The following is a 1,153,433-nucleotide window of genomic DNA, read 5'->3' as shown; positions in this document are numbered from 1 at the left end:
GCAACAAAAGGTACCTAACAACTGGAAAAAAGCGCAGGTCATTCTCATTTTTAAGACAGGGCGCAAGACAGATCCACACAATTACAGATCTATATCATTGACATTAATCTATTGTAGAATTATGGAACATGTTTTATGCTCAAGAATTATGACATTCTTGAAAAATGAACATCTCCTCTACAAAAATCAACATGGATTCCGCAAACAGAGATCCTGCGAAACTCAGCTCGCTCTATTCCTCCATGAGATCCACAGCGCACTGGACAACAGGGCTCAGGTTGATGCCATGTTCCTTGTTTTCAGTAAGGCATTTGACACTGTCCTGCATTGCTGTTTAATGAAAAAAATATGAGCTTACAGAGTATCAGAGCAGACCTGTGATTAGATTCAAGACTTTCTTGCAGACAGAACTCAACATGTGATTCTTGAGTTTCTCCCGGCATATTTGATAATCAAAATATCCACGGGTGTACCGCCGGTCTACAGTGTCCAACGGGCACAATATTTCGGCGATCATACATGTCGCCATCATCAGGTGAACTGATGGACTGAGCTCCTGTGAACGTGCCGGTACGGAGATCCGTACGCTGTGACTGCTCAGGGGGTACTGGCTTCGTTCACAGGAGCTCAGTCCGTCAGTTCACCTGATGATGGCGACATGTATGATCGCTGAAATATTGTGCCCATTGGACATTGTAGACTGGCAGTACACCCGTGGATATTTTGATTATCAAATACGCCGGGAGAAACTCAAGAATCACATCATACACCGTTACGGGGAGGAGATGTACTGCAGCATGAAGAAATTTGAAAAGTTGCGCCACCGTAGATGTCATTTGCTAAGTGCTCTTGCCTTTCTAAAGAGATGTCATTCCGAGAATGTTGTTCCAAATTTTGCTAAGGTTATGCATCACATCGATTCTGCAGCAGCTAAGAGAATCAAGAAATGAGCCAGCCTCGCATTGGTGCGCGAGAGAGTGCAATTCATCCGCCAGAGCCTTGAGTTTATCTCACAGGAATTACTCAAACTACATTTGCAACTAGCTAGAAATTTCACTTCTTTTTCATGGGATTGGATTGATAGTGTCACCTGGGTTGCAGCTGATTCCGCCCATAAGAAGGCAACGGGACGTCAAACAGCTAGGTTCTCACGTCTCCTTGACAAACCATCTCTGCAGGTTCCATGCAAGACTGTCATCAATTTGAGTGGCATGGTGTTGAGTGATGATGCGGTCTCAGTTTTGCAGAAAGGTCTCAACTTCGCTCCAACCCCCAAGTTCACTCCGGTCGCAGAAATTGTTAGTGCTGTTGAACAGGTTGCAGCTCGACTTCCGCCTGAATCGGCTGAGGAAATACTTCATGAAACTTGTTGTGCGTTGACGAAATCCAAGTTGATGAAGTCAAATATCACCAGTAAAGAGAGGGCGGCCATTCGTGATCTGAGGGAGCACTCTGAAATTGTTGTCTTACCGGCTGACAAAAGCAATGCTACAGTTGTTGTCTCCCATAAGGACTACACTGATAAGATGCAGAGCCTGCTAAATGACGATTCCTACCGGAAGATCAGCGTTGACCCTACAAAGAAGGTGGAGAACAAGACGAGGGCGCTTCTCAAGGACGCAGATTTACCGGAGAGTGACGCTAAGAAATTGTTACCGCAAGGTCCGGTACTGCCTACACTATATGGGCTCCCGAAGGCTCAGAAAGAGGGGGTACCATTATGCCCCATTGTCAGCAACATCAGGGCACCTACATATTTGTTGGCCAAATACGTGACGGGAATATTAAGTCCTTATGTGGGTAAATGCCCTCATCACATCTGTAATTCCGTGGATTTTGTTAAATGCCTTGATAGCTTCAGGTTGGATGAGTCAGATATCGTGGTGAGTTTTGACATTGTTTCCTTATTTACGAGGGTTCCCCTGCGAGAGTCACTAGAACTGATTAGTCAGAAGTTTGACGAGAAGACCACTGAACTTTTTAGGCAAGTCTTGACCTCCACATATTTTCTTTTTAATCGAGAATACTACGAACAAACGGAGGGAGTCGCCATGGGTAGCCCACTCTCACTGATGGTAGCGAATTTGTACATGGAGAACTTCGAGGAGGAAGCCCTGTCGTCATCCCAATGGAAACCTACTTGCTTTTTCCATTACGTGGACGACACGTTCGTCACCTGGCCACATGGTATGAATAAACTCCTTGACTTCCTTACACATCTAAACTCCATACACCCCAACATCAAATTCACTATGGAGACTGAAACGGATGGCTGACGGCACCCTACGTCATGGGGTGTATCGGAAGACAACGCACACTGATCTGTATTTGCACGCAGATAGCTGCCACCACCCTTCACAGAGGAATGGGGTACTTAAAACTCTAGTATATAGGGCGCGCACTATTTCTGACACAGAGTGTCTACCCCAGGAATTGGAACATCTGAGAACTGTATTTCGAAAAAATGGGTACTCAGAGTGGCAGATTCAACGTGCTCTCCGCCCAACCACTACAGCACAACCTGTGGAGATGGATGAAATCACGAGGGAGGAGGTAGGCACTGCGTTTATTCCATATACAGGCACACTCTCAGGGAAAATTGCCCGCATTTTGAAGAAACACCGGGTCGGAACTGTGTTTTGTCCTCCGAATAAAACTCGTGCACTGGTGGAGAGCGCCAAGGATGACCTCGGTCTGAGGGAGGCCAGCGTGTACCAGATTCCGTGTCAATGTGGCAAGTTGTATATTGGTCAGACGATGCGTACCGTCGAGGATCGATGCCGTGAACACCAGAGGCACACTCGACTGATGTATCCGAGCAAGTGGGCGGTCGCTGAACACTGTTTGTCGGAAAATCACACTATGGAGTATGAATGCACGAGGATTCTGGTACAGACGTCGAGATACTGGGACAGTGTTGTTAGAGAGGCCATCGAAATTCGCACCAATGACGACCTGATAAACCGTGACTGTGGCTATAATCTTAGCAAGGCTTGGGAACCAGCGATTGGGTTAATCAAGAATAAATTGAGCAAACGTATAGTTGTGACGACCACGGCAGACAGAGCCATCACACCGATGTCATCTCAGACACCATCGCAATCTGTTTCACCGCGTGACCGTGGCGCGGGGCGCGGACAGCGGAGGGAGTGAGCCGCGGGCAGAGGGTATTTAAATCAGCCGCCGCCGCGACTGAAGCCAGTTCCTGCTGAGCAGCCATAGCGTACGGATCTCCGTACTGGCACATTCACAGGAGCTCAGTCTGTCAGTTCACCTGATGATGGCGACATGTATGATCGCCGAAATATTGTGCCCGTTGGACACTGTAGACCGGCAGCAGACCCGTGGATATTTTGATTAGAACTCAACACGTCACTCTTAACGGAACTAAGTCAACAGATGTAAAGGTAATATCTGGAGTACCACAGGGAAGTGTGATAGGACCGCTGCTGTTCACAATATATATAAATGATGTAGTTGTATGTATCGGATGCTCTTTAAGGCTATTCGCGGATGATACAGTTGTTTATACCAAAGTAGCAACACCAGAAGATAGTAATAATTTCCAGAACGACTAGCAGAGAGTTGATGAATGGTGCAGACTCTGGCAGTTGACCCTAACATAAATAAATGTAACATACTGTGCATAGATAAGAACAGAAATCCACTACTATACAGCTACACTATTGATGACAAACAGCTGGAGACAGTGTCTGCTATAAAATATCTAGGTACAACTATCCAGAGTGACCTTAAGTGGAATGACCATATAAAACAGGTAGTGGAAAAAGCAGACATCAGACTCAGGTTCATCAGAATCATTGGAAGAATCTTAAGGAAATGTAACTCATCCATGAAAGAAGTGGCTTATAAGGCACTTGTTCACCTAATTCTTGAGTATTGTTCATCTATTAGAGCCAATACAGATGCTTACCAACAATCATTCTTTCCATGCACTATTCATGAGTGGAACGGGGTTGGAGGGATCAGATAGTGATACCGAAAGTACCCTCCTCCACACATCATTAGGTGGCTTACAGAGTATGATGTAGATGTAGATGTTAACCACATCTATAATGGCAGACTGCATTGTGTCTTTTTGAGTGATCTGGATGTGTTTGTACAGTTAACTGAAGGATTTTTTTGTATTTAAGTTAGAGATACATAACTGCAATGTCTCCATAGTAGAGATAAACAAAGTGTAGAATCAACCACAACAGAGGGGAATTTGTGGAGAGGCCAGACAAGCTTGTGGTTATTGAAGAAGGGCAGCAGCCTTTCCAGTAGCTGAAGGGGCAACAGTTTGGGTGATTGACTGGTCTAGCCTTGTAATGTGTCATTAAGTTTTATTTCACAGCTTTACTGCATTACCATTTACGCTGTCCTGTCTCATTATTATCACTGTTGTGTGTAGTTTCTAATTAATTCTGTTCTTTACATGTTACAAATTGTGCTTACTATTGTTAATGAATTTGTTTTCTCTTTTGCATAGTAGTGTTACATATATATGAAGAAAGAGTAATCACTGCAATGTGGTAATAAATAAAATAAGCACATCTCAATATGTTCTCATAATCTGCTAAATACGTGTAGATCTACCCGCCCCCCCCCCCCCCAATGAACCATGGACTTTGCCGTTGGTGGGGAGGCTTGCGTGCCTCAGCGATACAGATAGCCGTACCGTAGGTACAACCACAACGGAGGGGTATCTGTTGAGAGGCCAGACAAACGTGTGGCTCCTGAAGAGGGGCAGCAGCCTTTTCAGTAGTTGCAAGGGCAACAGTCTGGATGATTGACTGATCTGGCCCTGTAACACTAACCAAAACGGCCTTGCTGTTTTGGTACTGCGAACGGCTGAAAGCAAGGGGAAACTACAGCCGTAATTTTTCCCAAGGCCATGCTGCTTTACTGTATGATCAAATGATGATGGCGTCCTCTTGGGTAAAATATTCCAGAGGTAAAATAGTCCCCCATTTGGATCTCCGGGCGGGGACTACTCAAGAGGATGTCGTTATCAGGAGAAAGAAAACTGGCGTTCTACGGATCGGAGCGTGGAATGTCAGATCCCTTAATGGGGCAGGTAGGTTAGAAAATTTAAAAAGGGAAATGGATAGGTTAAAGTTAGATATAGCTGGAATTAGTGAAGTTCGGTGGCAGGAGGAACAAGACTTCTGGTCAGGTGACTACAGGGTTATAAACACAAAATCAAATAGGGGTAATGCAGGAGTAGGTTTAATAATGAATAGGAAAATAGGAATGCGGGTAAGCTACTACAAACAGCATAGTGAACGCATTATTGTGGCCAAGATAGATACGAAGCCCACACCTACTACAGTAGTACAAGTTTATATGCCAACTAGCTCTGCAGATGACGAAAAAATTGAAGAAATGTATGATGAAATAAAAGAAATTATTCAGATAGTGAAGGGAGACGAAAATTTAATACTCATGGGTGACTGGAATTCGAGTGTAGGAAAAGGGAGAGAAGAAAAAGTAGTAGGTGAATATGGATTGGGGCTAAGAAATGAAAGAGGAAGCCGCCTGGTAGAATTTTGCACAGAGCACAACTTAATCATAATAACACTTGGTTTAAAAATCATGAAAGAAGGTTGTATACATGGAAGAACCCTGGAGATACTAAAAGGTATCAGATAGATTATATAATGGTAAGACAGAGACTTAGGAACCAGGTTTTAAATTATGAGACATTTCCAGGGGAAGATGTGGACTCTGACCACGACCTATTGGTTATGAACTGTAGATTAAAACTGAAGAAACTGCAAAAAGGTGGGAATTTAACGAGATGGGACCTGGATAAACTGAAAGAACCAGAGGTTGTACAGAGTTTCAGGGAGAGCATAAGGGAACAATTGACAGGAATAGGGGAAAGAAATACAGTAGAAGAAGAATGGGTAGCTTTGAGGGATGAAATAGTGAAGGCAGCAGAGGATCAAGTAGGTAAAAAGAAGAGGGCTAGTAGAAATCCTTGGGTAACAGAAGAAACATTGAATTTAATTGATGAAAGGAGAAAATATAAAAGAGCAGTAAATGAAGTAGGCAAAAAGGAATACATACGCCTCAAAAATGAGATTGACAGGAAGTGCAAAATGGCTAAGCAGGGATGGCTAGAGGACAAATGTAAGGATGTAGAGGCTTATCTCACTAGGGGTAAGATAGATACTGCCTACACGAAAATTAAAGAGACCTTTGGAGATAAGAGAACCACTTGTATGAACATCAAGAGCTCAGATGGAAACCCAATTCTAAGCAAAGAAGGGAAAGCAGAAAGGTGGAAGGAGTATATAGAGGGTCTATAAAAGGGCGATGTACTTGAGGACAATATTATGGAAATGGAAGAGGATGTAGATGAAGATGAAATGGGAGATGCGATACTGCGTGAAGAGTTTGACAGCGCACTGAAAGACCTGAGTCGAAACAAGGCCCCCGGAGTAGACAACATTCCATTAGAACTACTGACAGCCTTGGGAGAGCCAGTCCTGACAAAACTCTACCATCTGGTGAGCAAGATGTATGAGACAGGCGAAATTCCCTCAGACTTCAAGAAGAATGTAACAATTCCAATCCCAAAGAAAGCAGGTGTTGACAGATGTGAAAATTACCGAACTATCAGTTTAATATGTCACAGCTGCAAAACACTAACGCAAATTCTTTACAGACGAATGGAAAAACTGGTAGAAGCCGACCTCGGGGAAGATCAGTTTGGATTCCGTAGAGATACTGGAACACATGAGGCAATACTGACCTTACAACTTATCTTAGAAGAAAGATTAAGGAAAGGCAAACCTACGTTTCCAGCATTTGTAGACTTAGAGAAAGCTTTTGACAATGTTGACTGGAATGCTCTCTTTCAAATTCTAAAAGTGGCAGGGGTAAAATACAGGGAGCGAAAGGCTATTTACAATTTGTACAGAAACCAGATGGCAGTTATAAGAGTCGAGCGACATGAAAGGGAAGCAGTGGTTGGGAAGGGAGTAAGACAGGGTTGTAGCCTATCCCCGATGTTATTCAATCTGTATATTGAGCAAGCATTAAAGGAAACAAAAGAAAAATTCGGAGTAGGTATTAAAATCCATGGAGAAGAAATAAAAACTTTGAGGTTCGCCAATGACATTGTAATTCTGTCAGAGACAGCAAAGGACTTGGAAGAGCAGTTGAACGGAATCGACAGTGTCTTGAAAGGAGGATATAAGATGAACATCAACAAAAGCAAAACGAGGATAATGGAATGTAGTGAATTAAGTCAGGTGATGCTGAGGGAATTAGATTAGGAAATGAGACACTTAAAGTAGTAAATAAGTTTTGCTATTTGGGGAGCAAAATAACTGATGATGGTCGAAGTAGAGAGGATATAAAATGTAGACTGGCAATGGCAAGGAAAGCGTTTCTGAAGAAGAGAAGTTTGTTAACATCAAGTATAGATTTAAGTGTCAGGAAGTCATTTCTGAAAGTATTTGTATGGAGTGTAGCCATGTATGGAAGTGAAACATGGACGATAAATAGTTTGGACAAGAAGAGAATAGAAGCTTTTGAAATGTGGTGCTACAGAAGAATGCTGAAGATTAGATGGGTAGATCACATAACTAATGAGGAAGTATTGAATAGGATTGGGGAGAAGAGAAGTTTGTGGCACAACTTGACCAGAAGAAGGGATCGGTTGGTAGGACATGTTCTGAGGCATCAAGGGGTCACCAATTTAGTATTGGAGGGCAGCGTGGAGGGTAAAAATCGTAGAGGGAGTCCAAGAGATGAATACACTAAGCAGATTCAGAAGGATGTAGGTTGCAGTAGGTACTGGGAGACGAAGAAGCTTGCACAGGATAGAGTAGCATGGAGAGCTGCATCCAACCAGTGTCAGGACTGAAGACCACAACAATAACAACAACATGTAGATCTAAGTATCTGATCTCTTCCATTACTAAAGTTAAAAAGTTGATGTCTTTGTAAAGATTGCATTTATATATGGAACTGAGTTGGTGCTTTGTAATATTTTTGGAAAAAAATATTAATAACAGAAAAGAATATTAATGAATAAAACAGTAGTCAAAATAGCAAGCTGTTGAAAGAGTTATAAGAAGGAAATTCTACAACAGGGAGTTTGGTTTGGTTTGGTCTGGGGGATAAGACCAAACAGCAAGGTCATCAGTCCTATAAGATTAAGGAAAGATGGGAGAGGAAGTCATCCGTGCCCTTTCAAAGAAACCATTCTGGCATTTGTCTGAAGTGATTTAGGGAAATCATGGAAAACCTAAATCAAGATGGCAGGACGTGGGTTTGAACCATTGTCCTCCCGAATACGAGTCCAGTGTGCTAACCACTGCGCCACCTCACTCAGTCAAATGAAAGAAGTTCTTGTAACAGCGCTCTCTGCACTGACATGTCATTTTTCTCTATGTCTTGTAGTTTTCATGCAGGTTACTTCAGATGTACAAGAGTGTGCTTAAAAGTATTGCCTGTCTACATATTTTTGTCTCACCGTAGCCATCCCTGCGATGAACACATTTCTCCCAATGAGAGACACCCATAAATATATATATATATAGCAAAGACAATATAAAATTCATATCTAAGACATGTGCAGAATTTTCTTTCCTCAGTCAAATTCACCTGATAAATTAAACAATGGAAAATCCAGGATGGAATAACGACTATACGATGAAGAGGATAGATTGCTATCCACCAAACAGACGAGACGTTGAGTTGCAGACAGGCACAACAAAAAGACTGCTAAACATGTGAACTTTCAGCTAAAAGGCCTTCTTCTAAAGGAGACAACACACATGCTACATTCACAACTCACACGACCACTACCTCTGGAGACAGTGGCCTCAGCGGCCAGAAATAGTGGTCATGTATGTTAGAGTTGTGCTTGCATGAATGTGTGTGTGTTGTCTACTTTATGAATAAGGGGTTTTGGCTGACAGTTCAAATGTTTAGCAGTCTTTTTGTTATGCCTGCGTGCAACTCAACACCTCTATTCTGATAAACTGTTAGAGGTGTAGCTAAAGAGTTATTATTTTACTTTCGTTTTGAATATTTGCCTGCTTTCAATTTATTATCTGTTATCCACCAGTGACATGTAATAGTCTTTTGTATTAGAATATGAAATTTCATTCTGAGCCATCGAAAGGGATGCATTGTCTTTATGAAAATTACTTTTACTTCTAGACGAATGGTTGTGAATCGGTAAGTTCATTCTAAATTCACTGTTGTTATTAACCACAAATATGTATATGTAGTATACGTATTGACACATAAGTGTAAACATTCCTACTCCCCTGAACAGACTCTTGTAAGATGTTCAGTTACAAACTTCACCGAATATTCTTATTATATGCTTCCACAGAATAAACACTGTTTTCACCATAGATGCATTTCCCCAGAGGGTTATACCATCAGACAGTACTGTTGGGAAATATGCCAAGTAGGCTATGCTAGGCATTTTGCCTGCAGGTCAATCAATGAGAGATATTTCTAGAAGGAAATCAGATTGCACTGAGCTTTTTGGTTAACTTGTTTATATGTTTGTGCCACCTCTGTTTATTATTCATCTGGATGCCAGGAAAACTGACGTTGATCCCCAATCCCGTGCATGCCCATAGATCTCTACTTACAGTAGGTCAACCTGCAAGTCATCTTTATTAGTTTATAATTGCCTAACATGAGATTTTGTAAGATGTGTGAACCAGTTTTAAACCTGTACCATTACTCTCTTGGGTGTGCCTGCTAAGGATCTATTTGGACCCTTCATGAATATAGTTGTGTAATAAGAGTTGTGTAATAAGAGTCTTTCAATGTCCTGGATAAATAATTTATGTAGAACAATAACAGGAGCAGGCCAATCACAGTATCAGTATCAGTACCATATTTAAGGTTTCCCCCACTCAGAATTTAATTTTATTTTTGTCATGTCATTTTCTTATGTGATCCTCTGTTTTCTATCATTAAGATAAGAATCTATCAATGCAAAGGTAAGTTCTTTAATGCTGCGTCATTTTCTGATCTACACAATTAAAGGCCCCATAGCCTTAAAATCTGATGCTGGCCTTGTAAGTTGAAAACTGTTTAATGAAATAAATTAATACTATAAGCATCCATAACTTTGTGCTTTTCTTTTACAACAGTCAAAGGCCTTGGCAGGACCACAGAAAATGCCAATCAGGCAGTTTTTTGTGTAGTTCTACCAGAATTGAGTTCATGAGATCAAATGTGGCTTTTTCAGTACAGAAGCCTTTATGGAAGTCAAACTGAACTCTTGTTAAAAGGTTATTTGATCAGCATGACGATTCAATATTCTGTTGTAAGCTACGTCTCAAAAAGTGTTGGAAACACAGGAAGGAGAGAGATGAATCTATAATTAAAGGTCAGTTGTTTGTCTCCACTTTTTACAAATTGGTGTTACTACTACATACTTCAGCCATTCAGATAATACATCTCGACTAATTGATTGTTTAGAGAGATAAAGGAAATTAAGGAGATGGGTCCTGGATAAACTGTAGGAACCAGATGTTGTAAAGAGTTTCAAAGGGAGCATTAGGGAATGACTGACATGAACAGGAGAAAGGAATACAGTAGGGAAAGAATGGGTAGCTATGAGAGATGAAATAGTGAAGGCAGCAGAGGACCAAGTAGGTAAAAAGACAAGGGCTCGTAGAAATCCTTGGGTAACACAAGAGGTTCTGAATTTAATCAATGAAAGGAGAAAATATAAAAATGCAATAAATGACGCAGGCAAAAGGGAATACAAACGTCTAAAATGTGAGATCAACAGGAAGCGCAAAATGGCTAAGTAGGGATGGCCACAGGAAAAATGTAAGGATGTAGAAGCATATATCACTAGTGGTAAGATAGATGCTCCATTCAGGAAAATTAGAGAGACCTTTGGAGAAAAGAGAACCACCCATATGAATATCAAGAGTGCAGATGGAAAACCACTCCTAAATAAAGAAGGGAAAGCAGAATGGTGGAAGGAGTATATAGAGGGTCTATACAGGGGAGATGTCATTCGGCAACAATATGAAAATGGAAGAGGATTAGATGAAGATGAGAAGGGAGATACAATACTGTGTGAAGAACTTGACAAAGCACTGACAGGCTTAAGTCGAAACAAGGCCTCGGGAGTAGACAACATTCTGTTAGAGCTACTAAGAGGCTTGGGGGAGCCAGCCACGATAAAACTCTTCCATCTGGTGAGCAAGATGTATGAGACAGGTAAAATACCAGCAGACTTCAAGAAGATTATAGTAATTCCAAATCCAAAGAAAGCATTTGCTGACAGGTGTGAAAATTACCGAACTATCAGTTTTATAACCCACAGTTACAAAATACTAACATGAATCCTTTACAGAAGAATGGAAAAGCTGAGCGGTTCTAGGCGCTACAGTCTGGCACCGCGTGACCAATACGGTCGCAGGTTCGAATCCTACCTCGGACATGGATGTATGTGATGTTCTTAGGTTAGTTAGGTTTAAGTAGTTCTAAGTTCAAGGGGACTGATGACCTCAGCAGTTAAGTCCCATAGTGCTCAGAGCCATTTGAACCATTTTTTTGGAAAAGCTGGTAGAAGCCAACCTCGGGATGATCAGTTTGGATTCTGGACAAATGTAGGTACAGGTGAGGAAATATTGACCCTACAACTTCTCATAGAAGACAGGTTAAGGAAAGATAAACCTACGTTTATAGCATTGTAGACTTAAAGAAAGCTTTTGACAAGGTTGACTGGAATAATCTCTTTCAAATTCTAAAGGTGGTAGGGGTGAACTACAGGGACTGAAAGACTATTTACAATTTGTACAGAAACCAGATGGCAATTATAAGAATCAAGGGACACAAAACGGAAGCAGTGGTCAAGAAGGGTGTGAGGCACAGTTGGGCCTATCCCCGATGTTATTCAATCTGTATATTGAGCAAGCAGTAAAGGAAACAAAAGAAAAATTTGGAGTAGGGATTAAAGTTCAGGGAGCAGAAATAATAACTTTGACTTTTCTTGATGACATAGTAATTCTGTCAGGCACAGCAAAGGACTTGGAAGAGCAGTTGAATGGAATGGACAATGTCTTGGGGGGGAGGGGGGGGGGGGGGTAAAAAAAAAAAGCAAGGATGCTGAAATGTAGTCTAATTAAATCACACTTAAAGCAGTAGATGAGTTTTGCTATTACAGAAGCAAAATAACTGATGATGGTTGAAGTAGAGAGGATATAGAATGTAGACTGGCAACAGCAAGAAAAATGTTTACGAAGAAAAGAAATTTGTTAACACTGAGCATAGATTTAAATGTCAGTAACTCCTTTCTGAAAGTATTTGTAAGGAGCGTAGCAATATATGGAAATGAACAATGGATGATAAACAATTTAGACAAAAAGAAAATAGAATCTTTTGAGGTGTGGTGCTACAAAAGAATACTAAAGGATAGATGGGCAGATCATCTAACTAATGAGGGGGTACTGAGTAGGATTGAGGAGAAGAGAAATTTGTGGTACAACCTGACTAAAAGAAGGGATCAGCTGGTAGGACACATTCTGAGACATCAGGGGATTTCCAATTTAGTACTGGAGGGAAGTATGGGAGGTAAAAGTCATAGAGGGAGACAAAGAGATGATTACAGAAAGCAGATTCAGAAAGATGTAGGTTGCAGTAGTTACTTGAAGTTGAAGAGGCTTGCACAGTATAGAATTGCATGGAGAGCTGCATCAAACCAGTCTTTGGACTGAAGACCACAACAACAACAGAGATAAATCAGGTTAACAGACAATTTTAGAACTTTGGCTGAGATATCATCATAAGCCAGAAGAGTTACTCCTTCCCTGTGTAACAATAAAGGTTTTTTGATCTCTCTGATGATTCGACAAAACAGATGTCTTGTCATGGGGTATGTAATACCTGTCTAATTGTAAGTAAACCTAAAAGATACACTTTTTTTGCCCCCATGTTTTCAGCTACTGTAGGAAGAATTCACTGAATTTTGTGGCCAATCATCTGAACTTCATGTCATTCACCTCACTACTTGTCTTCTGAGAGCTGAACATCAATTGTGTTATGAAGTTTATTTGTTTTGTCCCCAATAATACTGCTAATTGTCCTTCCCTTGTTCCTGCAATTTTGATTTTTCTGTGCAAAGTACACGGTTTTTGCCTTTTTGAAGACACGCTAATGAGTTTTGCAATACTGCTTTGGTAACATTTTTAGGTCTTGATTAGAACTAGTCCTTTGCATTAAATAAAGCTCTCCCTTCCTACTGTAAAATATTTTGATCCAAGATGTTAGCTAACCTTTTTTCAGCTTCCACTGTAAATGTCCCTGACCTGCTGTAAATGAAAACTGGATTCACAATGCTATAATAATATTTGTAGGAAATAATTTATTGTGTACTGTGTGTCCTTGGTGAACTCAATCAGTTTTTTTTATTTGTAAATTCTCACTGAACTGTGTAACTGAATCAAATTTACAATTATGTGAAATTTTCCTTTTTTAGTTAATCCTGATTGATGGGTTTACTTTACTGCTGCCATTTGACCATCATAACCAGATAAACCACTTATAATGGGACTTACATCTATTTCTTGAAATATAGTTGGATTTAGAAATATATTACCCATTGCTATTGCACTATGTCCTTCTGTTCTTGATGGCAACATTACTGTGGCTGTTAAACAAGTGCTGGGCATCAGTAAGTCAAGGTTCCCTGATCAGAACTATTCCAAGATGATATCTATATCAAAATGTCCACATACAATTGCTTCTCAATTATTTCTAATAAGTTTTATAAGTATTCTCTTTAAATGTTTAAAACCACTTCCTGTTAGGGGCCTACAAACTGTCGGAACTGCTATCTTGTACACAGGGACTTCAAAAAGCAAGTCACACATGCCATTCCACGTTAAGACCAGTGCTCAACAAGAGTGGTGTATTGCCGGAAGAGAGTGCATGTTCCCAGTCTCCTGCAAACACAGTTCTGCAATGGTATGGATAATAGGTGCATCATAGTGTGCAATTGAAAAGAAATGGCAACTGGAAACATATTTCAAAGTTGAAGTAAGCAGGACAGTACAATTTTTGTTAGCAAACATCTAAATCATGCACAATTTCACCACGAAATTCTGGTATTATATGGAAAAAATGCAATGCTGCATTCAACTGTAATGTAACAATGCCAACAAATTGACCAATGCAGCACAGACACGGATGATACTGATTGGGAAGTCCATACCTTCCACCACATGATTTCCAACTTTTTGACAAAAAGAAGGAACATCTGGGGGAAAGAAATTTTCCAGTGAAGAGGATGTACACATAGTAGTTCTTGAATGGCTTCTTGGCTGAGAAGTGGATTTCAATCAATGATGAACTGAATGACTGGTAGAATATTCTAATTATTATTTACAGAGACTTTGTGACTATGTTAAAACACAAAAAGCAGTGTCCAGTATCTGTGTCACTTTGATGTATAGTGCAGCATTCAATAAAAGTTCCTTGACATAACATAATAATGTGTATTGGTATTCCAGGAACTTACTTTAAGAAGTCATCTCATATGTTTCCAAATCTGTTACTGGAATATATCTGTAAAATTCAGTATTTACTGAGGTCTATGAACTGAGACTTTATTTCACTTTTGTATATATAGGTACTACCTGTTTGTTCATATTACACCTACAGTAATATGATACTAGCTTGTATTTATCTAAGTGCATCTCTTCAGTTTCTGTGACTCCGAGTGATGATCTGTTATGTAATGCACATCTGTAGAAATACCTTCAAATTTTTCAGTGTGACCTGTATTGATGTGAGAAGCTCATCTTTCTTAACTTACTGAACAGGCTTCTTCTAGTTTGATCGTCAAGTCCAAATGTATTATGACTGCCTTCCTTTGATTGGCCATCCTGCCATTTATTTATCCTCCATTGACTATTGCAACTGCAGCTATAGTTATTCTGTGGAAACAAAAACTTAAAAAGCATGTTAATTTTGTAAATCACAGGGAATGGGTAGACAAGGCACTGAGTACTTCTGGAAATTTGTTGAGCAAGTAACTTCTTACCAGACACATTCATATGCTGACCACATTGTGTGTCTTGCAACAGTGTGTGTGGGTGACACAACAGTCACACTTCTGTATGATTGCTCCATTCTGCTGAGAGACTCTTGAAGCTCTGCATTTACATATTCAAAAATCGCTCAGAGATTAACATAATTTTCATATTTCTATGAGAAGCATTCCCAGTGATTTACCTGATGTGAGCCTCAATTGTGCAGTTGTAGTTATGGTCCAAACTCCTTTTGGCACTCCCAATAATCATTACATAATTTTTTATTAAAATCACTCCTGAGGCAGCCTAAATCGTACCTGACATCACTGAGCCCTGTATTTAGCTTAAAATATGAGTTACTAGTCAGGGAGTTCTGTACTTTTTGAGAAATCCCCTTCCCATGACTACTCCCTATCAGATGAACATTTTTGGTCTTTTTAAACCTCTGACTACTATTACCAGTAATATTAGATAGCCCTTTCTTCCCTCTCTTTATCAGTGTGTTCCTGGACTTCTTGTCTGCATACTCTTCTCACCACAGGTTACAGAACAATGATCCCGTTGGAGACATGTGGGCCCTTGTATAATCTGGCAGCATCAACCACAGTCATCTATTTGGTACCCTCTTCCTGACTTTACTGCTACCAACTACTCTAATTCTGCTTGTGATGCTGCCAGACTAGCTTTGAGATTTACGATGGGCAGTATAATTGTGGAGTGATAAGCACAACTATCACAATGCCAAATGGGTATCCAAGCTGACTGATTCACAGCATCCAATATGAAAAAAGTGTCGGCAGTCTTCACAATGTCAACTATTTCTCAGTACTCTTGGCAGTGTCCATCGTTGACTACTGTCATGATAGTTCTTTTGGACTGGACAGATTTTACATCTGTGGCAACCATCAACCGCCAGTAACTGCCACCTGCAAAGTAAACGGTCTTTGGGACTCGTTGTTCTTTGGAGTGGTCTTGGGGATGATGTTAAAGTTGTGATTTACTGTATTGTTTTCCTTGTGTCTTGTGTAATTATACGAGTTTTAATAAAAGTGCCTGATCATAATAAGTTGGATTTTTCTGTGCGCAGTCAGTTACTATAGCTATAAAACCCATACAGTAATAACTGTTCAATAGCTGCAGTTCTATGAAATCAAAAAGACTCACTTATGATACCCATATGTAATTTATGGTAGAAATACATGTATTTGTAGGGTTACCATATTTTAATGATCAAAAACTGGGGAAATTCAGACAATGTGATTTATTTCACATATTTTTCATTTCCTTGAACCCGTTTTAGGAAATATATTTTTGAGATAATTCTGTTGTAGCACTTAACACGTTACATTTTTCACGTTGTACAGTACAATCAACTGTTTGACATTTTCAACAGTACGCTTATTCTGCTCATCCGTCTACTCAACATTTATCAGAGAAAATATTCTCTCAACAGCTGCATTATGTGCAGGTATAGCAAAATAGCACTATACCACTTTCAACAATCCAGTCTTGTAATAAACTTTAAATTTGCACTTACAGTTATCTTTCGGCAATGTGATTCCTATAACAATACACTGTATGTCTTATAATACCATAGTTGTTCCACACTCTTAGAATATGTAGGTCCACTAAAAACATTACTGTGAGGATTCTCTTGTTTACTATATCTTCACAATGTGAAAGGAAAACAAAGAGTAGAGAGATGTAGTGTTGTAAACTTTAAGCAGAGTTAAGCAAAGACACACTAGAGAGCAAACAAATCATAACAAAATACATCTACAAAACAATTGCTAATGAATGGCTGTTGCCAGGGCCAGGATTCAAAATAAACTGCCGTGATAAATAAGTAATATATGTTCATTGTATGCTACAAAACGGGTGGTTTTCCAAAAAGATTCCAAAACTGTGTGGGGGATCGGGTAAGTCAACAAAAACAGGTGGCCCCTGGTGAATATGAGATATACGATAATCTTATGTATATGACACATAAACGTCACTGAATCATCGCAATGTTAGGTTACTAAATATGTTTCTTGAGTGCGATTTAACTGTCAGCAGAGATTGTAATCAGATTACGTTACGCTCCCTACACAATTATAAATTGAACAAACTTTTTAGTAAAATATAGCAATGCAATTTGTTATTTTTATCATCTGAATTGGTGCTTGGCTCATAACTGTTCTACATAAACAGAGCTTTAGAAAATATTGACGGTATTGTTTGCAACAAGTCATACTACGAGGGCGTGCTGAAAAGTAATGTCCCCAATTTTCGATATGAAAACTCTCAAAGATTTATACACACAACAGACTTTATTAACATTTTACACCTTTATTCTTCATGTCTACATTCATCTTTCTCAATACACGTCACCCTATCGACGAACACATTTCTCCCAGCGGGAGACCAATTTTGATGCTGTCACTGTAGAATGATCGACTTTCTTGGTGGAGCGAAACCTCATCTCTGCTTACACCGCGTCATCAGTATCATATTCAAGTCCTAGAAGGCGTCCTTAAATTTCGGAAACATGAAAATCGGTTGAGGCCATGTCGAGAATGTATAGAGCATGATCGATGACAGGAAACCCAAAGCCCCACGCTGTTGGAGATACCGCAGCGCCCCTATGTGGTCTGTTATTGCCATGCTGAAGGAGAGAAGGCTTCATGTGTGGAAAAACTGTTCAAATTCGTAATACGATCATATCACACTGTTTGTCATGCACAGACTCAGTTACGTTACACACCGCCATGTTACACTTTAAAACTCGGCCCTTCCAGCAGCAGTCGGCTGCAAATACGTAGACATGAAGAACAAAGATGTAGAATGACAACAAAATGTTTTATTTAAAAAGATTTAAGCGTTTTCACATAAAAAAGTTCGTAGGCATTGATTGCTTCTCAGTACGCTCTCGTATTATCACTGTTCCACAGTTAGTTATTGTAAATACATGGATGCTAACACTTCTGCTGCTGCACTAAAACTAAACTTCTAATTAACTATTATCAACAATTCTTAATCAATACAACGTATAATTTAGCAGCACTTGCAACTTTTCGCAGTGTTCTTAGCGTCAGTGACACCAACGAACTCCAATGACCCGTCAACGAAGACAGAGATTCTTGTATTCAGAGCCAAGAAACGGTTGGTATGGTATCCAGTCGAAAATCTTGTTTCATTTGAAATGGGGTACCAAAGTGCTGAACATTTTAACGAAAATGACCAGCGTTGTCAATAGAGGCAATCTAAACATACGATGGTGAGCGCGATTAACAGGATCCTGCAATCGTCAGAAAAATAAGAGCGACCAGGTTTGTGAGTCGCACGATTGGCAAAAGTGATATAGGAGCAGCATCAATTTTCTTGAGATGCAATGACTAGGAGAAGAACTGCCACCAGTGTTGCCAACTCGAAGTTGAAGAAATAGGCAAGTTCATCGATCAAAATAAGCTAAATAGAAACTGAAAAAAGCTAGAAAGAAAGGCAACAATTTACCTATTATTGTTTAGTATGCCCTAAAACAAAACATAAATTGGTGTCAACCATTAACTACCTCTAGTACATTTACCTCTGTGTTGGTAACAAATGGTATCACTACGGTTACCTGATTTAGATGCAGAGCTGCTTTCTTCTGGCTCATTGGTGTCGACTTTTTGGTCTTCAGGGAATAGAAGTGAAGAAATTCCATGTTTCACTGGTATTTGCGATGACGTATGTTACGAAGTGCTTGGCCTGTTGTCATTAGATCCCTCACAGGCCTTGCTATATGCAGCCAGTGTCCCTACCTCAGTCCACACTTTTGGGGGAGGGGGCAACTGATTATTTTTGCAACACTTCCCCATCCGACGAAGTCCTGACCTTCTCGCTGTAACAGCATTTAACATCTGTATTCCCATTCTAGTAATTAGTTTGGTTTTTATGATATCTATCATTCTACGAACTCTCTCGACCTCAGTATGAAACCATGGTAGAACTAGCAAACAAACTGCAACCTCAGCTAACTCTTGAAAGGGATTAACATCTGATGCATATTTATAATTTCCCAATTCACGAAAGAAGCGCAATGTTTCTGAAGTTTCTTTCCAATTTATAGATGTTAAATTCTGCCGCTGATACTCTGTTATTTCTCAGCAGGATCTTCAAATGTGCAATTATTGGATTTAGAGACTCCTTCATCACCCCCAAGGAATTTTCGACTGACAAGATCGATACTTTCCGTAGAATTATGACGTTATCTGGAAGCCTTGCCTTAAGTTCACAATGCCGTTTCAACAGGAAACAAAACAGATGTTCCAATTTCTGGTTTGATCAGCACAATGGCTATTTCTCTTCACTTGAACATAAGAAGTAGTCAGTTTCATGCTCATTCTAATATTTCTGCTTCTCCTTCCCCGCTCAATAACTCATCCAGTCCATATTAGTTGAATATTTTGAAAACAAGACGTAGCCCGACAATCCAGGCACGGTTCAAAAACGGTTGTGCGCTTACACGGGAGCGAAAATCGATTGTGGAAGTGGAAAACCTACAGCTAGAAACGGATCTCCAGAATCGATTTTGGAGTGTTTACATGACCACCCAGCAACGGTATTGTGGAAGTCGTTTACGAAATCCGTTTTTGGGAGCTCCACGTAAATATAGCATATGTTCTACACGTTCTGCCGCCAGATGGGAACTGCGTTAGACCTCCTTTGTTCGTGGTAGATGACATTACACTCGCTTAACGTGTACATGCATGACAGACAAAGAGAAAGTTTGTTGATGAACAAGTTTAATGCAACTTACCTTAGCGATACTTAATTTGGAAACGAAACATTAACTGCAATTACTATTTAAGAAATACTTTCACTGCAGTCCTCGATATTGCAGTAAAATAGCGCAAATGAAGTTTATACCACTAAATAACTCACTAATGAACAACAAAAGTACTTCTCTGTTCCTAACGTTGTTTATAACTTGTGAGTTATATGTCATTCGACTAACGCTACCAGTCGAACCACTTTGAGGTCGCTTCGGGAGTAGGAGTCACTCCAGCGGTCTAGTACTCGCCGATGTTGTGCGAGAGTGGCGAGGTGAGTGTGGGCGGCGGAGGCGTTAGCGCGTGCGCTGCCCCTCGGACTCTGCGGTGTCGCTGTAGTCGTCGTCGCTGGTGGTGCTGGTGGTGGTGGTGGTGGCAGTGGTGGTGATGGCGGCGCGGCCCGTGCTGCTGCGCAGCGAGGAGCCCGTTCGCGTGGGCGGCGGAGCGTGCGACAGCGAGACTGTGACGCTGGTGGGCGGCTGACGCGCCAGCGACAGCGGGCTTGAGCGGAAGCGCGCCACCGTCGTGGGCTCAACGTCCGGCAGAGTGGCCAGCGGCGGCACCTGCCACACCCACACTCTCTCTCCTGGTGTCACACATTCCTGACACGGCTCCGCTGTACGAGACTATCCTACAGCCGTCGGTACATGGACCATACGCTCGAACGTTTAGCGTTGAACGTGCCGAGTTTCTGACGTCATAGTGTGGAAAAAGCAAGTTGTACAGTCCTTCCGAACGTGTACAGAAGTTAGACAATCTGAATGTGCGTTTGAAAATACGGCATATACCTTACATCACACTCTCTTTATTCTGAACAGAGTCGCGGGGCGTCATATTGCCTTTCAGTTGAAGCCCATTTGTATATAGTTACATTGACGGAAAAAAATCGCAGCAACAAAATACAGGGTGGTCCATTGATCTTGACCGGACCAAATATCTCATGAAATAAGCATCATACGAAAAAACGACAAAGAACGAAACTCGTCTAGCTTGAAGGGGGAAACCAGATGGAACTATGGTTGGCCCGCTAGATGGCGCTGCCATAGCTCAAACGGATATCAACTGCGTTTTTTAAAATAGGAACCTCCATTTTTTATAACATATTCGTGTAGTACGTAAAGAAATATGAGTGTTTTAGTTGGACCGCTTTTTTCGCTTTGTGATACATGCCGCTGTAATGGTCCCAAACGTATAAGTACGTGGTATCACGTAACATTCCGCCATTGCGGACGGTATTTGCTTCGTGATACATTACCCGTGTTAAAATGGACCGTTTACCAATTGCGGAAAAGGTCGATATTGTGTTGATGTATGGCTATTGTGATCAAAATGCCCAACTGGCGTGTGTTATGTATGCTGCTCGGTATCCTGGACGACATCATCCAAGTGTCCGGACTGTTCGCCGGATAGTTACGTTATTTAAGGAAACAGGAAGTGTTCAGCCGGATGTGGAACGTCAACCACGACCTGCAACAAATGATGATGCCCAAGTAGGTGTTTTAGCTGCTGTCGCGGCTAATCCGCACATTAGTAGCAGACAAATTGCGCGGGAATCGGGAATCTAAAAAACGGCGGTGTTCAGAATGCTACATCAACATCGATTACACCCGTACCATATTTCTATGCACCAGGAATTGAATGGCGACGACTTTGAACGTCGTGTACAGTTGTGCCACTGGGCACAAGAGAAATTACGGGACGATGACAGATTTTTTGCACGCTTTCTATTTAGCGACGAAGCTTCATTCACCAGCAGCGGTAACGTAAACCGGCATAATATGCACTATTGGCCAACGGAAAATCCACGATGGCTGCGACAAGTGGAGCATCAGCGACCTTGGCGTGTTAATGTATGGTGCGGCATTATGGGAGGAAGGATAATTTTATCGATGGCAATCTAAATGGTGCAATGTATGCTGATTTCCTACGTAATGTTCTACCGATGTTACTAAAAGATTTTTCACTGCATCACAGAATGGCGTTGTACTTCCAACATGATGGATGTCCGGCACATAGCTCGCGTGCGGTTGAAGCGGTATTGAATACCATATTTCATGACAGGTGGATTTGTCGTCGAAGCACCATACCATGGCCCGCACGTTCACTGGATCAGACGTCCCCGGATTTCTTTCTGTGGGGAAAGTTGAAGGATATTTGCTATCGTGATCCACCGACAACACCTGACAACATGCGTTGGCGCATTGTCAATGCATGTGCGAACATTACGGAAGGCGAACTACTCGCTGTTGATAGGAATGTCGTTACGCGTATTGCCAAATGCGTTGAGGTTGACGGACATCATTTTGAGCATTTATTGCATTAATGTAGTATTTACAGGTAATCACGCTGTAACAGCATGCGTTCTCAGAAATGATAAGTTCACAAAGGTACATGTATCACATTGGAACAACCGAAACAAAATGTTCAAACGTACCTACGTTCTGTATTTTAATTTAAAAAACCTACCTGTTAACAACTGTTCGTCTAAAATTGTGAGTCATATGTTTGTGACTATTACAGCGCCATCTATCACAAAGCGAAAACAGTGGTCCAACTAAAACATTCATATTTCTTTACGTACTACACGAATATGTAATAAAAAATGGGGGTTCCTATTTTAAAAAACGCAGTTGATATCCGTTTGTCCTATGGCAGCGCCATCTAGCGGGCCAACCGTAGCGCCATCTGGTTTCCCCTTCAAGCTAGACGAGTTTCGTTCTTTGTAGTTTTTTCGTTTGACGCTTATTTCGTGAGATATTTGGCCCGGTCACGATCAATGGACCACCCTGCATAATTAATGCAGAGAAATGAAAATGCAAGACTACATTTGTCTGGGTAACCTTGCAAGATCACAGGTTAATGTAAGTGCAAATGTGAAATGCTGATACATTAGTAACCTGTGTACCCGCCGAAACATGCAAACGTGCACGGAGCGCACCGAGCGGGGTGGCGCAGTGGTTAGACACTGGACTCGCATTCGGGAGGACGACGGTTCAATCCCGCGTCCGGCCATCCTGATTTAGGTTTTCCGTGATTTCCCTAAATCACTCCAGGCAAATGCCGGGATGGTTCCTCTGAAAGGGCACGGCCGACTTCCTTCCCAATCCTTCCCTAATCTGATGAGACCGATGACCACGCTGTCTGGTCTCCTTCCCCGAACCAACCAACCAACCCGCGCACGGAGCGTGTTTTACAGGAGCTGGATGTCTACTTGAGGGATGGAATTCTATGCCTGTTGAACTTGGTCAGTCAATACAAGGACAGTTAATGCTGTTTGTGGATTAAACCCGACCTGTCGTCCGATGATGTCCCACATGTGCTCGACTGGAGACAGATCTGGTGATGACGCACGCCAAGGCAACATGTCGACACTCTGCGCAGGATATTGTGTTACAACAGCGGTGTGTGGGCGACCGTTACCTGTTAGAAAACACCGCGTCGATTTCCGACCATGAACGGCAGCACATTAGATCGCATCATTAGATTTACAAACAAATTTGCGGTTGGGGTGCATGGGATGACCACGAGAGTGCTCTTGCTGCATACGAAATCGCACCCCAGACAATAACTCCATGGGTAGGGCCAACGTATCTAGCAAGCAGCCAGGTTGGTTGCAGGCCCTCAACTGACCTCCTAACCAACGGACGGCTATCTCTGGCACCGACGCACAACCTGCTTTCATGTGAAAACACAATACTTTCACCACACCCTCCAATGAGCTCTCGCTTGACGACATCGAAGTCTCAGATAGCAGTGGTCTAGTGGAATGCACGCCACAGGACGTCTGGCTCGGAGCTGTCCTTAAAGTAACTAATTTCTAACACTGAATTTTTTCGTTTTGAGAAGACAGAAGGAGCGATCTGTTTTACTTGCTAAAAACTTTCTGGGGTCAAGATCGTGGTTTCGACATACTTTACTGTCATCTTCAGGTCTCAAAAAATCTTTTTGTTCACAGCAAAAAGATTTTTAAGGCCTGACGATGACAGCAAAATGTCTGTCGAAACAGGTCGTTTTAAATAAAGAAATATTCATGTGACCTTGGCTTTAGAAGGTTTTTAGCGATTTGTGATAGTTCGTTGTGTCACTGTGGTGCCAGCTGCTGCTCAGATTGCTGCTGCAGATGCAGTACGATGCGCCAGAGCCATACGCCGAACACGATGGTATCCCTTCTCGGCAATGTCACGTGGCCGTTCGGAGCCCGAGGAAGTCGTTTCTGAAAGTATTTGTACGGAGTGTAGCCATGTATGGAAGTGAAACGTGGACTATAAATAGTTTAGACAAGAAGAGAATAGAAGCTTTCGAAATGTGGTGCTACAGAAGAATGCTGAAGATTAGATGGGTAGATCACATAACTAATGAGGAGGTACTGAACAGAATTGGAGAGAAGAGAAATTTGTGGCACAACTTGACTAGAAGAAGGCATCGGTTGGTAGGGCGTATTCTGAGGCATCAAGGGATCACCAATTTAGCATTGGAGGGCAGCGTGGAGGGTAAAAATCGTAGAGGGAGACCAAGAGATGAATACACTAAGCAGATTCAGAAGGATGTAGGTTGCAGTAGGTACTGGGAGATGAAGAAGCTTGCACAGGATAGAGTAACAGGGAGAGCTGCATCAAACCAGTCTCAGGACTGAAGACCACAACAACAACGTTCTTGTGACCACCGCTACCAGAAATAATGTGCAGTGGCGACATTCCTGCCAAGTCTTACTGCAGTATCGCGAAAGGAGCATCGAACTTCTCGTAGCCCTTTTACACGATCTCGTTCAAACTCAGTGAGGTGTTTATAATGGCGTCTTTCTTGCCTTAAAAACATTCGTGGATAACGCCAACTCACCAAATCCAGTATCAAAGGTAACTAACGCTCACGACCTTTACAGTGTGTATTTAAATCAAGAATGCTGAGTAAACCTGATTTGCGTTCTCATAGTGACGATACTAGGGCCACCCAGATGCGGCTGCCGTGAAACTTTAATAGATAGATGTAGAAACGTGCCTACCAAATTTGGTTGATGTCACACAACTCCTTCTTGGTGCTGCGATTTTTTTCAGTTAGAGCACGTGCCGTTTCTAAGCACCAGCAAATTGACGATCTCTTGAAAACCAGTCTTTAATAAATATTTGTTCTAATAAAATGACGGGTGACGGGGAACGTCATATTTGTGATTAAAAAATTGTTGTAACTTGCATGTTACGAAAGTATGCCGTTTCAAGGCAATGCCACATTCAGTATCCATCAAAAACGCATTGTTCTCGGTACGTTTTGTTATAATTGAGTGCCAGTCAGTAACACATCTACGATTAAAGCTTTCAGGAGGCGATAAGATGGAAAGAAAAGTCGAAAATCATTCATGACTGATGCAGCGTGGTAAACAGAGATGAAGAATTGTATACTAAAAGGTGATTAGTTGATGGTTTGCTTCTCACTGGATTCCAAACTTTTTTTTACTAACCTACACATTTTCTAACAGGTTCTCGTAGTTTCTTATTAGTCTAAGAGAAAAACATTCTATAATATTCCATGTCATGTAAATACAAGTGCGCTCTTTCTGTACAGTGAACTTGGTCTGTTGGCTTTATCTACAAGAAAGTTTGCACTACTGCCAGTGAAAAATTTTGCACTCCCTTGTGTATTTCACAGTTTGTAAAGATTCTGCTTCTGAATAGGAACTGTGATCAAATATGAATGAGCTTAGGGTTTTACTAAAAAGTGTGAATGATGAAATAATTTTTATCTTACGGGGAGAACGACAGTAAATTTGTACTACACAATTTGCAAAGGAACTTTAATACGCCGATGACATCGAATGGACACTGTTCTTCCTTTTTGCCTTATAACATGCTGATAGATATTGAAGTTTTTGTTTATGAGTACTACAGACAGAACAACATGAACAGCTTATGGATAAGAGAGGAAATCAGCGTCTTTATAGAGGTAATGTAGGAATTTTACGTCCGTCTGTTTCGTACACAGTACGATTTGCAAGCCAGATATAGCTGTCAACTCCCGCTGGAGAGCGCTGCGATCAAGTATACCACATTGGCGCGTATGTTTTGTTTGCACCAGCTTCATCAGTTCTGAGCATTCAGCACCACGTTTAATTCGGCACGCTCAATGTTGAGGTTCGAAAGCACGGTCCGGGTACCGACGGCTTAATACTCGAGGAGGATGATCAGACCGACATCTACGTCAAAATGGACTTGTACAGTTATATGGGGTCATATCTTTGCACCTCCGGGACTTCGGAAGACAGCTGCGCGTACAGATGAATGACACGTATCAGTGGATACAGCATCTCTCCTTGTCTTAAACCCTCATTCCAAGTGCTCATTGTGAGCATAGCGTGTGACGTAGCGCAAGAAAAGCAGCCCAATTCGAAAATCTGTTTATTGCGTTGGTTATTTGGAGGTGCGAACTAATTCGATGTGATAAAATAAGAATCGTATGAATTGTCTACATGTTCTGACACACCTATCCCCTAGTGGTGAACTCTGTGTTGAAGTATTACGAATCGAAACATTCAGAGATGCACTATCCACTGAAGTGTGTCATTTTGTTGTTTGTATTGTACGTTTTGCACGTTCGTCTCACGAAACCCCAGAGATACTTCTGAATAACCCTGTGTTCACTGACGAGCCAAAACATTGTGATCACCTGCTTAATAATATGTCAGTCCACCTTTGGAATGCAGTGAAGCAGCGGTTCTGCATGACATGGATTGGACAAGTCCTTGGTAGATTTTTGGAGGTATGCGACCCAGATGTAGATGCATAGGTCCTGCAGTTCCCATGTTGCCCAATTGCAGTAGCCAAAACCTTCCCCTGCGACCACGGCTACCCGCATTACAGACGTGATCGGCAAGTTGCCTGTGCTTATGCACTACAGGGGACACTACCTTGGCAGGCCTGCATGTCAACAGTACTGCAAGCACTACGTATCGACCGCAACAAGCTGGATTGTGTTCGAAATACGCCAGTCTGTTTTGAAGCTGAACTCCGGTACAATGTAAACAATCGACATTCGCCTCTTCACGAGGGGCGCGACGCTACCCTGATAACAGTGCCACACTCGGGAGCACTGTTTCGCATCCGCAAATCACGTGCTATCCAAGCATCAAGCAGGTCTTACTACGCTGGTCATGTACTTAGGACGGCACCTGGATGCACATTGCCAGTTCAGTTCAAGCAGTTCTGACGCAGAGCGACCACCACCTCGTGGTTCCAAATCTGGAATAAACCTCAATGCATCTGCTGTGAGCAACCATGTGTAGGCCAGGGAACTTCGCCTCCTGTGGGAACAGTGTTCCGAAGCTGGTAGTCTTGTGTGGAACTGTGCCTTCATTACATAATCGAACAGACTTTGACTTCTCATCGATAAGAGCGAGTTGTAAATGAACTCAAGATTTACCACACGAATCGTAAACGAGTTCAGTGACTCCTATCATCGTGATTCCTTCTGCATTTGTACATGGGTGGAGACCAAATAAGTTTATCGTTTATCAATAATTAACTCGTGCTAAATTTTGTCTTCACTTGAGTGACACAGTTAGTCAAGAAGGACGATTTAGTTCTATCTTGTGTTTTCGGAGTGGAACGAAAATAAATGTTAGTCGCATACAACCTGCGACTGTCGTTTGTTGAACGTGTGCTACCACGTGGGACGCATCACCAACAGCATCCCAGACGTGTTCCATCAAGTTAAGATAAGGTGAATTTGGTGGGAAAGATGTCAATATGAGTTCACTATCACATGGCACGGTTCTGCCCTTATGACAGAAATTTATCCTGCTGAAAGAAGCAATCGCCCTTGCGGATGAAACCAAGCATGAAAGGATGCAGGTGGTAAGCAATAAAGTTCCCACAGTCCGCAGTAGCCACCCTACCTTCGGTTACCACCACACGCCCCATGTACACTACTGGCCATTAAAATTGCTACACCACGAAGATGACGTGCTACAGACGCGAAATTTAACCGACAGGAAGAAGATGCTGTGATATGCAAATGATTAGCTTTTCAGAACATTCACGTAAGGCCGGCGTCGGTAGCGACACCTACAACGTGCCGACTTGAGGAAAGTTTCCAGCCGATTTCTCATACACAAACAGCAGTTGACCGGCGTTGCCTGGTGAAACGTTGTTGTGATGCCTCGTGTAAGGAGCAGAAATGCTTACCATCACGTTTCCGACTTTGTTAAAGGTCGGATTGTAGCCTATCGCGATTGCGGTTTATCGTATCACCCGGCGTGATGGTATGGGGTGCCACGTCTCGGTCACCTGTTGTTCGCATTGACGGCACTTTTACATTTCAAATGTGTTACGACCCGTGGCTCTACCCTTCATTCGATCCCTGCGAAACCCTACATTTCAGCAGGATAATGCACGACCACATGTTGCAGGTCCTGTACGGACCTTTCTGGATACAGAAAATGTTCGACTGCTGCCCTGGCCAGCACACTCTCCACATCTCTCAATAATTGAAAACGTCTGGTCAATGGTGGCCGAGCAACTGGCTCGTCACAATACGCCACACTTGATGAGCTGTGGTATCGTGTTGAAGCTGCGTGGGCAGCTGCACCTGTACACGCTGTCCAAGCTCTGTATGACTCAATGCCCAGGCGTATCAAGGCCGTTGTTACGGCCAGAGGTGGTTTTTCTGGGTACTGATTTCTCAGGATCTATGCACCCAAATTGCGTGAAAATGTAATCACATGTCAGTTCTAGTATAATATATTTGTCCAATGAATACCCGTTTATCATCTGCATTTCGAATTGGTGTAGCAATTTTAATGGACAGTAGTGCAATCTCTTGTGAATGTACACCACAGAATAACAGCGCTGCCAATTGTCTGTGCTCGTTTTGACCTGAAGTTTGCCTGGATGACGATGCCTGCAGACACGACTGTCAACATGGTGTAACAAGAACATGATTCATCCAAACAGGTGACACGTTTCCACTGATCAACACATTTATCCGCAGACCAATATCAATGATCCTGCGACCAACAGAGTCGTAATCGATGATGTCGTTGCGTCAACACGGGAACTTGTAGGGGTCATGTGCGGCGGTGGCTTATGTTGAACAATGTGTACTGAACGGTGTGCCTCGAATCACTTGTGCTTGCAACAGCATTCTACACAGTCATCATATCTGCCACAAATTACCAGCTATCCTGCTTTACACAGTGGGCGAGCATCCAACCTCCAGGTTCTGTGCTGAGGCGACACTTTGTCGACTACTCACTGATACACCATTCTTTGTTTCCATAGAAACTCATGACAGTAGCATGCAAACATCCGACCAACTTCGTCTCCGAGATGCTCGTCCCCAAATACTGGGTCATAATGACCTGCCTTTCGGCAAAGTCGCTTTTGTCAGTGTATTTTCCCACATGAGACCTGTCTCAGCGCTACAACGATTGTCCATTCCTCTGTGCTTCACTTACATACTTTCCTTACCGCGTCATATGCACACATCTCCACCAGGCAGCATTCGATCTTGTGGTGGGCAGTGATTATAATGTTTTGGCTCATCAGTCTATGTACTGGGTGGTTATAATTAAAGTTCAGCTGCCCAAGGCGGTCCAGTGTAGGCTTTAATTATCTTATGACAGCCAAACTTTGTAGATACGGTAATGTGTTAATGCAGAACCTATTTATGATGGAAAAAAATAGGTTACAGTTTTGAGCACCAGGTGCAAATCTTGCTCTGTTGATCACGTCGTTTTACAGATGCAGCATCTCGTCGACCTCTCCGGTGCTCACATTGAACAAATTGTGTAAGCGGCAGTTAATAATAAAATCAACACTGTGCCTTTCTCACTTGCTTGACCCTATCTGCCCACATCCCGTTCCTAACCCATTGCATACGGAAACATTTCTGTGCGTCTTCCTTGCATTCACAGCTCCATATTTGCACCTGTCGGCCATAAATGAAACTAATTTTTTCCATTCGGCTCACCATTAACACATTAAAATATCTATCAACTTTCGCTGGAATAAGATAATTACAGCCCACACTGGACCTCTGTGAATAGCAGCACTTTAATTACAACCACACGGTATTTATACAGAAAGCATCAGGTTACTGCAGAGACGAGACTCTATGAATAACCAGAGACGTGGATAATCCAAAATATGCAGGTTTTACCGAAGACTGCTGTTTACCGGGAAATCACGCTGCATTAAATTTCCGCAACTCGGCGAAAACTGACGACTGATTTACAAAATTACAGTCAAAAGAAACTGCTTCTGTTTCTTCTCATTTTCTGGAGAGTCAAAACATCGTTATAGTCAAACTGCAATGAAACTTGAGTGTACTCCGAATGAAAATATTGGGTCTAATTATATCATGATATTTTAGGCGTAGTTGTTGATATTTTCAGAAATCATCAAACAATGCATGGATAATTCGCAAACTGGATAATCTGGATTCGGATATTAACGGCAGTCATCATATCAACGAGAACTTTGCTTTTCCACCTACTAACACGAGTTGTATTGAGTTCCGTGAACAGTGGGATTACAACAGAATTAAAACTTTTTGGGCGGGATGTGGGTCGCACCTGCTAGCTCAATTGGTAAGAGCAGTTCCTGAGAAAGACATAATTTCTGGGTACTGTGTACACACCAGAGCGAGGTGGTGCAGAGATCAGCACACTCGACTCACATTCAAGAGGATGATGGTTTAAATCTCTGACCATCCAGATTTATGTTTTCCGTGATTTCTCTAAGTCGCTTAAGGGAAGTGTGGAAACGATTCCTTTGAGAATCCGACTTCGTACTCCGTCTCTAATGATCTCCTTGTGGACGGGACGTTAAAAACTCATTTTCCTTCCTTCCTGTAGCGCACATAGTTTTAGCATGTCAGGATACTTCAATTCACAGCTTTCCCGACTGGGAAAGTAGTGCACATAAGTTCACATTCCACATGGAAGCTTCCATGTCCATTGCAGACGGCTCACAAATTCCTGTTGCTACGCCTTTCTAGAATTTTCTGATGGATGGGCAGACTAAAACAGGCCTTGAAAATATTCCATTTGCCTTAAAATAGGCAGCTCAACTTACATGATCTGTACTTGTTATGGATGATGTAACTTGGATTACCTTTCTCAAGCTGCGTTTTTCGGGGCCTGGGGTGACAAAAGTCAAGGATACTTCATAATGTCGCCTCTTTTCGACATGCGTGATGGACCAGCTCCACGTGGCTCGGACTCAGCAAGTCGTTGGACTTCCCACACAGAAATATTGAGCCATGTAGGCTCCATAGCAACCCATAATTTCCAAAGTGATATCGGTGCAGGATTTTGTGCACGAACTCACCTTTCGATTATGTCCCATAAATGTTGGATAGGATTCATGTTGGGCGATCTGGGTGGCCAAACCATTCGCTCGAAATGTCCAGAATGTTCTTCAAATCAACTACGAGCAACAGTGGCCCAGTGACAAAGCGCATTGTCATTCATAAAAATTCCATCGATGTTTGGGAACATGACATCCATGATTGGTTACAAATGGTTTCCAATTAGCCGAACATAATCATCTCCACTAAGTTATCGGTTCAGTTTGACCATACGACCCAGTCCGTTCCATGTAAAACAGCCCACCAGCTTGCACATTGAGTGGTTGATAACTTGGGTCCATGGGTTCGTGGGGTCTCTGCCACACTCGAATCCTACCATCAGCTCTTACCAACTGAAAACAGGACTCATCTGACCAGGTCAAGTGTTCCCAGTCGTCTAGGGTCCAACCGACATGGTCACAAAGCCAGGAGAGGCGCTGCAGAAATGTCGTCCTGTTAGCAAAGGCACTCGCATCGGTCGTCTGCTCCCACAGCCCATTAACGCCCGGTTTCGTCTCACTTTCCTAACGGATACATTCATCGTACATCCGAAATTGTTTTCTGCGGTTTTTTCATGCAGTGTTTTTTGTCTATTAGCACTGACAACTCAACGCAAACACCGCTGCTCTCGGTCGTTAAGTGAAGGCCATCGGCTGTTGTGTTGTCCGTTGTGAATGGTAATGCCTGAAAATTGACATTATCGGCACACTCTAGACACTGTGGATTTCGGAATATTGAATTCCCTAACGATTTCCGAAATGGGATATCTAGCTCCACCTACCATTCCGCGTTCAAAGTCTGTTGATTCTCGTCGGAAACCTTTTCACATGAATCACCTGAGTACAAATGACAGCTCCGCCAATGCACTGCCCTTTTAAATGTTGTGTACGCGATATTACCGCCGTCTGTATATGTGCATAGCGCCATGCCAAAGTCAGTGTATTTCGTCCAATGCTCAGAACAGTGATCGGCAACCTGCGGGCCGCAGAACCATGACAGGGAACAAAACCATCGTCGTTATCAAACAGAAAATATGTTTCTGAACAGCCAGTAAGAACAGGAGGAGACAGTTCCAATGCAGACAGTGTGTTTCACAAGGGACTTCACATACTGGCCTGGCCATCTTCGGTTTTCTTCAGAATTATATATGTTGAAAGTCAGTGCGCGGACATAAAATTCTTAAAGCAGTACAGCGCGAAACTAACAAAAAACGTCATCTTTGAAGATTAGAAGACTACCGAGAGTATTAATTACAAAACATGTCTAGCTTATGAAAGTATTCATCGGTAGCTAAGTGAGCCAGCACGCTAACTTAGCGTCTTCGAAAAAATGGTTCAAATGGCTCTGAGCACTATGGGACTCAACTGCTGAGGTCATTAGTCCCCTAGAACTTAGAACTAGTTAAACCTAACTAACCTAAGGACATCACAAACATCCATGCCCGAGGCAGGATTCGAACCTGCGACCGTAGCGGTCTTGCGGTTCCAGACTGCAGCGCCTTTAACCGCACGGCCACTTCGGCCGGCTTAGCGTCTTCGGTCAGGCGATTGGTCACAATCTGTAATTAAAAAAAAAAGAAGTATTCGTCAGTGGAATTTGAGAAATGTCAAACGACTCCTGCACAGAACTGCTGAAGAAAGACGAAAAAAATGCGTAGCACAATCGGCTTAGAATCGTTAAGTTGCTGGTTCGAACCTTGCTAGTAAATTTTTTTTACTTTTATTTAAACTCTCTATTTTTCAACAAACATAAATTTTAATTTACAAATATTGAATCTTTTTCTCGTTTTAGTTACTGATTGTACTAAAATACAATTTATATTGCCTTCTTGGTAAATTAAAAATTATATAGATCAATAATACTATTCTATCTCTAGAAATGAAAAAGTATATTATATTGTTTGAGATTTCACATTTTTGTACCAAAATTTAGTTTACTGTGAATTCTTGCATTTTGATTTGGACAATAGTAATAATAATAAGCCTTGCCGCTCTGGCCACAGACGGGCAAATCGGAACCGCCGTCCGCCGTGTCACCCCTGCAGATGACGTCATTTGGACGAGGTATGGAGGCTTGCGGATCAGCACACCGTACTCCCGGCCGCTGTCAGTTTCCGTGACCTGGAGCCGCTATTACGCGGTTAAATAGTTCATCAAGTGGCATCACGAGGCTGAGTACACCCCGATCCAGCACTCTCACGAAGGAAAAATCGCTGGCAGTACTAGAAATCGAATCCTGGTCTCCCAAATTGCAGTTAGCCACGCTGACAACTCGGCTATGTGAGTTGGCATGTGAATGACAATTAAAAATAAAGGGATGTTGTTTCTATTAAAAATTATGATTCAATATTTCTTAAGTCATGTTTCCATTTATTCTCGCTATGTTTGCTGTAATGAATTCTCATCTGAACACACTGCGGCCTATTAGTAACAGATTTTTAATACCTAATGAATACGTATTCTGAGAGAAGTGTAGACTCAGTATTTGAGAACAACCTACTGCAACCTTTCTTTTATACACCACTGGCCATTAAAATTGCTACACCGCGGAGATGACGTTGAAAGGTGGCTACACTGAGCCACAGCGCCAGAGATTGCGCCAAAGAGTATTATTCAGCCGCCTCCACTGGCAGTGCTTGGGGAGAACTCGTAGTAGTCAGTGCTTGTTCAGAACTCGTAGTAGTCAGTGCTTGTTGAGATGTGATAGTGAAAAGTGCTTGTTGAGAACTCGTGGTAGTAAGTGCTTGCTGAGATGTCGTAGTGGCGAGTCGGTGTGGAGAGATTGTAATGTTTAGAGTGCTTTTCATCAATATAAACGAAGGTAAAAAAAAAAAATTTCTTTTCTCTCTCATTATTTCAGCGTCCTGAATAATGCGTCATTACAGGTTCAGTCAACAAAGCATCTGGCGTGTGTTCTTGTATTAGAGTGTAATTCTGGGTTTCTTGCGCAATTATAGTATTTCCAATTTTTTTCTATCATGTCAGTATAAATGGTATTTGAAATTTCTTGTCTTGTTGAAGAAGAACCGTGCCAGATGAGTACGTTGAGTCACACTCCCACACACAGAACAATTACACTTGTGCTTTGGTTTCGTAGGTTTTATAGTTGCTGGGGACTTAATTAATTAATTGTGTTAACAGGAAATTTTCATTTCATTCTTTGTTGTTGTTCTATGCAGTCAGATTGCGTACTAAAACTAGTCAGGGCCAACCGTTTACGAGACACAGCGTAATCAGACATACAGCGACGAAAAATAAAAAAATGATTTTCAAATTTAATAATAATTAAGCCCCCATACACGTGGCGACCCTGCCAGGATCGTCCCTTGGAATTCTTCTGATTGTGAAAATAGTAGACAGTAGTATTGTTGTAGTAATTTGTAGTTTAGTAATTGTAGTCTATTTTGCATGTGTAGATTTGGTAATTGTCATTCTTCTAATGGTATTTTTTTCTCAGAATTTGATTTGTTGTCTTGTATACGCGTTTGACAATTTAGTGCAATTATTTCAATTGTTCGTTAATTGTGTTTGAGGGAAACATTTCGTGTGAATGGTATTGTTGGAGATAAAGTGTCATTGTGTGCAATTTTCATATAGTGACGAGTTTTGTATATTTTGTAAATGATTACGCGATCAATGAAAAAGGCAAAAATGATGAATAGTGAGAATGACGAAATTGTTAACATGGCGAACTCGCCAACACAGGAGAACAGTGTGATGGATAATGAAGTGGAAAACAATTTAATAAGTCGGGAAAATAGTCCGGAACCATTTCAAAATTTCTCTCAATCAGAAAATTCACAGAATACGAGATTAACAATAGAAGATTCTGAAATAGTATCGAACACAGATAGCCTTACAGCTATGACGAAGGAAGCTGGTTTTGTGGGAAATGTTAGGGGCGAAAGGAATTTTGAACTAGTTCATACGGAGCAGTTGATGAGTGCAATATTAAATTTGGGAACACAGTTAGACTCACTGGGATCACAAATAGGAACAATTAAAACTGAGATGGGAACAATTAAAACTGATATAGGAACAATGGAAACACAGTTAGGATCTGAATTTAAAACATAGATCGGAACAATTAAAACAGAGATGGGAACTTTGGAAACACGGTTAGACTCACGAATAGGGACATGTTTCAAAAATATGAAAGATGAATTAAAGAAAGAAATCAGAGAAGAAGTACAACCGATTTTGAATTCTCACAATAATAGATTAATTGCAGTAGAGATTAGACAAAGGGAACAGGATAGAGAACAGGAAGAAAGAGATCACGTGATAGTACAGAAATTTTCAGAGTTAAATTTACAACGTGCAAAAGATAAGGAAGAAATATTTGAGAGAATCGAGGAATCCGTACCAAATGTCAGATTAAAAAACCTAACACAACAGTATGAACAGTTAACTACTAAATGTGTTAATACTGAAACCCGAGTCGCGACACTTACGGAAGACGTAAATAAACAGAAAGAACAAATAGGTGATTTATCGGAAAGAGTTGAGGAGATTTCAGACAAATTGACAAATCTTAGTTTAAATGGGGACAGAGATTCAGATGATACAGCTCCATCACCATTTGCAGAAACCGAAGAGTACCAGAACATAAATAAGCATGTTGAAAATCAAGGAAAATTTAATGAACGCGAGAAAAGGGAATTTGAGGCATTAAAAAAGCAAGTCGAACAAATTGAAGGCGAAATCGTAGGAAAAGACGGCAAAAGAAATTTAGAATCGCAGATACCAGAGGGGTTTGAAGAAAATAATTTGTTTCATTTACGGGATGCAACAAGAGAGCGCCAGGCGCGTGAATTTAACAATAATCGACATTGTGACTGGGACAGACGCGGTAGGTGTTTGTCGCCACGAGGCGAAAACTTTGACTATAAACATTTTTTGACTGTTCGGAAATTTAAGATCTTCCGCAATTCTAAGAATGACATACATCCATGTTCATGGTTAGATCAATTTATGTACGCACTCCCACCAAATTTGCCACTAAGTCACAAACTGGAAATTATGTGCGGCTATTAAAGTCCTCAGGGGATTCACTACTCTAAGTGAATATGTGCCGTAGCGTGCATAAGGCCCCGAGCTGTAGTGGTGCTATTTCCCTTTTAGTTTTCTGCACCGTTGCCTACTCTTTTACTATTCTTTGCATCTGTCAAAACAACTCTTCGACTATCAATCTATTTAGAGAGTAAGTAAACAATAACCGGATATGACGATTTTACCCAAAAGAGATTTCGGAAATTACCGTTTGGCCTTACTGTATCTTCAGCAGCATTCATTCGTAGCTTAAATGAAATTTTACCTGTTTATCTTCGTGACAATATTACTTCATATGTTGACGACATTCTTATTGCTAAACGTTCTTGGAGTGAGCACAACAAAATTTTGGATTCATTATTACGTATCCTTGCAAGAGTTGGCATTACAGTGAACTTAGAAAAATCTGAATTTGGTCGTTCTCAGGTGAAATTTCTCGGTCACATTCTTTCTACAGAAGGTATTCTTCCTGATCCAGAGAAACTAGATGCTATTCAGTTCGCAATGACATTCTTTTTAAACGAAAATCGGTCGACAACTCTGTTTGGTTAGTTTGTATTCCTGATGAGTGGGTCAATAAATTGATTTGGTACACACATTTCAATTATGCACACTTTGGTCCCAGAAAATGCTTTCATAAATTACAGGAAAATTGCTACTTCAGTAATATGGAAAAACGTATTCGATCTGTTCTGGCCAAATGCAAATTATGTCAAAAGGCTAAGCCGCCAACAATTTCTCACAGAGCACCGTTGTTTCCTATCATTCCAGCGAAATTAAAGGAGATGGCTGCAGTTGATTTGTTCGGTCCAGTGGTTCGTTCTACTAGTGGTTTTGCGTACATTTTCGTAGCAGTGGAGTTGACATTAAAATATGTGTGTTTTACACCTTTACGCAAAGCAACAGCTCGTTCAGTATCTAACGCTTTCATCAAACATTTTCTTAAAGAAGTTGGTCATGTTGATAAGGTTAGATCAGATAATGGATCACAGTTTCGTTCTAAAATTTGGCTTCGTACTCTACGGCGTCGTAAAATTAAACCAATTTTCATTTCACTTTTTCACCCTCAATCTAACGCTTCAGAGAGATGGATGAAGGAAATCAATAAATTGTGTCATCTTTATTGTCATCAGAATCACAGAACGTGGGATCAGTATCTTCATATTTTTCAAAACATTCTGAATGAACTTTCTAATGACTCAACTTCTTTACCGCCAATACTGATATTAAAAACCAAAGCACCGACAAATCGCATATCTGAAATCGTTCCTTTTCCGCCTACACGGAAACTGCGGCATTCTGAAGTTGTCAACCTGGCTCTACAAAATATTGCATCTGCGGCTGCTAGAAGAGAGAAATCATCTAAACGTCCTGGTCGTTTAAAAACCTTGTCAGTTGGTCAAAAAGTGTTAAGTCTCATCGTTTGTCTCACAAAGGAAAAGGCTTGTGTCGCAAATTTTTTCTGCTTTATAACGGTCCATATAGAATTCGCAAAATTATTCATGATAACACTGTTGAAGTAGAAACTCTTAAATCTCAACGCTCTAAGGGAATACATCATACATCTAACGTTAAAATTTTTGTGGAATGATATACTTTTGAAAAATTTTTGTGGAATGACATACTTGTGAGAAACTAACAGCTACATGTAAACACGCAGAGAGTACAAGGATACCGCCCTGTGTTTTGGCGGCGGCATATACTCAAAGCAACAGTGAAGTCTGCGCGCCGCACAAGGCAGTCGTTGACCGCACACAATTACTTCATACGTCACGCGCCTACAGCTGATCGAGCGCTCAGTGCGAAGGCACTGACAGTCGTAAACAAATACACAGTCTAATTTCTCCGATTAAATTCAGTATAAAGCTATAGTGACTTGATGAATTATGTTATTAACATTCAGTATTTTTCAGGATACGGTTCTATAAAATATTTAAGAACTTCAGGTAAATTCTGTGTGTCTCCGACGTTAAGAGGACTTGCTATCGAGAAAATTTCAGAAAGAATGTAATTTCGAAGAAAAAAGTAATAAACTAAAAAAGATAACTATTAATTGAGTTCATTTTTCAGGTAACATATTTCCACTTAAGTACGTACTTTAGACGTAATTTGCTGCTCGCGATTACGTGATTCAGACTTTGTGCTAAATTTCATGTTCTATGAATTTACTTGTGAAGCGACGTACTTGCGTACATTTGCTGAATTTGACAATGTTTCATTAATGAACAGGGTTGTTATTTGTATATATTATGCATCGCTTGGCTGCAATGCTTTTTCACTGATGTCATATTTTTTTTATTATGTGCCTGCAGTGCTTATTTATTTAAATTATAATTGTCACCTGATTAATTGTGCTGACTGTGATTATGTATGTAAGTTATACTTTGTGATTTATCTGCTTGCGCCTTCATGTTTACTTATTAAGATTACATATGAACATTTATTTGCTTATGCTGATATGATGCTAATGACCTGTTTATTATGTTGGATAACATATTTGCTGCCTTGCTTATGGATTGCATATTTACACATTTCTGTTTGTTGTCATAACTACTCTTTAATTTGGTATGTAGAAATGCTGATATACTGTGTATGAACATAGAGTTTAGGTCACATTATTGTATTAATTATAGATTGTTCGCTTGGCAGAGCCTCGTTGTAAAAATTGTGCTGCATCCACTTGTTGACATTCTGTTCTCTACTGGTATATTTACTCGCTATTGCATGTTTTGCTTACGCTCAGTGCCTTATATTTTTAAGATAAGAAAATGAACTGCTATAATTCGACGAACGACATTAGTACAAGAAACTTCATAGAAGTCACATGAGCTGAGGTTTTATGGAAGCTGTATAAATTTATGCTAATAGGAAGGAAGCTAACGACATGACATACCAAAACTAGGTTTAGACCATTGACAGTTATTACACTGCATTTTTCGTGAGCAATTGAAATAGGAAGTGACACTTGACACAAAAAATACTCCACATGTTTGCTTCTGCCATAATTCTTGAAGTGGTGTACACATGGTGAAATATTATGATCATTCACACTCTGTAATCGTACTTAATTACTGAGAGTTATTCGAACTAAGTCTGTTAGAGGCCATGTATGCATTTCTTTTGTTTATAATTCATAATGAGTAGAAGATTTGGCTCAGATGGATTACACAGAGGTTGTGTGTTGACAGTGTGTCTTCGGATTGTATGGGATGATGAGGTTTGCATTAGGATTTTATCTGTACTTGTTCGAGGAGACTGACTAGAGGAAAGAGTTGTTATGGAAGTGAAATGATATTGGTAATAAGGTTTATATGTATCGACGTATTGAAGAGGTATTATTGAGGTATTATTGAGATTATGTGAAGTTGATGATTATTGGAGTTTTGGTGGACAAGAGGTAAGGTAAATGCTGTTAATGATAAGATTTATATGTATCGACGTAAGAGGTATTATTGAAGTATTGAGATAATGTGATGATTATTGGAGTTTTGGTGTATAAGAGGTAAAGTAAGTGAGGTATATATTTTTTTGTTGGTCTATATGGAACAAGGAGGATGAAGATAGCAGACTAGAACACTCAAGTAGAAGGAAGATTGTCTACACACACTTGTTAAATCAATAAGCGGTATATATTTTTTTTTTGGAGAGAGGAAGTATTTGCATATCTTGGCTCACTGACAGTTGTTAAGCAACCGTACATTTTGATTTGGCTTGGCAAACATTGGTCTTGACATGATGACTATGAAGTTGACTAACTATTATTGACTGTTATACATTGCTGCCACTACTACTTGATACACATGATGAACATGAAATTTGACAGAATTGCATTTACACAGTTAACACTATTCAATTACACAGTAGTGCTTAATGTGGATGAAAGATGAGTGAGTGTGTTTTGTGTGTTTTCCTTTCCTAATCCTACCCACCTATCTCCTAAATATTATTTTATTTGTTTGTAGTGGCTTGCACTGACACCCATAAATATTATAGGTTTACTGATATTTGTGTATTTGTAATAGTTAATATGACAATTATCTGACATCATTTGTGTGTTTGTTATGATTTGTGTGTTTAGTGTAAAAGCATTTGTATGTGGATTCAAACTATTGTTCATGCCTGAACTGTCTGATTAGTGATGGTGAATATTATGAACTGTTACCTGCACTTGTTCAACATTGATGTGTGACACTTAGAAATGTTTAATTTCTGCTGATGAACTGTGTGATCAGTGATAGTAAATATTATGGACTGTTACTTGTACTTTTTCTACATGATTGGTGCCACTAGGACATGTTTAATTTCTGCTTATAAACTCTGATGAACAGTGTGATCAGTGATAGGGAATATTATGGACTGCTCTCTGGACCTGCTCATCTTTGCTGGGTGCCACTGATGAACTGCTTCTACTGAAATAATGTGACTTGTTGCTGTGTGTACCTGTTCAACATTGCTGGGTGCAACTGATGGAACTGCTTTTATTGAAATAATGTCACTTGTTGGTGTCTGCACCTGCTCAACATTGCTGGGTGCCACTAATGGAACTGCTTCTGCTGAGAAATGTGACTTGTTGCTGTGTGTACCTGTTCAACATTACTGGGTGCCACTGATGAACTGGTTCTACTGAAATAATATCACTTGTTGCTGTCTGCACCTGCTCAACATTACTGGGTGCCACTGATGGACTGCTTCTACTGAAATGATGTCACTTGTTGCTGTCTGCACCTGCTCAACATTGCTGGGTGCCACTGATGGACTGCTTGTACTGAAATAATGTCACTTGTTGGTTTCTTCACCTGTTCAACATTGCTGGGTGCCACTGATGGAATTGCTTCAACTGAGAAGATGTCACTTGTTGGTGTCTGCACCTGTTGACCATTGCTGGGTGCTACTGCTGGAACTAATCATTGAAAGCATTTTATGTGAACATTTGTATAAACTGATTTTTTGTGTATTGTGTGAACTATTATGTAAAGTCACATGTATGAAAGAATTTGTATTGCTTACTGTATTTTATATATTAGGTTATTGAAAGGTCAGTGCAAAGCCAAAATTTTAACTAATTATGTGATATTTGGGTATTAATATTATCTTTTATTTTTGTCTTTATTTTTGTGGACGAATTTGGTGGTATTTTCACCACCAATGCTGGCAAAAATACCATCAAATTCTGGCCCGTGGAGGAGGGGCATATGAAAGGTGGCTACACTGAGCCACAGCGCCAGAGATTGCGCCAAAGAGTATTATTCAGCCGCCTCCACTGGCAGTGCTTGGGGAGAACTCGTAGTAGTCAGTGCTTGTTCAGAACTCGTAGTAGTCAGTGCTTGTTGAGATGTGCTAGTGAAAAGTGCTTGTTGAGAACTCGTGGTAGTAAGTGCTTGCTGAGATGTCGTAGTGGCGAGTCGGTGTGGAGAGATTGTAACGTTTAGAGTGCTTTTCATCAATATAAACGAAGGTAAAAAAAAAAAAAAAAAATTTCTTTTCTCTCTCATTATTTCAGCGTCCTGAATAATGCGTCATTACAGGTTCAGTCAACAAAGCATCTGGCGTGTGTTCTTGTATTAGAGTGTAATTCTGGGTTTCTTGCGCAATTATAGTATTTCCAATTTTTTTCTATCACGTCAGTATAAATGGTATTTGAAATTTCTTGTCTTGTTGAAGAAGAACCGTGCCAGATGTGTACGTTGAGTCACACTCCCACACACAGAACAATTACACTTGTGCTTTGGTTTCGTAGGTTTTATAGCTGCTGGGGACTTAATTAATCAATTGTGTTAACAGGAAATTTTCATTTCATTCTTTGTTGTTGTTCTATGCAGTCAGATAGCGTACTAAAACTAGTCAGGGCCAACCGTTTACGAGACACAGCGTAATCGGACATACAGCGACGAAAAATAAAAAAAATGATTTTCAAATTTAATAATAATTAAGCCCCCATGCAACGTGCTACAGACGCGAAATTTAACCGAGAGGACGAAGATGCTGTGATATGCAAATGATTAGCTTTTCAGAGCATTCACACAAGGTCGGCGCCGGTGGCGACACCTACAACGTGCTGACATGAGGAAAGTTTCCAACCAATTTCTCATACACAAACAGCAGTTGACCGGCGTTGCCTGGTGCAACGTTGTTGTGTGACTCGTGTAAGGAGGAGAAATGCGTACCATCACGTTTCCGACTTTGTTAAAGGTCGGATTGTAGCCTATAGCGATTGCGGTTTATCGTATTGCGACATTGCTGCTCCGTTGGTCGAGATCCAATGACTGTTAGCAGCATATGGAATCGCTGGGTTCAGGAGAGTAATACGGAACGCCGTGCTGGATCCCAACGCCCTCGTATCACTAGCAGTCGAGATGACAGGCATATTATCCGCATGGCTGTAACGGATCGTGCAGCCACGTCTCGATTCCTGAGTCAACAGATAGGGACGTTTGCAAGACAACAACATCTGCACGTGCATCCGACGTGTGCAGCAGCATGGACTATCAGCTCGGAGACCATGGCTGCGGTTACCCTTGACACTGCATCACAGACAGGAGCGCCTGCGATGGTGTACACAATGACGAACCTGGGTGCACAAATGGCAAAACGTCATTTTTTTCGGATGAATCCAGGTTCTGTTTACAGCATCATGATGGTCGCATCCGTGTTTGGCGACATCGCGGTGAACGCACATTGGAAGCGTATGTTCGTCATCGCCATACTGGCGTATCACCTGGCGTGATGTTATGGGGTGCCATTGGTTACACGTCTCATTCACCTCTTGTTCGCATTGACGGCACTTTGAACAGTGGACCTTACATTTCAGATGTGTTACGACCCGTGGCTCTACCCTTCATTCGATCCCTGCGAAACCCTACATTTCAGCAGGATAATGCACGACCGCATGTTGCAGATCCTGTACGGGCCTTTCTGGATACATAAAATGTTCGACTGCTGGTCTATGGTGGCCGAGCAACTGGCTCGTCACCATATGCCAGTCACTACTCTTGATAAACTGTGGTATCGTGTGGAAGCTGCATGGGTAGCTGTACCTGTACACGCTATTCAAGCTCTGTTTGACTCAATGCCCAGGCGTATCAAGGCCGTTATTACGGCTAGAGGTGGTTGTTCTGGCTACTGATTTCTCAGGATCTATGCATCCAAATTGCGTGCAAAAGTAATCACATGTCAGTTCTAGTATAATATATTTGTCCAATGAATGTCCGTTTATCATCTGCATTTCTTCTTGGTGTAGCAATTTTAATGGCCAGTAGTGTACATCTTCACCTTGATCCAGACATGTAAAATTATTTAAGGTCATCATATCTAAATACAGTATAATTGCTTCATTTTTAATACTCCATCCACACCTAACTGCTTATGGCATGTGCGAAAATAGAAAGTGAAGCTGATGTTGCATCAAAGTTTTGGATTATAAATTAGAATTTATTTGCTCTGTATTCTAAAAAACTACAACGCAACTACAACTACAACGCAAAACGAGACGAATATTGACTTGCTAAAGGAAGAATAATTGTGGAATGATAAAACGAGATGCCATAGTGATCAGTGAAAAAGCTTTAAGTGAAAGAAAAGAAGAACGTCTGAGCCGCGGTTCACCTGCTGATTCCGTCTCGGCAGATGAGGAATTTGGTCTTTCACGCAATGATCCACTTGCCATTGATGATTCTGTTTCATTATCCGTGTCTTTTGGTCCTGAGAATAAATTTTCTTGCTTTGTGTGTCATTTTGAACTTGTCACGCATACCTATTCAAGGAAACAGGTCATATGTGTGTAGTCGTAAAATAATGCATTCATTAAAGTTTTTGGAGGACACAATGAGGAAATTACATCAGTAGAAGATTCGCAACAGTATTCAAAAGTTTTTTTCATAGGTCAAAGAAGTCATTTAAGATGACAAAGGTAGCTTAAAAATGTCAGGACTGGACTAAAGATGTAAAACGAAATTGGGAACGCAGCAATACATATCTATATATTACAAAGTGAACAATAAGTCGATAACAGTTCAATGATCTACACATCAGTGTGATAGTGAGATGAGACCCAGTCTATCGCCTCTCAGTAACTGACATTTCAACATAGGTATAACTTAAATGTTCACAGATACTCGTTTTAAGTAACTGTTTTTAAAAGATGCAGAGTGAAAGAACACTATTTAGACGCGTTTACGGCATCGATTTGGAGTAGATGTACGTCTGGGTACTAAAATACATAGTCATAGTAGATCACTGAGGTAAATATCCGCGTTGTATTGCCAACGATATGACAAATAAGTTATGTGAATCGCGCAAAGCAGTCAATAAACCTCTCCGCAATCTATAATCAGATTAAACATAGTGAAAGAATGTGGCACTGGGAACATGAAGACGCAATCAGAAACGAGTAGTGTGTAAAAATTTTTCGTGGGTTTTTTTTTTTCTTCGAAAAATAAGCGAGAATCTATGAAACTGTTCAACATAACGATTTATTTCTTACACCAATTTTACAGCATCAAGAATCTGACACTGATTACAGTAACTGTGAAATTCACAGATGAATTAACATCAACATTTCAGCACGAACGAGTGATGTTTCATCAAGTGTTGTTTATCAAGCCATTTTAGGAAATTTGTGAAAGCTATTAAAGAAATGGAACAGTTATGAAAGCAGTAAAGAGCTGTGGAACAGATTGGAACAGTATTAACAAGAGGGCAAATGAAAATAGGGATAGCAAGAAAGAAGGTGTACAAGAGAACATAATATCCGTACTTTACGTGCTGTTGATTGATTTTATGTTCTTATGAAGGCAACGGGCTAAGGGACTGGCTGAGTTTAGGTGATATGTTGTATTACTATGAATTATTTCTGGAGTAGTTGAACGATGCCTGACACTACAATCAGTATAATTTAAAGGTATGTCTTATGGTGAAAAGAAGATAACATACTTTAAATTTTACATCAAAGCAGTGGAAAGATTTGGATGGGAACTTACAAGAGTGAGGAATAGCGTTGCAACAAATGACAAGAGTGATAAGAAGAGGGAAACGATTATGAAAGTCATATGGAGGCAATTCCGCAAGGGCAAACATGACTAGCGCTTCACCTGCTGTCGATGTAATATGAAGCCGATGAACTGAGACACTGATTGCGTGTAGGCGATTCATAGCAGTGTTACAAACTATTTATGGTATAGCTTCGCACAGTATAGTCAGTCATCTGGGAAATACGTATGCTCAAAATAAATGTAATAGAGAAACAGACTGCAAATAAACCACTTATAAGTTGGTAAAACAAAACTGATTTGTTCATAAATTCTTCTTTTGCTCTTTCTTAATTCTTGTCCCCTTGTAGTGGATAATACAAATAGTATTTTAAAAAACTGACAAAATATACACTGCAGGGTTTCATAGTACACTGGGAATGGAATCCGACTTTTTTTTTGGATGAATGGGAGATAACATCGTAGAGGTCTCAAGTCTCACAAAAGACTTGTTTCGCGTACAGCTTTATAGAAATATTCAAGGCACTCGACAGGAAAGAGGCAGATGCAGGAGAAGTGAAGATCTACTGAAAGGATTACAGCATTAATAAGGAGAAGGCGAACGCAAATCGGAAGAATGAGAAGAAAGCTATGCGGCAGAACAGTCAAGCACTGTTTCACCTGCTGCATTTAATGAGTAGGAGGCAATAAGGTGATAGCTTGTCCATTTTAGACGCAGTAAGTAGGAAATCTACTATCATCACAATTATAGGACGCGAACATCCGCTGCAAGTAGGCAAAGAAGTCCGAACTGCTCATTCAAGGCGTAATAAAAGTATAATAATCTTCGTTGCGCGTGAATTAATTTTATATGCACGGCAACCTGCTCGAAAGAGCATATCCCTCTACCCCGCTCATGCTAGTATCAACCAACGGGCTCCTCAACCACGACTTACTGCAACCTAAGGTAGGAAGTGAAGAGACTGTGCAATCTAAAAGTTCTTTGGTACGCTAGTTTCACGACATCATCACTCTGACACTGGGCAGCTGTTGATTTTTTTATTAATGGTGTCTGCAGATTACAGAAGAAGGAAAATATAGTGAAAATTACTCACATCATATGGTGGCTTATTACTTGTATATCTATGGAGACTGTTGAACGCAGTGGAAAGAAAAGAGACAGCTGCGAGAGAGGTATCTACTATCAGCACAATTATAGGATCATCCGCTGCAAGTAGGCAAAGAATTCCGAACTGCTCGTTCAAGGCGTAACAAAAGTATAATAATCTTCGTTGCGCGTGAATTAATTTTATATGCACGGCAACCTGCTCGAAAGAGCATATCCCTCTACCCCGCTCATGCTAGTACCAACCAATACCCTCCTCAACGGCAACTTACTGCAACCTAAGCTAGGAAGTGAAGAGACTGTGCAATCTTAAAGTTCTTTGGTACACTAGTTTGACATCATTACTCTGTCACTGGGCAGATGTTTCTTTTTTTATTAATGGTCTCTGCAGATTACAAAAGAAGGAAAATATAGTGAAAATTACTCACGTCATATGATGTCTTATTACTTGTACGTCTATGGAGACTGTTGAACGCAGTGGCAAGAAAAGAGACAGCTACGAGATAGGTACCTACTATCAGCACAATTAAAGAGCATATCCCTCTACCCCGCTCATGCTAGTACCAACCAATACCCTCCTCAACCGCAACTTACTGCAACCTAAGGTAGGAAGTGAAGAGATTGTGTAATCTTAAAGTTCTTTGGTACACTAGTTTGACATCATTACTCTGACACTGGGCAGCTGTTTCTTTTTTTATTAATGGTCTCCCAGATTACAGAAGAAGGAAAATATAGTGAAAATTACGTCATATGATGGCTTATTACTTGTATATCTATGGAGACTGTTGAACGCAGTGGAAAGAAAAGAGACAGCTACGAGAGAGGTGAAGGACTATCGAGCGGATTACAACAGTGACGAGGAGAGGGCAAAGGAAGATGGGAATAGTGAGAAGGAAGCTGTGCAGTAGGTCGTAGGAATGGCGCTTCACCTGCTGGTGACTGGGTTCCGGCCTGATCTCTGCCGAGGGCGTGGGGCTGAGCGTGTTCTTGAGCGTGTAGTAGATGCTGACGAAGACGTTGTAGAAGAAGCCGGCGCGCGGGTCTGCGTGGCGGCGGCAGCAGCTACTGCAGCACCAGCAGCACAGCAGGCAGAGCGTGGCCAGCAGCCACAGCAGGCTGGCCGTGGCCACGGACAGCAGCACCACGTCCTGCGCCAGCGGCGGCGGCGGCACGGCGGCGGGCGCGCCGCGCATCACGTCGAACTGCCCGACCACCACCCCGCTGGCGTTCTCGTCCACCGCGGCCTCCTCGACCTGCGGCCGGTAGTAGTCGATGTCGAACGCCCCGGGCCGCGACAGCACGGACAGGTGCGCCGGCAGCACGTAGGCGCCGTCCCGCTTCTCGCCCACGCCCGCCTGCACCAGCGTCTCGAGCACGCGCATCACGGCGCCGAACGCCGCGTACAGCTTCTCGTCCGACAGGTGCGGCACCACCTCGTTCACCAGCCGCGCGTACACGTGCTCGTTGAAGGCCTTCACCTCCTCCTCGGGCGCCTTGTTGGACTGCAGGCACTTGATGGCCGCCACGTAGTACTTGGCGATCACCGCCGTCGAGTAGGGCGCCTCCAGCTTGTACAGCGAGACCGGCCGCAGCGGCAGCGCGATAGACGCCGGTTCGTATCTGAAAACGTAGACTAGGATGAGATCGCAAACGGGCAGATGGGACTTTAGGGCACAAGGTATATAGGAAAGACACACACACCGATCGTTACCAACATAAGGATTCGAATCAGCATCCTAGGCAGAAGAGAGGAGTCATAAAAACTTTAGTGGACAGGGCTAATAATATCTGTGAGCCAATTTATTTGCAAGATCAATTACGCCATTTGCGAACGAATTTCAAGAGAAATGCGTACACTGACAATGAGACCGTGTTCATCAGAGGTGAGGGTATCATCTGGAGTGCCCCAGGGAAGTCTGGTAGGTGCGCTGTTGTTTTCTATCTACATAAATGATCTTTTGGATAGGGTGGATGGCAATGTGCGGCTGTTTGCTGATGATGCTGTGGTGTACGGGAAGATGTCGTCGTTGACTGACTAGAGGAGGATACAAGATGACTTGGACAGGATTTGTGATCTGTGTAAAGAATGGCAGCTAACTCTAAATATAGATAAATGTAAATTAATGCAGATGAATAGGAAAAATAATCCCGAAATGTTTGAATACTCCATTAGTAGTGTTGCTCTTGACACAGTCACTTCGATTAAATATTTGGGCGTAGCATTGCAGGGCGATATGAAGTGGGACAAGCATGTAATGGCAGTTGTGGGGAAGGCGGATAGTCGTCTTCGGTTCATTGGTAGAATTTTGGGAAGATGTGGTTCATCTGTAAAGGAGAGCGCTTATAAAACACTAATACGACCTATTCTTGAGTACTGCTCGAGCGTTTGGGATGCCTATCAGGTCGGATTGAGGGAGGACATAGAAGCAATTCAGAGGCGGGCTGCTAGATTTGTTACTGGTAGGTTTGATCATCACACGAGTGTTACGGAAATGCTTCAGGAACTCGGGTGGGAGTCTCTGGAGGAAAGGAGGCGTTCTTTTCGTGAATCGCTACTGAGAAAATTTAGAGAAACAGCATTTGAGACTGACTGCAGTACAATTTTACTGCCGCTAACTTATATTTCGCTGAAAGACCACAAAGATAAGATAAGAGAGATTAGGGCTCGTACAGAGGCATATAGGCAGTCATTTTTCCCTCGTTCTGTTTGGGAGTCGAACAGGGAGAGAAGATGCTAGTTGTGGTACGAGGTACCCTCCGCCACGCACCGTATGGTGGATTGTGGAGAGTGTATGTAGATGCAGATGTAGATAGATCGAGAACTCCACCCTAGAAGAAAAGTGTCCGAAAATACACGACAATAACAACCGTCGGCTGGAAAAGTTTTTCTTCCATTTATTCATAACATCACGGACCGTATTGGGAAAGTTTTGGCCAAGTTTCAAGTGGAGACAATCTTTCGACCTACCAAGAAAATTAGTGAAAGTTTAAGATCGATGAAAGACGCACGACACCCCTTAGCTATCCCAGGTGTGTATAAAATTCCGTGAAGCTGTGGTATGGTTTATATTGGAACAACTAAAAGGAGTGTTAATACCCGCCTAACGGAACACAAAAGGAACTGTAGATTGGGACAAATTGACAAATCAGCTGTAGCGGAACACGAAATAAAATTTAGTGGGACAAACGTGATAGGTAGGGCCTCACATTATTACACCCGCATGTATAGAGAAGCTATAGAGATCTACAAGCACGAAAATAATTTTCATAAAACAGAAGAAGGATTAAAACTAGACAAGATATGGCGGTCGATTTTGTACCATCGAAGTGACAATCGATTACCTGTAATCGAGAGAGATGGCACTAGCCAGAGATAGTTATAAAGTCGCAAGCACGTGATGAGTGGTGGCCCCATCTAAGCGCTCTATATAAGCGGGACCTCCAGCGCCTAGCAGCCAGTCGCCGACTCACCTCGGCAGGATTCGAACCTGCGACCGTAGCGGTCACGCGGTTCCAGACTGAAGCGCCTTTAACCGCACGGCCACACCGGCCGGCGTCGTCTAACCGATTCACGATTGATTCGTAACTCACTAGCATGACGGCTAGCTGACTGTCCTGGGCTTCTGACTGACGCTTGCCTTACCCTTTCAACATTTTCTGGTGTCGTTACTCTGCGTCTCGGGCCAGGATGCTTCTTATCCAGTATGTTTCCAGTTAATCTGAAGTTTTCCACCCGTCTGAGGATTGTGTTACGGCTCGGAAAAGCTCCATGTCGACCGACATTAAACTGTGCAATAAACAATCGCTGCGTAGCAATAGTAGACCCACCACTTTTCACGAAACTGTCATAGACAAACACTCGACGTTGCAAGTCCCACTGAGTAAATGAAATGGCTTCTTGTTTGGATCAGAACTATCCCCACCATAACCACCGCTCACCACCACGCCCTCAGTACTATGCAGTTCAAAACCGCCCGTCTCCCGTGTGTCACCCTGTAATTCGCGACTGTTCACAACCACTCGCTTCGATCCGTTAAGAAGCACTTTGAAAGTGCGGAACAACCCGCGCAGTAAGTTAGAACTCCTCTTCAATAAGAATACCTCGCAGTTTGTGTAGCAGACATGCGTTGACACACACCATCTACGTCGACAGTACAAAGACCTTCACGCCACCAACACAGGGTTGTCGGAACTATGGACCTCATTGACCATATCGCAAGGGACTCATCGTTTCATCGCCAATACCAGAAAAATTTGGAAGGTCTACATCTACATCTGCATCTACATCTGAATGACTACTCTGGAATTCACACTTAAGTACGTGGCAGAGGGTTCTTCGAATCATTTTGAGACTACTTCTCTACCTTCCCACTCTCAACAGCAACTGGGAAAAACGAACACATTAGTCTTTCTGCAAGAGCTCTGATTTCTCTTATTTTATTATGATGATCATTTCTCCCTACGCAGGTTGGCGGCAGAAAATTACTTTCACATTCAGAAGAGAAAGTTCGTGACTGAAGTTTCGTGAATGATCTCGCCGCAACGAAAAACGGATTTGTTTTAGTGATTGCCATCCCAACCTGCTTATCATCTCAGAGACAATCTCTCTCCTGTTTCTCGATAACGAAATCGAGATGCTCTTCTTTCAAGTTTTTCGATGGCCACCGTCAATCGTATCCGATAAGGATCCCATCAAAGATTTTTTTCCTGTTGGGGACTGGGTGTTGTGTTGTCGTTACGTTCGTGCCAGCATAACTGACATTCCACACGTGAGACGGCAGTATGGGGCCGTACCTGAAACCAATATATTTCAAAAAAGTATCCCACGCAGTACAGCAATACTCGAGAAGTGGGCGAACACGTGGAGTGCAGGCATTCTCGTTAGTAGACATGTGCCATCTTCTACGTGTTCTGCCAATAAAACGCAGTCTTTGGTTTGTCTTCCCCACAACACTACCTATGTGATCGTTCCAAGTTAAACTGTTCGTAATTTTAATTCCTAGGTATTTAGTCGAATTGACAGCCTTTAAATTTGTGTGTTTTATCATGTAACTGAAATGTAACATATTTGTTTTAGTGCTCATATGGATGACTTCACACTTTTCATTATTCAGAGTCAAAAAATGGTTCAAATGGCTCTAAGCACTATGGAACTTAACATCTGAGGTCATCAGTCCTCTAGACTTAGAACTACTTAAACCTAACTAACCTAAGGACATCACACACGTCCATGCCCGAGGCAGGATTCGAACCTGCGACCTTAGCAGCAGCGCAGTTCCGGACTGACGCGCCTAGAACCGCTCGGTCACAGCGGCCGGCTATTTAGAGTCAATTGACACTCTTGTCACCATACAGATATCTTGTCTAAATCATTTTGCAATTGGTTTTGATCATCTAATGACTTGACTAGACGATAAATAACAGCACCATCTGCAAACTAACTAATAGAGCTGCTCAGGTAGTCTTCTAAATCGTTTAAGAAGATTAGGAACAGCAGAGGTCCTATAACACTTCCTTGGTGAAAGCCGGATATCGCTTCTGTTTCACTCGATAATTTTCGTCGATTTCATTGCACCACGGCCGTCATGGTTGATAGGGATAGGAGAGAATGGTGGAGACCGTTAAGCGATGCTTATGAAAAATGTTGGGGGATCAAGATTAACTGCAGAACAACTCTACACCATGAAACTTCCTGGCAGATTAAAACTCGAGTCTCGGTCCGGCACACAGTTTTAATCTTCCAGGAAGTTTCATATCAGCGCACACTCTGCTGCAGAGTGAAAATCTCATTCTGCAACTCTACACCACCTTGGTCACTGTCGAAGCTGCAGTAAAGTCGAGGCCTCTGTATCCAGGAGATAACGCAAAATCTCTGACACCGGCACAGTTTCTGGTCGAAAAAGGACTACTGAGTGTCATCACTAGACCCGAACCTACAATCGCACATAATGCGAACAAATGATTTAAATTACGTCAAAAATTAGCCATCGACTTATGGAAAAGATGGACGAAAGAATGTTTCATAGCCCTTAGGAGGTTTCACGAAGTTAGAGGCACGTCTCCAACATGTGTTTATTTCCGACCTGATGACTTGGCTTTTATTCATGCGGATTGTCACCCAGGTCATGTCTGGAGGAAATGTAAAATAAAAAGACGTGTACAGGGAAGAGGCAATAAACTAAGGACGATAACACTGCGCACGTCATCACGACAGCAGATAAGATGTCCGGTTCAGCTAACCCCCCCCCCCCCCCCCCCCGGAGGTTTCCTCGCTTATTCTTCATCATTAGTCGATTAACGAAATTTTGGACAGTATCAGGGATGAGGACCTCGTTCTGTGTAAGATACTGGTCTGGAAGGGGATATTCCGTTGCACTGTAAACCTGCGATCTAATGTCTCTTTCTTCAAAGGTTAAGCTTTCACAGTCTTGACATTAAGATGGTAGACAAATGAACATACGCGGAACCTTGCAGCATGTCTAGCTATGGAGATACGCAGTGACAAAGACGTACTTCTTATCGTAAATATAGAAATATTATAATTTACATTGTATTAACTCCACATAAGCTGAGCAACGGCTCAAAAGAAAACATTTCAACGTCGAACACTAATACAATATCAAAAACTGCCAGTTCATGTTGATTTGGATGTTATTTGGAGTTCTTTATTTTTTGTACGTAATATTAGTAAAAAAATATCGTAAACGTAAATTGCAAATAAGAATGCCACTGCAAACTGAGGAAGTAAATTTTATGAAAATTCAAAGGAGGTGCCACAACCTACGGGGCAACTCAATCTGACTCGAAAAATCAGCATTGAGTAATATCAGAAACGTGATCACAGCTGCGATCGCCCCAAAGGTAGCACCCGTTCGCGGTAAATTCAGTAAGGGATTACTGGTCCCCAGGGGCTCGTTACAGACTATCTGCATTTCACTTGATGTCTTATCCCCATTTGTCTTTGCATCTCTGTTTTACTGAAAATATTGTATGTGCACAATAGTGGAAATGTTGATAGTATGTCTTGTTTGCAAAAACCCTTGTTCCATTCATTCGCGGTGCTTGCTGTTGACAACATTAATGCCTACTTTACTCTTCACTCTGAAGTCTGCGTTCGGTTGTGCTAGGTTTGACTCAGGTTTCTTCCTCTGGCAGCATAAGTTGTACGTTAACAAAGATATACGGAAATATCGATATACAGGGGTTGAGCAGAAATATGGAAATACAACAAATACTGCATATTACTATGCCTAATATGGTGTAGGAGAGCCGCTGGCGTTCAAATACAGGTCCAGTATTTCCAGAATGAAATTTTCACTCTGCAGCGGAGTGTGCGCTTGTATGAAACTTCCTGGCAGATAAAAACTGTGTACTCGGTCCCTTTGCCTTTCGCGGGCAAGTGCTCTACCGATTTTTTTGAAAATCTTTGTGCATCTGCACTAGAGATTGCTATCGAGGCGAATCAATTATACGAATGTGTGGTGATCATGTCCGAAAGAACAGACACCTCGCATTCATATAACTGATTCGCCTCACTAGGCAGTGAATCCACAACCTTCAGTGCAGATGCGCAATGACGTTCGACCTCCAGTAGGTTTGTCCGCAGCTCGTGGTCTCGCGGTCGCATTCTCGCTTCCCGAGCAAGGGGTCCCGGGTTCGATTCCCGGCGGGGTCAGGGAATTTCACCTGTCTCGAGATGACTGGGTGTTTGTGTTGTCTTCATCATTTCATCTTCATTCATGCAAGTAGCGAGTTTGGACTGAGAAAAGGTTGCGGATTTCTACGGGCGCTGATAACCGCGCAGTTGAGCCCCCACAAACCAAACATCATCATCATCATCCAGAAGGTTTGTAAAATTAGTGGACATGGAGAGAGACTGCGGACAAGTGGCGATCGGTGGGAGTGTGGGTCGGCCAGGGAGCGTACCAAGACAGTCTGCGCATTTGCGATAACCAGTGTGCGGGTGGCACAGTGGTTAATGTAGTAGTTAACACAACTGCATAGTAAGTGGAACGTTGTGGATTCGCGTCCCAGTCCTGTACACATTTTCCACTCGTCCCAAAGTACCTGATATCATTAGTCCCTTCCGTTTCCTTTCCTTCTTCCCCCTCTACCTCCAATTGTAAATCACAACTGACAAACGTTATCATTAGATAGCGCTACAGGTACACTATTGGCCATTAAAACTGTTACACCAAGAAGAATTGCAGCTGATAAACGGGTATTCATTGGACAGATATATTATACTAGAACTGACATGTGATTACATTTTCACGCAATTTGCGTGCATAGACCCCGAGAAATCAGTACCCACAACAACCACCTCTGGCCATAATAACTGCCTTGATACGCCTGGGCATTGAGTCAAACAGAGCTTGGAAGGCGTGTACAGGTACAGATGCCCATGCAGCTCCAACACGATACCGCAGTTCATCAAGAGTAGTGACTGGCGTATTGTGACGAGCCATTGCTCGGCCATCATTACCCAGACGTTTTGAATTGGTGAGAGATCTGGAGAATGTGCTGGCCAGGGCAGCAGTCGAACATTTTCTGTATCCAGAAAGGGCCGTACATGACCTGCAACATGCGGTCGTGCATTATCCTGCTGAAATGTAGGGTTTCGCAGGGATCGAATGAAGGGTAGAGCCACGGGTCGTAACAAATCCAAAATGTAACGTGCACTGTTCAAAGTGCCGTCAATGCGAACAAGAGGTGACCGAGACGTGTAACAAATAACACCCCATACTATCACGCCGGGTGATACACCAGTATGGCGATGACGAATACACGCTTCCAATGTGCGTTCACCGCGATGTCGCCATACACGGATGCGACCATCATGATGCTGTGAACAGAACCTGGATTCATCCGAAAAAATGACGTTTTGCCATTCGTGCACCCAGTATCGTCGTTGAGTACACCATTGCAGGCGCTCCTGTCTGTGATGTAGCGTCAAGGGTAACGGCAGCCATGGTCTCCGAGCTGGTAGTCCATGCTGCTGCAAACGTCGTCGAACTGTTCGTGCAGGTGGTTGTTGTCTTGCAAACGTCCCCATCTGTTGACTCAGAGATCGAGACGTGGCTGCTCGATCCGCTACAGCCATGCGGATAAGATGCCTGTTATCTCGACTGCTAGTGGTACGAGGCCGTTGGGATCCAGCATGGCGTTCCGTATTACCCTCCTGAACCCACAGATTCCATATTCTGCTGACAGTCATTGGACCTCGACCAGCGCGAGCAGCAATGTCACGATGCGATAAACCGCAATCGCGATAGACCACAATCCGAGCTTTATCAAAGTAGGAAACGTGATGGTATGCATTTCTCCTCCTTACACGCGGCACCATAACAACGTTTCACCAGGAGGAGGAGGAAATTAGTGTTTAACGTCCCGTCGACAACGAGGTCAATAGAGACGGAGCACAAGCTCCTATTAGGGAAGGATGGGGAAGGAAATCTGCCGTGCCCTTTCAAAGGAACCATCCCGGCATTTGCCTGACGTGATATAGGGAAATCACGGAAAACCTAAATCAGGATTGCCGGACGTGCTTTTCACCAGGTAACGCCGGTCAACTGCTGTTTGTGTATGAGAAATCGGTTGGAATCTTTCCTCATGTCAGCACGTTGTAGGTGTCGCCACCGGCGCCAACCTGGTGTGAATGCTCTGAAAAGCTACTCATTTGCATATCACAGCATCTTCTTCCTGTTGCTTAAATTTCGCTTCTGCAGCACGTTATTTTCGTGGTGTAGCAATTTTAATGGCCAGTAGTGTATTCTGATAGGGTCAGATGGTCGGGCGGTCGGGGAATGTGAACACTTGTTAAGGACCTGACAAGAGATATGGAAAGCGGCACAACTGCACACGCTCTGACGATGCTTCTGACCAGGACAAATCGGCCATATCGCCTGACCAAAACTGTAGCCAGTTTGAGTGTGAGAGATGGGCAAACACGCCTACCTGTCGTCCAGGAAGGGCATGGGGATGACGAAGGAGCCGCGGGCGCCGCCAGTGGTCCTGGGGTAGGTCACGAGGCCGGGACACGCGTGCCAGGCGCAGGGCTGCCGCCGGCGGCGCAACGACCCGGGCGTAGGAGTGTGCGCAGGGGCGGAAGTGCTCGTGGTTGGGCCGAGCTGCAAAGTCTGCGGCGTGTCCTCCGCGGCCGACGTCGCTTCCGGAGGCCGCCAGTGGCTGCCGTCCGTGTGGAGCAGCCGCCGCAGCGTCTTCTCCAGCTCGTGCAGCGCCGACACGTCACTGCACACCCACAGGTCCACTCGCACAGTATCTTAAAAAACTCATCCCCGTGACTTCTACAATAGTTCGGATGTTACCTCCCAGAAATGCCCATCACAATTTAACCCTGTCAGGATTGGTGTGACCGAGCGGTTCTAGGCGCTTCAGTCTGGAACCGCGCGACCGCTACGGTCGCAGGTTCGAATCCTGCCTCGGGCATGGATGTGTGCGATGTCCTTAGGTTAGTTAGGTTTAAGTAGTTCTAAGTTCTAGGGGACTGATGACCTCAGAAGTTAAGTCCCATAGTGCTCAGAGCCATTTGAACTTTGAGAGAAGAGGTGTTATCTTGTACTGTATCAAGTGCTACGTTGGTGTTCAGTGACAGTAACAAATACACGTAACATTCCTGTGACAATGTGTTGTTTCAAAGTTAAATATTTCACTTTGTTCAAGTTGTAATAAAGTTATCTAACATTTTGTGCTTGTTTCAGTATCCACTTGGCCTACTCCAGAAGTAAATGTGAGGACCTACCACGCCGCCGACGAGTGTTATTCGTCCTGCACAACACAAACAACAATAATAGCAGGTAAAATAATAATATCGCAACTGTAAGAAACGAAAACAAACAAGATTCCAGGGCACATTGAACAATCCTTCATACAACAAGCCGCATGAGGCTACAGTATACATTATCTGATCAAAAGTATCAGGACACCCTTATCCAATGCTGAACTGACCAATACATATCACGAGAGTCGAACCCGCAGGTATAAAAGGAGATGAGGAGTTCTGTGTGTCAGTAGGGAAGCAGTAATAGCAGAATGCTTGCACAAGATCCCAGCAGAGATGTCGAACCATAGGTCGTTTAGAGGAAATATGACGATGCCTAACAACCCAGCCCAGAGCAGAATGGTTTGGTCATGAAAGCTCAGAGACTTCGAACGTGAGATAGTCATTGGATGTCAGCTGAGCAACAAATCCGTCAGGGACATTTTAACGGTTCTAAAGTTGCCCAAGCTGACCGGTGGTGCTGCGACTGTGGAACAAAAACACGAAGGAACAAATAGAGCTAAACCAAAACCAGGCAGACCTCGTGTACTGAATGACATGAACCGTCGAGCATTGCAGACGGTAGTTGTAACAAGTCGCATGAAATCAGCAGAAGGAATCATTCGTGAGTTCCAGTTAGGAGAAAGACTGTGCGTAGGGAGTTAAAAGGAAGGGCGTACAGTTGTCCAACAGCTTCTCACGCTCCACACATTTCTATAGTTCCTGCTAGGCGACAGTTGAGGTGGTCTAAAAAGCGACGTCGCTAGACGTAACGAGTGACAGACCACGATATACCCCGTGACAATCCGGTGGAAGGATTTGGGTTTGGCGAATACCGGGAGAACGTTAGATACCACCATGTATAGTGCCGACAGTGAAGTACACCGACGAGTTGGTACGGTATGGGGAGGTTCTTTGTGGTTAGGGTGTGGTCCCCTTATTGTACTTACAGGGTGTTTCAAAAATGACCGGTATATTTGAAACGGCAATAAAAACTAAACGAGCAGCGATAGAAATACACCGTTTGTTGCAATATGCTTGAGACAACAGTACATTTTCAGGCAGACAAACTTTCGAAATTACAGTAGTTACAATTTTCAACAACAGATGGCGCTGCGGTCTGGGAAACTCTATAGTACGATATTTTCCACATATCCACCATGCGTAGCAATAATATGGCGTAGTCTCTGAATGAAATTACCCGAAACCTTTGACAACGTGTCTGGCGGAATGGCTTCACATGCAGATGAGATGTACTGCTTCAGCTGTTCAATTGTTTCTGGATTCTGGCGGTACACCTGGTCTTTCAAGTGTCCCCACAGAAAGAAGTCACAGGGGTTCATGTCTGGCGAATAGGGAGGCCAATCCACGCCGCCTCCTGTATGTTTCGGATAGCCCAAAGCAATCACACGATCATCGAAATATTCATTCAGGAAATTAAAGACGTCGGCCGTGCGATGTGGCCGGGCACCATCTTGCATAAACCACGAGGTGTTCGCAGTGTCGTCTAAGGCAGTTTGTACCGCCACAAATTCACGAAGAATGTCCAGATAGCGTGATGCAGTAATCGTTTCGGATCTGAAAAATGGGCCAATGATTCCTTTGGAAGAAATGGCGGCCCAGACCAGTACTTTTTGAGGATGCAGGGACGATGGGACTGCAACATGGGGCTTTTCGGTTCCCCATATGCACCAGTTCTGTTTATTGACGAAGCCGTCCAGCTAAAAATAAGCTTCGTCAGTAAACCAAATGCTGCCCACATGCATATCGCCGTCATCAATGGTTCAAATGGCTCTGAGCACTATGGGACTCAACTGCTGAGGTCATTAGTCCCCTAGAACTTAGAACTAGTTAAACCTAACTAACCTAAGAACATCACAAACATCCATGCCCGAGGCAGGATTCGAACCTGCGACCGTAGCGGTCTTGCGGTTCCAGACTGCAGCGCCTTTAACCGCACGGCCACTTCGGCCGGCTCGCCGTCATCAATCCTGTGCACTATATCGTTAGCGAATGTCTCTCGTGCAGCAATGGTAGCGGCGCTGAGGGGTTGCCGCATTTGAATTTTGTATGGATAGAGGTGTAAACTCTGGTGCATGAGACGATACGTGGACGTTGGCGTTATTTGGACCGCAGCTGCAACACGGCGAACGGAAACCCGAGGCCGCTGTTGGATCACCTGCTGCACTAGCTGCGCGTTGCCCTCTGTGGTTGCCGTACGCGGTCGCCCTACCTTTCCAGCACGTTCATCCGTCACGTTCCCAGTCTGCTGAAATTTTTCAAACAGATCCTTTATTGTATCGCTTTTCGGTACTTTGGTGACATTAAACTCCGTTGAAAACTTCGTCTTGTTGCAACAACACTGTGTTCTAGGCGGTGGAATTCCAACACCAGAAAAATCCTCTGTCCTAAGGAATAAACCATGTTGTCTACCACACTGGACTCGCGTTCGGGAGGACGACGGTTCAATCCCGTCTCCGGCCATCCTGATTTAGGTTTTCCGTGATTTCCCTAAATCGTTTCAGCCGAATGCCGAGATGGTTCCTTTGAAAGGGCACGGCCGATTTCCTTCCCAATCCTTCCCTAACCCGAGCTTGCGCTCCGTCTCTAATGACCTCGTTGTCGACGGGACGTTAAACACTAACCACCACCACCATGTTGTCTACAGCACACTTGTACGTTGTGAACAGCACACGCTTACAGCAGAAAGACGACGTACAGAATGGCGCACCCACAGACTGCGTTGTCTTCTATATCTTTCACATCACTTGCAGCGCCATCTGTTGTTGAAAATTGTAACTACTGTAATTTCGAAAGTTTGTCCGCCTGAAAATGTACTGTTGTCCCAAGCATATTGCAACAAACGGTGTATTTCTATCGCTGCTCGTTTAGTTTTTATTGCCGTTTCAAATATACCGGTCATTTTTGAAACACCCTGTAAGAAAGCACTGTGTAGCTAACAGAATACTGGCACCTGTACGCCTTTGAAAGAAGTCGGCACGGATAGCAGACGCGTTTCATTTTACAATTTTACTGTCAACGGAAAGCCAATTCAAGAAGGTAAAAAATATGTTTGTAACGATCTGATGTCGGTGGGATGAGCATATTCTCGACTGTCACGGTGAGCATAGTAATGGCGGCTTCTATTAACTGTGGATATGGACTGTGACGTGGGAAGTATTGGAATATGGAAATAAGCGTACGGGATTGTGGGCCGGGAATACCCCATTCGGGGAAGTTCGGCCGCCAGGAGCAAGTACTTATTGCATACGCCACATTGGGCGACTTAAGCGTCAGAAATGGGGATGAAATGATGATGAGGACAACATAACACTCAGTCCCTGAGCGGAGAAAAGCTCCTGCCCCAACAGGGAAACGAACCCGGGCCCCTTAGCGTGCCATTCCGCCGCACTGACCACTCAGCTAACGGGGGTGGACGGAAGTTCGAATGGAGCTAAGGACTATGGGACTTAACATCTGAGGTCATCAGTCCCCTACACTAGAGAACTACTTAACCCTAACTAACTTCTGAACACCACACACATCCAAGCCCGAGGCATGATTCGAACCTGCGACTTTAGAAACAGCGCGGTTCCGCACTGAAGCGCCTAGAACTGCTCGGCCACCGCGGCCATCGTCCTGCAGTCATCAAGGGTACACGAGTGGGTCTTCGGCTCCGAAAGCCCATATCGATGATATTTCGTTGAATGGTTCGCATGCTGACACTTGTTGATGGCCCAGCAATGAAATCTGAGTCAATTTGCGGAAGGGTTGCATTTCTGTCACGTTGAAAGATTCTCTCCAGTCGTCGTTGGTCCCGTTCTTGCAAGATATTTTTCCGGCCGCAGCGATGTCGGAGATATGACGTTTTACTGGATTCCTGATATTCACGATACATTCGTGGAATGGTCGTATGAGAAAATCCCCACTTCATCGCTACCTCGGAGATGCTGTGTCGATCGCTCGTGCCCCAACTGTAACACCACGTCCAAACTCACTTCAGTCTTGATAACCTGTCATTGTAGCAGCAGTAACTGATGTAACAACTACACCAGACACTTGTATTATTTAGGTGTTGCCGACCGCAGCGCCGTATTCGGCCGGTATGCATATGTCTGTACTTGAATACACGTGTCTATACTAGTTTCTTTGGCGCTCCAGTGTAAATGATCTGTGGACAACCTCACACTGATGTCCACCATTAGGTGTCTATATACCTTTTATCAGACAGTGTAGTTACAGTGGTAGAGGTGAAGGTGTGGCCATCGCAGGTGTTTGCTGCAGTTTCAGCTCTCGTGAAACTGGCTGAACGCGAGATGTGCTTTCCTGACGACACCCCCCCCCCCCCCCCTGCTCCCTACGAAGCTGTCAGTCCTAATGTAGACTACTGGCCATTAAAATTGCTACACCAAGAACAAATGCAGATGATAAACGGGAATTCATTGGACAGATATATTATACTACAACTGACATGTGATTACATTTTCACGCAATTTCGGTGCATAGATCCTGAGAAATCAGTACCCAGAATAACCACCTCTGGCCGTAATAACGGCCATGATACGCCAGGGCATTGAGTCAAACAGAGCTTGGATGGCGTGTACAGGTACAGCTGCCCATGCAGCTTCAACACGGTACCGCAGTTCATCAAGAGTAGTGACTGGAGTATTGTGACGAGCCAGTTGCTCGGCCACCATTGACCAGACTTTTTCAATTGGTGAGAGATCTGGAGAATATGCTGGCCAGGGCAGCGGTCGAACATTTTCTGTATGCAGAAAGGCCCGTACAGGACCTGTAACATGCGGTCGTGCATTATCCTGCTGAAGAGTAGTGACGAGTATTGTGACGAGCCAGTTGCTCGGCCACCATTGACCAGACGTTTTCAATTGGTGAGAGATCTGGAGAATATGCTGGCCAGGGCAGCGGTCGAACATTTTCTGTATCCAGAAAGGCCCGTACAGGACCTGCAACAAGCGGTCGTGCATTATCCTGCTGAAATGTAGGGTTTCGCAGGGATCGAATGAAGGGTAGAGCCACGGGTCGTAACACATCTGAAATGTAACGTCCACTGTTCAAAGTGCCGTCAGTGCGAACAAGAGGTGACCCAGACGTGTAACCAATAGCACCCCATACCATCACGACGGGTGATACGCCAGTATGGCGATGACGAAAACACGCTTCCAATGTGCGTTCACCGCGATGTCGCCATACACGGATGCGACCATCATGATGCTGTAAACAGAACCTGGATTCATCCGAAAAAACGACGTTTGCCATTCGTGCACGCAGGTTCGTCGTTGAGTACCCCATCGCAGGCGCTCCTGTCTGTGATGCCGCGTCAAGCGTAACCACAGCCATGGTATACGAGCTGATAGTCCACGCTGCTGCAAACGTCGTCGAACTGTTCGTGCAGATGGTTGTTGTCTTGCAAACGTCCCCATTTGTTGACTCAGGCATCGAGACGCGGCTGCACAATCCGTTACAGCCATGCGGATAAGATGCCTGTCATCTCGACTGCTAGTGATACGAGGCCGTTGGGCTCCAGCACGGCGTTCCGTATTACCCTTCTGAAACCACCGATTCCATATTCTGCTAACAGTCATTGGATCTCGACCAACGCGAGCAGCAATGTCGCGATATGATAAACCGCAATCGCGATAGGCTACAATCCGATCTTTATCAAAGTGGGAAACGTGATGGTACGCATTTCTCCTCCTTACACGAGGCATCACAACAACGTTTCACCAGACACCGCCGGTCAACTGCTGTTTGTGTATGAGAAATCTGTTGGAAACTTTCCTCAAGTCAGCACGTTGTAGGTGTTGCCACCGGCGCCAACCTTGTGTGAATGGTCTGAAAAGCTGATCATTTGCATATGACAGCATCTTCTTACTCAAGTTTAAATTTCGCGTCTGTAGTACGTCATCTTGGTGGTGTAGCAATTTTAATGGCCAGTAGTGTAATTTTGAAGAGAGTGTATAGCTGTGGCAGCGACTCGGCACGGACCTGTAGCCGATGCAGCCGGCGTAGAAGGCGCGCCTGGCCCGGGGCAGCAGCCGCGAGTGCAGGAAGCCTCCCAGCGCGTCCGCCGCCGCCATGGTGAGCAGCAGCTTCCTCGGGTAGCCGCCGCCACCGCCGCCGTTTCCGCCGCTCGCGTCCCCCACGGAGGCCGCCTCGTCCAGGCACGCGTGCACGTACTCAATGAACGCTGTCACGTACTCGACCGTCACTTTCGACGGGTCCACCGGTACCAGGTCCTGCACACTCGAGAGCGGGTGTTCCCTCGCTGCACAGCATCGTAACCAGAACAGGTTTCCTCATCTACAGGGTGGCCACAATTAAACTTCCAGTTTCAAAACGCTGTAGAAAGAGGACCACCACTCAGAATGACGGCAAATCTGAACAGTGTACTATTGACGCAGGGCGAAACGCCATGGAAAAAAAAAATGAGACTTTGAACATAGCTGCTAAGGTTCAGTGACCGTGTCAGAATTATATTAGAACAAATAAGCCCTCGTTCACAAATATTAAATCAAAATTGACGAGGTTTCGACGCTACTACGAGCGTCGTCTTCAGAATTAAACTAACTGTTTTAAAACATAATACGTATATAAGTCATTAATAAACTAAACTGTGTACTGAGTGGAAAGAGATGCAGTACTTACAAGTCACAGTCTAAAAAAATCTAAGCCGGAAAGGCGAGGTCATGAAATGTTGTAAATAAGATAAGATGGCGAGCCGCTAAGGGCTGTTCGTACCTGAGTGAACACAGGTTGAAACAAAACTGAGGTGCCCACGTTAGATAGTGTGGGCAAGTAAACATGGTGTTGACAAACTGCGTATTGGCTTCTGTCTCGGGTTCTTCGGCCGACGTTCATCTAATGATTTTTCTGACGTTTCGCCAGCACGAGTGGCTGGCATTGTCAAAGCTTCACCGTCCATTGCCGGTGGTGAACTGGAGCCGAGCTCGCGGCCGCAGACTATATGTACCTGGCGCGCCAACGTCCGAGGGCTTCTCCGCGGTCATTTCCGGTGCGGTTCTCCTCTTGCTACCTGCGACGGTCGTTCGCTGCAGTACGGGAAGCCAGGATCCGTTTACCTTAAGGCTTTCCTCTTTCTTGTTCAAACTGTTCGCGTGTTTTTGTATTTCTACAGCTTCTCTGAACTAGCGCGTGTGATAGTGCTTCTCTACAGCCAGAACTTCCGTGTCGGCGAATTTTATTACGTGGTCGGTCTCATTCAGTGCGTGCTCTGCCACAGCCGATTTCTCCACCTGCCACAACCTGCAATGTCGCTTATGCTCTTTGATCCTGGTGTTAATGGATCGTCCAGTCATTCCGACATAAACTTTTCCGCATGTGCATGGTATACGGTATATTCCCGACATTGCAAGTAGGTCTCTTTTCTCCTTCGCCGATCTAAGACGCTCTTTGATCTTCCTTTTCGGTTTGAAAATCGTCTTTACGCCGTGTTTGCGCAATATACGGCGGTTTCTGTCCGTCACTCTGGGAATGTATGGCAGAAAGGCCGTACCCGACATTTCTTTTTCTGGTTCCTTACTTCGCCGAGTTTTTGGCTCTGTTACACTTCTAATATGATTTGTGGAGAATCCATTGGTCCTCATGACAGTTTCCAGGTGTTGTATTTCTCGTTTGAAGTGTTGCGAATCACATATTCGTCCTGCTCTCGTTACGAGCGTACTAATCATGCCTCTTTTCTGGCTCGGGTGGTGGATTGACAGTTTGTGCAGGTATCGGTCCGTGTGTGTCGGTTTTCGATACACGCTGTGTCCCGGGTTTTCGCCGTCCCTTGTGACCAGCACATCTAGAAATGGCGGTTTCTAGTCCTTTTCTACTTCCATGGTAAATGTTATGTTGGCATGGAGGCTGTTCAAGTGTCTTAGGAAGTCAGCACGGCTCCACACAACGAAAGTATCATCGACGTACCTGTACCACACCTTTGGTTTGCAAGTCGCCGAGTCCAGTGCCTGTGCTTGGAATTGTTCCATGAAGAAGTTGGCCACCACTGGACTGAGAGGACTACCCATGGCGACGCCCTCCAGCTGTTCGTAGAAATCGCCATTCCACGTGAAATAGCTCGTGGTGAGACATGCAGTCCAGTGGTGGCCAACTTCTTCATGGAACAATTCGAAGCACAGGCACTGGACTCGGCGACTTGCAAACCAAAGGTGTGGTACAGGTACGTCGATGATACTTTCGTGGTGTGGAGCTATGGTGAAGAACAGCTCGGTGACTTCCTAAGACACTTGAACAGCCTCCATGCCAACATAACATTTATCATGGAAGTAGTTTTTTAATTCCTTTCGTAGGACCCATTTCCTATCAGATTCAGAGCATGCTTCGCAACAAATACAACTGCAATGTTGTCTTCTCTACTAATAACAATCTGAAGAGAAACTTCATTCATAATTTGAAATCCATTCGCTCCCCTACAGAAAGTTCTGGCGTTTATAAGATCATCTGTGATACCTGCTCCTCCTATTATTTAGGGCAAACTGGACGTGCTTTCACCATCAGATATAAAGAACATCTTTTGAGAAAAAACGGCACCAGTCCCCTAAATTCATCCTTGGCCGATAATCTCTTAATTACTGGACACGTGTCTAAAGCCATTGGCGATAGCAATATTCTGCATACCGAAAAGAAGGGACGTAGGTTAGATGTTTTAGAGGAATTGGAGATTTTCAAACATCTATCTCGTCATGATGGCCTCATTCTCAACGAACAGCTGGAGCTGCGAAATAAAAAACTTTTTCGACTGTATAAAGCAGTTGCTTGATCTTTGATTCAGATTTCCTCATGCAGTTTGCCGAAATGTTATTTTCCTCTTACGTCTTTGCTGTTTTCTTGTATGTCATAACTGACGTTTTTTTACGTTACAAAATGTATTTCTGCTTAAAGCAGATAAATATGTAACTTCATCTAATTATTATTAGTGCTTACGTTATGGCTGAATCAGCTTCATTACAATTTCATGTGTCTAATTTTGAATGTACAGTAGCCTAGTTGTTTCTGCGGCTACTAGATGGCGCTCGTAGTAACACCATGTTTACTTACCAACACTTTCTAACGTGGGCACCTCAGTTTTGTTTCAACCCGTGTTCACTCAGGTACGAGCAGCCCTTAGCGGCTCACCATCTTATCTTATTTACAACTTTTCATGACGTCGCCTTTCCGGCTTAGATTTTTTAGAATGTGACTTGTAAGTACTGCATCTCTTTCCATTCAGTACACACTTTAGTTTATTAATGACTTATATACCTATTATGTTTTAGAACAGTTAGTTTAATTCTGAAGACGACGCTCATAGTAGCGTCAAAACCTGGTCAATTTTGACTTAATATTTGTGACCGAGGCTTATTTGTTCCAATATAAAAAAATCAATTAAAATTTTACCAATAGATGGGGTGTAAGTGTTAAAACATTCACAGAAATAGACGCGCAGCACGCGGCAGTTCCTTTGTTTTCGAGACGCCCAACCTGAATATCTCCATGAAGGATCGCGCGCTGCCGGTAAATCCCTTTTACAAAAAGAGTGACTGTGCGCCAGGAGCTATTCAGAACTTCCAGACAATCAAAGGTGTGAAAAAAAGTCACTGGTCCGATGTCTGCTAAAGGTCTGGAGAAAATGATAAAAAAATTCGAAAATGCACCTTCTTCTGGAGTGCCATGTGGCGGAGGCAGGAGAGCATTTGATCCGTCGTCTGTCGAAGGTGTGACCATAGCATTACAGGAGGGGTCGAGCGGTGGTGTGCAAACTTGCAGTGCACAGGGTATTGTCCCAAAGTTGGACATGCCTGCCAGCACGGTGCATAAAATCCTACGAAACATCCTGCATTGCTATCCATACAAAATCACCCATGTTCAGGTTTTACATCCTAATGACCTGCCAGCAAGACAAAGGTTCGTTCTGCAATTTCTTGCTCGCGCGGAAGTGGAAAATGAATGGCCATGGGCCATTCTGTGGACAGACCAGCTACGTTTACTACTGCAAGGACACGGCAATACGCAGAATTGCAACGGAAATCCGCATGCACACTGACCAGTACCATTTCATTCTCCGAAGGTGACCGTGTGGTGTCGGTTGACGGCATCGTTAATAGTAGGGCCGTATTTTTCCAAGGAGATGAGTCCTGCGGTTCGTGTTACCTGTAGCGTCATTGGCAAACGCTATGAGAGTCTTTAGCGCACCGACATCGTTCGAACCCATTAACAGCGTGGATATGTGGGTAGGATCATTTTTATGCAACACCGGGGCTCCTCTGCACATTGCACAGCCAATGAAGCAATGCTAGAATTATCAGCTCGTCATTTCCTTACAGCCTACTCTTCCAGATCACCCGATCACAATCCGTCTGACTTCCGGCTTTGTAGTTATTTGAAAGATGTGTTCACTGCTCCAATTACGAACATAGCTGAATTGAAGGCACTCATTCCGCAACACATTCTGAACGTGACAGCCGAGACACTCCGATCTGTTGTCGAACACGCTACTTATCGAGTTAAACACGTGGAAGAAAACGGTGGACAGCTTACCGAACAATCTCACGACAGTTAGAAACCGATGTCATTTTGCATTTTATGCAGTTTTTGCCACGAGGACAATTGAAAACTGACGTCATTTTTCTCTTTGTGCAGGTTTTGGTACGGGACAATTAAAAAACGCCAGTTTGCTTTGTATGTGATTTTTCGGGACAGTTAAAACCTGTTTTTTTCCATCGAATGTGCTAGGACCTTGCGGTGGTGGATGAGCTCACCTAACTGAGAGATCCACAACTGTTGACTGCCGAACTTGGGTAGTTGCACACATTGAACAGTATGGATGGTATAATGTGTAACACAAACCATAGACGTCGTATTGCGATTCATCTGTCATTTGCAGCCGACCATTTTCACTGCCTTTTTTTTTTTGTCCATGATGTTTCTTACCGTGTTACTTATGCGTCGTTCTGAGCGTAGTTCTCTTTCTAAGGTGTTTTGAGACTGGAACTTTAATTATGGACACCTTGTATATTAACGAACGTATAAAACGGCCAGCAGGACCCAAGTGCAACTTGCCAGTCTAACGGGTTCCAGGGCCAACAAGAAACTAAATTTCAGTGTCGATACGTACTATAAAAGTGAGTGATGTATCGAAACCTCCCCTTAGAAAAATTAATAAATTACTGTGCTGATAAACCCCTTACGTTATTTGATTTTCAAACAGCTGAGCAAAACTGAACGTACTCAGACATTTCTCTCTTTACTTATTCTGATCATCACTAAACTGACACACAATATTTTTAGCGCAACGCAATCTGACTTTCAATAATCCCTACAAAAGAATGGCCCTAACTAACAATAACCTATACCTTTCATGAATCACTTACCTCACAAAAATCTTCGTTAATCGAACTACTGCAATACAGCGAGCGCCAATACTGCCAGCTCAATAAAGGATTCTAACTACTGAAGGCACTAACTACTGGTGGGCGTAGTTAGCAAATGAAAGATTTTGATAGAGAACAAACAATGTATTTACCTTAATAGTGTTCAAAAGTCGTAATATATATATATATATATATCAGTTCATGACATCCAGTCTTACAAATTTCGTTTTTCTGACGGACACACGTCCAGATCGTCCGCTCTCAAAACTCTGCCATCTCTCTTCCCACATCCACCACTGCTGACGGCTCACCTCCAACTGCGCAACGCTATGCGCTGTTCACATCCAACTGCCCAACACTACAATAGCGAATATTCCAACAATGCGAACCAGCCACAGACTGCACACAGCACAGTCAGCGCTATGTGACGTTACCAACATAAAAACCTAAACAGCCTACTTACAGAATGTTTCCCACTTCTTCCTAAACCAGTGGATCGATTCCAGCTAAATTAGTACACATATCAGTTACTTTCTGGAGAGAATCATTGTGGGGTAAGGACCACCTTCCTCTCAAAGGGGTGGGCATGAGGATAAAGAAGTATAGTAGCTAACAACGTGCCAATAGCCAGACTATATTCATCCAATATTTGAGTATGAGAGTACTTAGTGAGTTCCAACAAACTTTACGCACAAGTTCAGACCTCTACGAGACTTATCCGACACTTCTTCTTGCTGGCATCCAGCACAAAATGATGAAAGGAGAAGAGTATAGCGCTTATTAAGTTTTCGCTGTTCGTGTAATAATACCGCCACATAAGGCATCACGCTTTAATTTACACTACTGGCCATTAAAATTGCTACACCACGAAGATGACGTGCTACAGATGAGAAATTTAACCGACAGGAAGAAGATGCTGTGATATGTAAATGATTAGCTTTTCAGAACATTCACACAAGGTTGGCGCCCGTGGCAACACCTACAACGTGCTGACATGAGGAATGTTTACAACCGATTTCTCATACACAAACAGCAGTTGACCGGTGCTGCCTGGTGAAACGTTGTTGTGATGCCTCGTGTAAGGAAGAGAAATGCGTACCATCACGTTTCCGACTTTGATAAAGATCGGATTGTAGCCTGTCGCGATTGCGGTTATCGTCATCGCGACATTGCTGCTCGCGTCGGTCGAGATCCAATGACTGTTAGCAGAATATGGAATGGGTGGGTTCAGGAGGGTAATACGGAATGCCGTGCTGGATCCCAACGGCCTCGTATCACTAGCAGTCGATATGACACACATCTTATCCGCATGGCTGTAACGGATCGTGTAGCCACGTCTTGATCCCTGAGTCAACAGATGGGGACCTTTGCAAGACAACAACCATCTGTACGAACAGTTCGACGACGTTTGCAGTAGCATGGACTATCAGCTCGGAGACCATGGCTGCGGTTACCCTTGACGCTGCATCGCAGACAGGACCGCCTGCGATGGTGTACTCAATGACGAACCTGGGTGCACGAATGGCAAGATGTCATTTTTTCGGATGAATCCAGGTTCTGTTTACAGCATCATGATGGTCGTATCCGTGTTTGGCGACATCGCGGTGAACGCACATTGGAAGCGTGTATTCGTCATCGCCATACTGGCGTATCACCCGGCGTGATAGTAAGGGGTGCCATTGATTACACGTCTCGGTCACCTCTTGTTCGCATTGACGGCACTTTGAACAGTGGACGTTCCACTTCAGATGTGTTACGACCCGTGGCTCTACCCTTCATTCGATCCCTGCGAAACCCTACATTTCAGCAGGATAATGCACGACCGCATGTTGCAGGTCATGTACGGGCCTTCCTGGATACAGAAAATGTTCGACTGCTGCCCTGGCCAGCACATTCTCTAGATCTCTCACCAAGTGAAACCGTCTGGTCAACGGTGGCCGAGCAACTGGCTCGTCACAATACGCCAGTCACTACTCTTGATGAACTGTGGTATCGTGTTGAAGCTGCATGGGCAGCTGTACCTGTACACGCCATCCAAGCTCTGTTTGACTCAATGCCCAGGCCATCAAGGCCGTTATTACGGCCAGAGGTGGTTGGTTCAAATGGCTCTGAGCACTATGGGACTTAACATCTATGGTCATCAGTCCCCTAGAACTTAGAACTACTTAAACCTAACTAACCTAAGGACAGCACACAACACCCAGCCATCACGAGGCAGAGAAAATCCCTGACCCCGCCGGGAATCGAACCCGGGAACCCGGGCGTGGGAAGCGAGAACGCTACCACACGACCACGAGATGCGGGCAGAGGTGGTTGTTCTGGGTACTGATTTCTCAGGATCTATGCACCGAAATTTCGTGAAAATGTAATCACATGTCAGTTCTAGTATAATATATTTGTCCAATGAATACCCGTTTATCATCTGCTTTTGTTCTTGGTGTAGGAATTTTAATGGCCAGTAGTGTACTTCTTCCTTACCAATAACTGTTCATAAAAAGGGCTCTGAGCACTATGGGACTTAACAGCTGAGGTCACCAGTCCCCTAGAACTTAGAACTACTTAAATCTAACTAACCTAAGGATATCACAAACATCCATGCCCGAGGCAGGATTCGAACTTGCGACCGTAGCGGTGGCGCGGTTCCAGACTGAAGCGCCTAGAACCGCTCGGCCACCCATTAACTGTATTCGCAATACATTTTGCAGACAGTATTCACATATACCAGTAAATGTGCCTGCAGAAATTTGTGATTGTACGACACATAGTTCAGGAGGTACTATGTCATTAGCGTTGAGCGGCGTGAAATCTGAACTGCAGGGCGAAATTCGCTAGAGATACAGGTAAAATACGTGTACAAATATGAGTGAAATATGTTAAATATAGAATTTCGTGTTTTCATACAGTTTTTCCCGCCGCTAGATAGTACCTGGAAGGCGCGCCGGTATTTGAGCAGGTCCAGCTGGTCGGCGGACCAGCACTTCCTGTCCAGGTCCTGGACCCGGAACAGGGTCGTCCCCACGTGCGGAGGAGACGACTCCTTGCCGCACCCCGCCAGCGCCGGGCCGATCGCGGCTGCTATCAGCAAAGTCGGCAGCCACACGGTCATCTGCAACGACATCGATACACAGTCGCCTCAGTGCGATACCTGACTGCTCCAACTGACTGTCTACCTGAGAATTAAAACACTACAGTTCCAACAATGAAAGGAGGAGCTGCGTGGCGTTGTTGTCTCGCAAACCCTCAGGATAGCTCCTGCCTCCTGACATGAAAGGGATTTCTGCCTCCACACTCCATGGCCCCTTTCCTCCTGGTGTATAAGAGTTCTGCCTTGAGTGTGAAAGTTGGACGCTGTAAGAGGTCCATGATTAAGGAATTTGTTGCTTGCGCACTCGAGCAGATGTAATTTCGATGGATTGCTCATGCGCTGCCTGCGATATGTACGGTATAAGAGAATCTCAGACCAGAGAGCAGTGTTGTATACAGTAGGAACTGTGTAGCAGTTGGAGTAAGTAGTTGCTAGTGAGCAGTCGTGTGTGTGGAGTTGGCTGGGCCGGTTGTGGGAGCGATGGCGGTGCCTGAGCGGTATAATATAAGGTAAAAGCAGCCTCGCGCATATGTAGTATTGTTATATCAAGTCCCATGTAAATGTGTCTAAAGAATCTCTTAATAATAATCTTTCTCATAAAAAGTAACTTTTGACAGTCATTCATTTCAATTTAAAGATTTTACTAATTTCTCCAATCCTTGGTCATCCTGATTATTGTAAAGAAAAATCAGTTGTTTCTTTTTATACATGACAAATCTATTGGCCAGCACTGCACTGAGCTGTGCCAGAAAAATTTCTTATAGGAACAGATATATACGCGTTATCCGGCGACCTAATTGAGGTAAGATTTTTCAATTTATTCAGAATGAATTTTCAGGGCCATGACGCAGCACTGCTGACGTCCAAAATTTACCAGTTTAAATTCACAGTCAATTATTGAAAGGTTATTTAAGTGAGTCGCAATTTAATTGAGAGGTTAGTCACATTGTATTATTGGTAGGTTACGGAAGGTATCTGTTGGGCAATTACACTGACTGAAATAAATAATTATATTGTTTTTACTGTTGGGAGGTTACGGAAACTATTTTGTGGAGGTTACACTAAATGTGAATATTATTAATATTATTTTATTGTGGAGAGGTTACAACGATTTTTTTCATTTCAGAAAGTTGAATACTGATTCTACTGAAACTTCCTGGCAGATTAAAACTGTATGTCAGACCGACACTCGAACTCGGGACCTTTGCCTTTAGCGGGCAAGTGCCCTACCGGTAGAGGACTTGCCCGCGAAAGACAAAGGTCGCGAGTTCGAGTCTCGGTGTGGTACACAGTTTTAATCTGCCAGGAAGTTTCATGTCAGCGCACACTCCGCTGCAGAGTGAAAATCTCATTCTCACTGATTCTACTGTTTGCGTGCATACACAATCCCTGAGACTGAGATATTATCGTGAGTGGTAGCGAGCGAACAGTTGTTGCTAGTAGTCGGACGCCGAGTGGCACTGAGAGAAGCCGTATCGGGAGAGGTCGCAACCTGTCCTGACCGTGGTAGTACCGCCAGAGGAGATTTTGGTATTAATCGAGGATTCCTGGTTATTTGCTTTTTCTGGATTCAACTGTCGCTTGCTTGCACACAGGAGCTATTTTGTTAGATGCATACACTGAAAGTAATATTCAGATCTTTCTTGTGGCCAGATGCGTGATTGTTGATAACAGACGTTGTGGAATAATTAAAGTTTTTGCTAATCAAATTGTCCAAGGAAAAGAAAGGTCTGAGTTAAGTTCGTCAGTGTATGAATCTTCAATTTTCAGAATATAGTAAATTACAAGTGTTTATCGATTCCTTTTATTTTTTACATCACTTACGGCTTACTGACTAAACCCCTCATGATCATGTAATTTATAAATAAGTGAAACAAAGAAATAGCTTCACCAGTAGTTATGACCACGCACTGCACTCTGCATTGATTGTAGTATTTCTTTTGAATCATTTCAGCACGTTCCTGGATACAATATATGTATGCAGTTGCAGCGGCAAGACGAGGTAAGTTGTCTGTTTCGTGCAGGACATTGCATTATAATTGTTAGGAGACGTTGCAGAATATTTTTAAAAATCGCAGTCAGATATTAGAGAATTGAGTTTTCATCATTTATAGGAAGAGTACTTATTTTCTGTTTTTGTTCTCTATCAGGATACGGACGCGTCTGATAGTGGGAGGTTCCAAAAAATATTTGAATACTGACATGTCGGAATAAGCGTTTTCATAATACAAGTTTTACGGCTACATATCGGATTTTATGATAACGGCAATAAAGTTTCACTAGACTGCCTTGCATTTTTTGTAGAAAAAGTATAGGTAACGATAATATTGTCAGAGGCAGAGCTTTATAAACTTCCGCACGTCTTTCACCTGGCCAGTAACAATTACAGTTTGTGATAGAAAAACTATCACCTCACAACTCTTGACAGCAAAACTATCAAGCGTATGTGCTGAATGTAACGGAACATATGACGCAGAACGACTAGATAAGAAGAGAGAGAAAAATACTGAGAATAATACTAACCCATAAAAGAAGTGGTGAGAGATGGATGTAGAGATCCAAGGAAGATCTCTGCCAGAGCAACCGGACAATATTAAGAGAAATGAAACTGAAAAGGGTAAAGATTGCCGGGTATATGATGAATATGGCTAGGAAGACGGAAAGAGTATGGGAAACAACAGAGAGGACAAGAGGAGAGACAGGAACCAAGTGTATTATTTAACTACGGAAGGACTGGTCGGAATTTGCGATCAACGTGGACGGAAAGGAAAATTGGAGAAGCAAGTACACGCTGACCAATATGCCATAAGTCGACGACAGAGAAGGATACAGGAAAACGTTAGAGAGTCACCAGTGCAGCAGACATGCGGAGAGGGTACTAAAGGTCTCGGAAGAAGAACGGGAGAGAAGAAAAGAAAGGATGAAGAAGTTCTAGGAAGAGAAGAGGAAAATGCAATGAAAGGGCTACCGTGGCGCTATATAGGCCGTAACGCAAGTAGAAGAAGGAGAAGAATGGATATGTAGATGATAATGATGATGATGGCGTGGTGGTGAGGGCACACGACAGCATGGTGTTTAGCGCCCCTACTAAAACCTAGTGAGATGAGTGTGAATGCGGTTGTACAATTATTAAAATGGGAACTGAAAATAAAAACATAAAGAACATCCTAAAAACTTCCGTACACCCGGACATTGGCACAAAGACTAGTGATCAGGAACTTTAGTCTACCACCTCGCCTCCTCTTGCTAACTACTAGTGGTGAAATGATGAAATTTTCTCGGACTCACAGCCGTTTCCAGGGTATTGAAATCCACGAACTTCCACCCGAGTTCTCCTCGCCCATTGTCAAGTGGTGACTGTCGAATGAATGCTGCTGCCGTCCTTATATGGCTGCGCTGTCTTCAGTGATGACACTGGTGCTCGCGTCAGTGCCATATATGGTAAAGTTTTCATTGCGCACTTGTCGTGCCCGTTTCAACTTTCCCATGGCCGAAGTCCAAACTGTGCTTAGCTGCAGCCCGCCGTCTTTATTGAGGGTGTTGTCAGAAACACTGTCCCAAAAACTTGTAGTCCACGTAATAACAAATGTCTCGGCAAATGCAATACGGTGTCCGTTTTCTAAAGCATGTTCCAGCACCACTGGTTTCTCAGGATACCGTAAGAGAAAACATCTCTCGTGTTCCACATGGCACTATTCAATAGTACGTAATGCTGACAGACATGAACTGGCTTGAAGACAGACGTAAACTATCTCTCTATAGTCCACTTACAAATTTTCATTAACCAGTATTAAGCGCGTAAGTATATACTACATCCTTGTAGGAACTGGAAGACAAAATTAGACTAACTATAGTGAGCACATAGGCATTTAAGCGTTTCTCCTGAGCTACATGCGCGAATGAAATGGGAAGTGACCCATATACGTAGTACAAAGCGAAGTAACATCCTCGAAGCACTTTCCGGTAGTTTTCAGAGTGTACATGTAGATGCAGACAAGTATTGTTCAAAAAAGTCTGCTAACGCGTCGCAACATTGTTTTTAACTTTTGGACAAAACCTAAATGCGTACACCGTTGCCAATTCTAAATTATGGATGGCAAGAGCTACAGATGAAGTGAACGCACGGTGCATCTAGCGCGAGAAATTACAGGTTTTACTTAGCGCTGATGTCTAAAGAAAAAAACTTCGTGGACGATGTCGGTAGATCGTGTAACGTACAAGCGCTCGATCCAGAAACAACTGGTTCAAAAATCTGCGGTGAAATAATTTGTCTCCTGGAAATGTGGAAGGCTTTAGAAAGTGATGTAATAGCGTACAGTTCCTAACCAACGGACGAAGCGTAGTTGTTCTTGGTTAAATTCCTAAGCTCCTGAAAATATGGAAGGCTTTAGAAACTGAGGTTGTGGCGTACAGTTCCTAACCAACAGACGAAACACAGTTGTCCTTGGTTGAATTCCAGATCTCATTACATTAGTGTACAAAATAAAGTCACACGACACCGATGAAGTGGACTAAGATGACTACGTTAGTTGTATCAGTTAGTTCAGACAAGTAGCCTACACAAAGGACTAACTAACTAGACACGACCATAACTGTCATTTACATTCAGCAATTACAGCTAGAGACAAATCTGAAGAAAAGTTCAAATGGATGTGGCTTAACGAGTTCTTTGCAATTTGAGCTGCTCTGCTCTTAATGGTCTCAGTCAACAGTGATATGAGGCTTCATTCTATTTTTCCATATCGATTACTTTCGCTGACAACGGATTCTGTTGCCTACATTACACGCGTAAATGCTGAATTTCCCTCTCATGTTCATTATGGTACATTGTCCGTATTACTTAATTCTACTTCTTGATCATCTCCTGCTCCAGCACTTACTGCGAAAACTGGGAAAGGGCAGGCTCATTGTCTGACTACTGTCACCTTTCTGATAATAGAAGCTAGGATTTTTAAGCAGAAAAGCTCATAAGTACTAGTGCTGTGAATACTCACTAGTAAGACGCTTTCTTTAGCTTAATACGAATAATACGTTGTCAACTTTCCAGGCGCCGTTGACAACATTATTTTTAACTTTTGGCTTCTGTTGGTATCAATTACGCGTTGTCTTCATATGTTGAAGCTCGTGACTGGCATCTGGAACAAAGACATTATATAATCAGCTTCAATGTTACAATTAAAAACTAAGTTTTGTACCTCGCTGTGGAATACCCGGCGAATTTTAACATCACCTTTGTGACTCCACTGCAAGCAGTGAACGAAAAATACTGTAATAAATAGCAACATATTGTCAAAAGTCAAAAGGAAGTTCTGTTGAAATTTTTGTAATAAGAAACGCATTTTAGGTCCATTTCATGAACTGCCATGGCAATGCGTCATTGCCTGCATGAAACTGTTAGTCTATTTTGGTGTGTCCTATATTCCTTCAAGCTCTTCTTACGCATGTAAATAAAACCAGAGGCAAGCAATATTATACCGTTTTTACCACAAGACAAAGATAGCAGTAGCCGCCAAAGATATTATTACAATTCTCCTGTGAAAGTCGAGTACTTCACCATCACTAAGTTTACATGTCACACTCCTTCAGAAAGACGAAATCCGAATTTCGTAAACCTGTTTTTGCTGTCTTTTTAGATATAGTCTAGTGTCCGATTCCACTCATCGGCTTTGAATTATGACGTCATACCGAAGGCAAAGTTGCTACGTACAGGCAATCTGTGAAAGCAACGGAACATATTCCCATACCAACAAATGTAGCATACGATAAAATTGCAATCACATCCACGCAGTTATTTACTTAGTCATGAATTATATCGAGACGAACTGAAGGTAACTAAAATAATGAAAAACAATAATTAAAAACAAACTTTCATGTTTGGTAAGAAGTATTCTGTAATTTATGCGACTAGAATACACAGAGAACCTTTAAATTCTAATGCAGTAAAGCTCATCGTGAGGTCATAGTGTTATAAAATAGCGTTAATTTTATATTAATTATTGGATCTAATGGAAGAAGCCCAGGAAAGTGGGGGTTTTGGGTGGGTAAAAACTGAAATGTATCAGAAAAACTAAAAATAAAATGAATGACAACAAATACGAAAGAGTAGAATAACATACTAAATTCTAAAAGAAAAGCCAGTAATGACAAACGAATACCTACAAAAAATAAAGAATATTGGAATCAATAACTAGAATTAACCTATGTAGGTAAATTCCAGTGACAGATTCCAGCCGCTTTTGCAGTTATATGCACTGAAATGTAATACCATTTCTACATTTGTAATTTCTCTCTAAAATTACTGCAGCATATAACAAAAACTGGAATAGATAACTAGAACCGACATTCTATGCAGGTCAATTCTAGTCACCGATTCCAATTTTAGTAACTTTTTTGCAGTAGTTCAGAGAGCAATTACAAATGCAGAAATTATATTAGCCTACATTTTAGCACACGCACGTGCTGAAAAAACGATCTAATTAATGAATCATCGAATGGCTGTAATCAGTCACAGGAATTGACCTATATACGAGGTCAATACTAGTCACCGATTCCAACTTTTCGATGGTTCATAATTTTGGACTTTTTGCACTAAATCTGTGGACTATGTTTTTGTAGCATTTCTAGATTTCTTGATGATCTCAGAGCTACTATAAAAATTAATAAATATCGTAGGCACAGCTGCCTAATTTTTCTCTTTTTCATAGTAATGAAGATAGTAATACCATATGTAGAAATTGTGTAAAACTTTAGTGCACACTTGTTGTTAACACGATCTAAATAACGAACCGTGGAATGGTTGCAATGGGTAACTAGAATAACCTATGTAAGTCAGTACCAGTTACCGATTTCAATATTTGTTAGACCCTACTTTTTATCAGTTTTCGTTACTTGTCCCGTTAGATTTAACAATTAGTATTTAAAGTTAACGCTGATTTATAATATTACGACTTCGTCATGCGCTGTAATGTACTGGATTTAAAGGTTCTCTGTGCTTTTCTTACTCGCATAAATTACGATAATAATTTATTTCAGACATATATACTGTTCTTTTGCTATTCTTATTTATTTCCGTTACCTTTAATTCTTGTCGGTAGAATTTGTGGCTAAGTAATAAATCACGTGAACTGTGTTTGTAATTTTATCGTACGCTACATTCGTTTGTTTACGACTCCGACCAGTCGCTTTCAAAGATTGCCTCCATGTAGCTTCTCTACCTCCGGTACGACGACATTGCTCAAAGCCGACGTGTGGAATCGGACGCTAGAATTGACCCGTCTTTTTTATATGTTAATGTCTGAAGCGGATGTGCCAGCCCTCGTTAAATATGGCGTCTAGGTAACGGATGTTACGGTTTCTGAATTAGTCAACACAATCGTTATTTCTCTTCACCTGAATGTTAGTGGTAGACAGTTTCGTGCTCAGTCTAATATTTCTACCTTTCTTTCACTGGGCATTTAGTCTGTGTTAGTCGCATATTTTGAAAACAAGACCTAACCTGACAATGCAAGCACGTTTCAAAAACGGTTCTGCGTTTAAATGGGAGCGAAAATCGTTCGTGGAAGTGGAAAACCGGGGACTAAAAAAAAAATATTTCTAGAATCGAATTTGGAGTGCTTACATGACTAAACAGAAACGATATTGTGGAATCGGCATACGAAATCTGGTTTTGAGAGCCTCATGTAAACAGCGTGAGTCTAACACATATAGTCACAAAACTCCTAATTTTTGTTATACACTGCGACAGCAGCTCTCCAAGCGAACGGAATGTTACACTCCTGAATATGATATCGGATAAATAGTACCGTTTACAATTAAAATCGCTCAAAAGAGTAAAGGCCGCTGGACCTGATGGGATATCAGTTCAATTTTACACAGAGTACGCGAAGGAACTTGCCTCTCTCTTGCAGCGGTGTACCGTAGGTCTCTAGAAGAGCGTAGCGTTCCAAAAGATTGGAAAAGGGCACAGGTCATCCCCGTTTTCAAGAAGGAACGTAGAACAGATGTGCAGAACTATAGACCTATATCTCTAACGTCGATCAGTTGTAGAGTTTTGGAACACGTATTGTGTTCGAGTATAATGACTTTTCTGGAGACTAGAAATCTGCTCTGTGGGAATGAGCATGGGTTTCGAAAAAGACGATCGTGTGAAATCCAGCTCGCGCTATTCGTCCACGAGACTCAGAGGGCCATAGCCACGGGTTCTCAGGTAGATGCCGTGTTTCTTGACGTCCGCAAGGCGTATGATACAGTTCCCCACATTCGTTTAATGAACAAAGTAAGAGCATAGGGACTATCGGACCAATTGTGTGATTGGATTGAAGAGTTCCTAGATAACAGAAGTAAGAGTGATTTCAGGTGTGCCGCAGGGGAGTGTCGTAGGACCGTTGCTATTCACAATATATATAAATGAGCTTGTGGATAACATTGGAAGTTCATTGAGGCTGTTGTGTATCGAGAGGTTGTAACAATGGAAAATTGTACTGAAATGCAAGAGGATCTGCAACGAATTGACGCGTGGTGCAGGGAATGACATTTGAATCTCAATGTAGACAAGTGTAATGTGCTGCGAATACATAGAAAGAAATATCCTTTATCATTTAGCTACAATATTGCAGGTCAGCAACTGGAAGCAATTAATTCCATAAATTATCCGGGAATAGGCATTAGGAGTGATTTAAAATGGAATGAGCAATAAAATTAATCGTCGGTAAAGCAGATGCCAGACTGATATTCATTGGAAGAATCCTAAGGAAATGCAGTCCGAAAACAAAGGAAGTAGGTAACAGTACACTTGTTCGCCCACTGCTTGAATACTGCTCACCGGTGTGGGATCCGTACCAGATAGGGTTGATAGAAAAGACAGAGAAAATCCAACGGGGAGCAGCGCGCTTCTTTACAGGATCATTTAGTAATCGCGAAAGCGTTACAGAGATGATAGATTAACTCCAGTGGAAGACTCTGCAAGAGAGACGCTCAGTAGCTCAGTACGGGCTTTTGTTGAAGTTTCGAGAACACACCTTCACCGAGGAGTCAAGCAGTATATTGGTCCCTCCTACGTATATCTCGCGAAGAGACCATGAGGATAAAATCAGAGAGATTAGAGCCCACACAGAGGCATACCGACAACCTTGCCTTCCACGAACAATACGAGACTGGAATAGAAGGGAGAACCGATAGAGGTACTCGGTACTCTAGGTACCCTCCGCCACACACCGCCAGATGGCTTGCGGAGTATGGATGTAGATGTAGATTTGTAATATAGTTCTACAAAAGAGAGCACATGTAGTTCCGTAAAAAGAGGCAATAAGTAAAAAAGATTGGCCAAGTGCGTGTGGGACTCTGGCACTGAGGGTTCCATACAACCATAGAGTTCATTCAAGCTCGGAATCGAGAATCTCAACCATTTTTGCCTGTTAGCGATATCGATACTGGCAAGGTATCGTTCCCTGGAATACCAAAACGGTATCAAAATCTCTACAGTGGTTCCTCAGGCTGGCCCGGACATCCAAAGAGAAGCGAGCAGGGGACTTCACTTTATCTGTGCAGAGAAAGAAGATTTAATAAAACTTTTCTTAACTTACTTACTAAAACATGACTCCAATTTGCATATTATGTTCGCATGCAGTAATTTTTTGCTGTTATACTTCTGACGGGTGACGAACGCAAAAGATTTTTTTATGTTAAATATTTACAGTCTAACAGTTTTCGAATTTTTTCCTTCGCTTATACTGTGAACATTACTTTTTGCCAATTTTCATGATTCTAGGTCAACGGAAAGTACCCTACAGGTTTTGATGAGTGAGTTTGAAAGTATAAAAATATGCGACATAAATCTTACAATTGCATTGACTTAGAAGCTTGAATTTTTTACGCCGCCAACGAACCATAGACGTTAGTATGTGAGATAAATTTGAACTTGTTACACTTAACTGTTCCAGAGAAAAAAGTCTTAAAAAGACGTACAGACAGATAAATTGATAAAAAATATATATTTTTGTGTGATATAACTACAAATTAGCAATTTTCGGATTTTTTCTTTGCTTGTACTGTGGAACCTTACCTATTCCCAAATTTCATGATTCTAAGTCAACGGAAAACACTTAATAAGTTTTGATGAGTGAGTTTGCGAGTATCCAGATACGTTACATAAATGGTCTTATATTGAAGTGACTTAGAAGCTTAAAATATATACAGGTCCAAGGAACTATGGACCTTAATGTATTACAAAAATTTGGACTTGATACGTCTAACCATTCCTGAGAAAAACCGTTCTTAACAGTCGGAGAGAGAGACAGACAGACGAAAGGAAAACAAGACGATGCCATAAGGGTTCCGTTTTTACAGACTGAGCCACGAAACCGTAAAATTGTACCACTACTGTCTTTCTTTAGTTTCCTAAGGACTCTGGAAGATATGAAACAGTACGTTACAGGATACTTTTTATGATTCTTTTGTAACCAACTGAAGAATGTCGTTTGCTTCTAAGTACAACTAAACGACTAGTAAACAGCAGAAGGCATCACCTTTTGCAGACAGACTTGGCTTATCTACTCAACAATGTGAAGAATTTATTCATTACACTTCCAGCCAAATCAGTGAATCTGAAACGTAAGAAATTTGTACGGAATGTAGTACGTACATTATTTAACGTACCAAATTACCCACCACGACAGTAGCTGAAAGAAGAAATCACACAGATGTGATAATACAATGTCAAAAGCTATGAAACCGTTTCCTAACACAGAAGAAACCAATACCTTCATCTGAGCCACAGACGGAAAGAACCTTCAATAGAATCGGTCTTGAATGAAAAGTAATTAATTACATTTACAAATATATTTGTGTATTAGAAAGTCGAGTGAAGTGTAAGAATCTGCAAACCATTAGACTAAATACAAAATTTTTACGTTCATAAGAAGAACAAACAAAAATAGGAATTTAAGCTTCTCACGCCTGATTTTTTTTTAACATTTTCTTGTTTTCATAGGAGCAAACTGCAGTTATACACATAATCGAAAATGTTTCTTCATGAATAAGATGGAGCTAATTTCACCGAATCAATGAGATTCCGCTGTTTTTACATTTACTTTACGGTCATACATGTTCTGGTTTATTCACTAATGCATGAAACGCAAAACTACAATAATCATTACGTCAAGTACGCAGAAACATAATTACAAACAAATATTAATCTTACGGATAGCTTTCTCGCCGCGAGAAAAAAAAGTTCAAATGTGTGCGAAATCTTATGGGACTTAACTGCTAAAGTCATCAGTCCCTAAGCTTACACACTACTTAACCTAAAATATCCTAAGGACAAATACACACACCCATGCCCGAGGGAGGACTTGAACCTCCGCCTGGATCAGCCGCACAGCCCGTGACTGCAGCGCCTAAGACCACTCGGCTAATCCCGCGCCGCTCGCCGCGAGAGGTGCTATTGTTTGAACTGTCAAATTGTAACAACTCTCATGCAGTGGCTAGCTGTGTATGTTAGACTGTAATTACTTGCAGTCAGTGAATTTATAGAATTCATATGGATTAAATCTTATTCCGGTTTTAAATACAATGACAAAGCAGATCAACTAACGAGAGACGCAGTTAGCCGCGGAAGACAGATGAACATAAAATTTCCGTTCACAGATTACCTCCTAAAAATAAAACAACAATCGTTTGTCTCGTGGCGTGAAAATGAAAAAAAAAAGAAACATGACATAAAGCCGCGCGGGGATGCCGCGCGATCTCAGACGTATTGTTACTGCATGTGCGGCTCGCCCCGTGGGAGGTTAAGAGTCCTTCCTGGGGCTTGGGTGTGTGTGTTGTCCATAGCGTAAGTTAGCTTAAGTTAGATTAAATAGTGTGTAAGCTTAGGGACCGATGACCTACGCAGTTTGGTCCCATAAGATCTTACACAAATTTACAATTTACATGAAATAAAAGCTATGTACGGATACAGTCATTCATATCACGACAGCCACTGTTTATAACGTTCAGAAAATGTAGAAAAGTAATAGCGCCTATTATGGGAACGCGTCTCAGTCATGGATCTTTCTGCGACCACTTATCTAAAATGGGCATGTTAATGTCACTGGGATCACATAACATCTGATGATGAATATCACATCGCATTCCAGTGCAAGCGCTATGAGAAAAACAGAAATCAATTTTTCGAAGCAGCTCTCGAGATTTTGTCATTTCCTGCCGCTTCGGACTACCTCAGTTCTTGGAGATACAACCAGAAGTGCATATGACGACAATGCCAGATTTATAGTACAAGGAGATATACAAAATACATAAGAAGATTTACAAGAAGATATAAAAAATATATAAAAAGTAAAAAGCGATGGATGCTGATATTAACTAAAGAAGTGAGTTGATTATTTTAATACAAATGAGTGGTTAGCCAGAGACGGTGTCGCCAAACGTGTTTTCTAAAACAGAACAAGAACTCGGTAGAAAAACTGGACATAGGACGGTAATAAGGATCAAATCTGAGCCTAGGCTCGTGCGCTATCATCGACGCTATGAGAACAACTGATATTAGTTTTATCTGGGGAGCCGCTTGAATTTGTGCGCGCAATGGCCTGTTTGGCTAACTTCAATGCTAATTAACTCAGAAACGGTGCAAAGTATAGAATTTATTTCTCAGCACATCCTACCCTGCAACACTCACAAGTTTTTCAGGCTGTTTCTATTCTGTATGCAAAAATTTCAGTCTGCAGGCAAATTTAAGATTATGTGGCCAAAAAAGGACGTATGAAGTTGGTCAGATATTTGCGTCGTGGTCTACTTGTAACTCACTTAATTGTTATGGCTATAAAGTACATATTTTAGAAGTCAAAGATAAATTAATATAAAACATACATTCAGTAATCTCTGGTTGCGTTATACACTCAGCGAAAGACATTTAGAGGAGGAAAGTTAATCTTTGTTTAAGGATAGCTTCCAGAGTAACTATGCACCTAGGATAGACGATAACATATGTAATGCGTACAAAACTTCATTCTGATTCGTTATTGCACAGTGCACATAGACGGGCCCCTAAGAGCATAAATTATTTTCAATGAATCTAGCAGCTTGTGTTAGTTCACTAGTGTAACCGTTTTTGCTTTCATGCCAGTAAGTAAGCTGTGTTTTAGTTTCTCAGACCTGTGTTCCATTATTTACTCACGAGTCTCTTCCGCAGCAAACTCAGACTGAGGCGAGCGTCTCCTCTGTTACCCGGGATACCCAGTTACCTAAGACTTCCGATCGTAGGCCAGCAACCTGAGTAGGAAAAGCTACATTTCCAGAGCAGAATATGTTATAGTTGAATTGCTCTCTATATTGTCACTTGATAAGACGCAAGGCTCCGGGAGTAGACAACATTCCATTAGAATTACTGATAGCCTTGGCAGAGCCAGTCCTGACAAAACTCTACCATCTGGTGAGCAAGATGTATGAGACAGGCGAAATAGCCTCAGACTTCAATAAGAATATAATAATCCCAATCCCAAATAAAGCAGGTGTTGACAAATGTGAAAATTACCGAACTATCAGTTTAATAAGCCACGGCTGCAAAATACTAACACGAATTCTTTACAGACGAATGGAAAAACTGGTAGAAGCCGACCTCGGGGAAGATCAGTTTGGATTCCGTAGAAATGTTGGAACACTTGAGGCAATACTGATCCTATGACTTATCTTAGAAGAAAGATTAAGGAAAGGAAAACCTACGTTTCTAGCATTTGTAGACTTAGAGAAAGTTTTTGACAATGTTGACTGGAATACTCTCTTTCAAATTCTGAAGGTGGCAGGGGTAAAATACAGGGAGCGAAAGGCTATTTACAATTTGTACAGAAACCAGATGGCGGTTATAGGAGTCGAGGGGCATTAAAGGGAAGCAGTGGTTGGGAAGGGAGTGAGACAGGGTTGTAGCCTATCCCAGATGTTATTCAATCTGTATATTCAGCAAGCAGTAAAGGAAACAAAAGAAAAATTTGGACGAGGAATGAAAATCCATGGAGAAGAAATAAAAACTTTGAAGTTCGCTGATGACATTACAATTCTGTCAGAGACAGCAAAGGACCTGAAAGAGCAGCTGAACGGAATGGACAGTGTCTTGAAAGGACATCAACAAAAGCAAAACGAGGATAATGGAATGTAGTCAAATTAAATCGGGTGATGCTGAGGGTATTAGATTAGGAAATGAGACGCTTAAAGTAGTAAATACGTTTTGCTATTTGGGGAACAAAATAACTGATGATGGTCGAAGTAGAGAGGATATAAAATGTAGATTGGCAATGGCAAGGAAAGCATTTCTGAAGAAGAGAAATTTGTTAACATCGAGTATAGATTTAAGTGTCGGGAAGACGTTTCTGAACGTGTATGTATGGAGTGTAGCCATGTATGGAAGTGAAACATGGTCGATAAATAGTTTAGACAAGATGAGAATAGAAACTTTCGAAATGTGGTGCTGCAGAAGAATGCTGAAGATTAGATGGGTAGATCACATAACTAATGAGGAGGTATTGAATAGAATTGGGGAGAGGAGGAGTTTGTGGCACAACTTGACTAGAAGAAGGGATCAGTTAGTAGGACATGTTCTGAGGCATCAAGGGATCACCAATTTAGTACTGGAGGGCAGTGTGTAGGGTAAAAATCGTAGAGGGAGACCGAGAGATGAATACACTAAGCAGATTCGGAAGGATGTAGGTTGCAGTAGTTCCTGGGAGATGAAGAAGCCTACACAGAATAGAGTAGCATGGAGAGCTGCATCAAACCAATCTCTGGACTGAAGACCACAACAACAACAACAAGACTCAGTTGCATGAAGTCGTGGTTATGAATAAGGACGTTTACTCAACGGAACAGGTGGAGAATGTTGTCCTGTGACCTGAAGTCGAATTTCGCAGCACGCATTTCCTCCCGCTGGCCTCGCCGATCGTGTCTGTGTGGGTCTGACCCTCAACCCCTACCAGTGTCGGGTGAGGCAGCGCATGGGCAGACACAGCGCCACTCCGAACATACCTGCCACGGCGCGAGTCAGTGGAAGAAATCTACGCTGTGGAGGGGGCGCTACAACATTATCTTGAAGCCAGCGCCTGGCTGTTTTGGAAACAGCTGACAATCCTGCGGCGTGTCGCTCGGAGACAGACATCAGCGCGACGGCCTGGGTTGCCCGTATTGGGTGTTTGTGTAGGATGTTTCTGAGGCAGAAGAAGATTTTACATTACCTAGTCAAGGCGACATCGATTTGTGGCAGCCGTGGTGGTCGCTGTGGAAGCGGCTGACAAGATATGGCCTGTCCCTGGGGAGTCTCGTATGGTTCGTTGGACGCGCTTATGTTCTAGTAAACGTAAGTCTCTCTTTCAGTTATGGAGTGTGGGACTGCGGCAGGTAGATGAATTTTTAAAAAAATGATATTCCAACAGTCGTTATTTTTATAGCTTTTCATTTAGGCTAACAGTTTCGACTCCTCAATATGGTCATATCCAGACCCTACACAGTAAAAATTGCAAAGAATCAAACAAATACGTGATGAAATGTCGCACAGTATTGTATAAACGAAACAAAGGATATATATTAACATCCATAAGTAAAAGAAAACCAGTAATGAAGTACTACGTTCAGGGTGCCATCAAGGATGTACTGTGAACATAGCATGACATGGTTTGCACACACAGCAGAAGACACCAGTTACCTACCAGAAATAACTTAGAAAAACAGCAGTGCTATTGAAATACAAACGTTCATCCTATACGTTCATTGTTGAAAAATATAAGCGACAAGGATCGAAGCTTTTTTTTGGAATGAAATAAAATGGAGAACAACATCAGATAACTAACGTAAAATTGTAAGAAACAATGAAGGGCTCAAGCGACCAAGGATCTAATTTTTTTAATGAAATAACATGGAGAACAGCAGCAGATAACTAACATAAAATTTTAAGGAACGATGAAAGTGTAAAAAACAACGTAAAATAATAAAGAGTCGTAGTGGCGAAATAACCTTGATAATAATCCGACGAATGTCGTGAGGCAAAGGTGTCAGTAGCATATAATACGAATTATTCAATAAAATAGACATTTTTGTTATTTACCACTATTATAATGGTTAAAACATTCAATAAAATAGGTATTAGTACTATTCTGGTGGTTAATAACAGTGATGCCTATTTTATTTAATTATTTATGATATGTGCTACTGGCAGTTCTGCCTCAAGACTTCAGTAGGATAATCATCATGGTTATTTACACTTTTATCATTTCTTACAATTTTACGTTAGTTACCCCTACATTTCATTCCGTTAAAAAGGGTCTATGTCTCTTATACCCTTACATATTTTTGAACAGCGAAGTATAGGATTACCATTTGCATTGCAATAACACTGCTGTTTTTATAAGTTATTTCTGATAGGTGACTTGTGTCTGCACGCTATGTTATGTATTGATAGTATATACCTGATTGTACCCTGAATGTATTACTTAAGTACTGGTTTCCTTTTACTTACATGCATCAATAGGTTTCCTTTGTTTAGTTTATATAAATATTTGTGGTAAGGTCTTATGGGACCAAACTGCTGAGGTTATCGGGTCCTAATCTTACACACTATTTAATCTGACTTAAACTAACTTACGCTAAGGACGACACACACACACACACACACACACACACACACACACACACACACACACGAACCTCCGAGGGGGGGAGCCGCGCGGACCATGACAAGACGCCCTAGACCGAGCGGCTACAACCCGCGGCGTTTATATAATACAAAGCACGTCAGCTTACTATGTATTTGTCTGACGTCTTGAAATTTTTACTGTATATGGTCTGGAACTTTGTTGAGGAGTCGAAACTGGTAGCCTAAATAAAAAGCTACAAAAATAACAGTTGTTGGAGTAATATTTTACAACACTTGAGTTTTATCAGCCTGGATGACCAAGGAGTAACCATAGGACGCAGACCGCAATAAAGTGTGAAGAGGCCAAGTTCCTCTTGTGCCAGCTCTGGAGGCCAGAGGACCAGTCTTGGTTTGGCCTCGGGTCCTTTATAAAATCAACCGCAAGCCTCACAGACTTTACAGTAATTTCAGCCAAGCACTCTACAAAGACATTTTCCATGGTCAGAGCTCCAGAGAATCAAACTGAATTAACTCTAATAGAATTTAGCTTTTTACACATTTCTGAGCGATCTTGTCTGTCTGTCTGTCTTCTGTCTTCCTCTGAGCTGGATCTGTTTTAAGATATCGGGCCGTAGGGCAAGATTTCCGCCATTATAAGCAGACTATTTAATATTACATATACAGAGTATTTAAAACCCGCCAGGATAGCGGAGAGCGCTAACGCGCTGCTTCCTGGACTCGGCTAGGCGCGCCGGCCCCGGATCGAATCCGCCCGCCGGATTAACGACGAGGGCCGGTGTGCCGGCCAGCCTGGATGTGGTTTTTAAGCGGTTTTGCACATCCCTCTAGGTGAATACCGGGCTGGTCCCCACGTCCCACCTCAGTTATACGACTCATAGACATATGAAACACATCCGCACTTTTCCATGATTTCCACTGGACGCAGACAGATGGGGTAGTCTGATTCCGTCCTAGGGGGTACGGGGTGGCGGCAGGAAGGGCATCCGGCCACCCCTTCTACTTAACATGCCAAATCCGATTTAACCACGCCAACCCCGCGCAAAATGCGGGACAAAGGCGCAAGCGATAGATAAATAGATACAGAGTATTCAAAAATTCAGTGCCCAAACTAACAGGGACGATGACAGAGCTATAAACGAATGTATTTCGTAAAGCAACCATATATAGGAAACGCATATTGCTGTAATACTGAATATGCAGGAGGTTATTGTTTGTGATCGAGAATGAAACGGTGTTAAATGTTTTTCATTGCTCTATTTCTCTGATCACTAGTCTGTTACATTACGATAAATGTTCAAAATGAGCACCATAAACCTCAGCGCAGAGCCGGTATCGACGCAGCAGTGTCACCTGTTTGCTGGAAAACGCGTGATGTGTTCTGCCGTTGCGTGGCTGCTGCAAGAATTATTGCAACCAGTTCCGCCTCCGCGGCCTCATGCAGGCCTACAGAAAGAAGTCTGATGGGGTGAGATCGGGGGATCTTGCAGACCAATGTACAGGTCCTCATCGGCCGGTCCACCGATTGCCAATAGCACTGGTTAATACAGCTCGGACTTGTTCTGTAAAGTGCGCTGAGACACTGTCATGCTGAAACCACATCCTCCTTCTGATATCTAACTCCTCCCCATAACGTCGGGTGGTGAACTTCCAAGAACATTCTGTACATTGGGTGGTTGGTTGGTTTGGGGAAGGAGACGAGACAGCGAGGTCATCGGTCTCATCGAATTAGGGAAGGACGGGGAAGGAAGTCGGCCGTGCCCTTTCAAAGGAACCATCCCGGCATTTGCCTGGAGCGATATAGGGAAATCACGGAAAACCTAAATCAGGATGGCCGGACGCGGGATTGAACCGTCGTCCTCCCGAATGCGAGTCCAGTGTCTAACCACTGCGCCACCCCGCTCGGTTTCTGTACATTGGCCACCTGAGTCGAGTAGGAGGCTTGTAAGACCCAAGTAAATAGTCGCCTGCGATACCGGCGCACATGTTTATTATAAAACGTCTCTGACGACGTCATACAACTGTAACTCGAGGGTTTTCACCCGACTATCTACAGGGTGGTCCATTGATAGTGACCAGGCCAAATATCTCACGAAATAAGCGTCAGACGAAAGAACTACAAAGAACGAAACTTGTCTAACTTGAAGAGGGAAACCAGATGGCGCTATGGTTGGCCCGCTAGATGGCGCTGCCATAGGTCAAACGGATATCAACTACGTTTTTTTAAATAGGAACTCCCATTTTTATTACATATTCGTGTAGTACGTAAAGAAATATAAATGTTTTAGTTGGACCACTTTTTTCGCTTTATCATAGATGGCGCTGAAATAGTCACAAACGTATAAGTACGTTGTATCAAGTAACATTCCGCCAGTGTGGACGGTATTTGCTTCATGATACGTTACCCGTGTTAAAATGGACCGTTTACCAATTGCGGAAAAGGTCGATATGTAATAAAAATGGGGGTTCCTATTTAAAAAAAAGTAGTTGATATCCGTTTGACGTATGGTAGCGCCATCTAGCGGGCCAACCATAGCGCCATCTGGTTTCCCCCTTCAAGCTAGACGAGTTTCGTTCTTTGTAGTTTTATCGTTTGACGCTTATTTCGTGAGATATTTGGCCCGGTCACCATCAATGGACCACCCTGTATATATGAATTGTGACTATTGTAACTGTCTTTCAGGGTAAATCTCTAACATCAGAAAAACTAGGTTGTTCATTATCCTGTTGCAGGAACCAGCGTACGTACTCCAGAAGAGATTTATAATCACGTGGTCCCATGGCCTGTGCTCCCCTAGGACAATAAGGATGAAGCAGCAGTTCAAACAAATCATCCCATACTAAACTACGCTGAATACCGAAAGATTCAGCAATTTCTCGTATACTTCTCTCTGGATCGTTCTCAAAATGTAAAGCACGTCTTCCTCAACGTAAGCTCTACGCACCGTCCGTGGTCTGCCTGCATTAGTTCTGCCTGCCATCAGTGTGCCGGTATTTCCCAGTCGAGCGAGGATTACAGTAAATGTGTGATAATGCGGACATCTGAGTGCAGGGAAACCTTCGCGGGTCTTTCCCTGGTCTCTTGGCTATTGCCTTCAGCCACACCGTAAACAGAGTGTATGTTTCGCAGTTCTCTTCATGTGTAGCTCTCCATGTTGGCAATGGAACTGTCATGCAAAAAGTAGTGCTATCCGCTGTTTGCTGTCTCACTGTCGAAGAGCATGACATCACAACATACTACGTATCTCAAACTGAATTTGGTGTAACAATTGTAACGCCGGAAATGCATATCCTCCTATTTCCATCTATTGTACTATAATTTGTTTTCCTTATTTTTGTTACCTGAATATATGACATTTCTGTGTCTTTACATATTGTAATTGTTTTACTATTTGTATATATATATTTATGCATTTATGTCGATGTATAATAGGTTTGTTTCGTAAATATTATTTGTATTTTTACGCTGGGTCTTGCCTAGGGAAAACTGCTATCGAACGATTACATCGATAGGTCGTGTGAAGACTCAAAGTGTGTAGGATCTTTGGTAGTGTTAACTACAGGCGTCTAAAGCTAGCGAAATGAGGGATGCTCAACTACCGGACCTACCGATAGATGGCTCTAGCGCGTGCCGGCAAGAGATTATATCATCGAGTGTCCGTCGTATCTGAATTTGGCAAAAAAACGAAGTGTCAAAACACGGATGAAAATGTTTTTCGTTCTGCGCCCTCATAAGTATTTTATACTGGATGTTCTAGATATCTACACATCAACATAATGAAGTGTTTCTAATCTAGCGAGAAAAAACAGTGACAGTTCTGCTATGAAATTCCTAAATTCGAGAGTGTTTTGAAAGTTTGACAAGCTGACCTATAAATTGTTTACTATTTTATGAGTGCTTTACTTATTTGCCCGTTTTAAAACACTATTTAAGATTCAATGGAGGTCAACAAATTACCTTACTTGCCGAAGCTTTTAAGTACTGGTATAATTCGGAAAATCAAGTGTGGACAACAGTGAAGACGTCTCTTGAAAAAAAGTTGACATCCTATGCTTAGGAGTATCTTTACTGACAACAGAAATTATAACTGAACTATTAAAGTATTATTTACGTATAAACAGAAAAAATCGTTATTTTTTCTTTATCTGAAGTGACGCATTACCGATCTGCATATATGATGACACTGTAATTGCAACATGCACTTACGAATTTGGCACTCTCTTTGATCAGTAATTTAAATGCCATGATTTTATTAACGCCTGTACATGACACGGTGTATTTAAACCGAGTGATATGGTAGAAGCACCAGTTTTTAACAGTGCTACAGTCTTTGATACGAGACAAGAAATACATTTAAATGAGATAAGCACAAAGCCCAACGTTAAGGCTCCTCTTAAATGCTTGACTTATATCATTTGGAAGTTAAGTCTAGTAATAATATTACATTGGACTGATCCATGATGATGTAGGAAGTGAAGGAACTTGTTGAAAATAACCTCGATCACAGATGTTAATTTTAAGGTTGGGGTGTCTTAAAACTGTAATTTTCCAGTCTGACACTCAAACAATTATAAAATTAAATTCAAAACATGTCAGTGAGCAAAATTAATTACACTTTGAATTACAACCATAGAATTCTATTTCTGTGAATCTTGGTTCCAGTCTTTGACATGGTGTCAATCACTGGAATGACTGGTTGTCAGTATACGGCCCAAGCAAAAAACAAACCTGAAAGTGAAAGCTGCAGAAGCTGGCCAGACAGACACCTCAATGGCTGCTACAATGTGTGTGAGACAAGGGTGACATCACATTGCAAATTTAGTGTAAAAAGTTCCATATTGTCTGAATTTGTCCTATACTGACAGGACAATCTAGTCCAGTCGATTTTCTTATCCGCAAAAGTACACTAGCCAATACCAGTGGCACAAAGGTAGTGCCACATTACAAACTATCTGGTAATAACAGAAGTATTGTCGGACAATGTACAGTAAATAATATGTAATAACCTGAGAAATTCAAAATTGGTTTGAAGAAATAGGACAGTATTTGGAAAGAGAGTAACATTTTGAAAGTAACAAATGACGCAAGTAGAGTTTTCAGTTATGAAAGCTCACTTAAATCCCCCCCCCCCCTCTCTCTCTCTCTCTCTCTCTCTTTTCGATTATCAAGGGAAAAAATGTGATAACATAAAAGTGCAAGAAAGTTGTGTACAATGTTGGAAATGATGAAAAAGAAAATCTCACTATGCTTCCTCCTCCATGTGAAGAGTATTCCTGTAATAATAGCTAATAGCATACCAAGAACATAAGGGTGTCACAGTGGAGATTTGTTTTCTGGTACAGACATCTGATACAACTATTCCACAACAAAACTTACTTTCAATAGGTGTGGTACCAGTACACTCCCATGGGATAACAGAATATTATGTCCTCCAGGAATCACATTGGGTACACCACATACAGCATAAACTGTACAGCAACTACAATGCTTTGTGAGCAAGTAATAACATTCAGTATCTTTAATTTTAACATAACTCTTGACTCCCATAATTATCTGCTTATACGTGTGCTTGTACTACAGGTTATTGGTAAAGCAAATACTAATTGAATACGTCTTCACACTTTTAATACTTAGCAGAAATTCTGAAAAAAGTAAATTGTTTTATTACTGTATCACCTCTATGGTGAATTAAGAGGTACTGACTGGTTTCTTTGAACATTTAATAGAAGCCTTCTTTTTTACCTGCTATTGATAAAGAGCCATTCCAAGTTCTGTACAGAACAATCTCTCGCATTTTTCATGAGGTTTGTTATTCTGTACACTAATATTTCTTCTTCTAAATGGTAAATAATGCATTCAGACAGTGCTGGTATTAAAGTTAATTCATGAAACAAATTATATTTAAACCAGAAAATTAAAGGTTCCACATGGCACATGAAAAGTACCTTGCTACACACATGTATGTACAGATTCCAAAATGTCTGTGAATTTGAGTTACAAACTTTTTAAATAGAAATATGAAGATCACAATACTTTGGGTCTGCAATAACTCAAACGTAAAATACTTTAGTTCCCTATGAGAAACTTTGTTCTTTACGTGACTCATGCAACTGCTTTCACTCTTAATGGAAAACTAAATGGTTTATGTTAAAGTTAACTAGCAAAAAGTGTAACCATTGTTACATAATTTCTGTGAAGTAAGATTCCTTAATGTTATTTCCTTCCTTTGGCATCATAACTTGATAATTTCAGTTCCGTATGGGACATATGAACTAACAAAATGAAATGCTTTTATTACTATGACCAAACAAAATCTTTTTAACATGTAGTACACAGTTCAAATCAGCAAAAAGTGTAACCGTATAATTAAGGTAAATGTTAATGAAAATTAGGCATGTAACATGAATACTGAAATTTCCGAGATTTCCACGTGTACCTGTAATCACTGTATTCTGCACTTTGTAGTGCTAGAAAGATAATTCTATATGATTATTTGCATTCTCTTCTCCCCCCCCCCTCGACACAGGAAAATATAAGAAAGACATCCTAGCAAAATAAAGACAAAATTCAGAAAATTAGGTTTTGCCTGACACAGGTCCCCTTATTCTAGAATGATTATAAAGTAATAACAATGCTTATGATCAACTGGAACATTGTGTTCATTATAGGAAGTATTAAAACAAGAATTAACAGAGTAACAATTTTATTGCTCTTATGTTGCAGAGTATCCACAAACATTACTGTTTGAAACATAGGGTCACTGCATACTTCATTAGATCACACCCATCCTGTGATTAAACTGTTTTCTTAAAGTGAAAAATTCAAGGTAACATAGTTATTGAGGGACATATTTTCTCACACTGAAAGCCATCTGTCAAATAAGTCTCAGAACATTTTTTTTTCATTAATTTCACACAAATCACCCGTTTTTAATGCAAGTGCATATTTTGTAACACCAAACATCTTAAAATAAGTTTATATAATAAACAATTATAATTTTGTTCCAATATCTACACTGGATGTAAAGACTTAATTTTACTTCAATGTGATTCATCTTTTGAAGTTTATCATTACACAACAACAAATCTATGGACAAAATAGTTTTAAAAAATCTGTCATAATGTCGCACCCATCTGCATGGAATGTCCCATTACATAATTTTTCCAATTTGAGCACTATACATGATTAAACAATGTGAGTTTATTTAACTTCTGCCTTATACTTGATTTGTTGTTTAAAATTTTCTCAGCAGGCTTTTTTCCCACATGTTTTTAAGCGTATGCAGGAGTATAGGGATGCAATCTTACAAACAAGTTGAGTCTGATGTAAGTCCTCAATCCTAATTTCATAACGGTAATCATGACCAAGAGCAGGAAATGGGTAATCTACAAATTTATTTTTAACACAATGCAAAATCTTGGCCTGTATATATTTGTGTCACATATCCCCAGCAGTCACAAACATCTAAAACAGTTTCTGAGTATTCTACAACAGAGTACACGCAGTCACTTGTTTTAACCAGTTTTCCCCAGTTAACAACATTTACATATGCATTTTTATTGGCCATATTGGGAAATGCATAGTGAGAATCACATTCTAATGCAGATTTAACTACTGGTGGCTTCAGTATGTGAAGACAGTCTTTGCATGTGATCTGCCTTGAAAGGCGCAATGACACATACCCTGCAATATAATAGAGTATGTTTTACTTGTGAAATGAGAACTTAATCTTATCATCAAGAAGTGCACACCACTCCTCTACTTCATTTTCTGCAGCACTTTCATCACTTTCTACTACATGCTTTCTTGCATGAAAATCATAATCAGGTGGCAAACAACACACATTAAAATTTGAGCAATTCCCATTCATTGCAGTGACACTGTTACCCAAGAGCAATTTTCTCATGACACATTTGAACTGGTATGCATTTGGATTGTTGTTCCAACCACATCTGCACCGAATGCGGGGGAAAAAAAGCTCTATGTGGTCTTGTGACAGTTTATATGTTAGCAAATGCTTCAAAGGAGATTCAACACGAAGCATACTTGTCAGAGCTATGTGCCTTATTGATTGCATATTGAAAATTATCCCAAAAGCAAAAGTATTTCTTGCATGGAGCAGCAATGGAACACCAATGATTTTTAAGCTTTTGATATAATTTTCAGTGTGTGTGAAAATACCAACGTGTTGACTGGGTGTTGTGTGATGTCCTTAGGTTAGTTAGGTTTAAGTAGTTCTAAGTTCTAGGGGACTGATGATCATAGATGCTAAGTTCCATAGTGCTCAGAGCCATTTGAACCATTTTTTTTAATTTAATTTTTTTTTAAATACCAAGCCAATAAGATTTCTTGTCAAGTCTCAGGGGGCTCTTATACCCTTTACCTAATGGATTTCTGGAGTTCAGAATATCAAAAATCCTATCAATATTATACAAAAATTCTACTGTTGCTTCACTTCCTTTAATATTTGGATCACCAACCCTCCTCAAAAACTCTATACTATCTGCCACACTAGAACTCAAAGTCTGTGGAGCTAATGAAACATTCATTTTTCTATTTACATAACTTATATGTTGTCCTGATAGTTTGTTGGCAAATGTCATACCTTCTTCTTGTTGTACCTTGTTCAATTGCTCAATGAAATGCCATCTAATAATGCCAGTTGGAGACTCAATAGCAGATACTTCTGCTGGAGCATTCCTGGCAAACTTCATCATATGACATGTCCAACGTACAATAAACATTGTAGCTCTTAAAATCACCCTTGGAAAAATTTAAAGTACAGCCAAGTGTACGTAAAGTGCTTATATTTACCTTGCAGCCATCACATGTAACACACCAAACCCTAATGCCAGAACTATGCAGCCTCTCTAAAGCGGATTTCATCAGTGTGGCCTGATTATTTGCCTGTACACCGTTGATAAAGAAATATGCAATCGGGCATATAAATTTGCCTTTAATAGAGACAAGCATGAAAACCAGAGCCTCAGATGCCTCCATTACTTCTTTTGACTGAGGCACTTCCCCACCAAACTCTAAAAAATCTGTGTATTGCTTAGTTCCTTGGTCCCAAACTACTTGCTTCCTAAGTGCCACACTGTCTACAATTAGACATGAATCGCTGAACTGGTCCCTTACGATTGGGTTCGAATCAACGTACTTAAAAACATCTTTTAAGAAGCCAGTTTCACAGTCGACACTTGCCACCCATTTGGAAATCAATGATTTATGGGTCTGAGGCATTAATTTTTGCAGGTATTCATATGCTGCTGGTGAATAAAAGCACACAGTCATCGCAAACATTTTCACATTAGTTGTGTATCTATTACCCTTTGACGAGAGTTGTCCACTAAATTGCACACTAATTCCACTTGTGTTCCTTTCTGATGATTGAGGAAGTTATGTAACTTCTCAGGAAGATGCCCCTTCTCCTTCAATGAACTTATGATGTCATCCATGGAAAACACTTTCTTCTCTCTTCTTCGAAGTTTTTCACGGACACACTTCAGTTTACGTTTTAATTCGTGCACAATGTCTGAGAAAAAATTGCATGTTTTGGTCGCCTTGTCTTCTATTTCTACTTTCGACTGTATACCACAATCAATTACTTGAGAACCAACTGCACTCTGAAATCAAGAAATAATTTCGTTATATATGATTGAAATAACTCAAGGCTTGATGAAAAAATATTATAAGAAAACTTTGGGGGTGTGAAAACATCCTTATACTAACGATTTCGACACAATTCGCAGCTTCTGCATTGGATAAATGGGACATGCTTTCCACGGAAGAATTCTCATTGACAACATTCTCCACGCAATCAGTAGCTTCTGCAGAGGGCAAATCAAGCACGGTTTCCAGGACAAAACGCTAAAAACAAAAATATGGAACTGTATTACAACATTGTTTAGACCTATGCAGCCCATTAGTGTCCGTACGAAATAAATTCACAAAAGTCAAAACCACACACATAGCAAGGAAATTAATTAGCTACCTCAAATGGAGAAGCATCGTTGTCACTCAAAATCCTAACATGTCGTCGAGGCTGTTTATTTGGTGGCATCAAATGTGTCGGAAAGTCAAAAAATGATGGCACTGCTTCGGGTCAGACGTTTCTTCCACGTTCCAGGGCTCACTACGTAATCATCTTGCCGGAAAAGGTTTCCGCAAAGAAAACTGCAAGACGTAGGTTTAAAATCTTTCCGCTTCACGGAAGTAATCCACTTCTTTAGCAGCTCTGGGTGCTTTAGAGGAAACCTGTTCAAAAACATCGAATTCGCAAACGCACTAAGTCTGTATTGTTGTCGTATTGTACAGGTAGTCCTATTACCTGTGAAATGGTAAGTCACTTTCCTTACTCCATCGCTTCGTACACTTGAGAGCGGAACAAGAAATCACCATTTCGATAATCCTTAATTCCTTATACACCGTACAGACCGAGAGAAACTTCTTGGCAAATTCAAATATGGCGGTCAATACAGACGACAGTAATCAGCTGGTAGAACCATCTATCGGTACGTCCGGTAGTTGAGCATCCCTCATTTCGCTAGCTTTAGACGCCTGTGTGTTAACTCTGCCGCGTGGAGCGCGGGCAGAGCTGTCAGAGTCTGGCTGGAGTAGCGAGTGGAGCAGGTGTGTTGTGTGCCGCTCCCGCGAGTTGCCGCGCTTTCGGGGTTTGGCAGCATGTAATTGCGCTCGACTCGCGATGATAGTTTCTGACATGGTGTCGCGGACGGGAAGCATTAGCTGGCGCACATCAAGAGCCCGTTTCGCCTGGTGACCGTGTCGAGAAGAAGGCGCGCCAACATCCAGCTTCTGCAACAGCGACGGCCGACAATGAGTGACTGTCGCCACCTCCTCGATCGACGGCTTCAAACCTTCAATCAACCAACAAGGAAGACTAAAAGCACGTAAAGTTTCAGAACTGTATGGCAGATCTCAGCTTTTCAAATTGTTCCATTTGCCTCGCAAAATTACAGCAACTTAGCATGAACCTTTGTTGCTCATTGTCCCAATTGCATTGCCAAGCAGGGTCCCTTCCTTTTCCGAAATGAACCCGAGTGTCGTTGAAATTCAAACGCCAGCATAATTCCATTTCACGGCTTTATTTTCAAAGCTCAATTTAAGTATTCATAGCTGGCTACAATAGTTAGATTACACAAGCACAAATTAAGAGTGCGAGTTTTGTTACCGTATTTTAGCTTCCCTGTGACTGCAGCTCAGCTTGGTACGTACTAAATTTTACTACTGTTAATTGTTCAGAATCGTTTAATTCAAGTTCAAAGTTAAATCTCTTCTTTCTAAATTGCGTAGATTCAAGTAGCTTTAGAAATGATTGTTGAGATAGTCCAAGACTAACTGTATTTCGATGTGCTTCAGAAAGAAAGCTCACTATTAACTTCAGTCACTAAATTAACTTTCGATTTTCCGGTTTCATTAATTCTTTTGCTAAATTAAGTGTAGCGAAATTTATTACTTCTGACAAACTTTCAGTTTTCACACTACACGTGTCAACCTTCAGTTGCCACGCTTCTAGTGCTAATTATATGTGTAATAACCTTTCTTTTTCAGTTATTATAGTAATTGTCCATAGGACTGGCGACCGTAATTTCCCCAAATCTCAAATATCTAATTACCGCTAGTTGATTGTTAACGTAACGGCCGCACATTTAGTTTCATTATTAACTTTATCCCTATTTCAAAATTAATTTCCACCAGTTTCACTTGCATTTTTCCTTTCATTTAGATGTAACCCTTTCCTCCCTCTTTACCGACAGGTTAACTTCGGTGACGATTACTTTTCCAAAATTCCCATTAGGTACACGCGGTTTCATTTTTCACTGTCATTAAGGTCGATAAGTGAGGGGGAGGTTACACAATGTTAGACACAACGGCTCTTATGTGCTACATTCGTGTAATAACTACGCATGCTCGGTTTTCGACACATGGTTGGTTTACGAAATTCTCCTGTATCATCAGTATTAGTTGGGACACTGAATTTTTGAGCATCCTGTATAATTGCTGGAACAGGAGCACGCAAATAAAGAAAAAAATACGTGAAAAAGATAAAACTTACTTTTTTCTTGGGGATTCTTATTTGTACTTAGCAACCTATTTCCATTCTGTTATTAATATTAAAATTATGTATGTTTAAGAGAAAATTCCTATATTTGAAAAATATAACAGGTTGAACGTCGGTGAATATTGATTCCAGAGGGACGTAAACTGTTTTACACAATTACTATTTGCATCCACACACAGAAAACTACACACATCAAAAAAAGTTTTGCATCACTCCGGTTCCCAGAACTCCTGAAGATAGACGTTGACTGTGGATATTGCATCATAGACGTAGTCCCTTTGACTGTTCTGAGATGTCACTAAACCCGCCCAAAGATGCAAACAACCATGCATGAGCAGCGCCTATTAGACGGAGGGAGTCCGACAGCCGATCAGTTTCAGTCATTCCACCAGGAAGGTGGTACACGGCTCGAGTGTCTGAAGATCAACCATGCCTAGACGATCAATACCGCGGTTCGATCGCGTCCGCACTGTTACTTCGTGTCAGGAAGAGCTCTCAACAATGGAAGTGTTCAGGCGTCTCGAATGAACCAAAGCGATGTTGTTCGGACATGGAGGAGATTCAGAGAGATAGGAACTGTCGGTTACATGCCTCGCTCAGGCCGCCCAAGATCTACTACTGCAGTGGATGACCGCTACCTACGGATTATGGCTCGGAGGAACCCTAACAGCAAAGCCACCATGTTGAATAATGCTTTTCGTGCAGCCACAGGACGTCGTGTTACGACTCAGACTGTGCGCAATAGGCCGCACGATGCGCAGCTTCACTTCCGACGTCCGTGGCGAGGTCCATCTTTGCAACCACGACACTATGCAACGCTGTACAGATGGGCCTAACAACATTCCGATGGACCGCTCAGGACTGGCGTCACGTTCTCTTCACCGATGAGTGTCGCATATGCCTTCGACCAGACAATCGTCGGAGACGTGTTTGGAGGCTCCCCGGTCAGGCTGAACGCCTTAGACACACTGTCCAGCGAGTGCAACAACGAGGTGGTTCCCTGCTGTTTTGGAGTGGCATTATGTGGGCCGACGTACGCCGCTGATGGTCACGGAAGGCGACGTAACGTATGTACGATACGTGAATGCAACCCTATCGGCAGCATATTGGCGAGGCATTCGTCTCCATGGATGACAATTCGCTCCCCCATCGTGCACGTCTTGTGAATGACTTCCTTCAGGATAACGACATCGCTCGACTAGAGTGGCCAGCATGTTCTCCAGACATGAACCCTATCGCACCTGCCTGGGATAGATTGAAAAGTGCTGGTTATGGACGACGTGACCCACCGACCACTCTGAGAGATCTACGCCGAATCGCCGTTGAGGAGCAGGACAATCTGGACCAACAGTGCCTTGATGCACTTGTGGGTAGTATGCCACGACGAATACAGGCATGCATCAGTGCAAGAGGACGTGCTACTGGGTGTTAGAGCTAGCGGTGTGTACAGCAATCTGGACCACCACGTCTGTAGGTCTCACTGTATGGTGGTACAACATGCAATGTGTGGTTTTCATGAGCAATAAAAAGGACGGAAATGATGTTTAAGTTGATCTCTGTTCCAATTTTCTGTACAGGATCCGGAACTCTCTGAATTGAGGTGATGCTAAACTTTTTTTTGATGTGTGTATGTATGAGAGAGAACCTGTGCTTCGGAGTTTTGTTGTTCAATAATTAATTTTAAATAAGTAACGTTCTCTTGATATTTTAGGTAAAAAAGTCCATACAAAAAATTGTTATTATAAATAATACTAATATTATGTGTAAAATATAAAAATTGTTTTCTTGGACGCACACCATATTGATGCGCTGCGTGGATCTGTTTGTTACTGAGGGTCTAAGCAACGGGCTGGCCACAGCCATCCACGGAAGGTGCCACAGGCTTGTTGCAGTGAGACAGTTCGTTGATGGGCAACAAGCAAGAGACTCTGGAGCAAAGAGCACTGGTGGAGCCGGGAATCATGCTGTGCAAATTCGCAACAGTTAACGTGGGTAATAGCCAGCTGTTCGCGAACTTTGTCTACTTGGAGTGGGGTAAAGCTGTCTGTTATCATTTCACAACTTCCATGTATCATGTTTTACGCGTCTGTTTCTCGCGAGCAATCTTTGCTGTGATATATATGAGCACCAGTCGATTATCCATTAGTCAATCCTGCTTGTGTTGCACTGGTTTCTCTTTATTAACATCTTTGAGGGGACCAAGGGCTCGACCAATGAGAATTGAAGTCTTGGTTACTGTGCACATGGCCTGCAAGTTCGAAGGGGACAAATCTTCCTTTGGTTTATTCCATTCAACCCCATTCTGGGGAATAGTATTACGCACTTTGTTTGTGTTTCTTACAGTGCTGTAATAAGGATGGATGCTATGAATTATACTGATAAGCAAAGAATGATGTATGGACGCAGCCTTGGGTTTGTGTGTATGAGATAATGTTGACAAATGTGTAGCCCACAACATTTCTCTGTGTGTCTGCTCTAGGAGACAAGATAATATTTTTCTATAATTACGACCTCCACGAGTCATATTGGAAAAAGGAATTTCCATTGGGCAGTGAAACAATATGAACAGCAGAGTGAGACTAGCGGTAACAATTAATGTGAGACATCTTCTGTTCTCGTTACATGGTGTGTTTGATTCTCAACCGAATCGAGCAAAGAGGTATGTCATTCACCAAAGGAATTTCACAGTTATTCAATAGATAACCAATTGTAGCACCTATAAAGTAACTATTAAAACGTAACTATTCTTGGGTTAAGCATTTATATATTAGGGTTTTTGTGTACTCATCCTTTCTGCAGATCTGTCGCAGCTGAAGTCCTAAGTTCTCAGTAACTGTAAAGAATTTTAACTTCGGAAAAGTTAAAATTAAAAATCATCTTGTATCATGTCATTTTAAAACACATTTATTGTACCTTAAAACAAAATTAAAGTATTATTACAATGGCAAACAATACTTACAATACAAAAGGAGCAGCTAGATGCTCACTGCTCAAAAACTAATACCAGATTGACTATCCCTGCCAACATGGCAGCCACCCTTTATACTTTCTTAACAATCCTTGGCATTGTTTAAGATGATCATTTGATTAATCAACAATTAAAATTCATACAAAAAATGAAAATACATGTATAAACGCATGTCTGCTCAGAACAGCAAGAACACTACGATATTAGTACATGCCTGTTATTTCCTTCAAGAATAAACTCTCAAATAAGAAATTACAATAATACATTTATATTTTCTGTTAATTACTGGAGACTCCCTTCACACGAATCATTCTCTTCACTTACAGAGCTTCTACACTGAACTGAAATAGATTAAACAGTTATTTTCTCAGCTATAAGTTTTTCTAGACGATTTACATATTTTGTTTACATGTGCGATCCTGAATTAGACTGGGAAATATTCATTTTAAATAGGCCTCAATGGGCTGTTACGTTTCACATCTAACTAAACTGTGGAGCGAACGACTTTCCTTGGAACACTTTTATTTTTAAAATAATGAAAGAGAAATTATATTTAGTGTGTGTGTGTGTGTGTGAGTGTGTGTGTGTGTGGGTGGGTGGGTGGGTGGGTGGGCGGGTGAAAGGCGGGCAGGCGGGCGGGGGGGGGGAATCAGAATGAACGATGAAGGAATTCGTGGAGCATCGCAAGTGCTACCTACAACTCCTTCCTAGATAAGAAAGCTAACTATCTACAGTGAGGGTAGACACTTATTACAAAACATTCTTCCCCTGCATTACTTACTCCCCTCCATTGCAGCACTTGCTTGACCTGCACACTGAAACTTCATTTAAAATCAAACAAGTTAAAATGTGTGCACTATACTTACTGCTCGAAAATCACTTGATTGCTACACTCCTTGCTTCTGAACTGGCAGCAATTGGACGACTTAAGGCTGTAAATACTTTGTGTCTAACCACTCTAATAATAACAGTAATAAAACAGTGCACAGCACTATAGTATTACTTAAGTAGTTACTGCTTTGTTGTGTTGTCAATTAATTCATTTACCCGTTTTGAAGCGAGTAATAAAGCAATTTCCGGACTACTGTAATACTATCAACAAATTGGAAAACATATTTTCTTGGGATATTTGGCATTTGCTACATATACGTCTCACTTTTACCATCAGCGATGTATGAGGCAAAGCCCTACATATATGTGTAGTGCTTGGACTATGTGAGGAATCTGTAACCTCCATTGCATTAATGCTGCTAATTGAGAAAAGGTAATTATTGATAACTGACACAACCAATATTAGAGTTTTACAAAATTGTGTGTTTTGAAAACAATTGAGTTTCTTGACTGAAACAGAATCGAATGGTTCAGTTTTTTCCCCTCAGAAAATTTCATTTTGCCCTTCGGAGGGTAATTACCCCCAGGTGGGAACCACTGTTGTAGACGAAGTATTTGTCTAACTGAAGCCAGGGGTGCCAAGCAGCTTTTACGATATTAACGATGATGTCGTTTGTAAAAGTCTTTGTACCTTATGGATTTAACTGATCGGCAGATACTGCAAAATGTCCTGGATTTTATTTACACGCCGCTTCTTCATCAAATTAAGTACAAACATATATATTTTTATAAATTTTCCTTTGAAATACATGAGGCTAGGTGCACTTCTATCGTCCAGTAAAGGAAATAAATTTCGATCTTGTGCCATCAGCACGAACGTTATTTTCATAATAATTATTTCATAGCACAAAGTTTTTTAAAGAACGAATGGGGAATGCAAACATTTTAGTAGGCTTACTTCGGATTCCAGGCGGTAAATTTACGTTGAGAACTTCGGATCAGCAGCGGTGGCATTATGTTTCATGTAATGCTTGCAAAAACCTTGGAGGTCCAAGTTTTAGCTTCTGTGATAGGGAATTTGTGCAGTTTTTAGCTATAAATAATTTCAGACCCCTAATTAACGGTTGGATTATTCTTGAAGTTAGATTGCGTTGTACTAGCTTCGGATAAAAATGAATGACAATACTGCCGTAACATGAAGGATGTGTGTCAAATGGCATGTGCATTGTCTGTTGATTGAAGTAGTGCTGTGTTTGAGTTAGCTGCAGTGTGTACTGTCAGCAAGTGTGGAAAGCCAATTCAAGCGTCCTAACAGACAGTCACTGCAGCTTACTACTGCAGTTTCTTGCGACATCACCTTCGTCCCGCACTAACATAAGAAGAAAGCGACTACACCTTCTGGTACTGCGTCATTCTTCATGGCAATGCGCGGTGCCACACTGTGAACCCCGTGCTCCTGCATCTGTGGGGGCAGGAGTTACTGGAAAATCCCCCATATTCACCCGAAATGAGCCCGTGCGATTACGACCTGTTCGCCAAAATGAAGGAACCTCTTCAGAGCACGCGCTAGAAAAAAGGGAAGATATCTTCCGCGCCAGAGGGTGATCCTCGCGAGACATCGACATAGATAGACGCACTGACTTCACACGACGCCTTCCATCTGTGTGGGGGAAGGTGAGCGAGATGCAGGGCGATTGTAGTAAAGGCATGTAAGTAGCAGTGTTGCCACTACTTTTTTCCAGGCCATGTAAAAGATTTTTATGGGCCAAAATACTTGGAGGAAATGAAGCATTTTCGTCAGCGTAAGTTTCTGTTTAGATCTCCGTGTCCACTCATTACAAAACGACAGGTAGCTAACTGGGGGACAGTGTCTTCTGCCGGCGTCCAGAAGACGGCAGCCAACACCCAGGGACAAGGAATGGTGGACAGCTGAGTCATTGCAAAATCGTGTAGAGCACCTTGTGTTGTGCTTTTGTGGACCACGTTGGTTAGTGAGAAGCTGACAATTTGTGGTAGAGTAAAATAATAATGGTGTGGTGTGCGCCGAGAGAGGTGAAATAGACTTGTGCCTGTTACGGTAGTTCTGATGTACGGCGAAGCTACTACGAATTGTGTCAAGTGAATTACAGCGTGCGACCGTGGTGTTGGTTGGTTGGTTGGTTGGTTTCGGGAAGGAGACCAGACAGCGTGGTCATCGGTCTCATCGGATTAGGGAAGGATGGGGAAGGAAGGCGGCCGTGCCCTTTCAGAGGAACCATCCCGGCATTTGCCTGGAGTGATTTAGGGAAATCACGGAAAACCTAAATCAGGATGGCCGGACGCGGGATTGAACCGTCGTCCTCCCGAATGCGAGTCCAGTGTCTAACCACTGCGCCACCCCGCTCGGTGACCGTGGTGTATAAAAGCGTTTTTTTATTATATTGTCATCACAGAGCTCATGGAGAGATTGTGATTTCACTATTGTGTAATAGTCGTTATTCTGTGTCGAGCTACATTTGTTTGTCTATGTGGTAGTTAGCTGAGTGTAGTTGTGATCTCCGTTAGAACTGGTTTGGTAGATGGTGAAGGTCGATGGCAGTGTACGGTAGATCTTTCAGCACACTTGATTGGCTCAGTTGTTCGATGTGAATCCGTCTGCCTGTTTGTAAAGTTATTATGGGCTGATATTGGTTCTCTGTTGTTCATAACCACTTGTTAAATCACATGAGCTGAGTTAATTATTTCCTAATAAATACTGGGATGTATTTAGAATAAGTTTCATTATTATATTATTGTGCCCATTTAAGGTAAGAATTTTACTATATCTATATCTGAGCGATATACTGTTTATTTGTGGTATTATCAGTTTGAAAATATTTTTGCTGTCAGGCGCAAGGGCTATAGTTTCTATACACTTGCATGTTATGATACATGATTGTTAATATAAGGTCAAGTAAAATAAGCCCACGCTTGCACAACCCCCAGACACAACCCCACGCCGCCGAAATCTTGAGCTATAGTCCCTTCTAAAATATTGTTGGACTGTGGACGAAAACAAACAAGAAAAGATCGAATAATAATGTAGTTCCTCAATTCTGGCCCTAAGAAATACTGAAAAGAAAAATAATAACAAAAATTACGACTTATAACAGCGGGTTCATTTAAAAAACAGTCCGTTGGACAAGCTACAACAGCGCTCAGAAGACTACTGTGCCAAGGAAAACTATTAGAGCAAGACCCAGAAATATCTTGGGAAATAAGATAGTCAGAGACATTGGTAAAAGATGCATAGATGTTCTACAAAGTGAACCCGAAACACAGAGACAAAATTTCTAGGATTGTTCAGATATATTTTCTGAGTGTTTTGGTACAAGGAACCTGAGGTTTACGGTGGATAGTTACAGAGTAGTAAAGCAATTATGATTTATTCGGTTTGTTATCCTATTTACTCCCGTTTCTGTGAAAATGTTTCCACAATAGTGACAAGTCTGTGATATGCAATTGTCGTTCATGTAAGATTGCCGAACAGCCAACGACCCGATTACTTGTGGCACAATGGTCACCTGTCGCTTGTAAAACATTTTCTTTCCAGTTGGGTGTTCTGGCAGAGCTAGCACGGCCAGTATCTACTATTCTAACACACAAGAACTGAGTTTCTCGTGGGCGCTCACATCCAGATGAAAAGGAGTGCGACGCGGTTGCCGTTGCTTCGGAAACGGTCAGAATAGCTAAGTAATGTCCCCCTTCCAACACATAAAGTGAAACCATAGATGAGGCGCAAATTGGCCAACTCTACATCAGGTTAGCTGTTCAGACTGCAGTGTGTCACTGTAACGCACAAGCATTGTCGGAAAAGCATACCAAAGGCAGAGACTGCGAAGAAACCAGAACCTTCTAAATCATCCATCTACTTTGACCAATGACGTCACTATAAGTCAAGAAATGAAACACAGACATGATTTCGAAATTACAGCCATGATACACCCGTTTCCATGAAGAGAAAATATAAAAGTCAGTTACGGAACCGCACAACTTCTTAATAATAAATATTAAACTTAAGGTGACAACCGGTGAAAATTGAGGACTTTTTGGAGGGGTGCGGAGGGGAGGGGGGAGAGGAAAAACAAAACTCTAAAATAACGAGGGCAAAGTCACGAAAATAATGAGATAAGCAAAGCGAAAACCACAGAATGCCTAACATTGAAGAAAACTACAGGAAACCCAAAATTAAGGGAGCTCCCTACAGAAAACATCATTTGACCCACATAGCTCTACTTTAATGGTAGGCAGCTACTAAGAAAACGTGGAGCAGAAAAAACCACTTGAACTATGTTGCTGAACTGAATATCCCGGTACAAATACAGAACGCCAAAATCGCGGAACATAATGTCACTTGATATGTGAGGTGTTTTGTCTCTCTGTTGTCCACCTTCCCTCTTTCCTTCCCCCCACAACCCGCTCCCAGTCTCAGCTAATTCTGGCACACCTTGGTCCAGTGGGTTGGTTGGGTTGTGTGGGGGAAGAGACCAAACAGCGAGGTCATCGGTCTCATCGAATTAGGGAAGCATGGGGAAGGAAGCCGGCCGTGCACTTTACAAAGGAGCCATCCCGGAATTTGCCTGGAGCGATTTAGCGAAATCACGGAAAACCTAAATCAGGATGGCCGGACGCGGGATTGGACCCTCGTCCTCCCGAATACGAGTCCAGTGTGCTAAACTTTGGTCCATGACTTTCATTTATTGATATCGCTTTCTTAACATACCGTTAGAGGATACACTGTCAGTCTGCATTTGCAGTTAAACTTCAGCAGACTTACATATTTCATAATTGTTGAAGTACGTCCTTTTCTTATTTCAGTGATATTAATACCATTATTCACTGAATAGTATTTCATTACGTCGCATATTCGGTCCCATTTGAGAAAAATGTCAAAAAGATGACATACTCATAAGAAAATTCAAGTTCACAAAAATGTAATAACTGTTTATTTTCGTAACTAGAACATCCAGAGATAATGTCTGAGCGCTGATTCGTTAGGCATGTAATATCGTTGTCTTTTGTTCAAGTAGATAAACGTAAAGATTTAATAACGTACTCACACCATAAAAACTCGCAACGCCTCCCACAAACCCAATTACAAAATTCAGACACTGCATTAGCTGACCCTACTAACGCCCGCAATCAAAAGAAACCAACGCTCCGCACACATATGACGTCACATGTCACAATACCACGTCACGGTTCAAAGCCGGCGTGCGGTATCGAACGGTCAAGCTGAGCCGAACCAGCAACACTCTTAAAACAAGAATGAGTGCGAAGAGTAAAGTAGTTATAATCGTTGCCAGCGGTAAATACCGTGAATGAGCGGAAAAATTTTGTTTCCGAACAAAACATATAGCTCATATTGTCGATATTTGCACTGTCGTGCAGATATTTTGGGTGCGGTAAAGATACAAAGATAAACTGAGATGACAAAACGAAATAAATGCAATTAATCTGTAACGAGGCACCAGAGAACACGGGTCCCTTACATCAAAATACTCACAAAGTATACCTGAAAAAACTCCGAAATTTTGTCGATGGAGTTCGGGTTCACACTATATACAAACAACACTGGAAGGATAAAAAACATGGAATTGCACTTGCCGTGTACGAGCTATGAACAGATAACAATGATGACGATAACAGACGAATTTCTTGCAGCGTCACTCTAGTGTAACTTTATGATTGTCGCAGCACCAGGTACATCTCGTCATAAGCGGACACGCGTGTGCCGTCAGCTTCAGAGCCAGCACGGGCCAGCGTGGTGTGCGGGTTTCACATCATTTGTCTAACAAGTGGCTTTCGCCGGCACAGGGCGGCATTGTCGGGCGTTTCCTGCGGCCCACCGCGTCCGTTGCGACAGTCAGTGCTATGGCCTGGTTTCGCACGCGTGGCGGGAAAACTGCGCTCTGGAAACAGTGTGCATTTGATGTAGCCGTCTTCACGACTCGAGGAACCCTTGTTTAATAACACAGTGATGGCGCCTCTAAATTCTATCTCTACAGGGTCATATTTCAAAAACTGTGATGTTTTATGTGTGCTCGATTACTGTTTTAAATTGCAGAAGGAAGTGGGAGATATGCGAGTGGCATTAAATAAGTAATGGCTCTGAACACTATGGGACTCAACAACTGAGGTCATCAGTTTCTTAGAACTTAGAACTACTTAAACCTAACTAACCTAAGGACATCACACACATCCATGCCCGAGTCAGGATTCGAACCTGCGACCGTAGCGGTCGCGCGGTACCATACTGAATCGCCTAGAACCGCTCGGCCACACCGGCCTGCTTAAATAAGTAATACTACACTTTTTTTCTGAAAGCAAGTTTGTTTTATTCAGGGTACCAGTACACCACATAATTCCCCACTCTTTTGGCTACAAAACCCTGTTTCTCAACATAATCTCCAATCAATGCGACGACCTTATGCCACCTACTGGTCGACGTCGGAGCGAACGTCTTGCTGCGTCAATAACCTCCCCACCATCCACATACTGCTTCCCGCAGAGTGCATCCTTCATTGGGCCAAACGGAAGTCGGAAGGCACGAGATGTGGGCCGTAGTGTAGATGAGTAAGAACAGCCCATTGAAGTTTTGTGAGCTCCTCTTGGTTTAGCAGACTTGTGTGAAGTCTCGCGTTGTCATAGAGAAGGAAGAGTCCGTTTGAGTGGAGACGAACATGCTGAAGTCGTTCCTTCAATTTCCTGAAGGTAGTACATACCTTTGAGTACCTCAACTGGTGGACGAGTGTGTCAGCGCTACCAACAGAACCGTCCAGTTGTGTAGCGAGGTGTTTGATTGTGATTCGTCGATCACCTCGAATGAGAGTGTCCGCCCGCTTCAACATTGCAGGAGACACAGCTGTTTGTGGCCTGCCGGCAACAGACGCTTCGCCCAATGATTCACTGTGCTTTTGTTCACTGCCAGATCTCCGCAGACACTCTGCAAGCGCCTATGCATGTCTGCAATGCTCTGGTTCCCCGCCCAAAGAAACTCAATGACTGCTCTCTGCTTGGACTGCACCTCCGTTACAGACGCCATTTTGAAGGCTACGTATAGCGCCGCCACCTATTGGAACTTCATGAAACTGTAGGGGCAGAAGCGAGAACATTCCACGATCTTCCAGAATAAATTTCGCATTTTTTCAACAGAAATTGGCCAAGAAAAAAAGTTTGTTGCATTACCCATTGAACGCCCAACGTAAAATACACTAATCGGTTACAGCCCTGAAGTACCACCAGGATTAGGACATAAAGACTGGACTTAAATGCCACAAAAGAACAGAATTCACGTACGACATGGTTGTATCGATTAGTGGGTTGTGGTCCTTTGCGATCTTCACCAGATACTAATCCCCATCGATGCACCGTGTCACGACTACGCATTGAATGCTACAAGTCTTGATGGGTTGGTGAACTGCGACAAAGAGTGGAGCGAGCACGATGGAGCGCCCCCTGAAGACCCACCGTACACCTGGTCACCATCTGGCTGCAGTCTCAGGCGGTACAATTTTTGTGCAGAGGCAATTTGGTAACACGAGAGATGCGAGAACTGCTTGAACCTGAACGTTAATTATGGAGCAATACAAAGGTGTGATTTAAAATTTCTTCTAATAAACGTGCTTTAATTATTCCTGTGCTCCAGTTAATAGCCTACTGGATGGTGGTGTCTTTGAATTCAATAGCAAATGAGCGCCGCTCTAAATGAAGACTGCAGGACTTGCGTTGGTCGACGAGAGCCTTAGAGATGTACAACAAGCTCCATTTGCTGAAGACAGTCGACCGTGTCGGTATTAAAGGAACCAGCCTGCCTACTTCGACATACAATGGAAGAACAAAATCCTTAGGCCGCATGAGAAGTTGAAATGTGAGTCCAAAGAGGTACCAATGCGTCACCTCATCTATAAAGCGTCAATGATCTCATCTTTGTAGACCTCTCCTGTCTGTTTCATGCGGGGCGAAATGGGAGTCCACATAAAAATCTATCACCTACATTCTGGTACTACTCCAGACAAGGCATTCCGCGTTTTTTTTTTTTTTTTTTTTTTGAGTGTATCAAGAGCAGTACAAACACACTAATTTGACTGAAGTGATAGCGCATTATTTTGGTCTTATTATATGATGCATGACTTAACATAAAGATGATATAATAGGATGGATGGATTGATGTGGTTAAAGGGATCAAACCACGAGGTCGTCAGTCCCTTACACTGATGTGACAGAAGTCGTGGGACAGCGATATACACAATGTAGGTGGCGGTAGTATCGCACATACGAGATATAAAAGGGTATTGCATTGGCGGAGCTGCCATTTGTACTCAGGCGATTCATGTCAAAAGGTTTCCGACGTGATTATGCTCTCACGACGAGAATTAACAGACTTTGAATGCGGAATGGTAGTTGGAGCTAGATGCATGGGACATTCCATTTCGGAAATCGTTAGGGAATTCAGTATTCCGAGACCCACAGTGTCAAGAGTGTCTCGAGAGTACCTAATTTCAGCTCACACCATGGTCAACGCAGTGGCTGCTGGCTTTCACTTAACGACCGAAAGCATTGGCGTTTGCGTAGTCAGTGCTAACAGACAAGCTACCCCGCGTGCAATAACCGCGAAAACCAATGTGGGACATACGACGAACGTGTCCGTTAAGACAGTGCGGCGAATTTGGCGTTAATGGGCTGCGACAGCAGACGACCGACGCTAGTGCCTTTGTTAACAGCACGACATTGCATGCAGCACTTCTCTTGGGCTCGTGACCGTATCGTTTGGACCCTAGACGACTGGAAAACCGTACCCTGGTCGGATGAATCCAGATTTCAGTTGGTAAGAGCTGATGGCAGGGTTCGAGTGTGACGAAGACCACACGAAACCATAGACTCAAGCGGTCAACAAGCCATGTGCAAGCTGGTGGTGGCTCCATTATGGTGTGGGCTATGTCTACAAGGAATTGACTGGCTCTTCTGATCCAAGTGGACCGATCAATGACTGCAAGTGGATATGTTCGGGTACTTGGAGACGATTTGCAGCCATTCACAGACTTCATATTCCCAAACAGTGACGGAATTTTTATGGGTGATAATGCGCCATTAATTTGAAGAACGAAATGGACAATTCGAACGAATGATTTCTCCACCCAGATCGTCCGACATGAATCCCATCGAGCATTTATGGGAGATATGGAGAAGTCTGTTCGTGCACAAAATCCTGCACCGGCAAACTTTTACGGTAGTATATAGGGCTGTAACGGCAGCATGACTTAATATTTCTTCAGGGGACTTCCAACGACTTTTTGAGCCCACGCTATGTCGAGTTACTGGACTACGCTGGGAAAAAGGAGATCCCACACGATGTTAGGAGGTATCCCATGGCTTTTGTCAATTCAGCGTAATCCTTTTGTTTGGTAAACCGGCCATAGGCGCCAGAGAGGAAGCGCAAAAAGGCAAAAAAATACAAATCCCAGTGAACCCAGTTCCATCCAGAAACCAATACAACCAAGAGACAGAAGCAAGTAGAAAAGAGAGACGCTGTTCTCTATGTACATAAATGATTTGGCTGGCAGGGTGGTCGGTAATCTGTGGTTGTTTGCTGATGATGCCATGGTGTACGATAAGGAGTCGAAGTTGAGTGACTGTAGGAAGACCTAAGACGAACTAGATAAAATTTCCGGTTTGTATGATGAATGGCAGCTGGCCCTAAATGTGGAAAATACACTACTGGCCATTGAAATTGCTACACCACGAAGATGACGTGCTGCAGACGCGAAATTTAACCGACAGGAAGAAGATGCTGCTATGTGCAAATGATTAGCTTTTCAGAGCATTCACACAAGGTTGGCGCCGGCGGCGACACCTACAACATGCTGAAATGAGGAAAGTTTCCAACAGATTTCTCATAGACTAACAGCAGTTGACCGGCGTTGCCTGGTGAAACGTTATTGTGATGCCTCGTGTAAGGAGGCGACATGCGTACCATCACGTTTCCGACTTTGATAAAGGTCGGATTGTAGCCTATCGCGATTGCGGTTTATCGTATCGCGACATTGATGCTCGCGTTGCTCGAGATCCAATGACTGTTAGCAGAATATGGAATCGGTGGGTTCAGGAGGGTAATACGGAACGCCGTGCTGGATCCCAACGGCCTCGTATTACTAGCAGTCTAGATGACAGGCATCTTATCCGCATGGCTGTAACGGATCGTGCACCCACGTCTCGATCCCTGAGTCATCAGATGGGGACGTTTGCAAGACAACAACCATCTGCACGCACAGTTCGACGGCGTTTGCAGCAGCATGGACTATCAGCTCGGAGACCGTGGCTGCGGTTACCCTTGACCCTGCATCACAGACAGGAGCGCCTGCGATGGTGTACTCAACGACCAACCTGGGTGCACGAATGACAAAAAGTCATTTTTTCGGATGAATCCAGGTTCTGTTTACAACATCATGATGGTCGCATCCGTGTTTGGCGACATCGCGGTGAACGCACATTGGGAACGTGTATTCGTCATCGCCATACTGGCGTATCACCCAGCATGACGGTATGCGGTGTCACTGGTTACACGTCTCGGTCACCTCTTGTTCGCATCGACGGCACTTTGAACAGTGGACGTTACATTTCAGATGTGTTACGACCCGTGGCTCTACCCTTCATTCGATCCCTGCGAAACCCTACACCAACTGAAAACGTCTGGTGGCCGAGCAACTGGCTCGTCACAATACGCCAGTCACTACTCTTGATGAACTGTGGTATCGTGTTGAAGCTGCATGGGCAGCTGTACCTGTACACGCCATCCAAGCTCTGTTTGACTCAATGCCCAGGCGTATCAAGGCCGTTATTACGGGCAGTGGTATTTGTTCTGGGTACTGATTTCTCAGGATCTATGCACCGAAATTGCGTGAAAATGTCATCATATGTCAGTTCTAGTATAATATATTTGTGCAATGAATACCCGTTTATCATCTGCATTTCTTCTTGGTGTAGCAATTTTAATGGCCAGTAGTGTACATGGGGGCAGCGGACCACCAAATAGAATATCTGCAACCAACCGCTTCAGGCACAGGTAACAGCATCTAAATGACCACATTGTCAGACACGGATTTGTTAATACAGCTGCTATGTAACAATTTACAATCTTTCTTAATTTTTTGTGAATGGAGTTAAGTTAGCCTTAGTTACTGAAAAAGTTTCTGCTTGACTGCATTTGAATTTAGTTGGCTAGAATTTCTAGAACCGAACCGACTCAGAACATGACCTCTAAACTGCCTCTTTAAGATTCCTTGTGATGATTGTTATCTACATTAAAGTTTTGAAACTTTGTGCAGCTGTATTATTTCATCAGTGAACCGAATGCTGTAAGTTGAACTTTCTGTAACAAACACCGTCAGGTGGCTTGCGGAGTATGGACGTAGATGTAGATGTAGAAAGAAACGATACTTAATCTATTATCAATAGAGACGTCCGCCCTGGTAGCTGAGTGGTCTTCCAGCCGCATCGACCGTATTTACGTCTCGCGCTCCATAGCTGTGGGAGCGAGAGCTGCCGAAGTTTGGCCCACAGCGTTTTCTGACCACGAGGCCTATATCTGCGCCATTACCCTCGACCGCCAAATGGTATGGCACAGCCGTGCTCCTTGGAAGCTGAACGTCGCCCACCTAGCCTCTCAGGATTGCCGCCGCCTTATAGAGAACACGTGGGACTCTTGTAGCCGCTGGCGTGGCACCTACCGGTCTACACTGTCGTGGTGGTTATTCTGCGCCGAACCAGCCCTCCGGAAGACCTTGAAAGGCTACGGACGAGATGTTGCAGCATGGAAGAGACATACCACGGACTTTTACTACAGCATCTTAAGTGAATCTACAACATTGCCGTACTCACCTGCAAGGCAGGTGACGGTGAACCGTGCCAAGGCACAGATCATCAGATTAACACGTTGCCACCTTGAGGGTGCGATCGTCAGAGCGCGCACTCACGACAGAGTGGCCCAGGAGGAGCCGTCTATGTACCACATCATTGCAGAACGACGGCGCCGACGCAGGACACTGATCCAAGCTATCACGACGGAAGAAGGACGACGCCTTGATACCCAGCGCGACATAGGAAACGCCCTTCATGCTCACTACACTAGGCTGTACTCAGAACACCGACGTCCCCCAGAGGCGACTGCCGAAGTCTCTCAACTCACTTATGGCACGATCTCTCCGACAGCGGCGGCAGATTTGACTGCAGATGTAACGGAAGAGGAAATCATTGAAGCAATACAGGCGGGGGCTGCTCATAAGTCCCCCGGACCTGATGGCCTTCCTCTGGAATTTTACCGTACGTATCAACAATTTCTGGCACCACCATGGACTGATATTTGCCGCGATCTTATGTCTCCCACGACGCAGATCCCTGGGGCGTTCCTAGAAGGACTGATTGTGCCCATGCACAACCCACGAGGCGGATCCAGGATCAGTGATTATCGCCCCTTGACCTTACTCAACAGTGGCTTGAAGATTTTCACCCGGCTTCTGGCATCACGCCTAAAGCAATCGGTACAATGTGTTGTGTCGCAGGACCAGGCATCGTTAGGTGGTGACCATAATATTCGCACTGTACTGTGCCGATATAGAGATATGATTGCGCTAACCAAAGCTCGCCAACTGCCAGGAGTTTTGGCCTTACTCGACTTTAGCTCAGCCTTTCACAGAGTCGACCACACATTTTTGATGGCGGTACTGCGACGCATGGGGTATCCGGACATCATAGTTAAGGCACTGATGCGTCTCCTACGCGGCGCGACGTCCAAGGTGTTATACAGGGTGAGTCACCTAAAGTTACCGCTGGATATATTTCGTAAACCACATCAAATACTGGCGAACCGATTCCACAGACCGAACGTGAGGAGAGGGGCTAGTGTAATTGTTTAATACAAACCATACAAAAATGTACAGAAGTATGTTGTTTAACACAAACCTACGTTTTTTAAAATGGAACCACGTTAGATTTGTTACCACATCTGAACATATAAGCAAATACGTAATCAGTGCCGTTTGTTGCATTGTAAAATGTTAATTACATCCGGAGGTATTGTAACCTAAAGTTGGCGCTTGAAACCTCCGACGTTCAGTTGCGTGTTGTAACAAACACGGGCCACGGTCGGCGAGCAGCATCTACAGGGACATGTTTACGATGAGGACCGTGTTTACGAGTGTGGCTGTAATGCACTGTTGTGGTTTGGTCTAGCTGTCGCAGTGTCCGCAACTAGCGCTTGCTGCTATTGTTATTCTGCATTCGTCTCCGCACGCAGACCAACTGTAGTACACCGTGTTACCAGACGTCTGTGATAGTGTAGTGTTGTAGGAACTGTGACCATGGCGTATTCGAACTCTGAAAAGGCGGAGATAATACTCATCTATGGCGAGTGTCGACGAAATGCAGCTGAAGCCTGCAGGGTGTATGCAGAACGGTACCCGGACAGAGAGCATCCAACGTGCCGCACATTGCAAAACATCTACCGCCAGCTGCATGCTACAGGTATGGTCGTAGCACGCAAACGGGTCCGTAACAGGCCCGTCACAGGAGAAGCGGGTGCAGTTGGTGTGTTAGCTGCTGTTGCCATGAACCCACACATGAGTACACGGGACATTGCGAGAGCCGGTGGACTGAGTCAAAGTAGTGTCATGCGCATACTGCATCGTCATCGCTTTCACACGTTTCATGTGTAGCTACATCAGCAATTACATGGTGATGCTTTTAATCATCGAGTGCGACTCTGTCAATGGGCATTAACAGAGAATGCGTTGCAGTTCTACCTGTTTACCGATGAAGCGGGTTTCACAAACCACGGGGAAGTGAATCTACGGAACATGCATTACTGGTCCGTGGAAAATCCTCGCTGGTTCAGACAGGTAGAGCGACAGCGACCGTGGACTGTGAATGTATGGTGCGGAATCATTGGCGACCACCTCATTGGTCCTCACTTCATTGCAGGGGCCCAAACAGCTGCAACATACATCGCGTTTCTACAGAATGATCTGCCAACGTTGCTCGAAAATGTCCCACTGGAAACGCGTCGACGTATGTGGTAGCAGCATGATGGTGCACCTGCACATTCCGCAATTAACACTAGGCTGACCCTAGACAGGATGTTCGACGGGCGTTTCATAGGACATGGAGGACGCATAAACTGGCCAGCCCGTTCTCCTGATCTTACACCTCTGGACTTCTTTCTGTGGGGTACGTTAAAGGAGAATGTGTACCGTGATGTGCCTACAACCCCAGAGGATATGAAACAACGTATTGTGGCAGCCTGCGGCGACATTACACCAGATGTACTGCGGCGTGTACGACATTCATTACGCCAGAGATTGCAATTGTGTGCAGCAAATGATGGCCACCACATTGAACATCTATCGGCCTGACATGTCGGAATACACGCTATTCCACTCCGTAATTGAAAACGGAAACCACGTGTGTACGTGTACCTCACCTCTCATGGTAATGTACATGTGCGTCAGTGAAAAAAGACCAATAAAAAGGTGTTAGCATGTGGACGTAATGTGCTGTTCCAGTCTCTTCTGTACCTAAGGTCCATCACCGTTCCCTTTGGATCCCTACGTAATTCGGTGCTCTCCGATACACACGATCGAACAGCGGAGGAGTGGTACTCAAACGTCAACTTTAGGTTACGATATCTCCGGATGTAATTAACATTTTACAATGCAACAAACGGCACTGATTACGTATTTGTTTATATGTTCAGATGTGCTAACAAAAATAACGGAGTTCCAGTTAAAAAACGTAGGTTTGTGTTAAAAAACATACTTCCGTGCATTTTTTTATGGTTTGTATTAACCAATTACACTAGCCCCTCTCCTCACGTTCGGTCGGTGGAATCGACTCGTCAGTATTTGATGTGGTTTACGAAATACATCCAGCGGCAATGTTAGGTGACTCACCCTGTATAATGGCCGTCTCACGCCGCCGATACAGATCCAGCGATCGGTGCGACAAGGCTGCCCTCTTTTGGCGATAGTGTACGCCCTCGTCTTGGAACCACTCCTCTGCGGCCTCCGACAACGCCTGACTGGGATGTCCGTTGGTGGACACACATTTTGCTGCACTGCCTTTGCGGATGATCTGGTACTCCTTCTTCGCAGTAATGACGATGTTCGGGCAGCACTGGCATGGGTAGCGACTTGCGGCGCGGCATCGGGGAGCAATCTCAATCTCCACAAGTCGCACGCCCTGTCTATAAGCAGAGGTCCACCCGACGAGAGCGTCGCACCTCTACGAATCAGTGACACAATCCGCTGTCTTGGCATTGAATTCACATCTGACATGAAGCGTTCAACAGCCCTTAACTACAGGCGTTTTTTGAATAAGACGAGAGCAGAAATCAGTGACCACCGTCTTAGACATCTAGACCTCCTGCAACGGACGCGATATGCTGACGTCTATTTGGCGTCACGTATCCCCCATTTTGCACAGATACTCCCGATACCACCTAATCTGGCTCACTTCATGTTGGCGGTTTTTGGATCCTCTGTTAATACGGGCATGTTATTTAAGATTCGTTACGAGTTCCTAACCCTCCCGAGGAGCAGAGGGGGTCTAGGCCTTTGTCATGTTCACAACAGAGCGAAGGCCCTGTTCGTCAGCTGTTACCTGCAACTGTGGCGACGAAGCCGACGTGCTTCACAAGTATCTTACTGGAGGCCTTACGACCAACCTCACTCGCACCCCTGTGATGACATCGGACATCCCAGCACCTTTCTTCTACATTAGCCAATTCTTCCTTGAATTAAGCTACATCCGTACCGCACTACTACCCACACGCTTGATGATGACGAGGGCGGTATATGCTGCCATGCAAATGAACAGGACGCCGAATGTGACTGAAAGCAAACACCCCACCACAAAGTGGCGTGCTGTGTGGCAGGCAGTGAATGCCACTACCCTTGATACTGACGTGCAATCTGCATGGTACGTAACTGTTAATGGGAAACAGTTGTGCCAGTCCCGCCTACATCACATCCATCTTGCCGATTCACCCTTGTGTGCCACATGCCAAGTGATGGACACGGATGAACATCTTTTCGAATGCGGGTCGACAAAGGACGTTTGGTATTTGGTGCGCCAGATATTGGCTTTTCTCACACCCACGACTCCCGACAGGATAACTACCGGATCACTTCTTTTCCCCGATGAGATTTATTTCCCGAGAGCAAAAACGAACTCTGTGACGTGGATTAGCGGCCACGCTGTTCAATACCTATTCGGTAATGGCGAAAAGACAGAACCCGATTTTTGGTATTATCTCAACGAACGACATTGTGCGATCGTCAAGAACCCTAAATATAGGCAATATTTTTCTAATTTTCTTTGGAGCGCATTTCATAATCCGCCTCGCAGCTGGATTATCGATGAAATGAGAAGATAACCATAGCACCTCTTTCCAGTTCCTTTCTTTATGAGATAGGGACGACTTCCTATTATTCTGTTTATGCACCCGAAGAGGAACGGCTTTCCTTTATGCATATGTATAAAAATAAAATAAAATAAAAAAAACAAAAAAACAAACCTTCAAAATCCTTTTTCCTTTTTTCATTTTTGTAAAAAAAAAAGTTGTCAGCGCGACATAATGTCAATCGCAAGGGGCCGGGTTCGATTCCCTGCTGGGTCGGAGACTTTCTCCGCTCAGGGACTGGATTTTGTGTTGTGCTAATCATCATCATTTCATCCCCACTGACGCGCAAGTCGCCGACGTGGCGTCGAATCGAAAGACTTGCACCTTGCGAACGGTCTACCCGACGGAAGGCCATAGTCACACAACATTTACATTTATCAATAGGGACATTTGCGTTCCAAATTTAGCTTCTAGTCACTAACTTGAAAACTAATAAAGGTAGCTTACTGATGTTACATATGTCGTGGTTTTATGCTAAACTGAGGCTACATACGAATTTTCATCTTTCTGAGTCTAATATTTAGCGCCTTCAAATTTTTGACTAAACTATTGCTCCGATCAAGTAGAGACTTGTAACTTTTGATTGGCATATATCTGCACATTCTGAACAATTTCTAGCTTTATAGATTCTTTAATTAGCGTCACTTTTTTTCTTATAATAATATATTTACCGAAACATATTAATAGATCATTCTGAGACTTCACAATGTTAACATTAATATGCTGAAGCATACAGTGACAAAGTATGGAAAATATATTTTCGTTTTTAATTTCACTCATAGACCATGCAATACTTTGTATGCTACGCACAGGCACGTTATGATGACGTGTCGCCATTAGTAGTGAACTGGGGTAGGTCCAAGCATACCCGCTCGCCCCTGCATCTCTCACAATGGTACAGCTCTTGTTTTGCTATATCACCCTCTATTCGTTTTTGTTCAAGTGGTTCAAATGGCTCTGAGCACTATGGGACTTAACTTCTGAGGTCATCAGCCCCCTAGAGCTTAGAACTACTTAAACCTAACTAACCTAAACACAGGCCGGCCGGAGTGGTTTAGCGGTTCTAGGCGCTTCAGTCTGGAACCGCGCGACCGCTACGGTCGCTGGTTCGAATCCTGCTTCGGGCATGGATGTGTGTGATGTCCTTAAGTTAGTTAGGTTTAAGTAGTTCTAAGTTCTAGGGGACTGATGACCTCAGATGTTGAGTCCCATAGTGCTCAGAGCCACTTGAACCATTTTTTTAAACTAAACACATCACACACATCCATGCCCGAGGCAGGATTCGAACCTGCGACCGTAGCGGTCGCGCGGTTCCAGACTGTAGCGCCTAGAACCGCTCGGCCACCACGGCCGGCTATTCGTTTTTGTGAAAAAACTTAACTATAAGGAACAAGTGCTGATACTGTAGCTGACCTCTTTTAAATGTAAGTGATTTTAGTTAATTTTTTCTTAACACCACACACACAAAATTAACCATATATATACAGGGTGAGTCACTAACTATTGCCACCTAGAATAACTCCGAAAGTATGATAGGCCACAATATGACTTTGGTTATTTGCTGATAGGTAGAGTCGCGTCGGAGATATGATTTTTTTTTAATGGGATGCTATAGTTTGGTACCTATTTTCTGATAGCGGCCATCGAGACGAATCCAGTGATGTGTAACAGTAAGGTCTTTGAAGGTCAACACAGGTCACAAAGGTGGCATGAACGTCGTCCAGTTACAGAAGGTGTTCGAAGTGATGACTATTGGTATCAGTGCAATGCTGCAATCTTCTTATCATGGATTAAGTGATATTTCTTATCACTTCGGCACTTATCGAAGCTCATATTCTCACAATTCTCTCTCGTATATTGTGCAAATAGTAAATATTCGCCGAATACGGCGTATCCATCTAACGTGCCATTGACATGTAAACACCATTCGAAGGTTTCGCAATGCAACACTAATAGGAACGGTAACACTAGTATCGACGAATCAAGCGAATGTGAATGATGTATTCCTTCGAAGAACAAGTCGACATGCATCTCATTTACAGAGAATGCCAACGAAATTTAGTGAGAGCTAAATACTTATACGCTGAGAGATATCCTCAACGTACTCACCCTACTCGTCGTACATTTAAATATGTGTATGAAAAAGTGAGAACAACTGGATCTTTAACGCATGGGAAACATATCTGGCAAAGGAAAGTTACTAATGAGGAAACGGAAATTGGTACTCTTGCCGCTGTGGTTCGAGATCCTTCTGTCAGTTCGCGTCAAATCGCAAGGCAATCTGGCATGAGCCAACGTAGTGTTGTTCGTGTTCTGCATCACCATAAATATCATCCTTACCATATCGGTCTCCACCAAGAATTAACTGGTATGGATTGTATGCGTCGCATCGAATTCTGCCGATGGGCTCAACTTCAGACTCCGAGGGATGACATTTATTAATTTGATTTTATTTACTGACGCGGCTACATTCAAGAACCGTGTGAATGTTAATTTGCATAACATTCATTGTTGGGCAACTGGAAATCCATGTTGGCTGCCGCAAGTTGCACACCAAAAACCGTGGTCGGTGAATGTATGGTGTGGGATTCTGGAGCACAATATTATAGGCCCCTATTTCATCGAAGGAAATCTTAATGGTAGGAAGTACACCACATTCCTGCAAGAAACATTGGTCTGTTATTGGAAGAAATACCTTTAGCAACAAGGAACAGAATGTGGTATCAACACGATGGGTGTCCAGCACATTTTTTGCTAATAGCTAGAAATGAGTTGCAGAGACAATTCCCAAATCGTTCGCCAGTTTTACGCCTCTGGATTTTTTCTTGTGGGGATTCATAAAAGACATTGTTTATAAAGACGTTCCGACTACACCTGAAGATATGCGAGAGAGACTTGTCATAGCATGTGCTTCGGTGAAAAGGAATACCACTCAATCCATGATAAGAAGATTGCAGCATTGTATTGATATCAAAAGTCATCACTTCGAACACCTTCTGTAAATGGACGTTCATGCTACCTTTGTGACCTGAGTTGGCCTTCAAAGACCTTACTGTTACACATAATTGGATTTGTCTCGATGGCCGCTGTCAGAAAATAAGTACCAAACTATAGCACCCCATTTATAAAGCAACGCTGACCTTCATATCTCTGAAGCGACCCCACCTAGCGAGAAAAAACTTTTCAGCTTCTATCATACTTTCGGAGTTATTCCTGATAGTAACAGTTAGTGACTCACCCTCTATATATGTAGTGGATTTTTACAAATCATGTACATAAATAACAAAGAAACATAGAATAAAATTTTCAATTATTACAAAATTACTTTTGTGATTTAGTTTTTCAGTCTTTATCTGAAAGAGAAATACACTAAAACATTTCACTTTTCAGTACTCACTCATTTAATCACAACCATAGGCACTGTTGTGTATGTCCGTACGAGCCTTCACTACAACATTTAAGGTAGAGGGGGAAGGTATTACTATATATGGCCTCTTCAGAATACTCTGTTACCAAACGGGAAAGGGGAGGGAGTAGTCACTGATGTACGTGCCCTTCTCAGTTCCTTCTACAATACAGCTTGTAGCTGCCTTTCATGATGCCTCCATGTCCCTGAGAAACGATAGCATAGCCTAAGCTTCTGTTCTCAACTTACATCTAAGGAAAGACAAAATAGTTCTAAATTCCAAATTCCTTCCGTAATATAAATAAACAATTGAGAAGTTACCAGTAAAAAAATTTCTTTTCAAAATTTTATTGTTTGGAAAACTATTATTAACTTTTTCAAAATGGTTATTGGCAATATGGCACTTGAAAAAATCATGATATTTTACTTCATTATTGATCTTAAATCACGAACGTTGCAATTCTCTTTTAACCCTAGCTATTAAGCTCTGAAAGTCAATATATATTTTAAAATAGTCACTTTTTGCGCTGGTTTGCAATTTACTTTATTACTTTAGATGTTGCTTTACTTATAAAATCGAGAAACTTCTGTAAATTCTATCTTCATATGGCTCATTTATCGTACGGATTAGTATTCTAAAGAAGTCATTTGTTAGACAGCAGTTGCTTTGCCCTTTGTTAGAAACACCATTAAAAGGCTGTTTTATTATAACATACGAATAATCTACAATCTGCATTTCTTAACACACTCGTTTATCTATATTGTCGCCCATAAGTGTTAATATTTATCTGTTAAATGGCCATCTGCCTTAAGCACGAATACGCGTTTCTCAACTCTCTTTACTGTCTGTGAGGAAACTCACACCAATTTTCCACCATTTTACCATCTACTGACTTCATTTCTCCTGTTTCTCCCTATTTTCACTTATCCAAATATTTCGACGCTTCTTTCTCCTTTCTTTCTTCGTCAGCCACCTCACCTCATTATTTACATACATTTTTGGTGTGATCCTCCCACGACTTTCACATATCTCCTTTAATTAATATCAAAATGTTTTGACTTGTCTCTAGTAGCACCATTTTATTACCCTCTATAGCCTACAGACCACCTTACTACCAACATTAAAATTATTAATTTATGCAGACATTATCACTTCAGATTTTAGGAATTTCCAGCTTCAATCACTTCTCTTAACGCAACTTATCTGTATTTTACTGTTACTAATCCTTCCTGTGGATCTTACTTATTATTTATTTACTTCAACCACTATTTTTCTAAAGCCGGCAAGGGTGGCCGAGCGGTTCTAGGCACTACAGTCTGGAACCGCGCGATCGCTACGGTCGCAGGTTCGAATCCTGCTTCGGGCATGGGTGTGTGTGATGTCCTTAGGTTAGTTAGGTTTAAGTAGTTCTAAGTTCTAGGGGACTGATGACCTCAGAAGTTAAGTCCCATAGCGCTCAGAGCCATTTGAACCATTTTTGAACTATTTTTCTATCATTGGTGCTCAGAAGCTACCCACTGTTATTTTAACACTTAGAATTTACTATTGCAAACTAACTCTCATATTCTCTCATAAGTCATCATTCAGGTACAGTCATTTTAGGAAATTATTCATGTTTAATCGGAAATTTTTATAAAGTAATAGCATATGTGCATTCCACAGATAGAACAGAAGAAGATAATGAAGCTTGCAAGGGACCGCACAATACGCCCAACCGTGTGTCCACCAAAGTGTGCCATACTCCCTACAGCACCTAAATACCGCTGGTTTTGAAAGGTTTGAGGTCTACGATGACCTAGTCTTCGTTGGTCTAGTTCTTTCTTATTTTTCGGGTATTTCAAATGGTATGCGCTTGCATGAAGCTTACCAATTATCCTGAATGCTCCTTGATAAACATCCATAAACGTTTTTGTTTCCATTGAACTTTTTAAATATTTTTCTTTAGTTTACCACTGTTAAAATTAATGAGGGTAGATTTTGGGTCATGTAGTCTTTTTCTGTCCATAGCTCTTTTATCGGAAATTTGATGTATTTACTGTACCTTAGCCTCTATTTCTTCGAGGACAGGGTCCTTTCCCGCATTAGCATCTTGCACATTATTCCCAAATTCTGTATCTTCCTTCAAGTATCGCTCATTCCTTCTTAGCCTAATAGGCAGTTTCAACCTAATTTGTTAGGTATTCTACTCGTTATTTGTTTAAAAATACTGTGGGAATAAGATCCCCACTACCACCACAGGTGTGTGTGTGTGGATGAGAAGGGGATACAATGAGATAGTGGTGTGCACATTTGCAGATGGTGCTCATATCCCGTACACAAGGTATAAAAGAGCAGTGCATTGGCGGAACTGCCATTTCTACTCAGGCGATGCATGTGAAGCGGTTTCCAATGTGGTTATGGCAGCACGACGCGAATTAACAGACCTTGAACCAGAAATAATAGTTGGAGCTAGAAGCATGGGAGATTCAGTTTCGGAAATCGTTAGCTAATTCAATATTCCGCGCACAGAAGTGTGCCGAGAATGCTAAATTTCTTGCATTACTTCCTCCCATCGCAGTGGTCGACATCCTTTCCTTAACGGCCGACAGCAGCTGTGTTGGGGTAGAGTTGTCAGTGCTAAAAGACAAGTAACACAACATGAAATAACCGCAGAAATTAATAACGGACATACGACGAACGTATTGGTTAGGACAGGGCGGCGAAATTTGGCGTTAATGGACTATGGCAGCAGATGGGTGATGCGAGTGCCTTTGCGAACAACACATCTCCTACAACGCCTTTCCTGTGCTCGTGACCATATCGGTTGGACCCTAGACTACTGAGAAACCGTGTCCTGGGTGCCTATTCTGTATCTTTGCGCCATTTGCCGATCGTTTCGGTACTCAAAAGCACCGAACGGTCTAGTACTCGAATTAGAGCGCCTGCATTATTCTGTATGCATTTCGGAAGCGATGCCGTTCGGGTCTAGACAACCGAAGCGCTGTTGTCGGTTCGCGTCGCACAAGCCAATCAAAAGCAAGCGGCCGCAGATCCGCGCATGCGCACTGCAGCTCGCACAGCGTCACGAACACAAAGCGGCTAGCAGATGACACAGGCGCGCTATTCTTCCAAGTACCGAAAATTGCGTTTACGTTGCCATAACGCATGACACCGCATTCCATCGAGCTGAAGTGCCCACCTCTATCACTCTTGCCTCCTCCTTAACAGTATCAGGCGCAGTATATCCATTTCCATGATTCTCAGCTGAAATGCATAGAAATTTTTACAGTTTCCCTGACCACATGTTTCCATGCTTGCATAATAACGATAGCGTATTTGACTGTATTCTGCAGATTGTCGTAAATGCCGCATTATGTCATGTTATTCTCATTCACACTGACATCGTGTTTTGGATTTTAAGTTTCGGAAAATGAGTTAGGAATAGTGTGTAGTACCACATTGTACTAATACATCTATAAAAACACCCGAAAAATTGATTCTGAGAGTTTCAAAGAATAAGAAGATAAACAGAATGTGGTTATAACTTGCTCCTAGAGATCCAAATGATTCAGTAGCCCACTTCCCTATATGATATGTCAACGATTTGGGCCTTAAAAACAAAATTGAAAAAACGCATTTTCGAGAGCTCCTGCAGTTTGTCGAAGTTTATAACATGTACAGGATGTTTCAAAAATGACCGGTATATTTGAAACGGCAATAAAAACTAAACGAGCAGCGATAGAAATACACCGTTTGTTGCAATATGCTTGGGACAACAGTACATTTTCAGGCAGACAAACTTTCGAAATTACAGTAGTTACAATTTTCAACAACAGATGGCGCTGCGGTCTGGGAAACTCTATAGTACGATATTTTCCACATATCCACCATGCGTAGCAATAATATGGCGTAGTCTCTGAATGAAATTACCCGAAACCTTTGACAACGTGTCTGGCGGAATGGCTTCACATGCAGATGAGATGTACTGCTTCAGCTGTTCAATTGTTTCTGGATTCTGGCGCTACACCTGGTCTTTCAAGTGTCCCCACAGAAAGAAGTCACAGGGGTTCATGTCTGGCGAATAGGGAGGCCAATCCACGCCGCCTCCTGTATGTTTCGGATAGCCCAAAGCAATCACACGATCATCGAAATATTCATTCAGGAAATTAAAGACGTCGGCCGTGCGATGTGGCCGGGCACCATCTTGCATAAACCACGAGGTGTTCGCACTGTCGTCTAAGGCAGTTTGTACCGCCACAAATTCATGAAGAATGTCCAGATAGCGTGATGCAGTAATCGTTTCGGATCTGAAAAATGGGCCAATGATTCCTTTGGAAGAAATGGCGGCCCAGACCAGTACTTTTTGAGGATGCAGGGACGATGGGACTGCAACATGCGGCTTTTCGGTTCCCCATATGCGCCAGTTCTGTTTATTGACGAAGCCGTCCAGGTAAAAATAAACTTCGTCAGTAAACCAAATGCTGCCCACATGCATATCGCCGTCATCAATCCTGTGCACTATATCGTTAGCGAATGTCTCTCGTGCAGCAATGGTAGCAGCGCTGAGGGGTTGCCGCGTTTGAATTTTGTATGGATAGAGGTGTAAACTCTGGCGCATGAGACGATACGTGGACGTTGGCGTCATTTGGACCGCAGCTGCAACACGGCGAACGGAAACCCGAGGCCGCTGTTGGATCACCTGCTGCAGTAGCTGCGCGTTGCCCTCTGTGGTTGCCGTACGCGGTCGCACTACCTTTCCAGCACGTTCATCCGTCACGTTCCCAGTCCGTTGAAATTTTTCAAACTGATCCTTTATTGTATCGCTTTTCGTTCCTTTGGTTACATTAAACCTCCGTTGAAAACTTCGTCTTGTTGCAACAACACTGTGCTCTAGGCGGTGGAATTCCAACACCAGAAAAATCCTCTGTTCTAAGGAATAAACCATGTTGTCTACAGCACACTTGCACGTTGTGAACAGCACACGCTTACAGCAGAAAGACGACGTACAGAATGGCGCACCCACAGACTGCGTTGTCTTCTATATCTTTCACACCACTTGCAGCGCCATCTGTTGTTGAAAATTGTAACTACTGTAATCTCGAAATTTTGTCCGCCTGAAAATGCACTGTTGTCCCAAGCATATTGCAACAAACGGTGTATTTCTATCGCTGCTCGTTTAGTTTTTATTGCCGTTTCAAATATACCGGTCATTTCTGAAACACCCTGTATCTCATGAATGAAAATGTTTCGTGTATGGTGCTACAGTCTAAAAATATTACGGCGGAGGTCTTTCATCTTTGTCTACTGTTGTTGACGATTCGATCGCAGATATATAGTTGTGACATGTAAGATTATGAAGTGACTGCTGCTAGTTACATTCCCAGTAATTTAAGTTGTGCTCTTAGGTTCCTGTACAACCGCATACTCGTAAATCGCTACATATTCGGAAAAAATTGTGAATTGTTTCTGACAAGAAAAAATATAAAGGTAACTGTCGGTTGTTTCACTCACAGCAATTTCGTCTCGAGTAATTTCATATTTCGTTTTTTAAGCACACAGAAATCACGAAAGCATTACTGAGGAAGTGCGCTCTTACGTGTAAGTAATAACGGACATGGCAGAAAAATCTTAACTTACAGGAATAAGAGTGTCTCAGAACGTGTTGAATATATGAAGAGAAAAAAACAATTTTTTTAAAACCCATCCGTGCACAAACACATGTCTGCGCTAACCACTTGGCCACGCCAAACAACTGAAACACAGTGCTCAATTCTCATACTATTGGTTAGAGGAACGTAGGCTGACTTCGTTGCCAAACGGTGCTGCGTAAATCATAAATGCGTGATAGTTTGGAAGTTTCCAATATCAGGCTTCACATAATTGCTTTCCATTGTTACTTGAAAGCTGTAAACACGTTTCGATAGTTACTAACTAAACCATTTGTGGGAAAAAGTACACAAAGTCACTAGTAACGTCAGTTCACACTCATGTAATATACATAAGCAGAGCTGATGTCTTGATATTTAATGATCTTTAAACTCTTATTTACATAAAAATAACACGTATTTTGCGAGAATATTGACCGAAAAGGTTTTTTTATGTAATCATTCACAGTAATAACCTAACCTAAAAATATTTCTAACAAAGGCAAATATTCTATTATGAACTCACTTTCCAGCCGAATGGGTCCTCTGGTGATTCTTTAATAATGCAATCACTAAATACAAAGCTAAAACCACTAAATATGTTTAAAATAACAAATTATAGGTGTACATAGACCACAGGTCACCGATCGACAGGGCGACACCGAAATCCAAAACCTCTCGGTACAACTGTCGTAAAATCGGTGGGAGGACCGTTCGGTGACAGGTCTCAGTAGCTTACTGAATAGGATATTTCGATAAAAAACCGAAAATGACGCCACTACCGAGACTAATGTTGTGTCTAGACAAGACAGCCTAGACACAATGAGAGGAAGCCGAAAAGCACGCGCTTAAATTCACGCAGGCTGGCGTGAGGTCTGAAACAGGATACGTAATGAATGCTATAAAGAAAAGTACGTAGCTTCTGGAATACTTAACTTTAATCCATAATTGTAGAACATCGCTCTTGATGATACATGCTTCATATAATAAATATCAATTGAATACGGCGCCTTGCTAGGTCGTAGCAAATAACTTAGCTGAAGGCTATGCTAACTATTGTCTCGGCAAATGAGATCTTATTTGTCAGTGAACTGTGGCTAGCTACGTCGGCTATACAACTGGGGCGAGTGCTAGTAAGTCTCTCTAGACCTGCCGTGTGGTGGCGCTCGGTCTGCTATCACTGACAGTGGCGACACGCGGGTCCGACGTATACTAACGGACCGCGGCCGATTTAAAGGCTACCACCTAGCAAGTGTGGTGTCTGGCGGTGACACCACAACTAACCTAATACACCGATCGGTATGAACGATACAGTACAGGGCCCCTGGTTAGATGTGTCCGGATTTCAGTCGAAAAGAGCTGATGGCAAGCGTCAGTGTGGCGCAGGCCCCACGAAGCCACGGATCTAGGTCGTCAACAAGGCACTGTTCAAACTGGTGGTGGCCCCATAATGGTGTGGACTGTGTTCACATGGAATGGACTGGGTCCTCTGGTCAAACTGAACTGGTCATTCACTGGAAGTGGTTATGTTTGGCTACGTTAGGCTTGGAGACCATTTGCTGCCATTCATGGATTTCATGTTCCCAAACATGTCATCGGACCACAATTGTTCACGGCTGGTTTGAAGAACATTCTGGACAATACGAGCCATCCAGATCGGCCGACATGAATCCCAGCGAAAATTTGTGGGACATAATCGAGGGGTCTGTTCGTGTCCACAATTCTTCACCGAGGACACTTTCGCAATTATGGACGGCTGTAGAGGCAGCAAGGGTCAATATTTCTGCAGGGGACTTCCAGCGACTTGTGTAGTCCATGCCACGTCGATATGCTGCAATACGAGGTGTGGCTAGAAAAAAACCGGACTAGTACTGGTGAAACAATAAAACGAATGCAATAAGGCTGAAAGTCGCGTGGCCTGTCACGTGACTCTCGCTCCGCCTACTGCTCGAGTTTCATCTGCCTCCTGCACTCAGTCTGCCCGTGGCGTCTGTTTTAAGTAGTTGACGTTTTGTCTGTGCGTCGAAAAATGTTGAGTGTGCAGAAAGAACAGCGTGTTAACATCAAATTTTGTTTCAAACTAGGAAAATCTGCAAGTGAAACGTTTGTAATGTTACAACAAGTGTACGGCGATGATTGTTTATCGCGAACACAAGTGTTTGAGTGGTTTAAACGATTTAAAGGTGGCCGCGAAGACACCAGTGATGACACTCGCACTGGCAGACCATTGTCAGCAAAAACTGATGCAAACATTGAAAAAATCGGTAAACTTGTTCGACAAGATCGCCGTTTAACAATCAGAGCAGTGTCTGAGTTAACAGGAGTTGACAAGGAAAGTGTTAGGCAGATTCTTCATGAAAGTTTCAACATGAACAAAGTGTGTTCAAAAATGGTTCCAAAGTGTCTCACAACTGAACAGAAGGAACGCCGAAGAATGATTTGTTCTGACATCCTGGAAAACATTGAAAGTGATCCCACCATCTTACAAAATGTTATTACTTGCGATGAATCGTGGTTTTTTACTTACGATCCCGAAACTAAACGCCAATCGATGCATTGGAAAACTCCTGGTTCTCCACGACAAAAAAAAGCACGAATGTCAAAATCGAAATTCAAGGCAATGATGATTGTTTTTTTTGACATCAAAGGGATTGTGCACATTGATTGGGTACCAGAGCGACAAACAGTGAATCAGCATTACTACATTAGCGTCCTGGCTACCCTACGTGAGCGAGTACGGAGAAAACGGAACGATTTGTGGAGAAAAAAGTCATGGATCCTTCACCAATACAATGCCCCAGCTCACAGTGCGTTGTCAGTGAAGACGTTTTTGGCAAAACACAACATTCCCATCTTAGATCATCCACCCTACTCACCTGATTTGGCCCCCTGTGACTTTTTTCTTTTCCCTAAAGTCAAGTCAGCTTTGAAAGGAACTAGATTTGAGACTGTTGAAGCAGTAAAAGAAAAAGCGACGGAAGTAATGTATGGACTTACCGAAAATGATCTGCAGCATTGCTCTGAACAGTGGAAAATTCGTATGGAGCGGTGTAGAGACCGAGGAGGAGAGTACATTGAAGGAGATAACATGAAATTGTAAATAATTGTAAATAAATGTTTTTTCCAGCATCAGTCCGGTTTTTTTCTAGCCGCACCTCGTATGTCGGGCAAAAGGTGGTCCGACACGATATTAGGAGGTAATCCATGACTTCTGTCACCTCAGTGTACATGTGTTGCAATGATATAATCTTGCAGGTACACTCGGTGTTACACTCCTGGAAATGGAAAAAAGAACGCATTGACACCGGTGTGTCAGACCCACATTACTTGCTTCGGACACTGCGAGAGGGCTGTACAAGCAATGATCACACGCACGTCACAGCGGACACACCAGGAACCGCGGTGTTGGCCGTCGAATGGCGCTAGCTGCGCAGCATTTGTGCACCGCCGCCGTCAGTGTCAGCCAGTTTGCCATTGCATACGGAGCTCCATCGCAGTCTTTAACACTGGTAGCATGCTGCGACAGCGTGGACGTGAACCGTATGTGCAGTTGACGGACTTTGAGCGAGGGCGTATAGTGGGCATGCGGGAGGCCGGGTGGACGTACCGCCGAATTGCTCAACACGTGGGGAGTGAGGTCTCCACAGAACATCGATGTTGTCGCCAGTGGTCGGCGGAAGGTGCACGTGCCCGTCGACCTGGGACCGGACCGCAGCGACGCACGGATGCACGCCAAGACCGTAGGATCCTACGCAGTGCCGTAGGGGACCGCACCGCCACTTCCCAGCAAATTAGGGACACTGTTGCTCCTGGGGTATCGGCGAGGACCATTAGCAACCGTCTCCATGAAGCCGGGCTACGGTCCCGCACACCGTTAGGCCGTCTTCCGCTCACGCCCCAACATCGTGCAGCCCGCCTCCAGTGGTGTCGCGACAGGCGAGAATGGAAGGACGAATGGTGACGTGTCGTCTTCAGCGATGAGAGTCGCTTCTGCCTTGGTGCCAATGATGGTCGTATGCGTGTTTGGCGCCGTGCAGGTGAGCGCCACAATCAGGACTGCCTACGACCGAGGCACACAGGGCCAACACCCGGCATCGTGGTGTGGGGAGCGATCTCCTACACTGGCCGTACACCACTGGTGATCGTCGAGGGGACACTGAATAGTGCACGGTACATCCAAACCGTCATCGAACCCATCGTTCTACCATTCCTAGACCGGCAAGGGAACTTGCTGTTCCAACAGGACAATGCACGTCCGCATGTATCCCGTGCCACCCAACGTGCTCTAGAAGGTGTAAGTCAACTACCCTGGCCAGCAAGATCTCCGGAACTGTCCCCCATTGAGCATGTTTGGGACTGGATGAAGCGTCGTCTCACGCGGTCTGCACGTCCAGCACGAACGCTGGTCCAACTGAGGCGCCAGGTGGAAATGGCATGGCAAGCCGTTCCACAGGACTACATGCAGCATCTCTACGATCGTCTCCATGGTAGAATAGCAGCCTGCATTGCTGCGAAAGGTGGATATACACTGTACTAGTGCCGACATTGTGCATGCTCTGTTGCCTGTGTCTATGTGCCTGTGGTTCTGTCAGTGTGATCATGTGATGTATCTGACCCCAGGAATGTGTCAATAAAGTTTCCCCTTCCTCGGACAATGAATTCACGGTGTTCTTATTTCAATTTCCAGGAGTGTATATAGGGTATTGTCCGAAAAATGTTTTTCGAATAAACTTAGCAGTAAGTAAGTAATAAACTGAAATGTCATGCCGTATGCTACACTTCTGTCGGTTGAACAGCGAAAATGTAGTAAGACACTAACTTTTTTCCTTGGATAGTTTTGTGTGAGCAGTCAGGTAGAAAAAGTTTCGTAAAGATTTTAAACTGCCAGTAAAACTTGTTGCTAGTCGCTAAGTGCTCTCGTTCTGAAATACTGGGTGAATATAGTCTGGGTATTTCCGCCCGATGCGTTACGCTTATTTTTCACCCCCATCTCGTCCGGCCATCGAAATTTAGTTACCGCTTGGTGTCCCTAAATCGCCTAAGGCAAATACCAAGGCTGTGCGTTCGAAAAAGGATACAATCGAGTTCCTTCTCCATGCTTATCTAGTCCGAGCTTATGTTCAGTCTGAACTTATCGTCAGCAAGAAGCTAAACTGTGTTTCCTTCTTTAATTTATGGATTTTGGCTTCAACCTTTATTTTCACTAAATTGTACTTCTAGCTTCAAATTCCATTTGCCTGTCGTCTTCAGTTGCGCATAATATTATCTTGACTATTGTTGGTTAGATCCGTCTGTGTTCAACTGAATAAAACCATTGTGTTGCGCAAAGACGGATCTAATCTCAAAGCTGTCATCATAATAGTCTTCTACCAGATCGCTGAAACAAAAATAATTTCATTTATTTATTTCCATAGTCTTGTTTCATCATTTGAAACATACCCTTAGAAAAATTTATAAATTACAGCGCTGGTAAACCTCTACGTTATTTAATTTTTAAACAGCTGAGCAAAACTGAACGTAATCAGACATTTCTCTCTTTACTTATTCTGATAACGCTTAACTGGCACACAATATTTTTAGCGCAACTGACTTTCAATAATCCCTACAAAGGAATGGCCGTGACTAAAAATAACCTATACCTTTCATGAATCACTTACCTCACAAAAATCTTCGTTACTCGAACTACTACAATACAACGAGCGCCAATACTGCCAGCTAAATAAAAGATTCTAACTACTGAAGGCACTAACTACTGATAGGAATAATTAGCAAATGAAATATTTTGGTGGAGAACAATGTATTTACCTTAATAGTGTTCAAAAGTCATAATATATATATATCAGTTCATGACATCCAGTCTTACAAATTTCGTTTTTCTGACGGACACGCGTCCAGATCATCCGCTCTCAAAACTCTGCCATCTCTCTTCCCATACCCACCACTGCTGGTGGCTCACCTCCAACTGCGCAACGCTACGCGCTGTTCACACCCAACTGCCCAACACTACAATAGCAAATATTCCAACAATGCAAATCAGCCACAGACTGCACACAGCACAGTCAGTGATTTTCATACAGAGCGCTACGTGGCGTTACCAACATAAAAACCTAAACAAACCTACTTACATATTTCAGTTCTCATAAATTTTACTGACGTTCCTGGTTGACCTAAATTGAACATCACTGTCTTACATTTTTTTTATTTATAGATTGAAAGTATTCATGAAACTGCAAAATGTGGACCCGAAGACGAACTTCGCCGCAAGACATACTACGCTTTGCATTCAGATAGAGAATTTACACTGTGCCCATAGATACTTTAATTAATAAGTGAATGATCATCAACTCTGCCGATTATTAAAGCGAATGTTAGCCTAAGGAAGGGAAACGTGAATCAGTAAGGAATTTGAAGACGAAAGACGAATCCACTAATTTTGCTACCGTTAGTCGTATGAGCAGAGCTTAAATTTTGCTCGCATCATATTACGAAACTTTGTCCGTCAAATGAGCTGCACGCTTTCTACGTTCCTCGCGACATATTACGAATCTTTATTCGTCAAATGAGCTGCACGCCTTCTCCGGGTCTACTCTTTTATGAGCGACACCCTTCCGGTCTTAGTACAGAACACGCTAAACAAGGGGGAGTGTCGAAGAGAGAACCCTATTTAAATCGGTGAGATCGTCGGCTAGCGGAGGTGTGACATTTTCATGAAGCAACGCGTGTGTGATTCAGGAACGTCGTGTCGCGGAAGTGAACCTTCCAGAGTGGAGATTAAGCCACTGGCGTTGTAACTACCGTTCAGTTGTTTCCCACTGAAACAAAGACATTGCAGCCACACTGCAGAAGCCGCTGCATACAATGGGAGGTGCTCGTACGTCCGGCAAGTCTGATGTCCAAGTTCAGATACCAGCGCATAAATTAAGGGGAGGAGGTAGTTTCTAAATACTGCGAGACAGTTTAATACGGTTGAAATTAACGTTGGATAACGTGGTTGGAAAAGTCCATTTATAAAACTTGAAGAGGAGTTTCGAAAAGGCCGACATGGAGTGATATTGGAATAGAATCTGAGTTCCACACGATCTATGTCAGTAATGATTTCATTGCAATAGGGTCCTACCACGTTAGTTTATCAACTTTCGAGACAGGTTACTAAAAAAAATAGAAAATATAAGATGGTGGTTTTAATGCTTCAGGTATTCTATACAGTTTCCCATCACTTGAGTACAACACACGTAACGTTCTTTCAACCGTGTGAAACTGTCACAGTAGTCCTTCTCTGGGATGTTGTTCAACTCGTGCGTCATGTTGACTTGGATGTCGGTTATGAAGTCAAAATATTGACCCATCATTTGAATTTCTGCACATTGTCGTTTTGTCGTCAGTTCGTGTTTGTAACATCATGTGTTGTCAACCGTTATGATTTCTCGGAGAAAAGAATTGTCCGTGTTTTTCATTTCACTTGATGATGATGATGATGATTTACGGCTGAGGGCGCTAGGTCATCAGCGATTTTCACTTCAGTCAAGTAGTGGCAAGCATCCACGCGTCATCATTTCCGTACGGGACAACAATGCACACATTTCTCTCTTCTTCAAAGCATTGTGGAGACTCTCTTCAACATTTGATCTAGAGGTGTTCAGTTTGTCGCTCCATTGTGATTTGTGATGCAACAACGTTGACACACTACGGCCGCGCATCCACTACTTAACACTGTCTGAATGGTTGAACATCCAAAAGTTGTTTAAAGTTGTTAGCTCAAGTTGCCAACGTAGTTACTACGGTGATGTTGCCTGTGCATCAAGAATAAAATCAGTGTCGGAACTTCATGGTCGGACGGTGGATAACGTAACGGTTAGAATATTTAACGTAATCAGTTGAATCTGGTACCATATCGCACGTGCAAAAATCTTAATAAGAGAGAAAGCTTTGAACTGATAAGTAGTTTTAAATACCTTCGTTATAAATTTTTAGCCAGTGACATTTACTCTAAAATTAAATCATTCTTTAGCTTGTGCAGTACAATTAAAAGAACTTTAGATGGCATACTCATTGTAAGACAATTAAGAAAGAAAAGAGCGTGGCACATTAGAAAGGAAGATGTAAGACTAAGTGTTAAGATGCTAAAAGTTGTACGGTTCTCGTAAGTTTTCTGCTGTAGTGGATAAATCACTTTTATTGTACGGGTAGAAAAATGAATGAGCACACAGCATGAGCAGTGAATCAGCTCCTTGATTCTGTGTTTAGTTTTATGTGTCATTGACTTGGCTGTGAGTCGGTTGTGCAGCGCAGGGGCATTCTTATTTGAGGTTTTGTAGCGAGCCGTTGAGTTTTTCGGAGAATGAGATCTGCCTTTTGTGAATCTGGGAGAAGCCGTCTGGATAGTTTATTATGGAGATGAAAACTCATTTATAATATTTTCTCGTTCCTTATATTAGTGGAGAAGATTTTAGATGAATTTTAAAGGTAGCAAGGGCATGCGCAAGAATGAAATGTTTCTTGATCAGAACTAGATGCTAATTGAAGAAAATCTTTGTTCCTCAGTAAACTAATAACGTTTAAGGTTAGTGTTAATTTGATCTCTTTGTTTTCATTAAGTCACATATTACGCAATTGGTTGAAATGTTTGTAGTCTTCTCCGTAATGAGAGGATTTTGTAATTGTTAGAGTCTGTTTATGTTATGCAATCTTTTTGTCAATAATCGGCGTTTGATTTTTCCAGAACGATTTTCTTTAAAGTAAAACTCACCTCCATGATTCTTAGTGAAGTTTTGAATATTTTGTTGCGAGTGTAATGCTCCTTATGCCATAGGCAGCAACGGATTGTTTCTCAAAAAATAAAAAAAATAAAAAATAAGAAAACTGCTGCATCTGCTGGTTTGTATTTGTTTTCGAGAACGTCAGTATTCCACACACAAAAACAGCAAGCTGAGCAAGAAGGAAGTTACTTTTATTTCAGAGCAGATTTCACCTTGTGTTCTTGTAGTCGGGATTGTCAGATGCATGCCAGCAAGCAGATTAATTTTCAGTGAGTGGTATTGATAATTTCAACCAGTTATTTTCTTCCGATAAGAGCAGTAATTTATTTTTGTGGATATTGCAATTCACATCACGGAACGTTCATAAGTAGTGCATCGGTATTGAGAGTTAGTTACATAGCTTTCAATGAGCACACTGATTCTTTTGGTATTTAATTAGATCGATTTTCTTTGTTTGAGATTTTGTATTTCATGAAGTTTAAAGTTTTATTTCCTGACACTGCTCACATCCGCAGCACAGGGCCAACAAACAGTCAGTTTTGCTAAGCACTTGAGTAAGATACCGAAAGTAAACGTTACATGAGGAGAAAGTTTTTGAGATCAATATATTCCGTTTTTTCCACAAAGAGGCAGTTTTTTTACAGAAAGCTTACACATGGCGAGCCTGTTCACTTAGGACAGTCTTCGGGTTTTCCTGTGATTATATAGACTGCAACACAAGTTCTCGAAAACATATCAGTGCTACAGATATGTGTAGTAACATTCGTATTTTCTCCTTCAGCTATTGTAATTTCATTGCCATTTTTGTGTGTGATTTCTGCGAATTTTTTTCCATTCTTGCAAACAATATTGAGTGTGAAGATCATTGTTGCGTAGGCAGACAATAGTACAAACATGTGAATTATTTCGGGGTTACTTAGATTTTTCGCAGATATTTTTGTTGCGTAAAAAAATTTATTACTTTCTGTTATTTAACTACAAACAGTGATTTTGTTTGATAATTCAGTTTTCATACTTCAGCATTATGAACAGCAACAGAGTATCTCATCGCGCTACTAGACCGCAAACCGCAAAACATGTCACACAGTAATGACTCAATTATTAATGAAACAGACCAAGCACAACAGTCCATACACATAATTAATTTATTACAAATTTCAGAGAATGGAAATAACTCTCCAACAGTGATGTGTTCTTTACTAGGAAGTGCAACAGAACAGATTTCCAGCTGTGAATAAGCATTTTCAGAAGACGAATTGACAGGCGAAAAATCGCTTCAGCTATGCGAAATATAGCAACAACCAATTACTGAGACAGCTTCCATTTCTTTCAGTCAAACAGTACACGAGCCAATATCTCTTACTGACAATACGCACTCAGGTGTTGCAAACCCAGTAAACTTGAATGCTGAAATTAATAATTCAGCTTGTTAGAAATGGATAAAACACTTGAACAAAATACAGAACAAAATTCAAAATCACAAGAAGAAATAAGCAGAGATATCAAAAGCACGGAAAATGAACTCACATCTCACCTTCCAAACTTGAGAAAAACAGCAAAATTTTTCTGTAGAAATTCGACAAGTGATTAAAAATTACGAGGCTAGAGGCCACGATACGCACTTTGTAACTGAACAAAATAATTTAAAAACTACACAACAGAACGACAAAGCGGAGCTACTAGCAAAAATGAATACCACTGTAACTAGCGCTGTAGTCTCACAGCTGATGGAACATCACGACCAATCTCAGTATCACTCTTAAACAACTAGTGAACAGGTAAACGCATTAAAACTGAACTCGGGCGAACAAAAAGCGCAACTTGTACGTTAACATAGAATGTTGTTCTGACTACGAAGATGGCAAACTAGTCTACAAATACCGACAATGATTCTGATGTTACCCATCGTGTGCCATTCTCAGACGCAACAGAATATCAGGCACGTTAGAATTTTAAAAAAAGATTAAACTGAATCAACAACAGAAAAATGACAAGAACTAAATAATAACGACATCTGTGACGTCACGCGTTCACACTCACATCCAGTATCTGAAACCTTTGATGAAACTAACAGTTCGTGGCGTCTTTGTGACTTTTCCAGAGAACAATATTTTTCACCAAGACATAATGGTGAGCTGCCCGTCAGGCACGATGGAGAACATTCCGGCTCTCACCGAAACCACAATTTCGATTACAAGCAAATTCAAAATTTTTCGAAACTTTGGCAACGATATACACCCCAAGCCTGGTTGGACCAATGTTTTCTCATTACCACCAAACTGGCCTTTAGGCCATAAACTGAAATTCATGTGTGGGTATCTCGAAAGCGAGCCTGCCATGCGAATGCGGTCTGTAATCAGAGATTGTCAAAGTGAAGCTGATTTTCATCACGCTTTCCGCAAGCTACCCAGGTTTGAGTTAAGCACAGTATAATAATGATTACAAAAGTTGATCAATCCGATTTTTCTAGCCCAATCAGATATTTTGAGGAGATGCTGCTAGGGACCAATGTCTCACAAACCCGTACAGTTCATCTGAGTTGATACGCATTTGCTTAACAAAATTGCCTTCACATTTGCGTCACGTAATATTAGCAGGAAGATGCAAGACGACCTAGATGATTCCCAGGGTTTGCTACAAGAAATAACACTATGGAACTAGACTCTGACAACCGTACCACTAGAAAGTATTACGAGAGGCATCGTGACTCGCATCATTCATTTCCATCCACCGAACTATCATAGAAATGACGAACGCCCTCGTAAAGCTCATTACCATAGGAATAATTGCAGACGACAAAACAGGCATAATCCGTATGATGCACACTGGGAAAACCAAAATAATTATCGTGACAGAAGCCATTTTCGTAGTGACACTCATGGCCATGGTAATCGACAGAACAGACGCTATGAAAACAAGTACAGTATCACATAATCACAACAACTGCAGAGACAACTCATATTCTAATGGATACAATTCTGATAGATCGCACCCAGAGAACTCATGGCAGAACAGAAATTACAGAGACAGTTATTGAAATGGGGATCATTATCAAAACAAAAACAGATAACAACACAGTCAACATTGGCAAAATGCAGGTAGATCAAGCCCGGCGCGACACGTGGAGACAGTTGAGTGAGACCGCCTGAACGGCGTGGAAATAACACACAGTAATGACTCACAGTGCCGGCAGCTGAGGCCATTATAGACAGGACTGAAAACGTCGTTGCCGAAACGGTAAGTTTCGCACGTATTTATGAAAAAAGAGGTATTTTATTTCAAGAATTAGATAATACACCGTATGCTATGGCAGATCTAGTGATACATGTTTCTTTACATAACACCACTTTGTCTGCTGTTATTGACTCACGTGGCCCCATATCTGTGGCTAGTGAAATTGCATTCAACAGATGTACAAAGACGACAGTGTGTCCCACTTACCTTTACGCAAAATCAAACTTCATGGTGTTATTTTAGGCAAAAGTGTTGATTTATGAAATCAAACTTGCTTGGATTTCGCATGTAAAGGCCAAACATTTGCAATGAGTTCCTTAATTGTACTGCTTTTGTCGACGGAACTAATATTGGGAGTGGACTTTTTAAACAAACATACAGCAATTTTAAACTTCAGTAATGCTGAGATAATCATAGAAGCTGAAGGTAAGTCAGTTACTCTGAAATTTGAAGATTGGATCTCAAGACAAAAGCTGAGGAGGTTATGCTTTTTGTCAGACCAAACAACACAGTTTCCTCCTCAATTCTTTTATGATAACAGAAATTGTTTTCTTGCCTCTTGTGGTGACTCTGATAAGAAAATAGATATATACAGTTTGATCCTAGAGAACATAGCCGAAATTGAGCACTGCAATGATGCAGATGGGAGGATTTTGAATAGTTTTTAGATACATCGATTGGAGAACGATGCCTCCCTGAGCTGGATGTTAACTGCTTTTCAGTTTCTTGTCGTGCAAAATGATGGTCAGGTCTTGCAGAAAGTATCATCGCTTCTGTCTCTATGCTGTTCATTTTTGGAACACAACCTACGACCAGCTTAGAGACAGAAGTGATGACACTTTCTGAAGGACCTGACCATCATTTTGTAGGACAATGCTCAAGCAGGTACACTGCAAGCTGTTACTGGTTTGTTTGACTGATGGGGCTGAAAGTGCTATACTCCCCTGACTTAAGCCCTCGTAAGATCAACTCCATTTCTAAACTGAAGGGAACACTTCACGGCATTCGCTTCAGAACTGCTACATATTCGTCGGGCAATAGACCGCGCCGCTCGAACTGTCAACACAACTGGCAGTGCTAAGAGTATCCTATGACTTCCACATCGCTGGCAACGGGTTATACGCAGATTTTTTCATGTTGAAGCAGAAGATTAAAACTTAAAACTTCTAGCAAGTGGCGAGAAATGGGTACACAGGTTGAAGTACTTAATCGAGAATCACCTTACGACGCAATCACAAATCGACTAATATTTTTATGGCATTATGTTTACAAATGCCTAAGCTTATTGTATTACACCTATGACCAACCACCTGTACCCCACTTGCCGCTACTCCCGTCTACTGCAAAACGGCGGAAGCAAGATTGCAGACCTAATACAATATAAAATTTCTAATTCTACACAAATCTACAGCAAATACAAATTTTCTTGCATACTTGAGTTACTGTTTGCAAGACACTACCACGCGGTACGAACCATGAATATTGGCAAACAACACGACACACGAAAGCAAGAGACATTTTCAGAAGTCCTTACCTTCGTTTTTATTGTCGGCTTTATTCTTATTCACATCTGTTGTATGTTCCAGGTCCTCCGTTTCTCGTTACATGGAAAATAATAATCCTCGTAAAAATGAAACAGATTACATATACAAGCATTAATTTTCTTATGTTAATAATATATCCTTTCCACATACATAAATTTTCCGGAACATTGAGTCCCACGTTGGGCGCCAGTTATCGCGTAACGAATAATTAAATTTTTAATTGAATACTTCATACAACGATAACACTGCCGTTAGTCATGAAATGGTTTTGAAAAACAGAATTAATGAATCTTTTCTCTTTTATGTTTGTTAAAAGCCTCGGCTAATTTTTCTCAGGGCGCTATCATCAACAATAGCATACATATCCCAACGTGAAGACATCAGTCTTACTTACGATGACTGAAGATCCTCTTTTAATATTACGCGATAATACATTTAAACAAAGCTTAGTTATTTTTTCTGTGGGGTTGAATGCTCCAAGATAGCTGCCTATGTGCAATGGCAGCGTAAGCATTCATTGATATCATTATTAATAAAAAAAACTGTACCTCTGGCCTAATATCAATTGAAAAATACTAGCCGGCCGAAGTGGCCGTGCGGTTAAAGGCGCTGCAGTCTGGAACCGCAAGACCGCTACGGTCGCAGGTTCGAATCCTGCCTCGGGCATGGATGTTTGTGATGTCCTTAGGTTAGTTAGGTTTAACTAGTTCTAAGTTCTTGGGGACTAATAACCGCAGCAGTTGAGTCCCATAGTGCTCAGAGCCATTTGAAGCAACATTTAATTATTACGCAGTGAATCACATACAGGATAGGTACTCGCCACTGACAAAAACACGCTCTACAGTTATTAATCTCATACATATATTCACCACAATTATATTTCTAATACAAGTAATTGTATCAGTTACAGACCGTGAACAATTAACGTCCGTCTGCGAGAACAGCAGAATCGATAAGATAATGAAACAAAAAACACTCATTCTTCCTCTACAAAAGAACACAGATCAAAATGTTTGTAATTTTGATAGCACAGATAACGCTTCTCCATTCTTATGTCTCTGGAATTTTTTCTACTATTTTTTCTACCGGAGGCAATGCTATAAGACGTATTTTGCAGTAAAATAACTATTTCCAAGAACAGCTTGCTACTAAATCATAATGTTTTTTCTCTTTGCTTTTTAGCACTTATTAATTAATTTCCTATACGTGATTTAGGTTAGTTTTAGAAACGTATTTATTTTTGTTGCAGAATATTGGCATTTTCTGATGACACCAGTTATCTTGCACTTTTGTGATAAGATGCTTTGCTTCAGTTACTGCATTGCTTTTGTGATGAAGCTTTTTTGAAAGGTTCGTCTTAGACTAAGCATGTGCTATTCATTTTGTTTACTGATTACCATAATTATTTTTTGCTGCCTGTGCGTAGGATAAGATATTTTGCTGCTTTTGTTTTCTGAGGAAATATTTGTCATTTTTGTATGTATATGATAATGAATTTGGCTGCATTGCTTTTCTGATGTACTATTTTTGTGAATATATGTATATCAAGGCACCTATAGTTTTATGAGAGCTCACATAGGATAAGCATCTCCTGTTATCTCCTATAAATGAGGTAAATATCATGACATGACAGAATTACGAAAAATGGGTATAGGAAGAGAGTGAGTTGAAAATGTAGCAGAGGCATCTAGAAATGAGAAAAAAATGTGTGGTAAAAAGAAAAATGTGTGAGTAGACAGGTCGAATTAAATTGGATACGTGGTATGGTTGAAGAAAGATGTTGATTGTAACATGCAAATGTAAACGAGTGTAGGCTGGTTCAATAGTGATCATATTATTTGGTCATGATGACATGATAACGAAATATTTGTAAGAAAATTGAGTGTGATGTTTTTGGCAGGTAAATTCTCGTGAAATGCAGTCTTATGTGAATATGATGTCTGGGCAAGTAAATTAAGATAAAAGATATTACGAGAAAGATATGAAGTTTTAGTGAAAATATAGCATGTATACAGTATAGAAGCTAGGAACCTGATCAGTACGCTAGAGGAGCATGTGATACTAGGATAAAATATCACACAGACTGACTGAGACTTTGAAGTACACATAATTTCCTTTCCTTTTCCTTTACGTGAACCATGATACATTTATTTGATTGTCCTTCATTTTCGGTCTCTATACCTTCTTCCTCTTATGTTGTGTATTCGTTTTTCATGTATGTATTTTTATTATCACTGTTCCTATGTTTTACATATTAGTTGTTAATTCTGAGAAAATAAACATTTTCTGTAACGAAAGATCTATTATTGTGTGCACGTTTTGTCATCATTAGAAGATAATGATGTTTTGTCAGTTGCTGTTCACGTTAACTTCACTTTGTATCTAGCACAGAACATTGCATAAATCTTTCTGTATGTAGATGTTTTTTGATCACACTGATTATTGTAATCTACAAATATTCATATTTTGTTCAGAAACTTAATTTTACATTTTTGAGCAATACTCTTGAAATATTTCACATATTTACTGCGAATAAGGTCATTTCTTAGAGAGACAATACTCTGTGTGAAGTTCTTACATTCGTAATCTATTGTATATTCCAAATTCAGTGAAGTTGACAGGGATTTAACTAAGTTTTGCTCACACTTAGAGCAAATAGCATTACTGAATTCAAAGTTATCTACGAGAACTTCAACTGGACATTTGAGTCGTCAGTGAAAAACGGCTTCATTCATTTAATTAATTTAAAATTTTGCATTTCATGAAGTTTAAAGTTTTATTTCACGACATTATGGACATGGGCAGCCAGGGCCAACCAACAGCCCGTTTTGCTCGGCGGTTGAATGCAATATCTGAAGTACACATTACATGAGGAGGAAGTTTTTGAAATTAGTATATTCTGTTTTCTCATATACAGGCAATTTTTTATAGAAAGCTCAGAAAAATCAATGGGAAAAACTGAAACAAACCAGATGCTTGTTTTACTTAGCATAAACTCCATCTAGTACGGCGTCTGCTGTATTCAAGGACCTGACAACTTTATTTAACTCTGCGGCCTGAGACCCTTCCTCTCGTCGCAGTTGTCAGTTACCCAATAGGGGAAAGTCCTGTGCATCGCCTGTCTGTGTGCTCTGTGTTTTATTTTATTTTAACTGTATTGCATACAGGTGGAATTTGGTGACCAGCTCAGCGTATACACTAGCGTGCGAAACCGCATAAAATCCACACTCAGGCTGGCCGGTGCATCAGCCACATTCGTTAATCCTTCAGACGGTCTACGTCACCTTCTTCCCTCACAAGCTAGTGTGCTGCACATTGTACGAGCAGGTCTTGAAACATGTAAGATAAATGATTAAATCATGTTGAAAGAATGGCCAAAAACAGATATTCAAAATATAGAAAGCTCTAGAAAACCACAATAGAGGAAGACCCCAGAGTAAATGGAAAAAACAATTTTGAAATGTGAGAAGACGGCTCAGTGTTAACAAGACTAATTCTTCATGATAATAATGATCAAAATAATCACAGGGTATGTGCCAGTATTGATTTTTTGATAACAGGAACTTGCAAAACGACGTTCAGGACATGTAACGGAAACGAGCAACCCTACTGCCTTACCTACTGTGCTAGACCTAATTGAACTACTATCATTACACATCATGTTATAATTTAGTCCGCAGCTCGTGGTCTCGCGGTCACGTTCTCGCTTCCCGAGCACGGAGTCCCGGGTTCGACTCCCGGCGGTGTCAGGGATTTTCATCGGTCTCGAGATGACTGGGTGTTTGTATTGTCCTCATCATTTCATCGTCATTCATCAAATTAGCGAGACTCAGATGAGCGAAGTTTGGAAATTTGTACGGGCGCTGATAACCGCGCAGTTGAGCGCCCCACAAACCGAACATGATCATCATCATCATCATGTTATAATTTCTAATCGGTTAACTACTTCAATGGTAAATAGTGCTTGGATGTGTTATGAACAGATGGAAACTGTCACAAATTTAGACATTGGATTCAGTGAGTTGAAACGAGTTCCTGGATCAATGAGATCTGTACTTTCAGATGACGAAGAAAAGTTCATAATTACAGACATTAATTCAGGTGCCTCCTAACAAATAGTTATAGAACACAAATTACATATATGAGAACCGTCTGCTGAAACAAAATTAATGACATAAACAATTAGGTTAATCCAGAATTTATCCTCCTCTCTGTGCTGTTTTGAAACATCTTGTCAGTGCACCCGCCGCTGCAGACAGAAGTCTTTCATTCTGGAATCAATTGTAGACAATCCCCTAAGTTACGGTATAGGGGATAACCAAGCCAATCTTTCCCCTCCCCTCCCTCCCTCGCCACAATCTGCGCTCGCTGAGTGCTAGACCCGAAAGATGCCACTATGGGAAACTTTCTGTGAATTTTGGGACGTAGACAAGAGATTTCAACAATTAAACTAAACTAGTGCTGCATCAGGGGGCCGTTGCGTTGTCGAAAAGAAGAATGTTTTTAGCTTCTGGACGCCATCCGTGCAGCCAGATTTTCTGTCGAAAATAATGATGTGAAAGCACATCCATCGTTCCTTTACAAAGGAATTTGTGATCCACTCGCCTACCTACTGACCTGTGCAGTCCTTGAATACATCTGGCAAGCCTTAGGTACTTCTGGCAAGCTTGCTGCACATCTGGAATGCCTTGAGTATCTCTGGGAAGCCTTGTGTACCTTGGGCAATCCTTGATTATTCCTGGCAAGCCTTGGATACCTCTGGCAAACCCTGGGTACATCTGGAAAGCCTTGGGTACCTCTGGATGCCTGTGGCAAGCCTTAGGTACTTCTGGCGAGCTTTGGTTACCTTTGACAAGCTTTGGTACCTCTCTCAAACCTTGAATACCCCTGACAAGGCTTGAGGTACCTCTGTCCAGCCTTGGGTACATCTGTCCAGCCTCGAGTACCTCTGTCAAGCCTTGGATACCTCTGGCAGGCCTCAGGAAACTTTAGCAAGCCTCAGGTACATCTGAGAAGCCTTAGGTACCTCTCTCAAATCTTGACTACCTCTGGCAAACCTTGAGTACGTCTGGCAACGCACCCAAAGAGTGAAGAGCAAGCGATCTGGCTTGTGGCGTGGCATGGGCTCGCATCTAGCCTGCCACTTCAGGTGGAACAAACACAGTCCGGTAGTGTAGCGCCAACTGGACAGCTGCGACGTAAACAGTCGTGTAGTATGCCACGTCATTACCAAACGAACGTGGCGTGTACCACTTTTGCTACGTGCTGCTTTTGTTCTAATGACTCTTTACGAAAATTCCTGCTCTGGTTGTGCTACTGTCTCTGTGCCTTGGAATAAAAAAGAGACAATCTGAGTGCGATATTCATTTTGTTGGTCTTGTGCAGAAAAATTCATGTATTTACGACAGCAGCAGTTCTAAATACAGCAAAAGGAACGCTGTAGATATGAAAGTGAGAAAGGACTGCTAATGAAATATCAGACGCAGTTACAAAAACTGAAATCGTTTACCTTTTTTGTAAAAAAGAAAGAAGATATAGAACATGGATTTCCATAAAACATATCTCCCTTTTTTTCCTTATATGCTGAACGTGGTGCAATATCAAATCCTTTCTGTAGGTAGCTACATATATACTTTGTTCTGCCAAGACAACGATGCGTGCCGGCTAAGGGAGAAAGTACAGAGCCGATTTGTCAACTCCATAGCGTTGTTTATAGGACTTTTGGTTTAATGTGAGTTCTCAATATGCTGGCCTACATCGCAGTGTACAGGTGCTTAGAATATACACCATCATGAATCATTATGAAATTAACAAATAGCTTGAACTATCGCATCGATTGTCTTCACGTCACAGTAAGATCGAACACTGAAGATTTTGACACTAAAAGACCAAAAGACCGTTCTACAGAAATGCTACCGCTAAATAATATGTAATTAAATATGCATCTTTCATTAGTCTCATATTCAAGCCATATGCACGTGAGATGCCTTTGGTTCAGATTAGAAAGTAGTGAAAACTGAAGTGAGTGCATTAGTGTGTATTTGCATATGTATTTATATATTTATTTTGGAAGGGATATACATATATATTCATCTGTGTTAGTGTTTGAAATTGTAATTATGTCGAATTGAATCCACTATGGGTAAAGCACCTGTACAGGACGAGCGAAATTTGCACGACATGGAAAGTGAAAATCATACTCAGAATGTAAACGAATCCCATGCCACCGCCTCGGAAAACATACATTCTGAGGCAGGGTGCGAGGATCTGTGGACGTCGAAGGACGCTCCACTGCAGAATGACAATGAAATATTAATGACTCCTTTGCCTGTGCAGGGGGACAAACCAAACGTAAGACTAGGTGGGGCACCTGTGTGCTCGCCTATCGCAGATACTTACGCAGAATTTTTGGGACGGCTTGAGGAAGGAGAGAGAAAAAAGGAAAGACTTTTAGAACAGAAATAGCGAGAAAAGGATCAAAAATTAGCTCAAATGCTCAGTGAGCGAGAGCAAAAATTAGCTATGAGCCTGAGCAACGAAGAGATAGAGACCAAAAATTAGCTTAAATGCTCAGTGAGCGAGAGCAACGTATAGAATCAAAACTAAATGGTATACAGAATGAACTTGTTGAGACGTGGGAGATACCCGATATTGTACAAAGTTGTTCTAGTGAGATGCAGAAATTGCACGTATCTCATACTAGTCTCAAAGACGATGTTCAGAACCTAACAAATCGTGAAGACAATGTGGAGCTTGAGGCACGTAAAAACATTGATGAGTATTTAGAAGCCGAAGCACACAAAGCAGAGAAGGAGCTTGACGAATGGCTAGAGATTAAAAATCGCGAAATCTCATCAAAGATAGAGAGCGATGTTGTCAGCTGTTGAACAAGAGACAGCGGCTATGGGTATAAACACTGACGCCAGCGCTGCCTCAATACAAGTCGAACTAGCGCAGATAAAGTCACGTGTGCCGGCAGAGTTACCAATTTGGCAAAGAGATGTCGCACGAAGGCTTTCTGAGCTAGAGAACCATGTAAAACAGCGGAGGACCGACAGTCAGACTCCGCGTACAGACCGTTTACGACAACATAAACAGAGTGCAAAGCGCTTACGGGCAGACACAACCAGCTGTCAATAACAGACATGAACATTATGTAATGCCATGTAGTTCACAACATAAATTAAGAAACGAAACGAACAGTAGCAATCCACTATACTGGAAGGAGGACAATGTGATCAAACATCGAACACTTCAGCCTTAGAATAGTGAGAAGCGTAATGTCCACCCAGTTGTTTTTAGCAAGAGTTTCGTAATGTTTTTCCCAGGGGTTGGACATAAAGGCAACGCATACAGTTCGTAATCTCTTTTATACAAGTTGACGCGGCACTAAGATGTACAATTCGAAATTAGGAACTTTGCGCAAGTACTTTGAAAAATACATAAATAAGACTACGTATTGGGACGAACCCATGTCTGATCGTGATGTGATCAGATTGATACAGATGAAATTACCAAGTGATATTAAGAAATATTTCATCAACGTACCCGAGTACGACATTGAACAGTTCATGGACATAGTTGACTCCGTGGATCTGTTAATCGAGGATATGAAAAGTGAAAATAAGTGGAATCATGCAGGTTGTAACCGGCAGAAAGCTAATTACAACTGCAGTAATAATAACCCAACAACAAACGGTAATGGGAGCAGACAAGAATATAGGCAACCGAATGGGGGGGGGGAGGGGAGGCAAACAATAGTAACGGTTATACTAATCAAAACAGAAAAAGAGTCATGACGGGCGCATAAATAATGTTTACAATGGTAACGGTAATCCGCAGTGGCGGAATAATCGGAACCAGTGGCGCGGATATAACGAACCACCAGCACAGTGACAATGAAATGCAGCGCCACAGTGGAATTCAAATTCAGGTCCACAACAGAACATGGCTGGAGGCTATAACAGCCCGCCACATAATCAGAACAATGCGACGTATCAAACTGCACCATCGGGGAGGCAGGACAGCCAACCCAACCATAGTAGCAACAATCAAAATCATAGTGTGAGGATAGTGGAAGTGACACATAACTGTCAACCCACTGTCACTCACCCGCCAAACTAAAGACAGCAGCAATCCGCTCTCCGTTGTTGGCTGTGAGATGATGCAGTGAGGGCACATTCTATAATAACAATAACAATCTCTGTATGCTGAGGTATAATGACGGGGTGAAAATAGAGGAGGAATTAGTAAATGTACCCCAAAAATGTAAACAAACAGATAAAGGTGTTGTGCAAGCGGTATTACAAGCTGAAACATACGGTGCACATATTCAGATAATACTAGACACAGGTACGCCAAAACGCTCACATACCTGTATTGCCAGTAAAAAATTGTAGAGTGACAGGTGCAATTGGTGCACAATCCCAAATCATAAAGCACCAGGTGCAAGTTGAATTTGTGATGGGAAATGTTGCAATAACAAGCTCGTTCCTTGTCGTTAGGGGATTGATGGTCGCTTGCATTCTGAGAATAGAATTTTTACGGCAGAGGGACGCAAAAACCGACCTGTTGTGCGGTGAATTGAGCATCATGAACAAGTGTAAGCGTGTGACATTGCAGATGTTACGAACACGAGAAATTCACAGAAAATATTGCCTTAGCTTTCAGGTTAGATTTGAGGATCTACAGGTTATGAACTTGTACTCATACTTATGTGGAAGAAAAGAATATTATAATGAATCTATTACCGAAGACAGTGAAGAGAAAAGAAATCTGATAAACATGAAGGTCGTGGAATCAGAATATTTGTCAGTGGCACAACAGAATGAATTAACTCAGCTGCTCGTAAGTTATGAGAATGTGCTCTGAGAGAAACCAGGTACTACAAAAGGCTACACTTATAACATTGAGGTAGTGCCTCATGATACATTTTGCCATGCCAACTACATCGTCCCATGGTCCAAAAAGGAAGCAGTAGGGAAAGAGAAATAAGCAATGGTACCTGGTATACGCCGGACCTTATAAAATAACAGACACAGCTCACGGGTGTAGTTATTTGTTGGGCGATGTCCAATCAGAGGAAGTAAAATGACTATATCCGTATAAAGATCTGAAAAGATTTGATCAATAGAGCAGTGTTCAACTTTGTAGATAGTAGATTAAGTTTGTAGTATATTTTTCATATGTAAATGTTATATATTTAAATGTAGTATGTAAGAAAAGATATGCACAAAGAGTTGTGTCATATAATTCATTTCTGTAGAGGTTAAAAATACCATTACCATGAAAATAATTTCAATTTTGAAGGAATAGGAAAAGTAGGTTAAAGAATGTTTTAAAATCTTACTGAAGGATGTGCAATAGCATACAAAGCTGAATGAATTTCTATTAGTGGGTATAAAATGTTGTAATTGTAATAGTAATGGGGCTTGTAGAAGCAAATGTTGTATATTTTGTTGCCAGTATCTATGTGTGTTCCGAACTTGAGACACCAATTGATCATAGTCTGCTATAGAACATGAGTGCAAGATGTGTATAACACCAAAGTTACCTCATGTGTTGAGGACAAAAAATGACATATAATTAGTAAACGCGAGTAATGCTAGGCCCTGCTAAGGTATAACTTTCCTGTGAAGGCAGAGACATTTTCACGAGTTTATTGAGTAATTTCAATTCATAATCAACTGACAGCCTATAAACTTGCACGTTAGGCCTAGGTTGCAAAATGAATAAATAATAATTTAGGCAAAGTTTTTGTAAAGTCGAGCCTGGCTCTGGAGGGCAAGTAGGCAATCTATAGGCATACATGACATGGGACGTATCTCAGATCAGACGCAAATACAATGGTATTGTCAAAAATCTAATGGAACGTATGAATATGTAAATGAAAGCTTTAATTGTGTATTTGGTGAAAGAAAATGGTAGAACACTGTATGAACTAAAATCCAGTTTGAATTGAGCGAAGTGTGTTAGTGCTTGTTAGCTAGCCGAGACAGGTACTTTTGAACTAGCTAGCCGAGACAAGTACTTTAGAATAGTGTAAAACAGTGAAAGTGAAACTTTGATAACGGACAGTAAGGTGCAGATATTGAACTTTCAATAGTTGTGCACACGCTGAACGACGATATTGTACACAAGAAACTGTGAGTGTTATTATAAATGTGTAAATTTGTAACGCAAAATGAATCCACAATCCATGTTTTTCAGACAGACTGCGTTTCAATTAAGTCTAACAATGTGGGGTCGGTATGCTATGCGCGGACTGTCCTAAACACAGCGAACGCAGAAACAACGAATTTTTGTGCGGAGGGTATTCGTATTTGGACGCTCAAAAGTGCCTGCGGGTGCAACGGTGAAGTTACAGTGACCTTAACAGAACCAAAGTCTGCCGTGTAACCAAAACTGTGTCACGTATAAACTGCATTCTAAGAAATAGAGCCATCTCGTTTTTCTGCTAAACAATGTTGACTTAATTCTCCAAAACTGGTGAAAACTTTACATCAGCTGCCGAACTACACTACTGGCCATTAAAATTGCTACACCACGAAGATGATGTGCTACAGACGCGACATTTAACCGACAGGAAGAAGATGCTGTGATATGCAAATGATTAGCTTTTCAGAGCATTCACACAAGGTTGGCGCCACCTACAACGTGCTGACATGAGGAAAGTTTCCAACCGATTTCTCATACAAAAACAGCAGTTGACCGGCGTTGACTGGTCAAACGTTGTTGTGATGCCTCGTATAAGGAGGAGAAATGCGTACCATCACGTTTCCGACTTTGATAAAGGTCCGATTGTAGCCTATCGCGATTGCAGTTTATCGTATCGCGACATTCCTGCTCGCTTTGGTCGAGATCCAATGACTGTTTGCAGAATATGGAATCTGTGGGTTCAGGAGGGTAATACGGAACGCCGTGCTGGATCCCAACGGCCTCGTATCACTAGCAGTCGAGATGACAGGCATCTTATCCGCATGGCTGTAACGGATCGTGCAGCGACGTCTCGATCCCTGAGTCAACAGGTGGGGACGTTTGCAAGACAACAACATCTGCACAAACAGTTCGACGACGTTTGCAGCAGCATGGGCTATCAGCTCGGAGACCTTGGCTGCGGTTACCCTTGACGCTGCATCACAGACAGGAACGCCTGCGATGGTGTACTCAACGACGAACCGTGGTTCCAAACGACGAACCTGGGTGCACGAATGGCAAAACATTTTTTCGGATGAATCCAGGTTCTGTTTACAGCATCACGATGGTCAAATCCGTGTTTGGCCACATCGCGGTGAACGCACATTGGAAGCGTGTATTCGTCATCGCCATACTGGCGTATCACCCGGCGTGATGGTATAGGGTGCCATTGGTTACACGTCTGGGTCACCTCTTGTTCGCATTGACGGCACTTTGAACGGTGGACGTTACATTTCGGATGTGTTCCGACCCGTGGCTCTACCCTTCATTCGATCTCTGCGAAACCCTACATTTCAGCAGGATGATGCAATACCGCATGTTGCAGGTCCTGTACGGGCCTTTCTGGATACAGAAAATGTGCGACTGCTGCCCTGGCCAGCACATTCTCCAGATCTCTCACCAATTGGAAACGTCTGGTCAATGGCGGCCGAGCAACTGGCTCGTCACAATACGCCAGTCACTACTCTTGATGAATTGTGGTATCCTGTTGAAGCTGCATGGGCAGCTGTACCTGTACGCGCCATCCAAGCTGTTTGACTCAATGCCCAGGTTTATCAAGGCCGTTATTACGGCCAGAGGTGGTTGTTCCGGGTACTGATTTCTCAGGATCTATGGACCCAAATTGTGTGAAAATATAATCACATGTCAGTTCTAGTATAATATATTTGTCCAATGAATACCCGTTTATCATCTGCACTTCTTCTTGGTGTAGCAATTTTAATGGCCAGTAGTGTAATAAACTTTCCTTTCCCACTAGCTATAACATCTGCAGCGGGAAGGGAATATTACGTTGTGCGTGCGTGTCGTTTCATGTTCTTGTGTACAATGCCGGAGACGCGTTGCTGTGTAGAATCTTGTCAACGAGCGGTCGGGTGGGGGGGGGGGGGGGGAGGTAGTCCTCATCCCACACCGACCCACCCCCGGCTGCGCTGACAAACGCGCATCGCCAATTGTTCGGTGGATCAGCTGATTGCCACGCGAGCGTCGACCTCCCCGCCGCCACAGCGGACGCAGGCCACCCCTACCAAAGGAATCGGGAGTTGAGCGTCGCGACGTCGAACAACAACAATCACCACCACAACAAGTGACAACCGAACTGATAACCTAACGAGCAATAGCAACATAAACTGTAATAAATCTGCGCAAACACTGTTACGATTTACCAACTGTCATTCTAACATACAACTCTCTTGCATGTTTTAACAAGCAATCACTAATTAACATACACATTTCATTATTTTACCGAGGTCGTACCATGAGTAATTAATTGAAGGATAGTAAAAGTGGGTTGTTCCATCGCTCCGTCTGTTTCTCCCGCGGTTTCCCTCAGGCCTTGCCGAATGGGGAGCTAACAGCCAATATCCCTGGGACTTCATAAATTTTAGACTAACCCACTGAGTTCCTAAGAGCACCACACAAGCTGCAACAGTCAAAAGCAAGCAGCCAAAGCTACAGTATGTCCTCTAGATAACAATACAGCCTACAAAGTGTTTTAAGCTCCGTGTTATAAAATGTCAGTTCAATAGTATACTATTTCCTTTTGTTCATAACTCCATTTGTATTGTATGTTGAGCGACAACAACTTAGCTTAATTCGTTTTAGCAAAAATGTTGTAACCTCCCCACAACAAAAATTCCGTAACCTACCAATAATAAAATGTGACTAATCTCTCAATAAAAAATGTCGCTCAATTATAACCTTTCAATAATGACTGTGAATTTAAACTGGTAAATTTAGGACGTTAGCAGTGCTGCGTCATGGTCCTGAAAATTCATTCTGAATAAATTGAAAAATCTGACCTCAACTAGGTCGCCGGATAACGCGTATATATCCGCTCCTATAAGAAATTTTTCTGGCGCAGCTCTGTGCAATGCTGCCCGATAGATCTGTCATGCATAAAAAGAAACAACTGATTTTTCCTTTCAATAACCGGGATTACCAAGGATTGGAGAAATTAGTAAATTCTTTAAACTGAAATGAATGATTGCCAAAAGTTACTTTTTATGGGAAAGATTATTATTAAGAGATTTTTTTAAACATTTACATGGGACTTGATATAACAATACTACATATGCGCGAGGCTGCTTTTACCTTATACTACAACGCTCAGGCTCCGCCATCGCTCCACCACGACCGGTCCAGCCAACACGATACACCAGACTGCTCGCTAGCAACTACTTACTCCAACTGCTACACAGTTCCTACTGCAGTCAACACTGCTCTTTGGTCTCAGATTCTCTTATAGCTTACATATCGCAGGCAGCACGTGAGCAATCCATCGAAATTACATCAGCTCGAGTGTGCTAGCAACAAATTCTTTAATCATGGACCTCTTACAATGTGACTTGTGTAAAGTGGGAAAAACTGCGTGTGCGAATACTGTGGACGCTCGGATTGAAATGTTATATATATTCTGCCATGAACATATGGTGGGGGGGGGGGGGGCGGGCGTTGTGGCGACCCCGGTGAAATTACTGAAAAAAGACCTTGAACGCAAATTTTAAAAAGCATTAATACGAACGAGAGCTTTTATCTCGATGCGAAATGTTATAATGAGTGCGATTCTGGCCGCAAAGGCGAAAAATATTTCTCTCTTTTGTATTATTATTATATAAAATGTTAATTTCAGTTTTCGATGAAAAAGATTACTAATTATGTACAAGACAACCAATGTAAGTTTAATGTGAAGAAGAACGGAGTTCAATTGTTCTTCTACTATCCTTTCTCTCTCTCTCTCTCTCTCTCTCTCTCTCTTGTCTGATGTGGTAGAGGTCGGACATGTCTGTTAATTGCTGCTGAATGTAAGCCCATTTGTGATATTAATGTAATAATGTAATAGTTTAAAGTTATTGTTCACTTTTATTTGTAGAAGGTGAGCCGTGTGTCATATCTGCTTCCTTTTTAAATTCAGTATTCTAAGTAATTTTCAGCGCAACAGTTGCAGCCGCCGTTGCAGCAACAGACACCATTACGTGGCAATTTTAATTCACGAATTTAGCGGAAGCGAAGAGATCACCCGCTCATAATATAACAAATATTTTTTTCCACAGCCGCCTGACGCAGCGGAAGAAAACATGATTTTTAAGATTTTTATTTTCAGTGACTCGACGAGATCCATAGCTACGACTCGGCCTTCAATCATTTGTTAACGGTGGTAAGAACAATTCTGTCGTATGTGTGGGCAGTTGCAAATTATAACAAAGAACTCATGCTTGTAAAAAAAATACTAGTCGAGGCAAAATACAAAAATATTGTTTCAGTTTTCAAATTAAATGCAATGTGTTTCTAGACTGGCTCATATCACAGTAACTAACGTGAACAAAAAGTTTGCTCATATTAATCTTTATTAATCAGCCAGTAATTAAAAGCATAAACTCAAAAATAATTTCCATTTAATTCAGCGTTACATCAAATCTCAATAATTCAAAAAGTCTTACGCGCCCATACTACATATTTTTGTTATTGTCCAGCGAGAAAAGGCACATTTCTCGATGCAAGTGTAACTAGAAACATGTTACGTGTTTTTGCTTTAGTCCTATACGTAAGCCTAGATACATACACCACAGTCCGTCTTGTCTGAAAATCCGGTAGTGTTTAAATAACTCAAGTATATTTTAAGGGGTTTAATTAGTGTAGTATTAACAGACTATTTCAGTGATTTGCTTTTAACCAGTTTTGGATCAACTTCGGCTCTTTTTCGAACTGTGTAGTCGTTCTGAAAGTGCTCCTATAAGCAGAAGGTTCTATTTGTGGTCGATAACAAGTGTCTTTATTTATCTGAGCGTTATTACGGATACTATAGTCTGCTTTAAACGTGAGTATATGTAAAATGATGTTCTTCTCGTAACAAGTTTCTACAATGTAAGTTCAAAAATGGCTCTGAGCACTATGGGACTTAACATTGGAGGTCATCAGTCCCCTAGAACCTAACTAACCTAAGGACATCACACACATCCATGCCCGAGGCAGGATTCGAACATGCGACCGTAGCAATCGCGCGGTTCCGGACTGAAACGCCTAGAACCGCTCGGCCACCGCGGCCTGCCTACAATGTAAATGTTTAATTCAACTGTGCGCGAATATTTACTCAGTTGTAACCTGATATTCTTCTTATAACACGATTCTACAATGTATGTGTTAAATTCAACTAGTGCGCAAATATTTACTCAACTGCAGAACTTAGACCAACGCGTAAAGTTTACGACGTCACTTCGTTTCAGAAAATCGTGGCAGTACCATCCACAAACTTCCTGAGGTCGCCATCTTACTTCACCAGACATCAGGCTTCAGTAAAAGATGAGTCTTTGCCTATCAAGTAATGTATGTCTGTGCTCGAGGTCCTATTTGTTACCCACTGCGACAGCAGCGCGCCAAGCGTCCAGGAAGTGACACTTCCGAGTACGATAGCGGGTAAGTGCAAATACTATTCTTTATATTGACTTGTAACATAGCTTTTACAATAGAGAGACCTGGATAAACTGACAGAACTGACCCCCCGAGTTATCTTAGAACATAGATTAAGGAAAGGCAAACCTACGTTTCTAGCATTTGTAGACTTAGAGAAAGCTTTTGACAATGTTGACTGGAGTACTCTCTTTCAAATTCTGAAGGTGGCAGGGGTAAAACGCATGGAACGAAAGGCTATTTACAATTTGTACAGAGACCAGATGGCAGTTATAAGAGTCGAGGGGCATGAAAGGGAAGCAGTGGTTGGGAAGGGAGTGAGACAGGGTTGTAGCCTATTCCCGATGTTATTCAATCTGTATATTGAGCAAGCAGTAAAGGTAACAAAAGAAAAATTCGGAGTAGGATTTAAAATCCATGGAGAAGAAATAAAAACATTGAGGTTGACACTGTAATTCTGTCGGGGACAGCAAAGTACCTGAAAGAGAAGTTAAACGGAATGGACAGTGTCTTGAAAGGAGGATATAAGATAAACATCAACAAAAGCAAAACGAGGATAATGGAATGCAGTCGAATTAAATCGGGTGATGCTGAGGGCATTAGATTAGGAAATGAGACACTTAAAGTAGTAAAGGAGTTTTGCTATTTGGGGAGCAAAATAACCGATGATGGTCAAAGTAGAGAGGATATAAAATGTAGACTGGCAATGGCAAGGAAAGCGTTTCTGAAGAAGAGAAATTTGTTAACATCGAGTATAGATTTAAGTGTCAGGAAGTCGTTTCTGAAAGTATTTGTATGGAGTGTAGTGAATGGAAGTGAAACGTGGACGATAAATAGTTTAGACAAGAAGAGAATAGAAGCTTTCGAAATGTGGTGCTACAGAAGTATGCTGAAGATTAGATGGGTAGATCACATAACTAATAAGGAAGTACTGAACAGAATTGGGGAGAAGAGAAATTTGTGGCACAACTTGACTAGAAGAAGGGATCGGTTGGTAGGACATATTCTGAGGCATAAAGGGTTCACCAATTTAGTATTGGAGGGCAGAGTGGAGGGTAAAAATCGTAGAGGGAGACCAAGAGATGAATACACTAAACAGATTCAGAAGCATGTAGGTTGCAATAGGTACTGGGAGATGAAGAAGCTTGGACAGGATAGAGTAGTCTCTGGACTAAAGACCACAACAACTACAATCCGAAAAGTAAATAAAATATAATTTATCCTTCGACACATGTCACTGTCTGCTCTCTCACTGCTTGGAGCGCTAGAGTAGCCCCAGTAATCAAACGGTAACAACTTTCACAGCAGAGAGTGTTACGACTGTATTTATTAGACTGTGGACACAGCTATGTCAAAACAGTATAGGGCACAGATCTGCTACTGGTAGGCCAAAGCTTTGACTGGAGCCAGTTAGTGCTAGGTGCGCATTAATCGTTTAGTTTCATAACCAGTAAACCCCCAAATCCGGTTATTTGAATAATTGTACCCCTATACATAAAACAGTTTCACACATCTGATAACTTTCAAAACGAGTTAACGCGTTAAACATTTTTCGTTAAGTATATAAGGGGAAAAAAGTTTGGAAACGGTTTGAAATTGTAATTATAGTTTGCTGGAAGTCGCTAAGTGTTCTCATTATCAAACATTGGATGAGTGTTGTCTGGGTAAGTAAAAGATGGTTTTTCATGCATCTCGAAGTTTGTGATGGCATATCTCCTGAGCTACGAGTCGTACAATGATACAATTTTTCAAGTAAATTCAGCGGTATATGCGGATACTGCCTGCAAAATGAGTTTCGAACAGAGTTTGTAGTAAAGAAGTGATAAATTAAAACCTCGTGCCCAATGTTGAAGTTTTACTGCAAGAATAATGAAAATGCAGTAAGCGCTCAACTTTCTTTTTGTTCATGCGTTTTTAGAGGAGTGTCAGCAAGAAAAATTTTCTTAAAGGTTTGAAATTATGTGTGAAGTAGTTGTATGGCGTTAAGTGCACTCGTTCTCAAATGCAGAAATGTGTATAGTGTGGGTAATTTGCACGCTGTGAGGTATGCTGCCTAAAATACAGAGAGCGATGAAAGCGTTTCCGTTCGAGGACGTTGCTGCAGGGTATGTGCTACGTAGAGCGATTTCAGTGGCAGTATATAATCACCGACATATAAATAGGGGATTAGTGTGGCATTCGCGGCTTTCCGACGTGCGTGCGTTAAATTAACTATAGCGAAGTTATTAACATATGCGTCGGAACAGGACCAACGTGCTGTTATTCTTTTCTCGGCTGTCAACGGACAAACGCATGTAGACATCCATCGGAGCGTGAGAATGTGTATGGACCACCATGTCCGGGAAAGCTGCGGCAAGAGGTACAGCTGGTTCGTGATAATGCGTGTCCATAAGCAAATGTCTTAACGTAGAGTTAACGCCAACTCAAGTGGGAGACACTCGATAACCGCCCTATTGTCCTGATCTCTCCCTACGCTATTAATACATCTTCGATTACTTAAAAAAAGGTCTCGAAGGGTGAACAATTCCTGTCGGAAGAGGATGTGCAGTAGGCAGTTATGGACTTCACACGCAGCGAGATACGGTGTTCTGTGTTTTACCAACTGGGTACCGTCAAGTTGGTGCGTCCGTAGGGCTATTGTCTCAGTGCTCACAGCGATTTTGACTGAATGGCATACCGATTCTGTACTGTAAGGCCTTCGAACAGAAATCCTTTGATCGCCCCTTACACATAATATACACAGTTTCCCACTGTAGTACTTAGCTTATGATGTTACACCTTTAGGGTAAGGTTACACCGCTCAATGAGTAGAATTTGACAGTGCTTTGAATTTTTAAATTCGGTCGTTAATTTTATGAAATACTGGCAATTGAATTCTTGTTGCGCCTGAGAAAAGTTATATACGCAACTTGCAACTGGAACCGTGCACCATGAACCATCAACCGGCTTACCGTTTAGTAATATAGATGCTTTGAAACACAAAGGCACTCTCGGCGCGTCCTTTACCATGGTCACCACACTTTGTCAGTAGTTCTCGAACAACGGTCCTGATTCGATATTGGCGCACTGGATCGGCCACATTCGGCGTAATGGTGATATTATAGCAACCAGAAGAGCATTTTAACTACATACATACGACTGGTGACCGTAATAACATTCAAGTCACGTAAATTTGTGTCTTTTCCGCCTTGTCTTCCCTCTGAATAGCCGCCACACGGAATAAAGCAACCTTCTCACAGAGAACTAACATTCAAATGCAAATGATAAATCTTCTACGAGATCATTCTTTATATACACGGTCCAATCACATTAATGTGACCACCGCCTATGTTCGACGTCATCGTGCAATAACCACTCACAGACGGAAGATGGCAGCACTGCAGCGAAGGGTATGTAAAGCACGTCGTGGGGACGCCGCCAACAGTTCAGTAGTTGTAATGTAGAAACGGAGCGATTTAGCTGACGTCCAAAAGAGCATGAACATTGGCCAAGGGTAGAAGTATTTCCGAAACGGTGAAGTTAGTAAATTGTTCGCCTGCCGCCGTGATAAAGAGGCTACCAACAATGTCTCCTCAACGGCCGTTCAGCGAACTTCGCAGCGTGTGGGCCTCGGCAACAGTCGCGTGGTTCATGCACCCATGGGATTGCTCTTCATCGGCGACGAAGGCTAATATCTGCACCTCAGTCCCGCAACTTGATGCCCACTGAGTGGCGACAGGTGACCTTTTCAGATGAATCGCGTTTTATGCTCCACTGGACAGACGGCCAATTGCGTATACGGCGTGAAGCGTCTCGAAGCAAACATCCTGCAAGCAGAAGGGAGCGTTATGGGATGGGCAATGTTTTCGTGGCATTCCCTTTGTGATCTCGTCATTCTGGAAGGCACAAGGGGTCACCACAAGAATGAGTCTATCCTTGGGGATCGTGTCCACCTCTACATGCAGTTTATTTCTGATCGGCACGATGGCATCTACCAGCAGGGCAATGAAACATGTCACACAACTCGCAGTGTACGTGCGTCGCTCGAAGAGCACCAGGATGAGTTTACTGTACTTCCCTGGCCACCAGACACCCCGGATTTAAACCCAATCGAGAATCTCTGTAACCACCTCTGTCGGGTTGTGCGCGCCATGGGTCCTCAACCAAACCTGACGCAGCTTACCACGACATTGCAGTCGGCATGGCTCCACGTCCATGTAGGTACTTCGAAGAACCTCACTGACTGGGTGGCGTACTGGTTAACGCAACTGCCTGGTTAGCTGGAGATCCCAGGTTCGATTCTTGGTCAGGTAAACATTTTCGCTCGTCGCCGCTGATTCCGCGTTATGTCCTGCTGCGAGTGACAGCAGTATTCTCTTCAAGTTACACATACTGTCGGGTGACATCCAGTTCGATTTGGACTTGGTAATAGACATATGTGGTTTTTGGCATTCATCTTGCAAACATTTATATACAGTAGAACCCCTCTAATCCGACCTTGGATGGTCTGTCACTCCGGTTAGTCAGACTATGCTGAGGCTCGCGAGCCTGTGCCAACTTGTCACTTACTGGACGCCTGTCGGGCCATTGTTGCGGTGTCTATCGCTGTGCATATTGTTATATTGTACGTTATTGTGCAGTTTTATCCTGTAGAAGGTGGTTATTCTGGCTTTTGACAGGTGGTCACACTAACGTGGCACTGATGTCGCAATGTCCCTGTGTACAAAATACCTTTCGAACTCCATGACGTAATACCGGGGCCTAGCGTTGCTTGGCTGTCTGCAACTTCACTTGCTGTAAAATGTACGGCAGCTCTTGTTCCACAGACGTCTGCTTTTCGAAAAAGAACTCCGACAGAAGACGTAACTTTTCTCCGTAAACCATTTTGGCGGTCAAAGCTGCATGGCAAATCAGCGTGGCTTTCAGATTTCTGCGCCACCTCTCCAGGGTTTCATTGGTTGAGGGGTGATAGCTCGTGGTATGGTGGCGCTGGGAGCCACATAATCTACACAGCTCCAGAAGCAAAGTTTATTCAGATGGTCGCCCCTGGTCTAAGGTGGCATGTGCGGGACAACCGAATTGTGAAATCCACTTTGCCATGAATGCGCTTGCTGTCGTCCTCGCTAATACACTCCTGGAAATTGAAATAAGAACACCGTGAATTCATTGTCCCAGGAAGTGGAAACTTTATTGACACATTCCTGGGGTCAGATACATCACATGATCACACTGACAGAACCACAGGCACATAGACACAGGCAACAGAGCATGCACAATGTCGGCACTAGTACAGTGTATATCCACCTTTCGCAGCAATGCAGGCTGCTATTCTCCCATGGAGACGATCGTAGAGATGCTGGATGTAGTCCTGTGGAACGGCTTGCCATGCCATTTCCACCTGGCGCCTCAGTTGGACCAGCGTTCGTGCTGGACGTGCAGACCGCGTGAGACGACGCTTCATCCAGTCCCAAACATGCTCAATGGGGGACAGATCCGGAGATCTTGCTGGCCAGGGTAGTTGACTTACACCTTCTAGAGCACGTTGGGTGGCACGGGATACATGCGGACGTGCATTGTCCTGTTGGAACAGCAAGTTCCCTTGCCGGTCTAGGAATGGTAGAACGATGGGTTCGATGACGGTTTGGATGTACCGTGCACTATTCAGTGTCCCCTAGACGATCACCAGTGGTGTACGGCCAGTGTAGGAGATCGCTCCCCACACCATGATGCCGGGTGTTGGCCCTGTGTGCCTCCGTCGTATGCAGTCCTGATTGTGGCGCTCACCTGCACGGCGCCAAACACGCATACGACCATCATTGGCACCAAGGCAGAAGCGACTCTCATCGCTGAAGACGACACGTCTCCATTCGTCCCTCCATTCACGCCTGTCGCGACACCACTGGAGGCGGGCTGCACGATGTTGGGGCGTGAGCGGAAGACGGCCTAACGGTGTGCGGGACCGTAGCCCAGCTTCATGGAGACGGTTGCGAATGGTCCTCGCCGATACCCCTGGAGCAACAGTGTCCCTAATTTGCTGGGAAGTGGCGGTGCGGTCCCCTACGGCACTGCGTAGGATCCTACGGTCTTGGCGTGCATCCGTGCGTCGCTGCGGTACGGTTCCTGGTCGACGGGCACGTGCACCTTCCGCCGACCACTGGCGACAACATCGATGTACTGTGGAGACCTCACGCCCCACGTGTTGAGCAATTCGGCGGTACGTCCACCCGGCCTCCCGCATGCCCACTATACGCCCTCGCTCAAAGTCCGTCAACTGCACATACGGTTCACGTCCACGCTGTCGCGGCATGCTACCAGTGTGAGAGACTGCGATGGAGCTCCGTATGCCACGGCAAACTGGCTGACACTGACGGCGGCGGTGCACAAATGCTGCGCAGCTAGCGCCATTCGACGGCCAACACCGCGGTTCCTGGCGTGTCCGCTGTGCCGTGCGTGTGATCATTGCTTGTACAGCCCTCTCGCAGTGTCCGGAGCAAGTATGGTGGGTCTGACACACCGGTGTCAATGTGTTCTTTTTTCCATTTCCAGGAGTGTATATGCCCCGAGCCGTGCCGGCTCGAGTCGAAACTTTCGTTCGTTTATTTGTCTGATTTACTGGCATCTCGATAGGTGGTGTGGTTACAGCGTAGTGTCTGTAGACTTGTTGCCTTGGCGACGTGGAAAACAAGCGCTGCGCGGCCGTCGGGGGTTAGTAAGAGCCGAGTACTGGAATACGACCCTGAATGGCGGCGGCCAGCTCTTTGAAAAACAAGCCCTGCGCTCCGAGACTGCCGGTGTGTGACTTGGAGGAATCGTCGCCGTTATTGGTGTTGGGATTCGTCTCAGATTATGCTGAATTGCCCTAATTGTGGATATGGTCGTCCGTTCGTTGACTGAAACTTCAAGCGTTAGAATTGGGCAGCATTTCCTGTGCAATGTTCGGTATTATTTACCTGTGTGCTCACTCAATTTCTGTCTTGCATGGCTCTCTGAGATTTGTTGCACTTTAATTTGATGAAACAGTTACCATGCGGTTCATTCAGAATACATTGGTGTACATTTAGTTAATCTTTTGCGATTTTGGGATTTATGAGGTTTTATGAGCCAAGTTGTTGCGTAAAACTGGAAGATTAATTATTACTTAGGGATAGTTGTAAAATTTGCAGCATCTCATTTATTATTTTTAGAGATATTTTTATTTCTTAAAATTAAACTTTGTGAGTTGAGAGGTCAGTGTTAATATGTTTCTGAATTGTTTTTAGATCCTATTGTGCAAGTTTAAGGCTTTGATGTATTTGTTGGTGGCTAAAGCGTTATGCTAAATACCATCAATTGTAGAGGTAAGGGTTAAGCATTCTTTAAGACACTGATTGCATTAACGGCCTTTTGCCTGATCTGCATTGGTAACACCTTATATTTAAAGTATATTTTCTGGACTTTAATTTATTCAGTTTGTGTTGTCTGGTTGGAGTTAGCTTTGGTCTCTGAGATACATGGCGAGTGGTGTTGTAAATTTTTCTTGTATTAAACTCCTTGTTGTGTTAAAACGTTTAAAGGCATTTCTAGATGCGCAGCTGACTGAATAATTTTCTGGCTCCTTCGCATTAGCTTTCAAAGCCGCCTTTTGGCGAGTAACGTTAGTAGAGGATTGAGTTATCTTGGCTTAATTTGTTTGTGCCTAGGTTATGGTATTCTTGTCGACAGCTTTTCGCCAATTGTGTTTCTGAAGTCCGGGCCCTCGTGTGACTGTAGCGTGCCTGCCGTGAGCGGGCAGCCTGTTGGTGCGTCACTGCAGTGTTTGCAGTATCGGCTGGTTTCTGGGGCGGCGTCGCGCTGTGGTGCGCAAGGTTGATTATGTCGGCTGTCTACAGATTAAGTTGAGTTTTATCAGCCTTTCTCTTACCCGCCTAAAGGTTATTGTTTTAACGCCTGCCTGTATATGGGGACATCATGTTTTCAGGTTGCTTTGATGTTTAAATTCAGACAGTTACACTTATTTCACTCTGATTGCTAGTGAGCCTTACTGTGTAAGTTTCCTACCGCTGTGCCTTGCATACAAAATTTTCCCCTAATGTGAAGGTTATTTTTAAAGTCCTACCTTTTAGTAATTAATGTTTTTGCATAACATCACCTTGTGTCATGTAAATATTATTTCATTTTTGAAGAAAATTTGTCTATTGTTCCACTTGTTCAGATTTAGATCGTTTGTTATGGCTATTTGTGTCTACCTACCTTAATACCAAGGTTGTATGTTAATGTCTTGGGGATTATGTTTTACAGAAATCTCTGATTTAACTGTAAATTTACGGTCTTAGGGGTCTGAGATAATTTGATATACTTTTTTTAAGTTATAAAAAAAAAAAAAGATTTTTAAATTCCATTATGGTGCCATTGATTATGCCAGAGCGTATATTTATATTGACACGTATTGTTAATGCACTTTTTAAAAGTATTATGGTTGTTAAAAATAAATAGTGTGTGTTGGGGTTTACGGGCGCTCAACATCGAGGTCATCAGCGCCCTTAAAAATAAATATGAATTAGTAAATGACAAATGATGACAATTTTGGCCTGCCCTTCCATGTCTTATCATCCCGTCCCGTCCTGTGTTCAGGGATATCATCGCCTAAAGGAATAACTTCTGCTCAACGTTTATGGAAATTCTCCCACTGATTAGTGCACATGTCTGCCAACGTTGCGTCTTTGATAGGCCATACATGCCTTCGTCCTCTTGAAGCAATACTACAAACTCCAGTTTGCCCGCCCGGTTAGTCGAGTGGTCTAAATCACGCCTTTCTGGAGCGGGAAGGAGCGCCTGGTCCTCGACACGAATCCGCCCTGTGGACTTGTGTCGAGGTCCGGTGAGCCTGCTGGTCTGTGGACGGTTTTTAGACGGTCTTCCATCTGCCTGCCCACTGGTTCCCCTTATTCCACCTCAGCCACACTATGTCGGCGATTGCTGCGCAAACAAGTTCTCCACGTACGCGTACACCACCATTACTCTACCACGCAAACATAGGGGCTACACTCGTCTTGTGTGAGTCGTTCCCTGGGGGGGGGGGGGGGGGGGGAGGTCGACTGGGGGGGCTGAACCGCACAATAACCCTGGGTTCGGTGTGGGGCGGAGGAGGGGTGAAGTGGACTGCGGTAGTCGTCGTGGGGTAGTGGACCACTGCGGCTGCGTCGGGGACGGAGCCCCTCCGTCGTTTCTAGGTCCCCGGTTAACATACAACATTCAACTCCAGTTTGGGATTTGTTGCATTCCGTCTTCAGAATGCTATAATTTTAATGGTCAGCAGAGAACAGCTGGAATGACTAAAACTGCAAACAACGGATGCCAGAATTTAAGTCAATGTCGCGCGAGGTGTCTTATGGATTTTTACAGCCGAGAGGTTTTTGGCTCTTCAGTCCGGAACCGCACTGCTGCTGCTGTCGCAGGTTCGAATCCTACCTCAGGCATAGATGTGTGTGATGTTCTTAGGTTAGTTAGGTTTAAGTTGTTCTAAGTCTAGGGGACTGATGACGACAGATGTTAAGTCCCATAGTGCTTAGAGCCATTTTGATTTTGCACGCTTCCTTCTTTGCAACAGCTGAGACACGCATTACCATCGAAATCGAGCATCTCATCGCCTAATTAATGCGTTGATGCCGCCTTGTAACACCAACCAACGGCCACAACGTTTGACGGAAATGCGGGACAGTTCTGAGATCCAGACAACAGAAAAACTGAGCTAAAACAACACCACTAACATGCCACACTTCAGAAAGCTGTCAGTTCGAGACTAATCTCGAATTAAAATTCCTTTTAGCTTTGTTATTACTAACACAGGCATTGTCCTATATGTCTGTGACTGAGGAAATCTTTAAACAGTTCTTTCTATCATTTGCCTATATAGCCTTCTGTGGGGGCAGAGTAAGTCCACAGACCGACTCACAATAAGAATCATGTCTAACACATTGTTAACCACGTCACTTGAGTCAGCCTGTAGTTAATGAATTAGTTTGTATTCTGAAGCAACATCATTTAAACCCTACAGTGGTGACCCTTATTTGAGTATGCTGTGTAAGATATTGCTTAAATCACGTCTAGTGATTTACGGAATGAACCATACTAAGGGCTAGGCCGACTTTACTCACCTCAGAGTTCTACAGCCTAACTAGTAATCTGTCATTAATAATCATACTATGAAGGTTCGAAAATAATCACAAACATAGGCGGCTCAGAAACAGTAGAAATGATAAGAAATCAACGCATCAGGGAAGCATGTAGCTGGTCACCGACCCTCTCTAGCATCTATATTGAGGATCTCTTAAAAAAATGGAAGAATGACGTATATGAGGGGATACAACTATATGAAGGAATACAACTGAAAGGAAGGTATCATCTGAACAGTATACGATATGCAGATGATGTAGTCGTAGTACAGAATAAGGAAGCAAACTTACGACATGTAATGTTAGATTATATAAACTAGGAAGACATTTCTAATGTCTACAAATATCCACCACTAAAACTAAAGTTATGGTTCACTATGGAAAACACCTAATTTGATCGTCGGTAACTGTTAATGGAGACGAGGCAGAGGAACAAGTCTGCAGTTTGCGATATTTAGGGTGCGATGTTAATTTAGGTAACGATAAAGATGTACAGAATGAAATCAATATATTTCAGCACATGTGTGGAAATTAAAACCGGAAAGTACAAGATGAAGAAAGATACGAAATTAAACGTTTATTAAACAGTGGTTGTGCCTGTCTTGCTCTGCGACAATGAATCTTGAATTGAAAAAAACTTAACACAAAAGCACCATAGAGTCAACTTGTAATGTCTCTTGCGCGGGCTCTCCGCGATATTTTCAGAAATTTTATAAATTATATAACTCAGTACATATCTCGAAATATCTCTTCTTATCTTACCGATTATCAATGCAAAGTAGTTTCAAGCCCAATTATTCCTTGGAGCGTCCATTTACTCCATGGAATAGCTTCTCTGCTATCTATGTTTTCTCTTATGAAAAGAATAGGGACTTCTTGCCGATGAGTCGTGAAAGGAGGATGTATATGTATGTATTGTTGTGCTAGTCGCCATCTTGATGAGATTCTGTATGAGAAGGAATTTAATACATGAACTAAACTAAAGTAAGTGTGTTCGCGTATTATTTAACTGTTCATTATTGACAGTGTCTGCTTACTACGCTGTGTTGCACGGGATCAGTGGGGAACGTCTGATTTACACTGCACGAACCTGCCGTTTTGTATGCTCAAGATATCCAGTTATTTCAAATAAATAGGCTAACACGGTCTTACCAGCAGATCTCCGGTCTTCCCCATGTGATCACCGAAAGTTAATAATTATTACAAATGTTTCCAGAAGATCGACTGACAATTTTCGTCGCACCGAGACTTCGAAATTGCTTCACTGCCTTATGGAATTTAAGTTAAGCTCAATTTAATCAGGATAGAACAGTATTGAACTGTGTGAATGTGATAAGCCTGCTTTGTCAATGAAAATTCCCTTAATATACGCATGTTTTTACTATCCTGATCAGTGAAGCTAAATCAGGCCGGTGTGAGACAGGTTTTTAAATTAAAAAAAAAATATTAAATTTGGCGACCGTGACAGGACACAGTTTTTAGCATTACTTAATCATTGTGTGAATTTTATGTTGCATGTGCACGAGAGAAAAGAAGACGAGGCCTGTTCCAGAAGTCACAATTTCGCCACAACCTACGAGAACGTCGTTCAGGCCAGACAATATACATTTAAATTTTTGTAGATAGAAATTTAGAATAACTATTTAAATGTCTGTTGGTTTGAATCAGATTCATTAAGTGAATGTTGAGTTGAACTTTAGACAGGAAGTGTTTATTATAAGTGGGTATTATGCAAAATTTATGTCAGTGACATTATTAACTCAGATGCGAGTGACTTTATATATTTGTTGTTCGGTGTATTGATGGTTCTTACTAGGGCGGCTTATAAAATGGCAATGCAACAGCAGAGCGAATCACAACAGCCCTCAGCTGTTTCTGAGGTTAGTGAAACATTAGACGCTAGCTTAACTGAAGTAGTGCCTAGCGGCAGCATTACTCAGGCCCCACAACAAAGCTTAAGTGTTTCGATGTCATCTGAGCAGGACGAAATAAACCCATTGACTGTAATCATGCAACAGTTAACATTGTTAGCCAAAAATGTAACAGACTTAACTAAAGCGCAAATAGAGACTAAAAGGGAATTGAATGAACAATTAGCAGCCAATCAATTGAAAGTCCAGGAGCAATTAGAAGCTAATCAAGCGGAATTAAATAATAAATTAGTAGAGAGTTTTCAGAAACTTGATGATAAATTAAATAAAACTGCGGAAGAATTGAAAATTCAGAATGAAAAGACAGAATTAAAATTAGGTGCTCGAATTGAGCAAGTCACTCAGCAGTGTAATGAAAATGCGAAGAAGTTACGCCTAGAGGTAACTGAGTATGTTGCTACTAAGCTTGATACTATTAAAGAGCAGGTCGAGTCAATCCCACAGATAGTTCAAGCACAAGAACAGATGCAATGTTCTACGGCGGTAATTCCGGTATTAGTTGAAGTTCAAGGTGAATTAAAGCAACAAGTAAATGAGATGTCAGCAGATATGCAGGATTTGAGACAATCACAAGACAAGATCCCGAAGGACATCCAAAGTTTGGATAAATCCATAAATAACATAAAGGAGAGATAAGTCGAGGTTGATCATAAGGTAAACATTCTCGCGGGAAAATTCTCGCAGTTAAGTTTAGAAAGGCAAAGGATTTCTTCAGACAATATTGAACATACGGTCAGAGCTATACAATCTATGACCGAAATTTCTGAAGGAAATTTATTTAATGAAGGTTTGCTAGAAGCCAAAGAACAAATAGGCAAAGAACCTGAGCATTGGAAAGAAAACATTGAGAGACCCTTAAATCTATCTCCAGAAGATTTGTGTTTCACGCAAGGAAATGAACCCATAACAAGATCTATCAATGAAGCTACATTATTTAACCGATCAAGTACAGACAGGGACATTAATGCACACGTTCGTTTTTGCAATCAACATCAATCACAACACTATGAGGGTAGTCATAATGACTGTAATTGTAAAAGCAATACTGAGGAGAAAATGTTGAAACGTCAATTCCACATCTACAACCCAGACAAGAAAAATGTTGATCCCGTAGTGTTTATAAGAAGTTTTAGGGGAGTATTGCCAAAAAATTGGAGTGAGTGGCAAAAGGTTAGTTTCGTGAGCGGTTATATTCAGGGGTCAGGAGCTATATGGGCATCTGATATGATATCAGCTTGGGACACATATGAAGATTTTGAACGAGCATTTTTATCCAAGTACTGGTCTGAAGGAGTACAAGAACGTTTAAGGCAGGAGGTGTTATACCCGGAACCTTTTTCCTTTTCACGTGGGTCTTTAAAGAAATACTTTGAGAAATATATAAACAAATCGCGGTATTGGGATAAGCCTATGCCTCTACAGGATGTGGTTGGCATATTAAAATCTCGACTTCCGGCCAGCATCAGAAATAGAATGCTGTATATTAATGAGCATGACCTTGACTCTTTCATGACTACGCTTGAGACTATAGATATGATCGAGAAACATGAACATCGGCCAAGACAACCGGTTATGCAGAGGAGAGCGATTGAGGCGCCAAACGCAAACCGGAACGGAAACGGATTTAATAATTATTATACTAGGAATAGTCAGAGATTCAACGGAAACAATTGCAACGGAAATGGAAATTTCAATAACAGTGCTGCGAGGGGCAGATTCAGAGACAATCGAACGGGTCGCAGATACAACCCAATGTTTAGAAATGCAAGAGATTATCAGAACCAGCAGTCTTCAAATAATAATAATGCGTACAGAAATTCTGACCCTCGATTTGAAGCAAATAACACAACCAGTCATCAACAACAACCAGTCATAACAGAAGTAGTAGATGATTCAAGAGGAAATAATAATCGACATTTAAACTGAAGAGGGCCGCTTTATGCTCCGTAAAGTCGGCCGGGGAATACAAAAGGGGCAAACCTGTTTTAAACGAAATTAATTTCGTGGCAATGTTGAGATATAATGAAGGCGAATTAATGACAGATGAATTGACGAGACACTTAGAGGACTGTGTAGTCGAAGATAAAAGGGTTCCTGTGTCTGAGATCATCACAGAAGTGGGAGGAATTTTAACCAATGTTGCATTGGACACAGCTTCATCTACAGACGTGGTATTCGGAACTTTATTTCGCAGAATTAGTAAAATTAAGAAAATCCCTGTCCTACCACTACAAAATTGCCGAGTTATAGGTGCAGTGGGAGCAAAATCACGGAACGTCAAGATACAAACGCTTATAGAGATAAAGTTGGGAAATTTTGTTAAACAATGCACATTCCTTGTAGTGGAAAAGTTGTTAGTAGATTGTTTTCTTGGCATTGGAACTTTCCAAGCCTGCAATTGCTAGTTGGACTTGGTAGAAGGAAAGGTGCATTTTAAAATCGAAGATTAATTTCTTACACTGATCTTACTGAGAAAGGAGGCAGTTTATGAGCGATATTTCCGTGGTGCTACTGTGCAGTTGATTTGTGCTGAAAATAATAATATGTACCGACTACCGATCAAGTAAATTCAAGCAGAGGATTTCAGACAAACAGTCGAACAGAAGATTGCTGAGTCAGATTGCCTAACGGATTGTCAGAGGGAACAATTATTCAATATATTAACAGAATATGAGTCAGTTTTCGATGAAAAGCCCGGAATTATTAGAGGATCTGTTTGTACATTACAGATTAAGCCCCATAAGACATTTTGCCGCACACACCATCCCATTCCCTGGCGATTAAAACAACCAGTTCAGGAAGAGATACAAAAAATGTTAAACTGGAATCTTATTGAACCGTCGAACAGCCCATATTGTTCTCCGTTGCTTGTTGTACCAAAGCCAGGAGGAAAAGTTCGATTGGTATTAGATGCAAGGGAAATTAACAAAATTATAGTACCTGTGCGCACACATCCGGAGAACATCGATGAGTTAATATAGAAATTTCAAGAAGTATCCTATTTAACAAGTATTGATTTGAGAAGTTCGTTCTGGCAAGTCCAGTTAGACAAGGACTCAAGAATATATACTGCTTTTATATATGGAGGGAGAAGCTATCAGTTCAAGGTTGTTCCGTTTGGTCTCAATATCAGCTCTGGAGTTTTTATTTCTGCGTTGGACTATGCTCTAGGACCAGAACTATGTAGTCGAATAACAATTTTTGTGGACGATCTATTAATTACCTCTAAAACTTGGGAGGAACATGTACAACTTATTAGGAGGATTTCTGCTGTGTTCAAACAAACTGGTATAACGGCAAATCTAAAAAAATCCCAATTTTCTCTACAGAGAATTAAATTCTTAGGACATATGATTAATGCAAAAGGCATTCTTCCAACAGAAGCGAAGATTAGTGCGATAAAAATTTTCCATCTCCAAGAAACAGAAGACAACTGAAAGGCTTTATAGGCTTGGCTTCATTTTTTCGTCGATTTATTAAAACTCAAGCAATGAACTCTGAAGCACTAAACCGGCTCCTGAGGAAAGATGTACCATGGCAATGGTCTAATGATTGTGAAAAGGCTTTGTGTGAAATTAAGGATCAACTGATAAATGCTCTGTTATTATACCACCCTGATATGAATGCCGGATTCTGTTTAGCCACTGATTCATCAGATGTGGGATTAGGATCTTGTTTATTTCAAATTAGGTACATCGATGGTGTAAAAACCTTTTGTCCAATTGCATTTGCTAGCAGAGTTTTATCCACCTGTGAAAGAGCATATACCACTACGGAATTGGAAGCTTTAGCAGTTATTTGGTCTTTGAAAAGGTTTAATTATTATGTATATGGCTCAAGGATAGCCGTTTATAGTGACCACCAATCATTAGCCTTTTTACAAACTTGTAAGTTGCTGCATCATCGCTTGTCAAGGTGGACGCTGGCGCTGCAAGAATATCAGTTTCAAATTATTCATGTAGCCGGAAAAGAAAATATTATAGCTGACGCGTTGTTAAGATCTCCAGAAGGAATAACACCTGAACTGGATGTAAATAATAAGGCAGAATTTCCAGTGCTTCTTCTTCAAGAAAATAGTTACAAGTTATATTATATTCATTTATGTAAGACAATGGCTCAGCTTCAGAAGAAGGATCGACGATGGAATGCTATAATACGACAATTCAATCAACAAAATCCTATGGTCAATTTGGAATACTACCGGCTTGTGAATAATATTTTATTTTTTAAATCTGGGAAGGCTGAGAATCCAAAGTGGTGTGTCTGCATACCCGAAGAATATGAAGAACGATTAATTTGGTATACACATTTGACCTGGGGTCATGTTGGTGTTGTAAAGTGTGCTAATAAGATTAGATATTATTGTTACTTCCCAAATATAAGGCGAAAAGTGCACAAAGTCATACAGAAATTTGTTCTCTGTCAAAAGGCAAAGCCGGACAACAAGGGAAATAAACTTGCGCTTCACTCAATAATACCTGAAGCACGAAGATCACTTATATCATGTGATATTTGTGGACCACTTCCTAGAGCCAGAGGTGGTGTTAAGTACATTATTGGATTCTGTGATGTGTTTACAAAATATGTTAAACTATATCCTATAAAATCAGCAACTGCAAGAGCTGCCGCAGTAAAGTTTGTAAATGACTACATTCCTCATGCAGGGATTCCAAAATCTATAATCTCTGAGAATGCGAAGATATTTACTGGATATTTATGGAGAAAATTAGTATCACAACTAGGAATAAAACAGATATTTACATCTTGCTATCATTCACAAGGGAATTTAATTGAACAGGTTTTTCGAGAACTAAACAGATTCATGAGAACGTACTGTCATGATAAACAAACTACCTGGATAAACTATTTGACCGAGTTTGAGCAGATTTATAATAATTTACCTCATAGTTCTACAAACTTTACCCCGAATGAACTGATGTTCAGAGATAAGGAAAGAAACTTTTGGGTAGATAACTTGCCTAAACTCGAGGACACCAAAATGTCATGGGAAGAAAAAATTCGCAATGCTCTCATTAATATTACGGAGAAAGCAAGACAGCGAAAGGAAATCCATGACAGAAACATCAAACGGATTCAGACTTTCAATATCGGACAAAAAAATTCTTTTAAGAAGACACATCAAGTCATCAAGGTTGAAGAAGACCATCAGAAAATGGAATCTAATTTATACAGGTCCATATGTAATAGTTTATATACCGAATCCTGGTGCGTATTTATTAGCATATCCGGATTCTGGAAGAATGAAAGGATTATTACCCCATGTAGACCTAAAGAAGTACTTTTAAGGAAAGTATTTCAAATTAAATGAAAAGTCTGTATGAAGTATTTGAGTGTTTAAAAAAAAATGAAGTGCGAAGGACAGTATGCCTCAGCTACTGTGATAGGTTAAATGACAGCATGCCAAGCATCTGTGATAGTTTAATGAACAGTAAGCGATTGCTTCTGTGATAGTATAGGAATATTTAGAAAAGTAAGTGGAATTGTAGCTATTGCTGCTGTGAAGACTTACGGATTATCTGTCTACACGATGATCACCAAAGAAAGCTTGTGCGTGTGAAATAATATACATTCAGGGAGTGTTAATCTCCAGTGAGAATAAGTTTACTGAAACTGTATGATCGAATACGGCGCTTGCGTGTGAAGTTAGTGTTTGTAAACTGACAGTTCACAGAAGAACAAATGAACCGCGTTAGGAAATTGGAATCGATTGCTACTGTCCACAGATATAAAGACTCGCTGTTTTTTTTTTTTTTTTTTTTTTTTTTTTTTTTTTTTTTTTTGCGCGAGCTAAATTCTGTTCTAGAGAATTTAATTAACCAGCTTAGTGTGTGTTTATAAAATTAGAGTTAATAAGAAAGTTCTTCATTGAATTTGTAATAATGTGTCATTTTCCAGTTGGATTTGTTTATTGTTATATTGCATTCATATATGCTCATGAGAAAATGCGGCAATCGGAGTATAAAAGAGAAAAATTTGATCGTCAATAACAAAGATTAATTTCAGCTGACGAGATCATGCAGCAAGACTTAATTAAATGTTCTCTTTCAGCAAAATTTCATTTCAATCATGTATGAGTAAGATATAATTTTTTTTGGAAATTGTCTCAAATAATAAAGTTTTTAATATTCTGACATGCTATCCACATTCGTACTTGAAACCAAATTAGAAAAGATTCAGATCTACTTCCACCTGGAAAAGCCAACGAAAAAACAAATTAAATAAATAAATTAAAACCAGGATTAGAACCTTTCGGCTTACTCAAGAAGATGGATGAAATTATCCATGTTTTCAAAATTGTTTTCCGATCTGCAGTTGCGATATTGTGCAACTACAGTATCGATTAAGACACCTAGGTATGGAAAGTATAAGACGAATGGATTTTCCCATTCCTCAGTTGGAAGATTGGATGGATCAGGTTCATATTTGAGTTCAAAATGAATCTGGAAAAATTCGACTAACCCTTCTCTTCCAGGAATCTTTAATAGTTGACCATTCCTTAGACGAATTTCGATTGTTTCATGCCACAATCCTGAGTACCTGTTCCTGAGGTTCCTTCTGGTCTCTCAAATCCGTTACGTCTCCTGTCCGGTACGCCAATGCGACGCCTGTCCTCCGTGCCGTGTCCCATGTTCCTGTTCGATCAGTTTCACCGCAGTTCAGCAAGACATCGATGAAGAAAATTTTTCAGAAGATTGTAAAAAATTTGCATGTGTAAAGATTTTTTTTTTTTTTGGCTATGAGGCAGATTTTATCTTTCCTATGAATTCTAGAATATCTCTCAAATTTCTAAATTATTCTGTCTTTCCTATCATCTGTGATACCTAGTTGGGGTCTAAGCCTTCAGGTTTTCCGGGTTTCCCTGTGAAGGCCAGTTCCTGAATAGGTAGACCTGATTAACAACTATGTAAGTCCATCTTCCGTGGTTGTGTACGTGGGATGCGGGTATGCCCCAGTACACATGAAAGCAACAACTAGGTATCTAGGTAACGAAGATACCAAATCTCTTTCAATTCTTGTAATCAAAAAAAATCTTACTAACTTCTTAAAATTTATAGGAACATATGTTCCACAAATTCTAACGATTTAGCTAAGCCAATAGTTAGCTCGCAAAGTGGATACATATCAACTTTGCTCGCTGCGAGGGGCGATGTAATGTCTCTTGCAGCGGTCTCTCCGCGATATTTTCAGAAATTTTATAAATTATATAACTCAGTACATATCTCGAAATATCTCTTCTTATCTTACCGATTATCAATGCAAAGCAGTTTCAAGCCCAATTATTCCTTGGAGCGTCCATTTACTCCATGGAATAGCTTCTCTCCTATCTATGTTTTCTCTTATGAAAAGAATAGGGACTTCTTGCCGATGAGTCGTGAAAGGAGGATGTATATGTATGTATTGTTGTGCTAGTCGCCATCTTGATGAGATTCTGTATGAGAAGGAATTTAATACATGAACTAAAGTAAGTGTGTTCGCGTATTATTTAACTGTTCATTATTGACAGTGTCTGCTTACTACGCTGTGTTGCACGGGATCAGTGGGGAACGTCTGATTTACACTGCACGAACCTGCCGTTTTGTATGCTCAAGATATCCAGTTGTTTCAAATAAATAGGCTAACACGGTCTTACCAGCAGATCTCCGGTCTTCCCCATGGCCGGCCGGTGTGGCCGTGCGGTTAAAGGCGCTTCAGTCTGGAACCGCGAGACCGCTGCGGTCGCAGCTTCGAATCCTGCCTCGGCCATCGATGTGTGTGATGTCCTTAGGTTAGTTAGGTGTAAGTAGTTCTAAGTTCTAGGGGACTGATGACCACAGATGTTAAGTCCCCTAGTGCTCAGAGCCATTCGAACCATTTGAATCTTCCCCATGTGATCACCGAAAGTTAATAATTATTACAAATGCTTCCAGGAGATCGACTGACAATTTTCGTCGCACCGAGACTTCGAAATTGCTTCACTGCCTTATGGAATTTAAGTTAAGCTCAATTTAATCAGGATAGAACAGTATGAACTGTGTGAATGTGATAAGCCTGCTTTGCCAATGAAAATTCCCTTAATATACGCATGTTTTTGCTATCCTGGTCAGTGAAGCTAAATCAGGCCGGTGTGAGATAGGTTTTTAAATTTAAAAAAAAAATATTAAAAGCTGTAACTCGGTTTTTAAGATTTATCAAAGGTTGCTCAAGAAGGGATCTCATAACAAATGAGAATATATCGGAAGAATTTGCAGTATGCAACTTAAACGAAAAAGAGGAAAAATATAGGGAGATACGGAGATAAGATTTTAAATTATGGAAGAATTCTAGTCGTTGTAAACAAATACAAGCGCTGCGGAGACGGAGACGTTGCAAGATGGACGAAAAGACGAGTCCAGAAATGTGAACTCGGAGAAGACGTTTGCCTAAACCTTGAAGTACAGAAGAAGAAAAACTTAATTCTTCTCCTATTGCGGATATATTTCGAAATGAATATTTGTGAGAATATTGTGCTTAATTGAAGACAACAGGCTTCTCTACGGAATTTTTGTTTGTATTTTTGTTTCGCTTGAAGGATGTTTGGGTTTCAAGGTGAGCACAAAGCAGCAGTTATTCGGTTGCCGTGATTGGCTGCTGACTGTCCTCGGTAAATCAGCAAACAGTGGGCGGCCTTGTGCAGCGAGGTATTTGGGACATCCTGTGTCGGATGGCGACCGGATGTCGCCTGAGCTGCCAGCAGTCGATCGCAGCTCTGGGTATGCGTTCCTTGTTTGATTTTTTGCCTGTCAGAGAAACAGAAACCCAAGCAAACAGCACACAGTAGTTTGGAAAAGGTATGCGACTCCACCAATAATAACGTTACTGTAACCACGAAAACTACTGACTATAGTCCGATCGTAGTTACTTGATAGTTGCACTTCAAGCATTGGAGCTAGTTCCCTCCAATCAGAGCACTCAACATCACAGGCGAACTGCACGCAGTTGCCAAAGTGCTACAATAGTTGGTCAGTTCGCCATCCAATTCCTTGTCTAGCTTTATTTTTGATGTGTTTGGCTCCCGAATCATGAGTCTGGCACTTTTATTTCATATTTCATCACACATCATAACGACACCAAAACCAACACACATGCACGCACACACACACGCACACACACACACACACACACACACACACACACACACACACACACACAGTCACAACAATGCTAGTGAAATATTCATGTTTCATTTGCAGCACTAACCAAACACTACTGGATCCTTCCACACATGGCTCGATTCAGAGTCACATTTACAGTTATTATAATCTCAGAGATCAGCTTATGTAAGATAAGCTTTGCACAACATTGTGTGAAGCTGAATTTTTAAAGACTTCAATTCGTCGTCGTGATTGCATCACTATAGTTAGAAACATAACCACTGAACATATGGTAGTGGTGCAGCGCTGTGGTTAGTTTATTAGCCTTACATATAGGAGGAATACCATCAAATGCAACCATGTTTTTCTAAATCTAATCAAAACAGTTTGATTTTTATTTTTATTCAGTTCATTGGTTTTAATGTATTTTTTTGTTTCTAATACTTTGCCGTGTCATTTTCATCATCATACTGACTTTTTCCATTTCCTCTTATTTTTCTTTTTGCTCTTATTTTTCTTTCAGTATCTGCCTGTGCCTCCTATAATCTAGAAGCGAGAGCCAACGAGAACCTCTCATCGGTTGGTAAAGCGGCAGCTCGTGTAGCCAGTGCGAGGATAGTTTCAGGTAACCAATGGTAACTAGAAATTAGAGTTTGCTTTGAGCGCTGAAGCCGGATTTTTTTCTGTCTTTGCTAGTAGGGGTTAGCTCTAATGGCCGTGAGCAATGCAATTGTGATTTTATTTCTGCCACAGATTGTTGACCGCCGTTTTCTCGGATACATTGCATGTCAGGAGGTTGTGGTTAGCTCTGGACATTAAGTTGAGGGCTTAAAAACGCGTCGTCCGCCGTAGTTCAGTCACAGGACACCGGTTGTCGACAAAGCATGTCGCATTTCATCCTACCTCGCGGGAGTCGCTTCCGACATTGCCTCGCTGTATGTATTTACAGCATTTGTGTTGCAGCCCGCCCGGCTTATGTCGCCTATAACCGAGCGCTAGCCGCCAGCTGATGAGACAACACTGTAAAGGCAAACGACAGATGTCAACTATCAAGTAATTTTAATAGGACTACCGTATACATTCCTCGAAATTTTGAAGGTAGCAGGGACAAAATTCAGGTAGCGAAGGATTGTATACAGCTTGTACAGAAAACAGACGGCAAGTATTACAGTTGTACGATATGAAAGAGAAGCAGCTGTTGAGAAGGGAGTGAGGCAGAGCTGTAGCCGATGACATTGTAATTCTGTCACAGACGGCAAAAGGACAAGGAAGGTCAGTTGATCGGAGTGGACAGTGTCTTGAAAATAGCTTATAAGATGAGCATCAACAAAAGCAAAACGAGGGTAATGTATGCGAATTTAGACGTTCTCGGAAAATCTCGGTGATGAAATCTTCTCGGGTAATAAGCTCAGCCAAGGCGTCGTTCTCCGGCAACCTTTCAACAGGTTTCCTACTCGTCATCTTCAGGTCTGAAGAAACGTTGCCGCAAACGACGCCTTGACTCAGCTGATAACCCGAGAAGACTTCACCAATGTAATCTAATCAAACGAAATCAGGCGACACTGAGGGAATTACAATAGGATATGAGGAACTAACAATAGAAGATGAGTTTTGTTATCTGAGAAACTAAATAAGTGACGATGCTGGAAGTATAGATGGCATAAAATTCAGACTGCGAAAAGCGGGAAAAGTGTCGGGGGAAAGAGATATTTGTTCATCCTCAATGTGCATTTAAGTGTTAGGATTTATTTTCCGAAAGTATTTGTGTGGAGTACATAACCTTATATGGTTTTGCAACGTGGACGATAAGGAGTTCAAGCGAGAGGAAAATTGAAGTTTTTCAATGTGATGTTACAGAAGAGTGCTGAAGTTATAGAGGTGATAGGATAACTCAAGAGGAGGTACTGAATGAAACTGAAGTGACAAACATGATGGCACAATTAAAAAAAAAAAAAAGCAAGGGAAAGGGTAGTCAAGCGTGGAGAGCTGCAACAAGCCAATCCTCAGATTATCGACCACAACAACGATACAAATTATTTTTAGCATTTATCTTTCATTTCCCCTGAGGAACCGAATAGCACTTTCGTAAGTTCTTCGAGAAGCAGAACAGCATTGTCTTTATGTCTGGCGCTCAGTTCCGTTGTTAGGCCTTCACCGTCTTGAAAGTTTACTTGTATTTCCAGACTTTGTTTATACATACTTTGCTGCCTTTGTGAGGACCCCTCAATGACAGTTCAAATAGCTAGTAATCACACATTCTCGCATCCATCATCACAATTTAAAATTGTTTAACCATTTTGGCTACTTGTGCCTGTCATTCTTACAGACTTTGTAGTGTACCGGAACATAAACATTATTCAACGCGAGTAGTCACTCGAGATGAAGTGTAACTGTGGTACATTCCGTAGACAGCTTTATGTCATTATAGTTTACTAATCCTCATCATTCCCTGCCCCCAACAACAAGACGACTGTCTACAACGTTCACTTAATTCAGACAAACTTACTTTGCGATTTATTGTCCACATTTCTGCTGACATTATTTGTTTATAGATGTACATACAGAAGTTTTGTGCATGTTCGACAGAGACTGTGACTCAGTCAGATCATATTTAATCATGTAGCTACAATTTTTAACGATGCATTATCAAAATAACTGGACGCGAAGTTTGCGTTGTTTGCATAATATAAAAGTGTTGCGATAAAAAGCAAATCAAATACTTCACAATAAAGGATGGCAGCCAAAAACAGTTCAAATAGCCAAATTTTGGCTGCCATCCTTTATTGTGAAGAATTTTAACAGTTGCTGCTGCAGCCATGTTTAAAATCTTCAAATCAAATACAGTTTTAGGAGAGGCAGTCACTGTTCTATCTATGAACATTAACAAATACTATTTTGTAAATTTTTTTCTAGTTTGACACGAGATCCAGGATAGGAACAAAACTTGCAGACTGAAGGAATTCTCTGGATTAAAAAAAGATAAGACTAGCCTTGTACAGAGTTTGACAATGACTTGCTAAAACAACTATGGAAAGCTTCATTTGCTATGCGAATGTTTCCAGTCAAAAGTGGTGTATGATAGAAAAGCTGACAAACTTCCCTACTTCCCTTTCATAATATCATTTGATGTCGTTTTTTGAGATAACTTCCTGAACCAAACTATTTTTTTCGACCTTGAAGCATAAAAAACGTGTTATTTGTGGTGTGAATTTAACAATGGCCTGAAAAGCCTGTCTAGAGAACTGCCTACACTAATTACTGGTTCTTAGCATATTTATACAATGGAATTTGTTACAATATAAAGATATTAAGTTGTGCCACATACATTTTAACCATAAGTGTATGACATCATAATCAGTTACAGAGATTTTGTATGAAAACAAGTAACGAGACAAAAGAAAATGGATGTACGAGTAATAGGTTTGTTTTCAAAACGACTTCTCTTGCTGCACTGCTGCTATTTCGCTATGTCTTCGAGTTTTACCTGCACCGAGAGGAAAATTAAGCTGTACATGTCCCGCAAATTTTGTACCTATATACACAATTTGTATTCGATAGTACGAACAGCCTTTAGGTTTGATTCTACTTATCTAACATTAGACATTTAATACTATAACTAAAATTAATTGCCTAGTTATTGAGTGATTCGATAAAACATCGAGTCATCAAATTTTTTTTGTAGGAGGACATACTATTCTGTTACTAACTACTAATGTAATAATTATTTCAGAATGAAAACAGCCTTTGTTGCCATTATAGTAGCATTTACGTGGTCGCCAAAAGCGACATTGTGCTTCGTGCCGCTCAAACCTCATTTATTTTGTAAGCGTAGCTCTATTTTGTACTGCTATGGCGCAGTCAGTTGATGTATTCAAGGTCCACCTTGCATTTTATATGTTTTTATGACGGATGGATTACGTTTCCATCTACTGTTGCGTCTATTTTCAATTTTATATAGCTTTATGGCGGACGGGTTACATAGCCAGCTACTTTAACGCAATCTGATGATGCCCAGAAAGGATGAAACACGTCATTGATATTAAATAATTTCGCGACCAAGACTGTTTTTACTCCGAATTAATTCTAAAATGGGTGCTGTAGCTCCCTACCACAATAGAATGGAATAATTTTTAATGTATTCACGCTAAACTAAATTACGATTTCGTATGCTACTGTACAATAAACTCAACAATTCAGAGATCACAATGTGTTTTTGCGTTACTTATGAGTTGACATTCATACATTAACTCGTCTTGGTCGCTGTCACTTGCTTATTACGTCACGAAACCCATTCTTTCACCATCGCCACTACTGACGCCTATTCGCACATCGTTGGCAGCTCCTCTCTTACCCATACAATCACCTCCGTTAATTTCTCTCTGACCTTTATTTGTGTCTTTAATATTTGCTCGGAACTTGTGTAGTTTATTCCTAGATATCTTATTTTTTACAATGTTCAATGCCGTAGATGTATCCGCATTCCTAATTACCAAAGGGGTTTTAGCTCTAAGTGGGTTCATGTCCACTAGCTTCTACGTGACCTTCACGTGATGAGAGGATCCTAAACCACCACAGTCACGCAATAATTATTATCTCTTCGCTAATCTATCTGACTATGGGGATATGTGGCATGAATGAAATTTTCACTCTGCAGCGGGAGTGTGCGCTGATATGAAGCTTCCTGGCAGCTTAAAACTGTGTGCCGGACCGAGATTCGAACTCGGGACCTTTGCATTTCGCGGGAAAGTGCTCTATCCTTTCCTCGAGGAGTTCTGGTTCTGCAAGGTTCGCAGGAGAGCTTCTGTGAAGTTTGGAAAGTAGGAGAAGAGGTACTGGCAGAATTGAAGCTGTGAGTAAGGGTCGTGAGTCGTGCTCGTGTAGCTCAATTGGTAGAGCACTTGCCCGCGAAAGGCAAAGGTCCCGAGTTCGAGTCTCGGTCCGGCACACAGTTGTAATACGCCAGGAAGTTTGATATGTGACATGTCCCTCATAAAATAAAACGTACCTCCACTGAGGATGATTTGACTCATTTGTAGTCTCAGCCTGATGTTCAGAACGAGTCTTTATACTCTGCGTAAAATACTTCCACAGAGTCCACCCCAGTAGCCATTTATCAAGTTTTCAGTGAAGGAAATGTGACTTACTTATTATGGAAACAGTAATTCTTTGTATGTCATTTGATGAAAAGTATCCGGATACCCCTACGTAATGCGGAATTAACCGCTAGATATCACGAGATGCGGATCCGCCAGCATGAAAGGAGGAGCAGAGTTTTGTGTTGCCAGCAGAGAAGAAGTAACAGGAGATTGAGTCGTAGGGAGAGATGAGTGACTTCGAATGTGGACTGGTCATTGGATGTGACCCTGCCCAACAGGGACATTGCAACCCTTCTGAAGCTACCCATGTCGACTGTTGGTGATGTGACCGTGAAGTGGAAAAGCGAAGGATCAACCACTTCTAAACCACCAAGACCAGGCAGACCTATGTACTGGACAGGGACCGTCGAGGATTGCATAATCACACAGTTATTCAGTATTGGGTGTATCTGTGGTTCTCCCTGCGCTTACAGGTTTAATACTGAATGAAATACTGGACGCCCTGTAAAACAAAGTTTTTCGGGTTTATAATTCTCGAACACGTTTCAGTACTACTATACTGTCTTAAGTGAGGTTCCTTTTTTATTTTAATACTTCATTTTACAATCTACTGAGTTTTATGTATTGCCTACTGTGTGTTGTATCGGACTACAGCTTGACATCCAAGATCCAAGCTGTTCCGGTCAGTAGTTTACAAATTATTGTATGCGTCTTCCGTAGTAATGGCGTCCCCCCCACCCCAATTTTGTTTAACTGGTGTCTTCCTGGTCAGATCGAGCCACAAAATGGAAGGGTTTGCAATTGACGAATACCCAGAGAACGTCAAGTGTTATAGTGTGTAGTGCCAACAGTGAAGTACGGAGAAGATGGTGTTACGATATGGGGCGGTTTTCGTGGTTATGGTATGTTCCCCTTATTTCGCTGAAGGAAGCGCTAAATGAGAAGAGATATGTACACACTGTATAATGCGAAGAGAAGAGGAGCAGTTCGGAGAGAATAACTGTTCACATCAACGTGACAGTACACCTTGTTGTGCAGCAGCATCTGCAAGGGAATGTTTTGTGGACAATAGCAGTCTCAAGTGGACTGACCTTCCCAGAGTCTCGACCAGAATCCAACGGAACACTCTCGGGATGAGCTAGGATGTGGGCTTCGTCCCAGACGCCAGTGTCCAACACGACTAACATCTGGTTTCGGTTCTTGAGGAAGAATGGGTCACAATTCCTCCACAGACATTCAAATACCTCACCGAAAGTACCTAAGACAGCCTTCAAGCCGTTAAAAAGGCGAAGGCTGGTCACATCGCATATAAATGTGCGCTAATAGGTTCAAAAATGGTTCAAATGGCTCTGAGCACTATGGGAATAACATCTGAGGTCATCAGTCCCCTAGAACTTAGAACTACTTAAACCCAACTAACCTAAGGACATCACACACATCCAGGCAGGATTCGAACCTGCGACCGTTGCGGTCGCGCGGTTCCAGACTGAAGCGCCTAGAACCGCTCGGCTACTCCGGCCGGCGCACTAATAGGTGTCCAGATAATTTTGATCAGGTAGTGACATGATGTAAAACATGTCGCCACAACGAATATGCTGCTCAAAGATATCTCACTGCTACGTCAGCGGGACATATTCGCAAAATGACGACCAGAGCTTCCGCTGATGTAGTACGGGAAGCTTCCGTCATTCTTAGCAGACCCCCTCGCTGCGTACGACTTAGTGGGAATTGTGTAGAACCAGACGGAGCTGATGAGCCCCAGCAGTTACTGGGAAGCCCATAATGACAACTGCTATTGGATTGTGGTATAGTTTTACAGCCTCCAGAGGTAAGTTGTAGCTGCCAGCGTTGGTGCGTGGTTTTAGCAACCTGTTGATATATTGTGTCGGCATGTGCTGAACAAGTTTCTTGAGCCATCGAAGAAAACATCTAAATATCTGCATGCAATTTTACGTGTGATTGAGATTTTATCTAAAGGGTAGGATTCTGGTTTAGCCATAAGAGATGGGATGATGTCTTCCTCACTTGCATAAGGCACTGCCTTGTGACGCTTGGCTTCTTGCTCCAGAGGAGTGACCCTCCAATGTGAGGTGAACAGATCACAGTGCGTCACATTGTAGGTGACTACGTTTTACAGTTGGGCAAAAGGGCTGCAGGTAATTTACGTACAGATTTGGTCTCTGTTGTAACTCTCAATGACACGAATATAGTTCGAGTTTCAAGGTTCTCTGAAACGTCCGATTGCTCCCAAAATTTCAGGGAGAAGCAATGTGTTGTCAGTATGGTTTATACATCCATGTTTCATAAGTGATCAGCCAGCCATATATCCCTGTGTAATTGTTTTAGCTTTTCTCTGGTGTTACTTGTGTTTTATTTAACAGTTTTATATTTATATTGTGGTGACAATGTTCGATACCACACTTGTTAGGGGTTGCAATTATCGACCGCGGCCCGTACTAGCATCGCTGGATCCGGGAGTCGAGACTAGCGCCGCTCCGCGGCTTGCAACAAGTCTCTAGCGTGCGCTCTGCCACTCTTGCTCGGGACATCAAGTAGGAAATAAAGTATGGCCTATGTGATGCCTCTACAGCTCTCTGTTTGTAATTATATTCCTCCTGACTATAAAGACTCCTGTACCACCAATTAAGTACAATATATTATTTTTTACCAACGATTTCCATTTATTTTAGTCGTTGTAGACCCAGACCATGCAGCCAGCCCCTTACCGACTTCACTCACAAACCTGCTGTATATGCAAAGAAGAGATTTGTATGTTTCTATTTAGCATTGGCCACCAGTCATTCACATTGGCGGCGACTCGTTCGTCGTCATCATAACATATATACCATGTATCTAAGACTTCATAATATTGTGCAACATTGCGCAGAGCCTACTGTCTGCTAGAGGGATAATATGGTGTCGGAATGAGATGGAAGTTATAGCATGGTACCTTAGTGTCGTCGCCTGGCGTCATAGCATCACTCATGTCCGAAGCTTGCTATTGGTTGAACAAGGTCCGAGTACATATAATGACATAAAATTTTGGTGGCTATGACTGACTGAAAGAAGCAACACCATTGTGACAGGAAATCGAACGTCAGGGCTGGTAGTGTCAGTTAGATAGCGAGGGCCACACTCAACTGTCGTATCGGTGGTGGTTACTGATAGTTATGTTTAGTATTGCATTACAAAAGCAGTATGCGAGTGGGGTCCGTTGCAGACGGCCGGATCGGTGGTGGCTCTCGTCAGTTGTTGAGAAATTTAATGTAAAATATAGTCTATGAGCGCTTAGCACGGGCCGGTATATACTGCAGTCACGTGAGTGTAGTGTCATGTGCCCACATTTGCAGAATTATTAATAACAAATGTTTTCTGCTCTCTATTAAGTGCATTGTGAACTGTGATCCGATTAAAAGCATAGGATTCAATAAATATCGTTCCTTGAAAATGTTAAATTGTGTGCTTTTTACCGCAAGACAAGTAGTTAAGGATTTCCTCCAAACACCACCATTAAGAATCTACATCCACCACTTCTGTACGAGTCTTCGACCGAGTGCTATTACTGCAGGGAAGGGACGTCTCTGAAGACGCAAGGTCAGTGGACTTCAGAAAAACAGTAACATTCGATGGATTTGCGACTCTTCAACAACCTTGTGTGTACAATTACGTCTTTCGAACACAAGGAGAGTGTTGTATATGGCATCAGTGGTGGGGATCATATGGATGGATTTAGGCTGTAACTGAATAATTGAATTAATTAGTGCATATATGACAACAGCAATCCGTAGAACAGTGTCAAGAATCAGTTGTACAGTAATAATTAGTAACAGTCGTAAAGAGCACAGTGAAACTAGCACAATATTCCGCGAGGACGAATGACAGGTTATGTTATCGTAATGGCGGATAACATGTGTGTAATGCAAAGGGCTGTGAAGTGCAGTGTGAAGTGACTGACATCAAGAGCAGAAGACCGTGAGGCTTTGATATGACGTCTCTTCTAAAGATGGACGAAGTGGGAAAAAGGCAGGTGCGCGCGCGCCAGCAGGTACCGAAAGCTGCGGCTTCTCCGGCGCGTGTGAGAGCTACGGAGGCATGGGGCTCCACTCACAGCACCACGGTGGACGACCCTTCTGACAGCAGGACTCGGCCGCCGGCAAACGAAAGTCCACCTGGGCAGCCAACACGCGCAGTCTTCATGGACGGCCTTGTGTCGTAAAGCACGCTAAGGTTGTATGATCGTATCACTGTAGGCTTAGCGGCTAGCATAGTGCAGCAGTGTAATGAGAGCAGCGCAGAATTCACTGCATCAGTGTAGATGCCCATATACAGCAAGTAGTGCCTAATTTGATATTACTATAGAAAATCAGAAACATTGAAATATGGGTGACAACAAAAAAGTTGTTGTCCTGAGGAATAGGGAAGTGCGTCATTCTGCTAGTGGAATAAATGATGAGAGCGAAATTGCGTCAAATCTACAGGAAGAAATGTTAGTTTTGCACGCATCAGAATTACATGACAATAGGTCTTCAGTGCAAAATGTTTCAGAAATGTCAGACTAAAATGGTTCACAATTAAATGACCTATCATCTGCTGAAAATATTGTATTAAATTCTTCTGATAGGGACGATACGTTGCTGACATATCAACGAGAATTGCAGAAAACTTTAAAAATAATAAAAAAATATTTTAAGGAGAATAAACGAGCAATAAAAAAACGCTGTTACAGAAAATAAAGAACCAATTAAAGAAATAATTAGTTAACAGGGTTCAAAATGGACCAAATGAAAGACGAGATTCACTAGAGACCTCAACAGTATGTAAGAGGCTTGATGCGTGTCAATATTTAGTAATTAATACATCACCATAAAAAGCGGGTAAGAGTAGAAAATTTTTAGGAGACGATTGTGCAGTATCCAGAATGAGGTTTCACTCTGCAGCAGAGTGTGGGCTGATATGAAACTTCCTGGCAGATTAAATCTCGCCGGCCGGAGTGGCCGAAACCCAGTCCGGCTTTCGCCGCCGTGCAGTGCGGACGTGTTGTTATTTCCGCCTGCAGAGCGCGCGCGCTCGCTGTTGTTTATATTTCAGCGGCCGTCACTTACGTGTCGCTTACGTGCACTAGAACCATGGCCAACCGTTTTCGGAAATCAACATTACGATTCAACTTCTGCAACGAATACGCACGACCAAAGGCCTTGGAAGTGGAACGCTTCCTACGCGACGTTGCTAAGATCCCAGCTTCAGACATCTTGGGCATCCATTTGTCCATATTAAGCAGTACTGTGTACGTCAAAGTCGCCAATGACGCGGTATGTGAAAGAATACTTCGTGACACCAACCATGGATTACGCTTTTGCCACGCCGACAGCAATGTCGGGGCGGTCACTGTCGACCATGCCGGCTTAGGAATGCGCACCATACGAGTTTTTCGAACTCCCGTTCGAGCTCCCGGCGGAAGACGTTATCGCGGCTTTCCGCCCCTATGGCACTGTACATGGCCACACTGCCGAACGCTGGGCGCAATTCCAAACGTACCCCGTTCTTAACGGTGTACGGCAGATCACCATCGACCTCCATCGCCACGTGCCATCTTACCTGCAAATTAGCGGGTGCCGCGCGGTTGTCATATACGACGGCCAACCCAAGACCCGTTCCGGGTGCGGCAAAGAAGGCCACCTCAGATCTGAGTGTCTTCAGCGACGAATCACCCAATTGCCAGCCGCTACCGTGGCACCTCCGGCTCCGACGACGGTTTTACCGATCACCTACGCATCGGGGCTCTCTTCTCCTCCCACCGGCCGCCGCCCATCGGACCACGTACCGGTGACCCTTCCAGCTGCTACGGATACCACCGGGGCCGACACGTCGCGCTCAAAGCCTGACGCTACTCCGGCGCCACTACCAACAGCGACGACTTCCGACACCCACCCGCCTGAACATATGGACGCCCCTTCATTTGACGTTCCCGGGACGGCCTTCCTCTCAGAGCGACGCGACTCCCTTCCGTCTTCCGACACGGAGGGACGAACCCGCAAACAACGTTCACCTAAGAGGCGCAAGAGGAGGCGCCGTACTGTCTCGGAACGAGGCGGATCACCTTCCCCTGATGCTCCAGAGGCCGTCCGACCCGACGAGGCCTCGGAGAACCAGCACGGCGATAGGAATGACGACAACATGACACCGACTGTGGCTGTGTCGATGCCTACTCTACTGGCTCGCTCAGGTGCTCCTGAACCAATGGACTCCACGTTGCGACTGCCGCCGAGACGTCCACAGCTCCTGCGACCGAAGTGGAACGTACGACCATCACAACGACAGCGCCTTCAATGGTGTGTAGTGAGGACGTCGATGAGGATCCGGACCACACGCTGGGGACAGAGTTACCTCAGACGGCAGCATCGTTACGCCGCTGATAATGCCGTCAGGTGGCGTACGGCACGGCTCGCCATTGCCTCGCCCCTCTTCATCCTCCGCCGGTAGAGTTCCCCTCCACGGCGGGGTACGGTTCCAAACCTACCGAATAGCGACGATCAACACTAACACCATTAGCTCACCAGTGAAACTTCAACTGCTGCGAGAGATGATATGGGCGTCGGACGTCGATATCGCACTACTACTGGAAGTACACTTGGCCACACTTCCAGACGTCGCGGGATATAACACTTATCCTTCTCCTGGTGACCACCTGGGACGCGGCGTAGCCATCTACGCCAGAGAAGGCATTCCAGTGGCCGATATCACATACCTTCCATCTGCCAGAGGCATGGCCGTCACCGTCATGGGGACGCGTATCGTCAACATTTACGCTCCGTCAGGCTCCACCCGCAGACGCGACAGGGCACTCTTCTATTCAGAAGAAATCGCTCCTTTGTTTCTTGGACGCTGCGACCATTACTTACTTGGGGGTGATTTTAATTGTGTATTGCACCCTAAAGATCAAGTGCCCCACTACAACACCTGTAAAGAACTATGTCTTGTCGTCCGAGATCTGTTGCTCCGCGACACTTGGGAAGTTCAGCACGGTGACGCACCTGGACATACTTACCAGACCAGTCACTCCGCGAGCCGCCTTGATAGAATTTACGTCTCTCGGGAACTCACACCTGCAGTCCAAGGTGCAGAACTTTGGCCCCTGGCCTTTTCGGACCACTGTGCCTACATCTGCAACATTCTCTTCCCCAAGCAAGTGGTCTGGCGTAGTCGTGCACCGTGGAAGCTAAACACCTCCCATCTTCATGATCCCGAATGTCTTCGACGTGTTACCGAGACATGGGCCACCTGTGAACGTCGCTTACCTAAATACTGCACGACCTTGACCTGGTGGCTGGAATGTGCCAAACCTGCCATTCGACGTACTTTGATTCAGTATGGAAAGGAAGTTGCTACGTGGCGCCGGCACACTACCGACTATTTCTACGCCGTTCTCCGCGACCTGGACGCCCAACCGCCCACCCCCGATACCCAGAGGGAACGCAGCAGGATTAAGGCGCAAATTGTAACTTTGACACGCCGTAGACTGCAGGGGGCTATGGTGCGAACCCGATGTCAAGATTCGGCGGAACAAGAACATCCGACCATGCATCATATCGCCTCCGATTGGAAACGTCGACGACAACAACTCATCACCGAGATCACCACCTGTCGCGGCCAGCGCGTCACTTGCCAGGCCGAAATCGTCAATGCCTTTGTCGACCACTACCGCACAATCTACCAGGAGGAGACTACCAACAACCACGCTGAGGAGTCTGTGTTACCACACGTAACTCGCACCCTCACGAGCGACGAAGCGGATGAGCTGATGGAGCCCATTACGCGTGACGAAATCCACGTTGCAATCAAAAAAGGTGCTCTGAATAAGTCACCTGGTGTCGACGGATTGCCGATAGAATTTTATCACGCTTTCTTCACACTAATGGCCTCACGGTGGACAACGATGTTTCATGAACTGCTGACGATGGGGAACGCCGTACCACCGTCCTTCGTCACGGGAATTATTATACCCATCCACAAACCGACACCAGGTGTGACGACTGCCCATTACCGTCCCCTTACTCTGCTTAACGCAGACTGTAAAATTTTTACACGCCTACTGGCAACGCGATGCCGCAAGGTCCTGCACAGCATTCTATCCCCGGAACAGACAACTCCGGGCGGCTCAGTTAATATACAAACGGCCACAGGAGAATGTCGCAATTTAATTGCACTGGCAGCGGCGTGCAGACTTCGCGCCGCAGTGGTTGCAATTGATTTTAACAGCGCATTCGACAAAGTGCGGCATCTTTTTCTGTTCCCAGTGATGAACCGCATGGGTTTTCCACCAGCCTTTATCGACGTGATCCGGCGCCTGTACGGCACCGCCGAATCGCTGATTCAGGTTAATGGCCGTGTGGCGGGACCAGTGGTGAACCGGCGTTCAGTACGGCAAGGCTGCCCACTTTCGACCCTACTCTATGCCATAAACCTGTGGCCACTCATCGGGAGTCTGACGAGCCACCTTTCTGGTCTCACTCTGCGACAGCACAGTTTTCGATGTCGTGCGTATGCGGACGAGCTCCTCCTCTTGATCCGCTCACGGAGTGAAACACACACGGTACTTGATTTGATATCAACGTACGGCACTGCAGCGGGCAGTAACATGAATGTGGCTAAATCCGCGGCGATGCCCATTGGACGCGGCTTCTCACACGATGACTTAACACCTCTCCCGTGTGTACAAAAACTACGACACCTTGGTATCATTTTCACCTCCACCGTGCGCCGCTCCGCTGCCATCAATTTTCGGCGTGCACTCCAAACTATCCGCACGACGGTGCGACAAAATCTTCTCCGACGACTCGATTCTTTGCAACGTCTCCAATACCTCAATCAACATGTGGCGTCCAGAATGGTCCACATTGCACAGGTCCTCCCGCTGCCATCAACTATTGGACGCAGCCTCCAGGCTGCCTTCGGATACTTCCTTACGGCCGGTACGCTCTTTAAGGTCCGCCACGACACGCTCACCCTTCCCCCACTAGCGGTGGGCCCTCGGCCTTGTCAATGTGCGACTCCGCGCGGCGTCCTTGCACATGTCCACTATGCACAAGCAGTGGCACGGGGGCACCTCCCTTACGCGGAGCTTGCTGGAAATTCTTGTGCCCGCGACCATAACACCACCAGTACCACTCGGACACATCAAGCACCATCTGACGCACATTTCTGATTTCATCGTCGGCTTCAGTTATGCTCACACACACTTACCGACCACGCGTTCTCCTCGACCTAAAGATTTTTACACCCCACTCCTGTGTTCCATATCTAGCAACAATATCGAACTGAGACATCCATCCACGCGGTGGCCCACGGTTTGGCGTCACATCCACCAGCCTTTTCTGCCCTCCAACGTCCGGGCAACATGGTACCAAGTCGCAAATGAAAAATTCGCCACAAATCATCATCTTCACGCCATCGGACTAAAGGACTCTCCACTTTGTTCCATTTGCCACCTCGTGGATGACGATGTCCATCAAATGACTTGTGCTGCCACCAGTGACGTCTGGAAACTTGCCCGACAGTTCGTTGCCTGTTACCTCCGCGTTCCGCCGGACTCGATTGACCCATGGACTTTTATCCATCCTGAGAACACTTATTTCCCAGCCACCAAAAATCATGCGATTGTATGGGTCAAGGGATGGACGATCACCTACATGTATAATGATGGCGACAAATCACGCCTCGATTTCTGGCAGTACTTACAAACCGCCCACTGTGAAGTCGAACACCGACCACGCTACCGCGCCTTCTTCGCCAATTACCTACATGCGATCTTTACGTCACCCCCACTCAGTTGGATGGTGCCACACGCCGATAGCACTCCCCCCCCCCCCCCTCCCCCTTCTGAAATCTGAGACCCCCCGCGCTACTCTCTACATTGTAACCCACAGTGGAGTAGGCGCATGGACACGCGAGTCCTTTCCTTTATGCACTATACCAGAAAACACTGGTTTTTCCCTCACTCCACTGTATATTGCTTCACACCTCTTAGCTTACATCTTTATTATTATTATTCTTTCTTTTTTTTCCTACACCTTGTTCATAACAAAAAATTGCTCGCCTTGTACGAGTATAATGTCTTGTGCTATTTTCGCCGGAAGGATGGCATTTCTGTTGTATTTAAGGTTGTACCAATAAAGATCTTTTGTTCATTTACCCTGTTCCTGGTATTAAAAAAAAAGCGGTTCTGGGCGCTACAATCTGGAACCGCGGACCGCTACGGTCGCAGGTTCGAATCCAGCCTCGGGCATGGACATGTGTGATGTCCTTAGGTTAGTTAGGTTTTAGTAGTTCTAAGTTCTAGGGGACTGATGACCTAAGAAGTTAAGTCCCATAGTGGTCAGAGCCATTTTTAGATTAATCCCTGTGCCGGACCGAGAATCGAACTCAGGACCTTTGCCTTTTGGGGGCAAGTGCACTTCCAACTTTTTTTATCTCATTTTGTTAGTTATTGCTCGTTCTGTTTGTTTGGGGTGGACGTCCCATGACACTTGTTCATCTTTGATAATAAACTCAGTTTTTTATTACAGATGGCAGCTAAGCCCCTGACCGAACATGCTGAACTTACGTGCTGGCTAACCAACTAAGCTACCCAAGCACGGCTCACGACCCTTCTTCACGGCTTTACGTCCGTCAGTACCTTGTGTACAGTTGTTGTTGTGGTCTTCAGTCCTGAGACTGGTTTAATGCAGCTCTCCATGCTACTCTATCCTGTGCAAGCTTCTTCATCTCCCAGTACCTACTGCAATCTACATCCTTCTGAATCTGCTTAGTGTATTCATCTCTTGGTCTCCCTCTACGATTTTTACCCTCCACGCTGCCCTCCAATACTAAATTGGTGATCCCTTGATGCCTCAGAACATGTCCTACCAACCGATCCCGTCTTCTGGTCAAGTTGTGCCACAAACTTCTCTTCTCCCCAATCCTGTTCAATACTTCCTCATTGGTTATGTGATCTACCCATCTAATCTTCAGCATTCTTCGGTAGCACCACATTTCGAATGCTTCTATTCTCTTCTTGTCCAAACTATTTATCGTCCACATTTCACTTCCATACATGGCTACACTCCATACAAATACTTTCAGAAATGACTTCCTGACACTTAAATCTATACTCGATGTTAACAAATTTCTCTCCTTCAGAAAAGCTTTCCTTGCCATTGCCAGTCTACATTTTATATCCTCTCTACTTCGACCATCATCAGTTATTTTGCTCCCCAAATAGCAAAACTCCTTTACTACTTTAAGTGTCTCATTTCCTAATCTAATACCCTCAGCATCACCCGACTTAATTCGACTACATTCCATTATCCTCGTTTTGCTTTTGTTGATGTTCATCTTATATCCTCCTTTCAAGACACTGTCCATTCCATGCAACTGCTCTTCCAAGTCCTCTGCTGTCTCTGACAGAATTACAATGTCATCGGCGAACCTCAAAGTTTTTATTTCTTCTCCATGGATTTTAATACCTACTCCGAATTTTTCTTTTGTTTCCTTTACTGCTTGCTCAATATACAGATTGAACAACATCGGGGAGAGGCTACAACCCTGTCTTACTCCCTTCCCAACCACTGCTTCCCTTTCATGTCCCTCGACTCTTATAACTGCCATCTGGTTTCTGTACAAATTGTAAATAGCCTTTCGCTCCCTGTATTTTACCCCTGCCACCTTTAGAATTTGAAAGATAGTATTCCAGTCAACATTGTCAAAAGCTTTCTCTAAGTCTACAAATGCTAGAAACGTAGATTTGCTTTTCCTTAATCTTTCTAAGATAAGTCGTAAGGTCAGTATTGCCTCACGTGTTCCAGTGTTTCTACGGAATCCAAACTGATCTTCCCCAAGGTTGGCTTCTACTAGTTTTTCCATTCGTCTGTAAAGAATTCGTGTTAGAATTTTGCAGCTGTGACTTATTAAACTGATAGTTCGGTAATTTTCACATCTGTCAACACCTGCTTTCTTTGGGATTGGAATTATTATATTCTTCTTGAAGTCTGAGGGTATTTCGCCTGTTTCATACATCTTGCTCACCAGATGGTAGAGTTTTGTCAGGACTGGCTCTCCCAAGGCCGTCAGTAGTTCCAATGGAATGTTGTCTACTCCAGGGGCCTTGTTTCGACTCAGGTCTTTTAGTGCTCTGTCAAACTCTTCACGCAGTATCGTCTCTCCCATTTCATCTTCATCTACATCCTCTTCCATTTCCATAATATTGTCCTCAAGCACATCGCCCTTGTATAGACCCTCTATATACTCCTTCCACCTTTCTGCTTTCCCTTCTTTGCTTAGAACTGGGTTTCCATCTGAGCTCTTGATATTCATACAAGTGGTTCTCTTTTCTCCAAAGGTCTCCTTAATTTTCTTGTAGGCAGTATCTATCTTACCCCTAGTGAGATAAGCCTCTACATCCTTACATTTGTCCTCTAGCCATCCCTGCTTAGCCATTTTGCACTTCCTGTCGATCTCATTTTTGAGACGTTTGTATTCCATTTTGCCTGCTTCATTTACTGCATTTTTATATTTTCTCCTTTCATCAATTAAATTCAGTATTTCTTCTGTTACCCAAGGATTTCTACCAGCCCTCGTCTTTTTACCTACTTGATCCTCTGCTGCCTTCACTACTTCATCCCTCAAAGCTACCCACTCTTCTACCGTATTTCTTTCCCCCATTCCTGTCAATTGCTCCCTTATGCTCTCCCTGAAACTCTGTACAACCTCTGGTTCTTTCAGTTTATCCAGGTCCCAACTCCTTAAATTCCCACCTTTTTGCAGTTTCTTCAGTTTTAATCTACAGGTCATAACCAATAGATTGTGGTCAGAGTCCACATCTGCCCCTGGAAATGTCTTACAATTTAAAACCTGGTTCCTAAATCTCTGTCTTACCATTATATAATCTATCTGATACCTTTTAGTATCTCCAGGGTTCTTCCATGTATACAACCTTCTTTCATGATTCTTAAACCAAGTGTTAGCTATGATTATGTTGTGCTCTGTGCAAAATTCTACCAGGCGGCTTCCTCTTTCATTTCTTAGCCCAAATCCATATTCACCGACTATGTTTCCTTCTCTCCCTTTTCCTACACTCGAATTCCAGTCACCTATGACTATTAAATTTTCGTCTCCCTTCACTATCTGAATAATTTCTTTTATTTCATCATACATTTCTTCAATTTCTTCGTCATCTGCAGAGCTAGTTGGCATATAAACTTGTACTACTGTAGTAGGTGTGGGCTTCGTATCTATCTTGGCCACAATAATGCGTTCACTATGCTGTTTGTAGTAGCTTACCCGCATTCCTATTTTCCTATTCATTATTAAATCTACTCCTGCATTACCCCTATTTGATTTTGTGTTTATAACCCTGTAGTCACCTGACCAGAAGTCTTGTTCCTCCTGTCACCAAACTTCACTAATTCCCACTATATCTAACTTCAACCTATCCATTTCCCTTTTTAAATTTTCTAACCTATCTGCCCGATTAAGGGATCTGACATTCCACGCTCCGTGCGTAGAACGCCAGTTTTCTTTCTCCTGATAACGACATCCTCCTGAGTAGTCCCCGCCCGGAGATCCGAATGGGGGACTATTTTACCTCCGGAATATTTTACCCAAGAGGACGCCATCATCGTTCAATCATACAGTGAAGCTGCATGCCCTCGGGAAAAATTACGGCTGTAGTTTCCCCTTGCTTGCAGCCGTTCGCAGTACCAGCACAGCAAGGCCGTTTTGACTATTGTTACAAGGCCAGATCAGTCAATCATCCAGACTGTTGCTCTTGCAACTACTGAAAAGGCTGCTGCCCCTCTTCAGGAATCACACGTTTGTCTGGCCTCTCAACAGATACACCTCCGTTGTGGTTGCACTTACGGTACGGCTATCTGTATCGCTGAGGCACGCAAGCCTCCCCACCAACGGCAAGGTCCATGGTTCATGGGGGGGTTGTGTACAGTAGCTTGCTTAAAAGTTAACTGTATCATTAGTGAATAAAAGTCACGTAGAAATCTTAATTTGTTTTGAAATTAACGGGTCAGTATCTAATAAAAAAAATAAAGAAATAACTTAAGCAAATGAGATTTATGTGTATGCTTTAGAAGTTAGTAACTTTAATGTAGCTGAAATTAGTGATGTACAGTTGATTAAAAAGCAAATGAGAACTGAGAATTATCACGTTTCACATAAGCAGCAGTGCTTCAAAGCAAAAAAGATTCACAACGCTCCATTTGAGCTAAGAGTTCACGGAGATCTGATAGAGTTTTATTACAAAATAGGATGTAGATCAGTTGTAAATGTTGAGTGGAGGACAAGTCATACTGTAAAGAAAGGACAAACGAGAAACAAAAGATCCGTAAAAGTTATATTGGTTTCATACGCGACGACAAGAATATGGATGCAGTTTATGAAGAAACAGACCTATTAAATGACTCTGATATCAGAGTACAATCTTCATATGTTAATGTCACAGTGGTCAACACTGTAAAAATCTCAGAGGACTTGCAGCTCTTTTGTGGGTATGTAATTGTAGATTTGAGGTAACTGGCGAGTTGCGACGCTCTGGAAATATTCTAAGTTGGGAGTTGGTATGGCCACACGGGGCGCTCGGCAATCCGAGGCCCGGCAGCAAACACATGTTGCTGAACATTAGCCGGACAGAAGGGATAGCCCCAGCGCGTGGTACAGGCCGAACATATGGCTGGGAATTCCTTGGTGACTCTGTGTCGATGAAAGAGACTTGTATGCCGGGAGAGCCAAAGATGGCGGACTTTGTGAAGCCTTAAAGGCAGACATTTCACAGTTCGTATAGAAATTAATAATAGCCAGAGGAATCATGATACCTTAAAAAGAAACATGTACGTTACCATTATTTGCGCCACGATTCTGATGGGGTAGTCAGATTTTCAATATTTTTATTAATTTAAAGTTTAGTACCTGACGATAAATTATACAAGTAACACCCAGTAAAGAATTTCCAAAATCTAAACGGTTCATCCGATTTTGTCGATCGACGTGTCTTTAGAAAGCTGTTAGCGGGAACCTAAATTGGTATAAATTACAGGAATGTAACTTGAATAGTGCACGAGTTATTGGAGGTCAAAGTGGCCAATTACTATTAATCAAAAATGGCTATGAGCACTATGGGACTTAACTTCTGAGGTCATCAGTCCCCTAGAACTTAGAACTACTTAAACCTAACTTACCTAAGGACATCACACACATCCATGCCCGAGGCAGGATGCGAACCTGCGACCGTAGCGGTCGCGCGATTCAAGACTGTAGCGCCTAGAACCGCTCGGCCACACCGGCCGGCTACTATTAATCGCGTCAGGCCATAAGTACTCCATAGTTACACGAAAAAACGGTAGCAGCATGGTTATAAATACATTTATTCGTCTATGTCTTTGTTTATATCCGATACAAACTACTTACGAAGAAATTGGTTAAATATTTACTGTGCTTTAGAAAGCACAGAGACATGTGGCTACTGGCCTACCTTTTGTTTCTATTCATTTCATGTATCTCCATTTGATTCGTTTATGTATTTAATAATGTGTGTTGGAGCGTGTTTATGGTCCTGCCATAGAAATATTTATTTAATTTCAAGTTATTTAAATGTAAATCCAATATTTCGAAAGTGTTTCATTATGTTTGTGAATGTGCGTTGGCTTGAAGATATGCGGGAGTGCTCTAGCCAATCACAGCGCTCGTGAATTGGGAGACTGGACGGAAGTGGGCGAAGAGCATCGTTCCGAGAAAGGACAGGAGAGGCTTAACAGTATGGCGCGAGGGACAGTCGCAAGGGGCGCGGGGAGTGCTGGACAGTACGGCGCGACGGACGCATGGTCGCGGAAGATAGAAATATGAGGTGCATTCAAGTTCTAAGGCCTCCGATTTCTTTTCTCCGGACTGGAAAGAGATAGAAACATGCGCATTATTTTAAAATGAGGCCGCGTTCAATGTCAATACGTCCCAGAGATGGCAGCACCGTACGGCAGATGGAATTTTACCGCCAGCAGCGAAAGTGAGAACTGTTTTCAATACTTAAAATGGCGACGTTTTCCTTACTTGAACAGCGTGCAATCATTCGTTTTCTGAATTTGCGTGGTGTGAAACCAATTGAATTTCATCGACAGTTGAAGGAGACATGTGGTGATGGAGTTATGGATGTGTCGAAAGTGCGTTCGTGGGTGCAACAGTTTAACGAAGGCAGAACATCGTGTGACAACAAACTGAAACAACCTCGGGCTCGCACAAGCCGGTCTGACGACATGATCGAGAAAGTGGAGAAAATTGTTTTGGGGGATCGCCGAATGACTGTTGAACAGATCGCCTCCAGAGTTGGCATTTCTGTGGGTTCTGTGCACACAATCCTTCATGACGACCTGAAAATGCGAAAAGTGTCATCCAGGTGGGTGCCACGAATGCTGACGGACGACCACATGGCTGCCCGTGTGGCATGTTGCCAAGCAATGTTGACACGCAACGACAGCATGAATGGGACTTTCTTTTCGTCAGTTGTGACAATGGATGAGATGTGAATGCCATTTTTCAATCCAGAAACAAAGCGCCAGTCAGCTCAAGGGAAGCACACAGATTCACCGCCACCAAAAAAATTTCGGGTAACCGCCAGTGCTGAAAAAATGATGGTGTCCATGTTCTGGGACAGCGACGGCGTAATCCTTACCCATTGCGTTCCAAAGGGCACTACGGTAACAGGTGCATCCTACGAAAATGTTTTGAAGATCAAATTCCTTCCTGCACTTCAACAAAAACGTCCGGGAAAGGCTGCGCGTGTGCTGTTTCACCAAGACAACGCACCCGCACATCGAGCTAACGTTACGCAACCGTTTCTTCGTGATAACAACTTCGAAGTGATTCCTCATGCTCCCTACTCACCTGACCTGGCTCCTAGTGACTTTTGGCTTTTTCCAACAATGAAAGACACTCTCCGTGGCCGCACATTCACCAGCCGTGCTGCTATTGCCTCAGCGATTTTCCAGTGGTCAAAACAGACTCCTAAAGAAGCCTTCGCCGCTGCCGTGGAATCATGGCGTCAGCGTTGTGAAAAGTGTGTACGTCTGCAGGGCGATTACGTCGAGAAGTAACGCCAGTTTCATCGATTTCGGGTGAGTAGTTAATTAGAAAAAAAATCGGAGGCCTTAGAACTTGAATGCACCTCGTATTTCGTAGTGCCGACTTCGGCACTTGTCAGATTTCCGTGGCTTCTACTGTGAAGACGTAGTATGCGTTTAGAAGTGAATATCTCGGGAGCTATGTTGTCACTCTTAACGAATTACGTGCAGTAGGAATCTATCGTTTCCCTGTTATTCATCTTATATATTATTTAATTGCTGGACCATCGACACCGATAAGTGTTTTACAGTAATAAAAGGCATTCTTAAAGGTACTTGTGCTATCGTATTCATAATTTAAAGTCATTAAAACAGTACCTGCAGATTTATTTGCAATCTTTCATGTGTAAATGTTTATGTTACGCTCAAAATTCGCAATTGTCGAGTGATAGGAACCTTCGACCATTCGATTCTTGTGTATATTCATATTGTATACTGTAGACTCAGCAGTATTTGGCTTGTAATGTGGCAACTACATATCCCAGTCCCTAGACAACGAAACCAGCCAAAACTTTCAATATTTCAACTCTGAGTCAGAGGGCACGTAGCTGAGGGCCACCACTCTCATTACACTACATTTTTATTGTGAAAGCCCGCAAGATTATAGGGCCTTAAGCTGCAGCAGTACAGCAGTGCTGTTTCCTTATTTTAGATTTCTGCACTACTGTCTACTCTCTCACTTTCTATAAAGCTCCCTTGTGTCGGCAGGAACTTGCGGCTCACGGCTGGTAGTGTCAGTCTGATAGCAGCTGTCGCAGTGATCACTCTTAGCGTTAATTATTACGGTCTGGGAGTGGGGGCCACCGATGATGGTCGGATCGGTCGTGGCTCTCGTCAGCTGTAGAGAAATATACTTAAAAATATAGTTTATGAGTGCACTGTGGCGGGCCGGTATGTAATGCTGTCGCGTATGTGCGTTGGAAGTATCTTGGAATCTGTCCACAAGTGCAGAATTATTGGTAACAACTATCTCGTGCAGTTTATTAAGTGTTCGGTGAACTATGATGTGATTAAAGCCACAGGAATCATTAAATAGCGTCCTTTTGTAAAGTTAAACTATGTGCTCTTTACTGCAAATCAAGTAGTAAAGGGGCATCTCTGAAGACTCAGGGTTAGTGGATATCAGAAAATTCGTGAGATGTGGCGGATATGCACGTCACCAACGACAGTCCTGTGTATATGGTTACTCTAGTACAACTAGAGGCCGGAGCGTGTTTTGCCAGCGCAGGGAGAGTGTTGTGAGAACATTTCACCAACTTTTCACTACTTAAAGAATGTGAAATATTGCGATTATGCATGTGACAATGAGTGTGACTGGTAGTGTGAGTACGGTTTTATGTAAGAATGACTTTGTTGTTTCTGCAACATATGAGACATTTTAACCACATTCGTTTCTATACACACACACACACGCACACACACATGCTTACTAAGTGCCGACTCCACAGCCGGGAACCTGGAAGCATGTCTCCGTCAATGTGCTGACGGATGCTTTTGGCAGTGCATTGTTCCATGTAATCGGTGTCATATCTGATACTTTAGATGAGGCACATGTTAAACCTGTCGCTGATGTTTAGGCACAGCACAGTTTATCCAGTTGACATGAAACACAGCTCATAATAAACGTGTAGACAATTTCGATGATCTGTCGTCGACCAAGACAGCATCCAGAAGCCTTTAACTCTGAATGGAAGCTGTTCATAGTGTGTCCAATGATTTTCATATTCTGTATTGTTATGTTTACAGGAGTGTTAATTACGTCGTGTAAAGAGGTTTCCGTTTGTTCAAATATTTGTCTTTTTCAGAAAAGCTTTTCTAACTATTTCGTGTCAGCATTTCTTTTCCATTTTACGTCAGCCATCGACAGTTATTTTGCTGCCCACGTATCAAAACCCATATACTACTTTCAGCGTCTAATTCCCTAATGTCAGTCCCTCAGCACCAACTGAATTAATTCGGCCACATGCCATGACCTTAGTTCAAATGATCTTACAAGCCTCTGACAGAATTACAATACCGTTGTGAAGCCTTACAATTTTTCTCTTCTCGCTGATCTTTAAATCCTTTAGATTAGGAACCAAGATATTGACATTTAGTTAGTTTTGTATGTAGTTTTGTATTTTCATATTCCTGTTGTGGATAGAGTAACATGGAGAGCTGCATCTGGACTGAAGACCACAACAACAACAACATTCTTGTTGTATATAATATTACTAATGTTATACAGGGTGTTACAAAAAGGTACGGCCAAACTTTCAGGAAACATTCCTCACACACAAATAAATAAAAGATGTTATGTGGACATGAGTCTGGAAACGCTTAATTTCCATGTCAGAGCTCATTTTTGTTTCGTCAGTATGTACTGTACTTCCTCGATTCACCGCCAGTTGGCCCAATTGAAGGAAGGTAATGTTGACTTCGGTGCTTGTGTTGACACGCGACTCATTGCTCTACAGTACTAGCATCAAGCACATCAGTACGTAGCATCAACAGGTTATTGTTCATCACGAACGTGATTTTGCAGTCAGTGCAATGTTTACAAATGCGGAGTTGGCAGATGCCCATTTGTCTTTCATTTATGGGGGCATTTGAAAGCTCTTGTCTACGCAACCCCGGTACCAAATGTAGAGACTCTTCGTGCTCGTATTGTGGACGGCTGTGACACAATACGCCATTCTCCAGGGCTGCATCAGGGATTCCATGCGACGGAGGGTGGATGCATGTATCCTCGCTAACGGAGGACATTTTGAACATTTCCTGTAACAAAGTGTTTGAAGTCACGTTGGTACGTTCTGTTGGTGTGTGTTTCCATTCCATGATTAATGTGATTTGAAGAGAAGTAATAAAATGAGCTCTAACATGGAAAGTAAGCGTTTCTGGACACATGTCCACGTAACATATTTTCTTTCTTTGTGTGTGAGGAATGTTTCCTGAAAGTTTGGCCGTGCCTTTTTGTAACACCCTGTATACCTGTAATTTTAGACTACATGTGAGCTACACGAATAAATAAAATGTAATAACCGTTTCCAAATTTATCTTTGGTTCCATTACTGTTTGCTCACTTCACGGAGTGAATAGCATGGACGATAAGTTACACTCTTCTCTCATTCACTTCTCTATCACCGCCTCGCATGCATGTCTGTCGTGTCTTATGTTTCATTCTGGTTTCTCCGCAGAGGGTATATAACCTTTCACCCCCGTATTTAATAAATTTTCTAAAATTTTCTAATTTTTCTTTTTATTAGAATGCTGCCGTTGTTACCGTTTGCACAGACATGGTGCACTGTTGTGATGTTCCTTCAGTGGAACTAACTGAGGTATGTGCTACAAACGCAGGCAACTTGCAGCATGCGACAGCAGACAACACATCTTCTGTGCAACCGCAACTTTGAAGCAACTTTTCACGTAGCACGCTAAAAGGTGGCAACGCTACGTGACATGTAGCGTGCGACTTGAGGTAAGGTCTCTCCAAGTGTTGCCTTGATAGAATTCTCCATCTAGACATTAAGTGCAACGCACATTCATATTCATTATGGATTGGCCGATATTTAGTTGGCGACTTCTTCTTTAGAGAGAGAAAGAATTTTTTCCAAGTTGGCATGTCAGCTTATATGAATCATGTAAGTGCTCTGATGGATCTATTTCTTGTTCTTCTAAGAGTTCTTATGTAACCACTCGTTGTTCACAGAAAACTTTGTTTCTGTCCTTGTATATATCACCGCATAAAAAGAGACAGTTGGGATTTAGTATGTACTGAGATCCAAAAAACGTCAATTAGAGGTCGAACCAAGAGCTAAGAAACAGCCCAAGGGTAAGAAAGGTCCCAAAGGTGAAAATTTAAACGGAAGAACCAGAAACCTCCTAGCAAAAGAAGTTATCGTTTGCTGCTAAGGATGACTTAAGTGGCGATGAATCTTTCATTCTCTTGTATCGTTGAAATGTACTTCGATTCATCTACTTTACAGCAGTGTGCGATTTGTGCTTTTACTAGTGGGGGGGGATGTCTTAGGGGGTTAGTATAATTACATATGTTACTAGCTTGGACCGTGGCGTTACCCACGGTTAAACAGTTATTTATAAATAGATGTTAATGCCGAAACTCACTATTCACGTGTATGCACTATCAGAAAAGCCATCCCTTGTTATATATTTAAAAGTACATTATAGGTAAAGCTTATTTACAAAATCATCTACATACAGGTATACGAGGGGAATTCAAAAAGTAAAGGCACGTTTGTGAGAGATGTACTTATTCTGATTATAGAAAACTGAAACATGCGTTATTTTTCTACGTAACCTCCCTGTACTTCAATGCAGTTTTCCCGACGTTGTACGAGTTTTTTTATTTCATCAGAAAATACGTTTATTGGTTGCATCTGTAACCAATTTTGCACCCCAGCAATGACGTCTTCACTTTCAAATCTTCTTCCCTGTAGTGCTTCCGTTAAGGGTCCAAACATGTGGAAATCGCTTGGGGCCAGGTCTGGACTGTATAGTGGATGTTCCAGCACCTCGAATCTCAACTCATTTATTGCGTCGGCTGTCCGTTTGGCAGAATGTGGGTGAGCGTTATCTTGCTGCAGGATGACGCCTCTTCAGTTTTCCACAACGTTTCGATCTGATCGCAGGTTTTAGTTTCGTACACAATACATCACATCCACCATACAATACAGACCTGTCTCTAAAGCCTCGTTTACGCTGGGGCGACGTCTTGCAACATTGTGGCATCCTACGGAAATGTGGCGTGCGTCGTCTTGTCACTTAGTTCTAAATGTTTGGAAATGCTTAACTACTGCATAACACTTTTTCAAAATTAATAAGCAAACATATTAACAGTATTAATAGTAAGACTGTGTTAAAACTTTCAGTGTTCGGCTCCACAAATTTATATTATATGTAAAGTTTTACTCCAGTGCGTGGGAAGTAAACATCCCAGGTTGGGATGTATAAACTAAAACCAGAGGAGGGGATGGTCTGATGCAAAGGGGGGGGGGGGGGGGAATCCCCCCCATCCCCCCCTGCAAATCGCACGCTGCTTTACGGGAAGACAACCATGCTGGACGTCTGTTCTGTGACGGAAAATTTTTGTAGGGTGAACAAGGAGACAGCTGGGTGTATTGTTTGACTTGCTCACTGTGCGCTCATCTCGATTACGTTCTCGCAGAGAAGGAAGATTATGTTTATGATTATACCAAACAAAACAAGCTAAGTCGCCTTACTGAAATGCGAAACTGTGTTGTGAGCTGTACTGGACATAATGTATTGTCTGTCTCTCATTTCTTCTTTTTTACAAAATGTAGTTTTTTATTTATAGTTTCGACCCACTATTCCACATTACCCGACTGTTTCGTAGTACCCTCCGTCTTATACTCTTTTTAGTTCATTTGTCTTTAATAAGAACAATTTACACACATTACTTTCACAGGATATGTAACTGATCACTATAAGTTGCAGTTTCTGTTCGTTTTGGTTTTTGGGAATTTAATCAATGCTGTAGTAAATTATTCTCACAAGTAAATGGTATTCCATAGTAACCGAATCTTCTCTATGTGTGTGTGTATAATCCAGCACAGATCTGGAAAATATGGAGTAATTTCACCCAGTGCTGATACGTATACGATTCGGCAGCTGGGGACAATTACCCTAGGAGTAACACACGCCTATTTAAGGAGGTTGTGCGGTGGCAAGGTGGCAACATGTGAGCATAAATCTGGAACGTCTCGAACAATTTCAAAGAGAAAAATGTATTGTTGTGGTAAAACGCCCCTAATGCCCTTAGGGTACAGTTGGTGGTCGAAATTCTGAACGAACAATACTATTATCGAATCTATCGTTGGATCATTGGTGCCGCTCCTGAAGATATTCAGTCCCTCCATAAGGGGGCGCCAGTAGGAAAGCATAATTCTGGAACGCTTTCTGATGAGTTACACATGTGACTCATAATCTAGGAAAACAATTGTGTCTGGGTAAGACAACCCTAGCATTGATATTTGCGGGGTAAGTGTAGGAAAGGAGTGACTCGTAACGCAATACTGTGAAAGGCGTGGACCTATTTTGGCGTAACTTGGTGCACATACAGAGTTAATCAATCATAAATACCTACTATGTTGTCCGCCCCCGGTAGCTGAGTGGTCAGCGTGACAGAATGTCAATCCTAAAGGCCCGGGTTCGATTCACGGCTGGGTCAGAGATTTTCTTCGCTCAGGGACTGGGTGTCGTGTAGTCCTAATAATCATCATTTCATCCCCATCGACGTTCAGGTCGCAGAAGTGGCGTCAAATCGAAAGACTTGCACCCGGCGAACGGTCTACCCGACAGGAGGCCCTAGTCACACAACATTTACATTTATTTACCTCCTGTGTTTCAGAAGATGACTGTGCGAAAATTACGAGCCGTACGGGAAACAAACACACATCAGTGGAGAGAAGATTACTCACATACAGGTGCTCCGTATGAGCACTTCTTGTGTCGCGGCAGATGTCAGTAACTGCGTGCAACTCGTTGAAGATGCCACACTGCAGTGCTTGTGTTGTTCAGCAATGCAATGTTCCTTCGGATATGCACGCATGTCCAAAGGAACAGGTACTGCAGTGACTGTAGTCATTATAAAATATATGAATTGTATTCGCAGTTGCGATTATGGGCAACCATCAGTTATATAACGGAATAACGACAATGAAAATCTGTGCCGGACCGGGACTCGAACGCGGGTTTCTCGCTTAACACGAGCGGTCGCCGTACCATTAGACTATCAGAGAACGCTTCATAGCCATACCCACACTTCCATGTGTCGTCAACCATACGTCTACAGCCTACACTCGCACATCTATTGTGCATATTCCAATACAGGGAAAACAATTTAATTGAAAAGCCGTTTGCTCGGTGTCGACAGAACACTGCAATATCGTATTTACCCTCAAACATCACGCAACCAATTTTTCAATTCAAATGTGGCCCCTGTACTGGACTATACGTATTGGATGTACTAATGTAGGTTGTACACGCATGGTTGATGACAATCGAAAGATTGGATCTGGCCGTGAGCCGTGCTCGGATAGCCTAATTGTAAGGCGACCGCTCGCGTTAAGCGGGAAATCCAGGTACGAGCCCCGGTCCGGCAAGTTTTTTACTGTCATCATTCCATTATTCAGCTGATGGTGGTCTATATTCGCAACTACGTATACATTTCATGGCTTGAAGGTGTTGGCATGAATCATCTGGGAAGGCGCGACAGCAACCCATTTTCGAAATCTGTTTATTGGGTTGCCTATCTGCACGCAAAAATTCGATACGACGATATGGAGCGGATAATTCGTCTACGTGTTCTGACCCGGCTTCACCCTAATGCAACTGCGTCACTGCTCGTATTATGAACCAAAATTTGGAGAGATGTGCTGTCCACTATCTTTTTTTCTGTCGAATTTACACTCCTGGAAATTGAAATAAGAACACCGTGAATTCATTGTCCCAGGAAGGGGAAACTTTATTGACACATTCCTGGGGTCAGATACATCACATGATCACACTGACAGAACCACAGGCACATAGACACAGGCAACAGAGCATGCACAATGTCGGCACTAGTACAGTGTATATCCACCTTTCGCAGCAATGCAGGCTGCTATTCTCCCATGGAGACGATCGTAGAGATGCTGGATGTAGTCCTGTGGAACGGCTTGCCACGCCATTTCCACCTGGCGCCTCAGTTGGACCAGCGTTCGTGCTGGACGTGCAGACCGCGTGAGACGACGCTTCATCCAGTCCCAAACATGCTCAATGGGGGACAGATTCGGAGATCTTGCTGGCCAGGGTAGTTGACTTACACCTTCTAGAGCACGTTGGGTGGCACGGGATACATGCGGACGTGCATTGTCCTGTTGGAACAGCAAGTTCCCTTGCCGGTCTAGGAATGGTAGAACGATGGGTTCGATGACGGTTTGGATGTACCGTGCACTATTCAGTGTCCCCTCGACGATCACCAGTGGTGTACGGCCAGTGTAGGAGATCGCTCCCCACACCATGATGCCGGGTGTTGGCCCTGTGTGCCTCGGTCGTATGCAGTCCTGATTGTGGCGCTCACCTGCACGGCGCCAAACACGCATACGACCATCATTGGCACCAAGGCAGAAGCGACTCTCATCGCTGAAGACGACATGTCTCCATTCGTCCCTCCATTCACGCCTGTCGCGACACCACTGGAGGCGGGCTGCACGATGTTGGGGCGTGAGCGGAAGACGGCCTAACGGTGTGCGGGACCGTAGCCCAGCTTCATGGAGACGGTTGCGAATGGTCCTCGCCGATACCCCAGGAGCAACAGTGTCCCTAATTTGCTGGGAAGTGGCGGTGCGGTCCCCTACGGCACTGCGTAGGATCCTACGGTCTTGACGTGCATCCGTGCGTCGCTGCGGTCCGATCCCAGGTCGACGGGCACGTGCACCTTCCGCCGACCACTGGCGACAACATCGATGTACTGTGGAGACCTCACGCCCCACGTGTTGAGCAATTCGGCGGTACGTCCACCCGGCCTCCCGCATGCCCACTATACGCCCTCGCTCAAAGTCCGTCAACTGCACATACGGTTCACGTCCACGCTGTCGCGGCATGCTACCAGTGTTAAAGACTGCGATGGAGCTCCGTATGCCACGGCAAACTGGCTGACACTGACGGCGGCGGTGCACAAATGCTGCGCAGCTAGCGCCATTCGACGGCCAACACCGCGGTTCCTGGTGTGTCCGGTGTGCCGTGCGTGTGATCATTGCTTGTACAGCCCTCTCGCAGTGTCCGGAGCAAGTATGGTGGGTCTGACACACCGGTGTCAATGTGTTCTTTTTTCCATTTCCAGGAGTGTATATCTTATAGTTTTCGTTGCAGTTGTCTTCTGCGACCCCAGATTTATGAACAAACCTGTAAAAACGCCAATACGTGTGAAAGTTGTGACACGTAAAAATGATCGAAACTGAAACATGTTCACGTTGAATCCACAGTATTTGTGGTTACTACGCTGGTTGGTGACAGCCGTGATGACATTTAACCCTTTGGCGCTGGGATGATAGTAGAAATGCGTGGCATATAAAGCATGAATCTGTAACGCTTACAAACTTAGATATGTATTAGTATGTTGGACAAGAAAACTAGTCTTGGGTATATTTAACAACCCCTCTACCCTTCTGCCTACCAAGGCACGAGATTTGGGTATGAGAAGGAGATGACGTAGAAAAATAGGTCGAAGTGACAGATATGTGTACCATATCCAAAGGGGTCGTTGGCTGACTGGTTGGCTTGTGGCAATGGCAGTGACAGTGCACCCTCAAGGCTGCGTTCACACTGCCGGCCGGGCCGAGCCGAGCCTGGCCGGGCCGCCGCCCGCTTCGATATCAAACACATGGTTTTGAATTGCGGTGTTCAGACTGGCGGCCGGGCCGCGCCGACACGGCGTGAGCCTCCCGGAGCCGAGCCGACGACATTCCGAGTGTTTAATATTGCCGGCGCGAGCCGACCGCAGGCGCGAGCCTGTGGAGCAGCACAACAGCTTCTGCAGTACACGAATCACACGCCTCCCTTCTGTGAGATTGCACACGTCTTTTATTTTAAGATGTTACCTCACATTTCATAACCAGTGAGGAAAAATTACGTTTATTATAATGATACATGTGAAATTACTTTTATTTCATTTATTTAATCTACCGTATTTACATGCATTTACAACAATAGCTTGCCAGCGATCGCGGCATTGCCGCCACTGAATAGTTCGCATTTACTTGTAAACGGAGACAGATATGAGTGTCACTGAGGGACGGAAATGTGTCCCTACCAGATGATAATGCATTGTAAAGTCATGCTGTGGCAGTTCCTTATCAGTGGAAATAGAACCACTGAGTCAAAGTGCATTATCTCAAAACTCTTCGCCTATCAATCTGTCTATCTTACAAGGTAATGAAAAGAATTCTGTGAGGTCATCAGTGGCTCCACATGATGAACCATCACCACTGCCAAGCGCTGCATCATGAAGAAAAAAGTTGGAAAATTCTGAAGGAGTATTTCTGCGATTCTTCGTTGAAGGCACAGGAAGACAGTACCCAAAATGACGAAGCTAATTACTTCCTAATGATTCTCAGGAGTCCTATAAACTCTCTTCCCCTCAGAGGTAAGCGTTTGTGAAATTTAAAATACAGAAGCACGACTACAACTAATTGGAGGTAGTGAATGCTGTACAAAGTTCTACTGCAAACCAAAAAGTGTGTACTAACGAATCTTACCTTATCGTTATACACAATTTTTCTTCTGCTGTTATACTTCTGCGAAAATTTGTGTTCTGTTTAGAAATTTTGTCTTGAATGTTCTGCAGCACATACTGAAATGTATTATGATTCATTCTGTAATTTGAATAAAATTTTTCAGGATAGTTTTTAAGTTCTTCATATAAAGAAAAAAACTCTCCTAAATGTCTGTCGCTATTTATGGGATGAATCCATAACCTCCTAGTTCTTCTGTACTTCAAAACTCGACGAGTTACTGCAGAGTCAAAACAATACCAATAAAAGAGTGAAGACATTGTTTTACACGACAGCACACTAGCTAAAGGCGAGCAACTGTTGACTGCAGCTGCGTTTTCTACTGACTTGCTTGTCAGCTGTCGAAGGGTGGGGATCTTTTTAAATTTATTTATTTGGCCTCCGGCAGCTAACAGCCATTTAGCCAAAGAGTGGGGATTACCTTGCCAGTGCAGCGCAGCCCGCCAAGGAAGAACAAAAACAATGAAGAACAATGAAACGCACATCTGTGCCGATCTACAGTAGTTTCATTAACTCTCACAATTATTTTTTCTGTCAAAGTAGACAACGAGACTACAGAATTGCGCTTCAGTTATCTTTTAGTTCGAAATACGAAATGTACATCATACTAATTGTAGGATGTTGATGACAAATAATTGTTTGTCTTTTGTGATGCAGCGTGTGGCTAATTATAAAAGCATAGCAGATGATTGTCCAGTAGCCGAGGAAAAAATTCTTATACATTTGGATTTATCTAGAGAATGAGACCATTAAAATAATAAGAGGGACCGGCACTAGGTCTGCGCTGATCACTAGTAATTAGTTTTTTTCTGTCCTGCATTATATGACTTCACTAAACCAAGCTGTAACCGCGCGAACTCCGTGGCTTGCGGACGCGGCACTGACGCTACTGAATAGCTCGCATTACTTGAGACCAGAGACAGATATCAGTATCATTATCATTTCAAAAACTTTTTGGTACTTTTAGCTACATTTCATTCCCAACAATGTATGGTCTAAAACGGATCTAACAGTAAGCTACCCGCTACATAACTTTTTCAGTACAAGATTTGTAAATCAAGTGCACAACGTTGACAAATAGCATCATTTCACAATGACTGTTAAGAAATATGGAAAGATAAATGATTCAATACGGAGCTAAGACGTTGCACTACCACGTGTACAAAAATCAGATTCTTTAGCCGCATACTTTCTTCAAAATCGGTTGGGAAGCGTTACGAAACTAAGAAATCACGCGAAACGAAAAGTAGACTTTTTCTTTTTTCACGACGTAAGTAACGCTTTTAAGGAAAAAATAAGTTCATAAAACGATGTGGCGAAGTCTTATATACCGCTAAGAATTTTTAAAACATGAAAATCGGGGAAGTGGACTTTCCCCCATTTCGCCGTCCCGGCTCGGCGCGGCGCGCAATGTGAATGCACTACTCATCGGCCTAAGCTGGCTAGGCACGAGCCGAGCCAGTACGCGTCAGCCCGGCTCGGCCCGGCCGGCAGTGTGAACGCAGCCTTAAAGCGTTCACACTGCCGGCCGGGCCGAGCCGAGCCTGGCCGGGCCGCCGCCCGCTTCGATATCAAACACATGGTTTTGAATTGCGGTGTTCACACCGGCGGCCGGGCCGCGCCGACACGGCGTGAGCCTCCCGGAGCCGAGCCGACGACATTCGGAGTGTTTAATATTGCCGGCGCGAGCCGACCGCAGGCGCGAGCCTGTGGAGCAGCACTACAGCTTCTGCAGTACACGCATCACACGTCTCCCTTCTGCTTTCATCACAAGTGTGACTGCACACGTCTTATTTTAAGATGTTACCTCACATTTCACAATCAGTGAGGAAAAATTACGTTTATTATGATGATACATGCGAAATTACTTTTATTTCATTTATTTAATCTACCGTATTTGCATGCATTTACAACAATAGCTTGCCAGCGATCGCGGCATTGCCGCCACTGAATAGTTCGCATTTACTTGTAAACGGAGACAGATATGAGTGTCACTGAGGGACGGAAAGGTGTCCCTACCAGATGATAATGCATTGTAAAGTCATGCTGTGGCAGTTCCTTATCAGTGGAGATAGAACCACTGAGTCAAAGGGCATTATCTCAAAACTCTTCGCCTATCAATCTGTCTATCTTACAAGGTAATGAAAAGAATTCTGTGAGGTCATCAGTGGCTCCACATGATGAACCATCACCACTGCCAAGCGCTGCATCATGAAGAAAAAAGAAGAAAAAAGTTGGAAAATTCTGAAGGAGTATTTCTGCGATTCTTCGTTGAAGGCACAGCAAGACATTACCCAAAATGACGAAGCTAATTACTTCCTAATGATTCTCAGGAGTCCCATAAACTCTCTTCCCCTCAGAGGTTAGTGTTTGTGAAATTTAAAATACAAAAGCATGACTACAATTAACTGGAGGTAGCGAATGCTGTACAAAGTTCTACTACAAACCAAAAAGTGTGTACTAACGAATCTTACCTTATCGTTATACACAATTTTTCTTCTGCTGTTATACTTCTGCGAAAATTTGTGTTCTGTTTAGAAATTTTGTCTTGAATGTTCTGCAGCACATACTGAAATGTATGATGATTCATTCTGTAATTTGAATAAAATTTTTCAGGATAGTTTTTAAGTTCTTCATATAAAGAGACAAACTCTCCTAAATGCAGAGTCAAAACAATACCAATAAAAGAGTGAAGACATCGTTCTACACAGCACAGACTAGGTAAAGGCGAGCAGCTGTTGGCTGCAGCTGCGTTTTCTACTGACTTGCTTGTCAGCTGTCGAAGGGTGGGGATTTTTTAAAATTTATTTATTTGGCCTCCGGCAGCTGACATCCATTTAGCCAAAGAGTGGGTATTATCTTGACAGTGCAGCGCAGCCCGCCAAGGAAGAAAAAAAAACAATGAAGAACAATGAAACGCACATCTGTGTCGATGTACAGTAGTTTCATTAACTCTCCATTATTTTTTCTGTCAAAGTAGACAACGAGAATACAGAATTGCGCTTCAGTTTCTGCAGTAAACGTATCACAAATCTCCAGTTTGTTTTTGTGATTAGTTTTACACCACTGATCACTAGTAATTAGTTTTTATCTGTCCTGCATTATATGACTACATTAAACCAAGCTGTAACCGCTCGAACTCCGTGGCTTGCGGACGCGGCACTGACGCCACTGAATATCTCGCATTCCTTGTGACCAGAGACAGATATCAGTGTCATTATCATTTCAAAAACTTTTTGGTACTTTTAGCTACATTTCATTCGCAACAATGTATGGTGTAAAACGCATCTAACAGTAAGCTACCCGCTACATAACTTTTTCACTACAAGATTTGTAAATCAAGTGCACAACGTTGACAAATAGCATCATTTCACAATGACTGTTAAGAAATATGAAAAGATAAATGATTCAATACGAAGCTAAGATGTTACACTAGCACGTGTACAAAAATCAGATTTTTTAGCCGCATACTTTCTTCAAAATCGGTTGGGAAGCGTTACGAAACTAAGAAATCACGCGAAACGAAAAGTAGACTTTTTCTTTTTTCACGACGTAAGTAACGCTTTTAAGGAAAAAATGAGTTCATAAAACGATGTGGCGCAGTCTTATATGCCGCTAAGAATTTTTAGAACATGAAAATCGGAGAAGTGGATTTTCCCCCATTTCGCCGACCCGGCTCGGCGCGGCGCGCAGTGTGAATGCACTACTCGTCGGCCTGAGCAGGATAGGCACGAGCCGAGCCAGTACGCGTCAGCCCGGCCCGGCCCGGCCGGCAGTGTGAACGCACTGTCGAGGTGCAGGAGGAGGGTTAGAGAGGGAGGAATGTAAAAACAATCGAAGCTGAATGAAATTAGTCTCGAACCCAAAGTTTTTTAGGTCGCTAGGTGGAATAGAGGAAACCGTAATGGCATATCTCTCCTTGTGATGGGAGTGAGGTACGGAGGGGAGACACGTGAAAAAAAAAGACAGGAAACGATTGCTGTTAATATTTTGTTTCACGCTGTGCACTACCTAGTATAAGATTAGGACAAATAAGTAATTGGGCATCGCATCAGCTTGTAGTCTGAAAGCGGTCACTAAATTTAAATTTTAACCTGTGAGTACTCAATACATTATGACGACAGTTTTAATGACCCTGTAACATTTCCCTTCACATGAACGTAGATGCACAAATGAACAATAGCGCTGTCTGACTATTATTAATGAATATGCTGCAATGAACCAACTTTCTCATATTGCAACCGAAGAACAACTCCAGGGGTGTTTAACATAGGATGAGTCGAGATAAATAGCAACAAAAATTTTCAGCTGATCCAATGCAAACTATCAGTGTTGGTGTATAGCCCCTTACAGAAGTGAAACGTGCAATTCATATGGATATTGTGACTGAAACCTCATGATTTTACGTCAGTTCAATTTGTGCTTTTAAGTGGCAATAAACTGCGTACAATTACTTCATCTTTCTTATTTGACAGTTGTTGTAAAACTGATAATTTTGTGGCCAGTTGGTCTTATAATTGTTTGTTTCATACGTTAATATCGTTGGTTGGTTGACATGGGGGAGGAGACCAAACAGCTAAGTTATCGGTCCAGTCGGATTGGGGAAGGATATTGGCTGTTCCCTTTCAAAGGAACAATCGCGGCATTTGCCTGAAGCGATTTAAGGAAATCACGGAAAACCTAATTCAGTATAGTCGGACGCGGGGTCTGAACTGTTGTCCTCCCGAATGTTGTCTTATAATTGCTTGTTTCATACGTTAATATCGTTGGTTGGTTGACATGGGGGAGGAGACCAAACAGCTAAGTTATCGGTCCAGTCGGATTGGGGTGCTAACCACTGCGCCACCTCGCTCAGTGTTAATGTCGTTGAAATGCATCAAGTGTGGTCAAAACTTTTATATTGAATTACGAAAGCTATTGTTTCGCGTCATCTGACACTGATCGCGAAATTGGACGCTGTAGCTGCTGTCTGCGTTGCCATGACACGTGGCCTTCGCTGTAGCTACGTTCTAGCCTTCGCAAAAGTTACCAGTGCACACAAGACATCCTTCCCATCATGACTGGAATATTTGTATTGTGTTTATTTGGACAACTAACAACATTATATCACCTTTCTTTCTGAACCTAAACGTGTACGTACTATATGGATTGTTCTTGAACAATTAAGGCGATCGACTATCAGTTCCAAAGTAACTACTGAATGTAGGGACTCGAGCGTAAAAATTCAACCACCCTCACTAAAACACCGTCTGATTCATAGCGCTGCCTAACTTTAGTATCGTTTTCGTGCTATGAATACATCCATCCATTGAACAGTTCGTGTTGCAGGCGCACAAAAAGAGATGATTATGTCTTACTTTATTAAACCTTCTAAAATAAATGTTATGTTTAGGTTCTTACGGGCACCAAGGTCCGAAGAAGCTAATTTAATTTCTGTTGACTTTGAGGCATTCTCTGAATTTAAAAACAAATTTATTAACTGTCCTTTATACTGAAAGGAGTATACTGGGGCACACTTGTATGTGGCACCAGAATAAGATAAGAATATTAATAAATGAAAATGAAACTAGTATACCATAAACGATGAACGTCTCTGAAAGGTTCGATAACGCGGATCGCTGACTGAACGCGACAGTAGAGCCAAAGATACTGCTTTCTCCTCCGAATGCGAAAATATTTTGTTGACACCGACTTACACAGGGAGGAACGACCACCACGATAAAATAAGGGAAATCAGAACTCGTACGGAAAGATATGGGTATTCATTCTTCCCGCGCGCCATACGAGATTGGAATAATAGAGAATTGTGAATGTGGTTCGATGAACCCTCTGCCAGGCACTTAAATGTGATTTGCAGAGTATCCATGTAGGTGTAGATGTAGATGTAGTGTAGGAGTAAGAGAGCGCTTGGCGCTCAGTTGTAGGTAGCTGTGAGGGAAAGACGATGGAGGAGGCAGTCTTTGTGGTGTACTGTTTGAAGCCACCAAGAGTTAGATTAATGTAGGTATGTCAATATTGTTGAACGTGGAAGTAGAAGCCTTCATTCAAATAGGGCAAAGATGTTCACTAATGATGATTTCTGTTTTTGCCAGCGGGTTAGTACAGATGAGTTGGCTGATAATTTGTAATTGTTGCGTAACCTCAGAATGTACGTAAACGGTTTTGGTAAAAAGGATAGTTAAATATTTCATTTTTGTAATGCTTTTAAGATTTGTTAACATAGCCATATTTAATTTGATGATTTGCATTTATGTTGGATTAATGAAGTTAGATAATACTTGGTGTTTAAATCTCATTGTTTGTGAATCAGTTTTGAGTAATGTATCTTCAATTGTCAGATGTTTTTGAAAAGACAAACTTAGCTTGCAACATAATTTTGCTAAAGAACTGAGTGTTAGTAAATTCACCATAATCATCACCGCCTCCCAATCCAGGTCATATATTTTTCAAAGAAGTTGGATTTTCTTAAATGTTCTCGTTTATCAGCCAAATGAATTTCATGTGCATTTTAAGTATTAATGCCAGCATTGCACACTGCTGAGCCTGTAGTTAGCATATTTACATTTTTTTGTGAGAGACCAGAATATATCGCGTTCCACCCTGACTGCTTTAGAGGTAAGAAAATTTAATTTATTTGTTGTGTGCACAGGGACCAAAGTTAACAGTTTCGAACGGGGCCAGATGATTCAGTGCCTAATGGGCTGAATGTATTTTGCAGTGACAGTATTTTTTAATGGTAGTGGGAGTTGCATTGCCCAATCAATTCGTGTAAAATTTTGCAAACAATAACACAGAGTAAGCACACAATTTGCAGTTACAACACGCGACACAACAATTCGAATTCAATACTTATTCCACAGATCAGACATTCATTCAACGTAATCGTAAGACTTATTATTTCATTTTTTTGAAGAACGTTACATCAGGTTACCCTCCATTCAGAAGCTGTTGCACGCAGCGACTGTTATTGACTTGTAAGTAATAGATTTCAACGAAATTGTATTGGCAGATCTAGATTTCAGCTAGAAACTAGCCATTCTCAATGCACTATCATTTTTGATTAATGCATGTAATGCCTGTTGGTCGGGCTTCATCCACAGTTCATTGAATATTCAGGTGCATTGAGAATGGCTAGTTTCTAGCTGAAATCTAGATCTGCCAATAAAATTTCAAAAGGACGACTGATAGCTGAAAACTATTACTTACAAGAACGTTACACTTGGAACGTTTCAACACTCGAAACTGTAAGATGGAAGCAAGTCATACTGATTCTAATACCATGCTTTGGTATCTACCTTTAAGTGCTTTAAGTAATGAATTATTAAAAATTATTAACTGGATTGTGGACTTTCAATTAGCAAAATTAACACCAATAAATGGAAAAGTAAAGACGACCAAGGCATAGAGCTTCCTTGAATGATGCGAACTGTTAGTATTCTATTCTGAAGTACCAAATTCTGAAAATATTATTAAGAGCCGAAAGATCTTAATTTTTATACATTACTTATAATAAATGACAAAGGATTTAAGATACAACGGTGATGGAATGATCAACTAAAAGTCTAATCATTGTTCCCAACAAACTATAATCATCAGATTAATTGTTATTTCACTTTCGTATGTCGTGACTGTTATTCCATTTACAAAATTACTTTGCTGAACAAAGTGAAAGTCTTGTCTTGGGGTTTGCATCGCCGGAAGTGCGCTTGTGGCTGGGTCGTCGAACGGTGGTGGACAATGAGCTCACACATCTTCTCCATGTCTGCGATAAATTAATACACGCCAAGCAGAGTCATTGTTCCAGCGGCAGCCATGGATTACAGGTTTTCACAGCGCCGTGTGTCCAAAAATTTTTGCATTCGCAACTTGATGATTTCAGAGATGGCTAACAGCGTGTAACTGAAAAGTCACATCATTTCTATGAAAATTCCACGAAATTTTTAACATCACAACGATTATACATCCTCGGCCATCGATAAAGTGTCTACACAGCTCAAGGCCTCGTCACTATTTGTCTCCCATCTTCTGTTGCACACGGCACCAGAGAGCACTCCAGGCTAACCGTCCATAAGATTACTTGTTTTTTGCGGTATTGATTTTCATTTTAAATAGCTTATTGTCTTAACCATTGGAGTAGAGCAGACTCTTACAGTTAAAGAAATAGAAATTACACCTTTTCATCGCTTTAAACCAATGGACAAGTAAAAATTAATAAATTTTACAAATTTTCGAAGATATATCTATTGCGAACCTCCTCAAAGAGTTTTAGGGATCGATCGATAGTTGTATCGAAAGCGATTTTGAAAAGATTTATTATTAATGTGTTTGGGTTAGCTGTTCCGCTACAAACTGCACCCCACTTTCTATAATATCTAACTACTAGAAAGTGCCTCACTTAAAGCCAAAGTCTCGAAATCTTGATCGCTTCAGAAAATGTGTCTTGAAGATTCACTTCAACTCACACTTACATTATATAGTTGAAAAGTCCGTTTGGAATTAAGAAGAGCTGTTTCTGGTGCAGGCAGTTAATGCGCTCTCACGTTTGATCACATAGCACTCTAATGTCGGTCTTCCATGGGCAACGTTAAAGTATGCACATATGAGGTCTTTAGAAACATGAGCAGAGGAGTGAAAATCATTCTGTGAAACATTCTATATCTGAAAACTAAATATAAATTGATGTATTGTTCGTAAAATGTATATAAAACTCCATGAATAATACACACATCAAAAAAAGTTTTGCCTCACCCCTGCTCCCAGAACTCGTGAAGTTAGACGTTCGCTCTGGATATTGTATCACAGTCACAGTCCCTTTGACTGTTCAAAGATGTCACTAAACCCACCCAAAGATGTAAACAACCATGCATGAGCAGAGCCTATTAGACGGAGGGTGTCCGACAGCCGATCAGTTCCAGTCATTCCACCAAGAAGAAGATACGTGGCTTATGTTGTCTGTAGTTTAACCATGCCTAGGCGGCCAATATCGCGGTTCGATCGCGTCCGCGTAGTTACTTTGTGCCAGGAAGGGCTCTCAACAAGGGAAGTGTCCATGTGTCTTGGAGTGAACCAAACCGATCTTGTTCGGATATGGAGGAGATACAGAGAGATAGGAACTGTCGATGACATGCCTCGCTCAGGCCACCCAACGGCTACTACTGAATGACAGCTACCTACGGAGGAACCCCGACAGCAGCGCCACCATGTTGAATATTGCTTTTCGTGCAGCCACAGCATGTCGTGTTACGACTCAAACTGTGCGCAGTAGGCTGCATGATGCGCAACTTCACTCCCTATGTCCAGGGCGAGGTCCATCTTTGCAACCACGACACCATGCAGCGCGGTACAGATAGGTCCAACAACATGTCGAATGGACCGCTCAGGATTGACATCACGTTCTTTTCACCGATGAGTGTCGCATATGCCTTCAACCAGACAATCGTCGGAGACGTGTTTGGAGGCAACCCGGTCAGGCTGAACGCCTTAGACACACTGTCCAGCGAGTGCAGTAAGGTGGTGGCATTATGTGGGGCTGACGTACGCCGCTGGTGGTCATGGAAGATGCCGTAATTGCTGTACTATAAGTGAATGCCATCATCCGACCGAAAGTACGACCATATCGGCAGCATATTGGTGAGGCATTCGTCCTCATGGACGACAATTCACGCCCCCATCGTACACATGTTGTGAATGACTTCCCTCAGGATAACGACATCGCTCGATTAGAGCAGCCAGCATGTTCTCCAGACATGTACCCAACCGAACAGGCCTGAGATAGACTGAAAAGAGCTGTTTATGGATGACCTGACCCACCAACCACCCTGAGAGATCTACGCCGAATCGCCGTTTAGGAGTGGGACAATCTGGATCAACAGTGCCTTGATGAACTTGTGGATAGTATACTACGACGACTACAGGCATGCATCAATCCAAGAGGACATGCTACTGGGTATCAGAGGTACCGGTGTGTACAGCAATCTGGAGCACCACCTCTGAAGGTCTCGCTGCATTGTGGTACAACATGCAATGTGTGGTTTTCGTGAGCAATAGAAAGGTCGGAAATGATGTTCATATTGATATCTGTTCCAATTTTCTGTACAGGTTCCGGAACTCTCGGAACCGAAGTGATACAAAACTTTTTGTTGTGTGTACATACAAACGTCTGTCAACGGATCACGTTGCTTTTCAGAACCATACATTTACAAAAGACAGAAAAATAGCTCACTATTCGTAAAAATGTCCTTGAAGTTATTTAGTGAATGGGAATAGAATGAGATGATAGACTTGTATGCCCAGGTCCAAAGAAGACTCAGATATTGATTCCTCGTGTTCTAAGAAAGACACGAATTCGATCATCACACTAGTTTTGCTCACGTAAAGAACAACTGCAAAATACGTCACGCAATAAACCTGAAAAATCATGAAACATGTAATTATGCAAATGCAGCGCGACAAGCAGCCATCACAATAAATTCCTGGGCGATGAAGCTTCAATATGCTCACCTCACTGTCTGTATCGCAAGTCAAAGCGTCTGTACTACGTAAGTCGGTACATTCACGGCAGCAAGCGAAGAGTGTTGTTCACGGCGGCAGGCGGAAGACGAGAGACAGGGTCCTTGTTCGGTGAATCACACCGTCCTTGTGGTGGTCTCAAGTCTCTGCCCCAAGCAACATGATTGGATAGCTAGACTCAACGTTCAAAGAGCTGGCTAGAGACTTCCACTGCAGTTTCCAACCGAAGATAAGGCTATTATTTTTCTTTTTCGAGTCATCAGTCTTCTGGCTTGTTTGATGCGACCAGCCACGAATCCTCTCCTACGCCAACCTCTTCGTCTCAGCACTTGCAACATTCGTCCTCAATTATTTGCTCGATATATTTCAATCTCTGTCTTCCTCTACGGTTTTTACACTTTACAGCTCCCTCTAGTATCTTGGAAGTTATTCCCTGATGTCTTAACAGATGTCCTATAAACCTGTCTCTTCTTCTTGTCAGTGTTTTCCACATATTCTTTTCCTCGCCGATTCTGCGGAGAACTTTCTTACCTTATCAGTCCACCTAATTTTCAAAATTCTTCTGTAGCATCGCATCTCAAATGCTTCGATTCTCTTCTGTTCCAGTTTTCCCTCAGTCTACGTTTCACTACCACACAATGCTGTGCTCCAGAAGTACATTCTCAGAAATTATTTCCTCAAATTAAGGTGTATGTTTAATACCAGCAGAGTTATCTTGGCCAGGAATGCCCTTTTTGATAGTACTACTCTTCTTTTTATGTTCTCCGTGCTCCGTCCGTCATGGGTTATTTTTCTACCTAGCTAGCAGAATTCCTTAATTTCACTTACTTCATGATCACCAATTATGACGTTAAGTTTCTCACTGTTCTCATTCCTGTTACTTCTCATTATTTTCGTCTTTCTCCGATTTACTGGCAGTCCATATTCTTTACTTATCAGACTTCATTACATTCAGTAAATCCCGTAAGTCATCTTCGCTTTCACTCAGGACAGCAATATCATCAGCGAATGTTATCATTGATATTCTTTCACCTTGAACTTAAATTCCAATTTCGAAACTTACTTTTTTTCCGTCATTGCTTCTTCGCTGTAGAGATTGAACAGCAGTGGAGAAAGACTACATCTCTATCTTACACTCATTTTGATCCTAGCACTTCGTTCTTGGCGTTCCGCTCTTATCGTTCCCTCTTGGTTGATGTACATATTGCATGTTACTCGAATTTCCCTATAGCTTATCCCCATTTCTCTCATAATTTAGAACATCTTGCACCATTTGACATTATCGAACGCTTTGTCCAGATTAAACAGATTTACTGACCATCTTCAGACCTCATAATGAAACATGAAAATAGAATGGATTAAGAGGGATTTGCCTTTTCAGATTTTCTAGCTTCCCTACCACATTCAGACTTCCGACATTCCACGCTCCGACTGGTAGAAACTTCTGCTTTCATAGGTTATTCAGTCTTCCTCTCATGGACACTTCCTCCTCGACAGTTCTCTCCTGGAGATCCGAATGAGGGTCTAGTCCGGAATCTTTTGCCAATGGAGAGATCATCATGACCCTTTTTCACTAATAGGAAACATGTCTTGTGGATACACGTTATGTGTCTTTAATGCTACGGTTTCCATTGCCTTCTGCATGCTCATGCTGTCGATCATGGATGATTCTTCCGCCATTAGGAACAGTTTTCCACCCAGGGGCAAGAGAGAGCCCTGAACCTCTGTCCGCTCCTTCGCCCTCTATTGACAAGGCCTTTGGCACAATGAGGGTGATCTCTTATGCCGGAAGGTTACGACCGCCATTGATGATGATCTTTATTCAAAATTTAAGCGGTGGACGGTTTCAAATCCGGGAGCAAAGGCATTTTGATTACTAATCAAAATGCTACCGCTTTTTTTTATTGATGTTAGACGCGAATACATCTTTTTTTTCCTTCATTTTGTTCGTTATTTTTCGTTGCAGTTGTCTGGGCGGACGTCACGTGACACTTGTTCACGTTCATTTTTGATTCCTTTTAAATAGGGTGGAGCTCCTCCAAGCCCACACTGGTATGGCGGCCAACAGAAAGGGTTTAGTGCTGTCTCTGCATATTGGATAGTTTTCTCTAAGTGAGGTCTCGCAGAATGTGGGTACTGCAATGTTTCCGTACGTTTGGTTATCATTAACCATTAATACGTGTTCGTCTGGAGATAGATTGGGTCGAAAGTCAAACGAAGGGTGGCGGTTTGAAGGGCAGAGGAAAGAAAGTGTCAAGGCAAGAGCCAAGGGGGAAAAAACCTCTGCAACAGTTGCGTCGGGTTGTAAGGGCAGTAGCGGATTGCTTGCTATCTGAGATATATCGTGTAAGGGTTAGGTAAGTTAGTAATGGGTATCATGAAGGCGGATACTTTTGATGTTGTGGAGCGATGTTACTCGGCGGCTGCAGCTGCTTCTCAGTGTTGGCTTCTTGGTCAGCTTCAGCACATCTGTAACATTTGGGTTCATCATTTGTTAGTGTCCTATGGTTCATATGTGCGATTCACGGTGTAGGACAGTGTTGGCTGTTGGTTTGTGCGTTAGTGTTCGAGCTTATCGGCTTTCCTGCCGTAGCCTGTCGGTCGGCTGTGATAGCAGCTGGTATATTCAATCGGTGTTGCTGATATGCAGAGGCTTGCCGATGTTGTTGCTTGAGAATGTATGTTAGCTTACCGTAGGTGGTTATGTCCCAGCCAGCAGTGTCTTTGGCCGCTTATGCTTCCACCTATGGTTGTGACCATAATTTCCCAGAGTAAGGATGAAAGCATTGTTCGAGTGTCTCAAGATTCTGTATAGTCGTGTGCCGAGTTTATTGAATAATTTCTTGAGAATTTCACGGCGGTATTGATTGTGAAGATCCACGGTGAAGGTATAGCGTGGAGCGTTGCTAATGATGCGCAGCGCTTTGTTGCATGACCTTACTAGGCTGTGCAGGCGTGCAGGTGCTGCATATCCCCAGGCGAGAGCTGAGTGCATCAGAGGTCTAATCAGTGTCGTGTATATGGACCTCGACACCCTCCTATTTAGTGTACTTCCCCGCTGAGCATTGGGTACAGTTGTTTGAGCCTCACGTGAGCTCTGTTGGCACCGTATTATATGTGGTCCCCCCCATGTACGTTTCCGGACCATCCAGACACCGAGGTATCTGACTTTCTCTCAGGAATGCATTGGGCGTACATGTAGTGTTGACGTTTGCGCAGTAGCTACCGTCTGCGTGTGAACAGAACTGCTTCGCACTTATCGACGTTTACTTTTATATGCCATCATTCGAACCAAGGCTCGGCAGTTCTGAGTACCGTCTGTAATCATAGGCTTATGGCTTATATTCGACGGTTTCCAGTCTCGCGCAAGGATGGCTGTGTCATCCGCGTAGACGGCTAACGTCGTGTTTTGTGTTGCTGGAAAGTCATTAGTGTAGAGCTTGAATAAGATGGGCCCTAGAATGCTTCCCTGTGGTACTCCAGCTCGGATACGTGTTGTGTCGATTGTTTGCCCTGCATGTCAGTGTTGAAACGTCTTTTTGTGAGATTGGGGTATGAGACGTACGAGCTCGTCGGGGAAGCCAGCATCGCTCAGTATAAAGCCGTTGTGCCAGAGACGGTAGAAGGCTTTTTCGGTGTCCAGGAACACGGCCCCTGTGGGTTTGTTCGCGTCGTAGCCATGTGTTGTATGTTCGACTACGTGGACGAGGTGTTGTGTTGTTGAGTGGTGATCCCCAAAGCCGAATTGTTCCAGTCTTATGGTGTCATTGGCGATGCAGTGCCGAGTGACGCGTTTTAGTATTATCTTTTCAACAATCTTGCTGAGCGAGCACAGTAGACCTATGGGTCGGTAATTTCGTGGGAGGGAGTGGTCCTTCCCTGGCTTCCTGAACATCAGGACCTTTGCGATATCATTCGTTACATGCGCAAGATATTCTACGGCTCTATCCGCGAACTCCTGGAGGTCAGGACTTTGGATGCCATCGGGACCAGGGGCTTTCCTAGCATTGGTATGCTTGATAGCCCAAGTAATTTCATATGTGCTACTACGTCTGACCGAGCGAGGTGGCGCAGTGGTTAGCACAATGGACTCGCATTCGGGAGGACGACGGTTCAATCCCGCGTCCGGTCATCCTGATTTAGGTTTTCCGTGATTTCTCTAAATCGCTCCAGGCAAATGCCGGGATGGCTCCTTTGAAAGGGCACGGCCGACTTCCTTTCCCGTCCTTCCCTAATCCGATGAGACTGATGACCTCGTTGCTTGGTCTCTTCCCTCAAACAACCCTACCCAACTACGTCTGATTTCGTCACGCGTGGGCTGTGCTACAAGTCATGTAACCTCCTGTCCCGTTTCAAGGCGAATACTGGGTCTGAAGCAGCTAGATTCGACAGAAGGACACTGCAAGTGTCCTCTCGCGGAGTATGAAGGGCCGTCTGGTACTTGTAGAGTATGAACGTAATGTTTATCTCTGGTGATGTGTCTGTCTAGCTTCCACACATCAGGACGTGTGGTATCTAGCCCTGCGAGTTTCTGCCCCCATTGCTCGTTTCTAAGTGTTTGAATTTTCTCCCTTATTAGACCGTGGAATCTGTTGACGTGCAGTTTATAGAACGGGCGCCTAGTACGCTACCAGTATCTCCTGTGGCTGTTCCTCATTCAGAGAAGGCCCGGGATTTCCTGGTCCAGTGCCGTCGAGTGTTTTTGTGGTGTTGTATGCGGAATGACATTGCGTCTTGGACAGCAATAGTGAGAACCTCCAGCGCCTCATCAATTTATTGCGTGGTGCAAATTTCCTGTGTGTCCGGAGTACGACTGTCAAGCGTTTCCTTGAACAAGGTCCAACTCGAGCACTTGTAGTTCAGTATCCTGAGTGATTCTATGTCCTGCAGTGTTTCTTCCGTATGCAGTATTACACGCATGTGGTCTGAGTCCAGATCGTTTTCAACCGTAAGGTTGAGTGTGCATGTGATGGCCTTGATGCGGTCTGTGTCTAACACGTCTAGCCTGAGTCGGGCTTATGCGGGCACGTTCGTGGGGACGTCTGGTCGAAGGATAATGTATGTTAGTACAGTTTCTTGCCGTTGGAGATACGTATTCATTAATTTCAGTCGGGGTATTTTGCGATTAAGTCTGCAGCGGCGATTACCGGAGGTGCTATGTTGAGAACTGTGCTGATAACGCTTGTTACTACGTTTTTAGGTGGGTTATATAAAGATACCAGTGCGGTGTTAGCTCCGTTGAACTTGACCCTGACGGCGTAGCCTCTAGTCTCCCAAGTGCAGGGAGCTCTATGTTCGTGTGTTCTGTGTCTTTGTGCATGATGATAGCTGTGCCGCACCTCTTCCTGCTGTCCGCTCGGTCGGTACTATAGACGCAATAACCAGGGATGTTTACCTGTTTGTGAGAGATGAGCAGTGTTTCGCCCACAAGGACGAGCCCGGCATAAATTGTGTAAAGAGTCGCGAGACACACTCCATAATCTTCATCACTACTTCCGTGGTCGTGAGTCCGGGGAATAATGTCTCCATTATTCCTAGGAGTTTGATATTGGGAGTGTCGGCCTGCGGACTACTGGTTGTGCTGGCAGCCTCTACTCCGTTTTCTTTTTATACAGAGGGCAGCCACCCCTCTGATCGGTTAAGCTGAGCTACAGTAAAGTGCCTGCTTGCCTTCTGCATGCCCCTAGACCACAGGCAGGCCACTCTAGCAGACGGAAACATTGACTGTAGCTTCTTTGAGTCGCGCAAATGCTTAGCAGCCCGCGTACGAATACACAATAGGAAAGTTATTCGCAGCAGGTGGTTTTCAAGTATTGTTAAGGGTCCACGTATGACGTGCTTAGCGAAATATGAAAAATGCTACCACCAAGAGTTTTGATTATCTACTTAATGATACGAATTGTCCGAAAGATGGAACAGTTAAATTTGAAAACAAACTGCAAAAGTTGGTCGTTGACAAACTCTTCTATTCTAAAGCAGAATTTCTACTATTTGGGTAGTTAAAAAGTGACGAGTAGAAATTACCAGTCTGCATATTATGATATGACTATCGCGTATCGTTATGCGATATTGCCTTGTGTATTGTGTATTGAACCGGGGACCCAGAAACGACGGAGAGGCTTCGTCCAGCCGTAACCCTCAGTGGTTCACAGCCCCACAACAGGCCACAGGAGTCCACCCACCCCACCGCCGCCTCATACCGATCCCAGGGAGATTGTGCCCCCCCAGTGTACCTCCCCCCCCCCCCCCTTCTGAACGCCTCGGTCAGACAAGTGTACCGCAAATGTTTGCGTGATAATGATGGTGTACACGCATGTGGAGACAGTGTTTGTGCAACAATCGCCGACATAATGTAAGTGAGGCGGAATAAGAGGAACCAGCCCACATTCGCCGAGGCAGACGGAAAACCGCCTAAAAACCATCCACAGGCTGGCCGGCACACCAGACCTCGACACTAATCCGCCGGGCGGATTCGTGCCGAGGACCGGCACGCCTTCCCGCTCGGGAGATACTGCCTTATTTTCGGCCACTATTTCGTTGTTGTTTTATTGAGAATATTGGGTACATTTTCTAGGGAGGGACGTTTAGCATATTTATCGCTGGAAAAGTGCGCCACTGAGTTAGTGTCTAGCTCCTGCTTGTTGCCAGAAGGCGGTCAGTGAATCTCAATAGCAGGGATGAGTGTCCCGGGTTTGAGCAGATTTGACACCACTGGAGCCAAGGCCCGTTCTGTGCTTTTGTTCGCGAAAACCGGCATTCTGTCCTCGCTGGAGGCCAGTACCACCGAACCTCCACTGCTATCCCCGGAGAATAATTGAGCACGATATTTTGCCTTTTCTGTATGGGCTGCAAAGGACAGGTCGCAATGCCGCCGTCCGACCAGAGTGGTCGATTGCTTTCATTCAAAAAATTTTCTGTATCCAGTCGAATCAATCGCCCCCGCCACCGTGACTGGAACAAAGAGACTGATCAATCGGTGGGGCATATCAGTACCAATCTCTTGTTTGATAAGGTTCATTTTACACGCCTAGAGGGGAAGGTACCGCTACGTTCTCCTGTTTTTACTTTAAATAAACGATATTCTCGTTCTTCATACTGGCAACGGCATGGAGTCTCTCTTTCCATGTGGAGTTTTTTAAAAGTCGAGCAGTTGAGGGTTGTGAACTAAGATTCTGGACTTTTTCGTCTTCTGTTCGCAGTCTGATACTGATTAGTGCAAGGTAGCTGATTTTGGGGAACTGTAAATATTGCAATTGCGGTAGCGCAATCCATGTTTTTGAGCAACTCGCATCTTATTTGTTTTGCCAAGCAAATTGTGTTGCTTAATTGAATATACATTTTTAATAATTCGTCTCGTTAACTCTGACTTAGGTAGCACATGTGGTCTAGGGACACTCCACTGCCTATTGCTTCACACCTCTTAGTGTACATCAGCATTATTATTCTTTTTTTCCTACACCTTGTTAATTAAAGAAAATTACTCACCTTGTACGAGTGTAATGTCTTATTTCCGCCGGAAGGATGGCACTTCTGTTGTATTTAAGTTTGCACCAATAAAGTTATTTTGCTCAATTTACGCTGTACCTAGTAAAAAAAATAAATAAATCAAAAAGCTACTTTGAAGGAGTGATTTCTATTTTTAAAAAAATGAACCAGTGGTTAGCGTTAAAAAAATGGGGTAGCGTCTTTGATTATTACTCAAAACATCGTCGGTCCTGGGTTCAAAACCCGGCACCGCTTAAATTTTGATTGATAATCAGCAATGGCGGCCGAAGACTTCCGATATAAGACGTCAACCTCATTCTGCCAATTTCATTGTCAAAGAGGGCGGAGGAGCGGACAGAGGTTCAGGGCACTCTCTTGTCCCTGGGGTGGGAAACTGCCCCTAAAGTCGGAAGAATCAGCAATGATCAACGGCATGAGGATGCAGAAGGCAATGGAAACCACCGCATTAAAGACACATAACGTGTATCCACAGAACATGTGGCTTGTAACTGAAAATGTATCATGATGATCTTTGGATTGGTAAAAGATTCCGGAATAGTCCCCCATTCGGATCTCTGGGTGGGGACTGCCTAGTGAGAGGTGACCATGAGAAAAAGACTGAATAAGCAACGAAAGTGTAACGTTCTACGAGTCGGGGCGCGGAATGTCAGAAGCTTGAACATGGTAGGGAAGCTAGTGAATCTGAAAAGGGAAATGCTAACGCTCAATTTAGATATATATAGTAGGCGTCAGTGAAGCGAAATGGAAAGGAGACAAGGATTTCTGGTCAGATGAGTATAGGGTAATATCAACAGCAGCACGAATTGGTATAACGGGAATAGGATTTTGTGTATCCCACCTGGAAGGCGGCGCGTGGTAGGAGCAGGTTCAAATGGTTCAAATGGCTCTGAGCACTACGGGACTTAACATCTTAGGTCATCAGTCCCCTAGAACTTAGAACTACTTAAACCTAACTAACCTAAGGACATCACACACATCCATGCCCGAGGCAGGATTCGAACCTGCGACCGTAGCAGTCCCGCGGCTCCGGACTGCAGCGCCTAGAACCGCACGACCACCGCGGCCGGTAGGAGCAGGAGTAGGAAAAATACGTCGGTACTGCAGTGAGTAAAAATGGTTTATTGGTGCAAGAGAGAATACATAACTTTGTACAGATGCGAAGTCTTAGACCCGTCGTATGTAGAGCAAAGCTGAAGCGAAGTGTCCTGGTTGTCTGCACTTAATGATAAGGGCTAGACTGTAGCGATGCTCGTAGAGCTCTCCAGCGCCGGCTAGAGGGCGCTGTCGTCGGTGTCTGTCGTAGTGCCAACCTGAGCAGTGGCATCGTAGCTATCGATATCACAGGATTCGTTATGAATAAGAACGTAGGGCAGAGAGTGTGCTACTGCGAACAGTTCAGTGATAGGGTGGTTCTTATCAGAATCGACAGCAAACCATGACTGACAACCATAGCTCAGGTATTCATGCCGACATCGCAAGCTGAAGTTGATGAGACAGAAAGTATATGAGGATATTGAAAGGGTAATACAGTATGTAAAGGGAGATGAAAATCTATTAGTCATAGTCACAGTCATGAGGGACTGTAATGCAGTTGTAGCGGAAGGAGTAGGAGAAAAGGTTAAAGGAGAAAAAGGGCTTGGAACTAGCATTGAGAGAGGAGAAAGACTAATTGTGTTCACATAGGTACAAAGAAGGTAACTGCGAAGAAACCATGGGTAACTGAAGAAATAATTCTGCTGATCGATGAAAGAATGAAGTAAAAAAAGGTTTAGGAAAATTCAGGAATACGGAAATACAAGTCTGGGGAATGAAATGAATAGCAAGTTCAGGAAACCTAAGACGAAATGACTGCATGAAAAACGTGATTAAATAAAAAACCAAATGATTGTCGGAAAGAGTGACTCAGCATATAGGGAAATCAAAACGACCTTTGGTCAAATTAAAAGCTAGGGTGGCAACATTCAACGTGCAACGGAAATTTCACTGTTAAATACAGAGCAGAGAGCGGATAGGTGGATAGAGTACATTGAAGGTCTCTATAAGGGGGAAGATTTGTTTGATCTCATAGAAGAAATAACAGCAGTCGATTTAGAAGAAATAGGAGATCCAGTATTATAATCAGAATTTATGAGAGCTTTGGAAGATTTAAGATAAAATGAGTTAGAAGGGATAGATAACATTCCATCAGAATTTCTAAAATCATTGGGGGAAGTGGCAACAAAACGACTAAAATTCACGTTGGCGTGTAGAATGTATGAGTCTGGCAACACCATCTGACTTTCGGAAACATATCATCCACACAATGACGAAGACGGCAAGAACTGTCCGCAGCTCGTGGCCGTGCGGTAGCGTTCTCGCTTCCCGCGCCCGGGTTCCCGGGTTCGATTCCCGGCGGAGTCAGGGATTTTCTCTACCTCGTGTTGAATGGGTGTTGTGTGCTGTCCTTAGGTTCGTTAGGTTGAAGTAGTTCTAAGTTCTAGGGGACTGATGACCATAGATGTTAAGTCCCATAGTGCTCAGAGCCATTTGAACCATTTGAACTGCAAGAACTGACAAGTGCGAGAATTATCGCAGTCAGTTTAACAGCTCATGCATCCAAATTGCTGACAAGAATAATATACAGAAGAATCAAAAAGAAAATTGAGGATGTGTTAGATGACGATCAGTTTGGCTTTAGGAAAGGTAAAAGCACCAGAGAGGCAAACTCTGACGTTGCTGTTGATAATGGGAGCAAGACTAAACAAAAAATCAAGGCACGTTCGTAGGAAAAAGCGTTCGACAATATAAAATGGTGAAAAATGTTCGAAATTCTAAGAAAAATAGGGGTAAGCTATAGAGCGAGACGTTTATGATACAATATGTACAAGAGCCAAGATGGAATAATAAGAGCGGACGACCGAGAACGAAGTGCTCGGATTAAAAAAGGTGTAAGAGAGGGATGTAGTCTTTCGCCCCTACTGTTCAATCTATACATTGAAGAAGCATTGATGGAAATAAACGAAAAGTTCAGGAGTGGAATTAAAATTCAAGGTGAAAGAATATCATTGATACGATTCACTGCTGACCTATCCTGAGTGAAAGTGAAGAAGAGTTACATGTTGTGCTAAATGGAATGAACAGTTTAATGAGTACAGAATATGGATTGAGAATAAAGAAAGTAATGAGAAGTATCAGAAATGAGAACAGCGAGAAATTTAACATCAGGATTGATGATCACGAAGTAGATGAAGTTAGGGCATTCAGCAAAATAAACAATGACGGACGGAGCAAGGAGGAGATTAAAATCAGACTAGCACTGGCAAAAAAGGCATTCCTGGCCAATAGAAGTCTACTAGTATCAAACATAGGCCTTAATTTGAGGATGAAATTTCTGAGAATGTACGTTTGGAGCACAGCATTGTATGGAAGTGAAACATGGTCTTGGGAAAACCGAAACAGAAGAGAATCGATGCATTTGAGATGTGGTGCAACAAAAAATGGTTCAAATGGCTCTGAGCACTATGGGACTTAACTTCTGAGGTCATCAGTCCCCTATAACTTAGAACTACTTAAACCTAACTAACCTTAGGACATCACACACATCCATACCCGAGGCAGGATTCGAACCTGCGACCGTAGCGGTCGCGCGGTTCCTGACTGAGCGCCTAGAATCGCTCGACCTGTGGTGCTACAGACGAATGTTGAAAATTAGGTGGACTGATAAGATATGGAATGGAGACATTCTGCGCAGTATCGGAGAGGAAAGGAGCATGTGGAAAAGACTGATAAGGAGAAGGGACAGGAAGACAGGACATCTCTTAAGACATTAGGGAATGACTTCTATGGTACTAGACGGACCTGCAGAGGGTAAAAGCTGTAGAGGAAGGCAGAGATTCGAATACATCCAGCAAATAATTTTCGACGCAAGTTGCAGTTAGAAGACTGATGTCTCAAAAAAAAAAAAAAAAAAAAAAAAAATCAAAAAAAAAAAAAATCTGAGAGTTGGTGAGCTGCACATCACGCCGTATCTCCATGCATCTTGATGCCCCCCTCTCTCTCTCTCTCTCTCTCTCTCCCATCCACACACACACACAGTGTCAGCATCATTTTCAGTAATTTTAAGTTGCTTTTTTGAAAAGTCTGAATTTTGTCAACTTCTGTCTGAATTCTGTTAAATCAGTGAAGTAAATGAGAATTTGTAATCCCTTAATCATCCTACAACTTTCGCGTGGTTAGACAACACACAAATAACAAACATAGCCTGCTACGTATTTAAGTCGTTGTTGTCGTTGCAACGGTGTATTCGTACAGTGGCCAAACACGATGTTTAATTATTTTATGTTTAGAGAAGGTAATGAGCATTGCACTCGTCCGTGTAGTATGATATTAAATTTGTTAATTAAGCAGTGACAGATAATTTCCATCTTCCTTAGATCCCCATCTTAACTGTGTGCTTTCCATGATAATTTTGGTTAAAGATGTTTCACTGTTCAAGTACAGCAGGCAGCAACATTTAGAGAATGCAGATTGAGATTTTCACTCTGCAGCGGAGTGTGCGCTGATATGAAACTTCCTGGCAGATTGAAACTGTGTGCCCGACCGAGACTCGAACTCGGGACCTTTGCCTTTCGCGGGCAAGTGCTCTACCATCTGAGCTACCGAAGCACGACTCACGCCCGGTACTCATAGCTTTACTTCTGCCAGTATCTCGTCTCCTACCTTCCAAACTTTACAGAAGAGAATGGTTTGCCATAGCTCAAGACAAGGACACGATGCAACCTTAGCTCGGATTTACATAAACACTTGACAGTAAAACGTTTCATTACGTATGAAAAACATTGTAAATAGTCAGAATTGAGTCCCATTTACATGCAAATGTAAATTGACTCGATCCAAATCATTATGATTATTTGTACAGATGATTTCTGAATGGATGGAACATGGAACTAGCAGACTAACTACAATGCTTACCAGCTTTTATGTTGCCACTTGGTGACGGAAAGACACGTCCTGTAAAAGTGACCACGTGTACCTATCAGCAGGACTAAAGATATGGATGCATTCTTAGGATGTATTGTCAGAATACAATCTTATAATGATCACATATAAATTAAGGCGTTATGTATGAGTACAGAGCGCTATACATAAGCCTCACAGTAAAAACATAGGGAAAAATTAGCCTTGACTTAAAGCAGTGCAGAAAAATGGTACAAGACAGCGACAGATGCTCGACCATCGCAGCAGTCAGTGGACATACATACAATATGCCAGAAACAAAATATCCTACTACAAAATTTAAAAAAAGTAACACCTCTTTTTGTAAGAAATGTACCACATACACACTGTCCAGTCACATTAATATGGCCACCTGTTGAAAGGATGAATACCACCTGCAGCAGCGCGATCCGCTGCTCGACGTGCAGGAAGGGAGTCAGTGAGGTTATGGAAGGTACCGACAGGGATACCAACTTCAATGTGGTGGACAGCTGCACTCGGTTTCTTGGTTTAGGAACCTGGCGCGTACGTTCCGAATGAGGTGGTTCAACAGATTCTCTAGCTCTGCGTGCACGACTCATGACCCGTCCTCACAACCTCACTTCCAGCTGTACCTCAACTCCTGCTTTCCAAACTCCACAGTAATTCCCCTCCATATCTCGCGGGACTTCCCGTCCTGGAAGAAGGGATATTGCAGACATGGCCTAGCCACAGCCTAGGGGATTGTTTGAAGATTGAATTTTCACTCCGCAGCGGAGCGTGCTCTGATTTGGATCTTCTTGGCAGATTAAAACATTGTGCCGGACCGCGACTCGTGCGTGGGATCTTCGTCATTCTGAAGAAAATGTTCTACGGACACACCTACCCGTCGTCCGCCCCGATGGCTGAATGGTCAGCGTGACGGATTGCCGTCCTGCGGGCCCGGGTTCGATTCCCGGCTGGCTCGGGGATTTTCTTCGCTCAGGGACTGGGAGTTGTGTTGTCTTCATCACCATTTCATCCCCATCTGGCGTGCAGGTCGCCCAGTGTGGCGTCGAATGTAATAAGACCTGCACAGAGGCGGCCGGGTCTGCCCCGCAATGGGCCTCCCGGCCACTGACGCCAAACGCTCATTACCATTACCTACCAGTCGGATCCTGAATCGTATTTGGATAGCTCAGTCAGTAGAGTACTTACCCCTGAAAGGCAAGGATTCCAGGTTCGAATCACAGTCCGGCACGCAGTTTCAGTCGGCCAGGAAGTTTGAATTATTCGGAAGTTCCACGCTTCAAGACGAGATGTAACATATCAGTTCGGGACCGGACTCGTCGGCTAGTGGTTGTCGCTACTGTCAACGCCAGTACCAGTTATCTGCTTTCGGAGGACAGGAACTGTTCTCCTGCCTGGAGATGGTAGGGTGGATCTCCCTTAAACAGGCTAAATGGACGGGGGTTTGGTCTGACACTGCTATTTTTAAAGCGCTAGTGACTTCCACAAGCTCACCAGTGTTTCTTAATGCCCCTTTAAAATGAAACTTCTCAGAAGGTTGATAGTAAGTACACCTCATAGCAAGTATTATGAGCGTTAACGGGAAATTTCCAGTTGCAATGCCCACAGTTCGCTCTGCATGCTAATTGGCCGAAGGTGCACTTGTTTAAATAAATTCGTGGATGGGTCTTGGTAGCTCGCGAAATCGGCTCACAGCCGAAAGCCTTCGATAGAGGAGGACGGGAGTTGTCGGTTCTGAGGGGCGGAACTGAAGTTCTGAAAATATTGCGTATATGAAGTTGGGAGTGAGTGATCAAATGCGAGGCGCATTCAATAAGTAGTCCAACACATTTTTTTTCAGTCTGTTTCGCTTGAAAAAAAAACGCAGAATTTGTCTGGGACATTGTGAAAAATTCCCGTTTCAGTCACCACAATTTCGTGAAGTACCGATAGGTTGTTGACTTTCTTTTGCCGGAAAACGAGAGCATCAGAGGTATTCATAGGCGCTTGCAGAATGCCTACAGAGAGCTGGCAGTGAACAAAAGCACGGTCAGTCGTTGGGCTACGCATGTGTCATCGTTGCAACAAGATCGCAAAAACCTGCCCGATCTCGCGCGTGCCGGCCGGCCACACAAAGCCACAGGAAATTGAGGAAACGACTTCAGCTTGTTGGTCAGCACAAAAATGCAAACGAATTACTCCTTGAAACTTCCTGGCAGATTAAAATTGTGTGCCGGACCGAGACTCGAATTCGGGACATTTGCCTTTCGCGAGCAAGTGCTCTACCAACTGAGCTACTCAAGCACGACTCACGCCCCGTCCAAAAAGCTTTAATTCAGCCAGTACCTCGTCTCCTACCTTCCAAACTTCACAGAAGCTCTCCTGCGAACCTTGCAGAACTAGCACTTCTGGAAGAAAGGATATTGCGGAGACATGACCTAGCCACAGCACTTGCCCGCGAAAGGCAAAGCTCCCGAGTTCGAGTCTCCGTCCGGCACACAGTTTTAATCTGCCAGGAAGTTTCATATCAGCGCACACTCCGCTGTAGAGTGAAAATTTCATTCTAGAAACATCCCCCAGGCTGTGACTAAGCCATGTCTGCGCAATATCCTTTCTTCCAGGAGTGCTAGTTTTGCAAGGTTCGCAAGAGAGCTTCTGTGAAGTTTGGAAGGTAGGAGACGAGGTACTGGCGGAATTGAAGCTGTGAGGACGGGGCGTGAGTCGTGCTTGAGTAGCTCAGTTGGTAGAGCACTTGCCCGCGAAAGGCAAAGGTCCTTAGTCTCGGTCCGGCACACAGTTTTAATCTGCCAGGAAGATTCATATCAGCGCACACTCCGCTGTAGAGTGAAAATTTCACTCTATAATTTCTTCTTCTCCATGACGACGCAAAACCTCACGTAAGCCTACAGCCCGAGAGGAGTACTAAAACGTCATTGGACTGTTGTTCCTCATCCACCCTACAAACAGGATCTCGCACCTACCGGCTCCATATGTTTGGCCCAACGAAGGCCTCTCTCGGCGGGGAGCAGTGCGTGAATGATGGGGAGGTTTCTGGTGCAGCAAGACGTCTGCTGCGACGTTGACCAGCAAAAGGTTCAAATGGCTCTGAGCACTATGCGACTTAACTCCTGAGGTCATCAGTCGCCTTGAACTTAAAACTAATTAAACCTATCCTAAGGACATCACAAACATCCATGCCCGAGGCAGGATTCGAACCTGTGACCGTAGCGGTCGCCCGGTTAGACTGTAGCGCCTAGAACCGCACGGCCACTACGGCCGGCCGTTGACCAGTAGAGCGGTTGTAAGAGGTCCGAGCAGATGTAATTTCGATGTATTGCTCATGCGCTGCCTGCAATAGGCAAGGTATAAGAGAATCTCAGACCAGAGAGCAGTGTTGACTGCAGTAGGAACTGTGTAGCTGTAGCAGTAAGTTGTGGCTAGTCTGGAGTCTGCTCTGGTCTGGTATGGTGTAGCCTCGCGCATATGTAGTAATGTTATCTCAAGTCGCATGTAAATGTTTTAATACTGTCGTAATAATAATTTTCCTCATAAAAAGTAACTTTTAACAACCATTCATTTCAATTTAAAGAATTTACAAATTTCTCCCATCCATGATCATCCCGATTATTGCAATAGAAAAATCAGTTGCTTCCTTTCATAAATGACAGATAGGTCGGCCAGCATTGCACAGAGCTGTGCCGGAAAGATTTATTGTAAGAGCAGATATATCCGGCGACTTCATTGAGGTAAAAATTTTTCCTTTTTTTATTCAGAATGATCTTTCAGGGCCATGACGCAGCACTGCTGTCGTCCAAAATTTACCAGGTTAAATTCACAGTGAATTATTGAAAAGTCATAAGTGAGCAACAATTTAATTGAGAGGTTAGTTACATTGTTTTATTGCCAGGTTACTGAATTTATTTTTTTATTGGGACGTTACACTGAATGTGAACGACATAATTATAATTTATACTGTTGAGAGGTTTAGGAATTTTTCTGTTTTGAGGTTGCGCTAAATGTGAATGAATTTTGAGCTTAGATTAAATCAGAAAGAATTTTGTGTGGAGGTTAATGTGAAATGAATTTTGTAGGGAGGTTATAAATGTAAATGAATTTTGTGGGGAGGTTACACTGAATGAGGATATTTACTCATATTATTTATTTCAAATTATTGTTGGGAGGTTACACGGCGTCATGGTGGCATATAGGCCCACCTAGCAAGGTGGCGTAAGGCCGTCGCACTGAACGTAGATTGTGTAGAAAAATAGGGATTTGTTGCCAAAAGAGTGGAGAATAATATCGTGTATTAGAATCTCGAACAAAATCAACCTGCTTTTGGATAAAATTGTGTTGCATTACTTATTGAATGCCCCTCGTAGTTGTTTTTCATTTGATGTCAGAAAGCCGGCCGGAGTGGCCGTGCGGTTCTAGGCGCTACAGTCTGGAACCGAGCGACCGCTACGGTCGCAGGTTCGATTCCTGCCTCGGGCATGGATGTGTGTGATGTCCTTAGGTTAGATAGGTTTAATTAGTTCTAAGTTCTAGGCGACTGATGACCTCAGAAGTTCAAGTCGCATACTGCTCAGAGCCATTTGATGTCAGAAAGGGAGCAAATTAATGAACGAGCGTTTGCTAGGTCTCATATTAGAACGCGGAGACATCACGTAGCTAGAAGCAGTGTTTGATAACAATAAATTCTATTTGTTGCTGTGCAAACCTGTGGTGCTATTGCATGTGTGCTTCACCATTTTAATTTACACTGTTGTCCTATTTTGTGTGTGGGGGAGATATTGTAAAGCACTTGGAAACATTGTAGTAATTGTTAGCGGTGCTCCTATTCCAATCCATTGATCGGGTTTCGGAACCTGTGACAACAGTTTAGTTGCTACACGGCAGTGATTAGTTGTATAGAAGAAGTGACTATATTAACACTTTGCCGACCGCACGTCTCGTACAAACTTACTCGCTTGGCGCCGGCAGCGCTAGTTCGGATTACTTGGCTTGTCGCCAGCCGCTTGTCACCTTTCCGTTGTTGACAAGCTTCAAACTCCTAGACTTTTGCGCGCTTTAATTTTCCTGAAATTCTCTATTTTGCCGTATCGTTCCACAAACTCGAATTTTCTTTTCAAGTAAGTTCTCTGCAAGTTCTAGGCTATTATAATAATCATCCATGTAGAGGTGATGCCACTTTCCATCACAAGGTGTCAATAGTTCTGTATTTCATAATTTTTGATGGATTGTAAACATTAAAATTAAACCGTACACACGACGATATCATTCCTTCAATTTGATATGTTTTGACTTAGATTAAACGTTTCTTTAAACTTTCTGCAAAAATAATCAATTACGAATTGCACTTTGACAAGCCAGTCGGCATCAGACTATCCGGTTTATAGTTGCTGTCGTAAAAATGTAAAAATGATAATATTTGTCTGAATCGGTTGCGAGACATTGTTTTGCGAAATATCCCTGTGTCTGTTTTTTCTAATTTCGGGTCCCGTAACGTCGGCAAATCTGGCATTTTTAAATCCTGTTTCCTTCTATTGCAATTTTGACTGTCGTACTTGTTGATTTCGTTGCTAACAGATTCAATTAGATCTTTCCCAATATATGATTCTACGATATCCTCGACGCTCTGTGTATCTTTGGGAAATATGTTTGGGCCCGGGGATCCTTCAAATTTATTATTGGTCCTCGGTAAATCAAAGTCTGTCCACTGCGCACTGTCTTCTTCGTCTGATTCAGTCGAATCAGTTGGCAGCCGTAGCGTTCACCGAATTCTTCTTGGTCGTATTTCACTATCTTCGTACGATTCTGCTTCATTTTCATTTTTTTGATATCCAATGTCTTCTTCTCAATCGGCCAAGTCGGCCGGAACGTGAGACAAGACGTCCGCGCATTCATCTTAATTAATCCTATTGTCTCTTTCGTCCGCCATGATGTAAGGGCACAAGTATTTATAAAAACAAAAAACTTGTTGTCGTGTGTAACTTATTGTTACCTAAACAAAACATCAACAGAATGCAAAAGATACTGAAATGCTGTCGGCGGCGACTGTGCGATTCTATGCACACGACACCACTGTAGTGTCGCCGGACGGCATAGTGTTAAACTTACGTCGAGCGTCAAAGCGAGACAGACGACGATTATTTGGCATGATAGTAATGTGTAGCAGTGCACAGAAATGATCCAGTTCCGCCAACAAACGTTTTGAAGGATGCGGGGATGACGCGGTTCTGTCGTTGTTGGTTCTTTGTTGCGACAACGTGAACTCTCGATCCCAGAGTACATGGCAGTTTGGATGGTATTATCACCTAAAAACTACTGGACGCAACGCGATTGCAGTTTATCGTATCGCGACATTGCTGCTCGCGTTGGTCGAGATCCAATGACTGTTAGCAGAATATGGAGTAGATGGGTTCAGGAGGGTAATACGGAACGCCGTGCCGGATCCCAACGGCCTCGTATCACTACCATTCGAGATGACAGGCATCTTATCCGCATGGCAGTAACGGATCGTGCAGTCACGTCTCGATTCCTCAGTCAACAGATGGGGACGTCTGCACGACAACAAACATCTGCACGAACAGTTCGACGACGTTTACAGCAGAATGGACTATCAGCTCGGAGACCATGGCTGCGGTTACCCTTCACGCTGCATCACAGACAGGAGCGCCTGCGATGGTGTACTCAACGACGAACATGGATGCACGAAGGGCAAAACGTCACTTGTTCGGATGAATCCAGGTTCTGTTTACAGCATCATGATGGTCGCATCCGTGTTTGGCGACATCGCGGTGAACGCACATTGGAAGCGTGTATTCGTCATCGCCATACTGGAGTATCACCTGGCGTGATGGTATGGGGTGCCATTCGTTACACGTATCGGTCACCTCTTATTCGCACTGACCGCACTTTGAACAGTGGACGTTGCATTTCAGATGTGTTACGACCCGTGGCTCTACCCTTCATTCGATCCCTGCGAAACCCTACATTTCAGCAGGATAATGCACAACCGCATGTTGCAGGTCTTGTACGGGCCTTTCTGGATACAGAAAATGTTCGACTGCTGCCCTGGCCAGCAGATTCTCCAGATCTCTCACCAACTGAAAAACGTCTGGTCAATGGTGGCCGAGCAACTGGCTCGTCACAATACGCCAGTCACTACTCTTGATGAACTGTGTTATTGTGTTGAAGCTGCATGGGCAGCTGTACCTGTACACGCAATCCAAGCTCTGTTTGACTCAATGCCCAGGCGTATCAAGGCCGTTATTACGGCCAGAGGTGGTTGTTCTGGGTACTGATTTCTCAGGATCTATGCACCGAAATTGCGTGAAAATGTAATCACATGTCAGTTCTAGTATAATATATTTGTCCAATGAATACCCGTTTATCATCTGCATTTCTTCTTGGTGTAGCAGTTTTAATGGCCAGTAGTGTAACTTTACACTGAGGTATCAAAAGACATGAGATACAGTACCTCCTAATATCGTGTTGGGCCTCCTTTTGCCCGTCGTAGTACAGCAACTCAACGTGGCATGGACTCAACAAGTAGCTGGAAGTCTCCACAGAAATATTGAGTCATGCTGCCTTTATAGCCGTCCATAATTAAGGAAGTGTTTCTGGTGCAGGATTTTGTGCACGCACTGACTTCTCGTTAAGATCCCATAAATGCTCGAAGATATTCCTATCGGGTGATATGGGTGGCCAGATAATTCGCTCGAATTGTCCGGAATGTCCTTCAAACCAACTGTGAACAACTATGGCCTGGTGACATGGCGCAATGTCATCCAAGAAAATTCCACCGTTGAATGGCTTCAGATAATCTCCAAGTAGCCGAACATAACCATTTCCAGTCAGTGATCGGTTCAGCTGGACCAGAGGACCCAGTCCAGTCCATGTAAACACAGCACACACCATTATGGAGCCATCACAGCATAGTACCTTGTTGACAAGTTCGGTCCATGGCTTCGTGGAATATGCAGCACACTCTGTCCCGATCACCATCTCTTACCAACTGAAATCGGCATTCATCTGACCGGGCCGCGGTTTTTCAGTTGTCGAGGGCCCAACTGATATGGTCACGAGTGCAGGAGAGTCGCTGCAGACGATCTCGTGCTGTTAGCAAAGGCACTTGCGTCGGTTGTCTGCTGCCACAGCATATTAACTCTCGACCGTACACTGACCTACAAGGAACATTGTCCGAAGCTGAAGTAGAAAGTATCCTCCAGAAACTGTCTTCTTCGGAAACTGGCGGGATCGAACTGTGGTGCACATCCACAAACATTAAGAACAACAGCTCTTGCCTTATGCTATTCTGAGGGAGAGTATGCTAGCCCATTGTGGTACAATTCATTTCATGCAAAGCAGGGCCGCGCGGGATTAGCCGAGCGGTCTGATGGCGCTGCAGTCATGGACTGTGCGGCTGGTCCCGGCGGAGGTTCGAGTCCTCCCTCTGGCATGAGTGTGTGTGTTTGTCGTTAGTATAATTTAGGTTAAGTAGTGTGTAAGCTTAGGGACTGATGACCTTAGCGGTTAAGTCCCATAAGATTTCACACACATTTGAGTATTTTTTTGCAAAACGGGTTGATGTAGACTTAAATGACAGCTGTAGGATTGTTACAGGCTGCCTAAGGCCAACCCCCATGGACAAAGTTCAATGTCTAGCTGGGATTGCTCCGTGTGACATCAGAAGAGAGGTCGCCGCTAACATCGAGAGGCATAAATCAAATACAGTGACCTCACATCCACTCTTTGGACATCAACCTGCCAAGCCAAGACTGAAGTCGAGGAAGAGTTTCCTAACAACCTCGCAGCCCTTAGAAGGATCAGCTGCGGTTACCCGACTCACCAAGTGGAAAGAAAGATGCCAACACCTGTCAAACTGGATGACACCACAAGAATCCCTGCTGGCTGAACACATGGAGAAGTGGGTCATCTGGAAGTCCTTGAACAGACTGCGGACCGAAGTAGCAACATCGAGGGACAATCTCCTTAAATGGAACTTCCAACTGCCAAATGCCAACACAACACTGTGTGAATGCGGTGAATTGCATACAACCCGGCATCTCTTCAAATGTAACTTATGCCCAACCAGCTGTAGCATGAAGGACTTAACGTCTGCAGCACCCAGTGCTATCAAAGTTGCCCAATTCTGAGTGAATACTATATATTTTTCCTTGTATATATTGTATATCTGTTCATTTTAGTGTATCTCTGACACGAATAAAGAAAGAAAGAACGCCAAATGTCGCAGCACTGTCCTAAGGGATCGTTCAGCGTACGTTCCACATGGATTTCTGCGGTTATTTCTGTGGATATCGGAATACTGAATTATCTAACGAGTTCCGAAATGGAATGTTCCAAGCGTCTAGCTCCAACTACCACTCGGCGTTCAAAATCTGTTGATTCCCTTCGTTCGGTCTTAATCACATCGGAAACCTTTTCACATGAATCACGTAAGTAAAAATGACCACCCCGCCAATGCACCGCTCTTGTATAGCTTGTATGCGGGATACGACCGCCATCTGTAAATGTGCATATCGCAATCCGATGGTTTTTGTCACCGCAGCGTATAACACGATGAAAGAGGTTGCAAGTCACGTCGATAGAATTCAGTTCGTCAGAGGAGTCTTGCAGACACGAAGTACACTACTGGCCATTAAAATTGCTACACCAAGAAGAAATGCAGATGATAAACGGGTATTTATTGGACAAATATATTATACTAGATCTGACATGTGATTACATTTTCACGCAATTTCGGTGCATAGATCCAGAGAAATCAGTACCCAGAACAACCACCTCTGGTCGTAATAACGCCCTTGATACGCCTGGGCATTGAGTCAAACAGAGCTTGGATGGCGTGTACGGGTACAGCTGCCCATGCAGCTTCAACACGATACCACAGTTCATCAAGAGTAGTGACTGGCGTATTGTGACGAGCCAGTTGCTCGGCCACCATTGACCAGACGTTTTTCAGTTGGTGAGAGATCTGGAGAATGTGCTGGCCAGGGCAGAAGTCGAACATTTTCTGTATCCAGAAAGGCCCGGACAGGACCTGCAACAAGCGGTCGTGCATTATCCTGCTAAAATGTAGGGTTTCGCAGTGATCGAATGAAGGGTAGAGCAACGGGTCGTAACACATCTGAAATGTAACGTCCACCGTTCAAAGTGCCGTCAGTGCGAATAAGAGGTGACCAAGGCGTGTAACCAATGGCACCACATACCATCACGCCAGACGACACGCCAGTATGGCGGTGACGAATACACGCTTCCAATGTGCGATCACCGTGATGTCGCCAAACACAGATGCGACCATCATGATGCTGTGAACAGAACCTGGATTCATCCGAAATAATGACGTTTTGCCATTCGTGCACACAGGTTCGTCGTTGAGTACACCATCGCAGGCGCTCCTGTCTGTGATGCAGCGTGAAAGGTAACCGCAGCCATGGTCTCCGAGCTGATAGTCCATTCTGCTGCAAACGTCGTCGAACTGTTCGTGCAGATGGTTGTTGTCTTGCAAACGTCCCCATCTGTTGACTCAGGGATCGAGACGTTGCTGCACGATCCGTTACAGCCATGCGTATAAGATGCCTGTCATCTCGACTGCTAGTGATACGAGGCCGTTGGGATCCAGCACGGCGTGCTGTATTACCCTCCTGAACCCAATGATACCATATTCTGATAACAGTCATTGGATCTCGACCAACGCGAGCAGCAATGTCGCTATACGATAAACCGCAATCGCGATGGGCTACAATCGGACCTTTATGAAAGTCGGAAACGTGGTGGTACGCATTTCTCCTCCTTACACGAGGCATCACAACAACGTTTCACCAGGCAACGCCGGTCAACTGCTGTTTGTGTATGAGAAATCGGTTGGAAACCTTCCTCATGTCAGCAAGTTCTAGGTGTCGCCACCGGCGCCAACCTTGTGTGAATGCTCTGAAAAGCTAATCATTTGCATATCACAGCATCTTCTTCCTGTCGGTTAAATTTCTCGTCTGTAGCACGTCATCTTCACGGTGTAGCAATTTTAATGACCAGTAGTGTACAATTAAAGTTCCTTAAAATGAAAAGAATCCACTCGCAACGCGGTGGTTTATGTTGGCATTAGGCAAGAAACAGTATATGATGTTTGCAATACTTCAGCTACTCGATATAATTTAGAGTCAGAAATCGAGTGATTAGATGAAAAATCTAACTTCACACACAACGTGGTTTTCGAGGCAGATTCACTTCTGGCCGGCGAGGGGCGCAGCTTCCATCTGGCAGAGCGGATGGTGGACCCCGACATCCACCTTCGTCTTTCTAGTGGCTGCTTTTAACCCGAGCAAAATATGCTCCATCCAACCAACTAGATTACTCATAGCACTCTCGTATGTGTCTCTGCTATGGCTTTAAAATTTTTTTAACATTCATGGATCTTTTGCTGAGTGAAGACCAGCGACAAGTGTCACCCTATTCTACAAAACAAAGGGACAGGAATTTGTTAAAGACGCGGCATGGTCGACTCTGCACTCTGAAAGAACACCTAATGGCTTCATTTCTGCTGGAGAAATTGTCCCAAAGTCATACATTCCCGCGGTTTTCTTTAACGTACAACACATGAAAATGTATATGCTAGGGGGCTTAAAAGGATGGGTACTTAATCGAAACAGGTCTTGCAAAATTAAGTGGAATCATTAGTATCTACTTCTACATCTACGTGATTACTCTGCTATTCTCAATAAAGTGCCTGGCAAAGGGTTCAATGAACCACCTTCAAGCTGTCTTTCTACCGTTCCACTCTCGAACGGCACGCGGGAAAAACGAGCACTTAAATTATTCTGTTTTAGCCCTGATTTCTCTTATTTTATCGTTATGATAATTTCTCCCTATGTAGGTGGGTGCCAACAGAATGTTTTCCCAATCGGAGGAGGATTGAAATTTCATGAGAAGACCCCGTCGCAGCGAAAAACGCCTTTGTTTTAATGATTGCCACTCCAATTCACGTATCATGTCAGTGACTCTATCTCCCCTATTTCGCGATCATACAAAACGATCTGCCCTTCTTTGCACTTTTTCGATGTCATCCGTCAGTCCCACCTGATGCGGATCCCACATCGCACAGCAGGTGTAAGCAGCCTCTTTAGTAGACCTGTTGCGCCTTCTAAGTGTTTTGCCAATGAATCGCAATCTTTGGTTCGCTCTACCCACAATATTATCTATGTGATCGTTCCCATTTAGGTTATTTGGAATTGTAGTCCCTAAGTATTTAGTTGAATTTACAGCCTTCAGATTTGTATGACTTATCGCGTAATCGAAATGCAGCTGATTTCTTTTAGTACTCATGTGAATAACTTCAAACTTTTCCTTATTCAGGGTCAATTGACACTTTTCGCACCATACAGATATCTTATCTAAATCGTTTTGCAAGTCGTTTTGATCATCTGATGACTTTACAACACGGTAAATGACAACATCATCTTCAAACAATCTAAGACGGCTACTCAGATTGTCTCCTCTGTCGTTAATATAGATCAGGAACAATAGAGGGACTATAACGCTTCCTTTGGGAGCGCCTGATATTACTTCTGTTTAACCCGATGACTTTCCGTCTATCACTACGAACTGTGACCTTTCTGACAGGAAGTCACGAATCCAGTCGCATAATTGAGGCGATACTCCGTAGGCACGCAGTTTGGTTAGAAGACGCTTGTGAGGAACAGTGTCGAAAGCCTCCTGGAAATCTAAAAACATGGAATCAATTTGACATCCCCTGTCGATAGCACTTGTTACTTCATGAGTATAAAGAGCTAGCTGTGTTTCACAAGAACGATATTTTCTGAAAGCCTGCAGACTCTGTGTCAATAAATCGTTTTCTTCGAGGTACTTCATAATGTTCGAATACAGTATATGTTCCAAAACGCTACTGCAAATCGACGTTAGTGATATAGGCCTGTAATTAAGCGGATTACTGCTACTTCACTTTTTGGGTATTGGTGTGACTTGAGCAATTTTCCAGTCTTTAGGTACGTATCTTTCTGTGAGCGAGTGGTTCTATATACTTGCTACATATGGAGCTATATTATCAGCATACTCTGAGAGGAACCTGACTGGTATACAATCTGGACCGGAGACCTTGCCTTTATTAAGTGATTTAAGCTGCTTTGCTACACCGAGGATATCTAGTTCTATGTTTCTCATCTTGGCAGTTGTTCTTGATTGGAATTCAGAAATATTTACTTCGTCTTATTTGGTGAAGGAGTTTCGGAAAACCGTGTTTAATAACTCTGCTTCAGTGGCACTGTCATCAGTGACTTCACCGTTGCTATCGCGCAGTGAAGGTATTGATTACGTCTTGCCACTGGTGTGCTTTATGTATGACCAGAATCTCTTTGTTGTGAGACTTACTTGATCAAGTTGAAAGAGGGGCAGCCATAAACACATCGACAAAACCCGAATATCTCCAAAAGTATACAAGATGATTCCGACATGATCTTACATACTTTCAGGGATGGTGGAGAAGGCTAAATCTATCACAAAAGGCTACAAACATGGGTTCTGAGATACATACCTCAAGAGCTATGAGCATTTCTTCATCTTTTAAGCAGTGAAACAAATTTATACAGCATGCTCTTTGCTTTCCGTAATTTGGGAGGCAGTAGTATAGACAAAAACAACAACAACAAAATGTGTCTCGAACATGGACTCTAAGATGGTTATCTTAAGGGCTATAAGAACTTGACAAGTAGAAGTGATGTGTTTCGCAGTAGCGAAAAGGACCAAGTGCCGGCAATACCTAACATGCACTTTAGAGCCCATGTTTATTGGGATATTTCTGTCTTCTTTTGGTCCATAATACCAATTCTCAAAATATGGAAACCAATGAGTTTGCAATAGAAGCGATTTGTTTCACAGTGTCGAACATAAAGAAGTGCTCGTAGCTCATAAAGTATGCATATTAGTGCCCATGCTTACTAGACTTTTTTGATACATTTACCATTCTCTACAATTCCTGAGAGTTTGTGACGTCATCAAGGAATCAGCCAATATGTTTAATTTTGAGGAAACTTCGCAAAGCATTCTTTCTTGTTACGCTCTCTGCATTGACCAGATTATACGAGGGTTGTCCAGAAAGTAAGTTCCGATCGGAGGGGAAATGGAAACCACAGTGAAAACCAGAAACGTTTTATTTGCAGCAGTTACGTACACCTTCCACCTACTTCTCTACATAGTCGCCGCTCCAACTTCGAGTTTTGTCGTAGTGTTGTATCAACTTTCCAATATCCTCGTCATAGAAAGCAGCCGCCTGTGCTTTCGGCCAGTTATCTGCACTGGTCTGCAGCTCGTTGTCTGTGGAAAAAGTTTGTCTTCACAACCAGCTGTTCTTGTGAGCAGAGATGAGACTCAGGGGGAGCCAATTACGGACCGTATTGTGGGTGATCAAACACTTCTCATCGGAAACGGTGCAGGAGCGTCTTCATTGCCCTTCAGCGTTCGACCGAGAATTGGCATGAAGAAGGAACTGCTCGACAGTTGCGTTATGTGGGCTGCACGACACAGGCGAAATCTCTAACCAGGCCCTCCTACTTGGCAGGAGACGCTATTCCCTTTGCATCTTTACGTGCTCACTGTCCACTCAAAACTGAAAAGAGCGACGCGACACGATCGATGGGCATACTAGAGACACTGCCCAACATATCTGCGCAAAGCTTTACCGGATTTTCCAAGTGGTTTCCATTTCGCGACCGATCGGAACTTACTTTCTGGACAACCCTCGTATTTACTGCAAAGTGAGCGCCGACGATGGACAGAGAGGTTAGTTATTTGTCTAAAACCTGTTGATGACTGAGAGACATCCACACTCGTTTCCCCACATCCATCCGCTTCAGTAGCTGAGTGGTCAGTGGTCATGGCTGTCATGGGGAAGACCCAGGTTCGATTTCCGGTACTGTAAAGGATTTTTCCGCAGTGGGAGGAGTGCCTTGTGACGCATATGGTGGAGTTTCTTGACCGAGTGGTAGCAGCTCCAGGTCTGCTAAATCGACATAGCGCTGTAGAGCGGTGTGCTGACCACACGCCCTTCCATGCCCAATACAAGTTACGTCATTGGCTGATAGATGCCACAGCGGTCTGTCAGGATGCCGCCGAGATTTTTCCGCGTATACGGAGCAATACGAAGCGTGATTTGTGTCTTGCACCTCACGACGGTAAAGCCTCCTTTCACGGGGCTTGAAAGCGCCCGTGGATGAGTAGGTGGCTACGTTATAGTCTGGAATTACACGTTCGATTACACGACGGAGTTTGATATAAAGAATCTAGCGTGTTAGATTTTTGTCTTGTGAAGATGAGCGCGCGCAGTGAGCTGTGACATCGTCTTACATCACAAACAGAAAAGAGGAGCCGCCATATTGTATGGCAGTAAACATCGTATTTGCTGGGCTTTCGTTCTCATAGAGAACGTGGTACGAATACAACTTGTTCCAAAGCATCTGCCCATTCAGGATCCCTCGTCTGAGCTGTAAGTGCTGAAAACAAAGATAGCAGGTTCTCATCTGCTTCGGTCCAAATATCTTTTTTCCATTTCTTTCCTAAAATATTCTTTGTCTTTCTTATTCAATTAATACAAATATTGTCTAAAAAGTCGGTGTTATTTATTATAAATAACGTATTTGCGGCAGTTCTTGTTGCACAGGCTAACGACTGGAATGTTTCCACAGTGGCCAGAAATCTAAACGTGACTGCCATTCTATGTCTGAAAGTAAACACAAGTTATACATTGGAAGTGTTCGAAGTTTTCTGTAATGCATATTATATATCTCTGGATTTGTGGACTGGTTCATGTTTGTATGTTGACGGTAAACATCTTCTGCAGTGATGGTGAGCAGCTTCGAAAGAAGCTCTGCTTCCATTCGAATGAAATTACGAAACGAATATCGATCTTGATGAAGTAAGTTTTTTCAGAGTGTTGGTAGTTAATGCAACATCGAGAATATGGATATTGTGTGTGCACAAAATGACATTAGACACTATACCTTAACTACAAGTCAAAACCGAAAATGGAATGAAAACGCTATTGCGTTCTCGAATAACTTCTATTAGTACGTATCCCAGATGGTTGTACAGCATTATGTAATGCTCCTCGACCAGCAGTTCGCTGTTCGAGCTATCGAAGAGTCCAGAATCTTCTTCGCCGTTTATTCTGTCTTGTTCGACAATCGCTAACAAAGTTAACGCAGGTACATCAAGCACGCACATTTTCGTGAAGAAACTGTGTGCTTGCGAATCAGATAACGCCGACAACTGCCGCTGAAGAGCGCTGAGGACGCACATCACGTTAAGCAGTTCATCCCGTGTGCCGACGGGGCTGTCTCTCGGATGTCTCGTCCGCGTCCACGTCAACGTAGCTGCCTCGTTCCGTGGGAGGGCGGCTGGTTACGGCCGTATAGGCGTCTTAGCCGGATGCTACGGGAACTCTTTAGACGACATGCGAGAAGAAGCTTTTCAGAGAGTTCATCTGCGTAGTACGGAGATCACTGGGCAGCACAGTGAGCCGCCATGGCGAGCCCGGTGTTTAGTGGGCGTCTGTGGTGTTTTGTAACGCGGCACACGGGCGGAGTTGGTCGTGGGAGCAGATTAATCTGGGAGGCGAAGCGGCTTGCGCCAGGCGGTGGCGGCCGAGCCAGCGGGCCGCTGTACGTCGCGCGACGCGTGGGGACCACGTGGGAACAGCGCGCTGCCCCGGCAGTGCGGACGCCGTTTTGCAAGTGGCTTTCTCCACCTCCTCCAAGGTTAGCGCACGCTATATAGCGGGGCGGGCTGCGCCCCGGCCTCCGCAGTTCTCCGGCCGCTCCACACATGGCCTCCAGCACGCATCAGGTGAGTCCACAAAAACACGGTGACGAGTTTCAAGTGATGACGTTCTGGTGTATTACCACTTCTGCCACGATCTATGTTTCCACTCTGAAAACCACGGTGTAGTGTACCGGCAAAGCTGTATGTTCTGTAATTTGCTTTTGAAAACCAATTTATTTGTCAAGGTCGCTATGCTAACACAGGCACTGCATTACTAGTGTTGGCAATATGTATTTCCATCCTCAGATCTATAAAATGAATATACATCGAAATTACTGGCTTACAATCATATCAGAAATGAAGTAGGGTATACACAACAGCTCAATGACAAAAATTGCTTACTCATAAAACCGAGCAGTAGTAGCTACATCATACAATGTACGCCGTAAAATAGTCCTCATGTGACAGAATGGTGTAAGCATTGTGTGATATAGGTACCACTGCCCGGTTTTATGAGTATGTAATTTTTGTCACTGAGCTGTTGACTATGCCCTGCACCTCACCCCTGACACACATACTGGGTGATCAAAAAGTCAGCATAAATTTGAAAACTTAATAAACCACGGAATAATGTAGATAGAGAGGTAAAAATTGACACACATGCTTGGAATGGCATTGGGTTTTATTAGAACAAAAAAAAAAAAAAACACACCCCATATTGCTAGACGCGTGAAAGATCTCTTGTGAGTGTAGTTTGGTGATGTTCGTGTGCTCAGCCGCAACTTTCGTCATGCTTGGCCTCCCAGGTCCCCAGACCTCAGTCCGTGCGATTATTAGCTTTGGGGTTACCTGAAGTCGCAAGTGTATCGTGATCGACCGACATCTCTAGGGATGCTGAAAGACAACATCCGACGCCAATGCCTCACCATAACTCCGAACATGCTTTACAGTGCTGTTCACAACATTATTCCTCGACTACAGCTATTGTTGAGGAATGATGGTGGACATATTGAGCATTTCCTGTAAAGAACATCATCATGGCTTTGTATTACTTTGTTATGCTAATTACTGCTATTCTGATCAGATGAAGCGCCATCTGTCGGACATTTTTTGAACGTTTGTATTTTTTTGGTTCTAATGAAACCCCATGTCATTCCAAGTATGTGTGTCAATTTGTACCTCTTTATCTACATTATTCCGTGATTTATTGAGTTTTCAAATTTATACTGACTTTTTCATCACGCGGTATATATATATATATATATATATATATATATATATTGTAAGTCCGTAACTTCGAGATATTTTCTTTTTATAGAGCTGAGGACGGCAATACATATTGCCGAAACTAAAAATCCATTAACTGTATTAACATAACAATCTTGGCCAATATATTGATTTTCCGAAAATGACTGCAGTACGAAACTACAGATCGCTTCCTGCACTGAATGACGAAGTCAGATAACCATACAGTTTTATGTCCTTTCGCGTTTCATACTGTAACGTTCCTGCTATCTTTATTCTCGACTAGACAACGCACTAATCACTATAATTACAATTTACTCCAAAACAAAATTTTTGTTGCAATGCATTTATAATTATTCACTAACAGAAAGAGAAACATACATTTTGTTTACCTTTTCGGATCAATGATATCGACTCTCGTGGTCGTGCGGTAGCGTTCTCGCTTCCCACGCCCGGATTCCCGGGTTCGATTCCCGGCGGGGTCAGGGATTTTCTCTGCCTCGTGATGGCTGCGTGTTGTGTGCTGTCCTTAGGTTAGTTAGGTTTAATTAGTTCTAAGTTCTAGGGGACTGATGACCATAGATTAAGTCCCATAGTGCTCAGAGCCATTGGAACCACTTTTTTTTTATATCGACGATTGTTGGTTGTAGTCATCCCGTTAGATGCTTGGATTCTTTGGATTTTGCATGCAATATGTGAAACTATCGACTTTTGAATTAATTTCAACGTCCGTTTTCGAATAATACTTCCATTTGCGCTTAACTCGTTGGTCAAACAACCGAACTCCATCATAAATTGCATAACTGATTTCTAGCACATCTTTGCACGCTACTTGCTCAGCCACAACTTAATACACCGCTTGCTGTGATACACCAGTGGTAACACTCGTGCCAAAATAGTTCGATACCAAAAAAATCGAAGTTACGATTTTTCTGAGTTGATAAATAATAATAATTTTCGATTTAGGTTTCTTCTGATATACTTACTATAATAACTCGGATTTATAGAAATTAATTTTATAAAATGAAACAAAAATTTAATTTTATGTCGTGATTAGAAACATTAAATAAAAAGTTTATTAGCGGATCTTGTATTTGATAGTCACACGCGTAATCTTTATTTATGCAGTCGTTACTTAAACTATATGTTCCTCACATTGTCAATGTGAAATAAATTTTCAGCATAGTGTGACTAACGGAAGTTCAAAAGCCAAGATCGCTAAAAAAGCACTTTATTGGATGACCGGTTTTCGACAGAATTACGCCGTCATCATCAGATCTTATGCTTTAAAATATTACTACATATCGTCCATCAGAGTTGCAAGTCGTGTCACATCCGCACTACAAATCGGCACATATAAAATTATTGTGTACAAACATAAACATGACTGCACTGGGTCAGCTACTGTGAACATGAATACTTTTTATCGGGGCAATACAGTCATATTTACGTTCGTAAACAGTAATATTACATTTGACATTACGATGTTTGGTATTTGTCGAAGAGGGAAGCCTATATGCAATGTGAAAAGACTTACAACAGTGACGGACAATATGTTGTAATATATTAAGGTTCAAATGGCTCTGAGCACTATGGGACTTAACTTCTGAGGTCATCAGTCCCCTAGAACTTAGAACTACTTAAACCTAACTAACCTAAGGACATCACACACATCCATGCCCGAGGCAGGATTCAAACCTGCACCCGTAGCGGTCGCGCAGTTCCAGACTGTAGGCCTAGAACCACTCGGCCACTCCGGCCGGCTAATATATTAAGGCATAAGATCCGATGATAACGGCGTACCTCTGTCAAGACTGGTTATCCAATGCAACACTTTTTTAGCTCTCTTGGCTTGCGAAATTTTCTTCAGTTACCATTAGTCAAAACAAAAATTTCTAATAATTTATCTGAAATTTTTGCGTGTAAAAATGATAAATTGTAATTATTGATACCGCACTGCAGTAGAAAATGAAGAGACCACTACCTGTTGGAAACTTCAGTACGTGAAATTTATTGCTCTAATATCTCTAAGTTCTCCAGGTTTGGTGCTGCTTGGTATTTCTGAAACGGATAACGGAATGTCTTCCATATTGCCCCCGAAGGGTAGTCCCAAGTACCTTCAGTCCAACTACGTAGTATCTGGTCAGAAACTCCTTATCCACGTTAGAGGGCTCTCTGTTGCTGAATTAAAATTATTTCCATTTCTGATACAGTTGCCAATGTAAATTTATTAGCAGGATTCGCGGCAGAAGATATTGACACCCAACAATGAAACTGACTGGATCTTCCTATAGCCCAGCGTTTAGAATAAGAGGAACTGTTTCAGTTATGACGTGTGTTGCATGCTACTGACATCCCTTCGATAAAATAGGTATATAGTTTTTCGTTTATTGCTTTGGATACAATGACATGGAAATGGAAGAGGAGGTAGATGAAGATGAAATGGGAGATATGATACTGCGTGAAGAGTTTGACAGAGCACTGAAAGACCTGAGTCGAAACAAGGCCCCGGGAGTAGACAACATTCCGTTAGAACTACTGACAGCCTTGGGAGAGCCAGTCCTGGCAAAACTCTACCATCTGGTGAGCAATATGTATGAGACAGGCGAAATACCCTCAGACTTCAAGAAGAATATAATAATTCCAATCCAAAAGAAGACAGGTGTTGACAGATGTAAAAATTACCGAATTATCAGTTTAATAAGTCACGGGTGCAAAATACTAACGCGAATTCTTTACAGACGAATGGAAAAACTGGTAGAAGCCGACCTCGGGGAAGATCAGTTTGGATAATGTTGGAACACTTGAGGCAATACTGATCCTATGACTTATCTTAGAAGAAAGATTAAGGAAAGGAAAACCTACGTTTCTAGCATTTGTAGACTTAAAGAAAGTTTTTGACAATGTTGACTGGAATACTCTGTTTCAAATTCTGAAGGTGGCAGGGGTAAAATACAGGGAGCGAAAGGCTATTTACAATTTGTACAGAAACCAGATGGCAATTATAAGAGTTGAGGGACATGAAAGGGAAGCAGTGGTTGGGAAGGGAGTGAGACAGGGTTGTAGCCTCTCTCCGATGCTATTCAAGCTATTGAGCAAGCAGTAAAGGAAACGAAAGAAAAATTCGGAGTAGGTATTAAAATCCATGGAGAAGAAATAAAAACTTTGAGGTTCGCCGATGACATTGTAATTCTGTCAGTGACAGAAAAGGACTTGGATGAGCAGTTGAACGGAATGGATAGTGTCTTGAAAGGAGGGTATAAGATGAACATCAACAAAAGCAAAACGAGGATAATGGAATGTAGCGAATTAAGTCGGGTGATGCTGCGGGAATTAGATTAGGAAATGAGACACTTAAAGTAGTAAAGGAGTTTTGCTATTTGGGTAGCAAAATTACTGATGATGGTCGAAGTAGAGAGGATATAAAATGTAGACTGGCAATGGCAAGGATGGCGTTTCTAAAGAAGAGAAATTTGTTAACATCCAGTATTGATTTAAGTGTCAGGAAGTCGTTTCTGAAAGTATTTGTATGGAGTGTAGCCATGTATGGAAGTGAAATATGGACGATAAATAGTTTAGACAAGAAGAGAATAGAAGCTTTCGAAATGTGGTGCTACAGAAAAATGCTGAAGATTAGATGGGTAGATCACATAACTAACGAGGAGGTATTGAATAGAATTGGGGAGAAGAGGAGTTTGTGGCACAACTTGACTAGAAGAAGAGATCGGTTGGTAGGACATGTTCTGAGGCATCAAGGGATCACCAATTTAGTACTGGAGGGCAGCATGGAGGGTAAAAATCGTAGAGGGAGACCAAGAGATGAATACACTAAGCAGATTCAGAAGTATGTAGGTTGCAGTAGGTACTAGGAGATGAAGAGGCTTGCACAGGATAGAGTAGCATGGAGAGCTGCATCAAACCAGTCCCAGAACTGAATACCACAACAACAACAACAATGACATTACGATATCAGCAAAGGATCACAGCTTCATTTAAGACTCATACAATTAAGCTTTTCATGGCCACTTTCTTATCTGCTGGTGAATCATCCGGGTTGTTCGTTCATGTCTCGTTAAACTTTTTTGGTCCTGACGCTTCGTCTAGAGCTGTGCTGAACATCTTCAGCCGGCTGCTGTGGTCGAGCGGTTCTAGGCGCTTCAGTCCGGAACTGCGCTGCTGCTACGGTCGCAGGTTCCAATCCTGCCTCGGGCATGGCTGTGTGTGATGTCCTTAGGTCAGTTAGGTTAAGTAGTTCTAAGTCTAGGCAACTGATGACCTTCGATTTTAAGTCCCATAGTGCTTAGAGCCATTTGAACCATTTTGAACATCTTCAGAGCTGCTCCTGATTGCACTCAGTCTTCCCAACTGTCAGCTCAGACATCGGAGGGCGATGCTAACACCACGGAGAGAGCGCGTGGTAGAACTTTACTCGTCTTTAGTAGAGATAATCCTTGTCAGAGATAAAACTCAACTATCGTCTGTCAAACAAAAACTGTCTTTCAGTTCTGTAGAGCTACTGTCCATATACCATTAAGTTCCATGGCTTGTTCTTCTCTGTTAAAATTGACCTACGTTTTTATATTTCTTCTGCATGTATGTCTTCTGTTTATAGCCATGAATAACATTACGTCATCATAGATAAAATTTTGGGTTATGAAAATTCTCTTCATGAGTACCTGACTTAAAACATGCTGGGCTGCAGCTGATTTTCGCTTTCCTCAGTCGACAAACACTTTTGTATTCCTTCAGACATTAACGCGTCTCTTTGTAATTCCAATGATCTTACCACATGTATATGGAAACGTATATACCAAACATGCCGACAGGATTTTCTTAGATGCCAGTGAAGATGGAAATGAAATTATATTCTCTTGACCTAGCACTATTTCATCGGAACTGGTCAGGGTGACACATATGACATATACGCAGTCAGCATACGTCTTACCAAGAAAATCTGATTCGCTTTAGCAACTGATATTATAATTTTATGAACAAAACAGCCAGGATCACGTTTTATGTGACTATTAGTACCTGTTACAACAAATGGTAGCGACGCACACCAGCTGATACTGGTGTTAGCAACACTCCTTTACTGTAGTTTAAAATATGAGGATGGTCCACTTTTGTTGAAATCAGTTGTAACAGTTACATAAAGTGTATCACAGACTGTATAGTCCATTAAATAATAAAACAAGATTGTTGCCTTCTCCAGCGATAGAATGCTGTTTTTCGATGTTTTAATTCTTGTAAAATGTCCTGAGACTGTAACCTATTATGAGAACACGAGCCTTTGTTGCTGTACTTTACCATTAGAATAACATGAGTAATTCTTCATGTAGGTTAGAGAGCGGAACTATTCACCCAGCATGGTTATGGTAAGCTAGGGTATTTCTTAATGATCACATATCTTCGTTCTTTGAGCATCCTGGTAGATCAAAACGAGGTGCCAGGCAAGAAATTGAACCTGAAACCTTCGCCTTTCAAATCAACGCACACTCCGTTGGTGTGTGATAGTTTAATTCTAGAATCTTAGTGCTTTAGTTTCCCATTTGCGACGCTTGGTTTGACAGCTTTACTTCTTCCTTTTACAAAAAAAAAGAAATGGAGGAGGAGGAGATTAGTGTTTTACGTCCCGTCGACAACGAGGTCATTAGAGACGGAGCGCAAGCTCGAGTGAGGGAAGGATGGGTAAGGAAATCGCCCGTGCCCTTTCAAAGGAACAATCCCGGCATTTGCCTGAACCGATTTAGGGAAATCACGGAAAACCTAAATCAGGATGGCCGGAGACGGGATTCCTTTTAGAAGATCGCTGATGTTCACAGTTTTAAACGCCCCAACTAAAAATTGACTCCGCTCGCTAGATACCAGGAAAAGCTACCTTTGGTCACATGCCAACGTTTATTTTAAATACATCGATCTCTACCACAGACATAAGGAAAGAGAATAATTAAAATGGTCCTCTACCCAGTAATGATTAAGTCAGTTCGGCTTGCAGAATTCAGTAATTTCTTGGACCTGCCATTCACAGCCTATCAAAAAACCATTAGTTTTTGCGCACTAAATTTTAGAACTGTTAAAATTAAAATCAGTTAAAACGTAATTAATATTCAATGAAAGATAATTTAGAATGATAAAATCTTATAAAAACGTAATTATGATGAAGTGCGTTTCGTGTGACGTTATAACGTTTCAGTTATGTTTCGTGTGGATGAACATGTTCTTGGATGGATCTGCACGATTACTGCTAGAGAATTGGATGATGGTCAACTCTCTTTAAGATAAACAATAAGACAGATTATGGACGAGACGAGTAATGAAAGAAAAATCAGTAAGTGTGAAGAGTAGCTATGTCTAAATTACCGGACACAAATCCACACCCCTAAATAGACATTCAGTGATGAAACTACAAGTAGCTTGAAGAAAAATGTAGAGATTAGGACTTTGTTTCCCTCTAGGAGTACCACACGACCATGCGAAGATCAGAAGAAGAACAAAAATGAATGGCATCATGGAAGGTATTGCTAAATACATTGAAAGGTTGAAAGATAGTCAATGGAAGAAAGATCCAAGACACAACGATAAAATAAGAGAACACCAGTTTCTTGACAAGATTACCATCTCAAAAGATTAAATGTTTGGAAAGTAAGACAATGGACTCTCATTTGGGAGTACAGTGGTTCAAACCTCCAGCCGGACGCCTAGATTTCCTATGATTACCTGAAATCGCTTACACCAAATGCTGGAATGGTTTCTTTGGAAAGGATACGCCCGATTTCTTTCTCCATCCTTACCCCTTCGAACTTGTGCGCCATCTCTAATGACGTCATCGGCAACGGGGCATTAAAATCTGAACTTCCTTACTTAAATACAAAACTTCTCTGCAGCATGTGGGTACAGTTGGTGATGATCCGTCAGAAGGGTAGGAAAGTCATGCAGAATGCCTGTACATGTTATTCGAAAGGAATTAAACGTAAATGATGTCGGGCCTGTTGGTCTAGCTGTAAAGCGAGTGCCTGGTAACCGAGAGGTCGCGGGGTCGAATCATGGTCGGACCACGGAAATTTTCAGTCCAGCAATAATCTGGGAACTATGGGGCTATAGGGTCCCCAGAAACGACACGTGGTTCGGATCCCATGGAAAACCACAGGCTGGCTTTCCGTGGTTCCATAACTGGGGCAGATTCGCGACTCGCATCTCGCCGAAGTGGTGCCAAGTTAAGATCTGCAGTCGACCGTTGAGCCACGCCATACTATTATGATCAACTATACGCAGGCAACAGTTTCCGCCATCATTTACAACCCGCAATCATTTACAACCACACGACCACCATATGAACGTAACTACGATGACCATTTCATAAGTAGTCCACAGGTTGGTACTGTGGATTGTTTGATGCAACAGCAATGAAAATACGTCAGATGTGTTTGGGAGCTTGAGGAAGAAGCACGTGTTTTTGTTTCTTTCGCTGTGTACTCTAACATAGAATTTCCGAGAGGTAGAAGTGAACGCAGCAGGTGTCTCAGGTACTGTGACTGCTGAAGACCAGAGGTCTTACATAAAGATCGAAACTTTAGGCGGTAAAGACCAGACAGAAATCCACAGTGCATTGAGTGAAGTTTGTGGTGATTTTACATTGGACCGTAGAACAGTTTCACGTTGGGTTAATCGCTTTCGTGGTGGCCGTATGAGCACAGATGATAATCCAAGACTCGGAAGGCCAAAACCGTCAGCAGATGAACAAAGTGTGAAACATGTGTCAGATTCACTTGAAAAAGATCACAGTACGACTTGTGAGAAACTCTCTGAAACCAAGGGAATTCCACCAACTTCAGTATTCCGTATTCTGACAAATGATCTCAAAAAGCGAAAAATTTCTGCGAGATGGGTCCCACACTGTTTGACCGCTGAAGAGAAACGGAAACGCCCGGACATTGCAACCTCGCTCAAAACACGATTCGACCGTGAAGGTCAAGGATTCTATGTGTCGAATTGTCACTATTGATGAAACGTGGATTAGAGACTTCAAACTGGAGTTGAAATCACAGTCAATGAGTGGAGAACTTCAGACCCTCCATGGTAAAAAAAAAATCGATATTCTCAATCAAAGCTTAAGCAAATGATGACTTTTGCTTATGATCATTTGGAACAAGTGTCACAGCAGAGTCTTATCGTAATTTCATGCAAAACCTGCGCAGAAACATGCACATAATCCGACCTCAGCTGCTCTAGGCTGGACCACTTATTCTCCACAGCAATGCTCGCCCGCATGTTGGCAAAGTTGCGGCCTAAACACTGCGCGAATACAGATGGGAAATGTTGGCGCATCCTCCCTACAGCACGGACATGAGTTCACCAGACTTCGACTTGAAATGATAATTAAATCGAGACCCTGAGCTGTTGACAGGTGTTGATATACATGAACAGGAACAGTTGAAAATGTGTGCCCCAACCTGGACTCGAACACGGGATCTCCTGTTCACATGGCAGACGCTCTATCCATCTGAGTCACCGAGGGCACAGAGGATAGTGCGACTGCAGGTATTTATCCCTTGCACGCTCACCGTGAGACCCACATTCCCAACTTAATGTCCACACACTACATTCGTAGTGCCCCTGCACATTACACTCATTACTCGCAGCAGACAATCTACCGAGTCCCGTAAGAGTTCGGGCAATGCTTGTACATCCAGCACATGGCCGAAAGAACAGATACCATCTTCATATAGTTAAGGCTAACAGGCCATTGACCTTCTTCTTCTGTGCTGGATGTACACGCATTGCCCGAATTTTTACGGGACTCGGTAGATTGTCTGCCGCGAGTAATGAGTGTAATGGGTAGGGGCACTACGAATGTAGTGTGTGGACATTAAGTTAGGAATATGGGTCTCACGGGGAGTGTGCAAGGGATGAATCCCTGCAGTCGCACTATCCTCTGTGCCCTCGGTGGCTCAGATGGATACTCTATCCATCTGAGCCACCGAGGGCACAGAGGATAGTAAGCAGGAGATCCCGGTTTCGAGTCCCGGTCCGGGCACACATTTTCAACTGTCCCCTTTGATATATATCAACGCCTGTCGACAGGTTATGGTCTTGATTTAATTACAATTTCATTCTAAGAGTGCTGCATGGTCACCGACGGTATCTGTTCTTTCGTACATGTCCGAAAGAACAGATACCATCTTCACATAGACTTCGATTTGTTCCTGCAGTTGATAAAACCCATGCGTCGACATCGTTACCTTTCTCTGGAAGAGCTTTCTACCACCGTTATCGAGCCATTTGACAGATGAACGGAAGTGGTATCCCGGATGGAATAACAGAGCATCCGAGACGTTAGGATTCAGTCATGGAGAAGCAGGGGTCTATATTGAAGGACTGTGAAGAGATATTAAAAAATGAACATGCACGTAAAAAAGTTAGTGTGTATTATTTATGAAATGTCTGTTGTAGGTTATCACAAACATATTTCATTTTGGCAAATCAAAGTGTTTTGGACTAAGGTTACAAATACTTAATAAATTTCCAGTACAAAACACTTGACCTCTTTCCACTGTCACCAGTGAGATAAAAAGTAATGTGCATATTGGCAATAAAAATCGCTTAGGGATGTTGCCAGTGTTTCTAATCGTGGTTGCTAAGAATCGAACAGAACTGGCAGACGGACATTGGTGGTCATTGCGGGTCATTTACCGGTCGTTGTTCGGGCTGTTTGCTAGCGGTGTGGCTGAATGCACCCTGGAGTCGGCGGCAGCATCTCCCATCGGCGGAGTCGACACCACGGAAGGCGCGGCCAGAGCTGGACGTCCAGAGTTAGCGGAAGTGACGTTCATGATCGAAGTCCCTGTCCTGGAGCCACAGAATGATGTCCCTTCCCTCTGCTCTCGCAGTCAAATACTTTCTTTCCTGTGTTGAAATCTCCCACTAGGACAATTTCTCTCTTACCATTGCAATTAATACATCTCTACATGAACTCCAATCGTAACCCGTTAATTGTTTAAAAAGAACTGTTTCTTAGCCCGGGTGCATACAAGGACATTGCCGAAAACGTTAAGGTCTCATACAAGCGACGCATAGACATTGTCTTTCACATACGACCACAGGAAGAAATCCAGAGCGGTATGTCCGGATATTGCAGTGGCCACTTGATTGGTGCATTACGCTGCATCGCTGCGGGAATACTAGTTCCAGAAAGCCATAAAGATGAAAACTCCAGTGTGGTGGTGCACCATGCTGCTGGAAGGTCCTGAGGGATCTCAAATTGCTCAAACATGTCCATTACAATGGTTTCTGTTACAGTTAGTTCGATAAGGAAAGACGGTCCAGCTATGTGGATTTACATCAGCGCACATCACACATTCATCTTTTCGTTGTCTCTGGCATATTCCTGCAAACAGTGGGGGTTTCCTAAACCCCAGACGCAAAAGTTGTGCCGGTAAACTTTCAGCGTATGGGAAGGATTGCTTCTTCAGAGAAAACGACATTTCCTAGATAGTTTGGTCCAAACCCTGACTAGAAAGTTTGTGGCAGAGGTGCAAGTCGTTTCTCTTCAGTGCTCGCACAGTATGAACTTTGTAGGTGTGAATCCGAGGTCGTTTCTGTATCGCCTTGTGAACTGCTAAGCGAGGGATGTTTAGCTCTCGTGATGCTCGGAGAACTGACTTTGATAGGCTTCTTTCGATGGTCTCTCTGGTCTCCTCTACCGTTTTATCATATGTGCGTTTTCTGTCACAACGTGATTGTCTGTTTACACTTCCAGTAGCTAGAAACTTGTCGTGCCAAGGCTTAGTCGTTTTAACGTGTGCTGATTCCTCTAGAAACTAGCGTCGGAAATTGCGCGGTCAGCAGTTGATTTACCCCACCACTAATTTCTCGATATGTAGTAATTTCAGGTAATTATTTAACATCTGAAAAAAAACAAAAAGAGTCGATTAAAAAAATCTACACATACCTTTTTGATTTTCTTTAAATGATGCCGCCAACCTGAAGTATCTTTACCTCATGGCTTTCCTCAATTGCATTGGAATTAAAGGAGGTTTCATGTGGGCACACTTTATTAGAGGTTTTTCTTACTCCTGAAGAGCATGTCATGCTGACCATTCGCCTTGTCACTTGGATGAGCAATGTCGTCACTCGGCTGCAGTATGGAGGGACTTGCGGTCAGTACACCGTTCTCCAAACAGTTTGCGTATCTTGGAGCCATTACTTCTGATTCAGGTAGTTCTTCAGTTGGTATCACGAGCATAATACATCTCATTCCATTCTCCCTGCCTTCCCATTTATCTCCGGCAGTACCGGGTGGAACTGAACCCTGGCCTTGCAAATGGAAGTCAGACACTCTTACCGCTCAGTTACGGAATCGTATAATGACCTCAAAAGTCTGAATCTACTTACCAGTAGAGGTAATAAACCAATATTCTATCTACTGGGTAAGATTACACAGCATGATCGAAGCAATAAAGCTATTAAAACTAGATTGGCACAGGAGAAGAAAAGTTTCTTTAGTGAAAAACTCTACTAGTGTCGGATATTAATACGTGAATTAACAAGGAAGTCTTGAAAGTGTACGTCTGGAGTACGAAATAGTATAGAAGAGGAATTTGGATAATCGGAAATGCAAAGAAGATTATTGAGGCCACGCGAGATAGACGTGCGGTCTCAGGCTCTTGTCACCACGGTCAGCGTGGCTCCCCCCCCCCCCCCCCCCATCGATGGTTTGAGTCCTCCCTCGGGCATGAGTGTGTGTGTCGTCCTTAGCGTAAGTTAGATTAAATAGTGTGTAAGCTTAGGGACCGATGACCTCAGCGGTTTGGTCCCATAAGACCTTACCACAAATTTCCAGTCTTGAAGGTTTCGGAATGCGATGCTACTGAAAAGTAATGAAATTTGTCACATATTTTCCGTTACTTTACTTAATGTGGTCGTCATCTGCCTCGCGATGGAGAGGATACTAGGGAACTGCGCCCCTTCCTGTCTGCAGTCGCAGTTGCTGGCTCTCTCACCGACAGTCCGCTCCTCTGCAGTTTCTCTTCCACAGGATGAGCAAAATAAAAATAGCTCAGAAAATATTTCATCCTCCTTAAGACAGGCAACCCAAAATACATCATTTGCAAACCGGGACAGATGATGTATGTTGGGTTGCCTGTCTTAAAGTGCATGAAATATTTTCTGAGCTAATTTTATTTTGCCCATCTTGTATTTTTTCCCACGTCTTTCTTTATTGGCCTTACATCCTCCATTAACCGTCACGGTTGAATAGTCGACATTTATTGTGCCTGTTCGGAACAGTCCAACTGCGTTTTGGAATCCTGTTCGTCGTAATCTTGTTTTCTATTTTGTCGTCCATCATAATTTTCTCGTAGTTTTTTTTTTCATTTTACAGGGACATTTCGTTGTTTCCGCTCTTAGATTCTGGCCTTTTGTTCGTTTACTCATCATCCGGTATTTACAGCCACATTACAATACTGGAATACACAGAGTGCTTAAAAATTGTCTGAGATATTCCTACACGAAATAGTTTTGGTCAAAACTAGAAAAAATGTTCTGATAACTACATTCCGGAAACCAACACCTGCTGAGATATGCTCCAATCTGTCGTGTCATTCCCATCTTTCTGTTGCATAGAAGTAGACACTACAAGTAATCACGCATACCGACAAGTCCTTCAGCCCTTCTTCGCAGTGAATCGCTCACTCTTTCAAATACACCTGGCCCCACTTGGATTGCGTCACTTGCGATGTTCACACGCTCCTGTAAAGTTTGCATATTGCCGACGAGTTGGTAATATATCAACACCTTTAAAGGTCTCAACAGCCATAAATGGAACAGAGTCAGGTCCGATGAACGGACAGGCCATATTACTGGTTCTCCTCGACTAATCCATCGCCCATGAAAATCCGCGATGAGACACTGGCACATAGTGCGTAGACAACAGGGTGGTGTCCGTCATGCATAAACCACAGTTGCTATCCTTCTGGAGAGGTAACGTTCTCTAGTACCGTTGGTAATTCATCTTCCAGAAATCGTTCAAAAAATGGCTCTGAGCACTATGGGACTTAACTTCTGAGATCATCAGTCCCCTAGAACTTAGAACTACTTAAACCTAACTAACCTAAGGACATCACACACATCCATGCCCGAGGCAGGATTGGAACCTGCGACCGTATCGGTCGCGCGGTTCCAGACTGTAGCGCCTAGAACCGCTCGGCATTTGTTAATGTTTTTGGTGAAGTTTGTGCTCCTCCGAGTCTGCCACCGACAATTCCTGCCCATACACTGATGATGAAGCGATCTTGGTGTCTCAGGTCCATGACTGCTCGAGGATTTGCAACTGTGAACACATGCGTGTTGTGGCAGTTTACTGTGCCATCTCTTGTGGATCCTCCTTACCGCACCAAATCCTACACATTACTCGCCTCAAGTGAAACGGCCCGTATCTCAAAAGGAACTGGTTTCTAGACACATAACTATAGGATCTTTTCTTCTAGTTTTGACCAATACTACATCCTGTAGGAATATATGACACTTGATTTAAACACCTTGTTGTAGACCTACACACAAGTCAATATGTCCCTTTCGATGTCTTTCCCTTGTTGACTAAATTTCTTCTAACTGTACTGAGCAGATGGCCTACTGACTCGACATCTGTATTTACATTTACAAACCACTTTAAAGGGTGTGGTGGAGGGTACTACCCACAGTACCATATGTCAGGGTTTCTTCCCGTTCCATTTGCGTGTGGATCGTGGGATCAGTGATTACTTTAATATTTCTGTCCCCACTGTAAATTTACTAATCTTATCCTCAGGATTCCTGCTGTAGCGATACATAGGGGTTCTAGTATATTCGCATTTTCCTCATTTAATACTGGTTCTTGCAACTTTTAAGCACTCTTGCGCGTAATGGACCACGACTGTCCTCAAGTGTCTGCCAGGTCAGGTTTTTTAGTATCCCTGTGAACACCGCCAATGGCTCACACAAACTTGCGACTGTGCTTTAATTTCTTCTTCCGATTTACCGTACGCGCTGATGCTGTCAAATGAGTACAAGTGTTTTCATTCTTGTTTAATTCCTTTGCTTGCCTGGGCCCTTCTTGCGAGTAACTTGAGATGAGCGCAAACTCCTCTTACAGTCGGCTAAACTCTGTTTCCGTACAAAAAAGCTAACCAGAAAAAAACTGCGGCATGAAAATGTGGTGAAATGCACAGATTGCAAATACTGAAACGTGCTTCGTGGGAAGCTGAAGTGTCATAGTTGTTTAAAAAAGTATGTCATAGTTGTTTAAAAAAGTATCTGCTGAATAAAAGTCGTGACAATTGAAGCTTATTATTATGCTCGTACCTTCGGTTTCTACAAAAGCCTCTGCGATATCGTAAGTCTCCGGGTATTTGAGATAATAAGTTACCTTTTCTTGAATTTTATACACAACTGACCGTTAAAATTGCTTCACCAAGAAGAAATGCAGATGATAAACGGGTATTCATTGCACAAATATATTATACTAGAACTGACATGTGATTACATTTTCATGCAATTTGGGTGCATAGATCCTGAGAAATCAGTATCCAGAACAACCACCTCTGGCCGTAATAACGGCCTTGATACGCCTGGGCATTGAGTCAAACAGAGCTTGGATGGCGTGTACAGGTACAGCTGCCCATGCAACTTCAACGTGATACCACAGTTCATCAAGAGTAGTGACTGGCGTATTGTGACGAGCCAGTTGCTCGGCCACCATTGACCAGACGTTTTCAGTTGGTGAGAAATCTGGAGAATGTGCTGGCCAGGGCAGCAGTCGAACATTTTCTGTATTCAGAAAGGCCCGTACAGGACATGCAACATGTGGTCGTGCATTATCCTGCTGAAATGTAGGGCTTCGCAGCGATCGAATGAAGGGTAGAGCCACGGGTCGTAACACATGTGAAATGCAACGTCCACTGTTCAATGTGCGGTCAGTGGGAACAAGAGGTGACCGAGACGTGTAACCAATGGCACCCCATACCATCACACCGGGTGATACGCCAGTATGGCGATGACGAATACACGCTTCCAATGTGCGTTCATCGTGATATCGCCAAACACGTATGCGACCATCAAGATGCTGTAAACAGAACCTGGATTCATCCGAACAAATGACGTTTTGCCATTCGTGCACCCAGGTCTGTCGGTGAGTACACCATCGTGGCGCTCCTGTCTGTGATGCAGCGTCAAGGGTAACCGCAGCTGATAGCCCATGCTGCTGCAAACGTCGTCGAACTGTTCGTGCGCCCGCATCTCGTGGGCGTGCGGTAGCGTTCTCGCTTCCCACGCTCGGGTTCCCGGGTTCGATTCCCGGCGGGGTCAGGGATTTTCTCTGCCTCGTGATGGCTGGGTGTTGTGTGCTGTCCTTAGGTTAGTTAGGTTTAAGTAGTTCTAAGTTCTAGGGGACTGATGACCATAGATGTTAAGTCCCTTAGTGCTCAGAGCCATTTGCACCATTTTGAACTGTTCGTGCAGATGGTTATTGTCCTGCAGACGTGCCCATCTGTTGACTCAGGGATCGAGACGTGGCTGCACGATCCGTTACAGCCATGCGGATAAGATGCCTGTCATCTCGACTGCTAGTGATGCGAGGCCGTTGGGATCCAGCACGGTGTTCCGTATTACCCTCCCGAAGCCATCGATTCCATATTCCGCTAACAGTCATTGGATCTCGACCAACGCGAGCAGCAATGTCGCGATACGATAAACCGCAATCGCGATAGGCTACAACCCGACCTTTATCAAAATCGGAAACGTGATGGTACGCATTTCTCCTCCTTACACGAGGCGTCACAACAACGTTTCACCAGGAAACGCCGGTCCACTGCTGTTTGTGTATGAGAAATAAGTTGGAAACTTTCCTCATGTCAGCACGTTGTAGGTGTCGCCACTGGCGCCAACCTTGTGTGAATGCTCTGAAAAGCTAATCATTTGCATATAACAGCACCTTCTTCCTGTCGGTTAAATTTCGCGTCTGTCACACGTCATCCTCGTGATGTAGCAGTTTTAATGGCCAGTAGTGTAATATCTCGTCCAGGAACCTCAACGGAGACAGATGAACAGGCACTGAAGTTACGCGAAGGAAGCCGGTGCTTTCGCTGCGACTTCCGCAGGGTCTTGAGAACCGCGGTATCGCGGAGCAGCGCAGCCTGCGCCCAGCATCCGGCGCTCGGCCGACGCGCTGCCGGCAGCGGCTGCCACTGTGCACGCCCCGGCCACTTGCCGCCGCCGCTGCCCGCGCTGCGAGTATCCGGTCCCTGGGGCGAGGTTCTCGCGCTCCACATACTGTGCTGTGTGGCGGCTCACTTCCCGCGCTGTGTCCTGTCTGCCGTTACCACACCGCTAATTGCCGGGGAGCATTGCGAAAGCTCAGCAACCGGCCTCCAGGCGGCTGCCCACTGCTCAGCACGCACCGAGCCTGGGGGAGTGTCTCGCGACAGGATGCACTCGCCTGCGTTTACGATTAGAGACCGAGAAAGTGGTATCACGCCAAAGTTGTTTGTAAGCATATATCCCGTTTCTTGACGCCATGTTGTGTACCTACACATGCTTTCGTAGTTGCTGTTAAACTTTGTTGTTAATACTTCGTTGCTGAAACTTCCTGGCAGATTAAAACTGTGTGCCCGACCGAGACTCGAACTCGGGACCTTTGCCTTTCGCGGGCAAATCTAATTCTGGGAACTTAGTTGCTATTTCGTATTGTAGTTATTTCGTCTTTGCTGTTTATTGTTGTTGTTATTTCGTTGCTGCTGTTTAGTGTAATTGTTTGGGGTGAACATGAGGGTTTGAAACGTAACGTCTTATAAAGGAAGCGAAAAAGGTAGCCATACATACAAGAATACAGGGTGTGACTACGTAGACTTCCCCGGCGTATTAGTATATCAAATTCTTATCTGGTCTCCAGCCGGATCAAACTGTCATCTGACCATAATATTTCAGCGGTCCACCTGGCCTCCATCATCTACATCTACATCTACATTTATACTCCGCAAGCCACCCAACGGTGTGTGGCGGAGGGCACTTTACGTGCCACTGTCATTACCTCCCTTTCCTGTTCCAGTCGCGTATGGTTCGCGGGAAGAACGACTGTCTGAAAGCCTCCGTGCGCGCTCTAATCTCTCTAATTTTACATTCGTGATCTCCTCGGGAGGTATAAGTAGGGGGAAGCAATATATTCCATACCTCATCCAGAAACGCACCCTCTCGAAACCTGGCGAGCAAGCTACACCGCGATGCAGAGCGCCTCTCTTGCAGAGTCTGCCACTTGAGTTTGTTAAACATCTCCGTAACGCTATCACGGTTACCAAATAACCCTGTGACAAACGCGCCGCTCTTCTTTGGATCTTCTCTATCTCCTCCGTCAACCCGATCTGGTACGGATCCCACACTGATGAGCAATACTCAAGTATAGGTCGAACGAATGTTTTGTAAGCCACCTCCTTTGTTGATGGACTACATTTTCTAAGCACTCTCCCAATGAATCTCAACCTGGTACCCGCCTTACCAACAATTAATTTTATATGATCATTCCACTTCAAATCGTTCCGCACGCATACTCCCAGATATTTTACAGAAATAACTGCTACCAGTGTTTGTTCCGCTATCATATAATCATACAATAAAGGATCCTTCTTTCTATGTATTCGCAATACATTACATTTGTCTATGTTAAGGGTCAGTTGCCACTCCCTGCCAGTTGAGAAGAGCTATGCTGCTCTCGCCGATGTATGATTCCACTCGCAAATGACTGCATCGGAAGTACAACAGCGCATGCGCTAGATACAGTGAGGTCGCGCTCAATCATTCCTGCTGCCCCCTGGCGCAAAAAGAGTTGCAGGGCCTCCGGTGGTGAACACTGTTGAAAAGGATATATCGTTACAAATGATTATTCAAAGCCGGCCGGTTCAGATGCCATTGTTTCTTCATGTCTGATAAAACAGGATTCCACGTTCTACTTAGCGGGTACCCATTGTCACGATTAATGATATTATCCGCTAATCTGACTTCAACAGATTATTTTAAAACACTGTCCTACTGGGATTGCGTCTCATTCTATAACATCCTGTGTCCCTCTGTAACGCAATACTCAGCCACCGCAGATTTACCTGGCTGTAATAATCGCGTATGCCGATGATGTTCAATACACCTATCGTTGACGGTGCTAATAGTTTGGCCAATGTAAATTTTCCCGCATTCACACGGTATTTTGTAAACACCAGGCTTCCTCAAACCCAAATCATCTTTGACAGAGCTAAGATGTGCTCGAATCTTAGCTGGCGGACGAAAAACAAATCTGATCTCATATTTCTTCAAAAGTGTACCTGTCTTGGCGGACACATTCCCAGCATACGGAAGAAAAGCCACAGAACTAAAGGTGTCTTCAGAAGGTAGAGGTCCAAACTCGAAAGCACGTCGAATTTGTCAGTCCGTATAGCCCTTATTATTGAACACGTCCTTAAGATGTTGCAGCTCCTGTGGTAAATTTTCAGCATCCGAGACAGCATATGCTCGTTTAACCAAGGTCTTTTCTTTATTGGACCATTTTAAATGTCTTCATCCGAACATCAAATTTACGATAGAAATTGAAAAGGAGGAAGAGTTACCTTTTTGGATGTACTAGTTTATAGAAAAGAAGACGGAACTCTTGGACAGAGTGTTTACAGGAAACTGACTCATACCGGCAGGTATTTACAAGCTACCAGTTTCCGCCCACCTTTCCAACGTCCAGGAGTCCTTCGGACCCTGCTTAAAAGAGCATATGCTGTCTCGGATGCTGAAAATTTACCACAGGAGCTGCAACATCTTAAGGACGTGTTCAATAATAACGGCTATACGCACCGACAAATTCGACGTGCTTTCGAGCTTGGACCTCTACCTTCTGAAGACACCTTTAGGTCTGTGGCTTTTCTTCCGTATGCTGGGAATGTGTCCGCCAAGATAGGTAGACTTTTGAAGAAATATGAGATCAGGTGTGTTTTTCGTCCGCCAGCAAAGATTCGAGCACTTCTTGGCTCTACCGAGCGAGGTGGCGCAGTGGTTCGACACTGGACTCGATTCGGGAGGACGACGGTTCAATCCCGCGTCCGGCCATCCTGATTTAGGTTTTCCGTGAATTCCCTAAATCGCTCCAGGCAAATGCCGGGATGGTTCCTTTCAAAGGGCACGGCCGACTTCCTTCCCCGTCCTTCCCTAATCCGATGAGACCGATGACCTCGCTGTCTGGTCTTCTTCCCCAAAAAACAACAACAACAACAACAACTTCTTGGCTCTGTCAGAGATGATTTAGGTTTGAGGAAGCCTGGCGTTAACAAAATACCGTGTGAGTGCAGGAAAATTTACACTGGCCAAACTATTGGCACCGTCAACGACAGGTGTATTGAACATCATTGCCATACGCGATTATTACAACCAGATAAATCTGCGGTGGTTGAGTATTGCCTTACAGAGGGACACAGGATGTTATACCATGAGACGCAATCCCAGTAGGATAGTGTTTTAAAAGAATCTGTTGAAGCCAGACTAGCGGATAATATCATTAATCGTGATAATGGGTACCCGCTAAGTAGAACGTGGAATCCTGTTTTATTAGACATGAAGAAACAACGGCATCTGAATCGGCCGGCTTTGAATAAAAATTTGTAACGATATATCGTTTTCAACAGTGTTCACCACCGGAGGAGCTGCAACTCTTTTTGCGCCAGGGGGCAGCAGGAATGATTGAGCGCGAGCTCACTGTATCTAGCGCATGCGCCCTTGTACTTCCAATGCATATAAAGGTGCAGTCATTTGCGAGTGGAATCAGTTATCGGCGACAGCAGCGTAGCTTTTCTCATCTGATGATGGCGGCCAGGTGGGCCGCTGAAATATTGTGCTCAGATGACAGTTTGATCTGGCTGGCACCCCACCAAGAATTTGATAAGAATATACAGGGTGTTTCAAAACGAATATACGTATTATAATGTATTATTTTGTCCAAACTATCGATGCTGTGTCTCGGCTCGGCTATTGGAGAAACGAATACATAGTCAAGTTTATATTAATAGCCGCTAGATGTCAGTTGTCTATGGTTTGCTTGGTAACCGTCATATGTTTAAAATGGCTACTCCGAAGCAGAAATTAATTTGGTGTTCTCAAGTTTACGAAGTGCAATTCGGTGATTACAGTGCAAAATCGTTTCAGGTTGAGGTACATTCGCAGATGGTATCGACAGTTTCTAGATACGGCGTGTGTATGTAAAGGAAAGAGTCCTGGCCGCCCTCGTGTTCTTGAAGAAAATGTTGCACGAATTCGATCTGCTTTCCAACGTAGTCCTTCAAAATCAACTCGTCGTGTCAGTCGGGAGTTACAACTGCGTACAACAACAATTTGGCATGTTTTGAGACGTCGGTTGGTTATGAAGCCGTACAAGTTACAGCTGTTACAATCGCTGCGTGCTGATGACACACGCAAACGTGTGGCGCTTTGTAGCGAGATTCTTCTTGTTATTGACAATGATAACACCTTTGCAAAACGCAGTGTTCAGTGATGAAGCGACTTTCCATTGTTAGTGGTCAAGTAAAAAAACACAATGTCCGAATTTGGGGCCTACAGAACCCACATGGAGCCATTGAACATGTACGAGATTCGCCCAAAGTCAATGTGTTTTGTGCGACATCCCGATCATCTGTTTACAGCCCATTCCTCTTTGATGGAAACACGGTTAACGGTCTGCAGTATCTAGCTACGGTACAAAACTGGTTGTTTCCGAGGCTGCACGAAGATCACTCCATTTTTCAACAAGACGGGGCACCCCCTCACTGGAGTCGCGCCAAGTGTGTGAATATCTGAACGAAACTCTACCGAACAGTTGGATTGGTCGTCAAGAAGCTGGTGACTTAGCATGTCTCAGCTGGACCCCACTGTCACCGGATTTGATGACACCCTCTGACTCCTTCCTTTGGGTTTTCATTAAAGACAAAGTTTCTGTACCACCACTCCCACAGGACCTGGAAGAGTCGAAGACCTTGACCCGTACTGCCATAACATCAGTAAATGGAAATGCCGTGTGGCTGGGGCCTCCCGTCGGGTAGACCGTTCGCCTGGTGCAAGTCTTTCGAGTTGACGCCACTTCGGCGATTTGCGTGTCTTTTTTTTTTGTCATTAGTCTACTGACTGGTTTGATGCGGCCCGCCACGAATTCCTTTCCTGTGCTAACCTCTTCATCTCAGAGTAGCACTTGCAACCTACGTCCTCAATTATTTGCTTGACGTACTCCAATCTCTGTCTTCCTCTACAGTTTTTGCCCTTTACAGCTCCCCCTAGTACCATGGAAGTCATTCCCTCATGTCTTAGCAGATGTCCTGTCATCCTGTCCCATCTCCTTATCAGTGTTTTCCATATATTCCTTTCCTCTCCGATTCTGCATAGAACCTCCTCATTCCTTACCTTATCAGTCTACCTAATTTTCAACATTCGACTATAGCACCACATCTCAAATGCTTCCATTCTCTTCTGTTCCGGTTTTCCCACAGTCCACGCTTCACTACCGTACAATGCTGTACTCCAGACGTACATCCTCAGAAATTTCTTCCTCAAATTAACGCCGGTATTTGATATTAGTAGACTTCTCTTGGACAGAAATGCCTTTTTTGCCATAGCGAGTTTGCTTTTGATGTCCTCCTTGCTCCGTCCGTCATTGGTTATTTTGCTGCCTAGGTAGCAGAATTCCTTAACTTCATTGGCTTCGTGACCATCAATCCTGATGTTAAGTTTCTCGCTGTTCTCATTTCTACTACTACTCATTACCTTCGTCTTTCTCCGATTTACTCTCAAACCATACTGTGTACTCATTAGGCTGTTCATTCCGTTCAGCAGATCATTTAATTCTTCTTCACTTTCACTCAGGATAGCAATGTCATCAGCGAATCGTATCATTGATATCCTTTCACCTTGTATTTTAATTCCACTCCTGAACCTTTCTTTTATTTCCATCATTGCTTCCTCGATGTACAGATTGAAGAGTAGGGGCGAAAGGCTACAGCCTTGTCTTACACCCTTCTTAATACGAGCACTTCGTTCTTGATCGTCCACTCTTATTATTCCCTCTTGGTTGTTGTACATATTGTATATGACCCGTCTCTCCCTATAGCTTACCCCTACTTTTTTCAGAATCTCGAACAGCTTACACCATTTTATATTGTCGAACGCTTTTTCCAGGTCGACAAATCCTATGAAATTGTCTTGATTTTCCTTTAGCCTTGCTTCCATTATTAGCCGTTACGTCAGAATTGCCTCTCTCGTCCCTTTACTTTTCCTAAAGCCAAACTGATCGTCACCTAACGCATTCTCAATTTTCTTTTCCATTCTTCTGTATATTATTCTTGTAAGCAGCTTCGATGCATGAGCTGTTAAGCTGACTGTGCGATAATTCTCGCACTTGTCAGCCCTTGCCGTCTTCGGAATTGTGTGGATGATGCTTTTCCGAAAGTCAGATGGTATGTCGCCAGACTCATATATTCTACACACCAACGTGAATAGTCGTTTTGTTGCCACTTCCCCCAATGATTTTAGAAATTCTGATGGAATGTTATCTATCCCTTCTGCCTTATTTGACCGTAAGTCCTCCAAAGCTCTTTTAAATTCCGATTCTAATACTGGATCCCCTATCTCTCCTAAATCGACTCCTGTTTCTTCTTCTATCACATCAGACAAATCTTCACCCTCATAGAAGCTTTCAATGTATTCTTTCCACCTATCTGCTCTCTCCTCTGCATTTAACAGTGGAATTCCCGTTGCACTCTTAATGTTACCACCGTTGCTTTTAATGTGACCAAAGGTTGTTTTGACTTTCCTGATGCTGAGTCTGTCCTTCCGACAATCATATCTTTTTCGATGTCTTCACATTTTTCCTGCAGCCATTTCGTCTTAGCTTCCCTGCACTTCCTATTTATTTCATTCCTCAGCGACTTGTATTTCTGTATTCCTGATTTTCCCGGAACATGTTTGTACTTCCTCCTTTCATCAATCAACTGAAGTATTTCTTCTGTTACCCATGGTTTCTTCGCAGCTACCTTCTTTGTACCTATGTTTTCCTTTCCAACTTCTGTGATGGCCCTTTTTAGAGATGTCCATTCCTCTTCAACTGTACTGCCTACTGCGCTATTCCTTATTGCTGCATCTATAGCGTTAGAGAACTTCAAACGTATCTCGTCATTCCTTAGTAATTCCGTATCCCACTTCTTTGCGTATTGCTTCTTCCTGACTTATGTCTTGAACTTCAGCCTACTCTTCATCACTACTATATTGTGATCTGAGTCTATATCTGCTCCTGGGTACGCCTTACAGTCCAGTATCTGATTTCGGAATCTCTGTCTGACCATGATGTAATCTAATTGAAATCTTCCCGTATCTTCCGGCCTTTTCCAAGTATACCTCCTCCTCTTGTGATTCTTGAACAGGGTATTCGCTATTACTAGCTGAAACTTGTTACAGAACTCAATTAGTCTTTCTCCTCTTTCATTCCTTGTCCCAAGCCCATATTCTCCTGTAACCTTTTCTTCTACTCCTTCCCCTACAACTGCATTCCAGTCGCCCATGACTATTAGATTTTCGTCCCCCTTTACATACTGCATTACCCTTTCAATATCCTCATACACTTTCTCTATCTGTTCATCTTTAGCTTGCGACGTCGTCATGTATACCTGAACTATCGTTGTCGGTGTTGGTCTGCTGTCGATTCTGATTAGAACAACCCTGTCACTGAACTGTTCACAATAACACACCCTCTGCCCTACCTTCCTATTCATAACGAATCCTACACCTGTTATACCATTTTCTGCTGCTGTTGATATTACCCGATACTCATCTGACCAGAAATCCTTGTCTTCCTTCCACTTCACTTCACTGACCCCTACTATATCTAGATTGAGCCTTTGCATTTCCCTTTTCAGATTTTCTAGTTTCCCTACCACGTTCAAGCTTCTGACATTCCACGCCCCGACTCGTAGAACGTTACTCTTTCGTTGATCATTCAATCTTTTTCTCATGGTAACCTCCCCCTTGGCAGTCCCCTCCCGGAGATCCGAATGGGGGACTATTCCGGAATCTTTTGCCAATGGAGAGATCATCATGACACTTCTTCAATTACAGGCCACGTGTCCGTTGGATACACGTTACGTGTCTTTAAAGCAGTGGTTTCCATTGCCTTCTGCATCCTCATGTCGTTGATCATTGCTGATTCTTCCGCCTTTAGGGGCCATTTCCCACCCCTAGGACAAGAAAGTGCCCTGAACCTCTATCCGCTCCTCCGCCCTCTTTGACAAGGCTGTTGGCAGAATGAGGCTGACTTCTTATGCCGGAAGTCTTCGGCCGCCATTGCTGATTATTTATCAAAATTTAGTCAGTGGCGGGGATCGAACCCGGGACCGAAGACGTTTTGATCATGAGTCAAAGACGCTACCCATTTATTTATTTATTTTTTTTAAATCTCATTTTGTTCGCGTTTGATCGTTACATCTGCTCGGGGCGGACGTCGTAAGACATCCGTTTAAGTTCGTTGTTGATCGATTAGCTCAGTTTTTTTATTACAGAGGGGTGCTAACCCTCTGAACGAACACGCTGAGCTACCGTGCCGGCGCCCCTAGACCACGGGTACTGTGTAGGGATGAAATGATGATGATAAGGACAACACAACGTTTAGTCCCTGAGCGGAGAAAATCTGCGATCCAGCCGGGAATCGAACCCGGGCCATTAGGTATGACATTCTGTCGTGCTGACCACTCAGCTACCAGAGGCGGACATAACATTAGTGACGAAGTACATGCTTGACCGAATATGGGAGGAATTTGAGTATCGATGTGGTATTGTTCGTGTCGCTGATGGAGGACATATTCTACATCTGTAATCTGATATTGAGAGGTTCGTAAATATGTGTGTAAAGTTTCAAATTCGCATATCTTAAAGTTTAATAAATATATGCATTCGAAATATGTATATTCTTTTTGAAACACCCTGTGTATAGTAACATACTAGTATACACTGATGATATTGAATTAATGGCAAATTCTAATGAACTATAAAAATCAATCCGCAACTTAATTCTAAACGATTCAAAAAAAGGCGAAGTACCACGAAGGAATTGTCAGAATGGGACGGAAACCGGTTGACGTCATGTACATCTACAGGCAAATAGATGAGTACAGTTTCATACAAATTCGATGATTTATTCAAGGACCTTCAAGGAAAAAAGCTTCACAAATTCAGCAAGTCAATAACGCGTTGAACCACCTCTGGCCCTTATGCAAGCAGTCGTTCCACTTGGCATTCATTGATATAGTTGTTGGATGTCTTCGTGAAGGATATCGTGCCAACTCCTGTCCAATTGGCTGTCACTCCGAGATGGCTGGTGGGCTCTGTCCATAATACTCCAAACGTTCTCAATTGAGGAGAAATCCGGCAACCTTGCTGGCCAAGGCAGGATATAGCAAGTCGAATCTTTCGCCGTCTGAGGGCAGGCATTACCCTGCTGAAATGTGCGTCCAGGATGGCATGGCTCAGCAGGAAGGGCAACAAAACGGTTTATAAAACATCGTCGACGTACGGCTGTACTGTAAGGGTGCAGCGGATGACAACCAAAGGCGTTCTGCTATGAAAAGGAAAGGCACCCTAGAGCATCACTCCTGGCTGTTGGGCAGTATGGCGGTTTGCAGCCAGATAGCCATCCCACCACTGTCCAGGACGTCTCCAGACACGTCTTCGTTGGTCATCGGGGCTTTTTTCAAAGTGGGGCTCATCGTTGAAGATAATTCTACTCCAGAGAATGAGATTCCAGGCCGGAGACGTGTCTGGAGGCGTCCCACACAGCGGTAGGACACCATCCTGACTGTCACTCGCCATACAGCCCGACAACCATGAGTGATGCTCTGGGCTGCCATTTCTTAAAACAGCAGGACCGCTTTGGCTGTCATCCGCAGTACCCCTGAAGCAGAGCTATACGTTGACGATATTCTACACTCCGTTTTGTTGGCTTTCATGGCAGTCCAACTGGGCTTCTATTTCAGCGAGCCGCTCGGTGTAGCGGCGTGGTCAGGGGCGTCCTGTCACGGTTCGCGTGGCTCCCCCCGTCGGAGGTTCGAGTCCTCCCTCGGGTATGGGTGTGTGTTGTCCTTAGCGTAAGTTAGTTTAAGTTAGGTTAAGCAGTGTGTTAGTTTAGGGACCGATGACCTCAGCAGTTTGGTCCCATAAGTTCTTACCACACATTTCCAAAATTTCAAAAGATAATGCCCGCCCGCGCGTGGTGAGAGTTTTGCTGCTTGTCTTCGTGTTTGCCAAACCCTACCTTGGCTAGCAAGGTCGCCGTATCTCTCCGCAACTGAAAATATTTGGAGCATCTCAGGATTTTGACGACCTAATCCTCCAATCGGACAGAGTTTGGCTGGATACATCTCAGGAGGACAACCAGCAACTCTATCAATCAGTGTCAAGCTGAATAACTGGTTGCATTAGGGTCAGAGCGTCGTGAAGCTTTTTCTCTTGAATAAATCATCCAATTTTTCTGAATTTGTAATCATTTGTTTGTCCGTACATGTACGTCACACCTTCCGATTTCCGTCCCATTAGGGGAATCCCTTTGGAGTGCGTAGATTTTTCTTTTTCTTGTTTTCTGTCTTAGTGTGCATCCAGTACGAAACAAAATTGAAGATCAGATTTTGGAATAAGTTCGCATTTTAGTACCTATGCAGCTATATCATTTTAACGAAGATAAGAATGAAGACATTAAATTACAGAGATATCGCAATATATATGCCACTATGAACAGAACGTTAAACAATACACGAAGACACGCAAAATTGAAATTCTATGAGGTTATTGCTCTACCTGTTCTACTGTGTTGAAGTCAGACATAGGTTATGAAGAGCAAAGATTGTAGCCTTGTTCAGACAGCTGAAATGAAGCTTTTACGAGCAGTCGAAGTTTGCATTAACTTGGACAGGATGCCTAATGAAAGCATTAGGCAACACTGAATGTTTTTGCAGTTTAAAACAAATCAGAACATAAATAAAACTGGAAGGAACGTCTGGAGCGAATGGAAGAATGCGTGGCGTGTTCAAGCTGCAGGCAATGTTCTGTTCTGATGATTCAGAGGCCTGTTGTAGACTGGTTTGTCTTTGGTGTTCTTTACATCTTATTTCAACTGTTCTAGCGCTTTGACTGATGTAAGACATACAACATTCACGCGGTATATGTAGATACCAGGTTTCCTTAATCCCAGATCATCTTTGACCGTTCTAAGGAGCCCCCTGGTCTGCCCGCCTAACAGGATCAGGGCGCTGCTTGCCTAACCACGATTATTTAAGCAATCGAGATCTCATGTATAAAATCGCTAGTTATTCAGTCCAGTGAATGTTTTTGGCGCCGTACCTTCTGATCTATGTGACGTGCAATGATGTAATTTCACAGGTACATTCAGTGATATATATAGATACTACTTGCAAAATGTCTTGCGAACAAAGTTAGTGGAAGAGAGATAATAAATTAAAACGACGTGCCTGATGCTGCAGTTTTACTAATTTGATCAGCGAAAACGTAAGCGATAAACTTTGCCTTTGAATGGGAATCCTTCACCACCGTTTTCTATTAGAGCTACTGCTCCGCCGACGGAACGTTAAACATTAATATTTCTTTGTTACATTATAACCTTTCTTGTTTTTTCTACATTTCGCAATTATTTACCAATGGTGTGACTGTCCTGTTTACACCTGTATCGACAGTGACCACGTTCAAAGAGTTCCCGTTATTACCTGCCCTGACGTCATGAATAGTAATCGTTTTATGAAATGCTATATTCCCATCTGACCTTATCTAGTCACTGATAACGGCGTTCCAACAGATGGAAGCTAATTTTACTTCTCAAAGTAAAAGATGTTTTCAAGCATCCTGCAGTTAGGGGCAATGGCATATAATTTGCTTGCGTCAACAGAAACAATAACTTTTATTTCGTTTTTACTTAAAAAAGTTTTCTCGCCATATATATATCCAACTGTTACAATTACATCTATGCTCCACAGATCACTTTACATTGTGTGGCAGTGGGTACGCTCGAAAACAACATTTTACTAACACATGTCAGGCTGGCTACTTAACAGCTTTCGAGAAATCGAGGAGTTAGTGATTTCAGTTCGTTGAAGCTACGCTTGAGGAGAGGGAATCTTGCTAACTGGGTCATTGTCCAACTGGTGTAAGAATTCCTTTCAGATCAGTTAACTTTCGCGCTTGCAATATTTTGTAGTCTTTGACAAGAGAATGAAAGCTGTCACATAGTTTATGTATTGTCAGCTTATGCACAATAAATTTTAATTGTAAACCAGGAAGAAATGCACAGAAATTTGACAATGCGTGTTTTATCCTTTCTTAGGGAATGTGAAGAAAAAGCATCCAAAAGCGTTCGGTGATTGTTACTGGTAACTTCCTGCCTCCATGGCCCCACCCTCCGCCCCACCCTTCTCTCTCTCTGTCTTTCTCCTACTGTTTCTCGAAGGCTCACTTATTATTTGATACCTGTCGTGCTATAAAAGAAAAATCCTGTGGATAAAACTCAACATACTTCTTGTTTCCCACCCAGTATGAGCGATTAAGTAACCTCCAAAGAAGGGTGTGTGTCCGTATCTCCCATTGTGAACCTGTCTCATAATATATGTTGGTTGCTTCTTTCATCTTCTCATACACTAAATAAGACAACATATTCAACGAAAAAAAAAACAGAAAAAATTAGTGTCTGCAGTGTGAATCAAAGAGGTGTCATGATTGTTTGTAGGAACATTGCGAAGGCCCCCTTTCTCAGCTATACCTGCAACGGATCGAAACCAGTAATTCTTCGATTACCCGAAACTACAGAGTGGGCAAAATTAATGTGGCCCAGAAAATACGAGGGCTATTCGGAATGGACATCTGTCGTAGCTTTGCACCAACTTTCCAATACAATCGTCATAGAAGGGAGCCTCCTGCACTTTTCGGCAATTTTCTACACTGGACTGCATTGCAGTTCGTTATCTGTAACCAGAATGTTTTGTATACAATTACGATAACAGATGCTGACTATGACTGGTAAGGTACAATCTTTAGCAAAAATTAAGCCTGCAAATGCTTCTATCCATTGAAGGTTTTGCTGGCACAATTGATTACTGGGTGGACTCTACAGGGTGAAAAGTATTTAAACCGACAAGCTCTGAGAGGTTGTAGGAGACATCAAAACAAATATTTTTTCCTAATGTCATTTTTTCCTATGAGGAGTATTTAAACCGGTAGAGGAAGATTTATATGGCGGCAAATTAATTAAACCAACAAACACTTTTCCATTTTGTTATGACCAAGAGACAACACAACCCAATTTCAGTTACAGTAGATTTTCAAAAATGCCTCCATTGACACATAAACAAAGGTTACACCGTCGGATCATATTCAGTCTGACACGGGCAAAAACCCCAGGAGTATCCTGAATTGTTCCTGATGCTGCTACTATCCGGGCAACAAGATCCTCTGATGCAACAGGAGTTGCCTAAACAAGGTTGCGCATCTCTCCCCATACAAAAAAGTCCACAGGGCACATATCTGGGGATCGAGCAGGCCATGATACAGGACCACCTCTGCCAATCCACGTTTCTGGGAACCGTCGGTCCAGGAATCGACGCACACGACGACTGAAGTGTGCCTGCGCCCCATCACGTCGGAACAACACGTGTTCTCTTGTAGGGAGCGGGACGTCTTCCAGCAACTTCCTCAAATTGCAGCCTTCTTGCCGTGCGACGGCGTCCCTGTCCAGGTAATCTGCTAAATAACCCGGTCTCACGCAGACGTTGGTACACAGCAGCAGGGGTCGTATGATGCCGGATACGGCGATTAGGATATTGTTGTTGATAAACCCGCTGTACAGCTCGTCCGTTGTGGTGTGCTACGTAGTAGGCACCAACCATATCAGTGTACTCACTCCAGGTATATCGATCCATTAGTAAACAGAGACAATGCACTACTACACTGGTGGACAGCAGTTGCCTACAACTGAAAAGCGTAATACGCCCTCTAACAAATGAAGATCGTAATACGGCCTCTAACGACTGAAGAGCGTAATATGACCTCCACTGGTTTAAATAATCCTTATAGTTAAAAAGGACATTAGGGAAAAATATTTGTTTTGATGTCCCCTACAACCTCCCAGAGTTTGTCGGTTTAAATACTTTTCACCCTGTAGATGCGCCTCCGAGAGCGTATATGAATGTCGTACAAAACTGAAGACGGGCAGCAATGAAAAACTAAGTCCTGTTTCTGATTACTGACTCTACAGGGTGAAAAGTATTTAAACCGACAAACTCAAGGAGGTTGTAGGGGACATCAAAACAAATATTTTTCCCTAATGTCATTTTTTCCTATGAGGATTATTTAAACAAGTGAAGGTCATATTACGCTCTTCAGTAGCTAAAGGCCATATTACGATCTTCAGTTGCAGTCAACTGCTGTCCACCAGTGTAGTAGTGCATTGTCTCTGTTTACTAATGGATCGATACACCTGGAGTGAGTACACAGATATGGTTGGTGCGTACTACGTAGCACACCACAACGGACGAGCTGCACAGCGGGTTTATCAACAACAATATCCTAATCGCCGTATCCGGCATCATACGACCTCTGCTGCTGTGTACCAACGTCTGCGTGAGACCGGGTCATTTAGCAGATTACCTGGACAGGGACGCCGTCGCACGGCAAGAACGCTACAATTTGAGGAAGTTGCTGGAAGACTTCCCGCTCCCTACAAGAGAACACGTGTTGTTCCGACATGACGGGGCGCCGGCACACTTCAGTCGTCGTGTGCGTCGATTCCTGGACCGACGGTTCCCATAAACGTGGATTGGCAGAGGTGGTCCTGTATCATGGCCTGCTCGATCCCCAGATATGTCCCCTGTGGACTTAATCTCAGTCTCTTGTAGATATTATACGTAATGTTGAGGGATATCCACCTACGTATTATTGAGAAAGTTTAGTTTTCAGTGATTCGACGCTGTAGGAACCAAGTGTCCTACCTGATGCTCTGTGTGATACTGGAGTTTGGACATTCAGTAGCGACTCCTGACTCTTGTGGTGGTGGTGGTATTGCAGAGATGTGTCCTGTGGCTGTTGTGCCTGCTGGCGTGCTGGGCGACGCGCGGCAGCTGCGGGCCCCCACCACGACCCCCACCCCTGGCCGTGGAGGACCTGAGCGGTGAGGACGAGCAGCAAGAGGCGCAGGCTCAGGAGCAGGTGGCCATCCTCAAGCAGATCAACCGCGTCAACGACGACGGCTCCTACACCTTCGGCTACGAGGCCGCCGACGGCTCCTTCAAGATTGAAACCAGGGATGTGCAGGTCAGTCGCCCACATTGTTTCCTGAGTCGTCAGTCTTCTGGTTTGATGTGGCAAGCCGCGATGTCCTCTCACATGCCAATCTAGTCATCTCAGGATGCAACTTACACGAACGTCCTCAGTTATTTTTGTACACCTGTTATCTGTCTTTCTCTATAACTTTTGCCGTTTATGGCTCCCATTACTGCACTCAGTAACTTTGAAAATAGGGCAGAAAGGAGGGAGCATCTGACCGAAATGAAGTTTTTTAGACATCCTCAAATTAACACATATGAACAAATGCTGTGAGTACAACAAGTAGACAGATACGGTGGAACATCGATAACACGTTGGACCACCTTTTGCTGCAATACACGTCGCAACACGATCCGGCTTCGAGTTGAAGAGACGTCTGGTGTTGTCCTAGTCACAAATCTTGAACAGCCACCTCCAAATAATGTGCAGCGTGACACAGCGGCATCTGGCGTTTCAGGGCAGCGTAATAGGTCGCCTGCTTTTTACGATTTACATAAACGATCTGGTTGATGGTATTGACAGCGACCTGAGACTGTTTGCCGATGATGCTGTAGTCTACAGGAAAGTAGTATCACACGAAAGTTGTGAACAAATCAATGAGGATTAGCAGAAAATAAATGCGTGTGTAATGACTGGCAGTTATCTCTCAATATTAGTAAGTGTAACCTACTACATATATCAAGGCGAAAATCACCATTAATGTATGAGTACAAAATAAATGCTCAGTCTTTGGAAGCGGTAACATTCGCCAAGTGTCTGGGTGTGACTATTCGAAATGATCTGAAATGGAACGACCAGATTACACAAGTAAGGGTAAGGTGAACTCTAGATTGCCGTTTATTGATAGAATCCTGAAGCGATGCAGTCCTTCAACAAAGGACATAGCTTACAATACGTTAGTTCGTCCAGTCTTGGAGTATTGTCCGTCTGTATGGGACCCTTGCCAGTTGGGTCTGATTCAATAGATTGAGAAGGTCCAAAGAAGAGCGGCAAGATTCGTGACCGGTACATTTAGCCATCGCGAGAGCGTTACAAATCTCATAGAAAGTTTGAAATGGGACACACTTGCAGATAGACGGCGCACTAAACAGAAGGGGCTGCTCTCTAAATTACGAAATCCGATCTTCACGGTGGATGTAGAACATATATTATTACCACCAACTTTCAGATCGCGCAATGATCTCCATTCAAAGATAAGGGAAATAAGAGCTCGTACTGAGGCGTTCAGACAGTCGTTTTCCCCTCGTGCGATCCGCGAGTGGAACAGAGGGGGGAAATATGATTTTGGCGCGAATTGTGCCCTCCGCCACACACCGCATGTTGGCTACCGGAGTATATATATATAGATGTAGATACAAATGGGACAAGTCTGGGGAGCAGGCCAGCCACGGAGGATTCGGAACATGATGAAGGAAGTTTTGATCATCTTGAACGGTATTGGGACGAGCATTAACTAGCTGGAAAATTGCCCCTGGAAGATCGTGTACGAAGGCTCCTACATGGAGTTGAAGACTTTCATCAAGATAACGTTGATAGTTAATGTTCCACATACCAGAATTAGAGAGAACCGGCTACCGAAGGCTACGATATCTCCGCCCCCCCCCTTTCCCTCCACAGACCATTACGCCGGCTGTGAGAGCGGTGTGACGTGCGAACAGCGTGAATGAAACTGTATCGTTAACCAGACTGCCTCCACATCCGTATGAGGTTATCATTCGCCCCCAACGAATCGGGATTCAACTCCACGTGTCGCCAGTCTATGGCAGTCTACATCGTTCTGGCTTGGCACCAATGCAGACGGAGTTGACGATGTCTCTTTGTTAACGGCAGTACACAAGGACGCCTGGATTGCAAATTCGCTTCCACAACACGTCTGGAAATGGTTTGTGGAACAACTGGCTCCGCTACATCTAGTCACTGTAGGATCTCTGATCGCTTGCCGCACGATCCTTCGATCCTCTCGCCTCGTCGTCTTCCTGGTCGCTCCATACTCCGTACGTGATACGTGAGTGACATTTCGTGTCCACTGCTCCCAACATCGTCTGACAGAACACACTGAACGATCGCCCTGGCTAGCCGCTCGGCGTGTCGACAAGCCTTTGGTTTTCATGCCGGTGATTAGGCATCTCCCAAACTGTCTTTTTTGTGAGTAGGGTCGTCTAACACGTCTAACTGGCATTTTGGACCTACTAGAGTCCCCCTCGAGAAGGTATGTGGTGACTCGTCCACTGTGCGCCGTTTAAAGACCCTATCCTGCCCACTTGCAGCGCCAGTGCTGGTTCTGTGGGAAAGCGCATTGGCACCAAACTTGGATCATTTGCATATCGGATCTCACTGTACTTATTTGCACAAAGTTTCGCCTTTGTATCTTTCTTCCCTCTGGGTGTGCTATTTTCAATGTGCCTGAGAGTAATATTGAATATTTATTTTATTTTATTAGTTTATTTTATTGGTATTTGGCCATAGTCATAGAAAGAAAGATCCCTTATCATCTAGCTACAATATACCAGGTCAGCAACTGGAAGCAGTTAATTCCATAAATCTGGGAGTAGGCATTAGGAGTGATTTAAAATGGAATTATCATATAAAGTTGATCGCCGGTAAAGCAGATGCCAGACTGAAATTGACTGGAAGAATCCTAAGGAAATGCAGTTCGAAAACAAAAGAAGTAGGTTACAGTAGACTTGTTCGCCCACTGCTTGAATATTGCTCACCAGTGTGGGATCCGTACCAGATGGGGTTGATAGAAGACACAGAGAAGATCCAACGGAGAGCAGCGCGCTTCGTTACAGGATCATTTAGTAATCGCGAAAGCGTTACGGTGATGATAGATAAACTCCAGTGGAAGACTCTGCAGGAGAGACGCTCAGTAGCTCGGTACGGGCTTTTGTTGAAGTTTCGAGAACATTCTTTCACCGAGGAGTCGAGCAGTATATTGCTCCCTCCTACGTATATCTCGCGAGGAGACCATGAGGATAAAATCAGAGAGATTAGAGCCCACACAGAGGCATACCGACAATCTTTCTTTCCACGAGCAATACGAGACTGGAAAGAAGGGAGAACCGATAGGGGTACTCAAGGTACCCTGCGCCACACACCGTCAGGTGGCTTGTGCAGTATGGATGTAGATGTAGATGTAGATGTAGATCGCGATACAGTCATCCATTATACTTACAAAACATCTTTATTAATGGGTACTCTACTGTACAATTCGTGAATAGCTATTTACAACAAAATTAGGGTATGAATAAGTGATTGATAAATGTCGCCACTACAAACTACTCATAAAGTGATTATACTATACCAATATAAAAGGAAAATGTAACATCATCATACAAATATCCACACATCATCTGTGCAGTGTTTCTAGATAGTTAGGTCACACATATATAACTGGCTGAACATCACATTTAATACTAATGCACTCCGAGTGACAAAAACACTGCAGCCGACGTCGGAAGAGGAATCTTGGGATGAACCAATGCGCTGATAAAGGGTTTCTGTTGTGTCTTGTATATGGTACACAAGAATGGTAGACGATTCACGTCTCCTTCTTCATTCTGTAAATCACACAATGGAGATTCCTTCAGTCCTGTTTGGGACAGGTGGGTTGGGACTTTGCCATGATTTAAGCGCATGCACGTTATTGTTCATATGAATCGTCTGCTCCTTTTCCAATCAGTAAACCAAGGGGACAAAGCTATTCTAGGTTGCAGCTGGCCACATTGTATTCCTTTTGACATCTTGGTCGAATCCGAATGCATCTGTCAGTCGTTTCTCGCTTTTTCATGGACTAAGCTCAGCATACGTTGATAAGGAAGTCTCTCATTTACGATTTCATCCTAGTTCATCGATGATTTCGCTGACATGTCTACTATTTTATTGTGAAACATGCTCTGTGCCACGGAATCCACTCTTGCTTGCTTTTTAATAATGCCTGTAATAATAAGGCACACATATTCATTCCATTTTGGATTTATAAGGCTCTTGAGTACGCCTACGGAACTGATTATTATCACCAAATTGCTTCGTGTGCGAGATTTGTCGTATTTTGCTCCATTCCTAACTGCGACGGCCTCCTTGTAATGGGTTGTTGACTCCTTTGGTAGAGAATACAGGGCTTGATAATGTTTTGTGCTGTTGTATAATGCACCTCCTACTTTATTGCCGTCGATGGTCTTCGATCCATTCACATAAATTTGTGACAAATTCAGGAAAACGGTGTTGAGCAAAACGTCGATTTCAGTCTAAAAATTTGGAAAATATTTTGCACTGTACGATATCATCAGAGGTTAGAACATGTTCTCGTTGCTAGCCGAATGAGGCTAGGAATTCTGGTAAAATATCGTATTTCTGTATTTTATTTTCATACAAGGACCTCCATTCAAGAGATTTCATAATCAGTGGCTTTCATCTTCATGAAAGTTATTATGTGATGCCACAACTCATATACATGGTAATAATTAATTAATGAACACATCTATACTTACTGTGATTTTATTCAAAAATTTAAGTAGTGAGTAATATGGTACATGAAAACTCAGGAAAATAACAAACACTGCCTTTTTTTAAATTGAACTAGCTCTTGTTACATAACTTTTTCAAGTGTTTCATTTGGTATCAGTTGAGTTTCATTCCTTACAGCTGTTTTCAGACCCTCTAAGTTGTTTTATTGCCACGTACTTTAGACTTTAAACAATCTCATAAAAAATTTTGTTGCTGGGATGTGTGGGTAACAAAGAGGCCATTCAGTGTCACCAAACGACAGAATCACGTGACTGGGAAATTCCTGTTGCAACAATTTCCTTGTTGACTTGCTGACCAGTCTTGCTCAAAGAACATTATTTTCGTCCATACAATGACGTGACCCAGACGCACATTCTCAGAAATCTAGGTCTACTGCATCGTTTCCAGTTTTGCTGTCAACTTTGTCTCTGATCTAGTTTCTGCTACTCTTCAGTACTTTTGTGTTTCTTTGGATTACTCTAAATCCGTACTCTGTGCTTGTAGACTTTTCATTCCATTCAGAAAGTGCTGTAATTCTTCCTAGCTCTCACAGATGATGGCAAGTTGTCATTGAGTCATTACATAGTCCTGCTCTTCAAATTTAACTCCATTTCCGAATCTCCCATCTATTTTCTTCAATATTTCTTCGAAATACAGTTCCAATAGTAAGTGGAAGAGAAAGACCGCACCCTACCTTAGGCCCTTTTTAATCAGAACCCTTTATCTTGATCTTCCACTGTCATTGTACCTTCTTGGTTCTTGTACGTAAGAATATTAATAGTCGTTCCATAGAGCATATATCTACATTTCTAATATGGGCTTAACTCTTCCGGTCAAAAGATTCATCAAAAATCCTCTAATCTCTCCGCCTTTCCCCCTTCCCTTCACAGTCTATATGTATCTGAGATGATTTGTAAACAGCAGCACACCTTTGCGGTGGCCCATGGCAGACCGAGAGACGGCAGCATCCCATTGCATACGGTTTTTATTCTTGACATCTGAAGATTAAACTTTAAGCCATCACAATCAGTAAAACATCAGGGATGCAGGAACTAAGCAATCCGTCTTCAGGCCACAAACGACCCATCGGGACCATCCGACCGCCGTATCATCCTCAGGTGAGGATGCGGATACGAGGGGCGTGTGGTCAGCACACCGCTCTCCCGGTCGTTATGATGGTTTTCTTTGACCAGAGTCGCTACTATTCGGTCGAGTAGCTCCTCAATTGGCATCACGAGGCTGAGTGCACCCCGAAAAATGGCGACAGCGCATGGCGGATGGATGGTCACCCATCCAAGTGCCGGCCACGCCCGACAGCGCTTAACTTCGGTGATCTCACGGGAACCGGTGTATCCACTGTGGCAAGGCCGTTGCCATGCAGGAACTAAGAGGAGTAATAAATGGCTGGGGATTGATGATACTTCTTAAGTAAATGTATTCAATTTATTAACAGGTATAAACAATGCAGTCGAATACAAAACGAGCAACAACCAAAGAAATCAGTACTCAGATTTTTAAAAATGCGAGTTTCATTTCCTCCAGTAGAATCAATCAACGCTACAATAAGGGAGCACAATGTGAGAACAGAGTAGTACCTTGTACAGTAGACAGAATGTCAATAACCAGACCCTCTGAGATCGTTCAGCTACACAGGAGGGCATAAACTGCAGTGTACACATAACAATGGACAGTGGAAGAGTAAGAGACACTGAGAATCGTATCTCACTCCAAAATCAAATTCCAAAAATACCCGGACAAAGCCGACAGCCTTCTTAATATTAACAGACGAAACAAGAAAGACAAAAGTCACAATGGAGTGAACGATCTGTACATTCTTCAGCATACAGAACATCATAGCGGTAAAGCAATGAAACCCAACAGAAACGACAGTTTAATGTTCACTAGGCACACTTCGCTCAGCCAGTAGTCTTTCAGTTGAATACGCTACGTCCGATAGTGATCTCCTCGTGTTTCACCGTACGATCAAGAGGCAACTCAGGTAGGCCAGTCCTGCCTCATTCGTCTGCGCTACAGCCAGCACTGCCGGCCGCTGTAGCCGAGCGGTTCAAAGCGCTTCAGTCCGGAACCGCGCTGCTGCTACGGTCGCAGGTTCGAATCCTGCCTCGGGCATGGATGTGTGTGATGTCCTTAGGTTAGTTAGGTTTAAGTAGTTCTAAGTCTAGGGGACTGATGCCCTCAGATATTAAGTCTCGTAGTGCTTAGAGCCATTTGCACCATTTTCAACAGCCAGCACTTAACAGAGCAAATGCAGACTCCTCTAACCGCTGAGCTCAAAAACACGCAACAGCTACCAGCTCTTCACTCCCGACTGTGCTGCACCCCTTGGATTCGTGAATCCTGGCACCATCCGCCACTCCAGCCGGAACGCTGCCCACTGACGACAGAAAACGTCTATCAGTCTCAGTCGTCCGTCTGCCAGGGTACCTCGCTGCTCTGCCAAACGCTTTCTGATTCGTCTCTTCGGCAGGTGGTTCTCATACTCGGGCAGGGCTGCTAGTAGTTTCCGTTCACTGGCCGATCCCCAATCTCCGCCACTTGACTGCGTCTGCTGTGTCGGCTGACAACAGTGACCAACCCCTGGGCCATCCGTGCCACTGAAACCAACATCGGCCAAAGAGCCTAGCACGGTTCTCTGTGTCGAACTGAAGCCTTGTCCGCCGCTGCCCATGGCAGCACGGTGCCGGCTCAAGCTGATAGTGCTATGGCAGTCACCGTTGTTAGAGTGCCATCAGCTCTGCCTTCACGCGGCTCCTTTTCGCGTGTGGCGCTGTTCTCAGCAACCAGAAGATACGCATGCTCCCAGGAGTTCTTGGACAACATGAGGCACGCTGGTGTGAACTGCTGGATGGGGCTAGAATTAAAATGTAGTACTACAGTTACTGAGAAGTTGGAAGTGATAAGGTACCAGGTTACAAAAGACATAACACTTTATCTAATAAAAACAAAAATATTGCATAGTTAGAAATTTCTTTTGGCATGTGAAATTAGAAAGCTCAGAAAAACTAATAAGTTCTTGATATTTGAATTTTAAGTAGCAATTATAGATGGTGGGATAGTGTAAACCTTGATCTGACTCAGATGGTTCCCTCACTATGTAAAACCAACAAAGTGCAGTATGACTTCAATTCCTACTGCAAAAGACCAAAACATCTTAACTAATAAATGTTCCCAAAAACATACATCAGTCATCGAAAAACATTTGGTGAAAGATACGGTAAATAACTGTACAGACAGGAAACTAGGACAGGCAAGGAACAACTATAAAACAATATAAAATATTCATCAGAGAAACATTATTATTTGACCGCTGGCCGGGGTGGCCGAGCGGTTCTAGGCGCTACAGTCTGGAACCGCGCGACCGCTACGGTCGCAGGTTCGAATCCTGCCTCGGGCATGGATGTGTGTGAGGTACTTAGGTTTAAGTAGTTGTAAGTTCTGGGGGTCTGATGACCTCAGCAGCTAAGTCCCATAGTGCTCAGAGCCATTTGAACCATTTGAACCATTATTTGACCGATCATAAATAAGATACACCCACGAACGCCGGCACGGTAGCTCATCGTGTTCGGTCAGTGCGCTAACTGAGTGAAAGGGTCTACGATGAACATGAACGAGTGTCATGTATCGTCCGTCCCGGCAAAATGCAACGAACAATGACGAAAAAAAGGGGATCGTCTTTGACTAGTAATGAGAACGTTCTGAATCAAGGGTTCGAAGCCATACACTGCTTAAATTTAAAAAATAAAATAAAAAATACATGAGCAGTGACAGCCGAAGACTTCCGACCTAACAATTCACGCCTGTTCTATCAACAACCCTCTTACAGAGGGCGGAGGAGTGGACAGATGCTCACTGCAATCTCTGCCCTAGGAGTGGGAAATTGCCCCTAAAAAGTGGAAGAATCAGCATGAGGATGCAGAAGGCAATAGCAACCATTATGTTAAAGATATACAGTGTGTACTTACATGTGGCCTTTAATTGGAAAAGTGCCATGATGCTCTCTCCAGTGGCAAAAGATTCCGGATTTGTTCACCATTCGAATCTCCGACCACGAGAAAAAGATGGAATGACCAACGGCGGGAGTTGGAGATTGGAATGTCAAACGTTTGAACGTAGTAGGAAAGCTATAAAAACTGAAAAGCAAAGCGCAAAGGCGCTATGTAGAACAGTCGTGATAAGTGAAGTGAATCGCAAAAAAAAGATACATATTTGTGAACAGACTAATATAGATTAATATCAACAGCAGCAGAAAGTGGTGTAAACGGAGTGGGACTTGTTGTGAATAGGAAAGTAGAAAGTAGAGCAGAGAGTGAGCTACTTCTTTTATTTTATGGGATCGAGCTGATTAGGTCGTCGGTCCGTAAGCTTACACACTACTTACTCTAACTTAAACTAACTTAGGCTATCGACAACACACACACCCGTGCCCGGGGGAGGATTCGAACCTCCGACGGGGGGGAGCCGTGCGCGCCGTGACAAGGCGCAGTGAGCTATTGTTAACAGTTGAGTGATAGGGTTCTTCTCATCAGATTCGACAACAAACCACCGCCAAAAACGATAGTCCAGGTGTATATTCCAACGTCACAAGTAGAAGATGAAGAGACAGAGAAATTCAATATGTAAAGGGAGATGAAAATCTGATACTCATGGTGGATGGGAACGTGGTTATGGGGGAAGGAAGACAAGAAAGTGTTACGAGATAATATGGTATAAGCAGTACGAATGAGACAGGAGAACGAATAATTCTGTTCTGCAATAAATTACAGATGGTAATAGCGAATACTCTGTTCAAGAATCACATGAGTAGGAGGTATACTTGGAGAAGACCCGGAGACGCGGGAAGATTCCACCTGAATTACATGGTGGGCAGACCGAGATTCCGAAAACAGGTTTTGAGATTGTAAGGCGTACCCAGGATATAGCTATAGACTCAGATCACAATTTACTAACAAAAAGTAGACCGAAGATTAGAGAATCGTTCGAAAGAATCAATGTGGGAGGAAGTAGGATACTGAAGTACTGAGGAGTTCGTTAAGGATGTGGATACTTACTGCGAAAAGGAATACCAGAGTAGGCAGTTAACTTGACGAGGAATGGACATCTCTAAAAAAGGTAAACACAGATGCTGGACAGAAACACGTAGGTAAAGGGAAGGTAAACGCGAAGAAACTTCCGTTAACAGAAGAAATACTTCAATTGATCTACGAAAGAAGGAAGCACAAGAATGCGGGGCAGCCAAGGCGAAGTGTTTGCAGGAAAGAAGAAAAAGAAATAAAAAAAGAAATAAATGTCGGGAGAACTGACTCAGCAAATACAAAAGTAAAAACTACCATTGGCGAAATTAAAAGCATAGGTGGTGCTATGGCACTATCAAAACAGAATTTGCTAAATTATCTGGAAGTAAAGATAGGTGCATTATTACTGACTAATATCTTGGGATGCCCAAAGTGAGATATTGTTTTATCAAAATGCTGTATCATCATAGTCACAATCCCCCTCTGCTTGGGACATGCCAGGTAAACCAGGTGAGGCGGCCGGAGTGGCCGAGCGGTTCTAGGCGCTAAAGTCTGGAACCGCGCGACCGCTACGGTCGCAGGTTCGAATCCTGCCTCGGGCATGGATGTGTGTGATGTCCTTAGGTTAGTTAGGTTTAAGTAGTTCTAAGTTCTAGGGGACTGATGACCTCAGCAGTTAAGTCCCATAGTGCTCAGAGCCATTTGAACCAAACCAGGTGAAAGCACCCTTCAAAAGGAAAATATACTTATTGCTACTCTTAGTAGGGGGAAACAAACCTAAAAAATCCAGAAATAATTTGTTCATCGGACTCTCTTCCCGACTAGAGAGCAACAAATCACGGTGACTACTGGGAGTGGGATTGGCCGATCGGCGATCCTGACATTCATTGGCCAATTTCTTAACATGTGAAATAAGGGATGGCCACGTAATATGCTCTTCAATTTTCATAATGGTCTTAAAATTAACCGAAGTATTCTTACACAAGGAATGATGAAGATATTTAAATACAGGCTGGAATAACTCTCTGAGGAGACACATCTTTAACTTCCCGTTGTAGCTGGTACAATAAATGCGAAACTTTTGTTAAAATGATGCGCAGCTACTCATTTACCACTAAGAAGCTGATCCTTAATACTCTTGGGCGCCTGATCCCGCTGCTATTGCTCTTCCGGATCCCGAAGGCATCGATTAGTGTAGCTGCACTACAGTAGTGATTACCATCTGACTGCATGATCTCAGTAGACTTCTGATCCCCGCTAAACATACGGCTTAGGACATCGGCCGGATGGTTGTCAGAACCTTTCATGTACTTTACAACACAATGGAAATCTGAAATTAGAACTGCCCAGTATGTTCTCCTTCCAGTTTTAGGAGGCCTAACCAATACCCAGCATAGCGTCTGATTGTCAGTTTCTAATACTAAATGTCTGTGCTCCAAATAGAACTTATTTCTCCAGGCCAAATAAAAGTGTCCTTGCTTCCAACTCGTAGACAGAGTACTTAACCTCCGCTGCCGAGAGAACCTTGACGCATATGCGACCGGGAGCACGGTGCTGCCGCGCGGGATTAGCCGAGCGGTCTCGGGCGCTGCAGTCATGGACTGTGCGGCTGGTCCCGGCGGAGGTTCGAGTTCTCCCTCGGGCATGGGTGTGTGTGTTTTTCCTTAGGATAATTTAGGTTTCTGAAAGTATTTGTATGGAAGTGAAACATGGACGATAAATAGTTTGGACAAGAAGAGAATAGAAGCTTTCGAAATGTGGTGCTACAGAAGAATGCTGAAGATTAGATGGGTAGATCACATAACTAGTGATGAAGTATTGAATATACTTGGAGAGAAGAGGAGTATGTGGCACAACTTGACAAAAAGGAGGGACCGGTTAGTAGGACATGTTCTGAGGCATCAAGGGATCACAAATTTAGCATTGGAGGGCAGCGTGGAGGGTAAAAATCGTAGAGGGAGACCAAGAGATGAATACACTAAGCAGATTCAGAAGGATGTAGGTTGCAGTAAGTACTGGGAGATGAAGAAGCTTGCACAGGATAGGGTAGCATGGAGAGCTGCATCAAACCAGTCTCAGAACTGAAGACCACAACAACAACAACAACCTTATACAACGGCTACAGTCTATGCACCACCAACAGAATGAATGTACATAGCACGACTGGCGCCTCTAGGCTACAGCTTCACCATAGAGCACAATGGATCACACCGAAGTCAAATAAAAGAAGGCATTTCATGCCAGAATCAACCGAGCAGCGTAGAGGGGTGCACAAAACAACATCGGTCGATATGCAGGCGAAAACGACACGCCAAAAGCCTTTACTGCCCCGTGATGTAATGTCTACCACAAATGAGGTAATGGCGATGCGAATGATCTGTCAAATTCTTGTAATAGGATTGCTGAGACACCCAAATTCGAGACCAGTAGGTGCCCCATCCCCCATATAATAAATAAATTCTGTGTACGTTTCCCTTGTGGGTACTATCTGATAGCAAGTTTTCAATGCACTCAGGTACCTGTTCAGATGTTCCGCACTCACGGACCTTATTTACTATGTCATGGTGCGGAAAGTATCGTTCTGTAAATCAACATAGCGTCACTTCAATTGCCTTCTGATCTCTTGAACTTGTAGAAAAAGCTGGTTTTGACAAGAAAACTTCTTTTGGACACCATGTCCATTCCTACATACGAGCTGCTCTGTCTTCAGAAAGGTCGTCATACGCGGCCACTATTTATGTTGGACAATTGTACAAGCAAGTGCAATTGTCAGGTCGGACACCCGCGTGATAATGCTGGTTTCGTTGCAGGGCAACGTGAAGGGCATGTTCGGCTTCATCGACGAGAGCGGCACTCTCAAACGCGTCTCGTACTCCGCGAGCAACGGCACGGGCTTCCAGACGAATGACCGCGCCTCCGCCGCCCACGCAGCCTCGGCTGGGCAGCAGCCGCCGCTGACGCAGGCTGCGCACCCGCTGACGTCACGCGTCGTCAGGCCGTCGCTGCGACAGTTCGGCCTGCGCAACGCGCTGGAGCCCACGCCGGCGCCGCGGCCGGGGGTCATACAGGTACGGCGGCAGCTCAGCAGCTACCATTTCACTCACAGGGCGATTGAAAACAAGTGCCCAACTAGGAAAAGAAGCCGTATAAACGTGTGTCCAGAATATTTATTTATTCTTGTATATGGTGGTGTAGATTGCATTAGTTCAAAAAATACGACAACCAGCCGCTTTTTCAAATAGCTTTATTTTTGTCAAGACGCGTTCCGACCTTTCACCCATCTACAATTGACATAATACAGTACATACAGAGTGTTTCTAAAATGAATGTAAAAAATTAGAGGATTGATAGAGTGAGTCACAACAAACAAGTTTCACTTAGCAACCCACATCCGTTTCCCCTAGCGTTCTGCGCTAGGAGTCATTTAACAGTATCAGCATCGCTAGGAAGCTAGGCATACAACCCGCCATCCGAATCGAAATGTTGTTTGTTGTGGTCTTCAGTCCTGAGACTGGTTTGATGCAGCTCTCCATGCTACTCTAACCTGTGCAAGCTTCTTCATCTGACAGTACCTACTGCAGCCTACATCCTTCTGAATCTGCTTAGTGTATTCATCTCTTGGTCTCTCTCTACGATTTTTACCCTACACGCTGCCCTCCAGTACTAAATTGGTGATCCCTTGATGCCTCAGAACGTGTCCTACCAACCGATCCCTTTTTCTAGTCAAGTTGTGTCACAAACGTCACTTCACCCCAGTTCTATTCAATACCTCCTCATTAGTTATGTGATCTATCCATCTAATCTTCAGCATTCTCCTGTAGCACCACATTACGAAAGCTTCTATTCTCTTCTTGTGTAAACTATTTATCGTCCATGTTTCACTTCCATACATGGCTACACTCCATACAAATACTTTCAGAAACGACTTCCTGACACTTAAATCAATACTCGATGTTAACAAATTCCTCTCCTTCAGAAACGCTTTACTTGCCATTGCCAGTCTACATTTTATATCCTCTCTACTTCGACCATCATCAGTTATTTTGCCCCCCAAATAGCAAAACTCCTTTATCACTTTAAGTGTCTCATTTCCTAATCTAATTCCCTCAGCATCACCAGACTTAATTCGACTACATTCCATTATCCTCGTTTTGCTTTTGTTGATGTTCATCTTATACCCTCTTTTCAAGACACTGACGATTCCGTTCAACTGCTCTTCCAAGTCCTTTGCTGTCTCTGACAGAATTACGATATCATCGGCGAACCTCAAAATCGAAATGGCAGCAGGTATTCCGGGTGGGACCACACCACACAGTTTCTACCAGTATTTGCTGGGACACGAAAGCAGTGAAAATGCTGATTTCATATGATGTCGCATAGAGGACGGCACCTGTGCACACTGCAGAGTGTGGTTCGTTCTGTGTCAGCGTGTCAATAAATGGGGATACACTTGCATTTGGTACTGTGCACAGCGAACGGTAGATGGAGCGCTTTTCTTGGGAGGAAAGGGCAGACATGCACAGTGCTGACAGAGCTGCATATGGAAATGTTTTCGCTGCTCAATGGTTTTACGTTTAGCGGTTTCCAAATTGTCCAGTGCCAGATCCATGCACGTTCACTGCCGTCAACAGGGCCCATGGCATTGGGGGTGAGTTGTCCGCTGACAAGTTTTCGTAACAGTGCATGTGCACTTAAGGGCTGCAGCGAAACCCGATGATTTCATTTTGTGATACAGGTGCGAAGGGCAGATGGATGCTATCGTCGACGCACAGTTCTTTTCACCGGAGTTTGAACAGAAGGCGTTAGCCAAGCTGCAAAGTACGCTCTCAAGAAGCTCGCAGAGTGTTGCTCGGGAAATGGGTGCAAGCCATTTTTCGGCTTGGCGTGTGTGGAATGAAAGTGATTTGGAACCTTACCGCCTTTACAAAGTTCAAGCCCTTAACCCAGAAGATTTGCCAGTAGTTTTTGCAGATGTGTGCCACTCGTCTTGAATTCTGACACCTTGTAATTTTTACGGATGAAGCATCCTTTGCAAGGGAAGGTGTTTTCAGCAGCCACGTGGGCGCGGGAAAATCCGTACGATTCCTTTGTTCGTGGTCGCCAAGAGCGCTTAGCCGTCAACATTTGGGCTGGTTTGGTAGTCAATAATCTCCCTCTATGACTGAAAGCAGTCGGCCGCTGTGGCCGAGCAGTTGTAGGCGCTTCAGTCCGGAACCGCACTGCTGCTGCGGTTGCAGGTTCGAATCCTGCCTCGGGCATGGATGTGTGTTATGTCCTTAGGTTAGTTAGCTTTAAGTAGTTCTAAGTCTAGGGGACTGATGTCCTCTGATGTTAAGTCCCATAGTGCTCAGAGCCATTCGAACCATTGACTGTAAGCAAATAAATACTTAATCTTCTTAAGGGAAAACACTGCGAGAGTTACTGGAACATAACCACCCAACGCGCAACAACGCCTGTGGTACCAAGATCATGGAGCATCTGCATACTTCTCTTATGCGGTTCGTAATCATTTAGATAAGACATTTGGTGAGAACTGGATAAGGTGTGGTGCGCCGATGGCAAGGCCTGCACGTTACCCCAACTTGACGCACCTTGAGTTTTTCGTCTGAGGACATCTGAAATCTGTTGCTTCCGAAACTCCTATCGTGACAAATGAAGAGCTGATAGTGCCATTTACGGCAGCCTCTGACGCAATTCCAACTTTCCTGCGGGCAATTGAAAGGGGGCGACAAACGCTAAGGAGTCGTTCCACGGAGTGCATTCAAGCAGGAGGGTGCAACTTCGAGCAGTTTTTTAACTATTTGCAAATGAAGGTCATGAAACGTCAACCCCACTTCACTTTTATCTACACTCCTGGAAATGGAAAAAAGAACACATTGACACCGGTGTGTCAGACCCACCATACTTGCTCCGGACACTGCGAGAGGGCTGTACAAGCAATGATCACACGCACGGCACAGCGGACACACCAGGAACCGCGGTGTTGGCCGTCGAATGGCGCTAGCTGCGCAGAATTTGTGCACCGCCGCCGTCAGTGTCAGCCAGTTTGCCGTGGCATACGGAGCACCATCGCAGTCTTCAACACTGGTAGCATGCCGCGACAGCGTGGACGTGAACCGTATGTGCAGTTGACGGACTTTGAGCGAGGGCGTTTAGTGGGCATGCGGGAGGCCGGGTGGACGTACCGCCGAATTGCTCAACACGTGGGGCGTGAGGTCTCCACAGTACATCGATGTTGTCGCCAGTGGTCGGCGGAAGGTGCACGTGCCCGTCGACCTGGGACCGGACCGCAGCGACGCACCGATGCACGCCAAGACCGTAGGATCCTACGCAGTGCCGTAGGGGACCGCACCGCCACTTCCCAGCAAATTAGGGACACTGTTGCTCCTGGGGTATCGGCGAGGACCATTCGCAACCGTCTCCATGAAGCTGGGCTACGGTCCCGCACACCGTTAGGCCGTCTTCCGCTCACGCCCCAACATCGTGCAGCCCGCCTCCAGTGGTGTCGCGACAGGCGTGAATGGAGGGACGAATGGAGACGTGTCGTCTTCAGCGATGAGAGTCGCTTCTGCCTTGGTGCCAATGATGGTCGTATGCGTGTTTGACGCCGTGCAGGTGAGCGCCACAATCAGGACTGCATACGACCGAGGAACACAGGGCCAACACCCGGCATCATGGTGTGGGGAGCGATCTCCTACACTGGCCGTACACCACTGGTGATCGTCGAGGGGACACTGAATAGTGCACGGTACATCCAAACCGTCATCGAACCCATCGTTCTACCATTCCTAGACCGGCAAGGGAACTTGCTGTTCCAACAGGACAATGCACGTCCGCATGTATCCCTTGCCACCCAACGTGCTCTAGAAGGTGTAAGTCAACTACCCTGGCCAGCAAGATCTCCGGATCTGTCCCCCATTGAGCATGTTTGGGACTGGATGAAGCGTCGTCTCACGCGGTCTGCACGTCCAGCACGAACGCTGGTCCAACTGAGGCGCCAGGTGGAAATGGCATGGCAAGCCGTTCCACAGGACTACATCCAGCATCTCTACGATCGTCTCCATGGGAGAATAGCAGCCTGCATTGCTGCGAAAGGTGGATATACACTGTACTAGTGCCGACATTGTGCATGCTCTGTTGCCTGTGTCTATGTGCCTGTGGTTCTGTCAGTGTGATCATGTGATGTATCTGACCCCAGGAATGTGTCAATAAAGTTTCCCCTTCCTGGGACAATGAATTCACGGTGTTCTTATTTCAATTTCCAGGAGTGTATATGTCACAAGGAAATTGACAACTTTGGTCTGCAGACCTGCTACCATCTTGACAAGGATGGTGGGCTGTATGCCTACCTTCCAGGCGGTGCGCCTTTCTGTTAAATGACGCATAGCGCCGAACGCTATGGGATACATACATGGGTTGCTACGTGAAAGTTGCTTGTTATTAACCAATCTAACACTTCTCTCATTTTTACACTCGTTATAGAAACATCCTGTATGTACCGGGTGTCGGTTCTAAGAATCATCGGGAGAATTTTCTCTGGTGTTACAACAGATATTTAGAATTTGGTTCTTACAGAGTGGAGTCAGCCCAAACAACTATTGCTCATCACGTCATTCACGCAATACCTAACGTCAATATGTCAATGGAAAGCGTCGGTTTATTTCCGATACAAACAAAATGGTTGTTAAAGTGAAGTTTAACATGCCTATACCTTGAAGAGGTATTCAGTTTACAGATGTATGTATTAACAGGGACAGTAGAACTTTCGTTCGTCATGTCTTCGTTGTTCCACTCACGCCGTCTGTGCCTCCCTCCTCCGTGCTGTCTGCTAACGCCATGCAGCAGCGATACTCAGTCGCCACTAGAGTACTGCGCATTTTTCGTGTTCTACTGTTTATGGAAATACATGTCGCTAAACCGTATATCGCTCTACACGGCTTTGGGCTGCTCTATCGGATGGGCACGCAAAATTCTGCTGTAAAAATAATATTGTTCAAAAAATGGTTCAAATGGCTCTGAGCACTATGGGACTTAACTTCTGAGGTCATCAGTCCCCTAGGACTTAGAACTACTTAAACCTAACTAACCTAAGGACATCACGCACATCCACGCTCGAGGCAGGATTCGAACCTGCGACCGCAGCGGTCGCGCGGTTCCAGACTGTAGCGCCTAGAACCGCTCGGGCACCCCGGCTGGCTATTGTTCAAATGTCTGATTACTTTACAAATGAGTTAATTGCCTTAAATACACCGCTAGGTACTCTCATTAACAAACACTGGTTGAGTAAATTCTGCTCAGTGGTTGCTCTACGTTTTATAAGAACTGGTTTTTCGCGTATCGGAATCTTTATGAGGTCGTATCTTTTGAAATATGTGTCGTACAATGATATAATTTTGCAGGTACATTCAGTGTTATTGTGGATGCTGTCTGAAAAATGCATTGTCTGTTAGTAAGAAATTGTAAAGTAAAACGGTATGGCTGATGCTGAAGTTTTGATGAATGAACAGCGAAAATTTAGAAAGCGATAAGCTTTTGTCTTATTTTTATTCTTTTATGGAGGGTGTGGGCGAGAAAAAGTTTCGAAAAGGTTTGAATTTATCTTTAAAGTTCATTGGAAGTCGCTAAGTGGTCTGGTTTTCAAATATTCGATAAATGTAGTCTGGGTAATTTGCGCGTCGTGAGCTACGCTGCCTCAAGAGATACTTCTTCACTTATTACGTTATATTTTAACTTAAGATTATACCTCTTAAAGAGCAAATGATGAGAGTATCTTAAATTTTTAAATTTGGTCATGGATTGTATCAAATACTGAAATCAAATTTATGTTGCCTCTGGAAGCCGTTAGATGGCTCTGAGCACTATGCGACTTAACTTCTGAGGTCATCAGTCGCCTAGAACTCAGAACTAATTAAACCTAACTAACCTAAGGACATCACACACATCCATGCCCGAGGCAGGATTCGAACCTGCGCCCGTAGCGGTCGCTCGGTTTCAGACTGCAGCGCCCAGAACCGCACGGCCACTTCGGCCGGCGAAGCCGTTAGACATGCAACGTGCAACTGTGAGTGGGTGATCGTTTCAGCTGTTTAGTGAAACAGATAGCGTATCTATTCTTCTGTGTGGTGGGGCAGGGTGTGAGATCGTTTTGCAAAGATCTTAAATTTTTTTCTGGATGGTTTGGGAGAGGGGCTGAGGTGGGGAAAGAAGACCTCTTCCGCCATTAGCTTGATTCTTCCTACTTAAGTGGCTCCCAACCAGACTGAGTGCAGTCAGGTATGAGCTGATAGCCGCCCCCCTTCCATTTTCCGCCTCCCCTCTGCACTCCTGCCTACCTCTCCATCATCCCATCATTAACATTACCACCTGACTAAACTTTAGAATGGAAAACATTTTTTTTCAAATGCGAATTTTCTAAAAATGACGAAATATAAATGAAATTTAGTTTTTGAACGTGTTTTGTTAAGTCACGAATTAACGAGTTAGTGAAACAATTATGACTGCTTTTTTCTAACAAACTTTCTTTATAGGATGGTGAACAAATTCTTAGTGCATCGCTAGTGTCACCTAAAGCTCCTCTTAAAAGAAAGCTAGCTATCCATAGGAGTTACGAAAGATGCTACCCTGCACCAATTCTCTCCCCAGCGACACCTGATTCGCCCACACTTTGCACCCACATATAAAATCAACCAAGGTAAAATGTGTGTATCATACTTACTGTCAGTAAATCACTTGGCTGCTGGACTCCTTACTTCTGAATTGTCAGAAACTGGAAGATTTTGCCTGCCAGTATTCGTGTCTGACCACTGGTATTAATGATAGTAATAATAATAATAATAATAATGTGTACACACGAACAGAGAAGTAAAAAGATGATTAGACAATTCGAGAAGACGGAAAAATCTACAATAAATCACGCCTATCATGAACTGTAAAAGTGAGACATTACAACACTGCCAACAGGCTATAAACCTTAGACGCATCAGAAACTGTGGTCATGCATCGGACAGATGAACTAAAAATATCAAGGAACTAGAGAGAAGAATTATCAGAAAAACCTGGGGTGCAGTAAGACAGCAGAATGCTTCAGACTGTGGAGCAGACAAGACCGAACAGATTTGTACTTGTAACTTACAGGTAGCAAATAACATGAGAAACGTCGACCGACGTTTAATGGGAATATCAAGAGAATGCCGGACACTCGACAAACTGAACAGATCTTGTAGTACACGGAGCGCATTAAGAACATGAAGTATATCACCGAGTTCAGAAAAGACCGGAAGGATGCTGGCACAACAGATGCAGATATAAAACGTGGTTATGATTAAACTTTCGCTTCTTCGGCTAGTGTAGACGGGAAACTATTTATCGTATGAGTACCCAACCTTATAGGAATGGTGTTCAGACTATGCGCTGTAGGATTTGCGTTGTTAGTTCTGTTAATGTCACGACTTGCCGTTAGGCGTCGGTACTGGTACGGCACCGTGGGGTTGAAACACAAGCATCTATATGCATTACAGTTGCAGACAGTAAACATGGGTCTCGACAAAGTGAGCAGGGCTTTAGCCGTAAAGGTGCTGTCTTAAAACAACAGCAACTGCTCTTAGTCAGTAGCGACGCATTAAAGGAATACGGGGAAGTCTTCTTTCCGCATCAGGGTTTGAAGAACATCTGGTGAAAACCGAATCATTGGCCGATCGTTTCAAGCTGCATGGCTGCTAGATTTGAACCCGTGTGATTACTGGCTGTGGGGTTTTCTGAAGGACGGGACACTAACGCACGTTGGAGGATGAAGATCAACACAGTGAGGAAGGTAGCTTCCGCGTCAGATGTTTCGGGCAGCAGTAGACGAATGTCTAGTTCAGTTCCACGCTGTCGTGGATGCAGACGGTCGTGACACCGAGAAACGTTTCTAAGCTGGAACGTAATCGTGGCACGCAGTTAACAAATGTTACCCTCTCATTTCGAAATTAAAATGTGTTTCTTTTTAACAAATGTTACATTCCTATGTCGAAATTAAAATGTGTTTCTTTCAATGGGTTATTCGTTATTTCTCTTCCGCTTGTCCTTACAAACGTTTCCACAAAGTTTCATTGTCCTACGATCACCCGTTTTTCATGTGGGTCCTGTCAGGTATCAGAAGTTTAATAACAACCATCGTGTACAAGAGAGACAAACATTCAACCACAAAATACTCAAGTGGTATGTCAGTCAAGACGTCAAGAAATTCAAGACAGGAAGAAGTCGGAAGAAAACAAGAAACTACATAGTGAGCAGATGAAAGTAATTTGACACTTGAGAAAATCTCACATCAGCTAGACTCGTCACGTCGTCCTTTATCGGCCTACACGTGTATAATGGTAACAACAATAACAATAATAGTAATTACGCCCTACAGCAATATAGTAGCCATTATATAGTTACTGTTGCGTTGTACTGTCACTTAATTCGTTTATCTGTTGCGAAGCGGAATAAGAATACACAGAGTACGCGAAAGAACTTGCCCCCCTTCTAACAGCCGTGTACCGCAAGTCTCTAGAGGAACGGAGGGTTCCAAATGATTGGAAAAGAGCACAGATAGTCCCAGTCTTCAAGAAGGGTCGTCGAGCAGATGCGCAAAACTATAGACCTATATCTCTTACGTCGATCTCTTGTAGAATTTTAGAACATGTTTTTTGCTCGCGTATCATGTCATTTCTGGAAACCCAGAATCTACTATGTAGGAATCAACATGGATTCCGGAAACAGCGATCGTGTGAGACCCAACTCGCCTTATTTGTTCATGAAACCCAGAAAATATTAGATACAGGCTCCCAGGTAGATGCTATTTTTCTTGACTTCCGGAAGGCGTTCGATACAGTTCCGCACTGTCGCCTGATAAACAAAGTAAGAGCCTACGGAATATCAGACCAGCTGTGTGGCTGGATTGAAGAGTTTTTAGCAAACAGAACACAGCATGTTGTTATCAATGGAGAGACGTCTACAGACGTTAAAGTAACCTCTGGCGTGCCACAGGGGAGTGTTATGGGACCATTGCTTTTCACAATATATATAAATGACTTAGTAGATAGTGTCGGAAGTTCCATGCGGCTTTTCGCGGATGATGCTGTAGTATACAGAGAAGTTGCTGCATTAGAAAATTGTAGCGAAATACAGGAAGATCTGCAGCGGATAGGCACTTGGTGCAGGGAGTGGCAACTGACCCTTAACATAGACAAATGTAATGTATTGCGAATACATAGAAAGAAGGATCCTTTATTGTATGATTATATGATAGCGGAACAAACACTAGTAGCAGTTACTTCTGTAAAATATCTGGGAGTATGCGTACGGAACGATTTGAAGTGGAATGATCATATAAAATTAATTGTTGGTAAGGCGGGTACCAGGTTGAGATTCATTGGGAGAGTGCTTAGAAAATGTAGTCCATCAACAAAGGAGGTGGCTTACAAAACACTCGTTCGACCTATACTTGAGTATTGCTCATCAGTGTGGGATCCGTACCAGGTCGGGTTGACGGAGGAGATATAGAAGATCCAAAGAAGAGCGGCGCGTTTGTCACTGGGTTATTTGGTAAGCGTGATAGCGTTACGGAGATGTTTAATAAACTCAAGTGGCAGACTCTGCAAGAGAGGCGCTCTGCATCGCGGTGTAGCTTGCTCGCCAGGTTTCGAGAGGGTGCGTTTCTGGATGAGGTATCGAATATATTGCTTCCCCCTACTTACACTTCCCGAGGAGATCACGAATGTAAAATTAGAGAGATTAGAGCGCGCACGGAGGCTTTCAGACAGTCGTTCTTCCCGCGAACCATACGCGACTGGAACAGGAAAGGGAGGTAATGACAGTGGCACGTAAAGTGCCCTCCGCCACACACCGTTGGGTGGCTTCCGGAGTATCAATGTAGATGTAGATGTAGATGAAGAAGCAACTTGTGATCTATTGCGGGAAGTACCTACAGCTCGGAGAACGCATTTTCACGAGTTATTTAGACGTATGTGATGCATATGTCTCAATTTTACAGTCGTAGAGGCACATTACGAAGTATGTGCGTAAAGGGTGGAGTATATGAAGATGTTGATGAATTCGTCTCACAAGCTGTAGTCTCAACCACACTGTCAACTTAGTATTTGACAACAGCGTATTCGTTGGTCACTTACGAATCAGTATTACAAACATACGAAATATTAATTATCTTTTGAAAACACTTTACTTTTATGACCAAAACACAGTTGAAACCTTTTGTTCTTGCCCTTCAGAAAATTACATTTTACCCATTAGGGAGTAATTAAACAGGTTGGGAATCTTACCCTACAATAATTCCATTTTACGCTTAGGCTCTTCATAATCTCTCTTTTTTGCAGAACGTAACTAGTTCCGTGCCAATTTTATACAAAATTAAATTTTGTTTTTCTAATAATGTCATCTACTTTTTTTTAGAATCGGTGTGGTCAGTGTTCACTTATTGTCATATAAACTTCTCCTTAATAACGCCTGTTGTGGCGAGCGAGCGAGCCTGTTGTGGTAATCGGTGTACAATGGCGCTTGAGATTGGCGGTGCTCTCAAGAAACTAATGTGGCAAACACTTCAAGTGACGCAGGGAAGCCGTGGAAAACCAGGATGGCCAGACGGGATTTTCAAACCTCTTTCTCCATAATGTACGCTCATTCTCGTAATTTCCGTGACGTCTCGCAAGATCCGACTGCTTCACTCTTGTAGTTTCATCAGCACATTTACGTCTTCTTGTTCTTCTTTTTCTTGAAGTATCCACATACAATTCTACATCCGCTGATGGCAGTTCTCTATACCCGCCGCGGCACGTGTCTGTTTCATTTGTTTCTCTGCATGTTTTCCTTAATAACCCACTAAAAAGGAAGACCAGCGTTTAGCTCCCGTGGATGACGAGGTCGTTAAAGGTCGAAACACAAGCTCGCATTGGAGAAGGGTGGGGAAGGAAATTGCATGTGCCCTTTCAAAGGAACCATGATGCTACTTGCAGTAAGCAATTTAGGGAAATAACGAAAAATCTAAATAAGGGTGACCTGGCGGGGAAATGAACCGACGATCTTCCGAATAATTTCGTGTTGTTGTCAGCTCCCACAATTAGAAACTGTTGTTCTAATTCCTCGACGTACACACTGTAGTTACGATTATTGCGAAGTACAAATCTTGCAATAAACAGAGGATGACGCCAGAAACTTCAAAAATTAAGTGTTATTAGGTACTGTGAAGGCGACGTGGCCCGATGAAATGCAATGCTTTCCACCCATTGTGGTAGATGGTGTTAGAATGAGTCACAGCTGCAGACATTCTCGTGACACTGCACGATAACTAGTATTTCCCGTGGCACGTGCTGCATGGGCGGTTACAGCATGAACCGTCAAAAACTTCCACCGGGTTAGGACTGTCCTCAGCTCGTGGTCTAGCGGTAGCGTTCTCGCTTCCCGCGGACGGGGTCCCGGGTTCGATTCCCGGTGGGGTCATGGATTTTCTCTGCCTCGAGATGACTTGGTGTGGTGTGTCTTTCATCATCATTTCATCATCACTGACGCGCAAGTCGCCGCAGTGGTGTCAGCTAAAAAGGACTTCTAATTTCGGGGTCTCACGGCCAACAATGCCGTACGATCATTTCATTTCATATCGGGATAGGACGCCTTCCTCTTCAAGAGCCACACCAAGCTCACCTGTGTTCTCGAGTTTCGTTATCATCTTCTTTAAACCATTTAATGACAATTGGCCTCTTCTCAGACCTTTCAGTCGGTGATACTCTCACAATGCAGCACTGTAATTGCTGCTGTTCGCATAAAACAGTTTCACTAACAGCTCACGGTCTCTCTCCTAGACAGTCATACTGTGCACTCACGTTACGGCTTGTCAGATGACAGCATGGGTGTCATACAGTCATGCAGACAGTGAACAGCGGCAGATTTGCACCTGGTGCACATAATTGGAACCAATTTTATATACAGCTTGGTTCCACATTAACGCATTAGCATATTGTGGTGTCACCGCCAGACACCACACTTGCGAGGCGGCAGCCTTTAAATCGGCCGCGGTCCGTTAGTATACGTCGGACCCGCGTGTCGCCACTATCAGTGATTGCAGACCGAGCGCCGCCACACGGCAGGTCTAGTCTAGAGAGACTCCCTAGCACTCGCCCCGTTGTACAGCCGACTTTGCTAGCGATGGTTCAGTGTCTACATACGCTCTCATTTGCAGAGACGACAGTTTAGCATAGCCTTCAGCTACGTCATTTGCTACGACATTGCAAGGCACCCTATTCAGTAATTAGAATGAATTCTGAACAGATAATATTGTGAATCATGTACCGTCAAGAGCGACGTTCATCATTAATGGATTAAAGTTAAGTATCAAACTAATTACGTCCGCTTACTGAATACTCATTCCTTGTCACGTTCCAGACCTCACGTCAGTATAGTCCTTCCCTCCTCACGCCAGCCTGCGTGAGCTAAGACGCGTGCATTTTGGCCTCCTCTCGTGACACGGTGTTGGCTCTTCAGCCAACACTACACATATCTTCCAAGTTTCGCTGCCACACGATTATTATACCCCATACTGGAGCTCCTTGAATAGCTGCACTTTAATTACAACCACCCGTACATGTGTGCACCACATATCATTCGCACGCTGGTAGAGGAGGTAAAAGTCAGCGAAACAGCCCACCCACATTTTATGAATGGGCTGCGTCATTTTCATTTCGTGCTGTAGTGCTGTGGCGTGACGCTTCTAATGCATATCAGGACTGCAGATAGTCTATACAACTACAAACAAAACAAAAATATCAAATGAAACCATATGATTCAAGAGATCTTTTCAAGTATCGGACATCTATGATGCAGATACAGACTGAAGCGTGGAATGAAAATTTGTACCCAGATCAGGATCCGAACCCGGCGTCTCCTGCTCACTAAGCAGATGCACTAACTACTACGCCATTCTGGGACAGTGCATAGCGCGTCTGCTTAGTGAGCAAGAGACCCAGGTTCGAATCCTGGCCTTGGTACAAATTTAAATTCGTCTCCTCAGTTCATCACAGACGTTTAATATTTGAAAAGGTCTCTCGAACGATATAATTTAGTTTGATTAAAGCACTTGTGCCAAGGTTTCAGGTAGGATCAAAAAAATGGTTCAAATGGCTCTGAGCACTATGGGACTTAACTGCTGAGGTCATCAGTCCCCTAGAACTTAGAACTAGTTAAACCTAACTAACCTAAAGACATCACACACATGCCCGAGGCAGGATTAGAACCTGCGACCGTAGCGGTCGCGCGGTTCCAGACTGTAGCGCCTAGAACCACTCGGCCACACCGGCCGGCTCAGGTAGGATCCTCTGTTTCGTTCGATGCTAAAGGGCTACTCCAATACACTGGAGAACCTCTGCAATACTGTTCGAGTTTAGGGAGAGTACAAAGTGGGTGGAGGCTTGAATAGGAATTTTGATTAAGGAGGGAGGCATGCTAGGGTAGTTCGTGCAGTTGTGCGTAGCCACTGTGACGGGGTGGCGTAATGGTTAGCCCATCTGAGTAGGAGACTCGGGTTCAAATTCCGGCCTTGCTCAAATTTTCCGTCGTCGTTTCAGCCTGAGTGTATGCGTCATAAAACAAAAGATAAATTGAAACATAAATACCACTCAGAGCCTAGTCCAACTAACCGAATGCGCTCTGCATAGTAGAACGAGAAGAGATCTATTGACGTGCGACTTTTGATCAGCGAATGGCCGAACCCCTCCAGCCCTATTGCCTGTGTAGGCGGTGCCAGGAATCAAAAGCAGTCCTTTCGCACCAAAGGTAGTGTGGTGCTAACCATCCGGCTATGAAGACAATCTAAATAATAATTAGTTAGGTACCTTGATTTTTTCGAGATGTCCGCCCCGATAGCTGATTGGGCAGCGTGACGGATTGCCGTCCTCCGGGACTGGGTTCGATTCCCGGCTGGGTCTGGGATTTTCTCCGCTCAGGGACTGGGTGTTGTGCTGTCTTCATCATCATTTCATTCCCATCCTACGCGCAGGTTGCCCAATGTGGCGTCGAATGTAATAAGACCTTCACATGTGGCGGCCGGACCTGCCCCGCAAGGGGCCTCCCGGCCAATGACGCCAATTGGTCATCTCCATTTTCCATTTTTCGAGATGATGAATAATATTTTGTGACTACCGATCGTTCTGTAAACAGTACCGGCACTATAACATGACATTTGTCGATTTCGTCCCATTACGAAGAACGTGTTCAGTTCCATCTGCTAGCAAGTCTTGAATCCCGTCAAATATTTGCTACAATACTCAAATTTTGATCACTGAGCGGCAGCGCGGAAATAAATCGGTGAAGGTTCCGGCCTGACGCATTGCTCCGTCCCGACAGGTGATACCGCGCACGCGCAAACAGGGCTCCACTACGACGACGGCGCCGTCGACGACCGTGACGCCGGAGCCGACGTCCACCTCGACCGAGTCGTCGACCAGGCGCTCGCTGTACCACCCGGCGCTGCTGGTGGGCCGGCCCACCGCCACCACGACGCCCAGCGCCGAAGGCGACGCCGGGCGTCGCGACGCCGTGCTGGACGCCAGGCGCCGGCAGCGTCTGCACGACCCGGCGGCGCTCTTCAGGCAGCTGGCGGCGCGCCAGCAGGCGGCGCAGCAGCGCAAGGTGCGGCTCTCCCACCCCTTGTCACATCCGAACTACCTCGTCTAAAACAGCACCCTACTGGAACTGATCAACTTCTCGTGGCTGCGGTTCACAATCATGTACAATTTTTTAACGGGCACCATAATCGCCTTCGTCTGTACAGTTACTTGTTTCTGAAATATTCTCGACTTATCAGTCGAGTCGTGGCGGCGCGTTGCCGCAGCGTTTCGACGAGTTTCAGAGGTAACATCTTCAGGCAAACCGTCGTGTTCATTTCTACTTAGTTCCTTTATAGATGGTGGGCCACAGCTTTCTCTGTCGAGGGCCCAACGGATGGGCCAGTCGCGTGCACCGGAAGACATATCGTGGGCGCTGGTGAGAGCTTGCCTTCCTCCCCCCTCCCCCCTCCCCCGGTGGGATGGTCCAGCCTCCGCCACTATGAACGGAATAGATAGACTAGAGACCCGACTCCTGGACTTTCCACCACAGGTCGCTACATCTCTTCCGGAGGCATGCGATTGTGTCACCCGCTGTCCGCTTCGCAGAGGAGGCTGCGGTCCAAAGCTTATAAAGGAACGAACCAGACGACCTTTCGGCTGAAAATGACGAGTAGGAAACTACTTTAAACGTGTCGACAATAGGACGATACGACTCGGGTAATAACCCGAGATTATTGCATCAGTGAAATTTGCAGGCAAAGTCTGCATTACCACGAAAAATTATGTATTTACAATAACCACTGTTGCAATTTTGCTGTATGGCCACTCTGAACTGAAGCACAGTTTCGCAGTACTGCTCTTGACAATGGTCACAGTGCCGAAATAGCAGTACTGGATTTTAAACATGAATAATTTTATTATCTACGGCGAACATGATGATCTTTAAAAAAGTACTGCAATTTTTTGTTGAGGTGGACTTCTGCCGACTTCATCCGCCATATTTGTCCATCTATCATACTGCTTCTTCCATGAGCACACCCAAAAGCTGAGTTAAAAGGGAAACTGGTGGGGGTTGGAGAGAGGGGCATTCACGTTAGTTTCGTGGTGAATGAAGAAGTAGTTTTGAGATTTCACTACAAATGGATCGCCTTAGACTTGCTACTGCTCAACACACATCGCATGTTCTGGCTTCCATGAAACTGATACTAAACTGCTACATCCGTCTGCTGGGCAGAGTAGGATGCGAGCTCGGCTTGCCAAAATTTTTTTTCTTTTCCCTTCGCTGGGTTCGTCCTTAACTCCATCTGAATGATATTGGAATGGAAAGAATCTTTCTCTATGCTGACGTCGATTGGTCGAAACTCTTAATCTTCCTTCCGCTTTTCGTATCCAGAGTAAGTACAATTCATTGTCATCAGCGTCACCACCATCATCACCACAACTATCATCATTGGTTATCATCCATCAGTCAACATCGATCAGTCCATTATCTGTTCAAATGGTTCAAATGGCTCTGAGCACTATGGGACTTAACATCTATGGTCATCAGTCCCCTAGAACTTAGAACTACTTAAACCTAACTAACCCTAAGGACATCACACAACACCCAGTCATCACGAGGCAGAGAAAATCCCTGACCCCGCCGGGAATCGAACCCGGGAACCCGGGTGCGGGAAATGAGAACGCTACCGCACGACCACGAAATGCGGACCATTATCTGTTATTTATGATATCTCACTATACATCATCCATAATCATCAATTATTCTTCGTCATTAACATAGATTTAGTTCTGCTTGCTTGTTCCTACTTCGTGGAAAGTTGTCCTCAATGTCCTCCAGTTTGGTGAAGGGCCGTACTTGTTCAGTTAACTTATTACGCAGTCTGTGCTATGCTCGACAATGACGGCATCCGTCTCTGATGATCTCGTCAGTAGACTGACCGAGTGAGATGGCGCAATGGCAAGACAACAGACTCGTATTTGGGAGGAAAGCGGTTGAAATCCCCTTCCGGCCACCCAGATTTAGGTACCCCAATCCTAGCTTCTGCTCCATCTCTGGAGACCTTAGGGTCGATGGCACGTTCAACCATAATCTCCCATCTGTATCGTCGATTGCATGTTAAACTCTAATTACCCCCTTGCCCTTCTTATCGACCAGATGTAGAAGATATCATTATCATCTTCATCATCATCAGCCTTAGGTTTGCTGCGTTCTCCATGAAAAAAGAACAGTCCTTTCATCAGATGAGGGGTCTCACTAGATTCCTCGAAGTGAGGTGGCTTGGTGGTAAACGACTGGTATTCGGTTGAAGCGGCGTTGAAATTCCCGTGCGGCTAGCCAGATATTTGTTCACCATAGTGAACCTTCAATTAAACTTGACGGCATCGTCATGTTGTTTATAAAAATTGAATACATCACATTGATGAAGGTACTCGCAACAGCGTTCGAAACGTTTCTGTTGTAAACATGAGACAAGATCACTTATCTGGAAACGTCTTAGTAAAAACGACAACAGCTGTTAGAATATATTTTCAAACAATTTAGTTGAAAGGTGAATTGTTGGCTTCGTTTCTCTGAAGAAGAAAACAGCCAGTTACAGAACTTACCCATGTCCACTGCATGACTCCGTACCGGCTGTGATGATCTCGTCGTCGTCGGGATATGAAGCATAAATCTTGCTTGCCTTGCGTCATAGCTGTCCGACTTGTGTGATTATTCCATTGATAACTACACATCGTATTGACAAATTCCACTCGATGTCCCATGCAGTTTTTGGAGAGAAAACAGAGAACCGTAAATCAGTAAAAAAAATGCAGAGAGATGAATCACGAGGTACCTCGAGAGTGTCCAGTTTACGTGAACTTAAAATGAACGGTGTCTACCCCTGTGCATACACTTAATTTTGCAAATCTGCGAGTGTATGTATGTACGTGCGCGCGCTCAAGTATGTGTGTGTGTGTGTGTGTGTGTGTGTATGTGTGTGTGAAGAGGGAGGGGAAGAGATAAACTACAGTGCAATCCTGCTCTTGTTTATCACGTTAGGTGCTCTTGGGAGTTCCAGTGTCAGACTGTATCAAACTTGAAGGTGATGTTGCATTATTAGCTGATGATGAAATAGAAGAGTAGCTGAGAACAACATGAAACGAAGGCAAATGTTAAAGGTAAATTTTGAAAAGAAAGACGGCAATAAGAACTGGGATTGAAATGGCAAAGCAGCAAGTGTTTTGGATACAGGGTAAACAAGAAATACGAAGAAGAAGTGAAAATACAAATAGCAAAAGCAAAACAAAATTTGTATAATTCCTCTGACAAAGAGCTAAGAATAAAGTTATATATATAAGCTTACGAAACTTCGTTAACATACTAGACAAAAGATGTGAATTGTCACTTTGCTTAATTACAAGGGACGAACAGTAAGTAATGCAACACATTTTTTTTCTGAAAGCAGGTCAGTTTTATTCACGATTCCAATAAACCATATTATTCCCCAATCTTTTGGCACAATATCATATTTTTTAACATTATCTCCGTTCAACGCTATCGGATTTGGCCACCTTACTGGGAGGGCCTGTATTCCTGTATGGTACAACTCTATTGATTAACGTCGGAGTCAACGTCTTATTGCATCAACTACTTCCCCGTCATCCATGTATTGCTTCCTGCAGAGCGCATCCTTCATTGGGCCTAACACATGGAAGTCGGAAGGTGCGAGATCCAGGCTGTAGGGTGGATGGGAAACAACAGTCCAATGAAGTTTTGTGGGCTCCTCTCGGGTGTGCAGACTTGTGCGAGGCCTTGCATTGTCAAACGGAAGGAGAAGTTCATTTGGATTTTTGATTGTGATCCGTCGAATGAGAGTGTCGGCACGTTCCAACATTGCAGATGACACAGCTGTGTGCGGCCAGCCGACAAACGGGAGATCGGACAGGTTTGCACTAGAGTGCTGCAGCGCTTAATATTTGACCGGTCACTGCTCGCCTGTTGACGGGGGGACCGAGCCGCTTATGTCCGGCCCCACACGACTCGGCTGGGTCACGTACTCGCCCCATGTCTGTTGTCCGGATTCCGGACACGCGGATAACCGAGCATGACCTGTCACCGCTGACGTCTCACCTCGCCTAGCCCCGGCTCGCTGCACTGTACTGTACAAATCCAACGCCTCTCTGTCTCTGTCTCTCTCTCTCTCTCTCTCTCTCTCTCTCTTTTAATACAAAGGTAACGTTGCCAAGAGCGGGTACGTGACACAGCTAAATTCATAAAGCACTTGGAAAGTAAAATGATATTTCAACACAATCGCTGATAGATGACGAGTCTCATTTCCAAACAGAAGATATATTTTTCCTTTCATTGATAGGCATTATGCTGTTTCGTATTGCATCAGCTTGTTCTTTGACATGTCTGCTTATAGTAGAGGGATGTGGCATGACATCTGCCACGTTAACTTCTCCATAATGCGCACCTAGATGAATTAATTTTTTGGCCTAATTCTCTGAATACTTAACCGGAAACAGCATTAAAAGTCTCATATCTTTAGCATACATTGCAACACACTTTTCTGTAATACTACTTTTTATTATTGCTGGTATCTCTGAAGGAAGTGTATCTTTGTGAGGTTTCTTGCAACTGTGTTTCTTTAAATGAGTGGTTCCCGGCCGGAAACACAATAATGTGGAGTAGGTTATGCACGATACGTAGCCAGTAGACGCACTGTTTTCGTCTACAACTAATAGAAATGTTCTCCTTACTTGGCTTTTTGGACCTTCCCGTTCCTTCAATGTGTAAACATTGGTTTCAGTCTTACGTCTTACTGCACTGGCTTCGTCGCGCTGCATGATTACAGAGAGAGACAGACCACAAATGAGAAGCCCGTTCTGGCTACAGACTCACATGGATAATGACACGGGTAAAATGTTTGAAGTTTCGTGCTACGTATTCGGTCACGGCTTCTATGCTCGGTCACGAGAACTAGTGCGGGCAGCCTATCCAGTTAGGGTATGCTCGCCCCGTCTCGTATATTGTGCTCGCTTACTCGGTCATGCAGGACTCTAGTTTGCACGACGTTGCTCCGATGATGGCAGACGCCTCGCTCAATGACTCAAGGTGCTTTTGTTCACTGCCAGTCTCCGTAGCCATTCTGCAAGCGCCTCTCAATGTCTGCGATGGACTGGTTTTGCAAAAGAAACTCAATGACTGCTCTCTGCTTGGAATGCACCTTCGTTACAGACGCCATGTTGGAGGCTATGCACAGCGCCGCCACCTATTGGAAACTATAGCGGCTGAAGCGAGAGTACTACACGATGTTCCACTACACACTCCTCATTTTGTTCAACCTTGGTCGAGAAAAAAAAATTATATTACTTATTGAACGCCTCTCGTGGAAGGATGGCAGAAAAAAATGAAAGAACACAGAATTCTGGGCTTGCCATGAAAGTCCTGTCTCTGTGGTAGCGCACGTGGTGATGTTGCCCTGATAAGGACAACTACGAGTTCGCCAAGAGTGTTTTAGAAATGAACGATGAGATTACTGAAGAAACTTTCATTTCAAACAAATACGAGTCACAGTCTTATCCACTCAATAGAAACTTTAAAACCAGGTGATGCACGTCTTTTCGTCGTATGCAGAAATGCAGAAGCTACTGAGCATACCTCTTGAAGGGTGATATGTACTGCCTACCAGCACTTTTCACGGTATATCCTTTGCTCCTTCGACATTCCGGAACGTGTTCGTTATGTCGGCTGATGTACTTCCACGTTGTCATTACTAATGCTGAAATTGAAGTTCCAAAACCCTGGTGACAATGCACATTCTTTCTCTCAACTACTGTTATACCTCTGTCTGTGCTTCGTGAAAAATATCGAACTGCTCCGCTGTTCGGGCTCCATGATCAACTGTTGGTCTTCCTGTATCTGACAGAGCGATTTGGTATTGTGTCAGAAGAGAAGTTTAGCGTCCCACGCCCAACAGGGTTTGCACTAATGAGCAATGCTGTCATTGATTTTTAATCTCATACTCATCCACAGCAAAACTCAAATTAAAGAACATACTACCATACCTTTAATCGTTTTCGCTATCTGTATTTATATATTAACACATCCTTATCGTTACAATGTTTCCGCAGCTTCGTGCGTTGTCCTAACTGTTTCAGTTATAGAGACAAGTGATAACACAACCGTGCATTTAAAAGGTTTTTTTAGCTGATTCCTCATTAGACGATTATCAAAAATAGGTTATGGTGTCAAGGATAAGTTTTCATCTGTCTGTCATACCAGGACCTCTTGCAAAATAAGATCTCGTATTTTAAAGATTGAACTAAATGATGCATGGATTTTAAGTTAAAGCTACAATCAAGCTATATCCTTTTATAATTATTGTCTGATGTTTTAGGCATATACTAAAACCACTACAAACAATTGTCCTAGATATATTATGAGGGCTCAGTTACACTTAATTTCCAAACTTCCTCGTTTTTGGGTACCTCAGAGCATCTTCATCTTTACTGTCCCTCTTCAACATCCAACAATACTACCATGATTTTATCAGTCAGTCTTTTCTCGTACCTCGTCTCAATCTCCTTAATGTCCTGTGGAAATGCTCTCCTTACTCCTCACTATAATGTCCCACTGTTTAAGGGAAATAGTCAATATGTGAGTGTAGGGAGAGGAATTTTATACTCATCTTACAAATTAACTTCTTTAAATTAAGACAGTGGAGAAAGGAACAGCAATCTATCGCGAAATCCGTCGTTTATTGCAGCATCTCTAGATTTCAACCATTACATTGTCATCTTCAGTGCATATCACAACAGGTGATGTTAGTCCAAAATGTCACGTAGTAAACAATATTGCTGATTTAGAGCGTGTAGGAGTCTGTCACGAAATTTTCCAACAAGGTAATACGAATGTTCTTCATTCACTATAAAAACTGCAGTAACAGAGCTGAAGTAATCCACGCATCTTTTTCTGTAACATTCGTTGCATTCTCAAATTCGTTTTTAGTCAGTTTGTGAATTGGAGGATCAACAGTGAATCCAGCTTTCACTGTTTCTTAACTGATGAAGGGAAATTTCATAAAGAGATAGTTAATCCTTTCAGACCCACAGACTACAACTGTGTAAATTAATATTTAGCACGTATTAACAGCAACAGAAATATTTTTCCTCAATAGAAACCTCATGTTCACATCTGTAAATGTTCAATATTTTCATCACGCACAAGTCTCTCACCTGTTGGGCATCACAGAATTCATGGAAGTTGTTGGTTTGTTATACTCTACTGTATAATTGAATATTATTATTGTTAATTTGCATGGCAATTATTGAATTATCAGTTTATTTACTGAAACAGTGAATAACTGAAAATTATTTATTTGAGTCCATTGAAAGAAGTCAAATGTACAAGGTATGTATTGAAAATGTGTACATATACTTGTAGAAGTCATGCATTGGTTGCAGAATGTCAGACTCACCTACTAGTGCATGCTAACCAAAGAGTACGAGCACAGCAGACATGGAAGTCTTACAACAGTCACTGATGTTTCCACCCTAAAGCGACTCCTCACAATAAGCAGGAAAAGCGTCTTGGAGTCCCAGTCTTATAAAATTTTTCAGTTCCCCCTATATATATTCATTACATTGCAGATTCACTGATCGAAAGTATCCGGACACAAATCAGTGGACCTTAAATGAGGGGCGTCCACCGTTCACCTATATGATGGCTTGAACTGTGGTGGGAACTCTTTCATTGTGGTGTCTGAATGCCTTTGGAGGACTGACAGTGCATTCTTCAAACCAAAGAAGCACTTTGGGCAGGTCAGTTCATTTCATGAATGTTATTGTCTATAAACCGCTGCTTCACAGAGATGCTGCCTTATGACACGGTGCATTGTCATGCTGATAAAATCATCGTCTCCGAACTCTTTCTCTACTGCATTCAGTAAACAGCGGTGTACAGTATGTTCACATCTTCTACATTTAGCGGAAACACGATAAACACTGCCATATTGTAGGGCTACCTCCACCGTACTTCACTAAATGTCTGGGTTATAAGAGGCTTTTCAGTCATTGTACCTCATTCTTTTTAACTCCCTGTACACAGATTATGTTAGCTTTAGTGGCGGTAGCACTTTGGAACTGACAAGTGATTCCTTCCACTGATTTCATGCAATTTTCCACAACTACCCTGTGCAATGTTTGACGATCCCTGTCTGTCGGTATATGAGGACTGCCTGTTCATAGTTGAGCAGTGATCGTTCCTTCGTGTTTCCACTTCACAGTCTCATCAATTACTGTCAGTCTGGACTGCTTTACAAGGACTGAAATGTCACTGAAGGGTTTGTTACTCAGGTGACAACCAATGGCAAGTAGACGTTTGAAGTCACTAAGTTCTCCTGATAGATGAATTTTGCTGTTGTTGCGTCTCTACTGGCAACAAAATACTCCACTGCTTGTTCTATACCGACTGGCCCGCCTCTCGTGAAATCTAGTGCTACAAAGGCTATGCGGAAAGTAAGGTTCAATCTGTGGTAAAATTGAAATCACAGTGAAAATCATAAACCTTTTATTTGCAACAGTTAGCTGTACTTCCCAGCTACTTCGCTACATAATCGATGCACCGACTGAGACATTTGTCGTAGCATTGTACGCTGATCTGCAGCGTTTTGTCTGTGTCAAAAATGTATTCATCATAGCTAAAGGTTCATGAGAGCAGAGATGAAAATCAAAGGGAGACAAGTCTATGCTGTATGGTGGGTGAGCAAATATCTCCCATCGAAAACGCTGCAGGAGCGTCCTCAATGCCCCTGCAGCATGCGGCTGAGAACTGTCATGAAGAAGGGAATGCATGACAGTGACGTTGTGCGGGCTGCATGAAATCAGGCGAAATCTCTCAGAGGCACTTTTTTCTAGACATTTTTACATGCTCACTATGCGCTTAGAACTGAAAATAGCGACGTGACGCGATCGACGGGCATACTAGAGACACTGTCCAATATATCTACGCAAATCCTCATCAGATTTTCGCTGTGATTTTCATTTCGCAATCGAGCCAACCTTACTTTCCGAAGAGCCCTCATAAATTCCGCATTACGTAGCGTTTTCGGGCAGTTTTGATAAGGTAGTGTTTTTTAGTGGTTTGCACTTATAGCATTTGCTGTCATCGTTGCATCTTCGTTCGACTTCATCCCTGTCGGTAGATTCATTTTAATTCATTCCTGTTAGTTCATTTGTAATTGTTTCAAAGTGTGCATCTGTTTATGTACCGACAGGTGGTATTCGTGACCAGACGGCCATCCGTAGAGGAAGAAGGTGAGGAGGATGCGACGCAGGCAGCCGACGAAGACGGCGAGGACGAGAACACGCAGGCGGAAGAGGCGGCAGCCGCTATAGTCCACGAGAAGCAGCAGGAGGCGGCGGCCAAAGAGCGTGGCAGGGCGTCTCCTGCCAGGGGAAACGCGTTGCGCAGGCAGCTGGCGCCGGAGCAGCCACTATACTACTACGTGCCGGCGCAGCCGCTGTTCACCAGGTGAGGACCGGGCTGCCTCGCGTTTCCGATATTCCAGCCCATCTTCAGGAACCGAAACCTTCGTTTGTGTGATCATACGGTCTGTAATTTATTTACAATTACTAAAGACACTATCCGAGAAACCCGATGTTACCCGAGTATTTATTCATAGCTTTGCTCGAGACTTCGTAAATGTGGAATTTATTTTTGACTTGCAAAGCTTCTTTATACAGAATTTTTGAAGTAGTGTGATAGCAGATGAACGAAGAGCTTGTTTGCTTCACTAACGACGGTGATAGCCACATAGTCAGTCATACGAAAAGCAACTGACACTAAGATCCACGCCTATAGCACGCAGCGTCTGGCCTTGCGCATTATTTGTGATCGTGCCATAGCACAGTCTCGCCAGGAATTGTACATATTTAAAACGGAGTGGTAAACTATTAGGGATAAGCCAACGCTAATTCCCATCAAAATTTCTGCTTATATTATGTTATGTTGCAGAGAAGCAACTTTGAGCCTCTGTGAGTGAAGGGTTTTGAGGAGTGAGGTAATGCATACCACATTCTATCAGAGTTACATCGCACCTCGCGTTTGGCAGGAGTTTTCAAAGAGTGAGTTAAGGCCTGCTGGTCTCGAGCTGCAGCAAGTCTCGCATCACGATATTCTTTGGATTCTTGAGACTGTCTAATCCCCAGTCTTTTAGCCATTCTAATGTATTCAGAAAGACTCGACTATTTTCCACATACTTTTATTCGTAAACAAAATGAAACCAAAATGTAATGGGGAGGCAACAAAATCACCAAGCAAACTTAATAAATCCATTGTTACTATAAAAGAATATAAATAAAAGCTGTCGAACGAAGCAAAGTAATGTTATGAACTTTTTAATACACAAAGAGTAACCAGTAAATTTCTATATCTTTGCCAAGTGAATTCACTTTTAGGCTGTATTCGTAAAGATAAGACAGTGGTACTCAATTCTATCACCGACGTAAACCTGTATATGTACCTGAGTTTAAAAAAAATTACAGCACAATCTAGTGATTCTTAAGTGTACTACGAAATTAACAGCGTCATCCATTGGTTCTTTTATATATTACGCCATGATGATTAAACACCTGAACTACTAAGCTGAGCAGACGACTTTAGATAAAGCTTTAAATTACCATATCCTTTTTTTTTCATGATATGAACGACAAGAGTCTTCATTCAGAGCTTTGTCACTGTCGTGCTCAGTCAGTCAAGTGGGTGAAGCCTTGCATTAGAATATCCGAGTAAGAGGATTCCATTTCTGGTCTGAGTGCAGTTTCTTTTCAAATTTTAGTTTATACAGTAAGATATCCAAGGTTTTAATCGTTATACAGCGATTACAGGACTTCTTAGACAAAACGCTGGCAATTAGGTAATGCCAACACAGAAATGAGAGGCCAATCATTTTTATTGATTATGTATTTTGACTTTAGACATTTACTGTTGTCTCTTCCATGTCCTACGTCCTCGTATATTTTCCAGCGTCAGCATTGCTTTCCTTTTCTTCAGTAACACCCCTTCGCCCAGAGGTGTACACCTACCTTTCTGTTTCGTGGTCCATCCCTGATTTCTTTATTCCAGGCAGTTTTCCTTCTGCAATGTAAATCAGTTATCCAAATCGTCTTAGCATGTTGTTTCACACTATCTGTCAACTACAGTCGAACCTGGTTTCCCGTGTACACTCCTGCCATTGGTTCCATCGATAAGTACCAACTATCTCGCTTAAGCGTTTCATGTTTGTTACATTTCTTTGGGAATTTACATCACCAGTAAGGCTAGCAATCCGCATCACAACTAATTACTGTACTCCGTTACTATTTTTATCATCATCATGTAATGATTAATAACGTCTTTCAGCTTTCAGCAAACTGTCACTCTTACTAAATATGCTATATGTATTTCACATCTCCAGATGATAAGTTTTGTGGTTATTTTTCCCGGCGATAGGTAATTAAGTTTAACCGATTATTACTTTTCACGAATATTTCTGACATTTTAAAACCATATTGGCTGTTAATCGACAGTGACTATTAAAAAAATATGAAAAGGTATTTCAAAGACAGCTACCAGTAACAAAATTCGTTGACTTACGTTAATAATTTAAATAGGTTGATAAAATTTCAAATATAGTCTACAGTGGCAATAGAAAAACATTTAACGAAAGCACACATAGATATTAAAGTTGTTCTGTACAGTCTTGGTACGTGCTGTGGTCATCCAGCAGAGCAAGAGAAGGAAAACGTAATACAAGGGAATGTTTTTGAAGCTGTTTGTCTGGAATGTAGCCTTGCGCAAAAGTGAAACGGCGAGAAGAAATAGTTCACACTGTAAGAGAATGTAAGATTTTGAAAAGAGGTGCTACAGAAAAAAGGCTGAAAATTAAAGAGGTAAATCGAGCAACTAATGAGGAAGTACTAAATCGCACTGCGGTAAAAAGAAATTAATGACACATCTTGACCAAAAGAAGGAACTGTTTGACAAGAGACGTTCTGGAGTACGAAAGAATAGTCATTTTGATAACGGAAGGAAGCGGGGGAGCGGGGAAGTAAAAATGTGGAGGGGAACCAAGGGATAAATATAGTAAACAGGTTCAAAATAGTGTAGGTTTCAGCTGTTCGGAGATGCAGATAGCTCCAGATGACAGATTAGCGTGAGAAGCTGCATCAAATCAGTCTTTGGACTGAAGACCACAATATCAACGTTATTATTAATGTTACTGAACACCAGCACGTTTTCACATATCATAGTGTATCTGAAATGTTTTGCTCGGGCACCCATAAAGTAACTACGTGAATTCAGCGCTGGGCGTCACGGTTCTGACATCCAGCACAAAGATGGGAATTTGAAAAGGGGTGGAATGTGGGTAAGAAGGGTTGTGACGACCTTCCCATCGTGTGACGACGTCCACGGTGGAATTGGGCAGAATTGCAGTGGAATTCGGAGCCAATTTGACATCATTAACCCCCCTTACATCTCACATAAACTTCTGAGAGCTGGCCTTTCTTTCGCATGTGCCGACACCTTGCTTTTTGGAACGTCGCCATCTTGAGGATGACCCTTTTGCACCATTACGGGGGAAGTTGTTTGCTCTTTTGAGGCCCATTTTCAAACTTTTCGACGCAATGGGAGACAATTAAGGGGATTCAAAATATTGACCATTTTATTGTGTTGCTGGAATAATAGTTAAATACACAACCTATATAAATAAAATGTAAATGTTCATGTGTTCATGATCTTAAATATTCGAAAGGTCTTCACCAATTTCTTTGAAACTGCATGCTTTTATATATTTATTTTCTAAAAAAATTGTATACATAAATAATTATGTAATATATTAAGTGGAAGCGTTACTACCAAAACACTCGAAAAATTATTGGTCGCTTTACTTTAAATTTTTACAAAATACTCTAATAAACATTCGGATGAGCATAGGCTACATATTTCTTATATATATATATATATATATATATATATATATATATATATATATATATATATATAATAGTGAAACGTTATTGGCAAACAGCAAAGTTGTATTTATACCTTTTCGAGTAATGATCAGAATGCTATTATAGAATCTGAACATAAAATAACAACAATGAACAATGCTCAGGGTCAGAGAGGGGGAAAGGAAAGAGGTAATGTACAAAATGGTGGGAGGTAATGGATGTAGAAAGTGAAAAGGAGGAGGTGGACAGATATGGGGAGGAGGAGATGGAGAGAGTTGGGAGGAACATATGAACATTGAAACATTGAAAGTGGGAGGATGTGATTAACAGAGAGAAGGGGAGAGCAGGAGAAGGCGGAGATGATGAGAGAGGACAGAGGAGAAGATTGGCAGATAAAGGGAGGAGGAGGTGATGGACAGAAAGAGGAGCAAGGAGGAGCAGATGGACAAGGGCAGGTAGAGGAGGAGGTGGACAAAGAGAAGGAGGGTAGGGGGGGGGGGGGGAGGAGAAGGAGATTAGAGCGTATATCCAGTTCCCGTACATTTCTGAAACTTGTAGTTTCTGTTTTCTTTCTTTTCCATTCAACCAGACTGAGCCACATCAACGCCTGTCTGGAGCAGCCGGTATTAAATAATCTTACGGTTGGACCATTAGCATCACTAAATAATTATACATCACATTTCTATAACACACTATGAGCCATGTTCCGTTATAAGATGAAGTTTAAGACAGCGACGTGTGTGCGCGCGGCAGGTACCGGTCAGAGGAGGCAGACGAAGCGTACGTGGATCCGGGCACAACGACGGCGAGGCCGGTGCCGGAGACGCCGTTCCGCGGCCTCTTCACTGCGGGAAGGCCTCCGCCCCCGGGCAGCGCGTCGCCGGCGCAGCTGCTGCAGGCGCTGGCCGCCTACGCGAGGGACGGCTCCCAGCAACAGCAGCAGCAGGAGCCACTGCCGCAGCAGGAGCCCGGCTACAGGCTGCTCCCTGTGCCCGCCGACCCTAGAGACCCTGCTGCTGTGGTGAGTGCAGCCGACCGAATCTCATCTGCGTTTTCGGTGACATTTGTTTGTGGGCATTAAGCTGTGGTCCAAGTCGTATGTCTCTGCACAACATTTCGTTTTCCAGTGCTGAACACATCCTCAGAGGCTATAACGACTCAGAAAGCACTTACACCTTCAAATAAGTTCAGCAAGCCGAACTGTTTACACACTGACAACTTACATTAATGTGACCACCTGTCGCAAGCCTGTTTTCATGTTTTCATGCAAACACAAAACAACAGTCGAAAAATATCGCTTTTTATGGAAAAATAACTGTACCGAAAAGACTTAAGGGGACCCGCTAGACCAGGCTCATCCAAGAATTGCGGCCGGCGGGCGCGCCCGCGGCCCGCGGGCGCAAGACAGTGTAGTTCAGGGCCCCAGCCGCGACCGTGTGTCCCTAGTGTCGCCATAGGAGCGAGAGAGAGAGAGAGAGAGAGAGAGACAGAGAGAGAGAGAGAGACAGAGAGAGAGAGAGAGAGAGAGAGGGAGAGAGAGAGAGAGACCGCACAGCACTGCTCTGCGCTGGACTGTCCCGCAGTCAGATCCAACGTAAACAAAATATTCTATTTTACAATTAATTTTATGTAAGGGATATAGAGTCTCATTCTTACTGTTAGTAGTTACAAGTAAGTATTTTTTGTTATACTACGTGTTACAATTTTATATATCCCTTTTCAGAGTTTAGAAATCGGATCCTTAGTTTGCTGTTTTGTACGTAATAATTTTAACTGACCAAGTTTGAAAACTTACAGTCAACATTGTTAAAGAAGACAATTAACATTTTACACGTTTTTATTTTTCGAGGAAACTTTTTTGTCTAGGCTTGGTACAATATTCCGTGAGACTGCTAACTTCAAAGAATTGGTTAAATTTTTATCACCAAGGAATGAACGGTTCTTAGTTTTAGCAAGCTTTCAAAGAGAGAAAAAGCGCTCGCAAATATACGTCCAACCAAACATTGAGAGCCGGCCGGAGTGGCCGAGCGGTTCTAGGCGCTACAGTCTGGAACCACGCGACCGCCACGATCGCAGGTTCGAATCCTGCCTCGGGCATGGATGTGTGTGATGTCCTTAGGTTAGTTAGGTTTAATAGTTCTAGGGTACTGATGACCTCAGAAGTTAAGCCCCATAGTGCTCAGTGACATTTGAACCATTTTGAACCAAACATTGAGAGAACTTTGGCGGCGTGCTTCAGCAAAAGAGGATATTTATCTCGTGTAAGACAGCTGTAAATGTCATCCAAAGTTTTACACATAAGAAAGCGGTCCTTCAGGCGGATATGGCACTGTAGGTCAATCAGCTCTAGTTGAAGCACTTGTGAGACGTCCTCTGCCCGAAGGGAAAACGGGCAAACAAATGTATCTATCGGCTGGCGTTCGGGCGGTCCGCACGGCCAGCTAAGCGCCACGGCTCGGCCGCTGCAGCAACACAAATTCGCCCCGGGCGCTGGCCGCGGGCGATCGCGGACGCTAGCGCCCCAGGGGCACAGTTTGGACGAGCCTGCGCTAGACAATAACGTTGTGTGAGCTGCATGCACATCAGGTGTTCTGGAGTAAACTGTCGCCAGCAGACCGGCCAGCAAAGGTGTAGCAAGAAGATCGATAATAGGCACTGGAAGAGTGTCTCAGTCTCAGTGTCGAGCACTCAGTCACTAGCTCAGCCACCGACGCAACAACTCGCACTCCAGTTTGGCGTCTGTCAGTACTTTACGCCCAGATTAGTGTACATAGCGGGACTTGTACTTCACCAGCAGTGAGGCTAATGTAGACTATTATGGAAGAGCTTGTACCACAACTCATAGGCTCTTAAAGTTAAGTAGCTTTCTGTAAATAAAGACCCCTCTTAATACAAATGGTCTGAGCACTATGGGACATCTCTGGTCATCAGTCCCCTAGAACTTAGAACTACTTAAACCTAACCTAAGGACATCACACACATCCATGCCCGAGGCAGGAGTCGAACCTGCGACCGTAGCGGTCACGCGGTTCCAGACTGAAGCGCCTAGAACCGCACGGCCACACGGGCCGGCCCTCTTAATACATGTGTGCGATTGTGTTGTAATGCTGACGAGCAGGAAGACAGTGAGTGAGGGTCTGGAAAGTACCGACATGGATGTGGAGCCATGCCGTAGCCGTGTCCAGCTCTGCTGGGTTTCGCGGTGAGGATACACGGCGCGAACAGCCTGATCGAGGTGGTCCCACTGGCCTTGGTGGCCAGGGGAGTACGGTAAACTCATCCTAGTGGTCTTCGAACCACGCACGTACACTGAGAGCTGTGTGAGATGTTGTTGCATTGTCCTGCTGGTGTATGCCATGGTGCCGAGGAAAAACATCCCGCCCGGGTTCCCGGGTTCGATTCCTGGCGGGGTCAGGGATTTTCTCTGCCTTGTGATGACTGGGTGTTGTGTGATGTCCTTAGGCTAGTTAGGTTTAAGTAGTTCTAAGTTCTAGGGGACTGATGACCATAGATGTTAAGTCCCATAGTGCTCAGAGCCATTTTGGAAAAACAACCAGCTTGTAGGGCTGGACATGATCCCCCAGGATAGATGCATACTTGTTCCATTGAGCCTTCCGGAATGACGATATTACCTAGGGAATGTAACGAAAACATTCCCCACACAATGGCTCTCCCTCTTCCAACCTGGACCCTTCCAACGACTGTTCCAGGGCTTGAAACGTCGAAGGCCATCTCTCCGATGGAGCATAAAACGTGGTTCGTTTGAAGAGGCAACCTATTGGCACTCAGTGGACGTCCTCCTGGCTTGCAAATTCCAACATTCGTCGCCAATGAACATCAGTCAGTTCTTGTCCATGAAACAGGCACCTTCTGTAGAGGCATCTAGATAGCAAAGTTCGCTGAACGGTCATTGAGGAGATGCTGTTGGCAGCCCCTATGCATTCAGTTGCTCAACAGCTGCACGTCTGTTCACCCGTACACATCTCAGCAGCCGTCCTTTATCCTGTCATCTATGGCGCATGGTGAACCACAGCTGCTTTGGCGCTGCTTTTGGGATAGCGTCATTTTCCCTTGTACGGTACACTTTAACCACGCCAGCACGCCAACAGTTTATAAACTTAGCCATAAATGCTTCCACCCTAAAACCGAAAGCCAATGATCACGCCCTATTGGACGTCAGTTAAATCGCTCCGTTTCCGCATTATGACAACGGCTTCACTGTTTTCGGCGTCCTCTCCGACACGCTTTATACACCCTCCAGTCCTAGTGCTGCCACCTGCCGTCTGTGAGTGGTAATTGCAGCTTGGCGTCGTACATAGGCGGTGGTCACTAATATGACTGGACCGTGTACGTATCTTGTGTTGTATTTTTAAATGTCCATGACGCATTTGTATATCCTAGCTTGTAATGATTGGATCTTGATAACAGCATAGCATCAGAGAAACGAATTTGGTGGTTCCCTCATCCCAGTGCAAGTTCTGCTACTGCTTGTTTATCCATATTTCCGAGGGGCAATTTAGTCATGTGTACATTAAGGCGGGTGTTAATACTTTTTTTGTAGTTTCTATCTGCACTTGAGCACATGTGCAAGGGATTTTATATATACCGGCTGTGGAAAGCGGCGGGCTTATGTCCTCTGCAGGTTTCAAATATTCACACTCTTCCTTGTTGGTTTAAATACTGTCTCAATACCGTATCTTCTGACTACTCTGCTGATGGGACCTGTTACCAGTTTTGCGAATAAGAGGAACACTTGTAGTCGCCTATTTTCGTCTCTGTCACAGTAGCCATATTTCCAACGGCAGTTCTTAAATGATCGAGCTCATCCTCCAAATACTGTGACTTACGACTCTTTTAGTCCTCTTTTCTGTTTCGGTTGGTGATTCGAATTTTTACGGAGGTATATATCCGTGTGAGTGCACTTTCTGCAGACTTTATTCCCTAAAGTTCCGTCGGAGTTCCTAAGTATTTGTACATCCGAATATTAAATCTGACTTTCTTTCATTTTTTTCTTAGTGAACATTATATTAGAATTAATATCGTCCATATAATTTAGAAATTATGTGAATTATTTTTATTTTTCATGAGGCCACATAACGGAAGTATTGTCAATATACTGAAACCAGCATGAAAGATTCTTCTCCACCGTCTCAAGGGCTGCTTCTTCAAAATTTTCCGTATAAAAATTCACTACATCTGCGATGAGTGGATCCCCCATAATTACTCCATCAATCTGGGCAACATACATAAATCAGCCGCAGCAGAACGTGCACTGGGATCAGGAAATCACCAAATTCGTTTCTTTTATCAAGATCGATTCAGTAGTAAGCTAGGATGTACAGCGAGGCAGTGTAGGAAGCGATAAACTTCTCTTCTTTCCTTTCATTATTTTACGATTTTATGGGAGGGGGTGGAGGTGGGGCGGGGGTACCATATAGAAACTGTTTCTAAATGGTTTCAAATTATCTGTTTGTTAAAAGTCACCAAGTGCTAAGTGCTTACTGAATGCGTAAGTCTGGGTAATTTGTGCACTGCAAGTTACACCGCGTCAGGACGTGATTACATAAATACTGAAAATCAAAGTTTTGTTGCCTCTTGAAGCCGTTAGATAGGCAACCTTGAATTGGAATAGGATGACCGGGTAACAGTTTTAGCAGTTTAGTAATGTACATGTCTAGAATTACACTAGAACTGATAATATTTCACCGAAAGTAAGTACTATCGGGCTTGGACATTTTTCGCTTTCCTTTTACGGCAGAAGGGACAGGAGGGATGGTGGCGTTAAGTCCCTAATCACGTCTCTGCGCCAATGTCCTAAAATCAATTCAAAACCTGTCTGTAGTGTCTCGTGAAGTGAGGGCATATGATACTGTCGATGGTCATCCGCTCATCGGATGGGAGTTTAAGATCGGCGGTCCTCTTGCTGCTATTCAAGAGAAGTAGGCTATGTGCCGGCACTGGGTACCACCTTCTCCTTCCTTTCATCATCACAGTCATCATCATCATCCAAGACACGCATAACACCACGCTACACACACACACACACACACACACACACACACAAGCACGCATTACAGTCATCTACTCTTGATAATTATACTTAACAAAACACAACGGTCACACTTGGCGAAGGACAGGTACTTACGGGTGCAAAGGATAGAAAACACCTTTCCAATGCATGCAGCAGAACTTGCTCTTGGGAGTGCCCCAGTCATGCACGCCACACGACTTTACTACACTTTACAAATGCTACAACTGATCGCGAGTGTTTATTTAATTACTGGTTTCGATCGTCTTGATCATCTTCAGATTGCTCTGTCTGCCTGAAGTTAACAGAGAAAGCAATTAAAATCTATAGCCGTAACTGGTGTTGTGTTGGCAGAAGAGCCAACACCGTGTTACTAGAGGAAGCCGAAATGCACGCGTTTTAGCTCACGCAGGCTGGCGTGAGGAGGGAAGGACTATACTGACGTGAGGTCTGGAACATGACAAGGAATTAGAATTCAGAAAGCGGACGTAATTAGTTTGATACTTAAAATTTAATCCATTAATGATGAACGTCGCTCTTGACGGTATATGATTCACAATATTATCTGTTCAGAATTCATTCTAATTACTGAATAGGGCGCCTTGCTAGGTCGTAGCAAATGACGTAGCTGAAGGCTATGCTAACTATCGTCTCGGCAAATGAGAGCGTATTTTGTCAGTGAACCGTCGCTAGCAAAGTCGGTTGTGCAACTGGGGCGAGTGCTAGGAAGTCTCTCAAGACCTGCCGTGTGGCGGCGCTCGGTCTGCAATCACTGATAGTGGCGACACGCGGGTCCGACGTATACTAACGGACCGCGGCCGATTTAAAGGCTACCACCTAGCAAGTGTGGTGTCTGGCGGTGACACCACAAGTGGCATTGACCCAGGGATTAAATACAGTAATCAAAATAAATGTTGCATATTGTCGAAACATTAAAATTGTTCGTGGTGACCCAGAAATATGTTATGATATCAATAGAGAGGTTATTGTGTAATGTAATTCTAGCTGCAACAGCCTATGTTTCTACCATGAGAGGGCAGTACGCGCAGCCTATGGCAACCGTGTCACATGTAAACATTGCAGCACTTCTGCTGTATGCCATTACGAAAGTTCTGTTGCTTCAGTATTCAAAATTTTTGGTAACATTTTCGGAAAGCAGTGATCTTGTAATCTATATAAAAACAGTGAAAAAACAGTCTAGTACGCGATGGTACTTCATTAAAATGACCGATTTCGGCCTGTGCTTAGGCCGTCTTCAGATAGTACCATCAGCTGAAATTGTCTATGCGTACAACAGCCAGTTGATGGTTCAAAAGGTTCTGAGCACTATGGGACTTAACATCGGAGGTCATCAGTCCCCTAGGACTTAGAACTACTTAAACCTAACTAACCTAAGGACATCACACACATCCAGGCCCGTGGCAGGATTCGAAACTGCGACCGTAGCAGTCGCGCGGTTCCGGACTGAAGCGCCTAGAACCGCTCGGCCACCGCGGCCGGCCAGCCAATTGACCTCACTCGCTGAGACTGTTGCTGCTTCAGTATCCTTCGGACAACAATTAAGTACGTTCAGAAGCTCCGAATAGTGATTTTAATGAGCAGGGAATGAGACAGCGAATATCGCTGTGAGTCAAAGTGATGTCTCTAGAATCTGGGACAAGTTTCTAGCCACAAGATCAGTTCAGGATCGTCACAGAAGTGGCCGCGGAAGAAGGACAGCAGGTTTTCAGGATCGATATCTGAGTGTAACAGCAAGCAGAAACCATGAACTCAATGGTACACGTTTGTGGTACTTCCAAACAGCTACAAGAGTGCAGTTGTCGGTCCAAAGGACGCGAAATAGGTTGCTTGAGCAGGGATTAGGTGCCTGAATATCTCTAAAAGGCTCCTCTAAATCGGTTTCAAAGAGGGGCTAGTGTCGGACGGGCACGAAATCTCTCATTGTGTACTGGGCAGCAATGGGACACTACGCTCTCTTCTGATGATGCCCGTATCAGACGCCGTCGTTACAGTACTTATATTCGTGTGTGGAGACAATGAGGACAACGTTTACACCACGGCTGTATCGTACATCTCCACCCTTAGCAGGTCGGTTCGGTCGTGTTTTGGGGTGGAATGATGAGTGGATGCAGGGCACCCCTTATGCCAGCACATGGCAGGGCGAATGCTCTGAAGTACTGCGACGACAACCTCACACACGTTATGGTTCCATTTGGTGAACATATTGGAGCGGGATTCACGCTGATGGATGGCAATGCGCGATTGCACCGTCTCAATCTTGTGAATACCATCTTGGCGCACAGAGGCATTTGAGCGAAATGTGAAATGGCTTCCATAACCCTAAGGTCAAGCTGCACTGAAGTAGCGTGCGGGTAAGCGGACCTGCAGTCGCTGCACCCCATTAGGTGCATGCTAAGGAGTATCCCTAACCACACACAAAAGTGTCCGTAAGTACGAGGAGGACCAACTGATTCATAAAGAATGTGTTATGCAATATGACAGCGAGAAGAAACTGCTGTGTTTGCAATTTTGTCTGTGTTTATCAAATGGAAGGGTGTTTATCTTCATTTTCTTTAATCAAAATATCCACGGGTGTACTGCCGGTCTACAGTGTCCAACGGGCACAATATTTAGGCGATCATACATGTCGCCATCACCAGGTGAACTGACAGACTGAGCTCCTGTGAACGCGCCGGTACGGAGATCCGTACGCTATGGCTGCTCAGGGGGAACTGGGTTCGGTCGCGGCGGCGGCCGATTTAAATACCCTCCGCCCGCGGCGCACTCCGTCCGCCGTCCGCCGTCCGTGCGTTGACGAAATCCAAGCCGATGAAGTCAAATATCACCAGTAAAGAGAGGGCGGCCATTCGTGATCTGAGGGAGCGCTCTGAAATTGTTGTCTTACCGGCGGACAAAGGCAATGCTACAGTTGTTGTCTCCCATAAGGACTACACTGATAAGATGCAGAGCCTGCTAGATGACGATTCCTACCGGAAGATCAGCGTTGACCCTACAAAGAAGGTGCAAAATAAGACGAGGTCGCTTCTCAAGGAAGAGATTTACCGGAGGGTGACGCTAAGAAATTGTTACCCCAAGGTCCGGTACCGCCTAGACTATATGGACTCCCAAAGGTTCACAAAGAGGGGGTACCATTACGCTCCATTGTCAGCAACATCAGGGCACCTACATATTTGTTGGCCAAATACCAGACGGGAATATTAAGTCCTTATGTGGGTAAATTGCCCTCATCGCATCCGTAATTCCGTGGATTTTATTAAACGCCTTCTTCAGGTTGGATGAGTCAGATATCATGGTGAGTTTTGACGTCGTTTCCTTGTTTACGAGGATGCCCAAGCGATAGTCACTAGAATTGATTAGTCAGAAGTTTGACGAGAAGACCACTGAACTTTTTAGCCATGTCTTGACTTCCACATATTTTCTTTTTAACGGAGAATACTACGAACAAACGGAGGAAGTCGCCATGGGTAGTCCACTCTCACCGGTGGTAGCGAATTTGTACATGGAGAACTTCGAGAAGGAAGCCCTATCGTCATCCGTATGGAAACCTACTTGCTCTTTCCGTTACGTGGACGACACGTTCGTCATGTGGCCACATGGTATGGATAAACTCCTTGACTTCCTTACACATCTAAACTCCATACACCCCAACATCAGATTCACTATGGAGACTGAAACGGAGGGTAAATTACCTTTCCTTGACTTCTTGGTCAAGAGAAGGGCTGACGGCACCCTAGGTCGTGGGGTGTATCGGAAGACAACGCACACTGATCTGTATTTGCACGCAGACAGCTGCCACCACCCTTCACAGAGGAATGGGGTACTTAAAACTCTAGTACATAGGGCGCGCAGTATCTCTGACGCAGAGAATCTACCCCAGGAATTGGAACATCTGAGAACTGTATTTCGAAAGAATGGGTACTCAGAGTGGCAGATTCAACGTGCTCTCCGCCCAACCACTACAGCACAACCTGTGGAGATGGATGAAATCACGAGGCAGGAGGTAGGCACTGCGTTTATTCCATATACAGGCGCACTCTCGGGGAAAATCGCCCGCATTTTGAAGAAACACCGGGTCGGAACTGTGTTTTGTCCACCGAATAAAACTCGTGCACTGGTGGGGAGCGCCAAAGATGACCTCGGTTTGAGTAAGTCCGGCGTGTACCAGATTCCGTGTCAATGTGGCAAGTCGTATATTGGTCAGACGATGCGTACCGTCGAGGATCGATGCCGTGAACACCAGAGGTACACTCGACTGATGTATCCGAGCAAGCCGGTGGTCGGTGAACATTGTTTGTCGGAAAATCACGCTATGGAGTATGAACGCACGAGGATTCTGGTACAGACGTCCAGATACTGGGACAGCGTTGTTAAAGAGGCCATCGAAATTCGCACCAATGACGACCTCATAAACCGTGACTGTGGCTATAATCTTAGCAAGGCTTGGGAACCAACGATTGGGTTAATCAATAGTAAATCGAGCAAACGTATACTTGTGACGACCACGGCGGACAGAGCCATCACACCGACGTCATCTCAGACGCCGTCGCAATCTGTTCCACTGCGTGACCGTGGCGTGGCGTGCGGACGGCGGAGGGAGTGCGCCGCGGGCGGGGGGTATTTAAATCGGTCGCCGGCGCGACCGAACCCAGTTCTCCCTGAGCAGCCATAGCGTACGGATCTCCGTACCGGCACGTTCACAGGAGCTCAGTCCGTCAGTTCACCTGATGATGGCGACATGTATGATCGCCGAAATATTGTGCCCGTTGGACACTGTAGACCGGCAGTACACACGTGGATATTTTGATTATCAAATACGCCGGGAGAAAAGAATCACTTCATTTTCTTTTAACTGTACCTGAGAGAACAAAATCAATTTTGTTTACTGTTATGTCCATTATTGACAATAAAGCAATATTGAACATTTGTGTTCATCTTTTGGATCTGCAGATCTCGTCTTTTCTGTCAGTATTTGCAGTTAAATTATAGGATGTGGGTTCCGCCTTTTCGCAAACATGCTGCTTTTTCTTTATACCCAAATATGTTTCATCACCTCTGTTCCATCATCAGTGGGTTTTTTTGTTTACTGAACAACTGTAAAAAGTGAAAATATTTTAGGTTATCATTGATTTAACAAACTGAGACATAAAGAAATTTTTCGTTCGTTTTGCTTCTTACCATGATTTTACATTATGTGGTTTTTACAGGACCAACTCTGTAGTGTCCAGCACTGATAGTTTGTCATTTTCAAACCAAAGCGATGTAAATGTAAGTTTCATCGGAGATTTAAAACATCCCTTGTGATTTTTGGGGTGTCAAAATTTTTTGCGTAAAAAAAAAAAATTCGTTTTTAAAAATGAAAGGATGTGTTAAATCGTCGACCTGATAGGGATCCCAAACGCTCGAGCAGTACTCAAGAATAGGTCGTATTAGTGTTTCATAAGCGGTCTCCTTTACAGATGAAGCACATCTTCCCAAAATTCTACCAATGAACCGAAGACGACTATCCGCCTTCCCCACAACTGTCATTACATGCTTGTCCCACTTCATATCTCTCTGCAATGTTACGCCTAAATATTTAATCGACGTGACTGAGTCAAGCGCTACACTACTAATGGAGTTTTCAAACATTACGGGATTCTATTTCCTATTCATGTGCATTAATTTACATTTATCTATATTTAGAGTTAGCTGCCATTCTTTACACCAATCACAAATCCTGTCCAAGTCATCTTGTATCCTCCTACAGTCACTCAACGACGACAACTTCCCGTACACCACAGCATCATCAATAAACAGCCGCACATTGCTATCCATCATATCCAAAAGATCATTTATGTAAATAGGAAACACCAGCGGAGCTACCACACTTCCCTGGGGCACTCCAGATGATACCCTCAACTCTCATTTGCTGACAATGTTTCTTATGTCTTTGTATGCTCTTTCGTGTAGTAGCTGAAGACTCGAGGTGAGGGTGCGCCTGCCCCGTGTTTGCAGGTGGGTGATCCCAGCCAGCTGGAGGCGCAGGCCCAGCAGCTGCTGCTGCGGCTGCTGATGGCCCGCCGGCCCAGACCGCGGGGTCCCCCGTACCGGCCGCTGCCCGCCTCGCCGTCACTGACGCCCTTCCAGCAGGCGCTGATGCAGACGCTGCTGGGCTCGGAGCTGCCGCCGGAGCTGCTGCAGGAGCTGCTCAGGCCGCAGGTACCACTTCTGTCACCGACTCACGTACAGTGTTCGCCTTATCAAATGGTGTATTCTCCCTCTCCGTAAAACTAAGCCACTTTGCGAAAAGTGCACTACTGGCCATTAAAATTGCTATACGAAGAAGAAATGCAGATGATAAACGGGTATTAATTGGACAAGTATATTATACTAAAACTGACACGTGATTACATTTTCACGCAATTTCGGTGCACAGATCCTGAGAAATCAGTACCCAGAACAATCACCTCTGGCCGTAATAACGGCCTTGATACGCCTGGGGATTGAGTCAAACACAGCTTTGATGGCGTGTACAGGTACAGCTGCCCATGCAGCTTCAGCACGATACCACAGTTCATCAAGAGTAGTGACTGGCGTATTGTGATGAGCCAATTGCTCGGCCACCATTGACCAGACAATTTCAGTTGGTGAGAGATCTGGAGAATGTGCTGGCTAGGGCAGCAGTCGAACATTTTCTGTATCCAGAAAGGCCCGTACAGGACCTGCAACATGCGGTCGTGTATTATCCTGCTGAAATGTAGGGTTTCGCAGGGATCGAATGAAGGGTAGAGCCATGGGTCGTAACACATCTGAAATGTAACGTCCACTGTTCAAAGTGCCGTCAATGCGAACAAGAGGTGACCGAGACGTGTAACCAATGGCACCCCATACCATCACGCCGGGTGATACGCCATACGCCAGTATGGCAATGACAAATACACGCTTCCAATGTGCGTTCGCCGTGATGTCGCCAAACACGGATGCGACCATCATGATGCTGTAAACAGAACCTGGATTCATCCGAAAAAAATGACGTTTTGCCATTCGTGCACCCAGGTTCGTCGTTGAGTACACCATCACAGGCGCTCCTATCTGTGATGCAGCGTCAAGGCTAACCGCAGCCATGGTCTCCGAGCTGATAGTCCATGCTGTTGCAGACGTCGTCGGACTGTACGTCCAGATGGTTGTTGTCTTGCAAACGTCCCCATCTGTTGACTCAGGGGTCGAGACGTGGCTGCACGGTCCGGTACAGCCATGCGGATAAGATGCCTGTCACTCGACTGCTGGTGATACGAGGCCGTTGGGATCCAGCACGGTGTTCCGTATTACCCTCCTGAACACACCGATTCCATATTCTGCTAACAGTCATTGGATCTCGACGAACGCGAGCAGCAATGTCGCGATACGATAAACTGCGATAGGCTACAATCCGACCTTTATCAAAGTCAAAAACGTGATGGTACCCATTTCTCCTCCTTACACGAGGCATCACAACGTTTCACCAGGCAGCGCCGGTCAACTACTGTTTGTGTATGAGAATTCGGTTGGAAATTTTCCTCATGTCAGCACGTTGTAGGCGTCGTCACCGGCGCCAACCTTGTGTGAATGCTCTGAAAAGCTAATCATTTGCGTATCACAGCATCTTCTTCCTGTCGGTTAAATTTCTCGTCTGTAACACGTCATCTTCGTGGTGCAGCAATTTTAATGGCCAGTATTGTATCTCCAAGCACTAAAATTTTCTACCCTTCCACAACTGTTTGAATTATTCAGCACAAATTTTGGGATTATGTTTATTAAATATGTTTCAAACAAGGTGTATATAAAACTGTCAATTTCTCTGTTGTCGCATGCTCGTATGTAACAAACACCTGCAATGCTCTTATTTTGTGTAGGTACCGCCGTACGCGCCGCCGCCTTATGCGGCGTCTCCGTACGGCCCATATCCTGGACAACCCGCAGGGTACCCCTACCAACCGCAGCCACCGCCCGGCGCCTACGCGCCCTACCCTCCACCCCCGCCGCCGCCACCTACGTACGCCCCTGCGCCACCCACGACTCCGCCGCCACCACCGCCGCCTCCAGCCCCACCAGCGCGGCCTGCAGCGTACCCGCCCCCACCGCCCCCCGGCTACCCGCCGCGGCCTGACCTGCCGCCACCCGGCGCCGCCCCCGGGCAGCCTCCAGCGGGCACCTACCCGCCGCCCACGGCTCCTCCGCCGACACCGCCGCCGCCCCCGTACAGCCCAGAGGTGGGCGTCGACCCGCGGGCGTACCCAGGGTACCCCAGTTACTCTGTCATCTACGACCCGGAGCGCCGCATTCTGCGGTATCGGCCCAGGTACCCACCTCCGCCGCCACTGCCGCCTCCGATATACGCCAGACCCTACCCGTACTTCGTGCCTGGACCCTACGGCGATCCGCAGGTTCGTACAACTACCTACCGTTTCTGTATGCCCAATATAACTTAACACTTTTCGCGAGGAGCCGGCCGCGGTGGCCGAGCGGTTCTAGGCACTTCGGTCCGGAAACGCGCGACTGATACGGTCGCAGGTTCGAATCCTGCCTCGGGCATGGATGTGTGTGATGTCCTTAGGTTAGTTAGGTTTAAGTACACTCCTGGAAATTGAAATAAGAACACCGAGAATTCATTGTCCCAGGAAGGGGAAACTTTATTGACACATTCCTGGGGTCAGATACATCACATGATCACACTGACAGAACCACAGGCACATAGACACAGGCAACAGAGCATGCACAATGTCGGCACTAGTACAGTGTATATCCACCTTTCGCAGCAATGCAGGCTGCTATTCTCCCATGGAGACGATCGTAGAGATGCTGGATGTAGTCCTGTGGAACGGCTTGCCATGCCATTTCCACCTGGCGCCTCAGTTGGACCAGCGTTCGTGCTGGACGTGCAGACCGCGTGAGACGACGCTTCATCCAGTCCCAAACATGCTCAATGGGGGACAGATCCGGAGATCTTGCTGGCAAGGGTAGTTGACTTACACCTTCTAGAGCACGTTGGGTGGCACGGGATACATGCGGACGTGCATTGTCCTGTTGGAACAGCAAGTTCCCTTGCCGGTCTAGGAATGGTAGAACGATGGGTTCGATGACGGTTTGGATGTACCGTGCACTATTCAGTGTCCCCTCGACGATCACCAGTGGTGTACAGCCAGTGTAGGAGATCGCTCCCCACACCATGATGCCGGGTGTTGGCCCTGTGTGCCTCGGTCGTATGCAGTCCTGATTGTGGCGCTCACCTGCACGGCGCCAAACACGCATACGACCATCATTGGCACCAAGGCAGAAGCGACTCTCATCGCTGAAGACGACACGTCTCCATTCGTCCCTCCATTCACGCCTGTCGCGACACCACTGGAGGCGGGCTGCACGATGTTGGGGCGTGAGCGGAAGACGGCCTAACGGTGTGCGGGACCGTAGCCCAGCTTCATGGAGACGGTTGCGAATGGTCCTCGCCGATACCCCAGGAGCAACAGTGTCCCTAATTTGCTGGGAAGTGGCGGTGCGGTCCCCTACGGCACTGCGTAGGATCCTACGGTCTTGGCGTGCATCCGTGCGTCGCTGCGGTCCGGTCCCAGGTCGACGGGCACGTGCACCTTCCGCCGACCACTGGCGACAACATCGATGTACTGTGGAGACCTCACGCCCCACGTGTTGAGCAATTCGGCGGTACGTCCACCCGGCCTCCCGCATGCCCACTATACGCTCTCGCTCAAAGTCCGTCAACTGCACATACGGTTCACGTCCACGCTGTCGCGGCATGCTACCAGTGTTAAAGACTGCGATGGAGCTCCGCATGCCACGGCAAACTGGCTGACACTGACGGCGGCGGTGCACAAATGCTGCGCAGCTAGCGCCATTCGACGGCCAACACCGCGGTTCCTGGTGTGTCCGCTGTGCCGTGCGTGTGATCATTGCTTGTACAGCCCTCTCGCAGTGTCCGGAGCAAGTATGGTAGGTCTGACACACCGGTATCAATGTGTTCTTTTTTCCATTTCCAGGAGTGTAGTTCTAAGTCCTAGGGGACTGATGACCTCAGATGTTAAGTCCCATAGTGCTCAGAGCCATTTGAACCATTTTCGCGAGGAATGCTTGCAGCACACTTTTCTGGTTTTCTGTATCTGGTCTCTAGCTGCCCAGCTATTTCGCCAAGTACGCTCATATATAATTTGTTTATAATTATACTTTCATTTCTCTACTAACAGTGAATTTTTCATGCATCTCATTTTTTGAAGTTAAAATCTTCTGGATTATTAGTCCGCATCACGTTTCTTCTAAAATGTTCGACGTTTCGACCCCTCTGCTGGGATCTTCCTCAGGATCTTTTGGTCTCCACTACTGTCAGAGACGATTTTTTTTTTCTTTATTGAGTTTCGATTCCCTCCAAAGGGGGCGGGCTGGCAGCAGCTTAGTATGCCGCTCTTCAGCCTACAGACTTTGTTAAAAAGATGAAGAGAATAAATAATAAAAACAGGCGACAAAATCGGAGACTTAAATAGGAACATGGCGAAAAAACTCGTTGAACTTAAAACATAGAACAAAGGGATGATGAGGCGAATAAAATACATATGAAGCAGACAGGTAAAATAATAGACAGACAATTAAAAAACACGGCGACAGTCTGGTTTCCGTTCTCAAAAGACATAAAATTCAACCCAGCAGCAGCATGGTTTCTGTTCGCAACGCTAGAAAGATGAACAACAATGAACAGTCACTGGAACACTGCACTAAAAACTTGGCAAATGTGACATACCACAGCCGAGAACAGGTGGGGGGAAACTGGACAGATGATGGAAAAGTAAAAAAAGGGGGGGGGGAAGAGAGGTAAAGCGAAGGTGGGGGGGGAAGGAGCCGATGGAGGATGAGGACCGATAAGAGGGGTGGGGGTGGGGGGTGCTGGGCAGACGTAACAGGGAGTGGGGAAGGCAGAGGAGGGGAATACAAAAGGACTCGGGGGGGGGGGGGGGAGAGGAGGGAGTTAGGGAGAGGTTTGGCGGGGAGAAAACAGAATGGAAGGGGGGGGGGAAGGGAGCCCAGAGAAAGGACGGAGGAAAGGTGGGGGGGTGAGGATCAGAGTTGATAGGAGGGATAGTTGTCAGAGACGAGTGTCGCGTCCACTTATAAAGGGGGAGTTTTCTGGCGTTCGTGCTGGAGAAGTGATAGCATTGGTTAAAATTCATATGGCTGCCATTGGTGGGCCATAGTCATAGGCTAATATTCCCACTCTGATGCAGAAGAAGGGGCGTTGGTAGCTCATTTGTGGATACCATTAGCGGTCCATCGTCATTGGGTAGAAAGGCACTATTCCACACTTATGCTGGAGAAGGGTTATTGGTTGAAATGCCTGCTACCGCTATTGGTTGGTCGTCATCAGTGGCCAGATTCGAAACGGACAGAGCAAGAGGGGGGAATGTTTACCCAAAATATTATTGTCCGCCTACGTGACTTGCAGCGCGTTGTTTATGCCGTTCACACACACCGCGGCCGTGTATTTGCTTCCTTGATGGCAGGGAGCCACGATGCCGGAAGCCTATAGCCGTCCTCTCTATTGAAATTAGATGCATTCTTTGAAATTTCAACCGCTTCTCGGACCTTTCTTCTATAAATGTTTGTTTCTTTAGCCAGTACACGTACCTTATTAAAATCGATGTCAGAGCCACAGTTCTCGTGATGTTCCGCTACTGCCGATTATGCACTTTGTTTTAGCCGCATGTGCCGTTCGTGTTCCTTAATGCGTTCTTTAACAGTTCTTCCCGTTTGGCCTATATACACTTTGCCGCATCCACATGACACTTGATAGACGCCTGCATTGTGGAGGTAATCAGGTCCATCCGTTTTCCGTCGGAAAAAGTCTTATATTTTGTTTTGACTAAAGAAAGATGTCTGAATACCATTTTTCCTTAAAATTCTGCTTATTCGGTCAGTGACCCCAGAAACGAACGGTAACCTGACGGAGTGAGAAGGCGGTTCCTCGTCATTCTTATTAACGATATAAATATTCCGCCTAAAAGCCCTGTCGATTGAATAACTATCATACCCATTTGCCTTCAATGTCCTCTTTAAAAAATTCAACTCCAAATCTCATTATTTATTATATCTTACCAAAAACATCAATTTTTCAATTTTTCTTTTATTTATCAGTAGAACTCATTGACAATAAGTTCCGAAAGCTTCAATCATGAAGTCGCATCCGAAGTGCCTAAAAAAATAATTAAATGTGTGACACTGCGTTCATGCCATACTCACTTCTTCACTACTTCAGTACTACCACAGTGAACAACGATTCTGTGGATTGCTTTGAAGCAAACTTGCGCGGGATACATCTACAACGCTATGATATATACTCTTTGGTTTTATACATGATCTGTGAATCTGCTCCATATCTTTCTTGTTTTGCCACGCTTTCGCCTGCTACAGCTGTCAGAATTGCAACTTGTGGTGCAGTTCTTGTATTTAATAATGGGTATGTAGGGAGGGTGAAATTATTAGAGAGAAAGATTTTTAAGGTAGGAAATTTCACTTAAGATATCGTGATAAAAACAGATTTACAGCTCCTCTCTGCAGCTGAAAGATCAGTTGAAGACCTGGTAAAGGTTGGTTGGTTGATTTGGGGGAGGGGATCAAATAGCGAGGTCATCGGTTCTATTGGTTTAGGAAAGGATGGAGAAGGAAGTCGGCCGTGCCCTTTCAAAGGGACCATCCCGGCATTTGCCAGAAGCGATTTAGGAAAATCAACGAAAACCTAAATCAGGATGGCCCGACGTGTGTTTGACCCGTCGTTCTCCCGAATGCTAGTCCAGTGTGCGCCACCTCGCTCCGTGGTGAAGGAAAGAAAGCAGAAAACAAGAGACCAGAAGAGAAGCCTTGAAGGGAAAGAGGATCCTGAGTATAAATCTGTGACCTTCTGAAGGAATGAGATAAGAAAATACGCTGGTTTGCATTTCCTGAAAATTTTGTTACTTAAAGTTTGTGTACTTTCTTCTCAGAATCCATGAAGGCTAGAATTACGAAATTTTGTACACTTATTTCTATAAAAACAAGAGTAGAATATTTTCTGAGAAAAAGGAACGTATACAGTTTTTCAAAATAAAATTTTTAAATCCCATAAAAAATTTAAGTCCAAGAAACGTAACAGTACATTTGCTAATATCATGTAAAGCATGGTACAAAAGTTCATTGTCATATCTTCAAAATTCTGTATCTGGTCCACCTTCTAAACTGTGTGTATTTCATGAACGTCCACCTTCATTACACATTATCCCTACAAATAACACAAAGATATAAACTTTCTTATTCTTATCCTGAGAATTCTTTTGCGTGTATGGGTCCACAGCCGCTGTGAATTTATTGAAAGAAGTTGTTTTCCTTCGTAGGCTGTTTTAGTTTTGAAATAACCACTTTACTTGATAATTTATCGATTAGCTGATTTCACCCCCTTTGGCATCACCAAACTATATTGTGGCGTAAACGATACTAAAAGTTGCAACAGCTTCAAGAAGAAACAAAAAACACAATCACATATGTACATATATAAACATCTACACACCTCTGTTACTCGCATCACAGTCAAATTTGTAAGCATGTATCATACGAGGAAACCCCTCATTCTTTAAGAGTCGAACTCTCACACGTAAAACAGCTTCAAACGTATACTTACTTTACAGACGAGTTAATGTGTTAAATATCTGACATTAAGCAAGTAAGAGGGAAGGAGTTTAGAAAAGGATTGGAATTAAGGTTAAAGTTTGCTGGATGTTGCTAATTGCTCTCATTATGAACACTGGGCGAATATAGTCTTGGTAATTTGCGCCCCATTTTAAGTAAGCACATGTTTTTCCAACGCCTCAGTGTTTATGATGCCATATCTCCTTAAATACCTGTCGTAGAATGATATAATTTTGCAGTTTCTATGAGTGATATATGTAGGTACTGTCTGCAAAGTGTGTTGCGGATAGAGTTAGTAGTAAAAGAAGTAATAAATTAACACTTCATGCCTGAAACTGAATTTTTACGGTTCACCGTTTTAAACAGAAACCAGTATTTCGCGCATCTAAATGTCTATGATGTCACATACCCTGAAGTATACGTAGTACAATGATATAATTTTGCTGCTGCATTCTGTGGCGTATGTGGATAATGACCGCAAATTGAGTTAGTAGTAAAGAAGTAATAAATTAAAACATCATGTCCTGATGCTGAATTTTTTCTATAAGAACAGCGAAAATGATGTAAGTGATAAACGTTTTTCCTTTCATCATTTTGTGGTGATTGTCAGCGAGTAAGAGATTCGTAAAGGTTTAAGGTTATGTATATGGTTTGCTGAAAGTCGTTTGTGCTCTCATTCCCTAACACTGGATGAATAAAGTCTGGGTATTTGAGCGCCTCAAGATAAACACATAGTTTCTAACAGTAATACTTACCGCATTGTGTTACATTGTTAACATAAGCTTATACCTCTTAATGAGTAGATTTTGACAGCACATTAAAGTTTTAAACTCGCTCAATAAGTACGCGAATTATAGTAAAACAAATTTTCTTTTGCCCCAGGAAGCCTTTAGGTAGGCAACCTGCAATTGTATTTCATCTGGAATTACCGTTAAATAACGTTACAACTTATTCGTGAGTGGCAAGGGAAAAGTAAGACCTTTACGAATGTTTTGTCACGTTATCAGCATATAACGCATTGAAAGACGTTAACATAACGCAGATGAGTGGTATACGATGCTATAGTCTTACGATTTTTTACTGTAATGTAGGTAACATAGATGTGTAAATTTTTATAAATCTATATTTTAATTTTATTTCTTGTTTCTTCTTTCTGTAATTTTAGATATTGTTTTTACCACCAGGTAGCTTGACAATGGACAGGGGAAGTGAATTAGCTAACAACTAAACCATGAAATGAAGTGATTATTTACAAGGTAAAACAGCCTACACAGGAAAACGGCTTCCTTCAGGTTAAGCTGAGAGCGTTGATAGTTTACAACCGTATTTCACTCCAGTAGGTTTTATGGGGCTCATTACTGGAAATAAATAACTCAGGCAAGAAATTAATACTGAACATAAACACCCAGCTAAAAATGACATAAAGCTGATTCTTTTTCTGGTATTAGCTGTAATCTTTGTACTTTAACTTCTAATTTTATAATACTTCAGTATTCTAAATGTAATATATAGGCGTAATATTCACAATATAGAGTGGAATGTTCTAATTGTGACCGTTGTGTAATTATTAAGATATGTAGCCTATATACTGTAAAATAAACATAGCATGAGTGTGCAGCTTTCTGAATATAGTTCTGAATTTTCCAAATGCAGTGCTCTAAATGTAATACGGAACGTGGCCTAGTATTTGTTAACAAGGATTTGGTAGCTACTTTTCGAACACACGAAAACTTATTAATGATTGCTTTTGTACTGCTGTGATACATGAATTTCGTATACTGTAACTAATACTGCAGAGCTTAGTATGTGTGTGACTGTTCTGTTACATTAGACTTAAAATGGTAATTTGCTATCTGTTCCCCGAGTTTAATAATTTTACCGTGAGAAGCTACTATCTGTGCTACTCGATATTTTAGCTTTCCGTTTAACAATCAAGACTTAGGAAGGCTATCTGTCGTCGGTTAAATTCACGTGGAAAAACTGACACTTCGTTGGAAATTATACAGAGATAAATACAGGATCACTGCAAGCTAAACACGTTCCAGACTTGTTAATCGTGGTCCTAGAATTGACCTTAATGCGCAACAGTCCTTCTCTGTGTACTGCAACAATGCCTGAAATCAATAATGTTGCTAAATATTGACCTGAAATAAATTTGCAGAGCGCTGCTATGCAGTGCCTGTTAAATAAATCACGCTGAGTGGAATGCGTGAATAGAGGTTTAAGGAACTAATTTCATGACTGTGTAATTCGTGTCAAAAGTATGCTTTCATTCATCAAGAGGGAATATGAATGTTCGAAATTAAGCATTTAAACCAAGAAAACAAGGACAGTTAAGATTTCATTCCCATATTATAATCAAGAGAACAGGGACGGTTAGATGTTCTACCATTTGAATAGAAGTACACGCCTCAGGTAATATTGTAGTTAACAATGACTTCGTCAGAAGTGAACCATCTCAAATGACGTTAATTGCAATTAAATTAATTATTGCTTGATTTTGTGGTCCTGATCTTACACAGTTCTTTATATGGGAGCATTATGATATTTAAAGACGGAAGAATGTTGAAAAGAACTTTTAACATTCTTAGTTAGCGTCGTAACTTATTTTGTCTTGAGATGATGTAGTAATGGGCGAAAATGTATGTTTCCTTTGAGTAATGCAGTGACGTTAAAGCTCACTAGAAAACATCTTTGGTTGTTCGTCGATGAAGCTGCAATTTCTCGGCCAAATCTGAAATCATACTAGGTGTTGTCACTCCTTAGCTATAGATCGGCCGGAATCCGTCGATGCGCTATGACAGCGTTCTTAATGAAAAATGGATTGGAGCTCCGTGAGTAAGATTTCATTAAAGCCCTTTGAAAGGAACATTAATCTTCTTTCAAATAAGCGTAACTGTGTGTGATGGTTCGTACCACCAATCCAGTTTGCATTAATTCGACCGATCTAGAGGACAGCGTAATACTTTGTATCATTGAGCCGAGATTACCCCAGAATAAATCACATTATAGATTAGCTTGTATTTTCCAGAAAATACTTACCCTACAAAATTGTGAATAGTTCCAATGTTATTTCTTGAGTTTGAATGATCTTAACTTTCATTACGCCAGAAATTTCGCAATGGCAACTCGCAACAGAGCTATATATTGACAAAAGTTCTCTCTCTCTCATAAGCCGACTGCTATCTTTAGCATCTAGGATCCAAGTGAACGCTGCATGCAGCCATGTGTTTTTACATAGCAGTGCTGTGAGTCTAAGAAAGTTAAGCTTACTCGCAGGCGTCTCTCTTTGACTTTGAATAATAAGTAATTGATACAAAGCGTTGAGGTGTCTTCACATTATAAATAGATGCTACAGATTCTGCAGGTGTTGAACAAGCGTAGAAGCAAATAGATATTTCGTGTCAAAATTAGATGTTCCAGATCCTGAAAGTATTGAACAAGCACAGAAATAAACTGATATTTCGTGTCAAGATTGGAAACAGAGGCTATAGATCTCCGCCTGTGCATACGAACAATCCTTCGACACAAAGAATTTTAAGTTGTGATATAAGCATTTCCTTCACAGGTACGTGACCAATATGAGATGGCTACCAAGACAACAATGTTGTTCAAAAGTAATCGACTGCAGCAAATGCAAAACTTATGATACTTGTTACCTCACTCCATACATACAGACATGAAAAAACAGCACCCGAAAATAAATCTCCACACTATAACCGCCAACGTAACAATAGTAACCAGCTTGGCTGGCAAGAAACAAGTCACGTTACCTACACGAAACCGAGGTCCACGCACGAAACACTACCTCTGATTGCCAAAGACATTTACTCCACCCATGTACTCAGGGACAAAACTCTCTTTGGCAAACAATACAAAAACTACTGCCTCTTCTTATCTTACAGACACCTTACACAGTCGCTGATGTACACTTGTGGAGCCAAACAAGTATTTCGGTTGCTGTACCTCAGTGCTTTCGCATCTTGTAATTTGAAGATGCATCTCCGTCTCTTGGAAGCATCTTGCGAAGTGCCTATAGTTTTCCGGTTGGTCACACTTGTTGGTAGGAACATTCCCAGTTTGACGATTGCCTGTTGTTGACTGTAGTAGTGGGAACAAACGAGCCGTAGGTAATTTGGATCTGCCAGTTCAGAGGGGTGATATTCGCTATGGAGCGGTTAAAACTCCAATTCTGTTGGTATGTACAGGATAACACACGTTTCCATTTCGCAATCGTATGACTGGTATTGTATGTCGTCCTGAAAGTTTTAACTTTGAATGCCACGTTCTTTTAGGAAGGAATGTTGAACACTGCAAAGTACTTTTCCACTCGTCATCCGAAAGGCTGTCAGGAGTCGACACCATTCAATAAACGCTCCTTCAGTTACAGTGGTTCCGAAGTCTGTATAAGCAGCAGTCGCCCCCTAAAACATGGGCATCTGCGAGGGAAAGGGGGAGGGAAGAGGTGAAGGAGAGGTTATAGAATTTTCAGCGCCTACTACAAAGCTATCGTGCTTCAGCGCCCTGTATCTGAAGCCGTCGTGGAAGAAGTCGACACTGTTTCCGCAACCACAGTCTCCTCTCAACGTCTTCATCGGAAGCATAGTAATGTTCCCGCAGATCGTCTTTCATTATCGGCAAATGGAAGTCAGACGGTGGTAAATCTGGACTGTATGGAGGATGCCGTACGGTGGTGAGATTCAGTCTCTGAAGTTCTGCTGTGATAGCATCCGGGGTACCCATCGTACACAGATCTTCCGATAGCCAAGCAAGGCAATATTGTGACCCACACGCCATTGTGAAATGCCGATTGTGCTTGCAGTTTCTGAGTGATACGACGATCGTCCTGAATCAATCTGTCAACATTTTGCTTGTGAAACTCGGTGGTTGCTGTCACACGACATCCAACTCTGTTTGTCACGCAGGTCAGATGTTCCCGCCACAACATCTTTAAACCTACTCGCCCAACGACGCACAGTATTCACATCAATATAATCACCATAAACTGCTTTCATTTTCTAACGAATCTCCTTTGGGGTGACACCTTCTGCTGTCAAGAATCAATGACTGCACGTTGCTTAAATTGCATTGACAGACCGTTTGCGGAGGGTTCCGTACTTTACACTGTGGCAACATAACTGTTCAATTCTAAGGCTTCCCGCCAACTGAGGTTGTAGAGAAGAGGCTACGGAACAAGCCACCGGTACCTGCCGCATACCAGTGCTGCCAGCTGTTGAAGAGTTACGAAGGTGGAGGAATTACTTTTCAGTGAACCTTACCTAGCTGACGCTATGGGAAAAACTCAAGTGTACGAGCGGTTTGCTTGATTTAAAAATGGCGACATGTCGATTGATGACGAACCTCGTTCTGGACGTCCATCAACTGCCCGAATGGACGAAAATGTTGAATTATTCGAGAGCTTGTGCTCACAGATCGTCGACAGGTAATTGATCAACTGTCAGACATTAGTGGGTTATCAGCAAATTTTAACGGAAGATTTGGGAATGAAAAGGGCTGGTGCCAAGTTTGTTCCGCGGGTTCTGACGGACAATCAGAAGGAACGTCGAGTTCAAACATGTCGTGCTTTGAAACAACAGCTTAAAAACTGATCCAGATTTTCTGTGAAAGGCCACTACTGGTGATGACTCATGGTGCTATGGTTACTACCCGAAAAAAAAAGCAGTAGGCAAGCCAATGGAAAACGTCATCGTCACCTCGTCCAAAAACATGTCGTCAAGTCAAATCAAACATCAAAACAATGCTGATATCATTTTTTGATGCCAAGGGCGTTCAGAGTTTGTTCCCCCAGGTCAGACCGTCAATCATAACTTTTATTTGGAAATCTTATGAAGATTGTGCAACAGTGTTCGTTAAAAAAGGCCTGATTTTTGCACACAGGAGACTGGTTCTACCACCACGAGAACTCACCTGTGCACACAATCATCTTTGTTAGACAGTTTTTGACTAAAGATGGCATCATTCTGCTGCCCCAAACATATTACTCGCCTGACCTGCCTCCATGCGATTTTTTCTTATTTCCATGCATGAAAAGGCCCGTGAAAGGACACCGGTTTGACGACGTTGAAGAAGTCAAGGAAAGAAAGGGGGAGGAGCTGTCAGCCATTTCTAAAGGTTACAAAAGATGTTTCGAACAGTGGAAGCAGCGGTGCGACAAATGTATTAGTTGTAATAGAGAGCCGCGCGGGATTAGCCTAGCGGTCTAAGGCGCTGCAGTCAGGGACTGTGCGGCTGGTCCCGGCGGAGGTTCTAGTCCTCCCTCGGGCATGGGTGTGTGTGTTTGTGCTTAGGATATTTAGGATAAGTAGCGTGTAAGCTTATGGACAGATGACCTTAGCAGTTAAATCCCATAGGATTTCACACACATTTGAACATTTTTTTGTAATGAAGAGTATTTTGAAGGGAATAAGGTCGTTTTGTAAGCAATTTGAAAATATGTAGCTTTTGAGAAAAATCCGGTTTGTTTTTGGATACACCCTTGTAGTAGCGTTGGCTACAAGAGGCCCACCTGAGACGGAAGTAATGGACCTACGGTGTGCGGCGTGGTGTGTGGACAGGTGCTGGCGCCGCAGCCGCTGCCGTACGACATCCCGCAGATCCAGCACCGCACCGGCGGCGCCCGCTCGGCCGTGGGCACTCCTCGGGAGCTGATGCCCGACGAGTATCGAGAGGCGCTCTTTCTGCGCATGCTCGCTGCGGTTCGCGCAGCGCAACAGCAGCAGCAGCAAGCGGCAGTCTTATCCTCATCTACCACGGCGGTGAGTCGGTCCGTACGTCTACACCAGTGCCAAACACACGGGGGAAAATATCGCTTGAGGGTTACTTGCAGGGTGTAAACCAGTCGTTCCCAACCTGACGGTAATGCTTCTCTGAGGGTTAAAATGAAATTTTCTGAGGGGCAAAAACAAAAGGGTTCAATTGTCGTTCGATCATGACACTGGACTATTTTTAAAAATAGTTACCGTTATCACTATTTCTCAAGATTATAATACTGATTATATAAGCCCCAATAATTACACTACTGGCCATTAAAATTGCTACACCAAGAAGAAATGCAGATGATAAACGGGTATTCATTGGACAAATATACTAGAACTGACATGTGACCGTAACAACCACCTCTCGCCGTAATAACGGCCTTGATACGCCTGCGCATTGAGTCAAACAGTGCTTGGATGGCGTGTACAGGTACAGCTGCCCATGCAGCTTCAACACGATATCACAGTTCATCAAGAGTAGTGACTGGCGTATTGTGACGAGCCAGTTGCTCGCCCATCATTGACTAGACGTTTTCAATTGGTGAGAGATCTGGAGAATGTGCTGGCCAGGGCAGCAGTCGAACATTTTCTGTATCCAGAAAGGCACGTACAGGACCTGCAACATGCGGTCGTGCATTATCCTGCTGAAATGTAGGGTTTCGCAGAGATCGAATCAAGGGTAGAGCCACATCAGAAACGTAACGTCCACTGTTCAAAGTGCCGTCAATGCGAACAAGAGGTGACAGAGAGGTGTAACCAATGCCACCCCATACCATCACGCCGGGTGATACGCCAGTATGGCGGTGACGAATACACGCTTCCAATGTGCGTTAACCGTGATGTCGCCAAACACGGATGCGAGCATCATGATGCTGTAAACAGAACCTGGATTCATCCGAAAAAATGACGTTTTGTCATTCGTGCACCCAGGCTCGTAGTTGAGTACACCATCGCAAGCGCACCTGTCTGTGATGCTGCGTCAAGGGTAACCGCAGCCATGGTCTCCGAGCTGATAGTCCATGCTGCTGCAAACGTCGTCGAACTGTTCCTGCAGATGGTTGTTGTCTTGCAAACGTCCCCATCTGTTGACTCAGGGGTCGAGACGTGGCTGCACGGTCCGGTACAGCCACGCGGATAAGAAGCCTGTCATCTCGACTGCTGGTGATACGAGGCCGTTGGGATCCAGCACGGTGTTCCGTATTACCCTCCTGAACACACCGATTCCATATTCTGCTAACAGTCATTGGATCTCGACGAACGCGAGCAGCAATGTCGCGATACGATAAACTGCGATAGGCTACAATCCGACCTTTATCAAAGTAGGAAACGTGATGGTACGCATTTCTCCTCCTTACACGAGGCATCACAACGTTTCACCAGGCAGCGCCGGTCAGCTACTGTTCGTGTATGAGAATTCGGTTGGAAACTTTCCTCATGTCAGCACGTTGTAGGCGTCGTCACCGGCGCCAACCTTGTGTGAATGCTCTGAAAAGCTAATCATTTGCGTATCGCAGCATCTTCTTCCTGTCGGTTAAATTTCGCGTCTGTAGCGCGTCATCTTCGTGGTGTAGCAATTTTAATGTCCAGTAGTGTATATAGCTTTCAAATAGTGGCATTAACACCTAACATAACGTGGCTGCAACCGAGTGAGGTAGCGCAGGGGTTAGCACACTGGACTCGCATTCGGGATGACAACGGTTGAAACCCACGTCCGGCTATCCTGATTTCGGTTTTCCGTGATTTCCCTAAATCGCTTCAGGCAAATGCCAGGATGGTTTCTTTGAAAGGGCACAGCCGGCTTCATCTACTATCCTTCCCTAATCCGCTGGGACGGATGACCTCACTCTTTAGTCTCCTCCCCCAAATCAATCAACAATGTGGTTGAGATTACAGCTTGTGAGATTTATTTATGAACATCTTCTTCATACAGTCAAGGCGCCACACATACACTTTGTACTATATTATATGCATCTATTATAGTAAAATTGGGACATACACATCACGTACTTTTAAATATCTCATAAAAATGCGTTCTCCGCGTTGCTTGCAGTCCTCGCAATGGATCAAAAACTGCTTGGTTATTCACTTCGGAACAGTTAAACGAACTAATTGACAGCACAATACAACAGTAACTGCATAATGGCTACTACGTTGCTGTAGGACCTACACGTTATTATCATTGTTATCATCATTATATACGTACAGGCTCCAAGAGAACTAATTGATGTGAGATATTCCCCGGTACCACACTCCTTTTGTCTTCTCACTATGCATTTTCTTCCTTTCTTCTGACCAAGTTCTTCTTGTCTTGACTTTCTTGACTTCTTGGTCCACATTCCACTTGAGCATTTTGTCGTTGAATGTTTCAATGCCTGTTATGCCAGCATCCTTGCAGTGTTTTCCGACTTCGGTGATGGACTTCCTATTCTTAATGCTTCCTGTGTACTCCAAAATCAGTTTTTTTTTCAGACTGGCATCCTCTGCGTATTTCAATAAAATTTCAGTCGAAGTTTCCCCATGTCATGTACTGTGTTACATGCGTGTTCGATCTCTTATCAGCCGGCCGTGGTGGCGGTGCGGTTCTAGGCGCTCCAGTCCGGAGCCGCGCTGCTGCTACGGTCGCAGGTTCGAATCCTGCCTCGGGCGTGGATGTGTGTGATGTCCTTAGGTTAGTTAGGTTTAAGTAGTTCTAAGTTCTAGGGGACTGATGACCACAGCAGTTGAGTCCCATAGTGCTCAGAGCCATTTTTTGATCTCTTATCTACCCCGCAATCTGTAGCGCTCTTCTGCTTATTGGACCCTAGGAATGTTCTAGTGTTTCTTCTCTCTAGTTTCATCATGTTATCACGTGCACCTTTCAGGCACATTATCAACGTTTCTCATGTGTATAAGGTTTCTAGCTTGATGATGGTGTTACAAGGTCTCACTTTCTCAATAAGTAATAGACATGATTTACTGTAGATGTTTCCAGTTTTCCAGAATGCTCTAGTCATCTTTTGATTTCTCTGTTCGTGGACACAGATTATTAATATTATTATTATTATTGTTATTATTATTATTATTGTTGTTGTTGTTGTTACTAGTGGTACTGTTCAGACACAGTTTCTGTAAGTTCAGAAGCAAGGAGTCCACCAACCAAGTGATTTAAAAACAGTAACTACAGCACACACAGTTTAACTTGGTTGATTGAAATGTTGGAGCGGGGTGTGGGTGACTCAAGTGTCGCAGGGGAGACAACTGCTGCAGCGTAGCGTGTTTTGTAGCTACTGTGGATAGCTAGCTTTCTTTGCTGAGGAGTTGTAGGTAGGGCTCGCGATGCAGCGAGAATTACTTAATCATTCTACAAATAAAGGTCGTTAGAAATAAGCAGACGCAGTTGTTTCATTGACTCGTCAATTCGCGATTTAAAAACACCTTCAAAAACTGAACAAATTTTTATCTTCCATCATTTTAAAAATTTAGATCTTTAAAGAAAATTCCTTTTTATGTTAAAATTTAGCCAGCCAGTAATGTCCATGATTGGTGGAGGAGGTGGGGGGGCAGAGGGGGCCGGTACTAGCTAATACCTGATTACACTCAGGGGTCAAGTTCTCAGTTCGGTTGGGAAGGACTGGTGTAAACGATAACTGTTAACCACGTATCGCAGAGGAGTAGGGGAAGTCGAGCAGTCCGATATACGACACTTGCGATCAAATCCGGAAGTAGCATCAAATTGGTCTACAAAATCCACTTAAGCAACGGCTTAGGTACGCCGCGCAAGATTTCCAATGTCCTCTCGCTTTCTTAAGGGCCCTTCACACGTTCAGATATTTACACAGACTTCTCTGTGCGGATAATGTTTGCACATACAAACTGTTGCGTGTGAATCAATATATCAATATTATTCCAGAATGTATCGATGAAAATAAACGATACCTTTTCCTCCGATATGTCATTATATCGATACAGAAGCGGCAATATCGACTGCCAATATTTTTCTTTTATATTATACTTTTTAACAATTTTCTGTACACATTTGAAATTGTTCTTTTGAATCTGTAGTAGAACATAATTTTACTTTCACTATGTGAAGGAGTCTTACTACTTTATGAGCTTTCATCACGTCGAATCTTGCTCTTTGACAATGTGAAACAAGTCATGAGGCACCAAAGAAGAAGTCCGACAATTTTTAACGCAACTAGTGTGCTATTTCCTCCCATCAGCATTCTTCATAAATGGTTGTCGAAAATGAGCAACAATCTAAATGACAAGACTGGTTTTTGCAATGGGCGGAAACGTGTGAGGGGAAATGCTGATGTAATCCACGCTCGGCGCACCCAACACAAACTGCAACGTTTAGCTTCACCATGCAATTTTGACATTACATCTGCTAGGTTGCTGCCGCTGGCAGAAACTAAAAGCAGGGAAGTTGGCATGAAGTGTTCTAGACAAATTCGATATGTGCCGGATCCATCAGGCACCTTTTATTGTACCGCTTACATGCAGTTACCATTGTTAGCAATGTGGTTATCGCCAAGCGTGAACGTGCATCTTTTTCTTTTCAATTCTTGCTCTAAGTGGGATAGGCAGGCTGCTAGTTTGTTGATGTACATACTCGTAATAAAAAATCAATACATAAATATAAATCTCTAAAACTGGGAGTATATTTACAATGTAAAGCCGTTATATTTATGTGCCGCTACGTCGATTGTTCTTCCGTCGATATATCGATGTATCGATACTTTTTCTCGACACATCTTGAGCCGGGAATGATATTTTTTTAAATATCAACAGTCCTACCAAAATATCTCACTGCTGCTATAAGCCTTTCATAGGCAGTTAATGATTTCCTTATTACAGTGTCTTTTCTCCCTATATATAGCGTAGCATAACGCAACAGTCCAGTTGTTCCAGTCCTCTTTTACAACTTTTATCTCCTTCAAAGATTACATGGATCCTCCTGCATAGCCGTGCGTATTAAGAGTCACTTCCGGGGCGGGGAGATGCGTCGGCCCCTGATCGACTCCGCCCGGTGGATTAAGGGGCAGAGTCGATTCGCCGGCCAGCGTGGATGTGATTTTTCGGAGGTTTACACATCCCACTAGCTGAATGCCTGGCTGGTACTCAAACCCCTCCACAGTTACACGATTCACAGACATTTAGAAAACTTTGGTGGCTCACTTTCACATGAGAAGCACTACACGCAGGCAGATGGCGTACGCATGATCCGTCCCTGTGAGTAACGGGGTGACGACAGGAAGGGCATGCGACCAACCCTCAAACTAACCGTGCCAATTATTTAATAACCATGCCGAAGTTACGGCGATGCGGGACAAAGGCATAACCAAAAAAGAAGAAGAAGGGGAAAGATTAACATCGAGAAGTCACTTTTTCGTCCATTTTCTCCGTATTGATCTTTTCCTTTTTGTAACTTCACAAGTAAGGGCACTAGACAGAATAATTATCTTACAAGAAAATTTGCTTAGTTTGGCCAAGGCCAGGAAACACTCTGCACTCTCGGACTGTTGATTCAGGATTGTGCGAAGAAACCTGAATTGTGGTTGGAAGATGTACATCCGAACTCAGTATTGCAGTCCAGATGTACAGACGGTCATTGTAAACATGGTCTGCTCAGATAAACCTGAGTATATAGAGGGACGTTACGCCCCCGGCTTAGTCGACTATTTCCTTAACATAATTAATTTGAACTGTCGTGTAAGGGTAATTAAAGGAGAGAAGTTTTGTAAACGTTGTGCTAAAACTACGATTACAATTCTATGTAAACTGAGTCCTTGCAAGCGCGGTAGTTTCGTAAAAAGAAGGCCAGACGAATGAAACGATTTAATTGTCTACTTTTGCAGTTGAAATTAGCATTAATTTGAGGTAAAATATACGCAAACGTGTAAGTGCAAGAACAAGACTTCGTTTTAATGTTCAAGAACGATTTTAGTCGATATTTCACACGTTGGCCTTGCATTGTAGCTTACGTGGCTTCTGTAAGGCAATTTGTGGCTGTTTTCTGGCTTGACAGACTGCAAGTGTCCTATATCAATTTCTTCGTCTAGGCTTCACGTACACGACTGTCTTATATTGTAAACAGTTATTTTTTACTCTATGTGTATTAGTTTAGGGCTGAAACGTTCAACTAGTGTCAGTTGCAGTTACCTATTCAACGGCTTAAGGTGCGGGTGGGAGGGGGGGGGGCACAAAAGTTTGATTTTCTGTATTTCATATAAATATTGACAGAATTTTAAAATTTTAAATGCTGCCATAATCTAGTCATTAAGAGATATGTATATTCTTATGTTAAATATTTAACTCAATAAGCTATGTATTAAAGTTTACGTCTTGAGACATCGTGACTCATGGTGAGCAAATTACCTAGCCTGTATTCACCCAGCATTTGAGAGTAAGTGCACTGATCGACTTCCATCAAACTTTATACGTAACTTCAAATTTTTTGTAGACTTTTTCCCGGTTACATCCACATAAACTATTGAAAGGGTAGCGGTTCATACCTTACTAAATGCTTGTTGTTCATGTGGTAAAACATCAGCATCAAGCATGACGTTTTAATTCATTATTCCGTTATTACTAACTCCATTCGCTACCCACTTTGCGGACGGTACCCATATACACCTTTGATGATAGAATTGTATCACCGTATAAAACACAGTTTATGACAAAAGTGTTTATTACTTTATGTCATTTTTAAAGTAATCAGAGGTTTGAAGCTGTTTTATACATGAGAGTTCGAGTCTTTAAACAGTCGGCGGTGGAAGGGAGGCATTGGTAATGAACTAATTGAAGAGTTTGATCACACAGGTCACGAACAAGTAAATTATTTTGGGTTATACAGGGCGATTTCTTGATGCTGTTACATACTTTCTGGGCTTATGGTGAAGGATAAATGTATCAGTTTGAGGTAAGGGACACTGATCCGGCAAAGACCTAGTCGAAATTTATAAGCGAAAATCTTGTGAAACCTCTGACAGTGGAAGCTCTTTGCTTCCCATATTTTGAGAGAGGGCAGTAACGACTAAAACAAGAAAAAATTTTATAGCAAGCAGAGGCTCTCAAATGCGTAGCTAAGTGCTGTGGACACTTGGTTGGTAGAAGACCTCAGTTCCAAACAAGCAAAGATGATTAAGTGCTCATAGCTCTTAAGGTATGCAAAAGTCCATGTATACTAGAAATTTTTTCTTGTTTTGGCCTGTACTACCACCTCCCAAAATATGGAAAGCCAAGAGCTTTCAAGAGAAAAAGTCCATAGTCTGAGATATCAGAACGATTTTCGCTTAAAACTTTCAACTCGGTATTTTTCGGATCAAGGCCCCTTACATCAGATTGATTCATTTACCTTTCTCCATTATCCCCCAATGTTTGTAACATCGTCATGGAATCACCTTGTAGTTTGTTAGGCAGGAAATATCCCTGTCTGACTACGACGGAGTTTCATCTGCCCAGTTACCATGGTTGAGACAAGTTATGTGAACAGCATGTAGTAAGTAAGAATGCAGAGTTTCGTGAAAGTGACGCAGAATAAAACGTACCGTAGTTGCCTCTTGTGACGTCACTGGTGCTAGCGATGGCTATGTATGGGCGTATGTTGGTTTCACTTTCGATGCACCACATTGACATGCAGGCCGCCGTCCCTATGAAAAGTGTTGTCAGCGACTTTTATTTTAGTTGCTTCTTTAATTACACTGTCCCAGAAACCGCTGGTGCGAGTCACGACAGAGATGTTGTCAAATTTGATCCAGTAGCCGTTTTCAATAGCATGCGCAGCTAAAGCGGAATTTTGGGGCGGTGTAGGCGATAAAACTTCCATGCGTCTGCCTGCGTTGTTCTGCATTATCCACTGTTCGTCCGACCCAAGACTGGTCGCACACTCAACGTGTTTTTTAAACCCCAGGTGTTCTAAAATAGTCACATCTTCAACTGGTCTGAGTAACTGTTGGATTTTCGACGGAGGTCGCCTGAAGATCGATTTGATTTTGTGTCTCTTCAGCAGGCTACTTATCGGCATGGCAAGCTTCTTTTCCTGCTCCTCGTCGATAACCTGATTGCTACTTTTACTTAAAATGATTTCATTCATTTGGTGATAGTTGTAGCCGTTATTCCTGAATACCTAGCGTATATAGCTCACCTCAGGGGCCAGCTTGTCGGTATCTGATGTTCTTGTATCACAGCTTCTGTGGCGGATGGTGATGGCTGATGGCATGCAAGTACAGATCGGTGTGTGCAGGTTTCCTGTAGACGCTGTGGCCAAGGCAAAAAATGGAAATGAGCGTGTGGCACCGTTGGCCGGGAGGCCCCTAGTCGGGAAAGCACGGCCGTCGAGTGCAAGTCTTATTTCATTCGACGCCACATTGTGCGACTTGCGTGCCGGCGACGAGGATGAAATGATGATGAGGGCAACACAACACCCAGTCCCCGAGCGGAGAAAATCTCCAACCCGGTCGGGAATCGGACCAGGGCCTGCTTGCATGGGAGGCGAGCACGTTACCACCCAGCTAAGCAGGCGGGCTGTGGCCAAGCCATTCATACCTTTCAGAATGACGAGATCACACAGGGAATACCACAAAACATTCCCCAGACCATTATTCTCCCTCCTCCGGCCTGGACACTTCCAACAATTTTTGCAGGGTCTTCGCTTTCAGACGATTCACGCCGTGCACGCCAATATTTATTTATTTAACCTGATCAGATTAGGGCCATAAGACCCTCTGTTACATCAGACCAGTGTTTCACACATGCAGCATTTCACACATCAGAGTTACATCATGACAATAGTTTAAATAAGAAAATTAGATTACTCTAGTGACAGTATGAAGAAAGAGTGATGACTAAGACCTAATAAAGTAAATGCTAGCAGTATTTTACAACAGGTGCTATACATACAAATTATGATAAAAGCAATAATAATAACAGTAAAAAATATCAAATAATAATGATAAAAATGAGAAAAATTGGCAATAGTAATGAAGATTTGTGCAGATGTACATTAATATCTTGGTGTGTAAAGTAGATGTTTACTAGTATAGCGAGTTTTGGGGAAGGGAGATTTAAGGAGGGGGAAAGAGGGAAGTAATGAGGTGAATTGCATTCATGTACAGAGGAACGCATTACTGTTGCTTAAGTAGACATCTGTTATCTCAAAAGGCCACCTGTATCCACTCGGTGAAAGTCCAATTGCGATAGTGACGTGCGTATTCCAGCCTTCGTCGCCGATGAACAGCAGTCAACGTGAATACATGAGCCAGACACCTAATGCGGAGTCCCACACGCAGCAATGTTCGTTGAGGAGTTGGTAGCTCCTTGGTTCATCTGAGTGATAAATTGCTCAACAGTCGCACGTCTATCCGCCCGCACGTATCTTCCCAGTCGTTGTTTACCACTGTCATTTATGGCCCATGGTGCACCACAGTTGCCTCGACGCTGATTTAGGATACTACCATTTTGCCATTCACGGTATATTTTAACTATGGTAACAGGCAAACAATTTAAAAACCAAGCGGTTTTAGAAGTGTTTCCATCCTTGGCTCGAAACCCAATTATCATGCCCGTTTGGACGTCAGATAATTCGCTCCATTTCCACATCAAGTCAACGACTGCACTTTTATCCACTTCCTCTGAGACGCTTTGTACAGGGTGTTACAAAAAGGTACGGCCAAACTTTCAGTAAACATTCCTCACACACAAATAAAGAAAAGATGTTATGTGGACGTGTGTCCGGAAACGCTTAATTTCCATGTCAGAGCTCATTTTAGTTTCATCAGTATGTGCTGTACTACCTCGATTCACCGCCATGATTTCATACTGGATACTCTACCTGTGCTGCTAGAACATGTGCCTTTACAAGTACGACACAACATGTGGTTCATGCACGATGGAGCTCCTGCACATTTCAGTCGAAGTGTTCGTACGCTTCTCAACAACAGATTCGGTGACCGATGGATTGGTAGAGGCGGACCAATTCCATGGCCTTCACGCTCTCATGACCTCAACCCTCTTGACTTTCATTTATGGGGGCATTTGAAAGCTCTTGTCTACGCAACCCCGGTACCAAATGTAGAGACTCTTCGTGCTCGTATTGTGGACGGCTGTGATACAATACGGCATTCTCCAGGGCTGCATCAGCGCATCAGGGATTCCATGCGACGGAGGGTGGATGCATGTATCCTCGCTAACGGAGGACATTTTGAACATTTCCTGTAACAAAGCGTTTGAAGTCAACGCTGGTACGTTCTGTTGCTGTGTGTTTCCATTCCATGATTAATGTGATTTGAAGAGAAGTAATAAAATGAGCTCTAACATGGAAAGTACGCGTTTCCGGACACGTGTCCACACAACATATTTTCTTTCTTTGTGTGGGAGGAATGTTTCCTGAAAGTTTGGCCGTACCTTTTTGTAACACCCTGTATACCCTCCATTGTTAGTGCTGCCACCTGCTGCTTCTGAATGGTTACTGCACGATGACGAAGAATATAGGCGGTGATCGCATTAATGTGACCGGAACATGCAATTGCTTTTAGCTGCAGTGACTAAATGAAACAGTTACACAATGTCCATAAAGTTTCTTACGTACTTTCATGCATGTGTAGATGATTTAAAAACGGTCGGTTGACCAACACTGGTTCTCTGCGAAGAAATATACGATACACCAGCTTTTGATGGTACCATGATGCTGTTATTTAAATACACTGAAGCTGTGCAGCATTTTTTTACAGAAAATAAGTAATTAATCCTCTCTAATAAACAGCCTTGAGTAGCGTGGCATGTGTAAAAATTTCTTTCTTTCTTTGTTCGCAGAGTCCAGTGTATCAGGTGACAGAGTCATCTGAGAGTTCCACCAGCTCCGTCAGCTCGACGAGCTCGACCACTCCGAGCACATCGACGACCACGGTGAGGCCCACGTATTACAGGACACCGACGCCAGTGCGCAGCGTGCAGATCCTGGACCCTGGCACAGATCCCGCCACTGAGGGCTCCTCCAAAAGGTCCGTGGACGCAGCCACAGACACCAAGGGCAAGAGGGAGGCCAGCCAGGGCGCTGCTGCTGCTGGTTCTGACCATAAGGCTGGAGAGGAGGCTATCGAGACGGCTGTGGACAGCGCCATTGAAACAAACAGTCAGAAGGCGGTGGGCAGCGTCACCGAAACAACTAGCGAGAAGGCGGTGGAAAACACGACAGAGGCAGCCAGCGAGAAGGCGCCGGTGGCTTGACGACAGCGCGCGTCAGCGCAGCACACGAACCTTCGATTCCAGCAGGGATCAGATGAACTCCCAGCTGATGTAATGGAGCATAGGAGATGCTCTACAAGTATTTTTTTTGTCCTCATGACATACAGAACTTAATTATGTCACCAATGCCGGACACAAATCCAAAGATGCTCTCTGCTTTTGTCTCCTTGTAACATTAGTTCTCTACGGCTAGCATAGTTTAGTTCCTGTAATATGAATTTCAGCAGTAAGGTAGAATTACCTTTACGAATCAGTCGTATAAGGACCTACCGTAGAAACAATGTTAATGGAAACAAGCGTAGACTCTGCTTATATCGAAGACTCAGCAAGTGTTGCTTTAAAGTAAACCGACTGAAGTATTTAAAATTGCGATGTATTTCCTGAGTGCTGCAATGGTTCTTCTATTAACTGCACTATGACTTATTTTGCTTGGCTCAGCACTACCTTAAGTGACCCTCACACATTATCTTAAAGACTTGTACACAGCTCAGTTCACTTGTACTTATTCTGATGTGCCTGGCGAATTACCAGTTGGATTTGGTGAACGTTTCCCATTTTTGACGTTATATCAGGATCCTTCAAAATTTTTGTGTTCAACAATCCTCAAACTGATTTCTTATCACAATTTTTGTCCTGTACGTTAGATATAACGTATGAATCACAGCTTATTGTTATTGCTTGCTTTTGTGTACATTTTTGTCAACAATGTGCAGAAAAAGACTTCCTATATGTACTTCTGTGCTGTGAACATGTTTGTTTATATAGAAGTACGTGAGTTTTTTAATCATCTGCATTATAATTTTCTTTAGCACTACCCATTACATAACTATGAAAAAAGAACCAAAAACTGTTATTCGATAGGAAGTACGACACGTCCCTGTAATTCAAATGGAAAATTGTCAAAAAAAAATGGTACTGTGACGCTGAACTTGTAGATCACTAAGTATTTATTGTCACTGTACTGGTGTGATACGTAAGTTAGTAATTTTATATAATTTTTATACTTTTGTACATGACACTATATGTGAATAAATATGACATATTTCTATTATTTGCTGTTCCATTTTTATCCTGAAAGTGTGCCGAGGTGCAGTTCAGTTACTGTCTTCCATGACGACAACCAACCTCGGTTTGATGATGCAATTATATTACCTTCGAAAATAGGAGAATGTGCAGCTTATTCTTATCATTTGGTTCTTATAGTGTTAGCGTCTCCAGGAACGGTACAGAAGTATAGAATATAATTGGGTTAGGTTCATCATGAGACCTGATAGTCTAAACGCCCTCGGTAGTTGATTAATGCTGGAGAGCCGTTATTCATTTCCCGTTTTCTTTTTTGCCCAATTTTTAAGACGTAACACTCAGTCAATAGCGAGAGAAGTAGTCTACCTCTCCCCATTGGCAAATAGTTTCTAATCGATGTATGAGAACTCTACCCACATAGAATCTGTATGTGAAGTAGGCACATTGTAATGTACTGACTTCAAAAAGCAAGAAGACATAACTTGTAATACTGACGCTTTTCTCAGATGATGAAAATGTGAAATCAGCTCAATGTAACAAAATTTAATTTAATTTCATTTAACAGCGATAAAAAAAGTTTGCGCTAATCAGTATCCAACAGAAGCTGTACCAGACTAACAATAGAAATATTAATCTGCTCTGTACGTAAGCGTTTTGTTAAAGGAAATTTGAATATGTTGTTCTACATACAGAACCATCTCACAATACCTAACAATGTATATTATAATGAGGCGTTACTGTTCGAGCACTGAAATGGAAGGTTTCAGATTTATTTGCTACACAGATGATTACTCCCAACAATGGTAAAATCAAGTGAGTCGCAATGAACGTCGCACTTCAGTTGCTAAGCAATGGTCATTTTATAGAAGTTGCTAAATTATTTGGGTTATATGGAGAAGTTTTCGAAAGTGCATTGTTACCGAACACGGTCTGTTAGCAAGCTCGTTTCGAATCGCCGAAAGTATAGATGCACAACATCCTAACATGGAGTATCGCCATCCCAGCAGCTGCCGATGTGTGGGCCAGGTAGAATGGCGAGGGCCACGCTTCAGTCTGGAACCGCGCGACCACTATCGTCGCAGGTTCGAATCCTGCCTCGGGCATGGATGTTTGCGGTGTCCTTCGGTTAGTTAGGTTTAAGTAGTTGTAAGTTCTAGGCGACTGATGACGTCAGATGTTAAGTCCCAAAGTGCTCAGAGCCATTTGAACCATTTGAACGGCGAGGGAAGAGGCGCCCCACCTCGGCATTCAGATATACGGTTGGATCACCGCAGGTACCAACAGTTGCAGATGCTGCCATGCAAACTGTAAGTACATTCAACCGCGACGCGCTAACAAAATGCGGGTCAAGACAATTTTGCGATAATAGCCGTCGACGGTCAAGAAGAATTTGCGATACTGACCCTAGGCTTTGAGCACGGAGGTTCTGAATTTCATTTCTTTACGTTGTTGTTTGTTAAATCATTTTCGATGGTTAAGAGAGAAATTATATTTTTAATCTCTGTTGTGAAAGAGAAGTAAGATACTGTCTACTCTGTCTCGGAGGAAGTGATAATATTTTATTCATTTAGCAGTCTTTTATCAGTCTTTACAATAAATACTTTTTTAGTCCGAACTGTTTATCGTGTCGCCCATTACTGCTGTAATACTTTCTACGCGATACTTGGTTCGTTTTCATACCGATAAATAATTAAAGTTCTTCTTTTGGTAATCATTTTTATTTACTACTGCGCATATTTGAGAACTGTGTATCACTGTCTCCACTTTAGTTATGTAGCTAAAGTGTAATTTTCCGATGCTAATTACGATTTATTTACGACATATAAATTTTTTAGTTCGTAGTACGCGCCAAGCTGACCTATACAGCTGTACAACTTGTTTTTACGGTAATCGATTCGTTTTATTTCCAATAAATTTTCCTTTTATTTATGTACGATTGATCATAGTGGTAATTCGAACTATTTTTTCTTCCGTTGAAGATAACTCCAATCAGACAAACTGTCTGTGACGTGAACGTTTCAAAATATCGTCAATAATATGACGTTATAGTCGCCATATTATTTACGTCGTCTGTTATGCGTTCATCACGTCGGTGGTCAAAACCGACGGCTTGTTTCGCAATTTCCTCTTTATCCGCTGTCGGCTTTGACCAGTGACCTAACGGTAATGATTGCCGTGACGTCACTTTATGGTCTGTATTTTTAATTTAATTTCTTTATAGTGTTATTTCCTGTCTATTTTGTCGGCTTCGTGAGATAGAATATTATGTTTCAGAGGAAATTATGATACTTAGTCGATTTCTCAGTCTTCTTCTGTACGATAAATATACAGAAGGTGTGACAGACAGGCATGGCCATACTTTCAGGAAACATTCCTCACGCAAAGAGAAATAAAATGCGTTCTATCGAAATGGGTGCGAAAACGCTTTATTTACATGTTAGAGCTTATTTTTTACTTATCTTCATAGTTAAATTAATTACGGGAAACACGGAAACAGAACGTACCAGCATTAGTTTTTCTTACCCGAAATGTTCAACATATCCTCTTGGTTATGTTCGGTAAGAATGTACAGCAAGTTGTAATTCTTCGGTCCACCGCCAGTGTTCGTTATTCCAACTGAACGAAGGTCATCTTGATATGTGACTCACTCGTAGCATCAGGCATATACCATCAACTGTTTAGTGTTCATCACGGACTGAGCAAGCACGTAGCGTCAACTGTTTCGTGGTCATCATGGATCTGGTTTCCGTAATAATTCAATGGAAGTGCACACAATTGCTGAGTTCGCAGATACCCATTTGCTGTGAGGGTTCGCAGATAATAGCGGCCATGGAGCTCAACGTTTGTATCGGGAGAGATTTCCAGAACGACAGTACCCTGAGAGGAGGACATTTGAAGCAGCTGATCGTCGTCTTAGGGACCATGAGACGTTTAAGCCTAATACTCGCAGTTGGGGGAGGGCTAGAGGGACGAGGACACCTCAATTTAACGAGGAATTTCACCGTGCAGTTGACTATAACCTTAATGCCAGCATCTGACAGTTAGCTGCAACAAGTTATGTTGACCCCATGACTGTTTGCACAGTGTTTCAGGCATCATCAGCAGCTGATTTTTCGGCACGAGCACGCTTCTGCGTATGGTTCACTGAACAATGCGTCAACCCTCACTTTTGTGAAAATGCGCTATTCACGCATGAGGGTTCGTTTTGAAGTGAATGATTAATTTCTTGAAGAGTTGTAGAAATTCAGCTCTGACATGGAAACAAAAGGTTTCCAGGCCAGTGTCCTCCTAACACATTGTCTTGCTCATGTTTGAGTAATATTTCCAGAAACTTTGACCATTGCGCCTGGAGTATCTTTTAAATCGGCACCGCAGTCTCCCCACAGTTATAGGACTTTTTCACGATTTGTTTTCTTAACAGTTCTTTTTGTAATAACTATTTCGCTTGATTCCTAATACAGACAGATATTCCTAAAGGCTTATAGCAGTCTCCACTTGAGTTGTAATTACGAAATGTATTTTCAGATAGCAACTATAATTACCTTACGATGTTTTTACTTTAGTTCGTACCGTGTGTCAGAGTCTCTACTAAAAATCTAGAGTTATTTTTAAGGCCCTCTATTCGTATTTGACCTGTTAAATGTCACTCTTAGTGACACGTAACAAAGCATCATAACTGTTATACGAATTTCCTTCCAGATGCAGTGAATTCTCGTAATCCAAACTGAATATGTTATTTACGTTTCAAAATATAGACTGTGATGCGCGTTGTAGTTCACTACGGCAGTGGTCTAATCAAACAGCTAATATCACAGTCTCCACTTACAAAAAAGTCGTAGATCCTGCAATGGACACTGAGATTCAAAACGTGGAACCTAGCATGCACGGGAAAAGACGAGGTGATGAGGAAACAGGTAGAGAAGAGATTGGCAGTAGAAGGGAAAATGACAAAAAAGGAAGCAAGAATGGTAAGGTAAAGACTACCGTCGTGTAACAGGGGCTTAACGTCGCGCTAAGTCAAAATTCGGTTACCAACAACGGTGCACGATCGAAGCAGCTACATAAAGTAACAGACAGCAGTCCGTGAAATGCCAGCCTCTGTGGCCGAGTGTTTCTAGGCGTTTCAGTCCGGAACCGCACTGCTGCAGCGGTCGCAGGTTCGAATCCTGCCTCGGGCATAGATGTGTGTGATGTCCGTAGGTTAGTTAGATTTAAGTAGTTCTAAGTCTAAGGGACTGATGACCTCAGATGTTAAGTCGCATAGTGCTTACAGCCATTTAGTCCGTGAAATTTGGAATTTAGCTCAAAGCCGCCCACAATCTTCCTGCATAACGGTGCAAAAGCGTGGCGCCCTGCGACGTCACTCTCGAGTCGGCGAAGCTTCAAACAGCTAAGTGTCATCACACGTGCAAAAAAGGCCAGTGATCAGAAGTTCATGTGAAGTGTAAGGTGGATCAATAAAGTCACATAGGCACCAAATTTCCCTAAAATTGTTCAATGGATAGGTCGTCACACAACCTTCTTGTGCACAGTTCAGGCCTTCTTTTAACACCACTGCGATGAAGGTTAGAACAGCGGCGCCCAGCTTTGATATCACTCGATTATCAGTGGTCGAGGAAATCATTGCAGACTCATCGCCGTTTATAATCGACGCGGAAAGGTCTTAGTAGTTACCAAAGAGGGTGTCAATGAAACCACCCCTTCTCTTGGGCGTTCATTCACACACACTTTGTGGCCGAGAACGCCTGCTCTCAGTATGATGAGCAACAGGGCGATGTTTCTGACAGCTGTCGACGCTAGTGACTATTCACGGGCGCTGCAACGCTCCTCTAACCATTTCTTCGACCAACGTCCCCACTGAACGTGATCGCTCCCCTTTGGAGTGTAGTGCGACAGCAAATTTTGGTCTGGTGTGTAGGATGGAACCACTAGGGGCCGTCAGAAACCACTCGACGAATTTTAAATGTGATCCGAAGCAGCAAAGGGTGCTTACACTTTTTCATCCCTCCTGTTTTACGCTCTCCTATGACTGATCACGGAGGGGAGGGACATTGGCACATGCGTGAGTACAACGGCAAAGGGTCTTTCTAAGGCCCCCCGGTTGGGCAATTCCATCGTTAGCACCCGCCCACATTTATTGATAAATTAAAAATGTGACTTTACGGAGAAAACCTGCGAATAGTCCTATACATCTGGAGGTAGGGAACCACTTGACACTCCTGCAGGTATCAAGCATTATTCGCATGTTATCTCTATCAACGCACATTTTTAAACTAATTTAAACTTATGCCTCTCAGTGGGCGACAATTACGGGGTTTCGAAAAAGTGATCCTTCAATTGTGTGACAAAATACCAAGAATCTGAGCGACAGTTACAGATAAACGCGTTGCATATATGATCGAGAATGCTTCCACGTGTGATCGGTGAAGGACGCTTCGTCAATCAAAGAAAAAGATCTTGACATCAACATTTCTTTCTCACTTTGACTGGACGACTGGCAAGATAGCACACGTTCTCCAGAGATATGGTTTTAAATCCGTGTTCTGGCCAGAGATATGACTTTCAATCGGTGTTCTGGCCCACTCCGAAGATTTGGGAAAAATTACGCCCCGTTGAAGACACCTTTGGTCTTACATGCCAGGTATGGATGGTATTCGTGTGTAGAGTATGCTAGCGGGTGGACGCAGCCAGTGCCTTTTCTGCGCGGTAGCAATGGTAATACTATCGACGACAGTGTTGCTAAACCAGAGTTACTAGACACAGCCTTCTGAAATCCCTTCACCAGAGAAGACGAACTAAATATTCTAGAATCTGAATCAAATATAGCTGCCAACATGAGTAACTTAGGCGTAGGTATCCTCGAAGTAGTGAAGCAACTTACGTCACTTAATAAAAGCAAGTCTTCCAGTCCAGACTGTATACCAATTAGATTCCTTTCAGGGTATGATAATGCAGTAGCACGGTACTCAACAATCATATGCAACCGCTCGCTCGACTAAAGATCCATACCCAAACACTGAAAAGTTGGGCCGGCCGGAGTGGCCGTGCGGTTAAAGGCGCTGCAGTCTGGAACCGCAAGACCGCTACGGTCGCAGGTTCGAATCCTGCCTCGGGCATGGATGTTTGTGCTGTCCTTAGGTTAGTTAGGTTTCACTAGTTCTAAGTTCTAGGGGACTAATGACCTCAGCAGTTGAGTCCCATAGTGCTCAGAGCCACTGAAAAGTTGCACAGGCCATTCCAATATTCAAGAAATGTAGTAGGAGTAATCCACTAAATTACAGGCCTATATCATTAACGTTCATTTGCAGCAGGGTTTTGGAGTGTATATTGTGTTCAAACATTATGAATTACCTCGAAGAGAATGGTCTATTGAAACACAGTCAACATGGATTTAGAAAACATCGTTCTTGTGAAACACAACTAGCTACTTACATACACGAAGTGTTGAGTGCTACTGACAAGGGATTTCAAACTGATTGCATGTTTCTAGATTTCCAGAAGGCTTTTGACACTGCGCTAGGATATGAATTAAAATTCCTGGCACTGAACCTCAAAGAAATTAGGTTGCCCATGACAGATTTATTTCAATTAGAATCGTATGTCGTTCTGGACAGTAGTTAGAAAGTTTGTAATGTCAAGTAGTTGGGGAAAATTTTGATGTATAAGACAGAGGTTTCTGATAGACAGCATAACTGTAAACACAATAATTATATAGGAGATTCTGAAGGGGTTTAGCTTGTGTAACAATTAAAGACAACTTGCGGTTATTTACCAGTCTGCATATTTTTGAGATTTGTGGGCTTGATCCACCTTTTGTTTTCTGTTTGTGTTTATCGTGCGTGTAAAGGTGTTAGTGATTCAATCACTGTACATCATAGGGCAGTAGGCATCCTGTACAAGAGATAATGAACAAAACAAGTAAGGGAAATTTGTTGTAAATGAGGATAAAAGTCAGAATAGAGCAAAGTTGGAGGAGATTATTGCAGAAATGTATGCTGAGGCGTAGGGCGGAGGAGACAATTTGACAGTTGTCGAGGAAGTAGATCGGATCACAGGTGGAAGAAACGAAACTGGAGAAAACAGTAATAAAAGGAACAGTCAGACTCAGGCAGCAACGATAGGTATGAAAATAAAACGGTGCAAAAAACAGAACTAGAGTAATTGGAGAATGTAGTGTGGGAATGAGTGTATACATGGGGAGATGAGAGAACAGATAACCTGTCAGATCATAATACTCCACTGAGCTTGCGTGGTGCAAGTGGAAAAGAGAAATGAATGAGCAGAGGTACTTGTGAAAAATATACTGCAGGAAATCGAACGGAAACTGTGTGAGACCACAGAACACCTGGAAATCAGCAACAGAGGGGTCATGATGGAAGCAGTAAGAGATGTACAGGAGGGATTTGACGGTACATGTCCATTGCCAGTTTTAAAAACCTACGAGCTACTGATGTTAAAGTAAAACCAGGAGATCATTAATAAAAAACGAAAACAATGAGAGAAAATAGTAATGGAAAAGAACATACAGAGAACATACAGTGAGAGAAGGTATGAACGTCACCGATCTCTCGGAGGTGGGTCGTACCTGATGAATCAACCAAACAGAAGAAACTGGAGCGATTTTAGAGGGAACGGAAACAATAGAGAGGAAATGAGAGATAGTGGACACCGAGTGTGTGTGTGTGTGTGTGTGTGTGTGTGTGCATGAATTCCCAAGGGACCAAACTGCTGAGGTCATCGGTCCCTTGACTTACACACTACTTAAACCAATTTGTGCTAAGAACAACACACACATCCATGCCCGAGGGAGGACTCGAACCTCCGGCGGGAGGGGCCGCACAATCCGTGACACGCCGTCTCAAACTGCGCGGCCACAGTGGACACAGTGCAGAGAGACAAATGGCGGACATAATCGAAGTTTACTGTCCCGATCTTCACTGTGGTCAGAATTCGGGATATTTACCTTCACAAGGAAGGAGCATACCATGGTAATGAGAGTAGGACAGATCAGTGGACAGTTCAGATGTAGGCGATTGTATTGGCTAGGGCATGATGATGTTTCAGATGAGTTGTTAGAAGATAAAGAGAACGGGAGAACAGCGAATCTGCATCCGGCCATCGTAATCTCAGAGAAGGGGATCAGTTTGCAAGCAGTTTACGATAGCGATAGTCAAGTATCAGTGAGCTCTGAAGAAAGATTAGGAAAGTGTTTAGTGACACGTGATTGGCAGATGTTGAAACTACAATAACTAAGGTTAGACGAGCAATAGCGGGGAAGAGTACAGAAGTAAGTTCGATGAGTAAAACTACAGTCTGAATGCCAAGAGCACTGTCTAATAGGGAATTTTCTAGTAATACGGAACCTCTCAGTGGGCGTGATTTTTGAAATTGATTTTATGTAGAAGTAGAAAGCTTTTTTAGTCCTTGGACATGGAAAAATTATATTGAGGGCAGGATTACCAATGAGTATACGTACTGAAAAGCGTGCAGTATGGGTGCAGATCCCACAAAATTGTTGAACATTTTGCAAAAAAATCATTGATTTAGACGCAGAGAAACGGTAGGATATTAGTGATACAAGCGAGAGAAACGATGGGATGAGAGACACCATGTGATGATGGAATAGAAACGAAAATTAAAAAGAAACTTGAAGGGAAAAGAAATACCAAAGTGAAGAATACGGAAGAATCAGTTAATGTTTTAAAGAAGATTTCAGGAGTATTTTAACCTTTGCCGGGGTAAATACACAATGCCATTGGCATATAAAGCAAAGGTATTTGAGGAGGTAAGGGCAATTCTCGAACAAGGGGTGATAGAGCCAGCAGTGTCGTTGTATAACAGTTACGGGTCGTTCAAAAATAGGACAGTACAATTAGATGTGTGCCTCTAAACAGTAGTAAAAGTAATTACAGTGATATACAGTTAACAAAGAATATTTATCACAAGTAGTGTATTGAAATTTTAGATTTCTCGTAACATATAAAGAGTCTGTGAACTACTACATAAAGGAAAGACGCCATGTTATGGCTCTCTGATCGCTTGTCTTTCTTATCTTATTGCTTAGCTCTTCTCTTGTTTTGCGCTCGTGGCTCTGTATGCCTTTCGATGTGTAGGGGTTTGCTGCCTATTCATGTAAGTTGAATTACCATTAAACAATACTTATCAGTGTTAAATTTTAAAAATTTGTTCTTTTACTTTCCTTATCATTTACATAAATGTGGCCAATGCAATGTACGGGTGGATGCTCGTGTGATATTTTAATTCAAAAAGTAGCTAAAATTTAGTTTTCTTTCATTTCTCGCGCTCTACATTCTGAATATTTACGAAATTCGATTTGGTGAAATACGACGCATGAACAAATGGCGAACAGTGATTGTAATTTGTTTCACGAACTAAAGCACAATTATTTCTCGTGCTAAAAGCGACGAACTAAAGCACAATAATTTCTCATGTTAAAAGCCATTTTCGTGAGTTGAAATTTGATAAAATATCAGTGTTAAGTATGGGGATAATCAATAGCAAGTACGGGTTGTGGTAAAATTTGGCAAATACGTGAAAATGTCTTTAATTGATGAACATGGTCGAGATGTAGATAAAACAGTTCACTAGAATTTAGAATAGGATATTTCCGATCGAGAAAGTGATTGTATCGTAATTAATAATGAGCGTATGGCATTAGTGGCCGGGAGACCCCTCGCGGGGCGGTTCGGCCGCCGCTCCAGAAGTTCTTTAACGCCACTACGGCGACTTGCGAGTGAATGAGGATGAAATTATGATGAAAGACACACAACACCCAGTCATCTCGAGGCAGAGAAATCCCTGACCCCACCGAGAATCGAACCCGGGACCCCGAGCGCGGGAAGCGAGAACGCTACCGCAAGACCTTGAGCCGCGGACGTAGCGTAATTAATCAACCTGTAACTGAAATAGACACTCAGGAGAGGGCAGTAAGTCCACCCGTAGTAGATCCCTTTGAAAGATTATTTCTTAGGATTCAGGAGCATGTGAGTAAGCATGCGAATCAGCGGTTTGAATGAATTGATAATACTTTGAAAACATTTTCTGTGAACCAGGCAGTCAGATTGATAATACTTTGAAAACACTTTCTGAGAACCAGGCAAAACCAATTGATAATACTTCCAAAACTTTTCTAGAAGCAAATAAATCAAACTAAAGCCCATGATGAGTGAACTGATGTCACATTAAAATCGCTCGCAAAACATCAAGCAAAGCAGATCGCAAGACACTCGATACATTTTCTGAACAGTTCAAATCTCAGCTTGATGAGCTAAGACAACAATTTGGTCAGTTTAAAAAAGAATAACAAAAATTACCTGAAAAGGTAACACAGATTGGTACTGATCTGCACGACGCGCAGTCAGCCCAGTCAACTTTATAGAAAACACTTAGTCAAATTCCAGAACAAGTTTAAACGTTGTCACTACTTACAAGGGAACATCCCCATCGCACCCCCCTCAGATTTAGTTATAAGTTGGCACAGTGGATAGGCCTTGAAAAACTGAACACAGATCAATCGAGAAAACCGGAAGAAGTTGTGTGGAACTATGAAAAAAAAGCAAAATATACAAACTGTGTAGTCCATGTGCAACATAAGCAATACAAGGACAATGCTAGATCAGGAGTGCCGAGGTCCCGTGGTTAGCGTGAACAGCTGCGGAACGAGAGGTCCTTGGTTCAAGTCTTTCCTCGAGTGAAAATTTTATTTTCGCAAAGTTATGATCTGTCCGTTCGTTCATTGAGGTCTCTGTTCACTGTAATAAGTTTAGTGTCTGTGTTTTGCGACCGCACCGCAAAACCGTGTGATTAGTAAACGAAAGGACGTGCCTCTCTAATGGGAACCGAAAACATTTGATCGCAAGGTCATAGGTCAACCGATTCCTCCACAGGAAAACACGTCTGATATATTCTATACGATACTGGTGACGGCATGTGCGTCACATGACAGGAATATGTTGTCGAGCCACCTAACTTGTACACTTGACAAATGGGTAAAAAGATTCTTCTACCTTGCCCGATTTAGGTTTTCTTGTCGATGTGATAATCACTCCCAAAAAGGTGATCGCATCGGACGGACGGACGGACAGATAATAATTATCTGAAAATAAAAAATTAAAACTTTTCAATCGAGGGAAGACTTGAACCAAGGACCTTTCGTTCCGCAGCTGCTCACGCTAACCACGGGACCACGGCGCTCCTCAGCTCATATTGTTCTTGATATTACCCATCTTCTCATGGACTACTCAGTTTGTATATTTTGCTTATTTTTTTCATAGTTCCATACAACTTCTCCTGTTTTCTCGATTGATCTGTGTTCAGTTTTTCAAGGCCTATCCACTGTGCCAACTTATAACTAAATCTGAGGGGGGTGCGATGGGGAGGTTCCCTTGTTAGTGAAAAACAGATTCAGACACATTAGAAAACAGTTACGAAATTAATCAGTGGTTAGCACAAAAGGATGCATAGATCGTGGAAAAATTAAATAAGGGATTACCGTTGGTAATACGGCAGTGCTCAAGTAGCATCTGGTTCTAATGATAAAGTAGGGAATTTTGATTATGAATTTCAACAAATGTCAGATAAAGTAAAAGAATTACACAGGGAGACGTAGGAGATTAAGTAATTAAGTGGTAAACTTCCAGGTTCTCGGGAAAGAAATACGTGTTACACGGTTTCGCCGTACAGAGAATATGACCATCAAAAGAAAACACCGAGCAGTCTTTCGCCGGGCACGAATTACGTAATGCAACAGACTTCAAATATATTGGCAGAGGAAAGCTTAATTACCCTCAGACGACTGCCAATCTTCATTCAAGTTAGGAAGACACTTCATCCGATGGTATTTATAATATCATTTAGAGGTGTATTTCCGAGATCGTGGAATGAATAGCAAAATATTGCATTTCTAGTACCCTTCAAGGTTTCAAAAAGCTTTTTAGACAAATGCTGGACAATCGGGATGCAAGAAAGACTTAGGAAAGAAGTGTACAACCCTGAACCATATAATTGCAAGAAAGGTTCTCTCAGGAAGTACATCGAAAAGCAAATAAATAAAACAAAATACTGGGATCAGCCTATGTCACATAAAAATGTAATAAGAATTTTAAAACCGAAACTCTCTTTGAGAAGCCAAGATAAACTGATCAGTGTACCGGATACTGACCTAGAAAAATTTCTATCAGTAATAGAGTCAACTGATCTGATGCAGGAAGGCATTAAAACGAATTGTTGTAACCAACACATTCTAATGGAAAAAGGAATTGTGGCATGCAGAACTGCGGAGTAAACCCACAAGAGAGACACAGTAACAGTAATGATCATTCAGAATAGAATAATAACGGGATGACTAGCAGTGAATATTTTTCCCACATTAACTATAATTGTATTAAATCCTACAACAATAATAAGGGGTGTAAGAGTGAGAATAACTTCCAGCAGGGATACAATCGAAATGCGAACAACAATGCGAATTATAATCCTAATTTCAATGGAAATTACTGACATAATAACTAGTGAAGTCGGCAACAACAAATCGATGGACCACCTCCTGGAATAAAATCGAAATCACAGCGGTGTACGAAGTAATCAAGCACATCACAACTACACTAGCTAGACACCCCAGCAGACACATGATATTCGAATAGTGGAAGTAGGACAGGAACCACAGACGAACACGCTACCACAAACAGACTAAGAAATGTTCAAACGGCTCTGAGAACTATGAGACTTAACATCTGAGGTCATCAGTCCCCTAGAACTTAGAACTACTGAAACCTAACTAACCTAAGGACATCACACAGATCCATGCCCGAGGCTGGATTCGAACCTGCGACCGTAGCGGTCGCGCGGTGCCAGACTGAAGAACCTAGAACCGCTCGGCCACTCCGGCCGGCCAAACAGACTAAAACCAACCTAATTACGCCCTGGGGTGTTGGTCGCGGAGTTGAATGGGGGCCACACAAAGCACACAAATAACGCAACATAAAATACTCGTATTATTAATTATACTAATAACAATAATTACAGTACGTAGATCAACGTTAATGCAAACCGATCTGAAACGATTAAACTGCTTAGATACAATGATGGAAAATATATTAAGGAAGAATTGGGCACTGAGAAATGTAAATCAACTCAGAAAGAGATAGTCCAAGCTACAGTGAAAGCTAATATTTTTTAATATTCCTGTTGCGGTAATCCTTGATACTTTTGCAAGTACGAACGTAATAAATAAGGGATTTGTACGTAGACTGAAAACCGAAAACTACAATCAAACCCTATCCATGCGGAGCCGTAAAATAACGGGCGCCGTTGGTGCCAAGTCGCAGGTCGTTAAGGAACAAATACAGGTCGTAGTTAATTTAGATAATGGACCATATGAATGCAAGTCCCTAGTAGTCAAAAATTTATCTGTAATCCGTCTCCTGAGTTTGTAGTTCCCCAGAGAAAGAGGTGCCAAACTAGATTTTTTGAATGGTAAATGTGTTTTGAGGGAGAGGGGTAATGGTTATCGATTTAATAAACAGTGTCAGTCCATAGCAAATACTGTCATGAACTGAAAGCTAAACATGTGAAACCCAAAATTTTTCTGTTTAATGACCAGTATCTTGAATACCAAACCAGTGAGTGTTATATGACAAATGATGCAAAAGATACCAACTTAGTGATATTCATATTCACAATATGTAAATGTCTTTTCAAAAAAGCCAGGTATAATCAAAGGATATATTTACAACATGAATGGGGTTCCTCATCAACCTTAACTGTCACTCGACCTATGCAGTTCCATAAGCCAAGAGGGATGCCGTGAGGCGAGAGGTAAATAGAATGTTACAATGGAACATAACAGAACCATCTTTTTCACCATATAGCAGTTCCCTAAGGTAGCTAAACCAGATAGTTGCGTGCGACTAATGTTAAACGGTAGAGAAATTAACCGAATTACCGTACCGATTCACAGACGGTCAGAAAACGTGGATGAACAATTCAAAGATTTCATGATGCAAAATAAAAATGTAGATGTACCAATACTATTTCAGTCACTCAGCTTAGCTACGAAAGCAGTTAATGATGAATGATGGACATGAGCATACAGGGAAGACACCTTGAATAAAATGATGTGCGAAAATATGTATGCAGAAGCCTAGTAGCTGAGTATTTGTAGTGTTAAGATATAGAAATAAGTACGAGGGTGGTTTGAAAAGTTCTCGGAACGGGATACAAAAAAAGTACTTACATCACTGAAACTGTTTTTATTTTTCATTGTAATCTCCTTGTAGATTAATGCACTTGGTCCAACGATGTTCCAGTGCCTCGATTCCCTCTCGAAAATGAGTTTCCTCCAGGCCTTTGGAATAGTTGTCAACTCTGGCTATCAATTCGTTTGAAGTGAATCTTCGTCCGCCAAGAAAAACTTTCATTTTTGGGAAGAGATGGAAGTCTGACGGAGCATCAGGTGTGGCAACAGTTCATGCCTTAGTTCGTGTAATTTTGCCGTGGCGACGGCACATGTGTGCGGGCGTGCATTGTTTTGATGGAAGATGACTATCTTCCTTGCTAAACCTGGGCTTTTTTCGCGTATCTTTTGTTGCAGTTTGTACAGGAGGTTAGCATAGTATCCTCCAGTAATTGTTTGCCCAGTGGGCAGATAATCTACAAACCGAATCCCCTTCGCATCCCAGAACAATGATGCCATGTCCTTTCCCGCCGAAGGAATTGTCTTTGCTTTGTTTGGTCGCGGAGAATCAGCATGTTTCCACTGCTTTGTTGTTTTGCTCTAGGGAATAGTGGTGAACCCAAGTTTCATCTGTGGTCACAAACCGGCGCAAAAAATCTTGTTCGTTTCTCCTAAAACGGGCAGAACATTGTTATGCTATGTCCATTCTCATGCTTTTTTGACCCAGCGCCAAGGGTCTTGGCAACCATCTTGCAGACAATTTTTTCATCTCAAATTCTTCAGTTAAACTGTGATATACCCATTCAGATGACATTTGGCAAACGTGAGCAATTCCACGCACTTTCAATCGGCGACCATCTTGTACACTTTTGCAATGATTTCTGGAGTAGTGGCACATCTTGGCCAGCCACTGCGCGGATCATCATCTAAGCTCTCCCGACCAAATTTAAATTCGTTTGTCCACTTGACAACAGATGAATATGAAGGAGCAGAGTCCCCCAGTGTATTCTGGAAATCGACATGAACGACCTTTGCTTTCATACCTTTCTTTACGAAGTACTTAATAACTGCTCGAATCTCGATTTTTTCCATGTTCGCAAATCATTACGCGGGAACAATAACAGAGCCATGTCACCCCTACAGCTCTCTTCCAAGAGCACTGACGTGCACATGTTTACGGGCTACAGTCCAATGAATATAACGTGGACAACTCGTTGCGCTAGCTCTGACCTCTCGTGGTGATTCCCAGAACTTTTCAAACCTCCCTCGCACTTCTCAGTAGTAGAACCCGACCACACATCAGTTGTAACAAGCAAATTTCTGAATATGCAGTTATAAAAGTACATAGCACTCCTAAATTACCTGACTCTGTAGCCGTTGGGAGAAACGAGTTTCATTTTTAAAATAATGTATAAAGCAATTTCGTGATTTAAAAAATGAATTTTAAATGTAGGTGTTTCCTTCCATTTTTCTATAATTGCTTAGTCAGGATCAGCCAATATGACAGGCACTAGTAAAAAGAGGGTGATATGTGTAAAAGAGTAACATGAAAGAGGAGCATGTATTCCTGTAAATCATGAAAGTATAACTTACATAATAGCAGACAAATATGAAAGTAGGATCATTTGTCAACAAACTCATTTTGACATATAGATTCGCGTGACAGCTTTTTTTTTCTGCTTTCATGCGTCTGCGTCTGCGTCTGCGTTTTTCAGTAGACTGTTGTAAAACCGAACTAGGTTCTATTTGCGAAGTTTTCTATGGAGCGAAATTCCAGCATCGATCTCAGCTCATAGTTAGTGTATCATAGGGAAAAAAAAACATGCCAGATTCATGAAACAAAACTACCGTAAAGTCTGTAAGTTCAAGACTAGGTTAATAAATGAATATATTGCCACAGGGTCAAAAGAAATGGTGCAGTCATGTATAAAATCACTGTTTGTTCTGTCCGTGTAGAGCATTAAACGACGTATTTGTCACTAGAATAATTGAGATGCAAAACTTGTGATAAAATTACTCACACGAGTAGTACTTAAATGGCAGAAGTGTATGATATCACAGTGAAGTGACTAACAAACCAAAGAGTTCTGCTTCCTGTTTCACGGAATGTGCGGCTGGTCCCGGCGGAGGTTCGAGTCCTCCCTCGGGCATGGGTGTGTGTTTGTCCTTACGATAATTTAGGTTAAGTAGTGTGTAAGATTAGGGACTGATGACCTTAGCAGTTAAGTCCCATAAGATTTCACACATTTGCTTCCGGTTGCATAATTTAAACTAGCGGACGCTCGCTCGAGTGTAAAGTGACGAGGACGCTCCGACAAGTGCAAACGGTATTTTCATCGCAAAGCACGATGTCAGGTTAGATCATACATGTGTGTTGGAAACAAACTTACTGACTGTTTAAAAGTGTGGCTGAGCTGTTTTGCGAAGAAAAGGTGTAATCCACTAAGTACTTGAAAAACTCTGGAGTAAACCTCGTGAACAGCGTAAGAAACAGCAATGTTTGTAAAATTTAATGTTGGGGACACGAGGTGAACATAGCACACCAAGCGTTCCCGAACAACAATGCAAGACACACGTAATTAGCCGTTACTTCGGTATACGGCGCACAGTTGCCAATGGAAGAAAGCTGAATACAAACTGCTGTAGAAAAGACGACATGTTACAAGGACACTGAAACGTGCAAGTAACTTAAATAAAAATGTATGAGGCGTGAACTTGCAGACGATAGGGTAACATACAACAAATACAAACGAATGCCGTTTACAAGGAATGTATTTTTCATTCTGTTTACATATGAAATACGAATACAATAAAAGCCCCAACAGGGATATTTCAAATACAATCACTTACTTATTTCATAATGACATCAACATTTCTTTGTGTATAATTTTGCTGTAACATGTGGATTGGAAAAGGAGAGCTTATACTGCCGTTTTCATTTATGGTTCAAATGGCTCTGAGCACTATGGGACTTAACATCTGAGGTCATCAGTACCCTAGAACTTAGACCTACTGAAACCTAACTAACCTAAGGACATCATACACATCCATTCCCAAGGCAGGATTTGAACGTGGGACCGTAGCGGTCGGCGGTTCCAGACTGAAGAGCCTAGAACCACTCGGCCACACCGGCCGGCTCATTTCATGTCGCACTGGAAACGAGACTAATGTTAGTCCGATCTTCTTAAGTAATAGAACCCATTACGTTGCCCTCGATGGTGAGTGTTCATCGGAGGTGAGGGAGTGCCCCAGGGAAGTGTGGTTGGTCCGCTGTTGTTTCCTATCTACATAAATGATCTTTTGGATAGGGTGGATAGCAATGTGCGACTGTTTGCTGATGATGCTGTGGTGTACGGGAAGGTCTCGTCGTTGAGTGACTGTAGGAGAATACAAGATTACTTGGACAGGATTTGTGATTGGTGTAAAGAATGGCAGCTAACTCTAAATATAGATAGATGTAAATTAATGCAGATGAATAGGAAAAAAATCCCGAAATGTTTGAATACTCCATTAGTAGTGTAGCTCTTGATACAGTCACGTCGATTAAATATTTGGGCGTAATACTGCAGAGCGATATGAAGTGGGACAAGCATGTAATGGCAGTTGTGGGGAAGGCGGATAGTCGTCCTCGGTTCATTGGTAGAATTTTGAGTAGATGTGGTTCATCTGTAAAGGAGACCGCTTATAAAACACCAATATGACCTATTCTTGAGTACTGCTCGAGCGTTTGGGATCCTTATCAGGTCGGATTGAGGGAGGACATAGAAGCATTTCAGAGGCGGGCTGCTAGATTTGTTACTGGTGGGTTTGATCATCACGCGAGTGTTACGGAAATACTTCAGGAACTCGGGTGGAAGTCTCTGGAGGAAAGGAGGCGTTCTTTTCGTGAATCGCTACTGAGGAAATTTAGAGAACCAGCATTTGAGGCTGACTGAAGTACAATTTTACTGCCGTCAACTTATATTTCGCGGAAAGACCACAAAGGTAAAATAAGAGAGATTAGGGCACGTACAGAGGCATATAGGCAGTCATTTTTCCCTCGTTCTGTTTGGGAGTGGAACAGGGAGAGAAGATGCTAGTTGTGGTACGAGGTACCCTCCGCCACGCACCGTATGGTGGATTGCGGAGTATGTACGTAGATGTAGATGTAGATCCTGACTCGTCACAGGACACGTGGTCATGCACATAACTTTGAGCTAACAGCGGACGACAGAGGACCCGCAGTCGGCATGAGCTGATCGCTCACCGCAACGTCATCACTCACTCCATTGACGTCACGAACGCCATCACAGTTCAACGACCAACCGCACCGATCCGACGGAGAAGGTCATATTTTATTTTAACTACTATAACTTCAACCGAAAACTAATATTACTTAATCATCGAAATAGTATCGATTAATCGATAGCATCTACACTATCGTCACTATTGGTAGTATGGTTCAACTATCGATAATTCTATCCTTTATCATGTAATTCTTTTTTAATTGGCGCCTAAGAAATGTCTGTTTCTATTACCTCCTTGGCGTTTGGAATGCAGAGGGGGAATGTTAATCAATATCAAATATGGTGGCGCCTTAGCCAGTCTATGTTGTTCAAAAATGTTGAAATGTGTGTGAAATCTTATGGGACTTAACTGCTAAGGTCATCAGTCCCTAAGCTTACACACTACTTAACCTAAATTATCCTAAGGACTAACACACACACCCATTCCCGAGGGAGGACTGGAACCTCCTCCGGGACCAGCCGCACAGTCCATGATTGCAGCGCCTCAGACCGCTCGGCTAATCCCGCGCGGCAGTCTATGTTGTTTCTAAATTATGTTCTTAATAGAAGTGTGAGGGAGGGGTCATGCGAGATGGAATTTTCTTGTTTGTCTTCCAGTGATGACGCGGTCGTGCGCATCTCGTACCGATCAGATGCTTATGATAAAAACTACACACGTAAATAACATGGATTTGTGAATGCACGTTGTACAGATTGTCATCTTCAAATGTGTGAGCTTACTTACTTGTAGCAAGGAATACAAATGTAAATAAGGGTGTTGTAATACTCGTACAACGCTGTTAGTAGAGGAAAAAATGACATTTTAAAGAAACTTCCTGGCAGATTAAAACTGTGTGCCGGATCGAGACTCGAACTCGGGACCTTTGCCTTTCGCGGGCAAGTGCGGCACACAGTTTTAATCTGCCAGGAAATTTCGTATCAGCGCACACTCCGCTGCAGAGTGAAAATCTCAATCTGGTCGACGTTTTAAACACTTGTTAAGTGTTTGACTTTGCGGAGTATGTCATAACTTCATGCCGAAAGCGTACCTGGGAGCTGACGCCGCTCAACACCACGGGAGTACTTACCATGTTACTTTGCCATGGATTCCGCCACCTGGGCGATGCGACACTGTACGCTGGAGATGACAGAGGGCTGCTTTCTGATCAAAGCACACTTCATCGACCAAGACCAGAGTGCGTCTTGTGGGCGATGACTGCCACCCGGCAACACTAGGATGTTGTATCTTTCGCTCGGAATAAACATGTGTATGTAGCTGCCGTTTTTGTGATGGGACGTGGGACAGCCAGCTGATTCCTGGCCACTGCCCTGTTGCAACAACGCCCGTGGTGGAGAAATGATCGCCATCGCTACCTACAGAACAGCTCTACCACCTACTGCAGTGGACATTCACCGCCAGTCTCTACAAAGTAGCTGATGAGTCTGACTGCGAGTACTACTCTGAGAACAAGAGGTTGGCACAACAGATGAATTCGTGGGGGCCACATCAAACCAGTGAGAAGACTGACGACTCCATAAAAAAAGTTGTGAATATAATTTTTAAGGATACAGTATTTTGTGATAGTAAACTGTCTGCTGTGACTTTAATGTTATTTTTTTTACAGAGTGTGAAGCGTTTCGCATTAAACATCTATGTTTGCTGAAATCTGCAGCTTCTTATGTGCTTCAGTTCTTCACTTTCGTTGCGCCATTCAGTCACAGGTCTGAGGTTGCAAAAAGCTTCCGCACGTATACTCAAAAAAACCTTTCAGTATGTGAAGTCTAACTATAAATGAAGCTGGTTATCTCTGATGCAGACTTAATATTCAGTGGCAGCATTCAGGAGAAAAACTAAAGCAGATATATAAACCTGGAAGATTGATGTAGTACTTAGAACAAGCAAAAAATTAGTAATAACGACTGTTTGGTTTATTGTTGTCAGGCAACATAAAGAATGTGCATTGCTCCTAAATCTTGTGTACTGATATTCGTGTACAGCAATAGCCACACACTCGTAGGTTATGTCACTGGAGAGGGGATTCATAATCAATGGGTAATGTTTTTATGGAGGAATTTATACGACAGTTTTCGTCGCCGAGGAGCTTGATGTATGTACAACAGGAATGGATCCCGTCATCTTATTCCTTGCTTTCAACCACTTTCCATGGAACTGACGTCTTTTCCAAGAATGGTTTGTAAATGAATGTGTGTGTAGGGCTTGTGTGGCCAGTGGTGCAGATTTTAGTGACTGGAAAACGGAAATGAAAGTTGCGATCTCTTTAGTGATGTTTTGAATTTGTGAAAGCATATGGCACATACATAGGGCTTTGCTACAAAGGGAGTTGAAGTAAAAGTATACAGAAACTGTCTGATTACTGCCCTCATTTATTTAAAGTCTAAAGAAAGAAAAGCAAATGTTTCATAAACTGGCACCGTTGAAAGGTATAAGAGAGTTTCATATAGGGGAAAATGCGGATATCTACCTAATCTTTTATTGTAACCTTTTTCAACACGAGCTGCCGTTTAAGCTCCTACATATTAAGCGTTGTAAAATAAAAGAATTTTTATTCTTACTACATATACAGTAAGAGCTAGAGTACAAAAGCATTAAGTGCGTACTACTGGCTGCACAAGTGGATACGAGGAGCGTTCATTCGGGGAAGTTTTCACAGGTAAAATTCTTCCTAAATGATAACAGAGATAACGTCCTAGAGCCTAATAATCTGCACATGCTGTATATAGTAATCATCAAAATCATATACGATGTTCTTCTATTCTATAAAATCCTATTTATCTTGTTTTCTTTTTGCTGTTCCCTTCGGATAACCTTGCCATCTGTTGTGGCCGGGCCGGCCGAAGTGGCCGTGCGGTTAAAGGCGCTGCAGTCTGGAACCGCAAGACCGCTACGGTCGCAGGTTCGAATCCTGCCTCGGGCATGGATGTTTGTGATGTCCTTAGGTTAGTTAGGTTTAACTAGTTCTAAGTTCTAGGGGACTAATGACCTCAGCAGTTGAGTCCCATAGTGCTCAGAGCCATTTGAACCATTTGTTGTGGCCGAGCGGTTCTAGGCGCTTCAGTCCGGAACCGTGCTGCTGTTACGGTCGCAGGTTCGAATCCTGCATCGGTCATGGATGTGTGTGATGTCCTTAGGTTAGTTAGGCTTAAGTAGTTCTAAGTCTAGGGGACTGATGACCTCAGATGTTAAGTCCCATAGTGCTCAGAGGCATTTGAACCATCTGAACCATTCGGATACTCTTTTCTTCCTGATCCCTCTGTTCCTGTTAAGGATCATTCTTTAACGTTTATGAGGACAAGCCATCTGTTTTTTTGCACCCTCTCTTCCTTTTGTCAACAGACAACTTCGGCAAGGGGTCAGATGTTAGAAATGAGCTTGTGTGCGTTCCCGCTTGTGGCACTGATTCTAGCACCCCCGTAGAGCTCTTGGTTGAATTTCCTTCGCTATTCCTGTGTCGAGAGACGTGTTATTATACTCGTTGACTTGAAAGGCAATTTCGACTCCTGCTGTTGCACGAGAAAGAGCAAAATCCTCCGCTAAATCAACATAAACATTGTATGGAAATAAATCAGTTACTTCAAATACTTTTCTGCCTTCTCTACTGTTGCAGCCCGACAGAAGGCGTGTGTGAATAAATGGTTTCAGTGGTGAGTGCCCGAAAGTCCACTAGATGACAAATGTATCGCTAGATCTCACCATATGACAGACAGAGATCTGCTACCAAACGTAAAAGTGAGGAATACTGTGAAGACATAACAATCAGTGCGATTTATTAAACTACATTGATTGTATGGCTGAAACTGTGTATATTACGAGTTGCGTAAGTCACTTTCGATACTAAGAAGAACGCTTTGTGACCTGAATACCAAGTAAACATTAGAGAAACAACAGTATACGTCTGGTGTTTATGTCACTACGCACTGCTACAACGGCCAAGCAATATCACCTTCCCGTTAACTGCAACCAAGACAGAACAACATGAAGTGTGTATTCTTAGACGATACTTGACTGAACTTCCAGTGTTTTCGGACGTCTTTACTGCAATGCAGAGGACGAACATATCTGAAAAGAGGACCTTAACAGACTGCCCGTCTTCGACTTTCTTCAGTGTGTGACAGTCTAGTTACATAAGCCTTTTTACTCACTAGCAAAATAAAAATATCAGATACAAGTAAAGAAAACATCGTTGCTGAGTGATGGTAGAAGGGCAACAAGTGAGGAAAAGTCTATTTATTGATGTTTTTGGAAAAAATTTATTTAATGCAAAGAACTTCCTAGCCGCCATCCAACTTCGAATTCCGGGGAATGCAGTATCCGGATGACTAAAAAAAAATGGTTCAAATGGCTCTGAGCACTATGGGACTCAACTGCTGAGGTCATTAGTCCCCTAGAACTTAGAACTAGTTAAACTTAACTAACCTAAAGACAGCACACACATCCATGCCCGAGGCAGGATTCGAACCTACGACCGTAGCGGTCTCGCGGTTCCAGACTGCAGCGCCAGAACCGCGCGGCCACTTCGGCCGGCCGGATGACTCATGCCAAAGCAGTGGAGGCGCTGAATAGTAACACAGGAGACGGCATCCACAACTCGCCATTATCATAAAAATAAGGAGATTATTTGACCTATGTTTTCTACAGTCTCAAATTTGTGTCTACCGCAACCACTGTTAACTTTGATTTAAAACTGGTAGGAAGTTGTTACGACGAGGTGAAGAGCCTCTAATTTTCTTTACAGAATGTATCAGTTTACTTGTTCTCAGTAGTTCGTCGTCCTCTTTCCAAACTGAATCAAGTGAAAGTGAGATTATTTTATTTCTAAATAATTTTATAGTGTGCAATATTTTTTAAGAACTGCTACATGGAACTAAGACAGTTGGTCATTCTTAGTTTTATCACAGGGTTTTATAATTTAGTATTCTTTGGAGCTTACCGTTGCCGGGGCAGCAAAACACAATTATCAAAATCAGATGCGAATCGTAGAGCCCTAGTCATGCTTTTTATGCTGGGTAATCAATATTCCCAGGAGATTTTTGTTGCAGTCCCCTATTAGCGGCGGCACACCAGAGTGAAACTTCACCAAAACTTGAATTTAGACCTCGGGTTGCAATCCTCTTTCTATTTTTTCTCAAAAATCTAGAAAAACATTGCCTTTGAAAATTAGAATATTTCCAAGCGCTGATAAGTAAAAAACATTTTGCCTTACCTCACATACTAACCTGCAGCTGAGTGTATGGCGTAGAAATCTATGGTAATGTGGAAGAACGCTTGCAAGCGATATATATCGAAGGTGAGATTGTCATGGAGCCAGATATCGATTATGTTCACAGTGATAATGAGTATAATGGGCGGGGGCACTACGAATGTAGTGCAGGACAAGACGTTGACAATGGGGGTTTCGCGGGAGGCGTGCCTGAGATAAATCCCTGCAGTCGCGCAATCCTCTGTGTCCTCGGTGGCTCAGATGGAGCCGGCACGGTAGCTCAGCGTGTTCGGTCAGAGAGCTGGTTGGCCTCTGTAATAAAAAAAAACAACTGAGTGAAACGATCAACAAAACGAACTTAATCGGATGTCATGTGACGTCCGCAACGAACAAACACAACGATCAACAACGAACAAAATGGAAAAAAAAAGATGCATAGAGCGTCTGCCATGTAAGCAGGAGATCGCGGGATCGAGTCCCGGTCGGGGCATACATTTTCATCTGTCCCCGTTGACGTATGTCAACGCCTGTAAGCAGCTAATGGTGTTCATTTCATTGTAATTTGATAATAGCTACGATGATAAAAAATGAGCTACATGGACTTTGTTTATAGCGTTGCCAAGAAAAACGACCAGAGATAAATGTCATCCTATGATTAGATGTATAGTAATTTCACTTACCTTGATCGTCATTGATATTTTCATCTTAGACAATTCGGCCTGATTTGTATGCATCTGGTACGAGTCCTTTCTTTCCATAAACAGGACAGACTCTAGCTATGACTCATAAAAGAAATTGGTCCAGTGTCACTAAGTTGTTTTATACCACGTAATTGCAGACTGTGGAAGTAGGCATATTGACAGACGTACAGTTCGTTACGCCATGTGAGACGAGCAGTATTCGAAGTACTACTTCCTTCCCTCATATCTATTACACTAGCACCAATAAACATTGGACTGTCAACGAAATTCTATCGGGATCAGTCGCAAAACTCTACCAATCTCATAATATAAGAATCTTTGCCGCTGATGACGTGGCGACTCTCACAATCGATATCTGTCTCCATGACAGTCGCCCCTTCGATACATATCGCCTTGCAAGTGATCTTCCAGATTACCAAATCTAGTAATGGCAAACTCGCGAATTCCAATATTTATTAACAAATGACAATGTTAATTAACAAAGATATCGAATCATAATTTTTTAATAAAAATATCACCTTTCTGTTTTCAGCAGCCCGCATCTCGTGGTCGTGCGGTAGCGTTCTCGCTTCCCACGCCCGGGTTCCCGGGTTCGATTCCCGGCGGGGTCAGGGATTTTCTCTGCCTCGTGATGGCTGGGTGTTGCGTGCTGTCCTTCGGTTGGTTAGGTTTAAGTAGTTCTAAGTTCTAGGGGACTTATGACCACAGCAGTTGAGTCCCATAGTGCTCAGAGCCATTTGAACCATTTTTTTTTGTTTTCAGTTACTAATCACAATATATTAAATACCACTACCAAAATCCAAACTATCAAAAATCGAAAATCAAATAATTTTTCGTTTCTAGAGATCGAGCCTTATTTTCGAAACGTATAACATTTTCGGTTAACAGTAACGAATTTCACCTATCTGCGTCAAATTTTAATTTATTTTCATAAGACCAGCAATCAAAAATACAATGCTGCAATTTTTATTAAGATTTTGTGTTCAATATTTGTATTTAAGGTTTTCATTTGTTAATAAACACAAAATTTAAAAAAATATAAAAGAACGTTACTGCTAGTGAGATATGAAACAGAGACAATAGGATCAGTCACTTCCGCGCTATGCACTCGGACATCTGCGACTACCTTAATGAGGTCACTTAACAGCACTTGGAAATCTTCTAATTTTTAAAGGCGATAGTTTCGTTTTTTCCCCTTAATTTCGTCACACTGCTTTATTAAATTTATATCCGGGTACTGACATAGGGCCAACCTGTAAGGCTACTTGTAAAATCGTAGCATGCCGCATATGCCAAAGTCAATGAAGTTAATGTCAAACACGTCCATTCACTCGACAATGTGCCTTGTAACGATCACTCAAGAAACCTCTCAAAATTCACATAGCAGTGCTTTATTTTTTATCAGAACGTTCAGTACATTATCCCAGTGGCGCATAGCGCCATCTGCAGTGGACAGCTGTTGATGGTCGCTACTTTGGCGTTTTCAGTCTGTCCTGAGGCTGCATATTCACACAGTCCACTGCAGCGGGCATTCCCTACCGGTGTCGTGACCTGCACGCATTTGCAGCCTTACGATTGATTGAAAACGCCAGAGAAATTGCCATTAACAGCTATCCACTGAAGTGAAAATGTTGCGTCACAGGGCATGGGAGCGATGTACGGCGGGCGGGTTCGTGGCTGACGCCGCACTCAGACGATGCAGCCACCGGTGGCTGGCGCGATCATCATGGTGGAGACCTCTAGCGGCTGCGGCGCGGACTCTGTGTGCTGCTGTTGCTGTTGCTGCTGCTGCTCCCGCGGCTGCTGCTGGCGTGGGGACGGCGAGGCCGGTACAGAGGGCGACGGTTGCGCCTGCTGCTGGTGCTGCATGTCACTCGCCACGGAGTTCCATGGCTGCACGCTGCCGCTGCCCAGCCCCATGAAGATGATGCCCGTGAACGTCAGCACCAGCGCTGACACCCCAAACACCATCCGCCAAGAGCCAGGTAGCTGCCAACAACACCATCCACCTCCACAGCAACAGCGTAAACAAATACTGAGCAAAACCTTGGGGCTCTGAGCCACATCATTTTGTAAAAGTACGCTGATGTCCACTAGAAGCTAACGCCATGAACACAGCATGCAACAAGCGTAAATTTCTCGTGAAAAGTATAATACATGCCATTACAGTAGAGCGTCGATTATCCGTACGTCGGTCAACCGAACGACCGCTTAACCGAACTGTGTACTAGAGTTGTGGCGATTCGTGAATGAGTCGTTCATTTGAACGACTCTAAATAAAGAATCGTAAGAATCGAATCGTCATACGGACGAATCGTCGTTCAAAAGAATCGTAAGAACGATTACGTGTTTCCGAGTCGTGACGATTCCAAGTTCCAACGATTAATCGAGCAATAGCACTTGGATTATGTATTATATTTCGCGTATCTCGAAAATGGCCCTAACTATTTGGATGAAATTTTGTATTTAGACTGGTTTTTGCTTTTTGAGTTCACCTACATAGTTCCATTCTTTCGTAAAATATATATATTCTACATAGTTCCATTCGTAAAAACGCAATTTTATATTATAAAAACGCTATTTCACAGGATTTTATAATGCCATCTAGTAAAACTTTGTTAGTACGTATTGAATGTAGTTAAGGTTTTGGTTTTCATGTTTATCTGTATATAGGTGTCTTTCCTTACAGCATGCGATTTTACACAAAAGAGTTTTTTAAACAAAAACGCGAATTTCGTGTTTCTTGGGAACGGCTTTAATAGTTTGGATGAAATTTTATATTTAGATACGGATTTTGATTTTTAAGTTTATCTATATTGGCGTGTTTCCTGAAAAACTCGATTTTACGCAATAAGTATTTTATATCGCAATTTCGTAAATATTTGTTACTGTTGGATGTTACAGTAGAGGTGTATCAAAATTTTGTGAGATGGCGGTATAACATTATCCGAATACGAACACGTTGGACTTACCGTACATCCAATAGTAACAATCATCCTAGATATGTTTTAGGTTAGACATGGTGTGCTTTCATCAATTAAGGCATTACACGTATAAATCGAGAATCACACTTGTAACGTCATATGCATGTTTACTTATAAATAAACTATTTCTGGCATATCTCGTCATGACACAGTTCGATTCTAACCCCATTGACAATTTCAGACATGTCCTGCCATCTGTGAGTAAGATGTAGGACTTTTTGCATTCCGTAAGAATCGTGCCATTGCAGACTAGAATGAATCGTGAAAGAATCGTGAACTAATCGTAGGAATCGATTCGCTATGTGAGATTGAATCGTAGGAATCGAATCGGGAAAAAGAATCGTGTTGCCCAACTCTACTGTGTACTCGCTCGCACCAGTTACTCTCCCACCCTACCGTCCATCATCCCTCTCACTCCCAAACCAAGTTTCCCACAGTAGTCGCAGCACTGGGCCACCGCTGGCGGAACATTGCTTCTAATGGGGCCTTCACAAGGCGCTGCTGACTGGCCAAGCCGCCAGTCGCTGTTTCAACAATCAGCACACTTCTGTCGGCTTGGTACCGGCAGTAGCAGTAACGGCAGTATCAAAGCTATTCACAGCAACAGCTGCGCCAGCTGCCGCTCCGCGCAGTTCGACGGATTGCACGCCCCCAAGAAGAGCTTCTCAAGGTGCAAACAGTCACCTTCTGTTCTCTGTTACGACCACAGAAAGTGAAGATGAAAGTATACCAACAGCTTCTGAGGCGTTCACTTGTTTAGATACTGCCTTCCGATGGTTTGAAGCCCAAGATGAAAGTGACTAGTTTCAGATATCTGTAATGAAAAACGTACGTCACTTAGCTGCTCGTAAGCGTGTAGGCTTGCTTAGTCAGACCAAAATAAAGAATTTTTTAAACGTTAATTTTGTATACTGTGTGTATTGTTCATGCAAAATGCGTATTTAATATGTATATATCACTTCGGATAATCGACGCTCTACTGTACATGCAAATGGATAGCACTTCAGCGTAGCTGTACAAACTAATTAGGAGTAACACTTTTTCCATTCTCCATGTAAGGAAACATTACACAGAGGTCCCAGCAATCACATTTTAATGTTGTCTGTTTGTGAGAATCTCACACAGCAGCACTCATCAGCATTCGAAAGGAGAAAGTCTGTGACCTGTTCAGACTGCAGCTTTCCCTTGCGTGATATTGCTGCACATTGTTTGGAATCACACAGCTGTCTTGCAAAAATGGAATCGATGGGTTCAGGAGGGTCATTCACGATGTCATGTAGGATCTCAGTGGACCCACTTGGCTAGTGCTGTAGGGGACAGACAAATTGTTCGCTCGACCAAACAGAATTTTACAGCCACGTAAGGTGTCTTGAGCCAAGAAATGGGAAGAACAGCACCCGCACGACAAGCACGATAGCATCTGGAGCACCATGGACTATTATAGTGGCGACAACTGTTGTAGCTGCACTTGACGTGGCAGCACTGATGAATTCATGGCGGCTGTACTCAGCTTAACCCTACGTGACTAGCGCCTGAGAGGCACAAAAAATTATTTGTTCTTCAGTGAAGGAACATACAGCCACCTTAGGCATCTTAAACCAAAATGTGGGCTTGTTTGCAGCAAGACAGATATTTACACAGAAAGTGTGATGATGTCTAGAGTACCTCAGACTGTTACTGCTGCGCTCATTGATGAGGTTGCCCTTGATGCAGCAGCAGAGAGGGGTACACTGATAGTGGTGCAACGGCTCCACATCATCTTTTCAGACTGATTCTAGTTCTGCGTACTCATACATCTACATCTACATACATGCTCCACAAGTCACTGCACGATACGTGGCGGAGGGTACGCTGTACCACTACATGTCGTTTCCTTTCCCGTTCCACTCGCAGACAGAGGATGGAGAAATGACTATCTGTATAGTTCCATATGAACCCTAATTTCTGGTGTCTAACCTTCGTAGTCCCTGCGCGAAATGTATGTTGGCAGCAGTAGAATCGTTCTGTAATCAGCTTCAAATACTGGTTCTCAGTAGTGTATTTCGAAATGAATGTCTTCTTCCCTCCAAGGATTCCCACTTAAGTTCGCAAGGCATATCCGTAAGACTTGCATCCTGATCAAACCTACCAGTAAGAAATGTAGCAGCTCGCCTCTGAACTGCTTTGATATCTTCTTTCAGTCTAACCTGGTGCGGATCCCAACACTCACGTCGCACTGGTGTCCTACATCCAGTCTCCTTTATAGATGAACCACACTTTCCTAAAATTCTCCTAGTAAATCGAAGTCGACCATTCACTTCCCCTACCACAATCCTCACATGCTCGCCGAGTGGGGTGGCGATGTGGTTACCACACTGGACTCGCATTCGGGAGATTGACGGTTTAAACCTGCGTCCGGACATGCTGATTTAGGTTTTCCGTGATTCCCCTAAATCGCTTTAGGCAAATGTTGGGATGGTTCCTTTGAAAGGCTATGGACAATTTCCTTTCCCATCCTTCCCTAATCCGATGGGACCGATGACCTCGCGGTTTAATCCCCTCCCCCAAGTCAACCAACCAACTAACCCTCACATCCTCGTTACATTTCATATTGCTTCCCAGCATTACTCCCAGATATTTAAACGGCATGACTGTGGCAATGCTGTATCCAAACGCTAGGGTTTTTTTCCTACTCATCTGCATTAAGTTACACTTCCCTACATTTACAGCCAGCTGCCATTCATCACACCAACTAGAAATTGTGTCCAGGTCATCTTGTATGATCCTATAGCCACTGATCTTCGACACCTTCCTGTACATCACAGCATCATCAGCGAACAACCATAGATTGCCTGCCCATCGTGTCCGCCAAATGATTTATGTATACACAAAATAGCAACGGTTGTATCACACTTCCCTGGTCACTCCTAATGTTATCTCTGTCTCCGATGAACACTCGCAGTCGAGGACAACATATTGGGTTCTATTACTTAAGTAATCTTCCAACCAGTCACATATCTGGGAGACTACTCCATATGCTCTTACTTCGTTAACAGTCTACAGTGGGGTACTACTCCATACGGTCGTATCTTCGTTAACTGTCTGCAGTGGGATGCCGTGTCGAATGCTTTTTCGGAAATTTAGAAATATAGAATCTGCCTGTTACCCTTCATCCATAATTCGCAGTATATCATGTGAGAAAAGCGAAAGCTGCGTTTCGTACGAACGATTCTTTCTAAAATATGACATGAGCTTTTCGGTCTCTAGGTAATTTAGTATATTCGACCTCAGAATATACTTTAGAACTCTGCAGCAAACCGATGCTAAGGCTATTGGTCTGTAATTCTGCGGGTCCCTACTTTTACCCTTCTCATATACAGGAGTCACCTGCGCTTTTTTCCGGTCGCTCGGCACTTTGCGCTGTTCGAGAGATTCGCGATAATTGCAAACTAAGGGTCGAATGAAATAGATGAAATAGAGTACTCTTTTAAAACCGAATTGGGAGTCCATCCAGGCCTGGCAGTTTATTTATTTTCAATTCTTTCAGTTGTTTCTCTACGCTAGGGATGCTAGTTACCATGTCATCCATACGAGATTCAGTGCGATGATCAAACGACGGTACGTTTGTAAAAGTCTCCTCCGTGATCGATTTCTTAAACTTGGAATTTAACACTTCGGCCTTCCTTTCTCTCTCTTCTACTGCAAAACCAGACTGGTCAACGAGTGACTGGATGGAAGCCTTGTTACCATGTCATCCATACGGGATTCAGTGCGATGATCAAACGACGGTACGTTTGTAAAAGTCTCCTCCGTGATCGATTTCTTAAACTTGGAATTTAACACTTCGGCCTTCCTTTCTCTCTCTTCTACTGCAAAACCAGACTGGTCAACGAGTGACTGGATGGAAGCCTTAGACCCGCTTAGCGATTTTACGTAGAACCAGGAGCAACAAGGTAAATGTATCCATATGAGGAGGCTCTGGAAACAACAAACGTTGCCAGATTGTGTACATTATCACACCTGACATTACCTTGCGCAAACAATTAGCTAAGGTCCTCATAGCCAGCGATTTGGACACAGGAGCTATAATTGTGAGCCTTTAATGCGGGTGATTGTGTCCTATCACTGAAATCTGCAGGTGGTTACCTTCCAACAGGATATCGCAAGACAATACGTCGCCAGAGATGTCCTTATCTACCTCGCTACAGAGGGTATTCTACTGTTCCCTTCGCCAGCAAGCAAGTTCTCCGTATCTCTCACACTGAAGGTATACAGGGTGTTAAATGTATGGGTGCAGGTATTTTTATCGACAACTGAAGAAAGTGTACTGAACAACATCACATCGACAGCATACACGTGGTAAGAGCAAGCCATTAATGTTTATCTTCCCCTGGGTAGTAGGTCAGGTGTCGAAGTGTGGATGCAAGGGCGCAAAACGGTTAGTCTCTACTGACAGGCGTAGTCCACTTAATGGTGCAGTTACGGCCATGCACAAGAATCAGGTAGTAAATTATGTGACGTGTCTTTTGGCAGAATGTTAGATGCACAAAAGCACCAATACGCCAATGTATGTACACTCTTTGACATAAAACTCGACCGGCGGCCGGCCGCTACAGAGGCTAAGTCCGCGCCGATCGCGACATGGGACAATAAAACTGGCCAACTCGCTAATTCTCTAAGTCCGGTTATCTGCACAATCTGGCAACACTGCAGACTGCGGCACTTCCTGGAGGAAAACTTGTCCCATGATAGAGAAACACTAGGCTGATTACGCCTGTGGTCTAGCGGTCAGTCTGCTTTCGGCCGGTGAGCGGCGAGGACGTCTTGTTTACGTCCCGTCCGCAGAGTCGCGGTCCCGTCCGCAGAGTCGCGAGCGCGCGTAGTTTGTTTCCTTCCTCGCCGCAGCTAATACTCGCGTCCGTTGACACTGAGTCGCCATGGCTCATTCGTACAGAAAAGCTACCATGAAGATCAGCTTCCAGCCCGACTACGCACGACCACGAGCCTTTGAAGTCGAACGATTTATCCGTGACGAAGTTCAAATACCAACACAGCACATCATTGGTATCCACCTATCCATCACAAGCAGCGTCGTTTACGTCAAGATGGTCGATGACGAGTTATGTCACGCAGTTGTGAACAGATACGCGAACACTCTCAAGTTCAAACACTCCGATGGTCACATCGGAGAGGTTACTGTTGACCATGCTGGACTAGGATTACGCACACTAAGAGTCTTCGAACTCCCTTTCGAAGTACCACCGGACGTCGTTACCTCAGCTTTCCGCCCTTATGGGACGGTAATTAGCCACGTGGCCGAAAAATGGAACACCTTCGAGACGTACCAAGTCCTCAACGGCGTCCGAAAAGTGAAAATTGAATTAAAGAAACATGTGCCGTCCTACTTAGTCATAGGTGGCTGTCGAGCAATAATAATGTACGACGGCCAACCTCGTACTTGTTCTGGTTGCGGCCAGGAGGGTCATGTGCGCTCGGCGTGTATTCAACGTCGGGTTACACAACTTCCATTGCATGACACGACACCACCTCCTACGCTCACGGCCCTCCCCCTCAATTACGCAGAGGTGACACGATCGACCGTCATGACAGACGACAACCCCCCCGGAAGACAGGAAACGTTAGAATGCGCACCTGTCGCCGGTCCTGGATTGACCAACACCATTACGGTGTCTGCAGGGGTTGAAGAACGCCGCCCATCGACTCCACATGAAGATTCGGATGAGAGAATGGAACTCGACGCTAGGGTTGTACCGACCTCTGCCTTTCTCCCTGAGGGGGATGCTATACGGGAACCACAAACTCTTTCGGACTGAGAAACCCACGTCCGCAAACAAAGCTCACCGAGAAAACATAAAAAGCGACGTCGCACACCCTCAGACGATTGCCTCCAGCGGACGTCTTCTCCAGTTGACGACCGGACGGCCGATGAAACGACGAGGAGAATGGATGACACGAGATCGCCCTCACCTGTCACTTTGTCTGATATTGACAAATCCGATTCCGCTCCCTCGGACAAACGGATGGCCAGCACAGCGCTCGCCGTTGGTACACAACCGGAAACAACTGCGGATTCACCCTTAGTCACTCAGCCCACAAGTGTTCTACCGCAGCCACCGTTAACTTGCGGACCTTGGGCGGATGACATTGAAGACGATTCTCCGGCCGCTGTGGTGGATGAGGCGAGGGGTCTCTCCTCCCACACCTCGGCCCCTCCCGAGTAGCAACAGATGACGGCGCGGACGCGGCCAGCAGATCATAGGCCCCACCTTTTACGCCGACACTGACGGCAGCCCCCACCGCAGGAGACGATCTACAAACCTATCGCTTAACGACCATCAACATTAACACCATTCGGACACGTACGAAGTTGTCGCTGCTCCAAGACATGCTCAATGCAGCAGACGTTGACATTGTCTTTCTCCAAGAAGTCTTCGTCGAAGATTTCCCGGGTATGTATGGTTATACGGCTCATGTGTCCCACGCCTCGCTAACTAACAGTGGAGTCGCCATTCTCCTCAGAGAGGGCCTCGAGGCGGACGAAGTCCGATATCTCCCCGACGCTAGAGGAATGGCCGTAACGGTGCAAGGCGTCCGGTTTATCAATGTGTACGCCCCTTCCGGAACGAACCGCCGTCGTGACCGATCGCTCTTCTTCGCAGAAGGAATAGCACCGCTTTTTCAGGGCAGGCACGATGACTTGATATTAGGGGGCGATTTCAATTGCACCCAAGCACCTAAAGATCAGCTGCCACGCCATTCACCGTGCCCCGAACTTGGGACACTCATCGGCGATCTCCAGCTAGTAGATACATGGGAACATGTCCGAGGAAATAGGCCGGGATACACCCATTTCACGAGTCACTCGTCTAGTCGCATCGATAGGATTTACGTCTCCCGTTCTCTCGCGGCAACGGTGAGTGACGCGGAGGTGTGGCCAGTAGCCTTTTCTGATCACGAGGCCTATATATGTGCCGTCACCCTTCGTCGCCAACGGGTGTGGCGCAGCCGACATCCCTGGAAATTAAACCTTGCTCATCTCGCTTCTCCGGATTGTCGACGCGCCATCGAAGACACGTGGAGTTTGTGCGTCCGCCGCCTCCCAACGTATCCTAAGTCGATTAGTTGGTGGTTAACCTGCGCCAAGCCGGCCCTACGGCGAACCTTTATTACGTATGGTCGTGAGACTGCTGCTTGGAGGCGACAGACCCTTGATTTTTATTTCACCGTCCTTCGCGAATGCGCCTCCTTGCCACCCACACCGGAATGACAGCTGACAGTTCAGCGTGCGAAAGCACAGATCGTAGCCCATATGCGCCGACACCTCGAAGGGACGATCTTCCGAGCGCGGACACAAAGACTCGCAACGGGACGACCCACCATGTACCACGTCATCCGAGAACGTACACTGCGAAGACGGGCGCTGATACATGCCATCACCACTGAGGACGGCCTTCATCACACCACACAACGCGATATTGCTGCAGCCTTCTTCGACCATCACGCACGACTTTATTCTGCTCAATGTTCCGACCCGATAACGGTGACAGCAGTCTCACAACTGGTTTACGGCATTGTCCCACAGGATTTACAAACTGAATTATTGAACGACATTACGGAAGACGAAGTTATCGACGCCATCGGTAAAGGAGCGGCGAATAAGTCTCCTGGCCCCGACGGGCTCCCTGTGGAGTTTTATAGAACTTTCCAGTATTTATTGGCTCCCAAGTTAACAGACATCTGTCGGGAGCTTATGTCCCCCGCGGTGCCGCTCCCTGCGACCTTCGTAGAAGGAATAATTATACCGGTTCACAAGCCTAAAGGTGGGGCTCGAATACAAGATTACCGCCCGCTAACACTCGTCAACTGCGACATGAAGATATTCACCAGACTATTAGCAAACCGTCTACGACCGACCCTACCTTACGTCATCTCGCCAGATCAGACTTCCCTAGGGGGTATCAACAACATCCACACAGCACTGTGTCGATACCGTGACTTAATAGCCCTAGCCAGGCCACGCCGCGTCCCGGGAGCGCTGGCATCACTAGATTTTAGCCAAGCGTTTGATCGAGTGGATCACGCGTACCTAACGTCCGTTCTCCAGCACATGCAGTACCCACAGCAATTCACAGCCGTCGTGATGCGCCTACTCCGAGGGGCGACTTCCAAAGTGCTCGTTAACGGGCGTCTCTCGCAGTCCCTCCCGATTTTCCGCTCCGTCCGTCAAGGCTGCCCCTTGTCGACGTTACTATATGCTCTGGCACTGGAACCGCTCCTCTGTGGTCTCCGTCAACGCCTCACCGGTCTTACCCTACGTGACGTCACATTTCGCTGTACAGCATATGCAGACGACCTGGTTCTCGTGTTCCGCAATCGCGATGATGTCAACAGAGCACTAGAATGGATTACCACGTACGGTGTGGCTTCCGGCAGCTGTCTCAACGTCGCCAAATCGGTCGCCATGGCCATAGGAGACGGGTTGACCCCAGCGTGTGTCGAACCCCTACAGCTTCGTGGCACTATCAAATGTCTCGGAATAGAGTTTCACGACGACATGCGGCGCACCACGGCTCTTAACTACCGCCGCTTATTACAACAAATTCGAGTCCAGATCTTCAACCTTCGTCTGCGGACCCTCGACATTCTCCAAAGGACACACTTCGTTAATGTTTACCTCGCATCGCGCCTTCCACACATAGCGCGTGTTCTCCCAATACCGTTACTGATGGCTCGACGTCTATTAGCGGCATTCGGAGCCTACGTCAGTACAGGCATGCTCTTCAAAGTCAGTTATGAGTCACTGACCCTTCCCCCAGAAAGGAGAGGTCTTGGCCTAGTCCATGTCCACGACAGAGCTGTGGCCCTGTATGTCAGCTCACACATCAAGCTGTGGCGCCACCACCCGGAAAGTTTGACAGGTTTGCTGTTGGAGTCCTTAGCTCCGCCGTCCATTATGCCCCCACTGACGACGCAAGGCATTCCCCCACACTTCTACTACTTCGGGAACTTTTACATTGAACACAGCTATTTCCGTATCGCAGTACCACCGACGAAACAGGCGTCGGCGCGGGATACATATCATGTCCTACAGAAGAGGCGCCCACCAAACATCGTGGAGACGAAAAGCCCTCAGGTTAATTGGAAGGTGGTGTGGAAGACGATTCACGCGATTCCACTGGACACAGCCGTCCGATCCACATGGTACATCACAGTCAATGGTAAACAGATCACCTGATCACGCCTCCACAAGATAAACATGGCGGAATCGCCTCTCTGCGTAGAGTGCGGGATACCAGACACGGACGAACACCGTCTCACATGTGGCGCGGCAGAAGACGTATGGCGCTTGGTGCGACAAATTTTGTCGTATTTTCTACGAGTGACTCCGGAACACATTACACCTTGGTTTCTACTATTTCCGGATCAACAGTATTTCCCGCGCGCCAAGACCAACGCTGTCACGTGGATCCGTGCGCACGCGGTACACTACTTATTTCACGATGGACCTAAAGATGTATTAGACTCTTGGAACTACCTACAAGAGCGTCATTGCAAGATCGTACGGAACCCAAAATACAGACAGTATTTTTCTAATTACTTAGGGAGTGCCCTACGCGACCCTCCGCGCAGCTGGATCATCAACAGGTAGGAGAAGATACCCATTGAGTGAGCTGACATGACTACGTTCGATTCTCGGTGGAACAACATGATATACGTGAAGACGTACCTGGATGATGAAGCGTAAGGAGAGTAGCGACACACCCTTCTGCATCCTGTGTGAAGCACTTATTTTTCGTTTTCCCCATATACATTACCTCGGTGTAGGAACGTGCCGAGATATTGTTTTCTTTTTCTCAGAGCATGATGCGGTGCTAGATACATTTATTTTTGTTGTGGTATAAAGTAAAACCACATTAAGAATGTATTAAAACAGTAAATAAAAATAAATAAATAAATAATAATTCCCACAAAAGATTTCCCCTTCCCATCCCTGATTCCTTGACGGACGAGGGGGACACTGCGACCAGGCCTCGGGTTACGACCCCTGATCGCCCTGCCATCCGCGCCCTCCCCCACCTTCTTTTAAAAAAAAAGACAAAAAAATAAAATAAGAAAAGGCAAAAAAACCAAATAAAAAACTAAAACAAAATAAAAAAATAAAAAAAGGTGGGAAAAAAACTACTGATAGGCATAGTTAGCAAATGAAAGATTTTGATAGAGAACAAACAATGTATTTACCTTAATAGTGTTCAAAAGTCATAATATATAGCAGTTCATTACATCCAGTCCTACAAATTTACTGTCTCTAATGGACATACGTCCAGATCATCCGCTCTCAAAAAAATAAAAAAAATAAAAAATGAAAATAAAAAAGAAAAAAAAAAGCGGTAGCGTGCGTTGTTTCTGTTCGTAATGTCAGTGGATCGAGAGTAGCTGGCATAAAATATTTTTATAGCCTCTTCTGTCTGAATGCTGAAGACGTGAATGTAATGGTAGCGCAGATTCAATCTATTTCGCTTTCTGACACACCGATATCAAAATTTTATCCAGTAACGATTTTGCGGCAGATTTCCTGCAGACTGTCCTCCTCTGGACGCCGTATGCGGCAAAGCTCCGGGATCCATTTGCTGGCTACCGGCAGCGGCCGTGGCGACAGCAGCGGCGCTGCACTCCCCCGTTCTTTATCGAAAGCGCCTGCTCCCGCTCATCGCTTTTGATGATTTAAAACGCTTTATTATTAAATGTTGCTCCACAGAAAATTTCTACGATTTCCATTCACGCTCAAAAGCAACGGAGACAGACGCCCTGATTAATAGGCGGGTATTATATTACATTAATCGGCAAGAGCTGAGTACGGCCCGAAATTAATTTTATAGACTGGGACGAAATTAAACCACCTCGCTACATTCGATGAATTTATAAATGCTTCATACCTCGTTTCTTTTCCTTTCAAACTCAATTATTTGTGCAACTTTTGGTCAATGTTCGGATGTTTTCGTCAAGCCGGGGTGAGCGTCTGTGGTGTAAAGTGTATTACAGTTCTTGTTTCATTCCTTATGGTAACTCTATGCGATAAACTGTGTGAATACCTTGCAATGCATGCTCTGTAGCAGTGCAGGAACACTGCACATTTGGAGTTCCATGTATGGGTTCATGAAGTATTTAATGTTGATCGGAAGTGATAGTTAAGGTCATCAGATTTAGACCAGAAAAATTTGTCGTTTTGGAGGTTTCAGAGAACGGAAAGGAATTGCTAACGCCGGTGTTAGAAAACGTCTACAGTTAAATGCTATTGCAAAAATTTAGAAGAGGGGGAACTATATTAATCAACATGTGCACTTCATAAACAACCTTCTGACATGTTAGACCTATATGACGAACAAAACTCAAATTTATATCGTTGGCAGTCGCTTTGAATCTTTTCAGGATCTATTTTACAGTGAAGCACCTTGGCATTTGCAAACCAGACATCCATGATATTAACTTAATTTACTAAGTCGAATCGGACGAAGATTGATGTTTAAAGGCATTCTTCAGATTTCGTATAAAGAATTTTTACTAGCCGTTTGCAACTCCATTAATTAAAATGGAAAATAAAAGGTTGTAGTCAGCGGCTTCCACCGAGATTGGAACTGCTATGTCATACAGTACGACCACCGCAACGCACAAGGGAACATCTTTTTTTTTTTAATTTTGCTTTTTTCTTTTACTTTTTTTGACGATTACCCCTTTTTTCTCTCTTATTTTAAATCCCCTTAGGAAAATGGCAATAAAAAAAGAAACTAAGTGCCACCGCCACTTTTCAACCTATAACAAAAAAAAAATCTGGTCCACTTCAGGCGTTGGCTCCTGACTAAACCTACCCCAAGAGCTGCCTATATACCAGGGGAAATATGGGAATTCAAGGTTAGGGCTATCATTACAAACAAAACAAAATCTTCGTTTTTCTGAATTTTATTTTGATTTTGATTTTTGTTTTGTTTATTTTTGTTGTGTAATTGATCAGACGCCTTCTGCGCCCCGCTGGTAATATGTTGAGTCACGTCTTCTCGAAATTGGTGTGTTCCGTTCAGTAGTTCAGAAATGTTCATTGGTTCAAACTGGAAACCTCCTTCACTCTTGGCTTAACACATTCCAGCTGCGAGGCGGGTCGTGGAAAGCACTCCCAAGGAAGTTCGAGAAAAATTGTCTGTATTTTGGGTGGCGGACAACGACATAATGACGGTCGTTGAGGTATGTCCAAAAATCGAGTACAGAGTCTACAGTTTGTCCAACTAGGTAGTGAATGGCATGTCCGCGAATCCAATTCACAGCATTGGTCTTTGTCCGAGGAAAATAGTGACGTCCCAGAACTAATGATGAAAGGGGAGTATTCCGATTCAGAATGTCCCGCGTTAGAAAAGCCACAATATGACGAATAACCTCTGAGCTAACGACACACTGGCGACCACAGACGGACTATAGTCACTGCGATGTTGCCTGAGCCTCAAAACGCAACCTTAAAACACACAAACAGGTGTTACTTATGTGAAGAACACCGTTCTTGGAGTCCAGAAATTAATTATACTTTCTAAGTGTCTCTTCTTACAGTGGATTCTATCGTACGAGTCTTCGATGTGGAAAACGAATGTCAAGTGAATTTAGCGAGGTAACGCCGGCCTACACCCGGAAGTAAATGCACTATCAGAGTGTTGACAAATACTTGCTACGACGCTGCCATTTCTCGGTTCTCTTACGAGGCAGCTCTTCAGCGAAATGCTTGCAGTGATTCTCCGATACGGTCCTTCAGAGTGGAGACGCGCGCGCACGTTTGGTTTTTATGCGACGTTCTCCCCTGATGGTTTCTGACGTCGCCTTGTGGGCTATGTCTAAATTTGAGACATTCAATTATCATTAATCCAGAATGATACAAGTTTCAGCTTCCGGCGTGGAAGAAGGCAGTTGACGCCGACATTATATCATTTCAACGTAGGGAAAGCAAAACGGGTCATTCAATGTTTCTCATTCAACACAAAGCATGTGAGATAATTTTCCGTAACGTTCATAATCATCTAAAAATACAAACGAAGTAAAAATACATCTGAAGCTTATTCGAATTGAATATAATGTAAGATACCAAACGCTTTGCACCTCGATGTCGAATTTGTCCACGTGCAATCTTTTGCAGCATACAAAAAGAATGTCATGATTACCACGAGAATGAAGAAATATGTTGGTACGGATGGAAGCAAGGAGAGACGCAGTCAACAAATATTCGATTCCTCATGGCATTCATTTCATTTGAGACGTAAGAAGAGTTAAAGCGGGATATTACTTTCGTTAACACGAAAGATATGCCGCACATATTGATAACGAGGAAGTCTGCGTCTTCATACGTTTCCTCCTTGAAATCTGTATGCTCTCTTATATACTAAGTAGCCTGATCATTGTTTCAGTAATGTTACCCTCTTGTTTGACCCCGTAACGATGAACAGATTCCAAATGCATGTCTCTGCATGAAAGTAGCTGTTCGAACCCTTCCTGGGTTGCTTTTTGTGTTTTATTGCTTGGAATTCCTGAAGCAGACCACTGTGCCTTCTCCCCTTGTGGGTTAGGTCTCAAAACTAAACCGCTTTTTATCCAATGGCATAATTTATTCAGACAGCATCAGCACAAGACTGTCAAACAAAGCCTTTCATTTACAGTTGCAACACTCTAACCAGCACTGACCGAAGTGTAATCCACGGTCATGGTCCGAAATTAGCAGCTATCTGCTACTGTGGCAAAGTCCGTACTACACTTTCGATTCCGCAGCACCATTTTATCTGGTAACACTGTGTAGTTGCAGAGTTGCGCCAGCATGTCTGTCCTCACACTGTCAACTTTATGTATCTCACTTCTCCTGCAGCGTTGATCACGAGGGGCAGAAGTAAATGAGTGTATTCTGCATGACGTAACATTCAGTATTCCCTTCTTTCATAGCCACTCTTCATGTGCATCGATACCAAATAGGAATGTGAAAACTCTTGCGAGTGAGAGAATGACAATAACAATCGTAACAAGAACAATCAAATAATGAATGATGTTTATTCCAACGCAGAACGAGAATGGCTTTAAATATAAAAATCTATATCTATATCCATATCTATTGATCTTTGAGTTGGCACAATGCAAATATATTCTTAGCATTTAGTTACTGAATTTAGTTCGGGATGTTTGCAGACAAAAGGAAAAGTCGGTACTTCTCGCTAGTGTAATATAATGTGAACCAGCAACTACCCTTTCCTTAGAACACGACTCAAGTAGGTCCCCAAGTAGGTACCAAGGCACTGCTGCATTCTGTTCCCTGACATTGCTCTGATGACGGTTAATGCAGATAGTTCCGATTATGAAATACAGAACGTATTGCAGGTTAGTTCCTAGGATAGTAACATTAAATTTGCGTTGTAGACGGCACATGAACGTGACGACTATCCATATTACTCATCAATATAAAAAGACAATATTATGGGAATTTAGCAGGATTACTCAACATGAATTCTGAAATTGGTTGACTGACCGCACAGGTGCTAACCGTCGTCAAGAGTATACGATGTCCTAATCGCATTAGGAATATGAAGATCCTCTTCGACAGCTCGCAACTTTCACATTGCTATCTCCACCCTACTCCAGACAGCCCTCGGTGGAGTTGCACTAAGTTGCCGATGCAATGTAAGGCCTTCAAACCGACAGCAGACCACATATTGAAAAATACAAGCGAGTTCTCTTGCAGCGTAAGCTTATTGTAACTAATCTAAAAATTATTGGACAGGAACATTGTCCTATTCAAAAAAAGCTGACCAGCAGGTCCTCTAATCGCTCCTTGGTACAGTCGTTTGACTATTGAAAATGGTTCCAACAAGTCACCACTAGAAAACACTGCTCTGTACCGCAATAACTCAAGATGTAAAGTAATACCACGGTACTACAAATATCAGGGAACACCTTATCACAGATAAGACTGTCCTTAAGGCTTGTAAGCTCACATTTATTACAATAAATGACATACTTGAAATGTTACCACTCTCATTATTACGTCAGATTGGTAATGCACGTAGTAAGTTCGTCGTATTCATGATTTCCTCTTCAAAGTAACATACCGTACTTATTATTTAACACAAAATGACATTAAAAATTTAAGTTATTCACGAGCAGCTAGTTGAGAATATGTATGAACTTCAAATGAGACGACGAACCGTCTTGTTCCGCATATGGATTCAAACCCAGCTCATGCAGACTAAGCAAAGATTTCGTTACTGACGGAAACTAACAGTCATTCCTGATTAAGCATACAGAGAGTCATATACCTCGATTTTAGACAGTATCAGTTAGCAAATATCAAGTTTAAATTGCATAACGCAAACATGTTTAACAGAAGCGAATTCCTACCCATCATCTATTGTCCCTGTTAACGAACTACGAGAGATGTTAAATATTGCTTCTTCACAAGTAACTTACTTGAAATGCCGTGAGGTAAAGCTTTGTGTTGGACACGGATTCGAACCCAGAACCTAATCTGATTGCTATCGAAGCACAGTCAAATGTGACATATCGGATTTTCGCGGCAGTAGCTAGATGTTTTAACTGAAATGACGAGACGAAACATTAATTTTTTCCTTCCCAGGACTCCTACCCGGCACCTATCGCTGTTATATTCTAGAGAAAACGAACGTTAAATATGGGTTTGTTGCGCCAGCAGTGATATGTGAGCATGTTTGATACTTAAGCCGTGTTATCAGACGAAAAGATCAACCTGACACAAACTGTGGGAAGTTTGTTTCACAACCTTCGTACCTGGATAATGAGCTTTTTCCTATTTGAGATATCTGTGAACGTTGCTGCTTAAGACGACTTAAGCAGAAACTAAATTCCCTCAGCTTCGATAATGTTTAAAGAAATCGTCTTATCGGCACTAACTCGTGATTTTTGAATTGTTTAGCGGCCGCACTCTGCCGTATTTCGCCGGTTGGAAGGCAAAAGCTTACTGACAAATTTCAGACAGAAATTACTGTTACAGTGTACTTATGGAGCCAAATGAGTGGATTGCGTATTTTCCGGTGAGAAAGAGCACTGGCAAACAGTCTTCGCTACATGAGGTTATTTAAACTGGTGTCACTCTGAGCTAGAATTTATGGTCAGGTAAATGTTTCGGATGCGAGTTTTGCAACTGTGAAATACTTTCCTACATTATAGAAGCGAATATTAAACTTGAACTAATATTGCGAAAATTTTGTACTTGGACAGCTTAGAAGGAAAGTACTTCTGTTTATTTCAAAGGGAAACAATAGATTTTCTAAAACATTGTCTGTCATACACAACTTGAAACAGGTCATGTCGACCAAACCATGTGGAAGAACTGACAGCGACGTATATCAGAAGGCAGTAAGATATCTTGCCTTTTGGTTTGTCAGTACTCGATAGCCATTTCTAGGTGCAAGTAAATGACGAAAGGCAGCCCGTTTTTGTCATCAAGTAACGTCTTCGTCAATTACTTTAGTTTTAATGTAATCTAAGAGTAATTGCTGATGTTTGATATTAACATGAAAAGGATTCCGTAGACAGGGTAAGAACCTGTTCTTGGGAAACTACTTCCATAGTAACCAAAAGGCATTAAATGATCTTCAAGCACTTGTGTTCCAGCAGCGGTATGAATAAAATGATAGTAATAATAACTGTAATAATCGAATTATCCGGCAACTTCACACTTCACAGTGGATTTTCTCGAACTAAGAAATTTGCTGAATTTGTGAAAAATCAAAAAGGGCTTCACATCCAGCCTATGATGCCTAGAAGAGTCTTTACATCCTGCTGACATGAGAATAGCATAATCTCTGCATCAGAAGGATGCTTCTACTTAACCATTTAATAGACTCGCATTTTTTCCACCGTGATTAATTTTGTATGCTAAGCACATCATCTGTTCCAGCACACTCCAGGGGCTGGGAAATGTGGCCACAATGGTCTGGTGGAACGAACTATCACAGATGCAATTCGTGGGTTCAGGCATTTGCTTTTAAGAGGCACAAACAGATTTATTTTACCTCTGGTAACCTCAAGAGGAAGACGTTATAATCCAGAATCAGCATTAAGTATCACGTTCCTTCATTACCAACTGGGCAGAGCCAGTTTACGTTGCGAAATGACATAGCGGAAGTCATTGTAAACAGAAATACAGTCGCCAGTAAGCTTACTTACATTAGCAAATTTTATTTTATTTGATGAACCGATAGCCATTTAAAGGGACAGGGCTCTTAGTTTACTTGTACTTGATTGAACTAGAGACCTTGAAAAATTTGGTGCTGGACTGTGATTCGCATTCGTATCTCCTCTTTCGAGGATCTGAATCTCTCGGAACAGTATAGTTCAATCATTTCGTTCCTTTTCCCAAGACTGCAGTCTTCTCTAGGTCTCCTCCAAAGGTAAATATGTGGGTCCGAATCCTGATCCAGTACAAAAATATTCATAATTTCATTTCCAGCTCTATCAAGTGCACACCCACCTGCTTGTAAAAATTAACGCGCATTTTTAATGTCTGTTCATGTGTTGCCAACAATTGCAATAGGTGTCGTTATTTCTGGTCAAATACGCACACATCTTACTGTTCATGAGTAAGAAACTGATACTTAAGCTACGTTCGTGGATGCGCGGTAGGTGTGCAGTTCGATTGTCTCTTAGGCACAAAAGTTTGTATCCTTATTTTAGATTCAGACACCTAGCGGCTCGTAAGAAAAACCGATACGTAACATTTGATTTTTCTTAGTTAACAATCCGATTACATGTTGGGTTTGTATCTCCGTCACAGCACTTCACATCATGCACTTCATCTTTAAATGCATGCACACTTTGTTACTTCAGAATGGAGGTATATCAGACATCTTTCGTGGTTAGATAACAGGGACGAAAGGGTCTTGATAGGAGTCACGGTTTATTACAAAACTTGTCGTCTTTTATTTTCAAGTTTAGATTTGGTTACTGGTATTGGCAAAAATTTCGGTAATTCATGACTCTTTACGGCTAGTCATCAATATGATGTATTTAGATTAGATTACATTACATTAGATTACTTCTTGTTCCATAGATCATGAATACGAGATTTCGTAATGATGTGGAACGTGTCATTACAATGAAAGATTTCTTTAAATACCATGATTCAATTTCTTTACAACAATTTTTTACACACTCATTCTTTTTTATCTCTCTCTCTCTCTCTCTCTCCCTCTCTCTCTCTCTCTCTCTCTCTCTCTCTCTCTCTCTCTCTCTCTCACACACACACACACACACACACACACACACACACATAAACATTCTTTTTTATTTTTATTTGTTTGTTGTGCTCGACTATCGGCGAGGCACGAAAACGCCTGTGAATGAGTTTCTTAGTTTTGAGTACACTTACTAAAGAAATATCAAAACAACAATGAGAGTTACTGATTTATGATGCTTAGTTTGCAGTCAGTTCTGAGTATTATTAGTAACTACGCTCCAGTCCCTAAACCTAGTTACAGTAAGCGAGTCAGACGCATTACGTATTCCAGGCCGTAGCAGCCGCGACTTGGAGACACCAGCTATGGTCACTTCCCAGCCCGCTGTAGGATCACATCGGTTCGTCTTCTTCCTGCTGGTACTGTAACTGAGATTTGGCAACAAGGCAACGTATGTTTGGCAACTCTGTGATCGACGAGTTACTTCCTGGTGTGCACGGAATTAAGCCTCAAAGTTCACTTGATTTTACCTGTCATTTCCATTGAATAATCTGAGTTACTATCGCTTGAAGGGTAACAAAAGATTGTAAATTTACGGTTTTCAGCCCAGGAAAGTCGCTGCAGGTGGAAATCGCAACTAATCTCGACCTTTAAATAGCGGTTTACGAGTTCTAGTCACTATTGCCCTCGTAAGAGGAAGCTCAGACCCATACCTCTTCGTCAGCTCTGTGGTAACGCGCTGACCTGTGGGAAAGCGTCTGTTATGGTTTGCAGTTCCAGTCTCACTGACTGCAACGTTTTTATCCCTTCTGTGAAAGAGCTACAAGGAGTCGGATCAAACACCAATAAGGAAACCGCAAGGAAATACTTTCGGCTCATAGTGCAATGTTGAAAAACTTACAATGCTGCACAACAGGTAACGCCTCTTTCCGCTGCTGACAAGCGAATTTTGGGTTTCTAGGAATACGTAACTATATTTATGAAATGCCACATTTGCATACCTCTTGAGTACGACACATCATACCAATGAAACACAGACCCAATCAAAATCTAAGTGAGTAGTATTTTACTAATTCGTGTCAATAGAGGCACATTTGTGTACAGATACTCGGTTTTATTAAAACATGCTTTCGTCGTAAGGTTATCGTGGTTAGTTTTATTTCATTTCTTGTAATACAGTGCACAATTTTCGTAAGGTTTCCTTTAGTGTTGTTAAAACAATAGTAAACATGAGAGAGAAATTAATCATCAACGATATATGCGAATTCTCTGATGTTATCTATGACAGTATGACAATGCACGAGCAGTTTATTGATTACATGCATGTAGAAAAATTGTTCTGAGTTAAAGCTGTCAAACAAAGTTTGAAGAAGAATAAAATCTCACTACCACACGACAGCTAATGTAGAAAATACTTTTCTGACATATTATGGCACGATGCGCTCTCCCTACACATCTTCGAGATGCATCTGCTGCCTGCTGTCTATTGAAACTGAACAGAACAAAATGTCACAGTAGTTAGACCTTTTTCCACATGCGACTACTTTGGGTTGAGAAGTGAAGGGAAGTATGTTCAAAGTTCCATTAGATTGACAACTTCAGCAGACAGCAGAATTGCGTTTTAAAAAATGTAGCACTGAATGTATTCGAACTCGCGACATCTTATCTACGCTACTAGCTGACACGTAGCTACAACAGCTCCAGAGCTCGACAACTATTCCTCCAGAACTTTTTGATTCCACAGCACTGTGGGATTATGCATATGGCCAGGTCTTGACTTCTGAGAGACAAACAGTTACAGCTTTTCTTTCTTTTTTTTTTTTACTGAACGACGTTTTCTACAAACAGATAGCGCAATAGAATAGCTCAAGTGGAAAGGAACACTTCCTATTTAAACTTCTGCATCCTACACTGTTGGCAGTTCTGTGTAGGTGGCAGTTACGTGATTTTATTTCGGTGATTACAAAATATAGAGTGGAATGTATGCACTGGGTAGCCGAGGCAGCTAGTTCATGGTGACTGGGTCAACCAAGTAAATGAATTTACTGAACATGGTGCAAATTACTACAGGACGCCTGTGTGTCAGAATTCTCATCCAGTGTGGCGCAACGGCGTTACGACAGAAAAATGAGAGAAGAGGATTTCGTGGTCTGTTGGACGGATGGTAGGTTGTTATACCTATGGTCTGGGTTGGATTACCACTTCTGTCAATGATTTTAGATAGGGAGAGACAGAGTCCATTCTCTCCTGGCTACACCAAGTGAAGAAGATGTAATGGCAGTGTGGTCTGAAAATTCACATTAAAGATGATTTTCCTTCTCTACCAAGTAGACGGTAGGTTGAACCACAATAAAGTCTGGAGTGGCGACATTTAGAAACTCTATCACCAGTAACCTTTCTTATACTAGTTATTTATTTCAAGTGACGAAACAAACGCTATGTATGGTCACAGGACACTTATTCCATATTTTATCTGAGCTTTTGTATGTCGATAAGATTGGTTCTGAACTGGGAATGCAACTCAGACCGCCCTTGACGCGGAATTTGATCCCTTCGTGAGAATACAGCTCGGCTACAATTTGTTGTTTGTTCAAAACTGCAGATTCCTCAACATCTCCACATATTACGCGTGAATGGGATCGAATCCTGGCCCGGCACTAAAGATTTAATTATGTATTATCAAGCTCTAGCATGAGAACACCTATCTGCTGGTGGATAAGAATTTTGATTTTTAATGTATTTTCTTTCGTTGTCAACACTAACGATATCTGACGTTTTTAACTCCCAGTGAGACACAGAACTATTTGCGAGATGACTGTAAGTTCAAGATGTTATTCTGAGCAGCTGGTGGAGAAAAATTCGGTAGCTGACGTCTCTTTGTGTGTAGTCAACAACGATATATATGGGGCTCTATTCCCAGTGAGCGCTGAACTCTTCGACATATTATTTCTAGTTCAAACATGCTCACATATCACTGCTGGCGCAACAAACCCATATTTAACGTTCGTTTTCAATAGAATATAACAGCGATAGGTGCCGGGTAGGAGTCCTGGGAAGGAAAAAATTAATGTTTCGTCTCGTCATTTCAGTTAAAACATCTAGCTACTGCCGCGAAAATCCGATATGTCACATTTGACTGTGCTTCGATAGCAATCAGATTAGGTTCTGGGTTCGAATCCGTGTCCAACACAAAGCTTTACCTCACGGCATTTCAAGTAAGTTACTTGTGAAGAAGCAATATTTAACATCTCTTGTAGTTCGTTAACAGGGACAATAGATGATGGGTAGGAATTCGCGTCTGTTAAACATGTTTGCGTTATGCAATTTAAACTTGATATTTGCTAAATGATACTGCCTAAAATCGAGGTATATGACTCTCTGTATGCTTAATCAGGAATGACTGTTAGTTTCCGTCAGTAACGAAATCTTTGCTTAGTCTGCATGAGCTGGGTTTGAATCCATATGCGGAACAAGACGGTTCGTCGTGTCATTTGAAGTTCATACATATTCTCAACTAGCTGCTCGTGAATAACTTAAATTTTTAATGTCATTTTGTGTTAAATAATAAGTACGGTATGTTACTTTGAAGAGGAAATCATGAATACGACGAACTTACTACGTGCATTACCAATCTGACGTAATAATGAGAGTGGTAACATTTCAAGTATGTCATTTATTGTAATAAATGTGAGCTTACAAGCCTTAAGGACAGTCTTATCTGTGATAAGGTGTTCCCTGATATTTGTAGTACCGTGGTATTACTTTACATCTTGAGTTATTGCGGTACAGAGCAGTGTTTTCTAGTGGTGACTTGTTGGAACCATTTTCAATAGTCAAACGACTGTACCAAGGAGCGATTAGAGGACCTGCTGGTCAGCTTTTTTTGAATAGGACAATGTTCCTGTCCAATAATTTTTAGATTAGTTACAATAAGCTTACGCTGCAAGAGAACTCGCTTGTATTTTTCAATATGTGGTCTGTTGTCGGTTTGAAGGCCTTACATTGCATCGGCAACTTAGTGCAACTCCACCGAGGGCTGTCTGGAGTAGGGTGGAGATAGCAATGTAAAAGTTGCGAGCTGTCGAAGAGGATCTTCATATTCCTAATGTGATTAGGACATCGTATAGTGTTGACGACGGTTAGCACCTGTGCGGTCAGTCAACCAATTTCAGAATTCATGTTGAGTAATCCTGCTAAATTCCCATAATATTGTCTTTTTATATTGATGAGTAATATGGATAGTCGTCACGTTCACGTGCCGTCTACAACGCAAATTTAATGTTACTATCCTAGAAACTAACCTGCAATACGTTCTGTATTTCATAATCGGAACTATCTGCATTAATCGTCATCAGAGCAATGTCAGGGAACAGAATGCAGCAGTGCCTTGGTACCTACTTGGGGACCTGCTTGAGTCGTGTTCTAAGGAAAGGGTAGTTGCTGGTTCACATTATATTACACTAGCGAGAAGTACCGACTTTTCCTTTTGTCTGCAAACATCTCGAACTAAATTCAGTAACTAAATGCTAAGAATATATTTGCATTGTGCCAACTCAAAGATCAATAGATATGGATATAGATATAAATTTTTATATTTAAAGCCATTCTCGTTCTGCGTTGGAATAAACATCATTCATTATTTGATTGTTCTTGTTACGATTGTTATTGTCATTCTCTCACTCGCAAGAGTTTTCACATTCCCATTTGGTATCCATGCACATGAAGAGTGGCTATGAAAGAAGGGAATACTGAATGTTACGTCATGCAGAATACACTCATTTACTTCTGCTCCTCGTGATCAACGCTGCAGGAGAAGTGAGATACATAAAGTTGACAGTGTGAGGACAGACATGCTGGCACAACTCTGCAACTACACAGTGTTACCAGATAAAATGGTGCTGCGGAATCGAAAGTGTAGTAAGGACTTTGCCACAGTAGCAGACAGCTGCTAATTTCGGACCATGACCGTGGATTACACTTCTGTCAGTGCTGGTTAGAGTGTTGCAACTGTAAATGAAAGGCTTTGTTTGACAGTCTTGTGCTGATGCTGTCTGAATAAATTATGCCATTGGATAAAAAGCGGTTTAGTTTTGAGACCTAACCCACAAGGGGAGAAGGCACAGTGGTCTGCTTCAGGAATTCCAAGCAATAAAACACAAAAAGCAACCCAGGAAGGGTTCGAACAGCTACTTTCATGCAGAGACATGCATTTGGAATCTGTTCATCGTTACGGGGTCAAACAAGAGGGTAACATTACTGAAACAATGATCAGGCTACTTAGTATATAAGAGAGCATACAGATTTCAAGGAGGAAACGTATGAAGACGCAGACTTCCTCGTTATCAATATGTGCGGCATATCTTTCGTGTTAACGAAAGTAATATCCCGCTTTAACTCTTCTTACGTCTCAAATGAAATGAATGCCATGAGGAATCGAATATTTGTTGACTGCGTCTCTCCTTGCTTCCATCCGTACCAACATATTTCTTCATTCTCGTGGTAATCATGACATTCTTTTTGTATGCTGCAAAAGATTGCACGTGGACAAATTCGACATCGAGGTGCAAAGCGTTTGGTATCTTACATTATATTCAATTCGAATAAGCTTCAGATGTATTTTTACTTCGTTTGTATTTTTAGATGATTATGAACGTTACGGAAAATTATCTCACATGCTTTGTGTTGAATGAGAAACATTGAATGACCCGTTTTGCTTTCCCTACGTTGAAATGATATAATGTCGGCGTCAACTGCCTTCTTCCACGCCGGAAGCTGAAACTTGTATCATTCTGGATTAATGATAATTGAATGTCTCAAATTTAGACATAGCCCACAAGGCGACGTCAGAAACCATCAGGGGAGAACGTCGCATAAAAACCAAACGTGCGCGCGCGTCTCCACTCTGAAGGACCGTATCGGAGAATCACTGCAAGCATTTCGCTGAAGAGCTGCCTCGTAAGAGAATCGAGAAATGGCAGCGTCGTAGCACTCTGATAGTGCATTTACTTCCGGGTGTAGGCCGGCGTTACCTCGCTAAATTCACTTGACATTCGTTTTCCACATCGAAGACTCGTACGATAGAATCCACTGTAAGAAGAGACACTTAGAAAGTATAATTAATTTCTGGACTCCAAGAACGGTGTTCTTCACATAAGTAACACCTGTTTGTGTGTTTTAAGGTTGCGTTTTGAGGCTCAGGCAACATCGCAGTAACTATAGTCCGTCTGTGGTCGCCAGTGTGTCGTTAGCTCAGAGGTTATTCGTCATATTGTGGCTTTTCTAACGCGCGACATTCTGAATCGGAATACTCCCCTTTCATTATTAGTTCTGGGACGTCACTATTTTCCACGGACAAAGACCAATGCTGTGAATTGGATTCGCGGACATGCCTTTCACTACCTAGTTGGACAAACTGTAGACTCTGTACTCGATTTTTGGACATACCTCAACGACCGTCATTATGTCGTTGTCCGCCACCCAAAATACAGACAATTTTTCTCGAACTTCCTTGGGAGTGCTTTCCACGACCCGCCTCGCAGCTGGAATGTGTTAAGCCAAGAGTGAAGGAGGTTTCCAGTTTGAACCAATGAACATTTCTGAACTACTGAACGGAACACACCAATTTCGAGAAGACGTGACTCAACATATTACCAGCGGGGCGCAGAAGGCGTCTGATCAATTACACAACAAAAATAAACAAAACAAAAATCAAAATCAAAATAAAATTCAGAAAAACGAAGATTTTGTTTTGTTTGTAATGATAGCCCTAACCTTGAATTCCCATATTTCCCCTGGTATATAGGCAGCTCTTGGGGTAGGTTTAATCAGGAGCCAACGCCTGAAGTGGACCAGATTTTTTTTTTTTTGTTATAGGTTGCATGGGGGCTTAATTAAATAAGATTGAAAATACTTTTTATTCTTTTCGTAGCTGTCTGTCCGATTACACTGTGTCTCGTAATCGGTTGGCCCTGACTAGTACTATTACGCTATCTGACTGCAAAGAACAACAACAATGAATGAAATGAAAATTTTCGTTAACACAATTAATTAATTAAGTCCCCAGCAACTATAAAACCTACAAAACCCAAGCACAAATGTAATTGTTCTGTGTGTGGGAGTGTGACTCAACGTACACATCTGGCACGGTTCTTCTTCAACAAGACAAGAATTTTTAAATACCAATTATACTGACGTGATAAAAGAAAATCAGAAATACGATAATTGCGTAAGGAAAGCAGAATTACACTCTAATACAAGAACACACGCCAGATGCTTTGTTGACTGAACCTGTAATGACGCATTATTTAGGATACTGAAATTAAAAACAAACGGAGTTAGTTACCTCATTTATATTGATGAAAATCATTCTAATCCTTACATTATATCTCAACCAGAACTCTCCAATATCACATCTCAGCAACCACTGCCTAATAGCACATCTCAACAAACACTCTCTGCTACAACATCTCAGCACAGACTACCACGAGACCTCGACAGGCACTGACTACTACGAGTTCTTAACAGGCACTGACTACTACGAGCTCTCTCCAAGCGCTGACTTCTACGAGTTCTTAACAGGCACTGACTTCTACGAGCTCTCTCCAAGCACTGTGGAGGCGGCTTAATAATACTCTTTGGCGCAATCTCTGGCGCAGTGGCTCAGTGTCGCCACCTTTCAAGGTTGAAAAGTGGCGGTGGCACTTAGTTTCTTTTTTTATTGCCATTTTCCTAAGGGGATTTAAAATAAGAGAGAAAAAAGGGGTAATCGTCAAAAAAAGTAAAAGAAAAAAGCAAAATTTAAAAAAAAGATGTTCCCTTGTGCTTTGCGGTGGTCGTACTGTATGACATAGCAGTTCCAATCTCGGTGGAAGCCGCTGACTACAACCTTTTATTTTCCATTTTAATTAATGGAGTTGCAAACGGCTAGTAAAAATTCTTTATACGAAATCTGAAGAATGCCTTTAAACATCAATCTTCGTCCGATTCGACTTAGTAAATTAAGTTAATATCATGGATGTCTGGTTTGCAAATGCCAAGGTGCTTCACTGTAAAATAGATCCTGAAAAGATTCAAAGCGACTGTCAACGATGTAAATTTGAGTTTTGTTCGTCATATAGGTCTAACATGTCAGAAGGTTGTTTATGAAGTGCACATGTTGATTAATATAGTTCCCCTCTTCTAAATTTTTGCAATAGCATTTAACTGTAGACGTTTTCTAACACCGGCGTTAGCAATTCCTTTCCGTTCTCTGAAACCTCCAAAACGACAAATTTTTCTGGTCTAAATCTGATGACCTTAACTATCACTTCCGATCAACATTAAATACTTCATGAACCCATACATGGAACTCCAAATGTGCAGTGTTCCTGCACTGCTACAGAGCATGCATTGCAAGGTATTCACACAGTTTATCGCGTAGAGTTACCATAAGGAATGAAACAAGAACTGTAATACACTTTACACCACAGACGCTCACCCCGGCTTGACGAAAACATCCGAACATTGACCAAAAGTTGCACAAATAATTGAGTTTGAAAGGAAAAGAAACGAGGTATGAAGCATTTATAAATTCATCGAATGTAGCGAGGTGGTTTAATTTCGTCCCAGTCTATAAAATTAATTTCGGGCCATACTCAGCTCTTGCCGATTAATGTCTCCGTTGCTTTTGAGCGTGAATGGAAGTCGTAGAAATTTTCTGTGGAGCAACATTTAATAATAAAGCGTTTTAAATCATCAAAAGCGATGAGCGGGAGCAGGTGCTTTCGATAAAGAACGGGGGAGTGCAGCGCCGCTGCTGTCGCCACGGCCGCTGCCGGTAGCCAGCAAATGGATCCCGGAGCTTTGCCGCATACGGCGTCCAGAGGAGGACAGTCTGCAGGAAATCTGCCGCAAAATCGTTACTGGATAAAATTTTGATATCGGTGTGTCAGAAAGCGAAATAGATTGAATCTGCGCTACCATTACATTCACGTCTTCAGCATTCAGACAGAAGAGGCTATAAAAATATTTTATGCCAGCTGCTCTCGATCCACTGACATTACGAACAGAAACAACGCACTCTACCGCTTTTTTTTTTTTAGACGCTACCCCCTTTTTGGACCACTTTTATCCCTTAAAAAGCCCCTTAGGAAAATGGAACTAAAAAAATAAATAAATAAAAAATAAAAAAATAAAAAAATAAAAATAAAAAAATAAAAAAACCTAAGTGCCACCGCCACTTGTCATCCTATAACAAAAAAAAAAATCTGATCCACTTCAGCCGTTGGCTCCTGAGTAAACCCACCCCAGAGAGCTGCCTACAGACCAGGGGAAGTATGGGAATCAAGGTTAGGGCTATTCGTTGCCACTTTTTCTTATTTTTTTATATGATTACAAATGAGAATTCTAGTAACTAAGTGTTACAAGTAAGTGTTACAACAACAAAGGTGGCATAAAAGAGTAATCAAGAAAATAAAAATATAAACCACTGATGTAATTCTAACTAAAAGGTTCTTCAATAATGTAACTGGTTCCACTTGGAGCCTTGCCATCGTTGTCTGAAATCTCCAATAGCGCCTTTGAAGGGCATCTGCAACGGAGGCATTCTGCTTCGCTAGTGCCTCAAGGAAAACTGTATCCTTGCAGCAGCTTGTCTCTTCCTTTGGTCATGGCTGACAAGGCAGAACGTTGAGCCGTTAGTGTGATGCGGCACAGCACATTAACCACAGCCTGGCACTCCCCAGCTGAGTGGGGGGTTAACGAAAACGCTGCGTAAATAATTTGCGAAGAGCGTACGGTATTTCGGTGTGCGTTCGAGGGCATTGTGAGCATTTTGTAGGAACCACCAGTAATCAAGCTGCTCTTTTTCTCCGTCGCTAAAGATGTAGGCGACGGTAAGTCCCTTGAACCATGTAAGCGCATGATATTTTGCAGCCGGAAAGTAAGTTTCATCGGGACAGAGTAGGGTCTGCGGGTCAATCATATCAGGTATCACCCGGAGGTAACAAGCCAGTATCTTCTGTGTTAGTCGCCAAACTCCGGACGATGATGTGCAAGTAAATCGATGTTCATCGGTACCCAAAAGGTGACAATCTGGGCAGTAAGGGGAGTCTGCCAGTCCAATAGTGTGAAGTCGCTGGCGTGTGGCATATTTTTTGTTGGCGATCTGATACCACTTCGAACGCACCGTGGATGACAGAAAGTGGTGGTGTATCGTTTTCCACACTCTTGGCCAGTGAACCGTAGGGTACTTGTTTTCCACCACGTTATGGTGAACAGCCCGCAGAAGGTTGGTATAAAAATCTTTCGCCTTCGGTGGACGTGTGGCGGAGAGGTTCAAGCTGACATAGCTGTAATCAAGAATGAAGGTCGACACATGGGAGAGCTGTGGTGCGACGTGCGCAACCGACACCGGCGGGACGTTAGAGGCTGGCATCAGAACCTGTAGTAAACGACCCGTGAGAGAGGTATATTGACTTTTCCGTCGTTTCCTCATGTTTCTCATGTAAAGGGCAGCTGCTCTCGCCCTGACGTTGACCAGTCCCAGCCCTCCTTTGTGCACTGGGAGGGTAAGAGTGTCGTATCGTACTTTAAAGATATGACCTGCGGAAACGTAGTAACTGAAGGCCGCCTGAAGCCGGCGACCTATCTGCAGCGGTAGTGGGAGGACCTGTGCCACGTGGTTGAGTTTGGATACTACGTGGAGGTTCAAGTATTCAACACGTTGTAGCAGATTCAAGTCCCGGAGCAGGTTCTGTCGCACCATTGCGCGTATGATCTGTAATAACCGTCGGTAGTTTGCTGCAGCTGTTTTACGTACATCTTTCTTGAACGTGATGCCCAAATATCGCAGATCAGAAACTGGCGGGAGGGGAGCGAGGGCTTCCGGTCCGAGACCACGCCCAGTGTCCAACGCCGCCGACTTGTTGATGTTCAGAAGACTGCCTGCGGCCTGTCCGTATCGCTCAATCCAGGTTAGTACGCTTTGAACTTCGTCATTGGAACGAACCAGCAGTAGCAGGTCGTCAGCGTATGTCCTATAGCGAAAGGTGACGTCCCGCAGCGTGATACCAGATAGGCGGTGGTTAAGGCCCCCTAGGAGTGGCTCGAGTGCGATTGCATAAAGGTAGGTAGAAAGGGGACAACCCTCTCGTAGAGACCTCTTAATGGGTACTGGTCCTACAGTCCTTCCATTGACCTGGACGTGTGAGCTGGCTGCGGTCCAAAGACGCCGTAGGGTGTCGATGAGGCCCGGGGGGAATCCCATAGAGTCCATCACTCGTAGGAGGAAGTTTTGGTGCACTCTATCAAAGGCGCAGTTGAAATCGACGGAGACGATCGCCGCTCTCAGACGGCACGCAGAAGCGATCGCTATTAAGTCCCTGCAGTCACCGGTGGCCGTGTGTATGTTGGCTTCTCCCGCCTGCGACGTCTGTTCTGGAGCGAGGATCATCGGAAAAGTCGTCTTAATACGGCTGGCCATAATCCTGGTGAAAATCTTGTAATCGGCGTTCAACATTGTAAGCGGCCGATAGTCGTTAATCGATAGCCCTCCACCTGGCTTGTGTACTGGTATGAGGAGACCTTCTACAAACGCTGGCGGCACAACACAGTCTGGAGACATAAGTTCGCGGAACATTATAACCCAGCGAGGCATCATGATGTCACGGAAAGTCCGGTAGAATTCGATGGGCAATCCATCAGGTCCAGGAGATTTATTGGCCGCACCTTTGTCCACGGCGTCTTCGACTTCTTCGAGCGAGATTTCCTCTGTTAGTGCATTCACGGTAGCCTCGTCGATAGTACGTGTTATCTGCTGTAACACTTCAGTAGTGGCCTCGTCAATGACGGTTCTTTCCTTGTAAAGATGACGAAAATGATCCTCCACCGCCTTTACTATGGTTGCTTGGGTCGTACATAAGCGACCGTCGTGTGTCCTGAGTTGTGTGATTAAATGTTGACGTTGTCGGCGCTTATCCGCCACAACGTGGTGCATAGTGGGTTCCTCTGCAACCGTTCGGTCGTGCCGTCGCGAGCGGACTACTGCACCTTCTAGTCGACGCTTCGTCAATGATAGTATGTGAGCCTTGATTCTGCTTTGGTCATGTTGTCTCTCCGGGGAAGGGGGTAAGGCGTCGAGGTCCCTGAGTGCCGCGTAGTAAAAATCGAGGGTCTGTCGATGCCACGCAGTCACGTCCTTGCCATATCGCATAAGTGTCCTACGGATTGCTGGTTTGGCACAGAGGAGCCACCACTCCAGGGTCGAGGTGTATCGTGGGTGGCGGCGTTCACAGTCAGTCCACGTTGCTGCAACTTGCCGACGGCAATCCAGGTCCTGGAGATGAGTTATGTTGAGCTTCCAAAAGCCATTGCTGCGCCAGACTTGTTGGGGGCGTAGGTGTATAGTGCAGATATAGGCACTGTGATCGGAATAGGCTTGAGGCCATAATTCGGCGTCCACCACACCTTGTGTGAGATCTTGTGACACATATATGCGGTCAAGTCGGCTGGCCGAATGACTGGTAAGATGAGTGTGGCCAGAGCGGTTACCGTGGACTTTTTCCCACGTGTCGCACAAGTGAAGTTCTTGGATCATCGCACCCAGTTCCGGACAAGGCATGTAATGTGGGATTTAGTCCTTGGGGTGAAGTACGCAATTAAAATCGCCGGCGAAGACGCTGTGGTCGTATCGTCCAAGGAAAAGGGGAGCGACATCTGTGGAGTAGAATCTGGCGCGGTCGTGACGTCTTGTGGTACCCGACGGCGCGTAAACATTAATGAATCGGGTGTTGAGTGCCGTAAATGCTATTCCTCGCGCGGAGGGAAGAAACGTGACGTCGGTAACTTAAATACCTTCACGCACTAATATCGCCACTCCGGTGTCTGCAGGGCTACCGGGCGTCACATGTGTGGCGTAACCGTAAAAGTGCGGGAGTGCAGTCGTTTTCACTTCTTGTAGGAAAGCAAAGTCAACTCCCATGGCTCGTATGGTTTCTTTCAAAAGTTGGACCTTGACAGGAGAACTGATCATGTTGATATTCATTGTCGCCAGGCGGTAAGCCTGGCAACGCGTTGTTTGGGCGAGGTTATCCATGTTGAAGTTGGAGAGAAGCGAACATCGGAAGTAATGTCACCCCCCGCCAAACGCGGTCCTCCCTGTGCTGCTTATGCTGCATGATCCGGCGGCGCCTCAGCTGGCCGCGGGTCGGGATCTTCTGTCTCGACGTCCTCGGCCTACGAAGCGGGCGCGGATGTCTGTTCATGTTCCATAGCCTCGGAATGTTTGGTAGTAAGGGACCGGGCGACTTCGCTGCCTGCACTGGTACCTTCCCGCTGCTCACTGTTTCTGTCAATGGGCTGATGTTCGAAAGCTGCATGTTTTTCTGTCTGTTCTGCAAGGTTGGAGTCAGTGGAAACAGCCCCAGCTTCGCGGCTGGCTTCTTGAGGGGTCAGTTGTTCTTCCCCGGCCGAATGCGAACCGCTGTGTTCCGACACGGTCCGACGACGGTGCTTTCGGCGTGTCGGTGATCGCTGTTTCCGTACATGGCCTTCATTGTCAGAAGACGGCACTGACTCACGCTCCGCCGGAACAAACGCTTCGGTCGGTACAATAAGGGAATCAATTGCCATCTTGCCGGCGTCAATGTCTGTCACGTTCGGTAGCTCCAGAGTCGTAGTACTATTTTCCACCACTGGCCAGGTCGGCGGATCATCCAGGTTTTTGTCCGTGGAAAGTGATTCTTGTACCGCTGAAGCGGTCGGCCGTGTCTGTTGCGTGGAGAACGTCGTGAGCGCCGCCGCGTAAGTCACGGGTAGAACAGTCTTCGCCGCTGGTGGTGCAACGTCCTTCGGTGGGAGTTGTGTGATCCGACGCTGCAGGCACTCGGAACGAAGGTGTCCTTCTTTGCCGCATCCGGAGCACGTCTTCGGCTGGTCGTCATAAATAACTATGGCCCGGTATCCTCCTATCTGTAGATAGGATGGCACGTGTCGTTGGAGATCTATGCGCACTTGGCGTACTCCATTGAGTACGGGATACGTCTTAAACTGGGTCCATTTTTCAGCCACGTGTTCGTGTACCGTGCCGTAGGGGCGTAGCGCCGCTACAACTTCTGCCGCCGGGAGTTCAAATGGAAGTTCGAATATGCGGATAGTCCGCAGTCCCATTGCGGCATGGCCAACCTCGACGTTGCCAACATTGCCATCTGCGTGGCAGAAGCGGAGTTCTTGTTTCATCTCACAAAGCACCTTGTCGCATGTAGTTTCGTTTATGAGCTTTACATAGACCGTGCTACTGACGATCGAAAAGTGAATGCCGACAATGTCGGCAGCCGGGATCTTGGCTTCCTCTTTTAAAAAGCGTTCGACTTCGAGCGCCTTTGGTCAGGTAAAGTCGTTCCGAAATGTGAATTTCAAGGTTGATCTTCTGTATTGGTTTGCCATGGTCTTGTAGCGCTACGGCGTCACGTTAGTGTCGGCCGAAGAAAGTAAACAAGGCGCGCGGGCTCTCTCTGACAGCGGAGAGCGCACACTGCACGTCTGCTTCGCTCGGCTGCGAGAGCCGCGCTGCCGCTAGACCACAGGCGTAATCAGCCTAGTGTTTCTCTATCATGGGACAAGTTTTCCTCCAGGAAGTGCCGCAGTCTACAGTGTTGCCAGATTGTGCAGATAACCGGACTTAAAGAATTAGCGAGTTGGCCAGTTTTATTGTCCCATGTCGCGATCGGCGCGGACTTAGCCTCTGAAGCGGCCGGCCGCCGGTCGAGTTTTATGTCAAAGAGTGTGCATATTAAGGAACCAATGATCACAACAGCTGCACTTATACTGCTAAGATCCTATATAGTAACATTTTGCTGAGAGACTGGCACATATCAGTTATCCAAGCATAGCACGTTTCGAGGAGCAGCCAGCTTAGAGGCATGTAGTTGCCGGAGGTGACTGCTGTGTATACTAAAATTTGCTCACTATACATCCCAAATCATCCGCAAATGTTATCATGCTTACTTCCTACTGTACTGTCTATGTACAAAAATTAAAATTTCTTTACTTTCTATCTCTGCTGGTGCTGCAGTTTTTACGGTCGACAGCGTGCGGAGTGTGCCTAAATAGGCTATGAATAAGGGCAGACAAAATCAAGACGAACGTGAGATTGAATGGTAGATAGGATAATAGCAATTTTGGTATCAAAACTGGGAATTACGCAGCTGTAGAAGAAACGAAGGCATTATTCTATCCAGGAAGTAAGACAAAACACAATTCATTTATTGAGCATTCAGACCCTGTCTTATTTCTTAACAGATACTCTGCATATTTTACAGTACATATATTTCGCTAGGCGTGTTATATCATGATTAGAAATTAAAGTGTACAGTATATGAGATAAAAAAACATACATACAGATTCATAATCGTACGTGATAAGTACAGCAATAGTTTTCTTCATTTCCGAAAAGCATTTGACATGGTGCGCCACTGCAGAATGTTGACAAAGGTACGAGCATATGGAATAGGTTCCAGGATATGAGAGTGGCTCAAAGACTTCTCAGTAATAGAATACAGTGCACTGTCCTCGACGCTGAATGTTCAGGAGAGACAAGAGTATGGTCAGGAATGCTCCACTAAAGTGTGATAGGACCGCTATAAATTTCTGTATACATAAGAGATATAGCTCACAGCGTGGGCAGCAGTCTGCGGTTGTTTGCTGATGATGCTATGGTGTTCGGGAAGGAGTCATGGTTGAGTGACTGTAGGAGGATACAAGATGACTCAGACAAAATTCCTAGTTGGTGTTTAAACATCGGGGAGTAACGTTGCAAAGCGATATGAAACGGGACGAGCATGTATGGATTGTAGTAGGGGAGGCGAATGGTTGACTACAGTTCATTGGGAGAATTTTAGGGAAGTATAGTTCATCTGTAAAGGAGACACACATAGGACGCTAGTGCAACCTATTCTTGAGTACTGCTCAGGTGTTTGGGATCTGCACCAGGGCGGACTAAAGGAAGACATCGAATCAAATCAGAGGCGGGCTGCTAGATTTATTGCTGATAGGTTCGAACGACTTGTAAATATTACGGGGATACTCAAATGGGAATTTCTGGAGGAAGGCGATGTTATTTTCGAGGAATACTGTTGAGAAAATTTGGAGAACTAAGATTTGAAGCTAACTGCAGAACGATTCTACAACTGCCAACGTACATTTCACGAAAGCACTACGAAGGTAATATGAGAGAAATTAAGATAAGATGAGAGGCATACAGACAGTCGTTTTTCCCTCTCTCTATTGGCAAATGGAACAGGAAGGAAATGACTAGTACTGGTACAGGGTACCCTCCGCCACGGCGGTTTGCGGAGTATACACGTAGATGTAGATGTAGAAATTACAGTACGGTGGGTTTTTAATTATGACTGTTAGAAGTAGAGGGTATGAGAGAAGGGGGTGGAGGACGGAGAGAAAAAGGAAGGTGGTAACAAAGGGCTAGAGAATATAAGGAAAAGAGGATGGTGTGACCCGCAGAGAAAGGAAACGAGAAAGCAGCATAACTGGGTGAAGACAGAAGCATACATAGGCTTTGTTACTTGACAGACTGAAGGTTAGTCATACACGTTAATTTTTGGGGACTCGTTATGACGTTTACAGAAAGAAGTGCTTCAACTTCTTCCTCGAAGCAGAACTACACTGAACTGTGCGCCTAGTGCAGGGCAGTTTGTTCCAGAGGCGGAGAGCAGCGACAGATAAGGAGTTTGTGAACGGTTTTGTTTAGTGAATGGGCACAGCTAGGATGCTAGATAAGTATGGCCTTGTTTTTCTGCCATGACGACATAGAAGGTGTTTAATCTCTGGTGCGACGTAATAAGGCGATTGCGTTCGGAGAAGACAGTGAAGTAAATAAATGGTTCAAATGGCTCTGAGCACTATGGGACTTAACTTCTGAGGTCATCAGTCCCCTAGAACTTAGAACTACTTAAACCTAACTAACCTAAGGACATCACACACATCCATACCCGAGGCAGGATTCGAACCTGCGGTCGTAGTGGTCGCGCGGTTCCAGACTGTAGCGCCTAGAACCGCTCGGTCACTCCGGCCGGCTGAAGTAAATACACCTTGCGATAGTCACGCAGTTTGTCTGGACGCATCTACACTTATTGGGCGTATGTAGCAATGACATGGTGATACCGGCATATGTTGCATACCTAACAAACACAAACTTTCATTGTTAGAACGAACCTTTTTCACTACTCATGCCATGCTGAATTACATCACAACAGTGGAGATTCGGTAGAACGAGTGCTTGCACCAGATCCCGTGTAAATCGCTTCCGAAGTTTCTTTGCAGGCAAACACATTGTGTACATTCTCTGCCCATTTGAGACGCTCATCCAAAGTTACATCCAAATTCTTTATTGTTTTCTGGTGTGGTACTGGAATATCGTCTAGTTGAACAGGAGGCAACTGTTCAGGGAATTCTAAACTCATTAATTTGCAATGTGATACTAAGATTAGTTGCGCATTTTTTGCATTTAGTTTAAGCCTCAGCTTTTTCGCCGATATTACCACCGAAGATAGATCAGAGTTTATCTGTACGACCGCAGTATTGGTATCTTCAGGTCAGGAACTTCGGTAACGCTTCGTCGGCGTAGAAATGATATTTACAGAAGGGCAGAACCGACGAAATGCCATAGACATACAAGGAAAACATAAGTGGGCCTGAGACTGACCCCTGTGGCACTCCCGAGTGGACATGTTTCAATGACGACTTTTTATTCCCACAGACAACATACTGCTGCCTGTTTTCAAGTAGCTTTCAAGCCATTTCAGCGCACTGTCTCAGAAATTTTAGCTGTCGCATTTTTCACAGCTTATGTCAAAGTTGACAGTTTCAGTATCTTTGCTAAAGCCTAGTAATGTCATTTTTGTTGCCTCAGGTCGTCGGTGGCGTACTTCAGCCATCAGTTAATTAGCGCAGTGTTCGTGCTATAGTGTTTACAGAACGGGGACAGATATCTGTCATGAAGTTTGAATTTGTGCAAGTGTTCAGTGATTTGAGCATGAACAACATATTGTATGGTTTTGGAGACAGCAGTTAAAATGCTAATTTTTCGTTAATCACCAGGCAATTGCTGGTTTTCGATTTTAACGATGGGTCGGATTATGCTGCTTTTCGTTGGGATGAGATGTAAATGTCGTGTGACGAGGGTCTCCCGTCGGGTAGACCGTTCGCCGGGTGCAAGTCTTTCGATTTGACGCGACTTCGGCAACTTGCGCGTCGATGGGGATGAAATTATGATGATTGAGACAACACAACACTCAGTCCCTGAGCGGAGAAAATCTCCGACCCAGCCGGGAATCGAACCCGGGCCCTTTTAATTGACATTCTGTCGCGCTGACCACTTTTTTTTTTTTAATCTCATTTTGTTCGTTTTCGTTCGTTGTATCTGCTTTGGGCGGACGTCGAAAGACACCCGTTTCAGTTCGTCATTGATCTATTAACTCAGTTGTTTTAAATATATTGCATTCACGAGAGAAAAACTAAATACGTCCCGTAAGACAGATACTAGGCTATCGGCGACATTCTTTACGCTGAACTATAACAGTAGTGGAAGCAGATTGGTATAGGAGAATAATGCTGTCTTCGGTAAGGAAATTCTCATGGCAGCAAATATTGACGTGGTTACTTAAAAAGTTTTTTAAAGTGTATGTAGACTGCACACTACTGAGTGGAAGAGGAAGTGGATCGTTAGACATCCAGAGAACGTAATGTAATATGTGAAGGTTAAAAATTCATAGTACGTATCAGGTACGATACGAACAAGTGCTAAAAACAAAATAGTCGACGAAAGATGAGTATCGAAAACACTGCCAAAAAAAAAAAAAAAAAAAAAAAAACGAACTATGGGACATTTGGTGCGGCCCCCACTATGCGGAAGTTGAGAGGAAAAACTATAGGGGAAAAGAAAACTAGAATCTGCATAAACAATTAGAGGAGAAGCGGGGTGTAGTAATTACGTACATGGTATATGAAAAGAATAGAACAATATAGGAAGAGGCGTAGACAGCTTAAAATCAGCCAAAAGACGGGTGACTTAAAAACTAAAGTATACTGGATAAGTGATGTGAATAAATACGGGAAGAAACTTAGGTTAGTGTTTTATTCCTGTCTTAAACTCGTTTTATATCGTCCTTTCTTTCTTCCTGTGTTTTGTAAATCTTTTTATACTTCCCTTCGTACTTATTACGAACTGCGTACTCGGTTATCTTATATCCAGGTTCTAACCTTTGTCTCCTCTTGCCAAGTCTCTTCCCCAGAACTTCCCAGTTAATTATTCCTAAATAATTCAGCACATATCCGATTGACACATTCATCTTCCGATACAGTTGTTTCTCGATTATTCTTTTTAATATTTCATTTCCTGCTTCCTTTGTCCATTTGTTTTTAATACCTTTCTGCAGCACTTCATTCCAAAAGCTTCCAGTTTGATTTACTCTACGTTTTCGTTTCGCCGAGGTATAATATTGTTACAGTGGATCAGTCTCTACACAATTGACTGGCAATGTTTGACGCCGAGTTGAGTCCTTTTGCTGAATACACATTTTTATCTGTCTAATTGTGATTATGATCTTCCTGCCCATGGCCATCGTTGCAAACATACTTTATTTCTTTTTCCTTCTGTGTTTCCACAACTGATGGGCTCGGCGGAACAAAATGCTTTGCCACAAGAGCGTACACCAAGTGATTAAATTCGAAGGCAAGAAAAGAAATACAAGAAGACAAAATACTTTGTACGGTATAGTAGACAGAACTTTCTGTCGGTGTATATGGGATTATTATCAGCGTGTGGTACATTGAAAAAAAAAAACCGACAACTTGCTGAAACTAATCCTTACTAAACTGATGGCAACACTTCCTTCCGACTACGCCTTCAATCACAGTGTTATATAGTTGCGATTTTCCTTTCTGCTATTTATGCTTTGCTTTTTTCACCTAAATCCAAACTATTTGCTAAATAATCAGTCCATTCTATTGAACTGATCTCCTAACTCTGCTTTACTTTCGAACAAATGGAGTATCAGAGGTCCTGTTTGTTAGGGTTGCAGTTTTAGTCCTTGTCTGAAAGTATCTTTCCTTTCGCTGCTCTTGGATACAGAAGTAAATAGTTGTGAAAACAAGGAGACAATCTGTGACCCTGCTTCACACTCCTCTTAATACGAATTTGTCTTTCTTGGTTATTTTTTCTACTACTCACACGTGATGTTTTTAAGCGATGTATAATTTTTGCTGTACCTTCTTTCTTCCTAGATCGCTGGTTAATAATGTCAAAACAGTTCGCGAACTACTGCTGGAAGTTGCCTATCCTGCGAACAGCAGAAATAATGACAATAATGATAAAAGTTCAGAGTGGGTAGGGGGAAATGGGACATCCGAAGCCATAGAGTTCTAACGTTAACATTTGTTGAGGTGCCGTCATTCTCAGCACCTCAAGTTTGAAGTGTCAGTTCCGTTTCTAACAAGGAAACATCACCAACTTGACATCATGTTTTAATGAGAAAAAGTCAGCCATCGATTTCGAGCTATAATTCTGACCGTAATACTGCCAATACGCGTCTGTGACGTTGTGAAAGTACAGCTTTTAAACTTTCGCTCGCACCAGTTGTCTGTCATTCGCTCCGCCATACTGCACCTGCTTAATGCCTGAGCGACGTTCTGTAGAGTGGAACGAGTAAGAGGGCTTTGAAGTACGATTTTGAGTGGATAACATACTTCGTTCATTATGTCATCGTTAATTGCGTCATAGGATACCATTTTTACATTGCAGTTGGTGGAACAGTTTTCTTTGCACCGAACGTTTTCATTTAGCGATTCGCAAATGTATTGTATTCGAATGACTGTGTCACTAAATACGAAGGTGTACTGAAAATTAGTGCGTCCTAGTGTTTTACGTTGATCCTCTCAAAGATTTTTAAACAAAACAAACGTTATTAACATTCTACATCTTCATTTTTCAGGTCTGCATATTTATTTCTCAACATAGTCAACCGGTCGACGAACACATGTCTCCCAACGAGAGAACAGTTCGTTGATCCGTCACTGGAGAAAAATGTTCAAATGTGTGTGAAATCTTATGGGACTTAACTGCTAAGGTCATCAGTTCCTAAGCTTACACACTACTTAAACTAAATTATCCTAAGGACAAAAAAACACACACACACACACACACATGCCCGAGGGAGGACTCGAACCTCCGCCGGGATCAGCCGTCACTGAAGAACGTTTGTTGACTGAAGCACAAAAAATGGTTCAAATGACTCTGAGCACTATGGGACTTTACATCTGAGGTCATCAGTCCCCTAGAACTTAGAACTACTTAAACCTAACTAACCCAAGGACGTCACACACATCCATGCCCGAGGCAGGATTCGAACCTGCGACCGTAGCGGTCGCGCGGTTCCAGACTGTAGCGCCTAGAACCGCTCGGCCACACCGGCCGGCCGACTGAAGCACAACCTCACCTCTGCTTGCTCCGCTTCATAAGTATCAAAATGACGTCCTCGAAGCTGTTCCTTAAGCTTTAGAAACATGAAAACGGACTGGGCCAAGTCGGACTGTATGGAGGATGATCAATGACAGTGAACCCAAAGCGTCGGATTGTTGCAGATGTCGCAGCTCGCATGTGTAGTGTGGTACTGTCATGCCCACGGAAAGGGTACTCTATGTGCGAACGAGCTCTTCGAATTCGAAACTCGATTCCAGCAAACTGTCTTTCACGCACCTACTTAGTTACGTTAGACACCGTCATGTTACACGCTACAATACGGAGCCCACTAGCGGCAGAGGGCTGCAAATATGTAGACGTCAGGAATAATATACAGTGTTAATAGCGTTTGTTTTATTTAAAAAGCTTAAAGAATTTTCGCCGCGCCGAGTGGCCGCGCGGTTAGAGGCGCCATGTCACGGATTGCGCGTCCCCTCTCACCGGAAGTTCGAGTCCTCCCTCGGGCATCGGTGTATGTGTGTGTGTTTGTGTGTGTGTGTGTGTATTGTTCTTAGAATAAGTTCGTTTAAGTAGTGTGCAAGTCTACGGACCGATGACCTCAGCAGTTTGGTCCCTTAGGAATTCACATACATTTATAAGAATTTTCACATTAAAATTCGGACGCATTACTTTTCAGCAAGCCCTTGTAAATGGTGTAGCGCTATTTAATTGTCAACTTTGCTATTTTCTGTGCTTTTTTAAAGTTGGCACTGTTAAAGTGAATTACATCTGCAGAAGATGCGCTGTTCTTCAACGTGATTATAATGATTAAATTGTAAATCGAAAATCATTAACTTCTGGAGGACGTTTTGCAGAGTGAAAACAAAAGGTCTTCTCATTATAATGTGTTATCAGCAGACGAATATGCGGATTTGGTTAAACAAGTAGAAGACGCGGAAAAGTTGGAAAAAGGAACATCATTACAAAAAAGGAGACTCAAACGATTTGCTGTTTTGAAAATTAGTGATGTGAAAAAACTCATTGTACGATGTGAAGGGAATATAAAATACTTTGTTCCAGCTGGTGAATTTTATGATGTGATTGACGTAGCTCATGTAGCTGTGGGTCATGGTGGTCGCGGTAGGATGTTAGCTGAGACACCAAAAAACTATGTCAATATCACAAAGGAAATAATATGCTTCTATTTATCAATGTGAGATGTTTGTCAACAAAAGAAAACAAAAAGGAAAAGAGGGCTAGTTTCAAAGACAACTCTCCATTCGGAAATGAACAGCAGATGCCAATCGATTTCATTGATTTACAAACACAACCACATGGAAATTTAAAATTCATTCTAGTTTACCAAGACCATCTCACAAAATTTGTTCTCCTTCGTGCGTTATCATCAAAGAGGGCCGAAGAAGTGGCTTATCATTTGAATGACATATTCACAACTGTAGGGGCGCCGTACATTCTTCAGTCTGATAATGGCAGAGAATTTGTTAATAATGTTATAAGTGATCTCGCAAATCTTTGGTCAGAACTGAAAATTGTCCATGGAAAACCAAGTCAGGGTTCTGTTGAGCGTGCTAACCAAGACATTGAAAATATGATAAGTTCTGGGTTGAAGGGCGACAATTCGACGAAGTGGTCAGAAGGATTAAGGTACGTCCAATTCGTGAAAAATTGAGCTTACCACTCTGGCACAAAACAATCACCTTACAAAGCATTATTCGGAATCGAACCTAGAGTAGAACCTTCCACTTCCTCGTTGCCTCAAGAAATCATAAATGATATTCAGGATTAAGATGACCTAAAGAAGGCAATCGAAGATGGCAGCAATACTGAACAGTACGAAGACAGTGATGATGATAATATTGTGAAAATTGACACAAATGACATTCAAAATGCTAGAAAAATTACGACAGAAAATTAAAAAAAAAAAAAAAAACAAGCTATCCCCTGACAAATCCCATCCACCAGCTGACATTGGAGACAATGTAACCATACCTATTCCACACGTAGATAAAGGCAGAGGTGACCTTCGAAATATAATTGGAGTAATACTTCAAAAGACGGATGAGGGCCTCTACAAAGTTGGCACCAAACATGGCATACGTCAAAAACATTATTGCAGGTATAGTTTTATTAAAATTTTCCACAATTTTTTGTAATAAAATATTAAAAAATATTTGTTTTAACTTTTTATTTTTTAGAACTGATTTCGACGTCTACATTCAGAAGTTTTTAGATGAGGATGATATTAACCAGGACATCGAAATATCTTTAAGGACCGTAGCCACAAAACCTTCTGTTGGAGCAGGGCAAGGCTTCGTGAAATGCAGTTGCATGAAAAACTGTGCAACAAACAAATGCAATTGTAAGAAAAACAAAGTACTCTGCAGTTATAAATGCCACCAAAGTCAACCTTGCAAAAATAAGTAAATAAGCAAATTGCAGATAAGGTGATTTCTATGGAAGGATATATGTAAGTAGATCTAGTGATAGATGTGAAATTACTGATTAGTTAATAAATACTTTAATGAATCATACTGACTATTTTATTTCTATTCCTTTATTCAGTTTACTTCGAAAATCTTATAGAAGATACAAACTAGGTGAAATTAGTTCAGACTAGGACGTACCAGTTTATCTTAAAGCATGTAAATTCTAACAAGGTAAACCGATTCGATCTAGGCTAAACTGTTTTATTCTATCGGTAACAGGATGAACGAGTTTGACTTAGGCGAAACTAGTTCATCCTAAAATCGGGTTTGTCCGGTAAGGTATATATTGTAGCAAATACGAGACAGTTGCAGTAATATTGAACGTGAGACCAGAGTTTCTCTCAGCGCATACAACGTTCAAATAACTTTGGAGACTGCACCGGGTGACGTCGTTGACAAGTGCCGATATTTCGACAGGTGCACCTCCTGTCATTTTCTAGGCAAAACTGCAATAGGTAAGTGTTTATGAAAGCCCATGTGCAGGTCAGTTTTCGTGAGAATGGTTATAGTGAAAGATAGATCGAAATGCGTTGCGCTGCAGACCAACCGTCCACGGGTGAGTGATGATAACACCGATGTGGGACCAAAGTCTATGGCCTTTTTGACTTGCGCAGGAAACATTTCGAACAGGATTGGTTGTATTTCTCGGAATATGATGTGAAGTGTGTTTTTCGACCGCCGTCTAAGGTTAGGGTTATTTTAGATGATCTTGGTTTGCATGAGGCGGGTGTGTATCGTACGCCTTGTACTTGTGACATGTTATAGATTGGTCAGACTATCAGGACTGTGGAGGACCGGTGTACTGATAATAGGCGTCGCACACGTTTACAACAGCCGAGCAAGTCTGCTATTGCAGAACACTGTCTTGGCACTGGTCATCCTATTTCATCTGTTGGGATAGTGTTATTAAGGAAGTAGTTGGAACTGAATTAGGAGGTAATCTTATAAATAGATATGGAGTTGTTTGCTTAAATTCTGCTTGGAATCATGCTGTCTCAAAAAACAGAGGGAAGATTTAACGCTATGTCATCTGTTGGTTATTACTTTTCACTAACGGTGACTTTTGACGTCGGTCATCTTTCGTTTGGATGGTGGGGCTAGTGTTTACGGTGTGTGTGTGTGTGTGTGTTGTCTTTCCCGAATGACTCAGCAATCCAAGGCTTTAAATTCCTTTACACAGCGCTTATCTGTTACAGTTCTGCCTTGAAAGTGAAAGTGTGTGCACCTGTAAAAACATCGGTGGTTGTCGAGTCACCCGGCTGCTTTTTGAACAATACCGGATGTATACGTGTATGAGGTTAACATATTACGTACTCATATTACTTGCCATTTTCACTAAAATAGAGTGCTTTATCGAGCAAGATCTCAAAAAATTCTGGGCAGATGTGTCCTCCTTCCCTTCCTCCCATTCTGTAGCTCTTAACATCCTGCGAATAGGAGACCCCTGGTTGTCAGTACGCTGTCACTTCGCGCATGGGCGTTAGGCGGCAGAAGTGAGGCGGAGCGAGTAACAAACAAACGGAGCTCGCGAAAGTTTAAAAGCTGTACTCTCAGAACGTCATAACAGCGTACAGTCAGAACTACGGCCCAAATTTTTGCAGGGGACCGATTGCTGGGCTGACATCTCGCGTGTGCGCTTTTATCTCCTTAAAATATAAGGTCAAGCTGGTGATATTTCCTTGTAAGCGTGCTAGTGTTCGCAGTTCAGTTAATGTTTCTCCTCTGGAAATACTTAGCGTGTTTACGTAACGGGAGGTCTCAGCGTCTTTCGGATCCCGTGTTAAACTGTAAACCTCTCCAGATTCGTACCTATAAGCGGATTCTCTATTTGGAGGAAGGCAACGGCTCTTTATTTCCATTCGGACTAAGCTTGATAACAAAAGTTCATAGTAAACGTCTAGTTGATCACTAGGTTACTTGTGCAATAAAATAGGAATGAAACTTATTGAAAAAATAATGTTATAGTCTCATCTACATATATAGTCCACAAGCGGTTGTACAGTGTGTGGCAGATGGTTCATCGTACCAATATCACCGATTTGCTCTTCTCTTCCTGTTGCGTACTGAGCGGTAGTTAAAATGACTCTATAAGCTTCTGTATGTGCCCTAATCACCTTGTCGTATTCTCTTCATGCCTACGTGAGCTATATTACGGTGACAGCTTAATGGCCAAACTGTTTTCTTCGAATACAGCTTCTCTAAACTAATTCCTCAAGGTTTCGCGAGAACTACGTCGTTTTCCACCCAAGGATTTCAGAGTAAGTTCCCCGAGCATTTCTGTTACACTTCCGTACATAACGAACTGTTAACGGTCTTAGCGCGCGTCTTTGAATTCGTTCAATAACTGTTGTCCCTACGTGCTTGGTAAGGACTCCAAACACTTCAACTATACTCTAGAATTGGTCACACTAGCGTCTTTTATACGATTTCCTTTACAGATGCGTTCCATATTCGGAGAACCCTGCCAACAAATGTAAGTCTTCCATTCGTCTCACATCGCATATTAATATTGCCCCTAAATACTCAGACGATGTGACGTGCTTAGAGAGTGTCGAATTCTTTCTGTTTCTTGTTGCCATTGTCTCATATTTATTTGCAGTTAAAGAGAGCTACGTTTCATTATAGCTAGTGGAAATTTTGTTCAAGTCTTTCTGGATTTCCTTACAATTGTCCAAAGACGATATGAGGGGCGTTAAATGAGTAATGCAACACTTTCTTCTCTGAAACCAGGTTGGTTTTATTCAGAATCACAATATACCATATTTTTCGCCACTTTTTTGGCTAAAAAACCCTTTTTTCCACCTTAATCTCTGTTCAATGCGACGGCCTTACGTCACCTCATGGGGAGGGTCTGTATGTCCGCCTAGTACCACTCTACTGGTCGACGTCGGAGTCAAACGTCTTACTGTATTAGTAACCTCATCATCAGTCACGTACTGCTTCCCACGGAATGCATCTTTCACTGGGCCAAACAGATGGAAGTCGGAAGATGTGAGATCCAGGATGTAGGGTGGATGAGGAAGAACAGTCCAATGTGGTTTTGTCAGCTCGTCTCTGGTACGTAGACTTGTGTGAAGCCTTGCGTTCTCATGGAGAATGAGAAGTCCGTTTACATTTTTGTGGCGATGGAAACACTGAAATCGTTGCTTCAATTTTATGAGTGTAGCACAATACACTTCAGAGTAGATAGTTGCACCGTGAGAGAGGACATCAAACAGAATAACGCGTTCAAAGTCCCAGAAGACTGTCGCCTTGGCTTTATCGGCTGGGGGTGCACCCTCGAATTTTTTATTCGCTTGGAGAGGTTGTGTGCCACCCCTCCATGGACGCCCGTTTTCCTCCCGGTTCGAAGTGATGAACCCCTGTTTCATCGCCTGTGACGATGTTCGACAAAAAATTGTCACGATCCGCCTCGTAACGCGCAAGAAATTCCGCTCAGGTGGTCCTTCTTTCCTTTTTATGATATTATGTTAGGCGGGGAGAAATCCAGGGGCAGACAACTTTGAGTGCCCCAACTGGTGGACGAGTGTGTCAGCACTGCCAATAAAGACGTCCAACTGTGCAACGAGGTGTTTGATTGTGATCCGTTGATCACATCGAATGAGAGCATCCGTACGTTCAACCTTCGCAAGAGTCACAGCTGTGCAAGGGAGATCGGGTAGGTTGTCGATGATGACAGACGCCTCGACCAACGACTCACCGAGCTTTTGTTCACTGCTGTGTCTCCATAGACATTCTGAAGACCTGTGCTACCCTGGTTTTAGGCCAAAAGAAACTCAATGACAGCTCTCTGCGTGGAATGCTCCTCCGTTACACACGCACTTTGAAGGCTACGTATAGCGCCGCCACCTATCGGAACTTCATAAAACTATAGAGATTGAAGCGGGAATATTCCACGATGTCCTACTATAAATTCCGCATCTTTTCAACCGAAATTGTCCGAGAAAAAAATGAGTTTCATTACTTCCTGACCGCCCCTCGCGTTTTATTGTAAACAACAGCATCGTCAGCAAACAGTCTTATACTGCTGCCGACACTTTCTGATCAATCGTTTATACAGGGTGTTTCAAAAATGACCGGTATATTTGAAACGGCAATAAAAACTAAACGAGCAGCGATAGAAATACACCGTTTGTTGCAATATGCTTGGGACAACAGTACATTTTCAGGCAGACAAACTTTTGAAATTACAGTAGTTGCAATTTTCAACAACAGATGGCGCTGCGGTCTGGGAAACTCTATAGTACGATATTTTCCACATATCCACCATAATATGGCGTAGTCTCTGAATGAAATTACCCGAAACCTTTGACAACGTGTCTGGCGGAATGGCTTCACATGCAGATGAGATGTACTGCTTCAGCTGTTCAATTGTTTCTGGATTCTGGCGGTACACCTGGTTTTTCAAGTGTCCCCACAGAAAGAAGTCACAGGGGTTCATGTCTGGCGAATAGGGAGGCCAATCCACGCCGCCTCCTGTATGTTTCGGATAGCCCAAAGCAATCACACGATCATCGAAATATTCATTCAGGAAATTAAAGACGTCGGCCGTGCGATGTGGCCGGGCACCATCTTGCATAAATCACGAGGTGTTCGCAGTGTCGTCTAAGGCAGTTTGTACCGCCACAAATTCACGAAGAATGTCCATATAGCGTGATGCAGTAATCGTTTCGGATCTGAAAAATGGGCCAATGATTCCTTTGGAAGAAATGGCGGCCCAGACCAGTACTTTTTGAGGATGCAGGGACGATGGGACTGCAACATGGGGCTTTACGGTTCCCCATATGCTCCAGTTCTGTTTATTGACGAAGCCGTCCAGGTAAAAATAAGCTTCGTCAGTAAACCAAATGCTGCCCACATGCATATCGCCGTCATCAATACTGTGCACTATATCGTTAGCGAATGTCTCTCGTGCAGCAATGGTAGCGGCGCTGAGGGGTTTCCGCGTTTGAATTTTGTATGGATAGAGGTGTAAACTCTGGCGCATGAGACGATATGTGGACGTTGGCGTCATTTGGACCACAGCTGCAACACGGCGAATGGAAACCCGAGGCCGCTGTTGGATCACCTGCTGCACTAGCTGCGCGTTGCCCTCTGTGGTTGCCGTACGCGGTCGCCCTACCTTTCCAGCACGTTCATCCGTCACGTTCCCAGTCCGTTGAAATTTTTCAAACAGATCCTTTATTGTATCGCTTTTCGGTCCTTTGGTTACATTAAACCTCCGTTGAAAACTTCGTCTTGTTGCAACTACACTGTGTTCTAGGCGGTGGAATTCCAACACCAGAAAAATCCTCTGTTCTAAGGAATAAACCATGTTGTCTACAGCACACTTGCACGTTGTGAACAGCACACGCTTACAGCAGAAAGACGACGGACAGAATGGCGCACCCACAGACTGCGTTGTCTTCTATATCTTTCACATCACTTGCAGCGCCATCTGTTGTTGAAAATTGCAACTACTGTAATTTCGAAAGTTTGTCCGCCTGAAAATGTACTGTTGTCCCAAGCATATTGCAACAAACGGTGTATTTCTATCGCTGCTCGTTTAGGTTTTATTGCCGTTTCAAATATACCGGTCATTTTTGAAACACCCTGTATATACACTGCCTGACAAAAAGTGAAGGACTTAGAAGTGGAGTAGGAACGAAATAAAACTTCATGCGCTAAGAGGGTATGCAGTGTTATTTGAGTGATTACAACATAGAGTCAAATATACAAAGAAGTTGGCAGTATGATCCAGCTTACCAGTATTTCTTAAATAATGATAACAAAACCAGCGGCCGTATTTGAATACAACGTCGCTTATTCATTTTAAAACACGCTACCAGTTTCGACACCAAATCGTGTCACCTCCATGCCCCATCTGTCATTCACAACCGTTTTGATGTGCAATGAACAGAATCGTATGCAGTGGGCCAAAATTAACTGGATTCCGTACCTTCCGTGGCTACAAGAAGTCCTGCGTGGTCAGACACCATGTCGGAGCTGACGTCCAAGTTGGCCGCACACATGTTCTATCGGGAACAAATATCGGAATCTTGTTGTCTACGGAAGTACCTCATCATCAGGCAGACAATTCATGGAGACACTCACCACGTGTGGACGAGCGTGGTCCTGTTGAAACATGGCACCACGATACTGTTGCATGAAAGGTGGTACATAAGTATGCAGCATATCTATGACGTAGCTAGAGTTCCCTCAATCATAACCAGCCGTGGCCTCATACCATACCCAATGGTCCCTCCACTCCATGACACCAGAAGGGTCATTGCTGCGCCTCTCCAATACAGTGTAAGAATGAGATTTCGCAGGTCGTCTCCACACTCGCCCACGCTGGTCATCCGTGGTAGTGCAGATCCGTGATTCATCGCCGAACACAATACGACGCCAGCATCAGAACGCCCTGCTTCCCGGTAACGGCACACCTCCAAACGCAGCCGTTTGTGTGTGTGTTAACGGCAGCCCACGCATGCATCGATAATTCTCTGGTGTGGCTAAGGCTAGTCTCTGGCCAGTGGAGCGGCATGACAAAATGTTGCAATGAGTCCATTACTTATGTAAGGCTACAAGAATTTGCCTTCAGAATCCTTTAACTGTTCTCTAATGGCGGGCAGGGGCGTGAAGGGATTATTATGTGCTTGGAGCTCTATACAGCGATCCTCCCTCATGGTCGTCAGACGTGGTCGAAGGGAATCTTGACGACGATTGTCCCTCCCCCAACTTCCATACTGTCCAACATCGTGCCCCTATCACCTCCCAATGACCAAAAGTATGGACAGTGCACTATTCGACGAACAACCCAAATGTAGACCACAGTGAGGCTCCTTTAAAACTCTGTCAGTTGCTAATAACGGAGTCTCACACAACTACGTGGCATCTCCGTGTCCTGCACAGTAATCACTCCATTTATGACGCTGTTGGTGCCCCTTATATACCAAACTAAGCATGGTAAAATTTTGTTTATTTTTAATTTGTTGTCATTTTCATTTAGTCTGCTATGTACATACAAAAAGAAACCAAAAGTTGCACATGAATTATCATGAACGTAGGACGTAATACTGTAATATAGTTTCAAATGTGCATGAATACAAAGCAGCCAACCCGTTGCAACAAAAACTGGTTTTATTCAACCTTAAATAGTGGGTTCGACGGATGTAAACACGTCTTCAGAACTAAGTATAACCCGAATGTGTTAGTATCACTAAGCATTATAGTCTGTAAGGGAAAAAAATCTACGTAGAAATAATGTTTTTTAAAAAATCAGATACCACCCTTTGATATTTGGCGCACAGATAGACGAATCTGTTCATCAGAATCCAGAAGGCAAATGCTACAGGTCTACTGTACCATGCTGCATTGGTACATGACAAATTTTGTCATTTATGATTCTGGACTGTACTATTGCACAACACTACGCTATGCAACACTTCGGTACACTACACTACTGTGCTTGGTATCAAAAACAAGCTGGATAGTTAGGCCGTGACGCACTGAGGCACAGCTCAGGATACATAGAGGTTGTATGTTGTGCCACTTAAAGTCCAGAGACTGCGAAATGGCTGTCAGGGTCTTGTGAAATCATTCCTGACCCTCCGCGACGCTCAACTTCTCGCTGCCTCCTGAAGGTTGTTCTAGATAGATGTTCTGCCGTGGCGCGTCTCGTTGTCATAATGTATGAGCCGTTCTTGGTTGCCTCTCAGCCATTTAGGTTTGCAGTTCATAAGCTGATATTTTGGCTGTCAGTGACAACAGCTTGTGCCACAGATCCTCATTCCTTATTATGTTACAGACTGTTGCATAACCATAGTTGTTCCTATACTGGTCTGAAACATCTTGTCTGTCACACTCCCAGACGATGTGGTCTGGGGTGCCAATTACTCCGCATTCACGAGTGTCTGTCGTGCGCTGTCCTATACTGAGTAAGTGGCTGAGACATGGAACATGTCCCGACAGGCAGCGTAGAGCTCCCTTGGTCGGAAGGATGTATGACATTCTCGAGCTTTCTTTCATCTTAGAAAGAAACTGGCAAATTATCCTCCCTGGTTTTTTCACCGTCTCAGATTTCCTGGTAACAACATTAAGCCGGCCGAGGTGGCCGAGCGGTTCTAGGCACTACAGCCTGGAACCGCGCGACCACTACGGTCGCAGGTTCGAATCCTGTCTCGGGAATGGATGTGTGTGATGTCTTTAGGTTAGTTAGGTTTAAGTAGTTCTAAGTTCTACGGGACTGATGGCCTCGGAAGTTAAGTCCCATAGTGCTCAGAGCCATTTGAACCATTTTTTGAACAACATTAAACACGAACATGCATTCTGGTGGCCGTTCTACCTGTTACAGAGAATTGCAACTACTACCATTACCTACCCGCCGATGGCGTGCACGTGTATATAGTTACAATGGTATCCGACAGCGTTTGCTGGGTACTTCACTTTTTTCGGACGGTGTATTAAGGGCAATAGCCGTACTATCACGATTCCTTGGGCCCCACTCGATGCTACTTTCTTGTACTCGTATCTGTACATTCGCCGTTAGTATAACGTACTGGGATCCATTGGTCAAATATTCGTTGAACCTATCACATGTTTCCAAAACTACTCCGTATGATGGCACCTTGATTATAGTCGACATTATGGTACAGTATCGAATGGCTTTCGGGAATCTAGGAAAGCGGAATCTGTTATCTATCGTCTGCAAGCGATCTCTTCAGAAGATGAACGCGACATATTGTGCTTGTTTCCCTCAGTACATTACTGGAAGCAACAACGACCGCACTGTTCCGTAAACTTAGTTTAAATCGTACTTACTGACTACTTCATACTTGGAATTGAGAAATGTTTTCCATGGTGTAACGGACCAACAACAAGGGCGAGAGTAAAGTAATATGTCAGGTGGTCTCATTTACGCAGCAAAATTTATCGAAACATTATGACCAGTGCCCACTGCGATGTTGGATGCCGCCTGGTGGCGTTATGGGCACGTGACACGGTAAAAAAACTTATGTAAGCGGAGCAGACACGGACGGGGATATCCCCGAGCAAAGTTATGCACTGAAAATGGGGAAATCCACTGATATAAGCGACCTTGTCGAAGGGCAGATTATTATTGCACAGATCCTGTGAACGAGTATCTCGAAAACGGCGAAGCTGGTCGAATGTTCACGTGCTACTGTCGTGTGCATCTACGGACAGGGAAGAAGGACAGTGAAACTACCATTAGGTGCAAAATGGTTGGACGTCCACGACTCTTCACAGAACGTGGGGTTCGGAGGCTTGCCTGCTGTGTAAAGTAGGGTAGATGGTGATCTGTGGCATCTCTGGCGGAAGAGTACAATGATGGTGGACGCACAAGTGTTTCGGAGCACACTGTTCATCGTACACCCCTATGTGTTCACATGTTGACATAGCGATGTAGCCAATTACGATTACAGCAGGCACGTGAACATCAGGTTTCGATCATCGATCAATGGAAACGTGTCGGCTCTCCTCGTGAATCACATTTTTGCTACGCTAGCTCGATGGTTGTCTCCACAAACGCCGTAATCGAGGTTAATGGCGGCTTGAAACGTGCAGCGCACCATGGACGCAAGCTGGTGGGAGCAATATTATGCTATGGGAGACGTTCTCCTGCGCTTGCATGGGACCTGTGGTAGCAATCGAAGACACGCTGACAGCTGCGAACCACCTGCATCTCTTCATGGTTCATGTCTTCCCCGACGGCGATGTCGTCTTTCAGCACTATAACTGCGCGTGTCTCGGAGCCATAACCGTGCTACAGTGGGCTGATGAGCATTATAGTGAACTCACGTTGATGTCTCAGCAACCAAATTCGCCTGGTGTAAATCCTATGGAGCCCATCTGTGTTGCTGCCGGGCGTCATCACCGCGTACGCAAATCAACGGCCAGTTATTTACGCGAATTACACTACTGGCCATTAAAATTGCTACACCACGAAGATGACGTGCTACAGACGCGAAATTTAACCGACAGGAAGAAGATGCTGTGATATGCAAATAATTAGCTTTTCAGAGCATTCACACAAGGTTGGCGCCAGTGGCGACACCTACAACGTGCTGACACGTGGAAAGTTCCCAACAGATTTCTCATACACAAACAGCAGTTGTCCGGCGTTGCCTGGTGAAACGTTGTTCTGATGCCTCGTTTAAGGAGGAGAAATGCGTACCATCACGTTTCCGACTTTGATAAAGGTCGTATTGTAGCCTATTGCGATTGCGGTTTATCGTATCGCGACATTGCTGCTCGCGTTGGTCGAGATCCTATGACTGTTAGCAGAATATGGAATCGGTGGCTTCAGGAGGGTAATACGGAACGCTGTGCTGGACCCCAACGGCCTCGTATCACTAGCAGTCGAGATGACAGGCATCTTATCCGCATGGCTGTAACGGATCGTGCAGCCACGTCTCGATCCCTGAGACAACAGATGGGGACGTTTGCAAGACAACAACCATCTGCACGAACAGTTCGACGACGTTTGCAGCAGCATGGACTATCAGCTCGGAGGCCATGGCTGCGGTTACTCTAGACCTGCATCACAGACAGGATCGCCTGCGATGGTGTACTCAACAACGAACGTGGGAGCACGAATGGCAAAATGTAACTTTTTCGGATGAATCCATGTTCTGTTTACAGCATCATGATGGTCGCAACCGTGTTTGGCGACATCGCGGTGAACGCTCTTTGGAAGCATGTATTCGTCATCACCATACCGGCGTAACACCCGGCGTGATGGTATGGGGTGCCATTGGTTACACGTCTCGGTCACCTCTTCTTCGCACTGACGGAAATTTGAACAGTAGACGTTACATTTCAGATGTGTTACGACCCGTGGCTCTACCCTCCATTCGATCCTTGCGAAACCCTACATTTCAGCAGGATAATGCACGACCGCATGTTGCAGGTCCTGTACAGGCCTTTCTGGATACAGAAAATGTTCGACTGCTGCCCTGGCGAGCACATTCTCCAGATCTCTCACCGACTGAAAACATCTGGTCAATGATGGGTGAGCAACTGGCTCGTCACAATACACCAGTCACTACTCTTGATCAACTGTGGTATCGTGTTGGAGCTGCATGGGCAGCTGTACCTGTACACGCCATCCAAGCTCTGTTTGACTCAATGCCCAGGCGTATGAAGGCCGTTATTACGGCCAGAGGTGGTTGTTCTGGGTACGGATTTCTCAGGATCTATGCAGCCAAATTGCGTGAAAATGTAATCACATGTGAGTTCTAGTATAATATATTTGTCCAGTGAATACCCGTTTATGATCTGCATTTCTTCTTGGTGTAGCAATTTTAATGGCCAGTAGTGTACATGACCTGTGTGTAGAAATCTAATGCCATATACGTTCATAAAGCTACCAATAAACTATCGGATCCCTGATACGCAGAATCAGTGATGTATTTCGTTCCAAAGACAGACACAGAGGCTATTAAGTAGGTGGTCATAATGTTTTCGCTTATCATTGTACGAGTATTTAATGTTCGGCTTGGGATGTCAAGCACCCAATTTCATCTTGCCTACATCAAGTTAGAAACGAATTTTACTGACATTACTGTGCAGTCTTCTAATCGAACTGTTGGAAAGGTTACAAATAGTAACGAAGCCACCAATTCGTCACCGTCTCTAGGAGCCAGTCTTACGTGAAATTTTAACAGCAAATTTTTATCTAATAACGGCATTAATTTTAGATACGGATTTACATGCATATTCTCTCACGTAATGTGTCATTTGAAAAGCCCCTCTTTTGCGAAGGAGGTTCGTTCTGAGAAAGGACATGGCTGCTGGCAGTTTTTGATGCGCCCCGTGGCTTTAAGGAACTGGTGGTTTCATCAGTCATTGTCTTTCTACAAATTCAATTATATTACTTGCAGAGGCTGCGCTTTAATGTTAGTAACGATCATTAATGAAGTACTGCAACAGCTACGTTTTTTCATGCGTGCCATGACGAGTTTCAGGAATTTATCAATTTAGTGCCGTGAGAGTTGCATTAATATTCGACGAGCTATCTGCATGAATTTTTCTCTCTCTCTTTCTCTGGTGTTGTTTTTTCGTGATCTCATTACTGTTGGAACACCAGAAACTATTAGATCCTGATAGTATAGGATTGGGTTTTTGTACACTGAATTTACTTACAGGTATTGTGCCTTTTTCATGACGCAGAAATTTTCGCACACGCTATACATCGTTAATAATGTTTGTTTACATTAAATAGTGACAATTTACAAAGCTATTTTGACAATATTGCTTGCGAGGGACTTTAGATACAGTCAAAGATTTAAGCAATATCGTCACAATATCTTTTTACTGAACTATGATTTCATTTAAACGAACACTGTAAATGATACAATGTGCGCGCGTGCGCGTGCGCTTGTGTGTGTGTGTGTGTGTGTGTGTGTGTGTGTGTGTGTGTGTGTGTTTGTGTGTGTGTGCCTGTGTGAATTTCTCGTGATGAAGGTAGTATATCTTTGAAAAGATAGACAGAAAATATTATCTCATAATATCAGCATCTAAAATTCCAAATTTTCGTTTTTCCGATTTTAGTAACGGACAAAGACGACAACAGAGAAAGATTGGCAGAACAACACACACGCAGTTATTGTGTCGAACACTAATTTAACCCCTTCACAGCGGTATTAGTCTGAACGACCGCCTGCCACGCGCGCTTAATTTTAAAGTGGTGTGTATACCCCTATACAACTGTAGCAGTCTATCGTTATTATCGAGAAAAATTAAGACGCAAAATGCATCATTATAGTGTTAAATTCATTCCCTTTTTAAATCTTTGTAGAGAAATACTTATTCTTTCCAAAAAGATACTTTATTAGTAGAAAAAAATACATGCGTTATAACATTAGTGAAACCTCAGAGTGTGATATCTGCCGAAACAAAAATTCAGCCATAAAAGTGCATAACATTTTATGAAAATGCCACCTTGTTTTCATGTTTTGCGAATTTCACCTTCTCTGGGTGGTTATCTTCTTTGATGTTCCTGCGATTAGCGACATAAAGTGGCGCTCGGTTAAGCGTAAGGGATTAACACCACCAGCCAATCTCCTTCCACTCTGACAATCTGTTTGCTGTCGCTATTAAATGACAAAATACTAATTTATTCCGTTTTACAGGTTATCGTACACATTTTACTGAAGTCTAAATGTCTTTTTCCAAGGCTGTTTCACAGACGAAGACTGCATTGTAGTTCCTTCTCTAGATTGTCGCACAGATGACAATATGGTAGATATCGAAATAGATGACAGAGGGATGGAAAAACAATTAAAATCGCTCAAAAGAGGAAAGGCCGCTGGACCTGATGGGATACCAGTTCGAGTTTACACAGAGTACGCGAAGGAACTTGCCCCCCTACTTGCAGCAGTGTACCGTAGGTCTCTAGAAGAGCGTAGCGTTCCAAAAGATTGGTAAAGGGAACAGGTCATCCCCGTTTTCAAGAAGGGACGTCGAACAGATGTACAGAACTATAGACCTATATCTCTAACGTCGATCAGTTGTAGAATTTTGGAACACGTATTATGTTCGAGTATAATGACTTTTCTGGAGACTAGAAATCTACTCTGTAGGAATCAGCATGGGTTACGAAAAAGACGATCGTGTGAAACCCAGCTCGCACTATTCGTCCACGAGACTCAGAGGGCCATAGACACGGGTTCCCAGGTAGATGCCGTGTTTCTTGACTTCCGCAAGGCGTTCGATACAGTTCCCCACAGTCGTTTAATGAACAAAGTAAGGGCTTATGGACTATCAGACCAATGGTGGGATTGGATTGAAGAGTTCCTAGATAACAGAACGGAGCATGTCATTCTCAATGGAGAGAAGTCTTCCGAAGTAAGAGTGATTTCAGGTGTGCCACAGGGGAGTGTCGTAGGACCGTTGCTATTCACAATATACGTACATAAATGACCTTGTGGATAACATCGGAAGTTCACCGAGGATTTTTGCGGATGATGCCATAGTATATCGAGAGGTTGTAACAATGGAAAATTGTACTGAAATGCAGGAGGATCTGCAGCGAACTGGCGCAAGGTGCAGGGAATGGCAATTGAATCTCAATGTAGACAAGTGTAATGTGCTGCGAATACATAGAAAGAAAGAAAGAAAGATCCTTTGTCATTTAGCTACAATACAGCAGGTCAGCAACTGGAAGCAGTTATCCATAAATTATCTGGGAGTAGGCATTAGGAGTGATTTAAAATGGAATGAGCATTTAAAATTAATCGTCGGCAAAGCAGATGTCAGACTGAGATTCATTGGAAGAATCCCAAGGAAATGCAATCCGAAAACAAAGGAAGTAGGTTACAGTACACTTGTTCGCCCACTTCTTGAATACTGCTCACCGGTGTGGGATCCGTACCAGATAGGGTTGATAGAAGAGAGAGAGAAGATCCAGCGGAGAGCAGCGCGGTTCGTTACAGGATCATTTAGTAATCGCGAAAGCGTCACGGAGATGATAGATAAACTCCAGTGGAAGACTCTGCAAGAGAGACGCTCAGTAGCTCGTACGGGCTTTTGTTGAAGTTTCGAGAACATACCTTCACCGAGGAGTCAAGCAGTATATTGCTCCCTCCTACGTATATCTCACGAAGAGACCATGAGGATAAAATCAGAGAGATTAGAGCCCACACAGAGGCATACCGACAATCTTTCTTTCCACGAGCAATACGAGGCTGGAATAGAAGGGAGAACCGATAGAGGTACTCAAAGTACCCTCCGCCACACACCGTCAGGTCGTTTGCGGAGTATAGATGTATATGTAGATACAGATGTAGTTACAGTCATGTCGCTCCTATTAACGGCCCCCATATTTTCGATATAGGTTACTATGAGAACTGGTTTTCTTTTTGTTTCATCTGGGCTACTGTCAGTTTTGTCAGTCGCTGTAATTCCGCTGTCATGAAGAGTTAAAAGCATCCTCACTTCCCGTTTGCCCTGCGACTTGAGAGCAAGAAGTTTATCTTTTACATAAATACGATCTCACCTGTTTCAAGTTTTATTGACAAAGCATACATGGTTTTACAGTTTCTCCCTATATTTACGTAAGTATTAGTCACTCTGTCGTGCAGATTAGAAAATAGCACGGGGCTAGTGTGCTAGTCGTCAACACACGGTGTACAATCGTTACCAGTGTAGTGCTCCAGTAAAGTAAGTACACTGCTTCTAGTTATTCCATCATTTATATCGAAATCAGTTTTCTTTTCCTGCGTCCGTTGCTCCACCCACATAAATAATAGAGTCAAGGATATATCAAGTTGCACAATCACACATTATAGCAAACTTTACGCACGATCTACGGAGTTTGGATGGAATGTATTGTTTGACAAAGACACGACCTTTGTAGAGAACTAAACTTTCGTCGAAGCACAAATCTTTAAAAAGATGGAAAGCATTTGAAAATGCTTTTCTTAGATGATCCACAATTCCACTAACTTTCTAGATTTTTTCATCTCCAGGGTCCTAATTGTTATCAACAAAATGTAACGGGAGGCACCTATCTCTTGGTATGATCAGCGAAAACACTGTAAGTAGACATACCGTTGTAGTGATACATCCCATTCCTTGCATGAGAGGTATCACGTCCTTAACTGCATATGCCAGAGAAAAGATGTTCGTAACAAAGTAGTCGATAAGTGGTGAGCACCCCACCGTCGGGAGATGTTTTAAATCGTAGGTGCTGATACGAGGGGTACCGATTCAGTGACTGTACGGAAGTGGGTAGCAGACAGATGACCCTACCTGCTGAGGTAGAGATAGGAGTCCCATTGAGCCGGCGGTGCGGAAGAAAGAGCTCCATGAAATCTAAGAACGCGAAATTTCAAAGATAATAAATGTATTGTAACTGTTAATTGTCAAGTTGAATATCAGGTCTGTTATGTACGTAGTACGGAGAGGCAGGCTAAGAGTTGGTATCTGTCCTCATTTATCATGTATTAAGTTGTAAGTTTGAAGAAAATGTGAGGGTGGAGTGAATGAGAACGAGAAGTTAATTTCAGGAGCTTTATCTGCAGCCTCTAAGGATGTGAAGTCTGAGCTACATTGGAGGAAGAAAGCACACTGCTTCAGGCCACAGACTTGATGGACCCTGTTTAATAACACTTAACGGCGACCGAATATCCAGTAGGCAACATTCATTGTCTATAGAAGGAGTGTTCAGGTGGCAACTTATTTGCGTGGAGCACGAAGTGAAGTATAACAAACCACCACGCAGCCCAAGCCAAACTGAACACTTCACCGGTAATGGATCGTTGGTGCAATAACTGTTTATTTCATTATTTCTCATGTGAGCCGTCAGAAAATATACTGCAAGTAAACAAATTTCAATACTATTTCTTCAGCTTCGCTGTCTTCATTTTTCACTGGCATCGATGTACAGGTGCTCGTAATACGAGGTGCATTCAAGTTCTAAGGCCTCCAATTTTTATTCTCTGGGCTGGAAAGAGATAGAAACATGCGCATTGTTTTAAAATGAGGCCGCGTTCATTGTCAATACGTCCCAGAGATGGCAGCACCGTACGGCAGATGGAATTTTACCGCCAGCGGCGAGAATGAGAACTGTTTTAAATACTTAAAATGGCGACGTTTTCCTTACTTGAACAGCGTGCAGTCATTCGTTTTCTGAATTTTGTGGTGTGAAACCAATTGAAACTCATCGACAGTTGAAGGAGACATGTGGTGATGGAATTATGGATGCGTCGAAAGTGCGTTCATGGGTGTGACAGTTTAATGAATGCAGAACATCGTGTGACAACAAACCGAAACAACCTCGGGCTCGCACAAGCCGGTCTGATGACATTATTGAGAAAGTGGAGAGAATTGTTTTGGGGGATCGCCGAATGACTGTTGAACAGATCGCCTCCAGAGTTGGCATTTCTGTGGGTTCTGTGCACACAATCCTGCATGACGACCTGAAAATGCGAAAAGTGTCATCCAGGTGGGTGCCACGAATGCTGACGGACAACCAAATGGCTACCCGTGTGGCATGTTGCCAAGCAATTTTGATGCACAACGACAGCATGAATGGGACTTTCTTTTCGTCGGTTGTGACAATGGATGAGACGCGGATGCCATTTTTCAATCCAGAAACAAAACGCCAGTCAGCTCAATGGAAGCACACAGATTCACCGCCACCAAAAAAATTTCGGGTAACCACCAGTGCTGAAAAAATGATGGTGTCCATGTTCCGGGACAGTGAGGGCGTAATCTTTACCCATTGCGTTCCAAAGGGCATTACGGTAACAGGTGCATCCTACGAAAATGTTTTGAAGAACAAATTCCTTCCTGCACTGCAACAAAAACGTCCGGGAAGGGCTGCGCGTGTGCTGTTTCACCGAGACAACGCACTCGCACATGGAGCTAACGTTACGCAACAGTTTCTTCGTGATAACAACTTTGAGGTGATTCCTCATGCTCCCTACTCACCTGACCAGGCTCCTAGTGACTTTTGGCTTTTTCCAACAATGAAAGACACTCTCCGTGGCCGCACATTCACCAGCCGTGCTGCTATTGCCTCAGCGATTTTCCAGTGGTCAAAACAGACTCCTAAAGAAGCCTTCGTCGCTGCCATGGAATCATGGCGTCAGCGTTGTGAAAAATGTGTACGTCTGCAGGGCGATTACGTCGAGAAGTAACGCCAGTTTCATCGATTTCGAGTGAGTAGTTAATTAGAAAAAAAATCGGAGGCCTTAGAACTTGAATGCACCTCGTATTGATTACATTTCTCAGCTATGTAGTTTACAATTTCATGCTAAGAAAGACTTGGAAGCAGTCATATACAGCAGATGAATCATCTAAACTGACGATTTTGCAACCGGAATGCTGTTATCGAAATTATTCTCTTTGAGGATCAAACTAGTCTCTTTCCATCTAAAATCATCTGTTTTGCGCCTTCTAGTAGATTTATCAGGCTTATGCTCATGCTCTCCTTCGGGATCGGAGGAAGAAGCGATGGTAACATCAAAATCTGGATCTGCGTTCCCTGGTCCAGCGCTTGCAGGTTCACGGATTCACGTACATGCTCATCGCCATCAGTATCCGTCCAACCATAAACGGCTGGACTGGGCATGATGAAGTCCTCATCGTCACTTTGGTTTGGAAGACACAACAGGTCATCATCAGTAAGTGTCGTGTCATTTTATTCGATAACAGGAAAGCGCAGCAGATAAACTAGGTAATTTACGGCACCAATGACCTCTTTATACCAAAAACACAGCAAATGAACTAGGTAATGTTACGATACCAATGACCTCTAAACAGAATTCTTCAGTAAGTCGTTTGGGTAACTCCCAGTATCGTATTCCAACAATCAGACCGCATACTTGTGCAATAATCATCTCCGATACGCTGGTCGCCTAATACGCGTTATAGGTATCTATACGACTGTCGCAGGGAGCCGCTGCAAATACTTTTCATAGCAAGTTGTATACATACCCCGAGAGCACTGAAAATATATATATATGTCTGGAGCAGTAAAGGGTTAAATGTAACCGCATTTTAAAATGTGAATAAACTCCTGCAACTAGTCTTGGTAAGCATGAAATACGTAACTGGTGCAATGCACTTGTCAATTGAAGCATTACTGACACACTTTCACGCTTTCAAAAAACATCGATTATGATGGATGGATGGAACAGTTAGAATTTGTTGTCGAACATTAATATAGATGCCTAACACCAGAAACCCGTCGTTAAATTTTTTTTGATTTGTTTTAGTGTGACTGTGCGTTAGATTAGTTGAAAATGAGATTGCAGAGTCGCGTGATATACACAGATCCTGTTACCAGTTCCTGCACAGCAATGTACATTTCGCGTCAGATGCGGATAAGCATTTGCGCACAGCGAGGGACATCCATTGGGTTTTCCAATGAAATCCCCCAGCACACTGCAACAGAGCCTGTACAGAGCGTGATTCCGCTCCCCCAACACAAGCGCAGTTCTGACGTCACTATGGAACGAGCGGAACAGCTTTACGGGAATTGGTGTGGAGGGGAAAACCTAGCGATAGTTTCCCCGGCAGATCGAACACACGACCTGTCAGTGACGCGCGGTTAGCAGTATTACGGGACCGCCTCGTAAATAACTGGAGGAAAACTGGGCGCCAGTTACAAAACTGTTTTCCATGACTTCCCGTTTCGCAGTGTTCACGCAGGAGAAAAGCGATATAGATGCAGCACCATGAAAGTGGCACGCAACAAACGTCAAAGTGTCATGAAATGTCTTGAATACTAGGATATGCAGATGATTAGAATTACAGTGCAACTACCCAGAGTAGTTAGGAAAAAGACTCATCTACGTCTTGTATACAAGGGGAGACTACGTGGCGTGTTTCTCACTAGTAAATCACGGTTGAATATTGGTTGTTTGTCAGATAGTCGTGTTCTCTCTTGTTAAAGAAGGAGAAATGTCTATTAACATGTGTTGGAATACTAGAGCGGAAGGTTCGTGGTCGTCGATAAACGATTATCATCAGCAGATTCAGAAACGCCGTACATCAGGTATTGTTTGGCCGAAAGCGACACATTTAATTAATTTTATCCATAGTGGATAATGTTGAACTCCGTGATTTTCCTTTACAGGGTGCAGAAAAATTTACGCTACCAGTCACAATGACAGGTTATTTGTGACACGTCCGGTTTCGGGCTTGCGACCATCTTCAGGTGTTTATACATTCATGTACATGTTTATAAACACCTGAGGACGGGTGCAAGCCCGAAACCGGTCGTGTGACTCATAAATTACCTTTTATTGGGACTGGTAGCGGAAATTTTTCTACAGCCAGCTACACATTTGCTTGAAATATTATACGATATCACTTGCAGATCTTACAGCAGCAACAACTTCGCTACGCGATAACAATGGTGATGCTACCGATGACAGTGACACTAAAGCAGAAGTACTAAATACGGTTCTCCGAAATGCCTTCACAAAGACGACGAAGTATTCCAGAATTCAAATCAAGGACAACTACCAACATGACTCACTTAGAGATACCTATCCTTGGTGTAGCGAAAATGTTTAAAGCACTTAATAAAGGTAAAGCCTTCGGACCAGATCCTATGCCAGTCAGATTACTTTCAGAGTATGCTGATACAATAGCTCCATACGATCTGTACCTAAAGACTGTAAAGTTGCACAAGTCACACGGTTACCCAAGAAAGGAGATAGGCGGTGAGTTACAGACCTATATCACTAACGTCGATTTTCAGCATGATTTGAGAACATATACTCCTGGAAATGGAAAAAAGAACACATTAACACCGGTGTGTCAGACCCACCATACTTGCTCCGGACACTGCGAGAGGGCTGTACAAGCAATAATCACACGCACGGCACAGCGGACACACCAGGAACCGCGGTGTTGGCCGTCGAATGGCGCTAGCTGCGCAGCATTTGTGCACCGCCGCCGTCAGTGTCAGCCAGTTTGCCGTGGCATACGGAGCTCCATCGCAGTCTTTAACACTGGTAGCATGCCGCGACAGCGTGGACGTGAACCGTATGTGCAGCTGACGGACTTTGAGCGAGGGCATATAGTGGGCATGCGGGAGGCAGGGTGGACGTACCGCCGAATTGCTCAACACGTGGGGCGTGAGGTCTCCACAGTACATCGATGTTGTCGCCAGTGGTCGGCGGAAGGTGCACGTGCCCGTCAACCTGGGACCGGACCGCAGCGACGCACGGATGCACGCCAAGACCGTAGGATCCTACGCAGTGCCGTAGGGGACCGCACCGCCACTTGCCAGCAAATTAGGGACACTGTTGCTCCTGGGGTATCGGCGAGGACCATTCGCAACCGTCTCCATGAAGCTGGGCTACGGTCCCGCACACCGTTAGGCCGTCTTCCGCTCACGCCCCAACATCGTGCAGCCCGCCTCCAGTGGTGTCGCGACAGGCGTGAATGGAGGGACGAATGGAGACGTGTCGTCTTCAGCGATGAGAGTCGCTTCTGCCTTGGTGCCAATGATGGTCGTATGCGTGTTTGGCGCCGTGCAGGTGAGCGCCACAATCAGGACTGCATACGACCGAGGCACACAGGGCCAACACCCGGCATCATGGTGTGGGGAGCGATCTCCTACACTGGCCGTACACCACTGGTGATCGTCGAGGGGACACTGAATAGTGCACGGTACATCCAAACCGTCATCGAACCCATCGTTCTACCATTCCTAGACCGGCAAGGGAACTTGCTGTTCCAACAGGACAATGCACGTCCGCATGTATCCCGTGCCACCCAACGTGCTCTAGAAGGTGTAAGTCAACTACCCTGGCCAGCAAGATCTCCGGATCTGTCCCCCATTGAGCATGTTTGGGACTGGATGAAGCGTCGTCTCACGCGGTCTGCACGTCCAGCACGAACGCTAGTCCAACTGAGGCGCCAGGTGGAAATGGCATGGCAAGCCGTTCCACAGGACTACATCCAGCATCCATACGATCGTCTCCATGGGAGAATAGCAGCCTGCATTGCTGCGAAAGGTGGATATACACTGTACTAGTGCCGACATTGTGCATGCTCTGTTGCCTGTGTCTATGTGCCTGTGGTTCTGTCAGTGTGATCATGTGATGTATCTGACCCCAGGAATGTGTCAATAAAGTTTCCCCTTCCTGGGACAATGAATTCACGGTGTTCCTATTTCAATTTCCAGGAGTGTATATTGTATACGAACAATATGAATTACCTCGAAGGAAACGATTTATTGACAAACAACTAACATGGATTCAGAAAACATCTTTCTTGTGAAAAACAGCTAGTTTTTTAATCTCACCAAGTAATGAGTGCTATCGACAGGGGATCTCAAATTTATCCTTTTTTTTTTACATTTCCAGAAGGCTTTTGACACAGTTTCCTACAAGCGACTTCAAATTAAATTGCATGCCAATGGAGTGTCGTTTCAATTGTGTGACTAGATTAGTCGGTTCCTGTCAGTAAGGTCACAGTTCGTTGTAATTGAAGGAAAGCCGTCGAGTACAAGAGAAGTAATACCTGGCGTTCCACAACGAACTGTTATGCGTCCTCTGCTCTTTCCGACCTACGTAAACGATTTAAGATACTATCTGACCAGCCGTCTTAGATTGTTTGCAGATGATGCTGTCATTTAGCGTCTTGCAAAGTCATCAGATGGTCAAAACCAATTGCAAAATGATTTAGACAAGCTATCCGTATGGTGAGAAAAGTGGCAATTGACTCTAAATAATGAAAAGTGTAAAGTCATCCATACGAGTACTAAATGGAATCCGCGAAATTTCGGTTACACGATAAATCATACAACATATAGGCTGTTATTTCAAATAAATACTTAAGGATTATAACTACGAATATATTAGATCGATCACGCAGATAATGTTGTGGGGAAAGGAAGCCATAGACAACGATTTATTGGCAGGAAACTTAGAAAATGTAACAGGTATACTAAAGAGACTGCTTACACGGCGCTTGTCCGCCCTATTCTGGAATACTGCTGTGCGGTATGGGATCCGCATCATACAGGATTGATGAAGGACATCGAAAAATTTCAAAGGAGACCAGCCTGTTTCGCATTATCGTGATATAGAGGAGAGAGCGCCATGGATATGATGCGCAGATTTGCGTGGTAATCATTGAAACAACGGCGTTTTTCATCCCGGCAGGATCTTCTCATGAAATTTCAATCATCAGCCTTCTCAAATCAGACCTCGCACGAAAAGATTTAAGTGTTCGTTACTCTAGGGCGCTGTTCGAGAGTGGAGCAGCAGGGAAGTAGCTTAAAAGTGTTTTGATGACTCCTCAGCATGAAACTTAATTGTGAACTGTAGAGTAATCATCTAATCTAGTATTACCTCTAGTCTAATTTCGACTAATTGTTTTTATAAAGTACCGAAAGTCCATTATTTATATAATTAATTGGAATTTATTCGCGTGCAGATTCTTAGTTCATAGCTGAACACTACCTTTCAAAACAACAGTAGAGTAATCATTATCAATGTCCACATTGTTCCTATCACTTTGTCAGTGCAAAAATTTTATCCCTCTAGCTCTTAGTCTTTCAGTCCGACCCGTTAATGTTCTTCTTCGAGAGATAGCTTGAAGTGTAATAGGGGAAATTGTAGCTATTCATAATGAAAAACTGAAAGTTAGGATCTTACATCAATTTTCACGATAACGGCGGCAAATGAATAGAAAGTTAGTTCCGGTTGCTGGTAGACAAAAGTAAGCGAAGAAACGATGTCAATAAAGACCGTAACGTACAGTCTGTGTTGGCCTCGACAGCTTCGTTACTGTGATGTTTTGCTTTCCATTGCTGACAACATCAAAGATCTAATCAGTTGCTGCATTCTAGCTGTGTGGTATGCGTAAGTTACTGCACTGAACCATCTCCAACATAAAAACATGAACGCCCATTAAATGCTGTTTCACGCAATGCTATTACTTTCATTTGCCACTTCTATGCTATTGTAATAATATTTTGATTTTCCTTGAATTCTTGGATCATTTGAACTGCGTCCTTGATAAAGTGGATTGAAAAATAAATTTTGTGGTGACGCTGGCAAATTAACTTTTCACTAATGACAACATAATGCACATGCCGTTGTACCACGCACAGTAACGTCTGACAGGAAATTTCTTGCATTACAAAATCTGCACTTTAAGCTCATGAAACCGGAATTGCAATTGTCAAAATTATGTAGACTTACCTTCAGTACACATTTAAATGGAATATCATTATGAAAGTCCACATTCGTATTACTTTCCAAACGAAAAATTTTTTCTGTCTAGCTCTGTATCTTTCACTCTGACCCGTTATCGTTCTCCTTCTAGTCAGAGTAAAAAACGAGTTTAGTTTTCGTGTAATGAGGGAAGGCGTAAATCGTAATTATTCAAAAGAAAGAAATTGAAAATTAGGAACTTGTTTCATGTTTTCAGGTAAGTGTCAAATGGCCACAATGTTATTCTTACAGAAAATTAAATGAAATAACAACGCAAATACACAACGTCATTTACAGACTTCGTTACTACGATATTTAGATTTCCAATGCCGACAACATCATCTACCCAGCAGTTGTCGCATTCTAGCTGCCTAGTATTCGTATGTTACTGCGAATGAACCATGTAAACATGAACGTCTCTAGAGTGCGATTTCACGAAACGTTGTTACTTTCGTGTGTCATTTCTACCGTAGCACCTGATCGGTACGTAGGACAGAAGGTGATATAACTACAATTTTCGATGTTCACGTATTGGAGATTTTAATGCATGACAGAGAAGGTATCAGACTGACGAATATGAAATTATCTACTTTCTTGTACCACTCTTAAGGCCTAAGAACACACACGGTTTTTTTCCTTTGTGAATGTCTATAGCAAACTACCTTTCGAATTATGTAAATTTCATTAAACCCTTTGTAAATTAATATTAAAAATCGGCACTTCAATTTTCGTGTTCACGGATTAATATTACGATCTAGATTGTTGATAGCGTTGGACGGGAACCAACGACTGTCATGGAATCGATGGGTTCAGGAGATTCGTACTCAGTGTCATGCAGTAGCTCAAGGGCAACGCTCCTGTGGAGCAACCATAGTCAGCCTTCCTAGTTGCGAACGTGCCAGTATTCGGACGAGAATGGTGGGTGGTGTCCTAATTAAAGCAGGAACTCACGACGGCGACCTCTTTTCACTTCGTGTGCGTACTGTGAAGCAGGATATTTGAAAGTGATCCTCAGCCTCATTTTATATCAAATACTGCATCTCAGGAGATCCATTCCGTATCAAAATTACATTTACGAAGTCCCCTCTGTAACCCCTAGAAGTCTACAAAAGGGACCGTAGACCTTAGTTATTGACATAAATTTCAACTTCATACCTCTATCAGCTCCTGAGAAAAAAGAGCCTTAACAGCCGGACACACTGACAGACAGATGGACAACAAACGTATCCCATAAGGGGTCCGTTTTTACGATCTGAGGTACGGAACCGCAAAAAAAGGAAAAAGAAATGTTATTACGACGTGTGCATGGTGCTTACACGACCACATCTCCATAGGGACTGTAATGGCATCACATCCGGCACAATGCATGGCTGTGCGAAAATAAAACTGTTTTGTAATACTTAAGTTATTGTTAGGAAGAAACCATCACATCTGTTTTCCGCACCGTGCAAGCGCAGACCCAGGGTTCTGTTCAGTTCTGCCGAGGAGCAATCCCAGTTCGTCACAGTCTCTCCCCCACCTCTCCAGAATCTATCTTGCTGTCACCGTAGCTTTTAACATTCACAGTTGCCTACGATTATAGTAATAATAATAATAAGTATTATTACAGTAAAATAGTTTAATACGATATAAGTGAGTACATTGCTTTACCATAACTTCCAATAAATTACATTTCACAGAACTACACAAACTGAAAAGCATTCGTCCAAAAATTTAAAAACTACAAGAGCTGTAACAGCAAAGAACTCTGAGAATTATGATAACATCTTAAGCTACACAAAATGAATCAAAACGTGCATTCACCATTGTCAATATTTCACTTAGCACTAGGACTATGAACACAGATCTGCAGAATACGACAATGCCAGCGTGTAAATTAGAGGAATGTTGTTCCTTCACTTCTTTCCGCCTACGTTCCAGAATTCACTCTTTCTGTAATTTTTTCTATCCCTTTCCGCCTCATCATACTCACCTTCCTGTGGTCCTACCTGTGGCCTCTTGAATTCTGACGGACTTTTTGTCGGCGTTAGGTAAGATCAGCGTTTACCAGGCCGGAATGTTCTGCCGGCCTGTATGTATGCAAGCCCATTCGTGTGGCCCGGAAACTGAAAAAGTATCTTGTAATTTGCGGAATTTCTTGCTGTTTACGGCACTCTGTGTTCTCCGAAAGTTACCTGGGAAATCTGGAAAATTGTAGTGTGTCCGTAATTAAAAATTACATTTTCAAAACACTGAGCAAAGACAAACACTGCTCAGAATGACGTCAAACTTGAACAGCATGTTGTTGACATGGAGAGGAAACGTCATGGAAAAAAAAAGTTTAATGAAAATTCTACCAGTTGATGGTGCTGTAAGCGTATTGACGTAAAGGGGGTCGGCTACAACTGACAGATGCAATACGACGGCTACGATTTGAGTTGCACATTTCACCATCGGTATTGGTCAATGCGCATGACTACAATTCGGCAGTCAACAATTGTTAGGTAAGCCCATCTATGAAGGCAACCTCGTACCATATCGCATGGGAAGAATCAGTTTGTGACTGTCCTCCTGAAAGCCAAAAACGGTATAAAAAGCAAAATGACAGTGGTTTTGGATTGTCATGGGGCCAAAAACAGCATACAAGGCAAAATGAGATCGGTTTCTAACTGTCGTGAGACTGGCGCAAGGCATGTTCAACATGCTGTTCACCGTTTTCTGCCACAAGTCGAAATCGAGAAACAGCATGTTCCATATCAAGTCGGAGTGTCTCGGCAGTCACATTCAGAAAGCGTTGCGCAGAGCGTCATTGGAGCAGTGAACACAACATCTTCCAGGTAATCCCACGGCCAGAAGTCACACGGAATAAGATCAGGTGATCTGGACGGCCGGTAATTCCAGCATTTCCGAAATGCCTCTGCAGCTGCCGCTTCCCTGGCTGTGAAATGTGCGAGGGAGCGCCGTCTTGCGTAAAAATGATCCTACCCATCCATCCACGCAGCTGAAGGATTGGAATGACGTTTGTGCGAAAAAGACTGTCCAAGTGTTCACCAGCGACATTAGAGGTAAAGTAGATCTCATTTCCTCGAAAAAATACGGGCCCGACGATAAACGATACCATCAACACATACTACACAGTCACCTTTGCTGAGTGAAGTGGTATCGTTTGATGTGCGTGCCTATTTTCCGTTGCCCATATTCTGCAGATCTGCGCATTGAAATATCCTAGGAGATGGAAATGACCTCGTCTGTCCACAGGACGTTCCATGGCCATTCAGTGTCCAATTCCATGCGAGCAAGAAATTGTACAGCAAACGTTTGCCCGCTGGAGGGGTCAGCAAGAAGCATCTCCTCGACATGGGTGATTTTGTGCGGATAGCAGTGCAAGATGTTTCATAGGGTTTTATGCACCGTGCTCGCACGCATGTCCAACGTTCGGTGCATTTCCCGTGCACTCCATGTTTACACACCACCGCTCGACCCTCGCTTAATGCCGCGGACACATCTTCGACAGACGTTGGCTCAACTGCTTTCCTCCCTCTGCTACATTGCACTTCAAAAGAACCTGTCTTTCCGAATTTTGTAATCATTTTCTACAGACCCTTAGCCTTTTTAATACCCTTGAGTGTTTGGAACTTCTGCAGGGATACTGGTGCACAGTCACCATTCTCGTAGAAGAGCTTTAGCAGCAGAGCGCGCTCCTTCGTGGAGACACTCATGTTGGGCGTTTCGGACGCAAGCTGAGGAACAGCCGTGTGCTGTGCATATTCTGACGATTACAGTGCCATCTATTGGTAAAATTTTCGTTAATTCTTTTTCCGTGATGTTCCCCCTGCGTCAGTAATATTTTGGTCAAAGTTGAGGTCATTGTGAGCAGTTGTTCTGTTTCTACAGAGTTTTGAAACTGGCACCATAATTATGGACATCTGTACACACATGTAGTTTGCCTCTCTCCATGGGCCTTCAAGTCTATTTTCTCTGATATTTCGACGGATATTTGCAGTTTCGTTTGTTCAGTGTTTAACTGGAGTCAACCCAGACAAATAGGGCTCATCGTGTCTTTCATGCGATGCGCAGTTCCGACGGAAAGTGTCGGTTTGTTTCACTTTACGAGCAAAAGGATATTTGGACGAATTTTACGCGCTCATACGATTGAGAGGTCCCAAATTAATTTAGTATGATGTTTGGTTTATGGATATACATCTGCCCAGGCCCACGCAGACTGCTAGTGCCGCGCAGCAGCGGTGCTGTGTAACTGCTGCTGGAGTTCTGTTTTTTCTTCCTGTGAATACATATCCATAAACCAAATATCGCCCTAGACTAACTTGAGACCGCTCATTCGAATGTGTACGTGAAATATCGCCTTAAAAACCATTCTGCTCGTAGCTGGAAACAAGCCGCCACTGTCAGTTGCCGGCCGCTGTGGCCGAGCGGTTCTAGGCGCTTCACTCCGGAACCGCACTGCTGCTACGGTCGCAGGTTCGAATTCTGCCTCGGGCTTGGTTGTGTGTGGTGTCCTTAGGTTAGTTAGGTTTAAGTTGTTCTAAGTGTAAGGGACTGATGACCTCAGATGTTTTCTTAAGTCCCATAGCGCTTAGAGCCAGAGCCGCTGTCAATCGGCAATGGACGTAGCGTCAAAGAATTGATGAGCATTATTTGTTTGGGCTGACTTCAGTTTTACAACGAACAGGAATGGACCCAAAATTGAACCACCGCGGGATCGAAGAACAAATACCAGCACTGAAAGATCACGTCAAACTTTTGGCCATTTGAGGGACAAAAATATCGAAAAATATGTGTCATTTCCCGTATTCACCCGCTATGTCCCCCAACAACTTATTTTTATTCCCATATTTCAAACAAACGATTTTCTATACCTCAACGAGCAACTGAAACGTTTCAAGACCACGTTTTTGAGCTGCCAACAGCTATGTGGGAAAACTGTCTCGATGACTGGTATACATTTTGAAGGCGGATGTTTTGATAAACAGTAAAGCGATTTGTACAAAAATTATATTTCTTTCGTTGTTTTTGTAAAAAAATTACTAGTGGCACTCGTATTACGCAAAACTGGAACAATCTTTTTAAATGAGAAAATAAAAAGATGGAACTCCCATCTGGATAGAACGCATTGATGTGAGTGAAGATCGCTCATAGATACAAATATCTGCATGGCGATGCAGGCTTCCTCGGCAAATTACATTGATGAAACCTTCTCGGGTTTTCAACCAAATGGTGGCTACTTGTTGTCGCAACGTTTCGACGAGTCTCCTGTTCGTCACCTTCAGGCACAGATGACGAGTATGAAACTCGACAAAACGTTAAGACAACATGACGCCGCCATTCGGTTGATAACCCGAGAAGATTTCATCTAATGCATATCTGATTTGGAAATAAGTGATATTTCTTTCTGAGTTTATAGAATTTTACCACCAGATAAATTTAGCCCATCAGAATTCCGACAGAGAACAGAGCACAGACAAACCATTAGACAACCCTTTGACATTAACATTAATCTAAACATGATGGCGACAGTGATAAGACGTAGAAAACACATCACTTTCAGTTTGGTTTAATTCATTACATCGGCCTGGCCCTTCAGGAGTGGATACGCCACGAAGAGACTGAAAACAATGGAGAATAAGTTACAATATTTTATTTTCAGCATCTTCTTGATGTTTAGGTATCGTGCAGCATCATGCGATGTAAAGAAGTAACCAATGTCGAAGACTGGTTTGATGCAGTTGTAATCGCTCATGTATCTTGTGAAAGCCTCTGCATTTCTGTGTAGCTACTCCAGTCTACATCCATTGAACCTGCTTACTGTATTCAATCCTTGCTACCACTCTACAATTTTTACCACCCACGCTTATATCTCTTACCAAATTGACGATTCCTTGATGCCGCAGGAAGTGACCTATTAACCAATGGCAACCTTCGTCAATTTGTGCCATAAGTTCTTTTCTCCACCAAACGATTCAGTTCCTCCTCGTTAATGATCGACTTACCCGTCTAATTTTCAACATTCTTCTGTTGCACCACATTTCAAAAGCTTCTATTTTCCTCTTGTCTCAACTGTTTATCGTTTACGTTTCCCTTCCATAAATGCTACGCTTCTTACGGTTGCCTTCAGGAAAGAGTTACCAACAACTGAATTTATATTCGATGTTAAGAAATTTTCTTTCTCAGAAATGTTTTTCTTGCTATTGCCAGTCTGCATTTTATATCCTCTCTTACTTCGGCCATCGCCAGTAATTTTTGCTGCCCAAATAACAAACCCCGTCGACTACTTTTAGGGTCTCAGTTCCCAGTCGAATTCTGTCAGCAACAGCTAATTTAATTTCACAATATTCCATGGTCCTTGTTTTACGTTTCTTGATATTCATCTTTCCGGTCGCTGTGGCCAATCGGTATTAGGCGCTTCCGTCCGGAACCGCCCTGCTGTTACGGTCGCTGGCTGGAATCCTGCCTCGGGCATGGGTGTGTGTGATGTCCCTAGGTTAGTTAAGTTTAAGTAGTTCTAAGTTCTAGGGGACTGCTGACCTCAGGTGTTAAGTCCCATAGTGCTCAGAGCCAATTGAACCATTTTCAAGTCAGTGCCCATTTCGTTCAACCGGTCTCACCAGTCCTGGCCGTCTCTGACACTATAACAACAGCGTCAGAAAACCGCAAAACTTTTTTTTTTCTCAGTATTTTGATTCCCTCCCCACATCTCTGCTTGACTTCCTTTACTGCTTGCTCAGTGTACAGGCTGACTAACATCGAGAAGATGCTACAACCACACTTTACTCCCTTCTGAACCACTGCTTTCCTTTCGTACCTTCAACCGTTCTAACTGCAGTCTTGTTTCTATACGAGTTGAAGAAAAAAACTTTTCTTTAGCTGTTTTATCCGTGCTACCTTCAGAATTTCAAAGAATGTATTCCAATCAACATTATTAAAAACTTTCTATAAATCTGCAAATCCTGTAAACCAGGTGCACTAGAAGTTTTGTACGTCTCCAGTGATGGTCTAAGGTCTGATACCAACCGGAAAAAATTATTCAAGCGCAGCTGGTAGGTGCTATTTTAAGATACACTGAGGTGACAAAAGTCATGGGATACTTCCTAGCACCTCGTCTCGGACCTCCTTTTGCCCGGGGTAGTGCAGAACTTCGACGTGGCATGGGCCCAACAGGTTTATGGAAGTTCCATAGAGAAATATTCAAAAAATGGCTCTGAGCACTATGGGACTTAACTGCTGAGGTCATCAGTCCCCTAGAACTTAGAACTACTTAAACGTAACTAACCTAAGGACATCACACACATCCATGCCCGAGGCAGGATTCGAACCTGCGACCGTAGCGGTCGCGCGGTTCCAGACTGTAGCGCCTAGAACCGCTCGGCCACTTCGGCCGGATCAGAAATATTGTGCCAAGCTGCCTCTATAGCAGTTACCGTTGCAGGATTTCGATCACGAACTGACCTCTCGACTATGCCCCATAAATACTCGATGCAATTCATGTCGAGAGACCTGGGTTGCCAAATCATTCGCTCAAATTGCCCACAAGGTTCTTCAAACCCGTCGCGAACAACTGTGTGCAGTGACAAGGCGCAATGACGTCCATAAATTTTCCATCATTGTTTGGGAACATGAAGTGCATGAATGGCTACAAATGGTCTCAAAATAGCCAGACATATAAAGGACCCAGTCCATGCCATGTTAACACAGTCCACACCGTTATGGAGCCACCACCAACTTGCACAATGCCTTGTTGACAACTTTGATCCATGGCTTCGTGGGGCCTGCACCACACCTGAACTCTACCATCAGCTCTTACTGACTGAAATCGGCACTCACCTGACCAGGCAACTGTTTTCAATTGTCTAGGGTCCCACAGATATGGTCAGAGAGTGCATGGGCGGCGGTGCCGGCGATGTCGTGCTGGAACTTCTGGCAGATGAAAACTGTGTGCTGGACTGACACTTGAACTCGGGACCTGTGCCTTTCGCGGGCAGGAGCTCTTCCATCTGAGCTTCCCAAGCACGACTCACAACCCGTCCTCACAGCTTTAATTCCAGCAATATGTGGTCTCCCATCTTCCAAACTTAACAGAAGCTCTCCTGCAGACCTTCCAGGACTAGCTCTCCTGGAAGAAAGGATATTGCGGAGACATGGCTTATCCACAGGCTGGGAGATGTTTTCAAATGGTTCAAATGGCTGTGAGCACTATGGGACTTAACAAATGAGGTCATCAGTCACCTAGAACTTAGAACTACTTAAACCTAACTAACCTAAGGACATCACACACATCCATGCCCGAGGCAGGATTCGAACCTGCGACCGTAGCAGTCGCGCAGTTCTCGACTGAAGCGTCTAGAAGCGCTCGGTCACAGCGGCCGGCGGGGTGTTTTCAGAATGTATTTTCACTCTGCAGTAGGGTGTGCGCTGATATGAAATTTCCTGGCAGATTAAAACTGTGTGCCAGACTGAGACTCAAACTTGGGAGCTTTGCCTTTCGCGGACAAGTACGCTACAATCTGAGCTACCCAAGCACGACTCACAGCTTTAATTCCGGCAGTACTTCGTCTCCTACCTTCCAAACTACACAGAAGCTCTCCTGCGAACCTTGCAGAACTAGCACTCGCGGAGGAAAGGATATTGCGGAGACATCGCTTACCCACAGCCTGGGGGAAACGTCCAGAATTAAATTTTACTCTGCAGCTGCAAGAGTGCTAGTTCTACAAGGTCTGCAGGAGAGCTTCTGTAAAGTTTGGAAGGTAGGAGACGACATACTGCCGGGATTAAAGCTGTGAGGGCGATTTGTGCTTCAAATGGTTCAAATGGCTCTAAGCACTATGGGACTTAACATCTGAGGTCATCAGTCCTCTAGACTAAGAACTACTTAAACCTAACTAGCCTAAGGACATCACACACATCCATGCCCGAGGCAGGATTCGAACCTGCGAGCGTAGCAGTCGCGCGGTTCTGGAGTGAAGCACCTAGAACTGCTCGGCCACAACGGCCGGCGACGGGTTGTGAGTCTTGGATAGGTGGCTCAGATGGTAAGCACTTGCATTCGAAAGGGAAAGGTTCCGAGTTCGAGTCTCCGTCCGGCACACAGTTTTAATCTGCGAGGAAGTTTCATATCAGCGCACACTCCACTGCAGAGTGAAAATTCATTCTGGATGTCGTGGTGCTTGCAAAGGCACTCGTGTCGGTCGTCTGCTGCCACAGCCCATTAACGCCGAATTTCGCCGCACTGCCCTAACGGATACGCTCGTCGCACGTCCCACATTCATTTCCAAACTTATTTCACGCAGTGTCACTTGTCTGTTAGCACTGACAGCTCTACGCAAACGCTCTTGTTCTCGGTCGTTACGTGAAGGTCGTCAGCCACTGCGTTGTCCTTAGTGAAAGGTAATGCCTGAAATTTGATATTCTCGGCCCAGTCTTGGCACAGCAGATCTCGGAATACTGAATTCCTTAACGATTTCAAAAATGAAATGTCGCATGCGTCTAGCTCCTACTACCATTCTGCGTTCAAAGTCTGTTAATTCCAATCGTGTGGCCATAATCACATCGGAAACCTTTTCATATGAATCACCTGAGTACAAACGAATGCCCCTCGGCGATTCTACCGCCATCTGTTTATGTGCGTAACGCTATCCCATGACTTTTGTCAACTTACTGTAAGATGTCATTCGTGAAATTTACGAGGGGGGACCCAAAAGAAACCGGACTCCGAGGGTGCTGCCACTCGTAGACGAAATGCAGGGTTCTCACGCTAGATGGTGTTAGTAGAGACCTTCATGAAACAGCTGTACAGAGGGCGTCAGTGTAGAGCTGAACGTGCAAGTGTGGTATTGTGTTTCTCTGACTGTTGGCGGGTTACTTCTGCGAAGCCGTTATGGCAACTTTAAAACAAAGAGTGTGTTTGAAATTTTGTTTCCTGCTTAAAAAAAAAAACTGCAACGGAGACACACCAAACACTTCAGGAAGCTTTCCAGGAGGACGCTATGAGCCGCACACAGGTTTTCGAGTGGTTTGGGTGCTTTAAACGTGGTGAGATGTGTATTGAAGACCAAGCTCTTTCTGGACGCTCTTCAACATCGCGAAATGAGGAGAACATTGAAGAGGTCCGCCAAACGATCGACCAGATTTCAGCAGAGATAGGTATCAGTTGGAGCCCGTGCCAGCGGATTTTGAGTGAGGATTTGCACATGAGACGTGTTGCTGCTAAATTTGTTCCGCGCCTTCTCACACGGGAGCAAAAAACCATCCGCATGAATGTGTGTCAGGACTTGAAAACGGAGATTGCACGTGATCCACACTTCTTGAACAAAGTCATTACAGGGGATGAGAGTTGGTGTTACGGGTATGACCCAGGAACCAAGGAAGCGTCAAGCCAGTGGACGACTCCCAACTCTCCCAGACCAATAAAAGCAAGGCAAGTGAGGTCAAATGTGAAGACGATGATCATTGTCTTTTTTGATGTTCGTGGAACTGTGCATCGGAAATTCGTACCCCCTGGCCAGACTATTAACCAGCACTTTTATTTGGATGTTTTAAGGCGTCTGCGAGAGGATGCGAGGAGGAACTTTGGCGATCAGGTGACTGGCTTCTGCATCACGACAACGCTCCAGCACACACGGCCTTACGATTGAGCCACTGTCTGGCATCTCAGAGGCGGTCTGTCGTTCCCCACGCTCCGTATTCGCCGGACGCAGCCCCATGCGACTTTTTCCTATTTCCACGAATGAAAAAAACGCTAAAAGGGGAGCGTTATGACGATGTGGAGACGGTAAAAACAGCTTCGCAAAGGGCACAGGACAATATCAAACTTGAAGAGTTCCAAATATGGTGGTTCTGAGCACTATGCGACTTAACTTCTGAGGTCATCAGTCACCTAGAACTTAGAACTAATTAAACCTAACTAACCAAAGGACATCACACACATCTATGCCCGAGGCAGGATTCAAACCTACGACCGTAGCGGTCACGCGGTTCCAGACTGAAGCGTCTAAACCGCGCGGCCACACTGGCCGGCTCCAAATATGCTTCCAACAGTGGGAAAAGAGACTTGACAAGTGCATCGCATGTAATGGAGAGTATTTTGAAGGTGACTGAAGTAATTTTGTGAAAAGGTTCATCAATAAATTTCTTATGACCACAATCCGGTTCCTTTTGGGTCCCCCCTCGTATACAAGCTATAGAGAACCATGCATCGAAAACGTTTATCGTCATACTGGCACGACACCGCGACGTACATCGGCTGCAGCTTACAACTTCAGCCTCGTACGCAACTATTGCATCAGCGTTGCGATCGAGCGCGCAGGAGCGCAGACTTACCGACCCGTGAAGCCCCTCGCTGACGACGTACGCGGCAGCCAGTGAGGACGCGGCGCCCGCCGTCTGGCTGACCGCCAGCACCACGCCTGCAACACAGCGTCACGGCTGACGTCACGGCCTGCCCACTGTCCGCGTAGCGCTGGATACTCCGTAAAAGTTCGGGAAGGCGACTCTTCGAAAATTTTTCGGTGGTTCACTGCTTCCGCCGAACATTCCGAGAGCTGTCGGGTTCTGGATGTACCAGAGGGTACTTGGCGTAACTTAAGGTATTAGTTCAGACGGACGGACAGTCGGCAACTCTGCCAAGCCGCAGTGGTTGCACCTCTTCCGCAAAATCAACTAACTTTTATTTCATATATACGCTACTGGCCATTGAAATTGCTACACCACGAAGATGACGTGCTACAGACGAGAAATTTAACCGGCACGGAGAAGATGCACCGGTGGCGACACCTACAATGTGCTGACATGAGGAAAATTTCCAGCCCATTTCTCATACACAAACAGCAGTTGACCGGCGTTGCCTGGTGAAACGTTGTTGTGATGCCTCGTGTAAGGAGGAGAAATGCGTACCATCACGTTTCCGACTTTGATAAAGCTCGGACTGTAGCCTATCGCGATTGCGGTTTATCGTATCGCGACATTGCTGCTCGCGTTGGTCGAGATCCAATGTATGTTAGCAGCATATCGAATCGGTGGTTTCAGGAGGGTAATACGGAACGCCGTGCTGGATCCCAACGGCCTCGTATCACTAGCAGTCGAGATGACAGGCATCTTATCCGTATGGCTGTAATGGATCGTGCAGCCACGTCTCGATCATTGAGTCAACAGATGGGGACGTTTGCAAGACAACAACCATCTGCACGAACAGTTGGACGACGTTTACAGCAGCATGGAGTATCAGCTCGTAGACCGTGGCTGCGGTTACCCTTGACGCTGCATCACATACAGGAGCGCCTGCGATGGTGTACTCAACGACAAACCTGGGTGCACGAATGGCAAAACGTCATTTTTTCGGATGAACCCAGGTTCTGTTTACAGCATCATGATGGTCGCATCCGTGCTTGGCGACATCGCGGTGAACGCACATTGGAAGCGTGTATTCGTCATCGCGAAACTGCCGTATCACACGGCGTGATGGTATGGGGTGCCATTGGTTACACGTCTCGGTCAGCTCTTGTTCGCATTGACGGCACTTTCAATAGTGGGCGTTACATTTCAGATGTGTTACGACCCGTGGCTCTACCCTTCATTCGATCCCTGTGAAACCCTACATTTCAGCAGGATAATACACGACTGCATGTTGCAGGTCCTGTACAGGCCTTTCTGCATACAGAATATGTTCGACTGCTCCCCTTGCCAGTACATTCTCCATATCCTCACCAGTTGAAAACATCTGGTCAATGGTGGCCGAGCAACTGGCTCGTCAAAATACGTCAGTCACTACTCTTGATGAACTGTGGGATCGTGTTGAAGCTGCATGGGCAGCTGTACCTGTACACGCCATCCAAGCTCTGTTTGACTCAATGCCCAGGCGTATCAAGGCCGTTATTACGGCCAGAGGTGGTTGTTCTGGGTACTGATTTCTCAGGATCTATGCATCCAAATTGCGTAAAAATGTAATCACATGTCAGTTCTAGTACAATATGTTTGTCCAATCAATACCCGTTTATAATCTGCATTTCTTCTTGGTGTAGTAATTTTAATGGCCAGTAGTTTATTTGTTTGTCTTTCAGTATGATTACACCACTTAGCCATCAACAGTTACACGATTTAGTTTTCAGTAATTACACTATTGCGTACATCACGAAAATAGGCACTTCGAGCTCATCTCACTATGCGACAGCATTGCCAGTTTATGGTGATTTCAAATTAAATTGTTATTAATGAGTGAGAGATTATCTGGAAAGTGGTTTGCAATCAGAGACTGGGGGAAGTTAGCCAATGTGGAACTCTGCATTCTACTGTAAGTTTCGTGTGCCATAAAATTTTGATGAGTCGCCACACAATTTAATTAAAATTGGGAAAATTTAATATAAGAAATGAATTAGTCACTGAATTGGTAAGCATAACGAACGTGTTATTATTAATAAAAAGATCCATGTGAATATATGGAATGGACCAATGGGAACAATTTAAGCACAAACGGTATATCAAATAATTCAGAGCAAGCAGAAGCTTAAGCCTCAACGAAAAGAAAAAAAAATAATCAGACAAAAGTCTACAAACATAAGGCGCTTCAGAAACGCCGGGTGGAATGTGTTAAAATGATCTTACCAAATGTGAGAAGTTTGTCTGAGAGACAGTCATCACAGTTTATTAAAATAAAACATCATATCAAAAATTCACAAAGTAGGCATAAACTATGATCTGTCGTTGCCTATTTCTTAATTAATTAACTCGCTTATAACATTGAGTGCTTAGGTACATCACGGTGATAAATGAAAAGGAAATCTTAGGAGTGCATGGGTGCATGGGAAAAGTTCACACATAAACGATTCACACACACAGGAATAGAGATATAAAGAATTTTGCCCACGACACTAAGTCAGAGGCTCAGAGGTACACCCCTATCGCTATGGTTGAATTAATTTGAATAAGAATACTATGGAATACTTTCCGGTGAAGAAATTTATCTTCATCACCCTGCACATCTGACTAAGGCACACTGGCGTGAAACACCCCCAAATGTCGTGAATATTCACGAAGAAAACAAAATTACTAAGACTCGTGAAAACTTCAAGAACACAAATGTAAACCGTATAGATACAAACAGCAATAAAATGTTGCGGGGAATTAAGAATAAAACTTGTGAAATTACCACCACGTGCTATGAACACAGCTTCACAATCTTAAAACCGAAACGAAATGAAAAGTAGAAGAAATGAAACACATACACACGAGAAAACTTCAAACACACATTCCAGCTAACAGATAAGTCTGACAACTTAATTTTAAACCTGTGCTGGAGTAACGAGCTTCCTAATTCACAATGCACACTCACTCACTCATCCATACAGATAAGAGAGAAAGGAAAGTTGGGAGCACAAAATGAAGGTAATGTACGTAGGATTATGTGCTTACTGCAGAAATGTATACTTTGACGTAAGTGTTTACCACTGTGTGGGGACAAACACGAAGTACAACACTAAGTTACAAATGACTGAGCGTGACAGCACGAAACAGGGGTTAAATAGTAAGAAACGAATCTAACAGAGACGTTTCAAAATGTTACTAAAAGCTCCGAAAAAAGTATTAGACATTTTTAGTATAGAATATGATGGAGTATTTTCCAATAGAAAATTCTTGTCATCTGCTACGAAAACAAATAAATAAATAAAAACTAAGGCTACAATAAATTTTGAAGAAAAAATTTCTTTTTAGTTGAACCTGTGCAAAAAAAGAACCACTGACATATTTGGAATGAAAATAAGGTATAAACATTCTCAAAGTTTATAGATACTTGTGATACATATTTTATCGTGAAAACATGAAAACATTACGAGATAAAAAATAATATACCGTAATAGATGTGAAACTATTCCATCTGTGTAACGAAAAAGGAATTTGCATTCTGTCGAACATTTTAAAAATTTACAGCGATAAAGTTGTTAAGAAAACTATAAAATTAATTTTGATAACATCTGAGACATCATCATGGCATCAGATCATGTGTGAACTCATTTTATTTATGAGAAACTCTGTGTGTGACAGCGCGCCAGTAGTTGTATGCCGCCGCCTGGATTTTAATTTCGATGGCTCTCCTTTATAACACCGAGAATATTCCTTGGCTCCCAAAAATGTATTTGCAGCTCTTTTGAACCTTCGTCACTGCGCCCATCACCCTAGTCGCCGATATACGCTATAATACCTGTAGGTAGTTTCAGGCTGTCAAGCAAAATATATTTTTGCTGTAGTTTTGCGAAACACAAGTCTTATCGACATAAATCACAAGACTATTGTCCTCAGAACGCTGTTGAGTGTATTCTACGCAGAACTTCGTTCTTACTGATGCAATGTCCCTGTATTCCATTAAACACTTTTGTCCATAATTATACCTTCTGGATCAAAAACAACGTGAGCGGACAAGACAATAAACGGAGGTCTGTGAGCCTGAATAACTAATTTTTCACGGAGATCGCTCCGTATGTTTCTAGCTGTCGGATACTCTTATTTGTCGTATTTCTACGCACTTACTTTTTGTCAAAATCGGCAAATTCCGTAATTTCTGTTTCCTTTTATATCCCTTTCTTGGGGAATCAACACAAGTGCTCACATCTGAAGGTTCTGCCGATGCTACTACACCGATAATAATGAATACAGTCGACTCGGAAACACCACATGGTTTTGTTGTCATTTTATGAATTTGCGCAGAATTTATATTATCCCTGGCTCCTTCACTTTTGGCCAGTACGTTCGATTAGATTGTCTTCGAATGTCTTTTCGCCCTTTACGCAACCCGACCAAAGTAGCACTGTACGAGGGCCATCGCCCCTTCATTTCGCTCACTGCCATATCGCACGGGAATACCAGCTGGCGCTGAGTTAATACACTGTTAACAGTGTACGTATGGCGACAAAGCTATGAGGAGGGCGATTGACTGCGCTTTAGCGCGGGGAGACTGCTGGAAACGGGTGTCACCTTGAGGTGCCTAATTTTTTGACGACAGCTCTATTTAGCTATTAATAATTACGGATAAAATTATATTTTGAACACATGTAAAAGAACATATGACAGTAAATAACTAAACAATATTTCTTTACTATCTGTAAAAAGAAAGAATAGGAAACGCTTTTTAATTTACAAAATTTTGTTTACAAAACAGTTTACAAACTTATTTGCACAGTCACCACTGTTAAAAATTGATAAATTTTTAACTAACCAATAAATCTGTGATTACTACTTCTCTAAATGTGATTAGCTTTCCAGCTTGCTAAGTAAAATAAATCTTATTAAGCATCTAACACATGCCTTACCATTCTGTAATGAAAGAGAGAAATGCTTGTCGGGTATGGTACCGTCAGCTTTCTCAATTCTCCGTGTAATTATCCTCTGTGGTGCTGGAACTCGAAAACAGCATAGACTGAATGATTAACATCTCCAACATAAGAATTATTGCGGTCACAAATGCCTGAATTTCTTAGTTGTAGCCGATAGAAATGAGATGAGAAACGGCCGTGACTGAATCTCATCAGATTGATTGTGGAAGTAGCTCTCCTTTGTACTGAAAGATTATGAGACCAAGGTAAGCGAGGTATGTGGGATTGAAGCCAACTTTAATACTTTACATTATTTGCGCCTGATGTTTCCAATTCCTCTTCCCATTGGGAGCTGACTACAACTGGACGAAGTAATACAGATAGTTTATTTGCTATAATCTTTTATTTCGCTGCAGAGAGAGGGCTTCCGAAAGTGAATCGAGAGAAAGTCGAACACTTTTTCTTCTTTCATTTCGATATAATTTTGTGAAACGAATTTTGCGGTGACAGATTAATCTATAGCGCAGCCTGAGAGGTTATGTTGAAAGATGACATTTTGCTTGTGGCTTGGCGATGCCAACGAATGTGAAGTCATAACAAAAACATCGGCTAGGTACTCAACAGTTCAGGTATCTCATTCATAAACATTGAGTGATTAGAGGTTACTTTCGCTTTATATTACTTTGAAGTGTGTCATCAGCTCTGTATCATGTTCACTATGTAGAATAGGAAATCCTTAAGATTGGCTATCATTCTTAGTACCTACACACAGTGTTTTTTTCTAGATGACAATGGGTCTGTTATTTCTTCTCAATAAGTATCATACATTTATTATAAAATATATGTGCTATGGTAGTTTCAGTGCTTACAATCTTTCTAAATTATCATATTCTTATATTTCATTCTTATATCAGTTCTTAATTCTTATGTTTATTCTTCAGGAATATTTGGTGCATTACCTTGGATTATACCTATAGTAGAAACATTCGAAAGATAGAGATTGCAAACAATATGAGTATCGCGTGAAAGTAGGTTTACCACAGCGACATTTCTTCATATCAGTCTCACGCGACAAAGAGACGTCTTAACATTGGCGAAGATTTAAGCGTTGGCAACAATTTCACGGCACGCCATAACGGATCAGCTTTCCGAAAACTGAGGCATGTAATTGATCACGAATCAAGGTACGCCACGAGAATTTCACCGAAAACAGTTCCAAATAATTTTTCGATTCATTAAGTGACTTTTTTCTTTTTAATTCATTTAGCATGCAATTTGTAAACGAATACGAATAACGTCACTTCAGTATACATTGGAAAACATTCGTGTAGTACTCTTCTATGGACATAGGTAGATAAGTGAAAAACAAAAATAAAAAAACTATAATCTTGCAGCACAAAATTGTGAAGCCGCGACCCAACACTTTGCCACCGCTTCGGTTGAGCTGCTTACTCGCTAAAAGGCACTAAACTGTATCGAAAACTTTGACGGTCGTTTTCTCAGAAACGGTCTACAAATAAGCCGTGACACGTGTTCGCTTATTCTGAGCACTCTTCCACTGAGCAAAGTTTCTGGGAAATCGGATTGTGGCATTTGCCGTGTTTTCCTCGTCAGTGAAGATCCCTTGTTAAAAGGTGAAACGCGTCTGGATGTATAATTAAAACTTCATTCGCAGCAGTTTTGTTGCTTCACGTCTACAATTTATCTGAGAAATGTGTTGTCTTATCTCAAATTCAGTCTTAAGTCTTCCAACGTACGCCTCTCTGAATAAGTGGATGTACTGTCACAGCGTTTTATCCTACGACTACAGCTTTTATGTTTCACGCTAAATTTGTGCGTCAATCCACATTTTACTGTAGCGTTGCCTTGAAACAATTCGTAGTTAATACACACCATGATGCTCAGTTTGGCACTTACCGCGGAAACATTCCGTTCAGTTGCTGACGAGATACTTCGTCTCTATTCTTGTTATTATTTTGGTGTATATTAGCACAGTTAACGATGTTTCGTGCTAACCTGTATGTGCATTAGTTCGCAGGGGAGTGTTCTTTGTGCCTTCGTTTTCTTTATTTTGTTCTGATGATAGCTGGACCCGAAAGGTGTCATACGGAGTAATAAACAAATGACGATCAAGCCAGGTTCTATATGTGAGCATACATCAGGAGCTACAATATTATATTTTTTGTTATGGCGTATATCTTACGAGCCCGCCCCAAAAGCTGATTGGTCAGCGCGGCGGTCTATCACGCCAAGGGGCCCGGGTTCGATTCCCGGAGATTTTCTCCGCTCAGGGACTGGGTGTTGTGTTGTCCTCATTATCATTTCATCATCACCAGTGGAAGTCAACGGGAAACCACCACTGGAATCACTTCCCTAGACGCTCATGCGGTGGACCTCTCTGACGAGGCTTCCCCCATGACAAGACCTGCCGTAAGGCAGAACACAAAGTTTTTTTTTTTTTTATATTTTACAAAATTTACTGAGTTTGACTCTGATTTCTTTTCACATTATAATCCTCTTGAACGACATCTTATTTTCAAAGAACACCTTTCAGCTGTGCTTAAGTGACCTTAAATGACGTTAAAAAATGGTTCAAATGGCTCTGAGCACTATGGGACTTAACATCTATGGTCATCAGTCCCCTAGAACTTAGAACTACTTAAACCTAACTAACCTAAGGACAGCACACAACACCCAGCCATCACGAGGCAGAGAAAATCCCTGACCTCGAAATGACGTTAAAACCGGTGTTTTGCTTCACGCCATTATTTGGAAATTGGCAGGTAATACAGTGCGGTGGAGCAACTATTTAGTTTTTCAACCTCTGTCAATAACATTAATCGAGACCATGTTAAAAGCTCTCATAAGAAAAAAGGGGACTCACCAAAACCTGTTGTATGCATCCAGTTTGGATGATTTCATTATATCAGCAGTACGTAAACACCATCAAGACACTGAAATCACCATAAACAGGCAATCCTGGGACATATCTTTCATGTTAAAAAAAAAAAAAAACATTTATGGTGACCAGACTGCATGCGTGTGTTGGGAACTTTTAGGACTCTGAATAGTGCTTACGACGAAACGGTTCACGTGCTGGAAGCTAATTCCACGTTTCCACGACAATGGTGGCCGTCTATATGTACAGTCTGTATTCACAAGTTTTGTAAACAGTCACTTTAATCACAGGTACTGTCACCACGATACTTCGCAACTGATACTTTTTCTCAAATCAGTACTTTATAGAAGATGTATCGAATACAAAATTTCTGCACTTGGCTTGATTTCCAGCACTTTCAGCAATTGAGCAGCAACAGGACAACAACAGAAGCAACAGTCTGCGTCGCTAGCGACTGAGTGAGTGAACGAGAGCATTTCCGACTCTTCATCAACTGTGGCAAAGTTTCATTCTCAATTCGTTCACGATTCAGCTTGTGTATTTTAACACGTTTTCAGTAGGCCACTTTCTTGTCCGTTTGTCCGTCCGATACAAGTTTTTGCAATTGATTTTAAACTAACTTCTCCATGAGCTAGAGACTGGAAACTTTCAACAGAACTCAGAACTGGATGACAATCCAATATTCACTCACTTTCTTCTCTGGTGTGTGGCGGACGGTACTTTTTGTGTGTCACTTCCATTTCTCCCTTTCTTCCTGTTCCACCCGAGAATGGTTCGCGGGAAGAACATTGCTGGTAAGCCTCCGTTTGACCTGGAATCTCTCTTTTACCTCCACGGTCACTGCGCGAGACACACGCAGAAGGAAACAAAATACAAGTTGTCCCAGGAGGAATGGTCAACATTCAAGAGTATGACACGAACAATCACTCCAATCAAAAAGGTCTAGTAAATTTGGATCCTAAAATGCATACCTCAACAGTTGTAAGCACTTCTTCATCGTCGATACTGTGAAACAAATCTCTTCTGCTACAAGCTCTTTGCTTTCCGTATTTTGAGAGGAGGAAGTATGGACCAAAAGAAGAAAAAATTGTGTAGTAAATATGAGCTATAAGCTATGAGCACTTATACGGTACACACATTAGCCTGGATGAACAAGTGCCCATAGTTCTTAAAGTATGCACCTTAGAGACCATGCTTCGAACGATCTTTCCTCTCAAATTCTCAAAAATGACCATTCCTCCTGTGACGCCCTGTATTAGTTGACTCAGGTAAAGACAGGTATAAATAAACTTGAGATTTAACACAAGCTTCTGTTCTAATTTCATCACAACGTACGAATTCATTGAAAAATTTCACACACACAGGACCAAAAAGCAGAAAGTAATTATTTAAATAAAAATATATTTTTAGTGTCACACCTATTAATTGGACCAAAAAGTATAAAAAAAATTCTGCTAGCCCCATAAAGATTCCAAGCCCCTTATAGACTGTCCTGAAAACCTGTGATTGTGAATTTTTACTAGATATGAAAACTATTGTAATAGTTATAATGAAAAACGTGGGGCACATGCAATATATAATTGATGTATTAATGGTGGACCTCCTTACTACTATCTATTGTGTGCGCTAAACGTTTTTCTTTATAAATCTTACTAGTAGTTTCAAAGCTATTAAAAATTCATGATCACAAATTTTCAGGACTATCTTTATTAGGTAAGGAACCTTATGAGGCTGGAATAAATTATTTTATACTTTTTAATCCGATTCAGAAACCTGTTATACTAAAACTGATTTTTATTTAAATACTTGTTCTGATTGTTGTTCAAAACAGTTTATGTGCAAGAACTACTGAATCAGCAGACAGAATGCCGCCTACATGATGTGAAGCTTGGTAGCCTTCTGATAAAATGGATAGTTATGAAGTGAGGTGCAAAATCTGTTTTAAAAATTTTAAGTCCTCAGCTACAACAGTGCGCTCAGACCGCTTATTTTCAAATGGAGAAACTGTGTTATTACAGTTACATAAAAGATTAGCAGCGAAACAACTGAATAAAACGTTGGTTCTGCGTGCCTGTAGCTCCATATTTTAAGTTCCAAATGTTTCAAAATTGTAATGTGTAATGAAAATAAAAGCATTATTTAATTTAACGCAAACTTTTTTGTATTTAAAACTTTTTAAAATCGGCTATCTTTCTCTTTTATAGATAGATTTTACAAACAAAGATGCAGAGATTGAAGTCCAATTATTTACCGAAGTTAAGTATACCTATCTCAAGGTATCGAGACTTTAATTTTGGTTCTCTTATGAGTACAATATATTTTTTACAAGACTTTTCATGAGTAAAGCATAGATATTTTTAGTTCGATACCATATTCCTACGTGTTCCCCTTATATTAATGCAAGGGGGTGCAGTGTGAATCGAAGAAGAAAAAGAGTTCACTTCGTGCCTTACGGTTTACAAATGACCGTGTTCTAATACGATCTTTCGCTGCTTGTTCTGAAGAAGACGAACTCCTGCGTCAGATCTTGTTATGGACTCTTCCAGTTGAGAGTTTAGAACCTCTTTATCACTGAAGGCTTTAACTAGCGCACTAAAAGCGTCGTCAAGTATAACGTATATTTCAGCTTTATACAATATGGATAAGTAACAATACCTTGTTCTGAGTCTCAAAATGATTATTACGTATCGCGCCGCATGTAATGAAACAATCGAAACCAGATGTATATAACGTGTTCTGTGAAGTCCCGTTTCTGTGACTGTTGTTCCCATCGGTTTTATAAATTAATAATCCTAATGATGGGCGAATACCGAACACAAGCTGCACACAATTACTGAAACGAAGCTGAGTGGTGTTCTTTGAAAATAAAATATCGTTCGTAAAATATATACAAGCCGTGAAGGAGCTCGTATACAAAATGATTATTACCATATTAATAACAACACGCAGACGTACATTGGGTGCAGTGCTGTCATTGCTTCCGCCATTTTACCTAATCAGGCAGTTCTAACAACTAAAAATGCTATCCCGTATTTGATAGAATTTCTTTTAGAAGTTGTTTTAGAGTATGGTACGATACGACTATGGTTCAAGTAGTGCACGCACTTATTATTTACATTTCAGTGCCATATACGGGGTGATTTTTTCCACCGTGTACAAACTCTAGGGAGGGAAACATGCATACTGTATCAGTGGCTGCATGCTACAGTGCGTATTAGACCGCAGTCGTTGTAACAAAATATGATTGAATAAATGGTATCTAACATGGAAATCATACATTTACGGACATAAGTTCATTAGACTTTTTTGTTCCGTATCCTCTCATCGATTAATCCCTAGAGTTTCTACATGGTGGAAAAAATCACCCTATATGTCTGTAAGATATACGTCTCCGCTTTCAAATCGTTTCTTCACGTATTGTCACGTTTTCCTGTCCTGCTGTGTAAGCCGGAAAAAGCAGCTTCTTGCGGGATGATTTAAGTGGTATTCTCTCGATGAGAGAATTTCGTTACTGATTCAAGGAAGACAGAGTTTCCCACATGTATACGTCAGCGAGGGGATTATCCTTTCCGCAAAGGTGTAACTTGAGTTCGGGTGAAGACGCTTCTCAGAAAATAAGATAGCGCTAAATGCCTAAGACTGCAAACAGGTTCACAAATATTCAGCTGGATCATCGTAAGATTTCAAAGTGGTGCAAAAGGTTGGCAATTTACTTTAAATGTTTACAAACGTAAAAATGTGCAGTTCAGAAAACTAAAAGAAGTAGCATCCTATGACTACGGTACCAATGAGCGACAAATGGAATCAATCATCTCTTACAAATACCAGACTGTTACAATGTGTTGGGGGATATGAAATGCAATGAACACATTGCCTCCGTCGTCGGTAAAAGAGGAGGCAGACTTCGGTTCATTGGCAGAATACTAGGAAAATGCAGGCTACAAAGGAGATTTCTTATAAAACATTCGTGCGATCTATCCTAGAATGGTTTTGTTTACGTGAATGGATCATATACCAGATAGAACTAATAGGGATCGTTGAAGTGTACAGAGAATGGCAGCATCGTCACTGATTTGTTCCACCCATGAAACAGCATCAGGGAGTTGGCGAAAAATTGGTACTGGCAGACGACTGAAGATAGGCGCCAGCTATCCCAAGAAACCCTACTTATAAAGTTTCAAGAACCCATATCAAGTGAGGAATCTAGGAATGTGCTACAAGCCCTTACGTATCGCTCCCGCAGGGATCGCAAATACGAGTTCGACTAATTAAAGTGACATTTTAAGCAACAATTCTTCCAGCGCTACAAACGCGAAAGGAGCTCAAAGTAGCTCTAATACATAGTACAATGTGTCTGGGAAAGAGAAGCAGTGTCTTTTGCAGAAAAAAATTGACATGATCATACAGCAGACTGGAAGAGTGAGCAGATTTCTGAGTTAATGACAAAGGTGGTTCTGTGGTGCAGGCATTAGGTGAGCAATGTTGAAGTGATCGTCCGACCGTCCTGCTGTAATATGATTTCTGATTTCTTAGAAAGAGAGTGAGATGGCGCAGTGCTTAAACCCTGGGCCCGCATTTCGAAGATTCTTTTTCTGAGTCATCAGTTTTCCGACTGGCTTGATGCGGTACACCATGAATTCCTCTCCTTTCCTATGCCAACCTTTTCATCCTAGAATAACACTTGAAACTTACGTTCTCAATTATTGGCTGGATGTATTCCAAGCTCCGTCTGCCTCTACAGTTACCCTCTACAGCTCCCTCTAGAACTATGGAAGTTATTCCCTGATGCCTTAACAAATTTCTTATCATCCCGTCCCTTCTCCTTACCAGTGTTTTCCACACATTCCGTTCCTCTCCGATTCTGTGCGGGACCTCCTCATTCCTTATCTTACCAACATTCGTCTGTAGCACCACATCTCAAATACTTCGATTCTCTTCTGCTCCGGTTTTCCCACAGTCCATGTTTCATTAGAGTATAATGCTGTGCTACATTCTCAGAAATTTCTTACTCAAAGTGAGTCATATGTTTGATACTAGGAGACTTATCCTGCCCAGCAATGTCCTTTTCGCCAGTGCTAGTCTGCTTTTTATATCCTCCTTGCTCTGTCCATCAAGAACTATTTTGCTGTCTAGGTAGCAGAATTTCTTAATCTCGTCTACTTCGTGATCCCCAATTCTAATGATAAGTTTCTCGCTATTATCATTTCTGCTAATTCTCATTACTTCCCTCTTCTCCGATTTAATCTCGGTCTGTACCCTATACTCATTAGATAGTCCATCCCATTCAACATTCAACAGATCCTGTAATTCTTCTTCACTTTCATTAAGGATAGCAATGTCATCAGCGAATCTTATCATTGACATCCTGTCTCGTTGAATTTTAGTCCCATTCTTGAAGCTTTACTTTATTTCCGTCATTGCTTCTTCGATGTGCAGACTGAACAGCAGGGGCGAAAGATTGCGTTCCTACCCTAGACCCTATTTGATTCGAGCACTTCGTTCTTGGTCTTCCAGTCTAATCATCCCCGCTTCGTCCTTGCACACATTGTACATTACCCGTCTTTCCCTATACCTTACCCCTACTTTCCCCAGAGTTTCGAACATCTTGCACCATTTTACATCGTCGAACGCTTTTTTCAGGTCAAAAATCCTGTGAACGTGTCTTGATTTTTCGTCACTCTTACTTCCATTGCCAACTGAAAGTCAGAACTGCCTCTCTGGTGTCTTTACCTTTCCTAATGCCAAAACGATCGTCATCTATCAGACCCTCAGTTTTCTTTTTCATTCCGAAGTATAGCGGCTCAATTCCCCGACTCCACACTCGAAATTACATGTTTCCAGAGTTTCCCTAAACCTCTTTAGGCGAACGCCGAGATGTTTTCCTTAAAAAGAAGAAGCTGATTTCCTTTCCAATCCGTCCCCAATCCAAGCGTGTGCTTCGTTTCTAATAATCTTGCTGCTGACGGAAAAGTTAGGAATAACGAATTTGCTTCAGAGAACAAATAAATGATCTATTTAATTGTAACATAATCGATTTCGAGGATTGTAGCCTCGTCTTTCAGATGTGCCTGTTCACATTAAAGCATAAGCATGTACACGCATAAATCAACTGCATTCCTTACTGACTATATGTTAACAACCTCTTAGAGCTATTCCACTGGTAATAGTATTTAATGTCCTCATTTTACCATAACCTCAGGTAGTAAAAGTAGTCGTAGGTAAGATACATTTAGTTATAGATTATTAAAGACTCAACACAAGTGTAATATCGAACACGTAGCATTTATTTGCAGTTGAAGGTAAAAGCTCGAAACAGTGCATTTAGTAAAAATATTTGCACTTCTCGTAGACGGGCTGCCAAGGCGTGTGTCCCTAGTGATGCCCGAAAGGCCATCGACAGTGCCTTAGACCAAGTGTAGTTCTAGGATATCCTACTTCCCTATGCGACCATTCGGTTGTTTCGTTAGTTGGCGACTGGGAAGCTTTTGCCATAGGCCTGAGCCAGTGTTGGCGCAATTGTAGCGCAGTGTGCTGTGTATAGCTACATCCTGGTTTATGACGTCTTTTCCCGCTTCGATGCCCTAGAGAAAAGACACAACGTAATGGAGATAGTACTCGCGGAAATATCATCAGCATGAAATGCACGAAGATCTAACTTTAGCGACCCATCGACTTTGATACCATTAGAGACGCATAAAGATTGACAATAAAAATGGCCCAGAGCTTGATAAGGTAATTTTGGAAAACGTCGGGGAACCTAAATCAGAACAGCCAAGCATTAACTTTTTCCCTTCCGTTTTAGCCAACTAAGGACTACGTAACAATTTCAGTTCCCTCCAAATTGATCTCCCCTTTGCTATATTCATTCATCTTTTCACCACAGCTCTTTATTCATTTCTTCAAACCATTTCACATATGTCCTGTTACTACTTTTCAATAGGAATCCTTGTATTTTTAACACTTTCCTTCTGAAAATTCTCGGATGAGCCAAGACATTATGACCACCAGTTTAACCCTGGAATGGTACCCTTCATCGATGCGACGAATATGCAAGGGTGTTTAATGTACTGAGCCACAGTACCGCTGCCTAGCGTCGTGCGCGCTCAGCTATGCTTCGAGTGATTAGTAGTCCACGTGTCCTTAGCACGAGCAGTCGGTGGCACGCAGCCCCTGGGGAATTTCCTTCAATAGTTTAGATGTCGGTTCGTAGATACGACGAATGAGTAGCTGTAAGAGAAGAAACCATATTCGTCAGAGCGACTAATGGGTAGCATTACAGAATAAAATTCCTTTGTTGATATGACGATGGGTTAGCAGTAACAGCGCACATTTACTAGGAGTAGTGTAGTTCCATTAGTAAATTCGTCACATATTTTGGTAATAATAACAACACTCTTCATTTTGTCTGTAGAACATTGCTTCGAGTAGAAGATGCTTGGATGATGACGAAATTAGAGCACTTTTAGATTTGGGCGACGTGCTGTCGTCGGAGGAAGAGGACTCTGAAGATGAGTTGTTGAACATGTCAGAAGAGGCCGACCCTAACTATGAGCCTTCTTCGAGTTCAGAGTCAGATGGAGATGAGACCAATCGTCGACCCATCGACGACGTGGAACAGGAAATTGCAAATCACATAATTCAAGCCGCAACCTCAACTTCTGAATCCATACAGAAAAACGAACGAACAGGGCGTCATAAAAAAGGGTATTTGAAACTAACAGCTCAACCATTACATCACCTGGAAGACAACATCTATCAAACAACCGGGAAAAACGCCGAAGAGGAATGTGATTCACTTCACTCCAGGCCCTACAGGTCACGCGAAAAATGCACAAAGTCCACGTCAGTGCTTTCATTTGTTGTTTACTTCAAATATGTTGGACGCAATGACTACTTACACCAACGAAGACATAAAAACACAACGTTCTCAATACAAAGATTCGCCTAGCTTCACAAAAGAAGTAACAAATGCTGAATTCGAATCCCTGTTTGGATTGCTTTTGATGAGTGCTGCTAAAAAGGACAATCACACGTCAGTTGACGCTCTGTTTAATACAACGAGGTCCGGAGAAAGATATCGAGCCGCAATGTCATCAGCAAGATTCAAGCTTCTCATAAATTGCTTGCGATTCGATGACAAAGAAACGAGAGCAGAAAGGCAAAAGATAGACAGATTGGCCCTCTTGTCTGCCATATGGGACCCATCCCTTACAAACTGTAAAAGCAACTGCAGACCAAGCCCTTATGTTACTACTGACGAGCAGCTGGTTGGATTTCAAGGCCGGTGTCCTATCAAGATGTACCTTCCATCGAAGCCCATTGAGTACGGGGTTAAAAGTTTCATGGTATGCGATCATTCAACAAGCTACATGTTCATTGCTGAAATATACACCGGCAAAACAACGCTCCCAAGAGAAATGTCCTTTTGCGAATTTATCACTACTAAACTTGTGGAGCCTCTGAGCAATTCTAACCGTAACTTGACGTGTGACAACTGGTTCAGTGGCATACCTCTTGCAAAGACCTTACTCTCCAGTCATGGAATAACTATGCTTGGGACAATAAAGAAAAATAAGCGAGAACTACCGAAGCATTTTACAGATCCCAAGTTCATGAATAGGGGCCCCAGCTCAAGCTTCTTCTTGTTTTCCGACGACATCACCGCAATTTCGTTCAAACCAACCAGGAAAAATAAAATGGTTATTCTTATTTCTACAATGCATTATGACAACAGCATAAATGAAGAAACTAGCAAACCACAAATTGTAATGAATTATAATTCTCCAAAAGGAGCAGTGGATACCTTGGACCAAGTGTGCAGTAATGTGAATTGTGGTAGAAAAACTAGACGTTGGCCGCTTTCCCTCCTCTATAACATGGTGAACATAGCTATTCACAACTCCTATGTCATCTATGTTGCCAGTCTTCCGAACAACCAAAGAGCACCTACAAAGTTTGCATTCGCCATGACATTGGCTGACGAATTGATGCCGCCTTGGATGCGCATTCGACTCACACAACCAATCCCACAATTGATCAACAGTATGATATGCAGATGCCTGAATGTGATGCAACTAACTGATAATAGCCACCAACAACGTATCCAACAACCTAGTCCTCTTCATGGCGATAGAAAAATATGTGCATACTGTCCTTACAAAAAACGAAGAATGACAAAATCAATATGCGAAAAGTGCAATAAAAATATTTGTGGGGATCATATATATATATATATATATATATATATATATATATATATATATATGTGCGATATTTGTTTACTCGTAATTTACCGATACTGATTGGCTGTCGTAGTATGTAAAGTACACGTTCAAAAGCATTTATCTACAAGTCTTCAATTCACGAACATGCATGGTGAGGAGCCCCTGAAGAATAGGTGTTTCTTTTTGTTTCTAAATCTCTATATAGTAAAGTGTTACTCTTATTCCTACAGTATTACTCTGATTGTTACAGTGGAATCTATTGTAATGCTTTTTGTTACATAGTTATATTGTTATATTCTTACAGATTTTCAAGTGATTGTTGCCAAAAAGACAGAAAGAATATAATTGTTTGCTCTTACATTAATAAACATCGAACCAGACCTACTTCTGAAACAGTTCTTTACCTATATCCTCACACTAGTCCTCGTTTGAACCCTACTTATTTTGAAATTTTGATATGTTATTGATTGTAAACGAGTACTTCATTCATTCCGAGGCTCAAATCTACATAAACTGCTGTTATTGTTGATTATGCACATGAAAAGTGGTGGTGTTCGTCGAATCGACGAATGGGTAGCAGTGGTCGTCAAAAATTCTTGGGTAGCATTTCAGGGTTAATAGCGTGTCGGTCTTCCTTTGGAAGGGAATACAGCAAAAATTCTGCGTGACACGGATTCGCTAAGCCCTTGGTAGGTTCCCAGAAACAAATGGCAGCAGATGTCTACACCCAGTAGCGTCCCAGATGTATTCCGTCGGGTTCAGATCCGGCAAATTTGGTGATCACGACAACAACCTAACTTGATTATGATGATGCTCAAACCCTGTAACATAAATCTGATCTTGTGAGATGGACAGATACGTTGCTGGGAGATTCCACCGCCGTCGGGGAAGACATTAAGTATGAAGGGATTCAGGTGCCCCCCAATAACGTTCACGTGGTCCTCGCATATCATGCTGTCTTCGATTTCTACCATAGTTCCCATGGAAGCCTAGGTTAGCGTCGGCCATAACGTAATACTGCCTCCACTGGTCTGCACCCATGGCGAAGTCCACGATTAGAGCAGACTCTTGCCAGGATGACGACGAACACAGTCACGACGGTCGAGTTGATGTAACAAGTAACGCAATTCATCTGACAAAGCGACATGTTCCCATTGATCCACGGTCCATTCTCGATTATCCCTGTCCACTACAGTCGTATTTAAGTAAGTAAGTACGTAATTAACTAAGTAAGTCGTTGGGTTAACTTGGGAAAACGTAAATGTCATCTGCTGGTGAGCCCCACGTTCAACAGTATGCGCTGAACGGTTGGATCCGAAACAATTTTGCCTACAGCAGCATTGTATTCCATCGTCGAATATGCCTCAGATCTCTGCCTGTCCTGTTTCAAACGTGGGGCATGCAATCACATCTATACGTTTCGTGATGCATGAACGTGCAACACCTTGTCGTCTTCTCAAGGGTTCACCGTCGTTCAACCATTTTCTATAGATGCTCACGATAGTAGCACGTGAACAGCCGACAGGTTCACCGTTTCCTAGGTGCTCGTTTCCAGTTGCTAGACTATAACAATCTGCCTTTTGTCAAAATGCTTACGTCTGTGGATACAGCGGGTTGTATCGTCTCTGGAATGATTTCCCATTCTTTCCTGCTCCCCAAATATACTTTCTTTACAACTTTAAGTACCTGCAACGCCAACAGAGGGCTGTGAATCCAACGGTGAGTTGTGTCGTAACGTTTTTTTTCATCAGTTTATCATTTTCTAGAACTTCTTCTGGTTTTATATTGTGTATTTCCAACTTTTTTAACTTTTCTGAATCAGCTTCATGTTAACGTCTTCTAGCAAAATTATTTGAAGAGCTGTTTTGTTAGTCTATTGTCATTCATACTGAAGAAAACTCTTAAAAATATTAGCCTTCCTTTCATAATTGTTTATATTATTTTTCTCCGTGTTTTATATATTTCGTCATTCATTATTAAGTGCGAGGCTTCTTTGCTTGTTATTGGCCCTAAAATTTTCCTCATCCATCATCTCCTAACAGTTCTAATTTGTCTGATTTATAATTCAGTGATAGTCATTTACTTGTGCAGAGGCAGCCTGATTTTATACCATCTTGTGATGATTCGTCTTTTAATTTACTAAAATGCAGTTTTTATTTCAGCTGTAAGTTAAATTAAAACTATATGAGATTTATAGTTACTTATCGAACTTCGTATCCGTAATGCATCCTGGCATCAGCAGGTCGAGATGGATACGTCCGGAGCAATTATATTTGAATTGTTCTAGCTAACCGCATCACTTTCACTAGTTTCTGACATGCTATTTTTCCTAATCTACATTATCTAAAACTGGGCACACATTCTAAACTGTTCTACTTTCGAGTACTATTTATGTCTATTACTGGTATTGTAGCTGGGTTTTGTATCCTAACCATTAACCCAAAAATTTTCTTATCCACTATCTGAGCACCACGTCGCAATACCGGCACAAGAGACATTTAGACCTAGAGTAAACCTGTAGGGGCACTACGTTCTCCACATCTCCTACTCGCTGCATCCTCAATGTGATGCTACCTAAAAATATCTTTTCCAGCAACTTTTACGGCTTGCTGAATATAAGACTGCTTCTTGGGGCAAGCAAGGACTGTCAACGGAGAGGAACACTTCCCGTTTATTCAAATCCCTGGTACGCTTCAACAGATATCTTCTATTATCTGTTTCTTTCCTATAACCTCGTATATACAACCTCAAATCTTTCGATTATTGTCGTTCTCGTCTTAGTGTTCCGCTATATCGTGTGATCTCTCTTCGCTTCCTTGATCTTCAGCAGCACTTCCACCTCTCCATATCGTCTCCTGTCTTCTTTTCTCTCGATATTCTTCCTGCGACGTCCTCTGGACACCACCCTTAAGTTCCCACATCTCCCCGATAGATACATTTCTATCCTGTGTAACGACAACCTCTGATTTATTTTGTTCTAAACATAGCACAGTATTTCATTTTGTCGTATACCGTTTTCCCGCTGTTACATACACATATCTTGAACACTCGATGACGATATGCTCTGGCAACCCAAACTGTTTAAAATGACATATATTAATTTTTCTTTTTCAATCTTTTTCAGGTACGTTATGTGAAATCTGTGGCCATACATAAAGTGAATCATTTTTCATGATGGATTGATATCTCTCATCAGTAATCTCTTTTCGATACTAGGATATACTTTGTAAACACATCTCCCGTATCTCTGATAGAATAACTTACATGAGGAAACAGAAATTTAATCCACAAGTCACAACCTGACTAAAAGAAGGGATATGTTGACAGGACACATCCTGCAAGATAAAAGAATCTTCTATTTGGTAATGAAGGGTAGAAAGTGTAGAGGGAGGCCACGACTCGAATACAGTAAGCAGGTTTCGGTGGATGTGGGTTCCAGCAGCTACGCAGAGATGACGAGCCTTGAGCAGGATAGAATAACGTGGACAGCTGAATTTAACGAATCTCCGGACTGAAGACCGCAACACTATCCTGGACAAGCTTCTTCAAATCCGAATAACTACTACTGCAATCTACATCCTTCAGACTCTGCATATTGTATTCTTCTTCTCTTGGTCTGCCTCTACTATTTTTACCCTCCGCATTTCCCTCCAGTTCTAAATTGGCGATCGCTTGATGTCTTAGAATGTGTCCTATCAACCGAACCCTTCTTTTAGTCAAGTTGTGCCACAAATTTCTTGTCTCGCCAATTGTGTTCAACATCTCTTCATTAGTTATCCGATGTACCCATCTATTTTTCAACTTCACATTTCTAAATCCACTAGTCTCTTCTTATCTAAACTGTATATCGTCCATGTTCACTTCCATACGTGCTACACTCCAGACAAATACCTTCAGAAAATACTCCCTAACACTTAAATAAATATTCGATCTTAACAAATTTATCTATTTCTCTTCTTCTTAATCCCTTTTCTTACCATTCTCAACCCACATTTTATACCCTCTCTACTTCAGCGATCATCAGTTATTTTTCTGCCCAAATAGCAGAACTCATCCACTACTTTTAGTGTCTCTTTTCCTTATCTAATTCCAACAACATCACATGATTTAATTCGAGTGCATTCCATTATCCTTGTTTTGAGTTTTTGATGTTCATCTTATATCCTCCTTGCAGGATGCTGTCCATTCCTTCGTCCAACAGCTCTTCCAAGTCCTTTGTCGTCTCTGACAGAATTACGATGTAATCGGCAAACCTCGATGTTTTTAGTTCTTCTCCTTGAACTTTAATTCCAACTCCAAATATTTCTTTGGTTTTAGTGGACCATGTCCCTAAAATTAGCATGAATTGCTGTGGTATACAGGAATGTGGCGTTGTTGAGTTACTACAGGAGGATACAAGATGACTTAGATAAAATTTATAGCTGGTGTGATAAGTGGCATCTAGCTGTAAATGTAGAAAAATGTTAGATGATGCAGATGGACAGTACCTCTGGTGTTTTACGGTAGGCTCCTGCAAGTAATAGCCAGACGGAATTTCAGTATCATTTGAGCTGCACATGAGTTTAGTAACATAATTTCACCGCCGCTGTCAGTGATGAATGTAATCATTCTATGATATATGTTTCCATTACAAGAAAAATCCAACAGGGTGTTGTGCATTTACGTGAAAAGATTGTCAGTCCTTTCGAATTACTGATATTTCACTGAATCTGTTTTCAGGTCTCGTGATATTATTAACATATTTCTATTATCAACATCTGCAAATTAATTAAACTTCATAGGCATGAGTCACAACCGACAAATTTCTAGCGGTACTTCATGAGGGTGGTATCAGGGTTTATAACCTAAAACTGAAAGTAAGAGCGTATGCCTGAGGATGGTCATTACGGACCGACATTAACCGCCTGTTAACGTCAGTGAGGTGTAACTGAAGAACGGTCGCGGCAAGAACCGACCAATCGCATACGGTCGGTAACTGTCAATTGTATGCACGAATTCATCGATACTGCATTGCATTATTTAATAGGATACACAAGTAATTAAAATAAACATTCATAATATCTTTTTCAGGGTCGAGCAGCTTTACCATCTAGTCCTCCCGTCAGTAACTGATTATTTTATACAAATAACAAGTGACCTGCCTCACCTTTTCAAGGACAGCAATAAGTTCCTACGATTGGGCAACTTGTCTGATGTAGCGGTCATAAATTACACACACAAACCTTCCTTCTGAATCAGTCTGTCTATTAGCGAAAACTGTATCAAAATCGCTCCAGTAGTTCTTGAGATCAGCCTTCACATGATGGTAAATCTAAACGGCGGGGGAACTTTGATTTAGTAATATGTATAGATAATGTAACTAAGTTTCTTCCTTACGACGATCCAGTAGTTCCCCTCTGTTTAGTAATATTGTGCGGCGACTCTATTCCCACGCTAGGACAGCGGCAGCTTCCTTCTCTACCCTTTTGTCGTCTGACTCACTAATGGTGGCGTGAGAAGTTTCGTGTCACTGCACGAATGCCAGCAATTATACTGCAGCAAAATAAAAATTTCCCAGATCTCACCAAGAACGGCCGGTCAAGCTAGTCGTGACGATCTTATATACCTACACTTGGCAGTTATCCACTCTTCGTGGCAGTTTATTATGCCTGTTTTTTCATGCAGCTGCTTCTGCAACTGCGAAGCCTCTATAGTCGCCAAGCAACATCTGGTTTGTCTGTAGCCAGCAGTCAAAGATAATCTTCGCCTGCCGAGAAAGTTTTCTGTTACCGTTGTTGTACGTGCTGTGCGCGCATTAGGCGCAATATTTGGATCAGATTTGGTTGGTTGGCACCTTAATGTTATAAAAATTTCATACATCTCTCTTTTCATTCTTTCCATTTATGGGTGTAATAATTTTTTTTAAATTTGTGACGACAATGTGTGGACACCCTGCATATACAGTGTGCTTTAGGAGTAGTAGTGAATATTTTAGGAAGTGTAGACTAATTCCAAGAAAACATTCATATGCCTTGTGTCCAATCTTCTGATTGATACTTAAAATCTATCTTGATTGCAAAAATTTTATTCGCATGACCGGTTTCGGTTCCTTTAGAACCATCTTCAGATCTAAAATGACAAAGATACTAATTTACTATTTTACAAATGCAAACCTATTTCCTCCTATCCAATCAACCTGAAATATACCAGAGCGTACCTGCAATTTCGGTTACACGAGTAACCCGTCCACATACAGCAACTTTCACATGCCGCGTCACATTAAATTGGTTGGCAGAATTAATACAAATGACGTGCATTCTTCCAACAAGACGGACTTGAAGTATCATTGTATAACCAGTGATTGCTGTATCCCTTCAGACATTATATCTGTTTTTCCTAACAAATACTCACAGAAGACGTTAAGTAAATGCAAACGATTAAGTTCAAAGTGGATTTTCATACATTTCACTGCCTACATCAACACACTTTCGTATTCACTTGACAAAAGCAATTGTAACTCTTCTGAGTTCATTTTGACGTTCTTCTATGGGGGCGGCACTATCCATTATCCTAACGTTAATTCACCCCTTGTGTCTGCTTTTTATTTACAGACTTCGCCTTTCAACCACCCCACAGACAAGAAGCTGAGAGGGGTAGTAAAGTTCAGAGCCCTTGATTGCCAACAATCGCGGCAATTTCTGCCGATTCGTCTTCCGGGGAATGTTGATGTGTCACCTGACGACTAGAATTTGCAGGGACTCTGTCATGTTGGAAGAATACACCCGTCTTTGTAGCCAAAGGAACCTCTTTAAATAATGCTGGAAGCTCGCTTTCAAGAAAGGCTAAATAACGCGGCGCGACAACGCTACAGGCGCACCCAGCTGATTGTCTGTGATACTACACAATACATTTACAGAGAAGCGTTTTTGAATATGTCTCTCCACAATAGCATTTGGTTTCTCGTCGGCGTACTGCTGTGATTTACGAGTGTTACTGATACCGTCACGACCGGAAGTAGCATTAGCAGTATACAGTATTAATGGGATTACTCGGCGATTTGCAATTAGCCAATCGGCTACCTGCATCTCTTTCCCGAAGGACTTGAATCAACTGTAAATAATAACGACAGAGGCCTTACGTACGCAGTGATCATCATATTGCTGTATGAGGAACACCGATGTGTGTCACCAATATGCCAGCTGAATAGTGTCTTCTGCTGCACCTTCGTATTGTCCAAATGCACGTTATAATGAATTACGACTGCTGGAAGCTGCAGTGGTATCACATAGTTTAATGAAAACACAAGTAACCACTCTTGACTCTGATACTCTGCAGTTAGGAAATCGTCTAACGTGTCCCGTACAAGTAGCAGAAGCGTTTCCACTACGTGACCTGCACTAAAATACCATAGAGGCACACTCAGCATCTGTAAATACGCGTGATGTTGCTGAGTCAGTACAGTAAAATTGGACAGTAAATAATAACAAAAATTGAATAATTCAGGCCGGCCGGTGTGGCCGTGCGGTTCTGGGCACTTCAGTCTGGAACCGCGTGACCGCTACGGTCGCAGGTTCGAATCCTGCCTCGGGCAGGTTAGTTAGGTTTAAGTAGTTGTAAGTTCTAGGGGAGTGATGACCACAGATTTTAAGTCCCATAGCGCTCAGAGCCATTTGAACCACTTTTTGAAGAATTCAGTTACGTAAACTCAAAAACAGCTTGATAACTTGAACTTCAAAACAAACACGACAATCGATAAATAAATCTATAGCAACTGCAGTGCCAACACACAAAACTGTAACCATCTGTATCTGTGTTACCAATCAAAAATGATCATGTCTATAGAATGTTTTATTCGAATTGTTCTGTAGTGTCGCACCCTAAAATATCTGCTATTCTTCCTGAAACGCTCCGTATATTACACATAATCATGTTTGGTAGGCTGTATCCATGACCTGTTTAAAATGTAAATAAACCCAATGTATCGAGTCACTACACTTTAACGTTTCCTTGAGGACGTGGTTAGAAAGCTTATTCGTAGAACCCCAGTTGTCAGTCGCAGTATGGACCCCAACAAATTAATAATTTTTATTGCCTTTCTGTCTCGTTAACATTTCGCATTCATTACCAAGCCGTAGTATCTAATTACTCATAGTGTTACATGAGTGCCGAATTGATGGACCAAAGTCCAAGTGCAGTTAACTGCCTGTAAAAAAGACACAGAATAGCCTATCATTCTTTGAATAACCAGTAAGAAGCGTGGGAAAGAGAACAAGTTACTGCAGAGAGATACGCCAGAATTACCCTAACTTGTGTATTGCTCCTGATCCAGCCGTCTGCCTCTGGCTCTCTCGTGTCTTAGCTCTACTCCTGGAAGGAAGGAAGGAAAAATGTTGGGATTTTCAACTTCGCATCGACATCGAGACGGAGCACTATGCGGTTCAGTCCGGAACCGCGCGACTGCTACGGTCGCAGGCTCGAATCCAGCCTCGGGCATGGATGTATGTGATGTCCTTAGGTTAGTTGGGTTTAAGTAGTTCTAAGTCTAGGGTACTGATGACCTCAGATGTTAAGTCCCATAGTGCTTAGAGCCATTTGGACCATTGAAAGGATCACTATTCAACGGTGATGAAGGAAATCGGCTGCGCCCTTTCGAAGGAACCATACTGGCATTTGCCTGAAGCCATTTAGAGAAATAACGGTAAATCTAACTTTAGATGAGCGGACATGGATATGGACCGTCGTCCTCGCGAATGCGAGCCCAGTGAGCTAACCTCTACGCCACCTCGCTCGGTTGTAATCGAGGGCAGGTGGTTTAAGTCACCTGCCGCTGCCTGTATTGTAACTCTCTGTTATTTAGCATTCTCCCCTGAAATATTACTCTTCCAGTAGTACAAGCGACTGTTACGCAGTACAAGTGCATCTGTCCTTGCAGGGTCTCAATGTAAACCCTAAGCTGCATCAAACACAGACATTTTCATTGAGTTTATGACTTTCAATCGGCCCAGTCATAACCATTCCTTCCAGTCCGGCCACGCCCCTCTCGCCGTGCTGTACACCATCATCGGGTGGTAGTTCTACAGTTTAGCGGATATAGATTGTTCCCACAAAAAACTTGCAGTGTCAAAATATCTCCAGTCCTGTGAGCCTTAGTCATTTACTTTCCTCGAGAGCTACACATGTGGCCGTTAAACACTCACTTTTTACAAACCAAGCAGCATAGTACCTCAGCTAAACAAAGGCTGCCACCAGATGGAAGAGCAAATCCTCCGAAATGCTTAATGTTGTGCTTCTCTTTTTATATTGTGTGGTGTATTACTTACATATCTATCAGAAGTCATGGTTTGTTGGTAAGAGATCCGTCCAATAATTCGTGCTGGACTATTTGCACCGAATAAGATGGCTAGCATACTGGACACTCATTAGGATTGTAAGGCGTGTATATTTCTATTGTCTATTGTCAAACCACAATTTATGAAAGATGTTTATATTTTATTAATAGGATTAAGTAGGAATAATTAATATTTGTCATTTTGGAAATAATTGTGGTAGCATGGAATGTCTGCACCAAAGTATTGTTGGCGGGAGAGACCGCACATTGATATAATTTTAAAATGGGCGGGAGAGACAGCATATGGGTTCATTTTAAGAAAAGAGCGAGAAAGACCGCGCATTGATACATTTTGTAATGGTAGCAGGGATTGTCTGCACCAGAAACCATTGTTGGCGGGAGAGACCGCACTTTAGCGTTAGTAGGCAGTCAGTAGTAAGCGAGATGTGAAGCGAGTCGGTAGCAGGTCTGAAGCGAGAGGTTGAGAGGAGCGGTGTGCCTGCCAGCCACCAGCTCTGATTTATAAGAGATTATAAACGGATATACAGAGACATCAGCTAACTATTATCATAAGAGGAAATAATATTATTGAAATATCTTTTTTTTTTTTTTTTTTTTTTTTTTTGAGAAACTCAAGACTACTTAAGGTATGTTTGCGCAATGCTAGTTGTAAGATTATTGTAAAAAGTAAGTCCCATTTGAACGTTTGTAAAATCATTTCATTACCAACAGTAAATATTTGAAGAATCGTTTTCAGACTATAATTAATTTTTGCCAGCAATATTGCATTACTGATTATAATCCATCCCAGAAACCATCAACGTAAAACGTTGCAAAATTTTATTGTTGTCAAGAGAAAGTTTAACTATGAATTACGTAACTTCAGTCAAATTAATTAAAGAATAACGTCAGCTTTGGTATTATAGAATAACGTCAGCTTTGGTAATAAATACAGCCACTTATTACGACAGCCCACCAGCAGTTAATAGAGTATGGTAAAACATAGTACGTATATTCATGTCGCACTTCGATGTAGCAGTCAGATGGCGATCCAGTAACAGTAAATAAGGTGCGGAACAGTTTTGGGTTATTGCAGGTAACGACTGAGGGCCACGACGACGACACATTCTATGTTTCGTCGAAATAATCAGCAAATCACTTTTCATAAGCAGCATTTAAATTTGTATGCGAAGATTGCACTTATTATTATTGAGAAAGAGAATTAATTTCAAAGGGAAGATTTCATTTGTTATTACTAAGCAAGAGATAGAAATCCTAAGGGAAGGTTTCAGAGGTTATTGTACAAGGGAAGGTTGCGTAACAAAAGAGATATAGAGGAGACGGGAAGGTTTCAGAATGGGGGTTGCTTAGGTCCCGGTCATGGCATCCAGATCTCGGTTTCTCGTGCGTTCCATAAACCGCTTGTGGTTCCTTTAAAAGGAAACGGCAGATTTCGCCATCTTTTCTCGAATCTGTCCCTAAGATCTCGTTGTCGAGAGTTGTTGAAACCTAATATTCTTTCGTTTCAGTAATTGCAAATCAGACTTCTGTTTTGACGTAATGTGACTGATGACGATTTTCGTAACTCCAGCATCGCCTGTTCTGCAAACAGGCGTACCACGATAAATGCCATCAAGCGTTGTAGCAGTAATGAAAGAACATTTCAGGATCTGTCTCACAATTATGCACAAACTGCAATAGCGACTTCGAGTAACGGTATCTGAATTCGTCAGTTGATACAGTTTGTAAGATTTGAGTCTGAGTTCTTGAACAACTCACTCAGGAGATTCTGCTGACATTCCAATATGAAGTACAAAATTACGCAACGATTCTCAGTCACTTCTTTCTAAGTCCACTCATGACTCTTTGTTGGGCTGAGACCGACACGCCACCTTCTGAGATCTGAAAAACGGGCCGCAGCGTATCAGAGTTTGCCGGCCTGGTATTGGGGTCTCGCGCAACGCCGAATAGACGGCTTGCTTTCGTCGTACGTGAGACAGCCAGCACTTCCTGTACAGTGCGCCACCGTCGCTTTAGCTACACACATGCAGAGGTACTACACGCACACAGTAGCTACTCAGTTCTTGCTTGGATGTTGAGGATGGAGTATGTATAGAATCAGTTAACACTTCAAGTGATAAAATGTTTTATCCAGCGTAGTAGGGAAATAGAATCAGTACGTATTCTTTGCGAATAGTAATCAACAAAACTGCTCAATTTATTAAGTATTTCTGAGTCCACCATGAGTTAAGGCGTGGTAAATATTCATACCAATGAATCAATACAAAAAAAAAAAAAAAAACATTACCGAGCGAGGTGGCGCAGTGGTTACACACTGGACTCGCATTCGGAAGGACGACGGTTCAATCCCGCGTCCGGCCATCCTGATTTAGGTTTTCCGTGATTTCCCTAAATCACTCCAGGCAAAATGCCGGGATGGTTCCTCTGAAAGGGCACGGCCGACTTCCTTCCCCATCCTTCCCTAATCCGATGAGACCGATGACCACGCTGTCTGGTCTCCTTCCCCAAACCAACCACCCAACAAAAAATTATTCATGATAGTTTCACAGGTAAGTTTGAAGGAATCTGCAGGAAACTATAAATATCAACTTGCGTTAGCAAACATTTGCCTTCAAGAGAAACGACTGGGGTAAACAGTCAGCTTTAGACTATGCATATAAATCCACATCTGCAGGCACTACAGTATCAGAGTATGCTTTATGATTTGTTCAAGCACAGGCAGTCTATCCTATCTCCTGATTCTGCACTAGGCGTTTCACCCACAGGTCACTTGACATTGTCTTATTGAGATCACCATGAGTTACTGTAGTAGTGTTTGAAACAGTAGAAGTAGTAGCTATATCATCTGCATCAGAGTATCTTTCAAATTCTCAATCTTCTGCGTGCTGTTATGTAATCTCTTTCCCGTAATTTGTTATAAGGTCAGCCAGAACTTCATCTACAGGGTGAAAAGTATTTACACCGACAAACTCTGGGAGGTTGTAGGGGACACATCAAAACAAATATTTTTCCCTAATGTCATTTTTTCCTACGAGGAGTATTTAAACCGGTAGAGGAAGATTTCTCTGGCGGCAAATTAATTAAACCAACACTTTTCCATTTTTTATGACGAAGAGACAACACATTAACACAACCCAATTTGAATTACAATAGATTTTCAAAAATGCCTCCATTGACACGTAAACAAAGGTTACACCGTTGGATCATGTTCTGTCTGACACGGGCAGAAACCCCAGGAGTATCTGGAATTGTTTCTGCTGCTGCTACTATCCGGGCTACCAGATCCTTTTCTGATGCAACAGGAGTTGTGTAAACAAGGTTGCGCATCTCTCCCCACACAAAAAAAGTCCAGAGGGGACATTTCTGCGGATCGAGCAGGTCATGGTACAGGACCACCTCTGCCAATCCACGTTTTTGGGAACCGTCGGTCCAGGAATCGACGCACACGAGACTGAAATGTGCTGGCGCCCCGTCATGTTGGAACCACATGCGTTGTCTTGTAGGGAGCGGGACGTCTTCCAGCAAGTCTGGAAACGCTCTGGTGAGAAAATTGTAATAGTGCCTGCCATTTAATGGGCTAGGTAGCAGATACGGCCCAATTAAACAGTCCCCAACAACACTGACTTACACATTAACGAAGAACCGCACTTGTTGATGAATCCGCTGTGCGGCTCGTCCGTTGTGGTGCGCTACATAGTACGCACCAACCGCATCAGTGTACTCACTCCAGGTGTATCGCTCCATTAGTAAACAGAGACAATGCACTACTACACAGGTGGACAGCAGTTGCCTACAACTGAAGAGCGTAATACGCCCTCTAACAACTAAAGATCGTAATACGGCCTCTAACAACTGAAGAGCGTAATACAGCCTCCACCGGTTTAAATAATCCTCATAGGAAAAAATGACATCAGGGAAAAATATTTGTTTTGATGTCCCCTACAGCCTCCCAGAGTTTGTCGGTTTAAATACTTATTACCCTGTATAGAGTATCACGCCACCTCCACGACGTTATTCTTATGGATCTAAAAGAAATGTTCACAAATACCAGTATGATCTCTCCAACCACAAAAACCAACAGCGTCTCCTCAATGAACGTTCAGCGAAAGCTGCAGCGTATGGGCCTTCGCAGCAGGCGCCTGGTCCATGCACCCATGCTGACTGCTGTTCACCGGCGACGAAGGCTGGCATCTGCACGCCAATAACGCACATGGACGTCCACTGAATGGCGACAGGTGACCTTTTCAGATGAATCACGGTTTATGCTCCATCGAACAGATGGCCCGACACTCTGCAACAATCGTCGGAAGGGTCCAGGCAGGGAGGAGGGAACGTTGTGGTCTGGGGAATATTTTCGTGGCATTCCTTGGGTGATCTCGTCTTTCTGGAAGGAACAGTGTATCAACACAAGTATGCGTCTGTCCTTGTTGAATATTTCCACCCCTGCATGTAGTTTGTTTTTCCTCGATGGCATCTACCAGCAGGACAATGCAACGTGTCAGCTCGCAGTGCGTGTGTGTGATTCGAAGAATCCCAGGCTGAGTTTCCGGATTTAAATCTAATCTAAAATTTGTGGGACCACTTCGATCGGGCTTTACAGGCAATGAATCCTCAACCGATAAACCTAGCGCAGCTGCCCACAGCCCTGAAGTCGGCATGTCTCCACATCTCAGTAGCTACCCTCCAGAACCTGACTGACTCTCTCCCTTCACGTCTCGTAGCAGTCCGCACTGCGAAAGGTGGTTATTCAGGTTTTTGACAGGTGGTCACATTAATGTGACTGGGCAGTGTATACTCACTAGCGTCACTTGTAGTGTTAAGGTTCGTTTATTCGAGCCAAAAAAAAAATGGTTTAAATGGCTCTGAGCACTATGGGACTTAACTTCTGAGGTCATCAGTCCCCTAGAACTTAGAACTACTTAGACCTAACTAACGTAAGGACATCACACCCCTCCATGCCCGAGGCAGGATTCGAACCTGCGACCATAGCAGCAGCAATGTTCCGGTTCATTTTTAAGTAAGCAGAATGCTTCAGGAAATCTAACTCGTGAACTGATGCCGGTTGTATAACGTTTCTTGAATTTTACCGGACCGTCAAAACACGATTTCCAATGTTTCATACAAGAAACTGCTTCGAGAAATGCTAAAACCGATACAAATTTGAGAGAGTGTAGCTGACCGCTGTGACCGAGCGGTTCTAGGCGCTTCGGTCCGGAACCGCGCTGCTGCTACGGTCGCGGGTACAAATCCTGCCTCGGACATAGATATGTGGGATGTCCTTAGGTTAGTTGTGTTTAAGTAGTTCTAAGTTTAGGGGACTGATGACCTCAGATGTTAAGTCCCATAGTGCTTAGAGACAGCCAGTTGGCCAGCCGGAGTGGCCGAGCGGTTCTAGGCACTTCAGTCCGGAACCGCGCTGCTGCTATGGTCGCAGGTTCGAATCCTGCCTCGGGCATGGATGTGTGTGATGTCCTTACGTTAGTTAGGTTTGAGTAGTTCTAAGTTCTAGGGGACTGATGACCTCAGATGTTAAGTCCCATAGTTCTCAGAGCCATTTGAACCATTTTTTGAACCAGCCAGTTGAGAGAGTGTACATAACGCGACTGGCGATCAGCTTCCGGTTTTAGCTACTGGGGATTCGTACACGAGTTGGCTGTACCTCTGTTAAAGCGAAGAATTCGTCAATAAGCCTCTTGGTACCAGTAATGTGAACTGCTTTACCACAAGACTGAAGGATTTCACTAAGCTAAGTTTTCAATATGAGTACAATTTTTATTTATATTTTCCTTTTGATCATAAGCACCAGAAAACACTCTTGATGAAGCTCACAACAAGATAAAGCGCGATTCCGATCTCATCCGTAACAGCCTTCCACCAGCTTTTTTTTCCAGATTGTGGTCTTTATACATATTATTTTCAACGCCCTATAGGTCTGGACGTAAATGTATCGCTTTTATGAAATGCATAGTTTTCTCGGTTGTCCACTTCTGCATTGCTGTATAGGCGCGCAGTCCGGAACCGCGCGACTGCTACGGTCGCAGGTTCGAATCCTGCCTCGGGCATGGATGTGTGTGATGTCCTTAGGTTAGTTAGGTTTAAGTAGTTCTAAGTTCTAGGGGACTGATGACCACAGATGTTAAGTCCCATAGTGCTCAGAGCCATTTGAACCATTTTTTTGCATTGCTGTAGACAACAAAACGGCACCAAAAGCGAAACGATACTGCTTTCATTCAGTCAGGTGACTGTAGCGCTGTTACTGAGAGAAGCAGAAAACAAAGATGAGAGCGAGAGGGAAGCATTTACTGATAGACTGAGACCGATATTGCGCTGCAATACGAAATATTCTGTCTGGGCAGTACGGAGGCGGCTACCTCCTACATTAGGACTATTGCTCAGACTTACCGCCAGATTGCCGTGTATTGCAGACGCATTGCATCGATACTGACGGCATTGTTATTCCGGCAAAATGTGGCCGTACAGTATGGGCTTACTTTCGGCCCCAGCAGTCCCGTGGGGAAACGCCTAGCTATAGTGCCTGTCTAACCCGTCCACTTTACAATTGTCTTTTTAGCTGAGCTCGCTGCGTACAGCTGACGTTACCGGTTGTTCCAAATGACGCACGAGCGGTGTAACTGCGCTCAAACAAAGTGTATCACGGTTACCGAACTGTACTTGATACGCGTGCAGCAGAGAAAACAGATAGACATTCTGTTAACACGTTCTTTTCCAGAAGAACAGTGGAAATGAACACTAGGAAAATTAAACTGTTATTTTACGGTAGAATAACGCAGCTGTGCGTGTAGGAGACAACGGTAGATTTGTTTTTAATATATTCTTCTTCGACAGAAAAGAGTAGGAAATTTAAATTGAAAAGAACTTTTGTGTTATTATCTAATACCTGAAGCGAACGTGCCATACATTTGCTATTAATACTTTGTTCTACTAACTTGAGCTGGGCGAGTAGCAGATAAAAATACATTCACTATTAAGACATTGTTCTACAGTAAAACGTACGATCTAGTAACTAAGACATGCGAAGAAACATGAGCCTGCATTTGCTATTAATATATCATTTTACAGTCACGTGTGGATAAATAAGATTTGTTTTATAATCAAATAGTTAATGTTTAGTATTAGGCGTTCATGCAAACATTTTATATAATTTTCTCGTTGCGATAATCTTCCGATGCAGATCTCGAATCATAGGTGAGCTCTGAACCTAAATGAACTCTGTTTCTTCCCCCGCACGAAACACTATTGCTCTCTGTTCAGAACTTTTTTTTCTGCAGGCATGATACATCACAATGCTGCCAAAATTTATTAACAGTGTAAGTGATCGTATAATTGCGACCCGCGGGCCGATGCGGATCAAATCCTGTGTTTGTGCGGTCCGCGGTTCTCAGCTGTATTTTATAATAATACCCACATTATCCAACACCGTTGCTGAGGTAGCACCAATGCGAAACATGGAACAGTCGATACAAAGTGTTTCGAATGGTGCCACTTTCAACGAGCCAAATTATAGCACCCTTACTGCAGCTGGTCTGTTCAGGGCTCATAGCATACTAACTTATGCAGGTTACCAATTAATAATAAGATTGGCAGATATGCAGCCCTTGGTGCTGCTCCGGAAAGTCACAACTGGCTACTGAGTAAAAATATTTGACAACCACTGGTACAGTGCGGATACACCCATGTTCCATCAGTATGAACGACGGATTTCTACGCACCTTTCTCGCTGTCGCTCATTGTGTTAAGAGAGCGTGCATGCCGTTCTACAATGTCCTCCCTCTCAAACAAAAATATTCTTCTATACTTAAGTTTTTAAAAATATAACATATCCTTCAAACTTTTCCAGAAAGTGATTCGTTTCCCTGTGAAAATAATTTTTGTACCCTCCTTCGCCCAGCTGTAATACTTCCGAGGTGCGGATGTTTCTCTTTTAACGTCGCGATACTCTAAGAACTTTCTTTTCACCAAACGCTTAATCAAATGGTCGATACACTTGGTTTTCTTCCCAATTCTCTTCTTCCTTGGGGTCACAATTTTCTGACCACTCCGTCTGGATTTCTTAACGTCGTTCATAACATTACGCACTGTCCTTACACTCTTTCCTATTGCGGCCGCTTTTCTCTCCATAGCTCTTTCTAACGGTATTAGTGAACTTTCCCACTTTTCTTCTCGACGGAAACGAGCTACGTTGTTTATTAAATTTTTCCATCTGAGCGTTTTCTTCGATAGCGTATATCTGCGCGATGACTGTCCGCTTCAACAGAAGCTAAGAATACACTGCAGCAGTAACACACGATGTGGCTGCACAACGCCCACCCACGTTCGTCAGTCGTATGCTGTCGAATATTGTCGCACTCTTTCGGTCCCGTTGAAACGAGTGCGTGTTAATTTTTGTATAATTTTTTTCTTGTTTTTGGGTGTCTGAAGTCGCCCTCGTAACGTTTGAATTGCTTAGACATGCGCGCGCGCTGCTGCTACGGTCGCAGGTTCGAATCCTGCCCCGGGCATGGGTGAGTGTGATGTCCTTAGGTAAGTTAGGCTTAAGTAGTTCTAAGTTCTAGGGGACTGATGACCTCAGATGTTAATAAGTCCCATAGTGCTCAGAGCCATTTGAACCATTTGACATGGGCGCGCAGCCTCGACAGGGATGAGTCAGTGATGAGTCAGTGATGATCTTTGTTCTGTGAAGATGCACGCTAGATGTATTTGGTAATCGCGAGAGAGGAAAGGAGACACTCAGTTGAGCTTTGGTGTTGGATGGGAACAGTCGAGTTTTGGAATTATAAAATGGTTCATAAGGCTCTAAGCGCTATGGGACTTAACATCTGAGGTCATCAGTCCCCTAGACTTTGAACTACTTAAACGTAACTAACCTAAGGACATCACACATATCCGTTCCCGAGGCAGGATTCGAACCTGCGAGCGTAGCAGTAGCGCTGTTCCCGACTGAAGAGCCAAGAACCGCTCGGTCACGGCGGCCGGCTTTGGAATTATATTATGAGTCTATAGAAACTTATGCCGAAGAGGGGAAAAAATTGGTTTTTAACTTCGTGCGATAATATTTGTGAAGAATTGATTACAAGTTATCATAAGGTTTGTTTTTATTTGCAGCAACGGTTTAATAATGCAGCATTCTTGGTTCGTCGGGCATCCAAGTCAGGAGTCCTTTTGTTTTTAATTCTTTTGTTAGGATTTATGGATCATTGAGAGAGAAATGGATTTAAGAACTGGAGTTTGGAAGTTTATTTAAGGAGAGATTTTATATGTGGCGTTCAATTTTTGTAAGCTCAGCTTTTGTAATTCTTGGATTATAGTTACATGATTTCAGAGGAAGCTTAAGTATTTTTGAAGTTTCATTAAATGATATTAAGTCTAAGAGAATGAAAGTTGGATTGAGTTCATTTAAATATAAGCCATTGTCCACATCCCAAGAGCCCATTAATTTTCAATTATTTAAAAACCATTATCAAAATATCATTAACCAATAATGATAGCAATGTTTTTCAGAGTACCCATTGCACCTCTGCGTATTTCTGTAATTAGATTTAGCAGATCTGTTATCGAGATGTGCTGAAGCTACGAGAGCAGTCTGCGCCATGATAAGACAAATTGTGTATCGAACAGATTCTTTCTTTAATTAAATTTCACAGGGACCAACTTTAACCACAAAAGTAACCAATTTTCTTTTATCGAAGTTAATAGTCAGATTTTGTTATTACAGTAAGTTTCAGACAGGGTATTATTTTTTAAGATTCTCACAGTTGAATTTTGTCACCAGCAGTTAGCGTTAAGCTACCTACAGATTCAGATTCACTTCCATCTTCACTTTCACTCACTAAAACTAATCGAAACAGATAACTTCCACTGTCCGTGCGTAAACAAAGCTTAGTTCCGCTTTCTGCGGTCGCGATTATAAAATGAACAGGTTATACATTAGACAGGGTAGAGAAGAGAGGACAATGGGACTCGCCTGCGAAGTTGGGTGCCAGGTCCATGCAGCTGGCGGTGGCGCCAGCGGGGGTGGCTCCGGTGACGACGACGGCGGCCGTGTACAGGGCTGCGGGCACGGCGGGGTCGCAGCCACTGTAGCCCAGCACGAACAGCAACGCGCTGGCCGGCAGGTGAGCTGTTCGAACGGGCAAACAAGGCGCTGAGGTACAACACGACAATTTCTGGACTAAACACAGCGACATGGAGTCGTCATCTCCAGTCGTAAAATTTATCTGAAGATGACTGCCTGCTTGTCATCCACAATACTGAGGCTAGAGGTTAACATAATCTAGCTTGAATCCCAAAATCTTATGGAGATTTTTTTTTTGCTATTTCTTTTATCTGTTATCTACAAGAAAGAACAGACCGAATGTTGCACGTGAAATGGCATGATTATAGCACAAAATACTTTAACATAGTTTCAATGTCTTAGTAATAACCAAGCAATATGCAGTTTAAGAGGGGAGAAATATCTAGATAGGATATCAGCATAAGAGAAAAATAATAATTAAAAAAACTAAAGGTATTTGTTCATCCGGAATCTAGAAGGCACATGCTACCAGTCTGTTACACTATTCTGGATTGCACTACTATACAACACTGCTAAACAGCGCTATATTGCGCAACACCACACTACACTTTTGTTCTTGGTATCAGAACCAGGCTGGATTTCTCATTTGTCTAGATGGTTAGCCCGCAGCGCGTTGAGGTGCAACTCAGGATTCGCAGGGGCTGCGCTGCTGTTCCACCCAAGGTGGACACATCGCTATATTGCCCAACACCACACTACAGTTTTTTTCTCGGTATCAGAACCATACTGTATTTCTCATTTGTCTAGATGGTTAGCCCCAGGCGCGCTGAGATGCAACTCAGGATTCACAGACACTATGCTGCTTTTCCACCCAAGGTGCGGGGATTGGGGGATAGCTGTAAGGGTCTCAAGAAAGCCTTCCTGGTCCTCCCCGAATCTCATCTCCTGCCGCTGACTGTCCCTGCCCTGTTCGGTACAGTACTGTTCATGCCAGGCATGTGGGTGTTTGCCTCAATGAGACATGCAGAATAACAACAAGATGCTTGAGAGCTACGCGTACCTACAAACTCTACAGCCTGGCGTGGATAGGCTCACCAGATATAAGACGGGAAGTTGCCGTGAACACAGACAGAAGCAAAGTGGAACCCACTGCGTGGACAACCTCCCCCAAGCAGGCTGAGATGTAGGAAGATGTTCCTAAAAATTTGCCTCCAAGAGAGTACATCACCGGCAGTGGCACCACAAAACGTGTGGACAACCAGAAACGCACATATCATGTATCTCATCTTCGGAGGCACTCCCCCCTCCCCCCACCCCCTCCCAATCACCCCACCCCACCGGGTGAAAACCTGCGATTGTAAACGTGGAAGTCCCTCAATAGAGTAAGAAGTGGGATGGGTAGAACAAAGGATAATATGGCCAAATGGAACCGTCTTGCCGAACCATCAAGTTTATGAGCATGTGGAGCCGAACAAACCACCAAGCACCTGTACAGCTGTCCTCGGTGCTTAGTTTCCTGCACTCTGGAGGACCTCTTGTGGGCCAGCGACAATGCCGTTGAGGCCACCAATTTTTGGTCTGATTATATTTAGTGTTCGTAAACTGTTTATGTATTAGTCTTATTATATGGCTCTATTTGCCTGACAGTGTATCTACACTCCCGGAAATTGAAATAAGAACACCGTGAATACATTGTCCCAGGAAGGGGAAACTTTATTGACACATTCCTGGGGTCAGATACATCACATGATCACACTGACAGAACCACAGGCACATAGACACAGGCAACAGAGCATGCACAATGTCGGCACTAGTACAGTGTATATCCACCTTTCGCAGCAATGCAGGCTGCTATTCTCCCATGGAGACGATCGTAGAGATGCTGGATGTAGTCCTGTGGAACGGCTTGCCATGCCATTTCCACCTGGCGCCTCAGTTGGACCAGCGTTCGTGCTGGACGTGCAGACTGCGTGAGACGACGCTTCATCCAGTCCCAAACATGCTCAATGGGGGACAGATCCGGAGATCTTGCTGGCCAGGGTAGTTGACTTACACCTTCTAGAGCACGTTGGGTGGCACGGGATACATGCGGACGTGCATTGTCCTGTTGGAACAGCAAGTTCCCTTGCCGGTCTAGGAATGGTAGAACGATGGGTTCGATGACGGTTTGGATGTACCGTGCACTATTCAGTGTCCCCTCGACGATCACCAGTGGTGTACGGCCAGTGTAGGAGATCGCTCCCCACACCATGATGCCGGGTGTTGGCCCTGTGTGCCTCGGTCGTATGCAGTCCTGATTGTGGCGCTCACCTGCACGGCGCCAAACACGCATACGACCATCATTGGCACCAAGGCAGAAGCGACTCTCATCGCTGAAGACGACACGTCTCCATTCGTCCCTCCATTCACGCCTGTCGCGACACCACTGGAGGCGGGCTGCACGATGTTGGGGCGTGAGCGGAAGACGGCCTAAGGGTGTGCGGGACCGTAGCCCAGCTTCATGGAGACGGTTGCGAATGGTCCTTGCCGATACCCCAGGAGCAACAGTGTCCCTAATTTGCTGGGAAGTGGCGGTGCGGTCCCCTACGGCACTGCGTAGGATCCTACGGTCTTGGCGTGCATCCGTGCGTCGCTGCGGTCCGGTCCCAGGTCGACGGGCACGTGCACCTTCCGCCGACCACTGGCGACAACATCGATGTACTGTGGAGACCTCACGCCCCACGTGTTGAGCAATTCGGCGGTACGTCCACCCGGCCTCCCGCATGCCCACTATACGCCCTCGCTCAAAGTCCGTCAACTGCACATACGGTTCACGTCCACGCTGTCGCGGCATGCTACCAGTGTTAAAGACTGCGATGGAGCTCCGTATGCCACGACAAACCGGCTGACACTGACGGCGGCGGTGCACAAATGCTGCGCAGCTAGCGCCATTCGACGGCCAACACCGCGGTTCCTGGTGTGTCCGCTGTGCCGTGCGTGTGATCATTGCTTGTACAGCCCTCTCGCAGTGTCCGGAGCAAGTATGGTGGGTCTGACACACCGGTGTCAATGTGTTCTTTTTTCCATTTCCAGGAGTGTATATTTCCTTTGTGTGTATTAATTTTATACATTTATTCTGTTTTTCTCTTTCCGTCTGTTTTTTATGCAACGCTTCTCACTGTTTCCAGAAGGTTGTTGTACGTGGATGTTCTACTGCGGCGCGACTCGTTATCATGATGTCTGGTCTCTTCTTGGTAGTCTCTCAGTTATGCGGGCTTGCAGCTCATAGAATGATATTTCAGCTGTCACCGAGTTCAGCTTATGCCACGGTTCTTCATTCCTTATTATGTTATAAACTGCTGCATATCCAAATGAGTTCCTGGCCTGGTCTGTAACATCTTGGCTGATGGTACATTCCCAGATGATGTTATCCGGGGAGCCGATTTCTGCATGTTCACAAGTGTCTGTAGTGCGCTGTCGTATTATTAGTAACTGGGACACGGACCATGGAGAACTAATTACACCGGGAAAGCTTTGAGATGGAGAGTGGAAACTTCTTTCATTGCTTAACTAAAACATCAGTCGCCTAAGGCTGATTGGTAAAATAAGTTTGCTGAAAAGATTAGTCATCGATATCCTGTTCTGAATAACTGCGATTAAATAGTTTTATTTATTGACTCGCATTGTCCACCTCTGTAGTCGAGATTGCTAACACGCGTTTGTGCGGTGGCGCTAGATTCGGAAGTAACAAATTCGAATCATGGTGATGGAACAAATTTTCATCATAAGTTTTTGGGCGGCGAGGGGAGGAGAGGTAGTTGAGTACAGTTCCTAATCACCAGTCTTTTAACCAGTGTCCTAGCTTATATCCCTAACCTGTCCACTGTGTCTCATGGGACGATCTGATGTGACAATGATGACGCTCCATCTGTCTGATGTTGACGTTAAGCTAGGCGGCTCCATTGGTTCTGTTCGAGAGGAGTGGTTTGTTTTCAGATACCAGGTTGCAACCACTTCCTTCCCTTCATCCATAACAACACAAACCCTACACAACATTGTTAAAGTGTGAGACATACGTTGCTTTCGCATCTCTTTCATTAACTCTACGATCGATTAGTTTACCTTTGTATCATATTATATTTTTGCCTGTTTTCAATTCTCCGAAATAATACCGTGTCCAGAGGAAGCGTCCGCGTAACCTCCGTTTTTTTCTTAATTTTTAAGTCCCCTTTCTGTTTAGCAAGTCCCAGCTCTGTGCCGGTTGACTGCAGTGCATGAATATGTTTGGTCGTATTTCTGCTCTATCTTGGGGAAGGAGCACAGGGAGTTAACGTTTATCTTTTGTGACACTATGCAGGGGCGGACACAGTAAAATCCTGTAGGAGCGCTCAACGGCACATTCTGTCGTGGCCTACGTCACCCAGTCGGCGTGCGCCAGTGTCGAAACGGACGTTCCCCCCAAAGTTACTGTCGAGGTGTTTCACTGGCCAATCGGACTCCTAAAGAGAAGCTTCTCGATGCTTCTTGCAGGTTTCTCTCCGCTCGCTCGCTCGCTCAAAATCTCTGGCTTTCTAAGCCAGGTTCGGACGCAGGTTAAGCAGCAAGCTACTGTCCCTGCTGAGACTTAATAGTGGAAGTTTGGGTATCTCTCATCGGATAGGCCTCTGTGAACGTCAAGAGACGTTTCTTCCGCAGCAGGTCAGGCCAACGAATGGTCGGTCTATGGTGGGCATGGTCGCCCAGCTCCCTGATTATGCGGCTGTCTGAGTGTTCTGCCTTGGCATAGGACAACCTGGCACTCTTTATGAAGCGGTCTCGCAATAGTGGGATGCCAGTCTCCTCATGTGGCAAAGGGCGCCAAGTAAGGCCTATTCCTAAGCATTCTTTTAGGAATCTGACTGGCCTGCACTATCGCGCAGAAAAACGTGACAGTGGGTTGGTTAATGTGGACAGTGAAAAAACGCCGGAAAGGTGCCCTCTTGGTCGCTGTAGTGCAGATAGCTTTGGAGACGCGAAAAGTAGAGTTAGGTTTTGGGACGCGAAGAGTGGAGTTGAGATAGCTTTGGAGACACGAAGACGACAGTCGTGTTAGGGGGAGAACGAAAGTTCAGTAAGATATTTCATTAATTATAATGTTCAATCAGACTGAGTTGGGAACTTACAGAGATTATGAAGACTAATTTCATTCCTTATATGGTCACTTAAAAGTTGGGAGTAACTGGGAGTTAATACATTGATAAGGTACTCAGATAAACTTCGGGTGATGCACAAAATAGATTCATGTCGGATACAGCAGATGAGTGATGGAAGACAACAGAGGTGGCTGCCATCCGAAGCTGTTACAGTCAGTGCCCTGAAATGGTGAGGAACAAGCAACTGTAAGCGTGGTTGGCGATGAGTTGTGGGCTCCGAAGTAATTAATAGGTTCATCAGTATTTTCATCTTTCCTCATTTGGATAACAGTTAATTTATGAGACAATCTGGAATCGTTGTTTCAGCTCGTTTGAGTGTCTGGTTTGTTCTTTTAAAATAACTCTCTCTCGAAATACCCCATCCTCTTATTAACTACCGAAGCTTTAATTAGCGGAACTTTAACTTGGCTCTTTCAGTTTGCTTCGTAAATGCTCTATAGCTTTCATTGCAAAAGTGTCACTCTTATCTTTCGTTTCTCGCAACTTCCTTTAACGGAGTAAGTCACGTATTTGCACGATTGACATCCACTCCAATGTAGTTTCCGTCTCCCCAGTGCATAGAGTACACTCCACACTTATCTCACTCCCATTTAGTGTCACTCTGCTGCGAATGTGTACAGGACAATTAGATGAACTAAGTTTACATTCGCATATTGTAAAATTCCATGTCAGCTGGACAAGAAAAGGTTAGTAATGTTGTATTTTGGAGTGCTGGTTTAAAATCACCAGTTTACCAGTTCCACATAACTGTAGTCGGTAGTAAAAATCAGAACGGTACCAAGTGCATGCATAGATCCCGTAGTCATCATCCTAAGGCTGTACCGAGATCGCGTTACCTTGCGTAGGATTGGATTACAATCTCTCCAGTATAAATCAGGACTTAAATACTTTTTTTTTATTCCAGTCTCTGATCACAAATGAATTCTTAAGACGATGACCGGTTTCAGTCTGTAATGACCATCTTCAGATCAAAAATCTATAAATACACTCCTGGAAATTGAAATAAGAACACCGTGAATTCATTGTCCCAGGAAGGGGAAACTTTATTGACACATTCCTGGGGTCAGATACATCACATGATCACACTGACAGAACCACAGGCACATAGACACAGGCAACAGAGCATGCACAATATCGGCACTAGTACAGTGTATATCCACCTTTCGCAGCAATGCAGGCTGCTATTCTCCCATGGAGACGATCGTAGAGATGCTGGATGTAGTCCTGTGGAACGGCTTGCCATGCCATTTCCACCTGGCGCCTCAGTTGGACCAGCGTTCGTGCTGGACGTGCAGACCGCGTGAGACGACGCTTCATCCAGTCCCAAACATGCTCAATGGGGGACAGATCCGGAGATCTTGCTGGCCAGGGTAGTTGACTTACACCTTCTAGAGCACGTTGGGCGGCACGGGATACGTGCGGACGTGCATTGTCCTGTTGGAACAGCAAGTTCCCTTGCCGGTCTGGGAATGGTAGAACGATGGGTTCGATGACGGTTTGGATGTACCGTGCACTATTCAGTGTCCCCTCGACGATCAGCAGTGGTGTACGGCCAGTGTAGGAGATCGCTCCCCACACCATGATGCCGGGTGTTGGCCCTGTGTGCCTCGGTCGTATGCAGTCCTGATTGTGGCGCTCACCTGCACGGCGCCAAACACGCATACGACCATCATTGGCACCAAGGCAGAAGCGACTCTCATCGCTGAAGACGACACGTCTCCATTCGTCCCTCCATTCACGCCTGTCGCGACACCACTGGAGGCGGGCTGCACGATGTTGGGGCGTGAGCGGAAGACGGCCTAACGGTGTGCGGGACCGTAGCCCAGCTTCATGGAGACTGTTGCGAATGGTCCTCGCCGGTACCCCAGGAGCAACAGTGTCCCTAATTTGCTGGGAAGTGGCGGTGCGGTCCCCTACGGCACTGCGTAGGATCCTACGGTCTTGGCGTGCATCCGTGCGTCGCTGCGGTCCGGTCCCTGGTCGACGGGCACGTGCACCTTCCGCCGACCACTGGCGACAACATCGATGTACTGTGAAGACCTCACGCCCCACGTGTTGAGCAATTCGGCGGTACGTCCACCCGGCCTCCCGCATGCCCACTATACGCCCTCGCTCAAAGTCCGTCAACTGCACATACGGTTCACGTCCACGCTGTCGCGGCATGCTACCAGTGTTAAAGACTGCGATGGAGCTCCGTATGCCACGGAAAACTGGCTGACACTGACGGCGGCGGTGCACAAATGCTGCGCAGCTAGCGCCATTCGACGGCCAACACCGTGGTTCCTGGTGTGTCCGCTGTGCCGTGCGTGTGATCATTGCTTGTACAGCCCTCTCGCAGTGTCCGGAGCAAGTATGGTGGGTCTGACACACCGGTGTCAATGTGTTCTTTTTTCCATTTCCAGGAGTGTATATACATTAGTGAGCAGTGTGTCTTTCAACATAAAACAGCAATATGTATCACAATATACTGTCATACATCAGGGAAATGTACAGATAAAATATGGTATAACGTACCTTTTTTACACCATGTCCTAAAGTGATACGGCCATAATGGCATCGTCAAAACATATAAATATAATCAACATAGCATCGTCACGTAGATTTAAAATATCGTGTAGAATAGTCCACATCGTCCACATAGTGATTATTTCCAACTAGCAATTAACAAATACTTCATTTTCTGTGGGTAGAACTCGTTAGGGCCATTGCACTTAGGGTTGATGAACGATTTAAAATTATAACAAAAAGTTTGAGATGCCTGATGTGGAAGACACTGAGGCAGTCGTATTCAGCAGGAACAAGCATCTTTTAACTCTTCTAAAGTTTTGTCAATGAAAACCCCCAGAGATCTACAACGATTTCTACTACTATTAATCGTAATAAAACAACAAGTGCATTTTACGGGTACACGCCATTATTATCCACACTACACACGTACACACTTGAAACTACGTTAACACATCAGAGGGAGGCAACGGTAAACCACCTACACTAGATCTTCGTCTAGGACAGCAATGCGGGAAACCAACATCTACCTCTAGAGTTCGTCCGCGTCCGCAGGCAAGTGTCATCACCACAGACCCTTATGCGGGGGAACCGGGTTCAATTGCCGGTTCTGCCAGGGTTTTCCTTGGTGGGATGACCGAACCAGGGTGAATTCAGTCTTGTGATTCCAGTAGAGGAACACCTGACTGAGTGTTAGCAGCTCCAGATGTGTGTGAAATCTTATGGGACTTAACTGCTAAGGTCATCAGTCCCTAAGCGGACACACTACTTAACCTAAATTATCCTAAGGACAAACACACACACCCATGCCCGAGGGAGGACTCGAATCTCCGCCGGGGCCAGCCACACAGTCTATGACCGCAGCGCCTTTGACCTCACGGCTAATCCCGCTCTCAGCAGCTCCAAGGTCAACACGTCGACAACGGCCGGGATTGCGGGGGTGCTGATACCATGCCACTCCATGCCACATTCGATGATGAATGACTGGTGACATTGTGGTCGGTCGACTATCGCGAATTCTTCAGGACCTGATCGTGGGGCTTTCTTCTTTTTCCTTTTTCTTGTAACCTCCAACGCTCGTTTACTGAGGGTAGGATATACAGAGATTTCCGTCGTACTATTGCTTCGTAATAAGTTATGGCCTGTCTTTGGAAACAGTTTTTCCAGTATTACTATACATCTTCTATTTTCAGTTTGCACCACATTAATTAAAAGGTTATAAATTCTGAAGTACCTGAGTCAGTATATTTCACCCAGATGAGCTGTGAGAGTATAATTCAGCTTCGGATTTACAATGTGCAATGATGCGTGTCTCTTTGGCCCTTTTCTCTAACTGTGATCAACTCTTGCTCACCAAGTAACCTCCAACAGTTATCATTATTTAGGTTAAGGTCACATACCGCACTTTAATTGCCATTTGAGATAGATTGCCTTGCTTGTAGTACAATCAATGCGTCGATATTAGTATGATAAATACACTGAAAAGCCAAAGAAACTGGTACACCTTCCTAACATCGTATAGATGCTCCGCGAGCACGCAGAAGAGCCGCAACACGACGTGGCATGGACTTTACTAACGTCTGAAGTAGTGCTGGAGAGACTTGACACTATGAATCCTGCAGGGCTGTCCATAAATCCATAAGAGTATGAGAGGGTGGAGATCTCCTCTGAACAGCACGTTGCAAGGCGTCCCAGATATGCTCAATAATATTCATCTCTGGGGAGTCTGGTGGCCAGCGGAAGTCTTTAAATTCAGAAGAGTGGTCTTGGAGCCACTCTGCAGCAATTCTGGACGTGTAGAGTGTAGCATTGTCCTGCTGGAATTGCCCACGTTCGTCGGAATACACAATGGACATGAATGGATGCAGATGATCAGACAGGGTGCTTACGTACGTGTCACCTGTCAGAGCCGTATCTAGACGTATCAGGGGTCCGATATCACTAAAACTGCACACACCCCACTCCATTACAGAACCTCCACGAGCTTGAACAGTCCCCTGCTGACATGCAGGGTCCATGGATTCATGAGGTTGTCTCCATACCCGTACACGTCCATCCTCTCGATACAATTTGAAACGAGATTCGTACGACCAGACAGCATGGTTCCAGTCATCAACAGACCAAAGTCGGTGTTGACGGGCTCATGTGAGGCTCAAAATGGTTCAAATGGCTCTGAGTACTATGGGACTTAACATCTGAGGTCATCAGTCCCCTAGAACTTAGAACTACTTAAAACGAAATAACTTAAGAACAGCACACATCAATGCCCGAGGCAGGATTCGAACCTGCGACCGTAGCGTTCGCGCGGTTCCAGACTGAAGCGCCTAGAACCGCTCGGCCACACAGGCCGGCTAGAACCGCTCGGTCACAGCGGCCGGCTCATGCGAGGCGTAAAGCTTTGGGTCGTGCAGTCATCAAGGGTACACCAGTGGGTCTCCGGCTCCGAACGCCCATATCAATGATGTTTCGTTGAATGGTTTGCACGATGACACTTGTTGATGACCCAGCATTGAAATCTACATAGCCGGCCGTGCTGGCCGAGTGGTTCTTGGCGCTTCAGTCCAGAACCGCGCGACAGCTACGGGTGAAGGTTCGAATTCTGCATCGGGCATGGATGTGTGTGATGTCCTTAGGTTAGTTAGGTTTACGTAGTTCTAAGTTCTAGGGGACTGATGACCTCAGATGTTAAGTCCCATTGTGCTCAGAGCCATTTGAACCATTTTTGGAATCTACAGCAGCTTGCGGAAAGGTTGAACTTCTGACACGCTGAACGATTCTCTTCGGTCGTCGTTGGTCCCGTTCTTGTAGGATCTTTTTCCGGCCGCTGCAATGTCGGAGTTTGGAAGTTTTACCGGATTCCTGATCACAAAAATGGTTCAAATGGCTCTGAGCACTATGCGACTTAACTTCTGAGGTCATCAGTCGCCTAGAACTTAGAACTAATTAAACTCAACTAACCTAAGGACATCACACACATCCATGCCCGAGGCAGGATTCGAACCTGCGACCGTAGCGGTCGCTCGGCTCCAGACTGTAGCGCCTAGAACCGCACGGCCACTCCGGCCGGCTTCCTGATCACACTTCACCGCTATCTCTGAGGTGCTGGGACCCATCGCCCGTCGCGCCGAATATAACACCACGTTCAAACTCACTCAAATCTTGATAACCTGCCATTGTAGCAGGCATAACGTATGTAATAACTGCACCAGACACTTGACTTGTATAGGCGTTGCTGACCGCAGGGCCGTATTCTACCTGTTTACATATCTCTGTATTTGAATTCGCTTGTGTATAATAATTTATTTGGCGCTTCATTATAGTTATCTGTATTATGAGGAATAGTAAGGCGAAAGATGTTGTCAGACAAGGTTTGAGTTAGATATGCGAGTGGAATTTTCTACCCTGTAATGGCCAACGATAACAAATGAGGCGCGAGAGATCCGAAAGACATTCGCCACACAACGCGTCACATCCTGCAAGCGCTGAGCGTCATGAATCACCTTAAGAGATCCATCAAATCCCCGCCCCTTCCTCCAGAACTCGGTGTCCCATCGTTTTTTCTAATTTTCTTTCGTCAAGTATCGCAATAGTTCCTTTCTAAAGGATACTGCCGATTTCCTTCACCATTCTTGCGCATTTCGAAGTGCTGCAACGTTTCTAATTATCTTTCGTCGTCCTCTGGGTGTTAAGTTGCATCCTTTATTTCACCCAAGTATACATGGATGCGGCTCAAGATAAAAAGTAAAAGTTGTCTAAGAAAAATACCTTTTTATAACATCTACCAAAATTATGGTGCGTATAGATAGAAAGATTTCGTCGTTTACAATTGAATCTTTTATTTGTGTTTACCAAACATATTCCACCTATTCATGCTAAACATCAGCAGTGGTCTATAAAATCAAGGAAATAAATTAATTACACATATTTTAGGGGAGTATTTGTAGTGATTCTTGGCAATTTTATGTCCTTTTTATGTATCAATGTTTTTTTCTGTATGTATTATGTGCATCTACTGTATACAGAAGTACATCGTCAGTGGTCTGTAAAATCAAGGAAATAATATAATTACACATATTTTAGGGGAGAATTTGTAGTGATTCTTGGCAGTTTTATGTTCTTTTTATGTATCTATGTTTTCTTCTATATGTATTATGTGCATCTACTATATAAGTACTTAAAGATGAATGTAAAAAAACACACTACCATATATTTGTAAATAGCTGGATAATTTAAATAAATTACCAAGACACACTACAAATTTCCTCTCAAGATATGTATAATTAAATTATTTCCTTGATTTTATAGAGGACTGATGGTATTTAGCATGAACAGGTGAAACATGTAGACACCAATAAAACATTCAGTGGCAAATTATCTGCTGGCTAGTGCCTCACATATCGTGCAATGCTTATTTCAATTATTTTGTGATTTATTGGAAGTATATTCACATAAAGGAAGCAGCCATATACGTGGTATATAAAGAAACAACAATTATTTTGTGATTTATTGGAAGTACGGTATATACATACGAAGCAGACACTTAAATATGCAGAAAATAAATATGCAGAAAATAAATAAAACATTGATGCTCGAACAGTCCACGGGTGTGCTGCCAGTCCATAGTGACCAACGGGCACAATATTTCGGCGATCAAACATGTCGCCATCGTCAGGTGCGCTGACGATGACAACATGTCTGATCGCCAAAATATTGTGCCCGTTGGACGCTATGGACCGGCAGTACACCCGTGGACTGTTCGAGCAAGAAATACGCCGGGAGAAAGTGAAGAATCACAAAAGATTGATGATTTCTTCTTCATTGCGTTATATGTGGATAACTTTATTCTAGCGCTTTGGGATATAAATATTTTTTGCCTTTTCGTCTTGTGAAAAAACAAATAAACGTTCTACTCGTGAGCATACAACATATAACTGACCTCGTGAAAACTAAGGATTTTTCAGATTTAATCCGCACACTTGAAGCGGTTGACCTTGTGCTTTGTTGATGGTCGTTGCTAATGCTACACGAACGGGGAGCTTTAGGCGTTTGAAATGAAATGACAGGTCGATGTGAATCATAGGAACAGGTGGAATGAACACATCTCTGTTTGACTTGCCTTCCGGAATTGCCGCCTCAGTGATGTTTGGCGTAAGTTTTCCGACGGCAAGCCTGGTCCCGCTGCGCAGTCAAATTCGATTACTGTTGCGCAAAAGAATTATTGGTGCTCCGATTCTGAGTGATAATTTTGAGTGACAATGCATGCAGTGGGACACCAGGAAGAGCTAGGGATGGCGGTTAACGCTGAAACAACCCACGCGAGTTGAACCTGACTGTTAAAACCGCTCAGAATAACCAGTTTCTGAACACAACCGATTTTCGATTTTTTATTCCTGTTATTTCCTGTAATAAACGTAAAATCGAACAACGATTGAAAAATTTTGATTCCTTCATCTTCAAGATGAGCCAGCGGCCTTGCCGCAGTGTTATCGCGGGTTCCCGTCAGATCACAGAAGTTAAGCGCTATCGGACTTGGCTAGCACTTGGATAGGTGACCGTCCGACTCTGCAAAGCGCTGGTGGCAAGCGGGGTGCGTTGAGTCCTCGTGTGGCTAGTTGAGGAGCTGTTTGACGGAGAAGTGGCGGCTCCGGTCGCGAAAACTGACAACGGTGGAGAGAGCGTTGTGATAACTACATGCCCCTCCACATCCACATCCAGTGATGCCTGTCGGCTCAGGATGACACGGTGGTTGGTCGGTACCATTGGGCCTTCTGTAAGTTAACGAGCATTGCGCTCTCATTTAAATATATGGCCGAAAGAGTAAGCCTACAGGAATTGTGAAACGAACCCTGTCGTCCAGGACTGCACGCCACAAAGGGCGCAGATTTAGCACGAGACTCACAGGCGTCTATTGTCTATTGATGCCCAAGCGCTGTAGTGTACAAGTGAGACAAACGAGAACCTACGTTCAAATGCTTCAAATGGCTCTAAGCACTATGGGACTTAAAACCTGAGGTCATCACTCCCCTAGACTTAGAACTATGATAACCTAACTAACCTAAGGACATCACATATATCCATGGCCGAGGCAGGATTCGAACCTGCGACCGTAGCAGCAGCGTGGTTCCGGAGTAAAGCGCGTAGAAAGGCTCGGTCACAGCGCCCGGCAGAACCTACGTCATAGGGAAACCCAGTAGAAGGCTTTTGTGGCAAAGGAGACGTAGCAGTGTTAAATATGGCGGACCTAAGATCGGCCATAAAGGGAAACATTTATGAAAACTATTTAATTCTGTAGTAAGGCAGGGAAAGAGCCACAGTAATTTTAATCTACCATCCTCCATAAATTTTCATGGCGATCCCAATACAACCTGAATATTGATCATATCTATAATAGTTTAGGATTTACTGTTAAGGTGAAATTAACAACTTTTGTAATGAAGACCTGAATGCTAAAGTCTGAACGTTTTGGTCGATCTTAACAATCGATATTTCATATAGAAGAGCATCATTAAGATAACAAACATTGTAAATATCAACTCTGTAACTTTATTCCTTTAAAAGATATAGTAAATTTAAATTGACAGGATTTACAGTTAAGCATCAGATCGTCATTTCCTCCACACAAAACACAGTGTATTTAGAGTTACTATTACACTCGAGCGCACATCCATTTGACACATTTCGATCATTCACAATCTCATCGCGAAATGCAAGTCTAATATACCACCTCGTTATCTTCACGAAAAGTTAGATTGAATGATTAGGTAATAGAATATTTGTTGTAAAATTTAGTGCATAATAGTTACTTTTGATCTTTATTTATTTATCAGGAAGCACACTGGTGCAAAGCTACTGGCCGTAACATTCAAAGTTAAGAAGGAAATTGTATTGGCTTTATGTACAAGAAATTAACAATGAATATAATTGTCACTTTATTTAGAACGTGAAAGTGGTCAAGGTTTGATTATTTAAATATGTTAAAATGTAAAATAACGTAAAATAAGGTGTAGCCAGTCAGATGGACGGCTTCAGGAAAGGGAACTGCCCTAGTCAGTTGAGCGACAATGTTCGGCACGCGGGGGACGCCGCCGTTGACGGGCAGAGGGACAGATCGGCTGGAGACACCAAAGGGTACAGTTTGGATTGAGACGCGAAAACGGACAGTCGGTCTTTAGGCAGCTAGGGAGTGAAACGACTTAGAAACTTTCGGGTTGTATGGTGTCACGGGACTTTGAGCGGTGAGCAGCCGCGCGGCTGGTGTCAGCTCTAACTTTTCGTGAAGATAACGAGGTGGAATATTAGACTTGCATTTCGCGATGAGATTGTGAATGATCGAAATGTGTCAAATGGATGTGCGCTCGAGTGTAATAGTAACTCTAAATACGACCACTTTCGCTACTAGTTTGCTTTCGGAATAAACATCAATCTAACCAAATCGCAACTTTGTGGACTACATCATGTTTGGGTCGTAAATTTAGTTCCCGATATCATTATTACTATTATTGTATGTTATATTAACTTTGTATTTCGCAAACTTGCCATCCGCCAGACAATTTAACCAAAGGGTCACAAGTGTCTAATTTATGGCTTGTAATGCGACACGTGCGGTTGAACCCCTAGACGATTTTGAGCTAAGACATTTCGGTGAAGAGGAACCGCATGTTGGCCCGAACATCTTTGGGATGTTAACTCGCACTTCCGAGGCCTGATCGGATGGAGGGGAGTTTCAAGATACATCTAATCAAAATATTAAACCAAGTAGGCAGATAAAAGGAAACATAGTTCGTCTATCGTTCGCTGCTTTTCTCAAAAAGTAATAGATGGTTAATTACAACAAAAGTCGCCAGTATTCTCCTACAGATTCTATTTTTTTGAAATCTGTTCAAAAATCATGTTGTAATCGGGGATCAAACTAGTATTTGAGCGTTACGAATAGTCTATGGCTCTGAGCACTATGGAACTTAACATCTGAGGTCGTCAGTACCCCAAAACATAGAACTACTTGAACCTAACTAACCCAAGGACATCACTCACATCCATGCCCGAGGCAGGATTCGAGCGGTTCCAGACTGAAGAATAGTCTATGGTAAAGGGTGAAAACCGAGGTTGAAGAACTCTGTTTTTCGTGTTAATTTTTCCGGTTTCGAAGACTGCAACCAGGTAGAACCGTATTATGTAGACGCATTCAGTACAGTAGACCAGCTACTTTCTGTTTTTACTGTATGCTATGAATGTATTGTTGTTTAATTTTTAATTTATTAGGTGTATGACAATTTCCTCCTTCTTTTGATATTTCCTAGATAAAAAAAAAATTGTAGCACTGCTGCTATGGCTAATTGACATCAAGGATTTTTACTCGATTACTAGTAAAATTAAAAAAAAACACGTTATAACCGAGACCAAACAAATACCAAAAAATACCGGCTATTCAAAACCAAAATAACGGTATCGGTTCTATGCGATCGGTTTTTCCCATCCCTAGGAAGAAGCAACTAATATAAAAACTCAGTCGGATCGTTTAAAATACCGTTCACATACACGAGGCTGTCAATCAAAAAAAATGGCTGTGAGCACTATGGGACTCAACTGCTGAGGTCATTAGTCCCCTAGAACGTAGAACTAGTTAAACCTAACTAACCTAAGGACATCACACACATCCATGCCCGAGGCAGGATTCGAACCTGCGACCGTAGCGGTCTCGCGGTTCCAGACTGCAGCGCCAGAACCGAGCGGCCACTTCGGCCGGCGGGCTGTCAATCGATTTGTTGGAGGCAGACTGGCTCGCAGTTTGTCCATGGATGGAGTACTTCATTGCAGTGAAGTCGGTTTTTTGCTAACAAAATAGCACGTTCGTAAAGCCATTGATGATTTTTGTAACGTCGAAAATTGTAGCATTGTCTTTCTCGCAGTCGGTGTTAACGGAAAACCGGTAAATTATTCCTGGTAAAACTGTATTGCTGTAATCTTCCCAGTCAATGCTGATCTCTTAGCAAAAAGTCGCGCGTAAGTAGGGCTATTAGTGTTTGAGATGTTACGTTCCCGAACAGACAGACAAATATTCATTTTTATACAGCATAGATAAGGATATAATAAAGCATAACAGAAGTAGTAACTGAGAAAAAATGGTTGCAAAATTTTAAAAACGTTGTGTTATGTAGTATACAATCATGGATCCCGTCAAATGTCGTCTACTGAAACAAAAATACCTTAATCGTCTAAAAGCCGCAAAGCAACCGGTATAACCAAAAAGGTAGCTACATTTCAAGTATGAATAACATGTTTCATCTATATATCGTGTCACTACTTATTGAATTTGGGAATCATATTATGAAAGAGATCAGGTATTAAACAAACCCAAGCCCCCCCTCCCCGCCCCTTCCGTCCCTATTTCGCAGTCTTACAAGGGGAATCCACGACGTTCGGATCACGGATTTTCTTCAGACTTCGCGCACTTTTAATAGTTCATTAGGACAACATAAGATGCTTGTAGTAAGTCGTATTGCTTAGGCAATTTCGGGAAAATCGCAATACAAATTTTACGCGCCACTGATGTATTTGTGCTTTGAGATCCTGAGCACGAATTGGCGGCGGTTATCTGGCTAGCGCTCAAGCTCCTTAATCCGTGGATCGCTGGGTCGAGCACCACTAATGTCTTTTTTTAATTTATAATTTTTTCCACACTAGGCACATTATGTAATGCATATTACATTCGAAAAGTAACATGAAGAAAAGACACGTGTGTCTGCATGAACTTTTGTTGAATTTTCAGTTTTATTTCGCTACCTATTAATTTTTACAATTAGAACAAATATTATCGTACTTTTATTTTTACAGGCAAGTTACACACTTTATCAAACGCTTTCAGACTTGTTCATATTTGATTGACAACGAACGAGAAATGGCTTATCGGGGGGATTCTATTTTAGCAGAATCAATCATACATCGCCTATTTCCGGCACCGATATATACGAAAATGTTACATGGTTTCCACCCAAATAATATGAATAAAGCTACGTTTCTGAAACCGTCAAAAATTGCATTAATTCCCGTTTTAATTCACGTTTACCGGGTCTGTAAGAAAAATATCGTTCTGCAACTTGTAATGTCGAAGCTCTTCAGACGACTAATCGTATATTACCCTCATATTCTAGCGTATTGTAACTGACTGTATTATTGAATAAAATTATTTACACCTCTATTTATAGATGGTGGGCTTTACAAGCCTGTCCCTTGTCCTCGAAACCTGTGTCTGCAGATCGAAGCGTGCAGAAAGGAAAGCAGTTTCCTGTACCTTATCTTGTTGCACATATACGAGATTTCAGAAATCACGACAGGCATACGTTTTCAGGAGAACTTTATGCGTTTTGTTGTTTAATTGTCGCAAGTTATAAATATAATATTTGTTGTTATACTAACAATCAGCAAATAACCAAATAACATTGGAAATGCAATAAAAAGTTCGTGCAAATAATCGTGTCCTTTGATCATAATATCTTTCAAATGTAATATGCATGAAATAATATGACTAGAGTTGAAAAAAACATAAATTTAAAAAAAAGGTGATCGGGGCTATATCCAGCGATCCATCGACTGCGTCGCTTGTGAACCATAACCTCATGAACGCCGCCATCTCGCGCACAGTCGCAACGTACCGGCACATCAGTGCCGCGTAAAACTTCTTTTGCGATTTTCTCAAAGCACCTAAAGTAGTACGCCTTACCACTTGCACGTTACGTTGTCCTAACGGACTACAAAAAGTGTACAAAGTTTGAAGCTAATCTGTGATCCGAACATCGTGGCATCCCCTTGTTAGCAGTGAAATCTGAGCTGTCTCGGACTTGTCTTTCTCACTGAAGGCACCATGAAAGCTGTACATTACATTAGTACTATTACTTCATGGTTGATGTCTTCTACTCTGCTCAGTATGAGGCACGACAAGACAATTAAGTTCAGCATGTAGATCCCACTGTACCGGACTACAAAGGCACGTTCTAGTGGAGTCCTAGGAACCAAAACATATGATTTTCAATCCTGTGAGACACACGTCATACAGGGTGTCCGAAAAGTCTTTCTGTCTGTCTGTCAAAAATTGCATTAATTCCCGTTTTAATTCATTAAGATACAAATATGAAACTTGTGTCGAATTGTTTACAACTATAAAAGTTTTTTTCTGTTTTAGGTTCGCAGTACGTAATTAGTGGATGAGGTACAGTGCCCAAGAAGCCATGTTAACCAATCAGGAGAAGGCACAGTGTGTCCTGTGGTACCATGAGACACGATCACCAACCACAGTGCAGAGACACTTCCAGACAACATTTGGAAGGAATCCACCTGATGTCAAGAGCATTAAAGCCTGGTATGAGAAGTTCAAGAACACAGGATCGGTTGCTGACCTTCCGAGATCTGGTCGACCAAGAACCTCAGCAGACAGGGTGGAAGCTGTAAGGCAGTCTTTTCTGCGAAGTCCGAAGAAATCGGTGCGCAGGGCCTCACGTGAATTACAGATGCCAAAAAGCTCTCTCCATAACATTTTACACAAACTTTTATTGTTTCGTGCATACAAAGTGCAAATCGTTCAGGCCTTGTTGCCCAATGACAGTACACGTCGATATGACTGCGGTCGAAATGCTGTCACGTATTGAGGACGATGATGGTTATCTCAGACGAATTGACTTTTCCGACGAAGCGACCTTTTTTGTCAGTGGAGTAGTGAATCGTCATAATGTGCGCATTTGGGGTTCACAACCCCCTGGCGAGGTCATGGAACGCACCAGAGGCAGTCCAAAGGTGAATGTTTGGTGCGCGCTATTGCACGATGGAATTATCGGGCCATTCTTCTTCGCTGAGGCTACCATCACATCTGCAGTGTAACTGCACATGTTGCAACTGTATGCTGTTCCTCAGCTGCTTCAGTATCACCCCGATGTCTTGTTTCAGCAAGACGGTGCTCCGCCTCATTAGGGTTTGGACGCCCGTGCCTATCTCGGTATGACGTTTCCTGGGCGATGGATTGGTCGTGATGGGCCAACGGTTTGGCCTCCACGCTCTCCTGACATAACCCCATTAGACTTCTTTTTTTGGGTTATGTCAAGGACGGGGTCTACCGAACACGTGTACCAGATCTTGAAGCCCTGCGGCAACGGATAACCACAGTCGTCGAATCGGTCCCTCCAGTGATGTTGGCTAATGCGTGGACGGAAATTGAATATCGCCTAGATGTGCTACGTGCTACCGAGGGTGCTCATGTGCAAGTTTACTGATGTGTGAAAAAAAACGTTGCTGGTTTGTAAACAATTAGACACCAGTTTCATATTTGTATCTTACTTCTAGCCTGAGTTATCAATTTATATAATCAGGGAAAGACTTTTCGGACACCCTGTATGTCATCGACCGCTCTTATACACTGAAGAGCCAAGGAAAACGGTACGTCTGTCTAATACTGTGTAGGGCCCCCGCGAGCACGCAGAAGTGACGCAATACGTCGTGGCATGGACTCGACTAATGTCTGAAGTAGTCCTGGAGGGAACTGACATCATGAATCCTGCAGGGCTGCCCATAAATCCGTAACAGTACGAAGGCGTGGAAATCTCTTCTGAACAGCATATTGCAAGGCATCCCAGATATGTCGGGGAGTTTGGTGGCCAGCGGAAGTGTTTAAACTCAGAAGAGTTTTCCTGGAGCCATTCTGTAGCAATTATGTACGTGTGGTGTGTCGTATTGTCCTGCTGGAATTGCATGGACTCGACTAATGTCTGAAGTAGTCCTGGAGGGAACTGACATCATGAATCCTGCAGGGCTGCCCATAAATCCGTAACAGTACGAAGGCGTGGAAATCTCTTCTGAACAGCATATTGCAAGGCATCCCAGATATGTCGGGGAGTTTGGTGGCCAGCGGAAGTGTTTAAACTCAGAAGAGTTTTCCTGGAGCCATTCTGTAGCAATTATGTACGTGTGGTGTGTCGTATTGTCCTGCTGGAATTGCCCAAGTCCGTCCGAATGCACAATAGACATGAATGGATGCAGGTGATCAGACGATCCATAGGCATGCAATTTGATTAGGAAATGGTTGTGAGAAACGGTGTCAGAAGCCTTCTGGAAATCTAGAGATATGGAATTAATTTGAGATCCCCTGTCGATAGCACATGTGATTTTTTGTGAATTAAAGGCCAGTTGCAATTCACAAGAGCAATGTTTTATGAATCCCTGTTGGTTAGATGTTACGGTCTAATAGATCTTTTTTTGAGGTAATTCATAATTTTCGAACCTAGTAATGCTTCAAACTCCTAATAATCGATGTCAGTGGTACGGGTCTGTAATTCAGCGGATTTCTTCAGTTTCATGTCTTGCGTATTGGTATGATATATGCAACTTTCCAGTCCTTAAGTGTCATCTTTCATTGAGTGAGCGCTTATATATCGTTGCTAAACATGGAGCTATTTCGTTAGCAAACTCCGACAAGAGCATAACTGGTATACAGTCTGGATCGGATGACTTGCCTTTATTAACTGCCGTAAGTTGCTTCGCTGCGTAAGTTCATAGCGTTTTTGTTTTGCGTGTTGGTATTCTGGTTGCTATCGGTTTACTTATAGATTGTCATTTTTTATTTGTAGTTCACTGTTGCAATCTGAGTTTTTAAATTGTCGTTTTCAAGTTATCTTCTATTATGAATGTGGAATGCATTAGACGATTGTGATACCACTTTCAAAATGATGGAGCACAGCATCAGTCGTCCTTTGCTTTCAGGTTTTATTAAAGCAAATTTAGGTTTCAGCTAGTAACTAGCCATTATCAACGAAGTATTTCAGAGTTTTAATACATGTCCTAGTACGTCAGTACTCTCTTGTTCGGGGTCCTGTCAAGTTCATTCAAGACTACTTGTCTTGAATGAACTTTTACAGGAACCCAACAACAGCGTACTAACGGACTAGGACATGTATTAAAACTCTGAAATACTACGTTGATAATGGCTAGTTACTAGCCGAAATTTAGATTTGCTTTAATAAAGCCTGAAAGGAAAGGACGATTGATGCTGTGCTCCATCATTTTGAAAGTATTGTAATTTTGTCATTTGCAGATAGCGAGTGATGCTGTGGACGCTAGAAAATTAAGGCCAAGTGGAGAAATCGGAACATTTCCTACATATTCTTCTGTTTGAGTTCAATGGAGGGGTGACAGCAGCGAAGGCAAAAAAATGGTTCAAATGGCTCTGAGCACTATGGGACTTAACATCTGTGGCCATCAGTCCCCTAGAACTTAGAACTACTTAAACCTAACTAACCTAAGGACATCACACACATCCATGCCCGAGGCAGGATTCGAACCTGCGACCGTAGCAGTCGCGTGGTTCCGGACTGAGCGCCTTAAGCAGCAGCGACGGCAGCCAGAAACATTAGCGCAATGGATGAGGATAATGCCGTTGGGCAGAGCACAGCAAGGAAACGGTTTTCACGTTTTGAGGAGGACTGTTTCGACATCAGAGAATCTCAATGTTCAGAAAGACCTTCAGGGTTCGATAACTATCGTTTAAGCTCGTTAATCCACAATGATCCACGTCATAGCATTCGAAAACTGGCAATTGTGATGACCTGTGACCGTTCTACCAACCTGTGGCATTCCCATTCATTGGGAAAAGTTCAAAAATCGGTTGTACGGGTACCGAATGCTCTAAGCCAAATCAAAAAATCAAAAGGTGGGCAATAAGCGCATCTCCCCGCCGTGAATCGGCTCGTGAACAGCACCGACCATTCCTGCCCTGTATCGTTACCGGCGACGAGGAAAGGTGTCCTTACGCTAAAACATAAGGAAAAGAAAGGGATGTCTGAGCCCAAACAAAGCAGTAAGTCTCGTACAAAGACCTGCGCGCGTCCACAAAAGATAATGTTATACATCTGTGGTGAAAAAGCGACGGTATGATATACTACGAACTGCTTCCCCGAGCTATTCCCATCACTGCTGACCTTTTTCGTAAGCAGCTGAAACTTCTTGGGGGACATTCGAAGAACTACGACCAGGAAGACTGCGTAAAGTGATGTTGCTCCACGATAACGCCCGTCCGCATTGTGCTAGACTGACAAAAACCACTATACATGAGTTGGGTTGGGACGTCATTCCGCACCCACCGTATTCGCCCGATCTTGCGCTCTAAGATTTTCACCTTTTCCGCTCTCTATCGAACAACCTTCGAGGAACTTTCTTTCCGGATAAAAGTGCGCTCCGAACATGAGTCGATGAGATTTTCGCCTAAGAACCACGTGGTTTCCATAGTCGCAGAATCAAAAATTTACCCCAGTGTTGGCAGACTGTTGTAAATAGTGATGGAATATATACAGAGGGATCCAAAAAAATATATCCACTGTTTAAAAGTCCATAACTTGCAAAGTAATTGACGGTGTTGTCTCATTTTTGGTGAAAGTGTAGCTTAAAATCCAAGTTAAAGATATCACTGTAGGTGTTCGAAATGGTCGCCATTAACATCCACACACAAACGATGCCGCCGAACTGCAACACGAATTACTGACTGCAACGTGTTCAATTGGATATTTGCACATGAACGTACGATGGATTCTCGAAGTTCATCCAATGTGCGTGGCTTTTGTCGATGAACGACGTCCTTTAGTGTTCCCCACAGGTAAAAGTCCAGAGGAGTTAGGTCTGGGGAACGTGGTGGATACTCCACAGCACCTCTACGGCCTATCCATCTTCCTTGTAGATTTTCGTCGAGATACGCCCTAACACGATTTTGGTAGTGGGCTGGGGCACCATCTTGTTGAAAGTAAACTCTTTCGTCTCCATACAAGTCTCGGAAGGCACGTAAAATGGATGTCTGAAGCTTCAGAAGGTACACCTTACCGGTAACTGTGCCGTCAAAGAAGAATGGCCCAATGAAGCCCCGGTGAGAGAACCCACACCACACATTTACTCCTGGCAAATTCACGGCTTTGTCTACATGGACGTTCGGATTTTCGGCGGCCCGGTAGATTCAATTGTGGCGATTTACTGTACCATCGAGTTTGAACTGTGCCTCATCAGACCACACAATCATATCTGCAAACTCTTCATCGTTGCGCACCATGTTAGTAAACCACTCGCAGTACTCCATTCCACTATCTGGATCGTCCTCGTTCATTCAGTGTAGTAATCGTGGGATGCAGCACTTCCACTTTGCTGTCTACAAAATTCACCAAAGAACATGAGCGACTCACTCCAGTTTCACGGGCACACTGTCTCACAGACTTCTGTGGTGAGCGAGCGAATTGTTTTAACACACGAAGGGAGTTAGCTGGACTTGTTACTGTTACAGGTCGTCCAGATCGTTGTTTGTGTACATCTTTAACACAGCCTTCGGCTTCAAATTTGTCTCGAATGCGACGAATCGTTAAACGTGTCGGTGGCTCTATTTGATACTCATTTCGCCATTGCCGTTGAACCTCATTAATGTTTTCGTACTTAAAATACCACTTGAAAACTGACTTCCTTTCATCGAATGTAAGCCTTGCGCCAGCCATGTTTACTCGAGTAACTAGGTGCAACTAGGAACAAAACACTGAATATCTGGTGACTCTCATCTGACAAAACAAAACAACACCATACAACGCTTGTGTGGCGATTGCCGGAACTACAAACTATTACACTACCAAAGATGAGACAACTCCGTCACTTAGTTTGCCAGTTATGGGCTTTTAAACAGTGAATACATTTTTTTGGACCCCTCTGTATATACGTCTCAGAGTTCCCTGTCCTATTATGCAACAGGATAGACACGATGACGTGTACTACGTCAAACGCTCCCCAGATGTGACTTATTGTCCGCTTTGCTGTTAGACCGAGTCAATACCTGTGCATCACCGATAGAGGAAACACGGTGCAGTACACGTTTGCGGAATACACAGACATGCTCCTTGTGTATGGCGAAGCTGCAGGTAACGGAAGAGCTGCTAGTCGGTGTATCACGAACGTTTTCCAGACCGTCACACTCCATGGCACAAACCATTTGCCCAAGTTACACAACGGCTACGAGAAACGGGTACCTTCACCGTGAGGAGGCAGGACTGTGGTGCTCCACGGCGACGCCGCAGTCCCGAATGTGAAGGAGGTGTACTGCGTCGCGTTGAAGATAGCCCGCCAACGAGTTCGCGAACAATTGCGCGTGCAATGGCTGTTAGTCACACTACCGTCTTGGACGTCCAGCGTGAGCAACAATTACATCCGTACCACTTACAAAGGGTACACGCTATGGGTCCAGCAGACTCCCCACAACGCGTCGCCTTCTGCACATGGTTCCTGCACCGTTGCATCGACGCGCCCCTGTTTCCACGTCGAGTTCTCTTCACAGATGAATGTAGGTTCACAAGGGACTGTGTTCTGAATGCTCGAAATAGCCATGTCTGGGCAGACGAAAACCCGTTTGGAATTAACGTGTGGGCAGGTATTCTGGACGGTCATGTGATTGGACCATAACTCATTCCATCCAAGCTCACGCGTCCCGCATACTCAGTCTTCCTACGACACGTAATGGACCCGTTTTTGGAAGCTGTGCCATTGAATGTCCGTCAGGAAATGTGGTTTCAGCATGATGGAGCACTACCTTACTTTTCACTGGCTGTCCGAAGACATCTCAACAGACGGTATGGTGAAAGAAGGATAGGTCGTGGTGGTCCAACCGCGTGGCCGCCACGATCGCCGGATATAACCCCTGTGGACTACTTCTTGTGGGGTCGTATGAAGAGCCTAATTTATGAGACACCTGTAGAGACAGAGGAAGATCTGCTGGCACGAGTTCTGGCCGCTGAACAAGACATTGAAGAGACACCAGGTGGGATGGAGAGAGTGTACCAGAACATGCTTCGGAGGTAGAATGTGTGTAACAACGTTGGTGGTCGCCACATCGAGCCGCATCGGTACGTTGCGGCTGGTGCCGTAGATGCTGGGTTCTTGTTGTCGAATAATGTAAACCATAAGGTGTAAGCTGTAATGCAAATGCGTAAGTAATAACGGAACGAGATAGTATTCTTTTCAAATGGATTGCAACAATTGTACTGGGTCACGCCTGAGTACAATCCTCACGTGGGTGTGGATGAGATAATCATCTGCATTGAAACTGTCGTAGAACGGAAACGATACGTTTCCGGACATGGCTTCCTATTCAAAATGTTATGTACTCACTACCCTCTACATGTCCTATAAGTTTGTAACGGGAATTTCCGACCACCCTGTATATACAGGGTGGTCCATTGATTGTGACCGGGCCAAATATCTCACGAAATAAGGGTCAAACGAAAGAACTACAAAGAACGAAACTCGTCTAGCTTGAAGGGGAAAACCAGATGGCGGTGCCATAGATCAAACGGATATCAACTGTATTAAGAAACTAAAAACCGGCCTCGATTGTGAAAAAAGCACCTATTGTTAACTGTTAAGTGTTAACCGAGGATACCAACTGAGTTTTTTAAAATAGGAACCCACATCTTTTATTACATATTCGTGTAGTACGTAAAGAAATATGAATGTTTTAGTTGGATCACTTTTTTCGCTTTGTGATAGATGGCGCTGTAATAGTCACAAACATATGGCTCACAATTTTAGACGAACAGTTGGTAACAGGTAGGTTTTTTAAATTAAAATACAGAACGTAGGTACGTTTGAGCATTTTATTTCGGTTGCTCCAATGTGATACATATACCTTTGTGAACTTATCATTTCTGAGAACGCATGCTGTTGCAGCGTGATTACCTCTAAATACCACATTAGTGCAATAAGTAATCAAAATTATGTCCGTCAACCTCAATGCATTTGGCAATACGTGTAACGACATTCCTCTCAACAGCGAGTAGTTCGCCTCCCGTAATGTTCGCACATGCATTGACAATGCGCTGACGCATGTTGTCAGGCGTTGTCGGTGGATCACGATAGCAAATATCCTACAACTTTCCCCACAGAAAGAAATCCGGGGACGTCTGATCAGGTGAACGTGCGGGCCATGGTATGGAACTTCGACGACCAATTCAACTGTCATGAAATATGCTATTCAATACCGATTCAACCGCAGGCGAGCTATGTGCCGGACATCCATCATGTTGGAAGTACATCGCCATTCTGTCATGCAGTGAAATATCTTGTAATAACATCAGTAGAACATTACGTAGGAAATCAGCATACATCGCACCATTTAGATTGCCATCGATAAAATGGGGCCAATTATCCTTCCTCCATAATGCCGCACCATAAATTAACCCGTGAAGTTCGCTGTTGTTCCACTTGTCGCAGCCATCGTGGATTTTCCGACGCCCAATAGTACATATTATGCCGGTTTACGTTACCGTTGTTGGTGAATGACGCTTCGTCGCTAAATAGAACGCATGCAAACAATCTGTCATCGTCCCGTAATTTCTCTTGTGCCCAGTGGTAGAACTGTACACGACGTTCCAAGTCGTTGCCATGTAATTCCTGGTGCATAGAAATATGGTACGGGTGCAATCGATGTTGATGTAGCATTCTCAACACCGACGTTTTTGAGATTCCCGATTATCGCGCAATTTGTCTGCTACTGATGTGCGGATTAGCCGCGATAGCAGCTGAAACACCTACTTGGGCATCATCATTTGTTGCAGGTCGTAGTTGACGTCGCACATGTGGCTGAACACTTCCTGTTTCCTTAAATAACGTAACTATTCGGTGAACGGTCCGGACACTTGGATGATGTCGTCCAGGATACCGAGCAGCATGCATAGCACACGCCCGTTGGGCATTTTGATCACAATAGTCATACATCAACACGATATCGACCTTTTCCGCAATTGATAGACGGTCCATTTTAACACGGGTAATGTATCTCGAAGCAAATACCGTCCACACTGGCGAAATGTTGCGTGATACCGCGTACTTACACGTTTGTGACTATTACAGCGCCATCTATCACAAAGCGAAAAAAGTGGTCCAACTAAAACAGTCATATTTCCTTACGTACTACACGACTATGTAATAAAAAATGGGGGTTCCTATTTTAAAAAACGCAGTTGATATCCGTTTGACATATGGCAGCGCCATCTAGCGGGCCAACCATCGCGCCATCTGGTTTTCCCCTTCAAGCTAGACGAGTTTCGTTCTTTGTAGTTTTTTTCGTTTGTCGCTTTATTCGTGAGATATTTTGCCTGGTCACTATCAATGGACCTTCATAAACGCTACCAACTTACGTAACAGCCCAATAAACTACTCGTATTGGCAGCTGTTCTTGATTCAAATTCTGGAACACTGAACTTTTAATATCCTTTGGAGTACAATGCTACGCGTGCCGAAGTTCCGTTGACGTAATGTTCTGCAGGGTCAGTTCACAGCAAGCGTCCTGGCAGCGGGTACAGAGAGCAGATATTTTTATCGGTCCCGGTCAACCTCGGCGCGTGTGGGGCAGGCAGTCTGTTTTCCTTCCGCCAGCAGCAGCCTTTATCGCGGTCGCTGTACAGCGGCACGGAACGCTCATTGGTGCTCTGCACAGGGAACATGTCGGCCTGCGCAGCCAGTAGCTTGCCTGTTGTCCATGTTAATCGTTTTTGGTCACGCCCCACCTCAGAGGCAAACCGCTTCCGTGCTCCAGTGGTTGCGCCGCTGGCTAAGGCCGCTGAATTTAGATTCGCGGTGAGCACATCAATTTTTTTTTTTAAACTAGACTGGGAGTCCTGTTACGCCGTACGTTTAGCTGACTGAACAAATCAGTAAGGAAATAGATGTGCTAGCCACAGTCATGCTTGCACCAAAGTTAAAGCCTCACGACATACAGGAGTAGTTTTCTTTTAATTACTGTTGCTGGAGATGATTTTTACACTTTTGTTCTATATACAAAATAACAGCAGTAAACAAAGGAAAAGGAACGTATAGACAAACATGGTTTATTTCCGATGGTGAGCGTAGATTATCAGATTTTCACGGTATGTTACAGTGCAGAATCCCAGGTTTGTTATAAGCCAGAGAGCAAATATACGTAACATAAACATATCACTTTCAGTTTTTCAGGGTATACAGTTTTAAACATGGCTGTTTCTCATTAACTGTACATAATTTTCAAACGTAGGAGTTTTACGTCCAACCAGTTGCAAATAACTGTTTGGTACATTAAACTACGTTTCGACGCGTACTAATTGTGTCTTCATCAGAATGAAATTTTGAGAAATGGTAAAATTACATTGGGTGAAAGCGATGGTCAGAATTTAGAGCAGTTATGCTCAAGTCAAAAATAAAATAAAACATATTCGAGCCTTGTCACCTATGCCTAGCTAGGAACAACATTCTGACGAAGACACGGTTAGGTGTCCATACCTAGGTCAATGTACTAAACATTTATTTGCAACCGGTTGGATTTTCAGGGTATATTCCACATTTCAGCGGTATGCAGAAAGAAATTTGTTCACTGTTGATGTAGGTTATTTGCCTGTTGACAAATATACCATGTATTCTATAGATGATACCTAATTGATGTCTTCCGTTTTATATCTATATCCTCATCGACCACGATTTTATGCACTATATCTGGAAGAACATATTTCATCTGTATCAAACAGAGCTTTGGAAGACATGAGATCGAATAAGACGGAGAGCGTAGGTAAGATTCTTTCCAAGTGGGTACCATGCGACCATTCAAGCTGGTTTGAAGAATCTGAGTCTGGAGACATATCATTTGACTTTCGGAAAAAATATCATGGACACAAGCCCGAAAGATAACATAGGTGGATTAATGTGAGAACTATCGTACAATCAACGAAACAGCTCATGCACCTGCATTGCTGACAAAAATAATATACAGAAGAACATAAGAGAAAATTAAAGATCTGTTGGATGACGATCGCTTTGCCCTTAAGGAAAGCAAAAGCCCCAGAGAGCCAATTCTGGCGATGGGTCTGAAAATGTAAGCAAGACTTAAGAAAATTCAATACATGTTCACATGATCTGTCGACGTAGAGAAACTGTTGTTGTTGTTGTGGTCTTCAGTCCTGAGACTGGTTTGATGCAGCTCTCCATGCTAATCTATCCTGTGCAAGCTTCTTCATCTCCCAGTACCTACTGCAACCTACATCCTTCTGAACCTGCTTAGTGTATTCATCTCTTGGTCTCCCTCTACGATTTTTACCCTCCACGCTGCCCTCCAATGCTAAATTTGTGATCGCTTGATGCATCAGGACATGTTCTACCAACCGATCCCTTCTTCTAGTCAAGTTGTGCCACAAACTTCTCTTCTCCCGAAGCCTATTCAATACCTCCTCATTAGTTACATGATGTACCCATCTAATCTTCAGCATTCTTCTGTAGCACCACATTTCGAAAGATTCTATTCACTTCTTGTCCAAACTAGTTATCGTCCATGTTTCACTTCCATACATGGCTACGCTCCATACAAATACATTCAGAAACGACTTCCTGACACTAAAATCTATACTCGATGTTAACAAATTTCTCTTCTTCAGAAACGCTTTCCTTGCCATTGTCAGTCTACATTTTATATCCTCTCTACTTCGACCATCATCAGTCATTTTGCTCCCAAAATAGCAAAACTCCTTTACTGCTTTAAGTGTCTCATTTCCTAATCTAATTCCCTCAGCATCACCCGATTACATTCCATTATCCTCGTTTTGCTTTTGTTGATGTTCATCTTATATCCTCCTTTCAAGACACTGTCCATTCCGTTCAACTGCTCTTCCAATTCCTTTGCTGTCTCTGACAGAATTACAATGTCATCGGCGAACCTCAAAGTTTTTATTTCTTCTCCCTGGATTTTAATACCTTATCCAAATTTTTCTTTTGTTTCCTTTACTGCTTGCTCAATATACAGATTGAATAACATCGGGGAGGGGCTACAACCCTGTCTCACTCCCTTCCCAACCACTGCTTCCCTTTCATGCCCCTCGACTCTTATAACTGCCATCTGGTTTCTGTACAAATTGTAAATAGCCTTTCGCTCCCTGTATTTTACCCCTGCCACCTTTAGAATTTGAAAGAGAGTATTCCAGTAAACATTGTCAAAAGCTTTCTCTAAGTCTACAAATGCTAGAAACGTAGGTTTGCCTTTCCTTAATCCTTCTTCTAAGATAAGTCGTAAGGTCAGTATTGCCTCACGTGTTCCAACATTTCTACGGAATCCAAACTGATCTTCCCCGAGGTCGGCTTCTACCAGTTTTTCCATTCGTCTGTAAATAATTCACGTTAGTATTTTGCAACTGTGACTTATTAAACTGATTGTTCGGTAATTTTCACATCTGTCAACACCTGCTTTCTTTGGGATTGGAATTATTACATTCTTCTTGAAGTCTGAGGGTATTTCGCCTGTCTCGTACATCTTGCTCACAAGATGGTAGAGTTTTTCAGGACTGGCTCTCCCAAGGCCGTCAGTAGTCGTAATGGAATGTTGTTTACTCCCGGGGCCTTGTTTCGACTCAGGTCTTTCAGTGCCCTGTCAAACTCTTCACGCAGTATCGTATCTCCCATTTCATCTTCATCTACATCCTCTTCCATTTCCATAATATTGTCCCCAAGTACATCGCCCTTGTATATACCCTCTATATACTACATCCACCTTTCTGCTTTCCCCTCTTTGCTTAGAACTGGGTTTCCATCTGAGCTCTTGATATTCATACAGGTGGCTCTCTTTTCTCCAAAGGTCTCCTTAATTTTCCTGTAGGCTGTATCTATCTTACCCCTAGTGAGATAAGCCTCCACATCCTTACATTTGTCCTCTAGCCATGCCTGCTTAGCCATTTTCCACTTCCTGTCGATCTCATTTTTGAGACGTTTGTATTCCTTTTTGCCTGCTTCATTTACTGCGTTTTTATATTTTGTCCTTTCATCAATTAAATTCAATATTTCTTCTGTTACCCAAGGATTTCTACTAGCCCTCGTCTTTTTACCTACTAGATCCTCTGCTGCCTTCACTGCTTCATCCCTCAGAGCTACCCATTCGTCTTCTACTGTATTTCTTTCCCCCATTCCTGTCAATTCTTCCCTTACGCTCTCCCTGAAACTCTGTACAACCTCTGGTTTAATCAGTTTATCCAGGTCCCATCTCCTTAAATTCCCACCTTTTCGCAATTTCTTCAGTTTTACTCCACAGTTCATAACCAGTAGATTGTGGTCAGAGTCCACATCTGCCCCTGGAAATGTGCTACAATTTATAACCTGGTTCCTAAATCTCTGTCTTACCATTATATAATCTATCTGACACACATTAGTATCTCCAGGAATCTTCCATGTATACAACCTTCTTTCATGATTCTTGAACCAAGTGTTAGCTATGATTAAGTTATGCTCTGTGCAAAATTCTAACAGACGGCTTCCTCTTTCATTTCTTAGCCCCAATCCATATTCAACTACTATGTTTCCTTCTCTCGCTATTCCTACACTCGAATTCCAGTCACCCATGACTATTAAATTTTCGTCTCCCTTCACTACCTGAATAATTTCTTTTATTTCATCATACATTTCTTCAACTTCTTCGTCATCTGCAGAGCTAGTTGGCATATAAACTTGTACTACTGTAGTAGGCATGGGCTTCGTGTCTATCTTGGCCACTATAATACGTTCACTATGCTGTTTGTAGTAGCTTACCCGCACTCCTATTTTTTATTCATTATTAAACCTACTCCTGCATTACCCCTATTTGATTTTGTATTTGTAACCCTGTATTCACCTGACCAGAAGTCTTGTTCCTCCTGCCACCGAACTTCACAAATTCCCACTATATCTAACTTTAACCTATCCATTTCCCTTTTTAAATTTTCTAACCTACCTGCCCGATTAAGGGATCTGACATTCCACGCTCCGATCCGTAGAATGCCACTTTTCTTTATCCTGACAACGACGTCCTCTTGAGTAGTCCCCGCCCGGAGATCCGAATGGGGGACTATTTTACCTCCGGAATTTTTTACCCAAGAGGACGCCATTATTATTATCGCAAGCGAACTTTTACACGTGACAATTTTCGTGACAAATTATGATACATTCTGTATACAAATAGTGCACGTGGGCGCTTCTGGCGTTCTCCTTACCTTGGTGCCCCAGTCGACCTTATGTCACTTGAGCCTTAAACCGACTTTGAGTGGACATGACCATACAACAGGTGTTGTTGTTTTACTCTTCTCCGACCATTAAATTGATTTAGGCTTACTCATTCATTTTTTAACGTTGTCAAACAGAAGTATGCCATCTTATATGAGTTTATACAATAATTTATTGCGTCACGAACAGCTGATAACTTCAACATTCACATTTCGGTTTCAACAATTTATTACCATCTTCAAATGTGATTAATCCACAAACAGCTTCGTCATGATGCATAAAAATTCAAATTAGCCTATATGCTCCGAAGATCATGACGTAATATAAAATATGTCAATGGATTATACATCATGTCGTCAACCAGCAACCAGCAACTTGTTGCTTAATTTATTGACGTATTTTATATCACATTATGAGGTTCGGAGCATTTAACCTGAATTAATGTATTTATACAATTATCATTATAAGTTGCGTAGATCAGTCATACATTGTGTTTGCAGATTCGTATTCATGTCTTTATATTCTAATACATTCAGTATGCCATTGTAAAACATCTCTTATTTTGTATCCATTTGCAAGCGAAGCATCCCTGTTTTGTGTCTTTCATATCAGTGAATAACTTTTAATGTTACATATCTTAGGAAACATTTTTTTTGTAATGACACACGCTGTCATTGTTGTTGTGTGGCCTGTCTGTCGAGTCTTGAGTTGTGTGCTTAGGCCTAGAAAGATGTTTCACAAAAAAAATGTTACTGTGGAACATTAATATTACGTACTTCAGTTTTTACTATTTCAGTTTTTGAAGGACTAATCTATCAAATGAAGAAATGAGGAGCTCAGTTTCCAATTGGGTTGTACAGATTATAATTCGGAAAGTGTGTGAACATATACAAGATCCCATACTAATTAGTTACAGCACGTCAAACAAGCCTGGGGCTGTATATTTTTTTCTCTTAAATGCTACATATTCAATACGAATGTTATCATAAATAGATATGTATGAAGTTAAAAAATGGATTGTGTAGGGCATTTGGTGGTGTTGGAGAGTTTTGTATGTTAGTGTACTTTCAAACTTTCGCCTCTAGCCAGCGGTGTAAAAGAAGTTTAATATATTGTCTCCTTCCATTTTTTAATGATGACTTTCCCTTTTTATATACTGTTGTCTTTCTCTCAAATTAAAAAAAAAAAAATTACTCCGGAAAAGTAAGGTCTTCCCAAATGTTTCAAAGTTCATACTGGACAAATATTCGACTGAAATTTGGCAGGATTGTAAGACAGAGAAGCTTGTCAATAATGTATTTACTACAATATATGTTACAGTATTGCTCTATTACAAATCAGTTAACCAATAACTGAAATCAAATTAAGAAGATATATGATCAAAACCCAGTTACAAAATGGCTCTGAGCACTATGGGACTTAACATCTATGGCCATCAGTCCCCTAGAACTTAGAACTACTTAAACCTAAATAACCTAAGGACATCACACAACACCCTGTCATCACGAGGCAGAGAAAAAAAACCAGTTACAAGTTAAATATACTTTTAAACAGAAGCTGTAGGAAACACACAGTTTTTCGTTTTCAAAACAGGTAAAATAGTTAAGGCATTAAAAAACTCAGTTCATATCGAAGTACCACATGTTCTATGATACAAGACCTTCTTCTGTTTCAGGTAAGAGATGGAGCACGACCCACGAAGGATGGCTTAACTTTGCATATGTTATACATTTAGTTCTAAACATATACAACATTTTATTGACCATAAAACTCTATACCTGATGAATTAGTAATATACAATATTCAAATAGCTTTAATATATTATAAAGCACTTAAATATGCTGAACGCGAAATATTTACAAATCGTGCGCAAACACAACGTCATGTCTGACAACAACATAAACTGCAGAATATGGTGCAAGCAGGGTTTTTGGCGGTCTATAGTGCGCATTCCTGCATGTGATTCTAAAATGAGTCATTAGACTAAAGTGCCGGCCAAGGAAGACATGTTATTTATTAAGTGCATTACCTCTGAGTACAACACTCTCCTCTACCTGTCTCTCGCCGAGCGGGATTAGCCGAGTGGTCTAGGCGCTGCAGTCATGGACTGTGCGGCTGGCCCCGACGGAGGTTCGAGTCCTCCCTCGGGCATGGGTGTGTGTGTTTGTCTTCAGGATAATTTCGGTTAAGTAGTGTGTAAGCTTATGGACTGATGACCTTAGCAGTTAAGTCCCATAATATTTCACACACATTTGAACATTCTTTTCTGCCTGTCTCGCAAACATTCTGTGTAAGTTCTGTAATATTTTATGTATTTATTTTGGTCAATGTCGCATTGTGGGCAAGGCTGAATGCACCGTGCATTAAATAAAAATTCCAGTGTGTGCTATCATACCTGCTATTCAACGAGATAGATCTATATCAAAGTGATTGATAAAGAGAAAAAGGAATTAAGATGTATAAGCTCTATATGTTAAAATATCGATGACTTTCTCGAGTTTTCCTTAAAAAATAGAAGGGTATTTCTTGATAAATACACGAAAAACATGTCTTTCACCAGCGTCTCGCTTTCTTGGTAATAACGATGGTGCACGATTTTGGGACTATTAGGGAGCAGGAATGGGCAACAAAAGAGAATTGTTGATTTAAGGAAATAAGTGAGCAGTATGTGTCGAGAGTACATGTGACAGATCATTTAGGAAGGGTTTTGTATGGAAAATATGTAATGAGGACCCCCACTCAAGTTGTTAGAAAGGGACAGTGAATATGGGCCCAACATTGAAGAGGAAAAGGGAACTGCCGATAGAGCTGGATGGGTGGGTAGACTTTTAGGATGGTATTGCGTGCAGGTTCTTAAAGTTTCGGTGTGACTGGGTTTGGAGAGTTTGTAGGGGTAAGGCTGCGTGGATGTGCTGGTGCAAGCGTTGTAAAGTACCAGGGCTGATAATCAGACAGGAAATGACTGTCAAGTTTGTGGGAGACTGATGGCAGAGAGGTGAAATTAACAAGCTGCCAGTGGATTCGAATGGGGGAGGGACTGCGAGGCTGACGACTGTACTTCACATATAGGACGTAAAAGTTAATTTTCTGCACTGTGATTCTGGTACTACTTCGTTTCATGTAGTTCTTTTGCAGTTGCTGCTTCGTAGTATCTCGTACCCGTTAGCTGCAGCTTAGTTGTACATAGTATTGAAATTATCTTTGTTTGGGTATCGGAAGAAATTTGCGGCGAGTTCTGCTAGCAAACGTTGTGGTTCTTTCTGTCTGTCGTCTAGGTGTTGGTTCAGCCTGGAAATTGTCACCAACTGACAGCTGACTACCACCAACCGTTAGCGTTATTTTTAGCACTGTGTGTGGCTCCACCTGAGAAAACATATTCTCAAAATGTTGCCTGTTCCCACTAGCAATCTGAAAGCTCATAGCTCATGAGCGCGTTGTCGGCCTAGATATCTTGTTCTGCACGTTCCTCCTTAGATGGCACTGGAAAGGCAAAAAAGTTTGTGAGGATTGAAACGTGCGTTGGAATATATGCCACAATTTTACTTCAACATTTTTATCGCAGGATGTAACTATCGTTTGGCAACGAAACTTGTTAGATAGTCTAATGCGTTAATGAGGAACTGATTTACGCTGGAGAAAATTTAGTTCCAATTTAGGCCAGCAGATGCAAATCTGACCTGTGAATGCAAGAAAGACGTTTAGAAGGAACGGGACATGGGAAGAAAATGTCAAACAAGTGAGAAAGGCACAATGTTGACTTTATTATTAACCGTCACTTATGCAATTTGTTTAGTATGAGCACCAGAGACGTCGACGAGATGTTGCATCCGTGAAACGACGTGATCAGCAGTTGGCCGCAGCAGTTCCAGTGGAATCTGAGCAAAGTGTTCCTATACACTGACCAGACCAGGCAGAGACCGAACGTGTCCCTGGTAAACGCGTTCTTTTAGATATCCCCAGAGTCAAAAGTCACAAGGATTCAGAATAGGTGATCTTACAAGCCACGCTTCTGAAAAGCATTCGTGTAACGTTGCACTAAGCAGAGCGACATGAGGTATTGCCCCATCTTGCCCGAAAATCGTCGTTGTCACATAGTTGCGTTCTTCCAAAGTGGGAATTACAAGCTGCACAAGGAGGTCTCGATAACGTGCAGACGTCACAGTACATCGGACGGGCCTTCTGGGTGTATTCTCTTCAAAGAAGAGTGGACCGAGACCAAAGATTCTTGTGAATCCATATCACACACTCACATACGGTGACAGCAATGGCTCTTTATGTGCAACAAACGGTTTAAGAGTACATCAAATAAAGTCGGCAGCTCTGTGCATTCACTGCATTATGTAGAGTAAAATGTTTCTCGTCACTCGATATTATATTGCCCAGTCACATGTCATCAACCTCGATCTGAATCAGAAACGGAAGAGCAAATTCAGAACACCCCTGCAGGTCAAGAGGTTTCAGTTACTGCACCGCCTGGATCTTGTGCAGGTACCAGTGTATAACAGATCTCAAAACTTTCCGTATGCTGACCACGGGACGGACAATCCTCGTCACATTTTACGAGCCTAGCACTGCCCGAGGCACGGTCAGTTACAGCAAGGAAATAGCAACACACTCGTCAATAACTTCAACCGATATAGGACGCCTTCTTCTTCCAGGTGCCACACCAAGCTCATCCGTGTATTCGAATTTCGTTACGTTCTTTAAACCATTTAATGACATCAGGCCTCTCTTCAGACCATTCTGTTGGCGATACTTTGTCAGTGCATGTCTGTAATTGCTGCCGTTCACATAAAACACTTTCATCCACATTGCATGGCCTCTCTTCTCGATAGCGTTACTATTCACTCACGTTACGGCTTGTCAAATGACAGCGGGGATGTCATACCATCATACAAACAGTGTACAGCGCCACATTTGCACTTGGTGGCCATAATTGAAATTAATCTGCTTTCCAGGGTAAATCAGCTCCGCATTAACGCATTACCATATCTGCCACGTTTCGCTGCCATACGGTAATTACTGCCCACACTGGACCTCCGTCAGTAGCTGCACTTTAATTATAATCATCGGTACACCGTCTCCATGAGTCTTCTCGTTTCTTTTAATTAGGCCTTCGCGTGATACGACTGATAAAGTAAATTTAGCCTTTCTTGCTCTGCTTGACACAGATTTCAGAAGCATTTTAAAATAATTAAGGGTCTTTTTACATTCATATTCCAAATATGGGAGCAACTTGAAGCGAACCGAGCAGGAGTTCGTATTCAGAACCTTCACGGTTCACACTAGAATTATCTGCCTTCGCGTGAGCCGGTCTCAAATTGTTGTCCAACTTTGAGAAAATTGTTGTACAGTAACCTACAGCTGAGGACCTTCAGGGATGCTTGATACCTAACTACGGGGACTTTGTAAATAATACTGAGTTTCGAGTGAAACTGCGAAGATGTGCAGGGATTAATCCTCCGATGGTCTTCTTGATCTTCATACGACTGCTTCAGCAATGCATATCCTCTTCTTCCAAAAATTTAGCGATGAAGACGGAGTCCGCCGTGTTTAGGTGCTGTAGCAGTGTGTTAATACATACGCGTAGAGCTATTCCTGCTTTAATTAGTGTCGTGTAAAGTCTGTTCCCCTGGCTTTAGAATCTTGAGCATCGCAGTTTCGAATGGCGGGTTCCACAGAAGAGAGATGCCTCTCTTCCCAGCCGACACTGATGTGATAGGTATCACGCATGTCTCAATCTGTTGCGGATTACTGTAGATATATGGTGTCGGACTAGCTTTGTCTGACAGAATCATGATGCTTTAGAGATACGATGCAGTATTACTGCATAATATCGCTTCTATTTTGAATCGGAAGACCTTTATCAGTTCTGTGATATTTGTCCAGAATTAGATCAGCTGTTCTATCCGTAGAAGGTCGACTAGGTATTGTTACCATATGTACTCCGACGTTTGAAAATACGTTTTTAAGAAAAAGGACATTGTACTTCAGCGTGGTTATGTCTCCGTTTACACTGCTTGGATGTGTAAGATGCTTGCGGTTCCTGACAATGTTCGGTTCTTTGCTTATGCGACAGCTCTCAAGATTCTCAGTCCAATAAATTCATAATATTCTGAGAAGAAATGTGTTGCTTCTGTAAACCAAATAATTCATTTCCAAGCCGGCCGCTGTGGTCGCGCGGTTCTATGCCCTTCAGTCGGGAACCGCGTTGCTGCTACGGTCGCAGGTTCGAATCCTGCCTCGGGCATGGATGTGTGTGATGTCCTTAGGTTAGTTAGGTTTAAGTAGTTCTAAGTCTAGGGGGCTGTTGACCTCAGATGTAAGTCCCATAGTGCTCAGAGCCATTTGAACCATTTCCATTGTTGTTGTTGTGCTCTTCTGTTTGAAGACTGATTTGAAGCATTTCTCCACACTACTCCATCCTGTGCAAGCCTCTCTATCTCTGCAACCAACAGCCGTTTGAACGTGCATACTGTTTCGCCAAGCCCTAGTCTCTGTATACCGTTATCAGCACTTACACTTCCCTCCACTACCAAACTGATGATTCCATGATGCACCAAGATGTGTCCTTTTAATCGAGCCCTTGTTTTGGCCAAGCTATGTCATACATCTGTTTTCCTCCTCTTAGTTTCACTGCCTCTTGATTAGTTTCCTCGATACACCCATATGAACTTTAGCATTCTTCTGTAGTACCACGCTTCCGAAAGCCTCTGTTCTCTTTGTGTCAGACCTGATCACCGTCCACATCTTACCAAAGCAACATTCCAGACAAATACGAGTGCTATTCCGAAAGTAAAGTCCGATAGGTCGTGAAATGGAAACGGCAGTGAAAATCCGATGAAGCTTTGCACAGATATGTTGGGCAGTGTCCCTAGTATGGATGTCAATCGCGTCGCGTCGCTCTTTTCAGTTCTGAGGGCACAGTTAGCACAGAAAGATGACTAGAACAATAGCGTCTCCTGCCAGTGAGCCGTGCGGAGTGGCCGCTCGGTTTGAGGCGCCATGTCACGGACTGCGCGGCCCCTCCCGCCGGAGATTCAAGTCCTCCTTCGGGAATGGGTCTGTGTGTTGTTCTTAGTATAAGTTAGTTTAAGTAGTGTGTAAGTCTAGGGACCGATGAACTCAGCACTTTGGTACCTTAGGAATTCACACATATTTGAACATTTTGCCGGTGAGGCAGGGTTCACAAGAGATGGTGTTGTGAATTTCCTTAACCAGCATGTAGGAGCAGATGTAAGTCCACAAGCAATTCAGGAAAGAGGGCATGAACATCGATTCTTAATTAATGTATGGGCAGGCGTACTTGGCGATAGATTAACAGAGTCATATGTTCTACCACAAAGGTTAACTGCGGCGCATTATCTGGACTTTGTGCATTGCCTACCTTGCTGGAGTCTGTGCCATTCCAGCAACGAATACAAATGTGACTCATGCATGATGGCGACCAGCAAACTTTCCTCACGATGTGCACGAATGCCTGATGCAAACATTTCAGGTTTGCTGAATTGGTCTGGGAGGGTTCAAATGGTTCAAATGGCTCTGAGCACTATGGGACTTGACATCTGAGGTCATCAGTTCCCCAGACTTAGAACTACTTAAACGTAAATGACCTAAGGACATCACACATATCCATGCCCGAGGCAGGATTCGAACCTGCGACCGTAGCAGCAGCGCCGTTCCAAATTGATGCGCCTAGAACCGCTCGGCCACAACGGCCGGCGGTCTGGAAGAGGGGGGGGGGGGGGGGGGAGGAGGGCAGCGGAAAATCTTGGCCGGCTCGTTCCGCAGATCTCAATCCCCTAGAGTTTGAAGGAATGGTCTACGCCACGCCAGTCAACAATGTGCGGACACTACATGGTCGCGTCTTCAATGCGTGTCAGCAGGTAAAACAATAACCGGGTATACTTCAAAGGTTGCGTCATTCCTTACGCTGGGGGGCACAGGGTTCAAATGTCTCTTAGCACTATGCGACTTAATTTCTGAGGTCATCAGTCACCTAGAACTTAGAACTACTTAAACCTAACCAACCTAAGGACATCACACACATCCATGCCCGAGGCAGGATTCGAATCTGCGACCGTAGTGGTCGCTCGGTTCCAGACTGTAGCGCCTAGAACCGCACGACCACTCCAGCCGGCCGAGGAAATAGGGGTGCATAGTTATGAATGGACGCCGCGTAGAACACCTCGTGCAAACACGTTTTTGTTGCTGAAAAGCTGCGCGGAGTGGCAGCGCGGTTTGAGGCGCCATGTCACGAATTGGGCGGGCCTCACGCTTGAGGTTCGAGTCCTCCCTCGGACATGGGTGTGTGTGTGTTGTTCTTAGCATAACTTAATTTAAGTTAGTTTACATAGTGTGTTAGTCTAGGGACCGATGACCTCAGCAGTTTGGTCCCTTAGGCATTCACACACATTTGAACATTTTTTTGTCGCTGAAAGTATGCATTCCCGGACGCATGTTTATTTGAGTTATTTTTCTTGTTTCTATGAGCACTAACGCCTCTCAAAGTATTCGACACTTTTTTTGAACATCCTGTGTATTTCACATTAGGTGGAATTGTTTTGTAAAGACTGGATCTCCCAAGAATCTCGGTAATTCCGAAGGAGTGTCATCTACATCATGGGCTTTGTTTCGACTTACGTATTTCAGTGTTCTGTGAAATTATTCTTTCATTATCGTATATCCCATCTCGTCTTCATTTACTTCCTCTTCCCTTTCTGTATATTGTCTTCAAACTAATTTCCCTTGCGCAGTTCTTCTATGAATTTCTTTCGTGTTTCAGCTTTTCCTTCTTTGCTTAGTACAGACTTGCCATCCGAATTCTTCATATTCACACAGCAACTTCTCTTTCCTCCAGAGGCGTCTTTAATTTTCCTGTAGGCAGCCTCTATATATCTCCAGAATACGAGTGAGCCTATACATTTTATTGGACTAATTTTATAGTGCTAGAGGATGTGGAGCGGGTGTGCCATTAAGAGTATGCGCTGTCGAAATGCGCTGTATGAAACTAGTTTTGGTCACATACGCTAGTCCAGCAGAGAAACCTATTCTATTACAAATATCGTAAGACCCAAACTTGAAATAGTTCCATTAAATGTGAGTAAACTTAAGCACTGAAGGTTGTTTTGTTGAGCTCTTTGTTACAATCCTCTGTGAAAGCTCATGACTTATTTAAGTCTGTCCGGCCTATCGACCACTCTTTTCGAGCCTTCGGATTAAGTACCTTTCCAGAAAAACTCTTAGGAAAAAAGGCGTTTCGTGCTATTCTTCAGGTACATTTGATCGTATAGAACATTTCAACTTCTTCCCATTTCGTTCGCGGTGAAGAATGACTGCTTGTATGCCCCTGTGTGAGCCGTTACTTCTACGTAGTTTTAACTGCTCGATGTGCATGATGCAAATGTTTAAGGGGCTGAAAGACACTTCCTGAAGCTTCGTAACCAGGTTCTTGCGATATGTACGCTGCCTTTCTGCGAGTGCTAGCCAGTTAAGCTTCTACAACATTTCTGTTACAACCTGTCTGCAAATAGTAGAACGAGACGGCGAGAATACATCCTCTTAACCCAACTACGTCACAAGGAGCACCCACAAACTGTTCCACAAGTTTATACCGAGTCTTCCGCAGCGCACCTTTTACAGGGTGTTTCAAAAATGACCGGTATATTTGAAACGGCAATAAAAAATAAACGAGCAGCGATAGAAATACACCGTTTGTTGCAATATGCTTGGGACAACAGTACATTTTCAGGCGGACAAACTTTCGAAATTACAGTGGTTACAATTTTCAACAACAGATGGGGCTGCAGGTGATGGGAAAGATATAGAAGACAACGCAGTCTGTGGGTGCGCCATTCTGTACGTCGTCTTTCTGCTGTAAGCGTGTGCTGTTCACAATGTGCAAGTGTGCTGTGGACAACATGGTTTATTCCTTAGAACAGAGGATTTTTCTGGTGTTGGAATTCCACCGCCTAGAACACAGTGTTGTTGCAACAAGACGAAGTTTTCAACGGCGGTTTAATGTAACCAAAGGACCGAAAAGCGATACAATAAAGGATCTGTTTGAAAAATTTCAACGGACTGGGAACGTGACGGATGAACGTGCTAGAAAGGTAGGGCGACCGCGTACGGCAACCACAGAGGGCAACGCACAGCTAGTGCAGCAGGTGATCCAACAGCGGCCTCGGGTTTCCGTTCGCCGTGTTGCAGCTGCGGTCCAAATGACGCCAACGTCCACATATCGTCTCATGCAGCAGAGTTTACACCTCTATCCATACAAAATTCAAACGCGGCAACCCCTCAGCGAGAGACATTCGCTAACGATATAGTGCACAGGATTGATGACGGCGATATGCATGTGGGCAGCATTTGGTTTACTGACGAAGCTTATTTTTACCTGGATGGCTTCGTCAATAAACAGAACTGGCGCATATGGGGAACCGAAAAGCCTCATGTTGCAGTCCCATCGTCCCTGCATCCTCAAAAAGTACTGGTCTGGGCCGCCATTTCTTCCAAAGGAATCATTGGCCCATTTTTCAGATCCGAAACGATTACTGCATCACGCTATCTGGACATTCTTCGTGAATTTGTGGCGGTACAAACTGCCTTAGACGACACTGCGAACACCTCGTGGTTTATGCAAGATGGTGCCCGGCCACATCGCACGGCCGACGTCTTTAATTTCCTGAATGAATATTTCGATGATCGTGTGATTGCTTTGGGCTATCCGAAACATACAGGAGGCGGCGTGGATTGGCCTCCCTATTCGCCAGACATGAACCCCTGTGACTTCTTTCTGTGGAGACACTTGAAAAACCAGGTGTACCGCCAGAATCCAGAAACAATTGAACAGCTGAAGCAGTACATCTCATCTGCATGTGAAGCCATTCCGCCAGACACGTTGTCAAAGGTTTCGGGTAATTTCATTCAGAGACTACGCCATATTATTGCTACGCATGGTGGATATGTGGAAAATATCGTACTATAGAGTTTCCCAGACCGCAGCGCCATCTGTTGTTGACAATTGTAACTACTGTAATTTCGAAAGTTTGTCTGCCTGAAAATGTACTGTTGTCCCAAGCATATTGCAACAAACGGTGTATCTCTATAGCTGCTCGTTTATTTTTTATTACCGTTTCAAATATACCGGTCATTTTTGAAACACCCTGTAAGTCAGTGGCAACGCAGTACAGAGACAGGGTCACGAGTGGTTATCTTTCACTAACTGCGTTAACATTTGTAAGGGTTGGTACTACCGTAGATAGTGGTACGATGCAGTCAGTCGTACACCTTACGCATCGCTGGTTCTGTGCAACATTCGGGACTGAGCGCACCTTCTCTAGCAGGAGCCACTATCTTCCGTTCAACAGAGTCCACTGCTGCTGATCACTCGTCTTTATGTGGGGCGAGGGCAGTCGTTGGCTGTCTGCAGTCGACTCGCTGCACAAATTATGAACAGTTTTCACGTATCAAAAATCTGAGCTTGGAAGATGTTCGTTAAATGGTAGAACAACAGTGAGTGACTAATTCCTTTTATTCACTATGGATAGACATAACGAATTCAGTGGACAAATCATTGTCATTCGTAGTCAGTAGCATGGCCTTATTGCTATCTGAACAATTATTAAGGCCACCGAGAATTTTTATAGTGTCTCAAAATTAAAATTTTAATGTAGCAAATAAGTAAAATACTGGTTGCTTCAAAAAGATTCGTCCTTTTTCAAAAGACTGTAAATCAGTGAGTCAAAACATTATGACCACCTGTTTAATACCATATTGTTCCACTTTTAAAACACGATACAACAGATGTTTTGCTTGCCTTGGATTCTACGATTCGTTGACAGCATTCCAGAAGTATGTGGCATCAGATGTCTCCCCACAGGTCAAGCAATTCTCGCAAATTACGGGACAGTGGTTCAGGGCATGCAGCTGGCTCCCAGTGGGTACAGATCCACATTTGTTGGCCAAGATATCAATGTGAGTTCGCCCCTCAAACTATTACAGCACGATTCTGACCTTGCAACGCGGACAGTTATCCTGCTGGGAGATGTCATCGCCGTATGGTGAGATTCCAAGCACGAAGAGATGCAGGTGGTCCGAAATAATCTTCATGTGGTTCACTGTTATCATGATGCCTTCGATTACCATCAGAGATCTCACGGAAGCCCAAATCATTGTACCCCATAGCATAATTCTGCACTCACCGGCCTTCATATGTGACATGGTGCACGTTTCGTACAGCCATTCGCTTGGATGACGGCATCTAAGGACTCAACCATCGACCTGGCATAAAAAGATGTGCGGTTCATTCGACAGGCGACAGGTTTCTATTGATCCACGGTGAAAACTCAGTGATGTTGTGCCTAGTGCAATCATAACTGACGATGTCGTTGGGTCGACACAGGAACACAAAGAGGTCATGTTCTGTGGAGCCCAATGTTCAACAATGGCCTTTGAACGGTGTACTCCGAAAGACTTGTGGGTGCACCAGCATTGTGCTCTGCCACAGACCTCTGCCTATCCTTGATTACACAGTGGCGATCCTCCGATCTCTTTGCTTTGTGACGAGATGTGGCTGTCCAGTACCATACGGCCTACTTGTTATTTCACCATCCTTAAACCACTTGCCACGGGTGCGCACGACAGTAGTAGTCCAAAAGGCGACGAGCTTCGCTGTTTCAGAGATTCTCGTTTCCAGTTGCAGCGCCTCAAAACGTCTCCTTGTCAAAATACACTACTGGACATTAAAATTGCTACACCAAGAAGAAATGCACATGATAAACGGGTATTCATTGGACAAATATCTTATACTAGAACTGACATGTGATTACATTTTCACGCAGTTTGAGTGCATAGATCCTGAGAAATCAGTACCCAGAACAACCACCTCTGGCCGTAATAATGGCCTTGATACCCCTGGGCATTGAGTCAAACAGAGCTTGGATGGCGTTTACAGGTACTGCTGCCCATGCTGCTTCAACACGATACCACAGTTTATCAAGAGTAATGACTGGCGTATTGTGACGAGCCAGTTACTCGGCCACCATTGACCAGACGTTTTCAGTTGGTGAGAGATCTGGAGAATGTGCTGACCAGGGCAGCAGTCGAACATTTTTTTTATCCAGAAAGGCCCGTACAGGACCTGCAACATGTGGTCGTGCATTATCCTGCTGAAATGTAGGGTTTCGCAGGGATACAATGAAGGGTAGAGCCACGGGTCGTGACATATCTGAAATGTAACGTCAATGTGAATAAGAGGTGACCGAGATGTGTAACCAATGGCACCCCATACCATCACGCAAGGTGATACGCCAGTATGGTGATGACGAATACACGCTTCCAATGTGCCTTCACCGCGATGTCGCCAAACACGGATGCGACCATCATGATACTGTAACCAGAACCTGGATTCATCCGAAAAAATGACGTTTTGCCTTTCGTGCACCCAGGTTCGTCGTTGAGTACACCATCGAGGCGCTCCTGTCTGTGATGCAGCGTCAAGGGTAACCGCAGTCGTGGTCTCCGAGTTGATAGTCCATGTTGCTGCAAACGTCGTCGAACTGTTTGTGCAAATGGTTGTTGTCTTGCAAACGTCCCCATCTGTTGACTCAGGGATCGAGTCATGCTGATAAGATACCTGACATTTCGACGGCTAATGGTACGAGGCCGTTGGGATCCAGCACGGCGTTCCGTATTACCCTCCTGAACCCACCGATTCCATATTCTGCTAACAGTCATTGGATCTCGACCAACGCGAGCAGCAATGTCGCGATACGATAAACAGCAATCGCGGTAGGCCACAATCCGACCTTTGTCAAAGTCGTAAACGTGATAGTACGCATTTCTCCTCCTTACACGAGGCATCACAACAACGTTTCACCAGGCAACGCCGGTCAACTGCCGTTCGTGTGTGAGAAATCGGATGGAAACTTTCCTTATGTTAGCACGTTGTAGGTGTCGCCACCGGCGCCAACCTTGTGTGAATGCTAATCATTTGCATACCACAGCGTCTTCTTCCTGTCTGTTAAATTTCACGTCTGTAGCACGTCATCTTCTTGGTGTAGCAATTTTAATGGCCAGTAGTGTAGCTTATACCAGCGGATTTCCAAATTTCCAGCCCATATCTCTGCTATAATGACCGCTCATTCGTCTCTGTTAGGCTTATATTCTTTCTTTCCTGCGTCACGTGCACGCAGCACCACCAGGAGGCATTCAATCTCTTGGTGGTTAGTGCTCACAATTAAGATAGCTACTTAAGGTGAATATTAAGTTACACGGAGATGATATTACGTCTTTTTTAACAGAAAACGATAACCTCTGCATATTAAAATTACGGGTAACGCAGCAGCAACATATTACAATACTCGATCACAAGAGAGACATTCCAAAGATTCATGCGTTTTCCACAGTTTCCCGAGAAATGGGAAAAAAGTGGTTATAGGAATCGTGTAACTGGATATCTTGGAGATCTGGTTTTTTCTGCAAATGCAAGAATGTGCCGAAGATATTTCAACACGACAGAGCCTCACCACATTCTCACCTGCTTGTAAGAACATTACTTAACAACCTGTTGCCTCCACAATGGATAGGCCATGAAGGGCGTACAGATCTCGCAGTGTTCCATTAGCCACCAGTAGTATCGGAACAAAGCTGAAGCTGTGTATTTGCCAGATCTCCCCCTTCCCACCTCATCTCCCCCACCCCCCACCCCCAATTTTAGGCCTACTTTGTGAGGCATAATAGCGAGAAATTAAAAAATTGCGGATGGTACGTTATCCTGTTGGTTGGGGGCACTGGCACAGCATTCATGTTCGCCAGATTTCCTAGGATCTAATGTAATCAGCTTGTTGCTCTGTTATTTTACCCTTACCTTAATGGTAATAATTTATGACTCAGTATGACTGCTCCAAATTAATTAGCATAATTTATGGCCCAAAATGGGGACCATAGAGATTCTGGTCGTATGTGAAGTATGCTAGCGGCAAGAAACAATCAATGCCTTCTCTGCACGATAGCATTGGAGATACTATCGAAGACAGTGCTGCCAAAACAGAGTTTCTAAACAGAGCCTTCCGAAATGCCTTCACAAAAGATGACGAAGTAAGTATTCCAGAATTCGAATCGAGAACAGCTGCCAATATGAGTAACGTAGAAGTAAATATCCTCGGAGTAGTAAAGCAACTTAAATCACTTAATAAAAGCAAGTCTTCTGGTCCAGACTGTATACTAATTAGGTTCCTTTCGGAGTATGCTGACGCATTAGCTCCATACTTAACATGTTGTGGGGAAGGCTAACCAAAGACTGCGTTTTATTGGCAGGACACTTAGAAAATGTAACAGATTTACTAAGGAGACTGCCTACATTACGCTTGTCCGTCCTCTTTTAGAATACGGCTGCGCGGTGAGGGATCCTTACCACATAGGACTGACGGAGTACATCGAAAAAGTTCAAGGAAAGGCAGCACGTTTTGTATTATCGCGAAATATGGGAGAGAGTGTCACAGAAATGATACAGGATTTGAGCTGGACATCATTAAAAGAAAGGCATTTTTTGTTGCGACCGAATTCCAATCACCAACTTTCTCCTCCGAATGCGAAAATATTTTGTTGACACCGACCTACATACGGAGGAACTATCACCAAGATAAAACAAGGGAAATCAGAGCTCGTACGGAAAGATAAAGGTGTTCATTCTCTCCGCGCGCTATACGAGATTGGAATAATAAAGCATTGTGGAGGTGGTTCGATGAATCCTCTGCCAGGCACTTAAATGTGATTTGCAGAGTATTCATGTAGATGTAGATGTAGATAATAAAAAAAGGCTGCCTCTAACATTTATCCAATCTTTATCTTTATTGATATAATTTATGATTCAAGATGGTTACCAGACGTTTTCTCCAAGACAGCCTTACCTTAATTAGTATAACTTATAGCTCAATATGGCCAACATACTATGATGTCAGAATCAGGCTGCCCAAGGTAAGCCAGACGTTATGAAATTAACTTAGATGTCTAAAAAGGCTGAGAAATTAAAGAAAAGGTCAGTAATATATTAAAAACTCGTTTCACACACAATACATTGCTAAATTACGCTGTGCAGGTGCATAAACAACTTGCACTTACAGTATATCTCATGGTCCATTTTTAAGAAGTTACCCATGCATGTGTTTTCTACGCTAGGATGGGAAAAATGTTCTCTGTATTAATGCAAACAAATATTGTGCCACCCCTACCACCACCCCACCCCACTGCACTACATATGCTGCCAACACTTTGCATGATACACTATAGCAATAATGTAATTGTTTGATAAATTATACTCTAGGAATCTGACAACGATACAGGCTGCACCAGTACCCCCAGTCAATAGCGTAATGCTCCATCCCCACATTTTTGAATTTCTCGCCATTTATACCTCAGCCAATTGGCCGATAATAGAGGGAGACGGGGGGAGGATGGGAAGGGAGGCAACAGTGTTGGCTGTACCAACTTCAGCTTTGTTCCATTACTTCCAAAGTCTCCTGATCTCATGGAATGTGATATTTGTGTGGGTTTGCGAACGACGTCATCTATGTGCCTTCTCTCTGGGTGACATGCAACACAGCAATTAGCACCACCAATGAATGTAGAAAATTGCAGACAAGCTTGCAAAAGTATGGGATGAATATGATTACTGTCCATACTGGATATACCCTCAGATGGCGAGAGGTGGACCCAGGAAGACTGCCAGACATAGTTGTTGGTGGTTTAGTTGTTACAGTGTAGAGAGACATAATTTTGCATGGATATACTGACCTTAAAATCTTTAAAAAGAGTAAATTCATTGGTCAACGATACTGCGACAGATGTGAAAATTACCGAACTATTAGTTTAATAAACCACTGCTGCAAAATACTAACACGAATTCTTTACAGACGAATGGAAAAACTGGTAGGAACCGACCTCGGGGAAGATCAGTTTGGATTCCGTAGAGATGTTGAGGCAATATTGACCCTACGACTTATCGCAGAAAATAGATTAAGGAAAGGCAAACCTACGTTTCTAGCATTTGTAGACTTAGAGAAAGCTTTTGACAATGTTGACTGGACTACTCTCTTTCAAATTCTTAAGGTGGCAGGGGTAAAAAACAGGGAGCGAAAGGACATTTACAATTTGTTCAGAAACCAGATGGCAGTTACAAGAGTCAAGGGACATGAAAGGGAAGCAGTGGTTGGGAAGGGAGTGAGACAGGGTTGTAGCCTATCCCCGATGTTATTCAATCTGTATATTGAGCAAGCAGTAAAGAAAAAAAAAGAAAACTTTGGAGTAGGAATTAAAATCCACGCAGAAGAAAGAAAAACATTGAGGTTCGCCGATGACATTGTAATTCTGTCAGAGGCAGCAAAGGACCTGGAAGATCAGCTGAACGGAATGGACATGGTCTTGAAAGGAGGATATAAGATGAACATCAACAAAAGCAAAACGAGAATAATGGAATTTAGTCGAATTAAATCGGATGATGCTGCGGGAATTAGATTAGGAAATGAGACGCTTAAAGTAGTGAACGAGTTTTGCTGTTTGGGGAGCAAAATAACTGATTATGGATATATAATGTAGACTGACAATGGCAAGGAAAGCGTTTCTGAAGAAGAGAAATTAGTTAACGTCGAGTATAGATTTACGTGTCAGGAAGATGTCCTGAAAATATTTGTATGGAGTGTAGCCATATATGGAAGTGAAACATGGACGATAAATAGTTTAGACAAGAAGAGAATAGAAGCTTTCGAAATGTGGTGCTACAGAAGAATGCTGAAGATTATATGGGTAGATCACATAACTAATGAGGAGGTATTGAATAGAATTGGAGAGAAGAGAAATTTGTGGGACAACTTGACTAGAAGAAGGGATCGGTTGGTAGGACATGTGTTGAGGCATCAAGGGATCACCAATTTAGTATTGGAGGAAAGAGTGGAGGGTAAAAATCGCAGACGGAGACCAAGAGATGAATACACTAAACAGATTCAGAAGAATGTAGGTTGCAGTAGGTACTGGGAGATGAAGAACCTTGCACAGGATAGAGTAGGATAGACAGCTGCATCAAACCAGTCTCAGGACTGAAGACCATAACAACAACAACATTGTGGCACTGTACTCTTTCTCAATCTGCTTATTTTCAGGGCTGGATTCAGCTTTGACTTCGTTTTTATGGATGATAATGTGCGGCCGCACAGAACAGCTTAGGAGGTGGAACTCTTGGAACCAGAGGATATTTGACGAATGGTCCGGCGTGCCCATTACTGTGGCTTAATTCCATCAAACAAAGGTGTGATGCATTAGGGACACATACTGCAGCACACCCACACACACAAAAGACTATCCAATAGTTGTCTACCACTGCTGGAGGAATCTATCGCCCTACCACAAGAACTTCCTACAACCTTGTGGCCATCCTGGGACCATGTTGCAGAGCATACATTGCCATCTGTGGTGATCATACATCACGGTAAGAACCAGGATGCGGCTTTTGTAATGTCCAAAGGACTACTGTAAATCACAGTGGGTTCACTGTAATTATTGTGTTTGAAGAAAATATCTGTTCATGTCATTGGGTATTTCTTTCAGTCGCCTTCCATATGACACATATAGTAGGAGTTCTTTCTGTGTATCATCTAAGTTGTGTAGAGCTATGTTACTTGGCAGTGACATGTCATGCGAAAGTTACATTTTGTTCTGGCGTAACCACAAGCACCGGAACGAAGACGTGGAACGCAAGAACAGAGAAGGCAGTGAGGAAACGTCAGCCCATGGTGCGCGGAATTGGACCGCACTGCGCCAGGAGTGACATCAGAAGAAGCGAATATGTCGCTCCTGCCAGCCTCAGGGGCGGATACGGATCCTCTACACCTCCCGTAAGCTTGATCCCCCTCACCCACTTGTCTCTCCCATCCTCTCCCACCCCCGTCCGCTGCTGCGCCTGTATTCCCACGTCCCACCTGTTCTCCATCTCTCCACTCTCCATACCCTAGCCCAAGGTGGCTTCCACCAACTCCCCCTCCCTGATGATGCCCTCATCCCCTACATCTACCCCTCCTACCAACTATGATCCTCCGTTCCACACCCTGTGTTTTTTTCTCAGGGCACCCTCTCTCCCTTCTCTCCCTCATCCCTTCCTCCCCCCTCCTCCCCCCGGGCTTCCCCTACCCCCCTCCCGTACCTTCTTTTCTCCCCCTCCCATCTCCTCTGCCACTGGCATCTACACCCTCCCCTCTCCCTCCTCCCCCACCTTTTCCCCTTTTGGCTCGTCCCCGGACTCGTACACATCAAGTGAACATTCGCGCACTGGAGATCATCGCCATTGGTTCTTTGTGTGTGCCATCGTGTTAGGGCTTTGTGTGTTTTCACTGCCCACGCTCCATCGCTCCATCGTTCACGTGTGTCATTTCAGTCATCAGTGTTCGTGTAAAAGTTCTGAACGTTTTTTATTTTACTACACCTGTGAACGGCTCTGGGTTTTTTACTCATGTGTCTACTGTTTTTTGTCCACCATTATGTTTTGTTTTTCTATGTCTTCCTTGTTTATATTTGTACTGTCTGTGGCCGAAGAGCGGCGTAATATTGCCGCTGCCGGTCTACCTTTTGTATAAGGTGTTAAAACAACAATAAAGAAAAAAAACAGCCTTGGGGGTCAGATCGGCACCGGATCGCGGACGTTAGGTGTCAGGGCTGTGTGTCAACTTGCCTGAACACTTCACATATCAAGGATTCTAAATTATATTGTAAGTCGCCCCTTGTTTTACGACTGCTCCAAAGTTAAGTATTGTGAATTGCTTTTTAGAAATAAAACTACTAATGTTATTTGTTTGAATTGTTGTGTACCATTCCGAGAACGCTGCATCCCATAGGCACCCTGTTAGCAACGAGTGGGCAGGATCCCACACTTTGGACCTTCAGTTTTGCACAGTGTGTGATGTAGAGATAATAATATAACAATGACCATTGTTGCTGCGAGAATGGTATTGCATAATTATCCTTGCATACCAGCAGAACTATATCAAATGAACCTGCCGAGTTATAATTGGAGGCGAAGTTAAAAGTTATCAATCATTCTGCAAGATTTAAAGAAGAGGGTTCTTGATTCAAAGAAGAGGGTTCTTCTATATGAAACTTGCAAATAGTATTCTATTTAATACAATAAGTAAAATTAAGCTTATATATAGAACGCTGCAGTAACCTTGTAAAATTGGATGACTCGTTTGAAAATAAATATCGTTATAGGCCTATGTGTTAAAATTAACCTCAATTCTCTGTCTCAATTCACGAAGAAGTTTTAGTTTGTGAAATCGGATGAATCTTTTTAAACACTGTATTAGAGTGCAGGATTACTACTGGAGTCGTCTTCATTTTGTATTCATCAGTGTGCTGACTGCGGCACATGAAGATCTACCCTTGGGCTCATGATGTAACAGATTTTTTAGGTCTAAGGCCCTAACAACATGGATCCTGTGACGTACGGGCCCCTATGAACTTAGCGATCACAAAACTGCTATGTGCGAGGAAACGCTATTATTTTGGTGATATCTAAACTGATAATTAATCATGGCCGTAACAACTAAGTTAAGATCAGTAGTGGCATATCTACAATAATGTAACAGATATCAGAACCGTGATCCAGAGAATTACGTTTATTCATAAAAACATACAGTATCAGGGTCACAAAAAGCGTCACATACGCTTGAAAGAAAATCCGTCTTGAGTGTCTTAATACTAGACAAGATACAAATATAGTAATCAAAGTACACTACTGGCCATTAAAATTGCTATACCACGAAGATGACGTGCTACAGACTAGAAATTTTACCGACAGGAAGAAGATGCTGTGCAAATGATAAGCTTTTCAGAGCATTCACGCAAGGTTGGCGCCGGTGGCGACACCTACAACGTGCTGACATGAGGAAAGTTTCCAAGCGATTTCTCATACACAAACAGCACTTGACCGGCGTTGCCTGGTGAAACGTTGTTGTGATGCCTCGGGTAAGTAGGAGAAATGCGTACCACCACGTTTCCGACGTTGATAAATGTCTGATTGTAGCCTATCGCGATTGCGGTAGATCGTATCACGACATTGCTGCTCGCGTTGGTCGAGATCCAATGACTGTTAGCAGAACATGGAATCGGTGGGTTCAGGAGGGTAATACGTAACGCCGTGGTGGATCCCAACGGTCTCGGATCACTAGCAGTCGAGATGACAGGCATCTTACCCGCATGGGTGTAACGGATCGTGCAGCCACGTCTCGTCCCTGAGTCAACAGATGAGGACGTTGCAAGACAACAACCATCTGCACGATCAGTTCGACGACGTTTGCAGCAGCTCGGAGACCACGGCTGCGGTTACCCTTGACGCTGCATCACAGACAGGAGCGCCTGCGATGGTGTACTCAATGACGAACCTGGGTGCACGAAAGGCAAAACGTCATTTTTTCGGATGAATCTAGGTTCTGTTTCCAGCATCATGATGGTCGCATCCTTGTTTGACGACATCGCGGAGAATGCACATTGGAAGCGTGTATTCGTCATCGCCATACTGGCGTAATGATATAGGGTGCCATTGGTTACACCTCTCGGTCACCTCTTGTTCGTATTGGCGGCACTCTGAACAGTCGACGTTACATTTCAGATGTGTTACGAGCCGTGGCTCTACCCTTCATTCGATCCTTGTGAAACCCTACATTTCAGCAGGATAATTCACGACCGCATGTTGCAGGTCCTGTACGGGCCTTTCTGGATACAGAAAATGTTCGACTGCTGCCCTGTCCTGCACATTCTCCAGATCTGTCACCAATTGAAAACGTCTGGTCGATGGTGGCCGAGCGACTGGCTCGTCACAATACGCCAGTCACTACTCTTGATGAACTGTGGTATCGTGTTGAAGCTGCATGGGCAGCTGTACCTGTACACGCCATCCAAGCTCTGTTTGACTGCGGCAATGCCGTTGGCACTTAGCTCTAATAGAATAAAAAAGTGGAGATAGTAGATTAGCATCATTTACCCTAGTTCAGTTCCCAACTATACCCAAATTACTGTTAATTTAGCCCCACATTATCTGGTTTGAAACCCGTCTCACTTCCTTCCGATGTGAACTCAATGTTTCCTATTCCGCAGTCTTAGCGTGCAGCTGCAAGTCTCGCCCTTGCCTCGTATGTCAGTAGCGGACGCAAATACACCGAGGTGAAAAGTCCTGGGATAGCGATATGCACGCATACACATGGCGGTAGTATCGCGTACACAAGGTATAAAATGGTTCAAATGGCTCTGAGCACTATGGGACTCAACTACTGAGGTCATTAGTCCCCTAGAACTTAGAACTAGTTAAACCTAACTAACCTAAGGACATCACAAACAACCATGCCCGAGGCAGGATTCGAACCTGCGACCGTAGCGGTCTTGCGGTTCCAGACTGCAGCGCCTTTAACCGCACGGCCACTTCGGCCGGCCACAAGGTATAAAAAGGCAGTGCATTGGCGAAGTTGCCATTTGTGTTAAGGTGATTCATTTGGAAAGGTTTCCGGCTTGATTATATGAATATGGCCGCACGAGGGAAATTAAAAGACCTCGGACGCCGAACGGTAGTTGGAGTTAAAAGCATGGGATATTCCATTTAGGAATTCGTTAGGATTGGATTGGATTGATTTGGGGGAAGAGACCAAACAGCGAGGTTCAAATGGTTCAAATGGCTCTGAGCACTACGGGACGTAACATCTGAGGTCATTAGTCCCCTAGAACTTAGAACTACATAAACCTAACCAACCTAAGGACATCACACACATCTGAGGCAGGATTCGAACCTGCGACCGTAGCAGTAGCAGTCGCGCGGTTCCGGACTGAAGTGCCTGGAACCGCTCGGCCAACGTGGCCGGCTAAACAGCGAGGTCATAGGTCTCATTCGATTAGGGAAGAATGGGGAAAGAAGTCGGCCGTGCCCTGTCAAAGGAATCATCTCGGCATTTGCCTCAAGTGATTTAGGGAAATCACGGAAAACCTAAATGAGGATGGCGGGACGTGGGATTAAACCGTTTTCGTCCCGAATGCGAGTCAGTGTGCTAACCACTGCGCCACCTCGCTCCGTGAAATCGTTAGGGAATTCAATATTCCGAGATCCACAGTATCAAGAGTGTGCTGGGAATACAAAACTGTCAGACAATACTTCTCACCACGGACAACCCAATGACCGACGGCTTTCACTTAACGACCGACACCAGTGTCGTTTGCGTAGACTTGCCAGTGCTAACAGACAAGCAACACTGCGTGAAATAATCGCAGAAGTCGATGTGGGAGGTACGACGAACGAATCTGTTAGGACAGAGCCGCGAAATTAAGCGTTGGCAATGGCAGTGGACAACCGACGCTAGTGCCTTTGCCAACAGCTCGAACATCGCTGTAGCGCCTGTCCTGGCTCGTGACCATATCGGTTGGATTCTAGACGACTGCAAAAATCATGGCCTGGGATGTGAGCCCCGGTTTCAGTTGGTGAGAGTTAATGGTAGGACTCGAATGCGGGGCAGACCCTATAAGCCATGGACGCAAGCTGTCAACAGGACACTGTGGAAGCTGCTTGTGGCTCTATATTGGTGCGGGCAACGTTTACATGGGATGTTCGACTGCTTGGAGACCGCGATATCGCCGGGCCACAGTTGTTCGCGATTGCTTTCAACATTGTGGTCAATTCGAACGAATGATTTGGCCACACACATCGCCAGACATGAATCCCATGGAACGAGAGTTTGTGCACAAGATCCTGCACTGGCAACACTTTGGCAATTTTGGACGGATATAGAGGCAGTATGGCTCAATATTTCTGCAGCGGACTTGCTAAGACTTGTTCAGTCCACGCCATGTCGAGTTTGTGCACTGTGCCGGTCATAAAGGAGGCCCGAAACGATATGAGGAAGTATCTCATGGCTTTTGTCACCTCAGCGTATAATGCTACAGCAATTTGTCCCTGTCGTCCATCAGCAGCCCGGTGTCAAGTTCGCGATTCACTGAATGCAAAAGGCGAATGCTCGCTCTAATCGTGGCAAACTATAGGTTACCCAAAACTTTCTGAGTTCCACAACATGAGCAATTGCTCTTTAGAAGCCAGAAGCCAGGTAGGACAGAAAGTCTGTCGTATCCTAACAATGAATATACAAGGCGTGTTTTTTTAAAGTAAATACCGTTTTGAAATTTAAAAAAAGACGTGCTAAGATATCTCAATAATTTTATATTTTACATGAAAACCTGTACCTTAATCTACGCACTGACGTCATTACAGTCTAATTCTTCCTTGTTTACGTTGTGTAGTGAGTGTTTAAGATGCCTCGTGAGCCCCGCCGACTGTGAAGTACGGGCTGTTATAAGATTTCTTAGTGCTAAAGGCCTAAAAGCGATCGATATTGATCGTGAGATCTGTGCAACTTACGGAGAAAACATTATGAGTGATGGAATGGTAAGAAAGTGGGTGAGAGCATTTAAAGATGGCCGCAGAAATGTGCATGATGAACAACTGAGTGGGCGTCCTTCGGTCGTTAATGAAAGTTTGGTGCAGGAAGTGGACAATAATGTGAGAGAAAACAGACGCTTTACGATTTCCTTCTTGCGGGATGACTTTCCTAATGTTTCTCGTAGTGTTTTCTATGGCATTGTGACCGAGCACTTGATTACCGAAAATTGTGCGCACGTTGGGTACCGAAAATGTTGACAGATGTGCACAAAACCAAACGTTTAGACAGTGCATTGACTTTCCCTGAGCGGTACCACAACGACGGTGATGATTTCTTAAGCCAAATTGTTACGGGCATTGAAACATGGATGGCCTACGTCACACCAGCATCAAACCAACAGTCCATGGAAGTTGAGCAAGGGCATCGTTTTGCTGCAAGACAATGCCCGTCCGTATGTGGCGAATCAGACCAAAGATCTCATCACATCGTTTCGATGAGAAATTCTAGATCAGTGGTTCCCAACAGGTTGTGCGCGGACCCCCAGGGGTCCGCGAGCTATGCCAGAGGGCTCCGCAAGATGCTATTAGAATAAAACATATATTAAATATATTTCGTATGATAACATATTTTTTGTTTTGGCTGCTCAATATTTTTTCAATAATGAATATGTCACTGTGTTTTCTAAGCACCAAAAATACAAAACGTATAAAAAGACTCTTAATTCGGCTTTTTTAGGTACTTGAAACTACGATATGACAAGGTACCAATCATGCTCGCTGAGGGTGTCATCGAGAAAATTTTGTTGGGAACCCCTGCTCTAGATCATCCTCCGTACAGCCCCGATTTTCCGCCCAGTGACTACTATCTGTTCCTCCACTTGAAGAAACACCTGGACGGTCAGCATTTTCAAGGCGATGACGAAGTCAAAACGGTGGTGATGCAGTGATTAACACGTCAGGCAGCAGACTTCTATGACGAGAGTATTCAAAAACTGGTACAACGTTATGACAAGTGCCTCAATATTGACGGAAAATATGTAGAAAAGTAGATTAAGGTACAGGCTTTCATGTAAAAATAAAATTGAGATATCTTAGCACGTCTGTTTTTAATTTAAAAACGGTACTTACTTAGAAAACACGCCTCGTATTTACAACGACCAAGTAGAGTGAAAACTGCCATCTTCGGAGTCTGCTATCACAACGACCAAGTAGAAATGAAAACTGATGAGTTCGGAATCTCAGAAATTGAATGACCAAGGAGAATGAAAACTGTAGGCCAAATGACCAAGTTTCGCTCTCTATAGCTCGCCACCTGAGCTCCGAACAGTGCACCCATACCTCCCCTGTGACAAATCGTTGGGCAGATGCGAGATGCAGCTCCTAATCAATTTTTAATAATCTTTAAGCCTTCACCAGCGTGTCTAGCATGGAAAAATCAATTAGATTCGCCCCGTCTCAGGCTGGCAGTGCATTCGAAAGCCGCCCAGTCACCTCGACAGGCTGCCGCCGGATTTCTTTTCCCTCAAGAATTTAGCCAAACACCAAACATTCGGTTGTCAGTGTTTGTTTTCTCTAAAGGGTACTGAGAAGATGAAGCTCTACTGTTTGCATTCCTCCGTCTTGAGCTTGACTCAAAAACCTTATTATCTGGCGCCCATTTGTCAAACCTTTGCAAACTGAAAACCAAAGTTGCTGTCCATACTGTTGCGCTTCTGTATTGTCCGTTTGTTGCGCCCAAGAGGAAGGAGGTATGGCTGGTCCTGTCGGTAAATAAACAAAGTGCCAGCACCTAATGTATGGATGCCCCTGGACACCTACGCCGTTTCTGAAGCTGCCAGCAAGATGTGCAGAAGCATTCTCGTGCGGCACTGTCCTGCCGGCCATCTGCCACACAGGGACTCACTTATCAATTTGTCTCGCACTCACGGGCGAGTGAACCAAACTTTGGCCACATCGCTACTGCCAGAACATCACACGCACTATTGGAATCTCAACTGCAAGATAAAAATATGAAATGGAATTTAAGTAAAAAAATCATTAGTGTTGAACCTTATAGCAACTCATTATTGGTAGAGAGAAACAACTGAGATTAAAACGGAAATGAGATCATGCAAACTCGTTTTCTTTTATAAAAGTCTGGAATCAAAATGTGAGGAAGAGTCCTATAACAAGCCGACACCGCCACAGCTAGTTTGATGCAGCCCACTACAATTACTTTCTTGTGGTTACCCCTTCATCTGACAGTTATACTTGCATCCTTTGCCATCGGTTCTTTGAGTGTATTCTAAGCCTTCTCTTCCCTTATTTCTCTCAATATTTACAACATCTTTCAGAATGTTACGTTGTCAAATGCTTTTCATAGGTCGACAGGTACTACTAATGTGTCTTGATTACTATTAAGTCTTGTTTTCATTATCAAGCACAATGCCAGAACTGCTTCTCTGGTGCCTTTATCTTTACGAAACCCAAGCTGATCTCACCTAACAGATCCTCAGTTTTCTTTTCCATTCTTCCATATATCATTCCTGTTAGCAACTTGGATGCATGAGATGTTAAGCTGATTGTGCGACCGTTCTCTCATTTATCTGCCCTTGCTACATTCCAGATTGTGTGGATGATATTTTCTGATGTGTTATGTCTCCCGACTCATAGATTCTACATAACAGTTGACTCTCCAGATGGAAACAGCAGCTTGGTTTATAGAATGGGAATGCAATGTACAGCATACGTCGACTGGCAGTGAAGACCGATATGTCACGTGAGACCAGTAGCACAGATAAACTACGGGGGCCACTGTTCAGTAATATGTAGTCATTGCTTTTGAAGGTAAGTATAATGAAATTTTATTTCGCTAATTTAAGCACTAGTAGATGGTATATACTTTCACTTTTTGAAATCTTATATGAACAACACAAGCAACATTATTCAAGATGCTAAAGGTAGACCTCACAGTTGACTCTTAATACACCCATTCACACTACAAGGACATGCGACTATTTGCAAAGTAATAAGTTTCCCCATTTTAAAACTGCAATAAAAATTTTGGCTTACTACACACTTAGTCCGAGCGTACATTAAAAAATGCCGTGTGACTAGGGCCTCCTGTCGGGTAGACCGTTCGCCGGCTACAAATCTTTCGAGTTGACGCCACTTCGGCGACTTGAGCGTCGATGGGGATGAAATGATGATGATTAGGACAACATAACACCCAGTCCCTGAGCGGAAAAAATCTCCGACGCAGCCGGGAATCGAACCCGGGCCCTTAGGATAGACCACTTTTTTTATCTCATTTTGTTCCTTTTCGTTCGTTGTATCTGCTCCGGGGGGACGTCGTAAGACACCCGTTTCAGTTGGTCTTTGATCCATTAACTCAGTTTCTCTGACCGAACACGCTGAGCTACCGTGCCGGCTGCCACTCAGCTACAGGGGGCGGACCGAGCGTACATTGAAACTAACCAAGTACCAGGGTGCTATTACTCTTGTTTCTGTCAAGAGGGAAGAATAAGGCATAACCACTTTTCACCACAGGCAGAGCTGACAAGTGCCTATCATTACTGGTAATGACTTGTGCAAACTGTCTCGAAGTTGATTCTAAATTATATACAGTAAAATGCACTGGATTATAAACTTATAACTAAGGGAAAAACAAAATTTTGCGGCACACTCTATAGAACCTTGCCTTACATTAAAGTATTGCGACACATTCTTTGTGAAAGAATAGTTTACGTTGTGCATAGTGGTGCAATCTGTAAACCTAAGAGTGCTTCAGTCAGTGGGCAGAATGGGAACATCAGCGTGTCTGAATGGGATAAGCGTTAAAGCAAGACTCCAGTTGAAACATGGTGATCAAACACACTGTAAAGACATACTGCCCCTGAGTTCAAAACAGTGAAAGCAACCTGAAACACGCTAGCATCAAGTCTATAGTGTCACCTTTGTCAATTGAAGCGAATATCTGGTAGACTTTAGATGTGTTGTGGTTATTCAACTATCTTATTTAGCAGCCTGCATCTTTTGGTACGAGATTATATTGACAAACGTCATTTTAGGCAAGTTTTGTCAACAATGTGAAACTAATAATCTCTGTCGATAATGCAAGTTCATAATGATGTACACCAGAACATTGTGGAACAGGGCAGGCAGACAAACCACTGGTGTCAGTTTGTAACACACAAAGCGTGATTTAATAAAATATAATTGATATATTTATGACCACAATCTATTGGTTATGACCTGTAGATTAAAATTGAAGAAACTGCAAAAAGGTGGGAACTTAAGGAGATGAGACCTGGATAAACCGACTAAACCAGAGGTTGTACAGAGTTTCAGGGAGAGCATAAGGGAGCAATTGACAGGAATGAGGGGAAGAAATACAGTAGAAGAAGAATGGACAGCTTTGAGGGATGAAGTGGTGAAGGCAGCAGAGTATCAAGTAGGTAAAAAGACGAGGGCTAGTAGAAATCCTTGGGTGACACAAGAAATATTGAATTTAACCGATGAAAAGAGAAAATATAAAAATGTAGTAAATGAGGCAAGCAAAAAGGAATACAAACGTCTCAAAAATGAGATCGACAGGAAGTGCAAAATGGCTAAGCAGGGACGGCTAGAGGACAAATGTAAGGATGTAGAGGCTTGTCTCACTAGGGGTAAGATAGATACAGCCTACAGGAAAATTAAAGAGACCTTTGCAGAAAAGGGAGCCACTTGTATGAATATCAAAAGCTCAGATGGAAACCCAGTTCTAAGCAAAGAAGGGAAAGCAGAAAGGTGGAAGGAGTATGTAGAGGGCCTATACAAGGGCGATGTACTTAAGGACAATATTATGGAAATGGAAGAGGATGTAGATGAAGATGAAATGGGAGATATAATACTGCGTGGAGTGTTTGACAGAGCTCTGAAAGACCTGAGTCGAAACAAGCCCCGGGAGTAGACAACATTCCATTAGAACTACTGACAGCCTTGGGAGAGCCAGTCCTGACGAAACTCTACCATCTGGTGAGCAAGATGTATGAAACAGGCAAAATACCCTCAGACTTAAAGAAGAATATAATAATTCCAATCCCAAAGAAAGCAGGTGTTGACAAATGAGAAAATTACCGAACTATCAGTTTAATAAGTCACGGCTGCAAAATACTAACGCGGGTTCTTTAGAGACGAATGGAAAAACAAGTAGAAGCCGACCTCGGGGAAGATCAGTTTGGATTCCGTAGAAATGTTGGAACACGAGAGGTAATACTGACCCTACGACGTATCTTAGAAGCTAGATTAAGAAAAGGCAAACCTTCATTTCTAGCATTTGTAGACTTGGAGAAAGCTTTTGACAATGTTGACTGGAATACGCTCTTTCAAATTCTGAAGGTAGCAGGGGTAAAATACAGGGAGCGAAAGGCTATTTACAATTTGTACAGAAACCAGATGGCAGTTATAAGAGTCGAGGGGCACGAAAGGGAAGCAGTGGTTGGGAAGGGAGTGAGACAGGGTTGTAGTCTCTCCCCGATGTTATTCAATCTGTATATTGAGCAAGCAGTGAAGGAAACAAAAGAAAAATTCGGAGTAGGTATTAAAATCCATGGAGAAGAAATAAGAACTTTGAGGTTCGCCGATGACATTGTAATTCTGTCAGAGACAGCAAACGACTTGGAAGAGCAGTTGAATGGAATGGATAGTGTCTTGAAAGGAGGGTATAAGATGAACATCAACAAAAGCAAAACGAGGATAATGGAATGTAGTCGAATTAAGTCGGGTGATGCTGTGGGAATTAGATTAGGAAATGAGACACTTAAAGTAGTCAAGGAATTTTGCTACTTGGGGAGCAAAATAACTGATGATGTTCGAAGTAGAGAGGATATAAAATATAGACTGGCAATGGCAAGGAAAGCGTTTCTGAAGAAGAGAAATTTGTTAACATCGAGTATAGATTTACGTGTCAGGAAGACGTCCTGAAAGTATTTGTATGGAGTGTAGCCATGTATGGAAGTGAAACATGGACGATAAATAGTTTGGACAAGAAGAGAATAGAAGCTTTCGAAATGTGGTGCTACAGAAGAATGCTGAAGATTAGATGGGTAGATCACATAACTAATGAGGAAGTATTGAATAGGATTGGGGAGAAGAGAAGTTTGTGGCACAACTTGACTAGAAGAAGGGATTTTCCGAAAGAACAGATACTATTGGTGATCTTCCAGCTCTCGAAGAATGAAATTACAATGAAATCCAGACCATTATCTGCTTACAGGAGTTGATAAATATCGAGGGGGACAGTTGAAAATGTGTTCCCCAACCGGGACTCGAACCCCGCTTACATAGCAGGAGCTCTATCCAAGAGAGCCACAGAGTATAGTGCGACTGTAGGGACTTATCTCTGGCACACTGCTCGTGAGACCCACATTTCCAGCTTACTGTCCACACACTACATTTATAGTGCCCAGCCGTCCGCCTCCGGCAGCTGAGTGGCGCCGGCAAGGTAGGTCAGCGTGTTCGGTCAGAGGGATTAGCTACCCTCTGTAATGAAAAAAAACTGAGTAAATTGATCAACGACGAACTTAAACGGGTGTCTTGCGACGTCCGTCCCGAGCAAATGCGACGAACGAAAACGAACAAAATAAAATTAAAAAAAAAAGTGGTCGGCGCGACAGAATGTCAATACTAAGAGCCCGGGTTCGATTCCCGGCTACGTCGGAGATTTTTCTCCGCTCTGGTACTGGGTGTTGTGTTGTCCTAAGGCGAACGGTCTACCTGACGCGAGGCCCTAGTCACAGGACATTTACATGTATTTTAGTGCCCTGCCCACTATACTCATTACTCGCGGCAGTCAATCTACCGATTCCCGTAAGTGTTTGAGCAATGTCAGTGCACCCGCACTGAAGGACATCATTGGCCGGTAACCCTTTTCTACATGAAGATGGATCTGTTCTTTCGGACATGTCCGGATCGAGTCCCGGTCAGGGCACACGTTTTCAACTGTCCCCGTTGATATTTATCAACGCCTGTAAGCAGCTAATGGTCTAGATTTAATTGTAATTTCATTTTTCAGGAAATATGTTGAAATCTACCGCAAATGCTAGGTCATTTATTACAACACATCTGTTGCTTCTCCCTAGTAGCTATATTCTAAATTTTTTAACTTTCTTATTCCAGATACTTGCAAATACTTCCACGACACAGTTGAAAGTACATGGAAATGAACCATCGCCTTGCCTGATACGGGTATTTCTTTTGAAAGGTAGAGATATCTCAGCTATACGTTTTACTTTCGAGATTGTGTCTGTCCGAGTTTCCCGGACAAGGTTTGCCAGCTTATTTCTAATTCCAGACTCATATATTACTTTATCTAGGGTTCCTTATTAACACAATAGAAAGCTTTTTTTTAAAAAAAAACGCAATAAGGGTTACGGCCATGTCTTTGGTGTCTATTAGTCTGTGACGAGTTACGGATTTCAGATTGAAAATCTATTCTGTGTAGGAGCTTCTCTTTGTCGTAAACACCCTATAAGTGCTGTACAAATATTGCACAATCATACGTACATGATCTCTAGCAGTATTATTATGTTCCATTCTGTACTGAAAACGGTTAATTTTTCTCTGAAAAAAAAAAAAAACCACTGCCCATTAAAATTGCTACACCATGAAGATGACATGCTACAGACGCGAAATTTAACCAACAGGAAGAAGATGCTGTGATATGCATATGATTGGCTTTTCAGAGCATTCACACAAGGTTGGCGCCGGTGGCGACACCTACAACGTGCTGACATGAGGAAAGTTTCCAACCCATTTCTCATACACAAACAGAAGTTAACCGCCGTTGCCTGGTGAAACGCTGTTGTGATGCCTCGTGTAAGGAAGAGAAATGCGTACCATCACGTTTCCGTCTTTGATAAAGGTCGGATTGTAGCCTATCGCGATTGCGGTTTATCGTATCGCGACATTGCAGCTCGCGTTGGTCGAGATCCAATGACTGTTAGCAGAATATGGAATCGGTGGGTTCAGGAGGGTAATACGGAACGCCGTGGTGGATCCCAACGGCCTCGTATCACTACCAGTCGAGATGACAGGCATCTTATCCGCATGGCTGTAACGGATCGTGCAGCAACGTCTCGATCCCTGAGTCAACAGAAGGGGACGTTTGCAAGACAACAGCCATCTGCACGAACAGTTCGACGACTTTTGCAGCACCATGGACTATCAGCTCAGAGACCATGGCTGTGTATACCCTTGATGCTGCATCACATACAGGAGGGCCTGCGATGGTGTACTCAGTGACGAACCTGGGTGCACGAATGGCAAAAAGGTATTTTTTCGGATGAATCCAGGTTCTGTTTACAGTATCACGATGGTCGCATCCGTGTTTGGCGACATCGCGGTGAACACACATTGGAAGCGTGTATTCGTCATCGCCATACTGGCGTATCACCCGGCATTATGGTATGGGGTGCCATTGGTTACAAGTGTCGGTCACCTCTTGTTCTCATTGACGGCACTTTGAACAGTGAACGTTACATTTCAGATGTGTTACGACGCGTGGCTCTTCCCTTCATTCGATCCCTGCGCGAAACCCTATATTTCAGCAGGATAATGCACGACCGCATGTTGCAGGTCCTGTACGGGCATTTGTGGATACAGAAAATGTTCGACTGCTGCCCTGGCCAGCACATTCTCCATATCTCTCACCAACTGAAAACGTCTGGTCAATGGTGGCCGAGCAACTGGCTTGTCACAATACACCAGTCACTACTCTTGATGAACTGTGGTATCGTGTGAAGCTGCATGGGCAGCTGTACCTGTACAAGTCATCCAAGCTCTGTTTGATTAATATCCGTTTATTACCTGCATTTCTTCTTGGTGTAGCAATTTTAATGGCCAGTAGTGTAGTCAGTCCTGGAGAGGGTCCTTTGACTCTAGTAATAAATATTGAGTGAATAATCGCTTCAGGTAACACTGAGTGACTGTGACTGTGACTCACCAATGTAAACGATGAGTCGCCGCGCCGTGGTGGTGGAGACGAGCGACTGCGCGCGCGCCTTGTCCACCAGGCCAGCCAGTAGCACCGCTGTCGCCACGTGTCCCACGTGTGGCAGCACCGACAGCACGCGGTCCTGTGGAGAACCGTCATCTTTGAGCTTGTCCCACTGCCCAATTGGCGCTTTGGGTTGTCAAAATCCTGATCTGGATGGAGGGTCCTACCCCTAATGCTCCAAACATTCTCGATTGAGGAGAGATGGGGCGACCTTGCTGGCCACGGTAGGCTTTGGCAAGTATGGACAGAAGTAGGAACTAGCGCCTTGTGAAGGTGGGCATTATCTTGCTGAAATGTAAGCTCAAGGTAGCTTGACATGAAGGGCAACAAAACGCGCCCTAGAATATCGTGGACGAATCATTGTGCCGTAAGGGCGCCGCTGATGGCAACCAAAGGAGGAATCCTGCTATGAAACGAAATGGCGTCCCAGACCATCGCACCTGACTATCGGGCCATTTGGTGGGCGAAGACAGGTTAGTATCCCACCGCTGTCGCTGCGTCTTGAGACACGTCTTCGCTGGTTATCGGGCTTTATTCGAAGCAGGGCTCATCACTGAAGATAATTCTACTCCAATCAAAGATCCCAGACCAAATGTCCCCCACACTACCGCAAACGGGCTTGTTGGTGTACAGAGGTCAATGGTGGTCGTCGCGAGGGGCGCCGTGAGCTCAGACTCATTTTTGTGAGTCAGCTATTAATGGTCTTTGTAGTCACTGAAGCACCAGTTGCAAGTTGGATCGATGATAATCATGAACCAGGGCCTCTGAGTGATTCTCGGACGATTGCTCGGTCCTCACGTTCTGCCATCTCTTTAGGTTGACTGCTTCCTTATTGGCGCTGTTTTCGGCCATGATTCACTCATTCCTGCCATCGTCGTCGAATAGTCGCATCGCTCCTGTTCAAATGTCGAATGATTCGACGATTACTCCAATCTCCATCTTCAAGCCCAGTTACACGTCCATTCTCAAATGGTGACATCTATACATATTGTTCACGCGCCTGTTTGGCAGGCATAGTTACTGTCCAACTGACTACACGTATTGATATTCGCAGACTTTATGCTCGGGTGCCAATGTATTTCCTGTTTACTATCCTTACCAGCTGACAAGTGAAACTGCACTGCAGCATCACACATTCAACAATCAAATTCAAATGGCTCTAAGCACTTTGGGACTTAACATCTGAGGTCATCAGTCCCCTAGACTTAAAAAAAAGCACTCCGTCATCAGGCCACGAGTGGCCTACCGGGACCATCCGACCGCCGTGTCATCCTCAGAGGAGGATGCAGATAGGAGGGGCGTGGGGTCAGCACACCACTCTCCCGGTCGTTATCATGGTATTCTTGACCGAAGACGCTACTATTCGGAGGAGTAGCTCCTCAATTGGCGTCACGAGGCTGAGTGCACCCCGAAAAATGGCAACAGCGCATGGCGGCTGGATGGTCACCCATTCAAGTGCCGGCCCCGCCCATCAGCGCTTAACTTCGGTGATCTCACGGGAACCGGTGTATCCACTGCAGCAAGGCCGTTGCCCCCCCCCCCCCTAGACTTAGAACTACTTAAACCAAACTAACCTAAGGACATCACACACATCCATGCCCAAGGCAGGATTAGAACCTGCGATCACAGCAGCAGTGCGGTTCCGGACTGAAGCGCCAAGAACAACTCGGCCACAGTGGCAAGCCATTCATCAGTCAGTCGCCAAAGTTTACAATTTTGCATTTTCCGTCGACACATGTCTGAAATTACACTACTGGCCACTAAAATTCCTGCACGTGCTACTGACGAGAAATTTAACCGACAGGAAGAAGATGCTGTGATATGCAAATGATTAGCTTTTCAGAGCATTCACACAAGGTTGGCGCCGATGGCGACACCTACAACGTGCTGACATGAGGAAAGTTTCCAGCCGATTTCTCATACACAAAGAGCAGCTGACCTGTGTTGCCTGGTGAAACGTTGTTGTGATGCCTCATGTAAGGAGGAGAAACGCGTACCATCACGTTTCCGACTTTGATAAAGGTCGGATTGTAGCCTATCGCGATTGCGATTTATCGTATCGCGACATTACTGCTCGCGTTGGTCGAAATCCAATGACTGTTAGAGGAATATGGAATCGGTGGGTTCAGGAGGGTAATACGGAACGCCGTGCTGGATCCCAATGTCCTCGTATCGCTAGCTGTCGAGATGACAGGCATCTTATACGCATGGCTGTAACGGATCGTACAGCCACGTCTCGATCCCTGAGTCAACAGATGGGGACGTTTGCAAGACAACAACCATCTCCACGAACAGTTCGACAACGTTTGGAGCAGCATGGACAATCAACGCGGAGGCCATGGCTGCGGTTACCCTTGACGCTGCATCACAGACAGGAGCGCCTGCGATGGTGTACTCAGTGACGAACCTGGGTGCACGAATGGTAAAACGTCATTTTTTCGGATGAATCCAGGTTCTGTTTACAGCATCATGATGGTCGCATCCGTGTTTGGCGACATCGCGGTGAACGCACACTGGAAGCGTGTATTCGTCATCGCCATACTGGCGTATCACACGGCGTGATGATATGGAGTGTCATTGGTCACCTCTTGTTCGCATTAACGGCACTTTCAACAGTGGACGTTACATTTCAGATGTGTTACGAGCCGTGGCTCTACCCTTCATTCGATCCCTGCGAAACCCTAATTTCAGCAGGATAATGCACGGCCGCATGTTGCAGGTCCTGTACGGGTCTTTCTGGATACAGAAAATGTTCGACTGCTGCCCTGGCCTGCACATTCCCCAGATCTCTCACCAATTGGAAACGTCTGGTCAATGGTGGTCGAGCAACTGGTTCGTCACAATAGGCCAGTTACTACTTTTGATGAACTGTGGGATCGTGTTGAAGCTGCATGGGCAGCTGTACCTGTACACGCCATTCAAGCTCTGTTCGACTCAATGCCCTGGCGTATCAAGGACGTTATTATGGCCAGAGGTTGTTGTTCTGGGTACTGATTTCTCAGGATCTATGCACCCAAATTGCGTGAAAATGTAATCAGATGTCAGACCTAGTATAATATATTTGTCTAACGAATACCTGTTTATCATGTGCATTTCTTCTTGGTGTAGCAATTTTAATGGCCAGTAGTGTATGTTCTGTATGCTGTGCAGATGATGTAAGTTGGGTTATCTCCGTTAAGGTGCATGAAATATTTTACGGGCCAGTTTGATTTCGCTCACCCTTAGTTCGTACACTGCCGGAAAAAATGCGCTACCATCACGGATTATGTGCCGTGGAACCAGGCAATAATATGGGCATACTAATGGGCTGTAGTTCTAGTGATTCGTTTGTCACGGTCATCGGCGATCAGATGACACTCAGAAGGCCAGCTGTGTGCCCTCTGTTTCGACTCATCAGGCAGTAACTGTGCTGAGCTTAAGGGTGAACAGTATTTGCGATATTCGTTCTATGTTATAGCAATCCCTCCCAGATGAACAGCTTCAGGCATTTGAAAGAGGTCCCATTGTGCGCCTGTGGGCAAGTGGGTGAACATATCGACCTATTGCTGCACATGTTGGGTACAGCGAATCGGCAGGGTATCGCTGTTTTCAACAGTGGTCTATGGAGCATTCCCGAACATTTAGACCAGGTTCTGGACTTTCGAGTAGTACAGACGCACTTCAAGATCTATGCTTTGTGCGAGCAGCGGTAGCCGACCGAACGTCATTCATGGGCGAACTCCGGCGCATGTTACACCTGCTGCGCCATCAGAAACTATTTGGAACCGTCTCATTGTAGCAGGATTAAGATCACAAGTGATTCTGTGCAGGCTACCACTGACACCGCCAAGTACGGCTGCTCTAGCGTCGCGAAAGAGTGGATTAAGTAGTGGGATGACGCTGTTGTCTTCTGTGATGAGAGTGGGTTCTGTCTGTATGTGAGCTCCCCATTCCAGACTGTATTCGCCCACTAAACACAGATCCCATACCATGCTTCTTGGTGTGGAGGGCCATGAGTGCCAGCTCGCTGCCACACTTGGTGTTTCTGCATGGTAAAATAACAAGTGTCCTCTACACTGCACAGGTTATTATCCACATGATACCTTCACTTCTTCGACAGGGTGATGTGCACTTCCAGGACAGTGAATGATCAGATACGGATGTTGCGACACAACATTCTCTTCGGGGTACATGACGACTGCCCTGGCCAGCAAGATCACCAGATGTCTCGCCAATTGAACACATTATAAGGTGGCGTGGTCTCCTGACCTTCACTTCTTACGTATTCCGTCCTCACAGTCGTATTCTGCACATCAAGACGCTTCATTCGAACCCAAACTCGATAAGGTAGAGTCAATTTTGTATGAATTCATGTAAGCGATATGCAAATCTAATAAGAAATCGCAAGTGCGCACCAAGGTTGAAAAAGTCGAGGCTGGCGTACACAACATGATGGCCACAGGAATTCTCGTTCTAATGAGGCAACCAGCCTGCTGGGAGGCCCGTCCCTTCAGAGGGGTGAGTCAACACACACCTACTTTGGCCGGAGCGACTGCCCAGAGAGGGGATAGATTTTGCCAGACCGAATGGATAACGACCCCCGTGTTCGACTTAAAAGCGAATTCTGCTACATTGTGTGGGAGCGCCCAGAAGACGCATTTTTTGATGGACCGACTGCGTAGTTACGGAGTTCTCACAGGAGGACAGTATATGCCTAACGGAGATGCTACATATTTCCGCAATGGTCGACTTAATCGAAACGTCATTCTCCCATTTAGAAGAACAACGCTGGCTGGCAGAATATTTCTGATGCAAAGAGCCAGAGGAGTGAGGGAAGACAGCGAATGATACACCCTTGCAATTTTTCCAGACAGAGGGGCCGTTCCATTGTCATTCTTGGAGCGGGAACATGTAACGAGAGAGAGTGCGCTCGTACATGTACGCAAAGAGCGAGGAACAAAGTCTCTCCTCAGTACTTCACTGGGAGAGCACCTCTGCCATTAGCGAATCGGAGTGATACTCTATATTGAGTCGCTCGTGATTAAGCTTTGTTCATTGTGTTGGCCGCCACACTTATTGTGCAGTGTGAACACAGGCAGAGTACTAGTTAAACGCCTGTGAGCGAATATTGAGTGGCATTGCACACTCACAACATATGGACATGATGAAGTGGGAACTTAATTCGTTCTTCAGGATCTGCAGGAACTATTGCCGAATTGCAACAAGAAGCGCAAGACACTAGGGATAATCTACTGTCGCAGTATACTATTCGGTACCTGTATGATCGTTTGCATGCGAGAATACATGCGTACATGGCCACCAGATTGGGAGGGAGGGGGGGGGAGGTGCTGGGGGGCAGGGGTGATATTCATGTAATGATGCTTCTATTTGGGCACTCTTTATTGTGAGATGTTTGTTTCATTTCGTCCGAATTTTGTTATCATATACTCACACAACGATTTCACATCATTTGTCAATAAAATTGCCTTACCCTTAAGAGTCTTACATCTTTTCCCCGGCAGTGTAGAAGGCGTTTTGCCAGATGATCAGGAATACAATTTTATGTGCAATATTTTGACAACTGCCCTCCCTGTCTTGACCTGGTCCAGCTTCTAATGAAGACGACTAGGTCACCCGCTGTAGCATCGCACATGAAACGTGACTCGTAAACCCGGCTCGCTGGCCAAAATTACACTTTCTCAATCAAAAACAACTGCTGAGTTGCTACGAAAGTATACATTGCAAGAAAGGAGGCTCATCGTAAATTACGACTAAATCAACTGTAGTAGCTGATTATTATTGGTACCAGGAAGAAAGAGTATCAAACATGTAAATTCACATCAGTGAGTAAAAGCAGCAGCGGAGCACGAGGGTACACCTACTCTGTCTGTGAGGTGTCTACCCTGTCTAGCATAATTATCTCATGCACCAGTTTTTTATTTTATTTTTTTTATTTTTTACGACCACTTAAAATCACGATACAACTTCATTTTGTCCCCGTTTCTAGAGTTTCCCCTGATTCGAATATTCCACACAGTCTCTATGGTGTTGCGTTTTCCCTTCTGCCCTTGTTCTTCCGGTCTCGGAAGTTCTTCTTTCGTCTTGAAATCCTCCAAATCGCGTTCTGTCCCGAAACATGTCCTGTGCTAATTTGAGGTATTCCGGCAAGTTCGAACTGTACAGACGTTTTCCGATCTTTTTTAATCCACGTCGCGATGGTCTTCTCGTTCCAGAGGTAATCAGTATCTATTTGGATAGTTTATTTTTGTCCATTCTGTACAGGTGTCCAAGAAATATCAGCGCCCTTTTCCTCATGGCATGCGAGATGCTCGCCACATTCTAGCAGACTTCTATGTTGCTCCGAATTCCCAGTCTGACTCAGTCTGCATTGCACTCATGATTTTTCCTAGGATTCTCCTTTTCAGTATATCCACCATCTCTGGCTTGTAGTTCATAGAGCCGCATTCACTGACGCATAGGAATTCTCGGTTGACCAGAATATTATAGTGTCTTATTTTGGCGGTTTTGGAGCTGTACGAATTATTGTATTGAAAAAACAATCCGTTAGTGCATTTTTTCGATGCCTTTAAAAGCTTTCTTATGTAGCATTCATTACCTTTAACCCAAAAAATAGTTCTGTACACCGCCGGCCGCGGTGGCCGAACGGTTCTAGGCGCTTCAGTCCGGAACCGCGAGAATTCTACGGTCGCAGGTTCGAATCGTGCCTTGGGCATGGATGTGTGTGATGTCCTTAAGTTAGTTAGGTTTAAGTAGTTCTAAGTTCTAGGGGACTGATTACCTCAGATGTTAAGTCCCATAGTGCTTAGAGCCATTTGAACCAGTTCTGTAAACCAGTATGAAGACAATGTGAACAAAAGCTATTACATCTTATGCAGAACTTTTATTAACAAGATCAAAGAATATCTGAAATTAGAGTACACATTATTTGGACTTTTTTATTGTGGAATGAAACTGTTTCATACACTCAGACCACATGACAACAATACATTTGTAGCAGACTGAATATGTTTTACGTCTACAGTCTCCATCACGACACCTGTTGGCATTTGGACCGCTTACCTAGGCTGGCCAGTGCGATCCAGCATCGAATTGTAATTTATAGCATATGGAATGATAGGCTCTTTTTTAAAGGCTTTATAATAACGTGCTTTTACTTGGAGGCAGACTTCTGCTTTTTCTTGTAATCTCTGCCTTCCCCTCATGCAGCAGCCCAGAGACCACACTACTTCCTGCCCACTCAACTTCCAGAGTACCGAGGTATTTACTACAGTTACATTTAGGATGCGGTAGAAAATTTTTATGTCTACCACCTAAGGTTTCTAGTATCATTTCTGTAGATGATAACTAGAGAATCCATCCCGTCAATCTCTCCAATATGATTGTTCTAAATTCCATTACAGTAGCCTCTTTTAATCTCTGTAAACTTCTTTCCCTTTAGGCCAAATCAATTAGCAATCCCTTCAGCTTCTAACCCAACATACGATAATAACAACAAAAACAAATGAATTGTCAATCCATCTTGTGACAGTAGCGCATCGTTATTGCGAATAGTACCAATATACCACACATTTAGCTCTTTCAGTCAAGCACAAAGGGAATGCTACTGAACAGATTGTCACCATAAATGTGTGACAAAGTCGGATCACGACGTCTCATGCTGCCTCGCACTCTCAGACATTATTGCTCCTCTTCCGGCGCCTTGAAGCACTTTGAAGCGATAGATATAACTAGAAACTCTGGTTCGCACGCACAGTTTGTAGCATAATTTTTTCCGGCATCTTTGGCAGGTACTGCTTCAGTGATTATCTCCCTTTGAATAGAAGCACCATCTCTCCAACGCTGTTAAGTACTTCAAGTGCCTTGCGATAGTTACGACACAGTGCTTCCATAATGGGCCGCAATCGGACAGCTGTGTCATTATTGTCCTGAGAATTTGTAAAAACTTCATTGAAGTGTAGTTTTTCGTATCTTTTGCAAGACATAGCATGTGCAATCAAGTTCTTACGTAAGCCAGTATTCTCAGACCAGTACTGTCGTACTCTCGGATACCACAACTATATCTTTACCAGTGCTATACCGAATATACCTTCAGTTTAGAAGCAGAGGTGGAGCAAGGCTCTTTTTCATTTCTCTCTCTCTCTCTATTCGTTTAGTCGGTTCCGACTCTTCGTGACCCCATGAACCAAATCACGCCACTGTTTCCTGTCTTGCACTTTCTCCCGTAGACTATCCAGGTTGGAACACATTGCTTCTGTGATTCCATCGATCCATCTCATCCTCTGACGTCCTCTTCTTCTAGTTGCTTCAATCTTCCCCAGCATTAATGTTTTTTCCAGCGAGGCATGCCTTCGCAATCTTCCCCAGCATTAATGTTTTTTTCCAGCGAGGCATGCCTTCGCATTGTGTGTCCAAAGTAGGTCAGCTTTTGTTTTAACATTAGACCTTCCAGGGAGAAATCTGGTTTTATTTGCTCCAATATTGATCTGTTGGTTCTCTTCGCAGTCCATGGAACTCTAAGAAGTTTCCTCCAACACCACAATTCGAAGGATTCAATTCGTCGCCGTTCGGCCTTTCTAATGGTCCAGGTCTCACATCCATACATCACAACTGGAAAGACCATAGTCCTCACAATACGGATCTTTGTTGCTAGTGTTATATCTCTGGACCTTATAACCTTGTCAAGGTTTGACATCGCCTGTCTACCGAGAAACAGGTGTCTCCGGATTTCATGGCTGCAGTCGCCATCAGCAGAGATCTGGGAACCGAGATAACTGAATGTGGTCACTACCTCCATGGTTTCTCCTGCTATATCCCACGAATTGGTAGGTGTAGTTGCCATAATTTTCGTTTTCTTCACATTCAGCGTAAGACCGGCCTTTTCACTTTCGTCTTTCACCTTCAGTAAGAGTGTTCTCAATTCTTCTTCACTTTCTGCCAACAGGATCGTATCATCCGCGTACCTGAGGTTGTTTACATTTATTCCAGCTATTTTAATTCCTGTTTCTTCTTCATCTAGCCTCGCATTCCTCATAACATGTTCTGCATACAGATTGAATAAGTACGGTGATAGTATGCAGCCTCGCCGGACCCCTTTCTGAATCTTTATCCATTTCGTTGTTCCATACATAGTTCTCACCGTGGCTTCTTGGTCAAGGTATAAACTCCGTATCAGATGAATGAGGTGATCTGGTACACCCATGTTTTTCAGTACGTTCCATAATTTGTTGTGATCGACGCAGTCAAAGGCTTTTCCATTTAGGTGTCCATAATAAGTTGACCTGCTGAGCTATTTCAATTACGTGGCTCTCTAGAAACAAATCCATAACAAAAAGAAGGGGATTTTCTCCAGAAACCCACCCCTTAGTTTTTTCAGTAAATAACGTCACAATAAATGAGTTTTCTAATTCACTGAACCAAATCACATTTCGTTTAGTAGATTTTGCTAGTATTTTTGGCTCAGAATAATTTATTCGAATTTCAGTTTCAACCTCAGTGTTATTTGTTGCGCTTCTTTTATTGTTTTCTCGCTATCGGTATCAGTTGTTCCTGAAGACATTACGAGAGCGCGCTGAAAAACGATGCTTGACAATTTTTTATGTGGAAACTCTTAAAGATTTTTTAAATTGAACAAATGTTGTTAACAATCCACATCTTTATTCTTCATGTCCATGTATTTCTCAACAAAATCACCCGGGCGAAGAATGCGATTCTCCCAATGAGAGGCCATTTTGTTGATACTGTCACTGTAGAATGTTTGACTTTGTTGACAGAGACACAATCTCACCTCTTCTTGCACCGCTTCATCACTATCAAAGTGAAGTCCTCGAATGGGTTCTTTCAGTTTTGGAAACTGATGAAAATCGCCTGGGACGAAGTTCGCTCGTGCAGGACTCGTGTGTGATCTGACATTGTCATGGTGAAGGAGAGAGTACTCCATGTATGGATGAACTCTTCGAATTCGAAACTCGATTACAGCACGCCGTTTCTCACGCACCCTCATAGTTACGTCACATACCGCCGTATTATACCCTACAATTCGGAGCCATCTAGCGGAAGAGGACTGCAGATAGGCATGAAGAATAAAGAAGTAGAGCGTTAATAATGTTTGCATTATTTTAAAATAAAACTTTAAAAGTGTTCAAATAGATTCGACAGCATTACTTTTCAGCTGGCCCTCGTACACATATCAGTGATGGGATCCATTTGAAAATACAGGTCATCATCAATTGCCAGCGTCATCCAAGACATTTACTGACTCAGGCTCTAAACCTTTAAAGTCCCAGCATCGCTAATAAACTAGCGGTATGTCATCCTTCGTTTCTTACTGAGGCGACTTCCGCTGTCCTCTAACAGCTGATGAATGCAACCTGCTAATTATCCTAAATGAATTATATAACGTTACTTATTTATGGAAAATAACTACGCAGAAATTATATATTATGTATCGACATAAAATTAGTTTTTTGAGTTTTGACTAAAACCCTTGGCTGCATTTAGTAAATTTGAGAAATGATTACACGACTGAGTCCTGCATAAAATAAAATACTATATTACAAAAGCGTAAAGAGAAAGAATATCTTAATTTGATATGAACTGAAGACAGTAGCGGAAATTTAAAGTCCCCATTTGTAAGTAGCCTGTTTATATGTTTGTATGTTGGCAGCGCGATAGACAGCATTAATAACTGTGCGCCCTCTGTAAGAGACTCTGTGTGGCTGGTCGAACTCGCAGTTGGTAGTGAATAGCCAGCAGTGATGGAAGTCTGGAGTGAATTGCCGGCAGTGATGGAGGTTGGATGTTGATAGATAGCAGTGATAGAGGTTAGAGGTCTGAAGTGTAAGCACAAGTGGACGTTCTGGACGTGTGTCCGTCATGGAGATGTAATATTGTTGATGATTATACATTTTTTGAACTTTATGTCACATTATTGAGGTAAAATTTGCTAAATACATTGTTTGCTCTGCAACAAAATCTTTCTTTTGCTAACCACATGCCTATTAGTAGTTAGAGCATACACTAGTTAGAATCTTTTATTTAGCTGGCTGTATTGGTGCTTGTTGTATCGCTGTAGTTCGTGTAATGAAGAATTTTTCTGAAGTAAGTATCTTAGGAAATGTATAGGTTATTGTTAGGATTTCTTCTAATTCAGGGCCATTCTTTTTTGTTAAATATTTGAGCGGTCAGATTGCGTTTGAGATGTTGTAACGCCGGAAATGCATATCCTCCTATTTCCATCTATTGTACTATTATTTTTTTCCTTGTTTTGTTACCTCAAGATATGACATTTCTGTCTCTTTATATATTGTAATTGTTTTACTGTTTGTATATATATATATTTATGCACTTATGTCGATGTAAAATTGGTTTGTTTCGTAAATATTATTTGTATTTTTACGCTGGGTCTTGCCTAGGGAAAACTGCTATCGAACGATTACATCGATGGGTCGTGTGAAGAATCAAAGTGTGTAGGATCTTTGGTAGTGTTAAGTCTGCCGCGTGGAGCGCGGGCAGAGGGGGTCTGGCTGGGGTAGCGAGTGGAGCAGGTGTGTTGTGTGACGCTCCCGCGAGTTGCCGCGCTTTCGGGGTTTGGCAGCATGTAATTGCGTTCGACTTGCGATGATAGTTTCTGACATGGTGTCGCGGACGGGAAGCATTAGCTGGCGCACATCAAGAGCCCGTTTCGTCTGGTGACCGTGTCGAGAAGAAGGCGCGCCAACATCCAGCTTCTGCAACAGCGACGGCCGACAATGAGTGACTGTCGCCGCCTCCTCGATCGACGGCTTCAAACCTTCAATCAACCAACAAGGAAGACTGGAAGCACGTAAAGTTTTAGAACTGTATGTCAGACCTCAGCTTTTCAAACTTTTAAAATTGTTGCATCACAAAATTACAGCAACTTAGCATGAACATTTGTTGCTCATTGTCCCAATTGCATTACCAAGCAGGGTCCCTTCCTTTTCCGAAATCAACCCGAGTGTCGTTGAAATTCAGATGTCAGCATTAAAGTACAATCATTCCATTTCACTGCTTTAATTTCAAAGTTCAGTTTAAGTATTCATAGCTGGCTACAATATTTAGATTACGCAAGCACAAATTAAGAGTGCGAGTTTTGTTACCGTATTTTAGCTTACCTGTGACTGCAGCTCAGCTTGGTACGTACTAAATCTTACTATTGTTAATTGTTCAGAATCATTTAATTCAAGTTCAAAGCTAAATCTCTTATTTCTAAATTGCGTAGATTCAAGTAGCTTTTGAAATGATTGTTGGGGTAGTCCAAGACTAACCGTATTTTACTGAATTTCGATGTGCTTAAGAAAGAAAGCTTTTTATTAATTTCAGTCACTAAATTAACTTTCAGTTTTCCGGTTTTATTAATTCTTTTGCTAAATTAAGTCAGAGTGCAGCGAAAGTTATTACTTCTGACAAACTTTCAGTTTTCACACTACACGTTTCAACCTTCAGTTGCCACGCTTCTAGTGCTAATTATATGTGTAATTACCTTTCTTTTTCAGTTACTATAGTAATTGTCCTTAGGACTGGCGACCGTAATTTCCCCCAAATCTGAAATATCTAATTACCGCTAGTTAATTGTTAACGTAACGGCCGCACATTTACTTTCTTTATTAACTTTACCCCTTTTCAAAATTAATTTCTACCAGTTTCATTTGCTTTTTTCCTTTCATTTAGATGTAACCCTTTCCTCCCTCTTTACCGACAGATTAACTTCGGTGACGATTGCTTTTCCCAAATTTCCATTAGGTACAAGCGGTTTAATTTTTCACTGTCATCAAGGTCGATAAGTGAGGGGGAGGTTACAATGTATTTGTCAGGAATATTTTGTAGGTCAGATATGAAATGATAAAGACAAGCAAAAAGACAGTACTTCAGTTTCACTCAGCAGCTTCAGAATTAAATTAAGAAGTTTCACCTTCTTAGTGATTTCTGTTTAAGTAAAAATCCTGTTTAAAAAATGAAGTTTCAATGTGAAGACACGAGTGAATATTACGAAAATTCATATTCATACGATTCACATTCTGCAAACTTTATCAAGTGATCCATAGTAAGGATCGCAACGCATAACTAACTGAAAATTGCAGTAATTTTTCCACAAATCGTGGCTACAGTAACAAGGGAAATTCCGCATTGCACCCGCCTCAGATTTAGTGATAATAGGGCACAGCGGACAGCCCGTCAAAATCTGAAGACAGATCAAGGATGAGAACAGGAAGAAGGTGTACGCAACTGTGAAGAAACAAGCAAAATAGAAACAATGTGAGGTCCAACGAGAAGAAGTGCAATATAGTGCAAGCTGGAAGGGCAATGGTGTCATGGTTAAGAGGTCACGGTGTTGGACTGCCAAACGGGCGAACAGTGTTCAAACCACGATGGCGCTACTTCTTTTCCCGCTGTACGCTGTACTCAAATTTGTGTCTGTGGTGTAACGTTCGTCTGCAACAGTGAGGTGTAAGGAAGGAATCTAAATGCTGATTCTGCACGAGTACTCTATTAGCAGCCTAAAGGAAGTGGCTTTCGAATGGCAACCACAAACGTTTGATGATAAGACGGCAGGTCAACCGAATCCTCCACCGAAAAACACGTCTGGTGTTTCACACATGGCATTATTGAAACTACGTGTGTCATACAATAGGAATCCCTTACCGAAGCACCTAATTTGTACGCCTGGTAAGTGAGTGAGTTATGGCACCTTGGCCGATTTAGGTGTTCGTATGAATGTGAATGTGATCACTCGCAAGGAAATGACGAAAACGTAATAGTTTGTCACATAAGCTGCAGCAAATGAACGCGGCAGTTTCGCACTCACACAATTTCTCTGTGTTCTGTCAAAACATATGTTTTCAACGTTTTTGAAGTTGTGTTTCGTTTAGGAAGTTTTGACTCTTTAATTTCTTTACTGTAACATAGTTCATCAATTTGTTGTTCTCATTTCTGTGAGACGTCTATTGGTATCTCGGCTGCTCCCACTATTCATCACGTTTACTTGCGACGGTAACGTATCCTTACCACACGACTCATGTTGTATAACCAATGCGAAGTATTGCCAAGATTTCAGAAAGAGAACAAACATTTCAGTGACAGGACGGATAGTTCATAATGATGTGAAAAAAAGGTAAAAATAAATGGCGCGAGGGAGTTTTGAACACCGTGTCCACTAAACCACGATGTAGAGCCGATCCGTTTTTGCTCAATATTGTACTTGTTTAGTTTGGACCGTTTACTGTTTCTATTTTGCTTTTTTTTACAGTTCAGTACATCTTCTTGCTGTTTTCATGCTCGATCTGTGTTTAGTTTTTGACGGGCTATGCACCAGTCCATCTAACCACTAACTCTGGGAGGGGGGGGGGGGGGGGGGTTCAATGGGGAATTTCCCTTGTAAGACTGCAGCGACTAAACTAAGCTTCCCGCGTGGCAAACAACTTATACCGCCATCCTGCAGGCAGTCTTGAAACTATTATTTGTCTTCATTTAAGGGATCTGCACTTTTACAGTCACATCGGATTCCAAAGGCAGAGAAAATTATGTGCAGTCATTTGAGGACACGACGTATTTACTCAAGGGAGCTGACGTGAAAATGTTGGGCTTCTAGTACTTAACACAAGTTCCACAAATATTGTGTCAGCGAACAACGATAGGTAATACAAAGAGGGAATTTGTCTCTGCAGTAAAACACACGGAACGTAGACGAAAGTAACATTATCTACTGCCAAACGCATCATGAAGTAGTACAATAAAGGTACTTAAGATATTACCGTTGTCATCTATGCTATTCACCTAATATCTTTATTGTATAAGATTATTTGTTTTTATGTAAACGCGAGTAACGGAGATGTTATTCTCGCTACTTTTACCGAGCATATTTATATACTTTTTCGCTTGTTTACGCTTATAGTGATGATTAAGATTACTACAAATTATCTTTTCCTTGTAATTTCAATGTCCGAATTGGTTTTTTTTTGTAATCACTTTCAAGAACTGACCGCAATGAGTTCTACTTTTCCCTTTTCTACCAATGTTAATTCTTCTTTTTTCACATTTTTATGGGATTCGTTTATTTAACGTTTATGGAGCATCGCTTTCTAGCTATGTAGACGATTGTTTCACAGTGTTAGTGCATTTCTATTGAGAATTTCTGTTTCAAAGAAATACTATTGTGGATTTAACATTGGATAACTATTTCTTTAAAATTCATCTCACATCATACAATATAACTTCATATTTCTTCATAGCGAATGCAGTGACACTCAGGATGGCCCAGAATGTATCTTTCTCCTTATCTTTTGTGTCGTTCGTGTGTGCATATACGCCAATAATCACAACTTCCCTAGCAAATAATGTCATTTCAACAGTTATAATACGTTGATTGATGAATGTCCAATGTTTTTTATTCCAGTCTTTGATCACAATATGAATTCTTTAGACGATGACCGGTTTCAGTCCGTAATGGCCATCCTCAGATCTATAATATACAAATATATACACCTAGTGAGCAGTGTGTCTTTCAACATAATACAGCAATACGTATCACAATATACTATCATATAACCAGGGAGATGTACAGAAAATACGGTGAAACGTACCTTATTTTACACCATGGTCTAAAGTGATAAGGCCATAACGGCATCGTCAAAACATGTAAATATAATCAGTATAGCATCGTCATATAGATCTAAAACAAGGTGTAGAATAGGCCGCAACATCTACACAGTCATTATTGCAACTGGCTACTGAAGTACAGTAGCTTCCAGAAATCTGTTTGTCTGCATCATACCTAGATGTCGCTACTGTCAGCTTAGATGTAGTCATCATTTAGCATAAAACATAATCTGATAAAAACACGTTATGTAAAATACATGTAGTAGACTTTTAAAATTGATAACTATCACAGAAACTAAATTGCGAAACATTAAAAGACGAATACAGTTACCCATATAAAATTATTAAAAGCAAATATACGAATATAATGGGACCGATCCTTTTTATTGTGAATTTACGATCAAGAATTAATATACGTGTTATATTGCCTGTAGCAACGCCTATGAAAGATAAAATGTCTCTATGACAGCTGAAAAAGGACATATCAATGATCAGCGCCCTCTGTTGGGTCGGCCGCCAGGATGTTATTTAGGCGTGCACCGATCTTAAGAACTTAACCACTAGGGGGCTTTACATACAACGTGATATGTCTCCCACAGGAAACTTTTAAACAACATATTAACAGTCAATAAATAAAATTATATAGTCTGGTTATACATTCAATGAGTAGGTAGGATATAATCAGTATGGAAGTAAGGCAAATGCCTACTGTTCTCGGCATAACTCATCAAGTAAGGCTAGGTGTAAATACGCGAGGCATTATTTGCTTATCGTAGTAAGTTATCAAACAAAGCAAAGTAGGCGTTGGGCGCAAAATCGCTTTATCCATTGAGCACGCTAGTGGGCTCATGCCTTTTCGCTTTGTAAATCTCGAACTCCTCCAACAAGACAAGAGCGCGACCCTTCTCTGCCGTGTGTAGAATACGCATACAACTCTCGATATTGCCTAGGGTGTGGCCGGTTTCTGCCAAATGCATTCCCAATGCAGTTTTGTTATGTGCCTGCAAATGCTCCCTGAATCTAATTTTAAAAGAACGGCCAGTGTGAGCGATGTATAATTTGTCACAACTATTACAAACGATCTTGTAAAACCCAGAACCGTCAAATTTATCAGATTCTTTACTCAAACTATGTTTTACACGGAGTTTCAGAGTGTTGTTAACTTGAAAACCACATCTAACCTTAGATTTATTCAAACACTTTCCTATTTGTTGGGACATTTTTCCGTAAAATTTCATTGGAATAGTTTTAAGGTTATCTTTATTCCTTGGACATTTTTCCGTAAAATTTCATTGGAATAGTTTTAAGGTTATCTTTATTCCTTCTTTTTCTAGATGAGTGTGGGTCTGCCTACTATTTGCTTTCTCTTTTTTATCCTATTGTATGGGCGCATAACATCTTTAGGTAAGAAACCGTTGGTTACTGCAATTTGCATTAATATGCCAGTTGCAATAATGACTGTGTGGATGATGAAGCCTATTCTACACCTTGTTTTAGATCAATATGACGATGCTATGCTGATTATATGTTTTGACGATGCTATAATGGCCTTATCACTTTAGGACATGGTGTAAAAAAGGTACGTTTTACCGTATTTGCTGTACATCTCCCTGGCTGTATGATAGTATATTGTGATACGTATTGCTGTATTATGTTGAAAGACACAATGCTCACTAGGTGTATATATATTTGTTTATTATAGATCTGAGGATGATCATTACGGACTGAAACCGGTCATCGTCTAAAGAATTCATATTGTGATCAAAGACTGGAATAAAAAACGTTTGACGGTATTGGATCACTGTTTGTATACGCGACCATGTCGCTGTTGGAGATGAATGCCCAATTTGTGATTCTTTCTTTCCATGATTTCCTTAACATAATGGAGACTCCTGCTTTGGCTCTTACTGCTTTTGATACCCCGCTCCAGTTATGTACATAATTATCCAGTTCTTCTTCTCTTTGGCCTTTCTTCTTTGTTTCAGAGAGTACGACAACATCCATGTTTAACATGTCAAGTTCTGCTGGTAGTAAATTTATTTTAGTGGACATATCTTGCACATTCCAGCATCCAAACATCATTTTCCGTTTCTCATCGCCAGTTCGTCGTCCAAAGTTCCAATTTTTCCGAGGCATATTACTAGATTTTTTAGCATTTTAATATTTTTATGTGAGCTAGGAGCTGGCCCACTGCACAACCCCCAACCCGGAGGACCAGGTAATTTTTACTCAAGGTTTTCTTTCTTTAGCCTTTGATAAGCCAATATCATACTACAAGGCAGCCGTTGCTAGTTTTGGTCCACCCCGGGTATATTATTTCCCCGACACCCACCATATCTGGTGAGCATTCCCCTATCCGCCACCTGGGGAGGCGCCCGAAGGGAGACCAGCAAACTCCACACAGATCACAGGACAGAAAAGCAACTACAGTCGCTTACTAGCGCAAAAGCATCAGGACCACATGAGACACCTTTAATATTCTACACAGATCATGCGAAATAACTTGCTGGCCTTCTAGCAGCAGTTTATCGTAGATAGCTGAAGCAACGAAGGGTACTTAGTGACTGGAAAAAAGCACAAGTCATTCCCATTTTCAAGAGGCATCGTAGGACGGATGTACATAAACAGGTACATGTCACTGATGTCAGTCTGTTGTAGAATTATGGAACATGTTTTATACTTGGCATTACGACGATTTTTCAAGAATGAAAATCTTTTCTATAAAAATCATCATGGACTCCGTAAACATTTCTTCCGAATCTCAGTTCGTTCTTTTCCTCCATGAAATCCGTGGCGCTGAGGTGGATGCCGCGTTCATTGATTCAAGGAATGCATTTGTCACCGTCCGCAAAGCTGGTTAGCGAAAAAAAAGAAAAAAAACGGCTTTACCGAGTATCGGGCCAGATTTGCGACTCTATTCAAGACTTTCTTACAGACAGGACTCAACGCTTCGCTCTCAACGGAACAAAATCAACAGGTGTTAGGTGATTTCCAGATAACCACAAGAAAGTGTGATAAGACAGTTACTGTTTTCAATGTATATAAATAATGTATCAAAAAGCTTCGGAAGGTGTGTAAGCCTGTTCGCAGATGTTGCGATTGTCTAATGCCAGAAGACAGATCGATTTTCTGAACGATCTACTGAGGATTAATGAATGCTGCCTGCTGTGGCAGCTGACCCTGAACGTAAATAAATGTAAGATATTGCTCACACATAGAAAAAGAACTCCATTACTGCACAACTACACTATTGATAAAAAATTGCTGGCAATAGTATTTACGGCATAGTGTCTAGGAGTAACTAGCCAGAGTTACCTCACGTGCATTGACCACATAAAATAAAACAGTTGCCAGATTGACATTTATAGGAAGAATCTCAGGGAAAAGTAACTCATGAAGGAGTGGCTTATAGGGCGCTTGCTCGACGGATTTTTTAGTGTTGATGGTGTTGAGACAGCAACCAGCCACAAATTTATTTTTAGTTCCTTTATTCAAAAGGTACCGTTACCAGTTTAGAATCATTACGATTCATCATCAGACGGTTTTCATGCTTGCATTAGAGCATGTGGTGCGTCTTTTACAGATTAATTGTCCTAAAATATAAATAATACATAATTATAAGCACACCACACAGGTGGTTGCGTAACAGATTTGCATTGGATGTATTTATATTTTAGGACAATTAATCTGTAAAAAAACGCACCACATGATCTAATGAAAGCATGAAAACCGTCTGATGATGAATCGTAATGATTCGAAACCGGTAACGGTACCTTCTGAATGAAGGTTCAAAATGGTTCAAATGGCTCTGAGCACTATGGGACTTAACATCTGAGGTCATTAGCACCCTAGAACTTGGAACTACGTAAACCCGCTAACCTAAGGACATCACATACATCCATGCCCGAGGCAGGATTCTAACCTGCGGCCGCTAGGTCACCACGGCCGGCTTGAATGAAGGAAGTGAAAATAAATTTGTGGCTGGTTGCTGTCTCAGCACCATCAACATTCGTCTTCAAATAACAGCCACGATCTCCAACCATGTCATCATATGACAGGATTGCATTTTTTGAGTGTTGTTCGTCAATTTGGGACCCTAACCAGGTAGAACCGATAGAAAAAAATAGAGAAGAAACAAGGAAGAGAGGCGCGCTTCGCTACAAGATCGTTCAGTTCACGGGAGAGAGGTACCGAGGTCCTCAACAAATTCCAGTGGCAGACTCTATAAGAGATGCGTTGCGCGTCACAGAATGGTTTCCTACTGAAATTTCGAGTGAGTACTTTCTAGGAAGATACGGACAACATATTATTTACTCCCACATATAGTGACCGCTATCGGCAGATTAGTAGGATATTGCAGTGCCTATGTCATTCTGATTAGGATGCGAAGTTCCGGGTTCGAGTCCCGGTCCAGCATACATTTTCATCGTCGTCATTCCGTTCTACAGTGATGGTAGTCTTTATTCGCGACAGCGAATTCATTTGATGTGTTTCGTAATGGCTGTGGTCGCCGTAGTGCCTGTTCCTTTGGACGGACGTGCATGCATGTCTGAAGGAACTTTGCTTCGTAATCAGAATAAGACAGGTACTGCAATATCGTATTTATGAAACTTCCTGGCAGATTAAAACTGTGTGCCGGACTGAGACTCGAACTCGGGGCCTTTGCCTTTCGCGGGCAAGTGCTCTACCAACTGAGCTACTCAAGCACGACTCACGCCCCGTCCTCACAGCATCACTTCTGCCAGTATCTCGTCTCCTACCTTCCAAACTTTACAGAAGCTCTCCTGCGAACCTTGCAGAACTAGCACTCCTGAAAGAAAGGATATTGTGGAGACATGGCTTAGCCACAGCCTGGGGGATGTTTCCAGAAGTAAAGCTGTGAGGACGGGGCGTGAGTCGTGCTTGGGTAGCTCAGTTGGTAAAGCACTTGCCCGCGAAAGGCAAAGGTCCCGAGTTCGAGTCTCGGTCCGGAACACACTTTTAATCTCCCAGGAAGTTTCGTACCAGCGCACACTCCGCTGCAGAGTGAAACCTCATTCTGGAATATGGTATTTATTTGCCGATACAGGGCAAGCGACTTTCGAGTACAACGTCTGATATGCACGGCAATATACATAATGGATGTGCGAGCTCAGGTCGTAGGCGGATGGTTGACGCCAAACGGAAGTCTGGGTCCCGCCGTGAGCTGTGCACGGATAGCCAAGTGCCTGTTGCCATTTTTGCCGGCACGTTAGCTCGGCGTGACCGGTCAGAGGACTGGTTGCCCTCTGTAATAAAAAAAAAACTGAGTAAAGGAATCAACGATCAATTTGAATGGATGTCATGTGACGTACGCCCAGACCAAGCACAACGAACAACAGCGAACAAAATGAAGAGAAGTAAAAAAAAAAAACGTAGTAAGACGACCGCTCGCGATAAGCAGAAGTCCGGGTTCGAGCCCCAGTCGGGCACAAATTTTCATTGTTGTCATTCCACTCTACAGCTGATGGTAATACTTCGTCGCAACTGCGAATTTAATTGAAATGTCAACAGATCGTGGTCTTGCGGCTACCGTTGCTGCCTCTCGATCGCGGAGCTCTGGGTCCGATTCGTCGCCACGTCGGGGATTGTCTCCTCTCGGGACCGGTTGTGGGTGTTGTCCTCGTCATCATTTCATCATCATCACGCAGGTCGCTGAAATGGCGTCACATAAAAAGTCTCGAACATCCCAACTGGGACTCAAGGCCAACAATTCCATGTCCAAACTTCAAAGCAATAAATCCAGATTTTGCTTTAACTGATTTAGGATAATCAATGGAGACATAGTACTGTATGACCTTCTCGATGGGAATCCACTACATAAACCAATGTGAAACCTCAAAAAAAAAAAAAAAAAAGTGGTTCAAATGGCTCTAATCACTATGCGACTTAACAACTGAGGTCATCATCCCCTAAACTTCGAACTATTTAAACCCAACCTAAGGACATCACACATATCCATGCCCGAGGCAGGATTCGAACCTGCGACCGTAGCAGCAGCGCGGTTCCGGACTGAGGCGCCTAGAACCGCTCTGCCGCAGCGGCCGGCTGTGAAACCTCTGTGTCCGCCAAAATATCAGTCAAATCTAGAAACGTCATTTACGTAAAGGTGTAATAATTCATAGACTCATATGTTCCAGTGGAAACGCCGTATATGCGCCGTCCTCTGCCCTATGAATCCAGTAGACAAAAAAAAAGGCTCTGAGCACTATGGGACTTAACATCTGAGGTCATCAGTCACCTAGAACTTAGAACTACTTAAACCTAACTAACCTAAGGACATCACACACAACCATGCCCGAGTCAGGATTCAAACCTGCGAGCGTAGCGGTCGTGCGGTTCCAGACTGAAGCGCCTAGAACCACTCGGCCACACCGGACGGCAATCCAGGAGACAATGTTGACTGGGGTAGTTCCGGGTTAGACCCGATAACATATAGAAATAATCGTCGTCAACCCTGAAGAAGCTGATCTTGGCAGCTCCCTTGATATAATTAAACCAACCAACCAACCTTTGCTGCATAAGTAAGTTAATGAAAGTATCTTCCGCCACCAAGATTAACACCAACCGGCTCTGGGTCCAGTACTACCACACTAGGACAAGATACTTAGCTTCACTTTTACAGTCCGAGCTGTCCCTTGTAATTATTATTACCCATGTGCACTCAACGTCGACGGCCTTGCCGCAGTGGATACACCGGTTCCCGTGAGATCTCCGAAGTTAAGCGCTGTCGGGCGTGGTGGCACTTGGATGGGTGACCATCTAGGCCGCCATGCGCTGTTACCATTTTTCGGGGTGCACTCAGCTTCGTGATGCCAACTAAGGAGCTACTCGGCCGAATAGTAGCGGCTTCGGTCAAGAATACCATCATAACGACCAGGAGAGCGGTGTGCTGTCCCCGCGCCCCTCCTATCCGCATCCTCCACTGAGGAAGGCGCGGTGATCGGATGGTCCCGGTAGGCCAATCGTGGCCTGAAGACGAAGTGCATGTGCACTCAAACGAGAGTGTATAGTTATTTTCCCTGGAGGAGTGTTACTCACATAGGTGAGGGCGAAGCCGTACACGTGGCGCAGGTACTTGGTGGCTGCCAGCAGAAGTGCGGCGCGTCCCCACAGACTGCCGGCCACGGCGGTAGCACAAGCCCAGACTGGCCCCGATGTCAGCAGGTGACGCCACGGCACGGCCGGCTGCCAGAGTAACACAACATACAAAGCAGGTTACTTTTAAAAAATTTTGTACTCTCAACACCGCAGCACAGTCAGCAATCGTGATACTCTAATACACTACTGGCCATTGAAATTGTTACACCACGAAGATGACGTGCTACAGACGCGAAATTTAACCGACAGGAAGAAGATGCTGTGATACGCAAATGATTAGCTTTTCAGACCATTCACACAAGATTGGCGCCGGTGGCGACACCTACAACGTGCTGACATGAGGAAAGTTTCCAACCGATTTCTCATACACAAACAGCAGTTGACCGGCGTTGTCTGGTGAAACGATGTTATGATGCCTCGTGTAAGGAGGAAAAACGCGTACCATCACGTTTCCGACTTTGATAAAGGTCGGATTGTAGCATATCACGATTGCGGTTTATCGTATCGGGACATTGCTGCTCGCGTTGGTCGAGATCCAATGACTGTTAGCAGAATGTGGAATCAGTGGGTTCAGGAGGGTAATACGGAACGCCGTGCTGGATCCCAACGGCGTCGTATCACTAGTAGTCGAGCTGACAGGCATCTTATCCGCATGGCTGTAACGGATCGTGCAGCCACGTCTCGATCCCTGAGTCAACAGATGGGGACGTTTGCAAGACAGGCCAGCCGGAGTGGTCGAGCGGTTCTAGGCACTACAGTCAGGAACCGCCCGGCCGCTACGGTCACAGGTTCGAATCCTGCCTCCGGCATGGATGTGTGTGATGTCTTTAGGTTCGTTAGGTTTAAGTAGTTCCAAGTTCTACGGGACTGATGACCACAGCAGTTATGTCCCATAGTGCTCAGAGCCATTTGAACCATTTGAAGCTCAGAAGTTAAGTCCCATAGTGCTCAGAGCCATTTGAACCATTTTTTTGTTTGCAAGACAACAACCGTCTGCACGAACAGTTCGACGACGTTTGCAGCAGCGTGGGCTATCAGCTCGGAGTCCATCGCTGCGGTTACCATTGACGCTGCATTACAGACAGGAGCGCCTGCGATGCTGTACTCAACGACGAACCTGGGTGCACGAATGGCAAAACGTAATTTTTTCAGATGAATCCAGGTTCTGTTTACAGCATCATGATGGTCAAAAAAAAAAAATGGTTCAAATGGCTCTGAGCACTATGGGACTTAACTACAGTGGTCATCAGTCCCCGAGAACTTAGAACTACCTAAGCCTAACTAACCTAAGGACATCACACACATCACACATCCATGCCCGACGCAGGATTCGAACCTGCAACCGCAGCGGTCGCGCGGTTCAAGACTGGTGCGCCTAGAACCGCTCGGCCACTCCGGCCGGCTCATGATGGTCGCATCCGTGTTTGGCGACATCGCGGTGATCGCACATTGGAAGCGTGTATTCGTCATCGCCATACTGGCGTATCACCCGGCGAGGTGGTATGGGGTGCCACTGGTTACACGTCTCGGTCACCTCTTGTTCGCACTGACAGCACTTTGAACAGTGGATGTTACATTTCAGATGTGTTACGACCCGTGGCTCTACCCTTCATTCGATCCCTGCGAAACCCTACATTTCAGCAGCATAATGCGCGACCGCATGTTGTAGGTCCTGTACGGGCCTTTCTGGATACAGAAAATGTTCGACTGCGGCCCTGGCTATTACATTCTCCAGATGTCTCATCAATTGAAAACGTCTGGTCAATGTTGGCCGAGCAACTGGCTCGTCACAATACACCAGTCACTACTCTTGATGAACTGTGATATCGTGTTGAAGCTGCATAGGCAGCTGCATCTGTACACGCCATCCAAGCTCTGTTTGACTCAATTCCCAGGCGTATCACGGCCGTTATTACGGCCAGAGGTGGTTGTTCTGGGTACTGATTTCTCAGGATCTATGCACCGAAATTGCGTGAAAATGTAATCACATGTTAGCTCTAGTATAATATATTTGTCGAATGAATAACCGTTGATCATCTGCATTTCTTCTTGGTGTAGCAATTTTAATGGCCAGTAGTGTATATAAGAAAACTTTACCTAGGTTTCAGCCCATATAATTGATCCTTCTTCAGAAGATATACCGGAATCTATAGTTTGTCTCAGAGGGCGTGGCCTAGAAATAAAACTAAAACAGGCTGAATAGGCGTAGTCACATTTGAAAAATGCGGTACGTAAGTACTAAGTCAACACCAGCACCAATAAGGCTCAATTATTTGGGTTGAAACCTAGGTTAAGATTGGTTTCATTACTGCAGTCGAGGCTGATAGTTTCTTTTAAAAACATTGCTGAGAAAGTCAGCCATCAAAACAGAATATTTTAAAAAGATAATAAAACATTCTAGATCGCAAAGGTACGTTTATTACAAGGTGACCGTTTTTGATCATCACATGATCATCTTCAGACCTTCGAAACTTTGATATGATCCAGGATGTAAATTAGAGGGGTATATGGAAAGAACTTAAAATTAGCTATAAAATTACAGAACATAGATGCACCCATAGTGACGGACACTGGCTGTCCACGGAGCAGAAACTGCTGAATGACGATAGTCAACTGCTGAAGAGTGCAGAGCAGCTATTTCTTAAATATTGGAGGCCCCGTCTACAGCTGTCGGTATGTTGTCAGCGTTAGCTAGTCGGGTATAAGTCGAAAGAATTATGTACAAAAAGATGTACTTACTAATAAATAGAATTTAAAAATTACGTAGAATAATTTTATAATAAAGAAGAAACATCTTGGTAATGCAGCTATTGTCATATAAATGTGTCAAGAATTTTTATTAAAAACCATTCAAAAGCCAGATCGCACAAAATATTTTTTATTCAAGACAACCGGTTTCAACAGTTCTAGATGTTATCTTCAAGTCTGTAAGAAAATGCAACACATGAAATATGTCTCATAAGTTAAGCTGTAACATTTGATATAAAAACTTTAATTTGGTATTGTAAAAAACTGGAAGTGGACCTGTACATTCACATACATTAAATATTTTTGTGGTAAAACATTTTAATTTTACGCTGAAGCTCATGTGCAAGACGTCAAATGGATCGAACTCAGCACATTATAAATATTTGTCAACGCTAAAATATTACCTTGTCCAAAAGGCCATGTCCGTATGCATATTGCTCACAGATGCTTGTTGCATCACACAAATACGGTGCACAATAGCACATTTGTTTACATGTACTGGACACATACTAAACAGTGCGACTCCATTTTAAGTGGCATATAAGTTACAAAGGCTGCAAAGATAACATTTGTAGAGTGTGTTGCAGCCACTAGATGGCTCTTACATCGGAACTATGTGAAAGATCGAAAACTCTTTTCATATTCAAAATTAACTACTTTGGTGAGTGGCCCTACAAAATTGTACTTTACTAATATCTGAAACACGTATTTAATTCTCACAATCTCTTTTACACGTTCTTATTCACTGGACTCGCATTCGAGAGGACGACGGTTCAATCCCGTCTCCAGCCATCCTGATTTAGGTTTTCCGTGATTTCCCTATATCGCTTCAGGCAAATGCCGGGATGGTTCCTTTGAAAGGGCACGGTCGAGTTCCTTCCCAATCCTTCCCTAATCCGAGCGTAAGCTCCGTCTCTAATGACCTCGTTGTCGACGGGACGATAAACACTAACCACCACCACACGTTCTTATTAGTGCATGCATGAGGGAAAATTAAGGTATTTACTCAACAACAGCTTACGTTGTAGTTGTGGCGCGTACCCACCAATGCGCCAGGCGCACAAACTGTAGTAGGGAGGGAGGCACCAGGAAACTTCACCCGAGACAAAACAAAAGCAAAACTCGCGGTGCCCAGAACCATCACACACCAACAAAGCATGGTTCAAATGGCTCTGAGCACTATGGGACTTAACTTCTGAGGTGATCAGTCCCCTAGAACTTAGAACTACTTAAACCTAACTAACCTAAGGACATCACACACATCCATGTCCCAGGCAGGATTCGAACCTGCGACCGTAGCGGTCGCGCGGTTCCAGACTGTAGCGCCTAGAACCGCTCGACCACACCGGGCGGCCCAACAAAGCATGACACGTGTAGAACTGTCCTTGGTTGGACAGAGCTTTACTTAAAAGCTTGCTATAGATAGACGGAAACCATACTCCGCTGTGTCGGGCTGTGCAGACACAGGTGTTGTACTACAACACAGAAAAATATATAGCAATGTAAGACAGAATAAATGTCATATAAATAAGAGTATGTGACCAACCACAACAAAAAAGTGTGGTACATGTTATTTATGTTGTGCAGGCAGCAACACGGCTGCTGCTTTTTTAAGGTTGGAGTATACAAGATCACACACATTTCTAAGAATAAAGGTATCAGCACAGTTTTTATAATACCAAATAAAAACTTTTATACCAGATGTTACAGTTTAACTTATGAGACATACTCCATGTATTGCATTTTCTTACAGATCTGAAAATTACAGTTAAGGCTTGGAAACCGCATGTCTTAAACAAAAAACATTTTGTGCGAACTTGGCTTTTGAATAGTTTTTAACAACTAGAAGAGATGGCCCTTTGCTCTCATACTGAGGAAATTCAACTATGAACTTTAAAAAGGATTAGACTGTTCGCTTGCTAGTACTGGAGAGGAGTAAGATCTGTGTGTTAGTGTCCGCAGCTCGTGGTCGTGCGGTAGCGTTCTCGCTTCCCACGCCCGGGATCCCGGGTTAGATTCCCGGCGGGGTCAGGGATTTTCTCTGCCTCGTGATGACTGGGTGTTTGTGTGCTGTCCTTAGGTTAGTTAGGTTCAAGTAGTTCTAAGTTCTAGGGGACTGATGACCATAGATGTTAAGTCCCATAGTGCTCAGAGCCATTTGAACGATTTGAATCTGTGTGTTAGTACCGAGTATCAGTGTCTCCCTTCCCTTTGCCCATAACAACGCGGTCTCCCCGTTGTCAAACGAGACCTATTACTATGTAAATGACTGTGTATATGAACTACCAGTTTTCGTTCTTAACTTCTAATAATATAATATATCCAATATCCTTTTAAAAATTATCCGCATATGAATAAAACCACTACTACTACAGTGCACTATATGAGCACACATCATAGCCGTAAATGACATACACAATGACACTACACAATAAGTCGGAAGTAGTTTCCCACGTCCGCTAGAACATTGCCAAGAATGGCAACTCTGCACTGGTCCGAGACGTTCATTTCCTGAGTGCAGGACTGACTTTGACAAACAGAAATGACCTAGCTACATAATTTGCTAAAATTTGCTAAAATTTGTAAACAAAGCATGCACAACTACATGAAGACATATTAGGTGTTTACATCACGTTCTTCTTAATTGTCATCAACAATGTACAGCTATGAATACTGGTCTGTTCTTATATGACACGGCATGCTGACACACACTATTCTTGATCGTAGTAGTGGGAAAGTATGAGAACAGTGACTGGCGTTACAAGTCAGACGTACGAAAGAAAAACTGCAGTCGCTCCTTGACAATCGTACGTGTTACCACTGTCCAGACTTGGAAAGGAAGCAATTGACGGCGGGCAACAGGCTTAAAAACAAATTACGTTAAATGTGTAGCGCGGTTACATAAATGAAAAAGCTTTATTTAAGATGATAACGGCCACTAAAATCTACGCTCGCTCCTACACGGGATCCATTATGAAAAAAAAGTTTTTTGCTGTATAACGACAAGTAACAAATTTGGAAGTTGTCCGAAACATATGAGAGAGAGAGGAAGAGAAATAAATTTCTGATATGGAAATATTGACATGTTTGTCTGGTATTTGAAAATATGGTATTACAACAGCTTAAGATACGTTCGAGAAGTGGGCCTCCTCTGAAGTAAGTTGATCAACAATTAAAGCAAGACAGATGTTAACTCTTAGCAGTGCCTTGGAGTAACTTATGGTGAAAATGAACAAAGGGAAAGGTATGCAACAAGAACCTATAAGAGTTTGGAAGGTAGTGATACGAAACGACATTAATAAGCTACATCGGCATACATAATAAATAAAGTGATACTACTGTATAAACAACAAAGAGGCGTACAGAAACTTATAACAGAAGGCGCAGCGTAATAGGGTACCTATAAAGGAATTTACAATTCAGAACTTAGTAGCATAAGTTTAATCAAGGGAACACTTTAGTACCAAATAAAAATAGGAATGTCGAGCAGTTCTTGGAGATACTGTTGGCACACTAGGCCTATAATGATGAAAAATGCGCGAACGGGATAGAAAGAAGTGTAGAACAGCATCATACTGAACCTCTAACAGGCACATCGACAAACAAAAGAAGAGCGGAAGAAGGTTAGAGTTTAACGAGATGGTTAGAAACATAGAGAATGTAGCTGATGGAAGTTTTAATGTGACTGACATCACCAACCCAGTTATTGGGTCGTGAACTGCAAGTTTCATGCTGCAGTTAGGCAGCATCGATACGCAAACCTCAAGTGAGTTTTCAGACCACGGACGATTAGTAACATAACAGTTGGCGAGGTGAGAAACGTGCTGCTGGACAGATTTGTAGTATTCGTGCGGGCAAAGTGTATCTATTTGTAATAATAGCTCTACTTGGCGAAACTCCTCGATGAAAAAGTTTTGTTCTATGGGATTAATTTGTTTGATTATTGTACGAGTATATGTACAATCCGCACCCACATCACTATGGGACGGATGGAAAAAATAAGTGACCTATTTATTTTTCAAAAGTAATGGCCATAACTATTAATACATTTAGCCCAGTGTAAGACAAGACGGTTAATGCCTTCATGGAAACATGTTTGCGGTTGCCTAAAGAACAATAATTGTACACAGGCGTGCACCTATTCATAGGAATCAAACCGAAGGCTACGAATCTCTTTTTTCAGGGCTCCCAATACATGGAAATGGCTTGGGAAGTATGTGTAAGGGCTTCTCAGAAAAATTCCTGTAGAGTCATCGAAACAACCTTGGCAACCTATGAGGCCACTAGTGCTGCACTGTTCATTCATTTTTGAGCCCCATTTACCGCTCACACTATTCACAACACACACACTATCATGTGACGTCAGAACCAATGTTTGATTTCCATTTCATATACCGCAACTTCCCATCTGACAGCCTGAAAAACAGAGTCAGCACCCCTATGTAATGAGTGAGATTTTGAGCTCAGAAAAAAGGTAAGGTGTTAGTATTGTACAATGCGTAGCTTTGCGAGTAACGTTTCCCAGAAAAGAAAAACAAGAAGAAAAACATGCAGTTAAAGTTTATGGAAATGATAGATGTTTTATTATCGTTATTATTATTTATTTATGTTACATTTTTTCCTAACCCATACTCTCTTTAAGTAACCATTCACTGTGTAGAATGTGTTGCTTAACAGGTAGCTTTTTAACTGTTTTTTTAAACAAGTTTGTTTTAATAATCTCTTTAATCTCCTTGGACAATTTATTATACAGTTTTATGCCTTGGTATAAAATGCTATTTCGAGTTTTTATGTTTATTCTTTCTTGGTAAATGTAAGTTCAGTATCTATTTTGTGTCATGGTCATGAATACAGCTGTTTATGCAGTAATTGTTATCAATGTTATTTTACACGCATTGGTAAATGTGCTCACATGGAGCAGTTACAATCGCAAGTGTTTTGAAAAGACCTTTACAATGAGCTCGACTACCATCTTTCGCCATTATTCTCATGGTCTTTTTCTGTAGTTTCGAAACTGAGTTCATATTTTGCGCATTTGCTCCACAGAGAGTAACTCCGTAGGTAAGTGTTGAGGCACATATGATAGTAGGTGGTGGCGGACAACGTGATTTATATGCTGGGAAGTTACACATTAAATACCTTTCTTTTACATATCTAGGTGCAACTATGCCTAAGAATGGAAAGAATGTAAAAGATCTTAGAAGTAAGACTGAACAATTCAACTCATTCCTTTGGAGATCACAAAATACAAAAACTTTGCATATATATATATATATATATATATATATATATGGTGGTCCATTGATCGTGACCGGGCCAAATATCTCACGAAGTAAGCGCCAAAACGAAAAAACTACAAAGAACGAAACTTGTCTAGCTTGAAGGGGAAAAACCAGATGGCGCCATGGTTGGCCCGCTAGATGGCGCTGCCATAGTTCAAACGGATATCAACTGCGTTTTTTAAATAGGAACCCCCATTTTTTATTACATATTCGTGTAGAACGTAAAGAAAAATGAATGTTTTAGTTGGACCACTTTTTCCGCTATGTGATAGATGGCGCTTTAATAGTCACACGATATATGGCTCACAATTTTAGACGAACAATTGGTAACATGTAGGTCTTTTAAATTAAAATTCAGAACGTAGGTACGTTTGAACATTTTATTTCGGTTGTTCCAATGTGATACATGTACCTTTGTGAACTTATCATTTCTGAGAACGCATGCTGTTACAGCGTGGTTACCTGTAAATACCACATTAATGCAATATGTACTCAAAATGATGTCTGTCAACCCCAGTGCATTTCTCAATACGTGTAACGACATTCCTCTCAACAGCGAGTAGCTCGCCTTCCGTAATGTTCGCACATGCATTGACAATGCGCTGACTCATGTTGTCAGGCGTTGTCGATGGGTCACGATAGCAAATATCCTTCAACTTTCCCACAGAAAGGAATCTGAGGACACCAGATCCGGTGAACGTGCGGGCTATGGTATGGTACTTCGACGACCAATCCACCCGTCATGAAATATGCTATTCAATACCGCTTCACCGCACGCGAGCTATGTGCCGGACATCCATCATGTTGGAAGTACATCGGCATTCTCTCATGCAGTGAAAAATCTTGTAGTAACATCGGTAGAACATTACGTAGGAAATCAGCATACATTGCACCATTTAGATTACCACCGATAAAATGGGGGCCAATTATCCTTCCTCCCATAATGCCGCACCATACATTAACCCGACAAGGTTGCTGATATTCCACTTGTCGCAGCCATCGTGGATTTTCCGTTGCCCAATAGTGCATATTATGCCAGATTACGTTACCACTGTTGGTGAATGACGCTTCGTCGCGAAATAGAACGTGTGCAAAAAATCTGTCATCGTCTCATAATTACTCTTGTGCCCAGTGGCAGAAAAGTACACGACGTTCAAAGTCGTCGCCATGCAATTCCTGGTGCATAGAAATATGGTACGGGTGCAATCGATGTTGATGTAGCATTCTCAACACCGACGTTTTTGAGATTCCCGATTCTCGCGCAATTTGTCTGCTACTGATGTGCGGATTAGCCACGACAGCAGCTAAAACACCTACTTGGACGTCATCATATGTTGCAGGTCGTGGTTGACGTTTCACATGTGGCTGAACACTTCATGTTTCCTTAAACAACGTAACTATCCGGCGAACAGTCCGGACCCTTGGATGATGTCGTCCAGGATACCGAGCAGCATACATAGCACACGCCCGTTGGGCATTTTGATCACAATAGCCATACATCAGCACAATATCGACCTTTTCCGCAATTGGTAAACGGTCCATATTAACACGGGTAATGTATCACCAAGCAAATACCGTCCGCACTGGCGGAATGTTACGTGATACCGCGTAGTTATACGTTTGTAACTATTACAGCGCCATCTATCACAAAGCGAAAAAAGTGATCCAACTGAAACAATCACATTTCTTTACGTACTACACGAATGTGTAATAAAAATGGGGGTTCCTATTTAAAAAAACGCAATTGATATCCGTTTGACCTATGGCAGCGCCATCTAGCGGGCCAACCATAGCGCCATCTGGTTTCCCCCTTCAAGCTAGACGAGTTTCGTTCTTTGTAGTTTTTTCGTTTGATGCATATTTCGTGAGATACTTGGCCCGGTCATTATCAATGGACCACCCTATGTGTGTATATATATATATATATATATATATATATATATATATATATATATATATATATAATATGTGTGTGTGTGTGTGTGTGTGTGTGTGTGTGTGTGTTATGTGTGTGTGTGTGTGTGTGTGTGTGTGTGTGGTAGCACTTTGGAAAATATGAAAGAGAGGGAACAGGAAATGGATTACTGGGCTCAAGGCGCTGGAGTCTCAAAATTAGATCTAATCAAAAACGATAAACGAACTTACAGCATTTTGGAGGTGCAAACTAAGTCTTCAACTTCTCTTGTAATTGAAATAAATTGTTGTAGCTCCGTCATAAGTTGCATTGAAAGGTGGCCCGGCCGGTGTGGCCGTGCGTTTCTAGGCGCTTCAGTCTGGAACCGCGTGACCGCTACGGTCGCAGGTTTGAATCCTGCCTCGGGCATGGATGTGTGTGATGTCCTTATGTTAGTTAGGTTTAATTAGTTCTAAGTTTTAGGCGACTGATGACCTCAGAACTTAAGTCGCATAGTGCTCAGAGCCATTTTGAGAAGTGGCATAATTTATGCTATGTACACAGCAGCCTGACTTGCCTATAAGTATCTTTAATGCATGCAAACGATGCAATGTAATATTGCGCTGGCTAACGTGCCGCTTCCATGGAGTAGTTTAGCCACAAAAGGAGTTTAATCAGCAATAAAAAAAGGATTCTGTATTTTTATGATGTATTATAAAGTTTGTTAAATAATGCAGTTTTTGTTCAATTACCTGGTCTTTGCCAGTCGATGGTTTTATCGCTAATTAATTATGTTTTAATACGAGAGAGTGCTCTCGCACCAGTTTGCACTGAGTACCTAAGTTGAGTTGTGTAATAAGAAATTTAATCTATGAAAAAGAAAGGCTTTTTTATTTTTATGATTTATCATAAACACTTTTCAAAAAATGCATTTTGCTTATTCCTTCTGTTTTTCGTACAATCGGCGGTGCCTAACGTTTCAATGTTCGATGTACTGTCGCGTAAGTTGCGCTATGGATTCAGTTTGAAAAAATGAAACGTAATTTTTGCTAATTAGGGCACAATATGTAAAACTATGTGAATCTGTTGTAAATGACTTATCGTTTCAATAATAGATGTATAGTAGCACTGGTTGCGCTATGGACTTAATACACTACTGGAAATTGAAATAAGAACACCGTGAATTCATTGTCCCAGGAAGGGGAAACTTTATTGACACATTCCTGGGGTCAGACACATCACATAATCACACTGACAGAACCACAGGCACATAGACACAGGCAACAGAGCATGCACAATGTCGGCACTAGTACAGTGTATATCCACCTTTCGCAGCAATGCAGGCTGCTATTCTCCCATGGAGACGATCGTAGAGATGCTGGATGTAGTCCTGTGGAACGGCTTGCCATGCCATTTCCACCTGGCGCCTCAGTTGGACCAGCGTTCGTGCTGGACGTGCAGACCGCGTGAGACGACGCTTCATCCAGTCCCAAACATGCTCAATGGGGGACAGATCCGGAGATCTTGCTGGCCAGGGTAGTTGACTTACACCTTCTAGAGCACGTTGGGTGGCACGGGATACATGCGGACGTGCATTGTCCTGTTGGAACAGCAAGTTCCCTTGCCGGTCTAGGAATGGTAGAACGATGGGTTCGATGACGGTTTGGATGTACCGTGCACTATTCAGTGTCCCCTCGACGATCACCAGTGGTGTACGGCCAGTGTAGGAGATCGCTCCCCACACCATGATGCCGGGTGTTGGCCCTGTGTGCCTCGGTCGTATGCAGTCCTGATTGTGGCGCTCACCTGCACGGCGCCAAACACGCATACGACCATCATTGGCACCAAGGCAGAAGCGACTCTCATCGCTGAAGACGACACGTCTCCATTCGTCCCTCCATTCACGCCTGTCGCGACACCACTGGAGGCGGGCTGCACGATGTTGGGGCGTGAGCGGAAGACGGCCTAACGGTGTGCGGGACCGTAGCCCAGCTTCATGGAGACGGTTGCGAATGGTCCTCGCCGATACCCCAGGAGCAACAGTGTCCCTAATTTGCTGGGAAGTGGCGGTGCGGTCCCCTACGGCACTGCGTAGGATCCTACGGTCTTGGCGTGCATCCGAGCGTCGCTGCGGTCCGGTCCCAGGTCGACGGGCACGTGCACCTTCCGCCGACCACTGGCGACAACATCGATGTATTGTGGAGACCTCACGCCCCACGTGTTGAGCAATTCGGCGGTACGTCCACCCGGCCTCCCGCATGCCCACTATACGCCCTCGCTCAAAGTCCGACAACTGCACATACGGTTCACGTCCACGCTGTCGCGGCATGCTACCAGTGTTAAAGACTGCGATGGAGCTCCGTATGCCACGGCAAACTGGCTGACACTGACGGCGGCGGTGCACAAATGCTGCGCAGCTAGCGCCATTCGACGGCCAACACCGCGGTTCCTGGTGTGTCCGCTGTGCCGTGCGTGTGATCATTGCTTGTACAGCCCTCTCGCAGTGTCCGGAGCAAGTATGGTGGGTCTGACACACCGGTGTCAATGTGTTCTTTTTTCCATTTCCAGGAGTGTATGTGACAAAAAGACATGTAATGTTTGCTCATTATAGCACAATGTGCAAAACTACGTAGATCTATTGTAAATGGCTTGTCTAAGGGTGATTTACTCCATGCTGGTTGTCGTTTCTACTTTTTAGTCTTCGAGCGTAATGTCGCACCGTGTAGCTTTAGATTACTATTGTTGTTGTTGTTGTGGCCTTCAGACCTGAGACTGGTTTGATGCAGCTCTCCATGCTACTCTATCCTGTGCAAGCTTCTTCATCACCCAGTACCTACTGCAACCTACATCCTTCTGAATCTGCTTAGTGTATTCATCTCTTGGTCTCCCTCTACGATTTTTACCCTCCACGCTGCCCTCCAATACTAAACTGGTGATCCCTTGATGCCTCAGAACATGTCCTACCAACCGATGCCTTCTTCTATTCAAGTTGTGCCACAAACTTCTCTTCTCCCCAATCTTATTCAATACTTCCTCATTAGTTATTTGATATACCCATCTAATCTTTAGCATTCTTCTGCAGCACCACATTTCGAAAGCTTCTATTCTCTTCTTGTCCAAACTATTTATCGTCCATACATGGCTACACTCCATACAAATACTTTCAGAATCGACTTCCTGACATTTAAACCTATGTTAACAATTTTCTCTTCTTCAGAAACACTTTCCTTGCCATTGCCAGTCTACATTTTATATCCTCTCTACTTCGACCATCATCAATTATTTTGCTCCCCAAATAGCAAAACTCCTTTACTACTTTAAGTGTCTCATTTCCTAATCTAATTCCCTCAGCATCACCCGACTTAATTCGACTACATTCCATTATCCTCGTTTTGCTTTTGTTGATGTTCATCTTATATCCTCCTTTCAAGACACTATCCATTCCGTTCAACTGCTCTTCCAAGTCCTTTGCTGTCTCTGACAGAATTACGATGTCATCGGCGAACCTCAAAGTTTTTATTTCCTCTCCATGGATTTTAATAACTACTTCAAATTTTTCTTTTGTTTCCTTCGCTGCTTGCTCAATATAGAGATTGAATAACATCAGGGAGAGGCTACAACCCTGTCTCACTCCCTTCCCAACTACTGCTTCCCTTTAATATCCCTCGACTCTTATAACTGCCATCTGGTTTCTGTACAAACTGTAAATAGCTTTTCGCTCCCTGTATTTTACCCCTGCCTCCTTCAGAATTTGAAAGAGAGTATTCCAGTCAACATTGCCAAAAGCTTTCTCTAAGTCTACAAATGCTAGAAAAGTTGGTTTGCCTTTCCTTAATCTAGCTTCTAAGATAAGTCGTAGGATCAGTATTGCCTCACGTGTTCCGATATTTCTACGGAATCCAAACTGATCTTCCCCGAGGTCGGCTTCTAGTAGTTTTTCCATTCGCCTGTAAAGAATTCGCGTTAGTATTTTGCAGCCGTGACTTATTAAACTGATAGTTCGGTAATATCTGTCAACACCTGCTTTCTTTGGGATTGGAATTATTATATTCTTCTTGAAGTCTGAGGGTATTTCGCCGGTCTCATACATCGTGCTCACCAGATGGTAGAGCTTTGTCAGGACTGGCTCTCCCAAGGCTGTCATTAGTTCTAATGGAATGTTGTCTACTCCCGGAGCTTTGTTTCGACTCAGGTGTTTCAGTGTTCTCTCAAACTCTTCACGCAGTAGCATATCTCCCATTTCATCTTCATCTACATCCTCTTCCATTTCCATAATATTGTCCTCAAGTACATCGCCCTTGTATAGACCCTCTATATACTCCTTCCACCTTTCTGCTTTCCCTTCTTTGGTTAGAACTGGGTTTCCATCTGAGCTCTTGATATTCATACAAGTGGTTCTCTTTTCTCCAAAGGTCTCTTTAATTTTCCTGTAGGCAGTATCTATCTTACTCCTAGTGAGATAAGCCTCTATATCCTTACATTTGTCCTCTAGCCATCCCTGCTTAGCCATTTTGCACTTCCTGTCGATCTCATTTTTGAGACGTTTGTATTCCTTTTTGCCTGCTTCATTTACTGCATTTTTATATTTTCTCCTTTCATCAATTAAATTCAATATTTCTTCTGTTACCCAAGGATTTTTACTAGCCCTCGTCTTTTTACCTACTTGATCCTCTGCTGCCTACACTACTTCATCCCTCAGAGTTACCCATTCTTCATCTACTGTATTTCTATCCCCCATTCTTCTCAATTGTTCCCTTATGCTCTCCCTGAAACTCTGTACAACCTCTGGTTTAGTCAGTTTATCCAGGTCCCATCTCCTTAAATTCCTAACTTTTTGCAGTTTCTTCAGTTTTAATCTGCAGTTCATAACCAATAGATTGTGGTCGGAGTCCACATCTGCCCCTGGAAATGCCTTACAATTTAAAACCTGGTTCCTAAATCTCTACCGAGCGAGGTGGCGCAGTGGTAAGACACTGGACTCGCATTCGGGAGGACGACGGTTCAATCCCGCGTCCGGCCATCCTGATTTAGGTTTTCCGTGATTTCCCTAAATCACTCCAGGCAAATGCCGGGATGGTTCCTCTGAAAGGGCACGGCCGACTTCCTTCCCCATCCTTCCCTAATCCGACGAGACCGATGACCACGCTGTCTGGTCTCCTTCCCCAAAACCAACCAACCAACCAACCTAAATCTCTGTCTTACCATTATATAGTCTATCTGATACCTTTTAGTATCTCCAGGCTTCTTCCATGTATACAATCTTCTTTTATGGTTCGTGAACCAAGTGTTAGCTATGATTAAGTTGTGCTCTGTGCAAAATTCTACCAGGCGGCTTCCTCTTTCGTTTCTTACCCCCAATCCATATTCACCTACTACGTTTCCTTCTCTCCCTTTTCCTACTGACGAATTCCAGTCACCCATGACTATTAAATTTTCGTCTCCCTTCACTATCTGAATAATTTCTTTTATTTCATCATACATTTCTTCAATTTCTTCATCTGCAGAGCTAGTAGGCATATAGACTTGTACTACTGTGGTAGGCGTGGGCTTCGTATCTATCTTGGCCACAATAATGCGTTCACTATGCTGCTTGTAGTAGCTAACCCTCATTCCTACTTTCATATTCATTATTAAACCTACTCCTGCATTACCCCTATTTGATTTTGTGTTTATATCCCTGTATTCACCTGACCAGAAGTCTTGTTCCTCCTGCCACCGAACTTCACTAATTCCCACTATATCTAACTTTAACCTATCCATTTCCCTTTTTAAATTTTCTAACCTACCTGCCCGATTAAGGGATCTGACATTCCACGCTCCGATCCGTAGAACGCCAGATCAGTCAATCATCCAGACTGTTGCCCCTGCAACTACTGAAAAGGCTGCTGCACCTCTTCAGGAACCACACGTTTGCCTGGCCTCTCAACAGATAGCCCTCCGTTGTGGTTGCACCAACGGTACGGCTACCTGTATCGCTGAGGCATGCAAGCCTCCCCACCAACGGCAAGGTCCATGGTTCATGATGGGGGTAGATTTCTATAGTCACTGCTTGCTCAATATAGAGATTGAATAACATCGGGGAGAGGCTACAACCCTGTCTATAGATTGCTATAGTCAAATATAATTTTTGGTCATTGTCGTAAAACTAGGTTTTATATGAAAATAAGGCACTTCTCTACTCCATTAAAGGACTAAATTTAAACTAATGAATTACTTTGGAGATGATCTGTTTAGGGGGCAGACTTCTTATAAATTCGCAGGTTAGTTTATTTTTCGATCTGAGGCTACCGCACTTTTTGGTTTTGAGTTGCAGTACAGACATTAACTTTTTGGGGACTGGATATAAATTATGAATATTGCATGACAGTATAACTACTGAGCGTAGTTCATGCAACTGTAGTTTATTCTGCAGACGATGTCATATCATGGAACTTTGATGTAATTCGAGCCACTGGAGACCAATGAGTGGTCTTAGAAAACAATTTTCAGCATTGTAGGGTACTTAAGTCTATATGAAATTGATGAAAGAAAATGAATGTATTGTTTAGTCTGTAAACATTTTCATCTTCGACGCGCGCCGCTGTTAGTGGCCTCTAGAGTTTTACCTGGTAACTACTGGTGTCCCTGCACACCAGCTCTTTAATGTCAGTCCTATGTGGTGTATTTACCGTCGTTGGGTCGGCCATAGTGCCGCACTGATCATTACTGCAGGGGTAGTTTTTGTACATAGGCTATCCCCTGTATTTGTCACACTTGCGATAAGGTATGTAACTAGTAAGGCAACTCGTAAAACTAAATATCCGTGACCAATATGTATATGGCTCAAATGGCTCTGAGCACAATGGGATTTAACATCTGAAGTCCTCAGTCTCCCAGAACTTAGAACTACTTAAACCTAACTAACCTAAGGACATCATACACATCCATGCCCGAGGCAGAATTCGAACCTGCGACCGTAGCGTCTAGAGCCGTTGGCCACACCGGCCGGCAAATATGTGTACCTTACACGTTTACCAGTGTACTATAAACTTATTACAGATACCCGGTTTAGAAGTATGAAACTGGAATTTGCTTGGAATAATTAGACGTCTGTTGTTTGAAACTGATAAACAATATTTTATTGAAAATAACCTCCATTGCTTTCTTATACATTTCTCCCACCTCTCCGGCAGGCTATGAATGCTACGTTTAAGCGAACCAGTCAGCGAGACATTCTCGTACATTTTCATACGAACTGAAGCGTTGTTCAGCGAGAGCGTGTCCCAGTCATGGAAACAGATGATAACCGGACGGATCCAAGTCTGGAGAATAAGCCGCATGCCCTAGTATTTCCCAAATGAACGCCTTGATCATTTCCCTGGCTCGTTTTGCTGTGTGTGATGGGGCTTTATAATGGAGCAATGTGACTTCGTATTGCCTTTTTCCATATTCCGGTCGTTTCTCACATAATGTTAGATTTAAATCAATCATTTGCTTTTGGTAGCGATCAGTGTTAAAGGTTTCACCAGGTTTTAGCAGCTCATAATAGGTGACACCCTTCTGATCTCACCAAACACAGAGCATTGTCTTCCTTGCAAAGCGATTTGGTCTTGCAGTGGATGTCGATGGTTTGCCTGGGTTCACCCAGGATTTACGAAGCTTAGGATTCTCAAAATATATCCATTTTTCATTACCTGTCACTATTCGATGGAGAAGCGACTTTCTTTTGTATCTGGCGAGCAGTATTTCACAAGTGGTCTTTCCATTTGTTTGCTGTTTTTCATTCAGTTCATGCGGAACCGTTTTCCCACTTTCTGACCTTTCCCATAGCTTTCAACCAAAACGAAACGGCTTTCTGCGTCACAGTCAATTGTTCCGCGACTTCCTAATAAGCTTGAGTATAATCTTCATCCAATAATGCCTGCAATTCGTTGTTTTCGAACTTTTTCAGTTGTTTCCCACGCTCGTCATTTCTCATGTCAATATCACTAATTTTGAAGTTTTTAAACCTCTCGAAACACTGTGTTTTTTCAAGAGCATGTTCGCTAAAAGCTTCCACAAACATTCTATACGATTCTGCAGCAGTTTTCTTCAAATGATAACAGAAAACCAATACTGTCCGCAGTCGTAGTTCGTAGGCACAAAACTCGACATGTTTACGGGTTTGAAACAGATACCGATGTATGGAACTTGGGTTACTGTGTGTTGACGTTCTTCGTCAGCCGTTACAGGAAACAGCTGGCGCTGCAGACGCGGTCTCAGGGGCCCTGCACTGACGGTTACCACTATCCATAGGGAAATTCCGGTTTCATTCTTCTATACCTGGTATCTGCCTCGTCTGTGTAAAATTGTCATGTCAGCTGTAATTTTCTTTGTAGGATGGTTTGAGAATGGACAAAGGCGTCCGAAACTGAGCACAATCAAGAAGTAAGAAAAGATACTTCTAAATGCAACTGATGACAGAGCTACAACCACTTCTTCCAAAAATGATAAAATCGGGAAAATAATGGAGGTGAAAGTGAACGTAGTAGAAGCTATTTAACATAAGAGATTACTATCTATGGCAAGTCATTACCACTGGATAGTAAGAGAAGACTGAACTAGATGTAGAGGTAGAACACAGAACAAAACAGCCAATAAGATCGATCACCCGAAACGCGTCTAGGAGGTCGTTGGGGTTGAGAAGCGAGAACTGGCATTAGGCGAAAGCAACTTAAATAATTGTTCTGCTACACTGATGAGTCAAAACGTTACGACCATCTTCTTCATAGACTGTTTGTCCGTATTTGGAACGAGATACATCACTGATTCTGCGTATACGGGATCTGACAGTTTGATGGTAGGTTTGTGGAGGTACGTGGCATTATATGTCTACGCACAGATCCTGTAATTCTCCTAAATTTTGGCCGATGATTTGCATACGCGGTGATGGCGCCCGATAGCGACCCAGGATTCACTGTAGGATTGAATCTGGCGAATTTGGTCGCCAGGACATCAACGTGAGTTCACTGTAATGCTCCTCAAACCACTGTAGCACGAATGGTTCAAATGGCTCTGAGCACTATGCGACTTAACTTCTGAGGTCATCAGTCGCCTAGTGCTTTTGAACTAATTAAACCTAACAAACCTAAGGACATCGCACACATCCATGCCTGAGGCAGGATTCGAACCTGCGACCGTAGCGGTCGTTCGGTTCCAGACTATAGCGCCTAAAACCGCACGGCCACTACGGCCGGCACTGTAGCACATTTCAGGCTCCGAAACACGGGCAATTATACTGCTGAAAGGTGACATAGTTGTTGGGGAAGACATCAAGCATGAAGGGATGCAGGTGGTTCGCAGCTGTCAGCGTGCAAGTTGACGAGAATGACTCCCATAGCATAATAATGCTTTCACCAGCCTGCGTCAGCGGTGCGCTGCACGTTTCAAGCCGCCACTAACCTCGACGATGGCGTTTGTGGAGATGACAATCGACCTAGTGTAGCAAAAATGCTATTCACTCGAACAGCCGACACTTTTCCATTGAGCGACGGTCGAAACTCGATGCTCCCGTGCCCACTGCAATCATAATAGACAACGTCGTTGGGTCAACATGTGAAAAATTAGTTAGTAGTGGTCTGTAACAGAACTCCATGTTCAACAATGTACGATGAACGGTGTGCTCCGAAACACTTGTGCGTGTACCGGCATTGTGCTCTTTCTGCAAAGATTCCACTGATCGCCATCCATCCTACTTTATAGTGCAGACAAGCCTCCGAACCACACGCTCTATGTAGAGTCGTGCAGGTCCGACCATCTAGCGCCTAGTGGTAGTTTCGCCCCCTTCTACCTCTTTCCCTACACACACACACGACAGTAGTAGTGAATATTCGACCAGATTCGCAGTTTTAGAGACACTCGTTCGCAGGCTGTGCGTAACAATCAGCTGCCCTTTGTCAAAGTGGTATACCTCAATGGATTTGCCCATCTGCAGCCCATATCTTCGCTAGGGTGATCCCCCGTCATATGACATATTTTTGATAGCGCCTCACGTGCCAGCAACGCCATCAGGTGATATCCAACGTTTCAATGGGCAGTGGTCATAATGTTTTGATTTATCAGTGTAATTCATCTGTTATCCATAGCATAAATTCAGCAAATGAAACAGGCGAAATGGAATACAGTCGTCTAAAAAACCAGACTGAAGGAATACAATTTGTCAGTGCGGGAATTGCTAAGGGCAAATATAAGGCTGTGGAAGCAGACAGTACTAGCGGAAAGACGGGTCCGCCTGTAGGAATGAGATCTTTGGAAAAACGAGAAGCAGCTCTATGAATATCAACAACTCAGATGACAAACCAGTGCCAAACAAAGAAGAGAAAGCTGAAAGCTGGCAGGAATATTCAGAATGGCTATACAAGGGAAATGAACTCGAGGCTAATATTATAAAAGAGAAGATGAACTAAATTAATGTGAAATGGGAGATCGTAAATGAATGTGAGATGGAAGATGTAACTGCGCGAGAAGGATCGGACAGAACGCAATAAGACCTAAATCGAAACAAATGCCCTGGAGTAGATGTTGTCTCAGAATTACTGAGGCAGGTATATCACACCGAAGAAATACGTTCAGCGTCCAAAAATAATGCATTAATTCCTATTCCAAAGAAGACGAGGAATGCAGTGGTTTAAGGGAATGAGACAGGGTGCAGCGTTTCCCTGATGTTATACAATCTGTACCGCGCAGAGTGGCCGCGCAGTTTGAGGCGTCATGTCACGGACTGCGCGGCCCCTCCCGCCGGAGGTTCAAGTCCTCCCTCGGGCATAGGTGTGTGTGTTGTTCTTAGCATAAGTTAGTTTAAGTAGTGTGTAAGTCTAGGAGACCGATGACCTCAACAGTATAGTCCCTTAGGAACTCACAAACATTTGAACATTTTGAACATACATTCTGCACACTGAGCAAACAGTAAAAGAAATGAAGGAAAAATAGGGAAAGAGAATTAAGTTCAGGGAGAAGAAACAGAAACTTTGAGGTTTCCCAGTGACACCATAAGTCTGCCAGATACGGTAAAGGACTTGATAGAGAAAATGAAAATGGATTATGTCTTAAAAAGAGGTTTGTAGATAAACAAAAGTAGAGCAAAGATAATGGTGTGTAGTCGAATTAAATCAGGGGAGGCTGAGAGAATTAGAGTAGGAAATGAAACACTAAACAGAATAGAAGTGTTTTACTATTAGAGAAGCAAAATAATTGATGATGGATGAAGTAGAGAGTGTATAAAATTCAGACTAGCAATAGCAAGAAAAGCGTTTCTGGGAAAGACATTTATTAACATCGAATATACACGATCGAGTTGCATAAATGAGACCACCGCTTATGTTCGACATCAACGAGCAATAAACACTTGGCCGGCCTGGGTGGCCGAGCGGTTCTAGGCGCTACAGTCTGGAACCGCGCGACCACTACGGTCGCAGTTCGAATCCTGCCTCGGGCATGGACGTGTGCGATGTCCTTAGGTTAGTTAGGTTTAAGTAGATCTAAGTTCTAGGGGACTGATGAGCTCAGAAGTTAAGTCCCATAGTGCTCAGAGCCATTTTTGAATAACCACTCACAAACAGAAGGTGGCAAGACTAGCAATGGAGGGTATACTGTATGAAGGTTGTGGAGGGGGGGGGGGGGGGCATGCGGAAAATAGTGCAGTCATTGGCTTTCGGACCAATGATGGACACATTTCCGAAACGGCTAAGTTTGTCAACTGTTCGGCTGCCGCTGCGGTTAACATATACTGTGAATAGCAAAATGGTGTTACTCAAAACTGGCGCCGAGGCATCTGCAGTGCACGAAGGGATATACACTCCTGGAAATTGAAATAAGAACACCGTGAATCATTGTCCCAGGAAGGGGAAACTTTATTGACACATTCCTGTGGTCAGATACATCACATGATCACACTGACAGAACCACAGGCACATAGACACAGGCAACAGAGCATGCACAATGTCGGCACTAGTACAGTGTATATCCACCTTTCGCTGCAATGCAGGCTGCTATTCTCCCATGGAGACGATCGTAGAGATGCTGGATGTAGTCCTGTGGAACGGCTTGCCATGCCATTTCCACCTGGCGCCTCAGTTGGACCAGCGTTCGTGCTGGACGTGCAGACCGCGTGAGACGACGCTCCATCCAGTCCCAAACATGCTCAATGGGGGACAGATCCGGAGATCTTGCTGGCCAGGGTAGTTGACTTACACCTTCTAGAGCACGTTGGGTGGCACGGGATTCATGCGGACGTGCATTGTCCTGTTGGAACAGCACGTTCCCTTGCCGGTCTAGGAATGGTAGAACGATGGGTTCGATGACGGTTTGGATGTACCGTGCACTATTCAGTGTCCCCTCGACGATCACCAGTGGTGTACGGCCAGTGTAGGAGATCGCTCCCCACACCATGATGCCGGGTGTTGGCCCTGTGTGCCTCGGTCGTATGCAGTCCTGATTGTGGCGCTCACCTGCACGGCGCCAAACACGCATACGACCATCATTGGCACCAAGGCAGAAGCGACTCTCATCGCTGAAGACGACACGTCTCCATTCGTCCCTCCATTCACGCCTGTCGCGACACCACTGGAGGCGGGCTGCACGATGTTGGGGCGTGAGCGGAAGACGGCCTAACGGTGTGCGGGACCGTAGCCCAGCTTCATGGAGACGGTTGCGAATGGTCCTCGCCGATACCCCAGGAGCAACAGTGTCCCTAATTTGCTGGGAAGTGGCGGTGCGGTCCCCTACGGCACTGCGTAGGATCCTACGGTCTTGGCGTGCATCCGTGCGTCGCTGCGGTCCGGTCCCAGGTCGACGGGCACGTGCACCTTCCGCCGACCACTGGCGACAACATCGATGTACTGTGGAGACCTCACGCCCCACGTGTTGAGCAATTCGGCGGTACGTCCACCCGGCCTCCCGCATGCCCACTATACGCCCTCGCTCAAAGTCCGTCAACTGCACATACGGTTCACGTCCACGCTGTCGCGGCATGCTACCAGTGTTAAAGACTGCGATGGAGCTCCGTATGCCACGGCAAACTGGCTGACACTGACGGCGGCGGTGCACAAATGCTGCGCAGCTAGCGCCATTCGACGGCCAACACCGCGGTTCCTGGTGTGTCCGCTGTGCCGTGCGTGTGATCATTGCTTGTACAGCCCTCTCGCAGTGTCCGGAGCAAGTATGGTGGGTCTGACACACCGGTGTCAATGTGTTCTTTTTTCCATTTCCAGGAGTGTAGGTGACAGGGGCAAACGACGGCTGTGGAGTTGTGTACTGGCGAATAGGCGTGCAACTGTTGAGCAACTGACCGCTCAGATGACCCAAGAGGCTACCAACAGTGACTACTCAACTGCGTCCGCAGCGGGCGCCTAGTCCATGCACCCATACTGACTGCTGTTCATCGGCGAGGAAGGCTCGTTTTTGCACGCCAGTACTGAAACTAGACGTCCATTGATTGGTGACAGATGGCCTTTCGAAATGAATCACGTTTTATGTTCCACAGAACAGATGGCCGTTGGTTTGTACAACCTGAAACGTCTGCAAGCAAAGACCCTGCAAAAATTGTCAGAATGGTCCAGGCCGGAGAGCATTTCCTGGATGATCTCGTCATTCTGGATGGCACAGTGGATAAACACATGTATGCATCTATCCTTTGGGACAATGTCAGCCCCTACAAGCAGTTTTTTTTTCTGCGGCATGATGGCATCTACCAGCAGGACAATGCAACGTGTGACACAACTCACAGTGTACGTGTGACATTCGAAGAGCACTAGGATAAATTTACCGTACTCCCCTGGCCAAAGACTCCTTGGACAAAAACCTAATCGAGAATCTGTGGAAACCATCTCGATCGAGCTGTTCGTGCCATGCTTTCTAAACCGAGAAACCTAGCGCAGCTGGCCGCGTCACTGGATTCGGCACGACTTCACATCCCTCTCGGTACAGCTCAGAACCTCAATGACTCTCTTCCTGCATGTCTCGCAGCGGTCCCCGCTGCAAAAGGTGGCTATTTAGGTTTTTGACAGCTGATCAAATTAATGTGGCTAGACAATGTAATTTCCACGCGTAATGAAGTCTTTTATGAAGGGATTTCTTTGTCGTATAACCTTGTACGGAAGTGACACGTGGGCGATAAGCAGCTGAGACAAGAAGAATATAGAAACTTTTGAAATGTGATGGTACAGAAGAATTTTGTTGTAAATTGGATGGGTAGATCGAACAACGAATGAGGAGATACAGAACCGAATGTCAGAAATATTAATTTGTTACACAACTTCATCAAATAAGGGGTAGTTTGGTGTGACACATTATGAGGCATAAGGAAATCACCAGTTTGGAAATGGAAGGAAGTTCTTGTGTAAGGGAGGGGCTGTAAAAGTTGTAGAAGGAATCTTGGTTGCAGTAGTTGTACAGAGATGATGAGACTTGCATCCCCTATAGTGTGTGTAAGTTTGATACCGAAGGTTGGGAACACCCCTTATTTAGGTAAATTTTAGCAGACGATGTGTCGTGTACCGGCGGTCCGCTGGAGAAGGAAGGTCCGATGGCGGCAGCGAGGCTGGAGCACTGGTCGGGCGAGAGTCTGGGGTGCTGGTGCGGGCGGTCGCGCACCATCTGCTGCCAGGCCAGGAACCACAGCAGCGACGACAGCGACAGCGCGTAGCCCAGCCCGTCGCGGCCCAGCCACCAGCCCAGACACGACGCCAGCACCGGGCCCAGCGCCGCACCTGCAGCACGTGCAACCCTTTGTGTGTCAGTAAGCAGTCGTAGTGGTTTGACGTTACAACATAATGTTATCTCGAACACCCTAGTGTAAATGTTCAACAACTGCTCTTCGGCCACGGTGCTTATACAGTGAGGTGACAAAAGTCATGGGATAGCGATCGCACATATACAGATGGCAGTAGCGTCGCGTACACAAGGTATAAAAGGGCAGTGCATTGGCGGAGCTATCATTTGTACTCAAGTGATTCATGCGAAAAGGATTTCCGATGTGAGTCTATCTATATCCGAATCCCGCTCCAGCTACTGCCGGGTCTAGGTGTTGACGAGTCCTCTCCATTTGGCTCGGTCCTCCCACCACTTTTCTTCCTCCACTTGCCGCCAGGTCACACCTCTCCTTTCTACAGATACTCTCACTCCCATTTTCCACCGTGCTCTTGGGCGCCCTCTAGGTCTTTTCCCATCCATCTTTAATTCTTCCATAATTTTGGGGAGTCTCTGCCCATGCATCCTGTTAACATGCCCATACCATCTTAATCTCTTTCTTACAATTTCTTCTCTCATACTTTCTTGTTTAAGGTCCTTTCTAATCTCTACATTCCTTACTCTGTCCATTCTTGTTTTTCCCTTAACTGCTCTGAGAAATTTCATTTCCCCTGCTTGCAGTCTGCTCCAGTCCCTTTCTGTCATTGTCCATGTTTCTCCACCATAGGTGACAATAGGGATGTAATAATTCTTATACATAAGGAGTTTTGCTCTTTCTGAAACTTCATTATTCCAAATCAGGTGTTTTATTGTTTGGTAGAAATTGCCTCTCTTCTGTAACCTCCTATTAATTTCGTTAGTTATTCTTCCATCCCTAGATATTTCACTCCCTAAATAAGTGAAACTTTCTACCACTTTGAGGGGTTCTCCATTCAAGGTAATATTTCCGTTGATCCCTCTCTCTCTTCCAAATACCATTACTTCACTCTTATCTTTATTTATTTTTAATCCATACCTTTTTATTATTTCCTTCCACGCATCAAGCTGTAACTGTACATCTACCTCTTTATCACCCCATATTACCATATCATCTGCAAAAATACTCTTTTTGTCTTTTTCTTTTACTATATCTTTAACTGCCCTATTCATTCCCTCCATCACAACATTAAAAAGTGCAGGAGATAGAATACTTCCTTCCTTAAGTCCTTGTCTTATTTCGAAGTATTCAGAGTTCCCCGATTGTGCTCTAATTCTACAATTGTGTCCTCTGTACATTGTCTTTATAACATTAATGTATCCATCTTTTATATCTATCTTCTTCATTTCTTCCCAGAGTCTTTCCCTGTCAACTGAGTCATATGCCTTTTCTATGCCTATAAAAACCATTATCACCCTTTTGTTATACTCCCAACCTTTTTCCATCAGTTGGCGTATAGAAAATATCAGGTCGATCGTGCTTCTTCCTTTCCTAAATCCATGCTGTTCTTCACTCAGCTCCTTTTCTATCTTTTCACTTATTCGATTTAGTAAAATTCTTTCAAAAATCTTGGCTGTATGACTCATAAGGGTTATTCCTCTGTACTTTTTACAAAGTATTTTATTGCCTTTCTTGAAGATGGGAACAATATCTCCTGTTCTCCAGTCGTCAGGTATTGTACTACACTCCTGGAAATGGAAAAAAGAACACATTGACACCGGTGTGTCAGACCCACCATACTTGCTCCGGACACTGCGAGAGGGCTGTACAAGCAATGATCACACGCACGGCACAGCGGACACACCAGGAACCGCGGTGTTGGCCGTCGAATGGCGCTAGCTGCGCAGCATTTGTGCACCGCCGCCGTCAGTGTCAGCCAGTTTGCCGTGGCATACGGAGCTCCATCGCAGTCTTTAACACTGGTAGCATGCCGCGACAGCGTGGACGTGAACCGTATGTGCAGTTGACGGAGTTTGAGCGAGGGCGTATAATGGGCATGCGGGAGGCCGGGTGGACGTACCGCCGAATTGCTCAACACGTGGGGCGTGGGGTCTCCACAGTACATCGATGTTGTCGCCAGTGGTCGGCGGAAGGTGCACGTGCCCGTCGACCTGGGACCGGACCGCAGCGACGCACGGATGCGCGCCAAGACCGTAGGATCCTACGCAGTGCCATAGGGGACCGCACCGCCACTTCCCAGCAAATTAGGGACACTGTTGCTCCTGGGGTATCGGCGAGGACCATTCGCAACCGTCTCCATGAAGCTGGGCTACGGTCCCGCACACCGTTAGGCCGTCTTCCGTTCACGCCCCAACATCGTGCAGCCCGCCTCCAGTGGTGTCGCGACAGGCGTGAATGGAGGGACGAATGGAGACGTGTCGTCTTCAGCGATGAGAGTCGCTTCTGCCTTGGTGCCAATGATGGTCGTATGCGTGTTTGGCGCCGTGCAGGTGAGCGCCACAATCAGGACTGCATACGACCGAGGCACACAGGGCCAACACCCGGCATCATGGTGTGGGGAGCGATCTCCTACACTGGCCGTACACCACTGGTGATCGTCGAGGGGACACTGAATAGTGCACGGTACATCCAAACCGTCATCGAACCCATCGTTCTACCATTCCTAGACCGGCAAGGGAACTTGCTGTTCCAACAGGACAATGCACGTCCGCATGTATCCCGTGCCACCCAACGTGCTCTAGAAGGTGTAAGTCAACTACCCTGGCCAGCAAGATCTCCGGATCTGTCCCCCATTGAGCATGTTTGGGACTGGATGAAGTGTCGTCTCACGCGGTCTGCACGCCCAGCACGAACGCTGGTCCAACTGAGGCGCCAGGTGGAAATGGCATGGCAAGCCGTTCCACAGGACTACATCCAGCATCTGTACGATCGTCTCCATGGGAGAATAGCAGCCTGCATTGCTGCGAAAGGAGGATATACACTGTACTAGTGCCGACATTGTGCATGCTCTGTTGCCTGTGTCTATGTGCCTGTGGTTCTGTCAGTGTGATCATGTGATGTATCTGACCCCAGGAATGTGTCAATAAAGTTTCCCCTTCCTGGGACAATGAATTCATGGTGTTCTTATTTCAATTTCCAGGAGTGTATTTCACCACACGCTTGATAGTACTCTATACAGTCACTGCATTCCCACTGGACCTGCTGCTCTTATCATGTCCACTGATACTTCATCAGGTCCTGGGGCTTCCCCCATTCATCTTCTTCGGAGCTTTTCCCAGTTCTTCCCGTGTAATTTGTCCTAATTCTGCTTCCCAACTTCTCTCTATTTCTCCATTATTTGTTGTTTCCTCATGTACCTGCTCCTCAGCGTTTAACAGCTTCTTAAAATGTTCTTTCCAGAGGTCTTTTATATTCTCTGTATCTTAAGTAATGGTACCGTCCTCTGTTGCCATCTTTACTGGTACTTTAGAAGCCTTCCTTTTATTTTTCACCATTTTATAGAACATTTTCTTATTGCTCTTCACATCTTCTTCAAGTTTTTTTGTAAACTCTTCCCATGCCTTTTTCTTTGCTGTTTCCACTATTTCTTTGCACTTCTTCTTTCCCTCTATATATCTTTTATGGACTTCGTCATTTTTAGTTTTCCACCACTTTCTCCACGCTCCATTTTTTTCTTCTAACTGCTTGGATTGTGGTATCATCCCACCAACGTGTCTTGTTATTTTTTCCTTTCCAGATGTTCTGCCACATACTTATTGTGCTGCTCAGACTTAAGTGTCTTTGAATAAACTCCATTCTTTTTCTACATCGCAGAAAACTTCTTTTGAAAATTTTTGTGTGATTAATTCACTGTACTTCTCAGCACATTCACTCTCCTTCAGTTTCCAATCCCGTATCCTCATCACTTTCTTCTGTTTTCTATTTTTCACACACTGATTCATTTTCCATTGTCCCACCAGTAACCTATGGTCTCCATCTGCACTCACACTTGGAATTACTTTCACATTTCTTACTTTCTCTCCCCATTCCCTATCTACTAGAATATAATCAATTATACTCTTGGTTCTTCCATCCCAACTGTATCTGGTGATAACATCACTTTCTCTCTTCATAAACCAGCTGTTTGCTATTTTCATTCCATTCCTCTGGCACAAACCCAGGAGTCTTTCCCCTTCTTCATTTCTGCCTCCATATCCAAAACATCCCAATACTTGCTCAAATCCCTTTCTGTCTTTGCCTACCTGTGCATTAAAGTCTCCGATCACTATATTAGCACTCTCTATATGGTTTTCTAACACATTTTCCAAGTCCATCTTCTCTTCTTCGCTACATCCCACTTGAGGTGCATAAACCTGGATTACTTTTAGTGTTTCTTTTTGGAATCTTAGGTTTAAGATGATGATCCTGTCTGATATATATCTCACATTTTCAATACAGCTTTGCACATTCTCATTCACCATCACTGCCACACCATTTCCTCCAGACCTGTTATTCCCACTCCAGTACAGTTTTCCTCCTCCTCTCAAATTCTTCTCACCTTTTCTGATGTGAGTACGGCCACAAAACGGGAATTAACAGACTTCAAATGCCGAATGGTAGTTGGAGCTAGCCGCATGGGACATTCAATTTCTGAAATTGTTAGGAAATTCAATATTTCGATATCGACAGTATCAAGAGTGCTGAGGATACCAAATTTCAGGAATTACCTCTCACCACGGACAACGCAGTGGCCAGCAGCGTGCACTTAATAACCTAGAGCAGCAGCTTTTGCGTATGGTTGTCATTGCTAACAGACAAGCAACACTGAGTGAAATAAACACCGAAATCAACGTGGGACGTGCTAAGAATGTCTCATTTGGACAGAGAGACGGAATGTGGCGTGGCTATGGCAGCAGACGAACGATATGAGTGCCTTCGCTAACAGCACGACATCGCCTGCAACTCCTCTCCTGGACTTTTGACTATATCGGTTGGACACTAGATAAATGGAAAACCGTGGCCTGGTGAGATGAGTCCCGATTTCGGCTGGTAAGAGCTCACGAAACCATGGACCCAAGTTGTCAACAAGGCACTATGCAATTCATGGACTTCATGTTCCCAAACAACGCTTTCATATCACCAGGCGACAATTGTTCACGACCGGTTTCAAGAATATTCTGGACAGTTGGAGTGGATAATTTGTCCACAGAGATTTGCCCGACATGAATCCCATCAAACACAGGTGGGACATAATAGAGACATCAGTTCGTGCACAACGCCCTGCACCGGCAACACTGTCGCAATTATGGACGGCTGTAGAGGCAGCATGGCTCAATATTTCTGCAGGGGACTTCCATCGACTTGTTGAGTCCATGCCACGTCGAGTTGCTGCACTACGCCGGACAAAAAGAGATCCGTCACGTCATTGGGAGGTATCCCATGATTTTTCTCACCTCACTGTTCAAATGTGTGCGAAATCTTGTGGGACTTAACTGCTAAGGTCATCAGTCCCAAGCTTAAACGCTACTTAACCTAAATTATCCTAAGGACAAACACACACACCCATGCCCGAGAGAGGACTCGAACCTCCGCCGGGACCAGCTACACAGTCCATGACTGCAGCGCCCTACACCGCTCGGCTAATTCCAGGCGGCTCACCTCACTGTACACGTGTTGTTATGACGCCACTGAAAATAGGATCTATTTATTAATAATATGTATTCTTTTGTGGACAGTTCACAAGTTGCAAGACAGAATACTTCTTCCACAACGGAAGCTGTTAGTTCTGTGTCAGTTGAGGTAATATTTGAGATACATTCACTCATTCTCCAGATACGTACAGAAAAATGGGGAATGTACTGGCTGTAGACAGAACAACATCGTGAAGTGTAGGATTAATAGGAATGCGGGCCACAAGCAAGCAGCGGAATCAGAATCAGATCTTCCACCTGTGGAAGGAACAATGGGATGAGACCTAAACATCGAGATGCACCTACGGTTATCTCCCAGACACAAAACAGAGATTAGAATGGAGCACCTGAACCCAAAGAGTCTGATGCGGTTGTAGACGGGTCATGGGTCTTACATCATCAACATGTACCAAATTCTAGAATGAAATTTTCACTCTGCAGGGGAGTGTGCACTGATATGAAACTTCCTTGCAGATTAAAACTGTGTTCTATACCGGGACTAGAACTTCGGACCTTTGTCTTTACAGGCAAGTACTGTACCGATTGAGCTACACAAGCGTGTCTCACGACCTGTCCTCACTGTTTTATTTCCACCAAAACCTCATCTTCTAAATTCCAAATTTCACAGAAGCTCTTCTACAAAACTTGCAGGTCCAGCACTCCTGGAAGAAAGGATATTGCGGAGACATCGCTTATCCACGGGCGTAGGGGCGGGGATGTTTCCAGAATGAAACTGTCCTCTGCAGCGTGCTTGGGTAGCTCACTCGGAAATCTGCCTTCGTGACTGCTATGGTGTGGACACGTGACTCTGTTCCATAGTGACGTGCAATTACTGTTTGTGTTTACGGCAGCTGCAACCGCGTGTCTTCGTTTCTGACGATACATCATGGCGTACAATTATCAATAGCAATAATCAGATCCACTTTTAGTCCCAATTTCACCCATTCCAAGACACTCAATGTCTAATATCGCCGATCGACATCCTAGGGATCGATCTTCACTCAGTGAGAATAATTGATGTCGCCGGAGATTTTGGCGCTGTGGGGCATGGGATGATGGCATTCGTGCATTATCGCCGGAGACTTTGACGCTGTGGGGCGCGGGATGGTAGCGTTTCTTGATGACTATTGCAGCCCTTGTGCATTTTAATTCCAATACACCTGAGTGTGATGTCCCTATGTAATATAATATTATTGTAATATTCCAGCTGCGAGTACCAGCGATTATGCCCTACCGCAATTGAGGCGACAAGGCTCTTTGCTGTAAAAAAAAAGCATCTAGCATTTTTTGTAATTGTTGGAGATAAGTAATGCTGACTGGACACTGTGTTTTTTTGAGATCAGATTGGTTTGCATATAGAAGTATATTTGAAGTTTTAAGGAGATGCAGCTTGTAATCGCAATTATCCAGAATAAAAAAAAAATGTCTCATGAAAAAAAAGGTAAATATCGTCTACGAACTTTTATTCGATGTTGGATCTCCGGACTTTCATAAAAACTATTAGTGTGTTTGGCAGTGCAGCGCATAGTGATTTCTTCTCGAATTAACAATACTGGGCGAATCTGCTACTATCTCGGTCCGAACGACGCGCAATATTTCTCCGTCAGTTTGTGTTGAAGACGTTCCCTAAACGACCAGTTTGTTAGTCAAAAGATATCATACTGCCACTGTTGTTCAACCTTCTCATTCTGAAAGTGCTTTCCAGAAAATCTTACGGCGACTGTGGTTATTTAAGCTGCCACGAGAGACCGAGTCTTCATCGCGAGTTGTAGCAGTTTCTTCCGACTTTGCCTGGCGTCCTCTGAAAACCGGAGAAACGTAAACCTCCTGTCTTATTTGTGTCAAAGTCAAAGGTCAAGTTAGCTAATTATTTTTTCTTCCTTTACGACGTAGCAGTTCATTTCACTGGGTGACCAATTTATACGCCACATCAGGCTTGACACTCTGACGTCAACGAACTGCTTTCCAGATGGAAGACATAGAGCCCTTACTCATATCGTAGCAGGTGATTTCAGCTTTCATCCGAAGGACCAGACTCCCAGCTACTCATCATGTCCAGCCTTACGTGGATAATTGGTGGGTAATTTTCGTCTTCTTGGCGCATGGGAGATCATACACCCACCACACAAGCTATTGAGGAAGTATTCTTGGTCGGATACATGTTTCTGCAACATTTTAGGCGGGTGTGTCCTTCGTGGAAACGCGGTCTCTACTCTCTTAGGGCCATAGCGCATTCATCTGCACTATACTCCTGCTGCCGAAGCCCATCTGGCGTGCTTGGGGTCTGTGAAAACTCAATATTTCTTTTCTTCATGATCTGGTTTGTCGACAACACATCGCCGATTATGGACGTCCTGCGAGCAACGTCTTCCTTAATACCTCTCGACGCTGCTGTGGTGGATCACTTGCAAGAGGCTCTTGATCAACTGGCAGTTCATCCAGTGTGTAAGGTATATGACAGCATGGCACCGGGACACTAGGCACTATTATAACGCCGTCTTACACGAACTTGATGCCCACCCTCTGTCTTCCGACATCCATCGCGAATGTCACTGTATCAAAACCTAATTTCTATGCCTTCAGTGCAACAAACTATGTGGTGTGGTGTTGTGCTCACGCCTTCAAGACAGCTCTGACGAACAGCCTCCAGCCATGCTTTGTATCACATCTCACCTCCGTCGTCAGCTACGTTCCCTCATCTCTACCCTTACCAACCATGATGACAACCATGGCAACACCCAGCAGTGATCGTCTCAACCTCGGCTCCTCATCCGATGACGAGCAGGCGGCGGCAGCGGTTTCCGACGATGTTCTCCAACTCCTCATTTACACACTCAACAACACGGAGGCGGCAACCCTGCTGATACTGGTCACAGCAGATGAGGTAGTGGACGCGATCGACAAAGGCTCGAGGAACAAATCCCCAGACCCCTTGTAGTGAATTTTATCGGACCTTCAACGCACCGATGCTTCCATGCTGGAGCAAGTATTCCTGGAGTTGTTCAATTCTTCCTTCCCAAGACCATCTGACTTTGCCAACGGCATTCTCATACTGGTGGCCAAAGCAGCAGGGGAATGCGCATCACCCCCTTTCGATCCCTCACATTATCTATCGTGGATTATAAAATCTATGCATGCTCTTGGTAGGGAGCAACTGTGTGGTGTCACCAGCAGTTCTTTCTCCAGAACAAACATCCTGTGGCCGGGGGCCACCATCCACATAACCACAGGTGAATGTCGGCACCTTATTGCACTGGCTGCATCCTGCCATTTCTGTGTGGCACTGGTGTCGATAGATTTCAGCAGTACTTTCGACCGAGTTCGCCATCAGTTTCTCCTCTCTGTGGCAAAATTCAAGGGATTGCCCCCAACATTTGTAGATGCCATTCACTGGTTACTTCACAATGCCACAGCCGTGGTCCAGGTAAACTGACGACTGGCTTTTCCAATACCTGTCCAGCGTTTGACCGGGCAGGGATGCTCTTTGTCCATCATTCTGTTTGTGATCGCACTCAAGCCCCTCATCAAAGGCCTCCTACCCCATCTTACAGTTTATGCATTATGTGGCCCCACGTTCTGCTGCTGGTGCTATACGGACAAACTCCTCCTTCTCGCATGGTCACCCTTAGAAATACATGATACCATAACCTGGATACAACATTACAGACGACGTCAGGTAGTCACCTTAACAGTACCAATCAATGGTCATGAATATTGGACGTGGCCTGCAAGACGAGGGAACGCTACCGTTGCCCACTGCGACAATCCTCTGCTACTTGGGTGTCGACTTTACTGGCTCCAGCCAGCATACCACAGCAAAAACTTCCCTCCAGTTGTTACAGTCCATCCATTACCACATTCAGCACACTCTCCTTCATAGCCTGAACCCGTTAAAAAAGAGTGCCTTATGTCAACACATATGTGGTGCCTAATTGGTCCACACACACAAGTATTCCTTCCACCATCGATCCTGGGATGTCAACTGCAACAGGCACTTGTGTACTTCATTTCAGCTGGCATCATATTCGTAATACAATATGACGCCCTCACCCTCCCTCTTACGAAAGGTGGCCTTGGTCTTGTCCTTGTTCAGGCCACAGCGCCTGCATTACATATGTACACCATGTTGAGACACTAGTGGGAATCTTCACCATCCCTTATGCAATGCATCTTGAGAATCCTTGTGCCGTACTCACCTGCCCCAACGATCAATGTGACATCCATTGCCCTGGCTCGGTCTCACATTTTCACATATTTTGTCGAACTTAATTAGGTACACAATGCTCTTCCGACCACGCACCCACTGTGTGCGAAAGATTTTTATATAAGTTTTGGTTTATGCATACTCCACACAACAAGTTGGAGGCACAACGACCAGACGTCCAATGGTGGTGTGGAAGACTGTCCGTTCACCTTTTCTTTCGTCTGTATACTCCTATACATTACTTTCTGGGCAGCCCTCGTATGAAGGCCTCCTAAAAGCAAATTATGTACATAAAATTAAAAATAACTAAATGAGTTTTCAGAATAAATGAAAAACATGAGGTTTTTGAGGTCCTCATTAACAAATCGGACCACCTGTTTGAGAAAACCCATGGCTACGTCGTTGGGAGGGTGGTGTGATAGTAGCGAGGTTGCAGTGACTGTATTGCACACAATGAGGTAATATTACAAGTGAAGATGAATCCAGTGAGGTAACATCAGTCGTAGAGAAATACAAGGTGACAATTATTGAACTATATAAAACAAAATAGTCATATCTTCTGAACAGTTTGCGTTAGGACGTTCAAACTGCACTGTTGGCCACAGGGCATGATGGAAATTATTATACATATTGTCGCTTGGTTTATCGATAAAGCCCCCTTTCATTTGGATGGGTTCGTCAATAAGGAAAATAAGCGCATTTGGGGGACTGAGAATCCGAATTTCGCAATCAATGATCGGCGCGATATTCCTTGATGGCATAGCGTCTACCGAATGGTACGTGAAGGTGTTGGAAGATGACCCTGATTTCGACACGATGTAGTTCATGCAAGCAGGAGTGTCCTTGATGTCCTGGAGGAACACTTTAGGGACCGCATTCTGACTTTGGGGTACCCAGAGGCTTCCGGCATGGGTCTCGACTGGCCGCCATATTCTGCAGATCTGAACAGATGCGACTCCTTTTTGTGGGGATATACTAAAGAGAAAGTGTACAGAAATAACCCCAAAAGCCTGCCGCGGTGGCCGTGCGGTTCTAGGCGCTGCAGTCCGGAACCGCGGGACTGCTACGGTCGCAGTTTCGAATCCTGCCTCGGGCATGGATGTGCGTGATGTCCTTAGGTTAGTTAGGTTTAAGTAGTTCTAAGTTCTAGGGGACTGATGACCTAAGATGTTAAGTCCCATAGTGCTCAGAGCCATTTTAAACCCAAAACCATTGCTGAGCTGGAAACAGCATCGATGTTTCGACAGTTCAGCGGGTCAAGCAGAATTTCGCTATTCGACATCTTCGCCAATGATGTCAGGCAAATCGAACATGTCATAACCTAAATCCGAATATGTGTAATGAATTTTACACGTTGAATAAAGTGTATGCACACCATAGTTCGGAAATAATTTATGTTTTTTTTTCATATAGTTCAAGAACTGTCACTCTGTACAGAGTGCAAAGTTGATTTCAACATGACACTTAGAATAAATGCAAACACCTTAAGAAGTGCTTTGGAAGCATTATTTTTGAGTGGGCACTCTGAAATTGTATATTGCAAATCGCTGTGCTGTAGTGAAACTAGGAACTTGTTGCTTTGATCGTCTTGATGGGCTAGGAAACTGCCGCGCAGGATTAGCCGAGTGGTCTGAGGCGCTACAGTCGTGGACTATGCGGCTGATCCCCCAGCGGAGGTTCGAGTCCTCCCTCGGGCATGGGTGTGTGTGTTTGTCCTTAGGATAATTTAGGTTAAGTAGTGTGTGAGCTTAGGGACTGATGACCTTAGCAGTTAAGTCCCGTAAGATTTCACACAGATTTGAACATTTTTTTGCTAGTAAACTCTGTAAACTTTCCAGAATGGCAGTGACAGGAACACCTCTTCCAGTTAACGGATTTTAGATGCAGTGGCACCATGGTCTTGTGGGAGGCTGGCTGAATTTTTAAAACAATTTCCCAAAATGTTTTGCATTAGGTATCTGCTTTGTTTCACTGTTGGTAGCGGTGATGCAAGGAATAAACGTGAGCTCATTTCTTGGTCTCAGAGAACAATGGCATCCACTTTCTCACATTGAATGCTGCATCAAACGTGCAGACATTGATGACAACATCGCAAATCCAGCATATATTAAGACCAAGACTGCAGCCAGAGTGCCAGCCAACAGCAACTCCAATCATTCTATTAGTATGTAAACTGGGCGAGGCACAGCCTTCTTTTTTGTCTTTGTTGGCCTTGGAACTTGTTTGAGGCGGTCACCACAAATTCCTCTCCTATGCTAAACTCTTCACATCTTTTCTCTTTGCCAACGTTAGTCTGTAGTGGAGCAGGGCAGGTTCTCTCTCACTTATTTACAACCCTAACACATAAAAAATACAACCTGTCAGTTCCAAGGTCGCGCCCTCCCCACATGTCCCTGTATCGAAGAGCTAAATTGTTTTCCTAATGTAAACAGTGACGTCACTTGATCTAGGCCCAAACCGTGCAAGTTTCTCTTCATAATGCAAACAGTGTCATCTCTGTTACAGTGTCATCGCTGTTAAGTTCATGCAAGTGTAACTTGTGACCATAATGTAAAAATAAAAACTATAAATAGGCTTGTACCCTTATGTAGACAAAATGGCTATCAGATCCTTTGTATCTTGTATAAACACTCCCACTCGTTATGTAATCCATGATGGCGTTCTGTGGAGGGAAATTTATTTTGCAATCAGTCTTTATTTAAACAGTTAGAGGCTGTACTTCCATCCAGTGTGTCCACCATGAGGTCCGGAGTCCAACTGACCTAGTACACAGTACTGCCACCAGAGGGCGCTGTCATCCTTTCTGTGATGTAATCCAAGATGGTGGTCTGGGGAGGGGGGGGGGGAATGGCGGGAAAAGGACTCAGCCTGTGCTGGGCTGCTGGAGAGAGAAAGGAGTTTACTTTACTTATTCTAGAACAATTTATTTAGGGGTGAATTTGACATAGCATATTTATTTCACAGATACAAAACACTCGCACTGACATGCTTGGGGTCACACTATACAGCACACAGAGCTGCAGACAACTTGTGAATCACTGAACTAAGGCAGTACACTGATGTACAGACACGCAAACAACTCGTAAATTTCCGAAATAATGCAGTACACAGCATACAGACCTGCAAATTACTCACAAATCACTGAAATAGTCCAGTACACTGATGTACAGACACGCAAACAACTCGTAAATTTCCGAAATAATGCAGTACACAGCATACAGACCTGCAAACTACTCATAAATCACCGAAATAATGCATATATAACGCTCTACCAACACACACCGAACAAGATAGATGCAAAGTATCTATGGAAAATTCTGGGAAAGCAAGTGTTTAAAGACAAGTTGAAGCAGACCATCCACCTCTGGCGGGGATGCGGTCACTCATTCGCCACTGTGGCATAAGGATATCTCCAGACCAATAGCTGTGTGATACCGAAAATTCCCGCCATTTTTCTCTTCTGTAAGACAGTGCTTCGAATTCTGTTTGCCTAATTGTTCTGATTTTGCCCTATCTGTGCTTAGACAGCGCTCTCTTTCCAAACAACAAGAATGCTTTTATGATTAATGGTGTTTTCACGAACATGCACACACATGATGAAGGCTTTTAGAGGTGGGAATATTTAACGTTTCTGTGACATATGTTGACAGCAGGATGAACATTTCGCAGTGATGCGTCAGCCATGTGGGGCAGGTAAGCAAGTGTGCATGGCTAGATGCAGCTCTCATGTCCCATAAGGATTGCTATGCAGGAAGCAGTCGATGTTATTAATATAGCGCATCCAGAGGGGGGACTTGCCTGTTATTTACATAGACATGTGACGTCGGTATAACACTGAGAACCTATTAGCTCCTATGTAAACATCACTTGGCGCTGGACCTGCACTGCAGCTATATGTCATCCTGCCAGCAATGGTGCCTAGGTGAACATGTATTTCGACAGGAATTACTCAGGTGTCAAGCATGAAACGAATGTTGCTGCCTCATGCTTGCAGGACCAGAACAGACACCCGTGCATGGCTTGGCAGCTAATGGCTGTGTCATCACTTTGCAGGGGTCACCAGTGCACCCCAACTCCTGGGGGTGCTTGCGGAGTCGGCGGCATTGGCGTAGGGCGTTGGTTTACACGGTGTGTTTTTTATTAGCAATCTTTTGTTTTAACTATATTCCATCGATTTCACCGACCAATAGGATGCTGTGAATTAAAAAAAAACCACCCCATACATGTGAAGAATATCGATTTAATTAATTTGCATATTTTTTTTATATCTACATGGTGTTAGCGGTACAACAGTTAAGTGGAGGTTGTGCGTGAGTTGGTGACATGGAGCAGAACAGCAGGTTAAGTACAGAATACTAGGTTAATTTACAAACTTTGTATGTAAAATGCAGTACAATAATTTAAGGGGGTGGGTGACAAAGAAGAATGTGAAATTCGAAAAGTGTACCAGAAAATGGCAGGCCGGGGTGGCCGAGCGGTTCTAGGCGCTACAGTCTGGAAGTGCGCAACCGCTACAGTCGCAGGTTCGAATCGTGCCTCGGGCATGGGTGTGTGTGATGTCCTTAGGTTAGTTAGGTGTAAGTAGTTCTAAGTTATTGGGGACTGATGACCTCAGAAGTTAAGTCCCATAGTGCTCAGAGCCATTTGAACCATTTTTGAAAAAAAAAATGATGGGAGGACATAACTAATTACTTAATTTGGTATCAAAGGCCGTACAATAGTTTAAGGAAATCGGTGTGACATGGAAAACCACTTAACAGAACAACAGGTTAAGTGCCAACAAAGAACTGAACATTAGGTTAAGACACCCAGATCACAGTGCCGAACATTAGGTTATGCAAGATGTTTGGCCCATGTAATTACTTCTTGCATGACCTACATGTCTCCAAACAGCAGAGAATGATGACCAAGAGAAATCCAACCCTCACAAACTGAATTTTTTATAAATCAACAATATACCCTTGAATTTCCTGTTATGAGATCCTTCCTCTCCTCCAACAGCCACCAATTTCCATATATTCCATACACTGCCATGAATCCCCTAAATTGTTTAAATAAACAATATTCCACACATTGTCTAAATTGTTTAAACAATATTACATACACAGCAATCGATTTGAGGACAAATTCTGTAACGAAATAAATAAACTAAATTGCATACACTGCCATAAACAATTAAATAATATTCTATACATTGTCTAAAGTGTTTAAACAATAGTCGACACACTGCAACCGAATTCCCTCCAAATGACCGACCAACTGAGCCTTTTCCCTGCAAATTTGTGGGAGGGAGTGTGGGAGGGGAGGGGGTTTACCAGAAGGGAAGAGGTTAATTAATTGATCAATTTAATTAAGTAGTCAGTCAAATTGATAAGAATGAGAGGGGCTATTCCAATAACTCAGACCTCAAAGTGTAATTGTAGCAGGGAGGGGTGAGGTTTCTTGAGATTTGGGGGGGGGGGGTAGGGGAGGGGAGAGGGAACAATATGTTAAGGACATGTCAATCAAAAGGAAGGTTCCTTTTAGCAGAACAATAGGCTAAGGACCTGTCAATCAAAGGAGAACAATAGGTTAATGACCTGTCAATAAATGGAGAACAATAGGTTTTCCCCTGAGTGCATGTCTGCCCCTGATGTAGCCAACCTGCACTAAAAAAAAGCGCCACAAATGGCTTTGTTCCACCACTACCAAGCACATCCTAACCAGTTCACACCTGTGCCTGCCATCTGACAAGTGGTGCAATCCTTGCAACATTCTGTGTCATCCCGCATCCTTTATCAGGGGCAGCTGAACTAGGGAAATACCGTCTTATGCGTATGCTGCCCTTAACACCACGGCACAGACAACTGTATCTGGAGAGGTGGCATGACTGGGGCGTTTGAACTGCTGATGAATGGTTTCGCAATTTGTTAAGCGACGAAACGCAGGGAGCGCTCCCATTCTTACAATGGTTTGCAGAGGCACAGCGGCATTATTCCCGGTGTCATGCAATGGGGATCCATCAGGTACAGCTTCAGTTCATTGCTGATAGTGACTTAGGAAACTCTGACGGCACAAATGTGCGTTAGTGACATCTTGCGTCCTCATGTGTTACCTTACATTCGACAGTATCAAGGTGCCATTTTTCAACAGGACAGTGCTCGTCCACACATGGTGCATGTCTCTACAAACTATGCATGATGCTGAAGTACTTCGAGGGTCCGCGAAATCCCCATATCTGTGACGAATTGAACATATGTGGGACCAGATCGGACGTCAGCTCCATCCCTGTGTCAGTATCTGCGATATCAAGTACCAATTGCAACAGTTAAGGGCCAGTTTGCCACAGAACAGGATTCAACAGCTTTTTGACGACCTTCCCAAACGAATAAGTGCATCCATCCTGCCAAGAGAGGCTACAACTTCATACTAATAACTGAGCACATACTGCTAAGTTTTTTTTTGTAAATTTGACTATTTTCTATCCACTGAAATAACATCACATATCCTATCAAACCGTGAAGTTTCATTTCGTTTCCTCGTCCCTGCCTGGGTGCTTCACTTCTCTGTCAGGCAGATTTTTTATAGCCACCAGTGTCACTAAAGACTAAAACTGAATGAAACTGCTAGATGAATACTAGGCTGCTATGCCTGATAAGACTGCAAGCGCACCAGGCAAAATACTCCGTCCAGTCACATTAATGAGACCACCTGTCTAACGCCTGAATAACCACCTTTTACAGCGTCGACCTGTGCGAGACGTAATGGTAGAGAGTCAATGAGGTTCAGGAAAGTATCGACAGGGATGTGGAGCCATGCCCACTCCAGTGCCGTGGCCAGCTGCGCTAGGCTTCGTGGTGGCCTGGTAGATACCACTGTGGCGAAGAGAAACAAACTGCATGTAGGGGTAGACATGCTTCCCAAAAGTTGATGCATACTTGTGTTGATCCATGGTGCATCCAATAATGACGAGATCACCCAGGCAGTGCAACGAAAACATTCCCCATTCCATCACCTCCGGCCTGAAACTTTGCGACGATTGTTGTAGGGTGATTAGGTTTCAGACGTTTCACGCCGTACACGCCGACGGGCATCTTTACAATGGAGCATAAAGCGCGATTCATCCGAAAAGGCTACTCAGTGGGCGTTCAGTTGGTGTATTATCGTGCAAATTCCAGCTTTTCTAGATGATGAACAGCAGTCAGCGTGGGTGAATGAAGCAGGCACCTGCTGCAAAGGAACTGTGCAGCAATGTTTGCGGAACGGTCGTTGCGAAAATACTGTTGGTAGCCCCTTTGTTCATCTGGATGGTCAGTTCCTCGACAGTTCCACGTCTATTCGCCTGTAAAAATTGCCGCAGCCGTCGTTCACCCCTGTCATTTATGGTGAATACAGTTGCCTCCGCACTGGTTTTGGATAGCGCCATTTTAGCACGCGCAGTATACTTTAATGACGGTGGCAAGGGAACAGTCATTTCGGAAATGCTTCCACACTTGGCCCGAAAGCCATCGATCATGCCCTTTTGGGCGTCAAATAAATCGCTCCCTTTCTGCATGACGACAACGACTGTACTGTTTGCCGCGTCTCCCCCCTCCCCCCCTCCTATGTTTTATATACTATCCATTGCTAACACTGCCATCGACTGTCTGTGAATGTCTATTGCACGTCGACATTGAACATAGGCGTTCCCCACATCAATGTGACTGGACTGTGTATTAGCCACCGCCTAGAACGCTTCACGCTGATGCCGTCTATCCCAGTCTCTAGCATTAATAATGGTGTTAATTCGGCGAGTTAGAGAGCTTCTTCAGGTGCATAATATCCAGGTGAATGTGCTCATCGATGTTTAGATCTCTTAGAGCTTCCGAATTCGGGCGAAGATGATAGCTACGTCCACCCACTACTGCAAACGTCTCAAACATTTTCTGTGATGTAAAGATCGAACGATTTAGCGGGCCTGAGTATTCGTCAAACAAGGCAGTGCGCGCAGCCCCTTGAACGCGGTTGTCATCTTGCAAGACGGGAGTGTCCACGGTACACTCCTCGAGAAGATGTTGAGCAACTGCAACGCTTGGCCACCGAGAATGTTGAAATAAACATCCTGGTTTAAGTTTACGGAAACCTGAATGATTGGGCCAACTTATGGTACGACAAACGTCCCAAAACATCGCAGAATCACCTTCGGTCTGAGCTACAAGCTCCATAGACTGTGGATTAAGCGCCTCATATGGCTATCGGTGCACCCGACAGCTTTCATCATATCTGAAACGAGGCAAAATCGTGATTCTACGGGCCACAGGCTAGTCACCTCTATCCATCTGCTGTCCAGCTGAAGACGTGCTGCTTTAAGTACGCTTTGACCAGTATCCTTTAGCGAGGTACCCGACTCCAAATATACATCTACATCTACACAAACATTCTGCAAGCCGCCGTATGGTGTGTGCTCGGAGGGTACCCTGTGCCACTACTAGTCATTTCCTTTGCTGTTCCTCTCCCAAACAGAGCAAGGGAAAAGCGACTGTCTATATGCCTCCCTGTGAGCCCTAATCATTCGTACCTTATCTTTGTGGTCCTTACGCGCAATGTACGATGGCTGCAGTAGAGTCGTTCTGCATTCAAATGCCGGTTCCCTAAATTCTGTCGATAGTATTCCTCAAAAAGAAAGTCGCCCTGCCTCCAGAGATTCCCATTGGAGTTCAGGAAGCGTCTCCGTAATACTTGCGTGTTGTTCGAACCTACCGGTAACAAATCTAAAAGCCTTCCTCTGAATAGCATCGATGTCTTCTCTTATACGGCCTGGTGCGGATCCCAGTCACTCGAGGAGTACTCAAGAATAGGTCGCACTAACGTTCTATATGCTGTCACCTTTACCAGATGAACCGTACTTCCCCAACAATCTTCTAATAAACTGAAGTCGGCCATTCGCCTTCCCTACCACAGCCCTCACATGCTGTTTCCATTTTATATTGCTTAGCAACGTTACGCTCAGATATTTAAACGATGTGACTGTGTCAAGCAGAACACTACTAATGCTGTATCCGAACATAACGGTTTTTTTTCCACTCATCCGCATTAACTTACATTATTCTAAATTCAGAGCCAGCTGCCATTCATCACCCCATCTAGAAATCTTGTCTAAGGCATCTTGTTATCTTCCTACAGCCACTCAACTCCGGCGCTTTCCCTAACACCAAAGCATCAACAGTAAACATCAGCAGATTGCTACCGATCCTGTCCACCAAATCATTTACACTACCAGCCATTAAAATTGCTACACCACGAAGATGACGTGCTACAGACGCGAAATTTAACCGATAGGAAGAAGATGCTGTGATATGCAAATGATTAGCTTTTCAGAGCATTCACACAAGGCTGGCGCCGGCGGCGACACCTAGAACGTGCTGACATGAGGAAACTTCCCAAGCGATTTCTCATCCACAAACAGCAGTTGACCGGCGTTGCCTGCTGAAACGTCGTTGTGATGCCTCGTGTAAGGATGAGAAATGCGCACCATCACGTTTCCGGCTTTGATAAAGGTCGGATTGTAGCCTATCGCGATTGCGGTTTATCGTATCGCGACATTGCTGCTCGCGTTGGTCCAGATCCAATGACCGTTACAGAATATGGAATCGGTGAATTCAGGAGGGTAATACGGAACGCCGTGCTGGATCCCAACGGCCTCGTATCACTAGCTGTCGAGATGACAGGCAGCTCATCAGCATGACTGTAACAGATCGTGCAGCCACGTCTCGATCCCTGAGTCAACAGGTGGGGACGTTTGCAAGACAACAATCATCTGCACGAACAGTTCGACGACGTTTGCAGCAGCATGGACTATCAGCTCGGAGAGCATGGCTGCGGTTACCCTTGACCCTGCATCACAGACAGGAGCGCCTGCGATGGTGTACTCAACGACGAACCTCGGTGCACTAATGGCAAAACGTGATTTTTTTCGGCTGAATCCTGATTCTGTTTACAGCATCATGATGGTCGTATCCGTGTTTGGCGACATCGCGGTGAACGCACATTTGATGCATGTACTCGTCATCGCCATACTGGCGTATCACCCGGCGTGATGGTATGGGGTGCCATTGGTTACACGTCTCGGTCACCTCTTGTTCGCATTGACGGCACTTTGAACAGTGAACGTTACATTTCATATGTGTTACGACCTGTGGCTCTCCCTCCATTGGATCCCTGCGAAACCTTACATTTCAGCAGGATAATGCACGACCGCATGTTGCAGGTCCTGTACGGACGGGCCTTTCTGGATACAGAAAATGTTCGACTGCTGCCCTGGGCAGCACATTCTCCAGATCTCTCACTAATTGAAAACGTCTGGTCAATGGTGGCCGAGCAACTGGCTCGTCACAATACGCCAGTCACTACTTTTGATGAACTGTGGTATCGTGTTGAAGCTGCATGGGCAGCTGTACCTGTACACGCCATCCAAGCTCTGTTTGACTCAATGCCCAGGTATATCAAGGCCGTTATTACGGTCAGGGTGGCTGTTCTGGGTACTGATTTGTCAGGACCTATACACCCAAATTGCGTGAAAATGTAATCACATGTCAGTTGTAGTATAATATATTTGTCCAATCATACCCGTTTATCATCTGCATTTCTTCTTGGTGTAGCAATTTTAATGGTTAGTAGTGTATGTATATAGAGAACAACAGCGATCCTATCACACTTTCTTGGCGCACTCCTCAAGACACCCTTGTCTCTGATGAACTCTCGCCGTCGAGGACAACATACTCGGTTCTATTATTTAAGAAGTCTTCGAGCCACTCACATATCTGTGAACTTATTCCACATGCGCATACCTTCGTTAACAGCCTACAATGGGGCACCATGCGGAAATCTAGAAATATGGAATCTGTCTGTTGCCCTTCATCCACAGTTCGTAGTATATCATGTGAGAAAAGGGCGAGCTGCGTTTCGGACGAGCGATGCTTACCTGGCTGATTTGTGGACGTAACCATATCAGTCTTTCTTTTGCTTGTGCCGTTGTTCCCGCGGATATGCAGGGTTGGCATGGTGAATCGGATGTGGCAATGTTAGCTGAAGGGGTGGCCGGATGCCCTTCCTGCCGCCACTCCGAACCCAGTGTACCCCAACTGTCGGCGACTAGCGTAATCCATGCAATAGTGCGAAAGTGTTCAGATGTCTGCGAGCCATGTAACTGAAGCGGGACGTGGGTACCAGCCAGGTATTCACCTAGGGGGATGTGGAAAACCGCCTAAAAACCACATCCAGGCTGGCCGGCACACCGGCCCTCGTCGTTAATCCGCCGGGCGGATTCAATGTGGTGCCGACGCGCCTACCCGAGTCCCGAAAGCATCGCGTCAGCGCGCTCGGCTAACTTGGCGGGTCACGTAACCTTCTCACAAGGGAACCTCCCCATCGCACCCCCCTCAGATTTAGTTATAAGTTGGCACAGTGGATAGGCCTTGATAAACTGAACACAGATCAATTGAGAAAACAGGATGAAGTTGTGTGGAACTACGAAAAAATAAGCAAAATATACAAACTGAGTAGTCCATGGGTTACATAGGCAACATCATAGACAAAGTAGCCTGAGGAACTCCGTGGTCCCGTGGCAGCGTGAGCAGCTGCTGAACGAGGGGTGCTTGGTTCAAGTCCCTCCTCGAGTGAATATTTTACTTTCTTTATTTTTGCATAGTTATTATCTGTCCGTTCGTTTATTGACGTCTCCGTTCACTGTAATAAGTTTAGTGTCTGTGTTTTGCGACCGCACCGTAAAACCGTGCGATTAGTAGACGAAAGAACGTGCCTCTACAATGGCAACCGAAAACATTTGATCGCAAGGTCATAGGTCAACCGATTCCCCCACAGGAAAACACAACTGATATATTCTATACGAAACTGGTGACGGCATGTGCGTCACATGACAGGAATATGTTGTCGACCCACCTAACTTGTACACTTGGCGAATGGGTAAAAAGATTCTTCTACCATGCCCGATTTAGGTTTTCTTGTGGATGTGATAATCACTCCCAAATAAGTGATGAAAACATAAGAGTTTGTCACATAAACTGAAAACAAAAAACTAAACTTTTCAGTCGATGGAAGGTTTGAACCAAGGATCTTTCGTTCCGCAGCTGATCATATTACCACGAGACCACGGCGCTCCTGCGGTCCGCGTGTCCTTGATGTTGCCTATCTTCCAATGAACTACTCAGTTTGTATATTTTGCTTATTTTTTCACAGTTCCACACAACTTCTTCCTGTTTTCTCAATTGATCTTTTTTCAGTTTTTCAAGGCCTATCCACTGTGCCAACTTATAACTAAATCTGAGGGGGGTGCGATGGGGAGGTTCCCTTGTCAGTCTGACGGAAGTTTATTGCATTCGAACTGAGAAAATATGTTCAAGACCTCTGCAGCAAACCGACGTTTGTAGCAAGGAACTTGAGTAGGACTTAAACAATGCGAATATAGGAAGAAATGTAGCTCCTTTGGCAACTGGCGTACTTACAATTCCTCTAGTTCCTCATGTACTTTCCTCCTGTGAGAAAAAAAATCTGTTACAGTTTCGTTACGCGTGATGTTGCGCGAGATTAGAAGCTCGTTGCTAATACAATCATTCGCTGGCGCGACACAATAGGAAGCCCAGAAATAAGCGTCAACGATTACGCTCACACGGAAACGGCATTGCAGCGTGTACAGTTTTCTTCCTCGAGCAGTGACACGTGTCGTCTTATCGCACGTTGGGATGGCTTGCGCAATTCGTTTGTTAATGTTCCTTTTCCGCCACTCCTCTGGCGTTAAGGAAGAGTCCCTAGCACTTCTTTAGACTACTATGCCATATGAACGAGTTAAGAGCTCCATGTTTTAAAGCTTTTACGCTCGAATTTCATACAATCTTAGATTTGATCCCTTTATTTACTAAATCTAGAATACAGTAGGTATAAATATGTATATTTATGAGCAGCCAAAGCAATAATTTCAACTCGTGTTATTAGTGACTTTTCAAAGTTTTGCCCAGTTTTTTTCTGATTTTAGATTCATTGGTATTGAAAACCACGTCCTCAACATTTCTAAGAGCTTCACACGCACACACACACGCACACACACACACACACACACACACATACAGGCGCTTGTTTGCTGATGTTAACAGTATATCACTTGACAGTATATTTTATTTTCTTATTTTGTTGTGTATCACATTATTTTATTTTACTTATAACACTGACTGTTCTCTGCCACACATAAATTTCAACGTTATTTGATAATAATATATAACTGCAAAATTTTTCTCATTCTTTCTAAAAAGTAGGAAAGAGAATTGTGAGGTCCCACACATTCAGTGCTTCGCGCGTTCCTGTTTGGGATCAATTTGGTTTAACAAGTTTGTTGGCATAGCTATTTTCAGCAGCACACAAGTTTTATAAGTTAAGCACTGTTTTCCAGCTGCAATAGCAATAAATGATTTACGTGGGACATTGGCAGACTCGTCTAGAACTGTAATCTTTACTGATAGCACTAGTGTACTGATTGATACATGATACAGACACACCCCTACCAGCCACAACCAGCACAATAATGGAACAGACTTACAACTTGTGCACAACAAACAGCGTTTTTGGTTGTTGTAGTCGTGGTCTTCAGTCCGAAGACTAGTTTGATGCACCTCTCCATGCTACCCTATCCTATGCGAGCCACTTCATCTCCGAATAACTACTGCAATCTACCTCTTTCTGAATCTGCTTACTATATTCATCTCTTGATCTCCCTCTACGATTTCCCGCCCCCCATACACACTTCCCTCAAATACTAAACTGGTGATTCCTTGATGTCTCAGAATGTGTCCTGTCAACCGATCCCTCCTTTTCATTAAGTTGTGCTACAAATTTCTTGTCTCCCCAATTCTGTTCAGTAACTCCTCCTTAGGTATGTGATCTACCCACCTAATCTACAGTATTCTTGTGTAGCATCACATTTCGAAAGCTTCTATCTTCTTTTTTTTTCTGAACTGTTTATTGCACATGTTTCACATCCATACATGGTTACATTCCAGACAAATACTTTCAAAAAAGACTTCCTGACACTTAAATCTAAATTTCTCTTCTTCAGAAATGCTTTCCTTGACATTGCCAGTCTACATTTTATATCCTCTCTACTTCGGCCATCATCAGTTATTTTGCTGCCCACAGAGCAAATCTCATCTGCTATTTTGAGTGTATCGTTTCCTCATCTGATTCATTCAGCATCTTCCGATTTAATTCGATCGCGTTCCATTATCCTTGTTTTGCTTCTATCCTCTTTTCAAAACACTGTCCATTCCATTCAACTGCTCTTCCAAGTTCTTTGCTGTCTCTGACTGAATTATAATGTCATTTGCAAAAGTCAAAGTTTTTATTTCTTATTTTGAATTTTAATTCCTACTCCAACTTTTTCTCTGGTTTTCTTTACTGGTTGTTCAGTGTACAAATTGAACAACTCCCTTCTCAACCACTGCTTCCCTTTCATACTAGAGCTTCGACTTCTATTGCTGCGTCTATTTGTTGTACAAGATGTAAGTAGCGTTTCGTTCCGTGTATTTGACCCCTGCTACCTTCAAAATTTCAAAGAGAGAATTCCAGTCAACATTGTCAAAAGCTTTCTCTAAAGCTACAGATGCTAGGAACATACACTATGTGATCAAAAGTATCCGGACACCTGGCTGAAAATGACTTACAAGTTCTTGGCGCCCTCCATCGGTAATGCTGGAATTCAATATAATCTTGGCCCACCCTTAGCCCTGATGACAGCTTCCACTCTCGCAGACATGCGTTCAGTCTGGTGCTGGAAGGTTTCTTGTGGAATGGTAGCCCATTCTTCACGGAGTGCTGCACTGAAGAGAGGTATCGATGTCGGTCGATGAGGCCTGGCCCGAAGTCGACGTTCCAAAACATCCCAAAGATGTTCTATAGGATTCAGGTCAGGACTCTGTGCGGACCAGTCCATTACAGGGATGTTATTGTCCTGTAAGCACTCCGCCACAGGCCGTGCATTATGAACAGGTGCTCGATCGTGTTGAAAGATGCAATCGCCATTCCCGAATTGCTCTTCAACAGTGGGAAGCAAGAAGGTGCTTAAAACATCAATGTAGGCCCGTGCTGTGATAGTGCCACACAGAACAACAAGGGGTGCAAGCCCCCTCCATGAAAAACACGAGCCCACCCTAACACCACCGCCTCCGAATTTTACTGTTGGCACTACACATGCTGGCAGATATCGTTCACCGGGCATTCGCCAGGTCCACACCCTGCCGTCGGATCGTCACATTGTGTACTGTGATTCGTCACTACACACAACGTTTTTCCACTGTTCAATCGTCTACTGTTTACGCTCGTTACAACAGGCGAGGCGTCGTTTGGCATTTACCGTCATGATGTATGGCTTATGAGCAGCCGCTCGGCCATGAAATCCAAGTTTTCTCACCTCCCGCCTAGCTGTCATAGTACGTGCAGTGGATCCTGATGCAGTCTGCAATTCCTGTGGGACGGTCTGGATAGATGTCTGCCTATTATACATTACGAGCCTCTTCAACTGTCGGCGGTCTCTGTCAGTCAACAGACGAGGTCGGCCTGTGCGCTTTTGTGCTGTATATGTTCCTTCACGTTTCCACTTCACTACCACATCGGAAACAGTGGACCTAGGGATGTTCAGGAGTGTGGAAATCTAGCGCACGGACGTATGATACAAGTGACACCCAATCACCTGACCACGTTGAGTTCCGCGGAGCGCCCCACTCTGCTCTCTCACGATATCTAATGACTACTGAGGTCGCTGATATGGAGTACCTGGCAGTAGGTGGCTGTACAATGCACATAATACGAAAAACGTATGTTTTTGGGGGTGTCCGGATACTTTTGATCACATAGTGTAGTTTTACCTTTCCTTAACCTATCTTCTAAGATAATTCATACGGTCAGTATTGCCTCGCGTGTTCCTAATTTCTCCGGAATCCGAACTGATCTTGTCCGAATTCGGCTTCTACAAGTTTTTCCATTCTTCTGTAAAGAATTCGTGTTAGTATTTTGCAACCATGACTTATTAAACTGATAGTTCGGTAATTTTCACATCGGTCAGAAACTCGTTTCTTTGGTATTATCACAGTCTTCTTGAAGTCTAAGGGTATTTCGCCTGTGTCATACATCTGGCACACCAGATGGAAGAGTTTTTTCAAGGCTGGTTCTCCCAAAGCTGTCAGTACTTCTGACGGGAGGTCGTCTACTCCGGGGGCCTTGTTTCGACTTCAGTCTTTCAGAGCTTTGCTGAATTCTTCTAGCACTATCAAATCTCCCGTCTCATCTTCCCTTTCTATAATATTGCTTTCAAGTTCATCTACCTTGTACAGATCGTCTGTATATTCCTTCCACCTTTCATCTTTCCTCTCTTTGCTTAGGATTGGTTAACCATATGAGCCACTGATATACATGCAGCTGAATGTCTTTTCCCCAAAGACCTCTATAGTTTTCCTGTAGGCAGATCGGTCTTGTCTTTCCCCTAGTGAAGTACGCTTCTAAATCCTTACATTTGTCCACTAGCCATTCGTGCTTAGCAATTTTGCACTTTCTGTCAATCTCGTTTTTTTAGGCGTTTGTATTCCCTTTCTCGTGCTTTATTTCACATCTACATTAACATTTCGTGATTACTCTGCTATTTACAATAAAATGCCTGGCAGAGAGTTCAATGAACCACCATCAAGCTGTCTCTCTACCGTTCCACTCTCGAACGCCGTGCGGGAAAAACGAGCACTTAAATTTTTCTGTGCGAGCCCTGACTTCTCTTATTTTATCGTGATGGTTATTTATCCCTATGTAGGTGGGTGCCAACATAATGTTTTCGCAATCACAGGAGAAAGCTGGTGATTGAAATTTCATGAGAAGATCCCGTCGCAATGAAAAACTCCTTTGTTTTAATGATTGCCACTCCACTTCATGTATCATGCCTGTGGCTCTATCTCTCCTACTTCACACTACTATGAACTTTTTCGATGTCATCAGTCAGTTCCACCCGATGCGCATCCCACACCAAACAGCAATACTCCAAAATAGGGCGTACAAGCATGGTGTAAGCAGTCTCTTTAGTAGACCTGTTGCACCTCCTACGTGTTCTGCCAATTAATCGCAGTCTTTGGTTTGGTCTACTCACAACATTATCTATGTGATCGTTCCAATTTAGGTTATTTGTAATTGTAATCCCTAAGTATTTAGTTGGATTTATAGCCTTCAGATTTTGTGACTTATTGCGTAATCGAAATTTAACTGATTTCTTTTAGTACTCATGTGAATAACTGCACACTTTTGTTTATTCAGGGTCTACTGTCACTTTTCGCACCATACAGTTATCTTATCTAAATCATTTTGCAATTTCGTTTTGGCCATCTGATGACTTTACAAGACAGTAAAGGACAGCATTATCTGGAAACAATCTAAGAGGTCTACTCAGATTGTCTCCTATGTCGTTGACATAGATCAGGAACAATAGAGGGCCTATAACACTTCCTTGGGGAACGCCGGAAATTACTTCCGTTTTGCTCGATGACTTTTCGTCTATTACTACGAACTGTGACCTTTCTGACAGGAAATCACGAATCCAATCGCACAACTAAGGCTATATTCCATAGGCACGCAGTTTGGTTAGAAGACGCTTGTGAGAAAAGGTGTCGAAAGCCTTCTGGAAATCTAAAAATATGGAATCAATTTGATATCCCCCGTCGATAGCACTCATTACTTCATGTGTATAAAGAGCTGGTTGTGTTTCGCAAGAACGATATTTTCTGAATCCGTGCTGATTATGTGTCAATAAATCGTTTCCTTCGAGGTAATTCATAATGTTAGAACAAGGTATATGTTCCAAAACCCTACAGCTAATCGACGTTAGTGATATGGGCTTGTAATTCAGCGGATTATTCCTATTTCCCTTTTTGGTTATGGTGTGACGTCAGCAATTTTTCAGTCTTTAAGTACGTATCTTTCTGAGAGCGAGCGGTTCGATATAATTGCTAAATATGGAGCAATTGTATCACCATACTCTGAAAGGAAACTGACTGGTATGCAATCTGGACCGGAGGTCTTGTCTTTATTAAGAGATTTAATCTGCTTTGCTACACCAAGGATATCTCTTCTATGTTTCTCATCTTGGCATTTGTTCTTGATTGGAATCCTGGAATATTTACTTCGTCTTATTTGGTGAAGGAGTTTTATTAATTCTGCTTTAGTGGCACTGTCATCGCTGACTTCACCGTTGTTATCGGCACTGAAGGTATTGTGATTCTTGAGTTTCTCCCGGCGTATTTGATAATCAAAATATCCACGGGTGTACTGCCGGTCTACAGTGTCCAACGGGAACAATATTTCGGCGATCATACATGTCGCCATCATCAGGTGAACTGACGGACTGAGCTCCTGTGAACGTGCCGGCACAGAGATCCGCACGCTATAACTGCTCAGAGGGAACTAGGTTCGGTCGCGGCGGCGGCCGATTTAAATACCCTTCGCCCGCGGCGCGCTCCCTCCGCTGTCCGCGCCCCGCGCCACGGTCGCGCGGTGGAACAGATTGCGACGGCGTCTGAGATGACGTTGCTGTGATGGCTCTGTCCACCGTGGACGTCACAACTATACGTTTGCTCGATTTACTCTCGATTAACCCAATCGCTGGTTCCCAAGCCTTGCTAAGATTGTAGCCACAGTCACGGTTTATGAGGTCGTCATTGGTACGAATTTCGATGGCCTCTCTAACAACTCTGTCCCAGTATCTCGACGTCTGTACCGGAATCCTCGTGCGTTCATACTCCATAGCGTGATTTTCCGACAAACAACGTTCAGCGACCGCCGACTTGCTCGGATACATCAGTCGAGTGTGCCTCTGGTGTTCACGGCATCGATCCTCGACGGTACACATCGTCTGACCAATATACGACTAGCCACATTGACACGGAATCTGGTACACGCCAGCCATCCTCAAACCGAGGTCATTTTCGGCGCTCCCCACCAGTGCACGAGTTTTATTCGGAGGACAAAACACAGTTCCGACCCGGTGTTTCTTCAAAATGCGGGCGATTTTCCCCGAGAGTGCGCCTGTATATGGAATAAACGCAGTGCCTACCCCCTCCATCGTGATTTCATCCATCTCCACAGGTTGTGCTGTAGTGGTCGGGCGGAGAGCACGTCGAATCTGCCACTCTGAGTACCCATTTTTTCGAAATACAGTTCTCAGATGTTCCAATTCCTGGGGTAGACTCTCTGCGTCAGAGATAGTGCGCGCCCTACGTACTAGAGTTTTAAGTACCCCATTCCTCTGTGAAGGGTGGTGGCCGCTGTCTGCGTGCAAATACAGATCAGTGTGCGTTGTCTTCCGATACACCCCATGACCTAGGGTGCCGTCAGCCCTTCTCTTGACCAAGACGTCAAGGAAAGGTAATTTACCCTCCGTTTCAGTCTCCATAATGAAATTGATGTTGGGATGTATGGAGTTTAGATGTGTAAGGAAGTCAAGGAGTTTATCCATACCATGTGGCCAGATGACGAACGTGTCGTCCACGTAACGGAAAAAGCAAGTAGGTTTCCATTCGGATGACGACAGGGCTTCCTCCTCGAAGTTCTCCATGTACAAATTCGCTACCACCGGTGAGAGTGGGCTACCCATGGCGACTCCCTCCGTTTGTTCGTAGTATTCTCCATTAAAAACAAAATACGTGGAAGTCAAGACATGCCTAAAAAGTTCAGTGGTCTTCTCGTCAAACTTCTGACTAATCAAGTCTAGTGACTCTCGCAGAGGTATCCTCGTAAACAAGGAAACGACGTCAAAACTTACCATGATATCTGACTCATCCAACCTGAAGCTATCAAGGCGTTTAACAAAATCCACGGAATTACGGATGTGATGAGGGCATTTACCCACGTAAGGACTTAATATTCCCGTCAGGTATTTGACCAACAAATATGTAGGTGCCCAGATGTTGCTGACAATGGGGCGTAATGTTTTTGTTGGCCAAATACCTGACGGGAATATTAAGTACTTATGTGGGTAAATGCCCCGCGTTCCATGCCCCACATTGACGCCCCTTGGCAACAGCCTCAAGCTGTGTGACGGAAACCAACACCGCCTGGAGATGTGAGCGAAGGAGCTGGCCGGTGTGGCCGTGCGGTTCTAGGCGCTTCAGTCTGGAACCGCGTGACCGCTACGGTCGCAGGTTCGAATCCTGCCTCGGTCATGGATGTGTGTGCTGTCGTTAGGTTAGTTAGGTTTAAGTAGTTCTAAGTTCTAGGGGACTGATGACCACAGATGTTAAGTCCCATAGTGCTCAGAGCCATTTTTTTTTTTTTTTGTGAGCGAAGGGCCACCAACTCAGCCCGCATCTGTACACAGCAGTCACAGTTCCTGCCCACTGAAGTCGCTCCTGTTTGAAGCTTGTAAAAATATGTAACAAACGAACGGTGTACTCGGCTTATTAGCAGCAGGAACTCGAGGTGCTCTCTCACTGATGGTCTAACCAACACTGAGCTACACTAACCAAACATACAAAAGCCTGTACGATACGAGGCTCAATAGCAACTGCTGTACTGTACACTACACTGTTATTAAAATAAAAGGTTGTGCCTAGTGAGTACTCAAACACACAAGAAATTACAAAAATAAACTAGTAACTACACAGATAAATGAAAATAAGTCACTCCTGTTTGAAGCTCGTAAAAATATATAACAAACGAACGGCGCTCTCTCACTGACAGTCTAACCGATTTCTTTAACTTTTCTCCTTTCTTCAATTAAATTCAGTATCTCTTGTGTTATCCAAGGATTCCTACTATGTTTTTTCTTTTTACCTATTTGCCCCTCTCCTGCCTTCACTACTTCATCTCTTAGAGCTGCTCACTCGTCTTCTACTGTATTCCTTTTCCTGTTCTAGTGAACCGTTGCCTGACGCTTCCTCTGAAGCTCTCAAAAATCTCTGGTTCTTTCAACTTATCCAGATCCCATCTCCTTCATTTCCTACGTTTTTCCAATCTCTTCAGATTTAATATGCAGTTGTTAAACAACAAATTGTGGTCAGAGTCAACATCCGCCCCTGGAAATGTCTTGTTGTTGTTGTTGTGGTCTTCAGTCCTGAGACTGGTTTGATGCAGCTCTCCATGCAACTCTATCCTGTGCAAGCTTTTTCATCTCCCAGTACCTACTGCAACCTACATCCTTCTGAACCTGCTTAGTGTATTCATCTCTTGGTCTCCCTCTACGATTTTTACCCTCCACGCTGCCCTCCAATACTAAATTGGTGATCCCTTGATGCCTCAGAACATGTCCTACCAACCGATCCCTTCTTCTGGTCAAGTTGTGCCACAAACTTCTCTTCTCCCCAATCCTATTCAATACTTCCTCATTAGTTATGTGATCTACCAATCTAATCTTCAGCATTCTTCTGTAGCACCACATTTCGAAAGCTTCTATTCTCTTCTTGTCCAAACTATTTATCGTCCATGTTTCACTTCCATACATGGCTACACTCCATACGAATACTTTCAGAAATGACTTCCTGACACTTAAATCAATACTCGATGTTAACAAATTTCTCTTCTTCAGAAACGCTTTCCTTGCCATTGCCAGCCTACATTTTATATCCTCTCTACTTCGACCATCATCAGTTATTTTGCTCCCCAAATAGCAAAACTCCTTTACTACTTTAAGTGCCTCATTTCCTAATCTAATTCCCTCAGCATCACCCGACTTAATTAGACTACATTCCATTACCCTTGTTTTGCTTTTGTTGATGTTCATCTTATATCCTCCTTTCAAGACACTGTCCATTCCATTCAACTGCTCTTCCAAGTCCTTTGCTGTCTCTGACAGAATTACAATGTCATCGGCGAATCTCAAAGTTTTTATTTCTTCTCCATGAATTTTAATACCTACTCCGAATTTTTCTTTTGTTTCCTTTACTGCTTGCTCAATATACAGATTGAACAACATCGGGGACAGGCTACAACCCTGTCTTACTCCCTTCCCAACCACTGCTTCCCTTTCATGTCCTTCGACTCTTATAACTGCCATCTGGTTTCTGTACAAATTGTAAATAGCCTTTCGCTCCCTGTATTTTACCCCTGCCACCTTTAGAATTTGAAAGAGAGTATTCCAGTCAACATTGTCAAAAGCTTTCTCTAAGTCTACAAATGCTAGAAACGTAGGTTTGCCTTTCCTTAATCTTTCTTCTAAGATAAGTCGTAAGGTCAGTATTGCCTCACGTGTTCCAGTGTTTCTACGGAATCCAAACTGATCTTCCCCGAGGTTGGCTTCTACTAGTTTTTCCATTCGTCTGTAAAGAATTCGTGTTAGTATTTTGCAGCTGTGACTTATTAAGCTGATAGTTCGGTAATTTTCACATCTGTCAACACCTGCTTTCTTTGGGATTGGAATTATTATATTCTTCTTGAAGTCTGAGGGTATTTCGCCTGTTTCATACATCTTGCTCACCAGATGGTAGAGTTTTGTCAGGACTGGCTCTCCCACGGCCGTCAGTAGTTCCAATGGAATATTGTCTACTCCGGGGGCCTTGTTTCGACTCAGCTCTTTCAGTGCTCTGTCAAACTCTTCACGCAGTATCGTATCTCCAATTTCATCTTCATCTACATCCTTTTCCATTTCCATAATATTGTCCTCAAGTACATCGCCCTTGTATAGACCCTCTATATACTCCTTCCACCTTTCTGCTTTCCCTTCTTTGCTTAGAACTGGGTTTCCATCTGAACTCTTGATATTCATACAAGTCGTTCTCTTATCTCCAAAGGTCTCTTTAATTTTCCTGTAGGCGGTATCTATCTTACCCCTAGTGAGATAGGCCTCTACATCCTTACATTTGTCCTCTAGCCATTCCTGCTTAGCCATTTTGCACTTCCTGTCGATCTCATTTTTGAGACGTTTGTATTCCTTTTTGCCTGTTTCACTTACTGCATTTTTATATTTTCTCCTTTCATCAATTAAATTCAATATTTCTTCTGTTACCCAAGGATTTCTACTAGCCCTCGTCTTTTTACCTACTTGATCCTCTGCTGCCTTCACTACTTCATCCCTCAAAGCTACCCATTCTTCTTCTACTGTATTTATTTCCCCCATTCCTGTCAATTGCTCCCTTATGCTCTCCCTGAATCTCTGTACAACCTCTGGTTCTTTTAGTTTATCCAGGTCCCATCTCCTTAAATTCCCACCTTTTTGCAGTTTCTTCAGTTTTAATCTACAGGTCATAACCAATAGATTGTGGTCAGAGTCCACATCTGCCCCTGGAAATGTCTTACAATTTAAAACCTGGTTCCTAAATCTCTGTCTTACCATTATATAATCTATCTGATACCTTTTAGTATCTCCAGGGTTCTTCCATGTATACAACCTTCTTTCATGATTCTTAAACCAAGTGTTAGTTATGATTATGTTGTGCTCTGTGCAAAATTCTAGCAGGCGGCTTCCTCTTTCATTTCTGTCCCCCAATCCATATTCACCTACTATGTTTCCTTCTCTCCCTTTTCCTACACTCGAATTCCAGTCACCCATGACTATTAAATTTTCGTCTCCCTGCACAATCTGAATAATTTCTTTTATTTGATCATACATTTCTTCAATTTCTTCGTCATCTGCAGAGCTAGTTGGCATATAAACTTGTACTACTGTAGTAGGTGTGGGCTTCGTATCTATCTTGGCCACAATAATGCGTTCACTATGCTGTTTGTAGTAGCTTACCCGCATTCCTATTTTCCTATTCATTATTAAACCTACTCCTGCATTACCCCTATTTGATTTTGTGTTTATAACCCTGTAGTCACCTGACCATAAGTCTTGTTCCTCCTGCCACCGAACTTCACTAATTCCCACTATATCTAACTTCAACCTATCCATTTCCCTTTTTAAATTTTCTAACCTACCTGCCCGATTAAGGGATCTGACATTCCACGCTCCGATCCGTAGAATGCCAGTTTTCTTTCTCCTGATAACGACATCCTCCTGAGTCTTACAATTTAAAATCTGGTTCCTAAATCTCTGTCCAAACATTATGTAATCAAACTGAAACCTTCTAGTGTCTCCTGGTCTCTTCCACCTATGCAAACTTCTTTTATGATTATTAAACCAAGTATTAGCAATGATTATGCTCTGTGCAAAATTCTACCAGGCGGCTTCCTCTTTCATTCCTTTCCCCCAGTCCATATTAACTTACTATTTCTCCTTCTCTTCCTTTTCCTGCTACCGAATTCCAATCCCCCATCATAATTAAATTTTCATCTCCTTTAACTATCTCCATAATTTCTTGTACCTCATCATACATTTCTTCAATCTGTTCATCATCTGCGGAGATAGTTGGCATGTGAACTTGGAAAGTTCCCTTAGAAAAATCTAAAAATGACAGTGCTGCATACCTCTTACGTTATTTGATTTTCAAACAGCTGAGCAAAACTGAACGTACTCAGACATTTCTCTTGTTACTTATTCTGATCATCACTAAACTGACACAATATTTTTAGCGCAACGCAGTCTGACTTTCAATAATCCCTACAAAAGAATGGCCCTGACATTCGTTACTCGAACTACTGCAATACAGCGAGGGCAAATACTGCCAGCTAAATAAAAGATTCTAACTACTGAAGGCACTAACTGCTGATAAGCATAGTTAGCAAAAGAAAGATTTTGATAGAGAACAAACAATGTATTTATCTTAATAATGTTCAACAGTCATAATATATCTATCAATTCATGACATCCATCTTTTCAAATTTCCTTTTTCTGTCGGACACACGTCCAGGTCGTCCGCTTATAGTAACCTCTCAAAACTCTGGCATCTCTCCACATCCACCACTGCTGGCGGCTCACCTCCAACTGGCCAACGCTACGCCCTGTTCCCACCCTACTCCCCAACACTACACAAGCGGATATTCCAACAATGAGTCCAACCAGCCACAGACTGCACACAGCACAGCCAGTGATTTTCATACAGAACGCTACGTGGCGTTACCAACAAAAAAACCTAAACAGCCTACTTACAAACTTATACTACTGTGGTCGGCGTGAGCTTCATTTCTACCTTGGCTACGATAATGCATTCAGTATGCTGTTCATAGTAGCTTACCCGCATTCCTATTTTCTTATTCATTATTAAAAACACTCCTGCATTACCCTTATTTGACTTTGTATTTATAACCCTGTCTTCACCTGACCAGAAGCCCTGTTCCTCCTGCCACCGAACTTCACTAATCCCCACTATATCTAACTTCAATCTATCCATTTCTCTTTTTAAATTTTCTAACCTACCTGCCCAATTAAGGGATCTAATATTCCACTCTCCGATCCATAGAATGCCAGTTTTGTTTCTCCTGATGACAACACCCTCCTGAGTAGTCCCCACCTGGGGATCCGAAGGGGGGACTATTTTACCTCCGGAATATTTTACTCAAGAGGACGCCGTCATCATTTAGCCATGCAGTAAAGCTGCATGTCCTCAGGATAAATTACGACTGTAATTTCCCCTTGCTTTCAGGCGTTCGCAGTACCAGCACAGCAAGGCCGTTTTAATTGATGTTACAAGGCAAGATCAGCCAATCATCCAGACTGTTACCCCTTCATGAACCGCACGTTTGTCTAGCATCTTAACAGATACCCCTCCGTTGTGGTTGCACCTAAGGTATGGCTATCTGTATCGCTGAGAAACGTCACCGACGGCAAGCTCTATGTAAGGGGGGTGGTGGAGGGGGGCGGAAGAGGGGGGATTATAAACAAATAAAAACGACTCATAGGCAGCAGAGATATTGGTCAATGGGCATTGAGAATAAACTGATGTGCAAAAAACAGTAGATAAATTAAGCAAAAAGCTAAGTTATACCTGTGTTTCGCCTTCATATCCCTCTCATTGAGCTGATTTGCAGACTGAATTGCTACAATACTTTCGCATTATTTCACTAAAAACTGTACTATACCGGACAGGATGCACTGAAAAGCATAAAGGAGCAAAGGCGCTGAGGATGGATGAACTGCGTGTTGAAATCATCAGACCAGCAGTAGAGGTGGGGACACTATGTCTGTATAGAGTTATGGAAGGAAATGAGGACTTCAGAAGACTGGAAAAAGGGGATAATTGTGCTTGACTTCAATCGACGCCGAAAGAATCTAAAAACTGTAGAGACATTACCCTTACGTGGTACTCACCACAAAGTTATGATAAGATTCAGGACAGACGAATCCTGAGAGCAGTGAAAAATTAGAGAGAAGAAAAATGTGTTTTTAGGCTAGAATGCTCCACAGTGGCTCTCAGATTTGTAGTGAGACCACTGCGTGAACACCACAAAAGTGTGGTGGTGATTATATTCCTGGTCTTGCAGAACGCATACAACACTGTATTCAGAAGCAAAGTTTGGAAGGCACTTAAGAGGAAACCATTAGAGGAGTAGGCTGTATTCAGGATGGAAGAACTGCATCAGGGAGATGTAAGTTGTATGAGAGTGAGAAGAGAGAGAACACGATGGCTGGCACAGAGATACGGTCTGAAACGACGAAGTCATGACGAAGGATATAATGACACAGAAGGATGACAGCAATGTCGTTTGCTGATGAATTGGTGGTGTGGAGAAACAAACAGGAAGAGCTACAGAAGCAATTAGATGTTTAGGAAGAAATTGTGCACGGCTTAAAATTTAATGCAATGGAGAGTGATCTGGTGATCGAAACAAGTAAAATGCGTAGACCTATAGTAATCACCACAAATGGGTAGGGGCAGCTGAAACCGGTGGAAAGCTTCAATTACCTGGATAGCATAGTACAGGAAAATGGAAAGAGTGAGAAAGAAATGAATGAGCGCCCAGGGGAAGCTGATAGCTTTAAGGGAAGTCTGAGAGCAACGTTATGGAAAAAGGAAACCTCCATAACTTGAAGGCGATATTACAAACGCGGCAGGAACCGGGGTCGTGAAGGAAAGGGGAAAATTAGGTGCTAGAAAGTGATATGAAGTTTTTGAGAACATAGAAAGGTATAACAAAAATGGAAAATGTGGGAAATGAAAGCTGCAGGAAGATAAAGCATAACGCTATTTTGTCGAAAGTCGACATGTTGAGAAACGTGGCTGTTGTACTTAAGGTTTATAATTTATATAAAAAACAGCTACCAGCCACATGTATGGTTTAAAAAGGTTTATTCTCTTCAGACCATGACCGGTTTCGGATTTTTTTCTTTACAAATCCATCTTCAGATGTGAAGCTGGGCCACGTTTTGTAAACGTTATTCGTGTGTGCTGCGTGTGTAATTAAGATGATGAGGTTTAAAGTGACGTCCATTGACTGGAATAGCACTTACATAGTGCATATTGAAAAGTGTATGAAGCTGGCGATCGAAAACATAAACGCACGAATATTTCGTCAGACAGAACTACACAGATCTGCAGCAAACGAATAACACAAACAAAACTAGGTCCAACCAAGAATGCTTGTAATCTGCCATCTGAAGATGGATTTGTAAAGAAAAAATCCGAAACCGGTCATGGTCTGAAGAGAATAAACCTTTTTAAACCATACATGTGGCTGGTAGCTGTTTTTTATATAAATTTTAAACCTTAAGATAAAGCATGTCGAATCGCTCCAACAGAAGACTGAGGAAAAAAAAGATTGAAGTGGTACGGGCATGTGAAGAGAATGGACAATTGGAGTATGCCTACGAATATGTAGGAGATTAAGATTGAGCACAACAGGCGAGGAGGAAGTCCAAGGGACAAGTCGGTAAACGGAATGGAAGAAAGCATTCGAAAGAGAGGAGAATACTGGGTCAGCGTGGCGACATTGTGGTTATGGGGAGACCGGAGAAGATGGAGAAACTTGTGTTCCATGCAGATCCTACCAATGGCAGGAAACTGTACAGTATGATGTTGATGTCTGTGGTATAGGGCAACTCAGCCACGGTTAAAAGCACATTTATTTCTACAGAAGCGTGCAGGAAGGATATTGTGTAAGTTGAAACGCGAAGACCTTGCCAAAGCTTCTTCAGACACCTACGAATTCTTACACTTATTTCCAGTATATACAGGGTGATACCATGATGATGTTACAAGCTGTCAGGTATGGTGGAGGAAGGTCAATGTTTCAGTCAGAGATAAGGGGCCCTATTTCAGAGAGGACCAGTCGAAAGGTATGAGCGAAAATTTTATCGAGTTCCACCTTAGGCTCACGCAGCTCTCGAAAAAAGGTCCCTATTTTCTAATCCTGACGATGATGTACAGAATTCCGCTGAATATTCTTCGATAGCTTCAGACAAAGTCCTCTTCTATTGAACTAGTAATTAGTCAGTTGATGCCAGAGAGACAGAAAATGGTACGTCTACGGTACAGTGATCATAAACCCCACTCATCTGCACAAATTTCACAAGCTGCTACATTTACAGCAGTTGTTCAAAATGGCGTCCCCCATCATCGTCGCACAAAGTTCCGTCGTATCCGTTCTAATATCCCCAGTGTCGTTTGAACAGTGTCCCAGGTAGTGAGAATTCTCGCCAGGGGATCCTCTTCAGTAATGACAGACGTCTCGTAAACAAGAGTTGTCGAGGGTCCTGCTAGAAGAAATCAGGTGGGATGAAATCAGGTGAACGCGCTGGCCACGAAACAGGACCTACACTAGCTAACCGTATTCCAGGTAATGTCTGGTCCTGGTGTTCGCAAGTCGTCAGTCTAAAATGTGGTGGGGCTCCATCGTTTTGTAACCACATCCGTTTGCGAATGTTCCCGGAACCTGGGTAGTATGTCTCTAATAAACACTGTGTGCACTGGTGCATTTAAGCGGGAGGAAGAAGAAACGAGTCTGGTACGTAACCTTTAACTATGTCTGCCTACACGTTGATTGATAATCGTTGATGATGGTTCTACATCTACATCTACATGGCTACTCTGCAAATCACATTTAAGTGCCTGGCAGAGGGTTCATCGAACCACCTTCACAATTCTCTATTATTCCAATCTCGTATAGCGCGCGGGAAGAATGAACACCTATATCTTTCCGTAAGAGGTCTGATTTCCCTTATTTTATCTTTGTGATCGTTCCTCCCTATGTAAGTCGGTGTCTACAAAATATTTTCGCATTCGGAGGAGAAAGTTGGTGATTGGAATTTCGTGAGAAGATTCCGTCGCAAGGAAAAGCGCCTTTCTTTTAATGATGTCCATCCCAAATCCTGTATCATTTCTGTGACATTCTCTCCCATATTTCGCGATAATACAAAACGTGCTGCCTTTCTTTGAACTTTTTCGAAGTACTCAGTCAGTCCCATCTGGTAAGGATCCACACCGCGCAACAGTATTCTAAAAGAGGAGGGAGAAGCGCAGTGTAGGCAGTCTCCTTAGTAAATCTGTTACAATTTCTAAGTGTCCTGCCAATGAAACGCAGTCTTTGGTTAGCCTTCCCCACAACATTTTCTGTGTGTTTCTTCCAATTTAAATTGTTCGTAATTGTAATTCCTAGGTATTTAGTAGAATTTACGGCTTTTAGATTAGACTGATTTATCGTGTAACCGAAGTTTAACGCGTTCTTTTTAGCACTCATGTTGATGGCCTCACACTTTTCGTTATTTAAGGTCAATTGCCACTTTACGCACCATTTCGATATTTCTTCTATATCGTTTTGCAGTTTATTTTGATCTTCTGATGACTTTATTACTCGATAAACGACAGCGTCATCTGCAAACAACCGAAGACGGCTGCTCAGATTGTCTCCCAAATCGTTTATATAGATAAGGAACAGCAAATGGCCTATAACACTACCTTGGGGAACGCCTGAAATCACTTCTGTTTTACTCGATGACTTTCCGCCCATTACTACGAACTGTGACCTGTCTGACAGGAAATCACAGATCCAGTCGCGTAACTGAGACGATATTCCATAAGCACGCAATTTCACTACGAGCCGCTAGTGTAGTACAGTGTCAAAAGCCTTCCGGAAATCCAGAAATACGGAATCGATCTGAAATCCCTTGTCAATAGCACTCAGCACTTCATGTGAATAAAGAGCTAGTTGTGTATCACAAGAACGATGTTTTCTAAACCCATGTTGACTGTGTGTCAATAGACCGTTTTCTTCGAGGTAATTCATTACGTTCGAGCACAATATATGTTCTAAAATCCTGCTGCATATCGACCATAACGATATGGGCCTGTAATTTAGTGGATTACTCATACTACCTTTCTTGAATATTGGTGTGACCTGTGCAACTTTCCAGTCTTTGGGTACGGATCTTTCGTCGTGCGAACGGTTGTATACGATTGTTAAGTATTGAGCTAATGCATCAGCATGCTCCGAAAGGAACCTAATTGGTATACAGTCTGGACCAGAAGACTTGCTTTTATTAAGTGATTTAAGTTGCTTCACTACTCCGAGGATATTTACTTCTACGTTACTCATGTTGGCAGCTGTTCTCGATTCGAATTCTGGAGCATTTACTTCGTCTTCTTTTGCGAAGGCATTTCTGAAGGGTGTGTTTGGTTCTTCACAACTGTTGCATGGGAGCTGTCATCGGCCCAAACATGAGTATTGCGACTATTCAGCATTCCTTCTCTGGCGAAACAGGCTTCATCTTTGAAAAGTTGATGCAAGGAAAGTAAGAATCGTCTGTAAGGCACCGCAAGAACCATTGGCTGAATACGACGCGATGTTCGAAGTTAGCACGAGTCAAAGCACTGACTTTCTGTGGATGGTAGGGGTGTATCTGCATTTCCCGTAAAACTCGTCACGCAGACTCCGCGAAGCATTCATTTCACGTACACCTTACAGGGTGCTGATTGCAGGCGCCCCGTCCACTCGTGCAAGAACTGCATCATCTAAGTAGGGAGTTCGTGTAGTTATTCCTCTTCCCCGGTCATTCTCCTGCGGTACGAATTGCCCTGTTTCATTTTATCGTTGGAACAGTCTTGGAAACATGGCGTGAGCCGTAAGTCTTCCACGTGGAAATTTAGGTCGATGCTTCTCTGCTGCTTCCTTTTGCATACGCATTCACGAAAATCCTGCCTGCAAGTTTCGTCATCGGATACAACTCCATTCGGTTAGGGCTAATCGACGATAGTACTCCAAATGGTTCAAATGGCTCTGAGCACTATGGGACTTAACATCTATGGTCATCAGTCCCCTAGAACTTAGAACTACTTAAACCTAACTAACCTAAGGACAGCACACAACACCCAGCCATCACGAGGCAGAGATAATCCCTGACCCCGCCGGGTATCGAACCCGGCAACCCGGGCGTGGGAAGCGAGAACGCTACCACACGACCACGAGATGCGGGCGATAGTACTCCACCCTGTAAACATAGACAGGTATCTATTACAGTACGGACATCGTACCTCAGGGCTGCTCATGTCAGTACACAGTACGCCATCTTCATTGGGCCGTGCGGTTAAAGGCGCTGCAGTGTGGAACCGCAAGACCGCTACGGTCGCAGGTTCGAATCCTGCCTCGGGCATGGATGTTTGTGATGTCCTTAGGTTAGTTAGGTTTAACTAGTTCTAAGTTCTCGGGGACTAATGACCTCAGCAGTTGAGTCCCATAGTGCTCAGAGCCATTTGAACCATCTTCATTGGTTTGGTGGAGACAATAACACAACTTCTACACACAAGTGCTCGTCTGGATTCTCTACCCTACACTCTTCGCAACAACAGTACCTGTCAGAAGTATCAGAACGATTTTCGCTTATACTAATTCGGGTTTTAACTAACTCTCAGTTGCTAGTAAGAAGTGGGGGCGACTGTTTTCTACGAGAGGTGTGAGCTTTGGGACGTTGCGAATACACAAATAGTTAACTCTCCGCATTTACTACCCATCTGATGAAATAATTGTTTTCTCTTATGCTGGCTCCTCTACTAGAAGTGTTGGAGTTCCGTCGTTTGCGAAGGAACCATTTAGAGAAAACATATTTTTCTCTAAGATGTGGCAGCCTCTTAGAACGGCATCTAAACAATGGTTAACATAAAATCAGAAATCCTACCAGACATCCAGACATATACACTGAGAATCAACCTTCAGAACTTACTTACAGTTCATGGATTAGTCACATTGGGTAAATGTTTCTTATAATGTCGAGTGTTGTTTCCGCAATCAGCAATTAGTAACTACTTATATTCTTCCCTACTTTCGAAAGACCGAGATGCAGTAGCATACGTCCTTTGACAGTTAAGGCGATTGTATTTTCCAATTGTTGGGGCAGTGTTCACTCCCTATAATGTCATTTAATTTAAAACAAACCACATAATGAGGATATAAGCGCCAAAGATGGCATCCAAAATTGTACACAAAATTAAAAGAAATACGTTACTCTATTTTCATCTGATTATAACGAATGTCAGTTGTAGAAAACATCAAATCTCGTAAGGGAATCGTATGACAATTAATAAATATTTATGCATTTGAATGTTTATTCTTATCGTCATCTTTGCTCCTTAGTTGCTTCTGCATTTCTTATTATTAAATGGCATTCATTTATTATACAATCTAGTTTTGAAACTAATTAATCGTGAAACGAATATAAAGAAGGTACAACATTGCGCACCTTCGGCTGTCGCATAGGAGAGCGCCACGGACAGGTTTGAAAACCGACGTTAGCAGATGCTCTTTAATTTGTTTTTAAAATTGCCACGCTTGGAATCGAAGAATACCTTGCAGTATCACATGACACACTCACGGAAATCATAAAACTAAGGCACATATAAGTGAAAAACTATTGACTAGTCTAAATGTGACGGAAAGAATCCTTGCCAAACATTCTCAGCCTTCTAAAATATTGCAAATAGTCACTTTCGACGAGTCTTCTTTCTGTTCATTACACATGTATTCATAATTCACATCGTTGATTTAGTGAACATTCTTTTAGCTTCCAAGTTCGAACTGTTCGCTTTGAAAGCCCAAAGAAACTTATCCTGCCGGTGGCGCCCTCACTCCTGTTATAGTTCTCAAACGGCCGCTAGATGGAAGGAGTGCTTCTGTTGTACGAGCATGGCTCCCAGTGCGCGCGTTTAGAACGCAGAAAACTGCAGACAAAAGCGGATAAGAAGTGTAGTAAGAAAATCGTCTTTCCTGCTGGCAGTCAGGCAACAGAATATGAAATTTGACCGTCACATCTTTTTCTGAAACCTAAAAGTGCGTGAAACTGGCCGCATTACAGAAAGAACAGTCAAAGGAAAATAAAATGTGGAATAAATTTTTTGCTGCGTGCTCGATTGTATGTATCTTTGTAACAGCTTAATGCTAAACGATGCTCAGCGGTGTGTACCAAACTTTTGTTAGTGGTGGTCGACTGCCCAAATACGACAGCGGATCAACTCAGTAATTGAGATTAAAGCCATACCCTTTGCTACTTGAACGTCGTAGGGTGAGATTAAAAACTGTAGACGCTAATTTTTGTTCAGGACAGGGACATATGGACGCTTGAGCAAAAAAAAAAAAAAAAAAAAAAAAGAATGAATCGTATCCAATTTTCCCATTTTTGAGTTAGATGTTGCTTCCTGTATCCGAGAGACAGATCTGTCGGGAACAAGACAGATCTTATCCAGGCTTGGGTATTTCTCCATCATGTGTTAACAGATTCGTGTACTTCTAAGAAGTTAAATCTCTTTGTTTAGTAAGCGGTTTAGTAGCGTAGTGAGTCTCATATTTGCAGTAATCCTGGAGACGATAAAAAGGTAAATGCACAATAGTGCGACACATATTTATACACCTGAAGTTTTAAGTTAAGTGTGGTGCTATACGAAATACGAGGGTAATTTCAACATGTCGCCTTATATCGCGATGATCCGCATTTAGGACTTTTTTCTCTGAATGAGAATAGAAGTCCGTTAAGGAATGGACATACTGACAATGTTTCAATGAAGATTTCAATCGGTGTTTCCCTGTTTCAAAGAAGACATGTGTGGTTAAACTTAAAAGTAGTAACCAGAAGGATAATGAAGGATGAAGGGAACACTGGCAAATGCTCATGAGCTGATTATGCGGAAGACAGCGGCAGCAAGAGAGAAACTTAGCTAAGCTGAAAGGTCCCACGCAATCTCTCCCTCACATAGTCCCTGTGTATCATGGCTTCTGTCATTTTCTAATAAAGGAGATGAAGCTTATAAGATAGTAGTCTTTGTCATTTATACATTGAAGGGCCAAAGAAACTGGTATCGGCAACGCCTATACAAGTCAATAAGTGTCTGGCGTAGTTGTTAGATCGGTTACTGCTGCTAAAATGACAGGTTATCAAGATTTAAGTGAGATTAAACGTGGCGCACAAGCGATGAGACACGGCATCTCCGAGTTAGTGATGAAGTGGGTATTTTCCCGTACTACCATTCCACGAGTGTACCGTGAATATGAGGAATCCGGTAAAACATGAAATATGTAAAGGTTTTTTAAATTACCGCTACCAGTCACAAACTTTGTCACTGGTAGCGGTAATTTAAGAAACCTTTACATATTTCTTGAGACAGTCACGGTCGCAAAATGGTCAAAAAAACATGAAATCTCTGCGGCAGGAAAAAGATCCTGCAAGGACGGGACCAACGAAGAGTGAAGAGAATCGTTCAACGTGACAGAAGTGCAACCCTTCAGCAGATTGCTGAAGATTTCAATGCTGGGTCATCAACAAGTGTCAGCGTCCGAACCATTCAACGAAATTGTTAAGGCTTTCGTGGCTACTTGTTGACAAACTGCCTATTGGCTTCTGTCTCGGGTTCTTCGGCCGACTTTCATCTAATGATTTTACTGACGTTTCGGCAGCACGAGTGGCTGGCATTGTCAAAGTTTCACCCTCCATTGCCGGTGGTGAACACAGCACATCACCGATATGAGCTTTCGGAGCCGAAGGCCCAGTCGTGTACCCTTGATGACAGCACGATAGGAAGCTTTACGCCTCGCCTGGGTCCGTCGACACCGACATTGGACTGCTGATGACTGGAAACACGTTGCCTGGTCGGACGAGTCTCGTTTCACATTGTATCGAGCGTGGTTGGGTTGGGTTGTTTTGGGGAAGGAGACCAGACAGCGAGGTCATCGGTCTCATCGGATTAGGAAAGGACGGGGAAGGAAGTCGGTCGTGCCCTTTGAAAGAAACCATCCCGGCATTTGCCTGGAGCGATTTAGGGAAATCACGGAAAACCTAAATCAGGATGGCCGGACGCGGGATTCAACCGGTATCGAGCGGATGGACGTGTACGGATATGGAGACAACCTCATGAATCCATGGACGCTGCCTGTCAGCAGGGACTGATCGAGCTGGCTCTGTAATGATAATAATGGAGCGTGTGCAGTTGGAGTGATATGGGTCCCCTGATACGTCTAGATACGACTCTGACAGGTGACTCGTACGTAAGCATCTTGTCTGATCACCTGCATCCTTTCATGTCCATTGTGCATTCCGTCGGACTTTGGCAATTGCAGCAGGACAATACGACACCTCACACGTCCAGAACTGCTACAGAGTGGCTCCAGAAACATTCTTCTGAGTTTAAACACTTCCCTTGGCCACTAAACTCCGCAGTCATGAACATTACTAAGCATATCTGGGATGCCTTGCAACGTGCTGTTCAGAAGATCCCCCCCCCCCTCCCTTCCCTTCCTCGTATTGTTACAGATTTATGGATAGCCCTTCAGTATTCATGGCGTCAATTTCCTCCAGCACTACTTCCGATATTAGTCGATTCCATGTACGTCGTGTAGCGGCACTTCCACGTGCTCACTGGAGCCCTACACGATGTTAGGTGTACCAGTTTCTTTGGCTCTTCAGTGTATAAGGAACGTTTCACTAGATCGGCGATGGCAAGGCGAAAAAATCGTGGTTTAGCTTGAGGATGGCATCGATCTCAGCGCGGGCTTCGTTACGTTGCGCAATATTATAGTGTCTAGGTTAGTTTATACCTTCGTCTTTTACACTTAAAGCGTTAGACTTTTTCTGTTGCAATACTTATCTTTTTCTCGGTCTACCTACACTACTTCTTCCTCCTGATTTGTATCTCTTTGATTCTGAGATCTAATTTTTGGCTATTCATCCTATTAATGTACTCAGTCCATTTGGTCTCTTTTCGTGGATTTTATTTTCTAACTTGTATATGTTCAATTCATTCCTCTCACGATTCTTAACTCTGTCTGATGTACTGCATCATTTTACTGCTCTGAGGAAACTCATCTGTGCTGCCTGGCTTCTACTCCCCTGTTGCTTACATGTGACTTGTGACTCACGTCCACACAACACAGTAGAATGATTTATGTACAGGGCTATTACAAATGATTGAAGCGATTTCATAAATTCACTGTAGCTCCATTCATTGACATATGGTCACGACACACTACAGATACGTAGAAAAACTCATAAAGTTTTGTTCGGCTGAAGCCTCACTTCAGGTTTCTGCCGCCAGAGCGCTCGAGAGCGCAGTGAGACAAAATGGCGACAGGAGCCGAGAAAGCGTATGTCGTGCTTGAAATGCACTCACATCAGTCAGTCATAACAGTGCAACGACACTTCAGGACGAAGTTCAACAAACATCCACCAACTGCTAACTCCATTCGGCGATGGTATGCGCAGTTTAAAGCTTCTGGATGCCTCTGTAAGGGGAAATCAACGGGTCGGTCTGCAGTGAGCGAAGAAACGGTTGAACGCGTGTGGGCAAGTTTCACGCGTAGTCCATGGAAGTCGACGAATAAAGCAAGCAGGGAGCTAAACGTATCACAGCCGACGGTTTGGAAAATCTTACGGAAAAGGCTAAAGCAGAAGCCTTACCGTTTACAATTGCTACAAGCCCTGACACCCGATGGAAAACCGATGGATCGGTCGTGGTGGAGAACATGATCAGAAATTCATGTCATGGCCTCCACGCTCTCCCGACTTAACCCCATGCAATTTCTTTCTGTGGGGTTATGTGAAAGATTCAGTGTTTAAGCCTCCTCTACCAAGAAACGTGCCAGAACTGCGAGCTCGCATCAACGATGCTTTCGAACTCATTGATGGAGACATGCTGCGCCGAGTGTGGGAGGAACTTGATTATCGGCTTGATGTCTGCCGAATCATTAAAGGGGCACATATCGAACATTTGTGAATGCCTAAAAAAACTTTTTGAGTTTTTGTATGTGTGTGCAAAGCATTGTGAAAATATCTCAAATAATAAAGTTATTGTAGAGCTGTGAAATCGCTTCAATCATTTGTAATAACCCTGTATGTTTGCAGGTGGGGATACTCAGCCGCCAAATAATTTGTTAATATTCATGGTAAAACCTTGAGCTGTCATTTATTTTGCACAATTCGCTTCTAGTTTCGGTGTGTTACTAGTTGTAGATGTGTACTTGCTACTTGACAAAAAATGTTGTACACGGTTAACATTGTGAGAAATTTTTTACGTACTATGATGGGCTTAAAAGTGCAAACTGCTTTTGTTCAAATTGTTTATTCTAGCTAAGATTGATAATGGTCATTGATCGAAACTAGGTAGTAGCCAACTGTGCAAAATAAATGGCAACTAAAGGTTTCACCAGGAATTTTAAGTAAGTAGAATGAACCATGACCTTATAACATTTGATTCATGTCTCTTTCTGGTTATTAATCCGCATATATTTGAGATGTTGCTAGTTCGTTCTCTGTATATCTGTCATATTCATATGGAATGTTACATGCGAGAGAGTTAACACATTTCACTTGTTCGAATATTTCACTATCAAAAAACGTTTTTTCTGTTGGGGTCTTTTCTATTAACAGCACGTAAGAGACGTGATTAATGTACCAAACTGGGCTTTCGAATGTAGTATTGTATAGTTCAGTTATTGTGGGTTGTAAACTACACACTTATATATCTTCTAAAAGTAGTTGTGTTCATGTTAAAATGGATAAGTTGGAATACTGTGCCGACATAAAATTCTTTGTCTTGGCTGGTGGAAGCCCGGTTGGAAGATGCGACATATACAAATGACAGAGCAAGGTGGGAACTATGTGTGTGGACACTCAATAACACGTGAATATTGTGCCTCGCATGGTGATTGCAGTAGTGTACACGACAGTATTGGTTTCATAGTGCAAAATGATGACGGCGCAGCTCATACACAGCCGAAACGACAGAACTGGAAGGCCGACAAAGTAGCCTCCTACACCGTTCACCAAATGCTTCCGACGATGTGGGAGGCGCTGAATACCATCTGTGTCACCATTCGCCTCATCGTGTCCGAATAGCGCCACCTACCATGTAGTCTCCCCCGAACGCCATGTCGTGTATGTCGTACCAGGAAGTCCCTTCAGGACTCGGGGCTCAGTGCCGTGCCACGTGTAACGAAGTGGCTCACTCTGACACCACTGACGTCATACGTGACGGTCAGCATCAACTTAATGGGGGAAGGATATTGACGGAACTTCCGCCTCCTTGGCGATCCTGCATGTCGCCACTCTGAGGAATGACGTTTGAGTATTGGTTCGTATGTCCTGGCCCAAAATTCACCTATGGCGATTTTTCGTGACTGGAAGTAGTCGCCGTCCTGTTGCCACAGTGCTAGGTGGTCGGAGCATATTGTTATGTTGCATCCATTGTTAAACTTTCGACAGTTCATGCGGTACACACCGTGAAGCGATTTTGCGCAGTTGTACCTCTGTCCGCAACATCTCTTGGATGATGCGTTTCTCGATTCCACTTGCCCTCTCCAACTCCAACAGTGTCAACCGTCCGTCTTCCTCCAGTAGCTTCTCGATGACGGTACGTGCCACGTCAGACAATACACTAGGTCCGCTCATAAGATATCGATATAACAATATTCTCTCACATATATCGATATTTAACGGCGTGATTTTATCCCTCAATATAGCGATACATTGATATCAAAATGGCAATATCGAGTGTCGATATTTTTATTTTAGATTATATTTTTTCACAATTTTCGGTTAATGTTTGAAGTTCTCCTTTTGAAACTGTAGTAGAACGTAACTTTACTTTCACAGTGTGAAGGGATCTTAGTACTCTTTCAACTTTCATCATGTCCAGGTGTGAACAGAATAACAAGTTCTTCGACGTGAAGAAATAGCACACCACTTGCGTTAAAAAAAAAAACAATTTTTACCGTCGCTAGTGTGCTATTTCGTCACATCAGCATTCTTCGAAAACAGTCGCTGGAAATGGTGAACAAAAATCTATTAGACAAGACTGGTCTTTACGGTGGACCGAAACGTGTGAGGGGAAATACTGATATAATCGGCGCTCTCAACAGAAGCTGCAACGTTTTGCTTCACCACGAAATTTTGACAATACAACTACGAGGTCCCTGTCGTTGGCAGAAATGAAAAAACAGGGAAGTCGATAAACAGGGAAGTCGATATGAAGTGTTCCGGACAAATCCGATGTGTGACGAAACTGAAGGACGGACCCACTGGGCACCTTTTATTGTGCCACTTAACTGCAGTTACCATATTTAGAAAAGTGGTTATCGCCAAGCGTGAACGTGCATCGTTTCTTTTCAACTCATGTTCTGAGGGGGATTACCAGGCTGCTAGCTTGTTGATGTACAGAATATCTAGTAATAAATCAATACTTAGATATACAGCTCTAAAACCGGCAGTATATTTACAATGTACAGCCGATATTTTTCTAAGCAAGCACGTCGATATTTTTCGGCGATATATCGATGTATCGATACTTTACGTCGACATATAGAATGCCGTTACTGACGTTTTTAAGTATCGGTATATCGGAGTCCCTATATTTTTTTTTTTTTTTTTAAATATCAATAAACTGACAGATCGTCCCGAGCGCTGCATATCACCAGTTGCTACGTGTCTTCGCTGAAACTTTCATACCCACAATACGGTATAGGAGGACACTATTCCCAAGGGTTTCCACAAAGTCACTGTAACATTCCCTCAAACTTCTAGCTCGGAGAACGGCTATTTTGATCTATGTGCGCTGCTCAACACGGGTTACTTCCACCTTGCACGACGTTCACCACACAACTGATTTCACAGCGCACTCAGTGCTGCTACCGCCAATGAGAGAGCCGCATGTTGTGAATACACACGATGCCTACATAGCTTCGGCGTGGCAAACAGCAGTTTGTGACCCGGTCATATATCTGGGGAAAAATTGCATTGATTTTTGTCCCAGCCCTCGTATATAGTTGGTGAAAAAGTGCTCTTTTGTCTTGCACGGCGAACACATGTGTGACTGAAATCCGTCTGTACTTCTCTTGGAGATGACGCACTTAAAACGCGCACCAAAACCGCAATCACAAATAAAAACATCGATACATTCTACCAGGTACTGGACGGTTCGGTTTCAGGGAGCCTGAGCTGCCTCGGCAGATGTAGTCATGCCCAGGAGTGCTGCGTTTAGAAACAGAAGACCACACCGATCGCATAACTGGTAATATGAAGGCCATTAGCCCAGCGGCGTATGGGCGGATCCCATTTTACCTGGTTGAGAGCCAAACACAACCCGCACGGCTGGAGAGAAGTGAGAAAAAATAGACTGAAAAAGATCTTACATTTTCATTTCATTAGACTACTTTTATTTTAGTTTCTTTAATTAATAAATTACTTGCATTTTTACATGTATTAATTTCATAATAAGTGCGTATTTATTATCGCAAATACCTGGCAGGTTGTGTTTTAGCTATGTCGAAATTCTCTGGAATTAGGAGTTGTGATCCTAAAGAATCATGATGAAAATATTCAAGACAATCAGTGCGTAAATCCATAGGACAGCCCCCTGTTGTGAAAAAGTTAATTACAAACAGAGGGGTCCAGAAAAATGTAGACTCTCTGTGGTAGTCAATATCTCTGGAACAAAACGACATCGCGTTGCAATTTTGGCGGTAGCGTAGTCCGGTGTTTTCTCAACACATCTTGGGGCGCGTTTTCTAGCAGGTGACAGTGCAGGAATGGATGAAGTAAGATTGTCGTTTGAACAACACAAGGCCGCATTGAAGTGGTACTGAAAGTGCGAAAACATGATGGAGATACAAGGGCAATGGCTCAGTGTGTAAGGAACTCAGTCACCATCACGTACAACAATTTACCGTATTCGGGATAAATTTGAAACCAATGGTACTGTTCAGGATGTGCATAAGGAAAGCTCTGGCCGACAAAAACATCAACAAGCCCAGCTTCCAGCTCTGCTGTGTGGCAACATTTTACTAGGTCACCTCAAAATTCTGCGAAATAGGTTGCACTTGAAAGTGGGGTAAGCGAATCAAGTGTACGACGAATTCTGAAGGGTGCAATGCGGAAAGAGTACATTCCAAGATTGCTGCACGCTATGAACGAGGATGACCCGGATCGAAGGCTGGAGTACTGCGAATGGTTTGAAGGCATGCTTCGCGAGGATGAACGGTTTCCAGGGATGGTTATCTGCTGTGACGAGACGCAGTTCAAACTAAACGGTACTGTAAACCACCACAACTGGGTGTACTAAGCTCCTGAAAATCCTCACGTTCTCTTAGACAAACATGTTAATCTACCGGCTGCTGATCTGTGGTGTGGTCTGTTATCGCGAGGTTTGATTGGATCGTTCTTCTTTTAAGGTAACGTAACTGGTGAGGTGTATCTTCATATGCTCCAAACATCGATTTTACATCCTATCCGAGAGGTGTTCGGAAATGAGAGATTTTATGTACAACAAGATGGAGCTCCGCATCACTACCACAGAGATGTCACAGCCTACTTGAACGAAAATCTACCTGAACGATGGCTAGGCCGAAAGGGAGCTGTTGAGTACACATCACTGTGCCCAGACCTTACGCTATGGGAGATGTTAAAAAATGAAGTTTACCAACACAAGGAAACACTTCACGGCATTCGCTTCAGAACTGCTACAAATTCGTCGGGCAAGACACCGCGCAGCTCGAACTGTCAACACAGCTGGCACTGCTAAGAGTATCCTACGGCTTCCACGTCGCTGGCAACGGGTTATACACAATGCTGGTGACTACTTTGAAGGTCAGTAAAACTTTGAAACACGTATCTATTTTGTACGAGTGGTAAATAAATAGTCGCCACTATTAAAGTTCCAACCATCGTATAATATAATACAATATAAGGGAAGATCAAAAAGGTTCCGTCTGAGGCAGTTTCTGCAGCGTATATGCAACGTAGCGGATCGCCGGTGCCGGTATATAAACACCGACATGTATGCAACGGAACAGTGCGGCATTCGTGTCTTTTGGACGTGCATGCGGTAAATGTGGAGGCGTGAACTATGGCGACGTCATTTCCAAATCCGTCCAAACAGGACCAACGTGCTTTCTTTCTTTTCTTGGCTGTCGAAGGACCAACACCATAATACATCCATTGGAGAACGAAAAATGTGTCTGGAGCAGCATGTCTGGCGAAAACCACCGGTGTCGAATGCAACAAGGGTTCCTGCTGCATCAGATAACTAACGTCCTCATATCGAATATGTCGTAATACAGGAGTTGCGCCACCTCGGATGGCAGATACTCCGCCACCTGCCCTATTGTGTTGATCTCCGCCCAAGCGATGATCCTGCTTTCGGTCGCTCAGAAAAGGTTGGTTCAAATGGCTCTGAGAACTATGGGACTTAACATCTGAGGTCATCAGTTCCCTAGAACTTAGAACTACTTAAACCTAACTAACCTAAGGACATCACACACATCCATGCCCGAGGCAGGATTCGAACCTGCGACCGTAGCGGTCGCGCGGTTCCAGACTGAAGCGCCTAGAACCGCTCGGCCACACCGGCCGGCATTTTCAGTTCACTGGCGAGTTATCTTCAGATAAAAAATACAGAACATTGTGCATAAAAGGTGAACTATAACAAGATACGCCTAACAATTGACGTTCCATTAGACTATTTATACCAATATCAAATTATTATTTTGTTCATTGTGTATCAGGCACCAGGCATTACACATCGTCATAATCTGTTGACCTGAAACGCTCTTTTAAACTGAAGAACATTCTAATCCAAGAACATAAATATAATATGACAAAACAGGTTATACTGTAGGCAGTTCTTTCTAGCAGTACAACCGGATTTACTTTTTATTAGCGTGTTGTGCATTCGACTATACAAGAAATGCCGTCATCACACTAATCCATTCTTCCACCGATCCCTTCAATTGACTGCAAAATCCATTGTGACTAATTCTGGGTTGGTTCCCAATTTCCAGTTTCAGGCCCATACAGTTAAAACAGGAAATTACACATAACACAACGTATTGCATTTACATACACATGGTGTACTCGTCTATCTTCCGTCAAGGGAGAAGACGGCAACGTGTTGACAGAAGTAGTTTCCTGCTGGAGGGAAAGTGATGCCTCTGACGTACGGACAACGAGGTGTGCCATCACATGAAATGAGGGAGACGAGGCAACAGAGCCTGTTACTCAGTGGAAGACTGACTGAAGGAAAATGTCTGAACTGACAAATACGGGGACGGTTGAGGATGCTTATGAAACAACTGTATTGCGACAGAAATTCAGAAATATGAGAACAGTAGAAGGAAACAGGAAACTCTGGGCCTGTATGAAATATACTGTCAGATTGCCACAGGGTGTACACGGCAATGGATGGCGGCAGCGTCGCGTAGCGATTACTTCGACTGTTTCATCTAAGCGAGGGCCGCATTCAGTTTGAAGATACCTTACGCTTGTTTGTTAGTTACTTACTTATTCCACAGATCACATTTACGATAAACGCTATAATGGGGGATATGTCAGAACTAACGGACATACACCCAGACGATAATGAGACAACATGGGAATACCACGATGTGCATTGAACTGGTACAGCAAGGTGTATCTGAACGCCATCGTAAAATAGGATTCCAGTACAGGAGGTCGCGGCAGAGGGTGAAATGAGGCATACTCATAGGATCTCTGAGTAAATTTACTGTGCACGAGTACAAATGGAACAAAAATGAATCAAAATCAACTGCTGTGCTTCAAAATAGTCCCCCAGCGCACACGTACAGCATTTCCAACGATGGGTCACCCGTTGAATGCAATGGCATTGTCATCAATATGTGCCATATCGCCGAAATGTTGGGAGGACATTCGTCCGCAGCTCGTGGTCGTGCGGTAGCGTTCTCGCTTCCCGCGCCCGGGTTCCCGGGTTCGATTCCCGGCGGGGTCAGAGATTTTCTCTGCCTCGTGATGACTGGGTGTTGTGTGCTGTCCTTAGGTTAGTTAGATTTAAGTAGTTCTAAGTTCTAGGGGACTGATGACCATAGATGTTAAGCCCCACAGTGCTGAGAGCCATTTTGAGGACATTCGCCCTGTTTGCAAAGCGCCTCTCACGCAATGGTTTCAGTGGTTACCACACTGGACTCGCATTCGGGAGGACGACGGTTTAATCCCGTCTCCAGCCATCCTGATTTAGGTTTTCCGTGATTTCCCTAAATAGTTTAAGGCAAATGCCGGGATGGTTCCATTGAAAAGGCACGGCCGAATTCCTTCCCCATCCTTCCCTAATCCGACCTTGCGCTCCGTCTCTAATGACCTCGTTGTCGACGGGACGTTAAACACTAACCACCACCACCACGCAATGGTTTCCTCAGTTGTGGAATGAGGTCAAAGTCGCATGGACTGAGGCCTGGTGAGTAGGATGGGTGGGGGAGGATCCATCTTGTAGCACGTTGCCGCGTGGGGTAGCCTCGCCGTCTTGAGCGTCTTGTCACAGTCCGCTCGGTTCCCCCTGTCGGAGGTTCGAGTCCTCCCTCGGTCATGGGTGTGTGTTGTCCATAGCCTAAGTTAGATTAAGCAGTGTGTAAGCTTAGTGACCGATGACCTAAGTAGTTTGGTCCCATAAGATCTTACCACAAATTTAGAATTTTTTATGTAGCACGGCCATCGCCACTACCGCGCCATCCTCAGGATGGCTGGAGACGGGATTAAACCGTCGTCCTCCCGAATGCGAGCCCAGTGTGGTAACCACTGAAACCATTGCGTGAGAGGCGCTTTGCAAACAGGGGGAATGTCCTCAAAATGGCTCTCAGCACTATGGGACTTAACATCTATGGTCATCAGTCGCCTAGAACTTAGAACTACTTAAACCTAACTAACCTAAGGACAGCACACAACACCCAGTCATCACGAGGCAGAGAAAATCTCTGACCCCGCCGGGAATCGAACCCGGGAACCCGGGCGCGGGAAGCGAGAACGCTACCGCACGACCACGAGCTGCGTACGAATGTCCTCCCAACATTTCGGCGATATGGCACATATTGATGACAATGCCATTGCATTCAACGGCTGACCCATCGTTGGAAATGCTGTACGTGTGCGCTGGGGGACTATTTTGAAGCACAGCAGTTGATTTCGGTAATGTTTGCCGCGGTTTTGGACTGTATTTACATTGATTATGGTGATGCGACACGTTCGCGCGATCTCCCATTAATTGTCATGACTTACGGAAAGTCTCTCGTATATATAGAGATTTGTTAACATTTTCCAACAGCTTTACGACCGTTATCACAAACGTATTGTACCTAACTGTGGTTACTTTGAAGGCCAGTAAAGGTATTTTGTTGGCAACTCTTGTTTCCTTTATTCTCTGGGACCATTCACAGAACTTTTCAGACGCATCTTATACACAAAGATAAGTTGGGCGGGGGGTTAGAAATAAACTGAAATGCAGTTATTCTGTAACGTGCCTCTTGACCCTTATAGCAAAATATTCAGAAAATATTCCTATCTCCGTAAGTTTTTAATGGAGGTCGTATTCATTTTGTCAAATGGAGTGTGAAACAATCACGTCGCTACAGCCCGTATTAAACAGCCGACGATGGTAAAAACAGTTATTTTCGGCATGTAGTAGCCCCTTAAGTTGCGTGTACACTTGTGAGCAACAAGTTTACGATTTGTTTATGAGTCACTCAGAGAAAGAACTGACACGAAGAAGCTCTCCTAAGCGTTCTGTGCGCCACATTGCTCGCGAGAGCATGGACGCCCATGAGCGAGCAACAATACCGTACCCACTGAGCCGGAGAGCTCCTTTGCGCTCGCCAGAAAACCGACAGCAGTTGGATCCAGCCGCTGGGCTCACGTACACACTGGAGAGTAACGTGCTGACGAGAGGTTCATGAGCCGCTCGGCTCCCAAGAGCGTACACATGTTTATAGCTGCCAGTGAGCCAAAACTTTAAGACAACCTGCTTAATAGGATGTTGGTTCACATTTGTAACACAGTACAGCAGCATTTCCGTGTGACATAGACTCGACAAGTCCTTGGAAGGTTTCGGGAAGTATGTGGCACCAAATACTGGCGTTGTTGCACGGGGCGTTGTCCTACTGGAAGATGCCATCTCTGTCGGGGATGACATCAAGCACGAAGGGACGGAGATGATCCGTACCAATGTTCACGTAATATACAAATATCGTGGTTCGTTCGATTACTACCACAGATCCAATGGCGCTTAGCTGAATGTCCCCTATAGCCTAATGCTACACGACCAGCGTCTGAGGCGCAGTGCATGGTTCGAGTAGCTATTCGCCTGGATGACGCCGTATTCGAACACGAACTGTTGTAATAAGAAAAATGATTCATCCGTCCAGAGGATACGTTTCCACGGAGCAGTCACGACGATACCGTGCCCCATACCATCGTAATTTTACGATGTCGTTGGATTAGCGTGAGAATACTTAGAGGTAGTCTGCTGTCGAGCGCCATGTTCAACATTGTGCTATGAACAGTGTGCTCCGAAACGTGTCTGTACCAGCATTATCTGTCATCAGATGTGCAACAGATCCTGCTTTACAGAGAGGGTAAGTGTCCGACTTCCACGTTCTCCGATGAAGTGTGCATGTCCAACACGTTGCCGCCTATACGTGGTTTCATCGTCCTTCAATCATCTCACGAAATGCTCTTCTCCACGTGTCAGTCCGTAACAGTCTTTCCCTACCAGGGGACCGTAGAAACTTCCCTCACATTTCTTTCTCTCTGCAGCAACGAATGTGCAGAATCTTGAACTAAATTCCGTGATGAACCACTTAAGATAACAATTCTGGACTGCACAGATTTTTCCGGAAACTGCAGTATAAAAGTCCTGGAGTGTTACAGGTGCATCTTTGATGACTCTGTACTTTAGATAATGCCAACAGAAATAATCACACCGGCCATTTCACACTATGTGCAGCATCCCGAACTTGTGGATTCATAGTATCCCCGTGGAGCCAGTGCTGTTTGTTGACATTCCCATTGAGATGATTTATTTTCAAAGGGCTCAATCACCACAGCTGCCAAAAAATATCACTGCTCCACGTCACTGCCCTTCAAAGGTTGGCACAGTTTATCTTTCGTCATCCACAGGAGGGACAATCGTGACATCCTGAGTTGCTCCGCTGAATGTCTTTTTCATGTAGTGGGCTCCTCGCATTATACAGAATTCATATAAGAGAATGTTTAAATTGGACCTCTTCCCAGTACTGTAATCTCACGGAGAGGTGGTCATTCCGGATAGAGCTGTTCTTTCATCAAATGTGCTGTTGAATGCGCGTGTCACCATAACGACATGTCCAGAATTCCTGTACAACCTCTTTAAGATGAAGAAATGTTATTCCGATCTTCGTGCTTCCAATCTGAAAATTGAATTCGACATTGTTGAGTGAGCTATAGAATTTTCAGAGCTATAATACAAATATAACACAAGGAGACTCATTTGTCCCATACGATTAACCATAGTAGAAAAACACTTTCTGATACCTATTTTGCCACACCCTGTAGCTATTTTATTTTATTCTATTTTCCCATTTGTCGTGTTTCATTTCCGACGTGTGACGGCCGGGTGGGCTGTTACAGAACTTCAAATGGTTCAAATGGCTCTGAGCACTATGGGACTCAACTGCTGAGGTCATTAGTCCCCTAGAACTTAGAACTAGTTAAACCTAACTAACCTAAGGACATCACAAACATCCATGCCCGAGGCAGGGTTCGAACCTGCGACCGTAGCGGTCTTGCGGTTCCAGACTGCAGCGCCCTTAACCGCACGGCCACTTCGGCCGGCTGTTACAGAACTTCGTTCATTTAATTTGAATTATATCTGGGTTGAGAGCATGCAGTCGTTGTATACAGCTATTACTAACGTTTCCTTCCTATTTACGGGCGGCATCTTCAGAGATAAATCGGCTCCACAACTCGGCATCTGATACAAATGGTTATATCTGACCAGCGACATCATCCCGATTAAAAGTAATCGGTCATTACACTCTTCATGAAAGGTCGACATTCATATTTTAGTTTAATTTAACTCACTCTTCCTTTCTGTTAATATGTTTTTGGTATCGATAGCTACGATGCTACAACGTAGGTGCGCTCTCGTGGGTTGGAACCACGAAAGCGAACGATCAACGCCGACCACAGCGCCCTCTAGCCCGACGCTGTGCACCTCTACGAGCGCCGCACCGTGTTCAGCCCATTTGATCCCGAGCAGACGATCTAGTAACAATGTTTCATTTCCATCTACATCTACATCTACATTTATACTCCGCAAGCCACCCAACGGTGTGTGGCGGAGGGCACTTTACGTGCCACTGTCATTACCTCCCTCTCCTGTTCCAGTCGCGTATGGTTCGCGGGAAGAACGACTGTCTGAAAGCCTCCGTGCGCGCTCTAATCTCTCTAATTTTACATTCGTGATCTCCTCGGGAGGTATAAGTAGGGGGAAGCAATATATTCGATACCTCATCCAGAAACGCACCCTCTCGAAACCTGGCGAGCAAGCTACACCGCGATGCAGAGCGCCTCTCTTGCAGAGTCTGCCACTTGAGTTTATTAAACATCTCCGTAACGCTATCACGGTTACCAAATAACCCTGTGACGAAACGCGCCGCTCTTCTTTGGATCTTCTCTATCTCCTCCGTCAGACCGATCTGGTACGGATCCCACACTGATGAGCAATACTCAAGTATAGGTCGAACGAGTGTTTTGTAAGCCACCTCCTTTGTTGATGGACTACATTTTCTAAGCACTCTCCCAATGAATCTCAACCTGGTACCCGCCTTACCAACAATTCATTTTATATGATCATTCCACTTCAAATCGTTCCGCACGCATACTCCCAGATATTTGACAGAAGTAACCGCTACCAGTGTTTGTTCCGCTATCATATAATCATACAATAAAGGATCCTTCTTTCTATGTATTCGCAATACATTACATTTGTCTATGTTAAGGGTCAGTTGCCACTCCCTGCACCAAGTGCCTATCCGTTGCAGATCTTCCTGCATTTCGCTACAATTTTCTAATGCTGCAACTTCTCTGTATACTACAGCATCCTCCGCGAAAAGCCGCATGGAACTTCCGACACTATCTACTAGGTCATTTATATATATTGTGAAAATCAATGGTCCCATAACACTCCCCTGTGGCACGCCAGAGGTTACTTTAACGTCTGTAGACGTCTCTCCATTGATAACAACATGCTGTGTTCTGTTTGCTAAAAACTCTTCAATCCAGCCACACAGCTGGTCTGATATTCCGTAGGCTCTTACTTTGTTTATCAGGCGACAGTGCGGAACTGTATCGAACGCCTTCCGGAAGTCAAGAAAAATAGCATCTACCTGGGAACCTGTATCTAATATTTTCTTGGTCTCATGAACAAATAAAGCGAGTTGGGTCTCACACGATCGCTGTTTCCGGAATCCATGTTGATTCCTACATAGTAGATTCTGGGTTTCCAAAAACGACATGATACTCGAGCAAAAAACATGTTCTAAAATTCTACAACAGATCGACGTCAGAGATATAGGTCTATAGTTTTGCGCATCTGCTCGACGACCCTTCTTGAAGACTGGGACTATCTGTGGTCTTTTCCAATCACTTGGAACTCTCCGTTCCTCTAGAGACTTGCGGTACACGGCTGTTAGAAGGGGGGCAAGTTCTTTCGCGTACTCTGTGTAGAATCGAATTGGTATCCCGTCAGGTCCAGTGGACTTTCCTCTATTGAGTGATTCCAGTTGCTTTTCTATTCCTTGGACACTTATTTCGATGTCAGCCATTTTTTCGTTTGTGCGAGGATTTAGAGAAGGAACTGCAGTGGGGTCTTCCTCTGTGACTCTGCCACTATAGCTTTTGCCTCTGTAACTTATGTTAGCTTTGATACATCCGGCTTCGCACCTACGTGCATCTCAGCCAAAGTTAGTTAACAGTTTATATATTCAAGTTATTATTGTGTTGTGATATAGTAAACCACTTTTACTTTAATTGCAGTACCGAGATTTTTACCTCACCTGATTCTACTCGTTTTCAACATTCGGCCTACCCTTCAGTTTACAGGAGCAGACCCACGCGCCGCCTTCCAGGCGGGATACAAAAATGTTCATCGTGCCTATACAACTTTATTAGCTATGTGATCAAAAGCATCCGGACACCTGGCTGAAAATGACTCACAAATTCGTGGCGCCCTCCATCGTTAATGCTGGAATTCAATATGGAGCTGGGCCAACCTTAGCCGTGATGACAGCTACCACTCTCACTACACGCAGGAAGCGGCTACTAGGGTAGCGGAGTACATGTGCCGGCCGCGGTGGTCTAGCGGTTCTAGGCGCGCAGTCCGGAACCGCGCGACTGCTACGGTCGCAGGTTCGAATCCTGCCTCGGGCATGGATGTGTGTGATGTCCTTAGGTTAGTTAGGTTTAAGTAGTTCTAAGTTCTAGGGGACTGATGGCCACAGCAGTTGAGTCCCATAGTGCTCAGAGCCATTTGAACCATTTGGAGTACATGTGGCGTGAGGCTTGTTTAGGTTGGAGGACCCCTCCCTTGGGAGAAAACACGATTTGCCTGTTAAATCAGCCACAGCGGCCTCAGAGAATCTTGGTCCTCGCAGATCAGATAGAAAAGATTGATATGATTTTAATAAACTGCAGGAACATCCAAGGAAAGGTCCCAGAATTAGTATCGCTTATTTAAGGTTATAATGCACAGATAGCATTGGCAACAGAAAGCTGGTTGAAGCCAGACGTCAACGACAACGAAATCCTAAGTTGAGACTGGAATGTTTGTCGTAAGGATCGGTTAGTCACCAACGGTGGTGGCTTGTTTATTACAATAAAAAATTCGATAAAATCTAGCGAGGTTATCACGGATTCCAAATGTGAATTAATGTGGGTGAAGTTGGGTATCAAAGAACGGTCAAAAATGGTGATCGGATCCTTTTATAGACCGCCTGGGTCAGGTAGCTGTAGAGCGCTTCAGATAGAGCTTGCAGAATATCATTAGTAATTTTCTTGATCACGCCGTTGTAATATGGGGTGATTTCAATTTAACAGGTATAGATTAGGAGTGTTATGCCATCTGAACTGCCCGCATCTCGTGGTCGTGCGGTAGCGTTCTCGCTTCCCACGCCCGGGTTCCCGGGTTCGATTCCCGGCGGGGTCAGGGATTTTCTCTGCCTCGTGATGGCTGGGTGTTGTGTGCTGTCCTTAGGTTAGTTAGGTTTAATTAGTTCTAAGTTCTAGGCGACTGATGACCTCAGCAGTTGAGTCGCATAGTGCTCAGAGCCATTTGAGCCATCTGAACTGGTGCCAGAGACAGGGAATCGTGTGGCATTGTTCTGGATGTCGTGTCCGAAAATTACCTTGAGCATACAGTTAGAGAACCAACTCGTGAGGGTAACGTCTGGCAATAAATAGACCTGAACTTATCGAATCAGTTAGCGCAGAGGAAGGTATCAGTGATCATAAGGCTGTCACAGCATCTATGACGACAGGTCCTACAAGGAATGTTAAGAAAGGTAGGAAGATATATTTGCTCAGAAGGGTGACAGGATACGAATTTCAGAATATCTCAGCATACAGCATCAAATATTCGGTGATGAGGACGAAGATGTGGAGGATAAATGGAAAAAATTCAAAGGCATCTTTCAGTATGCTCTACACAAGTATGTTCCGAATACGGTTTTAAGGGAAGGGAAAGATCCATCATGGTTCAATAGCCGCATTAGAAATGCGCTAAGTAAACAAAGAGCACTTCATCTCAGATACAAGAGAAGTAAAAAGCTACTTGACAAACAAAAGCTGAACGAAGCGAAAATGAGCGTAAGGAGAGCAGTGAGAGAAGCGTTCAATGATTTCGAAAGTAAGACGTTGTCAAGCGACCTGAGTAAAAACCCTAACCGTTTTTGGTCGTATGTAAAATCAGTAAATGGGTCAAAATCATCTATTCATCCTCTCGGCGACCAAATCGGTACCGAAACGGAAGATAACAGGGAGAAGACCGAAATACTGAATTCGGTCTTCCGAAGTTGTTTCACCGCGGAAGATAGTAACACTGTTCCTCCTTTCAATCGTCGTGCGAACATCGAAATGGCAGATTTTGAGATAACCGATCGCGGAACTGAAAAGCAGCTACAATCGCTTTGTAGTGGAAAGGCTTCAGGACCAGATGAGATACCTATAAGATTCTATAAATATTATGCAAAAAAGCTTGCTACCCTTCTAGCAGTAATTTATCGTATATCGCTTCAGCAACGAAAGGTACCTAACGACTGGAAATAAGCGCAGGTCATTTCCGTTTTTAAGAAAGGCCGTAAGACAGATCCACACAATTATAGACCTATATCGTTGACGTCAATCTGTTATAGAATTATGGAACATGTTTTATGCTCAAGAATTATGACGTTCTTCGAAGATGAACAGCTACTGTATAAAAATCAGCATGGATTCCGCAAACAGAGATCCTGCGAAACTCAGCACCCTCTGTTCCACCTTGAGGTCCACAGCGCAGTGGACAACGGCACTCTGGTTGATGCCGTGTTCCTTGATTTCAGTAAGGCATTTGACATCGCCCCGCATTGCCGTTTAATGAAAAAAATACGAGTTTACGGAGTATCGGGGCAGACTTGCGATTGGATTTAAGAATTTCTTGCAGACAGAACTCAACACGTCGCTCTTAACGGAACTAAATCGACAGATGTAAAGGTAATATCCGGAGTACCACAGGGAAATGTGATAGGACCGTTGCTGTTCACAACATATACAAATGATCTAGTAGAAAGTCTGATGCTCTTTAAGGCTATCCGCAGATGATGCAGTTGTTTATACCAAACTAGCAACGCCAGAAGATAGTAAGAATTTGCAGAACGATCTGCAGAGAATTGATGAATGGTGCAGACTCTGGCAGTTGACCCTGAACGTAAACAAATGTAGCATATTGCGCATACATAGAAAAAGAAATCCACTACTGTACAGCTACACTGTTGAAGACAAACAGCTGAAGACGGCGTCTGCCATAAAATATCTAGGCGTAACTATCCAGAGCGACCTTAAGTGGAATGACCATATAAAACAGATAGTGGGAAAAGCAGACACAAGACTCAGATTCATCGGAAGAATCTTAAGGAAATGTAACTCATTCACGAAAGAAGTGGCTCATAAGGCGCTTGTTCGCCCGATTCTTGAGTGTTGTTCATCTGTCAGGATCCCTATCAGGTAGGACTGATAGAGGAGATAAAGCAGAGAGATTTACCATTGAAATTTTGGAACAGCACTTTGAGGAGTAAGACAACATATTACTTCCCCCAACATACATCTCACGTATTGAACACGAAGAGAAAATTCGAGAAATTAGAGCTAATACAGAGGCTTACCGACAATCATTCTTCCCAGGCACTATTCGCGAGTGGAACAGGGTTGGAGGGATCGGATAGTGGTACCGAAAGTACCCTCCGCCACACACCAACAGGTGACTCATGGAGTATGATGTAGATATAGTCGTAGGCATACGTTAAATCAGGTGCTGGAAGGTTTCTTGAGGAATGGCAGCCGATTCTTCACCTAGTGCTCAATTGAGGAGAGGTATCGATGTCGGTCGGTGAGTCCTGTCACGAAATCGGCCTTCCAAAACATCCCGAAGGTGTTCTGTAGGATTCAGGCCAGAACTCTGTGCAGGCCAGTCAATTACAGGGATGATAATGTCGTGTAACCACTGCGCCACAGGCCGTGCATTACTCTCGATCGTGTTCAAAGATGTTATAACCATCCCCGAATTGCTATTCAACAGTGGGAAGCAAGAAGGTGATTAAAACATCAATGTAGGCCTGTGATATGATAGTGCCACGCAAAACAACAAGGGGTGCAAGCCTCTTCCATGAAAAACACGATCCCACCATAACACCACCACCTCCGGATTTTACTGTTGGCACTTCACATGCTGGCAGATGTCGTTCACCGGGCATTCACCATATCCACACCCTGCCATCGGATTGCCACATCGTGTACCGTGATTCGTCACTACACACAACGTTTTTCCACTGTTCAATCGTCCTATGTTTACGCTCCTTACATGAAGCGAGGCGTCGTTTGGCATTTGCCGGCGTGATGTGTGGCTTATGAGCAGCCGCTCGGCCATGAAATCCAAGTTTTCTCATCTCCCGCCTAGCTGTCATAGTAGTTGCAATGGATTCTGATGCAGTTTGGAATTCCTGTGTGATGGTCTGGATAGATGTCTGCCTATTACACATTACGACCCTCTTCAACTGTCGGCGGTCTCTGTCACTCAACAGACGAGGTCGGCCTGTATGCTTTTGTGCTGTACGTGACCCTTCACGTTTCCACTTCACTATCACATCGGAAACAGTGCACCTAGGGATGTTTAGGAGTGTGGAAATCTCGCGTACAGACGTCTGACACAGGTACACCCAATCACCTGCCCACGTTCGAAGTCCGTGAGTTCCGCGGAACGCCCCATTCTCCTTTCTCACCATGTCTAATGACTACTGAGGTCGCTGATATGGAGTACCTGGTAATAGGTGGCAACACAATGCAGGCAACATGAAAAACGTATGTTTTTAGGGGTGTCCGGATACTTTTGATCACATAGTGTATGCGCGCATGATAATGTTTTGTTTTGGCTAAATGACAGTCGCATGCAGTCTTACTTCATGGTCTCCACGTTCCCAGACATGTTTTGTTGCGATCAGCTTAATCAAGGCGACAATTTGTCTTACGTCTGTGGAAGCGATTGTTAATTCTCATTTTTATGGTTCTAATATGCACTTGGCCACATCTTTTCGGAATTTAATACACAAGGGCTGTCGCTAGTGGATAGCGTTTATCTTTTGCATTTCTGATACGTTCTTTTATTCTCCTAGAGGGCTTAAAAATAGTTTTAACTCCACGCTTGACCAAAAATTTTCAGACGCGGTCTGTCACCTTCTTAATGAAATGAAGGGAAACTTCCCTCATAGGGGACCATTGGTCTTCACTAGCTTTGAAATTGTCTCGTCTCGGGCCTTTTGTGCATTCCATCTGAATATTGAATTACAGTAACCATTTTCCTTGAAAGTCAATTGTAAGTAACTGAGTACTTCTAAGTGAACTGGCTCGCATTTTTTATCTCCTAACAATTACGGCTTTAGTTACACTTCTTTTTTGTTTTGGATGATAGTTAAATTCATTATGGGGGTGCCTATATATAAGTATTATGGGCAAAAGATTCGTCCGCCAGTTTCCTTGTTGATACATTCAGGAAATTAAGGAAACAAAGAAAATAAAAAGTGGGAATGTACAGGATACCATATTGTAGTGGTAATATGTAGGTCTATCCCACAAAAAGAACGGGGTAAAAAACGACTAGAAGAACATCATGGAAAATCTAGACCATAGTTAATCAATTGTAATGGCTAGCTTGCCACTCTGTTGGCAACCCATGGCCAGATGATTTCAGTGTGGGAGAGCCCTAGATACGTCGGACCAAGGTAACGGTCGAACACCCCCTGTTGAAAGGTAGTCAAGCCTTTGGGCTCGCTATCATGCATCTTGGTTAGTTAACCCTTTGCAGACGGCAGCCGTATCGGTACGGTGACGGCCATATTGTCGCGCAGCGTACGGCGACGTTCTCGCTTTTCTGTCATGTATATCTGCCACCATGTAGGTGCTATTGTTCCCTTCTGTGACGAAATGGTGCTGCCATCTGTTGCGAACATCTGACTCTGCTTGCGTTTTGAGGCCTTGTACACATTCGATCAATGGGAACTAAATTCGATACTTGCACTTGTGTTTTCGTGTTTGGTGAGAATGACACTTTTGAAAGGTTCAGCTCTTGACGAAAATAGAGAAGTACTGCTAAATGAAGACTCGGATGCGTAACGTGGTAGTGCTTTCGAAGGCGACGAAGACTGCAAAGCATTACCAAGAGAATGTGAAGATGCGTTCAGTAACGTTAACATTATTCACGAACCAGGGCCCTTCACAGGCGAGAATGAAGGAAAAAGTCGGAAACAGGATGTAGAGATCACTGACATACGACGTATTTACAGCTCAAAAAATGGCTCTGAGCGCTATGGGACTTAACTTCTGAGGTCATCAGTCCCCTAGAACTTAAAACTATTTAAACCTAACTAATCTAAGGACATCACACACATCCATGCCTGAGGCAGGATTCGAACCTGCGACCGTAGTGGTCGCGCGGCTCCAGACTGTAGCGCCTAGAACCACTCGGCCACTCCGGCCGGCTTTACAGCTCAGAATTACGCTTTTTCAGCGACAATTATGGAATGAATCCTCATTTTGGACTACATGAGGAAACTAGGAAGAGTGAATATTTGGAGCTTATATCGGACAGGCAATTCATGGGGTGCAATGCCAATGAAACACATCTTTTACAAAGTAGTTAATGGCCGATGTCAAGGATCTTCCAGGGGAATACAGTGGACAAACAAAACTGCAGACGAGATGTATCAGTTTTTATCAGTCTGCATGCTGATGGCTCACTTAAAAAAGAATGGAATGCAGGACTATTGGTCTACAGAAACACCGACTGGAACACCTTTCTTTTCGAAAGTAATGCCTAGGTACTGATTTCAGACAATTCTTCGAATGTTACATTTTAGTGCTGCAGGCGTTTTGCGAGACGCTGAGAGGGCGAACGGGCTCTATAAAGTAGTAGATATACTGTAAATTTTTTGACAGTGAAATGTAAGCTAATTATAAATCCATTCATAGAATTGGACGCTGATGAGTCTCAAAGTCTGTGGAAAAGTAGATTTGCTTTCGAACAGTATACACCAAGCAAAATGCACCGATTTGAAATGAAATTGTTTATATTGTGAAATGTTGAAGCTAGGTTTATTTTAGAAATTACGGTGTACACAGGATGAGGAACAAAAACTGGAGATACTTGTGGCCTTGGTGTTTCTGGCGATGCTGTAACTACTGTGTTAAAACCTTAACTGAACAAAACATTTTACGCTTCCGTGTAATACATATCAAGCAATTAAATACTATAAAATGAGTTGATGAGAAAATAGTTAGCCAATAGCGTGTTTTATTTCAAAAACTTATGTAATTCAACAATCCCAAAGTAATTCAGTCCGGAGAAGCAGGCGAGTGTAAAAAACCTTGGTCTTGAAAGGGTTAAATAATCAATATAGAGGTTTCATAACCATCACAGTTACTTAGTGACCGGTGACGGCAATTAAATTAATGTACAGGGTGTTACAAAAAGGTACGGCCAAACTTTCAGGAAACATTCCTCACACACAAAGACAGAAAATATGTTATGTGGACATGTGTCCGGAAACGCTTACTTTCCATGTTAGAGCTCATTTTATTACTTCTCTTCAAATCACATTAATCATGGAATGGAAACACACACCAACAGAACGTACCAGCGTGACTTCAAACACTTTGTTACAGGAAATGTTCAAAATGTCCTCCGTTAGCGAGGATACATGCATCCACCCTCCGTCGCATGGAATCCCTGATGCGCTCATGCAGCCCTGGAGAATGGCGTATTGTATCACAACCGTCCACAATACGAGCACGAAGAGTCTCTACATTTGGTACCGGGGTTGCGTAGACAAGAGCTTTCAAATGCCCCCATAAATGAAAGTCACGAGGGTTGAGGTCAGGAGAGCGTGGAGGCCATGGAATTGGTCCGCCTCTACCAATCCATCGGTCACCGAATGTGTTGTTGAGGAGCGTACGAACACTTCGACTGAAATGTGCAGGAGCTCCATCGTGCATGAACCACATGTTGTGTCGTACTTGTAAAGGCACATGTTCTAGCAGCACGGGTAGAGTATACCGTATGAAATCATAACGTGCTCCATTGAGCGTAGGTGGAAGAACATGGGGCCCAATCAAGACATCACCAACAATGCCTGCCCAAATGTTCACAGAAAATCTGTGTTGACGTCGTGATTGCACAATTGCGTGCGGATTCTCGTCAGCCCACACATGTTGATTGTGAAAATTTACAATTTGATCACGTTGGAATGAAGCCTCATCCGTAAAGAGAACATTTGCACTGAAATGAGGATTGACACATTGTTGGATGAACCATTCGCAGAAGTGTACCCGTGGAGGCCAATCAGCTGCTGATAGTGCCTGCACACGCTGTACATGCTACGGAAACAACTGGTTCTCCCGTAGCACGTGGTCAACGTTACCTTGTACAGCAGCAACTTCTCTGACGCTGACATTAGGGTTATCGTCAACTGCACGAAGAATTGCCTCGTCCATTGCAGGTGTACTCGTCGTTCTAGGTCTTCCCCAGTCGCGAGTCATAGGCTGGAATGTTCCGTGCTCCCTAAGACGCCGATCAATTGCTTCGAACGTCTTCCTGTCGGGACACCTTCGTTCTGGAAATCTGTCTCGATACAAACGTACCGCGCCACGGCTATTACCCCGTGCTAATCCATACATCAAATGGGCATCTGCCAACTCCGCATTTGTAAACATTGCACTGACTGCAAAACCGCGTTCGTGATGACCACTAACCTATTGATGCTACGTACTGAACACTAACCTGTTGATGCTACGTACTGATGTGCTTGGTGCTAGTACTGTAGAGCAATGAGTCGCATGTCAGCACAAGCACCGAAGTCAACATTGCCTTCCTTCAATTGGGCCAACTGGCGGTGAATCGAGGAAGTACAGTACATACTGACGAAACTAAAATGAGCTCTAACATGTAAATTAAGCGTTTCCGGACACATGTCCACATAACATCTTTTCTTTATTTGTGTGTGAGGAATGTTTCCTGAAAGTTTGGCCGTACCTTTTTGAAACACCCTGTATCACATGGAATGACACGGTTTGTATGCCACTAGGATTAACAGTTGGGGGTAATTTAATTGATAATAGAATGGATTTTTTTTCGTAGCGCCGAGTGCGCCTGGGAAATACGTCCATCGTACTGAGCGACGGGACTCACGGCCGAGGTCAAAGCCGAGGCAAGGATTAGCTGTTCTTGGAAGGCACGCAGACTTCCTGAGCTGTCACAAAAAGGGGGACCACCCCGCCTTATTCAGACAGGCGGCGTCCCTCGCCTTTGAAGTTCTGAGGTCCTTGCGAGGCCCCGTGCCCGCATTGTTGCGGGGCATTGACCGGTGCCTCGCCCTCCGGTACGTGGCGTTTTGTCCGGCTGAGGCGTGCAACAGTCTGGCGCCAACTTTAACCATCTTTCCAAGGAGAAGGGCATTGTCTGTCGCATGGGGTGAAATTCTTGATTTTTTTCTCTGGTAGGGACGATCTCCGCGCCCCGTGGATCATATCGCAGTGCGAGTGGAGGATCGCCGTTGACATCAGACCTCGTTGCTGGGGGTGTGGATCGTTCCTGACGGCAAGCTTTCTTTATGGGAGAATATGTCGTATGCAGAAGGGTGCTCTGGTGCAGTGTTATAATTACTCCACAGGCGCATAATCGAGAGGTCAGTTCATGCACACAATTCGGCACCCGCAACATTTTCGCAATCACGGACGGCTATAGAGGCAGCATGGCTCAGTATTTCTGCAGAAGACTTCCCACGACTTGCTGAGTCCACGCCACGTCGAGCTACCGCACTACGCCAGGCAAAAGAATGTCCGACGCGATGTTAGGAGGTGTCCCATGACTTTCGTCACCTTAGTGTATGTCGTATCTACAATCGAGGTAGATGTTTACAGTCTCTGTCAGTTCCACATATGTAAGCCAGATGGCGTTTGTTGTTAGTATTTTGTAGGAAGCGTCCAGTTAACTTGCCCCTCCCCCCCCCCCTTTCCCATTCCCTCATTAATAACTTTGCCACCTGTCCATATCATCCACGGCTACGAATATGTTTCGTGTTTGTTTTTTTGACCAATGTTCTGCTTTTGTGCATTCACATGTTTTGTATTACAATAAGCTTGGACGATAAATAGTTTGGACAAGAAGAGAATAGAAGCTTTTGAAATGTGGTGCTACAGAAGAATGCTGAAGATTAGATGGGTAGATCACATAACTAATGAGGAAGTATTGAATAGGATTGAGGAGAAGAGAAGTTTATGGCACAACTTGACTAGAAGAAGGGATCGGTTGGTAGGACATGTTCTGAGGCATCAAGGGATCACCAATTTAGTATTGGAGGGCAGCGTGGAGGGTAAAAATCGTAGAGGGAGACCAAGAGATGAATACACTAAGCAGATTCAGAAGGATGTAGGTTGCGGTAGGTACTGGGAGATGAAGAGGCTTGTACAGGATAGAGTAGCATGGAGAGCTGCATCAAACCAGTCTCAGGACTGAAGACCACAACAACATCAACAACAAGCTAAAAATTAGAAAAATAGCATTTCATTTCGGTAGCTTTTTTCTATCTCACCATTCATGTATTTATTAATTTTGTTGTGAGTTGCGGATACTTTAGGAGGGCAGGATTCCGATACTAAAATACCCAACTTACAGGCACGGCTGAGGCCACAGCTTGATCGTTACCGTTGTTTAGTCCACTGCGCGAATATCATCAGTCAGGTGCTTCCGACGTAGGGAAGGGTTTCCAAAAAAAAATGGTTAAAGTGGCTCTGAGCACTATGGGACTTAACTTCTGAGGTCATCAGTCCACTAGAACTTAGAACTACGTAAACCTAACCAACCTAAGGACATGACACACATCCATGCCCGAGGCAGCGGTCGCTCTGTTCCAGACTGTAGCGCCTAGAACCGCTCGGCCACCCCTCCCGGCGGAGGGATTCCATGTCAGGTATCCCAGTAATATATATATATATATATATATATATATATATATATATATATATATATCACCGTGGGTATTTTGTATGTAACAAGGGAGAACAGGACAGCATGGGCAGTATGTGGTCTTGCATTCTCTTCTTTAAGGACAACGTTACGGAGATCTCGAAGGCAGGGCTCAACCAGTGGTCTTAAAACGTCAAAATGTAGCGGCGGCTGTCCATATAATCGGCTACGCGGACCAGAGTGAAGTGTACTCAACGACTCTCACACCATGAGGCCAGGTGCTAGACGCCTGTGATGATGAGCAATGCTATCTGGCAAAGTTCGTTGTGACGATGTCCAGTTCAATCTGGCAAAGTTTACTTGTGACGAAGACCAATGCAATCGGGCAACTTTCGCTCGTGACGATGACCGGTGCAATATGGCACCGTTTGTTTGCGATGATGACCAACGCAATCTCGCAAAGTTCAGTTGCGATGATGACCAATGCAGCCTGGCTAAGTTCGCTTATGACGATGACCCATGCAATCTGGCAATGTTTACTTGTGATGATGACCATTGCAATCTGGCAACGTTCACTTGTGACGATGACGAACGCAATCTTGAAACGTTGGCTTGTGATAATGACCAGTGCAATCTGTTCATTGTTTTTGGAGCCTCCACAGGGGATACATATACCGAGATGCTGCATGCAGACCGGTGACTCCTCTGAAAAGTCGACATGGTGCAACTGCTGCGCCCAGTGATGCCTTTGGGACACCTCGCTGACAGTGCAGCTCTGTCTGCTTCCTCGTCAAAGGGAAGCCGAAGCCATAGTCGCTGTACTGACGGTCTGTAGTGCTCCAGACGTTGTCGCTCTGTCAATGTACACACTTCTCTTGGTGAAAACTAATTCATTTATAGACTCAAAGTATGTAATGTTGCTGTATATTCCAGCACAGCCAAGCAGAAAAAAATCTCTGACCTCTCGGGCGCTAGTCACAGGGTAGTTGAGATCATGCACAACTTTGAGTAGGATGCCACTGAACCCATCGATTCCATATTCGCGTGTTAGCGTGTGAGACTTCCGGCATAAGGAGTCTTTCTCATTGTGTTAACTGCCTTGCAAAGTGTGTGGATGAGCAGAAAGAGGCTCAGAGTACACTCCTAGCCTTGGGGTGGTAAAGCGCCGTTGAAAGGTGGGAGACTCAGGAATGATCAACGATATGAGACTGCAGAAGATAATGGAAACCACAACGATAAATACACTTAATATGTGCCCAGAAGACGTATGATCTGCAATGCAAAAAAGGGTCATGATGATCTCTCCATTGGTAAAACATTCTGGGTCAGTCGCCCCATTTGGATCTCTGGGAGGGGACAACCAAGGAGGAGATGATAATGACAAATAGAGTCTACGTATAGGAGCGTGGAATGTCAGTAGTTTGAAACTGGCAGTGAAATATAGAAAAAAGGGAAATGTAAAGGTTCAATCTAGATATGGTTGGCATCGGAGAAATGAAATGGAAGAAAGTTAAGGATTTCTGGTCTGGTGACTAAGGGATATCTACAGCAGCAAAAAATGGTAAAACTGCAGTAAGATTCGTTATGAATAGGAAGAAAGGGCAGAGACCGACTTACTCTGAACAAATCAGAGTCGAGAGCAAACCCACGGCAACAACAATAGATCAAGTAGATGATGATGAGATACAGAAAGTGTATGACGTTAGTGAATGTGTAATTTAGCAAGTTAGGGGCGATGAAAATCTAATAACCATTGGTGACACAACACTATGGTAGGAGAAGGAATGGAAGAAAAGTTACAGTAGAATATGTGCTCTGTAAAAGGGATGAGAGAGGTAAAAGATTAGTAGAGTTCTGCAATAAACTGATTATAGCGAATATACTGTTTAAAAATCACAAGAGGAGGAGGTATACTTGGGAAAGCCCCATATACCTGGGAAGGCACCAACTTGGTTACATCGTGGTTAGACAAAGATTCCGAAATCATACATTGGATTTTAAGACGTACATAGGCGCAGATATAGATTCAAATCACAATTTAATATTGATGAAGAGTAGGCTGAAGTTTAAGGGAATCGACAGGAAGAAACAGTGTGGAAATATGTGGGACACTGAAGTAATGGAGAATGATGATGTACTTTAAAAGTTCTCTAACGCTGTGGACAATGCGATATTCAGTATCACAGTAGCGATTCAGTTGAAGAGAAAAGGATATCACAGAGAAGGGCAATCATGGAAGTTAGACAGATAAATGTAGGAGCGAAGAAGGTAACTGCGAAGAATCCTTTAGGCTACCGAAGAAATATCTGAATTGGTCGATGAAAGAAGGAAGTACAAAAATGGTAAGGAACACATAATGTAAGTCACTTAGGAATGAAATAAAGAAGTGCAGGGAAGCTAAGGGGCAATGATTGCAGGAAAGAATGAACAAATAGAAAGAGAAATAATCGTCGGAAGGTCACATACAATATACATAAAAATCGGAACAACCGTCAATGATATTAGAACCAAAAGAGTCAACATTAAGAATTCAGCGGAGTTCCACTATTAAACGCAGAGGACGGAGCGAATAGTTGGCAAGAGTATGTTGAAGGCCTCTATGAGGGGGAGGAAATGTCGGATGAAGTGATAGAAGAACAAATGGGAGTCGATGCGGCTGGCGTTGGTGGTACAGTATTCTAGTCGCAGTTTAACAGAACTTTAGAAAACTTGTTAACAAATAAGACAGAAGGCATAGATAACATTCCTTCAGAGGTTGTGCAATCACTGGGAGAAGTGGCAACCAAACGACTATTCAAGTTGGTGTGTGACTGGGGACATCCTATCAGGCTCAGATAAATATCATCCACACAATGTCAAAGATAGAAAGGGCAGATAAGTGGGCAAACTTTCGTACAATCAACTTAACAACACATGCATAAAAGTTGGCAACAAAAATAATACACAAAACAATGGAATAGAAAACTGAAGATCTATCAGATGACGATTGGTTTCACACTAAGAGAGCTAAAGGCACTAGAGGGCCAGTTCTGACGTTCCAGTTGATAATGTAAGACAGAGGAAAACCAAGAAACCTTCGAGGGTTTGTAGACATAAAGAAAAAGTTTGACAGTCTTAAATGGTGCTAGATGTTAGAAATTTTTAGAAAAGTTGATGTAACCTATAGGGAAAGACGTATAATACACAGTATGTATACGGACCAAGAGGGCACAATAAAAATGGAAGACCAAGAACGAAGCGTCAAGTTCAAAAAATACGGTGTGTGAGAAAGGATACAGTCTTTCTTCCCTTCTGTTCAATCTGTACCTCGAAGATCTAATGACGGAATCAAGAGATAGATTCACCAGTGGGTTTAAAATTTAGGGCGAAAGAGTATCAACGATAAAATTTGCAGATGATATTGCTATCCTCACTGGAAGCGAGAAAGAATTGCAGGACACATTGCACGAAATAAACAATCTACTGAGCACAGGATATGGACTGTGAACAAACCGAAGAAAAACGTATGTGACGCGGAGTAATAGGACTGAGACAAGCAGTAAAATTAACATTAGAGTTCTAGACTACGACATAAATTGAGTGGAACTATTCTCTATCTTGAAAGCAAAGTAAGGAACTCGTGTGACAGAGGAAATAAGGAGAACATAATAAACAGGCTAGCGCAGGCAAAAAGTGTATACCTAGTTAAATGAAGTATACAAATGTCAAACATTCAACTTAATTTGAGGTATACATTTCTGTGAATGAACGTCCAGAGCACAGCATTGTATAGAAGTGAATCATGGACTCTAGTGGAAACTGAGAAGAGAATCGAAGTGTTTGGAGTATGGTGCTGTAGACGGATGGTGAACATTAGTTGCACAGATAAGAAATGAGGAGGTTATTCACAGAGACGGGGAGAACACACACACAGGGCGGTAGGAGTATAAGCGCAGATATTGTGACCATTGCTCCCTTGAATACACTACTGGCCACTAAAATTGCTACACCACGAAGATGACGTGCTACAGACGCGAAATTTAACCGACAGGTAGAAGATGCTGTGATGAGCAAATGTTTAGCTTTTCAGAGCATTCACACAAGGTTGACGCCGGTGGTAACACGTACAACGTGCTTACATGAGGAAAGTTTCCAACCGATTTCTCATACACAAACAGCAGTTGACCGGCGTTGCCTGGTGAAACGTTGTTGTGATGCCTCGTGTAAGGCGCAGAAATGCGTACCATCACGTTTCCTACTTTGATAAAGGTCGGATTGTAGCCTATCGCGATTGCGGTTTATCGTATCGCGACATTGCTTCTCGCGTTGGTCGAGATCCAATGACTGTTAGCAGAATATGGAATCGGTGGCTTCAGGAGGGTAATCCGGAACGCCGTGCTGGATCCCAACGACCTCGTATCACTAGCAGTCGAGATGACAGGCATCTTATCCGCATGGCTATAACGGATCGTGCAGCCACGTCTCGATCCCTGAGTCAACAGGTTGGGACGTTTGCAAGACAACCACCATCTGCACGAACAGTTCAACGACGTTTGCACCAGCATGGACTATCAGCTCGGAGACCATGGCTGCGGTTACCCTTGACGCTGCATCACAGACAGAAGCGCCTGCGATGGTGTACTCGACGACGAACCAGGGTGCACGAATGGCAAAACGTCATTTTTTCGGATGAATCCAGGTTCTGTTTACAGCATCATGATGGTCGCATCCGTGTTTGGCGACATCGCGGTGAACGCACATTGGAAGCGTGTATTCGTCATCGCCATACTGGCGTATCACCCGTCGTGATGGTATGTGGTGCCATTGGTTACACATCTCGGTCACCTCTTATTCGCATTGACGGCACTTTGAAAAGTGGACGTTACAATTTCAGACGTGTTACGACCCGTGGCTCTACTATTCATTCGATCCTTGCGAAATCCTACATTTCAGCAGGATTATGCACGACCGCATGTTGCAGGTCCTGTACGGGCCTTTCTGGATACAGAAAATGTTCGACTGCTGCCCTGGCCAGCACATTCTCTAGATCTCTCACCAACTGAAAACGTCTGATCAATGGTGGCCTAGCAACTGGTTCGTCACAATACGCCAGTCACTACTCTTGATGAACTGTGGTATCGTGTTGAAGCTGCATGGGCAGCTGTACCTGTACACGCCATCCAAGCTTGTTTGACTCAATGCGCAGGCGTATCAAGGGCGTTATTACAGCCAGACGTGGTTGTTCTGGGTACTGATTTCTCAGGATCTATGCACCCAAATTTCGTGTCAGTTCTAGTATAATATAATTGTCCAATGAATACCCGTTTATGATCTGCATTTCTTCTTGGTGTAGGAATTTTAATGGCTAGTAGTGTATGTACTCGCTTCAGTGTACTAATTGTTTTTTCTCTGCATCTAACAGTCTTCCTGCAAATACATCACAGGTTTACTGCCAGATGTTTTCTGCGCAGTCATAACTACACCTCTAAGTGGACTACGCCTGTCAGTACAGAGTAACCGTTTTGTGTCCAGCCGTCGACAGTTCAACACCTGACCTGCTGCAGAAGGGAAAAAAGCGTTAATGGCTTGCTCTTGCAGCAGGTATTTAGAGGCACTAACCAACCTAAAAACATATTGCTCCTAATAGCAATAATTATTAGTTTGCAAATAAACTGAATACTGATGTGCTGTTGTTCAATTCACTGCTTTCAGTCAGCAGTGAAAACATCTGCACTTACATCCTTTGTGAAAAACACTGAGAAGAAGAAGAGAGACCATGACGCGACATGTACTAAGGCATCATGGTACTAAAAGAAGTTGAAGGGGGGGGGGGGGGGGGACTGTAGAGAGGAGCTGTACCGCAAGACTGAGACTGGAATACATAAAACAAATAACCTCCTCGCAAACAAAAAGTATTCAAATGCAGATTCTGAAGGAGAAATCCACTACGTGATTTCCATTACATCAATAATTTTAGTGCCAGTTCTCCCAACTACTTTCTTGAGTCGCACTGAAATGCTAGTCATTTCGATATTGAAGCACTTCATGACTGTTTGTTGCATCCCATCTTCATAGCGTTGCAGTCTTAATGGCCAGAGGTGCGCTTAATGACCGCCAGCTCGAATTCTCGGCTGATGTAACATATTCCGTCATGCCTGACATGCATTCGGCATTTCGAACTCCGTTTCTGTTCAACAAACCGCGCAGACACGTAACACTTAGGTTTGTTCTCTATGTTCTCGACGAAACTGAGCTACGAATTAATGTCTTGCAGGTCTCAGCCATGCAGAAACTTGTGTAGTGGTTTCAATTGCCATAAATAAAACGGCCGCCAGTTTCAGTACACTTCATGATTTATTTAGGCTTTTTGCTACGCATACTACATAGTGGGGAATCCTCCGACCTGTACGTTTTGTGACGAGAAATGATCGTCCTGTACCATACGCCCACTCGTTATTTCATACGCCCACTCGTTATTTCATCATCCTTCAACATCTTTCCACAGATGCTCGCGACAGTAGTACGCCAACAGAACACCAACTTCGCCGTTTCAGAGACCTCGTTTCCAGCCAGAGCGCCACAACAACGTGTCCTTTGTGGAAACCGCTAATATCAGTCGAGTTTCGCATTTTCGGCCCATATCTTCGCTACAATGACCGCCCATTCGTCTCTCTTCCGCTTACGTTCTTTCCTTACTGCGTCACGTGCCCACAATGGCTCAAATGGCTCTGAGCACTATGCGACTTAACTTCTGAGGTCATCAGTCGCCTAGAACTTAGAACTAATTAAACCTAACTAACCTAAGGACATCACACACATCCATGCCCGAGGCAGGATTCGAACCTGCGACCGTAGCGGTCACGCGGTTCCAGACTGAAGCGCCTTTAACCGCACGGCCACACCGGCCGGCCCCACAATGGCAACAGGAGGCATTCAACCTTGCGGTGGACAGTGTTCATAATGTTTTGGCTCTTCAGTGTAGTACCCAGCAATTCCCTCTGCCCTCTGCCTGGTTTCTGTGACAAACACGTTGTTCAAAATGGTTCAAATGGCTCTGAGCACTATGGGACTTAACTGCTTTGGTCATAAGTCCCCTAGAACGTATAACTACTTAAACCTAACTAGCCTAAGGACATCACACACATCCATGCCCGAGGCAAGATTCGAACCTGCGGCCGTAGCGGTCGCGCGGTTCCAGACTGTAGCGCCTAGAACCGCTCGGCCACTCCGGCCGGCAAACATGTTGTACCAGCTCCAGATTCAGTACAACTTTTACATTTCAACCTATTAATTGAGGCCATTAATAATAGTCAAAATTTATGTTCAATATTAAACAGATATATGAAATTTTAATATAATATCTCCACTTCTTTCAAAAGATCATACACTAGAAAAATACAATTCAGCGTTCCTGTTGTCAACAGTTTAAAGAACTAGACTACGCCAATTTTTGTGATACCAAACCAAAATTGCTTTTAGCGTTGTCTTTTCTCGTCACATGGCATTTCAGGTAGTTGTTCCATTGCAACAACGACCTAAATATTCTATGAGTAACAATATTTGTGAGAATTACATATGTTTAAGAATTTCGATTTGAGACGCAGTTTAGGTACTTAATACTTCGATTTTATCCCAACTCAATAGTTTCGACACGATTTAAAGTTTATTGTGTTTGCTCCAGGCTCAAGCTATCCAGTGATCAGAAAACAATAGAAAGGTAATAAGTTTTTTCAAATATGCGACTTGTCAAGCTAAATGTTTCGTATGATTATGTACCAATCTGATTATTCTTTAAAAGTTTGGTTGACATTTCGGATTTTTACACAAGATGTCGTCATTGTAAAAAGCAAATCAATCATAAGTTACAGTTAAATTGCTTCTCTAGGTATGTAGATGTCTCAAATATATTTGTAATTACTGTTCGTCAGAAACCTTCTTTTTCTTCATTAATCCGTGTGATTGTAGACTGAACGCTATAAAATTACGTACAGCGTGGTCCATTGATGGTGACCGGGAAAAAATAGTTCACGAAATAAGCATCAAACGAAAAAACTACAAAGAACGAAACTCGTCTAGCTTGACGGGGGAAACCAGATGGCGCTATGGCTGGCCCGCTAGCTGGCGCTGCCATATTTCAAACGGATATCAACTGCTGTTGTTGATAATTCTTCCGGGTTATATGGCCGTGGTCCATGGAATTCTTCTATTTCTAACGTTTCGTCCAATAATACGTTGGACGAAACGTTAGGAATAGAAGAATTCCGTGGATCACAGCCATATAACCCGGAAGAATTATCAACAATAGTACCATCCGGTCGTGAAAGCCTACATTGTGTGATATCAACTGCGTTTTTTAAAATAGGAACCCCCCTTTTTTTAACTTATTCGTGTAGTGCGTAAAGAAATATGAATGTTTTAGTTGGACCACTTTTTTCGCTTTGTGATAGATGACACTGTAATGGTCACAAACGTATAAGTACGTGGTATCACGTGGCATTCCGTCAGTGCGGACGGTATTTGCTTCGTGATACATTACCCGTGTTAAAATGGACAGTTTACCAATTGCGGAAAAGGTCGATATCGTATTGATATATGGCTATTGTGATCAAAATGTCCAGCGGGCGTGTGCTATGTATGCTGCTCGGTATCCTGGACAACATCATCCAAGTGTCCGGACCGTTCGCCGGATAGTTACGTTGTCTAAGGAAACAGGAAGTGTTCAGCCACATGCGAAACGTCAGCCACGACGTGCAACAAATGATGATGCCCAAGTAGCAGACAAATTGCGCGAGAATCGGGAATCTCGAAAACGTCGGTGTTGAGAATGCTACATCAACATCGATTGCACCCGTACCATATTTCTATGCACCAGGAATTGCATGGCGACGACTTTGAACGTCGTGTACAGTTCTGCCACTGGGCACAAGAGAAATTACGGGACGATGACAAATTTTTTGCACGCGTTCTATTTAGCGACGAAGCGTCATTCACCAACAGCGGTAACGTAAACCGGCATAATATGCACCATCGGGCAACGGAAAATCCACGATGGCTGCGACAAGTGGAACATCAGCGACCTTGGCGGATTAATGAATGGTGCGGCATTATGGGAGGAAGGATAATTGGTCGCCATTTTATCGATGGCAATCTAAATGGTGCAATGTATGCTGATTTCCTACGTAATGTTCTACCGATGTTACTACAAGATGTTTCACTGCATGACAGAATGGCGATGTACCTCCAACATGATGGATGTTCTGCACATAGCTCCACCATGACAGGTGGATTGGTCGCCGAAGCACCATACCATGACCCGCACGTTCACCAGATCTGATGTCCCTGGATTTGAAGGATATTTGCTATCGTGATCCACCGACAACGCCTTATAACACGCGTCAGCGCATTTTCAATGCGTGTACAAACATTACGGAAGGCGAACTACTCGCTGTTGAGAGGAATGTCGTTACACGTATTGCCAAATGTATTGAGGTTGACGGACATCATTTTGAGCATTTATTGCATTAATGTGGTATTTACAGGTAATCACGTTGTAACAGTATGCGTTCTCAGAAATGATAAGCTCACAAAGGTACATGTATCACATTGGAACAACCGAAATAAAATGTTCAAGCGTACTTACGTTCCGCATTTTAATTTAAAAAACCTTCCTGTTACCAACTGTTCGTCTAAAATTGTGAGCCATATGTTTGTGGCTATTACAGCGCCATCTATCACAAAGCGAAAACTGTGCTCCAGCTAAAACATTCATATTTCTTTACGTACTACACGAATATGTAATAAAAACATGGTTTCCTATTTTTTTTAAAAACCGCAGTTGATATCCGTTTGACCTATGGTAGCGGCATCTAGCGGGCCATCCATAGCGCCATCTGGTTTCCCTCTTCAAGCTAGACAAGTTTCGTGCTTTGTAGTTTTTTCGTTTGACGCTTATTTCATGAGATATTTGGCGCGGTCACGATCTATGGTACACCCTGTATATGTGCCTGATACAGCAAAAAAAAAAAAAAAAAAAAATAATAAAATAAAATAAATAAATTAAAAAAAAGGCATCGGTCCCCTAGAACTTAGAACTACTTAAACCCAACTAACGTAAGGACATCACACACATCCATGCCCGAGGCAGGATTCGAACCTGCGACCGTAGGGCGCGCGGTTCCAGACTGTAGCGCCTAGAACCGCTCGACCACACCGGCCGGCGCCTGATATAGCACTCTGAAGATTATTTCTTCGTCTCTGGATATTATCTGCTGAGATTTGAGTGTGCAAACCACTATTGCAGTATCCGATATACGACAAGCAATGTTGTAGTATCCGGTACACTACCTAATTCAGTATTATAGTATCCGATCCACCCTCTAACAAATTCTAACTTCCAGTGGGGTCGTGTCTAATAAAGCACTGCGGTATGTAAACCAACCTCCGGGTTGAGGACAGCCTTACTTAGAATGACGGAAAGTAATGCAACCTTTGGATGGTGGCTCTGGTGGCACAAGAACGGCCAGTAACGAGTGTTGCAGAACATGCAGATAACGAGGCGCTTATCTGTGGCGGACGGCCGGTGACCTTTGCGAGTAGCGGTTCCAGTGGCTTCCCTCGTTTAAGGAACTTCCTCATTCGATTCAAAGAAACTCGCGATCTTGCGCGTCCTGCCTCAAACCTTAATCGTTCCATCCGTCGTCACTATCACAGGGCGCCTTCTGCTTCCTTCCGTTGCCGTGGTTGCACCAATACAGATAACATTCGGTTTACACACTAGGCTACCTCTGTCGGATTTCCTGGTTCTTCTTTGAAACGGGCGCAATCTATGGCCTGTATCATAATTAGTAGGAGAAAGTGACGTGGGTGAAACTACACAGTAATATAAGCAAATCGTACCACCAAAGACGCCGTTTGCGAGATGACTGCGAGTGTGTGATTGTGAGCCATCAGAACGTATCATGGGGGTGGCAATGTTGGCACTCGCCATGAGCACAGGAACAGAGGGGACGGAAAAAGCGACCGAAAAGAAAAGACAGAGAGACGGTTTAAGCAACCAGGAGAGGTATGTGAGTTCTGGTAGCCCTCGTGGTCCCAACTTCAGCGTTAGAGAAGAATCATTTTCCTCTCCGAGACTGCAGATCTATATTGTTTCCGCAGTGTCATTACTACAAAGGCATTTCGTCCAGGAACGACAGTGAAAGTAGCGATTTGGCAACCCTAGATTAGCAAGTTAAGTTAGAAATCAGGGTTCAACTGGAGGTGGGATAGAACCCGTCAACACTGACAGATGACGTCATAGTTTACTTAATATTGTCTTTATTAATGTCTTTATTTTCGAGCCATAGATAATAAATCGGTTATCTCCTATGGAGAGGTGTCATCATTGTAAATTGATATAAATGAACGTGTTTTTAAAACACAGGGCTAGACATTGCGTACGATTTTTGGCACTTGTATTAATTTAAATCATTTATTCGTTCCAATTCATTTGGTATTTATTTTCATTCTTAGTGAGTCTGAGATATTTTGGAAGAATTTTTTCATTCTGGACAGTTTTTGCTTCTTGATTTTCATTTGTAGATACGACTTTATAAGCTCAACTGATGAATTGGGCATTGGTGCAAAAAACAAAGGAAAAGAAAAAAATTATAGAAGTAACGTTAACATGGAATACCTGAGTTGACACATATGAGGTATATCCCAAACTTCAGTTGATCTGCATAGATCCTGCAGTACGGGATACGAATTTAAGGTATGTCAACTTTTCCGGTTTCGCTAGCAATAGTATCCTACTCTTCAGCTGACCTATGTTGGTCAGCTGAACTGCAGGATACAAATTTAACGTATGTGAACTTTTCCACTTTCGGTAGCACTAGTATCCTATTCTTTAGCTGACCAATGTAGGTCAACTGAAGTACGGGGTACAAATGTTACAGTTGTTGCTTTTTTCCATTTCTGCTACTATTAGCATCCTATTCTTCAGCTGATACTAGTACTAGCGAAGGCGGAAAGACCGACGTGTGTAAAATTTGTATCCCATACTTCATTTGACCTGTATAAGTCAACTAATGCTAGCAAAGACGAAAATATCAACGTACATAACATGAACCATGGACCTTGCCGTTGGTGGGAAGGCTTGCGTGCCTCAACGATACAGATAGCCGTACCGTAGGTGCAACCACAACGGAAGGGTATCTGTTGAGAGGACAGACAAACGTGTGGTTCCTGAAGAAGGGCAGCAGCCTTTTCAGTAGTTGCAGGGACAACAGTCTGGATGATTGACTGATCTGGCCTTGTAACACTAACCAAAACGGCCTTGCTGTTGTGGTACTGCGAACGGCTGAAAGCAAGGGGAAACTACGGCCGTAATTTTTCCCGAGGGCATGCAGCTTTACTGTATGGTTAAATGATGATGGCGTCCTCTTGGGTAAAATATTCCGGAGGTAAAATAGTCCCCCATTCGGATCTCCGGGCGGGGACTACTCAAGAGGACGTCGTTATCAGGAGAAAGAGATGAATACACTAAGCAGATTCAGAAGGATGTAGGTTGCAGTAGGTACTGGGAGATGAAGGAGCTTGCACAGGATAAATTAGCATGGAGAGCTGCATCAAACCAGTCTCAAGACTGAAGACCACAACAACAACACTGGCACCTGTACTTAAAATGAACTACGCGAAGGCTAAAAAAAATCGACATATATAAAATTTGTATCCCATACTACCTGTATAGTTAAACTGAAGAATAAGATACTACGACTCAAAGAAGCGATTATGTTCGAAATATGAATGTACCTACTATATGTCTACCACCTGTTTGCTCTGTCCTACCTTCCTTCCTTTCTCAATATTCGTCTTTGCTGTTAAATCCGCCGCGCGGTGTAGGTGCGCGGTCTCAGGCGCCCATCACGGCCCGTGAGGCTCCCTCCGTCAGAGGTTCGAGTCCTTCCTCGTGCTTGGTTGTGTGTGTTATCCATAGCGTAAGTTAGTTTAAGTTAGATTAAGTATTGTTTAGGCTTAGGGACCGATGACCTCAGCACTTTTGTCCCACAAGACCTTACCAGAAATTTCCAAAAAAATTTGTTAAATCTGTGCAATACATCATTCTTGTAACTTCTGACGTCATTGGTCAAACCGCAGATGCTACCCCAATTTTCAATAATCTCGAAATCAGAGTAAAGGGGTTGGTACCGTCTGGACAACAGACCTTTGCCATTGACCCTGTACCGATGTTCAGTAGTGATGCCGTCGTTGACCGATGAAAAACGCGCTGTTGCTGTGAAGGTGTTTTCAAAAACGACAACCACGTGACCGCACAACGTGTTCGCGCTCACTACAATCTCTTTCGGCATGCCTCCCTTTCTCGTCGTCATATGCTATCGAAGTGTGCGTACAGAATTCTGAGGAAAAAGAGTGGAAAGGCGAGGAAGAGGGGTGGACGTGCAAAACTCGTGTGCACACCACAGAATGTTTCAAGAGGGGAAGAAGCCTTTAGCCGAAGTCCCAGGAGTTAGGCACGCAAGTATGGGCTGCAACTTGACATAAAGGATCGTAGCATACAGCGAATATTCCGTAAGGAAGTGCACTACCACCCACCCAAAATTCAGATAGAGCTCAAACTGAGTGCCGACGACCTCTCAAAAAGACATTAGGATTTTGCCAGGAATTGCTGGAGCCTATGAACGACAATCCGGGTCCGTGCTAAAATCTGATCATAAACGATGAGGCCAGCTTTTATGCGTCAGGGTTTGTTAACAATCAAACTTCAGATACTGGCCATGTTAAAATCCTGAAAGCTTCATAAAACGCACTCCACACTCAGAAAGTGACAGTGTGGTGTAGCGTATCATCGTTTGGAATCATAGCGCCTTACTTTTTTTTTTTTTAAATGGTCGTGGCAATGTTGTTACTGTGAATGAAGAGTGGAATGCTCACATGACGAACCATTCCCTAGTGGGACAGCTTGCTGATCTTTCTGTAACTGCAAATATATCCTTCCAACGGGGCCACATGCCATACCTATCGGCATTCCATTAAGGCATTATGTAACATCTTTCCTGGTAAGCTCATCTAGAAGAAAGGGGACATCCCCTGGACTTCAAGATCCTCTGACCTTTCAGTATGTGATATCTTCCTTGTGGTCGTTTGATATTTCAGATCTTCCAGAATGACTCACTACACACCATCCAGGAACTGAAGGATCAAATTCGGGAGGAAGTTAATCTAATTTCAGCGCCAGTAGTGCAAGATGTGACGTATAATTCCAGTAAAAGACTTGAAACGTGTGTGAAAAAAATGGTGGGCACCTGTGTCATGTCATTTTCAAGTGATGGACATTGTAAACAGCATGCACCATTAAAAATTCTTGTCACATGGCTTTCATATCGTTGTGAATAAATTTGTATCCCTGGTGGAGGTTTCAATATCGCCTGTTTCACTGCCGAAGTATCACAGGAAAACAACTACTATTGCACGGAAGTTCTCGGTAATATGGTTTACGTGGTACCAGTGCTCTTGGTTTACGCAGCTGCCTCCTACACTTCACGCTCAGTGTTCAATAGTCGAGTTCTTGCTTCTACTTCGCTACGGTACTGTAGGATTGCAAAGGTTGGCGAGCGGGTGCTAAGCCAAATAATAAGCTTCCCGATCTAAGGCATCCGATTTTTGCCGATTTCTACCCACTAAAGATTCGAGAGAGACAAGACAGTGGAGGAGGTAAGCAAATAAGGTGGAGGGGATATGAATTTAACTTGCCCCTCCAGCCAGTATATGCGCTGCTCTGTATGTGCTGCTCCCGAGATGCATTTGAGAGAATCTGCTGCGTAAATAAAAGAGAAATCAAGAATAAGCCATCTATGGCTGATTAATAGTGTCACGGGAATTGTTACATGTTTTGCCTACAACCCGGATTTTTGCCGATTTCTACGCGCTGAAGACTCGAGAGGAACGAGACAGTGGAGGACGCAAGCAAATAAGGTGCGTGAACCAATAGCACTGGTGCCACGAAAAGCACATTATCGACAAAATCTGTGTAATAGTAGTCGTTTTCCAATGATACTGCATGACATCAGTCCTCGAAAGTATTTTTGAACAAATATTTCAAAAACTCTTTTAATAATGTTTGTGTATGTTAACACACTAAATTTCAAACACTCTAATGACTTGCTTGTGGCTAAAAATCGAAAAGATACTGCTTATCGACTGAGATAGCCTGTCTCATTGTGGTATTTTGTCTCTGTATTCTTTCTCGTATTAATATTAGTAGAGAATTCTTGTCCACTGTGGACGTACTAGAACACTGCAACTGTTGAAACTGAAGGTGCTTTATCATGAATTAGCTGCAACCGGTTGCTTTTATAAACGTTTATTTTTCCATGATGACATTTCAAGATACCTGACAGCCTATATTCAGATGTCTACATTGATTTATGTGTCGAGAACACTGTTTCTTTACTAACGGCATTCCAGGATTTTGCAATGTAAATTTTTAAGGCAGCTATTGTAATATGACGTAAGTAAAGAACCAATGCTCACGATATGTAGATAAATGTTGTTCTTGTTGTTGTAGTCTTCAGTCCAGAGACTGGTTTGATGCAGCTCTCCATGCTACTCTATCCTGTGCAAGTTTCCTCATCTCCCAGAACCTACTGCAACCTGTATCCTTCTGAATCTGCTTAATGTATTCATCTCTTGGTCTCCCTCTACGATTATTACCCTCCACTCTGCCATCCAATACTACATTGATGATACCTTGATGCCTCAGAATATGTCCTACCAACCGATCCCTTCTTCTAGTCAAGTTGTGCCACAAATTTCTCTTCTCCCCAATTCTATTCAATACCTCCTCATTAGTTATGTACTTCCATACATGGCTAAACTCCATACAAATACTTTCAGAAACGACTTCCTGACGCTTAAATCTATACTCGATGTTAACAAATTTCTCTTCTTCAGAAACGCTTTCCTTGCCATTGCCAGTCTACATTTTGTATCCTCTCTACTTCGACCATCATCAGTTATTTTGCTCCCCAAATAGCAGAACTGCTTTACTACTTCAAGCGCCTCATTTCCTAATCTAATTCCCTCAGCATCACCCGATTTAATTCGACTACATTCCATTACCCTCGTTTTGATTTTATTGATGTTCGTCTTACATCCTCCTTTCAAGACACTGTCCATTCCGTTCAACTGCTCTTCCAGGTCTTATGCTGTCCCTGACAGAATTACAATGCCATCAGCGAACCTCAAACTTTTTATTTCTTCTCCATGGATTTTAATTCCTACTCCCAATTTTTCTTTTGTTTCCTTTACTGCTTGCTCAATATACAGATTGAATAACATCGGGGAGAGGCTACAACCCTGTCTCACTCCCTTCCCAACCACTGCTTCCCTTTCATGGCCCTCGACCCTTATAACTGCCATCTGGTTTCCGTACAAATTGTAAATAGTCTTTCACTCCCTTTATTTTACCCCTGCCACCTTCAGAATTTGAAAGAGATTATTCCAGTCAACATTGTCAAAAGCTTTCTCTAAGTCTACAAATGCTAGAAACGTAGGTTTGCCTTTCTTTAATCTATTTTCTAAGATAAGTCGTAGGATCAGTATTGCCTTGCGTGTTCCAACATTTCTACGTAATCCAAACTGATCTTCCCCGAGGTCGGCTTCTACCAGTTTTTCCATTCGACTGTAAAGAATTCGTGTTAGTATTTTCCAGCCGTGGCTTATGAAACTGATAGTTCGGTAATTTTCACATCTGTCAACACCTGCTTTCTTTGGGATTGGAATTATTATATTCTTCTTGAAGTCAGAGGGTATTTCGCCTGTCTCATACATATTGCTCACCAGATGGTAGAGTTTTGTCAGGACTGGTTCTCCCAAGGCTATCAGTAGTTCTAATGGAACGTTGTCTACTCCAGGGGCCTTGTTTCGACTTAGGTCTTTCAGTGCTCTGTCAAACTCTTCACGTAGTATCATATCTCCTATTTCATCTTCATCTACCTCCGCTTCCATTTCCATAATATTGTCCTCAAGAACATCGCCCTTGTATAGACCCTCTATATACTCCTTCCACGTTTCTGCTTTCCCTTCTTTGTTTTGAACTGGGCTTCCATCTGAGCTCTTGATATTCATGCAAGTGATTCTTTTTTCTCCAAAGGTCTCTTTAATTTTCCTGTAGGCTGTATCTATCTTACCCCTAGTGATCTACGCCTACATCCTTACATTTGTCCTCTAGCTATTTTGCACTTCATTTCGATCTCATTTTTGAGACGTTTGTATTCCTTTTTACCTGCTTCATTTACTGCATTTTTGTATTTTCTCCTTTCATCAATTAAATTCAATATGTCTTCTGTTACCCAAGGATTTCTATTAGCACTCGTCTTTTTACCTACTTGATCCTCTGCTGCCTTCACTATTTCATCTCTCAAAGCTACCCATTCTTCATCTACTGTATTTCTTTCCCCCATTCCTATCAATTGTTCCCTTATGCTGTCCCTGAAACTCTGTTCAACCTCTGGTTTAGTCCGTTTATCCAGGTTCCATCTCCTCAAATTCCCATTTTTTTGCAGTTTCTTCAGTTTTAATCTACAGTTAATAACCAATAGATTGTGGTCAGAGTCCACATCTGCCCCTGAAAATGTCTTACAATTTAAAACCTGGTTCCTAAATCTCTGTCTTACCATTATATAATCTATCTAACACCTTCCAGTTTCTCCATGCCTCTTCCATGTATACAACCTTCTTTTATGATTCTTGAACCAAGTGTTAGCTATGATTAAGTTATGCTCTGAGAAAAATTCTACCAGGCGGCTTCCTCTTTCATAGGTTCAAAAGGCTCAAATGGCTCTGAGCACTGTGGGGCGTAACAAATAGTTCAAATGGCTCTGAGCACTATGGGACATAATATCACCGGTTGTCGTATGACGATTAGAAGATTTTAATTAATGTTAGTCTGGTTGCGAATTTGGTAAGCTAGACTGGATACCTGGTGAAACAGTTGCTCAGTAATGCAAGGTTAACTTCCCCAGACAGCTCACAGCTTTTTACCCACTTTTATGGTCTTGAATATCAGCACCGCTTTCAGATCAAATTAAAGCAACAACATTACAATGTACATTTATATTTTGTCAAATCCAGTAAGTAGAAACTACGTAACAACTCCTGAAACAGTAAGTAATTCTCTTTTTGTTCTAATTTTGTAAAAGTTGTAGCTATATTACAGCACAGTGTACTGCCTTGTAATATACCAATATAACGCTTAAAAGGATGTTTTTAAAAATAATGTAAATTGATGCCTAAGCACCTGAACATGAGCTCTAGAACTCGAAATACATCACATATTCAAATAAAAATCACGACTCATAATTTTTTTCCGCCGTTATACAATGCCTCCTATTCCTAAGGCTTATCCTGCTGTCTCACCAATGGCTGCAAAGTCTGTCGTCATTTTGAAAATGACCTCCTTGATGACAAGTCTCAGGACACGACAGGTGAGGATCTGATGGTGCTACGTTTGGGCTAATGGTGAATGTAACAAAAATCGACAAAGAAAGATTTACAATTTTCTCTACTGTCTTCAGTGTCACGCGTGGTTCTCGTACAAAGAAGGTGACTGTTTTGAACGACAGATCGCCAGGCAGAGAAATACCTGTCGGATTACCAGTCCTTGTTCTAGAGTGTGCATGATTTTTTATCCTTGCAACACGCTTCTGTGGAACAAATAGTTTTTCTCAGTGAAGAGTTCTCCCGTTGTTAGCAAAAATCTCGGCAAGTTCTTGACCAATTCACTTCAGTTCTATACGGGGCACTCCAATAAACATTTATTTCAACATAGGCTGTATTTTGTTGTAAGAAACAGTGTACATGTTTTCTATTATCTATCTGTTACTTATGGTCAAGTGGACACATTGGAAATCAACCAAATACGGGTATGTCCGAACAACTTACTCAGACCAGAACGCTGAAAGAAATATTAACTCCACAGTGTAAATATAATAACCTGGAGTGGAACTACATGATGTAAACATAAGTTGTAAGATTAGATATGTAGAACAGTAATGGACTATGATGGTACAATACGTTAGTGAACGAAAATAGGAAAAGTAAGTATGCGACAGCTATTGGAACTCACTGGAATAAAGAGCGATGTATCCGGTGCGCTGAAGAGGAGGATACCAGGCAGCTCCTAGGGCGTGTAGGGAAGGCCACACAGCGCCCTGAAACACACATGCCAAAATCCACGTAAATAAAATTGTAAACGTTGTTTTGTTCGAAATATTAAATCCATGCCAATTCTCCTGAGATTACTTTGAAATTTTGACACGATGTTGCGTTCGAATACGCGCATGTTAGAATAACTGCTGGGGCCCTATCTTTTCGAAAAACGGTTTCAAATGGCTCTGAGCACTATAGGACTTAACAGCTGAGGTCATCAGTCCCCTAGAACTTAGAACTACTTAAACCTAACATATTTACTTCAAATTAAATCATTACTAAAGAACTACTACAGCATTTTTAATGCTGCATCAATTAAAATTGGTGTTTAACTTCACAGTTATAAATAGAATCTTGAATGTGTCCAGACAGATTTTCTTAAAATTTTTACATGCTACTCTAATGAACCTTAGGTTGGACAAAGGCTGTATATTTCTGATATATATATATATATATATATATATATATATATATATATATATATATATATATATATATATATATATAAAAAATAGGAAAACGTAGTTAGCAAAATTCTGGAAAAAATGTTCTTAACCAATTTACTTCCAATTTTTACTGCACACTCTAATAGACATTCGTATGGACATAGGCTATATATTTTTTAAATATATATAAAATATGTGTAATAGATAAAGGGGAAACGTTGTTACCAAAAATCGCAAAAAGTTCTTGATTGATTTACTTAAAATTTTTACACGTTACTCTAACAAGCATTCGGATGGACATACGCTATATGTTTTTAATATATGTAATATGTAAGTGTATACATAATGTATAATAGGGAACGTTGTTAGCGAGAACTCGAAAAGTTCTTGGCCATTTTACTTCAAACTTTTACAGTACACTCTAATAAACATTTGTGAAGACATGGTAATATATTTTTTTAAACAACAATGTTTAAGTTTTCTGGTAAAATCGACGGTGAGAAAGAAAACCAAGGACATTTAAACCATTAGAAATATTGTTTCTCACATACACATTCTTTCTGATTATGCATATATATAAACAAAAATTGTAAATATAACAATGTCATGTTTTGTTTTCTTCCTCTCAGTCGGTCTTCACAGAAAGTAGAAAAGTTGTATTATGGTTTATCATTTATAATTAGAATACTAAGTACTAAGGAATTTGAATTTACATTAACAATTGACAGTGTTCAAGATCATAGAGAAGGGAGGAGTAGATGTGTAGAGACGGGGGGGGGGGGGGGGGGAAGAAAATGGAGACAGAGAGGGTGAGAAGGAGGTGAAGCGAGGGGGGGGGATGTGATGGACAGAGAGAGGGAGTAGAATAAGGTTAGGACACTATCCAATTCCCATACACGTTTAGCAACTGCAAAATATTGCTGGGTTCGCTAGTATAAGATGGATGAAAGAATGAGAACTGCATTTCCCTCATTCTAGCATCAATGACTTGTAAATGATGTCAGATACATTGTAGAGATCATAGACTTGTCTCTCATCCGTATATGCATTACGAACACAATACCATTCTCATCAACAACGACAGCTAGGCTTCAGCCACACTTACAGTTGTGGGTATAGCTAAGCGCAATATATGTAGTATATGTACGGTACACACCTATTTTGGTCAGTAATTCAACTCTATATTCAAAGAAGGTAGTCAACCCCATTCCTGTCATCATAAAATCCCCTAAAGATATGGTGATAATCCCAAATCGTGATGCATTATTCATCTATATATTTATAGAAACCAATGTATGCACGTTGGGCACTAGGTACGTTGGTGATAGCCTCAATGACGTTTTAGCCCCATTGGTGGAAAGTGGGAGTGCAAAGACAGTACCATAACAATATATCTCTGCCATGTCTGAAGCAGTTTCTATCGAACTTAGCACTCATCTCACTTGCCATCTGGAAAAACATTACTGTGATAGACTCCCCTACCACCCCTATGGATGTAGGTGGGGGGTAAAAAGAGATGACATGAAAGTATAACTCTGAAACGTATGAACCAAATTTCGTACATATATGACACATTATATGAATAAAAACAATGTGGGTGTAAGATACCCATAGTACTCTTAGGAGTGGAGATAACAAGATGCGACTTGTAATAATGTTCGAAAACGACCTTTTAGTATTTATGTGCGAAATGTGTTAAATATATGTGAAATATGTATAATTATACGAAATGTGACACGTATGCGTGGTCAACCCGCGAGCAAAAGAGTGCTTTTTAAATAAACCTGTTAAGGGGTACCAATTTGGCTTTTAATTAACTAAAATTTGTATGGAGTGTAGCCATGTATGGAAATGAAACATGGACGATAAATAGTTTGGACAAGAAGAGAATAGAAGCTTTTGAAATGTGGTGCTACAGAAGAATGCTGAAGATTAGAAGGGTAGATCACATAACTAATGAGGAAGTACTGAATAGGATTGGGGAGAAGAGAAGTTTGTGGCACAACTTGACTAGAAGAAGGGATCGGTTGGTAGGACATGTCCTGAGGCACTAAGCGATCACCAATTTGGTATTGGAGGGCAGCGTGGAGGGTAAAAATCGTAGAGGGAGACCAAGAGATGAATACACCAAACAGATACAGAAGGATGTAGGTTGCAGTAGTACTGGGAGATGAAGAAGCTTTCACAGGATAGAGTAGCATGGAGAGCTGCATCAAACCAGTCTCAGGGCTGAAGACCACAACAACACAACAACAACAACAGGCCTAAACCAAACGGTGTTGGTTACTGTGGCACCAGATAAGCATTCTGCTTCATTTGTTTGCTAGACAATACCAAAGTGGTTAAATACGGTTAAAGCGTCTTTTGAATCCACTCTAACACCAAAAAAACTCACCACGAATGAATTATCCAAATGGGATGGAAATCCACAGATGTCGTCTACATATACGTACAAACAACCGATTTCTGTTTCACAAAAATTGGATGATTTAGTCAAGAGAAAGAGCTTCACAAACTGAGCAAGTCAGTAAGGTGTTGATCCACCACTGGGCTTATGCAAGCAGTTATTCGACTTGCCATTAATTGATGGAGCTGTCAGATGTCCTCCTGATGGATACTATGTCCAATTCTACTCAACTGGCGAGTTCGATCGTTAAAATCTCCAAGTTATTGTAGGGCCCTGCCCATAATGCTCCAAACGTTCTCATTGGGGTAGGGATACGACGACTTTGCTGGTAAAAATGGAAATGTCGTGTGGCTAGGGCCTCCCGGCAGGCAGACCGCTCGCCTGGTGCAGGTCTTTCGATTTGACGCCACTTCGGCGACCTGCGCGTCGATGGGGATGAAATGATGATCATTAGGACAACACAACACCCAGTCCCTGAGCGGAGAAAATCTCCGACCCAGCCGGGAATCGAACCCGGGCCCTTAGGATTGACAGTCTGTCACACTGACCACTCAGCTACCGGGGCCGACACTTTGCTGGTCAAGGTAAGGTTTGACTAGCACGAGGTCAGCCAGCTCTCGCCCTGTGTAGGCAGGCATTATCTTGCTGAAATGTAAGTCCAGGATGGTTTGTCATGAAGCCGCGGCGGAGAATATCGTCGACGTACTGCTTTGGTGTAGGGATGCCGCGGTTGACAACCATAGGGATCCTGTTCTGAAAGAAATGGATCCCCAAACTACCACTCCTAACTGTCTGGCTGTATGGCAGTCGACAGGTTGGTATATCAGAGCTGTTGTGGGCGTCTCCAGACACGTTTTTGCCTTGGAATCTCATTGACTGGAGTAGAATTGTCTTCGTCGTCAGTCCCTCTTTGAAATGAGCCTCTATGACCAATGAAGACATATCTACGGACGCCCTAGACAGCGGTGGGGTACCAACTAACTGTCGCCCGCCACACTGGCCAACCACAGGAGATGATGGCCTGAGGTTTCATATCATTTTATAGTAGGACCCCTCTGGTTGTCATCTTTTGCACTCTAAAAGCACAGCGGTACGTAGACGATATTCTACACCTCATTTTGTTGCACTTCATGCAAGGCATCTTGGGCTTCATTCCAGCAAGATAATGTACGCTCGCAAACGTCGAGAGCTTCGACTGCTTGTCTTCGTGCTTGCCAAACCCTACCTTGGCCAGCAAGGTCGCAGGATCTGTCCCCAATTAGGAACTTTTGGAGCATTACAGGTACGGCCATCCAACCAGCTCGGTATTTTGACGATCTGGACGGAATTTGGCACGACATCCCTGTGGAGTACATCCAACCAGTCTAAGAATCTTCCATAGGGGCCAGAATTGGATCAACGCGTTATTGACCTGCTCAGTTTGTGAAGTTCTTTCTCTTTAATAAATCATCCAATTTCTCGGAAATTGTAATCATTTCTTTGATTGTACATGTACATCACACTTACCAACTTCCGTCCCGTCTGGATAATTCCTTCATGGTGCGTCGTTTCTCTTTTTTGTTTTGTTTTAGAGTGTAACACATTCCGTGACACATGAATAAGAAGAACTGGATTAATTCTTTAATTTCCACGTTCTGTGGACTTACACGCACTAGACTTCTATCTGCGGAGCATTTGAAAGATCTTATGCACCGGACGAAAAGGTTATATATTTATCAAACAGCTGAAGATCAGCGTTAAGGCTCGAAATCCATCGTACGTTGAAAAATTAAAATTCCGATTTGTGACTGAAGGTGGTTTGCTTTTATTTTATAAACCCTTCTACTGAATGTGTTCTGATCACACGACCCCTCCTGTGGCTGCGTAAGCTTTGGCTGTAATCAATCTTTTGCAGAACCGACAATGTCCGTGTGACTGTACGTAGTCGCCTAATTAAAAATGTATACATTAAGCAGCCTATAGTGGTTCCACAATGCAATATTTTCAGTACCTCAAAGCTGAGCAGGAGAGCGCTATACTACGACTGCATGTAATTTTTGTGCTTCAGCAATTCCTAATTTCTTGCGCATTTAATTTTCGCGTTCGCTGTATTTGGTGGTATCAGGAAGACGATAGCATTTACGGTGGAAGCACAATAAAGTTAAATACACTTTCGTGCAGGGACTTGCAAGATTGTCGAGTATCTCAGCATCTGCAGGGCAAGTTTAAGTTGGAAATTACAGTGCACAACGCTGTTTAAGTTTCATTAAGATTTTGAGATGCGAGAATGCGCCTTGTGAGCGGAAGTGCCGTTTGTGGTGCCAAAGATTCACATCTAGCAGATATGTCCGATACCACGAGATCCGGGTCGGCGTGGGCCACACGTTTCCCTGCTGTCAATCCCACTGGTGGCGTAGGTCGTCACTGTAGTTCATCTGTTGCTACCAATTACAGCTTTCAGCTATAATTGCATAATTGTATGTTCCTAGAAGCGTGCAACGAAAGCGAACACCGAAGTTAGTGGGAAAGGTTCTGTGTGTTCAGACGCACCATGAGGCACACATTAACAGGCTACGCACAGAGAGCAAGATTTCCGGGCATCGAGTGCTAAAACGAAATCGGCTCTCCTTGTTTCCTCTGCAGCCTCCACAATATATGTCATGTTAAAGCTTAACACGAAAAAGAACAAAACATACATTGTGGTCGAACAAAAGGGCGAATAGAAGGAAGGAGACAAGAAGCCTGACATTTCTTCGATATGATCTTCTTTTAGAGGATGAAGATACCTTTCGAATTATTTGTGGCCAAGCAATTGTTAATCCTGCTGGACCTCAGACGGGCACGTTCCTGTCAAGTATCTGTCTAGAAAACGAAGTAAAAAAAAATAATAAAAAATTAAAAAAATATTTTTGGTACATACGAGGGGCTTTCAATAGGTAATGCAATCCCTTTTTTAAGGTTGGCTTTATTAAGGACTCCAATATTCCATATTATACCCCACTCTTTCGGCTATAAAATTCTATTTTTGAACGTAATCTCCGTTCAATGCGACGCTCTTAAGCCATCTTCCTGGAAGGGGGTGTATGCCTGCATTACTGTACTGGTCGAGGTCGGAGCCAGTGTCTTGCTGCACCAATATACTCCCCATCATTCACGTACTGCTTCCCGCGGATTGCGTCCTTCCTCGGGCCAAACGGATGGAAGCCAGGAGGTGGCAGAGACAGGCTGCAGGTTGGATGAGGAAGAACAGTCCAATGAAGTTTTGTGAACTCCTCTCAGGTTCGCAGGCTTGTGTGAGACAGCACATTGATGCCCTCCGCTGCCTGAGAAACACCAACTGAGGTGCAGATCGCTCTACGACGTTGCAGCTCTACAGAGCCTCTGTTCAATCCCGTCTTGACTATGGGAGTCTTGTTTATCTTCTGGTAAACCTTCCGGGATGTAAGGTCGTGGTCCATGAAACTCTTCAGCTCCTAACGTTTCGTCCAGAGCTGCGCTGGACATCTTCAGAGGGGTGTCTCTCCTCCGGTGGGTCTTGCCGACTCGGCAAGACTCACCGGAGGAGAAACACCCCTCTGAAGATGTCCAGCGCAGCTCTGGACGAAACGTTAGGAGCTGAAGAGTTTCATGGACCACGACCTTACATCCCGGAAGGTTTACCAGAAGATATGTCATCCGGTCGTGAAAGCTTTCATACTAGTCTTGTTTATGCTTCGGCGGCGCTCTCAGCGTTGCGTTTACTCTACGCAGTGCACCACTGTGGCTTTCAGCTAGCGACGGGAGCTTTTAGGACGAGTCGGGTAACCAGCGTCCTGGCGGAGGCCGGAGTCCCTCCATTACAGGTTAGGCGTGCACAACTGCTGGCCAGTTACGTGGCACACGTTCGTAGTTCTCCTGCACATCCGAATTACCGTCTCCATTTCCCACCCAAGGCGGTTCATCTCCCGCATCGGCGGCCCAGGTCAGGGCTTCCAATTGCAGTTCGTGTCCGATCCCTTCTTTCCGAACTGGAGTCCTTGCCTTTACCACCTATACTTGAGGTCCATTCATGTACACCTCCATGGTGTACACCTAGGTCGTGGCTGGACCTTTCACATGACCCTAAGGGCTCAATTGACCCCCCGGTTCACCACTGCCACTTCCTCTCGATTCTTCACATGTACCGACGCCATGAAGTGATTTACACCGACTGCTCGATGGCTGATGATCACTTCGGCTTCGCGTATGTTCATGGGAGGACATACTGAACAGCATTCCTTGCCCATGTTGTTGTTGTTGTTGTGGTCTTCAGTCCTGAGACTGGTTTGACGCAGCTCTCCATGCTACTCTATCCTGTGCAAGTTTCTTCATCTCCCAGTACGTACTGCAGCCTGCATCCTTCTAAATCTGCTTAGTGTATTCATCTCTTGGTCTCCCTCTACGATTTTTACCCTCCATGCTGCCCTCCAATGCTAAATTTGTGATCCCTTGATGCCTCAGGACATGTCCTACCAACCGATCCCTTCTTCTAGTCAAGTTGTGCCACAAACTCCTCTTCTCCCCAATTCTGTTAAATACCTCCTCATTAGTTATGTGATCCTCCCATCTAATCTTCAGCATTCTTCTGTAGCACCACATTTCGAAAGCTCCTATTCTCTTCTTGTCCAAACTATTTATCGTCCATGTTTCACTTCCATACATGGCTACACTCCATACAAATACTTTCAGAAAAGACTTCCTGACACTTAAATCTATACTCGATGTTAAGAAATTTTTCTTCTTCAGGAACGCTTTCCTTGCCATTGCCAGGCTACATTTTATATCCTCTCCACTTCGACCATCATCAGTTATTTTGATCCCAAAACAGCAAAACGCCTTTACTAGTTTCAGTGTCTCATTTCCTCATCTAATTCCCTCAGCATCACCCGAGTTAACTCGACTACATTCCATTATCCTCGTTTTGCTTTTGTTGATGTTCATCTTATATCCTCCTTTCAAGACACTGTCCATTCCGTTCAACTGCTCTTCCAAGTCCTTTGCTGTCTCTGACAGAATTACAATGTCATCGGTGAACCTTAACGTTTTTGTTTCTTCTCCATGGATTTTAATTGCTACTCCGAATTTTTCTTTTGTATGCTTTAGTGCTTGCTCAATATACAGATTGAATAACATCGGGGAGAGGCTACAACCCTGTCTCACTCCTTTCCCAACCACTGCTTCCCTTTCATGCCCCTCGACTCTTATAACTGCCATCTGGTTCCTGTACAAATTGTAAATAGCCTTTCGCTCCCTGTTTTTTCCCCCTGCCACCTTCAGAATTTGAAAGAGAGTATTCCAGTCAACATTGTCAAAAGCTTTACCGAAGTCTACAAATGCTAGAAACGTAGGTTTGCCTTTACTTAATCTAGCTTCTAAGATGAGCCGTTGGGTCAGTATTGCCTCACGTGTTCCAATATTTCTATGGACTCCAAACTGATCTTCCCCGAGGTCGGCTTCTATCAGTTTTTCCATTCGTCTGTGAAGAATTCGCGTTAGTATTTTGCATCTGTGACTTATTAAACTGATAGTTCGGTAATTTTCACATCTGTCAACACCTGCTTTCTTTTGTATTGGAATTATTATATTCTTCTTGAAGTCTTCTTGCCCAAGGCTACATTGTTTTCACTGCCGAGCTGGTGGCTATATCCCGTGCTCTTGAGCACATGCGTTCATGCCCTGGGGAGTCGTTTCTTCTGTGTACTGACTCTATGAGCAGCTTACAAGCTATCGACCAGTGCTACCCTCTTCATCCTTTGGTAGCGACCATCCAGGAGTCCATCCATGCCCTGGAACGGTCCAGTCGTTCAGTGGTGTTTGTCTGGACCCCAGATCACGTCGACATCCCAGGCAACGAACTTGCCGACAGGTTGGCCAAACAGGCTACGCGGAAACCGCTTATGGACATCGGCTTCTCTGCACCTGATCTGCGTTCAGTACTACGCAGTAAGGTTTTGCGGCTTTGGGAGACGCAATGGCATAACCTCAGTACGCACAACAAACTGCGTGCCATTTAGGAGACTACGAATGTGTGGAAGACCTCTACGCGGACCTCTCGCAGGGATTCTGTGGTTCTCTGTCGGCTCCGCATTGGCCATGCTTGGGTGACACACGGCTACCTCCTGTGCCGTTATGCCCCGCCTCAGTGTCGGTGCGGCGCCCGGATGACAGTGGCCCATATCTTGGTGAGCAGTCCTTCTTTGGTTGCCCTGCGACGGACTCTTCAGTTACCGGACTCGTTGCCATTAATTTTAGCTGAAAACGCCTCACCGGCTAATTTAATTTTACGTTTTATACGTGACGGTGGGTTCTATTATTCTATATAAGTTTTAGCGCATGTCCTTTGCCCCTTTGTGTTCTCCATTCTAATGCTTTTAGGCTGGATGTTTTAATGTGTCGCAGAGTGGCTGACTTTTCCTTTTATTCTCGTGGTAGGCCAGCCCTCTTGTTTTTATTCCTTCTACCTGTTTCTTGCTTCTCTCTGTGTTTTTTTCCCTGTTTTGTCCATAGTGGTATTGGTCGCCCTTCTGTCGTTCTTCTGGTTCTTTCTTTCTCCTGTTATTGTGCTATACATCTCGTTTCTTTTCTTCTTTCCCTTGTGTAATTATTTTACCGGGAACGATGGACCAATGACCTCGCAGTTTGGTCCCTTACCCCCCCCCCCCTCTTTTAAGCCAACCAACTTGTGTGAGGTCTTGCGTTGTCGTGGAGAAGGAGAAGTTGGTTTTCATTTTTGCGGCGACGAAAGCACGGAAGAGCCGTCTTCAGTTTCTGGAGGGTAGCACAATACACTTCACAGGTGATCGTTGGATCACGAGGGAGGACATGAAACAGAATAATCCCTTCAGAGTCCTAGGAGACCACTGTCATGATTTTACCTGCTGAGACTGCAGCCTTGATCTTTTTCTTCAGAGGAGGGACAGTACGATGCCACTCCATGGTATGCCGTTTTATTCCGGTGCGATGTTCGACAAAAAATTGTCACGATCAGCCTGGTAACAAAGAACCAATTCCACAGAGATGGTCATTCGTTGTTGTTTATGGAGTTCCGTAAGGCGCCGAGGAACTCAGAGGACACACACCTTTGTGTATCCCTGCTGGTGGACGACTGTCTCAGCACTACCAACGGAGACGTCCATTTGAGCAGCGAGATGTTTGATTGTGACCTGTCGATCACCTCGTATGAGAGTGTCCGCACGTTCCGACGTTGCAGAAGTGACAGCTTTGTGTGGCCGGCCGAGACGTGGAGTGTGGAGTTCAGACAGGCTTGTGCGACCTTGTTGCGATGGTGATAGATAACTCACCCAACGAGTCACAGTGCCTTTATTAACTGCCAGGTCTCCGTGAATATTCTACAAGCGCCTATGAATATCTATGATGTTCTGGTTTCCAGCCAAAAGAAACTCAATGACAGTTCTCTGCTTGGAACGCACCGCCGTTGCAGACGCCATTTTGAAGGATATCTATAGCGCCGCCACCTATTGGTACTTCATGAAACTATAGGGCTAAAGCGAAAATACTCCACTTGTCCCACAACAAGTAGTAACTGGCCTAAGGGAAAAAAAAGTGTTGCATTATCTACTGAACACTCCTCGTAATCATCATTTTTCGGCGTCATATCTGTTTCATTTTCTTTTCATGCTTAGAGCCACAGTCGACTTAAATTCTCGAAAGAAGTTTTCCTACTTCTGAATGTTTTATTTCAAACAAACCTTTTATTTCGATGGGCATATGTATCATGAGAAATATCATTTTGCGTGGTATGTTTGCCATTATGAGAACCTTTGTAAGCCCCATCACATGAGTGACATCTGTTTCTTGGCTACCGGAGTTTGGGAAAGTAAATGAGCCAGTTGCAGAGAGAGAGAGTATTGAGTCGTCGCAGAGCGAGGAGTGTGGATAGTAGACGAGCCACACAGACAATGACTTTTATTTGAGATGCTCCCTGATGTCTAATTGAGGATTAAGCGTAAAGCATGATTTTAAAAGGATTTTTATAAAGAAACGTCTCATTTGTGAAAAGGTAGTTTACACTGACTTATCCACTGCAAGCGCTAGCCAAATAATTATTGCGGCGTAAAGATTTCATTGTACTCAACAATAGCTAGCCTACGCGTTGGCATCCAGGATGAATTATCATTCATGTGTTCAATATTCTAACCAGTTTCCTCGTTCCACTGTTAGTTAAGGGGGGATGTAATGTATTTTAGTCCAAAAAATCGATTTTTCAAAAATATTGTTATCTTGATCTACACAGTTTAACCTATGTTGTGCGTAAATTTTATCGTGATAGCAGCTTTAGAAATGCCTTTAAATTGTTAAACTAATTAACTCTGCACCGTTGGCCACTCCCACTTTTTGCGACGCTGGGGAAACTGCTTGCTGCAGAGAAATTTTTGTCTGTGTGAAAGCTATTTTCTTTCGATATCTTTGGCTGACATCTGTATCTCTGGCTGACATCTATACCTTTACCTGGAAACTTTACTGCGCGTGGTTTATTTACGTTTTCACAATACTAACACATATTGGTAAGCGGAAGGTCGAATTCGCAAACCTTGCGTGGATGTCAAGATTTATCTATAATGGGTGACAGTGAGAATCTGTGGCAAGAAAAGCATGCAGTAGCATGATCTAAAAATTATAGTGGCTCAAGTGTGGGCATGGAGGCTGCTGTAGTTGTGATCAAGTTCTCCAGATCTGAGGTCCACTATGGTGTTAGGTATACTAAATACCTTGGTGATGGGGACTCCTCTTCGTCCAAAGCTGTAACAGATAAAAATCCGTACAATACAACAATAGAAAAGTTGGAATGTGCTGGCCACATCCAAAAGCGGCATGGTGGTAGGCTTCGTCGCTTGCTGAAAGAGAAGAAAGGTGAAGTACTTGAGGATGGAAAACCACTAGGTGGAAAAGGCAGACTCATTCTGAAAGAAATTGATTCTCTTCAGTTATTTTATGGGAGAGCTACCAGCAAAAATACACATAATTTAGAGGCAACTAGGTGAGCTGTGTGGGCAATTGTTTTCCACAAGCTATCCACTAACCAAACACCAGTGCTCAGTCTGTGTCCGAAAGGCGATTGGTGTAAGTTTGCGAGGTGCCGGGGCTAGCAGTGTATTTAACACTAAATTCTAGAATCTACACATGTAAATGATGCTCTAAGCCCCCCCTATTCTAACTCCGACTTTTGCTGTTGCACAAGGATTAAAAAATATATGCGAACTGACTGTAATCAACCCTGCAAGTGGAGTAGAAAAGAGTTTGGCACCTGCAATAATTTAATTTGATAAATAAGTTAAATAAAAGAAGGTTTCATTAACGTAGTGAGAAATGATGAGTTGCTCTACCGATTAACAGAATGAAAGTTCTGTCCAAAATAACATTATGATTTATTAGGACTAAACACAAAATAATAAACAAAAACACATGAAACATTTATAATACATCAAATTGGCTCAAATTGGATACACAAACAAACGCTGTGAAGGTGAAGTTGTCCCTAAACTACATTTTGAGGTTTATGACGAAGTCGTATGTGGAGCCAATTCCTTGCCACTCAAATCTTAAGAGAGACACACAGCTAACCCAACATTAATTGCTGCTACTCAAGACAGAACAAAGTTAGAAAAAGACGAACAGGCGCACTCTGCTGAGCTCTGATTATCACCTAGGAAAATCCCTATCTGCCGGTGCTGCGAACATACATTACCAAACTGTCTTCTTAACTGCCAGAACACGATCTGGCGTACCGGAGGCGATGGCTGGTTGCTTCGACGTCCTCGACCGAAAGGCGAGAGGCGACTACCTAGAGCACCCGTACAGGCCGAACACACAACATTCCCGCCCCCACGACAGTGGCCGTGGTTAAACGTTCCAATCAGCAACTCGAAAACCGGCGGAAAATTCCACTCCATTGCCAGAGCACTACCATTCCACCAATGGAGATTCTTGGCGCCAATTTCTGCGCTGATTTTGCTACGTCACGGAGCTATACCCTGAGCCAGCCAATCACAGTTACTATTTTGCAGAAAGCGCGGGAATTTTCCCGCCACAACTGCCTGGGTACACAAGTCATTCCCACGCCTCGCTAGTAGCCCGCCAGAAAGTGTTTTCGCTAAGATTCTGCGAAGTAACGGAACCTCTAGCCCAGCCGCTACTTCAGACCCCTCCGGGCGTGTCTTTTGACAATGTCGGCATCTGTAAAGCATTCACTGGACTTCCTCACACCCGTCGGCTTAACCCTTTCCAGATCAGGAGTGCCCGCCTGTCACCGGACCACCCGGGTGACGAGAGACGCTGCGTGGGAAGTCCGCGTGTGAAGGAATAGCAACTTTTCACCGCATGCAATTAGAGACGAAAATCGTAAGATAGAAATATGAGAGGGGGCTCATGCCACCTCTCAAGTTCAACAACACAAATGAGACGTATTCACATAAGCACTCGTTGCCAGAACCTGTTATGAATGCAATTAAGCCCACATTCAGGTCTCTTGAAAACCTTGATGTATTCAGGAAGTGTCTTTGGGAAAGACACGAAATACAAATGAGAGCTTCAATAATTTAATTTGGATTAGATGCTCAAATAGGACATTCTGTGGACTTGAAGTACTCAAAATAGGTGTCCACGATGCAGTTTTATGTTGCAATAACGGAAATAATGGCAGAATTAAAGTGCTGAAGAGAGTTGGTATAGATCCTGGTGTGTTCACAACAAAAGCATTTTACACCATTGACGAGAGCAGAGTCAAGAAAGCTAACCGATCAGCGTCTTTCCTGCAAACACAGGCCAGACAGATTGGAAGAGGAGAGAAGAGAAACCTGGAGGATGAGTAGTATCAGTATGGAGGATTTTAATATTGAGGTAAACTTATTACACGTAGAAGAAAATCTTTGAACCACGTTGTCTCTGTTTTACATTTTTTACATTATTAGAAGCCTTTTCTCAAAAAGTACATGCGCTAATGCTATGAAATTTTCAGGAACTGTTCGCAACGTGTTGCTGTCTCCCTGGAACAAAAAATACGAGATCCTGCAATTACAATCTGATTTTTAGACGACTGTATGTAGAAAAAAAGTTAATTTTGGATGTGCATAACTAAAAACTCTGTTAATGATACAATTTGTATCATAAATTAATAACTGTAGTTCAGTGGTCTTATAACTTTCTCAGAACACTACAGTAAAATTTTCAGATTAATTGCATGATTATAATTTGAGTTATGGCTTTTTATAAAAAAGACAATAAGTAATTAAAAATTCAGATTTCCTGAAAAATATTAAGCCTGCATATTTTATTATATATTTCCGTTGAAACACGGCTCTTTTGCTTTACACGTGCAAAATTTTAGATTTGTACCTTTACAAATATGGTTGTAAGTACTTTTTAAATAAATGTTTGCATTTTCCGTTACATCCCCCCCTTAATAGTATTTCATTACGAAACGCCAATTACATAATTTAAATACTGTGTGCAAAAATACGGTAATTTTTATAATGTATGACAGTGAAGGGGAAAAGTTATAGTTCATGTTAGTACGAGTCATTTCTACATTATTAAATGGACTGAATTTAATTTCAAACTAACCTTTGATTCATTTACAAACATTTCACCGAATCTGATTCTTATAGTTTCAATGAAAAGTAAATTTAGTAAAAAGTGCACTGTCACACCTTGCAGTATTACTCGGACGGAAAGCTGCCTTGTAAAGAAAGATAACAAGGTTTAATTTACGAAAGCAGCTTAAAATAAAGTCAGATAAGGCAGTTTGCCGCGCAGTAATTTATTCCATGTGCATGCAATTCTTCATTTTTTATTTTCACTGTATGTAGACAGAGTAGATCCCGGTTATTCTTTGCAAAGGTAAGAATATATTGTAGGAGCTACATGAATTTTTCTAGAGAAATTAGAAACAGTTTTCATTTGCAAGTTTTCATATAAATTAGTAGATGTACTCCTGTCAGAGCACGGTTTTCGTTACGTAACAGTTAACAATTGTGTGTGAGTGTTCCACGATAAACCATTATGAGTATTATTGGTAACCATTCTATGTATTCAGTCTCATTTACCAGCAGTCAGATGCGATTTAGGTTCAGAACACTATAATCGGAATTTAAAATTACTTGCTTCTACATTGCGGTTAAGAAGCAAAAGCTGGAGAGTTTCATCTGGCGACCTTTTCGCTTAGGATACGATGTTATTGATAGCTTCTGCTTTCCAGTTAACAAGCAAAAGATAGAAAGTTTTAATTTCAATGGCAATTCACCAGTTTCGCTACCTAAGGTGGTTGGTTGCTTGCTAATGCAAGTAGATGAAACTGGTAATCTGGCAACGAAATTAAATATTAGTTTCACATTAAAAAACTACGAATCCTTTCTAACAGACTTTTACATTACATATTCCCGCCATTAACTATGGACCTAGGCGAGGTGGCGTGCCTTGTAGGCCTAACACTACAGATAGCTATACCGTAGGTGTAGCCACCACAGAGGTGTATATCTGGAGAGGCTAGATAAACCCGCGGATGCTAAAGAGAGGCCAGTTTCTTTTAAGTAGCTGCAGGGGCAGCAGTCTAGATGATTGACTGATCTGATCTTATAACATTAAGCTACCATGACCTTGATATTTTGGCACTGTGAACCGCTAAAATCAAGGGAAAACTTCAGCCATCATTTTTCCGGAGGCCATTTACCTCTCCTGTACGCTTAATGATGATAGCATCCTTTTGAGTAAAATATTCCGGAATTAAAATAGTCCTACATTTGGAATCCGGATGGTAACATCAGAGCCCTTAAACGGGTGGAAATGTTACAGATTATAAAAAGGGATATGGGCTGGTTAAAGTTAGATATACTGGGAATTAGTAAAGTGCGATCACAAGAACAAATGGGATTCTGGTCGTGTGACTACGGCTCTATAAATGCAAAATTAAACAGAGCTAATGAAGGTGTAGGTCTAATAATGAATAAGGAAATAAGAACGCGGGTAAGCTACTATGAACAGCATGGCGAACGCATATTTGTAGCCAGGTTAAACATTATGCCAACACCTTCCAGTGTAGAAGCTTATACGCTTGTTAATTGTACAAATAATGAAGAAACTGAAACAGTGTATGATAAGATAAAATATATTACTACGACAGTTAAGAGAAACGAAAATTTAATTATGATAGGAGACTTAGATTATAAAATAGGAAAAGGTAAGGAGAAATAGTGGGAGAATGTGGACTAGGAGCAAGGAATGAAAGGGGAAGACACGTGGCAGAATTTTGCCCGCAGATAATTTAATCTTCGCAAACACTTGAATTAAGAACCACGGAAGAAGGATGTAGGCCTATACGTGGAAGAGACCTTTGTAACCCGAAGGTCTGCGATAGATTCAGTAATGGCAAGAAAGATATTCCAAAACAAGATTTTAAATTCAAAACATTTCCAGGGGCAGATGTAGACTCTGACGATAATTTATCGATTATGATCTGCAGATTAAAATTGGAGAAATTACAGGAAGATGGGAAAGTAAGAGATGAAACCTGGATAAATTGAAAGAACCAGGGATTGTTGAGTGTTTCGTAGGGAGGGGTAAATTGAAAGACCCAGAGGTTGTTGAAAGTTTCACACGGAACACTAAGCAACGATTGATGGAAAAATCGGTAGACTGGTGAGCGTATGACCTCGTCTTTCATTTTTCCGTATCCTCAGCAACCCTCTTCAGTTCGCGAAACATTCTTAATTTTAGTTAAGGCGTCGACTGCTTCGTATACTGAAGACAAGGCCATCCTCGTATATTCTTGCGTATCATTTTTCCTTCTAAAAATTTCGCTATGAAAGATCAGTGTCTACACAATTATTAATCTATAGATCCGTCTGTTCCTTAATAACCCTCCTTTACGATGTTGTCTTTCCTACGTCACTGAAGACTTCTCACTGTTGATTCTGTCTGTGTACGAGATCTTTAGGGCTTGTAATCTTTTTGTTCTGGTTCCTCCTAATGTCAATGTCTCTAAGTCTTAAAGGGCAAAATTTCTTACAAAACTTTTAGATGCAGTTCCTTGTGTTTAAACTAATATTACTCCATGTTAGTGGTGTCTTCCCCTGTCTTGCCTTGTACAAATCTGCATTTAATATAATCAGTTGAAAACCTATTGTTCCAGAGACCTTATCAAGTCTGAAACATCTATGATATATATATATATATATATATATATATATATATATATATATATATATATATATACAGCCTGAAGCTAGGAATGGACATTTGTACCAAAGGTTGAGGTTCGAACCCAGGTCTTCCACTCACTAGGTAGATGCACTAACCACTAAACCACTATGCCACCCTGGCACAACGGCTTTGTATAACCCTAGCATGCCACACCTCCCCCCCCCCCCTTCCCCATCAATCAATAGACCTGGTTTTTATTTGTTGCTTCAGTCTACATATATTTGAAGCTTGAATAGGTGTCTGGAACCATATAGTTTCATTTGATTACAGCATCTATGTCTGCGTTTCAGGCAGGACTCCCGTTTCGTTCGATGCTGAGGTGATATTCCAGTAGAGTTGATGATTCTCTGCCAAAATCTGTTCGAGTTTAGGGGGAGGTATGAATGGGAATTTGTATTGAGGAAGGAGGCATGCTAGGGCAGCCCGTGCAGTTATTCAAAGTCACTGTAATTGGTCTATCTGCCTAGTAAGCAGGAGACTCGGGTTCGAACCCTGGTCATGGTACAAATTGTCATTCGTTGCTTTAGTCTGCATAAATGCATTTAATAAGTTAGCAGGATACAGGATTCATGTTTATTCCTCTACACTGACGTGAAACATGAGTTTAGTTTTTTTAGTTATTTTCATAATACAGGTTTCTGAAAAGAGCGTTTTTAAGACTACTCACATTTCGCTCATAAGTTTTACTGTTTTCAAATCCGAGAATTTTTATATATGTCCTCGTACTGTTATTCTCTCAGTATAAGCATGTAGTTGATTTGTTCACTCCATTTTCAAAGTAAATTTTGAGCATGAAGGTAACAGGCTGTTACCCCAGTCAAACATATTTGTTCACTTTATCAAGTCTGACCTCAACGAAATTTATTTTCATTACTGCTGTCTGTGTCCTGTAAAGATGCTAGATTATTTTTCTGTTGATCTAATCTGATATACACCAGAATTTCCACCAGCTTATATTTGCCTACAATCTCAAGAACATTTCCAAAATCAACAACATGCACAAAGAATGGTTTATTAATTTATATCTACATCTATAGTTTGCTGCGGAGTGTAGAGGATGGCACGTCTAGCGCTTTATCACTTTTCTGTTCCAATCACAGCAACACACTCTTTTCTCAATGCAACACGCCTATCTTGTAGGGGCTGTTACTGTGATGGTCGTCTCACAGAGCGCCGCTCTGCTTTGGATTTTCTCTATCTCCTCTACTAATATCACCTGGTAATAGTCCCAGGCAGACAATCAATGCTCATGAATCACTCGAACGAAAGTTTTGTTAGTTACCTCTGTCCTCGGCGAGTTGTATTTTCTTAAGATCCTTCCGACGAAACTGAGCCTGTCATCCGCTTTTTCAAAGACCAGCTTTGTGAGGTCGCCCCACCTTGGGTCTTTTCCGTTAATAGTGTTTGCTATTATTTATCGCCAATCGCGTAACAGGTCTAGAATAGGCATTTCCTTCAGATGAATGCACGATAGAATACGTGTATTTGTTTTGAAGCTCAACTGCCAACCTCTAGCTGGCCGGTGTGGCCGTGCAGTTCTAGGCGCTACAGTCCGGAACCGCGCGACCGCTACAGTCGCAGGTTCGATTCCTGCCTCGGGCGTGGTTGTGTGTGACCTCAGATGTTAAGTCCCATAGTGCTCAGAGCCATTTTGCCAACCTCTGCTCCAAGCGATGGCCCTCTGCAGGTCTTCCTACTTTTCGCTGCCATTTTCTTGCAATGCAATTTCTTTATGTGTTGGAGCATCATCAGCGAACGGTCTCACAGAGCTTCCAACTTTCAGGGTAAACGAAAATTCGCGCAATCAGACGCCACAGCTCAATTTCTTGTATACTACCCCTGCAAAAATGTTTGTAATAAAATTTATGTCTGTGCATGTTTTCGGTAGCGGACGTTGCAGTGATAGACCCCCTCCTAGCGTAGCGAAGTAGTATGGTGACTATGTGCTTCGGACGTAATAACCATATCGCCGCGTTTTGATCAGATTAGCTGCTCCACGGGAGATTGCACTTCACTGTCATCCGATGTATTTAATAATGACAAAGCAGATTCGTAACGCTCTTGCGGTTTAATTATGTGTGCCAAATCATTCCTTTTTGTATCCCAGCGAAGTGCAAATGGATCAATTAAACCGTTAAAAGCCTATTAGATGCTAGGAATGGGCAAACGATACTTGCGTTCTAACTAGCTCGAGATTTCTCGATACGCCGCAGTGTTCGATACAATGTCGAGCTTGTTCCAACAATCATGTGACATTTGATTCGCATGGCGCGAGTGGAAAGGCTGCGAAACAAACGACAAACTAGCCACAACGATAAACTACGCCGACCGAAGTGGCCGAGCGGTTCTAGGCGCTACAGTCCGGAACCGTGCCTCTGGCATGGATGTGTTTGATGTCCTTAGGTTAGTTAGGTTTAAGTAGTTCTAAGTTCTAGGGGACTGATTACCTCAGAAGTTAACTCCCATAGTGCTCAGAGCCATTTGAACCATTTTTGAACAATAAACTACGGCTCAGAACAAATTTCTCAGCTTAGTGAAACAGTGGAGAGAACAGTATCAAATCCTACCACTGCACAAACTCCTATTGTGTTCGAAGAGTGTTAAAATAGCGATTTCTCATATAGCATGCATGGATATGTAAGCCGGCCGCGGTGGTCTCGCGGTTCTAGGCGCGCAGTCCGGAACCGCGCGACTGCTACGGTCGCAGGTTCGAATCCTGCCTCGGGCATGGATGTGTGTGATGTCCTTAGGCTAGTTAGGTTTAAGTAGTTCTAAGTTCTAGGGGACTGATGACCACAGCTGTTACGTCCCATAGTGCTCAGAGCCAGCCATGGATATGTAAACATTTACGCCGCTTTTTAAATAAAAATAACAAACACGAAAAGGTTGTCCTCCAAAAAATATTGCCAGTGTAATATATTATTTGATTATCAGAGGCCGTAGTGACTTACCAAATAGCTTGGAAATGGGCAATTCATCCCTGTTCACGTATTTGAACAGCAGGTAAAATCTTTAGAAGGTTTCAATAAGTTTGAAAACAACGCGGCAATATTCAGATGAAATAATCAAGACAACTTATCAAGAATTAATTTCTGAACGAAATGTATCGTAATAAATCGCGAGAATGAATTACAGCGGAGTGACCGGCCTTGCATATAGTACCATCAGACCTCACCAAATCGCGGGACTACCAAAAGTTGGAGAATTACACAGAATCATGACTGCAATCTTTTAATTATTAGTTGCTGTTGTCAGGCTTGACCTACACGCTTGAAAATACTTTAGTCTGTGTTCGCAGTTATTTTTATTGTTAAAATCCGTAGTGGATCAAGAACGTTAAGACTGGTCGTTGTGACAGTACCAACAAAAGTCACTAGGTCGTAGGCCGATCGAAAGATCGAACCGAATCCGAAATTTGCCGAACTATGACGTAAACTGTTCGAACGGTTAAGAGTCGTGTTCAAACACAACTCTATTAGAGGCTTAGTTGACTGCGTTTTTACGTTAACCAGAGATAACCTTTAACTGCGGCTTCATAACATGCAGTAATCTCTGACTCGCCAAATTCCTTTTTTCATTTAATGACAAACAGTTAGTTTTTTAAAATTGTTGCATACTATGGCCAGTATCAGAATAACAACGTCTTGCATTTTACACTGAACGGCAATGTCTGGCGCCTATCCTTTCACGAACTTCCAACAATTTAATGTTAAACACGGTTGTTCTTCTTATAGAAGTTTATTCACCCAGATCACACAAAAATACACAATGCTTACTAGTTTTAGCGAAATTAAAGCGACGTTTTCAGATAATTTGTGTAGAAAAAATTTATACAGGGCCAATCCATTTCGGCGACTCTTCACATTAGCTGGACACAGCTTACAGAGACTATATTCCATAGTACAGTCTCCCGTCATACAATGTTATAATCAGTCGTACGATTAAGTCTATTACTTTAGCATTGCAATGGATTCGGACATTTAAATCTATTTATAAGTTCATCGAAATATTGCTTCAGTAAATTATTTTCAAAATACCTTCGTTTATGCAATCTCAAAACAAATATTGACGCTAACACATTTACATTTTCTTCTACATATGCAACAAATTATTCCACAGAGCAATGTACACAATTCTGCCACGTGCCACGTAATAAAACTTTATACTGAACAATGCACCCGTAAAAGCAAGCTACCTCTTCAAACATATAAAAATTTGTTACAGCAAACACAACATTGTCTTTAATTTTTACATTGTTGGAACGTTTATTACAGCAACTAAATGCAGCTTCGGCAGTCTTCTTGCTCGATTCTTAGAAGATTACATTCGACGAAGCAAACTGCCCACGCGGTTATGAAAATTGCCATCGGCTCCCACTTATTAGCTGCGTTGTTCATGTAATAAAAGACACAAACGTATAGAGACATTTTGGAATCTTTTTTAAAATTAAATATCTGCTCATATATATTCATTAACCCATGCTACAATAAAATGGTAATAGGTATAACATACCATGTATCGTTTGGACGGCACAACTGCTGAAACCTCTCCGTACGATGTATTAGGTGGGTGAATTAGTTCGTAGCTTTTCGTTTTGCATGTTGCTATGAGTTTATTTATCAAGTGTCATTTTTTATTTGTAGTTCACTATTGCTATTTTATTTAACATATTGTCGTTTTGTCATATGGGGATAGTGAGTGGAGCTGTGGCCGCTAGAAAATAGAGTGGCAAGTGGAGAAACCAGAACGTTTCCGCCATATTCTTCTGTCTGAGTTCAATAGCGTGGTGACAGCAGCGGAGACGGCAAGAAACAGTTGCACCGTGTGTCGGGATAATGGCATTGGGCAGCGTACGGCAAGAAAATGGCATTCTCGTTTTAAGGAAGATCGTTTCGACATTAATGACTCTCCTTCGGGGTTTGATGAAGATCGTTTAAATTCATTAAACCACAACGATCGACATCAATGTGCCAGAGAACTGGTAGATTTGGTAAACTGTGATCACGCGAATTTTGCATGCAGTGGGGCAGGATCAAAAAGCGGGTGTATGAGTACTGCATACTCTAAGCCAAAATCACAAAAATCAGCGGGTGGCCAGTTCTGCATCTCTGTTAGCTCGTCGTCAGTTGGCTCGTGAACAACACCGACAATTTCTATCCTTTATCGTTACTGGCAACGAGAAATGGTGTCATACGTCGACATCACGAAAAGAAAGGAATGGTTAAGCCCAAACAAAGCAGAAACTCCCCGTACGAAGACCTGCGCGCATGAAAAATTGATAATGTTATGCATAATGACAGGTTTCAGATAGATTATATAATGGTAAGACAGAGATTTAGGAACCAGGTTTTAAATTGTAAGACATTTCCAGGGGCAGATGTGGACTCTGACCACAATCTATTGGTTATGAACTGTAGAATAAAACTAAAGAAACTGCAATTTAAGGGGCTGGGACCTGGATAAACTGACAGAACCAGAGGTTGCTGGGAGTTTCAGGGAGAGCACTATGGAACGATTGACAGGAATGGGGGAAAGAAATACAGTAGAAGAAGAATGGGTAGCTTCGAGAGATGAAACAGTGAAGGCAGCAGAGGATCAAGTAGGTAAAAAGACGAGGGCTAATACAAGTCCTTGGTTAGCAGAAGAGATGCCGAATTTTAATGGTGAAAGGAGAAAATACAAAAATTCAGTAAATGAAGCAGGCATATAGGAATACTAACGCCTCAAAAATGAGATCGACAGGAAGTGCAAAATGGCTAAGCAGGGATGGCTAGAGGACAAATGTAAGGATGTAGAGGCGTATATCACTAGGGATAAGATAGATATGGCCCACAGGAAAATTAAAGAGACCTTTGGAGAAAAGAGAACCATTTGCACGAATATCAAGAGCTCAGAAGGAAGCCCAGTTCCAAGCAAACAAGGGAAAGCAGAAAGGTGGAAGGAGTATATAGATGGTCTATACAAGGGTGACGTTCTTGAGGACAATATTATGGAAATGGAAGAGGATGTAGATGAAGATGAAATGGGAGATATGATACTGCGCGAAGAGTTTGACAGAGCACTGAAAGACGTAAGTGGAAACAAGGCCCTGGGAGTAGGTAACATTCCATTGGAAGTACTGATAGCCTTGGGAGAGCCAGCCCTGACATAACTCTGCCATCTCGTGAGCAAGATGTATGAGACAGGTGAAATACCCTCAGATTTCAAGAAGAATATAATAATTCCAATACCATAGAAGCCGGTGCTGACAGATGTGAAAATTACCGAACTATCAGTTTAATAAGTCACGGATGCAAAATACTAACGCGAATTCTTTGCAGACGAATGGAAAAACTGGTAGAAGCCAGCCTCGGGGAAGATCAGTTTGGATTCCGTAGAAATGTTGGAACACGTGAGGAAATACTGACCCTACGACTTATCTTAGAAAATATATTAAGGAAAGGCAAACGTACGTTTCTAGCATTTGTAGACTTAGCGAGAGCTTTCGACAATGTTGACTGGAATGCCCTCTCAAATTCTGAAGGTGGCAGGAGTAAAATACAGGGAGCGAATGGCTATTTACAATTTGTACAGAAACCAGATGGCAGTTATAAGAGCCGAAGGGCATGAAAGGGAAGAAGTGGTTGGAAAGAGAGTGAGACAGTCTTGTCGCCTATCCCCAATGTTATTAAATCTGTATATTGAGCTAACAGTAAAGGAAACAAAAGAAAAATTCGGAGTAGCAATTAAAATCCATGGAGAAGAAATAAAAACTCTGAGGTTCGCCGATGACATTGTAATTCTGTCAGAGACAGCAAAGGACCTGGAAGAGCAGCTGAACGGAATGGACAGTGTCTTGAAAGGAGGATATAAGATGAACATCAACAAAAGCAAAACGAGGATAATGGAATGTAGTCGAATTAAGTCGAGTGATGCTGAGGGAATTAGATTAGGAAATGAGACACTTAAAGTAATAAAGGAGATTTGCTATTTGGGGAGCAAAATAACTGATGATGGTCGAAGTAGAGAGGATATAAAATGTAGACTGGCAATGGCAGGGAAAGCTTTTCTGAAGAAGAAAAATTTGTTAACATCGAGTATAGATTTAAGTGCCAGGAAGTCGTTTCTGAAAGTACTTGTATGGAGTGTAGCCATGTATGGAAGTGAAACGTGAACAATAAATAGTTTAGACAAGAAGAGAATAGAAACTTTCGAAATGTGGTGCTACAGAAAGATGCTGAAGATTAGATGGGTAGATCACATAACTAATGAGGAGGTATTGAATATAACTGGGGAGAAGAGGAGTTGTGGCACAACTTGACTAGAAGAAGGGATCGGTTGGTAGGACATGTTCTGAGGCATCAAGGGATCACCAATTAAGTATTGGAGGGCAGCGTGGAGGGTAAAAGTTGTAGAGGAAGACCAAGAGATGAATACACTAAGCAGATTCAGAAGGATGTAGGTTGCAGTACGTACTGGGAGATGAAGAACCTTGCACAGGATAGAGTAGCATGGGGAGCTGCAACAAACCATTCTCCGGACTGAAGACCACAACAACAACATGCATCTGGTGGAACAGCGACGGTGTGGTGTACTACAAATTGCTTCCCTGAGGTTTAACCACTACTGCTGGCATTTATTGAAAGCAACTGAGATGGGAGAAGCGATCCAAGAATAATGACCAGGAGGACTGCGTGAAGTGACGCTATTCCACGATAATGTCAGACCGCATTCTGCTAGACAGACAGAAAACTCTATACACGAGCTGGCTTGAGAAGTCATTCCGCTCCCACCTAATTCACCTGATACTGCGCTCTCAGATTTTCACCTTTTCCTCTGTCTATCGAATAACCTTTCAGGAACTTCTTTTCCTGATGAAAATACACTCCGAACATGGCTCGACGAGTTCTTGTCCTCAAAAAACACGTGATTTCCACAGTCACGGAATCGAAAATAGTGAAGCGGAATATATTGCTTATGACTAAAGTCTCTGTTACGTGGCACTGTTGTGATTATTAAACTTACGGGAAAAGTTCCCAATATAAGAAAGGCCATTTGGCAACACTGTAATGAAATCGAGTGTTTCATGCTGGGTGTCGGTTTAATTTATTTTTATTTTATAACCTTGATCTGGCCAAAATGGTGTTCAAAAATGGCTCTGAGCACTATGGGACTTAACATCTTTGGTCATCAGTCACCTAGAACTTAGAACTACTTAAACCTAACTAACCTAAGGACATCACACAACACCCAGTCATCACGAGGCAGAGAAAATCCCTGACCCCGCCGGGAATCGAACCCGCAAAATGGTGTAGACTACAATGTTTCTTAAGCGATAGCTATCTTGTAACTACTGTTTTTTTTTTTTAATTAAACGCATGTCTCATTGGTCATACACGACAGAAATATTCATGAAGAGTAATAATTGGTTAAATTTAGTCATCTGTTATTGCGCATGAGTACAGATATTGTTAATGTGGAGATGTTAAATATATGTAGTACTGCATTTAGTAAGAGTTGCCTGTTGAGTGAAAACTGAAGGATCTAATTAGGCGCAATGTAATAGCCATAACAAAAATAATAACGTAGTTAAGTAGTTACCTGTGAATCGAGTTGCTAACGATAATGGTACTGTTTTGTTTTAATGTAATGTAATAGACATGAAAGTGGTAAGCTTGATGACATACGGTGCTGATCGAGTGAACTGATGGCAGGAACGTATAGTAGAAACTGGGTTCCAATGTAGCTGATCAGGTAGTGCGAAATAATATCTTCGGACAGTGTAATTTTCATGGCTGCGAGGGCACTACCTAGGATGAAAGACGACGGGATAGACAAAGATCGAGAGGCGTGGAGTCAGCACTGTTTTTTACTTTGGAAAAATAGGTGTAACGGACGAAAAGGGAAAGAATTCTGACAATGACCGGGAAAACATGGAGAGGTGTACCACGTGGAAGAGAAGAGAATAAATATCTAAAAGCAGAAAAAGCTTTAAAAGTGGAATAACAAATAACTATTGTGCCGTCGCTTCTGTGTTATAATTAAATAGTTGCTGATTTATTGTATAATACCAGCTGTGATACCTGCTTAACGATTAGGAAGCTAGACACCGTATCATGCGTTCTAGAAAATTAAAAAAAAAGTTAAACCTAAGCCGGGAATCGGATTCTCGAACTCGAGTATTTTGACCCAAAACTTTAGCGACTGCGCTAATTGGGCGGTACAAGTACACAGTAGGGTAACCCTTAGCTGTATGTAACTACCTGAAAGTTAGAACTTTGCTTCTCCCACATCCCCACCCCCACTTTTGTTTCAATTGACAAAAAAAAAGTCTGCGAGTAATTTCATCTCAATCCAGCAAACCCTAGGCGACCCTCAAACGCCTTGAGGTTGAAACACACCATCTACAACAACTATTTTGGTTCAAACAATTGTATTTTTTTATATCTTCACTGTACACTTGTCTTTTGAGTAATGTATGTGACAGACTCAAACAAACCCAGCGGTTGTTTAAAATCATTTGATTTATATTACTGGAAAGTTCATTCGAAGAATTGAAAAACAACACGAAAAACTTAAGAAATATCAAGTTTATTTTAGATAACACACACATTTTTCATTTGAGAAACTTTTTGATTTGCAATAATCATTTTACAACATTCATTTCTGTAGAATTAAAAGAAAATTTGAGTGAATGAACGGTGAACATGATTCATTCATAAGAGAAGATTTAGTAGCAGCTGGGTATTTTTTTGCAATCTCAAGCAACAATCTGTAAAATAAATTGTTTCCCAGTTTCGTCTTTTGTGAAAATGTTGTTCTAGTCCTGAATGAGTTTGACACCTCTTTCTGCGACATAATTCACAACAACCATCTCCTCAAGTTTTTTAATTGCACTTTTGTAACGGGAGTCATCTTTCCATGTTGAAGGGTCTTCGTGAAGAAAATCCGTACTCATAGAGAACCTTGTGAAGAAAGTTTTGGTAACAGGTGTTAAAAAAGATAAAAAATCAGTATTCGTAAAAGAAGAAAGATCATTTTTGTGTATAATGTATCTTTTCACTATATTTTTTTCCTTCTTCCTCTTCTTCGCCTTTTTCTAACTCCACGATAACTTGTGCTATATTTGCCTTCACCTTTGGTGGAACATTGTCCTCAAACAAAGCTAAAGCCACAAAAAATAAGTACCAGATGTGATTTTGTTTTTTCAGCAGACCTCCAGATTACTGGATCTGTATCGTGATGATCAGTTGACTCATGAATAGGAAATCGTAGTAAGGTGCCTTACTTGGTTCTGTTGACAGAAACTAGGCTCAGATGTACACGCGTGCAAGAAAAATACATATTCTTCTTAATGAGTTCTTCGGGGACATCAGAGAAGTGAAACTGATCTTGAGACATGTATAACCTGAATGCCTTTGCTACCGACGTAGAAATAATTACAGCTCCTTGAATGCGAAACGATATCCCATTCTTTGGAGTGCCGCCAAGACAAATCATCGTTAACTCCAGCAGTTCTCGGTAATCATCTCGCGGTTGTTATTGAGTAGAAAGTTGATTTTCAAGAAATCCAAGATTAATAGAGTATACATCATCAAGTATTTCACGGTAATCGATTATGTAAGGGTTCTTATCGAGTTTCGACCAAGTTGCTTTAAATTCCTTGAAATGTTCCACATGCGGGCCAGTGGTTGCCGCCATCAGTGTGTCGAAACAGATCCTCAACATCAATTGAAAAACGAATAGCTACCATTTACTCGACCCGTACTGCCTGCTGTCATATCACAGGAAAGTGCCTGAATCTTATCAGCTGTGCCCCCCTTCAGTACTGTCTTGTCAACTGCCATGGCTTGATCTTCTCCAGATGTTGGGATTTTAGTGATTCCCAACAATTGTTCTTTGCCTTCAAAGATTGCTAACACAGCCAGTCTATCTACGTTTTCAACATCTTTGAGTACCGGGGAGCAACTTTCCATCCCGGTGCGACCCTAATTCTTGGCAATAATGTAGCTTCAATTTGTGCTGAATTGCTGTGTGCCACGCTTCTTTAAATTTTTTATCAGAGACGTTGAAAAAGCGTTGATTTATAACCACGTATTTAGTTTCATGCCCGACAGTTTCTCAACAGCCATTAAAATGTAAATCCCACTTCTATCGCTAATTTTGCACCTATCAAAAAATCCAGAGAGGCCGGCTGTAAAAGTTGCAGTGTATCTCGAGTTTTTATTAGCGCTACTGTTGTTATTCTTGGTCATGTTTGCTGAGTGTCGACAGAGGAATTTAACTGTCGTCACTACTATTATTTCCCTGACATTTTGATGTGGAATGGTACTTTTTGACGTAGTAATCTCGTGAGAATCAAAATGTTGTTTCATTTTTTCCTAAGGCATTTTTCTTCAAGTAATTTCCCTTGCAGTTGCTTCTATGCTTTTCTTCCTTGCGTTTTTGTTTACGTTCAACACAAGCCATGATGCCAGGTCGCCCTATTTGGCGCTTAAGTGTTACTTATTTATCTTATTCATTTTTCGTCTATCCCAAAGCACCAGAATGAGCTATGTCAAAGAAATCATCCGTGTTTTGCTCAAAGGTGTTTCTTCCTTTCTTTTCTTTGCCTGAAGTTACAGTCAAATTTTTTTGTAGAACTTCCAGTCATCTTACAGAGTAACTTTTCAAGTGGTCTGTCTTCTAGTAGGAATTCATGCTTTTTGCCAAAAAGTGGAAAATTTTTGAATCGCCACTACCGCACTTTGCCTCGTTATAAGATTTACAACTCTTACATTTTAGAAGAAAACACTTATTACTTGTTCGATTAAAGGTAGTTTGGTTCCAACGATTTCTTTGGAATTAGAACCAATAAGAGAGACTTTGACGTCTTTTCTTAATGTCCTCAACGAAGAACGTGAACAAGTTGACACCATTTTCACCTAGGAAGAACAACAGTATGACAGGACAGTCAATTTTTACCAGAAATACAAACAGTTCTGAAACAATAAGTTAAAAATCAGTGTGCTTGTCTTCTTCACAGTAGTCTTAAAAAGCTTCTTCTTGTACCGTAGACTTTGCGAAAGAAGATAAATTCATTGCAAAACCATAGCCGCATTTCCATGAGAAGCAAATGGCCACCAACCCCGCAGTGGACGCCATTGCGCTAAATCCTGTTTGAAGAGTAAATCACATAACCAAAACAGCTTACAAAAACTTATTTGCAAAGGTTGGAATATCTTGTTTTGCTAACACTGTAGCAATTAACTATCGCATTATTTATTTTAATAAGAAAATTTCATTTCATTTATTTTATTTTATTTTTATTTTAGTTTAGTATGAAATATTTCTCACTTAGGTTACATCAAACACATAGGAAAAACAAACAATTAAAAAAACTGCAGTAAAAGCAGTAAAATTGCAGTTCTACTGCTTGCGTTTGTGAGTCCACAGGGCTCTGATACTAGCACCAATGAAGGTCACGCAGTAATTGGGATCGATTTGCAACAGAAATAACTATTTCTACTTCAACGACCAATGCTGACCCTCCTTTTGTTACTAATACAGGTGTGGTGGTCGTGGTGCACACATCTCCTGACGGTGTCCCCAATCAGTATCATAATAGTTTCCTTGTTGGTTTTCGCCACTAGGCGGTAGCGCTTTGCAAATCTGTAAAAGGAAGAGGCCACTTTTACCCCCGCCTGGCTACTACCGCCATCTATGCCTATGTTTTGCTATTAATAAAATTGATATTTATTATATATTACAGTATTAGGATTAAAGTCTTAAAAGAAGGTTATTAAAAACAAGTATCTCTAATAATAAGACTTTATTTAATAACAACAATATTGAGAAAGTGCGTAACAGAATTCATACATAAAAAATTCTACACTTCGTGGTTGATGAGGGTCATCTAGTAGTTGTCTGATAGAGCTAAAATTTTACACGCATCGTTTCTTCTTTGTTATTATTGGAACAAAATAGGTGGGTATGCGCTAAACTTCCAGAAATTTGAAAAATTAGGGCCATCTAATTACACAGTACTGAATGAACACACATGTCGTACATGTGGTCACGGTGTTGCCAAATTGCCATTCTTCTATATCCTTTTCCTGTATATGCATGGGAAAAAATTTCCTCACAGACATTTTTGTACTGTTATTACGCAAGGGCACTGTGGCGTGAGAGTGCGTGAATTTTGGATCACCCTGTTGTATATCGTGAAGAGTAACTCTTTAGAACACTCCCTTCTGGCACGCCCGAAACTACCTTCACATACACGATGTTCTCTCCCTGTTAAGAACGCAGTGTTGATTTCTGTCTGCTAGAAGATGTTTCTAGTGGATCGCGATATTTACCTTTGCTATACTGTATGCGAGTTGTGGCAGTCTGCTTGTCGGAATATATATGTAAAAAGGGATTCTTATATCGATGGCCCAAACTAACACCTTCCTTGTTACGGCGCAAAGTCAGCTCCGGGAACGACAGAGAAGAGAAGGCTGTGAGAAGAGGTCAGTCAATTGCACGCTGACCGACCTTCCTCCAGGACGACAACGCGACAACAGTGGCCTCTAGGTGAAGACCACATAAGCGCCGCGCCCGACGGGTGGCAGCCCTCTTCGGTAGCTGCTTCAACGGTAGCCACTTCGTTAGCCGACGCATAGTAGCCTCTTCATTAGCGATCTCTACGTAGCACAGTTAGAGATCAGCAGTCGCAACAGTTCAGTTGACAGACTTTTGTTAGTAGCGGTCGCTAGGACCAGAAGTGTTACTCGTGCTTGTCTATTCTGAAGAAGACTGATTAGTTTGTACGTCACCCTTCGCTTGTTACACACCTGTGTAATTGCACTTGAGGATGATCATGTACAACAATAATTCTCAGGTCAAAGTTAAGTATTTGTCCTTGTCTTGTTGTAATGAAACTCATTAATACGATTTGTTTTATTGTTTGTCTAGCGAACCGAGTATGCAGGATTCCTAGACACAACATTCCTGAGTCTGGCAGCCCAAGAACTATACAGTTCTAACCATGAGCGGACGAACGTAAAACGGCACTGTAGCATAACTTCAGTGAAAGCGCCACGTCCATTAAGATGTTTGAACTGCTTAGAAACATATCTGTATACTACGATGAATTTTCGGCACTGCGCGCGATCTAACAGTTTGTCATAATCGCAGAGATCATACAAATGCATAAAACTAGTTAGTCTTAACTTCTTCCTAATTATTCCTCCAACTAAATAAAATAATCTGTTCAAAGCTAGACTTCAATGAACAATCAGTGTAGAATGATGTCTCTTCAATAAACACCAGACTACAAGTTACAAAGTCACAAATTGCTGTATCTCAAGCAGCGCACGATTTTGGTAAATCAGTGAAAGTATTGCGCCTCTTGAGTACCTGTTCATCAAAAAATGGCTCTGAGCACTATGGAACTTAACATCTGAGGTCATCAGTGCCCTAGAACGTAGAACTACTTAAACCTAACTAACCTAAGGACATCACACACATCCATGCCCAAGGCAGGATTCGAACCTGCGACCGTAGCAGTCGCGAGGTGCAGGACTAAAGCGCCTAGAACCGCTCGGCCACCGCAGCTGGCACCCGTTCATCTTTCAGTTCTGTATTAGGTACAGTTCAATGTAGCTTCAATCAAAGCTGGCCGGCCCATTAGTCTTTCGAGAATACAGTGCCGTGATCAACATTAAACTGAATATACTGTAGCGGATTTTTCGTAGTCTTCATTATTCAACAACGGTTTGTCGAATCTCTTTAACGGGCGGGATTATAGCCCTGCCGTTGATGCTCACGCTTCTTCGTTAGCGGGTACTATCAACTCGCTGGGGCTCGCTCCATTACACGACGTCTGCAACATTTCTTGCACATATCATCACACGGAATTTCCCTCATTAGGTGTCCTCCGCCCTCTCAACGGCCATGGTTATTAAAAGCTCATAATTTGACGATATATTCGAGGACAAAAATTAATATTTACGGTTGCTCTAGGTGGACCGCCACGGAGTGTGCTGTAATGAGTAATCAGTTTCATTTAATCAATACAAACACTTTACTAACCTCTTTGCTTGATCACTTGGCAGTTGAAGTTATCGGGAGTCAGTTTCGCTTTTGGTCAATGGGAGCCGTTCGCAGATTGCTGCCCATGTGGTCTCCCTTGTGTGGGAGGGAATCCGCCATTCTAACTCTATCTCTGGTGACTGCTACGTTACTTTTGAGTTTGTGAGCTGCGAGGTGTTCGTGGTTGATCGAATGCCTGAGGTGCAACTTTGTTTTGTAGGGGAGATTGCGTTTTTTCTGCAGAAGTCCGTGCTGTCGTGCAGGTACTACAATAAATAGACTCTGGTGAGATGATATCAGTTTATTTGTTACGACGTGGCAAGTTTCGATTGGCATTGCGCAGTTACAATCACTCCGTGAGTAGGTGTCGGGTAGTGCGTTTGTGCGCAGTGAAGTGGGAGTTCGTAAGTTGCTTCTACATAATTGTCTGGAAGCTGATTATAGTGCTGTACATTAATTTGTTTCACTTTGAAACATTGTACATTCAAGTATAAAAGAATAGTTTTTGGCTCAGTCAGAATTAGAGATTAGAAGATGATTTGTCGTCTACTTGAAAATACAGCCTAAATCTTTCAGTTGCAGGGATTGTATATCCCTGCTGGGCTGTGAGGCTGCTTTTTTGTATGCATTAATAAGAGATTTCCAGTCCGTCGATTTTATTTCTACCACGAATCTAATCGTTATTTGTATTCAGTCGTTTCAGTGCGCCACGTTGCCTGGGTGCCATCCTCTTAAAATCTGTGGCATCGACTACGATCCACATGCGTTCAAGGTTTATGGGAAATCAGTCAGTTAAGTTGATTGCATAAAACACTGAATAGCCGGCACTTCCTTGGATGATATCAGTGTTCAGGTGCTGATAAAAGTAGATCATCGACCGGTGTGTTGCTGATTACTGTTTGTCAAACATTGTGCTACGTAATCTCACTCATTATTGGGATCTTACGTAGGAATAATAATCGGCTGCTCACTCAGACGATATAATCATTTCTGCAGATCAAATTGGTGATCACAGAGAGGAGGGAACATCCTCAGTGCACAGCTGGACGCCATTAAGTTGAAAGCCAGCCCTTGTTCAGTTTGGTTCACTGTTTTTAAAGAGCCGGCCGGAGTGTCCGAATGGTTCTAGGCGTTACAGTCTGGAACCGCGCGACCGCTACGGTCGCAGGTTCGAATCCTGCCTCGGGCATGGATGTGTGTGATGTCCTTAGGTTAGTTGGATTTAAGTAGTTCTAAGATCTAGGGGACCGATGAGCTCAGAAGTTAAGTCCCATAGTACTCAGAGCCATTTGAACCATTTTGTTTTTAAGAGTCAGTACTCAGTGTGCAATACACAAGTACGAGATTTTCAAGCCCGTTTCTTTCCGCTGCACTGAATTTATGTGTGTGTGTGTGTAATTATTTCCATTGAATTTTACAGGTCACATAGCATTTCCAAATTGGTTTCCTGTGGCATTAGAATTACACGAGGGTCGTTCAATAAGTAATGCCGCACTTTTTTTTCTCAGAACATATTAATTGTTAAGAGTCAGAATTTGGTGACAACATACATCAACATGTCTTGTCCGTCTTCTATTTTTCTACGTAGTCTCCATCACGTTCTATGGCCGTACGCGAATGTTGTGGAAGAGCATGTATTCCCTGCTGATAAAAGCTCTTGTCCTGTAGCCGTAGACATGTTTTCACTTCGTGGCTGACTGTCTCGTCATCTTCAAAATGTGTTCCCCGTAGATATCCGTGACAGAAAGGCCTCTCCGTCGGTCTCAAAACGCTGCAACAATTCAGACGAAATGGCCTTTCTTTGAATCTTGTGGTCCGCTGTGAGCGTTCGTGGAACCCATTGTGAGCACCTATTTGAATTTCCGAGAGTCTCGATCACAGCAGACGCACTTCCAGTGCTGACTGACAACTGTAGAGCCAACTGTCGACTTTTGATGTGCCGGTCTGCACGTATAAATGGCATCCGAACGATTCCGCACGTCTGGACTAGTGGCTGAGACAGGACGTCCTGAGCGTGGCTGATCATGGAGCTCTGTTTCAGCATTTCCTGAGGCTGTATCTTTCTTTACCCATCGACCAACAGTACTCCTGTCAACTGCAGCAACCCCATACACTGCAGCCAAACGTTTATGGATGTTCACAAAAAGTGTCTTCTTCTGCACACGAGAATTCAATAACAGCACGCTGCTTGTAACGTGAGTCGTATGTAGACGCCATTTTGATTCTGTACTACGGCCCTGCCATGTGCCAGAACGGTTCGAAACTTCATCGGCGCACACAACAAACATCAAGTGTGAAGCAGCAACAAGGACGTTTGTCGATGTATATTAAGGTTTTTTTTTTTTTTTTTTTTTTTTTTTTTTTTTTTTTTTTTTTTTTTTTTTTTTTTTTAATGTGGGGCATTACTTATTGAACGACCCTCGTACATTTAGCATATCTTCAAAGTATCACGGCTTTATTATAACTACCTATGTAAGTAGTAACTGCTTTTCTAAACACACACACGTGTCATTCGATGGGACGAACGTCTCCACAAAATTTGATAAATGTTGGACAGGTACTTCATGGTGTAATAGTTTCCAACTGCGTAGCTCCAGCAGCTTAAAATAAACAGCTGCTAGAAACAAATTGAGTTCTTTCGCATAATGTGTATTAATTCTGACCATTTTTTTAAAAGTAAACGCATCAATTTTGCAACAGGTGCAGTGGCAAGCCCCCTCGATCGTCCCTTGCCTCAATTTGTGCCCGTGTCTCAGTATTTGCATACTTATGTGTTTTATCATTTAGTCACTGTTCGTTGCTGTGGTTCAATCTGGTCAAACGAAAAATAAAGAAAGAGAAAGCAGCGTTTCTGATAGGTATGATAATTGGATATACGTCCTAATCTCCGTCTCCCACCACTCTACCGCCCTCTCTCTCCATTTCCTCCCGTCACCCCTATCTTTTCCTCTCCATTCCATCACCTCTTCCCCCTTTTTCTGTACATCTTCTCCACCCCGTTCTCTTAGTCTCCTCCTGCCCCCTCTATGATTCTCTTTCTGTCCATCACCTGCTCCACCCCTCTCCGCACATCTCTTCCCTCTCTCTCCATCACCTGCTCCCTCAGTCCATCTTCTCCCTCCCCCACTCTACCTTTCCTCCTGCCCACTCTCACTGTCCATATACGCCTTTCCAATTTCTGTGTACATTCGCTCTCACCCCTCTGTCCATCTCTTACTCTGCGCTTCCACTTACCTTGAGCCTTATTATTGCAAACTCAGATTCCGTAGTAGTAGGCTAATCATAAGCCAATAAGTCATAAATACAACTTAGGAACCTTGAAGATCTTTCAGAGATTTAAGATTTGAACACACGAACGTGAGGTTTTTGCTAACAATGTACCCCTTTTATATACACACACTCTCTCTCTCTCTCTCTCTAGGAACACTCTCGTTATCGAATTCAACGTTGTATCGGAATTCCAAAGCTATCGCCGAAGAAATTTCGGAGATACACGATTTTGAAGAAACGAAGATTTATATTTTTTTATATAGACTGTAGTATAGGAATACGCAGCCATCTCTGCGAGTCGAGTGACACCTATCATTTTAGACAACTACCAACCAACAACCACACACTGACTGACTTTTAAACCATGCTTATCAACATTCATGCCGCTTGCCAAAATTTTCTGCTGTTTCGTAGGTTCAAAAATGGCTCTGAGCACTAAGCGACTTAACTTCTGAGGTCATCAGTCGCCTAAAACTTAGAACTAATTAAACCTAACTAAGTTAAGGACATGCCGCTTGCCAAAATTTTCTGCTGTTTCGTAGGTTCAAAAATGGCTCTGAGCACTAAGCGACTTAACTTCTGAGGTCATCAGTCGCCTAAAACTTAGAACTAATTAAACCTAACTAAGTTAAGGACATCACACACATCCATGCCCGAGGCAGGATTCGAACCTGCGACCGTAGCGGTAGCTCGGTTCCAGACTGTAGCGTGTTTCGTAGGATTTGTGTGACTTTATTAAATTACCGTCGGAGGTATTTCCATTCGCGTGGTAGATGGGTGGCTATAAAAACACGCAGATTACCTTTGAAACAAATTAGATTACCATCTGAAACGAACTAAATGGACAGCCGTGTCTTGCTGACGTGAACACTTAGGGTGACGGAAGAACAGAGAACGTAGTAGATGAGCTAGTAATCTAGGCTCGAGGCCGCTCACTTGTTTGTCTAGTGTTTACTGTTTTTGCTACAAATGGCCTTTCGCTTCCTTTCACTTTAGTACCAGTGAAACTCGTCAGTGGAATTAGCTGGCGTAACGCCTTCCGGTTAATCAGCCGCAGGTGGGAGAGTTCAAGTTAAGAAAGGCGTGGTTGCACTTTCAGCAAGGCTGGCTCAGTTATGAACGCTATAGTTCGCCAGGCGCGAGAAAAGAGAAAAAATAGCGACTCAGAAAAATGAGAATAGAGCTGGTGCCTGAATAACTAGAAACTTGGAAGTAATACGAAATTAACATTGATAGACGTCGCTTCATACCAATTCATTGTGCTATGAAAAACTTATTCTGTCGCCGATGGGACCTTCTAACGAATGTGTTTTAAACATCATAGCACTTCTGTTTCTTTCAGCTTCAGAACTGTTCAGTGGTAAATACTATACTTTTCTGTTGGATAATCCGCCACCAGCAGTGTAGGGTGAAGTGTTAATGACAGCCACTCCCTCTGTCGAAACGTCAGAAAAATCGGCTAACAAACGTCGGCCGAGGAACCAGAAACAGAAGCCAACAGACAGTTTTTCACCAACTGGTCTCAAAAACTTTAACAATTTTGTAATCTGTAAATAGCTTCCAAAAACTAAAACCATAGCAGTTGGGTAGAACCGAGCCATAATTTTTATTAAGGAAGATGTACCTACGATTGTACGCAAGCAACGCGTACTCTAGAATCAGCACTGAATAATGTGCTGGATATGTATATAACGTAAAATATTTTACGTTCACTGTCCTAAGGGTAGGGGCTAACTTCTTTCGCTTATAATGAAAACGTCCTCTGACCTAGGTTCAAATCCAGCCATTGATGAACCATTAAATAAATTCATCAGTGATGGCGGACAAAGGCTTCCGGTATAAGGAGTCACCTTCGTTCGGCTAGCGAACTTGCCAAACATGTCGGAGGAGTGGACAGAGGTTCAGGGCATTCTCTTGCGGAAGAACCGTCGATGATCAACGAATTGAGAACGCACAAGACAATGGAAACCCGTGCATTAAAGACACACAATGTTTATTCACAGGACATGTGACGTCTAATTAGAAAAGTATTATGATAACCTCTCCATTGGCAAAAAATTCCGGACTAGTTCCCCATTCGGATCTGTGGGCGGGGACTGCCAAAGGGATGGTAACGATGAGAAAAAGGTTGAGTAACCAACGAAAGGTAACATTCTACTAGTCAGGGCGTGAAATGTCAGAAGTTTCAACGTGGTAGATAAACTAGAAAATGTGAAAATGGAAATATAAAGGCTCAATCTTGAAGTGAAGAGAACTGGAAAGACTATAAGGATTGGCGCTCAACTGAATATTCACAGAAAAAAAAGGTGTAAATGGATAAATGGAGCCTGGATTTGTTACGGACTGGCACTGGCAGGTAGGGCGCAAAATGAGCTACTGTGATCAGTCTAGTATAGCGTCGTTCTCATTACAATCGTCAGCAAACCAAAGCCAACAACGATAGTTCGGGTATACATCTGGGTGTCGCAAGCAGGAGATGAATAGTATGAGAAAGTAAAGGAGGTTGGCGCAGGAGAGGAATTGATGATGGGCCGCATCAAACCAGTAAGAAAACTGATGTCTAAAACAAAAACAAACAAAAAACAAAAAACGCGAAGGACGGTGATAATATAATGTACTAGGCGAACGAACAGAAGAAATATTTACGGGAGAATATGGGATTGATAGTAAGAATGAGAGAGGGGAAAGACTAATTGAGTTCTGCAATGAATTTCGGCTAGTAATAGCGAATAATCTATTCAAAAATTACAAGATTAGGAGGTATACTTGGAAAAGACCAGGAGATACGGGATGATTCCAGTTACATTACGTCATGATCAGCCAGACCTTCCGAAAAGAGATACTGGATTGTGAGGCGTCTCCAGGAGCAGGTATAGACTCAACCACAATTTAGTAATGGTAAGTAGACTGAAGTTAAGAGAATCGTCCAAAGGAATCAATGTGGAAATAAGTGTGGAACTTCACTACTCAGGTACGACAATGTTTATTTGAAGTTCTCTAAGACTACGGTTATTTCGATAATGAATATCACAGTAGGCAGTTCAATTGAAGAGGACTTGACCTCTCTAAAAACAGCAATCACAGAAATTGGACAGACAAGAAAATGTATCAGGGAGGTATCTGCGTAGCAACGGATGAAATACTTCAACTGACTGACAAAAGAAGTGAGTACAAAAATGTTCAGGAAAAGACAGGAATATAGGAATATAAATCACTAAGACATTTAATAAATAGGAAGTGCAGGGATGCCAGGGCTAAATAGTTTAGGAAAAATGTGAAGAAATCGAAAACATATGGTCATCGGAAAGACCGATCCAGCATATATAGATTTCAAACAACTTACAGTGAAGTTGAAAGCAAGGGTGTCATCATTAACAGTGGAATGGGAACAGCACTGTTAAATGCAGAGGAGAGAGCGCATCGATGGAAACAGTACATTGGAGGCGTTTACGAGAGGGTGGAGTTGTCTGATGGCGTGATAGAAGAACAAATGGAAGTCGAGATGTAAAACAGAGGGTACCAAGTTTTAGAGTCAGAGTTTAATGGAGCTTTGGATGAAAGGCAAACAAACAAGGCAAAAGAACAAGCAGTTCTGAAGTTGCGCTTGATAGTGGAAGCAAGATTTTAAAAAAAAATCAAGACATGTTCACAGGATTTGTTGATCTATCAGTAGCGTAAAATGGAGCAAGATGTTCGAAATTCTTAGACAAATAGGTGTACGCTATAGAGAAAGGCAAGTAATATACAATATGAATAAGAATCAAAAGGGTCTTCTCTACTGTTCAATCTCTACATCGGAAAAGCAACGAATGCAATAAAACAAAGGTTGAGGACTAGGATTGAAATTCAGGGCGAAGGGATATCAGTGATAAGATTCGCTTATGGCATTGCTACCATCAGTAAAAGCGAGAAAGAATTACAAGATACACTGATGAATGAACGGGCTACTGCACACATACTGTGGGTTTAGAATAATCCGAAGAAATACGAAAGTAATGAGAAGTAGCAGTAATGAGAACAGTGAGAAACTTGACATCAAAATTTGGGACCACAGACCATATGAAGTGAAGGAATGCTACTACTTTGGAAGCAAACCACATAGCGAACGAAGCAAGGAGGATATGAGAAGCAGATTAACATAGGCGAGAGGACATTCGTGGCTAAAAGAAGTCTGTTTGTATCAAACATCGATAGGCTTACCACATTGTTTTGAGTCCAATCCTGGATATATTACCGTATTTTTTGGGTCCAACCCAGGGCATGTTTTTGAAAGTACTTAAAACTCTTAACAGTTTACTGAAATACTAAAATTTCTTTATTCATTTGTATTTTTCGCTGGACACGATTGTTTACAGAAACATATGTGTGCTGAGCAATCGGTACGTAAGGTAGATCTGTCTAAAGCACTCTGAACTTTTATGAACACATTTTCATTCCCCTTACCCCTCACACCCACAAAATTACTGTTAGTGTTATCAGCAATGTAACGAACCAACTTTTCTTCAAGTTTGTATTTTTTTCGCATACTACGAAAGATACCGAGTGAAAATTTTCAGCAGTTTCATCTGACAGTTCGTCGAAATTCAAAAGTTTAACTTGAATTTCCTCTTCCGGACTGAAATATCTTGCAACAATCGGAACAGGTTTTACTTCACTTCTGTTTCAACTGTCCATTGTTCCTGTCACATAGTTAATGTTTTCCAAAGAATTTAACATGTTATCAAATATAAAGGGCGAAATAATGTTAACAGTAACTGCTTGCGGAGGTAAATCATGGGTCATATAACTTTTTAAACAGTTTAGATATGCAGTCTGGTGTTTTGAAACTGAGTTCGTGTAGCCACTTTAGCAGCACATTTCAGATCACATTTCCCATCTTTGGCATTAGAAAATCTCTTATGTTTGGCGAAACTATCGGGGCAATAGCACTCCATTGTTTTCACAAGGTCTTTAATATCACCCTTTCCTTTATGTGCTCATTCGCACTGTCATTACACAATTTGAAAAAGATCAGTCCGCCCCGGTAGCTGAGTGGTCAGCGTGACATACTGTTAATCCTAAGGACCCGGGTTCGATTCCCGGCTGGGTCGGAAATTTTCTCCGCTCAGGGACTGGGTGTTGTGTTTTCCTAATCATCATCATTTCATCCCCATCGACGCGCAGTTCGCCGAAGTGGCGTCAAATCGAAAAACCCCAGGCGAACGGTCTACCCGACGGGAGGCCCTAGCCACACGACATTTCCATTTTTTCAAAAAGATCGTCGGGACTAATCTCGGAACTTGGGGTAGTTCTAAACATCGGCCTTAGTCTGAGGAAGAAATTTCTGATAATGTGTATTTGGAGCACAGTACTGTATGGTAATGAATACTGGACTGTGGGAAAAACAGAAAAAAAGAAAATCGAAACGTTTGAAATACTGTGCTGTAGAAGAATGTTGAAAATGAGTTGGGCTGATAGGACTAGAAATGAGGAGATTCTTGATATAATTGACAAAGAAAGGAACATACGGAGATCACTGACAAGAAGAAAGGACTGTATGATAGGACGTGTACAGCGCGTCCACGACAACTTGCCTATTTTACTAGTGGTGCCAGAAGCGTAATAAATCGACATTAGTTGAAAGACATTAATTGTTCTCCGGGTGTTGCCAATATTAGACTGCTCCTAGACGCGAAGTGTTACTGTACAGATTGAAAGGCAAAAAACATGTGCTATGGTGTCAGCACTGCGACAAGCAACCGACTCTGCCTTCTCGTCACTGTTCCTCTCCCCTCGACAGTTCAAATGCGGGGCCCTGCATTCCGCCTGTCGTTCCCGACAGCCACAGCGAGAATCATCAACTTATCGAGGACACAGTGTATTAAGACATGAAGGAATAACTTCCTTGGTAACAGCGGGTGGGGAGGTGAGGGGGAGCAGAGGTGTAAAAAGAGACTGGAACACGTCCACGAAATAAGTGAAGGTTTGGGGTACAAACTCTCCTGGTGGGCTCCATTAAACTAGCCAGAAGAATGGCGAAAAAAAAAGAACGTTACTGTCAAATCATGCAAGCGATATGAATATGCAGGGTGTTCCGAAATTATTCGTTCAAATTAAAACGGGAGGTAGAGAACATCAAAACAAATACATGTAGTTATGGTAGGTATGGTCCTTGACAGAAATTTCTGATGCTAAAGAGGACTAACGCAGATGGTAGCGTAGCACGTTAATTGCAGCAGTGGCATTCACAGGAAGTGGTCGAATGCGAACTACTGGGCTATATGTACGCAGTGTATCGTCGGACTGTTGACTGTCGTGTCCTTTCGAAGATCATTGGCATGTCCTCAATAGTAGCAGTAGCGACGGCAATTCTAGGGACGAAGTCTTCTTCTGTTTCACACAACGGTTTCATACGCCAGCTGCTTCACATGCCCCCAGAGCAAGAAATCCGGACACTTGAGGTCGGAGGGCCACACCACAGGGCCACCGCCATCGATGCCCGAAGGTGGCTGTCAGATGATTCCTCATAGCAGTGCTGAAATAGGGGTCTTGTGCCCCATCGTACATTCTTTGTCTAACATTCAGAGGTACATCCTTCAGCAGTTCTGACAACACACGTTTCACGAAGATGCGATATCTCCGTCCGTTGGGGTCAAAGAACTTAGAGGTAACAGGTGTAAAGATGTTGCCCATACAGAAACAGTTAGTTCTTTGACCACAGCCCACATGTTTGTATGTAAACACAGTGTATTTCGCGAGTGCACATCGTAATAGTGAAATATGCAGCTAAATTTTATAAAACTGAAATATGGACGTGAAAATCATAAGTATATAACTAAGTGAAAAAACTGTCACCACAGCGTAACTATAATAATGATGCTTCATCTTTATGTAAGTACAGATATATTTTCGACTAATGATGCCTTACCACATACAACTGTCCCACTTGTATCTATTTAGTCACCAGCAAATAATGTTTTTGTATTTATACAGTGATCTCCAGCAATATAAGCATATACACGAATGTATAAACACCTGAAGATGGACGCAAGTCCGAAACCGGTTGTGTGACAAATAAACAACCTTTTATTGTGACTAGTAATGGAAATGTTACTACACCCTATAAAGGAACAGTCACAGAGTTCAACAGCATCCACTATGGATAAAATTCATTCAATGCTGATTTGTGTTTTGACAGTATTGGCGTTGTGCATAAAGAATTTGTTCTAGCAGCAAAAACTGTTAACCAAGCATTTTACAAAGATGTCCTTGAAAGACTCAGGAAAAGGGCGACTCGAGTGAGACCCGACATTGCAAACAAGTGGATGGTGCATCATGACAAAGCCCCATGTCACAGTGCCACGTCCATCACGGAATTTTTGACCTCAAAAGGCATTATTGTTGTTCCACAGCTGTCTTATTCACCTGGTTTGAGTCCTTGTGACTTTTTTCTTTTCCCTAAATTGAAAAATATTTTAAAAGGACATCATTTGGAGACTCTGGAGAACATTCAAACGCATGTGAATGACATGTTAAAGGCCTTGCCAGTTGAAGCCTTTCAGCGCTGCTACTAAGACTGGGAACAACAGCTCCGCCAGTGTACAGCTGCTAAAGGGAACTACTTTGAATAGTACAATACTGCTGTCTGAAAATAAAAATAAAAACTGTGGTAGATAAAAAATCAGTCGCATTATTTTTCTCATACACAACGTATGTATGGGACGTATTTTAATTTTTGTGTGGATCAGCTTCATTTCTTGTGACGATGCTAGAAAAGATTATAGTTCTTATGAAAATGTTTTTCACATTCTGTATGCCTGAGAATTGAAATACAATTTCAATTTGAAATAACCTTCTCATTTAGTAGCCATTAGTGAGTTGGTTTCTTTCAGAAACATTCACCTCAGCGTTGTACATACAGGTTTAGTATAGTTATGGCACTTCTAGATCACAACATCTTCGCGATCCTGTTACTGTGGTTACATGCACTCCACGTAGACAGTCACACGCAGATAGCGAAAACAACAAACAGTTAACGTTCATATTCAGTTTTTTACTGATTGTTGGATGTGGTTCATAACCAGACTTTGCAAAAAATGTTCAAATCTGTGTGAAATCTTATGGGACTTAACTGCTAAGGTCATTAGTCCCTAAGTTTACACACTACTTAACCTAAATGATCCTAAGGACAAACACACACACCCATGCCCGAGGGAGAACTCGAACCTTCGCCGGGACCATGACTCAGACTTTGCATTCAAGGGTCATTTCAACCCTGTAATGACATGAAGAGAAATGTAATTAGTGGTTTGAAAACTGTATTTACAAACGGTTGAGCAGAAAGAGACAATATAAACTGCAGGTATTATCACAGTTCACGTCATTAAATGACAAAGAACTGACAACAGGTGTTAGGTCTTCACCAAGACAAATGCGTTGATTGGCAGGTTTCAAAGGTTCAATTTAGAAATGAGTCCTTCATTCAAATCCGACCATCTTCATTAACACAAATATAAATCAGGCAATAACTGAGAATGGGGAGAGACATGGTTACAGCTTGCACGCCATATTATTCGCTCTGTAAAGTGAGTAAGCAGTGGGGGAAAACCAAGGAGAACATCCGAAAGGCTATTTAGGTTCAGGGAGAAGAAACAAAATCTTTAAGTTTACCGATGTAGTTTTATCAGAGGGGCAAAGCACTTGGAAAGGCTGTTGAGCGGAATGGATTGTCTCTTGAAAAGATATTGTAAGATGAGCATCGACAAAAGAAAAACAAAGGTAACCTAATGTAGTCGAATTAAGTCAGGTGATGCTGGTGGAATTAGATTACAACATGAGACACTGAAAGTGGTACATGGGTTTTGACATTTGGGTAGCAAATAATTGATGAGGACAAAAGACAGAAGATATAAAATGGAGACATGCAATAGCAAGAAAATCGTTTCTGAAAGGGAGAAATGTGCTAGCACCTGATACATACGTAAGCGTTAGATCTTTTCTAAAAGTAACCTCGGTTGAAGCCTCACAGTAGTGAACCATGGATCATATGCAGAACAGATCAGAAGAGAATAGAAGCTTCTGAAATATGGTATTACAGTAGTATGCTAAAAATAAGAAAATTTCGGAGCAATATGACTGCACGACGGTCTCTAGAACAAAGGAATAGTTGATTAAGGGGACATTGTACGTGAAATTCGTTGAAATTTGACATTTTATGTTTCCTACTCCATAATGTACTTAGGACTTTCCTGAACATTTTGGTATATAATACATTAAGATCAGACAATTGTGACACCTTCAAATAATATTTTGAAAGCTGACAAGTGACTCAAATTACGCGGCTACGCATATACTGCCACAGTTGAGCAGTCATATCTTGGGAACTACACAGTCTAAAAGGCTGTGAATTGCTTTGTTTTGTGCCTACTGCTACGTCTCAGAAGTTGGCATTACGAATAAACAAATAAGTCCTTTGTTACTGATACTAGTTTTCGTTGAAAGTAGTGTGATTATCGGCTATTTTTGCAGTAAGCTAATTTCTATTGCTTTTTATACGTAAATAAAATGACGAAGCGTGAAAGTGACTTCAAGAAATGCAAGATGAAAAGAGCTATGTGGAGCACTTTATTTCACCGAATATCAACCGATAAAAAGCCATGTCATCCTTTGTGTCCACCTCCACCAAACACTTGGTGCAAAAAAAGGCAAGCTGAATTTTGTGGCACCCTACATGGATAGACACATAAACATTCTCTTCCTTTGACAGTAATGGAGGAAATCAAACTTATTTACAGAGATTTGGCAAATCCTGAGTTACTAAAGAAGTGTTTACGTGGGAAGACCCAGAATGTGAATGAGTCCTTCAACAATGTTGTGTGGTGCCATGTGCCTAAAAATGTGTTTGTTGGCCTTATGATTCTAAAATTAGCAGTGCCTGATGCAGTGATAACTCTTAATGGTGGGAGCTACGAAAAACTTAAGGTTCTGGAGAAGTTAGGGGTAAGATAACACAGCTAAAGGACTGTGGGAGCAGGATGAGCTTCGTGTACGTGAAGCAGAATTAGCTGCTCAGCAAATGACAAAAGAAGCAAGAAAGAAAAGGAGGAGGCAAGCACTGGACTGTTGTGAAACTGAAGAAGGCAGAGACTATGGGCCAGGGCAATTCTAGTGCATAAAGACGCAGAAATGTAAGTCTGTATAAGAATTTGTAATAAAAAAGCTTTAAACCTCAGTAAGTTATCTCTGAACTACATTTTTTGCAATAAATTACCTGTTTTCTAAATAAGTACTGATGGTAGAGACATGAAATTTTCGCAGCACGCCACATGTGCGATTCAACACATATGGAACTAGAATAATTAAAATATCCTGACTTGTTTTGTTTTTATGTTCATTTACTTACAAAATTCTGTCAAACAATTGAGTGTTTGAAAAAAAAAGGTAACATGCCCCACAACACAATTTTGGTAATAATTCTAGTTCAGTGTATCTAGAAAGGTGCATTCAATAATTATGGGAAATTGTAAGTTAGTGTATTAAAAAGTTTCCAAGATAATGGGTTACAAAATTCGATAATTTAACAGGGGCGGCATAGGACATACAATGTGCCCTTAAGTAGTGGGGGGAAGTGTTGTGCGTGTGTGTGTGTGTGTGTGTGTGTGTGTGTGTGTGTGTGTGTGTGTGTGTGTGTGTACACTACAGTGCATTACTAGGTAAAACGAAAATTAACGAAAACAGTAAATGGTTTTTGCTCACAAATTCTTCCATCATTTTTACTTTGAATAATACTTGCCACATGAGAGAAACAGCCCCCACTTCATATTTTAATTGGGGAATCAGGTAGCTGATTTAGCGCGTCTCAATTGTAGAAACAGCAACGAGCGTTAGTGATATTTAGCTAAGTGCTGATGATGGCACATGAAAATTAAAATATGATAAAAACGGCCAGTATGATCACTTACGCCACACTGTTCTGTAGGAGTACATTTCTCAGTGCAATTGAAGAATGGCAGTCACTTCGGTCTCATAAATGTTAAAACGCATGGATGAACTACCGACAGAAAGGCTAACTGAGGCAAAGATGGCTGAGAATCGTATCCCCGTCGTTGTACGTGCTAACATTTTTATGGATAGCGTGCTCCTCTTACTTGACACAGATCCGTCACGGAACGTTAATGGCTGCTTTCATATCCAAGTCAGGGAGAAGTTTCACGGCTTTCCTTTGCGACATTTCTTCCAACTTCAGTAAGAACTTCGTGCCAGACAAACCACGAAGCACTGGCGTAAACCTGAAAGGCAGGAGTCTGTTAGCAGCTGATTAGGTCGCGTGCTTGTTTTTTACTGTTGAGTGTCACTAAACAGCTCACTTTTCTAGCGTCGGCCTCTCACAGCAGACGCTGTGCACTAATGGCTTTGAAATTCATCTGCTGTATCGGACATTTCATGCCATGTACTCACCGGCGTGTTGGTAGGCACTTTTTTGTCTCATGTAGTTGCTATTCTGTCTACTATGGCAGCTTATCTTTGGCTGAAGATTGTGACTTAAATGTCGCCTGAACGTGAGCCAACCGTAGTAACGCTTGCTGGCAGAGTCGATTAACACGGCCGCTTGGCTATAGAACAATGCGACACTTTCTTCGTCCCCTTGATGCCGATAGGATGTGCTGGTAAGTTTAGTATAAGCGCTTTGTCTTGTGATAATGAAATGGGCACATTTAAGCGACTTTGTGAAGGATTATGGTAAGATGGCTGCGGTTGCCTGCTTGCGACGCATTTACGTGACTGAACTTGAAAGTTTACTGTAGCACTCAAACACTTTGTGATTCTCAGGTTGACATCCGAAAAATTCGCAAAACTTATTTTAGTATAGAAATATGTGAATCTCAGTCCAGAGGCAAGAAAACTGCGCGCAAATTTAATTTTCAACGGAAAATACATTATGTGAAATCTAGAACCAGGGGCATCAAACAATTCGTCTGCGAGAAAGCAATCCGTTTTAAATGAAATTTTCGAGTACAAACGCCATCCGACTGCAAAACAAAGTTATTCAGATAAAATATGGTGGCCCTGAATATAGTGAATCTTCATCATACTTTTGTAAACGATCGCTCTACCAGTACTACTGTTGTGACTACAGAGCAAATGAACATAACAATTAACGCGTCTGACTTACTGATAAAACTGCTATTTTTACAAATACACTCTGACGATCACTGTGCCTTACAGTTAACATAAACTTTGCTGCTAATTAAATTTATTGACATACCTGTGCGCAAGGAACGCACGTGTGATCTGCAACCTGTCATTATTAGGGTAATGATGACACTGTCCAGAAGCAAATTTTATTTACCGTACTTGTGATGCGCAATGCAAGACGGTAAGATTTTCATATTTCATAAAAATGTTCTCAGTACACAGCTCGCGATATGCAATGCGAGCATGCAAACAGCCGCGAAAGTAAAAATGAAAATGGGAATTAATTACTGATAAATCAGAACAAGACTCCAAGTTTAACTATGCTTCACTAAACTATGACAGCAACAGATCTTGTCATGAAGTTTTCACACATAGACAAGTTAGAAAAATATATCTTAATAACTTTCATGTGTACGATTACTTTCCTTGACTCTTGTTTCAGCTATAAGACAAAAGCATATGTTGCATTTTAAGATTTATACAGTAAATTTCAACCATATGCAATGTGCTAACGATAAGAAGCTATACAGTTACAAAAATATAAAAAAATCTGGATTATCTCAAAAATTGGCCTTTTGACATTCTTCCATTAATGTAATCTCCTTTTTTCCTCAAAATGTTTTAGTACAAATCCTTTTTAAATAACGCTGCCTCCACTACACGACAGGTCAGCTTCCACCCTTTTCGGACCAAGTACACACCCAGATTGTCCAACACTCACTGCTACTCTCTTCAAAAGAAGTAACCTCTCCGAACAAAGAATATAATATTCCGGAGGTTGAGTACATTTATTAAATTCTCAACTTCATTCACATTTATGTTTACAACTACCTGAAAATCGTCATGTCAAATAGGACAGCCCCCTTTCAAACTTTATGTGCTTTTTAAGAGTAAGGAACATTAGGTTTCTTTACGCGAATCACTTTGTAGTCACGTTTAACGCGTGCAACGTTGCGTCTTTGGTAGAGTTCACAACTTCGTCAGATCACATGGGAATCAGTATTCAACATTTATTCGGCTTTCAGTTTGTGTATCTCGTTGCCACTCCATAGATCACATCATATTTTGGACATTAATGGGAATATGTGGTGACTGTCTTAGTGTACATGGATGGCCAGGCGAAGATACGTGGTCCGTTGAGAGGGATTTGAACAGGAAACATGAGATTTTGTACTGACGTTTTGAACAATATATAAAATGTGCATATCACATGGGATTATTACGACCTTGTTTTCCCCTCCTCTGATCTTCATTCAAATCTTAGCATGTGTTCACTTACGAACGCAGTTCTCCAGCGTACTCGTTCGCTTTGACCACATTTAAAGCAGAGAGGGAATAAACTGCCTTGTTAGCAATGAGATTTTTTTATTTAAATGTAAATTTCAACTAGCCAGGTATGTTCCTGTGGTTGAACTTCAAGACACGAACTTGCAGAGGCAGAGACTTCGAGATAAATTTCTGCTGTCACATTAGCTCAGATATTTTTCATTTTTAGGTGCTGTGGGGTACAGAGTGTAAACACATTTACATTGCACAAGTTGTATCTGTAAGATGTAATCCATAAGCGCGAATAATGAGTACCTGCATGAGATCTGTTGTATGAAGTACCGTTGCAGTTTTGTCTTGTTTTAATTCCTGTTAAAAACCACGCATTAATTATTACGTTGCCCTATGAGGTGGTGATGATATTGGTTTGTGGGGCGCTCAATATCGTGGTCTTCGGGCGGGGAAAATCTCCGACCCATTGCGCTATGAGAAGTTCTTGCCATAACAAAATTTAAAAACAAAGTTAGCGAGACTGCGTTTATTCACTCACATGTGGATCAGATTTCATACAAAGAAGTGCTGTTTCAGGACTGTGGAAACTCATGAACTCACAGGTTAAGGTATAAAGTAGTGCAGTGCTTTCAGCTTCTCCATATCATGTATAGAAGACCGGACATCGTAACTTCATATAAGCTACACGATTCGCATGATTTAGATGGGAGTTCTTAAGCTATCTTTCGTCGTGGAGAGTGGGGGGAAGCTGGTAGACGTCATTACACTCTACAACAATCAGATGGATTGGAGCGGATGTGCCGGCAGCACGATTCAGTCCCTTCTCTGATTTCATTTCCACTGACATCTAAGACACTAATTCATTGCTATCGACATGGTACCGGTAGGGACATAATCCGATTCTCACCGACAGACTGAAGAAAGACGTAGATAAACCATCAAACGTCATAAAAAAAATGATATTCTCGCCCGTTCGGAAAACTCGTAAGCAGTGAAGATTTCATTTTTTCCACAGTATCATGCGCCAAGTAATTCTTTAAAAATAGACAACCGTAATGTGGGAACTTTGCGAAAGGCAGTAGTAGTTTTACTGGAATGTCCATTGGCAAGCCTACATTTCACAATAAGGATGATAATAAATAACTTTGTTGTGGAAAGTATTCCTAACAATGATACAAAAAGCTCTTGTATAGGATATCTTTCCATAGAAAACATTGACATCGTAGACAGATGGAATGGAGAAATCCGTTCTGTGTACACCGATTTTCCGGCATACTCGCAGTCACATTCAACATCCAGTAAAAATATATTATAGTCGAAACTTTTCGATCCGAGATTGTAATGCATCACAATAACCTCGCGTGCACTGTTGGTGCTACAACGAAAGTTTGTCGAAGTTTATATCACACCTCAGAGTGTGAGCAGTGGGTTGGACATTGATAAATTTGGTAACGGTATTCCATGTTAGTGATGGTCTCCATACCGTGCAATGTTGGTGGTACAACAAAAGATTGTCGAAAATTATGTCACCCCTCATTGTGTGAGCAGTGGGCTGGACATTGATAAATTTGATAACGGTATTCCATGTTAGCGATAGTCTCTATACCAAATAACGATGCCGGAGATGAATTGGATGAAAGATATCGATATTAGAAATATCGGTGACAAAAATTTAGTTTTAAAACTCAGATTATTATTCATAATTGCTCTTGTAATATAAAACTGAGGAGAGAGTTTTATGAATTCGTAAATAACTAAGGAAGATACTTATTTAGTTATACTTTATTTTACATATAAACAGAGAAATTTTAGGGAAGAAATAAAAAAGTTATACTACAGCATATGAAAAAGTAGAATAATTTCTTTTATAACATTGATGAAACTTTGTTTCTTCGCAATACAAAGTCGTACACAATCTTTGCAAGTACGAAACAAAATTACTTCATTGACTTTTTGTCGTCGTTCTCCTCTTTCTGCACAGGTAGCAATATTTTTCAAAACAGCACCGAGATTTTGCATACTAATTCAATAAGCAGCTGATGTGATCAAAGCTATTTGGACTATAAATAGAACTGAGAAGTCTTTTTTTCCTCGGCGACCCCGTAGCCGCCCCCTCCAGATCAAAAGCTTTTGGATGCTGCCCTTTATATGGGCTTTCAAGTTTGTGGTGTTTTAACAGCGTTTGGAGTATTTCTACACAATAACTGCAATTCACACTTTTACTATAGTCTGGTTTAAAATGCTTCCACATATAACTTTTTTTCACACCGCAAAATTACTAATATGAAGACGCAACGAACAACGCAAACGGAAGAAGTTTAGAGAATTACATTCCAAACAGTTCTTCCAGTCTCACTTTCGAATGAGAGGAAGTTATGAAAATACACAATTGACAGCAGTCAGAATTCCTCTAAGAACTTCAAAGTAAAAGCTGTAGGGACCGTTCAGATATAAATATTTCAGTATTTAAAAGAAAGTACAGTTGAATTTTCTATGCTATGAGTGAGATGATTATAATAATATTATCCGATTATACCGCCACAAAACACCGATGTTACCGATAAATCGCCTGGAGTAATATCCATTAAGTATTTCTTGAAACTGATTCTGATATTTCGACATATCGCAATCCGATATCCCATCCCTAGAGTATGTTTGAGGTTCGTTCCTCCAATACTAGCGAGCTGCGGCAGAATAACAAAAAACTTACAGTTAATGAAACCTACACACTTCAGTCTGTGTCAACGGCCATATTCTGAAAATATTCGCAATCCGTGGATGAACAGGGTTTGAAAATTTCGACTTTCGTTTCTATCGCTTCGTACTATTTGCCCAAGAGTTGTGAACAAAATTCCCAGCACGTACTTTCTTAGAAGAATGTATCAGTTTGCTGCTTCCTCCTGGGTACGTTTCGCGAAAAAACGGTGAACGTAAAATTAGACAGATTCGTACTCACACGGAGATCAGAACAGGAAAGTGGGGAAGTGACGTCCGTACACAGACTACCATCCATCAAACACCATAAAGTGACTTGCGAACTATAAATGTAGATGTATTCCAGTATTTTATTTGCAGGTCAACGGATAGCTCTGTGTATAGATATCGGTGGGATTTGCAAGTTTCTTCCAAATATTCACAGGTTCCGCAGTTCACTGTGGTAGCGTTGAAACTGAATTAAGGTGTCGGGCCGCTGAAAATGGGCTCAGGCGTTGGGGAAGTCCGTGAGCTGCTGGATTCTCCGGTAATTCCGGTCTAGTGGGCCGCAGGCAGCTGCCGAGGCGGGCACCTGTTGTTCTCCAGTCTCCGCGCAGGGCTTTCCGCAGTCACTCACAAATGTGTGTTACATACTGTCTGTTGCCGTCTTGCCATTACGGAACGTCCTTCATCAGTCTTCGTAATCGTATTCCATGCGTATCTATTGTTCGTGTGGTCTCGAGTCCAAAGATTCTGTTGATGCAGCTCTCCTTGTTAGTATATCGTGTGCAGGTCTCTTCAGCTTTGTGCCACTACTAAAACTTAAAAAAACACCCATTGCACACTGTACTCTAGCTTAGATATCCCTCTATAATTCACACCCTTCGCTCCATTTGGAAATATGCTGTGTCTTGACATCTCAAAATGCATCATGTCAACCTATTTTATTCATGTTGAGCTGTACAGGGTGAGTCACCTAACGTTACCGCTGGATGTATTTCGTAAAACACATCAAATACTGACGAACCGATTCCACAGACCGAACGTGAGGAGAGGGGCTAGTGTAACTGTTTAATACAAACCATACAAAAATGCACGGAAGTATATTTTTTAACACAAACTTACGTTTTTTTTAAATGGAACCACGTTAGTTCTGTTAGCACATCTGAACATATAAACAAATACGTAATCAGTGCCGTTTGTTGCATTGTAAAATGTTAATTATATCCGGAGATACTGTAACCTAAAGTTGACGCTTGAAACCTCCGACGTTCAGTTGCGTGTTGTAACAAACACGGGCCACGGTCGGCGAGCAGCATCTGCAGGGACATGTTTACGATGACGACCGTGTTTACGAGTGTGGCTGTAGTGCACTGTTGTGGTTTTTGTCTAGCTGTCGCAGTGTCCGCATGTAGCGCTTGCTGCTATTGTTATATTCTGCATTCGTCTCCGCACGCAGACCAACTGTAGTACACCGTGTTACCAGACGTCTGTGATAGTGTAGTGTTGTAGGAACTGTGACCATGGTGTATTCGAACTCTGAAAAGGCGGAGATGATACTCATCTATGGCGAGTGTCGACGAAATGCAGCGGAAGCCTGCAGGGTGTATGCAGAACGGTACCCGGACAGAGAGCATCCAACGTGCCGCACATTGCAAAACATCTACAGCCAACTGTATGCAACAGGTATGGTCGTAGCACGCAAACGGGTCCGTAACAGACCCGTCACAGGAGAAGCGGGTGCAGTTGGTGTGTTAGCTACTGTTACCATGAACCCACACATGAGTACACGGGACATTGCGAGAGCCGGTGGACTGAGTCAAATTAGTGTCATGCGCATACTGCATCGTCACCGCTTTCACCCGTTTCATGTGTCGCTACATCAGCAATTACATGGTGATGACTTTAAACATCGAGTGCAATTCTGTCAATGGGCATTAACAGAGAATGCGTTGCAGTTCTACCTGTTTACCGATGAAGCGGGTTTCACAAACCACGGGGCAGTGAATCTACGGAACATGCATTACTGGTCCCTGGACAATGCTCGCTGGCTCAGACAGGTAGAGCGACAGCGACCGTGGATTGTAAATGTATGGTGCGGAATCATTGGCGACCACCTCATTGGTCCTGACTTCATTGCAGGGGCCCAAACAGCTGCAACATAAATCGCGTTTCTACAAAATGATCTGCCAACGTTGCTCGAAAATGTCCCACTGGAAACGCGTTGACGTATGTGGTATCAGCATGATGGTGCACCTGCACATTCCGCAATTAACACTAGGCTGACCCTTGACAGGATGTTCGACGGGCGTTTCATAGAACGTGGAGGACGCATAAATTGGCCAGCCCGTTCTCCTGATCTTACACCTATGGACTTCTTTCTGTGGGGTACGTTAAAGGAGAATGTGTACCGTGATGTGCCTACAACCCCAGAGGATATGAAACAACGTATTGTGGCAGCCTGCGGCGACATTACACCAGATGTGCTGCGGCGTGTACGACATTCATTACGCCAGAGATTGCAATTGAGTGCAGCAAATGATGGCCACCACATTGAACATCTATTGGCCTAACATGTCGGGGCACACTCTATTCCACTCTGTAGTTGAAAACGGAAACCACGTGTGTACGTGTACCTCACCCCTCATGGTAATGTACATGTGCGTCAGTGAAAAAGACCAATAAAAAGGTGTTAGCATGTGGACGTAATGTGCTGTTCCAGTCTCTTCTGTACCTAAGGTCCATCACCGTTCTTTTTGGATCCCTACGTAATTCCGTGTTCTCCGATACATACGATCGAACAGCGGAGGAGTGGTACTCAAGCGTCAACTTTAGGTTACAATATCTCCGGATGTAGCTAACATTTTACAATGCAACAAACGGCACTGATTACGTATTTGTTTATATGTTCAGATGTCCTAACAAAACTAACGGAGTTCCATTTTAAAAAAACGTAGGTTTGTGTTAAAAAACATACTTCCGTGCATTTTTTTATGGTTTGTATTAACCAATTACACTAGCCCCTCTCCTCACGTTCGGTCTGTGGAATCGATTCGTCAGTATTTGATGTGGTTTACGAAATATATCCAGCGGTAATGTTAGGTGACTCACCCTGTATAGTTATTATATTTCCAATTCAGATCAGTCGCTGGTTCCTTTTCACTCTTTAACCGATCTACTCATCAGAGCTTCAGTATTGTTCTGTAGCTCCACATTTCATAAGCTTTTATTCTGTAGCCTTCACTGTTTATCGCCCACGGTTCACTGCCATTCAATGTCACACTTGTAATACTTTTAGAAAGGACATCCCAACACTTAAATTAATATTAGGTGTTAACAGGCTTCTTTTTTTTCAGAGACTTTTTCCTGATGTAGCCGCTCTACGCTTTATATCCCCGTTACTGGACCCATCGTCAGTTATTTTGCTGTCCAAATAGCAAGCCTCGTATGCTGCATTCAGTGTCTCATTCCCTAATCTAATTTTCACACTGTTACCTGATTTGATTCACCTATGGTCCATCCCCCGCTTTTTACTTTTGTTCATGTTCATCTTAGGTATTCTTTTCAGAACCCTGTCCGTTCTGTTTTATTGTTGTTACTTTGGCTTCTCCGACAGAATTACTATGTCGTCAGCAAATTTTAAAGTTTTTACTTCTTGTCCCTGAATGATAATTCCTTCCCAAATCTCTCCTTAATTTCCTTTACTGTTTACTCAAGCTGCAGGCGGAATACCATTCGGGACAGGCTACACTTGTAAGCTCTCTCTTGTCAATTATTGTCTCCTTTTCAAGTTCTTCGAGTTTTATAACTGTACGTGTTGTACATAACTTTTCGCTCTCTGGATATTATCGCTAATAACTTCAGGGTTTTAAAAAACGAATTCCACTGAAATCTGACAAAAGCGCGTCTCTGTTACGTGATATAATTTCAGTTGCAACATTCTCTAATTCTGCCACTTTTAAATACTACTTTTATCATGGTATGTTTCAGAGCAGCATGCTGCCGCGATCAGGAGACTTTCTATTGATTTAACACCGTTTTGTCTTATCACATTTTCCTAAAGACTGATGTTTTGCCTGCCGTTGTGGCCGAGCGGTTCTAGGCGCTTCAGTTGGAACCGCACGACCGCTACGGTCGCAGGTTCGAATCCTGCCTCGGGCATGGATGTGTGTGATGTCCTTAGGTTAGTTAGGTTTAAGTATTTCTAAATTTTAGGGGACTGATGATCTCAGATGTTAAGTCCCATAGTGCTCAGAGCCACTTGAACCAATTTGAACTGGTGTTTTTATTGTTGTCGGATGTAGCACTGAGGCTGCAACGTTTCTCTGGTTTTGTTCAAAACATTTACTGAGCGTTACTATACAACGTTTTGAACTTTTATATTTCCTATATTAAGTGGCATAAAATGTAAATTACATCTAGAGACGACGTACAATTATTTCTTACACACAGTGCACTAATCCGAATCAATAGGAACATTGACTACATACCACACATTTGAAATAGCTACGGAAAGTGCTTGTGGAGAACAGAAATTTGTCATCATAAACTGACCACGCCACGTGTCTGCAGTCTGATGTAAGATTTGTTCTCAAGGGCTCTGCAGGTTTTTGATGTCATTACCTCGCTACTACAGAGATATCCCTTTAAGTACCGTGGATTTTTTACACTACTTGATCAAATGTAGCCGGACACCTACTAGTTGACATCAATATGGAGTGTACCCACCCTTCGCCGAGAAATGGTAGCCTATTCTTCCTCAAAAGCTGAAATCAGATAATGTAGTTGTGCAGGTTGCTGAGTTCTGAAGCGAAGTCGATGTTTGTAACCCATCTCAAAGGTGTTTCACTGAGCTGAGGTCGAGACGCTGTATAGACGAGTCCATTTCAAGAATCTTATTGGCCGCAAACCATTGCCACACAGATGCTGTTTTGTGACAAAAGGTATTGTCATGCTGATACAATCGTCGTCTCCGAATTGTTCCACTACTGTGCGAACTATAGAGTACTGTAAAATGTCTTCATATTCTTCCGCATTTAACGTTTCTTAAAAGTAGTAACGGGACCGCACCCTAATCACGAAAATCACTAACCATAACTATATACTGTCTCCCCCGCATTTCAGTGTTGGCACTACACATGATGGCCGGTAATGTTCTCCAGGCGTTGGTCAAACACAAACCCTTCCATTGGTTTGCCACAGGGTATAGCGCGATTAACCAATCGACAACAGTCATTTGCAGTCATCCACTGTCCAGTGGTGTCGCTATTTACACCGCCTCAAACGTCGGTAGGCACAGACTAAAGGCTTATGAGGTACTGTTCGACCATTCTGAGACATTCTTTGTAAGCCAAGCAGTACCAAGGACTTTCCACACGCGCGTTACCAAAGGGATGAGGTATTTTGTACCAACCCTAAAAAATTTAAAAAACCAAAATTCATTATTTGTTGTTATATCATTTAACAACGAACTTTTCAGACACTGATGTGTAATCAGAGTCCAGAACCTGAAAATATCTTTTAACACACTCTTAGTTCTACCGACTTTACGACCAGCACAAAAAGAATATAAGAAAGACAAATTTCGTTCATTGTTGTTGACTCCTACTCTCAACGTACTTTTTAAAGAGATATTGGTGTATAAGTAAGGCATTGAACCTGGATGTATTGAATACTACCTTCATTAGAGAATGTAACATCTACTACTCAGACTTAAATTTTTGCCTTTAAGTAAGGTGACCATCCTGATTTTTGTTTGTCTGTCCCAATTTTTTTCAAAGGTAATTCGGGACACCTGTTTGTCCCGAAATTAACAATCGTAACCCAATTTGTCCCTAATTAGACATTAATGTCACCTGTATCTGTTTATTTTATTATTAGTTTTAGTTATGGTGGGAAACTGTTTGACAAGAGGGTACGACAAATTGTCGAAACCGTTATCAAACTGTTTCTACTGTGCAAACACGTGTTGGCCGCAGCTCGAACAGTTAATGGGCAGTCAGATTCTATTAGTAAGATGAAAACTACATTGCAGTACAAAATTGAAGACCAGTTCCTTCCCTCAAGAGTTAAAACAATTCTTGAAACTCTAGAAACAGAGGTAGGTCTGCTTCCAGCAGGGGTAAAGAGTTTTCATGGTGCTGTATTATTTTTCTATGAAACTGCTTTATCCTACTTAAAAAAGTGGACTGAAAAAAGTTTCCAGAACTTGGACTGCTACAATTGGGTTACCTTGAATCAAATACCTGTATGGCATGACACTGAAAGAACTTCTTCTCTAGTTAGCGAAACTGTGCCATATGTTCAGTTTGCAGAAAATGTAATGTATGATGAGTACGTCAGTGTCAAACAGTTTGTAACCACTGAGAAAATCATTGAATGGACTGCTATCAACACTGTTCAAGGTCAAAGATGGGTTGAGATGATTTCTCATTTCAGCCAGAATCATGTGCCATTCTCAAATGTACTCAAGCTAGTGGAGTTTCTTTTCTACCTTCCTGGCACTAACGCTGCTACTGAAAGGGTATTTTCCCACATGAACAATATATGGACAAGTGAAAAAACACAGTTGGCTCTAGAAACCATGAAAGCAATGTAGGTAAGTAGAATAAATTGTGATGAAACTTGTTTCGAGTTTTTTCATATGTTGTTGAAAAATACAGACTTGATAAAGAAAATTCACAGCGCTGATAAATACAATTGCCCTGATTACACTCATTCATCTTAGAAGGTATTAATAAAGTGTAAATGTGCTTTTCTTTGTAACAAATTTAATTGATATTTTGTATTTATTACATTTAATTGAAACCTTCTTCTCATATAATAAATAAATAAATATAGCCTATTTTGCACAATTTTTAATGTGTCCCGGATTTGGGCCTAGGAAATATGTTAATGTCCCGAATTTGAGTCTAGAAAATATGGTCCCTTACTTTAAGTCTAGCTGGAAAATTTAAAACGTATGTTGAATCTGGTAGAAAAATTCATTCAAACAATATTTTTTTTTCAAAATTTTAAAATGTAGCGAAACTGACTAGATTACAATATTTTCAAAAGGCATGCATTAAGCACCCCCCCCCCCCCCCCCATCATCCGTCCTTGGTACTGCAAGGGTTAATTCCATATGTACAGTCATTGCGCTAGTTGGTGTGAAGGAGCACCTTGCAAGTCATCAGTGATTCCTTTCGCTGATTCCTTGCGATTTTTTACTGCCACCCTCCACAATGCTTGAAGGTCCCTGTTCATCAGTACACGAGTTCTGCCTGATGTTTGTGTAGTTGTGGATGTTCCTTCATGTTACCATTGTACAGCTTCATCATCAACATTCGACTCGGAAGCTTTAGAAGGACTGAAATGTCCCCGATGGATTTCTAACTTATGCGACCTCCAATGACTGGTCCACGTCCTAAGTCACTGAGCTCTCTTGACCGAACGATTCTGCCGTTTCTGGTTCTCTATTGATAATCTCCGCCCCTTTTTATAAGTCTAGTGGTCAGTTCCGCATTGTCGGTATACTTTTGATCAGTAGTGTATACTCAACGGACTGACTAACAGCACATTCTCTCATTACTAGAACTTTTCTAGCACTTTTCCTGTAAATATATGGCCACGCCGTCACAGAATTAGCACTGCGACTGTTTGCTTTCATTATATAACGTAGCTCAATATTAATCAACAAATGAAGCACCTTTTACTGGTATGATAACTATAGTTAGGCTTTTGTGGTGCTAACCTACTAAAAGTAACTTTCCCTCCTTTCAGGAAATTTAATTTGTATCTGCAGCAGCAACAGTTTTGCTCAAATCTGCTACTATAAAAAAATTCTTTTATCTTGGCGGCTCGCGCATGCCCGCCTAGACGCGGGAGATTGCTGCGTTGCCAGTTGCACACGGCGCACGCGCCAAGAGAAGCAGCGCCATAGTATAGCATAGTCCGCAAACTTACGTTTAGGGGGGAGCGTGCAGTTCATGAAGTAAAGCCACCACGGCCGCATTAACCCTTTCGCTGCTACAAAGACGTGCTCCCTGCATTCCGCGCTGTGGGCGATTTTGTCACTGCACTGCTCGCCTGTGCAGACACATTGTGTTCCGACTGCTTTGACACTCTTTATCATTCGATTCCACAAAAACTATTTGGCTCAAAAATTAGATTTTTACCGAGCTTCTTGACTGATACCTTCCCCCCATAAATGACTTAATTTTGTTTCGATGTTCAACGCAGTTATTATGCAGCATTAAATATAGTAAACCATTGCACGAAATTTTGAAGAGTTTGCAGAGGTAAAGCCCATAGAGTGTGTACACTTTCCGGATGGTCGATTTTAGTTGCCACAATGTTGAGAATGAAATGTGGACAAGATACCTATATATTTCATTTAATTTAAGTACCACATAATTGTCGTATGTAATATTGAGAAATATTCCACCTTTCGCGACTGTAACAAAAGTTTTACTTACACTGGGCACGTTTGGCTTTATTTTAAAGCACTTCAATCAATCAAATGGAAGTAGACAAAATACATTAAACAAAACTGTGGACTTACAAAAACGTTAGGACTTGAATATACCGTCTGTCAGTGAAGTGTTCATAGCTATGTCAAATATAATTTTGTGTGTGCCACACACAAACAGCATTTATTTGCTAAAACACTGATGAGCCAACACAAACGTTGAATATTGTGCTACCGCAGCACAAAACTACGAAAGGTGACTTGGCAATGGAGGACACAAAATACAGTCCTCTTATGATGCTTCAAAAGAGAGAAACGCGTCTGGTCTAAATAAGTCGCTTATTACAGTTGCAGAAGAGGGATATATTTCAATACCATTGGTAAAACTGCGACTGTGGAACAAAAACAAGAAATAGAACATCAGTACCATTGTGTATGTGCCATACCTTTCACCGATGGAAGTGCTTTAAAATAAAGTCAAACGCGCCCTGTGTAAATAAAACTTTTATTACAGTCGCGAAAGACGGAATATTTCTCAATATTACATACGACACCTATGTGGTACTTAAATTAAATGAGATATTGTTATACAGTAAATATTATATGAAATTTAGGTATCTTGTTCACATTTCATTCTCAACATTGTGGCAACTAAAATCGACCATACGGAAAGTATACGCTATGGACTTTTACCTCTGCAAACTCTTCAAAATTTCGTGCAATGGTTTACCACATTTAATGCTGCACATCAAAACAAAATTAAGTCATTTATGGGGGGAAGGTATCAGTCAAGAAGACGTGTAAAAATCAAATTTTTTGGCCAAAAAGTTTTTGTGAAATCGAATGATAAGTGTGTCAAAGCAGTGGGAACACCATGTGTCTGCACAGGCGACAAGTGCAGTGATGACAAAATCGCGCACAGCGCGGAATGCGGGGAGCACGTGACTGCAGCAGCGAAAAAGTTAATGAAGAGGCAAAGCACTAGAAATTTCATTCAAACGAATAAAATTCGTGAAGTAAGGCACTCCAATATTGTTTTTAAATAAAGAAAATATTAAGCACCATTAACCTTTCACTTGGCAGCCCAACACCTTAACCGTTCCACTACCTCAGCTCATCGAACAGTGTTGCTCTATAAGGACTCTAACACTCACGCAACTACTTATAAACACTGTTGTTATGACTATGAATTACTCACGCTTCGTCAAAGTACAGTAGGAAATAAACAATTACCGCTGTTCTGTATTGCGAAAAAGCGGTTCGTGAGATTGAAACAAACAGCTTTCCTTGCTATCGCCTAAATTAGGAGTCTTATTGCTTGTTTGGTTTAATTAATTAATAGAATATGAAGCAAATTGGTATAAAGAATGCTTTTTCCAAACTTTCTATAAAAGAAAGTCTGCTATCAAGACATTGCTTTTGTTCTATTACTTTATTTATGACTGAACGTTTCTAAAACTGAAGACACTCGTCTGTGCTCTGCACTGCAGTCGAGATTTGGCAACGTCGTTCTCTGTTCATTGGCTGACTGTGTTTTGTGACGTCAGATGCGCAGAACGAACCTAAACTCGGCCGCCAATATATATGACGCGCACTTTAGCAAATACGTATGTGAAAACAACGCTCACTACATGTATATTTCCGTATGGCGTTTACTCGGAGCTTTACTTTTACTGGATACGTTGAAACCGTCAGCGGTAATAATGCTGTTAAAGTATTACAATATCATGTAGATATTACGCTACTTTCACAAAATTATGAAACATGTAAAGGGTACCATGACATAACGTCGCAAATCTCGGCAACGATACCTCCTGAAATCCATCGTTCACTTCGAACCCACCACATATGATCAATTTACTGAGCAATTTCGAACGCCACTGTGCCATCACGATGATTTGTAGATGACAACTAAAATTGAGGGAAACTGAAAATTACAAACTTTTTTTCGAACTCTTTCCTTCGAAAGTGTGCAACATCACATCTAAATTATCTGATAATTTTAATTTATCCATGATAATTGCAGTTCATCTCAATGGTTGTAGTTTAAATTACTTGAAGAAATACATCTGTTAATAACCTAAAAGTGGAGTTTTTGAAAGTGTCTGTAATTTTAGGACTGGCTTTGATCAGTTGATTATCTTGTTGATGGTTAAACTTTTGTTATATTTTCACTTTCCTGACAATCTTGTAAAAAATTTATGGGACAGCACCCTGTGATCATTCATGTCCCTTGATATTTGCTTTGCGTGATATTCTAATTTATAGCTCAGGCCTTAAGATCATTTAATCTACCCACATAGGTTAATATTTTAAGATAACAGTCCTCAAAGTGGCATATGACCATGTAACAGAATACATTAATTTTTTTATTAACGCCAGATAAATATATCCAGTCGATGTTTCGTAGAAACAGCATGAGACCTCTATATGTTCTCCATTTACTAGTCTTGCAATCCAGTTAGAAGCATAACTTTGCAATCTTGAGATTTCCGTGAAAACAGCAATTCTGTGCATGAAGTATACGAGGAAGAATGACAGAGGATATATGGAATGGCAAGGGACTTACGAGCAGCTCTAGAACATGTATACCTTAAAATTTTTAAATGAAAATCTCCGCCTTAAAAGCAGTGCGTTAAAAAGTTTAATTCATGGATGAACAAAAATTGGTATACGGACGCCAGTTACAAAAACACGACATATGTATCATCATCATCATCATCATCATTTAAGACTGATTATGGCTTTCAGCGTTCAGTCTGGAGCATAGTCCCCTTTATAAAATTCCTCCATGATCCCCTATTCCGTGCTAGCATTGGTGCCTCTTCTGATGTTATGCCTATTACTTCAAAATCATTCTTAACCGAATCCAGGTACCTTCTCCTTGGTCTGCCCCGACTCCTCCTATCCTCTACTGCTGAACCCATAAGTCTCTTGGGTAACCTTGCTTCTCCCATGCGTGTAACATGACCCCACCATCTAAGCCTGTTCACCCTGACTGCTACATCTATAGAGTTCACTCCATGTTTTCTTTGATTTCGTCATTGTGGACACCCTCCTGCCATTGTTCCCATCTACTAGTACCTGCAATCATCCTAGCTACTTTCATATCCGTTACCTCAACCTTGTTGATAAGGTACCCTGAACCCACCCAGCTTTCGCTCCCATACAACAAAGTTGGTCGAAAGATTGAACAGTGCACAGATAACTTAGTCTTGGTACTGACTTCCTTCTTGCAGAAGAGAGTAGATCGTAGCTGAGCACTCACTGCATTAGCTTTGCTACACCTCGCTTCCAGTTCTTTCAATATGTTGCCATCCTGTGAGAATATGCATCCTAAGTACTTGAAACCGTCCACCTGTTCTAACATTGTTCCTCCTATTTGGCACTCAATCCATTTGTATCTCTTTTCCACTGACATTACTTTCGTTTTGGAGATGCTAATCATCATACCATAGTCCTTACAATTCTGATCTAGCTCTGAAATATTACTTTGCAAACTTTCAATCGAATCTGCCATCACAACTAAGTCATCTGCATATGCAAGACTGCTTATTTTGTGTTCACACATCTTAATCTCACCCAGCCAGCCTATTGTTTTCAACATATGATCCATATATAACATGAACAACAGTGGAGACAGGTTGCAGCCTTGTCTTACCCCTGAAACTACTCTGAACCATGAACTCAATTTACCGTCAACTCTAACTGCTGCCTGACTATCCATGTAAAGACCTTTAATTGCTTGCAAAAGTTTGCCTCCTATTCCATAATCTCGTAGAACAGACAATAACTTCCTCCTAGGAAACTGGTCATATGCCTTTTCTAGATATATAAAGCATAGATACAATTCCCTGTTCCATTCATAACACTTCTCCATTATTTGCCGTAAGCTAAAGATCTGGTCCTGACAACCTCTAAGAGGCCTAAACCCACACTGATTTTCATCCAATTGGTCCTCAACTAATACTCGCACTTTCCTTTCAACAATACCTGAAAAGATTTTACCCACAACGCTGATTAAAGAGATACCTCTGTAGTTGTTACAATCTTTTCTGTTTCCATGTTTAAAGATTGGTGTGATTACTGCTTTTGTCCAGTCTGATGGAACCTGTCCCGACTCCCAGGCCATTTCAGTTATCCTGTATAGCCATTTAAGACCTGACATTCCACTGTATTTGATGAGTTCCGACTTAATTTCATCCATCCCAGCTGCTTTATTGCACTGCAATCTATTGACCATTTTCTCCACTTCCTCAAATGTGATCCTATTTCCATCATCATTCCTACCCCATTCTACCCTGAAATCTGAAACATCACTGATCGCATTTTCACCTACATTGAGCAACTCTTCAAAATATTCCCTCCATCTGCCCAAGGCATCCACAGGATTCACAAGCAGTTTTCCTGACCTATCCAAAATACTTATCATTTCCTTCTTACCTCCCTTTCGAAGACTGCTAATTACGCTCCAGAATGGTTTTCCAGCAGCTTCACCCAAAGTCTCCAACCTGTTTCCAAAGTCTTCCCAAGATTTCTTCTTGGACGCTGCAGTTATCTGTTTGGCTTTGTTTCTTTCTTCAACATAACTTTCTCTGGCTGCCTTAGTTCTAGTATGTAGCCATTTCTGATACATCTTCTTTTTCCTTTTACAGGCTGCCTTGACTGTGTCATTCCAAAAAGCTGTTTGCTTCATCCTACCTTTACACACTACTGTTGCAAGACATTCTTTAGCCACGACATATGTATGACTATTTAATTTGCTATCGCTGATTTAACTGCTACAAGTTCTTTCTGACATGCGAAACTTCTTTTCCTTGGCTCCCCCGCTTCACAAGTGCCGTCCCTCTTTGGCGTAAAACAGTAATCAGAAATCATATTAACATTTAATCCCCCTCTGGTATTTGTTTTCCATCTCCTCCATGTCCTGGTAGAACCGTTCTCCTTGTTCTTCACTGACGTCGCCAATGTTCTTAGGGCAAAATCAATATGTGAATCCAGAAAATGAAGCTTCACGCCAGCCGCAATGTCCGAGCGGTTCTAGACGTTTCAGTCGCGAAACGCGCTGGTTCTACGGTCGCAGGTTTGACTCCTGCCTCGGGCATGGATGTGTGTGATGTCCTTAGGTTAGTTGGGTTTAAGTAGTTCTAAGTCTAGGGGACTGATGACCTCAGATGTTAAGTCCCATAGTGCTTAGATCCATTTGAACCATCTGAAGCTTCACACTCATGTTACACTCTGATTTTATTAAGCCCTGAAACTTCCTTTAAACCATGGTTATATAATTTGAATGTGTGTTGTTGCCTAAAAAGTTAGCCAGTATTTCTTTAAACGAAACACAAGCTCTTTTCCCGCTGGATTTATTGTACATTGAAACAAATTGTCTTTCATTAAATCTCTGATCTGCACCTCAACGAAGATCCCTTCCTTAAGTTTCTCATAATATACCATCGGAAATCTTGTTACCAAAAACAGGAAGCAGTGCTTTACTAAACTGTATCATTAATTCAAGCTCTATGTGAAGAGGAGGTAATAGTATCTTGCTTGGTTAAATAGATCCTTCGTTTGTTATATTCTGTGAACTGCGTTGGAGGCTATTTCTTTCGGGACCAGTTAGTTACCCTCAAATGCTTGTCCTGACTTGGCTGTCCCACTCATAAATGAAAAACGGCGTTTTTGTGTAGCCGGATTGGTGACCCGAGTAACGTGCCAACTACTTTCAAATCCCCACATATTGTCCAAGAACATTTTTCACAGTTCACGTTTTCCAACACAACTTTGAGACTGTCATGTGTTCCCTTTTAGTGTACTGAATCGGCAACAGGTATTGAGCCAAACATATTTCCGTTGTGTAAAGGTACTCATTTCAGGCTGCATTTTGACGAGTATATAAACAACTTCCATAGACCTGGATCATAAGTAATGTCAAAAAATTCAATAAACCCTCAATACCACAACAAAAAACTGTTGTCTTCTCCTTTAAAGAATGACAACCCAGGAAGCGAAATAGGTCAGATCCAAGTAAGTAATTAAATCATTTACTTAGTTTTGACTAGGTAATTACGGCGCAGAATCTTCTTCCGCTTTGTAATAATCGTAGTCAGCGCATTCATTTTCTGAGATGCTCTCGTGTTGCAAGTACTTAAGAACTGTAGGGGGAAATCGAACAGAGAAAGATTCGCTATGCCTGACTGCTCACTAGACCGAAGAAATGTTAGGATATTTTATATCCCTCTTACGTTTTGCGTTATGACCTATACCTTTAACCATGCAAAAATAACCATCATATACATGATTTTGCTCCTCCTTCCAAAGCATGAGATTGTCAAAAGGCACTGGTTTCCTCTTCCCATTTTTCCATAGTTCCAGACTGCATATCTTGTTGGGTGTCCAGCTTTTGTCTTGACTACCAAGCGAAGTATAAGTAGTAGATAAGGGTGACCATACGTCAGTTTGTAGGTCAGTGGAGCTGTACCTGGGATTGTGGAGTACTTTTAATGTTTTGGAAGTTGCATGGCGATTTGTAAACAGCCATTGAAAGTTTCAGTTCCGACCTGTTAAAAACCTATACTGACTTTTAAATCGCTTTGTCGAAAGAAAACACTTGACTTAAGTATATTTTTACTATTTCCTATGAGCTAGAGGGAGCTGCGGCCCCTCCTTATCCCCAGACATAGCCACCCTCGGTGGTAAACATTTTCACGAAACTATTAATGCCTTGTTTCTGCTTATCAATTATGTAACTACCCCAAACATACAAAAAAACGTCTGAGTTATTCAAAAATTTGCAGGAACTCATGTCTAAGGAAATGCAAAAGAACATTTAACAGCACCGATATAACCTGATAAGACTATAGCATGTCAACAATGAACTAAAGTTTTCCGCCTAACAGCAAAATATGTGTGACAAGTGTGGCCGGCTACTGCCATCTTACTAAAATAAAATTTGCCTTACTTACAATAAAATTTCTCTCTGTGGAGCTTAGATTCGGTTTAAATGAATAATGAGTTTATTTATTTGTGAAAAAACTGTAGCTGATGGGGGGAAAAAAACTAATAACAGATCTGAAATCAGCGCAAGAAACTCCTTCGGTAACAACGAAAGTTACGGAAATATAAAAAATAATGTCGCGTAGTGTCATTTATTTATTCTTGAAAGATCATGACATTCCGCTGAAGTGGGTGATGTGCGTAAATAAAGAGCGTTGTAGGCAGTTCTTGCATTGTATAATAACATAAACAAGTAAAACACGACTTGATGAGGTAAGCAGAATATGTTAGCGTTTGACGAGCTTAAGCGGGAACAACTGTACGGAAAAACCTAGACTGGCAGGCTAATTATGGGGAATTGTATTCTACGTCAAGCGGAGCTAGTTTCCATGCTTCAGAGAGCGAATCCAAGAATTTCGTATTACGTATACAAGCAGAGTATGTCGATCAAGGCATCAATGTATACGATAAAAATCTTCAGTTTCAGGTGATGCAGAGAGCAAAAAACAGATTCAATAGCGAAACGCACTGCCTTATCATAACTTTTGCAAATTTCAGCGAAACTCGGGCTACGTTTAGCAGTAAGAGTTCTACATTACTGCTTCGTATCTTTTTATGTACGGCTAGCTGTAACCTGCTGCTTCGCCCGCATATCGGTAGTTTTGTTGTAATGAACGATGGTGAATAAGTAAGCTAGTAATTTTACGAGATGTTCAAATGGTTCAAATGGCTCTGAGCACTATGCGACTTAACTTCTGAGGTCATCAGTCACCTAGAACTTAGAACTAATTAAACCTAACTAACCTAAGGACATCACACACATCCATGCTCGAGGCAGGATTCGTACCTGCGACCGTAGCGGTCGCTCGGTTTCAGACACTAGCGCCTAGAACCCCACGGCCACTCCTGCCGGCTTTACGAGATGTCTATGTATATAGTGGTGTAGAGACGTATCTATAAAAAGTATGCAGTGCTGTGTTTAGGTGCACAATGAATCTGTTTCTGTTATTTTGCAGGATGTCGAACCTTAAAACGTGCATTACATTTTCTAATTATATTTAAAAAATTTCCTCGATTCATTACATTCGTGAAGGCGTAGAGTTTTTAGGCGTTTCTCTGGATTGCCTAGTACTGAATGTGCGATTTTGCAATCAGAGCAACACGTACCAACCGTTTCTACTTTGCATTTTAATGTGTTATGGTGCCTACATTTTCAATCCACCCCAGTATGACGAATACCTTATCATTAAGATTGTCAGTTATGACGTTCGACTCTGTTTGTTTTATAGGCTTTAAATGAGTTTTTTCGTGAGTATTCAAGCGTCTTGGAAACTGTATGAGATGGGTGACGCTCACCGTATAAGATGCGAGAGGCTTGTGATTGATCTAATATCTGCGTACCTCTTAAGGCCGCCTAACATTCTGCATCCAAGTTCCGGCGAACATGAAATTACTGTGAGGTTTGTTGGATTCGAGTAATTTTCGCAGCTTGAGCTTTCTTAGAACTATGCGCTAAATGAGACTTACGTTTGCGAGGCTTATAGTAATAGTTTTAAATAAGGTTATAGGGATTACCGTCCGGTTTTATTGTTGTATCTCCACCAAAACTCTGCAGCTACGCCACATGATGTAGCAAATCAATATCATAAACCACGCGCCGAGTAACGTTGGATTCGCGCTATCACGGAATAATCTACAGACACCAAGAGTCGCCCACCATCGTGCTAGCGCCGCCTGCGAGCCACAAAACTAGATACAACTCTCCAAAGTAGTCTGTGGCCTTCCCCAGGGATCAAGCTCCCTCCATACCAAATACCATCGGAATAGTTATTTATTCATTTCAAGTTTCTGCTACCAGTAACTTTATATTTTATGCTTAATCTACCATAATGCAACGTGTTTCGAACATGTTCTGTTCATCTTCAGGCGTTTATACATACATGCATACATAGAGAAATGTTACTTAAAAATAGACAGTCTTAAACTAGATTCATCTAGAACACTTTGTCCATTGTTTTTTACTGCAGCTGCTGTTGTGGCATTTGGGGGGGAAGGCACTGTATGGCTAGAAATCGAAAGCAGTGATGTCTTCTGCTGGTTTTCTTCTTTGTGGTTGGCTTTGTATATCACAGCCTGTATAGAATGCAGATAGATTTGCATCACTTATGTGTTACGGAAATAGTGTGAAAATAGTCATATAAAAGCCTTTCACACTATTTTCGTAACACATAAATGATGCAAATCTATCTGCATCCTATACAAGCTGTGATATACATAGTCAACCACAAAGAAGAAAACCAGAAGAAGACTACCACTGATTTCGATTTCTGGCCATACACTACCCCCCTACCTCCCCCCAAATGCCACACCAGCAGCTACAGTAAAAAACAATGGACAAAATGTTCTAGATTAATCTAGTTTAAGACGGATTATTTTTAAGTAGCATTTCTCTCTGTTTGCATGTATGTATAAACGCCTGAAGATGAACAGAACAACGTGTTGCATTATGTTAGATTAAGTATAAAATATAAAGTGACTGGTAGTAGAAACTTGAAATAATTATCCCACACCGTCACGGTTTACAAACATAGCCATATGGCTGAAAATAATTATGATTCCATCGGAATAGGTTCAGCGGTAGAGCCACGAAAACGTAACGGAGTGAGTTACTTTCGCAATTAATTATATTGGTATTAGTATGGAAGTTCGGATTAAAGACGCTGAGAATTAAATAAGCATCGTATTGATTACTCTGAAACATATTACGTAGAACATATCAACCAATGAAAGCATTCTCACAAATATCATAAGGTTCAAAAGTGGAAGAATAAATACCTTTTTCAGAGTGCAATTATGTTTCCATATTTCGCGCTATATTCTTCAAATCAATAAATATGTTGTACTACACAATTTCTAAAGCAGGCTGCATTCTTCTTCGACGTTCAATCTGTCTCCATACAGAATTTTATCAAAATCGGTTAAGCGGTTTGGTGTGAAAGCGTAAAAGACAGAGTTACTTTCGCGTTCATAATACTGGTACAGATTTTTTCAGTCAATAGTGAGAAAATCCTTATATTTATTACCACTTTACCATAAATTTCGAGGACGCGATAGTATTTCGAATGAATGAAGAGAGCTGAAGAATAAAAGTTCTTTGGAGAATTTCGCTGAGGTCCTACAATTTAACTGACTGAGTACCTCATCATTGAAGTTCCGATATTGTATATCGTCTTTTATTTTCATGGCACAAGTGTGATAATGAAGTAATTCTGGTTATTATGATCACCAATAAACAATACTCTATGATTGTCTAGAGTAAGATGAGGTAATTAAATAAATTAAGGGAGGCTATTAGTGTTATACATTAATCAACAGTACTCATGACTATTTCAGCTACTACACTGAACTTAAATTTCTTGCATGTATCTTACTGTTTGATACAGCATAGTTAAAATTTTTTTCTTTGCATGCCACTTAAATATATTGCGTTAATTATAGTCTATATATGTGATATCTGCGTGTTTTTTATTAGTGAAATGAACTTTGAAACACGTATGTAACGTAGCAGCGATGGCGAGGCATTGCAGCGTCTCTGACCAGAGAGTTTGCGCTTGACCGCGCGAGTGTTACGAGCAGTACTCTGTCAGTAGTTGTTGCGAGTCAGTAGCTCTGTTCAGTTGCGTCGAGTACGCTGGTAGTCGTCATGCAGAGCGGTCGGTCAGTGGTAGCAGCCCAGTGCGGTTGTGTGATGTAGGCTGTCGGCATTCTGGTCAAGAGGCTGAATGAGGTATATTATTAATTAAGGTAATGATCAGATAATGTAAAGTTTATTTATTGTAATTAATCTCCAACAAGTGCCCCAATAATAATTTTGATTTCAAAAGCAATTTTACAAAAAAATTTTTATTGAACTAACGATATCGTCCCACTTCCCTTAAAGAAAAGTTTCAAAAAAAAATATTATTATTTGCAATGCAATTCCTCCAAGCCGTGCGCAAGAATAAGAGCAGAAATTTGACATCCAGTTATACTGAGGTAAGAATCTAATTCTGATTTTTTGCACAGGGCCAAAGACCGATATTTCGGTTTAATTGAATTTCATTAGCACTGAATTGTTTTTCATTATTTTTGTGGGAGCTTATACCAGAGACAGATTGCGAATTTCACATTTTTGTTGCCTTTGTCAGTACATTTCATTGCAGGGAGGTTATTCTTGGCTCCTATTCATTTATTATTTCTGTTTTTAAAATTTCAGTGGAGAGGTTACACTTAGCGCAATGACCATTAGCATTATTAAATAATATTGTCATTTCTTTTAAATTTTTGTGGGGAGGTTACACTTGGCGACACCCAGTCCAGGATCGTATTTCGTTGAGAATCTTTTGAAAAACAGTCAGATATCTGCTCTTATTTGCTTAGATATAATTAGGATTTGGCGCAACGCATTTATTAATCTTGTGACTCTCTTTCTAAAGGTCAACGGCAATTCGTTGCTCTATTGTATTTGTTTGTTGCCTTTTTGCATTTGTGCTTATTTGTTTTGTGAATATTTGTGACTATTGTAAAAATGCCGCGAAAGACTGTGAATAGTGTATCGCGAGGTATTGTGAATGAAATTACCGACTTAAACAGCGTGATCGATAGTAATTGTGACACGCAGTGTAATGATGACAATCCTGCGTTCACTGACAATCAGTGCATTCCAACTACCAATAATGATGTAGATCTTAATGATGAACAAACGAACTCAATTGTCTCGTCTGTTAATTTGACGACAATTGATGACGCGGGACGCTCTATTGCAATGAGCGCTGCCAAGCTTAACACACCCGATTTGGAAAATTCAAGTAACGTACAGACAAATATTTTCGATGAAAATGAACAAGCTACACAAAGTACGCCGGAGTTATTTAATTCCGAAATAGTGAATGAGAGTGTACATTTGACAGGGAAAGCCTTTTGTGAACCAAAGAATGACCAAATGGTCACACAAAACGCGACAATTGCAAATACGCCGTCAAATAGTACAGAGAATGGAGTAGATAATTTTGGCCGGGATCATATTATAGCAATTTTACGACTAATGAATGAAAGACTGGAAAACAGTTTCAAACGAAGTGAATTAATTAATGAAAGGTATAAACAATCGAATGAAGAACAAGACAACATTAATAAAAAAATCAAACAACTTAGTGAACGGAATAAACAGCTTAATGAACAGATTGAAGCCATTGCCGCGCATTATTATGATAATAGAGGACAATTACGTGTGGATACTAAGACTTGTGCTAATAACAGTAATGAAAAAGTTGGCACTGTTGCACAAGAATTAAATAGCACACGTGTAAGCACAACAGAATTACATAAAGACAAGATTGATGCAGTCACTGAACAATGTTTAGCGAACGAAACACAGATACACGAAATTAATGCAGTCACCGAACAATGCCCTAAAAACGCAGTACAGATTCGCGACGAAGTTAATTTAGAGTCAGTGGAAGTTTCACACACTCCGAATACGGAAGCTGACGAGAAATTTGCACGACAGATCAACCAAATTGACGAAAGTGTTACAGTAACAGAGTTGAAAACTATTTCAGTCACAAATACGTCACAGAAACCGCCACGTTGCGAGCATTTGTCAGAGTCACGCAGCGTGTATAATGTGAGCAATTTACAGCAACTACGCGACTTAAGATCCGAAAAGCCACGCGACTTAAAATCTGAAAAGCTATGCAACTTGAAATCCGAAATGACACAGATGAACAGATTCACTCACAAACCCGAACGTGTTTTCAAATTCAATGACGAGAACGTAGATTACGAGCAATTTTTATCCGCCAGAAAATGTAAAGAATTTAATAATGACAGAACACAGGTATACGCTTTGAGCTATATACGACAATTTGTTTTTGTACTTTCACCGCTATTACCTGTAATGCAGAAACTAGCTTTGAACCAGAGGCGCCAATTTGCTACTGTATTTTCATCAGCATTACATATTATGCAGAAACTGGAATTAGCAAGAATACAACAATTTACTTTTGGAATTTTACCGCTATTGCTTGCAACACAAAAGCTGAAATTTATTTGCAGTGCGTAATTGACCTCAGGGGATTCATTACGCTTTAATGAATATGTGCCGTAGCGAGCATAGGGCCCCGAGCTGTAGTAGTGCTGTTTCATCTTTAGTTTTCTGCACTGCTGCCTTTTCTTCTACTATCCTTTATATCTATCAAAACTGCTCTTTAACTATTGCTCTTTGTAGAATTAAGAAACGTTGTAATGAAAACCGGATATGACAAATCTTTACCGAATGTGACAATTTTCAGTAGGCACTCCAGTAATGACAACTACCGCCGTAATTTTAATTACAGATAAAATCGTAATCATCAGTATGTGTAAAATTAACAGCAAACGCATTTTTTTGGTAACAATAGATGTTTTTCACCACAATAGCATGAAAGTCAACCGCTTAGCATACCTAACCAACAATGTAGTCTACAAGGTCAACCAAACTTTAATGTTTCGCCGCGTGCACGTATAGTCCCAGCCCCAACAAATAGTAACGCATGGCAGCAAAGAAATAACTACGTACAGACAACACACTATTTCAACTCGCATCGCAATGCGCCGTATAGAAGTTACTATCAGGACAGACGTAAAAAAAAAAAAAAAAAAAAAAAAAAAAAATGATGAGCACAATTTTCAGCGTACATTTAATAACAGTCGATCTTATGAGCAGCAACAACATCAGCAACAACAAATAATCATGAATGAAACAGACAATAGGTGTCATCGATAGCGTAATACGTCAGTAAGAAATAACAGAACAGTTCATATAGTGGATATGCCACAACATTCTCCCGTAAATAACAGCACGTACGATAGAATTTAACCAGATACAGCACAGATTGCATATTATAGTAACGCAAACATTACTTTTGACACGCAGAATTTTGCTCACGAGAATGTTATTTGAAACATGCTCTGTTGAATGCACCACTTTTATCGCACCCAGATCTTACTAGAAATTTTTCCATTGCCACTGACAGTTCGAACACCGCTTTAGGCGTACACATTTTCCAGGAAATCGAAGAAGACGGTTCTACAGTAATTAAAAACATCGCATTTGCAAGTCGCATTTTGTCACCTGCTGAACGAAATTACTCCGTTACAGAACTTGAAACATTATGTGTTGTATGGGCTTTTACGAGATTTCAGCACTTTCTTTATGGCAGACATACCACCGTTTATACAGACCACAGAGCGATACAATTTTTACTTTCGGCCAAATTCACGCACGATAGATTAAGCAGATGGAAACTTTATTTACAAGAATTTAATTTTACAATAGTTCACATTCCCGGCACACAAAATGTTATAGCAGACGCACTATCGCGTTCTCTCAGCAACAATCAGCAAGACGTAGCAACCAACTTCTGCAAAACAAATTTCAGTGTCATGTACATTCAGCAAGTTGCATTTGAAAACTTTATTTCATCGTCATTACAGGACATAGCACAAGAACAAAATAAAGACAACGTGTGGAAAGAAATTAAACACCTTTGGCAAGATAGGAATAATGTTACGATTAGAAACCATTACACTGTGCGCAATGACATTCTGTTTCGCCGCTCTCATCCTGACAGCAACAATTGGTTATTATGCATTCCTGACGAACTGGTCAACAAATTAATCTGGTACACTCATTTAAGTTACGCACATTACGGAGCAAGAAAATGTTTTCTTATACTGAGACAGAACTGTTACTTTACCAACATGGAGAAACGTATACGACGAGTTTTAGCGTCTTGTAAAATTTGCCAGAAAGCTAAATCAGACACCACTTCACATATTCCTCCTTTATATCCCATTATACCTGTTAAATTAAGACACATGGCCGCAGTAGATATTTTTGGTCCAATTCTGAGAACTAACAGAGGTTCTTGCTACATATTTGTCGCTGTTGAGCTCACTTCAAAATTTGTTACTTTCACTCCATTACGAAAGCTACTGCTAAAACTGTTTGGAAAGCATTTGTAAAACATTTTCTATTTCATGTAGGGCATGTGATGAAAGTAATTTCTGACAATGGATCTCAATTTCGTAGTAGCGTATGGACACGCGTGTTACGAGCCAGAAACATTTCTCCGATCTATATATCCAAGTACCATGCTTCTTCGAACCCTTGCGAAAGATTAATGAAAGAAATTGGTAAGCTGTGCCGAATATACTGCCACAAAAGACATATTGATTGGGATACACACATACTCTCATTCCAAGATGTAATTAATTCCATTCCAAATGAATCCACTATGCTATCTCCGTCTGTTATACTGAAAAACGTAGAACCACCAAACAAAATTAAAGAATTAGTAAACTTCCCTAAATGTCGTCGACTAAGACACCACGAAATAATTGACATTGCGCTGAACAACATCAAACGTGCCGCAGAGCGCCGGAGAAGACAGCAAAAACAGGTTTGTACACGCCGCGACTTTCACGTTGGACAGAAAATATTAGTACGTACACACTATTTATCCAGTAAATTAAAAGGTAAGTGCAGTAAATTTGAGCTTCTATACGCAGGTCCATATCGGATTCGCAGCATCCCTCACCCCAATGTTGTACACGTCGAAACTTTGAGAACCAGAAAATCGAAAGGCAACCACCATATCTCAAACATTAAACCGTTTATTGAATGAAGACACTTTATGATTCAACACACTATGATGCCATTTACTAATGCAATTATATTCACCTGACTAATTACTGATGATTATCGTATTTTTTCTTGGCAAGTGCCCGGCAAGGTAAGGTTAGCAGGTCGCTTTTCTTGTCGTTACACATCAGACCGTGCACATTTTTCCATTTTTTGTGTATATGATTGTACTCCAGTTTTGTTTGTATGCATTGTGAAATACATAAGATATAACACACACCAGTTGACTTTGACATTATTTTGCCTTATGACATCTCAACATCGTGACTGTTTTACATTTTTTGCTGCTGCATTGTATTATTCTGTGTACATTTTTCCATCTGAACACTGTCAATGTCTTTGACATATCACGTTTTCTGTCATGTTATGCTGTATGGTTAATTATGTCACCATAAACTAGTCATTATTTAGTGGGTATATGATTTAAATGCAAGACATTAATCCTTGTTCATCAATTTCAGAAAGAAATGATGCGTGTAAGAAATAAATTCAACAGAAATGGGAATTTCACCTACGGAATAAACGAAAGAAGATGCAATAACTTTATGAGGAAGAGTAAATGGATCAGGATTAACAAGCATTAACAAGAATATACTATACTCATCGTAGAATAGCAGTCTTAACTAATTTTTTCTTTCAGAATACAAGGTGATTGATGCAGGCTGTCAGACTGAACTACACATCATAGTTTTAGTGATGAAATATTCTAGAGATAAGGAATAGTTGTATAATGAGTAATGAAGTGATTTTTTTTTGCAGATCATAATGAATTCTGATGAATAATGATGAAGGATATGCTGTTATGAATAATGAAGTTTTTCTTTACAGGTGATGATAATAATGAAGTTATGATAATATGGATAATGAATAATGAAGTACTTTCTTTACAGATGAGGATAATGTTGAAGTTATGTATTTATGCTATGTAGTTATTTAAGTATTTGTTGCAGTTTGTTTTGACAGCAGGTGTTATATTGCATAGTAGGATGACGGAAAGTTTTGGAAAGGACAGCTATAGAACACATTTTTATACACATTTCACTACCTGTTAATTCGAAGTTTAGTACTTTTCAGTATAGTATGCGTTTCTTCTTTCAGGTCAATAATCCATTTTGTATTTTTTTCCAGGAGAAGCTTTTCATGATACTTACTAAACGTGTTACTTATTATACCTGTTCTAGTACTTGCATTTTTATTTTTTACCCATTTGTGTTTATCATTTATAAATGTGATCACATATACTGCCTTGTTACATAACCTTGCTACAGCTGACTCATGACGAATGACGTTACCTATCCTCATTTGCAGCAATAGGTCAAAAGCAAGTAGTGTTATGCCTCAGCAATTAATTATCGATCCCAACGCAATGCATTGCTAACAAAAGAATGTATTACTAGTGCCAAATAGTGATACCAGTTTGAGAAAGTTCTGAGTAATGCTGATTAGCTCTGAATAGTATGTCACTTCAGTAATGACTTCTTAATGAGACAAAAAAAGTATATATATAAAATAATGCTCTGTCACTAGCTAATAACTGCCACTGTTTATTGTAATGAGACTACTTATAATGCCCATGATTATTAATGCTATGATTGTAATTAGCTGATTTTTAATAATGACTTCATAATGATCTGAATAATACTGAATTATGAACTATGTTTCATTCTATTCAATACTTGCTGGCCACTGAGTGCCAATAATTAATGTCACTCAATGAGTTGTTATTAATTATGCCATTAATTAGCTCTTGTTTTCAATGTTGAGTTTTCATATTTTGATATATGGCCAATGAGTGCCAATAATTTCTATCACTCAATGTATTATGTTAATGCTAGGCCAATAATTGACTCTCCTTTTCAATTAAGACTTCTGATGAACATTATTCTGTCATACTAAATATACTTTGTAACTGGCCAAGGACTGCCACTGTTTATTGTAATACGATTACCCATGATGCCAGCTAATGATTATTACTATTGGAATGACAAATGATTAATTAATTATGCCATACTTTGTAACTGGAAAAGAATGTGATTGTTTAATAATGCTTTGTAATTAGGAGAAGGCTAATGATTCTAACTATATTGGAATGACAAATGATTAATTAACTGTAATTAGAAGAAGGCTAGGAGAAGGCTAATGATTCTTAATTATGCTTTGTAACTGGAAAAGAATGCGACTGTTTAATAATGCTTTGTAATTAGGAAAAGGCTAATGATTATTACTATTGAAATGACAAATAATTAATTAACTATGCCATACTTTGTAACTGGAAAAGAATGTGATTGTTTCATAATGCTTTGTAATTAGAAGAAGGCTAATGATTCTTACTGTATTGGAATGACAAATGATTAATTATCTATGCCATACTTTGTAACTGGAAAGGAATGTGACTGTTTAATAATGCTTTGTAATTAGGAAAAGGCTAATGATTAATACTATTGAAATGACAAATGATTAATTAACTGTAATTAGAAGAAGGCTAATGATTCTTAATTATGCTTTGTAACTGGAAAAGAATGCGACTGTTTAATAATGCTTTGTAATTAGGAAAAAGCTAATAATTATTACTATTGGAATGACAAACGATTAATTAATTATGCTATGCTTTGTAATTGGAAATGAAAATGCTTTGTAATTAGGAGAAGGCTAATGATTCTTACTATATTAGAATGACAAATGATTAATTAATTATGCTATACTTTGTAACTGGAAAAGAATGCGATTATTTCATAATGCTTTGTAACTAGGAAAAGAAGGCTACTGATGCTATGTAAAACAATTAATGAACATTTTTCTGTAATACTACATACTTGGTACAGAAATGTTCAATAACTGGGCTATGAATGCCACAAACTACTAATGAAGACTGTAATTGTCAATATTATGTGACATAATGTCCTTCTCCTCATAAGCTAACTACCCTGAATTACTGCAATGTCCATTTGTCCTGTCTATCCTAGTGATCATGGAGCACTATCTTTGGTTTTGCACTAATTCTACGTTGGTGTGCCTTGTAAGAGCGTGGTGTTGACACGACATGCTGTCCACCACTGTGAGCGGTGAAGACGTTATTATGGTCCCACTGTTTGGTGTACCTAATGTACTGCCAAAATGAAAACATGGAATATTACTACGACAATTCAGTGTCTTGGCTACGCTGATAAATTCTGAGGGGAAAAGAACTTCAAGTTGTGTCACTTGGTGTTGTACTTCTGTGGAAAGATATGGACTTTCAGAGCAGCTGTGTGCAATCTAAAGTGCTACAACCATGATGCAATCCTTCCCTTTCCTATCCTAATTCTTGTCACATAGTGAAATTCATTTTTTTGCTAACATTATTTATGTTCATGGGTTATACATTTTTTCGATCCGCTGAACTCCAGTGCGAGTACACTTATGTCACTTGTCGAGATGATTTTTTATACCATTATGTTTATTTATTGCGAAAATGCTAAAGACATTTTTTTGATTTGTTCTGAAGTACAGTATGTGTACACTCTTGTCTTTTATATTGTATATACATTTTTTATTTTGATGATATGTTCTGAACTACAGTGCATGTGCACTTATGTTAGGTGTTAATATGTTTTCTACTGAACTTCAGTACCTGTGCACTTTTCTCATTTTTCAATATGATTTGTACTCATTCTGTATATTCAATACTTCAATGCGTATGCACTTATGTCATTTGTTACTAATTGTATATACATTTCATCATTTACTGATATGTTCTCAACTGCAGTGCATGTGCACTCATGTCACTTGTCAACATAATATTTTTTGCCAGTCTGTTTATTTGTTCTGAATATGCTAAAGAATTTTTTCAGTGCGTGTGCACTCTGTTATCTGTCAAATAATTTGTATATACATTTTTCTGATTTGCTACTATGTTTTGTACTCATATCTTGTCTTTGTCTGAAATGTTTTGTACTCTGTGCATGTGCACCACATTTAATTCATGTATCTAAACATTCTGTAAATTGTACAAGTTGACTAATTAATGAAAAATTTTGCCACGCTTGGCAAGTCCAAATGACTCACCATCGCTGCCAAATTTTTGCCCCCCCAGTGGAGGGTTATGAAACACGTATGTAACGTAGCAGCGATGGCGAGGCATTGCAGCGTCTCTGACCAGAGAGTTTGCGCTTGACCGCGGGAGTGTTACGAGCAGTACTCTGTCAGTAGTTGTTGCGAGTCAGTAGCTCTGTTCAGTTGCGTCGAGTACGCTGGTAGTCGTCATGCAGAGCGGTCGGTCAGTGGTAGCAGCCCAGTGCGGTTGTGTGATGTAGGCTGTCGGCATTCTGGTCAAGAGGCTGAATGAGGTATATTATTAATTAAGGTAATGATCAGATAATGTAAAGTTTATTTATTGTAATTAATCTCCAACAAGTGCCCCAATAATAATTTTGATTTCAAAAGCAATTTTACAAAAAAATTTTTATTGAACTAACGATATCGTCCCACTTCCCTTAAAGAAAAGTTTCAAAAAAAAAATATTATTATTTGCAATGCAATTCCTCCAAGCCGTGCGCAAGAATAAGAGCAGAAATTTGACATCCAGTTATACTGAGGTAAGAATCTAATTCTGATTTTTTGCACAGGGCCAAAGACCGATATTTCGGTTTAATTGAATTTCATTAGCACTGAATTGTTTTTCATTATTTTTGTGGGAGCTTATACCAGAGACAGATTGCGAATTTCACATTTTTGTTGCCTTTGTCAGTACATTTCATTGCAGGGAGGTTATTCTTGGCTCCTATTCATTTATTATTTCTGTTTTTAAAATTTCAGTGGAGAGGTTACACTTAGCGCAATGACCATTAGCATTATTAAATAATATTGTCATTTCATTTAAAATTTTGTGGTGAGGTATTTGCAATGCAGTTCCTCCAAGCTGTGCGCAAGAATAAGAGCAGAAATTTGACTGGCAGTTACAATGAGGTAAGAGTTTAATTCTGATTTGCACAGGGCCAAAGACCGATATTTCGGTTTAATTGAATTTCATTAGCACTGAATTGTTTTTCATTATTTTTGTGGGAGCTTATACCAGAGTCAGATTGCGAATTTCACATTTTTGTTGCCTTTGTCAGTACATTTCATTGCAGGGAGGTTATTCTTGGCTCCTATTCGTTTATTATTTCTGTTTTTAAAATTTCAGTGGAGAGGTTACACTTAGCGCAATGACCATTAGCATTATTAAATAATCTTGTCATTTCTTTTAAATTTTTGTGGGGAGGTTACAACTTTAATTACTCATCATTAATTATTGTCCAGTAATACATGACTATTACACTTTTCATGTTGTATATAAAGTTCCATAACTTACAGCTGCACATGTTGTGTTTCATTAATTCTGTAGTTCCTTAGTAGCTATTAGACATGAGGTTACAGCAGTGCAGTATCTGATATCTACACGATGTAATATCTGAGGTCTAAGTGAGACACTGTCCAAGTTCTAGGTCATGAGGAGCCTGAGGTACACATTATATGGTGCATGTGGCCTAGCAAATCGTCGTAACTGCCGTCTGCTTCACGTCTGCTGTGCAGCGAGCTACCTTAATTTAGGTATTAACTGTATTTTTCTTACTTGTCACTTCTTCTTCCGTGTGTTTTTGCTTTTAGGAAGCTTTAATTGTCGAGTGCTAGTAATAATGTTCCATAGTTTTCGTGTTTGTTTTGAATACATTCAGAGAGAGTCCCTTTAGTCAGCCATAGTGCCAGCAGTGCTAGTGTTTGTTTTCAATACAGTCCAGAGACAGGTAGTGCTATTTTGTTTTCTACAAGAAGTGGCTAGCAAACACAGTTTAGTCAAAAATCAGCCGCCTTTAGTGAATTAGCAGTCTAGTTAAAAGTTGATTAACTCTCTACAGTAAATTGATTCCTTAGGATGGATAGGATGTGTGACCGCTGTGTACGGACGCAGGAGGAGCTGGCCACTGTTCGCGAACAGCTGAGCGTGATGATGGCCGCGGTCGGCCGTCTTCAGGCTGCTGCCTCGGAGTGTAGCGGCAGTGGGGAGTCTGGTGCGTCGCATGGTACACCCCAGGTGTTACATGCTTCACCCACTGCCCCTGCTGTCGAGACATCTTCGTTGGTACCGGGCGCGGTTGGGCCACCTTCTCCCCAAGGGGAGTGGCGGGTTCAGCGGCGTTCGCGGCGCACGAGGCGGAGAGTAAATGTGGAGGCTGACCGTGTGGCATCGCCCGCTCTGCCTGTGAGTGGACATGTGGCTGCTCCTTCAGCAAGGTCCCAGCAGGCACACGGGGGGAGGGGTTTATTAGTTATTGGGAGCTCCAACGTTAGGCGGGTGATGGAGCCCCTTAAGGAAATAGCGGAAAGCTCGGGGAAGAAGGCCAGTGTTCACTCTGTCTGCTTGCCGGGGGGTCTCATCCGCGTTTGTGGAGGAGGCCCTGCCGGCGGCGATAGAGAGCACTGGGTGCACCCGACTGCAAATTGTTGCTCATGTCGGCACCAATGACTCCTGCCGCCTGGGTTCAGAGGTCATCCTCAGTTCGTATAGGCGGTTGGCGGAATTGGTGAAGGCGGAAAGCCTCGCTCGCGGGGTGGAATCAGAGCTAACTATTTGTAGTATCGTTCCCAGAACCGATCGCGGTCCTCTGGTCTGGAGCCGAGTGGAAGGCTTAAACCAGAGGCTCAGACGATTCTGCGGAGATCTGGGGTGCAAATTTCTCGACCTCCGCTATCGGGTGGAGAAATGTAGGGTCCCCCTGAATAGGTCAGGCGTGCACTACACGCCGGAAGCGGCTACAAGGGTAGCGGAGTACGTGTAGAGTGCACATGGGTTTTTTTTAGGTTAGAGAACTCCCTCCCTAGGCCCGACAAGACGCCTCCTGTGACGCGGCAAGGTAGGAGTAGGCAAAATGCAACAGGGAATAACAATATTAATGTGCTAATAGTAAACCGCAGGAGCGTCTATAGAAAGGTCCCAGAACTGCTCTCATTAATAAACGGTCACAACGCTAGGGACAGAAAGTTGGCTGAAACCAGACGTAAACAGTAATGAAATCCTAAACTCAGATTGGAATGTATACCGCAGAGACAGGCTGGACAGTGAAGGGGGAGGCGTGTTTATAGCGATAAGAAGTGCAATAGGATCGAAGGAAATTGACGGAGATCCGAAATGTGAAATGATTTGGGTGAAGGTCATGGTTAAAGCAGGCAGAGACATGGTAATTGGATGTCTCTATAGGCCCCCTTGCTCAGCAGCTGTTGTGGCTGAGCACCTGAAGGATAATTTGGAAAATATTTCGAGTAGATTTCCCCACCATCTTATAGTTCTGGGTGGAGATTTTAATTTGCCGGATATAGACTGGGAGACTCAAACGTTCATAATGGGTGGCAGGGACAAAGAATCCAGTGAAATTTTTTAAAGTGCTTTATCTGAATACTACCTTGAGCAGTTAAACAGAGAACCGACTCGTGGCGATAACATATTAGACCTTCTGGTGACAAACAGACCCGAACTATTTGAAACAGTTAACGCAGAACAGGGAATCATCGATCATAAAGCGGTTACCGCATCGATGATTTCAGCCGTAAATAGAAATATTAAAAAAGGTAGGAAGATTTTTCTGTTCAGCAAAAGTGACAAAAAACAGATTACAGAGTACCTGAGGACTCAACACAAGCCGGCCGCGGTGGTCTAGCGGTTCTAGGCGCTCAGTCCGGAGCCGCGCGACTGCTACGGTCGCAGGTTCGAATCCTGCCTCGGGCATGGATGTGTGTGATGTCCTTAGGTTAGTTAGGTTTAAGTAGTTCTAAGTTCTAGGGGACTGATAACCACAGATGTTAAGTCCCATAGTGCTCAGAGCCATTTTTGACTCAACACAAAAGTTTTGTCTCAAGTACAGATAGTGTTGAGGATCAGTGGACGAAGTTCAAAACCATCGTACAATATGCGTTAGATGAATATGTGCCAAACAAGATCGTAAGAGATGGAAAAGAGCCACCGTGGTACAACAACCGAGTTAGAAAACTGCTGCGGAAGCAAAGGGAACTTCACAGCAAACATAAACATAGCCAAAGCCTTGCAGACAAACAAAAATTACGCGAAGCGAAATGTAGTGTGAGGAGGGCTGTGCGAGAGGCGTTCAATGAATTCGAAAGTAAAGTTCTATGTCCTAAGAAATTTTGGTCTTATGTCAAAGCGCTAGTTGGATCAAAACAAAATGTCCAGACACTCTGTGACCAAAATGGTACTGAAACAGAGGATGACAAACTAAATGCCGAAATACTAAATGTCTTTTTCCAAAGCTGTTTCACAGAGGAAGACTGCACTGTAGTTCCTTCTCTAGATTGTCGTACAGATGACAAAATGGTGGATATCGAAATAGACGACAGAGGGATAGAGAAACGATTAAAATAGCTCAAAAGAGGAAAGGCCGCTGGACCTGATGGGATACTAGTTCGATTTTACACAGAGTACGCGAAGGAACTTGCCCCCCTTCTTGCAGCGGTGTACCGTAGGTCTCTAGAAGAGCGTAGCGTTCCCAAGGATTGGAAAAGGGCACAGGTCATCCCCGATTTCAAGAAGGGACGTCGAACAGATGTGCAGAACTATAGACCTATATCTCTAACGTCGATCAGTTGTAGAATTTTGGAACACGTATTATGTTCGAGTATAATGACTTTTCTGGAGACTAGAAATCTACTCTGTAGGAATCAGCATGGGTTTCGAAAAAGACGGTCGTGTGAAACGCAGCTCGCGCTATTTGTCCACGAGACACAGAGGGCCATAGACACGGGTTCACAGGTAGATGCCGTGTTTCTTGACTTCCGCAAGGCGTTCGATACAGTTCCCCACAGTCGTTTAATGAACAAAGTAAGAGCATATGGACTATCAGACCAATTGTGTGATTGAATTGAAGAGTTCCTAGATAACAGAACGCAGCATGTCATTCTCAATGGAGAGAAGTCATCCGAAGTAAGAGTGATTTCAGGTGTGCCGCAGGGGAGTGTCATAGGACCGTTGCTATTCACAATATACATAAATGACCTGGTGGATGACATCTGAAGTTCACTGAGGCTCTTTGCAGATCATGCTGTGGTGTATCGAGAGGTTCTAACAATGGAAAATTGTACTGAAATGCAGGAGGATCTGCAGCGAATTGACGCATGGTGCAGGGAATGGCAATTCATCTCAATGTAGAAAAGTGTAATGTGCTGCGAATACATAGAAAGATAGATCCTTTATCATTTAGCTACAAAATAGCAGATCAGCAACTGGAAGCAGTTAATTCCATAAATTATCTGGGAGTACGCATTAGGAGTGATTTAAAATGGAATGATCATATAAAGTTGATCGTCGGTAAAGCAGATGCCAGACTGAGATTCATTGGAAGAATCCTAAGGAAATGCAATCCGAAAACAAAGGAAGTAGGTTACAGTACACTTGTTCGCCCACTGCTTGAATACTGCTCAGCAGTGTGGGATCCGTACCAGATAGGGTTGATAGAAGAGATAGAGAAGATCCAACGGAGAGCAGTGCGCTTCGTTACAGGATCATTTAGTAATCGCGAAAGCGTTACGGAGATGATAGATAAACTCCAGTGGAAGACTCTGCAGGAGAGACGCTCAGTAGCTCGGTACGGGCTTTTGTTAAAGTTTCGGGAACATACCTTCACCGAAGAGTCAAGCAGTATATTGCTCCCTCCTACGTATATCTCGCGAAGAGACCGTGAGGATAAAATCAGAGAGATTAGAGCCCACGCAGAAGCATACCGACAATCCTTCTTTCCACGAACAATACGAGACTGGAATAGAAGGGAGAACCGATAGAGGTACTCAGGGTACCCTCCGCCACACACCGTGAGGTGGCTTGCGGAGTATGGATGTAGATGTAGATGTAGATTCCTGAGGTCTAGGTTGTGCAATAGCAAATGTATATTTTGCATTCCTTCAGAGACAGATATATATCTAGTTATTGAAATTTTTATATATTTGTCTTGTTTTGTACATATACATGAATAAAATTTCTTTTATTCAGTGAGAAGAATAATATAATTTACTCTTGATGTAACTTCATATTCTAAGTTTTATTGATATGACAATATACTATGATCATGTATAGTACGAACTGATTACTAGGAGACGATATTTGCAGTGTAAAGTATCTAGATTTCCCATATTTATGTAAGTACTGTGATGAACTAGTATCAGTAGTGGTCAGTTATTTCTGCTGCCTTATATTAGTAAATTAAATATGACATGGAAGTTCTTTACATAAAATTTTCTATAGACAGTTATTATCAATACATTTTAATTGAAATGTTTCTATGAACTAAGTTATTTTGATTTTAGATGGATGTATTCTTGTCTTTTGTATCTCTGTAAAATAATTATACATAATAGGCTGTCTTTGGTAGCTGTTTTTCAGTGTATAATTTCTTGCCAATGTATGTCTTCATGCTGCTAACTACAGAGATGCAATGTAAATATAATGTTCTTTTAAAAATAGATCTTTATAATCTACGTTTTGTTGGTTGTTGACAGTATATATCTTTGTATGTAATACAAGCTGATCACTAAATGGTGATCTTTGTGTTGTAATGTATCTAGATTTCTCATGTATGCATAAGTTCATTGATGTACTCAGATCAACAGATATATATTGTCCTTGTTTCACTATCTTGATGATCTCTCTGTTTGGTTATAGTGAAATTTGTAAATTTTTTGACAGAGTGAAAACTACATTAGTGTTATGCAGAACGATGTAAAAATTTATCTAAATGAAGACGACTTTACCTGAATATTTTAGCCCAAGCATAACTGTTTGGAATCAGTAGAAATACTTCACTAAACTCTCAAAGTACGTAGTTTTAGCATGATAAAAGAATGAGGGACAAACAAGAGTACTGTATTTTATTTCTTAAAGAAAATTTATTTTCCGAAATAAATAACAAAGAAAGGATCGTCGTCTTGTATGAGAATTGCTATCTGTATAATATCTGCACCTTTTCCTTAAAAAAATGTGATTTCAATTCCAATATGAGACTGTCATGATTAATAGGCTGTAACAATGATTCTTAAGGTTTCAGGGGTTTGTAACGCCGGAAAAGCATATCCTCCTATTTCCATCTACTGCACTGCAAATTTTTTTCCTTATTTTATTACCTGAAGATATAACATTTCTGTGTCTTTGTATATTGTAATTGTTTTACTATTTGTTTATATATGCATTTATGTCAATGTATAATTGGTTTGTTTTATGAATATTATTTGTATTTATACGCTGGGTCTGGCCTAGGGAAAACTATGCTATCGAACGAATACATGGATAGGTCGTGTGGAGAACCAAAGTGTTTAGAATCTTTGGTAGTGTTAACTCTGTCGCGTGGAGCGCGGGCAGAGGGGAGTCTGGCTGGGGTAGTGCAGTGGAGCAGGTGTGTTGTGTGACGCTCCCGCGAGTTGCCGCGCTTTCTGGGTTGGGCAGCATGTAATTGCGCTCCACTTGCTATGATAGTTTCTGACACGGTGTCGCGGACGGGAAGCATTAGCCGGCGCACATCAAGAGCCCGTTTCGCCTGGTGACCGTGTCGAGAAGAAGGCGCGCCAACATCCAGCTTCTGCAACAGCGACGGCCGACAATGAGTGACTGTCGCCACCTCCTCGATCGACGGCTTCAAACCTTCAATCAACCAACAAGGAAGACTGGAAGCACGTAAAGTTTTAGAACTGTATGGCAGACCTCAGCTTTTCAAACTGTTCAAATCACTAAATTACAGCAACGTAGCGTGAATCTTTGTTGCTCATTGTCCCAATTGCATTACCAAGCAGGGTCCCTTCCTTTTCCGGAATGAACCCGAGTGTCGTTGAAATTCAAACGCCAGCATCATTCGATTTCACTGCTTTAATTTCAAAGTTCAGTTAAGGTATTCATAGCTGGCTACAATATTTAGATTACACAAGCACAAATTAAGAGTGCGAGTTTTGTTACCATATTTTAGATTACCTGTGACTGCAGCTCAGCTTGGTACGTACTAAATTTTACTATTGTTAATTGTTCAGAATCATTTAATTCAAGTTCAAAGTTAAATCTCTTATTTCTAAACTGCGTAGATTCAAGTAGCTTCTGAAATGATTGTTGAGGTAGTCCAACACTAACCGTATCTTACTGAATTTCATTGTGCTTCAGAAAGAAAGCACACTATTAACTTTAGTAACTAAATTAACTTTCGATTTTCTGGTTTTATTAATTCTTTTGCTAAATTAAGTCAGAGTGTAGCGAAATTTATTACTTCTGACAAACTTTCAGTTTTCACACTACAAGTGTCAACCTTCAGTTGCCGCGCTTCTAGTGCTAATCATATGTGTAATAACCTTTCTTTTTCAGTTACAATAGTAATTGTCCTTAGGACTGGCGACCATAATTTCCCCCAAATCTCAAATATCTAATTAGCGCCAATTAATTGTTAACGTGACGACCGCACATTTACTTTCTTTATTAACTTTACCCCTTTTCAAAATTAATTTCCACCAGTTTCATTTGCATTTTTCCTTTCATTTAGATGTAACCCTTTCCTCTCTCTTTACCGACAGATTAACTTCGGTGACGATTGCTTTTCCCAAATTTCCATTAGGTACACGCGGTTTAATTTTTCACTGTCATTAAGGTCGATAAGTGAGGGGGAGGTTACAGGTTGCTTGTCGGACCTGGCGGTATAGCAGAATATCCCATACTTGGTGATCGAGAGGTTGTGGAATAATGAATCTGTACTCGTTAGACTGTTCATTCTACACAGGAGATCCTGTAATTCTTCTTCACTTTCACTGAGGATATCCCCCCCGTGAACCATGGACCTTGCCGTTGGTGGGGAGGCTTGCGTGCCTCAGCGATACAGATAGCCGTACCGTAGGCGCAACCACAACGGAGGGGTATGTCTTGAGAGGCCAGACAAACGCGTGGTTCCTGAAGAGGGGCAGCAGCCTTTTCAGTAGTTGCAAGGGCAACAGTCTGGATGATTGCCTGATCTGGTCTTGTAGCACTAACCAAAACGGCCTTGCTGTGCTGGTACTGCGAACGGCTGAAAGCAAGGGGAAACTACAGCCGTAATTTTTCCCGAGGGCATGCAGCATTACTGTATGGTTAAATGATGATGACGTCCTCTTGGATAAAATATTCCGGAGGTAAAATAGTCCCCCATTCGGATCTCCGGGCGGGGACTACTCAAGAGGACGTCGTTATCAGGAGAAAGAAAACTGGCGTTCTACGGATCGGAGCGTGGAATGTCAGATCCCTTAATCGGACAGGTAGGTTAGAAAATTTAAAAAGGGAAATGGATAGATTAAAGTTAGATATAGTGGGAATTAGTGAAGTTCGGTGGCATGAGGAACAAGACTTTTGGTCGGGCGAATACAGGATCATAAATACAAATTCAAATAGGGATAAGGCTGGAGTAACTTTAATAATGAATAGGAAAATAGGAGTGCGGGTGAGCTACTACAAACAGCATAGTGAACGCATTATTGTGGCGAAGATAGACACGAAGCCCACGCCTACTACAGTAGTACAAGTTTATATGCCAACTAGCTCTGCAGATGACGAAGAAATGCAAGTAATGTATGATGAAATCAAAGAAATTATTCAGATAGTGAAGGGAGACGAAAATTTAATAGTGATGGGTGACTGGAATTCGGTAGTCGGAAAAGGGAGAGAAGGAAACGTAGTAGGTGAATATGGATTGGGGCTAAGAAATGAAAGAGGAAGCCGCTTGGTAGAATTTTGCACAGAGCACAACTTAATCATAGCTAACACTTGGTTCAAGTATCATGAAAGAAGGTTGTATACATGGAAGAACCCTGGAGATACGGACAGGTTTCAGATAGATTGTATAATGGTAAGACAGAGATTTAGGAACCAGGTTTTAAATTGTAGCACATTTCCAGGGGCAGATGTGGACTCTGACCACAATCTATTGGTTATGAACTGTAGATTAAAACTGAAAAAACTGCAAAAAGGTGGGAATTTAAGGAGATGGGAACTAGATAAACTGACTAAACCAGAGGTTATACAGAGTTTCAGGGAGAGCATAAGGGAACAATTGACAGGAATGGGGGAAAGAAATACAGTAGAAGAGGAATGGGTAGCTTTGAGGGATGAAGTAGTGAAGGCAGCAGAGGATCAAGTTGGTAAAAAGAAAAGGGCTAGTAGAACTCCTTGGGTGACAGAAGAAATATTGAATTTAATTGACGAAAGGAGAAAATATAAAAATGCAGTAAATGAAGCAGGCAAAAATAAATACAAACGTCTCAGAAATGAGATTGACAGGAAGTGCAAAATGGCTAGGCAGGGATGGCTAGATGACAAATGTAAGGGTGTAGAGGTTTATCTCACTAGGGGTAAGATGGATACTGCCTACAGGAAAATTAAAGATAACTTTGGAGAAAAGAGAACCACTTGTAAGAATATCAAGAGCTCAGATGGAAACCCAGTTCTAAGCAAAGAAGGGAAAGCAGAGAGGCGGAAGGAGTATATAGAGGGTCTATACAAGGGCGATGTACTTGAGGTCAATATTATGGAAATGGAAGAGGATGTAGGTGAAGATGAAATGAGAGATATGATACTGCGTGAAGAGTTTGACAGAGCACTGAAAGATCTGAGTCGAAACAAGGCCCCGGGAGTAGACAACATTCCATTAGAACTACTGACGGCCTTGGGAGAGCCAGTCCTGACGAAACTCTACCATCTGGTGAACAAGATGTATGAGACAGGCGAAATACCCTCAGACTTCAAGAAGAATATAATAATTCCAATCCCAAAGAAAGCAGGTGTTGACAGATGTGAAAATTACCGAACTATCAGTTTAATAAGTCACAGCTGCAAAATACTAACGCGAATTCTTTACAGACGAATGGAAAAACTGGTAGAAGCGAACCTCGGGGAAGATCAGTTTGGATTCCGTAGAAATGTTGGAACGCGTGAGGCAATACTAACCTTACGACTTATCTTAGAAGAAAGATTAAGAAAAGGCAAACCTACGTTTCTAGCATTTGTAGACTTAGAGAAAGCTTTTGACAACGTTAACTGGAATACTCTCTTTCAAATTCTGAAGGTGGCAGGGGTAAAATACAGGGAGCGAAAGGCTGTTTACAATTTGTACAGAAACCAGATGGCAGTTATAAGAGTGGAGGGACATCAAAGGGAAGCTGTGGTTGGGAAGGGAGTGAGACAGTGTTGAAGCCTATCCCCGATGTTATTCAGTCTTTATATTGAGCAAGCAGTGAAGGAAACAAAAGAAAAATTCGGAGTAAGTATTAAAATCCATGAAGAAGTAATAAAAACTTTGAGGTTTGCCGATGACATTGTAATTCTGTCAGAGACAGCAAAGGACTTGGAAGAGCAGTTGAACGGAATGGATAGTGTTTTGAAAGGAGGATATAAGATGAACATCAACAAAAGCAAAACGAGGATAATGGAATGTAGTCGAATTAAGTCGGGTGATGCTGAGGGAATTAGATTAGGAAATGAGACACTTAAAGTAGTAAAGGAGTTTTGCTATTTGGGAAGCAAAATAACTGAGGATGGTCGAAGTAGAGAGGATATAAAATGTAGACTGGCAATGGCAAGGAAAGCGTTTCTGAAGAAGAGAAATTTCTTAACATCGAATATAGATTTAAGTGTCAGGAAGTCATTTCTGAAAGTATTTGTATGGAGTGTGGCCATGTATGGAAGTGAAACATGGACGATAAATAGTTTGGACAAGAAGAGAATAGAAGCTTTCGAAATGTAGTGCTACAGAAGAATGCTGAAGATTAGATGGGTAGATCACATAACTAATGAGGAGGTACTGAATAGGATTGGAGAGAAGAGAAGTTTGTGGCACAACTTGACTAGAGGACGGGATCGGTTGCTAGGATATGTTCTGAGGCATCAAGGTATCACCAATTTAGTATTGGAGGGCAACGTGGAAGGTAAAAATCGTAGAAGGAGACCAAGAGATGAATACACAAGCAGATTCAAACGGATGTAGGTTGCAGTAGGTACTGGGAGATGAAGAAGCTGACACAGGATAGAGTAGCATGGAGAGCTGCATGAAAGCAGTCTCAGGACTGAAGGCCACAACAACAATAGCAATGTCATCAGCGAACCTTATCACTGATATTCTTTGACCCTGAATCTTCTGATTCACTACCTTAATGTTCAATAGTGCGTAGTCAACTGTCTAAAAATATGTGTTTTCATACTTGCTCCACAGATGTTTCCGCTATAGCCAACAACTTCCACAGATATGCGTTGCTCCACAGATGTTTCCACTCTGGCTAGCAACCTCCGTAGATACGCATTTTCTTTAAGTGAACACTGCCTTTCGCTCCATTTACGTCACCATCATTACCGTTATTTTCAGTTTTTTACAGCGTCCTGTAGGACAGCAGGAGCTTTGCACTTCATTATAATCGCCGACGGTTGTGGCCTGTCCATCGCGTCGTTGAATGAAAGCTTCGCTCACTGCAGCCACTGACAGCTTACGTAGCTGCTTCGTCACTACGAGAACTTGCATCATTGTTTTTTACGCATTTGCCTGTCCAGTGTTGAGAACGAAGTAAGGCAGTTATCTTTCAGGTGGAGAGAAGAGAGCGGCGCCAATGCCATCAGCGAATCTTACCATTGATATCCTTTCACTCTCAGTTTTAATCCCACTCTTGAACGTTTCTTTTATTTGCTTCATTGCTTCTTCGGCTGTACAGTAGGACGAAAGCTGCATCCCTCTTTTACATCCTTTTTAATCCGAGCACTTCGTTCTTGGTGTTACTGTCCCTGCTTGGTTCTTGTACATACTATATATTAACCATCTGTCCCTACAGCTCTCTCCTATTCTTCTAAGAATTTCGAACATCTTTCCCTATTTATTCCGTCAAATGTTTTTCCACGTCGACAGATCCTGTAAGCGTGTCTTGATTTTTCTTCTGTCTTCCTTCCATTATTAAATACGGTATCAGAACAGCCTCCCTGGTGCCATTAACTCTCCTTACGCTAAACGGATCGTCGGCTAATAGGTCATTAGTTTTCTTTTCCGTTGTTCTGTATATTATTCTTGTCAGGAACTTATATGCATGAGCTGTTATGCTGATTGTGCGATAGTTCTCACAATTGTCGATCACTGTGAACTTCGAAACACTTTGGATGGCAGTTTTTAGGAATTCTGATGGTACGTCGCCAGTCTTATATACTCTACACACCAACATGATTAGTAGTTTGGTTGCCAATGATTTTAGAAATGTTATCCATTCCTTCTGCCTTATATGATCTCAAGTGGTTTTGCATTCTGAATGTAATAATGGATCCCCTTCATCCTTACATCGACTCCCATGTCTTCTTCTATCATGTCGCCAGACTAGTCCCTTCCCGCATAGAGGCCTTCAATGCATTCTTTTCACCTACCCGCTCTCTCCTCTAGGTTGAAAAGTGCAATTCCCACTCTTACAGTTACCATCCTTGATTTTAGTTTCGCTGAAGGTTGGTCTGAGTTTTCTATGTACTGAGTCAGTCCTTTCGACGATTACTTCTTTTACAGTTTCGTCACATTTTTTCTGCTGCCATTTAGCCTTGGCTTACCTGCACTTCTTGCTTATTTCATTCCTAAGAGATGTATTTTTCTGTATTCCTGTCTGTCCCTGAGCATTTTTGTGCTTCCTTCTTTTGTCGATCCCTTGAAGTGTTTCTTCCGTTATCCAGCGTTTCTGCACAGTTACCTTTCTTCTACTTTCGTTTGTCCAACATCTGTGATTGCTGTTTTTGTAGATGTTCACTCCTCTTCAACAGAACTGCCAACTCTGGTATTCCTCTTCACCGTATCCATATCCCCAGCGAACTTCAAACGTGTCTCATCATTTCTCAGTACTTCATAGTTCCACTTCATTCCACACTGATTGTTCCAGATGATTCTCTTCAGTCTACTCTTCATCATTACTGAAGTGTGAACTGAGAATATAAATGCTGCTGGGTGCGCCTTACAATCCAAAATACCTGATTTCGAAATCTCTCTCTGATCATGATCTAATCCAGTTGGAATTTGTCCATGAGTCCCTGTCTTTTCCAAGTACATCTCCTTCACATCCTGTGACCATTGAGTAAAGTATTCGCAATTACAATTTGAAATTTATTGTAGAACTCAGTTAGTCTTTCTTCTCTTTCATTCCTAGTCTCAAGACCATTTTCTCCCGTAACTCTTTCGGCTATTCCTTCTCCTACAATCAATTTCAAATTCACCATTATTATTAAATTTTCATGTCCTGTTACATACAGTATTACTTCCTCAACATCTTCAAACACTTTCTGTATTTAGACATCTCATCATCTGTTTGCGACATCGCTATCTGTACCTAGAACTACCATTGTCGGCATTGGTTCGCTGTTGAATCTGACGAAAACAACCCTATCACTGAACTGTTCACAGTAGCTCACTCTCTGCCCTACTTTCCTATTTACAACGAATTCTACGCCCGTTATACCATTTTGTGCTACAGTTAACTCTATACTCGTGTTACCAGAAGTCCATATCGCCTTTCCATTTCACTTCATTGACCCCCACGATATCTACGAGTAAATTGAGCCTTTGCATTTCCGAAATTCTTTAACTCTCCTACTAAGTTCCAACTTCTGACATTCCGTGGTTCGACCCGAGTTCAGACCCAGCCATTGCTTAAATTCTGGATAAAAATCATCAGCAATGGCGGCAGAACACTTCCAGTATAAGAAATCACCTTCGTTCTGCCAAAAGCCTTTTTCATTTGGGATAGAGGAGTGTACTAAGGATCATTGCACTCTCTTGCCCTTGGTGCGGGAATCTGCCCCTAAAAGACGGGGAAATCAGCAGTGATGAACGGCATGAGGACGCATAAGGTTAAGGAAACTACTTCATTAAATACTCATAATTTGTATCCAGAGGACATGGGGCCTGTAATGGAAAAAGTGTCATGATGATATCTCCATTGGCAAAAGATTTCGGATAGTATCCCATTCGGATCTCTGGTAGGGTTCTGCGAAGAGGGAGGTGACCATGAGGAAAAGATAGAGTAACCGACGAGGGACTAACATTCTGCATGTTAGAAATGGTAGTATGGACCAAAACAAGAAAAAAACGTCAAGTCAAAATTGGCTCTATAGAGTATACACGGTAGCTTGAGAGGTATGAGCACTATTTCGTCTTTGCTACTTTAAGACACATCTCTTCTTCTGAAAGGTCTTTGCTTTCTATATTTTGGGAGGTAGTGGTATGGACCAAAACAAGGAAAAAACCTCCGGTAAACATGGGCTCTAATGTGAATGTCTGAAGATCTATGAGCACTTGTTCATTTTCGCTATTGCGAAACACATCTACCTACTGAACAAGTGTCAAGACGCATTGTTGCCGCTCTTACCCTATGAAATAATTGTTCTGCTTTACTAATGATCTCAGGTGCGTTCTTTACTGACTCGACCGCATTGTAGAATGATATTATATAGGTGCTCTAAAATTCCCCTTACAAACTTCTAGGACTTACGGAGCGACTGGGTAGATAATGTTTTGAATTGGAGCCCATATGTTTGAACATGCCATTTCCGTGATACATCCGTTTGAAAACATATTTGTATCGCATCCATTAAAAAAAATAATGTATTAGGCGTGCCCAGTATACCATTTCTTTTATAATTCCACTCATTAACAAGCAAAGAAATGAAAAGGAAACGTAATCAGTTTTTACAAGCTCTCTTGTTTACAGTTGAACTTAAACCGTTTCTGTCCTTTTAAAAGGAGAGTTAGAATTCTGATCCAACACAAATAAGGTTGGATGTGGCGCCTAAGAAGTTCGGTGCACACATTTTATGTACGAATGATGTGGTACACACACTGTATCACTTATGGTGTCTCTGCAATCTATCCTGCAGAGATCATAACTTGTGCCACCAGGTCTTCTTCTGTGTCTACAGGAGTCTCATAAAGTGCAGGTATTGCCAGACACCCCTCAGTTCACTTGCAGGCAGACACAGCTATTATAGACAACCGTCGGGAGGCCCTCCTACACTCAATCAGCACATACGGAAGCCACATGTCCAACCTCACTCGTATGCACTCAGTTGGTGCAGAACAGTTGCATGGGTTCCACCCTGTCAGCCTGCCTGCCTGTACATCAGCCAGTTGACCTCCGCTGCCCACCAAATTGCCTGGGTGCTCTGTTGCCTGCTAGAGGCACAGGAGTTGGAATAGCCTTGCTGTGAAGGCATCTGTTCACAGTCCAACTGGTCCACCAACCCACTCCCCGACCTGTCCGACTGTATGTGGACACCTGCGAGTGCTTCGCAGACCCTACCTGCCTGCGTTGACACAGTGTGGCCTGGCATATAGGGGCTGAGCAGGTAGAAGTCTGCCAGTCAAACTGATAGATCCAGACCAGGGAAGCGACTGTGAGCTCATCGCCCACGCACAAGCGAATGGGCCAGGACAGATCCACCTGGCGGACTGGTCAGCAGACTCATCTACCTTTGTATGGGGTCTTAAGTATCCAGGCATGACTCAAGAGCCAACCTCTAAGTTTCATTTCTCCCAGTACCGAACATATTTCCTGACTGCCAAACTTTTTCTTTTGTATTATCTACACCTGGCACCTGGCACCACTTCTCCACCTACAGTCGCCATCTTCTTCTGACTTGGCTTACCAGCCGCTCGCTGTGGGTGAGCGGTTCTAGGGGCTTCAGTCCGGAACTGCGCTGCTGCTACGGTTGCAGGTTCGAATCCTGCCTTGGGCATGGATGTGTGTGATGTCCTTAGGTTAGTTAGGTTTAAGTAGTTCCAAGTTTAGGGGACTGATGACCTAATATGTTAAGTCCCATAGTGCTTAGAGCCATTTGAACCATTTGAACTTGGCTTTCCTTAATATGTGTATTCTTTGCTTCCATTGCCTCCTGCTCCACATAATCTCGCCACTGAAATAGCAGTATCATAGTATATTTTGCGGTATCCTGTCTTCATTCATCTCATACAGGTGAAGAAATTACATCACCTGTTTCTGTTGGATGTTGAGTTTCGTCATCCATCTCAGTGGCAAGCAGTTTATTTTATTTTTATTGACCTATTTGTTTTTGATTACCCAGGCTTTCCCTCTATACAAAATTCACTCTGGACTATAGTCTTATACGTTCTCTACATCTCTGTTGTTTTTTATCTTTTTTTCAATAGAACAGAGTTCATCTTTGATCCAGCTGTATCTCTTTCAACTTTTCCCACATTTTGTTAGTGGGTACATTATTATATGTCAGTCAATGCAACATACATCTCCAGTCCTACGTTAATGCGTTTTTCACATATTAGCTTCACAGTGAAGCTGGTATCCATTACAGATGTTTGAGCTCTGAGTCTTGATGTTTGTGGCTTATTTCTTTATTCACTAGATCTGTAAGTGCCTTCGAGTACAGACGTCTAATGAATGGGATAACAACTAGTACTCTGTAATTATTTGGGTCATTATGCGACCCCTTCTTATGCACTGGAGTTATGTAATATATTGTCCATTCCGATGGAATCTCTCCACTTAGAACTCTTTCAAACACCTTCCTTAGCTTCACCAACAATTTTGGTGATCCAAACTTCACCAGCTCAGGTTACTGATACATATTCTGGTGCCTTCTTCATCTTACTGCTCCTCACAGCATGTTGATGAACTTTTACATCATAACGCCATAACCCCTATTGCATCCTCACCTTACACCTGTATGAAAATTCAGGCCGGTTTTCCTGGAATAAATCCTTAAAATACTTTTTCCATTGACCATGACTACTATTATTATGATATAACTGGTCAGTAATTGACACTCGCATTAACTTGATTGCTCCCAATGCCTCAGGACACCATGCCCCAACAATGATCCTCTCTACATTTTCACATCTTTCTTCCTATCCCTCATTTTTCCTGTTTAACACTTATCTTTTTACTTCTGTATTTAGGTTCCTGTGTCTATCTCTACTTTGGTCGACATTTACACTCAGAAACAACCAATAAGCTCTTCTTCCTTAAATCATGTCTGATATTTCTACATCCCACCTAATTTGTTTCTTCTTATTTTCGTATTCTCCAGAGCTGATTTTGCTGCTTTATCTACAGCCTTCTTTATATGCTCTGTTCCTCTTCTATTGTTCTCTTTCAGCTCTCCAATTTTTTTCAAGCCCTGAATAATCAATACTCAAAGTCGTCATGGGGTATACCATGACATCGTTAATTTCTAGAACATTCCATTCTAAAAGATGATAATGGTGTATGGGTAACATCATCAACCCCTAAATAATATATATACACAAAGGTGGCTCTAGAGTACGGTACGACATCATGAAACCCAGAACACACAAGACAGAAAGGCGGCCCTAGAGAACGGCACCACATCATCAGGCCCAGAACACTCCACAATCAAAGACCGCCTACATTCACAGTACTAAATAGATATCTAACAAATTTTGTATTGCAGAGATGTGGCATACGTCCTAAAACATTTTATACTCTACCAGGCGAAGACAATAATGCTGAAATTAGTTGCAGAGTAATGAAACTTTTAGCAGCTTATGGTTGTTTTAGATCAAAGTATTTTTTACTAAGGCTGTTTAGTATGTCTTAAAGAAGATTTTCATCAGTTCTATGGCACGAAGCGTACAGTTTTTCATTACGAGTCATTTTATTCGAAGGAATGCAAATTATGATAGTTTCTCATCGTTTGTAACCTCTGACACAAAAAGTGTCACAAACATGTAATAATTTTTGACAACACTTACACAACGAGAAATACAATTCCCTGTCTTTCACTTTAAGAAATTTGGACATGGCTAACAGGTTCACTCTGTGTTAGCACTTAATTTTTTGGTCAGTGAAAGGTGAATAATATTTACTAGTACTTACAAACATGCAGTTTGAATTCTAAAATTATACTTAATTTTGTTTTATTTCCGTATGTCGCACAATACTTACTTTTAAGGGCTACTACACTCTTCAGCAGTCGCCCTGCATTCCCACTCGTCATCTTTCACGGTCGCGACTGTCTTCCTCTTTCAGATCTCTCTTCCTCATCATTCAACCCACTCCCTCGCTCCATGTTAATCTCGGCCATATATGCTTACTCTTTCGTGGCGGCGACCATTCCAAGACTGCTTTTGGCCGTCGTCATTACTCCATTTGCCGTAGATGGCCATACCACTGAAGAGCTCTATTCTCAATTCTTTGCAAGACAATTTGTTCCATATCCATTATCTCCATAACTTCTTCATTTCTTCTCCGCTCCGTTGTGGATATCCTGGCTCCCCCCATTCCATCCATCTCTACTGCCTGTATCCTGCTTCTCTGCCGCTCCTGCAGGTTCCATCCTTCTGCGTAATGTTAGTGTATTTTCCACTACTATTTGCAGATTCCTCTTCTTTGTTTCTTTTGATATTTCCTGGATGTTACATTTATCATCTGCTTCACAGCGTCCCGAGGAATGGATAATCTATCCTAAGTATTTAAACTGCTGTACAGCTTTAATAGTTCCTTGCAGCAGTACAACATCCTTTCCATGTCCTCTCTCTACTAGATATTCTGTTTCGCTCATATTTATTCCAAGTCCGCCTCGTTCATATGCTTCCATTAATTTCTTCATCATAATTAGACATCCTCTCTCGTTTCTGGTATCAGTATCTGATCATCGGCAAATAATAATGAGTTGACAGTACCATGCTGCAAAGGAAAGCCCATACCTTCGCATAACGGATTCCAGCTTTCCAATATATGCTGCATATATATTTTAAACAGTGTCGGCGACAGACTGCAGCCTTCAATCCTCTCAATGTTGGAGGGTCTCACATAGCTCTCTCCCAACTTTGACTGCTGCGTACAACTGGTGGTATATTATTTGAATCAGGAATATCTGTTGTGCTTCTGCACCTGTGTACTCGATTGCTTCCCGTTGTTCGTTGACGGGTACAGAACCACACGCTTTATTCTGAATCCAAAAATATTAATGGTTCAAATGGCTCTGAGCACTATGTGGTCATTGGTCCCCTAGAACGTAGAACTAATTAAACCTAACTAATCTAAGGACATCACACACATCCATGCCCGAGGCAGGATTCGAACCTGCGACCGTAGTGGTCACGCGGTTCCAGACTGTAGCGCCTAGAACCGCTCGGCCACTCCGGCCGGCCACAAATATTAGGTGCACTTCCTGACCCTCAGAATACACCTTCTCACCTACTTGTTTAAGGCTAAAAATATGATCCGTATAAGATCGTTCAAATGAAAAACCTACCTGCTCCTCTTGCGTCTTTCCCTCAATCTCATTTTCCATACTGTTTTTCAGTACAGCGCTGTACAGTACAAAGTTAAATTCTAATGATTTCAACTAACATCACGCCGTGGTTGTTCTTTCTTAGCAACAGCATTTTTTTGCTTGTTTCATATAGATTTCCTTGAATTCTTGATTCAGTATTCTTTATATTTCATATCTTGCGTTTTTTTTCGATCATAAAACACTGGACACAAAAGATTCACGTCGAAAACAACTGAAATGAGGTAAAATGTGTTTTTGCTTGGTGTTTGTAGGAAAGCGAGAGAGAAGGAGGGGTACAACAAATGGCTCTGAGCACTATGGGACTTAACATCTATGGTCATCAGTCCCCTAGAACTTAGAACTACTTAAACCTAACTAACCTAAGGACAGCACACAACACCCAGTCATCACGAGGCAGAGAAAATCCCTGACCCCGCCGGGAATCGAACCCAGGAACCCGGGAGTGGGAAGCGAGAACGCTACCGCACGACCACGAGCTGCGGACAGGGGCACAACATGTTTACCACCGTGATCAGACACGTTCGGCACAATCAGCGTTCCCTGTGTCACGAACTTTTGCATCTGGAGAAGGTATTCTGAAGTACGAGGAGGCTTCTCTGGTAATTACAACTGGTATCTCAAGTTATTAGTCACGGCACATTCAGCGGTTTACAGGGAGAGTGCTGTAAATATCCAGTTTCGGCACTTTCAGCTTTTCCCATTTCCAGTTTTCAATTTTTGCTGACGCCTATGGTCAGAAGTACACTGTTGCTTACAATGTACTACCTGAGGTATGAACGAATGTCAGATGAAACGAGTCCGCTCTGCCTGGAACTGTGTGGGTCACAAGGCCCCCATCAAATGTGTTACGCAGTGGAAACGCTAATAATTAGTTTTCGAAATGAGATCAAGCTAGACCCAAGTAATTGGGTTATGGTAACGGTTTCTGCATATACAGTACCTAATGTGACGTGGGGTAAAAATTCCAAGCACTGAAATTAAATTAAAGGTGCAGTTTGAACTTTGTATTTATTACTTAAATTCACATAAGCGCTGCGGGTTACAATTTTCGACATTACGAAATGAAATTGGATAAAGACCTATTTTTACGAAAAACAAGTATTAATCAAGTTATGTGACATACACTACGTGATCAAAAGTATCCGGACACCCCCAAACCAATACGTTTTTGATATTAGGTGCATTTTGCTGCCACCTACAGCCAGGTACTCCATATCAGCGACCTCAGTAGTCATTAGACATCGTGAGAGAGCAGAATGGGGCACTCCGCGGAACTTATGGACTTCGAATGTGGTCAGGTGATTGAGTGTCACTTGCGTCATACGTCTGTATGCGAGATTTCCACACTGCTAAACATCCCTAGATCAAGTGTTTCCGATGTGATAGTGAAATGAAATGTGAAGGAACACATACAGCACAAAAGCGTACAAGTCGACCTCGTCTGTTGACTGACAGAGACCGCCGACTGTTGAAGACGGTCGTAATATGTAATAGGCAGACATCTATCCAGACCATCACAGAGGAATTTCAAACTGCATTAGGATCCACTGCAAGTACTATGACAGTTAGGCGGGAGGTGAGAAAACTTGGATTTCATGGTCGGGCGGCTGCTCATAAGCCACATTGAGAGGTGGCATGAGCCCCCTCTCATATTTCTATCTTACGATTTTCGTCTCTAATTGTATGCGGTGAAAAGTTGCTATTCCTTCACACGCGGACTTCCCACGCAGCGTCTCTCATCACCTGGGTGGTCCGGTGAGAGGCGGGCTCTGCTGATTTTGAAAGGGTAAGCCGACGGGTGTGAGACAGTCGAGTGAATGCTTTCCAGACGCTGACATTGTCAAAAGACACGCCCGGAGGGGTCTGAAGTATCCGCTGGGCTAGAGGTTCCGTTACTTCGCAGAAACTTAGCGAAAACACTTTCTGGCGGGCTACCAGCGAGGCGTGGGAATGACTTGTGTACCCAGGCAGTTGTGGCGGGAAAATTCCCGCGCTTTCTGCAAAATAGTAACTGTGATTGGCTTGCTCAGGGCATAGCTCCGTGACGTAGCAAAATCAGCGCAGAAATTGGCGCCAAGAATCTCCATTGGTGGAATGGTAGTGCTCCGGCAATAGAGGAATTTTCCGCCGGTTTTCGAGTTGCTGATTGGAACGTTTAACCACGGCCACTGTCGTGGGGTGGGAATGTTGTGTGTTCGGCCTGTACGGGTGCTCTAGGTGATCGGCTCTCGCCTTACGGTCGAGGACGTCGAAGCAACCAGCCATCGCCTCCGGTACGCCAGATCGTGTTCTGGCAGTTAAGAAGACAGTTTGGTAATGTATGTCTGCAGCACCGGCAGATAGGGATTTTCCTAGGTGATAATCAGAGCTCAGCAGAGCGCGCCTGTTCGTCTTTTTCTAACTTTGTTCTGTCTTGAGTAGCAGCAATTAATGTTGGGTTAGCTGTGTGTCTCTCTTAAGATTTGAGTGGCAAGGAATTGGCTCCACATACCACTTCATCTTAAACCTCACAATCTAGTTTAGGGACAACTTCACCTTCACAGTGTTTGTATGAGTATCCAATTTGAGCCAATTTGATGTATTATAAATGTTTCATGTGTTTTTGTTTATTATTTTGTGTTTAGTCTTAATAAATCATATTGTTATTTTGGACAGAACTTTCATTCTGTTAATCGGTAGAGTAACCCATCATTTCTCACTACGTTAATGAAACCTTCCTTTATTTAACTTATTTATCAAATTAAATTATTGCAGGTGCCAAACTCTTTTCTACTCCACTTGCAGGGTTGATTACAGTCAGTTCGGGTATATTTTTTAACCCATGTGCAACAGCAAAAGTCGGAGTTAGAATAGTGGGGGGGGGGGGCTTAGAGCATCATTTACATATGTAGATTCTAGAAGAATTTAGTGTTAAATACACTGCTTGCCCCGGCACCTCGCAACATCACGCCAGTAAATGCCAAACGACGCCTCGCTTGGTTTAAGAAGCGTAAAAATTGGACGATTGTACAGTGGAAAACGTTGTGTGGAGTGACGAATCACGGTACGCAATGTGGCGATCCGATGCCAGGTTGTGGGTATGGTGCATACCTGGTGATCGTCATCTGCCAGCATGTGTAGTGCCATCAATAAAATTCGGAGGCAGTGGTGTTATGGTGTGGTCGTGTTTTTCATGCAGGGGGCTTGAACCCCTTGTTGTTTTGGGTGGCACTATCACTGCACACGCCTACACTGATGTTTTAAGCACCTTCTTGCTTCCCACTGTTGAAGAGCAATTAGGGGATGGCGATCGCATCTGTCAACACGATAGAGCGTCTGTTCATAATGCACGGGCTGTGGCGGAGTGGTTACATGACAATAACATCCCTGTAATGGACTGGCGTGAATCCTACAGAACACCTTCGGAATGTTTTGGAACGCCGACTTCGTGCCAGGCCTCACCGACCAACATCGATAGCTCTCCTCAGTGCAGCACTCCGTGAAGAATCGGCTGCCATTCCCCAAGAAACCTTTCAGCATCTGATTGAATGTATGAGAGAGTGGAAGCTGTCATCAAGGCTAAGGGTGGGCCAACACTACGCTGAATTCCAGCATTACCGATGGAAGCCGTCACGAACTTGCAAGTTATTTTCAACCAGGTGTCCGGATACTTTCGATCACATCATGTACCAAAAGGGTGGCAAGACCGCACGAGGAGCATATGAGTAAATAGATGAAAGCCTACTTACTGGATTTGGATGACAGCCATTGAAATTCCTGTCTGAAGCTAGCTGCGTGAGTGACTACGCTGTTCTGTCAGCGATGTTATGCGAAGTCTCTGTCAGCGAGATATCCCAATAGATCTTTGGGGAGCCGCACGAATGTTTGCTAATGTGTAATAATGATTACCAGTTGAATGTAATCCATGTTCCGACTGTGCCTAAGTTTCTCTGAAGACTGAAAACCCCATACCGCGGATACAGCTTACCAGTTGCGGACTGCAACTGCATGACGCACATTGTCACCGCCACTGGAGCTGCAGACATCAGTAGAGACGGCCAGATATGCTTCATCTCCAATGTCCTTCTGCCTCTGGCGCTTATCAGTGTGAAAATTTCTATGTTTTGAGTATCCGCGAAAGGTCCTGAATGAAAGCAAAACCCCAGAAGGCTTCACTCCAAGAGTTTCTATCCTAAAGTTCGCCGTCTCCTTGCTCAATCATTCCAGAGCTCTGTATTACAATTCTTATCACCTTCCCCACCAATAGGACTCTCGCCACAGCTTCCGTCCAATGATAATTAAATGTGTACTCTACTGATCCAAACTACGGTAAATTTTAATGATCCAATCGGTGACACTCCAGCGCCTGAGACGTGAGCGCCTAAAATTTTTCCAAGACTCGAAGACAAGGCAGCGCCTCCACCCCTAGAGCAGAAACCAAGGCCGCGATCTAATTGGCTTCTCGTGCAATATAGATAGTCGTAATCTCAATAGATCAGTGTTCAGCCAGCACTCCAGGAATGCGAAATCTTTGCAAATAATGCCCTGCAACATCTAGAGCGGGAATGTGACCTCTGAAAAGTATTAACTGACCGGACATAAATGCAATCATTGTTTTATTCTGCATTTGTCTTGAATCCCCCACCTCCACAGACGAAATTCTCGTGTATGGTCAGAGAGTTCGCGCGTTAGTGTTCGTTCTGGTGCCAGGTAATGTGCTGGCTAGCATGTGCTTGTCCACCTGGGGTCTTTGCTCTCAGGGGGATTGTAATCTCTCTTCAAGGGCAGCTTCCAAGTAAACGAAGGACGACTTTCCCCTTTCCACTCATACCCACCGCTTAGACAACGACCCCATCTAGCATGCGGCAACGGCCTTGCCGCAGTGGATGCACCGGTTCCCGTGAGATCACCGAAGTTAAGCGCTGTCGGGCGTGGTCGGCACTTGGATGGGTGACCATCCAGGCTGCCATGCGTTGTTGCCATTTTTCGGGGTGCACTCAGCTTCGTGATGCCACTTGAGGAGCTACTCGACCGAATACTAGCGGCTTCGGTCAAAAATACTATCATGACAACCAGGAGAGCTGTGTGCTGACCCCACGTCCCTCCTATCCGCATCCTCACCTGAGGATGACACGGCGGTCGGATGGTCCCGGTAGGCCTCTCGTGGCCTGTAGATGGAGTGAGTCCCATCTAGCATGCAGGTGATGATGCTAAAGACGTGCGCTACACTACCCGCTCACATTAATGTAACCATCTGTCAAAAGCCTAAAAAACCACCTTTTACTGTGCAAACTGCTGTGAGACGTGCAGGAAGAGAGTGAATGAGTTTCTGGAATGTATCCATAGGGATGTGAAACTATGCTGACCCCAGTGCTGTGGCCAGCTGCACTGGGTTTCTCGGTCGAGGATCCATGGTGTGAACAGCCCAATTGAGGTTGTCCCACAGACCTTCGATTGGACTTAAATCCGGAGATTTTGTTGTCCAGGGGAGTACAGTGAATTCGCCCAGTTATGCTTCAGACCACGCACTTACATTGAGCTCAATGTGATACATTGCATTGTCCTGCTGCAACATGCCTTTGTCCCATGGAAAGGTAAACTGCTTGTAAGGGCGAACATGGTTCCAAAGAATAGATGAATACTTGTTCCCTCCAGAATGGCAACATCACCCAGAGAATGCCATGAAAACATTCTGCATACCATAACGCTCCCTCCTGGTTACAGGGTGTTTGCTTTCAGATGTTTCACTCCCTACACGCCAGTGGCCATCTGTCCGATGGAGCATAAAACACGATTATCTGAAAATGTCACCTGCCGCCCACTCAGTGGACGTCCAGTTGCTGTATCGGAGTGCAAACTCCAGTCTTCACCGCCGATGAACAGCTGTCAGTATGGGTGCATGAACCAGACGCCCAGTGCGGAAGCTCATACATAGCAACGTTCGCTGAAAGATAGTTGAGGAGACACTGTTGGTAGCGCCTTGGTTCATTTGCATGGTCAACTGCTCAACAGTTTCTCGTCTATTCACCCTTACACATCCCCGCAGGCGAAATTCATCCCTGTCGTCTATGGCCTACGGTGCACGACAGCTGCCTTAGCGCCGATTTTGGATAGCTCAATTTTGCCATCCATGTTTACAAACTTAGCCGTTTCGGAAATGGTTGCATGCTTGGTCTGAAAGGCAATGATCATGCTCTTGTAGGCGTCAGATAAATCGCTCCATTTTCACATTACGGCAACGACTGTACTGTTTCCTGACTCCCCCATTGTGCTTTATAGGCCCTCCATTGCCAGTGCTACCACCTGTCATCTGTGAGTGGTCATTGCGCGTTGACGTGGAACATAGTTGGCGGTCACAGTAATGCGACAGAATCATGTACAAGCAATTGATCTAAATGCAACTGGAATGAAGTAATGGAAATGCCGTGTGGCTAGGGCCTCCCGTCGGGTAGACCGTTCGCCTGGTGCAAATCTTTCGAGTTGACGCCACTTCAGCGACTTGCGTGTCGATGGGGATGAAATGACGGTGATAAGAACAATACAACACCCAGTCCCTGAGCGGAGAAAATCTCCGACCCAGCCGGGAATCGGACCCCGGCCGTAAGGTATAACATTCCGTCGCGCTGACCACTCAGCTACCAGGGGCGGACAGGAGATGAAATGAAACGTCAGATTGATCTCCGAATGTCAGCTGAAACGTAAGCATGAGTTAATTATCATTTCTTCTTTATTCTTATTTCATTCTCCTTCGCCTCACGTAGGCGAGGGGATAGGGGGGGGGGGGTCTGGCAGCAGTACAAATAACCCACTCTTCAGCCAGTAGAATGTACTACTGACGTAGATGCTAAAACAAGAAGACACATACACTGATAATTTAAAAATAATTGTAAAGATGAGATGAATGGGAGAAATACAAATAATAAAATGCTATCTTCATGAATCGTTTTATAACAGTGATAAACATGTGGACAGACAGCACAGCTAAAACACTAGAGAAACATTTGAACACGAAAAAACTGAAAAAAGCGCTGGAAAACACTGAACACGACAGAAGAGACACTGTCCATTAAAAACGGAGTAAAATGCACTTTCAGTATAATCGGAAAAGGATTTGCCTTGGTATGGTGGTTTGTAGAGGAAAAGGAGGGGATATGGAGGGAGATAGGGCAGTGGTGGTGAGGAGGATGGAGAAATTGGAAGAGGTGGCGACAGAGACAGGGCTGGCTGTGGTGGACACGTTGAGAGGGGCAACAGGTATTGGGAGCTGTAGATTGGAGAGTAAAAGGGGGTGGTGGGCGGCAGGGAAGGGGAAAAGGATGAGGTGTGATAGGCGGAAAGGAGGTAGGAAGGAGCCCCAGAGGGTGGTGGATAGGGTTGGATGGATTTAGAGTGGGTAGGATGGGTGTGTGTTGGGATAGAGTTCATGGCCAGGGAGAGGGAGACAGCTGAAATTTTTTTGAGAGAGGATGTGGAGGGTGTGCAGGTAGAGGGTTGGTGGTATGTGTAGGTAGAAGTGCAGCAGCACACTAGGATTGGACAGGAGAGGGAACACAATAGGATTGTTTACAGATGGTGTAGGTTATTCTGAGGTGTTCAGTGTAAGGAGAGGTAGTAATTTGATGAGCTGGTAAAGGACCCTCGTGGGGGAAGGTAAGTGGAAAGCGAGGCGGAAAGAGTGGCGTTTGATGATCTGGAGGGATGTGTTGGGGATGTGTACGTGTGAAGGACAGTGGAGGGGCGTAGTCCCCATCTTCAGCCTGTTAGTAGTTGTAGTAGTTTCTTGTTCACAAATTACTATATGGGTAATTATGTAATAATATGAGACGAAATAGCCCAGCCTCCTGCTGATGCCTCTCAGCTTCTGTAGCGTGGTTGTACACTACTGGCCATTAAAATTGCTACACCACGAAGATGACGTGCTACAGACGCGACATTTAACCGACAGGAAGAAGATGCTGTGATATGCAAATCATTAGCTTTTCAGAGCATTCAAACAAGGTTGACGCCGGTGGCGACACCTACAACGTGCTGACATGACGGAAGTTTGCAACCGATTTCTCATACACAAACAGCAGTTGACCGGCGTCGCCTGGTCGAACGTTGTTGTGCCGCCTCGTGTAAGGAGGAGAAATGCGTACCATCACCTTTCCGACTTTGATAAAGGTCGGATTGTAGCCTATCGCGGTTGCGGTATATCGTATCGCGACATTGCAGCTCACGTTGATCGAGATCCAATGACTGTTAGCAGAATATGGAATCGGTGGGTTCGGGAGGGTAATATGAAACGCCGTGCTGGATCCCAACGGCCTCGTATCACTAGCAATCGAGATGACAGGCTTCTTACCCGCATGGCTGTAACGGATCGTGCAGCCACGTCTCGATCCCTGAGTCATCAGATGGGGACGTTTGCAAGACAACAACGATCTGCACGAACAGTTCGACGACGTTTGCAGCAAGATGGACTATCAGCTCGGAGACCACGGCTGCGGTTACCCTTGACGCTCCATCACAGACAGGAGCGTCTACGATGGTGTACTCAACGACGAACCTGGGTGCGCGAATGGCAAAACGTCATTTTTTTCAGATGAATCCAGGCTGTGTTTACAGCATCACGATGGTCGCATCCGTGTTTGGCGACATCGCGGTGAAGCGTGTATTCGTCATCGCCATACTGGTGTATCACCCGGCGTGATGGTATGGGGTGCCATTGGTTACACGTCTCGGTCACCTCTTGTTCGCATTGACGTCACTTTGAACAGTGGACGTTACATTTCAGATGTGTTATGATCCGTAGCTCTACCGTTCATTCGATCCCTGCGAAACCCTAAATTTCAGCCGGATAATGCACGACCGCATGTTGCAGGTCCTGTACGGGACTTTCTGGATAAGGAAAATGTTCGACTGCTGCCCTGGCCAGCATACTCTCCACATCTCTCACCAACTGAAAACGTCTGGTCAATGGTGGCCGACCAACTGGTTCGTCACAATACGCCAGTCACTACTCTTGATGAACTGTGGTATCGTATTGAAGCTGCATGGGCAGCTGTACCTGTACACGCCATCCAAGCAGACTCAATGCCCAGGCTCATCAAGGCCGTTATTACTGGAAGAGGTGGTTCTGGGTACTGATTTCTCAGGATCTATGCACCCAAATTGCGTGAAAATGTAATCACATGTCAGTTCTAGTATAATACACTCCTGGAAATGGAAAAAAGAACACATTGACACCGGTGTGTCAGACCTACCATACTTGCTCCGGACACTGCGAGAGGGCTGTACAAGCAATGATCACACGCACGGCACAGCGGACACACCAGGAACCGCGGTGTTGGCCGTCGAATGGCGCTAGCTGCGCAGCATTTGTGCACCGCCGCCGTCAGTGTCAGCCAGTTTGCCGTGGCATACGGAGCTCCAACGCAGTCTTTAACACTGGTAGCATGCCGCGACAGCGTGGACGTGAACCGTATGTGCAGTTGACGGACTTTGAGCGAGGGCGTATAGTGGGCATGCGGGAGGCCGGGTGGACGTACCGCCGAATTGCTCAACACGTGGGGCGTGAGGTCCCCACAGTACATCGATGTTGTCGCCAGTGGTCGGCGGAAGGCGCACGTGCCCGTCGACCTGGGACCGGACCGCAGCGACGCACGGATGCACGCCAAGACCGTAGGATCCTACGCAGTGCCGTAGGGGACCGCACCGCCACTTCCCAGCAAATTAGGGACACTGTTGCTCCTGGGGTATCGGCGAGGACCATTCGCAACCGTCTCCATGAAGCTGGGCTACGGTCCCGCACACCGTTAGGCCGTCTTCCGCTCACGCCCCAACATCGTGCAGCCCGCCTCCAGTGGTGTCGCGACAGGCGTGAATGGAGGGACGAATGGAGACGTGTCGTCTTCAGCGATGAGAGTCGCTTCTGCCTCGGTGCCAATTATGGTCGTATGCGTGTTTGGCGCCGTGAAGGTGAGCGCCACAATCAGGACTGCATACGACCGAGGCACACAGGGCTATCACCCGGCATCATGGTGTGGGGAGCGATCTCCTACACTGGCCGTACACCACTGGTGATCGTCGAGGGGACATTGAATAGTGCACGGTACATCCAAACCGTCATCGAACCCATCGTTCTACCATTCCTAGACCGGCAAGGGAACTTGCTGTTCCAACAGGACAATGCACGTCCGCATGTATCCCGTGCCACCCAACGTGCTCTAGAAGGTGTAAGTCAACTACCCTGGCCAGCAAGATCTCCGGATCTGTCCCCCATTGAGCATGTTTGGGACTGGATGAAGCGTCGTCTCACGCGGTCTGCACGTCCAGCACGAACGCTGGTCCAACTGAGGCGCCAGGTGGAAATGGCATGGCAAGCCGTTCTACAGGACTACATCCAGCATCTCTACGATCGTCTCCATGGGAGAATAGCAGCCTGCATTGCTACGAAAGGTGGATATACACTGTACTAGTGCCGACATTGTGCATGCTCTGTTGCCTGTGTCTATGTGCCTGTGGTTCTGTCAGTGTGATCATGTGATGTATCTGACCCCAGGAATGTGTCAATAAAGTTTCCCCTTCCTGGGACAATGAATTCACGGTGTTCTTACTTCAATTTCCAGGAGTGTATATTCGTCCAATGAATACCCGTTTATCATGTGGATTTCTTCTTGGTGTAGCAGTTTTAATAGCCAGTAGTGTATGTTGTCGGCGTGAGTGGAGTTAAGAGCAGAGTGACTGACCACGGCGAAGCCCTGCGTGGCGCAGAGCAGCCAGTGGTAGGCTGTGAGCCAGGCGAGCGGCGTCAGCGGCTGCAGCAGACCGGCGGCCAGCAGCGCGGCGCCGGCGACACGCGACGGCCCCAGCCGCGAGGACAGCAGCGCCGCGGGCAGCGGAGACAGCGCGCCGCCGCACAGCCACGCCTCGCGCAGCCGCCACGCCGCGCGCTCCGGCTCCGACAGCGGCACCTGCAACGCAGACACTCAACCTGGGGCCAACTTGACGTAAACAAACACAAACTCCGTCACTGGTCTCCAGCTGTAGCTCTTTCAGACCCACTGGCTACAATCGTGTACATTAAATTTTAATTTTCCTGAGGAGCCAAAATCGACTCGCACTCGAGAGGACGACGGTTCAATCCCACTTCCAGCCATCCTGATTTAGGTTTTCCGGGATTTCCTAAATCCCTCCAGGCAAATGCCGGTATGGTTCCTTTACAAGGGCACGGCCGACTTCCCCGTCCTTCCCTAATCCGATGAGACCGATGACCTAGCTGTTTGGTCTCTTTCATCAAACAACCCAACCCATCCCCATCTCCTGCTTAACACCTTGTTTGTCCATGTCTGGAACGAAATGCATCACTGATTCTGTGTATCAGGGATCCGACAGTTTGTTGGTAGGTTTGTGGAGGTATGTGCCATTTTTAGGTGTCTACGAACAGGTCATGTAGTTCGCGTAAATAGCGGGCCGCTGATCTGAGTACGCAGTGATGGCGCCCGTTAGCGACCCAGATGGGTCAACACCGACTCAAATGAAGGCCTCGGCGCTTGTTCGTGACGTCACGTCAGCTAGGCGCGGCGAACGCCAGGTCTGTTGCAGGCAGAAACGCCTGGGCGTGCTTATCACCATAAATCTCTTATTTTTGGACAAAATGTTTGGTATTGTTTTGGATTCTGCAGTTTTATTTAGATGAAAGATTTTCTTACTATCGTAAAGCTACAAATGAAGATCATAATTCTGTATTACTGAATCCTATCGAAAAAAACGTAGATCAATATGAGAAGACACTCTGCTCCATTTGCAAGCTTCGGAAGTTTTACATTCAAGTAACTATATTTACTTGATCCATTTTGCTATCGAAACTTACCCCAACCCCCTTACAATGAACTCGTTTCTTTTATTTATTTATTTATTTTCGTTTGACATCGGGACTGGAAATGTGAACTAATTTACATGTGTAGATGTCCAGCTGTTGGGAGCGATTTGATTACAGTCGTTTTCAACAAAAGGAATTCTAAACAGGAAACAAAATAGCTTCATACATCGAAAATACTGCTGAGCTTAAAGTTTCTTAAACATGCACATTAAAAAAGATAAATATTCCCCTCTTGCAACTGAAAGGAGAAACTTTATAAAAAATTTTATTTGATAAAACAAGTATCTCTCTTTTGCCTCTTCTTCTGTCCCCCACCCCCTCCCCCAACGTGTACAATCGCAAGATATTTCATTAACATTCAGTGCTCCTCACCCCATAGTCAACCAAGATACCTAAAGAAGAGCCCCAACATGTTCACAGTTTCTAGTAAAACCAACCCAGTGCAAACGTAACTTCCTCAGATTTACAAATAAGGTAAAGAAGCACGAATTCTGTTGCTGCTGGACCATGAAGATGTTTTTGTATGTCAATCCTTAAAACAGGTGGAAATTTAAGTTCAGGAGTACACTATTTGTTAAGAAGTGTAATGAATTGCACAATTAATTGATTGCAGAAATCTCTCAGAACAATGTGTGTTGGTCAACTACCGCCAATAGTATGACATTTTCCTGTGTCAGGGAGGGAGACACCACCATTATGAGTATGCCTGCAACAGACCTGGCGTTCGCCGTGCCTAGCTGACGTGACGTCACGAACAAGAGCCGAGGCCTTCCTTTGAGTCGGTGTTGGATGGGTTCTATAGGATTTACGTCAGGCGAATGTGGTAACTAAGACATCTATGTTAGTTCACTATAGTGCTCCTCAAACTATTGTTCTGCGGTTATGACTCTGAGACATAGAAAATTATACTGTTGACATCGCTGTCAGGGAAGACATCAAGCATGAAGGGATAAAGGTGCTTCGCAGCTGTCAGCGCGTCTTCGTTTAGAACCACAGGTCCTTCGCAAGCATAGGAAAATGTCTCCAAAAAAATAATACTGCTCCCATCAGCCTGCGTCCGTGGTGCGCAGCATATTTCGAGCCGCCGTTCACGTTGATGACGGCATGTGTGGAGACGACCATCGACCTAGTGTAGCAAAAATTTGATTCACCTGAAGAGCCGACACGTTTCCACTGATCGACGGTCGAATCCCGATGGTCCCGTGTCAACTGCAATCGTAATTGACGATGTTGTTTATAACGGCCCCCTGCCTTAATATGATGAAAATTCAGTTTTAATGTTAGTAAATAAAATGTCACATACTTTAGGAGAATATAACTTCTCATCAAAACATTTCAAAGATTTTGGAAGGGTGGTCGTCACAACGCTGAATAATACTGTTTCAAAGATAAAGTTTATGGCTCTTCACTTTTGTTGTCTAGGGTATTATATATTTATAAGAGGTCCGGATTTTTAAAAAAGGTAAGACTGGAGACATCTAGTAGTTTTATGAAAGTCATCACACGTTTTTATTCCTCTTTAAAAAAACACACGTAAAGTTTACATGGCGTCTCTGGCAAAACAGTTACATCTTAGTACGTCAACCTCTTTGGTTCTGCGATCCACACATGTTTACATACAATGGAATTAGCCGGCACTAAAAACTCTGACCGACGTGGCTTTCACAACTACACTGAGCCAACTTCCTGCCAGTCTTTGACAGTGCTCCTATTTATAACCTTCCAAAGAGATCAACAAATTATCTCTTTTTTTAGAGTCAATTAAATTGTTATTAAATGAATTATTTATATGAAATAGTTACGAATGATTCTGGTGCTCAGGTGTTTAGATTAAAAGCATAAATCGTGCATTTTACAAATAATTACAAGAGTCATCCAAATGAAATAGCTGGATTACAAAGTGTTGAATATGACCTTTCTCATTTGCATAATATTGGGGTTAAAAAGTGCAAATCTGTAAATTACGTGAGTATACAGTACAAAAGTATTATTAAACTTATTTGTTTTTCATACTAAGTGTAGTGAATACATTGAAAAACATTGCATCGTATACTTCCATACTTCTTTTCCCTCCTATCGGGATCATTACACGTTGAGTCAACATATCAACAAATAGGGGTGGCCTGCTGTGGGGCTCCATGTTCAACAATGTACGATGAACGTTGACCTCCAAAACACTTGTGCTTCCACCAGCGTTATGCTCTTTCGGCAGAGATGCGGCAGATCACCATCTATCCTATTTTACAGAGCAGACAAGCCTCCGAAGCCATGTTCTCTGAAGAGTCGTTGACGTCCAACCATTCAGCTCCTAGTGGTAGTTTCACTATTCTTCGACCTCCTTCGATAGATGCTCACGACATTAACACGTGACATTCAACCAGTTTCGGCATTTTCTAGATACTTGTTCGCCGGCTTCTATTTGCTGCCCATATCTTCGCTAGGATGATCCCCTTTCCGTGTCTGCTCCGCTTACATACTTTTGTTACCAAGTCCAGTGCCCACAACGCCACCAATCGGCATCCAACGTCGCGGTGGGCAGGGATCATAATGTTTTGATTTATCAGCGTATTTTATTTCAATCGGAACTTCATGTACACGTTTATGAATAGTCAATCTTTTCATCATAAACAAGTGCTGCAACTTCTTCTGCATCTTCAATAAAAGTTTCTAGATTTCCGGAAAGCGTTTGACACGGTGCCCCAATGCAGGCTGTGAAACGTCCCATTAGAAATATTATACATGACTGTGCTTAAACTGACACACAATATTTTTTTGCGCAACGCAATCTGACTTTCAAAAATCCCTACAAAAGAATGGCCCTGACTAACATTAACCTATACGTTTCACAAATCACTTACCTCACAAAAATCTTCGTTACTCGAACTACTGCAATACAGCGAGCGCCAATACTGCCAGCTAAATAAAAGATTCAAACTACTGAAGGCACTAACTACTGATAGGCATAGTTAGCAAATGAAAGATTTTGATACAGAACAAACAATGTATTTACCTTAATAGTGTTCAAAAGTCATAATATATATAGCAGTTCATGACATCCATTTTTACAAATGTTCTGTTTCTGATGGACACACGTCCAGATCATCCGCTCTCAAAACACTGCCATTTCACTTCCCACATCCACCACTGCTGGCGGCTCACCTTCAACTGCGCAACGCTACGCGCTGTTCACATCCAGCTGCCCAACACTACAATGGCAGACAACAATGCAAACTAGCCACAGACTGCACACAGCACAGCCAGTGATTTTCATACACAGCGCTACGTGGCGTTACCAATAAAAAAAACCTAAACAGCCTACTTACAAAATGACACGGTGCCCCAATGCAGGCTGTTCAAATGGTTCAAATGGCTCTGAGCACTATGGGACTTAACTTCTGAGGTCATCAGTCCCCTAGAACTTAAACTACTTAAACCTAACTAACGTAAGGACATCACACACATCCATGCCCGAGGCAGGATTCGAACCTGCGACCGTAGTGGTAGCGCAGTTTCAGACTATAGCGCCTCTAACCGCTCAGCCACTTTGGTCGGCTGCAGGCTGTTAAAGAAGTTACGACCATACTGAATAGGGTCACAGATATGCGAATGGCTCGAATAGGTTCACAGATACGTGAATGGATCAAAAACCTCTTAAGCTATAGAACCCAGTATGTTGTCTTCGATGGCGAGTGGTCGTTAGAGGCAAGGGTATCGTCAGGAGTACCACAGAGAAGTGTGATAGAACCGCTATTATTCTCTACATACATAAATGACTTAACGGACAGGGTGGGCAGCAATCTGCTGTTGTTTGCTGATGATGCTGTGGCGTACGGTAAGGTGTCGAAGTTGACCTACTGTCGGAGGATACAAGATGACTTAGATAACATTCCTAGTTGGTGTGATGAATGGCAGTTGTAAATGTAGAAAAATGTAAACTGAAGCAGAAGATAGGTATAGCAAACCACTAATGTTCGGATACAGCGTTACTAGTGTTGTACTTGGCATTGTCACGTCGTTTGAACATGTGGACGTAACGTCGCAAAACGATATGAAATGAAACGAGCATTTAATGATTGTGGTAGGGAAAGCGAGTGGTCGACTTCTGTTTATTGGAAGAATTCTAGGAAAGTGTAGTTCATGTTTAAAAGAGACCACGTATAGGATGATAGTCTGATCTATTCTTGAGTAGTACTCGAGAGTTTGGGATTCGTACCAGGTCAGATTAAAGGAAGAAAAGTGGTTCAAATGGCTCTGAGCTCTATGGGACTTAACATTTGAGGTCATCAGTCCCCTGGACTTAGAACTACTTAAATCTAACTATCCTAAGGACAGCACAGACGTCCATGCCCGAGGCAGGATTCGAACCTGCGACCGTAGCAGCAGCGCGGTTCCGGACTGAAGCGCCCAGAACCGCTTGGCCACAGCGGCCGGCTTTAAAGGAAGACATCGAAGCAATTCAGAGACGAGCTGCTAGATATAGTACTGGTAGGTTCGAACAACACTAAACTGTTACGGAGATGTTTTGGGAACTCAAGTGGAAATTCTGGAGGGAAGGCGACATTCTTTTCAAGCAACACTATTGAGAAAATTTGAGAGCTGGCCTAACTGTAGAAGAATTTTACTGCCTACAACATACATTGTGTTTAACAACCCTGAACATAAGATACGAGAAATTAGGACTCATATGGAGGTATATGGTCAGTCGTTTTTCCTCTCGCTTTGTTTGCGAGTGGAATTGGAAAAGAAGTGACTGACAATGGTGCAGGATACCCCCTGTCACGTACCTTATGGTTGATAGGGTGGATAGCGGAATATCTATGTAGATGAAGAAAAATATCAACAAGTGAATGTAGCTGTGTGCAGCAGCTGTGACTGTCAGAATAAAAGGAAGTGGTTGGTTTGTTATATGGTTCAAATGGCTCTGAGCACTATGGGACTCAACTGCTGAGGTCATTAGTCCCCTAGAACCTAGAACTAGTTAAACCTAACTAACCTAAGGACATCACAAACATCCATGCCCGAGGCAGGATTCGAACCTGCGACCGTAGCGGTCTTGCGGTTCCAGACTGCAGCGCCTTTAACCGCACGGCCACTTCGGCCGGCTGGTTTGTTATATTCCACTGTATAACTGAATGCTATTGTTGTTGCTTTGGATGATAATTTTTGAAGGATCAAACAAATATTTCAAAATTAATTATTTTAATACATAAAAAGAAACCATGTGTACAAAGTAAATTCTGAAAATGGGTATATACACTACTGGCCATTAAAATTGTTACACCAAGAAGAAACACAGATGATAAACGGGTATTCATTGGACAAATATATTGTACTAGAACTGACATGCGACTACATTTTCACGCAATTTGGGTGCATAGATCCTGAGAAATCAGTACCCAGAACAACCCCCTCTAGCCGTAATAACGGCCTTGATACGCCTGGGCATTGAGCCAAACAGAGCTTGGATGGCCTGTACAGGTACAGCTGCCCATGCAGCTTCAACACGATACCACAGTTCATCAAGAGTAATGACTGGCGTATTGTGACGAGCCACTTGCTCGGCCACCATTGACCAGACGTTTTCAATTGGTGATAGATCTGGAGAATGTACTGGCCAGGGCAGCAGTCGAAGATTTTCTGTATACAGAAAGGCCCGTACAGGACCTGCAACATGCGGTCGTGCATTATCCTGCTGAAATGTAGGGTTTCGTAGGGATCGAATGAAGGGTAGAGCCACAGTTCTTAACACATCTGAAATGTAACGTCCACCGTTCAAAGTGCCATCAATGCGAATAAGAGGTGGCCGAGACGTGTAACCAATGGCACCCCATACCATCACGCCGGGTGATACGCAAGTATGGCGATGATGAATACACGCTTCCAATGTGCGTTCACCGCGATGTCGCCAAACACGGATGCGACCATCATGATGCTGTAAACAGAACCTGGATTCATCCGAAAAAATGACGTTTTGCCGTTCGTGCACCCAGGTTCGTCGTTGAGTACACCATCGCAGGCGCTCCTGTCTGTGATGCATCGTCAAGGGTAACCGCAGCCGTGGTCTCCCAGCTGATAGTCCATGCTGCTACAAACGTCGTCGAACTGTCCGTGCAGATGGTTGTTGTCTTGCAAACGTCCACCTCTGTCGACTCAGGGATCGAGACGTGGCTGCACGATCTGGTACAGTTGCGCGGATAAGATGCCTGTCATCTCGACTAGTAGTGAGTGATACGAGGCCGTTGGGATCCAGCACGGCGTTCCGTATTACTCTCCTCAACCCACCGATTCCATATTCTGCTAATAGTCATTGGATCTCGACCAACGCGAGCCGCAATGTCGCGATACGATAAACCGCAATCGCGATAGGCTACAATCCGACCTTTATCAAAGTCGGAAACGTGATGGTACGCATCCTTACACGAGGGATCACAACAACGTTTCACGAGGCAACACCGGTCAACTGCTGTTTGTGTATGAGAAACCGGTTGGAAACTTGCCTAATGGCAGCACGTTGTAGGTGCCACCACTGGCGCCAACCTTGTGTGAATGCTCTGAGAAGCCAATCATTTGTATATCACAGCATCTTCTTCCTGTCGGTTAAATTTCGCGTCTGTAGCACCTCATTTTCGTGGTGTAGCAGTTTTAATGGCCAGTAGTGTATATTGAGAGCATTAGAGCATAAAAGAAGTTTTCCTTCCTGCAACAAAGATTCGGGTCTGAAATAGGTGGCACGTGTTCACTGGTGAAGAGTGGCATACTAGGCATACGAGCCAAAATTTCTAATGCAGTATCCATCAGCACATTTTACTTTACGGTGTCATATTGTGCTTGTTGTATCAGCATCAGCACTCCGTTACCTGCATGGTCTTTCCGGGAACTGCACCTGTCCATAGTCCAAGGACATGGAGAGCGAAGGAAATGTGACATATAATACAACATTATTGTTGTTGCAAGCATAATGAGGCATCAAATACAGTTAATTCCGAACGCCTTACAGCTAGCATCTAACATCTGACACCTAACACCTAAGGCTAATGCATAATGCAACTTTATCGTATTTAGCACTACATGTTAAATTATTATCATGACATCACGGGATCACAGCTTCTCCACTGCTTTGCATGCAATTGAGTTCCGAGCGTATGTGCAGGGGGCTTCCCCGTCCCTCCCCTCCCCCTCCATGACCATGACACGTGCCTGGATGCGATTCCCGGAATGGCCTTGGAGATAAGGAGTGCTGATGCTGGTATAACAAGCGCGACTGTATCAAATGTAATATGACGCCGTGGATGAAATAGTGCTGCGGATGGTGCGTCAGCATCTTGACTCCCATGCCCAGTGTCCTAATACTATGGTGTTATTCCTTTCTTGAAAGTAGGCCCTACTTACTTATTAGATGCCCTTATTACTATATTACTGTAAAAGGAACTTCGAGATATTCTGATGTATTAACAGTTATCGACGTTTTTGTTCATCATACTTAAACTATGCAGTTTTTATTTCAAAAATTGTGTACAGTCACAGTCCCTGTAAACGTCATTTATGCTCTGATCCTCGTGCTGTTAATACATACTGTGAAAACGGCTGGAGCTGCTTCCTGCTCTATAGTGAAAGACGAGTATGGAACATCGTTAAAAAGTGGTGAGAAACAGGTTGCTTTTAATTTTTTTCACAAGTTTGCAGCAAAATATCAGTCGCTAGGGGTTAAGCAGATTGGGAAAATGGCATCTGACAAGGCGACCACTCAGCGATTCGATTTGTGTAACTTTTTATATTCATGGTACGTGAGATTCAGATCTCGAATACCAAAGCAGTTCGATGCTACTCTTAAAAATTCTCGAGAAAATCGACTTTGAAGTTTCCTGAGGAACTTTAGTTTCCAGAATCAACTCTCTGTTAGTGTGGCACGGCCTCACATACAAACTACAGTAAAACTTGCTCAAATCGGCACATGTGTAATTCGAAAATATGCCCAAACCGTACAAGTATTTCAGTCCCGACGCATTCAGTGCACTTTTATATGCTGATTTTTTATATAAAGCGGAACGTGGCAAACGCGGAAACGGAAAGCAAATCTTAGAATATATTCAATAATTCATTGTGGAAAAGAGCCTATACAGTACTACTGTATTACAGTTCATTAGTTATTCACGACTCTACAAGAACGTTAGTTTTAACACCTCTGTTAAGCGGCGAAAAACCAAGAAAAGAGGTCCAGCGCAGCGCGGCGGTGCTGGTGTGGACCTAATACCGCGCCGCTCTGTGCAACTACGAGTAAGTTACGCTCAGTGTCGGCACAGTACATCAAAGGAAACGGTTAGTTCGTCAGCGCTCTGTTCATCGACTTTTATTGACGCACGCCAGCGCAAACAGGAACGTTGTTACGCATCTACCAACACTGCTGCAATGTGCGCAGTGAAAGAATTGGGAATTATCTCGTTAAACAATGGTTTTACCTTTCAGGGTAATTATTTTCTGCCAGTTTCAGTTGAATAGTAGCTCTTTAAAGGCGCGTTTACATTGAGCTCAGAGCATGTTTTTGTTCGGAACATTGTGTGCAACTTGTTCCCTCAACATGGCAACATTGTTCGTTGTTCGCATTCCCGTTAACACTAGCGACCAACGTTTTTACGTATTCACATAGTCTGCTGCGGTGAACTGATATGTTACTTTGTGTGTTCACATCAAGAGATACGCTATGTCAAGTGAAGAGGAAGAATAAATGACATTTGGTGCTGCATTAATAATACTTAACGAAATGAACAGATGAAGAAAACGACGTAGACGTCGTTGGTGGACCAAAACATACAATAGAAGACGTGGCGGGAATGACATGCTTTGTGAGCTGAATTTGGGAGACGGTTCTGGCTTTCGTAGCTTCACTAGGATGTCGCCGTCAGTTTTTGAAATCTTGTGGAATATTATAGGACCAGTTGCTTCAAAGAAAGACACAAATTTCAGAAAAGCAATCCCTTGAACCAAAGACTTGCTGTTACTCTTCGTTTTCTGGCATCAGGAGACTCTTATCAAAGCCAGCCATATCTCAAACAGTTCCAAATAGTTCCATATCGTCCAGGAAACGTAGATATTTAAATCCAAACCACTTCGTTTCGTAAAGTGTGTCAGTACCACAGCCAGATTTTTTACTTTCCTCTATTTTTCTTTTCTCTCGTCGGTGCTGAGACAAGAGAGATTTAATTTTTTTTGTCCACGTCACTGCTGCTGGTGCCAAGTACCGCAGCAACTTTTTGTAATGGATCATGTTTGACTTTAGTATTTTTGTAACCTGCGCAACGTACATTCCACAGGCACTCCTCTGCCTCATAGAGCGATATCAATTGGAAAATTTTGTCTCGTGACCACTCCATTTCAAATAAAAATGAAGCGACGTAAAACAGACGCACCACTACACTCCAGCAAAACAAACACCAAAACACTCACTCACAGCAAACGAACACTAGCGCTGCGTAGCGGAATTTAGTGGTATCAGGCCACGAACAGTGTTTCCTTAATCTCTACCGACGCAGCCGTGGAACATTGATTTTGTGTTGCTAACATGTTGCGAACATCGGTAGTCCATTACTAGCCACGAACAATATTGCGAACAGTGTTGTGAACAGTATAGTGAACTCAGTGCAAACGCGCCTTAAGAGATGCAGTAACATGATGTCGAACGAATGGTATATGTCATTAACACTTAGCGAAAAGAGTAATGTAATCGAGGCGAGTGAGAAAGACAAACCCTGTATGCGCGAAATTATGAAGCGTTTCAAATGCGGTAAAACACAAATGTATGAGACTTTAAGAAACAAGGATAAGATTCAGGACGAATGGATGAAAGGGAAGGGGCAGATGAAAAGAAAGGCGAAGAAGACCGGAAATGAAGAAATTAACGACTCAGTGTGGGAATGGTTCGTAAGTGCGCGGGCAAACAATTTACCTTTCAAACAGTTCAAATGTGTCTGAGCACTATGGGACTTAACATCTATGGTCATCAGTCCCCTAGAACGTAGAAATACTTAAACCTAACCAACCTAAGGACATCACACAACACCCAGTCATCACGAGGCAGAAAAAATCCCTAACACCGCCGAGAATCGAACCCGGGAACCCGTGCGTGGGAAGCGAGAAGGCTACCGCACGACCACGAGCTGCAGACAATATACCATTGTGGGGACCCATGTTGCAGCGTTAGGCTGTGAAAGTCGCTAAAGAGGTTGGAATTACGGAGTTTAAGGCATCCACAGGATGGCTGGACAGTTTCAAAGTTAGGCACAACATCGTTTGGAATGAAATGTGTGGGGAAGCTAACGATGTGCAGGAAAGTTTAGCAACAGAATGGAAGACAATACTGTCCAATTTAATTGTGAATTGTGACCCAAAAGACTTGTTCAGTGGTCTTATGCAAGAATGGCTGGGCTCTTTCAATGCCAAAGTGAAAAAAGGAAATCGCAAACTTCTCCTTTTCTTAGACAATGCAACCTGCCACCCGAAAGTAACGTTATCAAACGTGAAATTGACTTGGTTCCCTCCAGCTTCAACCAATCCCACACAACCCATGGACCACGGGGTTATTTACACATTCAAGTGACATTATAGACGATTACTGATGCAGTCTCTTATTCTTAGTGTTGAAGCAGAAAGTGCGTTTGCTCTTGCACGGTCAGTTTCGGTCCTGGATGCAGTAAACTGGCTTGGCTTGGCAGTAAATGAAATAAAACCCGAAACTGTCACCAATTGTTTCAACAAAGCGGGGTTTGGGGGTCAAGAACAAGACGCTCCTGTGGCCATCGAAGTTCAAGGAAATGCAGCAGCAATTGCTAAGTTAATGAAAATGCGAAACATTTCATGTAGTGCAGATGATTACATTCGAAGAGATGACTTTCTGTCAACTCACTCCACTTTCACTTCAGCAACAGATTTAATAGAAATCCGCAACACAGAGGGTGATAAAGAAGAAACAAAGGAAGAAGAAGAGGAGCAAAATGATGTCCCTAGAAAAATTAATACGCCTGAAGAAACCATTGCGTGCATAAACGATGCTATGCAATTTGCAGCACACACAAATTCTCCCAACTTGTTGGAACTATTGTATGGTGCAAAAAATTGTCTACAAAAAACAGTTTTGAACAGGAAATTAAAACAAGTTTTTTTCCTTCTTGATACGTGGCGAAAAAAGTGAAATGTATAAAGGAAAAAAAGTGTAACAAGAGTCATTTGTTGTGAAAGTTCAGTACTCTTTCGCCGTTCGCTGCTATTCTCTTAGCAGCTGAAAATACCAGGTAGCTTTGGGTTAGAAGCGTTCAGTAATGCTATAACTTCAGTTCACAATATATTTTCTTATCTTACCGGCTAATTTTAGAAACTAGTAAAATGTGAACATAAAAAGCATTCGCATGTAACTGAACTTTACCTGCCTGAAGGCAATGTAGTATGTAGAAATCACGTAGAACATACACAAATCAGTTAAGATTATTGCAGATAATATGTTTGACAGTTTTGAGTTTTATTTATTAAGCAATTTTTCTTATTTTGCCTCTACCAGGCGCTCTTCCACGAAATAAAAATGAGCTACTCCGCCCCTTCCCTTCAATTCAGATCTTGGGATGAAATGATGACAAAATTTTATTACGATTCACTAATAATGGCTGTTTAACGAAATTTGCTGGGTGTCAGACCGATCTTGTAAGAATTGTCAAAATTGTGTTGATGATACATTTAGAATGAAGTCATATGTGGTCCATTAACTGGAATCCGTTATATCGATAGTAACAAATCGACGCACAAAATCAGTTCGATTCTATCTGAAATGGTCCAGACGTTACTGAACTATTCGTATATGCGTTTTATGAGTGTTCGAGAATGAGGCGTGCGTGTTGCTTATAACTTTCTGATGCTGAATTCTCCCAAATAAAAGATATCGTACTAATTCTTCGGGTATGTCTGTGGGGACAACCTTAAATCGTCTGATACTATAATGTGCACTTGTATATTTTCATCTGTGGCTCCAGTTTTTGGATGTCCCTCACGAACGTCACCTTCGAGACAAATAAAGCTACGTTTAAATTCTGATGTTCTTTTTTCAACTACTGAATGTTACAAATTTGACTAACATTCGAGGAATTTCAGATGGTGATAAGCTATCCAAAACCAGGAATTTCGCGACGGCACAACATCCCGGTTTATCCATTTGACCAAAACACATATAATAAACTTATTTTAGAGATAGGTATACAGTGTGAGGCAGGTAAGACGGGCCGCGCCTCATTATGGGTCTCAATTTGGCTGAATGGTCGAATTGTGACTCATTATGGGTCTCAATTTGGCTGAATGGTCGAATTGTGCAATATCCAAATTTGTGTGACAGTAGCGCGATATTGGATTGCATTGGATTGCAGGCATACTCATCGTTAAGATTCCGGTTGAACACGTCTGACCATCACAAAGAAGGATCACTGTAGTGTGCACCAAACACGGCGTAACCGCTTCACATATGTAATGGACACCCTGCAACATTCTGTCACCCGCACCATTGGTCAGACTGGCAGCGGCCGTACACGTGAATTACAGTGTTGTTAACCCCACGACATAAACGTCGGCGTCTGTAGTGATGCTGTGACCGATGGAAGTTAACTGTATAAAAATAATACGATTGTTGTTACTCATTGAAACTCTTGCTTGCTGGCTGTGTATGCTATCCATAAGTATACGTAGACTTTCAACGTAAGAATTCGATTGCGAGAATGTGTTGCAAAAATCTGACTGCGAGAAAGTAACTGGAAAGTTCCTATCTGATTCCTTGCCTGTTCAAACATTGGTAATTGCACAAGAACACTGTCGGAGTTCAACACTGTGAATTATTGTACTTTTATACTGATAAACAGGCTCTAGAAAAAACTCAGTGTTTCCTTTTTTATTGTTTAATTTTGGATTACCTGTTCCACAATGGAAACAACATGACACTACTCTTGTCTAGAAAGCGGGTCGCATTTGCTGAGCTACAACCAACTACTGAGATGCACCTGGTACAACGCGCTCTCGTTTTAAAAAACGGCGAAGCATACTTGGCTCATACCAAATCTGAATAAGGAGAAATGATAACTCATATTTTGGGGTGGTCTTTGGATGCGAACAATGACTCGGGATAAAGTATAACATCAAACGTAATTAGTTTTCTGATTAGAAAAGTTCTACGCTGAAGAATTCTCTCTTTCTTTGCTTCTCAAATATTAATACACAAAAAAGTTATAGTTCTTGAGTGGACAAACGTAAGTAGTCTTTAACATCAAATGAGGGCTTTCCAAAAATGAAAATCGTAAAAATGACGTTAAATATTCAAGAGTGATTCCTACCACGAAATTCAAATTGAAAATTATGCACGGCTGTTAATCTTTCCCTATACTCAAGTCTCTGGACGTCTGAACTAAGAATGCGTAACTACAAGCTGCCACGATAAAGTACAAAATCTAAAATCAATTACCTTAAATAAATTCTCTTCTAGTACTCATCAAAATAATGATAATAAAATATTCTTCTCAAAATGCTTCAATCTCTTTCCTCAGCTGAGCTAATTAATGAGTATGTAATACCCCACCCGTTGCTTGTCCGATTTTGCGTGTGACAACTTACAGAGAAATTGGGAGTGGAGCTGTACGCAAAAATGGATAACGCTAGATTTAAATGTGGCCCTGTCACCCCTAATTGCCCGCATCTCGTGGTCGTGCGGTAGCGTTCTCGCTTCCCACGCCCGGGTTCCCGGTTCGATTCCCGGCGGGGTCAGGGATTTTCTCTGCCTCGTGATGGCTGGGTGTTGTGTGATGTCCTTAGGTTAGTTAGGTTTAAGTAGTTCTAAGTTCTAGGGGACTGATGACCTAAGATGTTAAGTCCCATAGTGCTCAGAGCCAGCCACCCCTAATTAATCTGCGGTGATAGTGTTGACGATAAATCACACCTATTTTTCCTTCCAGACATGAACGATCACGAACACTTAGGGTGTTCAATGACATCAAACACATACACAAATAAAGAAAAAAAAATAAGAATAAGGATAAATTCAGGATCAACTACTGAAAGTAAAGGCTCTACTGAATCACAATAATTTTATTATAACCTTCAGATCAATGCTGAATAAAACACAATGAACAATTTACAAATTACCCTCTTAACTGGCACCAGCAGTGAACTGTGACAAAATCGGTACAAGACGGGATCTCTTATAAACTGGCTGACCAACTGACAGCGACACAAACGTAAAATACGAAGAACCACTAAACCCCAAAGTATCGTAAAATCTCTGTGGAAACAGCAATTGCACGTGATACAACTATTTAACGTTACTCCTAACACAGGCCGAAGCGGGAGCGATCTCACCGTAATATTCCTGGCGGTCTCCGTCGGCGACGGCGCGGCCGCGCGGGCGGCGTGTGGCGTCTCGGAAAGTACAATCCTACAGTATTCGAACAATAGACACCTGTCCGTAAACTTCTCTAATTGCGACAATGTTTCCGTCAGCAATGAGATGGCGCGGCTAACGTCCTCTCATAACGAAAGCCCAGAACGGAAGACCTCTACAGAGAGTCGAGCAAGATCGTTCTTCACCTCTATTTTCCCACTTCAAATTTTACCGAGCGAATCACGTCACTAGAAGCACTCAAAATACCCAGTTTGCCAGTGCCGACCAAAGTACGGCCTGGGAATAGAAATCTTTTCCACAACTGTTCCCTTTCTACAAAATTTCACAAGTAAACTCCGCCCACGCCGACTGGGAAGAGCCACAGCTGTGAGCAATAACACGTTTACTGGAAGGTTTCTCTCAAGAGACCACTCGAGGTTTTCCCGGCTTGATTCCCCGTCGTAGCGAACACAGACTCCTGCATTGAAAGTTTTGTTATTTGGAACTCCTAGCCTGCCCCACTTGCGTTACTCGAAGGCGTACAATTAGTGGGATGTAGGCGAGAGCACGCACAGGAAAGCCCGTCCAGATATCCACTGCTCTGTTTTGGTAAACACTTGTAGCACCTGCAGCCGCGCGTCCCACAGAGGCTTGCGGCCGCTATGGCCTCTCTAAACGGACTACAGAACTTCCCCAGTTCACCATTCATACCGTCAGGGTGTGGCCTTCGGCGGCTAGCTGTGGACGTAGCCGACCTCTGTCTCGCATACTGCCTCTCCGCAAAATCTTATAATTACAAAATCGCAGAATTCTCGCTGTATTACCTAGCCAGCCTGCCGATGCGTTTCCACATAGATTTCCTACACCGTAATTTAATTATTCCAATAAACAACAACCACTTATCTACAAAGCAATTGCGTCGCTGTCAGTTGTTAAATGGACTCATGTAAGATGTAAAACCGTTGACACCTTACAAGTAAATCAACATGTTCCACTTCCTCAGAAAACTATTGCAACCGTACCTCTCGGCCTATGCCGTACTACTACTCACGACACACCACTGCCGACTATTGGGTCTCCTTATCTCAGGATTGACATTGTGCATCATCTCTCGTGCATCTTGCAAAGCAGAGATGGTCCCAGCAAGCATCCAGGTGGCATAGCGTTTCTGATCACACTGCGCGCTAATACACTGAAGAGCTCAAAAAATGGTTCAAATGGCTCTGAGCCCTATGAGACTTAACATCTGAGGTCATCAGTCCCCTAGACTTAGAACTACGTAAACCACGCACATCCATGCCCGAGGCAGGGTTCGAACCTGCGACCGTAGCAAGAGCGCGGTTCCGGACTGAAGCGCCTAGAACCGCTCGGTCGCAACGTCCAGCGGTGCACCAGCCTAATATCGTGTAGGGTTCCCGCGAGCACGCAGAAGAGCCGCAACACGACGTGGCATGGACTCGACTGATGTCTGAAGTAGTGGTGGAGGCTCTGTAATGGTGTAGGGCGTGTGCAGTTGGAGTGATATGAGGCAACTGATACTTCTAGATACTACTTTGTCAGGTGACATGTACGGAAGCATCCTGTCTGGTCACCTGCATCCATTCATATACATTGTGCATTCCGACGGACTTGGGCAATTCCAGCAGGACAATCCGACACCCTACACGCCCCCAATTACTACATAGTGGCTATAGGAATACTCTTCTGAGTTTAAACACTTCCGCTGGCCACCAAATTCCCCAGGCATGAACATTATTGAGCACATCTGGGATGCCTTGCAACGTGCTGTACAGAAGAGATCTCCACCCCCTCGTACTCTTGCGGATTGATGGACAGCCCTGCAGGATTCATGGAGTCAGTTCCCTCCAGCACAACTTCAGTCTTTAGTCGAGTCCACGCCAAATCGTGTTGCGGCACTTCTGTGTGCTCGCGGGGCCTACACGATATTAGGCATGTGTACCAGTTTCTTTGGCTCTTCACTGTAGTTTCACCTTTCTTATAGCGCAGGCAAATCATGGGGAGATCTGGTCATTGGATGTAAAAGCCAGGGAATTCTCAGGCTGGTTTTAGCTTTAAGGTCTGCATCCACAGCTGCGCCAGGTCACCATGGAAGGTGAGTATTCAAGGGACAGTCAAATAATAACACAGCACTTCCACAACGGGACTTTGGAACTGTACCACTCAAAAGTAATGACCACATTCGTTACGACATTTATTCTACTAGGAGACGAGATGATTAATTCCTGTTTCGTATAGAACGCCGTCGGCCACTGATGGTTCCGCAACCTCACCCACTCTTGCACTTCCTCATCCGACTGAAACCGACCTCCATGCACGTCTTTTTTCAGATCACCAATATGCGAAAATCACGATGTTAACATCCAGGCTGTGCGGAGGATTTTGCAGTGTTTCCCTACCAAGTCGCTGATGCGTAACCTTGTCCGATTAGCGGTATTGGGGCTGTTGTTATCGTGTAGCAGGACGACTCCGTCTGGCAGCATTGCTGCACGTTTTGACTTTATGGCGCGTCTCAGTTTCTGCAAAGTATCTTCATAGCGCTGAGCTTTGGGTTCCACACTTGAGGAACTCGATAAGCAGAGGGCCCCTGTAGTCGAAGTACAACATCGTGACCTTACCGGAACATATGTGAACAGCTTTGGATTTCTTTGACGGCGGAAATGTGAGATGTTTCCATCGTTGACTTTGCCATTTGCCCTCGGAATGCTGTCAGGTGTAATAATCCTGTTGCACGATGACGTCCGCTCCCACACTGCCAAATGGATGAAGGCTACTCTTCAGCGATTTGGTTGGGAAACACTGCAGCATCATCCGTATAACCCGGTCTTTCACTACGTGATTTTCACGTCTTTGGCGACCTGAAGAAAGAAATGCGCGGACGTCGGTTTCAATTGGACGAGAAAGTGTGGTTGTGGATCCATCACTGGCCGACTGCCTTCTAGGAAACAGGAATTGATCGTTTCATCTCGCAGTGTGATGTATATATTAACGTGCGTGGTCGTTACGTTTGAATGCAAGCATGCTATGGTCGCGTTGTAGCGGGTGTTCGGTTTACATTTGGCTTCCCTCGGCCAACTAAGACGGCTCTCCACCCTCTCAAGAGTGTTTTGTAAAGACAGGGACTATACAAGGGAGGAAGTTGCTCTACGGGGAGGCCCCAGAGAAAAGCGAAGTATTCTGCTTACGTGGTCTGAAACTCTTCACGTATTTGGCTCCTGGCGCCGCTGAGGCGCGACTATAGCATACGAGACAAACCTGTGCGTTGTCTGACAACAATGGCCTCAACACGCTGAATGCGACTGCTTGCGCCTGGCATGGGTGGAGTCTAATAAATATGTCTCCTTAGGTAGGCGTTCAGACACCATTCGTGGTAAAACAGTGGAAAGAGGAATGTAGTTTCGGGCGCAAGCCTAACAACAGAAGATTTTCAGAAGGACTTAAAGTTCTCCGACGCCGAAGCGACAGAAAATTGGCCACAGAAACGTGTACTGTCTCTGTTGAACTTTACCTTTCTTCTCCATCTGATTTTATGGGGTACCTTTCCATCGAAATTGGCTAGGAAGGGAGATCTGCAAATAGGTTTCTCTCGGTCTCTTCGGTTGGTCACCATAACTTATGGCGGAGGGCGATGACCCGAAAACGGTCTGTCATCTAATTGGTGGAAAATTTTGTTCCTGGTATTCCAATGGCTACTGAACGAACGTAAGCGTTTTCTTACGCAGACAGCCGGCCGCGGTGGCCGAGCGGTTCTAGGCGCTTCAGTCGGGAACCGCGCGACTACTACGGTCGCAGGTTCGAATCTTGCCTCGGGAATGGATGTGTGTGATGTCCTTAGGTTAGTTAAGTTTAAGTAGTTCTAAGTTCTAGGGCACTGCTACGGTCGCAGGTTCGAATTCTGCCTCGGGCATGGATGTGTGTGATGTCCATAGGTTAGTTAGGTTTAAGTAGTTCTAAGTTCTAGGGGGCTGCTGACCTCAGATATTATGTCCCATAGTGCTCAGAGCCATTTGAACCATTTTTTTCTTACGCAGACAGCGGATGTTGAGCTCAGGGAGCAAGTGGAAAGAAGATTCTTGATCATTCCGTTTATGCTGTTGAACGGGGGAGGAGGCAGAGGTCTCTCGATTGCTGGTCTCGATCGTTGGAAGAAGTATGCTTGAGATGTGACATCGGCTCTTGAAAGGGTGTGACCTGCCTAGTGATGCATTATGATAAGAGCAGTTCGGTAAATTCATTCGGAAACAACAACTTTCAGACGCGGGCTTGATTCTGTTTAACCCAAGCTCATCCGTGACATTCTTGTCAAAGTTCGTAAAATGGACCACAGTTTAGCTGTCCGCGTCCTTACGCTTACTTTACAAGAGCTGCTCACAGACTTGCGATTAGCAGGTGGTTGTTTTCTCTTACCTGCATGCTTTAGCCCAGTCTGTAACATTAATATGACGAAGATCGAAGTAAGTGCCTCTTCGAACTGCCAAACCGCATATATCGTGTGACTTCACTTACCAGAGATGGTGCATATATCCCCTCTTGCTTGCTCCTCCTTGCGGCCACTTGTGAGATGAAAATATTTCGCGTCAGTAATCCCATAAGGATCATGAGTTGATAATTGCATTTTCCCTCGTTTGCGAACCAACCCCATGTAACTGTATTTAGCTCCACTGCTCATCTTTTCGTTATAATAAATGTTCTGGTTACATCAACTGCTGATCTTTACATGTAATCATTGAAGTAACTACTCGTCTTAATCACTTAAGTACCTATAACAAGGCCAAGGTATTTGGCAAAAGCTTAGTCCGATAAGAGATAAAGCGCGGTCAGATACAATGGTAGTGAACATCATTCAGGTGGCTCTTAGGGCACGATTAATAATAATATTATTTTTTCCCACAAAGGACAGCAAACTCTCCGAATTTTAGCAGTAATCCTTTAAGAAACGCGCCATGCCTCTCTCGCAGCGTACATCACTGGAATTTGATCATCTTAATAAAATCTCGCGTTTATTAAACTAACCGGGTACGAAGTGCGGGGAACTTGCGTCCTTTCTCTCTCCTCTCTTAACCTTACCTAAATGATCTCAGACCAACGGATAATACTGAATATTTGGAAGGATGGTTTTGTAAGGCAGTTCTTTCGTGCATGAATTACATTTTCTTAGCATTCTTCTGCAGAATCTCACTCTGGCATCCGCTTTTCTCACATCTGCACTGATGCTCATAAATTAAGGATAATTGCAGAATGTGGTGCCACACAACGTGTCATTACACAAAACTTGCGCTAACAGCATAGCCACATAGGGCACACACGACACAGATCTGATCCATGGTATTGGTGATGAGTTGAGAAAACAGTCCCGTAGCACATGTGCTACAAAACGCCACTGTTTCCTGCGCATGTGCCCCCGACATCAAAATGGCATATGATCGCCATACATGCATGCACAGGCCGCACAATGGATTGGCATACTCTGGATCAGGTGGTCGAGCAGCTGCTGGGGTATAGCCTCCCAATCTTGCACCAGTGCCTGTCAGAGCTCTTGAAGTGTCCTAGGGGTTTGAAGACGTGCAGCGATATGTCGACCGAGAGCATCCCAGACGTGCTCGATGGGCTTAGGTCTGGAGAACAGGCAGGCCACTCCATTCGCCTGATCTCTTCTGTTTCAAGGAACTCCTCCACGATGGCAACTCGGTGGGGCCGCGCATTATCATCCATCAGGAGGAAGGTGGGACCCACTGCACCCTTGAAAAGGTGGACATAGGGAACACACACGACACAGATATGTAAGTCCACGGTATTGGTGACAAGTTGAGAAAGCCGTCCGGAAACACATGTGCTACATGCACCCCGACATCAATATGGAATATGATCACCATTCACACATACACAGGCTGCACAACGGATTGGCATACTCCGGATCAGGTGGCCGTCTGCGGACAAACTGGTGCAAAATGACGTCCCGATACACCTGACCTGTTACAGCTCCTCTGTCAAAGACATGCAGGGGTGTACGTGCACCAATCATAATCCCACCCCACACCGTCTAACCTTGACCTCCATACAGGTCACTTTCAAGGACGTTAAGGGTTCACGCCAGATGAAAACCCGGCGAGAATCACTGTTCAGACTATACCTGGACTCGTCTGTGAACATAACCTGGGGCCACTGTTCCAATGATCATGTACTGTGTTCTTGGCACCAGACTTTATGGGCTCTCTTGCGACCTTGCAGGTCTCCGGGCGAATAAACCATGTCTGTTCAGTCGTCTGTAGACTGAGTGTCTGGAGACAACGGTTCCAGTGGCTGCGGTAAGGTCCCGAGCAAGGCTACCTGCAGTACTCCGTGGCCGCCTGCGGACACTGATGGTGAGATATCGGTTTTCTTGTGGACGCCCCGTACTGTAGTGCCTGGACACGTTTCCTGTCTGCTGGAATCGTTGCCATAATGTTGAGATCACACTTTGTGGCACACGGACGGCCCGTGTTACGACTTGCTCAGACTCCAGTCGCCCTAATATTCTACCCCTCATAACGCTATCGATATGTGTTCTTCGAGCCATTTTCAACACACAGTCACCATTAGCACGTCTGAAGACGTCTGCACACTTACGATCTGCACCGTACCCTGACAGGATCCAACACACCTCTGCGTATGTGGACTGCTGCCAGCGCCTCCGTGCGACGACCGCAGGTCAAATGCACCGCATGGTCATGTCCCGAGGTGATTTACACCCGAAAACCGCCCACCACAGCGTTGTTTCACCATTTATCAGCATTATCCTTAATTTTTGAGCATGGGTGTAGTTTTATGCGGTCGTTCTGCTTTACACTGAGGTGACAAAAATCATGGGATACCTATATGCACATATACAGATGGCGGTATTATAGCGTACACAAAGTATAAAAAGGCAGTGCATTGGCAGAGCTGTCATTCGTACTCGGGTGATTCCTGCGAAAAGGTTTCCGACGTGATTACGGCAGCACGACGGGATTTAACAGACTTTAAACACGGAATGATAGTTGGAGCTAGACTCATGGGACATTCCATGTAGGACATCGTTAGGGAATTCAATAGTCCGAGATCCACAGTGTCATGATAGTGCCGAGAATACCAAATTTCAGGCATTACCTCTCATCACGGACGACGCAGTGGCCGACAGCCTTCACTTAACGACCGAGAGCAGCTGTGTTTGCGTAGAGTTTTCAGTGCCAACAGACAAGCAATACTGCGTGAAATAACCACAAATATCAATGAGGGACGTGCGACGAATGTATCCGTTAGGAGAGCGCGGCGAAATTTGGCGTTAATGGGCAATGGCAGCAGAAGACCGACGCGAGTGCCTTTGCTAACGGCACGACATCGTATGCAGCTCCTCATCTGGGCTGGTGATCGTATTGGTTGGACCCTAGACGACTGGAAAACTGTGACCTGGTCAGATGAGTCCTGATTTCAGTTGGTAAGAGCTGATGGTAGGATTCGTGTGTGGCACAGACCCCACGAAACCACGGACCCAAGTTGTCGACAAGGCACTGTGCAAGCTGGTGTTGGCTCCATAATGGTGTGGGCTGTTTTTTTTACGCAATGTATTGGGTCCTCTGTACCAACTAAACAGATCATTGAGTGGAAGTGCTTACGTTCGGCTACTTGGAGACCATATGCAGCTGTTTATGGACGTCATGTCCCCAAACAATGATGAAATTGTCACCGGTCCACAACTGTTCGTGATTGGTTTGAAGACATGCTGGACAATGTGAGCAAATGATCTGGCCACCCAGGATTCCCGACATTAATCCTACCGAACGTTCATGGGACATAATCTAGAGTTCAGTTTGAAGTGTTGGCAGAAGAGCCAACACCGTGTTGCTAGAGGAGGCCGAAATGCACGCTTTTAAGCTCACGCAGGCTCACACGAGGTCTGGAACAGTTAACGGAATTAATAGTAGCAAATAAAGAACGAATATCTTGGAATACTTAACTTTAATCCATAATTGGAGAACATCGCTCTTGACGGTACATGTTTTATAATTTCAATATTAACTGGTAATGGCGCCTTGCTAGGTCGTAGCAAATGACGTAGCTGAAGGCTATGCTAACTATCGTCTCGGCAAATGAGAGCGTATTTGTCAGTGAACCATTGCTATTAACGTCGGCTGTACAACTGGGGCGAGTGCTAGTAAGTCTCTCTAGACCTGCCGTGTGGTGGCGCTCGGTCTACAATCACTGACAGTGGCGACACGCGGGTCCGACGTATACTAACGGACCGCGGCCGATTTAAAGGCTACCACCTAGCAAGTGTGGTGTCTGGCGGTGACACCACACAGTTCGTGCTCAAAACCATGGCCTGGCAACACTTTCGTAATTATGGACGGCCATAAAGCAGCCTGGCTCAGCATTTCTGCAGGGAACTTTCAACGACTTTTGGAATCCATGTCATATCAGGGTGCTGCACTTCGCCGAGCAAGAGGAGGTCCGACACGTTATTAGGTGATATTCCATAACTTCTGACACCTCAGTTTATTTTGTAAACAGCAGTGGCCCTGTAGTACCCAGTTGGGGTACGCTCGAAGTTAGTAATGCCTCACGATTTCGCCTTGTCAAATGAGTCCTGAATTGCCGGCCGGGGTGGCCGAGCTGTTCTAGGCGCTACAGTCTGGAACCGCGCGACCGCTACGGTCGCAGGTTCGAATCCTTCCTCGGGCATGGATGTGTGTGATGTCCTTAGCTTAGTTAGGTTTAAGTAGTTCTAAGTTCTAGGGGACTGATGACCTCAGAAGTTAAGTCCCATAGTGCTCAGAGCCATTTGAGTCCTGAATTGAGATCCCAGTTAGTCGAAAAGGCCGTGTTTTGTACACCAGTGACACTGTGGAACTGTAATGAACGCCTTCCGGAAGTGAAGCAATACGGCACCAACCTGGGCGCTGTTACTGCCCCCTGGTCTTATGGAGGAAGAGAGCAAGCTGAGTGTCACAAGACATCTGTTTACGGAATAGATGTGTATTCCTATCGAGAAGACTTTTAAGAAGTAACATGACAGCGTGCACTCCGCTGCAGGGAGAGAAATTCATTCTGTCAGATATGTAATCCATAGTAACGGGGTTCGATACCTGGTGGTTATAGTTGCTGTTTATAATTTGTATTTTTTGTTTCACTACCTTGTTTCCTTCATAATAAATTTCGTGATCGTTCGTGAAGTCAAACTACAGCAGGTCTTGCATTCATTTTTAAACTGCAACCTCCTCCCTCGGTCCAGGCAGTGTTCAGATGTAGAAGGAAAACGAGGATGTAAAGAACGGTGATGTTAATGCACGTTTCCGATAGACTACTGTTCAGGTAATGAAGATAACAGATTTATTAAGGATTCAGACTGTCATAATAGGAGTTGTTTCATCAGCACAACAAAACTACTGAAACAAACCACATGGAAAGGGACTGAAGAAGTTTACGTTGTTCGACATGCATCAGAAATAATTCGGAAACAGTATGAATAGCTTGAGGAAGATCCGGAAAAAAGACGATTGAACTAATGGTTGTACCTAAAGATTCGTGTCCTTCCGAGATTGTCCAAACTATTCATTTAGTACCTTGCAGGAATGGGAAAAACCGCCTAATAATCGGGTAAAAAATGGAAATATTAATTAGACATAGCAGCAGTGCTATAATTTTTCGTATTTAAAGAATCTTCTTTTTAAAAAGGAGTCATTTTTATTTGTAAAATTTCGATTGATTTGAAAATTGCGTTATTACAGAAAATGTAAAAAGCGATCAGTGCCATTGGAATAACAATGGGGACAGAAACGAGCAACACAGAGGTGGCATACGAATTTGTACAGCGTTTCTGACACGTTATCGGCACTGTTACCGTGTGTCGTGGCTTTAGGAACACGTGTTCTTGCAATTTGCAAGACTTGCACCCATCTGGTTTTTATGGGATAATTTCTCGCTGTCATTGCCAGACATCCGTTGTATTGCAGAACAGTACCAGTTGTAGTCTGGAACTATCTTTACGAAATGACGTAGCAATAAATTACAGTGGCTCATTTGCTTTGCCGGCCGTTGTGACCGAGCGGTTCTAGGCGCTTCAGTCCGGAACCGCGCTGCTGCTCCGGTCGCAGGTTCGAATCATCCGTCGGGCATTGATGTGGTGATGTCCATAGGTTAGTTAGGTTTAAGTAGTTCTAAGTCTAGGGGACTGATGACCTCAGATGTTAAGTCCTATAGCGCTTGGAGCTATTTTTTCATTTGCTTTATAGATCTGTATGCCACTTCTATAAAATAATAAAAGATGAAGTAATTACGTAACAGTAATAAATTAAAAACTTAACAACATGCTGTACCATAAAAAGAGAAGTAGCTGATCTACTACATGTGTGTACATAATATGCCTTTATCTGCTTGTAGCCCTTGAAAACAGACAAGTTAACACAAAAAAAACAGTTTTTCAACCTCAATGTTCTCCCTTTGTATGAGGGTCGTTCAGACAGTAACCTCCGGTTGATTTAAAAAAATACACCAAGTTAAATAAAAATATTTTAATATATACATCTTACAACTACATCTTTGCACTATTTTTCTACATAGTCTCCATAACGATTGAGGCACTTATCGTATCTCTTCACAAGCTTTCAAATTCCTTCTGCATAAAAATCACCCGCTTGTGCCTGGAGCCAGCCTGTGACCGCATCTTTGAGCTCTTCGTCGTCATCAAACCGCTGTGACCCGAGCCATTTCTTCAAATGCATGAAGAGGTGATAATCACTTGGCGCCAGGTCTGGGCTGTAAGGTGGATGGTTGATAACGTCTCACTTGAAGGACTCAAGAAGGGCCGTTGTTCTGCGAGCAGAGTGAGGACGGGCGTTATCGTGCAAAAAAACGATACCGGAAGTCAGCATACCACGGCGTTTGTTCTGTATAGCCCGTCGTAACTTTTTTATTGTTTCACAGTACACGTCTTGATTAATGGTCGTACCACGTTCCATGAATTCAACCAACAACACCCCTTTGGCATCCCAAAACACCGTTACCATCAGTTTTCTGGCAGAAAAATCTTGCGAGGCTTTTCTTGGTTTGGTAGGCGAATTTGAATGTGCCCACATCTTTGATTGTTCTTCTGTCTCAGGGTTCACGTACTTAATCCAGGTTTCGTCACCGGTCACGATTCTCTTTAACAATGGTTCTCCTTCGTCCTCATAACGTGGCAGAAAGTCTAATGCAGAGGCCATTCTTTGAGTTTTGTGGTGGTCGGTAAGAATTTTGGGCACCCATCGTGCACAGAACTTACGGTAACCCAATCTTGCTGTCACTATCTCGTACAAGAGAGTCTTAGAAATCTGTGGACAACCAGTAGACAACTCCGACATTGAGAAACGTCGATTTTCACGGACTTTTGCATCAACTGTCTGAACGAGTTCGTCAGTCACCAATGATGGTCTACCACTCCTCTCTTCATCATGAACGTTTTCTCGTCCACTTTTAAATAAACGTACCCATTCACGGACAACTCCTTCACTCATAACTCTTGGTCCGTACACGGCACAAAGCTCACGATGAATAGCTGCTGCAGAATATCCTTTGGCTGTAAAAAACCTTATGACAGCACGCACTTCACATTTGGCGGGGTTTTCTATTGCAGCACACATTTCAAACTGCCACAAAAACTAAACTAGCGCAGGTACGACGTTCACTCGACCACGGCTTGATGCCGACTGACCTGTTGAGTGCGTGAACGCACAGATGGCGTCGCTACTCCCCCCACAACCCGCACTGTGACCAATCGGAGGTTACTTGCTGAACCGCCCTCGTAATTTTCGTAATGCCCAAATAGTGGTACGATCTCCAAGCAGACTACAACATGTTTTTTGAGCAAAGTTTCAAGAAACCGGACTCAGTAGAAAAAAACTGTTGGTTTTCTGCAATATTCAACCACTTTCCGAGAAAATCAGCGAACAGTGGACGGGCTAAGTTTTCTTTTATTTGCTTATTTAATTTAATTTTCGTTTCTATGTATCTTGAAACCGAGAAAGTCAAAATTTTTAGCCATTGTTCGATTTCTGTGTTTATTACAGGAAATAATTGGAATGAATAACCGGAAATAAGTTATTTCTAAAATCTGTTATTTTGAGCGGTGTTAACAGTCAGGTTAAACTGGTGTGGAAAAAAACCGATATAACCAGAAACCGGTTCTTTCAGCGATAAAGGCCATCCCTAGTACATTATGCAGGAGTTTCCTATGCCACTAGCAGATATGAATCATCTGTATCAGGTGTGTCTGGCTTCCAAGGGCAACTTTACGGGCGCATCTGGCGTACGTAACCGTCTGACGTTACAGTAGGACAAAAACAGTGGGATTAACGCCTCTCTGTGAATCATAAAATTGTCTGGAGGTCGCAACTGTTAGGAAAGGCCGATGTCGAAGCCACTTAACAACCAAGACAAAATTACACCACTTTTTCATTGGATCAGGATTTCCATATCTACATATTCTCAAGGTTGGCACGTGTACGTAGACAATCTGTGAGTGAAGAGCGGACTAGATTACCTAGGTAGTGACAGATGTGTCTTTTTGAAGCGTATTTTTGGAGCCTGAATAGCTAGACAATTAACTATGGCCAAGTTAACTATTCCACAAGATGCTAAAGAAGATGAGTGAATTCTAGCTCTGCAAATTCAGTTGGTAGTTTCTACTTTACTAGTATGGTGGAACTAAGGGCTTATCACTTTTACAAACGGCACAAGCTGTGGAAACCGAGTTCCGCTGTAGTGTTACACGTTAGACCTGAACCTATAATGTTTATGTGTTAGGCTTGCATCAAATATTGGCTCTCAAGCATCAGTAGCTTTGCACAAACGATGTCAGTAAGCTAGTAATTTCAGCAGCACGCCGAAGTAAGGTTATCACTATTTTCGGAGAAGAAGAGATATACCTTTCTTAATGATGTCAATGAACTCATAAGGAGTAAGAGAAGGATAATGAAACTACCTGGCAGATTAAAGGCGGGAGTGCCGGGTAAGGACTCGAACCTGGCACCTTTGCCATTTGCCTCCAAGTACTCTACTGTCTGAACTATCCCAGCACGATTTACGACACGCGCTCACAGCTTTACTTCCGCCAGCAACTTTCTTCTAAGGACCCAGATTGTCAGAAACTTTCAGATTCAGAGTGTGAGAGTGAAAATTCATGCTCAACAAGGAAAAAAATGTAATTGGAGAAGTGATGTTTCATAATCTTACTCTCGTCACTTAGTGCGTGTATAACTGTTTTATTACACCTATTCGGGTCACGTGCTTTTTGTAAGAAAGTGCGAAGTGATCACTGACGGAAAATAATAAATTCCCTCATTTTGGGGACTCAGATAGGGTACAAGACTTCTGACTGTATGAAGGCACATTAATACTCATATGCACAGTGTTAATGAAAATTTTGTCAGCAATCATGAACTGTGTACGAAAGTTTTGCCACTAAATCAAATTATACAAGATAGTTATTGACTTCTGCATCCCCCAAGTTTGCAGTTAATTATTCTCACGGCAAAAACAGTCAAACCTAAGCGTTTTGTGAGAATGAAAACATAGTCCATGTAGGCTGTAATTTGTTTCTTATCTGTGCAAGGAACTAATTTCAACCGTGGGCGATTTTCAAGCACCTGTAATGCATTGAATCAAGCTACATGTGGACCCCACAAAAATAACATTTTTAAAGAGTTTGTCAGATGTGGAAATGGGATAAAATTATATACTGTCAACGGACTTTCACAAAAATTATAAAGTTGAAAGAATGTATCCGGTTCAGCAAGAAATAGCTACAAGTTGCGATGGTATCAAGTTATGTTAAAACTAACTTGGGTTAATGCATTAAAGGTGCTTCAAAATTACCCCGGATGAAACTGGCAAATTGTACAGATAATAAACAGACTACGGATTACTTGGACCACAAATTTTCACTCTCAAAACACAAAGAAGCTGTGGATCACAAAAAATAAAATTCCAAATGTTTTAGCATCTCTACTATTATGTTTTTTCCAGTTTACGTTTTCGTCAGTATGCACACCTCTGAGCATAGAACATTCTACCGCGTTTATTATTTCGTTTGATTCACTAGGTTAACAGAAGGTGGGATACTTTTCACGAAACAAACCTGGATGAGCTGTAATTTTTCAAAATTTAAAGCTAGTCCATTTGTTGAAACTCAGTTATTAACTTTTACAAAACCATCTTTAGAGAATCTATACGAAACGAATACCGATTGTAGAAGATGGTATCCGCTTGTCAGTTTCCAAAATTCAGCTTCTTCTTTCTTGCCCCAATATCTGGCACACTGGGGTGACCACAGAGAAGAGGCATCAGAAAATCAGAACATGAAAAACTAAATTTGGGATTCCATGCGAGCGTAATAACCGTTTCATATGTGATGACAGATTCAGGACTCCATATAAATCAGATTAACTGATTTATCTCTCTTGACTAACTGCTGTTGTTTGAGTCTTCAGTGCAAAGACTGATTTGATGTTCTTTCATCTCTGCAAGCAGTGGAATCAATATCCACTTGAATTTGTTTAGTTTTGAAGTTTTGGGCTCCTTCTACAATTTTGACTCCTCCCCCCTCCCAAATAATCTCCATTACTAAAATCGGTATTCATTGATGGCTCTGCGTGTGTTCTATAAACCTATCCCTTCTTTCCGGTTGGCCGAGGTGGTCGAGTGGTTCTAGGCGCTACAGTCTGGAACCGCACCGCTACGGTCACAGGTTCGAATCCTGCCTCGGGCATGGATGTGTGTGATGTCATTAAGTTAGTTAGTTTTAAGTAGTTCTAAGTTCTAGGGGACTGATGACCTCAGGAGTTAAGTCCCATAGTGCTCAGAGCCATTTGAACCTTCTTTTCGTCGAGGTGTGCCATAATGTGCTCTTCCTCCGAATTCGATTAAGTGCTTCCTCACTAGTTTCTCCATGTGACTATGTCGTGCGAATAACATTCTTTTTAGACAAGTAAGAGTTTTCGCAGGGAGTATCGCTTGTTGAAATATTTTTATTTCCGCCATGATCTGCTTCAACAGACTCTACCTGTCATCTTCAGGTCTTCCGGAAAAAACGTTACCGGCCCTTGAGGAAATAATATTTCAACAAGCGATCTTGGCTGCGAAAATTCTTATTTTCACCAAATATCAGATGGCGCCCAGCAACATGTGAAACATTCTTTTTAGCTGAAAAATAATTTTCTTTAGTCTACAGACACACTTTTATGCTGTCAAATGACTAACTGTTTTCATACGAAGTACCCTCATCAGGCTACGATGAAAAAATCACAGTACATAACTGAATTATTCTTTAGGAAATACGTGCAAAATATTTTTCTCTGTTATCGGTAACTTATGGTATCAAGTGAAACCTTAAAGTGTAGGTTGCTGAGAACGTTTGGATGGTATTCACGTGATCAGAGGGTGACATGCAGTTGGAGACATCGTGCTACAGGGGACGCGTGGAGTGACCGCGCGGTTAGAGGCGCCATGTACGAATTGCACGGCCCCTCCCGCCCTAGGTTCGAGTCCTCCCTCGGGCGTGGGTGTCTGTGTTGTTCTTAGCGTCAGTTAGTTTAAGTAGTGTGTAAGTCTAGGGACCGATGACCTCAGCAATTTGATCCCTTAGGAATTCACACACACACACACACACACACACACACACACACACACACACACACATCTGAACATTCCAAAGGGAAACCAGGAAAGAAGAATTGAAAGGTGGCGACGGTCACAGAGGGACGGAAGAGCGAATGTCGAGTTGTCAAGAAAGGGACTGTGTGCTCAGAATGGACAAAATTCAACGAGTAGCCAGTATCGCGTGTTGAAATATTTTTATTTCCTCAGTGATCGGTTTCAGCAGACTCTATTCGTTATCTTCAGGTCTTCGGAAGAGACAGTATTCGCCGAAGTGTCTAATATGATTGATGGTTCAAATGGTTCAAATGGCTCTGAGCACTGTGCGACTCAACTTCTGAGGTCATCACTCGCCTAGAACTTAGAACTAATTAAACCTAACTAACCTAAGGACATCAGACACATCCATGCCCGAGGCAGGATTCGAACCTGCGACCGCAGCGGTCACGCGGTTCCAGACTGAAGCGCCTTTAACCACACGGCCACACCGGCCGGCTAATATGATTGACACGGATAGCGCAATCGCTTCTATCTCTGAGCATTGAACAATTACTAACAGTTCGTAACTTAGAAACGTATGCAATTACAGCGTTACTGTTAAATATTATCACTATGCCACAAATACAACCTTAAAAGTTTACAGTGATCTCACTGAGATAGGAGCGATGCACTCAACCAGGATTCGCCACAACGCCGTAGGTAAAATAGAACACGTTACTGGAAAACTCCGGAAACCATCACTTTTGGTGTACAGTATATATCAAGACACACTTTCAATACAGCCGCGCAGGGTAGCCGCGTTGTCTAGGGCGTCTTGTAACGGTTCGCGTGGCTCCCCCCGTCGGAGGTTCGAGTCCTCCCTCGGGCATGGTTGTGTGCGTTGTCCTTAGCGTAAGTTAGTTCCAGTTAGATTAAGTAGTGTGTAAGCTTAGGGATCGATGACCTCAGCAGTTCGTCCCATAAGATCTTACCACACATTTCGACACTTTCAACACGAGGACAATGGGATTCAGTACTCAAGAATAGACTGCATGTCGCAGATACTTTTTTTTAATACTAGGCAGTCAGATTCTAGCAAAACAATGCCCTTGCGCAACAAACGGTTAAATGACAACTGCATGACTACAAAAAATGCAAAAGACGGTTTTACACTACAGACATAATATCTAACAATAGTGTCGTTGATTTATACTTGGCGTTTGACACCAGAATAAAATCAACAATTTAATTTCAATACTATTATAATGGATTACAATTCCGAACTTCTTAATCCAGTAAAAACAGTCTAATATACAGCGCGCAGCCAACACATGGTGAGGAATGCGTCAGAAATTTTGGAAGAACGATTGTTACTATCATCTCTCAGACCTGCCCTTCCACATTGCATTTGAAAAGCGGCAAGCCATCTGGCATGCCTATTATCGTAATGAGATTGGAGAGAAGTAGTGAACACGGGCGTAGATATGAGATTAACTAAAGGAAAGATTTATTTGCATTGTAATGGTTGGTCACGCTGATTTTCGTTTTTCTAATTAACACCCCAAATAATCTGGCGCTGTCAACTTCGTGTTCTGAATCTGGAAGCGAACCATGACCGTCGTGTCGGCGCTGAGGACGAGCGAACGGTACGGGTCAGGACGGTTTAGGGGGAAGCGACCCCCCACTCACAAGTGAGTCCCTCTGGGAATTGAGGCTCGGAGAACAGGGCAGCGACCGTTTCCGGCTTGGCACTGTGCGGTCAGGAAACAGTTTTCCCTTCGGGGAACAAAACGGCGGTGCGTCCGAAGTAAGGCCTCCACGGTGTGTGAAAGACGCCCCTGTGACAGAATCTGCTGACTGTCGGAATGCTTCTGCAAACGCCCCACACAGACCACAGTCCCTTTTACACGACGACTTTCTTGTCTCAATTGACTACTCGAAACAAGTGCGTCTACTGCAGCGCCCCTGGCGTTATATTTCCGTACTGAGTCTTATCTGTTTTGAGTGGTCATTTTCGTTTCCACATCAGCGCCAAAACTGCCATTATTTTGAGAGGTGCTGTGCAGTTCGGCATCTGAAAGGTGAAAGTGAGGCTACGAGGGACTATCCTTTTTACGAAAAAGTCGAAATACAGTAACAAAATGTAAGAACAAGCAATGACTATAGAGTTTATTAATGACCATAGTAGTAGTGCTTGTGAACGGTCGTGTGGTAAATTCTCTACATTGCTGATAACTGAAAGAGTAGGAAAACTGTCAGCGAAAGAATTCAGAACATACGCATGTATTTGCTCGAGAAGGTATATAGTAGCAAACACATCAGATGATATGTAGAACGCGGTTAATAATAACTTCCTGGTTTATGCTTTGTGTTTTGTTTTCTTGTTATGTGCCGAATAACAACAAAAATATTTTTTCGTCCAATAAATTTGATTTTTTCACTGTTGAAATAATTTTCATTGAAACATATTTATTTGTTTACATTCGTATTCCGGCCGGCAGAGATGAATTATCTGAAAGCAGAAAGTATCCACGTTTTACAGAGAAAAAAGGTTTTTTCTCTGTAAAACATGGGTACTTTCTGCTTTCAGATAATTCATCTATGCTGGCCGGAGTGGCCGAGTGGTTCTAGGCGCTACAGTCTGGAGCCGCGCCACCGCTACGGTCGCAGGTTCGAATCCTACCTCGGGCATGGAGGTATGTGATGTCCTTAGGTTAGTTAGGTTTAAGTAGTTCTAAGTTCTAGGGGACTAATGACCACAGCAGTTGAGTCCCATACCGCTCAGAGCTATTTGGATCATTTTTGAATTCATCTCTCTTGCAGCAGAACACTACTAGGAAAAAATTCCAGGACGTCATGTAACTTTTCAGTGTGCCACGAAAGCAAGGCAAAGAACATAGTAAAGATTAAGAAGACACGGAAGCACAAAATCAATTTCTATAATAGGAGTGAGCTCGATCAAGTAGGTTATAACCTCCGCTGTTAGGCCGAGCGGTTCTAGGCGCTTCAGTCTGGAACCGCGCGACCGCTACGGTCGCAGGTTCGAATCCTGCCTCGGGCATGGATGTGTGTGATGTCCTTAGGTTAGTTAGGTTTAAGTAGTTCTAAGTTCTAGGGGACTGATGACCTCAGCTGTTAAGTCCCATAGTGCTCAGAGCCATTTTTGAACCTCCGATGTTAGCAGACGCCACCAGAGTCCCTTGTCTCTGCGCATGCGCAGTGTGCAGCGTACTTGGAAATTTACAACTCCACACTCGGCACTCTCTATAGATCATTGACGTCATAGATGCATTCCCGCCGTGGTTGGTTGCTGATTTACACGCAGGCACCAAAGGCGCACAAGTAGTCGATTTTGATCAGGAAGCTGCGCGTGGAAAATGGGTTTACGTGTACGAAAAGAGCTGGGAATGTTAGAAACTAGCCCCTCTTCCATCCCTTCAGTTTTCTTGAGGACTGTGTAGCGAGGGTAGCTATTTTAACAGAAGGCACCGATTCATCAGCTGTTCTGTGACGTCAAATGGACATAAGAGATTTGTTTAAAATATGACTGGCTTTCGTAACCTTTGGCGGAAAGTAACGGGAAGGCAGTTTTATGATAAGCGAGAAAGAATATTGGATCCCGGAGCGTCAAGTAGTGCGGATCTTCACGAGGAGCGAAATGAGGCAGTTCATACACGACTTCGTCATGTACAGCGCTAAGTCAATACCAACAGCAGACTACACTAGCAGATCTTCGCAAATGCCGTCCTGGTTCACAGCTAGTCACCTCCATACCGCTCAGTTCACATGGAGGCGAATATTACGGTGAACACGAACGCAGCATCAGCATAGTAGAAAAGTTCGGTTATTAGAATCACATCAGTGGTTAGGGTGCGAATTTTTCAGTCTATCAGCGCAAGCTAAGATCCACAGCTCTCTTTTACAGCTTCTTATAACAGACGGTCAGCCATTGTGGTCAATGTAGAGGCGAGAAAAACATACAGTACAGTTTCAGGAACGAATGACCAGGTAAATTGCATCCTCTTTCTGTAACTGTGCCACTCAGTAGCTTCTGGAACGACTTTTATGTTCATCATTGTAAAGTAATGTTTCGAAAGTTATGTATATTTTTGATTGATTATTGTTCAATAGAGTTTTAATTATAATAAACCAACAAGTTAATTAGAATTTGATTCTTATTCGAATGATTTGCGATAAATTTAATTGCAAAATTGTGAAACCTTAAGTTTCAAAGTTAGGTTCGTTACCTTTTTTGTGTTTGATATGCGTAATACACATCTGTATCTACATCTACATTATTAGTCTGCAATTCACAGTTAAGTGCCTGACAGAGGATCCATCCAACCACCTTCAGCTATTTCTCTACCATTCCACTCCCGAACGGTGCGCTGGAAATACGAGCACTTAAGTCTTTCTGTGCGAGCTCTTATTTCCCTTATTTTATCATAATATTTCTCGCTATGTGGGTGGGCGCCAATAGGATATTTTCGCAATTGGATGTGAAAATTCGTGATTGAAAGTTTACAAGAAGATCCTGCCGCGACGAAGAACGCCTCCACGATTCACATATCACGTCCGTGGCACTCTTTCCCCTGTTCCGTGATAATACAAAACGAGCTGCCCTGCTTTGAGTTTTGTCGATGTCCTCCGTCAGTCCCATGTGATGCTGATCCAAGTCCGTACAGCAGTACTCCCAAACAGAACGGTGTAAGCAAAAAAATGGTTCAAATGGCTCTAAGCTCTATGGGACTTAACATCTGAGGTCATCAGTCCCCTAGACTTAGAACTACTTAAACCTGACTAACCTAAGGACATCACACACATCCATGCCCGAGTCAGGATTCGAATCTGCGACCGCAGCAGTGTGGTTCCGGACTGAAGCGCCTAGAACCGCTCGGCCACAAAGGCCGGCGCGGTGTAAGCAGTCTCTTTAGCAGACGTATTGCTCATACTAAGTGTTCTGCCAATAAATCTTTGGTTATCTTGACCCAGAACATTATCTATGTGATCGTCCCAAATTAACTTACTCGTAATTGTAATCCCTAAGTATTTAGCTGAATTTACAACCTTTGGATTTTTGTGATTTATCATGTAACCGAGATTTAGCGGATTTCTTATAGTACTCATGCGGATGCTTCACACTTTTCATTATTTGGAATTCACTGCCATTTTTCGCACCAAACAGATATCTTGTTTAAATAATTTTTCAATTGATTTTGATCATGACTTTACAAGCCAGTAAATGCCTGCATCGTCTGCTAACAGTCTAAGAGAACTGCTCGGATTTTGTTTATGTAGATCAGGAACAGCAGAGGGTGCATAACAGTAGCGTGAGGAACGCCAGATATTACCTCTGTTTTACTCGATGATATATTTTCACCAGCATCGGATCTTAATGTTGTGTCTAGGTTATGACTAGGTCTGATTCAGTAAACAGTACCAACTCAGGCACAAGTGATTTCACACGTGTTGCCCATCGAACATTTCTCAGGGTATAGTTGGTTGGTTGTTTCGGGGAAGGAGACCAGACAGCGAGGTCATCGGTCCCGTCGGATTAGGGAAGGACGGGGAAGGAAGTCGGCCGTGCCCTTTGAAAGGAACCATCCCGGCATTTGCCTGGAGCGATTTAGGGAAATCACGGAAAACCTAAATCAGGATGGTCGGACGCGGGATTGAACCGTCGTCCTCCCGAATGCGAGTCCAGTGTCTAACCACTGCGCCACCTCGCTCGGTGCTCAGGGTATAGTTGCTCGGCAGCTTGTTCACCAGCAACCACGTTCAAGGCCCGTGGGAATCTCATCATCTGAAATTCATTAACGAAAGCTGTGTCGTTCTATTCCGGTAAGTGTGAACTGACGTCACCGAATGTCTTGAAAGTGACGAAAGAGGAGAAACTGCAATGGTTTTCGAAAAGAAGGAGAAGAACAATAAAATTGCGAAAGTGATGTCATTTGGAAACAGATATCACTAATCTGACACAATAGTGACATTGTTAATGAGTAGGACTGTAGCAGCTCCGGGCACTGTCTGATCAAAAACATCCTGACATCACTAGACGTCACGGAAGGCGGACCTACAAGTGTAAGTGGAGGCGGTGATTCAGTATGTTGTTGAGCAGTAATAGCAGGATGGCGGTAGAGCTCAGTGACTTCGAACATAGACTGTAGACCAGTCATTGGTTTTTTTTTTTTTTTTAAAAAAACACGTCCGAACATACCTTGAAGGCCTAATGGTATCAACCGGCCGCCGTGTCATCCTCAGATCTTAGGCGTCTTCGGATGTGGATACGGAGGGGCATGTTGTCAGCAAACCACTCTGCCGGCCGTGACTGGTACTGCTACTTTTCGGTCAAGTAGCTCCTCAACTGGCCTCACAAGTGCTGAATGCACCCCACTTGCCAACAGCACTCGGTAGACCCGGACGGTGACCCATCCAAGTGCTAGCCAAGTGCAACAGCACTTTGCTTTGATGCTCTACTGGGAACTGGTGTTACCACTGAGACAAAGCTGTTGGCTCATTGGATGTTACCTGAGTGACAAATTCATCAGGACAATGCAACCCTTCTAAACCTGTCCAAAGCCAGCTGCGGTGGTAGAGCGGTTCTAGGCGCTTCAGTCTGGAACCACGCTGCCGCTACGGTCGCAGGTTCAAATCCTGCCTAGGGCATGGGTGTGTGTGATGTCCTGAGGTTAATTAGGTTTAAGTAGTTCTAAGTTCTAGGGGACTGATGTCCACATACGTTAAGTCACATGGTGCTCAGAGCCATTTGAACCATTTTTGAAACCTGCCCAAGTCGACTTTGTGATTGTGAATGCGAAGGAACAACCACAGGTGAACCAAGCCCTGGCAGGCCTCATGTGCTATGTGGGGTTTCCTACCGTGGGGTTTCCTACAAGGGTGCAGCAGGTAGCGAAGCTGTCCCGAGCAACCGGTTGCCTAAAGAGGTGTTTGCGAACTGAGCCTCCCCCACTGCTTGCCGGCCAGAGTGACTGAGCGGTTCTAGGCGCTACAGTCTGGAGCCGCATGTCCACTACGGTTCCAAGTTCGAATCCTGCCTCGGGCATGGATGTGTGTGATGTCCTTAGGTTAGTTAGGTTTAAGTAGTTCTAAGTCTAGGGGACTGATGTCGACAGACGTTAAGTCACATGGTGCTCAGAGCCATTTGAACCATTTTTGAAACCTGCCCAAGTCGACTGTTGTGATTGTGAATGCGAAGGAACAACCACAGGTGAACCAAGCCCTGGCAGGCCTCATGTGCTATGTGGGGTTTCCTACCGTGGGGTTTCCTACAAGGGTGCAGCAGGTAGCGAAGCTGTCCCGAGAAACCGGTTGCCTAACGAGGTGTTTGCGAACTGAGCGTCCCACACTGCTTGCCGGCCGGAGTGGCCGAGGGGTTCTAGGCGCTATAGTCTGGAGCCGCGCGTCCGCTACGGTTCCAGGTTCGAATCCTGCCTCGGGCATGGGTGTGTGTGATGTCCTTAGGTTAGTTAGGTTTAAGTAGTTCTAAGTTCTAGGGGACTGACGACCTCAGAATTAAGTCCCATAGTGCTCAGAGCCATTTTTTCCCCCACTGCTTGTCTACTCCAGTCGCCCACCCTCAGTGCAGGTGTTGTCACCGTTTCTCAGAGAGTGTCGTCGTCGATAGCTTTCGTTCCGTGCGTTTTCCTATACGACTTCTGTTCCATGCAGTGTACACGATGGAAGTGATAACAACAACGAAAGGGAGGCCGTGTCTTAAGAATGATGGTAATCGCTACCGTATTTATAGGAAAAATGAAGAATATACGAACTGGATGTGTGTCAATTATGAATGGAGCAGGTGCAAAGGCCGTTTAAAAATTGCAAATGGTGAATTCGTTGCTCAACAGCAACATTCTTCTCCACCTGACAAAACAGATGTGGAGATAAAGAAAAGACTACATAACTGCAGAAAAAGAGTTCATGAAGTAAAGACAGTGCCTATAGCCCGTATGTTTAAGCAGGAATTTCAAGATTTGTAAGATAAAGGATTAGAATTCGTGTCATATATTCCGAATATGACAGTTCCAAGACTCAATTGTGTAAGGCGAGAAGAGGAGCTATTGGGACAACCCAGAACCCTGGCTCTAGTTCGGAAATTCACCGTAGCGAAGACCTTTTGAAATTAACGGAAGGTAATAGTTTTTTGAAGATTGATGATGGCTCTGTTCCAGGCAAGAGACATCTAATATTTGCTTGTGAAGAAGCAGATAAAATCATTTGTGACAATGGAACTGTCCTGATGGATGGGACATTTGACAGCTGTTCGAAACACTTCAAACAATTGTACACAATCCATGTCGACATCGGAAGTACAGAAGAGGCAACTAAGATATTTCCCGTTTTATTTGCTTTGCTGTCAGATAAAAGTCAAAATTCATACGAAAGACTTTTTTCTGGCTTGAAATCTGAGATGAATTCAGTGTTCCCTGAAACACAACTTTCCGGTTGTAATTTTCGCTTTAACCAGTGTCTGTGGAAGAAGATACAGGAAGTGGGATTAACGGAAGACTACCCGTGGTCTAGGGGTAGCGTCTTTGATTTGTAATAAAAACGTCTTCGGTCCCGGGTTCGATCCCTGCCACTGCCGAAATTTTGATAAATAATCAGCATTGGCGACCGAAGACTTCCGGCATAAGAAGTCAGCCTCGTTCTGCCAACGGCCTTGTCAAAGAGGGCGGAGGAGCGGATAGAGGTTCAGGGCACACTCCTGTCCTAGGGGTGGGCAATTGCCCTTAAAGGCGGAAGAATCAGCAATGATCAACGACATGAGGATGCAGAAGGCAATGGAAACCACTGCATTAAAGACACGTAACGTGTTCCACAGGACATGTGGCCTGTAATTGAAGAAGTGTCATGATGATCTCTCCATTGGCAAAAGATTCCAGAATAGTCCCCCATCCGGATCTCCGGGAGGGGACTGCCAAGAGGGAGGTTACCATGAGAAAAAGATTGAGTAATCAACGAAAGGATAACGTTCTACGAGTTGGGCGTGGAATGTCAGATGCTTGAACGTGGTAGGGAAACTAGAAAATCTGAAAAGGGAAATGCAAAGGCTCAATCTAGATATAGTAGGGGTCAGTGAAGTGAAATGGAAGGAAGACAAGGATTTCTGGTCAGATGAGTATCGGGTAATATCAACAGCAGCAGAAAATGGTATAACAGGTGTAGGACTCGTTATGAATAGGAAGGTAGGGCAGAGGGTGTGTTACTGTGAACAGTTCAGTGACCGGGTTGTTCTAATCAGAATCGACAGCAGACCAACACCGACAACGATAGTTCAGGTATACATGCCGACGTCGCAAGCTGAAGATGAACAGATAGAGAAAGTGTATGAGGATATTGAAAGGGTAATGCAGTATGTAAAGGGGGACGAAAATCTAATAGTCATGGGCGAATGGAATGCAGTTGTAGGGGAAGGAGTAGAAGAAAAGGTTACAGGAGAATATGGGCTTGAGACAAGGAATGAAAGAGGAGAAAGACTAATTGAGTTCCGTAACAAGTTTCAGCTAGTAATAGCGAATACCCTGTTCAAGAATCACAAGAGGAGGAGGTATACTTGGAAAAGGCCGGGAGATACGGGAACATTTCAACTAGATTACATCATGCTCAGACAGAAATTTCGAAATCAGATACTGGACTGTAAGGCGTACCCACGAGCAGATATAGACTCAGATCACAATATAATAGTGATGAAGAGTAGGCTGAAGTTCAAGATATTAGTCAGGAAGAATCAATACGCAAAGAAGTGGGATACGGAAGTACTAAGGAATGACGAGATACGTTTGAAGTTCTCTAACGCTATAGATACAGCAATAAGGAATAGCGCAGTAGGCAGTACAGTTGAAGAGGAATGGACATCTCTAAAAAGGGCCATCATAGAAGTTGGGAAGGAAAACATAGGTACAAAGAAGGTAGCTGCGAAGAAACCATGGGTAACAGAAGAAATACTTCAGTTGATTGATGAAAGGAGGAAGTACAAACATGTTCCGGGCAAATCAGGAATACAGAAATACAAGTCGCTGAGGAATGAAATAAATAGGAAGTGCAGGGAAGCTATGACGAAATGGCTGCAAAAAAATGTGAAGACATCGAAAAAGATATGATTGTCGGAAGGACAGACTCAGCATACAGGAAAGTCAAAACAACCTTTGGTGACATTAAAAGCAACGGTGGTAACATTAAGAGTGCAACGGGAATTCCACTATTAAATGCAGAGGAGAGAGCAGATAGGTGGAAAGAATACATTGAAAGCCTCTATGAGGGTGAAGATTTGTCTGATGTGATAGAAGAAGAAACAGGAGTCGATTTAGAAGAGATAGGGGATCCAGTATTAGAATCGGAATTTAAAAGAGCTTTGGAGGACTTACGGTCAAATAAGGCAGAAGGGATAGATAACATTCCATCAGAATTTCTAAAATCATTGGGTGAAGTGGCAACAAAACGACTATTCACGTTGGTGTGTAGAATATATGAGTCTGGCGACATACCATCTGACTTTCGGAAAAGCATCATCCACACAATTCTGAAGACGGCAAGAGCTGACAAGTGCGAGAATTATCGCACAATCAGCTTAACAGCTCATGCATCGAAGCTGCTTACAAGAATAATATACAGAAGAATGGAAAAGAAAATTGAGAATGCTCTAGGTGACGATCAGTTTGGCTTTAGGAAAAGTAAAGGGACGAGAGAGGCAATTCTGACGTTACGGCTAATAATGGAAGCAAGGCTAAAGAAAAATCAAGACACTTTCATAGGATTTGTTGACCTGGAAAAAGCGTTCGACAATATGAAATGGTGCAAGCTGTTCGAGATTCTGAAAAAAGTAGGGGTAAGCTATAGGGAGAGACGGGTCATATACAATATGTACAACAACCAAGAGGGAATAATAAGAGTGGACGATCAAGAACGAAGTGCTCGTATTAAGAAGGGTGTAAGACAAGGCTGTAGCCTTTCGCCCCTACTCTTCAATCTGTACATCGAGGAAGCAATGATGGAAATAAAAGAATGGTTCAGGAGTGGAATTAAAATACAAGGTGAAAGGATATCAATGATACGATTCGCTGATGACATTGCTATCCTGAGTGAAAGTGAAGAAGAATTAAATTATCTGCTGAACGGAATGAACAGTCTAATGAATACACAGTATGGTTTGAGAGTAAATCGGAGAAAGACGAAGGTAATGAGAAGTAGTAGAAATGAGAACAGCGAGAAACTTAACATCAGGATTGATGGTCATGAAGTCAATGAAGTTAAGGAATTCTGCTACCTAGGCAGTAAAATAACCAATGACGGACGGAGCAAGGAGGACATCAAAAGCAGACTCGCTATGGCAAAAAAGGCATTTCTGGCCAAGAGAAGTCTACTAATATCAAATACCGGCCTTAATTTGAGGAAGAAATTTCTGAGGATGTACGTCTGGAGTACAGCATTGTATGGTAGTGAAACATGGACTGTGGGAAAACCGGAACAGAAGAGAATCGAAGCATCTGAGATGTGGTGCTATAGACGAATGTTGAAAATTAGGTGGACTGACAAGGTAAGGAATGAGGAGGTTCTACGCAGAATCGGAGAGGAAAGGAATATGTGGAAAACACTGATAAGGAGAAGGGACAGGATGATAGGACATCTACTAAGACATGAGGGAATGACTTCCATGGTACTAGAGGGAGCTGTAGAGGGCAGACAGAGGTTGGAATACGTCAAGCAAATAATTGAGGACGTAGGTTGCAAGTGCTACTCTGAGATGAAGAGGCTAGCACAGGAAATGAATTCGTGGCGGGCCGCATCAAACCAGTCAGTAGACTGATGGAAAAAAAAAAAAACTGAGATAGGCAGGAAGTCCGATTGTTTTGTCGCATGTGTGCTGCAGTGGCACGTCTTCTACTTAACACTATCGATGAAGTGTGGATTTTAATAATGGAACAAATGTCCAGTGGAGAGAAGATCACAGCATTTGCAGACTATATGGTTGATCAGTGGATGGAAAATCCTAATATACCTATTGATATGTGGAATGTTTTTAACCAACTACACAGAAGGACGAATGCTGTCGAAGGTTGGCATAGAAAACTGAACTCCTCAGTAAATCAGAAACATCCAAATATGTACTTTCTGATTTAAAAGCTGAAGGAGGAGGCAGTGAATGCTATTATTGAAATTAAAAAAGATTCCATTGGCCTACCTCTTCAAAAAAGAAAGAAAAGGTACAAAGATCTCGACAAAAGATTAAAAGACATTATGAAAACATATGAAGACTCTGGAGATTTAAAAAGGTGGTTAAAATCTCTAGCCTTTTTACAAAAAATTGAATACGAAATTACGATTGATAAGAAAAAAAGGTTATCAATTTGCTACTGTAATGTTGAACAACAACAAAAACAACAAAAAATAAACAAAAGTAACAACAAAAACTACAACAAAATAAAAATAAATACAATGAAAAAAATTTAAACATGCCTATGTACTACGTGCATAGCCAGTCCTAAGCCTGGATAAAATGTGAAGGGATGTTCTTATTTTCATGTCAGTCGGATAGTTCACGGTTTCGATATTTATTTGCAGTCGGAAACGCGAGCGTCACCACGTAGGGGGTCTAGAGATTCGAGAAGTTGGATGATAAAAAATTTACCGTGATGTTCTGTGTGAAAAATTCTGGGATTTGCTGTGGGCCTTAAAAATATTGTTGTTTCAAAACGGTATGTGTAAATACAGCACACATTTTCCCACAATCAATAATTTCGCAAAATTAACTTGCCGATTCTGGAGTTCCGTCATATATCTCACACGAAACTAATTATTTGTATTTGGCGGATCTTATTCACAAAAGTACGCTTTTAACGGTATTTTTAAAGTTCTAATACAAAATCTGCTATTTACTGAATTTTTAACTCAACAAAACTGAAATTTTACTTGGTAAATTTCTTACATAACATGGTCACTCGTCCTGTGAAGCTTCCAGAATTTTTGGTGAGGAAGGCGGAATGAGAACTCAGACAGCTGGTTGCCCACTTTCCTGTTAGTGTCTTTTAAACACGATGATATTTGCCTTTATTGTGCTCCAACAGGAGAATTTTCAACTGATTATTATGTAGTTCATTTTATAAAGATGAAATTCCAACTAGATGAACTTTGGTGGAGTCATCTATATTAAGCAGCGAATTTTATCATCTGTAGACATCAAGAACAACAATCTAGATATCGAGACTTTATACGCCGCATCTAACCATAGGAAAATATTCTGTAATTTCTTTCAGATGAACACGCCCATTGTCGCGTAAATCTTTATCTAATTACTAATGGTAAACCCGGCGTTGCGTTTATTCATCCCAGTTCTATGTCAGTTCATCCTCTCTTCCCTCATCTCTCCTGTCCATTTAGTCCTATCTCGTCTCTCCATCCACCTCCTCCTTCCGCCTATCCGTCTCTCTTTCCATCTCCTCCATCTGCCCCCCCCCTCTCTTACAACACTTCCTCCTCCTCTCCATCCTCCTCTCCCTCTCCATTCATCTTCACGTCTCTGTCCACCTCCACCTGCGCTTTTTCTAATAGTACATCAAATTCACAATAACACAGCTAATTTATGTATTTATTACAGTGTTCCATTAGTCATTCACCGTCTTCCCCCTTTCTCTGTGTACATGCTGCTCCCTCTTTCTTTTAATCTGCCTCTCTCACTTCCCTGGATGCACCTCTTCCCCCCTCCCCGCCCCTATCACGTTCTCCTCTCTCCGTATATTTCCTCCCCCGCCTCAGTTGTGCCATCTCATCTTTCCCCATCTATGAAAAAAATTCGTGTATCTGCCAACTTCCATGCTCATTGACGAAACGATGTCGAATTTATTTAAAGGTAGGTCTACCCTCCGCCATCCAGCATACGTTGGCCTGTATAAATGCCTTCACCACGAAAACATAAATACATGACCCAATTCGCAAGCTGATCAGTCAAACGGTGTGTAATTCTGTTTTAGGGTATCCTCCGCCATATACCATATGAAATTTCACGTAGATGGTGAGGTTCCCCTTATTTTGAAGATCAAATGTACAAATTTTCATCAAGATCGGAGCAGTACTGTGGCTTTTGTTGAAATCCGTAAGTGAAGTACCCTCCACCATGCACTGTACGAAGTTTTATGTAGACAGTGACCTTCCTCTTGGTTTGGGAAATAGGGATTCATTTTTATAACCCTGCTCGCTCTACGCCAACTTAGTTGCGAAACATAAATAATGGATTCGAACAACATACACTCCTGGAAATTGAAATAAGAACACCGTGAATTCATTGTCCCAGGAAGGGGAAACTTTATTGACACATTCCTGGGATCAGATACATCACATGAGCACACTGACAGAACCACAGGCACATAGACACAGGCAACAGAACATGCACAATGTCGGCACTAGTACAGTGTATATCCACCTTTCGCAGCAATGCAGGCTGCTATTCTCCCATGGAGACGATCGTAGAGATGCTGGATGTAGTCCTGTGGAACGGCTTGCCATGCCATTTCCACCTGGCGCCTCAGTTGGACCAGCGTTCGTGCTTGACGTGCAGACCGCGTGAGACGACGCTTCATCCAGTCCCAAACATGCTCAATGGGGGACAGATCCGGAGATCTTGCTGGCCAGGGTAGTTGACTTACACCTTCTAGAGCACGTTGGGTGGCACGGGATACATGCGGACGTGCATTGTCCTGTTGGAACAGCAAGTTCCCTTGCCGGTCTAGGAATGGTAGAACGATGGGTTCGATGACGGTTTGGATGTACCGTGCACTATTCAGTGTCCCCCGACGATCACCAGTGGTGTACGGCCAGTGTAGGAGATCGCTCCCCACACCATGATGCCGGGTGTTGGCCCTGTGTGCCTCGGTCGTATGCAGTCCTGATTGTGGCGCTCACCTGCACGGCGCCAAACACGCATACGACCATCATTGGCACCAAGGCAGAAGCGACTCTCATCGCTGAAGACGACACGTCTCCATTCGTCCCTCCATTCACGCCTGTCGCGACACCACTGGAGGCGGGCTGCACGATGTTGGGGCGTGAGCGGAAGACGGCCTAACGGTGTGCGGGACCGTAGCCCAGCTTCATGGAGACGGTTGCGAATGGTCCTCGCTGATACCCCAGGAGCAACAGTGTCCCTAATTTGCTGGGAAGTGGCGGTGCGGTCCCCTACGGCACTGCGTAGGATCCTACGGTCTTGGCGTGCATTTGTGCGTCGCTGCGGTCCGGTCCCAGGTCGACGGGCACGTGCACCTTCCGCCTACCACTGGCGACAACATCGATGTACTGTGGAGGCATCACGCCCCACGTGTTGAGCAATTCGGCGGTACGTCCACCCGGCCTCCCGCATGCCCACTATACGCCCTCGCTCAAAGTCCGTCAACTGCACATACGGTTCACGTCCACGCTGTCGCGGCATGCTACCAGTGTTAAAGACTGCGATGGAGCTCCGTATGCCACGGCAAACTGGCTGACACTGACGGCGGCGGTGCACAAATGCTGCGCAGCTAGCGCCATTCGACGGCCAACACCGCGGTTCCTGGTGTGTCCGCTGTGCCGTGCGTGTGATCATTGCTTGTACAGCCCTCTCGCAGTGTCCGGAGCAAGTATGGTGGGTCTGACACACCGGTGTCAATGTGTTCTTTTTTCCATTTCCAGGAGTGTAGCTATTAAATAATAGCAACGAGATTACGAGAGCAGTCACTTTCAGTGTTACGTAAAATAACGTTATACCTTGTAAATTATCACGACACAAAATGAAGATAATAAGCAATGTGGGACTTCCTTCCGTTTGCGTTTGAAACTCTCGAAGAATTCGTGTGTGGTGAGGTGGGCGGGAGGGGGCAGCAATGGGAGCCTCAATTTGTTTTGCCGGCCCGGGCCTCTGACAGGTTTAGTGCGCCACTGCTAGTAGAAAACCCCACGGCATGAAACCCCACGACACCGCCTCATGTGGTGTCGGCCAACAATGGTTGAGAATTGCAGGGAGTAGTTGTAAAAAGCCACGTGAAACCAGCGGGAGTAGTGCTACCAGCAGTACCGCTAACTCGATGATCGTGCTTAGGGAGCTAAAAAGAAAGAAGGAAAGGGAACAATGGTCGAGCAGCTCACTGTAAGCTTCACATTTCTGTGGAATAATTTATACTGCTGCAGTCACTTTTTACATATATTTTATTAGCACAATGCATTTCGGCAGCATGCTCCCATCATCCGGTGCATTATACAGTCACTTATACATCAGCTGATACGTTATTTACATTAGCTGTGTGTGTCAGTGGGGTTAAGAATCGGAAAATAAACCTGTGTGGAAGGATAAATCTATCACAGTGTGTTCATTATGCGAATTGCATGATTAGATAATCATTAATACGTTTACTTACATTTCTGTTGGCGATTTCATTTTCTGGCCCACAAAGCACAGTAACAGGTAAATCGCAACTTAGCATTTTCAAAAACATCTGTTTACATCTTTCCAAAGAGTTTTAAAAACTAAGATAAAGTACTACCAGTTTCAAAGACTGTTAACATCTTTCCAGAGAGTTATAAGATCTAAGCTAAACTACTTACAGTTTCAAACACAGTAATATATACCTATAGTGAAGACGAGGACTTTTATCTAGATGTACTATCAATATGGAGGATGTTACATGGATACTTAATGAAGACTGTTCTGTCAATGAAATAAATATTTAACGTTGGAGAAGTTTTTGAAGAAGTTAACATTATTACTTTCAGGCTTATCATTTAATAATACATCTCCATGTGCTGTGTCTAGAATGAAGATTTCAAGTTCTTCATGTAAATCCATTTGATGTCCCTTATTCTTTTTATGTAATGTATGACGATCATTCGCAATACCATGGAATGGGTGGCCTGTGTCTTTTATGTGGGTGGCTATTGATGATCTATGATAATTGTTAGTGTGGTAAGCATTTATGTGTTCATTATATCTTGTTTGGAAGCCTCTCCCAGTTAGGCCTATATACACAGATCTGCAGCTATTACATTCTACTTTTGTTGTGTCTCAGTGTGTGTTGCAGTTTGTTGTGTGTTGTAAAGACAATGTTAATGTCGTGTGGTCTGAGAATGTTTGCCATTTTGTAAGAGAGTTTGCCTCTGAAAGGTATGCAAGCTGTGGGTTTCTTTTTCATTTCATGTGTCGAAGGTGGTTTATTAATGTTTTTCCTTTTTTGTGTAAGGTTATCAATTAATACTTCATCATAGCCATTTGCTGAAGATATTTGTTTTATTTTTCTGAGCTCATCAAGATGTGCATATTTATTCATAGGCATATTGTTGGCTCTGTTAACTAGTGCTCTGTATCCAGTAAGTTTGTGTGTTGTGGGGTGATAGGATGAGCTGTGTATGGTGGTAGCTGTTGTTGTTGCCTTCATGTAAACTTTGAAGATGTGTGAGTTGTTTTCTTTACTGATGTTTAGACCAGGGAAATTGATGCTACCATTGCTCTCATATGCCACTGTGAATTTTATATTTCTATCTTGTTTACTGAGTGTGTTAAGTATGTTATTAATATCATTTGTACCACTGTCTACCAGGAGTAATGTATCATCAACATAACGTCTATAGTAATTGATTTTATCCACAGAGTTTGATTTTTTAGCAAGAGTTTTCTGCTCAAGGTGGTTAATATATATGCTGGCAATTGTACCAGCTATGCTTGAGCCCATTACAAGACCTCTATGTTGCATGTAGATTTTATTATTAAATGTGAAATAGTTGTAGTTTAGTACCAGTGTAAGGAGGTCCATGAATTCAATAATTTCGGGCAATGATAGTTTTTGATGTTTTATGACGTTTGACCTGATGATTTTGAGTGTTTCCGGGACGAGGATGTTAGTGTATAGATTTGTAATGTCAAACTATTCCACATAATCTTATAATACAATAGCAGACCTCAAACAACATCTATATAGCGTGGATAAATTTAAAAATCCTCACATTTCTGTAGTGAGTGCTAAGGCACGCTTGAGGTGTTGTAAAGAGCGATGTCACTGGACAGAGGGTGACTGGAAACGAGTACTTTGGAGTACTGAATCACGTTATACGCCGTGGCAGTCCTGTGGAAGGGTTTGGATTTGGCGAACACTTGGAGAACGTTATCTGCAGACATGTGCAATGCCAACAGTGAAGTACAGAGAAGGTGTCGTTACATTAACGGAGTGTTGATCACTGTTAGGATGCAGTTAATTTATTGTGCTTAAGAAAATCGTTTATACTATTGTACTTGTACAATAATAATTTATATAACCTGACGCCTGTGTTATCTAAAAGTATATGTGTGGTTATACTGCTCACTAATTGAAATAACAATTTAACCTCGTTCCGTTCATTCAAATCCACCTGTGCTGCGTTAGAGACGAAATGCGGTAATCGTAGAACATTATCCAAAGCATTCTTCAGTTCTGCGTTGTGACCGTAAGAAGCAGTGAGTCCGCGTATGTGGCACTGTGGCGCCCTGCGTGGAGGATGAACGGGTTGTTAATTAGTTGTACTTACGAAATCACATTTTGTAATCAAATTATGAGCTCAAAAAAGTAAAGACCGTTTTGCAGGTTGTGTTCAAACAGTCATCCTTCACAAATCCCCACAACTTGATCAGACACATATCTTTAAACGTGGAAACTGAGGTTCAGAAAACGGCAAGAACAACGCTGTCACCTAACTGAAACTTAATACCACATATTCTTAAAACCACTCGTAACAATCCCTAACATTTTTAGTCATAATAACAGTTCAAAACCCGTCCACAATCGGAAGTAATGCTGTTAGTTATAAATTTATCAAGATATCCGCCAATTATAGTACGTCCTGGCGATTGCATTCAATATTTTATTTTGTTATATTTATTTATTTCATGTGATCTGATAAAGTATCATCGGGCACGCTCTTACATTGGACCTAGATTTCACACACATACACACACACACACACACACACACACACACACACACACACACAGTACCTTTGTCACATAGTTACCAAAGGAATAACACCTTTAATGTGACAAATACTACTTAAACAACATGAATGTCTATAGTGACAATGTGAATAAATAGTAGTGACAGTAAAATAAAGTTAATGCTGGAAGTATTGTACAACTGCTGCTGCCACTAATAGTGATAAGGATAATATTAATAATAATGGCAATAATAATCCCAATAATAACAACAATGATAACGGCAGATATGAAAGTATTTTATAGATGTACAAAATATACTTTTTCTGATACATCGAGTTCTGGGGAGAGAGGGAAATTTAAGAAGAATGCACCAGCTGAGAATACTGGGGAATTAGGAAGATGTGCTTGAAAACGAGAATGTACAAGGGTAATCAGTGCGTGCAGGGACAATGGTGATCATCACTGTTGCTTTACTACATCTGTCTTTAACTATCTTCTGAAGCCGGAGATATGTCCACAAAAGTTCAGACCTTATTAGTCCCAAATGATTACAGTTCTCTCCTTCTTAATATGAAGATTAAAATTAATAGGCCTTCTCCATTTTCTAGAGAACGCACCGCTATATTCCAGCAGTATACTGAGGTGGCAAAGTCATAGGATAGTGATACGCACATATAAGTTGGCCGTTGCCTTGCGTGCACATTGTATAAAACGGCAGTACATTGGCGGAGCCATCATTTGTACTCAGATGATTCTTGTGAAAAGGTTTCCGATGTGATTGTGCCCCAACGACGGGAGTTAACAGACTTTAAATGTGGAATGGTAGTTGGAGTTAGGCGAGGGGAACATTCCTCTTCAAAAATCGTTAGGGAATTTAACATTCCGAGCGAGATCCACGGTCTTAGGAGGGTGCCGAGAACACCAGATTTCAGGCATTAGTCCTCACCACGAATAACACAGTGACTGGTCGCCTTCACTTGACGACCGAGAGCAGCGGCGTTTGCATAGAGTTATCTGTGCAAACAACACTGCGTGAAATACCCACAGAAGTGGATGTGTGATGAGCGACGATTGTATTCGTTAGGACAGTGCGGTGAAATTTGGCGTTAAAGGGTCACGATAGCAGGCGACTGACTCTAATGCACTTGCCAACAGTACGACATCGCTTGCAAAGCCCCTTCTGGGCTCGTGAGCACATGAGTTGGACCCTAGACGACTGGAAAACCGTGGACTGGTCAGATGAGTCGTGATTTTAGTTGATAAGAACTGATGGTACGGTTTGAGTGTGGCCCAGACCCCTCGAAGTCATGGATCCAAATTGTCAAAAGGCACTGTTCTAGCTGGTTGTGGCTCCAAAGTGGTGTGGCCTGTGTTTACATGGAATAGGTTGGGTCCTATGGTCCAACTCAAGTAGTTGGAAACCATTTGCAGACACTTATGGGCTTCATGTTCCATCCCTATGGAATGTCATGGGGCCACAGTTGTTAGTGATTGGTGTGAAGACATTGTGGACAATCAGAGCGAATTATCTGGCCATCCAGACCAGCCGGAATGAATCCCATGGAACATTTATGAGACGTAATCAAGAGGTCAGTTCGTGCACATAATCCTATATTGGCAATACTTTCGCAGTTATGGACGGATATAGAAGCAACGTGGCTCATTTGTGCAGGAGACTTCCAACGACTTGTTGAGTCCATGACGCGTCTAGTTGCTGCACTACGCTGGACAAGTGGAGGTCCGACATGATATTAGGAGGTATGGTTCAATTGGCTCTGAGCACTATGGGACTTAACATCTGTGGTCATCAGTCCCCTAGAACTTAGAACTACTTAAACCTAACTAACCTAAGGACATCACACACATCCATGCCCGAGGCAGGATTCGAACCTGCGACCGTAGTAGTCGCGCATTAGGAGGTATGTCATGACTTTTTTTCACCTCGGTGTATGTGCCATGTCATCGCTGTCACGCAGCATATCATTTCGTAAAGCTAAATGATCTCACATCTGCAACAGAGGCAAATGGTTTGTAAGTAGGCTGTTTAGGTTTTCTTATTGGTAACGCCACGTAGCGCTCTGTATGAAAATCACTGGCTGTGTGCAGTCTGTGGCTGGTTTGCATTGTTGTTGGCTATTGTAGTGTTGGGCAGTTGGCTGTTAACAGTGCGTAGCGTTGCGCAGTTGGAGGTGAGCCGCCAGCAGTGGTGGATATGGGAAGTGAGATGGCGGAGTTTTGAGAGCGGATGATCTGGACAGAGACAGTAAATTTGTAAGACTGCATGTCATGAACTGAGATATATATATATATATATATATATATATATATATATATATATATATATATATATATATATATATATATAATATGACTTTTGAACAATATTAAGGTAAATACATTGTTATTTCTGTATCAAAATCTTTTATTTGCTAACTACGCCTATCAGAAGTTAGTGCCTTCAGTAGTTTGAAACTTTTATTTTGCTGGCAGAAGTGGCGCTCGCTGTATTGCAGTAGCTTGAGTAACGAAGATTTTTGTGAGGTAAGTGATTGACGAAAGGTATAGATTAATGTTAGCCAGGGGCATTCTTTTGTAGGGATTATTGAAAGTCAGATTGCGTTGCGCTAAAAATATTGTGTGTCAGTTTAGTGATGATCAGAATACGTAACGTGAGAAATGTCTGAGTACGTTCAGTTCTGCTCGGCTGTTTGAAAATCAAATAACGTAGGGGCATACCAGCACAGTAATTCATTAATTTTTCTAAGGGGACGTTTCAGGTCCAAATGGCTCTGAGCACTATGGGACTTAACATCTGAGGTCATCAGTCCCCTATAACGTAGAACTACTCAAACCTAACTAACCTAAGAACATCACACACATCCATGCCCGAGGCAGGATTCGAACCTGCGACCGTAGCAGTGGCGCGGTTCCGGACTGAAGCTCCTAGAACCGCTCGGCCACCGCGGTCGGCGCAACGGAGTCCATTGTTTCTTTAAATATAGAATAAAAAATGAAATTGAATATATTGGAAAAACAGGTCAGAGAAAAAGGGACGGCATAATGTGGAATGATATGAATACTTTTAACAATATTGTTTACGGCGCGCAATAGAAGAACCGGTCGAAGACGATGATCGTTTGTATAGGCATGGCAATGAGTCGTGTCATCAAGCAGTATCTACGAGGCAATGGTTTATGGACAATAACTGTCCTGAAATGGGCTGGCCTTCACGAGCTGAACCCAATGGAACACATTTGGGGTGAGTTAGAAGTCAACTTCTCTCAAGACCCTAGCGTTCAGCAACACTTCCTACTCTGATTTCGGCTCTTGTGGAAGAAGAGAAATTCGGTTACCTCATTGAAAGTGTCTCTGGTAGGGTTTAAGCCGTGATAAGTGCGACTGATGGACACACCTCATATAAATGCCCACCAACAGGTGTCAGATAATTCTGATCAGATCAGGATTCTATTGAGAGGTAACTGGACGAATCTGAGACGGGCAGCGGAATTAATTTTCCGGTAGAAAGGCTGTCGCCCAGACGCGGGCACTGATTAACCCAGATAACAAACGGCTCTAGCGGCAGGTGCGCAGGCAGTGGTCGGCCGCTTCTTGCAGCCGCGCGTTACACAATGAGCGACAACTTTCCAAGCGGCCGCCCGGTCTGGCCAGACGCCTTTCGCGCTCTGCAGACGACTGAGACCACCGGGAAGAAACCGCCGCTTCTCGGAACCGCCTAGGCCGTTTCTCTCCCCCATTGTGGGCGTTCCTAGAAGCGCCGCCGGCGCGGGGCACTGGGACGGAAAGCATCCCTCCAACCAGTCCGTTTCTTTCCCGGTGGATTATCGCCAGAAACCTTTACATTGCCAAAAGTTTTCATTCCTTCGGTACAGGGAGGAGATGAGCACCTACGGCCTAGTGTAACGGGGCGGCTCAATAAATGATATTACACTACTGGCCATTAAAATTGGTAAACCAAGAAGAACTGTAGATGATAAACGGGAATTCATTGGACAAATATATTATACTAGAACTGACATGTGATTACATTTTCACGCAATTTGGGTGCATAGATCCTGAGAAATCAGTACCCAGAACAACCACCTCCGGCCGTAATAACGGCCTTGATACGCCTGGGCACTGAGTCAAACAGAGCTTTGATGGCGTGTACAGGTACAGCTGCCCATGCAGCTTCAACACGATACCACAATTCATCAAGAGTAGTGACTGGCGTATTGTAACGAGCCAGTTGCTCGGTCACCATTGACCAGACGTTTTCAATTGGCGAGAGATCTGGAGAATGTGCTGGCCAGGGCAGCAAACGAACATTTTCCGTATCCAGAAAGGCCCGTACAGGACCTGTAACATGCGGTCGTGCACTATCCTGCTGAAATGTAGGGTTTCGGAGGGATCGAATGAAGGGTAGAGCCACGGGTCGTAACACATCTGAAACGTAACGTCCACTGTTCAAAGTGCCGTCAGTGCGAACAAAAGGTGACCGAGACGTGTAACCAATGCCACCCCATATCATCACTCCGGGTGATACGCCAGTATGGCGATGGCGAATACACACTTCCAATGTGCGTTCACCACGATGCCGCCAAACACGGATGCGAACATCATGGTGCTGTAAACAGAACCTGGATTCATCCGAAAAAAATGACGTTTTGCCATTCGTGCACCCAGATTCGTCCTTGAGTACACCATCGCTGGCGCTCCTGTCTGTGATGCAGCGTCAATGGTAACCGCAGCCATGGTCTCCGAGCTGATAGTCCATGCCGCTGCAAACGTCGTCGAACTGTTCGTGCAGATGGTTGTTGTCTTGCAAACGTCTCCATCTGTTGTCTCAGGGATCGAGACGGGGCTGTACGATCCGTTACAGCCGTGTGGATAAGATGCCTGTCATCTCAACCGCTAGTGACACGAGGCCGTTGGGATCCAGCACGGCGTTTCGTATTACCCTCCTGAAACCGCCGATTCCATATTCTGCTAACAGTCGTTGGATCTCGACCATCGCGAGCAGCAATGTCGTGATACGATAAACCGCAATCGCGATAGGCTATACAATCAGACCTTTAGGAAAGTCGGAATCGTGATGGAACGCATTTCTCCTTCTTACACGAGGCATCACATCAACGTTTCACGAGGGAACTCCGGTCAACTGCTGTTTGTGTATGAGAAATCGGTTGGAAACTTTCCTCATTCAGCACTTTGTAGGTGACGCCACCGACGTCAACCTTGGGTGAATGCTCTGAAAAGCTAATCATTTGCATATCACAGCATCTTCTTCCTGTCGATTAAATTTCGCGTCTGTAGCGCGTCATCTTCGTGGTGTAGCAATTTTAATGGCCAGTAGTGTACTTGTCTTCACCACCTAGTACCACGTTACAACTTCAGGTTCTCTTCTACCTTGTCGTTGCCTATTTTTTCATTACTCTTTCGTCTCCTCCACATGAAGTAGATGAAGAATAATATGAATCATAAAATGTGAGTGAAGTAAGGACAATGATTGGTAAGATGTAAACAACAATAAATTAACAATTAAAATGGTCTGAAACTTCCTGGCAGATTAAAACTGTCTGTTGGACTGAGACCTGGACTCGGGACCTTTGCCTTTCGCGGGTAGGTGGTTTACCAACCTTTTTTTATCTCATTTTGTTTATATTGTTCGTTGAATTTGACCGGGGCAGACGTCCGGTGACACCAGTTCAGGCTCTCCGTTGATCCTTTCACTCAGTTATTTTTATTACAGAGGGCAGCTAACCCTCTGACCGAACACTCTGCGCCACCGTGCCGGCATCCAACTGATCTGCCCAAGCACTACTCGCGACCCGTTCTCACGGCTTTACTTCCGCCAGGCAAAGGTCCCGAGTTGGAGCCTCGTTCCTGCACACAGTTTTAATCTGCTAGGAAGTTTCCTATCAGCACACGTTCCGCTAAAACTAAACTCCGTCCGAACAGGCCTTGGAAGGCCCAAAAATACCGACTGGCCGCCGTGTCATCCTCTCAGTACACTGCATAGTGAAAATTTATTCTGGACTTGAAACGGTCAATAGTAAAATGCTAATCGAATGTCCAAATCTTCCTTTGATTTTTGTCATCCTTTTTACTCATTTATCTAAAGATTCGCACATTCGATTATTATTTTACTAACGACCATTAAAAAAGAAATGGTTGAAATGGCTCTGTGCACTATGGGACTTAACGTTTGTGGTCATCAGTCCCTTAGAACTTAGAACTACTTAAACCTAACTAACCTAAGGACATCACACGAGGCAGGATTCGAACCTGCGATCGTAGCGGTCGAGCGGTTCCAGACTGAAGCGCCTAGAACCGCTCGGCCACTGCGGCGGGCTGACCATTTTAATTATTATTATTCGCTATTTATATCTTACCAATCATAGTTCTCACTGTCACTCACATTTTGTATTTCGTATTAGCCTTCGTATTTCCTTATGTAATACGAAATACACTCATGTTCAGAAAAAGCAGAACACCTTGACCAACTAGAGAGAGGACGTTCATATTCACAGGACATGTACGTTAGAATGTTCTGCAGAAATGATTAGCATTTCGGTCACCTCGGTTCAGATCTGTTCTGTTGTCTAGGAGGCACAGGGTCCGCCATGGGGTCTGATAACTTGTTCCGCGCGTGACGACATCGACGCGTGTAAGTTGCAAATGGCGTCTTGTGGTACAGCCATTCATGCTGCATTCACCTGGTTCCAAAGTTCTTCTGTGGTGGCTGGCTTGAGTCACAGTAGTGCAACCGTCCTTTCACCATCTCCCACACATTTTCTATTGGCGACAAGTCTGGTGATCAGCCGGGCCAGAGCAAAAGGCTGACATTCTGTAACACCAAACACGCACGTGTTCGTGCAGCAGCATGTGGTCGTGCATTGTCATCCTGAAAAGTGGCGTCCAGATTGTTGCTCAGAAAGGGTATGGCTAGGGGTCGCAAGATGTCACTTACGTAGGTCACACTGGTCAGAGTGCTCTGGACACGCACCAGCTATGATTTGTGTTATACCCAATAGCACACTACACAATAAGGCCTTGAGTTGGCACTTCATGTCTTGTGGGAATGCAGTCACTGTGATGCCGCTCCCCCTATCTGCCGCGAACCAAAATGCGGCCATCATTTTCAAAGAAACATACCTGGATTCGTCTGAAAACGCTATTTGATGCCATTCTTGTTCACAGTGATGTCGTTCCATGCACTATTGCCGTCTGGTATGTTTCTGCACATTCGTCAAACATAGGCGGAGAAGTGGACAACGCGCACGTAATCCATGCCGTAACAAACGTAGACGGACTGTCACCCCTGACAGTGTACAGCGTGTCACTGTGTTTCACTGTTGCGCCACAGCCGAGGAGGTTGCAAATTTGTCCTGCAGTGCCATTAGGATAAGGTGTCAATCTTCTCCGGGGCTGGTCTGAGTGGTCGCCGTGTTCTATGGACTACCGTGAACGATTCCGCACACAGCCGTTCCACTACCGCAACATGTAGTCCCACATAAGCAGCGATTTCCCGGATGGCTGCGTCACATTCTCTCATATCAATAATGCGCCCTCTTTCAAACTCATGATTTGACGGTACGGTTCGCGCAAACTTTCGAGAGGTATCTTGTACACCTGCTCAAGTCACATTGAACCCCTGTACCTTCGGTTTATAGCGACAGCCAGAGCAGCAGGCACATTTCACCGGCAGGTGGTGTTGCGCCGCGATATCGATTTTAACCTTGAACCCTCTAGCCGACCTGGTTCAAATGCTAACCATTTCTGCAATACGTACTATTGTACATGTCCTATCTTTAGTCGTTCACGGTGTTCTGTTTTTTTTTTTCTGAACATGAGTGTGTATTTATAGGCTCACTGCTTAACTTTTCGATTTTATTTCACTTCCTGTTGTTTATTTTATCATCCTACATGAGCTGTTTAATTTATCTTAACCTCACTGCCAGCACGGACACTCGGCACTTCCTGTCAACTTTCGCTTTTACCTCACTTGCCTCCGCATCCACCACGCCTCGGCGCCCGTTTCATCGCCTGCGGTATTTATTTCTTAGTGAGACACGTGTCATTTACTATTGGTGCTTGGTGAGTCCATTTACTTCCCTCATCCTGAATACTCGGCTTCGCGTGTATTGTGCGGATTTTGGTTCCTGAATGGTCGGTTTTTATCGTTGCAGGATTTTTATCTCAAATTACGGTCGCGTGTTTTGCTTCAACTGGTCTTTTATCATTTTTTATGTTAAGGAAGGTGATTGCTACCTAGGTTTCTAATTCTGATTAATGCGGCCTCCGCTGCCTTTCTAAGGTCTTTTGCATGCTAGCAGCGCTAGATTATTCTGCCACTTAACGGTTTAGCTAGGATCGTGAATCGCAAAAATTAGTTTGTAGTGTTTTGCAATTAATCTGATGATGCGATAAGAGTGTGAAACCCAATAAATATTGCAATAGACATTATATTTGATTTGGAACATGACCTCACTGTTAACGGACCAGGCCAGAGTAGAATAGAGCGCTTTTGTCTTTCTGGCTAGTTTCTTATTTTTGCAATACATGCTATTGTAAATTCTTTTTCCAGAAATACAAAGATATTAGTTTCTTCTGTTCTCATTCATTCTGTACAGACGGCCAAAGACCTTCGCTTTGTCATTACTCCTAATATTTTCTGTGTATTTTGAGCCGGCCGGAGTGGCCGAGCGGTTCTAGGCGTTACAGTCTGGAACCGCGCGTCTGCTACGGTCGCATGTTCGAATCCTGCCTCGGGCTTGGATGTGTGTGATGTCCTTACGTTAGTTAGGTTTAAGTAGTTCTAGGGGACTGATGACCTCAAAAGTTAAGTCCCATAGTGCTTAGAGCCATTTCTGTGTATTTTCCTAGATCTCCTTTGTACTTCTCATTTTCCAGCCATCTAGAGTCGTACAGAGCCCATTATTTTTATTTTAATCCTTCTTTTAAGTATCTCTATTCTCTCCAGTTTACAGTTCATCACTAAAGATTCATGGGCATGTAACATTGTCCGTGAGATCGATTTGCTGCAGAATTCTTGATCATATTCTAAGTTCGAACATCATAGGTGACCTTGAGGCAGATTTGGAAAGTATCATTCTTGCGAAACTGAGCTTGCCCTTTTCAGACACGATATCCTGCGAACTACGGATGAAGGGCAACAGGTGGATTCCGTATTCCTACACTGAAGCGCCAAAGAAACTGGTATAGGCATTCGTATTCAAATACAGAGATATGTAAACAGGCAGGATACGGCACTGCGGTCGGAAACGCCTATATAAGATCACAAGTGTCTGGCGCAGCTGTTAGATCGGTTACTGCTGCTACAATGACAGGTTATCAAATCAAAATTTTAGTTGGTTTGAAAGTGGTGTTTTAGTCGGCGCACGAGCGATGGGTCACAGTATTTCCGACGCAGCGACGAAGTGGGGATTTTCCCGTACGACCATTTCACGAGTGTACCGTGAATATCAGGAATCGGGTTAAGCATAAAACTTTCGACATCGCTGCGGCCGGTAAAATATTCTGCAAAAACTACACCAACGACGACTGAAGAGAATCATTCAACGTGACGGAAGTGCAAACCTTCCGCAGATTGCTGCAGATTTCAATGCTGGGCCATCAACAAGTGTGCGAACCATTCAACGAAACATAATCGATATGGGCTTTCCGAGCAGAATGCCCATGCGTGTCCCCTTGATGAGTGCACGACACAAAGCTTTACTCCTCAACTGGACCCGTCAACACCAAAATTGGACTGTTGATGACTGGAAACATGTTGCCTGGTCGGGCAATTCTCGTTTCAGATTGTATCGAGCGGACGGACGCTTACGGGTATAGAGACAGCAGGGTATTGCTAAAGCTGGTGGTGGTACTGTAATGGTGAGTGGCATATGCAGTTGGAGAGCTGTGGGACCCCTGATACGTCTAGATACAACTCTGACAGGTGACACGTACGTAAGCATCCTGTCTGATCACCTGCATCCATTCATGTCCATTGTGGCTTCCGACGGACTTGGCCTATTCCAGCAGGACAATGCGACATCTCACAGGTCCAGAATTGCTACAGAGTGGCTCCAGGGATACTCCCCTGAGCTTAAACACTTCCGCTGGCCACCAAACTCCCCAGGCATGAACAGTATTGAGCATTTCTGGGATGCTTTGCAACGTGCTGTTCAGAGGAGATCTTCACCCCATCGTACTGTTACGGATTTATGGACAGTCCTGTACTATTCACGGCCAGTTCCATCCAGCACTGCTTGAGACATTAGACGAGTTCGTGCCACGTCATGTTGCGGCACTTCTGCAGGCTCGCGGGGCCCCTAAACTACATTAGGCGGGTGAACCAGTTTCTTTGGCTCTTCAATATAGATTTCTGGGAAGCGTTCGAGGCTGCGCCCCGGTGAATACTATTAACAAATTTGAAGCATGCGGAATAGAGCCTAGAAGATTCCAATACGTTGTCCTCGGCGGCGAGCGTTGACCACAGACACGGGTATCGTCAGAAGTGCAACAGGGAGATGCGATGGGGCCGCTCTTGTTCTCAACATACACAAATGATCTGCCGGACATGGTTTAGATGGATATCCCTGGATGGAAGACCAATTTCTTTTGGCGGAATTTCACAGAGTAAATTTAGAGTATCGGCATTTGCGGCTGACTACAGAACCATTTTACAGCCGCCAACGTAAATTTCACGTAAGGACCTCAAAGACTACACAAGAAAAACAAGGGCTGGTACGGAGGCGCATAGTTAACTATTTTTCCCTTCCATCATTTGGGGAATGACTAGTAGTGGTAAGAGGTACCTTCAGTCATGCACCATATAGACGCTTGCGGAATACCTATGTAGATGTGACATTTTGGACATACCACTGTAATATGGCTAAGCAGAGATGGCTAGAGGTCAAATGTAAGGATGTAGAGGCTTATCTCACTAGGGGTAAGATAGGTGCTGCCTACAGGAAAATTAAAGAGACCTTTGGAGAAAAGAGAATGCTTGTATGAATGTCAAGAGCTAAGATGGAAACCCAGTTCTAAGCAAAGAAGGGAAAGCAGAAAGGTGGAAGGAGTATATAGAGGGTCTATACAACGGCGATGTACTTGAGGACAATATTATGGAAATGGAAGAGGATGTAAATGAAGATGAAATGTGAGATATGTTACTTCGTGAAGACTTTGACAGAGCACTGAAAAACCTGAGTCGAAACAAGGCCCCGGGAGTAGACAACATTCCATTAGAACTACTGACGGCCTAAGGAGAACCAGTCCTGACAAAACTCTACCATCTGGTGAGCAAGATGTATGAGACACAGATGTGAAAATTACCGAACTATCAGTTTAATAAGTCACAGCTGCAAAATACTAACGCGAATTCTTTACAGACGAATGGAAAAACTGGTAGAAGACGACCTCGGGGAACATCAGTTTGGATTCCGTAGAAATGTTGGAACACGTGAGGCAATACCGATCCTACGACTTATCTTAGAAACTAGATTAAGAAAAGGCAAACCTACGTTTCTAGCATTTGTAGACTTAGAGAAAGCTTTTGACAATGTTGACTGGAATACTCTCTTTCAAATTCTAAAGGTGGCAGGGATAAAATACAGTGAGCGAAAGGCTATTTACGATTTGTACAGAAACCAGATGGCAGTTATAAGAGTCGAGGGGTATGAAAGGGAAGCAGTGCTTGGGAAGGGAGTGAGGCAGGGTTGTAGCCTCTCCCCGATGTTATTCAATCTGTATATTGAGCTAACAGTAAAGGAAACAAAGGAAAAATTCGGAGTAGGTATTAAAATCCAAGGAGAAGAAATAAAAACATTGAGGTTCGCCGATGACATTGTAATTCTGTCAGAGACAGCAAAGGACTTGGAAGCGCAGTTGAACGGAATGGACAGTGGCTTGCAAGGAGGATATAGGATGAAAATCAACAACATCAAAACGAGGATAATGGAATGTAGTCGAATTAAGTCGGGTGATGCTTAGGGAATTAGATTAGGAAATGAGACACTTAAAGTAGTAAAGGAGTTTTGCTATTTGGGGAGCAAAATAACTGATGATGGTCGAAGTAGAGAGGATACGAAATGTATACTGACAATGGCAAGGGAAGTGTTTCTGAAGAAGAGAAATTTGTTAATATCGAGTATAGATTTAGGAGTCAGGAAGTCGTTTCTGAAAGTATCTGTATGCAGTGCAGCCATGAAACATGGACGATAAACAGTTTAGACATGAAGAGAATAGAAGCTTTCGAAATGTGGTGCTACAGAAGAATGCTGAAGATTATATGGGTAGATCACATAACTAATGAGGAGGTACTGAATAGGACTGGGGGAGAAGAGGAGTTTGTGGCACAACGTGACAAGAAGAAGGGACCGGTTGGTAGGACATGTTCTGAGGCATCGGGGGATCACAAATTTATCATAGGAGGGCAGCGTGTAGGGTAAAAATCGTAAAGGGAGACCAAGAGATGAATACACTAAGCAGATTCAGAAGGATGTAGGTTGCAGTAAGTACTGGGAGATGAAGAAGTTTGCACAGGATAGAGTAGCATGGAGAGCTGCATCAAACCAGTCTCAGGACTGAAGACCACAACCACAACAACACTGTAATATAGTTTTAATTTTGTATTTATAGATGTTCATTTATAGATGTAGATATTTTTTGTCAAATCATATGCTCTTGCATCTGCTACCAATTTTTCTAATCCATTCTGCTGTATGGTTTCCAAGATATCTAACTTTACTAACTTACTAAATTTGCTAACATTCTGTTTTATCTACTTGTGTTTTCATGTTCACTATCTGATCAAGTATCGGGAAACTGCTATGAAATACAGAATTGACTACCAGATGTCATGAGAGGTGAACCCACCTGTGTAAAAGAGGGCGGGGTGTATCGTGTTGTTAGAACAAAAGCAGTAGTAGCAAAATGGATCGGTCAGGTAAGATCGGTGACTTCGAACGTAGACTGTTAATTGGCTGTCACCCGATTGACATAAAAATCGGGAATACTTCAGCCCTTTTAAGGCTCACCCAAGTCGACTGTTGGTGAAGTGACTGTGAAGTGGTTACCCGAAGGGACAACCACAGCAAAACCAAGAACAGGAAATAACATTCTTGAAATGGAATGGGCTGCTCACAGTTCCAGTCTGAACCCCTATGGAAAACCTTTGGGATAAGACAGAACGGCGACTTCTGTCCAGATCTCATCATCCAACATCACCATCTTCTCTGATTTCCTTCTTAGGACTGCCATTCCTCCATAGACATTTAGACACTTCATTAAAATGACCGTAGCAGACTTGAAGTCATCAAGAAGGCGAATGTTGTACATCCCCCATATTAGCATCCACTAGTAGGTCTCCAGATACTTTTGACCGTATTCTGAATATAGGTGCCCCTTTTATATTAGTCATGAATTCTGTATTTTTTCAGCTGATATTCTGAGACAGGTGTACACACTATTATTTCAAGAATAATTTATTGTTTGCGTTGTTGCTTCACTCAGATTTCTGAAAGCTTTACAAAATAGTCTGCACAAGTAAAATACTCACAAACTTTAAACCCATTCAATTTATTTCTCAGAGTTATTAACTCAACTTTGTTATTTTTTAGTCCCAAATACCAGAGCCTTATATATTTAAAAAAAAGTTAAACAATAATGGTGATAAACAATCTACTTGTCTAACACAAATTTTTATTTTAAATGGCTGAGATGTTTTTCCCAATAGTTTCAATTAGGATGTCATTTTGTTAATATTAACACTTTAGGTTTGCAAATTTTGCTTTAACACCAGATTTTCTAATGATTTGATCCAGTGTTTCTCTGTCAGCAAAATGAAATGATTTCTTGAAATCAACAAATGATACTACTTTCGGTTTGTTAATCAACATTCTGTGGCCAATCATTGATTTTAAGTGACAAAGATGTTTGTACAGCATCGCCCATTACAAAAACCAAGCTGACATTCTTCCTGTCTACAGTTTCTCTAGCTCTGTTCAAAATTTTTGCCAATATTTAGAAATCCAGTGGCAGACATGTCACTACTCTGTAATTCTTGACGTATTGTTTGTCACCATTTTTCTGTAGCGTGTGGATTAATGCTATTTTCCAATCATCAGAAACATTTTGTATATTCCAGATGTCATCTAAAAGCAAATGTATACGAGTATATGTTGTAATCTTTGGTTCTGACCATTATTATCATTAATACAAACCAGGTACAAAGAAATGTTATGGCTCTGGCTCTGAGCACTATGGGACTTAACATCTATGGTCATCAGTCCCCTAGAACTTAGAACTACTTAAACCTAACTAACCTAAGGACAGCACACAACACCCAGCCATCACGAGGCAAAGAAAATCCCTGACCCCGCCGGGAATCGAACCCGGGAACCCGTGCGTGGGAAGCGGGAACGCTACCGCACGACCACGAGGTGCGGGCAGAAATGTTATATCTGGCTGTATAAGTGCCTTGGAAACGTGTGCTCTGGCTTTCATAAAAGTATTTTCTTTTCTCTTTATGATATGTGACATGTCATACCGCGTTTTATTTATGTTTTAAATTCCAGTTTTCTTTTATTTTACCGTATTTCTGCTCTTAATGAGGTTCCCAGATATTGAAATTCGCCTACATTTTGAAATGTTTATGTTTTCTGCAAAGTTATGAGCGGCTTGGTGCTCAGTTGCTCAGTTTTTTGAGTTGGTGTGTAGTAAATCCTTATAATTTGGACTTTACTAATTCGGAATTCGCGATAAATTGATTTTTCTTTTTTTTTTTTTTTTTTTTTTTTTTTTTCTTCTTCAAAGTGGAACGTCGTCGTCCTGCACTGCACATAATTTGCGACAAGCTCATTCATTGTAAAATATTGAACTCATACTCTTCCTTCCCATCCGCTTCACCCGTACCCGCTTCACCCGTGGCCGGTAATGAGTAACGCAGGTATCACCATTACGCACAAGCACGCAAGGATAGACCTGCTCAGATCGTCCACTGAAACCCACGTAACGAGTTATGTTCATTTCCACTACTGCGATCGCTTAAAATGCTGTTAACGTGCAATTCTGTATGTATCAAACTTCTCTCATATAGTCTCTGAGTATGTATTCTAAATTCAGTTTGTTTCATCGTATCGTTCATACTGTAATGTCATTATATTTCGTTACTTTATTCCACATTATATTACAGTTCATCTTTGTTCCATTTAATCGCTGTATACACTGTGCATTATATTCCTAATTATAAATTCAGATAAGTATTCTAGAAAATCTTTCTGTAATTCAGACTTTCATTAATCTGGAATGGCACTAGCACCAGTCAGCCCGAATTAGTGATGTTTCACTGTACTGGTGTTATGATCACTTCAAAATTTGTTAACATAGGCTTTCCAAATATTTAATTTCAGTTTCCTCTTTTACGAAATCCCTGTTATCTGTCAGGAATATTCTGTAATAAAATTCATACCCTGAAGACCTTTAGCGTCAGTTCTATTTCACGCAAACTATTAATTACGTATTAACAGTTTTTGTCTGTATTATGGCCTGCAGTTTAGGGGATTCATGTAAAGAATACTGAATCATTTGCATTCTGGTTTATTTCCTGCTTTTAACATTATCATCAAACTTTGTATGAAATAACATAGACAAGATCGATCCATATATACCTTGTTTTGAAGTAGCCTTATTAAAGATGTACAAACATGTGTAAGTGTCATACTGACTTCAAGCGCAAGTGCCAGTACGGACTGCATACGTGCAGGAGTAATGACGTCAAAATCTAAGATGATTGCAAGCTCCATCCCCTTATCAGTGATGTCATCATCACCATCATCGTATGACAAGCCACACCCTCCCATCCTCTCTCCCCTCCCATTCCCTCTCTTTCACTCTTCTCCAGCCAAAATCAGGGTAGTATTAAAACGAAATAGCCAGTCACTGCACAGTATTTTAGTGGGTACCAAAATAAAATTACAGAGAAGCCCCAATAGCAGCCACCTCAGTCCTGCTCCGAAGTGTACAATCAATCTGAAGTTTTTTTGCCATGCACAAAAGAATTTACCCAGAAAATTATGTAAAGGGTGTGTCTTGTAGTGTTTTCAAATATAAAATTCGTCAGCAAATTACATACAGTCAGGCATGCAAACACACTCACACACACACACACACGCACACACACACACAGTGTTTATGCAATGAACTTACAGCTTAAGAAGCGCTAGTGAATGTTCAATTTCGATTTCTGCACCATGCATGTTGTAAGGCACAATGGAGCCTCAAATTAAGTGTTTTCCTCATCTAAGTTGTTCTATGATGCTTGTCAAGTGTCGCAATGTTCTTTCCACTTCCAAAATTCTGGTATCTGCAAAAATACATCAGTAACAAAAGGAATGACATGTTAACATCAACTATCAACGTTATTTTACACACACACACACACACACACACACACACAAAGAAACACACAAAACACAAATACACATACCAGTATTACAAGTATCTGTCTAACTTGGTAACTAAAACATGATTTTGAACTCTTCAGTTATACGTCCCAGATCTATTCTCATGCGTAAATACATGCTAAAACTGCTTTTTGCGAGCGTAAGATCTTGTCAGCACCAAAGCTGTAAGAATAACATCGTTTACTTTGGTAATTCTCATCTACAAGTACACATTAAACTGTAAGTTAGATAAGCAGTAACGGTCATGTATGTTTTGCAATGTTATAGAAGCAGGTTCTATGTAAATTGATGAATTTAATGCCTGGTATTAATGCATGGTACAGTGATCGTACTATGCTCACCTACTAATCTATAATTTACTTCAGTAATGCCAATAACGTAGCCGCATGTAGCAAGTAGATATAATTTAACTGACACTGTTCCAAGTGCTGCAGCGTGGGCTGTATAAACCGAAGGACGCTGAAACATCATAGGTATGTTCATTAATCAGTGAGTGCATGGAGTTTTCTGAAAAAAATGATAGTTCCACTTCCTGCCACCGGGTGAAAATATGTCACTGTAAGCAGACATTGAGAAATGTTTACTGTTTTGACATCAACATGCCATTTGTCACTTGCCGATGTATGTTGATTTCTTTTGCGAAGTGAGTGTTGGTGTGAAGGGTTAAGCAGGTTGAAATTTTCTGTATGAAGCTCAATGGCTATTGAGAATAAAATCCGTGCGCTGATAGTAAAGTTGTTTTATCAGAATGTCAACAATAGCAGCGTCACATTGCGGGAATATCACCGACAGAAACAACTGTGAAGGGCCCCTTGTCAACAAATGGGCTAAAGAATACGATCAAGAAATTTAAAGAAGCAGGTAAATTAAGTGGTGCAACAGGAAGAGGAATGTGGCCCATTGCTACGGCAGTTGTTGATGAAGTTGCTGAAGGTGCAGCCAACTGTGTACCACATGATTCAAATGCTGCACCCAGAGCTCGACCCGTGTCATGGTAATTATCTCTCCTTGGGTCAATAATACAAATGATTTTGTGGCGCATTTTACTCTGGTATTCCTACAAGATTCAGAATGCGCACCTCAAGTTAGACTACAACACCATGACTTTCCCCTTCGTTTCTTGGCACGCTTGGAAATGGATGTAATGTGATTGGGAAGGCAACCAAGAGGCAACACAGCCTCAGAATTACAGTATGACCAGGTTATCGTTGTGCTACGGAATGTCTTCAACAGGCAACTCTCTCTGATTGCAACAGTGTTGGCTAAGACACATAATTAATAAAATAAGAGGTGAGATAAGTTTTACTTTGTGTGGATCTATCTTCCTAGACTCATAAACGTACTATTATTAATTCACTGTCAAACCTGAAGTGAGAATTATTCAGAATATTTAATGGGAATGGCAAGAAAATATCAAGTGAATATAGCAGGATAATTGTTGACCACTCCAGACCGAGTCGACCTAAATACTAAAGGAATAGATCAGGGAGTTTTATTCTCATTTATGTAACTAGGGGTCGGAGAAAAAGCATAGTTACGAACAGTACTCTGATTCACCGACTGCAGCCTGACCACCATAAATTAAGAGCAGGACGAACTATTTTGGCATTCCTCCTCTTCGTTGTGGTTATAATTACGAGGGGCGTTCAATAAGTAATGCAACACATTTTTAGCTTGAAAAATGCCAAATTTGTTGTGAGTCATCGTGGAATACTCCCACTTCAGCCTCTATAGTTTCACGAAGTTCCGTTTGGTGGCGGCACTATACGCAGCCTTCGAAATGGCGTGTGTAGCGGAGATGCGTTCCAAGCGGAGAGCTGTCATTGAGTTTCTTTTGGCGGAAAACCAGAGCATCGCAGATATTCATAGGCGCCTGCAGAATGTACACGCAGACCTGGCAGTGAACAAAAGCACGGTGAGTCATTGGGCCTGTCAACATGGCAACAAGGTTGCACAAACTGAATCCGATCTCCCGCGTGCCGGCCGGCAGCACACAGCTATGATTGAGTTTAAAGATCAAATCGCTGGCGTTCATACATTGCTTCGTGTTGATGATCTCTCTGCGTAAGCTGACAATGCAAATGTATACATCTGCCGATCTCTGCATCGATAGAGTTTTTGTTGGCATTGTATCACCAATGGCTTAGAAACGTACGAACTACTGAAATGTTTGTCCGTACAGAAAGCCACACAAAACCATGGCCAACGATCTCTATTATGTATTTGTCTATGGAGGTTTTCGCGGCGTGTCATTGCAATAAAATCTTAATCTCTCTCTCTCTCTCTCTCTCTCTCTCTCTCTCCCCCGCAACATCTGGGAAGTACCGATGTGTCATAGTCCGTCTCCGTATACAAACTCCACCCGAGGACTTGGTGGCTGTGTTGTCCTTGTGTAGTGTTTGGGAGGTGCCGGGACTGGAAATGGAAAGATTTGGAATTTGTACGGACGCTGATGACCACTATGTTGAGCGCTCCACAAACCAACATCATCATCTTCCTTACACAAGTATCGGCGAAGCAACGACCACTCCACAAAAGTTTTAACAGAGCACCAGCCTATTTTTCTTCATAGCTAGGAACTAGGGCCCGCCATCCACCGCTGCCCTATGCGATATAGGCTGCTGCCTCACCCCTTCTCATTGCTTCAAAGAAAAGTTGCCATGTTGCACAGAAAGCAAAACATTTATCTCCATTAACAAAATTCATCGACACTCGTATCTCAGTTGCATCTTTAACACCACTCAGTTAGAAACCATTACCTGAGCAGATGACGGATCTCTTTCCGTAATCGAACTTGTGCTTTGCAGTTAAGTTGCGCTCGGTCATGCAGATTTATTTTCCTGCCTCTGAAGAGGCTTGCACAGGAAAGACTAGCATGGAGAGCTGCGTCAAACGAATCTTCGGACTGAAGGGAACAACAACCACGAGCCATCCATTGCGCATATGCTTTGTGCAACGCAGTGGGACATACTTGCATTTGTCCGACGTAAAATTTTCACATTCGCATCGGATGTGACAGACCCGAGGTGTGCGAAATCCGAGGTTGTCTTTCACGCTGCTCAGAAGGTTCCATATTTTTGCAAGTGGTCGAAGTACTGGCTTTATGTCTCTCTTAGGGCTCGGCAGATCCTTCTGGAAGGTGAGATGGGTGTGCCTTGATAGATACGCCACCGTTTCGCGGCTGGCAGCTGCGCCGACTTAAATTTCACGGCGGTCGCGTCCTCTTTTAGAATACTGCTGCGCGGTACGGGATACTTACCAGGTAGGACTGACGGAGTACATCGAAAAAGTTCAAAGAAAGGCAGCACGATTTGTATCATCGCGAAATATGGGAGAGAGTGTCACAGAAATGATACAGGATTTGGGCTGGAAATCATTAAAAGAAAGGCGTTTTTTGTTGCGACAGAAACCAGAAACTTCTCACGAAATTTCAATAACTAACTTTCTCCTGCGAATGCAAAACTATTTTGTTGACACCGACCTACATAGGGCGGAATGATCACCACGATAAAATAAGGGAAATCCGACCTCGTACGGAAAGATATAGGTGTTCATTCTTACCGTGCGCTATACGAGATTGGAATAATAGAGAATTGTGAAGGTGGTTCGATGAATCCTCTGCCAGACACTTAAATGTGATTTGCAGAGTATCCATGTAGATGTAGAAGCGCCGTCTCAGCGATAGAGGGCGTGCAGTGACCGCTCACTGTGCAGCGGCGAGGGATTCGATTTAAAACGTTTCTTCTGCATCTACATCTACGTGATTACTCTGCTATTCACAATAAAGAGTCTGGCAGAGGGTTCAATGAACCACCTTCAAGCTGTCTCTCTACCGTTCCACTCTCGAACGGCGCGCGGGAAAAACGAGCGCTTAATTTTTTCTGTGCGAGCCCTGATTTATTTTATCGTGAAGATCATTTCCCCCTATGTAGTTAGTTGCCAACAGAATGTTTTCTAAATCGGAGGAGAAAACTGGTGATTGAAATTTCATGACAAGATCCCGTCGCAACGAAAAACGCCATTGTTTTAATGATTGCCACTCCAGTTCACGTATCATGTCTGTGGCACTATCTCCCCTATTTCGCGATAGTACAAAACGAGCGGCCCTTATTTGAACTTTATCTGTGTCATCCGTCAGTCCCACCTGATGCAGATCCCACACCGTACAGCAATACTCCAGAATAGAGCGGACAAGTGTAGTGTAAGCAGTCTCTTTAGTAGACCTGTTGCACCTTCTAAGTCATCTGCCAATGAATCGCAGTTTTTGGTTTGGTCTACCCGCAACATTATCTATGTGATCGTTCCAATTTAGGTTATTTGCAGTTGTAATCCCTAAGTATTTAGTTGAATTTGCAGCCTTAAGATTTATGTGACTTATCACGTAATTGAAATTTAACGGATTTCTTTTAGTACTTATGTGAATAACTTCACACTTTTCTTTATTCATGGTCAACTTCCACTTTTCGCATCATACAGATATATTATCTAAATCATTTTGAAATTCGTTTTGGTCATCTGATGACTTTACAACACGGTAAATGAGAGCATCATCTGCAAACAATCTAAGACAGCTACTCAGATTGTCTCCTACGTCCTTAATGTAGATCAGGAACAATAGAGGGCCTATAACACTTCCTTGGGGAACGACGGATATTACTTCTGTTTTACTCGATGACTTTCCGTCTGTTACTAAGAACTGTGACCTTTCTGACAGGAAATCACGAATTCAGTTGCACAACTGAGGCGATACTCTGTAGGCACGCAGTCTGGTTAGAAGACGCTTGTGAGGAACGGTGTCGAATGCCTTCTGGAAATCTAAAGATATGGAATCAATTTGACATTCTCTGTCGGTAGCACTCATTACTTCGTGAGTATAAAGAACCAGTTCCGTTTCACAAGAACGGTGTTTTCTGAATCCGGGCTGACTATGTGTCAATAAATCGTTTTCTTCGAGGTAATTCATAATGTTCGAACGCAGTATATGTTCCAAAACACTACTAGAAATCGACGTTAGTGATATGGGCCTGTAATTCAAAGGATTACTCCTGTTTCCCTTTTTGTGTATTGGTGTGACTTGAGGTCCAGAGATGGTCAACCCTGCACAGCCAGCCCACAGTGATCGCTTCTGGCAGAGAACAATGGCTTCACTCTGCTAACATTTGGAAGTCTTTCTGGGAGTGGGAGGGGTAACACTCACTTCAAAAGACTTTCTGCAAACTTGACGTCATTTTGACGCCACTCACAATATCGACAACGGTAGGAACTTCTATCGACTTTCGTCAGCGTTTCATACGGGCCTCTCATAAGACTTCATGCAGGTGTATCGGAGAAAAAAAATTGTTCTTGGTGAGATTTGTTATAATTATTGTTATAATTAAAAGTAACACGATGATTTATTGGCGGTTTATGCATTCATATAAGAGTTCTCTCTGAGGAATGAACTGCTATCACGAATAATTTAAATATTAAGAATGAAACTCGATTGTATTATAACTTGCAGTACGCCATTTTAAGGTAATGGCATATCTGCAAATTATCACAAACATGTCACCATTATCATAAAATGTCAGTTAATAATGCATTAACAATATAAACCTACAAGAGACACTATGCTAATCAAGACAGGAAACCAAAATCACAGGACAAAGCGTGTACGTTCGCTTTCCTCTACATGCAACTATTTTTTTTTTTTATCTTAGCGATATTAATACATTGCGCAATTTTCTTAAGAATGTAATACGAGAATGTTCTGCCATAACGAAGGACGAAATAAATATTTGACAATTTCCAAGTGTGTATTTAGGCAGCAGTCTAAGATGACAGCTGTAGTTGCTGCGACTGAAACGGTCAGCAATAAAATTCATATTCTTTATTTCAAAAATATTTGGCTGTTTTCTTACGTATATATGGCGATTTACAAGAGTGGGTGGTTAGGCAGGAACCTAGGAGGATAGTTTAAATTGCTTCAAGTAAAAGAAGGAGCAATGCCACTCATATCCTTCCTTGTCACGAAGTCGATAGCAATTCATGTGGTTGTCGATATTGCGTGTGACGTCAAAATGACGTCACGTCCGCAGAAGGTCTTGTGAAATGATTGTTACTCGTGTGCGCACGCCGCGTCAACAGGGATATTTAGGCAGCCGTCAGCAACCCAGAAAGAACCTGAAGCAGACTACATTTTTGCTTTGAAACAGATACTGAAGGAAACCTGCGTGTTCGTAATTGTATAAATTGAAATTCAGCATGTGAAGATTCAGACTACCGGTGCTAGATATTGTACCTTTGTCTTTTGTGGTTTCTGTGCCCTCCTGGTTCAACCGTATTTTTAAAAATGTTTTTTCAGTGAATTGGTCGTTGAGTCTAATCACTGAATTAAAATTGTTGTTCTCATTGTAGTGCCTATTGTGTCTCAATTAAATTCTAGTTTTAAAATATTTGGTAATGTGGTCATTGGGTCTCCAATCATTAAATTCAATTTTGAGACTTTTTGGTAAGGCGACCTCTGTATCTGTTATATTCAAAAATCTTCTTGTTAAATCCAATTTTAAAACAAATTTGGTTAAGAGCTAGCTGCGCTTACCTGCTTTAGATGTGTTTCGTTTATCTGTGGGGTGATTACGTTTTAATTTTGGTAAAAGTTGTCAAGAATAACCCACTTAATCACCCAGCCCTTCCACTCTCTTGCCACTCTGGCACTTGCTGTGTCCTAGCCTTGTGGGCCGCTATTGTGGTCAGCGGTCTGCGTTCGTGGGCCCTAAATGCTGAGAATTATACAGTTTCTTTTCGTTTACTTCACGAGTGTAGAGGGCACAAATGAAATGGGCGAGTAGACAAGCAAATCGTCCGATAAACATAGCTCCGGAAACCAATGGTCTCTCCTATACTGGCCGACTTATTGGTCGTGTGTACCTCCATTTACAGCTACTCAAGCTAATCGACCATTTGGAAAATATACCTTAGTTACAGCGCGGCTTAGGTTAAACCATTGTAAGTTAAACACTTCCGTTGGCTCAAACTAAGCGCCTCCCCCCTTGTGTCCGCGGAGAGGAAGAAGTTCCAAACCACACATTCCTGCTGTGTACTAGAACATGTTTCACATAAACAAACTTGCAAGTAATATTCGGGCTCTTGGTGAAGCATCCTCCAAACTTTATTAGCACCCAACGATATAGCAGCGTACAAAATTTTATACGCGTCTGTCAACAGAGGCAACGTCCATGTGCTGCTAATCTAACGCTATTGGTAGTTAGAGTGCCAGGGGAAGACTAAAGCACAATTGCCTGACCATATTCCCACGTGCTGTTAAGCAGGGTGTATAATGCCCAGCCTATAAATGTATGTCACTATACAGGGTGAGTCACCTAGCGTTACCGCTGGATATATTTCGTAAACCACATCAAATACTGACGAACCGATTCCACAGACCGAACGTGAGGAGAGGGGCTAGTGTAATTGTTTAATACAAACCATACAAAAATGGACGGAAGTATGTTTTTTAACACAAACTTACGTTTTTTTTAAATGGAACCACGTTAGTTCTGTTAGCACATCTGAACATATAAACAAATACGTAATCAGTGCCGTTTGTTGCATTGTAAATGTTAATTATATCCGGAGATACTGTAACCTAAAGTTGACGCTTGAAACCTCCGACGTTCAGTTGCGTGTTGTAACAAACACGGGCCACGGTCGGCGAGCAGCATCTGCAGGGACATGTTTACGATGACGACCGTGATTACGAGTGTGGCTGTAGTGCACTGTTGTGGTTTTTGTCTAGCTGTCGCAGTGTCCGCATGTAGCGCTTGCTGCTATTGTTATATTCTGCATTCGTCTCCGCACGCAGACCAACTGTAGTACACCGTGTTACCAGACGTCTGTGATAGTGTAGTGTTGTAGGAACTGTGACCATGGTGTATTCGAACTCTGAAAAGGCGGAGATGATACTCATCTATGGCGAGTGTCGACGAAATGCAGCTGAAGCCTGCAGGGTGTATGCAGAACGGTACCCAGACAGAGAGCATCCAACATGCCGCACATTGCAAAACATCTACCGCCAACTGTATGCAACAGGTATGGTCGTAGCACGCAAACGGGTCCGTAACAGGCCCGTCACAGGAGAAGCGGGTGCAGTTGGTGTGTTAACTGCTGTTGCCATGAACCCGCACATGAGTACACGGGACGTTGCGAGAGCCGGTGGACTGAGTCAAAGTAGTGTCATGCGCATACTGCATCGTCACCGCTTTCACCCGTGTCATGTGTCGCTACATCAGCAATTACATGGTGATGACTTTAATCATCGAGTGCAATTCTGTCAATGGGCATTAACAGAGAATGCGTTGCAGTTCTACCTGTTTACCGATGAAACGGGTTTCACAAACCACGGGGCAGTGAATCTACGGAACATGCATTACTGATCCGTGGACAATCCTCGCTGGCTCAGACAGGTAGAGCGACAGCGACCGTGGACTGTAATTGTATGATGCGGAATCATTGGCGACCACCTCATTGGTCCTCACTTCATTTCAGGAGCCCAAACAGCTGCAACATACATCGCGTTTCTACAGAATGATCTGCCAACGTTGCTCGAAAATGTCCCACTGGAAACGCGTCGTCGTATGTGGTATCAGCATGATGGTGCACCTGCACATTCCGCAATTAACACTAGGCTGACCCTTGACAGGATGTTCGACGGGCGTTTCATAGGACGTGGAGGACGCATAAATTGGCCAGCCCGTTCTCCTGATCTTACACCTCTGGACTTCTTTCTATGAGGTACGTTGGAGGAGAATGTGTACTGTGATGTGCCTACAACCCCAGAGGATATGAAACAACGTATTGTGGCACCCTGCGGCGACATTACACCAGATGTACTGCGGCGTGTACGACATTCATTACGCCAAAGATTGCAATTGTGTGCAGCAAATGATGGCCACCACATCTTTTGTGTGGCGATATTTAAAAGCCTTGGTGTATTCCAACCCTGTTGATAGTGTCGACGAACTCCAGGAATGCACCGCGAATGGCCGTCAGTGCATTCGGAACACGCCTGGAATTTTTGAGCGTGTGCGAGCATCGATGGGGAGAGGTGTAGGAGCCTACCTTCACATGAACGGTGGCCATGTGGAACACTTAATGTCATCCGTTTGCTGTCAGGTACATATCTACAGTTCTGATACTCGGGGGCTCTCTTATAAGGAGTTTATGTACTCGTACTCTGGTGTAATATGTCGTATCGGGGAAACCATTGGCTTCAGGAACTGTCTTTACTGGGATGGTTTGCTCGTGTCATTGTTATCTACTGGCCAGTTTCGTTTGTACCCACAGTAGTCAAACAACCAGTATGATTATTTCGAGCCCGCCCGGTTAGCCGTGCAGTCTAACGCATGGCTTTCCGGATTGGGAAGGAGCGCCTGGTCCCCGGCACCAATCCGCCCGGCGGACTTGCGTCGAGGTCCGGTGGGCCGGCAAGTCTGTGGATGGTTTTTAGTCGGTTTTCCATATGTCTCGGCGAATGCGGGCTGGTTCCCCTTATTCCGCCTCAGCTACACTATGTCGGCGATTGCTGCGCAAACAAGTTCTCCACATACGTTTACACCACCATGACTCTAGCACGAAAACATAGGGGTTACATTCGTCTGGTGCGTTTCCTAGGGGTCCATGGGCTGCCGAATCTTACAGTAACCCTGAAAGAGTGATTCGGTGTGGGGCGGCGGTGGGGTGAAGTGGACTGCGGTAGCCGTCGTGGAGTTGTGGATCACTGCATCTGCGGCGGGGACGGAGCCTCTCCGTCGTTTCTAGGCCCCCGGTTAACATACAATACATACAACACAATGATTATTTCGATGTGTGTAAAAGTTTCTTAAACAAATTTGAGAGGTTTCTTCCGCTTGTTTTCAAAAAAATGTTCAAATGTGTGTGAAATCTTATGGGACTTGACTGCTAAGGTCATCAGTCCCTAAGCTTACACACTACTTAACCTAAATTATCCTAAGGAGAAACACACACACCCATACCCGAGGGAGGACTCTAACCTCCGGCGGGACCAGCCGCACAGTCCATGACTGCAGCGCCTGAGACCGCTCGGCTAACCCTGCGCTTGTTTTCCTACTTCTTTGCAAACAGGAAAGTTTTCATAACAAATCAGTCTTCATTTTCATCATTTTCTTGAGGCCTTATTCCCGCTACAATTCGGGGTCGGCCTGTTACTATTGATTTGGCAGTGTTAGTTACACAGGGTGGCATTATTGTATTTTCCCGTCATAAGCTTACCGAATTTTAAGAGTTTTTCGCCATATCTTTTTCGCTTTTCTTTGCAAAGTATCTTCAGTGGTCATCCTGAAAATATAGTGTACATAATATGTTTCTACATTTCGCAATTCACATATTAAAAACAATTTTTCTTCATAAGTTTGTTGAGTCCTGCCTTCTCGTGAAATGTGGGGTGCCTAGGAAACCTGCCTCTCGGATCGCTATACAACAATCCAAGCAAACCGTATTAATAAAGTTTACTACAAGAGGAAATGAATGTAATACTTAACTCTTGAGATACAGACGTGTCGCGAGCAAAGGGCGACAGACAAACATAAGCTAGCTCTTCAGTGTACACAAATCGTAATACAAGTGAAATATACGGTTCCCAGAGCTCATAGAACGGCTACTCTTCAACTGGGTCGCGTCCAGGCGGCGCGGCGCCTATGTCCTCTTCGTGTAGATGCCGCTGCTGTTTCTTTGTCCTAAAGATAGGTCAGTCAGCGTGCTATTGGCTGACGTCGTCTCACTGCCCTCCCTATTCTAACGTTCTTGACCGTTGTGCCGGCGCTTGACGTTACACCAGAACAAAGTTTGAGGTACGGTTTTCTTATGATGGTTTTTTCCTCTTACCGGCATGTTATGAACTCCACTACTTTTCCCGTCGTTGTTAGCGGAAGTTGAATGAAAAAAAAAAAAAAGAAAACACGTGCTTGCACGTACACATTTTTCAATTTTTCACTTTTTACGCATCTGCTTTGCATTTTGCTGCGTTTGCGTTTTTTGCACTTCACTTTCGTAAGCTTCACAAAAGTAGTCTTCTAACGAATAACGCTCTAATTTCACTTATTGCGGACCTTCTATGAGGTGGCTCTGACAAACCTTGGGTGATCGATATTCTAGTCTACCACAAGGATTGGCTCTGAGCACTATGGGACTTAACTTCTGAGGTCATCAGTCCCCTAGAACTTAGAACTACCTAAACCTAACTAACCTAAGGACAACACACACGTCCATGCCCGAGGCAGGATTCGAACCTGCGACCGTAGTGGTCGCTCGGTTCCAGACTGTTGCGCCTAGAACCGCTCGACCACATTCCTGTATTCGTCGTGGCATACTATCCACAAGTTCATCAAGGCACTGTTGGTCCAGATTGTCCCATTCGTCAAAGGCGATTAGGCGTAGATCCCTCAGAGTTGTTGGTGGGTCACGTCGTCCATAAACAGCCCTTTTCAATCTATCCCAGGCATGTTCGATACGGTTCATGTCTGGAGAACATGCTGGCCACTCTAGTCGAGCGATGTCGCTATCGTGAAGGAAGTCATTCACAAGATATGCACGATGGGGGCGCGAATTGTCGTCCATGAAGACGAATGCCTCGCCAATATGCTGCCGATATGGTTGCATTATCGGTCGGAGGATGGAATTCAGGTATCGTACAGCTGTTACACCGCCTTCCATGACCACCAGCGGCGTACGTCGGCCCCGCATAATTCCGCCCCAAATCAGCAGGGAACCTCCACCTTGCTGCACTCGCTAAACAGTGTGACTAAGGCATTCAGCCTGACCAGGTTGACCGTCTAGGCATGGTTGAACTACAGACAACACAAGCCGTTACCTCCTTCCTGGTGGAATGACTGGACCTGATCGGCTGTCGGACTCCCTCCGTCTAATAGGCGCTGCTCATGCATGGTTGTTTACATCTTTGGGCAGGTTTAGTGACATCTCTGAACAGTCAAAGGGACTGCGTCTGTGATACAATATCCACAGTCAACGTCTATCTTCAGGAGTTCTGGGAACCGGCGTGATGCAAAACGTTTTTTGATGTGTGTATTCAGCAACACAACGAATTCGTGAATTAAGTTCATTTTTTTAAACTAAGGTCAACATTGATCTCCAGTGAGTGATGTTTATACAGTGGGCTCAATGAACTAAGTACGGTACTATACTGACATGACTCTAGTGAGTCACGATTCCTCGACAGCTTCACTACAGTCACTGGCGTATACTGCGCTACTACAAAAACTGCCGGAGAGAATGGATACACAATTTTTTTTAGGGACATGCAAGTTTCGGCGAAGGCTAGTCAACTTTTCGTTTCGTGACCAGGGCCTCACGAGGAGAGCGAATACTGCTCACGGCAGCCGCAGCACAGTTACCTGGGTCCGTTTTTGCCTTCGGCGGTCCGCCCTCCGTCCGGCCAAGTGCGCACCGAGGGCATTAAGTCGTATCATAGACTTTCTCCTTCATTCCTGGAAATTTAGAAAGTAATCTACTTTCAGCTTTTCGGCACGCCGAACTACGGAGACAGGGGATCTCAGCCTGCTTGTAGCCTACGAGTCACGGTAGTTTAACATGCGGAGTTTTTGAAAGCGAGCGCACTTGTTGCGGAATTCGTACCTTCGAGTGCAATTACCTGTGATCTCTCAGCCCTTAATCACTGTGCGTGGCTCTTCCACTTGCTGGAATTGACAGTAAACAAGTGGAAACACAAGGAAAATGCAACCAGTAATTCAGTCGACTGCCCTCAGTTGAAGATTTGTGTGGGTAAAATATGCACCGACGAGGAGAAAAGTAGAAATGCTATTCATCTGTGGAGAATGCATGTGTGCATTTTTCTTGTCTTTCCATTTGTTTGCCGTTAGCTTCAGCAGCTGGACGAGTTACGTTACCCCAGGTACAGCAGACTTGAATTCGGTATTGTGTTACATTTTTGACAACGTCATGTTTACGTGAATATTACTCTGTGATACGTTTTTTAAAAAACCTTGAGCAGAGGGAGTGGATTGGGGCGCCAAAAATGCAGAGCACTAATTAAAACGTTAGTCAAGTGCGAGCAGGATACGGGTGTTGAAGTTTCCGTACAAACTTGATTATGTACGCAGAAAATTCACTCACGCCTGGAGTCGAAATGTCGACGATTTTTGACTGTTATTGGCACTGTTACTGGCGAGATAACTGTCCCCGGATTTCCAGGACTTCGACAAACTGTAAATTTCAATTCTGAACCTGGATAACAAATGGCGAATGAAGTTCAAATGGTTCAAATGGCTCTGAGCACTATGGGACTTAACTTCTGAGGTCATCAGTCCCCTAGAACTTAGAACTGCTTAAACCTAAGGACATCACACGCATCCATGCCCGAGGCAGGATTCGAACCTGAGACCGTAGCGGTCGCGCGGTTCCAGACTGTAGCGCCTAGATCCGCTCGGCCACTCCGGCCGGCACGAATGAAGTATTTATTCGTGTTATGTAATTGCAAATTAACAATTTTCTGATTCTTTTCTTTACTTGTACTATGAAACTATGCTTCATGTCCAATTTCATGATTCTCGGTTAACAAGAAATAGCCGGCCCGTGTGGCCGAGCGGTTCTAGGCGCTTCAGTCTGGAACCACGCGACCGCTACGGTCGCAGGTTCGAATCCTGCCTCGGGCATGGATGTGTGTGATGTCCTTAGGTTAGTTAGGTTTAAGTAGTTCTAAGTTCTAGTGGACTAATGACCTTCGATGTTAAGTCCCATAGTGCTCAGAGCCATTTGAACCATTTGAACAGAAAATAGCCTACAGGGTTTGATGAGTGAGTTTGCGAGTATCAATGTATGTGTCATAAATGACAGTATCGTTTGATTGCATTTACACAGAAGCTTCAATTTCTTACACTGCAAGGGACGATAAAACTTACTATGTAACATAAATATGAAGTAGTCTACCTATTCCTGAAAAGAGCGGTCTTAACAGACAGATATGCAGGTAGTCATGTTAACTGAATCTTCCGTCGGTTCTCGGTAGAGCAGCATCATAACAAATGAAAACGGCTAGTTTGCTTTTGTTCTAGAATATTGTTTTATTGTGTTAACCGGTTTCTTGCTTACAAAGCCATCTTCAGACATTTACTGACTATTGTCGGCAAAGAAGTTACTTTTTTTGTAAACTATGTTGGCAAAGAAGTTACTACATCTAGACTCAAGCAGAAATGTACAGTAAATATCATCGTTGAAAGTTTGATGGTAATGCAATGTAAAAAGTTGAACAGTAAATAAATATAAAGGGAATAAGCAGGAAAAAACTTTAACACAAAACTGGAACAGCAAGCCTACGTAACAGTTTATATGAAGAATGATGTTTCTTAAGTTCTTCATATATTCTGTATTATCTTGATAATTCTTTCTTTTAATTGGTTTGTGTACCACTATCCATGTTTTATACCTCCTGAAGTAGCCTTGTCAAGTAATAATTTTATTTGATTTTGTTGGTTTTGTTTATTAACATGAATTGTTATATAGGCTTTCTCCTCCAGTTTTGTGTTAAAGTTTTTTCCTGTTTGCTCCATTTATATTTATTTACTGTTCAACTATTTACTTTTTACGCTGCATTACTACGACACTGTCGAAGATGTTATTTACTGTAGGTTTCCGCTTCTATCTAGATGTGTAATTTCGTTTCCAAAGTCAAAAAATGGCTCTGAGCACTATGGGACTTAACAGCTAAGGTCATCAGTCTCCTAGAACTTAGAACTACTTAAACCTAACTAACCTATGGACAACACACACATCCATGCCCGAGGCAGGATTCGAACCTGTGACCGTAGCGGTCGCGCGGCTACAGACTGAAGCACCTAGAACCGCTCGGCCACAATGGCCGGCGTTTCCAATGTCGTCTACAAACATTGTAATGAAGATAGCCTTGTAACACAGTAAAAATAACACTGTAGAACAATGTTTTTGATGTGATGTAATTAAAAATTCACGATTTTGGGATTTTTCTCTTTACTTGAACGGTGAAACCTGGCTTTCTGCCAAATATCAGTGTTCTGTGAAAACCGGAAGTATCCTACAAATTTTGTTGAGTGAGTTAACTAGCATCAAAAATGTGACATAAATGGCAGTGTCTTTGGATTGTATTCACTTACAAGCTTCAACTTTTTACACCGCCAAGGGACCTTAGACCTTCGTATGTGACAATTATCAACTTGATGCGTCTACCGGCAGGATTCCACGCAGAATTTAAGCAAAAATCTCCACCTCTTTTTACAACGTTACTTGCTAATTTAATTTCAACTACTTCCTTTGTAATACTATTCCAATAGCTAAAAGTGCATGCCAGGTTCTCTGTGTTATATTCTATAGGATGACCGGTGCCAAGAGAAAGTTCTGCAATAGCCGATTTCCTCGGCTGCTGTTAAGCATGTGTGCAGCTTAGGAGGGGTGTTTGAAAAGTCCGTGCAAAAATAAAAACTACTTATGTGTTTGGGGTAACCCTATTTTATTTTTCGACATAGTCTCCTTTTAAACTTATACACTTCATCCAACGCTGTTCTAATTTGTTGATCCCTTCCGAGTAATAGGAATTGTCCATGTCTGCAAAACAGTTATTAGTTTCTGCAATCACCTCCTCGTTTCAATAAAATCTTTGTCCCGCCAGCCATTTTTATAAATTTTTCCTGAACAGCTGCAAACCATCGTTGCAACACTTCACACAATTCCGTTTTTGGTCAAGCGTCAGCAATCGCGGAATCCATCTTGCGGATAACTTTATCATGTCCAAATATTTATGAGAAATATTATGTACCGGCTCATTCGAGATGCCCACAGCACTAGCAATCTCACGCACCTAACTCTTCCGTCATTCATCACCATATGACGGGTTTTATCAACCTCCACAGGGCGTCCAGAACGTTCAGCATCACTTGTGCCCATATGGCCACTCAAAAAATTTTGAAACCACTTATGAACTGTTCTAATCGAAGTTGCAGAGTCACCGTAATGTTTATTAAGCTTCTCTTTAGTCTCCTGAGGCGTTTTGCGTTTCATAAAGAAATGTTTAATCACCACATGAAATTCTTTTTTGTCCATTTTTGGACAATCACTCGACTTCCTTGATTCATATGAATGCTAAACACAAAGAAATAGACTCATGTGTAACGAAACTTCCTAACATATCAAAACTGTGTACCAGACACGATCTCGTACGAACGTCCAAATGGCGGATTTTGAGATAACAGGCCGCGGAGTAGAAAAGCAACTATGATCGTCTGGTAGTGGAATGGCATCTGGACCACATGAAATATGTATAAGATTCTATAAAGATTATTCGAAAGAACTTGCTACCCCACTAGCAGTAATTTATCGTACACTACTGGCCATTAAAATTGCTACACCAAGAAGAAACGCAGATGATAAACGGGTATTCATTGAACAAATATATTATACTAGAACTGACATGTGATTACATTTTCACGCAATTTGGGTGCATAGACCCTGAGAAATCAGTACCCAGAACAAATACCTCTGGCCGTAATAACGGCCTTCATACGCCTGGGTATTTAGTCAAACAGAGCTTAGATGGCGTGTACAGGTACAGCTGCCCATGCAGCTTCAACACAATACCATAGTTCATCAAGAGTAGTGACTGGCGTATTGTGATGAGCCAGTTGCTCGGCCACCATTGACCAGACGTTTCAATTCGTGAGAGATCTGGAGAATGTGCTGGCCAGGGCAGCAGTCGAACATTTTCTGTATCCACAAAGGCCCGTACAGGACCTGCAACATGTGGTCGTGCATTATCCTGCTGAAATGTAGGGTTTTGCAGGGAGCGAATGAAGGGTAGGGCCACGGGTCGTAACACACCTGAAATGTAACGTCCACTGTTCAAAGTGCCGTCAATGCCAACAAGAGGTGACGGAGTCGTGTAACCAATGGCACCCCATACCATCACGCCGGGTGATGCTCCACTATGGCGATGACGAATCCGCGCTTCCAATGTGGGTTCACCGCGATGTCGCCAAACACGGATGCGAAAATCATGATGCTGTAAACAGAACCTGGACGTTTTGCCACTCGTGCACCCAGGTTCGTCGTGCAAACGTCCTCGAACTGTTCGTGCAGATGGTTGTTGTCTTGCAAACGCCCCCATCTGTTGACTCAGGGATCGAGACGTGGCTGCACGATCCGTTACAGCCATGCGGATAAGATGCCTGTCATCTCGACTGCTAGTGATACGAGGCCTTTGGGATCCAGCACGGCGTTCCGTATTACACTCCTGAACCCACCGATTCCATATACTGCTAACAGTCATTGGATCTCGACCAACGCGAGCAGCAATGTCGCGATACGATAAACCGCAATCGCTATAGGCTACAATCCGACCTTTATCAAAGTCGGAAACGTGATGGTACGCATTTCTCCTCCCTACACGAGACATCCCAGCAACTTTTCACCAGGTAACACCGGTCAACTGCTGTTTGTGTATGAGAAATCGGTTGGAAAGTTTCCTCATGTCAGCATGTTGTAGGTGTCGCCACCGGCGCCAACGTTGTGTGAATGTTCTGAAAAGCTAATCATTTGCATATCACAGCATCTTCTTCCTGTCGGTTAAATTTCGCGTCTGTAGCACGTCATCTGCATGGTATAGCAATTTTAATGGCCAGTAGTGTAGAGGGCTGGAGCAGCTGGGGTACATAGCGACTAGAAGAATGGCCAGATCATTCCCGTTTCCAAGAAGGGCTAGAGGAGCGATGCACATAATTACTGGCCTGTAACACTAAAGTCAGTCTCTTGTAGAAATATTGAACATGTTTTATCTTTAGAATTATAGCGTTCTTTAAAATGAAAATCTCTGTAAAAATGAACGTGTATTCGGAAACAGAGATGTTGCGAAACTTAGCTCGCTCTGTTCCTCCACTAAAACCACTGCGCTGCAGACAACGGCTCGCAAGTTGATGTCGCGTTCCTTGACTTCAGGAAGGTGTTTGACATCGTCCCATGTTGCCGTGTGGTGAAAAAAAAAGAAAAAGTTTACAGCGTATCGGACCATATTTGTGACTGGACTCGAGACTCCTTCGCAGATGGAACTCAATAGGTCGGTCTTAACGAAACAGAATAGATACAAGTAAAGGTAACTTCCGGAGTAGGCTACCCCAAGGAAGTGTGATGGTGCCGTTACTATTTACAGTGCATATAAAAGATTTAGTAGAGAGGGTCGGAAGCTCTTTAATAATGTTCTCAGATGATGTGGTTCTTTATAATAAAATAGCAATGCCAGAAGATAGTGCTGAATTGCAGAGGACTGATGAATCGTGCAGGCTCTGGCAGTTGATCCTAAACGCAAATCAATGTAACTTATTGCGCATACATAGGAAAAGAAATACACTACTGTACAGAAGCACTATTGATGACAAATTGCTGGAAACAGTATCTACCGTAAAATATCCAGGAGTAACTATCCAGAGCGACCGTAAGCGGAATGACTCCATAAAATAAATAGCAGGAAAAGCAGACGCCAGACTAGGATTCATATGAAGAATCATAAGGTAATTTAATTCATCTGCGAGGGAAGCGACTTACAAGGCGATTGGTTGGCCGACTCTTGAGGACTGTTCATCAATGTGGGACCCTTACCATGGAGGACTGATAGAAGAGATAGGAGAGATCCAAAGAAGAGCGGAGCCTTCACGGAATCGTTTAGTCGGCGCGACAGCGTTACAGATATGCTCAAACTCCAGTGGCAGACATTAGGAGAGATGCGTTGTGCGTCACGAAGAGGTTTACTACTGAAATTTCGAGAGAACACTTTCTCCGGGAAAAGTCGTACAACATACTACTTCTTCCCGTGTACATCTCGTGAAATGACCACGACGAGAAAATTCTTGAAACTAGAGCTAATACAGAAGTTTACCGACAATCATTCTTCCCACGCGCTGTTCACGAGTGGGCCCGGGGCATCACTTACTGGTGTCAGAGGCACGCTACGCCAGACGCCCGTAGGTGGCTTGCGTAGTATGACGTAGATGCACATGTACAGACTCAAGGAATCGTTCTGGAGACTAACACGAGCTATTTGCTGAGAACTTAGAGAATAAACCTTCACAGCACTTTCCGCTATTTTGCACTTCTTTCTTACGACCCCCTAGTGATTAATGATATTCACGTTTAATGCTTCGTGGGTTTTATGCTTCCTGCGCATAGAAATTGTTACGCTCTGACAGCTTACTTCGTCTCGCTGCAGGCGGAACTGAGAGCACCCTTCTTTTTTTATTGCAAACGTCTGCCACAATGTACGGGTCTCGTCCAAGCCTCACCTTCAACATCTGCTTAGCTTCATGTTCAGTGCTTACATTACCGATTAACTTCGTTTTGTGTAACATATTATTTGTACGGTAGTCACATGTATGAAAACATTTATTCGGAATACTTTGAGCATTTCATATACGTATATTTAATTATAGTCGTGGTCTACCCCCGGTAGCTGAGTGGTCAGCGCGACAGAATGTTAATCCTAATGGCCCGGGTTTGATTCCCGGCTGGGTCGGAGATTTTCTCCGCTCAGGGACTGGGAATTGTGTTGTCCTAATCATCATCATTTCATCCCCTTCGACGCATCAAATCAAAAGGCCTGCACCTGGCGAACGGTCTACCGGACGGGAGGCCCTAGTCACGCGACATTATAGACATGCATATTTACTTTACCAAAAGCGTTTTGTTTAGTTTTTTAAGAAATAAAACACCGTCCTTGATCTGCACGACAGGTAAAAGACCATTAATCGAGTATCTCGTTCACGTTTTGGTCCTACTGGACCACGCCTTTTTCTACCCATCCTACTTTCATTCTCTCAGAATGGACTCTTTTCTGCTCGTCACACCAAGTTGTTCCAGTATTATTGTCTTTTTCTGGAAGGCCATCCGCCCACCCGTGAATTTTCTTCCCAAAAAATTGAAGGAGTCCGCGGAAGGAGGTGCTAACTCCTAATAGCACATTAAGGTTACTGAAAGTTAAGTTCAAAGATACGATAGCAAATATAATAACACAAAACAATTTAAAAGACAATGGTTACTAGGGGTACATGTGAAATCACTTGCTACCAATACGTCGCACATTCGTAAACGTATCAGACAAGGTGGTCAGAATCATCTTTAGTAAATTGAAGGTTAGCACTGTCTTGCACCAACCACTTCTATTTTCTATCTGCAATGTCAAGTTGTGTTATTTCTGCTACTTTCACGCCTTCTATTACTGTCCTGATCGTGTTACACGCTTCAATCGGTGAAAACAGAACCCTTATAGGATAACATTGTTGTCCATCCCTCTGTCTGTCCAACAGTTAAAACCCTTTTCCTCAGGAACGGATAGACGTAATAAGCTGAAATTTGTGTCACATACTAACAAGGGAAAGTGGCCATCGCACCCCCACCCCCCTCCGGATTTAGTTGTAAAGTATCCCAGTCGATAGCCCGTCAAACAATGAACACAGATCAAGCATGAAACCAAGAAGATGTAGTGAACTAGGAAGAAAGAAGCAAAATAGAAACAGTGAACGGTCCAAGCTCAAAATCGAGCGAATTACTACGTAGTACCATGGCGTCGTGGTTGTATGGTCAAGGTGTTGGTCTGCAAAGCGTGAGATATCATCCTCGTTCCCTCTTTTTTTCCGCAAAGTTATGGACTTTCTGTCCCCTCATTGACCTGTCTGTTCTCCTTCTGTAGTTTTGGCAACTGTCATAAAGGGTGATTCAAAAAGAATACCACAACTTTAAAAATGTGTATTTAATGAAAGAAACATAACATAACCTTCTGTTATACATCATTACAAAGAGTATTTAAAAAGGTTTTTTTTCACTCAAAAACAGCTTCAGAGATGTTCAATATGGCCCCCTCCAGACACTCGAGCAATATCAACCCGATACTCCAACTCGTTCCACACTCTCTGTAGCATATCAGGCGTAACAGTTTGGATAGCTGCTGTTATTTCTCGTTTCAGATCATCAATGGTGGCTGGGAGAGGTGGCCGAAACACCATATCCTTAACATACCCCCATAAGAAAAAATCGCAGGGGGTAAGATCAGGGCTTCTTGGAGGCCAGTGATGAAGTGCTCTGTCACGGGCTGCCTGGCGGCCGATCCATCGCCTCGGATAGTTGACGTTCAGGTTTCATAACTAACCTTTTTCGTAGGACTCTCCATACAGTTGATTGTGGAATTTGCAGCTCTCTGCTAGCTCTGCGAGTCGATTTTCCTGGGCTGCGAACAAATGCTTGCTGGATGCGTGCTACATTTTCATCACTCGTTCTCGGCCGTCCAGAACTTTTCCCTTTGCACAAACACCCATTCTCTGTAAACTGTTTATACCAACGTTTAATACACCACCTATCAGGAGGTTTAACACCATACTTCGTTCGAAATGCACGCTGAACAACTGTCGTCGACTCTTTTCTGCCGTACTCAATAACACAAAAAGCTTTGTGTTGAGCGGTCGCCATCTTAGCATCAACTGACTCTGACGCCTAGTCAACAGCGCCTCAAGCGAACAAATGTACAACTAAATGAAACTTTATAGCTCCCTTAATTCGCCGACAGATAGTGCTTAGCTCTGCCTTTTGTCGTTGCAGAGTTTTAAATTCCTAAAGTTGTGGTATTCTTTTTGAATCACCCTGTACTATGCATTGTTTACAGAATATGAGTCATATGGAAAGGATGTATTAGCGACGCAAATACATGTGATGAATATTGACAGAAGGCGAGATGCATCATAGATCTCTCACAAAAGTGAAAACAAAAAATAAACGGGTGTGACCTATGTTAGGTGTGGCCGAGCGGTTTCAGGCGCTTCAGTCCGGAACCGCGCTGCTGCTACGGTCACACGTTCGAATCCTTCCTCGGGCATTGATGTGTGTGATGTCTTTAGGTTAGTTAGGTTTAAGTAGTTCTAAGTCTAGGGGACTGATGATCTCAGATGTTAAGTCCCATAGGGCTTAGAGCCATTTGAACTATTTTTGACCTATGTTACAACAAAGGAATTCAACAGTCAAAACTTCCAAAACGGAACGCAAGAGTCATAACATATGGTAGTTGCGTAGAACAAATAGGAGGTATGTACGTATGGAGGTCACTTCTTTATACCTGTTGCAAACGGACGCTACAGCAGTATACAGTCACAAATTTGAATACAGCGAACGGACCCGTCAGTTACTGGACGGATGGTTCATAATTTTGTGGGAAAAAAAAGATTGTCCACGGGGGAGATTTGAACACAGATAACCCACCTTCCAGCCCAACACCGTGACGGCGTAACCACGACGTCATGCCTATCCAATTTCGCTCGATGTTGCACATCTTGAGGTTGGACCGTTCGCGGTTTCTATTTTGCTTCTTTCGTCACAGTTCAGTACACTTTCTGTTTTCACGCTTGACCTGTGTTCAGTTTTTGACGGGCTGTCGACTGCACCATCTTACCACTAAATCTGAGGGGGTGCGATAGGGAGTGTCCTTTGTAAGGTCTATGGTCTCTTGGCGGTGTAAAAGATATAAGCCTCTACGTCAATGCACTCAAAAGACGCGGTCGTTTATGTCACATATTTTCGAATTCGCAAACTCATTTATCAGAACTCGTAGGAAACTTCCCGTTGACCTAGAATCATGGAATTTGGAAGGAACAACATTTCACTGTACAACCAAGGGGAAAAATCCGAAAATTCTAAATTTGCTGTTATATCAGACGAAAAAAAATTTGTCATTTGTCATCCGACTGTATCTTTGTTGTTCGTCCGTCTGTTAATACGCCTTTTTCTGGGGAGGGGTAGACGTATCACGTTGAAATTTACGTCACATATAGAGATATGTGGTCCCTTGATGGTGTAAAAAAGTTAAGCTTCTAAGTCAACGCTATCAAAAGACACGATCACTTATGTCACATGTTTTGATACTCGCAAACTCAGTCGTTAAAACTTGTAGGGTACTTCTCATTGACCTAGAATCACGAAATTTGGCAAGAAGAAAGGTTTCACAGTACAAATAAAGAAAAAATCAGAAAATTATTAATCTGTAATTACTCGTATGTCACATGAAAAAATATTTCTTTTGTATTTGTTATCCGACTTCAAACCTGAAATTAAAACATTTTCGAAAGACTTGGAATCCCTGGGAACTATATCTCGCCAATATCAACGTCGATAAGAGACTGAATTCGTCGCTATTCTCGTTTGCCGAAATAGATGAACTGTTTATATACATAATTAAGTTTGTACAGAACCCTCACATTGTGAGTCTATTCGAACATGGCCAATTTTTGTTTCGATTTTAACTTTACTGCGACTTTCGTAGAATTCCACAAGGTGTCCAGACAACCTTGTTGATTCCATACTTTCAATACACCCATAGAATTTTAGCCTGCGTTTCTACGTACCCGAATAAGTGTTGGATTAGTTTCCAATTTCTTTATTTGGTCGTAGCCTGGATGATATTTCTTAAGAACATACTACATTTTTCCTGATTACTTACCATTTCTTCTTTCGATTTCCTCCAACGTTATTTTTTTTCTCCTTAAAGCAACTGTTTGATCCCGATAAAGACACTCTGGCTTCATGACTACGGTGAGTTAGAATACATCTTCACAAATGTTCGTGTGCATGCCTACTGAAACGGCAGAGAGCGGGTGAGAAAGTGGTTTTGAGCTTAACCCAGTGAACCCAATCAAATAACATTTATTTAACAATTTTTCAGATCTAGTATACCACACAGATAGAATCAGAAAATATACAACTAAAAAGACAAAAAAACACACAACCTTTAATAAACGCAACCCTCGATCAACTAAAAAATAAGATCATTACATCTGCTACAAACTCGACTAAAAAATATATACAATTAAATACTTTTAACTTTAAAATTACACTTAATAACTTTAATATCTGTATGTATGAGGCTGGTGCCAGATAGCTTATTTTCTTCAAAAGACTCTGCGCTTGAAATGCTTCCTATGTTTACTAACGGTCGACAGCTCCGAAAATTTCTTAATAAGCTAGACCCTTTCTACTTTCGATGAACTCCCCTTGCATATACCAAACAAACAGCAATGAAGTCTTTCGCCAAGATGATAATCGTAGAAATAACCTACCGGATCAACAGGCAATAAAAGGAAACAAATCTTAAAACATTATTCTAGTAACTGTGTAAGTAGGCTGTTTTGGTTTTTATATTGGTAACGCCACGTAGCGCTCTGTATGAAAATCACTGGCTGTGCTGTGTGCAGTCTGTGGCTGGGTGGCATTGTTGTAATATTCGCTATTGTAGTGTTGGGCTGTCGGCTGTTAACAGCGCGTAGCGTGGCGCAGGTGGAGGTGAGCTGCCGGTAGTGGTGGATGTGGGGAGAGAAATGGCGGAGTTTTGAAATTTGTGAGACTGGATGTCATGAACTGCTATATATATTATGACTTTTGAACACTATTAAGGTAAATACATTGTTTGTTCTCTATCAAAATCTTTCATTTGCTAAGTATGCCTATCAGTAGTTAGTGCCTTCAGTAGTTTGAATCTTTTATTTAGCTGGCTGTAGTGGCGCTCGCTGTATTGCAGTAGTTCAAGTAACGAAGATTTTTGTGAGGTAAGTGATTTGTGAAAGGTATAGGTTAATGTTAGTCAGGGCCATTCTTTTGTAGGGGTAATTGAAAGTCAGACTGCGTTGCGGTAAAAATATTGTGTGTCAGTTTAAGCACAGTCATGTATAATTGTTCAAAGGGGACGTTTCATATGGCGACCCTGCCAGGATACCTCACTGGAATCTTCTGATTTTTTCCTTGCAGTTTGTGTAATTAGTGTAGCTATTGTTTATTGCTAGCACGTAATTGTAGAGAGAATCTCCTTTGTAGTTGCGGTCTTTCATTGTTGTTGTGGCATGCATGTAGATTTGCACCAAGTATTTTGCAACTGCGCTTGCAATTAACTAGACATTATTTTCAGTGCTATGTTAATGTGTTTTCTTATTTTGCTCTTCAGATTGTGCTTTTCTGTCTTGTCGTGTGAAATTTTGTGACAATAATGGCGTGTGAAAAACGTAATACTAGGCTCCAAAGTAAACTGAGAAATAATAGTGATGACGAGCGTAGTTTATCAGCACCACTGTGTAATGAATTAACAGACATTTGGTAATTGTGCATAGGGAAATGGAGCGGGCGGCAAATAATGGCGTAGACAGTGAAACAATTAGTGAACAGGGAAGCATTATCGATCGATCGGTCGGCAATAGCTCGCCTCAGGAATCCGAAATGACAGGACACAATCTCGCAAATACTGTAGATTCAGGTTTTGGGTCCTCACCGTTTTCTCAAATAAGTCAAGACACATTTTCTGCTTGTCAAAATGTGAATGTTGCCGGTGCAAATTCACTGCCGAAAAGCACTGAGGAACATGTTTCAGACGCCAGTGCATTGTTATTACAATTAATACAACAAATGGGACAAACACAGCAAAAGCTTCAAACGTTAGACACAATGGAACAAAATTTTCAAAAGTTAGACACAATGGAACAACACCAGAGACAAACACAGCAACAGTTAGATGCAATGGAACAAAATCTTCACACCACGCTTGAACAAACACGTGAAGATTTAACTACTGAGTTACATAAAATCGAATCCAAATGTCAAAAAGTCTGTAATGACGTAAAAACTCAAATTTGTGAGCATTTCCAACCTATTTTTTCGCGTCATGAAAATGCATTACAGAATCACGAAGCAGCCATAAAAGAACTGCAAACTATTGTTCATGAAAATCATGAGACCTTGCAAGCTAAAATTGACTCAGTTGCATCTACCGATTCGGTTATGCAACTTGCAAAAACTCAGGAAAACTTAAAGGACACAGTAGATACTCTGAAAATTGGTTCAGAAAGACACATGGAGGAAATTAGTTCATTATCAGAGAAAGTAGTTGAACTTTCAGATCAGCTAAATAATTTATCTCCGAAGGTAGATGATAATCTGAATGACACAAAACCGGTAGTCTTTAATGACACAGAAGAGTGCAAACAAATTAGGAAATTCAAACAAAATCAGAGTCAAATTAATACGCAACACCAAAGAGAAATCCGGGAAGTACAAGATCAGCTGACACAGGTAATACAAGAATTACGTATTTCAGAGGACACTCGCACCCCAGTACGGGAAGAGGGACATAGAAATACGGAACAGCCACAAAATAATAACACAGCGCATTTCGGAAATTATGAAAGACATTGACAAGGTGCACCGAATTTTGAGATGGAACCGCCGAAACTACGTAACAATGACCGACATGCGACTCGCCGACATGATGATTTTGACTATAAGCTGTTCATTACTACACGTAAATTCAAAACATTTAAGAATTCCAGCAACGACACTCATCCACAAGCGTGGCTTCATCAATTTTCTCATTGTTTTCCTCCCAACTGGTCAGTAGAGAACAGATTAGAATTTATGTGTAGCTATTTAGAGAATGAACCAGCTGTAAGAATGTGATCGGTCATTCACGATTGTCACAGTGAAGGAGAATTTTACTATGCTTTCCTCTCAGAATATTGGTCTCAAGCTACACAAGACCGAGTAAAACATAGCATCATAATGATGAAACATTTCGAACAATCTGAATTTTCCAGTCTTGTGAAATATTTTGAAGACATGTTGCACAAGAATCAGTACCTGTCAAACCCATACAGCAGAATTCATCCGCATTTGCTTAATCAAACTGCCTGAACATTTACAACATATTGTTTTGGCAGGACGTTGCAAAGATGACATTGAAGCTTTTCAGGGACTGTTACAAGAACTGGAAATTGACACTGACAATCGCGGAACGCGAAAATAGGAACACAACAATTACAGGTCACATCCGTCACAATTCCGCGATGAAAGAAATAATAACTGGACACGACAAGGTTATTCTCACAACACAAATCGTGACCAAAACAGACACCACCCATATGACAACCGTTGGCAGAGTAATAATAATTACAGGGTAAGATCACCTCTCCGCGGTAGTGACTATCACAGAGACAATCAGAGAAACAAACAATTTGGGAATCAAAATAATTGTTATCAAGGGTGCTAAGTATGCCTATCAGTAGTTAGTGCCTTCAGTAGTTTGAATCTTTTATTTAGCTGGCTGTAGTGGCGCTCGCTGTATTGCAGTAGTTCAAGTAACGAAGATTTTTGCGATGTAAGTGATTTGTGAAAGGTATAGGTTAATGTTAGTCACGGCCATTCTTTTGTAGGGGTAATTGAAAGTCAGATTGCGTTGCGCTAAAAATATTGTGTGTCAGTTTAAGCACAGTCATGTATAATTGTTCAAAGGAGACGTTTCAGCTGAAATTACAAATTTTCATTGAAAGAAAGTAGCAGGTTTGGTCTGACCGAAAACAGCAACCACCCAAATTATTATCCTAAAAACTGTTTAATAATTCACTGTCCTTCGGTTAACAGTCTCTTGGACCGAATTAGTTCTAATCGCAGCCCATCGGCCAAGTCAGTAGACAAACACACATGACATGAAATATAGCCTACTCAAAACTAGTAAAGATAGACTCTTATATTCCAAGGCAGCTTTACTGACGCACAAGATAATGTATGTGATCAATCGGCCAAGGTAGCACTTTAAACAGTGCTGAAAATGTTTGATAAATGGAACTCTAAAGACAGAGGGACAGTTGTATAAGTTAAAAACGTAAAAGGCCAATGTGTTAATTGATTAAAATAGATACATAGATGAGAGAAGTGATGAACGGGGCCTAGACAGTCAGGAAGAAAGGTATCATAGGAATGTAGCGGTTGGGATAGTGCATAAGAGTATATCTGAGTGGACAGATGTTTGGAAGAGGAATTTGCGAGAATGAAGAGGGATGCCGTTCCGAAAGCAGAACAAGCCATAGGATGTGGGTGGTGAGAAGTGGAGAGGAAGGGGACCCTCACTGGGGAAGTTCGGATGGGTTCTTTTAGAATGTAGGATCGGTATATATCAGGACGGATTTCATGGTCGGGTAAGTGGAGACGATTAAAGTTTCTTTGGTAGAGGATGTGGAGATGGTGGTGCTGCAGCATTGAGGAAATGTGGGTGTAGAGGTCCGGTAGAGTACCAGGAGCAGTGATTGGGGGGGGGGGGGGAATCTAGGTAGTGGGTGGTGTCGAGTTTATGGGTAATGTAGGATGTTCGGAGGTGTTCAAGATGGAAGAGGAGGGGGGGGGGGATATACGGTGCGGATGGGGGTAAGCGGATTCGAAATGCTAGGCGAAGTCCATGGCGTTCAACGATTTGTAGGAAATGATAGAGGAGGGAGGGACAGAACTCGATACCACATTTGCATAGCAGAGGATGGTTCGGATCAGCGATTCATGGGTGTGGAGAATCGTGGAAGGGTGCAATATCCGTGTTTGGTTGGATAGTAATTTTAGTAATTTTAGTCTATTGTGACCTTTCTGTTGAATGCTTAGTAGATGGTTCTTGTTAATCGGCGATCAAGTGTTAGTCAGCGATATTTTAGTGTGTTAGTTAACTACATCAGACGGTCGTAAATGATAAGGTAAACGTCGTGGTGACGGAAGCTCCGGGTGGTTCGGCCTATAATTATTGCATGGTTTTGGTACGGTTGATTTTGAGGAGACACTGGTTGCATCGCGAGGCGAACTGAATGAGATGGAGCTGGAGGGATCATTGCGATTTCTAGAGGGCAGGGCAGAGGGCAAGGAACGCATTATCATTGGCATACTGGAGGAGGGAGGTAGCTTTGGCATATCGACAGTGTAGAAGAGATACAGAAGAGGAGAGAGGATGGAACCTTCGGGCACACCTCTAGTGGGGCGGAAGATGCGAGGATTGGTGTTGTTGACGATGACTTAAGACGGGCACCTGGAGAGAAAGGATACGATAAGACGGACATAATTTATGGGATGTACGTTGATATAGAGTTTAAAGAGGAGACCATAATGCCATATATGGTCATGATTTTCCGAGGGCAAGGGAGACAAAAATGGCGGGTTTGTGATTGTTGATTTGGTGGGATAGGAGAAGAGTGAGACACAGGATTTGGTCATCGGAGGAGAAATTGGGACGGAAGCCGTATTGATGGACAGAAATGGTTAGGTGTTCCTGTAGCTTTTTACGGATACGGTGGGATAGGATGGACGCTAAAACTTTCTAAAAAATGGAGGTGAGGGTGATAGGATGGTAGGAAGAAGCGCCAGCGGCAGGTTTATTAGATTTGAGGAAGAGGAGGAATCGAGACGTTTTCCAAGGCTCAGGACAGTAACCCGTGTGAAGGATTGTATTATATAGGGTGGCTAGGATTTCAAGGCAGAAGAGGAGACATTCTTCTATGTGCCTGTAGGTTACGCAGTCGTGACCGGGAATAGGGTTGCGTTTGTTGTAGAGTATTTGTTGAATCTCTTGTGCCGTTATTGGATTATTAAAGTCTATGGGATGCCGTCGACGTACTGGAAGCTAGGAGCGAGGGACGGGAAGGAGGCTCATAGACTGTCGGGAATAAGAAATAATCGACCTGGGAGGTCTTCAGGGGTGGTGAAGGTCTGAGTTTTTGTTCTGCTTCTAACGACTTTACGTTAAAACCTAATCTTTTGCGAATTCTTTTGACACTTATTGTCTGACAATTGGACAAGAAATCGAAAGACTGAGTACTTTAGAACTGGTCGCACTATCTTGTTTTATCATATCACTGCTTTGGATTTTTCTGTTTGGGGTTGTCTCAGAAGTAAAGTGTACAGTACTCCTGTTGACACGGATTCAGAACTGAAGCAGTGAACTGCACGTTCTTGTCAAGATTTGCAGTATCATATGGATGTGTTTGGAAAACAATGTGACTCATTGCAGAGATGGGAGCAGTACTGCCTCCAGATGTGAGGACGACACGTGGAACACCTCTAGTGAAAGGTGTGAGTGTTTGGTAAATTGTATTTTGTAATGAGCTGAAGCAACATCGTATTCCTTGTTAACATATGCCGTGGGTGAAATTTGAGCACAATCATTTGGCGTCTTAAACGAAAAGATAACATTTCAGATATATTTGTTATAACTATGGCAGTTCTTAACTGAAGTCAGTGGCAGAACGCAGTCCATCATTCGCAGTTATGTCGCCAATGGTTCGTTTGCGGACTCATGTTTACTGCAACGTTTTTGCTTCTAGTATCATATACTTCACCCCGTGTAAGATTTTGCTGTTAGTTATAAAATACATATATGTGTTTCAAGGACTTCCAAACCTTTATTCAACCAAACGTACCCAAGATATATCAGCAGAGAATTTCATCGTGCCGCCGAACACTTATTTCCATTGTAAGATGGCAAGACCTATGCCCCTTACATGAAGTCATTAAAGATCACCTAACTTACGTTGAGGGAACAGTAGGGCTGAACAAAAATGACTGACAAGGCACAATGCATCTTGTAGAGGGTATAGTATGGACGTATTGGAATAATTAATGTCGGGTGATGGTTTTAAAGTAATTCCCACGACATGAAAAACTTTGTGGAAACGTGTCGATTTACTGGAGGCTAGTTTATCCCAGGGAAGTATACAGAGTGACCGTGGCCAGCCAGTGACGGAGCGGCGAAGGGAAGCGACAATAGGCAGCTTAGGGCAGCTCAAGCTCTGAGAAAGCGGTAACGGGGCGCGGCCTCCGGCTGCCTTAAGATGAGTGACAGTGAGTTGGTGGTTGACCCCATGCTGGTGTACCAGGAAGCAGATGGACAACATGTACGACTGTTGATAAATGTCTGTTGTCCCATTTTCAGTGAAACATGCGAGAAAGCCGCGCAAAGCTACGGTGGAGTGGTCAACAGATGTCAAAATATGCGTGTTCGTGACTAGAGCAACTTCACGCTGAATTCACGGTCCGCAGAGCCTGAAGTAAATCAGGTGAAGAGCGACAGAATGAAATGCGCCGGCCTCCGATAGCAACGTAGGACCAAGTACTCTCCTGGGAGTCAGAATTCCAGAAAAATTGGTGTTTGTGCAGACGCTAACCTTGATGGGTGGCCTGGGAGGAGCTAAATAGCAGAAGTTGAGTGGAAGGGAAATTTTGTGAGAATTTGTTCACTTCCCAGAGCAGGCACTGGTTAGCGCTGGGAAGCGACGCATAATTAACGCGACTTGCGCTGCAATTGGCGCAAGTGATTTTGCTGGAGGGGAAACAGAGGCGAAGAGCAGACTGTTAGATGTCTCCGTAGTGGTCGTCTGTTCCCAGCTTGCGTAGAGTGCGGACGTGGCGTACTTTACTCAGCTTGTCTGAGAAAGAGTGAGTCTCTACAGTTTAGGACTTAGCAAATGGAACGATTGAGCTTGGAGATAGGAAGTTTTGGTTCAGCTATGTACTGAGCAAGATAGCTAAGAGTGAATAGACGAGCGCAGCCTTGCAGCACCACGAGGTTGGCCGACGTCTGCACAACGACGCCGGTCCACCACGCTGTATTCGGTGATATTGCGCCCTCTCCGGCCACTGATTAATTTGTTGGATACCATCGGCAAAGTTTCCACAAGGGTTTCATGGGCTGTGTAGTGTAGAATTCTTTTCGCACTTCGCATTACGCCTGGGTCATTTGATAGGAATTACTTTTGAGTTATCGCGCATTACTCCACGCAAACGCAATTTGTTACCACTGCCTGTTAGGAGAGTCATGTAATGCGATGATTGAAGGTTGTGAGTTAAAAAATAAATCTGTGCTAATCGACTGCATCTGTTTTCAATCAAGTAGTTGAAATCCCAAGTCACTTTCTTAATTAATTTTATGTTCTACTTTTGCATCTGATGTTCAATAGCTGAATATAACATCAATGTGCACCCCCTTTTAATTAAAAGGGATCAATTCTGAATCAATTAATGTCAACACTGCCACCACAGTTCAATCAAGAGTCACAGGCCCTTATTACTTTCTTTGCGTTATCCGACATTGCGCCAGTTTTACACTCTCTATTGATCTGTTAGTCAATTACCTGGGGTGAACACACACCAAAACCAGATAAGTGACGGGTGGGGTGTTACACCATTTGCTACCCCTTTTTGAGTGACGCTTATAGAAACTCTCCATTATCACCATTGGGGGAATCAGTGACTGGCAAGAGTGTAGAATTGGCTGCAGCCTCGGAGCGGAAAATTCTGTTTGTATGGAGGATCTCTGGTCTATGAATTCACACCCCCGTGTCTGAAGGTCAGTCAAAAAGAAATACACAATTTTTTTTTTCAAAAATCCTTTGTTCTACATCTTGGATATTCACAGAGTTTGTAGAAACATTCTTCCTGCTTGTGTTACAACCTAATTCAATCTTTTTGCTGAAGAAGCGCTGTCGTACCACTCCGCCGAGATGTGTGCTGTAGTTGATGTTTAGATCCGATTTAATTAAATTTCGTTAGCTTGTCTGAAGACGTGAATTGAGGTTTCTGTTACGGAGAGCATTAGACTAGAGTAGTCCGTGCAGGTATGTTAGCTATAATGCTATGGTCTACATCTACATCTACATATATACTCCACTAGTCACCAAGCGGTATGTGGCGGAGGGCACAATTCGCGCCAAAGTCATATTTCCCCCTCTCTGTTCCAATTGCGAATCGCACGAGGGAAAAACGACTATCTGAACGCCTCAGTACGAGCTCTAATTTCCCTTATCTTTTGATGATGATCGTTGCGCGACTTGAAAGGTGGTGGTAATAATATGTGCTCTACATCCTCGACGAAGATCGGATTTCGGGAATTAGTGAGCAGCCCCTTCCGTTTCGCACGTCGTCTATCTGCAAGAGTGTCCCACTTCAAACTTTCAATGAGACAACCCTCTCGTGATGGCTAAATGTATCAGTCACGAATCTTTCCGCTCTTCTTTGGACCTTCTCAATCTCTTGAATCAGACCCAACTGGTAAGGGTCCCATAGAGACGAACAATACTCTAAGACTAGACGAATTAACGTATTGTAACCAGTTTCCTTTGTTGAAGGATTGGATCGCTTCAGGATTCTACCAACAAACCGTTACTTGTGTAATCTGATCATTCCATTTGAGACCATTTCGTATAGCCACACCCAGATACTTGACGGACGTTACCGCTTCCAAAGACTGGGCATTTATTTTGTACTTGTACATTAATGGGGGTTTTCGCCTTGTTATACACAGTAGGTTACACTTACTAATATCGAGAGATAACTGCCAGACATTACACCACGCATTTATTTTCTGGAAATCTTCATTGATTTGTTCACAACTTTGGTGTGATACTACTTTCTTGTAGACTATAGCATCATCGGCAAACAGTCTAATGCCGCTGGCAATACCATCACCTAGATCGTTTATGTAAATCGTAAAAAGCAGCGGACCTATTACGCTGCCCTGGAGCACACCTGAAATTACGCTTGTTTCTGTTGAAGTCACCCCATTCAGGACGACATACTGCTCTCTGTCTGTTAGAAAACTTTCTATCCAACTGCATATGTCAACAGATAAACCGTAAGCGCGCACTTTTTGGAGCAAGCGACAGTGCGGAACTGAGTCAATCGCCTCAATGTCTAGCATACCTGCCTAGTAAGCAAGGAGAGCTGGGTCAAATCCCGCCCATGGCACAAGTTTTAATTCATTTCTTCAGCTTCCATCATTCACGACATGATTTTGACTCAGAAACGCCTAACAGTGACTGAACTGTCAGTCTGCGTGGGAGTAGGAGAAGCGCGTATGTGCAGAATATTGAGACAGCTGAAGTTGAAAGAGGTTTGCGCCAGATGTGTTCCGAGAATGCTGAGATACGCTCACAATGAAACACAGATGACACTATGCAGCTAACGTCTGGAAAAGTACGAGACTTTTGGAGATGATATTGAACTGAAGACGTAACGGGAGTCGATGGAATGGCATCACGCAAACTCGTCGAAGAAGAAGACTTTGTAAACTGTGTCTCCAGCAGGAAAAGAGATGGCTGCTTTGCTTTTTGATCCGGGAGGACTGTTGCTTGTGCGTGTCATGCCACTCGGAACCAGTATCAGTTCCGACGCAGCAACCCTTAAATGAACTCCATGCTCAAATGTGTGACGTACAACAACGTCGGCAGAAATATGATGTTTTGCTTTTGCATGATAATGCCTCCCCCCCCCCCCCCATGTCGGTGAGGAAAACACGATCGAGATCACAAAGCTTAGGTGGACAACATTGAAGCACACACTCTATAGCCCCCATATGATGCCTTGCCATTACCATCTCTTCGGTAAAGTGAAGGAATCCCTTCGTGGAACGAGATTTGAAGAGGATGATTCACTTGTGAAGGTTGCCAAACAATCACCTAGACATGGTGGGCCTGACTAACTGTGCAGGTATGTAGCCATTAGATCCACCATAGCGTAAGGCAGTTGAAAGGCACGAACTCTATGTGGAAAAATGACATTTTTCACTCTCAAGAATGTATCAGTATACCGTAAAAGATTCTCTGATGTGCAAGATGATGTCCAGCATCACTCCAGGTTGAAAAATAAATTAGCTGTTGGGCAATATACTACAGTCTTACAAGACAAAGACGAATGTTCTAGCACTGGGCCGGAGGTGAGTGATGAGGGTGCTAAAATGAATTGTATGGGAAAGATAATGCATGCTGCAAATGACCAGAACGAAAAAAAGCTATTTTGTACTTGGGAGGATTTGATAACATTTATCAGTCCAACATGACTAAGAAAATGTAGGGATTTTCAAGTACTGGAGTTCAGCTGTTTGTGTAATAACATACGATAAAATCTCTTTGCAAACAGTTACCGTAGTGTAACATGCAAATTCAAACTTAATTAATCAATAGTGATGAAATGTACTATACTTTATGAATAAAGTTCAATATTCTCTGCCTTTACCTTCAAAATTTAGTATTTTATTTGGTCCTCATGCTCCTGAATGTCTGATCTAGATTATATTCATTGACTTTACTTTGTCCCAGCATCATATCACCAATTTTTCATCAAGATATGACTAAGTGGGTCACTGTAGCCCCGAGCGCAAGTGACACTGATTCACTTTTTTGCGGTACCACAGTAACAGATGTGGTGGTTTTTGTTTAATAATTTACTTAATTGATGATAGAAGTTTCTGCCAATACCAGAACAAAGTATTTGAAATTTTCTCTCTGCCACTATCCTTTGTTTCCCTGCCACATACAAAAAGACACCCAAAATTGGGTCAAAGTGACCTCTTTTTAAAGTGTTAATATTTTTTCACGTACATATTTGCAGTCCCGGACACACTGAACTGGTGGAAGTGTGCGGCAACAACGCATCGTCGAATGACACGGTGGTCAGGTGCCTCAAACGCTTCCAGTGCGGTCAAAGAAGTCTGGATGACGAAGATCATCTCTCTCTCTCTCTCTCTCTCTCTCTCTCTCTCTCTCTCCCTGTGAAGAATCAGGAATCGCAAAAGAAGTGGAGGCCCTGGTCTTCGAAGACCGGCGTATCGCAGTCGAGGCGGTAGTAGGAAAACTGAACAATCAGCGTGGATCCGTTTTCAACATCATGGACAACATTTGGAAGATGACAGAGGTCGCCGCATGCTGGGTTCTGCGACTGCTCACACCCATTAAAAAATCCGGTCGAACCAAGGCAGCTGCAGATATGTCGCTGCCGTGTCACGCCAGTCCACATTACTATTGTAGTCACCGAATCGTCATGGGTGGGCGTGTCACCATGACCCCGGGACAAAGGAACGAAGCTAACAATGGAAAAATGTGTCTACATCACCATCGGGCGAGGTGATACTGAGTGTTTGTAAGGTGTTGCGCTGACAGATTATACTCGTAGGGGCAAACATACATAGGAGCATACCACTGAAATCTCCTCAAATGGTTACAGACGGCTGTTAAGACAGAGCGTCGCAGGGAGCTTCCTACGACAAAGCCCCAGCTAACTCTGCATGGAACCTAGAACCGTCACACGTGCTGCTCCTTCTTGTTATCTAATTTTCCCTCAACTCCCCCCACCCCCCCTTCCCGCCTTCCGACCCACTCCCTTACCTTATGCCTCTAACAAAGCGGTCAGCAAACCGCCGCTCGCGAGCCGCGTACGGCTCTTTGGCTTCTCCAGTGCGGCTCTTCTAGAAAATACCACATGCGGCCGGTCACGTATTTTTCCAGGAAGATAAAATATCAACGCGCGTCTTCAAGTTTTATTTTGGCGCCGTGTTCTAGGCTAAGGTGACAAAAGTCATGGGGTACAGATATGCACATGTACAAACGCCTCGAGCAAGGTACAAAATAGAAGTGGATATGCAGAGCTGTCATTTCCGGCGTGATTATGGTCGCATGACGGAAATTAACAGACTTTGAACGCGGAACAGTAGTTGGAGCAAAACGCATGAGACATTCCTTTTCGGAAATCCTAAGGGATTTCAATATTCCGAGACCCACAGTGTCAAGATGTAGTGTCCCAACCGTTAGTGAATAGTTAAAAATGGTTTAAATACCTGTGAATATCTTGCCTTCGGTGTCCCTCGACGACTCCATACACGCGATAAAATACGCTTGTTCAATAAATACAGGATATCATAATGGATTTCAATACAATGATGTAGGTCGCAACTGAAGTAAAGTAAGTACGTAGATTTATTCACTTCAGAACCTGTGTCTTCTAAGGTCATGATCAATCTTCGGTGTAATAAGCATCGTTGTTACTGCTACTGCTAACCGATGGTAGGACATACTACTCTGGCGATAGTAAATAGTCCAGATGCAGTAATCTGATAGAAATGCGTGTGTGAGGTCCATTGCATTGTTCAACACTAATACTCAACAAAGTACGAATATAAAGTCACATATCATTCTGCCTTCTGCGATATTAAATCAAACTGTTTAACACTCCGAAATAATCAGTCACTGCACTGTTGTAATATGCTGTTTTAGACAATGTCCAACGCACGAGTTGCTCTATTGTAAACCCAAACCTGAATGATGCACCAAGAACTTATCTCAACTGTGCACACAGATCTGTCCTCTAGTGGGTCCAACACTCATCTCCCAAACAATACTCGAGGCCGAGTATTTATACACTTCCTACAATGTGCTACTGGTTATAACAATGCAAAACATAATTTATAATATGAAATAATTTAAGAACATTATCAAACACTCTATAATATTCTCTACTTTGCTAGAACAAGTTTAAGACATTTTCTAAACACATAAAGGGGGACACTGCAGGAGCCTCCACGAAGATTGCGTTCACCACTCGAACAATAAGCAATCGGGCGTCCCCTGGAAACGACCTAGTCGGCCAATCCTGCAAACACCGGAGCACCAAAACGAAGAAATAATTGGTGCATCCGGATACGGAAGAAGAGGAAGAAACACATAAAAATCACATTAATATTGAAATTGCAGAAATAGGCATTCTAACAATGCTAAACAATCAATTATCTACATTTTGTTAATCAGGATCGAGATTTAATTCGTACCGTTTACAGATGATGAGAACGAAATATATTATTCTTTTATCTAGACGTTTTCCATATATTAACTTACTGAATCTGATTTTGATTGTTTATGGTACAAAGGGTATTGTAACTACTATTGTTGGGTATTGCTATAATTCTTCTAAAAGCCTATTCCTGTTATCGAAAAGTAATTGAATTTAATTATACCTAGAGATATAAGAGTATTGAACTGCTAATACATAATGCAGCGAGCGGTCTAAGGCGCTGCAGTCATGGACTGTGCGGCTGGTCCCGGTGGAGGTTCGAGTCCTCCCTCGGGCTTGGGTGTGTGTGTTTGTCCTTAAGATAATTTCGGTTAAGTAGTGTGTAAGCTTAGGGACTGATGACCTTAGCAGTTAAGTCCCATAAGATTTCACATACATTTGAACAACATTTTTGAACATAATTCAGGGGTGGTAACCATAAGCCTGGAATGTTACAAAGAGTGTGTACTAAATTTCAGGTATTACCTCTCACCACGGACAACGCAATGGCCGACGGCCTTCAATTAACAACCGAGAGAAGTGGCGTTCGCGTAGAGCTGTCACTGCTAACAGAAAAGGAACATTGCATGAAATAACCGTGGAAATCAAAGTGGGACGTACGACGAATGTATCTGTCAGGACAGCGCTGCGAAATTTGGCTTTAACGAGCTATGTACCAGCAGATGATCGGCGCGAGTAATTTTACTAACACCACAACATCGCCTGCAACGCCTATTCTCATGATCATATCGGTTGGACCCTAGGCAACTGGAAAACACTGGCCTGGTCAAAGGAGTTGTAATTTCAGTTGGTAAGAGCTGATGATAGGGTTCGAGTGTGGGCCCAAAATTGTCAATAAGGCACTGTGAAAAGTGGTGCTGGCTGGCTTCATAGTGGTGTGGGTCGTGTTCACATGGAATTGACTGGGTCCTCTGGTTCAACTGAACCGACCATTGACTGAAATGGTCATGTTCGACTACTTGGAGACTATCTGAAGCCACTCAGGGACTTCATGTCCCCAAACCCAAACAATGATGGAATTTTTATGGACGACGAAGCGCCTTGTCGCCGGGCCACAATTGCTCGCGATTGGCTTGAAGCACATTCTGGACAATGGGAGCGAATGAGTTAGCCACCCAGATCGCCCGACATGAATCCCTTCGAACATTTACGGGACATAATCGAAAGATCAGTTTGTGCACGAAATCCTGCACCGGCAATACTTTAGCATTTATGGACGGCTATAGAGGCAGCATGGCTCAGTATTTCTGCAGGGGTCTTCCTAAGACTTGATGAGTCCATGCCACGTCGATTTGCTGCACTACGCCGGGCAAAAGGAGGTCCGACACGATGTAAGGAGGTATCCGATGACTTTTGTCACCTCAGTGTAGAACTTATTCCTTCTGAGCGCGCGTCCCCACAACAACTAGAACTGCAGTTTAAATCTGCTTCACTGCTGTTGGCAGTTCCACCTGCCTCTGCTCCAAGTGCTTTGCGTTCCCTCCTGGGTTCAGAAATGATTCAAATGGCTCTGAGCACTATGCGACTTAACTTCTGAGGTCATCAGTCACCTAGAACTTAGAACTAATTAAACTTAACTAACCTAAGGACATCACACACATCCATGCCCGAGGCAGGATTCGAACCTGAGACCGTAGCGGTCTCTCGGCTCCAGACTGTAGCGCCTAGAATCGTACGGCCCCTCCAGGGTTGCCCATGAATAACACTTTCCCCACAACTCACTGCCGTTTTTCTCACTGAAGCGCCACGAAGTTTCAATCGGCCTGCACTCGCGGCGGAGGTCCGAAATTTGAATATCTTTGTGGTGATACGGAAAGATTAGAGAAAAACAAATGTGAACTTCTATTTTGAAGGAGATGTAGAAGGATGATATTGTTTTTAACATCTGGAATAGTATTCCTGAAAAAAAAATCGTATAAACCGTGACAGCAGATACTAGTAGTATAGTGCATGGAATCCTGACATTTTCTCCCAGCTGCTCTCTGCTTAGACGACTGAAGAAGTTGAAAGCCACGGCGACTGGCAGTCCATCGAACAGTAGAATTTCGCACATCCACCACCGTTGGCAGCCAACAAAATTAGTGTTTGCTTTTCTTTCTTTATTCCGGTTTGTTTTAATGTGAACAATAAATTTCAAGCATTAACCTTATCAAGAGTATATTAAGAAGTCGTGTCATTGATGAGTATCTGGAAACTTCCCTAAAATTACAAACATCGCGCAAACTTGACTTACGAGTTGCCGGCCGGTGTGGCCGTGCGGTTCTAAGCGCGTCAGTTTGGAACCGTGTGTCCGCTACGGTCGCAGGTTCGAATCCTGCCTCGGGCACGGATGTGTGTGATGTCCTTAGGTTAGTTAGGTTTAAGTAGTTCTAAGTTCTAGGGGACTGATGACCTCAGTAGTTAAGTCCCATAGTGCTCAGAGCCATTTGAACCATTTGAACTTACGAGTTTTCCTGCGAGATGGCTCAAATGGCTCTGAGCACTATGGGACTTAACATCTGAGGTCATCAGTCCCCTAGAACTTAGAACTACTTAAACCTAACTAACCTAAGGACATCACACACATCCATGCCGAGACAGGATTCGAACCTGTGACTGTAGCAATCGCTCGGTTCCGGACTAAAGCGCCTGCGAGATGCAAGGCCATTGTTCACACTAGTGATTTAATTTGATGCATACATTACAACATACTTTTACTAACAAATAAAGTCGTTTTATTAAACACGATATCAAGTTTTATCCAAAGTAGCTATAGCTCAACTATGACTTAAAACTGTAAGTAAAGGTCATAAAGTTAATTTTAGGGAGCATGGTGGAGTGAAAGTACATGTGGTGTCGAGTATTGAGTGAAATATGTTGAGATGGTTGGTCATGTAGAGCGGATAAACGAAGCGAGACAGGCGAAACATATGTACACGAGTTTAGACGGGAAAATTGGAGGGGTCGACCGCAGAGAATGTGCTTCATTTACATTGAGGACGTTTCTAACTCAGGCCAGTTTTGTAGACCCCTAAAAACTCAACTCCCTCCGAACAAGCATGTACCGACCGACCGCCGTGTCATCCTCAGGCATCAGGCGTCACTGGAGGGGCATGTGGTCAGCACACTGCTCTCCCTGTCGTCGTCAGCTTTCGTGGCCAGAACCGCTATTTCTAATCAAATATCTCCTCAATCGGCCTCACAAGGGCTGGATGCACCCTCTCTGCCAACAGTGCAGACCCGAAAGGGCCATCCCATTCCGAAATCACGTTACGCTCGGTAATCTGACGGGAACCGGTGTCACCACTGTGGCAAGGCCGCTGGCTTAGTAGAGCCCTGATTACGTTAACAACCAAGAACCTACCTACATAGTTTAAAAAAATTGCCTCCAAAAGACGTTTCAGTCTTTCAAATGGTTCAAATGGCTCTGAGCACTATGGGACTCAACTGCTGAGGTCATTAGTCCCCTAGAACTTAGAACTAGTTAAACCTAACTAACCTAAGGACATCACACACATCCATGCCCGAGGCAGGATTCGAACCTGCGACCGTAGCGGTCTCGCGGTTCCAGACTGCAGCGCCAGAACCGCGCGGCCACTTCGGCCGGCGTTTCAGTCTTTCTACTGTTCAAATTTGGCTATGTCGACTAATGACTTTGCCATCCGCTGACTTCTTCCTCTCTCCTCAGATAAAGAAACCAATCGACGTGGCATAGAAGTTAGCGTACTGGACTCGCATTCGGGAGGACGATAGTTCAAATTCGGGTCCGACCATCCAGATTTGTGTTTCCGTGATTTCCACAAATCGCTCCGAGCAAATGCTGGGATGGTCCTTTGAAAGAGCACGGCCGATTTCCTTCCCAATGCTTGAAACATTGCGAACGTGTGCTCCGACTCTAATGATCTCGATGTTGACAGAACGTTAAACTGTAATCTTCGTTCGGATGAAGAAACCACTGCGTGAAAGACACCTCCAGAATGACAATCAGATGATTTTCACGGTGTAAAGTTTCCTGAACAACTAAGATATAGATTTCTGAAACTAAGAGACCGATGACCGTAGCAGTCTGGTCCCTTTAACCCCACAAACCACTCTGAAACTAAGAGATCCGCCGAGCCATCCGTCGTTGGCAAACATATGTCGGATTGGAATGGTTCAAATGACTCGGAGCACTATGGGACTTAACTTCTAAGGTCTCCAGTCCCCTAGAACTCAGAACTACTTGAACTTAACTGACCTAAGGACATCACACCATCCATGCCCGAGGCAGGATTCGAACCTGCGACTGTAGTGATCGCGCGGTTCCAGACTGTAGCGTCTAGAACCGCTCGGCCACCCCGGCCGGCTGTCGGATTAGAGGGTGAATTTGTAGAGAACGACTAAAGACGCCACCAACTTTCATGATTGCAGCTTAATCTTCACGAGGTGATAAAACTGTAAGATTAACTATAGGTTGATTCTTTCAAAGAAGAAGACACCAAAAAGCAGCTATTGATAACGCTATTTATTTTCACAAATAGCGCCCTAACCGTTTCCGATCCGACAAGTTCACCTTCAGACAGTTGTTCACATCAAGATCCATATTTGCTTAAGTTCACTAATATTCTGGCCTTCAACAAATGTGCACTTTGGTGTGAACAGCCGTCTGAAGATGGAACTGTCGGTTATGGCGCTATTTGTGCAAATAAATAGCATTATCGATAGTGGCTGGTTTCTGGCTTCTTCTTTGAAAAATCAACCAGTACTTTGTACCATCCACGGTCTCAAGATGTCAGTTTTCGACAGATCAGCCTTAAGTCAAACGACTGTACAAATCGACAGCAAAGAAATCTGAGTTCCCATTTAAAGCTATCCAGATCTGGGGAAGCGGTGCCGAACGAAAACCATCCTACTCATAATATATAGATAGATAAGTAACGACACTGATACAAATTATCGAAGTTTTCGTGTCCACTCGTTAACATATTGCCTGTTGGCTTCTGTCTCGGGTTATTCGGCCGACGTTCGTTTGATGCTTTTTCCGACATTTCGCCAGCACCAGTGGGTGGCATTGCCAAAGCTCCATCCACCCTCTCCCCCACTGCTGATGCTGGACTAGTCAATGGAGTCTACCCCGCAGCCGGAGATTATATATACATGTCGTGACAGCGTTTGATGGTTTTTCCCTGGTCATTTCCGCTGTGGTTCACCCCCTGCTACCTGTAAAGGCCATTCGCTGCAACACCAGAATCCAATATCTGTTTCGCTTGAGGCTTTCCTCTTTCTATTGAAGACGTTGTCATGTTTGTGGATTTGTATGGCTTCTCTGAATTAGCGGGCGTGGTAACTCTCCTCTACAGTGGGTATTTTCCTGTCGGTGAATGTTATTACGTGGTCGGTCTCACGTTGCACGTGGCCCACCACAACCGATTTCTCCATCTGTCCCAGCCTGCGGTGCGGTTTATGTTCGGCGGTCCTGGTGTCAATGGATAAAGGAGTTGGGACATTTCTTTCAGAAGCCGAAAAAATTAAAACTTGGACCAAAAAACATCATGGTCCGCTTCATTGTTGTTTATTTGTTTACCAAAGCGCTAGTCAGCGATTCCGGTTCGCGAAGCGTAATAAATGTTTTCGTACAGTCACTCTGCCACTCAACGTACACTGCTCCTTCAATTACTGGTGTATTGGCGGCAGCGCGTTCAATTGTTGAAAGTGTTGGAACGGAATCATGCGGTCAAAATTTTTTGTAATTAATAAAAAATAATAAATCAATAGTGGGATCATTTCTTACGATACCAGCTGGCTAATTCTGACGAGTAAATTTACCAGTCGAAAGGATCGTTAAAGAAGATCCGTATCGAGATAGAGTACTATATACAACAAGAAACTTTTTCCATGTCCTTACCCACAGCCTGCGATATGCACGCCTCTTCATACTGGCAGAACGACCATCGTGCTTGGTGATACCACAGCGAAATATAAGTACTCGCGGCACTCACTGCTGTGACAGTTGTTACCATTTGTCAGTTGAAGACACAGCAACGGCCCTAGCTGCAAGAAAGCCATTCGTCAGTTAACATCATATGTGCGAAAAGATTAATTTTTTTCTTTTTCCAGTTATTATATTTTTGAGCCCCAGGCGGTAGTAAAATATTAACAATTCTGAACAATCGTAGGCCGGCCGTTGGGGCCGAGCGGTTCTAGGCGCTCAGTCTGGAACCGGGCGACCGCTACGGTCGCAGGTTCGAATCCTGCCGCGGGCATGGATGTGTGTAATGTCCTTAGGTCAGTTAGATTTAAGTAGTTCTAAGTTCTATGGGACTGATGACCACAGATGTTAAGTCCCATAGTGCTCAGAGCCATTTGAACCAAAATGTCGTTATGAAGAAATACTCCCGAATTTATAAACCGATCACGATAATATGGCACTTGGCCTCCCATGGTCGTTGTAGGAAACACGGAGTGACGTCACAGTAAACAAGTACAGTGACGACTAAGGACAATACATCGCACTGTCAGTGGTTTCAAGACAGTTGTGGATATACTGTCAAGTGTTTCAGCATGTCCTCGTAAAGTATCACGATAAAAACTGAGGATTAACAGCCTGAACCGTCCTCACTCCCAGTTGCATTGCCGTCGGCTAATACAGACGCACTGCCTACCAAAAATGGTAAAAAAAGGAGAAGCACCCAGCAGATGTGATCGAATGTCAGTGTAACTTCATACACTTACACACAGTCAGCTGGTATGTAAGGCCAACGGCCTTGCCGCAGTGGTAACACCAGTTCCCGTCAGATTTCGAAGTTAAGCGCTGTCGGTCTGGGCTAGTTCTTGGATGGGTGACCATCCGGTCCGCCGAGCGCTCTTTGCAAGCAAGGTGCATTCAGCCCTTGTGAGGCAAACTGAGGAGCTACTTGATTGAGAAGTAGCGGCTCCGGTCTGGGAAAAATACGCCCGGGAGGGCGGTGTGCTGACCACATGCCCCTCCATATCTGCATCCACTGACGCCTGTGGCCTGAGGACGACACGGCGGCCAGTCGGTACCTTTGGGCATTCATGGCCTGTGCGGGAGGAGTTTCGTTTACTTTTTAGCTGGTATGTAAATAATTAAAGGTGCAACAGGTAGAACATCCACTAGAATCCGAATTTGTATCTGTATGCTGTATGCTGATTAAAATTAGAAGTATACGATTTCCTGATCATTCTCGTTGCTTACCGTCTGATGGCGGCAATTACATGGCTGGCGAATCATTGTTACCTTAGAGATCTTTGATGATAAATAAAAATGTTTTACCCGACATCACGCTTTGTGCCCTCTAACAAGCTGTAGAGCAGATTTTGTCAAGAAGCCTATGTGACAGATTATACCTCTATTTGACGTTTCATTAATAATATTTTATTGACAGTAACTTCCCTGTACGTACTTTAATAAACTTCTCAAAGTGTTTCGCGTACGTCATTGCATACATCAGAAACTATCTGTGATACAAAGAAATGCGGAACTGTGACTAGGGTAAATGTCTGCTAATAATGTTATCGGTAATTAATATTCTAGTTTTAAATTCTTAATTGTAATGAGAAGCCAGCAAAAAGCGTAAACCGACATATGTGCAAAGTTTAGGACTGATGCCAAGGAAACCTGATACTGCTGTTCAATGTTAAGTGCACTACCTCCACGCACTTCATGTTTTTTATGTATAAATTCAGAAACTTAAATTCTTCTTTTCCTACAGCATTTTGCTTACTTCTTCAAAAACAGTGCACTCTACATGCAAAATGATTCTTTCTGATTATCAAAGTTTTTACATCGTGGCCTTAACTACACAGGGTGCTCCTGGAGGAATAGTCAGTATTCAGGGATGTAATAGGAACAATCATTTGAATCAGAAACTTCACAGGAACATGTGCTCTGAAAGATGGGGAAAATTACGGTTTCATCGACTTTCGCATTATCGGTATCTGAGATGCAAAGTATATAGAGTGATATGTAAATCGAATTAATTTGATTTGAAAATAGTGTATTCCGTTATTTTTATTAAAGGTTATCCGATTGCGATTGCCAATGCATGAAATAGTTGCAGGCCCTCTATTTCTTCAGAATTACTTTTGGCTGCCCTGGCAATCTCACGGACAGGCAGCAGATCAAAGCGGGCCAAAGGGCATCATAAATTTGACTGAGATTGTGGAAGGTTACGCCGACGCTTAGTAAGAAAGCGTTCGCCGAATGCTCTTGTGTGTAGTGGACAGGGCGTGGGTGCGCCCATCGCAAGCCGAGACAACGCAGGCTGCAAATGACTCCGCAGCCGTCTGGACGGCCGCAGAGGAGTCGTTGGAATTCTACACGGAATGACCGCCGCTCCCAAATTCCTAATGTGTTTCTCTGCGGTGCGGGCGTTGTAAAGTAAAGTAAAGGTCCCGGAAGACGGGCAGCAATGAGCCTTGGGCGGAGAATGAAGAGAAGACGGCGCCAGTCTGCCGACAGGACGCCAATATACCGGTGGACACTATGCAGGCTCTGCGAAAGCTACAGGTATTTATCGCTCTATGCTCTCGGTAGAACATGGCAGACGACGTGTGTGTACTCTAAAGAGCCAAAGAAACTGGTACACCTGCCCACCCGAGCACGCAGAAGTGCCGCAACACGACGTGGCATGGACTCTACTAACGTCTGAAGTAGTGCTGGAATCCTGCAGGACTGCCTATAAATCCGTAAGAGTACGAGGGGGTCGAGATCTCTTCCGAACAGCACGTTGCAAGGCATCCCAGATATGCTCAATAATATTCATGTCTGGGGAGTTTGGTGGTCAGCGGAAGTGTGTAAACTCAGAAGTGTGTTCCTGGAGCGACTCAGCAGCACTTCTGCAGGTGTGGGATGTCACATTCTCCTGCTGGAATTGCCCAAGTCCGTCGAAATGCACAACGGACATGAACGGATGCAGGTAATCAGACAGGATGATTACGTAGGTGTCACCCGTCAGAGTCGTATCTAGACGTATCAGGGGTCCCATATCACTCCAACTGCACACGCCCCACACCGTTACTGAGCCTCCACCAGCTTGAAGAATCCCCTGCTGACATGCAGGATCCCAGGATTCATGAGGTCCTCTCCATATCCGTACACGTCCATCAGCTCAATACAATTTCAAAGGAGAATCGCCCGACCAGGCAACATGTTTCCAGTCATCAACAGCCCAAATGAGGCTTAAAGCTTTGTGTCGTGCAGTCATCAAGGATACACGAGTGCCTTCGTCTCCGAAAGCCCATAACAGGATGTTTAGTTGAATGGTTCGCACACTGACACTTGGTGATGGTCCAGCATTGAAATCGGCAGCAATTTGCGGAAGGGTTGCACTTCTGTTACGTTGAACGTTTCTCTTCAGTCGTCATTGGTACCGTTCTTGAAGGGTCTTTTTCCGGCCGCAGCGGTGTCGGCGATTTGATATTTCCGCCGGATTCCTGATATTCACGGTGCACTCATGAAATGGTCACACGGGAAAATCCGCACTTCATCGCTACCTCGAAGATACTGTGTCCCATCGCTCGTGCACCGAGTGTAACACTATGTTCAAACTCACTTAAATCTTGATGACCTGCTATTGTAGCAGCTGTAACCGATCTAACAACTGTGCCAGACACTTGTCTTATATAGGCGTTGCCAACCGCAGTGCCGTATTTTGCCTGTTTACGTATCTCTGTATTTGAATATGCATGCCTATACCAGTTTCTTTGGCGCTTCACTGTGAAAGTGCGACACTGCAACATTCTCACACCAAAAATACCTGTAGCTGGCCCGTCAATAGCAATATCAGGAGGGTCGTAGGAAACAACGTGCTGTGGCACAGTAACGTGCCCCTTTGAGGCAGCAACAGAGCAGAGCCAAAACAAATTTTTTTCTCTAGCTGTAGGCCTCCGGGGACGAAAATGCGGGAATTTCATTGGTCAGCCTGGTCTGACGTTGTAGTTTTGGAAAATTATTTAGAAGTGGACGGACGCTCTAGGAGAACCGACACTTGTCATTGGATTGCTGCTCGTGAGAGGCTAGGATTGGCTCTTGAAGAAGTGGCGAATGTTACGAGGGAAGAAAGAAGGAACTAAGGAGACTCTTTAAAGTACTTTTTTTTTTTTATTCCGATTTTGGCCGTCTAGGGACCGCGTTAAACAACTATTTTTCAATGTACATTTCTCCTATTGCGCTCCTCCTCTTTTCTCTTCTGCCAACATGTCTTCATCCTCTCTCTGTGCTGCTCCCTTCGGTCTTCTGTCCACACTGTTCCTCCAGTTCTTCTCTTCTTCGCTTCAAATCCTTCAAAATGTTGAATTTTGTCTCTCATTAAGTCTCTGTTGGTTATATCATCTTCTCCTATACCCATCTCCTCTAAGTCTGCTTTGACTTCTTTGAACCAGGTAATTTGGGTTCTGGGATTCTTGTCAAAAAACATGAATATTTTCTTTGTCAGCCTTTCATCATTCATTCTTTTCAAATGGGCGTAAAAGCTTACTCTTCTCTTCCTCATAGTATCTCCCACTTTCTCAATTTTGTCATACACTTCTCTATTACTTCTAAGCTTCCAAGTCCCATTCTCAAACCTCGGCCCAAGTACTCTTCTAATGATTTTTCGCTCCTTTTTTGCTATAGCTTCCATTTCCTTGTTAGTGTTCATTGCTAAACATTCAGATGCATACAGACACTCTGGCTTAATCACAGTGTTGTAGTGCCTTGTTTTTGGGTTAATTGATACTGACTTCTCATTTGTACACATTCTTTGTTAGCTGGAATTCCATTTCCATTTTTCTTGTTCTTGTTTTATTTCCTTCTTTATCTGAAGCATTGGGCTGGATGATTTCCCCTAAATATTTGAAATTAGAAACCTTCTTTATCTGGCCATACTTTGCAATCATATTGCTCGGTGCCTCTTTTGCATTGGTTAGGTACTCTGTCTTTTCAAAGGAGATTTTCAGTCCTGCTTTTTCTGCTGTTTCATTCAGAATATTGATCTGTTTGACTGCTTCTTCCAAACTTCCTGCCAGTATCGCTAAGTCATCAGCAAAAGCGAGGCAATCTACTTCTAATCCATCCTTTATTCTTCCTAATCTGATTTTTTGTTTTCCTTCTTCAGTCGTTTTCTTCCTCCACTCTCTAATAACTTTTTCTAACACACAGTTGAATAGGGTAGGTGACAACCCATCTCCTTGTCTTAATCCTGTTCTGATTTTGAATGGTCTGGATACCTCACCACGGAACTTTACTTTTGCATAGGTATCCGTAAGTGTTTCTTTGACGATTGCGACTGTTTTCTTGTCTGCTCCAAACTCCCTAAGGATGTTAACCAAGGTTGTTCTGTCAACGGAGTCGTACGCCTTCTTGAAGTCAACAAACGTGATAAAGATGTCTTTTCCTCTTAATCGTCTATATTTAATAATTAACTTCAAGTTTAAAATTTGCTCCACACAAGATCTTTCCTTCCTAAAGCCTGCTTGGTATTCACCAATTTCTTGATCAAGTTGTTTCTCCAATCTGTTTTGTAGGGCCTTAGATAGAATTTTATACGTTACCGGAAGTAAAGATATCCCTCTGTAGTTATTTGCATCGGTTTTATCCCCTTTCTTGAAGATGGGGTGGATTAATGCAGTTTTCCATTCTTCCGGTATACGTTCCGTTCTCCAAATCTCATTGATTATTCCCAGTAGTTTTTCTTGAGTTGTATTATCCACACTTTTCCACATTTCTGCAATTATCATGTCTTCCCCTGGTGCTTTATTGTTCTTAAGGTTTTTAATGATTTCTCTGATTTCTATGAGGCATGGGGGTTCAGAATTATTGTTTACTGTGTTTGGGGTGTTGGCTGGTAATTTTTCAATAGGTTCCTGACAGTTGAGGAGTTGTTCAAAATATTTTGCTAATATTTCACAATTTTCTTCATTATTCATTGCCAGTTTTCCACTGGTATCTTTAAAACCCAGATTTGGTGCTACATATTTTTGTAGTTTCTGTCTGAATGTGCTGTAAAAGGATCTGTTATTGTTTCTCTTAAAATCTTTATCCATTTGTGTAAGTTGGTTCTTTTCAAATAGTCTTTTTACTGATCTAATGAGTTTTGCTGTAGAAGATCTTTGCTGTTTGAACTCCAGGTAGTCCTTATCACTTTTGGTTGAGTGCCATTTCTTCCATGCCTTCATCCTTTGTTCTATTGCTTCCTCACATATCTCATCCCACCATTCGTGTTTCTTTCTCTTTTTCATTTTTGCGACTTCTTGAGCAGATCTTATCATTCCTTCTTTTATATCTTCCCATTTATCCGAACATATAACTATGTTTTGACAGAATTCTTCTCTTTTCTCTTTCAAGATGCTTGCGTCTATCTTTTGAGTTTTCCTGTTTTGTATTTGTTTCTTTCTTTGTGGTATGAAATTTAATTTGATTGTCGATAAGTAGTGGTCAGTTACAATGTTTGCCCCTTCCCGAACTCTCACATTCATTATTTCTTTTTGATTATAGTGTGTGTTGGCTATGTGATCTATCTGGAACTCTCCAATACTTGTGTTTGGTGATTTCCATGTTTTCTGTTTCTTAAGAGGTTTTTTGAAATTTGTAGACATTAATTTTAAGTTATGACCCTTGCATAGTTCTATTAATCTTTCTCCATTTCTGTTTGTCCCTTTGTGAGCCGGGTAGTTTCCTACTGTTTTTTGGTATTTTTTTTCTTGGCCTATTTGTGCATTGAAGTCCCCAAACAGTATTTTCACATTTGATGTTGGGATTTTAGAAAGTTCGTGGTCTAGAGATTCCCAATATGTATCTACTTTCTGAGGGTTTTTCTTATTGTCATTGTTGATGGGTGCGTGGCAATTAATAAGTGTATAGGTTTTATTTAGGGCGCGGAATGTGAGAAAAGACAAGCGTTCATTGGGTGACTGGAAGTCGGTTATTGAGTTTACCCAGTTAGATTTCACGATGAAGCCTGTTTCAAGGTGGGGAAGGCCTCTTCCACATGGGTTCCAGCCTTTCTTTCCTTTAAATACCCTGTATCCTTCATAATCCATTAAATCTTCATCTGTAAATCTGGTTTCCTGCAGCGCACATATTTGGATTTTATATACCTTCAAGACTTTTGCGAGCTGCTTCAGTTTTCCCGGCTTCAAGAGCGAGTTAATATTTAGGGTTCCAAAGAAATGTACGTTGTTTTTCTTCAGTTCAGAGGATTTTGAATTTCTTGAACGACATGGTGCTTCAGGCTCTCCAGAATCCTCAGGCCTGATTGCGCTGCTGTTAGCGGCGGAGGATTGGTTACCTCCTGGAGTAGTTCTATCTACAGAAATTGACATCATGCATAGTTGTTTGAAATTCAGGGGGGAGATGGCTTTTTGGGCCATTCCGAGGTTAAAACTGGGATTGTAAGTTCCAGAGTGTGTGTTCAGCCGCTCCTAACATGGAGAACAGACGCTGTTTGTAGCCGCTCCTCTAGGATTTCAGACGCTACATTTCGTTAGTTTTTGGTCCGCCCTGGGTATTTGATTTCCCCAGTACCACCTATATCTAGGAGGCATTCCCCTATCCGCCACCTGGGGAGGCGCCCGATGGGGGTACTAACAACCCCACAAGTACATTGTTATTTATTTTCTGTATTATTAAATACATTGTCATATTTTCACATGTACAACAATTGCTAAACATTACAACATGCGTTTTACAAAGCATCAGTTGGAAAAATACGTATTTGTAACACATTCAGTGCATTTATGCGCTCTTGGAAGAACATGTTGTGTTGATTGTCTAAGTGCCTTTGCATGTTCTCTAATGAAGCCATCAGTGTCCATCTTGTGGATTCATTCTTTCGTTTGCACACCACAGATTTCATTCAGTCCCATCAACAAAATTCTTAAGGCGTAAGGTCTGGCGATCATGTTGGACAATTAAATGTACTGCAGTAATCAGCTCAGCGAATAGGGTAAGTGGGGTTGAGATATTCCATCACGCGACTGGTAAAATGTTGAAGGGCTCCGTCATACTGGAAGTACATTGCCGTCCACGTGACCAAAGAAATGCCTTCAAGGTAGTCAACGAAAGAGTTTTCCAAAAAATAAAGTAACTCTCTCCTGCTACTCACTCTTCTAAAATGACAGGACCTATCAAAATATTACCAATCGTGCCGCACTAAACATTGATCAAAAACGAACTGGAAATTGATTTCCACAGTAGCGAGTTGATACTGCGACCATCAATGGTTATTACGTGTGTCGTTGATCCCATCCATGTAAATGTGCTTGATCAGTGAATAGTATTAATTGAAGCAAATGACGATTGCCGTTTAACTAGTGACAGAATTCAAGTTCCCTGGCATTGTCACAGATATGAAGATTGTGAACACGCTCTTTGTGAAATGCGTACAAGTTTTATGCCTGTAATTACCCCTAGGTTAATAAACCCTTGTAAAATTTACGATTGAAGTTGGTACCAATTTGCGGTTTCCACCCATCTCGTTAAAGTCAGCATAGAGTGTAAAACAGGACATTTTGTAGTTGTTTTGTATGTGACATACCACTGGTGACATTATAATTGTACTTAACTAGTGCGTGAACTACTATAAACTATGACTCCCTTTGAGTAAACTACGGAGTAGCAAAATTTACACTCTGTATTAACAGGGTCACATTTTTCCCCACTTTAGCGAGTAGGGTTAATGTTCGTTCGCCATAAACGTGTTCGACGGACACTAATATGAACACAAGGTCGGCGCGTGCTGATGGTAGGACTACGCTGCACCGCTTCAACAATTGAAACATCCCCATAGAAAAATTTATAAATGACTGTGCTGGTAAACCTCTACGTTATTTGATTTTCAAACAGCTGAGCAAAACTGAACATACTCAGACATTTCTCTCTTTACTTATTCTGATCACTACTAAACTGACACTCAATATTTTTTTTTAAGGGCAAAACAATCTGACTTTCAATATTCCCTACAAAAGAATGGCCCTGACTAACAATAACCTATACCTTTCATGAATCACGTACCTCACAAAAATCTTTGTTACTTGAACTAATGCAATACAGCGAGCGCCAATACCTGCCAGATTCTAACTACTGAAGGCACTAACTACTGATAGGCATAGTTAGCAAATGAAAGATTTTGATAGAGAAAAACAATGTATTTACCTTAATAGTGTTCAAAGGTCTCATGACATCCGGTCTTACAAGTTTCGTTTTTCTGGCTGACACACGTCCAGATCGTCCACTCTCAAAAGTCCGCCATCTCTCTTCCCATATCCACCACTACTGGCAGCTCACCTCCAACTGCGCAACGCTACGCGCTGTTCACATCCAACTGCCCAACACCACAATAGCAAATATTCGAACAATGCAAACCAGCCACAGAACGCACACAGCACAGTCAGTGATTTTCATACAGAGCGCTACGTGGCGTTACCAACATAAAAACCTAAACAGCTTACTTACACAGTATGTTGCTGTTATGTAAACTGAAGGTGGAGGGCAGATAAAGGAAAGCAAAGGAAAGGAAAGGGAAGGGAAGATACTATTCATGTCAACTGCACAGGGAGTTTATGTGGAGTGAGCGGCAACAAGTGAAAATGCGTGTGGGACCGGGATTCGAACCCAGAACCGCCTGCTTGCTAGACAAATGCGTTAACCACTGTGCCACCCAGACAGAGCTCATCGAAACAACGCGGACTATCTCCCCATGCTTCTCGGCCGACCCACTTTCCCACCTAGCGCGACCTGTTTGCAGTCCACATCCATGTCCTAAATGCTCACTACTTTTTGATTCCTGCAAGAGGTCGATCGTAATCGAGCAGCCGTACTGAAGTTGGTGGATACATTGCTCATAGAGACAAATCATTTGTGTAGGTCCATAGCGTTCGTTCTTTTGGACATGTGCGGATGCACAATTATGTTCGACCTCCTGCAAGAAGTAGCGAGCATTAAGGACATGGACGGGGACTGCAGATAGGTGGTACCAGGTGGGGATGTGGGTCGGCGTCGGGCGTGCTGAGATAGCCGGCGCAATTGTAATAAAACTGTGTCCTGATGGTGCAGTGGTTAACACAACTATCTTGTAAGCAGCAGATTGCGGGCTCGAATCCCAGGCCGGCACACATTTTGGCTCAGCACCTCTGATTCCGCTTAAAGTCCTGATGCAGCTGATGTCAATAGTTTCTTCCCTTTCCTTTCCTTTCCTTTCTCCACCCTCCACCTTCAATTTACACCACTGGCCATTAAAATTTGCTAAACTACGAAGATGACGTGCTACAGATGCGAAATTTAACCGAAAGGAAGAAGATGCTGTGATATGCAAATGATTAGCTTTTCAGAACATTCACTCAAGGTTGGAGCCGGTGGCAACACCTACAACGTGCTGACATGAGGAAAGTTTCCAAACGATTTCTCATACACAAACTGCAGTTGACCGGCGTTGCCTGGTGAAACGTTGTTGTGATGCCTCGTGTAAGGAGCAGAAATGCGTACCATCACGTTTCCGACATTGATAAAGGTCGGATTGTAGCCTATCGCGATTGCGGTTTATCGTATCGCGACATTGCTGCTCGCGTTGGTCGACATACAATGACTGTTAACAGAATATGGAATCGGTGCGTTCAGGAGGGTAATACGGAACGCCATGCTGGATCCCAACGGCCTCATATCACAAGCAGTCGAGATCACATGCATCTAATCCGCATGGCTGTAACGGATCGTGCAGCCACGTCTCGATCCCTGACTCAACACATGGGGACGTTTGCAAGACAAAAACCATCTGCACGAACAGTTCGACGACGTTTGCAGCAGCATGGACTATCAGCTCGGAGACCATGGCTGCGGTTACCCTTGAAGCTGCATCACAGACAGGAGCGCCTGCGATGGTGTACTCAACGACGAATCTGGGTGCACAAATGACAAAACGTCATTTTTTCGGATGAATCCAGATTCTGTTTACAGCATCATGATGGTCGCATCCGTGTTTGGCGACATCGCGTTGAACGCACATTGGAAGCGTGTAGTCGTCATCGCCATACTGGCGTATCACCCGGCGTAATGGTATGGGGTGCCATTGGTTACACGTCTCGGTCACCTGTTGTTCGCATTGACGGCACTTTGAACAGTGGACGTTACATTTCAGATGTGTTACAACCCATGGCTCTAACCTTCATTCCATCCCTGCGAAGCCCTACATTTCAGCAGGATAATGCACGACCGCATGTTGCAGGTGCTGTACGGGCCTTTCTGGATACAGAAAATGTTCGACTGCTGCCCTGGCCAGCACATTCTCAAGATCTCTCACCAACTGAAAACGTCTGTTCAATGGTGGTCGAGCAACTGGCTCGTCACAATACGCCAGTCACTACTCTAGATGAACTGTGGTATCGTGTTGAAGCTGCATGGGCAGCTGTACCTGGATACTACATCCAAGCTCTGTTTGACTTAATGCCCAGGCGTATCAAGGCCAGAGGTGGTTGTTCTGGGTACTGATTTCTCAGGATCTATGCACCCAAATTGCGTGAAAATGTAATCACATGTCAGTTCAAGTATAAGATATTTGTCCAATGAATACCCGTTTATCATCTGCATTTCTTCTTGGTGTGGCAATTTTAATGGCCAGTAGTGTACATGATACATTTCATAGCTCTGGATCTCACGTGATATACTAGATTCAGATGAGTGTTCCTGTTATACCCATGTGTACTGACAATTCCTCGTGGTGCACCCTGCATAGTGTTGTACCCTGTGTGCGGATTATGAGCGCTAAAAAACAATAACGCAGCTCATTATCTCGAGTTCTCTTTCGTTCCATAATACAAGCGAACGGCACTGAACCCTGGCGAATTGACTGAGAATGCCCATTCGCTGTGTTGGCTTCCCACTCGCTCTGGTGTAAAGGTGATTCCAGAGGGTACAGCAGGCCGTTAGGCACTGCCGGCTGCGTGAGCAACAGTTGCCCGGAGGTTGCGGGGTCCGCCAGCGCCTGTGCCCGCCTCGCTTCCGGTGAGTCTGCGCGGTACGTGGCCCCGGTTTCCCTGGTGACGGCGGCGGACCGTATCAGACGGACTTCCTGCTCCTCGCCCGCCGGCGTCGCCCCTGCACCTGCTTCCAAGTGCCGCAGCTGACGCACCTGCCGAGTAACCCGCCGGGATTACAGAAGGCGCGTACCTTCTAGAGGTGCGTCGCTGTTCCCGAGTACGCGGCGGCGTGGTACTGACTCACGATTCTGGTTACGCGCATTTCCAAGCGCCGCCGTGGCGCCTGCGGTGTCTGTGCGTGATTCCCGTCATTAAGTGCGGTTTGTTCTACATGGGTATGTATTTACACAGCTGAGATACGTGCCTGGAGGCAGGCGGGTGCTAATCTGAACAGCCACAAAATCGTCTCCGTAGAAAACATTGTGAGAATGTCGTGGAGAAACCAGTTCCACTTCTGAGTTTCGCATCGTTTAGCAGTTCTGTGCAATAGGGTGGGGAGAGCGGTCTTGCAGTTCAGAATACCAGGAGCCAGTAAAAGAAATTTTCAGATGACGGTCTTTGGGCTTACGATACATACGAGATGGACCATCAACATGAATCACGTCATAGCACATCGCAAATTTATGGTAAGGTCTTATGGGACCAAACTGTTGAGGTCATCGGTCCCTAATCCCACACTCTACTTAAAGCAAACTTAAACTAACTTACGCTATAGACAACTCACACACCCATGCCCGAGGTAGGACTCGAACCTCAAACGTGGGGAGCCGCACGGACCGTGACAAGGCGCCCTAGACCGCGTGGCTACCCCGCTCGGCACACGTCATAGCCATTTCCGGGTAAAGGCCTCCTCTACAATTTTCTATACGTTAGGGTCTCCACCCCGCAGGGTGTATGAGAAGGAATCCATACTTATTACACAAATGTGTGTATATACGCCGCGCAGGATTAGCCGAGCGGTCTACACCGCTGCAGTCACGGACTGTGCGGCTGGACCCGGCGGAGGTTCGAATCCTCCCTCGGGCATGGGTCTGTGTGTTTGTCCCTAGTGTGTGAGCTTATAGACTGATGACCTTAGCAGTTAAGTGCCATAAGATTTCACACACATATGAACATTTTTTTTTGTGTATATTCGCTGTTAAGTGCCAAGGAAGCTTGTATAGGAATGCGTATTCAAATACAGAAATATGTAAACAGGCAGAATACTGCTCTGCGGTCGGCAACGCCTATGTAAGACATCAAGTGTCTGGCGCAGTCGTTAGATAGGTTGTATGTTGTATGTTAACCAGGGACCTACAAAGGACAGAGAGGATCTATCCCAGCCGCAGCCACAGTGGTACACAACCCCACGACGACCACCGCAGTCCACTTCACCCCTCCGCGGCCCCACACCGAACCCAGGGTTCTTGTGTGGTTTGGCCTCAGTGGACCCCCCAGGGAACGTCTCACACCAGACGAGTGTGACCCCTATGTTTGCGTGGTAGAGTAATGGTGGTGTACGCGAGTGTGGAGAACTTGTTTGCGCAGCAATCGCTGACATAGTGCAGCTGAGGCGGAATAAGGGGAACCAGCCCACATTCGCTGAGGCAGATGGAAAACCGCCTAAAAACCATCCACCGACTGGCCGGCTCACCGGACCTCGACACAAGTCCGCCAGGGGGATTTGTGCCGGGGACCAGCCGTTCCTTCCCACTCCGGAAAGCCATGCGTTAGAACGCTCAGCTAACTGGGCGGGCTGTTAGATAGGTTCCTGCTGCTGCAGTGGCAGGTTATCAGGATTTAAGTGAGTTTGAACGTGGTATTATAGACGGCGCACAGCGATGGGACACAGCATGTTGAGTACATAGTTCCGCGTGGTCAGCGCGTACACAACTTTCCCAGTAGAGCGCGCCCCGCTAAGCACAACAGCGCAGGCGCAGCGCTCGTCCGCCTCCGCACTACAAGATGGCGCTGCCTTAGAGACAGACGAAATTCTGCTTCCGCCGATCCACGTATTAATATGTACCACAGCCAATGAGATTGCTGCTAACGTAGAACCTTTTCTCCTCGTGGATCACACTCGTGCAGTGATACCTGAACGCGCGAGGTATTATAACAGTGTACAGACCTCCGATTAGTCAGTCTGCATTTGTCTGCACCAGTCTGTACCAGTCTGCATTAGTCTGTACTAGTCTATAGTCAAGTTTCAGTCTGCGCCTAAGAAGATTGTCATATTCCTGTACATAGCCATGAGGATGAATGTATAGACACTTTGTCAAGTATCAGAGACGTGTGGGAATAAGATTAATGTACCAAGACCAAAGGAACTTCAGATTGTCAATTGTAAATAGCATCCAGAACCAAGTTAAGTAATTTTATGCTTGTTATTATTTTAATAAGTGTGTGTGAAAATTAATCAAGTTCTGCTTACAGTTGGTCACCGTCAATCTGCTACTCTAAGCATGCAAGTGGCATTTCTATCGTCTGACCTAACGGCAGAAGATAAACACACGACAATAAGACCTCGAGACATATTGCTGACACTTGCCTACTTCGTTAGAGCGACAAGTCAAATAATCTGATGGAGTGTGTACCGAAGGTCTTACAGTACGCATACCACACAGTATTTCCAAGATAGCGATGAAATGAGGATTTTCCCGTACGACCATTTCACGAGAGTACCGTGAATATGAAGAATCCAGTAAAACATCAAATCTCCGACATTTCTGCGGCCGGAAAAAGATCCTGCAAAAACGGGACCAACGACGACTGAAGAGCATCGTTCAACGTGACAAAGGGTAACCGTTTCGCAAATTGGTGCAGATTTCAATGCTGGGCCACCAACAAGTGTTAGCGTGTGAACCATTCAACGAAACATCATCGATATGGGCTTTTGAAGCCGAACGCCCATTCGTGTACCCTTGATGACAGCATGACACAAAGCACTACGTCAGACATTATTCGAGCCCATACCACGTGGTAATGTGGCACTTCTACATGCACGCGAGTGCCCCACTCGATATTAGGCATGTGTACCAGTTTCTTTTGCTCTTCAGTGTACGTGTGCGTGTCTATTTGTGTATGTTCCACATCTGATCCTAAACCAATGGACCGTTTTCAACCAAACTTGGTGCAGAAATTCGTTACTGTCAGGCAGCAATCGCTGTCGGGTTAAGAACCACCTAATTATCATAGTTAGGGAGACATTATGTCATAAACAATGAGATGCATGAAAACTTGCATGGCGTTTAAAATTGTTATTCCTTTGCTACTAATTCTACTGAATGTCCCCACAATATTATATTATTGTACGACACACTGCCCGATAGATCTGACACCATAAGTACTGAGATGCATGATAAACTGCTGCATTTTGCATGACGTTTAAATTTATTACCCCTTTGCTACTAACTCTGTTCACAACATATTTCGCAGACAGTATTCACATATGACTTCGAACGAACATACGCAAAACTACTATTGTAGACAGGTAGTTCAAGAGAAGTAACGTCATAAACATAGAGATACGTGAAAAAATGCCGCATCATGCATAAAGTTTTAATACAATTATTCTTTACTATTCCTACACTCCTTACTAACCTACAGTCGAATCAACTCAAGGAAATCCCTGACGCCTGGCAACGCTTTTGGCAGCTTTCATCTGCAAAGCGGAAATGGCTGTAGTCGAAAATAGAGAGCCGTCCATAGAACTATGAAGGGGCGTTGGCATAAAGCCGTTTACAAAATCGCGTTGTTTACACGCGAAGCAGCTGCCGCCAGCGTACAGGAACAGTTAGGGGTCAAATGGTTCAAATGGCTCTAAACACTATGGGACTTAACATTTGAGGTCACTAGTCCCCTACACTTGAAGAACTACTTCAACCCAACTAACCTAAGGACATCACACACATGCATGCCCGAGGCAGGATTCGAACCTGCGACCGTAGCAGCAGCGCGATTCCGGACTGAAGCGCCTAGAACCGCTCGGCTACAACGGCCAGCAGTTAGGGATCATCTCACGCCTAGTCTCCGGCACAGTTTCAAAGGTAAAGGTGTTCTCCCGAACACATGGAAATGACATTTTTTCGATATTACACTACAAACAGAGTTCATTTTTTGTTTTCGTCTCTAATAGAAAATTGGCAAAATGAAAATGCCAGGTTTGTCAGCTAACAGTAAATATTTTAGCAGATGGGAGTATAGACTAACTAGAAAAAAACGTTTCGTGTAACGTGTGTCGAGTTTTTACTGGTAACCGTTACAACGAAACCAGAACAAATACTCAAAGAAGGTGTTAAGAAAACGCAAATGATTAAGTTCAAAGTTGATTTCCTTAAATTCCATCTCCGACTTTCAATTCACTTTCGAATTCCCATGACAACACCAAGTGTAGTTTTTCTGAGGTTGTCTCGGCGTTCTTTTATGAAGGCAGCACTATTCATAAGCCAAATGATCTGTTCGTCTCTTGTGTTTAATTGTTCTTTGTAGATTTCGTGTTTAAACTAATTTTGGAGTTCGAGCTCTTCATGGGCTTCGATTTATTGTGAATGCTTGGGCCTTAACTCATCAACGGCCAATACGAACTTGGATGCATCTTGTTAGAGTCATCAATTCAGGTAAACGCTACGCCGAAGGGCTTAAAAACATATACCCCCTACCCCTAGTTATTTGCTTACTATCTCAAATAATCAGCCTTGGACACTCTTCCCAAATATCTGACTTCTTACTCAATGAGGGGAGAAATCGGAACAATCGAGGTTACTAAAAATTTCCGTTTCCACGGAACTTAAAGTTCTTTCAAGAATTAAACAGTCTGTCACCTTGAAATAAATAATTTTAAACACATTAACGAATGTTCTTTCGCAATAGAAGACTTCAGCCAAGCATGCACGTTAATAAATTCACTCGATAAATTACACCACCAAACACAAAAAATGGTTCAAATGGCTCTGAGCACTATGGGACTCAACTGCTGAGGTCATTAGTCCCCTAGAACTTAGAACTAGTTAAACCTAACTAACCTAAGGACATCACACACATCCATGCCCGAGGCAGGATTCGAACCTGCGACCGTAGCGGTCTCGCGGTTCCAGACTGCAGCGCCAGAACCGCGCGGCCACATCGGCCGGCACCAAACACAAGTCAAGAATTTCAATAGATTAATAGCGATATAGTGTTTTCATTCTTATACATACAATGAGGAGCCAAAACATTATGACCAATTCCCACCGCGGCGTTGGATACCGCCTGGTGGCGTTGAAGGCACGTGGTGTGGTAACAGAAGTACGTAATCGGAGCAGACACGAACGGGGGATCAGCCTAGAGAAGATATGCAAATGAGATAAGCGAATTTGCCAAATGGCAGGTTATTATTACGCAGAAGCTGTGAACACGTATCTCATAAATGGCGAAGCTGGTCGAATGTTCACGTGCTACCATCGTGAGCATCTACGGGAATAGGTAGGACAACGAAACTCCCATTAGGCGCTAAATGGTTGGACGTCCAGCTGTCGAGGGACTTTTACTTATACTGAGCGGTTAGCTCTTAATTCATCAACAGCTGTTACTAACGTGAAGTTCGGAGGCTTGTCTGCTCTGTTGTATCGGACAGATGGTGATATATGTGGCATCTCTGCACAAAGAGCACAACGCTGGTGCACGCACATGTTTCGGAGCACAGCGTTCATCGTACGTCGTTGAACATGGAGCTGTGCAGTAGACCACCCTTACGTGTTCACATGTTGACCCAAGGACATCATCAATTACGATTGCAGTGGGCACGTAACCATCGGGATTCGATCACTGGAAAAGTGTCGGCTGTTCGTGTGAATCACATATCTGCTACACTTGCTCGACAGTCGTCTCCACAAACGGCGGCTCGAAACGCCCAGCGCGCCACTGACGCTGGCTGATGGGTGCGCTATTCTGCAGCGGGAGAAATTCTTGCGCTTGTATGGGACCTGTAGTAGTAACCGAAGATACGACACGAGCTAACTCACTGTACTCCTTCTTGCTTGATGTCTTAACTGACGGCGATGTCACCTTCAGCAGTATAACTGGCCGTGTCTCGAGCGAGACCCTTGGTACAGTAGTTTGACGAGCATTGTAGTGAACTCAGGCTGATTTCTCGGCCACCAAATTTGCCTGATGTTCATCCTACGGAACCCATCTGGGTCACTCTCGGGTGCCATCACCGCGTACGGAAATCAGCGACCCGTTATTTACGAGAATTACATGACCTGTGCGTAGACATCTAATGCACATATTGAAACGTCCCCTTAGAAAAATTATAAATGACTCTGCTTTAACAGACACAAAATATTTTTAGCGCAACGCAATCTGACTTTCAAAAATCCCTACAAAACAATGGCCCTGACTAACAATAACCTATACCTTTCATGAATCACTTACCTCACAAAAATCTTCGTTACTCAAACTACTGCAATACAGCGTGCTCCAATACTGACAGCTGAATAAAAGATTCTAACTACTGAAGGCACTAACTACTGATAGGCATAGTTAGCAAATGAAAGATTTTGATAGAGAACAAACAATTTCTTTACCTTAATAGTGTTCAAAAGTCATAATATATATATCAGCTCATGATATCCAGTATTACGAATTTACTCTTTCTGGCGGACACACGTCCAGATCGTCCGCTCTTAAAATTCTGCCATCTCTCTCCCCACATCCACCACTGCTGGTGACTCACCTCCAACTGCGCAACGCTACGCGCTGTTCACATGCAACTGCCCAACACTACAATAGCGAATATTCCAACAATGCCAACCAGCCACAGACTACACACAGCACAGCCAGTGATTTTCATGCAGAGCGTTGTTGTGTGTGTGAAATCTTATGGGACTTAACTGCTAAGGTCATCAGTCCCTAAGCTTACGCACTGCTTAACCTAAATTATTCTAAGGACAAACACACACTCATGCCCGAGGGAGGACTCATACAGAGCACTACGTGACGTTACCAACATAAAAACCTAAACAGCCTACTTACAATATGTGGCATCTCTGCACAAAGAGCACAATGCTGCTGCACGCACATGTTTCGGAGCACACCATTCATCGTACTTCGTTGAACATGGAGCTGTGCAGTAGACCACCCTTATGTGTTCACATGTTGACCCAAAGACATCATCAATTACGATTACAGTGGGCACGGAACCGTCGGGATTCGATCGGTGGAAACGTGTCGGCTCTTCGGGTGAATCACATATTTGCTACACTTGCTCGACGGTCGTCTCCACAAACGCCGTCATGGAGGTGAACGGCTGCTCGAAACGCGCAGGAGAATTATACTGAACTCACGCTGATTTCTCGGCCACCAAATTTGCCTGATGTTCATCCTATGGAACCCATCTGGGTCACTCTCGGGTGCCATCACCGCGTACGCAAATCAGCGATCCTTTATTTACGCTAATTACATGACTTTTGCGTAGACATCTAATGCACATACCTCCATAAAGCTACCAACAAATTATTCGATCCCTTATACGCAGAATCAGTGAAGTATTTCTTTCCAGAGACTGTCAAACAAGCTATTGAGCCTATTTTCATTCACTGCTTTCATATGGCATCGTATTTTGGGGTAATTCGTCATTAAGAGAAAAGGAATTCATCGTACAAAAGCGCGTAATCAGAATAATAGCTGGAGCCCACCCAAGTGCACCTTGCACATATTTATTTAAGGAACTCGGAATATTCATAGTACCTTCGCAATACATGTATTCACTTATGAAATTTGTTAGTAATAACCCGTCCCAATCAAAAAATAACAGCGAAGTGCATAGCTACAACACTAGAAGAAAGGATGATCTTCACTATTTTGGGTTAAATCTGACTTTGGCGCAGAAAGGGGTGAATCAAGCTGCCACAAAAATCTTTGGTCATTTGCCAAATTGCATTAAAAGTCTGTCGGATAGCCAACCAACATTTAAAAGCAAATTAAAACAATGTTTGAGTGACAACTCCTTCTACTTAACAAATATAAAGTAGTAATTATTTTGTGTAAAGAAAACTTATGTTAAAGTGACACGTTCCACAACATTATGAAATGCCGTATTCATGATCTATGGAACAAGTATTAATGTATGTATGTATGTATGGTCATAATGTTTTGGCTCGTAAGTGTATATCGCGTCTAATTCCTCGACTTTCAGCAATATTCCAATTACAATTACAATCAAATTAAGCTCTACTGAGAAAACAATGCAAGCCGTTTTTCAAGAGAACTCAAGACTGGCTTTTTAACAATATTTTCAGATATTTTCAGACGACCACGGGCGCAGTCGGACGTTCCTTGACCACTACTGCATTACTGCCTCGCTGTCGTACGGTTCCTGACCATTTACTGTTACTCCACCGGTCGCGTCAGTTGCGGCGTAACTCGAGTATCTACAATTTTCTGGAACAGTTTTAATGCATTTAATACACAGAAATTCCTCCACGCCGGTAATTCGTTAGCCCCTCAGCAGGATTGTCATTAACACTGTGGAAACTAGATCGCGTATTCTGACATTAAAAACAGGTCATGACGGTCGATACAACCGCACCATCACAAAACCTGGGAGGCAAAAAACTAAAGGAGAAACGGTCCGGGAAAACCATTGGCCAAGCAACGCAGTACGACAGCGACTACACTGTTACCCTCGTCCCCTGACACGCTTTGTATAACCTCCATTGTTAAGCCTGTCACCTGCCGTCTGTGAGCAGTTAACTGCACGTTGAAGTCGAATATACGCCTTGGTGACATTAATGTGGCTGGGCCATGTAGCTCTGGCATCCAGCAAGCTCTCCCATCCTTTGTCCATCCATCTGCCATTCGCTGGCTACGTGACCTGCCGAGCTCCATTTTATTTTCATTACAATAACAGTCGGTTCTGCACCCTTATCCACTTCTGTGTTGTCCAATGTCTCCGAGTACTTCCCAAGATGCGTCAATCGATTGATCAATGAGTACCCTTCAGATTTTGGGAAAAAACTTGTAGAATACTTTAAAAAACCGGTGCCCTTCGTCTATTAAATTTTACAAATGGTTCAAATGGCTCTGAGCACTATGGGACTTAACATCAATGGTCATCAGTCCCCTAGAACTTAGAACTACTTAAACCTAACTAACCTAAGGACATCACACACATCCATGCCCGAGGCAGGATTCGAACCTGCGACCGTAGCCGTCGCGCGGTTCCAGACTGTAGCGCCTAGAACTGCTCGGTCACACCGGCCGGCTCCTGTGTTCAACGTTTGCCTTTTTGCTGCTATCATTTACCGCCGCCAGTCAAAAATTTGCACAAGCCTGTAGATACTGTAAAAGTGACTGATTTGAGCCAAACTTGGTATACGTCTCCCTTACTGTCGGGCAACAAGCGCTGTTCGAGTAGGAAATGTGCGTGCGTGAAATCTTATGGGACTTAACTGCTAAGGTCATCAGTCCCTAACCTTACACGCTACTTAACCTAAATTATCCTAAGGACAAACACACACCCATGCCCGAGGGAGGACTCGAACCTCCGCCGGGATCAGCCGCACAGTCTATGACTGCAGCGCCTTAGACCGCACGGCTAATCCTGCGCGTTAGAGTAGGAACCACCCACATATCATAGTTAAGGGGACATGATGTCATAAGCAACGAGATGCCTGAAAAACTGCCTCATGCATCAACTTTAAATTTACTCCTTCTTTGCTACTATCGTTATTCATCGTAGCTTCTGGAAATGTAAGTAGAAATAGTGGTCATAATCAATTTCTAAGTTAAACAAAAATTACAAAAAAATGGCTCTGATCACTATGCGACTTAACTTCTAAGGTCATCAGTCGCCTAGAACTTAGAACTACTTGAACCTAACTAACCTAAGGACATCACACACATCCATGCCCAAGGCAGGATTCGAACCTGCGACCGTAGCGGTCGCTCGTCTCCAGACTGCAGCGCCTAGAACCGCACGGCCACTCCGGCCGGCACATAAATTACAGAGAATTTGTATTTTGCATGCTCTGTTTCTTCGTGTGGATACTGTACTTATACATTTGTACATTATGCATTTCAAAGGTGTTCTAGCCGGCCGGGGTGGCCGAGCGGTTCTAGGTGCTGCAGTCTGGAACCGCGCGACCGCTACGGTCGCAGGTTAGAATCCTGCCTCGGGCATGGATGTGTGTGATTTCCTTAGGTTAGTTAGGTTTAAGTAGTTCTAAGTTCTAGGGGACTGATGACCTTAGCAGTTAAGTCCCATAGTGCTCAGAGTCAAAGGTGTTCTAACAAATACATGGAAATGAAATTTTCAAGATATTACAGTACAAACACAGTACATTTTATGTCTTCGATTATAATTTGGAGTTGGAGAAATGTTCTGGCTTTGTCATCTGGTTTTCGCCTCGCGGAGAGGATGCGCGGTTTGAGGCGCCATGCACGGATTGCGCGCCCCCTCCTGCCGGAGGTTCGAGTCCTCCCTCGGGCACGGGTGTGTGTGTTGTTCTTAGCATAAATTAGTTTAAGTAGTGTGTATGTCTAGGGTCTGATGACCTCAGAAGTTTGGTCCCTTAGGAATTCACACCCCATTTTTAGCTAGTTTTCAGTAAAAGACAGGTGCAACTGTGCACGTGTATAACATTTTAATATGGTTGAGACACGTCTTGTCTCTTTGTTATTCAGTGGAGATGAGAAACAGTTCGAAGAGGATGCGAGTGCGCCGGCCGTTGTGACCGAGCGCTTCTAGGCGCTTCAGTCTGGAACCGCGCGACTGCTACGGTCGTAGGTTCGAATCCTGCCTCGGTCATGGATGTGTGTGCTGTCCTTAGGTTGGTTAGGTTCAAGTAGTTCTAAGTTCTAGGGGGCTGATGACCTCAGATGTTAAATTTCATGAGGTATTTTTGTTTGTATTTTCGAATTTTCTTTCTTGTAGTAGTTAGTTCATATTAAGAACACATGTTCTGCTTGTGAAACGAACTAAATAAAAATGAGAAGATGATAGAAACAATGTGTCTGAACCATAAATGCTGCGAAGTTTTTCAAAACTGCATGTCACTGATGTCAGATGCATGAGATGTGAAAGATGATAGTTCACAGTCACAAATTAAGGCAGGTCTCACCGTGGCTCTCAAACCGGGGGAGACCAGTGGTTAGGTCACTGCCTTGTAACCACAAGAATCTAAATTAGATTTCTGATTACACCAAGCGGATGCTCAGCATTCAGGCATGCACCGTAAGCGGGTTTGCAAACTACAGATGTAGATGTAGATTAAGCTGTAGATGCAGAAGGAGAAGCATATAGATGTTGCTGCAACAACGTACCAATGATAGCGTCGTCATTCCATGGTACCCGTCACATATAGTCGTCTTTCCATCTGAAAGTAGTGTATGGTACCCGCACCAAAGTTTTAGCTTTGATTAAGTAGCACAAATTGCACACAAATCGTTACCTGATAAATACGTTCGTAATTATCCCTGCCGCAGAGATTTAAGTAGGTTTCGCAGAACGTGTGAGACATACTCGCCTGCTTGTACGCCGAAATGCTCCTTCCACCGCAAGAATGCCACGACGTCGGCTTCTGAATGCTCGGCATTTCCATGGTTACGCATAGTTCCATGTACTACTCTTACGACGAAGCTTCTTGCTGCAGGTAAAACAAAAAGGATCTAATGTTCCACATATACCCGTATTTAGAATGAGATGTTCACGGGAAGTTATCCCTGCTTCTGAGAACAGCCTTCAGAATCAAGTAAGTGTAGAATGTCCGTTGGCTTAATTTGAAATTTTTCGTCGGTAACACTCAAGAGGAGATATTAGCTTGAGACACTAGTATTATATTTTGCGACTGCTGCTGTTAGTAGCGGTATGCATGATGAATGATGTGAAGTGAACAGGATGAATCACGGGTCAGATGTGGGTAGCCAGTCACATTGCTCGTTCGTAATTTCTTGTGCTTCGTTAATGAAGTTAGTTGGTATGCTGGTTCACTCGCTGCAGCTTAAGCTGACCTATTAGGACCAACCCTAACTATCACTTCTGAAATCTCGATGTATTACGAAAAAACAGCAAAACTTTTATGGTTCAAATGGCTCTAAGCACTATGGGATTTAACATCTGTCACCAGTCCCCTAGACTTAGAACTACTTAAACGCAACTAACCTAAGGACATCACACACATCCATGCCCCAGGCAGGATTCGAATCTGCGACCGTAGCAGCAGCGCGGTTCCTGACTTAAGCGCCTAGTACCACTCGGTCACAGCGGCCGGCTTTTTTATGAAAAATGTTATTGACAAGATTGCGCGTTTCACTCGTAGCGATTTACGCTGTGTTCTCAGGTCCCACCCTAACTACAACTTCGGAAATCGCGATATAGTTTGAAATCAATGGAACAAAAACTAGTCACTGAGCTTAAACAGCTAAGAACTTGTGACAACCAAGGCTATAAGTTTTCATCAGTGTTAGCTGTGGGACCAATTCCGTAGAGTACTTTTTGTAAAACCGAAATGGAATTTCATCCGAACTAGGATGCCATACAGGAGTCAGAGCAATGATTAAACGACGGAATGTTTGTACGATTCTCCTGGGTGAACCATTTCTTAAATTATCAATTTAAAATTTCGGCATTCCTTTTACTATCTTCTACTTCCAGGACTGGTCAGCGAATGACTGGATAGAAGCCTCAGACGCCTTCAGCGATTTTACGTGGATCCAGAATTTTCTCGGTTTCTCGACAAGATCTTTTGCTGTGGTATGACGGTGATAGTTGTTTTATACTTTGCGCATCTTGCGCTGTGTCGAACTACAATAAAATAGTTCAGATTCAGCAGAACTAATGACTGGACTAGGTTTCCTTTTAATTTAGGAGGAATTTTTTTAAAATGTTTGCAGTACAGGTAGGCAAAGGAGACATTTCGTGCGTGTTGTAAAATCTTATTCTTCCGAATTTAGATGGTCATCCAACAAGGTTATCCTGCGTTTTTTTCTTTATTTTAGTGTGTGTGTGTGTGTGTGTGTGTGTGTGTGTGTGTTTGCGTGTCAGGAATCGCCTCAGGGAATTCGGTGCAACGTCAGCTGTGATTTCTGAGCTAGCAAAACACGACAGCTTCGACGATGATACTTAGAAAAACGCATGGATGTCTTAGAAATGTTTTTCTTCTTACGACTTAGATGTCAAATATTGCCAGTCATGAGTTATTCGTATAGTATTTTACCTGTAAGGAGTCTATGGTGACAGGTTGTTAGTTAACTCAGGAGCCAAATACTTTGTACTTACTAATATTTTGTTTCTGTTCCTTTTGTGTGCATTGTTCATCTATGATAACACTATATACTGATAGTCTTATTACAAGCATCAAGACAGCAAACGTATTAGCTGCTCGATATTTCTTGGAAATGAGAAGACTGGAACTTTAGTAGAGGCAATAATTTTTTTGCAACTGATATTACATTTATAATTTTGCTTGCGCCGTTTTGCAGTAGATGGCAGTAGCGGGAAGTGGTGGTGAAAGCTGCAGTTCGTTAGGGTCATGCAGTAACAGTACGCAGGGTCAGGTGAATGAAGGTAGTGGTAGTGATGCAGAGGAGAGCTGCGTCAGACCAGTCTTCAGACTGAACACCGCCAAAGAACTTAATGTTTATCAAGTCTGGACTTAAAAGGTGGCTACAATTAAAGTGCAGCTACTCACAGAGGTCCAGTGTGAGCTGTAGTTATCATATACTTGGTTGATATTTTAATGCGCTAATGCGGAACCGATTTACAATGGAAAAAAAGTAGTTCCAATTTTGGCCACAGGTGGAAACTGGTGCTGTGAATGCAAGAAAGATGTATTTCTTTTATATGTAATGGATTAAGAACAGGACGTGCGCAGAAAAGGTCAAAGAAGGGAGACAGGCATAATGTTGATTTTATTACTAAGCTCCACTTACACAAATTGTTCAGTCTAGGCACCGAATATGTCGACAAGATTCTGTACAGCGCCAGATTTTCACCTGGTGGCCGAAAGTGGAACTCATTTTTTCGAGCGTAGATCGGTTCCGTGTTAATGCATTAGCATATCTACGAAGTTTAGGTGCCATAAGAGGGTTTTACAGTCTACATTCTACTTCCGTAAGTTACCGCACTTTAATTACAACCACATGGTACCTGAGAGATCCGCAGCCCTTATTTCTAGAAAATACACTTACTTTGACTGTCCATTGCTGTTTTCTCTTAAAATAACCGCTTTTGGGCAGCATCCCCCATATTCAGATGTGTTAAAAACGTAAAAATAAATTATGTTGGGTTCTAATCCTATGCTTAGTGTATTAAAATGGTTCAAATGGCTCTGAGCGCTATGCGACTTAACAACTGAGGTCATCAGTCCCCTAGAACTTAGAACTACTTTAACCTAACTGACCTAAGGACATCACACACATCTATGCCCGAGGCAGGATTCGAACCTGCGACCGTAGCAGTCGCGCGGTTCCAGAATGAAGCGCCTAGAACCGCTCGGCCACACTGGCCGGCGCTAACAGTATTACACAGCCATATTTTTTTCCCCTATCTAATATCAGTACAAACGTTGTTTAACATACCATTCTTGTAGTTACGGAGTAACCAGTCTTAACGAAAACACCATCAGTTTCACTGTCAAACACTGAGGTAAAATTTATATACTGTCGTTTTATAATAAAATTTAAAATAAGTTTGAGTATTTTAAAAATCTGTAGTGTTACCGACTGCCATCTACACGTACTAACGGATTTAAAAACGCAATCTTGAAATAGTTCATATATTAAACACTCCAGAGCATTAAGCATAAAACATTGCAAAGGATTCCCTATATTGACAAACATATTATAGTGAAGGGAAAGAGTTAAATGCTATGAACACAAGATTAGAACCCAATTGTCATTTATTTTTATGTTTCTCAACACATGTGAAAAATACTTAAAAGCTTAAAAGCTTTTTACTCATCTGTAGCCATGGTCACAGTGCAGCAAGCGACTAGGTATTCATTCAGCACATTGCCTTTTTTCTTTTTTTCTCCCCTGTCCTGGTACACTGGCGGAAGCAAGGTGTCTGCGCTTCTTCCAAGCATATCTTGAACATGACAATACGAAAACCAAACTTGTAGAATTCTCGTGGGTCGAACGAAATAACGACGTGACCAGGGCAGACAACCTGTGTCCTACAAGTTAGAAATACGCAGGAAAACATTTGAAAATATGAGCATAGCCGAAAAGTATCCACATTCCATTAGGAAAAATAGATCATAATGTGCTGATCAGTGCTTGCAATGGTGATGGAGTCGTTCTCTTATGCTAATGAGGATGTTCTTGTTGGAGCTGCAGTGCTTCTAATGGAGGTGGTGAGCGAGCGTGGCGCAGTGGTTAACGCACTGCATTCGCCTTCGGAAGGGTGGTTTCGATCCTGTCCTAGCAGTGTTGTTTCAGGTTTCCCATGGCTTTCTTATCGCTCAAGTCAAATGATGAAATAGTTCCGTTGTAAAGGACACGACCGTTTCATTCCCTCTGGCGCTCCGGTGCTGTGCTCATCTAATAAGCTCATCGCCTATCCCAATATTCTTTAACTGGAGGTGGTCTGTCTACACATCACCAGCTCCGGCGGAGGTTCGAATCCTCCCTCGGGCATGGGTGTGTGTGTTTGTCGTTAGGATAATTTAGGTTAAGTAGTGTGTAAGCTTAGGGACTGATGACCTTAGCAGTTAAGTCCCATAAGATTTCACACACACTTGAAAGTTTGAACCAGCTCCGAGTAAACAGACGGATTGTACGGGATTGTTGGTATGCCAGAGCAGACGAGATGTCTATGAAAAACTGAGCTTACTTTGTTGTTGTTGCCCGCAGCTCGTGGTCGTGCGGTAGCGTTCTCGCTTCCCACGCCCAGGTTCCGGGGTTCGATTCCCGGCGGGGTCAGGGATTTTCTCTGCCTCGTGATGACTGGGTGTTGCGTGATGTCCTTAGGTTAATTAGGTTTAAGTAGTTCTAAATTCTAGGGGACTGATGGCCATAGATGTTAAGTCCCATAGTGCTCAGAGCCATTTGAACCATTTTTTTGTTATTGTTGTGGTCTTCAGTCCAGAGACTGGTTTGATGCAGCTCTCCATGCTACTCTAACCTGTGCAAGCTTCTTCATCTCCCAGTACTTACTGCAACCTACATTCTTCTGAATCTGTTTAGTGTATTCATCTCTTGGTCTCCCTCTACGATCTTTACCCTCCACGTGCCCTGCAATACTAAATTGGTGATCCCTTAATGCCTCAGAATATGCCCTACCAACCGATCCGTTCTTCTAGTCAAGTTGTGCCGTAAATTTCTCTTCTCATTTTATATCCTCTCTACTTCGAAAATCATAAGTTATTTTGCTCCCCAAATAGCAAAACTCATTTACTACTTTAAGTGTCTCATTTCCTAATCTAGTTCCCTCAGCAACACCCGACTTAATTCGACTACATTCCATTATCCTCGTTTTGCTTTTGTTGATGTTCATCTTATATCCTCCTTTCAAGACAGTGTCCATTCCGTTCAACTGCTCTTCCAAGTTATTTGCAGTCTCTGACAGAATTACAATGTCATCGGTGAACCTCAAAGTTTTTATTTCTTCTCCATTTTTCTTTTGTTTCCTTTACTGCGTGCTCAATATACAGATTGAATAACATCGGGGACAGGCTACAACCCTGTCTCACTCCCTTCCCAACCGCTGCTTCCCTTTCATGCGCCTCGACTCTTATAACTGCCATCTGGTTTCTGTACAAATTGTAAATAGCCTTTCGCTCCCTGTATTTTACCCCTGCCACCCATAGAATTTGAAAGAGAGGATTCCAGTCAACATTGTCAAAAGCTTTCTCTAAGTCTACAAATGCTAGAAATGTAGGTTTCCCTTTCCTTAATCTATTTTCTAAGATAAGTCGTAGGGTCAGTATTGCCTCACGTGTTCCAACATTTCTGCGGAATCCAAACTGATCTTCGCCGAGGTCGGCTTCTACCAGTTGTCCCATTCGTCTGTAAAGAATTCTGGGAGGAACTGACCAGCAAGGAGTTAAATCTGTTTGACACAATTTTATTTCCACAACATAGAAGGCTGCATTGGAACGCCGTACAGAAGACCCGCGTCGACATTGCGTCAAGTGTGGAGTCACAAGGCGCGACCAGAGAGAATGGTGGGACAGTCCGGCAGGGCACTGCGTCAGGAGGTGCTGCGCACGTGACGTCCATTACTCTCGCACCGCGCTGCTCTATTTCTGTCGCAGAGCGCGGGAAGCAGTCCACTAGTTCAAGGCCAGCAGGCCCCATTCATGTCTGCTGCAGCCACGTACTTTTTATCTACGTCACTGTGATTTCTGTTGCGTCCATCCATTGTCACGCTGCCCAGAGGTGACGCAAATAATCTCATTGTTCTAACTGACGTTACAAGGAAACTGGCAAAGAACTTAATTGTCTGCCGTCAGCAGAGATAATATTGCTACTGATTAAATGTTTCGCCGTGACTGCTCAATCAGTTCCACAGTGGTGACGTAATTATATTAAATTTATAAAATAGTTTAGTTATAATGTCCATGAAACGTTTTAAAAAATAAGTTTAGGTAGATGGCTAAACATTGCGTAACTACTGGCACAGTAAGTGAAAGATAAAGTGTCAAAGTCTGTTTTAGATGTAGAGCTGGAAACTTAGTTTGAAAGAACGCCGCCAGGGGCGCCACCGACCATTATACAAGAATAAATCAGGAACTGAGGCACCATTCCGAGTTTCAAAAATTATTACACCTAATAAGAAGCGGCACGAAGAGGGTAAACGAATAAAAAATATATTTGTCAGAACCTACAGAGTCATTATTTGTAAGTTTCAAAAATAAAGCTGAGATAGTGTCTGCTAATAAATCTGTTCAATTTTCTATAAATACTGTGAGGAGGGTTGAGGTTATAAGCTGTGACGTAACTTCACAGATGAAAACTGACTTTGATCACTGCAGTTATTTTTCCCTGCAACTTGAGGAATCGACTGATGTAGTTGATGCAGCTCAGGTGGGCGTTTTGAAAAAAATAGATTTTTATAATTTAAGAGGAGGTGGTAAAGATTATACCATAACAGGACGCACTACCCGACAGGACGTATTAAACCTGATAAAAAATCTGATAACAGGACGCACGTTTCGACAGGACGTATTAAACCTGATAAAAAATCTGTTCTTACATTTTTGCTTTATTACTAACTATACTTAAATTTATTTCTTATGTACGATTCAGTTCCAATATCTTTTTCTCATATGAATTTTAATTAAAACTCATTTCATGATTATTAGATTTGTAAATTTATGGGCGTCCGCAGCTCGTGGTCTTGCGGTAGCGTTCTCCCTTCTTGAGCACGGGGGTCCCCGGTTCGATTCCCGGCGGGGTCAGGGATTTTTCACCTGCCTCGATATGACTGGGTGTTGTGTCGTCTTTATCATCTCATTCATTCCCCATTACGGTCGGAGGAAGGCAATGGCAAAACCACCTCCACTAGGACATTGCATAGTACTGCGGTGCTGGTCTCCGCAATGTTCCCATACGCTCTGTCGAGGAGTGTGAGACTTCGTCATCATCATCAAGTTTATGGGCAATAAACACATGTAAAATTTCTTATTTGTATCCTAGTTTCATTTGGCAGCTCACAGCGGGATTTAAAAACGGCATATTGTGAGCCGAATTTGACAGAGCACTGAAAAACCGAAGTGGAAACAAGGCCCCGGGGGTAAACGACTTTAGCCATGATAAAACTCTTCCGTCTGTTGTGCAAGGTGTATGAGACAGGAGAAATACCTACAGACTTCATGAAGACTGTAATAATTCCAATTCCAAAGAAAGCAGGTGCTGACAGGTGTAAGTATACCGAACTACCAGTTTAGCAAGTCATGGTTGCAAAGTGCTAATACGAATTCTTTACAGAAGAATGGAAGGAATGACAGAAGATGATCATGGAGAAGAACAATTTGCATTCTGGAAGAATGTAGGAACATCCGAGGCAGAACCGACACTATGGCTTATATCAGAAGATAGTCTAGCGAAAGCAAATCTATGTTTATAGAATTTGTAGACTTAGAGAAAGCTTTTGACAATGTTGGCAGGAGTAAAATACAGGGAGTGAAGAGCTATTTACCACTTGTACAGAAACCAGGCGGCAGTTATAAGAGTCGAGAGGCATGAAGGGGAGCAGTGATTGAGAAGAGAGTGAGTCAGGGCTGTAACTTATTCCCGATATTATTCAATCTGTGTGTTGAGCAAGCAGTGAACGAAACCACGGAGAAATTTGGAAAGGGAATTAAAGTCCAGGGAGAAGAAATAAAAACTTCGAGGTTTTCAGAGGACTTTGTAATCTCGTCAGAGGCAGCAAAGTACTTGGAAGAGTAATTGAACGGAATGGACGCTGTCTTGAAAGGGCAATGAACATCAACAAACTCAAAAAAAGGATGACAGAATGCACGTGAATGAAATCAGGTGATGCTGAGGGAAATATGTTAGGAAATGAGCCATATCAAGAAGTAGATGAGCTTTGCTATTTGGTCAGCAAAATAACTGATAATGGCCGAAGTAGAGAGGCTACAAAATGTAGAATGGTAACGGCAACAAAAGCGTTTCTGAAGTGGAGAAATTTGTTAACATCGAGTATAGATTTAAGTGCCAGGAAGACTTTTCTGAAAGTATTTGTATGGAGTGTAGCCAGGTACGGAAGTGAAACGTGGACGATAAGCAGTTTAAACAAGAAGAGAATAGAAGTTTTTCAGATTTGGTGCGACAGAAGAATGCTGAAGGATAGATAGGCAGATCATATAACTAATGGGAAGTGAGTGTGAATGTGTGAAGGGAGTGGGGGTAAATATCGCAGAGGGAGACCTAGAGATGAAGACTGCCAGCAGATTCAGAAGGATGTAGGTTGCAGCAATTATTCAGAGATGAAGAGGCTTGGACAGGATAGAGTAGCATAGAGAGCTGCATCAAACCAGTCTTTGGACTGAAGAACACAACAACAAGATGGTAGCTTACAAGCTTCATAGGTTTGGGGACCACTGATCCATACGTTCCCAGCAAGATAGTTAATTATACTTTTAACCTACAAAAATTATTTTTCGACAAAAACATCATTGGTTCAATAAACTTTTAACTATGCAGCTAAATAAGTCTAATTTTTATAATGTGTGTGTCGGCGTGCCGTTGTATCATTCAGAAACTTCAGCAAAAGTTTTAAAATTCGCGTTTCTTTGAGAATTGTTTGACATGGTATCTTAAGAATTTCTGTCGTCTTAGGACTGACGAGCTAATTGCATTTGGTTGGCTCACATCCTGTACTTTGTCCATGACTCACAGGAAACCAACACCAAAACTGGGGACAGGACGTTCGCATCCGGAATTTCGTGAGACATATCTCGTTGTTTTCGGCCTTACCGCATTGGTAACACCGGTCCTCGTCAGATAACCGAAGATACGCGCTGTTGGGCGGGGCTAGCGTTTGGATGGGTGACCATCCGGTCTACCGAGCGCTGTTGGCAAACGGGGTACACTCAGCACTTGTCAGGCAAATTGAGGAGCTACTTGACTGAGAAGTAACGGCTCTAGTCTCGGAAACTGAGAGCTGTGTGCTGACCACGTGCCCCTCCATATCCGCATTCAGTGACGCCTGTGGGCTGAGAATGACACGGCTGCCGCTCGGTACCGTTGGGCCTTCATGGCCTGTTCGTGAAGAGATTTTTTATATCTCGTTGTTTTGGTATTCATTTTACTGAAGATGCAGGAAGACAAGACAGGAAGTGTACCGAGTACAGTAACACCGAAATTCATTAGTTGTTCTGTGGTTAGAGGCTGGAATGTGAACAAACTTCGAGGCAATGCTTTAGAAACAAGCTGTAGTTAAAACAGAAGACTAGTGCAAGAATTAGAATTATTAATCACATTAGCCTTCCTCGGAATGAAACTTATCGTTATCTCAAGATAACTTGGGTGTTCGTCTTGTCGTAAATGTGAGCACAGAGGTACCTAAAACGACACAATATACAGCACACATATCTTTCCTAATCGGGGTAGTTTAATTCTGTCGACATACAGAGAAAATTATATGCTGCCAAATTAAAGTATTTCTGTTTGAGGAATATTCAGTTCACATCCGTCACAAGCGACTTTGGTAAAGTTCATGCAGATACAACAGTCTGACTTTTTTTTTTAATTTTTAGCATTCGTAAGTTCGCAGTGTGTTGGGATCGCCACGACAATACCCTCCATGATATGCAAAGAACATAAATAGTTCTCACAGCATCTGCCTACCAACACAGCGCCGGCAGTGCACTCAGTTCAAACTCTGACAATGCAAACGCGGCCCATCTGTTGATACTTTTCTTTCTTGCACCCGATGAAAGGTGATAAGTGTTTCTCCAACTGAAACTGTGTCACACCCCAAACAGGAGAGTGTTCTTCTTGGATTACCGCCTGTACTTCAACTCCACAAAACTTCCTTACCGAGGTAGAACGTTCGAGAGTGCTAGACTCTCCGCATTGTCTCTTTCTAGGGCACAGCAGTGTTTTCACAAGTGTGCTTACTGTATCAGTCATAGCAATTTTGCTCACTGCCACACCACTAATTCAATGAATTGCAATATGGTGTATAAAGCTAAAACTTCTTCAATCTGGTACTAAAATATATTTGGTTTGCATAAACATTTCTTCCGAGTATCGCGAGTGAAGATATTGCACTTCCCTGTGCGTAATTAATTCCAAACTAAACAAGATAAATAAAACAAGAAACAAATCACTTAGTCTACGCCTATCATGGTGACTCCCGTAACTAACACACGTCCCACGGACGCTCAGCGCGTGATTAGCCGAGCAGTCAGGGGTGCTGCAGTCATGGACTGTGCGGCTGGTCCCGGCGGAGGTTCGAGTCCTCCCTCCGGCATGGATTTATGAGTTTGCCCATAGGATAATTTAGGTTAAGTAGTGTGTAAGCTTAGGGACTGCTGACCTTAGAAGTTAAGTCCCATAAGATTTCACACACAGTTGAACATTTTTGTACGGAAGCTCATGTGAATAACACAACACTTCCCCCACTTACCTTCGCCGATGGCGCGGTACATGTTTCGAGGAGCCATTCGCCTGGATGCTGGCGTATCCCGACATGACCATCGACCTGCTGTATGGAGAAACGTGATTCATCCGACCAGCCCACACGATTCTATTCTTACGTGGTCCAGTGTTGATGATCCCGTGTCCACTGCAGTCGTAATAGAAGATGTTACGTCAACATAGGACCACGCAATCCTCGTCCGCAGCGGAGCCCCAAGTTCAACAAAGTGCGCTGAGCGACATGTGCCGGAACACTTGTGCCTGTGCCAACATTGTACTTTGTCGTCATACCTGGCACAGATTGTCGTCTATCCCGCGTTGCAGAGCCGGTAAATCTTCGCCGTCCACATTCAGTGACGAGCGTGGACGTCCATCACCTTCTTGCTTACTCCTTATTTCAACAGTCTTCCAACCACTTTAAATAAACGCCTACGACTAGAGCACGTGAAGAGTTTCGAGATGATCATTCCCAGGCGCCTGGCCATAACAGTCCGCACTTTCTCAAAGTCATCTAAGCTGGTGGATTTCACCCTTTGCTGCCCCGCATCGTCGCTGGTATGGGTGCCCATTCTACTCCAATCAGTCAGATTCCAGGCCGAAGCCGTGTTTGGAGATGGCCCTGGACGGCGGTGGTATACCAACATGACTGTCGCACGCCATGCGATCAGGCATCCTGCAGTGATGGTTGGGGGGGGGGGGGGGGGGGGAGGAACATTTCTTTCCACAGCGTAACCCATTTGGTTGTCATCTGTGGCAGCCTTACAGCACAGCGGTAGGTCGACGATATTCTACGTCACGTTTTATTACCCTTCATGGTTACCCATCCCCACATCCTGGGCTTACATTTCAGCAAGATAATGCCCACTCGCATACGGCTAGTATTTGCTTGACTCTGTGCCTGCCAAACCCCACCCTGGCCAGCACGGTCGCTGGATCACTCCCTGACAGAGAACTTTTAGAGCATTATGGGCAGGGCCCTCCAACCATCTCGGGATTTTGACGATCTAAACCACCACTTGGACAGAATATGGCACAATATCTTTCAGGAGGAGATCCGACAACCCCATCAATCAGTGCGAATCCGAATAACTGCCTCGATAAGGGCCAGAGCCAGACGAGGACCAATGCTCTTTCTGTTGAATAAATCATCCATTTCTTCTAAAATTATAATGCTTTTTCTGTTGAATAAATCATCCATTTCTTCTAAAATTATAATCATTTGTTAGTAAGCACATGTCAATCACATCTACCTACTTCTGTGCCATTCGCGTCATTCTCTCTCTCTCTCTCTCTCTGAGCCTATAAGGTATGCCCAAATGAAAAGGAGACTACAGTTGCATGCGAGGAAATTTTATTAACAATATTACAAATTCAGTTCAGTTATAAATACACAGGAGAGCCAAAGAAACTGGTACAACTGCCTGATACGTGCACCGCGAGCACGCTTAAGTGTCTCAATCGACACGACGTTGCATGGACTCGACTAATGTCTGAAGTAGTGCTAGGAAGAATAGACACCAAGAATGCTGCGGGGCTATCCATAAATTCGTAAGAGTACGAATAGGTGGAGATCTCTCCTGAACAGAACTATGCAAGGCATCCCAGATATGCTCAATAATATTCATGTCTGAGGAGCCCGCTGGCAGCGGAAGTGTTTAAACTCGGAAGAATGTTCCTAGAGCCGCTCTGTAGCAACTCTGGACGTGTGGGATGAGGCGTTGTGCTGCTGGAATTGCCCAGAGCCGTCGGAATGCACAATGGACATGAATGGATGCAGGTCATCAGACAGGGTGCTTACGTACCTGTCACTTGTCTGAGTCGTAACTAGACGTATCAGGTATCCCGTATCACTCGAACTGCACACACCCCACACCATTACAGAGCCTCCAGCAGCTTGAACATTCCCCTGCTGACATGCATGATCCATAGATTCATGACGTTGTCTCCATAAACGCACTCGTCCATCCGCTCGATACAATTTGAAAGGCGGCTCGTCCGACTAGGCAACATGTTTACAGTCATCAACAGTCCAATGTCGGTGTTGACGGGCCCAGGCGAGGCGTAAAGATTTGTGACGTGCAGTTATGAAGGGTACACGAATGGGGCTTCGGCTTCGAAAGCTCATATCGATGATGTTTCGTTGAATGGTTCTCACGCTGACACTTGTTGACGGTCCGGCATTGAAACCTGCAGAAATTTGCGGAAGGGTTACACTTCTGTCACATTGAACGATTCTCTTCAGTTGTCGTTGGTCCCGTTCTTGCAGGATCTTTTCCGGCAACAACGATGTCGGAAGTCTGTTGTTTTACCGGATTCTTGATATTCATGGTACACTCGTGAAACTGTTGTACGGGAAAATCCCCACTTCATCGCTACCTCGAAGATGCTGTGTCCCATCAAGCATGCGCCGACCATAACACCACGTTCAAACTCACTTAAATCTTGATAACCTGACATTGTAGCAGCAGTAACCGATCTAACAACTGCGCCAGACACTTATGTAGGCGTTGCCGACCGCAGCGCCGTATTCTGCCTATTTACATATCTCTGTATTTGATTACGCATGCCTATACCAGTTTCTTTGGCGCTTCAGTGTAATTTTCCATTGACATTGATACACGGGTCCCAGCTTGTGGGAAGGGAGTCGATGGCTTCAGTGTAGAAACTACTGGGTTGCTAACGGATCCAGTTTTCCGTGGCATCCTGCACTTCCTTATCACTATTATCCCTGTGACCTTTCAGAGATTGTTTTAAGGGTCCGATTGTTTTAAGGGTCCGAAGATATGCGAGTCAATTGGCGAGATACTGAGGGTGTAAAAAGGATGTTCCAGGACCTACCATCGAAAGTTTTGACGGAGAAAGAGCGTCTTATTGGCCACATGTACCCTAGCGTTTTCTGGAGAAGCATTATTTCATTCTAGAACTTCTTCTTCGAAAAATAAATCAAGAATCACTTTCCCGGTCTTGGTTGCAGAGTGGGCTTTTGTTGGACGAGGGGAGCCGGGATGCTGGCAGTACATGCTCATCTGTATGGTGCCTGGGTCGAAGTGATGACACCAGGTTTCATCTGAGCAATGAAGTCCGTTCCTTGCTCCATATATTTCAACAGAAGGGTTAGGCAAACACCCATTCTCGCCATGTTCTAATTCTCTAAAAGTTACTTTGGCACCCACTACACGCAAACTTTACCATAACGAAGATTCGTGATGCACTGTTCCTTCACTTATCAACAGTCCAATAGCAATGTCACGTGTGGCGATCTGACAATTCGTCCGTGTGGGACCCTCCACAGCCAAAATCATGGCACGATCAGAATAGTGTGAACAGTGCGACATACTACTCTCCGTACACCTCTTTCAACCTGTGATAAATGTGAAACACGCCCCCCTTCTGCGCGACGAATTTGGATAAACCCTGTTTCTGCCTATTGTGAGCAACCCATCGTGTGACGAACTGCGGAAACAACTCTCTAAAAATTAGAAAATAGTTATGAACCTGCTAATCCCACTTGTGCAATAGGGAATACCATCGCCCCATCTCTCGGCAAACACATTCACCCACTGTTTTTACATGGAACCCCGCTACAGCGAAGGTCTTCTTCTCAATTACAAAGTTTCTGTTAGAAGGGCGTACAGTCTAGAATCGGTATGCCGATCAGGCAAATTCACCATGAGCTTTGAGGCAATCATCCCATCAACTCACCAGTTTGAAGACACCCATTTGGTAAAATATGGTGCCCTGCTGTGCGATGAAGTCCATAACTGCCTTCTGCACATTTCTGTTCTACAGGAGTCGTTGACGTTCAAACCTCTACTTAAGGGAACGAAGGCATGATATTCGCGTGGGGACAGATCAGAACTATAGGGCAGGTGCTCGGATGTCTCCCACTTGAGTCTCCGAGTTGAGGCTGGCCTCCCAGGCTGACCGGCGTCTTGTGTCGAATCGTGACCGGAACGGCATTTGATGCACCATTCCAGAACGGTGGTTTGCAATAGACATGCTGCCCATACCCTACTTCACTCTCTGGTGGATGTTTGCAGACGTTTACTCTTCAGCAGATAAGAAAAGAATAGCAGCTTGTTGGTTCCGTTTGGACGCATTTGGTAATAACGTCGTCGAAGTTCACATTTTCGCATTTGCCGCACGCACGTCGGAAAGCGACGAATGCCACACTAATCCCTTATCTTCATATCGGTGCTTATATACCCGCATCTGAGTCGCGCCTCTTTGCATAAACGCTGCAGCTACCCCCTCAAAAGGAAGCTTGTTGATCACCCCTTATTTAAAGATAGGTAACGAAACAGAAGTAAAAGGAAACGCAACAGATCAAGCAGACATGAAATACCGAACGGAAATGCTAAGACCGATAACATCTACAGCTAGACATGCAGCCCGCTGAGTTACTGAGCACGTATTGGCGGTGAGTACTTGACACCAATATTGCAAACTTCCTGGCCCATTCCATTAGCGATATGAGCGAGGAAAACCGACTGTCTGCCTCTCCAGGTGGACTACTCTCTCTTATCTTATTCTCACGGTTCTTTGCACGAGATAAACGATTCTGCCAACAGGAATGTCGCGCACAGTTCCTTGAATGCCGGTTGTATGAGTTTACCCAACAGATTCCCATTTAAGTTTCTCTGGAACTTTCATGTGGGCTGCACAGGTGTGCTACGCTCTTAAAAGCGCTTCTCTCTTATTTCCATTTCTGTTGTCATGTCAATCTTAAGTTCCATTTCAGCTGTCATGTCTACCTCATAGAGACTTTAATGCTGAAGCAATACTTAACAAGTTATCGCACTAGCCTATTTTTTTGCAATGTCATTTACAGACGGACTGCACTTTTTCGAGACGCCTTCTCACAAATAAATGTAAACCAGTCATCCTCCTTTCTATTCTCTTCACGTATTCGTCGCATTTCTCAACGTTATCCCTAAAATCCCTGACGTTTCGTCCAAGGCTACGTCGGACGAAACGTCAGGGATTGAAGAGTCCCATGGACCACGGCCATACATCCCGGAAAAATTCTCATCAGCTGAAACATCCTGTCGTGAAAGCCTTCATTGTATGAGTATCCCTAAATATCTAACGGGTGTGACGTACTTCAGGTGTTGACCACTAATTTTGCAACCGAATGCTATCTGGTTTACTATTAATTACTGCCATTATCATGCATTTAACTACATTTCACCTCCTCAGTCGTTGTGTGACAGATACGCTACATTCTAATGTCATGATATTCTAGCTCAGGGAATAACCTAAACTCGATGTTTCCGATTGAGAAGTGTACTTTACAGCGCGTTTTTTCCGTGTGTCACTAGTTTTCGTATCTGCATGCTCCCAGTGTGTGGTAACGTGTACTTGAAGAATGCTGTTTTCGCAATCTCAGAATGTCTTCTAGAAATAAAGGTAATTTCCGTTTATTTTTAGTAATTTTGGACTAGAATGTGATTAGAATACGCTATGATATGCTAATACACCTTACATTATCAGGTAAGTGATTCTTTGTTTCGTCATAAAAAATACAGTGATACCTTATTTTCGATGCAGCACTGGGTCTATATTTGGTAACAACCTGTTTTTTCACATTGCTGTGATATTGTTTTCGTAAGTATCAAGTGTTTAATTTGGAATTTTCTGAGTATTGCATGTATTTAAATTATTTTCTAAAACAAATAGCATTCACTTTGAACACGTCTTAAAATTCTGATGAATGACACCAATTTTTAAAAATTTATAGCTTTAGTCTTACTTTGTCCCAGAACACTGCACTGACCAGTAGTATAAATTTCTGAGTCATAAAATCTAAGCTCATGATGTAGTGTATCACGTATCTCTCCTTGTATGAGTTTTGTTGTTTTAAATTTTTTGTGAAAGTAAAATTTTATCGAAGGAAGGACCCATTGCCGATACGCCAAGAAAATTTGTAATCATAAAATTGATAAGAAGGTCTTACCTTTGTTAGACTTTTATTACGGCATAAAATGATTTTTACACGTAGGTGTTTAATTTCACTCGCATGCAGCGAGAAACCGTGTTATCGTTAATCATTAGTCCAAAGATTTTCTTTGAATAATAATGGTAATCAAAATTAGACTTAGATTAGAAACGTTGGCTGCAGGTTCGACTTACAAATATTGAAATGGGAAAACGATAGCGTGCTTATGGCGCACGATCGTTGTGTCACCGAACTGACTATTTCCAACTAATTTACAGGCCAAAAATTATACAAAACAAACTTCATTTGTACAGGAACGCAGGGTTTCGTACTATACTAACAGAATAAAGAGGAAGTAATTAAATTACTATTTAACACAGGATTAAACTTACAGTCTGAGTGATACATCATTATATCACCGATGATCGAAGAAGAAGAATGAAGGAATATCAGCTCCATTAGTTTAACAAAAAAAGGACGGAAAATCTCCTTCGCAGATAATTCATGTACAAAGACTAAGATGATTTTCTAAGACGTAATCTTATCTATAATATCGAAATGTCCCGTTCAGTCAGGGTGGCTGCTTGAAATGACATGTGTTGTTATAAGATCTGAGGTGGTGAAACAGAGTTGTGATTTTTACACAAAGTGAACATTTTATCCAAGTTCTTCTTCATTTCCTTATGATCCTAAAAAAAAAGAGGTTCAAATGGCTCTCAGCACTATGGGACTTAAGTTCTGAGGTCATCAGTCCCCAAGAACTTAGAACTACTTAAAACTAACTAACCTAAGAACGTCACACACATCCATGCCCGAGGCAGGATTCGAACCTGCGACCGTAGCGGTCGCGCGGTTACAGACTGTAGCGCCTAGAACCGCTAGGCAATTTCGGCCGGCTATGATCCTGAAACGTGATACTTTCACATAGACGAAAACATCGCCAGCTAACAACCGTATAATGCTGCAGGTCTAGCTGATAAATCGTTTACGTGTATTGAGAAAATCAGCTGGGCTATTACGCTTGCTCAGGTTACACTCGACGTCACTTTCTTTTCTTTTATGCCGCCTATGTTGAACTGTTTTTTAAGGGAACTGCAATCGTTTTGACAATGTTGTTGTGGTCTTCAGTCCAGAGACCCATTTGATGCAGCTCTCCATGCTAATCCATCCTGTGCAAGCTTCTTCATCTCCCAGTACCTACTGCAACCTACATCCTTCTGAATCTGTTTAGTGTATTCATCTCTTGGTCTCCCTCTACGATTTTCATCCTCCACGCTGCCCTCGAATATCAAACTGGTGATCCCTTAATGCCTCAGAATACGCCCTACCAACCGATCCCTTCTTCTACTCAGGTTGTACCACAAATTTCTCTTCTCTCCAATTCTGTTCAATACCTCCTCATTAGTTATGTGATCTACCCATCTAATCTTCAGCATTCTTCTGTAGTTTTGACAATAAACGTTCAAATAAAACAATTTATCTGTGTGAGTCACTTTTTACCTTCTCCCACGACGCGTTTAGAGAGTTTATACTAACATAAACACGCTAAATATTTCTTATGTGTGTTTGTATTAGTTGTTTGTGCTTCTGAGTGAAAAATCAAGTGAAAAATGTTAATTTATGACGAACTGAAGGGTCCTGTACACTGGAACAGATTCAAAATGAAATCAAAACATAAAACTAGTTCCATACACATGTACCTACTGAAGATAACAGTACAAACTCTCTAAACTCGTCGTGGGAGAAAATAAAAAATGACTCACCCCGATAAATTGTTTTATTCTTTCGTCTCTGACGAGAGAGTAGACTTTTGTGTAACTCGAGGCATATCCGCGAGCCGTGCCGCCTACGTACACGTGACAAACAATGGAAATGAGAAAAATGTCACTCACTAGGAGTACTTCAAGGAAAGTCGTTACAAAGAGCCGGAAGTTGCTACAGCTAAGCTGTTAAGAGGTCATAGAACGCGTTCCCGTAATAAAAGTCACACAAACAGCACGGAACAGGAAAAGGAAGCGATCACGCATACCGTTACAGCGCGAGCTCGTATAACCACCAACTACTGTCGCGTCACGCAAATACTGCTGCCGGACACCCATCCACGGAGTCTGCGGTTTTTCCCACACACACCGCCTACGCGCTTTCGAACTCAGGTCACGCGTACTTTACGCGCCACTGCTAGTCCGTGTCGTCCCGTGCCGGATCCACGTACTCCTCAACATGTTTCATTCTGCGGTGAGCGATCACGTGTGTCAATGTCTGGCAAGCACGCTACCACCCTGCCGCCCACGAAGTGACCATCTGCAGAGCCCAGCTACACGTGGTAAACTTGCAGAGCGTGCGACATTGGATTCAGATCCCCATGCTGAGCTGTGATTAGGATACTAATAGCGTCATAAACGGTATCCATCGCAAGTAGTTATGATATTCAGGAATTCTTGGCAAATGGATGTACGACTGAACGAACGTCATATACACTACTGGCCATTAAAATTGCTACACCAAGGAGAAATGCAGATGATAAACGGGTATTCATTGGACAAATATATTATACTAGAACTGACATGTGATTACATTTTCACGCAATTTGGGTGCATAGATCCCGAGAAATCAATACCCAGAACAACCACCTCTGGCCGTAATAACGGCCTGCATACGCCTGAGCATTGAGTCATACAGAGATTGGATGGCGTGTAGAGGTACAGCTGCCCATGAAGCTTCAACACGATACCACAGGTCATAAAGAGTAGTGACTGGTGTATTGTGACGAGCCAGTTGCTCGGCCACCATTGACCAGACGTTTTCAATTGGTGAGAGATCCGGAGAATGTGCTGGCAAGCGCAGCAGTCGAACATTTTCTGTATCCAGAAAGGCCCGTACAAGACCTGCAACATGCGGTCATGCATTATCCTGCTGAAATGTAGGGTTTCGCAGGGACCGAATGAAGGGTAGAGCCGCGCGACTGCTACGGTCGCAGGTTCGAATCCTGCCTCGGGCATGGATGTGTGTGATGTCCTTAGATTAGTTAGGTTTAAGTAGTTCTAAGTTCTAGGGGACTGATGACCACAGATGTTAAGTCCCATAGTGCTCAGAACCCTTTGAATCCTTTTTGAAGGGTAGAGCCACGGGTCGTAACACATCTGAAACGTAACGTCCACTGTTCAAAATGCCGCCAATGCGAACAAGAGGTGACCGAGACGTGTTACCAATGGCACCCCATACCATCACGCCGGGTGATACGCCAGTATGGCGATGACGAATACACGCTTTCAATGTGCGTTCACCGCGATGTCGCCAAACACGGATGCGACCATCATGATGCTGTAAACAGAACCTGGATTTATCCGAAAAAATGACGTTTTGCCATTCGTGCACCCAGGTTCGTCGTTGAGTGCACCATCGCAGGCGCTCCTGTCTGTGATGCAGCGTCAAGGGTAACCGCAGCCATGGTCTCCGAGTTGATAGTCCATGCTGCTGCAAACGTCGTCGAACTGTTCGTGCAGATGGTTGTTGTCTTGCAAACGTTGCCATCTGTTGACTCAGGGATCGAGAAGTGGCTGCACGATCCGTTACAGCCGTGCGGATAAGATGCCTGTCATCTCGACTGCTAGTGATACGAGGCCGTTGGGATCCAGCAAGGCGTTCCGTATTACCCTCCTGAACCCACCGATTCCATATTCTGCTAACAGTCTTTGGATCTCGACCAACGCGTGCAGCAGTGTCGCGATACGATAAACGGCAGTCGCGATAGGCTAGAACCAGACCTTAATCAAAGTCGGAAACGTCATGGTACGCATTTCTCCTCCTTACACGAGGCATCACAACAACGTTTCACCAGGCAATGCCGGTCAGCTGCTGTTTGTGTATGAGAAATCGGTTGGAATCTTTCCTCATGTCAGTACGTTGTAGGTGTCGCCACCGGCGCCAACCTTGTGTGAATGCTCTGATAAGCTAATCAATTGCATATCACAGCATATTCTTCCTTTCGGTTAAATTTCTCGTCTGTAGCACGTCATCTTCGTGGTGTAGCAATTTTAATGGCCAGTAGTGAGGTAATGCTATTCAGGAATTCTTGGCAAATGGATGTACGACTGTCTTGCGCAAGCCTCCCTCTTTGATACCATTACCTTAAATGAGTGCTTCAATTTTTATTTAATCACGGGGCTTTTCATTTGAACTTAAAAATCCGTTTCGATTCTAGACTTTTGCTATCGTGATTGGGCTTGGTGAGCGCCTATCATGTACAGGTTGTAAGGTATAATTGCGGTAGCACCTACAGGCTGGAAGAGTCCGCGCAGGTTGTGGTGGCCGATGCTGTGACCAATTTTTGTCCAAAGCCGCTAGAGCATCTTCTTCAGGGTCACCCTCATCCCCTGGATAGTCGGAGTATTTGCAGGATGCCCCTGCATTGCCTCTATGTCTTCTCTTTGACGAATTGTAGTTGTTCTTCTTTTTTGGTTTTTGTCAGCTCGTTGCCCTTTTTAGGAATTGTTGACTTCTGTGTTGACCGCGTGTGCGGACAACGGTGCTGGCCCATGACGGGCCGACTGCATATCTCCCGGTGCGGACGGCGCAGGGAGCGCCTCACTGCGGCTGCTGCTTGGCGGCCGCATGTGTGGCCGTCATCATTGCCTCTGCAACACGTTGCAGCGTGTCGGCAAGGTGTGCGACCTTGTCGATCGCCACAGACAGTGCAGAGACGGCTTCATGAGCTGCCGTTGCAGCGTCTTGCCTTGGCGCAGCAGGCTGACGGTCGGTGGCAGTCGTGTTGCCACTCTTGCCTCCGCCCGTTGTTGTGGCGTCTTGTTTGCGCATTTTCCCCTCGGGTGGGGAAAATGCGCTCGGCTTCATGTGTGCCCTCTCGAGCACGTTTACTGGCGCGGATGCGCCTTCTTCTGTTCCCCACAGTGGTGGGGGCGTTGTTAGCGCCTGCGGCTGTCTTCTGCGTCCTCGCTGTTGTACCGTGTGACTCACGTGCAATTCCCTGCACGATTTGAAGCAGGTTAAGCAGGTCAACTGCTGTTCCTGCGTGTTGTATTCTCTAGATGGATGTGGTCCTCACTTTATGGTAGGTCTTCTCGAATTCACAACTGTGGGTCGTCCTCACTGGGTGCTGGAGTTATTCCAGCAACCGGTCCGGCCATCTGGTCGCTGGGCGCCAGTGGAGTTGGTTTCCCAGTCCACTGACCAGCGGGTTCCTGGACGTCCTCGCCGACTCGTAGAAGTTCCGTGCGAGCGCGCGGAAGCGGTGCTTCTGCATCGGAACTCCCGCGATGTCGTGAAGCATACGGGTGTCGTAGTCCCGTGGCAGGTGGAGCGCCAGCCGAAGGGCTTTGTTCTGCACCCGTTGCAGCGTCTGGACGTGTGTGTCGGCAGCATTTCCCCACACCACGGCCGCGTACTCTAGCACTGGCCTGATTAGTGCTAGGTAGAGCGTGAGGCCGCAGTGGGGGGGGGGGGGGGGGGGACAGTGTCGTCGTGGGGTTGAGGAGGGGGCAGAGCGAGCGCATCCGTGCAAGCGTCCGGCCCCTCAGCTCCCTGATGTGTGGACCCCAGGTCAGGCGTCGGTCCATAGTGACGCCGAGGTACTTTCCAGTGCGCGACCACGGGATGGGGCCTCCCATGATCCGCACTTGCGGCAGCGCGTCGGGTATATGGCGGCGAGTAAACACCACCGCCTGGCTCTTCCCGGCGTTGAACTTGAGCCGCCATTTGGTGGCCCAGGCTAAAATAGAAATGAAGTCCCATGCTTCTTTACAGAGCGTAGGGGAACGATGCGGGAGACCCGCACCGGCTTACTAGGCAAGGTCCTAATGGAGGTTTGCCGTTGCCTTCCTCCGACCGTAATGGGAATGAAACATCACAAGGGGCGAATTTTGAGTAAAACCTACACATTTCTCTTGTTACTATGTTAGAATTTTCTACTCGAGGCAGGTAAAATTCATGACGCCGCCGCGAATCGAACCCGGGACCCCGAGCTCGGGAAGCGAGAACGCTACCGCGAGACCACGAGGGGCGGACTCCTCGCTGTTGTCTGCCGCCTCGCCGGTTTTGCGCCTCGGCGCGGACGGCCGAGGGAGCGGCTGGCAGACTTCTGTGCTGGCTACCCGCGCTGGCGAGCAACCGCGGCTTTGAAAACTTCGCAGCCACGATAACTCGCCACATGCGGGCCGCCGCAGTTTGCACACTTCGGTGTGTGTTTCGTCCAAAGCGCTGGGCGGGTGCATTCGATTGTCCTGAAGAGGTGGCTGTCATGTTTGCCACCTTCGCCTGGTCGGCGATGACAGATTCGAGACGCACGCCCTTCAGTCTTTCTCAAACTTTTTTACAGGAACTGTTCAACAAAATTTCAGCTTTGCTATACTTGTAGCTTTATATGTCAAGCTAATTGCGATGTGCGCATATTTCGTTAATGGTCATAATCAGTGTGATATCTATGTGGAAGTAAGACCCTGCACGGAATTCGATAAAGTTTTCAGTAAAAAATAGGGCTCCCTATGATTTTGCGTTTGGTGCAAATTACATAATAGGGTGCTGCATATGAAATTTAGATAACATATTGAATTTTTCTTTAAGACTTGGGTGGAGGTCCTTATCCGTCACCAACCTCGAGAAACCTGAACTGACGCAGCACACTCATTTGCGGTCGCGTCGCGCCAGCGATAAACCCAGAGTGAAATATGTCCAACATTCCTCACATTTCATAAACGATTTGAGATACCAAAATGAGATTTTGGCAAATGATAGCACACGAAGAGGAGAGTATTCCACTAACTACAGATCTTTTCTATGAAAGAATGTAATTTTTAAGGGTGATCGATAGCTGGTGAAATGAGAAATGCTATGGGTTTTGGAACGGCATAAGTAAAGACGTTACACAATTATTTCGTATTAGGAACGTGCTTTTTTGTAACGTACTTACCTTACTATTCCCCAGTTCCTTACCTTACAAACTTAGTAAACCACAGTTTCAGAATTATCTGGAACTTGCGTCTGCCCAGCATATTAATAAGGTGAGATCGCATAAACACCCTTGTGTTTTGGCAAAAGTAGAAAATTCTAACGTAGTAACAAGAGAAATGTGTAGGTTTTACTCAAAATTCGCCCCTTGTGATGTTTCTCTGAAACTTACTAATGGTTAAAAAATCAGGCGTAAATAAATCGCTACGTTTTCGGTGGAATACTCATTGGATACTAAATAAAGCAGACGTGACACAACTTTTTGAATAGCCACCTCGCAAGTGTGAGTATGTAGGGACCCCACTTAATATTTACATGAAATGTCAGTGTAGGCTTCAGCTTAGAATGGCACTTCCCCTCCAGTGCTCGGCATTTCCTCTACGCAACCTTCCCACAACACCCACCACCACCACCCTCCCGACTTGTGCCCTGCTGTCTGCACACGTACCAACCATGGTATTCTTCAGGGACTTTTCTCTTAGCTATGGTGGATGCTAGAACTGGTTTCCAGTATCTATGAATAATTTTAATTATGTTATACAACAAATTTTATTCTCAGCCAAATTCAGGTTAAAAATTCGGAATTTGTTGTCGGACATCGTGAAATATTCTCGCTTCAGCCCCTATAGTTTCATAAAGTTCCGGTAGGTGGCGGCGCCATACGTGGCCCTCAAAATGTCATCTGTAACAGAGGTGCGTTCCAAGTAGAGAGCTGTCATTGAATTTCTTTTGAAAGAAAACCAGAGCATCTTAGATACTCATATGCTCTTGCTGAATGTCCATGGAGACCTGACAGTGAACAATATCGCAGCGAGTTGCTGGTCGAGGTGCCTACAATCATCGCAACAAGCTCGCACAAACGTGTCCGATCTCCCACGTGCCGGCCGGCCAGTCACAATTGTGACTCCTGCAAAGGTGGAACATGCAGATTCTCTCATTCGACTGATGCAGGCGAATTTCCACTTCTCCATGACAACGCAAGGCCTCACACAAGTTTGCACATACGAGAGGAGCTCACACAACTTCATTGGACTGTCCTTCCTCATCCACCCTACAACCAGGGTCTCGCACCCCTCTAACTTCCATCTGTGTTGCCCAATAACGGATTCGTTGATTCATTGATTGACAGGGTTACAGGACTAAATGGTGAGGTCATCAGCTCCACCCAATGGAGGATGCACATTGTGGGACGCAGTGCGTGGATGATGGTGAGAGCAAGACTTTGGCTCGGGAGTCAGCCAGTAGAGTCTTACCATGCAAGCATACAGGTCCTCCCAGTAAGGTAGCATAAGGGGGTCACACTGAACAGAAACTGTGTTGAAAAATATGACTTTGCAGCCAAAAGAGTGGAGATAATATGGTGTACTGGAATACTAAATAAAACCAGCCTGCTTTCAGAAAAAATGTGTTGCATCTCTTACTGAATTCTCCTCGTATGTCTATGTGATTACTCTACAGATCACACTTAAGTATGTAACGTATTACTATCTTTACGACGTTTCTCATCGAGCCATATAAGTTATCTCGCATTTCTAGCCGCTTCTCTCACACAAATAATGATAAAGATTCAGAAATTCAGGGTCGTCACCAGCCCAAGCCCTTCCTAACCATTTAGGAAAAAAAACGGAGCTGGAATATTATTAGTTTAATTACTTTAATAATTTAATTACAAGTATGAAAATTTCTTTAAGTAGCCAGATAAGTAGCACTCCATGTCGTCATGAAGCAACTTGATTAATTCAGGATTGGTAATCGGAGTAAGTGGGTAAGATCAACACCACAGAATTTATCTTTCACGTAGATTATTTATTGTATCTAAGTATTTGGTTTCACATCCTAACGACACATAACTGGTGCCTGACTAGAAATATTTAAGTAAGAATTACGTGAGAATGTAAGAGGGTACAATTTAACTACAGCAAGAAGAATCACAGAAAACTGGGTTGGGAGACAATGGTACTATCATCTCCTTTGCATTCATACCATAAAAATATCTTAGTGAGATTCGCATTACGATTTACGCATGCACTATTCTGGACAGAGGTTTAACCAATGCACGAGGTTGTGCGATAATTATTCAGCATACTAACTGCGTCTGCTGCTTGCAGACGTCCGAATTAGAGAACCTGGTGCATTCCGAATCAAACTGTCGTGTTGATTTTTTAGAAAGCACACGAAAGAACAGATATTCTAGCAGAAATTATAGCTCATTAAACAAGCAAACTGCTAAAATAAAGCCTATTGCGGTGCCGTGGTGGACCACAAGGGTCATTTATTACCAAACACGTGGCACAAAATCGACACGCAAAGACAAAAGCAACTTCCACAAAATATAAGATTGAAGATCATTAAAACTCATACTCGATTAGACACAGTATTACACCCACGTACGGTTGAAGTGATCCTAACTAATTTTTCCTAATCAGATTTACCGTTTAAAATGAACAAAGTAACTTCCACACTTTTAATTCAAACACCCAAAAATCGCCTATTTAAAGAAATAAAATTATGGCACATTCGGAAAAATAACTCGCTTCACACGCTTCAGTTAAGCTGAAGTTCTTAAGTATTTCAACAGTTAAACATAACGAAGTCGTAACTCAACCTGCTTCCTATCACCTGAAACACCCCTCAAGAGCTATGATCCGTACTCACCAAGCGTTCACCGAAGAGTGCCGGTTTCTCTTTCGAGATTACCTAGCTCCCCGTGCAGCGGAAGCTGCCAGAGGGGTAGCCCTCCGTCACCAACATTACACACAAAAACAGCCTACCTTGCCTGATGGGCTTGTAAATCATTAGTGTCTCATAAAATAGGAATCAATTAATGATATCGAATCACACACACACATCAAATTTATACTAACACCACGCAGTAGAGAGAAAAGGAACTACAAGGTGGGGCAAATAAAAGTGACCCGAATGAGTGGATAGAATTGGACGATAGTGTATGCATATAACCACACCAACGCACTTCCAACAGGATGGAGCAAGTGCCCATACAGCTGGCCGAATATTGGAGCGCATTTGCACGGTCTTCACGCCTGACAGAGTTGGTAGCAGAGGTTAGTGTGGTCGCGTCCCTAGCTGGCCATTCATGTCACGTGATCTGCCAGCGTGCGATTACTTTGTGTGGGGAGCCCTCAAGTATAAGGTGTATTGCAAGAACCCTCATGGTCTTTAAGAACAGCAGCAGAACATTTCGAATGAAACTGCAGCAATTTCAGCAATCCAGCTTCGATCGTCCTCCAGCAACGTGCTGACCAGTGAACAAAAATGCCAAGAGATGAATGGTCGTTACTTTCAACATCTACTGTAGTCAGGTTACCACTGTACGTCTTTTCCCTTGCTGTGTTTCTTTGTACCATGTAACGACGTTCCCTGGGCCACTTTTCTTTGCCCATCCCTGTAGAAGAGCTACAACATGCCCCACAAACACATATAATCGGAAAAGGGTTTGCTCCATTGGCCTACTGCAAAATACGGAAAACTCAAGCCGTGGAACTGAATAACAATTACGATCCGAAATGTAGATCAGATCGGGAATGCCTTTAAGACACAGCTCACACGTGAAGGCAATGTTATTTCATTACAATGAAATGAATACCCTTAGCTGTTTACATGCGTTGATGTAAATCAACGGGGACAGTTGAAAATATGTGCCCCGATCGGGACCCGAACCCGGGATCTCCTGCTTACATGGCAGACGCTCTATCCACTTTTTTTTTTTTTTTTTAATCTCATTTTGTTCGTTTTCGTTCGTTGTATCTGCTCGGGGCGGACGTCGAAAGACACCCATTTCAGTTCCTTGTTGATACATTAACTCAGTTTTTTTTATTACAGAGGGCAGCCAGCCCTCTGACCAAACACGCTGAGTTACCGTGCCGGCGTCCATCTGAGCCACCGAGGACACAGCGGATAGATCGACTGCAGGGACTTATCTCTGGCACGCCTCCCGTGAGATCCACATTCGCAACTTATTGTCTCGCATTATATTCATAGTGCCCCCGTCCATCATACTCATTACTCGCGGATTTATGCCGATTCCCATGAGAGTTCGGGCACTGTTTGTGCATCCGCACAGAAGAAGATGGTCAAATGCCCGGTGAGCCTTGTATATATGGTCAAATGCCCGGTGAGCCTTAACTATATTTAAGGCTCACTGGCCATTTGACCGTCTTCTTCTGTGCGGATGCACAAACAGTGCCCGAGCTCAAATGACTCACCGGCCATTTGACCATCTTCTCGGTGGCTCAGATGGATGCCGGCACGGTAGCTCAGCGTGTTCATTCAGAGTGCTGCTCGCCCTCTGTGATAAAAAAAAAACCGAGTAAGGGAATCAACGATCAACTTGAACGGATGTCTTGTGACGTCCGTCCAGACCAAACGCAACGAACAATACCGAACAAAATGGAAAGAGAGAGAGAGAGAGAGAGAGAGAGAGAGAGAGAGATGGATAGAGCGTCTGCCATGTAAGCAGGAGATCCCGGGCTCGGGTCCCGATTGGGGCACACATTACGAACTGTCCTCGTTGACTTATATCAACGTTTGTATGCAGCTAAGGGTATTCATTTCATTGTAATTTCGTTCTAACGAGCTGCATACTATTTGCATGTATATAATGTTATTTAAGCCCTACAAGTATAGAACAAGAGTGGAAACCCGACCAGCTGAAGGCACGTTCGTTTTTCAAAAGCATGACCCTAGCCACACAAAATCAGACAAAGAGAAAGTATAAAAATTGCAAAAAGTCGGTTAAACCGTGGGAGGAACTACGCATATAAGTAAATTATCGTGGCATAATTGCAAGATGATACAGATACCGAGAACTGTAGGTTCTTCAAAACAATGACGAACACGTGGGATTGAGTAAAAAAAGGCACACGCACCCGCGGATGGGAAGTACGGAATACTAACGAAACAGACCCTTGCCACACCTTGTCAACTTAAGCACAATAGCGCTTCGACTAGAAGGGAACGAAGACTCTTTGTCATTGTATAATTTTACACCACAGCTGTCTAAACTGTGACAGCAGCAGACAGGAAGTTTACCCGCCACCAGACATTATGAAAACTCAATAAGTGTACGCATTCATTCACTCTGTCATTCTTAGATGGTAGGAATGGGTATGAAGGATAACGGTAAAATACAAATACATTGCAATTAATTGTAGGGAAGATATAGACACAGATGCGTAATAAATCAATACATGGATATAAAACAGACATAGAATAAGCATGAATTCAGCGAACGTCTGCATTGTGTTTGACTGGAGCATGCTCAGCTGCCGATTATATCTCATGGCACGTTTATTGAATGTAGCGGACGTATAAGTTGCTAAATGACACGTGAAATGACGTTAAATTTTATTTAAACTTGGTGAAGGGGCTAATATGGAGACCTTTCAATCTCCTAAATGATTTATAAGATTAAGAACAGCAGTGGGCCCACAACAGTTCTTTGGGGAACCCCAGATATAACTGCTATTTCACGAGGTGGCTCCCCATCAGTTACAACGAACTGTGTGTGACCCTTCTAACTGGGGATCACAAGCCTTTTGTAACTCTAGAAATACGGAATTGACTTGAGATCTCCTGTTGACAGAACTCATTACTTCGTGTGAATAAAGGGCTATTTGTGTTTCACAAAAACGATATTTTCTGAATCCGTGCTGGATATGTGTCAATACATTGTTTTCTTCAAGGTATCTCATAATGTCGAATGGTATTATTTTTTGGGGTAATTCTTCTGATTCAAAAAGGGTATTTTTGGCTCAAAAACTGGCTGTTTGAGCTATATGTGGTGCAAGTTCGAGAACCTCTTGTCGACCACTATTCAATAGTCTGGGAATTCTGACATTGATCTTACAGTATATATTTTCTTTAATGTCGTTTGTTGTTAGCAATATTAACTTATTCCCAAGAGTTAGCAGCTTTCACTCAGTTAATACTAGGCAGAAATCAAACCTGCATGTGGAATGCACTTCCTTGACTCTTGTGCAGTAAGGAGTGCAGTATTCTGCTGCATCCATTTTCAATAAGCTACTACAAGAACTCTAAAATCTTAGCAGTAGCCCAAACACTTTTAAGTCCAAACTGAAGAGTTTCCTCATGGCTCACTCCTTCTATTCTGTCGAGGAGCTCCTAGAAGAGCTGAAAAATTAAGCAAATTCCAGTGTTACATTGTTGATTTTCTTTATTTAAACTTACGACTTGTCGCCTGAATATGTTTCTTATATTTCATTTTACCTGTTCCTGCTGTCGTCTTATAACTTCATGTATTGACTCGTTCCATGACCATGGAGACTTCTTCTTAATTTGGTCCCACGGAACAATAAATAAAAAAATGTAAAAAATAAAATAAAATAGAACACAGTATATGTTCCAAAACTCTACTACAAACTGATGTTAACGATACGTGTCTGTAAATCACAGCGTCACTTGTACTTGCTTTTCTGTGTGTTAATGTGACTTGTACAACTTCCCAGTCTTTACATCTTAGATACGGATCTAGTTGTGAGTGCTTGTACGGTATATGACTGCTAAAAATGGAGTTATTTCATCGGCATATTCCGAGAGCCTTGCATTTATCAATTGACTTACGTTGTTTCGCTACACCGTGGGTATTTACTTCCAGCAACTGTTCTTGTATCCAAGTGAAAGGAGCTTCGTTAAGCCATGAGATGATGGGCTGATCTTAACATAATCCTCCTAAATTGGTTGTGATCGAGGTCGACCGGGCTCGCTTCAGGGCGAGTCACTTTCCCACGATGGCAGGTGATTACCAACTCTAATTGGAAATACACTTTCGAATGGTTCTAGCAGAATGTACCACTTTCTCGAGAAATGCTATTAGTGAGGGTATGTAATGGCCAATAAAAATGCATGAATTCTATTCCTGAAGTTGATTTGCTGAAATACATGGATGTTAAAACAATTTCGTGGAACGGTTTAGAGGTTAGCGAAATCAGGGAGTCAGCTGGCAGCGCTCGCAAAGGTAAGAGGCGATACATGGGACTTGTAGGTTAGAGTTGATGTTTTAAGAGTGTTGGACGCATCAAGGTGGGAATGAGTGCAAGACTCCACTGGGATTAAGCTTCCAGTCAATCTGATTTGCCACTGAGAGGCGCTGAGTAGGCCTATCCCCTGTCAAGGTGCATGTCCCCCACCACAGTACACGAATCCTGTGGAAGGAAGCAGAAGGAAACGACAGGTGCACTGTAGCTGTGTGCCCCGATAATTATCAATAATTACTAAGTAGTGATGAGGACTATCAGTTACTGCAATGAAACAAGGGTTACAAATCACAAACCTTTATCTGTTGCAAATTCAAATGATTGCTCAGAACAAATAAGAATCAAATACTCGTGACGAGAGAATGAATGCACATACACTTGTGAACAAGTGATAATTGTGAATCTTTGGGAAGGAAAGATCCGGAGAAGTTCTCATAGGACAGACCGAACGGGTAAGAAATTGTGCTGACTGATACTAATAGCGATTGCTTTGGAAGGTGAGTGCGTAAAGAGAGAGAGAGAGCGAACCCCAGAGCAAGAGGTCACCATACAGTGATTGATTAACCAATCTGAAACAATGCGCCTGTCATCCTGTACGGATTTCGTATGCTGTTTAGCTGCGAAATTTTCATCAGTTGCGGGAGACAAGGGATAACGAGGTCATAGGCGGGGACGGATGCTGGCTTGGCGCAGCCCATCTGCTCGTAAACTGACTGCTCCTCTCCAAGTCCAGACTCCGTATCTGCGTCAGCTGCAGGCATCGACTACATCTCTCCAGCTCGTAGCACCGCAGTGTTTCTCTCTCTACCACTAGCAGCGAAGAAGTGTCCTGACACTTTTTTCTCCTGCAGCTTCGCGGTGTGAGCCCTCCGAGACTGCCAATTTTGGCAGTTCTGAAATCACGTGCTTTACTTCTCCAGTCTGAAAACTCCTAACAATTTTATTCTGAAGGTTCGGCGTTGCTTTTCGGGAGACTGCGAGTGACGACCTGTCACAGATTCTCGTTCAAAAAACTTGCGAGTGCCGCTCTGTGGCAGATCTCTGATTCCAATAGCTGCGAGCGCCGACCTTTCAAATGCCGTCCCTCCAAAACTTCCTGTAGCTTTATCTTCTCAGCTAGAGGCGCTGGTGGCCCCGTGGCACAAGGCAAAAGACTCGCCTCTGGAGGCGCGCCATAGCTAATTCACAACGGAGAGACGTTGTGTTACAGGACATGACATTTGCTTGGGTGGCCTGATTTTCCAGAGAGGACTCCGTATTCATATTCACCATCGCGTCAAGGGCTGGGGGAGTTTATTGAACTCAGCATGCAAACCCTTCCTTCCGCGAGCACTGCTAATCCTGTCAAAGACGCACGCCGCCCTCTGCTGCAGTGAATGGGACAGAGGTGGCTGTTGCCAAGGACTCGGGTGGTGGGTGTGGGATGTCGGATGGGTTCTTGACCCCTTATTTGTTTCGAAGGACCGGGACTGATTGAAGCCCATACCTTCTGTCTGAGATGTGGGGATTGGAATGATGGGTTTGGAGTGCGTCATGAGTGATGTTGCATGATAAAGTGGTAGGATGATAAGGGATGTGTTTGATAATGAATTGAGTTGTGTTTCATGACTGAATGTTAGTCGGATTGTTTGATTTTTTAGACGTGAAATTGGCGCGTGAGCGTCATTTTCGGGTATTTTGCTGTGGGGTTGTCGGGAATGATTCCTAAACTTCTGATGGTTGGATGATTAGAAATGGAGGCTGAGGCAAAGAATTTTTCGGATTTTGTTTTGATGAGTTGCGAGATTGGCTCGATGTTTGCCAAGAGGTACAGGTGTCTGTTTGGCAAATAGCGGGACGCATTTAGTGCCAAGCGCAAGAATCTATTTTGCACTGCTTGAACTTTTTTGATGTTCTTGTTTGAAGCCAGAGACCAGAGTTCTGAACCGTATAGTATGGATGGTAGCACTACTGACTTGTATAGTTTTAACTTGGTATTTACTGATAGTCCTTCTCCTTTGAGGAGGGGGTATAATGTACATATGTGCTGTGACCCTCTGTTACAGATTTGGGTGACATGTTCGCTGAATGTCAGTCTTTTGTCAAATGTTATGCCTAAGTATTTTACATGATCATTCCATTCTAAGTTTACGTTGTTAAATCTAATGGCTATGTTTGGGCTCATTCTCCTGTGGGTGAACATAATAGCCTGTGTTTTGGCACTATTTATGGTTATCTTCCACAGGTTAGCCCAGTTCTGGATTAATTGTAGGTGATCCTGGAGTTTCCTGGCGATGAACAGTAAGTTTTTACTGCTCCTGTACACCGCAGTGTCGTCAGCAAACAGTGACAGGTGGCCCCCTGGTTGCTTTGGTACGTCATTTGTATAGTGAGAGTAGAGAGCTGGGCCCAATACTGAACCTTGGGGCACTCCAGCTTCTATTTGTCTGATGTTACTTTGGGCACCTGATAGTCTTACATAAAAAGTTCTGTTCCTAAGGAAGGATGCCAGGATTTGTATGATGTGTTTGGGACAGCCTTGTAGGTTGAGCTTGTAGATAAGGCCCTGGTGCCAGACCTTATCAAAGGCCTTCTCTATGTCAAGGAAGACTGCCCCTGTGCTGTGCCTGATACTTCGAGCTCTGCATAGTTCGTCAGTCAGTCTCATCGATTGGTGAATGGTGCTGTGTTCACCCCTGAAGCCGAACTGTTCCTGTATGATGATGTTGTTTTCTGTGCTGAATTTCTGGAGCTCCTTGTAGATGAACCTTTCTAGGACTTTCCCCAAGAAACTCAGTAAGGAAATTGGTCTGTGGTTCTGGGGGAAAAGGTGGTCCTTATTTGGCTTTGGTATGGTTATCACCTTAGCTTGTTTCCAAGCCATGGGAAAATACTGCAAGGTTAGGCAAGCGTTGTAGATTGCTGTTAGAAACTCTAGTGCGTTTTGAGGTAGATGTTTCAGTTGGAGAGGTAGGATGTTGTCTGGTCCAGGCGCCTTTTTGTTTCCTATGTTTCTGAAGCATGTTCTGACTGTTTCAGAGTCCACTGGTGGAAATGTGGTGTCGCTTGGGGTTCTGAGTATTCTGTTGACATGTCTTATGACGTGTTCCTCGTGATCGTCGCTCTCGTCATCCACAGCTGCTGGCGTGGTGAATTGTAGTTCGAGAGTGTCGGCCATTGTTTCAGCCTTATCCTCCGGTTCGTAAACGATTCCGTTCCTGCCGTGGAGTGGCTTATTGTCAACTGGTTTCCCCTTTCTGGTTTTGACAAGTTTCCAGAACTTTTCGGTGTTGTTGTCTGCATCGCGTAGAACATCTCCCCAGGTGGATTCTCTAAAGGCCTGAAGTTCTCGTCTGACTCTTCTGGCGAGTCTGTCGGTTCTGGCTCGGTCTGCTGGGTCCCTAAGGGTTTGCCATCTCTGGCGGTGGTATTTCTTTTCTTGCAGTAAGTCTTGGATGTGCTGAGGGAGAGCATTTCTGGAGGTGGTGTGGATTATGGCAGTAGTGGCTTTCTTCCCACTTTCTGCTATGATTTTGCTGATGTTTTCTACTGCTGTGTTGATTGCTTTCCTTGTGTGGAGCTGAGGAATCTCCGGTGTTTTTTCCTGAACAATGTTGTTGAACGTTTCCCAGTTTGTGTGAAACGATTTAATAGTTCTGGTGTCGAACTGCCTTGCCGGGTTGTCATCTAATGTCATTAAAACTGGATTATGATCTGAGTCGGGTGGTGGGTGTTCACCTCCAGACGCATGCCTCCGGTCACTCACCTCGCCCGCTGAGGGCAAGCCTACTTAGACGAAAACTGCAAGGTCCATGCTTTCACGTCCCACCAGCTACCAGAGAATGAATTCAACATGCAGTTTGGAATTAAAAGAAACTGAATCTGAATCACCTATAGTTTTCATACTCTCCTCTGCGTAACACCGCCCCTTTCCATATACATCGAAAATTATCGATCAGTTAGATCTATAGTATCATGGAATTAAATATTCGGTGAAAAAAAAGAAAAAGAAAGACATGTCTGGCCACAGCCTGATGCGTTTTATTAGGATCAATATGCAGGGTGGTCCGTTGATAGCGACCGGGCCACATATCTCACGAAATAAGCATCAAACGAAAAAACTACAAAGAACGAAACTCGTCTAGCTTGAAGGGGGAAACCAGATGGCGCTATGGTTGGCCCGCTAGATGGCGCTGTCATAGTTCAAACGGATATCAACTGCGTTTTTAAAATAGGAACCCCCTTTTTTTATCACATATTCGTGTAGTACGTAAAGAAATATGAATGTTTTAGTTGGACCACATTTTTCGCTTTGTGATAGATGGTGCTGTAATAGTCACAAAGTATAAGTACGTGGTATCACGTAACATTCCGCCAGTGCGTACGGTATTTGCTTCGTGATACATTACCTGTCTTAAAATGGACTATTTACCAATTGCGGAAAAAGTCGATATCGTGTTGATGAATGGCTATTGTGATCAAAATGGCCAACGGGCGTGTGCTATGTATGCTGCTCAGTATCCTGGACGACATAATCCAAGTGTCCGAACCGTTCGCCGCATAGTTGCGTTATTTAAGGAAACAGGAAGTGTTCAGCCACATGCGAAACGTCAACCACGACCTGCAACAAATGATGATGCCCAAGTAGGTGTTTTAGCTGCTGTCGCGGCTAATCCCCACATCAGTAGCAGACAAACTACGCGAGAATCGGGTATCTCAAAAACGTCGGTGTTGAGAATGCTGCATCAACATCGATTGCACCCATACCGTATTTGTATGCACCAGGAATTGCATGGCGACGACTGTCAACGTCGTGTACAGTTCTGCCACTGGGCACAAGAGAAATTACGGGACGATGACAGATTTTTTGCTCGCGTTCTATTTAGCGACGAAGCGTCATTCACCAACAGCGGTAACGTAAACCGGCATAATATGCACTATTGGGCAACGGAAAATCCACGATGGCTGCGACAAGTGGAACATCAGCGACCTTGGCGGGTTATTGTATGGTGCGGCATTATGGGACGAAGGATAATTGGCCTCCATTTTATTGATGGAAATCTAAATGGTGCAATGTATGCTGATTTCCTACGTAATGTCCTACCGATGTTACTACAAGATGTTTCACTGCATGACAGAATGGCGATGTACTTTCAACATGATGGATGTACGGCACATAGCTCGCGTGCGGTTGAAGCGGTATTGAATAGCATATTTCATGACAGGTGGATTGGTCGTCGAAGCACCCTACCATGGCCCGCACGTTCACTGATTCTGACGTCCCCGGATTTCTTTCTGTGGGGGAAGTTGAAGGATATTTGCTATCGCGATCCACCGACAACGCCTCACAACATGCGTCAGCGCATTGTCAATGCATGTGCGAACATTACGGAAGGCGAACTACTCGCTGTTGAGAGGAATGTCGTTACACGTATTGCCAAATGCCTTGAGGTTCACGGACATAATTTTGAGCATTTATTGCATTAATGTGGTATTTATAGGTACTCACGCTGTAACAGCATGCGTTCTCGGAAATGATAAGTTCACAAAGGTACATGTATCATATTGGAACAACCGAAATAATATGTTCAAACGTTCCTACTTTCTGTTCAAATGGTTCAGATGGCTCTGAGCACTATGGGACTTAACATCTGAGGTCATCAGGCCCCTAGAACTTAGAACTACTCAAACCTAAGTAACCCTAAGGACATCATACACATCCATGCCCGAGACAGGATTCGAACCTGCGACCTTAGCAGTCGCGCGGTTCCGGACTGAAGCGCTTAGAACCGCTCGGCCACCGCGGCCGGCACCTACATTCTGTATTTTATTTTAAGAAACCTACCTGTTACCAACTGTTCGTCTAAAATTGTGAGCCATATGTTTGTGACTATTAGAGCGCCATCTATCACAAAGCGAAGAAAGTGGTCCAACTAAAACATTCATATTTCTTTACGTACTACACGAATATGAAATAAAATATGGGGGTTCCTATTTAAAAAAAAACGCAGTTGATAACCGTTTGAACTATGGAAGCGCCATCTAGCGGGCCAACCATAGCGCCATCTGGTTTCCCCCTTCAAGCTAGACAAGTTTCTTTCTTTGTAGTTTTTTTCATTTGACGCCTATTTCGTGAGATATTTGGTCCGGTCATGATCAATGGACCACCCTGTGTAAGGTGGTGCAAAAGTCACTGGACAGATAGTTAAAAGAAAATAAAAGTAACAGCAAGACAGTAGGAAGTTTTACGCCGCTATGGTTTTATTACCAAATTATGATAATTACGCCTTTTCAAGTTGATATTCAATGCAATGACAAACGAAACAAGCACAATAATCAATCTAGTAAATTGCTGAATGCGTGATCTGCGAGACGTGTTTACAGCTGTAGTTTTCGGAAGAGACACGACGTTAACGGAAGAAGAAAGCGTTTTCGCGTTAAAAACATTCTATAAAAATGGTGCTACTGCAGTTGTTTGTGAATGTTGAAGATACTTTAGATGAAAACCACCGTCTACACAAACAGTGTACGACTTATGAGATAGATTTGAAGAACATGGATTTTTTATGTATGCACCAAGATCTGTTCGTCCAGCAACAGTCACAACTGATTTGCTGGTATGTTTAGATGTGACCCAAAGTCCACGAAAATCAACTAGACGATTTGCAACTGAGCTGGATTTATTATGAAGGTCAGTGGAAAAATAAAATTAAAGAAAAAAAGGTTACACAAACAGAAGTTTAAAGTTTACATTGCACGTTTACGACATGGATCACTCGAAGATGATCCAAATCGTCGCCTTTAGTTTTGTGAATTGATGCTTTACCAAGAGAAACATGACCCTGACATTTTCAATAAAACTGTGTGGTCTGACGAGGACCGAGCGGGATAACCGAGCGGTATAAGGCGCCTTGTGACGGTCCGCGTGGCTCCCCCCGTCGGAGGTTCCAACCTCCCTCGAGCATGGATGTGTGTGTTGTGCTTAGCGTAAGTTAGATTAAGTAGTGCGTAATGCTTAGGGACCGATGAACTCAGCAATTTGGTCCCATAAGACCTTCCCACAAATTAAAAAAAAAAAATCTGAAGAGGTCAATTTTAAGTTAAACGGACGAGTTGACAGACATAACTGCACTTACTGGTATACTGAAAACCAAAATCTATTGGTAGAAGAAGCACTAAATTAACCTGGTGTCAGTGCTTGGGGGGGCAGTATCGTCATTTGACGTACTTGGACCATATATCTTTGAAGGAACAGTGACAGGATATAACTATTAGGATTTGCTGCGGAATTAATGTGGTACCGCGACTTATGACATGTGCTGAAAACTTTTAAAAACTTTACTTTCAACCCAATGGTGCTCCATCACATTATGACAGTGCCATCCGCGATTATTTTAACGAAACATACCAAAGAAAAGTGATTGGTCGAAGGGCAGATATTGAAATGCCTCCACTTGCACCAGATATCACGCCCACGGATTTTTTCCTATGGGGTCCCACCAAGGACGCTGTTTATTCTCGAAAGCCTCAGACCACTGCTGAACTAAAAGACTACATACACGATTCATTTCATGATTTGGACAGTGATACCACACTGTGCCATACATCTACATCTACATTTATACTCCGCGAGCCACCTTACGGTGTGTGGCGGAGGGTACTTATTGTACCACTATCTGATCCCCCCTTCCCTGTTCCATTCACGAATTGTGCGTGGGAAGAACGACTGCTTGTAAGTCTCCGTATTTGCTCTAATTTCTCGGATCTTTTCGTTGTGATCATTACGCGAGATATATGTGGGCGGTAGTAATATGTTGCCCATCTCTTCCCGGAATGTGCTCTCTCGTAATTTCGATAATAAACCTCTCCGTATTGCGTAACGCCTTTCTTGAAGTGTCCGCCACTGGAGCTTGTTCAGCATCTCCGTAACGCTCTCGCGCTGACTAAATGTCCCCATGACGAATCGCGCTGCTTTTCGCTGGATCATGTCTATCTCTTCTATTAATCCAACCTGGTAAGGGTCCCATACTGATGAGCAATACTCAAGAATCGGACGAACAAGCGTTTTGTAAGCTACTTCTTTCGTCGATGAGTCACATTTTCTTAGAATTCTTCCTATGAATCTCAACCTGGCGCCTGCTTTTCCCACTATTTGTTTTATGTGATCATTCCACTTCAGATCGCTCCGGATAGTAACTCCTAAGTATTTTACGGTCGTTACCGCTTCCAATGATTTACCACCTATGGCATAATCGTACTGGAATGGATTTCTGCCCCTATGTATGCGCATTATATTACATTTATCTACGTTTAGGGAAAGCTGCCAGCTGTCGCACCATGCATTAATCCTCTGCAGGTCCTCCTGGAGTACGTACGAGTCTTCTGATGTTGCTACTTTCTTGTAGACAACCGTGTCATCTGCAAATAGCCTCACGGAGCTACCGATGTTGTCAACTAAGTCATTTATGTATATTGTAAACAATAAAGGTCCTATCACGCTTCCCTGCGGTACTCCCGAAATTACCTCTACATCTGCAGATTTTGAACCGTTAAGAATGACATGTTGTGTTCTTTCTTCTAGGAAATCCTGAATCCAATCACAAACCTGGTCCGATATTCCGTAAGCTCGTATTTTTTCACTAAACGTAAGTGCGGAACCGTATCAAATGCCTTCCTGAAGTCCAGGAATACGGCATCAATCTGCTCGCCATAGTTCCAAAAGAACTTCAGAGATGCGTTAATGAAGACGAAAAACAGTTTGAACATAAAAATAATTGTAAGTATTTCTTGTATTTGTAATGAAACATAAACTGAATCTTTAGTATAAATCAGTGCCCAATATCCAGTGACTTTTGCGCTATCCGGTTTCCATCATGGAAAGCTTTGAAACTATTTGAAAGTGCGTTCCTGGGCACTGGTGAACGGAGCTCGGTTCGCAGAGGTCACAGAACTGGAATTCGTCTTTCGTGAACGTTGTAGAATTAGCGAGTCTAAGTAAAGACAATACATTACACGCACTTCAATAGTAAACCGAAGTGTGATATTTTAGTGTGACATTTTTTCGGTGTTGACTGTGGTCACATATGTTCTATCGGGGAGAGATCTGGGAATCTCGTTTGGTTCTCTGAGCAGATTATCGGTGGAGTTGCTAGGAAATAGCTATAATCGGTGAACTGATTACTAGCGTTGTGTTTTTTGTAGTTCAGTGGTCAGATCTCGGATTCTTTCCAGATATAGTCAGATGACTACATATCATTAATGGTAGCTTTTGGAGCAGCGAGGTACTTAATCCCTTCTCGTTGGTTAAAACGGAAATTACATTGCCTGACAAAATACTGAAGTATCCAGAACGGGAGGAGGAAACAAAGCGAAACTTCACGTGTTGAGAGAACGTTTGATGTTATGTCAGTGATTACAAACCCGAGTCAAATCTATAAAGAACTTGGCTGTGCGATGCCACTTATTATTATGCCGTTACACCTCTTCTGGGCTGGGCGCATGCACTGATTCGATTGGGAAAGTTGCCACAAATCCATTGTATCCTCTCGGGAGGCAAATAGGTCCGCAGCTGTTGTAACTGGTCCTTGATGTCCTGGGATACTGGCACTGGTACTGAGTTCACATCCGAGCTGGTCCCATCGATGTTCTATTTGGGACAGATCTGAGAATCTTAGCGGCCACTGGAGTTTCTTAATATCATACATACAGTTTAGGCCTCTTAGGGGTTGTCAGGACCAGATCTTTAGCTTACGGCAAATAATGGAGAAGTGTTATGAGTGGAACAGGGAATTGTATCTATGCTTTATAGATCTAGAAAAGGCATATGACCGGGTTCCTAGGAGGAAGTTATTGTCTGTTCTACAAGATTATGGAATAGGAGGCAAACTTTTGCAAGCAATTAAAGGTCTTTACATGGATAGTCAGGCAGCAGTTAGAGTTGACGGTAAATTGAGTTCATGGTTCAGAGTAGTTTCAGGGGTAAGACAAGGCTGCAACCTGTCTCCACTGTTGTTCATATTATTTATGGATCATATGTTGAAAACAATAGACTGGCTGGGTGAGATCAAGATATGTGAACACAAAATAAGCAGTCTTGCATATGCGGATGACTTAGTTGTCATGGCAGATTCGATTGAAAGTTTGCAAAGTAATATTTCAGAGCTAGATCAGAAATGTAAGGACTATGGTATGAAGATTAGCATCTCCAAAACGAAACTAATGTCAGTGGGAAAGAAATATAAACGGATTGAGTGCCAAATAGGAGGAACAAAGTTAGAACAGGTGAACGGTTTCAAGTACTTAGGATGCATATTCTCACAGGATGGCAACATAGTGAAAGAACTGGAAGCGAGGTGTAGCAAAGCTAATGCAGTGAGCGCTCAGCTACGATCTACTCTCTTCTGCAAGAAGGAAGTCAGTACCAAGACTAAGTTATCTGTGCACCGTTCAATCTTTCGACCAACTTTGTTGTATGGGAGCGAAAGCTGGGTGGATTCAGGTTACCTTATCAACAAGGTTGAGGTTACGGATATGAAAGTAGCTAGGATGATTGCAGGTACTAGTAGATGGGAACAATGGCAGGAGGGTGTCCACAATGAGGAAATCAAAGAAAAACTGGGAATGAACTCTATAGATGTAGCAGTCAGGGCGAACAGGCTTAGATGGTGGAAGCAATGTTACCCAAGAGACTCATGGATTCAGCAGTAGAGGGTAGGAGGAGTCGGGGCAGACCGAGGAGAAGGTACCTGGATGCGGTTAAGAATGATTTTGAAGTAATAGTTTTAACATCAGAAGAGGCACCAGTGTTAGCACTGAATAGGGGATCATGGAGGAACTGTATAAGGGGGGCTATGCTCCAGACTGAACGCTGAAAGGCATAATCAGTCTTAAATGATGATGATGATGATGATGACACATACAGTTCACAGACACATGTGCCATGTGCTGACGAGCACTGTGTCGTTAAAAACGGCATCACCTTACTGTAACATGCGAGCTAACACTTGAGGGCGCAGGATATCTGTGACCTACTGATTCATCGTCAGAGATCTCTGAATAACTATCATTCGTAACTTGAAGTCAAAATGTTCAAATGCGTGTGAAATCTTGTGGGACTTAACTACTAAGGTCATCAGTCCCTAAGCTTACACATCAGTTAACCTAAATTATCCCAGGGACAAACACACACACCCATGCCCGACGGAGGACTCGAACCTCCGCCGGGACCAGCCGCACAGTCCATGACTGCAGCGCCTAAGACCACTCGGCTAATCCCGCGCGGCAACTTGAAGTCAAATCCGATATCTCTCCACACCATGGTGGCTGGAGTAACACCCTTGCACCTCTTCAAAACGTTAGAGGACTAGGAGCTATCCCCAGGACACCACGGTACTTGGTGACGATGGTCATCCAGAGTAGTGCAGAATCGTGGTTCGTCAATGAACACCGTGTGGCGCCATTCATCAGCAATCGATGCTTCCCGGTGACGACACCACCCCATACACAGCTGTTTGTATTCTGCTGTTGTCGGAGCCTATGCGTGGGATGTTAATTCCCTAGTCCTGCTGCTGTTGGTGTCCGACCGGACATAAGTGGTTGGACGAAACACTAAACGCTATCTCACCCTCTTTTCTTCTCTTCTTCAAAAACAATTGTTTTAATTTCCTGTTTCCTAAATCACGTATATTTTTGATGATGGTAGTATAAATGCTGCGTCGAAAGCCGGCCGTTGTGGCCGAACGGTTCTAGGCTCTTCAGCAAGGAACCGCGCAGTTGCTACGGCCGCAGGTTCGAATCCTGCCTCGGGCATGGATGTGTGTGATGTCTTTAGGTTAGTTAGGTTTAAGTAGTTCTAAGTCTAGGGGACTGATGACCTCAGATGTTAAGTTCCATAGTGCTCAGAGCCATTTGAGCCATTTTTTGGAGTAGCTGCATCGTAAGAAATACGCTGATCAGACAGAACGTTACGACCACGTACCTAATAGCCAGTATATCCATCTTTGGCACGGATAACAGCGGCAGCGCGTCATGGCATGGAAGCAGTGACTCATTGGTAGGTCATTGGAGGGAGTTGGTACCACATCTGCACACAAAAGTCACCTAGCTCCCGTAAATTCCGGCGAGGGGGCGACGATCTCTGACGCCGCGTTGGATCACATCCCAGATGTGTTATATCGGGTTCAGATGTGGCGAGTTTGGTGGCCAGCACACTAATATGAACTCACCCATGTGCTTCTCAAACCATTCCATCGCACTCCTGGATTTGTGACATGGCGCATTATCTTGTTGAAAAATCCCCACTGCCGTCGGGGATGAAGGGGAGTACGTGGTCTGCGACCAGTGTACGACAATCCTTGGCCATTGTGCTATCTTTTTGTCTTGCACGATCTCCAGTGGATCCATGGATGCCGAGGTGAATTTTTCCCAGGACAAGAGGGTTCCCCTGCTAACTTGTCTCCGTGATGAAAAAGGTAACGGGATTCATTAGGCCTTGCAACGTTCTGCCACGGCGCCAACGTCCAGTGTCGGTCCTCATGTGTCCATTGCAGTCGTAGTTGTCGATGTCGTGGTGTTAACATTGGCATATGCACGTGTCGTCGGCTGCGGAGGCCCGTCACCAGGAGTGTTCGGTGCACTGTGCGTTCAGACACACTTTTACTCTGCCCAGCATTAAAGTCTGTTGTTAGTTCCGCCACAGTTCGCCGCCTGACCTGTTTTACCAGTCTGCCCAGCCTACGACGTCCGACATCTGTAATGAGGGGTGGCCGCCCAACCCCAGGACGTCTGGACGTGGTTTCACTTTGGTTTCGCCACGTGTTGAAGACACTCACCACAGCACTCCTCCAACTCCCGACAAGTCTTGCAGTTTCCGAAATGCTTGTGATGAACCTCCGAGCCATCAAAATCTGCCCTTGGTCAAACAAAGGCACATCGCGCGCCTTACCAGTTCCGTTCACCGTCAGCACACTCACGTATACTATACGCTCCGTGCGAGTGTCTGACTGGCAGCCATTCCTCGCCAGGTGACGCTCCTATCGCCAGCAACCGGTTTATCTCGATATTAGGTCGGTGATCATAATTTTCTGGCTGATCAGTGTGATTTAAAAAGAGAAAAATGTCAGTTTCTACACGACCAGGAGTCGGCAACGATCCACGTGGCAGTTCGGAATGGGAATGATCTCTTGGTAACCTTTATTCTTAGTGTCAAGCGCAGTGGCTGTGGGACCTAAACTGCCGGCAGTAAGAAATTTGGCAGCCTCCCATAAAAATATAGCCGCAATTTAAAAAAAAAGTTTCTTTACAATGGGGTCGGATGACAGAGAACGTGTCAGGGAGTCCACTGGTTGTCCGGAGATTGTTTACGGTGTGCTTTGTGCACAGTAGAGCGAGCCTTCCTTCAGGTGGCCAGAGTTGGACAACCCGAATCGTGACGACGAGTATGATTTCCCTCACGTTCCCATGCAGTACGACACAAGGCCACTGCCACATCTGAATGCCCAAAAACCAGGATATTACATGATTCGACGAGCCGGCATAATGGACACCCGCAATGAGGTGCCTCTTCCATAGTACGAGGGGTGACTGTAAAACAACGGAACTATTGCTGCAAAATATTTTATTTCAGAAACACACATTTTTAGTTATTGTCACCCTCAACATACTCACCTCTTCTGCCACTACATCATTTCCATTGGTGGAAACAGTGCTGGAAGCCTTCCTCTGAGAGAACCTGGATGACTCGTACCGCTTTTTCTTTGGTTCTGAGCACTATGGGACTTAACTTCTAAGGTCATCAGTCCCCTAGAACTTAGAACTACCTAAACCTAACTAACCTAATGACATCACACACATCCATGCCCGAGGCAGGATTCGAACTTGCGACCGTAGCGGTCGCGCAGCTCCAGACTGTAGCGCCTAGAACTGCTCGGCCACTACGGTCGGCGCTTTTTCTTTCACTGCTTCATCGGGCTGAAATCTTGTTCCTTATAATGCATATTTCACCTTACGGAATAGATAATTTAAATGGTGCTAGGTCAGGCGAATAAGGTGGATTGTCTAACACTGGTATGTCGTACTTCTCTAGAAACCTCTTAACAGGGAGCATGACGTGAGACTATGCGTTTTTTATGTAGAATCCATAACTTGTTCTTCCACAATTTTGGTCGCTTTTTTTTTTGTTATTTTCTCATGCAGTTGAGCAAGAACCTCAAGGTAATAATGTTGTTCAATAGTTTGACCTTCAGGAATCCAGTTAAGATACACAATCCCACGAACATAAAAAAAAAACAATCATCGTCGCCTTACATTTGACCATTCGACCTTTTTTCGCTCTCGAAGAAGTTGGGTCCTTCCAATGCATGGATTGGCGGTTGGTTTCTGCATTTCTGAATCAAAAGTGAAAAACCAAGATTCGTCACGTGTTATCACTCTTTTCGCGACATTACGATCATTTTCAATGTTGTTCAAAGTGTCAGTATTACATTTTCACGAACTTCTTTTTGTTCGACCGTGAGTACTTTAGGCACCATTTTCGTACACACGTTTCTCGTGTAAATTGGTTAATAAAATTTGCCTTACGCATTCTTTGTCAATTCCTACAGTACTGCGTTAGAGCTGAATAGGTCACTTCATAAAATTCATACAGCCGGTGAAACATGACTTAAAAAATGTCTTTATTCCCCAAATTGCTCCCTTGACGCGTCTCGGATTAATTTCGGTCATCAGACATCTGTTACTTCAGCGTAATTCTTGGATTTATATACCAACCTACTATCTTTTTTTACATGTGAACAGTGTTAAAGTCAAGTGCGAACGTTCATACGTAAAAACTGAGATTCCCGTGGCATACGAATATAAACCCAAGCATTACGCTTAAGTAACACGTATCTGATGAAGGAAATTAATCCGAAACGCGTGAAGTGAGCAGTTTGAGTGATAAAGTCATTTTTCACCGGCTGTATGACTTTTTTGGAGCGACCTATTCGGCCCTAATACAGTACTACACTATAATAATAACCATGATCGCCTGCCTTCTACGAGATTTCATATCTCAGCTAGACAATTCCTACAGTTTCAGCAATCGATCGAATACTCAACTGTCAGTCACACAGAAACAGGTAACCAATGTTTTCGATATTTTCATCCGTTTTTGATACCGAAGCGCGTCATCTCCAACGTCTTCGAGGCCATCTTGGAAACGCTTGAACCACTCAAAAACTCGTGCACGTGATAAACAGTTTTCGCCATACACTTCTTTTAGTAAAAGGTGGGTTTCAGTAGCGGTTTTTGCAAGTTTCGTGTGAAAGTTCATCAGTTCGTTACTCTGTAATTACACTTATCATTTTTCCACCAAAACAAAATAACAGCTCTTACACAGGCGAAGGTCACAGCCACACTGATTTGTCCACAGACACCAGACGTGCCGCATTCGAGTGAGAAGACTTCAGGCTTCGCAGCTATTTGTCGTTCGTCTCTGGTGCATGCGAACTTACTCTGTGACAGGATCAGTCCCGTTATTTCATAGCCGCACCTCGTACGTCACGTGCTGGTAACGCTGTCTCACACGAGTACACGGCATCTCCGTGTTCTTCGCAGCGATCACTCAACGTGTGACACAGCTCACAACCCTTATATTCCCTACCAGATCTGGTAACAACACTGAACATTAGCAACTCTAATTCGCTCTGGTGGCCATTCTGCGTGTCATCAGAGAATTTCAGCTCTAATCATTTGCATACCCTCCTATGGTGTGTATGTGTGCGAAGCTACATTGGTCTCCGACCATCTCTTTTAGGTGCTTCAATTGCTTCTTTTTTTGTGTTGCGGTCAGTGTATTTCAGTCATATGATTGCTTGGTGTCTGTACTTTGGGATGTGTCCGAAAGAACAGACACTACACGCAGTCTGCAGATGTTACACATACTACACAAACTGAAGGTGGTGGGGGAGAAAGGAAAAGAAAGGAAAGAGAAGGAACTGATGACATCAGCTGTATCGGGAATTTATGCAGAAACTTTGGCGAAGAGTGAAAGTGTGTGCCCTACTGGGACTCGAACCTGTATGTTCCTTTAGTAGCCTTTCGCGTTAACCACTGCACCACCCACACAATGTTAATCACAATAATGTGAGGACTATCTCGGCACGCGCCTCAGCAGAGCCGTATTCCTATCTAACGCCACCACTCCAGGATGCTACTATAGGCGGGTGTAAAATGAATGTGCGCTACGGAGAATAATAAACGCTAAAATGAAGATTTGGCCCTGTCTGACTACCCCCTGAAGCAGATCATAGGATCTCTTAGTTCCATAAATTACTGTATTAATATAAATGAATGATGAAGGCAACTAATCCTACTAAATGATAAACGTTGTTCCTGCTTATATATTTAATGTAGATTAAAAAAACCTTTATATTACGAAGTTTACATTTCCTAAGTAGAGTTACTAATCAATTGCCCAACTCTGACCCTTATTATAACTGCGCGATCTAATATCAATAACGTCAAATGACTGACATCATCTACGTGCCAAACACTAGAAGACACTACTTTCAAAGATGATCTACGGTCGTGTGGAACTTCAGTGGAAATAAACTAACGTGATCACAGCTGTTTAGCTTTATAGCCCTAGTAAGCCGAAGCAATTTTCGGTATCACCGTATGTACTGCGTTCGGTGCGTCGAAGTGATGGTTCTCGTACTCGTCTGTGACGATGGAAGAACTCCAGCCACAAATGAACTCTTTCAAACACTAGGACGGCAGAAGGCTGTCCTCTGACTAACATACTCTAATACTGTCTTCTCCTCTCTCTGTTCTACAGACGAGAAACGCGAACTCCCGGCCACAAGGACAGAGTTCAGGTAACGTCTCGACGTAAGTATAGGCAAAGGAAGTGCTCTCATTTACTGAACACTGCGTGCTCAATTACGACTTCCAACCCAGAGGTGAAGTCCAGAATCGTATAGGTTCGCAACAGTACAGTGCTTAACTGTTCCAACTATAAACTGTCCTGAGAGCAAAGACAGCAAGTCCGTCTGTACCAACAAAGCTGATATAGAGCGACCGTCACACAGGGGCGCTCACAACGGAAGACTTCGTCTCTCCACTGCTGTCTTCGCAGCAAGGCTCGGCTCCCCACCATCGTAATTCCGTAAACGAATCATATTACCGAAACCACGGAATATTCTCCCTCTCTACAGATTCTTCCGAACGCCGACCAACCATATTTTAGTCTTTTGTCGTCCAGCGCGGAAAGTTTGCGAGGAAAAATCTATACTGCTACAATGGTACGCTTCTGAGTAAACATCCTTGCAAATATCCCAGCCTGGTGGTTTCCGAGGTGCCGCTTCTTCGTTTCTCTCATCTGCGTCCAAGATTTGCAAAGTTCGGAAGTACTATCCGGTTATCCTTCTGGCGCTACTACAATAGCGGCTGGTCACGACTCTATTGTGCCCCAGCGCTCAGGTGTCCCAACGTCCATCTTGCAACTTCCTGTATTTAAGCAGGACCAACACACCTGTGTGGGCCTTCCACCCAGGGCCTGAGTTCCGCCTGCCGTTTCATTTACACTGTCATTCCAACCTCTACTAGTACGATAATAAAGACACTCCGTCACCTTTCATACAATAAACGTTAACAATTATTTACAAGGAGTACATAACAATGTCAGTCTCCTTTATATATTCATATATACGATGTACGACCTATCACATGATACTTAATTGTGTTTGTAGACCACGGCAAAGTATGTGGATGAGTTCTTGAAAGGTGCGAAATAATAGCCACCTTACACCACTTATCCGCAGTCCCCCATCCATGTGCTTCGTACACGCTAATGTTAGATTCCCGCTGGAGGTCGAACGTAAATGTGCACTGATTGCGGATTCATAGCCCATCATGGTGTAACAATTATATGAATACTTGGTGTCTTTTCTTTGGCACATGTCCCCCTCCACATTCAGATTACATAATATTTACCACACTTGTGGGCACCGCGTGGTGTCTGTTCTTTCGAACATGTCCAAAACACAGGCACCATGCATTCTTGTACTTGCTGCACCTCGATGGGCTACGAAATTACAAACATCAGTGCGGTTGGACATTTATGTTCGGGCGCTAGCGGGAATCGAAATTAGCGAGCGTTGATGACACGGACGGGGACTGGGATAAGTGGTGGCGCAAGGTGGGAATGTGAGTCGGTCGAGGAGCTTGCCTAGGTAGTCCACGCATTAGCGATTAACACTGTGTCTGGGTGGTGCATGACGTAAATGCTTCTCAAGCAGCAGATCCTGGGATAGAGTTCCAGTCCAGCATACGCTTTCACTCGTCGCCGCTGATTCCTCATAAAGTCCTGATGCAGCTGACGTCCTGAATTCGCTTTTCTTTCCGCCTGATCAACCTTCAATTTACATAAAGTGCATTTAAGACTTATACTACTGGCCATTACCATTACTGCACCAAGAAGAAATGCAGATGATAAACGGGTATTAATTGGACAAATATATTATACTAGAACTGACATGTCATTACATTTTCACGCAATTTCGGTGCATAGATCCTGATAAATCAGTACCCAGAACAACCACCTCTGGCCGTAATAACGGCCAAACAGAGCTAGGATGGCGTGTACAGGTACAGCTGCAAATACAGCTTCAAGACGATACCCCAGATCATCAAGAATAGTGACTGGCGTATTGTGACGAGCCAGTTGCTCAGCTACCATTGAACAGAAGTTTTCAGTTGGTGAGACGTCTGTAGAATGTGCTAGACAGGGCAGCAGTCGAACATTGTCTGTATCCAAAAAGGCCCGTACTGGACCTGCAACATGCTGTCGTGCAGGCAGGGACCGAATGAAGGGTAGAGTCACGGGTCGTAACACATCTGAAATGTAACGTCCACTGTTCAAAGTGCCGTCAATGCGAACAAGAGGTGACCGAGATGTGTAACCAATGGCACCCCGTACCATCACACCGGGTGATACGCCAGTATGGCGATGACGAATACACGCTTCCAATGTGCGTTCACCGCGATGTCGCCAAACACGGATGCGTCCATCATGATGCTGTAAACAGAACCTGGATTCATCCAAAAAAATGATGTTTTGTCATTCGTGCTCCCAGGTTCGTCGTTGAGTACGCCATCGTAGGCGCTCCTGTCTGTGATGCAGCGTCAAGTGTAACCGCAGCGACGGTCTCCGAGCTGATAGCCCATGCTGCTGCAAACGTCGTCGAACTGTTCGTCCAGATGGTTGTTGTCTTGCAAACGTCCCCATCTGTTGACTCAGGGATCGAAACGTGGCTGCATGATCCGCTACAGCCATGCGGATAAGATGCCTGTCATCTCGACTGCTAGTGATACGAGGCCGTTGGGATCCAGCACGGAGTTCCGTATTACCCTCCTGAATCCACAGATTCCATATTCTGCTAACAGTCGTTGGATCTCGATCAACGCGAGGAGCAATGTCGCGATACGATAAACCGCAATCGCGATACGCTACAATCCGACCTTTATCAAAGTCGGAAACGTGATGGTACGCATTTCTCCTCCTTACACGAGGCATCACAACAACGTTTCCCCAGCAACGCCGGTCAATTGCTGTTCGTGTATGAGAAATCGGTTGGAAACTTTCCTCATGTCAGCACGTTGTAGCTATTGTCACCGGCGTCAACCTTGTGTGAATGCCCAGAAAAGCTAATCATTTGCATACCACAGCATCTTCTTCCTGTCGGTTAAATTTCGCGTCTGTAGCACGTCATCTTCGTGGTGTAGCAATTTTAATGGCCAGTAGTGTATTTTAATAGTTTTGAGGTGCAGAGAATTAATCCACGTCCGCACATCGCTAGAGTGTTTGCATACTTCCAGAATGAGATTTCACTCTGCAGCACTTGTTTGCATACTGGCTGCGGCTGCAAGGGGAGCAACCGGCGGCAGCACGGGAGCTCTGAGGAGGAGAGGAAAGGAATTTTTCAAGTTATGGGTCCTCCAAAGCGATCCGTGCACGTCGTAAGGGCCGCATCAATAGCACTGTCTGCTTGTATTCCCCGCAGGCTTTACAGTGGGAGTGCGTGCACTACACAGGCCGCGCCACACGAGACAGCCATATGGAAATATGGCCAGCGCAGTACAAGGAGAGGGGTCGACGCATTCGGCTGTTACCAATGTCATCACAGGCGAACTGTGCCTAGTGAACGAAGCGACACCAACAGAACGCCGTTATTTAAGGATTAGCGCTCACATTTAGCAACAGGTGCAATTGATGATGAATCAGTTACCACTCTTCTGCAAAATTGTGAAGACCTGTTTCAATTTAACACCCATAAACTGGTCGCCGTACCGCGGGGCTGGCGAGATACCACCCCTCCCTCCCACTCCGCCCCTCATCATTATCCGCGTCAAGAGCGCAAGCAGAAGATTGACTGAAACAGAACAGAGAGAAAGACTGTTTAGGAATTAACTGGGAGAGTTCAGTCAGTTCCCCCACCCCTCAACTTCATGTTTTCAGTCTACGGGCAGAGATAGTGATAGATCGGAGCCAGCTAACGAAGTAGCTGCTTTCATGTTGAAGGTGAGTGAGCTGATGAAGAGCAGTGACTCGATTTTGCATATCGATATCACTGATCTAGGTGATAATCTGAGCAGCCCCCATAGATTGGATATGACGCTGTAATTTACCGTCTAGTAATATCATCAGACGATCAATTCCAATTACAAAATGATCTTCAGAGAATTTCTGTATGGTGCGAAAAGTGGCAATTGGCACTAAACAAAGAAAAGTGCGAGGTCATCCAGATGGGTACTAAAAGAAATTCGATAAATTTTGGGTATACGATAAATCGCACAAACCTAAGGGCTGTCAGGCCGCTGTGGCCGAGCGTTTCTACGAGCTTCAGTCCGGAACTGCGCTGCTGCTACGGTTGCAGGTTCGAATCCTGCCTCGGGCATCGATGTGTGTGATGTCCTTAGGTTAGTTAGGTTTAAGTAGTTCTAAGTTCTAGGGGACTGATGACCTCAGATGTTAAGTCCCATAGTGCTTAGAGCCATTAGAACCACTTTTAAGGGCTGTCAATTCGACTAAATACCTAGGAATTACAATTACGAGCAACTTAAATTGGAAAGACCACATAGATAATATTGTGGGGAAGGCGAAACAAAGACTGTGCTTTGTTGGCAGAACACTTAGAAGATGCGACAAACCCACTAAGGAGACAGCCTACATTACACTTGTATGTCCTCTGCTGGAATGTTGTTACGCGGTGTGGGATCCTTACCAGGTGGAATTGACGGAGGACATCGAAAAAGTGCAAAGAAGGGCAGCTCGTTTCGTGTTATCGCGCAATAGGGGTGGGAGTGTCACCGATATGCTACGCGAATTGGGGTGGCAGTCACTGAAACAAAGGCGGTTTTGTTAGCGGCGAGATTTATTTACGAAATTTCAATCACCAACTTTCCCTTCCGAATGCGAAAATATTTTTTTGACACCCACCTACGTAGGGGTTAATGATCATCATAACAAAATAAGAGAAATCAGAGATCGAACGGAAAGATTTACGTGTTCCTTTTTCCCTCGCGCCATTCGAGAGTGGAATGGTAGAGAAGTAGTAAGAAAATGGTTCGATGGTTCACTTAAGTGTGAGTTGCAGAGTAACCATGTAGATGTAGATATAGATGGATAATTTGGAGGTTTTTTGAAAGTGTGGGTTAAGGCATGCTTCTCCAAATATGGAAATAGGTTTGCAGATATTTATGACAATGCCACTGACTGAAGCATCTTGTGAACACAATAGCAGCAAATCAAAGATCACAAAAAAGCCGCTTAAGATCGAGGCTGGATGAAAGCTGACTATCGTATTTAACTATCTTTTCGATAGAATACGAAACAGCCGGTGAAGTTTACTTCAGTCGCGTAATCAATAAGACTTCGCTCAAAGCAAGGTCATACGAAGTAAAATTATAATAAAAATATAATTCCTGGAAAGCGATGTTTTCTCAGATCTCCAGTTCATCACGTTTTCTTTGATTTCTAATCAGTAATTCATGCACTATTAATAATTTGTGCGCTGCAAATAAAATGCGTTGTTGATTTTAGACTACATCATACAAAAACCAGTGCGAAGTTGCTGCCAGACACAATACGGTACCGGTCAAGATTTGTTTTACTTTCAATTTTTTTAGGATGTTTATGTAATTTCCTGTTTATTTACCACTATCAGAAATTTGATTTGTTGTGTGCAACATTTTCATCTATATACCCTGTAATAACATTTAAGAAATATTTTTCAACAATACTTCACTCTTAACTTAAAAAATTGTGCAATTTACTAAAACTACGTAGAAACATGGGACCGAAGTTCTGCAGGATAACCTCGGTACGATAACGGTTCAATCATCAACGTAGAGGTACTATCAGCGAAGGTATATTAACATTAACGAAGTAACCACTAGTACTTTTAACCTTCTCAAATTCTTAGACATTTTGAATGTGAAAAATGGAAATTGTAGGAAAAATATTAATGCTCCTTTGCTTGACGATGTGTCCACTAATACTTCGCAAAAGGAAAAGGCTGGCACCATGAATATACATGCATATATGACACTTCGTACCCGCCGTTCTCAAAGAACGTTTGGAAAGTAAGGAGAATCTGAGAGATGAAAGAAATTTCTTCGTTGGTATGGTGAAAAGGTCAAAACGTTTGCATTATGACAATAAATTCAAATCAAAGGAAAGGTATTTGGCATAGTAACTGCAACAGAAGTAAGAGCACCTGCGGAATCGTCAGAACGCATGCCAATTAATGTGAAAACTGGGAGAAGTAACTACATAGCGAAGAAAGTACAGCCTTCAGCACTCCGAAATAGGGAGCTACACATTCCCCACGTAAGTTAAAAATAATTGCAATTCTTAAATTATATTTAGAAAGAGTTCAAGTAGATATTTCGAGAAATCCTGATGGAGGATCTAGATGTAGTTATAAAGTAGTTTCGCATGAGGAGATTCCAATCAAATGCCACCAAAATGGAAATTTCCTGCTTCCACCTAAATAATGAATTTTCCGGGAGAAAACTCGGCATATAGATTGAAAACACTACACGTACTCATAACTAAACACCAAAGAAAATGGGGCTAACCCCTGGTAGAACTCTATCTTTCAGAGAGCATCTAACAAAAATTGGTGAAAAAATGAAAACAAGAAATAGTATCATTCAGAAGCTATGTGGTACAACCTGGGCAGCTTCAGCACACACACTACGTTCTTTTACTCTGAGTCTTGTCTTCGCAACTGCTAAACATTCTGCCCCAATTTGGCGAAACAGCGCATATGCACAAAATATAAAAGTCCAACAAAATAACGTCATGAGAATGATTGTTGGCGTTATTAAATCACAACCTACAGAATGGCTTCCAGTACTACAGTCCAATTCACGAACGGTGATGGCTCACGCACTTCGAGTTAAGGCATGTGCTCCGTAAATTATGTCTCTCGTTTACTTATGTAGAATTTGTCGCTTACCTCCATCATTAGCGATGACAACTTCCAACACATGGAGTAAAAATTCACTAAAAACTCGTTACGATCAAGTTTAACGCTGGAATATGCTACTGCATTCACAGCAGGCCGGTTAGAACACTAGTGAACGCTCATTGGCTGTCAGAGAACACGTGACGTAGATGTGCAGAACAAGCCTAAACTCAACCGCCATCACCTGTGGCTCCAACTACCACACACATTCCATCCCCTCAACTACTTCGCATAAATTCTCCCACGAGAGAGCACAAAAAGATCACAGATAGTAAGAATCTACAAATCTGTTCATAGGACGTCGATGCAAACCATAACCGACTCCACTAACATAAATACCAACAATAATAGCAGGCGTCACTGTGGAAGGTGATTTCGACATTACTAATGCATGGACTCAAGAATGGGCAGGACAGCAAACTAGTAGTATGCTGTGTGTGACCGAAAAACCACCGGGATGTGAACTGTGACGCAAAACATTGCGAGTGCTTTACAGAATTAGACCCCAACAAGGTAGATACGCATATTTTGTAAATTTTACGCTCTACACCCTCTTTATTTCTTTTTTTAATGTGTCAGAATACCACACGATAAATAAATACATCACGAGAACATCGATAACATATTGAAGTTGATAAATTCTCTGTCTTCGGATATGTAAATAATTGTACATTTCTGTAGTCCAAGTGGAAGCCACCGGAAATGAGAATTGTTTTGTAGTTACCCCTAAAACTTTCATTCGTTCCGAACCTCCACTCTCTTCCTCAGATGATACGTAAATACGAATATTTAAGTGGCAGTGGATCGCTATCGCTTGCTTTTGTGATTTGTGACATGGATGTTATCTAGGCAGTAGCTTAAGGGGGCACGTTGATGACATTGACAAAAAATGTCAATTTTCGATTTATATTTTACTTGTCAGTACAACTCATCGACAATAAGTTCCCAAAGTTTCAATCTTGAAATAGCATCCGAAGTGCCTGAAAATTAATTAAAAGTGTGATGCAGCCTCCCTGCCTCGCCCACGTTTTGAAGCAGCACTTCAATACCAGCTCAGTGAACAACGATTCTGTGTATTACTTTCAACCAAACGTGTGCGGGATACATTTAGAAGGCTGTGTTACATAATATTTGGTTTTATGGATCATCTTTGGCCGATCCTGCACTTCTCAAAAAGTTTGTTCATGGCAAAACCCAAAATCCAAATGAGTCTCTAAATTCACTCGTACGGAAACGATTCCCTAAAAACACATTTGCATCTGCTACTGTTGTCAGAATTGCAACTTATGATGCAATTACTGTGTTTAATGATGGGAACGTCGGGAGGATGAAGGTACTAGAAAGAATGGACTTCAAGATAGGAAATTTTACTCAATACATCCTGAGAAAAGCAGATTTACAGCTCGTCTCTACAGCTGAAAAGTCAGTTGAAGACCTGGTAAAAGGAAAGAAGACAGAGAACAAGAAACCAGAAGAGAAGACTTGAAGAGAAAGACGACCCAGAGTACAAATGTGGTGCCTTCTGAAGAAGTGACATAAGGAAAAAAGTTAGGTTGAACTTTAAACTGCGTTTCCTGAAAGGTTTGTGTTTTAAAGTTTATGTACCTATTCCTCAGATTCTATGAATGCTAGAATTATGAAATTTTGTGCACATATTTCTGTAAACCTAATGATCGTTGTCGCAAGACCAAATTTTGAAATTCTGATTGCAAGCTGAGATATGGGGCAAAGTGCTTGGAATTTTGCATGAATTCAAAAGTGTACTTGTGGAATTATAATTAAAAAATTATGAAAATTCTCCTATTTGACCTATTCCAAAAAAATACATTATTTTTTGATAAAAAAACTTCAAGTTTCATTCAAAAACAAAGTTGAATATGTATAATCAAAGGATTTTATATGAAAATGTGTTACTTTCATGTAAAGCGTGTTACAAAATATCATTGCCATATCTCCAAAACTGTGGATTTGGTGCATTTTTGAAATGTGTGTGTTTTTCACCAACGTCCCCCCTTAACTGTAATTAACGTTGTATTCCTTTGTTTTAAAATCATTTAGGGAAAACTTTTCGCATGAAGAACAATAATTTTAGTGCAAATATCCATTTAAAAGCAATGAAATTTCTACTGTTCTTTCATGTAGCATTGCCAGTTTGTGGGAAAACATTAGCAAGTCAAATACATTTTCCTTATCATTGTCAACATCTGCAGTGCATTCTCTCTCTAGTGATTTAAATAATACACACTCTACACGATTAAATTTAAAGTTCTTGTTAATTTTATGTTTGCTATTTGTAGAGAACAAAGGAGCAGAGAATGGTACAGACTCCATTGTACTCGCTCTGTAAGATAAAAAGAAAAACTAAATATCATCTGGTAAATGTATCGAAGTAGTTACCTGTTTTTGTCCATCTTCTCAAATGGTGAGTGTTCATCGGAGGTGAGGGTACAATCTGGAGTGCCCCAGGGAAGTGTGGTAGGTCCGCTGTTGTTTTCTACCTACATAAATGATCTTTTGGATAGGGTGGATAGCAGTGTGCGGCAGTTTGCTGATGATGCTGAGGTGTACGGGAAGGTGTCATCGTTGAGTGACAGCAGGAGGATACAAGATGACTTGGACAGGATTTGTGACTGGTGTAAAGAATGGCAGCTAACTCTAAATGTAGATAAATGAAAATTAATGCAGATGGATAGGAAAAAGAATCCCGTAATGTTTGAATACTCCATTAGAAGTGTAGCGTTTGACACAGTCACGTCGATTAAATATTTGGGCGTAACATTGCAGAGCGATATGAAGTGGGACAAGCATGTAATGGCAGTTGTGAGGAAGGCGGATAGTAGTCTTCCGTTCATTGGTATAATTTTGGGAAGATGTGGTTCATCTGTAAAGGAGACCGCTTACAAAGCACTAATACGACCTATTCTTGAGTACTGCTCGAGGGTTTGGGATCCCTATAAGGTCGAATTGAGGACATAGAAGCAATTCAGAGGCGGGCTGCTAGATTTGTTACTGGTAGGTTTGATCATCACGCGAGTGTTACGGAAACGCTTCAGGAACTCGAGTGGAAGTCTCTGGAGGAAAGGAGGCGTTCTTTTCGTGAATCGCTACTAATTTAGAGAACCAGCATTTGAGGCTGACTGCAGTACAATTTTACTGATGCCAACTTATATTTCGCGGAAAGACCACAAAGATAAGATAGGAGAGATTAGGTCTCGTATAGAGGCATATAGGCAGTAATTTTTCTCTCGTTCTGTTTGGGAGTGGAACACAGAGAGAAGATGCTAGTTGTGGTAAGAGGTACCCTCCGCCACGCACCGTATGGTGGATCGCGGAGTATGTATGTAGATGTAGATGTAGATCTTATAGTCACAATCACTTAATCTCTAACAGTGGAATTATATGTTTTTCTTGTAACCTCCGCCATCGCCCGTAAATAGAGAGATGCAGGAATATTTCTGGAAATTGCCCGAAGGAATTCTAACTGGACTCCTTTGTAAATTATTATTATGATTCGTTGTGATGATAATGCGTATAAACACAAGTTCCTATGAAATTACTGTCAAAAAACCACGCCTTTCATGTAGGTGCATATTTCGGAGTTTCCAAACTAATTTTCCAATTAGCCTACTAATCTCAGTTTCGCGGCCCTATCGTGTAAGCGTTCACATGAGCCTACACCTTAGATATCAATTTCTCTCGACTGTGTGGGTGGTTTTTGAAATCATCGACTGGCCGTATAACGGAAACTTTATATGTTAATGATACTGTAGCGCAATAATTTTAAAACACCGGTAGGACTGTAAGACTGATGAGATACAAATAGCGTAGCAGAGCAATAAAATTATCGACCTTCTCATTTTCAATAGCCTTCACATGCTTGGCTATACAGCCACTATAAATTTCTTGAGAGAACTCCCTTGACCGTTTCAGACTTTTTTTATTTGAAATAAAGACTGGAAATGCATCTGTATTTAGAGACACGCAAGGCCGCGTATGCATGCGCGCGCGCCGATAGGCATTTGTCTGCCTCAAAGACTCTTGGAGTCACTTCTCTGTCTGCTGAGGTAGTACATCTTTGGGTGGAGACAGTCAGCTATGTCTTGGCAAGTCGTCTGATTTCCGACGTGAGCCAACCAATAGGAAAGTTTGGTGGCAGAATCACTTCCAGAGGCCATATGGTCGGCAGACAAAGGGGACTCTTCTCTGGATACACTCTTCTTCCACCTGCAACGGTGAGGATGTGTTGACTTGTTTACTAAAGACGCGTTGTCTTGTGACAACGAAATGAACACAGAGAAGCGAAATCGTTCTGAATTATGGTGAGATGATTGCTGGCTTGTACACTCGCATTGCATTTACTTGAGTGTATGTGTTTTTTTTTTTTTTTTCAAATTACAGTACATTAATTTCTTTCCGCGGGATACTTTGCAGTCGTATTCAACTTGGGAAAAGTTAGGTCCTTTTTTGCATTCAGAGCTTCTTCCGAACACATGGGAATACATATGCAACTTCCCTTTCACCGATCCAGGCTTCCAAGTTGCTTGTCTCGTTGGTCTTCCAATAATCAAATAATATTTTGTGTGTTAAAGTTAATATCTGTCGACTTTCCTTGCCTGTTGTCTACATCTACATCTACATTTATACTCCGCAAGCCACCCAACGGTGTGTGGCGGAGGGCACTTTACGTGCCACTGTCATTACCTCCCTTTCCTGTTCCAGTCGCGTATGATTCGCGGGAAGAACGACTGTCTGAAAGCCTCCGTGCGCGCTCGAATCTCTCTAATTTTACATTCGTGATCTCCTCGGGAGGTATAAGTAGGGGGAAGCAATATATTCGATACCTCATCCAGAAACGCACCCTCTCGAAACCTGGCGAGCAAGCTACACCGCGATGCAGAGCGCCTCTCTTGCAGAGTCTGCCACTTGAGTTTATTAAACATCTCCGTAACGCTATCACGGTTACCAAATAACCCTGTGACGAGACGTGCCGCTCTTCTTTGGATCTTCTCTATCTCCTCCGTCAGACCGATCTGGTACGGATCCCACACTGATGAGCAATACTCAAGTATAGGTCGAACGAGTGTTTTGTAAGCCACCTCCTTTGTTGATGGACTACATTTTCTAAGCACTCTCCCAATGAATCTCAACCTGGTACCCGCCTTACCAACAATTAATTTTATATGATCATTCCACTTCAAATCGTTCCGCACGCATACTCCCAGATATTTTACAGAAGTAACTGCTACCAGTGTTTGTTCCGCTATCATATAATCATACAATAAAGGATCCTTCTTTCTATGTATTCGCAATACATTACATTTGTCTATGTTAAGGGTCAGTTGCCACTCCCTGCACCAAGTGCCTATCCGCTGCAGATCTTCCTGCATTTCGCTACAATTTTCTAATGCTGCAACTTCTCTGTATACTACAGCATCATCCGCGAAAAGCCGCATGCAACTTCCGACACTATCTACTAGGTCATTTATATATATTGTGAAAAGCAATGGTCCCATAACACTCCCCTGTGGCACGCCAGAGGTTACTTTAACGTCTGTAGACGTCTCTCCATTGATAACAACATGCTGTGTTCTGTTTGCTAAAAACTCTTCAATCCAGCCACACAGCTGGTCTGATATTCCGCAGGCTCTTACTTTGTTTATCAGGCGACAGTGCGGAACTGTATCGAACGCCTTCCGGAAGTCACGAAAAATAGCATCTACCTGGGAGCCTGTATCTAATATTTTCTGGGTCTCATGAACAAATAAGGCGAGTTGGGTCTCACACGATCGCTGTTTCCGGAATCCATGTTGATTCCTACATAGCAGATTCTGGGTTTCCAAAAACGACATGATACTCGAGCAAAAAACATGTTCTAAAATTCTACAACAGATCGACGTCAGAGATATAGGTCTATAGTTTTGCGCATCTGCTCGACGACCCTTCTTGAAGACTGGGACTATCTGTGCTCTTTTCCAATCATTTGGAACCCTCCGTTCCTCTAGAGACTTGCGGTACACGGCTGTTAGAAGGGGGGCAAGTTCTTTCGCGTACTCTGTGTAGAATCGAATTGGTATCTCGTCAGGTCCAGTGGACTTTCCTCTATTGAGTGATTCCAGTTCCTTTTCTATTCCTTGGACACTTATTTCGATGTCAGCCATTTTTTCGTTTGTGCGAGGATTTAGAGAAGGAACTGCAGTGCGGTCTTCCTCTGTGAAACAGCTTTGGAAAAAGGTGTTTAGTATTTCAGCTTTACGCGTGTCATCCTCTGTTTCAATGCCATCATCATCCCGTAGTGTCTGGATATGCTGTTTCGAGCCACTTACTGATTTAACGTAAGACCAGAACTTCCTAGGATTTTCTGTCAAGTCGGTACATAGAATTTTACTTTCGAATTCACTGAACGCTTCACGCATAGCCCTCCTTACGATAACTTTGACATCGTTTAGCTTCTGTTTGTCTGAGAGGTTTTGGCTGCGTTTAAATTTGGAGTGGAGCTATCTTTGCTTTCGCAGTAGTTTCCTAACTTTGTTGTTGTACCACGGTGGGTTTTTCCCGTCCCTCACAGTTTTACTCGGCACGTACCTGTCTAAAACGCATTTTACGATTGCCTTGAACTTTTTCCATAAACACTCAACATTGTCAGTGTCGGAACAGAAATTTTCGTTTTGATCTGTTAGGTAGTCTGAAATCTGCCTTCTATTACTCTTGCTAAACAGATAAACCTTGTGTTGTGTGTGGAGGTCAAGTAAAGCCAATTGGAAGGGACTTGTATATGTAACATGAGATTCTGTAATTAGTTACTGAATAGCATAGGAAGTGTGAACATAATTTAGGATTCTTACAAACTTGTTTTCACTGCCCTCGGTCTTTGTCCAAGTTAACCCTCCACATTTTCCGTACCTCCACACGTACTCATTTAAGAACTACGTTGCCGCGTGGGGTAACCTCGTGGTCCAGGGCGTCTTGTCACGGTCCGCGCGCGGCTCCCCCGTCTGAGGTTCGAGTCCTCCCTCGGGCATGGGTGGGTGTGTGTGTGTGTCATGTCATTAGTGTAAGTTAATTCAAGTTAGATTAAGGGGCTCCGGAGAGGCTCAAAATCATGAAAAGTTCAATTTTTACTTTTTTGCGTTTTCTGAATCTGCAGACTATTACCTTTTAATAGATATATAATTTATTCAATTACGAAGTCTACAACTATTTTTAAATTTTTTTTGAAATGTGTTCTACATGGGCGTGACCCACTGTGGCGCTGTTAAACTGCTGCCAAATGGTGTTATTATTAACGTCCGTGTTCATCAGGTACATTTTAGTGATGTGGGATAAAGTATGTGTTGTGGCTAACCTGTGATGGTTCAATAGATATCGCTGGTGTGATTGTCGATTGTTTCATGTTTATTTACTCTGTCGTTATCTCGAAAATATTCGTAATTAATTCTGTTTCTTGAGTCTCTGTTTTGTTGAAGTATAATAATGAGTAAAAGTAAAGTTATTAGAAATCCTCTGAAGGCTTTTAAGAAATGGAGAAATGTTGGAAAGCCAAAGGTATGTGTTATTACTGTAAACAATAAAGACGATAACCAAGTGAGTGAATCTAACCTCTCAAGTACACCTGCCCATAGCAGTCAAAGTGGGAAAGAAAATACTTTACAGAAGAAGCTTGGTTCAATGAGTGAAAACTATGAATGTTTTATGGGCGAATCGTATGTGAATGAAATATTTGCTATGTCGGTTCTCAAAGGAATTTTTTCAAACTGTGTAAGATGTATTCATTGTAGTGAAGTTGGTCTGGAACTCTCCATAATAAAGCACGTAGGACTTGCTAGTGAAATACAACTGAATTGTGATAAGTGTTAATACATGACCACCTTTTGGAACAGTGTTGCAGTAACTGCAACTGAAGAAAATGGTAGCAAAATCTACGAACACAACAACGAGCGATGCTTGCTTTAGACAAGGAACGCCTTCTGGCTGCAGACAGGGCTGTAAAGAGTCTAGAAATACAAGCAAGAGTAAACAGGAGGAGGAACAAGAGGAAGCTGGAGGAGGAGTTTGCAGAGGATGAAGATAATCCATCCTATGGACCTGGAATGCACTAAAAAGTTAATCCAATCTTTATCGCTCGATTCCCAAAACTTTTATTTTCTCATACTAATTACATGTTTTCTAAGGATCTTCCAGACATATTTGTTTCAAACTTTCAGTAAATGTTACACAGTACCTTCTGCATAATTTAACACAGCCTTTTTCCAAAAAAGTTTATATTTTTGAATATATAAATAAAAAATTGCAAAAAAATGTTGTGAATTTTCATTACAATTGAAAAAAAAATCATCTTTAATAACTCAACCAAAATTTTGTAAAATCCCTGTGTTAAGTTGTAGCCCATATTCCAATAAATAATCTGTAAAACGTTCAACTTCCTACCTCAAATACTTTGTGAGGAAAGATGTAATTTATAAGCGTTATTTTAACATTGCAAGTATAGGGCGTTCCGGAGCCCCTTAAGTAGTGTGCAAGTTTACGGGCCGATGACCTACGCAGTTTGGTCCCATAAGAGCTTACCACAAATTTTCCAAAAAACTACGTTCTCGAATATAACAGGGTGGTTATAATTAAACTTTCGCCACCTGAGCCAGTGTAGACGGAAAACTATTTACTGTATGGGTACCCAGTTTTGTAGGACCAGTGTTCAGATGTTCAGATTGTGCATTGCCGGTTTTGCATCATTACTGGTGCTAGTGTCGTGATTCACCGTTAGGCGTCGGTACTGGTATGGCGACATAGGATTGAAACACAAGCATCGGTATGCATTCGTACCTTCGAATTAACTGATGATTTGAGAATTGCTCTTGAGAGAGGCCGACTGCCAGCTGTTTCAAAAAGTGTTGAAAAAGTTACCATGGCAGAGAATGCTGACACAATGTGCGATCTTAAAGCACTACACGAGAATGTGTCGCGACAGCTGAACATTCCACGGTCCACTGTTGTCTTGGGCATCAGTAGAGCAATCTCTAGCGTTGTAACCTGGAACGTAAACGTGTTAAGCAGTTAACAAATGATACCTGCTCACGTGGAAATTAAAATCTGATAATTTCAATTGTTTATTCGTTTTTTTCTCTTCCGCTCGTCCTTACAAATGTTTCCACAAAATTTGATTGTCCTACGATCACCAGTTTTTCATGGGGTCCCTGTCAAGTAGTGAATGTTTAATCATAACCGCCTTGTAGTACATTTGCATCTATTGCATATAAAACTGAGAGGGATTAAAGAGGACAAAAACATTTGCATCGTTCAACTCACATCTATAAGATGTAACCGTTACTCTTGCATTGTTAGAAGATTATTAGGTCTATTGTGAGGATTATAGTTTAAGTTTTGGCTTGGCTTAATTCTCGTTAAACCCCACTTCAAATATTCCGTTGCGCGTTGCGAAAGTTCTTGCCGCTACGAAGCTTACAAACAAAGTTAGTCGCCTTGAGCTTATTCACTTATCGGTCAGATTTTATGTAAAGGGGTAATGTTCCACGGCATTAAAAGCCGAGGTGATGTATGAACTCACAGGTTGAAGTAAAAAGCAGTGGGAGGCTTTCACACTACTCCATCTCATTTGTGATTAGTTAATTTGGCATTCTCGAGCATTAGCAAGTGACAGCACGCAAATATGGTAGGTATAACACATGTTGATAATCATATTTTTCCACCTTCGGCTGCTATGAAAACCTTTATCCTTGTTACCCAAGGCCGCATTTACGGGCAGGCTAATGTAGGAGACTAAGAACCTAAGAGACGACACCACAGAAGTTTTAAATAAAACGTGTCTTTAACTTCATTATGTGGTGCGACAACTCTTATAACCCTACAGGACGCAGACGCTATTATTTTCGTAATTTGTAATTTCTATTATGTATCTGTGAGTATAACATCTCTGAATTTCTTATGTCTAAGGTCTTTGGCTATAACCTCCGTTTTACAATGCAAACGCTTAGGATGTTGTAAGTGTGTGTGCTTCTGAAATTACAAACATGTAAAGTGCCACTACTGTGTCAGAGGCATAATATGGATGTTCCAATAATAACCATAGTGCCTAATATACATTCAACGTTTGAAAAATGGAAATAAGTTTGTAAGATATGTGCTAAATGTAATGAGGGAACGATATGGGTGCTCTAGCTTTATGTAAATACACTAACATTGTCAACACATGTCGCTTAGCCACTTCCAAATGTTTCCGTTGTGTCTGTTGAGTCATCATCACATTATTTGCTTTTTATTTAAACAGTGAACCCCAACAATGAGTGCGGAAACATGTAAATGAGTGTAAACCACCTGAAGATGGGCATAAGCCCGAAAGCTGCAGTGAATTAAATAAAATCAGCATCTGTTCAAATGGTTCAAATGGCTCTGAGCACTATGGGACTCAACTTCTGTGGTCATCAGTCCCCTAGAACTTAGAACTACTTAAACCTAACTAACCTAAGGACGTCACACACATCCATGCCCGAGGCAGGATTCGAACCTGCGACCGTAGCAGTCCCGCGGTTCCGGACTGCTCACCATCTGTTGTGACGGGTAGCGGTTAATATTCTACACAGTATAAAGGAACAGTCACGGAGTTCAACTGCATCCATTATAGATAAAAGTCACGTTATTATTTTGTGTGGGTTTATTCAGCTGAATTTTCCAGTGGACAGCTGATATGAAGTCAAAGCTCCCTGTCTCTAACGTCTAACTACGAGTAGTATTCGGTCAGACGAGTGGCACTTCGATTGGCGTAATCGCCAAGACTTTTGAAATAATGATTGACGGAATTTTAACAATTTGAAATGAGTTCTATTTCGTGAAAAGCCTGTTTGTTCCAGATATCATTTCATCCAAACTAGAGCCCGTAAAATATTTTACTTCCAGTCGTTATACGCGGGTCATGCTCTTGAAGCTTGGGGAAAACTTTTTCAAATAAGTTTATTCGCTAAAGCAACATTGCGGGCAACATACAAGATGTTTTAATACCCGTAGCATCCAACAGTCTACTGACAGTAGACTACGTATGAAGGTCGAGCAATCCCCGAGGGCGTTTTACTAAGTATTGAAAGTGATATTTTATAACAAATAAGCTACAAAGACATTATAAGTAGCGTGATCAGTATCAAGTGTAGGCGCAAAGAAGTCAGCGGATAAAATTAACATAAGCTCACGTCGGCAACAAACTATTTCGCAGTTGTCACGCAAAACAGAATGTGTACTCTGTAGTGCGAACGCCAGTTCGGGGAGCACGCAAATTTCTTTTGATGACTCAGTGAAAGATCGAAAACTAGCGGAACTCGAGCAAACGCCTTAGAATGCGAGTCTAACACTACCGAATACTGTTTGCTCACGTTTGCCTCCAGTTCATAGCAGAAAGAATGCTCGTTCGCTTGTATTCGATACGGTGTGAACCAGGCTTAACGAATGCACTAACAACAATGATTCCATCGGTATACTAAGAAATACGATACGTTTAGACCTTAATCGCCATGTATAAAATATTCACTATATTTTGCCGCGACAGTCACATATACTAACGTTGCAAGGATAAGTTCCATCATCTGCGTCAGTATTACATGAATTTATTGCTGTTTCCGATGTACATTGTTTAATATCAAGGTATCTTGATTCTCGATAGAACCTACGGTCTTGTATTCTCTATATACGAGTACATTACTTATATTCGTGCTGAAGCGAATAAAGACTATGTGCGAAATTTAAGATCTTTTTTTTTATTCGTGTGATGAACATCAACACACAGAAACACAAAAATTTGCAAGTTACCTGAAACGAATACCTCAAAGCAAACATGTCCGCTATAAGTGCACAGAAGGTTACACCACAGATGACCAAAGACGGGAAAACTAAAGAGCTGCTTGAAGCAGATGTTCATGGGTGCAAGATGTGGGACAGAATCGGCGGCAGAAGAAGTGGTCCACTTTTGCGCCTATCCGCTGCAGCAGGTTCTAATGAAGACTAGAAATACCTATTTTTGGGGATTAAATGTGGACTTTCCGACTCCCGGGTGTAGGTAATTGAGCACATGCCGTATAAGATGACTGATGTCAACTAGGATCGTTTCCATATTTCTAACTTTGACGTCGTTTACAAAACGTTGTTAGTTTTCATGAAGATCTTCTTGGATCTCAATCTCTGTTTTGTTGATATACAGCTGTGTGACCAGATTTATCCGTTACACAATGGCAGTAACCTCATGGTGGACGCCTGAGTTGGCAACACCTATCAGATGTCACATCTTACCAGGTGGTGTAGGACTCAGACATCCAGTAACAAGCCTGCACGTCTCATTTATTGCCGTATTGACTTCTTTGGCGGCGGCAGCGCCGCATGAGACAGGGTACACGTACGAATAGCAGACTGATGTCGTTTCCGTCAAAAATTGTGGCCGAAAGGCCCATGCACTGCCGACTGTCTTCCTTATGATGGCTTTCTCAGGACAGCTTCCACTTTGTCTTGTGTTATCGCAATGCTGCTTGTAAGTTAAGGTGCGGTCAGGTGTGACGCCTAAAAAATTTGGAAGTGGTGTGGCATCTAAACATATACCTTCCCTTGAGACACTTTGTTTAAGATGGAAAACTCGGAGTTGAATTTTAACTGGGTTTAGGCGAAGTCGATTTTTATTGTAATAAGTACTTTCTTTTAAAGGATCTATCAGATTAACTTCTACTTGTGCAAAGAAAACATTTATGAGATTAACATCTAGTTGTTGAAATAACTTATCATGAGTCGCTAAAGCCACATCGTTTGCATATAGGAAACTCATGATATTCTCTGGAAGAGGCCGAGTATCATTACAGATTTTAGGAAGACCAAGGGCAGTAGGTTGCCTTGTGATAATCCATTTTTCAAGAATCCCCATCAACTTTATTGTCGTTGTAGGTCTACATAGAACCTTCATTTCGCAAGCAGATCTTCACTGAGTTTGGTGAATTTATATTGCTTGGTAGCCACAAAGATTTTTTTTTCTTAGTATACAAGGACAGAATATGGACTGAAGATAAATCGAAGAAAGACAAAAGTAACAAGGGATAACAGAAATGAGGTAACCGATAAACTTAGTTTCAAAATTGTTAACCAAGCAGTAGACGAAGTTAAGGAATTCTTCTATCTTTGAAAGCAAAATAACGCGTGATAGACGGATTACGTAGAACATAAAAAGCAGTCTAGCACAGCAAAGAGGGCTTTCCTGCCAAAAGAAGTCTACCAGTATCCAACATTGGCCTTCGCTTTAGAAAGGGATGTCTGAGAACATACATTTGTAGTACAGCTTTTTGTGGTAGTCAGTCATGGATATGGGAAAACCGAAAAGAAGTGAAAAGTCTGAGGTTTGGTGCTATAGAAGGACTGAGGAATGAGGTGGTTCGCCATAGAATCACTGAAGAAAGAAACATATGGAAACACTAAAAAGAAGACAGGATAGGATGATAGGACATGTGTTAAGTGACCAGGAAATTACTTCATGGTACCTGAGGAAGCTCCAGTGGGTAAGAACTGTAGGGCAATACAGAGATTGGAATACATCGATCAAATAATTGAAGACGTTGAATGCAGGTGCTACTCTGAGATGAAGAGACTGGCGCAGAAGAGAAGAACTCGTGGCGGACTGCCTCAAACCAATCAGAAGACTAAAAAAAAAGAGATGATTGGCAGTAACAGAAACAGGTCTATTAAAGCTACACTTGTAATATTACGTGTTACAGACCCATTCTCTATAAACTGAGTTAACGTGAGAATCACAGATGTACAATTCTTTCCTGTTCTGAAACCTGCTTGATGATGAATAAATGCTTGCAGCATCATGTGCTGTAAGCGATTCAGAAACAGTCTTTCAAATATTTGACATGTTGTTGTTGCTGTTGTTGTTGTGGTCTTCAGTCCTGAGACTGGTTTGATGCAGCTCTCCATGCTACTCTATCCTCTGCAAGCTTCTTCATCTCCCAGTACCTACTGCAACCTACATCCTTCTGAAACTGTTTAGTGTATTCATCTCTTGGTCTCGCTCTACGATTTTTAACCTCCACGCTGCCCCCCAATACTAAACTGGTGATCCCTTGATGCCTCAGAACATGTCCTACCAACCGATCCATTCTTCTAGTCAAGTTGTGCCACAGATTTCTCTCCTCTCCAGTTCTATTCAATACCTCCTCATTAGTTATGTAATCTACCCATCTAATCTTCAGCATTCTTCTGTAGCACGACATGTCTAAAGTTTCTTTTCTCTTCTTGTCTAAACTATTTATCGTCCACGTTTCACTTCCATAGATGGCTACACCCCACACAAATACTTTCAGAAACGACTCCCTGACACTGAAATCTATACTCGATGTTAAGAAATTTCTCTTCTTCAGAAACGCTTTCCTTGCCATTGCCAGTCTACATTTTATATCCTCTCTACTTCGACCATCATCAGTTACTTTGCTCCCCAAATAGCAATACTCCTTTACTACTTTAAGAGTCTCATTTCCTAATCTAATTCCCTCAGCATCACCCGACTTAATTCGACTACATTCCATTACCCTCGTTTTGCTTTTGTTGATGTTCATCTTATATCCTCGTTTCAAGGCACTGTCCATTCCGTTCAACTGCTGTCCAAGTCCTTTGCTCTCTCTGACAGAATTACAATTGTAAGTAGGCTGTTTAGGTTTTTTTATTGGTAACGCCACCTCTGTATGAAAATCACTGGCTGTGCTGTGTGCAGTCTGTGGCTGCTTTGCATTGTTGTAATACTCGCCATTGTAGTGTTGGCCAGCTGGATGTGAACAGCACGTAGCGTTGCGCTAAAAATATTGTATGTCAGTTTAAGCACAGTCTTGTATAATTGTTAAAAGGGGACGTTTCACAATGTCATCGGCGGACCTCAAAGTTTTTATTTCTTCTCCATACATTTTAATACCCACTCCGAATTTTTCTTTTGTTTCCTTAACTGCTTTCTCAATATACAGATTGAATAACATCGGGGAGAGACTACAGCTCTGTCCCACTACCTTCCTAACCACTGTTTCCCTTTCATGTCCTTCTACTCTTATAACTGCCATCTGGTTTCTGTACAAATTGTAAATAGCCTTTAGCTCCCTGTATATTACCCCTGCCACCTTCAGAATTTGAAAGAGAGTATTCCAGCGAACATTGTCAAAAGCTTTCTCTAAGTCTACAAATGCTAGAAACGTAGGTTTGCCTTTCCTAGTGTATCTTCTAAGATAAGTCGTAGGGTCAGTGTTGCCTCACGTCTTCCAGTATTTCTATGGAATCCAAACTGATCTTTTCCGAGGTCGGCTTCTACCGGTTTTTCCATTCGTCTGTAAAGAATTCGCGTTAGTATTTTGCAGCCGTGGCTTATTAAACTGATAGTTCGGTAATTTTCACATCTGTCAACACCTGCTTTCCTTGGCTATGGAATTATTATATTCTTCGTGGAGTCTAAAGGTATTTCGCCTGTCTCATACATCTTGCTGACCAGATGGTAGAGATTTTACATAACTGGCGCAATAGTAATTACAAAGGTTGGTGTAACTGCAATGTCAACAACCTTTCAGCACTCATACTCCAGTGAAAGACCTAACGATATATATCCGAGATGCAACATAATTCATACGAATACAAAATGGGTGTGAGGACTTATGATGCAGGATTAGTCGTGTACGTGGGAAGAGGATTGCCACTTGAGATTCCCTGTAAGGCCAGCAGTAAGCAAGACGGCCGTCCACGAGCAGTGGCCAGTACCAGCAGGTAGGGCCGCGGTCGGCGGTAATACCCAAGGACGCTGGCCAATCACGCTGCGGGCGCTGCTGACCACACCTCGCCCCACCCACTCACGTTCTGCAGCTGCCGGCATTCCGCTACATGCTCCCTCTCTCCCTCTCCCTCTCCCTCTCTCTCTTTCTCTCAGAGCCTGCAGGCATGGGATACTGTGCGAGTGCTTGGATGCACAACCTTAAGCTCATAGCACAGGCACATATACACTACTGGCCATTAAAATTGCTACACCAAGAAGAAATGCATTTGAAAAACTGGTATTCACTGGACAAATATACTAGAACTGACATGTGATTACATTTTCACGCAATGTGGGTGCATAGATCCTGAGAAATCCGTACCCAGAACAACCACCTCAGGCCGTAATAACGGCCTTGATACGCCTGGGCATTGAGTCAAACAGAGCTTGGATGGTGTGTACAGGTACAGCTGCCTATGCAGCTTCAACATGATACCACAGTTCATCTAGAGTAGTGACTGACGTATTGTGACGAGCCAGTTGCTCGGCCACCATTGACCAGACGTTTTCAGTTGGCGAGAGATCTGCAGAATGTGGTGGCCAGGGCATCAGTCGAACATTTTCTGTATCCAGAAACGCCCGTACAGGACTTGCAACATGCGGTCGTGCATTATCCTGTTGAAATGTAGGGTTTCACTGGGATCGAATGAAGGGTAGAGCCACATGTAGTAACAGATCTGAAATGTAACGTCCACTGTTCAAAGTGCCGTCAATGCGAACAAGAGGTGGCCGAGACGTGTAACCAGTGGCACCCGATACCATCACGCCGGGTGATGCGCCAATATGGCGATGACGAATACACGCTTCCAATGTGCGTTCACCGCGATGTCGCCAAACACGGATGCGACCATCATGATGCTGTAAACAGAACCTGGATTCATCCGAAAAATGACGTTTTGCCATTCGTGCACCCGGGTTTGCCGTTGAGTACACCGTCGCAGGCGCTCCTGTCTGTGATGCAGCGTCAAGGGTAACCGCAGCCATGGTCTCTGAGCTGATAGTCCATACTGCTGCAAACGTTGTCGAACTGTTCGTGCAGATCGTTGTTGTCTCGCAAACGTTCCCATCTGTTGAGTCAGGGATCGAGACGTGGCTGCACGATCCGTTACAGCCATGCGGATAAGATGCATGTCATCTCGACTGCTAGTGATACGAGGACGTTGGGATCCAGCACGGCGTTCCGTATTACCCTCTGAAGCCACCGATTCCATATTCTACTAATAGTCATTGGATCTCGACCAACGCGAGCAGCAATGTCGCGATACGATAAACCGCAATCGCGATAGGCTACAATCCGAACTCTATCAAAGTTGGAAACGTGATTGTACGCATTTCTCCTCCTTACATGAGGCATCACAACAACGTTTCACCAGGAAACGCCGGTCAACTGCAGTTTGTGTATGAGAAATCGGTTGGAAAGTTTCCTCATGTCAGCACGTTGTAGGTGTCGCCACCGGCGCCAACCTTGTGTGAATGCCCTGAAAAGCTAATCATTTGCATATCACAGCATCTTCATGTCGGTTAAATCTCGCGTCTGTAGGACGTCAGCTTCGTGGTGTAGCAATTTTAATGGCCAGTAGTGTAATTAACAGAGTGCAACATGAAATAAAATAAAAAGTGATGACAAAAGTCATCAAATGCCTCCTAATGTCGTGCCGAACTTCCTTTTGTCCGGCGTAGTGCAGCGGCTCGACGTGGCATGGACTCAACAAGTCATTGGAAGTCCCCTGCAGAAATACTGCTGTCGTCCACAGTTGCGAAAATGTCGCCAGTGCAGGATTATGACCCATAAATGTTCGATGGCATTTGTGTCCCACGACCTACTTGGCCAAATGATTCGCTGGAACTGTTCTTCAAAGCAATGGCGGACTGTGGGCAGGTGACTATTCCATCGTTGCTTGGAAACATGAAGTTGATGAATGGCTACAGTTGGGTTCCGAGTAGCTGAACACAACCATTTCCAGGATAAAAGTCTCTCGGTATACATGCCGCGTCTATTCAGGATAAAACTCCAAGCTTTCGACCACTACCTCTATGGTCGTCGTCAGGGCTAAGACTGACTGGCGTAAAGTAGCGGGCCTCCGTCTTTTATATGCAGAGGACGGCTTCTGATTGGCTGGAATACGTCATAGCAACAGGGATATGGCGCGTAGTGAAGTGGTGCCCTCTACTTCCATAGATGTAGTGTCTATCCCGCGTTGCTTGCAGCGCCATCCCTTGAATCAGGAGGTAAAGTGCGGGAAGTTTTCCTCTGCGATTTTTCTTTATCCAGTGCACTCTTCCAGGTGTTGGTAAGTACATAGCCGTTGTCTCTGTTAAAGTTATTATTTCTGTGATCCGGGAAGCAGTAGAAATTAGTCTTACCGATAATAATTTTAACAGAGACAGCGGCTATGCACTTATCTCTGTGATCCGGGAAGCAGTCGAAATTAGACTTACCGATAATAACTTTAACAGAGACGACGGCTATGCACTTAGCAACACCTGGAAGAGTGCACTGGATAAAGAAAAATCGCAGAGGAAAACTTCCCGCACTTTACCTCCTGATTCAAGGGATGGCGCTGCGAGCAACGGGGGATAGAAACTACATCTATGGAAGTAGAGGGCACCACTTCACTACGCGCCATATCGCTGTTGCTATGACGTATTGCAGCCCATCAGAAGCCGTCCTCTGCATATAAAATTCGGAGCCCCGCTGGTTTACGACAGTCAGTTTCAGCCCTGACGATGACCATGGAGGTAGTGGTCGAAAGCTTGGAGTTTTATCCTGAATTGACGCGGCATGTACACCGAGAGACTTTTATTCAACAAATACGTCGCGAAAGACTTCGTAGCCATAACCATTTCCAGTCAGTGATCGAATCAGTTGCACCAGAGAACCCAGTACGTCTCATGTAAACGCAGCTCATGTAGCCACCGCCAGTTTGCAAAACGCCTTGTTGACAACTTGGGTCCATGGATTCGTGGTGTCTGCGCCATACTCGAACCCTACCATCTGCTCTTACCAACTGAAATCGCGACTCATCTGACCAGGCCACGGTCTTCCAATCGTGTAGGGTCCAACCGATATGGTGACGAGTCCAGGAGAGGCACTGCAGGCCATGTCGTGCTGTTAGCAAAGGCACTCACGTCGGTCGTCTGCTGCCGTAGCTCTTTAATACCAAACATCGCCGCACTGACCTAACGCATACGTTCGTCGTACGTCCCACATTCATTTATACGTTTATTTCACGCAGTGTTGCTTATCTGTTACTGCTGACAACTCTACACAGACGCCACTTCTCTCCATCATTAAGTGATGTCCGTCGGCCACTGTCTGTGTGAGTGGTAATGCCCAATAATTCTCGGTCCCGGCGGAGGTTCGAGTCCTCCCTCGGGCATGGGTATGTGTGTGTTTGTCCTTAGGATAATTTAGGTTAATTAGTGTGTAAGCTTAGGTACTGATGACCTTAGCAGTTAAGTCTCATAAGATTTCACACACATTTGAACATTTGAACAATAATTCTTGGCACACTCTCTACACTGTGGATCTCAGAATATTGAATTTCCTAACGATTTCCTAAAATGAAAGTCCTTCGCATCTAACTACAACTACCACTTCGCGTTCAAACTCTTGTTGATTCCCGTCGTGCGGCAGTAAACACGTCGGAAATCGTTTCACAAGAATCACCAGAGTATAAATGACAGCTCCTCCTATGCACTGTCATTTCACACACTGCATACGTGAAACTACCGCCATCTATATGTGTGCGTATCGTTATCCCTTGAATTTTTCACTTCAGTTCGATTGGCGGGAGCTTTTACTACTGTGTCAGTTGATTCATTTGAGATATGCACTTCGGATGCGTCACTGGACTTCAGTTACGAAAATTAAGCGGCGATGTATTGCCTGGAAAACGAAGAACTTCATGAAGTGCAGAATTTAATGGAGATATGGATCACAAGCAAGCAACAAACTCACGGTCAGATTCTCACCCCGAGGAAAAATCGATAGGATGACGCCCAAACAGCGAGCCGCACCTGTAGTTTTGTCCCAAACGTAATAAGACAGTGACTGGAAATGAGGCACCTGATTCCGTCAAGCGGCCTAACACATTTCTTGTGTCAACTACTGGCATTGAAATGTTGTTGTTGTTGTTGTGGTCTTCAGTCCTGAGACTGGTTTGATGCAGCTCTCCATGCTACTCTATCCTGTGCAAGCTGCTTCATCTCCCAGTACCTACTGCAACGTACATCCTTCTGAATCTGCTTAGTGTATTCATCTCTTGGTCTCCCTCTACGATTTTTACCCTCCACGCTGCCCTCCAATACTAAATTGGTGATCCCTTGATGCCTCAGAACATGTCCTACCAACCGATCCTTCTTCTTGTCAAGTTGTGCCACAAACTTCTCTTCTCCCCAATCCTATTCAATACTTCATTAGTTATGTGATCTACCTATCTAATCTTCAGCATTCTTCTGTAGCACCACATTTCGAAAGCTTCTATTCTCTTCTTGTCCAAACTATTTATCGTCCATGTTTCACATCCATACATGGCTACGCTCCATACAAATACTTTCAGAAATGACTTCCTGACACTTAAATCTATACTCGATGTTAACAAATTTCTCTTCTTCAGAAACGCTTTCCTTGCCATTGCCAGTCTACATTTTATATCCTCTCTACTTCGTCCACCATCAGTTATTTTGCTCCCCAAATAGCAAAACTCCTTTACTACTTTAAGTGTCTCATTTCCTAATCTAATTCCCTCAGCATCACCCGACTTAATTCGACTACTTTCCATTATCCTCGTTTTGCTTTTGTCGATGTTCATCTTATATCCTCCTTTCAAGACACTGTCCATTCCATTCAACTGCTCTTCCAAGTCCTTTGCTGTCTCTGACAGAATTACAATGTTATCGGTGAACCTCAAAGTTTTTATTTCTTCTTCATGGATTTTAATACCTACTCCGAATTCTTCTTTTGTTTCCTTTACTGCTTGCTCAATATACAGATTGAACAACATCGGGGAGAGGCTACAACCCTGTCTCACTTCCTTCCCAACCACTGCTTCCCTTTCATGTCCCTCGACTCTTATAACTGCCATCTGGTTTCTGTACAAATTGTAAATAGCCTTTCGCTCCCTGTATTTTACCCCTGCCACCTTTAGAATTTGAAAGAGAGTATTCCAGTCAACATTGTCAAAAGCTTTCTCCAAGTCTACAAATGCTAGAAACGTAGGTTTGCCATTCTTTAATCTTTCTTCTAAGATAAGTCGTAAGGTCAGTATTGCCTCACGTGTTCCAGTGTTTCTACGGAATCCAAACTGATCTTCCCCGAGGTTGGCTTCTACTAGTTTTTCCATTCGTCTGTAAAGAATTCGCGTTAGTATTTTGCAGCTGTGACTTATTAAACTGATAGTTCGGTAATTTTCACATCTGTCAACACCTGCTTTCTTTGGGATTGGAATTATTATATTCTTCTTGAAGTCTGAGGGTATTTCGCCTGTTTCATACATCTTGCTCACCAGATGGTAGAGTTTTGTCAGGACTGGCTCTCCCAAGGCCGTCAGTAGTTCCAATGGAATGTTGTCTACTCCGGGGGCCTTGTTTCGACTCAGGTCTTTCAGCGCTCTGTCAAACTCTTCACGTAGTATCATATCTCCCATTTCATTTTCATCTACATCCTCTTCCATTTCCATTGAAATGGGTGAAAAGAAACCTCCGACTGTGCCCGCGGTGAAAAACCCACTACGTGGGGTAGTTCGCTACATGGCGATGTTGTTATCTTTATCGGCAGCAACCGAATCGTCACGGAAGAGTCGATATCAAGGACGCACTGCGTTGAGAGACAACACGGCAGGTCTCGGAAAATAGTGCCGTCACCATTTCAAGAAAGGCTCGGGTAGCGCGTCACCTTATCAATCAACCCCGTCCACTGTACTACATGAGGTTGCGACGGAACACCGAGAAGCAACGCAACGAAGACAGCTGATGTCGACAGCTGTGGCAGACGCACCGCTGACAACGGATACCCGGCGATCATAGTAACTAGAAAACAGAGAATTAGAAAGGAAAGGGAAAATATGGAAGGAAAATTCGTGACTTCCATCCGCATAGAGCGCTGTGACAAATGCAATGGCGAAAGTTGAGAATTTCTACGGGACGGGGACTCGAACGCGGGTGCATCACTTCTCGTGAGCGGTTGTCTTAACCGCTTCGGCCATCCGGGCACAGAACCTGACTGACTCAAATTTCCAACATATCGCACACTACGGTGCAGCGTCCGCCGTCCATTTACCAGCTATTCGCAAGTTATTCCTGTAGGAGTTCGGACGATATTAGTGCATCCGCACAGAAACAAACGTCAAGGAGCCGTCGGGCTCTTACATGTGCCTCGCAACCCAGGGAACTTGAGCCGGGATGAAGTGGGCTGGCATGAGACTGCTCTCCTCACCGGCGACAGTGGCGCTTCCTTGAAACAGGGGAGACGTCCCCTGCAAGCAAGGAGCCGGGAGACAACAAAAGAAGTAGATCTCATCAAAACACTCTACACAGCACACAAGGAACCGGAAGGACTGGGGAGCGTTGGAGTATCTTATGAAATGTGTTAGACAAAGACTGTTATTACCGTTTATAAACTAATTAAATAAGTTATACACTACTGGCCATTAAAATTGCTACACAAATCCTGTCCAAGTCATCTTGTATCCTCAGTGAAGGTAACCAAGGAAAAATTGGGAAAAAGCTGAAATTCAAGGTGAAGAAATTAAAACTTTTAGGTTTGCCGATAAAATTGTAACTCTGTCAAAGACAGCCAAGTACCTGGAACTTGAGTTGAACGACATACGAGGGCGGGCTGAAAAGTAATGCTTACGCATTTTTTATGTGAAAACTCATAAAGCTTTATATATATATATATATATATATATATATATATATATATATATATATATGAGGCCAGTAAAGTCTCTGAAATTGTGTCACTTCTTTGGTAAAAGCACCTGTACCTGGGCTTCTAGCTGGATCCCCCATTTACGTTCGATCCTGAGATTCCAGAACGTGGAGAGTCTCAGCAATTCTCTTCGAGTGTAAATGGGAACTTAAGTAGACTGTAGCGGCAGTGAGGATCTGGGTCGAGGAGGGATGCATGCCAGGGTAATCCGCGGAGTTGTATGAACTGGTGTGCCACGGTGGCTTAGTGGCACGCGCACCTGTCTACTACGCAGGGGATCAGGCTTCGATTCCTGGCCTTATTACTAATTTTCACTCGCCGCTTCAGTCTATGTACATAAAATCATATTTGTGTGAGACAAGTAAAATCTCTGAAATTGTGTCATTTCATTTGTATAAGAGACCAGTTTGTTGATACCGTCACTGTGGAACGTTGACGGAGCGACAACCTCACTTCACCTCTGGAATCTTCTAAGGTATTCTCTAAGTTCTGGAAACAGATGAAAATCGGACTGTGCCAAGTCGGGACTGAATGGAAACTGATCGAAGGTAGCGAATCCAAGGCGTCGGATTGTTGCAGATATCGCAGCGCTCGTGTGTGGTCGGGCATTATCGTGTTGAAGGAGAGGATGCTCCACGTCGACGAACGCTTCGAATTCGTGAAACTCGATTATAGCACGCTGTTTCTCACACACCGACATAGCTACGTCACACATCGCCATGTTGCGCGCTATAATTCGGAGACCTCTAGCGGCAGAGATTTGCAATTTGCTTTAGCGAAGCGGGAAAGTCGACCGAGTAATATGCATGACACGTAATACCACATCCGATATTGAGAGCAGAGTAAAAAATTCGGAGGCATTACTTTACAGGATGCCCCAGTAGATACTGCCTTGAAAAGAGACCATAGCACGAACGTCAACAAAAGCAAAACAAGGGTAGCGGAGTGTAGAGGAATTAAATCAAGCGTTGCTGAGGGAGTTCAATTAGCGAAAGAAACACAAATAGTCGAAGGGTTTTTCTACATGAGCAGCAAAATAAAAGACTATGATGAAGTAGCGAGGATGTAAAATGCAGAGTGGCAATAGCAAGAAAAGTGATTCTGAAAAGGAGACTTTTTATCTTCGAATATTAATTAAATGTTAGAAACTCTTTTTATAAGGTATATGTGTTGGGCTATAAACAATTCTGGTAAGAAGAGAATAGGGACTTTTGAAGCGTGGTGCTACTGAAAAATGTTGATTAGCAGGGTACAACGAGTAACTAATGACGACGTACTGCATCGAACTGGAGAGAAAATTTGTGGCACAGCCTGACTGAAAGAGGGAATCTGTTGATAAGACTCAACACCGGGCATCAAGGAATCGTTAATTGGATATTGGTGAGAAGTGTGAGGGACAGGGAGGGGGAGAGAAGGGTAAAAACTGTAGAGGACGACCAAGTCTTGACCAGGGCATGCAGCTTAAAGTGGATTTACGTTGCAGCAATTACGCTGAGATGAAGAGGCTTGGACAGAACACATTGTTGTTGAGGGCTGCATCAAAACAATCTTGGCACTGAAAATCACAACACCAACAACATTGTAAAGCAAAGAAAGTGTGTTTCACTCTACTAATATTTGTTTATTTTGTACAGTTTTCTGGCTTATTAAGCCATCGTCAGGTGACAATTTACTAACGTACACAGGAGATCATAGTGTACAAAGAGCTAATATTTAACTACAGATATTACCAATACACAAAAGCTTTGGTTGATGTCTTTAGTTAAAGGTTCAGTTTCTTGTACACTAGTGATTCCTGTGGAGGATTTCCCCAAATATGGTTTATTCCAGCATAACAACTTCGTGCGCTGTCCCACTTTTCTGGTGACATTAACGCTCAGGTAGTACAGAACAAAAAATTCACTGCGAACAGGAATCTACACTAGTGGCCATTAAAATTGCTACACCACGAAGATGACGTGCTACAGACGCGAAATTTAACCGACGGGAAGAAGATGCTGTGATATGTAAATGATTAGCTTTCCAGAGCATTCACACAAGGTTGGCGACACCTACAACGTGCTGACATAAGGAAAGTTTCCAACCGATTTCTCATACACAAAAAGCAGTTGGCTAGCGTTGCCTGGTGAAACGTTGTTGTGATGCCTCGTGTAAGGAGGAGAAATGCGTACCATCACGTTTCCGACTTTGATAAAGGTCGGATTGTAGCCTATCGCGATTGCGGTTTATCGTATCCCGACATTGCTGCTCACGTTGGTCCAGATCCAATGACTGTTAGCAGAGCCGTCCGGGGTGGCCAAGCGGTTCTAGGCGCTTCAGTCCGGAACCCCGCGACTGCTACGGTCGCAGGTTCGAATCCTGCCTCGGGCATGGATGTGTGTGATGTCGTTAGGTTAGTTAGGTTTCAGTAGTTCTAAGTTCTAGGGGACTGATGACCTTAAAGGTTTAGTCCCATAGTACTCAGAGCCATTTGAACCATTTGAACTGTTAGCAGAATATGGAATCGGTGGGTTCGGGAGGGTAATACGGAACGCCGTGCTGGATCCCAACGGCCTCATATCACTAGCAGTCGAGATGACAGGCACCTTATCCGCATGGCAGTAACGGATCGCGCAGCCACATCTCGATCCCTGAGTCAACAGATGGGGACGTTTGCAAGACATCAACCATCTGCACGAACAGTTCGACGACGTTTGCAGCAGCATGGACTATCAGCTCGGAGACCATGGCTGCATCACAGACAGGAGCGCCTGCTATGTGTACTCAACGACGAACCTGTGTGCACGAATGGCAAAACGTCATCTTTTGAATTAATCCAGGTTCTGTTTACAGCATCATGATGGTCGCATCCGTGATTGGCGACATCGCGGTGAACGCACACTGAAAGCGTGTATTCGTCATCGCCATACTGGCGTATCACCCGGCGTGATGGTATGGGGTGCCATTGGTTACACGTCTCGGTCACCTCTTGTTCGCATTGACGGCACTTTGAACAGTAGACGTTACATTTCAGATGTGTTACGACCCGTGGCTCTACCCTTCATTCGATCCCTGGGAAACCCTATATTTCAGCAGGATAATGCACCACCGCATGTTGCAGGTGCTGTAAGGGCCTTTCTGGATACAGAAAATGTTCGACTGGTGCCCTGGCTAGCACATTCTCCAGATTTCTCACCCATTGAAAACGTCTGGTCAATGGTGGCCGAGCAACTGGCTCGTCACAATACGCCAGTCACTACTTTTGATGAACTGTGGTATCGTGTTGAAGCTGCATGGGCAGCTGTACCTGTACACGCCGTCCAAGCTGTGTTTGACTCAATGCTCACGCGTATCAAGGTCGTTATTACGGCCAGAGGTGGTTGTTCTGGGTACTGATTTCTCAGGATCTAAGCACCCAAATTGCGTGAAAATGTAATCACATGTCAGTTCTAGTATAATATATTTGTCCAATAAATAGCCGTTTATCATCTGCATAACTTCTTGGTGTGGCAATTTTAATGGCTAGTAGTGTAAATTAACATACAAAACACTGTTAAAACAGCACAAACGATATGTTTTAAGGTTAAATGCTCCATCTGACTGCCAAGACCTTGCTTTGTGGTTTCACTTGTTCCCGTGAGATCACCGAAGTTATGCCGGCACCGTAGCCGAGTGGACCGCGCGCCGGCTTGTCATGGTGCGGAAGGGTGGGGGTTTATTCCTGAGTGGGTTGGAGATTTTCTCCGCTCAGGGACTCGCTGTTTGTGTCGTCTTCATCATCATCATTTCATCCTCATCGACGCACAAGTCGGCGAAGTGGCGTCACCTCAAAAGACTTGCACAAGGTGATCGGGTCTACTCGCCGGGAAGCCCGCACACGACTAATGCCTAACTCAAACTTCTATACGTCATCGTTTCTGCCTCTCAGCCCGTAATCGTACACCAGTGTGTGATTCCCGTGCGGGGGAGGTCATTTTAAATGAAAGTCACTGCCTGGTGTAGTGGGATAAATACGATGTTGTAATGCCTATGCCGGCCGCAGTGGCCTAGCGGTTCTAGGCGCTTCAGTCTGGAACCGCGCGACCGCTACGGTAGCGGGTTCGAATCCTGCCTCGGGCATGGATGTGTGTGGTGTCCTTAGGTTGGTTAGGTTTAAGTAGTTCTAAGTTCTAGGGGACTGATGACCTCAGAAGGTGACGCAGGATCGACAACGTATGGAAGTTTAGGTCTGGCTGTTCGTATTCGCAATTGAAAACGCGTTTCATGAGAAACGTAACGAAATGACAGACATTTAATTACGCTGCTAAGATCGCTATTGTAGCACTGAACTGTTTGATTATAAAGGCTGGCTAAACATGAAGCATGTACTCTGTTCCCACGAAGACTTCTCCTTTTTCTGATCCTGGGAGCCCCGTTTCGATGATGAAGTGAATAATCGGTACACGAGTAGCTCCAATAGTTTGAGCTGCGTCTGCCACACTTCCAAGAAATACGTGCTATATCAAGCACTGCCTAATATATTGTTGCAAAGTTCAACGATGTGCATCTACATGTACGTGATTACTCTGCTATTCACAATAAAGTGCCTGGCAGAGGGTACAATGAACCACCTTCATGCTATCTCTCTACCGTTTCACTCTCGAACGGCACGCGGGAAAAACAAGCACTTAAATTTTTCTGTGCGGGACCTGACTTCTATTGTTTTATCGTGATGATCATTTCTCCCTATGTAGGTGGGTGCCAACCGAATGTTTTCGCAATCGGAGGAGAAAACTGGTGATTGAAATTTCATGAGAAGGTCCCGTCACAACTAAAAATGCCTTTGTTTTAATGATTGCCACTCCAATTCACGTATCATATCTGTGACACTATCTCCCCTATTTCGCGATAATACAAAACGAGCTGCCCTTCTTTGTAGTTTTTCGATGTCATCCGTCAGTCCCACCTGATACGGATCCCACACCGCACAGCAATACTCCAGAATAGGACGGACAAGCGTAGTGTAAGCAGTCTCATTGGTAGATCTGTTGCACCTTCTAAGTTTTCTGCCAATAAATCGCAGTCTTTGGTTTGCTCTACCTACAATATTATCTATGTGATCGTTCCAATTTAGGTTATTTGTAACTGTAATCCCTAAGTATTTAGTTGAATTTACAGCTCTCAGATTTGTGTGACTTATCGCGTAATCGAAATGTAGCTGATTTCTTTTAGTACTCATGTGACTAACTTCATACTTTGCTTTATTCAGGGTCAACTGCCACTTCTCGTACCATACAGATATCTATATCATTTTGCAAGTCGTTTTGATCATCTGATGACTTTACAAGACGGTAAATGACAGCATCATCTGCAAACAATCTAAGACGGCTACTCAGATTGTCTCCTATGTCGTCAACATGGATCAGGAGCAATAGAGGGCCTATAACACTTCGCCGGCCGGGGTGGCCGTGCGGTTCTGGCGCTGCAATCCGGAACCGCGGGACTGCTACGGTCGCAGGTTCGAATCCTGCCTCGGGCATGAGTGTGTGTGATGTCCTTAGGTTAGTTAGGTTTAAGTAGTTCTAAGTTCTAGGGGACTTATGACCTAAGATGTTGAGTCCCATAGTGCTCAGAGCCATTTGAACCATTTGAACCTATAAGACTTCCTTGGGGAACGCCGGATATTACTTCTGTTTTACTCGATGACTTTCAGTCTATTACTACGAACTGTGACCTTCCTGACAGGAAATCAGGAATCCAGTCGCACAACTGAGATGATACTCCGAAGACACGTAGTTTGGTTAGAAGACGCTTGTGAGGAACGGTGTCGAAAGCCTTCTGAAAATCTAAAAATATGGAATGAATTTGACATCCCCTGTCGATAGCACTTATTAAAATCCGTGCTGACTATGTGTCAATAAATCTTTTTTTTCGATGTGCTTGATAATGTTCGAATACAGTAAATGTTCTAAAACCCTATTGCAAATCGACGTTAGTGATATAGGCCTGTAATTCAGCAGATTACTCCCACTTCCATTTTTGGGTATTGAAGTGACTTGAGCAATTTTCCAGTCTTTAGGTGCTGATCTTTCTGTGAGCGAGTGCTTGTATACAATAGCTAAATATGGAGATATTTTATCAGCATACTCTGAGAGGAACCTGACTGGTATACAATCTGGACCGGAGGCGTTGCCTTTATTAAGTGATTTATGCTGCTTTGTTACACCGAGGATATCTATTTCTATTTTTCTCATCTTGGCAGTTGTTCTTGATTGGAATTCAGGAATATTTACTTCGTCTTCTTTGGTGAAGGAGTTTCGGAAAACCATGTTTAATAACTCTGCTTTAGTGTGCAACATTAAATGCGACAGAAGAGACTCCATTATAATGCTGTGTACAGTATTCAGGCACCATCAGCCATGGGATCTTCGGAAATTATATCTGTGAGATGAATCACATCATTAGTATTTTTAGATCCTCCTTCCACTATGACCATATTCATTCACTTTTCTAGCATTTTCTTGCTTATGAAAGTTGGTCCAGTCATTCTCTCCACAAGGAGAATCACTAACAGAAACATCCATTGCACCTCCCAGCTCATTCACTGCCCAGGTAAAAGATTTCACATGAATGGTTTAAAGTGAACATATGTTTTGTGCTCATTGGTTCTTGAAATCTTGCAGCAGTTCGTTCACAAGTTGAATTGAGCCTTTCAACTAAAGCTTAGATTTTAAACGGTGCAATATCTTTGTCACTTTCACTTATAAATAAAACAGTGCTCTTATTCTTATTCTGCGCTACAGGTATCAAAGCTTTGCCTGTTGTGCCGGCCGATGTGGCCGAGCGGTTCTAGGCGCTACAGTCTAAAAACCACGCGACCGCTACAGTCGCAGGTTCGAATCCTGCCTCGGGCATTGATGTGTGTGATGTCCTTAGGTTAGTTAGGTTTAAGTAGTTCTAAGTTTTAGGGGACTGATTGCGGCGGCGCGGTTCTTTCCGTCCCTTTACGACGGACCTGCACCTACCCGTGAACATTGTCTCAGCAGATCATCAGTAGGAAAGTCGAGTGAAACCTACTGTACTTCGACGTGAACCAGTCTGCAATTTAAGTCACTGATCTACGTTTCGGGAGAAACACGAAATGAAAGTTCGGAAATTTCGTCCTCAATTAATATTCTGAAACTTAGGTAAACAAGAATCACTGCCAAGCCCGTGCTAGTCGTAACACAGTCGCTCACAATCCCTTTCACTCACGTTAGCAAGTTTATGGTGTTGCATTTCCCGAATACGTAATAGCTACTAAAATACTGATTGTTTTAGATCGATAATGCTCGCCAAATATTAAGTCTGTCGGTACCAAATGCAGTCACAGTTTTTTAGCCACCGACCTGCTCAATACGCCAAGCGGAATATATGTCTTTTCTCGTCACAAAATTCACTTAAAAGTTCCGAAATTTCTACACATACATCGGAATGATTATGCCGTCACTTTCCAACACTTTTGACGTATGAAACACTGCTAGATCCGGCAACTTATCATTTTCATCGGAACTGCTACTGCACACGTCCGATCTCTTTCATGGCTAGGCTTCGACCCTTTTCTAGAATACTCTCTTCTCTACCAGCAGAGAAAGGCGCGCAAAGAATATTGCTTTACCATTGGTCCGTTTACTAAACAGCCAATAGCAAATCAACACTCTCCCGCGTCAATCCGCGCTTTTCATCAATAACCAATCGCAAAATAGTAAACTAACGACTGCACTTTTTATCGACGTAATTATCTAATATGCTGAAGTTTTGCTTATTCATAAAGTTATTTACTATTGTTATTTATACCTGAATTAACTTTCCCTTTACCATAAACGTACTTTACAAATCTATTCTACAAAAATCCCCTTTATCCATATCCATACTTCTTCGAAATGTTCCCACACTAAATCCTACTACATAAGTCGTTAACAATTATCTTCATATTAACCTTAAACCACACTCACGCATCATTCATACTGCTAAAACACATTTATAACATTTTACATACACAAAAAGACATAATAACACTTTATGAAAATACTAGAGCAGTTTATGAAAAACATTCTATTTCTTTAGTGCACTCTAGTGGGCACAATCGAAACTAAAATCACAGTCTCCCTATCCAATATTGTCATCTATCGGTGATACATAAACTACGTGTGCGTCCAGTCTCGCCTCGCCATCTGTCACTATCCAACTCTGAGACATTTCCCACTAAACCGCCTCCAAAGCAGGATCGTTATACGGCGCTACGCCTCATGATGACCTCAGAAGTTTAGTCCCAAAGTGCGCAGAGCCATTTGAGCCTGTTGCGGTGTCCATCTCTCCCTTGGCGTTCCCAGAGTTCTTCGCCTGTCGAATTATAATGAGGTATGAAACTTCCTGGCAGATTAAAACTGTGTGCCCGACCGAGACTCGAACTCGGGACCTTTGCCTTTCGCGGGCAAGTGGTAGAGCACTTGCCCGCGAAAGGCAAAGGTCCCGAGTTCGAGTCTCGGTCGGGCACACAGTTTTAATCTGCCAGGTAGTTTCATATCAGCGCACACTCCGCTGCAGAGTGGAAATCTCATTCTATAATGACGTAGTCTGCCGCAGGTCATTCTGTCCAGATGTTCACTCGATTTTTGTCGTTGCCTTCGTGATTTTACTTCAGGGATTACGAAATCTAGTCAGAGTTATGAAGAACTTGGCAGTATGGGCTCATTTGTCAATAATAGTACGCGATGACGGTCAGCCATCATTCCTGTCAAAGGAGTAATGCTGGCAGTAGTTAACACTGGTGTGGCTCTCTAAAACATTGGAAGAATGAAACCTCTCCCCACTTCGCCATCATATTCGCCGATCCGGCGTACTGAAGAACCGGAACTCTTCGCTAAATACAGCATGATTCTATTCGTCAGGAGTCCATGCTCCCCGGTCACAGCTCCACTCCAAGGAAGAGGGAACGAAGATTGGGTTTAACTTCCCGTCAACATGGAGGTCATTAGCGTCGGAGCACAGGCTCCAGTTGTGTCAAGAATGGGGAAGGAAATCAGCTGTGTCCTTTCAAAGGAACCATCCCGTCATTTGCCTGGAGCGATTTAGGGAAATCACGGAAAACCTAAATCGGGATGGCTGGACGCGGGTTTGATTCGTCGTCCTCCCGAATGCGAGTCCAGCGTGCTAACCACAGCGCCACCTCACTCGGTAGCTCCACTCTAAACGCAGCCGCTTGTGGTGACGTCTTAGCGACAGTAATTACCTAGTCCGGCTACATCCTTGTCTGACATCCCTGTCAGTGTTGAAAGGTGCTGCCAGTTCTCCACGTATGTCCAACGTGATTGTTTTGTTTGCGTATAGGCTTCTTAAGGTGCTTATTAAATGGAGTGAGTAACTTTTTTACTTCATTATGCTTCACACCTACTCTCTATCCACTTGATCGAAAGCTTTTTCCAAACTGACAAGTGCTAAATGGATCTGTCGATTGAACTCTGCATTTCACTCAGTTTCCTGCTTCATCAAAAATACTATCTCTGTTGCCGATATTCGTGTGCAGAACCCATTTGTTCTTCATATAACAAACATTCTGATATTACTTTTAACGTCCTCTTAAGAATCCAAGTGTAAGGCTAGTATGCGGTACCCATGGAACAATCGTGTTGAGGATATTGCACCCATTGTGCTTACTCGAAGACTTTTGTTTAGCTCAAGTTGGGATGCTATTTAATGTTACGATTGGCTTTATTAATTAGGAGTGTAACAGTTGCTGTATGGCAACAGTGGCAACTAAAGTAAAAAACAACTTTGGTAGTTCATCTCCAGCAACAATTAATCCACAAGAACCACGAACTACAGCAGTATTCTCACGAATGATCTAGGAACAGAAACGTTAACAGAAATCCTCCAGTTTGTTGCTATTTCACGAACAATTTGAGTAGAAACTTCGAACTGATTCAGTTATTCTATTGATTCATAGAAGTGTTACATAATTTTATAAAGAGCAAAGATGTCTGGTATTGATACAAATGTTGCTTGTTTCATTATCTTTGTCTTTCCTAAAGCACAAAGAATGCACTGCAGAAAATACCAGTAAGTTGTTGGTTACAGCATGAAATAAATAATTGCGCTATTAGGACCGGGAACCGTTTACAAACATAAGGGATTTACAGAATGAGAACTCTCACTCTGCAGCGGAGTGTGCGCTGATATGAAACTTCCTGGCAGATTAAAACTGTGTGCCGGACAGAGCCTCGAACCCGATTTCGAGTCTCGGTTCGGCACACAGTTTTAATATGCCAGGAAGTTTCATAAGGGATTTACATTTGAAATTTTGAAAAGTGTGTTGCACTGATGCTTGTCTGACTTACAAGAACTGGCGCTGCGGCTCTGAGAAGAAAATATTCAGTTCAAAAATTAGACAAGTAAGCAGCGAAAATATCAGTGTTAATGTGCTACAGAAACGGCCATATAAATCACGTATTAGGGTCGTGAGAGTTACAGGGTGTTACAAAAAGGTACGGCCAAACTTTCAGAAAACATTCCTCGCACACAAAGAAAGAAAATGTTATGTGGACATGTGTCCGGAAACACTTACTTTCCATGTTAGAGCTCATTTTATTACTTCTCTTCAAATCACATTAATCATGGAATGGAAACACACAGCAACAGAACGTACCAGTGTGACTTCAAACACTTCGTTACAGGAAATGTTCAAAATGTCCTCCGTTAGCAAGGATACATGCATCCACCCTCTGTCGCATGGAATGCCTGATGCGCTGATGCAGCCCTGGAGAATGGCGTATTGTATCACAGCCATCTACAATACGAGCACGAAGAGTCTCTACATTTGGTACCGGGGTTGCGTAGACAAGAGCTTTCAAATGCCCCCATAAATGAAAGTCAAGAGCGTTGAGGTCAGGAGAGCGTGGAGCCCATTGAATTGGTCCGCCTCTACCAATCCATCGGTCACCGAATCTGTTGTTGAGAAGCGTACGAACACTTCGACTGAAGTGTGCAGGGGCTCCATCGTGCATGAATCACATGTTGTGTCGTACTTGTAAAGGCACATGTTCTAGCAGCACAGGTAGAGTATCCCGTATGAAATCATGATAACGTGCTCCATTGAGCGTAGGTGGAAGAACATGGGGCCCAATCAAGACATCACCAACAATGCCGGCCCAAACGTTCACAGAAAATCTGTGTTGATGACGCGATTGCACAATTGCGTGCGGACTCTCGTCAGCCCACACATGTTGACGGTGAAAATCTACAATTTGATCACGTTGGAATGAAGCCTCGTCCGTAAAGAGAACATTTGCACTGAAATGAGTATTGATACATTGTTGGATGAACCATTCGCAGAAGTGTACCCGTGGAGGCCAATCAACTGCTGATAGTGCCTGCACACGCTGTACATGGTACGGAAACAACTGGTTCTCCCGTAGCTCCATACAGTGACGTGATCAACGTTACCTTGTACAGCAGCAACTTCTCTGACGCTGACATTAGGGTTATCGTCAACTGCACGAAGAATTGCCTCGTGCATTGCAGGTGTCCTCGTCGTTCTAGGTCTTCCCCAGTCGCGAGTCATAGGCTGGAATGTTCCGTGCTCCCTAAGACGCCGATCAATTGCCTCGAACGTCTCCCTGTTGGGACACCTTCGTTCTGGAAATCTGTCTCGATACAAACGTACCGCGCCACAGCTATTGCCCCGTGCTAATCCATACATCAAATGGGCATCTGCCAACTCCGCATTTGTAAACATTGCACTGACTTCAAAACCACTGATGTGTTTGATGCTAGTACTGTAGAGCAATGAGTCGGATGTCAACACAAGCACCGAAGTGAACATTACCTTCCTTCAATTGGGCCAACTGGCGGTGAATCGAGGAAGTACAGTGCATACTGACGAAACTAAAATGAGCTCTAACATGTAAATTAAGCGTTTCCGGACACATGTCCCCATTAACATCTTTTCTTTATTTGTGTGTGAGGAATGTTTCCTGAAAGTTTGGCCGTACCTTTTTGTAACACCCTGTATAATTTGTTTGGAAGTGACAAATACATGAAAGAGACCACCTGTCAAAAGCCTGAACAACCACTTTTTGCAGAGTGGAACACCGTGAGATGTGCAGGAAAAGAGTCAGTGAGGTGCTGGAAGGTACCGACAGGAATGTGGAGCCATGTCGACTCCAGTGGTGTTGCCACAGATTCTCGATTGGATTTAAATCCGGGGAGTTTGGTAGCAACGGGAGTACGGTAAACTCATCGTGTTATTCTTCGAACCACGCACCTAGACTGCGAGCCGTGTGACACGTTGCATTGTCCTGCTGGTAGAGGCCATAGTGCCGAGGAAAAACAAACTGCATGTAGGGGATGGACATAGTACCCAAGGATAGATGCATACTTTTGTTGATCCATTGAGCCTTCCAGAATGGCAAGATCATTCAGGGAATGCCTCGAAAACATTCGCAGCTTGGACCCTTGCGAAGACTGTTGCAGGGTGTTCGCTTCCAGACTTTTCACGCCGACAGCCATCTGTTCGATGGTGCATGAAACTGATTTATCTGAAAAGACCGCCAGTCGGCAATCGCTCGACGTGCCTTTGTGGTATTGGCGTGCAAATTCTAGCCCTCGATGCAGATGACCAGCAGTCAGCATGGGTACATCTACATATATACTCCGCTAGCCACCAAGCGGTGTGTGGCGGAGGGCACAATTCACGCCAGTCATAATTCCCCCCCCCCCCCTCCCCCCCCTCGCCCTCTGTTCCACTCGCGGATCGCGCGAGGGAAAAACGACTATCTGAACGCCTCAGTACGAGCACTAATTTACCCTTTAATGGTAATCATTGCGCGATTAAAAAGTTGGTGGCAATAATATATGCTCTACATTCTCGGTGAAGATCGAATTTCGGAATTTAGTGAGCAGCCCCTTCCGTTTAGCGCTCCGTCTATCTGCAAGTGTGTCCCACTTCAAACTTTCTATGAGACTTGTATCGCTCTCGCGATGGCTATATGTACCAGTCACGAATCTTGCCGCTCTTCTTTGGACCTTCTCAATCTCTTGAATCAGACCCAACTGGTAAGGGTCCGATACAGACGAACAATAAAGACTGGACGAACTAACGTATTGTAACCAATTTCCTATGTTGAAGGACTGCATCGCTTCAGGATTCTACCAATGAACCGAAATCTAAAGTTCGCCTTGCCCGTTACTTGTGTAATCTGATCATTCCATTTGAGATCATTTCGAATATTCACACCCAGATACTTGACGGACGTTACCGCTTCCAAAGACTGGGCATTTATTTTGTACTTATACATTAATGGGGATTTTCGCCTTGTTATACGCAGTAGGTTACGCTTACTAATATTGAGAGATAACTGACAGTCATTACACCACTCATTAATTTACACGAAACAGAGCCTGCTGCGGAGGCCCGAACGCAGCAACGTTTGATGAACGGTCGATGAGATGAAACGGTTGGTAGCCCCTTGTTTCATTTGGGCAGTCAGTTCCTCAACAGCTCCACGTCTATTCGCACTACACATACCCGCAACTGTCGTTCACTACTGTCGTCTATGACCCGTGGTATGCCACAGTTCCCTCGGTGGCGGGTTTGGATAGCGCCATTTTGCCATCCACAGTATACTTTAACTACAGAACAGTTTACAAACTTAGTCGTTTCGGAACTGCTTCCACCCTTGGCCCAAAATCCTATGATTATGGGACCGATGACCTCACACATACACACACACACACACACACACACACACACACACCGATGATTACGCGCTTTTGAACTTCGGATAAATCGTTCCAGTTCCGCATGAAAACGACTACACTGTTTTGCTCGTCCCCCCGACAACCTTTATATACCCTCCACTGCTAGTGCTGCCGCTTGCCGTCTGTGATTGGTTATCGCACCGTTGACATCGAACATGGTGGTGCCGTACTCACATTAATATGACAGGACCGTGTATAATTTTTCAGTCCATAGTTGTTTAATTTGAAACCTGTTACTTAAAAATAATGTTTTGAAATGGTATCGAAAAAACTACACTGCCGTGTTTCATGACAAAAGCTTCACATAATTGCTGTCCAATGACATTAAAACGATGATTTCGTAGTATTGGGGTTTGTTCTATTGAAGGTTGCATGAATTAGGACTAAGGTTAACTCAAAGACAAAACACAACAAAAGACAGAGATATGAAAAGGTGATGAAAGAGTAATAAAACTCGGTTACAACTTCACTGTAGGAGTTATTACGAGCTCAGATTGGGTAAGGAGCAGGAGCGTGAGTTAGTTCTTGATACGCAGGGAGAGAAAGGACTTACGGGCAGCAAGGTCAAACCCGGAAGATGTCTTAAAGTCTCGATTGTTCCACGTATAAGTGTGAGATTATGTGTTCTTATCCTCAGAAGGTATCCTTCCTGTTTGAAATGGCAATACAACTGCCTGTACTACGCATAAAACTTCTGCTAATATTATTGACACATATACACGTTCTTCGGTTAGGAACAGGGAATATGAAGACACATTACAAGCTGTCTCATTGGCCAATACTCAAGGTTGCGCGTTTCTTGGTCTACAGAGGCTCTTGTTTTGAATCTTCTGGTTTACGAGATAGTGCGCAGAAGCAATTTTAATATGAAATTTCACGTTGTGTAGTTCCCATCGCACTTTCTTCTTTGATTCCTTCATTGCGCGCATATTAATCTTAGTGATCACTTTCACGGCCCTAGTGTTATTAAAGATAAAACAAAATCCTCCTCTAATGTCGTACTGTTCCTGTCACTTAGGTACGGTTTCTTCAACTGCTTTGTTGATCAGTAAACGTTTATCAGTAAACTCAGCATACTGCTCACAGCAACAGGTGACTCTTTCAAATGGTTGCATATTTGTGACCGCTGTTATGAATACACCAATTAAACAGGAACTTAAAAATTTGCAATAGTGGGAAGAGTGTATACTCCGATAGGATGGTGGATCAAATAATCGACAGAAACACGAGTCTTCAACGTTTGTAGTCCTGTCTTCCTCAGTTGCGTGTAATATCACGGTATATTAATAATTTTTACTTATGGACCGTCCACATCCAGAAAGCCATAGCAGAAAACAAACATGTGATAAATGAACACACACACATCAGCACAGGCTCCCTACTACACTTAATAAAGGAAATGATAACATAAAACAAAAAACCTCTTCCCCTCACCATGTGGACACACACACACACACACACACACACACACACACACACACACACACACACACACACACAGCCCAAAAAAAAATTATACCACTCCAAAATACACATACACACACACAAGCAGACAAAAAAAAATACCACACCATAACACACACACACAATCACACACAGCACAAAAAAATTAAATCACACCAAAACACACACACACACACACACACACACACACACACACACACACATACAGAAACGCACACACAAATGCATACACAAACAGATCACAGATACTTCAGTAATTACACGCGGAAGTTTGGCGATAACATTCGATCTTTGGCAAAAACATTTGACAGTCGGCAACACAAACCAAAACATTGCATTGAAGCAAGCGTTTAGTTCATAGTGCTGTGGTTCAAATGGTTCAAATGGCTTTGAGCACTATGCGACTCAGCTTCTGAGGTCATCAGTCGCCTAGAACTTAGAACTAATTAAACCTAACTAACCTAAGGACATCACACACATCCATGCCCGAGGCATGCCCGGTCACGCGGTTCCAGACTGAAGCGCCTTTAACCGCACGGCCACGCCCGCCGGCCATAGTGCTGTGGAATTGGCATTCATACGAAAAATAACAACACTTAAAATGCAACAGGAGAGTAAAATATAAGAAATTGTCCACGCAACCTGTAAGTACAGTTCAAAACATTACTACTTAATAGGAAATACCACCAGAACTGTTTATAACCTATAGGCACAGTGACAAAAATGTAAATTAAATAGCTAACATATGTACATATTCCAGGCCACTGATGATGCCTTGCAGAAAATAAAGGCGAAACGCGTATGGCACTAAAATTGTGTTTTATTCAGTTGCTGTCAGACGGTCAATAAGTAAAAATTATCAATACACCGTGATAGAAACACGAGTTTTTAAGGTTCACAGAAGGCGCCTCTGTATTAAGAATGTGTAAGACTTTTGGGCCTTACTACAAGAATGTCACTCATTGATTATGCAAAATCCGAGATACCGAACATATTATGCTAATTTCTTAGCTAGTGCATTGCTTGATCCCCTACCCAGCTGGGGTGTACCAGGTAGAAGAATGTAATTATTGCATATAATTACTCTGAAAAAGAATGAACCAGGAGAGTGGGGACGACCCACCACGTGTAGACGTACCCGGCACCCACGCGACATACAATGGCATCGGCGGGGAACGCGCCTACGGAAAGGGATGTGGTCCGTAATTGTTTTGTGCTGAACGAAGCAGTTTATGTTTATTAGTGTTCATTGGCTTCCTTGCTATATTTCCCATATGTGTAACAATTTCGATGCTTGTGTGTAGACTCTCATAGTGTTTAATGAGGTGAGATGGATAACCTGTTCAGCGACGATATTCCACAACATTTTACCATTCACATTGTAATTGTTCACACCTTCTACGACACCTTCCTTAAGTTCCTCGAGCATTCCTCTATTACCTGTTGCCTTATAAATTATTCCTAGTCAGTAATGAGTAATTTAATTTCTATAATTCTAATAGGAGGGGTTCTCACCCATTAGAATTGTGTAAACTAAATTACTCGCTTTTGACTAGGAATAATTTATAAGGCAATAGGTAGTAAAGGAATGCAGGAGGGACTTAAAAATGGTGTTTGAGAACATGTCAGGACTTATAATACGACTGAGTAATAATTTTGACTGTTTCACATCATAGTGAGACTGTCGCAAATCTGAAAAAACGGGAGGTCGTTGAACGTAAGAACTGCTGCATAGCCACGTAAAAGTGAAACAGGTAAATCATACGTGAGCTCCACGGAGTCTGATGCTTTGAGTAACATAAGTTATGAGAGTAATAATCACGCAAAAGTCATTATGACCTAGCACAGTTTTATACGCTCTGATATACGAAACGAATACATCTCGCTACTGGTAAATCCGTAACTTGTGGCGGGGAATTACATTGTACGGAGCGCTAAGTGCGCTTGCGTCATCTGGAAAATTGAAACTCACACACACCTACGGTGCATGGACTTTCAGATGCCATCCGTCATCAACATCGCTTTATTTTTATCTTCTCGGTAATGGGTAATACCGCCATAAATTTACTGCACGAAGGTGAATTGTTTCCATCAGCCTTAATTTATTAAGACCTCTACGTTCTGCTACGGGTATTAACGCCGAAAATACACGAATAAAATTCCGAATTCAAATCGAAAGCGTAGGTAGAGACGGTGGTGTATAATACGAGGTGTAGCTATAAAACAAAAGGGGCTATTGCTGTAAACCATACACACATACATAACGGGTGATCAAAAAGTCAGTATAAATTTGAAAACTGGATAAATCACGGAACAATGTAGATAGAGAGGTACAAATTGACACACGTGCTTGGAATGACATGGGGTTTTATTAGAACCAAAAAAATACAAAAGTTCAAAAAAATGTCCGACAGATGGCACTTCATCTGATCAGAATAGCAATAATTAGCATAACAAAGTAAGACAAAGCAAAGATGATGTTCTTTAGAGGAAATGCTCAATATGTCCACCATTATTCCTCAACAATAGCTGTAGTCGCGGAATAATGTTGTGAACAGCACTGTAAGGCATGTCCGGAGTTACGGAGAGGCATTGGCGTCGGATGTTGTCTTTCAGCATCCCTAGAGATGTCGGTCGATCACGATACACTTACCTCAGGTAACCCAGCCAATAATCGCACGGACTGAGGTCTGGTGACCTGGGAAGCCAAGCATGACGAAAGTGGCGGCTGAGCACACCATCGTCACCAAACGACGTGCGCAAGAGATCTTTCACGCGTCTAGCAATATGGGGTGGAGCGCCATCCTGAATAAACATCCTACGTTCCAGCAGGTGTTTATCAGCCAGGTTGGGGATGATGCGATTCTGTAACATATCGGAGTACCTCTCACCCGTCACGGTAGCAGGTTTGCTGTCCAGCGCCACCTGTCGGACATTTTGTGACTTTTTTTGGTTCTAATAAAACCCTATGTCATTCCAAGCATGTGTGTCAATTTTTACCTCTCTATCTACATTATTCCGTGGTTTATTACGTTTTCAAATTTATACTGACTTTTTGATCACCCGGTATTTAGTTATAGTTACCCTCAATAGAATTCCCTACAGCGCTCCATGCCAATTTTCCATTGATGGAAATAGTGCTGGAAGTCTTCCGCTGTGAGTTCCTTCATGCCACGTGCCACTTTTCCTGTCACTGTTTCAACGGACTTAAATGTTGTTCCTTTTATTGCACATTTGACCATGGGGAATGGATAAATGTCACAACGTACTAGGTCAGGTGAATAAGATCGGTGGTCTAACGCTGAGGTGATGTAATTCGTTAGAAACCTCTTGACAGACGATGCTGTATGAGCCCGTGTGTTGTCTTGATGCAGAACCCATTACCTTTTCTTCCACATTTCGGATAGTTTTTTCCCATTTTCTCACGGATTTGAGCAAGAGCTTTAAGGTAGTAATGTTGATTAATAATGTGAGCTTCAGGAACCTAGTGAAGATACACAATCGTCATCGCTTTGAATCTTAAATTTGCTCATGCGCGATTCTTTCGCTGTCGTTGAAGTTGGGATCTTTCAGTGCAGGGACTGGCGCTTAATTTCTGGATCATAAGTGAAAAAAGAAAAACAAGATTAGTGACATGTTATCACTCTTGCCAAGAAATTAGGACATTTTTCAATGGTGTGCCGATAGCGGACAAGCGACTTTCAAGTACAGCGTCTGACCTATACGGGAATATACATAATGGATGTACAGGTCGTAGACGCATGGTTGACGACATATGGAAGTTTGGGACTGGCCGTGAGTCGTGCACGGGTAGCCAAACGGTGAGGCGACTGCTCGTGACAAGGGTAAATCCGGATTCGATTCCCGGTCTGGCACAAATTTTCGTTGTCGTCATTCCTTTCTACAGCTGATGGTTGCCCTTATTCGCAATTGCGAATACATTTGAGGTATTCAGGATGTCAAAACAAACATTATCACAAGCTTCTGTTTGTTTGACCGTGAGAATTTTCGGCACCAGTCTCGCACACATTTTTCTCATGTTAATTTGGTTACGTAATCTTTGCCTTACGCGCTATTTGTCAATTCCTATAGATTCAGCAATAGATCTAGAACTCAACCGACGGTCAAATCGAATCAGATTACCTCGTTTTTCGAAATTTTCATCCGTTTTTGATGCAGAAGGACGTTCCGGGCGTGAGTCATCCTCAGCGCCTTGTCGGCCACCTTGGAAAGGCTTCAGTCACTCGAAAATTGGCGTACATGATAAACAATCATCATTATGCACTTCTTTTTGTAAAAGATAGGTTTCAGTAGCAATTTTTCCAAGTTTCATAACGAAATTGCCAGCTGGTGTGACCGAGCGGTTCTAGGCGCTTCACTCTGGAACCGCGTGACCGTTACGGTTTCAGGTTCGAATCCTGCCTCGGGCATGGATGTGTGTGCTGTCCTTAGGTTAGTTAGGTTTAAGTAGTTCTAAGTTCTATGGGACTGATGGCCACAGATGTTAAGTCCCATAGTGCTCAGAGCCATTTGAACCATTTTTTTTAACAGGCTGAGGGTGCGGTATGGAACTTTTTTTCTGCGGAGAAGAATGGTGCGCCGCCACTCCATGGACTGCCCTTTGTTTCCGGTTCGAAGTGATGAACCCATGTTTCAATGCCCGTGACGATGTTCTACAAAAAAATTTTCACGACCTGCCTCGTAACGTCCAAGTACTTCCTCACAGATGGTCCTTCGTTGCTCTTTTTCGTCTTCTGTAAGGCGGCGTGGAGCCAAATGGTAGCCCGCCGGCTAGCCGCGCAGTCCAACGCGCTGCTTCCCCACGGATTAGTGTCGAGGTCCGGTGTTCCGGCCTGCCTGTGGATGACTTTAAAAGCGGTTTTCCATCTGCCTCGGCGAATACGGACTGGTTCTCCTAAGTCCGCTTCAGTTACACTATGTCGGCGATTGCTGCGCAAACACTGTCTCCCCATACACGTAGCACGTAGACCATAATTACTCTACCACGCAAACATTGGGGTTACACCCGTCTGGTGTGAGACATTCTCAGGGGGGTCCCCTGGGGGCCGAACTGCACAATAACCTTGGGTTCGGTGTGGGGCGGTGGTGGGATGGGTGGACTGCTGTGGCCTCTTGTGGGGTTGTGAACCACTGAGGGCTACAATGGGACGCAGCTTCTCCGTCGTTTCTAGGTCCCCGGTTCAATACACAATACACAATACACCCCAAATGGTGGACGCGTGTGTCCTAGCACACTACCAAAGGAGACGTCCAGTTGTCCAATGAGGTGGTTGATTGTAATCCGTTGATCACCTCGAATGAGAATGTCCGTATGTTCCAATACTGAAGGAGTTCAAAATGGTTCAAATGGCTCTGAGCACTACGGGACTTAACATCTGAGGTCATCAGTCCCCTAGAACTTAGAACTACTTAAACCTAACCAACCTAAGGACATCACACACATCCATGCCCGAGACAGGATTCGAACCTGTGACTGTAGCGGTCGCGTGGTTCCAGAATGAAGCGCCTAGAACCGCTCGGCCACACAGGCCGGCACTGAAGGAGTCACAGGTGTTGGCGGCCAGCCGGTACGCGAGGGATGGGACAGGTTTGTGCGACCTTATTGCGATGGTGACAGACGTCTCGCCCAACGACTCACCGTGCTCTTGTTCACTGTCAGTCTCCATAGACATTCTGCAAGCGCCTATGAATATCTGGCGGTGCTCTGGTTTTCCACCAAAAGAAACTCAGTAACAGCTCTCTGCTTGGAACGCCCCTCCGTTACGGACACCGTTTGGGAGGAGACGTATAATGCCGCCACCTACCGGAACTCCATGAAACTATAGTGGCTGTATTCTACGATGGGACCACAACAGATTCCTCATTTTTTCAAGCGAAATTGGCCTGTAAAAAAGTGTTGCATTACTTATTGAACATCCCTCATATACAGGCCGCAAGGCAGAACCTGTGGTACCAGACGTACCAGGGGATATCGTATGACAACTAAACCACAAAAACTGCATTTTAGAGCACTTTTAGAATTAAAAGCCTGTAGCTCATCATTTAAGGTTTTTAGTTGAATTGTATAAAACTGGATTGTACAATTAGTGATTTAGCGAACTGATAAGATTTAAAAAATGAGAAGAATTTTAGTTGGCATCCCACTTTTAATGTATTCATTCCCTTTGTGGATATTACTATGTATTTTATGACGGTCCATGGTAACACACTACAAGAACCGTCTTATTACAATGATATTTTTATTTTGGTCTAACATTGTGTCATTGACCTATGATGAGGGGTACTGCCGCCACAACACCCTCATAATACCTGTAATAGGAATGGTGATAAATGTTTTGTTTCCAGTTGGTAGCTGTACAATTACTAAAACATCGAAAAAATATTTCTTACAAGAATGCGTTTATATAATTGCCAATAAACGTTTATGTTTATTTGACTTTAGAATTTTCCGCTAAAATTCTCGCAGTTGTAATGTGGCATATCTATGATCTCACGAACCAGTATGCTTTCTTGCAAGATACTACATATCTCAAAACGTCCTGCACATAACGAAGACAGTTACACGAAAAATGGTTTTCCCTAACTTGAAAAGCTCAAGTTTTCATATGACGACAGGAAGAAGGAAAAAAAAATGCTCTTGGTTTGGATGAAATGTGCCTTATGCGAAATCTAATTCAGTTCAAAATGTCGAAATTTCATAAACCATTCTTTTATAAGTCTTGGCGATTTTGCTAACTGAGACGTCATGTTTTTAACAGACCTCCGCCGGGAATTTGAAGTGAGGTAGCGCGGTGTTTGAGAGGTGAACGCAGATGTAATTCATTTCAGCAGTCCACCGGAAAATTCAGCCAAATAAACCCTTAATTACGTCTATATCCGTCAAGACTGTAACATCTCGTCTTACGTGAGCGATCTGATATGAACACAGCGGACTGCGGAACTACTTGAATGTTCCTGCGATGCAGTAATTCTCTCTTACTTGTGCAGCAAAGCCGCGTTACAGAAACTGTCGGTAGAGCACTTGAATGGACGATCCGACGGCTACGAAATACTTATTTGATTTTAAGAAAACCATTCCGTGAAAAAATTTGATCCTTTCACGTAGTACAGCCCGATGTCTTTGCTGAATGAGAGACTGAATTTCTTATTCTTATTCATCATAGTTACTGCTCTCCATTAAATTAAATAAATCATTGGACGAAACTATAAGAGTTTGCAGAGGTAAAAACGATTTTCATAGGCTTTGGGTATCGTTTGTTTTAGTTTACATATTACTGTACATAAAATGTAGCTAACGTATTGAAATTATATTTAAAGCTGAGAGCAGAGCGATATCTAGTTCCATTCTCATAATACTTGTTTTATAACATTGAATGCCCAGACCCGTCCGTGCACAATATGAATCGTGTAATCGTAATATTCATCGTATTACATAAGTGGTTTATGACATCGAAACGACGATTTTTGCAAATGATAGCACGCAAACAGGCGCTTATTTCGCAATATGATTAATCCTAGAAACGTTTTTATATATCGAGATATGAAGGTAACCATAGTGTTTTTGATGGAACGATTAATTTTATAACAGCGTTTAATATCTATTCAGAGATGAATACTGTGGCATTGAACACATTAATATTTACGATGTTCTGTACGAGTTTTATAGTTTTAATTGAGACTCGTTTGTTCTTGTGTCACAAGCTGTAATCGCTGACTATTTACATGTATTAATTAGTTCGGTTTCCATCGAGAACTTTTGTTTATTTAGAACCTTTAGAATGCTTTATAGCTACATGTAATTATTTCAGTTTGCCAACTAGTCTCCCGAGCAACCTTATTGAAATGGTCTTTATATGGAGGTTTTTGATAATCTGCTTCAGTTTCTTTTATTCTGTGATGTCACGTACCAGGCATAATTGCCTGTCATCATCTTCAGATATCACATATCCTGTAGAACAGTACAGTATACTATATGGGTGTTCCCACCGATCATATACTGATTAGTAAATAGTAATTAGATTTAACGTGTTCACTTTAACTGTAATGGTACGACGCAAGATTAGACAGCTGATTTGTAAAAATACTGAATATACTGCAGATTAACCTTCATACCAAAGACAGATAATAATTAAAAATACCTTCATATGAAATTAGTGCTACCTATGATCGGCCTGCGTATGATTATGTGATACCTAGAGACACTGCCCTGCACAAAATATGTGAGTGGAACGGGGTAAAGCCCTAATAACTGGTATAGTGGGACTGGTCAAAATTTCAAGCATTGTTCTTGATATGCAAACCGTATTCCGCATCCACGTCGAGGGAAAATATCAAATCTATTAATTGCGTCTGCTTCGACTCATCGCGCGTCACGTGATACTCCACGTAAGAGGTCCCGCACCACAGCATTAAGCAGAACACATGATTTTTATTTTAAATTGTTGTGGTGTCAGTGCCTAGTTAAGGCCTAGATAACCTGCACCTATATCCGCCCCAGCCTAAAGTTATCAATAGGAAAGTCCAAAACCGTTGTTATTTAAGGCAACAGACTTCGTGAGACATGTTGGGAACGTTTGAGATGTTATTTTAGTGATTACAAAAGCGAGTGAGATTTACAAAGGATGTATGAGCCCACAACACTGAATACTCTGCCATGCCCTTCATAGTGTTATGCAGGGCTTCTCACTTATCACCTTGATTAGCTTTCACGTGTCCACTTCAACTGTAGTGATACGACGCTACATTCAACACTTGATTGAAAAAATACCGAAACTACTCTACATTACCAGAATGAGATTTTCACTCTGCAGCGGAGTGTGCGCTGATATGAAACTTCCTGGTAGATTAAAACTGTGTGCCGGACCGAGACTCGAACTCGGGACGTTTGCCTTTCGTGGGCAAGTGCTCTACCGACTGAGCTACCCAAGCACGACTCACGCCCCGTCCTCACAGCTTTACTTCTGCCAGTACCTCGTCTCCTACCTTCCAAACTTAACAGAAGCTCTCCTGCGAACCAGTTTGGAAGGTAGGAGACGAGGTACTGGCAGAAGTAAAGCTGTGAGGACGGGGCGTGAGTCGTGCTTGGGTAGCTCAGTCGGTAGAGCACTTGCCCGCGAGAGGCAAAGGTCCCGAGTTCGAGTCTCGCTCCGGCACACAGTTTTAATCTGCCAGGAAGTTTCATACTCTACATTAATCTTCATCTCCAGCATCCCCACTGGCCTGGACGCATCCACTGAGTCGGTTGGGAAGGGTGTCATAAAGCCGTCGTATGCACTCCTGTGACAAGCTGACTCATAACCTTTGTAACCGATTCTTGATATCCTCGATGCTGGCACTTCAACAGAGTTGATGTGCGAGCTGGTGCCACGCTATTTCGATCGGGGACAGATCTGGGCACCTTGTTGGCCTTGGGAGTAGCTCAAGATCACGCATACAGTTCATAGAGACACGTGCCGTGTGTGGAAGAGCATTGTACTGATGGAAAACGCCAGCATGATAGGGTCGCATGAGAGGTAACACACGGGGGTGTATGATCCATGATGACAGGATTAAACATCACTGCGTCTCTCCAAAACGTAGGCAGAATGGGACCCCTCATCAGGTCGCTGCTGTATTTGGCGTCGATGGTCACTCGGGTTAGTGCAAACAGCGGTTCATCGCTAAATACACTACTGGCCATTAAAATTGCTACACCAAGAAGAAATGCAGATGATAAACGGGTATTCATTGGACAAATATATTATACTAGAACTGACACGTGATTACATTTTCACGCAATTTGAGTGCGTAGATCGTGAGAAATCAGTACCCAGAACAACCACCTATGGCCGTAATAACGGCCTTGATACGCCTGGGCATTGAGTCAAACAGAGCTTGGATGGCGTGTACAGGTACAGCTGCCCATGCAGCTTCAACACGATACCACAGTTCATCAAGAGTAGTGACTGGCGTATTGTGACAAGCCAGTTGCTCGGCCACCATTGACCAGACATTTTCAATTGGTGAGAGATCTGGAGACTGTGCTGGTCAGGGCAGCAGTCGAACATTTTCTGTATCCAGAAAGGCCCGTACAAGACCCGCAACATGCAACCTGCTGAAATGTGGGGTTTCGCAGGGATCGAATGAAGGGTAGAGCCACGGGTCGTAACACATCTGAAATGTAACGTCCACTGTTCAAAGTGCCGTCAATGCGAACAAGAGGTGACCGAGACGTGTAACCAATGCCACCCCATACCATCACGCCGGGTGATACGCCAATATGGCGATGACGAATACACGCTTCCAATGTGCGTTCACCGCGAGGTCGCCAAACACGGATGCGATCATGATGATGCTGTAAACAGAACCTGGATTCATCCGAAAAAATGACGTTTTACCATTCGTGCACCCAGATTCGTCGTTGAGCACACCACCGCAGGCGCTCCTGTCTGTGATGCAGCGTCAAGGGTAACGGCAGCCACGGCCTCCTAGCTGATAGTCAGTGCTGCTGCAAACGTCGTCAAACTGTTCGTGCAGATGGTTGTTTTCTTGCAAACGTCCCCATCTGTTGACTCAGGGATCGAGACGTGGCTGCGCGATCCGTTATAGCCATGAGGTTGGTTCAAATGGCTCTGAGCACTATCGGACTTAACTGCTGAGGTCATAAGTCCCATAAGAACTGCTTAAATCCAACTAACCTAAGGACATCACACACATCCATGCCCGAGGCAGAATTCGAACCTGCGACCGTAGCGGTCGCTCGAATTCCGACTGTAGCGCCTAGAATCGTTCGGCCACTTCGGCAGGCCAGCCACGCGGATAAGATGCCTGTCATCTCGACTGCTTGTGATACGATGCCGCTAGGATCCAGCAAGGCGTTCCGTATTACCTTCCTGAACCCACCGATTCCATATTCTCCTAACAGTCATTGGTTGTCGACCCAAAGCGAGCAGCAATGTCGCGATACAGTAAACCGCAATCGCGATAGGCTACAATCCGACCTTTATCAAAGTCGGAAACGTGATGATACGCATTTCTCCTCCCTACACGGGGCATCACAACAACGTTTCACCAGGAAACGCCGGTCAACTGCTGTTTGTGTATGAGAAATCGGTTGGAAACTTTCGTCATGTCAGCACGTTGTAGGTGTCGCCACCGTCGCCAACCTTGTGTGAATGCTCTGAAAATCTAATCATCTGCATATCACAGCGTCTTCTTCCTGTCGGTTAAATTTAGCGTCTGTAGGACGTCATCTTCGTGGTGTACCAATTTTAATGGCCTTTAGTGTATATGATTGCTAAGAAAGGCGCTATTGTGTCTGCATACTAAGGAAACAAATTTTTTTCTCGGCCAGATCAGGCTGAAAAAATGCAAACTTTGTTGTGGGAGATCGCGGAATATTCCCGCTTCGACCCCTATGGTATCATGAAGTTCGGATAGGTGGCGGGGCTATACAACGCCATCCATATGGCGGCTGTAAAGTAGATGCGTTCCAAGCAGAGAGCTGTTATTGAGTTCTTCTGGCGGAAAACCAGAGCATCTCTGACATTCATAGACGCTTTCAGATTGACTACACAGACCTGGCATTGAACAACACTCGATGTGACTCGTTGAAAGAGGCGTCTGTAATCATCGCAATAAGGTCGCGCAAACCTGTCCGATTTCCTGCGTGTCGGCCGGACGCACACACCTTCAGGCAACTGTAAAAAAAAAAAGAAAAAAAAATTTAAAAAAAAATCCGACTTCAGTGTGTTCGCGGACACAAAAACGCGAACGAACTTCTCCGTAACAATTCAAGGTCTCACACATAAGTCTGGGGACCGAAGAGGAGCTCATAAAAGTACACCCTGCAGGCCGGATCTCGCGCCTTCTGACATTCTTCTGTTTGGCCCAATGAAGGATGCAACCCACGGGAAGCAGTACGTCGATGACGGAGAGGTTATACACCGAAGCTCCAAAGAAACTGGTATAGGCATGCGTACTCAAACATATAGATGTGTAAACAGGCAGAATACGGCTCTGCGGTCGGCAATGCCTACAAGAGACAACAAAAGTCTGGCGCTGTCAATTGATCGGGTACTGCTGCTACAATGGTAGGTTATCAAGATTTAAGTGAGTTTGAACGTGATGTTATATACTGCGCACGTGCGATGGGACACAGCATCTCGTAGGTAGCGATGAAGTGGGAAGTTTCCCGTAAGACCATTTCACGAGTGTACAGTGAATATAAGGAATCCGGTAAAACAAATCTCCGACATTCCTGCGGCCGGAAAAAGATCCTGCAGGAACGGGACCAACGACGACTGAAGAGAATCGACAACGTGACAGGAAAGTAACGCTTCCGCAAAATTGCTTCAGATTTGAACGCTGGGCCATCAACAAGTGTCAGCGTGCGAACCATTCAGCGAAACATCATCGCTATGGGCTTTCGGGGCCGATGGCCAGCTCTTGAGCCCTTGCAGACTGCACGACACGAAGCTTTACTCCTCGCCTAGGCCCACCAACAGCGACAGTGGACTACTGTTGTCCGGAAATAAGTTGCATGGTCAGACGAGTCAAATTGTATCGAGCGAATGGACGTGTACGGGTATGGAGACAACCTCTTGAATCCATTGACCCTGTCTTTCAGTAGGGGACTGTTCAAGGTGGTGGAGGCTGTGTAATGGTGTGGGGCGTGTGCAATTGGAGTGATATGGGACCCCTGATACGTGTAGGTACGACTCTGACAGGTGACTCAAACGTAAGCATTCTGTCAGATCACCTGCATCCATTCATGTCCATTATGCATTTGGAGGGTCCTGGGCTATTCCAGCAGGACAATGCGACACCCTACTCATCCGGAATTGCTACAGTGTGGCTCCAGGAACACTTCTGAGTTTAAACACTTCCGCTGGCTACCAAACTCCCCAGACATGAACATTATTGAGGATATCTGGGAGGCCTTGCAACGTGCTGTTCACAAGAGATCTCCACCCCCTCGTACTCTTACGGATTTGTGGACAGCCCTGTAGGATGCATGGTATAAATTTTCTCCAGTACTACTTCAGACGTTAGTCGAGTCCATGCTATGTCGTGCTGCGGCACTTCTGCGTTCTCACGGGGGCCCTACACGATGTTAGACAGGTGTACCAGTTTCTCTGCCTATTCAGTGTAGATGCAGGAAGACGTTGTTTCGGACGTCGAACAGGAGAGTGGTATCATGTGAACATACAGGCCCTTCCAGTAAAATGGCGTAAGTCCGTCATCTTTTACGGAGAATATGTTGAAAAATGGGGTTTTGTAGCTGAAAGGGTGGCCAGTAATATGGTGTACTGGAATTCCAAATAAAACCAACCTGCTTTCAGAAAGAAATGTGTTGCATTAATTATTGAATGCCCCTCGGTGATGTATCGGCAGGCAGCGTGGACTCTCCATCTAGAGAGAGTTGCCCCGTGGTCTATACCACTCCACTAGGTCCAGCTTAATACTCTATCGACGCCCAAATGGTTGATCTAGTGTCAGTGGCTACCGTTTGAACGGGGAGTGTGAGACTGCTCCAGATGGCAATCTTTCCACATGGCCTCGGAGCGTTGCCGCCGCGGCTCATGTGGGCAACCAGAGGGCCCGCGGCCTTGGACTCGTGGACGTTCGGCGTTATCTGCGGGCAGAGCGAGGTCAGTTGCGTCCAGCTCCAGCCGGCGCTCCAGTCGCAAGAGTCGGCGACCGGGAAAACCCCGACGCGCCTGCATCTGGTCCACTCGCCTGTCGTCCGGCCCTGCTACACTCGCAAGGACGCTAGGCCTATCTCTTGCCGCGCTGCCACGCCGCGTGCGTGTCTGTTGCAGAGGCTCGTTCAGACTGGAGCGAAGGGAAGCGCACGAGCATTCGCCAACAGTTCTCCAGTGTTCGCTGCCATTTCCATATACGCGCAAACACAATCGTTTGCACGTCAAAGAACGTAAAAGAATACGAATATCGTGCCAACACTACGAACGCTGCGTTACTGCTTTTTGGCGCTAATATTCGTCACACAGGTTTTATTCGATGACGGGGTCACTTACAGCCGCGATGCAAATTTTGTTAATCAGATAGGATTATGCTGCACGGCAAGGGCGCTTTTTTGACGAATAGATCAAGATAGCATGGTAAAAGAAGTATTAGGGGCGATGGTCATGAACAACATACACAAAATGCTCACCGGAGGAGGGGCGTTTAAAGGTCAGTTTTTTATATTTTTTCTGAATGTCTCGAAATCTTCTAGTGAAAATGTTTCTCAGTACAAAATTAAACTGTTTTCGAAATGTGGTGCTACAGAAGAATGCTGGAGATTAGATGGGTAGATCACATAACTAATGAGGAGGTACTGAATAGTATTGGGGAGAAGAGGAGTTTGTGGCACTACTTGATTATAAGAAGGGATCGGTTGGTAGGACATGTTCTGGGGCATGAAGGGATCACCAATTTAGTATTGGAGGGCACCGTGAAGGGTAAAAATCGTAGAGGGAGACCAAGAGATGAATACACTAAGCAGATTCAGAAGGATGTAAGCTGTGGTAGGTACTGGGAGATGAAGCTTGCACAGGATAGAGTAGCATAGAGAGCTGCATCAAACCAGTCTCTGGACTGAAGACCACAAAAACAACAACAACAGGTAGGAGCATAAGTTCGTAGTGTGTTTGTTTTGCATACTGGTATTCCGGTTGCTATGGGACTACCTATCGATTGTCGTTTTTTACTTGTAGTTCACTGTTGCTATTTGAGTTTACATATTATCATTTTTCCGTTTGAACATAGTGAGTGGACCCGTGGGCGCTAGGAAATGGAGCGTCAAGTGGAGAAATTCCGAACATTTCCGGCGTATTCTCCTGGTTGAGTTCAACAGAGGGATGAGAGCAACGGAGGCAGCCAGAATCATTTGTGCCGTGTGTGGGGACAATGCCATTGGATGGAGGACGGCAAAAAAATGAATTTTCTCGCTGTATGGGCGATCGTTTTGACATTAGTAACCCTCCACGTTCAGAAAGGCCTTCGGTGTTTGATGAAGATCGTTTAAACCCATTATTCCACAGTGATCCACATCAGTGAATTGGAGAACTGGCAAATATGATGAACTGTGATCATTCCACCGTTGTGCGGTATTTGCATGCATTGAAGAAGGTTCAAAAACTGGGGGTATCAGTAACGCAAAATCACCAAAATCATCGGGTGCATCCCTGCTTCCTCGTCATAAATTGGCTCGTGAAAAAAAAAAAAAGTTCAATTGGCTCTGAGCACTATGAGACTTAACTTCTGAGGTCAGCAGTCCCCTAGAACTTAGATCTAATTAAACCTAACTAACCTAAGGAGATCACACACTTCCAGGCCCAAGGCAGGATTCGAACCTGCAACCGTAGCAGCAGCGCGGTTCCGGACTGAAAGGCCTAGAGCCGCTCTGTCACAGCGGCCGGCGGCTCGTGAACAACACGGACTTTCTATCTTATATTGGTACTGGTGACGCGAAATGGTGTCTTTATGTTAGCGCAAGGAAAAGAAACGAATGGCTGAGCCCAAACAATGCAGCAACTCCCCATATTAAGACCTGTGCATTTCCACAAAAGATAATGTTATGCATATGGTGGAACAGCGACGATGTGGTGTACCACGAATAGCTTCTCCGAGGTGTAATCATCACTGCTGGCATTTATGGTCAACAACTGTGACGTTTTGCAGACGTAGTCCAAGAACGACCAGGAAGATTGCGTGAAATAATGCTACTCCATAATAACGCCCGCCCGCATTCTGCTAGACTGACAAACAACGCTATACAGGAGATGGGTTGTGAAGTCTTTCCGTGCCCGCCTTATCCACCTGATGTTGCACCCTCACATTTTCATCTTTGCCTCTATATCGAGCAACCTTCAAGGAACTTCCTTTCCGGATCCGGATAAAAATGCGCTCCGAACATGCTTCTGCGATTTATTTGCCTCAGAATTACGTGATTTCTTGGGGCGCGGAACCGAAAAGTTTCACGGGGTCCCGGGTTCGATTCGCGGCCGGGTTGGGGATTTTCTCTGCTCGGGGACTGGGTGTTTGTGTTATCCTCATCATTTCGTCATCATCATCATCATCATTCGTGACAGTGCTAGACTGGACTATATCAAAATTAGACTGTGTAAAAATTGGGACTTTCTACGGGCGCTGATGTCCGCGCAATTGAGCGCCCCACAAACCAAACATCATCATCGAAAAGTTAGCTTAGCGTCTGCAGACTATTGTTGCAGGATTCTGGTGCGAGTCGTATTCTGTAAAGTTCCCACACCGTCACTTGTACCATACCTGTGATAGCACACACTAATGAACAACATATGTGCTTACACTAGTTATATGGATTCTGGCCAGTACGAGACAGTTGACTACCACAGGTTGTGTTCCAAATGACCACCGGCAGCGGCAATACACGCTTCCAGTCTGTTATGGAACGACTGCTCCACACATGCTGGCATTTCAGCGGAGATGTCTGAGGAGGCTGCAGTATTAAGTTATTGCATGTCATCGGCTGTAGTTGGTATGTTCTTGCAGTCAGCGTCTTTCAGCTTTTCCCACAGAAGGAAGTCCACAGGCGTCAAATCCGGGGAATGCACCAGCCAAATTACAGGTCCTCTGCGTACAATCCAACGATCTGGAAATAGTTCATGAAGATATGCTCTATACTTCGTGCATTATGGGCTGGACAGCCATAATGCTGGTTGCACAGGTTCGTCCTAGTCTGCAGAGGAACATCTTCTAGGATACATGGATGATGGTCTGTTAGGAGGCTGCAACACTTGTGCGCGTTCAGTGTTGCCTCTGAGCTGATGGTTCACTGTTCCCCACCACAAGTTTAAAATTCATAGACGCTGACGTTCCCCTGACGAAGCCAAGAGTTCCCCTGACAAAGCCAAGGGCGATCGCCGACAGACCAATAGTGCATGTTTCAGTGGTTTACCTGCCATGATTGATGTATGTGACTTCATCACTAAATAAGATACATGATACGTCTGGAGTATCCTGTCTTGTATTGTACTGTATGTTAACCGGTAGCCTAGAAACGACGGAGAGGCTCCGTCCTCTCCGCAGCCGCAGTGGACCGCAATCCCACGACGAGCATCACAGTCCACTTCACCCCACGGCCGCCCCACACCGAACCCAGGGTTATTGTGCGGTTAGGCCCCCGGTGGACCCCCGCAGGAAACGTCTCACACCAGACGAGTGTAACTTTTATGTTTACGTGGTAGAGTAATGGCGGTGGACGTGAACGTGGAGAACTTCTTTGCACAGCAATCGCCGACATAGTGTAGCTGAGGCGGAATAAGGGGAAGCAACCCGCCTTCGCCGAGGCAGATGGAAAACCGCCTAAAAACCATCAACAGACTGGCCGGCTCACCGGACCTCGACACAAGTCCGCCGGGCTGATTCGTGGCGGGGACTTGGCGCTCCTTCCCACTCCGGAAACCCGTGAGTTAGACGGCACGGCTAACCGGGCGGGCTATCCTGTCTTAATTCCCATGTACTGAAGTTCCCACGGTTTTCGTATTCGTTTCCATGCACCTTTTGACGGAGGGAGATGCGGTAGGGGTGGAACCTATATCGATGAGGAATGCATAGGACACTTGCCCCACTCTACCACTTCCTCGAGTGATTGCTCGAGAGCTAACGTGTGAGTCAGCTGCAAAAGCAGCAAGAATATTAATTTCCCGCTTTTCTGTCGTCACTTGTTTCCTTCTATTACGGTGTCTAGGTGTTACACTACCACTTACATGTAACTGGTTGAAGACGCTGTTAAATAAATGCCGAGGCGGTTGACGCCTGTAGGAACATCTTGCTGCATACACCGTACAAGAGCGAGTGGCATTCCTCCTACAATCTCCATACACCACTAGCATATCGGCATTCTCTGCATTGCTAAATCCCATCGTTCACTCACAACCTGCTGCTTGGACAGTCACACACTAACTGAGTAGCAAGTCGCAGTGCACTCAAGGAACACGCAAGCACACTGTAAGTAAACATAGCAACATCTTAGCTAGCAACTACGCAGGTTGAATGGCGCAAACAAGTGTCGATGGGGAAACTTTTCAAAATACGGTATCTCTTAAACGATTCGCGCTAGAATCCTGCAACAAACACCACTGATATAACTCACCCTGCATTTAGTTTCTTAATGACTATAGACATTGTTCCATTTAAATAGTGTATGTTTGTACGAAAAATACACTTTTTAACTATTATTACAGTCTGTTTATTGGCTAACAATATGAGCCCCTGGCTACCAACCAATACCGTAAAAACCGTTCATCAACAACACGTAGCCGGCCGCGGTGGCCATGCGATTCTAGGCGCTTCAGTCTGGAACCGCGCGACTGCTACGTTCGCAGGTTCGAATCCTTCTTCGGGCATGGATAGGTGTGATGTCCTTAGGTTAGTTAGATTTAAGTAGTTCTAAGTTCCAGGGACTGATGACCTGAGATGTTAAGTCCCGTAGTGCTGAGAGCCATTTGAACCATTCTTGAACTACAAGTTCTTTTTCTGCAATATTTGCGGTGAAAAGTTTTAAGTGATTCACCCCGTACAGGAAAGCTCACTGATGTTATTTTGTCTGATCATGTGAGATAAATGGACAGGGATTGCTGGGGAGACATAGTTTTATCTATAAACTGGAAAGCAAGCAGTGCTTGCGGGAGGGAAGTTGCCTTTCCCCGAAGAACGCTATAATTGCCGTTCAGAATGACTAGGAATCAGTTTCCTCCCTTGCAGTGTAGAATTGTGTACAGAGATTTATGTAGATTCTGTCCTTATGTGTTTCTTGGTTTAGTGTTATTAATAACTGTTATTTATATTCCATGCGTTGTTAACAAACTTTGTGGAAAATAAACACCCCCGGCCATGTCTGTACACCTGCGTCGCCAGTGATTCAGTAGGCGAGCTGCGGAAGAGCCGGTATAAATTTGTGAAACACACTGTAGTAGCTTTTTGTGATTTAGTGCGGTAGAGAGAATGGGAACTCGGCTGCGCGCTCTTCATTTTGCGTACCTATGAGAGTGGGAAAAACATCATCACAATCTGCTGACCTATCTTTCCTCACATTACACCTCAGTACAAAATTTATCCCTTAATATGATTCTCATGCACCAATATGTGGTACCATATTTAATATTTGTTCTTAACCCACTTCATTTAACATTAAACATCTATGTTATACCATTTAAACGCCATTTTTAATAATCTGTGATTTTTCCACCCCTTGCAACGAGGAAACTATTAGAAGTAGAGAAAAAGTTGATAAGATCGTTAAGCCATGCACGGCTCGCATTTATCCCTTTTCTTGTTTGTCACCTTCTATTACGGTACTGCCGCCTCGTTTTCTTATTGCATTTACTGGCGTCACTAACTTCCCGCCTTACTTGCGTGTGAGGGCAGCAGCAGTGTGTAACGATAAGTGCACTGTCGTACCATCTCTGGAGCGACCGATAGTATTTCCAGGTCGTCGTGTGTCTGGGAGTCAGTTGGAGACAGACCAGCACTGCAGTCGGGACGCAGCAGCAGTGAAGTGGGGGACGGAGCGCCGATGAGGCGCCGACAGCCAGTGCTCACCGACTGCTGGCGACACACATGAACTGTGCGATAGAGGGAGATTGGAGTGGGACGACCGTTGGTTGGTCGGTTGGTCGTCCAATTAGCCGACGTATATTTGGTCCTTTCACCGTTTCTGGGCCTGGGAGTTGGTCGGTTGGCATGCAACAGCGAGGAAATCTCCACGGCCTGTAGTTTGGCCGGGACCGCTGGCGGCCTCTATGCTATGCCAGAGTGTGTGGTGGCTGCTCCCATTGCTACGAGGTTCGTGGCTCACCGATCCTGGACATGAAAGTTGAGTTTTGACTTAATTTACCAGCAAGTCACGACTGTTCACATTGTGTCGTTTGGAGTTCGTTTCCAGCTGTTGGGATATTCCTACAAGCAACAATGTGTGTTTTCAAGTTGGCAAATTTTAGCCACCCTCCGGTGGAGGTTATCTTGTCGGTGGGTCCGTTGACTGTCTGACGGTTGGGTTTTCGTCGGATCGACAATGTTTGGGCCGACTGCCTGTCTCACCTAAGCGAGCGTTTGTGTTTGAATTACAGGCCGACTCTCGGAACTTCTGAGCGCCCTTGGGTGTACTGCCTTTTCTTGTTTGTTCTTGTTGTCTGTACTTGTGTGGCTTCTAGCCGATTTTTAGATTAAGGTTGTTTTGCCGTTAAGGCGTCAGATTTTTTGGGCCTTCAGCCTAATTTAAGAACTGTTTTACGTAAAGAATTTGGCATTATTAAAATTAATGTTATTGAGTCTTAAGTGTTGGGCCTTCAGCCGATTTTGAATTTAAGTTGTTTGCGCTTAAGGTGTCAGATTCTTTGGGCCTTCAGCCTAATTAAGGAACTGTTTCAAGGTAAGGCTTTGCCTTTTAAATTTCTGATTTTGTTTGAGCTTTAAGTTATTGGCTTTCAGACGTTTTTAAATTAAAGTGGTCTTGCCCTTAAGGCATGAGATTGTGCAGCGCATTCAGCCGCTAATTAAGTTCCAAAACTAAAGCTGAGTTTAAAAAACAATTGCTTGGCTCTTGTAATGTTTGATCAATAAAAGGTTGTACGTTCGAGTGTAACTGACAGCTGCTTGTTTTGGCCCCTTTCCACAACTTAAACTACCCATCCTGTCCTGCGGGCTTAGCAGGGTGTCTCAATCGTTTTTGTTGGAAAAGTAATGTAATTCAGTTTTGCACTGGGAATAATTTCCACTACAAGCAGCGGTTTACGATACATTCAAGAAAAATCTAAAAAGTGAGCTGTAAACGCTTCCTTAACCCCATGTTCAGGATTTTTGTATGTTGTTCATTACACTCTCCCGTACCACTGTTCAAATATTTACGACTACTCGAATTTTTTCCCCATTTCTCCTTCCTGGACTGTACTGCCAGTCCGGTGACCGTTGTTGCGATTTCCCTATTTGTGGCAGCAGAGAGAAGTGCACAGATAGTGGTACGCCAACGACTAACGCTGCACACTGGAGTAGCACCACTTGAACTCTTCACATCAGTCATAGTTAATTTTCTTTTGGGTCGTCGGTCTTCTGCGTGATTTGATGCGGCCCACTGTGTATTCCTCTCCTGTGCTATCCTCTTCACTGGATGTATTCCACTGTCTCCTTTATCCTCTACAGCGCCCTCTAGGACCATGGCAGTTATTCCCTGATGTCCTATGCCTTAATCGATGTCCTACCATCCACTCTCTTTTTCTTGTCAATGTTTTCCACGTATTCCCTTCCTCGCCGATTTTGCGGAGAATCTTTCCTTACCTTATTTGACCGCCTGATTTTCAACATTCTTCTGTAGGATCACATCTCAAATTCTCTACTGATCCTCCTCTAACAATAGTCCACGTGTGACTCTCATACAATGCTGTGCTCCAAACGTACATTTTCAGAAATTTCGTCCGCAGATTAAGACTTATGTTTGATATTAGTAGACTACTCTTGGCCAGGAAATGCCTTTTTGGCATGGATAGTCTGCATTTCACGTCCTCCTTGCTCCATCTGTAAGGTGCCAGGATATGGGCACTTACACGTTAGCTTACCAATATTAAAGGGACTGGAAAGGGCATCAGATCATGACTCTATTGAATTATGATAAATATGAGGCACTCTCGAGCAGTATTCCCTGCATGTCTGCATGATTAAGTCACTAACTTAAAGCGTTGGTGAAAAGCGAAGGAAGTTGAGAATTGTGGAATAGAAAGTCTGCAGATGGCCGTAGCTAGCCGGGCCGCCGTGGGAGGGAGGTAGCGGTCACCGGAAATGCGGGAAAATACGGCGCTTTTGGGGATAGCCCGGCATCCGGAGCCACCTGTGCTGGGCAACACGTGGCGAAGATGGGAATTTCGTTTGCCTAGGAGCGTTATGACCTACTCGATCATTAGGTAGATCTCAGTGGAGGGATTTCGACGATGATAGAGCGTTCGACATTGGCCGAAACTGAGTTTTCTTCCTCCGCGTTTTCGTACGCATGGGAGATGGGAGAACTGTGGAGAGAGGAGTTCGCCTTCAGCCATCGAGCGGTACGGACTTGGAGACGGCGCCTTGGCCATCGTCTTCGAAGGGAGGTATATGGTCTGTATCGCAGCACCGTGTTCCGTGTTCCGTGCAGAGTTCTGCGGTTAGAGCTCTTTGTGTGGTCAGAAGCGAGATTTTCACCAACGCTTAACCACTTCCAACGACTTACCTAATATTCTTGATCAGGTAGTTATCCTTGCGAGGTGCCGTGTATTTACCAACGTAGCTGCCGGTAACATGGGCGCGTAATTGCAAATTGTTAATGTGCCATTCTCAGGAGTGTGCGGGTGGACAAAGAAATTCACATTTTTTTGTAAATTTAATGAGTTGTGGGGGATATCAAACTAAAATGCCAGTATTACAATCGAATTATCGACTCCATTGTAGCTAGCATTTACCCTGTCCCAGTAAGCTTTACATGTACTCTAGTCACTGCACAGCTTGCCCAGACAGGAAGGAAAGAAGGTTTGCGGTCTTCTATGTCAGCGACGTACAAATAAGATTACACATCCATCGTGCGCTATTTTGCTGCATAGGTAGCAGAATTCCTTAAATTTGTCTACTTCCTGAAAACCCATTCTGATGTTAAGTTTCTCTCTGTTCTCATTTCTGCTACTTTCCATTACTTTCGTCTTTATTCGGTTTACTCTCAGTCCATATTCTGCACTCATTAGTAAGCTCATTCCATTCTAAATACCCCGCAGTTCTTCTTCATTTTACTGAGGGTAGCAATGTCATCAGCGAACCGTGTCACTTTCACCTTGAATTTTAAGGGGACATTGTATGTGAAATTCGGTGAAATTTGACATTTTCTGTTTCCTACTCCATAACGTACTTTGGACTTCGCTGAACATTTTGGTATATAATACATTAAAATCAGACAATTGTGAGACCTTCAAATAATATTTTGAATGTTGACGTGTGATTGTCCAATTTTGTGGCTACGCATATACTGCCGCAGTTGAGCAGTCATATCTTGGGAACTACACAGTCTAGAAGGCTGTGAATTGCTTTGTTTTCTGCCTACTACTACATCCCAGAAGTTGGCATTATGAATAAACAAATCAGTCATTTGTTTCTGATACCAGTTGTCGTCGAAAGTAGTGTAGTTATTGGATATTTTTATAGTAAGCTAACTTCTATTGCTTTTTATACGTAAATAAAATGAAGGGTATTAGAGATAACTGTGACAATTTATAGAAAATGAAAAGAGCTGTGTGGAACACTTTCTTTCATCGAATATCAACCGATGAAAAGCCATGTCATGCTTTGTATGTCCACCTCCACCAAACACTTGGTGTAAATATAGGCACGCTGAATTTTGTGGCACCCTGCATGAATTTACACATAAACATTCTCTTCCTTTGGCAACAATGGAGGCAATCAAACCTATTTACAGAGATTTGGCAAATCCTGAGCTACTAAAGAAGTGTGTACATGGGAAGACCCAGAATGTGAATGAGTCCTTCAATAATGTTGTGTGCTGCTGTGTGCCTAAAAACGTATTTGTTGGCCTTATGACTCTAAAGTTAGCAGTGTCCGACGCTGTAATAACTTTTAATGGTGGGAACTATGAAAGATTTAAGGCTCTGGAGAAGCTGGAGGTAAGATCTGGACAGAACACAACTAAAGGACTGCTGGAACTTGATGAGCTTCGTGTACATGAAGCAGAGCTAGCAGCTCAGAAAATGACAAAAGAAGCAAGAAAGAAAAGGAGGAAGCAAGCACTGATGTGACACTGAAGAAGACACAGAGCACGGGCCAGGGTAAGTCTAGCGCATAAAAGACTCAGGAACGTAAGTCAGTATAAGAATTTGTAATAAAAATGTTTTAAGCCTCAGTATCTCTGAACTACATTTTTTGCAATAAATGACCCGTTCTCTGGAGATGTACTAATGGTAGAGACATGACATTTTCACAGCATGTCAAGTGTGAGATTCAACACATATGGAACTAGAATAATTAAGATATCCTGAGTTGTTTTGTTTTTGTGTTCATTTATCTACAAGATTCTGTCAAAAAATTGAGTGTTTGAAAAAACAAAAATAACATGCCCCACAATACTAGTTTAGTAATAATTATAGTTTAGTGTATCTAGAAAGGTGCAATCAATAATTATGGAAAACTGTAAGTTGGTGCCCTAAAAAGTTTCCAAGATAATGGGTCACAAAATTCGATAATTTAACAGTGGTGGCCTAGGACACACAATGTCCCCTTAATGCCACTCTTGAACCTTCCTTTTATTTACGTCATTGCCTCTTCGACGAATAGATTCAGCAGTAGGGGCAAAAGACTACATCTCTGTCTTAGAGGCTTTTTAATCCGAGCGCTTCGTTCTTGGTCTTCCACTCTTATTCTTCCCTCTTGGTTCTTGTACATATTGTATATTATCCGTCTTTCCCTATAGCTACTTTTTTCAGAATTTGGAATGTCTTGGACCCATTTTACATTGGCGAATGCCTTTTCCAAGACTTGATTTTTCTTAAGTCTTGCTTCCATTATCAACCACGACGTGGTGCCTGTACCTTTCCTAAAGCCAAATTGATCGCCATCTAACAGATCCTCAATTTTTTCCCCATTCTTCTGTATACTATTCTTACCAGCTACTTGGATGCATGCACTGTTATGCTGATTGTGTGAGTCACTCAACCTTCGGAATTGGGAATTGTGTGGATAGTGTTCTTCCAGAAGTCTAGCGGCCAAAAAAAAAAAAAAAAAGGTTTAAATGGTTCAAATGGCTCTAAGCACTATGGCACTTAACGCCTGAGGTCATTAGTCCCTTAGAACTTAGAACTACTTAAACCTAACTAACCTAAGGACATCACACACATCCATGCCTGAAGCAGGATTCGAACCTGCGACCGTAGCGATCGCGCGGTTCCAGACTGTTCTAGCGGAATATCGTCAGTCTCATGTGTCTTACGCACCAGCGTAAATAGTCGTTTTGTTGCCACTTCCCCCAATGATTTTATAAGTTTTGATGGGATGCCCTTTAGTCTTATTTGATCTTAATGAATTTAATTTATTAAATACGGGTGCCTCTAACATACATGGAACGTGGCTGCCGTAACTCACAAGAAGATAAGAATGGGGACTTCATAAAACCACTGAATGAAGTAATGGTCTTTTTACAATTTCCTGTAGATCTCAAGTTAAGCACGAGTGCACAAAGACAGGAAGCTGTTACGTTCATTAAACCGTACTACAGGTTACAATGGAATTAAATTATCTGCACCTTGGCAAAACTCATGTAACGGGTATTAAGTAAATTTCGTAAAGTCAATACAAAATTTGGGAAAAAAACTAACTTCTCAGAAGTCGCACAGTGATTACTGAATGTTGTTCAGAGAGGGAAGAAGGGACTACAGAATCAATCATTCATGCACCCACTGTCTTGATTGAGCACAGGTTGAACTCAGGATTGTTAATTGATGTACTTGAATAGAGTTAAGATAGCACAAAGTCAATCTGAAATTTTCGTGTAAATCCTATAATTCTGTTTGTGAACACTGCAGTTTTATTCACCATACTTAGCATTACCGCTTCCTGCGAGTGGTGGCTTTGTTGGCAGAAAATTCTGGGTCATCTGGTCTGCACCGAAGGCTGCTCTTCCTCAGAGCCCAGAACTGAAGTCCCTCTCTTGGTAGAAGCAATCCCTGGTCAATCTAGGATAGACGGAGTGCTTCCAGCTATAAGCAGAGGTCTACTCTATCTTTTTGAGTGTGAGCTTTCTTCATGATTTTTCTTATCAGTGACTGTGATTTTTCTGAGTGCCGACCAATCACGTCTATTCTAAAGAACGCAACAATCTTTCTTCCGTGTTCAACTTTAATATAATTAACCTATCGTGGATGTTCGTAATATCGGAGCTCGGAAACAAGCAAGTACTGACTCCCACCGTCTATTTCGCTTTCTAGCCCACCAGCCTGTCTCCACCTAAACATATGCGAGTAGAGTTCTCTCACTACAGAATTTTTTTATACACTCAAGAGCCAAAGAAACTGGTACACCTGCCTAATATCGTGAAGGGCCTCCGCGAGCAGGCTGAAGTGCCGCAACATGACGTAGCATGGACTCGACTAATGTCTGAAGTAGCGCTGGAGGGAATTGACACCGTGAATCCGAAGGGCTGTCCATAAATCAGTAAGAGTATGACGGGATGGAGATGTCTTCTGAGCAGCACGTTGCAAGGCACCCCAGATATGCTCAATAACATTCATGTATGGGGAGTTTGGTGGCCAGCGGACGTGTTTAAACTCAGAAGACTGTTCCTCGAGCCACTCTGCAGCAATTCTGGACGTGTAGTGCGTCGCTCTGTTCTGTTGTAATTTCCCAAGTCTGTCGGAATCCACAATGGACATGAATGGATGCAGGTGATCAGACAGGATGCTTACGTACATGTGACTTGTCAGAGTCGTATCTAGACGTATCAGGGGACCCATATCACTCCAACTGTACACGCCCCACACCATTACAGAGCCTCCACCAGCTTGAACAGTCCACTGCTGACATGCAGGGCCCATGGATTCGTGAAGTTGTCTCGATACTCGTATACGTCCATCCGCTCGATACAATTTGAAACGAGACCCGTCCGACCAGGCAACATCAGTCATCAACAACCCAATTTCGGTGTTGACGGACCCAGGCGAGGAGTAAAGCTTTGTGTCCTGAAGTCATCAAGGGTACACGAGTGGGCCTTCGGCTCCGAAATTCCATATCGATGATGTTTCTTTGAATGATTCGCACGCTCACACTTTTTGATGCTACAGAATTGAAATCTGCAACAATTTGCGGAAGGTTTGCGCTTCTGTCGCGTTGAATGATTCTCTTCAGTTGTCGTTGGTCCCGTTCTTGCAGGATCTTTTCCCGGCCGCAGCGATGTCGGCGATTTGTTGTTTTACTGGATTCCTGATATTCACGGTACAGTCGCGGAAAGGTGGCGCGGGAAAAGGCCTACTTTATCGCTCTCTCGGGGATGCTGCGTCACATCGCTCGTGCACCGATTATAAAACCACGTTCAAATGCACTTAAAATCTTGATAACCTGCCATTGTAGCAGCAGTAATCGATCTAACAACTGCGCGAGGCACTTGTTTGTATAGGTGTTGCCGACCGCAGCACCGTATTCTAACTGTTTACTTGTCTCTGTATTTGAATAAGCATGCCTATACCCATGGAGGTAAGAATAGAGGGAGACGCCGTGACGTCACAGCTGTGAAGCTATGTGAAGCCGAGGGTAGCCATCTCAATCCGACCAAAACATGGCTGCTGTAAGCGTGTGTGCATAGGCTTGTCGCTCGCTTTTGGAAGGATTTTGCGCTATTATGGTGACTTGTGTGGTGTTCGGATGTACGAATCGTTCTGATTGTGATGCGAAATCGAATGGAATAACATTTCATGTGTAAGTTGTCTCGTTAAGTGTGATTTTACAACTTCATTGTGAATGAACGTGTGCTACAGCGGTACTTGTACTATAGCGTGTTTTTCTCCTGTATGATTTTATAGATTTCTTAAAAATGGAAGTCGGAAAGCTCTGTGGGAGAATACCGTGAGGAGGAAGAATTGGCGTGCGTCTAAATGGAGCTCTGTATGTTCTCAGCATTTCCGAGAAGAGGACATAGACCGAACTTCCCTTTCAACAGTAAGGCTCCGAGAAAATGCTGTAGCATCAGTTTTCCCTACACACCCAAAACATTTGCAAAAGGTATGTTGATTCAAAGAATTAAATTCTTAGTTTTCAAGTTCACGTTTCAGTATAATACGTACGTATCGCCGATAATCGAAGTGTTGAGTAACTCACTTTGTCTTCACCATGTACCAAATTAAAAGCTAACACTACATTAACTGGCGTAAAGTGCAGGCCTAAACAGGACACTGTGTAGATTTGCCATTCTGTGTACCGTATTTCAGTAAATATTGGTGGAAATGAACAGTGTTTCCCAGTAGTGTAACGTAACTGAAATGTCCCAGTACGTATTACAAACAAGGTGTATTTATGGGGCTTTGGAGGGAGGGTATAGCTAACTTAGTTTTCAGTTTCTATTATTTAGTTTGTGATACACGTTTATTACTGAATTAACAAAATTGTATCGTTTACATTGAAGGCTAGCTATTCGTAATATTACATTAAAAACTATTTTTAATCAGAACAAACGCGGAATTTCGCCTTTGCGAGATTTTATTTTAAACAAAAACTTTGAAACAACCAATCTGATGACGTTACATGCGTATATGGTGCAATTAGCGACTGTAATACACGCAGCGCTATAGCACACTGGCAATGTTTTGGTCAGAGTGTCATGGCAGCGAGCCACGCCCCCATGGCTTCAAAACGTAGTACGGCTGGGATACGTAGCGCCATCTCCCCTTATTCTTACCTCGATGCCTATACCAGTTTCTTTGGCGCTTCACTGTATTGTCCAATGGTAGCTGCTATTACTGCGCTTTTCTTTATTTTTTTTAAACAGGGTCAACAACAATTCAGTTTAACTGGAGCTAGCATGATGGCTGCATGTGTTGTATTCTTAAGCACAGAAGTGCCGGATATTCCATTCTCTCACACCACTTGTGAAATCTTATCTTTGCAACGTACTGGGCCTAGCGGTTCCCAGAATACAAGCTTCCTGCAGGGCACAGGCACTGCGATACTGCGCCCCCCTCACAGTTAACACTTGGCATGCTGCTGACGCATATTACAGCGCTTGCGGAAAATGGGAATGTGCGGTAGACGTCATACTACGTCACTCCAGGTACGATGATTTTCCACAGTGTCAAATATATTATTACGGATTTAAAACTATCTGTGAGGTCTGCAGACAAAGATGGCAGTAGCGGTATCGCTTGAACAATTCACCGTCTTTCCAACATTTGTTAATGTCTCTTGCTTCGTAGGCTGTAAGTGTCTTTTGAGTTCTCTCCGCTTCGTGCGTTCTGTGTGCTTTTATGTTGATTCTGCGTTCAAAAATGCAGTGAAGAGGAGAATCGCTTGGATAAAATGATTCGGAAAGACTGTGATGATCTTACAGGGGAAGAAAACAAAGTATTTGATTATGATTCAGATCACACGTCATTTGAAAATTGTAGTAATTGTAGACTTTTTTGAAGATGACTTACTGCATATGTTTATCGTATAATTGTCACAAAAAATTGCTCAAATGGCTCTGAGCACTATGAAGACTTAACTTCTGAGGTCATCAATCCCCTAGAACTTAGAACTACTTAAACCTAACTAACCTAAGGACATCACACACATCCATGTCCGAGGCAGGATTCGAGCCTGCGACCGTAGGGGGCGTGCGGTTCCAGACTGTAGCGCCTAGAAACGCTCGGCCACTCCAGCCGGCTTATTGTCACAGATTGTGTTGTTATGACAGTAGTACATCAGGAAGTAAGAGTCATGTGAATGTAATGTTGGACTCTGTATCACTCCATCTGTCATATTTCTTAAAGTAGAAAGTCTAATACACCTAAAAAGTTTTGAAGTTCCAACCACCTATTTTTCACTCGAATTATAAAATTAAAAAAAAAAAAAAAGGTTTCAGCCGTTCGACATGTATTGGCAACTACTTACGAGACCAGCACCGTAATTGTTAACTTGCGACACATCTCTTTGGCGCCAGGGGCTTTATGTACTAAAAACAATACACAGCAGCTTTCCGTCATTTAGGGCACATAAACGGACGTCTCCTCTCCAGTGGAGCTTCCTCCGCACACGACACACTGGTCCTAACTTCCACCTGGCACCTCCTCCCCTTCTCCTAGTGGCAGTACTTGTCCTTCGAAGAAGACTGCGGCTCCTGCAATGGCCGGACACTGACTCGCTCTACCCTTCTCGACTGGACTCTGCTCAAATACGGATTTAAAAAATCCTCCAGAGTAAGAAAGCTGTAAGTAAACTTAGTAGTTAGGTATGCCACTCACTGACGTTAACCATATCTGCACTCTCATCTCTAGCTCGAAGTTAACTTGGATTGGCTGGGTTTATTAATTCAATGGAGTTTGATTATGGTATGTGGAAATTTTGATAAAAACAGTAATATAACTGATTGATTGACATAATTATTTTTGTATACTGTGAAGTAATTTATCTCTTTTTGTACCCAGTCTGAAATCCGACGTTGGTTGAGGAATTTCAATGAACTTCTGCATATTCTGTAAAAGGAGTAGTTTTCTAATGCTGCAAGTTATTAACAAATTAGCTATCGATATGACTATTTCTTTTCATATCGTCCTGTTCCTTTTAAAACCATTTGCTAATGTGAGCTTACTGTCTGCAGCAAGCCACACAATGGCTGAATCCCTTGTTTAATTGCACGAGCACTTATGAATACTTTGTAAGGGATAAAAGCGGGGTATCACGAAGAAATTATCCGAATGGGACTGAAATTAGTAGATGTGGCATACACGTACAGACAAACAGGTGGTTACAATATCAAAAAAAAAATTATGATTTCTGTAAGAGAAAGAGCTTCACAAATTGAGCAAGTCAATAACGCATTGGTACAGCTATGGCCATTATGCAAACCGTTACTCAGCTTGACATTGATTCATAAAGTTATAAGACGTCCTCCTGAGGGGTATCGTGCCAAATTCTGTATAACTGGCGTGTCAGATTGACAAAATTGTGAAAAAATGGTGATGCTCAAAGTAGTGAGAATATAAAATGCAGATTGGCCAAAGCAAGAAAAGCGTCTCTGAAAAAGAGGAATATGTTAACATCTAATGTAAATTTAATTGTTAGGAATCTTTACTGAAGGTGTTTGTTTGGAGTGTAGCCTTGTACGCAAGTGAACCATGGACGATAAACAGTTCACAAAGTAGAAGCTTTTGAAATGTGATATCATAGAAGAATGCAGAAGATTAGATAGAATGTATTGAGTAACTAATGAAGGAATACTGAATCGAACTGGAGAAAAAAGAAATTTAATAAAATTAACTAAAAGGAGACATCAATGAATCGAAAATGTGGTAATGGAGGAAAGTGTGGAGGGTAAAAATTGTAGAGGGAGACAAAGGGATGACTATAGTAAACAGCAAGAAATGGGTGTAGGTTCCAGTAGTTGCCGGCCGGGGTGGCCGAGCGGTTCTAGGCGCTACAGTCTGGAACCGCGTGACCGCTACGGTCGCAGGCTCGAATCCTGCCTCGGGCATGGATGTGTGTGATGTCAGGTTAGTTAGGTTTAAGTAGTTCTGAGTTCTAGGGGACTGACGACCTCAGAAGTTAAGTTCCATAGTGTTCAGAGCCATTTTTGTTCCGGTAGTTGTTCAGAGAGACTTGCACAAGATGGACTAGTATGGGGAGGTATCTCAAACCTGTCTTCAGACCGAAGACCATAAAAACAGCAGTATATGTAGTTCTCCTTACAGCCTTCATTCCAACATCCACTAATTATTATTGTTCCATCCGTTCATTTGTTGAGAGATTCACGTAACACCGATAGGATGGTGTGTGAGAATATGACACAAAGTTCACACTTCCTTTGCTTCACCTTGTGGAATTCCTGAGCCAAGAGACCTCATGTCGCAAATACAGCGAGGATTAGGTAATATAATGCAATCTCATTAACGCAGATTTTCTGTTAAGACTTTTCCTGTATCTGCGTAAGCCTTGTAGTGAGAAGCAGGGGGTCTAGATTCGGGTATTACTTGTTTGACCTGCCATGTGGCTCGTCGACGGTTTCTTCAGTCACGGGGAAACTTGAGCTTTTGACATGTTGCACTGTGATACTACTAGCGGCTCAAAGTATCTAACGCAAGTTCGCAAATGTATGTTTGAAAAAAAATATAGTAGAAGCTATAAAGATACGACGCTATTTAAGGATGTTGAAAATAAGGTGGACTGATAAGAAGGTTCTCTGGTAATCGGAGAGGAAATGAGGCGGAGCTGCTGAGGGTAAAACTGTAGAGGATGACAGGGATTGGAATACATCCAACAAAACATTGCGGACATAGAGTGCAAGTGTTACTCTAAGAAGAGGTTGGCACGGGAGAGGAATCGTGGAGGATCGCACCAATCCAGCCAGAAGACTGATGACTCAAGGAGAAAAAAGGTTGAATTTCGACGTCGAATATTTGTTTCATCTAAAAGGTTAATATATTGGAGTCGAATTCGGGAGATGTGAGGCTAAAATCACCATTCGGACATACAAGTTTACTAAGTTATTTTCTCAGCTCAAAGGTAACAAGGTATCTCAAAGAGACTGATCTCTACCATGCCAGTCTCTAGGGATTTCAGAAACGTCGATCATCCGAAACTCAAATAGCACTTTTGTTACATGATATTCTCAAATCCATATATCAAACTAGTGAGGCAGATGCACAGTGCCTTGACTTCCATAAAGCATTTGCGTGGGCACCATAGCAATGTTTATTATCGAAAGTACGATTATATGGGGTATTAACCAAAATTTGTCACTAGGCTGAGGATTTCTTGGTAGGGAGGGCGCAGCACGTTATCTTGGATGGAAGGTCATCAACAGATGTAGAAGGACCTTCAGAAGTAACCCAGAGATATGTGCAGGGGTCCTTGCTGTCCTTGTTATACATTTATGACGTGCAGACAATGTTAATAGTAATCACAGACTTTTTCAGGTGATGAATTTGTGTGTAACTGGGTGATACAAGTGGCTGTACTCATATATTCCTTGTTTTGTTATGATGAGTGATGTACGTGCAATAACATCAGCTACTCTCACGTGTTTGCTTCTTCATATAAGCATAGCTCATGAAGTGCGCCCCACGTCCCACATCCCAAGCTGTCCCAACAAACGATGCATCATCATCTGCAGCCTCGCTGCCGAGCAAAGCCTACAGAGGCGCATGGGTAGGTGCGCACATCTGATGCATTGTGCTATTGAAGTAGCTACACTTTATACAACGTGTAAATTATGCAACAAATAGAGTGGAAGTATGGATTAAACACATTCAAGATTGTATAAGCATTGTATTCATTACTTTGAATGGTATCACGTAGCAAATATCTACCAATAAAAGCATTTTGACAAATACGTTAAAGAACAAAAGTCAAAGAGTAAATAGCTTTTTCAAAGACGAAATATTTTCCCTAATTCGCGTAATATTGTCCAAATCAGTAAGTATCTTGTATTACACACTTTATAAAGTATCTAAGTTCTTTCTCAGGGCTCGAGCTATCACCATGCCAAATTTCATTGAAATCGGTACAGCAGGTTAGTCGTGAAAACGTAGCAGAGCTACTTTCGCATTTATAGCAGAAAAAAACTTTCCGTTATGATATCTTTTTTTCGCTATCCAATTTTGATGAAACAAAGCCTATATGGTGCCCCAAGCTATGCTCAAGTTAGTTGTGGAGATACCACGAAAATTCGTCTAGTAGTTTTGGAGAAACAACTTCGAACAGACAAACAGGCAGATACGACTGTTTAAGAGATTTGCTATTAATATAGATGAAGTGCTGTCTGAGGGAAGCTGAACAGATTTCCAGTCAGCTCTTGATAAGACTTTTAACTGATGCAAAGACTTGGTTAAAATGTTCAACAATCTAAAATTGTACAAAAGCGTAATACCTTACGACCTTATTATCGGTGAGCGACTTGGAATTATTAAACTCATTCTAATACTTGTCTATAATAGTTCGTAGGCCTGTGAAATGGAATGAAAACATCGACGCCGTCGTACGTAAAGCGGGTGGCAGGCTTCCATCCTTTGGTGGGATCTCGAGAAAATGCAGTCAGTTTGCAAAGGAGAGTGCGTACAAAACACTCGGGCGATCCATCCTAGAATATTGCTCAAGTGCGTGGGAGTCGTAACAACAGGGACTGGCGGCGGATTTTGAATGTATGAAAGAAGTGCAGCTTGAGTAGTATAAGTGTCACAGAAATGCTGAAAAGCCCGGAGTGGCAGACTCCTATAGATAGACACCATCTGTAATGCGAGCTCCTACTAAGTTTCAGGAGCCAGTATTAAGTGCGGAATCCAGTAACAAACTGCATCTCCCTAAGTATCTCTGCCCTAGAAACCGCAAATACTTGTTTAGATTAACTGCAAAGTGCGCAGAATCATTTAAGTAGTTATTCTTTCCTCGGTCCACTCGCGAATAGTGCGAGAAAAACTGTAATACGATGGAATGTATCTTACGCTTTACAGTGGTTTGCACAATACAGATGTAAATGCGGGCCCACATGTTGCCAAGGTTATTTCGAGTACGCTGCAGATGTTACGCTGCGGACCCCTTATACATCTTCCATACAGTCCCGATCGCTCCCTCTAAGGTTCCCATATTTTTGGAGCCTTGAAGAGAGACATTCATGGCCATCGATTTGCTTCGAACGAAAAAGTGCATACGGGGGTACAGTCATGGTTCCGTAGGGAACTGCAAACATTTTTCCATGAGGCATTGAGCGTTTTAACTTCAAAATGGTTCAAATGGCTCTGAGCACTATGGGACTTAACATCTATGGTCATCAGTCCCCTAGAACTTAGAACTACTTAAACCTAACTAACCTAAGGACATCACACACGTCCATGCCCGAGGCAGGATTCGAACCTGCGACCGTAGCAGTCACGCAGCTCCGGACTGAGCGCCTAGAACCGCTAGACCACAGCGGCCGGCACCGTTTTAACTCACAGTGGGATAAGCATATTAACAGTTATGGCGCTTACTTTTGAAATAATATACGGCTTACCTCTGTTTTTGCATGTGTCTCGTTTTTATCTGTTTACGAAGGCGAGGCAAATAAAAACCTTAAATTTCACTGACTGTCACAATGGCCCCTGGAAGCCTACGTTTATATTTATTTATTCATTTATTTGTTTGCTTTTTTTCTTAAGGAAAAGTGGAACACATGGGGTACCATATTTCGACTTAAGTCTCCCTGTCGTTCAACACACTTTCTCCTGCGCGGAGGAAGTTCGTGGATTCTTTTGGCCGTCTGCGCAGCTACTCCTGCACTGCCTGCTACATCTCTTCATCAGAATGAAATTTATTTCTTCCCATCGCCCCTTGGAATGGTCCAGACCTGTGATAATCACCCAGTGCGAGGTCTGCTGGGTATGGCAGAGTAGCCTAAAGCAGGTCATTGATGGTTGCAAATATTGCACAGCTTGTATGAAGCCGGGAATTGTCAAATTGCAAAATAACGCCTGTTGTCAAAAGTCCACGACACTTTGATAGTACTGCAGTCCGAAGATCATTTTTTATCATACTGGAGTACGACAAACTGGCGGTGGTGTTTCCCCAGTCGTGTAGTGGTCCGAGATAGCGCCTCGTTCGTGCCAAAAGAGTGTCAGCAAAACCTACCGTGCAGATGGCTGCGTCCAGAACTTATTGGGTTTTGGTGTTGAGAAAGGGCGCCATTCCTTGCTTGCCGTCTTTCACCTCCTGCTTCAAAGCGCCACAGAAGTTGTTTACAGACGTCAACGCTTCGCTGTTTCAGTTCTGGAGTGAGCTGCCGTGACACTCATCTTGCAGACACTTTGCGAAACTTAAGCACTTCATGAATGATGTGATGTGCTGCGGCTATATCATCCACATGGCGATTCCCATTACAGTGGCATTATCTGCTACAGCAGACTCTGGTGTCACAACGCGGTGTGCCCGACCTGGGCTCCGGGCGTCTATCACAGAAATCACACCATTTCCGAACTTTCTACGCTACTCATACACATGCCGCACTGACAGACATGCATCATCATACTGAGCCGTTATTCGCCGATGGATTTCAATAGGTTTCGTACCTATTCAGATAACGTACGACAGAACGCTGTTCTTCCTTGGTGGATGTCGCAACTGGGGAAACCACTTTGAACTGGTATTGTGGCCGCATTTCGATTATCTGTAGTATGCCGCCGCCAGTAGGGCATTCTTTACAGCTTTGGTAATAGTATTGCCAACTTACTGAACAATAGCGCTAAATGTCGATTTTTAATTACACTTTCCAAGGTTTTCGTTTGACTCCCCGTCGTACATTGACTGAGCGTTTTCTCCCAGTTCAGAAACAACTATTTCCTATCCAGGAACTTCCATCGCCTATTTTATTCCCTTTTTACCTTCTTCCGTCGTGTGAGCTTCTTATTAATGCATTTGTGCTTCTTCACGAAAATATATGTAGTTAACTGAGTTTCATGCCCACTATTATTTAAATAGAGTTGTTCTACCTTCTTCCGCCCTTAACCTGTGTAACATCCACAGCGACTCTCGTTGTTGAAAAAAAAAAAAAAATATCAGTTCACAAAATGACCCAAGTCCCTCCACAAGTAATAATTACGAAAAATAAATAAAAAACAAATAGAGGGAAATATGTAGTATAGAAAACAAAAGAAAAGAAAAGGAAAATTTAATTATAAATTTTAGAAACATGGAAAGGGGGAAAAACAGTAGAAAATATTAAAATATTAATTATTCCAATACGTAAGAAAATCAATATTATAGTCATAGAACGTAGGTCTGGGACACCAAAGATAGTGTTTATTAAAGTATAAATAGCCGTACGTTGTAATTACGATACTCCAATCTCTAGTCTGTTCTAGTTCGGAAGTTATTTAGGACGTACAGCTTTAGAGAATAACAATTGGGTCTTCATTAAACGGGGATCAAGAATAGATCGTGACGAGATTGTTTTTGAGGATTGACAATTCAAGACTTTAATTTGGACATTTATCAGATTAGACAAACGGGAAGGTGAATAGTAATCTCTTTGGCTTTAATGTCAGTTCGTGTGAATATTTAAACGCTTTACTGAATTGAGAATTTTAACCGGATTCGGACTTTGAATTGTGATAGTGGGAAACTTTAACTTCACGCGACTAGTGATCAGAGTTAATGACAGATTGCGGATATTAAATAGAAATAACTTATTTACCGAAAGTGACAGGATATTATCTAACATCTCTGATGCTAGCGGGAATCCTACTTAGCCATCTAATTTAAGAACTTCTTTGAATGAGATCGTATTAGTGAACCTATTTATTAATAATTCTTGTCAATAAACTGACGTTGTTAATTTGAAACATAATACACGTCTTGAATATTAATTTAACTTAGATTATTTAATAAACGTTAAGGTTACGTCATCTATGCCAAGAACAAACTAGCGATTCGTAACTAAAACAATTGAACGAAAGGTTAAAGTATCGTCCTCTGTAAACATTGGTAGTGAAGCTACTAAAGATTTTTTCTCTGAGTTGGGAAGACCATACGTGTAGTGACCCACGTTTAACATTGGGTTTTAAAAGTAATCATACTGATACTTAGCCGGGACAATATTAAATAAAAGTAAAACCCTTCAATGACAGTCAATGTGTAAAAAATAAAATCAAACTTTCACCTATTAGACGAAAAAGCTAAATCAGAAAAAGGGCTGCTACACCTGTCAACTGTGGTTTTGAGGAGAAGGTCGAACCAACCCTGCATTTGAAGATGAAGAGAGTATTCCTTTGAAAAGTACAAATTGTTTCATCCTCCCAAGAAATTTTAACGTCATTAGCAAAACAGTCCCGGGAACGCTGCTTCATAGAATACAAGGACGAGATTCCTGTTGATGACATTCGTCACCGGAGAGGCGACCGAAAGGATGATTCATACGTCAGTCAGGCTAGTGAGGTAGACGTGTGCGATATTTCGTCGAAGCCAATGGACCTTGTTCTACAGAACTCTTTTCCTGCTCCACAGTATCACAGTACAGTACTCTACCTGCAGTCCGTGTGACGTTTTTTTGTGCTTTGACGTTAGTGCTGTACACTTCTGTATATGAGAAAAATAATCTGCGCAACTTTTTAATCGCTTGGGTTGTATATCACGAGTCTTCATCCGCTCACTAACAGTCAGGAACTTAGGTCTCAAGGATTGCACGGTTGGCCCATGTAGTGTACTAATCCGCGTCATAATATATCCTCCTATCCTGGTGAGGGACCTTATAAATGCTAGAAAACAAAATTACAACATATTTAATTGCGCACACAGAAAGAAGAACCAGGCAGATCCTACCATACACGTAGATCAAAATATTGCGAGCTTCCTAGTGACTCATGTGTTTAATTTAGTAGAGACTAGGCATAGTGGTAGAGTAACACGTAGAGTGTCTTTTAAACAAACTTCTTTTATTTGTTTTTCAGCCTTAGGCCAGACAAATGGTACCATAGCCGGTTTCCACTTCTTAGCAAGTCACCATCAGAGAACGTATTTAAAAAGAAAGAAGGAGATAGTAAATTCCAGGAAACTGTTTACAGCATGAAGCCTACCTCTACACACAACTGCACTACACAGTGATTCATGACAGTTCAACTCTATAGGCCAACAGATGCTCTTACCAAACAAACAAATCCTCACAATAATTGTTAGAACTAAAGCTACAGTTAACTATTATACAGGATGGGCAAAATCAAACTGGTCCCCGAAATATTTCATGCACCATAAAATAGGCAATCCCACTTACATCATCCATACTCAGGTCAGACAATGTGAGATAAATTTCCTGTTCTAAAGTGCATGAAATATTTTCTAGACAGTTTCCTTTTTGTGAATGTTATCCATAGTGAATGTTGTTGAACTCCGTGACTGTTTCTTTATAGGGTGTAGTAAATTCCCGCTACCAGTCACAATAAAACATTATTTATTGTCACACCACCGGTTTCGGGCTTGTGCCCATACTCAGGTCTTTATACATGTACATGTTTATATTGCTGGAGATCACTGTTTAAATACAAAGAAAATTATTTGCTGATGGCTAAACAAATACAAGTGGAACAACTGTAAGTGGCAAGGCAGCATTTATCGAAAATATATCTGTATTTGCGTAAAGATGAACATCCTTATTATAATTATGCTGTGGTGACAGTTTTCCCACTCAGTTGCACATCTGTTATCATTTTCTCGTCCATGTTTCAGTTTCATAAACTTTAGCTGCATATTTCACTACTGTGTAGTGCACTCGTGATATACACTGTGTTTACATACAAACACATAGGCTATGGTCAAGAACATGTAGGTTATGGTCAAAGAAATTAGCCATAGGAAGTGCAAGGATGCTGCACACATAGAAAATTAAAAAGCTGTTATGAATTGCGAAATTTTTTGATCCACATTACGAATATTTTTTTTTTTCATTTTGCTCACCATTTATTACACAACTGGCACTTTTCAAATCGCAAATGTAAAATTAAACATGTTCACAATGTAAATTCGACTGTGAGCTACACACTTCTGAAAGGGAAAGTAGGAATAAAATTACGTACTAGTGGTGTAAGTAAGTTAAACACACAACGGAAGCGGGTCAAATAACGTGCTCTACAGATGTGTGTGTGTGTGTGTGTGTGTGTGTGTGTGTGTGTGTGTGTGTGTGTGTGTTGGGGTTTATGGGCGCTCTACAGATGTGATCCGTGAATTCACCGGCAGTAGGCAGTGCACAGTAAATAACTGTTATAAAAAGCTGCTGTTAGGCGTGTCCGAGTGACAGAAAACGGAATCTCAACAAAAAGAAAAGGAAAGCAAACAGAGAAAAGAAACATTATAAGAGATTATAAATACTTCGAAAAGGGTTTTGTTACAGAAGTCACTTTGTTCTCTGAACAACTGATCTGGAGCCCGCATCTCGTGGTCGTGCGGTAGCGTTCTCACTTCCCACGCCCGGGTTCCCGGGTTCGATTCCCGGCGGGGTCAGGGATTTTCTCTGCCTCGTGATGGCTGGGTGTTGTGTGATGTCCTTAGGTTAGTTAGGTTTAAGTTGTTCTAAGTTCTAGGGGACTGATGACCATAGATGTTAAGTCCCATAGTGCTCAGAACCATTTGAACCAACTGATCTGGGTATTTTTTTACAGTTACAGAAAATTTCAAGCTCTTCAAGAGTTTCCAGATTGTGTTCTTCAGGAAAATAATGGCAGACATCTAAAAGTTGATATAAGCGTCTTACTTTATGCTCGCATTTCCTAAACTGAGAACTAAAATCTTATTTCCACCTGCGTTAAAACATCCTCTAAAGCGAGCATCAAAAGATCTTTCCGGAGGACGACGGTTTCGCCGGTATGGTTCCTTTTAAGAGGGCACGGCCGATTTCCTTCCCCATCCTTCCCTAATCCGAGCTTGTGCTCCGTCTCTAATGACGTCGTTGTCGACGGCAAGCTAAATGCTAATCTCCTCCTCCCTCCTCCTCAAAATATCTGCCCGTTTGTTCTATGTAAAAGTTAGGACAGGCGCCACGTTTTATTTTATACGTACTTGACTTTGAGCAGCTATTATGAAGTACTCTTTTCTTATATCCTACTTTTTGTCGATGCTGAGTGTCAGTGGGGAAGACTAGTCTCGTTTTATCCTCAGTGAAAGAACAAGCAATCTATTCAGACGCCTTTCCTCTGCACGTCAGCACACCGGCGCTTCAGATGCTACCAGTATTTTTATAAGTCAATCCACCTCACAAAATAAATGGGTGTATTTCCGGTCTCTGATATCTTGATTAGCCGGCCGGGGTAGCCGAGCTGCTCTAGGCGCTACAGTGTGGAACCGCGCGACCGCCACGGTCGCAGGTTCGAATCCTGACTCGGGCATGGCTGTGTGTGATGTCCTTAGGTTAGTTAGGTTTAAGTAGTTCTAAGTTCTAGGGGACTGATGACCTGAGCAGTTAAGTCCCATAGTGCTCAGAGCCATTTGAACCATTTTTATCCTGATTACATACCCTCCCTCACAATCATCATCTAGATTTATTAAAAGAAGTAGCAATGACTAACGGTTACAGATCAATGGGCGTCTTTAACTTTATGAGAAATTAATTAAGAAGGCGAACAGCATAGGTGATAAACACAAAACTTTTAAAAAAAATGCTTGTTTTGGATTTATTAGTCTCTGAAAGCAGCTGCGACAACTGGAAGCCTGTTTGATTGTTTGGTTCAATATAATTACGGATCCAGGTTCTGAACGAAGCGTGTGGCACACACACAGAACGCTGATCACGTTTACGTAGTATTGTTCCTCTCTCTCTGCATATTTAATCGTATCTAGGTTACTGGTGAAATACCTTTTTTTTCGTGTTTGATAATTCGTGTATGTTGCACTTTTGACGCGTCTGACCTTGCCTGTTTCTCTCTCTCTGTGACAAAGAATTTTCGAGTCCTACTGATTACAAAACGTTTTATTTGAACAGTGTCTACATCTCATAACTAAAAAAAAGATTCAAACGGCTCTAAGCACTATGGGACTTAACATCTGAGGTCATTAGTCCCCTAGAACTTCCAACTACTTAAACCTAACTAACCTAAGTACATCACACACATCCATGCCCGAGGCAGGATTCGAACCTGCGACCGTAGCAGTCGCGCGGCTCCGGACTGAGCGCCTAGAACCGCTAGACCACAGCGGCCGGCAACTATGCTTTTCCGGACACATATTCATAGGACTTTTTTTTCTCCGTTTCCAGTCAGGAATTCGTCCCTGTTGCTTGACGGTTTCTTTAACGTTCAGATATCGAAAGTATCGATAGCTAGGTTTATTAACAATCGCAAAGAAACACAGAGCAGTATGTAAGTAGCACGTAGATGGTAGGCGGCGGGCGATGGTCCTCAAATCAGAGTACGCTGGTATGGACCCACCGACACAGGCGTTCATGGACGATGGTGTACAGCTTTGCTATATATCTGCATTGCGGAAGACAGCTACTGCCAAGTCAGGACGGCAGGGCAGCGATGCGACGACCGGTAGCCAGGGAAAGATAGGCTTGCCCAGCAGGGCTGCCTCGAGTGTTGAATGGGTCCATAGGCTGGAGAATGGCGGCACCGAAATGGCTGCACCTCACTGCGTGTCTCGGACCATGTGGCAGCAGCAGAGGGCTGGTTGCTTGGAGTCCAGGAACCGAGTCAGCGGTCGGCGTTTCGCGTGCCGGAGACAGCGGAAGAGGAGTCGACCGGCGCACTCTTAGCCTCATACTACGCCCCAGATGTCCCCATGACGACAGATGCGGTTTAAATGCAGCTGGCTGATGCAGACGTTGCTGAAGAAGCCGTGTTTTGTGTCGCGTGTAAACGCCTCTAACGGGGCCAATGTTTTAGGTGCAGGTGTCGTCTCGCAGGAGGAGGTCGCTGCGAAAGGGACCCAAAAGCGATCGGTTGCTGTGTTGACATGTCATCGTCTGTGGCTGGTGGTGGTGGTGGCTGAGGCCTGGTTACGACTCTGGACTGTGGCGAAGTTTTATGCCGCTGCAATATACGGGGTGTCCCACAAAGGAGTTTACACTTTTTGAACTTTAATAACTCGGACAAAAATAACAAAACTATGCGTTTTTAAGACATATAGATGTTCACGACATTACTGATTATGTATAACTGTGGACGATGTTCAAAATGGCTTCCATCGACAGCAATACAGCGTTTGCAACGCTGCTGATCAGTTCGACACATATGCGTATGTAGTTGCCATTGGAATGGCCAGTTCACTGTCAGTCACATTTGCGTCTCTCATGTTATCCAGCGTACGTGGCTTTGTGGCGTAGACGATGTCCTTCAGAGTTATCCACAGAAAGAAGTCTAACAGCTTTAGATCGGAAGATCTGGGTAGAAACTCAACATTTCCTCGTCGGCGTATCCATCTCTCAACAAATTTTTTCATCCAGGAAATGCCACGAGTCACGACAGTAATATCGCGGTCCACCTTCTTACTGAAAGAAATGGTCTTCATCCACATCTACAACTATGCAGATGCTCGGCAAGCCACCGCAAGGTGCGTAGCGGAGGGTACCCTGTACCAATAGTAGTCATTTCCTTTCCTGTTCCACTCGTAAATAAAGCTTGGGAAAATGGCTATCTATACGCTTCCGTATTAAACCTAATTTCTAGTATCTTATCTTCGTGGTCCTTACGCTCAATGTGTGTTGGCGATTGTACAATAATCTGGCAGACAGTTTCAGATGCCGGTTCTCCAAATTTTCTCAATAGTGTTTCTCGGAAAGAACGTCGCCTACCCTCCAGAGATTCCCATTTGAATCCCCGAAGCATCTCCGTATCACTTACGTGATGTTCGAACCTACCGGTAACAGATCTAGCAGCCCGAATTGCTTCGATGTCTTCCTTCAATCCGACATGGTACGGATTCCAAACACTCGAGCAGCACTCAAGAACGGGTCGCACCACCGTCCTATATGCGGTCTCCTTTACAGATGAACCACTCTTTCCTAAAATTCTCTCCGTCAACCAAAGTCGACCATTCGCTTTCCCCACCACAGTTCTCACACGCTCGTTCCATTTCATATTTACCCTCCTGATACTTAATCGACTTGATTGTGTCAAGCAGGACACTTGTAATACTATACCCTAATAATGCAAGTTTGTTCTTCCTACTCATCCGCATTGACGTTTCTCCACATAAAGACCTAGCTGCCATTAATCACACAAACCAGAAATTTTGTCTAAGTCGTTTTGTATCTTCCTACAGTCACTCAACTTCGACATCTTACCGTACACCACAGTGTTAGCGACGTGTGGGTGCTATTCTGTCATTCTGCGCAACGGATTAATCTGAGATGTACCCTTTACCCTGTGGCTCCTGCACGATGCAATTTCCACCTCCACACTACTATAGAAGTCAGATAGACGCTCCTAACGTTCTAAAGAGAAATGCCTGAAAAACTTTCAGCAATAAATATCTTCTGGAGTCGTCCGCTGTAAGTAAATGACATAAGAATTCACAAAATTTCTTACGTAACTAGTGGGGTACCGGAGTAGTTCTAGTTAGTGTAAGAAGGACATGAAACTAACGAAAATTATTTTTTTTGTAAAAATTCTGAGAAATCACAATGGCACTTTTAGTTATGAACTGAACAAGTTATTTTCAGGTTCTTTACGGAATGTGAAGTTACCTCTTAAGGATAGGATTCGCTAATGAAATTTCTATACAAAGTTTAAGATTGTTATTGACTTGGCAGAATGGCTGAGAGCCGCGCCTACTCAACTTGAATAATTATCCGTTAGAATGTTGCTAGGTACGGTCGAGGCTATCATGTGTGAAATGCAGTGAAGTGTACTGTTGTGGAGAAAATATGGGGCTCTCAAGAGCTGTAGCGCACAATACCGTAAGCTGCGATGACTGCTGTCTGCGCCACTCGCTGCTGACAAATAAGATAACTCTCGTTTTATCTGGATTGACCATACTCTCCCTACGCCTTGATGAAGTCAAGGACTCCTATTCGCCCCTAGTCTAACTATTGGCGTGGTACACCGGTCAGATAACCAGTCCACCACGATGCCACTCAAAAATTCGCTCGCAGGCGTTTAACTATAACTCTGTCTGTTCACACCGCACAATGAGTGTGTCGGCCAAAACAGTTAACAACGCTTAATCGCAAGGACTTAATATACAGTCGCACTCCGATTCGCTCTCGACAGAGGTGCTCTCCCAGTGAACTACTGAGGAGAGACTTGTTCCTCGCACTTTGAGTACACGTACGAGCGCACATGCTTTCGTTATGTGTTCTCGCTCGAAGAGCGACAGCAGGACGGCCCCTCTCCATGCCAGACGTGAAGGGGTATATCTTTCGGTCTGTTCCATTACTCCTTCAGCTCAAGGCGTCAGGAATATCGTCTGCCAATCAGCATTGCTCTTCTAAAACGGGAGAATGACGCTTGGTTTAAGGCGACCAATCCGGAAATCTGTAGCATTGGCGTTTGGCGTTTGCTGTCTCCCTGTGAAAACCTCTGAAACTGCGTGCTATGTTTGTTAAGAATGTGTAGGCTGGGCGCTCCCACACAATGTAGCGGAATTTGCTTTTAAGCCGAACACGGGGTCGTTCTCCCTTTCACTCGGGCAAACACTGTCTGCTCTACGGGCAGTCGCCAGCTAACGTAGATAGGTTGACTCATCCTCTGAAGGGAGGAGCCTCCTGGCGTGCGGTTTTCCTCTCCCGAACTAAAAGCTTTTGTGACCATTATGTCTTGAATGTGTGTGTGTACGCCAGCCTTGAGTATTTCAATCCCTGTGCGCACTTGCGATTTACTAGTTATTTGCATATCGTTTACATGAATTCATACAACATTGACTTTATCTTATCGAGTTTGGGTTCGAATGAAGATTCTTGATGTGCGGAATATGATTGTGAGGGCGGAATATGTAAGCAATGAAGGTCAGGAGACCACGACATCTTACAACAGCATCACCAGCAAACAACCGCAGATTGCTGCCCACCCCGTCAGCCAAACTATTTATGTATACAGAGAACAACAGCGGTCCTATCACACTTCCCTGAGGCACTCCTGGAGATACCCTTGTTGCTGATGAACACTCGTCGTTGAGGACAACATACTTGGTTCTGTTATTTGTGAAGTCTTCGAGCCATTCATATACCTGTGAACTTATTCCATGTACTAGTACCCTACTCAAATGTAGGGTTTCCCCCTTGTTTGTTTTAAAATTCGTTGAGTACTTAATTTGAGTGCACCTGATTTACAAGCTGTTTCCCGTATGAACTTCTTTGGGGATCTTATAAAAGCTTGTTCCACTGCTTCCACCCCTTTCTTGTCCGCCACTGATTTCTTCCTGCCACACCGCCCCTTCTATAGATCACCCACACTTGCTTCCCCTCCCAAACTTGTCACGTAATTTCGTTATTGTTACAGGTGACGGTGGCGCAGTACCAGACTCTGCCCGCCATCGTCTCTGCTCTTCTTCAACGTTTCACTTTTCCAGTAACACTTTAAAGTTCACTTTTTTTGTTACAAGGACAAGTTTCCAGCCATCTTGTTGTTTACGTATAAGTACTGGACGAAATAAACAAAAAAAAAAAAAAGAAGAGACTGGCTTCGCTTGCTGGCCGTGAGGGCACCATATAATCACAGTTGGATCAGGTTATCATCAATACCTCATGAGTTATTAAATTTCAAACAATATAAACCCTTTTGTGGAACACCCCGTATATAACATATATTATAATCCAGAAAATATTAACATCTAAAGTAAAATTCGTGGGAGCGATGTCTGAATCTTTCGATATCAAGGCAGGTGTGAGACAGGGAGGTGATCTGTCACCCATTCATTTTAACTCAGTTCCAGAAAAAAATAATCTGTACATGGGACGAAGGAGTCAGTAGGGTAAAGATGGAGAGACACAAGGGAAGAACCGTCAACAAATAATATCTAGGCTTTCTGATGGTATAGCCACAAAAACAAATAGTAGAAAAGAAGCCAAAAAACATCTACAGACACTAAACGAAATCCTTGTCGAATAATGACTGCAAATCTTATATGAAAAACGCAGCACATAGTCACAAAATCAACGGAGAGACACGCACTGGAAACTAAGTACGGACAGGTAACAAAAGTAGAAAGTTTAAAACATCTGGGAGAGATTATACAGAAAAGAGGACTGAACTCGACATTCAGTGAAGACGGGATACCAGACTACAGAAAGCATACATACTTAAATGGAACCAGTACAAAATAAGAAGTATCTCCATCAGTGCCAGATTAAGACACTGCAATACAGCAGCCTTACCAGAAACCTTGGACGCCTCAGAAACAACGACAAGCAAGGGAAGAAGGAAAATCAAGGAGAGGGAAAAACAAGAGGGGAAATATTGAGAAAGGTCTACGGGTCATTTGAGAAAGAGGGGTTTGGATGAAGAGACCGGCAAAAGAACTGTACAAAAGAGAGACGTTTACAAACGAAATTAGAAAAGGAATGAAAAGGACTGTGGACAAATACGCAGGATGGACGAAGGTAGGCAGACCAAGAAAAACACTGAATATTTGAAAGATTTTTGGGAAGAAAGAAGAAATAAAGAAATCCATAAAAACTATGTGTTTAGCGATCTCCTTAAGGCGGAATGACTGATAAAATAATAATAATAGTAACGTTAATATACACCAGTGAGCCAAAACATTATGACCACTGCCCACCGCGAGCTTGAATGCCTCCTGGTGCTGCTGCGGGCACATATGCATTAAGAAAAGATTGTAAGCAGAAGAGAAATGAATGCAGTCATTATAGCGAAGATAAGGGCCACAAATGAAGAACTCCACTGATATAAGCGATTCTGACAAAGAGCACCTTGATGTGGCGCTGCGGCTCGAAACGAGAATCTATGAAACAGCGAAGCTGGTGGCTTATTGGCGTACTGCTCTCTTGAGCACCTATGGCAAGTGGTTGAAGGACGGTGAGTTCACTATTAGGCCGTGTGGTATTGCAGGACCACCTCTCATCATAAAACGGAGGATCCCAGACCGTGTAATCCAGGGTACACAGCGATCTGTAGCAGATCTGAAGGCAAAGTGAAGTACATGTGTTCTGGAGCACACCGCTCAAAGGCCAGCATTGAACATGGAGATCCACATCACACCACCCATAGTTGTTACCGTGTTTACGTAACGACATCATCAGTTATGACTGCAGCAGGCAAGGCATCACTGAGTTTTCAGCGTAGATGAGTAGAAAAGTGTCGTCTGTCGAATAAATCGAATTTCTTGTTTCACCAGGCCCATGGTTTCGTTCTACCATGCCGTCACCCAGGCGAATACCTGCACGAAACATGCACCGCGCCGCAGATGCAGGACAGTAAGGGCAGAATTATGCTATGGGATACACTGAGTTGGGTTTCCATGGGATCTGTTGAGGTAATGGAAGGCACCATGACAGTAGTGAACTACGTGAACATTATTGCGGACCACCTGCATCACTTTATGCTTGAAGTCTCTCCCTTCGGTGATGACGTCCAAAAATGGCTCTGAGCACTATGGGACTCAACATCTGTGGTCATCAGTCCCCTAGAACTTAGAACTACTTAAACCTAACTAACCTAAGGACATCACACACATCCATGCCCGAGGCAGGATTCGAACCTGTGACCGTAGCGGTCACGCGGTTCCAGACTGACGCGCCTAGAACCGCACGGCCACACCAGCCGGCGGTGATGACGTCTTCCATCGGGTTAACCGTGCGTGTTGTAAGGTCAGAATCGTGGTACAGTGGTTTGAGGGGCATTATAGTGAACTCACATTGATGTATTGGCCAGCAAACGAGCCTACTCAGTACCCATTGGAACACATACCGGGCACCAGCTGCTTGCCCTTAAATCACCATTCCGTAATTGGCTGGAATTGCTGACCTGTGCGTAGACATCTGGTGCCACATACTTCTGGAATCCTGTCGAGAACTTGTAGAATCCATGTCAGGCAGAATCTCTGTTGCACTGTGTTTGAAAAGTGGAACAACACGCTATTAAACAGGTGGTCACAATGTTTTGGCTCATCGGTGTATATGTTGAAGTAAATTGTTTTTGAGTACGTTCTGTCGTCTTCAAACTACCGTTATGAATATTATATATTTCACAAAGCTCATTGCTTAAGGCGAAAAATAAAAGGAAAGTCTCCGCGATATAGGAGCAAATGTTTCCAAGTAGTCGAATTCACAGACGAAGTTATCGGGGATTCAGGGGGTCCCCCTCTAGCGATGCCACTCTGTGATTAATCTGTTTACGTTCGGTGCTACCAACAGATGTTTGACACCCGCTGACCCTATGCATGCTGATAACAAACCTAGCATGCCTGCGTTGCTTGTAACCGGTGCAAGACGCCATGTGAACTTTAGGATTTTAAGAATTTTACAAGTCCGCGTTTTAGGACCGTATATTTACATAAATAATCTGCAAACCACAATGAAGTACACGTCAGATGGAACTTCCCACTGAACGATGTATCACGTATTTCTCCTGACCCTATTACTGACAACATGACTCGTGCATGTGATGTTATTTATACAGGGTGATACAAAAAGGTACGGCCAAACTTTCAGGAAACATTCCTCACATACAAAGAAAGAAAATATGTTATGTGGGCATGTGTCCGGAAACGCTTACTTATCCATGTTAGAGCTCTTTTATTACTTCTCTTCAAATCACACTAATCATGGAATGGAAACACACAGCAACAGAACGTACCAGCGTGACTTCAAACACTTTGTTACAGGAAATGTTCAAAATGTCCTCCGTTAGCGGGGATACATGCATCCACCCTCCCTGATGCGCTGATGCAGCCCTGGAGAATGGCGTATTGTATCACAGCCGTCCACAATTCGAGCACGAAGAGTCTCTACATTTGGTACCGGGGTTGCGTAGACAAGAGCTTTCAAATGCCCCCATAAATGAAAGTCAAGAGTGTTGAGGTCAGGAGAGCGTGGAGGCCATGGAATTGGTCCGCTTCTACCAATCCATCGGTCACCGAATCTGTTGTTGAGAAGCGTACGAACACTTCGACTGAAATGTGCGGGAGCTCCATCGTCCATGAACCACATTTCTGTTGCGTCGTACTTGTAAAGGCACATGTTCTAGCAGCACAGGTAGAGTATCCCATATGAAATCATGATAACGTGCTCCATTGAGCGTAGGTGGAACAACAAACTAAAATGAGCTCTAACATGGAAATTAAGCGTTTCCGGACACATGTCCACATAACATCTTTTCTTTGTGTGTGAGGAATGTTTCCTGAGAGTTTGGCCATACCTTTTTGTAACACCCTGTATGTATTTGACGATGGTGGTGCTGATTCCGCATTTAACATTTGACGATGCCACTATGGTTGCAGTACATCAGGACTTTGTTTTTATGAAACAGATCTGATGATGGTCATTAAAGACCGAAACCGGTAATCTGTTAACAAAATGTCTCTGACCATAGACGTAAATTAAAGGAAACTTATTACATATACGGGTTACTGTCTTTTTGCGACGATGTCGCAGCTTGTGGTTGACGTATTCAGTCAAGAATAACTTTATGATGCAATCAGAAATCGAGTGATATTTTGGTGGCGTTATGTTCTCGAATGCCCAAGCTTACTGTATGGCACTGACGACAAACGACTTGCACCACTACTTTCCACTACTGCCGTTCATTGCAAAACGGTGGAAGCAAAGTTGTAGACCTAATATCTCGTATGCTGTTAGATTTTCTGGCAACTCTTAAGTTCCTATGAAGAATATTCCTGGCTTGGAGGAGGGCGGTCAGACATCTGCGGTGGCAGTTCGCGAACTTCGTGTAGGCCTTTGTTCAGGTTTTTCAGTATTCTAACTCAGGCGTCGGTGAACATACAAAGAGGTCATGGAATAACGATATGCACATATACAGATGGTGGTAGTATCGCGTGCACAAGGTATAAAACGACAGTGCATTGGCAAAACTGTCATTTTGACTCAGGTGATTTGCGTAAAAAGATTTCCGACGTGATTATGGCCGCACGACGGAATTTAAGACACTTTTAACGCGGAATGGTAGTTGGAGCTTTGCGCATGGGACATTCCTTTTCGGAAATCAGTCGGGAATTCAATATTCCGAGATCCACAGTGCCAAGAGTGTGCCGAGGACACCAAATTTGAGGCATCACCGACGGCCTTCACTTAACGACCGAGGGCAGCGGCGTTTGCATGAAGTTGTCAGCGTCAACAGCCAAGCAGCCAGAGTGGCCGAGCGGTTCTAGGCGCTACAGTCTGGAGCCGCGCGACCGCTACGGTCGCAGGTTCGAATCCTGCCTCGGGCATGGATGTGTGTGATGTCCTTAGGTTAATTAGGTTTAAGTAGTTATAAGTTCTAGGGGACTGATGACCTCAGAAGTTAAGTCCCATAGTGCTCAGAGCCATTTGAGCCAAGCAGCACTGCGAGAAGTAAGACAGGAATCAGTGTGGGGCGTATGACGAACGTATCTGTTAGGACAGGGCGGCGAAGTTTGTCGTTAATGGCTATGGCAGCGGACCCCGACTCGAATGCTTTTGCTAATGACACGACATCGCTTGCAGTGCCCTTCTGGGTTCGTGAGCATATCGACTGGAAAACCGTGACTTGATCGGATGAGTACCGATTTCAGTTGGTAACAGCTGACGGCTGGGTTCGGATGTGGCGCAGACCGCACGAAAGCATGGAGCCAAGTTGTCAACAAGTTACTGTGCAAGCTCCATAACGCTGTGAGCTTTGTTTACATGGAATCCCTTGGTCCACCTGAAGCGACATTGACTGTAAGTGGTCATGTTCGGGTACTTGGTGATCATTTTCAGCCATTTGTGGACTTCATGTTCCCAAACAATGATGGAATTTTTATGAATGACAATGCGCCGTGTCACCAGGCCTCATTTGTTTGCGATTTGTTTGAAGAACGTCCTGGCCAATTCGAGTGAATGATTTGGCCACTCAGATCACCCGACGTGACTACGACCCGCCACGTTAGCCGTTTCAATAGGCTTCCAGCGGAACAGAAACCCGGAGTACTCAAATAGAAGTTCAAAGATTCACTTCTGGCACAGAGCTTCTATTCTGTACAGGAGTTCTTTGCAGTACTTGAAAGTTTTCCTCCGTAATGTGTTATTTGTCGTATATATTATCTCATAATTTTTTTCGAGTTTTAGTATTTCATTAATTCTTTTGTTTGCTAATCAGCATTCTGTAAATCTATGCTTTATTTGCGACGGTAAGCGCCGGTACTCCGTACCGTTACCTTTGACGAAAAAAAAACAAAAAAAACAGAACAGCAGACTTTGAGATGTGGTACGATATAAATTTTGGGGAAAACATGTTGAGACACTTAGAGCTCTCTTTGAGTTGAACAAACTAGATATGATTAAAGCAAATCGTAGGTATGTTTTTGACAAATAGAGAACTTCGGAGAAAACTGTGAAAACAAGGCAAAGTAGACCACAAATTATGTTCCGTTGACAACTGCCATCATGACACTTCATCTGGTGTATGTGAATCTGATCATTAATAATGGCAGGGACACTCTGTTGACAAAAACTCTTTCTTCACTACTTTTTATCAAGTGTAATGGCCCAACACTGATTCGTTTTGACCCTTCAGAGTATGTGGAATCTTGGCTCTTTCGTGGCCAGCGCTCCACTATGGACACCAACAGCAAGCAAAGAAAGAGAGGAGGAAAGTACAAAAAAGCCTTTCCATGGTTTGGGCAGATATTTGAACTGTAAGTTAAAACGTCTAAGATTTTTCCCTTATTCAGTTTTGGAATTTAGGTGTGTTCTTATTACTGTAATCTCTATTTGTGTAACAAATCGATTGTTGGGCGTTATAATTGATCGTTGTCCGATGAAGATGGCTGCGGTTAAATTGCAAGTACATCATCGAAGGGATTCAAGGAGCGATCCTTGAATACGTGCGTCGCTCCATCTCGTTACTTCATAAAGTTCGGATCTTGGAAACTTATGTGTTGAGCAAAACCTATTTTATTGCCAAAATTTTTCAACTTCATGCAATGATGTCCCGAAAGCTACAACGCTTATCAGGCAAGTTTACATGGAGGAACTCTGTTTTTTGGGTGTGCTATGAATTTATGGCGAGACCCCTGCTGATTAGAGGTTTGGGCTACCCGATGTTCGGGTCCAGGCGTCTGCTTTATTTCTTCGACGCACTGTTTTAACGTATCTTCTCGTCCCCCGATCACTTACAGCTCGCCTTTTAGCCTGTCTCCGACCTACCAATAGATGTTAGTAGGATAAACAATAAACTAAGGCATATTCGTGTATTTTTTTACTTGATATCTGTTATTTGGGGTTGATATTCTTTCCCGGTCGCATCTCTCTGCCGTCAAACTGCTCTTATGTCGCCGGACGTTTCCAAATCGTGTTTCCTCTGCGGAGTCCCTATCGCCAGAGACGGATTGGGAGCTTGTTTGGTCCAAAGTCAACCTACCTGTATTTCAGATGGAAGTGGCGTCTTCGTGGTACCAAGTCGTTCATAACTCTGTCCCCACCAATGTTCGACTTTTTCGCATTGGTATTAGTGAGACAGACCGATGCAGTCGTTACCATGAAACGGATAAATTGTGTCAGCGGTTGGTCGCCTGCGGACACAGACACTGGAGTTGGCTCCACCGACAGTTGGCCTTCCTTGCCTGGACCATGGAAGCGGCAATCGCCAGTGAGATTCTCCTGCGTCCCGATTCAACCTTCTTTCCCAGAACGAAGAAAAATACTGTTATGTGGCTTGTCGGGCATTATGTTCATTACATGGTGGGGGGTGGATACGACCCAGTCCCTTGTGCCTTTTATCAATGTGAGGTTACGGCCCTTTGGACGTGGCAAAGGATGCTACCCCATCGTGAAGTTTTTGCAAGTATGCTGTACCTGGTATTTAATCGTCAATGAGTTGGATGAAGTGTGGAGACTTTGCCTGTCCGACCGGAAAAACAATAAAAGAAAGGTGTTGAGTTAACTCATTTACTTACTTTACTTTACATGTGGCAAGGGCCTTATCGACCATACGCCTGCTCTATGACCTCTTCCACTTCTGCCTGTCCAATGCGCTGTTTGTCCAGTTGCTGTTGCTGTTCATCCTAGTTGTGTCTTCCCGAATGTTTTCCCGCCATCTGATTCTGGGTCTCCCTCTTCCTCTCGTTCCATCTATTGTTCTGCTGAATGCCATTCTAGGTAGTCTATTCTGTCATTCTTGCTATATGGCCTGCCCAATTCAACCTTCTCCTCTTGAGCACTTAGACGATGTTACGGTGTTTGAACAACCCTCTTAACTCTTCATTTCTTCTTATTCTCCATTCCATGTTATTTACGTCGTATACAGATCCAAAAATTTTGCTTAGTACTTTCCTTTCCAATGTTAAGTTTTTCTTCATCTTTCTTTCTAAATATTTATGTTTCACATCCATATAACATCACAGGTATAATGGTCGATAAAGCGGATTTTGAAGTTACTACTAAGTGATCTATTTCTCAGAATTTTGATGAAACTAAAAAGTGTCTTGTTTGCTGTTGATAAACGGGCACCTATTTCTATATCTGTTCTGTTGTTATTACTAACTGATACTCTTGGTATTTTCGTTATGGTCCCTTTTCAGGTGTTTTGTTAGAGAGTTTATTTCATTCTTGCCGTTACGTTCGTCGTTTTTTGTTTCATTAATAAAAAAAAAATCGTTGCAGATCACAATCAGAAATGACTTTTTCTGCCTCTTTTCAGTGGTAGGAACCATGTGCGATTAAGTTCGATTTGGTTTCTTTCCCTTTTAAGTAGCAAGTTGTAAGATTTCAACGAAACAGTTAAAAAAAAAGAGAATAAAAAAAGCCAATACCATGCATAGTACCAACGCCGTGACACCTGCAGACTAGTGGTTATTCACAGTCCTAAAATCTTACGTAGAACCTCCGAAAATACAAGGAATCTGATTCTCATTATAGAGTTATGAATCAAAGTAGATGTTGCATTTATCTCCCATTTATTACGCGTTCCCTTTGCTGTTCATCTTTTACACAACAATCATTAGAACTTCTTGTACTCATTCTCAGTTGAAACAGTTCGTACCATCATATCTCAATGTGCCATATACAAGAATTATTGCAACTGATTTGGCCTTGAAACTATTCTCCGTGAGCTCTCAATTAGAATTACTCAACAGTGAGATGTCCTTATTAACTATCCACCACAGACATAGGCCTCTGCAATGTTGACGCCAAAATAAAGAAATTAAATACAAACGATTGACTTAATATAATATTAACTGTTGTAGTTTCTGAGTTTCAATGTAATCGTATTTTTGATTGAAGATAGTAAATAAAAATAAATAAAAAATGTTCAAATGTGTGTGTGAATTCCTAAGGAACCAAACTGCTAAGGTCATCGGTCCCTAGACTTACACACTACTTAAACTAACTTATCCTTAGAACAGCGCACGCACACACCCATACCCCAGGGAGGACTCGAACCTCCAGCGGGAGGGGCCGCGCAATTCGTGACATGGCGCCTGAAGCCGCGCGACCACTCCGCGCGGCAATGAAAACGAACAAAAAAATTCATTTGCCTTACAGTGAATGTTATCATGTGTTTCTGCGAACTCTATTTTGACTTATCTCGTAATTATAATATCTAACATATTTATAATCCTAGTACACTAATTGTAAAAGTTCTAATTAAACATTTGTAGTGTGTGTGTGTGTGTGTGTGTGTGTTTTAAAACATGAACAAGTACCATAAGCAGTCAAGTAAAACGTTGAACTATTACAGGTATGCAGTAATATATGAATCTTTACGCTCCAGAAAACAAATTGGCTACGTTATCTGACCTCGAATATTTAACAGAATAATCACAGAGACACACACTTACATAATCTAGACGCAACTGAAATTAATTTTGCGTAGCTAATTCCTCAGACATTGAATAACAAGTAATGATTCATCAAGAAACTGTCACGAAACTGAGTAGTGTGTTTGCTTTCGACTTATAGCTCCAAACAGTGCGCACTTGTTGACGCAATGTTCTCGCAAACAATTACTCACTGATTTTGGGTTTGAAAGAATAATTAAATACTTTCTTGAACAATTAAGATCATAACATAAGTTCAGAGTATGATTTCCACATACTTTTGTAGCTATAAATCCCCTTTTTTTATGTACCCCACAATTTATCCCACTAATATACCTGGGCTCTCTGCAGTTAGTTTAGAAAACAATGACGACTTACATTGCCGCATCTGAAAGCTAATTTCATGCAAAGAAATAGTATTTGCTGCTAGTGGTCTGCAAGTGCAGAATGTAATTAATTCAATTAAAAGTTAGTGCGCTTTCACAGCTTTAAGTGCCACAATCGGCGTCAACAAGCGTAAAGGTAGCAAACGGAATGACTTGGATTGGACAAAATAATGAAGAGAAGAATCTTATTAATACATAAATGAACTGTTTGCAAATGAATACATTGTATTCACAAACCCACATTGGTTCGCAGAGCTGCAAATACGAATAAGGTGCTCACAACAAGTACTCGGTACCATATGCTCTCAGTATACAGCTTTTAAAAAGGCAACACGTATTTACAATGAAGGAAGTGTGATAACTTTGAATCTATAGCGCGAAACATTGGAAAGACAATATTCTCTCCTATAATCACCTTCCATTTAACAGAAATCGTGCAACCTACGAGCTTCAATTTCTCCTCACTGAAGAATATGGTCGCAAGCCTGAACACGGACTGATTGGAAGTTAACTGTGCGGAAATTTGTAATCAGTGAGAGTTTGTAGGTGTACTGAGAATGTTTTTCCAAAAATATGCGACTATACATCTATATGCACGAAAACATAAGCTTATTGAAATACACAAAGTAGAAATGAATAAATAAAGCTTAGACTGCATTATACTCAAAGATTAAAAAGTATAAGAGCAGAAAAGGTGGGAATCTAAGGAGATGGGACCTGGATAAACTGAAAGAACCAGAGGTTGTACAGGGTTTCAGGGAGAGCATAAGGGAACAATTGACATGAATGGGGGAAAGAAATACAGTAGAAGAAGAATGGGTAGCTTTGAGGGATGAAATAGTGAAGGCAGCAGAGCATCAAATAGGTAAAAAGACGAGGGCTAGTAGAAACCCTTGGGTAACAGAAGAAATATTAAATTTATTTGATTAAAGGAGAAAATATAAAAATTCAGTAAATGAAGCAGGTAAAAAGGAATACAAACGTCTCAAAAATGAGATCGACAGGAAGTGCAAAATGGCAACGCAGGGTTGGCTAGAGGACAAATGTAAGGATGTAGAGGCTTATCTCACTAGGGGTAAGACAGATACTGCCTACAAGAAAATTAAAGAGACCTTTGGAGAAAGGAGAACCACTTGCATGAATATCAAGAGCTTGGATGGAAACCCAGTTCTAAGCAAGGAAGGGAAAGCAGAAAGGTGGAAGGAGTATATAGAGGGTCTATACAAGTGCGATGTACCTGAAGACAATATTATGGAAATGGATGAGGATGTAGATGAAGATGAAATGGGAGATATGACACTGCGTGAAGAGTTTGACGGAGCACTGAAAGACCTGAGTAGACAACATACCATTAGAACTACTGACAGCCTTGGGAGAGCCAGTCCTGACAAAACTCTACCATCTGGTGAGCAAGATGTATGAGACAGGCGAAATACCCTCAGACTTCAAGAAAAATATAATAATTCCAATCCCAAAGAAAGCAGGTGTTGACAGATATTACAGAACTATCAGCTTAATAAGTCACAGCTGCAAAATACTAACGCGAATTCTTTACAGACGAATGGAAAAACTGGTAGCAGCCGACCTCAGGGCAGATCAGTTTGAATTCCGTAGAAATATTGGAACACGTGAGGCAATACTGACCCTACGACTTACCTTAGAAGAAAGATTAAGGAAAGGCAAACCTACGTTTCTAGCATTTGTAGACTTAGAGAAAGCTTTTGACAGTGTTGATTGGAATACTCTCTTTCAAATTCTGAAGGTGGCAGGGGTAAAATACAGGGAGCGAAAGGCTATTTACAATTTGTACAGAAAGCAGATGGCAGTTATAAGAGTCGAGGGGTATGAAAGGGAAGCAGTGGTTGGGATGGGAGTGAGACAGGGTTGTAGCCTATCTCCGATGTGAGGCAGTACTGACCCTACGACTTATCTTAGAAGAAAGATTAAGGAATTACTATGTTACAGGGACAAAAAACTGGTGAATGTGATAAACAGGCCAAAAAAGGGATTAGGGAGGGGGGGGTGAGAAATAAGTAATAGAATTTCGCTGAGGAACAGTTACACTATTTACAACTATCATATTATCTTACTGTAAGAAAAATATTGACACGTTGCACTTCTTCTTTGGTAAGTGTGAATAATGGAGCTGTATTTGGTATTTAAGAATTATGTCAGCAATCTGAGATTGGTGTTTATTTATAGCAAGAATTTCAAATAATGTTACTCTTCTGCCTTTATTTGTTCTTTGGAGAACATCGCAGTTAATATAATAAGAATGACTTTCAGGCAGAGCATGGTCAGTAAAGGATGAATCTTTCCAGTTTCCAACTCCTTTCGTGTTCTGTCAGCCTAATAGATATTACCCTACTTGACAGACCTACACTTTGCCATTGCCCTACTTGACTGACATCACTTTGCCATAGAAATTGCAAGAAATCTCCCAAGTTCCACTTAAGTTTTGAATGTCGAAGCTTGTATTTCCTGTTGAGTAGAATGTAGGCAACACTATTGCAAGTATAGAAGCTGGTGTATATTTCCTGGATTTTAATTTGCTATCCTCAGTGAGAGTGAGGAAAAATTTCAGGAACTGTTGGGTAGAACGACCTATGTAAGAGGACACTCTAAGGACAGAGTGTCAACCGATCTGCTTCCCTGAAAGCAAAAGAAAGAAAAGACGGACGAAGTACGGTGGACGTAAAAAGCAGGTATCTCAGGCGAAGAGGGCATTCCAGGCCAGAAAATATCTACTAGAATAAAAAACTGCACTTAACTTCAGGAAGAAGTTTCTGAGAATGTACGTTTGGAAGTGATAATGGACAGGGCACAAATCATTAAACAAGAGTTTGAGATGAGGTGCTATAGAAGGATGCTGAAAACTAGGTGAGCTGGTAAGATTAGGGATGAGGAGATTCTCCGCAGAATAGGTGATGAGAGGATCATGCAGAAAACACTAACAAGAAGAAGTGGCAAAATGACAGGACATGTGTTTGATTTCAAGTAATAACTTCCACAGTTCTTGGCGGATGTGTTGAGGGTGCAAACTGTATGGAAAAACAGAGATTGAAATACATCCAACAACAACTGAGCATGATAGTTGCAAATGCTACTCGTAGACGAAGATGTTACCACAGGAGTGGAACTGATAGCCGACCGCATCAATCCAGACTGACGACTGGAACATAAAGGGCATGGGGGGGGGGGGGGGGGGGGGGGGGAGCGAAGTGCCTTTAACGCGCTCCTGGAATAGATACTGTCCATTAACACATCGTGTTTTATTTTCCGACGAGACGCCCCACGAGCGCACGTTGGGTTTAGCATACATTTATGTACCAAATATTGTAATATTGCAACAAGTTTTCTAATAAGAGCTCCGTCCATCGTATAAAGAGTGACAAAGAAACAAGTATCGACAAAGTTTTCGTTTCATCTACATCTACATACACACTCCGCAATCCACTATACGGTGCGTGGCGGAGGGTACCTCGTACCACAACAAGCATCTTCTCTCCCTGTCCCACTCCCAAACAGAGCAAGGGAAAAATGACTGCCTATATGCCTCTGAACGAGCCCTAATCTCTCTCTTATCTTTTTGGTCTTTCCGCGAAATATAAGTTGGCGGCAGTAAAATTGTACTGCAGTCAGCCTCAAATGCTGGTTCTCTAAATTTCCTCAGTAGCGATTCACGAAAAGAACGCCTCCTTTCCACCAGACTCCCACCCGAGTTCCTGAAGCATTTCTGTAACACTCGTGTGATGATCAAACATACCAGTAACAAATCTAGCAGCCCACCACTGAATTGCTTCTATGTCCTCCCTCAATTCGATCTTATAGGGATCCTAAACGCTCGAGCAGTACTCAAGAATAGGTCGTATTAGTGTTTTATAAGCGGTCTCCTTTACAGATGAACCACATCTTCCCAAAATTCTACCAATGAAGCGAAGACGACTATCCGCCTTCTCCACAACTGCCATTACATGCTTGTCCCACTTCATATCGCTCTGCAATGTTACGCCCAAATACTTAATCGACGTGACTGTGTCAAGCGCTACACTACTAATGGAGTATTCAAACATTACGGGATTCTTTTTCCTATTCATCTGCATTAATTTACATTTATCTATATTTAGAGTTAGCTGCCATTCTTTACACCAATCACAAATCCTGTCCAAGTCATCTTGTATCCTCCTACAGTCACACCTTCCCGTACACCACAGCATCATCAGCAAACAGCCGCACATCGCTATCCACCCTATCCAAAAGATCATTTATGTAGATAGAAAACAACAGCGGACCTACTACACTTCCCTGGGGCACTCCAGATGATACCCTCACCTCCGATGAACACTCACCATCGAGGACAATGTACTGGGTTCTCTTCCCACCTTCTACACTACGTTCTGGGAAGGAACAGTTAATCTGAATCTGAATCGATTTCCAAGTAATTACCAATTTACAATCGTTTTAAAATCTTTTTTTGCCCTCCTCGTGTGTGGTAGTTTCCTTTCCTTTATTTTCACTGCAACTTTCGATTGATTATAATCTGCTACAATTTTATATTACTTGAGCCGGAACACCAATCTCGCTGCCGTCGTCCTAAGCAAGCAAGAACTGTACCATCAGTTCATAAGTAACCGCGGAGAAGTTCAGGATTTTACAGTCTGATAAGCTCACACAGTAAATGCGCAAGCTGCGGTGATGTAGATACTTTCAGCATTGACATTCAAATAACGCAAATCCCGGTTCAGAGTCACTACGTATCTGATTAATCGCCAGTGCTCACAAAAGGAGGAAAAAGAGTTGCCTAACACGCAAAGCGTACTACTCGCGATGAAACGTACGCTTTCAGCCGCTCAAGCGAACCGAAAAATTAACCTCACTGGGATATATTGTTTCCTGTTATAGACGTTCAAGGAAAAGTAGTGAACGGCAGAGCTCAATAAATTAGCATTCGAAACTGTATGTGTAATTAATTGAGAAACTGTCGCCACTGCAATCGCGAGACTGGAAGAGGAAGAAATACGAGAAATCATAGTTTCGATGTTCATCTCAGTTACATGCGGGTTATTGGTCGTACTGCGGAAATTTCCAGAAAGCTTTGCAACCTAAACCGAATGCTTTGTCCTAGTGTATTTAATACCAGCCTAACGCGTACAATCCCAGGCACGGTGGTAAAATATTTTTTTTTTTTTCGAAATGTACACGGTGCGACAACACTGTAGTGTAGGTGACGGGTTTAATTTAAACTTACGATTCATGCACACCTCCTATAAGTTTGTGTCTCGGCTGAGTAATAAAGTTTGTACTGCCAAACACATCGTGTTTGAACCTAGCTGTAACTGGCGTATGTTTAATGTTTTCTAGGATAAGATAACTTAGTACTTCACATGAGACACTAGTAATAATAGTAGGAGTGTGGGTACTAGTAGTACTTTTATTCATCCGTAGATGTAAGGATACTGAATATGTGCCGGCCGCTGTGGCCGAGCTGTTCTAGGCGCTTCAGTCCGGAATCGCACTGCTGCTACGGTCGTAAGTTCGAATCCTGCCTAGGGCATGGATGTGTGTGATGTCCTTAGGTTAGTTAGGTTTAAGTAATTCTAAGTTCTAGGGGACTGATGACCTCAGATGTTAAGTCCTATAGTGCTTAGAGCCATTTGAACTGAATATATCTTGTTATACTATTTACGGAAAACAAAAATATAGCGGTTCACATATACAAACGTTTGTATACCGAGATACTTACAGCTGATTATGAGACTGAAATTTACCTTTCAACCCATCACTTCATATTTACGACACATAATATACAGGGTGAAAAATTGTGTCACGAAATTTTAACTCTGGATAGCTGATGCTAGTAGGAGTCAAAATTACTAATGTTGTGTAGGTCGACTAAGCTCAATTTTTAAACTACGAAAACTTGGCGCCACGCGCTCCGATTGGTCGCGGGATTGCCTTGTTGCCGGATGCTCTGGACAACGCATCACAGCGAATGCTATGCCTGCCGGAGATGGCGACGTATCCAAGGCGGCGCCAGCCTTCCACTCTAGGGGCCTGGGGGCGAACCCACCAGAGTCCCGACATATCATTTATAGTTTCATGATAAGATGTACCGGGAACAAACCCGTCAACAGCTGTTAGTTCGCGTACAGAAAATCTTTACAAACTGTGTCGGCCCTGAAAAGGGCCTTTTTTGTAGCTAGGACATTGTTTACTTAAAGCGGGTGCTCGAACTGGAGACCCTCTGACGCGACACAGGCTTGATAACGCCAAACGGTGTTTTGCCGAACTCTTTCAGTGATTCCTGGCATTGCCCCTGATGTGACTGGCGGCATGTTGAATGCGATCCATTAATTCCTCTTCATTTCTAGGTGGTTCGCGTCCGGGTGGGTGAACTAGCACCTTGAAGAATCCCAACAGGAAAAGGTCCGGTGGTATGAGGTCTGGTGATCACTGGTGCCAGTCCTACGAGCACCTCTGCCAAGTACCCAGCCGTGGAAGAGTTCATTTAAATACCCGTGGACAGCAAGACTGCCATGTGCGGGCGCCCTATTATGATCCAACTACGTGTGTAGCCATTATGTCTAGGGGAACATCTTCCAGCAGGTCGAGTAGAGTTTTTTTGCAAAAAGTGTAGGTAATTTGCCGGCCGTTGTGGCCGAGCGGTTCTAGGCGCTTCAGTCCGGAACCGTGCAGCTGCTCCGGTCGCAGGTTCGAATCCTGCCTCGGGCATGGATGTATGTGATGTCGTTAGGTTTAAGTAGTTCTAAGTCTGGGGGACTGATGACCTCAGATGTTAAGTCCCATAGTGCTTAGAGCCATTTGACCCATTTTTTTGTAGGTAATTTGATCCGGTAAGTCGACCGGACCGGCCCAATCAGATCATCAGCCACAGTGACTGCCCATATGTTGAGCGAAAATCGTTCCTAGTATCGGTGGACGTACGTGACGTGAGTATTTCCCCTTGCCCAGTAATGAACGTTTCGAGCGTTGTTAAGGCCCTCCCGATGGAAGGTGCACTCGTCGGTAAACAACACAATGGCGGGGAAGTTGGGATCTCGTGCAACACGTCGCAGAAACCACCTGCAAAAAATTAGCCTGTGTTCACAGTTTGCCACAGGATTTAGGTCTTGGACAGGGTGAAAACTAAATGGATGCTGGCTGTCATCCCTCAAAACCTCCCAGAATAATTGATGAGTGACCCCCATGTCGTGTCCAACCGCTCGTCGTGTTCGAGGGTCCTCCAGCATCACCATGATATCCCACTAACGAGTCTGTTTCACCAAGTCGCCGGTGAACTGTTTGCGTGTGTGGGTGGTTTCTTGCTGGGTACCGTTCCTCATACAGCCATCGAGCTTCGTGTGCATTATCGTCGGCTAGTCCATAAACAAAAAACATATCTCGCTGTTCTTCAAACGGATACTGTGCCGCCATGCTTGCTGGATGACGAAATCGCCGGTGACGTGTGTGTGCTCCGAAGCGAAGCTTAAGTGTGAATGCCTCTGACGCGAGGTGGAGACAAACAGCAAGACCTGCTCGATACGTGTGCGTATCACGTTGGGGCAGCGATGGGGCGAGGTACACTCCTGGAAATTGAAATAAGAACACCGTGAATTCATTGTCCCAGGAAGGGGAAACTTTATTGACACATTCCTGGGGTCAGATACATCACATGATCACACTGACAGAACCACAGGCACATAGACACAGGCAACAGAGCATGCACAATGTCGGCACTAGTACAGTGTATATCCACCTTTCGCAGCAATGCAGGCTGGTATTCTCCCATGGAGACGATCGTAGAGATGCTGGATGTAGTCCTGTGGAACGGCTTGCCATGCCATTTCCACCTGGCGCCTCAGTTGGACCAGCGTTCGTGCTGGACGTGCAGACCGCGTGAGACGACGCTTCATCCAGTCCCAAACATGCTCAATGGGGGACAGATCCGGAGATCTTGCTGGCCAGGGTAGTTGACTTACACCTTCTAGAGCACGTTGGGTGGCACGGGATACATGCGGACGTGCATTGTCCTGTTGGAACAGCAAGTTCCCTTGCCGGTCTAGGAATGGTAGAACGATGGGTTCGATGACGGTTTGGATGTACCGTGCGCAATTCAGTGTCCCCTCGACGATCACCAGTGGTGTACGGCCAATGTAGGAGATCGCTCCCCACACCATGATGCCGGGTGTTGGCCCTGTGTGCCTCGGTCGTATGCAGTCCTGATTGTGGCGCTCACCTGCACGGCGCCAAACACGCATACGACCATCATTGGCACCAAGGCAGAAGCGACTCTCATCGCTGAAGACGACACGTCTCCATTCGTCCCTCCATTCACGCCTGTCGCGACACCACTGGAGGCGGGCTGCACGATGTTGGGGCGTGAGCGGAAGACGGCCTAACAGTGTGCGGGACCGTAGCCCAGCTTCATGGAGACGGTTGCGAATGGTCCTCGCCGATACCCCAGGAGCAACAGTGTCCCTAATTTGCTGGGAAGTGGCGGTGCGGTCCCCTACGGCACTGCGTAGGATCCTACGGTCTTGGCGTGCATCCGTGCGTCGCTGCGGTCCGGTCCCAGGTCGACGGGCACGTGCACCTTCCGCCGACCACTGGCGACAACATCGATGTACTGTGGAGACCTCACGCCCCACGTGTTGAGCAATTCGGCGGTACGTCCACCCGGCCTCCCGCATGCCCACTATACGCCCTCGCTCAAAGTCCGTCAACTGCACATAAGGTTCACGTCCACGCTGTCGCGGCATGCTACCAGTGTTAAAGACTGCGATGGAGCTCCGTATGCCACGGCAAACTGGCTGACACTGACGGCGGCGGTGCACAAATGCTGCGCAGCTAGCGCCATTCGATGGCCAACACCGCGGTTCCTGGTGTGTCCGCTGTGCCGTGCGTGTGATCATTGCTTGTACAGCCCTCTCGCAGTGTCCGGAGCAAGTATGGTGGGTCTGACACACCGGTGTCAATGTGTTCTTTTTTCCATTTCCAGGAGTGTATGTGTGAACCGACAACCATAGCGCTGCCCGTCAACAGACGAACGACGACAGGGCAATTCCGCGGCCAATCGGGGCGCGTGGCGCCAAGTTTCCGTAGTTTAGAAATGGTCTGTTGCTGACCTACACAACATTAGTAATTTTGGTTACCACTAGCATCAGCTATCCAGGGCTAAAATTTCGCAACACAATTTTTCTCCACCTGTAAAGTACAGTATAAAGTTCGAGGTAATTATAGCGGGGAGTCAAATGAAAACAAGATAGACGGAAAAAAGTAAATAAACCGTTTATTATTTCAAACGTAATCGCCAGAACATTGAATAAATTCATTCGACTGTGAGACAAGACGGTCAACGCTTTTATGGAAAAATGTTTGCAGTTTCTTACTGAACTGCAATTATACCCAGGCGCGCCTCTTCGTCCGAAGTAAATCGACGGCCGTGAGTGCCTTCTTCAGGACTCCAAATATACGGATATCGCATGGGGAGTGATCGATACCGTATGAAGGACGTGTAAGGGCTTCCCAGCGAAACCTTTGCAGCGTAGTTGAAACAACCTTGGCAATATGTGGGTGCGTCAGGATAAATGTATTAACAGTTATGGCGATTACATTTGAAATAGTAAACACTCTATCACTTTTGTCTGTTTGTTTCATTTTCATTTGACTGTCTCATATAAAAGCCAAAATAGGCATAGCTCATAACAGTGAAAGACACCGAAGGTACTGGCGTTAATTTACAAAGTGTTGACAATGGTTTCCGTTGGCAGCAAGACATGCTTCTGAACGGTGAATCGTGTGGATCAGAACATTCAGTAAATATTGAATGAAGGGAGGAAGGAATATTAGAGTTTAAAGTTCTGATGACAAGAGACGACGCAGAAGCTCGAATTAAAGAAATATGGGCAAGGAAATGGGCGTGTGTTTTGAAGCAAACAATCCCACAATTTACCTTAAGCGGTTTAGGAAAAACACATACGAGATAAACGTATATGGCCGAGCGGGATCTGAACAGCTGTCTTCCTGTATCCGAGACCAGTGTCTTGCCCTGTTTCTCGGTGGTAGTTTTGAGCTTCAGCAGTAGTCATGGCTGCTATCAGTGTACGCATGGTGTCTAGTTGGTTTCTCTCGTACTCATCAACTGCAGTTGGCGCGAGAAAAATAAACTGTTGCGATAAAAATTTGGGAGGTCTCGTTAGCCACCAAGCTGAACCATCGCGTCAAATTCATCTCTACACATTTGTCATTTAAATAACGTCGCACTAGTTAGCAACGATGCGCTGGTGCATCGCCCATTTTAACCAAAGCATTCATGATATTTCACACGAAAGTATTACTTTACAAAACGGCAGACACATGTGAAGAAGTGTCTGACGTACTTGGTTCGAGTAAAGCAGGACTGTTACTGTTCATTCTATAAATTTTCGACGTGGCGGATAGTATTAGCTGTAACGCTTATCTCTACGTTACCTGTCAGAAGATTCAGCCTATGGCTTTGTAGCAGTGGTAACACCAGTTCCCGTCATGTCATCGAAGTTAAGCGCTGTGCAGCATCCGTGACCGTCCAGATCTTCCGAACGCCATTGGCAAGCGGGCTGCACTCAGCCCCTTTGAGGCTAATTGAGGAGCTGCCTGACTGAGAAGTAGCGGCTCGGGTCTCGTAAGTCGACAGTGACCGGGAGAGCGGTGTGCTGACACTGCCCAGTGACGCCTATATCGGCTGAGGATGACATGGCCGTCGGTCAGTAACGTTGGGTCTTCCGAGGCGTGCTCGGATTGGAGAGAGAGAATTTCTGTTTCGGTTTTCACAACTCTCTGAATAACTGCTGCAACCTATATCCATTTGGACCTGCTTACAGTGTTTCAGGCTTAGTCTTCTATAATTCTACGCCCTCTCCCCTCCCCCCCCCCCCCCCCCCACACAAACACACACCATTCCGTTCCATTGCCGAGATATAGATGGATTGATGCCTGAGGATGTCATCTATCAAGCGTTCATTGTTAGTCAAGTTGTGCTACAAAATTCTAATTTCCCCAATTCCATTCAGTACCTCCTCATTAGTTATTCGACGTGTCCAGCTAATCTTCAGCATTCTTGTGCAGCACCACATTTAAGAACCCTCTATGCTTCTTTGGTCTAAACTACTTATTGTTCGCGGGCCGCATTGGCCCAGCGGTTCTAGGCGCTACAGTCTGGAGCCGCGCTACCGCTACGGTCGCAGGTTCGAATCCCGCCTCGGGCATGGATGTGTGTGATGTCCTTAGGTTATTTAGGTTTAAGTAGTTCTAAGTTCTAGGGGACTGATGACCTTAGAAGCTAAGTCCCATAGTGCTAAGAGCCATTTGAACAATTTGAACTTATTGTTCACATTTCACAAACACCTGCATAAAAGACTTCCTAACACTTAGCCTAAATTTGTATTAGATGTTAACAAATTCTTCTTTTTCATGAAATGCATTTTTTGCTTCAGTTTTTTTTATTTTAATTAGACATCAAGTTCCGAATTACTAAACTGAGGAGCAAATCTCCAAGGTCATGGAAAGTGTCAGTACATGAAATTACAACATAAAAGTAATAACAGATAAAAATAAATGTTTATGAACCTGAAAAACGTCAGTCCATAAGTTTAAGTAAACGCAATCAACACTACAACAAAAATCAGCTTAAATTTTCAAGGAAATCGTCGACAGAATAGAACGAGTGACACATGAGGAAACTCTTCAGTTTCGATTTAAAAGCGCGTGGATTACTGCAAAGATTTTTGAATTCGAGTGGTAGCTTATTGAAAATGGTTGCAGCAGTATACTGCACACCTTTCTGCCCAAGAGTTAAGGAGGTCCGATCCAAATGCAGGTTTGATTTCCGCCGAGTATTAACCGCGTAAAAGCTGCTTATTCCTGCGAATAAGCTAATATTGTTAATAAGAAATGTCAGTAAGGAATATATATATATATTGAGAGGCCAATGTAAAAATAGGTCGACAAGAGGTTCGTTTACATCACTTATTGCCCGAACACCCGTTTCTGAGCCAAAAAAGAAATCCTTTTAGAACGAGAAAAGTTACCCCAAAATATACGACATAAGCGAATGAAAATAAGCAAAGTAGAGTAATTTTAGTGTTGAATGATCACTCCAGGTACCGTTCGAATAGTAAAAGTGTCTTTGAACAAGATCCTCAACATGGGCATTCCACGACAGCTTACTGTCTATTTGAACACCTAGAATTTTGAACTGTTCAGTTTCACTTATACACTCCTGGAAATTGAAATAAGAACACCGTGAATTCATTGTCCCAGGAAGGGGAAACTTTATTGACACATTCCTGGGGTCAGATACATCACATGATCACACTGACAGAACCACAGGCGCCGGCCGGTGTGGCCGTGCGGTTAAAGGCGCTTCAGTCTGGAACCGCGTGACCGCTACGGTCGCAGGTTCGAATCCTGCCTCGGGCATGGGTGTGTGTGATGTCCTTAGGTTAGTTAGGTTTAATTAGTTCTAAGTTCTAGGCGACTGATGACCTCGGAAGTTGAGTCGCATAGTGCTCAGAGCCATTTGAACCAAGAACCACAGGCACATAGACACAGGCAACAGAGCATGCACAATGTCGGCACTAGTACAGTGTATATCCACCTTTCGCAGCAATGCAGGCTGCTATTCTCCCATGGAGACGATCGTAGAGATGCTGGATGTAGTCCTGTGGAACGGCTTGCCATGCCATTTCCACCTGGCGCCTCAGTTGGACCAGCGTTCGTGCTGGACGTGCAGACCGCGTCAGACGACGCTTCATCCAGTCCCAAACATGCTCAATGGGCGACAGATCCGGAGATCTTGCTGGCCAGGGTAGTTGACTTACACCTTCTAGAGCACGTTGGGTGGCACGGGATACATGCGGACGTGCATTGTCCTGTTGGAACAGCAAGTTCCCTTGCCGGTCTAGGAATGGTAGAACGATGGGTTCGATGACGGTTTGGATGTACCGTGCACTATTCAGTGTCCCCTCGACGATCACCAGTGGTGTACGGCCAGTGTAGGAGATCGCTCCCCACACCATGATGCCGGGTGTTGGCCCTGTGTGCCTCGGTCGTATGCAGTCCTGATTGTGGCGCTCACCTGCACGGCGCCAAACACGCATACGACCATCATTGGCACCAAGGCAGAAGCGACTCTCATCGCTGAAGACGACACGTCTCCATTCGTCCCTCCATTCACGCCTGTCGCGACACCACTGGAGGCGGGCTGCACGATGTTGGGGCGTGAGCGGAAGACGGCTTAACGGTGTGCGGGACCGTAGCCCAGCTTCATGGAGACAGTTGCGAATGGTCCTCACCGATACCCCAGGAGCAACAGTGTCCCTAATTTGCTGGGAAGTGGCGGTGCGGTCCCCTACGGCACTGCGTAGGATCCTACGGTCTTGGCGTGCATCCGTGCGTCGCTGCGGTCCGGTCCCAGGTCGACGGGCACGTGCACCTTCCGCCGACCACTGGCGACAACATCGATGTACTGTGGAGACCTCACGCCCCACGTGTTGAGCAATTCGGCGGTACGTCCACCCGGCCTCCCGCATGCCCACTATACGCCCTCGCTCAAAGTCCGTCAACTGCACATACGGTTCACGTCCACGCTGTCGCGGCATGCTACCAGTGTTAAAGACTGCGATGGAGCTCCGTATGCCACGGCAAACTGGCTGACACTGACGGCGGCGGTGCACAAATGCTGCGCAGCTAGCGCCATTCGACGGCCAACACCGCGGTTCCTGGTGTGTCCGCTGTGCCGTGCTTGTGATCATTGCTTGTGCAGCCCTCTCGCAGTGTCCGGAGCAAGTATGGTGGGTCTGACACACCGGTGTCAATGTGTTCTTTTTTCTATTTCCAGGAGTGTAATATGTCCGTTCTGTGAAATTAAAGCGTCAGATTTTGTTGAATTGTTTGTTAGAAACTGTAAAAACTGAGTCTTACTGATTTAGCGTTAGTTCATTTTCTACAAGCCATGAAATTAGGTCATGTACTGCACTATTTGAAACCGAACCAACACAACATCCTTTACTACCAAGCTAGTGTCATCAGCAAACACAAATATTTAGAGTTACCTGCAAGACTAGAGGGCATATCATTTACGTAAATAAGGAACAGGAATGGCCCCAACACTGATCCCTGGGATACCCCCCACTTGACCATACCCCACTCAGACCCTACATCACAGCCATTATCAACAATGTGAATAATGACCTTTTACTGTCTGTTGCTAAAGTAAGAGGTGAACCAATTGTGAGCTACTCCCCGTATTCCATAATGGTCTAACTTCTGGAGCAATATTTTGTGATCAACACAATCAAATGCCTTAGTTAAATTAAAAAAATGCCAAGCGTTCGAAACCTTTTGTTTAACCCATCCAGTACCTCACAGAGAAAAGAGAATATAGCATTTTCAGTTGTTAAACAACTGCTAAAGCTCGCAAATCGTGTGATTTAAAATGACCAATTATCCTTAGATACACAGTCTTTTAAATAACTTTTACAAACAATGATGGCATAGAAATAGGTCTAAAATTATCAACATTATCCCTTTCTCCCTTTTTATAAAGCGGCTTTACTACTGAGTACTTTAATGGTTCAGGAAACCGACCAGTCGTAAAGGAAAAATTACAAATATGGCTAAATACAGGGTTAACATGTGCTGCATAGTACTTTAATATTCTGCTAGATACTCCATCATAACCATGAGAGTCCTTAGTCTTCAGTGATTTAATTATTGACTCAATCTCCGTCTTGTCTGTATCACAGAGGAGTATTTCAGGCACCAATCTCGGAAAGGCATTTGCCAAGAAAGTTATATCATATACGTTAGAAACTAAATTTTAATTTAATTCACCAGCAGTGCTCAGAAAATGTTTGTTAAATACTGTACATATATCTGATTTATCAGTAACAGAAATTTTTTATTGCGAACTGACTGTATATCGTCGACCTTGTGCTGCTGACCAGACACTTCCTTCACAACTGACCATATGGATTTAATTTTATCCTGTGAATTAGTTATTCTATTTGCATACCACATACTCTTTGCCTTCCTAATAAAATTTAAAGCACTTTAGAATACTGTTTGTAATGGGCTACTGTAGCTTGATTTTGACTACTTCCCGCTTCGTTCTTATGCCACTAGTCAGCCACCCTGGCTGCCTATTACTGCTAGTACCCCATTTAGAACGTTCTAATGGAAAGCAACTCTCAAAGAGCATCAGAAACGTGTTAAGGAAAGCATTATATTGATCATCTTTGTTATCATCACTATAAACATCCTGCCACTCTTGTTCCTTGACAAGGTTTAAAAAAACTCTGTATTGCTGTTAGATTAACTTTCCTACACGGTTTGTAATTAAATATGACATTTGTTAGAGTACTAAAGCCTTTTAGTGTTAAAATTCGTGCATCATGGTCTGAAAGGCAATTCACTCTTTTACTGACAGAATGCCCATTTAGTAATGAAGAATGAACAAAAATATTGTCTACGCTGTGCTACTGTTCCCCTGCACCCTAGTTAGACAAAAACACAGTCTGCATCAGATCATATGAATTTATGAGATCTACCAACATCCTTTTTCTTCCAACATCATATACAAAATTAATATTTAAGTCACCACATGTAACTAATTTCTGGTACTTCCTACAAAGAGAGTCAAAGACCCTCTCTAGCTTGAGCAGAAATGCTCTGAAGTCGGAGTTAGGGGACCTATAAACAACAACAATTTGAAGTTTAGTTCCACTAAATTTGCTCCTGCATAACATTCAAATATCTGTTCAGCACAGTGTCGTGATATGTCTATGGACTCAAATGGAATACTGTTTTTTATGTACATAGCCACTCCCCCACCCCGAAAGGAACTCCTTTGAAAATAGCCAGCTATCCTGTATCCTGGTAAAGGAAGCCTCCGAATTGTCAAATTATTTAGGTGTTGCTCCGCTATACCAATAGTTTCATAGTCAACATCTACAAGCAGTTCACTAAGTTTACCTCTAATACCTCTTATATTTTGATGAAATATGCTGATTCCTTCTCTACTTGGAAACATGGCGTCCTCTGAAGGTGAGCCCTTAGTTTAAGCACCTATCAGCTGACTTCAGTCTACAAAAGGTGCAGCTCTAACACCAACTACTACAGGAGTTTTTCCATGAATGATCCCACCACCACCTACTACACTGTCACCTATAAGCTTTGTCAGCCTCCCCTTCCCATACCTATTGAGGTGCAGGCCATGCCTAGTGAATCCCGATCTACTGATAGATCCAACTGACACCACTGAGATGTGACCCACACCCTCTGCCATGAGCGCCCTCCCCAGCCCCATATTAACGCGCCTAACAGCCGCATTAAGGTGACACCGATCATGACGCTGAAACAGTTGCACGAAATGCACATTAGTACCACCAGTTTGAGTAGCAATCTTTACAAGGTCACCACCTACATCATATTTCCCGTCCCTATCAAGACTGTTACCTGCTCCACCCACTATCAGTACCTGATCCTCCTATGTAAAATTCCTACTAACTCTCCTATGCTGTCAGTCACTTGAGTCAACCCTGCACTACGCTTCACTTTGCTTGTGACCTGGTTCTCACTCCCCAACACTTCCTGCAACTGCTGGCCCACACCTCTACCGTGAGAACTACCTAGCAGAAGAACCTTCGTCTTTCTGCTAGACTTTGCAACTGACCTAGGCCTCCTAATTACTGAGGACTGCTGTACGTTCCCAACATCTACAGCTACACGAGGATCCTCTCCACTCAACTCTGACAGTTGGTCAAATCTATTTGCATACACCGTAAGTATAATTGTCTGAATACCTCCTCTTCTTAGCTGCCTTCTTGCTAACTGCCATTTCCCATTCCCCACCACCCTTGACACTCCTCAACCTATCTAATTCCTCCTTTACGCGTTGTAACTGCACCTAAAGGGCACAGACATAACGCTCCTGCTCCTCTATCAACTTATTTCTACTACAGATTCTGCATTCCCAGGAGAGGATTTCGCTAGAATGCCCACTGGCTTCCCCACTGCATTTCCCCCAATGAAAATACTTTGAACAAATACCACACCGTAACCCACTACTCACAAACCTACGACAGAGCCCACAGTTCTCACTTATGGTAAAATTTTACAGTTACTGAAAAAAACTATGTCTACGTTACGTAAGTTCTGTTACACCAGGAGAACTATTTATAGAACTAACAATTGCGGTCTCGAAATTCTCTGCCTACTAAGAAAGCAACTACTTGTATTAATACTTCATGTTATCCGAGGTGCCACCGAAGATTTCCCAGAATAGACCAATAAATAAAATTTCACTTTCCCTTGATCTTTTTTTCTACCATGACCTTCAAAGTAATCTCCTTGGAGGGTGTACTCACCGCTCACAGCGGCTTTTCCGTGAACTGAAAGCTCCTTGAAATGTATTTTTCGTGTCCCTGTATAGTAAAACTTGCGATTCTGTTTGAATTTCATCAACTGTGTGAAATATTTGAACTTCTAACTTGAGTTGTATGCTGGGGAATAAAAACAAAGTTACTCGTTGCTAGGTCGGGTGAACATCGCGGATGAGGAACAACTGTCATTTTGTTTTTCGCAAGACACTCCTCGGTAATCAACATAGTGTGTGACCACGCATTACCACGGTGGAGGAGGCAATCGCCAAGGGCACCACTTTCATCGTACAAAAACCTCTGACACGTCTCGTACGACAGCCCCATGGTGTTGCATACGTTCTGGATGGTGTGCCAACGATGTTCCAGCACCGTATTCGCAATAGCCGTCACAGTTTCAGATGTCGAGCCGGTTGATGGACTTCCCGAATAGATATCATCGTCCGACGATGTTCTGCCATCTCGAAAACGATTAAAACAGTCGTAAGTTTGACTGAGACCTAAGGCATCTTTCTTAAAAGCGTACTTCAATATATCATGTGTTTCTCTAGCGGTTTTTCCGAATGTGAAACTTGTTTATGCAAACATTGTGCTCCCACACACCCGCCATCGCCAGTTTCGCCAGACATGCAACTCATGAGAATGGGGAAATGCGCATAAAGCTAGAAGCGACCGCCTAGCTCAAAGCCGCTTGTAGCACTACCTCTCAAAGGATTTATGAGGTACCATATGGTGGTGGTTCGTTGTATTAGGTAGAGTTGACCAGCTCCACATGCATTCAGGGAAGTTTTGGAAAGCACCTCGTATTCTCGGTACGACAGCCACCATCAAAAGCGCGGCTGCGGTCGTCAGTTAAGCGATGCTGCCTGGTCTCTGAAGCACACGACCCGCAAGGCCATCCGGGAAGAGACGGCCCGACGTTGCGGTAGCCACGTGGCCGGTTTTCCAGGGACCTGCGTAACACTGCCTAACAACAGCCGGCCTCTCACTGGGCCTCCCCAGGCGCTCACCCGCCAGTGGGTCAGCGGCGAATTCCATGAAGGTTCGGTGGCTCCAGCGCCAGTCCGCCTACAGCACTGACTGGCTAACTTTCTACCAAAATTGGGACGCGTAACAGGTCCTATCAGGAAAGAAGCACTGTGGTAGCAGGAAGCACCTTTCTCCTATAGGGATGGGGGTGGAGATGAAAGAACGTAAATCATAAAACTACACGTCGGATAAAAAAAAGCTGTAATTGCAATTTGTCTCGAAGGGGACATGCAATGATACCACACTCGACAACCTACTCCAGCTCGTGCGTGGGTGGTTAGGGGAAACTTTGAAATCTTCAATGGGGGCCCAGCTTTTTATTGCAGATTACGATTCCGCGGGAAAATCCACTTATATGCCCAGAATGGCGCAGTCACTGCCCCATCTTCCTAGTAAGCAGGGGATCCCAGGTTCAAATCCCGGTCCGGTACACATTTTCGCTCGACGCCGCTGATTTCCGCTTGATGTTCCGCTGCAGCTGACAGCAGCGATCCGCCTTCCACTTACATATAGTGTTTCACAACTGTGGCTTATAGATATTACTAAATTATAAAATAAGTACAACTACAATTGCATCAGTTACTCAAAGAGTAGTAGCAAGAACGCCAATCACGCTCTGTTAACAGTAATGAACCGTGAATTTACTTTCAAAACTTTTTCTTAAGAATTTGCTTTATTTACTAGTGAGTCATCAAGAACATTAACTCATTTAATCACACTATGTGAGCGTGGAAGTAGTTGCCAGCGGGTGACTGATGAAAACAAATCAAATTTCTTTCAACATATGGAAATTTCATTCCTAAGGCCTTTTTTTTATAACAGATTTAAAATTATAATCAAAAAGCACCCTCTAAATATCAAGTTACAATTTATTCAGAGACAGAAAGAACAAATTTTTGACAGTATGAGCTTTCGGGCTGAGAACCTCCCGTTCGACACGGCCGTAGTCACGACCGCTCACAACCTCTGGAAGACTACACTGGTGCAAATCTGCAACACACCAGATTGCTTTAAACTAAAAATTTTAACAACTCACACAAGCACATAAACTATGCACCCCGTAGGAGGGATGGAAATGGTACAAAACACTAACATTAAAAGATTAACTTGCCACCGAAGTTGCAACTTGATTTTAAAAAAAAAGAAAAAACAAAAAAAAAAAACTCTTACGGTGGAAGGGTAGCAACTTTATCTACTAAAATGACCATTTAAATAAAGACCCATGAAATGTGGTCTTACATAAAATATACAAGGTTGGCCAAACATGCTCTACATTACACATACACCGCCTCTCAAGATGATAGGCAAGATAAAAATATTTCAGGAATTCGGCCATTGCACTTCAAGCAATAAATTCGTTAACACCGAATCCGACAAACATGCCAGAGGCAGCTGTTAATGTATGGCAGATTGACAGGGAGATTACCGAACAATCCGAACCGTAGGTTGCTCTAACCCACCCCTACTCCACAAGGGAAAAACGGACCACCCAATTCATAAATAAGCACCTTCCCAAGGGTGGGCAAACGGAGAAGAATGGTGGGACGACCCCAAAACAAAGCGGCTGGTGACCTCACCAAGAAAACAAGTAGAATTTAACAAGTACTTGAAACAACATATCTCCAATCACTTAACTTCTGATAAACTGCAATTTCTGGCGAAGACCTGGCGCAGGACCCCCAACGCTCTCCCGAACCGTCCGATACCAGCCGCTTCAACGGACGCAGGAAGGCGCGCTGATCTCCGTCTCACGGCGTCGCAGCTCGCACTGGCCAGACCGATGTCGTGGATTGACTCCTGTTGCTCTCGTGCCAGCCGCCAAGCCACTAGCCCTCCCTATACGGCGCGGACCACTGGACTCACGTGACGACTTCACATGCGCCAGCACTCAAGGCGGAGAAGTCATCTTGTGTCTCAGTGCGCGACCGACCAACCGATCGATCCAACCGCCAATAACCGTTGCCTGAGCGACTCGAGCAGACTGGCGGCCTAACGTGCAGACTCAGATGCAGGAACTCAGCCCCGACCGGGCGACCACTAGCTGAGTTCTGTTACCGGCAGAGTGGCAAGACTCTCATTTGGCCAGCTTTAAAGTTTGGTTCAAACGACAGACATACTAGCACTCCGAACGACAGACAGACACTAACTGCCGCACAAATGCGAATGAGAGATAGACCAGCAACTGGTGATGACTGACCCAGACTCACTCGGACTGACCAACTGATCGTCTGGCGAGTTTTTTTTTTTTTTCCTTTATTGTGATTTCATTCCCCTGCCCCATATGGGCAGGGGAGGGCTGTCAGCAGCACAATCCGCCGCTCTTCAGCCGAGTGACATGACAACTAAAACAAGAATAAAATCTTACATCATAAGGCGAAAAAAGGGGAACATAAAACAGAGTAAGAGGAGAAAATGGAGGTAAAAATACACTGACATGGAGACGTTCATGGGGGACAGTTACAAAAGTCACCAGAAAGTTAAAAAAAAACACAGTTGGCGATTATTAAAACACAGAGATGACACTGAATGCGCATGCACAGGTTAAAAGTTGGCCACAGTATTAAAAACACTCTGAAACAACACACTTAAAACCCACTTGGAGCACACAAGACGAAGAATAAAACTACCAGGTGGGACCTGCCGAGGGAAAGGTCAGAGAGGATGGAAAAGGAGGGGAGAGAATGGGGCAGCTGGGGAAGCGGCGGGATGAAGAGAAGAGGGGCAACCGTGGGTTCACAAAGAGGCAGGAGGCACATGGGGTGGGAGAGGAAAAGGGAAGACAGGGCAGGAGGGAGCACAGAGACACTGAAAGGAGGCACAGGAGATGGAGGGGGAGTAGGAGGAGGAAGCCGCTCAGGAGGAGGGATGGGGAGGAGAGGGAGCCCTGAGGAGGAGGCAGGAAGAGGGGGTTAGAGTTGGTAGGAAGGATCCAAGTACTGGAAGCTAGGGGCGAGCAGGGGGACAGAGGTGTGAGTGCGGTCAAGGATGATGGGGAAGAGGCAGTAATCAAAATGGGGATCGTCAGGAATGGAGAAGACCTCAGACAGGTGGGAAGCAAAATGGTTAGCCTTACTGAGGTTGTCAGGAAAGGGTCGATCGTCATGGAGGATGGGGTAATGTGGGGTGGGATGGCTACCAGTAAGGCAGTGGAAGGCTGACCAGTACTTGGAGGAGTTGACAGGGAGGGTGGAGTTGAGGTGTGTGCATGTCTGGCGCCAGTCCCGGCGTTTCTTTGCTGTAAGGAGGTTCTGGATATGTTGCTGTAATTGCCGGTGGCGGGTGAGAGTATCCCAGTCACGAGTGCGGAGGAAGGAGCGGTAGAGCCTGCGAGATTCATGCAGAAGAAGGACGGCCTGTGGAGGAAGCGTAGTGCGGTGAGGGTGGATGAGTTTTGTAGGGACATGAGCCTCCATAGCGTCATTGATGGTCTTCTGAAGGAAGGAAGACGCATGGGTGATGTCATCAGGGTGGTGAAAGGTGAGGGGGTGGCTTTCGACCTGTAAGGCAAAAGATTCCTGGTAGGTATCCCAATTGCCACGGTGGTAGTCATGGACAGACTTTGGAGGGGCAGCTGGGCGGGTGGCTGCAGTGGCAGGATGGGTAGAGGAGATGGTGAGAAGGACAGGGAGACGGTCACTACCGACGGGATCGAGGATATCAACGGCGATGCGACCAAGGAGGTTGGGGGAAGCAAGGATAACATCGGGGGTTGAGTTACTTTCAGGTCGGATGTGCTGTGGGAGAGGAACAAGGTCACCATGGAGGGTGGCAAGGAACTGATGCCACTGCCGAAGGGTGGCAGGGTCATGGCTGTGGATGTTGAGGTCAGTGATGATCACATAGGTGGAGAAGGTACGGTCAACATGGGAAATGAAGTCAAAGGGGAGACGAGCTGCGGGGTGGATATAGATAGTGGAACAGGTGACAGTGAGGGAGGGAAAAAATAGGCTGAGGAGAAGGTGTTCGGTCGGGTCATTGAGGAGGGGTTGTGGCCGGACAGGCAGATGCCTGAGGTGGCCTATAGCGACCCCACCTTGGGCTAGGGGAAGGGCATTGTCAGTGCGGTGAAGCAGATAAGGGGAGGTGCGGACAACATGGTGGGGTTGGAGGAAGGTTTCATTAAGGATGAAGGAGTCAACCTGGTGCTGGGAGAGGGTATGTATGAAGAGGTATTTGTTTGCAGGGAGGGAGCGAATGTTGAGGTAGAGGAGACGATGCTGTTGACGCGCCATGAGATTTGGGGTGGGAAGGGTGTGGGAAGGGGAGAGAGGGGCTTAAACGAGGGTGTCTAGGCGGGTGAAGGCAAAGTGGGCCTGGTTGTGGGAGTAGGTGGCGTAAGTGTTTAAGTGGAAGACAGAGCGGGCGGCAAGGGAAATCTGCTGGAGTGTGTGGGGGTGCTGGAAGGGGTGGATGTTCTGCAGGACGATGGTGAGGAACCGGATGATGTCTTCTGCTGTAGGGGGAGGGCGGAGGGAATTGTTAGGGTGGATGGGTGGGTCAATGGGGTGAACGGGGACAGTGAGTTTAGGGTTGGTGGGAGGGGGCTTGGCTTTGCATTTGGAGGAATAGGTGGGGTGAGGTTCATAGCAGGTGTTGCAGGATGGGGGAAGGCGAGGTTGGGACACTGTTTAAGGAAGTGGGAGGCCTTACAATGGGGGCAGGTGGGTGGGTTCTTGCAGTTTTGGGTGAGGTGGTCATTGTACAGAAGACAACGCTGGCAGCAGTTGGACTGAGGAGGGGAATGGGACAGGTCAACAGGGTGGCGGCGGTTGAAAATCAGGGCGCCCTGCATGAGGAGGTGGTCGACAGAGGAGGCACTCTCTGTAAATATACAGATGAGGAAAGTAGGGCCAGAGGATTTGTAGATACGGCGGGCGGAGCGGACTTCCACGGCGGGGTGGGCATTCAGTTCCGCTAACACCTCAGCCTCCGTGACCACAGGGCCAAGTTTTGTGATGACGGCAGTGAGGGTCGGCAGACGACGAGGCGGTTGGGGCTGACGAGGAGAGGAGGATGTAGGGATGGGGTGAGGGATGCGTGGGGCCCAAAGGTGATGCGGGGAAGGCGCCGGAGGAGATCAGTACGGAAGGACAGAGAGGGAGACTTGATGAGAACAGTCTCTGCGAGGGATAAGTTGGGAGATTGGTGCACTGGTGATGTACTTCCGGACTTCAAGGGTGAGGGTGCGAGCATCCAGGAATTTCGGATCAGGGTTGGCTAGGACAAAGGTATACAGCGAAGGGGCTGGAGAGGAGGGAGGTGGGATGGTATCCATAGCGGGGTCAGCGGGTGGTGGGGCGGGCAGTGGCTTTTTGGATGGGGGAGTAGAGAAGAGGTCGCCACTGGGCCATTTGGAAGATTTTTTGGCGGGTGTTGCCTGGGAGGAGGGATGAGGGACTGGATGGATGGGGAGGTGGTGGGAGGCAGGGCCCTCCTGTGAGGCAGTAGCACCGGACGAGAGGGTAGGGCGCTCTGTGGCAGCGACTGTGGCGTGGCGGGCGGTGACTTGGGCAGGGGAAGCAGTGGTAGTTGCAGGGGGGAGAGGGGGAAAGTCGTCTCGGCGGGCGACTGGAGCGGGAGGGGGGGTGGGAGCAGGGACATAGGCAGGCGCAGGAGCAGCAGCAGGTGCAGTAGCAGGGGTAGGAGCAGGAGCGACATACAGGTGGGGATACAGTGATGGAAAGGAGATAGATGGGGAGGAGACTGTGAGTAGGAGAGGTGGATGAGACGGGTTAATCCCAGAGGAAGCACTCCATGACGTTACAGTGGGGGCAGGTGAAGGGGAGGTGTCGATTATGGTAGTTGGGGCGTCCATGATTGCAGGCAGCAGCGAACACCGAGAGACGGCGACCAGGCGGCGGCGGCGGTGGCAAGCACCGGGCGGCGGCGGCGACAAGCACCGGGCGGCGGCGGCGACGGCAAGCACTGGTCGACGGCGACCAGACGACGGCGGCAGCGGCGGCGGCGGCGGCGGCGGCGGCGGCGGGCAGCAGTGACGGCGTGCAGACGGGCAACAACACGACAGGCGCGGCTGGGGCTCTTCCACGTCGAAGATACACCCTGAGAGTAGCCCAGGCAGTGCGAGTGCTCGATGAGGAAGTGAGGGAATCCAACCCTCGAATGTGGTCTGGCGAGCTAATAGCACCCCTGAAATGCACGTGAACAGGCAACCTTTCCCCTTTCCCTCCAGAAGGAGACACCAAAGCTGCGATTGCCACAGCAGCGCCACCGCCAGAAACGGAGGGTGACTGCTTCACACAACGCGCTGTGGCGCGCTCTTCAAAACAGCAATTTTTACCACGGTTCAGTGGGATCTGCGTGGTGTCTGAGCGTGTTTGTTCTTTCGACAGAAAGTGGATCCACTTTCTTCAGTGCGAATGCACGTAAGACGTCCGACCTCCTGTGGGAATCTCTGAGTAGCGAACGGGAGTATAATGGACAGGGACTGTGGATAGGTGGCGCTCGGTGGGAATATGGATCGGCCGTGAGACATGCCGAGACAGTCTGTACAGTTGCCATACCACTGTGTCCCGGATAGCGCAGTGGTTGCCGCACCTTCCAAGTAAGCAGGAGATCCCGGGTTCAAATCCCGGTCCGGTACACATTTTCGCCCCATGCCTCTGATTTCCGCTTAATATTCCGCTGCAGCTGACAGAAGTGATCCCCCTTCCGTATACATAAGTTTTGTCTGATGCATTTCTTTTGTTTCGCCACAGATGGCGCTGTAATTGGAGGAATAGAAATGGTTACACAATCGTAATTCGTGACACGCTACTCAGTGGCCCTTGAACACCCAACGGCACGTTGGGACCCCACCTCCATGCTACGAGGGCAGGTCAGGCCAGTATTTCATAACTTCTAATTGGAAATCCCCTACGCATTGCTGTATTCCTCCGACATATCGAACAGGGCACTACTCGACACGCCTCCCAGACCGTCTAGCGAACTACGCCGTATCATAACAGGCACTACACTACCGCCGGAGCTCACATATCGTGCAGACGTAGAACAGACAGCGGGTCTAAACATTACAATACTTGCTCAGCGTTTATTGCCTGCACACCTACCTATTTGAAGAACAGACGTATAAGTAGACGATGCAACCACAGAAGAGAATGTAGGAGAAATGTTGAGTGCCTTGTACGCCGAGCAATTTTCAGAGAAAGCTCGCTCTCATTCGTTCTTTGCCAAGCTTATGAACGCCTTTATGTCTGACTACAGAGTACAGGTCGGCAAAAGGCAATGAAACAAACGTGTTACAGGAGAAGTTAATGAAATAACTGTACTACCGGCAGCGCATCACAACCCAAGGATAAGGGCCTGGCAATTCTGATATGTCCGTGAGTAATATAATCACAATACTGCAACGTCGTAAGTATCATCCATACCGCGCGTCACTGCATCAAGAACTTCATGGCGTGGATCTCCATAACGCGGTAATGTTTTGTGAATATGCACGTCAACAAGTGCAACAACCCCACATTTTTTGCCGAGTCTACATTGACTAACCATGGTAGCTTTAACCGGCGTAATATACACTACTGGAGCGTAGACAATCCCCAGTGGTTACGGCAAGTTGACCATCAACGTCCTTGGTCGGTTAATGTATGGTGCGGCATCATGAGGAACAAGGAACAAACCTATTGGTCCGCATTTTATCGACGGCCAGTTGAATGGACGCCAATATCGATCGTTTCTTTAACAGGAACTACCGGTACTACCACAGGATGTTGTCTGGATGTTCAACAATGTATGCGGTTTCAATAAGACGGCTACCCAGAGCATTACGCAATTGAAGCACGGGACAATGTTTACATTGGTCGGTGGCCCGGAAGAAGTTGCCCTATTAATTGGCCCGCTAGGTCGCCGGATTGCTTCCTTTTGGGGACATGGTTCAAATGGCTCTGAGCACTATGGGACTCAACTGCTGTGGTCATAAGTCCCCTAGAACTTAGAACTACTTAAACCTAACTAACCTAAGGACATCACACACATCCATGCCCGAGGCAGGACTCGAACCTGCGACCGTAGCGGTCGGGCGGTTCCAGACTGTAGCGCCTTTAACCGCTCGGCCACTCCGGCCGGCCTTTTTGGGGATATTTAAAACATAAGATGTACTAGCAAGTGCCAACAAGCCGTGAAGACATGGTCGGCAGCATCATAAACGCTTGTGCTGACGTTACCGCAGATATGCTTGTGTCCTGTGTAAGATCATTTAAAAAGCGGATAGTAAGTGTATTGAAGTTGGCGGTACTACGTTTGAACACTTACCCTAATTGGAAAAGTAGAGCAGCGTTCACCTAGAGCTACGGCCACAGTGGCTCGTTGAGTAGTCCTCTGTTCCGTATGTAGGAGGAATACAATGTTGCGAATGGGGTTTCCAATTAGAAGTTATGATATACTGGCTTGTCTTGTCCTTGCAGCATGGAGGTGGGGTCCCATATGGGGCCATTGACTAGCATGTCATAAATCACGATTGTGTGCCCATTTCTATTCCTCCGATTACAGCGCCATCTCTGGTGAAACGATGAAAATGCTTCAGACAAAATGTGTGTAGACTTTGCAATACAATCGTAATATACAATAAAAAACGGGGGTGGCTACTGAAGATTTCAAAGTCCCCCCCTCCCTCACCCACGCACGAAGGGGGTCGGTTTTCAAATGTGGTATCATTGGATGTTCTCCTCAGAGACAAACAAATAGGAGTTATAACTTTATTTTTATCTGACGTGTAGTTATAGAGACATTTCAATGTAAAGACAGTAGTCGATTAGTCGTCGATAGTCTTTTTCTCGAAACGACAATCAGTTACTGTTGCTAGTACGTCTCACATGAAACGGAACGGAAGGCTATCGGTCAGATTCAACGAAAAAATAAAAGTTGTGGAAAAAGGAAACAGCTTATAAATAACATCACAGACTTAAGGCTACAGGGGAACGTATAATCACAATGTAGGCTGCTGAATCTCAGTACAACGTGAACGTCGCTTACAAGGGTGAACGAGCCAGCATATCAAGGACTGGTGAAGAAACGACATAAGATACTTATCCTATTGCAAATGTAAAAATTGTTTGTTTCATTGTCGCACGTAAAAAGTTGAAGCATTCTCCACGACTATTTGCATGTCTCTTACCCAGGCAAACTGGAAGTTTCCTTAGGATTCAGATGAAAGTACAGAGCGAAATTCACTACATATACAAACGAAATATTTGTACATTTATTTGTGAAACTTGTTGAATATATGTGGAATATACATGTTGTAACTAGTATAAGTGTAGGTATTTCTGTTGGTGACTGAGGACGGTGTATTGAACAACATTGCGTAATTATTTACAGCAGTTGCGGGTAATAATAAAAGTCGTATGATTTTAGGTTTTGTAGTACCTCCAAAGTACAAGTGGCAAGTCATTAATGCTTAGTCTTCCCTGGGCATCAGGTCACGTGTTTAAATGTGGACGCGTGAACGCAAAACGGTTAGTTTACACTAACAGGCATTTTCCACTTACTCGTGCATTATGAACATGAAAAAAATATATCTAGTTACAAAGTCTGTCGCATGTTTATGGGAAGACTGTTCGGTGCAGAGAAAAAAACAACCAACACGTTGATGTGCGTGCATATTAAGGTACCACATACAGGGTGTTACAAAAAGGTACGGCCAAACTTTCAGGAAACATTCCTCACACACAAAGAAGGAAAATATGTTATGTGGACATGTGTCCGGAAACGCTTACTTTCCATGTTAGAGCACATTTTATTACTTCTCTTCAAATCACATTAATCATGGAATGGAAACACACAGCAACAGAACGTACCCGTGTGACTTCAAACACTTTGTTACAGGAAATGTTCAAAATGTCCTCCGTTAGCGAGGATACTTGCATCCACCCTCCGTCGCATGGAATCCCTGATGCGCTGATGCGGCCCTGGAGAATGGCGTATTGTATCACAGCCGTCCACAATACGAGCACGAAGAGTCTCTACATTTGGTACCGGGGTTGCGTAGACAAGAGCTTTCAAATGCCCCCATAAATGAAAGTCAAGAGGGTTGAGGTCAGCAGAGCGTGGAGGCCATGGAATTGGTCCGCCTCTACCAATCCATCGGTCACCGAATCTGTTGTTGAGAAGCGTACGAACACTTCGACTGAAGTATGCAGGAGCTCCATCGTGCATGAACCACATGTTGTGTCGTACTTGTAAAGGCACATGTTCTAGCAGCACAGGTAGAGTATCCCGTATGAAATCATGATAACGTGCTCCATTGAGCGTAGGTGGAAGAACATGGGGCCCAATCAAGACATCACCAACAATGCCTTCCCAGACGTTCAAAGAAAATCTGTGTTGATGACGTGATTGTACAATTGCGTGCGGATTCTCGTCAGCCCACACATGTTGATTGTGAAAATTTACAATTTGATCACGTTGGAATGAAGCCTCGTCCGTAAAGAGAACATTTGCACTGAAATGAGGATTGACACATTGTTGGATGAACACTTCGCAGAAGTGTACCCGTGGAGGCCAATCAACTGCTGATAGTGCCTGCCCACGCTGTACATGGTACGGAAACAACTGGTTCTCCCGTAGCACTCTCCATACAGTGACGTGGTCAACGTTACCTTGTACAGCAGCAACTTCTCTGACGCTGACATTAGGTTTATCGTCAACTGCACGAAGAATTTCCTCGTCCATTGCAGGTGTCCTCGTCGTTCTAGGTCTTCCCCAGTCGCGAGTCATAGGCTGGAATGTTTCGTGCTCCCTAAGACGCCGATCAATTGCTTCGAACGTCTTCCTGTCGGGACACCTTCGTTCTGGAAATCTGTCTCGATACAAACGTACCGCACCACGGCTATTGCCCCGTGCTAATCCATACATCAAATGGGCATCTGCCAACTCCGCATTTGTAAACATTGCACTGACTGCAAAACCACGTTCGTGATGAACACTAACCTGTTGATGCTACGTACTGATGTGCTTGATGCTAGTACTGTAGAGCAATGAGTCGCATGTCAACACAAGCACCGAAGTCAACATTGCCTTCCTTCAATTGGGCCAACTGGCGGTGGATCGAGGAAGTACAGTACATACTGACGAAACTAAAATGAGCTCTAACATGGAAATTAAGCGTTTCCGGATACACGTCTACATAACATCTTTTCTTTATTTGTGTGTGAGGAATGTTTCCTGAAAGTTTGGCCGTACCTTTTTGTAACAACCTGTATAAAAATATCTGTATACCCCGTATGCAGAAGGTGGTCGGAAATAGTATGGAAAGTTTGTAAGGGAGGTGCAGTAGAGGCTGTGATGAGAAATAACTGTTAAGAAAAAATTCGATGCGTTGCGCCTTTTCCGACTTAAGCAGTCTTGTTGTCAGTCAAGCACTTGTACTCTAAAGCGCGGTAATTCTCACACATTTGTGGGTCCGTGAGATACCACTTGTAAAAAAGCTCCTTACCAACAAAAATGTGCTTTTTTCGGGAGTGATGAATTTCCTAGGTGAGCAAAAACAACATAGGCTTTGAGGAAACCAAATGAAGAGCAAGTTTGGTGACACTGTCTCCGGCAGGCTGCTTGAATTTGCACGCGCGACGGCCTTATGGGCAAACTCCTATCCTAAATAACGGCGCAACGTATCGAATTTTTTTTCTTAACAATAATTTTCAACACAGCCTCCCCTGCAAAACCCTTCCAAGGTTTCCAGACTGTTGCAGACCACCATGCGTATATAAGACCATGTGTGTATGCGAGTGAAGCTACGAGGGAAAAGCTAGTGTTAAAAATAATCTTTGAGAGAATGTACGCTGTGAGTCTACACTGCAGGATGGGAGGCGTGGCTTAACTCACGATTCTCAAACAGCTTTGAAAACTAGTTACCAAAATTATAAGGTAGAACGGAGATTCCAAAGTATCGTCTTTGAATTTCGACAGCTGCATTAGGTATATTGTTTAATGTTTTCGTGTGTAAGTGCAGTCAGTAATTCATGTGAAGTAATTTTGGCACTGAACTGTACGTTGTTATCTCTGACACGTAAAGTTCAGGACAATTACAAGCCACTATGAACATAGGTAATTATAATGAGAGCTACTTGATGTTTCACGTTATTTTACGAAGTGTTTTGAAAATGGTTTCCGTTGGCACCACAAAAGGCTTCTCAACGCCGGATCACATGAATGAGTTCCTTGGATAACATCTGAAACAAGAATGAAGGAAGATTGGGGTGTAAAAACCCGTCGACAAGAGACAAAGCAGAAGCTCTGATTAAAGAAAATGGCGAAAGAAATCGGCCATGTGCGTTCCATTTGCTTGATCGATTAACAGAAACAACGGGAAACATATATATATGGATGATCGGACGAGGATATGAACCACCATCCTCCGGAATGCGAGTTATGCATATTTACAATCGCGTCAACTCGTTCGGTGAATAAGATTTGAATTCAAATTGCACTGATGGCTGCATAAAAAACTGCTATCAACGCATGCACCGTGTCTATTTGGCTGGTGTCTTAGACATCGGCATGAGATGCTTCAGCAGATGGAAATTCAAGTGATAAAATTATAGAAATCTCGTTTGCCAAGTCCACACACCCCGCCACTCGCCATTTCGATCGCGACACACCAGACCCAATCGAAGTTCGGGTGCTTCATCCTTTCGAATCTGAAGCATCGTAAATGTTGAAAATGGACGTTTTAATTTACAAAACGTAATACAGAAACTGAACTGCAGGATGAGCCTAATGTTCTCCCTGATTACAGACAGTTTTTTCTAATTAGCTTAGCGTCCGCTGCTTCGCTCGCGTAGACTGTGTGGCCTACAGAGATTCTGTTTGCTTTTATTTAATCGAATTTTTATATTGTTCACAAACTGCAACACCTTCTATGCTTCTCAAGCTAATTAAGGCCATCGGACCGTGGTCTTTTCCGAATGTACTTATGACCAAAAAGCGATTCTGGTAGCTGAAGTCCAAAGTTTTTGTTAATAGCTTTCACGTTCTTGTGCAGATATTTCCGTAACCATTTTCATCCCCTAAAACGTATTTCTTTATATCTAACCAAGAAGTGAAATATCAATCTTCATAAATTTAGCTTTAAAATTTTTTTAACGTAGCGAAATATTTCCTTAAAAATGTCCATCCCCTATTGGACTCCGTTAGGGGTTCAATTTCCAGAAACACTGAAACACGCTTTTTCTTATTTCTAACGGAGAAGTCAAATTCCAGTTGTCATAGGTGTATTCTTAAAAATCCTTTAGTAGTTTTTAGTAATTATTTATTTTCAAGAACTTTCAACCACTATTTTACCTTCTTAGTGGTCGGATTTTCAAAAATGGTGAAATATGTATTTTTTATTTTCTGATTGAGAAACCAAATACCAGTTTCCGTAGTTATAGCTTCAAAATCGCCTCAATGGCGGCGTACTTTAAAAACGCTTTTCATCCCCTATTTCACCCCCTTAGGAGTGGAATTTCAGACTATCCCTTCTTACACGATGCATAAAATGTAAGATCCACAACTTCCCCAAATTTCAAGTTTTTATCCCTAGCGGTTTAAGCTGGGTAACAATGATGAGTGAGAGAATAACTCTGACCATATTTCACCCTAATAGGAGCTGAATTTAGAAAACATTTAAACTGAGAAGCCAAATCTAAATTTTCATAGCTTTAGCTTTAAAAATGTTTTCACAATAAAATATTTCCATAAAAATTCTCATCCTCTAATTCCCCCCCCCCCCCCCCCCCTTAGGGGTTCAATTTGCAAACACTGAAACAGGTTTTTTTGTATGTAAGTGAGAAGTCAAATACCAGTGTTCAAAGATGAAGCTTTAAAAATACGTTAGTATTTTTAATAATGATTTTTTTAAAAAAAGCTAATGCTTTCGCCCATTATTTCACCCCAATAGGATTAAATTTCCTAAAATACTGAAACAAATTCCAGTTTTCATAGGTATACCTTGAAAGCTGAGTTAATAACGACAAAAAAAAGAACTTTACTACACCCCGTTACGGTTGGAATTTCGAAAAATTCTTCTACAGTATAAGATACACACTTTCTCCAGATTTCAAGTTTCTATCCGTAGTGGTTTAGTCTGTGTGGTGATGAGCAGTCAGGATACTGCTTTTTTTACACACATCAAAAAAAAGTTTTGCATCACCTCGGTTTCGAGAGTTCCAGAACTTGTACAGAAAACTGGAATAGAGATCAACATAAAGAGATCAACATAAACATCATTTCCGCCCTTTTTATTGCTCACGAAAACCACACATTGCATGTTGTATCAACATACAGCGAGACCTTCAGAGGTGGTGGTCTAGATTTCTGTACACACCGGTACCTCTAAGACCCATTAGGACGTCCTCTTGCATTGATACATGCCTTTATCCGTCTTGGCATACTATTCACAAGTTTATTAAGGCACTGTTGGTCCAGTTGTCCCACTCCTCAACGGCGATTCGGCGTAGATACCTCAGAGTGGTTGATGGGTCACGCCATCCATAAACAGCCCGTTTCAGTCCATCCCAGTCATGTTCGATAGGCATAGGCAGTATACATAGGCATGACATGCAGGAATTTTGAAACAAGATACAAAGAACATATCAGATGTTGGAAGTATGAAACAAACCATTCCACATTTGCAGAGCATTTAAAACACTACAACCATCATCCTACAAACATGGAACAATAAATGAAAATAATGGCATAGTGCTGTGGAATGCGGAAAAAACAGCAAATTGGCGCTCATAGGAAGAAGAACAACACCAAAAATGCAACAGGAGCGTAATATGTAAGAAACTGTCTACGCAACCTGTAAGTACAGTTCAAAACATTACTACTTAATAGGAAATACCAACCACCAGAACTGTTTATAACCTATAGGCACAGTGACAAAAATGTAAATAAAATAGCTAACACATGTACATATTCCAGGCCACTGATGATGCCTTGCAGAAAATAAAGGCGAAACGCGTATGGCACTAAAATTGTGTTTTATTCAGTTGCTGTCAGACGGTCCATAAGTGAAAATTATCAATATACCGTAGTATGTTCGATAGGGTTCATGTCTGGAAAACATGCTGGCCACTCTAGTCGAGCGATGTCGTTATCGTGAAGGAAATCATTCACAATTTGTGCACGATGGGGGCGCGAATTGTCGTCCATGAAGACGAATGCCTCGCCAATGTGCTGCCGATATGGTTGCACTGTCGGTCGGAGGATGGCATTCACGTATCGTACATCCGTTACGGTGCCTTCCGTACGTCGGTCCCAGATAATGCCACCCCAAAGCAGAAAGGAACCTCCACCTTGCTGCTCTCGCTGGACAGTATGTCTAAGGCGTCGAGCCTGACTGGGTTGCCTCCAAACACGTCTCCGACGATTGTCTGGTTGAAGGCATACGCGATACTCATCGGTGAAGAGAACGTGATGCCAATCCTGAGCGGTCCATTTGGCATGTTGTTGGGTCCATGGTGTCGTGGTTGCAAAGATAAATCTCGCCATGGACGTCGGGAATGAAGTTGCACATCATGCAGCCTATTGCGCACAGTTTGAGTTGTAACACGACGTCCTGTTGCTGCACGAAAAGTATTATTCTACATGGTGGCGTTGCTGTCAGGGTTCCTCCGAGCCATAATCCGTAGGTAGCGGTCAGCCACTGCAATAGTAGCCCTTGGGCGACCTGAGCGGGGCATTCCATCGACAGTTATGTCATCGACAGTTCCTGTCTCTCTGTATCTCCTCCATCTCCGAACAACATCGCTTTGGTTCACTCAGAGACGCCTGGACATTTCCCTTGTTGAGAGCCCTTCCTGGCACAAAGTAACAATGCGGACGCGATCTAACCGCGGTATTGACCGTCTAGGTATGGTTGAACTACAGACAACACGAGCCGTGCATCTCCTTCTTGGTGGAATGACAGGAACTGATTGGCTGTTGGACTCCCTTCGTCTAGTAGGCACTGCTCATGCATGGTTGTTTACATCTTTGGGCGGGTTTAGTGACATATCTGAACAGTCAAAGGTACTGTGTCTGAGTTACAATATCCACAGTCCACGTCTGTCTTCAGGAGTTCTGGGAACTGGAGTGATGCAAAACTTTTTTTGATGTGTGTATATAAACTATGCTTGATGCAGCTATGTGGTTTGTTGGAAATAAAAGCTTAATCCACGAAATTCTTATGGGTTGACTTCTGCATGTGCCCTGAGAGCAGACCATTCATGAGTAAACGCGATGTGTCATGTGATTTCATGAAACATGCCCGCCTATTACAGTTCAACGACAATTATGAAATGCGTATAGTCGATATCCGCCAGATGTGAATAGCAATGATGGAGACTGTGAAAAGTTTAAAGAGACTGGCAGTTCTGGTGACAAGCCAAGAAGGAGGTGGTAGATATTTACTGAGTTACAACGCTATCGGTATCGCACGTACAGCATGTCAAGGCAGTTCGCCGGAATCGAAGCGTCGTTTTTCCAGGTAAACTGCATACCACAGAGCACTGTGGTGAACATTTTACGCAAACTGCTGCGTCTCCATGCATATAAAGTGTAGCTGCTGCAAACTTTGCAGCTGTCTGATGGGCCAAGCCGTGAGGAGTTTTGTAGGTGGACAGCGACTGCCATAATAAGGTTTACTTGTACGTGTCAAAGAACAGACATTCCTGAGATCAACAAACGTACGAAATAACTTTGAAATACATTCGCTGATTAAATTTTTGCCAGACCGGGACTCGAACCCCACTTATGGCGAGCAGTCAGTCGCCTTAATCACTTTGGCTCTCCGTGCAAACCTCCCAAAACGTCCCAAATTTCCGTAGGTCACTCTGTCTACATATTTATATCTACATCCTTATACCATAGTCCCCTACGTTCGTGACTTGATGTTGGCAGCATTACTCTGGATTCCTGAACCAGTGAGAATGTGACTATGAGGAATCGTGAACAGTGATGTTATCGTCTTTTGCCGTAATGCCAAGTAATCCGGAGCAATGTTGCGAGCATCAAGTCATAAATGTAGGGGTATAAGGTACAAGGAAGTAGGAAGTGGGACATAAATGTTTGGGTCGATCCGGGAAGCTTGCACTGAAGGAAGGCGCGACAGCTCGCGATGAGGGCAAAATTTGGGATCTGGGCACGGTCTTGCACAAATTTTCATATTTTACTCGTCGGTAGTATATCATATGGCCAACGGCCTTGCCGCAGTGGTAACACCGGTTCCCGTCAGATTATCGAAGTTAAGCGCTGTCAAGCTGGGCTAGCACTTGGATGGGTGACCGTCCTGTCTGCCGAGCGCTGTTGGCAAGTGGGGTGAACTCAGCCCTTTTGAGGCTAACTGAGGAACTACCTGATTGAGAAATAGCGGCTCCGGTCTCGTAAACCGACATACGGCCGGGAGAGCGGTGTGTTGACCACCTGCCCCTCCATAGCCGCATCCTCTGACGCCTGTGGGTTGAGGGTGACACGGCGGCCGGTCGGTACCGTTGGGCCTTCACGGCCTGTTCAGGTAGTATATCTTACTTCTCTATATAAGAAAGACACTGTCCTGACTGACTGACTCTTCATCGCCTAGGCCAAACCGCTAAGGATAGAAACTTCAAAAACTGGAGAAAATGTGGACCTTAATACTGTAGGCGTTATCTGAGAAGAGATTTTTCGAAATTAAAACGTAAGAGGGTGAAATAGGGGATGAAGGTTTTTTTGAGATATGTCGCTATTAAGGCAGTTTTGAAGTTAGACCCACGAAAATTCGTACTTTGTTTCTCGGTTAGAAATAAAGAAATATGTATTTCAGCATTTTTGAAAATTTAACCTGTGGGAGTGAAATAGTGGGTGAAAGCTTTTCTGAAAAAATATCATTATTAAAGAACTACTAAAATATTTGTATGTTACATCTATGAACACTTATGTTTGACTTCTCGGTTACTAAACAAAAAAAGTGTTGTTTAACGCGTTTCAGTGTTATTGGAAATTGAACCCGTAAGGGGAGGGGGGGGGGGGGAATAGGGTATGAAATATTTTATGGCAATATTTTATTATGGAAGCATTTTTAAAGCCAAATGAAAATTTGGATTAGGCTTCTCAGTTAGAAATAAAAAATTTATTTTTCACTGATCTTGGCTATTCAAGCCCTGTGGGAAACATGATGGATGAAATTTTTTATGGAAATATTTCATTGTGTAATCTTTTTGAAGCTAATCTATAAAAATTTGTATTTGGCTTCTCTGTTAGAAACAAAACAAAGGCAGGTCACTGTTTTCGGAAATCAGACTCTAAGGAGGTAAAATAGGGGGTGATATGTTTTATGAAAATATCTTATGGCGAAAGCATTTTTAAAGCTAAATCTTTGAAAATTGGTGGCTGGCTTCTCGGTTAGGGATGAAAAAAATATGTGTTTCACTCTTGTTTGAAAATTCAACCCCTAAAGGGATGAAACAGGGTCAGACTGATTCACTGACTCATTATCGCCTACGCCAAACTGCTAAGGAGAGAAATTTGAAGTTTGGGAAGGATGTGGATCTTATACTTGGTATTTGATTCCTCAGTCAGAAAATAACAAATACGTGTTTCAGCATTTTTGGAAATTCAGCTACTAGGGGCGTAACACAATGGATAAAAGAATTTTTGAAAACAAATAATTACCAAAGAGCTACCAAAGGATTTTTAAAGCTACATCTCCAACAACTGGTATTTGACATCTCGGTTAGAAACAAAAAGAAAAAAAAAAGTTTCAGTATTTCTGGGAATTCAACTCCCAAGGAAAAGCAATAGGGGACGAAAATTTCTTAAGAATATATTTAGTTACATTAAAAAATTTTAAAGCTAAATTTATCAAGATTATTATTTCTCTTCTCGGTTAGATATAAAGAAATATTTGTTAGGGGTCCAAAGTTCCTATGGAAATATCTCCACAAGAACGCAAAAGGCATGATAAACAAAAACTTTGGACTCCAGTTACTAGAATCACTTTTTGGTCAGAAGTACATTCGGAAAAGACTATGCTTATATGGCCGTAATTAGCGTGAAAAGTTGAGGTGTTACAGTTTGTGAACAACAAAAAATCCTATTAAAGAAAAGCAAAAGAAATCTCTGCAGACCATACAGTCTACGCGAGCGAGGTAGCGACGCTAAAGTAGTCTACCAAATACCTAATACAGCCCATTCCAAGATATTCGCAATCAGCAAACTCATTTCGAATTAATAAAGTTCATTGTTTCGATGAAGCGACTTTTAACATCTCAGATAAAGTAAACAGGCATAGTCTATGGATCTAGGATCGGAGAACCCACATAACCCGATTCAGCAGACAGGGGAGAGGCCGAAACTAGCAGTGGGGTGTGGCTTAATGCACAACACGACTAGTGGACTGTTCTTTTTCAGTGAGCGTACTATCACAACAACATTTTATCTGCATGTTACGTTGCACCTCATTTACAGTAATTTCTACCATGGATAGTGTTTTTCAACAAGATGGTGCACTACGTCCATCAGATACGTCATTGACTTTTCTTTGTAAGGTTCGATTAAGGATAAAGTGTTCTGTTCAACAGGTAGTGATGTGAAAGCTATTACGGCACGAAAAGGATGCTGTAGTGGTGGTGACGGAAAAAAATGTTGGAACAGAACTGTACAGAAAACGAGTCTCGCCTAGACATTCTTAGGGCAACAAACGAATGACGTGTGGAAATGTATCCGTAAAAAACTTTATAAGTTACTTTCTATTTGCAACAAAACGCATAGATGTATCTGGCGTAGATCTTTAGAAATATATTTTTTTGTGTTGGAGGAAAGACTTGATGCTCACCCTTTGCTATCTGGAGGCCAAGGGGCAGGCTGGTTACGGCCTCTGACTCATGCCATCGTTTACCGCAACAGACGCTAAAGTCCACGAGCAGGAGGAAACCCTTCCCGAAGTGCCACTTGGACTCTTCCATTACTCACACTGGCGTTTTGTCGGAAATTTCCTTTACACATCAACTGCCCTTTCCCAGGACACTTAGTCCTCCATTCGTCTTCCATAATACTGATTTTTTTTTGGTCATCGATCCATGTTACAACGATGTGACGTTCTCAGGATATCTACCTCTGATCTTGTAATCACATGCTGCGAACTTGTTCCCTTTTTTCATTGGCATTATCTCATATTTTTCCACATTTAAAGAGGGCTGCTAAGTGTTCAAATGGTTCAAATGGCTCTGAGCGCTATGGGACTTACCATCTGAGGTCATCAGTCCCCTAGAACTTAGAACTACTTAAACCTAACTAACCTAAGGACATCACACACATCCATGCCCGAGGCAGGATTCGAACCTGCGACCGTAGCGGTCGCGCGGTTCCAGACTGAAGCGCCTAGAACTGTTCGGCCACTTCGGCCGGCCTGCTATGTGTAAATTGTGTCTTAGACTGTATGCAGTTCCTTACGATTGTCCAAACGACGATACTTTACTACTATTTGCAATATCATTGTCAACGAATATCTTTTTGTTTTAATCAGTAATTTATTTGAGCAAGAAGCCGTTTATAAGGTTTCTTCGGCTTAACACAAGGAAACCGTAGGTCGTATACAGGGTGAAGAAAAATTGTGTCACGGAATTTTAACCCTTGATAGCTGATGACAGTAGGAACCAAAATTCGTAATGTTGTGTAGGTCGACAACGCACCATTTTTAAACTACGGAAACTTGGCGCCACGCGCTCCGATTGGCCACGGGAATGCCCTGTTGCCGGATGCTCTGAACAAAGCATGACCACGAATGCTTCTACACGTGTGAGTATCGCGTTGGGGCAATGACGGGGCGAGGGACGTTTGCATGTATGAACCGACGAACAGCAACAGGGCAATCCCACGGCCAATCGGAGCGCGTGGCGCCAAGTTTCCGTGTTTAAAAATACTGCGCAGTCGACCTACACAACATTAGTAATTTGGTTCCTACTGGCATCAGATATCCAAGGTTAAAATTTCGTGACACAATTTTTCTCCACCCTGTATATATACACACATATGTAGTTTACAATACCAGAACACAAAAGCACCAGAGGAGTAGTTTTCTTGTAAACATTTTTCCTCTTTGCTTGCCTTCTTCTGTTTCTTTACCCACAACTGTATCACTTACATGAAAGAGCTATAAAATTAAAGAGACTCTCTCGCTTTCCTATTACGTCGACCACCTAATGACAGGCCCGACGGAGAGCACATGTGGGGATTCCTTGATCATGATATGTAGCATGTTGCGAAGTGTTTCCGTGTGATTGACGTTAGGCACAATTCAGTAATATTCCCCTTCAGTATGGAACAAATATTCCGAGAATGTAGCATCTTGGTTCTAGACAATGTAAGTGTTTTTACGTCTGATCATCCATTTAGCTGCATTGTGTTTTTAATAATACTAAGTGTCGTTCGCTGTAAGGTCGTGAACGTTCAGAGAGCGTGCTTTCGCCCTATCAGCGATGACTAGTGGGTGGCTGGGAAAATTCCACGGGTCCTGTGCTGCTCCACTAACAAATCTATGTATTGAGAACGTTAGAGGTCACATTGCGCTTCCCTGGGGCACGCACAACGATAGTTTCGTCTCTGTGGAACATTTTCCGTCATATGTTGCTGGAGACAACCGCATAGGTAATTGGAAATTTGTGGTAAGGACTATGGGGCCAAACTGCTGAGGTCATCGCTCCCTACGATTACGCACTACTTAATCTAAGGACAACACACACACCCATGTCCGAGGGAGGACTCGAACCTCCGACGAGGGGAGCCGCGTGAACCGTGACAAGACGCCTTTTAGACCGCACGGCTACCCCGCGCGGCCACAATCGCATATCTGCGAAGATTCTCAGTATGTTCAGATCATGGTTAGCAGCCGAAGATGTAGTATTGTCTCGAACGCATACTTGTTCGCCTCCATCTGCCTTTACATGATGTTGTATATGAATCTGCACTTACTCCTACATGTTTACTCTGTAGTTCACACTTAAGTGCCTGATACAGAGTGCATCGATTCACCTTCAGACTATTTCTCTACCGTTCCACTCTCTAATAGAGCGAGGGATAAACTAATACTTAAATCTTTCCGTACGAGCTCTGATTTCTATTATTTTATTATGATGATCATTTCTCCCTATGCATGCTTGCTTCAGTAAAATATTTTCCCATTCTGGGCGGGAGGTTGGTGATTGAAATTTCGTGAAAAGATGTCACCGCAACGAAAAACGCCTTCCTTTTAACGATTTTCACCCCAGTTCACTTGTCATATCTGTGACATTCTCTCCTCTATTTCGCGTTAGGACAAAACGAGCTGTCCTTCTTTGGAAATCTTCGATGTCCGTCAATCCCGTCTTGTAAGGATCCCATACCACACAACAGTATTCTAGCGAAGGACGGACAAGCTTAGTCTAGGGAGTCTCTTTAGTAGACCTATTGCATCTTCTAAGTGTTCTACCAATGAAACACAATGTTTGGTTTGTCTTTCCCACAGCATTATGTATGCGATCGTTCCATTTTAAGCTGTTCGTAAACGTAATTCCTAGGTATTTCGTTGAATTGACAGTTTTTTCATTCGTGTGATTTATCGTGTAACGAAAATTTAACGGATTTCTTTTCGTATTCATGTAGATGACCTCACACCTATCCTTATTCAGTATTAATTGCCACTTTTCTTCACACCACACAAATATTTTGTCCGAGTCATTTTGCAATTGATTTTGATCTTCTGATGACTCTACTAGAAGGTAAATGACAACGTCATCTTCAACCAATCTAAGAGTACTTCACAGATTGTCTTCTAAATCGTTTATGAAGATCAGGAGTAGCAGAAGGGTTGCACCCACTTATCATTACGGGTTTAGACCAAGACTATCGTATATGTCGTGCTTAATCAGGAATCGAAGAGACGGAAGTGGGGGCTCCATACGGCCAAGGGAAGCGAGTAGGATACACAGCATTTCTGGAAAGAGTCCATTTATGTTAGCGTAGTTTCCAGCTAATGGTTAGAGCAGCGAAAAGAGTACGGAACGGCTATCCGAGGGTCGCGGGGACGATTTCGTAGCTGGAAACTATGTTTTTATTTTCAATTTTACGTTACTTACGAAATCGTGTTCGGTATGCTGTATTTATTAATACCTGCATTTTCATAACAGACATGAAATGGAAAGGCAAAAGCAAAATATAGGAACGGCGTCATTACTTCATCAAAATCTGGGACACATATAACAGCCGAATACAAAAAGCGTTCGAATGACGTGGTAAAACCCTAGGTGTAGGAAAACAAATTTCTTCTGTTAAGCAAGTCGTTCGGTGGACAAACAAATTCACAATTATACCATGGCATTTCTGAAGATGAAGACGGATTGCCATCGCGCATTATTAAACTGATTTCTCCCCTAGTGTAAACCTGCGATATCTGTTTTTATCGTCAGGTAAAGAAGTTCCTCAGAAAGCTTCAAAAACTGCTCTTATGTCATCGAGAGCTGAAAAGAAATCACGTCCCGAGAAGACTGCATCAGAATACATTCCACTGTACATCACCAGGTACCCTCGCCAATTTTTGGAGACCTTATGCGTTATGCGTGGTTGGCTGCCAAACTGTGCGCTGAATGTAAGCCAAGTTTGTTTTTATATAGAAACTTCGAAAGAACCATATAATCGAAAAAATGCGGCGTTTATAACATATGCAAGATGCCGAGAAAACTGCTTATTCCTCTGTATTTACGATAAGTATCACTCCAGCATGTGTAGGGTATCTAGTTTTATATACTAACTCCTGCGGCCTACAATCCATTCTTGGAAGTTAACGCAGTTGTCCTTTACTTTCCCTTCACATGGCTTTTACGAAAATGTTAATAAAAACACTATACTTACCATTATTTAGGTTTATTTCCAGCGTAAATAACATGAAAATGGAAAATAAAAAGGTTTCCATACATGCATTACACACCGCGACCTACGCATTACCACTTTTTACTCTATCCGCTGCGCTGAAAACTACGCTAACATAAATTACTCTTGACTCGCCTGGCCCGCACTAAAACTACTACTATTTTTTTCAAACGCTTGGTTCTCTGGAACACCCACTTCTGTCACATTCATTTCTGGTTCAAACCTGAGTATGCCATAAATATGGACAAAATCTGTGCTGATCAGTAAGCGCGATTACGTTGTTAGTGTGAATACTGTAAGTTTTAGGCATGGCTCGTCATATGGATACACGAGTTATGAAAACTTTCTATGCTTTGTGCTCCGCAGTTTTTGAGTATTTTTTATGGGACGTCTTTCAGTACACGATGAGCTGCTTAAAAATATTTACTTACAAAAACATTTCATTGCCACACCTGTATTCAGGCATATAGCTCATCATCAGTGCCGTACACTGTGTACGTCTGCATCAAATAACATGTGTGTGCAGAATGAAATCTTTATGTTGTTAAAACTGATGTGCATCGTTGTCGTACACACGTTGTTTTCGTCCAGTGACGATAGTGTTCAACACGACCAAGAAGTGTGGCCGTTTGGTGTTTAGTAGCTGTAATACGCACAAACGACAACTCGTGTATCACTGAGATCCACATCAGTTTTAACATCTTAAGGATATCATACTTGGTACACGCGTCATTCATTATAAGTGTTCACAATGTTTGCCACTGATGATCGACTATATAGCTGAGTACCTTTCTCTATAAGCACCTGCACTATCTCTTCGTAGCGATATACATGTTCGCACAGTCGGCGAGCGCGTTCAGTTTCCAGGCAACAGCACGCCTGCGGTCACGTGCCTAAGCGATGCGGCCTTGTCTGTGGGGCACACCCCTCCGCAAGGTCGTCTGGGAAGCGAAGACTCGGCTCCGCGAAAGATACGCGGCCGCCTTTCCAGAGACTGGCAGAACACCGTCTGCCTGCCGGCCACTCCCTGGACGTCCCCAGCCGCTACAGGGTCAGCGGCAAATTCCGCGCTGGTTTTGTGGATCCATCGCCGTCAGTAGTCTAGCCCGCTGCACACGTGCAGGACCCCTCGTCTGCGCTCGGCCCGCTCCGTTATTCCAGCTCGCGGCTTTCAGCCGCGACGCAGTGCGTCAACGAGATTATGTTCCCAGTCAGACACTAATCCTTTCAAGCTGCGACATGATTGCGCATAGAACAGTGACCCGAAAATGTAGAATATTTTTTTTTTGATTCAACGTCTATGGTCACAAACTTGTAGGTCCTCAGAGTACCGGTTTCGGTCAGCAGTGACCATCTTCAGATCTGTTTCATAAAAACATGTCCTAATATAGTGGAGCCATAGTGGCATTGTCAAATGCTAAACACAAAATCAGCGCCAGTACCGTCACGCATGTATAAATGATAGTATATGCAACAGTGTATACTATCATGTACATATGTGTGACGATGCTGGCGCTGATTTTGTGTTTAGCATTTTGCGATGCCACTATGGCTCCAGTATATTAGGATATGTTTTTATAAAACAGATCTGAAGATGGTCATTTCTGACCGAAACCGGTACTCTGAGGACCTACAAGTTTGTGGCCATAGGCGTGAAATAAAAGAAATCTATTCTATTAAACCTCACACTGACATTAAAAAACGGAGGCACAAAGGGTATAAGCATGGGCCAAGGAAAGAACAAATTTGAAGTGAAATGTTTAGCTTTTGCGGATGATATGGTATTGATAACTGAGAACCGAACAGACGCAACAGTTATGCTTGACCTGTTACACGAGATTGCTGAAAAGACTGGGCTAAAAGTATCCTATGAAAAAACCGAGTATATAGAACACAAACATAATACAGAAAAGTTTATGAAAACAAAGTGTGGAAAAATTAAGAGTTGATAGATTCAAATACCTGTGGGAGTGGATCCAAGCCAATGGACTGGATAACACAACAAATAAAGAAAGAATAAAAAAGTTAGAATTTGCATATGAATTAACACAGGACAACTACAATAAGAAATTAATATCCATACAAGCGAAGATTAGACATTATAATTCAGTTATTAGGACACAAGCGACGTATGGATCAGAGTGCCTAACATTGAATAAGAAAGGCTAATTAAGAAAAAAGAGAGAGAAAAATACAAAAAAAACTCTAGGCCCTGAGAAAAACAAGGAAAATAGGTGGATTAAAAGGAGAAATGAAGACATACAAAAATACAGAAAAGATCACAGATACAATGAGGAAGAGACGGCTAAAATTTTATGGACATTTAAAAAGAATGGAAGAAACACGGTTTACAAAGAAAATTTTTAATTACGTTAGTAACCTGAAAAAAACTGTAGGATAGACAGAAACAGTAAAGAAAGACGCCAACAAAATGGGTGTTACGGAAGAAACAATACGTGACAGGAATCACTTCAGACTACTGATAGAAAACGCAAACTATGAAGAAGATGAGCCAAAGCCTCGACCCAAGAGAGTGTGGACAGATGAGCAGAGACGAGTAGTTGGCGAGAAAATGAAGAAGTACTGGGAAGAACGGAAGAAAAAGAAACACCATAAGTCTTAATTTGTCTGTGGCCCATAGCTGGCCAAATTCATAAATAAATTTAAAAAAGCCTCACCTTTGGCTGTCCTCGTAACGAGACAAAACAGTGATCACAATTAACACTATCTGATCAAAAATATAGAGGCACCCATATACAGGGTGTTCCGAAACTATTCGTTCAAATCAGTGCAGGCGGTAAAGAAAATCAAGACAAATATGTTTCGATAAGCACCATATGGTATTTGATATTAACTTGTAACGTTACGGAACATTTTTGCCTAGTGCTGCTGAAGTGAGCTGTTCTGTCGATGTCGCTGATTGGGAAAGTGATTTGTGTATGAATGGTTCTCTCTGAGGTCCGGTTGCAAACACAACGATTCATTATTAACTTAGCCAAGAAGTATATCGAACCGAATTGAAGACAACGGATTTGAGGAGGAGGAGATTAGAGTTCAATGTCCCGTCGACAACGAGCTCATTAGAGACGGGGCACAAGCTCGGATTAGGGAAGGCTGGGGAAGGAACCATCCCGGCATTTGCCTTAAAGGATTTACGGAAATCACGGGAAACCTAAATGAGGATGGCCGGATGCGGGTTTGAACCGTCATCCTCCCGAATGGGAGTCCAATATGCCAACCACTCCGCCGCCCCGCTCGATGGAAATAAATAAGAACAGAATAAAAGGGAAATATAAATGTCTGAAATAAATTATTCTCATCATTTGCGTGAGTAAGAAAGGCACAGAGAACCTTTAAATTCAATTACAGCGTAGCGCACGGCTAAGTCGTAATATTATTAATTAGCGTTAATTTATAACATTAATTATTGACTCTAACGGGACTACCGTGAGAAAGTGTGGGCTTTGGGGCGGAGAGAAACTAAGATGTAACACAACAACGGGAAAATGATATAAATAATGAGGTATAGACAACAGTAGCATGAAATGTGCAAAAACCGACACAGAAATCCTAAAAAGGCCAGTATTCAAATCACGAAAATTCACAAAAATTAACAAACATTGGAATCTATAACTAGAAGTGAACCACATCAGTTAATACGTTAATATCGATTCCAATATTTGCTACTTTTCAGAGCAAGTCAGAGAGCAATTACAAGTGTAGAAATCCTAGTACATTTCAATGGACACACCAGCTGGGAAAACAATATAAATAATGAATGATCGAATCGTTGGAATCGGTAACTAGAAATGACCCATATAGTTCAACGCGAGATATTGATTCCAAAATTTGTTACTTTTTGTGAATTGCTGTTACTTGTGTATCGACTTTTCTTTCAGAATTTCTGTGTCGGTTTGTCAATATTTCATCCTACTGCTCTTTTAATGTTTCATGTATGTTATTATTTATTTCATGTTCCTATTGTTATGTTACATTTTACTTTCTCTCCAACCAAAACCACCACTTTCTCGCGGTAGTCCCGTTAGATTAAAAAATTATCATTAAAAATAAAAGCTATTTCGCAACATCGCTTCACATGCGCTATACTGTAATACATTTAAAGGTTCCCTGTGCTTTTCTTGGTCGGATAAATTACGATAATTATTTCAAACATGCATATTTCTCTGTTTATGGTCTTGTTTATTTTCGTTACCTTCAATTCTTTTCGATATAATTCGTGGCTAAGTAATTAATCATGTGAACTTTGACAGTAATTTTAACGTACGCTACATATTTTTATTTACGAATATGATTAGTTGCTTTCAAAGATAGCCTCTGTAGTCTCTCCGCCTTTGGTATGACGTCACTGCTCAAAGCCGAACTGACGCGCACATTCTTCCAGACCTCCTCAGTGGAGTAAGATATCGCATTCTCGTGGAACATGTGTTGCCAGAACTGCTGGATGATGTACCTCTGAATGTTAGACAAAAGGATGTACTTCCAGCACGATGGGGCGACAGCCCATTTCCGTGAGGTATCATCTGAGAGCCACCTTCGGAAATCGACGAATCGGCAGAGGTGGCTCTGAGGCCTGGCCATCCAAGTCATCTGACCTCATGCGCTTGAATTTCTTCCTCTGTCAGCGTAGGAAGCAGCTGGTGTATGAAACCGTTGTGGAAATAGACGAAAATCTTGTCGCTACAATTGCCCCCGCTATTGGGCGGACATGTCAGGAATCTTCGAACCGACACGACATTCACTGCTTCGACAATGTACTGCCTGCATACAGGTCAACGGTCGCGCATTCGAGCAGTTCCTGTGAATGTCACTGATATAATTAGCATACTAAATTACCTTCTGTGTAAATCGTCCCTAGCATCAGAAATCCCCTCAGGGACCATATATACCATTACTAAATATACAGGGTGATTCAAAAAGAATACCACAACTTTAGGAATTTAAAACTCTGCAACGACAAAAGGCAGAGCTAAGCACTATCTGTTGGCGAATTAAGGGAGCTATAAAGTTTCATTTAGTTGTACATTTGTTCGCTTGAGGTGTTGTTGACTAGGTGTCAGCGTCAGTAGATGCTAAGATGGCGACCGCTCAACAGAAAGCTTTTTGTGTTATTGAGTACGGCAGAAGTGAATCGACGACAGTTGTTCAGCGTGCATTTCGAACGAAGTATGGTGTTAAACCTCCTGATAGGTGGTGTATTAAACGTTGGTATAGACAGAGAATGGGTGTTTGTGCAAAGGGAAAAGTTCTGGACGGCCGAGAACGAGTGATGAAAATGTAGCACGCATCCAGCAAGCATTTGTTCGCAGCCCAGGAAAATCGACTCGCAGAGCTAGCAGAGAGCTGCAAATTCCGCAATCAACTGTATGGAGAGTCCTACGAAAAAGGTTAGTTATGAAACCTTATCGTCTGAAATTGGTTCAAGCACTGTCTGCAGCTGATAAGATTAAAAGAATCGATTTCTGTGATTTTATCCTTGCTCAAATGGAAACAGATGAATCTTTCGTTTCAAAGATTGTGTTTAGTGATGAAGCAACTTTCCACACTAACGGGAAAGTCAACCGTCACAATGTCTGTATATGGGGCACTGAGAATCCGCGGGAAACAACTCAGTATGAACGTGACTCGCCTGAGGTGAACGTCTTCTGTGCCATTTCAGCCAATAAAGTTTTTGGTCCCTTTTTCTTCGAAGGTGCTACTGTAACTGGACTACAGTATCTGGAGATTTTAGAGAATTGGCTGTTCCCTCAGCTCGAACAAGAAGCACAACAATCCATATTTCAGCAGGATGGAGCGCCACCACATTGGCACTTATCTGTCCGTAACTACCTGAACGTCAACTACCCGAGGCGATGGATCGGCCGCCAGGCAGCCCGTGACAGAGCACTTCATCACTGGCCTCCAAGAAGCCCTGATCTTACCCCCTGCGATTTTTTCTTATGGGGGTATGTTAAGGATATGGTGTTTCGGCCACCTCTCCCAGCCACCATTGATGATTTGAAACGAGAAATAACAGCAGCTATCCAAACTGTTACGCCTGATATGCTACAGAGAGTGTGGAACGAGTTGGAGTATCCGGTTGATATTGCTCGTGTGTCTGGAGGGGGCCATATTGAACATCTCTGAACTTGTTTTTGAGTGAAAAAAAACCTTTTTAAATGCTCTTTGTAATGATGTATAACAGAAGGTTATATTATGTTTCTTTCATTAAATACACATTTTTAAATTTGTGGCATTCTTTTTGAATCACCCTGTATTTGTTCTCATGTTTTTCCCGCCTGTATTAAGCTGAACCGATATTCTTGGAACACCTGTATAATGCGCAATCGACTACAAGACGTAACGAGAGGTGGTCATGACAGTATTAAAAGGGCAAGAAGAGTTCTGGAGTGACAGCAGATTGGGTCGGTTGGAACAGCTCTATGGCTTCGAATGTGGGTAGTCATTGTATATCATTTGAGTAACAGTACCATCAGTGGCATTTCAAACCTTCTGAAGCAGCCCATGTCGACCGTGAAGAGATAACGCGAATGAACAAGACTAGGAAACCTCATTAACAGACGAACAGGGATGGACTGTTAATGTGATCCTTCCAGTGTGTGGTGCTGCTGTCACTTCGTTTCCGTTTTTCGTAACCAATCGCCTGATACCATATATCAGTCAATGAGAATCGCCGAATATATAAACTTTTTCCGGAGGAATGTACAAATTGATCACTTTTGTTTTAGATACGGATAGCACGAAATTGACCATTATTGGTCTGGCTGTTACGGATTATAAATTTGGTTACTGCTTTTCATACGTATTTATTTTGTGGTTCTCGGAGTATGACAGAATTCTCGAGTTATTGTTACATAATCCCATGTTATTTTGGGATGGTGGATAAGTGTTCCTAGCTTTTTCAATAATTTTGATAAACACAATAGATACACATGACATAGACTTTAGTCATGAATAACATACACTACTAGCCATTAAAATTGCTACACCAAGAAGAAATGCAGATGATAAACGGGTATTCATTGGACAATTATATTACACTAGAAATGACATGTGATTACATTTTCACGCAATTTGGGTGTATAGATACTGAGAAATTAGTCCCCAGAACAACCACCTCTGGCCGTAATAACGGCCTTGATACGCCTGGGCATTGAGTCAAACAGAGCTAGGATGGCGTGTAGAGGTACAGCTACCCATGCAGCTTCAACACGATACCACAATTCATCAACAGTAGTGACTGGCGTATTGTGACGAGCCAGTTGCTCGGCCACCATTGACCAGACGCTTTCAGTTGGTGAGAGATCTGGAGAATGTGCTGGCCAGGGCAGCAGTCGAACATTTTCTGTATCCAGAAAGGCCCGTACAGGACCTGCAACATGCAGTCGTACATTATCCTGCAGAAATGTAGGATTTCCAGGGATCGAATGAAGGGTAGAGCCACGGGTCGTAACACATCTGAAATGTAACGTCCACTGTTCAAAGTGCCGTCAGTGCGAACAAGAGGTGACCGAGACGTGTAACCAGTGGCACCCCATACCATTACGCCGGGTGATACGCCAGTATGGCGATGACGAATACACGCTTCCAATATGAGTTCACCGCGAAGTCGCCAAACACGGATGCGACCATCATGATGCTGTAAACAGAACCTGGATTCATCCGAAAAAATGACGTTTTGCTATTCGTGCACCCAGGTTCGTCGTTGAGTACACCATCTCAGGCGGTCGTGTCTGTGATGTAGCGTCAAGGGTAACCGCAGCCAGGGTCTCCTAGCTGATAGTCCATGCTGCGGCAAACGTCGTCGAACTGTTCGTGCACATGGTTGTTGTCTTGCAAACGTCCCCATCTGTTGACTCAGTGATCGAGACGTGGCTGCACGATCCGTTACAGCGATGCAGAAAAGATGCCTGTCATCTCGACTCCTAGTGATACGAGGCCGTTGGGATCCAGCACGGCGTTCCGTATTACCCTTCCTGAACCCATCGATTCCATATTCTGCTAACAGTCATTGGATCTCGACCAACGCGAGCAGCAATGTCGCGACACGATAAACCGCAATGGCGATAGGCCACAATCCGACCTTTATCAAAGTTGGAAACGTGATGGTACGCGTTTCTCCTCCTTACACGAGGCATCGCAACAACGTTTCAGCAGGAAACGCCGGTCAACTGCTGTTTGTGTATGAGAAATCGGTTGAAAACTTTGCTCATGTCAGCAAGTTGTAGGTGTCGCCACCGGCGCGAACCTTGTGTGAATGCTCTGAAAAGCTAATCATTTGCATATCACAGCATGTTCTTTCTATTGGTTAAATTTCGCGTCTGTAGCACGTCATCTTCGTGGTGTAGCAATTTTAATGGCTAGTAGTGTATTCTCCTTCACTGTTCAGAACAGTCTGCCAATACTGGGGTACCTATTCGGTTCTACGACTGTAGAAATCACATGAATTTGAGGCGAAGAACTCGTCGCCCCCTGTGCGGAGCGCATTTTCATTCGGATAGGAAGTTCCTTGAAGGTTGTTCGACAGAGAGCGGAGAAGGAGAAAATCTCAGAGTGCGTGATCAGTTGAAAAAGGTACTTCTGGAACGACGTTCCAACCAAACTCCTGTATAGCGTTTTTTTGTCAGTCTAGCAGAACGCGGGACAGCGTTATCGTGCCGTAGCATCGCTTCACACCGTCTCCCTAGCCGTTGGTCTTGTACTTCGGCTGCAAGACCTGACAATAAATGTCAACAGTGATGACTGGACTTCGTGGAAGGAATTCGTAGTACACAACACAGCCGGCGTACCACCATATGCATAACACTATCCTTTGTGAATGCGCGCATATCTTTGCACAGTGAGTTGCTGCTTTGTTTGGGCTTAACCATCCCTTTCTTTTCCTTATGTTTTCACAAAGACACCATTTCTCGTCACCAGTAACGACACAGGATAGGAATGGTCGGTGCTGTTCACGAGGCAATTGATGACCAGAAAACAGAGATGCACATATGGGCACCCGATGATTTTGGTGACTTTGCGTTACTCATACACCCGATTTCTGAACCTTCCTCATTGCATGCAAATGTCGTACGATTCTGGAATGATCACAGTTCATCATAGTTGCCAGTTCTCGAGTACACTGATGTGGATAATTGTGGATTAATGGGTTTAAAGGTCTTCGTCAACCTCCCGAAAATCTTTCTGAACGTGGAGAGACATTAATATTAAAAGATCCTCCTTATAACGAGAAAACCAGTTTCTTGACGTGCTCTGTCCAGTGGCATTATCACCATACATGGTGGAAATGTTTCTGGCTGCCTACACTGCTCGCCCCCCTCTACTGAATGAAACAGAAGAATATATGGGAAATATTCCGATTTCTCCACTTGGCAATCCATTTCCTAGCGTCCACAGCTCTATTTACTATCTCCAAATGACAAATGTCCTGTATGTAAACTCGTTTATCAACAGTGAACCACAAATAAAATTCGACAATCGAGAAATAAACCCATATCAGATGGAATACCAAAGTGCACAACAAAAATGCTACGAGCTTACGCACCAGCCTAATGGTTTGGTTGTGAAGTGGTGAAGCCAAGGAATGTGACAGTAGGAAAACCGGCTGCGGTGACGGACTGATCTGTAGCGTAGCCCAATAATGGTCATTTCGAACACTTTGACGGGGTCTCTGGTTCAATTCCCGGAGGGGTCAGGGATTTTCACTTGCCTCGAGATGACTGGGTGTTTGTGTTGTCCTCATCTTTTCATTATCATTCCTGAAAATGACGAGTTTGGACCGAGCAAAGGTTGGGAATTTATACGGGCGCTGGTAACCGCACAGTTGAGCGCCCCACAAACCAAACATATTCCTCTTCCTCATCATCATCATCGAAAATTTGGGCGGATATTTTAGAAATGTCACAATTACGAGGTTGTGGTTACGCAGCAAACTAAGAATACAGTTTAAATCTTACGAAGTATTCTGTTTTGTATGATGAAATTCCGCACAATCCATGGTGCCGCAAGGTCATTTATGCACTCCACATTATGACAACATTTATCGAACATTGGTTTTTCATTCGTTCCGACATCTTGTCTAGTCATCCGACTTATCACTCGTAATGTTCACTTTCCATCGTTCACTTCACCAACAGTTACCAACTGCAATAAGCAAAGGTAAGGCCGCTGATACAGTAAGTGCACTTTTAGCGTGATGGTCGGGCACTGTGGAGGGTGGTTCTAAAAAAAAATTGGCGTAAAATCAGCGGAAGGGGTCACTCGTGAGCTGCAGCGGTTCAGCTACCCCATTGGCTGTGTAGAGGGATTTGGAAAGAGTGGAGTACAATCGCCGAGCAAATCCTCTTAAGCCAGAAATTTGTACAGTCATTGCGAAGTGACAAATGAGGCGTTGTAAAGAACCAGGCCACTTGACAGTTGATGAGTGGAAGCGAATGATTTAGGGTGACGAATCACGCTGTACCCCGTGGCAATCCGATGGGAAGGTTTGGGTTTGGCAACTGCTGGAAGAACCAATACTGAAGTATGGAGGACGTGGTGTTATGCTGCAGTGGTGTTTTTCGTGGTTACGACGTGGTTACCATACTGCGCTTAAGAAAACACTAAATACTGAAGGATATGATCACATTTTACAGCGTTGTGTACTGCGTGCAGTAGAGGAACACTTCAGAGATGATGACTGTCCGTATCATCATGACAAGTAGTATCTATGAGACAGTGGTTTGTGGACTATAACATTCCTGAAATGGACTGGCCTGCCCAGAGTCCCGACCTGAACCTAATGGAACACCTCTGGGATGAGTTAGAACGTCGACTTCGCTCCACACCCCAGCGGCCAACTTCACTACCTTCTCTGGTTTCTGCTCTTTAGGAAAAATGGGCTACCATTCCTCTACAGTCACTCAGACACCTCACTGCAAATGCACCCAGCAGAGTGGCAACCGTCACATAGGTTTATAACTGGATTCTGCTTACGAATATAGAAAATTCTTGTCGGCGTTCTTCATGCTTTAAGTGATCGAGGCTCAGTTTGTATGTTGTAGCGATGTTACCATATTACTCCTCTGTTTTATTTCGATACTGCTTTTCGTTCATTGCTGACCCGGGTAGCCGCGCGGTTTAAGGTGCCTTGTCACGGTCCGCGTGGCTCCCCCCGTCGGAGGTTCGAGTCCTCCCTCGGGCATGGATGTGTGTGTTGTCCTTAGCGTAAGTTAGTTTAAGTTAGATTACGTAGTGCGTAAACTTAGGGACCGATGACCTCAGCAGTTTGGTCCCATAAGGCCTTACCACAGATTTACATTTCGTTCATTGCTGCGACTCTTGGCTACCACCATTGGTATCGTACTTTGTTCTGTATCGGTTTTTGGCTGTTTTTACCCCTATTGTCGTTTTAAGTTTAGGTACAGAGGACAAGCTATATTTTTGATAACTCGTTGTTTTAGTTCTTGTGAATGTTGGCTCCGTATATTGC

At 43.3% G+C, this 1,153,433-nt stretch overlaps 2 protein-coding genes and 1 pseudogene across 2 annotated transcripts; 2 read left to right on the top strand and 1 right to left on the bottom strand.

The window, feature by feature from the left end:
* Positions 1-252,249: 252,249 nt before the first annotated feature.
* On the top strand, positions 252,250-363,569 carry LOC126455848 (uncharacterized). Its single transcript, XM_050091609.1, has 11 exons — positions 252,250-252,275; positions 284,577-284,822; positions 297,184-297,291; positions 297,337-297,441; positions 311,747-312,031; positions 321,213-321,469; positions 325,684-325,951; positions 336,974-337,177; positions 338,851-339,381; positions 351,226-351,426; positions 362,221-363,569. Exons 1-11 carry the CDS (start codon positions 252,255-252,257, stop codon positions 362,632-362,634), a joined length of 2,640 nt encoding a protein of 879 aa, XP_049947566.1. The 5' UTR covers positions 252,250-252,254; the 3' UTR covers positions 362,635-363,569.
* A 25,450-nt stretch (positions 363,570-389,019) lies between these two features.
* LOC126455847 (uncharacterized transporter slc-17.2-like) lies at positions 389,020-973,548 on the bottom strand. Its single transcript, XM_050091608.1, has 11 exons — positions 973,322-973,548; positions 955,717-955,876; positions 940,700-940,897; positions 818,763-818,987; positions 707,987-708,071; positions 618,022-618,233; positions 593,527-593,673; positions 570,802-570,934; positions 504,630-504,785; positions 468,218-468,303; positions 389,020-390,043 (listed from the first exon to the last, which is right to left on the bottom strand). The coding sequence occupies exons 1-11, from the start codon at positions 973,546-973,548 to the stop codon at positions 389,744-389,746; spliced, it is 1,929 nt and encodes a 642-aa protein (XP_049947565.1). The 3' UTR covers positions 389,020-389,743.
* Positions 812,897-813,014, top strand: LOC126459564 (5S ribosomal RNA; annotated as a pseudogene).
* Positions 973,549-1,153,433: the final 179,885 nt, after the last annotated feature.

Source organism: Schistocerca serialis, chromosome 2 (assembly GCF_023864345.2).
Source record: "Schistocerca serialis cubense isolate TAMUIC-IGC-003099 chromosome 2, iqSchSeri2.2, whole genome shotgun sequence".
Taxonomy (NCBI): domain Eukaryota; kingdom Metazoa; phylum Arthropoda; class Insecta; order Orthoptera; family Acrididae; genus Schistocerca; species Schistocerca serialis.
This window is presented reverse-complemented; position numbering and strand designations above follow the sequence as displayed.

Coding starts and splice junctions, on each gene's coding strand:
- LOC126455848 (XM_050091609.1), top strand. CDS start 252,255: ATGGCCTCCAGCACGCATCAG. Junction 297,442..311,746: donor CGCGGCCGGGGGTCATACAG/GTACGGCGGCAG, acceptor CCGTCCCGACAG/GTGATACCGCGCACGCGCAA. Junction 351,427..362,220: donor TATCCTCATCTACCACGGCG/GTGAGTCGGTCC, acceptor CTTTGTTCGCAG/AGTCCAGTGTATCAGGTGAC.
- LOC126455847 (XM_050091608.1), bottom strand. CDS start 973,548: ATGCGCAAACAAGACGCCACAACAACGGGCGGAGGCAAGAGTGGCAAC. Junction 955,877..973,321: donor GCCGCCAAGCAGCAGCCGCA/GTGAGGCGCTCC, acceptor TCTAACTTGTAG/GACACAGGTTGTCTGCCCTG. Junction 504,786..570,801: donor GCGACTCATCGTTTACATTG/GTGAGTCACAGT, acceptor CCGTTCGAACAG/CTCACCTGCCGGCCAGCGCG.